The 1,153,433-nt window shown below is 41.7% G+C and overlaps 2 protein-coding genes and 1 long non-coding RNA gene across 6 annotated transcripts; 2 read left to right on the forward strand and 1 right to left on the reverse strand.

The window, feature by feature from the left end:
• Positions 1-46,018: 46,018 nt before the first annotated feature.
• Positions 46,019-614,400, forward strand: CSMD3 (CUB and Sushi multiple domains 3). 4 transcript variants are annotated; one of them, XM_083450329.1, is made up of 71 exons: positions 46,024-46,817; positions 151,211-151,433; positions 181,176-181,288; positions 214,088-214,282; positions 241,253-241,460; positions 277,788-277,900; positions 303,140-303,457; positions 318,657-318,734; positions 326,721-326,808; positions 331,506-331,630; positions 350,045-350,166; positions 374,599-374,702; positions 383,934-384,046; positions 403,801-403,983; positions 405,404-405,730; positions 409,988-410,182; positions 412,791-412,929; positions 422,545-422,732; positions 424,102-424,290; positions 430,276-430,392; positions 435,287-435,502; positions 436,168-436,356; positions 439,672-439,841; positions 442,928-443,084; positions 443,602-443,793; positions 446,238-446,364; positions 448,244-448,446; positions 458,006-458,197; positions 465,427-465,565; positions 467,820-468,007; positions 468,412-468,606; positions 477,203-477,319; positions 498,826-498,939; positions 499,493-499,588; positions 500,720-500,923; positions 505,042-505,166; positions 507,528-507,624; positions 510,411-510,515; positions 520,181-520,299; positions 520,657-520,726; positions 521,366-521,482; positions 523,322-523,531; positions 524,995-525,183; positions 525,433-525,610; positions 528,351-528,496; positions 529,706-529,786; positions 531,784-531,897; positions 536,512-536,700; positions 536,989-537,135; positions 539,394-539,582; positions 542,169-542,354; positions 543,399-543,593; positions 544,053-544,226; positions 550,791-550,964; positions 553,232-553,405; positions 556,035-556,220; positions 560,747-560,920; positions 563,453-563,635; positions 566,478-566,654; positions 570,705-570,884; positions 571,544-571,717; positions 578,611-578,784; positions 579,123-579,196; positions 586,928-587,039; positions 589,570-589,749; positions 593,370-593,435; positions 602,129-602,287; positions 604,913-605,025; positions 607,106-607,193; positions 610,366-610,501; positions 612,134-614,400. In XM_083450329.1, the coding sequence occupies exons 1-71, from the start codon at positions 46,619-46,621 to the stop codon at positions 612,291-612,293; spliced, it is 11,151 nt and encodes a 3,716-aa protein (XP_083306455.1). In that variant the 5' UTR covers positions 46,024-46,618; the 3' UTR covers positions 612,294-614,400. The 4 variants fall into 4 exon arrangements, 3 of the variants coding, with proteins under 3 accessions (XP_083306455.1, XP_083306456.1, XP_083306457.1); XM_083450330.1 differs by lacking the exon at positions 303,140-303,457 and having other exon boundaries at positions 46,025-46,817; XM_083450331.1 differs by lacking the exons at positions 303,140-303,457; positions 318,657-318,734 and having other exon boundaries at positions 46,025-46,817.
• A 314,070-nt stretch (positions 614,401-928,470) lies between these two features.
• LOC310681865 lies at positions 928,471-931,203 on the reverse strand. Its single transcript, XR_014513664.1, has 2 exons — positions 931,122-931,203; positions 928,471-929,230 (listed from the first exon to the last, which is right to left on the reverse strand). It is a non-coding gene; the product is annotated as an uncharacterized lncRNA (long non-coding RNA).
• Positions 931,204-963,260: 32,057 nt separating this feature from the next.
• Positions 963,261-965,775, forward strand: LOC310682041 (uncharacterized protein; the record flags this gene model as incomplete). Its single annotated transcript, XM_083450286.1, has 3 exons — positions 963,261-963,309; positions 964,030-965,335; positions 965,728-965,775. Exons 2-3 carry the CDS (start codon positions 964,076-964,078, stop codon positions 965,773-965,775), a joined length of 1,308 nt encoding a protein of 435 aa, XP_083306412.1. The 5' UTR covers positions 963,261-963,309; positions 964,030-964,075.
• Between the last annotated feature and the right edge of the window lie 187,658 nt (positions 965,776-1,153,433).

Consider the following 1,153,433-nt stretch of genomic DNA (forward strand, 5'->3'; position numbering starts at 1 on the left):
GCTTCTTCTGAAGCGTGTTGCGAATCTCCATGATGTCCAAAACTAGTTTTTGTTTAAAAAATACTTTAAAAACCTTCAGAATTTCCATTATCATTTTCCCCATTGGCAGGCCCAAATCAGATGTTTATGGCCTGCATGTACTTCCCTAAACTATTTTAAAAATTATTATTTCAGCTTGATCTACATGGCTTAATTTGAATTCAACCCCTAAACTTAATTCATTGATTTAAGCATACAGAGATGAATACAGATATATTCAATACACTCTTCAGTTCTATAATCTTTTGATTTTTCAATATTTGATAAGCTGCAGCCTCAAAGCAAAAAGAAAAAGGGGGTAAAAGAACCCTGCTTGTCTACTGAATGTGATACTATCGGATTTCTCGCACATCAGATGTTGGATGCTTCAAAATTGGCAATGTTACTTTAAAAATGTATGCCAGATCACTGAATGAGTGCCAAAGCATATCAGGAACAGCAAAGCCTCTGCTGTGCTGTATCATATCACTAAGCAGTTGTGCCATAATTTAAGAGGAATGTTACAACTCTTAGGGTCAAAAACTGGTGGCGATGCATCATCATGCTACCATTCTTCAGAGCAGAAGAGTAATATCGGAAGCACAAATAAATAAATAATCAGACTGATGAAATATAGGTTGGCTTGAATATTTTTGAATACTCAGGTCTGCCGCAATACAATGGTACCTCTGGTTAAATACTTAATTTGTTCCAGAGGTCCGTTCTTAACCTGAATCTGTTCTTAGCCTGAAGCATCACTTTAGCTAATGGGGCCTCCTGCTGCCGCTGTGCCGCCGCTGCATGATTTCTGTTCTCATCCTGAAGCAAAGTTCTTAACCTGAGGTAATATTTCTGAGTTAGCGGAGTCTGTAACCTGAAGCGTAGGTAACCTGAAGCATATGTAACCTGAGGTACCACTGTACTATTGACATCAATGATCCCCTGGGGCTTTCTTCTGCAGAGTGAAATAGGGAAGGGTCCTAGCTCAGTAGCAGAGCACCTGGTTTGCACACAGAATGCCCTAAATTCAATCCATGGCATCTAAAAGGTAGGATAATAATAATAATAATAATAATAATAATAATAATAATAATAATAATATTTTTTATTTATACCCCGCCCTCCCCAGCCAAGGCCGGGCTCAGAGCGGCTTACAAGCAATAATAAAAACAAATTGAATGATTACAACTTAAAAACAAAATTAAAATGCAACATTAAAATATGGAAACATTTAAATATTAAAATGTAGCCTCCTCGCAGGAGGAGAAGGAAAGGAAAAAAGAAAGAAAGGGAGGGAGGGAATCAAATTGGCTCCAAGCCAAAGGCCAGGTGGAACAACTCTGTCTTACAGGCCCTGCGGAAAGAAATCAGATCCTGCAGGGCCCTAGTCTCATGAGGCAGAGCGTTCCATCAGGCCGGAGCCAGAGTTGAAAAGGCCCTGGCTCTGGTTGAAGCCAATCTAACTTCCTTAAGAAGTTAAGATAAGAAGAACTATTGTCTGAAACCATTGAGAGCCACTACAAGTCAATACTGACCAATATTGACGAATGATCTAAATCAGTGCCAAAAAAAGAAAAAGCATGGTTATGCTCCACAGGTGTGCTCGCATTGAACTCTCAATCTCACTCACTTTGTGGTGTGTGTGTGTGTGTGTGTGTGTGTGTGTAAGGAGAAAGGGTTAAGACACATGGTCCAGGCACCCTCTAACATGGTTTATATGTGGGGTGTGTATGTGAAGACTCAAGTCATACTCCAAGCTGTAACAGAGTTCACATCAGAGAAATGGTTGACTATACTTCCATGATTCCCCCCTCCAAATTTACTTCCAAGAGTATTTATTTTATTTATTTCTGGCATTCATATCCTGCCCTTCATCGTGTTTGTTCCAGCACAAATTAAAACAATGGATTTTTTTAATTAAAAAAACAAACAAAAACAGCAAGATGCACAATAAATCAAAAGCATAGAACATATTTAACACCATTAAATGTAGTTATAGACAACAGAGCACAAACGGTGCCAACTTTCACCATGAACTCTCTTTCTGCTGTTGTGCAATAAATGATGATGATGATGATGATGATGATGTTGGCCTAGATGTGTTTCTGGCTTGATCCAGCAGGCTCTTCTTACGTTCTTCCATTCTTATGTTCTCTTGCATCAAATCTCTCCTGAATCAAAATCTCTCTCTTCCATGGAACCATTGGTCCTTTTCAGCCTATGAGTCACATTCCCTTAGGGACATTCTTCCAGGAGCCACCTATCAGTGGTGGCAGGACCAGAAGCAAAAGTTGGTGGACTAGCAGATGTGTCTCTTTAGCAGGTCTGGATTAAGATCTTCAGATGCCCTAAGCACTGAAAATATTATGGTGCCCTCATATGTAATTCAAAAGAAAAACAATTCTAAACCATAAATCAAAAAGTCAAAAGCAAAGAAACAAAGATTAATTGCAATACCCGACAGGGCCCGATTTCCTCATATTTCAGTCTACATTAGTAGGGTAGTTCAGGTGGGGATAAGTAATAAAATGAGAACTGAAAAAATGGGGGAAGAGTGTGCAGTGGAGTATAATGAAGTCTAACAAAATTATGATTGCCCCGTGATGCAATGCTTACAAAACAAATGTCAAATTCTTTTTAAAAAGCAAGAACACATCCCATCCCCCTCTCTGGTGTCCTTAGTCTGCTTTTGGGTAACCCAGCACTGTACTTTACCTTTGTATGGGAGCTTTCCAGCCAGGAAGAAATTGGAGGTTCCTTTTACACGCAGTCTTCCCATATAGGTGTCCACCCTCCATTCAGACAAGAAAATGGAACTGTCACAGTTCAAGGAAGAGAAGAGGAGGAGTTTGGATTTGATATCCCGCTTTATTACTACCTGAAGGAATCTCAAAGCGGCTAACATTCTCCTTTCCCTTCCTCCCCCACAACAAACACTCTGTGAGGTGAGTGGGGCTGAGAGACTTCAAAGAAGTGTGACTAGCCCAAGGTCACCCAGCAGCTGCATGTGGAGGAGCGGGGAAGCGAACCCGGTTCACCAGATTACGAGTCCACTGCTCTTAACCACTACACCACACTGGCTCTCAATCACTGGCTCTCAACTGGATACAATCAAGCCAGTCAAAAGCTCTCAAGGAGAGTGCAAAGCTAATGGCAGGTGTGGCCTGGACAGAGTCCCGAGGGACAGGTGTAGAGACCTCAGAGGTTGCATTTGCCTTCCCTTCATCACCCCAACTTGAGTCCTTGATTTCTCATCACTAACAGAAATGCAACCCATCTATATTGTACGTGCAACAAACTCTTCACACTTGTCACTTCTTCCCTTTGCTTCACTCTCATCCCACTTTGCTTTGATGTCTCTCAAACTTGAGACTATGCACTTTTTTCTTATTGTAAGGAGAAACCATCACTTTTAAATAAAAGATAAGATCTTTGATAGATAGGTAGTACAAAGAGATTGGAATTTTAGGGCACACATTCATTCTCTCCCCCCCCCCCCAAAAAAAGAAGAAGTCCCTTTGTACTTTGTTGAGACTCAATTTTGATGTGAAAGGGCAGGGGATCTTCTCCTTTCCATTTTCTGGTTCTGCAAGCACTGTAAGAATTTAAAGAGTCAATCATATGCGCAGATGCTTGAAACTATCAGCTCAGGTTAGTTTACCTTCACCACCTGTTTATTTTCTAAATAGTTGTTAGCTTTTCCTCTTGTTTCATAGAACTATTCTCCCTTCTTCCTCCCAGTTTTGGTTTATTTTCCAGTATATGATAAGTTAAATAAGGCTATAAAGGTCTGTATAGTTAAAGCTATGGTTTTCCCAGTAGTGATGTATGGAAGTGAGAGCTGGACCATAAAGAAGGCTGATCACCAAAGAATTAATGCTTTTGAATTATGGTGCTGGAGGAGACTCTTGAGAGTCCCATGGACTGCAAGAAGATCAAACCTATCCATTCTTAAGGAAATCAGCCCTGAGTGCTCACTGGAAGGACAGATCATGAAGCTGAGGCTCCAATACTTTGGCCACCTCAAAAGAAGAGAAGCCTCCCTGGAAAAGACCCTGATGTTGGGAAAGATGGAGGGCACAAGGAGAAGGGGATGGCAGAGGACAAGATGGCTGGACAGTGTTCTCGAAGCTACCAGCATGAGTTTCACCAAACTGCAGGAGGCAGTGGAAGACAGAAGTGCCTGGCGTGCTCTGGATCAGGGGGTCACGAAGAGTCGGACACAACTAAACGACTAAACAACAACAACACAACTAAACGACTAAACAACAACAATAGTCCTGCAGCAATTTACCAGGAAGTAACACACCTTGACTTCAATGAGACTTACATTTGAGTAGACATGTGTTGGACTGCACCGTAAGGCAGTTACTTCCAGGAGGTTGGTGAGAACAACATTCCCCTTCCTCTCCTTCCACTTCCAGCCCTGTATCACCTCCAATATTCCCCGTCCCACATTGTAGAATCATATGGTGTACCAGGTCATGATGATCTTTGATGATCTCAGTAGCCACAATCAGTGCCTCAGCATGGTGACTCTGGGTAAGCAGTAAATTTCATACAGTAGCTTTTTCTTTGTCTCAGTGAAACTTTTCATGTCTAGATAACTTGAGGTTATGGTTCTTCTTATCACATGTCGTACTCCTATAGAAGTTTTGGAAACAAGTCAGGATACGTTTAGCGGTGCTTACTAATCAGTAAATGCTACTATTCTTTTCTAATTACAAAAGATATTCTTGGATTCCAGCAGGGTTTTCTATTATAATAGGGTTGCCATCTTTTGAAAAGCAAAAAAGAGGATGCTGTGATGGCCATTCAAAACAAATAAATGCAATTTGTCTCAAATTTTACCCCTGAAAAAGAGGACGTGTTCTGGAAAAAGAAGACACATGGCAGCACTATGAGGAAGGATGAGGGCTCAGTTGTACAGCACATGCATTGCTTGAAAGATGTCCCAGATTCAAATTCTGATGTCTCCAGGTAGGACTGGAAAAGACTCCTGCTTGAAACCTATTAGGAGAAGCTTCCAGGTACAGTGGTACTTCGGTTTAAGAACAGTCCTGTTTACGAACGATTCGATTTACGAACTCCGCAAAACCAGAAGTAGTATCCCAGTTTGCGAACTTTACCTTGGACAAAGAACAGACTCCAAACAGTGGAAGGGCGCCGGTGGCGGGAGGCCTTATTAGGGAAAGCACACCTCAGTTTAAGAACAGTTTCAGTTTAAGAATGGATTTCTGGAACGGATTGAGTTTGTAAACTGAGGTACCACTGTAGTTTCTAAAATTCTAAATGGACCTTCTGGTCCTGAAGCAAAAATGATGCTTGCTTTAGTATCCTGCAAGGTACATACCTGATCCTTCAGCACAGAAAAAATACCGGACTTATACTTTCATCAGAAAAAAGTACTTGACCTATACTTCTGAGTTGTTTTTCTGTATTCCCCCTTTGTCTCCACTTGTGTTGGCACTCATCACACAAATTTACTGTTAGAAGGAGTGATATTTCAATTCTGATTTTCTGTGCTGTGTTGAACCTTTCACAAGACCGGTGGAAACATTCTGACAAGAATGTGTGCACAGTCATACCTCGGAAATTGAACGCATTGTGAGTGAAGGTTTTGGCTCCCAAATGCCACAAACCCAGAAGTGATTATACTGGTTTGCAAACATTCTTTGGAACCTGATGCAGGTTGTGCAGGTTCTGATTGGCTGCAGGAGCTTCCTGCAGCCAATCGGAAGGCGCTCCTTTGTTTCTGAACGTTTTGGAAGTTCAATGGACTTCCGGAATGGATTCCGTTCGACTTCTGAGGTATGACTGTACGGTGCTCTGCACCTTCAGGATCGGGGGGGTGGGGTGGGGTGGAATTGACTGTACATACATGCAGAGAAGTATTTCCATATATTTGGAAACCCTAGAAAAGCAGTCTTTCTGAAAGCACAGACAGATTCCACCTTGGATACAGCAGTGCATGCAACAGTGTCTTCACAATTTACAAAAATCATCTAGGTCATGAGACAGAACTTGCTGCTGTGTTGCCTTATCCTCCTGCCCACCTAAAGTACATTCATTGCCCATGTTATAACATAAAAATGGGGTTGTGCATATTATTGAAACACTTTTTTTTTTTTAATGTTAATGCAAATCTAGCCTCTGGTGACAGCATGTTTTATCTCTGTGATATGGAAATGCACTGCTATGCCCTGATCATATTGATGGAAAAGAATCACATACCTATTCAGACGGCTTCCCAAGTGTCTCCTAGCAACCAAGTCTCTGGTTTCTTCTTGTTGTAAATGTGCTTGGCCAGTACAGTCTTTTGCAGTACAACCCCAAACGTAGACACTGCAAGGAAGCAATCAAACAAAAGAGATGAACACTGGCTGAATCATGTGAGCATTGTGACATTAGACTAATTAAAATGGGAATTTGAAGTGCAAATGAATTTTTATGCAGAACTTTCAGTTTGCAGCTCCAATGCAAGACAGAAGGCTGGATGAAGCAGTAGGTCTCAGTTGCCATGGAGTCAATGGGACATTGCCAATGGGGCTGAATGAAATATACACACATTTGTTATCTGGAGATGTAGCAGATTAACTTCAGATTGGGGTTGCCAGTTTTTGAATGGGGATCCTTTGCAGCCATTTGACCTGCAGCAATTAGCAGGTGATAATGCGCCATGAGACAATTTGACTGCTGCATATCAAGCAGCTTTGAAAGGTGCAAGAGCAGAGCAGGCTAGGCCATTTTGGCAACCATACCTTCCATTTGCAGACAAAGGGCAGTTTTAGTGACAACCCTGCCAGCTTTGTTGCTTTCCCAGACAGTCCCAATGCCAGAACTTTCCCCTCAAAGGCACCAGAACTGACAAATATGGGCAAAAGTTTCGTGTTGCTTCTGCAGCTCAGAATTAAACACATAATGGGGATCAAAGCAATTCTAAGAGGGGTCAGACAGAAGCAAAATGGAAGATCTCCAGCCATATTGATGACCCCCTTGGTCCCGGTCAGCCACTACAGGATACTCTTTAATAGTTTGGATACCATTAAAAGCCACTGATTTGCCACCAAGTCAAACTCATTTCCTAATGGTCTTAAGTACTCTACCAATCTACAATTGAGTCTCTTCCAGTTATACTGTGCCTTCTATACTTCTATTATTTGTACTTCCCATACTACTATTATTTTTATTGTAACAATTTGCTTGATTTACACCTATAAGTCCAACTCATCAATAAGGCAGCAGAAGTTTGTTTGATTTATTAACCAAGCAAAGTGATCTGCTTTTAGCTGGAGCCTGTTCATAAGAAAACAAAGAATGGCTACGGAAAAGAACGGCTACGAAAAACTACTCAATATTGTTAAGTTATATTAATGGGAAGAGGTCAACAGTGTAAGATGTCAGACTAGCAAAGGACACCATAGGATACTTCATAAGGAAGGCACTTGGCATTTTCACTGAAAACAAGTTTTCATCAGCAATCATAAGGGGAATTTGAAGCAAGACACCCAAAATGGAAACAGTATATTCCTAATAAACATAAGAATTAGCTTCTTTCCCCAAGCTGAGCAGAGAAAATAACATGAGACCTGTTTTAAGGAGGGGAAATGCAGTGGCGTATGGAGAGAAAAACTAAAGGATTGGAAGGCCTGTAAAAGCAACATAAAGAATGAGAATAAAAATCCATGTTTGAAGGCCATCGCAACAAGTTGGCAATTGCTGATTCAGTGGAAGAGGCATTTAATGCAAAATCAAACCCTTGAACCTAGGCAGGGAAGCTTTTACAGTTCCATTGTATTACTTTATGTTATCATTTTATTATTAAAAAGATAAAACCATGCCACGTTGTGGAACAAAGACTTTTACTGTTTGATAATACAGAAAATGATGTGCGGTCATACTTCCTATTTCCCTGTACCAGTTTCCTGATTTCCTGCATGTCTGGTTATATTGAATGCTAACTAGAAAAGCTAAAGTAGGTAGGGTCTAGTCCAGGGGTCGGCAACCTATGGCCCATTGGCCACAAGCAGCCCATGGGGGGTCATTTAACAGGCCCATGGACCTCTGCCGGCCACTCAGGGACCCCCGCCACCCGCTCAGTTGGCTCCCATGTGCCGCACTAAACCGGCAAGGAGCAGAGTGGAGACCGCCTTCCGTGATGCTGGCCGGCTTTCCATTGGCTGCAGGAAGCTCCTGCAGCCAATGGGAAGCTGTGCACGCCTCCTCCACACAGAAGGAGCTCCGGAAATAGCATTTGCGCATGCATGTGCACACGCTTTGGCCCACCGCAGCGTCTGCGGGACCGTGAACTGGCCCAAGCCACAAAAACTTTGCTGACCCCTGGTCTAGTCAGAGAAATCAGTTGAGATCAAAGCTTAACCTGAGGCCTCTTTGCCCAAAGCGAAAGCATCTTTGCTATGCAGAAAATGTAGTGTGTACCTACCCCATCATCATATTGGTCCCAAGGATAGCCTTCATTTTTCAATTGGAAGCGCATAGTTGATGATGATGATGATGATGATGATCTATTAAATTTGTATACTGCTCTTCATCCAAAGATCACACCTGCCAAGACCCCAATTTAGCTCCAGCCCTGTCTGTTTCCCATATTCCTCCATTCCTCACCTCCATGTTGACCAGAGACAGAGAGAGAAAAGTCTTTGTTGCTTTAGCAATGCCTTTTAGCTCGTGTGAGAGCACAGGACCAAAAAACAGGACATTCTGGGATCAATCCAGAATGCTCCAGTCAAAACAAGATGGTTGCAGGCTGTGAGTATGACTTGAAGAAAGGGATTTTCTGTCTCTGCTGTGGACCAGTTATGTAAATAGAAATCTCCCATTTCAAGAAAGCAGCATAAAATCAGCCTATAGGGGGCCAATATTTTTAGGGAAACTGGTGGTGGAATGATTTTGGCCTAGCCTTAGTTTTGGCCACAAAGAGCAAGGAGGATGGAGAAACCAAGATGAGAGTTCCTCACAGATTGTACAAGTTGGACATTTCAGAACTAGAGGGATTTGGCAGGCAGGCTGAGAAATTCATTCTTGTGAAAAATTAAAGCGCAAAGTGTCTTCTTGGAACAAGTAAACTCAAATTACAAAACAGCACTGAGGGGAATGTGGATGAATCGAAAGGCATGCTGTAGGCTGGAGTTAAGTGAATTGAAGAGAAGGAAAGAGTTCTTAAATTACAGAGCAGCCATCCTCTCACCTATAAAACAAAAGAAGAATGCATCATCAACAACAAAAATATAGTATAGAGTGTCGATGATTTAAACATTCTGCACTTGGTGGAATTTGCCAACTCATCATGAAAATCAATATGAGATACGAACCAAGGATCACTCAGGTTCATTTACCACTGAAGGGCCATTGGAAAGAGGATGTGAAAGAACAGGCTGCAAAGTGAGACAGCTGCTAAATGGCATACAACTTGCCCAACCATTGTCTCGGGGAAACATAACAAGTTCAGCAGGCAAGAAGAAGGGAGGCATTAAAAAAAAAAGATAGCCATCAACTGTTTGTGGGTAAGAAAGTAAGGTTTGTGATTATAAACAGATTATGGGGCATTGTGGAAGTCAAGGAAGGCACAACCCAAGGCCTCATCTACATTATACAGTATCTTACTGTAGTAGATACTGAAGCAGTATCTTACCACTTTAAACAATTGTGGTTTCCCGCAAGAAATCCAGGGAACTGTAGTTTGTTCCATGTGCTCAGAGTTGTTAGGAGACCCCTGTTCCCCTTACTGAGCTACAGTTCACAGCGTGGTTTAACAGCAGCAGCAACAACAACAACAACAACAGCAGCAACAACGACTTATTATTATTATTATTCCACCCATCTTGCTGGGTTTCCCCAGCCACTCTGGGCAGCTTACAACAAAAGATTAAAAATACATTAATACACCAGTCATTAAAAACTTCCCTAAACAGGGCTGCCTTCAGATGTCTTCTAAACGTCAGATAGTTGTTTATTTCCTTGACATCTGATGGGAGGGCGTTCCACAGAGTGGTCAACACTACCGAGAAGGCCTTCTGCCTGGTTCCGTGTAACTTCGTTTCTCACAGTGAGGGAACCACCAGAAGGCCCCCGGTGCTGACCTCAGTGTCTGGGATGCACGATAGGGGTGGAGACATTCCTTCAGGTATCGTGGGCCGAGGCTGAAGCTCTGTGATGGAAATAGGGGTCTCTCAGCTCCCCAAAATTCTTGGGGGAATTCTTCTAAATTAGCACTTTAAACAATGCCTGTTTAAAGTAGTATGATACTGCTTTAAGTGTGCAGTACAGGTGGGGCTTCAGAAAGGACCTGAACATGAAGTGAAGTTGTAATCTGGAATTTGTTTACCCCAGAGGAGCTTTCCTGGTTTGCATGTGGCATATATGGGGAAAGGTCATAGCTCAGTGGTATGCAGTGGTATGCAGAGGGTCCAGTCCCTAGCACCTCTGAAGCCCTGGAGAGTGACTGCCAGTCCATATAGGCCAAGAGCACCCAATGTGGTGTCCTCCAGACATTAGACTACAACTCTCATCAGTTCAAGGCAGCAAGTAACATCTGGACCAGATTGGCTTCCCCTAGGGAAGACTATAGTGCTCTAGATGGACCAATGCCTGGCATAAACCTGCTGAGTCACACGGCAATGTCTATACATAGAAAACAACAACACAGAGACCTTAGTCAGCACAATGGGATTTGCAAAAAAAGAAGGAGCACTTGTATTCTTCTACACCATTTAGCCACAAAACTGCCAGTGGTTTAGTTCTCTTAGAATAGCACACTTCATTTTAAAAAAACCCATGCAGACACCTGCCTACGCTGGCATAGAAGCCAGTGTGTGACACATAGGGCAGAATCAAGAAAAGGAGTTAATTGAGATAATGTTCTTCTGTTTGCTTTGGATGCTCATTAAGCATAAATGGGTCACCCATTATTCTGTCCTAATCAAACCTGTGTACACCTTAACAGTAATTATGTGTAATTTCAAAGGCTACACTTAAGCCTCCACACTTACAATTTGTCTTCATTGAAGTACTGAAACATACAGTGTTTTCCCCCCTCAGAGTGAAATAACCCCCCCCTGACTAATTAGGGCTGCATATGGTGCTTCCTTTCCATGCACTTTGGTGTGTGGTGTCACCCCCCCCAACTTATAAATTAGCACTGTCATATGTACCAGCTTGTGCTTCAAGTTGCTCCAGAGAAGCCACATTTTATGGACATGTGAGCTGCACATATCCCGCCTGTTCCAAAAATTTCAGTGGGTCTACTCAGAGTAAGACTTCACTGAATGCAATACAGCATCTCTTTTGTGCAGCTTTTACAGGCTGCATTTCAACTGCAGCCAAGAATGTACATAGTAAAGTGTATAATAATCCCCACCGGTACCGGGATAAATTTTGCTAGTCAAAATAATTTTGGTTTCATTCATAATCTCTTAGTTGCTTCACTAGAGGAGGAATTTTCAAGTTTGCTCTACGTTTTTGCTGTAACTGAAATCTTGAGGCGACTCTGCATTAGAGGAAGTTTCTACATTTTCCTTTTTAGGAATCCTGTTTGTTTTCCTTTGCAAAAGTCTCTCTCTCTCTCTCTCTCTCTCTCTCACACACACACACACACACACACACACACAGAGAGAGAGAGAATGTTGGATTGTTCACTCCTGCTTCTTAGGAACTTAAGTATAGGCTTCATAAACACAATTAAGTTACACTAAAAAGACAATGCTGTCACACTGAACATTAAAAACACAATACATATAAAGCATGGGTCTGCAAACTAAGGTCCACAGGCCGGATCAGGCCCAATAGCCTTCTGGATCTGGCCTGCAGATGGTCCGGGAATTGCCACATTGATTGCCAGCATACACATTCTTTCCCTCTCCCTCCCTCTCCCTCCCTCTCCCTCACCTGGCATCAGCATCGGTGCCTCCTCCCTCCCTCCTCCTGGCTTCTCCCTGCCCTGTCTAGAGGAGGAAGGGGGTTGGGCTCTGTTGGTGCCAGCAGCAGCAGCGCTTGAGCAGCTGCCATTTTAAACAGTCCCTCTTCGGAGCGCTCATTGTCCCTCCGCCACTGCCACCGCCAGCCCCTTCCGCTCGCAAGACACAGGTAAGCAGCCACCGGCACCCTTCTACTGTAAAGCAGTGGTAGGTGGTACACTCTGGTCCAGAGGCATAGCATGGGGAGGTCTGGGGGTGCCATCACCCAGGTGCATTTTCTGGAGGGGGCATGACCAGGCACCCCCACAACAGCCTCCCATCGGAGCCTGGCTCCGGCATGCAAAGGAGCTGCAGAGGCAGCTTCCTCATGCCCAACCACAGCTCCGCTCCAGGGTCACGTCTGACCCAGGGGCGGAGTGAATCATAGAATCATAGAATCATAGAGTTGGAAGAGACCACAAGGGTCATCGAGTCCAACCCCCTGCCAAGCAGGAAACACCATCAGAGCACTCCTGACATATGGTTGTCAAGCCTCTGCTTAAAGACCTCCAAAGAAGGAGACTCCACCACACTCCTTGGCAGCAAATTCCACTGTCGAACAGCTCTTACTGTCAGGAAGTTCTTCCTAATGTTTAGGTGGAATCTTCTTTCTTGTAGTTTGTATCCATTGCTCCGTGTCCGCTTCTCTGGAGCAGCAGAAAACAACCTTTCTCCCTCCTCTATGTGACATCCTTTTATATATTTGAACATGGCTATCATATCACCCCTTAACCTCCTCTTCTCCAGGCTAAACATGCCCAGCTCCCTTAGCCGATCCTCATAAGGCATTGTTTCCAGGCCTTTGACCATTTTGGTTGCCCTCCTCTGTACACGTTCTAGTTTGTCAGTGTCCTTCTTGAACTGTGGTGCCCAGAACTGGACACAGTACTCCAGGTGAGGTCTGACCAGAGCAGAATACAGTGGCACTATAACTTCCCTTGATCTAGATGCTATACTCCTATTGATGCAGCCCAGAATTGCATTGGCTTTTTTAGCTGCCGCGTCACACTGTTGGCTCATGTTAAGTTTGTGGTCAACCAAGACTCCTAGATCCTTTTCACATGTACTGCTCTCAAGCCAGGTGTCACCCATCTTGTATTTGTGCCTCTCATTTTTTTTGCCCAAGTGCAATACTTTACATTTCTCCCTGTTAAAATTCATCTTGTTTGTTTTGGCCCAGTTCTCTAATCTGTCAAGGTCGTTTTGAAGTGTGATCCTGTCTTCTGGGGTGTTAGCCACCCCTCCCAGTTTGGTGTCATCTGCAAATTTGATCAGGATGCCCTTGAGTCCATCATCCAAGTCGTTGATAAAGATGTTGAATAAGACCGGGCCCAAGACAGAACCCTGTGGCACCCCACTAGTCACTCTTCTCCAGGATGAAGAGGAACCATTGATGAGCACCCTTTGGGTCCGGTCAGTCAGCCAGTTACAAATCCACTGAGTGGTAGCATAGTCAAGACCGCATTTTACCAGCTTCTTTACAAGAATATCATGGGGCACCTTGTCAAATGCCTTGCTGAAATCAAGGTAGACTACATCCACTGCGTTCCCTTCATCTACCAGGCTTGTAATTCTGTCAAAAAATGAGATCAGGTTAGTCTGACATGACTTATTTTTCAGAAATCCATGCTGACTATTGGTGATCACAGCATTCCTTTCTAGGTGCTCACAGATTGTTTGCTTAATGATCTGCTCCAGAATCTTCCCTGGTATTGATGTTAGACTGACTGGGCGGTAATTATTTGGGTCCTCTCTTTTCCCCTTTTTGAAAATAGGGACAACATTTGCCCTCCTCCAGTCTGCCGGGACTTCGCCTGTTCTCCAGGAATTCTCAAAGATGACTGCCAGTGGTTCTGAGATCACATCTGCCAGTTCTTTTAATACTCTTGGATGCAGTTCATCTGGCCCTGGAGACTTGAATACATCTAAACTAGCCAAGTATTCTTGTACTATCTCCTTAGTTATTCTGGGCTGTGTTTCCTCTGCTGAATCATTTCCTCCAAATTCTTCAGGTCGGGCATTGTTTTCTTTATCGGAGAAGACTGAGGCAAAGAAGGCATTGAGGAGTTCAGCCCTTTCTGTGTCCCCTGTTTGCATTTCACCATCTTCTCCTCTGAGTGACCCCACTGTTTCTTTGTTCTTCCTTTTGCTACGAACATACCCATAGAAGCCTTTTTTGTTGCTTTTAACCTCTCTAGCAAGCCTGAGTTCATTCTGTGCTTTAGCTTTTCTGACTTTGTGTCTACACGTGCTGGCTATTTGTTTGAATTCCTCTTTGGTGGTTTCGCCCCTTTTCCATTTTTTGTACACATCCTTTTTTAATCTTAACTCAGTTAAAAGTTCTTTAGATAGCCACCCTGGCTTCTTTAGGCACCTTCCATGTTTCCGTCTCATTGGTATTGCCTGAAGTTGTGCTTTTACTATCTCCCTCTTAACAAACTCCCAGCCATCATGAACTCCCTTTCCTTTTAGTATTACTGTCCATGGGATCTCACCCAGCACTTCCCTAAGTTTTATGAAGTCGGCTTTCTTAAAGTCAAGAAATTGAGTCCTAGTATGCTTGGCTGCTCCTTTCCGTTGTATAGTAAACTTCAGAAGAGCATGATCACTTGCGCCTAATGATCCTTCCACTTCTACCCCATTAACCAGGTCATCGACATTGGTTAGGACCAGATCTAAAATGGCTGTTCCTCTTGTTGGCGGCAGAGAGCTGCCACACCTCTTCTCGTCTGGGCTGCACTGCATGCAGCTCTGCCACAGCAGAGAGAGGCTCTTGGCCATGGTAGCTCCATCTCCGGGTCAACCCTGGCCCAGGGGGAACAGAGGCTATGGGTGCATAAGGTGCCTGGCTGCCTCACCTCCATCCTTGGGTCAAGCTGGGTCAACACTGCTGCCCACTCTCTTCGACTGTGGAACACAAGTGCGCCCTCTGTGCTGTTTTGCAAGGTGAGCCGCAGGGGGCTCTGTCCATGCCTCCCCCCCCCTTGGGGGCATGCACCATGCACTTGCCCTCACTAGCCGCTGCTCTGGTCTCTTTGCAATGGTGTCCTTGGAGGATGTCATTTCATGATGGTATATGTTTTGACTCCACAGAGTGGGAAGTGACGGAGACAGGATGTTTGTGTTACTGTGTTCCGTGAAGTGGGACTATTGTCCTTTGTTCTCTCTCTTTGCTGTCTGATGCTAGAGAGAGAGGGAGCCATGTTGCAGTGCTCCGTGTGTGTTTATATGTAAATAAAGTAGATTAGCCAAAATGCTTAGTTGCTGAGGTCTGTCACGCAAGGTGCGCAAACTCTGCAGATCTCTAAGTGTGCCAGTGTCAGATGGCATTGGTCGCTGTGATATTCGGGCTGAAGAAAGCTTATGAAGCTCCTGAACGATCGACTAGGAGGGAGGGAACATGCCAGTCGGGCATGTGTCTCTGCCAGGGTCTTACTCGAGTGTAGGACGGGCTCCTAACAATTTCTACATCTTTGGCCCACAGGTCATTTGGTGGGCACTCTTGCAGCTGACCCTGCATAGCATTCTATTTTTTATTCAGAATTCTCAACCTCATCCCCTGAAGAAAGAGAATCTGACTCTAGGGCCATGGCACAGTTGGACAAACAGGTCCAACTGGTCAAGACAGATTTATTTTAGGACACCTTTTCTTTTAGGCAGCTGGCTGATTTTTGCTAATTTCTTTGTCACCGCTCATCTCTCCTCTGCAAGTTCTTATAGTATTGTTGGTGAGCTGACTTGTTTCAATGTCATTAAAACTGCTTAATTTGTTTAGATTATGCCATAAAACAAAATTATTGTTTTTGTTTCAGACACAATTTATCCTGGTGTTTGGGAATGTCAATACTATGAAAACAAAAATGTAACGTTGCACCTTAAATACTAGCAAATTTATTGCGTCAAAAGCTTTTGTTGACTCAAGCCTATTTCTGCATTGTAAATCATTCCATCCATTAGTCTGGATTGCAAATATAAATTTGAATCTGTTGATGGGGGAAGGGTGACAATTGACAATTCAGACTAGTCTCTTGAATAATCTCGGAAATTCTGTGCATTTATTTTACCAAAAGAAGAAACTGGAGATTTGTCACAAGTTAATGGTAGGGTACAAAAATCAATGCTTTGGTGTGTTCATATTTCTCCCCTTTTATGAAATATAGGAGGATTCATCCCACTTCATCATACAAATTATAGGGATGGATACGGATCTACCATAGCTCACACCTACACAAGGAAGTGTGAGCTTCACCAGCCTTCTAAGATTACAACACATCATGAAAAAAGCACCAAAGAAATAAGCACCCTGAGAAGAGATCAGACGATATGTCTTCTCAGTGAACCTGACTCAGTCACAAGTCTTCATTATGGACTGATTCACAAATCTGCCGGGTGTGATGACGTTCTTCATTATTGCCCCTCCATGCTACACCCATAATACAATTTTCCCCCATTGCGAATTTGAGGACCAAAAGTGATCTCTTTTTAAAGAACATTTAAAGAACATCACCTAGCAATTGTATCCAATCTATGCAGTGATGCAGTTAGGTAAGTTTCGCCTTTGAACTTGCAGAGGGATCTCACAGGGGGCCCCTTTTTGAAGATGTTAATTAAATTCCTGCCTTTGTAGCACCGCAATGACTATATGAACAGAATGCTCCAGTCAGATGTCCATGTGTATAACGGCCTGATTGACATGGTCTTCAATACACATTCCATCATGTACATCAGGCATAGGCAAACTCGGACCTCCAGATGTTTTGGGACCACAGTTCCCATCATCCCTGACCACTGGTCCTGTTAGCTAGGGATGATGGGAGTTGTAGTCCCAAAATATCTGGAGGGCCGTATTTGCCCATGCCTGATGTACATGGAGAAAAGGGGCTCTGGCTATTGAATCATGGAAGAGATCATGCATGGAAACCTCTGTTTCCATAATCATCTGGTTTCAAGAGGAAGAGGGACTCTTCCAGGTCACAGGAGCCATTGCTTGCCTCCTGTCACTTCTTTCAATCATTCTAGCTAAAGGATCTCTGTACATTTCTCTCTGTGTTATGGTTTTTAAGCGCTGGAAGTCAGTGCTATTCCTTTGTGGGGTTTTGGATTCCCAAAGGACAATTCTTTCATGGTACTTTTCTTCTGATCTACTTGCCCCCAAGTAAAGTACCAACCTTGGTTGTTGTTGTTGTTGTTGTTGTTTATTACACATGGAGATAATGGAACTGTTTCATTTTGTAACTTAAGGAGACTTTCTATGAGCAACACTATATCCTGAAATGGAGAGAACATGTAAGCATGTAGAGTGTTTATTTTCTTAATTTTTTTATTGATTTTATAATAAAGCTTGGAAACACTCTGCTGCATCAAAACTAGGGTCTGCATGGAATTAGAAAAATTGAATATGATTGTATAGCAGCATGTGAAAATTAAATCCAAGGTAAACACATACCATTCAAGTATCCCAGTTTTCTTGGAATTACAGAAGTCATCCTAGCTTCTGATTTGATCCAGGAATGTCCCATTTCCCCTCACTTCAGTGAGTTCCAGATGAAAAGAAAGCCCTGCTAACATCCATAATTTGCAGTTCCCAGAGCAAAACATGAACCAAAATTGAGGCTTAAAGATGACAAGCTACCTCTAAACGCCAGAAATGTTCTGCTGCACTCAACGTCAAAATGTAGCCACTTTTGGACAACTCCATCAAAGGTAGAAAGATGTCCTCTGCTCAGATTGATGCCAACACTCTGGTGACATTCCTAAAATCATGACATAGGTGGCATCAGACCCCAATGCAACAACTGGCATGCTATCATCTATCATCTATCATCTATCATCTATCATCTATCATCTATCATCTATCATCTATCATCATCTATCTATCATCTCTCAAATCAGGGATGTAGAAGGGGCTTGAAGAAACTCTTACTTTTCCATTGTGCCCTATGGCAGTGCCTACACACAAACGTTCTGTACCTGCAGGACAGTACATTGTTTTCCCCCATGTAATGATGCTTTCCCAAACAATAAACAAACAAACAAAAAATCAATTACCGTATTTTTCGCCCTATAGGACGCACTTTTTCCCCTCCAAAAATGAAGGGGAAATCTGGGTGCGTCCTATGGGGCGAATGCAGGCTTCGCGGACCTCTCCGCAAACAGCAGGAGCGCTCCCGCTGCTGGCGGAGAGGTGCCTGCGTGCGGAAGCCTGCGCGCGCTGAGCTCAGCGCGCCCAGGCTTCGCGGACCTCTCCGCTAGCAGCGGGAGCGCTCCCGCTGCTGGCGGAGACGTGCCTGCATGCCGAAGCCTGCGCGCGCTGAGCTCAGCGCGCCCAGGCTTCGCGGACCTCTCCGCTAGCAGCGGGAGCGCTCCCGCTGCTGGCGGAGACGTGCCTGCATGCCGAAGCCTGCGCGCGCTGAGCTCAGCGCGCCCAGGCTTCGCGGACCTCTCCGCTAGCAGCGGGAGCGCTCCCGCTGCTGGCGGAGAGGTGCCTGCATGCCGAAGCCTGCGCGCGCTGAGCTCAGCGCGCCCAGGCTTCGCGGACCTCTCCGCTAGCAGCGGGAGCGCTCCCGCTGCTGGCGGAGAGGTGCCTGCATGCGGAACCCTGCGCGCGCTGAGCTCAGCGCGCCCAGGCTTCGCGGACCTCTCCGCTAGCAGCGGGAACGCTCCCGCTGCTGGCGGAGAGGTGCCTGCATGCGGAAGCCTGCGCGCGCTGAGCTCAGCGCGCCCAGGCTTCGCGGACCTCTCCGCTAGCAGCGGGAGCGCTCCCGCTGCTGGCGGAGAGGTGCCTGCATGCGGAAGCCTGCGCGCGCTGAGCTCAGCGCGCCCAGGCTTCGCGGACCTCTCCGCTAGCAGCGGGAGCGCTCCCGCTGCTGGCGGAGAGGTGCCTGCATGCCGAAGCCTGCGCGCGCTGAGCTCAGCGCGCCCAGGCTTCGCGGACCTCTCCGCTAGCAGCGGGAGCGCTCCCGCTGCTGGCGGAGAGGTGCCTGCATGCGGAACCCTGCGCGCGCTGAGCTCAGCGCGCCCAGGCTTCGCGGACCTCTCCGCTAGCAGCGGGAACGCTCCCGCTGCTGGCGGAGAGGTGCCTGCATGCGGAAGCCTGCGCGCGCTGAGCTCAGCGCGCCCAGGCTTCGCGGACCTCTCCGCTAGCAGCGGGAGCGCTCCCGCTGCTGGCGGAGAGGTGCCTGCATGCCGAAGCCTGCGCGCGCTGAGCTCAGCGCGCCCAGGCTTCGCGGACCTCTCCGCTAGCAGCGGGAGCCAGCACTGGGCTCCCACGGCTTGCAGAGAGCTGCCTGTTTGGGGGCTGGGGTCGGGGGAAGCTCGGGCTTCCCCAACCCCGCGCCTGGGGGGGAAATAATTTTTTTCCTTTATTTCCCCCCCCAAAAAACTAGGTGTGCCTTATGGGACGGTGCGTCCTATAGGGCGAAAAATACGGTACTTGTAAGGGTTTAATGGATCCCAATGGAGTCTTTCTTCCATGGTGCCCAAAGCTCTTATTACACCTGGGATGTCAGCAGATGCTGCAACTTCTCAGGTAGCAACCCCTTTCACACACGAGCTGAAGTAAATTACAGAATCTTCCATCTGTGTGGATCACTTACCCTGCTGAGTCAGCACCATGCTAATGAAATTCAAATTGATCGTTTTAATAACTGCCTTAAAGTATTCATGTTGTAGGAAGAAATACAAGAGAAGCCACCCTTTGACCAAATACACCCTTCCACCAAAGCACTTAATACAGCATACAAAAAATACAGTAAAATGCAAAATCAATTCAACAATAAAATCCGGAGATCACAGATGTGCCAGTGTTGCCAGTTGTAGAAGTCAAAATGGCACTAGCTGTAGAAGTCACAGTGGACAAAGACTGGCCAATCATCTTTTCGGTCTTCAAAGGCCAGCTAAAACAGATACGCCTTTACCTGATGTCAAAAAGATATCAGTGAGTGAAACAAATGTACGTTTGACATGGAAGATTCCATATAGCCTATCTGGCTAAATAGCCACTGGCAGCCCCATCTCCATCTAAGCGCTGCTATGGCCATCACCATGTTTTGGGGCACTGGGAGAGAAGAAATACTTCAAGGCACACGTCTTTGCCGGAGATCTACAAAGTTGTTGCCTGTAGTGTATAGAATCCTAATGAAGGAAATGGCATTTGAGGAACTGAATGAGTGGTGTTCAGTTCAGTAGATTTTTGAAACCTACAGGGTTAGACAGTTGTGCTGTAAATAATTTGAGCTGACTTTTTAAAATACTGTATCCTCATATTTCTGCTGGGTTTTATTTATTTATTTACGGCATGTTCCATCCAATTTCCATTCCATGCTGGTGAAACCTACCATTCCTTATACCAATATGGGCAACCAAGAAAAAAGGATGGTCCAGTAACTCTGCAGCAATCAGTAAGGCTACTGCCGAGGGTGAAGGCAGTTCAAGAGTTTCCTGTCAAGAGTATAGAGTGGTGCAGGCCTCAGTGGAGGCTGATGTTGATTATTCCCATCAATCGTGCAGCAGCATTTGTGACTGTTGTGCAACAGCAGCTGCACTCAGCTGGTTCTCAACCCCAAATATGATTGTGACACAGCAGACAAGAACTGTAGATGGGGACCTTGCTACACCTTTACTGGCTATAACTGGCTATCAATCAAAATGAGTGCAAATAAAAATATTGATGATTGATTGATGACTGATTATATTTCTATGCTGCTTTTCATTCAAATGAATCCCAAAATGGCTTACGAACAATAAATAATAGTAACATGGCAGAATGTCGTAGAAAATCACAAATACAGCATAAATCATATCGAATAATTAATAAATCATCAGTGAAACAATTACAGTCTATAAAGCACTGTTAAACAAAGCAACAACCCCCAAAGTGAGCTAAATATCACATATAATGCAAAAGTCATATTATATGACTAACAAATCAATACAGCATTTTAAATCTATGAAACAAAATAAACATTAACAAAACAGCAGCCCAAAAATAAACTAAGTACTGTTAAATTCATACACACATCAGTCTGGGGAACGGGGGTAGGATAGCACAGGTGAAACCTACCAAACTCTGATAGCTAACAGAATCTATCTCTGTTCATAGTTCTTTCTCTGGAAACAGCTCCCTTATGAAGGCTCCCAGGGCTACAGGGTGGGGCAAGACAGGTGGGAAAAGCCATTACCTGCAGGCTGACACAGTCGTCTCTTGGCCCTCTCCTCTCTTGTGATAATGAACATGCTTTATTCTAAATCTGCCTTGCATTTTTGGCACAGAATCTTCATGCAATAAGCCTGAATTGTAAGTGCCACTTTACAAACATCTATGAACATTTATATTTCACTCAACACTCGGTAATTTTGGACGAAGAATCAAGCCATAATTTAATTCCGGTGTAATTTCTAAATTACTACATGTTAACACTACTTATTGATATTAGAGCAAAGAGTCCTCAACAATCTTTTGTACTGATTCGTCAAAGCTCACCATGGGACGTTCCACTTAGACAATAAATGGATGTCTGCTATAATCTGCATGCTTTGCTTTTTATTAAAAACAACAACAACCCTGAACCCTTCATACATTGTTACCAAGCTGAAGGAAAACAATCCTTGATTTCTTAACAGTTCATTTCCTCTATTTGCATCCATAAATTTACTGTATGAGGCATCACAAATTGTTCTCGCAAGCCTTAGCCTTGAATTCATACTCAGTAAAACAAAGTATAAGTCCTTTTCTTTCTAAGCAGTAATAATGTTGTCAAAGGAGAGCTCTTCATACACCACTAAAATATTGTGCTTTTTTCCCCATCCTCAATTAAATTGTCAGCGGAAGATCCTTCACTCCAGCAGCTGCCTAACACTTGGGTTTAATGGATGGACAAGGAGACAAAAACAAATAAAACCCTCAAGGGCTTTTCCTCACATTATGTCTTCAGGAAACACCAAACATGGCATGGGGAATCCACAGCAGAATTTCCCAATTTCATTTATTTATTTACTTTGACAAAGATGCAGAGAACTCCAGATTGGATCAAAGGAGCAGTGCTGGTAGAGTGGTGCTTAATTCTTTCTCACACAAACTGCTTTCCTGATCAAGCCCTGCAGAGTATTTTTCCTCTGCAAGGAACAACAGCAGCCTCAATTTATAGGCAGAAAAAGGGGGCTGGCTTAAACATTTCCTCTCCAATCTGATTTGGCGCCCTCTGCGCCTGTTTGAGAGTTTTAAAAGGAGATCCGATCATACTCAATTCCCCCCCCCTAAAGTGTCAACATGTTAACCTAAAAATGTGAACATGATCCAGATATGGGGGTGGAGGGGAATCCATGGGGATGAGCATCTTATGATGTGGGGGACTTCTAGTTTTGCCAGTTGGATCCCTGTTCAGCTGTGTCAGATGGCAGGGGTGGTTGCTCGTGAGTGACCAGGCAGGACTCCGACCTGTCTTTTACAGGTTTTATTTGGTGCAAAAACTATTTACAATGCAGAATCCCAAAGTTCATGTCTGCCTCAATCTCTAGCAGAATCCGGGAGTGGCTTTTTACAGTTTTGTCCCCAACCTAAGAACTTCATCACCCCCAGCCTTTTTCTTCCTTCTTTGTGCTTTACTCCTCTGCACAAGGTGGGCAACGGAAGAGGCATGCTTCCCTCCTGGCCGGCTTGACCAGGAGCAGTGCTGGGGCTCACAGCAGCATCTCCTGACCCCATTCCCTCTTCCCCACTGGAGGTGTGGCTTTCCCCACCGCAGGAAGAGGAACTGCTTCGCAAGACTTTCGGAGGATGCCTGTATCCCAACGGCCCCTCTACCTCCCTTCCCTGTTCCGATGGCAGTTCCCTGGCAAGCTGATGTGAGCAGCCAAAGAAACCCCAACTTGCTCATCCCGAATGACCCAAAGCTGGCTGAGCTGAGGCCTTTGGGGGTAAGGTCAAGCTGTGGCTGTAAAGACTGATATGGGAGAGACATGTTATGTTGCAGCTGCAACACATGAAGGCATCCAGTTGTGCTGTAGAGCCAGTGGCGTAGCGTGGGTTGTCAGCACCCGGGGCAAGGCAAGTAATTTGTGCCCCATAACCCGTGGATTTTAGCAGGGGGCAGAGAGCTGCGAGTGCGAGCGTGGCCCCCCCAGATGTTGCGCCCGGTGCAGCCGGCACCCCCCACACTGCGCCACTGTGTAGAGCTTCAAATGGGGTATTCTAGGGGTGTGATAGGAGTGGGTTGATGAGTCTCAGAAGAAGCTCTACAGCACAACTGGATGCCTTCATGTGCCCCAGCTGCAACATAACATGTCTCTCCCGTATCAGTTTCTACAGCCACAGCTTGACCTTACCCCCAAAGCAGCATTCCTCCATTGTCTCCTGAGACAGGTGGATGCCAACCATGGTAGGGGTGAAACATGAGAGGGAGCCCTTAGAATGTGTTCTAAATCTTTTCAGCTCAGTTGTGCAACCTGGCAACCCAACATAGAACACTATTTTAAAGGATTGTTCTCCCCTCTGCCAAACTTCGGTACAACAGCAGTAGTATCTCCACTACCAAACGGAGTTTGGACCTGGTGTAACTTCGCCAATTTAATGTACACTGGCTTGCTTTACACCAGCTTCTTGTGCATAGGATTTCCATTTACTCTGGACCCAGTGCACTCCCATTGCTGATGCATGAAGCTGTGTATGTGTGATGTTCACCGCAATCCATATCTATCCTACAGTTTCTTGAGGATATACTGCTTGGTGCATTTCCCCTCTAACCAGCTTGCATCCACTTTGAAGATGGAAGCCATATTCACTCTGCAGTTAAGCTGAGGTATGTGCATTTCAGACAGCTACGGCGCATATGACCGCACATGAGCAGAATACGGTTTCATGAACAGAAAGCGTGGGGAAGCCAAACAGGCAGTGCACATCTCTGGTGTGTACAGCAATGTGCAAGTGCTTCTTGTAAAGCGGGGGTGGGGGTAGGGGGAAAATGACCTTGCTGTGTTTCAAGCCACTCATATGTGCATTCCCTAAATTAGCTGAATTTGATTCCAATGGAAATCAACAGGACTGTGGGTAAGTCGTAGCTAATCTGACTTCAGTGGTACCTAAATTCAATTAGTCTGGATGAATTCTTACTTTACAGATAAATCTGGCAGGTACCATCTGTTCTGTTTTGAGCAATAACCTCAGAATTGTGGTTTTGAGGCAAGGCCTCAAAGTAATCCGGACAAAGGACTCTGGCTGGAAACTCCATAAGAGCATTAGTATTTAGGCTAATATTCTTAGGCTCAGAACTGACCCCACCCCCTACCAGGCTGGCTATTGGGCCCTCCTAAACAGGAAGGCTATAAAAGGCTTCCTGTTTAGCCTGAGATTTTGCCTGGGCAATGGTGGTCTTTCTAGCTCTGGTGCAGAGAGAAGCCATTGCAGTTTTGTGGTGGATAAAAAGGAATCATTTAGTCTTCCCTAGTGTTTTGTGGGGAACTTGTCCGAAAATTGCAGACATGAGATGGTGGCGGGGATGTGATATAGAGGTCAAAGGAGGCTCCCTCCTTCTCATTCCATGAGGTGAAGAAGGTCTGAACAGGCCTATCTTTAGTTATCCATATAGACTGTTTCATAATTCATGCGGATGAAGAAAATGTTCTGTTGGTGGTTTTTTGTTTTTGTTTTGGTTAGTAGCACCTCATGCACAGATAATACTTTTATGAATTATTCATACATGAATTCATTATCCATATGGAACCTTTGGATGTTTCTGCAATGCAAAACTAAGGCATGGCTAATCTGCCTGCTGATTAAACTACTTCCTTGTGGATTTACCTGTTCTTCTGCTTCATGCCAGTTGGGCTTTCCCTGAGGGGTGATGATCAAACCATGTTGATATATTAATCTGATCCACTGATTTGTGATGCTTTTTTTGTACTTGTTTTATAATAAATTTATTGTCGACTTGATGCTTTTAATCGGCATAATATGTATCTATTTAAAAATGTTGGTGATATGCACATTTTTTTTGCAATAAATATATTTGTGAAGACTTCCGAACACCTCTCTTAATTTCTGGCATTTATATTATCCAACTGCAAAGTACGTATTTTTCTTCTGAATCAGCCTGGCCTAGAAGTCACTGGTGAGAGAGCCATCACCTAGAATCTCGGACAACATCAGTGATAGCCAACATGGTACCTCCCAGATGTGATTGGACTCAGTCTTTCATCAGCCTTTGCTGGTTGGGGCTGAAAGGAGTAGGAGTACAACAACATCTAACAGGTCCTTATCTGAGAGATGTTGTTTGCAGATGACTCTGCCTTGACAGCACTCTCCAAGGAAGTCCTACAGAGACTCATTAACCATTTTGCCCAAGCCTGCAGGGAGTTTGGCCTTACCATCAGCCTGATGAAGAACAACATCCTGGGTCAGGATGTCACCAGCACTCCATAATCAGCACCGGTGACCACATACTTGAAGTGGTAGATGATATTCTAGGCTTGCCATATGTCCTCTTTTTTCAGGACATGTCCTCTTTTTTCAAAATGAGAGTCACCATAGCAGTCCATAGTTAAAAATAGAAGTTGACAGGTGTGTCTTCTTTTTTGCTCTTCAAAATATGGCAGTCCTACTATTATCTATCTTCACCATAACCAGCAAGTTTTCTATCAGCATTTAACTGGACAAGTGTATTGACAAGGCAGCTATGGCAGTGGTTTTCTCCTCCAAAAGGGTATTGGAGAATGTGATGCCAATGACCAATACCAATGAAGGTCTACCAGACTTGCGTGTTGAGCATACTCCTTTAGCAAAATGAGTCAGGCAGCCACCAGGAGAAATGCTTCAATGTCTTCCACATGAGGATTTTGGGTATCCAATGGGACAGAGCTTCAAACAAATATGTGCTCTCCCAAGTCCACATTCCCAGCATGTTCCCACTCCTGTCTCAGTGAAGTCTTCACTGGCTTGGTCATATCCACAGAATGGAAGATGGCAGGATCCCCAAGGATGTATTTTATGGGGAGCTGGCTTCATCTACCAGGCCTATTGGCAAACCAAAGTTACAAAGATATCTGCAAATGTGACATGAAGGCTGGCAACATCAGCCAGGCCATATGGGAATCCTTTGCAGACAACCAAGCCTGGAAATAGACAGGTCTTGTATCCGCAGCAGTGACCAGAGGAGGAATGACCTCTGGGACAAGCACGGAGAGAAGAAATACCATGGAGCATCTGCAGTAGCACAACCAGCCGCCTCCATCTGCCCCAGCTGCAACAAAACATGTCTCTCCTGTCTTGGCATTTACAGTCACAGCAGGTGCTATAACTATTTAATGCTTTGGCTTCACTATCTCCTGGGACAGATGGATGGCAACAAGAGGCCACCAAGTTGGCAACTCCAAGTCTACGTAATATTCATCCTATTTATATGTTCCGTGGCCAAGAAGTGACCTGGTAAGAAGATGATCAAAGCCACAGAATGGCTGTTGCACATTTACTACAGTTTGTTAATTACCAAATAGCTGCCTCCATAGGCTGAAGGATCTGAAAGTGCACAGCCAAGAAGCAATGGGATGTATTCAACATGTTGTTGTTATTTAGTCATTTAGTCGTGTCTGACTCTTTGTGACCCCATGGACCAGAGCACACCAGGCACTCCTGTCTTCCACTGCCTCCCACAGTTTGGTCAAACTCATGTTTGTAGCTTTGAGAACACTGTCCAACCATCTCATCCTCTCTCGCCCCCTTCTCCTTATGCCCTCCATCTTTCCCAACATCAGGGTTTTTTCCAGGGCGTCTTCTCTTCTCATGAGGTGGGCAAAGTATTGGAGTCTCAGCTTCAACATAGCACTAATGATTTTTCTTTTCTATGCAATTTCCTCTCCCTCTCTTCCCCCTGAGCTCAATATATTCTGGGAGTTCCTCAACCCTTTGTAGTAGATTTGGGGATGGCGTGGGAGTATGCAGGGGATGAAAGGGGGGAAAGTCCCATTCCACCAATAGCAATCCTTGTACAACTATTTTGTTGAATACCACCCAATATATTTACTGTGTCTGATCAGTGTGTAGCCAGACCCTCAGAATTAGCAGTGCCTAGGGTCACACCCACGCCATAAATCTAAAACACATGGCTTCATCCAAAAACTTCAAAGAATTGCAGTCCCCCCCTCACAAAGATACAATTCCCAGCACCCTTAACAAATGACAGTTCCCAGGAAACCCATGAGCTTTAAATATATGGTGCGGATGTGACCTAGATGTGCAAACACATTCCAATGCTCATGTGAGCCCTACTGAACCTGGATGCAGCTTTTGATGCAAATGAGGATGTGAACTAGTGCAATAAGTTGTTAATATGTGACTTGCTGACCAAGCTGAAGCTTGTCATGGAACCATAGCTGCTGTGCCATTGGAGGGGGTGGAATCTATGATGGGAAAGTGAGCTTACAAGCAAGTTCCAAAGTTCAAACATATTGAGAAGCACAACTTTAGAGGCCTTTTTTAAACACCACATTTCGTTTTGAACGCTTCAGAATTTAGTGAGATGAAAGCAACCAACTTCCAAGGTTTATTTGTTATGCTTGATGGCAGAGCAGCTTGACAACACTTTGCAAACTCTTCTCTACAATGATATTTATGTTTATTTTTATAGAACTCTCCTGGCACTCCTTGCCAAGGTAGTTCTGAAAAATGCAAATGCTACTTTGCCTAGTAATTAACTTCATATAATACAGCACAGTCCATGAATCCATCGAGTGCCCAGAATAGAAGAGAGAAAATTATACATTATCAATTTGCAATAGAGCAACTATAGCAGCATAAAGAACACATATCGGTTTTAAAAACGGGGGGAAGCACATTTACAGCCAGTGTGTTAATTTGCTCCCTCTTTTTTATTATTATGAATCCGGTGCTTATTGCGTGAAATGGAAGGCAAGCCTTTATTGCATCAGTCTTATCTAAAATGCACTAAAAGTAGCCAATCCAAGTCCTCAGTTAATCCCAACCCACTAGAAATAAACAGTGTTTTGAAAAAGTAGCTGCCTCGATTCAGTTTCAACAGATATATCCTGCAGTTGTACTTGATTAGGGAGTGAAAGATGAGATTACTTCTATCAACACCTTTAAAAACCACTTCTTCATTCTTGACACAATTGGCATTATTACATATTGTATTGCTGCTACATTCCACAACTCTTCCAGCTGAGTTGTTAAAAAGTGCTACAACTTGCGCTGAGGGGTCTCTGCACATCACTGGGTGCTTCATGACTTTTGCCTCCTGGTGTCCTTTTCTCTGCCCCCAGCCCCCATATTCTTCTTTCAGCTTTTCTTCTGTCAACCTACTGTAATCTAGCCTAGACACTTTCTCCCTATTATCAATTCATCTACATTTTCTTCCCTTCTCTTTCTTGCTTCCTCATGGTAAAGAGGCCTAACATTTCCCTTCTTTCATTCTTTTCCAGGAAAGATTGTGGGAAATTACCAGAACCCCTCCACTACACAACCATTCCTTATCATAACCATGTTCATTTAGGAAACTAACACCTAAGAATGTCAATCTTTTCGGAATCCCGTATTTCTTCAGCGAGAGAGAATTATGTGATATACCACCTGTGATATGAATTTTATGCTTTATAAACCGTCTAGCGTCCTTAAAAGGGCAGTCTCGATTTCTATAGGGGGGTTTGTACTTACTATACTGCAAATAGACTGATCTGGAATCAAATAAAGTACACCTTTGCACATCCTTCATGGAGGATCCAAATCTTTTTGGACACAATCCACAGTGCTGGTCTCATAAGGCCTTAAGCAACTTGGGCTTCAATCTTGCACATAGTTAAGCTGTGTAAATACCACTGAAGTGCACTGGATTTAAGCAGCTTAACTGTGAACAGAGTTTTGGATCCTTATTTTAAAGAGCATTTGTTGTCCCGTTGCATTTCCTGAGAGCTCTTTTTTTGAGTTTACCACTCATGTATCAAATTGAGGTGTCATAGTCATGTAGAGAGGCAGCAATAATCACAATAACTTATCCAATGAGCTGCAACTTTTCCACAGCCCTAGCCTCAGTATGTTTGGGAAGTGAAGAGATAGATGAGGAATTAGGGAAAGCATTACAGCTTCCAATGTGAAATTCAACTGAGAGGAATCTCCAAATCATAGGTGGGGAAAATGTGGGCTTTCTTTTTAATCCAGTAGAACACAATCTAAGACATTTGAAAATATCAAAGATAGTGCTAGAGAGCGAGTCTTCGAGGGGAAGGTGCCAGAACTAAACAAAAAGTGACAGGACATTGTGCTTTACACTGTAAAGAATTACTTTTTTTCTGTTTTGAAAACATGATTTTGGGCATTGAAAGGAAGTTTTTGTTTGTTTTTACATAATCATTTGAGATTTGTTTGTTTTTCTCTCTCCTTTCTTGATTTAGAAATGTCAGATGCATTTGACATTCCTGTAATGACAGTCCTGGGAGCCAAGTCTCTGTGTATAAACAGAACTCTTACTGGACAGGCATCTGTTGTTTGTGATACACACAGCTTTGACATGGTGACTTGCAAATGTTAAACTGCCACCTAACTAGATCTTCCTGCAATTCTTTAACTCCACACCAACCATGCACAGGAGCTGCCTCACCTTTTATTTTCATTTATTCATTTTTATATATAAATTATGACGCTTTTAGGCTGCAGCCCACAGAATCATCAAATCAATAATGATCAGATGATCAAAATTAACAAAGACAGCAGCATTAACCATCTTCTTTTTGCTTAAAGTCAGAAAAAGACTGATTAAAAACAACTAAGTATGGCTGTATTTTTGTAATATAGCTCAGGAAGAAAAGAGAGACTTATAAAAATGGATTTTTAAGTCCCATTTAAAAATCCACCACACAGAAGCCATGCACACCACTGATCAGAGAGATTGGTGGCTAGGAGCCACCACAGAAAAGGCAATGTCTCTCCTGCCAGCCAAGAAGATTTTTTCCACAGGTGACTACACCAGCAGGGTCTCTGAAACAGATCTCAGTTCCCTGGTGAACTTAAAGGTACAGAGATAATCTTCACATTGCAACCTGGCAACCCTAGACCAAAATGGGGCTTACAATCCTATGTATGACTGTTCAATGATCTCTCATTGAGGTTTATTCCCAGGTGACTATTTACAGGATTTCAGCCACATCGCATGTTAATGCCTATGGCTGCAGTTCAGTAGCCAAGAATCTGCTTTGCATTGAAAAAGGTTTCAGATGCATTTTTCAACATCTCCAGGCAGGGCTTGGAATATCCCCTGCCTGAAACCCTAGATAACTTCTGCCTGCCAGCGTACAAAATACTGGGCTTGATGAGCAAAGGGCCTGACTCAGTATAAGGCAGCTGCCTGTTTATGAAACACACATACTAGTGCATAGGCCTAATTGAGCGCATAGAAAGGTAAAGGTAAAGGTAAAGGTACCCCTGACCATTAGGTCCAGTCGCAGACGACTCTGGGGTTGCGGTGCTCATCTCGCTCTATAGGCTGAGGGAGCCGGCGTTTGTCCGCAAACAGCTTCCGGGTCATGTGGCCAGCATGACTAAGCGGCTTCTGGAGAACCAGAGCAGCATGCCGTTTACCTTCCTGCTGGAGTGATACCTATTTATCTACTTGCACTTGATTTGCTTTCAAACTGCTAGGTAGGCAGGAGCTGGGACCAAACAATGGGCGCTCACCCCGTCGCAGGTATTCAAACCGCCAACCTTCTGATTGGCAAGCCCTAGGCTGAGTGGTTTAGACCACAGTGCCACCCACGCCCCAATTGAGAGCATACTAGAGAATCAATGTTTAATAATAAAAGTGCATACAGCTGTCCTGCTAGAGCATGAGCTGTCCCCGTGGATTGTGAAAACACAACTCACGTTGTGGGCTCAGTCTCAATCCTACCATCTGTGATATGGAGATAACCACACTGGCCTGCCTCACAGGGTTGTTGAGATCATTCGTACTCAAAAAGTGTTTGACCTAAACTAGGTCAAATGCTGAGCATTAATATTTGGACATCAGCAAGTCCTTTTTCCAAAGAGCTACCTATTAGAGGTTACCACCCACACCCTTCTGCTCAGCTTTCCTGCATGCGTGGTGGCACCTCAGTAAAACCTTGAGTTACTGTTTATAGCAGAGTTTTTCCCCGGAGGCAGAGGACAAGAACAGTAGTCATAGTCAAATTCCTCAGTCAAGTGCTTCTTTATTGCTTGACTGGTTGTACAGGCATTTCAGTTCCCAATATATACAAATGATTCACATTCTTTCTATATCTCTCCAGCATTGTATAAACTTTCTCTCTCTCTCTCTCTCTCTCTCTCTCTCCCTCTCTCTCTCTCTCTGTGTGTGTGTGTGTGTTTTCTTTGTGCGAAAATTTCAGCCTGCAACTTCCTCCCTTTATTTGCACCTCCAGCTGACACCAATCATGCCTAGAGTGCCACTCTTACACACTAAAGAAAATTCTGGAACCCTCTTTAAAGCTTCCAGGGACTTTTATCTGTTTCTTAAAAAATATTTTCCTAACACTACCGTTTATCCAAATTCCTAATAAATGGGAACCAGTTAGCTCATCTGAATCTGGTACATCAAATGACATCTACCTAATAAAACTTGCATTTATTTCCAATAATGAAATGTCTCAGCCTTTTTCTTTTCCTGCTGATTTGGATATTGTGTATATGATGGTGAATGATATGAAAAGGTGTGACTGTGTATGATGCTCCAGCATTAAGTTTAATCTTGGGAACTTGCCTTGGGAGTGGGGAACAGGTGGTCAACAGCATGCACACTGCGCAGTGAAGATTGTACCAATTTGTTTCCACTACTTCATGATGAAGTCAACCCATTTACAAGTATAAAGACATCGGGGGGAAATGAGAAACTAATAGACTTACCTTATGGATCTACTGCTACTGGAAGTTAAATATATCTCCCCATTCTAGGCCAAATTCTGTCTGCGTGCCAGTTTATTTTCAATTTCTCTTGAAAAGATGGGCTTTTGTTGGCTTACATGCAATTTATAAATACAATTCATATTCCTTTCTTTCAGCTACATGGCTGCATCTAGTTATTGGGACGGAGATTGCTGAAAGACAGAACGGAACACAATCAAAGAAGAGGAGAAGGAGAAACAATTGTATTAAAGTGGAAGACAATGATTTCAAAAGTGCATAGCCCACTTTTATTCAGTGTCTCCAGAGGGGTCACTATATCATCTATGGCTGAGCAAAAATGCCCTCCTCATGCTGTTTGTGGGCAGCATTTTTACATATATTCATTGGGAATTCTCCAGATTATTCTCCAGATTATTTTCTCAGGGAGTTTCTGAAAATTTGGCTCACCTGGTGTTGAATGGAACCTTGTTGATAGATCAGACTGGATGGGTGAAGGCAGCAGTGTACAAGGAGAAGAGGGCAATAAGAAATATGAGCAAAGCCAATTGATTCTTTTGACATTTTATTAAAATAATATTAAAACTGGATCCACAGTTGCACCCAAAATTCACAGATTGTGAAACTGGGGAGACCATTATCGCCAAATATTCTCCAGAGCAGGATGTGAAATTCTCCAGGAGAGCTTTGTCAATTTTTTAATTTTTGTTTTTTAAAAAATCCCTCTTCCCAGGGAAGTCTAAGAATTGCAGATCTTGGTGAGGATAGGAGTATCCTAACAATTCACAGCAGCCTTTACAAACTACAGTTCCCAGAATTCTCCCTGGGGAAGTCATGAGAGTTTAAAGCGGTTATCATAGTGCTTTAAATGTATGATGTGAATGTGACCAATAAGGCCATAGGGATGGGAGGGATTTTATTTCATTTGCATCTTTAATACAAGCCTACCTGATTTGAAAAAATACACGAAAAAAAGCTCTCCTTCCAAATTTGCATCTCTGCAAGTTTTGCGATGCAGTTCTTCCCCCTACCCACCCACAAAAGTGTATAAATTACAATACACTTACAATACACAATACAATTACAATACACAATAGGTATAAATTACAGGAAAGTGTGCATAAAACACATAAATAAATGAAAATAACAAAAAAAGCACTATAATTAGGGAGATTGCTTGCAAAAATGTGTGTATCAGGGGAAATGCATCCTAAAATGCTGGTGATTTTTGTGGAGTCTTCTTTTCCCCCCTTTTAAAGCAAATCAGAAACTGGTGAAGAAATGTGTAGAACTAAACTTAAGAGTGGGGAAACAAGAAATCGAGAGAAAATAACAACTGGCAGATTCATTAATCCCTCTGAGGCAGGAACAATGGTTAAATCCAAAAGACAAATTTTCCCTAGGGAGGTTAAGATTCCCCCCTTTGATTTTCACAAATTCCAGCTGAAGAAGGTAGAAAGAAGCATGGGTCAACGAAAGGACATAATTTGAGCACCGCAGCAATTTGAGCACTTGTTCTCAATTGGTATATTTATAAATGCAACAATTTGCAAAACAGCAGTAAGGTGTGAGAGCAGCCGAATTGGCGGCCCTGAGTGTTTAAGGTGTTCTGCCTAGTGTCAACCTACATATTTTGTAAATAGAAATATTGCAAAACACCAGCATATCTTCAGTAACCCTCTCTTGCATACCTGGAACTTCTTATCAATTGCAGTCAGCAGGAGGGTGGCGCTTACATGACCTCCCTTCAGTGGAGCTGTCCTCAGCACCACTTTGCCCTTCTCGCTCCTGGTGTCAGCATTGCCAAAGATTAGAGGTCAGATAAGCACTGCTGTCCTGCCCTATCAACCGTTGTTGCTCCTCGTCAGTTCAAGAAACCAGGCAAGCAAAACAATATTGTGTCTCTATCACATATACGAACAAATAGTCCCAGACAGACCTATTTAACATCCTCGTTGGAATACATGGAAGTCCTTGCAATAACTGTGTTAAAACACTTACACTCGTGTGATGACAGAGCCCTAGATGTTTAAACACTAGCTCCTCTATAAATTAGGTATTTTGTTCCCCCCCACCTCAATCCCATTGTAACCATACGATGACTTGTTTTTAAGTAGCTTTCATTTACCCATTTAAATTACAAAACAGCATCTGCTCTGGCTATGTGACTCAGATTTCATTCATCAAAATGCTCAGGGATCATTATATTTGACTGGCAGCCCACTCAATCTATCACTCTTATGTCAGATGGTGGCTAGCAACTTTATACACCCATACATGCAAGGCACCCTTGCCTTCAAATATAATAACATTCTCCTTTGGAAACGCCCTTGTATTAAATTCATGCCTTTCTCTATGTCATGGTGGAAGCTTGCTTTCATCCCATACAAAAACTTACTAAACTTTCCAGTTGCATACCTTAAAGACTGTCTCCTTCTCCATGTCCCATCATTACTATTGTAGGACACTGTAAATCAGTGTAACTGCAGTGGCGTATAGGCTAGCAACTTTCCTACACTGGAGATAATGTATAAAACCAGCTGAGAATTGAAGTGGATTGTCAGATGTATTTGATCTGGCACTCTGCCGTTCTGGGCTGCAAGCATCCTTGTAGCTGCTTTCGTTTCCCGTATTTTTGTGATTAATTCCATTTGAATATAAACTGATTCATCATTTAGGGGAGAAAATAAGTTTTCATGCCACTTTATTGTTTCTCTGACATCGTTTTTGCCAGAGGCCATTTGGATGTCACAACAGAGACTATTTTCTCTTGAGTGGGATCATCTTCTTTAAAAAGGCAGAGAAACGGAGATCTGGATACCTCACCATTCAACAATGGGACTCAAGATTGTAGCCTGTTTTCATTTCATTCTTATAATGGTTACAAAAATCTATAGTGACAGAAACCAGGCTCAAACCAGAAGTACATCTGACTGTTGTTAAAAAGAGGGCTTTTTACATTTTGTGCATGTGTGTGTGTGTGTGTATACATAGAGGGAAATGTGACAGAAGGAAAACATCCAGAAAAAAAGGAAAATATTGATAGAAAGAAGAGGGTCTTATTGAGCAAATATAGTATATACTGTATTACAGGGCAGTAGGGTATATACATAGATCTTCCTCAACTTGATTTATCTGTCACAACAGCTCTGCAAGGCTGGTTATGGTAAGTGATATATAGAAGTTTCCCCAAGGACATATGATGATTTGAACCCATCACCCTGGTTGTCATTTGGTATTCTAACTGGTTATCTGTGATGTTTGTGTAGCTTAAAGTTAGCCTCTACAAATCACTTTCTCTTTCTTCCTTGAAGTTGAGGTGGGGGTCTTTCAGTGCAGCCTTTGGGGCTGAGAGCATCCTCACTTTGTATGCAATTTCTCTAGGAGTTGGTGTTTCTCATGGAAGGCTTAGAGAACAAACCAGCTGGGAAGCTAGTTAAGAACTTTGCTTGTCTTTCAAAGGAAGAGAACAGCAACAGGAAACTCCTGTCTCCTTTTTTAACTGGCAACCATGCACAAAATGAAGTTGTTGAAAGAAGATGTGCCTTTAATAATAATAATAATAATAATAATAATAATACCTTTATTGTCATTGTACAACCTGTGTACAATGAAATTAAACGAGCGTCCCCCCCCCCCCAAACACTCAATCTCTTATCAAACAACACACCACCTCGCAAGTCAATTTTGCTATGTTATTTTTCGTTCAACAGCCTAACAGCCCACGGATAGAAGCTATTTTTTAGCCTGTTGGCACGGCTGATTATACTTCTATATCTCCTGCCTGAGGGTAGAAGATTAAAGAGGTTATGGCCAGGGTATGAGTCATCCCCGAGAATTTTTCTCGCTCTCCTAAGGCAATGATCCCTTGCGATGTCATCTAGCGGACTCAAGGGACAGCCCATGATATCATGTGCTGTATTCACCACCCACTATAGAGACTTTCTGTCCATGGCTGTCAGGCCAGCATACCACACTGTGGTACAATATGAAAGGACACTTTCTATTGTGGACCAGTAAAAGGAGTTCATCAGTTGTTGTTTAACATTATTCTTTCGCAAGACCCTGAGGGAACTGAGTCTCTCTTGGGCCTTTCTGACCACCTGAGTTATGTTGATTTTCCAAGTGAGGTCCTCACTAAGGTAAACTCCCAGGAATTTATAGGAGGAGACTCTCTCCACAAAGCACCCCCCGATATACAACAGGGCAGGTTCCCCTCTCTTCCTCCGGAAGTCCAACACCATCTCCTTTGTCTTACTAATATTTCGGTGCAAGTTATTCTCTAAGCACCATGTAGATACTTTTTGAACCTCCCCCCTGTACACTGTTTCATCTCTGCCTGCAATTAGGCCCATTTAGGCCCCAATCCCCCACATTTTACATGTTTATGCCCTACACATGGGTAACAGGTCAACAGGGCTCGAATCTCAAAGCACATAACTGATGGGAGTTCCATTCATTCCTTGGGTCTCCCATTTCTAAGCCAAATAAACATGAATATTTAAACAATTCAAGATGCTGTCTAAAAAAAACATTATATGTTTGTGGTAACTCAATTTCTACCACATCCTTTTGCAACCTTTGTTTTCTCAAATGCTTACATGATACGCGTGAAGCAAAATATATAAAAATTATAAAAACACGTACTTAGAAAATGATTCATTATGTCTCTAATTTGCCCATCATTCAAAGCACTCTCTGAGAAACAATGTACTGCTGAGTTCCAAGAAAAGAAAGCTATTAAGGCATACTGTTGGATAACAGCGAGAGTCCCTACGCCTCCTTCACCCTCCATTAATGAATTATGAAAGACCCAGGCCAAAATTGGGAGAAGCATTGAGGAGAATGAAAGCAGATGGCAACACCAGCTTGCTTCCATCTCTGACCCCAGCAATCTGCAAAAGGACTGGGTATCAGAGTATCTCAGACCTCAGGAGGCAATTGGCAAGCAGGAACTTCAGCTGATCAAAGAAGCATCTCATATGGCATGGGTTTTTTTTCTCTCCCTGTGCCACTCTATTAAAAGTGCATGTTAGCAAAGTTTGTTTATTCACATCATACAGAGGTACCTTGGCCCTGGAGGAGTGTGATGTGTGGTGGCTACCTTCTCTACCTGTTCTTTCAACATGTTGAGGGGATTGTGTGAACTCCCCTTGAGCTGGTGAATCTGTTTCATTCTGAGGCTACATTCCCTTCTGGACAACTTTCCAGGGGCCACATAGCATTGGAAAGCAGAGCCAAAGGCAGAAGTGGACAGACCAAGAAATGTGAATTTATATCTAGACTAGCTTCGACACCCACCCACCCACACTCCTCTCTGTCATATATCCAGACAAGCAAGAATCGTTACCAGAGTTCAAGGTCACATTCTAGTTGGGCAAAACTATCCAAGAAGGATGCAAGCAGGATGAAGAAGGGAGTATGTGCTTAAGACCCCTAAGCTCAAGATTTGCATCCCTTCCCTTGAAAGATTGCCAATCTGAATATATATTGCTAAGAGAACTTAAACAAAGGCAGTAGAAGGAAATGCACAATAGCTAGTCCTAGCCTGATGGGTTGGCTTCAAGGTTTCACAACAGACCTGTAATTTAACAGCTAAACTTCTACAACAGGTAAACTAGAACATGTACCTGCAAATAAAAAATGATTCTTTTTATTTTTAAAAGCCTATAAAAGCAGAGACATCACCTTGCCAACAAAGATCCGTATAGTTAAAGCTATGGTTTTCCCAGTAGTGATGTATGGAAGTGAGAGCTGGACCATAAAGAAAGCTGATCGCCGAAGAATTGATGCTTTTGAATTCTGGTGCTAGAGGAGACTCTTGAGAGTCCCACGGACTGCAAGAAGATCAAACCTATCCATTCTGAAGGAAATCAGCCCTGAGTGCTCACTGGAAGGACAGATTGTGAAGCTGAGGCTCCAATACTTTGGCCACCTCATGAGAAGAGAAGACTCCCTGGAAAAGACCCTGATGTTGGGAAAGATTGAGGGCACAAGGAGAAGGGGACGACAGAGGACAAGATGGTTGGATGGTGTTCTCGAGGCTACCAGCATGAGTCTGACCAAGCTGCGGGAGGTGGTGGAGGACAGGGGTGCCTGGCGTGCTTTGGTCCATGGGGTCATGAAAAGTCGGACACGACTAAACGAATAAACAACACACAACAAATTTTGGGATATCAATGCACAATGGGATTTTGAGACACTGACAAAAAGCCAATGTCCCTACCCTGCCTTTCTGGCCCTCTGAGAGAAGCTCCTAATGTCATTAACTGGAAACAGAAGTTGTTCATTGCCCAACATTTGCGTTTGTCAAGTGTGCATCGTTGACAGGTGTGCTTCCAGGGAACTGCTGTTTGCCATATCCACAGTTGACATTTGAGGTACACACCTTATCTGCTGAAAGTGTGTGAAAGGTCTTTACAAAGATACCAAATGACTTTTTTTTAAAAAAAGTTTGATTTCTCATGGGTATTTTGTACTCCTATAGAGCAATCAACTATTTATTTCCTTACTTCATTTTCTCAAGGCACAAGAGAAGTGCCTAAGACTGAGCAGATGAAAGAGCCCTTGGGTTGTTGAAATTTGCTGTTGTACTAGTGCAGCAAAACACCATTGGAATGCAGGTGCTCAGCACAGTGAAATAGCTGTGTACAAGGCCTGAAACAACCAAGCAACCAAACACACTCAAGGTTTCTTTTGTTCCCTTGCTTATGGCTGTTTAAAATGCTGCCTTTTCTAGCTCTTTGCTTTTCCCCAATACAAACACATGAAGCTGCTTACACTGTGTCAGGCCACTGACCTAAATTGCACATTGCTATTTGCTGCAGCTGGTGAGAGCTGAACATCTTCTGAGGCAGGGATGCCCATCCATTGAAGATCTGTTTAGCTGGTCATGCCAGGAGCCTGTTACAACCTTCAGCAGGAAAAGTCCTCCCAAACCCATCTGACTAAATTTTCCCAGCCACTCTGGTGGCTTCCAGCAGATGCAATATTGTGATGAAACATTAAACATTAAAAACTTCCCTATACAGGACGGCCTTCAGATGTCTTCTAAAGGTTGTATAGTTACTTATCTCCTTGACAACTGATGGGAAGTGTTCAATAGGGTGGGCGCCACTGTCAAAAAAGAGATTACAGTGGTACCTCAGGTGACATACACTTCAGGTTACAGACTCCGCCAACCCAGAAATAGTACTTCGGGTTAAGAACTTTGGTTCAGGATGAGAACAGAAATTATGCTCCGGTGGTGCGGCAGCAGCAGGAGGCCTCATTAGCTAAAGGGGTGCTTCAGATTAAGAACAGTTTCAGGTTAAGAACGGACCTCCGGAACGAATTAAGTACTTAACCCGAGGTACCACTGTACTGAAAAGGCCCTCTGCCTGGTTCTTGTAACTTCGCTTCTTGCAGTGAGGGAACTGTCAGAAAGCCCTCAGTGCTGGACCTCAGTGTCTAGGCTGAATGTTGGGGGTGAAGATGCTCCTTCAGGTATACAGGGCCAAGGCCATTTAGGGCTTTAAAGGTCAGTACCAACACTTTGAATTGTGCTCGGACATGTACTGGGTGCCAATGTAGGTCTTTCAGGACCGGTGTTAGTATATGGTCCCGGCGGCCGCTCCTAGTCACCCGCCTACCTGCCACATTCTAGAATACAACTCCCATCACGCCCAACTGGAACGGACAATAGTAAACAAAGTTTTATTGGAGGGCACCAGGTTGGGGAATACTGTTCTAAGCTCTGCCCTTCCTGGTAACCCCCGCATCAACTCCCAAATAAGTTTTATTTGCCCTTGCTCAGGTTTAACCCCTGCCGCTGTTTGTCACTAGGTTTCAGACGCTGAGAAAATGCATCTACTGTGATCTAAATCCAGGACAGACTATGAAACTCTATTTGGATAACCAAGCTTCAGAGTACCAAGTGCATCTTTAATAGTTTTTTGAATATCTGCAAGTAACTTTCCACAGATGGTGTGGCATAGCGTTCATCATAATATTCCAATAGGAAGGTGACAAAGACATGGGTAATTATGATAATGGAAAGTATTAATAGTGAATCAATCAGAAAGGTCAGGTGTTGGTTGCCAAGAATAAATGGATTCAGCAGTTCTCTGGTGGACAAGCAGAAGTAGATTGTGATCCAACAGTCAAACACACACACACACACACACACACACACACACTTCCAAACAACAAAATATTCTAACCAACCATCTTCCAATTTGCTAGCAAGCACCACAGAGCAAATTTACACCTCAGTCATAAACATATTTACTCAGAAGAGGCCACACTAATCACTTTATATGAAAGAACTTGCATGTAAGTAGGCTTATTTATTTTATTTAGTTACTGTACTTTTACTCCACTTGTCATACTATTGTCTCCCCAATGAAGTGCACACCTTCTGTTCCCATTAAGGTGTTTCTGTGTTAGTTCCATAGATGCTGACATGGAGTTTAGAAAACCATTAGACATTGGTGGATGCAGATCAAACCTGGCAAAACATTGTGAAAATCTCAGATTCAGATCAGATTTGGAAGTGTCCCTTTGGTTTTGTTCAAATATGTAAGTCAATGATAAGATAACTTTCTCTCTCCTAGGGAGAAATTGACCCCCACCCACCCACGATCCCTAGGGCAACAGTGTGTGTGTGTGTGTGTGTGTGTGTGAGAGAGAGAGAGAGAGAGAGAGAGAGAGAGAGAGAGAGAGATTTTCCCCACCCCAGTCTTTCCTGAATATCCATGCACTTTTTTCTACCACTCCTCCCCACATAGAAGAGTCTGCTGGACATTATTAACATTTCTTGGTGCAATTAGGCCTTTGACATGGCTTGATGCAATATTGAGGAATGTGTATGAATTTTCTTGCTGGAGGAGAAGGGACTTACAGGATCTTTGCTCTAAAGTTTTTATGATAGAAAGGCAAGCTTTCTTTTTTCACAAAACATTTTTATTTGATTTTACAAATATAAATTAATAAGCATACCAAATACACATCCATGTAGAGAGATTACTCTGAATCTTGGGACTTCCTCTCATCCCCTCCAGGGGTCCTGTTGTCAACATTTTAAACTATGTATTATTTTGTAATCTATATTTTGTGTCTATCCATATTGTCCATAGGATTTGTTACACTACAAGTGAGATTAAAATCCCTTAAATGTTTCCATTTGCTTACGGTGGTCTCCCAAATAAATTATAAATTTTCCTCATTCTTTCTTGAATTTCTTGTCTTCTTTGTCAAGAAGTTGGTCAAGAAGTTTTTTTCCAGTCAGTTTTGCCATTTCATAATAGTCTAACAGCTTAGTTTGCCATTCCTCTCTGATAGGGACTCTTTCTTCTTTCCATCTCTCAGCTAGTAGCATCTGTGCTGCTATTGTCCCATACATAAAGAGTCTTTTCTGTTCCTTTGGAGAAAGACAAGCTCTTTGACAACCGGAGTGACTTTCCAAGACAATCTGAGGACTAGCTAGAATGGGGGAGGTGGCAAACAAATGGCAAGGAAGCTGGAATAGGCACAGATAATAATAATAATAATTTATTATTTATACCCCACCCATCTGGCTGGGTTTCCCCAGCCACTCTGGGCGGCTTCCAAAAGGATATTAAAATACTGTGATACATCAAACCTTAAAAGCTTCCCTAAACAGGGCTGCCTTCAGATGTCTTCTAAAAGTCTGGTAGTTGTTGTTCTCTTTGACATCTGGTGGGAGGGCGTTCCACAGGGAGGGTGCCACTACCGAGAAGGCCCTCTGCCTGGTTCCCTGTAACTTGGCTTCTCGCAGTGAGGGAACCGCAAGAAGGCCCTCGGTGCTGGACCTCAGTGTCCGGGTAGAACGATGGGGGTGGAGACGCTCCTTCAGGTATACTGGACCGAGGCCGAGAACAACACCTAAGTTTTTGCGGACTAACACAATGCTATATCTCAAAATATTGTCTAGCATCTGAGGCCATTCTATCTTTGACTATAATGTTTAGGACCTGAGAACTTTTGTCACAAGAGCTTCTTAAATGTCATACAAATAAGACTTTGAAGAAAAGTCTTCTCAACATCTGGCTCCAGAATAGCTGCAGTATAATCCTAGCAGATAACACAGTATCTCCTGGGTTCAGCGGAGCTTGGTGAATCGAAATTGCATCATGTACACACTATGGCATATTCTGTACAATGAACGCACACATCTGGCCCTCAGTCAGAGCTTCCTGCTGGTTTTGAGAGATAGCACTATCACTTGCCTGTATTCTGACATCGAGCTTGGTTCCTGCACATAGATGCAGACGCTTAAATGATCAGAATCATAACTTATCATGTTGGACCTTTTTGCGTTGAAATACCATTTCCAGGCCTTCTTGACCTCTACCAGCAAAGAGATGAGTGCATTCCTCATGAGTCACCTCATGAGCAGATGTGCTGGCCCAACCCACTCCTGGCCTGATGGGGAGACTTGTGAAGTCTAAGGCTTGAAACAGCACAATCATCAAGAGAGCTCATTGTCACACCTCTTCATTTTCTATTGCTATCCTTAGTAATCAAGACCCTGACAAGTTGGGTTTTTAAGTAGCTGTCCATTTGCCATCTCAACCTTTATTTAAAACTCTGGAGAGTATTTAATCATGGTGATTGACTTAATGGCTCTTGCCAAGTCATTTGTATCCTTGACCTGTACCCAGGGGATCAATAGGCTTTTTGGTCATGCCAAAAGCAAAATGACAACAAATGCATCTGCCAAGTGTTGTAGAAAGATGCTTCGTGCCAGAATTTGCACCCAAAATCTCATAAGCAAAGATTGCTGGAGAAAAGCAAGAATATGAGAAATGTTCAAATGTCACGTAATGGATATACTCAAGGCTACACAGACAGTCAGATAGAATGGGGGGGGGATTAGTTTATTTTATTAATGCCTTGTGATCAGCAGACAAACTCTTGATAAATTTGTGTGCATCCTTCTTTCATAAGGCCACACAATTGTGTGACCTGTGTCGACAGCCCCAGCCCCCAGGGATCATAAGGAAAGAATAAAGACTCTGACAACGTTATATGGAATTAAAATTAGGCCACAACTTTATTAAACTTCTGAATGTAGGAAGACCTTGGCTTAGGCCTTGGGCGTGTATCCCTCCCAGCCCCGCAGCTGGGGGGGAACTGAGACTCATCAGGGTAAATGGGATATGGGGGTGCTCTGCAACATGTAAGTGTAACAGGCAGCCAAGCTCATATCCCCGCATGCAGTGTATGGCCTTTCAGTGTATGGCCAGTGACACCCATATATATAACCCCTTTAATATGGGGATCCTGGAATCGCTGCCGTAGGGGGGTGAATCACCACTTCATGTCCGCCCATATAGGGAGAAAAAGACTAAAGGATTCTACCCAAGACAAAACCTGCCAATGCAGGAAAATTTCTTCCTGGTCCTTCAACAGCAACCAAAGACCGTAGCAGCACCCACTAAACAAGAAGAAAAAATTTAACCTGCAAACAAGAAACATTAAACAAAGGGAGGGTAGGGAGGGTGAATCTCCAGGACTGCTTGGCTATTTTCGGCTCCACCCCCCTATTTATAAATGGGGCTGGCCAAATAAACTGCATAAATCAGTCAGCTCCAAGATGCTACTGCTACAACAGTTGTCCATGTATAATGTATATACTGTGTGTGGGGTGTGTGTTTGTGGGTGTGTATAAAATCTTCTATAAGCCCTGATAACATATAATAAAAGGCCAGAATCATCTCATCAACCCAGATGCAGAGGATGAATCAAGAGTTTAGAAGGACATGGACCAAACAAAAACGATGTTGTATAGTCCTGCACCCAGAGAAGGTCACTTTGGTGCTGCTAATGCAGTGGTTTGACTTCACCCCTGGAGGTGCACTCCATTGTTTCTCAAGCAGATTTTTGCCAACAGCAATGGCACTTCTATTCCACCTTTCATTCAAGGAGCTCTAGGTGGTGTACATGGTTCTCCCCCTCTTTATTTAAGCCCCACAACAACCATGTGAGGTAGGTGAGGCTGAGAGGCAGTGACTGGCCCCAGTGAGCTTCATGGCTGTATGGGGATTTGAACTCTAGTCTCCCAGGCCCTAACTAGTGCACCACACTGGTTCTCCCAATAGATGCTGTTAACTATTTGTAAAACTGCACACAGTACTGTTTCTTTGCAAGGGAGGAAGATGAGGATAAAACCAAAACTTGGCCAGGCCCCCATGACCTCCCTCTCTTGGGCTTGCTGATCAAAAGGTTGGTGGTTCGAATCCCCGTGACGGGGTGAGCTCATGTTGCTCTGTCCCAGCACCTGCCAAACTAGCAGTTTGAAAGTATGCAAGTGCAAGTAGATAAATAGGTACCACTGTGGCGGGAAGGTAAACAGCATGTCCATGCTCTCTGGTTTCTGTCACAGTGTTCCATTGCCACAGAAGTAATTTAGTCATGCTGCCCACATGACCCGGAAAGCTGTCTGTGAACAAACCCTGGTTCCCTCCTCCTGAAAGCAAGATGAGCACCGCAACTCTATAGTCACCTTTGATTGGACTTAACCGTCCAGGGGTCTTTTACCTTTACCTTACATTACCTTCAGCCTCTCCCATAGAAATATTCGAGGGGGCTAAGCCCCCCAAAGTTGATGGGCATTGCCATTCAAATGGTGTGTGTGCCGTGTTATGTGATTGATTATGTGGGCAGGGCTTCCCCGTTTTATTTAAGTTGGCACTCCAGATCTTCCAGTAGCCCCAACAGGTCCAGTGGGTACCAGCTGTCAGATTGTTACTGAACGTTTCCCTCTCACATACTATACAAAATCTCACGCACCAAGGTAGACCTACATTCTGTGCCTAAGCACAACAGTCAGCAAACCCTGAAGACAGCATTGTGCTCTCTTTCAGGTACACACAGTCTCCTTTTATCTTGTTCACGATCCATTTCATTGCTCGTCGCGCAAGTCAAGGAGGACGCATGAGCCATGAACGTGTGTTTTTATTTTTATTTTCCACCACGGACACATCGGCTTCCCGCAATCACTTTTCACACATTGTGCTCTCTGAGAGACAGCTTGCATGCAAAAGAGACCTTGATCATTGTTAAATAACCGCAGCAAAAAATAAACAATAAAATAAAATGTTGCTTTCTCTGTAGCGGGAACACACGTCCCCCCCCCCCCCCCGTCACCCGCACCCGCCCAGAGCGGCATCCCCGGCCATGCAAATACTAGAAAGAAGCCGGTGGTTCTTCGTCAGCCGGTAGATGGCAGAAGTGCTCTTTCTCTGCCTATCCTTAACCCTTGCGAGCCGAACTAGACTGATGCTTTGCATTTTGCGATTCCGTCCCCCCCCCCCAGCCGCCCGCCCCCCCGCCCCGCCATCCTTTCCACAATCTCTCTCTTCTCTCTCCTTTCCCTCTATTTACATATTTTGTTGGCCACTTGCAAAATTAAGACTACCGCTCCTCGGATCTTGGGACCTAGTTTTCTGGAAGGTGGAGAAAGGGGGCGTGGAAATAAAGGGGCAAATGCGGGTGTGTGGGGAGATAAGGGAGCCGAAAGCAAAAGCAGCCTTGTGGGGAAAGGGCAGCCAAGAGGCGCGAGGCTTTATTTGTGTGTTTGCGCGCTGCGTAATTCACGCTGAGCCGCTTCGTCCCGCGCGCCCGTTTGCGCGCCGCGAGGCTTCTTTGCGCTCAGTTTCTTAAAACCCCATGCCCGACGTCTCCCGGAGGAACCTGCAAACTCCAAAAGCAACCAACATATGGGCTTGTGAATGGGGGTGGGGCGAAAGAAAAGGTGTCTACAGGAGCTGGCTCTTCCGCTCGTGTGCACGTGTGCGCGCGCGTGTGAATGCGCGCGTGCCGTTCGCGCAGTTACGCGTCGTGCGCTTCCACCAGGCTCGAACGCTTTGCGAGGCTGGCACCCTTCTGCAAAGCCCCGGCGCCTGCTTGCTCTTCGCTGTCGAAAAAGAGAGAAAGAGAAAGAGAGATGGAGAAGCAGCTGAATTAAGCTCCTGCTTGTTTGTTTCCTCGGGACTATTGTGGTTTGGTTTGGTTTGGTTTATATATATATAGAAAAGCAACAACCAGATGATTCTTTCTGACGACCAGCTTTTTTCCCTAAGCCAAAACAACAAAAAACATCAACAAGCATTCTCCCTTTAAAAAAAAAATCATCTGAAAGAGCGGGGAGAGAGAGAGAGAGAGAGGAGGAGAGGAAAGACGAAACGGAGCCTCAATAGCCACCGAGCGGCTGTGGAGAGTTTGGAGGCTAAAGCCCGCGCGTCTGGTCAATTTCGAGGCGCGCCTGGTCGATTTCGAAGCGCGCCGCAGCTCCTGAGATTTTTATAATATATATTGCATTGCTATTTTATTTTTTATCAGCAGAACGGGGCGGCTAGCGTTGGCTAGGCGCTCCAGGCAGCCCCGGGCTGCCTAGTATAGCTGAGCTGGCGGCAGGCGAGGAGCGGAGGCCCCCTTCCCTCGAGCTCGCCTGCGCCGAGAGCCTCGCTGCCCCCGTCGGAGAGATGGTTGAGTCCTCCTCGTCAAGGTTGCTGTGGTATCCCAGAAACACTGTTCACTCGGAGCTGTGACCGCGCACCATCAACACACACACACTCACACAGCTCCGCGCAAACTCCGCCACTGCGCCTTGGACCGAGGCAGGGGAGGAGGAGGAGGAGGAGGAAGAAGAGGAGGAAGGAGAGAAGGAGGGAGGGGGGCGCGACGAAGGCGAGCGGGCAGGCAGCTCCGGATCCGGGGAGGAAGCTCGCTCCGCTCCTCGCCGAAGAAGAACATGCAAAGGGTCTGCTGCTGCTGCTGCAAAGGGGCCACCTGGCCGAGCCAAGCCGCCGCCGCCGCCGCAGATCTGGGGCGAAGGGGATGTAGGAGATGCAGCCGCCCGGACTTGTGCATCTGGGGCAAGATCATGGGGATTAAAAGTGGATTTACCTTGGGGAACCTCGTCTTTTTCTGGATGCTCTCCTGTGTGAAAGGTAAGGGGCGCGGGGCAAAAAAAGGGGGGGAAGGAGCCCTCTTTTTGCCAATCACCACCATCGATCGCCCAGTGAAGGGAAGAGAGGGGGTACAGAAATATATAAATAAGCGTCGGTGGGGGGTTTGAGGAGAGAGAACTGTGTTTTTGCCAAGAAGGAGGGGTGTGTGTGTGTGTTGTGTGTGTGTGTGGTTATAGCTTTGTCCTTTCTCAAGGTTTCCCCATGATTACACTGATGGTTAGTCTTATGAATGTGGCTTTCTTGCTGGGGGTTGATGTTGCTGCTTTGCAAAATAAATGATCTCTGGAGAAAGCGAGGTGAGGAAGGAGGGGAGGGAGGAGGGGGGTTGGGGTGTTTTTAATATATATATATATATATATACCAGGCTCCCTCATCTGCGATAGGAAATGCAATTTGCTTGCCAAGGCTGGCGTTCAATGCAGTGACTGAAACTGGTGCCCAATAAATATTCTTGCAGTATGCTCAATCAGAGACGTGAGTTGGGTCCTACAGCCTCTTAAACGAGTGGATATTCCGACAGAATTACCGCTGGAGGATTCCTCTCCCCCTCTTTTTTCCCCTTTGCCTTGAGACTATTTTTTAGGAAAAGGGGGGGGGGAGAGCGACAAATATACAGAGAGATTACTTGATGTTCTTGCTTTTTTCCCTTCTTCTTCTTTTTTAAAAATGTGGTTTCCTTCTAGACAAACAAACAGATTTTGTCTGAGAAGCACACAGACAAATGTGTACCCATTTGCCTTGAATGAGATTCTTTTCCTTAATGCCGATAAAGACCCATTTCATAAGGAAAGTTGAGAGAGAGATTGATAAGGAAGACAGAAGGACTTTAGCCAACCATGACTATAGCTTGGCGTTTTGAAGGACTCAGCTTTATTATTCATTATTTAAAAAACAAAACCATAAAGCATCTTTGTGGGCAAGATCTGTCATGGAGTGCAAAGATTTAGCCTTCCCCCCTCCTCATTTTGATTTAATGAATGGAGGTGGGGTGCAGAAGGTTCTTGGGGTAAGCTTTTGGGAGATGTAGCAGAAGGGCTAGGCGTGAGAAGGGAGAATGGCATCCCATAAATTAGACTAGGATGGATGAATCGGTACTTTGGAGAGAGGCATGCTTTCAAATTGGGGGATCCTGATACAACCATTGCATGGCTAGAGGCAGATAGTGTATCTCTTCTTTGGAAATCCTTCTTGCAAGGAATCCATGCATCTCCCCTACAGAGAGAGAGAGAGAGAGAGAGAGAGAGAGAGAGAGAGAGATGAGGCTCCTTGGGAGTTTGAGGAATCTTCAGTTTGGAGTCTTCCATTCCCACTGGACAGTTTGGCTTGTTCTTTTCGGTTGAAAAGGAGCTTGCTTTCCCCCCTCTTCTCCTCTCCTCTCCTCTCCCCACCCCCGAAATTGAGCTGGGTCTTTTTTATGAAACACTTGATTGTCTTGATTCGCAGCTGGTTCAGTCCCCATTTGCATGGAGGGAGGGGTGAAGGGGAGGAAGGACCAGGATCATTCAGGGTTGCCTAGGGCTGCTGATGCTGGGGGGTAAGGGATTTACCTCATCCCCCTCCCTCCCCGCTCCAGCCTAGGCTGGGGAGGGAACATGCCTGGAATTTTAATGCACCTTCTAATTACAGAAAGCTTGTCCGGGTTTGTGGCCGTTGACGCAATCTGCTCCTCCACCATCCTTTGCCCAATTTCTTCTTCTTCGGAGAAATGGTTCAGTAGGGAGATCGAAGGACCGTTTATTTAGAAGGGGTGGGTGGGTTGATGTGTGTATGTGTGAATGTAGGTGTGTTGGGATGATGGGGGGGGAACCCTAATTAATAAACATTCTCCTATCTCTTTTGCCCTCCCATTTCCCTGTGCGTGACTTGCTTGCTTGAATAATACACAACAGAGATACACAACCCGTGTGTGATCTCTGGGGGCTGGGAGGAAACGCACACACTTCAGAGGATGGATATTCTGCTTAAATGGATGACACAGAGGAAGACCTGCCTTGTAACTATGGGTCGCATGGAGGCAGCATCCTACAGAAATTAATAGCACAGGTGGTTTTTCTGGTCTGTACTGCTAAGATATATGTGCACACCAATGCCAGGGAGCGATGGTTGGTGAGCAATTTTCAGGCGCTTGTTGAACCAAAGTGACACCTTTGGGAGAAGGGGGGGGGGGGAATACCACTGGACGCTGCACCTGTTCAGTGGCAAACACAGGGCAGGTTTGCATATGCACAGTCATCACTTGATGACTGCCGCCTCAAGGGATGACTGGCAATGTGTGAATAAGACATCACAATTCCCGTACCACAGACAGTCAGGAACGAACACGTCACATGGTGTCAAACATCATGCTTTTCAATGGACTCATTTCACTTCCTACATGGGAAGTTCTCCATCACTGAGTAATGAGAAATCGTGTGAGGTGCATGAGTGCGTATTTATGAGTCCATGTGCAGCCTAGGTGGAGTCCTTTGTGGGATTACACCACCTCAAAGGAGATGGGGTGAGAAGGTTTTTGAAAATAGACTTGAAAACGAAGTACAGAACGAAAGTTTGAAGGAATTGCTACTTTTAATTGACAGGTGGTGATGGTGGGAATGTTTTGGTGTAATTAAGCAGAGGGCAAAGAAACAAGGGGAACAATTGGTTAGCACATCCAGTGAAAAGGACAAGCAGCAATAGGTTTAGGCTACAGGGAGGCACATATATCTGCTACTACTAACACTACTAGCAGTAGTAGCAGCAGCAGGAGCAGTGTGAACAGTGATGCAGCTCGGTGATTTTAGACAGGCAGCATGCTGGAGCGAGGCTTCAGATATCCTTGTGTATTACATCAGTTTGTGAAGCACACAAAATTTATTTTATTTTTCCACCCTACCATTGCATGCTTCCGTATACCTGAGCAACAAAGAAACTTGAAGCGGTTAGCCAAACCTGATATATATATATATATATATATATATATATATGCAGGTTTTGGTGTCCTCGGGTGTCTTCCCGTGTAAAAGTTGGGGTGTCTAGGCGACGTTTCGACGAGGTCTCACTCGTCATCTTCAGGCTGGTGCTTTCGGCTTCTTGTTACTGGAACAGAGCAGGATCTCAGTGTTTGAGTTCCTATAAATACTGTTGAGGAGGTGTGGTGTATAGCCTCCAATGTTCTGGGCAGAGAGGAGGTTCCCAGGCTAGTGTGCCTTTTCTTCTTTTGTTCCTTAATTACTTGAGGGATATCTTGAGTGATTTCTTGAGTGATTTCCTGAATCCCACTTAGGTGGGTCATTAGGTGTGGATTAGTTGCTAAAGCCTTCGTGTCTTGAACTCTTGAACTTTGTGAAGAGTTTTTCTGAGAAGATGGCTGTACTGCACTTGGTTGTGCTCTGGCTTGGCTTCGTGTATAGGGGCGAGCTGTGGTTTTGTGGCCTGTGCCAGCCAGATCTGTGTAGGGATTGCAGGGGGGTGCAGCATCCGGAGGTGCCACCCTGGTTTGGCTACTGGATGGTGTCTGCCATCACCAATCAACCACACCAGACCCAAACCCAGACCCTCTCCACAGATAAATTACAGACACCATCCAGTAGCCAAACCAGGGTGGCACCTCCGGATGCTGCACCCCCCTGCAATCCCTACACAGATCTGGCTGGCACAGGCCACAAAACCACAGCTCGCCCCTATACACGAAGCCAAGCCAGAGCACAACCAAGTGCAGTACAGCCATCTTCTCAGAAAAACTCTTCACAAAGTTCAAGAGTTCAAGACACGAAGGCTTTAGCAACTAATCCACACCTAATGACCCACCTAAGTGGGATTCAGGAAATCACTCAAGAAATCACTCAAGATATCCCTCAAGTAATTAAGGAACAAAAGAAGAAAAGGCACACTAGCCTGGGAACCTCCTCTCTGCCCAGAACATTGGAGGCTATACACCACACCTCCTCAACAGTATTTATAGGAACTCAAACACTGAGATCCTGCTCTGTTCCAGTAACAAGAAGCCGAAAGCACCAGCCTGAAGATGACGAGTGAGACCTCGTCGAAACGTCGCCTAGACACCCCAACTTTTACACGGGAAGACACCCGAGGACACCAAAACCTGCATTCCTGTACCCGTGAAAATCTACGAAAGCATATATATATATATATATATATATCTATCTATCTACAAGAATGAAATGTAGGTTGCTTCTGCTGCCCTGGATGCTAAACAGAAATGCATTAACCTTGTTATAAGCACATTTTTTTTGTGACAGAAAAGAATCAAGTATATTTTAAAGTCAGAATGATACAGTGAGTCTCTGTAGCCACATATGTGCACAGCCAGCCATCTCCTGACTTTAAAATGTTTTTTTGAAATAAGAAAGAAGGGATGTGGTGGCGACCAGAATGAGTCTCGTTGGGCCCTGGAATGTTCATGCCAGCCCAGGCACTGATGCTGGGCCTGTTTGCCTTTTCCCCCATCACCAACTGGGGGTGGTCAGTGTGGAGCTACCTCAGCTTTAGAGCTTTGGGCTTCAGCCCTGAGGTCCAGCTTTAGTTTCATTTCAGTGGGGTTGACTACCTAGTAAGGAAGCATAAGATTGCAGTATGATTTCAATTCATTATACCATTAATATTTGAAGCAGAGTTCAATTCTTCACAAAAGAATAACGGTCAAGAGGCAGTCAGATAATGGTGCCAAACCTTAATGAATGAAAGGTAGGGCAAAGCTGTGTGGCTGTATAAAGGCTTTGTTAAATTAAGTAAATGGGTCCAACTCTGGTGTAGCTATGACATGTGACTTTCTGATCCCATCCCACCATGTGCTTTCTGAGTCCCATCCAGACACTGGCTTAAAATTCACTGTGTATACTGTTGTTGGCTTCAGCAGGAAGCAGATGGGACCCTAAAGGGTGCCCCACAAGCACCTTATACTGTTTTGCTGGACCGTGCATGGATATGACTATTAAACATGGTTCTTTAGGCATGCCATCCCAACCCATTGCAGCTGTGATTGAGTTCTTTGTCTAGCCTTTGACGTACAGTCCCTGCAGTCAGAAAAAGATGACCTTTCATAAGTTTGATTTATGTACTTATTATGCAAAGAGGGTCTTCACCTACCTTTTGTGTTCCCTGATAATATAGGACATTGGAAAGGGAGACTGGACATTTAAAACTGAAGGAGGTGAAGCAAAGAGGACTCCAAAGGCCTGAGCTTCATCATGTGGTTTCCCCCTCATAACCTTCTGCTTCCCTTCTACCTTGTTGGTCATGTCTATGGTCCCAATGAGCCCTCAATGGTCCCATTGGAACCAAAGTTCCATTTTAGAACAAATGATTTCCATGCGGAAAAATCTAGTTCAATCTTTAGCATCTCCAGCTAATAAGATATCAGATACTAGGGGGAGGTCCACTTGAGAAGTTTGTGAGCTACTGGTCTCCAGAAAGTGCAGAGTTAGATGGACCAATATTCTGGCTGAGTATAGGGTTGCATCTTGGATTCAGTCTGCAAAAGTGATCTCATATTACAGATGGGAAACCTGCGGCCTTCCAAAAACTGTGAGACTTGTTTCCATCAGCCCTAGCTAGCATAACTTTAAAAGAGGGTTAGACAAATTCATAGAGGATAAGGCTATATTGCCTACCAGCCATAATGGCTATGCTCTGCCTCCATGGATGAAGGCAGTATCTTTCTGAATTCCAGTTGCTTAAAACTACAGGAGAGGGGAGTGCTCTTGTGCTTGGGTCCTACTAGTGGGATTCCTGCAGTCATCTGGTTGGCTACTGTGATAGCAGGAGGCTGGACTAGATGGACCATTGGCCTGATCTAGCAGGCTCATCTTATGTCCTTATGTTAGAATGGCCAATGGTCACATATGACAGACGTTCCAGTCGAGTAATGTTTGGGTGTCCACCACCTTGCCCATATGTATATTCGTCAAACTAGAAACATCTTCTTTCTGACTGAACTGAATGAAATGTCTTTTAACATGGTCACTGCATCCTACAAGCTGAGCTGAAGAAAGTGGCAGATCTCTGCACTGCAGGCTAAATCTGGTTTAATAGTTCTGTATCCTTTTTCAGGGACTCTTAGCAGCTGCAGTTCTGTGTGACCAAAGCTAAGGGTCTCTAAGCAGCTGAGATAGCAGTGGAGCATTCTGCTCTTAATCTCAGGGTCATGGATTTGGGCCTCATGTTGGGCAAAAGATTCCATCTTTGCAGGGGGTTGGACTAGATGACCCTCATGCCCCCTTCCATGCTCTACAATTCTATGATTCTAAAAGAAATTTCCAAGATTCCTTTGGAAATACCCTGACAGTTAAAGTGATGCAAAACCAATTCGCTTTGTAGTAAAGATCTGTCCCAGTTCAGTTTTGAGAATACTAGTGTGTGGGATTTGCTATTTATGAATCTTTATTTCAGCTGGACTCTCATGTCTCCACAATTATCATTCCAAGCCTTTAGTTTTCCCAATTGGTAATAATGGTGATGTTTGGCGGCTGAAGATCCCAAATCCTTGTTAATTGTATTTCCTTCAAAGGATGTGGCATTTGGGGGTGCCATCAAATCCATCAACTTCATGATAATGGCTTGGAGCGCCATTGAATGGTTTTTAGACCATGATTTTAACAAGTAGGAATCAATAACATTTAACAGTGGTGATGAAGTCTGTGTTTGCGGTTGGCCTTTATTGGTTGGCCTAAGCTCTAAAGCCTTAACACACTCCACAGGAGGACACTAGAAGAATTTTTCTGTGTGTCTATGGAAAGGCAGACATAACGACACAATGATATAGACAGTTCTGTATGCATATTTTATATCTCTCTTCGTTGCCTTCAAGACTGCATCGCTTCAGCCCTGCTTCAATGGCATGACAGTGAGAAGGGCTGTTACCCAAAAATGTCAATCAGTGTGGGTGCAAGAGGATTAAAAAGAATATTAAATATGTCAGAAATGGTAAGAAAAGGGGGGGGAGAGAACATTGCAAGTGAATCACAATATAGAGAAGGGACAAACAAGCTTGCAAAATAGATATTCTTGTCCTTCAACAAATAAAATAAAATCTTCCAGGAGAAGGCTTATACAGGCCTTGATTTAGCTAGGCAACCTTTCCTGTCTGTCTATACTCCAAGAGGGGCATGGATGCTCCCCAAATAATGTCTGGGAGCTCAGTATTACTGAATTCCTATTCATGATGTGGGAGACTCTGTCTTTGCTATCAGTGTATGGTTATTTTCACCTGCCTTACAGCACTGAGAGCCTTCATATGGGAACTGCTTCCAGGATTCTGTAAGAGGGATTCAGTTGCATAGTAGAACTTTTGGGTATTCACATTTAAAGTGGATTGAAGCCACTCTGTTACTGTACAGTGGTACCTCGGGTTACATACTCTTCAGGTTACCTACGCTTCAGGTTACAGACTCTGCTAACCCAGAAATATTACCTCAGGTTAAGAACTTTGCTTCAGGATGAGAACAGAAATCGTGCAGCAGCAGCAGGAGGCCCCATTAGCTAAAGTGGTGCTTCAGGTTAAGAACAGTTTTAGGTTAAGAACCGACCTCCAGAACGAATTAAGTTCTTAACCCGAAGTACCACTGTAGTGCAATAAATCTACTTTTTATTAAAAAGAAAGACAAGAAAAGAAAAGCATTCTTTGGAAAATGACAGGGAAATGCATTGTAAAGTGTGGAATGAATGAATGACTAATGGGAAAACCCCACAAGCAAATCAGGACAAACACTCATTGTCGTATAACTGCCCAATAAATAAATCAGAACGAATGCTCAATAAAGACTGGATATAATCCAATCTTCATGCAAGCTTTGTGCAAGCAACTCACTATGAAAGCTCAATAAATAGGTCATTGGCAGGGTCCTATGTATTTGCTATCAGAGGTTGGCTGTTTCTACCTGCCTTGCCTGACTCCACAACCCTGAGAGCTTCCATAAGGGAGCTTTGGTGGAGGGGATTGTCTGACATTTTGGTTTGTGGTATAAAATATAGGGGGGTTGCTAGGTCCTAATGATATCAGCTTTGGATATGAAGTAATTGGATATTGTTACTTGACCTTTATACTCATGAAATGTCACCGCATGTTACATTTGCTGTTGTTTATTTGTGCGTGTGTTTTGTTGCAATTATCCTATACTTTTTGCCATGCATAAGTATTTTCAATAAAAAAAATGTAAGCCACATTGCACACATACAGTAGATGCATTGACTATGACTATGTGCCTATGCACATGTTATGAAAAACCACTAGAGCATATGATTGGTTAGGAATAATTCCAACTGAACTATGAAGAAGTATCTTATAATTTAATCCTATTCAATATGCGAAAGAGAATGGATGAATCAGGACTGTGAGAGTTGGGCAGAGGATGACACTTCCCCCAGTTGCTTTTCAACCAGGGAGGAGATGTCGTCACGAGGTGTCATCACAATGTAGCATAATGCTAACAGGTCTGAATGAAATATTTCACATGGAATTGCCAATTATTACATTTATGGGTCATTGCTTGTGTGTAGGATAGAGGCAATTTTACTATATGGTCACTCTAACTCAGTTGGTGCTTAAAATCTCTTTTTTGGTTTTTTTGTGATTGTTGGGATATTTTTAATAAAATAAATAGATCAGAAGTCTTTTGAGCCCTATCCGTGTCCCTTTTAAAAGTTGTCCTCTTTTTAGAAACAATTGAGTTGTCAAATTATTTTAGTCCCTCAGGTTCCTTTTGATTGGAGCCACTGAGACTCCTTTAGAACCACGCGCTCTACTAGGAGTTTATTTTCAAAGTTACTATGCCAGGGACATTCAGTTTTTCTCCATTGAGAACAAGGAGCATCTAATAAAACTTCTAGTAATCAGATGAGACAAGACTGAACTTTCCTTGCCAAAAGAATCCCCATTGTACATTATTGCAGCATCATGTTCCTTGACCATTTTCTGATTCATCAGTTAATGGTATTTGTGCATTACATCTGGTGCTGATTTTAAACATTTCCCTTTAAATGGCACACAGAGAGATACACAGTAAAATAGTGATTTATTCGTTCACTTTCTGAATACATCCTATCCTTCAATGGCTAGTTGCTATTTTGAGAGAAGCTGGGAATGACTGCTTCAGTCTGTTGCCTAAAATGACTGATACTTCCATACTGTTTCCTAGCAAGGCTGGAGACTTGTTACAGTTGTAATGGAACTGAATTCAACCCATGGTGATGTGAACAGGGAAATAATATAGGAGGCCACACAACTCAGAAATCAAATTGCCACGTATGTGGTGAAGTTGTCACATTGGCAAGATATGGCATCAATACATATTTTTAAATAATTTATAGGGACCAAAATTACTTCTAACTGCTCAGTCCATGAAACAAAGACTTCAGATTAAATGAACACAGATATCACCACCCTATAGATCTTAATGAGCGAATTGTTTAAGCACCATGGACAGCAGATCTTTTGTTACTGCTTGAGCCTGGACATCAGGCAGTGTTTGCCTTGAAAAATTTATTTAGTCTTTTGAAATGAAAACCAACTCAAGTAATGCTTGATATCCATTTCACCAAAGTAGCCTTCCCTCAGAAAGTGTGCTAGGACTTCTGCATTGCTGAGTATAACATTTGTGATTCTGGTTTCAGGGAAGCACATAAGTTCACTAAGTAAGCACTGCTGCTCTGCAACCATCAGGCAATCCCAAGAGGCACATACAAGCCCCATTTAAAAAGGATGGAGGTAACAGAACAGCGGTAGGTACAGTCAAGAGCCATTAAACTTGAGTGGAGTTTTGCTGTTGACTTTGGTGATCTATGGAGTGTACATAGCTTGGTAAAGAAAGCATATAGCTGGCAATTAGAAACTATTATGCATTCCTATATCATGCACCTAAGCATGTGGAGAGAAGCTTATTAAATTTAATGCAATGGAAATAAAATAATGAAAACTTCATTTAATGTCTATAGGGCCACAGAGAGCCTACACTTCTTTAAAAATTCTTGGCAGGACATGAGCAGTATTACTGCCAGGTTTCCACCTGTTTTCTTTTTTTAAAAAAATGTTTTTGATTTTAAAAATGGTTCTGCAATAAAATGTCCTGTAGTAAGTAATGAAGCTGCTGTACTGTGAAGCTCCTTTAAGGCTTGTATTGTAACTGTTTCCAAGTTTAATTACATTAATGGAATTCATTTCTTTTTCATATGAGCTGAAAGAGCCTGGAAATCTTGTAACAATATCAAGGAAAAAACCTTAAAAAATGAATGGAGAGGAAAGGCAGAAGCCTGTTTGGGTCTGTTCTTCTCAAAGCCCAGGGTGAACAAAATATTCACATTGTGCAATACAACCACCCCATAATAGTCTTTGAGTCCATGTGAAGCATTTACCTCGGACAGGGAAAGTTTTAGATGCAAATCTCCATTCAGCCTTGAAAGTTAAAAATGTTCAAATGCTCAGTTTCAGTACTTGGGAACATCACTGGGCCTTGGGGGTCCCTTGACTCGTATGAGCTGAGTATGTGCCCTTCATAACCAACATTATTTCCCTGTGGTTAGAGAAATGGCAGGAGATCAGTAGGAGAAGGCAAGCTAGCAAGGAATCTTTCCCATTATTAATGATCTCCTAGAGCGAAGGTATCTGCCTTCTACATAGTCAATTCCTTAGTGCACCCCATTCAGTATTGTCTACAGAGTACTGGCAGTGGCTCTTTCAAGTTTCAGAAAGGAGACTTTCCCAGCCCTTACCTGGAGATGCCAGGGTTGAACCTGGAACTTTCTGGATGTATCTGCTCTGCCAATACAATCTCTGATGCTGCATCAACACACTGCAGGGGGCCAGAAGAGACTACTCCCAAATGCCACGAGGAACCGTATTTTTCCGTGTATAAGACGATTTTTTTATTATTAAAAAAATGTAAAAAAGGGGGGTCATCTTATACACAGATAGTGCATGGGGAGTGGGCAATTGGTGGCAGCTGTGAGCAGGAGATTGTCAGTGGCGATTGGGCGGGTGATTAGTGGCTGTGGCAAGGCCTGCTGGCAATTGGCGGTGGCTGGTGGCTGGCAGCGAGCGGGCAGATGATTGTTGGCTTCAGCAAGGCATGGGACTGGTGGTGGCCAGGCAGGTGAGCGATTGTCGACAACACCCCCCCCCAAAAAAGCTTAACAACTTTGGGCAACCTCCCCCCATTTCCTTAATTTAGGGTCCCCCCAAATAGGGGCCGTCTTATACACGGGGGGTGTTATATACAGAAAAATACAGTATATTGCATGGATTTTAATTTCCCCACATGTGCTCTGTTCACAGCTCCTATGTGTTATAGTGATGTTGTGGTTAGAATGTGGAGACCCATGGGAATCAAATACCCATGCTGCTTTAAAACCCACATGGAGGCTTTAAGCCAGTCTGTTCAACCCTACCTTACAGGGTTGTTGTGAGAATAAAATATTGCTGAAGAGAATCAGCATTATTGATCGCCTTAGAGAAAGTGGGGATGCTACTTTGAGGACAGGGTGTTGAATTAGATGGGCCTTTGTTCTGATCCATCAGACCAGTGAGCAAGATATTGGTTCACCTGCCCAATGCACCTGTTTCTTCTTTAGAGAGCACAGTGGAAAAGGAATGGCGACTGGTGTAAGTTGAACTTTTCCCATTGACTGTAGTGGAGCTGAGATCTCACACAGCCGTGTACATGACTTATTAACATGGTTGGCAACTAGACAACTTCGCCAGGGCAAAGGGTCTGGGTCTGCGTGACAGCAAAGATGAAACCTTTTCCTCTATGGCCTGCACAATGGACACTGATGTTTGTGTGTTTGTGTGTGTGTGTGTTGTAGCATTTATGTCTCCCTTTGACACCACAAGCTAAATCCAAAAGAAGTGCAGCCATTCATAATATAACAGGGGTCGTTGCCCTGTTTGTGAAATGACTTCTGCTTGTGCAATGGAACTCTCTTCCCACTGCAACATCATCTGTTCTGGGAGTATCCGCAACCCTCTGGAGAAACTTTGGGAAAGGGTGCAGAGCATACATGAGGAGAGGTAAGGAAGGGGAAGTTCCATTTTACAAGCAGAAGTTCCATTGGAACATGTTTTGCTATAGGGGCTTATTAGAAAGTGTTATGGACTTCCCATCACCTATATGTTGAAGATCCATTGCCATTCAGCTTTCATCTCCCAACACAACCCTTCAGTTAGGGCAGCAGGGTTATTTATGGTGCTCAGTCCTTGCCTGGTCTCAATATGAACATGGGAGTTGCATGGCAATGTCAGGTTCTTTTGCTCTACAATTGCTGAAAGGCATTCTGCAATGGTTAAGCCAACTCAGAGCTGGCCCTACCAGTAGACAGAGTGAGGAAGGCAGCAGATGTTTGTGGGTCGTAAGGAGCACTGAGCTCAATCTGCCACACATATTGCCCTGTGCTCCCAAAGCTAGTCTGCTGCTCTCAGGATGTTGTTGCATCACCAGTGTTGAAATAATTCCCTACTGTCATCTGTTCACCAATAGCCCTATTTCCACTATATGGTTCCAAGCATCATCATACCACTTTTAACAGTCACAACATCCCCCAAAGAATCATGGGAACTGTTGTTGATTAAGGTTGCTAAGAGTTGTTAGGAGGTGCCTATTCCCCTCACGGACCTACAGTTCCCAGAGTTCTCTGGAGAAAGGGATTGATTGTTCACCCACTTTGAGAATTGTAACTCTTTGAGTAGAACAGAGGTCTCCGAACAACTCTCAGCGCCCTTAACCAATTACAATTCCCAGGATTCTTTGGATTCTACAGTTCCCAGGATTCTACAATTCCCAGTGACTCTTTGAAGTGGTATGAAGATGCTTTAAATGTATAGTGCAGATGGGGCCAAAATGTCTTAGGCCATCCCTGCTATTCATAAATTCTTTTTCTCCCCATTTCAACAACAAAGTATGAGCTCTCTGTAATTGCTACACATTATTTTGTTAACACAAATTCAGACTAATTGCATCGTGATGCATTTATGACAGTAATGGTGGTGGGAGGAGGAATATAAAAAGGAATGAGATCAGTTTTTATTATTAAGCACTTACAGATAGTTGTACCTTGATGGAGAATTTGGCAGAATCCCATGGCAATGGCGGGGAGTGACAGTGGCGGGGGGAGGGGGAGATCCTAGAAGTTTAAGGTTTCTGGCTCATCTCTAAATCAGAAGCAGCTGAACAGATTTAAATATTTTGTGTAAACAAATTTGCATCCAGGCTGGTAATCTGTGTGCCAGCTTTCCGTCTGACATTTTCTGAAATGATGGAAATACTAAGCCCCCAATGCTAAATGGAATTCATAATAGAAATGCTGACAGACCGTAATTACCTGTATTGTGATTCTGCTGAATGATTCTCTGTCTATCTCATCTTTTATGTTGAAGTGCAACATATAAATCCTAAGAATGGGGAAAATTTATGGTGGGAACATTATATATCGATGTATCATAGCAGTGCAATGGTCTAAAGGTCTTGTTCAAAGTGGACAGTTAGCAACAATGAAATGCATAGTCCTGAAACATATCTGCATATTTCATAGTATTAGCTATGGGACAGCATGATTTTATGGGAACATCACCTATCCTGATGAAAGAAGATAACTAAGTTGTTTTCTTTCCAGTCGGTGGAATTTAATAGAGTGGAGTCAGTGGAATTGCTTGGAGAGTAGGATATTTTTAAAAAAGAGGGAAATCATTTTTACTTAGTAGTCACAATTCAAGCTATGTTGGTCTCCACTAGTACCAAACCTCTTTGGACGTGTCTTGAAATAGCCCTGTAATGATTCCCCTTGATTCTCTGTTACAAGTGTTTGGGGATTTTTTTCAGCTGGAACTTAGTTCTGGTACCTCTCAGGTGCCATTATAAGAGAACAAAGGAGGAGTTCATGGTGAGTTCCGGCACCTATTTTTCTATACTATCGTTGTATACTACTTCGACAGTTAAAGGCAGTATGGTTCTGTATACTAGTTGCTGGGAATCAAGAGTGGGAGATTACTATTATATTCATGGATAGTCTTTGTTATTTCTTTTGGTCAACATTATCACCTCACTTTAGTTTGATGAAAAGGGGAGAAATAAAGGTGGCTACCATCAGTTTAGTAATGGCACTTCACTCTGCTTCTCCAGATGACCTCACATTGTGTTTTCAAAAGAAGAAGTTAAGGACTGTATCCATTCCCAGGTCCTAGGTCATACCTGGATTTCAGAGCAATATAATAGCCCTTCATTTTGCTACACCATGGAAGTGTTTTCTGCTTTCAACCATATCCTGTACACAGATGTTGGGAAGATTTTTATTTTTTTTTGAAAGGTAGTATAGAAAATGATGGAATAAATAAAATGAACAGTTGCTGGGCAGCCTGATGCTACCGATGTTCATACAAGTTCCCAAGTAGGTGTGACAAATGGTTATCCCTTTTTTAAAAAGTAGATGGATGACCACAATACACACACCCACACACCCTTTATTTAGCAAACATTGTTTTCTGATTGTGAAATCATGAGTGGAGAAGTATCATTTCCTTTCAAAATTCAGCCATACAGCCAACCCATTTCCCCAGCCACAGAATACCTTGCCTCAAGCGGGGTATCTCACTGCTGCAGTTGTCAAGCTTCAGATGAGATGTAGCTGACCATGTCCGGATACAAGAGATTCACTGGCACTTCTCATATGGCTATTGTTATCTGGCTCATTCTCCTGGCTAAAGTCCAGCTTGGGAAATTGCATTTCTTCCTATCTAAATTCCATAAGCTGCATATGCTGGAGAACATTCATTACTTCCAGTAGTAATCTTCAGAGGGGTGTTGCTTGCCTTCTTAAGTAGCTTTTGTGCTGTTTTCAGGTTCTAGCAGATGACAGCATTTGAGTTGGGTTGGGAAAGATTCTTTTCATCCCCTGGTTGAGGTTATCTAGTAACTGGAAGAGATGAGAGAATGTGGCTTGATTCACTTGCTTGAATTAGGACGAGCTATTTGCCCTGCAATCAGGCGATAAATAATATAGGGCATTCTGCTATTGGGTTTTTCCCATATCACAACTCAGAACCTGCACTAAGAACCAGAGCTTAAAATGTTGAGTCTATCCAGTATATCCGAAGGAGCGTCTCCATCCCCATCGTTCTACCTGGGCACTGAGGTCCAGTGCTGAGGGCCTTCTGGCGGTTCCCTCACTGCAAGAAGCCAAGTTACAGGGAACCAGGCAGAGGGCCTTCTCGGTAGTGGCACCCTCCCTGTGGAATGCCCTCCCACCAGATGTCAAAGAGAACAACAACTACCAGACTTTTAGAAGACATCTGAAGGCAGCCCTGTTTAGGGAAGCTTTTAATGTTTGATGTATTATAGTATTTTAATATGTTTTTTTGAAGCCACCCAGAGTGGCTGGGGAAGCTCAGCCAGATGGGCGGGGTATAAATAATAAATTTTTTATTATTATTATTATTATTATTATTATTGAGTGCCAAGGCTGTGTAACTAGCATCTAGACCAGGAAAAAAGTAGAATAGAGATAAACAAGGCAAATTTAAACCTCTCATAGCAACTGCACTGGTTGCCAGTTCTGGGACCAATTCAGGGTGCTCATATTAGTATTTAAAGTTCCAAAGAATTAGGCCTCAAATATCTGAAAGACCACCTCCTCCTTACATACGTATATTCATGGTAGTTCCAATGCCCTCAGAAGTTCAGGGGGTGGTGGCCCAGGAGAGGACATTATCTCCCAAAGTTGTGGAATCCTTTCCCCATCTTCATTGTATAGAGTCTTTATTCTGTTTTTTGACACCTGAGATATATGCTTTTAGGGCTGATTCTATTCTTGGGTGCTATTTTTTCATTGTACATCACTTTCCTGGCCCTGCCAGGTGTGCCCACTTCCCACACAATAAAACGAGCCTCATAGCTGTGCTTATTTGGAAATGCTACCATCTTGACAGCTACAGAGAGCTGTTAGACTCTCAAAAAAGAGATGGCTGTCATGGAAAATGAAGGAGTGACATGGCTCTAATTTATTTTTTAAAAGTGCTCAACAGAAGGGACCCCTTGTTAGCAAAATCACTTAAGTAACACAGAGTCCAGAGGAAAAATGAACTCTGGCGACACTTTACTGAGGAAACGGAACAGGCCGTGTGCATTGAAGGAAGGTGTTGAACTAACCAGAGGTAAACTCTCTCAAAACTACACAGCCAATCATGACATGGGTTACCTCAGCAAAGTTCGTGCCATTCTGGTTGGTTGCTAAGCAATGCCTCCACCTTGGTGCCCTTGGTTCAAAAACTTACTGATAACAGAATTATCCTCAAGTTATAAGATGAAAGATTCCTGGTGTTGCACTTTCAACCGCCCCTCGCCCATCTTGAAAATGTAACTGAGGTAAGGAAAGCACCTACTCTTCAGGGGTATTTTGAAAGGGAAAAAACCCCATAATTCCTGAATTGCCACAAAGAGATAGACCAAACAGCCTTTTATTGCAGTCCAGCGCTTTAAAAACCACATCAAATATGGGTGGATGAAATGGAGTGTTTCTTTTGCCTGCATTTGCAGTTATACAAATCAAAAAGAGTGTATAATCATAATGTTCCCTCACATGGGCCTCACCTCTGTGAGGAGGCTTTCTAATTTATAGAAGGCAACTGGAAGCAAGGCCTCTGATGAATGCAGAACATGTTAGATCCACAGGGAATGTTTGCTGCAACAGTACAGAGTACAAAGCTTTCACGCAGAGTCAAAGACCCTCTGAACGAAAGCCTCTGCTCAGAAGCCTTCCTCCTTTCCTCCACCCCCCTGCCCAGAAATATGATAACGATCTTGCTGTAAGTCAAATGTTGAACCTCAAATGATAGAGCATCCCTTTTGCGAATGTTCAAGCATCTCCCTCTGTGTCTCCCTACGGTCACTGTCGCGTGGCCAATTAAAAGGACGCATTGCAAAATGCAGGGATATTAGCGACATCTCATTTGCTGGCACACCATTTACAGATTGTCATCGTTAGGCTTCATATATTTAGTGATCATGTTTATTGTGGCCTTATTAAAAGCTGAACATGTCGTCCCTATCCCCTTATCGCTGTTTTCTTATGTTACTCAGTAGAAATGTTTCATGTAACATGGCATTTCCCCTCTCTGCTATAGTCAAGTTTCTGTACTCTAGTTGGAGACTGATCCATGCACAGGAGCTATATGGCACCATTTTGCCCCATGTTCTGCCCCATATTGTACGATGCAGCTGCATGTGATGTGGGGTGGAGTTTTCCTTACTGTGTTACAGCTTTATACAAACTCCTCCCCGAAGCTTATTTATTTATCAATCACAATTGTTTAGATCCTGCCTTTCATGATACAAATCCTAACAAGGTGGAATATGCTAGTAACAATATTTTAAGCAGCAAGCCAATGTAATCAAAACCTTCCCCATAGGCAGCTGGTGGTAGAACAAGCTAACTGGATCAGCTTGATTCAACATTCAGAGCAGGAGCAGTCTGTGCTACCCAGTAAAAGCTGGTCTATGAGAGCAAATGGGGGCAGCACCTACCCGCTTGCTTTATCACCAACATCCAGTCTTCGGGGTGGCAGTGGCAGATTTAGGGCAGTGAGAGCAGTGTGGTTGTGCCAGGTGTGCAGTCAAGGAAGGTGCCTTCTCAAAGCCTGGCAAGTGCTTGCCCGACTTGGGGTAGAAGGTGTTAGAGTTCTGACAGGGTCTTTGAGACCTCCTGCCTCCTTCTCAAAGCTAGGCAAGGGTTTAACACGCTTTGGGAAGGTGGTAGGAGGGCTCTAGGACCCTGCCAAAGCCCCATGTGATGGCTGGGGGGGGGGGAGAGGGTATCAAATGACATATTGGCATATTGGCAAGGTCCTCTCTGGCACTGACTGTCAGATTCCGCCTTCTTTGTCTCAGTGTTGCCCTTGTACAGCTCCCTGCCTTGCGCCCTATCAATCTCAACAAGCACCAACCACCACACTGCCCTAAATCCAGCACTGCCAGGCAACCCCATAAAGTTGAGTAGGTAGATCTTACTGCATCACCACTCCTTGGGTCCTCATAGCTCCAGGCAGATGGAGTAGGTTTGCCACAAAGGTGGCTGCTGTCCCACCCCAGGGTCTCTTAGCCCAGAGACCAAGCATCATGCCATGAAGTAAAAAATCCCAAGAACTCCCTTCCTGATCTTGCATATCTCTGGTGCGTGCTGGGTGCCAATGACCTGCTTATGGTTTTTTTCTACTTCATCTCACCAAGGTCACAGAGTGACAGTGGCAGAACATCCATCTGAGCTCTGGCCATGGGCACCAAAGAGTGGAAATGTTCTATTTGGTTCCAGGATAGAGCATAAGTAAGGCTGTTGTCTGAACACCACTTCCCTGGTTATACATGCAAAGATGCATACACTCAGGGCCAGATTTAGGTTTGATGAGGCCCTAAGCTACTGAAGGTCCTTTATATGTCCAGCTGTCCTTTGTCAACAACAAGTTGTCACTGTTTATTGTGTTGAATATATGCTATATGGTAATCTGAAGCCATTTTGTTTTTTATCTTATATTTTGGAAATGTACTTCCAGTTTTTTTCCTTTAATTTTTTTGGGGCCCCCCAAGAGAGTGGGGCCCTAAACTATAGCTTGTTTAGCTTATATGTAAATCCAGCACTGCATACTATACGTATACATATCCATATAACCTGCAAAGAAGGCAAATGGATTCTCCTAGCCATGTGAATGTTCAGATTTTAATCCTTTGCAGGAATTACGTGCAGTGGATTTTATTCCAGCAAGATGATGATAGCCATGGCAAAAGTGGTCCATGAGAACATCTTAATGCCCCCCAGTACAGTCAGAATCAATCAAAAGCAATTTACACATGAACAGTTGGGTATATGACTCAACCTTTAGATTTGTTCAGAGGAGACTCCTTACACTGTAATTGCCGGTCACTAAGCAGTGAGTCCAGCCACTCTGAAGACCAGGAAGAAGATGCATAGAAGGAAGTAAGTCACTTCATTTCATCTTAGGTATTGTGTATGACATTTATGGGGCTCTTTGATGGAACTCCAATTTACTCAAGGAACCGGTGCAGCTCACTCAAGCATATTTAGGAGTTGTGTTTTGAAGACCTGTTTTGTGCTAGTTGGGTGTCAGAGTTGTAAGGAAATACTGTAGTATCTCTTACACAATTGTCTGCTGTGTTTTCAGACAATGGGGCCTTATTTCCTTTTTCTAAGCTGTGCAAAGTGCTGCTGTCTAGACCCAGATGACTTCTGTTTAACAGAGCACAAAAACCAAATCATGCATGTCTTAATGTTTATAAATCTGGGACTATATCCTGTTCTGATTGGTTTCAGTGCAAGCATTGACTCTTAATTCAAATGGGTGCAGGTACAGACTTCAAATATTACACTTGTACTCACCTGGCCAAGCCCATGATTTCTTAGTAGGTATCTCAAAGTGCACCTGATGCAGGAACAATCATGCAAGCTTAAAATTATGGTCCTCCTAATTCCTTATTTGGAAAACTATAAGTGCAACCCTTCAGCAAAATGTTGCAATGTGGTTTTCATTCATGACTCCAGCCAGCCATGCCTTTTCTGTGATATTTCATTCCATTCCTCCTCCCACAGTTTTCAATTACAACCCAACAACAAACTTTCCATGTTTATTGAACTGATTTGGGTTTTAACCCATTAGGAGTTGGGGGCTTTAAAAAGGGGGTGGGGTGGGGTGGAGAACCAGTTCTTCAAACCTTTGAGTTCCACCATTCCTGCCAATGCCCACTTCTTCTGCATGAATAATTAGCTATTTTGACTAAATGTGGATCCATACTCACCCCTGAACATCAGGAACAGAGGGGAAACTATACTATTCGCATCAGGTGGAATAAATAAAAACCCATACACTGAGTTTCAAAACCATAAAGGTGGCTTGTTCCTTCAATTATTGTCAGGAAATAATTTAAATCCAAGCTGTTAAGTGTCATGGCCAGGAGTCAGCTTTGCCTGCTGAAGGGGGAGAAGGCAAAGTGACTCCACCTGCACCTGATGAACCTTCAAGGTCACAGAGCAGAAGGCACTGATGAGAACCAGGTGGCACTGATGAGAACAGAGCTCTCAGCAGCAGTCAGATGCTGGAATCAACACCTGTGGTTCCTGGGCCTACTTTGCTGCTTCCTGATCTGCCTTTGGATTCCATGATTTCTGGACTAGACCCTTGGCTCTGTGATCAGCTGGATTCCCAGACCTCTGGACCGTCTGACTTTGTATGTAGATTCTGCTCTCAGGCAAGTGTTCCCCAAAGACTCCTAGTCTCTGCTTGCTCAGCAGGAGGACTTGGGCAGGGCTAATCCTTTCACTGTGGTGTTATTAAGAGGCTTGGTCCACCCATTATATTTTGTTGGATAAAGTCATCACAACATGATTTTTCCATGTGAATTCTGGATGATGGTTAGTTGTCCCACCAAAGCAAACCAAATATTAGTTGGTCTCAGAGCAGTGCCCCAGCAGTACTGGGGGAGAGGGTTAGTCTTGTATACTCCCATGCAGTGACCTCAGTGTAAATCCTTTTCCCTGCCGTATCTGCAAGGGCCAGCCCAATGTCTTACATTGTCTGAAGCAAAGAAAAAGGTGGAGATTCTCCCTCATTCTGTGTGTAGAAATTGCCTGGACTAGCAGTTGAATCTTATGCCGACACTGGCAATGGGAGCACCTCATTCAGTATACCTGAGGGCAGGTGTCTACTTTACTGGGTGTATAGCAGGCCTATAGCACATATACCTTTGATCTCCAGCAAAGAGAAATACTTCATCAGGGAGGCTTCAAGAGGAATAACTAGGGGGCTGCTGCTCCCCCAGCATTTGCTGATGGAGGTAATTTCCTCACTCTGCCCAATGGTAGGGGCAGCCCTGTTGTTTGTGTACAAAACCAAGTGAGTCAAAAATTATTTTGGTGTCTGCTATAACTGTGGGATTTAGTATGTGAAGGGATGATTTGGAAGACAACCACACAACTGCCTTTGAGTGGGCTCAGGATGCTAGCAGGTAGCAGTCAATCAGAAAAATGTATATGAAAATAAGTGACTGACAGAGGCTTAACGTTCTTTGGGGAGACATTTCAGCTTCTGCCTCTGTCAGTTGTGCTTCAGACCAGGCACTGTAAAGTGAGGTGACAGTTGTAAGAAAGATAGAAGGTAGCATGTGTTCTTTAAAGAATTTGAAGAAAGGTGTTCCAGGTGTGAGTCTCAATATCCAAGAGTTTTTTTGTTTATTCTAGTGCCCCAAGATTTGATTTTATTCCCCATCGGATGTACAGTACTAAATCGAATCATCTTGTCACAAACTGCTCAAATTATTTTTTGTGGTGATTTCTGAAACAAGTATGAAGGTCTGTTGTCCACTCATCATACTGTATACACTGCTGTATTAGAAGGTGATATTTTGTTTAATGTAATAGGTGCTGCCATTCATCTTTCCTTGAGAGTTGACTTGCTATCCAAGACAGAAAAAAAATCCAAATTCCTTTTTTTTTTTTTTTTTTGCATACAATTCCTCCTGAGACTCCAGTTAAGAAAGTTAACTGTGACCCATTGGGTAGCACATCTTATAATAAGAGCCACCCCTATCCAAAAAGGATTGGGATTAATATGTCCAATTTGGGGTAGCCATTTTGCATTTTCTCTTCAGCGTTTGAATTTGTTTTATTAGTGTGTTTTAGTACTTGCATGTAGAATTGTTAGAGAGCAGTCCTATCGTTCTAAGAATGGCATAGTGGGTCTTCTCCACAGGGAGAATTCTAGTGTGTTGCATTACCTGCAGTTTTATTTATTTTTTAATGCAATCTCCAGAAGGCGAAAGTGGGACACTGATTTATCATGGACAAGCTGAAGAAAAGAGGGACTGCACATAGTATGCAGGGACAGTCAGAGCATATACTTAGTTTCATTTTTTCAGGGAATGCTTCTTTTTCAGTATCCAAGTGTAGTCTTGCCATGACAAACATAAAACAGCATTGCCACTGCCCAGAGGGCCTTGCAATCTAGTTCAAACACAGGCAATCTAGTTAGGACACAATCAGTGCCATCGACAGAGCACTGCATTATTGATGAGAACAAAAGATGAAGAGAGAGAAAGAGAGAGGGAAGGAAGGGGGAAAGCACTGGCAGCCATTTCCACTTGCGGAAACTAATGTTCTGTGCTTTTCCTTCTCTATAGATAGGCATAGGTGGCTTAAGACTTATGCAAATATGGGGCTTTGGGGCTGGCAGGCTCCTGTGCTCCAGTGCCTTTCACAATCTGACTGTTCCGTTTGCTTCTGCATCTGTATTGCAATTATGTGTTTTTTAGATGGTTTTGTTGTTTTTATCGCATGATCTTTGCCAGCCTGGACTCCTTTTTAAGGTAGATCGCAATATAAATGTAGTAAATCAGTACATAAATGACAAATGCATGTCTGCCCCACAAATTCAGGTTTTGGGAGGGTGCGGACAGCATATAAGTGTGAGGCCAGATCCATAGGTTCAGGGACATTCTTTTGGATATATTCAAGTTGAGAGAGAGACCGAGAAAGAGAGGGAGAAAGGGGGAGAGAGAGAGAGAGACTCATAATAAAAATTATCCTAATAAGAAAAATTAGAGCTCCTACTAAGGTATAATAACAGAATGGATCTGAAACTCCAGGGGAAGACTGCTCTCCCTATTCCCCCTCCACCATGAACAGAAGCCTTGTCTGCTTAGCCTAAGTCTCCTATCTAGCAGTATTACATCAAACATACCCTCCAATGCAGGCGGAACATGAAATTTTGCAGGCAGGGTGAGAATGTGCAATCTTCTGCTCTGCAGGCTGGTGAGCAATCTTTGGCAGAAGCAGGAGGTTTTCCCACATAGTTGTGCTGCTGCCTTTGATATCAGGGAAAGACTGTAGCTCAATGGTGGAGAATCTGTGCCTTGCATGCAAAAGACCTCACATTCAATCCCTGGCATGTCTGGGAGTGCTGCATGGAGTGTCCAGAGTTTTATCCCAGTCTGTATCTATATCATATATCAGGTTTCCTCAACCTCGGCCCTCCAGATGTTTTGAGACTACAATTCCCATCATCCCTGACCCTGCTATCTAGGGATCGTGGGAGTTGTAGGCCAAAAACATCTGGAGGGCCAAGGTTGAGGAAGTCTGTCATATATCACATATATCATATCTATCACATCGTATATCTATCTATTAAGACAATTGTTTTTACTGCTGATGTTTTTAGTGTGAAATCACTTTGAGATACTTTATGGGAAGTGAATCATAAATGGAATCAAATGATTAACCTCTTAGTGAGGTTTTATGGCTTACTGAAAGTCTGAGGATCATCCCTTCCTTATTTGTATCTAATTGCTGCTGAAATATATATCATTTTCTGGAAAGGGAAGGGTGAAGAATAACTTCTTAGGGACGGGGCTTTCCTCTGCTTAAAGCTTGATAACCAAAAATGTTCCTCTGAATCCTCTAATTCTTAAAAAAGAAACAGAAAAACAAACAGTGGGCCCAATCCATTGAAGGGTGGTATCTTACTTTGCCATGGACAGTCATCTATTTGAAGGTATCCTCTTCATGTCTAGTTTAAGAAGGGAGAACAGGGGCCTTGAAGTGTCCCATCAACACTTAGCCCCTAGAGACCACATTGTAGAGACACACAGAGCATTGGGTTATAGTCTTCCCCACTACGGTGAATGTGTTACATTTCTTTTTAACTTATTTTAAATATTTATGGCAAACCTTAGAGGTTTTATTACAATCCAGCAGATGATACATTTTATAAAGAAAAAAATCTAAATGTGTATCAACATATAAATTAGCACATTCAAATTTCATGCAAACATGTATCCTCTTGTTGATTATATACTTTGAGTTTGAAATATAAATATTGCTACCGAATGGCAGTTACATAGAGGACTTTTGGGAAGTGGTTGCTAAAAGTTAATGTGACAAAGGCAGGACTAGTTCAGGCATACTGTCAGACTAGACAACTACCTGTGGCAGCTGTAACTTAAGGGTCACTTACGTTGAATGGAAAATTCATGCGTGAGAAGCTCACACATCTGGCTGGGGGAATTCACAGAAGACAAAAGAGGATTTATAGCAAGAGCATCTGGATCAGGTCAATCATCGGTGCTGCAACACCTCTGTACATCTGTTGCTTGCTCAGCAAGCCAGATGCAGACTAAGCAGGAACAGGTATAATGATGAAAACTGAATATTCTACCTGATTTTGGCTGCTCAGACCCACACACATCCCAGAGCCGTTTCTCAAACCCCCCCCCCATGCCTGTGTGGCAGCCAAATAAATAAACCTAGGGATAGATTGCAGAAGCTTCATCCTATATCGTATGAGACTGGAAGTGTTTTCAGAATGGAGTTGAATCTATTACAGTGAGTTCTGCACAAGTTTCTCAGTGCATCCCCTGTAGTACATGAGTCAAGGCATCAAGGATGGAGAGGAGGATGGTTGCTAGACTGGGGTCTAGTGCAGCCTGGTGACACCCTTGTGCCAAATGAGATGACTACTTTGCATGTCTGGAGGCTTCTGATATGTGTAATATCTGCTGCACCAATTGTGTAGTAGCTGTGTGCTTTGTGATGTAATTTGACCTTGGTGGGACCAAGCACACAAACTTACGAATGTTTGCTAAGTCATAAGAATGCCCCCCAGCTGAATTCATTGTGACTTACTATTAAGTGTGTGTGTGTGTGTGGTAGGATAGCCCATCATTGCTTACTGTTGGCCATGCTGGCTGCGGGTTGTAGCAACAGTGTCTGGAAATCACCACATTTGCCACTGTTACTTGCCTGAACTCACCATAAATGCCTCTCTTGTTATGGCAATGGCATCCACCTGAGAGCTGCAAGAACTGAGTTCCAGGTGAAAAAAAGGGCCTGATTATTTGAAGCACCCTTAGACAGACTGACCTTTTCCTGTTTTGTTTTCCTGTAAATAAAAGTTAGGAATTTTATTTTGATACTAAAACATGATCCTAGAAAAAGTTTCAGTGGGGTAGAAGGTCATTTCAGATGGAACTGAATTCTTCCGCTTCCCACTATGAAAAGTTCTGATTTTCTTTCCGTGTAGAATATTTTTGAACACAAGAAAATACTATCTATCTGCTTTAACATAAGGGTGTGTGGACAAGTTTTCATGATATAAAAGGGTAACATCCTGTTCTCAACAAGGCCAATCTGTTGTCTATGAGAAGCCCACAAGCAGGCCATGAATGTAACTGTGGAAGTAGTATATAACCATAATCACTAATGGCCATTGATAGATTCGTCCTCCATGAATTTGCCTTTTGAAGAGCTCCAAGCTGATGATCATTCGGCCAACATTTGATCACCCCCCTTATTCATATTAAGATTCTGTGCAAACATAAATAAATACAGTGGTACCTTGGTTTAAGAACAGCTTAGTTTATGAACAACTTGGAATAAGAATGCTGCAAAACCGGAAGTAGGTTTTTTGGTTTGTGAAGTTTGCCTTGGAATAAGAACATGTTCTGCTCCTTGTTGAGTGTGTTCCGTTTGTAAATTGAGTCCTCTGCTGCTAATCAGAGGCTTCCTGTTGAGTCTGTTGGCTGTTGAGTCCTGAGCGCCCACACAACACAGAGGCGATATTTGGAGCTTTTGTTTTTGCTTTTTTTGTGTTTTTGTTTGTGTGGCTTTTTTATTTTTTTGACTGTAACTTGTTCTTCGTTTTATGGGACTGACTTCTGACTGTGGCTTGTGACTTGCTTTTGTGACTGTGTGGAACCCAGTTCAGCTACTGGTTGATTGTGTGACTGCAGAAATGGATAAAAGCCCACCATCCAAACAATGACTATCATCAGTGCATGTAAGAAAATAATAATAATTTTAATTTTTATCATCTACAATACTGTCTTATTTATTTTATAGTACAGTACATTGATTATTGCCTTCATTTTATGGATCAATAGTCTCGTTAGATAGTAAAATTCATGTTAAATTGCTGTTTTAGGGGTGGTTTTTCATCGTCTTAAATGGATTAATCCATTTTCCCATTACAGTGGTACCTCAGGTTAAGTACTTAATTCGTTCCGGAGGTCCGTTCTTAACTTGAAACTGTTCTTAACCTGAAACACCACTTTAGCTAATGGGGCCTCCTGATGCTGCTGCGCCGCCGGAGCACGATTTCTGTTCTCATCCTGAAGCAAAGTTCTTAACCTGAAGCACTATTTCTGGGTTAGCGGAGTCTGTAACCTGAAGCGTATGTAACCTTTGGTACCACTGTACTTTCTATGTGAAAGCACACCTTGGTTTAAAAATGCTTTGGTTTAAGAATGGATTTCCGGAATGGATTAAGTTCATAAACCGAGGTAGTAGTGTATATGTTTGTGTATATATTTAAAGGTCTTGTGTGATGCTGTTTATTTTCCTTTTCTTTTTTTAAAGGAATCCTTAAAGCATTTATTTTTATTTTTGGCTACCAGGGGAAAAAATACTAATCATAGATTTTAATTCAAAGTTTCTCCTGTGGCTGACTAATGTTTACATAACATTGTAATGCTATCTATGGTTATTACTCAGCAAGCTGACTGTGGCGTGTTTTTGAACAAAACACCAAAGCAAGCTTTCTGGCAGGTCCTCTATTTTCTCCAGTTTGTAAAACCCTTCGTTTCATAAGTAATTCATTGGCTGCGCATGAAACCTCTATGTGTTTAGAAATAATAATAAAACCAGCAACTACTCTGTTTTCCCTAACTGTGTTCTTGCCAGTGAAAACCCTTTGTGTGATGAGGGATTAAGGGTTCTGTTTTGGGAAACGTTGTGTACAGAAAAACTTTGTGTTCCCACAGGAGCCTTCTTGATCATCCATACTAGTGCAAAGAAAACTTCTCTTATTGCATCGTGCTGCTGGAAATTAAAACAGCTGGAGTTGCATTTTCTCCAAAGAAGACATGTTTGCAACCTTTGCATCAAAATTGGCATGTTTTGTTTCCCAATGGCACCAACATGAATAAATTTTCTTACTGCTAATTCTTTTGAATATGGAAACATAGTAAAACTCAATAGATTAAAATGCACAGATCACTAATACTCAGCTTGCTGCATTGTTATCTTCCCCACATTTGTTTTTTCTACTTTAATCACTTCCCATGAAGCCCCTAAATGAATGAATGAACGAACGATCTATATGTGATTTTCTGAGGTGCAGCAAATAAGAAGGATGAACTTGAGGTTGTGCCTCAAACCGTACTTTCGTTATTCCCACAGTCATGCCATTGTGAACTTTGTGCCTTCCAGATCCTTCAAAGTACAATTCCCATCAGCTCCATCCAGTCCAAAACCTCTGGAGAGGACCCAACTGGGGAAAGTTGTATTAGAGGATATCATAGCTAGAAACATAATAAGAAAATTCATCTCCCATTGAGGTTTTTTCTGGGCACTTCAAGAACAATTGTGATTGCAAAGGAGCATAAGCAGGTTGGGTTGGATCCAGACAAAGTTAAATAGACACAGGTCCCACTGAAATCAACTGGACAAATTAGTCATAGATTCCCTTCTTATGTTCTTAACCATCTTGTTTGACACAAGCAAAAGCAACTTTGGTGTGCTATGTACTAGGGTTGTGCAACAGATTTGACCCAATTCTAAAATGAATTGCACCAATTTTGAGAGCAGGGAATTTGGGCTTCAGCTGAATTAGGTGGAGACAGCCCTGGATCACCTTGGGTCAGGCTAGGTTTCCTGGAGCTACTGGAGGCATGGTGTCTGGTCTGAAGGAGCTTTGGTTCTCTGCTTACCAGGGAACTCATAGTTGCACCTGGTGCTTGGAAGTGTGGTGGGAGGAAAAGATTATATCAGCCAGGGGCAGACAGCAGTCTGGCTTGGCCATTATCCAGTCATGCTGCAGGCTAGATCCAAACTCCAAGAGCCAATTGGCTGGGCCAGATTGCTTGGGGAGTCAGTGTTTTAGAGGGACTGGAGGGAGAACTACTCCCCTCTGGTCCATTCCTGGGCTATAAATTAGGGTCCTGGCCTGGGTCTCAGCATTATCATCACAAATTACCCTCCCACATTCCCTTATGTCATCAGTGTCCCTCTCAAGGCCCATAGCTCATTAGTAAACCCAATGGTGGACCTTGGTGCCTCAAATTTCAGTTGCACCTTGTGCAAAACCAAATTCCAATGCCCAACCCGCCTCTTGCTTTCCATTGGATTTAATAGCGGTGATGCCTGCTGCAGTCCCCCACAGGCTCCACACCTAGAGCCGGCTTTGGTAGACCATCTGCTTTGCATGCAGGATGTCTCATGTTCAATCCCTGGCATCTCCAGGTAGGGCTGATCCCTGACTGGGAATGGGCCCTTTCTGAAACATTGGAGACACCGTTTTAGTTCATGTAGCCAACACTGATTTTGATGGTTTAGTGGTCTGACTAATTATAAGTCAGATTTCCATTTTCCTATGACAGAACATAGCCATGGATTTGATGGGGCTGGGAAGGAATTGTACCCACATTTGACAATTGGGCTTCATCAATTTGTTTGTCGGGTGGGGGACGTCCCAGCCTTCCCCATAGCAACTTTTTGTGGTTTGTTTAATTAGGTCTTTCTGTCAGGCACTGGAGATATTGGGCAGGACTTATTCCTGGGGCTGAGCTGTTCATTTGGCAAGTGCCTATGTTTGAATAGCAGATATGTTGAATGGCCATCCTGCCTGAAATGTAACAGTGTTTCCATTGAGATGAAATTTCTCAAAAAGCAGGGGTGAGGAGGGAGAGAAAAACCAATGGACTACCTGTAATGATGCTTCAGTTACAACTGTCTTATGTTTTCATATAGTTCCATGCCTTACACTGATGCTTTGTCTTTAATTAGTCCTTTATCCACTCTAATAAAATTGCTAGTTATTCTAACAATTAAATGGATGCAGCGTGTGAAATTTGAATCCTTTCCACATCTTGCAGAAGTGAAATGTATCTTTTACAAAACACACACACACACACAACCCCAGCTCCTCAAATTAATTATCAGAATTTACTGAAATGCAAAGCATGGGGTTAAAAATGTGTTTATTAGCTATAATAAGGACACTGACACCAATTGTTTACTCTTTTTGCTTTTTTCCTTCTTATATATAAAGAAACAAATATGGTCATAAGCTTTGCCTATAAACTTCTGTGTTAGTACTGTCTGCTTTCTATTCCCCCCTCTCTCTCTCTCTCTCTCTCTCTCTCTCTCTCTCTCTCTCTGTGTGTGTGTGTGTGTGTGTGTGTTTGTTCATGATGCAACACAGGCAGAACTTAATCAGCCATACCTTTCTCAATATACAGAATTGCAGAAGAGGGGACTATACCATGTGGGCACATAAGCCTTCCACCAGGGGCATACGAAGTGGGGGCGGAAGGGGCGGTCTGCCCCAGGTGTCACTCTGGGGGGTGGCAAGATGGCCCCTGCCTCCCTCCAGCTGTACAGCGGCCGAGGATGTGCACAGTCAGTATGGGCGCCGCTCGCGTGGCGTCCGTATGGGCTGCTGCTCTCGCACACTGTCCATACGGGCTGCCTCTTGCAAGGCAACCGTATGGGCTGCTGTGCATGCACACTCTGTAAGGGATGCCGCACATGCGCAGTCCGTACAGGATACCACTTGCGTTGTCGTGCAAGCGGCAGCCCGTATGGATGCCGTGTGTGAGCGCACTCCATATGGGATGCTGCACATGTGCAGTCTGCACGGATGTCGCATGTGCGCCACTGGGCAGTTCGTCCCGCCCCGGGTGCTGGAGAGGGTTCCTCTGCCACTGCCCTCCACATGTTCTTTGAATATGTATGGATGTAATCCAAACCCCCTGTAATAAAGGAAACAACTAGACAGCTTGAAGGGGTAGTTCCGAAAAGGGTACAGGCAACTGTGCTAAATATTATGTGCTTTAAGGGATACATGTTTAAATTAACTAAGCCAGCTAGGAATTTGTGTGAAGTCGGTTCCAGCGAGGTGTTACCGTTGAGCACTGTGACTCAATATTTAGCATATGTTTAAAAACACTTTGCATCAATAAAAAGTGCTGCCCTGCGGAAAGTGTTTATTTGGGTGTTGCATAAAGTCTGACGTGTTTTTCCCTCACTTCCCCCTCAACATACCATGTGTAGTGTGGCTATACCCACCTCAATTAGTCTTATGTTGCTTTGCTTGCTTCTTTGTGTCTGTGCAATGTAATCTCGTTTGCACGTTCAAAATTACTGGGCCGTTTACTGGAGAGGCAAAATGCAGGTGAATCATTTTCTCCAAATGTAAAGAATGGCACAAGGGTTGTTGAAAGAATTATATTTGGAAGGACGGAGAAAGAGATAAGAGATTTCCTGATTTGCCACCTCCATGAATGCTTTTACAGAAATTATTCTGTTGCTTTCAGTGATCGTTTAGGCCTTTCCAAATCTTGTATTATCACATACCCTCCAAGTATCCCTATTTTCCAGGGACAGTCCGAGAATTACAAAAGCCACCCTGGCTTCTGATTTGATCCTGGAATGTCCCTATTTTTCCCTCCAGCCCTGCCACTGCAGAGTGGTGGCGGCTGCAAGAGAGAATCCTGCTGCCTCTTCAAGGCCTCTCCGGGAGGGGGGTGCCACTACTGAAGCCCACCCCTATGTGACACAACATTTCTGAGGTGCAGCCAGAAGGCTGGGCTGAGCAGGGTGTGTATTAAGTTGTGTACTAGACACTAATAATACCCTAGAATCCGCGACAACAGCTAATTAAGCCAGGCTAAGTTTGCTGTGTAAGGTGCTAGCCTGGTGGATGAGCCATTAAGGATCATCAATAAAGAATCAAGAGACAAACAGATGGACCTCTCTCTCCCTTAACAGATAAAGCCAGAGTTTCAAAATATTAGAGTTGTTGAGATGTGATCTACAAAGGAGTTATGTGACCAGGAGACAGCATGTTGTTTGATGTCTGTTTGGATCCTAGGCTGTGCCTATAGGAGAAGCAAAACCCTAATTCTGTGAAACCTCCTCCCACCCCATCGTAGGCTCAGGTTGTATATATGTGTAAATAAACCATATATCATAAAGACACCACAGTCTCTGCTGTGCCTCATTTTCCAAAAGGAAACACGAACCTTGGTTAAGTAAGCCTGGAACCCCCTGGAATCTTTCACTGCTTGGGAGATTGGGGTGGTGCACAACAACATGTGATTAATATGTATAGAGTATAGAGTGCACTCTGTTGTACCATTTACAAACAGGTTTACTATGTGGCCATCAGTTTGTGGAGCTATTAGGCCTCCTAGCTTGCAGGTAAGCATGCTTAGAACTTCAATGCCTATCTGTCTGTCTGTCTATCTATCTATCTAGCTATCATCTATCTATCTATATAATTATTCTATCCCTAGTGTTCACTTCTGTAGTTCATGTTCTTTTGCTAAGTGAGCTTTAAAGAGCAATTTTACACTCTGAGGAGGAAGACTAAATACACAATTTACATTTGCAAGCCTAATTTTCAATGAACGAAACTTGATTGCAAGGACAATTGAAGGCATGGCATTTTTGTTTTGGGAAAGTGAAGCTCCAGCAAAGTTAAAAACTGCAGAAATGAGCTCTCATCTCAAATGTCACCTTTGTACAATAGTTTTCTCCTCTTTAATATGATACTGAATATCCTTCCTCTAATGATTGTGTTTAATCATTTGTAGCTCTGCACAAATAACTCAGGATCTCTGGCAGTTATTTTCAGATTCTTTAATAAACCATTTAATTCCCAGAAAGAAACAGCGTCACTTTTCAAGGGGCTGACTTGTATTCCAGGGAGTGTTTTAATTATCATGGGCCATTCATCTGTATTCAGAACCGGCTTGTTCTGTAAAAGCCAGTGCTTCTTCAAGCACGATAGCTCTGGCTCTTTCATCCCTCTTGTGTCCCCTTCCTGTCTGAACGGCAATTTATTTATTAAAAGTGCCCTTGGCATCCATACCAATGGAATCTCAGCACCTCCCAGACTTTCCAATCAGACTGAGTAGATGTGAAAGCCACTCTGGGATGAGGAAGCAAAGGCACAGCAATCGTAAGTTGTTTATTGCTCTTGTGTAACAAAATGGACTGGCTTGGCGCACTATATCGTGGGTCTACAAGCACCCCAAACAAGGAACAAAACAACAGCAACAAGAAAACCCATCAGGTCACTGGGGTGAGCAAGTACCAGGCTGATACATTCCTCTAAAAGGCGGCAGGCTGTGCCTGTCTTGAAAAAACTGGAATGCTAAAAGCATCCTTCACCTGGGATATTTTGAGATGCTATTCTAAATGCCACTGCACCAAGGCAACAGTTTGTAAGTTGTAACAGTTCCCACGCAATGATTATTGCCTGGCAGCGTGGAAGTGTAGACGGATGCCCTGGTGACAGTAGTCCAGACTTGAAGGAACGCAGCCAGTCCTGGTGCTTTGCAGTAAGAGGTTGTACATGATTGGGCCTCTGGGATTGTCTGACTCCCACCAAGAGACCTGTCTGTAGGTCATAAATTTGGATCAGTGGCACCTGAAGCCAGGGATCACTTTGCTCTGGCTTCTAAGAAGAGCCTGGAGTTTTGCTCTGCATTGCATTTTGGAGCCCTGTGAGTGATATCAAGGAGTGCTTGCATTTAAAGCTCTGAATAACTCCAGGCTAGGTTACCTGAAAATACCATCTTCTTTCTCCTCCACTTCCCAGATCAAATATATGGAACCTGGTTGTGGTCTGATGATTAACAGCTTGTGTTAACAGAGTGACAGGCCTTTTCACTGTTAATACAAGTATTTGGGAATGCTAACATACAAGAGGTCCCACTGGCATTGGCATTCCACCAGCTCTTGAAGATGCACCTGTTTGGACAAGCATTCCCCTGACCCCTGGACCTGGACCTCTGATCTAATAATTTCAATTGCTGCCTTAGCTGCTGTTTTAATGCGTTTTTCCTTTATTCTGCATTTTAATTGTTGATGTTTATATATTTTGATGCAATTTTTGTTCTTTTTTTACTTTAGTTATGTGTGGCTATAATTGGTTTTACACTTGGAAAACTCTTAGAAGCCATTTTGACAAGTAATTTGCCCCCAAACTCTGGGGACAGTAGTCAAATGACCAGAGCTGAACACCAACCCTGCAAGGTAGCATGCTTCCACCAGGATGTGGAACACAAGTGGAAGTAGTGTGGGTTGCAATGCCCTTTTTTAGCTGATTGCACAAAATCATCATCACCATCACCACTATTACCATATTTTTTGCTCTATAAGACTCACTTTTCCCTCCTAAAATGTAAGGGGAAATGTGTGTGCGTCTTATGGAGCGAATGCAGGCTGTGCAGCTATCCCAGAAGCCAGAACAGCAAGAGGGACTGCTGCTTTCACTGCACAGAGATCCCTCTTGCTGTTCTGGCTTCTGAGATTCAGAATATTTTTTTTTCTTGTTTTCCTCCTCCAGAAACTAGGTGCGTCTTGTGGTCTGCTGCGTCTTATAGAGTGAAAAATACGGTACTTAGATTTATTAGTTACTTTGCTCACAAAAATGACTTAAAGTGACTTGAAAACACACCCTTAGAAAGAAAGAAGTTTGCTACACAAAGCAAAAAACTGAAAATAATGGGTTGCATTTAAAGTAGCACTAAGCAGGACCTTCTTTGAGCATAACATCTTCCACTTGCAGCATGGGACTCCCCTGCCCAACCCTCCAAAGTTTATTTGGTGACAATGCAGAGTTCTGGGATCAAGGGATGGATGACTATCTACCAGGGATTCTGTAGCTGTGATTCCTGCATTGGGTGTGGATGTGTGGATAGATGGCATTTTGGGTCCCTTTCAAGTCTACAGTTCTATGATTATAACACTGAAAAATAAAAGACATGGAAGCAGAGACTAAGGGCTTAACTACATGTGAACATATGCAGGGACATGGGTGGTGCTGTGGTCTAAACCACTAAATACTCTTGGGCTTGCTGATCAGAAGGTAGGCAGTTCAAATCTGTGTGATGGGCTGAGCTGCTGTTGCTCTGTCTCAGCTTCTGCCAACCTAGCAGTTCGAAAGTGCAAGGAGACAATAGGTACCACTGCGGCGGGAAGGTAAACAGCATTCCCATGTGCTCTGGCACGCATCACAGTCTTCCTTGCACCAGAAGTGGTTTAGTCATGCTGGCCACATGACCCAGAAAGCTGTCTTTGAACAAACACTGGCTACCTTGGGCTGAAGCAAGATGAGTGGCACACCCCATGTGTTGTTGTTTAGTTGTTTAGTCATGTCTGACTCTTTGTGACCCCATGGACCAGAGCACGCCAGGCACTCCTGTCTTCCACCGCCTCCCGCAGTTTGGTCAAACTCGTGTTGGTAGCTTCAAGAACACCGTCCAACCATCTCGTCCTCTGTCGTCCCCTTCTCCTTGTGTCCTCAAACTTTCCCAACATCAGGATCTTTTCCAGGGAGTCTCTCTTCTCATGAGGTGGCCAAAGCATTGGAGCCTCAGCTTCACAATCTGTCCTTCCAGTGAGCACTCAGGGCTGCTTTCCTTAAGAATAGATAGGTTTGATCTTCTTGCAGTCCGTGGGACTCTCAAGAGTCTCCTCCAGCACCAGAATTCAAAACCATCAATTCTTCAGCGATCAGCCTTCTTTATGGTCCAGCTCTCACTTCCACACCCCATACTCACTTTTAACTGGACTTAACTGTCTAGGAGTCATTTACCTTTACCTATTTCCCTTAATATTTATGCATCGCTGCCTGGCACTTCAGTTTCTTGCTTGTTCAGGTTTAAACCTGCTGCCCCCCTGCTCAACAACATGCCATAGGAAGGAAAGGTTTAGAAATTTAGAAATAATTACTATAATTTAAAAAGGAATACAATTGTGGGTAAGGCTGTGGCCATGTGTCCCGTGTGCCTGCTCAGTTTGCTGTCCGGCTGTTAATGATGATGGACAACTTCAAGGTCTGCTCTCCGTTCTTTTATCTTCAAACTGGCCATGGCCTGGCTAGCCTTTCATAGAGAGTACTGTATGCCTTCAAATAGAAGACTCTCCCCTGTGAAGTATGACATGTGGGCACCCTATGCAATTAGCAATAGTAAAAAAGCTCCCATTTTTCTATAGCTAATTGCAAGCCAGTGGGGGGCTATTCTTACAGAGATCACAGCTGGTGAGGGAAGGGCAAAACCTCTCCTCCCAATGTGATGTGGTCCTGACAAGAATCAAAGGAATGCTGACTACTAAATAAACACTGTATTTTAAAAAGCCACCCTGCGTTGGCACTGATGCCCTGAGCATCATGGGTACCAAGACCCCGAGCATATAATCAAAGCCAGCTGCTTTCTTCAGCTGATTTTTATGAACCACATAAAAACGGTTTGTGTTTGGAATAGGTAGGTAAAGTTGCAAGGCCTCCCCAGGTATTCATTGCTCACCTTTACTTCCTTGGTTTGCTTTATGTGATACTAGTTTAATATTTGTGAGGAGGAAATGTCATAGAACTGTAGAGTTGGAAGTCCAGAGGGAAAAGAAACCCTGTTAAGACTTTGATGAGGAAATGGAACAAAAATAGCATATAATTTGAGGAGGAAGGAACAGAGGTTTTGTCTTCCTTCTTTAGGCCCTGGCAGGGCTTTTTTCCTAGAAAATATAGGTGCCAGTATTCACCTTGAAGTTGCTCCTGTAAGTGCCACACTTTTTAACAACAAAAAAGGTATTCCCTAAAAATAAAAAAGCACTGTGTAGCAGGGAAATATTGAACCAAACAAGTACAGAGATAAAACTCCCTCAGAACTGCACAGCCAGTCAGAGCATATGTTATCTCACTAGAGATCATGCCACTCTGGCTAGTTGCTAAGCAATGCCTCCTCCTCCATCACCACACCTGGTTTCCTGACTTACTGTTGACAGAATTAACCCTTAAGTTACAAACTGAATGATCCCTGCTGTTGCACTTCCAGCATTGCTTTCCTGTGCTCGGCAGTCTGAGAAAATGGCTGCAACTGAAGGAGAACCAAAGACAATAGGGCAAGTCAAAAACTGTAAGTCCCATTCACTATGGTAGCAGAAGCAATGCCTTCTACAAAGTTCTGTCCTAGGTTGCCATTTAGGTTGGCTAAATTTTAAGGTGGGGAGCAGCCCTCCCATGAGATGGAAAAGATTGCACTATTATAGAACTTTGCTTCTGTGACTAATGATACAACATTAGACATTCATCTTGACATTTTGATTTTTCTTTGATCATTTTGTGATGAGCAGCTTTCTTGCTCTTCTGCTTTGCCTATCCCTCTCCTTTTTACTGCTTTATAATTTCAAATGAACCAGAATGTGCATTGGAACTGTTCCACCCCGACCATTTATTTGGGTCCTCTGCAAAACGGATTTACAGAATGCTTCTGATGAATTCAAAAGAATCATGTAATGTGGGATTGGCCTAAATGCAAGTGATTAAGGCATCCCTGCCAAAGTGAAAAGATGGTAGAGCAGCTTGAAATTCGCAAAAGCTAAAGAATAAATAAATTGAGTCTTGTATGGAAGGGGAAAAGGAGAAGTTTGACATAGTGCATTGTCTCTAGGGAGCAAAAAGAACTTCAATTTTGGCATCACCCAAAGCAGAGCTTTGAGCAATACTTCAGCTGACAAACCAGCACCTATAATTTAGTTCATTATGTTTTCCTGGGGTTATATGTTTTGCACTTGGAAGAAAGAGAAATAAGGTGTGAAATTGAATAGCATTTTATTTTTTTAAGGATAAGAAAGAGAGTAAAAAATGGAACTAACACTGCTAAATTTGAAATAACATTCAGGCGAATGAAACATCTGTTAGAACTTTGAGGGACCTATTTCAAAGAGAGATTCCATGAGAGGCTCTTGAGCGATGAAAAACTTGTGGTCTGTTAGATACTGTTGGGTTGCTACTCTGATCATTCCTGACAATTGCCATGCTGGCTGGAGCTGATGAGAATTGGAGTCCAAAAAAATAATAATTCTGCTATGGCAGATTCTGTGCTCCTGCCTTGGAAGAATATGGGGACTTTGAAGGCTGGTGGCATTAATGAGAGGGGAAAAAGCAAGGCCCTCTTATTGAAGTTATTAATATTGCACATATGGAAGCAATTGGATGAATGAAAACTTATCTCTTCTTTGAAATAAAAATCACCCAGTCCAAAAATATGATTCAAAAGCTTCACTTACAGAACCTGACCCTAAAACAACTTGAAATAAATAACGTTGCATTCAGTTAGATGCATACTTTCTTATACTGATTGCAGCATAGATGAAATATCTTAGATTACAACATATATTGCATCTTGAGCTAAAAATCAAAGCTCTTCTCCTTTCCAGCCTTCATTAGCCTGAGGTTGTTTCCAGGAGAAAAGAGATTAGCATGTCCATTCTCTTCAGTAGCTTGAGAACAAAGTCTTGCACGCCCAAGGTGGATGCCCACAGATTAGCATATGCATAGACTTGCAGTACAATCCTTTTCATGTGATTCTGAGCTGCTCACATTGTGAGTGAGCTACAAAGATACAGCCCCACTTAATGGAGACAATGGAAGAGTCTTCCTTGGCGGTGAAGGTGAAGCCAAAGTGTTGGAAGGTTGCAGCTCCTGCTGCGGCTGTAGAGACTGATACAGGAGATATTTGTTTTGATGCAGCTGGTTGTTCCTCCTCTGGTCACTGTTCAAAGTGTAGATGGAGACAGAGGCACAAATGCCAGCCCCAATCTCAGCATCCTTGTGTGAGTAATCCCTGCCAGGCTGGTCCCTAAATGCCTATGATGTGTGAAAGAGGGTTTATACGCAAACTTGAGTTGAAACCTTCGCACAGTTGAAGATTCTGATTAAAAGTATCTGCAGTAAGGCAGAGGATTGATTGATTGATTTGGATTCAAGGGGACACAAGTAGAAGCCTCATACAAGCCTTTGCCACAATTCAGTGAAGATTGGCAACTCAGGCCAGGGGGAGAGCAGGGTTTGGAGAATATTTGGTAGTCAGGGTGTGGTTTTACCCTTTTAGTTCATATTCTTTTTGTATAGTTAATATATTTCTGTTGTTCTGTCTTTGGCTTCTGTATTGTTTGATTGATTGTTTTTTAGTGTGTATTTTGTGTTTATATTTTTCGGAGTCTATGTTTCAATTGTATTTAATTCAACTACACACTGTCCACAGAACCCAGGTTATTGGGTGACAAGCAAACACTCTGCCAATAAAAGTTTGGTTCTGTATATATGTATTTAAAATATACAAATGAAACAACACATGGGCAAGAAATGCCTACAACATATATTGCAATATGGCACAGCTAAGCAGGCACCACTCATTAGCTCACTCTTATTACTCTGTGTTTTTCAAGTTGATTTATTGAATAATTCATCTTACTGGTAAGCACCTCATTATTATGTACTGTAAAATAATATATTTAGTATTTTACCCCACTGGTGACCCCCCTTTTTTTGTTAGTCTTGTCATGCTTTATGATTTATGTATGTACAGTTTTGTAACACACACACACACACACACACACACACACACATATATATATATAAAATCATAGAGTTGAAATGGATCATGAGGTTCCCTGCAATGCAAGAGTCTTTTTGACCAATGTGGGTTTGGAACCCACAACCCTGAAATTGAGTCTCATGCTCTACCAACTTAGCTGTCCAATGGTTGCCATACAGACACACACGTTTGATTCTTTAAATTGATAGTGCAATCAACCTGTGTCAGTCTTCAGCTCCTTCCTCATTCCCCCTGAATTTACCGTGTTCTTGAAATCTCCAGTCTATGGTTGTCGTCATAAACGGTCTTACTAGGGAGAAATATTGAGCACATGCCAATGTCAGGTAAAATCCCTTTGGATTGACTTTGCTATGTAAAGTCTATTTTGCTGTCATCCATCAGTTTTGACCTCTGCCTTTCTGTCTTCCCCCCTCCTGTTTGTTTGTTTTTTGCTCTACTGTCAGGATTTAGATTTCAGCCACTGGCTGAAAGGGAACCCTACCCCCTCTTTTTCTTCCTTATATTATTTGCCGAACACCATGAAGGTAGATTGCCCTGCAATGCTAAATCATGTTGTAAAAAACAAACCAAATGGGAGAATATCTATTTAGACATTATTACTATGATTTATAAGGTAAATAAATATAGACACCTAAACATCATGCATGCCCACTTTCTCACTTTGAATGGGCAGTTGTCATCCCTGGTGACAAACTCACCTCTCTTTCAAGGATCAAATTTGCACCCTACCCTGAAAGCACTCTTACACCACTTTCAACAGCCATGGCTTCACCCAAACAATAATGGGAGCTGTTTCTTAAGGGTTTCCTGGCACCTCTCAGCACCCTTAACAAGCCACAGTTCCCAGGATTCTTTGGGGGAAGTCATGAGTGCTTACAGTGGTATATGGGTGCTTTAAATGTAGAGGGTAAAGGTAAAGGTAAAGGGACCCCTGACCATTAGGTCCAGTCGTGACCGACTCTGGGGTTGCGGCGCTCATCTCGCTTTATTGGCCGAGGGAGACGCCGTACAGCTTCCGGGTCATGTGGCCAGCATGACTAAGCAGCTTCTGCTGAACCAGAGCAGCGCACAGAAATGCCATTTACCTTCCCGCTGGAGCGGTACCTATTTATCTACTTGTACTTTGTCGTGCTTTCGGACTGCTACATTGGCAGGAGAAAATGTAAAGGGTAGAAGTGACCAAAGTGAAATAAGATGACTTCAAACTCCTACCAGTAGCAGATCTCAGGGTTTCACACCCTGTGTGATGCCAGAATCTAGCACACCCTACCTCTCACCTTCCATTCAACATCATAGTTGTGGTGCCTCTGAGGCACCACACGCAGTGTGACCAATCTGGTCACTGATGTTCACAGCTGCCATGCCTACCACCACCACCGAAACATACAAATCAGCATTTGAAGAAGCTTTATGTAAATACTGCTGCACATATTGGGGTGAGCTATGGGGTGTAGCATTCCCCCCCCTTTTGTTAAAGTAGAGCAACATGGGGCTTTTAAAAAGCAGAAATGACCCTTTAATTTTTTTAAAAAAACAAACTTCCACTTTTACAAAATATCTAGAGGGCTGCCACATGGAAGACGGAGGAAGCTTGTTTCGTACTGTTTCAGAGAGCAGGACCCGGCCCAGTAGACTCAAATTACACAAAAGGAGATTCTGACTAAACATTAGGAAGAACTTAGTAAGAACTATTCATCAGTGGAATGGACTACCTTGGAAGATGCTGGACTCAGCTTCATTGGAGGTTTTTAAACAGGTGGGATGGCAATCTGTCAATGATTCTTGAGTTGTGATTTCTGCATTGCAGAGGAAGTTGAATTAGATTACCCTTAGAGTCCCTTCCAACTCTATGATTCTATGAAAAACAATAACAATAACATCCAGAATAAAATAAAAAAAATCCCTTCCAGTAGCACCTTAGAGACCAAGTAAGTTTGTTATTGGTATGAGCTTTCGTGTGCATGCACTCTTCTTCGGATACTTCTGGATAACTTCCAGAGATCTTCAGCAGTATTTTGGTCCGCTCCACTGCTTTTTGATTTTGATTAATAATAGACCTTAAGAAACCTAGAGTAAAATATAGAGCTGTTTGTGGCACAGAAAAGCACAGAGCAGCCCAAAAATTTGGTAGGTGGGGGTGGCATCTGACTCAGGGAGGTACTGACATTGCACTTTTACTTGGGAAGGTGGGGAGATCCCCAGATGACTCCAGTTCACCTCATTATTTTGCTCTCACACTAAGCCAATGCTCATAGCTAGTCTTTATAATCTCATTTTGCTGAATTATAGACTAGAGCTAAAAATAGAATCTTATTTAGTTTTTGAATCAGTCTGTAGACTATTGGTAAAGAATTGGCAAGGGAGCTGAGGGTGAGAAGGTCACACTATATGGGCAGTGGTATTTAACCCAGTAGTGATGTATGGAAGTGAGAGCTGGACCATAAAGAAGGCTGATCACCGAAGAATTGATGCTTTTGAATTATGGTGCTGGAGGAGACTCTTGAGAGTCCCATGGACTGCAAGAAGATCAAACCTATCCATTCTGAAGGAAATCAGGCCTGAGTGCTCACTGGAAGGACAGATCATGAAGCTGAGGCTCCAGTGCTTTGGCCACCTCATGAGAAGAGAAGACTCCTTGGAGAAGACCCTGATGTTGGGAAAGATGGAGGGCACAAGGAGAAGGGGACAACAGAGGACGAGATGGTTGGACAGTGTTCTCGAAGCTACCAGCATGAGTTTGACAAAACTGCGGGAGGCAGTGGAAGACAGGAGTGCCTGGCGTGCTCTGGTCCATGGCGTCATGAAGTCGGACACGACTAAACAATTAAACAACAACATTTAACTGAAATGGATGCACTAGATCAAGAGGCCAATAGCAGCAGGTGTGAATTGCTCCCTTTATCCTCTGTTCCACACATTAATGTTCACAGGATTCTGAAGGAATACTGATGGCTCAGTTCCCCTGTGAGCTGTCAAATACTAACCCCCCCTCCTCCAATTTGCCCCCCTTGCAATTGTCATTAAATGCTACTCCATGAAATAACAAAAGAGGATAATACTCAGTGACTATCTGGGTCATCACAATTAACTTGTCTGGAAATAGATAAAAGGAAACCTAAAAGTATTTTGCTGCTTTCCTCTTTAGAGATTTCTCCCTCCAGGGCTTCAGGAAGATGAGGATCTTTAATCTTTTAATACAGACCCAGAGCTGAAAGAGTGACCCTAACTTTTTTCTTAAAAAGGAGGAAAAACCCCCACCAAGTTTTAATTCCATAAATTTGCAATGTGGAGCATCAGGAAATTTGATATCCATGGCAACTGAGTCAAAGAAGACCTCTTTTTCCTTGGGTGCATAAACAATTCTCACTGGGAAATATTCAGTTATCATTTGCATAAGTTTTCTTTTGTGTCCTGTTGTGAAACCATGCCATAATTGCTAGTGAGAATTGCTAGTGAGAAAGTAGAAATACAAAAATGAACCCATTCCATCCCTCCAAGTACAGGCCTCTTCTCTCCCCCTTAGCTAGCGTAGCAAGTGAGGGAGAAACAGAGGACCTTCCTAAACATTGCCTCCTCCTGCAAACCGAAACACAACTAGCTCTTGAAATTTGTACTTCTCTGAATTTTGCAATGCAGTTCTCTAGCCAAGTAATATGCACGATAATGCATGCACTAGGTTAAAGTGTGCATGGGCTAAGGTGTCCCAACTGGCCATTGGCGCAGGGCATTCTTTATGGCACATGGAAACAGGGAGCAAGCTTCTGTAGCCTCTGCTTCTCTGAGCAATGGATGTGGCCATGATGTTTCTCTGGGGGGGCCGGGTGAGGCAGCCTCTCAGTAAGGGGTGAAGCTAGGCTTTATTTCACCCAGGTCAAAGACCCAGTTTGGCAACCCCCTTCCGACACATGCATTTGCGTACACACACACACACACACACACACAGTGTGGTGTAGTGGTTAAGAGCTGTAGACTCGTAATCTGGTGAACCGGGTTCGTGTCTCCGCTCCTCCACATGCAGCTGCTGGGTGACCTTGGGTTGGTCACACTTCTTTGAAGTCTCTCAGCCCCACTCACCCCACAGAGTATTTGTTGTGGGGGAGGAAGGGAAAGGAGAATGTTAGCCGCTTTGAGACTCCTTCGGGTACTGATAAAGCAGGATATCAAATCCAAACTCTTCTTCTTCTCTTCTTCACACACACACACACACACACACACACAAACACACACACACGCAGAGAGAGAGAGAGAGAGAGAGAGAGAGAAAGAGAGAGAGAGAGAGAGAGGCTGGGAGCCTCAGTTGCGTCCCTCTGGAGTCTTCACCTGTGGGGGAAAAACCCGGCTAGCCCCCTGTAGCTACTGCTCTGCTCTCAGTTGCCTTAAGTATTTGTTATAAGCTATATTTTGGAACTTTGAATAATAACTTTTTTCTTTTTTTAATGAAAAGTGGTGCCACTAGCTTTTCATTAAACCTTTCCTCCAATCCCTGCTGCCTCTTTTTTGTTGTCCTGGTGGTGACAGCAGTCATGTTCCTGGTTGCTAGTAAGCACGATCCTCCCAAGGGGTGATAGGATAGGAAACACAGTTATTTGACTGCCTGGCAATGCCACTCGGTATCACCATAGAGTAATCAGGGTGAAAGAGATGCTTCCTTTCCTCACTCTGGAGCTTTCAGGGTGGGGAAAAGGGTAGCTGCCAACAATGCTTCCTCAAAGTTTCCATAATACCCCCTTAAGACCGCATCCTATGAACAAGTTACTGAGATCAAGTAGGGGGCATTTTCACTTGGTCTCAGTCTATTTAGAGCAGGGGTCAACACTTTTTGGGGGGCCAGTGGGCTCACTTGGAATTTGTGAAAAATCCCCATGGACATCAGTCAAGAAATAGTTGCTATAGAGCAGGCATCCCCAAACGAGGCCCTCCAGATGTTTTGGGACTACAACTCCCATCATCCCTAGCTAACAGGACCAGTCGTCAGGGATGATGGGAACTGTAGTCCCAAAACATCTGGAGGGCCGAGTTTGGGGGTGCCTGCTATAGCAACATGGCACAACAGAATGGCCACAGTGGGGGCACAGCCTAACACAAAATGGCTGTTGCATATCAAAGAGCATACAAAGAGACAGGGCCACAAAATGGCGTGGGCATCCCTTCTCTTAATCAGCCACCTCACCATGGGGGGAAGACATCTGCATTAGCCACTGTTGCACTCACTCACAGTGAGAAGCTCCTTTATTCAGAACCGAAAGGAGCCATCTTTGTACTGCTGTCCAATCCTGGCATCTAGTGAAATGTAGGCCTCTTTAAGGAGGTATGTTCAGTGAAGGAGAGACTGAGCCACCACAAATGGGAAATGAGCTACAAGAGCAAATACTCCCTTATACATTATGTATGTGTGTGTGTGTGTGTGTGTGTGTGTGTTTGTGTGACACACACACTAGGATATATAATGAGTCCTTAGGGTACCTTAGGAAATACTGTGGACATCCTGATACCCCATGGGCCCCACGCTGGCAAATCCTGATTTGGAGGCTCAATCACTTCCCTGAGCTCCTTGGCAGAAGGTCTGGCTACTAATGCCACAAACAAACAAATGGAAAGACTGAACGTCATGCATTGTAGGTGCCAGTGATATCTAATACTGCCGTCAGTGCTTCCATTTATAGGGATAGTTTATTTAGCTCTGTATCGATGCACACCAAATTTAGCTGAAGTGAAATTTAACCTTGTGAACAAGATGCCAGATTGAGATCTCTTCATGCTTTCACTGATAAGGTAGAAAGCAGATGCTCCCAAACTGCCACATAAGGAGCTGGGAACGCAATACGTTGAAGGACAGCCTTTCCAAACTGCATTGCTTTCCAAATCCGCATGGGTCAAAAAACACAGTACAAAAGATTAGAACAAACGCATTAGTAATCTCATTAGAGATAATCCCATTTGTGGAGTCCTGCCAGCATTGTCCTTTCTGCCCATCCTGGAAGACTTAAAATGTGGAATGGAGAGGGATGGAAACTTATGATTTAGCTTTGTACTGGTAACTGATGCCTTTTCTTTTTACTGACGTATTCCCTCCACCCCACCCAAGACTCCTGTAACCTATTTTCTTTTCTCTTCCTTCTTCTTGCACGGTCCTGTAGATAGTACAAAATGGGACTGGCTCACAGATGCACCAAATAGTGAGGTTCTGTGGGTGGAATTCAACGTCACACTCGCTCTGCAGCATGCCTGGTTGAATGATCACCACTCTCCTCCCCCTGTGCCCTATTCAAGGGGTTCTCTGCCCCCTCCAAGCCAATTTGGGGAGCATGTGGGCATGCATGGGGAGGAGAGGGGATTTCTCAGTGGAAGTTCTTGCGTGGGTTTTCCCCCGGCAGGGCTGATTAGATGAATCCTGCCCTATATATTTCCCCCCCTCTTTGAATAACACCAGCCGTTGTTTAGCTTCAGCATGGATTCTGCTTAGGCACTCTTTAAACAAGTCAAGGAGCTATTTATGCTCCTAATTAGGAAAGGATGGTGAACCAGTGTATTTCAGCAATGCAAATTTGCAGCATTCATAGTGAGGTATAGGCAAATTGATCCAGAGATCTCATTATCAAACTCATCTCAGCAACCATTTGAGCTAGCAGCAAGATTTTATTAGAGTTTCCCTACTGTATGCAGATTTTTCCTTTTGCTAAGAAAGAAGGCAGTAATGTTTTTCATCAGCCAATTCACTTCTGTCCGCATGATGCATTTGTGCATATATGAACCCAAGCTTGTACATTTGCATGCAAAGAATGGGCAGTTTGCTGCCACATTTAGTTCCTCCACTTCATTCATTCCCTGCTCTCTAACACACATTCCTAATTTATGCTGCACACTTATTAGTTTATTCATCTTGATATAGTTTTGTGTATGATTGTCTCAAAATTCTTTTCTGTTTGGGGCTTTATAAACATGTAGAAACATCTGTAACACTCCAAAAAAAGAGAGCATCAAGATACAAAAATATGACGACATTAAGATGTGTTTGTTTTTGCAGTGTTTTATCTAGGTGCATTAACAATGTGTGTCTTTATGCATGCTTAGGTTAGAAATGGCAGCAATGTGTACATACAGATAGAGATGAGATTGGAGACCCTACCTTTTGTAGGGTTTCAAATCATGCACAGAGAGCATAGCTACATACAACAAAATGTGCAAATGCTCTATTCATCTTCTGATGAATGCACAAAGATAGGATTTTAACCACTATTTCCATTCTAAACCTAACTTCCCTTTATATTAATTTCTTTAAAAGTACAGTGCTTTATCCTTTCATGGGGCCAGAGAAGAAAAGCTCATCCCATAATATTCCCCCCTTCTCAGCCAGCTTCTCATTGAATGCACTTGAGAATACATCCTTTTGATTTAAAATGGAATTGTACTCTAGAGTAAATATGTTTAGAACTGCTCACTCTTTGGCCAAGGATCATTATTACTTGTATATTTATCTAGCATTGTCTGGGGCCTTTGAACATTACCATAATGCAAATGATGTTAATTCATCATTTGGCACGACCCAAATAACCTTCTCCAACTATTCTTGTAAGGCGTATTGATTTAGTATTTCATTACAGTAGTTGCAACAGCAGATACATTGGTTTGACCGTCTCCTGGAATGCAATCATTCTAGTCTCATCTTTGGAAAGACTGCAGAGATTGCAGCTATTAATTATTGCACTGAGTTTGCATTGGGAGTGGTTTAGGAATATATAATCTAATTGAAGGAAAAGTGAAAAAGTAAATCACACGCTTACCAATTAGCCATTCTAATTGGAAACCATAGCAGTCTGCCAAGAAGAAAATCAGGTGAGCAACATTCAATATTGCACTATTCATTATATATAATTAAGTGATGGAAAGTGATTCATGAGTTTCATGCTTCTATGGGTCTGGTAAGTTTTTATACTCGGAGAAGCACATTCCCCACCCATCTCCATTTTTCTTTTCAAAACCACCCAAGATTCATCATGTAATTTCCTTATGTATAAAGCATGTCTTCTATAGCTGAAAGTAATTTGTTCCCCAAACCCGCTTTCCTCTGCAAATGTGGATGCTGATTAGTCTCTTAACATTTTATATCTATATTGAACATCCAGTGCTATTTGAAAACTGACATGTAATTGTATTGAATATTTATTTATTAGCTATCTATAATACTTATTTATGGCCCCTCCCCTTTAAATAAACAAGTATTTCCAAATTGGCATTTAGAAGTTATTAAACAACAACAAAAATGTCAAAGTCTCAACACATTAAAACAGGGCCTTTGACAGTATTAGATGTTGCTGCGCAGTGGTATTTTGAATTGATAGTTAACAGTTTATGGGATTTCATATATGAACCCACTTATAATCAAAGCAATTAAAAAATGGCAACACTTTTTGGAGTGCCATCGTTTGTACAGAAATAGGTCTCAAAAGCTCTACCTTGGGCTTTGCCCTTGTGGATCCAGCTGCAAGAGATGGTTGCCCCACCTTGCCTTCTGAGTGGGCCACCCTGTCCTATTGGAATCAGTGGTAAGAATTTATAGAATCACAGCCATAGAATATCTAGATTAAAATGTCATGTTCAAAATGTGAGAGCCAGTGTGGTGTAGTGGTTAAGAGCGGTAGTCTAGTAATCTGGGGAACCGGGTTCGCGTCTCCGCTCCGCTGCTGGGTGACCTTGGGCCAGTCACACTTCTCTGAAGTCTCTCAGCCCCACTCACCTCACAGAGTGTTTGTTGTGGGGGAGGAAGGGAAAGGAGAATGTTAGCTGCTTTGAGACTCCTTAAAGGGAGTGAAAGCCGGGATATCAAATCCAAACTCCTCCTCCTCCTCTTCTTCTTCTTCTTCTTCTTCTTCTTCATGTACATACAATGGTACCTCGGGTTACAGGCGCTTCAGGTTACAGACACTTCAGGTTACAGACTCCGCTAACACAGAAATAGTACCTTGGGTTAAGAACTTTGCTTCAGGATGAGAACAGAAATGGCACAGCAGCGGTGTGGCGGCAGTGGGATGCCCCATTAGCTAAAGTGGTGCTTCAGGTTAAGAACAGTTTCAGGTTAAGAACGGACCTCCAGAACAAATTAAGTTCTTAACCCGAGGTACCACTGTATTGTGATTATTTTGGTTTATTACCTGCCCTTCACCCCAAGGCCCCAGAATAGGTCACAACAATTTAAAACACGTCATCAAAAGCGGCCCAAAACAAATTACAATCACTAGAACTTGTGATTCATTCATTTATTATTTTCAATTTAAAAGTCCACACACAATATCTGGATGGCATTTCTTTGTAAACTTTCATTTCTGTTCCAGTATGTTAAAAGAGGGTTGGTTATACAACTTTGCTCTTCTGCCACTCACCCTATCAACTGCATTGGGAAATAAGTATTTTTTTTTTCATGGTCCCCATTCCTGGAAGATGACAAGAAGTTCAGGGCTGCTTTTTTTGGAATGGACTGTATCACAGCAGAACAGCTCACAGCAATCTTTCAGGCAGATGCTATGGGACAGCAGCACAGAGATGGCATTGACAAGTTTCAGCAAAGCTCCATTTACAGTGCCCTCAGTGGGCCATTCTGTCAGATGCTACACATGACTGCGGTACCATACACAGGTGAATTGTAGGCAGACCAAGGCTATGGCAGGTCTAGGCAGAGGTCAGAGGTCAGTGCCAGAGCATATATTACACACACCAAAGGAATCCTGCTGGAAATGTCCTCCCTGTCAGGAGTGATCTTTAGACATAATTTATTGAATGACTTCCCATGTAGGTCCCAGCTGTTGTGTAGTGAGTTTATACCCATTCACTGAAAGATGTGAGGACCAAGAAGAACCCAAAGATTGCAACATTGGCTCTTTTTAGTTTTGAGAAAAGGTGGGGTAAGAGGTCACATGATAAAAATTATGCATGGCAAGGAGAAAGTAGATTAGAGAACAGCTTTGCGTTCTCTCTCATAACACTATAACTTGTGGTGATCCAGTTATGCTGAATGTTGGAAGATTCGGGACAGATAAATGAAAACAGATAAACAATGGAACTTTTTCCCATAGGGGGAAGTGATGGCCACCAAACCAGATGGCTTTAAAAGAGAAGTAGCCCTCTCCTCCATGGATTTGTCTCTTGATGACTACTAGCCACAGTAGCTAGGCTCTGCCTCCACAGTTGGGGAGATACTCATTGCTGACAACATTTGAGAAGTGTCTTTCAAGAGTAACACGCCATACCATCAAGGGGCCAGTAGTCCCTGTTGCTTGCATTGGATGAGCCCTTTTGTGAGTCGAGGACCCGCAACCAGCGTAGGGGGAAATAAGACACAAGGACACATGTATTTTAGGTTAATGGGCTAAAGAAGACCACAACTTTATTCATTATAGCATGTGAGTGGTACTGGCTTAGGTATTGAATCAAACAACCTATATAGGACCCCACCCCACGCAGCGGGGGGTCATTTGGAGGTTAACAACCAGTGGGAAGCTAGACCCCGCCCCGAAGCCAAGCCTATTGGCTGGCCTGATGGGCGCGGCATGGTAGCAGGGAAAATGATGCAGGGGCCGAATATGCCCCCCCCCACTGACACGGGAACGGCTCCGCTCACAACACCTCCCCTCTGGGAGGAGGAGAGGCTTTAGGGCATGCCTAGTTTTCTGTTACATGTCTATATGGACAGACACTTTTGTTTTCAGGTTAAGCTTTTGCCTTTGCTATTTCTGGCTTTCAGCAAGAGCACCCCACACTTGCTTGAAACTTCTCTTGACCTTAGGTGTGGAGAAGTATCAGCTATCCTAGCTCACTCACCTTGAAATGTACAAGGGACCTTACATCCCATTATGTATTTGACATATAAGCCTCATTAAGGGAATTATTACGGTAGTGAGTGAAAATATTTTATTTTTTTCAAGGAGTCACGTGATTCTGATTGGGCATACACCAAAAGATTGTCTCCACTGCATGATTGAAATTAGAATGTTTGCAGTACTGACATAATTGAAACTCTTCTCCCTTGATAGCAATACGAAGAGTTGACACAGCCAACAATCATTACTTCCAGGGCAAGTAATTACATTCAGTGCCACTTTCTGTTTAGAGTAAATGGTTCTTAATGTAGTGACAGGACTTTCCAGACACGAGCAGACTATTCCCAGGAGGAGCTCAAGCTCAACCCTACACACTCCCAGTTGTACACCCAAAGGACAATTAACAAAGCCATACTCACATTTGAATTGCTGCTATTAATATTTCTTATTAAATTTGTATACCGCCTTTCATCCATAGATCTCAGGATAAAAATCGCAAAATACATAATAAAAATAGGAACAAAAACAAACCAAGACTCCTCTCTCCCACAACACATTTAAAAGGGTATCAGATGTTAATCCGCCAAAGGCCTGGTTGAAGAGGAATATGGCAGAAGGAATCAATGTTGTACACAAAGCATATCAAAGAATACCTACAATTAACCTGAATGCTCTGGCCACTTGACCATGACTCACAGATGGAGATGGTGCTCTTGACTTGTATTAGAAATCAGTTTTATTTAAGCATTTGTTTAAGCGTAAGTGTTAAGAGGAAATGGGAACAAGCATATTTGCTCCACCCGCTTTGTCATGTTTCCAATTGTCCTCCGTGAGTTGGAGAGCAACCATCTGGAGCAGAGAACTTGTTATATTCATTTAGGTTTCCCGTGCATTTTAAACCATGCTTTTATCTCTATGCCTGTGTTCAGACATGAAGTTTATTGCATTAATTTTACTCATTCCAATGCTAGAGCTTCTGTACCAATTTCTTACTCGCCTTTTACACTGCAGTGCCTTGTTGTGTTATGAAACTGTGGTTTTTCGATCAGTATACTGCAATGTCACACTCAATTTTAAATGGTGGGAAAGACCCATATACTGATACCACTCCAAATTTCTCCAGTGCAAAACTCCAGTGCTTTTGCAATGGTTGCAAATGGATTTTTTTCCCTGGAAACAAATAGCACAGAAATGAGTGCTAAATTTCTGCTATATTTCTGAGCATATTTTAAAATGAATCTATTATTGCAACGTGGGTGGCGCTGTGGGTTAAACCACAGAGCCTAGGACTTACTGATCAGAAGGTCGGCGGTTCGAATCCCCGCGGCGGGGTGCGCTCCTGTTGCTCAGTCCCTGCTCCTGCCAACCTAGCAGTTCGAAAGCACGTCAAAGTGCAAGTAGATAAATAGGTATCGCTCCAGCGGGAAGGTAAACAGCGTTTCTGTGCGCTGCTCTGGTTCGCCAGAAGTGGCTTAGTCATGCTGGCCACGTGAGCCATGTTCTGACTAGCAGTACAGAAGGTAGACCAAACTCTATGGGGGGGGGGATTATCTGAATTAGGAGAATTGTTTGTGCACATAAGTTGACTATTAGATGGACAGAATGAAAAAAACATGGTCCTAAATTAAGATCTGATCTTCTATCGCCCCATGTCATCTCAACCCTTCCAAAGAGTTCTGCCAGCTTATAATGATCTATAGCAAGTGATGCAGCCTTTTAGAATTCTGTAATATAGTCCTGAGATGGCATCATTTAGTACAGTGGATTGTATTGCTGGTTCAGTGGCTGCAGCAATTGCATCTTGTTTTCATACATGGCACAACTTGACATATTTTAGACCAAAGGCCAGTGCCTATCCGTTGGAGATGGTGGTAAAGAATAATGTTGCTTGGAGGTTCCTGTATGAGCAGAAAAGAAAGTGACATTATTGAACTCAGGCACTCCTCTAGATTGGTTTCAATAGGCTTCACCGCCACAATCTGGTCCTTAAATTAAATGCAGTATGACATTCAGTTCTCTTGCTGAATTTACAAACGGTTGACTCCAGGGGCTGAGGAGGTCAGAAGACTACGAGCATAGAGAATCTACTAGGTAAAAAACGCATGGTGCAGACCATGATGAGATAAAGAGAGATTTTACTAGGCCAGCCCTACCATTAGACACAGTGAGTCAGCTCCTTCAGGCAACAGATACTGGGTGGCAGTCAGCTGCCAGTCTGGTTAGCATCTGTATGTGGATTGGAGGGGGCGCCATCTTGCCTTTCATTTCAGGCAACAAAATGTCTCAGGGCAGCCATGAGAGAAGCACAAATGTCTACATATGTTAAATGATAATGTATGATACAAGTTTTGATACGAGCCTTTTACAAGTTACACTATGAGTCAGTAACATGGAGATTTTTGAAAACATTCCCCACCATCACCTTTGGAGTATTATACAATAGTGACTTTGTCTAATGGTTTTCCAAATCTTGGGAAAGATAGTTGATTTGTCAAGCGCTTCTTCTGCTACAAGTTCTGGTCACTGGTGTCCAGGGATGTCATATAACCTCTCCTAGGGATATATAGCCGCACTGGCAGCATATCTCTTCTTTCTTGTTTCCAAAAATGCAAGAAAGGCTTTTACACTCGCCAAAAGCTCGGCTATGCCCTCACCAGTCCTCGAAGGATCCTTTAAAAAAGTCCCATGTGCTCAGAGACTTTGCACCTGTTCACTGGGGGAGATAGGAAGCCCAGAGCACTTGTTCTTTAGATGTCCCTTTTATGAAGAGGCACATAATGAGACCATTGATCCCCTGCTGGTGAGGCTCGCTGACCTCCTGGAAAAGCAAAAATTTGACTTTTTCCTGTTAGGCAAAGATCATAAGAGAACCCAGTTGGTCGCCAGATGCTGTGTACAGATCTGTAGGCGCAGACCATCCCCCGACCCAAACTAGTTCGTTAAGAAAATCCCTAAACTCAGTTCCATGAGTGACTCTGGGTCTGACTCTGCGGCAGTTCATCTTAAAGTTTTAAGTGTCTATATGCTTATCGCATTTATAAATTTTAAATTTATTGTTGCACGTAGTTTTAAATGTTTGTTTTCCTTCTGGGATTGTACCCCCAAGTGTGTTTCATAAGCTGGTCTCTGACCGTAATAGATTATCTATCTATCTAACCTCTCCTACAGTCTCACGGCTAAAGAAGGCCACATTTTTGAAGCAACATAGAAAAGTGATTTACATAAAAAATATGTGCAAAAGCCCATGGAAAAATATCAATAAGCTCATTGAAATTCTTGAACATTGTGTCTAAATTTCTTGACAATTTGCTGCATGATACTGTGGTAATCAATGGATGTTTTAGCTGAAGACTTCTGTGCATCTTATCAAAACTCTTTTATCATTGCATGAAATTCCTCAGAGGTTGGGTTATTTTCTTTTTTTTTTGAATGCAGCAGCTTCCAAATTTGCCCCCAATTTTGTTTTAGGCCAGTTTGTGTGGCAGTGTGAATAGAATCCTTTAGAATAGAAAGGTTTATGCCACTGAAAGTTGCCAAACACAGCAAAACTGAAACAGTGCTGTTTCTTACAGCTTGACAGATTTTGGACTCAGCTATACAGCTGCAAATAAAATGTATTGAGTGTGTTTTTAGTGCAATATACAATGTGACACTAGATGGCAATGGTGAGCCTTATGGAAAATTCAATGTATTTAAAAAAAAACACTTTTAAAAAAGGCATTTTCAGAACTTTTAAAATGTGTGTGTAGATTCCACCCTTGTTTATCCATCTGCTTTTGGTTGCAGAGCTCTTGGTACTGGTTAGAAAACATTAAGAGAAACAGATGTTCTGTTTGGTGGCCATTGAAAGGAAGGGTCTCGGTTGCTATAGTACTTTGCCATTTTCTTGAGTAGAATAAAATTGTAAACAGAACAGAATCAATACAGCTGGCTCCATCATGTAATCACAGTTTATGGCCCAAAACATCATGGCCAGCTAAGAAGACAAACCCCAGGTGATCACTCTTGCTGAAGAAAATGTACAGACAAAAACCCTACACCTGCCATTGTTTTCTTTTAGTGAAGAAATCACACAGCAACCTCAGGTACTTGAAGAATTAATCACGGAGAAACTCAAGTAAAGCTTTTGTTAATCTCAGAGAACGAGAAAGAGTCAGTATGGTGTGGTGGGTTTTGAGCTGGAAGAGTTTGTTTCAAAGCCACAGAGCTTCCTGGGTAGCCTTGGGCCAGCAGCTATCTCTCAGTGCAACCTATTGAGGTTATTAATATTGCACTTTTGGAAGCAATAGGATGAATAAAAACTGACTCCTATTGAAATAAAAATTGTCCACTCCAAAAAATAAGGTACTAAAGCTTTACTAACAGAACCTGCTTCTAAACAAATATAAAACAAATTAAGTTACATCCAGATAGTTGCATAATATCATGTGCTGGTGCCAGTAAAATATCTTAGAAATGTGAACTTCTTCTATCCAGGGCTAAAGACAAAGCTCTGCCTTTCCAAACACAGACACCATTAGCCTGAGGCTGTGTTCTCCTGGAGAGAGATCAAGCAGACGTCCCTTCTTCTCTGGTATTTCAGAAAACAAAGACTACTAACACACCCAAAATGAAGACCTGTGATGGAATAGGTCGTGAGATCTAAGTTAAAACACAGCCTACCTCACAGGATGGTTGTAAATGAAAGTGTATAGAACATCTAGCTCATCATCATAAGAGCTACCAGAGATGCTAATCAGCTAATCATTAAATTGCTAGGCTAAATAAAGCTCAGTGGAACTTTCCATATGATACTTTCAGAAGTATACATACAAACACATACAGAGTTATTTTCCATTTCAATGTACAATTAAACAATTATACTTAACACAACCTACCTCACAGGATGGTTGTAAATGAAAGTGTATAGAACAACCATGCTTTTCACTCTGGGTTCCACAGAAAATGGGCAGGATAAATCTGTTACACAACCTCCCCCCCCCCCCGACACATTCTTGCTTGTATTGTCAGACATTGTCCACTTCAATCTTCTCTTGATCTGTTCCACACAGTAGCTATGGTTTTCCCAGTAGTGATGTATGGAAGTGAGAGCTGGACCATAAAGAAGGCTGATCGCCGAAGAATTGATGCTTTTGAATTATGGTGCTGGAGGAGACTCTTGAGAGTCCCATACACTGCAAGAAGATCAAACCTATCCATTCTCAAGGAAATCAGCCCTGAGTGCTGAGTCCCTGAGTGCTCACTGGAAGGACAGATCGTGAAGCTGAGGCTCCAATACTTTCACCACCTCATGAGAAGAGAAGACTCCCTGGAAAAGACCCTGATGTTGGGAAAGATTGAGGGCACAAGGAGAAGGGGACGACAGAGGACGAGATGGTTGGACAGTGTTCTCGAAGCTACCAGCATGAGTTTGACCAAGCTGCGGGAGGCAGTAGAAGCCAGAAGTGCCTGGCATGCTCTGGTCCATGGGGTCACGAAGAGTTGGACACGACTAAACGACTAAACAACAAAAGCCCTCTTGAGGCATTCAAGACTTGCACAATAAACAAGAGAGCAGGGCTGAGAGATCGCAATGTCGGCCCTGTATACCTGAAGGGGCATCTCTACGCACATCATTCAGCCCAGACACCAAAGTCCAGCCTCCGAACACCTTCTGGCGGTTCCCTCACTGTGAGCTGTGAAAATACAGGGAACCAGGCAGAACGCCTTTTTGGTAGTTGCACCCACCCTGTGGAATGCCCTCCCAGCAGATGTCAAAGAGTTAAACAACTATATAATTTTTCGTAGACTTCTGAAGGCAGTCTTGTATCAGGAGCCTTTTACTGTTTAATGCTATATTTTTGTTGGAAGCCACCCAGAGTGGCTGAGGGAACCTGGTCAGATGGGGGGGGGGTATAATAAAATATTACTATTATTATTATCATTTTATAGGGAGTCTAGAAGAGTGCAGTAGGCTCCCCATTGCAGAAATTACCTTCCTAATACAGTGGTACCTCGGGTTACATATGCTTCAGATTACATACGCTTCAGGTTACAGACCTTGCTAACCCAGAAATAGTACCTCGGGTTAAGAACTTTGCTTCAGGATGAGAACAGAAATCGTGCTCCAGCGGAGCGGCGGCAGCAGGAGGCCCCATTAGCTAAAGTGGTGCTTCAGGTTAAGAACAGTTTCTGGTTAAGAACGGACCTCCAAAACGAATTAAGTACTTGACCCGAGGTACCACTGTACACAAAAAGCAACAAAATGGGCAATGGAGTGGTGGATTCATCAGAATTTTCACACTACCCCCACAATTGTGAGAGGAGCAATAACTGAAGAGGGCTAGTAATGATAAATTATTTGGTTTGGCTGAGATGCAACATTCCAACAAATCATTCCCAGCCCAACAAAAAGTGACAAGCTTAAATGCTTCTCATTCCTGTTCCCTTCTCTGTCGTATGCTGCGCTACAAAGGAAAATGGTTGGGAGTTCAACAAAGATATTTGAACCAGAAAACTGTGGTTTCACTGCAAGCTCACTCTAGAATCTTGACCTAAGTCTCAGAATGTACATGCACAGTTTTAAAATGGAGCTTTTTAGTTCTGTATTTAGTGTGCAAGCAGTGATCTTCAAATTTTGGTGATGAGGGTTGACAGAAAACTGGTTTCGGAAACCCTTATAATGTTTCTGCCTTATAAAACTATCACATAGGACTTCTAGATTGGCATAGCACTTATATATTTTTGAGACCTTTATTGTAGAAAGAAAGAATAGATGCTTCCTCTTTTTTCTTTTTTTCTTTTTAAATATATTTTCAGGAAGAATTCTCAGATTTTCTAGAATAGAAATTTCAGCTGTCGATATTTTCTGGATATTGACTTTCTGTAAAATTCCATTGTAGCTCTGTTAATCTTTTCTCTCTCTTTTTGATCTGAGGAGCCAGACGTTTCTTCCAGATTTGAGCACAAAAGGGAGTTAGTAGTGTGTGATGCCAATGATAAACATTCAGAGAGTAGCAACTGCCTACTCTCTCCCCCACCCCTCACTTTCTACAATACTATTAATGGGAACAGAAGCATTTGTCATAATTTTTTTCTCTGCCCCTTGGAATGTTCACAGGTGCTATTATCAGTTGTCAGCAAAATCAATTCAGAAAAAGCTTTTCTCGGAATGTTTTCAACATAGTCCAAACAGAGAATGTGTAAGTGGTTCTTGAAACAATTTGTACTGCCTTCCACAGAAGGAAAGACTGCCAGATGGATTCCAAGCCATGTGGGCGGCCACTAGAATTGCTTAAAAGTTACAAACTGGAAAGCAAAAATCAACCATTCCCCATCCATATCCTTCAAAGGCATGGATGAGAGGCTGTGTGTGTGTGTGTGTGTAGACATATAGATTGATAGATGTAGATATATGGATACATATATAATGTACATTTTGCTCTAGGAGGTTTAGTTTGGCCAGAGTAGACTGAGTTATTGCTTTGGTCAGTTTCTGAGTTATTGCTAAATACATTACCTCTGGCAAATGAGCCACCATAGCCACTAGGGGGCCGTGAAAATTCGTGTCCTGGACATTTTAGACTTGTCTAGCCATGTACTATCTGAAACCAAAGGGGTTCAGTGGTTGCCAGACATGATTCCCTCCCCCTCCCCAGCTCCCCTACCCACCACTATAGTGAGCACTTCTTCAATTTACTGCCCTACAGAGGTTTTCCTGACCAGAGCTGATGGGAGTTGCGGTCCAAAACATCTGGAGGATGCCAGATTTGGGAAGGTTTAAGGCAGGCTTCCTCAACCTCAGCCCCCCAGATGTTTTGAGACTACAATTCCCATCATCCCTGACCACTGGTCCTGCTAGATAGGGATCATGGGAGTTGTAGGCCAAAAACATCTGGAGGGCCGAGGTTGAGGAAGCCTGGTTTAAGGGCACAGCTGGTGGTCAGTCCTGATGACATCAGCAAACCTGCAGCCATACAAAGGCATCCATTCACTCACCAACAATGCACTTGGTCATTGCTGGCGGCAGAATCACTACAGCTTCCTTCTGGAGACAAAAATAGGGTTCCTCCCTTCACCCCTCTATCAACACATCATGACCACTCGTGTTTTTGCCTTGCCGACAACATCGTTGTCTTCTACTGTTTAACTTACTTTCCCAGTTTATTTTTACTTTCTTTCCTAGTCAAGACTCGGAAACTCCCAGTCAAGACCCCTGACCTGAATTAATCTTTTGCTCTTTTGACTTGGATCTTTGGACTGGATTTGTTCTCTGCATAATAATAACATTCCCAGCTCTTGAATTGCTGTGCTCTCAGTTTTTGTTATAAATTGTTCTCTCGTTTGCCTATATACTATTGCAGGGATGCCCAACCGAGTGATCAGGATCGACAGCTGTCCCTCACCCCTCCATGGGTAGATCATGGCCAGTATTTTTATACTGGGAGTAGAGTGCAGTCCCTTGGGAGTTGGATTTGCCTGTATTATTGCATGTATGCCATGAAAGTCTATCACTTATGGCACAATATATATTTGCTTCAACAGACAAAGATGGCTATCCTCTGTAATCTAAATTAAGCAAAGCTAATAATGTTCTCGAAGCTACAAACATGAATCTGACCAAACTGCGGGAGGCAGTGGAAGACAGAAGTGCCTGGCGTGCTCTGGTCCATGGGGTCACGAAGGGTCGGACACGACTAAACAACAACAATAATTTTATTATTATTATTAACTATTATTATAAAATTGCATAAATAACTATTTTTCTTTCTTTTTAAATAATCTTTATTAATTTAAATTACACACATATACAAGGAATTTAAAAAGAATTTACAATCTGATACTACAAAAAGAAAATTAAAGAAAAAACAATTAAGAAAAAAGAAAAGAAGAAATTACAGAAAAGAGAAAGAAGAAAAAGCAGATTTAAGTGCATAAAAAACTTAATCTTCCTAATTAATACTTAAATAAACACTTAAATAAAAACAATTTATTTTTCAAATGAACGAACATTCTACAATAAATTTGAAAGTCTCATTCCTTGAAGTGGCATAGCAGATCCACAGGAATATGTTGCTGGACAACATAGAACAAAGGCATTTATATCTTTTTAAAGGCATGTCTCATAAGAACATAAAAAGTGTCCTTCTAGAACACATCAAAGGCACATCTAGCTCATCATCATGTTCTCACGTTGACCAACCAGATATCTGTGCAGGACCAGAGTAGAACAGCACTTTCCTTACTTGTGATTCCCTGTGGGAAGCAACCCAGAACCTAGGATTTAAATATAAATGTGTTTTGAGCACCAATATGGAGTGGCTTTGGGTTGGCTTAAAATTGAAGAAAAATATGTCTGTCTATTTGTAAAATCAGTTCAAAACAACTCAGATGAAGCTGGAACAATGACAGCAGGAAAATAAATGAAGATGTTTTTGAACAAAGATGGAAGGCAAGAATCTCGGCGATATTTTTAAGCACCACACCTGCATATTTAACATAGAAAAATACCTAATTGCATGTCTGCCTTAACTTTGAGGTATTTGCATATATAAGTACAGTAATTATGCCTTATTTGAAAGTACCATTCTTTTAAGCTTTGGCTTACGGGCTCCTTGAGAAGAGCTTTATGAGAAGTAGCTGGAGCAGAAGGCTGTTTTCAACAGAGCTCCTGACTCAAGGCATCAATATCAGCCTGAGCCTATGCATGTTTACTTTGAAGTAAGTCCAGCTGGTGCTTTCGCCCATGTGTGCATACCCAGCTTTGCACTCCAGTGGAAATACTGTATAATAGAAACCATGCTCAGTTGGATATAAATCCCATGAGATTCATGGGATTTGCTCTCTACTCAATCCTTCTAGCAACAGAATGACAGCTCCCCACATTAAATGGGGGGCGCCCTTTACGTGGTCATGCGCAGCCCCCTGGACCCTATGCGGCACCATTAGCACAGGCTTGGCTTCGCCTTCCCCAGGTGGGATACCTGGAGGTCTCCACCTACCTCAGCCAGTTGCCCAATCCCGCTTGGGGAGGCGTTGCCAAGGTGATCAGGCCAGGTAGGGGGAGGGACCACCTGGCCCACACAATAGGGGGAGGGTCTTACCTGGGAATCGTCAGTTGGCTCCAGAGCTTCTCCCACCCTAGCCACCCTCAGTTAAGACTTCTTTTGCAGGTTATCCTTTTCTCCACAGGTACGCAGGCACTGCTACGTGAAGGTCACTGTTGAAGGGCCAGAAAGGAATTCTCCTGCATTGGCAGGTTTGACTTTCCTGTAGCAAAACATCACAACTTTGGCGGTATCAGGCCTTGGGCCGAATCCTTTAGTCTGTCTTCCCTAAATGGGGTGGGTGTGTAGCGGTTACCCACGTCCCCCTTCTCTTTGTGGCAGCGATACCAGGGTTCCCCGTTAAAGGGGATGTTTTGAGGGGAGGCTTTGGCCGTACGCCTAGGGGTTGTCCATTGCTCTCCCCTGCAATGGCGGCGTAACGGGGGTGGGCTCTCTCTGCTTGAACACATGTTCTCCAGAGCCAGCCCATTCACCCCACACATTCTGGATAACCCTGATGTTCCCCAGATCCCCGACAGGGGACTAGGAGGGATAAATGCCCAATGCCTGAGCCAAGGTCTACCCACATCTGAAACATAATAAAGTTGTGGCCAATTTTAATCCCATAGCACGTTGTCTTGAGTCGTTATTCCACACGGGGGCCGCCCAGGGTTTGGGGACTCCGCCTGTCCACATAAAAGAGAATTTTGGTAGCTGCAACATTCCTCACAGCTGCATAACAAGATGAACCTGCTGAAATTACCTCTTCTACCCAACTATTAAAAGAATTCAAGACCTCTCTCATTTCCTTCTGTCTAATCCTGTTAGACATTTCTCCCATTTGTTTATGTCTTGGAATAATAATAATAATAATAATATTTTTAAAAAATAATTTTATTATTTTTACTCCGCCCATCTGGCTGGGTAGACACAGCCACTCTGCATGGTTCCAACAAATACAAAAGCTTAATAAAACATAAAGTATCAAAAACTTCCAGATACAGGGCTGCCTTCAGGTGTCTTCTAAAAGTTGTATAGTTAGTTATGTCCTTGACATCTGATGGGAGGATGTTCCACAGGGTGGGTGTGACTACCGAGAAGGCCCCCTGCCTGGTCCCCTGTAACCGTAGTGAGGTAACTGCCAGAAGGCCCTTGGAGCTAGATTATGGAAACTGTAGTTCCATGAAAGGGTCTGGATGGAGACTATTCACAAGATTCTCTGAAGACAATAAAAATGGTTCATTTGTAGTGCAAGCAGGGTCTGAAACACAATTGTGTGAAATCATAGCCTCAAACTGGCCTCTGTTCTCAGAGACAATCCCTGTTTTCTGTTTCTGATAAATCACTGTCTTCGTGGGATGCCTTGGTTTAAATTTTGTTTTGCTAGTTGCCAGATTTGCTATTGTTTGGAGTTCATTCCTCTCCCCTAGGCCTGTACAAGCTAAATCCCTGAGTTGAGGCAGGGGGTTGATGGAAATGCATCTTGATTCTAATGGCCATACATGTAAATGTACATGAAAAGCAGAATACAGTGTTGTGCACAAGCTAGTAAGGCTTGGATTGTTGATAATGGGCTGTAGGGCAGTCTGTTTTCCTAGTGTAGTGGCTATTGAGCCAAAAAAGCAAACCATTTCATTGCTATTATGAACAGGCTATTGCAGTATGATGCAGAATGGATGCAACAATGTACGGTGGTACCTCGGGTTAAGAACTTAATTCATTCTGGAGGTCTGTTCTTAACCTGAAACTGTTCTTAACCGGAGGTACCACTTTAGTTAATGGGGCCTCCTGCTGCCACCGCCACCACGTGATTTCTGTTCTCATCCTGAAGCAAAGTTCTTAACCCAAGGTACTATTTCTGTGTTAGCAGAGTCTGTAACCTGAAGCGTCTGTAACCCGAGGTACCACTGTACAGGCTTGAGTGGAGCTTTCAGTAATGGGCAATGAGGAGTAAGGAGAGCCAGCATGATGTACTGGTTAAGAGCAGTGGACTTGTAATCTGGTGAACCTGGTTTGCTTCCCCGCTCCTCCACATGCAGCTGCTGGGTGACCTTGGGCTGAAGTCTCTCAGCCCCACTCACCTCACAGAGTGTTTGTTGTGGGGGAGGAAGGGAAAGGAGATTGTTAGCCACTTTGAGACTCCTTAAGGGGAGTGCAAGGTGGGATATCAAGTCTAAACTCCTCCTCCTCCTCCTCCTCTTCTTTTTCTTCTTCTTCCTCTTCCTTCTCCTCAGGGCACTCAATCAGTGTTCCTTGGCATGCATATATGGATATTATAAAATATCCTTATTTATAACTGTGAAATGCTGGAGGATCTGTAAATCAAGATGTTCAGAGCCATATTAATAGTTTCATATTAATCTGTCCAGCTAAACAATTTTAAGATGTAATCTTAAATACAAACCAGTTGGACATATTTCAACTTGGCTTAGATCAAGTTATTTCATGCAAAGTAAACCTTAAGTTTGTCAACATCTGTGGCAAAGGTTTTGATAAACCTTTATATATGTGATGAATTTAGAAACAGACAGGTCTTCTTCTGCTGCTGCTTCTTGCAATAGTGCTTGGGCCTGAACAAATGCTATTGGCACAGATTTTCTTTGTCAGTGGACCAATTTTCCATTGTTACAATGAGCTCTTAAAGTCCTTGTTTATGTACTGCAAATCATAGGGGGATAAGTGGTGATAGCAGGCATTGATGAGCACTTAATTGTGACAAGTTCTTTAAAAATCTGTGTTTTTTTGGTATGTGTTGTTGGACGCCTTGCTGAATGTTCAGCTAAGCATGGGGAAGGGAGCACAGACTTTTATTACAACTTCATTAAGCGCTTGGAAGATTGCACTTTGGAGAACGCTATCTATAAGCATGTGCAATTGCGCAAGTAATTGCATCTACACTCTTGGAATAAGCTGTCTAGAAAACTAGCTTCCTCAGAATACATGCATTGAAATCATCATCAAGGAACTGCTTGGTAGCAAAGGGCGATGTGCAGCTCTATATTTCGTGAGCATATAGATCTTAAATGGATCTGAGGTGATAACAGCTTAGTTTTTCATGAATATTTACAGCAGTGTCAAAAAAAAATCATGATTTTTTTGGGTAGCCCTGTTCACCTATTTCATGGCTCTTGCTTATTCTTACTTCCAATTTGCTTCACTTGTTCTCCATGGATAATCAGATAGCCAAATCTAATTGGTTAGGCCAAAGGTATCCAACATGGTGTCATCCAGATGTTATTGAACTCTAACTCCCATCAGTCAGTAGTCAGGAGTGATGGGAGTTGTTATTACCAATATCTGGAAGACACTACATCAGATAATTCATAATAGGATCCCTGATTGGCCAGGCCATCCATGTGACTAATTTCAGCATTGCTGTCAAAGTTAGCCAAAAATGCCTTCAGTGATGTCACAATCTAGCCAAGACATTTTGCTGCCTGAGAAGTTGGTGCCCCCTCCATTCCATGTACAAAGGCTGACTGGGCAGGCTGCTGAATCTTACTTCAGTACTGACAAAGGATAGCATCTTCCAGGCAACTGAGGGCTGCAGGCAAGTTTATGGGGAGCATGATATGGCTGGGGAATACATAGCTTTGATTTCCAGCAGTGGAGAATGACCAGGCTGCTCATGAGGGACAGCTAGGGGGCTGCCATTGCTACCATCTGTATCTGCCACCTGAGGTGATTGCTTCACTCTGTCTAATGGTAGGGCAGATATGTAGGGAATACTGGCTAGGTAGATGGACAAATGAACTTCCTATGTCGATTCCATTATTTTTCCAACATCACCAACTGGATAAATAGGTCTCAGCCATGAGTGTCTATTGTATATTTTTATTTATATTTTATTTTTTGTAACTGCTGCTTTGTTGTTGTTTTTTTAAAAAACTTTCAGTTGTTTTTAATTGTACATTGCCTTGAGACAATTGTGCAAGAGGTGATTCACAAATCCATTTAAACAAATCTCTCTCTTCAAGGTAAAAAACAACAACCCAGCCCTCCACTGTTGAAACTAAATTTTAAAAATTAATATCCGGCAGAACAGTTATTCAAATACTGTATCTTGCCACACAACCTAAATGGCTTTGGCAAGATATATGGGACAGAAGAGAATAAATTTAACCTGAATGTCAGGTTAATTTGCTAACCTATTATAAAATACATAGCAAAATGGGCACTCAGAGTGATGCAGTATCTGTAAAGCAGTCAGGAACTGTTTCTTTACTACTTATAAAACATTGTAAGGTGTTATACTTCATTTTGGAAGGAAGAGCGGGTTGCAGAAACAGTGTTATATATCCAGATTTGGTTTCTCAGTCTTCGTTCTTTTGAAAATGTCATTTAAATTAAATAAAGGAAAACATGGGAGTTCTGAGAGTTGAATAAACATGCTGTTCTTTCAAGCCTTCTGGGGACATAACCTCTTTTGTTTCGGGACATAACCTCTTTTGTTGACTCTGTAAAGACAGGAATATTGAGAATCTGGCAGAACAGTACTGAACAGATCTAATTGCAGAGGAGGCTCCTACTGTGAGTCTAGGTGCCCTGACACAATCTAGTACCTAGGCAGGAGTTAGCATATACACCCTAACGTCATATTTATGGCAGATCCATTCCGTGACCCATACCAGTATTTCTCAATTCTCTGGGCTAATCACAGACCAAATCCACCCTAGGACTTACATTTTAAACATCTGATTTCCATCCAAAACTTTTGCATCTTTACTAAGAAGTAATGAGTTCAGGTGAACTTTTCTGTGCATAAGATTAGAGCATGGGTAGGCAAATTAAGGCCCGGGCGCTGGATCCGGCCCAATCGCCTTCTGAATCCGGCCCGCAGATGGTCTGGGAATCAGCGTGTTTTTACATGAATAGAATGTGTGCTTTTATTTAAAATGCATCTCTGGGTTATTTGTGGGGCATAGGAATTCGTTCATTTTTATTTTTATTTTCCAAAATGTAGTCTGGCCCCCCACAAGGTGTGAGGGACAGTGGACTAGCCCCCTGCTGAAAAAGTTTGCTGACCCCTGAGATCCTTGCAGCTGCAGAAACAATCCTGTCAAACCCATTCAAAAGTCAGTGTAGAGATTAGTGTGTCAGGAGACCAGAGTCTTTTTTAAATAATAATAATAATAATAATAATATTTATTAGAGGTTTAATAGTTACAGAAAAAAGAAGAAAGAAACAATAAAAAGTTTAACAGAACAAAACAATACCTTACAATACATCAAAAATAAAAAGAAAAACAAAAAACAATACAGCAAAACAACAAGAGAAACAAAACATTTAAAAACACATCCAATATTTCCATATCTTTACCTTTCATTTACTTGTTTCATCGACCTGCTCACACCTCCCTTTTTTGTATTCTAGTTCAATTAGCTATTTCAGCAAATCCTTTCCATCTTTCTCAATTTTTTGTTCTATAATTTATCTTAACACAATCTAACCTTAAATTTTCCACTTTGGCCCATTAACAATCAGTTTTTGCTTAATTCTTTATAACATTTCTGCTAAAACCATATAACTTCATTCCAGCATTCTTCTAACATTCATTAATTTTGCAATATTTCTGTAAATATACTTTGAATTTTTTCCAATCTTCTTCCACCGAGGAGACCAGAGTCTTAAGGCATGAATTTACTATTCAGACATCATCCAGGTCAGTCTAACCTACCTCACAGGGTGAGGATCTTGCTGTTTTTACTGATGTTGATTTACTGATGTTGATTTCAGTGAAGAAGTTAGGCCTGAGTTCCAGTCCCAATGGAACGGAAAAGTGCTTGCTTTTAGCTGGATCATGTCCTGAATGTGCTTAGGCCTGAGTCTTTCATTACTTTGCCAATAAAACAGGAGGCCAGTTTCCTTTGCTGACACCTCCAAATCCTCCTGGGATAAAAGGGGGGAAATAACAATTCCACACTTGCAGCACAAGCTGCTTCAGGCATTTAAAACTTTCTTTCATTTGCCAAACTGATTTTTGAGCAGAATGGAAGAATCCTGCTGGGCCTTAAGGCTTCACTAAAGCTGGAACAGGTGAATGTGCATTTTTCCCCAATCAAAGAAACACTTAAAAATGCCTCTCTCCCTTGAGCACTAGAGGACATGACTTGTTTGAAGCTGAATTTTGTATCTTTGTGCCTTGTCTGGGCAATGAAGTCTCTCTCACTCATTATAAAAACTATAACTCACTACAGGTAAACCTAGCTCCATGTACCTGACATAAATACATATTCTTTATGTGTTGACATTTGCCTCAGTCTCCCCTCCTCCCAATTCTATGTTGTGACAGTCAAATTTAGGACTGTAAACCCCTTGGGGCACAGACCTGTCATGCACTTTTGATTTCTTCATTTCCTCCTCTAAATTTATTTTGAATTTGCAAAACAACATGTTGTTGTTGTTTAGTCATGTCTGACTCTTCATGACCCCATGGACCAGAGCATGCCAGGCACTCCTGTCTTCCACTGCCTCTCGCAGTTTGGTCAAACTCATGTTGGTGGCTTCAAGAACACTGTCTAACTATCTTGTCCTATGTTGTCCCCTTCTCCTTGTGCCCTCCATCTTTCCCAATATCAGGGTCTTTTCCAGGGAGTCTTCTCTTCTCATGAGGTGGCCAAAGTATTGGAGCCTCAGCTTCAGGATCTGTCCTTCCAGTGAGCACTCAGGGCTGATTTTCTTCAGAATGGAGAGGTTTGATCTTCTTGCAGTCCATGGGACTCTCATGATTCTCCTCCAGCACCGTAATTCAAAAGCATCAATTCTTCGGCGATGTGGAAAAGAGTTCCTTTGGAATTAAGTGTAGTGTAGTGGTTAGAGCACGGTGTAGTTATTAGGGTGAGGGCAGAACAGGTCAAACTCCATGGACAAAGACAACAGGCAGAACAACATATATATCAGTCAATAATGTATTCCAGTACACAGGGGAGGCTGATCTGTTAGGGAAAATAGGGCACTGCCCACCAACATCCATCTGTCCACCAACATTCCGCACCTGTTCTGCCCTCACCCTAATAACTACACCGTGCTCTAACCACTACACTACACTTAATTCCCAAGGAACAAAAATTCCCACAGGCAAAAAGTTCTTATGATTCAGGACGTTCTCCTAAGCCCAAACCTGCTTTCTTGCAGCTCATTAGTTCTAGTTCCATCTCAGTCGAAGCAGCACTTAAGGGACAGTGTATAAGTGTTTGGAGCCTCTTGGGCTTACCGATCAGAAGGCTGGTGGTTCAAATCCCCACAACAGAGTGAGCTCCCATTGCTCTGTCCCAGCTCTTGCCTACCTAGCAGTTTGAAAGCACACCAGTGCAAGTAGATAAGTAGGTACCGCTGTGGCAGGAAGGTAAACAGCGTTTCCATATGCTCTGGTTTCTGTCACGGTGTCCCGTTGCGCCAGAAGCGGTTTAGTCATGCTGGCCACATGACCCAGAAAGCTGCCTGTGGACAAATGCTGGCTCCTCAGCCTGAAAGCGAGATAAGCGCCATAGCCCTTTGACTGGACTTAATTGTCAAAGGGTCCTTTAGAGTTAGTAGATTGTAGGTTGAGTTCCCATGTCAAAAGCAGTATTTATCTGTACTGAATACAAACCATTGCTCATTTATTTCAAAAATTAAGAGGTAAATAATTGTCAGTACCTCTAAATGGTTTGCATACATCAAACACACATTAAAACTGTCAATAAATTCTCATAGTGCAAAGCAGAGTGGAAGAGTACTTTAATATTGTAAGTTCTCACGGAAGCCCTCAAGGTTTTGCAAGTATTCAAAGGCAACACTCACAAAACAGATCAATCATTTTGAGTCAAGCAGTGACATGTTTACCCATCCAGATTTGACCATCTATGAACTCGCTTTTTTATGCTAGCTGTTGTTATTATGGTGGTTGGGCTTCAAATATATTTTTGAAGCTTTCCAAACAATTGCAATATTAGATAAACATTTATGTTTATATCCTTGATTATGTTTTAACCTTATTGCATTTTTAATGGCTGCTAACTCTTGTCAGAAGCACCAACATCACCACACCCCAGAGTGCTATTAGAGATAGTTATAGCCGTGGAGGCATTTGCATGTATTTATTTATTTTTTTTAAAAAAACTAAACTCACAGCCTACTTTCTCATTGTAGCACTAAAGTATCTCAGCGCTGTATTATCTTCAGCACTTCCATTTGTACGGCTATGGCACATGGTTTAAACTACAGAATTTGCTCCCACAAGATGTAGTAATGGCTTTAAAATACAATTAGACAACTTCATCGCGGAGAAAGTCGTTAGTGGCTACAAATGATGTGGCTGCTAACCATGATGGCTTGTCTTCTACCTCTGTCATCACTGGAGGCAGTAGATGCTTTCTAGAAACTCCAGGACAGGCAGACTCGGCCCTCCAGATGTTTTGGGACTACAACTCCCACCATCCCTAGCTAACAGGACCAGTGCTCAGGGATGATGGGAGTTGTAGTCCCAAAACATCTGGAGGGCCGAGTTCACCTATGCCTACTCCAGGAGGAGAGAAAGCTGTTGCACTCTGATCCTGCTTGCAAACTTCCCATGGGCATCTGGTTGGCTGCTGTGAGAACAGGATGCTGGACAGAGAAGCATTGACCTAGTCTAGCATGCTCTTCTTATGTTCTTATGAGCTTTTGCTGCCTAAGGCAAAGGGCAAGTTGGTGTCTCCCTCCAATCCCATGCACAAAAATTGAGCAGGTTGGAAGTTAAAACTTACTCTGACACTGTCAAGGCCTTCGAGGGCAGGCCATGTGGTAGACACATCTCCTTCCACTCCCTGGCCCTCAGTATTTGCTGCCTGGGGCAGCTGTCTCACTCTACCTCATAGTAGGTCTGGCCCTGGTCCCTGCCGTAGGGAAATCATGAGGGAAGTGATTAAAGTTTCACCCCCCCCCAACATTTCTCCAGTGAAAATAGGGACATCCTAAGGCAGAGCTTTCCATGTTGGCGACATTTTAGACATGCATAATTTTGCGACATAGTAATTCAGTTTTACGGGAAACAGCTGATGCTGTGGGTTAAACCACAGAGCCTAGAACTTTCTGATCAGAAGGTCGGCGGTTCGAATCCCCGTGACGGCGTGAGCTCCCGTTGCTTGGCCCCTGATCCTGCCAACCTAGCAGTTTGAAAGCACGTCAAAGTGCAAGTAGAGAAATAGGTACCGCTCCGGTGGGAAGGTAAATGGCGTTTCCGTGCGTTGCTCTGGTTCGTCAGAAGTGGCTTAGTCATGCTGGCCACATGACCCGGAAGCTGTACGCCAGCTCCCTTGGCCAATAAAGCGAGATGAGCGACGCAACTCAGGATCCCTTTACCTTTAATTCAGTTTTACTAGCAAACTGGAAGTTAAACTAGCCCCTATCCAGCCCCTGGAGGAGTGCGGGGAGTATTTATGCAGCACGCCTACACACTGCAGCCAACACACCAACGTGTCGCAACACACAGTTTGGAAAGCTCTGTCCTAAGGCAAAGCGGGACACTTCAGGATCAAGTCAGAAACTGGGACACAGTGGAGAAAGGTGTGCAAATGCAGCCCGGGCTGGGCACACAAGGTGTGCCCCCAAGGGAGGTGGGGCACCGGGTGTGGAGGGAGCCCGCTGTGGCTCCCCTCACAAAGCACACCCAGGGCACACTCGGGAGCAGAACTGCGACCAGGTGCAAAGACGCTGCACCGCTTCCTTGTGTGCCACAGCACAGGAGAGTGGCCAGCAGCATTGCTGCCACAGCCAGGCACGAGGAAGCTGCTTGGCAGCTTGCTAGTGTGCTGCAGCCTCTCTCCATGCCCGGGTCAGGCTTGACCCGGGGGTGGAGCTGCCTTGGCCAGGCCAATGGAATAGAAAACAGTCACTGAATAATGACAGTTGCTTAAGGATTGTGTGTACACATTAGGTTACTTTTCTTTGCCAACCTGGTGCCCTCCGTGTGTGCTGGCTGGGGCTGATGGGAGTTGTAGTATTAGGTCTTCAAAACCACAGGTGCAAATGAGGCAGAGGGACCATGTGAGTAGACAGCAGCAGAAATAGTTCCAGACACTCAGAGTTGCCTTAAGGCAAAGAGTCTCCAAGGCACCCTTAAGGAAATGAAGAAAACCCCTTCTCTACATTCAGTGAGAGATGTAATCTTGGATGAAGACCCTCAGGTCAGGCCCTTACTCTGCCCCCAGATATCCCCAGGTAATGCTGTGAATTTAGAAAGCTGTTGACTACTTATTTGGGGGGGGGGGGGCTGAATATAATTGTGTGCATCCGTGTGATGTTTCCCCTCCTCTTCCCGGTGAAAATGTCTGTCAAGAAGGAAGAGGCCTACTGCAGGTGTAAATAGAAAATTTATGAAGTGGGCCCAATGCATGGTACTTAAGGGATGGATTTAGTATCATCTCAATTGTTGGAACACTGTTAAGTGCCTGTATCTATTTAGGACGAACAAAGGCAAGCGACAAAATTTGTTATGGCGCTCTGTTCCACAGCCTATTCTGGCCTGCAGAGGAGCAAATGGACAGCTGTCAGGAGTCTGCTGCAAATTGCTGAGGCTTGATTAAATGGCATCTTACCACCAGTCCTGTCTTGCTGTGCTGACTATTCAATCTCAATTCCTATTATCCTTTGCCACCTTGTTGTTTCATTGTTTTCTTTTCTCCTGCTTTCTTAAAAAATAAAATCTTATCTAGGCTGACAATTCCTCTGACTTTCCTTTTACCGGTCTCCATCAATTAATAAGAAAAGAAACGTCATTTGAAAATTATCAAGGGAGGGAGAGAAACCATGTTGCTTCTTATGTGTGGGGTGCAAGTAGGGATGTCAGAGAATTCTGACTAAATTGGAAATGAGAGCAAAAATCACTTATTCGGCCCTTATCCGAAACAGAAATCGATCCACTGAATAAGATTGTTGTTCCCTGCCGTTGCTGCTTTCAGTACGCAAATGATACATAATCGATTGCATCCCTCTTCTAGTCTGCATTGTATTTCTTTTCCATTGATAGGAATAGGGTGGAAGAATATAATAACAGTGTAATTTACATCGTTATGCATATTAATTAAGTTATGTGTTTTATCCACAGCCAGCAGTGGGATGTATAAGACAGTTTTGGGTGGGAGACAAACTGCAGTGGAACGGAAACAGTAATGAATACAAAGCAGAATACAAAACCATAGAACCATAGAACCAAAATGATGCCTTCTTATACCTCTAGGTGCAGGGCTGTTGTGGTAGTGGTTTTTGTTCTCTTCAGTCTGAAGTGGCTGAGGGGTGTATGTGATTGTCCTTCATATGCACCTTCTCAGGTACACATGAATCAACTAAATCTCAGGGGAGACATATTGAGGCAACTCCACCATAGAGCTTTTTCAGTTCCAGAAGTGTGGGCAGTCAAGGAGGCTCTGGAGTGCTGGAGAAATGTATACTGGGGTGGAAGGAGGAAAAAAAATGCCCCTTTCTCTTCCACCTTGCAATGATAAGGTGAGTTCTGAACCCCACATTCCCTAAAATACCTAACGAATTCTCAATTGCCCTGAGCACGAGGCAGAAAAATGGAGGCCTCTTTCACAAAGTAAGGAAAGCCCCCCCCCCCCGAAACACAGGGACAGTTTTTTGGCACAACACTGTTCTTCAAACTCCTCTTGTGCTATGACTACTTTCTCAAACACACTTAGCAGAGTCCAACTAATTGCCACATGACCTCCGCAGCACTTCAGATGCCAGGAATAATTATGCATGATTATTCTGTAATGATGGGATGATAATTACTGCAGACTAAATGCTGACCTTTCATCTGCCAAGGCTAGTGTGTACAACCAGATACGTACCAACAGATTATTTCCCCATATAAACAGCAGGCTTCTTGGGGCACGGAGGGTGCTGCCCTTTACCTCAAACACTTTAGAGTTGCAATTTTTACACAACAGCAACAACTGCATTTTTAAAAATGTAGCAGTAGAGAAACAACATTTGAAGGATGCAACAGTCTTGTACGAAGAAATGTGTCTCCTTCTCTATCCTTACTCTCTTATTTGAATGACCTCAAGTTGTAGTTTAATGGAAGAGGGAGAGCAAGCTTCTAATCTGAGGAGGTGCATAGTAAACAGAACTTTGCCCTTTCAACACCCCCTGCCATATTAGTAGTCTGGAATAACTCCCTCCCTCTGCTTCAGCCTACACTAAAAAAGGTAAAGGACCCTTGGACCGTTAAGTCCAGTCAAAGGCGACTATGGGGTTGTGGCACTCATCTTGCTTTCAGGCTGAGGGAGCCAGTGTTTGTCCACAGACAGCTTTCCAGGTCATGTGGCCAGCATGACTAAACCACTTCTGTTGCAACAGGACACCGGGACAGAAGCGAAGCCAGAGCGCACAGAAATGCTGTTTACCTTCCCACCACAGTGGTACCTATTTATCTACTTGTACTGGTGTGCTTTCAAACTGCTAGGTTGGCAGGAAATGGGAAAGAGCAACAGAAGTTCACTCTGTCATGGGGATTTAAACGGCCAACCTTCGAACTGGCAAGCCCAAGAGGCTCAGTGGTTTAGACCACAGCGCCACGCGTTTCTGTATTACACTATATGAACTTGGCCTGCTGATTTCTCACAGGCACCTAGTTAGCCACTGTGAGAACATGATGCTGAACTGGGCGTGCCTTTGTTCTGATCCAGCAGGCTCTTCTTGTTTACATTGAATTTCATTATTCAGCTTTTGATCCTTGCTGGCTTATAGTGAACTGGTGCAAGTTTATATTGATCCATATGAATTTACATAGTTGCTTTAGTAAGCAGAAATTATTAGAGACTTTAGCTGGAATCTCAAAACCACTCAGGAGACAATAAACACTGGTTTACAAAATGCATCAACAACAGACCTTCAGCAAAACAGAGATATACCTCTTATGTCTAATTAATGTGACCTTTCTTTCCTCTCATCTGACATTTAAGATTCTTTTCTTTAAGTAGGGTTAGGAAAGAAAATATTGTGATTTGGCTGAAGTTTCATTCAGAATAAATATACTGGGACTATAAGACGTGTCTCAAGGAGCTTGTGCTTTTAGCTAAATGATAGAAATCTAGGTCTCTCTTTTTGTATTTTTTTTTTAAAAATATGTATATTTATATATATATATATATTAAAAAATATGTATATTTATATATATACATGGCTAAACATATTTTATTTATTATTTTTATTCTCTAAGGCAGTGGAATTCAAGGGATTCCTTCATGGAGGATGGTTTGAAGAAGTGGTTGTGGTGGCTTCCGGGTTCCCCACAAAATCTCGCAAGATCCCCTCAAGATTACACAGAGGCATGCCTCATACAAACTTCTGAAGACCCCAATAAGTGAGACAAAGTGCTTCACTTACCAGGGGTGTCAGGAAAGCCACATGAGACCTCTGGAGACCTTGACACAATCTTGTGGGGCTCTTGCAAGATTTCGCTGGAACCCAGAAGCCTCAGCTGTGCCCCTCTGGTAAGCAAGGTTTCAGCAAGGGCAGAAAGTGGGGGCAGGTGAAAAGAGAAGACTGAGAGGAGGTATGATAGCCAATGTGGCAATCACACAGGGTCCCCAGATGTTTCACCGTCTATTGATGTGCCACCACTTTATTTCTTGCTGCCACCACCCAGGCCCTACCTGGTACAATAATGAGTCTAGTCAGCTTTAAATTGGAACATAAACTTCTGTTTATTTATTGCAGTTTAACAAGCGTGACGTTTCATAAACGGTATTGGTCAATTACAGTCATGGGGTGCCTATCCAGACCTATAACTTCCGCTACCTGCTCTCACTCACTAAACCACCTCTCAGATAGTTACTTGTCTTCCTAGCTCCTAACTGTTCCTGACAGCTTATTTCTCTACACTAACTCAACCTACCCACAGACTCTATCCCAATTCACTCCCACTCCACCCAACTCCCAACGAACTCCTCCGTTCGCCCCTCCCAGAGCTGGTTTTATAGTCCCTCTGACTCCAACCCCCTCAGTTCTGATTAGGTAACCTGTTTAACCATTTCACCTCCAGCACTCTCATATGTTAATGTCACAGCCATCTCCAAATATCTCAAGGGCTGTCACATGGAAGATGGAGCAAGCTTGTTTTCTCCTGCTCCGGAGGGTAGGGCTCCAACCAATGGGTCCAAGTTACAAGAAAGGAGACTCCGACTAAATATCAGGAAGAAGGCTTTTAAGCAGAGGTTGGATGATCATCTGCCATGGATGGTTCAGTTGAGATTCCTGCATTGCAGGGGGTTTGACTGCGTGACCTTTGGGATCCCTTCCACCTCTGCAATTCTATGATTCTAAGTGACTTTACCATAGCATTGTCCTAGATAGGAACCTGTACATCTATTTTTGTATTGTTTTTAAAGCTTGCAGAAATTGTTTTGATTGTTTTTTTTGAATTGATATTTTATTTTATTTTTACTGTGTACAGTGCTTTGATGACCTCAGGCCATGATACAATTTATAAATTTGTTTTATACAGATATTGGCCACTCTGGCCCATTGCCAGTATGCAGCAGCCAACCACTTTACCCCACGGAAAAGGCAACCACTACACAACTTTGGCTCAGATAGGGAGGACCCAGCGCTTCTGAGTTTGCACCATTTTATCATATTTCTAAAAGCAGCTACATTGCTCTTGATTTTCAGCTTGAAGGCAGGTCTAGGCAAGCAGTACTGGCATGGAAGCACTGCTTTTGAATTGCTGTACTGTACTGACCTTATGTGGTCTAGGATGAGTTTGTATACAGCAACAATAGCTTACTAAAGCCTTGCAACAATTCAGCACGTTGCTAAATATATTCAATTTGTTATGTCACCCATATTGTTGTGTGGGGTACTAAGGATAAAAGCTGACACTTTGTTGTGACTTCAGTTCAAGAAAAATAGCCCATTAAGTTTTTGTCTTTTAAAAAATCTACTGGCATTAGTCGTACAGTTGCATAATGAGTGGATTTTGAGGTTTGGCTGCTAGGGCAGATATTAAGCAAGAACTGTGCTTTTGCTGTGTACCTGAAATCCACCAGATGGAGCTTTCCAATTGCTAAGAGATAGTTATGCACACTGTCTGCTTCAAAATTTATGGGAGTATTCTACTTAATTGTGTAACATTTCACTGTGCAAGCAAATCTGTATAAAGAGTTCAGGACATGCTTTTGAGAAGTTTGGTAGTGATCACTGCGTATTTTGTTGCACAAAAGTCTGGCAAAAAAACCTGTGCATCATAAGTAATATGTGGCTAAACTTATTCCTGCAAATTCAGTTCATGCTAATCTTAACAGTGAACATAATGACATTATCGATTAGCATAATGAAATAATGCAGCTGTCACACATACTTTTTACTCGTGTATTAATAAAAATTAAAGTACCATATTTTATATTAATAAAAATAGTACTAGCATGCAGTATTTTATATTTATATTTCAACCACTTTTCATATAGTTGGACAGAATTACATTGTACTGATTCCAGAAGGATTACATTGGCTGCCTATTTACTTCCTAGCCCAAACTGAGGTGCTGGGTGGGAAAAGGCTGCAACACAGGGGCAGATATCTGCTCTGTGTGATGCAGAAGGCCGTAGGTTTGATCCCTGGCCTTCCAGGAAGGGCTGGGAGTAAAACCTCTGTGTCCTGATTCGCCATTGGGCTCAGCTTGGATTGGTAACTGATGGGGATGAAGAAGTTGAGGTGGCTGTGATGCTGAAGCTGAGGCTGGAGGAAGGAAGTTCTCATCCTTTCTCTAGATCCAGCATTTTTGGATGGAGAGGCAAGAATCCCATATCTCCCTTCCTCCCCTTAGGGAGAGCAGAGCCGTCTTTAGCATATGTGCCGCCGAGGTGCAAAGATCCGCCCAGCGCCTCCAAATTTAGTTTAGCCCCCAAATTAACTTTTATGATGCTTATGTCAGACACCACACTTTTTTAAACGATTTCTCTAAATGAATTTGAACTGTTAGCGATGAAATTAAAACACAATTTGCAATGTTTCACTCAGGGTCAGCGGCACCTTTGATACGACTGATCTCACGCAGCTTGCATGCAGCTGGCAGGCAGGCGGCGCAGGATCAGTCGTGTCAAAGGTGAGGCTCACCCCGCTGCCGCCTAGCAGCTCAGTACAATACAATACAATACAATACAATACAATACAATACATAATGTTTTGTAAGAGTTAATTTCGCTTGCACAGCGCTGTTGAGAATGACAAGCATCGTCATTGACCTGTCTGATAAGCACCACCATTGTGAATGAGAAGCGCTGCTGCTGGCGCTGTGCATCTTTGGTAAATGTGCACACAAAGTCGAAAGTCCTTTAGTGAAACAGTAGGTATACATTTCGGTAATACCTAGGTATATATGTATTTTGTTTTTCTAGCTTGATTAAAATTATTTATTATTTCATAGATGATAGATAGATAGATAGAAAGATTGTATATCATTCCCAACAATCATATAACATATTTTCTTATCTTATACAAAGTTTTGGACTTCCATCAACTGCATCTGAAGATTTTTCAATCTTTATCACTTAATATACATTTCTTAATTTCCCTGTTACTTTTAATTGTCCTTAACTAATAACTTTCTTCATAATCTTCTCTACAATATTTCACATAATCCTCCTTACAAAACTTATTGCAGTCCTACTAGCGTAACAAAATTATTTATTATTTCATAACAGGTAGATATTTGAGAGTTTAGGCTTCAGCGCCTAAACTTGCCCCCCCCCCTGAATTTGGCACCTGGTTGCCCCGTACCCTTTGCACCCTCGGGGGAAGACGGCCCTGGGGGAGAGGGTAGCTTCACTGGGAGCTGGGGGCATCAGCCAGCTGTTGGGGGGTAGATGAACGGGTGTCAGAAGGAAGTGCACAGCCTTGTTGCCTAGAACATAAAGGTATATAATGAAGGTGCCAAGCAAACCTCCCTTGGGAGAGCATTCCACAAATAGGGAACCACTGTAGAAAAGGCCCATTCTTGTGGTGCCACCCTCAGGACCTCTTGTGGAGAAAACCTCAGATTATAATTGCAGGGTCCAAGTCAATTCATATGGAGAGGCAGTCCCTGAGGTATTGCGGTCCTGACCCTTATCAAAAGTAGGCATAGGCACCAACACTGGCACTGTGATCTGTGTCAGGCATCTGTGACCTGTTCACTATTTTAGTTGCCTACAATGTCCTAGTATAGCGTTATTCTACGGTGTTGTGGGAAATTTAAAATGGTGCGTGACCCAGATACTGCTCCCAGATAAACAGATAGATCAGAGAGGCCAAGTGTCAGCAGTGTTTAACTCATCCACAGTTAGGAGAACATGGGCCAAACGTTAGCACTCATAGGCCCTGTTAAGACGTGGGCCAGAAAAATTGCCTTTGGTTGCTGGTGTTATGTATTCAACTGGGTGCTGATGCATTTCATTCTTGTATTTAAGTTTAACATTTTGTGTCTCCTCCTCCTCCTCCTCCTCCTCCTCCTCCTCCTCCTTCTTCTCCTCCTCCTCCTCCTCCTCCTCTGTCTCTTGTTTTTATGTCTGTAAGCACAGTTGGATGGGCATTGCCTGAAAAAGCAGCCTATTTCCCCCCTCCCAAGTAAATAAATGAGAGCCTATTTCCTCTCCTTATTGATTACATTACCATAGATACTGAAATGTATGCAAAATAATTGCAACACATGCTTTTAAAATGCATTTATTTTGCAACTTATTATTTAATGCATGCAAAAGCAAACATTTACATCTAGCTGAGAATCAGCCCACTGAAATACCTTTGCATCTTTCCTATGAAATCTGAAGGGTTGCCCCCGACTGAGTCTTGAATAAAATTATTCTGAAGATGCGAAGGTGGTGTGATACACAATTGCAATGCTACATGCAAAACATTTCATGCCAAAATCAATAGCAAACCAGCAGAGAGAGAAACAACACAGGGTTTGCTTGCAAAAAAGAAAGAAAGAAAAGAATTGCACGAATTTAAAAAGAGCAAGTGCTTTGTTCCAGCCTCATGTCGGAGAAGTTCTTCATATATCCAGATGCACAATGGGGTATGCTGTTCACAATTGTGTTACACTGTGCAGGATTGGCTCCACAGAGGAGCAGTAGGAGCTTGCAGAGGATTCTGTTTAGTGGCATAATTCTTTTAAGTACTCCCATGAGAATGTTGTGATGGAATCCAGCAGGTCTTCAGATTCCTAAGTGGATCCACATCTGATGAACACATTCGTCTGGGCAGAGTGGATAAAGTGAGACCAACTTTGGAAGCTCTGTTAATCAAATTCCTCTTCTATGCCTAATTGCCAAAGGAGACAAGGTGTATCCACTCACCCACTGCGTAAACAACAGCAGTCACAGCCTGAAAATTGGAAATATAGGGAATGGTACCAGATCTATTCTTCTCCCATCTTCTACTTTATAGGATAGGCATAGCAGGTGATGTCACTGTGTGTGTGTGTTTGGATGAACAAGCGTGCTTGCTTAGGGCTCAAACCTGAGCACTCTGAGTGTGCATGTAATAATACAAATGACCCTATTTCAAATAGAGGTGTCTTTAGAGACATGTGAACGTCTGGAAAAGGTTTGGAGGGGTTAGTGTGGAGAAAAAAGATAAGGAAAACCTAGCCCAGAGGCTGAATTCACCCTTGCTGAAAAGCATGTTGGAGCAGTGGTAAAAAATTGTTGAGGAAAGCAAAACATTTACCAGAATCAAGTGGAATAAATCATAAATTATATAATAAAGTGCACTTGAATACTTTCTTATTTGGTGTAAATGCCTGGAGGCAGTGCAGAAGGCAAGAGAGATACTCCAGTAGTGCTGATGAAAGCAGCTCCTTCCTCTGAACTGGAGGGGGAAAACTAGAGGCAAAAGAAGTTTTAGTAAGTTACTAACATGGAATATGTGCCTCATTCCCAAGCAAGTTGCAGTTCAGTTACATGCAGAGCATAAGAATTTTCTCATCAGATGTCCACCTCTCTGTGTTCAGAGTAGACTGACACTCTATTGGTCCCCTGTTGAAGTGGGATAATAGACCTCTCATCCAGTATGTTACCTGTTTGTTTTAACCTGGATAATAACACAATTGGAGAACCATGTGTGGTGTTTGGAACAGCTTTTGATTTGAACGCTTAAAATCTGGAAATCGCTGGAAATGGGAACAGATTGGTTACTTAGGCAAATGATTTATCCTTTCTAACAAGGCTTTCCCTGATGTCATTTGACAGATCTCCAGCTTATATTGCTCAGCTCTGTTCAGGAGCCTGGGGCAGCAATATGCCAGAGAGAGAGAGAGAGAGAGAGAGAGAGAGAGAGAGAGAGAGATAGACAGGAAACAAGGGAACACATTGGCTAGGGTATCATGATCCCTGTCTGCCTCCACCCATGAAGGTAGTTCACCAGGTCTCATGCTGCTTCATGTGGAAGCTCAAGAATGTGGTCATAGTCTGAAAGCAAACCAGGCCAGCATGAGACCTCGATGAGTCATGTGACAGCAGTGGAAGGCAGACGGATGGGAAACACTGGCAAAACTAATCTTATTTATTTAGCTGTTTATTCAAGGAATTTATAACCCACCCATCACCACATGGTCTCAGAGTGTGGGATGAGTTTTGGATATGCCAAGATATGTGACGGAAGCCCTGATATTTACATGGCTGTGTGCAGACCTACACACAGAGTTGGCAGATTTGTTTTTCTGGAGGGGGAAAACAAACTCCTTATTTGTGCTGGGGGAAGAGCAGCGAAAGCCCTGTGTGTTAAGGTCTAAAAATCGTGGCAGAGTTTGGATTGGTCTGGGTGGCAAATAGTAGGAGGGTACTTATGGATGACTACTGGAAAAGGCCTTCTGTATGTGATTTCCTCCATTTTCACTTTTTCGCATGATAACGTCAGCCCTCGTTTGATTGCTCTAAACGCATAAAGCTGTCCTCATGGGAACAGCTTATCACAGATCATTTGCTCATCTCTGCTGCTGTTAACCTTACAATGTTAGGTAAACCAGGAGGGGATTAGACACGTTTGCTATCACATAAACAGATTTTGTAAACTGGCTTGCTGATACATATTTGTACAGTGTTTGTACTGTTGCAAACCACCACTGGGAGATTACGGGCAACAGATCTAAAATACACTTTTGAAAGGCTAGCCGAACCATTCTCACCAAGGTCACAATCCCCTGGGAAATACTCTTGCTTAGTTCCCATTTAAATGACACACACAAAAACAACATGTATCTATTGAAAGTATTTCTCGACGCGGGTGGCGCTGTGGGTTAAAGCCTCAGCACCTAGGGCTTGCGGATCGAAAGGTCGGTGGTTCGAATCCCCGCGGCGGGGTGCGCTCCCGTCTTTCGGTCCCAGCTCCTGCCCACCTAGCAGTTCGAAAGCACCCCTAAGTGCAAGTAGATAAATAGGTACCGCTTACTAGCGGGAAGGTAAACAGCGTTTCCGTGTGCTGCACTGGTGCTGGCTCGCCAGAGTAGCTTCGTCATGCTGGCCACGTGACCCAGAAGTGTCTCCAGACAGCGCTGGCCCCCGGCCTCTTAAGTGAGATGGGCGCACAACCCTAGAGTCGGACACGACTGGCCCGTACAGGCAGGGGTACCTTTACCTTTACCTTTATTGAACATATCATTAGAGAATATTTAATGTAGTATAATCTTACAATTTGGCTGATTGAGCGGCAATTCAAATCAAAACCCGTTTGGCTTCTCTTGAAATTCCTCAGGTGTTTCAGCTGAGGAAAGTTTTCCCAATCCACACTGAGTTTACATGCTGCAATTACCTAAGGCTGAGCAGAATCCCCCATTAACTTGGTTACTACTTTTGTCAAACTAATACAGTGGTGCCTCGGGTTACAAACACCTCGGGTTACAAACACTTCAGGTTACAGACTCCGCTAACCTGGAAGTCGTACCTCGGGTTAAGAGCTTTACCTCAGGATGAGAACAGAAATCGTGCTGTGGCAGCGGGAGGCCCCATTAGCTAAAGTGGTACCTCAGGTTAAGAACGGTTTCAGGTTAAGTTCGTAACCAGAGGTACCACTGTATTGCTTCTAGGGAAGGGAAGACCTCTCAGGGTGAGATACTGGGGGCGGGGGTGGGGGCGGGGGAGGAAAGCTCCCAGGTGATTTCTGTGTCAGACAAGGTTAAGAGCTCCCTTTGAGAGAGGACTCTGCCTTTGCTTTTCTCTTTCTTTCTCTGTTTTTGTTTAGGTTAGCTTTCTTTAATTATTGAATTATGAAAAAGCTTTAATAAAGTCTCATTTTAAAAAGGACTGATATTGCTTCTCTAGAATTCCTCTAAAACCTTTCTGCAGAAGAAATGCAGACACCTTTTTATTCAGATGAACCTTTGGTGGCAACAATGCTTGTTGACTTGGAAATCTGTTCTGCTGAGTTTGGTGACATTTACTCTCATAGAAAGAGTGCGGTTTGCAGTCTAAATTGGATACCATCTCTTCTAACATATTCACTCATTAATTTCTATAACGTTAATTGCATGCATAAGTTAAGCACATATTTTCCCTGTTCTACACCCATATTCATATGAGGCAACCTTACTCTGCTAATCTATAGTATTTCAATTTAACTTTGGTTGTGCACCAAAATTGTTTTTAATCCAGTTCTATTGTATCTTTATTTCCCCCTGGCATTGATTAGCTATTAAAAACAAATAAATACATTCACTCATTTTCACAAACTAACCATGGCCAAGCAATACAACTGCTTCAAGAAGAGTAATTCCACTGCCATGTTTTAAATTAAACATTTAAATGAGGTTCAGTGTCACATTTAAAATTGTCTGAGAAGTCAATACTGAGTAATAATGTAGATGCGAGATGATCCTGGTGTTTTTAACAGCACTAGCTGCTCTTCCTAGGCTCAGAACTGGCTTTATACTGCCATCCAGTGGTGGATATATTCAGTATTCAAAGGAAGAAGCATTCCTGGTCAAGCCAAGTTTCAGAAGAAGCAGATAGAGGCACCTTGTTTCATTTGCTCACATCTGGACAGGGTGAGCTAAGAGATTTGCCACAGATGCAACATTTACTGGAAAAGTCATGAAAGGGCAACATTTTCTTTCATCTAATAGTTAAAGAAACACCATGATAAAACCTCAAGACGTGACATTAAGTTCATAGCAAAGGATGGCCCTGTAAAACAGGGCAAACAATACAGCAAAGGGAATAGAATGAGCCTTTGGGCTCTGGGAGTTATGTTTCCCCTTCACATACTTACATAATCTTTTTTTTTGGGGGGGGGGGGGAATCATTGTAGCAGCCAGGAACACGCGTACATTTATTACAGCCAGGAACATTTATGTATTTAAAAATAAATTAATAGTATTGATGCACTTTAATTAGTCCAAGGATTTCCAGAGCAGCTTACGGTGTAAACACAGAAATGTGTCTGCAGAATATAAGCTTCATTTATGAACATACATACTGTACATATATTCATCATAACCAATTAATGGCTGGTTTTTTTTGCTTGCATCAGATTCATTATTGCCATCTGGCTAGCTCCTATTTACTTTTAGACAGCGCTGGAAATTTACAGACACAATAAATCTCCTTGCATGCAGCTGGGCTTCTTCTCTATCATTACCTCTAACTCAGTATGTTATGCTATGCAAAGAGCAGAACCATAAGGGTGTGGGTTGGGGTTGAAATTAGTATAGCATCTTGGTGGCAAATAGAAAGGCTACCGATTCTCATGCCCATTTCTGATGACGTCAAGGTGATGTCTCCTTCTTTGGAGGACTTCAAGGTGGTGGAGTCTCCTTCTTTGGAGGTCTTTAAGCAGAGGATTGACAACCATATGTCAGGAGTGCTCTGATGGTGTTTCCTGCTTGGCAGGGGGTTGCACTCGATGGCCCTTGTAGTCTATTCCAACTCTATGATTCTATGTATTCTGTCATTTCGACACTTGGAACTGAACTTGTAAAGGTGACTGATGCCAAATGTGGATTAAGATTAGATTTCGGGTGAAATGTGTGGTTTTCCAATGCAACACTGAATGTCAGGTAGCCTTTATGCAATCTGTGTTGCCCCTCTTGGAACTTTGGGCAAACAGTTTCTGCATAAACAGCAGATTCATTTATTTCACAGGGCACCATGGACTTTGTAGTCTTATGCTGCAGGCAAAATCCTAGAAAGGCCATGGTGCTGAGTGAAGGGAGTGCAAATTATGCATGCAAAAACCTTCCAGAGACTGTTAATGAATTGCCAATATTCAAAATACAGGAAGAGTGTCCATGCAAATGTAACCAACCAGAATTCAGCTTATCTATCAGGCTTCAGGGTAGAATTCCTCCTGTGGTTTCACACATTCATTGAAAATTATTGGTGTCTGGATCAAACTTCAACAGTAACCTTCTCAAGACTTACTAAACCTTTATTTCCCTCTTATATTCAAAGCTTTCTGAACTAGTAGCTACAGTAAGTGTTGGAAACATCAGGCCCCAGGGACCAAATGCAGCCTTCGTTCTATCTGATTGTTAGGATTCTGTCTAGTCAAGGCCTCCTTCCAAAACTTCTGCCTAGGCCATGGCCCTCACCACCCCTGTTTTGCACACTCGTTAAGAACTTCTTGGGATGCGGGTGGTGCTGTGGGTTAAACCACAGAGCCTAGGACTTGCTGATCAGAAGGTCGGCTGTTCGAATCCCTGCAACGGGGTGAGCTCCCATTGCTCGGTCCCAGCTCCTGCCAACCTAGCAGTTCAAAAACATGTCAAAGTGCTAGTAGATAAATAGGAACCGCTCTGGCGGGAAGGTAAACAGTGTTTCCATGCGCTGCTCTGGTTCGCCAGAAGTGGCTTAGTCATGCTGGCCACATGACCCGGAAGCTGTATGCCAGCTCCCTCGGCCAATAAAGCGAGATGAGTGCTGCAACCCCAGAATCGGTCATGACTGGACATAATGGTCAGGGGTCCCTTTACCTTTACCTTAAGAACTTCTGGGTGGCTGGAATGTGTCATTGAACTGTGATAATGCCCCTTGCTTGTCTGGATGGAAGATAAATGTTTGTGGGGAGTTGGGCTGAAGCTTATTCTACAGATATGAATTAATATTTTGGCTATGACTGTTGGAAGTTGCAGCTTGAAACCTCTGCAGGACAGCAAGTTGGGAAAGGCTGCTGTACTGTCTTTCAGAATCTGAGGAGTTTCCCGTCACTTTGAAGAGAGAGGGTTACACTCTGCTCTTTTCCATTTCGATGCATTTCAGCATGTTTAAAGCAAGTAAATATTACGGGGAGGTTGCAGGAATTACATGACAGGCAGCTCATGTCTTCAGGATTGTTAGGCACCCAAGATTCATTCGGGGCCTGTCGGCAGATTTAGCTCCCAACTTCTAAAGGCAAACTGTCTCTAGCCACCCGACAAAATGCAATAACTCTCAGAAATGCAGTGCCTGGAGTATCTTTAGGCTACAATGAAATGGAAATGATTAAGAATAAATAAAAGGTCAGTGCAGAGCAATGCAATTCCTGTGTATAATTTTGTGACGAGTAGGCTGGGGCTAGTATTTTTTAAAAGGAAACCACTTCTGTAGTGTCCTCAGAGCTTTTTAAAGCCATGGCATAATGTCATATAAAAGCAGGGGTGCCAATGTGAATGAAATATTGGGGGGGGGGGCAGGTAAGCCCCACCCCTCAGAAATTGATGACAAGATGTGGTACACAACACACTATTTGAATGGCAGTGCCCATTAACTGGGAGAGGGGCAGGCCACCTCAAATATTTTATAGGGGGGAAGGGACCTTGGCCCTTAGAAGTTGTCTCCTGTGTGTGAATGGAATGTTAAGTTGGTTGGTAGCATGACTCAAGAAAAAGGAATGGCTAACTGATGTGTGTGTGTGAGTTTGTAGTATTTAAAACAAAATGCTGGCCACTATTCTCCAAGTTTTATATTGTGTTGCCAGCAACCCTTGTTTCCTTGTAGAGGGAGAATTCATCCACCCTCACTAGTCAGACTGAGGCAGCTACATTACAGAGCAGATTTGAATATCATGAAAGGACAGCAAATAGTTAGCTATTTCACCTCTTATTCTATTTTTGCAACTGGGTGGGGAGAGGTGATTGTGGGGGTTTTAGTCTCAGGTGCCAAATAACTTGACCTGCCTTAGGTACAACGCACCTGGGCTAGCGTGGGGCAAAATGTCCTGGGCTAGCAATATTTAGCAACATAATTCATTAGCCAAACTTCTTCACCTACATTGTAATGGCGCATTCCATCTATGTGCATTTGGTCTTTTAACCCCCTCTTCCCCCCCCTTTTTTGCATTTATCTGCCAAACTCCCATCTAAGAACAGTATGTCATTTTAAAAATTGGGAAATGTTTGCTTTTGATGAAGAAAAAAAAATAGGTGGTGAAGCAGAGTGACTATAGCTGTGAAGCTGAAAGCCCCCAATTTGAATCTTACGCTTTTCCATGAACTCATAAGATAACACTGATGGGAGAAACTGCCTCACCATCTCAGCTACCATAATAAATAGGATGATTGGGCCTAGGAACTGGGAGAACAGGGATCTCTGCTCAGTGATGAAATTCACTGACCTTGGACCAGTCATAGTCTCTCAGCCTTACCTACCTCACAAGCAGGACAAAATGGGAAGTACAGTGGTACCTCAGATTAAATTCATAACCTGAAACTGTTCTTAACCTGTAGCACCACTTTAGCTAATTGGGATCCTGCCGCACTGCCGGAGCACGTTTTCTGTTCTCATCCTGAAGCAAAGTTCTTAACCTGAAGCACTATTTCTGGGTTAGCGGAGTCTGTAACCTGAAGCGTATGTCACCCGAGGTACCACTGTACAGGCTTGAGTGGAGCTTTCAGTAATGGGCAATGAGGAGTAAGGAGAGCCAGCATGATGTACTGGTTAAGAGCAGTGGACTTGTAATCTGGTGAACCACTGTAATCTCTTTTTTGACAAATGATTCACTAGTACTGTCTATTTTAGGGTGAATCTTTGTCTGATGTATGAAGAATTAGTTATAACTGCTTTTCTGTTAGGTTAGGATTCTCAAAAAATGCTGTGTTACTATCCAGACTTGAGGGAGAGTGATGTAAATCAAAACAGCAATATAATGATGGCAGAACCTATAGCCTTCCAGATGTTGGGCTCCAGCTCCCATCAGCCCCAGCCAGCATGGTTAATAGTGAAGGATGATGGGATCTGTAGGCCAGCAACATCTGGGGAGCCAAAGGTTCTCCATCCCAGATATACTGCTTGTTCATAGGCAGAGCCGGATTTACCGGATTTTTCGCTCTATAGGACACACCCGACCATAAGACGCACCTAGTTTTAGAGGGGGAGAACAAAAAAAATATATTCTCTCCCTCTCTGTGCAGTGCCCCCTCAGCGAAGCGTCAGGAGAAACGGAGCCCCTTCCATTTCTCCTCCCCTCTTCGCTGAAGGGGCGCTGAACAGAGAGGGAAAGCTGCGAAGCACCTCTCCAGCGAAGTGAAGCCAGGAGAGCAAGAGGCATCGGTGCGCACCTATCCCTCTTGCTCTCCTGGCTTCGCGTTGCTTTCGCTGAAGCCATGGAGCCTGCATTTGCTCCATAAGATGCACACACATTTCCCCTTACTTTTTAGGAGGGGAAAAGTGTGTCTTATAGAGCAAAAAATACAGTAGCTTTGATGAGACCCTAAGCTACTGAAGATAATGGGGCCCTTTATATAGCAGGCAGGGCCCATTACTTACATCATAGGAGCCTACACAACCCAAAACACTGTTGCTGTACATAGGTTTTATTTTCTATTTTTTATCTTATATTTTGGAAATGTACATCCAGTGGGTTTTTTCCTTTAAATTTTTGTGGGGCCCCCAAGAGATTGGGGCCCTAAGCTATAGCTTGTTTAGTTTATACGTAAATCCGGCACTGTTCATAGGTTATTAGCAATGTACAGTTTAGCTTGACTTAACTTGCAGATGGTTAGATAAGAATATTTGCTCAAAATTTCCAATTTGACATGCTTTTTAGATTAGTTTGGATGCAATTTGCATTGGGTTCTTTGTGACCACTGATTCTGCAGATGTGTGAAGTAGAACTGGTGTTTGCTCTAGCTGTAGACAGCTGTAGCGTGGGTGGAGGAGAAATGCACACAGCTGGTGGTGTTTTGGAAGTTTTTTAACAGCAGCTGTTCACATGGCTGAACAAGCTAGTTGGTTTAAAACAGGAAAGTGGCGTTGCAGTTGCACAAGGTGATTTTCCTTGGTTGTAACTTCAAAAATACATCCGGATGCTTCATATTACTGTGATGACTGTCTAATATTGTATCAACAAGCTATGGAAATAGAAATCAGACTACAGTCATACTTCCTGTTACGTTTGCTTCACGTTACGTTCTTTCAGGTTATGTCCCGCGGCGACCTGGAAGTACCGGAAAGGGTTACTTCCGTGTTTTGCCACTTGCGCATGCGCAGATGCGCAAAATGACATAACACGCATGCACAGAAGACCAAATCACAACCTGCACGTGCGCAGACACACGCTGCGGGTTGCGCTCTTTTCATGTTGCGAATGGGCCTCCAGAACAGATCCCATTCGCAACCAGAGGTACCACTGTAATTTCAAACTCAGTGGGTTACTGTAGCAGGATTGTAGCCCAAACCAGACCTATGTGAAACAAAAGGGGGTTATTTAGCACACTTAAAGGAAACCCAAGGTTTGCAGAAGTACCCAAAATATGTTTTTCGGGGCGGGGAAAACAAAAAATTTCCATCTCTTCCCATCACGCAAAAATAGAAGTCCAATGAGGACTTAGCATGCTCAGTGAGCACAAGAAACAGAAAACTGGAAGATGAGAATGGAAGGTGCATCCTGAAAGATGGTATGACTATGATACTAAACGGGAACATCACACACTGCAACAGTTTGTTGCAGTCCAACTTGCCCTCCTCTATTTCCTTATTTGTCTTCCTGTGTTAACACAAGTTATCGGCAGACCTGTACCAATGTTCAGTGAACAAACAGAAGAGGAAGGAAATTGGGCCTACGCCATTGCTGATTGGATGCTCATTTCTGTTTCTCCATATGTCGTCCAAGGATTTGCTAATTTGTCATGTGTCAGAAACATTAATCTTGCTCGGTGATTCTTTAGTACGTTAACTGATGCTGCTTTCTATGCTAAGTTGCTCAGTGGTGCTTAAGATTCAGAGGGATAGGATCATATTTACCTGTAGTTTCACTTTAATTTTTCTGACATCCTGGGACTGGTAGGAATGCCAGTCATAGTTAAGTGTCCCCCTGTCTAGCAATCCTTAGGCATTTTTGCAGGTAGCCAGATGGAACATTCCAGAGTATTTCAGTGTCTCCCTCTTCATCAACTGTAGCAGTTACTGAAAATCTGAGAAGAGGTTGGTAACTTTAATAGACAGTAAATCAAGCAGTGACTGTAAATGACAGTCACCGTACAGGACAAACTATCAGCAGCCTACTACTGTGCTTGCTTTGACACAGGGGTGCTTCAGAAAATCAATCTTCGTGAACTGAATTCCGATGCAAACTGGGGCTGGATCGAGACACATCAAAGAAGCGATTCAGTTAAACATGTTGTAAACTTCATACAGGGAAATCCCATTGGTGAAAGACGAGACTCCACAGCGCCTTCTGTGTCACAGTGTTATAACGCATAGAAAGCGCTTTATCTTTACAAATGTAGCTGAGTCCTGACTGATCTTCACCTCCCATGTTAATGTGTGGATCCGCCAGCATTTACACATCCTGGATATTCCAGCATCGCTCTTGACACAATAAATGTATCAAAATGCACTTTAAATGTGTCTTTTGAGATATGTATATGTCAGGGAACTGCCATCAGAAGGACAGGAGGTGCAAAGGCTCACTGAGGTTGAGAGAGACGTAGCAGCTGAAGAGGGAACCAGTAGGGGGAGAGCAGGAACTTCAAAGGAAAGAGAGTCGGAGGGATGGCTCAGAGAAGCTTCCAGCGAAAACAGCGGGGAGGTCTCAGGACCTCCTATAGGGACACCCATTCCTCGCCGGAAACTGTCACGCCGAGAGTCCAGGAGACGTGTTTCCGTTAAGGAGCTTTTATGTTGGAAACGATTCCGAAAGCAACCACTTTCGGATTCTGCTAGCGATTGACGCAGCCATGCCGGAGGGGCTCCGTCACAGGGAGAGGTTTGAAAACCTGATTAAACTCTGAGGAACTGGCATTTTACGCACAAGCAGCTCATCATCCCATCACAGTATATTTTTAGGGTTTTTTTAAAAAAAATTAAATATGCACTTCATTGCAGATTGTCATGTAGAATTTTCAGAAAAAAAGATGTGGGAAGGGAAGTAACATCTCCTTTGTTGTCCTTTTAGCGGCAGGTGAAGACTTTCTTATTCCAACAGACTTTTGGAATTAGTGTATGGAGGTCTCAATATATAAAGTTCCCTTTGAGCCTTCCCATGGCTGAAATCAACACAGGTCTCTGGTTCCTTGTTTCCCCATCTTGCTGAACTCCCTGGTATATTCACTTTGGACTTTTTATTGACTTTGCTCATGTTTTGAACCTAGACTGACACTCTGTGCTTGACCTTGGCTTGTTGAGACCTTAGCCCCTGAGGGCACTCTGTGGAGCATGACAGATGGTTTGAAGGCAGGAGGGAGACCTAACAACCAAATTTGCTTTGTTTTTGTTTTTAAATTGTGAAAATCTCTGTGGTATGGTACAAATGATATTGACATATAAGGCGTTGCATAGCTTCAGAACTCAGTGACTTTAGTAGCTTTCGGAAGTGATCAACACCTGTGACCTTTTCTACTGGTACCTGCTGAGATTATATATGCACTCTAAAGAAAACAGTTGCAGTTTATAAGCTAATGTTTTTTCTTAAATATTTCAACAGTTCTGGCTCTGCTGCCACATATTCCACAGAGACTGGAGCTTTTATACTGAACCTTGTATTATGCTTAGTACCTTGATTTCTGTTTTCAGAAAATAATGTTTCTCATATGATAGAAAATTGGCATTAGACAGGATTTTTCACTTCCTGTGAGTGGCTTTTGTAATGAAGGTTTCTGACAATGAAATCTAAAAGTGAAAGCTCATACCAATAACAAACTTACTTGGTCTCTAAGGTGCTACTGGAAGGAATTTTTTTAAAATATTTTGTTTCAATAAAATTAATATACTGTACTAAAGGAGCTCTTTCCTTGTGATGCAATCCTCCACAGATAAAGAATGCACTGGAAGTACAAATATTGGGCCTGTCCGGGGTTTTTGTTTCTCTCATTGCAACTGTCTCAACTTTCTGGCAGATAATACTTTGGGATTGGCTCCCTAAACTAGGCAGAGAGGGTGGGTGAGAGCCCCCCCCTCCATTTACATAATCCAAAGAGTGAGGTACTCTGGTAAAGGGGTCCCGAAGGGGGGCTCTGTCCAAACATCCAGATGGGAATAGACAGGCCACAGACCCCCCGCCCTCCTAATGGTGTCCTAAACGGCCGCCCTGATTTGATGCACATCATAAGGCGGTCCATAATCTGAGATCGACCCTAATGTAGCAATCAACCAGCAGACCAGGTTGGTTGATTCAAGATACAAATCCAAGGCATAGAGCCAAGACCTCCTGATATCTGTAATCAATAAAGTTGTGGCTAATTTTAACCCAAGTATCTTGTCCTGTCATTACTATTTTGTGCATCATCAACCTCAGTGCCCATGGTCTCACTGCTCCTGGGTCCACAATGCACCCTTATGTGCCCTCATTGTTTGCATTTTGTGTTTGTATACTCTCTTAGTGCACTTATACTTGCTGTGGATGTCAAGAAATTAATGAGATATCAAATCTCATTAGATTGTAGTAGTCATGATAGAAAATGCTGGAAGAGGTAATGTGTGTCCGAAGAGCTTGTAATGAACCTTGCCTCTCCAAAGTTTAAAATAAGTCCTTTTATGATGCAAGGATCTGTCTAGATCAGTGGTAGTCAACATGTTTATACCTACTGCCCACTAATGCATCTTTCTTGATGATAAAATTTCTGCCCACCAGTGCTCGATGGAAGGAGGATTCAGCTTGTGCTGTAGAACCCCCTACCACCCACCTAGAATCCTGAAAGGGACCAGGTTGACAACCCATGGTCTAGATAAATAAAGCATAAGGATATGAAATGCTGCCTTGTCCTGAATCAGCCAAATGCATCCTCTGTTCTAGTGATGTCTCTCTGACTGGCAGAAATTCTCAAGGGTCTCAGGAAGAAGACTTTCACAGTTCTGTTCACTGAGATTATTGTAAGAAAACCTGTCAGAGAGGTGAATCCAAACATACAAAGTGCTGTTTCTTTGTGACCTTAGTTCCACCTTTCAAGAATCTCTTTACTTTTGGTCATAAAGGAACTGCAAGATATTACATATAAAGCACAGAAGATGTAAATTTGCAGGAATATACTGTTTTGCCCATTTACGGCCAAATCACCTAAACAGCAACCACAAAACTGAGATAAACCTAGAGTGAAGACTCTCATATGTTTGTGGCATTTGGCTGTGAGAACAGTGGTTTCAGTTGACTGAATTGAGGCATTCCTAGTAATTGGTTTAGTTACTGAGTTCTCATGGAATGTTTATGAACATTCTAACTTGAAAGTTTGGAACAGTGCACAAGGCCTAAGGACAGAGGGCATTGCAATTTGGGCAGTGTGGAATATTTCAGCAGGCACATGCAGCCTTATCAATATGTTGGTCAATGGTCTCTTGGTACATATATAGCGCCATGATAGTGCTCAAATTAAAAATTGAATTAAAAGATGCCTGTTTCTTGGGAGAAAAGCGATTACAAACCTAGACAGCATCTTAAAAAGCAGATACATCACCTTGCTGACAAAGGTCCGTATAGTTAAAGCTACGGTTTTCCCAGTAGTGATGTATGGAAGTGACAGCTGGACCATAAAAAAGGCTGATTGCTGAAGAATTGATGCTTTAGAATTACGGTGCTGGAGGAGACTCTTGAGAGTCCCATGGACTGCAAGAAGATCAAACCTATCCATTCTGAAGGAAATCAGCCCTGAGTGCTCACTGGAAGGACAGATCCTGAAACTGAGGCTCCAATACTTTGGCCACCTCATGAGAAGAGAAGACTCCCTGGAAAAGACCCTGATGTTGGGAAAGATTGAGGGCACAAGGAGAAGGGGACGACAGAGGACGAGATGGTTGGACAGTGTTCTTGACACTACCAACCTGAGTTTGACCAAAGTGTGGGAGGCAGTGGAAGACAGGAGTGCCTGGCGTGCTCTGGTCCATGGGGTCATGAAGAGTCAGACATGACTAAACGACTAAACAACAACAACAACAAAAGTGCTCAAAAGAATGTGAGTGTAAGGTGAATGTGCATGCCGATGGTGGCCCCACCCTAATGTCTTTTCAGAAGTAAGCCCAACTGAGTTTTATGGGGCTTGCTCCCACATAAGCGTGCAAAGAATTGCAGCCCAATTTAACGTCACCAGCTACTTATTAGCTGCTCCAGAAGCTATTCTAAGTCATTCATCCGTAATATTAATAAAGCCTCCCCTTTATTATACCACACTTCATATTATAGGACAAATTGCCTTTGCAATCTTAAGTAATGTGTTGTTTCTTTAACACCCAATTACAGCATCACACTTTTGTTTTAAAGCACGCAATGATGTTTTTCTTCTTCTTCCATAAATCATTCACACTTTACTGCAGTAATTCAACAAAGTCAACACATCCTAAACACCAGTGATGAAAGTGTTGTTTTCTTGAAACTTCTCGGGCTCACTGAGCACTGGCTTCAGTTTAGAACACTACATTAATAACTTAAGTCAGGTCCCTTAAATTACCACTAGGTAATTAAGTGAGAGACAGAATAGCATAATTAAATTTTTTTTTGTTTTCATTTGAATTTTCTATTATTTCCCTACAGGGTAATTTATTCATCCTTGGTGTGGATTTCATTTTCAGTTTACAGCACCAATAACAACACCATATATTCTTAATTATGCAGATAATAAATTTTGAAAAGGGAAATAGAGTCTCCTACTATTAGCAATCAAACAGCACAGTCCAAAATCCCCTTAAAAAGAAATGCTTATGTGTGAGTCTGTTTAGCACAAAGCTGTAGCCCACTTCAGAGGAGCAGTATCATGGATGGTCTGCTGTTATTTATGGTGCGGCCTCAAAAATATTTTAGAATGGGGCATTGTGCTCATTTCCCAGTGGAATTAGATATTACCCACTAGTCCTATGCATGACTAGTTCTTCATTTCCTCCATCATAACATAATAGTAATGAAACGCATGATGCTAAGTCATCATGCCAAGAATATACCAACCTTACACCTGATGAGCATGGGCTGTGAGCACAGGCTGTGAAATACAGAGAATTGTGGCATTAGATATGTTAGATATGTTTATTACTACACATTACGGGGAAGAAGAGGGTAATTGGAAGGGCCAGCATGGTGCCGTAGGTAAAATGCTGGACTAGAACTGAGAAGAGCTAGGTTCAAATCTCTACTCAGTTATAAAACTCACTGGGTAATCTTGGAATAATTTCTTACTCCAACCCATTTCATATACTTGTTGTGAAGATGAAAGAAGGAATCAGGAGTGCCATCCTGCGCCCCCTGGGAAGAATGGTGAGAGAAATAATTATGACTTTTCTACTTCGCTCTACCCAGTTGCAACTCAGCATCTGAAGAAGCAGCTTGTCACTGACAAAAGCTAGTGTCTTTTTGTAACAAAAAGCTCATTAAAAGTTAGTCTCAATGTGCCATCACACATATTCTTCTTTATCTAATAAGTAAAGTAGATATGGTTTGGCTGCCTCTAATGCAGCCCTGTTCATGTATTCATCTGTACAAAGGTGGAAGTGTGAACAGTCTTTATATATCTCATGACACGTGATTGTAGGCTGCCGTATCTGACAGATGAATGGGATGAGCATTGGAGAACAAACAAGAGTTTCTCTCTTGCTCTAGGCAAAGTGTGATGCTCTAGCACAGAACACGATGCCCAGTTTTACGCGCCACACTTCAAGAACATGGATGTTAAGTCACAGCAACACTGTTAACAAGGGGTATCTGAAATAACTTGCTTAAAAGGGGGGAGAAAAGCAATAATTGGCTTTAAATAACTGAAAGTGTTATATAAAAAGTAGGCAATAGGACTTATGTTGCAACAGCATATGTACTGTAAATGTTAAGGCACAAAATAGTTAAGAGTAGACAATGAAACAATTTTACTGGAAGCGTAGGAAAAGTCAATTGCAAATCTGCTGCTAATGAATCAAATGTAGGTGTCATAAGGGTACTACTGAGAGTGTATTTCAGGGAAACATGTCTCTTTGTTTGCACAAACAGGCACATTATATAACCCATGAGAGCAGCAAAATAAGCAGAATGTACAATGGTCATGAGACAAAATCAGGCCAAATCTTTACTGAAAGCAGCGGGCAGGGTAAGGGTTGGCATGACATTGGGTCCAGGATCAGTTCATCAGTCCACAGACCCCATGTTGATGGAATGGGTCCGCAGGGTTTGGAGCACCCCAAACCCATTCAGTGGGAGTCAGCCAGTGTTGAACTTTGCTGTGGTGCAAGCCAAGCAAGGAAGGACTCACTGGGTGACCAGAGTGCAGGCTCCCATCAGGAAGACACCCCAAGATGAGTTTGGGGGTGCTGTGGTCAATCTTCCCTTCAGGCCCTTTTTGGGAACCCCCCATACTATGTTTATCCTGCCCAATGCAGTTTCCACCCTCATGCAAACAACTTTCATTTGCCTAACAAAGGAAGACCATAATTTCACTGAGGGAAAGGCAGAAAACCCCCCAACCATATACCAATCTGTTGGGGTTTTTTTTGTTTTTTTTTTGAGGGGGGGGGGGACATTTCCCAGTCAGAGGTACCTAGATAGTTCTACTTACCAAGCCCAATTGTAATGCTAAAGAAGATCAGCTACCATTCCATATTCAGTGTCTGTGGTCTAGGGATGTGATAGTTTTAGTATATGCTGCCAGGGCTAAAAGAACCAATGTGCTCAATAAACTGCAAAGTCTTTGATCCCTTAAGGATCCCTTAAGGATCAAAGATATGTGGAACTCAGAAAGTGATTCAGTACAATGCGTCCTTGTCCTTTAACTCAACTCTAAAGGTGCTTACTGCCTTTGGGATACATAACTGAATGACAAGGTGCCATGGTATGAGCTGCCTTGTCAATCCTAGGAGTCTGACATTTTCAAAGATGTTAAATTAAGTGAAATTATTTTCTTGAGAGATGTTACAAGGGCTATATCTGCTTACTATTTCTTCCACGTTTAACTTGTTTGAAGTCTGATATATTTCACCAACTAGGTTGTACTCCTTTAATTCTGATATTTCTGGAATCGTGCTTCCATGTGGAACATTTAGCAAGGCCCATGGCAAGTAGCCATGCTTCGATGTATAAGGTCTCAAATTCCATTCTTAGCATCTCCAGTTGAAGAGCTCCAGTTATCATCAAGCTAGGAAATATTTCTGCTGATCAGAACATACAGTGATTAGTGGGCAAAATGGACCAAATGCCTGATTCAGTATAAAGCAACTTCTTACAGCTACTTGTGATGGTTATCTGTAATTATTGCATCATTTGTTGTATTCCCTATTGTCTTTTTTAAAAAAATCTATTTTCAATTGTGATGTTTCGGAAGATGAGTTTTGGGACACAGATTCTTAATGGTATGAGTTTCGTTGGAATGACCTGGGAAAGGGATAGTGTGTGGAATGTGGAGTTGTGAGTCAGGGCCCTGCCCCAAGATGAAATAAGACACGTGGACACCAGCAATTAATGGGCTAAAAATGGCCACAACTTTATTGGTTACAGAATGTGAGTGGTATTGGCTTAGGCACTGGATCTGAACTGAATATACTTGACTCCTGCCCGCCCTGCAGGGAGCCACCCAAGGGTTAACAACCTGTAGGGGGAGCTTGTTGATGCAAACCAACTGGAATTTTCCCCTAGAGTCACCAGAGGGTCATGCCATGGCCCTAGTCACCACCTGGGCATCGGACAGGAACCACGACCACCAGATTCCTTTATACCCTTCAAGGGAAAGGGTAGGTGATGGCCAAACCCTCCCTCCAACACACAACACATTTTCCAATTCCTAACCGCCAAACTTTACAAAGTTGTGACGATTTGCTACGAAGTAGGCGAAAAAAAACAAGTGGCTGGTGCATGACTCAGGACTGGGACCTCCTGTGACGCAGGGGGCATAACTGTGCCCCCTGCGAAGGGCGGGAAAGTCCATCCTGCTCACAACCCCTCCCATTAGGGTAGAGGAGAGGCTTTCCCAAAAACAGTTTTGAACTTGCAGGAAATGCCATTGTTGTCATATGTGACTTTTAATATAAGTAAGTGTTGCATGAATGGTGATGTCCATATTGACTTGGAAGTAAGGGCGGAAGAGATTTCTCTTCTGTTAGCACTTTTAAGTGAAATTACCTAATTTGTATCTCCTGGAATAATAACACACATTAGAGTGTAATCCACAACACCCACTTGAAGCCTTCTTCCAGTTTTTGTAAGGAACCATTGGACAATGACCACGAGTCATTGGTTGAGCAGCTGCTTTACAGGCAGAAGGTCCAAAATTCAATCCCTGGCATCTCTCGGTAGTTCTGGGAGAGAATGCTGTCTGAAACCCTGGAGAGCTGCTGCCAGTCAATTTTCACAATCCTGAGTTAGATGGACCAATGACCAACTCAGTGCAAGACAACTACCTATGGTTCTTAGGCATACTAGAGTATGGTTTTCCATGTAGCTGTGAATCTATGTGTACTCTAACCTGCTAGATGATTAATTGATCAAGAGATAACATCTGGCAAGCTAGATGCTCCCAATTAATCAGGCAGCACATTTTTAAAAACACTGTTATTAACAGAAGTACTTAAAAAATGTAGCCAGTGGGCGGCATATCAAAAGAGGCCTTCTTTCCCATCTCACATGTGGGATGGCATTTTCTAAGATTGCATGAATGGCATCATATATGAGGAACCTCTTCAAACAAAGAGTGGGTGGTTTTTTCTCCTTCTGAACAATTATTTTACCCATATGCAAGTTTAATCTATTTATGAATTGAGTAAAACTCATACAATTAATCAGCTAACAGCACAGTTTAATTTATTCATTTATTCAAAGTATTTCTATGTCCCCCTTCATTCTGTTTGGATTTCAAGGCAGTGTCCAGCAGAGTATATAATCTAATTTATAAACAACAACAACAATGTGTTGTGTAATCCTATAGAAGTCTATTCTGAAGAAAATCCTAGTGAGTTCAGTGGGACAGACTCCCAGTTAGTGTGCATCAGATTGCAGCATAATTAAAGTTGCCAGATGCAGAAGAGGACTGGGTTTCTGAATCTTTAATAGTTTTGTAGAAGAAGAAGATTGAGCAGGTGTGGTACCTGCTGAAATGCCCTCTTCTACAAAACTATTGTAGGTATGTACATGCTGTTATCTTCTGCATCTGGTGACCCTAAACCCAATAGGACTGGAGCCTGAAGTTGGATTTGTTTTTTTAGACTCATAACAGCCTTCATTGATTTGGACTGGTGCTTATTTCTCCTTCCTGCCCTTCCAGCCCCGGATATGAGATTGAGATGGCTGCTTTTCATTTTCAAGACTCTTTTTTTCTGACTCCTTGCTTATTTGTTTCAAGGATTTATATATTGCTTTTCACTCAGCGTGACAAAGTGATGAACAGTGTAATTTACCAATATCCTAAAGCTGCAGCAAAACAGACAAAATACAAAAGCACATAATAGAAATTATAGAAAATAAGTGACCCAGTGCAGAAATGCTTGAGCAAATGAGAATGCTTTTCATTTCTGGCAGAAACACATCACTGATGGCCCCCCGTTAGATCTCCGACCTGCTTAGACCTACAGGTAACTGTACTTCTTTTTAGGAGTGTTGATAGTTTGGTAACTGATTGCAATGAAAAGAACTGCAAGGTACAGAGGAGTTAATCATACTGAGATTCTACCTCTTCCTTTTTTACACAGTTATGATGAATGCTGCATGACATCTGAAGTGGTATCTTCACAGTGTTTCCCTGAACTGTTGAGTACCAAGATACTTAAGGTCTTTCTAATCTTGCTGAAACTTCCATGAAACCACCCACACTATTTGTTTGATCATAGCTAACTTATACTTTAGTACTGCGAGTTTTTTCGTCTTGCGAAGCACAGTTTCCCATAGGAAATGCATTGACGGTTTCCCATAGGAATGCATTGAAAAAGGCGCAAGACGTTTTCGTCTTGCAAAGCAAGCCCATAGGGAAATTTGTCTTGCGAAGCAACTCAAAAAACGAAAAACTCTTTCGTCTTGCGAGTTTTTCGTCTTGCGAGGCATTCATCTTGCGAGGTACCACTGTATTTACTGGAACTTATTTTTGCTTTTGCTCCTAGTTTAATCTCACTGCCTTTTTCAAAATCATGTAACTCCATGTCACTATGGAGGGGATTAAACACACACCCCTTTTTCTAAAGGACAACCTCTGTCTTTAAAAATACATCCATTTACTACCAAAATTTACCGCTCTACATAATCCTATCACCTAGCAGCTGAACATTGCTACTTTCGGATTCCGAAGAACCAGATTTGATGCATTTGGTGGTTGCTTTCGTAACTGAACTTCTTTGTAAATCTCATTAAAGATTTACATGCCAAAGTATTATGCAAAAGTTACATAATAACAAGTGAATGAATTGCCAAGATTGTCACTTATTTCTTTAAGGATAAAATGTATTGCACTTCCTTCTCAGGTCCTACATAACAACAGGTACATATGAAAGCGTTTATTAACAGTTACTGCTTACATTAACATATAAATTATATGCAAGTTGCTTAAGTTTCAGCTAAACTTTTTGTAGCATCTTCATAGCAAATCAAAATAATGCTTTATGGTGCTATTTCTTCAGAAAAAGAGGTGCCAGAACTCACCATGAAAGCCTTCCTTGTTCTCTTACAATGGCAATGGCACCCACCTGAGAGGTGCCAGAACTGAGTTCTGGTGAGTTCTGTCTGAAAAAGAGCTCTGATGCTTTATTTACGTATCTGTGGACATCTTCCCACCTTAACTTAGAATGTGTCATCACAAAACTCTGCAACTAGTCAGGGCTGAGTATGAATTTTTAGGTAGCCTCTGACTGAGTCCCCTTTTCACCTACTTCACACTGTGTAGGGCGTTGATTTTTGTCTGTTCAGAATTCTGTGTGGACAGGGAAGGGAAAACTTAATGTCACTGCCATCCTGAGTCATTATTGGGTATGGGGACGCTTTGAGCCTCACAGCCTGAAGCTTATAGGTACCTGGGGTTGCCCTTAGGGCCTGGAATGTGCACCTTGGTTCACATACGCAAGGCTCACTTAGCAAGGAGGGAGAATCATTTCCCAGTCCTTGGCTGTATAAAGCCAATAAGGCGGTGGCCACATTGATTATTTAATTTCTATACCACTTAATACAGTATGTATTGTGGTATATTGTGTTTTTATCATTCGGTTGGGAGCCGCCCAGAGTGGCTGGGGAAACCCAGCCAGATGGGAGGGGTATAAATGATAAATTATTATTATTATTATTCAGTAAAAACAAAATCTCTAAGCGGTGTATAAAAAACTGAAGCAACAACAGAGAAACTGAAACAAAATATTACACAAAATAAGAATAGTTCCCTCATGCACATGGATTTTCATCTCCCTGCCTGCACTTACTGATTTGGCTTATTTGCACATCCTCCACTCAGTTATATTTCCTCCACTATGGTCTGTTGAGTCTTCTTTCTGCTTAGTGCTGTGCGAAAATGTGTGCCAGCAGCAATGATGTAAAGGGACCAGTATAGCATATGATTTTTACATGCTACCTTATTCCAGGTTAGACTATTCATCCATATAGTCTAGGATTAGAAGCATCATCTGCTACCCAATCTTTTTAAATCGAAATTGCTAGGAATCAAAGCTGGAACTCTGCATGCTGTGTCTCTACCTCTCAACTTTTCCAGCCATGATTAACAAATTGCAGCCATGTAATCAGCTTCTCTATGATGTAGCTTTGTTTATTAGTGGGTTCATGGAATATCAATATTTGTGCTTAGCGGGGAAAATCCTCTTAACTGCTCAAGGGCAGAGTCATGTTTGCAGATCATTATAAGCAGCCAAAAGTGCAAATGCGAACTTAAAATGCTGATATCTTTAAGGAACGTATTCATACTTTATTTATGGCTTGATGTGCTTTGACAAAAACGTGTGCATGATTCTGTTTCCAAGCTTGCATAAGTTTACATAAACCCTTTCTGGATGAACAGTATATAGTGATGAAAGCCCCGTAATTCCATTCATTATCACAGAGCACATCCAAATGATACCTTCTTGTGTGTTGGGTTTTGAAGTTTTATTGAGGCTTCCAGGGAACAAAATATATTTCTACCAAGACTATGTGTCACAAGCAAAATTTTGGATAGGCGGAAGAGGTGGCAATGACCCTTATATTTCAGCCCACATATTTTTGGTATGTTTCAGGTTGCAATGAGATTTTTAAAATAGCAGCAAAAGAAGAAAGCACTGTTATTTCTGAAACTGGAAACATATTTAAGAACAAGCTTTTGATCCTTCCTGTAAATTCCCCTGTCCCACTAGTGAAATCACTATCTGGGTAGACGTTAGCCAAATTGCAGCTGATTTGGGGTGCTATGAAAAGGGCAGGAATAGTGTTGCTATTTTTTACTTTCTGGGGAGAGGTGCTTGTGGAATTTTCTGCTTCAGGTGGCAACCTAACTTTGCTGGTACTAAACTCCACACCTTGGAGGGGTGGGGTGCAATTTGCTACTCTATTCCAGGCAGTAAGATACATTGGCCCAGCCCTGTACTCTTCTCTCTGCCCCTCCCCAGCCACATACAAACTGCCACCGACAGAGACACTGAAACCTGAAATGGCACTCCCAGTATGTTTGCTCAGGATGATTTCTCTCTCATTGGCAATGCATAGGAATCTGAGACGTATAAAGCAAGGAAAGCCTAGAAATCAGTGCTAAAACACCCCGCATTATTTTAAAAATAGAAAACGCTAAATCTGCTTTTAGAATAGATTATGCAAATCAAATGCATTTGCATATCATTGTTCAGCTTGCTTGCTCTGTTCTGGTTGCTTCGGCAGTGTTTTTTGAAAATATATTTTTGTTCTACGTATTTTATTTTTATTTTTGCTTTCTCATGAACTGGATTAAAACCAAAAGTTGGAACTTCCTTCCCTTAGAAAAGAAAGAAGTGGTTTAGTCTAGAATTCTTCCCTAATGTGGTACGATCTCCCAATTGTTCAATAAACTAGTCGGTTTGGGGATCACCTCACCCCATATATGCCCACTTGACTAATTTTATCGATGGAATTGGCACTCTTAGAAGTGTCACATAATGTCCATTCTACTCTTACTAAGAACTCAGTCTTTTAGTGGTATCATTTATTCTCTGGAACTCTTCTTATTGATATTAGGTACTATTTTTGACAGCTATTGAAAGCAAGCCTATCCAGACATGTAATTTTATTGTGTTTATTTGTTTTTAAAGCTGTTGATTTTATCTATATTTTGACAATTTTAGGGTGTCTAGTTTCTGGAGTCTGTTTTTAGCCTATTTGAATGACTACTATGTATTATCGTGTAAAGCACATTCATATTTTTCTCTTAAGGGGTATATGAATTATACTAAATAAATAAATGAAACTTATTACATAAAATCAGAGTCAGACACAAAATTGCTGGGGGGAGGGGCAATTCTCTCTCCCTTACACATTTGCTGGACATTCTGTCTCTATTTTCTCAAGGGAAGACATTAATTTCTAACAAATTATTTGAGAATTTCTGCTTCAACCCTATGTTAACTATAAAGTGAAATGCCCCTCCACATTTCATTCATAAATAGGGTAGAAAATATCATACACTCCTTTGCATCCCAAGTTTATTATTGTTTAATATTACTTTAATATTGCTTAACGAAGCAATGGCCATGATAAATTTTCTTTTTCAGACTGTTGGAGAATTCTACTTCTGTTCTCCCTGAGAATATTCTGAACCCATGTCCCGCTTTTACCACGTTCAAATAAAGCGGAGAATTTGGGGAGGCCATTTTCTCTCAGCCCTACTTTGATCTGTCTCTAGTCCTGACAGGAACATGGATTTCCCTTGTAAGGCAAAGAGCAGTACAACATATAAAATGAACCTCCAGCTTTGCTGATAAAAAGACTATCATGTTTTCTTGATTTTGGTGCTCTATGTTCCAAGTATTTTCTGAGAATTCCCCCCCCCCCCCCCGAAGAAACAATACTGTATATTTGTCTTCAGGGTTCTTTGGCTGGTATGTGGGGGTTGTAAGATTTACCTGAGAACAGAGATATTTCTACAATTATTTGTCTTGTGTCCTCAATTTTGAAGACAGTAATGTTAAAAATGGGTAGTGTTGTTGGGGGGGGGGTGTTCAGAAGCTTTAACTAGCTTTAAACTGAGTGGTTTTGTAGACCCACGTCTTGTATTCCCCAGTGGAAAATATGAAACAAACACTTGTGAGAAAGGTCACTGAGAGTGGAGTCCTTCAGCTTCCTGACAAAAACATGGAGTCCACTTGTCTCTGAAAAACAGAGAATTCCATCCAAGATCCCGAGGCACAGCCCATGTAAATAATTCAACATAACTCTTCATAAGTAATTCAAGTTTCATTCTGAAGAAGTGATATCGGAACTAAATGTATCCCAAAGGCTTTTACAAAGTTAACTAATGCAGTCAGAGTTAAATAATAAATAACAACAGATAATTTTTCAGATGGGATTTAAAAATAGATCATGAGTTGCTGAAGGCACCAAAGAGGGGAAATAAGAAATATTTTGGGTATGGAATTTTGGTAATAGACCAAACTGAGAAGGTTATGGAATGGTTGTTCTGAACTAGTTTGCAGGAACCAAGCCTATTGGCCTTAGACCATTGGTACATTGTAGGAACGGGGAACCTGTTGCGCTTCAGAAGTTCATTGACTACATCTCCCATCATTTCCTTGATCAGTGGAACTGGCACTATTACAAGTGGCTCATAATATCCATTCTGCATTTGTAAGAACTTTGTCATTTAATAAGGCCTCACCTATACTGTACTTTGGAACTCGGTGCCTATTGATATCAAGCAGACGCCTTCTCTGAATTGTTTTCAGTGCCTGCTAAAAACATGGTTTCCCAAATGCTCCCCTACCCAAATGCTTAGAAAACTTCTTAGTATTTTAACCTCGTGTATGTTTTAATATATTTAAATTTCCCCCCAATTTTATTGTTTTATCTTTCTGAAAATCACTTTAAGAGTTGGTTGTTGTTGCTTTTTACAATCAAGCAGTGTATACATTTTATGTAATAAAATAAAATAAATAAACTCCTGTCCTTTGGTCATGCTGGCTGTGGCTGATGGGTGCTGCAATCCAACAAAACTGGGAAGTTAACAGCTTTGAGGGTTAAAATCAAATGAACAGTCAGACATAAACAGTGTACAAATTTTATGAAATAAACAAACAAATGAAATGAAACCTACAGCTGTGTTCCCAGCAGGTCTTGGGGTATAATTTTTATTAATTCGATCACGCAGCATTAACCATCAGGCTACAACAATTTAAATATTCAATATTTAAAACAATTAAAACAAATCATACCCTCAGGAATAGAGTGGATCCCAAAAACACATATTTCGGGTGTGAAGACCAAGATAAAGAGGTGCATTTTCAGCATACTGATGATTTGGATTTTTCAGCATCAAAGGTTCCCTCAGATTCATAGGTGGAATTATCTGTTAGTAAAATTTTCTATGATACATATTTTTGCGCTTTCTGTCTCACAGTTGAATGTGTGAACCGCTGTTGAAAATATTGTGCTCAAGAGAATGTGAGGTGATCTGTCTTAATCCACGCAATATGCTAACAAGTTTGCTATTCCACCATATTTTAATATTTTTAAGGGAGATGATGGATGTATCACAGAGAGAAGGCTCGTACATTCCACTGGCAGTGGGACAAGGAAGTAAGAACTAAGTTGTGAACTCTCCATGAAAAACAGTGCAATCGTTTCCTTGTGTTAAGGGCTAATGATTACTTATTTTGACTGCAGCACTGTGTAAGGAAAAGGGCAATCTCTTTGGCAATCAGGTCTCAAACTCTTGGGGTTTTATGGCTTAATAGAAGCATTTTGAGAAACCTATTAGCATCCAGTGTCACTAGCGTAATGCGTTCCACTTTCTAACTGGAAAACTCTACTTAGCAACTAGGTCACAGCATTCTGCCCTAACCTGTGTTTTTGGAATGGACTTAAGATATAATACCTCCAGCAGAGCTCCACATACAAATAAAGGTTAAAGGAAATAGTTTTCATGATGTTAGTAAAAGAAAGGGAGCAGCATATTCATCTTGCTAGATGTGAATGGAGAAGACCAAGGGATAGCTCATTTGATAAGAGCACGAGACTCTTAATTTCCAAGTCATGGGTTTGAGCACCACATTGGGCAAAATTAGGGTTTGGACTAGATGACTCTTGTTTGTCCCTTCCAAGTCTACAGTTCTATGACTTGGAATATGAATTTCACAAGCAAATGGCAAGCTAATAATATGACATCTTGATCCTAAATTCATCAACTTGGACATAATGTAAATTCCATAATTGAGGAGCTATCATAGAAAAGTTTGTTGATTTCAAGACCCATAGGGGACTGACATGTGTTTTACTATACATTGGTACCTCGGGTTAAGTACTTAATTCGTTCCGGAGATCTGTTCTTAACCTGAAACTGTTCTTTACCTGAAGCATCACTTTAGCTAATGGGGCCTCCTGCTGCCACCACGCCGCAGGAGCCCAATTTCTGTTCTTATCCTGAAGCAAAGTTCTTAACCTGAAGCAGTATTTCTGGGTTAGCGGAGTGTGTAAACTGAAGCGTATGTAAGCTGAAGCGTATGTAACCCGAGGTACCACTGTAGTTAGATAAATATCTGGCAGAGTTGGAGCAGAATATTTAACTTATCTATTAAGGTGAGGAAGAATTTGTTTCATTCAATAAGGTATGTGCGGTGATAATGAATTTACTCTTTTTTTCTTATTCATTTTTTTGCAGGATTTATTTATACATGTGGTGGAACATTAAAAGGACTTAATGGTACTATAGAAAGCCCCGGCTTCCCATATGGATATCCAAATGGCGCAAATTGTACGTGGGTAATAATTGCAGAAGAAAGAAACAGAATACAGATAGTATTTCAGTCTTTTGCTCTAGAAGAAGAATACGATTATTTATCATTATATGATGGGCATCCACATCCTACAAACTTCAGGACAAGGTAAATATTGTTGACATCCTATCAAAATATGGCTTGCTACAAATGAATACATTTTCTCGAAATGTCTTTCCTGGCACTATTGGAACTGAAGTTGTTACATTTTTTTCAGCTATCTTGCTCATCCTCTTTTCAATAGCAGATGCTAAAGTCAAATTACGGAAAGAGGTTCACCAAAAGAAAACATTGTCCATTTCTTTTCAGATGACAGTTGACAATTCCTTTGACACAAATGCATTAGCTTTTGTACAAACCATGAGTTTATGTAATGAGAAAGCTTGTAACTCATCGTATTGTGTTTTTCTGAAAGCAGTTGTTATTTGGGTTACATTGTAGATCTTGTTGAAGCACATGGTAACTCAGTGGCACATGAGCATAAGGTCTGCAGAAGGTTCCAGTATCAATTCGTGAGCACCACTAGTTTTCATTTTAATTATCTCATATAGAAAGGCTGGTAAACACTTCTGCCTGAAGCATTGACAGTATTCCCAATAGACAATATTGCATATGCACTAATTGTCCTTTCCCCCAGGGATATTCTTTAGTCTCCAATTGCCCATATCTTTACATTTGAGTGATGAATCTTAGATTGTGTACATATATGCAAAGAGTTTGAAGGTGTCTCAAAGCAATATATTCTGCCTGAGGCCAATGCAGAAAATTCACTGCATCCCTGATAGGTGGGGAATCCAGCCCCTCCTTAGAAGGTTTGTTCCTCTGCTGATCAGCTCATTCCATCAGAAAGCAAGAGATAACTAATCTTCAAGATTTTGTCTCTCTTTCACATGACCCTGCCATGTTCTTCTCTCTCTTGACCTGAAGATAGTTTGTTAGCCTATCATATAGTGACTGCCACATATAATCAGCCTAAATGTCTGACTGGCCAACAGAATCAGAACTGAAAACCATGTGGAGTGTATGTAGGCATGGGGGAGAAATCCATATAGTTTCATTTTAATGAAAACTTCTCAAATTTGCACTTCCCAAACAACTGAAACACAACTCTTCTTTGAAACTCACACTACTCTATACATTGAGACAAAGTTCCCCAACCAAAAAGTGCATACACAAAAAAAGTGCACATTAGTGAAAATACAAAATCCATGCTATTTGGGGGTGGGGGGAGATTCATTATACTAAATAAAGAAAATGTACACAAAGAAACATACATTGGGAGAAATTTGCATGTAAATGCACATTAATTTTACTGCAGACTTTTAAAATATTGCAAAGGGGTGAACTGAAGTTAAGGTTGTGAAATTGAGAAAGGGGGGGGGACTGAAATTGGCATATGCATCCATCACTGGGTGTATGGGAGGAAAAACTAGGGTGGCCATGCTACACCTGCCCACTGAAGCTTGGGACAAGTGACTAACATACCCTGTGTGTAGCTTGACACTTTTTAAAAAGAAAAATGAAGAGAGTCAGTGGTCTGGTGTATGGTTTTGGATTCATTTGTTGGCTACCTTATCAAGCTTAGCTGCACAAACTCCTACTTCCCAGCTCTGTGTTGGAGGAGATGTGGGGCATGTGGGGCACTGTTTCATTTATGATGTGAGGTCCCATCAGCCAAAGACTTTGGGGTCTGCAACTTTCTCTATACTTAGGTAACTTATTAGACAAATGATTATGCCTGATCCTACTCTTGCATTCCTTTCTGTTTTTTTTTGTTGGTAGACATCAGTACCTAACTGCCAAACTTTAGTGGCATGGTATTGGAGGGGAATGGACAATCTTCCTCTTAAAACTTGGTATGATAAGAGTCTGACAATTGGCGCTTGATTAGACTCTTACCCAAGAATTCAAGGAAGCCAGAAGAGTGGCTCTGACAGATAAATTTGTTCAAACTCAGTACCCATTAATTTATTATGCCACTATCTTTCTGGAGGGACACTTTCCTGCCAACTTGGTTGCCAAAGTAAAATCCACTGTCAAGTTGTATTGCAATAATGTATGACTATGGAGACGTTGTTTATCTTTTTATTGTTAATAGATTATTATTTTTTGCAATACCTTTAATAAAAAGCATTTTTATTTTTTTTTTATTAAAAAAATAATGTGCCACCTCCAGTGGCTGAAAGCTGAAGCATCTTGAATACCAGTACTTACAGAAATATCTCTTGGAAAGAATGCTTTGAAAAACAAGGGTCAGAGAAGTAGCTGTTGTCTCCCTATTCTTTGGAGGGCTTGTTGATCTTTGTGCTGTTTGCTTTATAAATACAGACCTCCTGTGTTTTTCAGGGTCCTTGGGGGCTCTGTCCAAAAACACGTATTCATTACTAGAGAGCCCAGGAAATTTGGCTTGCTCTGCACTGCTCCATCTCTGTCTCAGTTGACCAGCTGAGCAAAAGCAGTTCCGAAATGATTAGGCACAAATTAAGGGCTCAGCATTTTTGACGCAACTTTGAACTACAGAGCATAGGATCATTGATTTTCTTCAAACAACCTCATGCAGTGCTGCAGCTTTGGCCACCACTTAGATAGAAGCAGGAGGCATGGAAGAAAGATAAGATTTACTGTGGGGATTCAGAGTTAGCAAGGAGAAATACAAGAAATAATGAGACTCCAAATGTCACCCATAGTCTCTTTATACAGGTGCAATGTGGCAGGTGGCTCTCGAAGATCAGATAATGTCAGTTAAGTAGAATTATCAAAGTTAATTGACCAGCACTCTATATGCATGGCAGGAAGAAAACGGGAAAAGGCAAATGGGCAATGATGAGGATGGCTCAGCAATTTTAATCCTGCTGAGCAATTTAACCTGTTTTTATAATGTCAGATTTAGTTTATTGAATTGCACCTATATTTTTATTCCTTTATTCCTTTATCAAACCACCTTGAGAATATGATGGTAGGGTGATGTAAAAAACAACAAACCTTTAACTGATTAATTGCTCAGTTAAAGCCACAAGAGCTGAACCTCCCTAAATCCACACTCGGTTCCCATAATGAAGCTGAGACGAGTACAACGCTTGCATATGTTAAAAATGTGTTGAAACTTCCAGCAGCGTCACTCAAATATTTAATGTTTAATGTGTATTGTGTTTTTAATATTCAATTGGGAGCCGCCCAGAGTGGCTGGGGAAACCCAGCCAGATGGGTGGGGTATAATTATTATTATTATTATTATTATTATTATTATTATTAGAAGTTGGTTGTGTGTTATAGAGTCTTAAACAGCTTGGACTCTCCATACTTTATGACCCATTTACACAATTTTATTCGGAGGTAGAATACCTAAAAACACTTCAATCTACAGTCAAAAAATATTGATTTCTATTTAGCTTCTTTGGTGAGTTCATGAAGTGCTGGCTCCTGGGGATTTTTTTTTATTATTTTTTGTGGGGAGAGGAGAGGGGAGCTCAAGAAAACTTTTGACACTTCCTGCAAGCTCCACACTGATCTCTAGTAGCTCTATCACACTGAGTAAAACAATGTCCTGGAAATGTGTTCAGCACCTAAAAGTCAGGTATTGTGATTCAAATTAATCCTCTTTGTTCTGTATGCTTGATAATATTTATGTGAGCTGTACTGTTATTTTTCAGTCTGTAGGAAAACTACAGCTGTTAATTTAACAAATGTAATTAGATTGAGTTGAGTTTTATATAGCCAGGTCTCTTTTTCTGCTTGATGCTCCTCACCCCTGCAGGGTGGGGAGATTATTTTCAGCCAGTGGTCCACATTTTCTCATGGGAAAATGCTCAGGTCCTATATGCCACTGGTAACTGGGGTCAGATGCAAAAGTGGACAAAGCAATGGATGTGACTCTTCCAGCTATGCAAAAATCAGAGACGTTTCCAGAGACCCTCAAGCCATGAAAAGGTACTCAAGAAGGGCAGGTGGAGGGTATTGGGGGGGTCAAGTGGAGAAGCCTGGAGAGCTGTGTTTTGCCCCCTTTGTTTGACCCGAGGTCTCCCAGCCTTGGTACAGAACATCAAATATGAAGAGGAGAATGTCACAGCACGCTTCAGTGCAAAAAAACAAGCAACAAATGGTGTGTTGCTAAGCATAGACATTAGCAAACTGATGTTAATGCATGCCAAGCTTTGCCGTAATTAAAAGCTGGTAGTTATGTCTCTTGAACCTTGACTATTTTTTCCAGGCCCTCCCCCCACCCAACAGGTTTGGAAACTTATATGGTTCATTAGCAGGGTCTCCGCCGCCCCCTCCAGTCCAGGCAGAGTTCTTAATGCAGGCCTGCAGCACAGTTTGTTCCAGGTTTATAAGTGGGTTTTGAAGACCCATTTATTTTCGACTTGCTTTTTCATAAATTATGTAGTTGTTGCTGTGGAAATGGTGCTGGGATTTCTTTTAGCCTGTTTTTAATGGTGTGTTACTGGCTTGCTGCAGTTGATATTGCCGTGCTTAGCAATGCTATTGTTATTTAGTTTTATTCGATCAAATTGTCTGTGGATGGTGTTTTATTCGGAGGTGGGGGTGGGATGAGTGCTTTCTTAACGAGTAGGTTTATTGCATTTTTATGTTTTATGGAACACACTGTGCTTCAAAATAGTGGTGATAAACCTGTTGTTGTTTAGTCGTGTCCGACTCTTCGTGACCCTATGGACCAGAGCACGCCAGGCACTTCTGTCTTCCACTGCCTCCTGCAGTTTGGCCAAACTCATGCTGGTAGCTTCGAGAACATTATCCAACCATCTCGTCCTCTGTCCTCCCCTTTTCCTTGTGCCCTCCATCTTTCCCAACATCAGGGTCTTTTCCAGGGAGTTTTCTCTTCTCATGAGGTGGCCAAAGTATTGGAGCCTCAGCTTCACGATCTGTCCTTCCAGTGAGTACTCAGGGCTGATTTTCTTAAGAATGGAGAGGTTTGATCTTCTTGTAGTCCATGGGACTCTCAAGCGTCTCCTCCAGCACCATAATTCAAAAGCATCAATTCTTCGGCGATCAGCCTTCTTTATGTTCCAGCTTTCACTTCCATACATCACTACTGGGAAAACCATAGCTTTAACTATATGGGCCTTTGTTGGCAAGGTGATGTCTCTACTTTTTATGTGATAAACCTATGACCCTCCAAATTTTGTTGGACTTCCCATCAAGCTCAAGTAACATGACAGTGGTTAGGGATGATGGAAGTTATAGACCAACAGGATTTGGAAGGCCATAGCTTCCCCATCTTCACCTGAAAGGTGACAGACAAATACCTAAATGGTATATATATGAAAAGGATCTGATTCATGCTTTATTTATTGCCTTTTAGAAGGTGGGATCAGTTAGTTTTCACTGACCTGTAGAGCAAAATTCTAGATAGCAAAAACTTGGTTGTTTTGAAAATCAAGATATAGAGCAAAGTGCCAAATCATCAAGTCTACTTTGACATTGGACAGCATCTCCTGTCCTAAAGCTTTAATGCTTTATCAGATTGCGTGAGACAGATTTATGGCTTTAATAGTCTACAATTTCCTATTCATTATTTTTAGGTCAGGCAGGGAACTCAAATATTCATAAGGAGAGAAAATATGTTTTAAGGGGAAATTGTGTTTGTCCTCAAATGACAAAGAAACCACAATAGTTGGGAAAGTTAATTATCCACACATGTTAAATATTTCCTAAAGAAACAATGGTCCATTTTAAAACAAGTTCAGCTGACAGGGATAACTTTTATCAGCTGTCTTGTAAACATCATAAATTATGGCTCTTATTTCTATTAATGTTATGTGCATTTCCTTTTATCTTCTTTTGCATGGAAAGTTGCAATTTATTTCTTCTTTTTATCATTGCTCTACATTTTGTCTGTGCCTTGATTTCCACATCATTAATTTTCATAGTGATATCATTCTTGTTCTGAAGTTCTATTCTTCTCATTGTATCTGTATTACTTGCTTTCTGTCAAGGGCAATCTATATGTTAGGGATGTTACAAGCATTTGAGGGAAAGTGCTTGCATAGGTGAGTTCCCCTCCCAAACCTTACAATAATGAATAGAGTGAGCACAGCATGATCTGCAGCCTGCTGCAAGCTGGCCTTTACTTGTCATAAGAACAGGGCACTGTATTGAAGTCTTTTTCTTCAGCAAGCAACCAGAATTAATCACCCACCCACGTGGTTGTTCTCCTATCAAGCCAATTTTTAGTTGTTCCAAAGCAGTCTTCAGAGGTCTGTAATTTGGTTTTAAACTACTTTTGATATTGTATTTTTTAAATTACTGTGACTATCCCTGGTGAACAGCAGATAATAAATCAAATAAATAATAACAATTTAAGAAGAAATCTGTTGGATCAGGTCCAGGATCCTGTTCACAGTGACCAGCAAGATGCTTAAGAAAAGCCAGCGATTAGGACATGAGCCCATCAACATTTTCCACACATGTCCTCCCCAGTAGCTAGCATTCAGAGGTGTATCACATACAGTAGTAGAGGCAGTGCACAGCCATCATGACTAGTAGTCATTGGTACACTTTATGAAAGGGAAACTCCCCTCCGGAGTAGAAATCATATATTGAACAGATGGAAAGCTCTTTAATCTAAGCAGGCTGAAAGCAGAGAGTAAGATTACCGTAACTTCCGTCATGGGGCTTCAGTACACTGATGACAACGTAGTGTGTGCACACTCAGAGGATGACCTCCAAACCATTCTAAATATCTTCTCAGAAGCTTACGAAAAGCTTGGCCTATCACTCAACATCCCAAAAACCAAAGTGCTGCACCAACAAGCGCAAAGCAATGCATCAGCAGTGCAACAAATGTTGGTCACTTCAGCTACCTGGGCAGTTATCTTTCCTCAAGGGCAGACATTGATGCTGAAGTCAAGCATTGCCTGAGCTCTGCAAGTGCAGCTTTCTCCCGATTGAAGTGCAGAGTGTTTGAGGACCAGGACATTCGCAGGGAAACCAAAATGCTTGTTTACAAAGCTATTGTACTACCAACCATGCTGTACGCTTGTGAAACGTGGACCAAGTGTAAATGCCATCTCCAACTCCTCGAAAGTTTCTATCAACAGTGTCTCCGAAAATTTTTACACATCAGTTGGGAAGACAGGCAAACATAGCCAGTGTACTGGAAGAAGCAAAGATCACCAGTGTCAAAGCAATGATTCTTCAACATTTTATTGGTATAAATAAATTATTATTATTATTATTATTATTATTATTATTATTATTATTATTAAATATACATTAAAATTACCAATAAAATCACTTGCCATTTCTATGCAAGTACTGCTTGCTTGTCAAATGTGGGCTAGGAGGAAATCTCCTGTGAACTGACCCTTTGAATAATGAGGGGTGATGTATTTGCACAGCCTCACAGTGCAAATTGCGGACTGTACCTTTTGTGTCGTTATGAGTATTATTATCTTCCATAATGAAAATTAAATTCTCTTTCTCCTGATGTGTTCTTTCATTTGTGTCACTTCTGGAAAACCTTGCAGAAGGAACAGTCCTGAACTCACATTGCAAAATAGGGGGGGTTGAGCTAAACTTTGTGGTTAAGGTTAAATGTAAATATATTTTTCTCCCCCCACCCCCTAATTCAAGGTGACTTGTTATAGCTTTAAAGGCTATAATGTCCTCCCCTGGAAGTTTCTTACCTGTAAGTGTGCTGATTACATTCCAAACAGGCCATGTTATTAGCTGAAGCAAATTTATGTCTGTGCTAAAAGGGCAGCTTCTTGGAGCCTATAATCTAACAGACCTTTTCATGATGGATTTTTCCTTAGCCGTATTTAGCAAAAATGTCACATCATAAATATGAGACAATAATATATAATGAAAAGGCAGCTCATGGCACTCCAGCATTAGAAGCATGTACAATGTTATGAACTTAGGGCTGCAAATGGCTTGTAAGCGTGTAATCACAACAGCATTCTAATGCTTCATTAGTGTCTGATGGTTATTAGAGTTCCAAAAGCTGACTCTTTGTTCACTTTTACTTGTACAATCTATTACCTTTGTGTCTTCAATGCCATGTTAAAAACATAATGGTGGATGCATTTTGTGACATATATTAAAAGAGAAATGCACAACACATGTGTCATTCCAATCCTATGCATGCTTGCTCAGAAGCAAACTGCATTGAGTTTAAAGGACTTTACACCTTTAAATTCCATAAACTCCATATAAAGGGTAGTACCTCTGGTAAGGGACACATTGTGCTCCTTCTGGGGTAGTTTGTTCACGTTTGGTCCTCACCCTGCACTCAGCTCTTGCCTGTCACTCGTAGAGGCTGCCAGCATGCAACAGTGGCCACTCCCAGGGAAATGGCTTTGGCTGGCCAGCTAAACCAGGTGGGGGTAGCTGATGGGTCTCAATCCCTCAGTGAATTAGGGACTTCCTCTGCATGTGAAGACAGGCTCTGGCAGATTTAGTGGACGAGACCAATAGTGGGTCCAACAGTTGCTATTCTATTCCTGCAGTCATGATGGTCCTGTGTGAGTTTTTAAATTCAATTACAGGCAACTCCCCCATTTGTGCATGGGTTGCATTCCATGGTACCAAACATGTTGGTGGGGCATGTGTAAAAACTGCCCCCCACCTTCTGGGGCTGAAAATGGTGTGTGCATCAGCAGTCCTTCGGGCCTCGAATGCACACAAAATGGGAGTTGTCTATACAGTGGTACCTTGGGTAACATATGCTTCAGGTTACATACGCTTCAGGTTACAGACTCCGCTAACCCAGAAATAGTACCTCGGGTTAAGAAATTTGCTTCAGGATGAGAACAGAAATCATGTTCCGGCGGTGCAGCAGCAGCAGGAGGCCCCATTAGCTAAAGTGGTGCTTCAGGTTAAGAACAGTTTCAGGTTAAGAACAGACCTCCAGAACGAATTAAGTACTTAACCTGAGGTACCACTTTACTGCACATTTTCAGAGAGAGAAAAATTAAATCAGAGTCCACAAAGTTTTGTTTGTTAGTTGGCTTGATAGGTTTTTTCTCTCTCTAACACATAAGGAATGTAGGAGGAGTTTTGAAGCAAAGAGTTATGGTGGTAGATAGAAGAGAAGAGTTAATTTTGCGCTTCACAATACACATGGCTATCTAAAGGGGATAACAATTATGTAGCAGCACTACTCATTCAAAGTACTGATTCTTCCCTTTAAAGCTCTAAATTGCTTGGACCACATCACAGCAAACCCCACAGGAAACTATACACTCAACAATAGAACACGAGATTCTTAACCTCATGGTCATGGGTCCGAGCCCCACAATGGACAAAAGAGTCCTGAATTGCAGGTGATTGGACTAGATGGCCCTTGTAGTCCCTTTCCATCTCTACAATTCTATGATGCTATGAACATTGGAAACAAATTCATGTCACATGATTTCTGAAGATTCTCTTAAGAAGCCAGGTGTTTCCTATATGAGGGTCACTGTGGTCCAGCGAGGACATTCAATAAGGCTGTTTTAGTTTAAAAGACCCTGTCTCTTTTAGGCCCTTGAGAAAATTGAGAAGAAGAAGGATATTCATCAGACCACGTGCCACACATATTAAAATAGGCTGCACGGAGGTGTCTTGGTCCGGGGCCATTTAGAGCTTTAGAGGTATGGTTGTTGGTAATTCTTGATTTAAACTGACTCTCAGTTTGATTCTGTTTGATTTAAGGCTCGGCTTTAAAACGTCGCTGGATATTCTAGAGACAGGACATGAGTGGGGAGCATTTTGCTGTTCCAGGGTCACATTACCACCTATTCAAAACATCCGGGGGCGGGGGGGGAATGACAGTGGTGGGTGAGATCAAAGGCAAAAATTAGCAGAGCAACAAATGCAATTTTTACCTTTGTACATTAGTCTAGTTTCTACATACCCTCACACCCTTCATGCAGGTAAGCAAGAGGCATTATCAGTGTTCCGTGAGAAATTTTAGTGGAGAGCAGGGAAGCACATGGTTAGATGTGGGACAGGAAGGTGTGTGGTATTGGGAGAGGGGCATGGCCAGAGGAGAGTCTTTCCACCTTCCCCCCTGAGTATCCCACCCTTCTTCAAGCACCATTCATTATCTCCCAGAATACTCTGTCTCACATGGTTGCTGGTTTTGCTATTGCTGCTTAAAAATGGGATATCCCTGTGTCTGCCACCTTGAGCTCCTTGAAGGAAGAGTGGGATAGAAACGTAACAAACGAACAGAAGGAAATCTAATTGTAGAAGTTCTGCCTCAGCTGGAGAACTCATCAGCTGTTTTCAACATGAGAAAATAAAATGAGCGGAACACAGTCCATATATTTCTCAGCAGGGCCACTACTGCTCTATGCAATTGCAAGGCAGCGCTGCTCTCCTTTTAGAAGAGAGAAAATTCTTCACATGCTTCCTTCCAAATGTCACTAAACGCTGTAGGTTCTTTGAGTCTATTTTGTTTTTTTAACCCACCCTTTGTATCGGGGGGATATCTCCATTTGCCCAGTCCTATTGCACTCTTTCCCCCAATTTCTTTAGAGTTGGATCAGCAGGAATGATGCCATTGGCGGCTTGCCTCTGGATGCACTTCATAAATTCACAGAGTGCTTGGCAGAGATTCATATTGCTCTAATGGCCTCTGGCAATTACACATGATGGCAGCAAGATCGCACCACCTTTCCCTTCCATACGGTCCCTATAGGCACAGCGTTGACGTGGTTAGACTCACATTGTTCTGAATTACACTGCATGAAGGGCTTAATGATGAAAGAGTCTTGAAAGCAGGGTGCTGGTCCTGGTCCTTTTTCTATACATAATAATAATAATTTTATTATTTATACCCCAGCCACTCTGTGCGCCTCCCAACAGAATAGTAAAAACACGATAAAACATCAAAAACTCCCCTAAACAGGGCTGCCTTCTGATGTCTTCTAAAAGTCAGATAGTTGTTCATTTCCTTGACTTCTGAAGGAATACATACATAGGAACGTGGTAGAAAAGTGATTTTGTGGATATTGAATCATTAAACAATGGATCACGCTTACCAAGTGACAGTGTACAGGTGATAAGCACACCGAATCTCAAAGTACCAATCCCCTAAGAGAAAGAAGTATTTTTTTTCAGTGTTCCGAGTCATTCTGTGACCTGGCACATAGATGGCATATGCAACCAGATGTGAGAATGAGCTGAGAGCTTATGTGTTCTCTGCCATGCAGAGAACCTCTAGCATAGAAGTTAACAAAGGACAAATCCGCTGAGAACAAGAGAGTTATTTTCAGAGAAGAGAAAGCAGCATTCCAGTTCCTTTTGTGATCTGGCTTGCACAGAAGTTTCACATGCAGCAGGACGTAGGAGCAAGTCTGGGGCTCATGAGACTTCTCCCGCAGTGACCAGAACTGCTAGGATGGATTAGAAAATACCCAAATAAATGCTTGTGCAATTAGGCCCTACCATTATATAAAGGTAGTTGCAGATGACTCTGGGGTTGTGGCGATCAGCTTGCTTTACAGGCCAAGGGAACTGGTGTTTGTCCGCAGACAGTTTTTCCAGGTCATGTGACCAGCATGACTAAGCTGCTGCTGGTGCAACGGAACACCAAAACCAGAGCAGCGCACAGAAACGCCGTTTACCTTATCTACTTGCACTTTTGGTGTATTTTTGAACTTCCAGGTTGGCAGGAGCTGGGACAGAGCAACAGGAGCGGGGATTCGAACTGCCAACCTTCTGATCAGCAAGCCCAAGAGGCTCAGTGGTTTAGACCACAACACCAACCGCATCCCTATTATATACTATTATATAGGGATAGGCAAATCCTGGTCTGTGTCACTTTCATGTTTTTTATTTAGCTATAACTCTGTTCTGTTCCATTTCTGCATTGATAAGAGATTTTTCATCCTCTAAAATTTTTATTGAAATGCATGTTTTTCTCTCAAAATACACATTTAAATCTGTATTTAATTGAATGGGCATTTTCTCTCTCAAAAGGCAGCTGCCAGGAGATGTGGCCTCTCTCCATCCTCTACTCATTTGTGTATGCGTAGAGGGAACTTGTGCAATAAGGACTTCTAATTATGCAAACTGAGTTTAAATAGGGTTGCTGCAATAATGCAAATCATAATGGTCTTGCATGTATATACGCTACAAGCATAAGTGGCTTGCCCAGTGAGGCAGAGCTGCAATTCAAACCTCCTGGCAGTGGGGATGCTTTCTGAAAGAATATAAGAACAGCCTGCTGGATCAGGCCAGTGGCCCGTCTAGTCCTGCATCTGGTTCTCAGGCTTGCCAATCAGATACCTATGGGAGAGTGAAGTGGGGAGGGGAACATGATCTAGACACACTGGCAGAGGCAATCTGGTCCTCTCAGAACTAGACCTCCCTGACAGACAGCTGGCATCTTCCTGGCTGGTCGTGGCTCCAGTAGTTCATTTTGTACTATTTATAGGCACTCTTCTAGGTACTGCTCATCAATGGTTCCTCTTCATCCTGGAGAAGAGTGACTAGTGGGGTGCCACAGGGTTCTGTCTTGGGCCCGGTCTTATTCAACATCTTTATCAACGACTTGGATGATGGACTCAAGGGCATCCTGATCAAATTTGCAGATGACACCAAACTGGGAGGGGTGGCTAACACCCCAGAGGACAGGATCACACTTCAAAATGACCTTGACAGATTAGAGAACTGGGCCAAAACAAACAAGATGAATTTTAACAGGGAGAAATGTAAAGTATTGCACTTGGGCAAAAAAAATGAGAGGCACAAATACAAGATGGGTGACACCTGGCTTGAGAGCAGTACATGTGAAAAGGATCTAGGAGTCTTGGTTGACCACAAACTTGACATGAGCCAACAGTGTGACGCGGCAGCTAAAAAAGCCAATGCAATTCTGGGCTGCATCAATAGGAGTATAGCATCTAGATCAAGGGAAGTTATAGTGCCACTGTATTCTGCTCTGGTCAGACCTCACCTGGAGTACTGTGTCCAGTTCTGGGCACCACAGTTCAAGAAGGACACTGACAAACTGGAACGTGTCCAGAGGAGGGCAACCAAAATGGTCAAAGGCCTGGAAACGATGCCTTATGAGGAACAGCTAAGGGAGCTGGGCATGTTTAGCCTGGAGAAGAGGAGGTTAAGGGGTGATATGATAGCCATGTTCAAATATATAAAAGGATGTCACATAGAGGAGGGAGAAAGGTTGTTTTCTGCTGCTCCAGAGAAGCGGACACGGAGCAATGGATCCAAACTACAAGAAAGAAGATTCCACCTAAACATTAGGAAGAACTTCCTGACAGTAAGAGCTGTTCGACAGTGGAATTTGCTGCCAAGGAGTGTGGTGGAGTCTCCTTCTTTGGAGGTCTTTAAGCAGAGGCTTGACAACCATATGTCAGGAGTGCTCTGATGGTGTTTCCTGCTTGGCAGGGGGTTGGACTCGATGGCCCTTGTGGTCTCTTCCAACTCTATGATTCTATGATTCTATTCTATGATTCTAGGTATCACTGTTCCATTTTTATCTGGAAATGATTCCACTTATCTCTATCCAATTCAAACTGCAATTTGTAATTTATCCCTATCAATTCTTTTCAGCTTGTTTGATTTCACAATTTCTGCAAGGAAGATCCAGCATGAATAGTTGCCAAGCTATATCAAAGAGAAGTGTCCAACTGGATTTCTACATGAAATCTTTCTGGTGGTACAAGATTCTTCGGTAGTTAGTTACAGTGGTACCTCGGGTTACAGACACTTCAGGTTACAGACGCTTCAGGTTACAGACTCCGCTGACCAAGAAATAGTACCTCAGGTTAAGAACTTTGCTTCAGGATGAGAACAGAAATTGCATGGCGGCAGTGGGAGACCCCATTAGCTAAAGTGGTACCTCAGGTTAAGAACAATTTCAGGTTAAGAACGGACCTCCAGAACAAATTAAGTTCTTAGTTAGTTAGTTAGTTAGTTAGTATACCACCCTTCATCTACAGATCTTAGGGAGGTTCCCAACATACAAATACAATGTAAAAGCAGAAAATGCAAGATAAAAACAAGAACAAAAAACCCTCAATCAAACCAACCAAAACACCCTCCCTACAGCGCCTCCCACAAACACTTTTAAAAGTGGTATAAGATATTAATAAGCCAAAGGCCTGATTGAAGAGGAGCATTTTTGTCTGGCAAAAATGTTTGTGGACCTGTCTCAGCTCAGCCATTTTTGGCTCAGCTAAGATGAGCAAGTTACACTGGTGTATTTTCAGCTGAGCCAGAGCTGGAGACTTAATGCCAGCTGAGGTGGGAATCAGCCAATTGAGCCAGAGGTCCACTGCATCCTCAGCTGCTTATCCTGGTGGATCATGCCATGACGTTACCAGATAAGTTTATTACTTGATGTAATTAAATGACTTCACTTACTGATTCTTGACTTATTCCATTGTTACACTTGCGTTTGTTGTTTTCAGTTCATGTTAACTTTCATTCATTATACGCTGAGTTCCCTCTCACTCTCCTTAACATACAGTACAATTTGCCCCATGTTCTGGTATCATTCAGCTATAGATTTCCAACTGCCAGATGCAAATGGTGCCAAGTGGAAGTAAAGAAATGCATAGTGTAATGATGTCAGAATATGAGGCAAGTTGTGCCATAGTTCGGTGACACAACGCTTGCTTTCCACCAAGAAGAAGTTGTGTTACAGATGAGAGAGAGGAACTCGGTACTTAATGAGAATTAATGACCACTGCAATTTTAATGTAACTTCCACCTTATGTATTGATCGGGCACTGTACTAAATTCCCTCTCTATCCTATTTTTGTTGTGCATATTCCCCATGACTTTCTGTGAACATCCACCAGAATGTATGCACATTCCCCTTTCAACTTCTATTAACCCATATATAGCACACTTGCTTTTGCTAAAAGGAAGAAAAGGAGAAAATCAAAAGCACTGTAAATCAATTAAATTCATAGTTGACAGATGTAGCATTATATAATGAAAGTTTGAGTATCATAATGAGGCAGAGGCTGTTTTTTCTTAACCTATGTTTGATCAGGAATATAAATGATTGTACCAGGGGCTGACAAGTAATTACTTGTTTAGTTCAAAGCTACTACTCAATTATAGAATGCTCTGCTTTGACCTATGATCATTATTTTTAAATAATGCATTAATTGATTCAATGACTTCATATCTTGACAGGAGAAAGATGGTAATTTAACACACACAAAATACAAAAAACAAAACTGGTTCATAAATCATATCCTGATTGTTAATCCTAAAGAGCACACTCAGACAAAGAGAGAAAAACCTAAATCTCATTCAAATAAATGTAATTAAAATACACTTGTATGTCTTTTAAATGCAGTTTATTTCAATGGTATTGTATTAGTCTGCCACAGTTGGCTGAGTATCCATGCAGATCTGTTCCAGCAATGTTAAAATTACCTACATCTAAGATGACAGGAGCCAAAGGTAAATTCCAGGAAACAGGCTTCTATGATATTAGACGTGGGTTAGTTGAGATCCGTCTAAAATCCAAGACAGAGGATTCAGGAGAATTCCAATAGAAAACTTGTTCATGTAAAAAGAAGAAGAAAAGGAAAAGCAGGTGTGTGTTTAAAAATGAAATAGTGAAGTCCGAACTTCATTCAAGAATAATTAAAGAATAAAGAAGCAGAGAAGGAAAGTGACCTATTAAAAATCAAATCTATTAAAAGCTGTCCATAGGTCAAAGACAGAAAATGCTATCTCTGGTAAAAATCACAAGGAACCGCTCTGATGAGGGAGAAGTAAAATCCCCCCCAAGTTTAATTGGAGCTGTACAAAAAGTAAGTGAAAAGCTCATAATCCCCTGTAAAACTATTGCAAGCATAAATAATGAAATCTACAAGCAAGGTTTTTATGTGTGGGGGGGTTTGTCTTCTACTGAAGAGGTAAGTTATGGCAGCATGTATGTAGGCCGTATTTTCAGTAACACTTTCCCCCACCCAAAATAATAGCTATTATGACAAACAGCATATAAAAACCTCAAACAGAAGATTGTCTCCACTTTAATTAGTGAGATATTGGAAGGTACCAAGTAAGGATGAGGAGAAATTCACTTTTATTTTAATGAGAAACTACTTAATATGTACTTCAATGAAGAAGAAGAAGAAGAAGAAGAAGAATTTATAATAATAATTTTATCACTTATACCCTGCCCTCCTGGCTGGGTTTCCCAAGCCATAATCATTCCAAAATATAGATGCCCTTTGAAATTCACACTTACGTAGATTTTGTGATGCAGTTCTGGAGAACTAAACAATGTTTCTTACAAATGAATATATTAGGGGATAGTGTTGTGTTAGTGAAGATAACACAACATTGTATTAGGGAAAATGGTTTTTTGCAAACAAGCACATTAGTCAAAATTACATACAAAATGGGTTTATTGGGAGAAAGTCGCACTAAAATGCTGACAAAAATGTAATTGGACAACAACAATGGCTTGCAGAAATGTGGAGAACTGAATTTAAGGTGGGGAAAATGGGAACCTAAGAGAACTGAATTTCTCTGGCTGCAGCTGCAAAAAGAGGAAGAAGAGGAGGCAAAGCACCCAGCTGATTAATTCTCAGTTACCGAGACAAGTGACATTGACAGAACTGTCCATTTCTGGTATGGAGTTACTGGTGTTCCAGAGTGACAGGGTGGAAATGTTTGTTTTTCAGCAGATGAGCTGAAATGGAGGCATAAGCAAGAATGGACTGACTGAAAATAGAAGCTGGGCTTTTCACTGTCAATGAGCATGAACCTCACACAAATGTATAATTTTTCCTTGGCAGAGGATGTCAAGATACAGTCCTTGACCTTTTTAAAATGCTTACTTTATTAAGCAATCATATCTCCTGCCTGATACCTCAGTCATAAGAAAAAGCAAATGCCATTGTCTTGTATGTGCCAGGGATTGAAGCTATTGTGGAACAAAGATTTGACAGAGATCAGAAGGCCAAAATCAACTTAAATCTAGAATAGAATAGCAGGGAATATTAGCTAATAACAAGGGTTGCAGTGAACCCCAGCTGTTCCTGTCATAAAGAGAAGCAGTTCCCTCTGTGCTAAAGACATTTAAACTTTGGGAAATAGAAATTGTATTCAATAGAAAATGATTAAATAAAAGCTCTGGTTTAATCTAATCTGTATTTAAACTTCGGAAACCTATAACGTCACTGTACATTTGCAAAAAAAGTTATATCTGGTCTGCAATTCTATCCACACATTGGACTAAGAAAATAATCAGAGCCTGCTGGATTATGCCAACAGCATCCTTTTCTTACAGTGGCCAACCTATGGGAAGCCTTGAAGCAGGACCTGTGCTCAACAACACTCTCCCTACTTGTGATTCCCAACAACTAACATTCAGAGATATAGTGCCTCTCACAGTGGAGATAGAACATACACATTGGTAGTATTATTCTTCATGAAATTGTTTAAGTCCTCTTTTGAAGCCACCCAAGTTGAACATCACTACTTCTTGTGGCAGCAGATTCCATAGTTCAGCTATGCACGCTGTGAAGAAGTACCATATTTTTCAGCATATAAATTGACCCCATGTATAAGATGACCCCTAAATTTTGAGCCCAAAATTAAGAAAGAAATAATTGCAACATTGTGTGTGTAAGACGACCTCCAATTCTAAACTTGACAAATTTGGGAAAAAATATAGTCATATACACAGAAAAATACAGTATTTTCTTCCGTCTGTCCTGAATCTTCCAACATTCAGCTTCATTTGTTGACCACGAGTTCTAGTGTTATGACAGAGGTTGAAAGCTCTTCTTTACTTTCTCTAGGCTTTGCATAATTTTATATACTTTTATGATGTCTCCTGTTAACTCACATTTTATCTAAACTAAAAATCCCCAAATGTTTTAACCTTTCTTCTTAGTTAAGTTGCTCCATCCCATCAATAATTTTGGTTGACCTTTTCTGAACCTTTTCCAGCTCTACATCTAGACATGCGTTCATTTATTTAAAGCCTTTTAAACCTGATATTCAGCTGAAAACACTTAGTGTCCCTGCATTCAGGTTTATAATTTAAAGGACATGGTAGAAAAGGAAAGGGGGAGAGGGAGGGAGGGAGGAGAAGCTGGACAGGCAGAAGCAAACTCAGCCAGTTCTTACGAAGTTCTAATAATGACTAACTGATAGAGAATCAGTTCGCAAACCTGATGGAATGGCTACTGGTAAATAACAGATAAGGGAAATGAACTATAACTAATGTTTAAGCAGAACCAATGGACGAGCCCTGATTCCCTTTTCTCCCTCTGTTGCAGCTTGATGGATTGGCCATTGCTGTTTTCACAGTTAGGGCCGGAGTCAGCCCATCTAAGATTGCGCTATCAGGGACAAGTGATATACTGTCTGTACATGCTATCAAAAAGTTTGGCTACATCAGATTGGAGTGAGGCCTAACTTGAAATTGGATTCTACTACTATTACTACTGCTACAGAGCCCTTCTTGTCAGGGCTGCAGTTTTCAAACTACAAACTTCATGATTCCTGGCAAGAATATCCTCTTGGAAGTTCTCCTGCATGGGAGTAAGATAAGGCAGGGAAGAAAGACTATAAGCTTCACTCATTTGGGCTTTTCAAGTTCTACTTGAATGACTGAAAAATTATTTGAGAGTTGTGTCCCCCCCCCCCAAATTGTTTGGTTGGTAGCGGGGAGTGCTTATTGCAGAGAGCCAGTTTGGTGTAGTGGTTAAGAGCGGTGGACTCGTAATCTGGTGAACTGGGTTCGCTTCCCCGCTCCTCCACATGCAGCTGCTGGGTGACCTTGGGCCAGTCACACTTCTCTGAAGTCTCTCAGCCCCACTCACCTCACAGAGTGTTTGTTGTGGGGGAGGAAGGGAAAGGAGAATGTTAGCCGCTTTGAGACTCCTTAAAGGGAGTGAAAGGCGGGATATCAAATCCAAACTCTCTTCTAATATGGCACAGCTTGAAGCGACTAGATGCATAAAAACTAACTCCTCCCATTAGATATTATTCAAAACTTTACTTGTAGAACTTTATTTTAAGCAGAACAAAAAACATCAAAGATACATCCAAATAAGTTCATACATAAGTTCTTGTGCTGTCCAGCATTGGCTCAGCATCTTAGAAATAAAAGATAAGTCTAAGCAAAGGTCTCACTCCTTACATCTTCCATTTTGCCTGGAGTTGTTTTCCTGGAGAGCCATTTACACATCTATGCTTCCACAGAGCTTGAGAACATTTCAAAATGGAAATTTGCAACCAAATACCTTTGTCACCTGATCTAACACTCACATGTTAGCTAGCCGAAAACAACAATTGTTAATTATCAACCCATCAAGGAGTTCAGATACCACTTCGTATTCTATAGTGGAATTTCCCCATGTTAAAGCCTTCCGTAATACACCTTTAGGCATTCCCCATTTTAGTGTCAAATAAACAATTATACTTGACAGAGCTCATGCCTCACTGGTTACTCATTGTAAACAAAAACAACACGAAAAAAACTACCTTGAACACCAAAGTCCAGTTTTCTTAAGTGCTTGAAACTCAACAGTACTGCCACAGCTGAAAAACCTATGCAAAACTCTTTAATTGCAAACATTTTCTTTCCAAGTATTTCTCTGTTTTGCTTTCAGCAGTTCAGACTTAGCATATGTCTCTTTTAAGAACACCAGAGAAGCAAATTAAAGTTATTTGTGTGGTAGATGAAAGCTTGAAATACAGTAAGTTGAGAAATTGCCTGTGTTGTGACCACTCTTCTTATCTTGTTTCTATTAATAGAAGAACTTTTGTAAGTAGAGGAAAATGTTGTTTTCAATACGATCCCAAGACCATCCTGCCCACATAATAGCAACTATACACATATGGGGAAAATTTAAAGGCATGCTCAATATCACAATTAGGCTGGAAATTAGCACCAGAGACTGTCTCTCGAGCAACAGGCTGATGTCGCCTACTTCAGCCATGCACCTAGTTGAATATACTTCCACCAAATTTTACAGAAACCACTGAAAATAAACTCTATTCGCATTTGCAAAACACCACCCATTTCATCTGTGCAGTCTATTCCAGCTTCATTTTCTTGCTCACAGTCAAATGTGATGGTGCCTCAGTTACAGAAATCAAGATGCTGACCATATTGAATTCCTCATCCATAGACAAAGGCCATTGTGTACCCAAATGAAGATAATTTTGGTGGTCAGTCTAAACCCCAGTAGAGTCAATAACACATACGCTTTCCCCAGTTTGTGTCCTACTCTATTGTGTCCTTTCCTATATTGTGTCCCCCAAACAGTCTAAAGGCCAAACAATGCATGTCTCTTTATTTCATATATATATTCATTACAGGTGCATAGAGGCCTAATTGTTAGCATGATTGCAGTGCATGGGCAAGGGAGATTTATACATTATAAAATATGGCTCTTTTTGTGGGGTATTATTGAGTTATTGGGGTATTATTGAGATATTGCTTTTATTTTTATTTTGTATACTGTGATCTTTTTATGTGAACCACCCTGAGACCTCCGGGTATAGGGCGGTATATAAATTCAATTAATAATAATAATAATAATAATAATAATATCTTAATCTCTCACATATTTAAAAATGTGTTCATGGTGGAAGGTTTTGTTTTCTATAGAGCATCTAAGAGTTTACTGTGCATATGGTGTTATGTGAAATGCTAAGTTTGAAATACTAAGCATCTGTTGGTAGCTATCAGGTGTCAGTTACTTAGTTGCAAAAAACTGGATTCAGAAGCTGGGTTCCCTTTATACTGTGTTAAAGGATTGTAAAAATTTCACTTCTGATGGGCTAGCTGGGTAGAAATCTGCAAACTGCCCTGAGATCTTATGATGAACAGCATCATCACCATCAGTTCTTGATCACTCATTGCAAAAGAGAAGTGGTCTGATGAGGTGAGAGAATTATATGCCACAAATCTAATTGGTTGAAGGGTATTCTGGCTGGAACACAATACACCAGTTGAGCCACTGCTGTTAAGGGTCTGAGGATACTAACCTTTGAGAGAAGGTTGAAGCTGAGACAGGTGGTGGACTAGCAACAGGCTATTGGAGAGGCTAGCAGAAGCCTGGATGTATTGTCCGCCCATTCAGAAGAAAATTGATATTGAAACTAACAAAGGGTGCTAAGCAGCAAGGAAGAGTTCAGCAAAGTGCTTCTCTGGAGCTGCGCAGAAAGAACCTGCAAAAACAACAAGGAACCTTATAAAAACAACAACTTGTAGATGCATTTGCCGTCTATGGGCAGTCCGAGATCTGATTGTTCATACAGCTTGCACACAGCTTGTATACACTTGTCTTCTGTGCAGAAGGTTGGATCATTGCATGGGTGTTGAGAGTACGGGCAGTGGGTGTAATAATGCTTTCCCCTCCTCCACCTTCACACATTCAATATACCGTACCTGAATTTGAATGTCTAAGGAGGGCTATATTTTGTAATGCAAAACCCATCTCTACCCCACTGTGCTCAGTTTCAAAGGACCAAAATAATAAATTGTCATTTGACATTCAACATGTGATGCTTCACTAGTAGTGAAAGTTCCTTTTCTTACAGCAGATGAATAGTGTTATATGTTTAGCAAGCTGGTTTAAAATGATCTGGCTTCACCCTATGTAATCAAGCCTCTATTTTACAAATACAGTACTTTACTTCAGAGTCCACAATTACCAGCTGCATTAGGGGCTGTCAGCTTATGTACATCATTCCACTCTAATGTCAACAATTTCTCTGGGAGCACTTTTGCTGTGACAAATCAGGACTGTTTCCCGTCATTTTGGCTTAGGAGTTTTGAAGCTATTGCTCTAATTTGATCTTGCAATTGAAAGTGCATCTTTCCTTAAGGGCTAATGAGTTTAGAGTCCAGTTTGGAAGCAGAATGCTCATTTGACATGCAATTAAATGTTTATCCTCATAACTTCAGTGCAGCTTTGAAAATAAATATTGATGAAAATGTGAGGCCTACAGGCCAAGGTGACCTGCCAATTAAGCAGAAAGGGGGGGGGGGGAGAGATAAGGGAATGGAGGGAACATAGCATATTTTACATAAAATTATACCAGTCCAAGAAAAACAATCCCCTCCCCTCCCCACTAGTCCTAGCAACTTCTTTGGTCTGCTCTAATTTCGTTAAAGTGACCACATAATGTTGCATGCAATTGATTTTCAGTGAATCATCTCTTAGAGCTTAAAAATAATCTATACTGGAGGGGTCTATTGAACTCAAGGTGTCTCAGTGGATATTGACTTAAAGTTCCTATGTTATGGAAGGATGCATTTAGCACCTAAGTCTACTGACGTCGATACAGTTTCTATGGTTGAAAAGCATATTATAATCATAGCCTAAGGATGAAATTCTGCAACGTCTAAGTTTAATCACTTTGCTGAAATTTCTGGCAGTAAGGGGATGGAATATTGCAAGTAGAGTTGCCACAGAAATTAGGCTCTGTTGGTGACGTTCAAACTGACTTGGGGGATTTCTCGTCAGGTGATGCTTTTTGAGAGAAAGCCAGAAGTGTTTTGATGACACTAGCCAAATTTCTCAGAACCGCAGCATTTCCTAAAGTTTCACCAAATTCTGCTGTTTTTTTTTTGTAAAAACAAAAACAAGACCTTAAACATGCAATGCATAACAATCTCCCTTAGACGAAATGGGTCAGTGCTTTAGAATCATAGAATCATAGAGTTGGAAGAGACCACAAGGGCCATCGAATCCAACCCCCTGCCAAGCAGGAAACACCATCAGAGCACTCCTGACATATGGTTGTCAAGCCTCTGCTTAAAGACCTCCAAAGAAGGAGACCCCACCACACTCCTTGGCAGCAAATTCCACTGTCGAACAGCTCTTACTGTCAGGAAGTTCTTCCTAATGTTTAGGTGGAATCTTCTTTCTTGTAGTTTGGATCCATTGCTCCGTGTCCGCTTCTCTGGAGCAGCAGAAAACAACCTCTGGAGCTTTAATTAAGAGCTGAAAGTTCCTCATGATGAAAAATATGTTTTCTGGACAAAAGTTGATCACATAAATGTAGAAGAGCAATTTCAGCCAGCTCATTATTTGATTTCAATGATTGTGGATACATAAAAATACCTGACTCATGCCTAGTCATTTATAATTGGCTATGCCCAGAAAAACCAATTGCTGCTAAGGTTTTTCTGGAGATTGTGAAACAGTATTTTTAGAAGCGCTGCTTACTAAATGTTACTTTGTGAATGATGAGAACATTTGAAAGTGATTATAAACATATAGGAAGCATTCATTCATCAGTAAAGCCCAGCTGTACTCCAGGAGGAGCAAAACAAATGTGAGTCTGCAATCAAGGAATATTTGAGAGCCAGCAAGGTACCGTATTTTTTGCACCATAACACTCACTTTTTTCCTCCTAGAAAGTAAGGGGAAATGTCTGTGCGTGTTATGGAGCGAATGCCTGCGGGTGGCGGGGGGATCTGCTGCAGTCTTGAGCAGAGGATCCATGGTTCCCCTTCCTTCCCTCCTCCGTGGCTCGCTTTGAAACATCAAAGCGGGAGAAGAGCCGCTGAGTGTGGAGGAGAGAGGGACAGAGAGCCTGCTTCTTTAAAGGAGCAAAGCGGGAGAGGAGAGGAGCCGCTTACACAAGTGTAAGAGGCTCCTGTCCGGTTGGCTCCTTTAAAGCAAGCAGGCTCTCTGTCCTTCTCTCCTCCCCATTCAGCTCGCTACGTAGCAGCAAAGTTTTTCAGCTCGCTAAACCGGGGATGAGCGGGGATGAGGGAGAAAAGCAGAGCCTGCTTGCTTTAAAGGAGCAAAGTGGGAGAGGAGAGGAGCCTTCTCCCCTTATACCCCTCTTCTTCTTCATTATTAGAAGCATCCTTCTCCACCCACCCCACGCGTGCTCCTTCTCCCCTTAAACCCCTCTTCTGCATTATTAGCAGCATCCTTCTCCACACACCCCACACATGCTCCTTGTCCCTTGAGTGCTTTTCCTTCCTTCCCCACTTAAAACGTGGTTACAAAGCATGGATCCACATGGATCCTCAGGATTTTTGCACTGGGTCACCCCAAATTCACCATCAGATCACTTGTCTGTGGCCACAGCATGAACCACAAAAATCATACATCCACTGTTTCGTTTAGAATATTTTTTTCTTGTTTTCCTCCTCTAAAAACTACGTGTGTGTTATGGTCGGGTGCGTGTTATAGAGCGAAAAATACGGTATATTGGCTGGTGCCAGACTTTGACCAAGGATACTTAGCCTCAAATCTTTGCTCAGTTGCAAATCTTACTGCTTTGCCTAGGGGTGGGGAACAGCTGGCCTGCAGGCCATTTCCCCCAAACCACATCCACCCACTCATCAGCTGTTTTGTTATGCTTTTTTTGTTCTCATTCTGTATTTTTTATGTTGTGAACTGCCCTGTGATCTTCGGATGAAGCATGGTATACAAATTTGAAGAAGAAGACGACGAAGAAGAAGAAGTTGTTGTTGAAGTTTTTACTCTCCTGGCCAGAACAGCCTCTTAAACAAGGAGCAACCATTTTGCAGCCCCGAAACAAAACACAAATGATCTGGAATGATTTCATTCTGTGATTTTTTTAGAATCTCATGATGTGATAATATCCATTATTTTATTTTATTTTAAAAAAGAAGAGACAAATTTATGAAGGCTATGTTTATCATTGGCTGTTAGCCATGCTTTGTAAATGAAACGTCTGAGCATCAGATGGTGAAGAACAACAGTGGATGGCCTTCATGCCCTGTTTGTGATCTTGCAGCGGCATCTCAGTAGTCACTGTTGGGAGCATAAGGCTGGACTAGATGGAACTCTTGTGTGATCCAATGAGGCAAGCCCCTGAGTTCTTACGACCACATTATTGTTTACCATCTTTATGAAAGGGCAGAGGAACAGAAGAATCCAACTGCAAAGGAGGAAGGCTTATGGCAGGCTACCAAAGCATCTGCTAACCATTATGTAAGATAGTTCCCCCATGATATGCTGCATGTGTCACATGCTTCCTTTGTTGCCATGGCAATTACTTCTGGCATCTTTTGCTACCAGTGCCACCAGACTTTCACGAGTAGCTCTGTGCAAGTGAGACAGAAAGACTACGGTCACCCCGTCACACTGTTGTTTATTTAAAACGGAACAGAAATATATCATGAAAAAATAGGCCAACTTGTATATTTTTTGTTGTGGATGAGGATTTCTTTTCTCTCTCTCTCTTTAAAGCAGTTTGCAAGGGGCTTGCAATATGGTATCAGAGGACCATATAGAGTGCCAGTTATGTTATCTCTTGGTGCTTGGCTTTTTAAATCTCAACAGGTGCAAAACTGGAAGTCTTCCAGGACAGAGATGAGATTTTTGTCAAAGGAGAAATCATGGAATATGATGGAAGACACACACAATCACTGAAGGCTTATGCTTGCTGAAAGTTCTCTTTTTTCACCATGCCAATTCAGTTTTTCATGCTGACTCTTAGTGAATGTTCCAATTGCCCATCAGGTGGTGATAGACAGAGAGAATGTCTGTGGAGCTGTCAAAACGGCAGTGGGTAGAGACTCTGTGGGCACATATTTTCCTCTAAGTATGGCAGTTGACAACTCCCAGTATTATAGCCTTCAAATCTGAATGAAATTGAATTTCTTGGTTGATATTGGTTTTGCTCTTATGCAGAACAAGGTGGTAGATTGAGAATTCTAGACTGTACCACTTCAAACAAAAAGACAGGGAGGTCATGTTTCCAAATTCCCCCCCCCCCAGTGTAATATTTTCCTGCACAGAACAAACTAGCAAATCAAGGAGAGGGAAACAGTAAGTCCCTTTCTGTGCCTGTTTTTAACACACACGGATGTATTTGAAAACCCCCACTACACATATCTGTACCCTGAACGTACAATCCAGAATTGTGTCACTTGTCTCATTTACTTAATATGTAGATGAACCAATGATTATGAGACTTCATTCTTATGGAGAAAAGTCCATTTTAAACTATGCAGCAATAATGCGGGAGAATTTTCTCCACGCCAGTGTATTTTTAAAAAAATAAAAATGGAAATTTTAAAAGCATGGAGGAATCACTGAATATGTGCATCGATAATAACACTGATGTATTTGAGCCTCACTTTTCACTTAGCAACACCCCAAAGTGCTTATATGTTAATGATAAAGTATATTTTGGCAGGTTTCAACTCTCCCATGCTGATGCACAGCTGGAGGGCTCTCAATTGTGGATTCATTGGCTCCTACATATCTACCTGCCCCTATACTTGCCATTATATATGGTACAATGATCAGAGGTTCCCCATCCCTGGTCCAGTCTGCTGTGCTGTCCAGAAATCTGCCATGAGCCTTCCCCAATGTGGTGCCCTCCAGATGTTTTGGACTACATTTCAAATCAACACCAGCCATTGTCCGTGCTGCACAAGTATTAACATTGGAAAAGGACTAGCATCATGGTTGTTGTAAATTTGGCCAAAAAAAGCCAGAAAAAGAGCATTAGCATCTTGAGCTGCTTTTTCCCTTGCTACTTCTGCACTGTGTGGTATAGCACTTGCAAGAGTTATCTACTTGCCACATGCAGACAAGCATATCTTAGGAAACTATAGATAACTGAAGAGGTCTTAGTTTGTTTGACATCACCACAAATGGTTTGCATTGTTGTTGTTTAGTCGTTTAGTCGTGTCCGACTCTTCGTGACCCCATGGACCAGAGCACACCAGGCACTCCTGTCTTCCACTGCCTCCCACAGTTTGGTCAAACTCATGCTGGTAGCTTTGAGAACACTGTCCAACCATCTCGTCCTCTGTCGTCCCTTCTCCTTGTGCCCTCCATCTTTCCCAACATCAGGGTCTTTTCCAGGGAGTCTTCTCTTCTCATGAGGTGGCCAAAGTATTGGAGCCTCAGCTTCATGATCTGTCCTTCCAGTGAGCACTCCGGGCTGATTTTCTTAAGAATGGATAGGTTTGATCAGTCCATGGGACTCTCATAAGGCTCCCATAACACATTCCATAACATCCCATACATCCCATAACACCCCACATAAGGCTCATTCATAGTTTGATTTACTAAACCAAGAGATGATAATCCAGATTAGTCCACATGTGTGATTTGTGAACTATAGATTTTGGGAACTCACATCTCATTGTGGCTGTCTGAAGAGGTTGGTAATGAAGACAACCACAAATCATCCACAATCCCCACCATGCTTTTATATAATATATGAACTGTCTCCTAGACAAATTGTAGAATGGCTTTGAATAAAAAAAAAATCCAATGATATTCTGGGCCTGAAGGAGAAATGTTCAAGATAGGGTGTTGCTTTTTCACATTTCTAGCTTTAGGATACAATGAATCTTGTCATGTTAATGTTGTTTTGCTGCTTATTACAGGGACCTTTGTTTTTTCCTGGCATTACATTACATGCAGTATGCAACAGCAGCCAGAGAATAACCCTCTCTCCATACGAGCCACTTCTTCAGTCAAGGCTAAAATTAAAATAGCACAGGGGTATTGGTTAAAGCACGAAGCAGATGGAAATGCCTGACTTTTATTGTATTTAACTCGTTAAATAAATCATTTGGAACAATTTTATGGTACAAGTCACTTGCTCATATAACTGTGAGAGTGCAAAATAGCTTTCTTTGTGCTCTCTCTTCCCTTTCTTCCCCTTCAGATTTTATTAGGCAGGGCAGCAAGGTATTGGAGAGGGGTAGAGGATTATACATAAATCTTCTAGGTATATTCAAGATTCAGAGTATATATTCAAGTGCCAGAATTGTGTATTGTTGTAGTTGCTTTTTAATACTTCTGTGTAACTTCTGTGATGTTAACAATGAAAGTCAAAACAAATACATGTGTATGTGTATGTATATATATATATATATATATATACACACACACACACACACAAACATATATATAATATATATGGAAAGAATGGAATATTTCCAGCTTAGCACGCATAGCTTATATTTGGGGCAGTAATGGGGAAACTGTGGCAATGCAGATGTTGCTCCCAATATGTTGTTTAGAAAGGAGATTCCAACTAAACATCAGGAAAAACTTTCTGATAGTAAGAGGTGTTTGACAGTGCAACCATCAGCCTGGGGTGGCAGTGGGCTCTCCTTCCTTGGAGGTTTTTAAGCAGAGGTTGGATGTTCGTATGTCATGGATGCTTTAGCTGAGATTCCTGCATTGCAGAGGGTTGGACCAGATGGTCCTCAGCGTCCCCTCCAACTCTACAAGTCTATGATTCTATCAGCTCCTGCCATCACGGCCAGCGGTCAGGGGTGATGAGTATTGTAGCCCATCACTTCTGACATATGCTCATCTCCGTATTTAAATTACCGTATTTTTTGCTCAATAAGACACACCAGACCACAAGATGCACCTAGTTTTTGGAGGAGGAAAACAAGAAGAAAAAATATTCTGAATCTCAGAAGCCAGAACAGCAAGAGGGATCGCTGCACAGTGAAAGCAGCAATCCCTCTTGCTGTTCTGGCTTCTGGGATAGCTGCGCAGCCTGCATTTGCTCCATAAGACGCACACACGTTTCCCCTTACTTTTTAGGAGGGAAAAAGTGAGTCTTATAGAGCAAAAAATACGGTACGTCATTTGGGCATTATAGCACATGCCTCCTGGTGGGAGAGGTGGCAACGTGAAGGAGAGGCTTTACCCCTTTCATTGTTAATTCTGAAGTACCCCAGTCTGTCTCAACTAGGGCCAGGGCCTTTTCAGTACTGGCCCCGACTTGGTGGAACGCTCTGTCACAAAAGACTAGGGCCCTGACATCTTTGCGGGACTTGACATCTTTCCGCAGGGCCTGCAAGACACAGCTGTTCCACCTGGCCTTTGGTTTGGACTCAGTCTGACCCTTATGTTTCCCTCCCCTTATGGTTTTGAACTATGGGCTACTATTAAAATGAGGCTGCATTTTAAATTGTATTTTAACCCGTATTTTAAATTGTCCTCCCCCCCTATTATGTTTTTATTGTGATTTTACTGGTGTTAGCTGCCCTGAGCCGGGGAGGCCGGGGTATAAATAAAAATTATTATTATTATTATTATTATTATTATTATTATTATGTCCAACTGTATGAGCCTCTCTTTATTCAGGAACCCAGAAAAAGTAGGCTTGGTGATCCAGAGGCAGCTTAGCAGACAATTTATTTAGCCATGCATTCATTATTAAAATATTCATGCCCCATTGTTCTACATTTTAAACATCCAAGATAGCTAACAGGCTAAATGATAACAATCATTAAAACACAAATTGTCATCATCATTATCATCCAGAGAAAAACAAACACAGCAGAACAGACTCTTCAAGCCCAACAGAGATAACTGCAGAATCACCATTAAACATAACTGAGAAAAAGATGAACAGGTTAGAGTTTGAGAGCATTTATCTCTCTCCCCCACACACATACATCTATTCTCTCCTAGCTGCTTCTGTAGTTTGGGCTGGGAATGAGGCACCCTGACTGTTTCAAAACTCCCAGTGCTTTACAGACAGACATATGGTTGCTTCACATGGCTTTCAAACTTTTAAAATAAGAGAGTATTTTTCATATTTAGGTATCAACTAGGTACCACTTACCCTCCATGCATAAGCCATCCATGTGGACAGCTAACAAAGGAATAAGTATTTGTACGACCAGTATGAATTTCTAGGCTTTCCTTAAAACATTTACAAAGAACTACATTTTCTTCCTGCTTAATTGTATTTATCTTGGCTAGTAAGTCTCACCTGCCTTTCCCAAAGGAAACATTCATAGGTTTACATGGCTTCCCAACAGGACATCCTTCTTTAAAATCTAAGCTGTATAATGTAATATTTTATACACAACTCAAGATAAGAAAGTATGAAGTAATCTGATTTATTTATTTATTTGTGGCAAAATTAATAAATCTTTTTTCCCCCTAGGTTAACGGGATTTCACCTCCCTCCACCTATTACCAGTACAAAATCTGTATTTTCACTACGATTGACCAGTGACTTTGCAGTGAGTGCCCATGGATTTAAAGTATATTATGAAGGTAAGATAATGCAATCAATACACATGCTAGAACTGCGTCAGATACCCTCCAGTAAAAAAAAAAAAAGAAGTAATGTAGCAACTAGCAATTTCAGTGCAGTGCTGTGTCTCTCGGATTCAACAAAAGACAAGCAAGGGCAATTGTTTGGGGAAATGAGGGCAAATGACAGCAAGAGCAAATTTAAGACAATATTTTCTGTCTCAGTCATATGGATAACTGCACCCCATGCAGCTAACAAGCTCACAATCTGGGAAGAGAGTTTGAAAACCTACATGCACACTTTGATGAAACAGGGGATAGTATTTAAGTTATACTTAAGGACTCGGGTAGCGCTGTGGTCTAAACTACAGAGCCTAGGGCTTGCCAATCAGAAGGTCGGCAGTTCGAATCCCTGCAACGGGGTGAGCTCCCGTTGCTCGGTCCCTGCTCCTGCCAACCTAGCAGTTCGAAAGCACGTCAAAGTGCAAGTAGATAAATAGGTACCACTCCAGCGGGAAGATAAACAGCGTTTCCGTGCGCTGTTCTGGTTCGCCAGAAGCAGCTTAGTCATGCTGGCCACATGACCCGGAAGCTGTACGCCGGCTCCCTCGGCCAGTAAAGCAAGATGAGCACCGCAACCCCAGAGTCATCCGTGACTGGACCTAACGGTCAGGGGTCCATTTACCTTTGCCTTTAAGTTATACTCAGACCATTGACATTAATTGGCCTAATTTAGTTTGCTGAAGAACCATTGACTCTTGGGGTATATGCTCTTCCTGAAGCAAAGGTCAAGATCTGGCCATTGCTGGGGTGGGAAACTGTCCAACATGCTGCTTGAATTCCATCCTGGAAGAGAGTCAGGATAATATATGTAATAAACAAACAAACAAAAGGAGCTCTTTGGAAAGCCAAGTGCCTCTCAGGCTTAAATCATTTTATTCTTTTAAGCTAACAGGTGATTACTGCACATATCCATCTATGAGACATGGCAGCTTGTCCACCCTATCCCTAGAAAGAGAATTTAGTCAGACATAATCCACTGTTCTTTACAGGCCTCTTTCAAATTAGATTAGTTCTGGAATAGAGTGAAATTAATTTCACTTTGATCCATCTTTTCCACTTCCAGTAGTCTAGTGATATGGAATGCAGCTTAGTCAGCACATGTGTGTTCAAGAGAGATATTACTGCTCAGAAGGAGAGCAAAATAGCTGCTTATAACGCACAGCAGGAATCTCTGTGATTGCCATTCTGTTTGGATAGCATGATATTCCTTTGTTCTTAGCCAGTCTCTTTCATTGTAATTAAACAGGTAGCAACTACTGAATAGATTTCCATTTAACTTGTAAACAACTGTTCAACATTGTCAAGAAGCAGAGGAAATGAGTTAAAGAGCAGTCCTGCTGTAGGTTTTTGGGTCTTGTTCCTTCAAGCAAGAGATAAGGAATAAAGCACAGCTTTAATGTGACATTGTTTTCAGAAACCGCATTTACTTATATACCTCATCAAAGGACACTGTGGTATTCCAGTGACACCATCTGTTTGTTTGCTGTAATTGTTCTGCAGCAGGGATGTGAGAGACTCCCCCTTAGAATTTCGCCCATCGTTTAAAACTCCCTTGAAATCCCACCATCAATGTCACTTTGAATTCCTCTTCAGGTGAAATGTCATTGGCAGTTCTAATTAGGAGCAATTTGCAGGGGTAGTTCTAATTGAAGGGTCACTTCATCAACCTGATAGGGTTTAGTGCCACAGTGAAGGTTGCTAGCTTAGATGGCTTTAAGACTCCAGAGTTATGGAATATAGGTCTACCAATAGCTACATAGTAGGAAGGAACCTCTACATGCAAAGGCGAAATACCTCAGGACACTGGGGAGGAAACAACAGGGCAACAACTACATGTCCTCTTAGATGCATTTGGCTGGTCACCCTGAACAGAAGGTTGTGCTAAACCTCAGGGTGGGGAACTTCAGGCCCAGGAGGCAATTGTGTCTCTCCAAATATGACCTTCAGGGATTTCCATACATAACATGCCATTCCCAGCCACATACCCTCTTCCTACCCCCCTCACCACCACTGTGAGTTGTTTATCTTCCTGGCTGGAATATATCTTTCAATTCTGCCTTGCCTGGATGAAGCCGGGCGGGGGCGGGGGAGAGAGAAAGAGAGAAATTGCTGGCTCTACAAGGGGATAGATATAGATAGATACCTTTGGCCACTTTATTGCCTCTGGCCATGCTCACTGCTGGCGCATGGCCTCTGGAAGATCACCCAGAAGGCAATGTAGCCCTCAGGCTTTAAAGGAGCTCCTATGCCTGTACTAGATCGACCCTTGGTCTTATCTATGAAGCCAATTTTCATATAAAATGTGAATTCTCATATTCTCTATATCACTTTTTATAGATATAACACAAAATTGCCATAGAAGAAATAAAAAATGATGGGAAGACACCTCATTGATTTGTTATTTATAGTGCTTTTTAGATATAGTGGATATGTAGTAAATAGCTTTTTGTTATTTCATTGATCTTAGAAGGCCCTGAAATGGAGCCGGCAGGATTTGCGATGCTTTCTCAGCCTGTCAGAATTCTAGGTCATTGACGGAAGTTCATAGCTGCTTATGAGGCTGCAGAGAATGCAGTGATCATTTTGAATGTATCTGTATCAAACAGTGTGTGCACAAATGAATTGATGAGGTTCAACAAGACTAGCAAATTTTCTCAAGGGGGGGTGGTGTTTCACATATCCCATTCCTTGGGGTTTTAACCAGAGCTTCTTGTCATAATAGTGCTACAACAATTTGAAGTAAGAGGTGGTCAGAGTGGGGTAGAGAACAAGCTTTGCATGCAGATGTGGCCAGGTTCAGTTGTTGGTCATCTAGTGAGGAAGAACCAATCCTTTGCAAAGTAGACCAGTGGCTGTTCTTAAACTAATGTGGCATCATATATCCATATGCTTTTGGTGGGGAGAATGAAGGCAGAGGGTGTCTAAGATCTGTTGGAAATTTCTTAAGAAAATACCAGGAAACGTTTCACATAATGCCCTCCAAAATCTGCAAGGCCATTGATTCTGTAGTGTTATGAAGGATCTGAAACTGCTGTAATGAACTACTGAAGCATGTTGATCAAACATTACTCATATAATTAAAATGTACCAGGATACATTTCCCAGCTAGATTTTTGTAAGTTGGTACTAAATATCTGAACAAATAGAGTCACTGAACTATGTTTTGACTGCCTATTAAAGTTCAGAATTCTAACAAGAATAGAAAAGGCAAGTCTTAGAACAGTAGCCAGTTGTGCTTGACTATGTATGCATGAGCAATGTAGCAATGTGAATTAATTTTTTTGAGTAAAGTCCTTGTGGGACAAAATGAGCACTCATATATTGTGGTAACCTAATGCAGGTAGTTCCTAGTAAATGTTCAAGAACGAATCTGCTTCACAAATTACAATGGATATGTGTATAGATGAAAGAGTGGGATCATTTCCAATTCATGCCTGGATGAGAGAGTGGAATCACACCATACACATGTTCAGAATCTATTTATGAATATCATTTATAGTGTTTTAAGTCCACTCTTCAATGGCCAACTGGCATTCGCAGAGGGAGATATAAGAGAACATTAAAATGGCAATAAAGCAATAGTATAAGACAACTCTTCAATTAATAAGAGAATGGAACACGTAGCTTGTCCATGGTGGTTAGACACAATAATTTTACCATTTCTTTGCACCTGATGACGTTATGCACACGCAAAAATTAAAAAATAATAATAATTAAAGGGTTGCTCAATAATTAAAGGGTTGCTCAGATGGACCAACGGATTGAGACAGCTTCCTATATTCTTATGGCATTTTGTTTTCTGAATTAGAGGATGGAATGGAGGATAGGAAACAGTAATTTAGATCCTTTGTCTCCTCAGAAAAGGTGTGCTCCACTGTGGAGTAGTTTGTACTGATTGGCTTTGGGACTTTGCCATTTTTTATCATTCCTTTTGCAATCTGCATATTGTAAATGTATGCATGCATGTATCATCCATCCATCTATCTATCTATATCTATCTATCTATCCAGTGCCAGATTTGCGTATAAGCTAAACAAGCTATAGCTTGGGGCCCCACTCTGTTGGGGGCCCCACAAAAAATTAAAGGAAGAAAGAAACTGGATGTACATTTCCAAAATATAAGATAAAAAACAAATAAAATAAAACCTACAAAGAGCAACAGTGTTTTGTGTTTTGTAGGCTCCTATGATGTAAGTAATGGGCCCTGCCTGCTAGCCTGCTCCCTAAAATACCACTGGTTTGCTCATTTCTATATATAGGGTGTCTACATTCTGCATGTGCAAATGGCTTTAGATACCTATTAGGTCCATAAATTACTATATAGCATATATTCAACACAAAAAACAGAGACAATTTGTTGTTGACAAAGAACAGCTGGAAATATAAAGGGACCCATTACCTTCAGTAGCTTAGGGCCTCATCAAACCTAAATCCAACCCTGTACCTCTCTCTCTCTCTCTCTCTCTCTCCCCTACACACAAAGAGAGAGAGAAACTGAAAAACAAGTCCACCCTGTCACTCAAAAGAAACTAAATCTGCAATGCCAAAGCCAATTTTCTGCACCCAATGGGGAACTTTTTGTTGTTGCTGCTGTGCCTTAGAAAAATCAATACCAGGTTTGGTACCAGGTCTGTGCTTTAGCAGATTGCTAATAGACCAGTCATGTAATCAAAATAATTCCTCAGTGCTTCTTCAGGGAAATAATTCTTTCGCTTTGGCAACATAAGGAGAATGGGGACAGCAAATGAGATGAAACTAGATGAAAAAGGATCAACTTCAGAGGGCTAAGACTACTAATGGGGGCTGAAAGCATCAATGGTGCTGTTATGAAGCAGCTGTAGGCAAAGTTCCCATTCATGGTTCCCTACCTGATTGGCATGTCTTGAAGGAAACACCATTCATCTGTAATTTTGGCATCTGGCCACAAAAATCCCACATACCTCATATGACACACTGCAGCCAAAAAATTAATTCAGCTAAGCTGCTTATCTGAGATCCTCACTGCGCACGAAGCAGCTGAAGTTGTCCAACTATTATTGATCTTATTTCCCAATGTTTTCTCTCCCCTGCCCCCATTATGAAAGTAGCTTTACTTCTTAGAAATAAAACAGGGAAACAAAAATTCTCATTTAAAATAGTTCTCAAAGGGAGCAAACAGGGCAATGTATGGCCTTAATCTATCAGTTAAGGAATGCAATTTTCTTGGAAAACCTAGCATCTACATTTGTTCATGCTGCAATTTATTTGTGTCCTAGTTAACTTCCATTCTGCTACCTTGTCTTACTTTTATATTGCTAAACCTTGTTATGTAATGGTCTCATGACTAGAACCAAAGAAATTAGCCTGATCCGATCTGATTAGTTAAGGAATGGTGGATCAGAATATTTGAAAACTCACAGAGTAATAAAGATGGGGGAGATCTCCACAGCTTTCCTTGAACTAATCCAAAATTTTAGACTTGGGAGAATTTCCTGAGCTAATCCGAGAGCTTGGGGAAAAAGTTGCCTCTTCTTTCATTCTGTCTCCCAAGATCAGCTGAAAGAAATTTCAACTTCTGTTCCTGATTTAAGAAAAGGGGAAGTGAAGAAGAATTTCAAGGTTGGCCAAGCTCACATCCCATTTTAAGATAGGTGTTTCAAGATTGCAAAGCTCACATCTCATTCTAAGATAGGTGTTCTGGCATATCTGATGACTATATAATCCAGAGCAGCTTTGATTTTGTACTCTGTTATGGCCCAGATTTGCACATAACACTAAATCATGGCTTAGTGCTGAGTAATGTTTCAAAAGGATGTCCAGGAGCAAAGTTGCTGTGATTTTTACTGTCCCCACATTCTTGTGTGTTCATGCTTAGCTAAGGATTGGCTTAGCATTATGTGCAAATTGGGCCATGTTCTGGGACAAATGGAGACAGAGAACAAACGCTGTGGGCAAAATGCCCTATGTTTTGCTGTACATGTAAATTCTGTTTAGTTTTGGCGCTGAGTCAATCTTTGGTCTTTGGTGTATTTTCTTTTTCTCCCTGCAGTTGCTCAGTATAGAGTGTTCTTTTCCGATACTTCTCATGGTGTTGCCAATTTCATTAGTGCTTACTCAAGAGACCATGGTACGAATGTGCTGAACATTAAACATAATTGTTTAATGTTTTATACTCACTGTGCCTTTTGCATAATGTGTCTATGGCAAATCCAGACTGTGTTGCTATCCCACATGCAGCCATGACTAATATTGTAATGTCAAAAACATAAGACTTAGCAGCAGATGTTGCTTTTCAAGATTTCTAACATCACCATGCACAAGTCTTTAATTGTGATTTGTTCCCAATTGTGGGTATAAAGAGACAAGCCAGCATATTTCAATCTATAAGTGATCTATAACTGCATTAAGCAGAAATGAAGAACTTGTGGCCCTCCAGCATCTGGTTGGACTACAATTCCCATAATCCCTGACCATTATGATGGGTGTGGCTGATGGAAGTTGTAGTCCAGCAACATCTGAAGGACCACAGTTACCCCATCCTTGGGAAAAGGGAACTACAATTAACAGATGAACGCTTTCCCTTTCCCAGGTACATGGGCATCCACAAGGGGGAGAGACAAAGTATAATCTCCAGATTTCCTCACCCCTTGTTTTGTTTTAGAAACATTTCTAGCTTCCATAGAACCTGAGATACGAGGCAAAAAGTACAGAAACTATATTGTACCACACTTTGCCAGAGCTGCTGGTGGGTGAATAGAGGTTTACTATTAACTGGCAATTCAAATATGTGGTGGTAACAGCAGAGAAACAGGGTCATACAAATAAGTAATTGGTGCAAGTGTTAAACTCGAGTGGGATACTAGTAGTCAATTCTAGATAAGCTGGTGACAGCTAGATGGAATTGTAGCAGTAGTAGCTACCAGAATCCTGAATATTGGGGGAGCCATGTGGAATAATAGAGGTTCATTGATACTGCCTCACTGACAGCACCTACAATCCTGTTCCCCAGGCCTATTAAATTTGGGTATATAGTTGAGCTAGGCAGGTTCAAGAATAATTTATATCTCTGGTCCCACAATTAATCCCTGGGAATGCTCAACCTAACTCTCACTTTACCCATACAGTATCTGCTCAGTCTCTGACCTGTTTAACTAAGTATACTATACTACCCACTGCCTTTTGGGACATCTTTAGGAAGAGAAAAAGCTAAGGAGTAAACCCTACACAAATCTGGAGTCCCTAAGATGGTTGGATGGCACCTTGTGTGCCTCCATCCAGTAACTCATGCAGGCAAACTTATTTCTCTGCTTTCCTTCGGAGCACATCAGCAAGGCCAAGACGGAGGTCTTGGGCAGCCCAGGACCTCCACACACACTGCCCACATCAGCAAGGCCAAGAGGGAGGTCTTGGGCAGCCCAAGACCTCCACACACACTGCCCTGGCTTGGACCTTGGAGAGGTCACTTCAGTGCTTCAAAAAGAGTACAGTGGTACCTCTGGATGCGAATGGGATCTGTTCTGGAGCCCTGTTCACATTCTGAGCAGAACGCAACCCGCATCTGCGCGTACACGGGTCATGATTCGCCGCTTCTGCGCATGCATGTGACGTCATTTTGAGTGTCTGCGCATGCGTGAGCGGCGAAACCTGGAAGTAACCCGTTCTGTTACTTCCGGGTCACCACAAAATGCAACCTGAAAACGCTCAACCTGAAGCTACTTTAAAACGAAGTATGTCTGTTCAGCAAAAACAATGCAGGAGGCAGCAGTTATGAGTTACTGGTCTCTTCAGCCACAGCAGGCACCGAGATTTCCCCGCAGTTTGGCACACTTCCACAGAGGCTATTCAATCATGTTGTGAAATATTGGAGGCAATTTTCCCCTGGTGGCAGATGACAGAACCAAGAGACTGGTGTAAAATACTCAAACAAGCATTTTATTACGGCTATACAAACTACAAACACAAAGCATGTGGGTGTTTTCTTTCTGTAGGCAGTTGCAAACTGCAACTTCTTCTCTCTTTATACACATCACCAGCTGTGCCTAATTAGCCTGGAAAACCACACCCATAACTCTTAGAAAATGTCCTTAAAGTTATCTGCACCCTTTTCTTGTTTCTTGATGAATGATACCTAACATGAGAGCTTGAACTGGGAAAGGAAACTGAGACTTGCACAGAAGCCCTTGCATACTTATCCCTGTGCACTGGCTCCTGACTTTTGACCACTGAGGTGGAGTTCTAAGCATCGTTAGCTGAATTCGCACATAATTTTGAAATCAGCAAACTTAATAAGACACTTCCGATCAAGGGGTGGGGGGCTTCAAAGCATGTTCAGCAGAATGAGCTTAGGATGTTCTTTCATGCCTTTGTGCTCAATGGGACACTGGGGTGGATCTTAAGGGGGCTACTCTACGTCCAGACACCTACCTCTGACACTTCTGAGAAAAATTGCCTGTGGAAATTATTGGAGGCTATTTACCGTCTAAACATTGGGAACCTCAGAAAAAGACAAAATAAGTTATATTGCCTTCCAAATTAAATTGTGCTTTAGCTAGTTAGACAGACAAGTTTGGGTACCCATCCATAATCTTTAGTATCAGATATTACTTCTTTTACATGATTGATGGTGAATCTGTTAGCTATCTTCTCATTAGCCAGCGACACTAAGTTCAGAGTGCTATATCCTGCATTGCCAAAACCAAATGTGCAAATAACGCATGACCCTGAGAGGGCAAGGCCATTAGACAGAATTCTGAAGCAAATCAAAGAGTTTATTTCATGGCTTGAGGCATAATATTTTCCCAAGCCATTAGCTCATAAGTGACAACATGATAGATCTAGTCAGTTTGTAACATTACACAGGGAATCAGAGGTGAGGAAAATGGGGAAAATAAGTTTATATATCATGTCAGAGTTCTTTTCTCTCTTAAAGTTTTTATTTTCTGTTTTGGAACACTTGGCCTAATAGATATTATATCCTGCTGGTACTGGGAATGCAAACTACATGGTTAATTGATTCATTAAAGCAGCAACCCTACTGTGTGGTCATTTTTAACCATGCCAGACACACACAACCCTCTCCTTGGTTTTGAGGAGTTCCTTCTGGTGTAGATAAAATTGGATTGAGCCACATTAATGAAGTAGCAAAAGGATCACTGGCAAACAACCAATGCAGAATAAATTGAATATGACTGACAAAGTGAAGCAGGGGTAGTTAGTCTCTAGCCCTCCAATATGGCCAACATCCATGGGAGGTTGTAGACAAACAACATCTAAAATATCATCTGTGGCATGAATGATTCCAAAGAACAGTCATCAGTGTCATCTGCCCAAGATCACACGTCTCTTGTATCCTGCCTACAAACTGTTAGCACTCATCTTTCTTTGATTCCAACAGACCAGAATTCTCAGTAAGCTTTTGGATGGGTCTGAAGGAGGATTAGACAAATTCATGGAGGAAAAAAAACTACCAGTGGCAACTTGCTTTGTTGGCTCTGTTCAATCTCCACTAATGGAGGTAACATGCCTCTGTATCTCAGTTGCTGAGAGTCACTATCCTGGGGACACTGCTGTCACACTCTGGTCTTGCTTGTGAGCCTCCTATAGGCATCTGGTTTGCCACTGTAGGCACAGAATATTGCCCAAAAATAGGCCTTTGACCTTGTCCAGCAGGGCTCTTCTTACGTTCTTATCTTCCCAGCCAGACCAGTTTTCCTTTGTTCCTCTTTAGCACATGGTGAGTGAGAAAACCATATCTTAGACCATGGCAAATAGTGGGTGGCAGCCAGCATTGTTGTTCTGCTTGCACACTTGTACTTGCCCATCCTTTTCCCTCCCTAGCAGTGCCCTACCCACACACCCTCAAAATCTGCTCCAGAATGTTAGGGAACCTTTTGGAGCCAATTGAGGGCAGGAGGTAAAGAGGGGGAGGAGAAGAAGGAGGAGTCCCATTGTGAAAGCTGAATGTCATGCATACAGCCTTGGATAAAACTCTGGCCACTGTACACAAACAGTCTAAAATAAATGATCTTCTAAAAAGTTACTGTTCACACTATCACAAGAATATTTAAAGGTGCGAATGTATGGACTGGGGATTGTCAACTTTTGACTAGGCCCCTGTAGTTTGAGTAAAAGCCAAATTCCTACACTGTTCACATGAGAATTGCAGTGCTCTTTCTTTTCCTCGATTACCGTTGTCTAACATATCACTAGAGAGTGGTTCACACATTACACTGACCACAGGCAAAAACTCTTTACACATATGCAAGTGTTTGTGTGAAAATCTTCTTTCCTGTTTGCTTCCCCCACCCTGACTTTTTGCAAATCCCAGATTGTGATGAGGCAAAACAGATCCTCCAGTGGGGGCTGCACAATGACAGCCTTACGTTTTTATGTATATAGGAAGATAATATTTGTTGACAATATAATGAGATATAAGGACACAGGATATATTTTCCACCTTTTATAATTTAGCGAAAGTTATACTTAAGCAATTACAGTACGGATGCGACAGAAATAGATGTGTGAAAACAGCCCCACTTTTAAAGGAGAAAATATTCACTACATTTTTCTGGAAGCAGGAAAATACCTACAATGTTATAAAAAAATTCACATCTCTCTTTCAGGTAGATGCTTATAAAATCACTCAATGTATCTTTTTATGGTTGTTTACCCAAAAAGGACATTCTGTAGCCTTTTCATAGTCAAGGCTTTCTGATATTTTTCCTGTGTGTTGGAGGATGAATTCAGACTAGAACACTTGTAAAGACTTTGTCTTCCCTGGAACAAAAGCACACATTTCTGATGATGACTGCACTTTTCAGTTGTTTCTACTAATATGGCGATGTTCCTTCATGGGAATTATTTCATCCAAAGACAAAGTTTGCAAGGGAAATGGTAACAATGCAATCCTAAATCCACTCCCTGCCATATCAATGGCTGGATGATGTTACAATGGTGCACATATATCTGTTTGCTAGTCTCTGCCGATGGAGAGCAGCATTGCTGGTGGGGAAGGTCCCAAGCTATGCCCAGCTAGTGGGAAGCTGCCAACAGGTTTTCCTACCAACAACAGACTTTAAAATGAGGCATTTCATCAACTGGATTCTGAGAGGGACCTGATCCTTATGCCCCTCAGCTTATGCCAACCTGAAACTGCTTTGACAAAAACTAAAATCTGCATCCCCTTCTACTCTGGCTTGAATAAACTGACAGGGTTTAGAATGCAATGGGAGGCCATGGCTTTGCACCTCCCCAGTCTCAGGTTCGGATTAGGAGTGCTCTGAAAACCACTTCAACATGACTTCTCTGTTAAAGGCATGTACATGTTTGATGGAGCCAGTTGTACTATCCCTGAATGATGCATACCAGTGTAAACGTCTCTTCAAATATGCATTTGTCTCCATCACATGGTGATTTAGTGTATGTGCACCAAAAGACCTAGAGGTTAAACCAGGCAGACTAAAAAAATAATAATACCCCCAAATACAAGAATATGAAACTAGTCTTTCACAGCTGGATCCTACAGCCTATCCTAGTGATCTGGTACCGTGTGTGCTCAAGCTCAGAAACAGAAAGAAACTGGAATATATAATGCCAGATCCTGCAATTCACAGGCAATATAAAGTGTCTTTATTTGCCAGGCCTTGTGTGAATGGGAGGGTCCCAGTCCATTGCATGTTCTCTCATCACTCTTCCAGCAACAGACTTTGAAATAGGAAGGAGGAAATGCTTCAGATGGGAAGGTGTTAAATGTTGGCCTCATCTAGTCCTTCACCCAAAGAACTGAGTCTCCATCTCTTCAAACATGATGAGCTGAATTGGGAAGGGCATAATGAAGAGTGTAGTGGTCTGTCTTGGGGAGAGCTGTGGTTACTGAGATCCTTGAAGAACTACTGAAATGGGTATAGATGATGAGTATTGCAAGGAATAAATGCTAGGGATAAGACCTACTGGGGGCGTATGGTGACAGGGAGAAGATGCCACCCTGCAAGCTGCCCTACATATATTTAATAAATAATAATAATGAAATGAGCAAGACAGAATTTAAAAGAATATGAAGAGCAGACTGCTGTGTGGCTACTAACTATGTGAAAATTTGTCTATGTGCCTCGCAAGCAGCAGATGAAGTAAGTGGTAAACCTCTGTTTTGACTGTTCCATGGAAGCAGAGAAGCAAAAGGGGTCAAGTCAAGCAGAAGCCAAGTCTAGAATTCTCATCCCTAGCTTGTATTATTATTTTTCCTTCCCATGGACAAGCATTCCATTATATGAGCCTCACAGAAGAACTGGGATCAGTTTCGTTTGTGATAATTAGGCCTGTCTATTTGGCTCAGAGGTTGCACTTGTATTACATCCTAGATAAATACATGAGACAGTTGTTCAGCAGCTAATATATTAATCCTGAATCTGTGATACATGTATTAAGTAGCCAGAAATGTAGAGTACAAGGTCTTGCATCCTCCTCACACCACCCACCTCTATAAATCCACCATAGTTTATCTGGGGCATTTTTCTGCCTTACTTCTATGGGTGGAACCCCAGGTATGGGGGACCAAATACAGCCCCCTGTCCCACTTTGTCTGGCCTCTTGCTCTCCCCAGTTCATGACCTTCACTAAACCTCCTCAAACAGTTTTTTTCTTAGTTGAAATGTGTGAGATTGTCTCTTGCCTGCCGAGAGACAGAGAGAAGAAGAGTTTGGATTTGATATCCTGCTTTATCACTACCCTAAGGAGTCTCAAAGCGGCTAACATTCTCCTTTCCCTTCCTCCCCCACAACAAACACTCTGTGAGGTGAGTGAGGCTGAGAGACTTCAAAGAAGTGTGACTAGCCCAAGTTCACCCAGCAGCTGCATGTGGAGGAGCAGGGAAGCGAACCTGGTTCACCAGATTATGAGTCTATCGCTCTTAACCACTACACCACACTGGCTCTCAGAGAAACATACATAGCTGGAATACAGCCTATTATACCAAGATAAGAGTCCACATTTCTGCTCTGGTCCCACCCTCCTCTCTCATGTGCCCACCAGTAGGTTGCCCATGATGGAATATTGCCTTTGGACTGTCAAGAATTTCCCACAGAAATCATGCTTTGCATTTGTTTGGACACAAATTACAGTGAACGTAGGAGTCATCAACCCTAAACCACGGATTCTGTTGCTGTCCCCAGATATAATATAACATGCTTCATGCATAAGAAGCCATCTCATCATGTTCCCAAAATGATAACCAGTTGGTATTACAAACTCCCTTTTTTGTAATACATATCAGTAGTTTGGGTGTCATTCTAAAAATCCCAAATCAATCATAGCTGAGGCCATAGTCTCTGATTTCAAATGCAAATTTCCTATTTACATCAGTAGAAATATTTGTGATTTGAGGAGAGGGGTAAATATTGACCCTATCAGTCCAAACACATGCTCCTTATCTAATTTCTGCTAGAATTAAACTTAGGAGTAGGGTATTGAATTGAATATAGCTAGTAGTATTGCCTCAGTTTAGGAAAAGAGTGAAATTGCTCAGTAATACATTGCTTCACCTGGCAGGTAACTGAAATATTTTGGTAATGTTTAAATTGCTTCCTGAAACCAATATATCAATTTATGTAACATCAGGGATGACATAAATTACATTTTATACTAGGGTTTAAGATCTGTGCCACAACAAATACAGACATATATTGTTTTCCTTTATGATTCAGAGTGTCTCTTAAATGTTTTCTCTCAGGCATGCTTCCATTAAACACAATCCATACAAACAAACTAAACTGATATAATAATATGATCATCATCTGAGGCCTCATACTGTGAGAAACTAAAATGATGATGGCTTGTCACCACCAGTGAGAGAAATGCCAGCATAAATTCTAGGTAAACTCACTAAGGGAAGCAATGCACTAATGTAGGAAGAAATTACCGGAGCAATATGTTAAGGGCTCTTACAAAACTGGAGGCATCCCTGATCCTGGGTGGGAAATTTGGTTCTCCACCCACATTTTATTAATGTGTTAGTATTAGCCTTTCTCTGTTGTAGAGGTTTTCTCCCCCCCCCTTCTTTTTAGTACAATGTAAATGAGAGTTATACTTTCTATGAGTACAGTTTTCTGCAGGAAACTGTAACATGTAGGTTATCATTCTACTCAAGGATGTCATTTAAATGATGTTCAACAAAGAAGGCGGAGAATTATATCAAAATGATTGGAAATAATGAAATAAAAAGGAAAAAGTGGGTGGTACTGAGATTTGCTACCTCAGTGCATTTAAGAAAAATCACTGTGTTGGTAAAATTAAGTCCCACTATTGCAGCAGCATGAAAGCATATTGATATAAATCTCAGTGTCTGCCAATATGTTTGGAAAGATCTTCTGCCAGACATTGTTCTCTTCTTGTTAGGCTAGTCAAATGTTGAATTCACATTAATTGGTTTTAATGTGGTAAATGAAATGATCAGGTTCTAGCCCACATTCACGACAGGTGTTTAAACACATGCAAACAATATCTATCAACACAGAGATAGGTTTTCATTTCACCATGGTCACAAATGGATTGTCTCAATCCATTTAAAAAAAATAGTTTCTGAACAGGTTATTTGCCATGACTAGTCTTTACAATTTCTTAGCACTAATTCTGTGTCAATTCAGTTAAGTGTGCCCTGCATTTGTTAAACGCTAATGAGGACTGGATTTCATATCTTTAGGCTATGAAAACCCAGAATGCAAAGATTTTGTTGAGTCTGATGTTTGCATTCATTACAGGGATCTTTACTTAGAGCAAACAAATAGAATTTACAAAAACCAGTTCGTGTGTATATATATAAATGTGCTTGAAAATCCTCAAACGTTATATTCCAACTGTGAGATTTATTTATTTTTTGCACATTGAAGATATTTGCCGTTCAGTATTTGCATCCAAAGCAGTATAATAGATGACTATATCCAGTGAGAAACATTTCAGTAAACAATGGCATCTGTTAGCATCTAGGATCTGTTAGCATCTAGCACATAAAAGATTATTGGTTATAATCAGGATGATGGGAGAAGGCAGAGAAAACCCTGTTATGTATTTATGTCTTCTAAAAGTGCATTGGATAATTGGATGTGTGTTGGACGACTGGATAATTGGATTTGTGCTAGATATGTGTTTAGGGTCATTAAAGCTTTTGAGACTCACTCCCATGCTGACTCTGCCCCCAAGATGATGTTCAAGCACTCAGCCAAAACAAAAACCAGATGCCAGTTCAATGCATCACAGCAAATATGTCCACAGAATATTGTGGCGGTGCATTAGTTTAAGATCCTAAGAAAATTTAAGACAGGCTGAGAGCATCCAGAGAGTTGTGCACTGACAGGGGACAAACTGATAACATGCAAATAGGGAAATAATGTCTGCATGGGTACAGGAGACATCTATACTAGCTCCATGAATATTCCAGGATCGATTAGGAAAATTATAGCCCAATAGCCCCCCCCCATCTTTTTTTAAATGGCAAGTGCCAGGGTGAGTTAGTTGACACACTTTTTGGTTCAGTAAAGACACATACCGTATTTTTCGCTCTATAAGACGCACCAGACCACAAGACGCACCTAATTTTTGGAGGAGGAAAACAAGAAAAAAAATATTCTGAATCTCAGAAGCCAGAACAGCAAGAAGGATCGCTGCACAGCGAAAGCAGAAATCCCTCTTGCTGTTCTGGCTTCTGGGATAGCTGCGAGCCTGCATTCACTCCATAAGACGCACAAACATTTCCCTTAACTTTTTAGGAGGGAAAAAGTGAGTCTTATAGAGCAAAAAATACAGTACTTGAAGGGAAACAGCAAGATAGTCACATCTTTCCTGGCACCTGTAAGCTTCCTTAGAGATGGTCACCATTGATATAAGCATGAGCTGGATACCATGTTTGTATGTGATAATGGTAAAAGTCAGTTTGGTTTGGAAGTACTGGCATGTAATGAGTACATGCACATTCCACAGTAACTCAGCAGGCTAGGCTCCTGATTCAAATCCTGAAGACCATTTCCCAATTCAGTGTACTTCCTTGGAACTGTCTCATTCAGGAGTGGTGTGAGGGGTCTACACATACCAACAGGGGAACCCAATACTCTCCCCGGGATTCCCCTAGCCTTATAGCTATTCTTGCCAGCATGAAATGGCAAGAGTCTCCTCTTGTTTTGCCCTATATTTCTCTGAGTGATGGTAAGGACTGAGCTTGCAGGGATAGGTCACAAACATGAGTGGCAGTGGTGAGGATGAGCCCAGTCAGGGTGGTTGCTCAATACTGAAAGCATCTTGCTGTAGCTGGGATTGGACTTACTGAACCAGACTGAAAGCATATATAACCACAACAATCCTGCTCAGTCTGTTTAGATAAGACTAATAATTCAAATGATTTTGTCAAAATTTGATTCCTGCATCTAATGCAGCCCATTTTAAAGGCAATCTCAATATTCTTCCCATTGGATGCTGATTTGTTTTTTATCTTTTATTTATCTTTTGAAATGTTTCCATAGTTGCATTTTTCTCCTTTTGAGATTGAATAAATTTATCACTTGTTCAGTCAATTCAGTTCTTTGTATTTAATACTGCAGTTGAAGAATAGCTGGCCTTGAAAGGATTTATTACACTATCATCACTGTTCACATTTGTTATGTAGCTATAAACATGGTTATTGATATTTTAGAAGAATACTTTCTTCACTCTTTCCATTAACACTACAGAAGATTTCATTTCTTTGACATTTCTTTGCCATCTAATGTCATTATTCTAAAATGTCTCTAGTTCGTCTTCCTCGGAAGGAAATATTTGTTGGAAATTGAAAGCAAATGTTCGTACTCTGTTAGATCACTTCATAAATCAATGTTTTGACAAAGAACAAGAGAGATCCATAGTGACTACAATTACTAATATTTCCGCTCCCCCCTCTCTCTATACACACTCCTATACACACACACAAACACACTTATCCAGCCCAGTCCTATCTAAATTTATTCACAAGACCGATCATATTCTTTAGGGTTTGATGTAAAGTAAGCATGAATAGGACTGAGCCCTTGCTGTAATTCTCCTTATGTTGCGATTACAGAGAGCAATGAAAGTAGAAATCTAAACATGAGTTTGAAATTTGGCTATTCCCCAAGGTCTTAATTCAGCTCACAACATACAAGGGGAATTAAAACGGGGGGAGCAGCTAATTCTATATCATTTTGTTCTTGCTGGCATTAGATCATAGGTTCATTCCATTCTGCCATGTTGCAATTCTGCCCCGTTGTTTGAATTAGGTCTGCACTTCTTATGTAAAAGATACACTTCTCAATTATTTTCAATGCATTCTCCAGTAAAATATGCATTTTATAGGGATCTTTTATGTTAAATATGTATACTATTCCATAACTGGTAGCAGTACTAGTAGAATATATACAGTATATCTATTTCCTATGGACATGCAGAGATTGTGCTACACAGGAATTATGGGAGCAAACCTATGCTAGTGTAAAGCAACAGGATCTGAACCCCATTTGGCAGTGGAGCAGCTGTCTAAACTTGGCAGAGGGAAAACAAGGTTTTTAAATAGTGTTCTGCACAAGGTTGCCACTTCACATGACAGAGCTGAATGGGTTTAGGATCCAGCCTAAGTCCCTACTTCTCTGGAAATGTCCTGCCACACCCATGGAATGCCCCCATTTTGCATTTGGGCCAGCTTCAGGCAGCTGAACCTCAGATGAACTGAGATGAGAAAATTACACTGGCATTTCTTCAGTTGGGGGACGCGGGGGACGCTGTGGGTTAAACCACAGAGCCTAGGACTTGCCGATCAGAAGGTCGGCGGTTCGAATCTCCACGACGGGGTGAGCTCCCATTGCTTGGTCCCTGCTCCTGCCAACCTAGCAATTTGAAAGCACGCCAAAGTGCAAGTAGATAAATAAGTACCGCTCCGGTGGGAAGGTAAACGACATTTCCATGCGCTGCTCTGGTTCGCCAGAAGTGGCTTAGTCATGCTGGCCACATGACCCGGAAGCTGTACGCCGGCTCCCTTGGCCAATAAAGCGAGATGAGCGCCGCAACCCCAGAGTCGTATACGACTGGACCTAATGGTCAGGGGTCCCTTTACCTTTACCTTTATCTTCAGTCGAGCCAGCGTTGGGGACTGAACCCTGGCTGATCCCGGCTGAGCTGGAAATCCCCCAGCTGAGCTGGAGATCTATTGCATCATGAGTTGCTCATCCCAGATCTTGCCATGGGATTGCCCTCTATGTCACCTAAATGCGCTTGTGTATTTTATTTTTTAAAATGAGCTTTAAGGTTGTAACTGAATAGATAGACAATTATGCTTATTCTTTTAATACACTGGTACCTCGGGTTACATATGCTTCAGGTTACAAACTCTGCTAACCCAGAAATAGTGCTTCAGGTTAAGAACTTTGCTTCAGGATAAGAACAGAAATTGTGCTCCGGCAGCGCAGCGACAGCAGGAGGCCCCATTAGCTAAAGTGGTGCTTCAGGTTAAGAACAGTTTCAGGTTAAGAACGGACCTCCGGAACGAATAAAGTACTTAACCCGAGGTACCACTGTAATCAGTTATCACCTTTCAAGAGTAAATTTAATGTATAGATCCAGTGCAGAAAGCCCCTCTTTTTGCCCGCTGCAACAAATTAAATATCACAGGTAGGTAATCGCCTCCATAAATGTTTGCCTAGTCCCTTTCTGTCAATCTGCTTGCTTATTATCTATCTACATTCCTTGACTACCCTTGGCCTGTCTCAGCAGTTGATGTATGAGCAGTTGGCGTAGGGGGATAAGAGCAAATTACTTAAATTTCACCACACAGAAGAGAGATGTAGAGGGCTGTATTATTAAAACTGTAGAATTGTTAGTCATTAAAATCCACAGCAGACATAGTTTTAACAAGTAATATTAAATGACTACAATGGGTGAATATTTTTAACAGGAACATCCTATCATAATCCATTCTTGTATAGTTGTTCTTCACTTTTGGAATTCTATTAATTTCTGTCACTGAAAGCAGAGTCCATTTGCATTTTGTCTATTTGCATTTGTTTTGTTTTAATACTCACCGTCATTTTTGGGTGGTTCCTCCCATGCCTCCCCCTTTATGATTTCAGTAAACATTTTAAATCCTTCAAAAACAACTAAAGTCTTTGCATCCTTAAGTCATCCTTTCCATTTCATTTTGTTCCATTTTGTTTTGTTTTCAGAATTTATGCGACACTTGGAATATTTTCAACAGAAAAGCAATGCAAAATTTTATAAACAAATCCCAAATGTGGCACAGCCTCATTCACGAGGCAGACCTACCTCTGTAAAGATATAACATAGAAATCAGGCATTAAGCATTCCAGTTCTTTAGGAAGAGTCTGAACACTTGGCGTGGGTGAAGATTAGACTTATTTAATCCAAAACTGGCATCTCAGCACAGAGCATAAGGCATTATTTTAGTTCTATAAATAAAGATGCCACACATGTTGCAATCACAGAAGGAAAGTACAACAGTTATTTTTGTCTCCTTGCCTCCAAAATAAAGTGTCAGCGGTGAAATCCTGCTGGTGTATTTTGATGGGCTGAACCTACTTTAAAAGAATACTCCTTCCTCTCTGACACAAAAACACACAGAGACACAAATCCAATATCCCAGGGCACTCACCTCAGTTAATCAAACTGACAATTTCAAGGGAAGGGGATATATCCCTGTGTACCAGGCACTCTTCCCTATGGGGTGTGTGTTTGTGTGTGTGTGTGTGAATAGATCCATGGTAAAAGGAATGGGAAAATCTTTCAGTTTTTGTTTCTCTCATCTTCTCATTTTCTTCATCATAAATTAAGTTTGTCCCAGTGGAAAAAAAGAAGTCAGCATGAAAATTTGCACATATTTCTATCCACATTTCCTCTAACATCCACTTTTTTGTATGCCTGGGGGCAGGAAAACTGCACCACAAAATTCAGAGAAGTGCACATTTCTGAGGATACTTGTATTTTCTCCGGCCTGTTGTTTTCAGAAATGTGGATTAGGTAGCTTTTCATAAAAATGCGAAGGAGACTGAATTCTCCTACCTGTTCTTCTTTTATAATCACCATCCCCTGCTCCTTTGGGCCTTTAAACAAATGTACTTATAAATCTTTCTCAACTGCCTTTCATTGAAATGAATTTTAGGGCAGTATACAATGGGCACAATTAAAACTATTTGTACTGGACACAAATACCACAGAACAATAAAGCAACAGCATTTATAATAAGTTAGCAAACCAAGAGGTAGCACCATAATGGAGAGCAATCATAACCATTTACAATGCCTGGGCAATTTTTGCTTTTGCTTTTCATGTTTCAACATGGCATAGAAAAGATTCTAATGTCACCAATCAACCATGCCTTTTTGGGGGGAGCAGGATATTCCAGAATTAAGACACCATCCTAGATAAGCATGAGGACTGGGTCATTATGCACATGTCTCCATTTTCATCTGAGAAATTTTAAAACCACAAAAGAGGGAAAGCCTAGGATTCCTGGCAAAATATGAAATGTAGTTTCTTAACTGAACAGTAGAGAGCCCCCGTGAAGCAACTACGACCATTTAAATGCAGTAATGGTGCTGAATATAGAAGCAGTAATTAATGACAAGAGGGAGAAGGAACAAAACACTGTCTTGCACAGTTTTAGTAAGTGCTATAGATTTTCTCTCTGCTTCAGACCACTTTCTTCGCACTTTCACATTCCGAGGCCCATACCCAGAACACATTGTTTTCGTTTGTTATCGTAAGTTTTTATTGAAAGCTTTTGGACTGAAAGTGCTGTAGGAACTAAACATTACAGTTAAATTTCAGGAGAGATAGCAAAGCTGCCTTATTTCAAACTACAAGAAAGAAGATTCCACCTAAACATTAGGAAGAACTTCCTGACAGTAAGAGCTGTTCGACAGTGGAATTTGCTGCCAAGGAGTGTGGTGGAGTCTCCTTCTTTGGAGGTCTTTAAGCAGAGGCTTGACAACCATATGTCAGGAGTGCTCTGGTGGTGTTTCCTGCTTGGCAGGGGGTTGGACTCGATGGCCCTTGTGGTCTCTTCCAGCTCTATAATTCTATGATTCTATGAATCTATGATTCACACCTCACTCAATGGGTCTACCTCTCTCAATATTGTCTATACTGGCTGGCAGTGGCTCTGCATGGTTTCAAACAAAAGTCTCTCCTAGACCTGCATGGAGGTTTTGGAGATTGAACCTGGGTCCCTCAGATAATCATAAAGGTAAAGGTACCCCTGCCCGTACAGGCCAGTCTTGCCAGACTCTAGGGTTGTGCACTCATCTCACTTCATAGGCCGAGAGCCAGCGCTGTCCGCAGACACTTCCGGTCACGTGGCCAGCGTGACAAGCTGCATCTGGCGAGCCAGCGCAGCACACGGAACGTCATTTACCTTCCCACTGGTAAGCGGTCCCTATTTATCTACTTGCACCCGGGGGTGCTTTCGAACTGCTAGGTTAGCAGGCGCTGGGACCGAACGACGGGAGCGCACCCCGCCGCGGGGATTCGAACCGCCGACCATGCAATCGGCAAGTCCTAGGTGCTGAGGTTTTGCGTGCTGAGGTCCCCCAAAACACCCTAACCCAATAACTCACACTTCACACATCATTTTTGTTTAAGGTTTTTGGCATAATTTTGGCCACAACTTTATTATCATACAAATTGTGAGTGGTTGCTTAGGCATTGGTTATGACTAGCTGTCCCCCCCACCTTGGGGGACAGCACTGACTCCCGGACTCCGGCGGGAGCCAGTGTGGAGGAACAGGACCCAGGGATTACTGGAGCTGCGCCGCTCAGACCCTCAGTACCATCCCTGCCTGCTCCCAGGAGCTTACTCGGCCCGCACCCTGCACCAAGGGTTTGGACGAGGGGGATGGTAAGCCCCTGAATTCCTTTAACGGAATTCCCGTGCAGCAGCAGCATTGGAGGGGTAGGCACAGCCAATCCACACCCCTCCACCAACCAATTTTAACCAATGCCTAACCGCCAACCTTACAAGTTGTGACGATTTGCTACGCAGTAGGCAAAACCCAATTGGCACGCACTAATCAGCCAAAAGGTAAATTCCTACCAGGCCCCCGCACCAATGCAGGCGACCCCTAGACAGGCAATAGCAAGGTCAAAGTGCAAGCCCAATCAAGGGAGGGCGGGCGGGTGATCCGGTGCCCACAGCGAAAGAGAAAGGAAAATGCTGTGCACCTTGTTTAAATAAGCTCTGATCCCACCCCTAAATTGGCAACATCAAATTTACCCCAGTAACACCAACCACCAATCCAGTTCCATCCCTTTGAAACTAGCCTGCCTGTTAACCCTGGGGTGCTTTGTTTGGCCCCATCCGCAACACGTGCTCTCCTTTATTGAGAACACGCTTTACCCACAGCACCACCCGCGCCCCTCAGATAATAATATATAATAATAATAATAATAATTTATTATTTATACCCCGCCCATCTGGCTGAGTTTCCCCAGCCACTCTGGGCGGCTCCCAATCAAGTATTAAAAACAATACAGCGTTAAATATTAAAAACTTCCCTGAACAGGGCTGCCTTCAGATGTCTTTTAAAAATAGGATAGATACTTATTTCCTTCACATCTGAAGGGAGGGTGTTCCACAGGGTGGGCACCACTACCGAGAAGGCCCTCTGTCTGGTTCCCTGTAACCTTACTTCTCGCAATGAGGGAACCGCCAGAAGGCCCTCGGCACTGGATCTCAGTGTCCGGGCTGAACGATGGGGTGGAGATGCTCCTTCAGTTATGCTCTACCACTGAGCTATGGTCCTGTTCATCTTTCTCTCTCTCTCTCTCTCTCTCTCTCTCTCTGTGTGTGTGTGTGTGAGAGAGAGAGTCAGTCTAATAGAATTGTAGAGTTAGAAGAGACCCTAAGGACTCAAGTCCCAACCCTCTGCAATGCAGGGTAGATATCCCATATGGGGATTGACCCGTCACCCTTGGTCTTATCAGCCCCACACTGTAACCAGCTGAGCTATCCTTCAACATAAGTAGCAAACAATACCACTTAACAGACACAACTGAGATGCTAGATATTTTATAGTATGTCTTTTGTGGATGATTCAGAGATAAACATAAGAATTTAAGAATGACACTGCTAGATCAGACCAAAGGTTCATCTGTTTATTTTATTTATTTATTATTTTATTAGATTTATATACTGCCCTTCATCATAAGATCTCAGGGTGGTTCACAGAAAAATGAATGCAGCAGCCTTCCATGCCCACCGAGGCATCCCAGGAAGCCGCATTCAACCATCATGACCAGCAGTCATTGATAGTTCCCATTTCCCATGAATTAATCTAACCTGCTATCTGAACTAGTGGCGCATGCGATATCTTGTGACAGTAAAATCCATACCTTAATTAAACACTGTGAAGAAGTATGCCCATTTGGCTGCCCTTGATCACCTGCCAATCTCATTAGATCCATACTCTTCAACCTCATAGAATGAGAGAGTTGGAATGGACCCTGAAAATAATTAATCTAACCCCCTGTATTGCAGGAATATGCAGCTGTCCCATAGGAGTACCAAACCTGCAACCTTGGCATTACCAGCACCACACTCTAACCAACTGAGCTCACTGGCTAGCTGGGGTTGATGGGAGTTGTAGTCCAACAACATCTGGGGATGTAAGTTTGAAGACCACTACAGTAGATGACCAGGAGCTCTAGTATTATGAAAAGGGGAGGAATATCTCAACTATTAGTATATTTATAAACTTCCATAAATTTCCCACCCCACCCCACATAGATGCCTTTCCTCATAGGGGAAAATGCTTCATCACCCCTCTGAGCTTTCTTCTTGCCCTTTTCTGAAGCTTTTGGAGCTCTACAACTCTGCAAAAACTCAGAGTCTAATTAAGGAAACTTTAAAAGAGATGCGGCCTGATTTTCAATTCCACTTTACAAGCAAGAACAGACAGGATAAAATTAGAGCATCAACATCAATTCCTATAAAGGGACCAAAGTTCATTACCCACTGTGGAGTATGGTATCTACCGCCATCCTTCTTCAAGAAACGTATCTTATTGGTAAGAAGACAGGTCTGCCCCAAGATCCTAAAGTGTTGTTGCTATTGTTTAGTCATTTAGTCATGTCCGACTCTTCGTGACCCCATGGACCAGAGCACGCCAGGCACTCCTGTCTTCCACTGCCTCCCGCAGTTTGGTCAAACTCAAGCTGATAGCTTCAAAAACACTGTCCAACCATCTCGTCCTCTGTCGTCCCCTTCTCCTTGTGCCCTCCAACTTTCCCAACATCAGGGTCTTTTCCAGGGAGTCGAGTCTTCTCATGAGGTGGCCAAAGTATTGGAGCCTCAGCTTCAGGATCTGTCTTTCCAGTGAGCACTCAGGGCTGATTTCCTTAAGAATGGATAGGTCTACTGGGAAAACCATAGCTTTAACTATACGGAGCTTTGTTGTCAAGGTGATGCCTCTGCTTTTTAAGATCCTAAAGTAGCTCAATTTAAATTACATTTTTTTTAGCCATCCTAGAAGAGGAGGCACTATCCTAAACAACATCATCCAGAATGTCTTGCTTTGAGGAAGGATGTCACTCCTGACAGCAAGGCAGAATGGGAGTGAAGATGTGCCACTGCCACATTAGCAGTAGTAAAACATTTCAACGTTAAGGAAGGTGATTGCTGGCTGCGCCTCACCTCAAGTGGTACCATTTCCTGCACCAACTCTGGAATAGTTCCACACTGTTTTGCTCATGCTCAAGCAGTCCCATGACAAAAGGGATATCTGTTCATAATGAAAGCCAGAATTGTGAACCCCCAGCACCCAGTTAATTGGTATTCCTTGTATCATTGATTCTAGCCAGAGAAAATCTTTCCTCTGTTCATAGTTTCCATCTAAAAGTATAATTGTGAGAGGTAGTTAATTTGAATGGCTTTAATTAATATTTACAAATAGGGGAATTTTTGCTAATTAAATGTTCTAAGAACGTTTGCCCATCTCCGTTAAGGGGAACTCTCTGGAGCATATTTTTACACTAGATTTTAGCTCAAAACTCCCATTGACATTAACAAGAGTCTCCATGCAGAACGAGAACAGAATAAGAAATGCAGAAGCATGCCAGAAATTTTATATCAGCAATTTGCCCTCAGAGTTTTATTACTGAATGCTGGGAGATAGTGCAGCTTGTACATTCTTGACTTCCATATGAAATGTTTAGGGGAGATATTTTGTTTCAGCCCAAAATAAACAATGAATATGCTAATTCCCCCTGTCTATTCAGGTTGTATATATGACATGTGGAGATGGAGAATTTTAATACTACAATGGGGGAAATATTTTTGTTTTTGTTTTCACAAAGGGAAGGATAGCAACCTTTCCCCAATATGTTCACTTTCCCCATGCAGATTAGTCGAGCAGATGTGTGCCCATTTGATTGCTTTGATCCACAGAATTATCTTTTTTACAATTGCCACATAATGTTTGTTCTGCACCACCATTTTGGAGCATGACATTGGAAGCAGGAAGCTTGCTGTAGATGTGGAGGCTCCCCACACAATTAACTAACATGTTGAAGACCAGAGTTCAGTTCGCCACTCAACCACGAAACTCACTGGGTGCCCTTCAGTCACCATTTCCCAGCCTGACCCACCTCACAGGGTTGTTGTGAGGGCAAAATGGAAAGGAGAAAGAACCATGTCTGTCATCTTGAGCTCCTTGAAGGAAAGGTGGGGTATAAATGCATGCATAAATAAGAAATGAAGTTGCACAGAGAGGTATCATGCATAGAGCAGACTCCCGCTTCAGAAGCTGGTTTCTTTATTAGTTATTTAACAAAATTTATGTACTGTTTGATTAGGGGTGGGGTTGCTGGTTTGTTTGTTTTTCTTCTTTTTTATTATGCATTTTGTGTTTTAAAGCTGTGAACAGCCCTGAGCTCTATGGATGAAGGGTAAAATGCAAATTTAATGAAGAAGAAAACCTCTAGGCTGATTACAAAAAAATCACATTTCTAATATAATGATTATGATAATAATTATCATAATAAGTTATGCCCCAGTATAGTAACAACGGGGTCAGGAGGAGACCCATGACTTTGGAGGTAGAACTCAATGCCCAACCCCAGAGCCCCTTTCACCACAGTTTTCCATGTGCAGAGTTGGTCATTATGGTCCAAACTATAGGTTTCTCATGCCACATCATTAACCTCAAAAGATGGACATTGTTGGCTCTAATGAGACCACTCCAATACATTTGTTACATGTGCCTGGTGAGAAAGTACAGTATGTTTGATACATAAGTCAGTAAGTGCTCTGGTTTCAGGTTAAGTAATTTTGAATCTGTTGAGTTCATGTAGTTCTTTTTCCTGTAGTAGCTGCTAGGTTTAATTTGTTTCAGATAAGTTATGTACCAAATTATTTTATAAGCTGAAACATTTTAGAGAGCTTTTTTGGCAGATGCTAGAAGTATGGATTAATTAGTCAATGGTTCAAATTTTATCTAATGTACCAAGGGACTCTAGATTTTTATCAACTGTTTTGTTGCAAAAAAGAAGTTATAGAATGCATTTACTCATTAGACTTAGAATTTTTTCATTATAGCAAAACTATATTTCCATGTCCGTTGAAGGAAGGTTATTTATGGACCCACTAAGGAGTGGCATTGGGTTCACTTCATAAATTGCCTCTTAGGGAATGTTTTCATTTGACCAAAGGTTTTGTAAAATTACAGCTGTAAATCAGAGGCTCTTACTAAAGTTGAAAGGGAGAATCATGGGAGTTTTGTATTCAGTGGTCCGTGTTTTCCTGAGCTTGACTCTGGACTAAGGATTATGAGCCCCTGTATTCTGCTTCAATACATGATATCCAATCACAGAGCATTTCAGGATTTGGACCACTGCCATTGGCCCTTAAACTCTGAGTTATGATTCACAGCTTGGGAGTTTAGACAGCCAATCATGTTGAGAGTGGGAGTGGTCCATGCCTTCATAAATGTATATAAGCAGTCGCTTTGCCCTTGTTGTCCAGTTCTGTTAGTTGAATAAAGGTTCTTGCTGTTATCACTGCATCTTGTTTCATGGGAACCCACCTACACTTCAATGAGAATCTATGCTCTTCAAAACACTTGAGGCTCAACTGGACTCTGTAGGTTGCATCTATTTCTACCCTTCCATCCACAGAAGAGTATTTGATCAAATGAAGGCCTCTGCCAATAAAAGGAGTGGAAGGGACTTGCAGCATTTCCCCCTTCATACTGCAACTTCTTATGCCATATTTGATTTTGTTCTGGAGAGTCCTCCTACCCTTTAGAGCACTTTTATTTTGGGGGGGGGGGGATTTGGAGGACCACAATATGAAATTCACATGCCCTGGAGAAATATGTTGGCACATGTGTCTTGAACAGCAGCTTTCCTTTCTTGTCAGGGAAAATTACTTCTGAAGCATAAGAGAATGTCATAAGCAGAAAGTGTGCTAGTGAGTGGTGTGGGGATCAGCTGCTTATTTTATTTTATTTACTTTAAAAAGAACCTTCATCAACATAAGTGAAAGACTTTAAAGACATGTCCAAAATAGCTCTTTGGAATCCAACTCCAAATTGCATTTAATATATATAAAAAATGTTTTATCACTGCTCTGTCTGTTGTGCTGGGGACTTTCAGGAGGAAAGGCAGGATATAAATCAAATAAAAAAAGAGATAGAAATAAAACTCTTACAAGAAATACAGATAGGCAGCTGACTTTCCTAAACATTTCCTGGAATGTTCACTATCAACACTTATTAAAACTTAATTTATGGGCTGGAAGGGATAAAAATTATGCTTTCAGAACTAGTCATACTTTAACTGTGTATAGTGTCTAATGAAGTAAGGGGCTGGATTGATGAGGTTTGGGGAGATAAATTACTACATCTGCTAGATGCAATTAGAATTTACAGTACGTTCAAAGTCTCTGTACAAACACATTTAATTAATGGATTGAGTCTAATTATTTGTGCTTGGGGCTCAGTATTGTATCTCAGGTGAAAAGTAATTGGTGAAAAAAAGACTACAAGCTAGTCTCCTTTTCTCCTTTCTAATTAGTTGTGGGAATTAATATTTTTAAGAACAAATAGAGAGTTTCACAATTCAGAGAAAGCTTTTGTGTTTGTGGCACGTGATTTTGAGTATGTCTGCACTAAATAGTTGCCGCTGCTCATTGCACGTCATGGAATTAGGCTTGCCATGTCTATGTTGTGACTCCAGCAGTTCTTCAGTGGTGTGGTACCACCCACAATGACAAGATTTGGCATTATATTACTTTCGGCTTTTCAAGAGTTATGCAATATTATTGTTGTTGTTTAGTCATGTCCGACTCTTCATGGACCACTCCTGTCTTCCACTGCCTCCCGCAGCTTGGTCAAACTCATGCTGGTAGCTTCGAGAACACTGTCCAACCATCTCGTCCTCTGTCGTCCCCTTCTCCTTGTGCCCTCCATCTTTCCCAACATCAGGGTCTTTTCTAGGGAGTCTTCTCTTCTCATGAGGTGGCCAAAGTATTGGAGCCTCAGCTTCAGGATCTGTCCTTCCAGTGAGCACTCAGGGCTAATTTCCTTCAGAATGGATAGGTTTGATCTTCTTGCAGTCCATGGGACTCTCAAGAGTCTCCTCCAGCACCATAATTCAAAAGCATCAATTCTTCGGTGATCAGCCTTCTTTATGGTCCAGCTCTCACTTCCAAACATCACTACCGGGAAAACTATAGCTTTAACTATACGGACCTTGGTTGGCAAGGTGATGTCTCTGCTTTTTAAGATGCTGTCTAGATTTGTCATCGCTTTTCTTCCAAGAAGCAGGCGTCTTTTAATTTCATGACCGCTGTCACCATCTGCAGTGATCATGGAGCCCAAGAAAGTAAAATTTCTCACTGCCTCCATTTCTTCTCCTACTATTTGCCAGGAGGTGATGAGACCAATGGCAACTTCTCTTGCTTCTGCAGGTCCTGCTTGGACAGAAATCAAGCAAATCTGACCCTGTTCTTGGAATTCTTTTCCTTTGCTCTTCCAGAGTTGATTTACTTGGTACATTAATCAACTTAAACTTGGAGCCACTGCATTTGAGTATTACTATAATGGGGGAATGAAATTGAAGTTGCCCTGTCTTTCCAACAATTTTCTCGTTTTGATGTCTTGCTTTCCCATCTCCAGTGCATAATACGGCAATTAGCAGCACATTGCAGACTTTTGTGCTCCTCTCTTTCCCCCATTTGTGTTTTTCCTCTCTCCCCCCCACACCATTAGTGAAAAATAGTGATGAGTGAAAATTATTCCACATATACTCTAGGCAGGGTACTGCAGTAGGCCCACTTGCAGATATGTGTTTACCACCCCAGTCAGGAGTTAGGGTTGGCATTTTGCTGATTGCTCTGTTTAGCCAATGCTTTTGATACATTACCACAGTACACTTCCTGACATGCTGCGTATTGGGGATGAAATCCCTGTGGCTGCTGGGGCATGGTGCTCTCTCTGTCTCAGTTGCAATTCCAGCAGCCCTCAAAAGAACAGCCTTTGTGGTGTACCTCCTAATGTACTGCTTATCATGGGGAGAAGGAAGAATGTCTCCTTTTGAAGATCTCTGCACACCTGCACATCTGAACCTGCCACTGTCTGGCTTGGAAGGGAAGCAAAAGGATGCAGCTTATCTTAGGGTTTGGGGTAGCAGGGATGAGGACAGGTATTTTTCTAAGCTCCTAGTTCTCAGGAATGATCCAAGGTCTTCCAGGTTTAACAATGAAAATTGGTGTCAAAACAGGGAGAACTTGGGGGAAGTTACCAATCTCTCATTTTACTTTATTTGAATATGAGGCCAGTAAACCTCTGAAATGACAAAATAATGCCAAACCCATTGATTTTTCTTTAAGGAATCCACATAACATATTCCTGCAATTAAAACAATTTTCACATTCCATGCACTTGGAAGTCTGCATTGGTGAGCCTCACTAGCAAGCGAATATATAAAATATCTGCTACTTAAGGATAAAAGAATTTTTTTGAAAATCAGTGAATGACCCACTTTTAGCTGATATGCCAGCTAACGAAACATTGTATGCCCAATAGACCAGAAGAAGGAAATGGCTTCAACCATAGACGTTGTTTCCCCTTATTTATATATCTGTAGTACTTACAGGAAAGGAAGTTTTCCCTGCTTTTATAGGTTAAATAAAATTGTTACTGGCATTTCTTACCGAAAGGTGGAGTCCAGAGTATAAGGGGGGGGGGGATGAATACTGAGCTACCTACTAGTGGGAGTGAATGATTATGCAATCTGATATTCTCTGAATTAACGAGTAAATTCTTTTAAATATATTGGCAATTATGTTGACAGAGCCGTAATAAAACAGGGAGGAACCGGAGAATGAATGAAAATTAAATATTGTGAGCCAAGAATTCAGATAATGGAATCTAGTCTATTACATTGACTTCTGTGGAGCTAGGCCAAATGATTCCACCAACTTCATCACTTTTTTTCCATTAGAGCCAGCAATCCATTGGCAATAAGCAATCAGATGTGGCAGAACCTCTAACGTGCTCACATATTATTTGGGAGAGCACAGTCAGGAGAGAAAGAAAGGAGAATGCTGTCAGCTGATGGTGGCTAAGATCAATGCAGCTACTTTAGATGCGCTTTGAGGGTTTTCACTTGCCGTGAGTGATTTCCCTCTCTCTTTTCCTTTAAGCAGGAGAACTTTGCTCCATGGCCTGCTTGTGTTTTAGAAATGCACCTCCAAAGTCCCCTTCCAGCAGGCAGAACTAGTTATAAATGACAGGACTCACCTAATGAATAATGTCGGTGCAAGCCCTTGGGCAGTGGGGCTCCCCGCTCTCCTTCCTCTATGCCCCATGGTGCCCCCAAAAGATGACTTGGTAGGTGGGAGAACCCCAAGAGCAGTTGGGAGGAGCAGAGGGAAAATCATTCCATCCAGCAAGCTGCAGGAGCGTTCGTCATAGCACAACACTGAATTTCACCTTTATACTCCTAGTTAATATCATTACTATAGGGACGCGGGTGGCACTGTGGGTCAAACCACAGAGCCTAGGACTTGCTGATCAGAAGGTCAGCGGTTTGAATCCCCATGGTGGGGTGAGCTCCTGTTGCTCGGTCCCAGATCCTGCCAACCTAGCAGTTCAAAAGCATGTCAAAGTGCAAGTAGATAAATAGGTACCGCTCCGGCGGGAAGGTAAATGGCGTTTCCGTGTGCTGCTCTGGTTTGCCAGAAGCGGCTCAGTTATGCTGGCCACATGACCCGGAAGCTGTCTGCGGACAAACGCCGGCTCCCTCGGCCCATAGAGTGAGATGAGCGCCACAACCCTAGAGTCGGTCACGACTGGACCTAATGGTCAGGGGTACCTTTACCTTTTTACTAATATCATTACTAAACCGATTTAAATTCTCTCCATCCAAGATGTAATCCCCATTTAACCGGGGTGCATTCCCAGCCCAGTGGGTACAGGATTGCACCTTTACAGCACAATTCTATATGTGTCTATTCAGAATAAAGACCCATTGAACTCAGTAACACAGCAGGTGGGCAAAGGAGTGTGACCTTTGTTATTTACAATTGTGTTTTGAAAGTTACAAGGGTGGTTTTTTTTATACTGCACTTTATCATGATTGCTTCCAAGGTGGTTTTCAACAACAGAAGAATGAAAACAAAATTTTAAATACAATATACTAAAGCAGACCATAAATAAAAGCAGCAGGTGGAAAAATCAGGTGCATGGCTGAGTGAATAGCAAGGTCATAGCCTGGCATCTAAATGATAACAGCTTTGATTCCAGGCAGGCCTCCTTGGGGAGATAATTCCATAACTCTATCCGTTGGTGACATCAGCCTTGCTGAAGCATTTGGAGAGGGACATTTTCAGATGACCTTAGCCTTTGGGCAGGTTGATATGGAAGTAGGCTTTCCTTCAGTGCAATACATCAGATTATAATTTATACACTTCGTGAGTTCCCAGCCAAGTACAAAAAAACAAAAGGATTAAAAGGTGTTAAAATCTTGCTGTTTAAATGTATAGCCATCATTGGACAAAACGTAGTCACTGGTGTTATGTGGTTAATCGTTAAACTTATGTGGTTGCTTTTTCTTCTTGGTGTAATTGGCTTGATGGTCACTGCAGACTAAAAAACAAAGTGTTGGTGTCTCAGTTTTCATTACTTGCTAATTACTTGTATCTCTGACCCTTATTTTTCTGGCTGCAGAAAAAAAAAGGAAAATAGTTCAAAAGGTTAATTATTCTCAGTACACTTCTTTTATCTATCTTCAGTACTCAAGGTCCTGATTTATCTCCTGTGGGGCTTCTGTAGAGCTGCAATATTACTCCCTAAAATGCATCATAATTTCTTTAGCTAGTAGAAATTGACTCTACTTGATTGTTGCCCTGAACTCTTTTATGAAAGCTATAAAGGAATTGTTTAGATTACTTGTTTTGGTTTATTGAGTTGGCTTCACTCTTTTTTCTTCTTTCTTTTACCACTGTCTATACTGTGACATTATGCATCATATCAGAGACCTTTCCCCCTAAGAATGGATTGTCACGTAGTGCAGGCAGCGACCATTTTAGGCACGTCCAACATTTCTGCGACCACGCATACACACATTGCGCCGAACCTGGAAGTGACCCGAAAACATCACAAAAAGTGACAGAATGGGGCAGGGGCAAAACAGGGTGTTTGCAGGCTTTTTCAATGGTGTTTCAAATATATGCTATTTCACTTATGTTCTCTTGTGGTAATGGCGATTCTTCTTTTACAGAATTACAGAGCGGTTCTTGTGGAAATCCTGGAGTCCCACCTAAAGGTGTCTTGTATGGTACAAGGTTTGATGTTGGTGACAAAATCCGCTACAGCTGTGTGACAGGATACATCTTGGATGGACACCCCCAGCTCACCTGTATAGCTAACTCAGCCAACACAGCATCCTGGGATTTTCCAGTTCCTATCTGCAGAGGTAAGATTAAAGAGCAATTTCTGTTCAAAGGGAAGCATTTCAAAGTACCACTGACTTCAGTGGAAGGAGACATGATTAACTCCACTGAAACCACCGATAACAAGAAAGTGATTGACCTTGGTTGGATTGTATCCCTTATTTTTTTCATACAATGTACTTACTTTCGGTTACCATCTCACGAGCAGCTGCTTCTAGAACACAACTGGGGAAAATTCGCAGCGAATGAAAAATTGTGTTTGTTAGTATTTCTGATCGGATTCCAGTATTTTCGTACACTCCTCTGAACTATAATGCCAGCATTTATTTATTCTAACTAAAAAAAAAGTTAACATTCACTGCCATGTTTGATTTGACAAAATCAATCAATCATCATATTAAAATAGGTCCCTCACAGGCCAATGCATTTAAAGAATATTACTTAAGAGATGCATAAAACATAACAATGTGTCAGTTTTCGCCAACAGTTAGGCCAATAAAAATCATTTGTGGTGGTTAAAACCCATCAAAATAAATAGCTATTATAAAACAAAGCCGTAAAGTCTCTTACACTCTGAATAAAAACGCACATAAAAATATTTAAAAGCTTCATTTGCAACCAAGCTCACTTTCACTATCTGTTCCTGGGTTTTTACCAGCTATGTATGCAAAAGATAACAATAAAAAGTGACTGCTGAAGTGATTTGCATATGTGTTTCAATCGTATGACCCCCTACCTCTTTTAAGCTAATATATTTGAAAATAGGGCTGCACATCTGACTTCCAATAAGACTTAAATAAGCTCAAGCCCAGCCATGTGGGTTTTAGATCTGAATCCAATACTGATCAGATTCCAGCTTTTAATGACTGTTTAATGAGTGAAGTTCTATACTGATAGACCTAAGTTAGTAAGGGGGTTAACCATGTATGTGCTACAGCAGGGGTGGGTGATCTCTGTCCTGGGAGCTGATCCACCCCTACTCCCGAGTGTATATTATAAAAACTCTGCTCAGCTCAGCATCCTGATGGGGATGCAAATTCCCACTCACCAGTCCCCAGTCATTTGATTGATTGATCAAGGAGAAGAAGCAAGAATCCTCTTCCTCAGCTGATTTACACAGACTGGCATGCAGACACTGGAGGGCTTACCAAGGGTGAATGCAGCCTTCATACTGAAAAAGTTAGTGACTCCTGTGTTAGGAAGAATTGTGCTTCATTTGCTGGATGGGAACAAGAAATCCAGTTTCAGGATGCAAATAGCTGCAACACTGGGAGGTGGTATGGTAAAGATCTAGCAGAAACAGCGGAGAGATATTGATAAGTAAGAGCCTAGAAACAAAGCAAAACTGTGTGAAAGTCATTTGAGAAATACTCATTATTAGTACAAGGTATTTATGGATAAAAAGGTAAAGGACCCGTGACAGTTAAGTTACGTTGCGAATGACTCTGGGGTTGTGGTGCTCATCTCGCTTTACTGGCCGAGGGAGCTGACGTTTGTCCGCAGACAGTTTTTCCAGGTCATGTGGCCAGCATGACTAAGCCGCTGCTGGTGAAACCAGAGGAGAGCACGAAAACGCTGTTTACCTATTGATCTACTTGTACTTTGACGTGCTTTTTAACTGCTAGGTTGGCAGGAGCTAGGATTGAGCAACAGGAGCTCACTCCATCGTGGGATTTGAACCGCCGACCTTCCGATCGGGAAGCCCTAGGCTCAGTGGTTTAGACCACAGTGCCACCCACGTCCCACAATTCTCAAACCTGGGAGCCAGTGTAGATCCTTTAGGACTGGTGTTATATATAGTCCCGGTGACTGCTCCCAGTCACAAAATAGAACTAATACTATTTGTTCTAGACATACAGTGCTCTGACTAAAACTGTTTCTACTGGAGCAGCTGCAAAAGGCTCATCTGTGGCTGAGCTCGTTTATTTTACATACTTGTGAAAATGTGGTTGCCCTTGGAAATTTGAGAAAACTTACTCACAGAACCGGTTTATCCTTTTATGACACTTAACATCTATCTGGATATATACCCACCTATCAAAAATGAGATGCTCACATGACAGAAACATGGAACGCACCCTTGCAATAGGCTCACTAGGCAAGCTACATCTGCATATACCCTTAAACAGAATCAATTTTATCAGGCCTCTTGCCACTTAATAGCACACTGCTTTATTTATACAATGTGTGGCTTTGCTGGAGGTTATTGAGGGTGATTACTCTGTAATGAGCTCCTTATTACTTTCCTCCAGTTTCTGGTGAAGATCCTCCTTGATTAAATTATCATCCATAGGGAGTTTCATTTGTCAATGTCCTAAAACTCCCTATGAATGAACTTTTAATTAAGGAAGGAGCATCTTTGCTTTTTCATAATCTACGAACCTGTGTGTCTACTTGAGCCAAGTGTTGGTAGTTCTGAATTCAAGGAAAAGTTGATTAAATAATTGCAGGTGATTGGCAATCTCTCCTTCTGGTAAACAGTGCCCACCTCTTGCTTATGGTTTATGAAGGAGGATGAAGAAGATATCATTCTCAGCTCCACACATTACATAAATTTACTATTTTGTCGGAGTGAACTCAATGCTCCAACCACTTTGCATGACTTATTCTGTAAAATAAACTGTAACATAGTCCAGTAGCACTTTAGAGACCAACTACATTTGTTCTGTGCATAAGCACACTTCTTCAGATACACAGGAAAGCATATACACAGAACAAACAGTTGGTCTCCAAGATGCTACTGGACAATTTTTTTATTTACTGTACTTTGACCGCGTCAGACCAACACGGCTATCTACCTGAATGTAAGATATTATATTGTTGTATTAATATGTGAGCTGTTGTTAAATACATGTTTAGAGTGAGTAGGTGGGGGAACAGGTGAACTTCCAGAGGTTGTTGGCCACCAGCTCCCATCAGACCAAGCCAACATGGTCAATGATCAAGTATGATGAGAGTTGCACTTCAGCAACATCTAGCAGACCACATGTTCTCTACCCCTGATTAATAGGTTTAGAGATTACCTACTGAAAATGGTGTAAAGGTACCCCGACCATTAGTTCCAGTCGTAGCCGACTCTGGGGTTGCGGCGCTCATCTCGCTTTATTGGCTGAGGGAGCCAACGTACAGCTTCTGGGTCATGGGGCCAGCATGACTAAGCCGCTTCTGGCGAACCAGAGCAGCGCACGGAAACACCATTTACCTTCCTACTGGAGTGGTACCTATTTTTATCTACTTGCACTTTGATGTGCTTTCGAACTGCTAGGTTGGCAGGAGCAGGGACCGAGCAGTGGGAGCTCATCCCGTCATGGGGATCCGAACCGCCGACCTTCTGATCGGCAAGTCCTAGTCTCTGTGGTTTAACCCACAGCGCCACGTACTGCTTCTTTTTTAAAAAGTACTGGTCGGTATCCATATGATGGTTGGCTGTGAAATGCAACATGCTCATTATCCTTTGGCTTTGCCTTATTTATGAAGAACATTCATAGGCTGTCATTAAGGGTTGAAACCTTCCAATAAAATATATAAGGTAAGTTATAAAAGAAGTAGCATTCAACCAACAAAATATAACACTGAAATAACTTCAACAGAACCAGCCACAGTGCTAAAAGAATAGACTATCCCATCCTGTAAAATTCCTGACTCCAATACAGTGGTGCCCCGCAAGACGAATGCCTTGCAAGACGGAAAACCCGCTAGACGAAAGGGTTTTCCGTTTTGGAGGTGCTTCGCAGGACGAATTTGCTATGGGCTTGCTTCACAAGACGAAAATGTATGGCGATTCCTGGGGTTTTTTTTCGCTCCCCACCCCCTTTTTCTAAGGCACTAAGCTGCTAATAGGCTTTTAGCAGCTAATCCGCTAATCCCTTAAGCCTTTAATAGCCGCTAGTAGCCGCTAAACCACTAATAGCGCTAATCCGCCAATCCGCTAATGGGCTTGCTTCGCAAGACGAAAAAAACCGCTAGACGAAGAGACTCACGGAACGGATTCTTTTCGTCTTGCGAGGCACCACTGTAAATAACCACCGCTCACTCTCAGTAAGCAGCCATTGGGAAGCCGGGTGCACAGTGTAACCGGCAATGTTAGAATGGACTCTTGAGGCTCGATCTGCACAAGGGATCAAAATATCAGATTTCCACTCCCCATAGACCACTGCTGCTGATCAATGTATGTGGAGAGGGGGTGAAGGGATCTCCTGGGCTAAACCCACCCAGCACTATCACCACCCACTGCTGCCATCGGAGTGACTTTGGGGCAGTTGTGATCTATGAGCCTAACCTACTACACAGAGAGTTCTTGCAAGGTAAAATCGGGATAGCCTGATCCTGCCCTGAGATCCTGCCCTTGCAAAAGGGTGGGATACAAATGTGAATGATGAATAAGGAGTTGGGATTTATTCTGTCCTGTTGCTGCTTGCTTTCAGTTCAGTATCCAAACAACCAATAATAGCAAACAAATTCATTAACTCTCAATATTCTTGTCATGCAAGAATGGTAATAACTTTAAAAACTTCCACTTCTTAGCAGATCTACTAGAACTGCCAGTGTTCATTAAAATAATGTAATTTTATTGGGTTTATTAGAAATGCAAAAAAAGGAGAGAGGTTTAATTGAAGGTAGAACGATTTAGATTTATTGTGTTGTGAAGTGGTCAATTACATTGTGCATCGCCCATGACCAGTTTTTAAATACATTTTTCTCTCCTGACATATTAATTTTGATTGGGGCATTTTTAACAGTGAAACATGACAGCAGCTTCATCATATCACCTTTTACTTTTGAGATAGTGTAGAAATTTCAGGCTGCAACTTGCTGCAGAGTGGTGGAAATGATTCACGGAAGGCTAATAAATAAGGTCATAGTTATATATAATATTGTCACTCTGCAAAGGTTATATTAATTAGATGGTTTGATAATCAGGGATAATATTCTGACTTTTATTTTTTAAAAGGTTGCTCTATTTATAGACAAAAGCCGCAGCTAGCTCATCAAATAATATTATATTGCCTTCATTTTGAAGATGCATTTTAACTTTGATTCATTGTCAAAAAAAGCAGTTTGGCCCTGCTTCTTTCACTAAAAGACAGTGGGCATGATCCAGCTATTTGTCTCAATGTTTAGGTCTTTCACTGGGATTTTTAAGGCGCTTAGCTTCAACTAAATTGTGTTCATAAGACTGAAAGAAGAGCCCTGTTAGATCAGTCCAAAGGTCTATCAAGTATAGCTATCAACTTACAGATTTGAAAATAAGGGACCAGCAGCCTTGAAAATAAGGGATTTCCCAAGCACAGGTATGTTCAACTTCTGAGCCCCTCCAATCCAAAGGCAGAAAGCCCAGCCAGCAGCCAAACAAAGCCTCAGGTGATGGTTCACACAGCGCAGCAACCCGGCAAAGGGGATGCAGCAAGGAAAACCACCGTCACCTCTCCGCTGGGAAGCGCTGAGCAAAGGCAAGTCCCCAGGCAACGCGGCCGATTTGATTGGCACATGGCATTCAAGCTCCACCCCCCCCAGTCATTCTTAGACTCCTTATTGGGTGAGCAACACAGCCAAGCAACATAGTTGGAGTCTCTCTCCTACCTGGCTGGCAGGGAGGGAGGGAGAGGAGCTGCTTCCTTTGAAACCCGGGAAATTTAAGGGACATCATCAATAAGGGACAGCAGCGGGACACAGTGCTGGGATAAGGGACTTTCCCACCAAATAAGGGACGGTTGACAGCTATGCTATCAAGCCCAGTGTTACGTTCTTGCAGATGCCAACCAAATTCCTCAAATAAGCCCACACGTAGGACAGAAAGTCAGAATTACCCTTGCAGTCAACTGGTATTCAGAAGCATACTGTTTCTGATTCTGGACATAATACACAGCCATCATGACATTGATAGCCTTCTCCTCCATGAATTTGTTTGATCCTCTTCTGAAGCCAGATGGGTGGGGTATAAATAATAAATTATTATTATTATTAAAGCCATTACTGTATCTTGTGGTAGCAAATTCCATAGTTTAATTATGCACCATGTGAATAATAAAAAAGTCTGCCTTGGACCTTCCAAGGTTTGTTTTCATTGGACGGCCCCAGGTGCTAGTATTGCAAGAGTTGGGATAAAAATCTCTTTATAACATATAAAAAGGCATGCTGTTTAGGGGAAATTGCTTGCAAAAAAAAGTGAATAGCATGCAGTGTTGCATACAAATTGTTTATATTATGGAAAATGCAATTTTTTATTTTTTTTTTTAAAAGGAGTGGACTTTTTATTTTTAAAAATCATGAACTGGTGAATAAAGGTGGCAAACCTAAGGTTGGGAAAACTGGGAGGAATGGTTAAAACAATATTGAAACCTTTTAAAGACCCGAAACACTTTGGCAAGGACTTCTTGGGTGTTTCCCAAATGGTGCACATATAATCCATTGAACAGCTTGAGAATCTGTTGATATGCAAATAGTTTGAAGTCCTTCCCCTTATTGGTTGCTGATACTCTCGAAAAATGCTACCCACTTTGTTTCTCTGCTTCTATCAGTGCAAGGTGAGAAATGATTTCTATTTTATGACTTGCATTTCATAGCAGTATGTTATTTAGTATCTAGGGATTGCTTTATATTTTGTGGCACTACACACACTTTATTCGCTTTCTCTTTATGTGGCAGACATTTTATAGCTGTAATAAAATGAAATTTAAATTCGTTCTACAATGGTAGCATATTGACAAACAAAAAATGCACTCTCTTGTTCTTTTTCTTCTTCCAGAAACTTTTCAAATATGGGAAAAGCAGAGCAAAAACAAGCTTTAATGTCAAAATGTTGCCTGGTTTGGGCTAGCTAGTTTATCATAAAGAATGCAGAGAAATGCCACTTTGTATCCCAACACTGAGCTGTTAATTTGGAGCAATGTGACACTTCCCTTCCATTAACCAATTGTAACTGAAGTCAAGTTGGACCTTTAACTCATACTGTTCTAAAGATCTTATACTAGCTTTGGCCAAAACTCTCTTTCCATGAATGGGTCTCTGGATTCTGGAGTTCCAATCATCTGGAACTATGCTTGCAAAATGAGAGCAGAGCATTAGGAATTCTCTGTTGTTTACCACATCTTTGGGTTCCTACAGTTCTTTTATAGTCTGTTTATAGTCTTCTATAGTCCATTTCTCATGTATACTGGTACAGTACAGCACAAAAATGAATATTGATGCCATCATAAGTAAGGATGGACCAAATGGTCTCTCTCATGAAGAGACCAGGAGGGCTGCATTTGGCCCCTTGGTCTGAGATTGTCCACCTCTGGTTAATATCTACCAGTTCTTGTTTATTGTTTTAGTCTTTTGTAATCTTGTACACCTCCTTCTGGCAACTCCTGCAGCCAAGCTGGTGCCAAACATATTGTTCTGCTTTCCTTTGCACTACCAGTGAGGCGGAGAGAGGGGTCTTGTCATCTGGGCAGCCCAGGACCTCCATACACACTGCCCAGACTTGCACACCTTGGAAGGTCACTTAGGTGCTGCTAACGCATCAGTTTAACTTCACCCCCAGAGATGCACTCCATTGTCTCTCAAGACAGAATACTTCTGTAGTTAGAAATTGTAATTTTTATTATTAATAAAGAAAAGAATGGGTTCGACATGTACAAAACACCTCAGGAAAGTTTTGCTACTCTTAAATAAACTGTTTCTGTTTCTCATTAAATTCGTCATGTTTTACATGAGTGGAAACCTCTTTTTTAAAAAAATAATAATAATGATGTTTAGATTTGACTTCCTTGATAAGAAATATTTAAAATTGCACACCACATCAAAAGTCTTTGGACCGAAGAGCGACTTCATACCTTCCAACATGTCACCACAGAAAACCAGGATTTGCATTTTCTGGGATGTGCTCCCGTGTGAGTCACATGACCCATGCAAGATCATGGCCAAAAGGACACGTGTCTTTGGGGGCCATGGCACCCAAAATACATGTTTTGGGGTACTGTGCTCTTGAGAGCACAACCCCCAAAACGGGATGTCCCCATTTAATCAGGACAGTTAAGGAGCATGCAATTTATACATTTGTTCTGTTTGGGAATCAGTTTACTGTATGTAGAAGTGACTTCTGAATGTGCGATAATTGTCTGCAACTTGGAAAACTATATGTTGTTTTTAAAATGTTCCTTTCATACAGATGCTTCTAATTTTCTGACCTGATGTTACATTTTGTTCTTTGGCGAGGGAGTCAGTGAGCTTTACAGTTTCTTCTCTTCCTCCTCCCCCATTAGCGATAGAACCTTTCCCATTAATCCTATAAGCCCTGATAACCATGGGTGTTCCTTCCTCCATATCTTAATTTTGACTTTTTCTCAGCTGTTGTTTAAAGAATTCCAGTGGATTACAGGCTCCTTTAAGCTTAAGAAGGCCAAGGGGGCACAAATTATTTTGGCAAGGTTGAATTTTAGCATAGTTCCGTCATTTTAACTATTTATTGACTTTAAAGGCATTGGAATTTGCAGAAGCTGCTCAGTCAGGGTTTCTTATGTGTTTGCCTGTCGTATTTTGGAAGTAGCAATCTTCCCGACTAGTTATTTTCTTGTCTTTGCTGCAAAGAATAATCTACTTTAAAATACTTTTAGTTTATGATTAACTCTGCCCTAGTTGTCATTTTAACCCACTTTAGTATTTAATGCCCCAGAACTAAGCATATACTTTCTCGGCCATCTAGTTAGCTTATTTATTTGGAGTATGTAGCTTGTCAGTTAGAAAGGCTTGCAGGCCACTGTATTGTAAAGGCTTGAGATTGATAATGGCATTCTTGTTATGCTACCATATCAGCTTCAAATAAAGACCTCTCCCAATGGACCTGGACCCTCAAGGTGCCCACTCTATGGAGGGTGGCAAGCCTTTTCAGCTGTGACACTCCATATGTAGAATTCTTTCCCTAACAAGATCTGTTTGGTGCCCTCATGAACATATGATTGGCAGCAGGTTAAAATCTGTGTGGCAGGTTTGTGGGTACAGCAGGAATAACACACATTTAAACAATGGTCTTGGGTGAAAACACACCACAACTCTGATTACAGAGCAGGTAAGCAGGGTTGGCATGGCAGTAGGGCAAGGAAGAGATCATCATTCCACTCAGTGCTTGCTGTTGAAATGGAATTCTGCCTGATGGTTGGAAAGCACCCAAGGCGCTTGGGGAATTGATCTGTATCAGACCAATGCGTGGTGCAGATCAAACATCCACGATCCCCCTGTGCAACCATGAGAGGTGTTTAGGCAAGGCTAGGCCCCATCCGGCTAGGGATGTGCCTTGACCTTATCCTCCCTCAGATCCCTTAAGCCTCCCTGTTATGTACTGAGTTGAACAGGATCCAAAATGCAGCAGTCTGATTGGTCCTAGAACAATAGGATCCAAACTGCAGCAGTCTGATTGGTCCTAGAACAATGGGATTCAGAATGCAGCAGTATGATTGGTCCTAGAACAATGCAGCAGTATGATTGGTCCGCAGGAGCCACCCAATCCAGCTCCAGGTGGAAGTGAATCCACAACCTGATTGGCCTACAGGAGAATCCCGGAATTAGCCAATCACGCGCAGCCCATTGTGTAAATAATGTATATAAAGCAGATATTTGGGGGAACTTTCATTCCTCCTCACCACTATGAGCTGAATAAAGAGCATGAAATCCACTCTCGACTCCGAGTACTCCTACTGCTCAATGCCATTTCCACACAGTATTGTGACAAAATATTAAGCTCGCTTAACAGAGTGATACACTCGTTGAGGGAAAAGGGTGGGTGGGGAATCTCCCAACTTAGAGCCAATTGAGGTTGGGAGTTAAAATTATTTTCCAGCCTGGTTAACTGGTGGTCCCGCTAATAAACTGAATGCATCTTAACACTGCTTTAGAGGCACAGGTTTGGGCAGCTCTCTACGGAGAGTTTGAAATTTGCTTTTCCGTGCATCCTTGTAGTCCCAAGCTGGTTGGTTACTGGGCTTCAGAAACCTGATGAGAAATAGATCACAGGTAGAAGGACTATTGTGTCAAATTTCAATAGGAAAAGCCCTAATAGCAAAATGCCACCTGCTGAGAAGGAACAGGCACAGCGCTGCTTCTGTGCTTCCTAGAGGCATCTGGTTCACCAAAAAGGGACTGTGCATTCATCTGATCTTTTGGGGCTCTTCTTATATCCTTCTGGGTACTTCTGCACTTCAGTGTGATTGGAACTTGCCTTAAAAATCAGATATAGCTTGTCACACCCACACCATGCATTTAAAGCACTCTTACAGCAGTTCAACAATCAGAGAATTATGGGAACTGCAGCTTGTTAAGGGTGCTGTGAATTGTAACTCTATGGGTGGGTCTCCTATCAACCCTCAGCACCCCCAAAAGCCTACAGCCCCCAGGATTCTTTGTGGGATACCATGGTTGTGAAAGCAGCATATGTATGGTGCAGACACGACCATTTCCTTGTTTTTCCCTTCCCAAATGGTTAAACATACTGTTTCCCAGTAGCCCTTTCCCTTCCTCATCAGGTCACTGCTTCCTCATCAGGTCACTCTGTTCACAGCCAAAAGAGGTGAACAGAGACAAAAACCCAGTGGTGTTATGTGACAGTGAACTATCAGAGAGATTTCTTTCTCTAATTATGTCCATAGCAATAAAAAACAGTATTCTGTGATTTTGTTGGTTGGCTGTACATCAAGGGAGTGCCCTGGCCATTGAGACAATCCTGTTTTAACAAGCAAAGCATTTCCCTTAATTCGACAAAAGGAAGCCAACATGCAGGCTAGCTGCCATCTCCAATTTTGTCTCTAGAGAAAGAACTAATATTCCAGTTGGCCCACACTCTTCTGGAGCTGCTGAGCAAGATAAGCTGATCCTCAAGCAATGCTTGCCCTTTAGACTGGCATTTGTCAAGTTAGTGCCATTTCATTTTCCAGCTGTATCAACTCCCCATCTGCTCATACACCTCTTGTCCACAGAATAAACATCACTGTCAAGGTAAATACAACCTGCCAACCCTCCTCTTTGAAAGGTATCTGATCTATTCCTTTTCCATTCACTTTTGAGCCACATTGACCCCTGCGTGAGCTGGCTTTCCGTCTTGTACAGCTTCACCTCAAGCCAGACTGCCAATCCTAATCAATACCTGCATGTAGGTAGATAAATCTCACCTTCTAACAGCTAAGTACAGATTATTGAATTGTTTTGGTTGTAGCAGCTAAGGCCCACTCTCTACTCAGAGTAGACACACCCATAAATTAATTCCAGTGGGTCTGCTCTGAGCAAGAGTTATTCGGATGCAGCCCGTTATATATTTATACATAATGTTATAGAATTTTCAGACTGCTTACACTTACTGTTTATTATATTGTATTGTATGAATTATTCCATTTATACCCCACCATTCCTCCAAGGAGCTCAAGGTGGTGTGCATAGTATTTCCCTCCTCCATTTTATCATCAAAACAACCCTGTGAGGTAGGTTGGTCTGAGAGACTGTGGCTGGCCCAAGGTCATGCAGTGAATTTCATGACTGGGTGGAGTCTACAACCTTGGTCTCCCACGTTCAAGGCTGACACTCTCCAGCAGGCAAGAGTTCAAATCCAAAGTTAGCAGCTGCTAAGTCCAAAGTGCCAGAGGCAGAAGAAATATAGTTCTAATTTATTTATTGGGGGACAGGGGGGACTTAGAGACTATATCATAGCAGTGTACAACAACAAAAATACAATAAATAAAACTGATGAAAACAAAATTTCCAAAAGAAAAGTGATACTGCCTATAAGTTCACTCATCTTTCTCTGAAGATCGGTAGAAATAGGATAATTTTAGCACCTGACAAAACATGTACAATATCAATGCCTGTCTAGCTTCAATGGGCAGTGTGTTCCACAAGACAGGGTTTTAGATTAGGTAATCTAAAAACTAGGAGGCAAGGCAAAATGGTTCCAGAAGGTAGCAGTCCAGAAGCAAAATACCATACAGGATTCTCTAGAGTAGCTTTCCCCAGCCAGGTGCCCTGCCAGATGTTTTGGACTAAAATTCACATCAGCTCCAGCCAGCAACAGCTGGAGGGCACCAGGTTGCCAAAGGTTGCTCTAGAGGTTTAAGTCTGACATAGCAGTTATGTAAGTGTGCTATAATGGCTCTCCAGAGATTGTAGTCATCCCAGCTGTGCTAATAAGATACAGTACATTTCCCCAGGCAATTATCTGGGTACTGCTGCAGAACAACAGAGGTCAAGCTGGTATTTCCCTCTGCCTGACTGCTGCCCTGGCATAGCGCAGAATAAGGACCCTAGTGCCTGCTGCTTGATTCCTTGGGATGAGGCCCTTCCAACCTTACAGGAATTCTTCCTGAGCAATCCGAAGTGTTTTGAGGTACTGAGCCTGAAAATCAGTTGTAGATTGATAATTTATTTCAACAGATGTGATCAGAGGGAGGGAGAAAACACAGCTCCAGGTAGCAATCTGTATCAATTCACAGTGCCCCAGAATTGGATTGGCTTCTCCAAGTGTAATTTGTATCCACATCAAAGCGCTTGGACATTAAGTTACTTCTTGAGGTAGTGTACATTTTGTCCTTGTAATGTTCCTTCATGAGTTGAGCCAATTGACCATCTGCTGTAGAATTATTTCTTAAAATAAAGCCCCTTTATCCTCAGAAACAATGTAAAGCTCATGAAACACCTCCTTCTTGAATGTTTTTGTTTACATTTTCTTAATGAGGGGACGAGCCCAGAGCAGGGACTCATTCAGAGATGTGATGTGCAAGCTCTTCTAAATTCAGTTAACCGTTCAAAGCAGTAATTGATCGGAAGGAGACAAGCCCAACCATTAGGCAGAATGAGGCAGCTGCCTCAAGCAACAGTGACAGGGGTTACACAGCAGAGGCAAGGATGACAGGAGTTTGCCATACAGCCAACCCTGCACTTCCTCAGCTACCCTGCTGCCTTCAAGGTTGGTGGAGGATACCACACCTGGCACAAGTGTTAGCATACAATTCAACTGCAAGTCTCGTTAGCTGCTGAACATGGAAACATCAGCTGTGTTCTGAAGTGTTAAGCCCAGTGTGTGTAGTGGGAGCACCATTTGGTCTTAATTGCAGGCAACAAAGTCTTGGTCTGGTACAGAAAGAAGGCAAGGGAAGTAGCAGACAGTGCTAATATGGGTGTATCCCAGTTATTTAAAAATAAATTACAATGCTTGCTATAACTGTTCGGCAGAACATTGGCCTGACAATTACATCTTGCTTACGGTACCTTTATGACTATGGTATTTTTGTCCTAGGTGAAATCTCCTTACATGTATGAGTGGATAAAGAGGACAATTTTAGTACATGTAATACACACCTGCATGCGAGGAGTGGTAATATCCTGACTACACACCAGCAAAATGCAGATGACCAAGGGGTCCCTAAAACAGTTTGATTTTGTATCTTTTCATATTACAAATATTTTTGTTCCACACTCCAGTCATTTTTCTAGGCTGGTTACAACTACTAAGTGTTCCAAACAGGGTTATGAAATACCCAGAACATCCCAGCTATAAAGCACTATCAGTGACAATTTAAAGAATAATTTCATCCTGATAACACTGTGGATTTAATAACTTCTTTAGGCATTAGGTAAACGAAAGCCCAGAGAAAATGTAGGCTTACGTTGTATGGTCATTTTAAAAAAAACATACGAATTATCCATTCAGTTCCAATGGACCTGCAGTATGACAGTTCGTTTTATGATTGTATTTGCAATGGTGTTTGCATGCCTTCTGCAGTGAAGATGCCCTTTTAAAACATGGGGGAAAGGCACACCCATTCTTCTAAATGCATTGAAAATGTAAGTACTAGAGGAGAGATGAGACTAGATTATTGTATAAAGTTGATTTCTTGGAAAGAAAGAGATTCCCGTGGAGACATAAATATATGCTACACAACAACACATTGAATAATGGAATGCTGGTGATAAACTGCTTGTGTCCACATTAAAATAGTTGTCTCTGCTACCTACAAAGATTTTACATTGCAGAGTTAACATTTCAGCTCACAGAATGAAAAACTAACACAACAGATGAAGACAAATGAACTGATTAAAGTCACAGCTGCCTCCACTAGGTAAGAAAACAGGCAAATATTATCCTGCCGTTTCAAAGGATACTACTTCAGAGCTTCTCTGATTGTGACATTTATTTTAAAATCCCTTTTTAAAAGATACAAAATGAGCTATACTATGCACGTTGATTCAGTATTCCCAGTGCTTCAAATTGGTTACAATATCAAATTTCCAATTTTTGACATTTAAGCTAAGATTATAACAGGTACAGAAATTCCAGGTTTGGCACATTCAGCATTCCCACCCACCCCAGAAGATGTTTTAACCTTACTGACAAAATATTAACAAAAAACAGGATCATGCATGCAACCCACTGACATTAGGTAAAGGGGAAAAGGCTATGGAGGCAACACATACCAATTTAGGCTATTGAAATACCTATCCCATACCAATTTAGGCTATTGAAATACCTATCCCATTACTATCTGTTGTGACTTGCAGCAGCCAGCTATTTCATCACCTGATACCTGATCTCTTAGCCTAGGTGTGAAGAATCTGTAGACTAGGAATGGGGGAGAAATCCAATTCAGTTTCCATTTGAAAGCAAACTTAGTGAATTTGCACTTAGCAAAACAACACACAAACATCAATGTCACCACCCTTCAAAATTTGTACTTGTCTGACTCTTGTAAGAAATAATAATAATCTGAATTTTGCAATGCAATTCTCCAGCCAGGTACAAGAATGCATATACTTGGGCAACATGCAAATAGTAATCCACATATTAGAGAAAATAATCTACAAAAAATGCATTATATTAGTGGGTTATGCTTTGCAAAAATGTGTATATTAGGAAAAGATGCATACAAAAATGTGTGTACTAAGATACATTTGCACTAAAATGCTAATGAATTTCCAGGATGACTTTAAAAAAAAGAAAAGAAAACTGATGTGTACATGTGGAAAACCAGGTTTAAGATTTGGAAAAATTAGAAATTGAGAGAAACTGAAATTGACAGATTGACCCATCACTACTGTGGACCTCCAGGTATTCTTGGACTCCAGCTCAGATCAGCCAATTGGTCAGGGATAACTGAACTTGTAGTCCAGCAACATCAGGATGTCTGTAGGTTCTCCACTCTTGCCTTAACTGGAGATGCTATAAAGTGAACCTTGGAATTTTTGCATGCAAAGCTTTTTCTCTACCACTGAGTTTATGGTTCCCCACTGATGTTTTCAATGAAGCAATGCAGAAAATATACATGAATATCGTTTCTGAAGACAAAAAATGTATTTCTGGAGTTGCAGATAAGACTACAGAATATGACAGTGTCTTTCTCTGATTCATCTGTAAGAGGAGTTTGGTCCACAACTGGGTGGGGAACTTCAATGAGTTGCATTTATACAAGGTCTGGTTATTCCAAAGGATTTTCACTGCCCGCCAATTGCAGGATCTGTTTGAATTTCCCTCAGTGCTGAAAAGGGTTCTGAGCTCTGAGATTGTGCACAGTCCTCAGCAGATCACTAGGCTAAGTCCCAACCTCAATTGGGTAATGAGTTTTCTTATTGAAACCCTTAAGTCTCTAATGCAACAACTTCCTGTGAAGCCACTTGCCATTCCAGATGCAAGATGCTTAATTTGACTGTCAGTTAATCTTTCTAGCTTGCTAGCTCGTGAATTTCTTCATTCTTAATCGTTCTGTGTCATTACGCCAAGAACACTTCTCCACGCTCTATTCTTCTATGAGATTTAAAGACTCAGCATTATGTTCCTAAAGCTTTTATTCCCTAGTTGTGGTAACAATAGTCCAGGTGGCAGCCAGCCTTCTTGTTCTGTTTCTCCATTGTGCAATCAGTACTGCATCCCACAGAAATTGCCATTTCATGCAACGTGACCTCGGTTGACAACCAAAATAATATGATTTCTTTTGGATGTCTTTTTGCATGCCTTCTGCTTATTTTCACGTGCTGGAAATTTACAGAACCACAGATCACCCCTGTGCATATGATAAATGATTCTAGGTCAGTATTGATATTGCAAGTTCTCAGGCACTGAAACAACTCTTCTGCTGAAATTGTATAAATCTGTAACACTGAAAGCCAAAGTCTGATGTTGACTACAAAGTATGGATGATCTGATAACAAAAATTATAGCAAACTTCTTGAACTTGGGTTACTTATCCTAGACTGCATTCAGCTAAAGCTAGTAGCCATTGGTTACCATGTGCCTTTCCTATAAGGCAGTACTGCAGCCTGGCCAGCTATACTGCAGGCTAGGATACAAGCACTGCTACACTGCGAAATGTGTTGATAGGTTTTACTACAGCTAATCATTTTGCAGGGCGGTGGGGAAGCTTATTTCCCATTTAATACCATTACATATTTTCCATGTCATCATGGACCTGGAACAGATTCTTCAAGGGACCCTGATAGAATTCTATAGCTCCATTTTAGCCATGCTGCAAAAATGGCTTTATTGACCTGCAAATTGTTTTTAACTACAGTTTCTTTGGGGAAATGTTCTGCATCATTTCTCTATTGCTGCTGGTTGTATTCCTATATATTGGGATCCGGGTGGCACTGTGGGTTAAACCACAGAGCCTAGGGCTTGCTGATCAGAAGGTTGGCGGTTCGAATCCCCGCAACGGGGTGAGCTCTCGTTGCTCGGTCCCTGCTCCTGTCAACCTAGCAGATCGAAAGCACACAGTGCAAGTAGATAAATAGGTACTGCTCCAGAGGGAAGGTAAACGCCATTTCCATGTGCTGCTCTGGTTCGCCAGAAGCAGCTTAGTCATGCTGGCCACATGACCCAGAAGCTGTACACCGGCTCCCTCGGCCACCAAAGTGAGATGAGCACCGCAACCCCAGTCATTCGCGACTGGACCTAATGGTCAGGAATCCCTATATTCCTATATACCTTGAGAGGTATCATCTCATACATGTTTTCCCTCATTCTCTTAGCAAAGGTGGGGAATCTGCTGAGGGCCACATTCTGTCAGGCTTTATATATTATGGGCCGCATGCAGTGAGGCCGATGGTCAGGGGCACCCCCTTTCTCTTTGCCACCAACTTTTATTTCCTCTGCCCTGCTCTCTGCTATCCCTTCTCTCCCCCCTCTCTCTTTCACCCCCTTTCCACTTCAAATTACTTCAAGACTCTTCGTTGTTTGAGCTCCAACAAACTTAAAAGGGTATCCCTTTATAAGTCTTAGATCAATTCAAAGCGCCATGTGTTGAATTGTGCTAATGTGTTTTTAAATATTGTTCCAAGTTGCCTTGAGTACAGATTTCCAATTGAAAGGTAACTTTAAACAATAGCCAGTGAGTTGATAGTATATGGGTGCTGGACAACCCAGTGGGAAGGGAAAAGAACATTTATCAGTGAGAGCCAGATAACAGTGTCCAAGGCACTGAGTAACCAGGTCAGCAGCATATAGGTGAAGCCTAATTGGTTGGTCATACATTTTATATTTCTGGATTTATATATCCAAGTTATGCAATCAACCTTTGTTGCACAAAACAGTTACATAAATGCAATTCTTAGTGTACCTGAACATTTGCCCTTCTTCCTTCCTTCTCTCTTCATCACCTTCCCCTACTCCCATCCCACCATCTCTCTCACGGATGGCATAAGGCCCATATCTTAAAATGAGTTCAGGTATTACTTGCACTATTTAACAAAATGCATTTTTTTGAATTATTATTTTTTTTGTAAACAGATGATTACCCTGTTTGTGTGTGGCATTTTGAAAACGGAAAAGACGATCAATCATGATAGGTGTAATTAAAGCCTTTTCACAGCAACCAGAGGATCCATTTTTAATCCATTTTTTCAAGGTACTAAAATAGACATGTAAACCTGCTGCATTGCAGTTTCGAGGCTTTGCATTTATCAATATGAAATGACTTCACCTGGGGGGAGAAAAGGAACACAAGGAAACAAACTCCAAAAGCAAGACTGAAAATGCGGGCCTTTCTTCTGCAAGTGTAATGTTCACCTTTGTTTAGTCTGGGTTTGGATCTGTGGGTTTTGCCATAAAGAGATGTATGAAGAACTCAGGGTGCGTTCATTCAGGGGTGTTGGGAAGAGAAGGTCCACATAAGCAGCTGGCATGTTGTGAGAAATGGGATCGATAAAGCCTTTCTGTGAAGCTACCAGATTGATGAAATAGAGGATCTGGCTGAGAAATGCCAAACAGCTCCATTCAGGGCCCAGGGAACAGATTTCCTATTGCCTTCTTAACTACTGGACAAAGCAGGGAATGGCAACCTGGGAATCATCATAATCTAACCCCACCACGGCACTGTTGGCTATAAGGTTCCCAGATTGCTTCACTGCTGCAGTCACTGTCACTAAAGGAGACTACCAGGTTGTCATACTGCATGTGCTGACTGCTCAAGTCAACAGTTAAGTACCTGGCACTGGGAGAACACATTGGAGGATGGAAAGTAACTATCTGCTGGGGTCTGATGCTTGCCAAATAGTTGACAGGAAATGTAAACAAGGGTATTATTTGGAAGGTGGTCTTAGGTTGTTCACCTGATCACTGAAGAAAATATGATAGTCCTCTGTGTAATTTGCAGAGGACCACACTTTGCCTTGGTTAGCCTGAAGAACCACCACTTCCCACTTTGAGAGCCAGTGTGGTGTAGTGTTTAAGAGTGGTAGTCTCGTAATCTGGCTAGTCACATGTCTCTGAAGTCTCTCAGCCCCACTCACCTGTTGTTGTGGGGGAGGAAGGGAAAGGAGAATGTTAGCTGCTTTGAGACTCCTTCGGGTAGTGATAAAGCGGGATATCAAATCCAAACTCTTCTTCTTCTTCTCTTCTTTTTGCTTAGAATTGTTAATATGGATCAGTAACTTCTCACTTAGTCATATGCAGAAAGGGTGGGTAAATCCACATTCTTATCATTCATAAACAACCCTGATAGTAAGTACTAAATGGGTGCTGTTGTGCTGCTTATAGCAAATCTATGTTCACTGGGCTGTACACCACTGGGCTGTTAAGGTCAGCACAAAGGCAAAATGAAAACAAGATGTTTCTACCAGCAGTTTCTGGACATAGTATGAATATATTCCATTCCCTAGACTAGTTGGTGGGACACCCATTCCCCCATCCTTGTGTTTCTGATTAGTGTCCTAGCCATCCAATCTTCAGTTGCCCTCATTCTTTCATTCAGGTAATGGGGTCTCTTCCCATTCCAAAACCTGATGTATTGCACTCATTTCCATACTGTCAGTATGGTAAAGAATGCCACCATTTTGTATGCAGAGAGCTTTGTACAGAGTTATTGTTAGTAGCCGGCATGAAGGGAATGTGAAGGATAAGTTAACTCACAAAGTGTAGGAATTTGTGATTTTTTCGGGGGGGAGGGAACTATTTTCATTTTTGAGAAATGTTTTGCCCGACCCAAATTGCTTTATGTGCCCTTTACAACCAGTGCAATAAATTACAGTTTATCATTACTCACCAAATCCAATTTGTAGTGATAAATCATTACAACGGTTAAACAGAGGGCATACATGACTTAATCAATCTCTATTTTAAAGAAAGCAAATGTGATTTTTATATACAATAATTTAAAGGTGGTGCTCTTGTGTTCACCTTTTAAATTAACCAGGCCAAAGTTTAGTGTGCTGATTGCAAATTAGAAATCATAAATTAAACTGTTCACCATCAGACTAAAGTAAACTAAGGGGTAATTTGCACTCTTCTGTCTTAAAGAGGGAACACATATATTTACATTCTTCTGCCTGTTGGGAAACCTGAAGAAGTAACTAGACTTCCATCAATGGACAGGACAGGCAAGAGGGTAGAGGGGCTTGCAGGAGGGACTCAGTTACACAAATTGACAAGCTGGGATGTGTGCAGAGGAGAGCAACTATGACGATCAAGGGTCTGGAAACCAAGCCTTATGAGGAACAGTTGAGGGAGTTGAGTACAGAAAAGAGGAGACTGAGTGGATATATGATAGCCATCTTCAAATATCTAAAGGGCTGTCACATGGATGATGGAGCAAGCTTGTTTTCTTCTCCTCCACAGAGTAGGACCTGAACCAATTGTTTCTAGTTATAATAAAGGTGATTCTGACTAAACACCAGGAGATGGTAAGGTGGTAAGAGTTGTTCAACAGTGGAACAGACTCCCTCAGAAGGCAGTGAACCTTCATTGGAGGTTTTCAAGCAGAGGTTGGATGGCCATCTGTCTGTTGGCTTTTCGCAGTATAGTAGCGCAGAGAGCTTGCTGGGGAGAGCTTGCATTAAAAAGAAGGGACTCAAAAATAACAAACAAGGTTTTAATAAGAAAAACAAAAACTCCTTAAACACTAAATACAAACAAACAAACACGACCCAAACACCAACCCATCCCCAGGGTAAAATGGCAGAGCTAGGTGCTGCTCCTTATATACTGTGGCCAATTCCCAACACAGCTTAATCAAAGCAACTCAGCAGCACCTGATATGCCTCACAGCTGCAAGGCTGGATCTCATTAGTTTACTCTGGCCCTTGCTCTGGCCACTTAAAGGTATACACATTGGGTGAAACAATGATGAACCTTTAGATTTAAAGAAACAGTTCAACATTTCCCCTGCGGTTCATCATTGTGGAACAAAAACATAAAGCATTCTTTGTACATGTTTTTCATGTGTAACCTTTGGAAGTGCTTTAGTAAAAATGTCTGCAATTTGATTGTCACCTGGAACATATTTAAATACAATCATTTCGTCAGCAATTAGTTTCTTTACAAACTGCAAACGTAATCTTAAGACTCTAGTGCGCTGCATATTGGTTTCCGAACATAGGATAGCGAGTCCACTCTGGGAATCAATGTAAACTTTCACTGGTAGTGTTACTTGCATCTGTAGGTCAGCAAATACTTGCATATACCATTCTATATCACGAGTGGCCTGAACGCATCCACATAATTCACTCTCTGTTGTGGAGAGACAAATAATGGTTTGTGTCTGGGACTTCCATTCAAAAGGACAACCGTTATAACAAAACACCATACCAGACACACCCCTGCAATTATTTTAACACAAATCATAATCTTCACCTGGAATTTGTTGAAAACCTCTAGCGACTAATCTCGCCTTGTACCTTACAACTTCATTTTTGTCATTCATTTTAGCTCTATAAACCCATTTTGAATCTATAAGTCTCATATCTGGGGTTTGAGGTACAAGAGACCAAGTGTTATGCTCTTTTAAAGAAGCTATCTCAGAGTTCATAGCTTTATACCAATTTACAGCTTGGTGCTTAGGTAAATTCTGAACATCGTTGTAGCTTTTTGGCTCAAAAATCGCCTTATTGGCATACACAGTATTAAAATGTTCATCTGCAAATCGTTGTGGCTTCTGCCTCTTTCTATCTGAACGTCTCAGTCCGGAAGGAGAGTCAGACTCCTCAGACTTAACAGGACTAAGTGAACTACTAGTTTCAGGTTGTAAACCATCATTGTCAGACTGAAGAGATGCCTGTAGGCTAAGCTCACGGTCAGAAAACTCAAGAGAATCTAACCTCCCCTCGGGTGCCTGTAACTTTAAATCATCAAACAAATTATCAGATTCAACAGGCTTTTTGTCTTCTCTCATTAATTCTAAAGCACCATTTCCTGCTGCTGCTGCTCCTGCTTCCTCTTCTTCCTCTGTTTCATTTATACCATCAGTATCTTGGAAAACAGCAACTCCATTCCAATTTACAGTTTGTATCATGCTTCTGGTAATATGAAATTTGCCAGTTGCTGGTATGTAAATTCTGTACGCCCCCTGCTGGTAGCCCATTAATTTTCCTTGAACACTACGCTCACCCAATTTCTGCTTAGCGGGATAATGCATAATTACATCTGAACCCCAAATTCGTAGGTATTTCAGATTAGGGCGTTTTTTAAACAACTTCTCATAGGGGGTGACATCTAAACCAGAATGATAACTGCGATTTTTAACAAAGCAAAACGCATTGAGCGCTTCAGCCCAAAAATCTTTGGGCAGATTAGCATCGTGCAGATAAGTTTTAACCCCTGCCTGCAGGTCACGCTGCACAACTTCAACAAGCCCATTTTGCCAGGGACTTCGGGGGCAAGATAACTCATGAGTAGTCCCCTGCGCTTCCAGGAATTTCTCAAAATCCTCAGAAACAAATTCCCCGCCCCGGTCAGAAAACAGGTTCTTAATTGGTTTGTTAAAGTGCGTTTTTACCCAGTTGCAAAAAACTTTGTACTTCTCAAATGCTTGGGATTTCTCAGCTATTGCATAAGTCCAACAATATCTACTATACTGGTCTATCAGGGTAAGCCAGTACTTAGAACCTCCTAATGATGGTGGGAGTGGCCCAACTAGATCACAATGTACACGCTCAAATGGCTCAGTTACTTTCCTATCTGAGCACCTACCCTTGCGTGCAACCTTGATCTTATTTTTGCAACAGGACAGACATTGCATAAAGAATTTACATGGTTTTAAGTTGAGGCCAGTAACAATATTCTTTGTCTTAATTACATCAGCAAAATTCAGGTGTCCCAGAAGTCTGTGCACCTCGTGGACACACCCGGAATGTGGCCTTACATTCCTCAACCCCTGGCTTGACTGTGCTGCTCTGCAATTTATAGGCGATTGGGAGTAGGTGCGAAAATACAGCCTATATAAACCATCAGATTCCCGGGCATACAATAGACGTTTGTTCCCCTCAAAAAACTCACACATTGAATTTAAGAAACGCACAGTTATACCTTGACGAGCAAAACACCTTACTGATAATAAATTGTCTACTGATGGGCAGTAAATGCAGTTTGCTATCGTAATGTTTAAAGAGTCAAGTTTAACAGTACCTCTGCCAAGCGACTGCAAGACTTGTGAATTGGCTAAATGTACATTACCAATTTCCTCTTCGAAAGAAATAAACAAGCTTCGATCGTTGCAAACGTGCTGAGACGCACCTGAGTCCACAACAAAAGACTTCCACTTGGCACCTTTAAGTCTTTTACGACCTGTTGTCCAAGCATGAAAAGCTCGTGGCTCGTTTCTGTCTTTACGGTACGATGTCGGCTGCTGGGCTGACGACCGTGACTGACGAACAGAAACAGTCTTGGGAGTACTTTGCTTTCTTTTGGATCTGCAGTCCTTTGCAAAATGTCCTTGCTTATTGCAGAACCAACAACGCCTTGCAGCTTTAAATGCAGTCGTATCACCACAAGTTTGCATATGGCGTTCCTCATTACTTCTGGAAATAGGAGTGCTTATGGCACAAGCCTCCCTTCTGTCCAGCTCGCCCATTAATCTTGCCGTTACCCCTTCCACAGTTAATTGTGCTGGTGGAACAGCAGATATCTGGCTAGCTATACCATCAAAGTCCTCATTAAGGGAACAAAGGATGATAAAAACATACTGAATATCAGGTATCTCCATGTCCCTTCGAATTAATTCGCAGCGTATTGCCTCCAGACGTCTCAAGTGTGCTGCCAAATCACCACCAGGCTGCAACTTCGTCTGGTACAACTGCTTGAAATACGTCAATGCAGACGCTGACTCTTTTCTAATATGCACTGCTGCAAGACTGTCCCACATTTCTTTGGCAGTTTTCTTATTTCTTATATAAACTACTTGCTGGTCGCTGACTGCCAAATTAATTATCGCCCTGGCTTTCGCATCTCCTTTCGACCAAGCATCAGTTACAGGGTCAGGAGGGTCTTTAGTTACATAGGTCCATAAATCTCTAGAGGTCAAAAGCGCCTCCACCCGAAAAGACCATAAACTATAGTTCTCATCTGTTAGCTGTGGGAAGACCAGAGCCTTCTCCGCTTCAGGAACCCGGTCAACCATTCTGGAACTCTTCCAGACCCACAAAAAACTACGCTAACAGGAGAAGGAGTTTTCAAACCTTTCTCAGAGTCCAAAAATATGCAGTCATCCACTCAGCAGCTGGGCCCATAACCAAAGATGTTGGCTTTTCGCAGTATAGTAGCGCAGAGAGCTTGCTGGGGAGAGCTTGCATTAAAAAGAAGGGACTCAAAAATAACAAACAAGGTTTTAATAAGAAAAACAAAAACTCCTTAAACACTAAATACAAACAAACAAACACGACCCAAACACCAACCCATCCCCAGGGTAAAATGGCAGAGCTAGGTGCTGCTCCTTATATACTGTGGCCAATTCCCAACACAGCTTAATCAAAGCAACTCAGCAGCACCTGATATGCCTCACAGCTGCAAGGCTGGATCTCATTAGTTTACTCTGGCCCTTGCTCTGGCCACTTAAAGGTATACACATTGGGTGAAACAATGATGAACCTTTAGATTTAAAGAAACAGTTCAACACTGTCATGGGTGCTTTAGTTGAGATTCCTGCGTTGCCGGGGGATGGAGTAGATGTTCCTCAGGGTCTCTTCCAACTCTACAATTCTATGATTCTATAAAGTGGAACTTTGGCAGATACATTTTTGGCAGAAGAGGAAAAATAAAGAGCTGACCAAGCAATCACTGTAATTTGGCTGAAAGTCTATCCTGAATAGGTCAAGTCATATTTGGGAGAAAGCGATAATCGGAAATCACATTCTGGAAGGCGGAATTTTAAATTCTCTGACTAATTACGCTCACACAGAAGTGAAAGGAGACTGGGATCTTGAAAGTATTTTGTCATAAGAGACACTTTATCTTAAGATAAAAGCGAGGGCTTCTTTAACACTAATGCCTAACCATTATGGGATTAAGAAGACAAGCAGTGTGCTGCTGAAATTTTGCTGTCCTCTTTCTTTTTGCATTTGTGTCATGTGCAAAGTCTCTTATGAGATGAACTAATACAGCATGAACCACATCAAATACTAGATTTTACAATGTTCTTTGCTCACGTATTTTTTTTCCAATTTTAAAACTGGCATTAATAGTTTAGTTTACTGTGTTTGCTGTTCTTAGAGCCATTGTTTTGAACTAGATGAAGAGACCTGGATTTAAATTAGATTACCTTAGTGTAGTCATTATCTCTCAAGTTACTATTACAAAACCCCAAGCCAGGATTCCTGATATCTTGGTCCTAATAAATCGGGTATTAGACTATGTACTGCTGCTGCTATGTGAGGCTATGGATTCCCCTACCTGGCATGACTATGGGGGTATTATGATGATCTCTTGCACTTCAAAATTTACCACCGGCCTTTGGGAGTGGTGAGACTAGAAATGTAATGGATAAGTAAGAGTGCTCAGATATCATAACAACATGAGAATATCAGAAGAGCTTGCTGGATCAGGCCAATGGCTCATCTAGTCCACCATTTTTTCCTCGCAGTGGCCAGCCAGAAGTCTGTGGGAAACCAGCAAGCAGGAATTGAGCACAGGAACACTCTCCCGTCCGGTGGTTTCCAGCAACTGGTATTCAGAAGCATTACTGCCTCCAACTGTGGTGGCAGAGCATAGCCATCGTGGCTAGTAGGCATCGATAGCCTTTGCCTCCATGAATTTGTCTAAATCCCAGTGACGTAGCGTGGGTTGTCAGCACCCGGGGCAAGGCAAGTAATTTGCGCCCCCTAACCCGGGGCAAGGCAAGTAATTTGCTCCCCCCCCGCTGCACTGTCCCTCCCCCAGATAGTCCCTCGCTCTCTCTCCGCACCGCACCGCACGCCTGGCACCCTCCCCTCCACAGTGGGTGGCGACCCGGCGGCTCGGATCGGATTCGCACAGCCAGCACTGCAGTGAGAGAGAGTGAGTGAGCCAGGTAGGGGCAGAGAGCTGCGAGTGCGAGCGTGCCCCCCCCCAGATGTTGCGCCCGGTGCGGCCGGCCCCCCCTGCACCCCCCACGCTACGCCACTGCTAAATCCTCATTCAGAAATTTCCTTATGCAACTCCTCCTCTCCACATCAAGGCACACATGGCTTGGGATTTGGAGTTCCGATGTGCAGAAAACATGACATTTAGAGAGGCTTGTGCTCCCAGCATCTCACGCTGTGGATATAAATCACCGGGGCCCAACAACAGCAATGCAATTATTTTCATATTTTAAATCTTTTCCTAGATTTACTTTTCAGAACTGGGACCCCAAGGGTCATACAATAAAGAGCTGAGTGTAGTCTGGAGTCTCATCCTTGAATGCATTATAATGCAGAACATGTTTCTCAGAAAGAAGCACTTTATAGAGCCATCCTTTGAAATATGTGCCGTGTTGAAAAAAAGTCTCCTTTATTAAAATGGCTCCGTTGTAAAAAGCATGAGCACGGGAGTGCAAGGGACATGACATTCAAGATAATAACCGTAAACTATTCATCAGAACACTAGTAGATCAGAGTATAATATTACTCAGGTGAGGATGGGGCCGGCAAATGAAGGCTGACCTAATTTCTATTGTAATAAAAATTATAAGAGCAGGCCATTGCAACTTGGGTTCCCAATAAGCCAAATGCCTGACAAAAGCCAAACCACCCGACAGCATAAAGAGGTGAGGGAATGTTTTGTCAGTCTTAGGAATGGAGAAAATCAAGAGCTGATATTGATATCCTTGGTCGGTTGCTGAGTGGCTGTTTTCAGAATGAAATAGATGGCAATTTGGGTAGGTTGCAGCAAGTTACTGCCCCATTCACACAAAAATACCAACAAACTCTGATATCCTTTGTGCTGGCAAGCTGATACTCTGCCCCAACACTCCTATACAGTGGTACCTCGGGTTAAGTACTTAATTCGTTCCGGAGGTCTGGTCTTAACCTGAAACTGTTCTTAACCTGAAGCACCACTTTTAGCTAATGGGGCCTCCTGCTGCTGCCGCACCGCCGGAGCACGATTTCTCTTCTTATCCTGAAGCAAAGTTCTTAACCTGAAGCACTATTTCTGGGTTAGCAGAGTCTGTAACCTGAAGCATATGTAACCTGAGGTACCACTGTACTGCCAAATTCTGCAAAATGATTGATATCTATCTTACCCATGCATTTAGTTTAGCATGAAACACCTGCTATGAATTACTGTCTTCTAACTTGTGCCTCCATTTTATTCTTTTCAACAGCGGAGGATGCATGTGGAGGGACAATGAGAGGATCCAGTGGCATCGTTTCTAGCCCAAATTTCCCTAATGAATACCACAATAATGCAGAGTGCACGTGGACCATTGTGGCCGAGCCTGGGGACACCATTTCACTCATTTTTACAGATTTTCAGATGGAAGAGAAATACGATTACCTGGAAATAGAAGGTTCTGAGCCACCAACAATATGGTGAGTGATTCATTGTTGTATGTTAATTTCTGCAAAATTGCCTCTGAGAAAATGCTACAGATCTTATTGAAATGCCTCTAACTTCCCTTGAAACCCCTAATGTTGTTTCATTTGTGCAGAACTATTGCCTTGAATGCCGATTTGTTGTGTAAATTGGAACTGTGTGGTCAATGCCACTTGGAGAAATTTGGTGAAGCTTATTCAAATTAGCTAAATAATAATAATAATAATAATAATAATAATAATAATTTATTATTTATACCCCGCCCATCTGGCTGGGCTTCCCCAGCCACTCTGGGCGGCTTCCAACAAAATACTAAAATACAGTAACCCATCAAACATTAAAAACTTCCCTAAACAGGGCTGCCTTCAGATGTCTTCTAAAAGTCTGGTAGTTGTTGTTCTCTTTGACATCTGGTGGGTGCCACTACCAAGAAGGCCCTCTGCCTGGTTCTCTGTAACTTGGCTTCTCGCAGTGAGGGAACCGCCAGAAGGCCCTCAGTGCTGGACTTCAGTGTCTGGGTAGAATGATGGGGGTGGAGACGCTCCTTCAACATTGTGTTATGAGTTTGTGGGTGCCAGACTTCTATAATCTCTGGATCCAGCTATTGTTAAAAGCTAATCAAGCCAGGCTAGCTTCCTGAACTCCTGAGTCCAGGAGTTGCCTTGGAGATGTGCCATTAAGACAACTACAAGAAAGAAGATTCCACCTAAACATTAGGAAGAACTTCCTGACAGTAAGAGCTGTTCGACAGTGGAATTTGCTGCCAAGGAGTGTGGTGGAGTCTCCTTCTTTGGAGGTCTTTAAGCAGAGGCTTGCTCTGATGGTGGTTCCTGCTTGGCAGGGGGTTGGACTCGATGGCCCTTGTGGTCTCTTCCAACTCTATGATTCTATGATTCTATGATTCTATGATTCAACTGAGGATTAAGGGGGCTCTGTGCAAGACAGCAAATGGGTGGGTCTCAAGAAGGAGAAAAGCCAGTGTTTTAGAGTTGAATTTGGCTATGGTGTTATCTAGAAGTAAAGTATCAATCTGGAAAGTCAGAGAGGCAGAGCACAGTGTTTGATTTTCATGGCAGTTGCAGCTGGTGATGCATTCCTTGGCGATCATATTGGCTTGCCCTGTGCATTCTACTATTTGAGGTGGTAACATCATATTGCCTCATGGGTGGGCCGGCCCTGTCTAGGCTGGTATCCTTTTGTTTTCCTTCAGCAGCTTGTCCTATTTGTGTGCATATGGGGCATTTTGGTCAAATCACCCAAACAAAGTTAAAGCAGAGGGGCAAAATAATTAAGGGTGTGTGAAATTATTTGTTGCGGGGAAGATTATTACCTTGCCCCATTTCTTCTTCTTTCTTGCATTAACAAAGCAAAGAACAACAGCAACATTTGCTTTGGTGTTGCAGTTGCAACACAAGAACTCTGGCTGCCGTTATTCCTACTTGATAGGGACACTTTAGGATAGAGACATCCCATTTTTCACATTGCAACTTACCGTATTTTTCCGTCTATAAGACACCCCCATGTATAAGACGACCCCTATTTTTTGAGTCCAAAATTAAGAAATGAAATTTTAAACATTCTGTGTATAAGACGACCCCTAATTTTAGCCTTTAAAAAATTAGGGAAAAATATAGTCTTATACATGGGAAAATATGGTATTTTTAAAAGGTAAAGATACCCCTGCCCATACGGGCCAGTCGTGTCCGACTCTAGGTTTTTTTTAGTGATCTCAATATTGTATTTTTACATTGTTGCAACCTACTCTGGAACCTTATGGTGAAGGGTGAGTAAGAAATCACATAACAACAAATAAAGGTGCCAGCAGCCAACTCTGCTGCTGTTGTTTTACAGAAGTTGCCAGTAAAGGCACACACATACTGCAATTGTAAGCCCCTTCATTTCCCAAGTGGTTTTGTGGGTCAAATCGTGACTCCTGAAACAGATCTGAAACAGGTATCTGCCAAATTTCAGCCCACCTCTCATCATGCAGAACTGCAACATGGTCTTGATCCAAGCTAAAGTTTTCTGGGGTGCTTTTAACTAAAGAAAAATACTTATGTTGATTTGATCACGTACCTCCTCTATCACATCTTATTTGACCCTATAAATGGTCAGTTACTCAAATACAACTCAGTGCACATTTTCTGTACATGTGTGTTCAGCAATCCTGGGTTGTGGTGTTCGGGGTGAACTGTATTTATTACCATCAATCTAATGTATTACGGGATGCAAAACACCTCCATATGCTTGGCAAAATAACAAAACAAAAACAAAGCAACACCCCAGCAGATTTCTAAAACTTAATTATCAGACAACTGCTAATGAGATTGACTTTCTCAGTACTCTCTTATGCTGATCCAATGGAGCAAACAAGAATCACTTAAAATAAAAGATGCTAAGACTAGCTTTTTGGACACCAAAGGGCAGAATCTGGTATCTTACTCAACCACCCAAATAGCCAATCACATTTTAAAGAAGGGATGGGAAACCTCAGGCCTTCAGGCTAAAGGTGACCCCCCCCCCCCGGCCTATGTAGTTAGGGGAACCATGGTATTTTCCTCAGGATATGTGTCCCCAGCCCACACAAATCTTACTGCTCCACACTCTGTTTTTGCCTGGCTAGAATGTGTCACTGATTTATGATGGTGCCTCTTGTTAGCAAGGACAGAGGATGGTGGAGGTGTGTGCATATACTTTTTATGGCTAGAATGTAATTGCTGTAAAAAGAGTCACATCTGTTGCTTCTGGTCTTGCCCAGCAAAGCATGATGTAGCCCCCCAAAAGGATGTCCAGGAAGAAATGGGGCCCTTGACGTGAAAGAAGTTTTCACATCCTTGGTGTGCAGCTTACTTTGTGTGTTCATGGTCTGAGGGTTTCTCAGAATGAGAATTGTTTTGTAATTCCCAAAATCCATGTGAGCAGTTTCTTAAAATGCTGCTATCGGAGCCCTTACTGTTTGCATCAGAGGCACATTTTACAGACAGGAGATAAAATTAGACACCTACAAGTTCAGAAATATATTTGCCTATATTTAGAAACATGTATGTATTGCTGATCAGTTTAGATTACCGAAATGGTGTGCAAATGATAATACCGTACGATGAATAATAAAAACAGAAAGCAATACAATAAAATGCAGTCGTAGTGCACACTGTCTAATCTCCACAGTGAGAAAGCAAGTGCACTAAACAATGTCAGCAATCCGGGGAATGCTTGGGTGAACAGGAAAGTCTTTAGCATATGCCAAAAACACAAAGCAGAGGGCAATGTACCGTATTTCTAAAAGGAGGCCACTCAACATGGCAGATGCTTCTACACTGAAAATGTACAATTTGTACTCGGCTATTGTATAGTTCAAGGTTGGATTCTTTTTCTTTCCCTTGCAGTGCTAAGTACTTAGGGCAGATCTTAATTATGTCATTAACTCTAAAAGCACAATTAGATTGTCTCAGTTCTGTGTCGAACGTCTTCTCCAACTTGCTCCATGTGAGATGGTTGACAAAGGGCTATGCCAGTCTTCTGTGTTGTTTTTCTAAGGGATTTGTTTTTAAGATGAAATAATTCTATCTTGCACTCTGTGGCACATATATTACCCAGCTGTGGTAAACATTGGTTTCGCTTCTCAAACAGGGAATATCAATTATGATTGATTACTCACCTGTGCTGTGTTTCTCAATCTTGTGCTGGATTGCCTCCAGGAGTTGCAGAGGGGTTTCAATGTACCACTAGTTTTTCAGGGTGCTACATACAGAGTGGGATTTTAATAAATAATACATTTGAAAAATAATTCAGAGGAAAACATAGGTTGAGGAGTGAGTCCATTGTCTCAGTGGCTGAGTACATTTTTTAAAACATGTCGTAAGTAGCCAATCCAGTACATTTAGTTATTCCTAATGACAATAGCAATATAAAATAGTTCCTTATCTCTGCTACAAAAACCTCCAGGAATAATGAAAATTCATGTTAGTTTTAGTAGGAAAAAATGTCCTTGGCTACACTATGAGTTATGCTCACTAGTTAGAGTTGCTATTGTCATTCGTGCTAAGACAGTTACTTACAGCACAGCCACTTTAAAATATAACTTTTTCTGATTTTTTTCTTTTCTTTTCCCCATACATAAAAAGGCCACTTTGTAGAATTTTCTTCAAAAATGATCCAACATTCTTTTGTGGCAGTCATCCCCTGCCCAATGCCCTGAAATGACATTGGGGACTCAGCTAGATTGGTAAAGAAAAAGCATTTTATATGTGTTGTATATGCGATACAACACTGTGACACCAGATGGCGCTGTAGAGTCCCATCTTTCCCTACCGGATTTCCTTGTATGAGTTTACTATGCATTTAACTGAAACACTTCATTGGTGTGTCTAGATCAAGCCTGGGCATTATTCAACTATGTTAAGAGTAGACGTACAGAAAATAACGGACCTAACTTAGTTGTGTTCATTAATTTCAATGGGTCAGCTCTGAATAAAGCATGGTTGAATCCTTGCCATGATGGCTGCGTTCTATCTCCACTGAGAGAAGCTGTGAGCCTCTGAATAACTGTTGTTGGAAATCACAAGTGCAGAGAGTGATATTGCATTCATATCCTGCTTGCAGGCTTTTCACAGGTGTCAGGTTGGCGGCTGTGACTAGATGGGCCATTCGTCTGATCCAAGAGACTCTTCTTTTGTTCATATGCAGTGTGGGAGATGCAAAATGGTGGCACAGGGTTTCTGCTGTTAACTTCTAATAGCGGCAAAACATAATATGTTTGTTTGTGTGTGTGTAAGAAGTCTTGCTACAGCCTTTGCTAATATTTAGCCCCACTCCCAAGAAACTGTTGTAGGGGGGGGGGTTTGCCCTCAGGTGAAATTTGGTGCAATAGTCCCTCCTTCTCTTCCCAGAAACATGATGCAGAATGTTGAGAGGCCATCTGCACACAGCTCTGCATCAAAACACATTTCTTGAACTTTTCAAATTACAACACAAAATTTATGCCAGAAAGGGGCAGACCTGTAGTTCAGTGGTATAGCCCATACAATGTTAGAATTCCTGCATCATGATTGCAGTCATGGGATTTTTGTCTTCCACATGATGGTATGTGTTTTGACTCCACAGAGTGGGAAGTGACGGAGACAGGATGTTTGTGTTACTGTGTTCCGTGAAGTGGGACTATTGTCCTTTGTTCTTTTTTCTCTTTGCTGCCTGATGCTAGAGAGAGAGGGAGCCATGTTGCAGTGCTCCGTGTGTGTTTATATGTAAATAAAGTAGATTAGCCAAAATGCTGAGTTGCTGAGGTCTGTTACACAACTGCACAAACTCTGCGGATCCCTAAGTGTGCCGGTGTCGGTTGGCATCAGTCGCTGTGATGTTCGGGCTGAAGAAAGCTTTTGAAGCTCCCGGACGATCGACCAGGAGGGAGAGAACATGCCAGTCGGGCATGCGTCTCTGCCAGGGGCCTACTTGAGTGTAGGCTGAACTCGTGACATACATATGGTCCCAGGTTAAACCTATAGCATCTCTAGTTTCAAAAGAATCTGAACTAGAAAGGCTGTTGACTGAGTCCTTGGAGAGCCACTGTCAGTGAGTGGGCTGGGCCAGATAAACTAACAGTTCCACTTTTTTTGTTCTTACCTATCACACCTCTCAGTGACTTTTAGGTGAATTTTTCCTACTGGAAAGTATTATATTTTGAGGTGATATCAACACTCTATCTGCAGTGCTTGATCTATAACTGTGCCACTCATTGCAAGACATCACTTGAATTTTCAGTCATTTAGCAGTGAACCTCCCCTTGTGAATTGGCTTGACATTTTTTCTCTAATAAGTAACCTGAAGGGCCCACATTGTAAGAGCGAGTAAATTCACTGGAATCGTTCCAATGTAGATATAGATCATAGATGTTACAGCCATTGTACAGCTCAAGGTATTTTAAACTGTTTCAGTTTTAATGAGTGTGTACATCAATAATAATTTCTGCTACCACTTAAGTGAGTTAATTAGCAGCAATGAAAAGATTCAGATTTATCAGTGGATGTTCATGCTGCTAAATTGCTTAGACCTATCAGTAGTTTAATTCTTTTAATACTAGAATCCATTCCTGCCATTAATGGGATAACACAAATAACATAAAAACAATATTAATCAGTCAGATTACTAAATCTTCATTTGCCTTTCCTACAACAATTCTGTATAGTTAATCTGACACTTGAAAAAAAAGACCTAGTCTTGTTTTGCTCATTTCCCCACCCCCCTCAGATGGAAGAAGATTTATGTTTAAATAACTGAAGAGAATAAACATACAAAGATGGAAATGCTTCTATTACCAAAGTGCAAACTATAATATAAAAGTAAAGAATTAAAATGCTAATTTAATAATTGCTAATTTCAAAGAGCAGATTGAAGAAGCATTCTTCCCCAAGCTTGTCACTCATATTGTGGAATTAGACTGATGTGCTTGGTTATGCCAAAGCACCTCTCCATATGCCAGGGAAAAATAGATCGACAAAACTTAATTAGCAGAGATTTGTTAATTAGATTCACCATGTTAATACTTTTTATCCCTTTATAATAGTATGGAGGTTCATCTCCTAATAGCTATGGTGATTATATATGCACAGGATACTCTATATCAAAGGCTAAAGCCAAGATTCTCATATGTTATTTCACTTTAAGAGACTGGTCTAATTAAAAAACAAGTAATAAGGTTATAGAGTTTTGTCCAGACAATAATAGCTTTGAGCTTCTGTCTTAAACTTCATTTACATATTGCATATTCTGACTTAAAATAATGGTGTTAGTTAAATATATATATATATATATAGTCAACTAAGGAAGAAATTTCTTGAACAATAGAGATCAAAGACAATACTAAATCCAGCATAATGCCAGCCATGCGTAAATATTTGCACTTTGTTCATTGTCAGCGTTCGTGACTATTCTCCTGGCAAACCTTTTTCTTCTTTTTTTTTGGAAATACGTTCAGAATATTATCATGGGGAGCTGGTCACGTGAGGAGTTGTTGTAAATGAACAATATGATTTTTGCACAGTATAATTGAACCCACTTCATGGGTTTTGTGAAGTGTTTTCAACATCCTCATGAGAAACCACTCTTACAATTGCGTGCTGAGGTCCCCAAAACACCCTAACCCAATAACTCACACTTCACACATTATTTTTGTTTAAGGTTTTTGGCATAATTTTGGCCACAACTTTATTATCATACAAATTGTGAGTGGTTGCTTAGGCATTGGTTATGACTAGCTGTCCCCCCCGCCTTGGGGACAGCACTGACTCCCGGACTCCGGCGGGAGCCAGTGTGGAGGAACAGGACCCAGGGATTACTGGAGCTGCGCCACAGACCCTCAGTACCATCCCTGCCTGCTCCCAGGAGCTTACTCGGCCCGCACCCTGCACCAAGGGTTTGGACGAGGGGGATGGTAAGCCCCTGAATTCCTTTAACGGAATTCCCGTGCAGCAGCAGCATTGGAGGGGTAGGCACAGCCAATCCACACCCCTCCACCAACCAATTTGAACCAATGCCTAACCGCCAACCTTACAAGTTGTGACGATTTGCTACGCAGTAGGCAAAACCCTATTGGCACACACTAATCAGCCAAAAGGTAAATTCCTACCAGGCCCCTACACCAATGCAGGCGACCCCTAGACAGGCAGTAGCAAGGTCAAGGCGCAAGCCCAATCAAGGGAGGGCGGGCGGGTGATCCGGTGTCCACAGCGAAAGAGAAAGAGAAATGCAGTGGACCCTGCTTAAATAAGCACTGATCCCACCCCTAAATTTGCAACATCAAATTTACCCCAGTAACATCAACTGCCAATCAAGTTCCAACCCCTTTGAAACTAGCCTGCCTGATAACCCTGGGTGCTTTGTCTGGCCCCATCCGCAACACATGCTCTCCTTTATTGAGAACATGCTTTGTATCACCATGCTTGTCTTTTGAGCCAATATAAAATAAATACATGAGTTCACCACCATAACTAACTGCATGTGAAAATGCCTTAAAGTAGGATTAGCCCACCATTATTTTACTGAACTGACCAGCTGAAACATTTTTGTCAGTTAGCCGGCCTGAAAAGCCATTAAACTCAAGATTCTGCTAGGCCCTGCCTAGAACCCTTAAGCTCCTGTCTTGGTTCCTCACACACCCTTACGCAGCCCCCGTGCACAAGATTTCCCTTGAACAAGCTGATAATGTCACTTTGTTTTTTTCAGTGGCCCTGTTTTGTCTGCAATCCTGCTGGCACTCTCCAACTTGCGCTCACTATTAGAAAGTGTGGTCAATTAATAGAGCATGAAGATGCTATGCGGTTCTTATATGTCATTTGTGTTTGGCTTATAAGCTGGGGTAGATGGAAGGACCTTAGTTCATTGGTAGAGCTTCTGCTTTCCATGCACAACGCCCCAAGTTCAATTCCTTGTTTCTACAGATAGCAAACACAAAAGGGGGGGGGCTTTAACTTTTTACTCTTTGGCCTAAAAATTATAATAATAATAAAAGTTCTTCCTCTGAAATTGCTGTTAGCATTAGGAAGAAGTCTCCCATTGGCACCAGTGCCATATCTTGTAGAAATTTACTATAAATTTCAGTTTTCAGTTGAAACTAACTTAGCCTTTGGGGGCAGAAAAAGAGGAGTTTGGATTTGATATCTCGCTTTATCACTACCCGAAGGAGTCTCAAAGCAGCTAACAATCTCCTTTCCCTTCCTCCCCCACAACAAACACTCTGTGAGGTGAGTGGGGCTAAGAGACTTCAGAGAAGTGTGACTAGCCCAAGGTCACCCAGCAGCTGCATGTGGAGGAGCAAAGACGCGAACCCGGTTCACCAAATTATGAGTCCACCCCTCTTAACCACTACACTACACTGGCAGCAGTTGCAAGACCATGCCCACAGAGCCCTAGCCATTTGGGGATGAGGTGTGCAATGGAGAAATGATATCAAGACAAATGGCATGGGGATTGAATGATTGCAACTTTATTGATTACAATAATCAATATTTATCAACAATCTTACAATAATTAGCAATAGTAATAGTAATTAACATATTTATTAATGTTAATAATAGTCAACATGCAGCCAGTATATATGCCCCTATCGTGCCCCTTATTAGGTAGATTGAACTTGAATTTTGCAGGCTTTTCCCAATGTCCCACATCAGATGGAACAGCCTCTTCATTCGTCGGCCAGGTGACAGCATCCACCCCCTACCTTGCCCAGTGCCACACTGGGCCAAAACACCACCTCTCACTTGAAATCTGCATTTATTGGGCTATATGTGTGCCAGATTTCTACTGGAAGTGCACTTTGAAGGAATCACATAGCGTTTCTCTCTCTGCCTAAATGCAAATATTGGCTGGTCACAATTCCAGCTGGCATATATTTTGTGGTTTTTTGTGTTGTCCTTGGCATATTCCACTAAGTTCCAAAGTGTGGCTTAGGGCAGCTGCAGCTTTGATTGCTTACTTGCTGGTGCACCCAACAGTAGTTGATCCAATCCCATTATAAACATATGAAATTAAGATACTAGTAATGTTTAGCGTCTTGCAAAACTAGACAGACAGCTCCCGACCAATCTAACTTAATTACATTGTCTGGGGAGCCGTTCCCAGAATAGATGCAGCTGTTGCATTTTTTTTCCTACAGAGAGATAATTATAATTAAGGGCAACTTTCTTAATAAGATGATAGAATTATAGTTCTGATGCAGGCATGAGAATAAAAACAAACGTCAACCCCTACAGAAGCATGACAAGGAATGATCACAACAGCTACAGTACAAAGTTTAAATATAGTGGGTAGGGGGAAGGAATTCAGCTTTTCATATACAGATCCAAGGTCAGGAAGCTTAAAGGACTTAGGGCTCCTTCAGATGACCTGTTTATTGAGCATTTGTCCTGATTTACTTGCGTAAGGGTTATGCCATGGTTACATTATATATGGTCTTCATTCAGCACCAGGCTTTCTTACTTATTTTGCAGGGAGGTTATATGACAATAAGAATTCATTCAGATTTGTTTGGTGGGGTATTTATGCATCTTACTGTTAATAATTATTCATTCCACACTTTCCAATGCATTCCCAAGCCACTTTCCAAATTACACACACACACAAAAATATTCTTTGAAGGGAATTTGTTGTGCTGGGGTGACAGAGCACTTTAATTCACTCTAATTGCAAAAACCTAAATTTCCTGATATTCATGATTAGTAGGCAAAAGCATTATTATTTAAAATGGACTATCATTCAACAGAATCATTTCAAGCACAAAGAGTTCATAAATACTAAACAGAAACAAACACATATGGTCAGCAATCTGGTTACAGAGGTTTTTGTTTGTTATGAGGGAAAAGTTTCCTGTTTGTTTCTTTGAAACTTTGTCTAGAAATGTGGCAGCATAGATTAACAAGAGAGGCTGGTTATAGTCCTGCTTGCCTCCTTCCAATGATCCTATCCTAGGGATAACTGAATCGTTCAAGCACTTAGACTACAAACCTACAGCAGAATTATTCCAGCCTCAGCTGAGTCTGTTCTTTGCAAATTTGCTCTGGGCTTCTCTCATTCACATCAGGATGCATATTCAGACTAGTGCCATCATTCAGAAACATGGGGTGGACTGCTCTGAGGCAAGTATTTTTTACTCTCACGTGGTAAACCTTTTGGTGTGCAAGAGTGAAGCTTGTCACAGAAAACTTAATTTGGAATTTTAAAAATGCAGCTATTAGGAGAAGTTGGAGAAACAGTTTTTTGGAATCCGGACTTCAAATCAGTAATATTTCATTGTCTCAACACCACTGCCATTTCACAGATAAGGTATTTGGATTTTGAGTAAGTTGACTAGCCAGCTACATTTACTGGTCATATATCTGACCTGCCATCTCCTAAGTCCAGGTGGATACAACATATAGCACTATAATGGATGATACTAGCAATCACATTATTTATTTCTAATCACTGCTTGCTGTTGGAGCTATTTCAAATTTTGAATAGATAGATAGATAGATAATATGAGCTGCAGGTATTTTTCTGCCTAATTAATAATGTCTCAGGTGTGTGGTTTTTTAAGCATTTGGTTTAATTTTCAATAGCACATCTACTAACAAGGAGTAGGGATTTTATTTCCTTTTTTGGAGAGTTAAACTCTACATGATAGGCTTAGAGACACTCTGTTCCAATACACGGAGAGGTTAAAATCCAGCAACATGGATCACTAAATTGCAATCTGATTTATTGGCTAACCATCAACATCTCATGGTAATATCCCTGAACTGTTTCCTCATTTTCAAGGGCAGCCCTTTCATTTTCACAGGAAACCAAATTAATAAACTACAAAGAGATGCATGTCTAAGAATAAAATTTCCATTGGTAAAAAATAATGTTTGCACATGTCTAGTGTGTGCTGAACAGACTTAGAATAATATTTAATCATCTGATGTTAAAAACTATAGACAACAATCTTCAGAATGCAGGCCAGCTTGTGCTTTCTAGTTAGGTTGTTGCATTAGGGACAAGGACAATAATGTACTAGAATAGGGTGAGAGGATGAGGGTGACACCTGTCTAGGGATTTGGAACATTGCATTGGGGAATGTTGGGAGAAGAGACTCCTCTTTGCTCTGCTGCTCGCTCCCTTCCATCTTGCTGACATTGCTGTTACATAGGAAGCTGCTTAGTGTTGAGTCTGGTCATTGGTCTGTTTAGTTCAGTATTGTACGCTGTCCGACAGAAGTTCTCCAGGGCTTCAGGGTTCCAGTATTCCTCAGCCCTACTAGGATAGGTCAGGGATTGAGCTGAAACACTTCTTTGGCTTGGGTTAAATTTATCTAGTTGTTATGATGATGGTTACAGAGTATGTAAGATCTTTACATTGTCCTACGGCTACTTGAGGAATGTTTAATGGGCAATGTTTTGCCTGCATGCAAATGGGAAGCATTTTCTCCCTGTTTATCAAATGCTGCAACGTTTTATGCTGAGATTTTTTATTTGATTTCATTTCACTGCTATTTGTATTACGCCTGTAATATCTAATTAAATTCTTGTCTACATATTCTTTTGCCGTTAGCTTAGTCATTTCATTCTCTGCAGATACTTTGTGGGCAGAGATCCTACATTTCCTTTTCTGGATCCATGCCTAGGACAAATGCAACATCTGTCCCATAAAGGGAGCAGTTCCGAGGCCAACACAAAATGGATTCTCTAATGAAAAAAGCATATAAGAAATAAACCCACACATTTGCTAAATCTTTATTATGCAACTCCATAATTATTTGCACTGCAAAAAGGAATTCATGATGAATTGTAGGAATTGACATATACATTTTAGGTTATATTTCACACAAACATGGATGGAAGTACACAAGCACAAATTTTCATTCCCACATTGTTGTTGTTGTTGTTGTTGTTTAGTCATTTAGTCGTGTCCGACTCTTTGTGACCCCATGGACCAGAGCATGCCAGGCACTCCTATCTTCCACTGCCTCCCGCACTTTGGTCAAACTCATGCTGGTAGCTTCAAGAACACTGTCCAACCATCTCATTCTCTTTGTCCCCTTCTCCTTGTGCCCTCAATCTTTCCCAGCATCAGGGTCTTTTCTAGGGAGTCTTCTCTTCTCATGAGGTAACCAAAGTATTGGAGCCTCAGCTTCAGGATCTGTCCTTCCAGTGAGCACTCAGGGCTGATATCCTTCAGTATGGATAGGTTTGATCTTCTTGCAGTCCATGGGACTCTCAAGAGTCTCCTCCAGCACCATAATTCAAAAGCATCAATTCTTTGGTGATCAGCCTTCTTTATGGTCCAGTTCTCACTTCCATACGTCGCTACTGGGGAAACCATAGCTTTAACTATACAGACCTTTGTTGGTAAGGTGATGTCTCTGCTTTTTAAGATGCTGTCTAGGTTTGTCATTGCTTTTCTTCCAAGAAAAAGGCATCTTTTAATTTCGTGATGTGGGGAGCGATCAGTCTGTTTACTTGCATGGATACATGCATGTCCCTGAGATTTGGAACTTTGAATTCCTGGAAGACCTGCTCCATGCCTTGGAAGCCTTTTCTACCTGGCCTGGGAGGGCAGAGCCTTGGGTGGCTCCAGCTACAGAAGCTGAGGCGGCCAGAGATCACCCTCCTGCGAGACCTGGAGGTCTTCCCTCCCTCCCAGACACATCAACGTGGCCGAACAGATTCCTGGGGTGGGAGATTGCTTAAGAGTTTTTGTTGGGAGTTTCTGTTGCTGTTTTTATTGCCCTATTTAAAATGTTTTAAATTGTTTTTTACTGCTTTTGTGTGCTTTTAAATCTGTGGATTTCTTTGCTTATTAAATTAACGGATGTAGGGTGTGCCTGGGAAGAGGGGAGCTTGGGATGGACACAATTGGAGATGTTCAGGGTAGGAGGAGGTATAGTATGGGAAGCCTGGGTAGCAAGCTCATGACCTAGGCATTTAGTGACTGTGCTTTGTGCCAGTCCCACCATCCAACCTGGAGAATTGTGGTTATCCTATCAGCCAGCCCTTGTGTCTGCGAATGCTGTTGCTGAATGCCAAGTTGATTCTGAGTAAGACTTCCCTCATACACGATCTGATTATGGATGAGGAGGCCAATCTGGTATCATTGAGACCTGGGTGTGTGTGTGAGCAGGGTGGGGTTGATCTCCCCTAGCTGCAACCATCTGTGTACTTGGATGTGACAGAACAGACAATAGCTTGCTGTGACTTGTTTGCAAAGCATTTTGAGGATAAAATTGCTTTCATCCACCAGGAACTTGACTCTGCTGTTACAGCGGATGAATTTCAAAGGGTGTCCAGAGCACTGCCTAGCCTTGTTGTGTTGCATAGGTTTTAGTCAGTAAGGCTCGACGATGTGGGGAAGGTGGATCGGTCAGAGTGACCACTTGAGCTCTGGACCCTGCCTCTCTTGGCTAAGACAAAAACAACAATTAGCTGGAAGGGGATGACAGCCTGGGCCAGAGAGGTACCGTATTTTTTGCTCTATACGACTCACTTTTTCCCTCCTAAAAAGTAAGGGGAAATGTGTGTGCGTCTTATGGAGCAAATGCAGGCTGCGCAGCTATCCCACAAGCCAGAACAGCAAGGGGGTTTGCTGCTTTCACTGCGCAGTGATCCCTCTTGCTGTTCTGGCTTCTGAGATTCAGAATATTTTTTTTCTTGTTTTCCTTCTCCAAAAACTAGGTGCGTCTTGTGGTCTGGTGCGTCTTATAGAGCGAAAAATACGGTAATTAATGCTTCCCCGTGAGCAGAGGTGGTCCCTTCCTGCTTGAAGGAGGCAGTCGTAAAACCACTCCTCAAGAAACCCTACCTGAATTCGAAAATCTAAGCAACTACTGGCCAGTGTCCAATCTCCCCTTCTTGAGCAAGGTTGTATGGGTGGTTGCAGGCCGGATCCAGGCACTCTTAGAGGAAACTGATTTTCTAGATCCATTTCAATTGGGGTTTAGGCAGCATACAGATTAAATAAATAAAATTAAAATTAAAAAAGTTTTGACACAGGTAAAGGTAAAAAGGTAAAGGACCCCTGGATTGTTAAGTCCAGTCAAGGGTGACTATGGGGTTGCGGCACTCATCTCGCTTCAGGCTGAGAGAGCCAGTGTTTGTCTGCAGACAGCTTTCTGGGTCATGTGGCCAGCAGGACTAAACCGCTTCTGGCGCGATGGGACACTGTGACAAGTGCCAGAGCGCACAGAAACGCTGTTTACCTTCCTGCCACAGCAGTACCTATTTATATACTTGTGCTGGTATGCTTTTGAACTGCTGAGTTGGCAGAAGCTGGGACAGAGCAACAGGAGCTCCCCTCATTGCGTGGATTCGAACTGCTACCCTTCCAATTGGCAAACCCAAGTGGCTCAGTGATTTTGACACAGAATCTCTGGGCAAACAGGTGATGTCACCGTGGAGAGCTGGATGTTTTGACCCTTCAAGTCACAGGTATACCTTTTGGAGAATCCCCAGTGATATATAGTTTAATCTACTTAAGTATATAGAGCATTTGGGGTGAAACATCTACACTGTGTTGTTTCATTTTTGAAGGTGCACCATTTGCAAAGTACAGATTGTGGAGGCATCTTCTGGAGAGATGGAGAGTAGTTGTAACTTCTAAGTGCAGTATCTGGGAGTGTAGAAATTCCAGGTGCCTTTTAGAGCACACAGTTCTTACTACAGTGAATCACTGCTTCAGATTTTACATTGTATGGGATGTAGAAAAAAAAGTCCCTTAAGCTTCTGAAATCCCCGCTTTTTTTTTTAGAAAGTACAAACTGGAATGAGGCTGCTAGGTTAATTTCTACTACAAACAAGTTAGCAAGTACAAAGAAAAAAGGTGTAGCAATGAGTATGAATGGTGAATTCAACTTCCAAGCTAACAGCTCAGCAAATAAATAAATAATAAATAATAAATAAATAAAATAAAATAAAATAAAATAGCATCAACCAGTGGGTTTTAAAAAGGATCTCTTGCTTGAGTTATTTCTATAGCTCTGACTTCAATTTCTTCATAAACTGGGTCATAAAAAGCTGGAGGCAGCTTCCTCCTGACTGTCTGGTTGCTTATGCTCACCAAAATGTTAACTTTAGAAAACAGCAATGGTATCCTGGAAATGGTAGTGCTATTTTCTTTTTTCTATACCCTTCCTACCTAGAAAGAGCCATCCTTTGTTCCACATTTTAGATTAAGTTAATCATCAAATTATGAAGCTCACTAATAAGCCAAAATTGCAATTAGACACAATTTTTTACAGATGTTAGCTTATTCCTTCCCCAATTTAAATACTTTAGTAGAGCAAGCCTGTAAGACCTTTGATCCTGGAAGTCAATTGTAACTTGCCAGCTGTCAGGTGTTTAGCAGTTGCAGAAAGAGGAAGATAAGCAGACATCAATAGGATCCAACTAGTCAACCTTGTCCAGAGGACCTTTGCTTACAAAGGTCACTTCCAGAATGCCTGTGTGTATTGAGGATTTATCGTTGTTGTTTGCCGCCCATCTGACTGTGTTGCCCTTGCCACTCTGAGTGGCTTCTAATAAAGTATTAACACAAAAACCTCAACCTCCCTGTATAGGGCTGCCTTTAAATGCATTCTAAAAGTCAGATAGACGATGGGAGGGCGTTCCACAGGGTGGGTGTCACTATCAAGGAGGCCCTCTTTCTGGTTCCCTGTAACCTCACTTCTCTCAATGAGAGAACCACCAGAAGGCCCTGAGAGCCGGATCTCAATGTCCAGGCTGAATGACAAGGGTGAGGATGCTCCTTCTGGTATATTCCTCATGATTAGTTTGCACAAAGCTTGCAGGATGATTATATGGATTATGCTAAGTGTGTGAGGTCTGGATTATCTTAAATTGGCAGCGTCATCTTGCAAGGTATTGTATGTGGCCTTGACTTAATACACAATAGGCTGCCTAATAGCTTTGGCAACGTTGAAGGACTGGTCAACAAGTCAACAAGCACACAAACCAGAGCCCTGTTGTTGCCCTTGCTAAGTTCCAATCCTTCCATCATCTTATTTTGACAAAACCCTCACCAGGGAAAGGTTTTATTTGAGATACTTTCAATCCTGCTTTTCAGTCAAAAGGGCCCTTAAAGAAGCTAGCACCAAAATAATAAGAAAGATCCAGAGGCAGGGGCTCTGTTGGACTTCTCTGAGGGGCAGCCAGCCGCATGCCCCTCAACAGAGAAGTTTAAATGAGCCATCTGCCTGCGCAGGCAGCTGAGGAAGGAACAAGCCCTGGCCAATGTAGCTTGTTCCTCCCTCAGTTGTATCATAGAGCCTGGTGGCAGTTTCACCTGGCGGTATATTGTCACTTAAACTTCCACTGCTCCCGAGTCCCTCTGCCACCAGTGTCCGGCTGCAGTTTGTTTCTCCCTAAGTGGTTTCACTTGCGATATATCAACAGGTGAAGCCGCCATTGTGGTCTGGCCCTCATACCAGTCCTGGGCATTGTATCAATACATTGGCCTAGAGGTGATTGAGAGGTGGGGGAAAGCAAGCATTCTGAGCTCTCAATCAGTGGTTCTATCGCAGACAGAAAAGAGGTCTTCACCGCAAAGCCTATGCCATGAAGACATGGTTCTTCTGCATGCCCTCCTTGCCAGAAAAAGGTGTATTTATTCCCTCGGAGTCAGCCATTTGAAGTGAGACTTCTATGGTTACCTGTTACAGTTCATGAGTTAGCCGTGAGTTCTTCCACGAGTTGGTGCATATATAAACCTTCCCATGTTACAATATTTGTCCTGAGAATTAGGGACTATCCTCATAAGCACTTGAATACACAGCAGCTGTAGGAATAAGCCAATCTGTGTCAACTGCCAACAGCTGTTGTGTTACTGCCCGCAGCTTTTGGTACAGGCAGAGTGTCATGCGATGGCATGCTGATTTGGCATGCATTGGGAGAAGCTGGGATTAGTTGGCTCTTTCCTGCAGTGAACATATGCTGGTCGGGTTGTTGTTGATGTTGTTATACTTCTTCTCATTTATATGGTGCATTGAACATGTTCAAAGCACATCGTGTACATTATCTCAGAGGACAGGACCTGTGCATACCTGTGGCTGGCAAGCAACCTGTTTGTTTCTCCTTGTTATGTAAATTATTGAGCATAATGTGGGATTTGAATATAGAAAGGAAAATGGAAGCTGCTGGCAACAAAGGATGCGCTAAGCACAAAGCTTATTTTGCTCTGTTTTTTTTTCCTGCCCCCTCTCCCATCATTTGGATTTCTCCTGGAAATCTAATGCATCATAAATTTGGTTAATTGAAAGGAATGTGCTAGGTTTCAACTGAAAAACACACTCTTATTGTAGCATAACTTTAAACATGAAAGCCTAGTGCTTGTTCTGATTCATTTTACTGTCAATATGTCAAACGAATAACTGAAAAGGATGTAATTTGGTCAAGAAAAGCTAATGTTTTATGGATGGCTTTGGGGGCATGGAATGATTGACGGGGAATAAGCAGTGCACTTTCAGTTCTTTTGTTTCCATTGTCTGGATACACACATGAACATCTACTGCATGAATGTATGGGGAAAGATATTTAGATTTAAGCTCTATGCCCTCCATAAGATGGAGTCTGTTTAGAACCTACATAATTACAATATTGCATTAAAATTTGACAAACCTATATGTAACTGCCCACAGAAACTTCAGTAATTGAACTTGGAACCTTATGGACTAAGGCTCAGATTTAGCCTGTGCATTCCTTTCTAGAAAATATGAACTCACATCTCAGGGCCACCTTCGGGCACAGAAGGGGATAGGAGTGTGTAACATTGGCCTTTGCAATTATCTGGCAGTATAAATCTTATGAATTGGCTAGGCATGGCACCAATGAGAGTTTGCCTGCTCAGGCTAGTAGTAGTTTTGAGTGACTTGAGATTTTAATTACTACTGTAAGCGGTGGCCTGCCTATGAGGAGAGGCGAGGTGACCAAGTCAGGCTCCACCTGGGGCAACAGATCCAAATGTTGATCTTTCTTTCTCCCCATATCCCCACCTTGTTCCTGATGTATATCTACCCTGATCCCCTTCTTCCCTGGTGCAGAGAGAGGCCATTTTGAGGTCCACTTCAGGTGCTGAAATGTATTGGTCTGGCTCTGATTACTGTGGTGTTTCAAGTGGTGTTAATTATCATTAAGAATCAAGTAGGGGCAGTTGGACTAGATCCTCATGGTTCCTTCCAACTCTACAATTCTATGAAAACAACTAACTTGATTTAAACAAGCATTCTTTCAACTCCCTTCTGTGCTCTCTCTCTCTCTCTCTCTCTCTCTCTCTCTCCATTTTGTGTTGAGTCTCTTTCTGGGAGATGTTCCCTTAACCTGGCTTCCCTCTCTGTCACTTAAGTTTCTCTCCCTGACTGCTGTCCTAACCTTCATACCTGGTTTCACACATATTGATACATGTTGCAGGGTAGGAAAGGGCTAGCCCACATGTCACAGACCAGATCCTGATCTCTCCCTCTGAGGGATAGAGGGAAAATTTGGTTCAAAATGTACCTAATTCACAGTTCCCAGAACAATATGCAAACAAAAATGTAACTATGTATACATACTTTCTGTTCCCTGGAAATGGTTTGTTAGGCGAGCATACAAATAACAAGCTGGCAATTTCCATTGAGTCCCATAGGGAAATTTCAAATGCGTTCCACAGAATTTTGACCCACCCACCAAGCAAAAAGAAACCCCAGGGAAACCTTACTAAAGTACAGATCACTACAGTTCCTCAGCCAACCAGCAAAAGACAAACAAGGAAGTAAAATATGCTCTCTGTTTGGATAACTGAATCTGCGGTGTGTATAGTAACTTTTGGGTACTATGTGAATTTTCACATAGTGAGCGTTCAGAAAGCAAGACCTGTATGTATATAGTTCATAGGTCTAGAGGAAGAATCTGTTGAAGAAACTTCCTATAGATGTGAGTAGAACGAGGAAGTCATTGTCAACTTAAAGGCTTAGGAGTCAGCATGGCTTGCTTTGCTCTGCTGTTGCTGTTTAAGTTTATCTGAAGTGCCGGGAGTTTCTTTCTAAGAAAGGCAACCCTGCTGGGCAACAAGAAAACAACTATCCTTTGAAATTTGTATTTCTTCATATTTTGTGATGCAACAAAAAATGTATGGAAATATGTGCCATATCAAGGGTGAATATATTGGCGAATATAACACAAAAATCCATTAAGGACAGTTGCGTACCATATGCATATATACCGTATTTTTCGCCCTATAGGACGCACCGTCCCATAAGGCGCACCTAGTTTTTTGGGGGGGAAATAAAGGAAAAAAATTATTTCCCCCCCAGGCGCGGGGTTGGGGAAGCCCGAGCTTCCCCCGACCCCAGCCCCCAAACAGGCAGCTCTCTGCAAGCCGTGGGAGCCCAGTGCTGGCTCCCGCTGCTAGCGGAGAGGTCCGCGAAGCCTGGGCGCGCTGAGCTCAGCGCGCGCAGGCTTCGGCATGCAGGCACCTCTCCGCCAGCAGCGGGAGCGCTCCCGCTGCTAGCGGAGAGGTCCGCGAAGCCTGGGCGCGCTGAGCTCAGCGCGCGCAGGCTTCGGCATGCAGGCACCTCTCCGCCAGCAGCGGGAGCGTTCCCGCTGCTAGCGGAGAGGTCCGCGAAGCCTGGGCGCGCTGAGCTCAGCGCGCGCAGGCTTCGGCATGCAGGCACCTCTCCGCCAGCAGCGGGAGCGCTCCCGCTGCTAGCGGAGAGGTCCGCGAAGCCTGGGCGCGCTGAGCTCAGCGCGCGCAGGCTTCGGCATGCAGGCACCTCTCCGCCAGCGGCGGGAGCGCTCTCGCTGCTAGCGGAGAGGTCCGCGAAGCCTGGGCGCGCTGAGCTCAGCGCGCGCAGGCTTCGGCATGCAGGCACCTCTCCGCCAGCGGCGGGAGCGCTCCCGCTGCTAGCGGAGAGGTCCGCGAAGCCTGGGCGCGCTGAGCTCAGCGCGCGCAGGCTTCGGCATGCAGGCACCTCTCCGCCAGCGGCGGGAGCGCTCCCGCTGCTAGTGGAGAGGTCCGCGAAGCCTGGGCGCGCTGAGCTCAGCGCGCGCAGGCTTCCGCATGCAGGCACCTCTCCGCCAGCAGCGGGAGCGTTCCCGCTGCTAGCGGAGAGGTCCGCGAAGCCTGCATTCGCCCCATAGGACGCACCCAGATTTCCCCTTCATTTTTGGAGGGGAAAAAGTGCGTCCTATAGGGCGAAAAATACGGTAAATGAATATATTAGGAGAAATGTGCAGTAAAATGCTGACAAATTTTAATGAGGACTTTTTTTAAAAAAGGCAAAATGATGTGGAAATGTGCAGAAACTGAGGAGGGGATAACAGAGATACCCAAACCATTTTAGAATAAATAAATAAAAATATACGCAGAACTTTCATTGATGTGTTTAGCATCATATCTACTTTGGCCCCGAGAAGCCCTTTCTGTTTCTTAAAAAGAAAAAAATGTTAATGTAGATTTTCACAGGATTTACCATCTCCGAAACACACAGTTACACCAGTTGTACTTCTTGAAAGCTACAGTTTATTTCATTTGAAGCAAGGCATAAATAATTTCTGAATCCCATGGAAATGGGATGAGTTGCATCTTTACATGTGCAATCATATTTATTCAGAAAGGCATTGAATAGATGGTGATACATTATTTGATGACGAGCTATGTCCCTGTGCTCTAACAGTACATTGCCCTGCAGAAACTAAAAATCAAGAATACCTGTCCTTCTAATTCAACGCTTTTGCATATGATTTACCTGGAAAACCATCCTGCTGAGTCAACTAAAACAAAAACAAAATGTTTAATACATTATTTATTGGACTTACAATCTTTCAGTTGTTAAAGACTCTAGCTGCGTAACAACCTTTTATAAAACAAAAAATATAGATTACAGAACAATACAAGGCCAAAGCCAAAGATCTATTCATGCTCCAGGGTACTTGAATTTGTGTTTCTTAAACAGCTATACTGCAGAGGAAAGCAAACTTGCACACAATAGTAGTGATTTATCCCAGTTTTAATGCGACCTTCTTCAGTCCTTATCTTTTTCTGATGGTAATTTGGAAAGCATTCTTGTATCTGAATATTCAGATAGTCATTTGAAATAACAGTGTAGATTAAGCCCCAAACAAAATGAAGGGAGAACAAATGACATTTTCAGGCATAATAAAAATTCCCCATTTCCCCCTTTCTTTCTTTCTTTCTTTCTTTCTTTCTTTCTTTCTTTCTTTCTTCCTTCCTTCCTTCCTTCCTTCTTCTTCTTTGGAGGATGCTACTCTTTTGATTTGGTCTGCTGTATTTAAATAGGGATAGAGAGAATAGATTATATGCCATAGGAAATTCTGTATCCTTATAAGGATTTTTCTAATTAGACATAGGGGTGAATAATTTTGATGCGACATCAGTGGAACTGAAATTGTATATGTTCCAGGCCGTGCACTGCAATCGCCAGATATATTTCCTATCAAAATATGCTTTTCTATATAACATGAATATGAGAGTCATAAAATACAAATATACAAAGGCACATTTTACAGGGCAATCTAAATTCCCCTTATGCTGTGTTTGTGCTGAGCAGTGGTCTCTCCCTTCACTTAGCTCTGTCGGCAGAGTTGTTCTCCTGCTGTCTGCCATTGGTGAAGTGGAATTTCACTTTGTGGGCAAAAACATCCCACTTCAACCCTCTGAGTGTTTAACTGGGCAGGAACCACCTACTGCTGGTTTATTCACTGTATCCTGATCCGGTCCCACAGCTGCCATTCAATGGAATTAGGCCAAAACTTCCTCCCCCCCCCCCCCGCTGCAGCCATGAGTAGGTGTGGCAATGGGTATGATACTCCAGAGTCCCAGAGGTGGGGAATTTAGATTGCACTTACCATTGATCTCTAGTTTGTGTTCTTTGGTTCTGTTTCTGATACTTGCAGAAACCCTGATTAGCATGTGAAAATCCTGCTAGAGAAAGCTACAGTTTTCAGTTTAGTTTCCTTATCTTTCTCAGCAAACAAAACTATCACTATGGTCTGTATGAACATGTTCCCTCTTTTGCCCTTCCCCTGAAAATATATATATAAGAGGAAGTTCATTTTTGAGGGGTATGTTTGATGAAATGATGTGTGTGACTACTAGAGTCAGAGCTTTCTAGTGATGGAACTCTGCTTTGGAACAGCCTCCCTAGAAAAGTTCATCTGGTGCCTTCTTTTTGTTCTTTTTGTTGTTAGGTATTTTGGCATTTTGGTTTTAGGACTCTCTCTTCTGGGGATTTTTAATGCTCCAGTTGTGTTAATGATATGTTAAATATTGTATTCTATCATTTTATCTTTGGGAGTCACCCAGAAAACTGCTATAAATACAGTAAATATAATACAGCAGACTAGCAGGTTGCGTGCTTGTACAATCACAGCTCTACGCACTTGGCAACTGGCCAGTTTACATCACACAAATTAAACTCATGCAAGGTGGAGAGCTTAAAAGCTCCTTATGTGCCAGATTTTCCTGGCGTGGAGCTTTTAAGCTCTCTGCCTTCCTTACTGGACCCTGGGAAGGTCTCGCTTGGGCTCTAGAGGCCTTCACAAGGTCTTTGCAGGGCCATCCAACTTCTTGTGGGAGCCTCCCAGAACCCAGTAAGCTAGGCAGAGAGTTTAAAAGCTCTCTACCTTGTGGGAGAAGCAGCAAGGCCGGTTTGATGTGTGCAGGTGGTTCTGGGGTTGTCCTGTTTATTTGTGATTTGTGAGATATGCACAAACCCTCGGAATGTAACCGCCGTAGAAGCTGTGAGTCTACAGTAACCAACATGTAGAGTTGCATCCAATTAAATTATATTCAAGGTAGACCCAAATGAAATTAATGCCCCTGTGTTAAATAAATTGTGTCCTCATCACAGAGGGCACGTGTTGCGGTGAGATCTCACCCGTTTGTGTGGGTGGGAGCGTTTGGATAGCCACAACAACCTGATTGGGTCCTTCGGTTGCTGGGGCAATTCTGGCCAATGGGGTTGAGAGAATTTGCAGCCAGGGGACCTATTTATACCACTGCACATTGCGTCGAGCATCCTCTTAGCGCCTTGTGCACCGGATCACCCGCCCACCCTCCCTATATTTAGGGTCTTGCCATGACCTTGCCATGCTGTCGTGGGTCATCTGCTTTTGGGGCAGGGGCCCGGTAGGAAATTTCCCATTTGGATGATTGACTGGTGCCACTTGGGGTTTGCCTGCTGTGTAGCAAATCATCACAACTTTGTAAGGTTTGGTGGTTAGGGAATGGTTCAAGGTGTGGTGAGGGGAGGTTGCCACACCTGCCCCTCCAATGCATGAAAGAGTATTCAGTTAAAGGAATCCAGGTGCTCGCCATGCTTTTGTCCAATCCCCTTCCAGGGGTTAGGCCATGCCAGAGCACCTGGGAGCATTTTGGAGTAAGGTTGCGTCTATAGTAGGACCAATGCTCCCCCAGTATGTTTACCCTTATTGACTTCTGCCGGTTGTCAGTGCTGCTCTGCCGGAGGTGTAGGTGCAGCTAGTCGAACCAATGCCTAAGCAAACCACTCACATTCTGTAATCAATAAAGTTGTGACCAAAATTATGCCAATAACCTTAAACTAATATTGATGTCAATTGTGTCTTTCTTTGGGAGGTCTTGGGGGTCTTCACACGCAACAATCCTATATACAAGAAACTGCTGTAAACCAAGCTGGTGTAAATTTATACCAGATCCACTCCACATTCCACAGCAAGGCTACTTTTAGCTGAGCCACCCCCAACCTGTCAGAGGGAAAACAAGCCTTGAAAATAGAGGTTGACGTATGCTAAACTTTTCGCCAGGTCATGTGACTGAGCTGAACATAGTTAGGACCCAGCTTAAGTACTCCCTGCCCAGTCCCAGCCTCCTCACAGTGCCTTTGGGGGACCTTACACCGACCTCTGCTAAGCCCCTTTGGCTCAGCAAATTATGCCGGCATATCTTTGGCTAACTGAGCGCTGCTGAGCCATGAACCTCCCTGCTCAGCTTGAGATCCATCCTGAGTTCCTCACCCCAGCAGAACTTGACATAGGATTGGCCCCTTAGGCATGTGCATTCATTTCAATGAGTCTACTTTGAGTGTGACTAAATTTGGATGCAACTCATTGGAAGGGAGAGAGGTTGGTGCAATCGATGAACTGTAATGCAGATAGTTTGGTACTAAAACAGGCATAGGCAAACTCGGTCCTCCAGATATTTTGGGACTACAACTCCCATGATCCCTAGCCAACAAGACGAGTGGGCAGGGATGGTGGGAATTGTAGTCCCAAAACATCTGGAGGGCTGAGTTTGCCTATGCCTGTACTAAAATATCGAAACAGCAGAATAACTACAAGAACACATAGTGGCAGTGGAGGAGGCACACAAAGAATGGCCTCAGATGGTGATTGCAGGATCTGGGTCAGTTCTTATGGGGAGAGACGGTCCTTGGGGTATTGCAGTCCTAAACTATTTAAGGCATTTTAAAGGTCAAAGCCAGCACTCTGAATTTGGCCCAGAAACTAATTGGCAGCCAGTGCAGTTGTGCTAGGATTGGTGTAATATGCTCAAAGCATCCTGCTCCAGTGAGCAACGTGGGCTGGATCTAGACGCATCGAAGAAGCGCTTCAGAAAAAAATGCATTGTAACCTTTATAATGAGAAATCGTATTGGCAAAAATGGAACTCCACAGCACCATCTGGCGTCACAGTGTCATATCACTTATAAAATGCTTTTGCTTTACCAATCTAGCTGAGTCCCTGGTCACCAAATTCTGTACCAGTTGAAGTTTCTGAACTGTCTTCAGAGGCAGCCCTACCTATAACACATTGAACATATATATCTCATCTGTTTCTTCCAGACCTGTATAGAGAGGGGAGCAGTCCCAGACCTCAAAGAGCTTAGCCAGCCAGAAAGCCCCTCCAGGAACCAGCTGTTTTTTCAGGAAACAGTGTGTGGTCTTGAACCACACAATTCATATCCCACATATACTGTATTTTTCCGTGTATAAGACTAGGTTTTTTTTCCTTTAAAAGAATGTCAAAAATTAGGGGGCATCTTATACACGGATACAGCTCCCCCCATTTTCTTAAATCTGAGTCCTCCAAAATAGGAAGCATCTTATACATGGGGGCGTCTTATAGACAGAAAAATACGGTAGTTAATGGTTTGATCATGTGATGTATTAGATGATATGTTTATAGGCCTTATGCAAAGATAATGTGCACCCATGGGTTGCTAGTTTTCCTGGGTGTGTTATAGGCATGTTCATTGAGCAGGTAGATGCTGTTTTGCTACATTTACAGCTTAGCAAGATGATTCAAACTAGCTCAGAGTGAGTGCAGTCTACATGAATTAAATTTTGGCTCTGCCCTGACATATCTGACTCCAAGAGCATAAGCATAATGTACATGCAGTATTTATAAAATACGGAGAGATCCTCAATTACCTATCGATAAGTTTGCTTCTTATAATGGAAACTTTCCCTTTTTCTTTTACACCATGCTCATTGCTTGTGCAATCTTGATAGGAATGTGCTTTGTTTTGTTTTTTTAATGGCTCCTTTCTATTATTTTATATTGTTTCTCCTCCTTGTTAAAAGCACCCAAAACCACAAATCTTTGTCACACAGCACTGGAAAAGCTGCATTATTTATTTGTCTTTCCTTTTTTTATTCCAACCCTCCTACATATCTGGGACTCAGATTAGAGGGGAAAACTTTTTAATGACTACGAAGTTTTAAAATATGCATTTCTCTCTTATAATTCTAACCTAAGAGAACCACATCATGTTGTTAAAACAGAGAAACTTTGAAATCTTAATAAATACAAGAAGATGTTTGGGCTCTTCCTGTGGCAAACTTGCCAAGGAAGTGAGTTGATCCAAAACCTTCCACACAAAATTCTTTTCCATTTCAATATTAACATTACAGTAAGATAGACACTGAGGTCCAGCACCAAGGGCCTTCTGGCGGTTCCCTCACTGCGAGAAGTGAGGTTGCAGGGAACCAGGCAGAGGGCCTTCTCAGTAGTGGCATCCACCCTGTGGAACGCCCATCCACCAGATGTCAAGGAAATAAACAACTATCTGACTTGTAGAAGACACCTGAAGGCAGACCTGTTTAGGGAAGTTTTTAATGTTTGAATTTTTATTCTGTTTAATATTTTGTTGGGAGCCGCCCAGAGCGGTTGGGGAAACCCAGCCAGATGGGTGGGGTATAAGTAACAAATTATTATTACATTACATTACATTACATTACATTGTTGTTGTTTAGTCGTGTCTGACTCTTCGTGACCCCATGGACCAGAGCACGCCAGGCAATCCTGTCTTCCACTGCCTCCCGCAGTTTGGTCAAACTCATGCTGGTAGCTTCGAGAACACTGTCCAACCATCTTGTCCTCTGTTGTCCCCTTCTCCTTGTGCCCTCCATCTTTCCCAACATCAGGGTCTTTTCCAGGGAGTCTTCTCTTCTCATGAGGTGGCCAAAGTATTGGAGTCTCAGCTTCGGGATCTGTCCTTCCAGTGAGCACTCAGGGCTGATTTCCTTCAGAATGGATAGGTTTGATCTTCTTGCAGTCCATGGGACTCTCAAGAGTCTCCTCCAGCACCACAATTCAAAAGCATCAATTCTTCGGCGATCAGCCTTCTTTATGGTCCAGCTCTCACTTCCATACATCACTCACTTTATTACATTACATTACATTTAAGATAACAGCTTGTTCTAATACATTACTGTGCCCAAATATTTTGTGCTCTTCTCTCTTATTTGAAGGGTGTAGGTTTCAAATTGTGCTTTGTGGAATGTTAGGGTTCCTTGGAAGCTTGTCAACTGGCCCTCTGCATCATGAGAAGATTAAACAAGCTTGCCCACCACTATTGATCTTCCCTACAATGCACAGTTATGGGAGCCAGGTGCTCTCTGATCTCACAGAGAATCATGCTCAGCATGAATTGCACCTTTATGCCATGCCTCATAACCTTCTACAGCATATGGTTATTTAGTGGGGGAGCAACTCAATGTAGAGTTTCTTGAAAGTAGCACAAATGAAAACCAATGTTTTCATACAATCTATTTCAGGCCTTTAAAAAACAACAACCTGGTTTGCATGGTTATGGATGAGAGAGCTTGTCATGTACCTGTCACATAGGAAGAACAACATGTAGCCTGGGATAACATGTCTTGGATTATTAGGCTGAGAGATTCACCATCCTCGCACCATCCTTTCCATGCCACAATTCAATAAATCCTGGATTAAATCACAGTTCCTTCTCATGTCCATAGCAGTTATGAATTCTGTGACTTCAGATTCTGGTTCACTCAGAACTATGGGACCGGAATTTCCTGCTCCGGATGGAATGAGAAATTATGATAAATTCAGCCAGGAAGTCTACTGTTGCAATACTGGAGAAGGAAGGATGGAAAGGGCGGCATAGGGATGTGTGAGCACAATGCTTATTCCTATCTTGGCTTAATAAGCATTGATATGCTATGTCTGAACAGGGCCATTGTGAAGCATACTGAGATCTGGGTGCATTGTGACCTGACCTCGGTCATATGCCCAGGCATTAACCACAAAAACAAAGTGGTTTGGTCAAGGGAAGACCTATATGATTTGAAAGAGAACTCCAAAAATGGGCCCTGTGCCACAGCTGTGCTATTATTTCCACTGCAATTCTAGACTACAGATGTGCTAAAATATATTTTCTTTAGAATTAAGGCATATAAGGTCAGCAAATAACCTACTGGGAGAGAGACATATCATTTCTTCTCTCCTTCCGATGGCTGTATAATTGAATAAAAAGCTCTCTGAACTTCACCGCAACAAATGAAACTTTTGAGTGGATTGGATAATTTAGTTAACTAAAAGCAGATATATGTTCACTCCAAGATTACAGCAGAGACAGATACGAGCGAAACACAAACAAAGCACCCAGCCTATTTTTGATCCCCAGAGTGCATTTAAATAGATTAATTTGCAGATCAGATGTTTTGGATTTAATCTAAGCTATTCAATGCTGATTTAATTTAAATAAAACTTTCTCTAGAGAGATTAACTCATCCTAAGATTGATCTCTATTAGACACATGCTTATGACATGAAAGTGAAGCCTGAGCTCCAGCAAGTAGAGGAGAGAATGTGTTCGGAATAATAACTGAGCAGAGACGGCACGCAGGCCTTTTTTATATGTGTGCCCAAGACGGACTGACTCCAGCATTTGTGTGTGGTGTTCTGCAGTTATTAGAAGAGGAAGTTTATTCTTTAATGCTGTTTTCCTATTTAAAACAGTGGCAGTTCTTTTTGTTTCTGGTATATTGCTTCTGAACTACACTGGCAGGCTGATAAATCAGATCACCAACCATACATAATTTATTTCAGTAGGTAACTGGCTGCGCAGCACAGAATACAAATATGTTTTGAACGCTGTTCTGCACACTGCATACTTGACCAGGTTTTAAACTTACCCAGTGTCTGAAGCATTTTCTTCACTCTATATCTGTCTGTCCAGTCGGCTGTGCTGTAGGTTCCCGTAATAAAAATGTACAGACTGCACATGCAGGCATAGGCTATATGAAATGGCAGGGGCTGGAAGTTTGGCAGTAGAAGTGAATGCACTGCCTTGAAATGGTTGCTGGCAATAATGATGTTAGGGCTGTAATCATCAACACTTTTACTTGGGAGCATGCCCCACTGAACTCAATAGGACTGACTTCTGAGTAGACATGTCTAGGATTGCACTGCAATCTACTGGTGAATATTGACCATTGTATTGCTTGGGCTCCCTTGGAATGAGGATCGCTGGAGACTTGTGCCATTTTATGTGATAAAAGGCTATAAATGCAGGTGGATGAATGGGTTCATTGTGCTAAGACTCCAGCAGATTCTGCTCCTACCTTAAATTTCTTGCCATGGGGACAGATGTGGACTTTGGCAATATGGCAGCCTGAGCAAAGACAAAATTTGATGCTCCCCCCCCCCCAATATTGAGTAGGCATCAGTATAAATATAGACTGCATCACCACCAGCAGCATCAATTATTATTATTATTATTATAATTGTGTGCCCTGTCATCTTGGCAACCTGTGCAGGGGAACCACCTATGCCACCCTAAATCTGAGGGGTGATAGAGCCACAACCTGGGATTCTGCACTTAGAACAAGGCAAACTTCTCAGTCTCTTTTTCTGCTCCAGTTGTATGACTGTCCCCAAATTGCAGGCTAGTTTGACCCCTTATCCTGGCCAAGCAGAGGACAATAGAATGAATCATACCCTCACTTTCCTTGCCTTGTCATAAATGTAACAGTTGAGTTGATAACCAGCAATTAACACTGCTCTGAGAGAATATCTCTTTCCAGACCCTGCTAGCAATTTTTGACATCTTAAGCAGTTTTAAAAGGTAAAGGGACCCCTGACCATTAGGTCCAGTCACAGACAACTCTGGGGTTGCGGTGCTTATCTTGCTTTACTGGCTGAGGGAGCTGGTGTACAGCTTCCAGGTCATGTGGCCAGCATGACTAAGCCGCTTCTGGCGAACCAGAGCAATGCATGGAAATGCCATTTACCTTCTCGCCGGAGCAGTACCTATTATCTACTTGCACTGCGTGCTTTCGAACTGCTAGGTTGGCAGGAGCTGGGACCGAGCAACGGGACCTCACCCCATCTCAGGGACTCAGACCGCTGACCTTCTGATCAGCAAGCCCAAGGCTCAGTGGTTTAGACCACAGCACCACAAACAAACAAACATACATACCTCCTGGATATTTTACTATTAGTTACTCAACTAATTTAGTTTACTATTAGTTCTCAACTAATATTACTATTGTTTGACCAAAGTGCGGGAGGCAGTGGAAGACAGAAGTGCCTGGCATGCTCTGGTCCATGGGGTCACGAAGAGTCGGACACGACTAAACGACTAAACAAGAACAACAACAATATTACTATTAGTTGAGAAAATCCCCAAGGCTCACCACTCACAGCCCATAACAATATTGTAAACAAAATAGCTGTTTACAGTTGACAGTGTATGTTGGTGCTTTCACAACATTTGTCTGGGATTCTCAGTGTTTTTATGTACATGATAGGATTTGGGGTCTTTGCTATAACATACACAGGACTCCAAAAACTTCTTTTAAGAAATAAAGGCAGTTAACCATCAGATACAGAATTTAATGAATCTTTATTTGTGTCAGCCATTGGCCATAACAATAAAACAACAGTACGCTATACAAAGAATAGACATAAAGTCAATTATATAAAATACATTTTAGGGTTTTGATCAGATACAGAATGTTGTTGCTATTTTAAATAAAGAAATATTGGTAGGTAAGGTAGTCACAGAGGACTAAAAAATGTCCTTTTGAATGCATTTGTTTAATATCATGCAGACAATTCACATCTTGTCTTGCAGACCATAACGCTTGTATGAGAACTGGATTCTCTCCCTGACATTACATAAAATACATCCTTACTCTGCAATATGAATGACTTACATACTTACTTATTTAAGACATTTATAGACATCTTAATTATTCACATCTCTAAGCAGTATACATAAAAACGAGCCACAGCAAAAGAACAATAAAACAAACAAAGAAGATCGTAAAATGGAATTCAACCTTACAACGCCTGCTGGAAATAATTCACATGAAATATAGCTTGCAACTTTACTTACTTCTTGGCTGGGAAGCCACAAATGGTTTGGTCATTTACCAGCGGAGCACTGTAGGCAACATTATCATGTATCACCTCTCTGTAGTAGAGAGTCAGAGGTGTCCTCAGGCTTCAAGTAAGAACTGGCATTGCTACTTACTAATTGAACTTATCTGATTCTTTTAACACAAAACACAATGGAGGCCTAGAGCACGGTCTAACTACAGTTAGCCATATCATCAATAACATAAGCAACAAGGAATTCTTCTTCCTAGGCTGCTTCTGAAAGGCAGATTACCTCTCCCTTCAGTTATAAACTTTTCATTCTCCAATACTGTAATACTGTTGGATACATTTCAGTGGGTAAGAGCATGAGACTCAAAGTTGTGGGTTCGAGCCCACTGTAGGGCTAATTCCCAAGTATTTGAGCCTCCATTCTGCAGAACCGCAAATGACAACAATATTAAAGCCGTGCAGCATAGCATGTGTGCTGAAATCATAGAATCATAAAGTTGGAAGGGACCCTGAAGGTCAACTGCATTTATTTCTGAGCTACACTGATATAAAGCAATATGAAGGTTTTGTCTTTGGTGCTACATCAGCTGTTGATGCTACATCACAAACAGGGCCGGATTTAGGTTTGATGAGGCCCTAAAGCTACTGAAGGTAATGGGGCCCTTTATATGTCCAGCTGTCCTTTGTCAACAACAAATTGTTGCTGTTTTTTTGTGTTGAATATATGCTATATGGTAATATATGGGGAGCAGGCTAGCAGGTGGGGCCCATTACTTACATCAAAGGAGCCTATACAACACAAAACAGTGTTGCTGTATGTACCGGTAGGTTTTATTTTATGTTTTTTATCTTAGATTTTGGAAATGTACGTCCACTTTTTTCCCTTTAATTTTTTTGGGGCGCCCCAAGAGAGTGGGGCCCTAAGCTATAGCTTGTTTAGCTTACACATAAATCCGGCACTGGATAGATAGATGGATGGATGGATCACAGATAACCATCCCTCGATAATGCAATAACCTAGTGACAAATATGCAAATTGGAAGCTTACCAGAGAGACCAGCTGAATGAAATGCACTGTATGTGTTCTGCTTCCTGGATTTTGCAGATCGGTGCACTCATCTTCCTTAGATATGTCTCTCTCTGAATAGTTTACCAGTTTATCTAGTCAAACTGCACAGCTCACTCCCTCTGGGTTTTATACACCCACTGTGGGTGGCTGGCTGGCTCCTAGCCACTCCAAGCCAGAGTGGAAAGGCATGGTTTTTGTGTATCCCTGGGCCTGCATGCTTGGCAGCAGCCAACTTGGTAAATTCCTAAGTATGCCCCTGCAGTCACTCCCATCCATTGATTCTCCTCACCAAATCTCTTTACCCCAGCATTGGCATTGTAAGGCAAACATGTTCACTCATAAGGTGGAATCTGCCTTGGTGTTGTATATGATTTATAAATAACCTTTAGTATTATTTTATTTAAGAACCCACAATGTAAACCATTGCCATGCTTCAAAGAGCACTTGTCATGCAGCTAAGAACGGACTGCCTCTGCATTATGATAATAGCGAACAGCTTTATAATTTGTGTGGAAGAGAAATTGACATGGGAAGAAAGGGTAGCTATACGATTAGAATAAGCAAAGATTTCACACCAGTAGCCATTGCAAATCCTGTCAGTTTGCAGAACTACTTACAGTAAAATAATCCCACAGAAATCATAGTCAGATTTAAAACACACACACACACACACACAATGATTTTAATTAGAAAATTGCAGATATCAGCATGTGCTTAATTAGAACAATCTTCACCTTAGCCCAAAGCTGTCATGTCTAAAAAGTGATAATGAATAACTGCCTTGATTGGCAGACTTAACTAGATATTAGCAGTGTAAAAAAATGAAGCTGCTCCTTTTTCTCCATTTGTATTAGCAGGGAGCCATCATTTAAGTGCTAAAGATGTTTTCTGTAAAATGCATTTGTAATTTAATCTTTACACTGCATCTTTTGATGGAGAATAGGTACCTCGAGAGAATTTGTGGCTTAAATCTTTTCTGTATCTGTCCCTTTGAGCTGAAGACTGTCACTGAATTTCAAGCAAACCTCATCTGCTGGGAAGTAAGCCTCACTGAGTTCAATGTGATGTTGGATTTGGTGAGGCAACTTATTAAGGACTTGCATTTCCATGAATTGTTGGAAGAGATTGGTGTTCAAAGAACACCTGCCTTCTATTTGGATTTTAGGAGCTCCCTCTCACCATATATAACAAAAAGTGTTATATATAGAACAAATAGCTTTTCTTCTACAGTTAGGGTAGGATGGTTCAGAAAGATACTCTTGGAGGAGCACTGGTGTCTGTACTGACAGTCAGGTGGAGGAATACTGCTGCAGTGTAGCCTGTGCAGTTGCCCAAGACAGAAATTCTTAGCAACGTGGTTGCTGGGCAAAGGGGCTTGGGGCAGAGAAAACATACTGGTCTTTCTGTTGACAAACCAGATCCTTAGCTGCATTCCTAGCTGCAGTTCTGTCTAATAAAAAGGAGTGGGCTGAATACAATGCAGTTTACTGCCAGCACTCTTGAAAGTCAGGGGAAGGGGAGTCAGAGAACAGAGGGTCCCTAACTTTCAGTTACAGTATCGAGTAAGATAATAAATTATAGCATTTCACTTCTTTGGCAATGTGTTACTTGTTGTTAGTACCACAGCAATATGGGAGGTGAGATGTTCTGTTTTGTTTTGATCATGTTCTCTGTGTTTTGTTTTTGTACAAATGAAGGCCTTATGCTAAATAAACATTTGGTGCTATGGAGTTCAATGGGGCTTATTCCCCATTGAATGTATATAAAATTGTAGCCTAATAGATCTTTCTGGACATATAGGTCTTACGTTTCAATTAAGTATTTGTTTTCTTGGCCTTATGCATTTAATAATTGAATAGTGGAAAATGCTGTACAATTTTTATTTTATTCAAGAGTCTCTGTGCAGTATCATTACAACAGGAACATGAATAAACAATATTTAGCAATTAGGATGAGAGGTCATGTTCAAATCCATTACGTTTTGCTCTTCCGCCATGACTTTCTGCCTCTGACATAGGTTTAGATGATTCCCCATGTTCCATTCCCCTTAAAATAATATGTTTTCTTGTCTGCTTCTTGGAACTAATAAATTGACCACCAAGAGGTGCTGTTTCCACAACTAAAAGGCAGGATGGTAGATGCTTATGAGCCTTAACCTTGTTCTGGGTGTAGCTTCTCTTTAAAGGCAAAAGTTAGTCCTTCATAAATCAGAACCACCCACATATGTCAGGTTTCACAGCTGAATGAACAGAATTTAATGGCAACTGTTCCAGGCTACTGATGAAACAATACAATCACAATATTGGGACGTTGCTCTTTATTCATTTTAAGTAAGGTGACATCTACCACTTTGCAGCATCTCTGCTTTCTGCAGAACTGGAGCTAGAATCGTGGAAAAGAAAATGGATGAAATGAGGAATTTCTAAGTATCTAAGCTTAAAAAAATTAAATGCTATCCAAATTAATTTGACTCACAGGTAATTTAGGAAAAGTGAAAATTTACTTCAGAGATGTGTAATAATTTTTTTTCGCTTGGTATCCATAGACAACAGCAACTCCTTTGCTCCGTATGTTCTTCATGATCCTTGTCTATAGCATTTGCATAACAATATTTTGGATATGTTTTTAATATGCTATGCAAAGTTTGTCCTGATATGCTGTGCATTTTCATTATGGGCAATGTGACTGCCAATTGGGATCAAGCATTAGACAACCCCGAGTTTCAATTAGGCTGAAATTCAGCTTTATAACGATAGGTACCCCTGCCCGTACAGGGCAGTCTTGACAGACTCTAGGGTTGTGCGCCCATCTCACTCAAAGAGGCCAAGGGCCACCGCTGTCCGGAGACACTTCCGGGTCACGTGGCCAGCGTGACATCGCTGCTCTGGCGAGCCAGAGCCGCACACGGAAACGTCGTTTACCTTCCTGCTAGTAAGCGGTCCCTATTTATCTACTTGCACCCAGGGGTGCTTTCGAACTGCTAGGTTGGCAGGCGCTGGGACCGAACAGCGGGAGCGCACCCCGCCGCGGGGATTCGAACCGCCGACCTTTCGATCGGCAAGCCCTAGGCACTGAGGCTTTAACCCACAGCACCACCCGCGTCCCCTTTATAACAATAGAAAGGCCTTAACAGTTTGGGGCCAAGATCTCTGAGGGGACAGCTTTCCCCCTACCAATCTGCCGATGAGTAAGATCAGTGGGGAGGCCCCTTCTTGTGACTGCATTGCCAAAAGTGCATATTGTGGCACCTTGTCTCTTCAATGTCCTACACTCAGAGATGTGTGTAGCCCTGAACCTACTCAAATGCTGGCACCAATTAAAAGCACATAATTTTATCCCGACATTTGTAGGAGGTTAAGCTGCTGTTGTGTGTCTGTGTTATTATTCTTGCATATGCTTTATTCATTTATTTATTTGACTTAGTCACTCACTGTAAGAGTTTCTAAGCAGCAGTGCTATGAATTGTTTTAAATGGCTATTGAAGGTGGTGTTAAAATGTATATGTATTAGTTGTAGCTTTCCCTGTGATCTGCATTATGAAAAGTGGATTTATAAATAACACTAAATGATTTAGATGTCCCTTTTATGAAGAGGCACATAGTGAGACCATTGATCCTTTGCTGGTGAGGCTTGCTGACCTCCCAGAAAAGCAAAAATTTGACCTTTTCCTGTTAGGCAAAGATCATAAGACGACTCAGATGGTCGCCAGATTCTGTATACAGATCTGTAGGCGCAGACCATCCCCCGACCCAAACTAGTTCGTTTAGAAAATCCCCAAACTCGGTTCCATGGGTGACTCTGGGTAATCTTTCTGCGGCAGCTTATCTGAAAGTTTTAAGTGTCTATATGCTTTTCACATTTATAAATTTTAAATTTATTGTTGTACATTGTTTTACATGTTTGTTTTCCTTCTGGGATTGTACCCCCAAGTGTGTTTTATAAGGTGGTCTCCGATCGTAATAAATTATTTATTTATCTATCTAACACTAAATGAATGCCCTTAACAAATATGCATGTTTTAAATGTTCACAAGTAGGGAGTAGAAAACCTTTAGAAAGGTGTGATGGTCTTGGTGAATGACTGAGGTTTCTGACCCATCAAATGTTTTTGTCTTATTTTTATTTTCTCTCTCAGGTTATCTGGAATGAATATACCACCCCCAATTATCAGCAACAAAAACTGGCTAAGACTCCATTTTGTAACAGACAGCAACCACCGATATCGTGGATTTAGTGCTCCCTATCAAGGTATATTGAATGAAAATCATGTTTTTTTCTTTTCAGATTAAGAAAGCGGTATTACAGGTATAACTGTACTTATCACTAAAAAGAAATAAAAAGAGAGACTTCTTATCCACTACAGTTGGACAGTTCAAGCATGAATAAACTTCCATTCTCCTGCTACAAAAGCCAGAAAATAGTCAAATTGCAAAGTAGATTAAAACATATTCTTGTTACACAGATTTTGAACATTTATGAAGAATTTGGATTTTAAAAAGAGTAACTTGCTGAAGTGCTTCTGAAGTGCCTCACTGATTATCAGAAACTTGAGAGCAAGTGTATGTTTGCAAAAACAGCACATGATGGTGGCATTACTAAAGAGAATCTTTGTCAAGTAGGGTTCATTTCATTGCATGCAGTAATTTCTTCTTATGTTACTAGTTAGGCTTCTTATCTACTTTTGTAAATGAATAGACAGCTGTTGAGAGAGAAATAAAATAAAACCTGAGAATCTGAGGCATATTAATTTGAGGCTGCATTGCTAGAATAGGTTTGCTTAATAAATAAATAAAAAGCCAGGGAAAGTATTAATATCTACTCTAGCAATATGATGCTTTTTTCATAACCCCTCATTTTTGTAAATACATTTTTGTCTTTAATGGATAATATCCAGGGAACTGTAAGCGCTTCCTGACACAAAAGGAATTTTGTTTACCTTGCACACCATGGTCCCATAATATCTAGTTCAAGAGCTTTTTTTTTCCCCCTGAGGCATGTTATTATTCTCGGTAGTGGCGCCCACCCTGTGGAACGCCCTCCCATCAGATGTCAAAGCAATCAACAATTACCTGACATTCAGAAGACATCTTAAGGCAGCCCTGTTCAGGGAAGTTTTTAATGTGTGATTTTAGTGTATTTTTGGTTTCTGTGGAAGCCGCCCAGAGTGGCTGGGGAGGCCCAGCCAGATGGGCGGGGTACAAATAATAAATTATTATTATTGTTGTTGTTGTTGTTGTTATATCAGTAGGACTTGATGATAGAAACAGCACCTGCTCTTCATGGATATCACATATGTGAAAAACTGTGTTGCAGAATAATCATTAGCATGTTGCATACTAGACTGTCTACTCCTGCCCATTCTTCAAAAACAATTTAAAAAGGGGTCTATTCTGTTTGTATAAAATACAGTAAATACAGTAATTTCAGAATGATACAAATCCAGAGAAGTAATTATAAGCCTTTTTAGGCAAGCAAGTACGTCCCTTGACAGTATTTTCAAGTTGCGATGAAGACATGAATGAGTTTGTTTTTTTAGTTTACTATATTTATATAGTCGTGCACATTGATTTCCTCTAAGCTGCGGAATGAATTTGGGAATCAAGCCCACTGTAAATCATAGCACTTGACTGACTAGAAAGGGTCTCATATTCATTAGTGATGAATAAAGCTAAAATAGAGTGGAAAACATGTATCAATCAAAATATGTACGGTATAAGCTTCAGATTTTTACCGGGAGAACAAAGGAAGAGTCTTGTCACACTTCAAAGTTGAATAAATTTATTATAGCATAAACTTTCATGCCATGATAATCATATGCTTGAAGTGTTATGCAGGGATGTATTCCATCTTTCAATTTTCTGTTTTCTGAACCCCTCATATGGTGCATGATGTTATTAGATCCTGTAATAGTGTTGTCACCAGGTTGGCATTTGGGTCTTCCACAGGGTTCTTTGCCTTTGTCCATATATCTTGCCTTTTCTTCATTTACCATCATCCACCTACAGTGCCCTTTTGTATTCTGCACAGTACAAACAGGCTAATTTCTATGCAAAAAATTAACAGATATTTGACATCAGAAATGGCAGGATTGAAAAATGAGTGGGAGAATGTTGCAAATTCCCAGGACATTCTGTATCTGACTAAGATGGTCATACTGGAACAGAGAAACTTCAAAGGGAGAATGTAGTTTGAAACTACTGAATTACAATTCATTAAATGGTTCAATGCTATTACATATGTGTTGAATCAACAAGGTGGATTTTTATCCATTACATTAAATTGCATTAAATGCATTAATTCATTTACCAATGCCAGGATTTCTGTGTTACATACATAAACATTTTTTGTGAATGGCCACTATTTATTAATTTATAAGAATATTTATATCCTAGTATTCATAAAAAATATCATTAATAATGTTTGAAGTGTAATTATCACCACCTGTACTTTTCTGCATTTCCTTTCCCTTTGACCTCACTATTTAGCATTCCCCAATATGTAAATTAATATCCTCTTTATCTATGTCTGCAACTCAGGATAACAGTTCATTTATTTGATGAAGTGGATTGAAGCTATGCTATAATAAATTTGTTAGTCACAAGACTAAATCTGAAAGGTGCCACAAGACTCTCTATATTTGTTGCAAGAGAGTAGCATGGCTACTGCTTTGGAAAATGTTACCTGTGCAAACTCTATGCTTCTTTTGAATGTTTTCCTTAATTTGTCAACCCACATGTAGCAAATTTCACAAAATATTTACAAATTCAAGTTTATTTATGAGCATATATTAGACTGCTACAGATAAGTTCACGTATTATGGTGAAAAAAAGTTACTGATGCGTTTTCTGAAACCTGTTAGGTGATAAGAGTTTAGGGGGAGGAATGAGTGCTGTAGATGTTCCCTTTCCTTTTTCCAGAGCAGAGCTGTTCTTATGAAAGTATTTTATCTGTCCGAAATGTGGCTCCCATGATAGGCCTAATAAGAATCAGAGTGGACTACAGAATCAGACCGATAGCCCATTACATTATTTTACATGAACGCTATGGACAGTGTGAGCAATGGTGCCCATAAGGCTCATAATATATCAAACTACAAGACAATTGAGGGATTCTTTCAGTGATGAGTCTCTTGAGAAATTCAATTCTTCAACCTCAAAGGAAATACAGTACATTATGGACATAATCAGCTGCAGACTTATTTGAGTTTATGCCCACTGATTTCAATGAGCTTAAGTACTTTCAACTCTCACTGGACTGTAGCCTACAAATAGAGCTACAAGAAATAATTATTTCAATTGTTAGATTAATTGGTAGATTGACTTTACTTGATTGATTAGTAGGCTAATTTTTATCTTTAGGGTTTAAAGGTAAAATGTACTTGTTTATTTGATGTAGGGACTTCTTTCATTTTATCATTACAATGAACTAAAAGGGATCTGCCTATTCAATAACAGGAAGTAGTTTTGGTTCATAGTAAGCTGGGCTATTTCATAATTCACACAAGACCGCTAAAATGCATGTATTGGGGTTTTGGTAATATACAAATATATTTACAATTAATTGTTTTAAAAGGTAGGTTATTGATAAAATTAATTATTAGCAGCTGATTCACTCTCAGAACATTATATAAATAGGAATGGTAGGGATATGTCAGTCCAAGCCTTTGGCCATGCCTGTCATGACTCATTCTTATACCACAAACCTATGACCTCCCCTTTGGACTCCTCTCCAAGTCTGGAAAAGAGCGGGCTGAAGTTCTTCCTGAATTCTAGGGCATACATGCAGATTGCATTCACCTGCCATGCCATATCTTTCCCCCATCTGTGTCCTTGATCCTTTAGCCTCATTCACTTCCTTAAACCATCTCCCCCGGGGGACAAGGGTATGCTTCCAGAAAACAGGCATGCCAGCATTTGAAGTGTGTGATTGTCTTTGGCCAGTTTTGCTTTGCAGCATTTAGAGCTAATATTTCTGCATAGTATATACAGGCGCTTGTGAAATGCCACTTCTGTAAGGAAGATAACATCACCTTGCTTGTTGCAACTTTCTGGTAAAAGAGGATGCATGCAAACCATAGATTCAAAGCATACACACCCCTCCAAGAATCCTGGAAACTAATTTGTTAAGGGTACTGGGAATTGTAGCTCTTTGAAGGGTAAACTAAAGTTCCCAAGATTCTTGGAAGGGGGAGAGTGCCCTGAATGTATGGTGTGTATGCAACCAGAGTATTCTTTTCCAAGCAAAACATTCACACAATGCTGTTAGAAGCTATCAGAGGCAAAAAGTCTTCCTTTAGGAAATGGAAGTGTTGTCCAAATTAGAGCAAAAGGAACACATACTCTGGAAAATAAAAACAGATGCAAGCAGTCAACAAAGGATGATAAAAAAGAGCACGTTGCTAAATGCATAGTGACCAATAAATAAATAAAATAATAGCAGGAGACTGGCTAGGGAGGCAGATGAATCTTTGTATGATGGCAGATTAACATCTCTTCTGGGAAAACTGGTGGGAAGTGTTGTAAAATATAGAATTGCCAAGCAAATGGAAGAACAAGTCTTGCTGAAGCAAAAGCGGTATGACTTCCCTGTCTCACTGACCTGTTAAGAGTTCTTTGAGAGTGTCACCAAGCACATAGATAAAGGTGATCCAGCCAACATTGTGTACTTGGCTTTGAAAAAAACTTTTGACAAAGTACCTCACCAAAGACTCCTAAGTAAACATAGCAGTCATGGGAAAAGAGAAGCAGTACCCTTGTGCATGAGTAATTGTTCCTCAGAATGGAGGGATGTAGACAGTGGAGCCCCCAAGAATTAGCATTGGGACCTGTACTTTTTCACTTGTACATAAATTAACAAGGGGCAATGGGTGAGCAGTGTGGCAGCCAAGTTTGCTGATGATACCAAATTGTTTAGGGTGGTTAAAAAGGGGGACTGTGAAAAGCTCCAAAAGCATCTCTCCAAACTGAGTGAATGGGCAGTAAAATGGGAAATACAATTTGATGTAAACAAGTGTCAAGTAATGCACTGACCAGAAATGTAAACCTAGTGTGTGACAGCTGTTAAAAGGGATAATTCTGTGCTATGGATCACTAAGAAAAGAATTGAAAATAAAAGTGTCGATATAGTAATGCCATTATAGAAATCTATGGTGCAACCACCCTTGGAATGCTTTGTACAGTTATTGCTCAAAAAGGAAGCTGTAGATCTGGAAGACGTTATGAAAAAGGCAACCCAAATGATTTGGGGATGAAGGAACCGCCCCTATGAGGAAAAGTTACAACATCTGGGGCTTCTTAGTTTAGAGGAAAGGTAAATAAGAGTAGACATGAAAGAGGAGCATACAATTATGCATTGTTGTGGAGAAAGAAGAAGAGGAGGAGAAGGAGGAGTTTGGATTTGATATCCCACTTTAGCACTACCCTAAGGAGTCTTAAAGCAGCCTTCCTCCCCCACAACAAACACTCTGTGAGGTGAGTGAGGCTGAGAGACTAGCCCAAGGTCTGCGAAAAGTGTCACCCAAGTGACTAGCCCAAGGTCACCCAGCAGCTGCATGTGGAGGAGCGGGGAATCAAACCCGGTTCACCAGATTACGAGTCCACTGCTTTTAACCACTACACCACACTGGCTCTCAGAAAGTGGATAGTTTCTCCCATAACACCAGAACCCAGGAACTTCCAGTGAAGCTGGATCTCGAAAGATTCAGCACAGGTAAAACAATGGCCTAATGGCATAGTTAAGCTATGGAATTCTCTCTCACAAGATGTAGTGGTGGCCACCAATTTGGACAGTTTTAAAGGGGGATTAGACAAATTCTTGGAGGAGAAAGCGAGCAGAAGCTACTGCCCAAAACACCTTTGTTCTGCCTCTACTGTCAGAGACAACAAACCTCTGAATACTACTAGTTGCTGGGAATAAAAAAAATGGGAGAGTGCTGTGTTGCTTAAGTCCTTGTTGGCTTCCCATGGACACCTGATTGCCCATTGCAAGAACAGAATGCTGGACTAGAAGGGCCATTGGCTTAATCCAGCAGGCTCTTCTTATGTTCTTAACCTTTAGAATCTGAATACTTTGAAAAGAGAAATCATTCAAAAGGGTGGAAGGCTTACATCATAGGAATTAAAAAAAATGTTTTGAAATGTAATATCAGCAACATATCAACTTAATATCGACAGTACTAAATGCATACTGAAAGATTTTCTGAGGAGATGTATATAGGACTTCAAAAGCGTAACCCAGTTTAATAATGGGTTACTTCACTTTGTAAACCCTACTGGGAGGCATTATAAGATTGTAGTGCTTGTTCAGAAACTTCCACGAAACAGAGTGGAGTGGCTATTTGTCAGGTTGAAACTGGTAAATTAAGTGGGTTAATACAAACAGATTAAAAGTGAAAATAAAATATTTTGAGCTAACTGTGGAAAAGTTTGAATGGACAATCAAATTAATGACAAAACTACCAGGCAATGAGGGGACGCGGGTGGCGCTGTGGGTAAAACCTCAGTGCCTAGGACTTGCCGATCGTATAGTCAGCGGTTCGAATCCCAGCGGCGGGGTGAGCTCCCGTCTTTCGGTCCCAGCTCCTGCCCACCTAGCAGTTCGAAAGCACCCCTAAGTGCAAGTAGATAAATAGGTACCGCTTTATAGCGGGAAGGTAAACGGTGTTTCCGTGTGCTGTGCTGGTGCTGGCTCACCAGAGCAGCTTCGTCACGCTGGCCACGTGACCCGGAAGTGTCTCCGGACAGCGCTGGCCCCCGACCCTAGAGTCGGACAAGACTGGCCCGTACGGGCAGGGGTACCTTTACCTTTACCTTTTACCAGGCAATGATGACCGAAAGTTATTTTGAATAATACTGGATCAGTAATGTAATTTATCTTTTCAATGGGACATATTTAGCTACAGAAAACCCTTGTCTATATAAATGACAGCTTTCTATTTTCTGGAAGAAATCAGTACAAGATTGGAACACGCTCAACCCTACCAAACTGAAAATCTGCAGACTAGCTAATGTTAGTGTAATTAAGGTACAGCATTTGAAAGGGCATGACATTTCAAACAATTTTTGTTGTATGCAAACACATGCATCTCAAAACACACTCAAATAATACTTATGCATGATTAAGAACATAAGAACAGAGCTGCTGGAACAGAGCCTATCTGGCCTAGCTTCTGGATCACAGTGGTTAACCAAATGTCTATGGAACATAAGCAGAACAGGAACACATTAGCTCTCTAATGCTCATGAACCCCAGCAACTCGTTATTATAAGTATTTATGGAAAATAAAATGCATCAGTAGAAATGTTTGCCAACCGCTACTTATTAGTCGGCTTGATTAGTCGGGCTTGGGTGGGGTCAGGTGAGGGGCAGGTGCAAAGGCTTTAGAGTCTGAATGGGCTAGGTGGGAAAACAAGCACTCCGTTTGGCACTAACACAATAGGTTTTTTCCCCCCAATACAATGTTGTTGTATAGTCTGAACTCACTTGTTTCACTTCACCTTTTCTGTTGTGGTTTTCTTTATGCCCCCTTCCTCTTTTTTAAAGTGCACATTTACTACAGTGGTACCTCGGGTTACAAACACCTCAGGTTACAAACACTTTGGGTTACAGATTCTGCTAACCCAGAAGTAGTACCTCGGGTTAAGAACTTTACCTCAGGATGAGAACAGAAATTGTGCGGCAGCGGGAGGCCCCATTAGCTAAAGTGGTTCTTCAGGTTAAGAATGGTTCCAGGTTAAGAACGGACCTCCAGAATGAATTAAGTTTGTAACCAGAGGTACCACTGTAAATATATATACAGTGGTACCTCGGATTAAGAACTTAATTCATTCTGGAGGTCCATTCTTAACCTGCGTACCGCTTGGGAGAAGCTCCTCCCAAGGCATTCCTCATCTGGACACCCAGGAGATGTGCACATGGTTGGGAAGTCCGAGCCTGCGTCCAAATCCAGATTCCGCTGCCCTCCTGCTGGCCCAGTGGACAATGCTGTGCCTATCCAGATGTGCAGGGCAGGCAGACCTAGGAATGAACAAAACAACATTAATAACTTCATCTCAGCACCGCATCTGAACATAACCCCTGTGTGCATCAGATTTCAAGCAGCCCAGATCCTTAATCCTGTCAATGGACAGGCCCTAGTGCACAGTGGTAGTAGCTGCCCAATGCAGAAAGAATGAGGTGGAAACTCACTGGCCAGCAGGCCACACGCTGCAAGCACCTTACGCATTACTGCAGCAAATGATGCCTCTTTAGCAGGACCCATCTTCGTGAACCAGGAAGGGACCATCTCCAGGCAGGTGAAGTGACAAATATCTCTTGGCATCTTTCTCTGGACAAGGACCGGGCTTACCAGTGGCAGGCGGCTGCATCAAGGCGCCTCTGCCCAACTGGTCCATTATGGAATTTCAAATAGTGAGCCCCAGCTCAGCATCAGAAAGCTGAACATCCTGCAAATGCAAGCCCCTGGGAACCCTTCCCTGTGCTGGCTCCAGCACTGTTTCGCCCACACGCATTGCACCAAAAAATGCTATTGAAAAAGCTGTTGCAAAGTGCCTAACCTCATAAGTAGACCAGCAGACAAGTCTTAACTTGCTGCACACCGAGAATAAAAATGTCAAATGTGACTGGCCTCCTACCTAGCGACTTTGGTGGTTGCAACCTGGCCCAACCTACAAGAGTCTTGCGCACTACCAACTTTGCACAAGGAACTCTAGAATAAATGAAATGGCAGAAAATGAAATGGCAGAAGACTGAATTCTGATGGACTTCACAGCACGACACATATACCGCAGGTGAGCCAAATATTGCAACACCTGATTTGTGGGTGGCGACACTGTACTGTCGATTGTCCAATGCTGTGCTCTGAAAGCTAAAAAGTCCATCCATGCCTTCTTATAAGACCTCAATGTGGAAGGAGAAACAGAAGCTACTACTCCCTGAAGGACTAGCTGCTGCCAAGGTTCCAAAGCTGAACTGGGGAATATTCCCGAAGCTTCTGGGCATCCGGAGCCAGGGATCTGAAGCGCTCCATCTGAAAACGGGATGGGGCATCAGCAATATCATTATTAGCGCCGGCAATAAAATGGGCAGAAAACACAATATTAAACCTGAGGCACCGCAGCACAAACATGCGCAATAGGGCAGAGACTCTGCTGGAGCTTGATGACTGCCTTGCCAAAACGCTCACCACGGCCTGATTATTGGACAGACCCGCCAGTCCTTGAACTCCATGGTCCAGATGTGCACTGCTACAACAATGGGGAAAAACTCAATAAACGTTAAATCACGGGTAATGGCTGTACCCTGTCAGTGCTCAGGCCACCGCTGAGCGCACCAACGGCCACGGAAATAAAGCCCAAAACCCAAGGATCCAGCAGCTTCTGAATGGATCTGGAAATCAAATTGCAGATTCAAAGTATCCTGCCACAAGGACACACCATTGAACTCCCTCAGGAATTCAAGCCACATCTTGAGGTCTTCTCTGACCTTACTGGGTGCACACCCGATGATGGGGTGACCACAGGCCTGCAGAGAGTCTTGTTAAGGTGCGTAAAAAGGGTGACCAGGGGCAACCACACTGCATGCAAAATTGAAATGGCCCAACAGGGACTGAATCTGCCTCAAGGTAACCTTTTCCTTGGCAAAAATTCCATAATGATGTCACACAGGGCCACCAGTTTTCCTTCAGGCAGAGAGAAAGTTTGTGCCACAGTATCCAACTGGATTCTAAGATAAGACAACCTTCAGTTTTATCAGCCACCAAGGGAACATCCAACTCCCTAGTTAGGTCGTTAAATGCATGCAGTAATAGCAAGCATTTGTCAGAATTGGCTGCAGAACTTAGTAAAATGTCATCGAGGTAATGGGTCACGCCCCTTAAACCTGTCTTGGTACGCAAGGCCCTGTCCAAAAATGTACTGAAGGCTTCAAAAGCTGCACAAGATATAGAGCAGCCTATCAGCGTGGCTTTATTCACATAATAAGCTACATCCAACTGGAGGCCAAGCTACTTAATATCGTGGATGAACAGGAGGTAAGCGGAAAGCAGATTCCACATCACACTTTGCCAAAAGTGCACCCTTCCCAAAGCTCCTGATCAACTTGACCGCTTGGTCAAAGGTGGCTTCCTTGACAGAACACAACCCAGGAGGGATAGCATCATTTACTGATGAACTCTGTGGGTAAGATAAATTGTGAATTAAGCGAAATTCCCCAGGGGCCTTTTTAGGCACCACGCCCAAAGGGGAAAGGTGCAAATCCGGGTAAGGAAGACACTCAAATGGCCCAGCCATCCTTCCCAATGCTAATTCCTTCCTGATCCTTTTCCTGGCTGTATCAGGCATCTATCTCACTGATTCTTGATTTTCAACTTTTGTGGCCTTGGGCAGGAACACCACTGGAATACGAAAGCCCTCTGAAAATCCCAGCCACAAATATGAAGCAGCTACCAAATTGGAGTAGATGCGCAGCCATGCCCTCAAGGCAGGAAACTTAATGGGAGTGCGAGCTAGGATCAATAAGCCATCATGTAACATCCCAGGCTGCTTGAGGAGAGGCTCCTTTCTGCTCCTGCGTAAGCTGATGAACCACAGGAGGTGGCACAGAATGCAGTGACTGAGAGGGACCTCTAATGACCCTCTTAGAAGGGAAAGCAGGACTGGGGTTACTTTTAATAGGCATCAGGATCCTTTCTTCTTGCATAGGAGTACTAATTACAATCACACAAAAGGTCCCAGGCCTTGAAATGGCGCTCCCACCTCAACAAGATGGCGCTCCTGCCAAGGCAAAATGGTGCTCCCGCCAAAAACTAGTCAGGAACCTATCCCTGTGACCTAAAATGGCGGCCGGAATGAAACAGGGTTTTCCCCCCACCCTTAACAAATACCCGACAAAGCTAAAACAAAAGGGGCACAATCAAGGCAAGGAGAGGGAACTCTCACTGCAATGAAACCAATAAAGGACCTAACAAGCACTAATAGAGCGACAATTACAATTGCCCAAAGTCACGTATTAAGCACAAGGCTGCTTCTGAAGCCAGAACACCAGCCGCTGCAATGTGAGGGAGCAATAAACCGGCAGCGACAAGCTCCACAATGGGAGCGCCTGGGGGTTGGAGTCCCAGAGGGGCAAAGCCACACTAGAAGGAAGGGAAAGGGAAGGAGTAGAGGACAACTCAAAAAGGAACAATCAAAGGCAATGAAAAGGGGGAATAAAAAACGGAAAGAAATCGCCGAGATGATCCGTCGAAGGTAAGTCTCTCGGCTGAACAGAGGACACACTGTTAGCTTGTTCCGAATGCTCGAGCCAAAAGAGGAAGCTTTGAGTCACGTGCATGGGTATATATAGGTCACTCGATCCATTTAGACTGTGCCCCATTGGTCAGATTGAACCCAACAACGAGGGACCTACCAATCGGGTGTTGTGGCTATCCAATCTCACCCACCCACAACACAGGAGGTCAGTCTCCAGGTCTCACCTCAACACATGCCCTCTTTTAGGGAGGACACAATTTCTCTAAATACACAACACATATTCAATTGGTAAAGAAGGATTAATGGAAATTTGCTTTTTTCACTCTTTTTACTGCTTGACTTTTTAAATCAACTATTCAGTCACATTAATCTTTTCCTTATATCTGTTCTGTTTGATTTTTAATCAAAACAGAAGGAAAGGAAAACTGAACTAAGCTGTATTTCAATTCCAGGAAGTCAACTTGAAATAGTTGTGCAAATTTATCTCGTTGAACATTACTAAGAAATGGGACTTGCACATTAGATGTGGCACGAAATTGCTCTGCAGAATTATACCATAATCTATTTCTTTTACTGTGTTCACAATAACAGCCAGTATCTGAGAAATTGTTATGAAAATCAATCATATCCCCATACTACATTCTAATGTGTATAGCGATGTTCAAAGGGTGTATAGTTAAGTGCCAAACTGAATTTACAGTCAATTTCACTGTTATCCCCAAACATTAAAAGGAAAATGAAATGTAATGGAGGTTGTTAAAAATAATTGCCCTGGAAACTGCAGAGTAAAAACATTATTTTACTTTTTTCATGTTGTCAGATAGGAGTGCTTTGCTGTTATATCTTAATTTGAATATTTCTTAATTTGTTTTGTATTTTTTTATTTCCATCCTGATTTTCTTCCTAGGAGCTCAAACAACCACAAACACACACAATCTGTGCAATAAGAGACTGTGATATGACTAAACACAAGCCTGTTCAGGCATGTGTTTTAATCTGGTTTTTAGTTTATTATTTTATGTTTTAAAAAAGTTTTTTTTTTTACTGATAATAATATTCTATTACTCTTTTTGTAAATTGCTTTGAGGTTTTATTATAATCAAATGGTATATAAATTTTGTGAAATAAATAAATGCCCATGGTCACCACTGCATGCCCTTAGTGATGAGTGAATCACTTTCCAGGCTTCAGTTAACCAAAGTGTTTCTAATTTAGATTAGATGTCAGTTAATGTCAGATAATAGCTCAGTTATTTTCATTTCCAAATGAAGTTATTTTCAGTTATTTTCATTTCTCAGTTATTTTTCATTTCCGATCCCAATTCTATGCCCTTTCAAAGCCTGCTGCACTTTTAAGAAATTGCAGTTTTCATGAATCCCCGCCTCTAATTTGCTGTGAACCCCCATGTCTCCCCCAAAGTATCCATGAGCCCTCATCCCTTCTCCAGCTCCTCAATTATGCTTGCCTTGATAAATACCACTGGGATTTACTTTCAGGTATAGTGTCATTGAACACTATGATGCGCTCCTGAATAGACACATAAAGACCTGCATCTTTTCCCTATTGAAAAATTATTACAAACAGCTTGCTCCTAGCTGCTTTAAATGAAGGCCTTTTCCTTTTGCCTACTAACACCCCTTTTGCCCTTTTTCTACATTTTGGGTTTTGTTTGCTGATTAACTTCCAGTCTCATAACGGGTTCTGATGAACTTCAAAGGCTCGATGACCTCTTTGTGTCTTATAGTTTATCTTCCTTTTTCTTTTTTGAGTGTGTGTGATTTCTAACAGATCGATGCCTCTTCCGTCCTGAGACTTCTCTCTCAATCTGGATAGTATTCAACAAAACTCCACAAAGATCTTAAACATGTATTTTATTGAAGTTCACCAGGCACATGGACTCACATTCCAGTAGGCTGTCCTTTTGGCTCTGAAGAAATGTGGTTAGGAAGCTCTTTATAATAAAGTTCTCTATGGAGTCTTTGTAAGAACAAGCACGTTTGCCTCTCTTCCTGAGCTTGCAAACTGAACTAGGTTGCAAAGGAGAGAGGGAGGTTTCCCCCACTCTGGGCAGAGCCAATAGAAACTAAAATATTACTGTGCCTCCATTTCCCAGCCTGTCTTGAGATCTGGAAAGGGAAAAGGCGCTACCTTTTCTTAAAGGGGCAACATTAATATTCCTTCTACCTAATACTTATACACTGATTTTCTATCACTAATTAAATGAACCCTGTGAGGGCAGAACAATGTCTCTTCCTGCAGTTTTTTGGACTAGGAAATAACATATGTCAGCAATAAGCCACCAGGAGCAGGATATCTTAGCTATCAGCTCTCTGCTTCTTACTTTCTATAAACGATCCAGCTTCCAAAAGAAAAATAAACAAAAATAATTTATATCTGATAGGGAGTTCCAGCTGTTTCCTTATATTTCAACTATGGGCATGTTATTACTTGCTGCTGAACTTTCTGGGAAATGTTGTGTGTTTTAGTAAGCAAATGACTTGAGGTGGAGGGAGAAAGTTAGCTGAGAAGGCATGGAAAGAAACTACAGTAAAAGTTTAAAATTTATTCTTTGGAGATGCCGTTTTATGTTCTTAGAAGATTCTGGGTTTTCTACTTCAACTTCTTTGAGATACTGCAGTGTTCCAGTTTACAATGCCAGATTATTTACCATCCTCTTTAGAAACTGCTCAGTTTAGTTAAATCTTCTCATAATTTTACATACCTATGGAGTGCACTAATTTTGCATGCATGCATGTGCACAGCCACACATACACACTCCATCTACCAGTGGCACTCTAGGCATAAACATTCGCCTGTTATCCTTAAAAAGTTATGCATTTATCTTTCCACTTACTACAATCCTCTGAAGATAAATGTACACACAGTTGCCTCTGTTAAGAAAGGGATTGCTTGGATACGTTTAAAGAAGCAATCTCAATCAAAACTTCACTGTCTGAAGCGCATGCATAAAACTTCAGTGGTTCCCAAGTGCTATCTGTAAATATGGGCACTCCAATCTAATGGCAGGGTTATGTGTTTGAATACACATAATATTTGTTCTGCCCATACACATTTGTTAAGGATGCAAGTGTGCATGCATGGGCAAGAAGGGGAAGAAGTGCAGATCAGGGGGAAATCTTCATTGTTATTTTATTGACAACTTTATTGGTTTTTCACTTATATTTTGCAACCATCCTTTTTATACACACCAATATTCACAATAAACAATTTGACGCACTGAACATTCCAATGTTTAACATGTATGCATAAACTAAAGAGAAAATAAACTCCGCAGGAGAATCTCCAACAAATCAATAAATATTATTAAAAACAAGAATAAATAAAAAAGCAGCCAATAATGATAGCAGTATTATTTCCCCAATCCATAAAGTCATGTGTCTACAAGGACTTTCAGCATGTGTTTCTCAAACAGTAGTTCTCTATGAATTAAAGATGCATGGGGAAGTTTTATCATATTGCACAGGAAATGCTGCTGGAGAAAGGGGGCAGGGATGCTAGAATTTCGCTGGCATGCCAAGTCCTTCGGGACATCTGGATGTTGGCATCCATTTGTCCTAGAATCATAGAATCATAGAATCATAGAATCATAGAGTTGGAAGAGACCACAAGGGCCATCGAGTCCAACCCCCTGCCAAGCAGGAAACACCATCAGAGCACTCCTGACATATGGCTGTCAAGCCTCTGCTTAAAGACCTCCAAAGAAGGAGACTCCACCACACTCCTTGGCAGCAAATTCCACTGTCGAACAGCTCTTACTGTCAGGAAGTTCTTCCTAATGTTTAGGTGGAATCTTCTTTCCTGGGAGACAATGGAAGGGTATGCCTTCAGAGGTAAACTCAATCCGTTGGAGAGTTACTGTTCCTGCTGTGGCTGTAGAGACCATGGGAGATATGTATTGTTGCAACTGGGGCAGATTAAGATCTGCTGCAAATGCACCATGATGTTTCTTCTCTCTTCACTCTTCCCATCAGTCGTTCCTCTTCTGGTTCCTGCTCTGGATACGTGACCTGACTGTCTGTCTCCAGGCACTGTGATCATCTACAGGAATTCACATATGACTGGGTTAATGTAGCCCAGCCTTCATGTCATGTTTTCAGACATCTTTGTAACACAGATTTAGTCTGCCAACAGGCCTGGTGCCAGAAGCCAGGTCCTTGTAGAGCATGTCCTTAGATCATCATCATCATTTTTAATTTGTATACTACCTTTCTATCTTACTCAAGGCGGTTTACAAGCTGAAGAAACAAAAAATGTACATCTTATAACAACCTAATTCAAAAAAAATTGTGATAATAAAACATAACTTTAAAATAGGTAACCTCCATCAAAAAAGTAACATTCAACAATCATTAGAATAGTATAAACTAATAATATCAACATATAAAAGTTAAACAGAAATCCACTCAACAGTTACAATAATATCTAAACTATAATCAATAAAACAACGGCAAGCCACAGTACATAAAACAATACAATACACATTGAGAAGCAGAGGGTACAGCAAGGCAGGCGGAAAGAGGCCTTGCCTGATGGAGTCTCTCCCCTCACAGTTCTTCCTCCAGGAACAGCTTCCTTATGAGGAGATCCAGGGTCGGAGGCTGGGGCAAGGCAGGTGGAAAGAGGCCTTGGCTGATGGACTCTCTCCCCACAGTTCTTCCTCCAGGCACAGCTTCCTTCTAAGGAGCCCCGGGCGAGGGGGTGGGGCAAGGCAGGTGGAAGGAGGCCTTGCCTGATGGAGTCTCTCCCCTCACAGTTCTTCCTCCAGGAACAGCTCCCTTATGAGGACTCCTAGGGCCGGAGAGTGGGGCGAGGCATATCCTACCATCTTCCTTTCTGTGGATATGACCAAGCCTGCATAGATGTCACTGAGACAGGAGTGCAAACACACTGGGAATGTGGGCTTTGGGGAGTACATATTTGTTTGAGACCCTGTCCTGCTTGTCAGGAAGTCCTACACATAAGTAGGAGTCTGGCAGAGACACATGCCTGACTGGCATGTTCTCTCCCTCCTGGTCGTTCGGGAGATTCAAAATCTTTCTCCAGCCTGAACATCACAGCGACTGATACCTTAGAGGTATCAGCACACTTCAGGATCAGCAGAGTATAGGCAGTGAGTGTACAGACTCGGTAGCGCAGCATTTGGCTAAACTGCATTTATTTACATATACACACTCGGAGCATCATAACTCAGCTTCTTCCTCTTCAGCACCAGAAAGCAAAGACAAAGAACAAAGGACAAACTTCCTACATCACAGAAACACAGTAATACAAACATCCTGTCTCCATGACTTCCCACAATGTGGAATGAAAACATACACCGTCTTGTGATAAAAACAATCCAATGACTGCAACACAGGAAAAGAATCCTAACAGTGCTATGTGATGCCCAAAATATTCTTAACACAGTGCATATAGAAAGCATTGAGGCGTTGCTCCTAATGGGTATAAGTTGCCCATAACTCACTTCCATAAAACAGCATGCTCTATATACAAGCCTAGTAGACCATATTGGTGTCCGTCATTAGCATCAAATTCTCCCATAACCTTTTGGAGAGGCGAGCCATTGCTGTAGCTGCCTTGCCAATACGCTTGTCCAGCTCAGCATCAATGGGAAGGTTGCAGGATTAAAATATACCTCTTTTAATACAGGGTGATGATAGATAGCAAACACAACTAAAACTATACAATAGGCACTTGAGAATTTTATTGGACAGAGCTGAGGATTCCAAATGGTCAACATTTTTCACTGTCAAATTCCCCTTGTAGTAGGTTAGCCAAGTTAACTGAATCAGAGATGCCTCGGGGTGAGCAGGCAGCATGACAAGCATTAGTTATTGCTTTGGTAGTAAATGCAGAGCAGGGAGGACATGTTGCACAGGGACCAATGGATCATTTTGCAGTTGGCTGTGCACAAATACCAGGGACTCAGCTACACAGCTGCAAATAAAATGTTTTAAATGTATTGTAAAGTGAAATATACAACTGTGACACTGGATGGTGACAGTGGGCTATGCAAAATTCAATGCGTTTTTCAAAACGTTTTTTAAAAAAGCATTTTCACATTGTTTTTTATATGTGTGTTGATTCCACCCAGGAATTCTATTAAAAACAATTTTGTTATTTTGCCTTATGTAAGTGTGTTTAATATAATCAAGAATTTATAGGATATAGAAGCAAGAATGCTAAACGTGTGGGAGGACAGGGAGAGAGACATGAGAGATCAGTTGTTGAACAGGTGATAGTGGAAACTGCACTCATGAATGAGAGTACAAAGAGAGCAAGGAAAAGGAAATGAAGATGATTCCCCGCCCACCCCCATATAGCAAGAACCAAGAGAAGACTTAATTTTGTTCATGCAGTGAGAAGTAAGGTAGTTCTGAACCAAAATGAAGGTTAGAGTAGGGTTTTTTTTGTGTGTGGGAGGGTTAGGGTTTGCTGATAGGCAAACAACTGGCAGACTGGCAAGTGCAGTAGTCAGAGAGCACTGGCCTGGTTGTCTGAGCAATAGGAAGACACTTCCCTTCCAAACTTCTTTGAAGAAATAACACCTTAGAGGATCAATCAAGCAAAATGGAAAAAAGTGGGGGGGGGGGTTTAGAATTGTTCAGCGCATACTGTGGAACAACAGTTTTAGCAAAGGAATACATGAATTTCATGAAAACTTTCAACGCCACTAGAATGAAGAAGGAAGGAATAATCAGCAGTGGCACAAGGAGGAAGAAGATATCTCAAGAAGGAGAACAGACATTTTGACATGCCATTGGAAGTCTCAAAGTTAGTGGGGATGACAATTAACTAAAACATACCAGTTTCTAGGGTAGCAAGAAGGCATTGGATTCCATTTTGACCCATGTTGGTTGCATGCAGTGCTGTTTCTGTTCCATTGAACTCTGGCTTCTGACAACAATTATGTTTTTCATCTGGTTGTCTGCCGTGAGGGAATTTTTAATTAATTGTGCTATTAATTGGCATCATTATTATGTTATCCCACACCACTCATGTCAAAGCGAAGGCCATTCATTTCAATGCAAATGAAACACAATGAAATGGGGTGAAGAAAACACATCATCAGTTACATATCATGGACTGATTACATATTGTGGACTGATAGCAGCAGTAAATGCCAATCATATTTGCTGGTTTGATTTCCATTCTGGGCATTGGATGCATAAGCAAATGACAATTTCTGCTCCATTTTGTGTCTGAGTTATCTGATATCCCTACTGGTTTCTGCATTTTTCTAAATAACAATAATTGGATGCATCCAACTATAAAAATTCTTTGTAATTTAGGCTTGCTTAACTTCTATGCATAGCTTACATGAAATAAATTCCCTGTCCAACAAAATATAAATATGAAAGTAACTGGACAGAATTTTACAGAATTGAATGTCCAAAATTCGGTGCATAGTATTATGTATGCACAAATGTTGGTAACCCTGCTTCACATGATAAAGCTGATAATCAAAGACACTAGGGGAAAATATGATGTTTCAGGGACTTAGCAATCAATAGTTGATTTTCTATCAATTATTTAGGGAGCCATACTATCGGTTCAGAGGAAGGGGCAAGGTTTTGAAAATAGGATGGGCTTGGTATCTCAGCATTCCTAGGAGGCCTGTGGTACAAAGAGGAGAGTCTGTAATATAGAATACACTTGAAAATGGGAAGAAAACTGCTTTGTACTGTATGCCTTGATTCCTCTCATCTGCCCTAAACCATCAATACTTTTTTGTGTTGGAAGTTAGTTCTCAGTTCTGCATAACAATATTCAATATACCACGCTCTGCGTATTTGGGGATAGGATTTTGCAAATAAGGGCTTTCTCCCCCATGCTATGATAGCATTGATTGCACTTTAGCAATGTAAAAATGAATAGCAGGGTCATTTGCTATTCCAGCAAATGTTCCAGTGTTAGGTCCCCCCCCCCCCAGGAAATAATTCTTCTGGTCAATTTTTTGTTTTTTGTCTGTTGCCTTCCTGTTGATGGTACAAGAACATTCATTTCATTTCACATTTCATGCAAAATAGATCCTCAGCTGTGCATGTAAATGCACTATCGGCTTAGAATTTCACTTGAAGATTGTGATGTTTCTGAAGAGAAGAAACACAGGTTTGGCTTCTGTGGAAAAACAACTTTGCCTCCAGGCCTTCCTACTGCAATTTCAGTTTGCTTTACCTGTAAAAAAAAAACTGCCAACCCTAGTCAGGAAATTAGGGGTGGCACTGTGGGTAAAACCTCAGTGCCTAGGACTTGCCGATCATATGGTCGGCAGTTCGAATCCCCGCGGCGGGGTGAGCTCCCATCGTTCGGTCCCAGCTCCTGCCCACCTAGCAGTTCGAAAGCACTCTTAAGTGCAAGTAGATAAATAGGGACCGCTTTATAAGGTAAAGGTAAAGGTACCCCTGCCCGTACGGGCCAGTCTTGACAGACTCTAGGGTTGTGCGCCCATCTCACTCAAAGAGGCCAAGGGCCAGCGCTGTCCGAAGACACTTCCAGGTCACGTGGCCAGCGTGACATCGCTGCTCTGGCGAGCCAGAGCCGCACACGGAAACGCCGTTTACCTTCCCGCTAGTAAGCGGTCCCTATTTATCTACTTGCACCCGGGGGTGCTTTCGAACTGCTAGGTTGGCAGGCGCTGGGACCGAACAGCGGGAGCGCACCCCGCCGCGGGGATTCGAACCGCCGACCTTTCGATCGGCAAGCCCTAGGCGCTGAGGCTTTAGCCCACAGCGCCACCCACGTCCCTTGACCGCTTTATAGCAGGAAGGTAAACGGCATTTCCGTGTGCTGCGCTGGTGCTGGCTCGCCAGCTGCAGCTTCGTCACGCTGGCCACGGGACCCGGAAGTGTCTTCGGACAGCGCTGGCTCACGGCCTCTAGAGCGAGATGAGCACGCAACCCCAAAGTCGGACACGACTGGCCCGTACGGGCAGGGGTACCTTTACCTTTACCTTTACTTATAGCTCCATAGCAGAACAACAATTTTGCATGCAAACCTCAGCATCTCCAGGTTGGGTGTGGAAATAAATATTGGCGAACTACTGTCAGTCAGCTTAGAGAACATTGAGCTAAATCGACTAATTGCCTGGCTCAGAATAGTGTGCATATGTTCACATTTAATCTATGTTTATATTCAGTATCATGTGATATCTTGACTATAATTTGCATTTCACTTAGTAAATTTTGGGACAGCACTGTGTTTCCACAATTCCCATTATTTGCCACAGTTTTATAACAATGAAGTTTGATTCAGTAGTGCAACATGACTTTTCCTATAGGGGCTTATTGCTTGAAAACCATTTCATAGAAATAAGCATCCCTTTGGGAAAAATGCTGATCATACTATGAAAAGACCTATCACATTATGAAATACGTGTACTGCAATTCTTCTAAATCATACACATTCATAATTAATCTGTCCTGCTCTTTGGGGTAAAAGATTAGTAAGTTCTGTGTGCATTCCATGTATTTTTTTGCAAACACTGCCAATAGAATGGCTTAATTTATAATAAGCGGATTTGCCATAAAGGTGGTGCTGTTCGGCGCTTGTACTGGGTTCTGTTTGACAAGGTCAGGGCAAAATACTGTTGTGAAGTTTAAAAGTGCTGCAATTGGGAGCAGTTGTAAAGCCAAGGTCCCCACAGTTCACTATCAACATTCCAAGTATATCTATAGTGACCTTAGTCATTATCCATGTTGTGTAATTAATTATACTGCACTTTGACATTGTTCAGAACAAGACAGAAGAATATTCAGGCTTCTGGCCAATTGTTCCTTGGTGAATAAAACAGAGCCTTCTTGAGTTCCTTAACACACAGTGGATGCTCTATTATGGAGGGTTTCTACCCATTTTTGTAACCCAAAATTATCTTCTTTTTCAGTCACCCTGTGTTTCTTTTCTGTCCCACCATTTCAATCATATACAGTCATTAATTTATCATCAGTTTGCCATTAATTCAATCTAACATGCACCAGACTTCATGATTAGCTCTGACCTACACAAAATAAGATCAACCAAATTGAGTGCAGACCCTCAGCTATGAAGGGCACATGATTTACACCCAGAAGGTCCAATCCCCAGCATCTCCAGTTAAAAGAATCAGACATTGAATAATACAAATACTCTCTCTGTCAAGACTCTGGAAAACTGCAGCTAATACAGAGCTGGGGGGGGGGGGAATGCCTGACCTGGTAGAAAACAGCTTCTGATGTTCCTAATATGGGCTGCAAGGTGCTGTAAAAATCTGCCTGTTTTTGAAGTTCCCAGAAGACAGGATATGAAGGAAGATTATCCAGTCCATCTTTCCTTAACCTGGTACCCTTTAGATGTTTTGGACTACAACTGCCAAAGGTCTTCCTATTATCACCTGCCAAGTGCTAGAAAAGCTACTCATTTTTGCTGTTCCTGGCAAATTGTTTGTTTAATGCCCATCATTCACACTAAGGCCTCGGGGTGAGTTGCAGCATTAAACCACAGTACTAAAAAACAAGTTAATACAACTTGCACAAGAAGATAGTAGAAGTTTATCTAATCCAGCCTTCTCCAACCTGGTACCTTTCAACAAGCAATAATAAACATTAATCACACTTTGGATTAGCCTCAATGGCTATGATACCGCCACCTTTCAGCCTCAGTCAGTATGGTTGTGCTGGCTGAGGATTATGAAAATTGTACAGTAGTCCAAGAACCTTGGAGGATGCCAGGTTGTGGAATCCTCATCTAGTTACTGGTATGACACCATTCATGGTTGACGGACTATGCTCAGCTTTTTGTAGGTTAGAAGCTGAAGAGACTTACTTTTGTGTTTTGGCAAACATGTTAATAAGGATGGTTGTTGCAAAGTTGAGAATTTCAAATGGAAAGTTTTACATACCACTCACCAGTTTCACCTTTCACCAGCAGGTATTAGAACATTTCTTTGGTGGCACCAAAGCAGATACTTGAATCCAATATTTGCCTGTAAAGATAACATGACATTTCTGAAGTCCCCAAATAGTGCATTCTGCAGTTTCCCTTCTTTGTTTTCAAGTCCATAGAATATTATTTTAGTTTCACTTTTTGTAAAGCACTTTTTAAAATTCTATTTGCAGTGTTTTCTTAAACTTTAGGAGAAAGCTATACATTCAGCATATCAGGATAGCAGATTAGGACCAAGCATTGTAGAGAAGGGACAGACTTTGTCTGAGGCAGGAGCTCTAGTTAGCTGTGTGTAGGTGCTGACTTGTATTACAAACAAGCCTGTTGCCATTATGAGGAAAAGTTTAATTGTAGTACCTGCCTGAGAATATTTATAGAAATTTATTTCTATGTATCAATATGGATGACCAGATTTTCTGGAGCCAATTAGAAGAAATGCTAGACAACACTAGAGCAAACAACATTCATAAAACAGAAAGAGATTTAGCATTAAACTCTGAGACTTGCAGTTTGTTTGTTTTACTTATTTAACAGCGTATATATATATATATATATATATATATAGTTTAATCATCCATAACTTCTGAGTGGTTTACCCAAAATATGAAATGTTCCAATAAAAATATTGAGAACATTAAACATTAAAAGGAAGTTCACCTAAAACAAAGTATCAAAATATAAGTCAGTCCAGCATCTGTTAAAATCACACACACAGAGAGAGAAACAAATTAAATCGCACATTAAAATTGCATGTCTGGGAAGGCTTGCCTATTTTTTAAAAAGTATTTAGAAGCTGCCAAAAACAAAACAGGGAAGGTTCCAGTTTAATATCAATGAGTACGGAGTTCCAGAGAATCAGTGCTGCCACAAAGAATTGATTCCGTGCGCGTGTGGGGCAAACATTTTGTGGCATGTGTAAAACAGTCAAATCGGCATATGTGGGTTAAAGTGATTCTTTAAGTAGAATAGCCCCAAGCTATTAAGAGTTTTATATACCAATAGTAACACTTTGAATTTGACCTGGTACGAATCAGCAGCTAATGTAGATCTCTGAGCAGAGGATTAATATAATCTCCTGCACTGACTGCAGTTCCCTAACCACTAGCATAAGAAGTCCTGCATAGTTGGAGACGCAGGGAGAGATGACACATGACATGCTCACTGAATAAGTCTTAGAGTTACTGCTAGAATTCCCTGTGTAAAGACAAGATAAGTCAACAGCCATCTGATGGCTGCAGGAGGGATGGGTAATGAGCACAATGAAAAGGGGATGGTAAAAACTCTGGATGGATATGAGGCAGTACTTCAGATATGTTTTGGAATATGGGAGTAAATGAGCTGGACCTCTAATTTCCATACTGCCTAGATAGCCAACATGGCAACCCTTCAAATATTGTTGGACTACAACTCGCATCATCTCTGATCACTGGCCATGCAGGCTGAGGCTAATGGAGTTGGGAGTCCCAACAACATTTTGAGGACACCACATGGTCTACCTCTGCTATAGTTTCTGGACGGGAAAGAGTGTCCAAAAGACTTGTGCAAAATTGTGTATAAGTTGTGCAATTTATAAATACAAATCAGGTAGCTGGAAGCATAATAAACATAAAACAACAATTTAAATAAGTGGAAGGATATTAACCAAACCTCCAATTTTTCATTTTAGTGGGAGATGGGGAAATATCTGACATTATGAGTTGGCATCAAGTCCACAGAAATTATGCCTTCCTTGGCACTGGATTCACATCTGGGTATATAAAAAGTATGGGATAGACTCAAATGGGAGAACATAGATATGGAGAGGACTGTATTTCCACATCTCACATTTCTTCCCTATACTCTGCTCACTCAGCAATTTTTGGAACTCCTGTTTGTTGTGACTGGTGATGGCAATACAGCCAACAGAGGCAAAATGTGACAGACTGAAGTCTCTGCAGAACATCTGATTTTGTTTTAAACACATATAGAAAATCATGTTCTCCAAAAGGTTTCAAGAGCTAATTTTCTAAACATTGTTGAACCAAATGTTGCTTTCCATTCAAGCTTTTTGGTGGTTTTTTTTTTTACAAATGCATACAATGAATGACTCTTAAGAATCCAATTCAGTAAAATCAACACCTTGAACTGCAAAACTAGAATAGAGCACTGATGTGACAGATTCCTCCAAACTGACCCCAGTAAGGAGGAAAAACTCCAGCATGCTACACTAGCTCAATGCCTCCTCAAAAGTTTGCTTCCCCCCCAAAAAAAATATAAGTTATTATATGCTCTGAAAAATAATTTGAGGGTGAGGTGAAGATTATGTATCACATGCAGACTATACACTTTGTATACCAGATTACTTACATAAGAGGACTCTTTTGTATTTAGACTACAGCTCAGTCCTCATTTATATTTAGACTACAGCTCAGTCCTCATTTATATTTTCTGCTGAGCAGCTTAAAGAGTTTTGCCAGAAGATGGGGATGCATGGTGCATAATCCTCATGAAGTGACTCCTGTAGCATTTCCAGAGCTGTTTACCCTTCGGTCATAGCATGGCTGCAAGCTCTTGACATTGCCTGCTTGCTTTAGTCCAGCCCTCTCATTTGCCCCACTGCCCTTAGGCACTCCCTAGGCAAGCACCTTTTGTATATATGCTGAGAAGAGTGGAAGGAATTAACATGAGTCGGTTGAGCCCTGTGTGGATCCTTTCATGCCTTGGCTCACAGTGAAGGATTATACCTATAGTTTTATATACATCGTTTTAAGTACAAAAAAAGCTTCAGGTATGTAATTCTAAAAGGGGGACAGATAAGTCTGCATTCAGTTAATTATTTTTTAAGTAGCAAATACCAGTTCAGTTAAAATATGAATACTATTGTTCATTATTTTTAAGACCTCGCTGGCTTTTATGTGTTATGTTGGTTTATCCATGTGTACTTAAATATATATATAATACTGTTTTCAGATGAATTTGACAGTGAGTGATAAAAGGCCAACCTGTTGCCGACCTACTAGTACCACTAATAAATGCTGCATTGTGTTCTTTTCTGGTCACCTTTTCCATTAAACTGTGCTTTGTGAGTGCTGTGGTTGTAGGTACATTCTGCTTACCGATGTGCAAATATGTTCTCTTGAGTACAGCAGATTTTGTTTTAAATAAACAGCAATTGAGTTGCCTCTTGCCAGTGTCTTTAATGTGGCAAACAGGGGGACATTTTATCTGATTAAACTGAGCAAAAAAAAAAAAAAGAAAGAAAAGAATACACAATTCCAAAGAAAAAAGTTAGCATCCAGTGCTACTGTGTGTCCCACAGGTTCTGCTTCTTCCACTTTGACCCAAACTGCCTGCACTGGTGAGTTAGAGGAGGATATTGCGGCAACTGCTGGTGATATTACGGTTGCTAGCACATCTGATGATGTTACTGTATCCAGTGTTACTACTGTCACCAGCCCTAGAGTTTCCGAAGAGCAGCGAGTCCAAGCTGTGAATCTCAGAAAATCAGATCTGGAGCTCACCACTTCCAAGGAGTCGCTCTCCCTTCAACCAGCAATTACCCAAAGTACAAGAAGACGACCAAGAAATGCTGAGCAGATAGAAAGACCTAAAGAGCTTGCAGTTGTTACACATAGAGGTATTGGATGTTATTTTTCTTGTGCCCATTTAGTCTACAGCCATAGATGTGTTGCCTACACTAATTCTCCCCCACTCCTGTCCCCCGATTCCCTAAATGAAAGGGTAGGAAAGGGTAGGTTATGAAAGAAAAATTGGAAGTGATGAGATCAGCATTCGGGGTCTAGAAAGTGGAGTACTAAATGCTACTGGGACTCTGGGTATGTGTCTAGAAATCCAGGTGTCCTTCTAAAAAGTAGGAGAGATGCTCATATTGGAGGAAGACAGCTTCCACATCAAGGCCACAGAAAATTAGCTTATTGTACAGATAAGCCACTGCCATGAAGTGGATGCCATATGACCGCCATATTGGGGGAGCTGACTCTGTTCAAGCAAATAGGGTCGATTTCAAATTATATAATACTTTTGTAAATTTGGCAGAGTAAGAGAGATACTGAAATGTACATGGCAATAACATAGTGCTGTTCAGTTTGTCATATAAACTTACGGCAGTTTTAACTTGCCCTGTTATGCTCCTTAATGAAGGAAGCAAAGAACAGACCATTAATTAATACAGCCTCAGAACTGAACAGCTTCAGAAAATGCTTCTTTATTCTTAAGATTATTTCAAGAATCACAATATTTAAAATACTTTGGAAGTGCAGTGCCATTTAAGTTAAATATGCATTATTTAAAATGTAAAATATATAATTTTTAACTAAAGGAAATAGTACAGCCTGATCTAAAAATAGGTTTTATGGGAATGATCCCATAATTTGAAATATTTTGTACGCATTTTTACCTTGTTTTTCAAAATAAATTATTAGGACAGCCTATAAAAGAAAGTAAAAATGCAACAATTGAGGAACATCCTAAAAGAACAGTTTACAAGCAGCATAAAGTCATTAGCAGAGATATAAACAGGTCAAATTAAAAGTCCTGAGAAATTGAAAACAAAAAAAAACAAAAACTATTTGGTAGGCGCTGAAATTGAACCCAAATTTCCTGGGAAATGCATATCATAGTCATGGCACTACTACTGAGAAGTCCCTTTCCCCAGTAGAATAATCCATATCTGAATGGATTGGATCCAAAGTTAAACATGGGTAATGGAGCTGATGGAAGTTGACTTTGCCACTCTCTTTTCCCTACAACAGCCCCTCCTAGCCAACCAAAAATGTTCACTGGGTTCAGGGGACCCTGCTGGATGGGGTGGGCTGTGGACCAGAGGGCATATAGGGAAAGGGGATGGCCCCAAATCATGCAGAGGCACTTTCCACTAGTAGAATTCCAACTTGTAGAAGTTGCCTTTGCCTGATTCTTGGGGAACTCCATTCTTCCAGTTGCACAAACCACAAATGGTCCTCAGCCCTCTTGAAGAACAGTTTGGAGTCTGGAAGTCTGCCATGGGACTTAGTAGCGGGCAAATCAGCTTCCTTCAACCCCATTACTCATGCTTAACTCTGAATCCAACTCTATGAAAGTGGAATGTGTATGTATGTATATATATATAATAATGCCAATTATGGTAAATGGTGTACTATTTAAGGAGCAGATAGAGAACAATTCTAGAGGATAGAGTTCTTCAATAGCAAATCATACCAAGGAAAAATGCTTGTGCAATGTGCCTTTTTCTGACCATTAACTACTGCCATTTCTGTGCCTTTAATTTTAAGAAGTTTATGGCTTCCTGTCACCTCTGTCTAGACATTTGGCTTTGGTGATACCATATATTTGCAACTTTTCCTTTATCTTCTGTGGAATCTCTACATTCCTGCTCTCTTTTCTTTTCAAGATTCTTCTTTTAGCTGCTGCATCTTATGTGCTGATTTTACTGATTTAAAGTATTTAGCATTGTGTTGTTTTTTAAAAGAAAAGTGTGCAGATTTACAATCTGAAAATGTTAGCATACATGTATTTAGGGACCTGGCTGCTGGACTTTGGGAGACATTGATTGTGTCATGCCCACAACTCTGTGCTCGTTCTCTTATAGTACAATATGCAGAAACATCTTTGCGTCTGGGTTTTTTTTTTTTTGGCTGCTGAGTTAATAATTCTGTTACACTGGTTCTGCTAAATTCCACCTTTAATGTTCTGTTTTTCCTCCTCTCCCTTAACATCTCTGTTAGCTTAATTCCTTAACAGATTTTTGCCACAGGGGTTTCCATCCCAGTGGATGCATGTCAATGATAGCTGTAACATTCTCTCTGTGTAAGCATATGGTGGGTCCTGACTGTTGATCCCTGCACAGAGGACTTTCACAGTTGTCTTTCCTGGCAATGTAGGCACTTTCCAAACAATATCAAAGATTTTGTTTCATTATACCACATTCAAGTTTAAATGTAACATGCACACACATTTTCCAGTCCAATGTTGGATGCCATTAAAAAAATAATAATACATGTAACCGAAACAGAACAAAACACTCAATGAAAATTCACAAACTTCTGAAGGGCTATTATGTATCATTATTATTATTTATTCAATTTATACACTGCCCTTTACAATTCTATTTTTCTAGAAAAGGAGGTGCCGGAACTCACCATGAATGCCTCCCTTGTTCTCTTATAATGGATAACAGTGAGTTCTGGCTGGGGGGAAAAAGCCATGGCCCTTTATCAAATTATCCCAGGGCAGTGTACAACGTTAATATAGCTCTGCAGGATTATATTTCCCCCCTTCTCTTCAGTATTGGGAAGTATTTTTGAGGTGCCCTCCGAATGTTGTTGGACTCTGACTCTTATCAGCCTCAGCCAGCATTTTCAGTGGTCAGGAATGATGGGAGTTATAATCCAATGACATCCGAAGGACACCAAATTGGCTCTCCTTACTCTAGGCCATAGGGACGCGGGTGGCGCTGTGGGTAAAAGCCTCAGCGCCTAGGGCTTGCCGATCGAAAGGTCGGCGGTTCGAATCCCCGCAGCGGGGTGCGCTCCTGTTGCTCGGTCCCAGCATCTGCCAACCTAGCAGTTCGAAAGCACCCCCGGGGGCAAGTAGATAAATAGGGACCGCTGACGAGCGGGAAGGTAAAGGGCATTCTGTGTGCTGCGCTGGCTCGCCAGATGCAGCTTGTCATGCTGGCCACGTGACCCGGAAGTGTCTCCGGACAGTGCTGGCCCCCGGCCTCTTGAGTGAGATGGGCGCACAACCCTAGAGTCTGTCAAGACTGGCCCATACGGGCAGGGGTACCTTTACCTTTTACTCTAGGCCGTAATCTGTGGACTTACAAATGCAGCATAGTTGGACCCTGAAGAAAGTAGGGAAAATATTTATATGATTATTAAGATGCTAAAGATGGGGAGGAGATGAAGGATGAGTCCTGCTGTGCAAGAAGTCCATTCTGCTTACGCATGGACACCCCTAGATACAACCCACATTATTTATTTAATGGTTTTATTATATAAAATTATATAATTATATAGCCTCAGAACACATTTGTGTTGTACGTTGGTTGTGTTGATACAGGCTGTGAGGCAAACTCATATATAAATACTGTGTGCATTTAGATTAGATTGTTTCATTTGCATCCTTTCCATTCTGAAAGATGGTGTAGATTGAAATTATTCCATTTTTAGCCTCACACCAGGTTAGCTCGAGGGAGAGTGATGGACAAAACAGGGATTCAAGCTTGAGTTTCCTTAGTCCAAGTCCGTCACTTTATCATATTGGGTCCTGGTGCATAAACAAGCGATCAGAAACTGTTGGTTAGAACTACGTAGAGCATCGCCACAGCATTTTACACATGTATCATTAAGAAGTAAAGGAATTTCTAGGGATAACATGCATGTGTTAAACAGTGATGGAGCGTTCCCTGCTAGTGATTGGGTGGGTGGATGCGGTGCACTGCTGGAATGACCCCCAGCCACTGGAGCAAAGTAGGGTCACACTCCACCAACTGGCCAACCGTGCAGTGGGAACCACAGTCAGCTGACTGCTTTGAGGGGCACACTATTGAAGTTTCGCAACTATAACCTGTTGCAGGATCTTAGCCAAACCCAGCTGAATATAGCAGAGCATACGCAGACTTCCAGAAGCAATCAGTTGCAGGCAGGAAGGATGAAGCAGGAACAAGACGCTGGTTACTTATAGGTGTTTATTATTTACAGCAGACTCTACAAGTTACTGGGACGCGGGTGGCGCTGTGGGTAAAACCTCAGCGCCTAGGACTTGCCGATCGCATGGTCGGCGGTTCGAATCCCCGCGGCGGGGTGAGCTCCCGTCATTCGGTCCCAGCTCCTGCCCACCTAGCAGTTCGAAAGCACCCTTAAGTGCAAGTAGATAAATAGGTACCGCTTTCTAGCGGGAAGGTAAACGGCGTTCCGTGTGCTGCTCTGGTGCCGGCTCACCAGAGCAGCTTCGTCACGCTGGCCACGTGACCCGGAAGTGTCTGCGGACAGCGCTGGCTCCTGGCCTCTAGAGTGAGATGAGCGCACAACCCTAGAGTCTGTCAAGACTGGCCCGTACGGGCAGGGGTACCTTTACCTTTACCTTACTACAAGTTACTATATACAGAATACAGACACGGATCTTAACTCTCTCACTGGACAAACGCCAAACGACTCTCAGAACATCACACTGACGAACCAATTATCCAGCAAGAAAGGTCATGAGTCATCATGCCTAAGGGAGGACCTCAACCAATAGCAGAGTTGTATCCAAGGCTCCATATCTCTAGGCAGAATAACTCCCTCTGCTCAGTCTTCTTGGCCTTTGGCCAACTTCTTAATTGCTTTGTGGGAAGCTGCATCAAATAGCACATAGTCAGAAATCCCAGCACTCACTCACAGCGCCCTGTGAGCCAAGCATCACTTTGTGAGACTTGCAAAAATGGTGCTGGGCTCACAGGTCACCGCGAGTTGTTGCATCCGTTTTACGGTGCCTTCCAGCTGGAGGGTGGTGTGAGAAGGACACAACAGGACAGGGCTCAAAGCAGTGCTGGGCTTGCTGGGCGCTGAGAGCTGGTGTGTCCCCCAGCTACAGAGCACCATGAGAAGGATGCAACAGCTCACAGGGCAGGGTGTTGTGAGGGATGTGTACCCTCCCCCCCAAAAAAAACCTGTGCCCAGGGCGACGGCCTCCCTACTCTGGTATGCCCCATGGAGGACCTTAAGGTCCACAAATGACAACATTTTGGAGGTCCCAAGTCACAAAGTGGTTAGATTGGTCTCCACTAGGGCCAGGGCCTTTTCAGTACTGGCCCCGACTTGGTGGAACGCTCTGTCACAAGAGACTAGGGCCCTGCTGGATTTGACATCTTTCCGCAGGGCCTGCAAGACGGAGCTGTTCTGCCTGGCCTTTGGTTTGGACTCAGTCTGACCCTTATGTTTCCCTCCGCTTATGGTTTTGATCTATGGGATACTTTTAAAATGAGGCTGCATTTTAAATTTTAAATTGCATTTTAACCTGTATTTTTTTATGTTTTTACTGTAATTTTAATGCTGTTAGCAGCCCTGAGTCCGGCTCTGGCCAGAGAGGGTGGGGTATAAATTATTATTATTATTATTATTATTATTATTATTATTATTACCCCCACACCCACCCACTATGCCTCTGGTGTTTTGTAAGTCTTAAATATGAAAATGCAGCTGTATTCAACTTTAGTTATTTTTCTCTCCCTCTAGAAATAGATAACATTATAGAAACAAACACAGAGAAAACATTCATGCTCTGAGCAAGAAATCAACCACACGCTGATAGGATTAGGAAGAGAATTCTTGTGTGCAGAATTCTTGATAATTACATGTGTATAACCTTGCGTGGAGACAGAATAGGATTAAATGGACTGCTGAACTGGTACGGCGTGACAAATGTGATGCCCTTCCATTTCTTAAAGAAAGATGACAAGCAAAGCAAGAATTCTCTTTCTTCCCTCTTTTTGGTCTGTTTTATTGCTAGTCATTGATCAGTTTCTTTCTGTACGAAATCAAGAAAGGAATGAGTACTACTTACTGTACAAGGCAGAGAATGAAATGCTCCTTAAATGCTCCTTGCCCTAGCCAGCAGAGAAAGAAGCATCGGCTACTTTGTTTTTTTAAAGGGTTTGATGCTGTACCAGGATTTATAGGTGGGCATTATAAAGTTTTCCCCAATATATCACTAAAAATAATAATAATGATACAGGAGATCTACTTGCTGAAATATGTAACTGGTTGTTCATTTTTGGTGACTTTTGTTTTCTTGGCTGCTACTGTTCTTGAACCATTTTGCTTCTTCTCAGTCCTAACTTTCCTTAGCCTCATTTGCCCACACAACTATTTCGACATTCAGATTTCTACAAAAGTAATTACGTGGGGGTGGGGGACATGGGGACCATCATGTTTTCTCCATCTGTTTACTGTGTGTGGTTTTTTTGTTGTTGTTTTACTTATAGACTGCCCTTCACCACTTGGTCCTGGTGGAGGGAAGGTCTACAATCCAAAAAGACCTCAAAAATAGCAATCTTAATTTGAATTTAAAACAAATATCCTGAGTAAAGAGGTGCATTTTTAATAACCAGTTTTTATCAAACATTTTCTGCATAAGATTCAATAAAAATTACACTAATCTAAAAGATAATAAGGAAATATAAGGAAAGGAAGGGAATAAAGAAAAAAAGGAAGAGGAAACGTATATTACAAAGTTCTATATCAAATTTAAATATGCTTGATTCATAAGAGGAGCTGAGTATTAGCCAAATCAGTATAGGGAGAAAAATAATAAATTTGTAACATGATTCTAGCTGTATTAAACAGATTTGGATTAGTTTTCACCTCAGCCATGTTACTGAATATTTTGTGCATTATATGTAGAATGTTTATTTATTTATTTATTTGCTTTTTTTTTAAAAAAAAAGTAATGGTAGAGATATAATTGGATCAATACATGGTCAAGCATTGTAATAGACTGCCCCGCGAAAATAAATTACGGATTGTAACAGCATGATAATTTCAGGGATGTTATCATGTGGGGTACATGGCTTGATATTTTGTGTTACTTACTTACTTACACACACACACACACACAGCGCGGGGGTGAGATCTATTTTAATAAGTTTTGCATATGGATTTTTGTGGCTCTGACCTAATCCAGCTTTGCCTGTCTCAAAATGCCTCTTGCATCAAGTGGCCACTTACATTCAAGCCATTGTCGGGGTGTTTTCGTTTTGTTTTTTGGGGGGAAAAGTCTAACTGTATGCAAAATTAAACACTAAAATACATATATTATACGTATAACACACATTAGAGTCAAGCCTCAGCAGGTGCTATATATCTGCAGTATTAACAGATAACTATTTTTAAACAGTTGTTCTATGTATATCATTATGTGCTAGTTACTTTACATATCCTGTATATTTGCATAATATTATGCATATAGTAATGTGTATAATAATGGATAAAATATGTGAGAATTGTCCATCATTTTAGTGGAACTGGTATAAATCCTAGTTTTCTTGTCTATATAACAATTTATAACCATTTTTATACATCTTAAGTGCAAATAAAATCTCTATGAAATCTAAAAAATAAAGAAGTTAAATTAACCAAAATTAAAATAAGTCAAATGCAAGTATTGTTGATACCAAGGAGAGAGATGGGAATTAGGAAAAAAAAAAATCTGTTCAGGTAAACTTGACATAGAGATTTCAGAAAATCCATTCTCTCATTATCTGCCTTGGATTTTTTTTAAAAATCAGCACAAAATCCTGCATTTAGAAATCTATTTAAATGAATATTTTAAACATTTCCCCCCTCAAAACGTAAAGTATAAATATTTTAAAACAAAATAAATGAATAACCCAGTATGAAGCTTATTGTAATATTTACAGATGGAACTGGCAACAGAGGTTCAATGGGCTATTTGCATATGAGAAAGGGGTTGCTTCAAGGTAGACAGTTGATACAAAGGCATTTGCTCATTTCTTTGATGTGCATCTCTGCTTTGACTGGCCAAACTATTTATTTGCCAAACGAGAGCAATCAGTTATTGGAGTGTTGCTTCCAAAGTGATATTCAAGGATACCTTGTTGTTGTTAATGAAAATGTTATAATCATTTTCCAAGCATGTTATAATCATCTTTTTTACAAGCATCAGAGATAAGATCCAGTAATTCCCCACACAATGATGGCAGTTCAGGACCTTAATACAATAGAGGAAGAAAACTTGATAGCCATGATAGCCATGTTCAAATATATAAAAGGATGTCACATAGAGGAGGGAGGAAGCTTGTTTTCTGCTGCTCCAGAGAAGCGGACACGGAGCAATGGATCCAAACTACAAGAAAGAAGATTCTACCTAAACATTAGGAATAACTTCCTGACCGTAAGAGCTGTTCGACAGTGGAATTTGCTGCCAAGGAGTGTGGTGGAGTCTCCTTCTTTGGAGGTCTTTAAGCAGAGGCTTGACAACCATATGTCAGGAGTGCTCTGATGGTGTTTCCTGCTTGGCAGGGGGTTGGACTCAATGGCCCTTGTGGTCTCTTCCAACTCTATGATTCTATGAAAACAATCTAATATCCAAGGAATAAGATGCTTCCTAGGAATTCCATCCCTCCAAAGAAGATTTTGGTACAATATGGGGAGCTGGTGGGGGGGGAGAGAAGGTGGAATTCCATTGCACAAGAACAAGTCTGCTTGTGCAACATTGGATATGATCCTTGATATTAGAATTGTAGAATCACATTTTGGAAGGGACCCAACGGTTATCTAGTCCAACCCCTGCAATGCAGGAGTCTCAGCTAAAGCATCCATGACAGATGGCCACCCAACCTCTACTTAAAAACCTCCAATGAAGGAGAGTCCACAACCTTGTTAAACTTTTGGTATAACAGACCATGCACAGAGGGGAAATAGTATTGTCTTAAAGATCTAACTTTGTATTGTCTAAGTAAGCATAGCTCTACTTAAATTATCCGTTCCTATAGTCGGACATACTTTCAGTTTCCTTTGTTGTTGTTTTAAAAATCCATTTCAGTTTTTGTTTCTTTGAGTATGGGGGTTACATTTGGTGGGGTGGAAAGGAATCAGGTTAGTAATGATATACAGTGATACTTCGGGTTACATACACTTCAGGTTACATACGCTTCAGGTTACAGACTCCGCTAACCCAGAAATATTACCTCGGGTTAAGAACTTTGCTTCAGGATGAGAACAGAAATCGTGCTCCGGCGGCGCGGCAGCAGCAGGAGGCCCTGTTAGCTAAAGTGGCGCTTCAGGTTAAGAACAGTTTCATGTTAAGAATGGACCACCAGAACAAATTAAGTACTTAACCCAAGGTAGCACTGCAATATTGTTAGATTTCTTGTTTGTTATTTAAAAAAAGTTTAATAAACTATTAATGAACATGAGCAAATATTTTTTTCATAGTGCAGCAGAACATGATCAGGGCAAAAATAAGCTTGCAGCCAAATTCTGTAGTTTTCATTTCCATCCCTCTGTACCTCTTGCACTATATTTTCTGAAGTAGCTTTATGTGTTTCTGTTTGTGTTATATATGCTTTCATAGAATCATAGACTCATAGAACTGTAGAGTTAGAAGGGAACCTACCACATAAGGAATCTTGTCCACAGCCATCTCTGCGTGGACAACCTTCTGGTTAACAGCCAGACACACTGACCCATTGTGTCACAGTGCATGCTTGGCCACAAATAGCATCCCATTGATTTCAGTGGCGGAGTTAAAACCTGCCTAAATCAACAAGTTCTTTATTGCAGTCCAAAGACTCGCAAGACAAAATTCAGTGCATGTGACATATCATAAGACTATGTTTGTTTCTGACTTGTGTCTAATACAGATTTATCTCTTATCCTGACCACCTCAGACAAACTTGGCAACTCGCAGTCACACAGGGAATCTTATCGTCTAGTAGGAGCTTGGCATAGAATTGGGCAGATTTACCTGGAAGATTTGTCAATAGTGAATTATTCAAATGTTGTCGGCCCTGCTTATATAGTCTACAGGACAGGAGAATGTGCTTTGTGCATTATACTTCCTGGTTAGTACAAGGACATAATTTGTGAAATAAAGGACCCCAGCAAATCTACCTTGGAGCATTTCAGAGGGAAACACATTATGTCTAGCCTTAGTAAAAAGTCTACAATAATTGGCAACTGCCAAATTGCTTAAATATTCAGCTGTGTAAAATAACCTCACATACTCTATACTCATGGCACTTGATGAACAGGTATAAGCAGGCCTGCAGATCGCAGAAGGCAATATCCCACAGTCTTTGTTTTACTGATTTAAGAGTAGTGTCATAACCCATATGTGGGAGAAGGGCTCAGGAAAAACCAATTGAAGCAGCTTTTGGGGCATTAAGCTTGGACAGCAGCTGAAGTACTCATCCTGAGATGAGTGTAGGCGTAATCCTGTGCTCAGTTTAAAAAACACTGACCTTAAGTCCTTGTCAGTAGAGGGCATTTCCCAGTTTCTAACAGTATGACTGAATGTGGAACATCTGGGGATTTGGAGAAAGGCCCTGAAAAATTTAGCCCAGCTCAGATGTTAGTCCTCCACTCCAGATAGCGGAGGCATACAGGAATTGGGCAACTGTCTTGGCATTAAATACTTTAATGGCAAGTGGAACGCACTGCCCCCCTTTGGTGAAGATGTAACACAGAATGGCAGACAGACTGACTTGTGCTAACTGAAAGGCAGCAGATCTATGAGTGGTCCATGACATTGTACGATAGAATGTCAGCCCTAGGTGTTTTGAAAAATACTAATCTGTTCTAGAACATGACCATCTAGTGTCCATTTACATTGGGAGATAGATCATATCGTGTGCACATTGTAAGCCAGACCGAAAATATATTTATTCAAGCAGCCAATAGAGCTCAAGCAAAAAGTTATGTTAAACATATTGCCATGTAATGAAGCAATTTTGGTTGGAAAAAGTGCAGAACATATACTGTATGATGCACAGCAAATCATATCTTCTTTTCCCTCTTATATTGCACACACATACAGTGGTACCTTGGTTCTCAAATGCCTTGGCACTCAAACAACTTGGAACCCAAACACTGCAAACCCAAACACTGCAAAGGTGGAGACTCATAAGTGTTCCAGTTTGCAAAAAAAAAAAAAAAAAAAAGGAAGCTGAATGTGCTCCATTTTGAGTGTTTCGCTTCCGATTTGAGTGCCACACTTCCATTTTGAGTGTCACACTGAGGTCTGTCTGTTTTTGCTATTTATCTTGCGTTTTTGCGGCTCTTTATTTGTGACTGTGTGGAACCCAGTTCAGCTACTGATTGACTGATTGTGTGACTGCAATACATTCTTTGTTGCTTTCATTTTATGGATCAATGGTCTCATTAGATAGTAAAATTCATGTTAAATTGCTGCTTTAGGGGTTGTTTTTAAAAGTCTGGAATGGATTAATCCATTTTGCGTGACTTTCTATGGGCAAGAGCATCTTGGTTTTGGAATGCTTTGGTTTTGGAACGGACTTCTGGAATGGATTAAGTTTGAGAACCAAGGTTCCACAGTACTAGTGGGAAAGATTCCAGTACTGTCTGTGGTAGAGCACATGCTTAGCATACCAATGTCCCCAGTTTCAATCCCAGGCATCTCCAGTTAGGCCTGGAAATGAGCTACTGTCTGAAACCCTGAAGAGCAGCTGCCAGTCATTGTGGATTCTATGAGGTTAGATAAGCTAATGGTTTGAGACAGTGTAGCACAGCTTCCTTTGTAATTTAGTCTACATAAAATGTGTGTGTGTGTGTGTGTGGTGGATTGGCTGGACACAGAGGAATGGTGGAAGGAACAAGCTGGGGAACTCAGAGCCTGGGGATTGGTGGTGGAATGACAATCAGAGGCAGAAGAGGCAGAAGCCTGGGAGGAGGCGTCAGAAGCTGAAGAAGTAACAGGGCCTAGTGAGCAGGGAGAGTCTGTGGCAGAGCAGAATCCAAAATCAGCAGCAGCAGTGGAAGCAGGAGATGAGGGAGTCCAAGAAGCAGAAAGGAGTAAGGCTGGTGAAGAAGGCAGGGAGTCTCCCACTCCTGCCGTGACAAGTTCCCCAGAACCAGAAGAGGTATGAAGAGAGAGCAGCAAAGACAGGCAAATTAGATTGCTTAGGAAAGACCTGGGGGGAGGTGGAGACTTAGGCAGCTGTGGGAAGGCAGACCTTCAGACTCCACAACTTCCTCACAGGGGCAAGATCTCCTGGGTAAAGTTGCTGTGCTCATTAGAACTGGAACTTCTGAGTGGACTTTGTTTCATCTAATAAAGAGTTAACATCACTTACTCTGTGTGATTTATTGCTGACCCGCTCCAAACACCTGCTCCTGTCAGTGTGTGTGTGTGCGCGCGCGCGCACGTGTTAAATCCAGCAAACCCCAAGCCTTTTTTTTTTTTTATGGACTACTATACAAAACCATTAATGTCACTTAATATTTTCAATCAAAGCCTTCATCCACTTCCATACTTCATTATTCTGCCCATGCTATCTCTACATAAAGCCACATAATTATCATCATTATACTCTGGAATTGCAGGGTGGGGAGTGAAATTTTATTATTTGGCTTTCTTTTATAACAGTTAAGAACTGTCCATTTTCATAGGGCAGGGAGCTTTTGAAGTGTTTTGCCTTTGAAAACTAATTAACATGATCACCTTAAACTGTGAAATTACTCAAATGGTTCTGTTTCTTAAAATGTGAGGTCTTTCTTCAATTGGTTATTATTATATATTAAACACAACTGAAACATAGAAAAAGCTCCCCCCCCCCTTCTACCTCAAGAGACTTGAAAAATAATACTCATTGAACTATGCTTGGGGTTTTACGGATTCACTGGGCTTCCTGCCACAATCTATTCTTTTTCTTTCTCCCATTTACTTCAAAACCAAACCTTAGTAGAGTAATCCTTAGCAGAGTAATTTTAATCATACAGTGGTTTCATACAGCTATGTTCAATATGTAATTCTCTCTTTGTTTGCATTGTTGAATTCCTAATATTTACATATTATTGAAAGCAAATATGTGTAATCTAAACTTGGGGCATGATCCAACCAATGTCAAGCATTATTGAACCACATTGATTTCAAGCGTGCAGCGGAATCCTACATATCTAATTGGTTGGAAGTAAATTTCCCTGTGCTCATTGGGATTTGCTCCAAAGTAAATGTACACAGAATTTCATTTTGGGCACATACTTAACTCGCCAATCGAAATCAACTTGGAGGGTTCATGTCCATTTATATTAATAAGCAATCATCTCTACTATTTTGCTTCTGTCATTTTTATCTCCCCCCCCCTTCCTGTGATCGTTTCATCTCTTTCTTTCATATTCTTTACATCACTGCTATTTCATAGGAGCTGCACAATGATATACTTTTAAAAAAGAAAGAAAGAAAAATGGATAAAATAAATATATTATATGAAAAAAAAAAGAAAAACCAGGAATGTTTTGAGGAGAGTTTAAAAACTAAAACTAGCTATATTTCTAAACAGGTAAATAAAACGCAATTAGAAGCAATGGAGAGTCACATTTTTTATGCTATTAGTTCCTGATGTCATAACGATGCTTATCAGATGACATATGGCACTGGGAAGTCTGTTCTAATGAATGATATAACAGACTGTGAGTTAGCATTAAACATAGGCTGCCTTTATGACAGCGCCATGGTTATTTCTGTTGTGGTTTTGGGAATCCTGTGTATTCGTATGTGGAAGCATGCCCCATTAAACTCAGTAGGATTGGGCTGTTTGAAAAATAATTTGAAGTGCACTGTAGTTTCTCTCTCTCTCTCTCTCTTCCAGCATTTACAAAATAGTAAATGTCCTATACTTAGAGAAAACTCTTCTAGACATGTCCTATACTTAGAGAAAACTCTTCTAGAAAGATAACCATAGGGTGATTTTATGCCAATATTTCCACACAGTGACCTAAAACTCAAGATCCCCACATGTACGCAAGACTATCTGTGTGCTGCTATGTTGTGTCATCACTAAATGTCATGCCTGTTTGAAGCTTTCCTCACAAGATAGCAGCCAGTGGTTTCTTAGGCAGAGTAACTAGAGCTAGTATAGTATAGTAGTCCTGCAATTTTAATAGAAAAGAGGGTTACACCTAGTTAATATGCAGTGCAAGCATATTAAGGAAGGAAGTGCAGTTAGGATTGCAGTCTTACACGCCAATAGGTGAACAGAAAGACCATCCCATCTGAGCTGATATCAGCTGACTTCACCACCTAATGAAACATCACTTGTTCTGACATATCTTAGACCGCAGCTTACTGTATCCTCACTCATCCTTCCTGGGGGCAAATTTGCAAGGATGTGCTAATCTGAAATCTGGTAACATACAGGAACAATTCAGATAGTTCATTCTGTTACAAGTCATAATGTAAAAAAATCAGATACAGTCTCCTTGGTTTTTTGGTCTACTGTGATAGGCTTTTCAGAGTTTAATATACTGAAACTGATTGCCATACAGATAGGTTGGAAATAGGTTATCTTTCCATCCTTACATGATCTAACTTTGTGACCATATTGCTGATGATACAGTTTTCTTTTTCTGGCCACAAAGTTACTTTAAAGATCTTAAACTTAAATGTGCAGAGATAGATAGATTGATGGAGGAGGGGCGAGGAGAGAGAGAGAGGTAGATTAACTAACCTCATATTGATTCATTCAATATTGTCATTGCTTTACTCACACCACTGTCAGAAAATATTTTGGAGAATGATCATGGATTTCATATATGTCCTCCTGAATGTATTTTGAGCCCATACAAAACTGCTCCAGGATGGGAGGTGTTCCAATTTTGCATTTTAAAAGCATAGAAAATATCACTGCAGATACTTAATAAGGGAAATAAATACCCATTAAATGAGACAGGGATTTGGAAACACTATTGTGAACCTCTATTAAATTCTTGGCTTTCCAGGTTCCATAATGGTATAATAAAGTTACACAAAATCAGTTGTGGAACATGGAAACTGGAATATTTAAACTTGTTTCAGAATTTTGCATAAGAGGCATCATACACTCACTACAGGAAAAAAATAATAATGTTATGCCTATTTGTTTGTTCCTGTACACTTTTATATAATATTAATACTGCCTTTTGTGTAAAAACAAAAAAAAATGGACTCTGTTCTTTTTCTCTCTCTATGGGTACACAATATTGTTGAAGGCAATTATGCTTAATTTGCACCTCCATGATAAAAAGAACTGTCAATTGAAATGAACTCTTGTTAGACTGTATTATCTGATATGTGTTTTTGTTTGTTTTCTTAACTAGTGAAAAAGGCCATAGATTTTAAATCTAGAGGATTTAAATTGTTTCCAGGGAAAGACAACAGCAACAAGTTTTCTATCTGTGAGTGTACTCCTTTTTGTTACTTTTTCTAGTGCAAGAGTGAAGTTTGTGCTGTCTGTGTTGTTTGTGTGTGTGTTTTCAATATTGTTCACATATATCTTAAGCACTTAACTGTATTGAATATGTATTCTATAGTCTGCATGGTGAACGTAAAAGTGTAATTGTACTCTGAAGTGACTTTATGCAAATATGGCATCACTGCAGTGATTTTTCTTTGTGAATATTCCAAATTTAAATTTCGAAGTTCTACAAATGCCCCCCCTCTTTTTCTAGCAGTAGGCTTTTACTTGAAGTTAAATTAATATGTGCACTCATCCATGCAATCCCTAAACATGTCTTCTCAGATAAACATGTATTATCAGTAGTAACCTCAACTAAATTTGTAGCGACTGATTCCCTAATGAGTGCTTAGGACAATGGCCTTTAGAGTTGATTAAAAAGGGATAATGAAATTTTTTACTAATATAATATTAATGCAGATTAATGCACGAAAGCTATAATAAACTAGATATAATAACCATTTATGTTCCATGGGGGGGGGAGGATTGTGGGGGTTCTGGATAAGAGAATGAACAGGGTATGACAACTAGTCAGAAACAGATGCTTATTTTCTAGCCTGAAGAAGAAAATGGTAAAATATTATAAAATAAACTTTATACCTTCCTAAACTGATTTCCCCCCTACTCATAGTGCCAGAGTCCTTTATACTTTCAACAAAACACGATGAACTACACATTAAAAAGTTGACCCAAATTGTGACCCCCCACCTCAACTTCATCATTCTATCTGTAGGCTGCAGAGTTGGAAGAAATTTCAGCAATGGGGATGGGCTGCAAACAGGGAAGTATTTCTTTCCCACTAGCCGTCCTCACTCTGATTTGCCTTTGAGTTGATGCCATATAGCAAGAGATTAGACTAAGTGATGGTCACTGGAGGCAAATCAAAATGGTTGCAAGATGCCCTAAGTCCAGCATCTTGTGTGCCTGAAGAAGAAACAACAACAACAACTGGTATTCAGTAACCAGCATTGAGCTAGCAAAGGAGGCCTCTTGAACCCCCATTTCAAGCTGAACTATTTTTTCTTGGATTTTTAAAAAATGATTTCTACCAATGTACCAAAATGTAGTGCAGGAATTTATTGCAGTGTTTCACCAGGCCCACAGACAATCTGTCTTCAGGTTGCTTCCAGGTCTTTCCTAATCCGCACCAATCACCAGTGATGATAGTAGAGGATCCACAAGCAACCTGGTGAATATGATTCATTGCTGGTGGCAAATGGTGTGATCACAATCTGCCATTTTTAGTCACTGCGTGTTTTACAGGGCTAGATCTGTTTAGCTTCAGTGACAGAATTGCATCCAAATACTTTCAGACCATTCTCTGAGCCACATGACTGATCAGTCCCTATTAAGGAAGTACCATGTGAAGATTCAGGTTTGATTATGATGAAGTAACTTAGCCAGTCTGCTGGCCTTAAACAATGAGTTTCTGTAAGCACAGATACCTGCACATTAGGGATAAACCATGGCTCTACTTCTACCCTTACCAAGAGTAAAAGTAGACATAACATTAGCAGGTAAACATTCTGTGTCAAATGTGCTCAAAATTCTGAAGATGAAAGGAAATGTTTATCAATTTAATTTTAGCACCTGAAGCCAGCAGAGATTCCTTGGAAAAAGCAGAATATCAACTGTATGCCATTTTAAGTCACTTTTCAGAGTAGAACCACTTTTGAAACATTTCAATATGATCTATATGCATAAAATGTGTACACTGAGTTTCTTCTTCACTTCTCAGGCTTTTGACTAAGGTCAAGTGTTCTTCATCGATAAATTGGCGTATGTTGAATTTTGTGTGCGCCTCGGGCAGATTTTGTTTGTGTTGGTCATATGCAAAAACTATATTGGAATCGGTTTCACGTACTTAGTATGGGGAGAACATTCAGGGGAATTTCTGCATCAGGTATTCTACATAGCCAAGCCCATTCAACTTTTTGTTATAAAGGAAAAATAAAGTAGGCCTATTTTACACTATGAACACCTGGAATTATTTTGAACAAATCAGATCAATGGTCCACATACTTCATTATTTTCTGCCCTGACTGGTTGAAACTTTTTGTAATGTAGCCTTTCCCAACTTTCCCAATATTAATTTCAGACCTCGCACTCCAGTGAAGCCATGGGTTCTTTTCAAATTGATTTGTAGTACTGGTTATTTAATCTATAAAATACAGTTGTCTAAACGACCATTGGGCAGACTGGTTCTCTATTTGGGGGAACACAATAAACTGGGGGAAGAAAAGAAGAAAGATGTAAAAATTGCAGAATGTTAGTGAGGAAAGAGAAAAAGTTTCACTCTTTGCTACTGTTTCCTTCCTTTTGGTACATGGATGCAGGAGGGTACAAATAGATACTGACTTTCAAGGTTCTGCATAACCAAAAGAGTTGGCTGAAACAATTTTGAAACATGAAATAGGATAATATAAACAAATCATTTCTTTTTCACGGGGAAACAGCAAATGAACCGAGAATGGGCTTGATCAACTTGCGTAACGTTTATTTTGCTACTAAAACTAAAGTCATGTTAATGCAACATTTAACACTTTCACCTGATGCCATTGCTACTAACATCCATCCTTGATGTGCTTAACTGGATTAGGTCATTCAAAACTACTGTTACTACTACTGTGATTAGGTACCTCCTTCTGCCTTTAATGCTAAGCATTTACTTGGTGCCAATAGATTGCTAGGTACTGGTTAGAATGTAACAGTGAGATGGCCCATTCTGCTTGCATTTTAAGCCAGAAATAAATACAGGCAGGCACTTCTAATTTTGCCAGCAAATTAGCAACATATATAAACTTTCATGCAGAAAATTTATTTTAGTAAAATGCTGTACCATTTAATACTTTGTAAACAGTGATTAGTTAGCTATTCAGTGCCACATATGATAAATGGGCATTAACCATGCTTTTTTTTTAAAAAAAAAGGGGGGGGGGATTAGTTTGAATCGTCTATGTACTTACAATTGCAAAGACCAAGGAAAAGTTAATTTTAGCTCTAATTCAACATTTTGTTCAGTCAGCCATTCCATTTTGTAAGGGTCATTCAGAATACTTGGATTCCAAACGGTTGTAATTATTGTTGTCTGCAAACCTATGGGCAGCCCATTATTCAGAAGTTGTGCTATACTGGTTGTAATAAACACTTGTGCAATATATGTTTGTTAATTTGTAGAGCACCCTTATGTGGCAACAATATAAGCAAATAATATGGATGTTGGGCTGGTCAGAAGGAGAGAGATCCATGAGGAAAAGGGCATAGCATAGCGACATCCACATATAGGTGCTACTGAAAGCCTTGGAATTTGACGAGGTCATCAAGAATCTGTATTTCAAGGACTGTGTATCCTATCCACACTGAAGCATAATCCAGAATAGCTAGCCAAGAAGTGAAAAGAAAGAAAAATACAGCCCAGAGATATTATCTTTACTATATCTGCATGCTGTTGCTGTTTCTTTAACTAAGGGCTCCCCCTATCTCCTGTCCTTAGCACTAAGCTAAAGCACAGAAAGAAGTTGGAATCTCTACCCCAATTATCCAGGCTGGGCTTGCCTTGACATGTTCTTTACTAGCACACACTAGTGCTGTGCCAAATCTTGGCCTCACATTTGTAGGCAGTCTTTCAACCCATGGGAAAGAAGAGCTGTTTTCCTGCCTGTCTCAGGATCATATTTTTACATTGTCATTTTGTTTTTACTTTCTGTCCAAGAAGAACAGAGCAGCAATGGGACAGCAACTTCTTAACCCATCCAGATACCTTCAAGCCCTGTGCCACTTAGTGATTTTATTTATTTACCATGAATTGTAGGTAACCAGATCATACACAGCATAGGCCCACTGAAATCAATTGGCATGACTAATTCGTGAGTATGACTCAGTTCAATATCACTTTATATTTCTATGGATGAACATGTGACCAAAAGTATATGTTCTCTGGCCACATCACAAAAAAAAGAATAAAATGTAAAAAATCAATTTCAAAATAAATAAAAACAGCATAAAAATATCTCTGACAGAAAACATGGGAGTCATACACTTGAGAAGCTCAACTAACTAAACACTAGTTCTTTTTCAAAGGTCTGGGTGATTGGCTATTTTACCTTCTCAATAATTCTTCTTGAAGTTTAATACTGTTGCAAGGCCAGAGCCCTCAGGAATTGGAATACTGGTGAAAGCAGTTAGGTTGGTGAGTACCAGGGACAGAGACTTCTGGGTGGTGGCCTCATATCTGGGATGACTTGTTCAAGAAGTTCATATGGTCCCCTCTCTGCTTTCTTGTAGAAAATCCCTAAATACGTTTTTCCTGTCTGCATTTGAGTGGTTTTATGGTTTGCTTGTTTTAAAGAATTATTTCACCTGTTACTTCTTTAATGTTAGTTGTTTTGACTATTATTTTTAATATTCAAATTGGATACAATAATCTTAATTGTAGAGTTCTGCTGCTTGTGGAAAAGATGGGGCAGCTACTTATATCCAAATTTTAGGTGGACCATATAATCCTAGAATGGTAGAGCTGGAAGGAATCCTGAGGTTGATCTAGTCTAACCCCCTGCAATGCAGGACTCTCAGCTAAAGCATCCATGGCATATGGCCAGCCAATCTCTGCTTAAAAACCTTCAGGGAAGGAAAATCCACCACCTTCTGAGGGAATCCATTCCACTGTCTTAGAGCTCTTGCTATAAGAAAGTTCTTCCTGATGTTTAGTCAGAATCTCCTTTCTTGTAACTTGAAATCATTGGTTTGGGTCCTAGCCTCTGGAGCAAGAGAAAACAAGTTTGCTCCATCTTCCATGGACAGCCCTTGAGATATATGAAGATGACTACCATATCTCAGTCTCCTCTTTTCTGGGCTAAACCTGGAACTCAACTCCCTCAGCTGTTGGCTCATACGGCTTGGTTTCCAGACCCCTGATCATCTCCTTAAATTGTGGTGGCCAGAACTGGACACATTAGGCTAGCAAACCTTAAGATTTGCCCACTTTCCAGGAACTGGACTATCTCAGAATCCAGAGGATCTTGAACACCCCACTTCCACCCCTGTCTCATTTTAGGGCCTTCCATCAGCAGTAGAATGACCAAGCTGCACTTTCTGTGGCCAAGGCAGTGGAAGCTGTTCACTGGTGGTTGACAGCAGATAGGGATATCTGCTGGATCCTAACCACCTCCAACAGTATGGATTCTGAGTTAGGATTGTAGCCTTAATATAAGTTATAGAATTGCTGTAACCTGCCTTTGGAGAGTATGTACTCCAAGAGGCAGCACAACATCCAGCAGCAACAACATTTTCCATGCCATTCAACTTTGGAACAGATGTTTGGAATGAGTGGTAGAGCATATGGCTTGAATGAAAAAGGTCCCTTTACTGGAAGGGTGGAGGCGCTGGCAGTTAGTGTAGTCAATACTGAGCTGGTTGAGCCAATGGTTTGACTCAGTATAGGTCAGCTTCCTGTGTTTCTGTCTTCCCATTAGCAAATCTTCTGCAATATATCCATTAGCTCTTAGTGGTGTTAACATGCAGCATATATGAGTCAGTCAAGATTCTCCTTGAACTCTGAAGTTTGTAGAAGTACGACAAATCTTTAAGCGAGGGAAGACTAAGAGAATGAACATCCAATCTGTTCATTTATGTCACATTGATTTCAGTAAGAAATTAAACATGTGCTAAATTCACTCCAATTGAAATTAGTGTGATTTAAATGTGCTAGTTCATACCATGGTTATATAATAAATATATTATATAATTCTTATGCTAGTATAAATAGCAACATAAAATATTTATTATTGTTTTCTATCCTCGTCATGTATTTCATCCTACTTTTGATTTGGATATATCACCAATATACGAATGGACAAGTTAAGAATGTTTCACACATACTCTTCCATCTCGAGATACATAGGAGTACTGAATATTTATCAACTACATTTGCCTCAACTTTTTTTTTAAAAAAAGAAATCAAATGTTGAGATACAGTAATTCAGTTTTTGTCACTTGAAAATAACCTCTATTACTGATGTAATCTGAAGGAATCTAACTTTAATTTCACCTCCACTTCAACCACAGATAGATGTCAAACATGGAGACATAAAAACTTAATGTGAGTCGTGCCCAGCCAGATTAGAGGATGGAAACGTCAAAAGTAAAAAAACAAAATAAGTGGCTGAGAAAACAAGAACGACCACATTACACACTCTGTGAAGGATCAGTTACTGACAGAAAGTGTTTATTAATTTGTAAACCTGCAATGCTATGGACGTTTAGCTGGGAGTAAGTTCCATAGGACATTCTAGTGCTTACTTCTGAATAAATGTGTTCAGTGCACTGTAAATGACAACTAAACAAACACCCCCCTCAGCACATATATCATAGCCTTGGAATGGCCCATGCCTCCTAAGGAAGAATGAAGTCAAGGCAAGGAAACATGTACATAAGGGCTGAATGTATAGGGCTTCTGTAATATGTCTCTTCAAACTGATGGTGGGAGATCAGTTGTATAAATGTTTATTAGGAAACCTCCCTGCAGATCCAAAACCTAACTCAACCATCTCCTTCACTGTTCACATTTGAGTTTTGCATGTTCAGGAAGGAGAAATATTTTGCACGATGGAGCTTTTGAACAGTGTGGATAAGTACTGCAGTTCAAAGTGGTATTATCCCATACAGTAACATCCAAACTACATGAGGCTGATGAAAGTGTGCTTTTATTGAAAGGTGAGGTAGGATGAGAAGCAACCTCCTTCTCATCCAAGTTCCCACATTCCTCAGGTGACAAAGGCATTAGGGCTCAGGAGACAAACCCTGCTTGCTCCTTGTGCAATGGAGAGACTTATTTTATCTTAGGCATGCAAGATAGGCTGTATACTTCAGTTTAGAGGATGAAGGGGAAATGAACCAAAGGAATTGCTGCATGGGATTGTAATTATCACAATGGCTAGTTAAGTTCACAATAAAACATGTTTTATACTGGAAAGAGAACAAGGGTTCCCCATCCCTTCTCCCATAGTTTCCCACAATGTATAATCTGTACATGCCTACTCAGAAGTAGATTCACTGAATTCAATGGAATTTGCTTCTATGTAAGTCGGTACACCAAATACTTGCATGCATTTCTTCTAGAAAACATTGGCTAGCAATGTTGAGTGCTTAACTTGTCGTAATCAAATAAATGGGTTGTGCATTTTTACAATTCACTGAGCCTGTTCCCTGCTGAAGCGTCCTTCCTGCCACGTGGCACTAGCAGCAGGTAAGCTGCATGCCCAGAGCTGAAGAGCTGGGGAGGTTACAGGACTGCATTGCTACACCACCACTGTGAGCAACGCAACTGCACAAATGAAGCTGTTGTGCACTGCAACTGATGAACATAAAACAGAATGCATCACTTTCTAATGTGTTATTAACAGTAAACAAATCTATGAGTAAGAAGTTGATTATCAGGCTTATTATTTTTTTCATCTGGTCTGTTTGTGATCCTTAAACATCATTATCCTTGATGGGCATGGTATATCATAATGATTTAGGAGTACTTTAAATCAGTTTTCTCACTGAGTCTTAAGTTCTGGAAACAGTTACTTTCCAGACCACAGAGGGAAATTATATTTGTGATTCAGTTTGGTATTTCAAAGGTCACATGGCAAACTTTCAATATATAATTACCTATAGTTTGCTTACAATGGGGTTGTGCTTACATTTGTTTGGTACTGTTTATAATGATGGCCTGTAACTTTATATATATATCTCCCAATCCTACCCATGTCTATTCACATGTAAGCACCAGAGAGTTCAATGGGGCTTAAAGGTAAGTGGTATAGGAATGCGTCCTTATTCATGTTCCACGGAACAGTCTATTATCTGTTTTATATTTTATGGTATTTTCTAGATGTTGAAAATATATATCTCCAGCTCACATTGTTTTGTTTTTCTTCTGCAGTAAATGAAGGTGGTATTAAACAGGCATCCAATTTGTGTCCAGATCCTGGAGAACCTGAGAACGGAAAACGGATAGGCTCAGATTTTAGGTAACATTTGCAGTTCAGGGGGTGGGGGAAGACAACTACCTCTGTGTGGCCTAAATTAATGTTATATAGACACACAACTATAAATCTATGTATCTGTCTATCACTGATACCCAACATGCATAGCCACAGACTCTTACAGAATTAATTAAACAGTTCTAATCTATATACGTTTTATTGGTATTGAATTTCATTTAGATGTTTAAGTAGATGGGAACATACTTTAATACCTTTCCTATTTTACATGTCATCCATCATTAAAAGATGGACTCCAGTATTAAAAGGTGGACGTTCCAGTATTCAAGGCTAGACAATTTAAATCTCCCATTAGAGCACAATTATTAGCTTGATCAAATGGCAGGTACAGTTGTAAATTGCTTTAGGGTGCCTCATGGGAAGCAATTCAGTAATGAAATAATTCTAATACTACTAATACTAGTACTAATAATAGAAAGAATTGTTGGGGAGGGACTTCAAGGGACACTATAAATTACTGGGGGGGTGCAGCCTTTGGAACATGAATTTACCACCCATGCTTTAAGTCACTGGCAAGGGAAACCAAAATGAGGGTGTGTGATTTCCTATTTCATCTCAGTATTTACAGTAACCATTCATCATATGTAATGTTTTGGTGTCCCCTAGTCCTATCTAAGACTTTAGGGGGTAGTTGCTGAAATCTAAGCCATGTTGGAGCTCTCAATTAGATTGGTCATATCAATTAAAGATTTTTTTGAAGCCATAGTTAAATGATATGCCAAGATACCATTATAATATTGGACACAGATACAAGGTATGCTGGATATAGGCTTTCCTAAGTGCGTTTTTGTGTGTCTGTGGACAATCCAGCCTGGCAGATGACAACCTAATACAAAGCAATTCACATGGAAGCCATATGAATGTAGCATCTGCTCTAGCTTTTGGCACCAAGCAGTTTGATGACCCAGACTAAATTGCCTTTGTTCTGTTTAGCACAGTTTGGAAGTCTGAAGAGATAGGAGTAGATGGTGCACAGTTGCCCGAGCACCAGCTTCTGCTCTTGAAAAACAGCAACGTAACCTTTGTGTGACCCCATTAGAATAGCTCTGTTACCAAGGTCCAAAGTTAAATGGCCCAATTTCTGACCCATGATCAGGTTTAATACAGTTTTGTGTACTTGGGAGTCTTCTTCTTCTTCTTTGGCGATCACTCGCAGCCAAGTAAGATTGTCTTCCATAAACACGGTTTTAACAATGAGTCTGTAAGTGACTGTGGAGGCCAATTCTGGATCTACACGTCCTTCCACAGTGGGGACATTGATTTCCGGGCGGGAGTTGTTCATGGTGTGGATTTGCCAAGCGTGCCTTCCTCTTAGCACATTTCTCCCTTGTGTCCTGAGTTTGAGTGTCTTCAAAGCCCATGACACCTTTGGTAAAGGCTGTTCTCCAACTGGAGCGCTCGCAGGCCAGTGTTTCCCAGTTGTCAGTGTTTATTCTACATTTTTAAAAGATTTGCCTTGAGACAGCCTTTAAACCCTTTTTGTTGACCACCAGCGTTATGCTTTCCATTTTTAAGTTCGGAATAGAGTGGTTGCTTTGGAAGACACTGTATGACTTACATCTGGCTCAACATGCATGATTGCACTGCAAGGCTGCAAGCATGCAGTTAACTTGGAAGTGAGCACCTTTAACCTCACTGGAGCTGGTTTCTTAATAGACATGCATAGGATTGCACTGTGAAATTTGTTTTATTTTTTAATAGCAATAATTTGATTACTGGTCAACCAGTATTAGGAAATAAGATCATCACCTAGCACAAAGAATTAAATTGCTTTATAAAACAAGATTCTAAATGTCAGGTTCCCATAGCTGGGGAAAACAGCTTTATTATGGACTGTCATCATTTGTAGAGGTGACCCTAGCAAAGTGACCTGCAACTTTTGAGAAGAGTGGGTGCAGGAAGTAGGGAAATACGATTAATAATAAGAAAATAAAATAATTTCAAACTGTTTCAGTCTTATATTCTGACCAATTGACGCTAAAAGTTATAGAAACTATGTGCAAAGCTGATTTCTACAGGTGTGCATGTGTGGGTATGTGGCACAGAGGCAGAAAGGCCTGAATGTTCATCATTTTCCAAGCAACCATCACTAGCCAAACTAGCAAAGAATGCACAACAAACAGTAACAAGGTGTTGCATTACTTCAACATGCCTTCTCCAAGGACAAACTTTTCCTCTGATATGAAGCTAGGCCTGTCAGTCACAAAATAACTCTTCTTCTCACTTCTCCTTATTTTGACATTTTCCTTACATGACAAACTTTGGAAGAAACATTTCAATTTTTGCAGACACACTAGGTGAAGTGTTTCATTTTTTTTTAATGTGCACACCTGCGAAACAGCAAGTGACCAACTTGGCTTAGAATTCGAGAATTATCTGAACCCACAGCACACCCTTCTCTGCAACAGTTTAGCAGCCGAATGGCAGTTCTCTGATTAATGTATTTTATTTCTTTCCTGAAATTTATGTAAAAAAAACCCAACCTCATAGCAGTTTACAAAAAGTTAAAATGAAGAAAAAAATTACAGCCATACTTTAAAACATGTAAAAGTTAAAATACTAAAACAGATTAACCTTACTTCATCTTTCATGTTTCTAGCAACTTTTTGACCCTTTTAACTGAAAGCCAAATTCACTTTTATGACGCTCACTTCCAAATTTGTACTACTGTATTATTTCGAAGTTTAAGCTACAATTTTAAGGTCCTCAAAATGAAGTGTGCATAAACACCGAGTTCTTGAAAATCTGGAAATCACCCAGAGGAAACATACTAATAAATAAATAAATCTGTGAATATAGTAAACATAAGAAGATGTTTCTGAAGGACTTTTAAATAATTGAAAAATACAAACACATATATTGGTAACATAAACATAATAATTTATTTATAGGTTAAAACTACCCTACAGTGCTTTAGATTTGGAATATATACATATGTGTATGCTATTTCATATATATAGGAAGTTTCTGCAGAAACATAAGGATTTCATTACTCACTGGAGCTTCTTTCATTTTATTTGCATTTCTATTCCACAGTTAGTTGCCCCAAGTCTCTGCAGCTAGTTATCATATACATTTAAATATTATACATACATACTGGAGTGGAAAGGCTTCATGTGTTTAACTGCATTTCCATAATGATTTTAGACTTGCCTGTGAAACAGTAAGGCAAGCAGGTATATTTCAGTAGGTGTACTGCTGACCTTGAGTATCACTTCAAATCTCAGTGCAACCAGTCTTATGCATAGCTGCTGGGTAGATCAGTGATTTAAACAGAGTTTGGCTAAGACAGCATTTGAAGTGATACCTAAAGCCTGCGCTTCATCTACTGAAATCAAGGTGACTGTCATGATTTAAGCACCCAGAAAAAGGGAGGGGGAAATTTAATTGATATCCCTATCTCCCACACCTTCAACTTGAAGTGCAAAAAAGGTCACGTTCATTTCCATGGGACTTCCTTTTGCATTGGAAATTGCAGGCACTAGGACCCTGATATGGATCGGAATCCAAGCAGTGAGATATTGCAGGCATGGCCAAACTTGGCCCTCCAGCTGTTTTTGGGACTACAACTCCCATCATCCCTAGCTAACAGGACCAGTGCTCAGGGATGATGGGAACTGTAGTCCCAAAACAGCTGGAGGGCCAAGTTTGGCCATAACTGGTTAAGCATCTCCTGGACCCCACCTGAGGGTAGAACTGTGCAAGGGATGTGGGTGGCGCTGTGGTCTAATCCACTGAGCCTCTTGGGGTTGCTGATCGGAAGGTTGGAGGTTCGAATCCGCAGATGGGGTGAGCTTCCGTTGCTCTGTCCCAGCTCCTGCCAATCTAGCAGTTTGAAAGCACGCCAGTGCAAGTAGATAAATAGGCACTGCTGTGGCGGGAAGGTAAACGGCGTTTCCGTGCACTCTGGTTTCCGTCACGGTGTCCCGTTGCACCAGAAGCAGTTTAGTCATACAGGCCAAATGACCTGGAAAGCTGTCTGTGGACAAACACTGGCTCCCTCGGCCTGAAAGATGAGCGCCACAACCCCATTATTGCCTTTGACTGGACTTAACCGTCCAGGGGTCCTTTACCTTTTAGAACTGTGCAGTAAAAATCAAGTGCAGTTGACCCTTGCATGAAACCAAATACTTCATCCCAAGTACCCTTAATTGGAAATAATACCGACAGAATAAATTAGAATTTACTTGTGAGTAGCCATGCATGATATAGGACTGTAAGATGTGCCCAGATATTCATGAGATTCATAAAAAATTATAGATGCTTCCTTAAAATAAAAAAAAGCAAACTTGAAAGCTGTAGAGCCCTATGGGTGGGTGATTCTTATGCCCAATAAATTAGTCAATTTTCTGCTCTGGATAGGGTTGCACTTACTCTGAAGGAGCAGGTACACAGCTTTGGAGTGCAGCTGCAGGAAAGTCCGGGAGGCCTGCTGCTGGCTAATTAGGGATTTAAGAATGGGGATGTACATCCAAATGCAAATCCAATTTAGGCTTGCAGTTCCTAAAGCAAGAATATTTGGCAAACACTGTGGGATTTTGAAAGTATCTGAGAAAATGGAATAGAAAATCAATGGAAATAAGGCAGAATTATGTGTATAACTTAGAAAACTATGGTGAATATTAATTGTGTGTCCCCCTTTTTATTGACATGCTCAATTTTAGCCTGGATGCGACAGTGCAGTTTTCTTGCGATGAAGATTATGTACTACAAGGGGCAAAAAGCATCACTTGTCAAAGAATAGCAGAGGTTTTTGCTGCATGGAGTGATCACAGACCAGTATGCAAAGGTAAAAAATATGATTAATTTGTACTACTAGCCAGTTTCCTTTAAAAAAAAGAAAAAAAGAACTTCTAATAACAATCACCTGAAAATATTGTAGAAATGCAAACTAGTGATTTCTGTTGTTTCCTTCTCATTGCTTTATGTTTACTTGTTAACACATTTGGTTCACTGCACTTCCTTCTATCTGTCACGCCACAATGTGATAACAGGTTTACTTTACAAGAAACATTACTTTAAAAGAATGTAAGGCCTTTATATGCTTCTTTAGGTCATCCCTTTTGCTGCTTCCCCTCTAGATTAAAGAAAGAGAGAAAGCACTGTCCCCAAATCCTAACATGCCAAAGGCAAGCCTTGAACTACTTTCCCTTTATAGCTAGAGCCATGCCACACATTATTATTACTGAGGCTCTGAGGCTCTGTAGATCAGGACAGTAAAATGATGAGTGCTGTGAAGCTCCAGCAGTATTTGGCTTATATGTTCAGTTTGGTTTACTAAGTCTCAAGTTGTGGAAGTGCTGATTGAAAGCATTTTGTAGACCCGGGAACTCATTTGGAATCGCTGATTGGTTTAGTGCCACAAAGAATGAAACTAATTGCCTTACCGGGAGCCAGTGTTTCTCCCTTGCTTCTTCCCAGTTCCCCTGAACTGAGGAGCTTCATTTGTCCACTGATCATTCATCGCTAAGGACATGTCACCATTGAAAGAGGTTGGACTAGACACTATTCTTTGTCACTTTCGTTGTATATCCTTCACTTTTTGCATTAAACTTTCTTACAATTGACGAGGATAATAAATTCTTTGGTAACATGGATTTTTGTTGTTTAATGTTTCTATTTATTTCTAATAATGTGAACCTTTCTTCCCACACCACTCTCAGAGCCAGTTTTCAGCATGCTTTCCTAGCTTCATCCCCACTACAGTGGTACCTCGGGTTACAAACACTTCAGGTTACAGACTCCGCTAACCCGGAACAAGTACTTTGGGTTAAGAACTTTACCTCAGGATGAGAACAGAAATTGCATGCCAGTGACGCGGTGGCAGTGGGAGGCCCCATTAGCTAAAGTGGTACCTCAGGTTAAGAATGATTTCAGGTTAAGAACGGACCTCCTGAACGAATTAAGTTCGTAACCAGAGGTACCACTGTACTTTAGCCAAGCGTTGGCAGTTCTTTGAAAGCCATAACCATTTCAATACGCTTTAAGGGTGGATCTACACGCATGGTTTATAACGTTAAGAATGTGTTGTTAAAATGTGACACCAGAGGGCGTCACCCACAATAGGGAAACTGCATGTTAAATGTGATAGAGCGATAGATAGATAGATAATTCTAATAACGTTTAAAAGATCAGTGTAGATCCAGCCTAACTGTCTTGTTCATTATTATTCTAAGCAATGTTGGCAAGAGGTGTGTTTTTTTAATTAAAGATGATAAAAGGTCTGGAAACCTAGCCTTATTAGGAAAGGTTGAGAGAACTGGGTCTGTTTAGCCTGGAAAAGAGGAGACTGGGAGAGGATATGATAGCTATCTTCAGATATCTAAAGGCCTGTCACATGGAGGATGGAGCGATCTTGTTTTCTCCTGCTTCAGAGGTTAGGAACCAAACCAGTGGCTTCAAAGCAGATTCCCACTAAACATCAGGAAGAACTTTTATGACCGTAAGAGCTGTTCTATAGTGGAGCAGACTTTCACGAGAGGTGGTAAACCCTCCTCCACTGTAAGTTTTAAAGCAGAGGTTGAATGTCCATCTCTCATGCATGATCTAGTTGAGATTCCTGCATTTCAAGGGGTTGGACTGGATGACCTTTGGGGTCGCGTCTAACTCTACAATTCTCTGATTCTAAGATTCTCTTTCTCCATTTTAACTGCTGTCCTGTTAATGAGTCTTTTTACAAAATCGGATCTCCTCAAACACATAGTTGAGCTGCAGTTTTAGTGAACTCAATTGTGCACAGCAGTTGCTCACCGATAAGTGTTTCCAAGCAGTGGATATACTGTCTGAAGAATAGCACAGATGTTAAAGGGAAAAGCAGAGGCACTACTTTAGGACTCCTACATGCCAGCTATTAAATCAGTTGCCTGCTATGCAGTAGCATCCAGTGTGGGTGGGGGGCACAGCTGTGGTGCCGTCCTCCTGACTCCAGCATCACTATAGCTTACCTGGACAGAACTATGACAGGGCAGGGCAGGGGCAAGTTGGTTATCTGTTCACTCTTTGCATATCCCTATGGAGATCAAACAGACAGAAAAAAGGATTTGGGGGGTGCAGTTTATTATTTCAGTTCCTATGCATGTTTATTTTGAAGCAGGTTGTTCAGGTAAAGGAGAGCAAGCCTAGCCAAACACTGTTGGGGCCGCTTGAGAATTGACACTCATAGGGTTGAGCTGCGTGTGGCACACATATAAAATTTTGTATGTGAAAACTCCTACATGCATAGGCCAGAATCTCATGGTTAGTCATATGGGCTGCAGATTTATGAGGCAGATTTGGGGGCTTCCTGTGGGACACTGGCAGCCTGCCTCAGAGCTGAGTTGGGCCTCCCGTTGCTAGCAACCAGAATTGATCGAGTCTATCTGAGATACTGACACAGGCTAAATGCCTTTGAGGATCTTACTAAGCTCTGTTAGTTATAGCAACCAAGGACAAGGGGGCTGGGCACAAAAGTGCCAAGATAAGCTTAGGGCTTATAATCTTCAAACGGAGAACTACTTAGCTCTTAGCCCACGTGACCTTAGAAATTGGATTTCTGATTAGAATGCCAACCAAGACAGAGCATCCATCATTGTCGCCCATTACTCTATTTGGCACCCCCTTCCCAAATTAAGACCAATCACTCAAGGTCCCATTACCTTGAGACCTCCCCACAAACACGCAGGGCCTTTGTAGAACAAAGATTCCAAGGTTAATGTTGTAAATTTCTTTTTATGTTGTAAACTGCTACAGGTTACATTGTATGATTTTATAAGAAAGTTTCCTTGTATTCTCTGTCATCCATTATAACGGCCTTTGGCTATGTACAATAAAATTGACTCTCTCCCCCTATCTCTGCAGCCCATGTTTGGGTGGGTAGGTTGGGGGGAGAGACCTTTGCAGCAGCATCTGAATTAGACTTTTGTCTTATTGGAGAAACGCTTCTTTGAAGTCAGTTCAGGGAAATGTTAAATATGGTTTTCTCCAGCTTGGATTTTTCCTTCTTTCTTAATCCTCTAAGCGCCAAGCAGCTGTATTAATACTGTTACTTTCAGGAGTGTGAGATTAAAGGATTTGTTAAGGGGTATGTGTATGTGTGTGTTTTGGTTCACACTGCTGTGTGAGCAGCAGGCAAGCCAACTGATTATTTGTGGCCTGGTAGTTTTTGGAGTTATTTTCAGTACTGAATCATTTGTTCAAAGATACAGTCTGAACATGAGGAAACATTAATATATGGTAAATGTTTTATACCAGCTATCAACCCCCCCAAAATCTCTTCTTGTATTGAATTCAACCTTCTAACATCTTTTATTTAATCTTTTCTTTCTTTAGTTTCTTCTTCCTCTAATCTCTATGTTCCTTCTCATCAGAATACTTTGGCCCCAGTTTTATATTTTATCATATTACAGTTTATTTTACTAATCCTTTCCCAATTTTATCTGACTTGCCCTTTTGAACAGAACCCTATTCCTATTGAACTGTGTCCTTCCTTTCTCTCTCAATTACAACATTCATTTGTCTTTTCTCTTGTATTCTTTTCTTGATTGTTGCTACTTTCTGAACATAGTGCAGAAGGGTGGTCACTCAGAAGTAATCCTCATTGTGTTCACAGACCCTCCAAGTGTCCCTGTTTTCCAGGGACATCCCTGATTTAAAGAAGGCATGCCGGGTTCTGATTTGATCCTGGAATGTCCCACTTTTCCTTAAGATGTCCCTATTTTCTTTGGAGAAATGTTGGAGGGTATGGAGATACACTGGTGGAGGAATGGGAGTGCAGAGGGAGCAGACCGCCCCTGGCACCACTATTCCGGTAGGGTGCCATCGTGGTGGGCCCCCCGGACATGCGCCACCCCCCATGCGCTGGGTGCCATGCCCCCACGGGCGGCGCGCCATGCCCCAAGAATGTGCACCATGCTCCTGTGGGCGGCACGCCACACCCTCGCTGGTGTCATACCATGCCCCCAGGATGTGCTCAACGCCCCCAGGATGCATGACAAGCTCACACGGGCTGTATGCCATGCCCCCAGGGGGCACTGTGAAAATATCTGGCCCCTGAGCTGTCTGAAGGCAATTCTGTATAGGGAAGTTTGTTGTTGTTGTTGTTTACCACCCTATACCCGGGGGTCTCAGGGAGGTTCACAAAATAAAATCAGGATATAAAATGTTTTTCTGTATGTTGGAAGCAGGGCTGGATTTAGGTTTGATGAGGCCCTAAGCCACTGAAGGTAAGGAGGCCCTTTATATGTCCAGCTGTCCTTTGTCAACAACAAATTGTCACTTTTTTTTGTGTTGAATATATGCTATATGGTAATTTACGGACCTAATAGGTATCTAAGGCCATTTGGACATAACAAATAGGAGCCTACACAACACAAAACACTGTTGCATATGTAGATTTTATTTTATTCATTTTTTATCTTATATTTTGGAAATGTACAACCAGGTTTTTTCCCTTTAATTTTTTGGGGGGCCGCAAGAGAGTGGGGCCCTAAGCCAAAGCTAGTTTAGCTTATATGTAAATCTGGCATTGGTTGGAAGCTTCCCAAAATGTCTGGGGCAACCCAATAAGATGTGTGGTATATAAATAGTAAAATGATCATTATGGAATGGGATGCCCCTATTTTCATCAGAGAAATGTTGGAAGGTATGTGTTCAATGAGACTCATAGGAAAGGAGAAGCCGGTCTACTTCAAGTGGCTTACTCAAAATACTATCTAGATACAGCATCCCCAACCACATTGTCTTGGCCCTTAATGCAGAAGTCATTGTCTTGTAGGGCCAAGAACCTCTTTCTGATGGGTGCTGCTAGCATGTTGCACCCAACATAGGGGGAAGTGGTCAGTCTGAAGGAAAGCTTCTTCCCCCTAGGTATGACCAGAGCTGCTGTTGTTTTTCCCGGGCCCAACTTATCTGGGTATGTGTGTGGAAATTGCCACACCCTGGACTGGCTCCAAGGCTCTCATTTGAAAACAGTTCCCTTCTCTTGATACAGGACACATCTCACTCACCATTCCAGAGAGCTGTGGAATGCCTTGTCTCTGGAAGTCAGCTTGGCTGTTTAAACTGAGTGGGATCTTGGTGAAGAAAGCAAGTGCTTTCTCCCGGGGGTGCTGTCTTGCAGTCCCTGAGTAAACACTTAGTTTTCTTGAGAACCTCAGAACCCCGACCCCAATCTGGGGGCTGTAGGTTTTTTAAGAGAGGGAGAGCAGTTACCAGATAGTTGGCGATATGACTAGCAGTTGTGCAAGGAAGGGCATGAGCAGGCTTCCCATTGCAGGGCTTCTTCCTAGGCAAGCGTATAGAAAGTGATTGCAACTTTTATCAGTTTAAGTGTGTGCAGGACTGTACTCGTTTTTGGGGAAAAAAAGAACTTGAAAGAAACATACATCTGGGGAAGTTACATCTTCAAGACAGTGTGACTACCATTTTTATAAGAATTGGGCTTTCTAACTTGTATTTCTTTTTCGTCTCTTTTCTGTATCTTGTCTTTTTTATTATAGCATCCATACATTGCTTTATTCATGCAGCTAGATCAGGCATGTCCAACTGGTTGATCGTGATCTACTGGTCAATTGCGGGCTGTCCCTGGTTGATCCTGGTTGATCGCGTGATCCTGATTGATAGCCCCCACCCAAAACAGCTCAACAACCCCAAAACAAGTTCAACAACTTTTGCTCCCTCCAAAAAGCTGAACAACCATGTTGTTGTTTAGTCGTGTCCAACTCTTCGTGACCCCATGGACCAGAGCATGCCAGGCACTCCTGTCTTCCACCGCCTCCCGCAGTTTAGTCAAACTCATACTAGCTTCAAGAACACTGTCCAACCATCTCATCCTCTATCGTCCTCTTCTCCTTGTGCCCTCCATCTTTCCCAGCATCAGGGTCTTTTCCAGGGAATCATCTCTTCTCATGAGGTGGCCAAAGTATTGGAGTCTCATCTTCAGGATCTGTCCTTCCAGTGAGCACTCAGGGCTGATTTCCTTAAGAATGGATAGGTTTGATCTTCTTGCAGTCCATGGGACTCTCCAGAGTCTCCTCCAGCACCATAATTCAAAAGCATCAAGGTGATCAGCCTTCTTGATGGTCCAGCTCTCACTTCCATACATCACTACTGAGAAAACCATAGCTTTAACTATACGGATGTTTGTTGGCAAGGTGATGTCTCTGAACAACCATAGCTCCCCCCAAAAAGCTCAACAACTTTGGTCAATCCAATGGGTAGATCACTGCCAGTTTTTGTTTTTTTTGTTTTATAGTGGGAGTAGATCGCAGTCTCTTGGGAGTTGAACATGACTGAGCTAGATCTATCTATCTATTTTTTTTCTATCTTCCATATATACATAAATTATAACAAAGAAACAAGGGACATTATATTTTAATTTGTTTTTTTTGGTTGGAAGTACATATGAAATAACTATTAGATATTTTTTTTTTAAATGAAGACCAACCAATCACCTAAGAAATTCCAATCTGTTTATGTACATGTTATTCACTGAAGTACACACTCCAGTTTTTCTATTAAAATATTGCATTTTATATCAGGATTCATCTTGCTTAAAAATAATTTACTTTGTTAACAGCATGCAGGTTTATTACAAACATGCTGTGTTCCTGACATGATCAAATTCATTTAAAGCTGACTTTATTGTTCAGTAAAAATAGTTCTAATAAAATCTGATTGCTATATAATGCATTGCTCATAAATTACTTTTAAATGATATTAAAGCATTCTTTGAGCAATGACAGCAGATAATATTCTAAAGAAGATTTTCATTAAAAATAGAGAGGATTCCATTTAAGTGTTTGCTTTCAATTTAGCAAAGAAAGCTGTAGGAAGTCCTGATTTACTACTGCTTGCTATGTGCTGCTGGAGGGTTGTAGTTTGTGATCTATAAGATAAGCCTCAGATTTTCTGTTACTGCCACATAGCTTGAGAAACTCCCCAGCATAAACCACTTTTTTTTTATGATACTCACTTTTTCTTCTGTGCCCCTGCAAGAAACAACATTCTGTGGAGGTAGTGAGTTACTGTTTGCAGTTCTGTTAAATATTTGCCCCAGACCTTCCAAGTGTCCCTATTTTCCAGGGACATCTCTGATTTAGAGAAACTGTGCCAGTTTCTGATTTGATCTTGGAGTGTCCCATTTTTACTTAGGACGTCCCTATTTTCATTGGAGAAATGTGGGAGGGTATGGAGTTATCCAACCCCCAAGCTATCTGAAGGCAATTCTGTGTAGGGAAGGTTTTTTTAAAAAAATGTTTAATGTTTAATTATTATTTTTTATGTTGGAAGCTGCCCAGATTGACTGGGGCAACTCGGTAAGATGTGTGGGGTATACATAGTAAAAATATCATTATGGAATGGGATGTCCCTATTTTCATTGGAGAAATGTTACCCTCCTGGATTCATATGTAATGGCATGAGAGCATTCATCATAAACAGCTAGAAAATGTGTATGTAGAATAAGAGCAGATAATAATACAATGGTGAGGTTGCATATCTGTAATGCATTTATTTTGATGAAATACTTAAGTACTCAAAAAGGGATCAAAGGAATGCATGTGGGCGTAAAATGAAGAGCAGACTCCCCCATGCCTGCTTGATCCACTTCTGACTTTCACATATTTAATTTTAAGGTGTGAAGGCCATGTTCAGTCAAATGCAGTTAAAACTCCCCTAGTGATCCAGTATCCTGCATAATCAGGGTTCCTGGTCAAAGGAAGGATTCTTACCACATGCAACTTAACCAGGGATGGGAGAGAAATATGGCAGAAGTGAATTCCGATGCTGAGACATCCATTTGCACTGTGCAGATTGGATTATGTGTCTGCTTGAGAATCTGCGCCTTGCCTGATCTCCTAATTACCTTGCCGATCTTATACAATATGGTCTGTGGGCTGCCCCTCTGGCTTTTCTTGCTTGTTTCTTTAAAACAACAACAACAGTGTACTGCTGCCTGCAAATAGCTAGCTAGCACACAGGAATCGTGGGTGCAGAGATGCTTCTTCCAGTACAATTCCCCCTGAGAGTGATGGCACTCCATCAAACGGTGTTGCTCCCAGGGGTGTTTGCTTCTCTGTTTTCCATAGGGAGAAACCCTATGGGCTAGCTAACAACTTGTGAACAGCTGCACTTACATTTATAAAACAAGCAAGAGAAGACAGAAAGGCAGCCATCAAGATCAGCTTGTTGTTCTTTTCAGCCAAGGAATTATATGCAGGTGTTGTTGTTGGGGTTGGTTGGTTTGTTTTTGAATATGCATGAATTCATTCTAAAATATCTACACAGAACTGGGACAGGGCAGACAGTACTCCAGTACCATGGGACCAGTTGAAATGGGTTCTTCAGCCTATCTCTAGAAATCCACACCCATAATAAAACACCATTCTGGAGAGGGCCCTCTAGAGAGGGTGGTGCTGTGGGTTAAACCACAGAGCCGGGGACTTGCTGATCAGCAGGTCGGCGGTTCGAATCCCCGCGACGGGGTGAGCTCCCGTTGCTTGGTCCCTGCTCCTGCCAACCTAGCAGTTCGAAAGCACATCAAAGTGCAAGTAGATAAACAGGTACCGCTACAGCGGGAAGGTAAACGGTGTTTCTGTGCGCTGCTCTGGTTCGCCAGAAGTGGCTTAGTCATTCTGGCCACATGACCCGGAAGCTGTACACCAGCTCCCTCAGCCAATAAAGCGAGATGAGTGCTCAATCCCAGAGTCGGTCACAACTGGACTTAATGGTCAGGGGTCCCTTTACCTTTACTGGAGAGGGCCCTAGTTATATTTGAAGCAGTTATGTGATGCAGCATGACAGCTGTAAGTTCAGGATCTAGAAGGCAATGAATTTGCCCGTACAACACAGTAATGCAGCACCCTGTGTCATGAAATAAGTTCTTATTTCCTTTCCCAAGGAGCAGGAGAGAAGAGAACAAAGACTGTGAGCACAGGGACAGCAATGTGCGAAAAGGTAGATGGTACAGGTTTCTTATGAAAGTCTTACAGGTCTGAAATAGCAAGCAAGCACTAATTTAAAACATACTGGAACAAAAAGGTGTGGGGTGCCATTCCTCTGGGACATGGAGGCTGCTGGTAGCAGGAGCAGGAAAGGAACTGAACTCTGATTTTGGGTCTGGATACAGTCTGAGCCATTATAACCAATGTCTGCTTTTCCATTGACTGATATAGGTTGTGGGTTAGAGCTTGCACTCTCTTCAATATAGTAATTCTCATTAGCACTTCAGATAATCAAAGGGCTAATAAACAAAGTTGTTTAATAACTCATTCGATATTGCTGGCTGGATTTTGAAAAGAGACTACACCGAAGGGCATTCAGAGGGTCAAAGAGAACTAGGTCATTTGTGCAGTTTTCTTTATCAGTTCAAAAATATTGATTCTTCAGAGAACTGCACTGAGCATAAAGGACACATTTAAGGTCTTCTTGGCTTCTGTTCCTTCCAGTTCTTCAGTAATTTCATACAGTGCAGTAAAACAGTTCGATCTCTGATTTTTTTAAAAAAATGAAATTTAACTTAACACTGCTTTTCAGATATACAAACTACTTGCACAGTCCTATGGATGTCTGCTCAGAAATAATCCCCAGCAGCTAATCAGTAGCCACAATTTGATTTTCGAACATTTTGGAAGTCGAATGGACTTCCAGAATGGATTCCGTTCAACTTCCAAGGTACAACTGTATAAGCAAAACTTTCACCTATAATAGTTATGTCTAGGCTGAATTTCTATGTAAACTTCCTCAAGAACACATCCTCTTTAAAGAAACATACTTACAAGTAAACATGCATGAGAACAGACTGTTAGCATAGCAAAGTATTATGTATGAGCACTTTAAACTGATGTTTTTAGTGGTGTACAGTAACATCAAGACTTAAATAATAAAACACAAAGTAGATTTAATCATAAATCATGAATTCCAGTTATAGCAACGTATATGGCTCTGTAACGTCAGACAGACAGGGGAATGTTTCGGGAGAAACTCAGCCAACCCCCAAGGATGAGACTCCCTTTGAACCCGAATTGGAATACAGAACTAGATATTAAAATTGCAAGGGCACAGAGTAGCATTTCAAAGAGGCCAAAGCATTATAGGGTAAAACACACGTTTGAAAGTCATTTACAAACAGACACCATGTACAGGTGTTTTTGTACAAATGGCAGAAGTATCTGAGCCAGGATTAGTTGAAAGATTCAGTAGAAGTAAAAGTAAGTACAGACGACTCTCAACTTACTGCATTTTGGGGATAGCACCTAAAGCCCAAAATGTGGATAATCAAAACACATTGTGCTCAATGGTGAGTTGGATTGCCCAAGTCTTTTTTACCTGGACACCTGCCCCCTTTCTGTGCCCTTTTTAAGTTTTAAAAATTCTTTTGCCAAGCGCATGAAGCTGAATGTGTACAAGTTAAATGTGCACAAATTGTGAGTTACCTTTACACAGGGCATAGTAAATCAATGGCCCTCGACTTGGATAGGTTTAAAAGGGCATTGGATGAATTCAAGGTGGGTAAGGCTATTCATTGTTAGTAGCCACAATTGCTATGTTTTCCCTACACTGTCGGAGGCAGCATGCCTTTAAATAACAGGTGCGGGAAATCGCAAGTGGCGAGATTAGTGCTGAGTTCGTGCCCTACTTGTGGGTTTGCCTTGAGCACGTGGTTGGCAGTTGAGAGAACAGGATACTGGATGCAGAGCTCCTCTTAGTTCTTATGGTTAATTACTTACTGGTAGATGCAAAAATTATATCCTTTCTAAGATCTCTAGAAAGATCCTAAGGTGCCAGATGTCTAAAACTGGCTGTTAAAATTTGAGATAATTCGGTTATGGGGAAGAGAGTTAGATTAAACATAGATTCTAAAATGCACAGAATTATCTTTCTGAAAGAACTTTATTTTGCTTCTGGGAGCACATAAAAAACCCCCATAGTTTTCAGAATTACGTTACAGATGTTGAGAAATATTATTGTAACAAACCTTTGATTTTAAAATAGCTGTATTCTGTTGAATCTAATGAATGAGAAAATATTATGAGAGTAGGTGGTATAATCAATTGTAATCAACCATGGAAACAAAACAGTGAATAAGGCTTTGGTATGCAGGCTTAGAAATGCAAAAGAACATTTGCCCCAACACTTTTGGAGGAAAGGAGTTCTATGTAAAATGCATCTTAAAATAAATAATATAGGGTAAAGTAGTGTTAATGTTTCCCAAGCATAAAGCAGAAGGATAGAATGCTCAAAGTTTTTGCAACAAAGAGCCAGAGTTTGCCCATTATTTATCATTAGAGTTCATTTCAGTCCAGAGCAATGATGAAAAAAGAATATTGAAAGCACAGAGCCTGTGATGTACTTGAAAAAAAAATATTAATGCAAAACCAACAAAACTGCAGTGCCATTAGCAAGCTAAACATAATGATGCTACTGGCAGTGAAATTGAACTCTTCAAGCATAGGAAGAGAATTTTATTTAAACTCATCCAACAAAAATGACTGTCCTCAAGAATTAAAACATGGATGAGGCTGGTGCCCTTGAAGCTTTCCAATTGTTACACTCTGAAAGTTCTAAGTCAGGGAGCCACGTTAGACTGCAGTCAAAAGAACTTTGGAAAGTGGTCGACATTGTAATAGTTTAAATAACATGCAATGTTGCAGGCTAATGGGGTAAAACCTGAGAAAACGTATTCCTCTTTGTAATGATACTGCTAAATGGATAATTGATGAAACTGCAGAGAGCTGGGAGGACAATGGGATATTGCTTTTTCACACCTCAAATCCTCCATGCTTTACATTTGCTGTGAAGCAACTGTTGCTAAAGAATGGTTACTGCTGATACGCATTTGATTGAGATTAGCACAGAAAAACAAAAAACAGTTGTGAGGTGTCTGCGTACATTGATTTGGTAATGATTCCAGATTTGTTCCTTATCATTGACCTCCACAGAGTTTCATCTATATAGTCCTGAATGGATCAGGAACAAATCCATACGTCCCATCACGTTCTCCAGTGGCCCCTTCTCTTGTTACTGTTGTGAAAAAGGAGCCATTTTAGGTAGCTCTTTAGCAACAGGAGGGACGCGGGTGGCGCTGTGGGTTAAAGCCTCAGTGCCTAGGGCTTGCCGATCGAAAGGTTGGTGGCTCGAATCCCCGCGGCGGGGTGCGCTCCCGCTGTTCGGTCCCAGCGCCTGCCAACCTAGCAGTTCGAAAGCACCCCTGGGTGCAAGTAGATAAATAGGGACCGCTTACTAGCGGGAAGGTAAACGGCGTTCCATGTGCGGCTCTGGCTCGCCAGAGCAGCGATGTCACGCTGGCCACGTGACCCGGAAGTGTCTTTGGACAGCGCTGGCCCCCGGCCTCTTGAGTGAGATGGGCGCACAACCCTAGAGTCTGTCAAGACTGGCCCGTACGGGCAGGGGTACCTTTACCTTTAGCAACAGGCCATGCAGGGGAAGAACCCAAACTGCAGTCCCTCTCCACCCCTATGTCTTCCTTAGTTCCCTGGGTCAAAGCTGGTTTGGGAAGAAGCTGCAACATGACCTTGTCCTATATGGCTTGGGGTTTTTTTGTAATCCCATTACAACTTATGTCATTCTGTGTCCAATTACTTTGGTGTAAATCCCATCGAATTCAGTGGGACTTGTTTATTTATTTTTTCCAGACACTTCTATATGGTCACATGCAATATATTAAAACAAACCGATACATGTTTCTAAAACCAATAAAAAATAACACAAAATAAACTCACCATAATTTAAAAGAACAAAGAACCACAAAAGATAACAGGAACCATACACTTAATAGACTTAATGGTCTTTACTTCATAATCAACAAATTATACGTCTTCACTTCCCAAAGTCTTGTGGAAGCGGTACATCTTTTTCTGCCTCCTAAAACAGTACAATGCTAAGGGGAGCAATGCCTCAGTGAGAAGTCTTGGTGCTGCCTCTGAAAAGGCCTGCTTCTGAGAATAGGATCACAACTTACACAGATTTTACTTACATAATTATAGTTTTATGTGCTTGTCCAAAAAAAAAAAATTGTGAAAAGCGGGCAGAGTGTGGGGAAAACTGTTGGGATACTGCCAGGGAGACAAAGTCCATCTCAACTCCACGTCGTCTCCGGACGTCCATCGATCTCCCGCAGACACGCAGTATCAGCAATTAGCGACACGAGCTCCAGAAATAGCTTGCCACATTCCAGAGCCGATGCACGCTCTATCAGCAGATAATGCACAGCGAAAGATGCACTCAGGAGAGCATTATTTACAAGTTTATTTCTGCGTTGATCAGAACAAAGAAAAACATGACTGCCTGCTTCAGTGTTCCGGCACAGAGAGAGACGAAAGCAAAGACACAACAGAAACATCCTGTGAAACAGTGAAACAGGAAATACGCAGGCTGTGTCACAAACATCCTGCTCCCTTTTAAGGTGGAACGGAAATTTCCTGTCCAGGGGCAGGAAAGCGGGAAAAGTCAATAATCACATGCACCATTTCCTTCACCTTACAAAAGTGATCAGAGGCACCAGCATAGTTTGCAGGTGCCCTCACAAGAGCAAATGAAGGAGCACAGATTGTGTGAGTGGCCTAAAAAAGTTATCAAAGGAGCAGCCTAGAAGTATACATGGAGATTGCAAAGCATGGCCCTAAAATGCAAGGCCGCTTGTTCAACTGGTGGACAACCTAAGAAGCAAAGATGGGTTCCAACACTGGAAGAAAAAGTGGCTGTGCTGGACTGCTTGAGGGGTGGCAAGTCTTTTCTGCAGTGTGACACACAAAGATGGCCACAAGAAGGGCAGCAGTTGTCATGAAGATTCAAGAGAAAGAAATCTATGTGGCCGAGACAGCAAGTGCTCCAGAAACTGTGAATGTGATGAACCAGGTGTGTAGCCAGGCTTTGGTCAAGACTGAGAAGGCATTAAACTTATGGCTGGAAGATGTGAACTGCAAACATGTATCTATTGAGGGTGTCACGTTGTGACAAAAGGCTCTCACACTCTATGCACAATCTAAACCTTCCATCGAGGGTAGGCAGTCTGTGAAGCAATTCAAAGCCAGTCCTGGTTGGTTTAACAATTCTAGGAATTGCTTCAGCCTCAGAAATGTGCACATACTGTAGCTGGGCAATCTACAGCTGCAGACTAAGAGGCGTCAAAAGCCTATGTGGAGCAGTTAAAGAAGTTGTTAGATGACAAGGGATATCTTCCACAGCAAGTTTTTAATGCTGACAATATGGGGCTCTTCTGGAAGAAAATGCCTGACCTTATTTACAGCTCCAAAACTGAAAAACAAGCCTCTGGCTTCAGAGCAGCTAAACACCATGTGACTATGTTGTTCTGTGGCCAGGCTTGCTGTATACGTTTGAAAACGCCCACACCTTAAAAGGCAAGAACAAGAATCTCATTCCTGTTTTCTGGCAGTCCAATGAAAAGGCTTGGGTGACTACAGCAACATTTCTGGATTAGTTCCACAAGTGCTTCGTTCCAGAGGTGAAGTGCTGCATTTTGGAGAAACATGAAGACTTCAACATCAGGACTGTCAGGCTTTGGGGAAGTGAATTCCTTCCCTTTGGCCGTGGATAAAGGGAGGGAGCAAAAATAGTCTGTTATCATTTAAAGAGATTTTAATGATCACAGTGAAAGAACAAAGAGTCCATTCTCAGAGTAAAAGTCTCCCAATTAAGGTTCACACCCACTCCCCCCCAAGTCACCTGAGTCACTTCCTCATCTTGCAACCTGATCTCGCAACCACTGTGCTTTTTCTTCTTCTCCTATCTGTTCACCACCCAGTTCTTCCCAACTTTTGTCATCTAAACTATGTCCCTCCGCAAACCACTGCTCCAAATCTATACTGTCCCACTGCTTCTGGAAAGATTAAGGATCCTGATCAGGAGCGGGGGCGGGGGGGAGGCTCCCACCATTCCTCATCTGTGCAGCCCTCCTCAGCACGGTCCCTGACAAGGACTGCTTCTCATTGTGGACAATGCTCCTAGCCACCTTGAGGCTCTCCTCTTTGCACATAACAATGTTGAAGTTGAAGTCTTCTCCCCACCATATGACCTCATCCAACCTCTGGACCATGGTGTGATTCACTGCTGCAAGGTGATTTACAGGAAGCTCACTTTCTCATGGATACTGAATGTTATGGATGCTGATTCCAATCTTAATCTCATGGAATGCTGGAAGTCCTTCAACATTGCCAGTTGCATCACTTACCTCAAGCAGGCAATGGAGGTAATTGAGCCTGAAACAGTGATGCATGCTGACAAAACTTTTGGAAGGAATGCGTGAGAGATTTTAAGGGTTTCCAAGCACTGAAAACAAAGTGAACAATATAGACCAAAGCTGGAAGAACTGGCATGATTTTGTACAAAAGCAGAGGTGGATTTAGGGGGTGTTTCTGCACTGGGCTCTGAGCCAAGAGGGTGATACAGGGAGTGCTGGAACAGTGACAAACAACAGAAAGTGAGAGGTGGGGGACACCAAATTTAGGCATCGTACAGGGTGCCGCTGAAATATTAAAGCCCAAAGTCTACCACTGGCAGAGATAAAACTGACAAAGAGGTGATGGCGACAGCAAGTTGGAACCTGCATAAATTTGCTCAACTCTTCCAAGCGATAAAGCATATCGGTGATTTGATTGCTGAGTTTGATCCCTTCATGGAATGAAGCCTCAAAATCGCACGAAGGATTACAGAAACTGTGAGACTGTACCAAGAAATGTTTGATTAGCCCAAGAGACAACAGCAGCAGTTACCGTGCTTCTCACAAAAAAAATATCACCAGCCAACACAATCAACCTCTGAAGCTGAACCACAGCCAAGCACTTCATTTGAAGCAGGCTGTCAGTCACCCATACTTGTCCTTCTGGAACAACATCCATCTCAGAAGAGGAAGACTAAGCAACACAGTTGCCATTCACTGGTAAGTGTTGTGCTAAGGTTTTTATGGTTTTTAAAGGGTTGTTCTGACTATACACGATTTTGCCTTCATGTGCTATTACCCCGGGATGTAACCTCCATGTAAGATGTGATCCTACTGTAGACATGGTATTATTGGGCAGCAAGACACAATGAGTACTTCTTAAATGTTACTTTCCAGCCCAAAGTGCTGGCAACATTGTTTTTCCTTTCACTTTCTCCATCCTCCTACTAACCTCCAATCAACTGAGCTTCCCTGCTTTGAGTAGCATTATTGTATTATGTCCATTGATGTTGAGCTTTTTAACCGTTAGCTTGATCTCCAGCTCAGCTTGTTTGACTATCTGCTTAAAGTCTTGATTCAGCTATCCTGATCAGCTTACCCAAAAGCCTTTTGCCTGAGTTCTCAAAGGCCCTTTTTATATTGACAAATAATTTTTGTGCAGCAGAAAAGGGGCCATACATTGATTATACATTATTATATAACCTGTTAAGTTTAAAGCTCACCAAAGACCTGGATCTAAATATGAGAAGTGTGTTTCCTCACTGAGATAATACTATTCATTTTTTTAAGTGGGGGGGGGGGAGTGTAAGATAAAAGGACATATTGCGTGCATCACAATAAATTATTGACCCTGCAGAAAGGAGATTGTTAAAAAGAAGGTAATCCTATGGTGCAAAATAGATCAGAAGGACTTCAAAAGTTAGCTAGAAATTTATGCATATATTGCTGACTGTAGCTTGTGGTTAGTGAGAAGAGAGCTTAACTAAGAGTCTGGAGTTGGATGTTATGCTGCCAGAGCCAGAGCCTGGCTTAGCTCAGCATGGTGCAGGATCAAAAAGGTCTGGGGAGTAGCAAAGCGACTGCAAGCTCCACTCTGGAAGTTGCACATTTGTGTGGTCCTGATAAGCTGTAGTTGACTTACTGTGCTGTGCAAAGCAGGCGAATGAGTCTTTGACAACAATTCCACTCTTTTCTGTTTGTTTCTTGAATTAATGCAATAAAAACAGTGGACTTCTTTCATGAAATTACAGAGTTTGGTTATGCAGTCACTGATGTTCATTGCACAGGATAAGCTTATTGTAGAACGGTTCTTTGCTTCCCTAAAAGCAATCACTGTTAATCAGTCATTATTCTCATGTTTGCCTGAATCTCATTTCACCTCAATAGCTAAGCAGAAAAGCAAGGGTAGGGACTTGCTACACACTTTGCTATCTTGAGTTCCCTGTTCTCACCTCACATTTTTTAAATAGAACCACACATTTACTTTACATTTAATAATGCAGCAGCATTAGAATAATTTATGCAAAGGCTTATACGTAAATCTTGAGCTGTTTACCCTAACACAAATTTCATTATTATATTTTTGGAATCTAATCTCCGGATTTATAAGATGTATTTTTTTCTTTATTGGAAAACTGCAGTTTTTACATAGTTTAACAGATGGCAGTGGCAAAAGTGACTGTGGGACATGCCTTCTGAATATATTAGTTTAAGTCATATAATATCTTAAAATCCTTTATAAATAGCAGCAGCTGTCAGACATAAATATGGGGGAAAGGCAGATCTTTAAAAAGAAACATTTGCTCTTTCATTTGTATATGAAGAAATGGAAATGTGGTTCAGAATCTGTTCAGAAGTACTTTTTTATCTAAATCACAACAATATTACTGTTCAAACAAACTGATTAGGCCAAAGGTGTTTATTGCATGCATCATTAAAGCAGAGAAGTAAAGAACATGCAAGATCTATTGTTCCCAGTAGACTTCCTTCTCCTCTGGTAGATGACTTTCTACTTTTTAATAGCCAGAAGAAAGGGGGCGGGGAGCAGGAAAAGGCTGCACAGCTGTTAGTTTGTGAAGTATTCATTCTTTCCTTCATTTTCCATTCCATTAGTCCAGAGCAGAGGTTGGCAACATGGTGCCCTTCAGATGTTAGACTCCAGTTCCCATCGGAACCAACCAATGATAGGGATAATGGGATTTGTAGTTCAGCAACATCTGAGAGGGCAGCATGCTGGCTAACCTGGTCTAGCAGCAACTTTAAAAATATAAAGAGTTCCAGCCTTGGCATGAGTTGGGACTTGGGGACTTCTAAAGGGGTACCTGGGGTCAGTCGATCACCTAAATGAAGCCAAGGGATGCATTTTCAAATCTGGTATCTGAATCTCTTCTTCCTTCATTTTGGAATTCACCAGACCACTCTAAAGCATATGGAGGACTTCCTTGGAGACACTGGGAGTGACTATTAGCTGCAATTAGAACATAATGTGATGTTATTTGGGAACTGTAATGTTCATTTCTTCTTTTCCAGTCAAGACTTGTGGATCTAATCTTCAGGGTCCTGGTGGCACCTTCACGTCCCCCAACTTTCCATTTCAGTATGACAGTAACGCTCAGTGTGTTTGGGTTATCACAGCAATCAATCCAAATAAGGTAAGTTCAAATTTGATAATAATGTAAAGACCTAAAAGTTGTGATCAGAAGGATTAGCCAACTTTTTATTATTTATATATTACGTACATGCATAGTATACACGTGTATGTTAAACAAATCTCTGCGGAGTTACAGAGTTATTGTGATGGGTGAAAGGATGGAGTTTGTTGCTGTTGGAGATGGGGAATGGAGCAAGAAATCATGTCTCTTTGCACTCCTCATGGTCTCAAAGTAGCAAACAATGTTGTTGATCACTAGGATATTAGAAGCTGGTGGGGGCGAGACACCTTAAATTCCTGGGTCCAATAAAGGTTAGACTTCATCAAGGTTTGGGGAGTTAACTGGTGCAAAACACTGAACACCTGGGTTAAGCTTATGCTAACAAGCCAACCCTGGTGATAACTAGTCTGAGTATTTTTGTTGTTGTTGTTTAGTCATTTACTCATGTCTGACTCTTCGTGACCCCATGGACCAGAGCATGCCAGGCCCCCCTGTCTTCCACTGCCTCCCGCAGTTTGGTCAAAAGTCTGAGTATTAGGGGACAAAAATGAGTGATAACCTAACAAATGAGGAGCCATCAGGACATTCAGTGCCAGACAGCAAGTGGAGGGGAGGGCCCCCCTCCAGCTGTGTTTCCCCTCCAGCTGTGTGTAAGCGGGCAGAGACAAAAGCTTGTTGGATTTCCGTTTCGGATGATGTAAGCCCAGGAAAACATTTGCGTCAGCAGCGACAAGTGAGCAGGGGCAGAGGAGAATGCAGTTGGTTGGTTTTATGCAACAGAGAGGATTGGGCACAATCGGTCTCTTTGAATCTGATACTGTAGCAATGGAAGGAGCAGGGGCCCCTTAGGATGTGAAGGCTCTGAACTCCCGCCATCTAGGCTCAGGTTGTATATATGTGTAAATAAACCATATATCATAAAGTCACCACAATCTCCACTGTGCCTCATTGTTCAAAGGGAAACACAGACCTTGGGTAAAGTGCGCCTGCACTCCGGGAATCTTGCACTGCTCATAGAGATCAGGGTGACGTATAATGATATTTAAATTAAGGTCAGTCTTAAATATGTGCCTCTGTTCCATCCATAGATCACCATGGTAGCAAATCTCCAAGGACAAAGGGAGATATCATGGATTTTGCTTCAGGGATAGTCTTCCATCACTCACTAACTAGTTCTGCTTGGTATGTTCCAGAGGTGACATATTTGGCCTTGGGGATAGAAATAGATTTGAATGTACAAATAAGGTTGATACAAAGGCATTTTTAAATTCAACGTCATTCATCCTTCCTCTTTCCAAATAGTCTGCCTTTCATGTTTAAATAATAGTTTATTTATGGCATGAGTGGATCATAAGAGGCTACCCTGGTTTGGCTGTCTGAAATTATTATTATTTTAATTGTGTTGTAATTTTATGGAAGCACAATTTCACTTTTCTCCCTTTTGCATAGAATATGCCAAAAAAGGTAAAGGTACCCCTGACCATTAGGTCCATTCGCCGATGACTCTGGGGTTGCGTGCTCATCTCGCTCTATAGGCCGAGGGAGCCGGCGATTGTCCACAGACAGCTTCCAGGTCATGTGGCCAGCATGACTGAGCTGCTTCTGGTGAACCAGAGCAGCGCACAGAAACACCGTTTACCTTCCCACCGGAGCTGTACCTATTGATCTACTTGCACTTTGACGTGCTTTTGAACTGCTAGGTGGGAAGGAGCAGGGACCGAACAATGGGACCTCACCCCGTCATGGGGATTTGAACCACCGAAAAGAGCATTTACAATACAGGGGAGGTGGGGAGGAGATACTGTACAACACAGAAGAGAGAGAGAGAGAGAGAGAGAGAGAGAGAGAGAGATCGTATTGAAACATGCTACTGCGAAAAATCACAAGCAAAATACATTTACAGCGGAAACATGAATCTGTTTGCTTCTGTGTGTGGTTCTTACATAATAAGTTACTTTTACCATTTTAGTGACAGTCTCAGATCCTATTGAACAATTCTGCAATCAAACATACATCTGTGGGTTTTTCACCATTTGCTCAATATATGGTAGTCAATAAACATTGTTCATTCTAAGTCTGTTTTCATAAATGATATTTTAAACATGATTATATAACAGCTTCTGGTATTTCATCATGCTGAGCTTTAGGCATATCAAGTAACGGTGGGGCCAGTTTTCTACCTGAAAACACTTGCGTTCCTACACCCCGCTACATCTGGCTTGGGATTCCAGTTCACCCCAATCCTTTCTTACCTTGCATGAACTCAGTGGTCTGTGCCCCATTGACCTGCTACTACTTATGTATTGCCAATAGGTTTATTTGATTGGTCACCTGATTTTTTTTCCATGGCTGTAGAGATGCCGAGCTCCCCTACTTACTGGTGGGCAAATCAATTTATCAGCACCTATTAGGTGCTGGCTTCCTATTCTAAGTGGGAAAAGTGTATTCAACCAATCCAGGCCTCCAATATTGCGTTAAAGATACAATAAAGTTATCAGAAGCATTGGCTTGATTTTCCTCGAGGTGAAGTATTTTACTGTGCCCAGTTCCATGCTTGTTTTTTTCCTTCGTAAGTGTGTATAGGATTTCTGCCTTGAGCAGGTTAATTCTTCCATCATGGGATGAAGAGAATTCAATATCCGGCCAACCAACCCACACCTTACTGTTCATTAAAATATATTATAGGATTTTCATGAGTGACCAAATAAAATGGGGACAGGTAGTAATACGCCAAATAAATAAATCTATAAGCTAAATATGCCTAATTCTGAAGAAAGTTACAGTGCCATTCTGTAATGTCTACTCAGAAGTAGGCTCCTTTGTATAGGATAGCAACCCAAAATGATCAGTATTGTGTTGTTCAGTTTTCTGTATTCTGTATCTCCTGTTTCTCTGAAGTTAATAAAAAGTTAATATTTTGCCTCTCTGGTTTCAAAAGAAAGAAGGGAGAACTCTGCTTCTGGATTAGAGCCTGTGGCTCCAAACTAAGGATGCATTTAACAAAACCAGAATCTGGAATCAATTTTAATAATAATAACAATAACAACAGTAACAACAACAACAACAACAACAAGAATAATAGTGTTTAGATCAATTTGTAAAATAATACTGTTTGCTAATATCCTTAAAAATTGAACACAGCTGTGTTTCAATTAATTTTGTTGTTTACATGGGTGATGATCTCCAATATATCCTGGCATTGGAATCCTTTTTAGGACACTCAGTTATTTGGCATAATTGCCAATCTGTATGGACTTTTATTTTAATGTATTTATGATAGCCTTTGGCTATAGAGTAGTGCTTCAATCATTCAGCTATGGCAAGCATTGCTTACAGCAATAGTCAGCTTGCCTGAAGAGCTTTGATTATTATTTTTCAAATAAAATAAATCTGTGTATTGGGATTATTTACAGGAGTGAGATGGACTAGTTTTTAAAGAAACTACTAGGAAAACAAACACAGCTGATTATTTTAGTTTCTGCTGTATAACTAACTATTCTATTGACTATAGTGTTCTTTCCATAAATACTGTTGGAATTGCTTCTGCAGACATCCGTATCATTGATTGTTCTGGTAACTGTGTGCTATGACCCCCAGAGCACAGTTGTATTGAATAAAAAAAATAGTTCACCCATTTCCTTTTCAGCCTCTTCACACTTAAGGTTAAATAAAGTTTGACATATCTTCTTACTGTCTTCATATTTTGAAACAACTCATCCAAAATGATCCTAAGAACACAACAACTTTTACTTTCGTCAGTATTGTGTCACAAAAGTACTTCTGGCTAAATTTGGGGTCTGTTGTAGTCTCAGGGATCTTAGAAGGTGAGAGTCAAGGAAGACACTGATCATTTCAGGTAGGAAAACTGTTTTTGTTCCCATAATAGCAGTCTATGGTAAAACATCCTAATGAAAACACATGCTTACACGTACACACGATCCAGTTAGCCAGACTAGACATGGCGAGGGTAGAAGCCAGAGGTCTAGTGGAAGAACTTCGCTGCTTCAGTGGGGTCTTTTGTATTCTCCAACTCTCAAGTTTCTTCCGGGTTGGTTTTATAGGTTATTGTGAATCTGAAAACATATGGAAAATGTGTCTGGCAGTATATCACCAGAGACTGTGAACATGACTGACAGTGCGTCAGCAGATTTTGGGCTAACCAGTTGCCCTTATCTCAGTCCATTTTCCTGGCTTGCTTTGGTGGCCTTGGGCCACATCCTGATAAGTGTGGTTCATACTGCCTTCCTCTCGTGATGGCTTCTGGTATTTTTCCACTCTGCTAAAGACTTCAAGCACTCAGCCATCTTTTTTCCCCCATGGCTTCAGGCCTAATAACTAACATGGAAGCCACTCATGCAAAAATCCACACACTTATCCCTCTATGTCTATCAAGTGTCGGACTAGGCCTAGGAAGACTCAGGTTCAAAATCCTACACACCCACCAAGCTTACTTGGTGCCTTTGGACCAATCACCAACTCTCATCCAGTTGTGAGGATAAAATGAGGCAGTGGGGATGTGCTGGGCCTGGTGGTAACCCCAGAAACACGGTCCAGGACCGGTCCAGAATCTGAAGGTTTTGCTAGGAGTCAGTCCAACAGGGCCAAGACAGGACACGAGGCAGGAAACCAGACAAGGGCAGGTACAGGACCTCGGGCAGGATCTGGCATACAGCAATGTTGCTCCCACAACCTGGGACGGGGTCTGACAGTCTTTTATCTTTGTTGGGGTAATGGACGGGTCTGATCCCCCGGCGACTCACCTCCCTGTTTTGCCCGAAGGTGAGCACTACTCCTGCGAGTACTCAGGTCTCTCCTCCTCTCAGATCTTAGTCTCTGCAGCTCGGGAGACGTCGGTGGGTTACTAGACCCAGGGGCTGCCTCAGCCTCCTCTGACCCAACTAGTAGTGCAACAGCTGTAAGTGATGGCCCAGCTGAAGGCAACAAGGTACTCCCCACATTTGGCGCCAGGGCAGCATCAGGCCCATGACTCGGCCCAGCTGGTGCTTGTTGCAGGGGAACCTGTGCAAACTGGAACTCTTCAGGACCAGGCCCCAGACTTGGTTCAGGTGCAGACTGAGACTCCTCTGGTTCCGAGTCCGAGCCCGAGTCCCAGGCCATCACAGGGGAGAACCTTCAGCTTCTTGGAGGAAAGATGTATTATGAATATAATTAAAATAACAAATAAGTTAGTACTACAAACTATAAGAAAACCACTTTATTGGAACCCAGTGAAATGTCATTAAGGAGAAAATACATTTGAAAAATACCGTATTACTCGCTCTATAAGACACACCAGACCATAAGACCCACCTAGTTTTTGGAGAAGGAAAACAAGAAAAAAAAAATATTCTGAATCTCAGAAGCCAGAACAACAAGAGGGATTGCTGTGCAGCGAAATCAGCGATCCCTCTTGCTGTTCTGGCTTCTGGGTTAGCTGCGCAGCCTGCATTCACTCCATAAGACGCACACACATTTCCCCTTACTTTTTAGGAGGGAAAAAGTGAGTCTTATAGAGCAAAAAATACGGTACATTTGGAGGCAGGTGAGAATATTTCACTCTTTGCAGCGTGTTTCCCTTGCCCTCCCCCAAAAAACCTCTCCCACTTACACACATGCCATGTAAAGTTCTGCAAATTAGATTGGGGGCTTTAAGCTGGCTAGTTCCTCATATACTGAAAACAAGGAGCTGGAAAATGAAACAGTGGCACCAGCCATATTAATCTGTGATTTATTGCCGATAGGACAGAACTGCCCAGTTGTGCTACTACTTTTTATGAGTTCTCGTTTAAAGGCAGGCCATAAAATGGATACTAACACACACCCTCAGAACTTTTTATATTAATTTTGGTACAGAATTCTACAGAGGCAGCAGGTTTTGGGGTTTTTTTTGTAAGTCTCAAAAACTAGTTTAGATGTTTTATTTATCTGGGGCTTCTCAGAGCATCTCAGTTGGTGTATCAGGATGGCACAACATTTCTGATGACTTCAGCAATGCTACAATGGAACTCATCTTGGATTTCGACAAGTGTAATAAACATTTCAGATTGCAAAATGTTGATATACCTTTGCCTTTCATTCGTGTGAGGCCTGTAGTTACCTTCAAAGGGACCTTATGTTCTAATAAACATTTATCAATTCAGCGACACATATAATGCACAATCTTTTGAAAAGCTACATATTACCCAGGAGGCTGCTTGAGATGTTCTAACAAAGCAGCACGAGTGAAAGTCCCCCCCCCCCATTATACTTCTGCCTCTGTTACTGTTTCAGGCACTGGAAGGAGATGTGCTATCCCTTGTGGGGAAATGCATGTTCTGCCAAGGTACTGGGAGAAAAGATATTGTTACTCACAATCCATTCTTCAAGTAGAGGGAGTTCTCAGGGGTTTCCTAGGAATGAAGGTCACTGGAGACCTATGGTGTCTTTGTGATATATGGTTTTATTTACGCATATGTACAGACTGAGCATAAGATGGAAAGCACATAGCAATAACTCTTCAACAGATAATGATCTAGGTTTCTAGGACCTCCCTAATGTCAAATACACAGGATTCAGCACAGTGTGAGGCAGGCCTCTCTGTCCCTTCTTAGCCCAGTTTTTAGATGTCATTTATCCTCCTTCATACACATCCACACCTTGCTAACACCAGCTCTAGTTAAAGGAGAAGGAAGGCCTGCTCCCATCTGCTCAAATTTCAGAATCTTCAACTAGTGGTTTCCGTGGCACACTTTTGCCTGACCTTAACATAATGAAGTTGATACTTAATAGACTTGGGCAGAGCACACACACACACACACAAATGCAAAATGAACCACTCATCATAGAAACCAGTGGTAGAATGTGGGTGCCCTTCAGTGTTTTGAATTGTTATTTTAATCAGTGATAAAGTATAGATTTCTTTTCATGGTCCTTTTCATTTTCTGCAAAGACTGTAAACGAAATATATAAGGAATTACGGCCATTACACAGAAAGCCTGTTCATGAAATATCAATGTTCTAGACAAGTTACTATTACTGATAAAATTGCTTTTTTTAAAAAAAAACCAATATTCTCTTTTCCAGATTGGTACAACTTGAATTACTGATTTCTAAGCTGTATTTTTTTAAATTCTCAAAACAAGAAGGCTGAAATAGTCATGATTGCATATGCAATAGAAGAAACTGTGAAATAGGTACCCATAATGTTGCAGCATGTCCCTTTCCTGTTTGAGCTTTCGAAAGCCTGTGTAGAACAGGGATTAGTATATTAGATGTGGTTGCTGTTTAAGAAGATGCGGAGGCAGACTCTCTGTTCAGGCAGACTCCCTGTTGCCCTGCCCCAATCTCTCTTGGCAACAGTGTGTGGCATTGGGATGCCAGGTCAGCATCAACAGCACTGCCAGTGGTGCCCTGACAGTCACTACTGCTCTGTGGTGTTGGAGAAACTGCAGTGTGCTCTTTCTGCCTCTCTGTTTTGTTAGCATCTCAGCAGACATGCACAACCCCCTTCACATCTTATGCCTCTTCCATGATGAACAGGAACATGTGCAGGCATATGCTAGCATTGCTGTTTCTGTTGCATCCCTGTTGCCTGCCCCATAGCCCTCCACACATTGGAAGGTAAAAGTCAGTAGTGTGTTCATGTAGTCTCCCCGCCCTGATCTGCAAGGGTTTTAAATTGTGCGGCCAGCTTACAGGAGCAGAGAATTTACCCTTCCAGTGGGTGGATGTCAGGCTTTGGGGAAACAGATCCCTCCCCTGGTGGCAGTAAATAAGCAGATCAAATGAAAGGAACGTTCTTACCAGATAAGTTCTTTAATAATCACAGTGAGAGAGGAATGCATCTCTCTCTAAAAAACGGTGTTGCTCCCAGTAAAGGTTCACCCCCTCCATCCCCATTAATCTACATCACTCCTATTTCAGGTAATCTGAGCTTGTTGCTGTTGTGCTTTCTGTTTTATCACTCTCAAAGCCCGTCTAGTCCTAGGCGAAGGAGGAGTCTGGAATGCTGTCTCTCTCCTGGTGTTCCCTCTTCTAGCTGTTCCTCACTCAGTATTTCCCAGCTTTTCCCCTCTGGACTATGTCCCTCTGCAAACCACCATTATAAATCAATACTGTCCTCCTGCCCTTGGAAAGGTTCAGGAGAAGGGGGCAGCAGCTCCCACCATTTCTCCGCAGTCCAGTCCCTGACAGTGGAGGGCTGTGGGACTGCGGTGGGAACATGGCAAAGGGGGTGGGGCCATGGTCATTCCTTTCAGATGAGAAGAGAACACATGAAAAGGCCTTCTGTGTCAGGCAAAAGGCATGAAGGCAATGTTTCAAGCCTCCTGCTTTTACTGGTCACATTTTGATTTATCAGTCTTGCTCATCTTCTTCCAGCTGCATTTTTAAAAAATTGTCCTTTGTCTAAAAAGCTGTTCATCTTCCAGAAAGTATGGGTTTGGGACACAGGCATTTACACATGTTTTCTGCTTCCTCACAAATACTATCACATCCCTACCTTGAATAGCCACTTACCCATATAAGGAGACTCCATTTTTAATCTGTTCTGTGTTGAATTGAATAGGATACCTCAAACCTTACATAAAATATAGTAGGCTGAGGTGAGGAAATCAATGCATAAGCATGTCACATGTCTGGCCCTAAGGTTAAAATTCTCTTTCCTTGATACATGGCTTCAGTGAACATTTTTTGCCTTTTAAAAGTAACAATAGGATGTCGTTGCTTACTTTTGAGGTGGCTGAAGGGTGTTTGAAAATGCCCTTTTTATTATACAAATAATCTCCCAAGTGGTCTGCACTCCGCAACACTCTCAAATTCTCAGTTAAAACTCAGGGAAATACATTGTAAAGTGATTCCTGCCATGGGGCTTTTTCACTCAGGAAATGCAAGCAGCCAAGGAGGTTGCAGATTGCTGGAAAAATTGTTCACAGGAAAGAGAAAAATGCACAAACCACCCTCAGCGACCTCACAGTGATGAAGTAAGGTCAAATCCCTGCACCCACCAGAATTCTAAAGTGCCCCAAGAATGGGGAATATTTCTTTCTATCATAGGGAAAGAAAGCTCCAGATGAATAGGGTAGATTTCAGTGCAACACTAGTAATTATTTAAGGCAAGAAATAAGGCAAAAACAAGATATGTATCTGCATACTGCAAACATCTAGTTTGGAACTAAGAGAAATGCAAATCTACTTATGCAGAAAGGAAATGAAAGGCTATGAGAGCTGCTTCCAATTTTCTTATGAGCCATGTTTTTATGTTCCATTTTCCCCTGTTTGCAGAGTGTTTCAAATGCCTGCTTCTAAGGCAATTTCTCAAGAAATATTCTGAGGTAGTAACAGCGTAAGGCATTATCGATCCCTTGGCAAATGCTTAAAGAATGGTTGGAGCGACTGTAGTGACTTTCATATCAGTTTCCTGTGTTGGGAAGCAAAGAAGTTAAATAAAAGCTAATTGTGGGGGAAGAATCATGTGGGTGGAAGTCAAATACTAACTCTTATTGATTACAAAGCAGAAAGGCACCAGATAACAATGAGAGCAGCATCTTTTCACTGTTGCTTTGCAGAACCTTTGCATTAGCCCACTTGTTTGGGAAGTGGAAAATTTATCTTTGGTTAGGAAGAATAATGACTCTTGCACCAGTTCTGCAGGTGTTTATGGCCGTCTATATCTGCAAGATGCTTCAGCACACTTTTTGTCCCCAGACTAGTATACCGTATTTTATGCTATTGATTTGAAGAAAGCATTTGGGGTCACTTCAGATGCCCATTTTATTGAACGTTTTTCCTGATTTTTTTTTTTTTTGATTTTTTTTTTTTGCAGAAAGTTTGTGAGGAGTTTAGATGATGTCAGCTATTTACAGAGCACTCAGCCTGATTTGTTTGCAGGGAGGTTTGTAATGTCAAATAAACCAAGTACTATCCCACAGTTTCCAATGCATTTCCCTGTTAGTTTTGCCTTATCACAGAACGTTTGTGGGCTTTTTTGGGGGGGGTGGGGAGCTCCAAATCAACTTTAATTTGGCAGTCTATGGTAACAGTGCAGAGGTCCCTTGGAATTTCTTCCTTACAGTCTACATTGCTATCCTTTCAGTACTTTTTTTTCTCCCTCTCCATTTAGATCTGCTAACTTTTTTAAACAGACTTTGAATGATTCCTAACATATGAATAAAAATAAATCATTCAGATGCATATGCAGATTAGGAACTGCTGACATAACACAAGGCATCCAGAGTCCTCAGCCACAGAAGGAAAGAGTGCAATTTGAAGTGTGTGAGCATTGGTTTCTCTGCTTGGAATATATCTGGAAGGGGTGGTGGGTGGTTGCTTTTGGCTGTGTGCACAGACATGCCTCCACATTAAGTTTCTGAGATTCCAGTTCATATATCACAGTTGCTTTCCATAGTCTTCCTTGAACAACATATGTCTGCAATGCAATCAGAACTTTGGAAGAGATTTATGTTCTGAACAGATTCACCTTTGCAGGTTTGCAGAAGTCTAGCAAAAAAAGGAAGCAGTGCAGAACATTCCAGCTGATACTCTAGTGGTATCCTGGTTGATGTTAACCATGGTTTCCACAGTTACATAGATCTGTAACAAGAAGTCGTGATTAGTGCTAAGAAGATAAGCAGAAGGGACATGCTGGTAAGATAAATGGAAGAAGTGGAAGGAGAATGAAAGTGCAATCATTTCCCACCATGTTTTATAATGAGCCAGTGTTTGCAGTGGCTCAAAGAGAGACAAGCAAGAGAGAGAGAATTCACCATTTTTTTTTATTATTTTAAAATGGGGAAACAACCCTATACACACTTTATTCCTCAAATCCACAGTAATATTTCTAGCAGAAGCTGTGTTATTTTGTGAGTGCAGAAGAGATCTTCAGTGACTTTTTCAGTATGCATAATTTAGACTGTTGATAATATTTTATACCAAATTGAGAATACACCAAAGGAATTATTTATTCAGGGGAAAATATCCTGCTGTGTAAAGATAAATATTTTCTATAATTTATTAATAATTCCTATCATGACAAAAAAAGAGAGACAAGCCTCATGTATTAACACAAAGGCAATAAATCACTGTTAAGAAGCACAAAGTGGCCAAACTACTTGTTAAGCTCTTAGTGCTGAAAATATTTGCGGTGACACCCTGTAATTTCTAAGTCTTCTGCACATTAATTTTCTTCTTAACATTTTTGCTTGTATTTAAGCTCTGGCTCTCCGTTATGCTTTACTTCTCATCCCTGCATTTCTTCAAGTGTTAAAGCAACACATCAACTCTGACTATGTGAAGTGCATAAGTCTCGCAGTCCTACAATGGCAGGATTCAATGCAAGTCAAACATGGCACTGAAAACTGTGATCTGGAGTACCCAACTTCAGTGAACTGCCAGAGACTGTCCTCATATGCTGTCTAGCTGTCTGTGACATATAGTTAAATAGCTGTTACCATTCTGTTCATAACAGCAGAGTGCCTGTTTTTGATATGAGACTCAGGAAGGTGGTCAAAGATGTCATAAGTAAGAGTTTCAAAAGACAGCATAAAGTGTCATTTCGGGGGTGGGGGGGGGGGCGGAAACCAATCCCTTGCAGTGCCAAATATTTCATAGTACAGTTGTAGTGCCATGACAGGACATTTTCTGGAATTGTCATTGGAAAGAACCCACATTGCTTTGCAGTAACAAAAATAGTCATTTTCACAGCAGTGGGGCTGAAATCTCAGCTCTGTTGGAGGAGTAGTGTTTCAGCATCTGGCCTTGGGCAAATCCTCCTGCTCTTTAATTTAGATAAATTATTTAGGAATCAATTAGATAGTAAATATTTCTAGAAAACAAGCTTCTCAGTTCCTTTCTTTATTTCAAAACAGTGGTTGCAGAGAACATCCAAGAAATATTACAATCTCTTTAATATTTTACAAACGTCATTTCTGTAAAGGCATTACTCACAAAAAGTTGTTGCGTCAGTAAGTTGGATCCAGAGAAATGCTGAGGATGGGGTATGGGTGGTGAAAGTTGCTTTTTCTGCCTGTTCCTCCCAAGGCAGTTCTCTGAGCTGTCTGAAAAGACTTTTCCAAGTGGGATAGTCTGTGGCACAGGCGGAAGGACTGATCTCTGAGAAATGGGGGAAGGAGTTTATAGGAGGCTCAGGGGACTGGATTTTTTCTTGGGGGTGGGGGTGGGAAGCATTGGCTTCTGCCCACTCCTTTCCTCATGCATTTCTCCAAACCAATGTGACTAGTCAGGCTAGTAGATTATGGCTATAAACATCTAAACACGGTTTACTTGTTAAATGTGTGTTTTAAACATGACAAACCTAGGCAGCATCTTAAAAAGCAGAGACATCACCTTGCCAACAAAGGTCCGTATAGTAAAAGCTATGGTTTTCCCAGTAGTGATGTATGGAAATGAGAGCTGGATCATAAAGAAGGCTGATCGCCGAAGAATTGATGCTTTTGAATTGTGCTGTTGGAGGAGACTCTTGAGAGTCCCATGGACTGCAAGAAGATCAAACCTATCCATTCTGAAGGAAATCAGCCCTGAGTGCTCACTGGAAGGACAGATCCTGAAGCTGAGGCTCCAATACTTTGGCCACCTCGTGAGAAGAGAAGACTCCCTGGAAAAGTCCCTGATGTTGGGAAAGATGGAGGGCACAAGGAGAAGGGGACGACAGAGGACGAGATGGTTGGATAGTATTCTCGAAGCTACCAGCATGAGTTTGACCAAACCGCTGCAGGCAATGGAAGACAGGAGTGCCTGGCGTGCTCTGGTCCATGGGGTCACGAAGAGTCGGACATGACTAAATGACTAAACAACAACAAAGTAACATGCATCTCATCTCTGCTGCAGTATGATATTCTGTTACAAAAGTGCTGGACCAGAGTGCTGCTGGATTGTTGTTTTATAATTCTTTATAAGTTTTGGTGCTTTGAAAATGGGTTCATACAGTAAGGTTTGATGGTTTGTTTCTTTGTCTTGCCTTGGGTGATACATTGCATCAGTACAAACTCAGCTCTGATATTCTTTCTGATGGGTGGGAAATCAGACTATTTAAAAAGAAAACATGGTCACTGTGAATAAATGCACAGTTGCTAGAATTAATCTGGGCTCAAAGGAAGCCCCTTCATTGTGAAGGTATCTGCCAAGAGATTTGAATGTGTTTCTGTCAAGTCAAGCTTCTCAATCTCAACCTTTTCAGTTGGATTAGATAAAAAATATCATTGTGTTTAAACGGGTATAATTCTGTACAGTAACTGAAGAGAGCAGAAATGATACTGACACCATAACTTGTGGTAAGTCTGGGGAAGCTCCATTGCTGGGCGGAGATACTGACCCCTTGTTAACTAGAAGTAACATATCCATTGCTAATGTACAAATCTGCAAGATGGTTAATAATAATAGAGGGTAGGACTCATTCCAGCAAATAGTCTGCAGCAATTGTTAACATGCCAGCCAATTTTGTATTTATTGTAAACACTGAATAAATGCAGCTCAATCACACTAAAGTAATTTTTACTGAAGCTGATTACATCTGCAGCAGCACATCCAAAGAAACACACACAAAAAAGTAATTTTTACTGAAGCTGATTACATCTGCAGCAGCACATTCATAGGAATTAAATTATCACCACTTCCGTTTATGGAATTATCATCATGAAAGTGTTTCACTCTCTTATAAATCTGATAAGGTTGCTTTCTGATGACATAGGCCCACTCTGCTGATTGCTTCCATAAATGCCTACTGCTGCTTGGTGTAGCTGAAATTACAAATATTAGAACATGGGTTGCTTCTACACAAACCTGTTTTCTCTGGGAATCACACTATTTTGTTGTTGCTGTGAAGTATTGTGAGGAATCTAGGCAGTGTCCCTCCAATGCCTTAAGGTCCATTGTTTCCCCTCGTACCCCCTAGTTTTGGAGGTGATATTTTGGCCGTGCACAGAAATGCTGCACCAATCACGAGTGGACTAGCAAAGTACAATTTGCTTAACTTACCATTATATGTCACTTTCACCATTACACTTACAGCTCACTTCTATTTGCAGCTCTTCAGAGAAAAGTCCCACTGCTGCCATGATTCAGAGCTCTAGCAGAACACAGCACTGACATATAAAATATGTGTTTTTTTTTAATATTACTGCACTTGTGCTGCATTGTGACAGGGAAAAAGTAGTGGGGATGCTGATGTGAGTTATAAGTGTAATGGGAGCAGAGTGGTAAATCTTTGCCTAAAAAGACAGTGTATCAAAATATCTTGCAACTATATTGTTAGTCGTTCCATGCTGCCCTACCTTACTGTTGTTGTTGTTGTTGTTGTTGTTGTTGTTGTTGTTGTTGAAACAGATTCTTCTTCTGAATGGTAATACAGTATAACCATTAAACTCCTCAGGAATATTGGTAGCATGTTTGGTAAATAGCATATATATATATATATATATATATATGCTTTCGTAGATTTTCACGGGTACAGGAATGCAGGTTTTGGTGTCCTCGGGTGTCTTCCCGTGTAAAAGTTGGGGTGTCTAGGCGACGTTTCGACGAGGTCTCACTCGTCATCTTCAGGCTGGTGCTTTCGGCTTCTTGTTACTGGAACAGAGCAGGATCTCAGTGTTTGAGTTCCTATAAATACTGTTGAGGAGGTGTGGTGTATAGCCTCCAAAGTTCTGGGCAGAGAGGAGGTTCCCAGGCTAGTGTGCCTTTTCTTCTTTTGTTCCTTAATTACTTGAGGGATATCTTGAGTGATTTCTTGAGTGATTTCCTGAATCCCACTTAGGTGGGTCATTAGGTGTGGATTAGTTGCTAAAGCCTTCGTGTCTTGAACTCTTGAACTTTGTGAAGAGTTTTTCTGAGAAGATGGCTGTACTGCACTTGGTTGTGCTCTGGCTTGGCTTCGTGTATAGGGGCGAGCTGTGGTTTTGTGGCCTGTGCCAGCCAGATCTGTGTAGGGATTGCAGGGGGGTGCAGCATCCGGAGGTGCCACCCTGGTTTGGCTACTGGATGGTGTCTGTAATTTATCTGTGGAGAGGGTCTGGGTTTGGGTCTGGTGTGGTTGATTGGTGATGGCGTTCTGTGTGCCTCTGGATCTGGTGTCGGATTTTGTGGGGAGGGCTAATTTCCAGATGTCTGGCAAGCGGGATGTGTCGTCACGCTTGTTCATGTTGTGAGGGTGTTTCTCTATCTCGATGGCTTCCATGATTATTCTCTTGTGGTGATGTTCCATGTTAAAGAGCAATTTGGAATCTGCAAAATTAATTTCGTGTCCTGTTTCTTTCATGTGTTGGAAAAGAGAGGAAGTTTTTTCTTCTTTTTTGACGGCATTCTTGTGTTCTGCGATCCGTGCATTTATTCGTCTGTTTGTTTGTCCAATGTACGTGGCTGGGCAGACTTTGCAGGGTATTTCATAGACCCCTTGGTTTTCCAACTGAATTTTATCCTTGGGGTTTCTGAGGATATTGGCTATTTTTTGGTTGGTGCAAAAGGCTGAAAAAACCACCAAATCCAAAATAAAAGCCTCTCCTATCAGTGAAGAAATCCAGCTAAGAATCATCCCCAGAGAAAAATCATCCAGATGCCCCAAACTCTACGGCCTCCCCAAGATACACAAAGAAGGAACACCACTCAGACCAATAGTCAGCTCCATAGGCTCACCTCTACAAAATCTCGCTAAATTTCTCGCCAAGCAACTTCAGCCCTATGCAGAATCCATCTCTTCACACGTTCCAAACTCCTTCCAGTTCATAGAAACAATAAAGAAGCAAAACCTACAACCCAATGACCTACTTGTGAGCTTCGATGTTGTATCTCTCTTCACACAAGTGCCCATTAATGAAGCCTTGACAGCCATTCAAAACAAATACAATCCCCCCGAATACATCTTGGACCTGACCAACCACTGCCTAACCAACACGTACTTCATCCACAATGGACAAAGATACAAACAGATAGAAGGAGCACCTATGGGATCACCCCTCTCACCGGTCATCGCTAACCTGTACATGGAACACTTTGAAACCAATGCTTTAGACAAGTCAGAACACAAACCCAAACTTTGGCTCAGATATGTTGACGACACCTTTGTAATTTGGCCACACGGGAAGGAAAAACTGGATAGCTTCCTCACACATCTCAACAGCCTACACCCCAAAATACAATTCACTATGGAAATAGAAGCCAACAACCAACTTCCCTTCCTTGACGTCCTAATCTACAAAAAACCTGATGGCTCCCTAGGACACACTATCTACCGGAAAAAAACACACACCAACCGCTACTTACATGCACAATCACACCACCACCCTGCACAAATAAACTCCGTAGCCAAGACTCTCATCTCCAGAACCAAACGCCTGGCTGACGAAGACCACTTGACAACTGAGTTACAGAATCTCTCAAATGTGTTAATTGCCAATGGATACCAGCAAAACAGGGTTACGAAGCTAATCCAAAAAGAAACACCCCCCAAAAACCAAGACACAGAAGAAAACAATGGCATAGCCCTCCTTCCTTATATCAAGGGCACTACAGATAAAATTAGCAAAATCCTCCATAAACACAATATCAAAACAGCCTTTTGCACCAACCAAAAAATAGCCAATATCCTCAGAAACCCCAAGGATAAAATTCAGTTGGAAAACCAAGGGGTCTATGAAATACCCTGCAAAGTCTGCCCAGCCACGTACATTGGACAAACAAACAGACGAATAAATGCACGGATCGCAGAACACAAGAATGCCGTCAAAAAAGAAGAAAAAACTTCCTCTCTTTTCCAACACATGAAAGAAACAGGACACGAAATTAATTTTGCAGATTCCAAATTGCTCTTTAACATGGAACATCACCACAAGAGAATAATCATGGAAGCCATCGAGATAGAGAAACACCCTCACAACATGAACAAGCGTGACGACACATCCCGCTTGCCAGACATCTGGAAATTAGCCCTCCCCACAAAATCCGACACCAGATCCAGAGGCACACAGAACGCCATCACCAATCAACCACACCAGACCCAAACCCAGACCCTCTCCACAGATAAATTACAGACACCATCCAGTAGCCAAACCAGGGTGGCACCTCCGGATGCTGCACCCCCCTGCAATCCCTACACAGATCTGGCTGGCACAGGCCACAAAACCACAGCTCGCCCCTATACACGAAGCCAAGCCAGAGCACAACCAAGTGCAGTACAGCCATCTTCTCAGAAAAACTCTTCACAAAGTTCAAGAGTTCAAGACACGAAGGCTTTAGCAACTAATCCACACCTAATGACCCACCTAAGTGGGATTCAGGAAATCACTCAAGAAATCACTCAAGATATCCCTCAAGTAATTAAGGAACAAAAGAAGAAAAGGCACACTAGCCTGGGAACCTCCTCTCTGCCCAGAACTTTGGAGGCTATACACCACACCTCCTCAACAGTATTTATAGGAACTCAAACACTGAGATCCTGCTCTGTTCCAGTAACAAGAAGCCGAAAGCACCAGCCTGAAGATGACGAGTGAGACCTCGTCGAAACGTCGCCTAGACACCCCAACTTTTACACGGGAAGACACCCGAGGACACCAAAACCTGCATATATATATATATATATATATATATATTACAACTGCTTGGAGGAAATCCGCCTTAGATAATACTCAGTTGTTAGTTTTTCTTTAAGATTTTGTGCTCTCGTTTTGTATTTTTATGTTGTAAACCTCCCTGTGATATTTGGATGAAGGGTAGCATACAAATTTTAATAATAATAATAATAATAATAATAATAATAATAATAATAATAATAATTGCCTATAATTTTTTCCCAAAGCAGCAACACAGTCCCCAGAAACCTAGTATCTTGGTTTTCTATGTGTAGTGATATCAGTTTCTGTTAGGAATTCATGTTTCACGTTCTGGCCATTAATTACAAAAAAAAATGCCTGTTTTCAAACATAATTTAGCAATCAGCATGTACTGGTAGTCATTAGGATGTATTGGATTGAGTGTGTACCAGATTTTAGTTTTGGTAGTGGCTTAGTTACAACCGTGCATAAATTGCACATGCTCTATTTTGAAGGAAAGATAAATGCACAAATGCCATGTTTTATTTCTTTTCCCAAATATTGGGGAAACTCCATGACCCCAGTGAGTGAAGGTCAAAGGGTTGTGAGAAGGGATAATTAATTTGTAATTTCACCAGAGTTACATTAAAACTATGTACACATCATTACAACATTATAAATTGCAAAGCTTTCTTCAAAAAGATCATTTTTTTTGTTATGAATAAATTTAGCCACAATCAGAAATGGTACTGTTGAGTATTAGGAAGTGCCTAATCTTCACAGTTTGAAATACTTGTAGTTATGATTGTATTTTAGATTCATAAAAGCCTAATAAAGCTTTACGGTCTGATGGCTCAGCTGTCTTGCAGTGGGAGGGAAACTTCAGACATAGATGTTCATCATTTCATGATTGCGACATAATGTTATGACTTGCAGGTGTGAAAGAGCCATTACAGATATATCATGTCAGGCATAATGATTTTCTTTTTACATATATGCTATCAGCTGATGTACATACATGAATGTATAAAGTAACCCTGAGCCATACCTCTCTGATCAGAGCTGGATGCACATTTGACGGGGTCTCCAGCAAAGTGCCATCTCATTCAACATCAATGATGCCTTCATCATGTTTGCTCATGATAGACAGCAGTATTGTAATTTGCAGTGAGGTAGCTGTGATGTTCCTGCCACTTTAAATTTGCCACCGTACTCCAAATGAAACATCACATAAGGTCTTTGGGGGGTGGGGCGGGAATCAGTAGCTGGTACCTTTGATACACCTGCAACACAAGGTAGAATCTGAGTTGACCGTGCATAGCCCATTGAGTACGATTTAGGTTAGATGTAAGCACCCATGAATCCTCAATTGCTATCAGAATATGTCTGGATACATCAGGTCCTGATGCTGGTTCTTGCTTTGATAGTTACCGTATTTTTCGCCCTATAGGACGCACTTTTCCCCCTCCAAAAATGAAGGGGAAATGTGTGTGCGTCCTATGGGGCGAATGCAGGCTTTCGCTGAAGCCTGGAGAGCGAGAGGGGTTAGTGTGCACTGACCCCTCTCGCTCTCCAGGCTTCAGGAAGCTCTGCAGAACCCTTCGCGCTGGTCTCCCGATGGTTGCGCAGAGCTGCCTGCATTCCCGGGCTTTGCGCAGCTCTGCGCAACCCTAGGGAGCCCGGCGCGACTTCCCGCCGGGCTCCCTAGGCTTGCGGATAGCAGGCTGTTCTGGGGGCTGGGGTCGGGCGAAGCTCGGGCTTTCCCCTCACCAAGCCCGTGCCTGGGGGGGAAATAAACATTTTTTTCTTTATTCCCCCCCCTAAAAAAAAACCTAGGTGCGTCCTATGGGGTGGTGCGCCCTATGGGTGAAAAATACAGTAATTTTAGCTGCTCAGAAGCTGTTACCCATTTTACAATTTGATTTAAAAATTTTTTGTGGTAACCATAAGTAAGGACCCCTGGACTGTTAAGTCCAGTCGAAGGCGACTATGGGGTTGAAGTGCTCATCTCGCTTTCAGAGTAAGGGAGCTGGCATTTGTCCACAGACAGCTTTCTGGGTCATGTGGCCAGCATGACTAAACTGCTTCTGGTGCAATGGAACACCATGACAAAATCTAGACCCCATGGAAATGCTGTTTACCTTCCTGCCACAGCGGTACCCATTTATCTACTTGCACTGGAATGCTTTCAAACTGCTAGGTTGGCAGGAGCTGGGACAGAGCAACGGGAGCTCACCCAGTTGCGGGGATTCAAACCACTGACCTGTTCGGCAAGCCCAAGAGGCTCAGTGGTTTAGACCACAATGCTACCCGCTTACCATAAGTAACTCTGTGAAGCTACAAACCTAAACTCACATGCCTAGAAGTGAATACCACAGAAAAACGCATAACATGGATACTGATACCTCAAGGCAAGCAGATAAATTGGTGCTGGTGTTTAACGAGCTAGCATGCTGCGGTGACTAGAATGGTGAGAAATATGTGCATGTTTAAAATGGGATTTTTGTGTATTACCTCTCAATCAACTATACTTACACAAGCTGAATTTTCCAGTATTTGACAGAATCCCACATGGAAGTGCCCTGAGATGATAAGAAAACAAGTTAAGTTGCTTTCTGGTTATCTCCGTTTGTATATATATGTCCTTTTTTCCAATCAATTTCAACATAGGTTGGAAAAAAGTAATATGGGAAGTAAGCCCAAACTGGAAGTTATGTGAAAGTAAACTTGGGCAAGGAAAGAGAAGTGAGATAGATCTTGTTATGCAGGAAATAAAGGGCAGGAGATTGAAATGGTAGGTTACAGGTGGGGAAATAAGAGCAAATTTCAGGGCAGAATCAAGTCATACATGGAAGGCAAATTTCAGGGCAGAAAAAAAATTATTTATAATTCCATATAGAGAGGGGAGGCACTTTTCTTGTTTTATTTCAGAGTATACATGCATAGGATTGCACTACAATTTATCTTGATGTCCTTTCCACCATGTTGTGTCTGTACAGCATTAATGAAATAACTAATGCATGTTTTGCAAATCCTTGGTGTCACGGCTGTATTTCTTGACTTCAGGTAAGCTATTTAAAGAAGGCTCTTGACTACATAAAACATTTTAGTTTTAAGGAAATCACTCATTCCAATCACAAATTCTAAATTGCCATCTAATCCTCTAATAAATAGATTCAGTATACCACCAGCTTAGAACATTTTTTTAAAATAATACTTGTGGTGAGTAATTGGCTATAATAAAGCACAACCATTTTCATTGTGGGATTTGCTTTCTAATAAATTGTAATGGGTGGGACGCGGGTGGCGCTGTGGGTAAAACGTCAGCACCTAGAACTTGCTGATCGCATGGTTGGCGGTTCGAATCCCTGCGGCGGGGTGCGCTCACGTCGTTCGGCCCCAGCGCCTGCCAACCTAGTAGTTCGAAAGCACCCTTAAGTGCAAGTAGATAAATAGGGACCGCTTACCAGTGGGAAGGTAAACGGCGTTCCGTGTGCTGCGCTGGCTCGCCAGATGCAGCTTGTCATGCTGGCCACGTGACCCGGAAGTGTCTGCGGACAGCGCTGGCTCCCGGCCTATAGAGTGAGATGAATGCACAACCCTAGAGTCTGGCAAGACTGGCCCGTATGGGCAGGGGTACCTTTACCTTAAATTGTAATGGAAGTGTAACCTGTCAATCTAACGACAGGATTTCATTAAAATGTATTATGTCATAAATATATTCTGTGTCTCCTTACCTGGGAATAATCAGTCATTCTGATCCCAAATCAGTTGAAGTATATTAATATCAGCAACCTAAGCAGGGCACATTTTCCTTCTTTGCGTTCTCGAATCCCTCTTCTCTCTCAAACTAGATGCATACCCAAGGACTATACAAAAAGTGAATGACAATTGATCCTAAGGCTCAACTCTCCATTGGAAGCTCATCTAATGGCTGCACATTAAATAATAAGGGCTTCTAAATAGTGTCACATCACATTCAACACACTGCTTTCCAATGGAGACTATTCACATGCCCCATTGTAAGTCACTGGAAATAATGAGGGGTGTTGAGGTATATGTGCAGCTACCATAAATGAACTTTAAATGTGAAATTTCAGATGAGTTAAAAGCTTTGTGCTGTATTCTGCATAGATAGAAATAGCCTTAAAATGTTTAACAACTATGTTCTAATTTGATGGCTCGGGCTTATAGAAGACACATTAAAAATGTTAATATATGCAAAGTTTTTTACAGAGTCTCAAACCACCATATTCCATGAAAGCCTGAATAATAAAAGGAATACATCCAACTATAATTTCAGCTTTCATAAAACAAAAAGTAATTGATTCCTTTGGTTTTATAGAAATTATATATGCAAATTTGTTTATTTAACTAAAGGGGAGCACATTTTCTGTTTGTTGGATGATATATTTGCTTTTTGTTTTTGTTGATTTCCCAATATGGATTCTATCTTGGTTTTCATTTAATCTCAGTAATTAATTAATTTTTGTTTGTTTAAAGTGATGCTTATTTACATAAGTTCTATTGTTTAGAGAGTACATAAACGGCTACTGAGACTGATTTAATATCTCAACCTCACTTTTGTGAAAATATGTATAGAGTAGGAAGTAACTGGGATTGTGTATGATATACAATAAACCTTAATATGAAAAAGTACTGGTTTTCTGAATACTGATTTAAAATTATTTATTTGGGTTCACTTGCAAAGCCCTGTGATGATTTAAAACTCTAGTTTTGTATGTTGCAACCCATGGCACTGGTTGCCTTATAGCTTTCAGTTATTTCAGACATCGCATTTCAGCGTACAATTTGCATCAATGTTCTGTAGGGAGTGAAACAATGACCTTTCTGCCCTTAATGTCAGTTTGGGGCTTTGTCCAAGCTCAGATCTAATGTAGGTGCTTTCTATGCCCCTACATTACCAGACCAGATAATGAGGAAAAGATTTAGTGGTAGTAATATGTATCTCAGGAAACTGTGACATTCCAGATTTTAGTGGACTCCCATCAGCTCCAGCCATCATGGCCAGTGGGTCAGGTATGGTGTGATCTGTACAAATAAAGATCCACAGACTCCCATCCCTGCTGTAGATTTTTATTATTATTATTCTCTAGGATTTCCATTAATGTGCAATGTGGAAAGCCTTACAGCAATGATCTGTGGGTTCCTTCCCCCCAATATAGGTAACATAACTTGACAAGGACAAAAGCCCTAGTCCATAAATATGAATACATACATACATACATACATACATACATACTGTACATACATACATACATACAGAGATAGATTGTGTGCAATATCTCAAAATTGTTACAGGAATTATCAGGTTACAGTCAGTTGTCTCTGTTTAGGGAAGCTTTTAATGTTTTTAATGTTTGATGTATCACAGTATTTTAATATTCTTTTGGAAGCCGCCCAGAGTGGCTGGGGAAACCCAGCCAGATGGGGCGGGGTATAAATAATAAATTATTGTTATTATTATTATTATTATTATTATTATTATTATTATTATTATTATCATTATTATCATTATTATCATTATTATCATTATCTCTAAGTTAAGATTGATACCCTCCAACAGATTGAACAGTTGGCAAACCATTTCATTTTCAGTCTAACAATTGGCTACTTTTAGATTTTCAGGCAAGGAGGTAATTAAAAATTATATTTTGTAACTTCAAAAATCATTTTAGGAATGCTGCCAGAGTTCCTTGTGACACAATTTAGTGTTGTCAATTATTTGGCCCAGGTAATGGAGCAGCATGATATTATACCAATCTTATGGTCCTGAGGACTCTGCCCTTGGAGAGTGCTCTGATTGTGGTACCGGATGAGTTTCATGGGTGGATGGAGGAGCCTTTGAATCCACTGGAATCAAATTCTTCATATTCCCTCAGCATGCCCTTAGAAAAGAGATCTCGAGTATGGCAATCCCTTTAGGACAAATGGGAGGGGAAATCTGGAAAAGAGAACTAGAAGTGTGTTAATTAAAACACACACACACCTGCACAAAAAAATTAAAATATTTATATACCACTTTTCTGGACAACCCCCCCCCAAAAAAACTGTTTGCAACAATAAAAAACAAGTGTTAAAAATTGATTATTACTAAAGCAGAGAATAAAATGGACTTAAAACTACACATTAATTAGGAGTCCTTTGAGACTGACAAGCTTTTGGATTTCGTTCCTCTTCCTCATGGAATTCTCACTCACCTGCCCACTTTGTGTTTGTCTCTCAGCTTGCTTTCTAATTTAGAATTGTGTTCCAGGTTCTCTCGTAGGAATACTGGTCTCTGAACAAAACCAGAAAACTATCCTAGTGTTTCTAAGTTGGCATCCTCATGCCTTTGAGGCTTCCTCATGCTATCCCTCTAGCATATGCAACTTAGAAGTGAAGCTCAGGCTCTTGTCATAGAAGTAAACCCTATTGAATTCAGTACTGTCAATTGTTTGACTTACTGTGAATAATGACAGGTTATAATTGCAGCTGTTATATCTGCATTTCATTTTTTTTAAGTGAGAATAAACATCCCCCCTTTGCATCTATCTGTATGAATTCTCGATATGTTTGTACGTGCATGAGCTTCTGCAAAGTATGCTTAAAAACAAAAATGTTATAGTTTCCACTACTGATGCATAATAAAATTCTTGACTCTGACACTTTCGTTTAACTTCAGGTTATTAAAAAGGTAAAACTTCTGCATTTAAATTGGAAAACTGGCCTTAGGGGTTCTATTGTATTGCAAGAAAGGGGTAAATTATTGCCCCATATATTTCCATTATTTTTTTTCTTGGACAAATGACTTGTTTATATAAATAAAATACGAGAGTCTGACAAACATGTGGATTCCATGCTGATAAAGTAATATAAATGTAGATGCTTTAAGTACATGTTTTATTTTTCCCTCTAGGTTATCCAGATTAATTTTGAAGAATTTGATCTGGAAATTGGCTACGACACGCTAACAATTGGTGATGGAGGAGAAGTGGGTGATCCCAGAACTGTCCTTCAAGTGTAAGTCACCTTAATTTACAACCCAATGGTTCAATATTTTCTTCTCTATACATCAATATTCATCTTCTCTATACAAGGGAGTCACTTGTTGCAATATATCAAATTAATTTCTGTAAAGCCGGTGTTAGCTACTCGGTCCAGTATACCTGAAGGAGCGTCTCCACCCCCATCGTTCTACCCGGACATTGAGGTCCAGCACCGAGGGCCTTCTGGCGGTTCCCTCATTATGAGAAGCCAAGTTACAGGGAACCAGGCAGAGGGCCTTCTCGGTAGTGGTGCCCTCCCTGTGGAATGCTCTCCCACCAGATGTCAAAGAGAACAACAAGTACCAGACTTTTAGAAGACATCTGAAGGCAGCCCTGTTTAGGGAAGCTTTTAATGTTTGATGTATCAAAGAGTATTTTAATATTCTTTTGGCAGCCGCCCAGAGTGGCTGGGGAAACCCAGCCAGGTGGGCAGGGTATAAATAATAAATTATTATTATTATTATTATTATTATTATTATTATTATTATTATTATTATTACTTGCCTTCCTGCCATTTCAAATGAATTTTAAGATTACGTCGTTTGTAGTACGTAGCAAGAAAAAAAGCAGCAAAGATGGCACAGACCGGGGGCGTTACTCCAGTGATGGATTTTGTGTTGAGTAAAGTCTGGACAACATATTAGGTTTTTCTGCAGCTCCTGTGCCAGATCACGTTTTGTTGAAAAAGAGAAAATTCCAAAATACTAGTTGCTTTGTTTTGCTTTCTTTAAATAAATAAAATCAGGTGTCCCCCCCCCCCCCGTGGGATTGTGATATGGTACAATTGGAGACAATACTTTAAAAAATAATATGACTTAAAGAAAAATGCATACTTTATCTCCATTCTTTGCTGATTCTGCCCCACCCACCGGTCTCTGGCATGAAAGAGAATATTCAGGAGATCCAGGAAATGCAAAATGAAGTACCGTACTTTTCCATTTATAAGACTAGAGTTTTTTCTTTAAAAATTATGCTAAAAAGTGGGGGTTGTCTTATACATGGATAGTGCATAGGGTGGACGTTTGATTGGTTGCTGCCGTGGCTGTTAGCGGCTATTGGGCATGTTATTGGTTGCTGTGTCAATGGTTGGTGTTGATTATTGGCTGACGCTGAGGCAATTTGGTGGGCAATTGGCAGCTTCTGCTGGCGAGGGGACACACAAGAAGTGGATTTTGCAATGCAATTCCCCTTTAAAAAGCTCCAGAACCCTGGGCAATCCTCCACAAAAAGCTCATCAACTCTCTGCCATCTCCCCCCATTTTCTTAAATTTGAGTCCCCAAAAATAGGAGGCATCTTATACATGGGGACATCTTATACATGGGAAAATACGGTACTTACTCACATAGCATAATCTTAAACAATGGCATTTGATATCACAGGTTGTAGTGATGGCCACTGAGTTATACTGATGATGACCAACTTGGGTGGCTTTAAAAGTGAACTAAGCAAGTTCATGGAAGATAAGGCTATCCATGACTGTTGTTCATAATGGTCATTTACTACATCTATACAGTAGGCAATATGCCTTTTTTTGCTACCAGTTGCTGGAGAGCATGGTTGAGGAGACTGCTGTTCTGCTCATGTGCTGCTTGTGGGTTTCCATCAGATACCTGGTTGGTAACTGTGGGAACAGGATGCTGGACCAAATGCACATTTGGTCTGATCTAACAGGGCACTTTTTATGTTCTCATGAATTTCATTTAGCTGATCTGTGACATCAGACATCTGTGACATCTTGGGCTTTAGGCAAAAAAGATTTCAGGATAAAGTTGTTAATGAATCACAGGTGGTATTGAAACATATCATTCACTTGACAATGGAATTTCAGTTTCGAACCACAATCCTAAATTCCACCAACTCCAATAGAATTTTCTCTTCTGCTTAAGCATTTGGGGTTTGATACTGTTTATGAAGTGGGATATAGGAAGATAAGCTACGATGCAGAACATTTTTTTCTTCTTTAAGGATTCTGATTTGCTAAAAACGAGCTATTGATCACAGCATGCCAAGGGTTTGCTATGTTTAGTTCCTAGGGCTGGATTGAGGAGTTGTTAGAAATAAATGGGTGTTATTTACGCCATGGCTTTTTGAAGAGATCTTACGAGCTTGGTAATGTGCATGGCTTGTTTTTGACTGTTGTAGTTGAGTGTAGGTTATATTAAAACTTTCAAATAAAGAAATTCCCTAAACTATATTATCTTTAAAGTGGGGGTGTGGTACACAAAAATTATCTACAAAGGCTGCTTCCTATAGTCATGCCTTGAAATTTGGAGAATTCTGTCTGTCTGTTTATTTATTTCTGGAATTCTTTCTGAAACTCATATTTATTCTGTCCTTCTCCGTTCTAAATGCAAATTTGTCTGTGTGTGCCTCCTTAACCTTTCCACATACACCCATTGTATGCCAACTGGAAATTGTACTAATGCTTATGAACCAGATATTGTTGAAATCTTTTACAATTTCATAAGGGATAAAATGCATGTAGGGAACTTATTAGCTAATATTCTGTAAAAAGTCTAGATCAGGGTTAGAATATGGCCCTCCAGACCTCTGTATGTATCCCTTAGGACTTTCCCTAGAGGACTTTCCTTTCTCTTCTCAAGCCACAATCCTCACTGATACTGCTTTCGCCTGGCTGAAATGTGTTATTGAACTATGATGACATCTCTTGCTTGCCTGAATAGAGAGTGGAGAGGGCTTTGTGTGTGTGCATGTCTGAAATGTAGCTTACTGTACTGTCAGGGAACTGCCATTGGAGCTGGAGGCGGAGAGGGTCCCAGTAGGGAGAGAGGTAGCCCATCCGCTGGGGAAGGAAATCAGTGTAACACCAGTGGAGAAGAGGGGCAGATGGGGGAATCGGAGAGGTGGCTCCAGGACTCTTCGCCGGAGACCAGCGGAGAGGGCACGAGTACTCCGCTGCCCACACCCACTTTGCGCAGAAGACTTCCGCGCAGGCAAAGTAGGAGGAGACTGGGCGTCGAACAGCTTCTATGCTGGAAGAGGTTTAAGAAACGCCCACTGACGGATTCTGCCAGCGACTGAGGCAGCCACGGAACTTGAGGCTGTTCAGACAGAAAGGGTTCAACCAGGCAACCTAGCCAGGAATAATGGCAACTTACGCACGAGCAACCCCTAGAACCATTACATGTACAAATGTGAGAGTCACAACGGTTGCTCCATGTAGTTTAGTCTCTGGCCTTCCCACTTTCTGTCTCTGGCCTCGCCCATCACTGGCACGCAGCTCCTGGAAGGATGCTCAAGAAGGAATGCCGTCCTTGAACTGGGAGCTTCCCCAGCCCCTATCTAGATCAATAAAATCAATACAGCAAAGGTTTCCATATTTGTATGACCTCTTCTTGAAGTAGTTGTGAGAGTTGGTCAGTCTTCTATTGCTCAGGCTTAGTCTGTCTGTTCTGTCTATTGTGCATTTATCCTCTTTTACAATAAGGCTTAAAAGGGGAAACCATGACTATGCATAATTGGCTAAAGCTGTTCCTCTTCCTTTCTTTATTACTTATCAAACTTTATTTCAGCCAAAGACAAGCATAACTTTATTACATAAGAGTTCCTCTAATTTTCTATCAAAATTCTTAAAAGAAGACAATGGAAGTAAAATATTATGCTGCTGGTATTTTTATTACAACTATAGCAATATGTATATGTAATTCTAGCATTATGCTTGTAGCAATGACTCTGTTTCCACGCTGTATATGTATAAGGTTTCCCTTTTTCTTCTTCAGTTCTCTATATAAACACTGCAAGGGTTCAGATTCTGAATGGGGAAAGGAATTGCCTTATTAATTATACTGTCCATCACCCCACCTTTTTCCCAGACTGGGGTGGAATCTAGAGAATCTGAGAAAATGCTTTTTTAAAATACGTTTGGAAAATATATTGAATTGACCATAAGCTCACCATTGCCATCTGGTGTTGCATTTGTATAGTGCACTTAAAATGATCTTAAAACGTTATATTTGCAGCTGTATAGCTGAGTCCTGGGTCTAAAGGCACATAAAAAATACTAAACATCGATAAAATACAAAAAGCTAAAAACACATAAAGAAAAGAATTTAAAAGCAATTTAAATGTAATACAACTAAAACATTATACAAACAATTTATTAAAATACAGATAATAAAACCAAATGGAACTGCTTTTATGATTTCATATCCAAAAATGCATGAAGTTAAGCATATATATATAATCATAGTGTAAACTTGATCATTTCAGAATCAGTTTTGTCCTATTTACTGATTTCCCCTCCAGCCCTCACCCCCCCCCCCCCCGAATATGAATCATTCCTCACATGTTTGGTCTACTTTAAGATTCTAATGTTTTGTAGCGACCCATCCGAAGCAAGACAAACATTAAATAAGACTGATGAAATTACAGTGTTTTGTTACAAATGCAAATGAACACTCCATTATTTTCTCTTATCATCACATTACTTCAAGTTGTCAGGAGCTTCAGAGTAAAGTTACTACTACATTATAATAAAGACGATGTAGTGGGCGAAGATGTGCTAATAATTTGCTGAAAATCTTTTCCAATTTACACAGCTGTCAGCCTGAGCGTGATTGTCTGAAGAGTTATTTCTTGTTCAAATTGGCATCTTCAATCTGCTTTGCAATATTTATTCATTTATATATATATCTGTCTAATATGTGTTTGGATTCAGGCAAGTGGCATTGACTAGACCAGTGGTTCTTTAAAAAATACAATTTAATACACCAGCTATCTGCCAAACGGCAATGAAAGCAAGCTAATATGTCACCATCCAGAAAACAGCCATGACCCCCCTCCTCCAGGGAGATTTTCACACTTGATGTCTCTTCAGACAGACAAGACACTTCCTACCAGAGTGATAAGCAACCAGCTAAGTGATGATAATTTAAGAAAACCTCTGTCTCCGTTGATTGTTACTGCTTTCGTGACCCATTTGCCTTTCGTAATTAACGAAACACATGGAACAACCAGCTTTAAAGAAAGAACAACTTTCTTATTGAAGGCTTCCAAAGTTGCCTCGCTGCCAGGAATCATACAGCAAATTTTATGCCTCCCAAAGTGTCCTTTTCATAAATGTTTCCTATGATAGGGAAGTCAGAAAAGCACTCACCCAGGGGGATTACTGCCTGTCATGAGGCATCTTAAGCTGTTTTCAGTCTGGGAAACAGACTGTGCTATAGCACCAAGCTTAAGGACCCTTCCTGTGCCAAGAAAGATTGTCTATAATAATTATGTATAATTGGTTATTGCAATTAGGTGCTATCAGCATGGTAATCTTGGTCATGCGGATGTGTGCTAATAAGTATAGCTCAGTGGTGGAACATCTGCTTTGCATGAAGAACATCCCACCCTAGTTCAGTCCTTGTGCTTCAAGGACCATAGGTAACCCCCCAGAAATAAATTCATACAGACTCAAATTTTAGTTTAAAATTAATGGGCAAAATTTAGGCCACAACTTTATTGATTACACAATGTGAGCAGTATTGGCTTAGGCATTGACAAACTAAAACTGACCACTGCCCGCCCTGCAGGAGGTCTGGAAGGGTAAACCAAACGAGGGAGCTACATTGATGCAAATTGGTTGTAGTTCACCCTGGGGATCCTGGGGATCTGGCATGGCCCTAGACCCTCAAGCGGACTTTGGACGAGATCCAGAACCCCCATATTCCTTTAACGGAATACCCTTTTTTAAGGAGGGGCAGGTGATGGCCGCACCTCCCCTCCCCCAACCAAAACTAAGTCAATGCCTAACCGCCAAACCTTACAAAGTTGTGACGATTGCTGGGAGGTAGGCGAAAACCAAATGGCCAGTGCCAATCTGCCAAGTGGACAAAATTCCTACCAGGCCCCTGCCACAAAGCAGGCGACCGACCGAAGTCCCAAGCAAGGCCAAAGCACAGAAACCAAAGAGGGTGGGTGTTCGGCAGCACAAAGCGAGTGGCTCTGACGCGTCGTGCTGCCATTTATAAACCCTCACCCTCTCCCAGCTTGCGAAACAACCTGATTGGGTGCTGGGACTTGGGTGATCGAGAGACCGCCCCAGCAATGCCGGGCTAATGCCATGGGGGTCCCAAGGTCCCGAGCACAAACAGGACCCTCCTTGAAGAGGATCCTATTCGGAAGCAGGGCTGGCTCACCCATGAGGCAATCAGTGTGACAGGATCCACAGGGGCAGAAGATCCAGCCCCAACAAATACACTGATGGAATCTACACAGATATTAAAAACACTGTGATAATGCTTTTTTTTTTTTTAAAAAAAAAAAAAACATTTTGAAAAATACATTGAATTTTGCATAGCTCACTGTCGCCATCTAGTGTCACAGTTGTATATTGCACTTTGCAACACATTTAAAGGGTTTTATTTGCAGTTGTGTAGCTGTGTCCACTGTCCGCTGCAACAGCTGTGGCACACTCCTTAGAAGCCGGATCAGATGCCTCCTCAGCAGCATCCCCCCCCCCCATGCTGCCTCTACAGTGCCCACTGGCAAACAGAAGGCACGGCTGGTCTCCTCAAAGCCTTTTTCCTGATGTCCATCTTCACTCACTCCTTCCCTGGTACGGGAGGCACCATTTTGTGGTTTGCCTCACGTGCCAAAATGTCTTGGGACAGTCCTGCCTGGAAGCTGTACCAAGAGAGACCACTGGAAAGCCTATGTCAATACTGAACTAGATGGATCAATATTCTGACTCCCTATGAAGCAGCTTCTCATGTTCCAAACGTGTGCTCTGGTGCTGGAAGCACTTCATTAATCTCTCTGCAACATGCTGCACCTGTGAAATGTTTCCTGCACTGTCAGAATAGCGAATTCACAATAGATGCTCTAATTAAACGAAAAATCACTGATCTACTATGAATATATAAGAGCAGGAAGCTTTTACTGTTTCCGCCTGGGAATATGTATCAAGATTTTGAAAACAGAATATGTGAAATATATGAAAGAGAATCTAAGATGATCAGGGAAGTGTGTCGAGACAAATAATTATCTGCAGCTCTGGAAGTCTTCAGCTGTGTTAATTCTGTTGTGCTCATGGTACTGAGAGCATAGATGAAGTCCACAGTACAGTCACAAAGCCCCCTCTCTTCCATAGATTGGGGCACTACCTTATTTTGTATTCCATTACTATTGTTGTAAGTCACCTTCTGTGCTTTGAAGAAAGGTGGGGTATAATTCATTATGAAAACTACAACAACAACGATGATGATGATAATGATAGGAAGAAAGCCATAGGCACATCAGAACTTTTGCTTCTTATATTGTACAAAAGATTTCTGAATTAAGATATTAACTACACTAGGAATGCATTGCCTTTCATTACAGTTCAGTGGTTGGCCTGGCCCTCTGGTAGTAGTGCAGAACAAGCATTTGGCTTGTGAGGATGTTTTAAGCAGCCACAGCCTCCTAATGTCACAGGAGCGGGCAAGGCATAGTCACAGCTACAAAGGAACAATGTGGAGCCTTCACATAGCAGCTTATTCTATTCCCCAGCTTTCCTAACTGCTGTTTTCATGGAGTAATTGTGGGAGGGACAGAAGTATGCATGTGTGGTAAGCGTGCGGCAGCAGCGATGTTGTCCAAATGATGTTAATTGTTGTGTCACATCACACCCACTGGTATGAATGAAATTTAGCCCGACATGAGGGTATATTGCTCAAAAAGCCACATTTCCATAACAAAGCAGGTACTGCTGTGATTCCTCATCCCTGCCCTGTGGAATGCATTTAGAAATCTTCCATCTGCTTTTGCTGGAAGTTTGAATCACAGAGCCATTTCAGATCATAGATAAAATTTGCCGTTCAATAAACATTCCTCTATTAGGAATTCTGTTCCTGTGTGAGTCAGATGATTCAGTGACTTCATGTTTGCTGCTATGTGTTCATTATCTTGACAGAACAACCCTTTAACTATAGGACTTTTTAAAAAACAAAATCGTGGATTCATTCTGAGGTTTAAGCAAAACAACAAATTGCATATCATTTGTCTCCTGCTGTTCAGCTAGACTACCCTCTTTCCATCTCTTTTGGTTGGAACAGCATCCTAGAAATCTTTTATTTTTTTCATATAATTTATACACAGCTTGATTGTAAAAAAAACAAAACAAAAAACCCTCAAGGGGTTTACAAAATCATTTCCTTCACATATCTCTGCAAACCTTGCCCTTTTGATGAAACCTTTGGTGCAATCCTGTTTGGCTATTGTAAGATCCTGATGCCTGATTATATGAATTTCCCTCCTCCAATCTCTGCCTGATAACATAGCCCCCATTGTCCAGGAGTTCAGTGGAGTGTTTTCATGAATAGTGAGGGCTGCAGAGAGAAGGGAAAGAGAGTTTGGCTTGGTGAGCTGCCTTCAGAAGTGGAGTTGAATCAAAGGGCTTTGTGAGAACAAGCAAAGATGGTTAGTAGGAATGGGCAGGGACAGAGCCCAGAGGAGCACACTTGGCATAATGGTGGCAGTTCCACATTCTGGGGCAGTTCCACCTTCTACTCTTGAGAATGTTGACCACCTTCAGGATGATAGCCCTCATAAGATTGTCACCATCCTTCAGTGTTCCGTCTCATAAGAACATAAGAACCTGCTGGAACAGGCCAATGCCTCATCTAATCCAACCAGACGTCTGTGGAAGCCTGTAAGCAGGACACGAGTGCAGTTTCCAGTAACTTGTTTGAGAACCCTCTGATTGTGGGGCTAGAACATAGCCATTATGGCTAGCAGCATCAATAGCCTTGTCCTCCATGAATTTATCCAATCCTTTTTAAAGCCATCCAAGATGGTGGCCATCACTGCTGCCTTGGGAAATGTACTTTCTTTTATCTGTGCTGAATCTTGCCACATTCAGCTTCATTGGATGCCCACAAATTCTAGCATTATGAGAATCTCTTGGGTAATATTATAACAATGTGAGAAAAATCCAGACGTTACAATTTTATCATTAAAACTAGCTTTTACCTTTCAAACAGAACAGCTTTCTTTTTAACCCTAAGTGTCAATTGCAAGAAATAGATAAAAATTATTATCATGCTGTTACTTAGCTGTAAGATTTTCAATTGGTAGCATCTCTCCTGATGACTTTTTGAAATGCTGTGATGTTCTAGTCCCTTAGCGTGCTGTAATCAAGATCTCTTTCTTGCCTTTTTAATATCTCTTTATTTGAAGACAATTTCCAGCTAATGGGATTTTTATTTTGTTTATGATTAGGTTAACGGGAAGCTTCGTACCAGATTTAATTGTCAGCATGAACAATCAGATGTGGCTTCATCTTCAAACTGATGAAAGTGTGGGCTCAATTGGCTTCAAAGTTAACTACAAAGGTAACTATAAGCTATCAAAGATGTTCCTAAAAGGACCCGAGTGTAATCCTTGGCTTTCAGTCTACAAAAGGAAAACTAAAGAAAAGATTTCTACAGTCTGAGGTGAAACCAGAGTATACTAAAGAAATAAAATTCAGGAAGGCCCATTTTGCTTTATTTTTTTGTGTGGAATTGTACTTTATTATGTGTACATAATTTTCAAGGGCATCTTATTAAAAGTTGCTGGGAGTGGCTTTCTCTAATTTGACTATTCTGTCGGAAAGGCGCAGAAATGGGTCAGAATCTGAAAACTGTTGTCTGAAAAGGTTTTACTCTGGTGATCTCAAATGGCTGAAGTAATAATAATAATGCTGCTGCTCCCTAATGTATAGTCATACTCTCCTTGGTTAGGGTTCCAACATCTGGATCAGGAGAAAACATTATTGCTACATATTCAGTGTGACAGCCCTTTTGATATTTGAAGATGGCTATCATATCTCTTTTCAGTTTCCTCCTTTCCAGACCAAACATATCAACCCCCTCAACTGTTCCACAGAAGACTTGGTTTCCAGCCCCTTGATCCTATTGGTCACCCTCCTCTGCACACATTATAGTTTACCAATATCCCTCTCAAATTGTGGTGCCCAGACCTGACCACAGTGTGGTCTGACCAAGGCAGAATAGAGTGGGACTATTACTTCTGTTGATGTAGCCTAGAATAGCATTAACTCTCTCTTGTTTTGCTGCTGAATCACACTGTTGACTTTTGTTAAGTTTGTGTTCTACTAATGCTTTCCACTTGTACTACTTGTAAAACCAGGCATCTCTCATCTTATATTTATGTTGCTGGTTATTCCCATTTAAATTCATTTGGTTAGTTTTGGCCCAGTTCTCCAATCTGTTCAGAGTTCATATTGTTTTCTTGCCTGTAGTTGTTCAACCCTTTGACCTTCTTTCTCTGTCCCCCCTGCCCAAAATTAAACAAAAGGCAAGTTGACATCATAATTACAAGGATCTCCAGCTTTATCAATATGCTATTTATTACCTTTTCTAGAAGACCCTGCCCTAACTATGCCAATTAATGTATTTTTGATCTGAAACTTCCAAGAAAGGAAGTTTCCTTCCTTCTGAAACCACTTGAATTCTCAAAGGCAAAGATTGTTTGCAATAGCTGTCAATAGCTTTCAGCAGTTTAAGCAGAGCTAGCATTGATCCAGTCACTCAGTCATTCAGCTTACAATTGATTGTGTTAAAAATATAATATAAAGCTAACCAGTGCTTTTTTCTGGCGGGACGCAGGGGGACACAGGGGGACACATACCCCTAAACATTTTGTGAATCTAAGTTTGGCCTCATTGAGGAGCTGTATTTCAAAATGAGTAGGAAAATGAGAGTACCCCTAAACATTATTTTTTACCAAAAAAAGCACTGAAGCTAACAAAAGCATAAATATAGAGAACTTAAGGTAAGTTGATGAATACACAAGCATTTTCACAACAACATCAGGTTCATTTTGCCAAATAATATCTGACCTACTATGGTGTGACAGCATCGTAAACCTTTTAGACCTATCCACTTATTTTTGTGTAACAATAGGAGATCATCTATTTTACAACTGTGGGCATGATTAGGATATTTTTGAATGGTCTCTGATGTTTCAGAAATGTTCGGCAACCACTCTGTACTGTTTCATACTTGGGCTAATTGGATATTTTATTTTATTTTTATCAAGACTGAGCAGGTAATGTGATAGCTCAGCAAGCTACCAGGTGTCTGAGGCACCTGAAGGCTGATGACCACTAACCCAACCTGGCCACCTTGAAGGGGATGTTACCCTATTCAGTAATGGCCCACTGGCTAAGGAATGGAGCTGTCATGTTACGACTGGGAAGGTGATGAAAGGTGCAGATCAGCATGTTGCAGATCCAGTGTTGAGGACTGGGAGGTTCTTCCCAATAGTTTCCACAAGTCAGAAGTTGTCCACATTTGGCCTTTGTATATTAGGTTATGCTTGTGGAAGTTACCAGTGCCTAGCTAATAAAACTGCATTTTCAAGGTTGTAGCCAGCTAATTTCCACTTGTTGTAGACCCACAGAAATTAATTGACCCATGTTTGTTAGGTCTACCGATTCCAGTGGGCTTGCTCATTGAATGAATAACATGGGATACAATCCTCATTCTTTTTCTTTCTTTTTTGTTGTGGGGTTAAAAATGGAGTGAAAAGGAATGGTGTGTAAAGGACACGTGCAGAAATCCAGAGAGCATTTCTTTTGTGCTGTGAGATAAGTAAGTTCCATACCAGGCCATGACATATACTGTTTCCTCCTAAAGAATGATCCATGAGCAGTAAACATTATTTGAAATAAGACTATTGCTGCTCCATGGCATTTCTGTGAAGGCACTGAGAGAACAGTGGAAAGGGACTTCAGGGATTTCCTTGTAAACGGCTATGTGAATTATTGATCCTGTGCAGTCTACCTGGTTATATTTCTCTCTCAGTTGCTAGAAGGTTATGGGTATAGAAATTTATCCTTTCTCAAAGTGTAAAAGCCATATGGATGACCGGTGACAAAATTTAAGTCAGGAACACAACTCTCAGAGCAGCCAGTCTCGAAAACAAGTTGGTGAATCAGGGGGACAATATTAAATACACTCCACTCCATCATTCCTTAAGAGGAGAAAGCTCTTTGTAGTTGTAAAGAAGGGATTGCTAGAGATGGGCTTGAATGCTCCTTCACTCCCACTGCTCTACTAAGACTAGAATTTGGCAGGCCCTGATTCTCAGCTCCTACTTTCTCTCTGCAAAGACATAGATACAATTCATGATCCAGAAACTCTTCATGATAAATTAATTGAATTTTATTTAGTCTATACAGTGTTTTGTTACACCTCTTTCAGGATTTAAAATCATTTGTATGTGCTATTTTACCCCTATGCATGGGACTGGTGTTAAATATATCAAACTGCTAGGAGTAAACAACAACAACAATGCAGAGCACTGGACCAAAACCTATTTAAAGAATTTCAAGGGGAAAAGAGACTTGTTGGTGCTGCAAGAGCATTAGCTGCATTGATACACTGCAATTGATGTGATGAAAATAGACTGAACCTGGTTAAATTTCAACTTTGTTAATTTTTCCTAGTTAACTTCTGGGTAGATTTTTTTTGTCAACAATCCTGTCCCTGGGTGGGACAGAGCTGCTATGCTAGGTTCCGAGCAAATGGGTTAGTGTTGCTTAATGGGAGGGGGAGGAGTTATGCTTCAGGGACTTGGGCGCAGTGCATATACACCAGAGGAACAAATCCAACATTCCTGCCAATGGGTAATTCGGTCCTTCTGTAATTGAAGAGTATAGCAGTACTATTTATTTTCATTGAACATTCAAATCTAATACAGTGGTGCCCCGCAAGACGAATGCCTCGCAAGACGGAAAACCCACTAGACGAAAGGGTTTTCCATTTTGGAGGTGCTTCGCAGGACAAATTTCTCTATGGGCTTGCTTCGCAAGACGAAAATGTCTTGCGATTCCTGGGGGGGGGGTTCGCTCCCCACCCCCTTTTTCTAAGGCACTAAGATGCTAATAGCCTTTTAGCAGCTAATCCGCTAATCCCTTAAGCCTTTAATAGCCGCTAATAGCCGCTAAACCGCTAATAGCGCTAATCCGCTAAGCTGCTAATAGGGTTGCTTCGCAAGACGAAAAAACCGCTAGACGAAGAGACTCACGGAACGGATTCTTTTCATCTTGCGAGGCACCACTGTACAACATAAATAAACCAGGTGGTAAGATCAGTGTTTCCCTCTGCACTAGCTTCACATACATCTCACAAACATTTTTCATTCCCAGTTTTGGTTTCAGATGTTGGAATAATCTGGATTCTAATGCTGTTCATTTCACAGCACAGAGGTAAAACAGAAACCCAGTGGTGGAAAATGTTTCGGAATTGCTGATTAACAGATGCTGCAGATATTGAAAATATCCAATTGCCTGACGGTGCAATCAAGTTTAATCTGGGGATATCTTCCTAGTAGGGATGAGAGACTCAGTTCAGCAGCAGTTGCAAAGAATGCCTTGTGATGTTTAACGATTCACAAATTTTATTATTTAATTAATGTTCTAGAAAGTTGAATTGGAATAACTTGTTCCTTTATTCATCCTACAGCTATTTAATGCAGTTAGAAAGCAATGTAGCAGGTACAATATTTTCAGTTTGAAAATAAATAACTTGCCATAAAACAAAGTGTGACATGCTCTGGGTCTTCTCACTGAACAGTTCTGAATCTTAAATATAGCATCGTAAGAAACATGAATAAGCAAGTTAGCACCTGCAAACTATTTAACATTACTTAATTGCTAATCTTAGTCATTGCAGAATTCTCACTTATTTTTTGATAGCCAGAAGATTTAATGGGTACTCATGGAGGTATGACAGCTTTCTTACATATCAAGGGAAAGAAGAAATAAACATGATGAAATGATATTACATGGTAATGAAAATGATATTAAGGAGCTGAACTTAAATACAAGTAGGCTTAACAGGCTATTAAAACATCACAGAAACCTGCAAAATATGTGATTTCTGAAGCCACTTTATTTGAGGTACTTCAAAATGAATTTCGTTATTTCTTATAGAATTCAGGCTTGAATATGGCAAGGGGTATAAAATTCAGAGTGTGTCGTTAGTATCGATAATTGGTCCAATGATCCGTAATAGCTCTGTTGCAAAATGATATGTCAAGTTCCTTACAACAAACAACAGCAATTATAGTGTTGAAATCATTTAAGAAATATTATGCTAAAACATTTGCACTGACCATGTTCAGCTGAATTTGGAGAAGCATGGCCAACTATCTATCCTCTTGATCCTTGCCCATCTTGGCTTCTTAGAGCTAAGCCAAGAGGACTGTCTCAGGGGGTCGGGGGGTGATGAATGCATCATTAGAAGACAGGGTACTATCTTCCTTGAAGGAAGCCATGAAGCCATGGCGCATCCTCTCTTCCTCTCCATGAACCCAGAAGTGTTAAGCAACTATCCCTTTGTGTCAAATATCCTTTATTTGGCCAGGGTGCTTGAGACGGTGATAGCCCAGCTTCAGTTATATTTGGAGGAAACTAATAATCTGGATCCATTTCAGTCCAGCTTCAGGCCAGGTCACCTTGATCACCCTGGAATATGTCAGAAGAATGATGGGAGTGTGGCGCTGCTATTGCTTCTTGACCTCTTCAGTACCATTTATCATGATATCCTCATGGAGCACCTAAGGATTGGAGTCACTGTACTTCTACTCCTACATCCAGAGTTGTTCCAGAAAATAGAAGACACATTGTTTGGTGCTGGGTTCCATCTTGTCCCCCATGCTGTTTTAACACTGCACTACTTGGTTATATTACGGAATCAATATACTGCCATGTCACACTAAATTTTAAACGATGTGAAAGAAATGTCTGCTGGTATACCATCACAAATTTCATCCACACCAGGCTCCTGTGATTTTCTATGTTAATGGTGTTGCAATTTGATTTTTTCCCCCCTTCTTGAAGTGATTAACATGGAAATGAGCAAACTAATATTTCTAGAAATCTATTTTACATTGTGTGAAAGATCACGTGATTTATTTTTTAAAAAATGAGCAGGTAAAGCAATGTTTTGAAGAAGGAATAAAATGCTGTCTGAATTCAGCCTCAAAGTAGACTTGCTGAAATAGATAGACTTAAGTCAACTGATTTCATTGTGTCTGCTCTGAGTATTACTAATGTTGGGTATCACCCATTGGTATTTTAATTATCACATTAATGATGAAAAAACAGTGTTGAAATGTTAGTGCTTTTTCCTCCCCCCCCCCATGCTGTCTCCATTTTGAAATACAGTCAACCCTATAGCATTCCGGGTCATTGCACATGGTGGTACCACACGTATAAGCTCCCTCCCTCCATCCCATTCCTATTATTATTGTTATTGTTATTATCCCATTCCACCCTGTTCTGCCCCCTGTTAGAATTCCTGCTCCATGATTGCAGTCATGGGATTTTTGTCTATCACATGACAGTGTATGTTTTGACTCCACAGAGTGGTAAGTGACGGAGACAGGATGTTTGTGTTACTGTGTTCCATGAAGTGAGACTATTGTCCTTTGTTCTTTCTTTGCTGTCTGATGCTAGCAAGAGAGGGAGCCATGTTGCAGTGCTCCATTTGTGTTTATATGTAAATAAAGCAGATTAACCAAAATGCTGAGTTGCTGAGGTCTGTTACGCAAGTTGCAAAGATCCCCAAGTGTGCCGGGGTCTGTTGGCATCGGTGGCTGTGATGTTTGGGCAGAAGAAAGCTTTAGAAGCTCCTGAACGATCGACTAGGTGGGAGAGAACATGCCAGTCGGGCATGTATCTCTGCCAGGGTCCTACTCGAGAGTTGGATGAGCTCCTGACACCCCCACCCTGCCCCCATTTCACCACCACCATTATGTCCCCTTTTCTAGCTACTTCTGGGCCACCGCAATGCATGCATGTGTGGTCACTCAACAAGTGGACATACATAAATCAGTTGTGACCTGTAATGAATTGTTTATTCTAAAAATGCCAAGCACATTTTTTACTTTTCAGATTAGATTATCGGTTGCCATCTGCTGAAGGCAGATAGTGTCATTGAGAATTCGTTGTAGCTGTGCTTATGAGACAGTGCTTTCTGAACAACTATAAGAGCTTAGTTCCATTTCAGGAAATACAAAGCGGTTTCATGAACGCAATAGTTTGACAAAGGACATCACAACAGTAGTACTGGAGTCATTAACCTGATTATAAAATAATTTAGATGGCAAATACATTCTGAAAGCTGTCAATTAAATGTAGAACCCTGATGTATGAATATATATTTTTCCTTAGCTGGGAACAATGAGGGGTTATTTCGTTGTAGAAAAGTACTCTGCATATATTTGATGGATTTGCAATGCTTTATTATAGATTACACACATTCAATGTTACTTTCTAAATATAAGGAATCTCAAACAGATAAATCATTTCATAATAGAGAATATTTCTCTAGCAGTGGGTTTCAAGGTTTTTTTTGTAGTTAGTCTATTATTTTTTTATCATCATTATCATAATTGCAAATGATGCTTTACAGAGTTTGAAAGGCAGTTGTAAAGAGTTTTGCATACAAATAACTACATTTAACTACAAATAGCTACTTATAAAACCCACATTTTCATGAGGAAGAAAACAGTGTCAAGAGAGTATGAGAAATATTGCTTCAGATCCCTCAAAATATTTTAAAAGGCACCCCCTCCTTTACAGCTGATCTGTTGCATATTCAGAGGAATCCCAAGTCTCTGTTCTTTTAAATAAGCAGGGAAATGCTTTGTAGATATGGAGAACTATTAAATGTTGACTTTGTAGAAAAAATAGGAAGCCCTTGCACATGGGCAGATTGTTTTTTAATGCTGTAGTTTTTATTCAGTGTATCCTTGAGAGCCTTGGCTCGGCAAGAATGTGTTGTTGAAATCTGATCATGCTTCCTGGTAACCTGGGTTAAAGGCAGAAAGGCATGTGTGAGCATATCTAGAAAGTAGCCTACAGTAGAAAGGCAAAAGTTCTATTTATTATTCCATCAATTTGTATGCATGCCTCTTTCTCAGTAGTATATGGCCTTTGTAAGTTTGCACAGAAGAGAATGTGACCCTCATTCTGAAAATAATCCCTGTTCATGCTGGGAAACATTTTAAGTGGTGCTGTTCATGTGAAGGGGTTGGATTGGGTCAACTTGAATGTGCCTGGTATTTGCACCCTTGTTCTAGGACCAGTTGTCAGGGACTGTACTGAGGAGGGCTGCACTGAGGAAGAATGGTGGGAGCCACCCCCTCCCCCTGATCCTGAATCTTCCCAGGAGCAGGAGGACAGTATAGATTTGGAATAGTAGTTTGCATAGTTCAGAAGGCAGAAGTTGGGAAATACTGGGTGGCGAACAGCTAGGAGAAGAAACACCCGGAGAGAGGGGGTTAACAGATTCACAGTCATTGGACAACATTCCTCCATCGCCCTCCAAGGTCGAGAAGAGCTCAGAAAGTCTCAGAACAGAAAGCGCAGAGGGTACAAATTCAGATTACAAGACGTAGGAGTGACGTAGATTAATAGGGATGGAGGGGGTGTGAGCCTTAATTGGGAGCACCGCCATTCTAGATAGACACTTTCTTTTGTCCCTCACCTTGTTTATTAAAGAAACTAACTGGTAAGCATTTCCTTTCATTGCATCTGCTTATTTACGGCCACAGGGGAGGAAGTCAATTCCCCAAAGCCTGACACCAAGAAAAGTGAAACGAGTGAAATATGGAAAATTAGTCAAGGCTTAAGTATGAGCTACAACATATATTACATTTCAATGGATAAACCTACATATTTAAAGCCAACTGGAGTGGCTGGGAAAACCCGGCCAAATGGGTGGGGTAGAAATAATAAATCTATTATTATTATTATTATTATTATTATTATTATTATTATTATTACACAACCATATCAATTGTGTCTGGCCTGGTGACAAATGCATTGGTGTACTCTGGAGGAGTTTCACTCAATTTTAAAAAATGGAACTGGTATATTACAACTGAAATCCTATTGATATAAATGAAACGTAAGTGTAACTCAAGCCTCCAGGTTGGGGCCATGTAAGATTTGTTTTTGAATAAGAGCAACCTTGTGAATATAAAAGGAGAGAGTAAAGAAAAGTTTTAAAGTGAACAAGAAGACAAATTGGGGTGGCAGATTATGTTTCTTTCACATCACAAGTAACTTTCTCACATTCCCCTTAAAGGCAACCTGATGTCTTTGCAGTCCTCCCCCAGGCTTTCAAAACAAAGCCACAATAAGGAGAGCAATAAGTAATAAATAACATTTGGTATGCCAGTATGGTGCATTGTTGCCTACCGAAGTAATGTGTTCATAATCCAGCACAGAGAAGACTTTAACCCTTGGGCATCATTTCTTTTCTCAAACTGCAACATGTTTGTAAAATGGAATAGTCACAAAGCTGTGAGCCAGCTTTTGTATAACTTAGTGCAAAGCGAATCGCTTGATAAGGCATAGCATATGTGTACTACACTGTACAAGGTGCCAAGTCAATTAAGTCACTAATTGACTGTTTTCAAAAGAGGCAGATGGTGGAGGAAATCTTATTCATCTGGAACTTTCTTAGGAATCACACCTATAGGGCGTTATATCCACTCAAGAATTTAGGATATGTTTTAAGTGTCCTTTTCACTTTTGAGTCCATTTTTCTTCACTTCTGGTTCCTACGAACTGATGTGAGGTGAAATTTAAAGTTAATATTTTCCCCTGAATCCATGGTTTCTACTACATTAAACTCATGAAGTGATGTGCAGAAACTCTGATCTTAAATCTTAAAATGTTCTTTTCAGCAGCAGAAATACTGTATACATACTGTTATGGAATACCTGAAGGAATGTAGGTTCATATGAACAGTTGCTTTATCACTGGAATTTCTGAATATATGGATGCTCACTACAGACTATCAAACCAAAATCATCAGCATTATTAATTTTATCTGAGTTCTCTAGATTTTACAGAGCATAAAAATGAATACAGCTAAATTGAGAAGTATTAATTTTACACAAAGGTGGGAGGACTTAAAAGAAGGGCCTCCTCAGAAGAACTGAGAGCTCAGGCAGGTTCCTATGTGAGAATGTGGTCCTTCAGATAGCCTAAGCCATATAGGGTTTATAAGTCATAATCATAGCAAAAGTCTGCACCAGTATTTATACATATTTTTGTGTTCATTTATCTTAAGACACATTCATAAACACATTTTTGGAAGTGTATTCTATGTTATTTTTACTGCTATGTCTACTTACGTTTCTCTAATATGTGTATTTTGGGGGGTTCACATTTTTTATTGGATGACACTGTCACAAAATTCAGAGAAGTGCACATTGTGAAGATTATCTGTGCTTCACATATCTGTTCAGGAAGTGCAAACTATGTTGATTCACATGCAAAGTAAACAGATTTCTTCCCTATTTCTAGCAGTAGTTGAGAAAACTGTGAACTAGCTCCCAGCTTTGAAATCAGCAATGCTGGAATTTATTCATTTACCTTTTGGTATAACTTCCGCTCACTGTATGCGATCTATAAATTCAACATGCCAGTGTGGTATGAATTGCAGCATAAACCTATGTATTTTTACTGATTCCAGCGAGACTTTCTGCCTAGTCAGAGTCCTTAGAATCTTTACTGCAGGCATGAAGTGCATAACAAATAAATTCCAATAAGTGTCTTTGATTCCTTTATGTAGATTAAAACTCAGAGTAGGTGGTTTCCTTGACATTGTGATTACAGTTATTGTTGGGTGTCAACAATAAGATGGCGGCGCGCATAGACGCTGCGGCTTAGTGCTCTCCCTTAGCGTTTTGTTTTGTTTTTATTATTTTTACTTGGTCTGAGTATGTCTGGCCGGGCAAGAAAGATTTACAGCAGGCAGGAACTTCTGAAGGTCGGGTTACAGTGTGAACAAGCTGTAAGAGCTGATTATTTTCGCCCAGATAACGTTCCTGTGGGAGTAGCCAGGCCACCGGGCTCTCCATGGATTACTATGCCTCCAGGGAGGAGGCGAAGGCGGCGTAGAGACAGGAGGCAAAGGCGGGGTTGTCGGGCTGGCGTCCTGGTAAGATTGCAGAGGAGTCCATCTAAACCACCGCTCCCTAGCATATTTCTTGCTAATGTGAGATCTCTTGCCAACAAGATGGATGAATTGAGGCTGCAGGCAGCAAAGAACAGCCTTGTAAAAGATTGCTGCGTTTTATTTGTCATTGAGACATGGCTTCAACCGTCCATACCAGACACAGCTATTCAGTTGGAAGGCTGTGCGGTACATCGTCATGACCGAGGCATGGACTTCGGAAAAACCAAAGGAGGGGGGCTGTGTGTATATGTGAACAAATGCTGGTCCAATAATTCGAAGACTGTGGGCAGTCACTGTTCACCGGATTTGGAATATGTGGCTGTTAAATGTAGACCAGCCTATCTCCCTAGGGAGTTCACAGCTGTTATGTTAACTGGTGTGTACGTGCCACCAGATGCCAATGCCAACCTGGCTTCGGGATGCCTGCAGAGCCTTATCAGCAGCCAGCAAGACAAGTATCCTGAAGCTGTGCACATCATTGCGGGAGACTTCAACCATGTTGAACTTAAAACAGTGCTCCCAACGCTCTATCAGCATGTGAAATGTCCCACAAGAGGGGACAAGACACTGGATAAAGTTTATTCGAATGTAAATCACGGCTATAGGGCTTTACAGCTGCCACACTTGGGCCAGTCCGACCATATGTCTCTGTTCCTGGTACCAGCATATATCCCACTTAGGAAACGGGCTCCCACAATATTAAAATCTGTTAAAATCTGGCCTGAAGGTGCTATTCACCAGCTGCAGGACTGTTTTGAGAGAACCAATTGGGATATTTTCGATCATACAGACCTGGAGGAACACACGGCGGCAGTTCTGTGCTATATCAATCACTGCACAGACACTGTCACAGTAAATAAATCCATCCGGTTTTACCCCAATCAGAAACCCTGGATGAATAGAGAGGTCCAGTGCCTGTTGCGGGAAAGGAACAGGGCTTTTAGGTCAGGCGAGGTGCAGCTTTACAGTGTGGCAAGAGCAAACTTGAAGAGGGGTATTCGACGGGCAAAATTGGATTATAGGCTGAGGATTGAGGATAATTTAAGGAGCAACAACACAAGACAGATGTGGCAGGGGATTCAGCATATTACCAACTACAAACCTAACCTTGGTGCTGTCGACGGTGACCCTTTGCTGGCGGAGGAGCTTAACCTCTTCTTTGCTCGCTTCGAGAGGAAGCCACCTGAGACGCCGGTATTACAGCCACCAGCCCATGGGGGCCCCTCATTCACGGTAGAGGAGCATGAGGTGAGACAGGTATTGAGGATGGCGAATCCGAGGAAGGCGGCTGGACCTGATGGCATCACTGGAAAGGTGTTGAAGGGCTGTGCGGATCAGCTGGCGAGGGTCTTTACTAAGATCTTCAATAAGTCCTTACACCAGTCTATTGTCCCACCCTGCCTGAAGTCGTCAACTATTGTCCCTCTGCCTAAAAAATCCACAATCAGTAGTTTGAATGACTACAGACCAGTTGCACTGACTCCAATCATCATGAAGTGTTTTGAGAAACTGGTGCGCCGTCACATTATTTCCTGTCTTCCATCAACTTTTGACAACCACCAGTTTGCATACAAGGCAAATAGATCCACAGAAGACGCTATCACCATCACTCTCCATGCTGCTCTGTCCCATCTGGAGCAGCCGGGGAGTTATGTGAGGCTGCTGTTTGTGGATTTTAGCTCTGCTTTTAACACTATCCTCCCCCATAGACTGGTGTCCAAGCTAGAGGCGATTGGACTCTCCAACTCCACCTGTCTCTGGGTTTTGGATTTTTTGTCAGAACGTTCTCAGAGGGTTAGAGTAGGGTCACATATGTCCACAGCCCTTAGCCTTAACACCGGCTCACCACAGGGTTGTGTGTTGAGTCCCCTGCTCTATGCTCTCTATACGTATGACTGTACAGCCATCTATTCCAGCAACAAAATCATCAAGTTTGCTGATGACACTACGGTGGTAGGGCTCATTTCAGGAGGGGATGAGTCCGCCTATCGGGACGAGGTGGAGCGGCTCTGTGTTTGGTGTGGAGAGAACAATCTGGCTCTTAATACGGCTAAGACCAAGGAATTGGTGGTGGATTACAGAAAAAAAAAGGCGGACATTCAGCCCTTGTATATCAACGGGGAACGGGTGGAGAGGGTGGCGGAATTCAGGTTTTTGGGAGTAATTATCGATCAGGGCATGACTTGGAGCGCAAATACCACTGCTCTGGTGAAGAAGGCCCAGCAGAGAATTTATTTCCTCAGACTTTTGAAGAAGAACAATCTGAGTGAGAGACTGCTGGTGTCCTTCTACCGAGGCTCCATAGAGAGCATTCCTACATACTGTATTTGTGCTTGGTTCTCCAGTTGTACAGCTAGGGAGAGGAAGGTGCTCCAGAAGGTCATAACCACAGCCCAAAGGATTATTGGTCATCCTCTCCCATCTTTGGAAGAACTGTACGGTTCCCGTTGTCTTAGGAAAGCAAACAACATCCTGCAGGATTCATCTCACCCGGGACACAGTCTGTTTGCACTACTGCCTTCTGGCAGGAGATATAGAAACATCAAGTCAAGGACAAATAGACTGAAAAACAGTTTCTATCCAAGAGCTGTGGCCTTTTTGAATGCTGTAACTCGATAGTGTGACCTGGGAGTTTGATGGGTGTTGGTGTGGGTGTGGCTGGAATGTGGTTTGTTTGGTTGTTGTTGTTGTTTTGCTTTTGTTGTTTTTAAGGGATGGCATCCAATTTCGTTGCACTTGTGCAATGTTGCACTTGTGTAATGACAATAAAGAATCTATTCTATTCTATTCTATTCAAACTGTAATTGCCATTCAAAAGAGGCTGGTGGATAGAAATGTTGTTGGACATGGATTTGTTGAATGGCAGGGGAAAACCAATGACTACCCCATCCTACGCTTGTTCCTATGTTGTACACATGGACCTTCCCTTGCTCTGGTGTCTGGAATACAGGCCAACCATGTTTGTTCATGTCAGCATGTCCATCAAGTGTCCAATTTGCAGCATTGGTAGGTAGAGTAGTGACAGTCAAGCTGTCACTTGAAGCAGTGGCAAGGCTTTCAATCAAGCAAATAAACCTTGGCTACTTCGTATATGAAGGGGATGCGGGTGGCGCTGTGGGTTAAACCACAGAGCCTAGGACTTGCCGATCAAAAGGTTGGCGGTTCGAATCCCCGCAACAGGGTGAGCTCCCATTGTTTGGTCCCAGCTCCTGCCAACCTAGCAGTTCGAAAGCACGTCAAAGTGCAAGTAGATAAATAGGTACCGCTCCAGCGGGAAGGTAAACGGCGTTTCCGTTTGCTGTTCTGGTTCGCTAGAAGCGGCTTTGTCATGCTGGCCACATGACCTGGAAGCTGTCTGCGGACAAACGCTGGCTCCCTTGGCCAATAAAGCGAGATGAGCACAGCAACCCCAGAGTCGGTCACGACTGGACCTAATGGTCAGGGGTCCCTTTACCCTTTACCTTTATTTACTTTGTATATGAAGGTACGCCGCCACACAAAAATATTAGAATTTGTTCACCTGCCTGAAATTCACCACCCACTGCCCCTGCTTCATCTAAGGATGAACAGTCTTGCAAAAATGGAGACCATGGTCAGCCCAACTTTGATATCGTAATTTGGTTTATGTTTGTATTAGAACATAAATAAATAAAAAACTAGATTCTTGGGCCTTGGTTAAATGACTCCTGATAAACAGCCTGACTTTTCCCCCTTGTCTGTGTTAAATACTTTTTCCCTCGCCACTGAAAGACAGTAAACATTTCTTGTAACAAAAGCTGCCCCCTTTGCAAGATGTGTCTGGTAGCTGTCTAAATAACTCTCAAGTTTTTCCCCTTCAAGGGCTATTTTGTTTACTTTCTTGTTTGCTCTGCCAGCTAAGGTCCTTTTATTTTATTCCTTTTCTTCCATATGTTCCTCTGGGTTTCTGTAAAGCCAGTTTGTCTTGAGTCTTTTTAGAAACAGTCCTTTCTCTTTGTAAACTAAATAGGGTTGATGCTCAGGTGCCCTTAGCCATAGCGAGATCAAGCGGCTGTCTCCATGTTAGGGTTGTAAACAGTCTTCCTTAGCTGTGGAATCTCTTGAGGATGTTCCATCAAAATGATACAGTCACAAGTGGATTTCATTCCTTTTCTTGTGGAGAAATGGCTAGGTGATGATGCTATCTTTCACAGAAATAGACTCAATTGAGAATGATGAGGAAATATCTATCAAATAGTTACACCGGAACAGAAAACAGAAGGCAGCACACTGGTACAGCTTCATAGCTAGAAGCATCATATAGACCTCCTGCCTCACACTTTAATATGGTAAGGTAGAAAACTAGGATAAATTACTATACATAAGTATATAAGATCAGTTTCGTTGGCCTGTTTTAATGCTTTACAGTAACTGTTGTTAAGGGAACTTTGGCAAAACTGCCATATAGGTTGTTAGAGAAAGTGAGCCAACAAAATTGTGAAGTCAAGTTCATGCTATATATGGTTCGTTAGCTGATCCATATAACTCCTGGAATCCATATCTTTCCTTCTCTGCTTAATTACAAATTTGGTTTCCAGTGTGTCCAATGACAGCACATAAGAAGACAGATGATAAGTGGGTTACAGAAGGCCATGTGTTAGTTTGGTGGATTGTAGGCATTGTTTCTTAGTTTGGGCATATGGGGCTGCACCCACTCCCCAAAGAAAGTCTGGAACCAAAAAACCCTTCTCTCAATCTCTCTGCCCCCACCTTCCCAATCAGTCGTGACAAACAGATTGCCCAGTTCTCTGGAGTCCATCTTCACCCTCTGCTGGCAAACGAGCTGCAAACTTGCACATGCATACAGTCAATCAATCAATCAGCAATCACTTCATGATGTGTGTTGCCAGGTCCTACCCAGTCTTGTGGGGTGGGGATTCCTTTCTTCATAGAGAGAGGCTTTAGCAATTCACATTGAAAACAGCCTGTTAGGCCTGCCAAAACCAACAAGCATTTATTCGTACAACTTTCCTTGCGATTAGCAACAACTGACCAATCAATAGTCCATAGGCCGCAGATTAGGACCAATAGTTACGTAATTTTTATTGTGTAGACTGATTGCCTATAACTAATAATAAGTAACCCACTGGGCTGCAAACACAGATGAATCTACAATTCATATCTTTATTTCAGTTATTGTACATGCTCCTTTATGTAAATCTCTCTCTCTTCATCCTGTGGAACACATGGAAATATAGGATTTTGAAAACCGCATTTTATTATTGGTCTATCAAGAAATATTTACCCATGTAAGCAATCTTCCATACCCATGGATATACATCATCCAACCTATGTCATGATGCTCAACCAACTCCATAAAGTGTCTGGATGTGTCGTCTTATGCAAATGATGGTGCATGTTTTGGCTACTAATTGATACAGGTGGCTGGTTGTCTTTAACAGCTGTTGAAACACATACAGAGGTTTCTTTTAAAAGATCATTTTATAATAACTGTAATTTACAGGTATTTATTTATAATTCTGGTGATGGGAAATATGCAGAAGTTCCCCATATTCTCCACACCCCTTTGATTTGCAGCAAGCTTTTTATTGCTGTTGTAACCAGTGCCAAATGATGTTCACAGTCTGACCTGTTTTCTTTAGACAGAAGGAACTAGATGGACAAGTTGCTTCTTGAGGGATTGAATCTAGTGATATTATGTCAAAATGCATTTGTATAGCAAATGACCATCCTGTTTCCCTGAAGCTTAAGTGTGTCACCTACACACTATTCATGACCTCTGAGATTAATACAAGTAGTTGAAGGGCAAAAAAAATAAAAATCCAATTTCCCCATGCCACTTAATTTTGAAATATTTTGATATAACTTGCCCTGTTATTTGCCTTTTACAGAGTTCTGTTTTTACTGAGAACATTTATTAGTGTCACTGTATCCGTCATTCCCAGTATTGTCTATTTCGGTATGGATCAGAACCAAGGATAAGCTATCTCTACCATACAACTAATTTTTGTCTCATGTTATTCCAGTTATGCAAATACTTCTTACCAATGTAGGAGAAAGTTGCCTCCAAGACAAACAACAGGTTTAGTAGAATGAATCATTACAGTACTATTTATTGTGCTTTATAACCGACACAAGAATACTAGTAATACCAATCTATTTGATGGTTTTAAAAATATTTTTGTTAAGGACTTAAGTAGGACATATCTGAGTAGACATGGTTAGGATTGTACTGTTACTCATCTGCATAACAGATTATAGATCAGTATCTGCATTTTTCAGATGAAGCCAAATGTCATAGCTCTCTAATATACAGTGGTACCTTGGGTTACATATGCTTCAGGTTACAGACTCTGCTAACCCAGAAATAGTGCTTCAGGTTAAGAACTTTGCTTCAGGATGAGAACAGAAATTGTGCTCTGGTGGCGCGGCAGCAGCAGGAGGCCCCATTAGCTAAAGTGGTGCTTCAGGTTAAGAACAGTTTCAGGTTAAGTACGGACCTCTGGAACGAATTAAGTACTTAACCCGAGTACTCTGGTTACGAACTTAATTCATTCCAGAGGTCCGTTCTTAAACTGAAAACAATCTTATCCTAAGGTGGGCTTTCGCTAATGGGGCCTCCCACTACACACACACCTCCGGCACGCAATTTACGTTTCATCCTGGGGCAAAGTTTGCAACCAGGAGCAGCTACTTCCGGGATAGCAGAGTTGATAACCTGAAGCATTCGTAACCAGAGGTACCACTGTATTAAAGATATACGTGTTCAGCAACTTCAGAGAAATATTTAAGTGTAGTTCTTACTCCTGCTTTTATATAGTGCCGTGGAATAATAATAATAATAAATCTTTTCTATTGATCTCTTTTCATAAAAGTGTGTTTTTCAAATTACTTTAGCCATAAAATAAAGTTGTGGTCCTTCACTGCTACTTAAACCCAGGAGGAGCCTTGACTCAGTGGTAGGGCATCAGCTCTGCAGGTTGAAGGTCCCAGGTTCATTCCTCAGCATCTTCAGGTAGGGTTCAGAGAGCCTCCTGCCTGAAATACCTGGATACTTGCTGTCAGTCAGTGTAGACAGTACTGAACTAGATGGGCCAATCAGTGGTGGGGCATATGCCCCTGCTGCCAAGGACAGGCGTGCTCCTGAAGGGAGTGGGGCAAACTCCCGAGGGTGCAGGGCATAGAGTGTGCCCTCCCAGGTGCAGGGTAGTTGCTCGGGTGCATGGAGTGGCGCATGCACCCTTCAGCTGGAGGCAGAGCGAGCCGCCCATGGGGACGGAGCGAGCCACTGATAGCAGACATTCAGCGTGCCACCCTCCCGTGATTTCAAGCCTCCCCAGCTGTCAAAACAAAGGGGAAGGGGGAAATGCCACCGGCAAAGCGACGCAGCTCCCCCCCTTCCCCTGACGGCTCGGGGTAGGCTTGGGGGTTGCGGGCAGGCGGCGGGCCAAATGTCACCTCCCTCAGTGACGACACCTAGGGCCGTCTGCCCCCACCGCACCCTCCTTCGTCTGGCCCTGGGGCCAGTGGTCCACCTCAGTATAAGGCAGCTTTCCATGTTCCTATCTTCCAAAGATAAATAATTTGGAAGAGAGTTACATTAGACATCAGTCATTCTCTGACCTACTGCGGGGCAATTTCCCAACGTTTCAAAGAGAGCTGGTTCTATCGGAGGAAAAAAAGAAAAGTTGACAACTTTTTTTCTTTATGGCGTAATGTGAAGAGATTTCCTAATACTTAATGTTCTTTGATTTAAGAAGATCACGAGGAGTGAAAGAGAAAAATGTGAGATCTCAAACTGTTTTGATTCAAAGGTTTCTGCTTCAAACGATTATTGAAGTTTAGACGCTTAGGGGGCTCACAAACTACAAGTTTAAAATGCAAATGCATGCAAAAGGCTCCTGATGCTGTTTGGTTTATTTATTTATTAATTTATTTAAAGATAAAACAGCTTTGGGAGGAGAATATTAGGAGTAGAGAATTGCCAGGAGATTTCGCAGGGCAGATAAGGTGCTTAACCCATTGTCTGCTTGAAATGTGACTATTTGAAATCTCCCTGGTCCCCGAATATATTTAGTTTTTGTTGTTCTAAACATAAATTGGATCACAACTGTTTGGGTTATTATCAGGCCATATTAATGCATACTTAAAGACAGAACTTTATTCTGAAGCAATACCTGGTAACCATTTTTTCATCTGATAAACTTTACATGATCATGTGGACTTGGTTTTAGTGTTTCAGTGACCTTTTTTTGGGTGGAGGGGATTAAATTCTTTGTTCAGACATGAAGCTGACTAAATATCCTTCAACAAGTCTCACTCAAACAAAAGTCATTGGTTTGTTGCAAGGAAGTAAACATTGGGGTGTCATGCATTGGACATATATTCTATGCCAACCTTTGACAACACTGTGCTCCCCAAATATTTTGGAGTATAATTCCCATCTGGGTTGATGGAAGTTGCAATCCAAAAACAAAGGCTGTTGTATAGCAATGGTGCATAATAGTAACTGGGTAATAAATAAGTCACAGTGCAATATATTTTAAACAATATTTAGGCCAAGGGTAATTTATATTTTCTTAGATCACTATTAATAGCCTAGTCGTACTCACTCATCGAATGTGCTTGGGGGAAAAGACAGCCCATGACAGATACAGTCTATAGTGATGTGGCTTGTCTTGAGAAACCTGACACCGTATTTTGAAGTCAATGCTAGCACTTCGTTTGAACCGAAAATCTGAGATTTTTCAAATTGACCCTGTCCAAATCAAACCGATATCTATCTATATATTTAATATGCTTCACTTAATGTAACAGAAATCAACAGTACTTTCCATATGAACAATTGTTTGAAAAATGTGTATATAAAAATACGCTGGGAATTGGGAGTGCCTAAATCTTACTTTTTGTATAAAAGACTGAAACTTATTTCTCCCATATTTGATTGTGTACCATTTGGAAATGACAGAGATTTCATTAGCAATTCTTAGTTTATATATCAGTTTTCACTTTATATCCTCACAGTCTTTCCACCACCCTTTTAGTTTTGGAGGAATGACTATTGACTATTTAATTTGCTTCTTGGGCAGTAAATTGTTTATCTGCTATTTCCACAGAGATTGAAAAAGAAAGCTGTGGGGATCCTGGAACTCCATTATATGGCATTAGAGAAGGGGATGGATTTTCCAATCGTGATGTGTTAAGGTTTGAGTGCCAGTTTGGATTTGAACTTATTGGAGAAAAATCTATTGTTTGTCAAGAAAATAACCAGTGGTCAGCAAACATACCCATCTGCATTTGTGAGTATAAACATATTTATTCCAAATATTTTAGGACAGCACATATTATTTTTTTGAAAAACCCTGTTTTAATTATGATATACACTTTTCCAGTGCTATTACCATTTATATTCTAAGTGCAAAGTTTTGTTCCAATAAAAGTAAATGTTCATCCAGAATGGGTGCTTTCATGGTGCCATCTTGTAATTTCACACAAAAGAAGCATACTTTATATTTGCATTTTATCTTTCTTACGTTCTATTTTATAGGAATTTTTAGAAGCCCGTTGCATTTCACGGAGATAGTAGTGGCTGAATTGCAATCAAGGGCATTTAAATTATTTACAGATCCTTCCCCCACACCATGAATTATACATGAATATCTTTTAATACATACATAATCATAGAGAGAGATATTTTGGCTGTCAAGTATTAATATTATGCAGAGCTAAATTCACCATTTATGTAATACATTGTATAGTGTATAGTTTGTGTGTGTGTGTGTGTGTGTAAGAAAATACACATAAACACAAGATTATCACTCAACTTACATTATTACAACTTACAACCCAAATTACATTAGGGTTAGTAAAATAGCAGTATTAGGTATGAAATATTGTCTGAGCCAATAAGGAAAGCTGAAAACTTTTTTGGTCCTACTTCATTTCTTATACTTATTTGTAAGCTACAAATTATCATGGCAACATTGAGCTTTTGACTGTTAATGTGCTCATTGTGGAATTGTTCATTTGAACAGTTCCCTAAAAGGGAAAATAAATAGTACCAAATGATTAAGGACTGCTGGACATGGATAACTCATGAGACCTACTGTGATTTCAATATAATATAACTGCTCCATTTCTCTCTTGGGTCTGCTGTTAGCAGATATCCCCACAAATTGAAAAAATAGTAGAAAATAAAACAATCAATTTGCAGCTATAGTTGTCCTTCTGTGGAAAGAGGTTTGTGCCTGAAAATCTATTCCAATGGGGGGAAAATAGTGTGGCGTGTCTACCAGGGTGGGTTGGGAGAACAGCCATCCAAATGTGCATCCATCAGAATTATCAAAAGGAAAAATTGCCTTGTTGCGTCTCTTCCCAAGTAAAGTTTATCTCAGCATTTTAAAGAATTAATTGCTAAGCGAGACATGAGCAGCAGCAGTGAATGGGTCACATTCATTGCAAAGGCTTCTGTAGCATCAATCCACTATGGGAAAACTCTCCTTTATAGCTTCAATCGCTTTGGAATAACCGTGTGGCTCAGTGAGCGCATAACCTTCTGGACTTTTTGTTGTTTTCATGATGAAGGTCATTTCTTCTTCCAGTGAGAAAACGAGCAGATAACAGAAATTTAAGGATGAGATTGGGATGTAGATTTGGAACTGCCTGTTTAAACTAGCTTCTGATATATCTTTTTCTAATTTCTTCCCTGGCTTTTGACAGTTCCTTGCCTTTCTAATTTCACGGCGCCAATGGGAACGGTTCTTTCTCCTGACTACCCAGAGGGATATGGAAATAATTTGAACTGCATATGGACAATCATCTCAGACCCGGGGAGCCGAATTCATCTGTCCTTTAATGACTTTGACTTGGAATCTCAGTTTGATTTCCTTGCAATTAAAGATGGCGACTCTCCTGATTCTCCAATACTGGGCACATTTACTGGGGCTGAAGTGCCATCCCATCTCACTAGTAATAGTCATATTTTGCGCCTGGAATTTCAAGCTGACCACTCCATGTCAGGTCGAGGATTCAACATCACATATAACAGTGAGTAGCATTTTAATTCACAATAAAAATTTGGGTGCAAACCGTTTCTATGGTACATGGTTTCTTAAAAAAAAGAATTTAGATGCTTTTCCCCCACAAATGTTACTAGTCATATGCAGAAAACAGTTCCATAAGTATGGGAAAAGAAATACTTGGACCAATATTTTTTAACCTGTTCTTCTACTCTGTCAGTGTTCTGACCCAGTAACTGATTGCACATTTTGCTTTTTGTGCTTTGAAAGGAGAAGTTTGCTCAAGAATCTTGCCTCACTTCACTCTTCAACCAGATCTTTCTGTAGAGAAATAAGTTGATGAAGTTTATGGGTGAAGCATATAATGAATATTTCCTGATTATTTTAATTTGCTCTCCTGCTCTGTTTCTTTGTAATGTGATTATTGTACGAAACAGAGTTGCTGCAAGATTATTAAGTGCTTAGTGTTTGGGGTGTTATTTCCCCTCCAGGGTTATGATATTTCATCTGTCCCTGATGAAGCTGGTATTTTGAGGTTTCAGTGCCTTGTAAATATGGCAAACAGGGTAGTTGTCTGCTTATATTGGCCTTTCTGAAAGAATATGACTGTTGAGCTGTGGGGTGTTTTTTTTTAACTTGAGTTTAAGCAATTAATTATAATATAGGTTTACTCCTTTGCAGAAGTGACACTAGTGGCAAGTACTGTCACTAATAAGTTGTCAAAGTGTAATTGAAGAGCATTAAAGTTAAATTAGCTGTGACGTATGTCATAGCAGCTTGTAATTTAAAACTGCTTGTTTGCCGCTAGTAATTCTCCTCCTTTTTGCTTCCCACGTTTTGCCAGGTTTATCTGATTCTAAATTAAGACACAGTTCTTCTCTTCCCAGGGCACTTTATAAATTAATTTTCAGTAGGCCATCTTTGTTCTCAAGTTTCATTGAAGTTTCCATCTATACATGTTTTGAATCTGTTTTCTTTTGAAAAATACAGCAAAATCTTCTGGAATTTGATTTTTTTTTTTTTAGAAGATTAACAGACTGGTCCTTTGCAGTTTTGTCTAGTTGTGAGTCCTCTTTTGTACAAGTAAGCATTATGCAGGATTGCAGACTGTTGTATTTATATTCACAGCTTTCGTGAAAGGGACAGAAAGTACAGAATACAAGGTGTATCAGTCTATATGTTTGTTAATGGAGTATATATGTACCAATGGTACTGTGACTGGATCACGATGAGGAACTTGGTTTATCCTAAGCAACAGTGCTCCTGGTTGAAGACACACAATATGATTATATAATGACCTTTATTTCTGTGCTGAATTTGCAGGGAGCCAACAGTGCACACATACACTGACCCAGAATAATTTATATTTCTTTAAATACACTGGCTTGATTTCAGCAGTGTCCTCCTGTTCACAGAAGAGCTTGAATCCAATGGAGCCTACACAAATGGAGTTGGGCAAGGCAACTTTTTTTTTTTTGCCCATTAGACCTTTCTCATCAGCTGTTTACACTACTTCTCAGAGCAGATCTGTGTGTGTATATGCAGGGAGCTGTAGGATGATGTGAGACCAGAGAACTCACTTTGTCAAATGTGGTGTAGCAAGTGGCTGCTACGGAGGGGACCTTTTCAGTGGTGGCATCCTTCTCAGTGCAATCCCCACACCCCACCCCAGATAGGCTTGTCTGTGTCACGGAAGTCTACTCCAGGGGTCAGCAACCTTTTTCAGCCGTGAGCCGGTCCACCGTCACTCAGAGCACTCAGGACTATATTTTGAAAAAATATATGAACAAATTCCTATGTCCCACAAATAACCCAGAGATGCATTTTAAATAAAAGCACACATTCTACTTATGTAAAAAAAACGCTGATTCCCGGACCAACTGCGGGCCGGACTGAGAAGGCAATTGGGCCTCATCTGGCCCACGGGCCTTAGGTTGCCTACCCCTGGTCTATTCAATATTGATCCAGAATAGATTCCAATGCATAGTTAGCAGAGTAACAACTTTCAGGATCCCCCCAAAATAGACCAGAGGCAATTGTATTTTCATCCAGCAGAGCTTTACTGCTACTGAAGGCAAATGAGCATAATGGTCACAAATCCAATACATTCAGGATTGACACTGTTCATAAGAAATCCAGTTGCAGCAGACGTAACTTAAACTTGCAATAATTTATAATAAGTCTAAACCATAGCACTAAGCATACTATGTACAGAAAACCACACCAGTCAGAAAAGAGATAGAAAGAGAAAGTGTGAAGGCCAGGCTCCTTCTGGTCCTACTATTTTAGTCAGCATGACCTTGACTGAAAGAGATAACAGAACCAGTTTAAACCAGCTATGCTCGACTTCTCTGAAGGAATAACCCAAATATCATGAACCTTCTGCTTGTTTTTTTTCACACAGAGAAGCTTCCAGAACCCACTTGAATTAAGTAGAATAGAAAAGATCTCTACACATCAGATAAATACATTCTGTACTAAGAAATGCAAACTGACAGTCTGACATTCTGGGTATTTTGGTACCAGGTCAAGACTTTTTTATTTTTAATAATTTTCTAGGCTTTTCCATTTTAAAATACTTTACTGCTTTTTAAAAAGCCTATCCATTAATGATGTCTCCTGTAATTATTTTTATTTCGGTTTTCAGTGATTGCTAGGTTTATTCTGTTTTAGACTTCATGTTTGTATTTTTCTTCTTTTGTATTTTTTTAAAAACTGTAAACAGCCCAGAGAGTCTTGGTTATTAGGTGGTATATAACTCTTATAAATAAATATTAAATATTCCATTCAGTAAACAAAACTCAGCTCATGGACCTTTGTTTTCTGAATTCTTTGTTTCCCAAATGTAGTCGCCTATGCATCCACATAAAAAAAACAAATCTAACCATACTTTTTACTCAGTAGTCAGTTGATACATTAATATGTATTTATTTGTACATTTTGCATAGTCTACATTGTGGCCATTTTTGTGTGGTGATGGTTACTTTTCTCACATTGTTTCTCCTTGGACTAGACTCCAATGCAACAATAACTTTATATTACTTTAGCTTAATTTCTTTGCCTTGGCGCCAGAAGAATCAGAGTATGTGGACGATGGCATACAATGTAGTCCCTCCCGCGTGCCTCTTCTGTCTACGGAAAATTTCCTATTAAAATCCTTATCTTGCTAGTGGTCTGACTTTTCTAAGAGACACTTTGAATTGTCAAAGGCTGAAGACAATTGCAAAAGCTTTCTTAAGCTGCCCACCATTGTTTTCTTTCTTTCCTTCTCAAGAGAGGTGAAGATGGTGCATTTTTTTGGGAGACAGGAATAGTCACTAGTTTAAAAAAGGATGAACTCTAGCAAAGACAGATTTTTTCAACAGCTTGTTACTGCCTGCAAGCCTCTTGACTTTATCAGCGAGTGACTTTCTCTATTATGTGCTCCATCATATGAATCTGAGCACAGAGGAGCAGGAAAAAAAATGTCAATGGAGGACATTTACTGAACTCTCTTTCAATAATCAAAAGGATGTGTTTCGAACCACAATGTACTGTCACAAAATGCTAACCTACTTGTAAACAATTATAGGAATAATGAGTCATACTAAGTTAATGATATATATACACTGCATATATGTTTCTATCTGAACTGCCTTCAGTTTTACTGTTACCAAAGACTAACAGGGCAGAAGTTAAGGTGGCAACACAATTTTTGTGTTCCATTTCTTTTTTAAAAAATTGTATTTTCCCTCTCACTGGAAAGAACGAGGAGGGAGACTTAGATATGCACAGGATCATTCTAAATTTATTCTATATCAATTTTTTTATGATATAGAAATGCAAAATACTTCCTTTCTATAGTTGCCATGCTTAGGGTTTGTCTAAACTTGGTATGTATTCCATATGTTCCCGTTACTCCATACTTTTGATATGACAGGTGCCCACTATTGGTAGTTTCCAGAAGCAATTGGAAACATTTTTGTTAAGACAATTTACATCTGGATGAAAAGGTTATAATTTTGAATTGTTTTTAAACTGATCTTTAGTTGTTATTTTGTACTGTTTTGAAAACCATTTTGGGCTGTCCTTACCTTGTATTTGTAAATTCCTTTGAAACACCTATAAAAGGCATATATAATTATCATTCCAAAGAGATACTGACAAGGACTTTCCTTAATCTGGGAACTGGAGAAAAAAAAGTTCAGTGGAACATGTAAAGTCTGAGCTGAATAGGGCTTCCTAATGTATCTGGAAATCTGAAAGGCTTATATGTTACCCCTTTCCTCTTTGTTTCTATTCAAAGCCTTTGGACACAATGAGTGTCCGGATCCTGGTATACCAATCAATGCACGGCGCTTTGGTGACAACTTTCAATTGGGAAGTTCAATTTCTGTCATTTGTGAAGAAGGCTTTATTAAAACTCAAGGAACTGAAACAATCACTTGTGTATTGCTGGACGGGAAAGTTATGTGGAGTGGACCTATCCCTAAGTGCGGAGGTAGGATGGATATCTTGATTAAGTCAGTTTAGTTTTATCATATATTTATAATTAATTATGTATATGTTGAGTTGATGGTCTATATCAGGCATCCCCAGACTCGGCCCTCCAGATGTTTTGGGACTACAACTCCCATCATCCCTAGCTAACAGGACCAGTGGTGAGGGATGATGGGAATTGTAGTCCCAAAACATCTGGAGGGCCGAGTTTGGGGATGCCTGGTCTATATGTTATGTGTGTTTGTCTCAGTTATGTCTACCGTACTTGATTCTCCCTTGCTCCTATTTATTTAAAATACAATTTACATCATTAGATGGCATCCTTCAGGTATATAGATATTTAATGTTTATGCTAAGAGTTTTTTGCCTTGTAATACTTTGTTGTCAATTGTAGCAACATTTTTCAAGTCCACTCAGTGCTACTATCATAGTATGTGTGGCTTACAGGCATTCATTGTGCAAGAAGCTTAATGCATGATGGACATTTTCATATGATAGCATTCCTTGTGGGTTAGAAATTTTTCCGAGTGAATTGACTTTCAGTTGTCTATCATAACAGGTAAATGTTATTATAGGGTTTTTAAAGAAATGTGTGGAAAAACATTACATTTGCTTTGTCAGAAAAAAATCTAAAATATTGGTGATATCATATTGATATTTCAACATCTATGTCATCTTGATATTTTACCACCTTGATACTTTACTTTTTAGGGTGGTGGTGCTAGTTAAACAAACATCAAAAATATTGATTCCAATAGTTGGATCATGCCAATAATTGTACCCCTTATTTTATTTTATATAGTTTTGAAGGCAAGTATTATCAATAACTAATCATGCTTAGCCCCCTTCTCAATATGCTCTTTTGAGGCATCATTTGGATTAAGGACACATGTCATTAATCAGACTGTGTTCTTAGTAGTAGCTTTTATCCCTTCTCTCTTTAGGGTAATGCATTATTCTCTTTTGGTGTCGCACAAGTGTCCATCCTACATAGAGCTATTTCCAATTATTTTATGACATTTCTGGACATTACAGTCCTTGAGAATATTGAGAAATTCTGATGCAGTCAGCGGAAATAATCCATTTAACTTCAGCTCTGTGTTACAGAGTTCTTTCTACAAGGACACATATTTACCTGTACTTGTTCATAAATGGACCAAATTTACCATGTATGTGGCACAAATTTCACCTATGCTTTAACTGCTACGTCTCTGATGGCACTTCAGGGGCATTAACACAAGCTAGGGCCATGAAACACATTTCATAGATAGTTTAGATACATTATCTCAGCAGTCTTTATAATGACCTGTCAAAGCAGATCATTATCACAATCTCTATATTGAAGAAAGGCATTGAGGCTGGAAGATAATGGTTTATCTGAGGGCCAAACTGCACGCTACTCATGTATAATGATAGCTCATTGCTCCTTTTGGAATATGAAAGCCACTTCAGGAGGGAGAGACTGAAAACATGGATGGAGTAAGTAGGAGAAAGAATTAACCTTCCCATGAACTAATTCTTGCCTTTTCAAAACCACTACTTACAAATGGCCTCCTATCTCTGCAACATTTAAAATGTGTTTGCTTTCACAAACATGCAGTTTGAATCCCATAATGGAAAAGTTACGACGGAGGGCTATTTCGGAGCAGATAAATGGGATGCAAACAAGAAAAGGCTGCTGGATCAAGCTCCATGACCCCTCTCATCCAGCATCCTGTTTTCACAGTAGCCAATGATGATGATGACCAATTAAATGCATATCCAAAGATCACAGGGCAATTCACAACACAAAACTACAAAATGCCAACACAAAATACATAATAAAACAAAAACATATGCCTGTGGGAAACCAGAAAGCAAGATTTGAGTTCAAAAATATTCTCCCTTCCCGTGGCTTTCAGCCACTGACATTCAGGAGCATTGGTGCTTCTGACCACAATAGCAGAGCATATCCATCATGAATAGTAACCATTGAAAACCTTGTTCTCTATGAATTTGTCTAATCCTATTTTAAAGCCATCCAGGTTGGTGTCCATCACTGTGGAAGTCAGTTTCATAGCTTAACTATGCACTGGGTGAAGCAGGTTAGGAAAAGGTTAAGTCTCTCTCTCTCCCTCCCTCCCCCCCATTCCATTTCTCTCATTTCCCTCCTCCCGAAGTCGCTTTTAATCACCGTTATACATTATCTATTTGACCAAACTGCGGGAGGCAGTGGAAGACAGGAGTGCCTGGCGCGCTCTGGTCCATGGGGTCACGAAGAGTCGGACACGCCTAACAACAACAACAACAACACATTATCTAAGACATAGTGTGGTCCTCAGTCTATCTAGTGGGTTAACAGAAGAGGTGAAATTTGAATAGAGGACTTATTGGTCCGCAGGTCAGTCTCTAAGTCTGTAGGCTGCACAAATATATCTGTTATTTCAGTATTTTAGCCTGTGTCTTGTGAAAGCTCCATATATGGACCACTAATATTCCTACAGCCACAGAGCTATTTTATACACTGACGTGCAAACACATTTGTTGTATCCTTTATTTCTGAATACTGTATAAAACTGCAGCAATTTCAGCCTGACAGCAAATACAAGTCTTTGTTTTCTTCTTTTCAGCTCCCTGTGGTGGGCATTTTTCTTCTCCCAGTGGAGTTATCCTTTCTCCAGGCTGGCCTGGGTACTATAAAGACTCCTTGAATTGTGAGTGGGTGATTGAAGCTGAACCAGGACACTCTATCAAAATTACATTTGAAAGGTCTTGACAAAAGCTTTTTCTCCTTATATTTCCACTTTTTACTGATAAACTGGAGATATTTGTTTCCACTGTCATATAGATAGAAAACTATTCTTCATTTGGCACGCACTATTTTCCCCTTGCTTTTGTTTAATTGAGAGTCTCTTGGATCTTTGAGGGGTATTGGAATGTAAACCTGTTTCATGCCGTTGCTTCAGTTGGTTGTAGAGTATTACTGGTGTTATCAGCAGGCTTTACCAGCTTTCGGTTTCAGTTTTCCCACCACTACCACATGTCCCAGAACCATAGTGGTAGAGCAGCCTTCCCCAGCACAGATATTTCAGGTTACAACTCCCATAGCCACTGACCAATGGTCATGCTTACTGAGGCATCAGTTGCAGCTGTGTTGTCATTCTAGCCACCTTTTGCATCCTCAGCAATGTTCTGGACCCAGCATAGTAAGTTACAGGGCATTGTGTGTTCATGTGGGGGGTGGAAGGGACATTGGGAGGGAGGGTAGTGAGATGGTGGCTGCCACATACAAAAATTGCCAGGGAATATTTGGGGACCATTCTGTGTAGTAGCCTGTTCCATTGAGCGTCCGTTAAGGCTGCGACCAGCGGGACTGTTGTGGCGTCCAGCCCGTTTCCCTGCGTCAACCTGCTTCTCCCGGCTACAGCAGAGTAACCTGCTCAGCGTGTCCCTGTGTGGAAGAATCTCAGCCATGCAGTAAAACACACGTACAGCAGCTTCTCTATTCTAAGAAGCATTTCTTGTACAGCAGCAAAACAAATCAGCCAGGAGAGAGCGACTGCATGATGCTTCTCCTGTCACAGCAAAACAGAAAGTAAACATTCACTTAACAAAGACCTGAACACACCCCCAGTGACAGGACGTAACTTCCTGAGCTGTTAACCCTGTAAGCTCTGGGTATCATCACATAGCCTTATTGGGGGGGGGGGGGGATAAAACAATCAGAATTTTTCCTTTGAGAAACTTTTAGCTGAGCACTGTTATGAATGGATTGTGTCTGATGACCACCAATAGGGCCTCTACTGTGCCCGCTGAAGATACGGGCAGTCATGATGCTGATGGTATTTCTTAGCAGCCAATGTAAACTCAGTAGCCAATGTAAACTCTCCCAAATGGGGTATTGAGGTGGTGGAGCAGTGGTGGCAATGGATCTGCTGGATTCAAAGTTAGCCCGGTGCCACGTGTGGAGCCTCATCCATGCCCCTCTGCTCCCAGAAATGCACCAGCCCAAACTCACTCCACCTCTTCTGAGCTGACCAGAAGAAAGTCAACAGGACTTCGGATGAATCTGTGGCCTTTCTGCTCTGATTGTTCCCTGAGCAGGGTTCCTTGAGCATTTTAAAATGTGTTGGTTTTAATTATGTTAATTCTAAAATGCTGGTAATCTATGGGCCCCTTCGGCAAGAGGCATTCATTTTTGAGAATGAGATCACAGCTGTGAGGAAGCAGGGCAATGAAATGAATAAATAAATAGAGCTGCATTAAGGAATCAAGATTGTGAAACTTGTAAATTATTGATCTGCCTAACTTTTAAGACATGTTTGCATAATTACTTCATAAGAAGAAAACAATGGTTTTTAAAAATAATATACCGGTATTTCAAGCTGGAAGAGGAACAATATGTCTCTGAATAATACACCAGCTTGTGGAGTTCTTCTTCTTTTTTATTAATTCTTTAGTAATGTACCTCATTGAAACTCCCCCCCCCCCCGACAAAACAGCAGGGTTGCACATTCCTGTGGACATCAAAGCACAGAAGGGGCCCAAGGATGTGCTTCCAAGTGAAGATGGTCCCATTTGCTAGTCTGGATTTCCACAGATCTGATTTAGAGCATGCAATGTAAAGTTAAAAGCCAAGCACGGAATGTGACAGCAAATGTGGGGTGGAAGCAACTTCAAAAAAGAAAACTACCGTGAAATTAAAGAGCAGGCATGTGTAGGAAGTGTGGCAGCCAGGTGTAGTTGCCCTGGATCTCAGAAGGCAAAGCTGGCCAGAGGTCCCTGCTAGGGACCGGCTGCTTTTTTAATTTTTCTTTATAACTTTATTCTAACAAGACTCCCAAGTCAGGCCTCAGACGAGCTTCGCACGGGTCTGCTAAAGAGCATTTAATAGATGTCTGAAAAGCTAAAAATAGAAAGAACCCACAAGGCCTCCAAGAGGAAGGGATGTCATAATCTCAGTGTCATCAAGGAATCTTAGTGCCACAGTTAAGGGCAGGACCACAATCAGAGCCTTAGTTGCTGATTTTCCTTAACTGGCAGGCAGGCTGGTATGTGAGCAGCTGGTTCATGAGATAACCAAGCCCCAAGCCGTTTTAGGCGTTAGACGCTTAAACCAACACTTTAAATTGAGCCTGGAACCAATTTGGCAGCAACATCCCAAGAATCATTTTAGTGTAATTGAAAGACTGCTTGGTTGCGATGTCTAGCTGGCAGCTGTCATCAGCTAGCTCCTAAATCCACCTGCAGCTACACTGGTCACCTTCAAGTAAAAGGAGGAATCTGTAACTAGGCCTATATCCGTTGCCAGTGCAATACAGTATGTTGCAAAGCGGTGTCAAAGGGGCCCCCATTTTGTTGTTGTTCTCTTCTTCAGAACTCTACTTAATGGAAGCTGAGGCTGATTATATGGATGACTTGTCTTTAGATTGGGGTATCTGTATCTGTTCTTAGGAACAAAGGAAGCAGCCTTATACCAAGTCATCTGATTCCGTACTGTCTATTGACTGACTGTGACTCTTCAGCCATAACTGGAGATTCCAAAGCTTGAATGTTCTGCATGCAAAGCAGGACTTTTTCCACTATGCTATGGTTCTCTTTCTTTTTATCATCTTAATATTTCTCATCTGTGTTCTTTTTCAGTTCTCAGAATTCTCTTTCTCATCCTGTCTGCCATACTTTCTCCTCCTTAAAAAAAAAAAAAGTATATTTCCTCCCATTAGATTTCATCCCTCAACTCCTCCAAAAGGGAAGAGTGACAGAAATAAGATAAATTTCTAAAAAAGAAACAATGGCCAACTTTTATGAAGGAACCTTGACATTGGGATTGAGACTAAGTTAACAGACTTTTATCAGCGAGGCTTGCCATTTCTCAGTTCTTTCAATGGAAACAAAGTTCAACGAAGTCTTGATCCAATCCATGCTTTATAAAATATGCACCAACTTTTTATATTCTGTCCTTAGTACCCATTTTTCTCGTGCATAGTACCTGTACTTTGTGAACCTCCATGAATTAACTGAGGAAACTTCTATATTTATTTACTTAATTTTCTTTAAATGCTGTAAATAATAATAATATGTAAGCACAAAGTTCTAGCCCCTAACTTTGAGGAAATCACAATATGTCCAACAGGAAACTCTCAGAATAAATAAATGCACACAAATTGTGGTTTGTCAGTATTGTATGTGAAGAGACCCTTACTGAATCAGTGTTCGGACCTCCCAATGTAATACGACCTATACATCTGAACAACATTATTTCTGTACTACCTATAAATGGTCCCACCATCTAAAGTTGTATGATTTGAATAGAGTCCCATAATGTGTCTAACAGGTAGGGTTTTAAATGGTAGTTTATTGGTTCCTGGTAGCTCTTAACTCATCAGTTTGTTTTGCCTTCTACAAGAAAGAGGCAGAGCTGACAGTACAGGTTAGCTACTCAGGCACAGGTCCTTCTTGATCAGCCTTCCTTAACCTAGTTCTCTCTAGATGTTTCAAAATACAACTCCATTAGCCCCAGCCAGCATTGTCAGTGCCCAGGGATGATAGGAGTCGTAGCCCAAGACATCTGGAGGGTGCTAGGTTGGGGAAACTTGTTCTCCATGATCTTCCACACCAATCATTTCCTTTAAAGACTCCAGTTCTCAAACACTGCCACTCCTGCCAGAGACTCAGTTAAGGCAGCTGTTTTGTTAATCTGTTTAGTATTAAGTGGCTCTAAACTATTGTAGGCCTATCACTGTCTCTGATGTTAAGTAATTGGCTGAATTATCCAGATTAGCTGAGCTCTGAAAGCTTGCTAAGTAAGGGCTGATTTGCATTTTCATTAGTTTTCAGAACCCCCTTTCGGGTGGCATGAATCACACTTCTGATTCTCTTTCAGATCTATCATTCAAAATGAGGGCTCATGGAGCAAAACCTCAATGAGATTTGTAAACTCTACAGGTCCAGGTCATGCTTATTCCCTCTGGTATGCCAGCAATAGCAACGACTAGATCTGTTGAATGTTGCAAACCCTCTTAGAGTCTGATCGGAAACAATTGCAGTGAGGAAAAAAAGAATTAGCACTTTTTATCTTAATGTGATGTTGAAGACTAATTGTTACAGCATAAATGCAAGCAGTTAATCATCTCGTTGCTAAGTACTGCACCACACTAATGAGCTTAGACCTTGCACATCATATCGTTAATTTAAGTTATTTCCCAGAAATAACACTTTATATTTCAAATATGCATATAGCTTGACTTCCTTCAGATATTTCCCTTTTGCTTGGATAATGAATATTGCCTACTCATGAGAAAAAATATAAAATGGGCCTTATATTTCTCTATAATTAGTGAATAGTTAGCTCCCACACAAATTTCACAAATTGCACTCAATTACCAGGTGTTAACGATTTCGTTGTAACCAATTTGTGAATGGGTTATTTATGTAGTCCTGCCAAGTAGTAAGCATAATCTTACCAGACGGACATGTGTGGTAATGTCTGTAGTAAACTTCTTGTCTCTACCCATCCCTTGATTGATTATTCTGGGAGGAATTAAGTGTAGTGCTGGGCCAATCATTCCATCAACTCAAGCATTACAGCTTGCCAGATGGACTGACCCTCCCTATCCTTTTGTTGTTCTGGGGCTTCTCCTGACTGCACCAGAGCCAATTTGGGTTTCTGTCAGCAGCACTATGGGAGAGAAGAGTGCAGAAAGCCCAACCATATTAGTGGAAGCCCTTGTGCAGGTATTAGTGGTAGTCCCTGTGGAGACTTCCATTAGTGAGACTCATTAGTTGAATCTGATCCTATCTTTTTAGCTATGTTGTTGATTGATTTGTTTGTTTCCGGGAAAGGGTTCACTCTTTAATCCTGAACCATTTAGTAATTTACCACAGTTAGATTAGCAAAAACAAGTCATTCTCTCTCAGCGGTCTGTAAACTAGGTACAGATTTCAATCCTCTACACACACTTAGCAGGGACCGCTACAGTGATGCAACCATACTTGCTTTCATTCGTTTTTTTTGTTGCTGTGCTTCAAAGGTGTTTAGGGTGGAAACAGTAAATAAGACATAGTATTATGCATGATGTGGTGAAAGTGGATAGAATTAAGCTTTTCTCTCTCATAATACTAGAGCATGAGCCATCTGGTGAACCTAATTGTAGGAGATTCAGGACAGAGAAAGGGAAGGTCTTCTTTGGAGGGCACTTAGTTTAACTGTGAGTTTCGCTTGCAGAAGAAGTTGTGATGATCGCCAGCTTAAATAGCTCTGAAAATCTATTGTGCAAAGCCATGACCCTATGATGTCTTCAAGATAGGAGGCAACATGACTCTAAATGCCAGTTGATGGGGAAACAACAGAGGGAAGAAGGTTATTGCCCTTATGCAGGCTGAACTAGATCAGCCTTTGGTCTCACCTAGCCAAGCTTTTATTGTGTTCTTTGCTTGTTTGTTATGACACACTGGCATTTACTTAGCATAATGTCCTAAAGATAATAAGAATAAGAATAAGAATAAGAATAAGAATAAGAATAAGAATATTTATACCCCACTCATCTGGCTGGGTTTCCCCAGCCACACTGGGTGGTTTCCAACAAAATATTAAAATACAATAGTCTATTAAACATTAAAAGCTTCCCTAAATAGGGCTGCCTACAGATGTCTTCTAAAAGTCTGGTAGTTGTTGTTCTCTTTGACATCTGGTGGGAGGGCATTCCACAGGGCAGGTGCCACTACCGAGAAGGCCCTGTGCCTGGTTCCCTGTAACTTGGCTTCTCACAGTGAGGGAACCACCAGAAGGCCCTTGGCGCTGGACCTCAGTGTCCAGGCAGAACGATGGGGGTGGAGACGCTCCTTCAGGTATACTGGACCAAGGCTGTTTAGGGTTTTAAAGGGCAGCACCAACACTTTGAATTGTGCCTGGAAACATACAGGGAGCCAATGTAGATGATAAAGATTGCTCAAAGATGATAAAAGATTGCTCAAACTTAAGAATGGTATACCATAATCAAAATATAATCATTCATTGGAAGACTATGGAACAAATTGTCAGTCCAGCTAGGACTTATGAGAGAGTATATATGCTTGGGAAGCACCCATTGTTCATATAGTTATTTCCTTTGATAAATGGTTTCTGCTTAAGAAGTTCAGAACAGCATGACACTCTGTGTTATACAGTAGAATTGAATCTGCATCGGATGTGAACTATTCCTCAAAGTACAGAACAAGAAACTTGTGCAAACCCTTTATCTCAGGATCACTTCTTATATTGCATTTTTGTGCAACCAGATTGGTTTTTCTGCATCAATATGTGCTTATTTTGTATAACAGAAGTGCATTCTGTTTTTGTTAAAAAAAAAATCTGACATATGTTAAGGAGGCTTCCCCCATCTAAAGCAACTTCATTGACTAGACCACTAATTTAATGTGAATGACATATATTTTTATATGCGGAGTTGTAATGCAGAGTGGTAATATGAGTGAAACATGAAAAGTATGTTATTCTTCTGTAGTAGCGTTGTATTCCTTCCAGAAAGAAGAAATATACAATGGTATGCCTTTTACTAAAGAAACACAAGTATTCCTATGTATTTCCCACACTGGGGGGCTGGGCAGGGAAGACTCCTGAGCTTGCTTTCAGATAGATAAAACCTTGCTGATTTGATGGCAGTGATAGTGGCCTTTGGTGGAAAATAATAATTAAAATGTTGACTTGTTTGGGGAGAAGATGGGAAATGGATGGAATCAGGTGATTTCTAAAGATGTAGCATCATCTTAAAATATTGCCACACAATTTTTAATAACATGCATATATGGTTGACACTATGGCTGTGTTGTAAACCACTAAAAGCTGTGGCTGGTTTCAAATGGAAATGGATGTTTTTTATCCCCTCTGGTCACACAAGAGGACCAAGAGGAGAGCGAAGCTTGGGGAGGAAGACCATGCACTATGGTTTAGTGTTATTTCAAAACAATGTCTAGGTGGGTCCAATGAAGATGTATAGTTTCACCATGTGTCCAGTTATACAGTGAAACCAGTGGAGCTCTGCACCAGTGGAGCTCTATATGTGGTGACACTAAGAGAAACCTGCCTTCCACCTGGAAATCGAAAGTTTGGATGATGTTGTTGATGATGATTTTATATATTATTGATTTTGTACCCTCAGAAACTACATTTTCCTAATGCAGATAATAGTGTAATTATAATAAATTCAAACCATGCTTTGCAAATCTATTTTAAAGAATGGTTTCACATAATAACTTGTAGCCACTTCTTAATCATTAGAAGTAATGCTTAATCATGTTTAAGAAAAACAAGCTATTTTAACTACTGCCTGGTTAGTGTTCCTTACATGTCTTTTTAAAAAAGAAAGATGAGCGAGTTGGACTCAAGGGATTCAAGATGGTGCATTTTTTTTTCATACTCCACACCCTGTAGAGTTACAAAATAAGCCACCATTTTGAATTTTGAGATATTACAGAAGCCTCCCATTGTTAACTTGGGCATCACTGGGGAAACCAGTGATGGCTGGGGGAACCCAGACTGGGGAAACCAGAGTGGCTGGGGAAACCCAGCCAGATGGGTGGGGTATAAATAATAAATTATTATTATTATTATTATTATCACTTGGTGAATAACAAGTTTGCACTTTTATCACAAAGTGCATTTTTCTTTTTGTTAGCCTATTGTGTTCCAAGTTTTGTTTCTAAACTGGAAAAAGCATTTTCCATTCTGAAAATAAAGCCATTAATAGCCCGCCATTCTGTTGTTCAAGACACAATTGCATTAGGACTTGCAAGCTGCTCTAGTTTCCTGTAAATTTATGATCAATAAATTTATGTTCAATCTTTTGCTTTTGAAACCAAGTAAAACTCAATCTTGCTTTTGAACATAATAAATGAGTGGTCAGAAGGGATTGTTTTATCAAGACTTTATAGTGTTAATTAATACATAATCTTTAGAATTGTGAGCTTTGGGCTACATTATTATGATCAGTGGTTTTGCTAATGAATCAGATGTTTTCCAATTATCTAAAACATAGGAAAATAAGAGGGACTTCCATGAATAGAATGCCTTTTTGAAAAATAAAGGCATCTTTGAATATATGCCTTGCCGCTTTCCCCCTTCCTTCAGGAACTTGAATTAATATTTCTTTCAGGTTTATTTTGTAAATGGTCTAATACAAAAGTCATAAGGTTGTATATTGTGCTTTGACTGAAACAATGACTGTTCAAACATGAGTATTTACCAAGATGCTTCTCTATATCTTCATAACAAAAATAAATAAATCATTTTATGCCAATTCTGGTGGTATTAATGGAAGTAGAAGTGAGCAAATAGTGCAAGGATTGCAGCATTAAAGATGTGCTAAGTTTCTATTGTCACTTAAATGAGGATGGATTGAAAAATGCAAGTATTTGGTGCACATTTTAAAAAATTAGGGCTAACTTTTGTATGCTGCTTGCTTCTGCTTTGGCAACTGTACAAGAAAAGCTCTTCAGGGGACCAGGCTTAGCAGAGGAACCACAGGTTGCAAAACCTTATATGAGCTATGGGAGATCAGTGTAATAAATTATGATTTTGCATAGTTGATGTCCTTGCAATATCATGGGTAGAGACAACGATACAAATATTGAGGACACAGCTGTAAGAAATAGCAAATTAGCAATCTGTATATTCAGATACAATTTAAAGAGGGGCCATTTGCTCTACCACTGAGCATATGATATATCTGTTTTATCTGTAAATAAATAACTAATCATAAATAAACCTTTTCCCGGTTTAATGTCTTGGACAACAATGTCTTGAAAGCCCTTTGCTCAGAGAGCAGTGGTAGAACCGACATGTTCCTTTCCTACAGACATCCCTCTAAAAAAAAGTTCAGAAAAGCCCATTCACAGTAGAAGTGAAAGGGACAAGGAGCTGAACCAAAGCATCTGATGAGGTGTTTCATAAATTGGGGAGGAATATTGTTAGTTCCCCTCTCCCCAAGGCTTTGTGCATTATTCATTCTCTGCTGTGATAGTTGTAAAGAGCAGCAGTAAAACTGACAACTGAGCCCTGTCAGTATAGAAGTTAAACTGAGAAGTCCCTTTGTCGGGGCATTTAGAGATGCATATGTGCAAAAAGGTTGGTGTCTTTGATATCTGAGTCACCTCCAGAGTTACTGTGGATAACTGACACAGTGTGATGGAACATCATAAAACTCAATGGAAATAAAAGGACAAGGTTCACACATTCTTTGCACTTAGGGAGTTTAATTTGAATAAGGATTTGATTACAAAATGCATGCTTCATCTAAATAGTATATGTAGCATATCAATTTTAACAGTGTTTCTTTTGTATGATCTTTGGGTATATTTTACGTCTATCTTATGTGTGTTTCTCCAACATAGATTCCAGACAGAACTCAATTACGATGTTCTGGAAGTGCACGATGGACCAAATCTTCTCTCACCACTTCTAGGATCTTACAATGGTACACAAGTCCCCCAATTTCTGTTCAGTAGTACCAATTTCATTTACCTTCTGTTTACAACAGACAACAGTCGTTCTAACAATGGATTCAAAATCCACTATGAAAGTAAGTAGCTTTTGCTTTCCTTAGTACTTAAGGTTATTTTGTAGCATCATACTTGTTTATTTTGTGTATGTGCATGCTTGCACGAACACACATTTCATACATTTTTCTTCTCTATGTGTATATCTGTTGTGTGTCAACAGCTGTATGGATTAACATGGCACCCATACATAGGGTGCTAATGAAAAAGAACACAACAATCAGTTTGGGTTTCTCTTAGTTTCTCATTTTTCCCCAGTCTTAAATTCATTTCTGCATCAGTTTGAATTTCTAAAAAAAAAAACTATTGATGAAAATTCACCAGCATTTTATTGCAAATTAATTATTCTGGAATAGCTTTTGTAACACCTGCAAATGGCCCAAATTTGCTAAGACTTTTAAATGAATAGTGCTGTAAGGGAAAGTTAACATGGGTTGGTCAGAACTTGAGAAACCAGTGTGACATTGGATTTGGTTCACTGATGTCATATTCTAGTTAAGTTATTGAGCAGCCCTACATAATTAGAAGTTTGGGCAATTCTTTAGGTAGGTGATGGGCTTCCCATCAAAACAGAGTGCCCAGGTTTTATGGAAAACAGTTGTCGATTTAATTTGGATTTATTCTCAACAGGTGTGAGATTAATTGAAAACATTTATAGGAAGCAGTTCCCAGAACTGAATTACTTCACTTGTGCAGTCTGTGGGTTTTGTGTGCTTCCATGAGTTGGTTTTTTATGTCAGCACAGTGCTTCTTTCTTTCTTTCTTTCTTTCTTTCTTTCTTTCTTTCTTTCTTTCTTCCTCCTTCCTTCCTTCCTTCCCTCCCCCCCTCTCTCTCTCCCCCTCCCCCTCCTAGCCATCCCTTCATATCCAGATTTATGCTCTCACTCACACTGTTCACAACACACACACATTTCGCATAGCCTCATTTACATAGTACTGTAGTTTTTGCTCTATAAGACTCACTTTTTCCCTCCTAAAAAGTAAGGGGAAATGTGTGTGCGTCTTATGGAGTGAATGCAGGCTGCGCAGCTATCCCAGAAGCCAGAACAGCAAGAGGGATCACTACTTTTGCTGTGCAGCGATCCCTTTTGCTGTTCTGGCTTTTGAGATTCAGAATATTTTTTTTCTTGTTTCCCTCCTCCAAAAACTAGGTGCGTCTTATGGTCTGGTGCGTCTTATAGAGCAAAAAATACGGGTATTTCCACAAACACCATTCACACTTGAGACAATTGACCAGTGTTGGAGATCTTTCCCTTTTTTCTTCACTGCTTCCCACTACCAATATCCTCCCAGTTTCATTATGCATGGATATATTAATCAACCGTGTTAGACTATATTTCTCAGTCCTTTTTTTCATTTAATATTTGGAACATTTGTTCCCTTCCACTCCAGGTGTAACTGTAAACACCTATTCTTGCTTGGATCCTGGCATACCTGTTCATGGTCGTCGTTATGGGCATGACTTTTCTATTGGCTCAACGGTATCATTTGGGTGTGACCCAGGATATAGGCTCAGCCATGAAGAACCTTTGCTGTGTGAAAAAAACCACTGGTGGAGCCATCCACTCCCTACCTGTGATGGTAAGAATCAGCTCAAATTAGCCAAAATATCATCTATGGCGTGTCCATCACACTGGCTTTCAGATTTATCAGTGCTAGCTTTGTGTTAAGGAAGGAGAGAGGCTGGTCCTACTTTTGCAAACCTGATTCTTCTGCTTGTTTATGAACTAAAGAGTCCAGGTCTACTTGTTAAAAAACTAAAGGATGATGAATATTGTAGGCCAACAACATCTGGAGGAAAATATGTTATCTTGCTCAATAATTTTGCTGAAAGGGTGTAGAATATTAATCAGCCCAAGATCTCTTTAAAGTGGAACATTTTCTCCTGGTGCCTAAAAGTGTATAAGGAAGGCACCAGCCAAACTGCCCTGGAGAAAACATTCCACAAACAGGGGGCCACTGCATAAAAGGCCCATTCTTGGGGTACCAAACCTGTCATGGAAAAGAAGGGCCTCAGGTGATAAATGCAGAGTCCGGGTCGGTTTATATGGGGAGAGGTAGATAGCCAGCGGGACGCGGGTGGCGCTGTGGATAAAAGCCTCAGCGCCTAGGGCTTGCCGATCGAAAGGTCGGCGGTTTGAATCCCTGCGGTGGGGTGCACTCCCGTTGCTCGGTCCCAGCGCCTGCCAACCTAGCAGTTCGAAAGCACTCCCGGGTGCAAGTAGATAAATAGGGACCGCTTACTAGCGGGAAGGTAAACGGCGTTTCCGTGTGCGGCTCTGGCTCGCCAGAGCAGCGATGTCACGCTGGCCACGTGGCCCGGAAGTGTCTCCGGACAGCGCTGGCCCCCGGCCTCTTGAGTGAGATGGGGGCACAACCCTAGAGTCTGTCAAGACTGGCCCGTACGGCAGGGGTACCTTTACCTTTACCTTTAGATAGCCAGCATGGTGCAGTGGTTAGAGTGTCAGACTAGGACCTGGGAGGTTTATGGGGGAGAGAGGTATTTTTGTTTTGTTTTGAGTTACTGCATTCCTGAGCCGTTTAAGGCTTTATAGGTCAAAACCAACACTTTGAATTGGGCCCAGAAGCTACTTGGCAGCCAGTGCAGTTGGGTCAGTATTGGTTTAATATTCTCAAACATCTTGCCCTAGTGAGCAACCTGGCCACCGAATTCTGCACCAGCTGAAGTTTCTGAACTGTCTTCAGAGGCAGCCCTACGTACAATGTGTTGCAGTAATCTAATCTAGATGTTGAGTCCCTATCTACTCTAGTAAGGTACAGTTACAGAATCCTGATCCCCATGCTCTAAGACAGGCATAGGCAAACTCGGCCCTCCAGATGTTTTGGGACTACAACTCCCATCATCCCTAGCTAACAGGACCAGTGGTAAGGGATGATGGGAGTTGTAGTCCCAAAACACCTGGAGGGTCGAGTTTGCCTATGCCTGTAAAAGTATGAAATGTTCCACTTTTTCTTTTGCTGAAATGCTTGGCAAAGGAAAACATAGCTCTTCTTGAAGAAGCCAATATCAGGACACCTTCTCTGTCCAGATAACAGCTCTCTTGTAATAATAAAATTAATGATCTTCATAGGCTAGCAGGTAGTAAAATCCACTCCAACACTCCTGCAAGGCTAATTAGTCTGCCCATAAAAAAACTGGACCTGAACCCTGAGGTATCAGGTCTTCAATATTTGTTTCTTAATGATTCATATCTCATATGATACTCAGACTTTAGCACAGCTGTGCTGTGGCCATAATTTATTAGATTGCAGCAATGATCTAAAATCTGGTCTGCAAGCAGAAAGTGACTTTAACAATGTGAATGTTCCTGGCCTCACTGCAAAATCCTCTGCTTCAGTTGCTTCTTCCTTTTCCAGTTCCAGTCTTCTCATTTTTCCAATCTTGTTTCCACTTCATTCTTGTATTCCTCCCCTCCCCCCATTTCTATTTCAATGTTACAAACTTTGTAACATTAAAAAAAAAGCTGAGTTCACTTTAAAATGGGTCCCCCATGTTTCAGCCTACTTAGACTGCATGGCTCTACCCCTGACATGACTCTTTTTGCTTTTCAAAGGTCCTGTTTCTCATTCTGTGCTGTTTCAGTTTTATCCTAACATGGAAACCAGATTTGGAAATTCCTTACACGACACTGAAACATTTGTTTCCCCTGTTACATGTAATCCCATAGAAGTAACATGTAGCTTCCCTGACACTCTTCTGTAAGTTAGAAGGCTGCCTTGGAGAGATCGCCATTGTGGGAGGGTTGAACTCAGTGACATAGTGTCAAGCCAGCTGTTCAAAGCTTTGCTACTCTAGCTGCAGAAAACCATTCTCCATACCTCACTTGCAATCGTCCATGGCAATGCTACTGTAGTTCGGATATGTATCAGGATCTCTTTACTGAATAGAATACTCTACCGATGAGTAGAAGCAATGTTTTCTTATGCACCACATGCTTATAGTCTAAAAATAAACACTATTAAGGAGCGCTCTGTGAACAGTTTTCTCTGCTGTGCAATAACATTACATATTGTGACAAATTTCTTCCTTGAGATGCTGAACTAGTGTGCAATTCATTAAGTAAATGAGATTATTTTCCCCCTTCTAAATGGCAATTGTCCACTGAATAAATATCCTCTAAAGGCAAGATTGGGTATATTTATTCTAGCCCATTTATGGATTCATGGCTGAATTCATTTTAATTCCCTTATCCTATTGGTTCTTCCAGAGTAATGTTTTGGGGCTAGTTTGGAATTGACCACTGGAGAGAGGTCTGTCCCTTGTATGAACTCAAAGTTGGATCCATTCCACTCAATTGTTTCCTTTAGTTAGACACTAGTTTTCATAAAGTGAGAATGTTTCTCGGCCTTTTGGCTAAGAACAAGTATAGTTTTTCCTATAAGGCATGGAGGATTGCCAAGTCAAGGACAGTCTTGGAAGGAAATGTCTGGGTTTTGTAAACTCAGTGACTTTTAGAAAATAATTTCTCCCAAGTGGTGGTAGGAGAGGTGGTAGAAAGTGGGCAGGGGTCCAGGGATTTGGTTTTCACTCAACTTGAAGCAGCAATAACAAGTTGCCTACCCCCATTTTGACAGCACTGGACTACCTGATAACTGGATGAGGTTGAATTCATGTTCCAAACTGACTAATAAGCTTTTTTTTTGCCTACTCCATACTACTGTGATGCCTTTGGATTTGGTTCAATTCACCAAGGTCTCTACCAGCTAAATAGGTCACAATGGGAGGGTATAGTGTAGATTTGAATGGGTGAGAGTAATGTTGATACACTGATGAGCATCACATGGCATCAAGTTACTCAATGAAAGTTTACTACAACCAACTTCTCATGGATTGCCGGCTTAAGAGCATTTGACCCAAGGAATGCTTGTGATAAGCAAGAACACATTGTGTTGCTGATCATTCAGAATTTGATAATTTAACAAGATGGGGAGCAGAACAATGATATCGGCCAGCTCTCATCAGAGGAGTAAGGCTTTGGGCTAGTGAAGGTTGCAGTTAAATGGTTAATGATTATGCCATTCATGAATATAAGTCAGTAAAGTTCTTATAGCCATTTGCAAGTTGTATAGTTGTGCAATGGCACATGGTTCAGTGGATAGTAGCCGACAATTGTTTGTGTCCTGCTTCTGTTCATTTGTATCCTTTTATTGCTGCATTTCCAAGACACATTTCACTTACCATCCTAAGATGGATTTTATATTTGGAATCAGTTAGAATGTATTTTTTAGATATTGAGTTTTTGGAACAGGAGTTGTTGCAATCTGATCCTTAGATTTGCTGCACAAGCACTAATTATTTGGCTTGGATGGGGAGGGGGACACCATTTACAAATGGCCCCACTGGTATTTTGCAACATATTTTGCTGCAGCAATGTAGCACTAGTAGGAAAATACACATGATCTGAGTTATAAGTGCTCTGAGCATCCAGATGGTATTCTGGTAATATGCTTGAAAAATGGGTATGGCATTTTGCATAACTTAGCAAGTTTATATATATATAAATCACTGTAAAACAAGGTGAAAATCTCAGTCTTTATATAAAAGTTCATAGTCATTAGATTATGACCATATGCTATTAGTGTTGCTAGTCTAAAACAAGATGCAGTAATGCCTCTAAAGTTCAAGCAGTCTAAACAGTATTGCAAAAGCCTTTGCGCTATGGAATACTGGTTGGTCCGAGCATATGGAATTATTTTAATGTCTCTGCTATTTAGGTATAATAGACCAATACAGCTACTGTGCTTTATTTGAAAATAATAAATGGAGCTAGGATTTAGGAGCCAGCTAGGGATCTATATCAAAAATTGGACAAGAGAAGCAAATTCCAATTAAGGCAAAAGGGAATTATATTTTCAGTAAATGCTGTCATGGAAGATATTCTTTCAAAAAGTCCATTCTCTAAGGCAGGAGCGTGGGCATTTGCATAGGCTTTGTGTTAGAAGTGATGTATTAGAAATTCTTTAATCTATGAGAATGGTATGAGAGATGTGATGTGAGATGAGGGATGTAGATGAGCGGGGGAAAGTTGACATTGAAAGAATAAGAGAGTTTAGGAAATGAGTTACATAAAACTTACGCTTGTGTGGGGATGACTATTTATTTGTTTTTGGTTTTTTAAATACTTATCAGCTGCCTTTAAGGGTAAAACCCTCTCAAATAGTCTTACGGAATAAAATAAAAATCCTATGCAGATCCAACCTCTGTTCCTAGCCAGTGTTCATAATCCAGTCCACAAATATTAAAATCTGATACAAACTGCAGCTAAAAGGTGTACCAGAGGAAAGCAACTAAGATGATCAAGGACCTTAAGCAGAACGGCTGAGGGAGTTGGGTATGTTTTTCCTGGAGAAGAGGAGACTGAGGGGAGATATGGTAGCCGTCTTCAAATATCTCAAGGGCTGTCACATGGAGGATGGAGCAAACTTGTTTCCTCCTGCTCCAAAGGGTAATACTCAAACCAATGGCTTCAAGCTACAAGAAAGAGATTCCAACTTTCTAATGGAAGACCTTTCTAATGGTAAGAGTTGTTCGACAGTAGAATGGACTGCCTCAGAGGGTGGTAGGCTCTCCTTCCTTTGAGGTCTTTGGACTAGGGTACTTTCCAGTTCTACAGTTCTCTGATTCCCTAGCTAATGTACCTTGGGATCTTGACTTCATGGCTTTGTGCTTGCTGCAGAAGCCTGCACTGCTATTAGACTGAATAAAGATACAGTGGTACCTCAGGTTACATACGTTTCAGGTTACATACGCTTCAGGTTAAAGACTCCGCTAACCCAGAAATAGTGCTTCAGGTTAAGAACTTTGCTTCAGGATGAGAACAGAAGTTGGGCTCCGGCAGCGCAGCAGCAGCAGCAGGAGGCCCCATTAGCTAAAGTGGTGCTTCAAGTTAAGAACAGTTTCAGGTTAAGTACGGACCTCCGGAACGAATTAAGTACTTAACCCGAGGTACCACTGTATATTGTTTACCTCCAAGTAAGTAAGTCATTGTCTGTGTGTTTCGATACACACCTATACTTTTTACTTTGCTTCAGAGAGTTTAAAAACTGATTAGTGATATGGGACAAAAGAACCACATGTGCACAGCATGCAGACGTGCTCCCTCTCTCAAGCTATTTCCAGCTCTCTTTAATTTATCTTCCTCAATTGCATACCCCTTTCCTAGATAGACTTATATTGGTGTTTAGTATTCAGTGTGATTCTGAAATATAAATAATTTCCATTCTTATTATGGAAACATCCCCCCCCCCGCCCCAACTAGGAATTTTCTCAAATCAACCAGTATAATTAGCAATTCATTTTCTTAATACTTATTACCAAAGCTTCTCAACAATTAATTAATCATGTTTCCTTTCAGAGCACTTTGTGTAAATATTGGCTACAATTAGAGATTTGTCACCCAAGGGAACTGTTGGCACTCCCACATATAGGCTATTGTTTAAACAGAGATAATAGAATTTCAACTTGCTATTTCACATGCTTCGTTTTAATATGACTGCCTGTGTTTATGTGCCTACTACATTTCTCCCCACCTGCTCCCTTTTCAGCTTTGTGCGGCGGAGATGTTAGAGGACCAAGTGGGACTATTTTATCCCCAGGCTATCCTGAATTGTATCCCAATTCACTGAATTGCACATGGACTGTGGATGTTACTCATGGAAAAGGTATAGAATTACGTTTTTCATAACCACAACACATTTTTCATAATTTTTGTTCTAGTTTAGAGTTTCTCTTTTCTCATAAAGTTCTTCAGCAGGGTGATGGCCACACACGACATCAAGTGCAAAAGTTGATTTAAAACGGGGCTGGTAACCACTTTCAATCTGAGCACCTCATAGCGGGTAGATCCAGAGCCAAAATGAAGAGGAGCAATAGATGCAACTTGTACTTTTGCACCATAGGCTAAATGAAAGCTGCATAAAAGCCAAAGTGTTCCTACACACCTTCTACGGGGTGAGTCCTTTAAAAGAGGCCCTGTGGATACAGAGTACACATATTCCATGGGGCCTCTTTTGAAAGACCCACCCTGTATATCCACCATCAAGGAAAACAACAAGTTGAGAATACATTCCAGCTACTCAAAAGCACACTGGGCAAAGAGCAGGACAGGTGAGGGGCTTGACCTATAGAAAGTCCCATGGGCTGGATAAAGAGACCTTATAAATTAACTCAGCCTCCTTAGATTCTATAGCTTTGTGTAATAATTTTATGTATCTGTAATTCCCAGTTTACCCTCAACATACTGTATTGCTGAGCCAAAAAAGCCTCCTTCCTTTTGCTGCCCCATTTTCACACTATGAATGTGGGGAGGCTATTTTTGAAGTTTTTGATGATGGGCTGGCAAATAACTAGCATGCAGGTGGACTGCCACTTCAACCTTTATCCTGGAATTGCTCTGACACAAAAAGGACATTTGAGATCAAGGATTCGGGGTTGTTAACTAGAATCACTTTTTGTTTATATACATGGGGAATCCAATCAGAGGTTACCAAAATGCACTGTTCATACTTGCCTTGTGGTCTTGTAGTGAGCTTCATCCATCACTGCATTCCTGAGATAAATAACACTGTGACTGATAATGTAGGGACCTTACACACTTTTCCGAACAGCTGGAAGTTGAAGATCACTTTCTGCATGGCAGCTGACAGCATGATTTAAAAAGTCCTTCCCCACAGAGATAAGCCATTCATTTCAGTGTCTCTGACCACTGCAGATCTATTCCAGTCAATGTAGTGATATACTAGTGGAGGTAAATCACGATAAATGTAAATCGCTAAGCATAGCAACCTGATATAATTTGCTGCCAGAGTGAAGAAAATACTTAGGTATGAAAAGGATAGAACCCAGAAGGCCCTAATGACAGAGGGGCACTTTTTAATATTATCTCACTGAATAGGCAAAGTAGAAATGTAATAGTCTACCTTTAGTTTAGTTTTTAGTTACATGTCCTTTCCCTTTGGTGCACCATGTCCACGGCAGCATTAAATAAATATCACAGTATTTTGGAGACAATTACAAGATATGCCAACAAATTCAAACAAAACCAGCAGTAAACCTATTAATAATAACACAATGTCATCAAACATAAATCATCACCATCATCAGTGCTTTTTTCTATTAAAAAAATGTTTAGGGGTACTCTCATTTTCCTACTCATATTGAAATACTGCCCCTCAATGAGGCCAAACTTAGATTCACAAAATGTTTAGGGGTATGCGTACCCCTGCACCCCCCCAAAAAGCACTGATAATTATTATTATTTCTTAAATTTCTATAACGCCCTTCATCCAAGAATCACAGGGCAGTTTACAATATAAAAACATAAAGATACAGAACATAGTAACAAACAAAAACAATATCCCCCACAGTATAATGGTGATGGTGATAAATACATTATAAAGAGATAAAACTCGGTAACTACATAATTCACACTTGAAATACATAATACAGTCAGAAGAATTCGGTCAGAATTGACAGAAGAGATGTGAGATGTGGAAAAGCTAGATGTTGGAAGATTATTGAGTAAAGGAAGTACTTTTTTCAGATGGTGCAAAACTAAATTGTGGAATTTTTTTAGCCACAGTGTGCAGTTGCTTTAATTGACTGGCTACCCCACTAGCACAGGCTCCTAGTGTTGGACTTGCTGCATTCAGAATGCCATATGTGGTTAAGACCCAGTGTGGTGTAGTGGTTAAGAGCGGTGGACTCATAATCTGGTGAACCGGGTTCGCATCCCCACTCTTCCACATGTACCTTGGACTAGTCACACTTCTTTGAAGTCTCTCAGAGTGTTTGTTGTGGGGGAGGAAGGGAAAAGGAGATTGTTAGCCACTTTGAGACTCCTTAGGGTAGTGATAAAGTGGGATATCAAATCCAAATTCTTCTTCTTCTTCTTCTTCTTCTTCTTCTTCTTCTTCTTCTTCTTCTTCTTCCTCCTCCTCCTCCTCCTCCTCCTCCTCCTCCTCCTCCTCCACTGTATCCTCAAAATAGCCTCAGCGTAGGATAAGACTGAGAAACACAGATTGGGCTAAACTAAGATCTGTGTGATGATTTGAATATGGATCACTCTAGTTTTCATCCAAATGGTATATCCAACAGTGTCTCTTCTATTGTTCAATTCAGTGGAGGACTCCCATGGATGGAAGAAGTAAATTAGTGTTTTACTGATTTCTCCTTTACTTTTCAGCCCATCCCACCCAAAAAAAAGGGGGGGACTGCCCCAGAGAACCTGGAGAGCCTTTGGAATAGCAAAGGAGGCAACCCCAACACTTTATCCATTGCAGTAGATTTCAATTGTGAACACAGTCCATCCACACACTGCTGAAATATGAACCTAAGCAACAGGACAAAATTAGATACAATCTTGACGCTTTCTCCATTACACTACATTACAATTGTGAGCACATTTAATCAAGACTCTCTAGAACAATTTTCTTGATTAAAAAATTCCCAAGTATTTCAATAGCGTCTTGATGGAATGCGCTCACAATTGTAATGTGGTGTGAAGGATAAAGCATTGAGGTTGTATCTAGTTTTGTCCCTTTGCTTAGGTTCATATTTCAATATCATTCCTGACAATATTGTTTTTCTTTCTTTGCTTATTACAAATGATTACTGCACTGCAGTTTAATAATAAAACCTTTACAGGCATAGGCAAACTCATCCCTCCAGATGTTTTGGGACTACAACTCCCATCATCCCTGACCACTGGTCCTGTTAGCTAGGGATGATGGGAGTTGTAGTTCCAAAACATCTGGAGGCCCGAGTTTGCCTATGCCTGCTTTAGTACATCTCAGAACAAACTTGTCCTCAACTTGCATGTTTCACCAAATTCAAATGACACTGTTGCAAAAAGCAATTTTAGTTTGGGAAGTTACATTTGATTGCCTTAAAAAGGCAAAAAAAACCCTCATTCACCTGCTTCTGTAAATGATGAGCAATGGCTTCACTGTAAGCAATCTTCATGCTCCTACCCAATCACAAAATATAGATTAACACATAGAAATTTTTATATATATATATATATATATATGCAGGTTTTGGTGTCCTCGGGTGTCTTCCCGTGTAAAAGTTGGGGTGTCTAGGCGACGTTTCGACGAGGTCTCACTCGTCATCTTCAGGCTGGTGCTTTCGGCTTCTTGTTACTGGAACAGAGCAGGATCTCAGTGTTTGAGTTCCTATAAATACTGTTGAGGAGGTGTGGTGTATAGCCTCCAATGTTCTGGGCAGAGAGGAGGTTCCCAGGCTAGTGTGCCTTTTCTTCTTTTGTTCCTTAATTACTTGAGGGATATCTTGAGTGATTTCTTGAGTGATTTCCTGAATCCCACTAGGTGGGTCATTAGGTGTGGATTAGTTGCTAAAGCCTTCGTGTCTTGAACTCTTGAACTTTGTGAAGAGTTTTTCTGAGAAGATGGCTGTACTGCACTTGGTTGTGCTCTGGCTTGGCTTCGTGTATAGGGGCGAGCTGTGGTTTTGTGGCCTGTGCCAGCAAAATTAACACGAAATTAACACGTGCCTGTGACACGAAATTAATTTTGCAGATTCCAAATTGCTCTTTAACATGGAACATCACCACAAGAGAATAATCATGGAAGCCATCGAGATAGAGAAACACCCTCACAACATGAACAAGCGTGACGACACATCCCGCTTGCCAGACATCTGGAAATTAGCCCTCCCCACAAAATCTGACACCAGATCCAGAGGCACACAGAACGCCATCACCAATCAACCACACCAGACCCAAACCCAGACCCTCTCCACAGATAAATTACAGACACCATCCAGTAGCCAAACCAGGGTGGCACCTCCGGATGCTGCACCCCCCTGCAATCCCTACACAGATCTGGCTGGCACAGGCCACAAAACCACAGCTCGCCCCTATACACGAAGCCAAGCCAGAGCACAACCAAGTGCAGTACAGCCATCTTCTCAGAAAAACTCTTCACAAAGTTCAAGAGTTCAAGACACGAAGGCTTTAGCAACTAATCCACACCTAATGACCCACCTAGTGGGATTCAGGAAATCACTCAAGAAATCACTCAAGATATCCCTCAAGTAATTAAGGAACAAAAGAAGAAAAGGCACACTAGCCTGGGAACCTCCTCTCTGCCCAGAACATTGGAGGCTATACACCACACCTCCTCAACAGTATTTATAGGAACTCAAACACTGAGATCCTGCTCTGTTCCAGTAACAAGAAGCCGAAAGCACCAGCCTGAAGATGACGAGTGAGACCTCGTCGAAACGTCGCCTAGACACCCCAACTTTTACACGGGAAGACACCCGAGGACACCAAAACCTGCATTCCTGTACCCGTGAAAATCTACGAAAGCATATATATATATATATATATATATATATATATATTAAAATAAAATAAATCTTCCTTTTCCCCTACCTCACACAAAAAAAGCTGGGGGAATGTGAACAAGGGTAATGTAAGTTGTGTTTAATTTTCTGAGTCTGTTTGTAATGAAATGTGTGAGTTTAATCAGTGATATAATTGCTTTCATGTTAACTATGTGATATGTGAGTCTAATTTTATTTTTCTAATAGGAGTGCAGTTCACCTTTCACACCTTTCATTTGGAAGATCATCACGACTACTTACTAATCACGGAGAATCGCAGCTTCACTCAGCCTCTGGCACGCCTGACTGGCTCAGAACTTCCGTCAGCAATCAACGCTGGTCTCTATGGAAATTTCAGGGCTCAGTTGCGCTTTATTTCTGACTTTTCAATATCATATGAAGGATTTAATATTACTTTCTCTGGTAAGGCAGCAAAATGAGCTATTTGTATAAAGTGGAGGAACATTTGCTATTTTACTGGGCTTGATCTCAAAGAGGCAGAGGTGGTGGTGTTGGGAGAATGCAACAGTCCAAATATATTTGTTATGACGAGTAACTTTTCTTAACACTTCTTAAAAATAGACCTTACAATTGTTTTCGTTGTCGCTTCTGTAATAACAATCTCAGTTCATCTGCTGTGGCATTTTCAGTAGTGGACGCTGAAGAAAATGATAATAAACTGTAAAGCACATTATTCATTGGGAAAATCACACTGTATCAGAGTGCTTTGAAGTCTAATTTCAAGAAGTGGGATTCCAAATGAGCCCATGAGGAAATTGGCCGTGCTTTTATGCTGCACAGTTATTTTGGTTCATTTTATGTGTCAGACTCAGAGACATTTATAGCTCTTATAGGAATGGTAAGCACGCATCTCTCAGACGCTATGAGTGTTTATGGGCATGGTTTTTTAAATTGTAGCTGAATTGCCTGTTTACTTATATGATCATTTATTCTGAAAATGTATCTGAAGGCTAAATTGTACCTGAGGCTCAGGTACAAATGTGTGCTTGTTATAATGCACAGGGTGGGTGATGAAGAAGCCTTTAATTCTTTTTGAAGCAATAATTTGATTTTTTTTGCCTCTGTAGAATATAATCTTGAACCTTGTGAGGATCCTGGGACTCCTCAGTTTGGAAGCAGAATAGGATTTAACTTTGGAGTTGGAGACACTCTAACATTCTCCTGTTCTTCTGGATACCGCTTGGAAGGGGCTTCAGAGATTATCTGCCTCGGTGGTGGCCGAAGAGTGTGGAGTGCACCTCTGCCCAGGTGTGTGGGTACGTGGTCAGCTGCTTTCATTTGCTTGTATGTGTAGTCATTGTCCATGGAGTTGCAACTATACCGCATGGATAAGCATGATACCACTCCAATTAGTTCTGAAACAATATAGCCTTTGCATCTCCCATGTCTTTTCACCTTAATTTGTCAGGTTTCCTGGTTCTATTCACAGGGGAATGTTGAACCTGCAGTCAGTGTTCAGAGTAGGGAGATAGATGCTTTTGATCATTTTCCCACATTACAAATAATGCTTTTTGGGAGAGCTCCATCACAAAGACCTTTCACAACCCTTGAGATTTGCCTGGGGTAGAAGCTCCACAACAGCGTGTGGGGATTATTTCATCTGGTAAAGTTTAATACTTCAGCAGATGCAACATTTGCCAATGTGCAATACTGAATCCTACCCTTCGTTTTTAAATTTTAGCAAACATGAATCCCAAATCTAAGTTATCCACATTTTTTCTCATTTGTTCTGGCACTGAAAGTATGACATACCTATTCTTTCTTTATTGGGATTATACCAATAAGAAGAGGTGGAATTGTCTTAATCTCTCAAAATAGCATCCCTTTGTTTGGAATAATGAATGAGGTTCTTAGGAAATGGATTGTTGTGTTGTATAAAGATTTTTTCTTTGAGTGGTTTAGAATTTAGAAGCAAATTAAAACATTATACATTGTAAAATCTTAATTTTGCCACACAGTTTCCTAATTAAACCCCACAGATACATTTTATCCTTCCTTAATTTAAAATGTATTTAAAGCTCCTGAATAGAGAATTGCACTTGATAAAAGAGATTGTGCTCTACTAACAAATTTCCTAGGCGTGAGAAATGTCACCCTTGTACTGCAGTTTTATCTAGTATTAAGATGCCCATATGTTCCTACAGCCTTCCTGCATCACTTAGCTTCTTCTATGTGTGATATGGAACAGGGCCAGGATTCTCAATAGTTTTTTTGAAATTTCAAGTTGATCTGTCAACCAAATAACATGTTCATTTGAGTTTTTCCCCATGAGAAAGTAGTGCATGTTCAAAATACTGCCATCTCTCCTTGCACTGCTGAATCTCTCTTACAGTAGAAATGTTTGGGGGTTTTGAACAACAATTTATTATGCAGAAATTGCAAAAGAAAGAGATACTTTTGCAGACATACCCTGTCACTTCACCTACCCAACTTTCCGCCACTGTGGTTGGTGGACAAGTGTTCCTCTTCCTTTCCTTCTTACCTAATAACACCCATCACCCATTATCTTGCTCACTAAGTCTTTTTGAAAAGAGTGGAAGGGCAGTTCTTCTGCAGTCAATAAACCCAAGGGCTAGGCCAACTGAGAAACCCAGGCAGATGTCAAGTATTCCTCAAACAGCTTCTGATATTTTGGAGCCATTGACTTTCAAGCTATGAGTGTCCGGCACTTTAAGGACTGCAGGATATGTAAGTGGAGAGGGTGCTTTGGATTTTCACGCTTCTTCCATTATGAGAACTAATCAAAGATATTTGAAATGTACGGCTCAGTTTCAGTACTGGAACCTTTGTTTCAAGGAATCTATTGCGAGTTTTACACTCACATACAAGCACATTGAGTCTTGAGATAATGTGGAAGCTACCACAGAAACCAGGCATGGCACAAATGGAAATGCAGTTCACCATTGCAGTTGTTATTTCAATTTAGATATCATGGGATTATTCAAATAAAATAAAATATAGACCACTCTGCAATATTGCAGCCGTATACGAAGGTGTTGCAAATGGTGTTTCTTTGTAGCTCTTACCAAATACGAAGATCTGGGATAGCGCTGTCAGTAGAGCATGAAACTTGATCTCGGGGTCATGGTTTGAGCCCCACATTGGGCAAAAAGATTCCAGCATTGCAGGAGGTTGGACTAGATGACCCTCATGCCACCTTCCAACTCTACAGTTCTGGCTAGTTCCTTTTGTACACCAGCCCACAGAGTGTAAGGAAGAAGGGGTACAATGTTTCACACTCCAGTTAGTCAGAGATTGTGCTGATTTATGACCTAGCTCTACTGTCTGCATATATGTACATGATGAAAAAATGAGAGGGGGAACCAGGTTTAAATATTGGTGATATGATTTCATGTGCAAGGGGCAGTTGCTTGTTCCAGGATCGTCAAAACATTATTTAATCAAAGTGACTTCCATGTAAATATGATTAGGATAGAGTTCCGTGATTGGAGTAGATTAGGTGTTTTTGCCAGAACATAATGTACTATTGTCACCCTGGGCTTAGTGATGAATGTAGATGAAATGACTTTTTTCATTCCAACTTTTTATTGCCTCTCATCATAATAAGATTATTAAAGGTGATAAAACCTGCCATTTTCCTTCCTTCCTTCCTTCCTTCCTTCCTTCCTTCCTTCCTTCCTCCCTCTATCTTTCTCTTTCTCTTTTTCTCTTTTCTCTAATTGTGGGTTAGACCATGCATATCACTTACCGTATTTTTTGCTCTATAAGACTCACTTTTTCCCTCCTAAAAAGTAAGGGGAAATGTGTGTGCGTCTTATGGAGTGAATGCAGGCTGCGCAGCTATCCCAGAAGCCAGAACAGCAAGAGGGATCGTTGCTTTCACTGCGCAGAGATCCCTCTTGTTGTTCTGGCTTCTGAGATTCAAATTTTTTTTTTTTCTTGTTCCAAAAACTAGGTGCGTCTTATGGTCTGGTGTGTCTTATAGAGCGAAAAATACGGTAGTTACACTACACTTGCAATGTGATTTCTTTGTTTTTAATAAAGTATTCACAACTTTCATTCAATCTTAATGCAGTTTCTGTATGGAACTTGTTTCCCTCTGTTATTTTATTCGGTAGACTTCTTTTTGCTCCCTTTGATTACATTGATCACTTTTGAATAACTCTTGGTTTTCCGTCGTTATTTATTCCACCCACTACTGTGCTTCATTTTATTGTATCAACACTGGAGAGGATTTATTCTTCCAAAGATTGTATAAGTATTTCCCAAGGCATTGTTTCAGGGTTATTGCCCTGTTTCAGAAATGTCTGGGGAAAATGAATAGAGGTGATACAAGTGGAGCAACAAAATCAGAGATAAAGATTTCAGAACAGAAAGTTTAAATAATTAGTGTGACTAATAATGTACAAATATGACAATTAGTACATAAACATATAGAGACAGGGAAAATGTGTCTCGTAGATCAGAATCAAACATTTATTTTTGTCACAGAACTTTAGATAGCGGCAAATGTATATGATATGCTATTTGATAGTATTTACACTTCCCACATAAGTGAAACGTTTGATGTTCTCTGTTGAGCTATACCTCGAATTCTGTTTTACTTACAGCTGAATGTGGAGCCTCTGCCACAAATAATGAAGGAATTTTGCTGTCCCCCAATTACCCACTCAACTATGAAAACAACCACGAATGTATTTACAGCATTCAAGTGCAAGCAGGAAAAGGAATCAACATATCTGCCAGAACATTCCATTTAGCACAAGCAGATGTTCTTAAGGTACGTTGTGATTTGGGCTGATGTATTTGTTATCTCAAAACATATATAATTCATCTGTTTATCCCACTGTATTAAAGGCAACCAAATATTTAACTAGAGTGGATACCTAACTTTACATCACCACCATTATCATTATATGGACCATTACATACTTTTCTATAACCTTATGTTTACAGGAATTAGTTTATTGGTTTATTGATTTATTAAATCACCAGTATGGATCTTGAAAACAATTTTATATTTGTAGGCAAGTAATAGTAATCCGTATTTGTATTTTTTCATGTTTATTTGCAAATAAATTTATTTGCAATTTGATGAATGTCAATTTAAAATAAATAATTGTAGTAGTAAATAATAATAATTAAATAATAAATAATAATAGTAGTAGTAATACATTCTAGTGGGATTATAGTCAACTGATGTGTTAAATTAATACCTATGTAACATCTACATGTTTCATTACATCCATTGTAACAATATTTCAGAAACAATTTATCTTCTTCTTCCATTTAACAGATAGCCTTTATCAGCTGATAAATTCATAAATTAAGTCCATAAGCCAATTTAGTTTTTGTTGTTCGTTTGTTGTTAACTTTTAGTTATTTTCTTCTTCTCATTGGTAAGCTATAATGCTATTAGGCCACATCATTTTCATGTGTCTTAGCACAGTGTCACATATGTGTTTCACTCAAGAATGTCTCCTTCCATATCCTACTGAAACTCATAATGCAGTCTCAATTGCACACAGTGAAAGGCTTTGCGGTGGGGCTCATTGCCCTTCCATTTTTATCGGAGTACAACTCTCTGCATTACTGAACAGAGGCTGGCTGGGGCTGACAGGAGTCAGAGTTCCATAACATTAGGAGGGTCACAGGTTCACTGTTATTTAAGTAATTACTGTAAGAGCCCTGTTGGGTCAGGCTGAAAGACTATCTGGTCCATCATTCTGGTCCAAATATGGCCAAATAGATACTTACAGAAAACCCATGAGCAGGGAACAAGAGCAACAGCTCCAGGGTTTTCCACCTGCTGAAAGGAAACCAGTCTTCTTAGTGAACAAGGTGATTTTCATAGGTAACCTGGGGAAATGACTCCACAGGCACCATTAGATAAGGGAGTGGGAAGGAAATGGGATTGATGGAGGGTGATTGCAGCTGAGATGCATGCCAAGAATGAGAAGGGGGGCAGTTGCACTTATTTTGTAATTCAGCTGAGGACATAACGGCAAATTAGTTTCTGTTACATGCTAGGTAGCCGTTGCAAGTTTGGTGGCATTATTTGTTTCAGCCAATTGATATTGTATGGTTTAGATCTCCACCTTGTGCATCACTTACTAACACTGAATCTCATTTTCCATTGTATTGCCCATTCAGCCAGTATGGAGAAATTCTTTTGAATCTCTTCATGGTCTAGTTGGTTTTTCACCAACCTGAATAATTTGGTGTCATCTGCAGGCTAGAAGACTAATGGTCTCATTTGGTGTTAGGCAGCTTCATGTGCTCATATGTTCAATGGAAAGGTGAAAACAAGGCTAATAATTCAGTCCTATGCATATCTGCTCAGACGTAATTCCCATTGAGTTCAGTGGGTCTTACTTCCAGGTAAATGAATATAGGAGTGCAGCCTAAGATGTGTGGGGTTTTCTTTTCTTTTCTTATTCCAATATTTAAGAAATCATTTGATATAAAATAACATAAATACGAAGCATACCATATTAATTTTTAATGTTTTCAGTTCACACCATAAGGAGAAAAATACTTTTATGTTCATATAAGCTGATACCAAATATTTGTTTTGTATTTTTTTAAGTACAAGATAAACTTTTAATCCTTTGTCTTTTACTTTGTGTCAGAAATGAAATGTAAATAATAATAATAATAATAATAATAATAATAATAATAATTTAGTATTTGTACCCCGCCCATCTGGCTGGGTTTCCCCAGCCACTCTGGGAGGCTTCCAACAAAGATGAAAAATACACTAAAATGTCACATATTAAAAACTTCCCTGAACAGGGCTGCCTTCAGATGTCTTCTAAATGTCAGGTAGTTGTTTATCGCTTTGACATCTGATGGGAGGGTGTTCCACAGGGCGGGCGCCACTGCCGAGAAGGCCCTCTGCCTGGTTCCCTGTAACTTGGCCTCTTGCAGTGAGGGAACCGCCAGAAGGCCCTCGGAGCTGGACCTCAGTGTCCGGGCAGAACGATGGAGGTGGAGACGCTCCTTCAGATTTTAGTCAAGTGCAAATATAAGTATTCCTTAAATATTCTAAGCATTAAATATAGCATCTATAGATAATCCAGCTGAAGTTTTAATTCTCCATAAACTAAAAATGGAAGATGTCAACTTCTGTTATGAAACCTGCATTTGAAACTGGCTGAATGCTATTAAATACAGACTGTGTCTTGAAATGTTTTTGTCATCAAAGTGCCGTTTCAAGAGTATCTGCAGGTGGAGAAAACCTGCTCAGGATAGGAAGTTAAATGAATGAATGAATGTTTTTGGCTTCCAATTTATATATAGATTATGTACGTTGCCCTTCCACCTTTCAGCCACACTTAGTCTGTTTGTTCCATTGTGATCTTTTTTGTTTGCTTTCAATATCAATCTGTAAAACTCCTTATTTAGTCAAATTCTTCAGTGGCTGCTTTCATATCACAACTGGAAAGAGATTGTTTGTTTGTTTGTTTGCTTGTTTGTATATTTATTTATTTATTTATTTATTTATTTATTTATTTATTTTGCATGATGTGGAAATGAGTATACCAAATTATCACTTACTGTGTATGGATGCTAACATTAAAATATTGGCAGTGGCAAAGCAAGTGCAGGAATTAAACAAACAAGCAAACTCTGTGCTGAAATGGAAACCCTGTTCCTGGCTACTCCTGTGCAGGTTTTGGGTTTTTCTTTTTCTTTGAATTGACTTAGCTTAAAAAGAAGACAGTGTTTAAAAAATATCTTGTGCCCAACATGTAATAAGGAGATGCAACAGCCTCGATCTGTTTCCTCATTGAAATATGGGACTTACTTTGCTGTTTCTCCGTTATGCCTATTTAAATTATGCAAGGCCAATTTGTTTTACAGATATATGATGGGAGGGATAATACAGCACACTTGCTAGGTGCATTCACTGGTGCTTCCCTGCGAGGACTGACACTGAGCAGTACTTCAAATCACCTTTGGCTTGAGTTTAATTCAGATTCTGAGGGAACAGATGAAGGTTTTCAGCTTGTTTATACCAGTAAGTATTTCAGAAAGTAGAACAAGGGATAGGGTATGGAAAAGCCATGACTACTCTGTTCCTCATCCTGAGAATGGGGCATGCAAGCTCATTTTGAATGGATAACAGACACTTCTACATTGTTGTTTTGGGGCAGGATTCAGTCACATACTGTCAAATACAAATTGCACAATGATGGTTGATTTGGAGCGCATGTGCAGCAAACCCACTTTATCTGTAACACAGGTTTTTTTGGGGGGGTAGGGGGACAATAAGGAAAGTGATGGGAAGATGCACGGGAAGTGTGAGACATTTTCAGGAGACAACATTGCCTAATGCCCCCACAAACAGATCAGACTGAATGCAGAACAATTTGTACTTCAGTTTTGAATGTTCTTTTTGTTGGCATGTTCATGGCACAGAAATTAAATAATTTAGGTTTAAATACACACCCACCCACGCCTCTAAAATGAATGATGAATCATGTTCCAGCAAACTTCCTAGTTTGGTGACACTACCATTTTCTCCTCTTTCACAGGTTTTGAACTTTCTCATTGTGAGGATCCAGGTGTGCCACAATTTGGGTACAAGATAAGTGATCAAGGCCACTTTGCTGGCAGCACCATCATTTATGGATGCAATCCTGGCTACACACTTCATGGAAGCAGCCTTCTTAAGTGCATGACTGGAGAAAGAAGGGCATGGGACTATCCTCTGCCATCTTGTATCGGTAGTAGATTTTTCTTTAGCTTTAACATTTGCCTTTATCCCGGTCCAGTGTCACCAAGCAAGCTTTGTGGCTGAGCAGAGATTTGATCCTGGATTACACAGCCTCAGTCTAACTACTCTGTTACTATACCTGTGCAGCAGAAACAGAATACAGGTACTGAGCACAGGTCTTCCTGGATGTGCTGATTTAGCATCAGCTTTGACCTCTTGCTTTAGCACGGAGAGGTTTGTCAAGTCACCTTTTTCAATTGGTGATTCCCGTACTTAGGAAAAGAGTTGGCACAATACGAATGTGTTTGTGTACGTCGGTGCACACTAGGGCATTGATACCCTTTCGATTATAAAATCAGATGTCCTGCAGCTTACAAATTATAACTATCATGATGGCGTATAGGGCCAGCTTCTTAATCTGCTCTTAATGCACACACACATACATGCAACCTGTAAAAAAGATGGATACTGGGGTTTCATGAGGCAGGGATGGCCCACTCCTTTGCTGTGCCCAGGCCACTGTGGGATCACCTCCATCACCATCCTCTCCCTGCCCTCATGGGTTGCTCTCATGGCTCTGGCCCTGCCATGCCTGTGGGATGCAGCAGTGTGAGTGTGGGCACAGTGGCAGCAGAAGGGGCTTGGGGGTAAGAGGCCCAGATCTGTAGAGGAGTGGCAGGGGGGGGGAGAGTTGCCTCAAGTGCCAGAACATGCTGGCTCAGCACTGCTCTAAGGTGCCTGAGTCAGAGAAAAAACACCTCTCTGCACCACTTCCTTTGCTGTATAGGTTGCTGACATAGCTGTTGTTTTAGTTTCATTTTTTATTTAAAATATTTTTATATCTCCTCTTCTTAAAATAACTCCAAGGTGATGTACAATAAAAATTTTCAGTACAAAACAGCAACTCAAAAATAGTTCAAAAAATACCCCAACAACAGCAGCAGCATCTCACAATTACCATAGTAGAAATCATTCTACTGGTATCAGAGGCCAGGACACACTTGGGTAAATATTGGCTGGAAGCTCACCACAGTAGGTGACTCTGTGCCTTACAGAGAGGCCAGATACTGTTGTGGAGAAGGTCTTGTCGTGAGCTGATCTCTGCAGACCACAACATAACTTATAGTGTATCCTCTAAAAATCATAGTGGGCAGGCAGGTCTGTACGAGAAAAGGTGTTATTTCATGTGACCTGTTCCTAAATTGTTCAGGGCTTTATAAGTTAGTAACCAAATCACTGGATTACATATCTGGAGAGGACTGTCCTTCAGGGACAACTGCGGACATGAAACCAAGCCTTACAAGGAAGTGCTCTGACCACAACAAAGGAGTTATGTCAACTTCTCCCTATTTCCAAATTATCCTTCCTAAGCCCTGGGGCAAAGACCAAATTGAGGAATACTTTGCTCTGTCAATAATAAATAAAGAGAGCCCCATAACTGTCATGGAAGCCATGAAGTCCCAAGGTAGACCACCATGATGTAGATGCTAAATTCTCCAGAATGGTTGTCCTGGGGTTCTCCAACACCATACTCAGCCAGTTTGGTTGGTGTAGCTTCTGAGCAGTAGCTATTTTTATTACCGTCATGAAGAGGGAGGTTTGTTTCTAGAAATGCATCCTGTGAGAGGGAAAGTTTACCTATTACCTCCTCACCACCGAACGGAATGGAAATTGCGCCTGTCGCTAAGATCCTTCATCTCTTTGGTGACAGTTTCATTCCCAGTAGCAGTTTCCGCCTCCCTAAATTGTGCCACAGATTAAAGTTGCAAACTAAAAGATAGAATTCCTACTCTGTTTTTACTCTTCCTCAGGCAGGGGATCTAAGATAAACAGATGACACAATTAGCATGATTTACCTGGTGATCTGGGCGAAAGGAAGACAGGTCACAGTTTATGATAAGGATAATGCAAAATGGACAGAAATGACAAACTTTTTAAAGGTTTAGAAATGAGGGTGAGTGGAGATGCCCCTCTACCAACTTGTTCATGAGTATGGCAAACCAACCCTTAAACCTCAAGAAATTTGACTGAAATTTTGTATCCCCTCAAAGAAAACAGCAGAAATCCCTTCTCCGTTTTCACACAGTGGAAATGTTTTCACACTAATGGGAATGAATGTTTGGCTCATCACTTATACAGACATTTTGGCTGATAGACAACCATTCTCTTCCTTCTAATGCCAAAGAGAAAGTATCTGATTCTATGCAGATAATGGTTGAATTATAATAATCATTTTTTAAAATAATAAAAATCATACTATTAGGAATTCGACCTCACATTTGATCTCATAACATTAGGACAAGAGTATTTTTGACTAGTATCCAGCTCTCTAACATAAAATAATTGGTCATGAACTGTGAAATAAATGAACGTGAGATAAGAAATAATTTGTCATAAACAAAAGGTATTAGTAGAAACTTTATCAGAAATAATTTTCTAATTTGTTTTTACTAGCTGAGTGTGGAGGTCGTTTTAAAGGAGAATCCTCAGGAAGAATCTTATCTCCAGGCTATCCTTTTCCTTATGACAATAATCTGCGGTGTATGTGGATGATTGAAGTTGATCCAGGAAACATTGTCAGGTACTTCAATGTGATCTTATTTTGTGGAGAACCAAAGTTTGAAAATAAGAAACATGGCCTGTAAAAGTTTCATTGGCATTCCAAGGGCTTTTTTCTTTTCTTTTCTTTTTTAACTTTCAGTTTTGCTCAGTATTTAAGTAACAGCCTGAGTTCTGCGAGCAGCTATATGCACTTACAGAAGCAAACATATAAAGATGACCTAGATGTACATTGGACAAGTGGGCCTTTGTCCTGGGCAAAGAGAATTCAGTAGTATTCATTAATCAGTTTAACTTAGATTCCACACTAACCCATGTAAACAGAGCAGCCTGCATCGATTTTTCTATGTGTTAATAATTCTGTCTCCAAGGCACTTCCAAGCTAAAGCAGTTGAATGGTTTGGAAGCTAAAAGAGAACATTTTTTTAAAATACAACAACAACACACCTTTGTAATTGTAGATCTATTTTTAAACAAAGCAGAACAAAACACACTTCACATTATAATTAACGAGTCCAAAGAGCTATTCCAAAAAGAAAAAAATTGTTTGCAGGCAGTCACCTTCTAATAACCTGATGTTAAAGAGGTACAGAAGAGTTAACTGGGATGTCTTAGAGGTTTTATTGAGCTCTGTCCAGGTGGGAAGTAGATCTTCACACCCTGAAAGTAGAATGTCTCTCTGCTCCAGCAACAGTGTCAACTGTCCTTGGGAATTGTGGGAAAAGGTGCTGCTGTGGGATATTGCTGGGAGGGGATCAGATCTCACTTTCATTTGACATGTGATGTGACGGTGTGTCTGGACCACTGTCCTTCCATTGCGTAGTAATGTCTCATGCAGATCCCAACAATTTATCACATTGTCCAAGAATAACTGCCATGATAAAAATGAAGAACTGAAGTCAAGGTCTAAATGCGCTTAATATATTTATTTAATGCATGTACGCAATAATATGAAACTATAAAAGGTAAAGGGACCCCTGACAATTAAGTCCAGTTGCGAACGACTCTGGGGTTGTGGCGCTCATCTCGCTTTACAGGTCGAGTGAGCCAGCGTTTGTCCGCTTCTGCAGACAGTTTTTCCGGGTCATGTGGCCAGCATGACTAAGCCGCTTCTGGTGAAACCAGAGCAGCGCACGGAAACACCATTTACCTTCCCGCCAGGGCAGTACCTATTTATCTACTTGCACTGCGTGCTTTCGAACTGCTAGGTTGTCAGAAGCTGGGACTGAACAACGGGAGCTCACCCCGTTGCGGGGATTCGAACTGCCAACCGTTCAATCGGCAAGCCCAAGCGACACAGTGGTTTAACCCACAGTGCCACCCGCATCCCATATATGAAACTATATCCAAATTTGGATATATGAAACTATATTCAAATACAATATCCAGCCGGTAGTCAATGGAATATGCAGTAATAGCTGAATAACCTTGTATGGTTTTACAACATGTTATCGTCTGTATGGTTTTACATAGATAGTGTATTATCTTGCATGCTCTCAAAATAGATGGCACCGAGAAAGACTCTTCAGAGTCAAAACACATTTGGCAAGGCATTACAAATGCAGCCTCTGTAATCATTGTGTTGCAAGGCTTTGGACAGTTAACATCTTTGTTCATTAATTTGTTTTGAATTCTTGCATATATGTGTTAAAAAATAAATTAAGTGCAATTAGACCTTGACATCAATGGTTTATTTGCAGTCAAAGGTTACACTGCCTAAGCTTTAACTTTTGGGAACATAAATTTTGGCTGCAGTCCTATAGCTGCTCACCTGGGAGCGAGCCCTATTCAGCTCATTGGGAAATTTTAAGCAGGCATGTAGAGAAGTGCACCATTTGTTGCAAATATTTTCTTGCAATTATAAGTTCTGCGGATTGTTAAACCACTGATGTTGTTAACAGCCTCCAGTTTCTAGCATTTGATACTGAAGCATCACATGATATTCTACGTGTCTGGGATGGTCCACCTGAAAACGATATGCTGTTAAAAGAAATTAGTGGCTCTCTGATTCCAGAAGGCATCCACAGCACTCTCAACATAGTTACAATCCAGTTTGACACAGACTTCTATATCAGCAAATCTGGATTTGCCATTCAGTTTTCAAGTAAGTTCATATACGCATATTACTGTAGAGTGGTTCTCATTTGACTAGATTTTGTTTCTTCCCATTCTGAAGTCGATGGTAGAAGCTGATATAGAATAATCCACAGGTTAGTAGATGTTGTCTTTCATTTTTTTGGAATGTGACAGATATGAACAAATGAATAATCATTTATATTTTTTTGAAAATAGAAGATGAGATGGACAGCTAAAGAACAATGCTCTCCCATGTCAATGTTTGTTCTCTCTTTTTATTTATATCTCTATATATTTCTAGATTTTTGATTATTAACACTGTTAAGTGATACCTGGACATGTCTCAATTCTATAAGGCCTTGAGTTCAATGCCTGTACAAATTTTTATTTTGTCCTACATAAGCCTTTGTGATTAGATTGAAAAGTTCTGCTGCGTAGTCTCTTGGACATTAATATGTATTTAAATATTATTCTTATACAATATGTATTTAAATAAGTGACTGAAGCTTTATCTGGGATTTAAGGTTATTTCATAGCAACATTACCATATATTGAAGGCTGTCTTGCAGGTACACCTACTACCTAAGGCAGTTTTTCCTCAAACTTGGGTACCCAGCTGCTGTTAGACTACAACTCACATCATCCCTAGCTAGCAGGTCTAGTAGTAAGGGATGATGGGAGCTGTAGTCCAACAACAGCTCGGGACCCAAGTTTGAGAAACACAGACCAAAGGTGAGGCAGGTAACTTCTTGAGAGAGGACTTTTTCAGTTGTGCTACCTGCTTGAGGAATTTGCTCTTCAGGAAAGTTTACTTGGTGTTCTTTCTGTTGTCTTTTAAGTACTAGTTGACAAATTTATTATTTCTCCATGCGTTTTAATAGTGCTTTTAAAATCTTTGCTGATTTTTCCCCCAAGGGAAAGGATTGCTCTGAAAATCCTTTGTGCGCACACAGAATGTCACAGGGAGTACACTGCTTCCTGAAATATAATATGTCATAGAATCCGATTTGTGATTTTAAATAAATTAGAGATCTCGACTGCTACAACAGTAAAAGCTCAACATAATTTTATAGTGGGTTTTCTTGGCTGCTTTAGCTGCCACAGATCTTGAGTACTGTTATCTTTAATCTGTGACTGGTAGCTGAGTAGATTCCTAATAGTTTTTACTGATGTGGAGATATCTGTATTTTTGCAACGCTCTTGCTATGAATGTCAATTTTTAAATTGCAAGCTGCCTTCTCTCTTAAATATGAAATGCAGTCATTTATTTTCAAATGTCTGCTTCACATGAAGAAAAGGGCTACTGAGAGCCCAAGAAGATCTTGATGTCTCTAGGGGGGTGGGTGGGGGGTGGGGGACAACACCCAATAGGTTTGGGTTCCTCTAGGGCAAGGACACACAACAATTGTGAGCACTCTCTGTTCACTGTTTTAATTCTAAATGAGGAGAGGGAAAGAACATGCCCTTTAAAAAAAGTCATATCCATGTTCTCAGATGCAAAACAAATGACCTTTTGCCAGACAGACAATATTGTATTGTTCCTTCCCCACACAATTTCCCTCATAAATGTATATGGCAGGAGTGAGACTAATGTAGACTGTTGTTCTCAAACTAGAATTTTGCCTTCTTTCTTCTTCTTTTTTTTTAAATGAACAATTGTTCCTCAGCGTAGTTGGTTGACTTGCTGCTCTGATTACTGCATAAAATGCAGTGCCCTGGTTGTAATACCCTTGTCACTCCTAGTGACCAGTTCCTTTCTCCAAAATGTTTGTTGTTTGTGAAATGTTTTTGGTTTTTGTTTATATATGTTGCTATAAAACAGAGGAAGGCAGTTACAGGATCATACAATTGTAGCGTTGGAAAGGACCCTGAAGACCATCTAGTCCAACCCCTTGCAATTCAGGCATATCAACTAAAACATCCATGACAGGTGGCCATCCTACTTCTGCTTAAAACATCCAATGAAGGAGAGTCCACCACCTTCTAAGAGAGTCCATTCCACTTTCTAACAGCTCTTACCATCAGAAAGTCCACCCTGGTGTTTATTTGAATTGTCCTTTCTTGTAACCATAAAGAAGGCTAATCGCCGAAGAATTGATGCTTTTGAATTATGGTGCTGGAGGAGACTCTTGAGAATCCCATGGACTGCAAGAAGATCAAACCTATCCATTCTGAAGGAAATCAGCCCTGAGTGCTCACTGGAAGGACAGATCGTGAAGCTGAGGCTCCAATACTTTGGCCACCTCATGAGAAGAGAAGACTCCCTGGAAAAGACCCTGATGCTGGGAAAGATGGAGGGCACAAGGAGAAGGGGATTAGACAGGATGAGATGGTTGGACAGTGTTCTCGAAGCCACCATGAGTCTAACCAAACTGTGCGAGGCAGTGAAGGACAGGAGTGCCTGGCGTGCTCTGGTCCATGTGGTCACGAAGAGTTGGACACGACTAAACGACTAAACAACAACAACTTCTTGTACCTTGAAGCCATTATTCAAGCCTTACCCTCTGAGCAGGAGAAACCAAGCTTGCTCCATCTTCCATGTGACAATTCTTTAGATATTTGAAGAGGGTTATTATATCTCCTCTTATTCAGGCTAAACAAACTCCCTCAGCCATTCCTCAGAAGGCTCGCCCATTTTAATTGCCCTCTGCACATGTTCTAGTTTGCCAATATCCTTTTTAAATTGTGGCACCTGGAACTGGACAGACTACTCCATATTGATGGCCCCAAAATCACATGTGCATCCCATGTCCTAATTTTATGCCAAATTTGTCTTAATTTCAGGTGGGTGGCAAGGTGGGTAAAATGAGAGACAAGGGGGTGGCAGAAATATCAAAAGGGAGAAGGGTAATGCAGAGATATATAAAGAAAGGATATGAAAAGAGAATAAGGGGATGCCCTATCCACCTTTGACATCAGCCCCATTCACTGCTGGAATGTGGACCTCGACAGACTACTTTGAAGGAGAAGTGGCCATTGATTAAAAAGAAGGTTCCCCATGCCTACTATAAAAAGTTCCATTTGTGCTACTACAGTACCAGAGCATTCAGGCAGTGCCAGTTTTTCAGACGAAACCAAGCAATGTCCTTTTGCTTTATAGTGAGTGTTTCACATCAAAATGAATGTAACAATTGGTCTATATAAGGTCAGCGCTGACAATGTCTTTGTTCCCGTGACAATTTTCTGAGTGTTGGCTTTAAAAGCCAAATCCTAATGCTGAGTGTATGAACTAGCTGTTCTCGGAGTCAGATAAATTTGCTAGTGGTCTTATTAAAGAAATATAAAAATATATACCACATCTCTGAGATTATTATTTTTTCCACTTTCAAGATAAAATTAGTCAGTCTGATATATTAGTTGGCCTTTTCATACCATCAAATTGAAATCATTCTAGATCCTCACACTTCTTTTTGATGACGCGAAACTATATTTTATTAAACCACAAAAAAATGCTTTTTATCTGACCCAAATGCAGAATCACAATATCAAAGGGTGGAAATACTCGTACACTCAATTTCCGAGAGATTCTCTTTATCTTTCTCATTAATCCTTTCTCTTTCGTTAATCTTCTCTCTTTCATTAAATTCTTTTAAAGTTGACATCTGATCTAAATGGCATGCAAGATAGTCAGAATGTCACCGTAGTAATCATTGGTAAGATTCAATGGCTTTGAATTGTTGACAGTCAAAATTCTTTGAAGATTTGGATTATTGCATGTATCCTAGTTTCCCTTTGCTGGTATATATATCTACACATGTGATCCTAGCTGTACAGCAGTTTTTCACCAGGATTCGTGGTACCAATTGTTGAGTGGTTTCAGGCTTTCTAGGTAAACAAAGGGTCCCTTTCCCTGATAGGTTAGCCGAAACCCCAGGTCAAATTGGACAATTAAAGACACCTTATGCAAATGTGTCAATACTTGAACTTCATTTAGCAAGTCAAGAGTCTCCATGGTCTTTATATTCCTTACAACTTTTCTGATTGAGCCTTTAACTTAAGAAAAACCCCAGGTAATCAGAGAGAATGTTCTTCTAGTCAGTTTTGCAGAATGGCCAAGCAAATCCCTCCAGAAAACCCATGAGCAGGGCAGTACCCAAGTTACTTTTGAAGCAGCTTGAGTTCAGGGACATGTTGCTTCTGAAGACTGAGGTTCTGCTCACTTGGCTTTATTAGATTCATTACTTTGGCTTTTAACAGATGCTTGCATACAGATTCCCCCCTCCCCCGTTTGACTTGTGCTGCTCCTTGCAGGTCTTGCTTGACCTCTGACAAGCCCCAGATCCCTCTGAGGCACTCCCATTTTGGCTAAGGATTTATCCAGATCTGATGTACATCATTAGCTAATAGTGCAAAGTGAACTAGGGAGATGGATAGATATACCGTATTTTTTGCTCTATGAGACTCACTTTTTCCCTCCTAAAAAGTAAGGGGAAATGTGTGTGCGTCTTATGGAGTGAATGCAGGCTGCGCAGCTATCCAAGAAGCCAGAACAGCAAGAGGGATCCCTCTTGCTGTTCTGGCTTCTGAGATTCAGAATATTTTTTTTCTTGTTTCCCTCCTCCAAAAACTAGGTGCGTCTTGTGGTCTGGTGCGTCTTATAGAACGAAAAATATGGTATACTGAACTGGGTTTCTATCATCGTACTTAATTGGAAAGCAAGTGGCTTTACATGAACTAGAGAGGCAGATGTGTGCATCTGTGTTTGTGAGTATGAGTGTGAGAAAGGGGAGAGTGACGGATAAATATTATGGCCTACCTATCCAAAATGAAGTTTCCTTGAGGATTAAAGGAGATTTGAGATAGTATGGCCCAATCTGGGCTATTCAGAATATAAGGGAAGGGAGAGTTAAATTGCAGTCTGGGTGGATATAAGAGAGAAGCTTACTTTCCCCTCCCTTTTGCCCCTGAAATCACTTTTAAAAAGTATTTCCCACCCAATTGAAGCTGCTTCTTTTCAGAGCCCAGGAAGAAGTTAAACTAGTAAGAAGAAATGGAGGGCTGATTTAGATTCCTTCTCAACCATTCTAACTGCATGGGTGCTTAATAGAGATTCAGTGTTGACCCAGTCAGGTCTCCCATATTCCTGCCGCTGTTCCATCCAGATTGGTACTGGGACCAATACAAGTATAAGCTCTCAAGCATGCTGAGGATTTTAACTGCAGTAGCTAGAAAATATTAAAATGGGTGGGGAGGGGGATAATAAAATGAAAAATTCACTGAGAGGAAGAAATGGTGCTGAAGCAAACTGCAGAACATTTACAAGTGGAATGATTGTAAATTAGTCTTGGGAAACATTTAATTTAATATTTCCATTTAATGACCTTGGCAATGGATAAAGGAATGAATTCATGAAAATTGCTAATGGTACAAAGTTGGGAGGCATTGGTGAAACAGAGAGGATAGAAAGATTCAGCCGTACTATATAACTTCACGGAATGCAGTAATTGAAAAGGAATGAAACTAGATAGTATAAAGTATAGGAAAAAATGCATTTGGAGACTAATATGAAGCTAACACCGCCAGTCTGCTTGAAACAGACATTTTGAAGATGGTAGAAGAGAGGGACCTGGGGATTTATTCATCACAGAATGATGATGAATCATGAATGTGAAATAGCTACAAGGAAAGCAAATGTGCTTCTAAGATGTATTAGGTGAGGCAACCCCAGAAAATGCAGGGAATTATTAATTCCACTGTGGAAAAGCATTTTGAATACCTTTTGCAGTTATTCTGACTGCAAGTAAACAAATCAAAACTAGAAGTACAAACTAGATACAGACTAGGAAAGGAAAAGGACAAGTTTGCTTAGCTTTTAAATTTAAAGGAATTGTGTATTTTTAAACTTGCTGCAATACTTTACTTTATTCTGCTGGATGTGCACCATTTTAATCTTGATCTTTTGATTCTTAGTCTTGTTAGCACTTATGGGTATTCAAATAAGAAGGCAGGAATAGTGGTTTTACCCGAGGTGAAACCAGATGATTCTGTAGGGACCAAGTTTCCCTTGAAAGCTTATTTCTCCAGTAAGTACCTAAATGGGACGCGGGTGGCGCTGTGGGTAAAAGCCTCAGCGCCTAGGGCTTGCCGATCGAAAGGTCGGCAGTTCGAATCCTCGCGGCGGGGTGTGCTCCCGCTGTTCAGTCCCAGCGCCTGCCAACCTAGCAGTTCGAAAGCACCTCCGGGTGCAAGTAGATAAATAGGGACAGCTTACTAGCGGGAAGGTAAACGGCGTTTCCGTGTGCGGCTCTGGCTCGCCAGATGCAGCTTGTCACGCTGGCCACGTGACCCGGAAGTGTCTTCGGACAGCGCTGGCCCTTGGCCTCTTTGAGTGAGATGGGCGCACAACCCTAGAGTCTGTCAAGACTGGCCCGTACGGGCAGGGGTACCTTTACCTTTACCTTTAAGTACCTAAATGGAATCATGATGGATCAGGCCTTAAGGCCAGCTAGTCCAGCATCCTCTGACCCACACATTAATCCAAGAGATATGGTCCATTTATAGGGTTGCTATATTTCAAGAGGTAAAAATCCGGGCACAAAAAGTTGTTGAACCTGATATCCAGAAAAGTCTGGTTACATTCCAAAATTTACAAGTGGCTCTTTACTATTTGCATTTGTCTTAATTTTGGTAACTTCTTTGAGTGGGAAGTGTTTCCATTGTGACTATAATCTGTGCAATACAACCAGAGAACTAGGATTCCGGGGCTGGCCTCTTGAAGAGAAATCACACATATACTGTACTTTGAACTTTAGCCACTTCATCTCGACATGAGACACAATAGGACTCCCATCTTCTAATCTTGTAGAAGAGCACAAAGCAGAAGACAGCGAGGACAGCTTCCATTGAGCAAGTTGCTCTGAGAAGCAACACAATTAACAGGAAACTAAAATATTATCTTAAAGATTTCAAAATAGAGCATGTTTGTTCATGGAAATCATTCCATAATTCAGAGAGCAGAGATCTTCAGTGCCAGGGAGCAGGAAATATAATCTTTGAGATAACCATGCTTGATAACAAGCTCTGTGTCAATTTATAGGCACCCTAGTATACATCAAAAAAGTTAGCTGAATGATAGGTTAAGTATTTCAATAACAAGTTAAAATGCAATACAATATCAGGCACACATATGCACATTTATAAAGGGTTGCGTTTTCTGCGCTTTGCAGCTTTCTTTCAAGACTGCATTGCAGGTCTCATTGCAAGGTTATAAGAGACTTTATCTTTGTTGAAATTTGTGCATACTCTACCAATTTTCACGGAAAGCAATGAAAGAGGTGTTTTAGATAACTAATAGAAACTAATAGAAACAATGGGATGCAACCTACATTCCAGTATGAATTTAGGGTAGTGAACACAAAATAGGAACTCATGAAGGCTAGATATGAGAGAATGAGAACAATACAATGCACAAACTATGAAACATGAGGAAAAGGGAAGATTAAAGCAAGATCTAATATTTTGTTGGAGAACAGTAATTTTGAAAGAAGGGGAAATGTAATTAAATATAGTAGAAAACCAGCTTTGAGCAACTGAACAAGGAAGACAATTGTTCTAAGTCTTGTGTACAGTAGTGTCAATAATCTATTAGTTTTTAACATTAGTCTCATGTCCTCCTGGAAACACCATGTGGTCAGTTAGCACCAGTATGATCTCTATAATATTTGGCTAGTCCACAAAGAAGGCTGCTTTTGTCTTGGTAAAAGAATTTTTGGTAAAAGTGTTTATGGAAAGTGTTCGTGATTATAGGCCATTTTGCTCTTGTCTCATTTGTTCAATGACACAGAAGAAACCAAACTTATGTTACCTTTTCTTATTTAAAATAATGTAGATGCCACCTTTATTTTGCAAAGAAATAGCAAAATAGTTTATAAACAAATAAAACCAGAATGTCACAATAAAATCAGTTCAATAAAATAAATATACCAATCATATTAATCAGGAACTCTGGGAATTAATGCCCAGGAAAACAAGTACAGTGGTACCTCTAGATATGAACGGGATCCGTTCCGGAGCCCCGTTAGCATTTAGAAGGAAACGTAACTAGCAATGGCACGTCTGCACATGCGCGCGTAACTTTTCGCCGCTTCTGCGCATGCACGTGACGTCATTTTGAACATCTGCACATGCACAAGTGGCGAAACCTGGAAGTAACACGCTCCAGTACTTCCTGGTTGCCGCAGAGCGCAACTCGAACGTGCTCAACCCGAAGCGCATTCAACCCGAGGTATGACTGTACATTTTCAGCTATCAACTGAAAAATCCCAAATTTAGAGTCTGCCTGATCTCCATAGGAGATATTTTCACAAGGTAGGCACATTTTGCAGAGGGTAGGTTCAGACTATGGAATGTTTCCACAGACAACTGCAAATGTACCAAATACTGGTATTCAACACCCAAGCATTTGCCTGATGCTAGTCTCCTGAATACAATGAAAAGAATATTTTCCAAACTGCCTGTCAAGTGATCTTGCCCAAAGTCTAATTTAGTTAATTCTTTGTTTGAGTTCTTTTTTTGTGATCTCATATTCAGTTTGAGTTACTGTTTTGCCTTTTCTTTTGCCAGCTCTGGCTTTTTCCTGGGAAACAAACAAGTAAACAAGTGGCTGATGGCTAAATCCTTTTTTTGGTCAGTATTGACAGGTCCTAAGTGAAAAGTGCAAGCATGCTGATTCAATGAAAAGAAAATGTATAATGCAATTTAATCTGTCAAGTTTTTTTTCCAAGGGAAGCAGAAATCTTTGTATTTGAATGCTTACAGAATATTTTAATCATAAGCTTTGGCTCAGAGTAAAATGTCAAAGTTACTGCTGAATGCTACTAAGTCTCTTTTGCTGCTGGGATGCATGGCTCTTAATCCCATTGGGTTATTTCCAACAAACTCATCCCACTAGCACAAAAACTTTCACATTGGTAATGGAACTTCCTCTGCTGTCTTGTCCCTGCACACACTCTATGCCCTCCCTAAATGTGCTCTAGAAGGTTTGGGAAACCCTCAGAAAATATTAGCAGAGTGGGAAAGGCATGGGGAGAGGAGAAAAAAGTTATTTTGCACAAGCAGAAGTCATTGCACTGACAACTTGTTGGATAAAACACATTAATTCCAAATAGGCATTGTTAAAATGATGAATTATCTATGAGTTTGTTGCAAGCTATATGAAAGGGGGGGAGGTAAACCACTTCACCCATCGTGTGGCAATTTTTGGTACACCTGGTTAAGTAAAATGTCATCAATTTAACTGGCATTATTTGAGTTCCTTCTTTGATTTTTATCTTTTTAAAAACAAATAAAAACACACACGTTAGTGTAACTAGTTCAGCAGATCTCTTTTACTGGCATATTTCATTCTATGCATTGAAATGCTACATTAAGTCTGATGAAACGTGATTACAGTCAGTAATCAAAACAGATGGCAAATAAAAGAAATAATTGCATATAATAATCATTTTAGTGGACAATATATTTCCCCAAAGAAAAGAGGCCTAAACATCTCATTGGCTTGCATGAGCCATTAAATAGTCTTTTCTTAAAACATCTGTACAGTGCAACTTGTTATGAATCAAAAAGTGATATTTTTGCCTTCCTCCTAGGTTCTGTAGCCACAGCATGCCGTGATCCTGGAGTCCCCATGAACGGAACCCGAAATGGGGATGGGAGAGAACCTGGAGACACCGTCATTTTTCAGTGTGACCCTGGCTATGAGTTGCAAGGAGATGAAAGAATAACCTGCATTCAGGTAGAAAATCGGTACTTCTGGCAGCCCAACCCACCAGTCTGTATAGGTATGCAGAAACCAAGGGAAGACGCAACTGCTTTTCTGACTTTGGAAACATGTTATAGTTACACAGCCACAAAGCCAAAAGTCAATAGCTTATTGTTAACGTTGAATTAAGCACAGATACCAGGGCAGCTCAGTAGTCCTCAATAGGATGGTGTTTTACCTTTTGAAGAGAGTAGATTTCTTGCAGGAGGAAAGGAAAGAGGACAGCACCACAAAGAGACCAAAGATGAGAAGCTCAATAGGTGCTGAAGAAAATTGTAGGTTTGTCATAAAAGCACTCCCAATTATAGTCATTACACCTAATGTGTTTTCAGTGTAGCTAGTCTTGATCAGAAGCAGAATTTCTTCTTTGTCTCCTGAGTTAAGGAGTCTCTTTGTCTTTTGGGAGACACAGAATAAGCTATTGATTCCAATGAAGAGTGGCTACACTGGAAGTGTGTTAGGAGCAATTACTCCAGTTGGAATAATCTGCAATGTTTCTGCAATGGAAGGATGTTGTATAATTTTTCATGAAAGAATAAAAATCTAATTTTTTTCACCTTTTGACACTTTTTTTGAGGGGAAGAGGAGAGGAAGAGAGACTATCCCCATTTTTGTGACAGAATGGCAGAATGTTTTCACAGCCAGATCCCACAGATAAGGCAGGTCAGGAGTTTCAGGCCCAATATAGTTTCAAGCAGGCAACTTACTCCATGAAGGTTGAGAGCAAACTAAACCTTTTTCAACTTCTGCCCCTAGTCTACCTCTCCCAGGCTCCTCTAGAGACCCTGCCTGGCATATTTCCTGTGTTGTTAGGCTTGCAACAGCCTGAAGGTGGCATATGGTTCCTCAATCTCAACAGAAGGTTCCTGTGAGGATCTAGGTCAGGGATAGGCAACTTAAGGCCCGGGGGCCAGATCCAGCCCAATCGACTTCTCAATCTGGCCCGTGGACTGTCCGGGAATCAGTGTGTTTTTCATGAGTAGAATATGTCCTTTTATTTAATATGCATCTCTGGGTTATTTGTGGGGCCTGCCTGGTGTTTTTACAAGAGTAGAATGTGTGTTTTTATTTAAAATGCATCTCTGGGTTATTTGTGGGGCATAGGAATTCACTCATATATATTTTTCAAAATATAGTCCAGCCCACCACACGGTCTGAGGGACAGTGGACCGGCCCACGGCTGAAAAAGGTTGCTGACCCCTGATCTAGGTTCTCACCAGCTCATGTTCATCAACTTTAGTTTCCTAACCTCCAGCAGCAGACTTAGAGGCCTGGAAATGGACTGACTCCTTAGCTAGAGACTCTGCAGCTTCAAATCTTGGTTGCTGCTGCACTCTGGGGTCATGACAAAAACAGCTTTAGGAACGCCATGAAGTCTTCTAGTTGGGAAGGGACATCCTGAGAGCTCTGGTGCATGGGCTTTCATGCCCATGTCTCTTTGGATCTTAAAAACAATGGAAGCTTGCAGGTTTTTTTTTAACAGAGAAAAATGTATTTTAAAGATGTTCATTCTTAGTACCAGTTTTTTTCACCCACTAAAATATTTCTGCAAAGTCTCTTTCTTGTAGAGCTTTGTTGTTGTTGTTGTTGTTGTTGTTGTTGTTGTTGTTGTTTTCATACTGATGGAATTATACAATCATTTGCAAAAGGAGCTGGTTTGTTAGTTGCTGAAACACAGATCTTTATAAAAAATGTTTTTTAGTGAAAATTGATCATTTTGCCTTATTAGAATTTCTGTGAGAGAAATTCGTTGTGACATTTTTGTAAATATTTAATATGGGAGATCAGATTGTTCTGGGATGGGCAAACATCTAACAGCTTTGTTTTCTGTGAAGATCTGGAAAATATGATTACCCCCAGATGTGTTTAAAAACAACACCAACACACAACAAAGACGTTAATGGAACTCTGCTTTTTTTCCCTTTGGGTTTTATTACGTAAAAAAAGACATTAAACAAAAATAATTAAATCAAAGACACCCAGAAATTCACATCATGTTCTGCCAGTTAAAATTAAAATGCATGAGTGCTTTACTCCATTCTATGTATTTCCACCAGGCTATCTCATTTTAATCCGTTTGAACAATGGATTTGCAGCATCTGTTTAGATACATGTTTTTATGAAAGAGTGTGTTGGCGCAGTATTTTAGCCACTTCATCCCAAACATTTATTTGGTAATATTGAAGCTTTAGGATTGGTCAAATCCTTAAAAAAAAAGCAAACAGCCTTTGAATATATAAAAGTATTTTTTGAATTTTGTGGGTGGTAATTATTCAGCACATGTTCAACCTACAATAGTACAACTTAAAATATGCACCTGTGAAAATCAAAGGCTGCTGAAGCATAGGCATGCCACTTTATTATATTATACTTTCAAATTGATCAGCGCAATGTAGGTACAAATAGGCTTTCCATATTCCTCAAAAAGTTGTTGAGCTTTCTTTGGGGGGGGGGGTCCACCACCACCGATCGCACTGATTCCACTCACACACAGGTACAAGATTCTTCATTCCCAGTTATACAAACAAGACACCACACACACATGGTCACCCAGACTGGAGGTTGGGGGGCAATTGCCTCTGGTGGCAGCAATTTGTATAATTTAGCTATGTGCTGTGTGAAGAAGTACTTCCTGATTCTCCCAACATTCAGTTTCCTTGGATGGCAACGAGTTCTATGGGAGATGGAGTAAAAGAAATTCTCTATCCACGTTCTCTATACCATGAGTCATTTTATACACTTCGCTTGTGTCTCCTCTTAATCCCATCTTCTGTAAACTTAAAAGCCCCAGATACTGTAAACTTGCTTCTTAGGGGAGCAATTTGGTTGCCCTTTTCTGGAACGTTTCCCAACAATATCCGTTTTCAGGTGACGTGATCAGAACTGTATACAATGTTCCAAATATAGTTGCACCATCTATTTGTATACTGGAACTATGGTATCATTAGTTTTGCTTTTGAATTCATTTCATAATGATCCCTAGCATAGAATTTGCCTTCTCCAAGGTTGCCACACACTAGGTCCACATCTTTATTAAGCTCTCTACTATGACCCCGATGTCTCATTCCTGGTTAGTCACCTTGAGTTCAGATCCCATGATTTTATATGTGAAATTAGGATTATTATTACTGTTTTGTTTCTGTATGTATCAGTTCACACTTGTTTCCATTGAATTGCATTTGCTATTTTGCTGCCCGTTAACTCAGCCTGCACAGGTCTTTTGGAGCTCTTCACAATCCCTTTTTGTTCTGATGACCCTGGACAATTTAGTATTGTCAGCAAACTTGGCCACCTCATTGCTCACCCCTAACTCTTGATTGTTGATGAACAGCTTTAAAAGCACAGTTCCCAATATTGATACTCTTTCTACATCCCTCCATTGGGAGAACTATTCATTTATTCCTACTTCCTGCTGCTGAACCAATTACTGATCCACAGTATAACATCTCTTTGTGTTCTATGACTGCTAAACTTACTTAAGAGTCTTTGGAGAGGCATGTGACATTAATTGTGTTAACTGGTGCCCATTGAGATATAAACAGCAGCTTCAGCACTTATTCTTGGAACCATGTTAGGGACAGAAAGAGTTAAACTTACTTTGTGGAACTGTTAATAATTATTATTATTATTATTATTATTATTATTATTATTATTATTATTTATTATTATTATTTATACCTCACCCATCTGGCTGGATTTCCCCAGCCACTCTGGGCAGCTTCCAACAAAACACTAAAATACAATAACCTATTAAACATTAAAAGCTTCCCTAAACAGGGCTGCCTTTAGAAGTCTTCTAAACGTTTGGTAGTTATTTTTCTCTTTGACATCTGGTAGGAGGTGTTCCACAGGGTGGGCGCCACTACCGAGAAGGCCCTCTGCCTGGTTCCCTGTAACCTGGCTTCTCGCAGTGAGGGAACCGCCAGAAGGCCCTCGGCGCTAGACCTCAGCGTCCGGGCTGAATGATGGAGGTGGAGATGCTCCTACAGGTATACTGGACCGAGGCCGTTTAGGGCTTAAAGGTCAGCACCAACACTTGTGCTCGGAATCGTACTGGGAGCCAGTGTAGGTCTTTCAAGACTGGTGTTATATGGTCTCGGTGGTCGCTCCCAGTCACCAGTCTAGCTGCCGCATTCTGGATTAATTGTAGTTTCCGGGTCACCTTCAAAGGTAGCCCCACATGGAGCGCATTGCAGTAGTCCAAGTGAGAGATAATCAGAGCATGCACCACTCTGGCGAGACAGTCTGCAGGCAGGTAGGGTCCAAGCCTGCGTACCAGATGGAGCTGATAAACAGCTGCCCTGGACACAGAATTGATCTGTGCCTCCATGGACAGCTGTGAGTCCAGAATGACTCCCAGTCTGCGCACCTGGTCCTTCAGGGGCACAGTTACCCCATACAGGACCAGGGAGTCCCCCACACCCACCCGCCTCCTGTCCCCCAAAAACAGTACTTCTGTCTTGTCAGGATTCAACCTCGATCTGTTAGCCATCATCCATCCTCCAACTGCCTCCAGACACTCACACAGGACCTTCACCGCCTTCACTGGTTCCAATTTGAAAGAGAGGTAGAGCTGGCTATAATCCACATACTGATGAACACCCAGCCCAAACCCCCTGGTGATCTCTCCCAGTGGCTGCATGTAGACCTGTTCAGGTTTACCTGAATTAGCAGTAAGCATTAGGACCATCAATGAGCAGGGATAGTTAACACCTACAGGGGAACTCACAAATCTTCCCTGCTACTGTCTGGCATCCTGGCATATAAAGGCTAGTGATGAAACCTAAACCAGTAGCTTTTATACAGGTCACCAAATATTAGCTGACCTTACCCCTTTATTGTAATTCACCAATTGGTCCATATATTTATTATCTCTCATATATATACATATATATATATATATATATATATATATATATATATATGAATGACATACTTTTTGCTATTAGATTTTGCTTGTTTGTTTTCATTTCTTGTTTGTCTTTTGGTTACCCCCTTTTCACTTTAAATGATTATTACAGTGGTACCTCGGGTTAAGTACTTAATTCGTTCCAGAGGTCCGTTCTTAAGCTGAAACTGTTCTTAACCTGAAGCACCACTTTAGCCAATGGGGCCTCCCGCTGCAGCCGCGCCGCTGGAGCACAATTTCTGTTCTTATCCTGAAGCAAAGTTCCTAACCTGAGGTACTATTTCTGGGTTAGCAGAGTCTGTAACCTGAAGCATCTGTAACCTGAAGCGTATGTAACCCGAGGTACCACTGTATAACAAATATATAACCCTTAACATTTTGAAATATGTATTGGTTTCAATGTTTCAATGTGTAGCTAATAACATGTTTTATTAGTAACTGATTATTTTATAATATACTTCATTTTTTTTTTTAAAAAAAAGAGAAAGATGTACCTGTAAAAGAAGAAGCATATTTGACTGGCATTCTTGGGCTGGTACTAGTCTCACTGTAGTCCCCTCCCCCCTTTACCCAGAGTTTGACGGTGGCACACTGCCTAAATCCTGGCTGATAAGCTTCAGGTTACTTGTTCAAGATCTGATATAGCCTTGAGTTCTGACATTGTGTAGGGGAGATGCTGTTTAGTAAAAGAAACTGGGTGTTCAAAACCTGTCTGCACACACACACACACACACACACACACACACAGGTCACTAGATTAGGACTTTTTGTTCTTAGTTAAATATCCATACTTCACGTTCTATACAAAGTGTCTATAAAAATGAACAACTACTATGCTAATTCCAATATAACATATTTGTTTCTGATGAGTTTGCATCAATCATAAAATTGTCTTATACACAGCTATAATTATATTGATTTACTTGCAGCTTGCTTGTCATGCATATGCCATTTCTTGTGTGAAAGATTTGTTGTGTTTGTTATATACAATAATACTGTGATCACAAATCACCAGTAATAGATCTTCCGTGTGCCTACACATATAAATACCCCGTTCTGTTCATTTTGGTTGAGTGGGCTTCCAAGGAACACTGTGGGATAGGGTTTACCTCTTCTTTTGACATTTGTTTTTGCATAAACTGGCACATAACTTTGAAGGAAATTGTTAGGCTTTTTTCTGCTTTTCACCATTGGTGCAACAGTCATTTCAAGTTGCATACTCTTCATATCTAGTACTAGTACTTAACACTCACAACCTGCTTCCCAGAGATACCTTTGAGAAAAACTATAAATAAAATCTACGGTCATTGATATAATATTAGATTCAACTTGTTCCAGAAGAAGTAACTGGGACAAAACCTGCTACCCTATCCATGTCTGTGGGTCCATTGTCTCCCCATGAAAAGGAAATCATGTAAACATGGGAAGTAATGCAAACATAGACCCCTTGGTGACAGTAACATTCAGTTAAGAAGTTGGCTCATTATGGGCTTTCCAGTGGTGACCCTGAGGCTCTGGAATTCCTGCCCATGGAAGTAGATTCTTCTGTAAGGTTGCATGCATGTCTTCAAGCACTGATTACACTGTAAGAAATAGTTCTTAGTTATGAATAGGATTTCATGATATCTCTGTGTGCATTTTAACTTCGATTTTTTAAAGGTATTATTCTTATTAGGTGACATGAGAAAAAGCAATGATAAAAATAAATATTTCCACAAATAAAATTATATCTGATAGGATCCTCTTCAGTAGAGTCACAGTTTCAGAACCTTTATCATTATTATAAAACTGTAACTCATTCTTGCTGAGTCAAAAAAATAATAATACTTGGCTTGACATGAGTTGTGGCAGAATTTGTATAAAATAGGACAGGACACCCTAGCTGTGCTCACCGATGTTCTGCTTTGTTGTTTGGTTTTATTTTTAAGATAATGGCATGCACATTTTCTATTAGATGCTCTCATGTCAGCTTGTTCTGATAACAGCCATCATTAAAATCCTTTTTAAGGAGATACCACGTGTCTTATGCATAGTCATACTTCCAACAAAGAAAAGTTCAACCAAGATTAACATAGCTCAGATGTGTGCATGTGTTTTTAACAGCCTTTCCCAGCCATTTCTGTGACCAGAATACTTTCTTGTCCAGACCTACCTGAAAATCACATTAAATAAAATCTGTACCTGGAGGATATATTAGTATAATGATGGGTTCACTGGTGCAACTTGGAGGTAATATTCCACCCACAATTTGATTATTGCCTGTGGTTCATACTCGGTTGAAATGTGATGGAATCGTGTTGGGATTCACTTGATATCATTTTTCTTTGATTCATTCGCAGCACCTTGTGGAGGCAACCTGACAGGCTCATCGGGTTTTATTCTTTCACCAAATTTCCCTCATCCTTATCCTCATAGCAGAGACTGTGACTGGACTATCACTGTTAATAATGACTATGTCATATCCTTAGCATTTATCAGGTAAGTGATTGGTTGACTCAAACCTGAAACAATGAACACATCCCTGGTCCCTGGGAATATTAACTGCTAAACGTACTCAATTGCATTCAGAGTTGCTCGTGATTTTAAAACATCTGGGCAATTTAAAAAGTCTTTATCTGGGCAACTATTCACTTACTAGCCACCAAAGGCTTGGGCTAATGCGATTGAATTTGCCAGGTGCCTAAAAGATAATAAGCTAACTCCAAGCAATTATCTCTAGAGAAGCAATCCATATCTAGCAAAAAAGGCCCTCCCACATGTACCCACTGGCCCAATATCTGAAGATGGGACACTGAGAGAAGAGCATCTAAGGAAGCTTTCAGTTGATTGACAGGCTCATATGGTAGAAAGAGATCTTTAAGATATGAGGCTATATTGCCAAGATGTACAATGCAGGTTATATTGTCAAGATGAAAAGGAGCTACTTGGTCATTTCTGGGTAGAATCTGTGTTGTCTCCAATTCTAAGAAATTAGAAAGACTTCACTGCGATAATCAACTCCAAACTATTGTACATAGCTGTTTCATGTTTGACTGTATCGTTTACATGGTATATGCATGGAATGTTTCTTGGAATGGGGATACATTGAGATATATTGATATTGTTTGTTATAAGTGTTTTCAGAAACTGAAATAGAAAGTTATAGAAAAAAAGATAAGAAGAAATGAGTACTTGCATGCTAGCTGGCAAATATCGTAGAACAACATGAAGCAGCCGCAATCCTCTCCTTTGACTGGACACTAACAATATAAGCGATAGTTTGTGAAAACGAATCCAATTATAAATCAATACTAAACACTTCTGTGATATTATGTTTTTCAAGATTTCTTTTAAGTAATTTAATGGATAGTACTGAAAATCTCTTATGTCTGATAGTACTTAGTATTGTGCTTGTTTTAAAATTCATTGGTGTTTGTGAGGCTTGTGTTATAAATTTATGTTGGCCCATGACCCAAGAAATATGCACCAAATGTAGTAACGAGAATAATTCGTTGAAGCACTTTTATCACTGAAAATGCTAATGTGGAAACGGGGGATAAGCAGGTGACACAATCAAGCTCATCTCAGAGTGTTATTGTGTTAGTGTTCTGCTTTTCATAGACATTTTGATAGCCGCTGGAAACACAATACTGGACTAAATGGGCCTTTGTTCTGATTCAGTAGGCCTCTTCTTCTGCTCTTATGTCAATTAAAGTTTTTTAATGGATAACATTGTCAATATGTAGACACAAAACTAAAACACTCGTGATCCAAGCTAATAGTTTTCCAGCTTTAATAGGCGATGTATGCATTACAGCTTTTATAGGAGATTAAAGGAAAATGTCATACCCATATTAACAACCCATTTTATAAGCCATATATTTACATAATAATAAGGCTCAGGTGAGAGATGCTCTCCTGGTTATTAAATAATGTTTGTTCAAATTCTCTACCACAATTCAGTACCTAAAATGATGTCACAGATTAAACAAATCAAATCTATTGTCAGTGCCGCATTTCTGACCTATAAAGGATAATAACATGGACAAGAGTATTTGTGAAAGTAAATGCAAACAAAAAGTTCAGAGCGAATCAGATATCGGGGGATAGGCAAACACAATGTTCAAAAGATGCACGGAATTATAGTAATCCGTAAGAAAATGTTTTACATGTGTATGTACTACCTATAATATTAGGCATTCTATCATACAAGAGAGGGATGCGGGTGGCGCTGTGGGTTAAAACACAGAGCCTAGGACTTGCCGATCAGAAGGTCGGTGGTTCGAATCCCCACGACGGGGTGAGCTCCCGTTGCTCGGTCCCTGTTCCTGCCAACCTAGCAGTTCGAAAACATGTCAAAGTGCAAGTAGATAAATAGGTACCGCTCCTGCGGGAAGGTAAACGGTGTTTCCGTGTGCTGCTCTGGTTCGCCAGAAGCGGCTTAGTGATGCTGGCCACATGACCCGGAAGCTGTACGCCGGCTCCCTCGGCCAGTAAAGCAAGATGAGTGCCACAACCCCAGAGTCGGTCACGACTGGACCTAATGGTCAGAGGTCCCTTTACCTTTTTATCATACAAGAAGGTACGATTCAACTTGGAAGAGCGCATCCACCAAAAGAAGTAAATTTGACCCCGAAAGTATTGCAACACTTCCTTATATGCGGTGGTTTTACCAGTTAGCAGGACATATTAGGATAATATTACTGGAAAAGGCATGTTCCATCTATCATATTTCTCTATCTGTCTTTTTCAGCTTCAGTATAGAACCAAACTATGACTTTCTTTATATCTATGATGGGCCAGACAGCAATAGTCCACTAATTGGAAGTTTTCAAGATAGCAAATTACCTGAGAGGATAGAAAGTAGTTCCAACTCCATGCACTTGGCTTTTCGGAGTGATGGATCAGTTAGTTTTACAGGTTTCCACTTGGAGTATAAAGGTAAGTGAATGTAACTGTATTGCAAATTTTGGACACTCTACTACTCAAGATTGTGCTGCTTTTTATATTCCTACACACACACACACAAAAGATTTGTATCAATTTGTTCATTTAGTCATTGGCATATCCTATTGATGTCATAATTTGTACTTTAGCAAAAAAGATTACATCTAGTTCTGTTTCACTGGACTACTGATATAGTCAGACAATATCATCAATGCACTGTTTTATGAAGTGTGTGAAACTATCAAAGATCATCAAGCAAAATCACAATCTAAGCGTTATATAGTTTAGAGAAACTCACATGGGTGCATTTGTATGGGGAAAAGACACATGAAGACAGATTTGTATTTGTAGGTAGAGAAATTCTTGTAACTAAAACTGCCTACTTCATCTTACTACAGCCAAACTGCGTGAGTCCTGCTTCGATCCTGGGAATATAATGAATGGCACAAGGCTTGGAATGGATTATAAACTGGGGTCAACAGTGACATATTATTGTGATGCTGGTTATGTTCTTCAAGGATACTCTACACTCACTTGTATTATGGGAGATGATGGGAGACCTGGATGGAACAGAGCCTTACCAAGCTGCCATGGTGAGTTTGGGGGCATGGAGTTAGGGGGATCAATCTAATTCCTGATTTGGAGGAAGAAGTATTTAATGTTTATATTTATTTTCATAACTTATGGTTCCCCCGACTTACTGGTGAATCTCAATCTGTGGGGCTGCATAAGACTGGGGAGCAACAGTGGGTGTCACCCCTGTGGCAGTGGGTATTTGGTACGCATCGCACAGCTGCAGGGGTAGGGTGGGTGTTCTCTCTACCCTGTGATCCAATTGGGGTTGGCGCTTCAGAATACTTCACTTTTGGGGTCTGATCCCAAGATTTAAAAGGAGGCCTCTGCCTGCTCTCACCTTTCATTGTCAATGCTTACCCACCCACCCAACCAACCACTCCTGTACTTTGTGTTGGTCGAAGTGGATTTCCTTGCTTGCAGAAATTCCACTAGCAGCTTTGCTATGGACAGTTGTATGTTGCTGTTTTCAGGCCGAGAATTTTATTTATTTATTTTACATACTCATGTTGGACTGGCTATTGTTTATTTTATTTTTAAAATTTGTATACTATCCTTTATTCGCTGGGTGGTTCACAAGATAAGAACACAAAAGGCATAATAAAAACAAGAACAAGAACAAAACAATAACCCTCACTCTCCCCCAAAAACACATTTAAAAGGGTATAGGGTATTAATCAGCCAAAGGCCTGGTTGAAGAGGAACATTTTTGTCTGGTGCCTCAAGGTGCCAGCTGAACCTCCATGGGAAAACATTCCAGAAATGGGAAGCCTCTGCTGAAAAGGCCTGTTCTCGTATTGCCATCCTCCAGACCTCTTGTGGAGGAGGCACACAGTGATTGCATATGACTATATATTTCCTACAATCACGTTTGAGCCATCTCCCAGTTTGTTTTCTCGCCCTAAATTCTGGGTTTATGAGGGCACAGAGCAGGCTCCATGATGTGGGAGAAAGCACTCAAGGGCGATGGTGTCAACAGCTTGAGCCGTTCAGATGTTCAACAGGAGTTCCAGTCATAATAGCCAGAAAATCCCCCAGAGACGTCTGGAAGCTTCATAGGTCATCCCACCACTGCAGAGGAGAAAAGATGCTGAAAGCCTAAATCTCAACAGAAAATGACCTGGCCATAAGGGACCAATGTCAATACCCCCCACATTCAGCTCGCCCTTTTCCTGCATAGTTGAGAAAACAAGGTCCAGAGTGTGGCCTGCCACATTTATTGGGCCAGTGACTTCTTGGGACATCCCCATGGTCAACATTGGCAGCCATGAAGTCCTGAGCCGCCCCAGAAACATTCGCCTCAGCATGGATGTTGAAGTACCCCAGAACCAAGAGTTTGGGAGTCCTTAACACGGCCTCCAAGACCAGCTCTGTCTCTGTCTTCTCGGTCAGAGAGACTGCTGGGCAGCGAGATGGGCAGTAAACAGAATCCCTAATCTGTCCTGATTGCACAATGTCAGGAAACACAGACTCTAGACTCCTCCCCCCAAAACATAATCTGGAGAGAAAGCCTGGAAAGGGAGAGGGAAAGAATACCTTTATGGTCTACATTGGTTTGACTGCTACACTCTGGAACAGTGGAAAACAAGTCTGCTCCATTTCGCATGAGACAGCTGTTCAGTTATTTGAAGATGGTTATCGTATCACCTCTCAGTCTTCTTTTCTCCAAGCTAAACATTCTCACTCCTTGAACCATTCCTTATAAGTCATGGTTTCCAGAACCTTTATCATCTTGATCAACCTCCTCTACATACGTTCTAGCTTGTCAATAGCCTTCTTAAACTGTTGTGCCCAGAACTGGACATAGTCTTTCTTTCTTTTCTTTGGCCATTGCTGTTCCAAGGGCAATCTGATGAAGGCAGAATAGATGTCAGGTAATGGGCAGGAGGCTTTGGCCTGGAGGAAAGGTGTATTATGGGCCAGATTAGCAACAACCACAGTTGTTGTTCAGCAGTATCTGGAGAACAGGTTTCCCATCCCTATACATTGTAACTTTGTGTGATTTGATGTCTATACAATAACCCCAAAGAGTCTTTACTTCATTTTCATATCCTAACATAAGTTTTTAACAAGATTCAATAAAATTTTACTTTCTTCTTTTTTAATTAAGCTAATGGAAGAGGGGGAAAAGCTATATACATTTCTCCAATGCCTCTCTGTATTAAGTGTGACTTGCCTTTGGCTAATATCCTTATTTCAAATGTCCTTGAAGCCTCTCTAATAATTGCAGGATGTGAACCAAGTCCACAATCTCACTCTCATATGAATGAATGCAAAGATTAACCAGGATAATAACTAAGCCATTTGGCATTTGATGATAGCTGTTAAAAGCAGAATATAATTAAGGTGTGCAGATTAAACTTTTCATATGACAATGGATAATAAGTAATGATTTTTGTCAACTTCAACAAGTGCATTTCCTTCTAACAATACTACCTAAGATTTACCTTTCATGTAACAAATATCTGTTGTTTACAAGATAGCACTTTATTGCTCAGTATTGTGGAAAACCCCATTTCATGCTGAGAAGGATCCAAATCATAATTACCATCCTATCTGAGACCAAGAGCAAAAGCTTTTTACATTTCCTCCTTAAAAACAAAACAGGAAACTACTATGTGTTACTTGCATGGGGGGGATCACCCATGTTAGACTAATGCTCACAGAAGGGTAATTCGTAATTCATTATACTTACAAATGCATACAGCACACGAGCACAATATATTCCACGATAAATTCATAAAGAGTATATCTTTTCAGTTTGCTTCCCAGAGCCTAAAGTGTCAATGTTGGGGCAAGGAATACCCTCAGGCTAAGCACTCGCTCCTTCAAGGAAAAAACAATGCCCGCTAGTGGAACGGGCTGTCCACTCATTGCCAGAACATGTGAACCATCTATGAACACTGCCTTTGTCTTTTCAGGATTCAGTCTCAGATTGTTGACTCTCATCCAATGCATTACTGACTCCTATACATCCATACCCGATTCAGATGGAATGGAAAGATAGAGTTGGGTGTCTTCCCCATATTGGTGACACCTAATAATAATAATAATAATAATAATTTATTATTTATTATTTATACCCAGCCCATCTGGCTGGGCTTCCCCAGCCACTCTGGGCGGCTTCCAAAAGAATATTAAAATACTGTGATACATCAAACATTAGAAGCTTCCCTAAACAGGGCTGCCTTCAGATGTCTTCTAAAAGTCTGGTAGTTGTTGTTCTCTTTGACATCTGGTGGGAGGGCGTTCCACAGGGCGGGCGCCACTACCAAGAAGGCCCTCTGCCTGGTTCCCTGTAACCTGGCTTCTCGCAGTGAGGGAACCGCCAGAAGGCCCTCGGTGCTGGACCTCAGTGTCCGGGTAGAACGATGGGGGTGGAGACGCTCCTTCAGGTATACTGGACCGAGGCCGTTTAGGGCTTTAAAGGTCAGCACCAACACTTTGAATTGTGCTCGGAAACGTACTGGGAGCCAATGTAGGTCTTTCAAGACTGGTGTTATATGGTCTCGGCGGCCGCTCCCAGTCACCAGTCTGGCTGCTGTGTTCTGGATTAGTTGTAGTTTCCGGGTCACCTTCAAAGGTAGCCCCACGTAGAGCGCATTGCAGTAGTCCAAGCGGGAGATAACCAGAGCGTGCACCACTCTGGCGAGGCAGTCTGCAGGCAGATAGGGTCTCAGCCTGCGTACCAGATGGAGCTGGTACACAGCTGCCCTGGACACGGATTTAACCTGTGCCTCCATGGACAGCTGTGAGTCCAGAATGACTCCCAGTCTGCGCACCTGGTCCTTCAGGGGCACAGTTACCTCATTCAGGACCAGGGAATCCTCCACACCTGCCCGCCTCCTGTCCCCCAGAAACAGTATGTCTGTCTTGTCAGGATTCAATCTCAATCTGTTAGCTGCCATCCATCCTCCAACCACCATAGAAGGGGGGGCATTTTCTTCTTTTTAAAAACCCATCTCTATAGGTTTGTTGGTTGTGAAATAATGGAATACCACACACAGAGTAGTGCACAGTAGGGGGTGTAAAGGTAAAGGACCCCTGGACACTTAAGTCTAGTCAAAGGCGGCTATGGGGTGTAGCACTTATCTCACTTTTCAAGCTGAAGGAGCCAGCATTTGTCCACAGACAGCTTTCTGAGTCATGTGGCCAACATGACTTCATGCTAAACTGTTTCTGGTGCAATGGGACACTGTGACAAGTGCCAGAGCGCACGGAAACACTGTTTACCTTCCCTCCACAGCAGTACCTGTTTATCTACTTGCACTAGTGTGCTTTTGAACTGCTAGGTTGGCAGGAGCTGGGACAGAGCAATGGGAGCTCACTAACGTCATGTGGATTAGAACCGCCGACCTTCTGATCAAGCAAACCCAAGAGGCTTAGTGGTTTAGACCACAGCACCACCTGTGTCCCAATACAGTAGGGGTGTAGAACGAGCCAGTGAGTCAAGCAACTATTTCCACACTTTCATAGTCTTGTGTAAAATGTAAATCTTACCTCTTCCCTTAGATATGTGACAGGTTGAATTGACAAGTGTGCCCATACTAAATCATTAGTAGGCTTTTCAGCCCAATCTACATTGGCCATTTTGGGTTTGAAGTCAGCTTGTTTTGAAAGTATCCCTAGTTAGTGTTAAATCACAATTCCTGGTTTGGTTGAAATGACAAGCATCAACTAAAAGTGGAAATTGGAGAAGGCTAGGCTTATTCATGTAGTACAAAACCACATTTTAGCGGTATGCCTAGGTGTGTCTGGTTCTCAACCCCTTCTCATCTCTTGAAGTGTGCCTTTAATCTTTGCTTCTTTAACAGAAATGACCGTATATATTGCATTTTGAGACTGACTGAATAGTGCTATTAGGTGACCAGTGAAGTTATTCTGCTGCAATTATTTGATTTGCATCTTTAGATCATAACAGAATGTAATATTATACATGTTGTGACTCATTAACATTGGCAGAACTTTCCTGTGGTACTTAGATATAGCATAAGCTTGTGTGAAATAAGCATTATGCTAAAATACCTCTGAGCTCAATTTTACTTGAAATGGATACTTACAGATGAGATTGAGTCTCCAGATAATGTAATTAAATCTTTAATAATGCTCAACATTATTGCAAATTCCATATGTAATTTGACACTTAGTTTCACTGCTGATAGGTTTTGCTGAAGAAATAGAACAGAATTTGCATATAAGATTTACCTCATTTGAGAATTAATGCTTTTGTGAAAAGATATTTCTTTCCACACTTTCTTCCTCATTTTACATGCCAAAGAAAAGCGCTTTGAATGTACTAAATGCTAAACCAGAACTTTTCATTCAATGTTTGTTTAGTTTTAAGGGGGAGGGGTACACAAGAGCTTAGGGCTGTATCTAAGATTAGTCATACTCAGAGGAGAACCATTGAAATGAATGGACCTTAATTATTTCCTCTAATTTTAATTGTCTGCTGCTCTGAGTATGACTAGCATTAGATACAATATTTAGTCTTGTACACACCAGAATTTGAACTGTGAATCCATTGACTTCTGTTGTGATTTTTAAGCGACCATACATTGCACTGGTACATGTATAATATGCTTGAGTGTTCCAATGTTGTATAGCAATAAAATATCCAAAAATGGTTCTACTAAATCATCAGATTTGGAAATGGTAGCACAGGCCACCCATACGAACACAAAAAGAGCCTGGTATATCAGCCCCAAGGCCTAACTCATCTAGTATTCAGTTCTCAGGGATCAATCAGATATTAGAAATTTCAGCTCCCGTCGTCCGAGCTGATATGGCTCATTTTCCTTTGAGCCCAGCAGAGCATTAAACAACAAAGTCCACAACGGAAGGATGAGGCAGGTATGGTGCTACATTGCTATGCTTTATTACTAAGCTATGTGGAGAGCAAAGAAATATACATGTTCTCTCTATGAGAAGCAGAGAGCAACTGAACAAAGAAATGAAAGAACAAAGGAAACAGGAAACCAGTAAACGTCACATCCCGTCTCCCTTTCCCGTGAGAATCCAACAGTTACCATGATTTCAGCTGCCACTTATGCTGAAAGAGGATAGGACTATACCAGCATGGATCATGTGGGCAACTGATATAATGCCCTGCTTTTTGAGTTTCCTGTAGGTATCTGATGTTAGTTTCTGTTTCCTCACTGAGCAGCTGCTTGCATTCCGCAGTCCAGATATTCTGCCCACACCCCTGTTGGCTGGGCGTTTTATTTTAATTTGTGGTTTTTGTTTTAGTGCATGACTCGCAAGCATTAGGGATTATTTCAACCAGATATGCTAATTGTTGTATAGATTAGTTTCTCAGAACTGCTAGTCTTTGTCAAATTTTCGTGCTCTGGCAAAAACATAATTATTATCACAGTTTTGAATGGATTTTGCATTACAGATAGTGGAATAAAATTTAATACACATAAATTCGCTGGCATCTTGTACAATTAATTAGAGGGCATTTGATAAGCTAAGCCCCGCAACTGTCTTGTGTAGAGCCAGCTGCACTTCTGAAAGTGTCTTGGGGGACACAGAAGGCAATTAAGAATACATCTTTCCATAATAGCTAGTTAATGGTTTCTGATTTTATAGCAGTATATAAATATTTATATATACAGAGAGAGAGAGAGCACAGTATCGGTATTTTTTGATATGCTTAAGTTTGCACAGTAAAAAGATTGGCCCAAAAGGCCAGTCACTTTTTTCCTATTAAAGAGGAGGGGGAAATCCAAGTGGTTGACATAAGATTCATAATAGAAGGACATAAAGATTCTTCTTCCTCTCTCAAAGCACTAGAACTCGTGGAAGATTCAGGACAGATAAAATAAATACTTCTTTAGTGCTTACTTAAACTATGGCTATGATGGCCACAAACTTTGGATGACTTTAAACAAGGATTAAGCAAATTCATGGTGGGTGACTCCAGCGGTGGAGCAAACTGATCAGGCGCCTGGGGTGGCGCAGGATGCTCCTTGGGGCCTCCGAGGTGTCTGTCTGCTTCCTCCTACTCAGCCACCCTACAGACGAGGGGCGGAGGCAGTGGGAGGACTGTTTGGGGCAGCACGGAGGCTGTGCGCGCCCTAGCCACTGCGTCACTCCCAGGAGAGACGGGTGGTTTGGGTGGCATTTTGTCACTCCCCTCAGTGGTGACACCTGGGGTGGCTCGCACCCACCGCACCCCCCTTCTTCAGCCCCGGGTAACTCTACCTGTCAGGGGACTGCCATCGGAAAAGGGGAGGGAGGGAGGGGGATACAGAGAGAGTCCAACGCTTCTGAGGAGCAGCTCCTCATCCAGCGGTGGGGAAAGCCATGCCTCCAGTGGAGAAGAAAGGGAAGGGGGCAGCCAAGCAAAGGGAGGGCTCAAAGATGCTGTTGAGAGCCCAAGCGCCTCATCTAGTCCAGCTGGCCAGGAGGCACACCTGCCGTTTCCGTCGCCCAGCTTGCACAGAGGGGTGAAACGTAAGGAGGGCAGGCAGAGATTTGGGGTGTCTAAGTTCTTATGTTGGGGGAGAAACTGGAAGGGGCCACTCCTGGAATCGGCAAGTGACTAAGATGGACATGAACTTTGTGGCTATGCGCTGTAAATAGTTTGCACCAATAAAACCTGTAAAAGACAGGTCGGAGTCCTGCCTGGTTACTCACGAGCAACCACCACCAGCACCTGACACTACCCATAGCTGAAAGCAGTATACTCCTGAGTGCAAGTTGGTGGAAACCACGGGAGGAGGGAATGGTCTTGTACTCATGCCCTGCTTGTACATTTCCCATGGGCAGTTGGTTGGTCTCTATGAGAACAAGATGCTGGACCAGATCTTTTTCTTCTAGGGAACAAATTATCCCACTGGGACATGTTTTACCACCAATTCTCACTGATTTTTATGGGACATTATAGCCACTAGGAGAATTAATTAGTGAAAATTGCTGCTAAAGCATGCCCCTTGGGAGGATTTATTTTGTCAGGTCTGGGAAAAATATTAGGCCAAGCATCTGGAGTCATCCCTTCCCCCCATTTTTCTTTCCCATTAACACGTTTTAGCCACAAAGCAGCACCAGTGGAATTGCAACAATTATAAAGTTTTATTCATTTGGAAAGCAAGTGAGGGGGGGGGGAGTGCAATAAAATTGTGCTAAGCATTTGTATTTGTATTTAATAAATTTATATCCTGCTTTTCCTCCCAAAGGAGTCCAGGGTGACAAACGTACAAAATATAAAACAACATTTTAAAACAATCTCAATGCATATGCAGACTAAAGTACATTTACATTGCCAGACCCTCCAAGTGTCCCTATTTTCCATGAACTGATTTAGAGAAGCTGCCCAGGTTTCTGATTTGATCCCAGAATGTCCCACTTGTCCTTAGGATGTCCTTATTTTCACTGGAGAAATGTTGTAGCGTATGGAGGTATTTAATTGTGTCTCTGTGTGTGTGAGTGCTAGAAGTTGCCCAGAGTGGCTAGGGCAACTCAGTAAGATATGTGGGGTATAAATAGTAAAATTATCATTATGGAATGGGACATCCCTATTTCCATCAGAGAAATGTTGTGGGGTATGCATTGCCTATTTTATTTTTTCAGTACCATATTGTTAAAATACATTGCATCGTTACTTCCTAGCACCTTGTGGAAGTCGTTCTACAGGCTCCGAAGGCACAGTTTTATCCCCAAACTACCCTAAAAACTACAGCATAGGACATAACTGCATTTACTCCATTGCTGTCCCAAAGGAATTTGGTGAGTAATATGTCTTTAATTTGTGTTTTACTTGTTAGTTTTACAATTATTGCTCTCCTAGCTTTACACGGACATTGTAATTATTATATCTGGCAATCTCAGTTTAGCATCAATAACTGCATATTGGAAAAAATATGGGGATGCTTTCATAAAAGATGCTATGATCTGTTTATCCAATTATTTTAATTACAAATGTTTTGATGGATGTGTGTCTCACTCAGAAATGTTACATTGGTTGCTTAAACTTTATTATTGCAAGCAGGTGGCACAACTTTAGGCGCGTCCATATGACATGTGATCGCTGGTGTGCAGGGCCTTTTGGACCCAGAAGAGGGAATAATGGGGCCGTAACAGGGACATAAGGGGACATAAAGAGGGGCGCCAGTTGGGAACCGCTGATAAAATCTTGAATATCATCATATATTTCCTAATAGTGAAGAAGTGTAGCAGTGCTTGATTGTCATGCACATTGGAATGTATGGAAGACATCAGCTAGGTGAACAGTTCATTGAGTGTGTGAAATACATTTTCCATATATTGAGGGAAATCATCTGCTGAGGAACAGGAAGATCCATCTAATTTTATGATAAGGATGTTTATGGCTTACAGCCAGGCATGCAGTAGGTTTGTAAATAGGTTGAAATGGCTGTGTTTTAGACTGCTGTCTGCTTCATTGGCCACAGAATTGATGTAAAATGTATGGCTGTGTTTTGCCACGGACTGAGCGATCATTTATATTTCTTGCAATAATTTATATTTCTCGATATTGCTAACGTACCAAAGACCACTTTTGGAATTGATGATTTCCTCCACAGATGTTTACATTTATTTCAATAATTTATAACTCCCCACCATGCTAATGTATTAAAGGCCAGGAATTAATGCTTTCTTGAACAGATGTTTTTAGCCTATTTATCATGGGTGGCACATAATAGTTTTCCTGGCATTTTTTTTGTTCTGTTTCATAGACTACCAAGATTACCCACATGTATATAACAAATAACAACTGCGATGCTGTACAGAAATGTCATGAAGTGATCCCCACTGAACATAGTGGCTTGTATCTAAGCAGATGTGCAAATGAGTATACTGTATGATATTTAATCTACAATCCTATAGCCACTTTCCTGGGAGTAAGGTTCATTCGAATCAACGTAATTTGATTACTCAGAAGTCACATTATTAACCTTTGCAAAACTAAGTTTAAGATTACAGGCCATTCTTGTGAAATCAGGACCACTAGGCAAATTCAGCATTAGGATTTGACACAATATTCAGAAGATAGCAACTGAAAGGTGTTAAGACTGTATGAGATGGGAGGGCGGGGAGATGTTTTAATATCAAAACCAGTGTTGACACTATGGTTAGGCAGCCTTACAAGGTTTGACTAAAACAATTTGCTGGGTGTTATCTGGAAAGTGCAACAAGATCCAAGTTAGTTAAAGACGGTCTTAAATTGTTCAAGGTTTCTGATCCACTTCACTTATTGCTGAGTTGCTATGAATTGGACTCTTGCTGCCGCTAGCCAGTAGAAAATATTCCCATTTATATATTATTGTTTGGCCTGAAGCTATTAGATTATCTATGCACATTTGAAGAGGTAAGCAAAAATATGATCCAATTTATTTATTTGAAGCGTTTTGCCCCACTCTCCCAGGCTCACATGAGATTAATATAAATGGAGAAGCCCACCTACTAGTCAACAATCTAAAAGATACAACAAAATGGGGAAATGGGTGAAGAGGGAAGAAGAAAATTAGCCTGTGTTATATACAGAACAATCAATTAAAAACTTTGGGTGTTTTGTTTTTTTTAATGGAGCAACTGAATATGATCACAGGCCCATAACATGGATCTGATTTGGAATGACTTTAACAAAGTGTCTCTGTGTGTTCTTTTTCTACCTGTTATATGTATCTGGCATTATAAAATTTTGTTCCAATCAAAACTGACTTACTGCAGAGTGTTGGAGGAAGTGATCCTTGAAATCTCTTCCAACTCCATAATTCTGTAAAATTTTGAAATGGTACAGCTCTTTTCACTTTCGTGGTTGTGGCTTATTTCACAATCTTAAGTTAGCTTCTACCTAGAAGGACTCAAATGTGACTCCGCCATGCAGTAAATTAGTATTATATTTCTATTTTCCAAGCCAGTGTGGCCTTTACTGTAAGTGTTTATTTCTAAAGCTGTGTGGGGTCACAAGCTATTTAACATGGCCTCCAAAAATGAAAAGTCAGCACTTCAAAGTTGTGCTTGTTGTTGAAAAACAAACAAATTTGGGTATCTCAAAGACACAACCCTAATCAATAGCAACTTGTGTGTTTATTAAAGCATTTATATACAAAGTGCCACTCAGGGTGGCTAACATCATTTATAAATTACAGTTTTGTAAAAGCACAACTCAAAAACCGGCAACAATGATATACAAATCAAATGCAAAACAAAACATAAACAGATAATAATAATAATTTAATTATTAGGCTAATGAACATTTCATGGAGTAGGAATAAAAGCAATTTTACATTCAGGTATTCAACTTTTCATGGCTGACTCTGTGAAAAAAATCACAGCAGTGTAGCCCTTTTTCAATGTTTCATTATTCTGTCATGCAGAATCACAGCTTCAATATTTCATGCTATGACGGGTTTAAGCTAGAAGATAAATGATTCACAAAAGCACACAGCATGCTATAGGCAGAATCTTCTGTAAACATGGAAGACTCATCATCTTTGACACTTTCCCACTGATACTGCAGAAGGGCACAATGATCACTAATTGTTTAACACTGTGGTCCTCCACTGATTAAAATTACTATGCTGTTGCTTAATTTTAATCTCTCTCTCTCTCTCTCTCTCTTTTGCTGAGTCACTAGTTGTAATTGATGTTTAGCAATGCAACATGCAAGGGGAAGCCCATGGAAATTAGCAGAAGATTTGATGGCTCTGTATTCAGCTCACTCCTTTGTAGCTTAATAATGATCCTGTGTCTTCTGCTTACCAGCTGATTTTGGCCTCAATCCTATCTACTTGCACACTCACTCCTGAACTGACAGAGATGGGCACCTGGCATTATTTAGAATTTTGTTTCTGACAGGTGTTTGGGTTTACCCTCTTAACACACCGATTACTTATATCTTTTATGCCACTGGAGCATGGCTGGGAGCCAATGTGACAGGTTTAGCTTTCCCCCCTATCTATCTGCCCTACTCACCTTGGAATTCTGAAATGCTGCTTTAAGTATGAATCCCCAGAGCAATAAAGTGAGGTCAGAGCTGTGCCTTCTAGCTGCCCTTGTGGGATATTTAATATTTTGTGAACCCATGCAGTAGGTGGGTAGGATTTGGGGAATTAGATGTGTGTGCTGTGATACAACTGTACGTTCTGCAATTTCATTTAAGCCATGAAACTTTTTCTATATTACACACACACACACACACACACACACACACACACCAAAACAACAACATGGCAATTTATTGTTTAGTATATATCAGGAAGTACGCGGATGGCGCTGTGGGTTAAACCTCAGAGCCTAGGGCTTGCCGATCAAAAGGTTGGTGGTTCGAATCCCTGCGATGGGGTGAGCTCCCGTTGCTTGGTCCCTGCTCCTGCCAACCTAGCAGTTCGAAAGCACATCAAAGTGCAAGTAGGTAAATAGGTACCACTCCGGCGGGAAAGTAAACGGCGTTTCCGTGTGCTGCTCTGGTTTGCCGGAAGCGGCTTAGTCATGCTGGCCACATGAAGGAAAGCTGTTTGCGGACAAACGCTGGCTCCCTCGGCTTATAGGGAGTCGGTCACGACTGGACCTAATGGTCAGGGGTCCCTTTACCCTTTACCTTTATATATCAGAAAAAAACCCTTGACAATCCATGTGTTCTCTTTCCCTTCGATACCATGTCTGCGCCCATTTCCCATCCCTACTCCATTCTGTTATTGGCATCATTCACGCTTAAAGTCTGCTCATAGATGCTCACATATAGACACCTTCAAGCACAATTTATACCTCCTGTCCATCCACACATAATGCTTATTCATTCACAGAACACATGACCCATTCACACATACACACACTCAAGACTCAATAGTCATCATTATTGTGGTTACCCTCCCAACTATCAAAATGTTACCACTGCAGAACTTTCACAACGTTTAGATTACAATACTAACCAACAAAGCCAGATTGACAAGCTGCTATGGAAGATGACTAACCTTGGTTGAGCATTTGGAGGATTCTTGATCTCCGGTATCCCCGTTCTACTTTGTTACATGGACAGCATGCTTAAACGGGTGCTATTGGTTGAATGTGATATCATATGCGGTGTTTTAGATAGATATAGTGATTTGTTTTAGGACGCTGAGTTGCATTGTTCAGTGGGAAGGTGAGCATGGACGATTAAAAGTCTTAAGTTTCTGTCTCCATGCCATTTTGATATTCTTTTTTTAAAAAAATCATTTTGGTATTCTTGCATGATTTTTAGACATTAAACCATTTGGTTTTGTTGACAATGTTCACTCCTGATTGATTCCAACATGACAATCTCTTACCTACATGTGTCATATTGTCTTAAGTACCTATTCCTAGAGCCACACATATTGTGATCATGACATATTTGAGATTTCCCATAGGAATCACTGTTTTAATAATAATAATAATAATAATAATAATAATAATAATAATAATAAATCTGCAGCCACTCTCATTTTTTCACATTTGAACTATTTCATCATGCATTTTTAAGCAATTTTGAAAGTAACATAAAAAAGAATTGTATAGGAGTAACACTGACAGGCCACTAACAATTTGTTGGTGAATGGTCCATAAAAGATTGACTATTGCAAAGTCCCCCCCCCCCCAAAAAAAGCAAGCACAAAATCTGTTCTGCCAGCTGAGCAAAAGCAACCAAACAATGTTGTCAACACACATTATCTCTTTTAGAGTGTTCACTGAGTGTGGAATCTACAGACAGTTTAAAAGCCATGTCATTCCACAGTTACTTCGGCAATGTCACTTTTGCTTTAAAATGCATTTTGCATTTCAAAAATTATGAAGATTTATCTTGTAGTGGCAGAAAAGTGTTATCTCAGAGGCTTAAATTATGAGAGACAAGTTCTCTCAACTGAACTGGATGCTAACAGAATGATATTGGAGGTCGGGGGGAAGGTGAACTTTACCAGTAGGCCAAGCTAAGGTTGCATTACATATTGGAGAAGTGTGGGGTTGTGTATCCAGGTGCGTCTTCAGTTCAGCAAGATCACAGGGGAAAGGAGGATGTGCTAAAATAAAGCAGCATCAGGGATGTGAGGAGCATCATGGGGACATTTGAGACCTGGACAGCCAGCAGCCTATTGCATCTCAGGTAGCCAAGTCTCAAGTATGAGGACAGGAACTTATTTTAAAAGTGGTAAAAATGGAATGGAATGGAGATCATGCCTGATGTTTGAAGCTGTGAAGTTGGAAGATCTGATACTTGGGATGTAGAAGAAAGAAATGTTTTGTTTTGTTTTGTTTTTCACATGAGCCTGCCTATTCATTGAAGTGATTTGGGCAAAGCATTCTCTGCATAGCCACACTTTCTGAGGTGTCTTGCCTTTGAAATATTCTCCCCCAGGGAGACTTACCTGGAAACGACTTTACTGCCTTTCTGCACCTATCTATTTCCTTAGCTCTTTTAATTTTTTTTAAAAAAAACTATTCTCTTGTTATGTGCTTGGACCTTTTGCTACTTTAGGGCATGATTCTACAGTCCCATTGAGTTTACTGGGGCCATAGCTGTCAACCGTCCCTTATTTGACAGGAAAGTCCCTTATCCCAGCGCCGTGTCCCGTTGCTGTCCCTTATTGATGATGCCCCTTAAATTTCCCGGGTTTCAAAGGAAGCAGCTCCTCTCCCTCCCTCCCTGCCGGCCAGGGAGGAGAGAGGCTCCAACTGTGTTGCTTGGTTGCGTTGCTCACCCAATAAGGAGTCTAAGAACGACTGGGGGGTGGAGCTTGCATGCCTTGTGCCGATCAAATCGGCCACGTTGCCTGGGGACTGGCCTTTGCTCAGTGCTTCCCAGCGGAGAGGTGATGGTGGTTTTCCTTGCTGCATCCCCTTTGCCAGGTTGCTGCACTGTGGGAACCACCGCCTGAGGCTTCGTTTGGCTACTGGCTGGGCTTTCTGCCTTTGGCTTGGAGGGGCTTAGAAGTCGAACATACCTGTGCTCTGAAAATCCCTTATTTTGGCTGCTGATCCCTTATTTCCGAGGCTGCTGGTCCCTTATTTTCAAATCTGTAAGTTGGCAGCTATGACTGGGGCTAACCTTGAGGTCTAAGTGTGTATAAAGGATTGCAGCCTTACAAAGCAAGCCTATTGTTGGGCCAGGGTTCTGAAGCTGTGAACCTTCCAAAGCTCATTGAATATAGGCGGCAGCCATTTTAGGCTTGTCCAATTGACACATGACTGTTGATTCACGGGGAATTTGGGACGTGGAAGACAGCAGAACAGGGGTGGAACTGGGCAGACCGGGGACAGGGGGGCACTTATACGCACTCTGCTGACACATGTAGGGGCTGCCTGTATCTAGGAGAGCCTACCCTATCTACTTAAAAAAACCCAAAACCAAAAAACCCACACAGTTTTCTCCCATTGTTTTCAGTGGGATGTCATGCTGAAATATATCTGCACCATGATGTAAGTTCCAGTCCTTATTTATGGGGCCTTGGTATGTCACTGGTCACTGCAGTTCTGCTGCAGCTTTAAGTGGTAGAAAAACTTTTGTGTATTTTAAGTAAAGAAAACCTTATGCTGCTTTGGTGTCCTGAAGATAATTTCATGATCCCTGAAAATAGACAATGTGCCTTTTTTCTGAAATGATTACCAATATTCACTCACACTCTTTCACACACAAATGCTGAAATAGGCTGGGTCATATAACCTGGCCCCGCAGCACTAATATTTTCCCCCTAGCTCCTGCAAGGTTTTGTGCATCTGGTCATCAGTAGTAATTCTGAGACAAAAAGCAACATCAGGATAATTGCTGAGTCTAAGAGAAATACTGTCATTGCTGAGACTAAGAAAGCAACAGTACCTAGATCCCTAGCCAGCAAGTATCTGACAGATCACAAAACAAATTGGTGTTTTTTCCACCCACATATTCAGTTAGATTCTTCAAACTCCACGGAGGCTCCTTCTCAGCATATCAGTTAGTGAAGATGCATAGCAGAATTAATTGCAAACAATTGAATGAATATCTCATGATCAGAGAAGGGAATGAGAACTTTGTATTTGTGTTTCCCTCCCAGCTTTCTGAGTTGCACTTCCATCAAGGGCTGTGTCTATTTCGGAAGCATCCAGGTGATTAAAAACCCCATGCACCATTTAAAGGAATATTTTAGTCAGGGTTGTTCATTTGTTTTTGTTTGGCACCTTCTAAACAATGTTTATTTATTACAAAATTCATATCAACAGTTTAAGGCTGCAACCTTAGAGTTCTGAGAGGAGTCATGGGATTGTGTGGATCTAGTAAAGGTAAAGGGACCCCTGACCATTAGGTCCAGTAGTGATCGACTCTGGGGTTGCAGCGCTCATCTCGCTTTATTGGCCGAGGGAGCCAGCGTACAGCTTCCGGGTCATGTGGCCAGCGTGACTAAGCCACTTCTGGCAAACCAGAGCAGCGCACCGAAACACCTTTTACCTTCTCGCCAGAGTGGTACCTATTTATCTACTTGTACTTTGACGTGCTTTTGAACTGCTAGATTGGCAGGAGCAGGGACCGAGTAATGGGAGCTCACCCCGTTGCGGGGATTCGAACCGCTGACATTCTGATTAGCAAGTCCTAGGCTCTGTGGTTTAACCCACAGCACCACCCACGTCCCTTTGTGTGGATCTACTTCTCCATAAATCAAGAGGGAGGTCCACCCTTGGAGAAAGAGGCCCAATCACGAGGTCCAATCCACCTGAGATGGAGAGGGTGCCCTGAGATGGAGAGGGTAAAAAGGAGGTGTGTTGGGGAGTGGATCCAGGCTTTGGTTCATATGGGTTGGCTACCACCATTCCTTCCTTTCTCTGTAGAAAAGACTCTGTTCTGCACAACATATTATAGTAGATTTATTTATGTTCTGAACATCAGAAGCAAGTTGCCTTACATATATCAGTTTACATACCTAGGGAAACAATGTGATAGCTGTTCCCCATTTTTTTAAACACAAAAATCAGTAACCTTTGCTTTTTAATAAGCAAATGTACCTGTTCTCCATGGACTGCAGATTTGCTGGACTTGTGGGCCATGTAAAGCGAAGCAATCCACAGGAGGGAATAAGTTATGTTGATAAACAACAATTCTTTGCCACATTATACTTTTATCCAGGAGCCTATCTGAGAAAACCAAGGACATTTTTGCTATAAAGTGTGTTGACTGGCGCATTGGAAACTCCTATATATGAATACCCTTAGAGTTTTTTAGAATTCAGTTTTGCTTCATTCTCTTATTGCTATTCTACAAAACCCAACATAAATCCAGTTGGAGACTGTTGTAAGCAAAGGATGAAACAAACTTTCACAAGAAAAAAAAAGTATATTGCAACTCACCTGGGACTGTACCACTTTAAAATTCAGGTGGTAGAATCTACAACACTAAATGTTTCCCCAAGATGCTTCATATTACTCCCCCCCCCCCCCTTAAGCCTTTAACACTTTCATTCTTCCCACTCTCAAGTGAGAGCACTATACACATTGTTAATTTCAGCCCTACCTTGAAGACAAGATTTGGGTTGCCTTTTAAAGTAGCTATTTCAAATTCTTTGCTGATCACTGACATCCATAGTTGTCCTTTTTTTTAAATGTCGTTTTACCTTACATTCCTTTTCTTACGCTTTCCCCACTCTCTCCTCACTGTTCAGATATATTTATTTGAGTTCTACTAAAGTGTTTAATGTTAATAGGAAATAAATAAAAACTCAGTAAGAAAGGGTGCTGGGAGTACAGTTCTTATACTTTACCTAAGACCTCACCATCTAATTAAAATAAGATATAGTCTGCCACAGCATAGCGGAATACATACAACTCATTTGTAGGTCTTAAAAGTAGCAGCAGAAGTTACTAGTTTGAACAATAAAGAAGTGCTATCTCTTTTTTATTATCTTATGAAGCTCATTAACTGCAGAATGCTTTGTTTCTGGCAGTGTGCCTGAAAATCTTTCCAGAATGGTGGTCCATGGCTGTTTACATTTCTATTTGTTTCACTGAATTCTATCAAGCTGCTGTTGAGAACTAGAATAAAAATGCTGTGTTATACGAGAGGTAAGAATGTGCAGATAATGAAACAGGAGGCAGTATAGGGCTAGCTCACACAAATATGTTAAATCCAAGAGAGAGGCTTACTACATCAGGCTGCAGGTGGGGGACTTGTGTGATTGAATACAACTCCATACATAAAGATTTTCTCTACATAGAAGGCTGGTTAGGTTGCAACTCTTCCTTTTGAAATCTTTTCCCCCCCTGTGAGAACCTTCTACTGCCATCCAACATCTTTTCGCAGGGCCTGCAAGATAGAGCTGTTCTGCCTGGCCTTTGGTTTGGACTCAGTCTGACCCTTATGTTTCCCTCCCCTTATGGTTTTGATCTATGGGCTATTATTAAAAATGAGGCTGCTTTTTAAATTGTATTTTAGCCTGTATTTTAAATTGTCCATCCCCCCCATTATGTTTTATTGTAATTTTACTGGCGTTAGCCGCCCTGAGCCCGGCTCTGGCCGGGGAGGGCGGGGTATAAATAAAAAAAATGTTATTATTATTGATAGATTCAGATTCACTAGTTCACTGAGAATTAGGCCACAGAAGTCCAAAAGGGGTGATAACTATGGCTTGTTGGCCAATTGCAAACTAATGTGACAAACCAAATATGACAGATGTTTATGGATTGGAACAATGGGGTTGTGTGTGTGTGTGTGTGTGTGTTGCAGGGTGCCAGATCATCAAGTTGACTTCCAGCAGTTTGCCTGTTAACTGGAGTAATTTGAAGAATGGAATGCTGTGATTTGCTATCAACTTTGTAGCCAGAGTCAGAGGGTTGAATCCATCTGTCACTGTGAGTTTAATGACTTTTAATCATGAGACAGAACTTCCTCTCCCTGTTCATCCCAAGCACATCCCCACACTCTTCCCAAATCTGCTCCAGAGGGAGGCGGGGAGTTCTGTCATGTGAGCATAAGTTATTCTCCTCACACAATTACTTTGTTGGATTTGGATACAACTCAGAGGCTACAATGTTCCATACCTAGGTTTTAATAGGGGTTGTCTTTGCCCTAGACAATATTGTTTATAATCTAAACAGATTCGTTACACCTAAAGCAGCACCTTTTGCCCTGGCTGCAAGAAAGATAAGAGATAGACAATATCACAACAAGTTAAGCTTGGTTTGAATTGATAGATGACACTTATGAACTCCAACGCCCTTTCTTTAAACCCATAATGCCTTGTGTTATGTAGTTGTTTTGTATGCTGAATGTTATGGTTTGTAGTTTGGCAAATTCTAATGAAATTACTGTGTCTGTCCCAGCAATAAAACAAAAGAAACCTTTGAATACCATTTTCCCCTAGATATTATTTATTAGTTGATTGTGTTATATGTTTCTGTTAGATCTGTATTAGACACTTCAGTGATATATTCTCTGCTGCCCCCACTTTAAGTTCAATGTCAATATTACATCTTTTCGATACTGAGTGCTTAATACAAAGTCCTTTTTGCATCACCTTCAAATCTCAGGTTTATAGGAGAAAGAGTTGGCAATTGTTATGCCAGCAGATCATAGATCACAGCTGGGAGGTAGTTCATTCACCAGTTCAGTGCTTTGCACGCTTGCCAAGTGAGCAGATGCTTAGGAAGAAGTTAGCATGAGGTGACTTTTGGAAGAGATTATTCCGTTTTTATAAATAAAATTTAGAGTAAAAGCTTGGAATATAGATCCAAATCTATCAAAAGTGTGTGTGTGTGTGTGTGTGTGTGTCTTTGTGTGTGTGTGTGTGTGTGTATTTTGCCTTGTTAATAGTCCACAATTTTTACTTTGAAATCCATTCCTTTATTGTAACCTACTCTGTTTGCAATAATGAAAGATTTTCATCAAGGGTCAACACCTAATGAATGCAGAAATCTATGACCCATAGAGATGTACATACAAGTAATTTGTGATTCAGCCTTGTTTATTGTTGTTGTTGTTTAGTCATTTAGTCATGTCCGAATCTTCGTGACCCCATGGACCAGAGCACGCCAGGCACTCCTGTCTTCCACTGCCTCCTGCAGTTTGGTCAAACTCATGCTGGTATCTTCAAGAACACCTTCCAACCATCTTGTCCTCTGTTGTCCGCTTCTCCTTGTGCCCTCAGTCTTTCCCAACATCAGGGTCTTTTCCAGGGAGTCTCCTCTTCTCATGAGGTGGCCAAAGTATTGGAGCCTCAGCTTCAGGATCTGTCCTTCCAGTCAGCACTCAGGGCTAATTTCCTTAAGAATGAAGAGGTTTGATCTTCTTGCAGTGGGACTCTCAAGAGTCTTCTCCAACACCATAATTCAAAAGCATCAATTCTTCGGCGATCAGCCATCTTTATGGTCCAGCTCTCACTTCCATACATCACTACTGGGTGATATATAAACATTACTTGTTTATTACAGGTGCACCCCATTGTGCTGATGTATTCTTTGTTAAATTTGTATTCCATCTTTTCACCCAGTATAAATTTCTGAGACTGCTTCCAGAAATGAAGTGGAGAGAATATAACTCCATGCAGGGCAGGTAGCTGACTTTCCCAAAATGGGAGCCAACCACCGTTTAGGATGATTTGTATCAGTGGCCCCCTACATCTCATCATTCCACAGCAAGATGAGGGCCTTAGAAGGATCACCAGGTCTATCCACTGGAAAATCTCTCAGGGTATTCAGGAATCCATTAGTATCTTGGGGTGGAGCATCCTAACTGGTCCCCCATCCTTGTTGGTACAACAACTGAACAATAAAAGTTCAGCCCAAGCTACACCAGGAAGTTTTCTTACTATGATAATGATCAAAGAAATCATGGCAACAAAGTCAAAGAAACTCTTGTTTGCTTGCCAGCCTCACTCGCAAGGGAAAATCCCCACATATAACCCTAAAAAGTTTATTCCCAACCCACCAAAATATTATACAGCAAATAAAACAATATCATTTTGGGGGCCTCTAATATACAATGGTGGGACGCGGGTGGCGCTGTGGGTTAAAGCCTCAGCGCCTAGGACTTGCCGATCGAAATGTCAGCGGTTCGAATCCCCGTGGCGGGGTGCGCTCCCGTTGCTTGGTCCCAGCGCCTGCCAACCTAGCAGTTCGAAAGCACCCTCGGGTTCAAGTAGATAAATAGGGACTGTTTACTAGCGTGAAGGTAAATGGCGTTCTGTGTGTTGTTCTGGCTCGCCAGATGCAGCTTGTCACACTGGCCACGTGACCCAGAAGTGTCTGCAGGCAGCGCTGGCTCCCAGCCTCTAGAGTGGGATGAGTGCACAGCCCTAGAGTCTGTCAAGACTGGCCCGTATGGGCAGGGGTACCTTTACCTTAATATACAATGGTATGTTTAACACCACTTTAAGATGTTTCTGGTTTTCTCCATAGTTTTAAAATAACAAAACTTGTCAGAGCTGAACTACAGAGGAAATCCTGTCACAGATTTGTTTGTCCTCCCCTAGTTTTGAAAACCTGGTAACAGCAAAATCAAAGCTTGTAGAACATGTCAGTGGCAGTCTAGTATTTTGAACGCATCTTTGCAGCCCAAATTAACCTGCCAGGAAGGGTTTGTTAATCTGCTGTCTGTGTATGTGCATGAAATGGCACAGAAAAGCTCCCTGATGTTGGACCAGATGTTCTCTCATTAGAACAAAATAATGACCATATGTTTCTATTATTACAATGGTCAGAGCGCATGTGGACAGACTTGGCTTCTTCTACTCCTGGTGATTAGACATTTTGGCCCTCTGGGGTGGAAAAAAAAAGAGAGCATGGGGTTTCTTCTGGTAATGCATTCCTATTTCATAGAGGCACAGAAGCAATTTAGGTTGCCTACAAAGATTCTTGCACCTTGCTTGTACGTGAGCCTTTCAGGTTTATCCTTTTCTCTTCTTTTTTAAACTCTAAAACATGTCTAGCTCTTTTATATAGCTGATGATTAGATGGCAGGTTCTTCAAGGACCTGTGGAATTCTTTGTATAATCACCCTTGCCCCCTTGGAACAGAAATATAAAATAAATGGTGGGCTTATGAGTATATATCTTTTTAATATGATAATATCACCATCTGTTACCATGCTGTTAGTGTGGCTATGATGTTTCCTTTATTGATAGACGGTTTGGTAGTTATTTCAGGATTTATAAAGGTTATATGAGATATGATTCTCCCTTTCTAAAGATACCATGAACACCACAACCCTCTATAGCAGAAGAGGGACGGCAATGGAGATTTCTATGGCTGTAATAAAGGCCCCATGTATGTATGGAACTAATTTTTCAACTGCAAAGAGGGAGTTCTTCAAAATACTATAGCCCCTGGGACATCTTTCTGAGACTACAGGATTGTGCTCCAAATTTTGAATACACACACACACCACGTTTCAAGGAACAAAGGTTGCATATTTACACTGTAGCTGTCTGCATTTGATTCTGATATAAACTCTGAGAAGTGAATTAAACTTGAAAGATAACAATCCAAAGTTACCTAGTGGTTTTCATGCCTGAAGGGAATTTCAACCTATGACTCCTGGTGTCAAATTCAAAATGTTCTTCACTGAAATACCCTGCTTTTCAAGCTCTTTTATTTTAGTACAGGGGTCAGCAACCTTTTTCAGCTGTGGGCCGGTCCACCGTACCTCAGACCATGTGGGGGGCCGGACTATATTTTGAAAAAATTAATGAACAAATTCCTATGCCCCACAAATAACTCAGAGATGCATTTTAAATAACAACACACATTCTACTCATGTAAAAGCACCAGGCAGGCCCCACAAATAACCCAGAGATGCATTTTAAATAAAAGGACACATTGTATTCATGTAAAAACAGGCTGATTCCCGGACTATCTGCGGGCCAGATTGAGAAGGCGATTGGGCCGCATCTGGCCCACAGGCCTTAGGTTGCCTACCCCTGTTTTAGTATATTTTAGATACCCTCTAGCAGTCTGGTCTTGTAACATTTACCTATTTTAACTGCTGTATCACAATCAACCAAGAAATTTTGACAATAGAAGTTACAAACAAACATTACTCTTCTCTTAGGCTCAGTTATATTATTATAAGTTCCTTATTTCCAAAAATAGTGAGTAATTCCAGGTTTCCTTTGGAATGAAGTTCCTTTGGAAAGAGAGATTTCTGTGGTTTTATGGCATTTTGTGATATTGGGTTTATTTACAAACATACAAAGGTGGTAGCAGAAAATATAGCACTCCTAAAACAGCAGATTAACAGCACAGCATGAGATCAACAGAGCATAGCAGAGCTGAGCTGAAATTTCTCAGAATGCATTTTTCTCTGAGAAATGTTACATCCCCCCCCCCCACTGCCATGGAAATACACCACTTTTATGTTACCTGCCATTTTGTTGGGTTAATGGTGGCCACCATTGCCAGTGAAAGATACAAAATGGTGGGCAGGTTGCCAATACAGTTGCTACTTGCAGCACCAGCAAAAATAACCGCTGCCACCTTAGGGAAAAATAGAAAAGGTGTTAATGCTAATTGTGAACCCTACATCCGATGAACAGATGGGAAAATTCTGCTCCTCTACATGGATAAATTTGATTAAATAGTCCTCCCTACTTCACTGTTCTCCAATATATTAGAGATAAGGCCCATTATATTCTATCTGTCTGGCAGCGGCTCTCAAAAATGGGAACTCTGTTCCAGCCCTGAAAAATCCTTTGCCTGAGGATCTGAGACTGCATCAAATCACACACTCCACCACTGAGCTTGACTCCATCCACTGTAATACAAAATACCCTCTTTCCATTAATGCTTGTTCTGCTTCTTGCAGGAAAAAAATAAAGAACTTTTTGATCACAGAGCAGGCTCATTTTGCCTTGAGCATTAGTGGAGAAGTTTGCATTTACAAATCCCTGGCTGATATTTTCAGACATGAGCAGCTAGTTTGCATTATAATATTTTTTAAAAAGAAAGAAAGAAATGATATAAAGAAATGTATTGTGTACATACTGCTATATACTGCAAGACTAAGCATATTTATGTAGAGTAAGCCCCACTACACTCAATGGGATGTACTGCCATGTAAGTTCACCTTGTTTTGTTTTGGAGGCCCAGATTTAAATTCAACAGAAAAAGTGCATACAGGGCTTTGGAAAAGCTCACGCTTATGAAATGAAGTTCATGAGGCTTTATCTGCAGAGACTTGTTTGTGGATTAGAGTATGCCTTCGGAAGATTAATCTCTGATAGAAAGGTGGGCTGCAGAACCACTCAGCTCTATCCAGAATGGAATGCAAATATTTAGTCACTGATTATCTGGTCCTTTTTTGTAAATAGCTGCAAGTTCCTTAATAGGGCAGCCAGTAGCAGTCCTTTGCCCAGTCCCCTCAACTAAAGATACTGTAATCTAAGTATGAAAAGAACAATATAGTGGTTAGGGATACAGAAGGCTTCCAGATGATCTGTTTATTGAACATTTATCCTGTTTTGTTTGCAAGGAGATTAGACTGCAAATACAGTGGTACCTCAGGTTACATACGCTTCAGGTTACATACGCTTCAGGTTACAGACTCAGCTAATCCAGAAATAGTACCTCGGGTTAGGATAACTTTTATATTTTTATTGATTTATGAATATCAAAACAGCAACTCAACACATCAGCTAGGACTTGCTACTCAGACAAGACTAAGACTCCAACTAGTTCCCAACTCAACTATGAGGGGAGCAACACAGTGACTGGGGGAGAGGATTGTTCTGTTATAGACCAGACAAGTCTCATAAAGAGATAGGGTACAGATATGCTTTCCCTATTGCAAAATATTCCAGCTTTAAAGGAAGTGGGTTTCTAGTGCAAGAACTCCAAATCAGCTTTAACTGTGAATTTGCTGAATTTGAATCCCACCAGAAAATTTATCAGTCTGGAATTCCCAGAAACATAAACTGAGTTTGGGATCTGTTAGACATTATTTTTTGTGTGCTGGCTGTTCCTCTCTCATATCAGATATGGAAGCAGTAGACGTTGGCTTTGCATGTTTAGGCTATGTTTCCTTCTGGACTCAACTGTATTTTTGTAATTAAAGTGGAATATTTTAAAGCACGAAAATCCTCCTGTGACATCCTTCCTAAGGAAACTAAGTTCAGGCAAGCACTGCATGCCTGAAGCTTCTTACCTATTAGAGAAGCCAAAGGAGCATTTCCAAATGCTGAATGGCAGCCACACTGACTAAAATCCACTTTTCCCCCTTGCCCATTGAGGACTTGATGGGGAACAATCAATAAATATTTACTTGAGTGGAATTCATAGGCTGAGAAGAGGTTTTTGGGATTCCAGCCAAGAGGGAAGAAAAATATATTTCAGAAAATATTTACCTCCCCATCTATGTTGTTTTCAGACAGGTATGCAATGATGACAGCTTAAGAGCTTTGCATTATCTTGTGTTTTTCCAAGGTAAAGGGTGTGTATGAGAGCCTTAAATTGCTTCTAAATCACCAATTGTTGAAGACATCAAAGTCCACTCAGCCAAGTCGATTTCTGTCATACTGAGCATGCAGATGCCAGCACGCCGCAAAAGGCAAATATAGTATAGTTAGATGCTTGTCTCTAAATAGTGTTCTTGAGTTTTTTCAACCTGCTAGGGAAAGAAGGATGCCCAGTGAATAACCTGAGCTCATTTCAATGTGTGTTTTAGCTTTGGAGAATAATATCATGGCAGTCATATTTTCCCTGACTCTCTTGTTGTTGTTGTTGTTGTTGTTCTCAGTGAAGATATGAATAGACATTAAACGTCTTTGGGGTGATCTCGGATAAGTCCCCCTCCACACACACACATTCTATGGTTTCCACAGTTTCCTGCAAATACATAATACTGTATGTGCCTAAAAGAGTAATGCGCTTTTTTTAAAAAAAAAGACTGTGAGGGGAAAGTGGGAATAAACTAAAGTGGAATATAATTATCTATATACTCCTAATGCTTCTTTCTAGATAACATCTGCACTAGCATCAGTCTGAGTGGCATCTGTTGACTTCATATAGAGTTCTTTAAGCCTTGTAAAAAGATCTTTAGATATTGTGTGCCAGTTTTAACATATGCTATTACAAAAGTTGTTTTCATTGCAGCACAGTAAATGACAACGGAGATCTTCTGGTGGATGACTTTTTGTGGTCCACTGTGTCCCTATACCAGAAACTGCGCATTTAGTGGGGAAAGCCGTGCCCTGTGGAACTCCTTGCCAATAGAAGTCCTGTGGGAGTCTTCCCTGCTTTCTTTTATATGCCTTTTAAAAACTGGGCTGTTCAGATAGGCCTTTGGAATTCATCCTTTTTATATTTATTTTTTAAAAAACACCAACACTTTTGAATGACATTTCATTGTTTTTACTGACATTATTATTATTGTATTATGTATTTATGTGGTACAACACTTTGCTATATTTCCTACAGAAGTGTGGGTTTATAAATATTTAAATAACGGAATAAATAAGCTCTGAGATAAATTCCACACACACTGGCATTTATGAATTTGAATTGTTCATGGGCATTTTAAATATTTGATTTGTGCTGGTTGTAGGCTGAGCTAAAGATTGAATTCTAAGTTGTTTGCTTTAGCTTATAAGGCTCGCCTTAGGGGGGAAAACAACAGATCTCTCCTAGAGTAATGGTGTTTCTGTGGGTGTTCATGAACAAACATATCCATCAGGTCAATTCAATATAAGCCTGTGAAGATTGAGGCCTTGAAGTGAATTTGGTATGCAAAGTGTAACCAATCAACAGGCTATGCAGTGACGTGATATATTCCTCAGGGCTTCATATATATCGGGAAGGATTAACCTGAGCAACCGAGGGTAATACTAAAGTGTGGAGATAGAAGTCCTTATTTGTGGTGGAGACAAATAATTGATGCTGCAATTATATAAGATCCAACTTAGTCCTTTCTGATAATTAAAAATCATCTTAAGTTACTTCGTTAAGAAGTCATAACAAGTATTTTTCACTGTCTTTCCTAAAATGAATAAAACTGGGGAGGCAGGAGGAGCTATAGTGCGGAGATGGTTTTATATATGGTGTCGTCCCCGTTCCCCCCAATTATTTCATGTGTTGGTGTTTGATAGGTTAGAATATGTGATACAGTAATTGCCTCCATACTTAGGAGAGGGCAAGGCAGTGGTCAAAGTAAGGAGCAGGACTCGTTTGAGTATACATGAGAACAGGCAGACATTGTTATTGTTATTGTATTTTAATATTTTGCTGGGGAAACCCAGCCAGATGGGCGGAGTATAAATTATTATTATTATTATTATCATCATCGTCATTGTCGTCTACCTTTCACAAGAAAAAAGGAGGGGGAGGATTTCTCCTTCCCATGAGGCTGGACTAGGGATTATCTGGGGTACCCAAGGGCTCTTAAATGTATATTGTGGATGTGATTATATTATCCAGTGGCGTGTGGTCAGTGGACTAGGTTAGTCCCCTAAATGTTCACAGTGAATTATGGTACTAAGTCTGGTTCCTCCTTCCCAAAGCCCGGGAAGCTTCCGTCTGACTTAGGGAGGGAGGCGCGATGCTCACATGTGTGATTTCAGGGCATCACAATGTTCCTTGCACAATGTCACACACGCCCCATCACCCTTGCAGGCTGGTGCCTCTGGCCCTAACTGTTCCCCTGCAAAAAAATTCACTGTGCACCATTGATATTATCACATCATCCTATTCTCTATCAGAATCCTCCTTGTTTCCTAGAAAACATTGTCTCCACAACCGAAGGCATCATCAGGTGATATGCTTCTTCTGATTTCTTCATTTGCATTCTACTGTGGACCGGGAAGATTTTCACCATTCATTTCTTCTTTATATCTGATGTATTTTGAAATCTAGAGCAGCCGAACCACATTCTCATGATGCCAGTGAGACCATTTGTGAGAGCCTTATGACAGCTCGAAAAGGTTATCAAATTATAAGGGTAACTCTCTTTAGAAACTGAAGGGAGATTCTCATCAATTTGATTTCCCCCCACATTCAGCTTTGTAACAGCAACTGATGAAAATATCTGCTGAGTGGCTGAGAGCAATCAAGCAAAATAGAATATTTATAAGAATGAAATAGAGAAATAATGGAAAGGAAATTGTCTTGGAAACCACGACAATTCCAACAGAGAATCAAACAATGCAATGTAAATATAATGCCGCTCTCGTTATTCAAGATATTGTTGAAGGGGAAGGAGAAAAAAGGAGAAGCATGTGTATGACTACAATTATGTTGGTTCATAGGAGAGCAATGAAGAAGAGCCTTTGTAGTAAAAAAAAAAGAACAACTAGAGACCTACCAAAGCTATCATTCACTATAATTAATCTTACAAGCTTTAAGATACCCTTTAAGAACAAAGGGAATATGTTTTGCTCTAAAGATTCTCGTCTTCACTCTAGACAAAAAAATGTTGTCTTCAATACAGTCCAGTATATAGAGCTGTAGAACCTACATGGAAATTAATATGCTACACTTGAATATTAATATTAACATGTGGGATAGACTTTGCATGGATAATACAAGAGAATTCTCTTCTTATATGTAGCGTTTAATTAAGGGTTCAGGAATGAAATGGCGTGCTATGACAAAGCTATATAATCATCCTCAGGCTGTTCTCTCTGTGTGTGTGTGTGTTTCTTTGACAAGCTCCTGACATGTCTCCAGAGTACAGAAAAGAATCCTGAGACCAATAACATCATTGCTATTACTCTTTCTGTAACTATTTCCCCACCACCACACACACTTCATTTGTAAAATCTGAACTTTTGACTTTTTTAATTAAATCAGCGTCCCTGAATTTCTGGTGTCTACTAGATTTTCCAGTCCTGGGAGATGGCTTTCCTGCTCAGTGTAGGAACATTCCCAAGAAGTCTATCCAAATGGTGAACTGCTCACACCAGCTTCCAGTTTAGAACTATGTTTTCAGAGTCCTAAGATCATGAACTGACACTTCTCTCCCACCTCCAAAAGCTCCATGAAGTTCAAAAGACTTTTGAAATTCAGGCTGTTTGTTGTAGCTTGGAAGCATTAACACTTGTTGCAGAATAGGAGCTAACTTCAGTGACCGTTTATCAAAGTTTCACTATAACAGGTGTAGAAAAATCATAGCAACCATTTATTTCCTTTCTGAGTAAAGCTGGTCTTTGATGCTTGTTTCCCCTGAGGCAATGATATTCTGGGCATGTAAATAACTAATAACAGATGTTCAGGGTGGGAAGATGTACAGAATGGAGAGAAAAAGAAACCCATTATCAATAGTCCTTTTCAGCTTTCATATTGGGGCTTCAATGGACATGTGAGAATTGAAGATTATGCACAAGCATTCTATCTAGGTTTTTGCTGCTCTGTACAGAGTCCAGAGCGGCCTCTTAAATGAGATGGGCGCACAACCCTAGAGTCCGACATGACTGACCCGTACGGGAAGGGGTACATTTACCTTACAGAGTCCAAGGGTGACTGTCACTAGCTGGGAAGCTTCAGTTTTGTCCTTGAACTCGCAAGTTCAAGTGCAATGGAGCAAGAAGTTTCCTTTTGCTGATGGAAATTTTGGCGTCCCTGCATTTTCCCTAAATCTGATCTGGGGTTTCTCCCAACCAGTCAGAGCTAGCAGAGCTAGCAAAGTGGTTCACATAATTTTTCTTTTCTTCTCCTGCCGCCTCCTGTTTGACCCCTTGCATTCTCATCATGAGACTCTAAGATAAAGGAGGGCTTGGAAATTGATTCAGGGTCCAAATGCACAGTCTTGATGAAAACATTAATCATGCTGAAGTTAATTAAACTTCCAATAGACTAATCAACTATAAATTAATGCTTTTGTATCCAACTTGCTAAGGGCATGAGGTGGTAGATGTTTCTACGAAAGACTTCTTCTTCTTCTTTACTTTTTTGTATTTCTTGTTTACATTTGGCTCTCGTTGGGCAGAACAGCAAAGGTCAGGCCCTCCAAATGAATCTTTGTCTCCAAAGGAATCTGGTGGTCATGGTTAGAGTTGTGGTTGTAGTGGTACTTTGATGACATCCTCCTTCTCTCTGCATGCACTTCTGTGGTCTTTTCCGATAGACTCATTCCCCACAGATTGGCTGGCCTGCTCCCATAGGATCTGCAGACTTCTATCAATATAAGAAGCTGCCCAACAGAACCAACATGACAGCTGGATCAGAAGAAACAATGGTTCATTACACTTAGGATATTGTATGAAAATGGTTACTGCTATCAGAGTATCACTTAGCTGTATGCATGGTATTAAAAATGAACAATAACTTTCTTTCAATTTAACTTCCTATTTTTCTTTTTATCTTTCCTTTAGTGGTTTTTGGCCAGTTTGTATTTTTTCAGACATCACTCCATGACGTGGTTGAGGTATATGATGGCCCAACTCAACAGTCGTCTTTATTATCTTCTCTTTCAGGATCTCATTCAGGTATATCATCATAGAACAACCATGCATTCCTTGTTTCTTGAGTAAAGATTTGTGCCAGATATTCTGGTGGATAGATGGTTGATACTGATTTTTTTTTCTTCTTGATGTGGGTGGGTTAAAATTCCAAAATATTTTCTTATACAAATAAATTACAATGAGATCAGTTGAAAGGAGGTGTGTCTGTATGATTCAAGCCACATGTAATCATTCCTCAGAAGTGAGAAAAATCTTGGATATACATGCCACTGATATCTTTGCTAAAAAGATGAATAGAGGAATAGCCTGTGTTAGCAAAATATCCCCTTTCCGAAACACCACTTGTAAAAGGTAATAACTTACTAAATGTAACTAATCAACTGTGATACTTTATGTCTAGGTCAATCAATATGAACCTGACAGAATATCAAGTTAGACCCAAAAGGACCCTAACACTGAGATTAGGATTTAAAATAACATGTTTGCCAGATGTAATGCAACAGTATTTTAGGATTATTGGCAAAAAACAACAACCACCAAACTGTTTCTGAGATACAATGCATTTTGTCTTGAATAGGAGAATCCCTTCCCTTGAGCTCAGGGAACCAGATTACCATCCGGTTTACTTCAGTTGGACCCATAACAGCTAAAGGATTTCACTTTGTTTATCAAGGTATGAAACATGAGTGCTTCAAATGTGCTTCACTTAAACCTTTGTGCTAATCTTTCACATTTCATTTCATTTCTAAGACCTTTCTTTAAAACACACACACATTTTAAAACCCCCAACTCCAGTCAGTTTGAAACTGTATCCAACACAACAGAGATTAAGAAGTATAAAATATTGATAGGGAAAATACTATCTGGTTGATATATCCAGTGCAGTGGTACGCATACACCTAAACATTTTGTGAATCTTTGCACTTTTGTCCATTCACTGTATTTATTTTTCCCAATTTGAGCTATAAAATGGTGGTTTTCTTGAGTCAAAATGAGAGTACCCATAAAAAAAAATTTAAGGAAAAAAGCACTGGATATATCATATTTCCTTATGTATTTTGAATCCCTGTGGTTATTATTAGCATGTTTAAGAAGACATAACCATTTATGAAACTTAAATCTGTAGAAGAGCTATGAAGGGTTTGCAAACTTGAAGTGAGACAGGGAGACTTCCCTTTTCCATTTTGCTTATAATCTGATCTATTTATATTCAACCTTGCCTGCCACTCAAATACATATTTAAGTATCATTGTGGATTTAGACAGTGTATTACCCTGAGCTAAATCAATAATTTTGCTATTAATTATTAAGTCATTTCACTTCATTTACTTTATTTACCATGTTATGGTTCAGGCACTTAAAATGACTGCACGTCAACATTTGCTACTGTAATTCAGTCTTTTATAAAATTTGAATACTGATCTGACAAACAGATCATATATTCATAAAACCATAGCCAATACATTTAAATATCTATCCATCACAACAATATGAACTTCATATATTAGTTCAATAATGCATCACAGTTTGTTTGTTTTTTAATGTACAGTACAACCCAAGCATGATTTTTCAAAGGGCTCGTAGGGACAGCTCTTTTATCTAATCAGAACTGTTGTTTTACTTAACATTTATAAGTATAGGCCTTGTTATATAAGATAAAATAGATATATACACTCAATCAGGAACTGCATCAAAGTGATTTTTTAAAAAACCCTAATTTTAAATGTATTTTAAATGTTTGCGCAGGCTAAAAAAATATGTTTGCATTATGAATCAGTACATGCCATTTCTTGTGGGTTTCTAGCGGTTCCAAGAACAAGTGCAACCCAGTGCAGTTCGGTGCCGGAGCCACGATTTGGGAAAAGAATTGGAAATGAATTCGCAGTTGGTTCATTGGTTCTTTTTGAGTGTAATCCAGGTTACATACTCTATGGATCAATAGCAATTAGATGTGACACAGTGCCCAATGCATTGGCACAGTGGAATGATTCCCTTCCTACATGTGTTGGTGAGTAGTTAAAAGTTGTATTTTTGTAAAGGTCTAGTTACTGTCTAATGAAGTATTGTATTAAGTACTGACACATTTGTTCCTGTACTGTTGCCAGCACCCATGCCTTACTGGCCTTCTGTTATATGCAGAATTATACAAAGTTATCACTAAAGAGAACCAGGAATCCCACCCTTTCTTTTCTGTAGCTGTTAATATTTTTCTCCCTTACGTTAGAAAATACCGTTTACACAGAATCACTAAACTCACAGGATTCTGAAAATGTCACCTCATTTTTACACATTTCCAGGGAAACGTTGCAATTCCTCTAAACAGTGCGTTCAACCCACACACTTGTTTACCCTTTTGCTCTATTATTCCTGTCTATGGCACTTACATTTTCCAAGATTTTGCTGGGTTACACCTAATGGTGTCAATGCACAAGGGAAGTGGGCTTCTCTGCACACAGCAGGACTTCCATTTGGTCCTGCAGCTCCCAGTGTACTCAGAACTCTGCTTCAGAGACTCCATACCTAAGATATTGACTGCCGAACCCTGCTACTGTGTTCATTCCATCATCACTTCTAAGACTAGGAGACCAAATTCGTTCTACATTCCTGTACCATTGCTCATAGTTTCTCGGTATCTTGTATTCTGTCTTAAGCTGCTTTGACCTGTTTACACTCTTCTTTTTTTATGAGTATGCAACATTTGAAAGTTTGCTTTGTTTCTTCATGATGGCAATTCTTCTTAGCTGATTTTTTTATTTTTTTTAAAAAATAACAACCAGATAATCAATAGGGAGGAGGGAGGGTCTTTATATAAGGGTTTTTATGATATCAAAGGCTGGTTTTAGTATTTTAAAAATTTAAACCCATCCTATAAGACCTTGGTATCCGTACCTACTCATGTGTTGATATTATTGGCTGAGGTACTCTTCAGGTGCCTTAATCAAATTAAACACAATGGCTGGCTACAAAAGAAAGAGACTTTCCAGCAGTAGCATCTCTGTTGTGGAAAACCATGCCCAAGGAGGGCCACCAGGTCATTTAAATACTTACATGTCTTTTCAGCATCAAACACCATTTCATTTTTCCAGATGTTCTAGGCTACTCTTTACCAACTTGGTCACTCCAAATGACCACAACTCCCATCAGCCTCAGCCAACTTGCTTGATGGGTCTGATGGGAGTTGTAGTCCAAAACATCTGCATCAGCTTTATTATGCAGTGCCCTGATATTATTTTTAGCCCTATGGTGTTTGTTTTGTTTTGTTTTTGCATTTCTTTCCCTTCCTTTAATTCTTTAGGGCTGTGCTGTTTAATATCTTGGTCTCTATTTTAAAAACGTTTGTCTTGTTTGTGTTTTTGCAGAATTTTTAAAAATGACAGTGTGATTTTCATCTTGGAGCCCATTTTACTTGCATGCTGCCCACAGAACGATTGTTATAGGATGGCTTATAAATTGAATAAATAAAATAAATTACAAAAGTTAATTTGACCCAAGGAAGGTAGTTGCTCTTCATTAGTGCACATCACTCTTCTAATCTAGGTCATAAATATGCATGAGCTTAAAACTGCTCTGAAGAAAATCAGGTTAATAATTGAAATGCTAGCCATGACCATTTTAAATTGCCGTAGCTCTGTAGCAACTGCCTCAATGTTTCCTTACAGATATCAGCTATCAGTCATTCTGTCTGCTCCTGCTTTTACCAGTAATTATTTAAACTGTTTAAGTGACACTGACCTTTAGTTTATTCATGTAGTCCCTGACAGATTCTATCAGTTATATGCACTACAAAATGTAGCTCCTACATTCATTACTCAGATAAGTTTCCTTCTTCTACATATTCTTCAAGTCCTCATTTTTGTATCTAATGAAATGAGCTCAAGGACTTGATAATGTTGTTCCACCGGAGTGATGCATGGGCTGCTAATGGTACTGATAAAACTTCTCATCAATCATTTCTCCAAGCCATTATAATACCAGCAGAATATCTGTATTTAGATGACAGTCTAATGTGGTTATATTAGAATGTCTAGTTTCTTGACCGCAAGTATCATTCATGTTTAGCATCAAATATCAGTGTGGTGCCCTTATGAGTTCTTTCTGTTTATGTCTGTTATTACTGTCATTATTTATTTTGTGTGTTGCACAAATGTGGGCTTTACTGTTTTGACAAAAGTACATTGGACTCCAGCAAAGTCGGCTTTTTTAAAAAATGGAGCTGCTTTGCGACAGAAAAAAATAGGCTATATTTTATTTAAGCCCTGAGGGCTCATTACATCTCTAAGAAGCCCCTTTTGACCTAGATCCAGGCCCCACTGCCTTTTAATCTCAGACTGAATTCTCAGACTGAAACCTGCATCATAAATGGGTTCAAAGCTGAACAAGAAAGGCCAAAATTTCCCAGGCCTAATCTGTTAAAATAAAATGCCCTAGCTAATCAGAGTGCTATTCTGTATTCCATGCTGTAGATCATATTAAGGCTGTGAACCTATACAGTGGTACCTCGGGTTACATACGCTTCAGGTTACAGACTCCGCTAACCCAGAAGTAGTGCTTCAGGTTAAGAACTTTGCTTCAGGATGAGAACAGAAATCGTGCTCCAGCGGCGCGGTGGCAGTGGGAGGCCCCATTAGCTAAAGTGGTGCTTCAGGTTAAGAACAGTTTCATGTTAAGTACGGACCTCCAGAACGAATTAAGTACTTAACCCGAGGTACCACTGTACAAGCAAAACTGGGTCTAAGTCACATTGAACTCAGCACGCCTGAGTAGACATGCTTAGGGCTGTGCTGTAAGTCTGTATATTAAACTATATTAAGTGAGGGCAGATCCACACTGTGCTTTTAAAGCATATCTAATGAGCTTCACTCCCCAAATAATCCTGCGAAAAGCAGCTTATTAAAGGATGCTAGGACTTGGAGCTCTCAGATGGGGAAACAATGGTTCCAGGTTTTGTAAGGGAAATCAATATGCTTTCATAGAATTCTAAGGATCATCTAGTCCAACCTCCCCCCCCCCCAAACACAGGAATTACAGCTAAAGAATCCCTGAAAAATGGCCATACATCATCATCATCATCATCATTATTATTATTATTATTGACTTGGAGGAGTACACTAATGATTCACTAGGATTTCTGGGTCATGGGTTTTATTTACAAAGAAAATAATATCAGCAACAACATTATTTGTTCATCCGTTCTTATTTCTCACAATTACCAGCTTTTTAGTGGATCAATAAAAGTTGTACTTCTTTTTTCCTTACGGGTCTGCTTAGACAACCTGAGAACATAAATTTATAATGACAATGTGGCATATAGATTATGTAAATAAATAAAATATGGACTGATTGATTCATTTCTTCTCAGATAATGAGTAGCTTCTCTCAGCTAGGTGTTGCAAATGGCGAGGCAGCTTGGGGAAGAGACAAGCCCTTCTTCAAGTCTGCTCCCCTTGGTGTTTCTGCTCCTTCATCCTTTAGACTGAACTTTTATAGGGCTGTAGACTACACTCTCCCAAGGCAGAGAGTTGTCTCAAGGATTCATTACACCTTCTAAGTAGCAGGGTGACTGTAACGAACAGCTGATCTTTCAAACATACTTACCTCTCCTTAGCAAGCAGTATCAGATCCTTGGGGATGTCCCCTATTCCAAGAGTGTCCACTGCAACCGTAACCCTATGAGTAAGCCCTGTTGCATTGAGTCAGACTAATTTCTGAGTAGATGTGGTTAAGGTTGCATTGTTAACTCTGGGGAGAGCAATAGACAGTACATTTTACCATTCCTTAATCCTATTCTCATTGAGCCCACATATAGAACCTGAATGAATACAGAATGTATTATTTAGCAGAAGTGGATGATACCTGTTGAGTGTAAATGTCAGATTCAGCCATTGTGTGTATATATCAGATGTGTTAGAACAGTTTAAGAGTCTTGCAATATCATCCAAGCCAGGACGGGTGGGTGTAATGCTGTGTTTTCTTTTCCTGAGGCCATCTTGAACTATAGGATCATACTGTAAAACTGTTCAGATCAATCAAGTTTGTGATTCTGTAAGGTTTTGTTACAACCTATCCCTGCTGTGATGAATGAAATACAGGGGAACCTCTTCCCACATGTTATGCCTTTGTTTCCAGTGCCCTGTGGAGGAATTTTAACTAAGCGCAAAGGGACCATTTTGTCCCCTGGCTATCCTGAGCCTTATGACAACAATCTGAATTGTATTTGGAAGATCACAGTGCCTGAAGGAGCTGGAATTCAAGTAAGAACACATAGAATTTTCTTCTGATATCAGTATAGGCTCTCATCTCTGGAAGAACTGAGGGCATGAAGAGTTCAAACCAAACCAGGCAATTAACAACTGTCACAATAGATATAAACCTTTTTCCTGGAGCAATTTACTGTGAGAGACATTCCTGTTGAGAAATATTACTTTTAGTATATCAAGATTAAAATTTTAACAATTTTAACAGTTTTTATAACTATAATATATGAAAGGTAATTTAAGGTGCTGGAACTAATGACATTTTAGCTGCACGATCCAAAACCCTGCCAGGCTCCAACTGGCAGCATGAAGGTGAGGTCAGAGGAGCACTCTTGAACTCTTCCATTAGTTTACTAGCTACAAGTGGTAAAATTACGTCTTCTGCAAATACTGTCAAGGCTGCAGGAGTTCTGACCTCTTTTTCACCGTGTGACCCTACACCCTTGTGCAAATTAATTGAAACAAAGCATGTTTTCTAACCTACTCATAATCCTGTACTCAAAACAAACATGAAAAGTCAGTTGATCATTACGTTGTCAGAAGCCTGCAGCCAATAGAAGGAATGATGCACTCGCCACAATATATTGAGGTTCTACGAAAGATAGTTATTCCAGAGCTGGGAAAGACAGTACTGGGATATTACAGCAGGACCTAGCCACCTGACACACATTGAAAGTGGTGAAGAAATGACAGAGTAGCAAATACAGGTACTTGATTGGCCAGGGAATTCCCTGGACACAAATCCCATTGAGAATTTGTGGGCTACGTGCAAAAGTTGCCTCCGTGCTGTAGAAGCTCATTCAGGCACTGATTCAAGTGTAGTACAGGGATCCAAAAATCAACAGTGACTATTTGAAACTAGTAGACTCCATGCCAAACCGTGTTCACATTCTGCTTAAAAATAGTGGAGGTCGTATCTGTTACTAATGTGAGTTTTGTACAATAAACTACATTGTTCGTTTCAATTAATTTGCACAGGAGTGTAAGAAGTTCCCAGTTTTGATCTCTTCTATCTCTGAAAAGAAAGAAAAAAGTGTTAGGTACCAGGACTGTGAAGTACCCTGGCCAGAGAGCTGTTGCAATTATAGTACCAGATCAGATGAGCCAATAGCATGATTCATTATAAGGCAGTTTCATATTTAGAACTGGGGGTGACCATCCTCAGCTCCTTTATGCAGTATATTTCACACAGCAGAATCTCTATGTAATTAAGTTATATGAAGACCTGACAAACCCTCCCACCCACTCTATTTTCAGAAAGCTAACATTTTTTTCCAGTTCGTTAACAGTGAGAAATACCCAATTAACTGGAAACACTATTTCTCCCCCTTATTCCAGAACTCAGGATATAGAAATAAGCATAGTTTAGAGAACTTCGTTGGCCTTTATGGTGTCTGTTAGTTGTAAGAATGGAGGAGAATTCTTTTCAAAATGGATTTTTACACATAATTTGGTAGTGTAGGCCCACTTGAGGTTTGCCCATGTTGAACCACCTCAAGCGTTGAATGACCACATATGTCCTGGTTGCTTGTACATTGTTTTGTTTCGTTTTTAAAAGCCCGGCTAATTGTACGCAAAAACTATACAGAAAAAGCATATAGAGTCCAGGGGTGTGTGTAACCATTATTTGAAGTTGTTTCTATTATTTTATGTTTATTACCTACTGAGACTTGGCCCAATTTCATCACTCCGGGTAGAAGCAGACATTCAGCAAGGAAGAGAAGATTCCAAATCATGTTTGCCATTGATGTGCAAATTGGTAATAGCAAAGCATTTGGAGAGCAAAGGAGGATGGTTTAACCTTCCTCACTGCCTTTTTTTCCACTCTTCTTTTCCTGGTGGTTCCAGACATGTCATCTAGTCTAGTGGTGAAAGTGTCCATGGACAGTGGTTGATATGGCAAAATATCTGAACAAGGGATGACTGAAGCACCCCTTCTTCCCACTACTTCACCCATACATGTGTCCCAACTTTATTTATTGGCAGTGAACATGTGGTTGGAAATCTCATTGTTACCATACATCTAGCTCTCCTTTCACGCAGGGCAAAACTTTTTGGGTGTCCACCATTATTAGGTAAGCATTGCTAACTTCTGTCAGCAAGCACAAATACCAGTACTTTGTAGAACAGGTGGATGTTACAATGTCAGAAGAAATGGAGATAACAGGACAGTATTAGATGTTATACGAGGTACTCTCCTTGCATGCCTAGTTGAACCCAGTTTTCATTGCAAGCCTTCACAACTTGCAAAAAGTATAGCTGCTCAAAATATACTTTTTATGATAGTTGTGAATCTGCGGAAATTGTAGAATTTGGAATTCTCTCATAATTTTGCCATTAACTTTTTCTTCTTCATAGGTACAGGTTATAAGTTTTGCAACTGAGCATAACTGGGACTCTTTGGATTTTTATGATGGTGCTGATAATAATGCTCCGAGGCTTGGAAGCTATTCAGGTGAATAGAAAGAATGACTACATTTCTGGTACTCCCTTTTATGATAAACAATCAACCTGTGCCACTTCTGAAGATGCCAGCTATAAAGATATGGAATTGGGTTCATGTAATACATAATACATCTTTTGGAACGAGTTAGAGATTCAAAGCTGCATGCCAGATTTCTGGGGTTTCATTACCCGGTGCTACCATATATTGATGTCTGCATTAAAACGTATTGTATTGCCATTTGCTGCTACACATCACATATATTGTGAGTGCAGGGTGGTGTGAATTATATTTCCAATATTTGTCGTCTAGAGCAGATCCTGTTTACCAATACTAGACTTCAAAAAACAATTGGCTCTTAATGGATTTTGTACTACGCAACCTGGATGGAAGTTGAATACAAATAACACAATATCCAGGATCCACTGAAGTGTCTAAATCTAAGATTTTTCTGCATACAAAACCATAGTCACCAATGCATCCTCTTCTTCCTTGCCCCATTACTAGCTATATCATTATTCTCATTCCTTTCCTCTTCCAAACTAGCCCCGGAACCCTAGGAACCTTGTTCAGTTGATTGAGCTGCTGTTTCATCATCTATTTTCCCTTCAGGGTTTCCTTAGTCCTCTTGTGTAGATGGAAGGCATAAGGTCATATCTCTTGCTTGATCTGAATTGCCGCCTCTTTGAATGTGATGCCTGGTTGAACAGCTTGGATTACTGAAGTGTTCCAGTCATGGTTCGGCCACTCCTTTGATATACTATAAGTAATAAATAGCATACTGTCCAAAATCTCAACAGTATTTAATGTCCTCTGGAACATGTAGCCTTTCTGAATTTTCCATACTCTAGCCTTTTTCTGCTTTACTAATACCCGGTCTTATTTGTTTTTCTCCCGCTAACTCAGGCCCATCATCAGTGGTCAGCTAGTGTGGGCACTGGTGGAGAGTCCCAGGAGCTAAAAAGGCCCCTCTAAGAATTTAATTTTAGGAATTTTTAAATTTGGTACCAGACTTTTAGCCTAGAGGGTCCTACATAACTTCCCTGTCGCTTTTTACCTGGTCTGTGCAGCTTTTGGTCAGCTGCTAGGCTTATGATGCGAACAGAACAAATGAGGTTATTATCCATCACCAAGAGTTTTATTTGAAGATACATGCACAAAATTTCACACAAGCATATAAAGAAGAGAAAACACTTCTTACATTCTCAGGGTAGTAGTGATTAAAGGTGGCAATGATGATCAGTCGGCCCAGGATCCCATACTCTCCAGCTCATAACTCAGAGGCAGGGGAACAGTCAAAGAGAGTTCACAGCTGTGTCCTGACATGTCTCTATTCCATCTTATACAGGTTGTTTGTCTCTTCACTCCTTTCTCTTTCTTTCATGATGGCCTCTGGCCATGTGTACACCCAAATGTCCTCCACATGTGCTGTCTGTGACTCATGTCCCTAGATGTTAACTTCCCATTTTTCATATATGTGTGTTTCCCTAGAATGTGGGCATGTGCAGAGTACCTCTGACCTTTGTTCTGCTTGTTCCCTTTTGTCCATTCTTGCTCAAGCCTAACCACAACCTATATTTCCTGCTCTAGTACAGGCAGATATTAAAGTGAGTGTGAAGTAGAAACAGGACTTGAAGCTGAGTTCCAGTGCCACGCAAGAGAAATAATTTATGGCTCTAAATTTCTCCTTCCCCCGCTCACTTTCTTACCTGACTGTGCCAACACTCATGACGCTCTGTGCTTGGGATCTCATACGGCCATTTTAGCTATGGTGGGCAACAATGCCACTTTTGAATGGGAGCCAAGTTCAGCTTCAAACAGTAGTGATTATCCAGTATTTTGTTGCTGTTTAGTCATTTAGTTGTGTCCGACTCTTCGTGACCCCATGGACCAGAGCATGCCAGGCACTCCTGTCTTCCGCTGCCTCCTGCAGTTTGGCCAAACTCATGCTGGTAGCTTCAAGAAGACTGTCCAACCATCTTGTCCTCTGTCATCCCCTTCTCCTTGTGCCCTCCATCTTTCCCAACATCAGGGTCTTTTCCAGGGAGTCTTCTCTTCTCATGAGGTGGCCAAAGTATTGGAGCCTCAGCTTCAGGATCTGTCCTTCCAGTGAGCACTCAGGGCTGATTTCCTTAAGAATGGATAGGTTTGATCTTATTGCAGTCCATGGGACTCTCAAGAGTCTCCTCCAGCACCAGTATCTTAATGTACCTAAATATGTACCAGTATCTTAATGTACCTAAAATGCAAAGCCCTGGCCTGTAGGGCTATAGATTTGATAGGGTCTGGTAGAGAGGGTGGTGAGTGGTGCTGTTGCTGTTGCTGCTGCTGTAGCAGGAGTAGTGGAAGACAAAGAAAAACTGCTGGGCAGCTGCATTGTTGAACATGGCAGATGTACCAGTGGTCCACTAGCAGCCTTTTGCAAAGGAGCTGCTGAAATCTGATGCTTGCCCTGAACCATTGCCAAATGCACTTGCCGCTATATTTTTTGTGATTATAGCCAAAATTTCAGAAGATACAATAGAGTAAAATCAACTGAGATAGCTCAGTTGGCAGAACGTGAGACTCTTAATATCAAGGTTGTAGGTTGAAGCTGCACATTGGGCAAAAGATTCCACAATTCTATCATTCTGTCATTTTACAGTTACTTTGTAGTGGTAAGATGGAGTCATTCTACAAACCGGAGAATGTTTGGATTTTGTGCGTGCATGCAAGATTTCAAGACAAAATCCAAGGAGCGTAAAAGCTGTATTACTCACAGTACTAACATGATATTCTTCTATTTTCATTTCCCCCAGGAACTACAATACCTCCACTTCTCAACAGTACATCCAACAACTTGTACCTAAACTTTCAATCAGATATTAGTGTGTCGGCTGCTGGATTCCATTTGGAGTATACAGGTAATGTACATATGATATATGTTACGCTTGTGTAAGCCAGGATAGTTTTGGAGACACAAAGGATTGCCTTCAAACCATTCAGGTCTTGATCTAGTTGACAGAGCTAGCGTAACCGGATTGGGTGTCAATTTGTCTTTTAAAAATTATTATTGTCGTTATTTCTGGCTTACCCAGTGCTTCTCTTGCTGCCACAAATAATGTTATTCAGCCTTTAAGGTGGAATGACCTCTTGCAAATAGAATTCTGTCAACAATTTAAAGATTATTTCCCTATAAAATATTGTAGATCTGTGGTTACTTTGGAATTGTCCTGTAACAGATGGCAACTACGGAACTGGATTAGTGATCAAAATGGGAGAACCAAAAGGGCATCCCCTCGCCCACCACGGTTTCCATTTCTTTCTTTTCCAAATGTCAGTCTTCATTTTGTCTCTACTGAACATGCTGAACAGAGGTGGCTCTAGAGGGTGCACCTGGTGTAGCTTCTGGGCCATCAGAGCAGTTCCACCACCAATGGAAGACAAGAGGCGGGGGGCGCTAGATTTTGGCATCTCCCAGGACGACACTGACATTTGAACACCAAGGTTCACCGCTGTGCTGGAACGTCATTGGGATGTTTTTTGTCGGATTGCTGTTTTAGGTTTTAACAGAATATTTCTACTACTGTAGAAACCTCGGAGTTGCCTCAAGCATCCTGACACTTCCCTATTGTTTCTCAGAAGTACCATTTTGACCTCAGTCCTGTTAGGACTTACCACCTTTGTCAGCTTTTAGAAGGATGGTTGTGGGGAAATATAGATGGAAGAAAGTGTTAGATGACATCTTTCAGGTTCTTTGGACGTCAATGTAAAGGTTTTTGTATCTTTTAAAAAATAAGTAAATAAATTCAGGAAGACCAGAGCCACAAACTGAAGTGTTGTTATCAGTATATCTGACTGGCTTTTGTTTACTGCCTGTTCAGTCCTCAACCATTTTGCAATGTGACCAGAAAGTGTTGAATTTCGGATGTTCGATAGCAGTAGTTATGATAGAGATGTGTATTTGTATTTGTTTCATCTGCTGTCATGTAATCCTCTTCTTCCACCTTGCATTTTACTGCCTTGCTGTCGTGTTTCCAAAGATATCGGAGTAATTGGTTGTTTTAAAGCTAGGAGGAGAGGAAAAGAGTGTTGAGATTTCAGGGAGTTGTCACCATTATGTATTGATCTCAGTAACTGTTCCAGTCATTGCACCTGGAATATATCTTGTAGGTGCCTAGAGTACTTATTTGCATACCTGTGATTGACAGCTGAACAATTGATAGTAAATAGAATGGAAACAATTTCACTCCTCTGCACATTTCACAGACTGATTCCATCTTTGTCACAACTGTGGACAATGCCAAAACTGTTGCTTTAGAACACAATATGGTGGAAGACCACAGCTCAGCGCTAGAGCAGTTGCGTTGCATATTCAATCCATAGCATCTCCAGTTAAACAAAGATCAGATGACAGGTGATGTGAAGGATCTCTGCCTAACACCTTGATCAGTGTAGAGCTAGATAGATCTGTATAAGGCTACCTCCTTAGGAAAGACACGGACAGTCAGCTGATACATGAGATCTGATCAGGAAGTAAAGGAGTAGAACTGAGATGGGAAACCTTCCCTTCAAGTTGCTCTTGGAGTCCAGACTCCCATCAGCCCTAGCCAGCATAGTAAATGCTAAAGACTGAAAGGAGTTTCAGGCTCTCAACATTCCAAGGGCCATATATTATCCTTTCCAGGGAATGGGGATGGAGAATATCGAGAGACATTTAGCTAGTGATCCTGTGAGTATGTGTCAGGTGATTTCAGAGATAATCCAAGGAAGAAGCCTCAAGCTCCATCTTTATGGGAACCTCCAGTACTTAAACCAAAATACCAGAAGCTGAACTGCAGATACATGCTCAAATTAAAGACGATAGAGCCTGGCCAAGACAATTTATAGAGTGAATATCTATAAAACCCGGTCTTCCATGGCAAGGTGATTATTGTCATGGTAAATGACAATAAAAGGGACGTGGGTGGCGCTGTGGGTTAAACCACAGAGCCTAAGGCTTGCCGATCAGAAGGTCGGCGGTTTGAATCCCTGCGACGGGGTGAGCTCCCGTTGCTCGGTCCCTGCTCCTGCCAACCTAGCAGTTCGAAAGCACATCATAGTGGCGGAAAAGTAAACAGCATTTCTGTACGCTGCTCTGGTTTTGCCAGAAGCGGCATCGTCATGCTGGCCACATGACCCAGAAGCAGTACGCTGGTTCCCTTGGCCAGTAAAGCGAGATGAGCACCGCAACCCCAGAGTCATCCGCGACAGGACCTAATGTTCAGGGGTCCCTTTACCTTTACCTTTAAATGACAATAAAAAGCCTTTAGACAATGAAGAATGATAAACCACTTGGGGGTTTTTTGGGAAGCATGTAAACATATATACATATATGTAATCATGCACTAAGCCTGATCATGACAACCACAATCTCCCACGTTATGGTATTGCAAGAGTCAATTTTATGCAATCAAATTCAAGAAAGATTTTAAGGAACTCTCGAACATTATGGTATGTCATAAATGTTGCTGTCCAAGATGACCTGATCTGTAGATTTTTCTCTGAAACATGTGGGGTGGGGGTGGGTTGACACATTCATTTCTTCGTCAGCTTCCCGTAGCTTTTTGTCTTTTTAATTAATTGGTTACAGGTGGAGAATTGGAATAGCAGGATAGTATCCTGAGATTTATTGGGTGCTCAATTATATTAATATCCCTGTATCTACTATGTGCTCTTCTGATTATCTATTCAGACAAAAATGTATATGAATTCTGTGTGTGCGCTACAAACTAGGTAATATCTGTCACTTTAACAATCAGTAACTGACAAAAAAAATCCATATAAATAGAGATAATGACTCAAAAAATGGAAGAGTAAGCAATTGCTTAAAGAAATATGTAGCCTAACTATGCTTTCCTCCAGTTTCATTTGGGATTACTCATTTTAAAAGGCTGTATTAATAATTAAAAGGGTATTTGTGAACAATTAACTTCAGAAAAGGAGAGCAGGTGAAAAAAGCAACCATAACTCAGCACTATGTAATCTTTGTCTATAGACTTTGAGAATTCTTTGAAAAATAGTGAGGTTCCTGCAGACTGGAGATGGGAAAATGTTTCCCCATCTTCAGAAAAGGGGGAGGGGGAGAGACCCCCAGGCAATTACAGACTGGTGAGCTTGATTTTGATACCAGGAAAAGTCTAAGAATTGAAAATTAAACAGTCAGTCTATGAGCACTTAGAAAATGTTGCTGTGGAAAATAAGACCCCAGTATGGGTTTGTCAAAAACAACTCATGCCAGATGAATCTAATATATATATATATATATATATACACACACACACACACACACACACACACACACACATAGATAGATAGTTACATGCTCAGTGAATCAGGGGAATGCTGTGGACATAGTGTATCTTGATTTCAGTAAGGCTTTTGACAAAGTCCCCCAAGATATTCTTGTGGAGAAGCTGGTAAAATGCACATATACTTTGGTATATGTGGCATGGAACATGTTGCTTGAGTACACAGATTTTATTTTTATTTTTCAGAAATAGCAGCTGAGGGGCCCAATCAAGATCAGTACCCTAGTATGGAGCAACAGAAGTTTGAGGGCCTTTAGACTTCACACACATGGCCTGCAAGTTCACTTCCAATCCACACCTGCAATTTGGTTGCAATTTTAGCTCCCATTGAAGCAAATTGGAGTGCTGGTGTTTACCCTTAAACCAGGGAGAAGAAGCTTCTTGTTCTCTCTCTCGCTCTCTCTCTTGGGCCTCATATTCCCAGACCTAATCTATGGGGTACATATGAGGTAGCCAGAGCCAGAGGCAAAGTGTTCTATGTAAACTAACCATGAATACCCTGGACCACAGCTTGCCCACCTGGGTTTTAAAACCTTCATGACCTGGGAGCAATGTACCTTAGAGACTGTATGAATCCTTGCCACACTTGTAGTTGATCAGGCCCTGCTTTGCACTGGAAAGAGCAAAGCTTTTACGTAATTCCTCCAAGGCTTTGGAATCAGCCCCTTAATAACAGTTAAAGACTGTTTATCCTCTTGTGATCTTCTAGGGATGTTGTGAGATCTGTGTATTTTTGAAGGCTTTCAACTGTTGAAGCAATTTGTAGGCTGCTCAGACTTTCTTCAGTGGCTGCCTTAGGATTTTTTGTTTGTATTCCATGTTTAATTATTGATTTTAAAAGGTGGAATTGTGTTTAATTACATTTGGATGCAGACTGCATTGAGTATGGGAAAACTGATATGTAGATCTTTAAATTGATATATAGATTATTATTATTTTTGAAATGCATTAAAATATTGCCGTGTAATATTTGGAGGCCGAAGTTATTTGAAAGGGAAGCAGAGAATAACTGCTAAAATCTGAGGCATAGCTGTCAACATTTCCCTTTTTTAATGGGAAATTCCCTTATTCCGAATAGGATTCCTCGCAAGAAAAGGGAAAAGTTGACAGCTATGATCTGAAGTGCTTGAGTTTTTCCTTTATCCTGGATGCAGAGTCATACCCATCCTTCCTCCTCAGTTGAGACAGTCACTTTTCAAAGTTGGGCTTCAAAGGAATGGCCCAAGAAGTGTATCCATAACCAATAAAAACAGGTTTGTATAACCCTGTTTCTGAGCCGTGGTGGGAAATCATTTTTTAAATGGAAGCTGACATGTCACAGTTTTGTAAATGCTGGATTTCGTAGTATTGTTAGGTGGGGTAGTGTACACACTGAACATCACCATGACCCTAGCTAGAATAAGAGACTTTTGTTCAATATTCAGAGATGAGTAGAGTTACAGGATGTCCTTATCAGAGGTGGCTTTAGGGTAGCATGACCAGCTTGGGGTGGCACACCAATGCTGTAGAATGGAGCTAGAGAGATTGGGGGGCACCAGATTTTAGTGCTGCACAAGTTGCCACTGAAATTTGAGAGCCCAAACTTTGCCACTCACTTTATGAGAGATCCATACTTCACCAGAGGAGGATGAGGGGGGGTGAGTGTCACGAATTCTTTGCGGCGCTTTAGCAGAAATGCTCAGAGTTCCAGGTTCTTCAGTGCAGTAATATTTATTGTGAGCTATACAGTGGTACCTTGGGTTAAGTGCTTAATTCGTTCCGGAGGTCCGTACTTAACCTGAAACTGTTCTTAACCTGAAGCACCACGTTAGCTAATGGGGCCTCCCGCTGCCGCTGCGCCGCTGGAGCATGATTTCTGTTCTCATCCTGAAGCAAAGTTCTTAACCTGAAGCACTATTTCTGGGTTAGCAGAGTCTGTAACCTGAAGCATATGTAACCTGAAGCGTATTTAACCTGAAGTACACTGTATATATACAAATATCTACAGAAGCAGTTCATACAGTCAGACAGAGTACCTGGCTGCACCTTAAGGCAAATAGGAAGAGCCTTTCTCTCTGACTGCACTCCTCTACACCACCACCTTACTGCTGGGCAGGTTTTCCTTTTAAACCGATGGCAGCCAATCAACTGTCAGCACATTACAGCTGAGTCATTCTGACCCAGCACCTCCATAGAAAGTGAAATATACTCAGGGTCGCAAAGTGATTTCATGCTCTTTATTCAGCTCATAGTGGTGAGGAGGAATGAATGAAAGTCCCCTCAAAGTATCTGCCTTATATACATTATTTACACAATGGGCTGCACATGATTGGCTAATTCCGGAATTCTACTGTAAGCCAATCAGGTTGTGGATTCACTTCTATCTGGAGCATGATTGGGTGGTTCCTGCCAACCAATCATACTGCTGCATTGTTCCAGGACCAATCAGACTGCTGCATTCTGAATCCTATTGTTCTAGGACCAATCAGACTGCTGCAGTTTGGATCCTATTCAACTCAGTACATAACAGAAAGTATTGCATCAGCCTGTTGCATCAACTAGCAAACTCAAGCCTGCAGACTTATTATCTTACATAGCATTCTGTGAATCCCAACAGTGAGATGGTGGTGCTAAGGATAATAGTTTTGGAAAGAGAGGATTCAAAATTGCCATGTAGAGCCAAGCCCTTGTAGGTCTCCCTTGTAACTGCATTCAGGGGTGGGCATGCATGTTACATTTCTTTTCTGCCTACTCCTGTGCTGGTCCCGGGGGGTTACCGTGTGGCATGGTCCAGTCCGAGGTCGAGGGTGTGGTATGGAGGCTGTCCGTCAAGGCTGAAGTGGGTTCCAAGGCAAGGAGTCAGGTGAGGTCAGGAACTCTGGCAGAAGAGCAGGGCAGGGTGCAGGTAGGAACAAGTTACCAACAATGTTGCTCCCGCAACCTGGGACTGGGCTGGCTGGCTTTTATCTGCCCCGAGGCATAGGGCGGCCCCAGTCCACAGGTGACTCGCCTCTCCTGGCCTGGAGGCGAGCACTCCTTCTTCAAGAACTTAGTTCCATCCGCCTCTCTGCCCTGAGCCTCTGTAGCTCAGGAGAGGCTGGAGGGTTACCGGACCCAGAGGCAACCTCCTCTTCCCCTGACGGGGCTGAGAGTGGAGCACCTGCAGGCAATGGGTCCTCGATCACCTCCGGAGTCAGAGCAGACTCAGCTGGTGTCTGCTCCTGAGGATCTGGCACAGGTGAGGACCCTTCAGGTACAAGCCCCAGCCCCGGCTCAGCTGGTCCTGGAGGCAGGGACTCCTGTGCAGGTTGAGATTCCTCAGGTTCAGCCTCTGAATCTGATTCCCAGGCCATCACACTCCAAGGATTTGCAGTTATACATTTATTTAATTATATCTTCATACTTGTGCTGCGAGATCGGTTCGGCTAAGATTTAGTGAAATGTGCTAGGCCATTTGCCAAATAATGATTTAAATGTGCACATCCCATGTGCCTGCGCATAGTGATTAACCTTATAGAGGCTGCAGATGGGTTATGGATTGTAACTTTGTTGAACCATGGAATAAATTCCTATGTGTTTTCAGTAAGCAGCAAGTTTAAATGGTTAAGTAATTAGTCCTGCACAATAAATAGCATGGTTTCATCAGAATTTATCATACTGTTATTCCGCGCAAGGCCACAAATGGTCCTCTGATTAAGCTGAATATACATCTAAACAAGGTTTTTATTAAGTGAACACAGTAGATTGTTACTTTCAGTTGTTTAGGTTCCATTAACAGCTGTGCTAAGTCTCTAAAACAGCATTAAGATAAATAGTTTCCAAGCAATTTCCCTAGTCCAGAGCCGCAGAAGTTCAAATAGTTACAAGTAATTTTCACTATGTGAGCTGTAATTTGAAAAAGGCTTTTTATTTTATTTTTAATTGGCATATTTGACTTGGCTGAATGTTACTTTACAAGCAAGCTTTTCAGACATGGGCGACATGGGAACCCTTTTGTAAGTGATGCCTATTCAGTTTTAAGCCAATTTTAATGCTAGCCTAACAACCAGAAGCAACTCCTTCACGTTGAATATTTAAACATCATGCTTAATTTTTAAACACTTGAGATCTTTATGATTATTAAACTTGTGGCTGAAGCACTTTTGGAATCTTGTCTCCTGAAAGGGACTCATACTCTTCTTTCTGCTCACAGGGATTTCTGTGGATATGCTGCAGAATACCGTTTCACTTCTTTCAAATCACCCTCCTCAAATCGGTTTGCTTGCCATTGATAACTAGACAATTATTAGAAATCCTAAATGAGAAGATGAATAATGGTGGATATGCTTTCCTAAAAGACACACATACCGCACACCATCAGTGCCCTGCAATTTGTAACTGTAAAGAAGTATTTAATCTTCTGGACCATGTTCTCATTTCATCTGGCTTTGTTGCCTAATAATAATAATAATAATAACAACAACAATAATAATATTTTTTTAAAAAAATATTATTATTTACCCTGTCCATCTGGCTGGGTTTCCCCAGCCACTCTGGACGGCTTCCAGCAAAAGATTAAAAGTACATTAAAATATCAATCATTAAAAACTACACTAAACAGGGCTGCCTCCTGGTAGTTGTTTATTTCTTTGACATATGATGGGAGGGCGTTCCACAGGTTGGGCGCCACTACTGAGAAGGCCCTCTGCCTGAGTTAGAGGAGTATTGTTATTGTTATTGTTATTGTTAATTTACTTTCTATACCACCCTATATCTGAATCCAAGCCCCCAACAGTCTATACTCCTTTTTTGTTTATTATGTTTGCTCCACTATGCTTTGTCCCCTTGCTTGCCACTAAACCTTCCCATAACTCCTGTTTCTCTCTTCTTCCTGGTCTCCTTTCCTTTACCAGTTGCTGGAAACACAAATGGGGAAAGTGCTTTTACACTTCTCTCATGTTTGCAGGGTTCCCATAGGCGTCTGGTGAGAACAAGACACTGGACTAGATGGGCCTTTGGACTGATCCAACCAGTATCTTCTTATGTCCTTGGTCTATACAGTGGTGCCCCGCAAGACGAATGCCTCGCAAGACGGAAAACCCGCTAGACGAAAGGGTATTCCGTTTTAGAGGTGTTTCGCAGGATGAATTTGCTATGGGCTTGCTTCGCAAGACGAAAATGTCTTGCGATTCCTGGGGTTTTTTTCCGCTCCCCACCCCCTTTTTCTAAGGCACTAAGATGCTAATAGCCTTTTAGCAGCTAATCCGCTAATCCCTTAAGCCTTTAATAGCCGCTAATAGCCGCTAAACCGCTAATAGCGCTAATCCTCTAATCTGCTAATGGGCTTGCTTCGCAAGACGAAAAAACCGCTAGACGAAGAGACTCACGGAACGGATTCTTTTCGTCTTGCGAGGCACCACTGTATTTGCATCTGGCCAGCACTTTCTTGATCTCCTGCCCACAGGCAGAAGATATAAAAGCATGATTAGTTGCACCAACAGGGCAAAGAACAGCTTCTATCCGTGGGCTGTTAGGCTGCTGAACGAAAAGATAATAATAGGGCAACTGACTTTCGGGTTTGGTGGGTGTGCATCAGTAAACGAGGGGAATTAAGACTAAGAGAGCTGAGTGGGGGATGCTCGTGTAATCTCACTGTATACAAGTTGTACAAGTGACAATAAAGTATTTCAATTTCAATTTATTTCACTCTGACTCTTTCCTGTTGCTGCGAGGCTACGCTGTTTAGCTTCCCAGGAGATGAGCTGCTCCACTCCCACTCCTCCCAGTAACAACTGTGAATCGCTCTGAGGCTCTAGCTGAGTAGCTCCAAGAACTGGTCACATAATCCTCCTATAGCTTCTCGTGTCTGTGTTTGAGATGCTGTTCACTTGGATGCAGAAGGAGAAGATGGAAGCACTGTACCAGACCATGAATGCTGGAGACTTACATTCATATACAGTCTGGTTCGTGAAGTATAGTTGGCAATTGGCTCCTTTACCGTCCTTTTGTACCTGGTGCTATTTTGATCCGGCAAGGCTATCCTAAAACACTTCCCAGAACCCTCTGAAATATTCAGGAGCCCCCTGCCATGCAGGATGATGCGGAAAGCATTCTTTGAGGTTCTGAAAAGCACCAGTTAATAGCTGCAATTCTTCTGTCATAAATCTCAGTGTGTACTTGCTTGACAAATTGAGCAACTGTGTGCTGTATATGTCTGGGGATCAGTTTCTATAATGGAGGAAATTTATTTTGTCATTGTTAAGTTTTTTAACTTTTCACAGCTATAGGTTTGGACTCTTGCCCTGAACCTCAGACCCCCAACAGTGGAATTAAAGTTGGAGACAGATACATGGTTGGCGATGTGGTTTCTTTCCAGTGTGATCAAGGATATTCTCTCCAGGTAGATTTTATTTAGCGTGCATATGTATAATTTGATTTGTTTGTAAGTAAGCATTCACATAATGCGTCTGCAATATAAAATGTATAGTAATGAGCTTCAGCTTTGTGATTTGAACCATATAATTGCCATTTCCAGTGGAGCTTGATAAAGATGAGGTAGTTGTGGTTTATTATTCAGATGTCCAAGCCCATGAACCTGATTAGTCAGTTCCAATGTCCAGGATCTGGCATGCTTTTCCCCTAATACTTCCTTTTGTAGGAAGTGAGCTGGGAAACATCATTCTAATGATCAGTCATGGCAGTACAGAACTGCATTGGTAGACTGCTAAATTTGAAAACGTTTATCTTGTCATTACAGGGGCATTCACATATAACCTGCATGCCTGGACCAGTAAGAAGATGGAATTATCCCATTCCAATTTGCTTAGGTATGTCTTTTGTGTAACACTTTAATTCCAAAGGGGAAAGAACAGCAGACAATGAAACATTTTAGATAAAGCACAAGAGGAACCTGCAACAATATTTTAATTGTATCATTTTTATTACATTGTTTTTAGACACCCAGGGCTCCTTTGGAAGAGAGGAAGGGATAGAAATGAAATCAATCAAGCAATCCCACCTCCCCTCATTTTTCATTTCTCTCCTCTCCCAACAGATGCCTACCATTCTATGGCCACTGAACATCCTCTATTCTCCCACTGGATTTTGTTTTTATTTGCTGGGGGTGGGGATGGGTTTCACCTCTTTAGATTTCTCTCTCTCTCTCTCTTTCTCTAACTCTCTCTCTCTCTCTCTCACACACACACACACCAACACCTGTTAATCTTGGGGTACCTGGCAGCATGCCAATACCTCAGTGCTTGTCGTTAGGCTCGGGGTGCCCCTTTGGCAACCCCCTGAGTTCTGTTAGAGGCCATGTTCATTGTCACATAAAATAATGTTCAGATTTTGATGTTTTTTTAAAAAAAACTTGCGTATTTAGCAAACCGAGAAGGCAAGCTTAACTTTTCAATGTTATTTTAATCTTGTTTTGCATTATGTCTTTATATTTCTCTCTCCTTTTGTAGCACAGTGTGGTGGTTCTATGTCAGACTTCAGCGGAGTCATCCTTAGCCCGGGATTTCCTGGGAACTATCCTAGCAGTCTGGACTGTACATGGACTATAAAACTTCCCATTGGTTTTGGTATGTATTAATCCAGTGTGACTTTTTGTTATTATTGCTGTACACTTGTTCTTGTAAGTGCTTTTTAAAAATAAATATATACCTTACTTTTGGATGGTATCTCTCCTTTATTAACATATAAGCTTTTGGGGTTTGTTAATTTAAGAACAGAGGAAGCTGTGTTTATATTGACTCAGGTCACAAGTCCAACTTGCTCACTGGGTGGTAGTCACCTAAGTTTTACTTAGAGTAGACCCATTGAAATCAATGGTCCTAACTGAGGGGCAATCCTATGCAAGATCAGCCAGGATGAGTAGGTTAAAGGTAAAGGTAAAGGTACCCCTGCCCGTACGGGCCAGTCTTGACAGACTCTAGGGTTGTGCGCCCATCTCACTCAAAGAGGCCAAGGGCCAGCGCTGTCCGAAGACACTTCCGGGTCACGTGGCCAGCATGACATTGCTGCTCTGGCGAGCCAGAGCCGCACACGGAAACACCGTTTACCTTCCCGCTAGTAAGCGGTCCCTATTTATCTACTTGCACCCGAGAGTGCTTTCGAACTGCTAGGTTGGCAGGCGCTGGGACCGAACAGCGGGAGCGCACCCCGCCACGGGGATTCGAACCGCCGACCTTACGATCGGCAAGCCCTAGGCACTGAGGCTTTAACCCACAGCGCCACCCACGTCCCAATATGAGTAGGTTAGGATGCAGTTAATCTCCACTTCAGCTGAAGATACATAATGTACTTTTAATGCTATTGGAATGCATTCATTTAATCATTTTCAATGAGATATAAATTCACAGCTTTCTGAGGTCTGTATCCAGTGAATGGAAGCTGTTTGGTTCTTACTGTAATTTGCAGTAAATTTGTCTTATGAGGTATCAAAATTATTAACTGATGTAAAAATAAGCATTATTTTGTAAATTTATTTTCTTGCCACATGGAATAGTCCCTCAAAAGGTCCCAAAATAATTATCTTTATTTCATATATTCGTTCAACTGATTCTACCCCAGAGACTCAGAGCAAATGGGATGAATTATATACACGTTTATAGCTAAACTAAAACCTTTCCTTGGAAATTGGAAAGTATTGTATGGAGGCAAAATTGCACAGCAAGAAGCAAAGGGGATGTCACTTTCCAATTTAACTGAAATCTGCATATCAATTTTAAAAAGAAAGGGGGAAAGGGTAATGATAAAACTTGATCTAGAAGTTGTTTTCAGTATCCGGATGAGTCAGAATGAATGTTTTAAATTCTGTTTATATAACTTATGTGATGATTAATGTGTTTAGAGATTGAGGGAGCAATGCTATACAAAAGAAGCTGGCATAAAGTTAAGCTGTTAAAATAGTTTTTGAGTTACAGCACCCTTTTTGCTATCTGAACTTTTGCTGGGTTGCCAGGTACTGAGACAGGATCCAACCTAAGTCGCTCAACTGCCACACCCTCAGAATTCCCATTTTTTTCTGGGCTTACACCAGCTTAAGATCCATCAGGTTCAGCCCAGCCGACTGGGTCCCTGGGATGAGGGAAGGTATGCTATAGGATTGCTCCCTGGGTGACTTAAGTAAAATGTGGTCACCTAATTAAAACATCAGAATCAGATTGCATGTCATTCCAGTAATATGACATCCTCATGATTGCTGCTTTGTTTTCTTACAGAATTGATAAGTGATAGCTAAGTCATTCCCAGAGAAAGCCCATTCAAATCAATGGACTTTCATTTAAATACATTTATTTCAGTAGGTCTACTCTGTGCATGACTATTGTTGGATATCACCACATATATTTCTATGCATTATTACTACCCCAAATGTTTATATATTTCATCATACTTGTTTATCAAAAATTGCTTTTCAGGTGTTCATCTGCAATTCGCCAATTTTTCAACGGAGACGATCCATGATTATTTGGAAGTAAGAAGTGGATCAACAGATATTAGTACTGTCATTGGGAGACTCAGTGGCCCTCAGATACCAGCTTCTCTCTTCAGTACAACCCATGAAACTAGCTTATATTTTCACAGTGACTATTCTCAGAACAAACAAGGGTTTCATATTGTATATCAAGGTGAGTGATTTCAAATGCCTATTTTAGAAACTTGTAAAATATGTGTTTTTATCCAGAGGATGAGAAAAAGCTAAACAGAAGGCAAAGGGGTCAGTGTGAAGGGCACAAGGCAATGACCAAAGTTTGTGGGAAGAAGGAGAGACCAGTGAAGAAAACCAAACTCCACCTGTAGGTTATTGCTTTAGCATGACCAGAAGTATTTGTAACGTCCAACAGCTTCCTAAGGAAATAGGAGCAACATGAGCCTTTGTGGATTGATAAGAGACACATCCTGGGTGCAAGGGCAGTTGGTGAAAATATGCCATACACTCAGGATAGTGGAGCCAAGCCTGTGGAACTGAGAGTAGACAGGCATCTCGATGTACTTCAGGTGTATGACTAAGGGTTCGTCCACAAGTCTGCTTGTCCTGCCACTTTCCCCTGGGAAAACCCGCTCTTTACCTCTGAATCAGAACAAACGTCAATCAGGTTTTCCAGGGATTGATGTTTGTTCCGATTCAGCGGTAAAGAGCATATTTTCCTAGGAAAGGTGGCCACAGGGCAAATGGAAAACCGCAGGACAAGCATAGTGTGGACAAGATAGTAAGACATTACATTTCCAGCAGGCATTGTATGGCAATGCTTGGTTTTAGGACAATTTTATTGTATTGTTTCATTTTCTCTGGTTTGTTTTTATGTAGACCACATATAGGGTTGCCACATGTCCTCTTTTTCCAGGACACATCCTCTTTTTCATGATGAGAATCTCCATAGGTAAAAGCTGAAGTCGGCAAATGTGTCCTCGTTTTTGCTCTTCAAAATATGGCAACCCTAAAAATGTGAATGGATAAGCTTTATATAAATAATAAATTAAATAAATCTGAAAGCATAATACTGTGTATTCAAGCCTGCCATCTGTACTCTTTAGACATGTTTGCACACGGTGGCAGATTAGACATATTGGGTTGTGTCCAGTGATGCGAAAGCAGAGATCTACTCATAGAATGACAACTCCATTTCCTCTCGAATCCTCTTCTGCCCATCTGCTCCAGAGAACCTCCCAACCTTCTGGAGCTGATTTTGAGGACTGGAGGAACAGGAGAGAAAGGGAAAGTTCAATTGTACACAAAGGCAACTGTTGTGCTGGCAGAACCACAGCATTGCTTTTAGTTCCCTTTGAGCAGAACAGGGTCTTCCAACACTTTCCTGGGAAGTGGGGTATATAATCCTTTCATTTTTGTGGCTTTTTATTTTAGTAAATAAAACAACAAGAACCAGTGTTAGTATGCATATTTCAAGTGTGTGTGCAAAAATGTTAGGGGAACTGGGTTCATTGTTGTGACTCATCAGAGTATACCCAGCATCATAGCATACTGGAAGATTTTATAAGGTCTTTTATTTTAAACATTTTTTAAAAAGAAAAATATCTGTACAAAGACCTTCTGTTCTGGTGCATAGAAAATATCCTTACTATTTCATTTCAGCATATCAGTTGCAAAGCTGTCCTGACCCACGACCCTTTCGCAATGGTTTTGTCATCGGAACTGACTTCACTGTTGGGCAGACTGTTTCATTTGAGTGTTTTCCTGGGTACACTCTAATTGGCAATTCAGCACTTACATGCCTTCATGGAATAAGTCGTAATTGGAACCATCCTCTGCCAAGGTGTGAAGGTATGTTTTCAGTAGAAAAGTACTAGTTCATGCAAACTTTCTCTTTATTAACTGTATTCCAATTAAGTCTGTCACAGAATTTGAGCTGAATCAGAAATGGTCTTCTTGAGAGAGTGGGATGGTTAAGAGATTGGTAGTTGGCTGCAATATCACATGGTAGTTAAGGCTGCTGGAGAATAGAGAAACTATGGAATTTGTGCACATAATCACTTTTATTGGTGATCTGTTTTGTTTTGTTTGTTTTCACAGCTCTTTGTGGAGGAAATATTACATCAATGAATGGCACAATATACTCTCCCAGCTATCCTGATGAATACCCAAACTTCCAAGACTGTTTTTGGCTTGTAAGAGTACCACCAGGGAATGGAATTTATATAAATTTTACAGTCCTTCAAACTGAGCCAATATATGATTTCATAACTGTCTGGTAAGCAGAAGTTAACTTAATTCATTAATTTTATAATCTGGCATGCTTAGGAACACAAATGTTTAAAAGATTCATCTCCTTGATTTGCCTTGCTTTGGTGAGACAAGGTTGTGGTGCAAAATAAAAGAAATGTTTCATTTTGTTCAGCAAGGTAGCTGTACTTTAAGATGTACTTAAATATGCTCCACAGAATTACATTTTGGGGATGACATGTTTGCTTTGCATTATATGGCAAATTACTCTGTGATTAAGTCTAAAATGCTATAAACACTTACATGGGAGTAAACGCTATTGAGCACAATTACACTTCCCTTTCCATACATATACATAAGATGGTGATGTATATGTAATACTGTATAACCTGGAGAAACGGAAACTTACCAATAACTGTCATGGCATTCAACATAGAGAACTATCACTAGTAAATAGCTCCTGGTTCATACAGTTATGTTCCTTACTACAATATCAAAGGATCGCTTCATGAGCTACCACATATTTAAATTGTTTAATAGAGCTGTTTCATACAGCCAGCAGCTAGTAAACTGGACTGAAATAGTCAAGTGTATATGTGAATCAGGCCTCTCTACTTCAAAAGTTAAATATATGAATCCTGCTCCGGAGGAAACTGGCCACAAGTTTCATTGAAATTAATGAGTTTTGCTATTGTGACTAACTTCTCCCATTGGTTTCAATGAGCTTTGAGTGTAATAAACTTCTTTCTGGATCAAGACTATTACCGGTATGTGCAATAAAACTGCAAGCAGATCTGTTATGGAGCCGACATACATTTTTAGCCAAATTATGTTTATGGGTTCAGAAAGTGAAAGAGCAAAGAGTAGTAAGTGTATGAAATCATATTTCATAAGTCCTGATCAGTTCTTCCACTGACTTTTTCCTCAGAAGGACACAATTTAGTTTTTGAGAATTAAATGATTGGCTATCTTGTTGTTGTTTTTAAACTAATGAATATCTGTCTTTAATGTGCTGACCTTTGTTGTGCATTGTTCTGAGTTCAGTTTTGAGGAAAGGCAAAATAAATTTAAATTACAGTTAAATAAATATATACATCAAGGAGGGTAACTGGGAAAGAGGAGAGAAGTAAAGGAATCCAGCATACGAAAATTGTATGTCAAAGGTTGTTCAGTAACTAGAAAAAGACTGTACGACAACAAAGGGGAGAAATAGAGAAAATTCATTTGTATGTGTCTGTTTTAACTGCTTCATCCACCTCAGGCTCCATTTATCCTTATTTAACCTTGCCATAGATATGGCACTGCCTGCCTAATAGTTATGGCCATGAGCTTGTTCCTGGTAGTACCAAGTTAAGCTGAAAAGCCATGAAGGCCAAACGAAAACATCTCCTTAATCTTGGCTGCAGTTCCTGAAGCCAGATCAGTCTGTATAAACTGGTCACCTTTCTCTTTCTACTGCAACCTGATCATCCCCATTTGCTGTTTATCTACATTTAGTAAATCTAAGACAAACAGCATCGTCTAATAAACACCATAATTAGGGATGCTTGCAGATTCATTTTTTGGTGGATTCTTATATGAGCTGACCTGATCCTTTGACCTCCTGGACTGATGTGTGGATTGGAATGGAAATGTTTGGATTTCACACTGCTATCAATTTGGCAATACCATTCATACCAAAGTGCATTTTCTGTTAGCTATATTATAAATGAAATCCATTCAGAAGTGTGGGTTTTCAGATATATTAACAATGGCTCGGTGTCAGAAGGTGGAAAGTGATGCACATTGAGGCAAAAATTTAAAAAATAAAATCCAACATTCACTATACATTAGCGTGTTTTACATTTATGCTATTTATCCTAATAAAATTTCAAGCAGTGTTGATAGCATCCTGTGAAATAACTAGCCACTTGGTGCAAATCAAGAAATAGGTTGAAAAACAACCAACAGTTGAGGAGCACCTTTATAAGTCTGATTTTAAAACAAAAATTCAGAATAAAGAAAAAGAGCAGGATGAGATGCAGACATTTTGCCATGTGTTGCGTTGGTTAAAAATCTGCAAGAATGTTAAGGGCCACATAATTTTAAATGGCCTGTTATTTTTACGTTCTTTCAAATGTCAGTGTTTCATTGCCTGAATATGACCACATATCACATGAATGTGACCAAATGCTAACAGCTGCAGCCACTATGAATTTCACCTGCACATTAGGGGAAGATATAGATTGCTCCATAAACATTGTTTTCAGAACATTAAATACCTGTAAAATACACTTGACAGAAATCTTATGGACACTAAAAGTGTGGTGTGCACATATTCCATGGTTGTTTCACACCATAGTAAAGGATGGGAACAGTCCAAAATACTATAAGCACCACTCTTGGAACAGAAGGGTCTCCTTCCTATCTTCAAGTTTAGAGACTTGAAGGTGAGGATGACACAGACTGATATTATCCCAATTCCTCCAAGTGTGTCAAGGTTCATAAAACAAAATAGGGATGGTGGAATTGGGGGCTTGAAAGGGTGTGAATGTATGTGCATTTCTGTTCATTTTTCAGAATGCACACAAACATATTCAGCAGAAGTTCCACTGAAATTGGGACCAGGTGTACTCTGAACTTTGCTCATTATAGCTTACATAATTGCCTATTTTCCCACCCTTCCTCATTTTCACTTCTTTTTGGCACGTTTTGAATTCTTTACTAGAGCATGTGGCAAAGGCATAAATTTAATTTATAGTGTTGTTTTTTGTCGATGTTTCTTTTAGGGATGGCCCTGACCAAAGTTCTCCTCAGATTGGACAGTTTAGTGGCAACACTGCATTGGAATCAGTCTATAGCACTTCGAATCAGATACTGATAAAGTTCCACAGTGACTTCACAACGAGTGGCTTCTTTGTGCTTAGCTACCACGGTTGGTGTTGCATATCTTTATACTGATTGTCTACCAATTGGTGTTTTGTTCAGTTGTGCACTTTCGGATTAACTGCACATTGTAGAGCAGTAATATTGCTGGTTGTAGGGAAATTGAAATACTGGTAACCTGCATTGCATAGGAATATGGATGGCCATAGGATTTGTAAAGAGAAGAGCAAGGCATGGGTAATGGGATTACATCGGTGCTGAAACTACTCCAACATATTATCTGTGAACTACTGACCATCCTAGACAGTGATGTTTTCGTTTCACTGACTCACAGTCCTTCATTGGAAGGCCTGTCTTGGCATACTGAAAGCCCATTCATCCTCTTAAACTAAAAAAGCAACAACAGATCACATAACAGTGGCACAAACACAGGGACCAAGCCTCAATGAATTACTCAAGAGAAAGGGGCAAGAAATTCCCCTAGTCCTCATTTGTTGGATTATTATTATTATATCTCACTTTACAGATGACTCTGGGCAATTTACAAACATACAATAAAAACAGCTTAAAATGGCTTTAAAAAACCATTTTAAAAACAAAAACTAATTAGAGATCCACAGTACAAAATGAACACCTAAGGAAGAGACCTTTTCATCAAGTCTTCAATTTTTTGAGACAGTGCAGATAGGGGGTGCCTTATCGCAACAGGGATGCTGCTGGAAAAACAAGACACTCTCTCAGATTTGGTGGGATGAAAGAAATGTCCGAAGGGCAGAACAGAAGCAAGTCCACCATAAGGTTTCTTGAATATCCTCAAAGAGTGCTTGAGTACATGCCAAAAGTAATGCTACCACAAGTTAGGAGCTGTTTCTAGGGGCTGATGTTTGTACTGAGTGTTACAACAAGGGGTAGTGCTATATCAAATTTTCTTCTGATCAGTTGGACATTAGAGGAAGCTGTATGGTTATGCCATAGTCATTTATAAGATTGTTATTCAAAGTGAGCAAAGGAGTTGGTACAGTATTCTTCTTTTTTGCCCACAAACTTGTAGTAATGCCTTCACCAGGTTCCCCAACATATGTGATAATTGAACAATCCCCCTTGGGAATGAATGTGAGGTGTTTTCTTAACATTCCAAGTCCTGTTGAATCAGGGTAGTTTGCTTTTAGATGTTGATACTTTCAAGAGAAGGCTATAAAAGTTGCTATCCTATGAAACAGAGCAACAAATTAATCATTGTGTCTTATGCATTTCATAGCATATCAGCTTCGAGTGTGCCAGCCTCCACCTGCTATACCGAATGCTGAAATTCTGACTGAGGATGATGAATTTGAAATAGGTAAAGTCAATCTAAGCATAAATAACATATATTTCCTCCCATAAAGAAAACTGCTGAATGTGCACAGACAAGCACTATGGTGTTTAAGCTCCATATCGGTATGGGCAAACGTAAAAATTTCATCTGGCTTTGCATGGTAGAACAGCCTACAGTTTAACTGAACTAAAGACCCTTGAGAATTTGTAAAATATCTAGATAATCAGAGGTTCAGACAACTGGAAGGTGCAACTACATAGGCTTATGATTTCTAGCAGCAGTTTGGTGGAAGGTGACGATTAAAATATAAGGAGATCATGATCAGTGAAAGGGCTTTCTACTGTCATTAACAAAGCCCATTTTCTGGATTCTGTTGCCGTTGTATTATCTAAATATGAAAATAAGAATTATATCCATGGCATTGGATCTAGCTGTTCCCATAGGTAGGTACAGAAATAGTTAACTCTTGCTTCCCCTCTGCTAGCAGCCTTCTGTGTCTTCACAGAACTGCCCAAGATGGCTGGGTGCCCTTCAGAACAGTGGAAGGTAGCCCCAGGTACTACAGAGAGGAAATAACAGAAATCCCACTTACATCTGTGGAGAACCCAGGTGACAGAGGGACACTCACTCCCACAAGTGGCAGAAGCAATTCTTGTTTGCCAGGGTTGCCATATTTCATAGGAGAGTTGTTGAATTATTTATTTATTTATTTATTTATTTATTTATTTATTTTGCAAAATTTAAAGAAGTGTGAAGTTTTTGGCCAAAGTTGTTGGAAATCTCAAAAAAAGAGAAGGAAGTTGTGAGCTATTTTTAAGGAAATTTACAAACATCTACATTTCTGACACAGGTTGCCATAAGTCCAGATTTTCCCGGACTTTTAGCAATTCTCCAACAGCCGAATCCCAGTGGTTTTGTGGCCAATCCACATGTATGCAAGATGTATCCCTATTTCCAAGATAGTGATCTGGGAAATGGTACAGTCCCACTGAGACTTTTCAGTTGACTATGGTGTAAAGCCTTCTTTACTCTGTGGCACTAATCATCTGGCCAGCAGGGTTTGGCTTCAATCCTAGACAGCAAGATGTGCAGATCTGGGAGAAAGGCGCATGCAGCCAGATGCAATTGGAGAGGCTTTACTGCAGCCAATTACCTGGCTGAATGGACAAGACCCTTTTATCTTTAAGACCTGTTTGCTTGTTCAGCTGGATGATCACCTGCTGTAAAAAACATTTTTTTTAAAAAAAAAAATCCCATCCAACTGCAAGTGCTGAGCCTACATATATGACTGTTCAGAACTGTGTCTTTTCTGGGGATGGTGAAGGTAAATTAAAGTGTCACACGGAGATATTGACTGTTCATTTTAAAATTGATTGGCACTTGTCACTGAAATCTGTTCTATTTATTGGCTTGTACTTATGATGTCTCATGCTTTGAACCTTTTTAGTTTTGTTTTGTAAACCACCTTGTGAAGTCAATGTCAGGTTAGAAATCTGTTTAATAAATAAACAAGTATGAATAATACAATGTTATGAAACCCATTGGGTGCTGACTCTAGAGTGTTAAAAATAATAGTTAAGTTTTTTTCAAAAGTTGTTTTTGAATCTTTGCCTTTGCAGTTTTAATTTCAAAAAGCCATGTACTAACCACAATGTATATTATGTCTGAGGAGGGACAGCGGGAATAAGGGTACTTGATGACTTCCTCTTAATTACTGTCATGACTACTAAAAAAAATTGCAAAGCTTTTAAAACTCCACCATTCTGCTGCATTGCTTCACAGAGTAACAAGCATCCAAATGTGTGAGTCATACTAATAGTAGAGCTGGCAAGAAATGATAAATGTGTCTGCTCATTTGCCACAACATTTCCTGTGTTTAATCAAAGCTATTTGCGCCAGTGGTCATTTGCAAACTATATATGTTGGGAAAGGTACTTCATTACTCAGTGTGACTATCAGTGCCAAAAGTCCCCATTAACTGTTGTTTAACCACAGCTTTCTCCTTTTTTTTTATCAAATAGGGGACATAATAAGGTACCAGTGTCTACCAGGCTTTACATTAGTTGGTAATGAGATTCTGACATGTAGACTGGGAGAGAGGCTACAGATGGATGGAGCACCACCTACTTGCCAAGGTTTTCTGCTTCGATATCTTTTGTTTAGATGCATTTGCATATTGTGATATGTTTTCAGAGGTTTCAGAGATTTCCTTCTAACAGACACATTGAACTTTAGAGTGCTCAAAGAGCACTGGTTGCAACTCTTTCGGCAATCCTGTATTTCTGTTGCCATGTTGCAAATGAGTGAAGGGGGAGCTGAGACTGAGAGGAAGTTGGTTTGCCAAAGACAAAGCAACTTCATGGCAGAGGTGAAACTCAAATCAGGAATTTTCTGATTTCTACTTCAGCTTCTTAGCTATGTCAATTCTCATTTATCTGGGTTCTCTGCCACTCACCTACCCCGATCCTCTGTGCATTCATCATCATCGTCATCATAGACTTTTATTGCACTAGCCATAGGCCATGGCACCATTCAGAAAAATAACAAAAGGAAAAACAGCAATAACCACAAAAATCAGGCACCACACATACAGTATAAACCACAGATCGTTTGTTGCATAAAATAGAATAACAGAGGATTCTCTAGTAAAATGTGCCAATTTAAATATCTGAATCCCCTTTGCAGTTGACCACTATTTTGTCTAGTTCTTTCCTCCTGATCTTCTTAGCTGCCAATGCATAGAGTGCTACTTTATAAGTTACAAAGTCATCAGCATCGCTCAGCAGCCATTTCACCCTTTCCACCCTATTCAAGTGAGTTCCATTTGGAAACGGGTTTTATGAATTGGTCTCTTGGGTCTATATGTAACGGGCACTGCAATAAATAGTGGCACAGGTCCTCTGCACAGGGCTGCCCACACAGACAAAGTCTCTTTTCATAATGTACTTTGCCATAGCGTCCATCCGGCACCACCAAGGGCATCGATTGGAATCGTAATTCTGTGAAAGCGATTCTAAGCATGGCAAGTGGGAGCTTTGACAGGTAACTGGCCCGGTTATGCTCCTTTTTAATAAGTGGGGACAATGACAAACTCTTGGTAGAAGCCATCATGGTGAGATCTCTTTCTGCATCAGACCTAAAGAGACAATCTCTTAAGTGTCTCTTGTCCATCTTCATAGTCACCTGAAAATATTGTAATTGGTATTGGAACAAGAGGCGTTGGATACCATCCTTCCAATATTTGGTCTGTTTCTGTTCTGTGTGCGACATAGTGGAGAATCTCTCCTCTGAAAGAAATTGAAGTCTTTTCACATAATTTAAGCACAGGTAATCAATTCTACCACGCAGAGAAGAGCAGCTGGAGTCCCATTGGGGAGCAAGAGCAATTTCCTGAGGAATTTGTTCTGCACTATTTCTAAGGCTTTGTTGGCATTTGGGTCCTTGCCCCATATCGCTACTCCATGAAGTATTTGGGAGACCACTTTACTGGCAAAGATTTTCAATGCAGGTTCCAATAGCTGACCACCCGCTATAAAATAGAATTTCATTAATGCCCTACAAGCTTTCTGCGCTTCAAGTTTCATAGCCTCAATGTGCCCCTTCCATGATAGTATCTCAGTGAAAAGAATTCCCAGATATCTGAAGGAGTGTATTTGCTCCTTTTGAATCTGGGACTACGCTTCCCAAAGACCATAATTTTGGTCTTGTAATTAAACGACGAGCTCTTCCCGCTTGCAATACGAGCTGAAAGCTGTGAGCAGATTGTTAAGGCCTAATCAGGAGAGTGGTAGGAGCACCACACCATTGGCGTACAGCAGGCAAGATATCTTCCTATTACTAATTCATGGGGCGGGGGATTGCACCCATGCTAGCTGTGGCACCGTATCATTTATATAAAAGTTAAAAAGTGTGGGAGCCAATATGCAGCCTTGTTTCACGCCTCTTGATGTCTTGAATGCTTCCGAGAGACCTCCCTTTAAGCCCACTCTGACTCGTGTTTCGGTACCACTATACAGTTCATGAATTAATAATAATAGTCATGGGTCTATATTAGCATTTGAAAATTTCTCCCACAGATTGATTGAGTGGAAAGCAGCAGATAGGTCAATGAAGGCAGTGAACAGGTTACATTTGCTTTGACTGATATATTTGTTAATAATATGAGATAGTTAGTGTAAAGCGCTGGTCAGTCGTACTATATCCAGCTCTGAACCCTGCTTGTTCCTCATGTAAGATGTTATTTTCACTTAGCCAGTCTGTTAATTTGGTGAGCAGATGACGAGCATAGAGTTTAGAGGGGATGTCCAGCAAACTAATGGGGTGGTAATTTGGGGGGAGGGTTTTATCCCCTTTTTTGTAAATTGGCATGACGGTATTCAATTTCTAGCCGGCTGGTATTTGAGCTGTATTATTTATGTGGGTGTAGAGCTTTGCCAGGATGGGTTGCCACCAGTCCATATGAGTCTTAAATAGTTTTGGCGGCATCATATCTTCACCTGCTGCTTTATTTAGTTTTAGACTCTCTATCAGAGATTTTATCTCTACAGGGGTCACCGCTTGCCACTCAGGAAAGCCCGACTGGTCAATGGTCACCTCAGCATTGAGTAAATGCCCTGTCTGTTCTCCAGAAGGTTCCGCGTAGTAATCCACCCAACGTTGTGCCGATATAGTGGCGTCTAGTGTTGATCTTGATTAATTCATGCCCTGAGACACCAGAAGCCAAAACTCTCTTCGCTCAGCCACTGCCATCCCTAGTTCTTGCCACTGGCTTTTCACAAAGCTTGATTTTTTTTATCTTTATAATTTTCTTATATGCTGCTCTTCTCCTTCCCATATTTTCCTTGTTAATTTCAGAGGGTTTCTAATAGCATTTAGCAGGTCTTTCTTTGCTTCCTTGCATTGTCCATCAAACCAACCTCAATGATTTCCCTGTGTACAGTTTGTGACATTGGGCTTCGCCAAATAGGCTCTGAAGAGTGTACTGATTTGTAGGAAGTCCGTAACTGGATTTGTTGAGGTGTTTATGAGGTGATGTCGTAGGCTCTTCGTTAAATCACTTGCCAGGATCCTGTGTATCTCATCATTCACCTTCAAATACCATTTCGCTCTTGAAGTGCCCAAGGATTCGCCAACTGTACACATTGTCTCTGCAGGGAGCTGACACTCCACGAAAGGAGCTAAAGTAACTGAGAGTGGGAAATGGTCACTTTCAGTTCTTACCAACACATCTATTGTTTTCACCAAGCTGAAGAGTGGAGATGAAACTATAAAATAGTTTATGACACTTTCTCCTTTCCTATGTAAATAAGTAAGTTGGCCCTTAGAGGCGTCGGCTGGACATCCATTTAATATTAATAAACCGTGCAGAAAGACCTATTCTAGAAGTTTCAGTCCTTGAGGGTTAACTTTCTTGTCCATGGAAGTGCAAGTAAAGGGGGAAATGTCATCCAGATCTATCCCTCGTGGCGTTAGTCTTCTTTCTGAGCCATCCCCAATGCAGGATTAAAGTCCCTGCATAATAGGATTTGAGCAGCTGGGCTTTTCACATTTCATAGAATCATAGAATCATAGAGTTGGAAGAGACCACAAGGGCCATCGAGTCCAACCCCCTGCCAAGCAGGAAACACCATCAGAGCACTCCTGACATATGGTTGTCAAGCCTCTGCTTAAAGACCTCCAAAGAAGGAGACTCCACCACACTCCTTGGCAGCAAATTCCACTGTCGAACAGCTCTTACTGTCAGGAAGTTCTTCCTAATGTTTAGGTGGAATCTTCTTTCTTGTAGTTTGGATCCATTGCTCCGTGTCCGCTTCTCTGGAGCAGCAGAAAACAACCTTTCTCCCTCCTCTATGTGACATCCTTTTATATATTTGAACATGGCTATCATATCACCCCTTAACCTCCTCTTCTCCAGGCTAAACATGCCCAGCTCCCTTAGCCGTTCCTCATAAGGCATCATTTCCAGGCCTTTGACCATTTTGGTTGCCCTCCTTTGGACACGTTCCAGTTTGTCAGTGTCCTTCTTGAACTGTGGTGCCCAGAACTGGACACAGTACTCCAGGTGAGGTCTGACCAGAGCAGAATCCAGTGGCACTATAACTTCCCTTGATCTAGATGCTATACTCCTATTGATGCAGCCCAGAATTGCATTGGCTTTTTTAGCTGCTGCGTCACACTGTTGGCTCATGTCAAGTTTGTGGTCAACCAAGACTCCTAGATCCTTTTCACATGTACTGCTCTCAAGCCAGGTGTCACCCATCTTGTATTTGTGCCTCTCATTTTTTTTGCCCATTTATCTGCTCTATAAGACCTGTTAGGTCGGTCCAAATCTTAACCGCCATGTCTAGGGTGCGTGCTGGTGGGAGGTAAGTGTTAATACAGAAAAATGGGCCGCCTGCCACTGCACTAAACTGTAGTGGCAAGAAAGATTCTTAACCTCTGTGGATTCAGAACCGAATAAACTGGCAACATATGTTGTTCCAGTCATATTATGCATGTGTACAATTGGTAACATGCACCGTTTAGAGATTCTTCTGATTCAGAAGCCTATAAATGTTTTGAAATAAATAAAAATATAGAAAATCAGATAAGGGACATAAATTGATTACCTACTGCCGCAGGACCCATGATTTTTACCTGTTCTATGTTAATAAAAATGAAATTATTGATGCACACGTAGAAAAAATAAGATTTCTCTCATGCAGTTTTCCAGCTATCCAAACATTTATAGCAATTCCTCTCTTTTGCAGTTCTTTGTCCTGCAAATGAATTGCGTCTGGATTCAACCGGAGTGATTCTGAGCCCTGGCTACCCAGATAGCTATCCAAACCTCCAGATGTGTGCATGGACCATTTCAGTGGAAAAGGGATATAATATCAGCCTTTACTTTGAATTCTTCCAGACAGAAAAGGAATTTGATATACTTGAGGTGTTTGATGGTAACTATAGGACATACAACCTCGGATGATTTAGTATACATTGTTTTTAGCCAGTAACTTTTATATTGTGCATTTTATCATGCATGCGGTTTCAGTGTCATTGTTGCTTTTCATTTTAGATTGCACCCTGTTATTAAAAATTCACTATATATGCCATTAATGATATGGCTACAATGTATTGCATGAATTTACGTACTACTTGTTTAGGAATCTCTTTTAGTATATCTCTAATTTTAGTTTTCTTTCTTTTCTTCTCTCTGCCTTGCTACCTCTTCCAACATCATCAAGGATCAAATAGTCACAGTCCGTTACTAATCTCCCTAAGTGGAGATTATTCCTCATCTCTAAACATAACTAGCAGTGGCCATGAAGTGTTTCTCCGATGGTCTGCAGACCATGGCACAAACAAAAAAGGTTTCAGGATACGATACATAGGTAAGTCAATCAAATCTTTCTCTTTTCTACCTTTCAAATACATCAGCAAGCTCAACTTTCAGCTGTCATAGTCAGCGTTGGAAAGATCCAGCCAGCATTATGCTATAATGGAATTTTCCCTTCCTTCTGTCCCATAGCATATTCCCCCCAATCTGCTCCACAGGGTTTCCCAACCCCCTGGAGCACATTGTGCTGGCACATGTATAGAAGAGGAAGGAGAAATCCCATTTGCATGTGCAAAAGTATTTTGCTCAAAAAGGACATCCCAGTTGGACATTGATCTGTGTGTACAAATGGGGCAAATGGACCTTGGAGGATATTCTAGATATTCTGGACCATCTGCAAGAAGGTACACATGTACCTGTTCTGTTGGTAGCAAGTCTAATCAACATGGACATTCTATAACTCTAGGCTTAGCTGATGAGAAACCCACAAATTTGCTTTCGGTTTCACTTTAGAAAAGGTTTAGGTGGCATCTTCATGACTGAACTAGAGCAATTGTTTCAGGTATGTGTAGTGGGAACAATTTTTTAGAAGAGATGCAAGAGGCATGTTCTGTGCTTCTGTACACATCTGGTGAAGTTGTGACTGAGCCAAAAAAAAAAGAAAAAGAAAAAAAGAATGACAATTTACTGTCACATTATCCAAATGTTTGTGTCATCTTTTCTTTTGTTTTCTTTTTTGTGGGGCAGTATGTATGCAGACCAAACAAGCACAGCGTCTTAATTTGATTATTGGGTTGAGGCTTTTGACACTACTGCCCCAATGTATTTTTTAAAAATCCTAGTATTCTGCATATATAATTGTAGGAGGGTTTACCTAATGCAGGCTTCCTCAACCTCGGCCCTCCAGATGTTTTTGGCCTACAACTCCCATGATCCCTAGCTAGCAGGACCAGTGGTCAGGGATGATGGGACTTGTAGTCTCAAAATATCTGGGGGGCCGAGGTTGAGGAAGCCTGACCTAATCCTATGGTCAAATCAGCTCCTCTCCAGCTTCTTTAGTGCCCTTTAGCCAATTAACCGCCTTTTGATAATTAACCATGTGAGCTGGACATTCGTGAAACCCCCTGGACAGGACAACTTATGGAACCCAAGACAAAACAATAATAAAAGTGTGTGTGTGTATCTCACCTAAGTCATGCTAGAGAAAAGAAAGACAGCACAAAATACTGATATTCATTGCTAGAGAGCTAATCTTAGAGGTGTTCAATGAATTAATTTGCAGACAAGCGTTACAGACTGGACAATCCTCAATGATCTTTTTAAAGAATACAAACCCAATTTGCTTCTGAAAAAAGATATCAAAGAAGCAGACAACAGTATTTCAAACAGAAGTGTGGGAAGGGTGCATGGGGGTGGGAGGGGGTGTACACTATGCAAGACCCATCTTGAACCAGAAGTTCTCTTGAACAGAAAAAAATAAAGTAATAGTCATTTCCATCTGTTCATTGTGTCAAAGTTCTCCCTGTCCTCTACCTCATGCCTGGTGTATCCATATTCTTTTCATGCTGCAGATGCCATCTTTCATGATCTTCCTACCCATATTAATTACCCTAGATACATGTTAAAACAAGTATCAATTACATTATGCAGAAACTTCAGATAAAAATTTGAACTTGGATGTTGACACAATCTAAGTAGATTACATTTGTAATTAACACATGCAAATGTGATCAGATGGGAAGAAATAAGATTAATAAACAAGGTTTGTACATAGGAAAAAGAATCGTAATGTATGTCCTAACGGGTGAAGTCGTCTATACCCTATTTAAAAAAGGCAATACAGATATTTTGCAAGAGATTGTGAGTTTGAATATGTTGATTGTGAATTCTGCTTATCTATGCAACCCAGAGATCCATCTTCCTAACCTAGATGTTTGTTTAGTTTTTTTCTCAAGCCTAAAGCCAAGCGTAAACAGGTGAAACAACCACAGTTATCATTGGCCTAAGGCCAGACCTTCACTACTTTCCCCCCTGGGGCATATAGGTGACAAGCAGGCTGCCCCATTTTCAAAGTACTATGAAGCCCTTTTTGTCCCTGCTTGCTATTGCCCCCTCCCCAAAGTGTGCTGAGACATGGTCAATATAAGAATACAGCCTTAACATCCCCCCTTTCCTTGGGGTCTTCACCACTGCTGTTAAAGGGGTCAAGGCTACAAAGTTTGCAATCCCCACAGGAAAATGCCTACGGTTAAATAAGATGATGTGTGGGGGAGAAATCCATGCACTGATTACTTCTTTCTTTTGTTTTCAAAGCCCTTTACTGCAGCACCCCAGAGTCACCTCCTCATGGGTTCATTGTTAGTCAGACAGGTGGGCAGCTCAACAGTGTGGTTCGCTGGGCTTGCGACCGAGGATTCCGCCTCGTTGGAAAAAGCAACGCTTTGTGCAGGAAATCTCCCAACGGATATCATGCATGGGATGCACCTGTCCCGGCATGTCAAGGTAATCAGCTTTTCCTTACAGAATTAGATTCACACACTTTGATTCCATTCCAAATATGCACCAGTAGCGCTGCTAACTCCAGTTAATGCAAAAAAGAGAGAAAAACTCCATTTTTATTTGACTTATTTAAGCTAGGGAATCTTTGAGCCATTATTCACGACAAGCTCCAGGGCATCATGCAATTAACCAAGTGGCATGAAGCAAAACATTCGACAGTAAAGCAATATAATATGCATAGCCGGCAGTCTGCATTGAATTGCACACGTTAGAGTAAAGTGTGCACGTTTTCAGCACCAAGGGTGCCAATTTAGTTGCCAGGACACTTAAATGATATGTATGGAATAGCCCCCACATAAGTGCCCTTAAATTCAGGGAATCAAGAGCTAGAAAGTGGAGTTGAATATCTGTGAAGTTTCCCAAGTAGGATTCCCCCAGGTTTGTGGTTTCTCAGGCAGGAAGTAGCACTTGTAATGGTGCCAAAATGTATAGAACCGACACCATGCTTAAGCTGTAATATATATACTCAATTTAGCCCAAAAAATATTTCACTGTGGTTTGCCTTTTTTATTAATGGCTTTTTTCCTCCTAGGCAAATCCGGTGTCACAATAGCCTCTACAAGTGAGAATTTCCTTCATTGCGTTATCTTTATCCAAACCAGAACAATCCCTTTCTTTTCCTTTCAGCGTTATCAAATCATTTTTATCTGGTCTACATTCAATTGATGGGCCTGTGAAAAATTTAGAACCGTAAAATAGAGGCAGAAGAATGTCCCAAACGCACCGACCTCAGCCTTCAGTTTGCACTGTTCCATGCAGTTTACTGCATCAGTTCATATTTATGGAAAAAATATCTAGAGGGAAACAATATCTGGCAAATATTAGTTTGCTAGGATAGCCAGGGAAGGAAATAGGAGGTGATGTGGTTATTGGAGGAAAGAAAAGGTACAGTGGCTTTATTAGACCAAGCAAAAGTAAACCTTGTGCAAAAGGTCGAAGCACAGAAGAGCCTTTGATATACTGTATCTGCCTCCATTAGAGCCACTGCTGCTACTCTGATTTACTTGTTGTTTCTGCTGCTGCTGTTACATTTGCATCCCATATTTCCCCCAAAAACCTGATGGTTCTTCCCCTTCCCATTTTATCCTCACAAGATCCCTGTGAGGTAGGTTAGGCTGAAATACAGTGTTTGACAGGTTTTAGTCTAACCTAGGGGTGTCCAAAACTTTTTCAAAGAAGGCCAGATTTTATGAAGTGAACATGCAGCATGCGGGCCGACCAAAGTTGTTGACCTTTTTTTAGAACAATGGGGACCATGCCTGGTCTAACCAGTTCACCACACTGTATCTCAATAATGGTGAGGAGAATAGTGAAGGTAATGACTATCACTATGATCTGGGCTGCTCCTACTGTTTTTCAGTGTGAGACGGCTGCTTTAGGTAGCAGATCCTCAGGGACGGGGACAGCAGTGGCAGCTGTTTAGACTGTTCCTTGGGAGGTGTCCTAGCCAGTCATCTATTTTGGATGATAGAGATGTGTGTCATGTGCCCTGCCCTCTATCCCCGTAACGTCACCTGCTGCTTTCAGGTGCACAAGAAGCCTCTGCCCCATCACCAGTGTTCAGTTAAGATAGACCTGTTAGTCTGGAATGGCAGTTCAGGGCCATTGCAGCAACAGTCAAGATATGTGCATGAGTTAATTTGGTTTGATCCCATTTACTTTGAAGTAAGTCTACTGTTGGGATGCGGGTGGCGCTGTGGGTTAAAGCCTCAGCGCCTAGGGCTTGCCGATCGCAAGGTCGGCGGTTCGAATCCCCGTGGTGGGGTGCGCTCCCGCTGTTCGGTCCCAGCGCCTGCCAACCTAGCAGTTCGAAAGCACTCTTGGGTGCAAGTAGATAAATAGGGACTGCTTACTAGCGGGAAAGTAAACGGTGTTTCCGTGTGCAGCTCTGGCTCGCCAGAGCAGCGATGTCACGCTGGCCACGTGACCCGGAAGTGTCTTCGGACAGCGCTGGCCCCCGGCCTCTTGAGTGAGATGGGCGCACAACCCTAGAGTCTGTCAAGACTGGCCCGTATGGGCAGGGGTACCTTTACCTTTACCCTTAAGTCTACTGTATTCATTGGGACTTATTCTTGATGTGTAACCTGTGAAAGGTTAACGAGTAAGAACATAAAAATAGTAGAAAAGCCTTTTGGGTCAGGTCAAAGGCTCATCTAGTCCAGCATCCTGTTCTCAGAGTGGCCAACCAGTTGCCAATAGGAAGCCAGCAAACAAGACCTGAATACATCAGTTCTATACGTTGTACAGTTGAATACAAAAACAGTGGAGACCATTTGGAATGAATGAGTGATTGCAAAGAGCAAGTGAGAGTGCTGTTGCTTGCTGTTTTCCAGCCTAAGAAGGGATTTAAACTAAATATCCCTTGATAATATTTTATATGTTTTCCTAATCCATCCTTCCTTCCTTCCTTTCTCTCTCTCTCTATATATAGATACATAACTTCTGAACTTCAAAAATATGATAAACAGATTAAGACAAGGCCAGTATGATGATATTGTGTCTAACTGTGTGTTTGTTTCAAACCTGCAGCTATCTCTTGTGGCATTCCCAAAGCCCCAGTGAATGGTGGGATATTAACTACAGATTATTTGGTAGGCACACGGGTTACTTATTTTTGCAATGATGGGTACAGGCTGTCATCCAAGGAACTTACTACAGCAGCATGTCAGCCAGATGGCACGTGGAGCAACCATAATAAAACACCTCGTTGCGTAGGTAAGGGCAATCTAGATGTACTTTTCCAGCTGAATTTCTTTTGGTATTTTTGTTGTCATCAGCTTTCATTTTCAAGTGAACAGTTACTAGCCCAAAGCTGCCCAATAATTCTACAACCAGTGTATCTGCCATTGGGATTAGAATGCAAACTAGAATAAGCAAAGAAACTACTTGGTTAATGAAAATAGCAGAGCAACAGAAATGTTTGGTAAACATTATGGGGTTATTTAGATCATAGTTGCAGGCGTAGGTTAATGAAAGAGCATCAAAAGCTGTGAAATTCTCCAAGTGTTGGACATCTCCCTAAAGGCATTCATGGAGTAACACAAGGGAGGAAGGATATGTTGTGTTAAGTTAAAAGAATTGACTCACGGACCTCAATTTTTAAAATAGCTGTAAGTGAATCACTGGTTATTTGCAAATATATCTTGATCTGCAGAGCTTTGTTGTTATTTTAAATCTGGCATAGCACGTACTCAGGATAAACGCACTATAAAAGTAAGATAGTATTGTGATTGTAAAGTTTTGTTACTAAGCTGAGAGTCTGAATTTCCCCTCTCCCCCATACAACCAAATGATAATATCAAGGGAAATGACTTGTAAACCATAACATGATCCATTTCTGGAGGAGGGGTAGCTTTGCTAGAGGGGGAATGAAAGCAGGAATTCTCATTGTGTCAGCGAAAGTTGAAGATGACTGAGGGGGTTGGGGGAGAATGCCCGTAATCTAGAAGTGCTTTAAAACTGTAATACACAATCCGTTAAATAATTTGTTTGAGCAGTAAAATAATACTCACCCTCCAGATCTAAGGAGAAAAAACATGAAATACAGGGTATTCATATTCATAAAATGAATATAGATTGACTCCCCAAATTAAATATATCCTGTAGATTATTGTGCAGCTGTTTAAATTGGCTGGGGCAACCTGACCAGATGGATGGGGCATAATGATGATGATGATGATGTTGTAAATGTATATAACTTCATATTCACAAATTTACTCATTGGACTTCAAGACAAATTTTCCGCCCTCCTCTCTCTAGTTGTTACATGCCCAAGCATCAATTCTTTCACCTTGGAACATGGAAGGTGGCGTATAGTGAATGGTTCTCACTATGAGTACAAAACAAAAGTTGTTTTCAGCTGTGATCCAGGATATCATGGATTGGGACCAGAATCCATTGAATGTCTTCCCAATGGAACCTGGAGTTGGAGGAATGAGAGACCGTACTGCCAAAGTGAGTACCGGCCAAAACTGTCCGGCCCAAACCTATTAAATTCTCAATATTTCTGTAGACAAGTCCATCATCATGGCTTACTCAGAAGATAGGTCTGCATCTGAAACAACTCATATTGATGCTGACTTATACTAATCACATTCAGGGGCAGCTTCATACATTTCAGAAAGCAAGGAGTGAGATTAAAGTGAGGGGGTTTTTTGGGGGTAACTATTTATAAAACAGCTATAAAAGTCATTGATTTATTCTATGACATTAGTATTATTTAAGATTTTTTTTTGACAGTATGAACATTTTTTGTAATATAATGTTTTGGGTTTGTTATTTTGCAGTCATCTATCACTCTACATTCACCCTAAGATATAGCATTTTAATCACCTTCACTGAAAAACGAGCACTGAATGTTTACATGTGCATTTTGTGTGTGCAACATATTTCTCCTTCTTTTAACTTTTGAAGTTATTTCCTGTGGCGAGCTTCCTATACCTCCAAATGGGAATAAGATTGGAACTCAGATCACCTATGGCTCAACAGCTATCTTCACTTGTGACTTAGGATTCATGTTGGTGGGCTCAGCTGTAAGGGAATGTCTCTCTTCTGGACTATGGAGTGGAACTGAAACAAGATGCTTAGGTAAGGAATTGGTTTCCCTTTGTGCCAATTGTAAATTTACAGCCCTACTGTGTGGTCATGTGACAATATGTGCTAACTTGAGCATCCATTTCCTGTCAACAAATTTATTTCTGTTGCATTCAAGAGAAACTTTCCTTACTGAAATATCCTTTCCAATTGAGTTTAAGGCAGTGATAGCATTCTGAAGTTGCCATTATAGTTCCATTATCATTTATCATCACAATGGCAGAGTGCAAGGCAATGCAATGAAATGGCACATGGTAATATAACTTTACTTTTAGGATTTCAACCTGCAGGGGTAATGTTCATTCTTCCTTTGCTCAGCCTTCCGCCCCAACCTGTATGTTTTCATTTTTATTTATACTAGTAATTTAGTAATGGTTCTGTGGTTCCACTTTTCTTCCATGGTTAGCCTTCCATAAACAAAATGGCAGAGCCACTTGAGCTAAAAGTATTTGGCAGAGATTAGCTTTCTACATGTGTGTAGATCTGAAGTGTTGACACAGGAACACTGCTACATCTCCATCCATATCACTTTTGCATGTGTTTGTTGATAAATATGTTTCATCCCATTACAACAGTAACCTGAAATGTTTAAAGTGGGAACCTCCATCAAAATGTGTATTTAAATATGTTATGTATTGAGTTGAATAGGATCCAAAATGCAGCAGTCTGATTGGTCCTAGAACAATAGGATCCAAAATGCAGCAGTCTGATTGGTCCTAGAACAATGCAGCAGTATGATTGGTCTGCAGGAGCCACCCAATCCGGCTCCAGATGGAAGTGAATCCACAGCTTGATTGGTCTACAGTAGATTTCCGGAATTAGCCAATCACGTGCAGCCCGTTGTGTAAATAATGTATACAAAGCAGATACTTTGAGGGGACTTTCATTCCTCCTCACCACTATGAGCTGAATAAAGAGCATGAAATCCACTCTCAAGTATATTTCAAAATACATACACACACACACACACACACAATAATAATAATATGTATTTTGAATGTATTTTATCATAAAATACAACCCCCCCCCCAAAAAAAAACAACAACACATACATCTCTAAACATATTTTGTCTCGAAATATATGTTTTAAAAACCAATCTGGCAGTTCCTAACTCCCAAAAATCTAACACAAAATTCAGAGCAGTGCAAAAGCTGAAAGTTAACTGCCGTCTGCTTTGCACATTAACCCAGGAAGAATCAGGTCAGCTCATACTGGAACTGGGGAGGGGCATGAGTTTTTTCAAGCATCCCTACTGCCAGTCTCCAGGTGTTAACAAGTACCTGGAGTCTACGCAAGTACAAACAGTATATGGGGCCTGTGTACACAGAAAAAAACAACTTGTGAAAAATAGCAGGAGTGGGTCAGTAGAGAATGGAGATTGTGTCCAGTCCACCCACATTCTGAACATTGTTAAAGGGCTATTGTTTTAACAGATGTTCCATGGAGGACAGCTTAACTACTCCTCTTTGTCTTGCCAAGGGAATTCTTTGTCATAGGGAAATAAGCGAGGCTCTGACTGCTTGACAACTAGTTATATTTATTTCCCCTTAGACCTTAAAAGAAATGGTAAAGGAAACCAATTAGAAACTAAGAACTGCAAGAAACCACTACATGAGCAGAATCCAATTCTCCTGAACTTTTACCATAAACAATTACCGGCTTGCTCACTATAAGGTCACAGTTGTTTGATGCCTGTGCAGAACTGAATGTTTCCGCTTCCTGGGGAATCATTAGTCTGAAAGGATAAAAATAAAGGAATACAAACTTGTAAAAAAGCTTGGATTGTTGCTTTCTCATAGTTCTCAAATCAAATTATTTGACATTTAAAAGATACAGAAGCTTGCCAAGGGAGGTGGCATTTCCAATTTATCGTTTAATGTACCATTTTTGTACTTTCCCCCATGGAAAACCTAGAGATTAGAAATAAAACATGGAAATATTAACAGTTACTAGGCGTTAAGTAAATTAAAGAAATTGTGGCTAATATGCAGCCCTCCTGGCTTATAAAATCTAGCAGAGGGGAGTTGATTGGTTGGGTCCAGAGTGTGGTTAACACTTCATTGCATAAAGAAGTGGTCCCTGCTGCTTGAAAGAGTGATAGAGTGATGACTCCTAAAGAACCATCCATGGACCCTTTGGACTGGAATCAATTGGGGAAGATGGTGGAGAGAGTTGAGGTGGGGCAACTGCAAACATTATTGAATGACATGGATTATTTAGACGCATTCCAATCTGAATCCAGGCCTGGCCATAGGACTGAGTCAGCTTGAGTCACCCTGGTGAATGACCTTTACAGATAGTGAGACAAGGGGAGTATGACCTTTCCACTCCTTCTCAGTCTCTCTGCAGCTTTCAATACCATTGGCCATAGCATTTTCCTGGACCGGCTTTGTGCAGTGGGAATTGGGGGGCACTGTGCTACAATAGTCCTTGTCCTACCTACAGGACCGAGCACATCAAGTAGCATTGAGAGAGTGCTTCTCAAGCCATGGTTGTGCAGTAGGGTGCCACAGGGCACTATTTTGTTTCCAGTGCTATTTAATATCTACGCAAAGTCATTGGGAGCAAGGTACCTTCAGTATGATGATGATGCTTAGCTCTGTTTCTCCATAACATATCCGTCAGGAGAATTGTTTATTGCAGATCCATTTCAGCATGGACCCATGACAATAGATTGAAGACATGTTTGTATAACAATAAAATTATGCAAAACAGCATATAGTCATTTACCTTAAATGATAACATATTTAGTGTAGCATAGTGAGCGTCTCCATCCCCATCATTCTGCCCGGACACTGAGGTCCAGTGCCAAGGGCCTTCTGGTGATTCCCTCCCTGCAAGAAGCCAAGTTACAGGGAACCAGGCAGAGGGCCTTCTCGGTAGTGGCACCCGCCCTGTGGAATGCCCTCCCACCAGATGTCAAAGAGAAAAACAACCACCAGATTATTAGAAGACATCTGAAGGCAGCCTTGTTTAGGGAAGCTTTTAATGTTTAATAGATTCTTGTATTTTAATATTCTGTTGGAAGCCACCCAGAGTGCCTGGGGAAACCCAGCCAGATGGGCAGGGTATAAATAATACGTTGTTGTTGTTGTTGTTGTTGTTGTTGTTGTTGTTGTTATTGGCTTTGGTGGCCCAGAGCATGTCCTCTGATTTGGGTTGCTGCAACAGACTAGCCTAGGTGGTTCTCATGAATTTATTTATTGAGATAGAAAATTTACCATGCAGCACATTCTACAGCCAAAGATGAAAGCTTTCACCAACACAGTTAGCATCCAACCCCCATGTCAGTTATTCCCCTTTTGGGGGAATTATGCTGCCCTTGGCTCATCCAGCTGAGCCTGGAATGAGCAAGTTAGACTGACATCTTTGGGAGAACTTGATTGGGGACTTGAGCTGGGATCCAGCAAGCTGTGCTGGATTTCCATGATATCCTAACTCACTCATCTTGAGGGATCTTTGTTTAGGACTGTCCCTTGAGTGCTGTTAAGCAACCTGACATGTTTATTACCCCCAAAATCAGTTAATATAAAGGAATCTTAATCATGGATTAAAAAGAAGGAATATAGTGGCATATTGGTCCTATTCCAGAATGTTGTGTGTTATCAGAAGTGGCATGTTTGTAACAAAACAGCCAAAAGATAAAGAAAAAGTTAATTCATATGTTTGGTTTTGATACTGAATGAAGCAATTTGTTCTTTTCTCTGGAATATTGGGAAGGGGGACTTAGTGAGAAACATAATTTAAGAGCTGGGGGGGGGGGTCATTGTAAAGTAAAGGAGCATGGAAAAAGTTACTGTCCTACAAAGAAATGATCGAGAGTGATTATATTTTAAATTGAACCGTAGTTGAATAACTTTTCTTCTTCTTCCGAAATGGCCAGATAGATTGGTTTCGAACTTTGGAAAAGAGAATGCTTTTGCTCCCTCTCCTTCATCTGGCCCAGAGCACTGAAATGGTTTAAAATGGAAGCACCATAAGACCATTAACAACAAAAGGAGCCGTAAAATGTATAGTGTGCAGCAAGGTTTTTACAGTGGCAGGTGTTCTCGCATTCTTGACAGTGTCAAATAGGTACTCTTGAAATTCTTTTCATCACAGACATTTTAAAAGCAAAAAAAGGGAAAGGGAGGGGGGAATCTACTCCAACTCATTGAAACTGAAGGGGAATTAAACAAGCCATGCTGGAATGGCCATGCAGTAAACAGCCACCAATTATTTGTAATAATAGCACTATTGCCATTGTTTGAAGCCCTTGTGCACCTCCTTTTTCATGGCATAACGAGACAGCTATTCTCCAAGATGTGCAGACGAAAAAAGAGTGGTTTCCTTGGTGATGGAAATGACTATAAATGAGAGCTCTCACAATATCCCTTCCCTTTCAGCAATGCATCCCTTCACACTTCCACAGTTCATATATTCATATATTATTGTCTTCATATTTAGCTCCATCACCATTCATTTTTATGTGTGATATGCAACTAAGTTTTATTCAGTGGGCCTATTGAAATGAATGGACCTAACTTAATCATACTCATTAATTTAAGTGGGTCTACTCTGGATAAAATTTAGTTGGCTACCACTGCACATCTGTTTAATTATGAGGAGAATGACATTTTTCAAATATATACAGTCTATAAGTGTGTGTGTCTGTGTGTGTGTTGATGTTTCAGGGCGGATTGAGTCTGTATAATTGGGAACTCTCTGAAATAGCATTAACGAGCTTTGGTTTTGTACAGCAGGTAACACATAAGTAGATATGTTCCCAAATTTGCACAGAAATAAATTTCTATGGAACCCACTTTTTTCATATAAGAATGTACAGAATGTATTCGCTTCACAAAATGACAGGTGATTATTATACAAGGTATGCATTTAAATAAAACCAGCCATGATTTCGCATTGTGTGGTTGATTTATCAATTAACATCTGCACTGTGCTCTGAGGGGGCGGAGTGGGAATTTAATCCTCCCCCAGGTGGTCTTGAACTTCTATTCAGAACTTTGTAAACAAAATAATAATATCCATTATATTTGGACAAATAAGATGGTATCCAACTAAACAGACCTGCTATCAGGATTTCCTCCTCCATCTTCTCTACCCATGCCCTCTTAAATCTGTTCTGGCTTTCCCAACCCTTTGGAACAGATTTGGGGAGGGTACACTGGGAGAGGAGAGGAAGGGGACGTTCCATTGGACAAGTGGAAATCCTTGCACTACTAGACCTATTTAGTTGGATAACATTTACAATTTAGTTATTATTAATTTAATGTATTTACAGCCCACCTTTCTCTCAAATTGGGATTTAAGGTGGCTTACAACATTTAAAATCATCATTATGAAATGCAGAGCAATAAAACTGACTAATTGAAAACAATAGTTAAAATACACACTTAAAACCAGAACGAAAATACAGTTCACTTTGACAGCAGTGCCCTGGTCAGTTTTATCTGCATCTTAGTTTTCAAATGCCCATCCAAATAAGAAGTTCTTAGCCTGCCAGCAGAAGGATATGGGAGGGGATTCCCCAATTATTTTACAGTTTTATGTACACTGCTTAGATATATTTGTTTTGATTAAGCAGTTTTATATTCCATGATTCCCTGGTGTCTTATTGGGCAACATGCATGGGAATTACACCATTTAGCCCTAACAATGACATTATGAAGCATTTCAGACTGAGACACAGCGACTGGCCTAAGGTGGTTGTTGTTGTTTAGTCGTTCAGTCGTGTCCGACTCTTCGTGACCCCATGGACCAGAGCACGCCAGGCACTCCTGTCTTCCACTGCCACCCGCAGTTTGGTCAGATTCATGTTTGTAGCTTCGAGAGCACTGTCTAACCATCTTGTCCTCTGTCGTCCCCTTCTCCTTGTGCCCTCCATCTTTCCCAACATCAGGGTCTTTTCCAGTGAGTCTTCTCTTCTCATGAGGTGGCCAAAGTATTGGAGCCTCAGCTTCACGATCTGTCCTTCCAGTGAGCACTCAGGGCTGATTTCCTTAAGAATGGATGCATTTGATCTTCTTGCAGTCCATGGGACTCTCAAGAGTTTCCTCCAGCACCATAATTCAAAAGCGTCAATTCTTCGGCGATCAGCCTTCTTTATGGTCCAGCTCTCACTTCCATACATCACTACTGGGAAAACCATAGCTTTTACTATACGGACTTTTGTTGGCAAGGTGATGTGTCTACTTTTTATAAGCCTAAGGTTACCCAGGCTTATTCGTGGCTGAGCAGGGATTCGAAGCTATTTATTTAAATCAAGCACTCTAGCCACTGCACTATGTTGGCTGTGGCTATTTTTATTCAAGACCATGCTTCAAATCTCCCTTCAGTCGTTAAAGACGCTGGGCCATTCACTACTTCTTGGGCTAACCTACCAACAGGGTTGTGGTAAGTTTTATGTGCAAAAGTGTTATATGTTGTATCCGGTATTGCATGAAGGAAATTCAATGGTGAGATATAAATATTAGAACTAAAATACAAACAGTAACGGCGGACGAGAAATAAAAGCGTTGTTCCTGTTTGTAAACCACCATAATTGTATCTTTTTGTAGCTGGACACTGTGGTATTCCAGACCTTATAGTCAATGGTCAAGTAATTGGAGAGAATTATGGCTACAGAGACACTGTCGTATATCAGTGCAGTCCTGGCTTTCGACTCATCGGCTCTTCTGTGCGAATATGCCAGCAGGATCACAACTGGTCTGGTCAGCTTCCATCCTGTGTGCGTAAGTAAGCATGGCAGAGGTTATAGTGTACTTGCATAATTAACATCCCTCCCCCCAATCTGATGGGGGCTAAAATGAGCAGCTTTCATACTGCCTGCGAGGCTATTGAAACACGAAGTTGTTTCTAATAAAGAATAAATGATTTATATCATTGGAAGGGAAGTGGCACATAGCATCTGGTCCAGAGATATCTCATCATTTTGGGGCTAAGGTCTATCATTGCTCTTGGTCAACCCTCCAGAGATCTCACACCAGTAGTGGCTATGGCTAAAAGTAGGTGAGGCCATCCCACAATCTTGCAGGCCACACACCCTCCCAGGATACACACTTTCTAACACACACACATACAAAGGGACATTCACACACATCCAGCTGATCCATGCAGATGATCTGAGGATCACAACAATTGTCCAGTTTTCAGTCTGATAATCAGGGAACTAGCAGTTTGCATCCCTATCAAACTTCTCCATCTACTCCAGTGATGTATTTCTCTTTTTTCTTTTTTGCTGCTGCTGCCAAAATAGACAATCTTGTGCAGTTTGTGTGTGTGAGAGAGGGGGGGGGGGGAGAAAGAGAGAATTTTTGTTGGGGTGCTGATCAGGCCCTGGCATGGCAGTTAGCCATCCCTGGTCTAGCCCAACCCTGTGCTCAATGCAGGATGCAAGTACATAATCTTTGGAAAATGGTTGACCAGTTTAAACAGGCAAAGGAAAGCCCACCACCTCCAGAGGCAGTCTGTTCCACAGCTCTTAACAATGAAAATGTTCCTCCTGATTTTTATCTGAAATATATTCCCTGCAATTTCCATCCACGGCTGAACTCGTTCATCTGTAGACTAAATTGTAGGGGGTTGAAAACAGCCATTTCCCCATCTCCGTTATTTTAGAAAACTGCATTCTTTTGAAAACATTTCCTTCAATAAATAACTAATCCTGTTATCCCCCCCCCCCCGAGACTTAGAATAGGCTGAACTATTTATTTTATATTGGTCAAAAGTTAAGGAACATAATCTACACTTCTGCAGGTGGTGATGGTTATAGTTATTATTACAGTGCCATCAATGTACATGGTGATTTACAGGGTTTCATAAGCAAAAGCAGAGAGGATTCTGGCCCAAAACAGCTTGCAATCTATAGCTGGCAATGGGAAGACAGCAGAAGATGTGGAGGGAGAATAACTGAAGGAAAGAGTGAATGGGAACAAATTCTGTGGAACATTTTTATTCTTATTTTCCAAATCCTCAGCATGGAATGATACTGAAGTGTGTGAAAAACAGTAAATGCCATGTTCTGTCCAGGTTAGGATGTCAAGCCTTCACCGTCAGGCAGAAATTATTTCATCGATATTCTAGAATGAGACACAAATATATTGCTGTGTTTACATCCAGGACAGAACTCACAATAAATAGCCCTAGGTCATATGCAGCAGCACCAGAGATGGCTTCCTTCAACAACTGAAGGACTGCTTGACTGAACAAAGTAGAGTTTTCTGCCATGCAGGTTTTTCAAGAAAGGGTTGGAATAAAGGTTAAAATAATGGGGTATATCACAGGAGAGATAGTAACCACCACTCATTGCCTTATAATAAATATCTGGAAGCTCTGCAGTATATCGCAGTATGTCAATGAAAACAGAAATAAAAATTCTGATCCCTGTAGCAGTTTCTGATTATTATTTTTAACTATATTTAAGTACCAGGTGCAATTTCATTATAGTTTTTCTTTTCTTTTCATAATAACATTGTGTTCAGATGTATAGCCAGATCCATTAAGCACTACATTGTGAACTGATAACAGATACTTAAGGTACAGTCCTATACCTTCTTTCCTGGGGTAAAAATCCCATGGATATCAACAATGCTGAGTGAGTAGGCACTTACACGATTGCACTGAAAGCCAGCAAAAGCTTTTTGTAGACCAGAACACTTTGGAACCTCCTGCCTCAACTGGTATGTGATTGGTTTCTTTTGGTATACCTTCTCTTACAGAAGGTGGTCATTTGCACTTTCCCAAAGATTTCAAAAGTAAGGAGGCAAGAAAAATATTCAAAATAATTGTATCTGCTTGGTGATGCAGCAGTAAAACTGCTAGCACATTTGCAAAGCTAAGCAGGGTCCAGTAAGGTTTCAAATTGGATGGGGTTTGGACTAGACGCCCATTGAGGTTCTGTCCAACTCTACTATTCTGTAATTGTTTTAAAGTCTTCATTATATGTTACAGTGAAAAGTGATAACAATATGCTTTCTCTTTCACTCGCTTCTGATGTTAGCTGTTAGCTGTGGTCATCCTGGTAGTCCAATTTATGGAAGAACGAGTGGGAACGGTTTCAACTTTAATGATGTTGTGACATTCTCCTGTAACACTGGTTATGTTATGCAAGGACCAACAAAAGCCCAATGTCAGGCAAACAGACAATGGAGTCATCCACCACCCATATGCAAAGGTAAGACTGAAAAAAATGTAAAAATGAGAAGGGATCTTTGCTTGTTTTGAACACAAGGATAATGTCCAAGACTGTATCTGTATTATGCACCATTGGGGGGGGGGGCTGTGATTTGAGATGGACAGAAAGCCTTTTAGGGTTTAAAATACTTTTCTCAGCTTCAAATATAACATAATTCCCCAAAGATCCCATTTTTGTCCATCAGACAGGCCCTGTAGCTGAGTTTTAAGGCGGCACAGAATGTAAAGCCATTTAAATGGTATTTTCATTCATTTTACTTTATCTCAAAAAGAAGGGTGATTTTGTTTCACCTTTTCTGCTGGGAGCTATAGCTGAAATGCCAAGCCCTTCAGAAAGTTTATCTTACAGATGCTTTATTTGTTTGACCTCATCTAACTCATAGGGTTTTGGTTTACCTAGCAATGATTACTTATTTTGGTGCAGTGGACAATAGCATATAATATTATAAACATTTTTGCCCTAAGTGGTCAGAGGCACAAGGTGTGTGCTGATTTGACTGCACATGCTTTTGGAATGCTTAGATAGACTTGAAATTTTATGTCATATTTTTAAAGTAGGTTTGGACAACCTAGTTGATAATGAGCATCAAATCCATATCCTTTTGAGTTGTTTTTCCCCCAAGGGAAAAAACAAAAGCCGTGTTCTCACTTTGAAGACTATGACATTTGCATCGATTAATGTTAAAATTAATCAAGACTTGCTGTTGCCTGGTAGAAACTAGTAAACTTTTCAACTAACTGCAAGCTTGCAAGTTGTTTCATATCAAGTTAAACTAATGTATCCCCTCTAGTAAGTTCCTGTCAGAGGGACAGGAAAAAACATAGCAGCATTCATAATGAGAAAAATTACTCATAGAACTACCCCCCCCAAAGAAAATCATGCTCAAGGCTGTGGTGTAACCCACCATTTTGCTCCATTTCTCCATTATAGCATTCTAGTTGTTTCCGACACACATAGTTATTTTCCTTGATTTTCATTTCCTCATTTCTCCCCCTTTTCAGTTTATAAATAATATCATATTCCCACCCCACAAGCGGAAGAACTGATAGATAGTTCGCTGGAAGTAGCTCACTGATTAAGTGCTGTGTTTTAGAGCCAAACAACATCCCACAAAACGTACACATTTTAACATAATTTCCTGAGGTGGAGAAGAAAATCCTGCCACAACTTGAGTTTGTGATGATCTTCAGGACCACCTTGGATATGAGGTGGATATTTGGGTCTGTGCTGATTGGTTATTTATTAGGAGTTGAGGTTGTGCGGCAACATGAATGTTACAATTATGTTGTTGGGAGTGTGTGGATGGAAGCATACCTTCTAGAGCAGTGGTTTTCAACCAGTGTGTCATGGCACCCAGGGGTGCCTTGAATGACGGTCAGGGGTGCCATGGGCAACACTGGCCTATGTCCCTCCTTCCTCCCCTCTCTCCTCTGATGCCCTCTTGCGTCTCTGCCTCCCAAGAAGCTCCGCAGGCAAATGGTGCCTCTGGAGGTGGTCAGGGGGGGCTGGTTGACAGGAGCTGAGGCAGAAATGGAGTAAGCAAGCAAGCGGGTGAGGGACCCCAGCCAGCCCATCTGCCAGCCCTTGCTGTTGGGAATGTACAGACAAGTCCCAGGCCTCTGTGGGGCAGTGTGAGGAGGCACCTCTCTTTGGGGTGGGGGGGGTGGCAGCTCAGAGACTAGGGGTGGCAGCAGTGGCTGCCCAGAGGACTCCCAAGGAGAGGGGAGAGGAGAGGATGCTGAGGGCACACTCCACAAAGGAGGGTGTTCGAAAAAGGGTGAGAGGCTGCTAGCTCTACAGGCAAGGGGTGACATAACTGGGTGCCGCAGAAAGCATGTAGTTCGTCAAGGGAGCCATGGACTCAAAAAAGTTGAAAACCTCTGTCCTAGAAGTGAGAATGGGTTCTGATATAGAACCAGGCTCCCAAGTAGCTGTGGGACATGAACCTTCTAGTGATCTAGAAATGAAGAGAGTATCTTTCATGTTAATAATAATAATAATAATAATAATAATAATAATAATAATAATAATATATTTATTATTTATACCCCACCCATCTGGCTGAGTTTCCCCAGCCACTCTCGGTGGCTCCCAATCGAGTGCTAAAAACAATACAGTGTTAAATATTAAAAACTTCCCTTCAGATTTCTTTTAAAGATAAGATAGCTGCTTATTTTCTTGACATCTGATGGGAGGGCATTCCACAGGGCGGGCGCCACTACTGAGAAGGCCCTCTGTCTGGTTTATGCTTGGCAGCGATTCTTTGTATGTGGTTATTATTTTTTTAACCATGGATTGAGAGTTGGCAAACTATACCAAAAATAGCTACTATAAAGTGAGGGCAGCATTCTGCCTATGCCTATGCCTATTTTTTAACTGATTTAAAGAATAGCTTTGTGCAAATTGCTGCTTACACTGTTATTCATTTTATTCTCTGCATAGTATTTTTCACCTGAAGACCTGTGGGAAACTTGCACATTTTAAAAATGTAAAATTCACACATAATAAGGTGTTTTTTTGGGGGGGGATCTTGTTTGTTTGTTTATAATCAAGCAGTATATCCATTTTATGAAGTAAATAAATGAAATGTTTACCGTTTTCTGTTTAGTGGTCAACTGTTCTGATCCAGGAATCCCTGCAAATTCCATACGAGAAAGTAAAATTGAACATGGGAATTTCACCTATGGCACAGTTGTCTTTTATGATTGTAACCCTGGATATTTTTTATTTGGATCTTCAGTTTTAGTCTGCCAGCCAAATGGTCACTGGGATAAACCTTTGCCAGAATGCATTAGTAAGTATCTTAGAATAAATATCATTATTCATAGTAGATTATTATTAGTAGACTGCAGCCTTAGTTACCTTTCTGAAGTTTGTTTGCTTATTATTGTTTTCTTTGCAAATTCATTGTATATACACATTATTTCTGAGCATATCCACAGCCAATTTCCTTTTACAGTGAACATGAAAGGTCATCGGTTTTGAATAAAAGGTGTCTAATTATTGTCTGTGTTCTTGAAATTTGTTGCTTGTTTATTTCACATTACTGCATAGTTTTCTTATCCATTCCTTAAATGATTATATTTTCCATTCTCTGTTTACACAGTCCAATACAATATTTGCTGCTCAAATCTATTTTATTTACTCTATTTTATTTGACAAGATTTACCACTTAGTCTACAGAAACTTCCAAGTGGTTTATATAAAACAATATAAAAATAGTCATTAAAATATGAATAGAATTAAGCATTAAAACATATTGACATAAAATTTATCAATATAAAAATAGAAATGAGTTTTAAAACAATTATACATACATAATTGCATTATTGGGTGGGCTTTACTGGAGGGAGGAGAAGAGTTTTTAGCCAAAAATAACACAGTGAAGGACCCTACATAATGATGGGTAGGATCAATTCCTTGCAAAAGCAAAATGAATATTATGTGGCACTTGTAAAAGGATTTCCTACTAGCAATTATGATGCAACATTCCACAGTAATTGCAGCATCTTTAAAAGCAGAGACATCACCTTGCCAACAAAGGTCCGTATAGTTAAAGCTATGGTTTTCCCAGAAGTGATGTATGGAAGTGAGAGCTGGACCATAAAGAAGGCTGATCGCCGAAGAATTGATGCTTTTGAATTATTGAGAGTCCCATGGACTCTTGAGAGTCCTATGGACTGCAAGAAGATCAAACCTCTCCATTCTGAAGGAAATCAGCCCTGAGTCCTCACTGGAAGGACAGATCGTGAAGCTGAGGCTCCGATACTTTAGCCACCTCATGAGAAGAGAAGACTCCCTGGGAAAGACTCTGATGTTGGGAAAGAATGAGGGCACAAGGAGAAGGGGACGACAGAGGACCAGATGGTTGTACAGTGTTCTTGAAGCTACCAGCATGAGTTTGACCAAACTGCGGGAGGCAGTGGTAGACAGGAATGCCTGGCGTGCTCTGGTCCATGGGGTCGCGAAGAATCGGACACGACTAAACGACTAAACAACAACAACATCAAGTACAAGCCCCATATAGGCTGTATTGTGGTAATCTAAGCTTGAAGTTACCATTGTCTGAACCACTGTGGTCAAACCATCCCTCCCCTCAAGGAACTAATAACATGATTATACATTATTATTCTCAGTGGCTTTTGATGTCATTGGTCATGGTATTCTCCTGATCCAGCTCTGTGAGATGAGTATTGGTCCCACTCCTACTTACAGAGTCATATGCAGAGAGGAGCACTGGGGAACTGTTTTGACTTCATAGCCATTATACTGTGCTGTACCACAGGGTATAGTATTGTCTCCAATGCTGTTTACCGTCTAAATTTAGCCATTTAAATTCAGAGCAGTTGTTCAGAACTTTGGGGTGAAGTCAGGCCCGTCTTAAGCATATCCGGTGCCATTTGATCATGAATGTAATGAAGCAGTCTATGATATATCAAGCCGGAATGAGATGTGAAAGCCCTCTTTTGTTAATAGGTTTTTTTGTAACTCAAAAATTTTTATATTAAAAGCCATTTTAATTTTGGGGGATATCTCATTGTTTGGGACGAATAGCCCAATGATTCCTGCTGCTTTTATAACTGCTATCTATTGAGTCCTCCTCAAGTAATTAGCAAAAACAAACAAACAAACACAAACCACATGGAAATAAAAGGGTATCGTCATCATCAATTTATTTCAAATATTATAATTTTAATTTATTAGTCACTAGACCTTCTTTCACTTTTTTCTTTAAATGCTATAAATGCTAGGGAGCCCCTGAACATTTTTTTTCAGATTTAGTGAGAACAGAGATCTAGAAGTTAGTGGGGACATTAAAACAGCTCAGTGACTTTTGCTTTTACTATATACTTAATTACAATCTGTAGCATTCAAATTCTTATAATATAACATATTCATATATAATGTATTCAGAAGAATGTATTTGCCCCAGGGCAAAGTTTAACATTTTCCTTAAGTGTGTTAGTGGTCTAAGTATAATGACCCCTCTCTTTCAGTAGTCCCCCCCCCCCTTTTTTTTTCTTTCTGGCAGCAAAATTTCTCTTGTATATTACTGATAATCTGTGAAAAGCTTGTAGCCTGACACACAAAGCCAAATTCAATTAAATATTGCTTTAAAATTGTGTCTCCTAGCTTATCTTGACAACCTTTTTTTGCTCCTTTTCAGTACTATGGGTGGGTGGGCGGATGGAGGAAGCAATTTCTTTTCCAAGGCATCCATTATCAGTGTGGATAATGTTCTACACAATGGAGTAAGGGATCTGTACTCTTATTTCTTTTGTTCTCGTTGAATAGGTGCCTGTTGGCCTAAACAGTTAAGCATTGTCATTAGTTTTGTAGGGCTCACTCATTACTTACAATATGTATATATAAGCACTTTGCCAAAGGCCCTCGAATGCTAAAGAAAAAGCAGCGCTGCCCAGTTTTACAATGTATTTCTTCCACGCACAGCTAGGTTACTTCCATTCCTGCTCACTTTTGCAAAATATATAATATTCCGTCTCCAGCAGAATTGGATTCAGGTGCATTTAAGAGCCAAGAAAAGGAATAATCAATCAGCATGACATGCAGGAAACTGCTTTCTTACCTTTATATTATGTTCCTTTAAATCTGTTTTAAATTTTCTGCATGGTTGCATCCAGAGGTTGATAGCAGATTGCATGTGAAATTGCAAACAAAGCCACACATTGGTGGAATCTAGGATGGAAAATTCTGATTTCCTTTGGGTTTCCTTTTCTAAATTAGAAAAGTGAACTTTGTTTTGAAGGAAACATGTTGAAAAATCCTAGAGCCAATTCTGACCTTATTGACCATTTTTGTTTTATTCAAATGTACAACTAAAAATGTAATATGCAAATGACACCAGCAAGGATGATTCAAATATTATCCAGGACTGGATGTGTCTCCCTGTTGAATCTATACTTGCTGGCAAACCCAAGTTTTCTAGAATAACCCCACTGAAGTGACTTTGGTACATTTCTGAAAAGATAGTTGCTGAACAGAGGCCCTTTTTTGGTGGCTGATCATAATTATTCCATTGTTTGTTGTTGTTTAGTCGTTTAGTCATGTCCAACTCTTCGTGACCCCATGGACCAGAGCATGCCAGGTACTCCTGTCTTCCACTGCCTCCCACAGTTTGGTCAAACTCATGTTGGTAGCTTCAGGAACACTGTCCAACCATCTCGTCCTCTGTCGTCCCCTTCTCCTAGTGCCCTCAATCTTCCCCAACATCGGGGGCTTTTCCAGGGAGTCTTCTCTTCTCATGAGGTGGCCAAAGTATTGGAGCCTCAGCTTCAGGATCTGCCCTTCCAGTGAGCAATCAGGGCTGATTTCCTTCAGAATGGAGAGGTTTGATCTTCTTGCAGTCCATGGGACTCTCAAGAGTCTCCTTCAGCACCATAATTCAAAAGCATCAATTCTTCGGCGATCAGCCTTCTTTATGGTCCAGCTCTCACTTCCATACATCACTACTGGGAAAACCATAGCTTTAACTATACAGACCTTTGTTGGCAAGGTGATGTCTCTGCTTTTTAAGACGCTGTCTAGGTTTCTCATTGCTTTTCTCCCAAGAAATGCGTCTTTTAATTTCGTGACTGTTGTCACCATTTGCTGTGATCATGGAACCCAAGAAAGTAACATCTCTCCCTGCCTCCATTTCTTCCCCTTCTATTTGCCAGGAGGTGATGGGACCAGTGGCCATGATCTTAGTTTTTCTTTGATGTTGAGCTTCAGACCATATTTTGCGCTGTCCTCATTGACCCTCATTAAAAGGTTCTTTAATTCCTCCTCACTTTCTGCCATCAAGGTTGTGTCATCTGCATATCTGAATCTGTTGATATTTCTTCCGGCAATCTTAATTCCATCTTGGGATTCATGCAGTCCAGCCTTTTGCATGATGAAGTCTGCATATAAGTTCCATAGTGACTGACAAATGTTCTGCAAACTTTCTTCTCTTTTTTCAAGGAGAAGTATTTCTGAGTACTCCTCTCTGGTCCTGCCACTGCCATACCTCCATAACGCCCATTTTGGGGGACTAACGGCAGGTTTGGCAAAGCTGACTGAGCCTGGCTGAACTGGGATGTGCAAATTATTACATTGTTGTATCCTCAGATGAACACATTAGGGACTTGATGCCTGCTGAGCCTGGGTAGGCCAGGAATCAGGTAGCTGAGCCAGAGATCCTGAGCTGCTCATCCACGTGGATCTTGCTGTATGATGGCCCCAAACTTGCAAGACATAGTAATGGTGGTGAAGGCAAATTGAACTGCATAGGTTGGTGATTATAACGTAATTTTTATCTCCAATATTTATGCATCATAGTGATTGACTGTGGGCATCCTGGTATTCCTCCAAATGCGATCCTATCTGGAGAGAAATACACATTTGGATCTACTGTTCGGTACTCTTGTACAGGAAGACGGTCACTAATAGGCCAGTCATCTCGGACATGTCAATTGAATGGACATTGGAGTGGATCTATGCCTCATTGCTCAGGTACCACTTTTGAAGTATGTGAATGTGCTTTTGCAACCAATTCTATGCTTGTATTAGTTTTGGCTGGAACTTGTTTGCCTTTCAGGAAATTGAAAATCAAAGCCAAATGTCAGTCACAAGATATAGCTGCAGCCAAAGCTAAGTTCCACCATATGAGTATAATGAGTACTGAGAGGTGAAATGGAAAGTTTCTAATTATCTTTAACATGAAGAATAAATGGTCAGTGAAATAAGGCAGTTGACCAGTTGGTGATGAATAATTATATTCTATTACTGAGAAGGTTGTTGAATTCCATATCAAGTGTTTTTGCATCAATGTCTTCATTTGCTTTTGACTAATATGGTGACAAGTTTAAACCACTTACATAAGGGGATGGTTGCCACTAATACTTAATAGAGCAATGTCGACAATGACATTGGCCATGCTGGCTGAAATGGCTGGGAGTGATAGTCTAAATTATCTGGGGGGCACTGGGTTGGCAAAGACTGCTGTAGAGAACGGTGATGGTCTGCAGAGGGGGGCAGTGTGTCTCAATGTGTGGAGCATGGCACATATGTAGTGTAGTCAGGAGGGCCCCTGCAATGGCAAAGAACCCAGCCCCCCCCCCCCACTGTCAGGAGGAGGAATCTGATCCAGGAAAGGAAAGACTTGGTGCAGAAAACATCAAAGGCACTCAAGCAACCATCCCACCAGAGACTGAAATGGAAAGGAAGCTCTAAAGGCAGTAATGCTTTCATCCTGTCTTCCTGAGAATCTAACCTTGTAAAGTAGCCTCTAGAACTGAGCATATTTTCACAGACTTATATGTGCTCATTTGGACATGCCATTTCACTACTAATCACATCACAAAAGCAAGATACAGTAATTTCTGTTAACATATTTTTTTTTTATTTTTTAAAAAAATACTTCCAAAATGCTGCCTTGATCCTCTAATTTTGATCCACTAATTTTCCAAAATAAAGGAATATTAAATTTAATTGATGTTCTGCATGATCAAAATTTCTGAATTTAAAACTCATGATTAAATTTTGATGGGAGTGTTTCACACATTAAATTCAAGTTTCTGTTTTATGAACAAAATAATAGGATATGTATCCCTGAAAAGCAAGAGTCCTATGTTGTCCTTTCAAAATATTCCCTTTATGCGCTTTGATCTACAGCATAGCTGTAAAAAGACATAGATCTGTTCATTAAAAATTACTAGCAGGAAGACGTTTTGCAATGTAAAATGATTGATTATCACTTCAGAGATTCTACGGCCGGCAATAACCCTTCTGACCACTATGCGGAGGCTTCCTTTGGGTCTGTAACTGAGCCAGTTTTCCTGCTGCCATAGCTTCAGTGTGGACAGCATTATCATATAGGTAGAAAATCCCACCTTCTCCTATTCACAGTCTGAGCAGTTGCTCAGTTGTTTGGGAAGATCAATAATAGTAGTAGTTGTAAAGAGGTGGTATACAATGTAGAGCTCACCCTGACCTAGTGCAGACATGAGACTGTTGATCCCTTTGACATGGTGAAAAGATCAGCAATGAACCATTTGTTCCTTTGATGACCAGCAACCTGCCTCTCTTGATGGTCATTTGGGGATTACCTTGGCTGTGGAGCCTGGACTTCAGCTCTGAAGTGCACCCTTTGCTGCACCATTGGAAATGTTGGCAAATGTGTGACTATTTGCTGACAATTTCTTCTTCTTCTTGGTTTGTATGAGTGTTTGCAATATCTTCATGCTCAGAATCTCACTGGAGCTTAGAAAGCCATTTCTCCACTTTTCTGTATTATATTTTTAGTGGATCACCTGACTGAAGCATCTCGATAACTTTCACTTTACTCTTTCTTTTAAGACTATTGCATAGCATACTTTACTTGAGTGATGCATGTTAATGTATTACAAATTGATGAACAGTGACTGTCCTGTAAATTATTGGCCATGAATCACTTGAAATTTCTATCAAACTCAATTATGTGCTGTCAAGAATCCCTGAATAAAATCACAACACATTAAATGGGTACGGGTTCTGCATACTGTTTCAGTATAGAGATGACTCTCAACCGATGTACATTTAATGTGCATGATTTCAACTTTACGCACTAGGCAGCCCCCCATTGAAATAGCACAAATTAAATGCACAGAAAGCGGAGAGCTTAAAAGCTCTTTCCCGGTGCAAAAAAGAGAAAGCTTTTAAGTTGTCTGCCTTGCTTAGGGTTGGGGTAAGCCCATTCAGCACACTGGCTTTGGAAGGTAATATTGCTCATGTGGGGACAGTTCTGGTAATAGTTTTGACTCTACATGATTATGGATTTACACACCATTCCTGAAACGTAGTTCCCATGTAAGATGTAAGTGAACTGTATTTTGATATTTGCATTGATTATAAATTGCCTTCTATTGTTATGCCACTTGGATACTTATGTACTGTTCCCCATCCGTTTCAGTTACTATATCAGCTCTGAAAACAGCAGCAGCAGTGTAATACATCAATTTTTTGTGTGTATTCCCTCTGAAATAATCTTTGTACCGCAAATTCTAGGTGACAATGCGGGGTCTTGTGGGGACCCTGGAATCCCAGGTCACGGTTCTAGAGAACAAAGCAACTTTAGAATTAAAAGTGTTGTGCAATTCTCTTGTGAGCTCGGATACACCCTTCATGGATCGGTGGAAAGAACGTGTATGGCAAATGGAAGTTGGACAGGAAAGCAGCCGGAATGTAAAGGTAAATCTAATTGATGATTGTAATATAATACAACCCAATATTAGTAAAAAGAAGTGCTCAGCACAACAGTGCTTGAAAGTCAAAGAGCTTAAGTGATCATTTTGTTTTAAATAAGCCCAGATACTTTGAATTAATTTGTGGAATGCTGTCCCCAAAGAGGCCTTCATTACATAACTTTAGGTGCCAGATGAAAAACATTCCACTTCTTCCAAGCCTTTCATTAATTAAATAACTCATGACCTTATAAACCATTGAGGGAGGGTAGTAATGATTTTTGTAACTATGTTATGTATTTTTTTTTAATGTTTTTCTATTGTAAACCTCCCTGTGGTCCTTGAATGAAGGGTGGTATAGAAATTTGTAATAACAATGGTCACTCATTATCACTCAGGGTATTATCCCTGCCTCACTGTACCCGTGCCCTATTTGGGCCATCTTAAGCACTTTTACCCTGATCCCTTTGGGCTGATATATCTTGAGCCAGATTCGCGTGAGCTGCTGCCAGCTTTCCCCTTGTAATCAGTTTGGTTCAGGGTGCTTTGGGAAGATTATGTTTTAGCTGACAAGCTCGGAGTTTGTCTGAAGTAACCCACTTCAATGCAAGAAGGATCAGAATCTGATGTATATACTCCTACCAAGTGCTGAAGGACAGGACTTGCACATCTGAGCAGCATCATATGAACATTCCACCGCATGAACATAACAAGAACCTGCTAGGTCAGGCCAATGCCTCATGCAGTCCCAGCATCTCATTATCACAGTGGTCAGCCAGATGCTTATGGGAGGCCTGTAAGCTTGACCTGAGTGCAGCAGCACTTTATCCACTTTTGATTCCCAACTGGTGTACAAAAGCACACTGCCTCTGGCAGAGGCGGTAGAACAAAGCTGTGGTTTCTAGTGGTCCTTGATAGCCTTATTCTCCATGAATTTGTCTAGACCTCTTTTAAAGCCACCCAAATTGATAGCCATCATTACATCTTGAGGGAACAAATTCCATAGTTTAGTTTCATTTGCCTTCCAACATTTTGCTCATTGGATATATCCCTGAGTTCTAATGTTATGTAGGGTTGCCGTATTTCAAAAAGTGAAAATTCCAGCTACAAAAATCTTCAAAAAATGAGTTTTTCAGCTATTTTACATGAAATTTGCCAAAATCTACACTACCGACATGAGCTGCCACAATCTGGATTTTCCCGGACATTTCAGCGAATTTCGCTCAGACGCTGTTTACAAGGGCTGAATACCCGCTGTGTCTGGGAAATTCTGGGTCTATGACAACCCTAATAATATGAGAAAGGGAAGGGAGGAAAAACTTTATTCATACCATGCATTTTTTGATGCCATCTGAAATAATAACACAAGAAGATAGTACTGTTCTGTCATTCTAGGTTGCTGCATAGGCACATAAAGCAATGGAAATCTTAAGGACAAGAGTAATAAAGGGTTGTCTATACATGAGTGTGATTGCAAAATTGAGTTGAAAAACAGAGTCAGTGTTAACGGTTTTAGTTTGCAACAGTAACATCATTGCATCAATGATCTGTCTATACAATATTGATTTACATCTGGGCTGTAGGTTAACATTAGCAGAAACAAAAGACAATAACCTTAGATCACTTCAAATAATTTGAAAATGCTGAAATGCCATGAAGAAAACAAATTAGAAGAGACCTGCTTTTTCATGGCATAAATTTTATGTTGTGCATTGAACTTTCAAGACGGCCGTGATGTCATAAAATATAATAATTCTATCAACAAAAGCAAAGAGGAAAGAAAGAGATCTTCCTTTTCCCAATAATATTGATCAAAACTGAATAATGTGAGTGGGTTAATTACATTTAAATAGAATTATTTGCAGGAGAGGAGCACTGGAAAGTAGGTATCTTTTAGTATAATGCATCCTAATCTTTCATAGCCTTTTGTTGTGCCCAGAGGCTACAGTGTTGAGTAATTACCGTTGAGAGCAGTATTTGCTCAGGAGCTGCAAAATATCAGAGAACACATTCTATGGCAAAATTGGATACAATGATAAAACTAATAAAAATTCAAATATTTGGTTTATTCAACATGCTACACAAATATATAATTATAGCATGGTTCCCTTAGAAATGCAAGAATCTGCCTTATACCATGTCATATCACTGGCCCCTATAGCTCAGTGTTGTCTACATTTATTAGCAGAAGCTCTCTGGGGCATCAGGAATTAAGTTTCCTACTTGACAACGTTAGCCGGAGGGCGAACATGAGACCTTTGGCCTGCAAAGCAGGTGCTCCAACACTCACTTCTCACCAACATTTCATCTGAAGCTTAAGTGTCAGCATTTTGTGAAGGGGTAGCTCTTCCTCAGGTGAAACACTTGTGGAATTGCTAAGGAGGTCGGAGAGTCCTGGTTGGATGCGTGAAATCTCACAGCAGAAGAGATTTTGGGATGTTGCCAGCAGGTTCCAAATAAAACTAATATCAATGCATATGTAGCAGTTTCTCCTCAAGTGAAACCTACAAACGTTTGAGAGTGCAACAAAGGATATCTAGGCAAAGGATATCTAATTGCCAGGGGATGTACACTAAATTATGTTCAGTTTATTCTAATTGCTCATTGATTGATTTGATTATTTGGAACAATGTGTAGATCAGGCATCCCCAAACTCGGCCCTCCAGCTGTTTGGGGACTACAGTTCCCATCATCATTGACCACTGGTCCTGTTAGCTAGGAATGATGGGAGTTGTAGTCCCAAAACAGCTGGAGGGCCAAGTTTGGGGATGCCTGGTGTAGATCTTCAGTGTTTGTTGTTGCTGCCATCTTGCACCTTATTCCTGCATTTCCCACAATTGAATTTCCAGCTGTCCAATGTGGTAATCCTGGGACAACAGCTAATGGGAAGGTGTTTCGAATCGATGGCACAACATTCTCTAGTTCTGTAATTTATTCCTGCATGGAAGGCTATATATTGTCTGGACCTTCCGTAAGACAGTGCACTGCGAATGGAACGTGGTCTGGCTCCTTGCCAAATTGCACAAGTAAGTACCCTTTTATTATTTAAGATGTTGCAAGTTTATAATGAACTAAGTTACAACAGGGTGGTGGTAGATTGGGCAAGAGGGTTCTCTGCAAAAGATGGGCTTTTCAAATTGTGCTGTTTCCTCTGCTGCCGCTGGTTCCATCCATGCTGCTCTCCACTTCTGGGTCCTACTCCAGCTGGGTTCTACTAGTCTTGCACGGTTCTCTGCTTCTGGCTCCTATTCGCCGCTCCTCTCTGTCCAATATTCAGCTACCTGACTGTGCTACTGGCAGCCTGCTGCAGCCAGCTTAAATACCCCATGGTGGACCAGAGTGAAGCCTTGGTTCCTCAGGTCTGCCACAGAAGCACCGCCCCACACCCTGTCCACCACAGGCCAGTTTGAATTTAAAATTTGGGGGTATCCTGTTGCCCCCAGTGGCAGGCCGAGGCTGAAGCAAATGGCCAACTGCAAGGGACAAAACTCTCCCCCCCCCCCCGCATCTCTCAAGGGGCTCTCCTGGACCATAACTGCTGCATCCCTGGAAGGTAAAGTGTTCCTTCTCTACAAGGGTTGGGTTTTTCAAGAGTGCAGACCTTTGAAGCAGCCCCCATGCAAAACTGTGTTGCCATAGGTAGGGATAGGGGGCAGTTTGATTCAGGGTGCATTTAAAGGCCCACTTTCTCAAAGAACACAAGAGCCAAACAAAGGCACCCTTCAAAATTCACACTTCTCTGAACTTTGCAATGCAGCTCTCCAGCCAAGTGCCATGTACAAAAATGTATATAGTAAAGTATGTATATGAATACATAAATTGGAGAAAATAACTTTCTGTGCCAAAAAGTATGTATGTATGCAAAATCACATGCAAATATGTGTGTACTAGGAAAAATATGCAAAAGCATGCTGACAAATTTTAGTTGCCACCTTATTCAATTTGCCTGGTAAGTGTTGTAAAGGGCTGCCTTCAAGATTTATTTTAACAATTAATGTAACCCAGTATTTCTCCCCGTATGTCATTTGTTTTCCTTATGTAAATTTTGCAACTTTAATGAAAATCACAGAACACCTCTTGGCAAAATCATATTCTTTAATATATTTAGTTCATTGTTGCTGTTTTGACCATCATGGTCATATCAACCACAGAAAAACAGTATTAATAATATATAAATTAATAAAATATTGAAGAACAACATCAACCAAAATATGTCTTAACATTGAAATATACCAAAATACTAGTACTAATAGTAATAATATGCATTATACATGTTATTTAATAAGAAATCTGGAAATTTGATATTTGGAAGACTATTTGCTTTTTCTGCATTTTTGACATATTGTTCTCAAGCTCTAGGTGCAATGAAAATATTTGAAATCTATTCTCAGATATCTCTAGCAGAATCCTGAAGTTGAACTTCAGCCAATAGAAGCCTCTAGGGACAACACTGCAAAGAAAACTATATGCAGCAAGAGTTGGAAAATGAAGTGAGCTAGAAATAGGATATGCCCCTGACTAGTCCTTTACTGCAGCTAGAAAAAAATAATTAACAGTTACTAGTCACTCTCCAGCCACCAAATTCATGCCTTAAAATTTAACTGATTATAATTCTTATTTATTGTAGTTTTTTGAAGGGCAAGCAAAAACCTAGCTTGGATTTGAAACATTGAACACTGAATTACAAGGTGTGTTTTTACCAGGGGTATAGGAAGGAGGGCAGTGGGGGCCGTTCACCCCAGGTGTCATCCCAGAGGGGGGTGACAAAATCCCTCCTGGGCGGATCATCGCTGCGTGGATCACCCCTTGCGTGGATCGCCATGGCGCCCCGCCCCTCCATGTCCCAGAGCAGCTAGCTATGCCCCTGGTTATTATGTGTCCTGCGCAAGAGAGCTTCTATAGTGTTGTATGCTCCCCGCTTCTGAGCCGTAATAATTTTCAGGAGTAGTGCTCACAGGGTTTTCTTCCATTTACATATGATAACACTGAAGATGGTGGGTAGTATCCAACCAATACATTTCAGTGCAAGACTTTACAATTGAACAAGAGACCCCCTCCTGCATTGCTCTCCCCAGATCTGTTCTGGAGGGTTGGTGGAACTCCTCAGACAGATTTACAGACCTGCCAATTGCTTACTGAATACTTTTATTATTATTATTCCAGCAGCATTTCAATTGAATCTCATTTTATAAGTTTTAACTTTCTTTTTTAATCTCTCTCTTTTGGTATAGTATTTCTTGTGAGCCACACAGAGATGATTGCAGTTGAGTGGTATTTAAATTGTTGAAATAAATAAATAAATGGGGGGAGGGGACACACAAGCAGGAAGGATAGAGTTCTGTTGCAAAGCAGAGATCCTTGCATTGATGGGATCCATTATTTGGATACCACCTGGTATCTTTATAATATTTCTTTCATAGTGAGGGTGGACAGCTGACTGAACCTGTCCTAAAGATATTTGATAGTAAATTGCTTACTCAAATACTCTATGGCGTTGAAATCTGGAGTTCTGATTTGAACTCCATTAAAATTTTGGAAACTCTGCAAAAATTTTCAGAAGCTGTACTCTCTACCATCAGCAGCTCTTCTTTGTACAGAATCCAGGTGGCCAACAATTAAGGCAAGCACAGACTGTGCTCAGTTAAAGTATATTTTTTAAATTGCTACTATTCCTATTGAGCGTTTTCTTGCTCTGTGGTCTATGGAATTGGGTGATAAACAACTCTGGAAAGCAGCTTGTCAATATGTTTTAGACTATTACTATTTTCCAGAACTGAGCTCTGCTTTGACCTTGAATAAGGGATTAGCTCTTCTGGATAGAATCCAAAAGGGACCTGCAACTAATTAGAAACACCCAGTTTCCCCTTTGGTATCCACCCTTGAGAACAGAGCATTTTAGAGCTAGTTTTCTGACCAAACTCTCACCAGCTTCCTTAAGAATTGCTTTCATTGAGCTGCTTTTGCAAGTGATGCCCACTGCAGTCTTGGATGGCTGATACAACAAGGTCATGTACGCAGGCAGACTTTGCATTTGTGGTCAGTCTCAGGTGGAAGACATCACTCATTATCTGTTAGCCTGTCCCTTATAATAGAGTCCCAAGAGATTGCTTTCTGAAACCTTTCCTCACACAAGCAAGCAGGTACTCCTCTACAGAAATGGTCTGGTTTCTTTTCAGGGGCAATAATAACTTCATAACACATAGAGTGGCTCTTCATATACTGGCTGGAGGTGGGGGGGAATCAGGAATCAGGAGTTAGATAAAATCACTATAAATTGTTTTGGTTATTGAGAGGCTCAACTAAGCTAGATTTGAGTTTGTTGATGTCTCTAGCAACCTCATAGGTGTTTGCTCATATTATGGATGTATGATCTGTATTGTTTTATTGGTACTGTTGCTGTAGGTTTGTCATGGCCTTTGGCTAGAACAATAAATTCATACTGAATTGTTGTTGAATATTTACTTCCTACTCCCAAGTAAATGAGACCTACAACAAAATATTGCAGTGTTGCGTGCTATATGGTGGTCCCTACTGCACATTCAGTTCAGCGGCACAGCTCTTGCTAGCTGAGGCAGCCTAAGCCTAGCAGAGGGAGAATAAGCCTTTAATATAGAGCTTATTTGCACTATTCTGTTTGCCAACATAAATTCCACCAGGTTGCCAGGTTGTGTGAGTGAGTGGAAGGGGGTTAGAATCTGGCACAAGTCTCCCTGCCCAGTCCCTCCACCATGCTCCCCTAGAATGCGGATTTTTGGGGAATACTTACATCACCGTAAGCTCCAACACTCTTTGCTCAACTGGCTGTGTCCTATCTCTGGCAGGATGATGAGGTTTTACTGGCATATTGCCATCTGAGCTGGAATGTGGGTCTTGTGTCAGTATAGCCCAGATGCATCAGGAATCAGCCAGCTGAACCAAGGATCCATCAGAGCCTAACTCCCAGCAGATTTTGGGTTTGGATTGTTCCCTTAATAAATGATTGACTGATTTACCATTCCACTGCCCTCCAAAAAGAAATATTTCCATCTGCATTCCTTGCCCCTATATTATCTGTTCTTTAACTCGTTTTCTCACAGTAATCAGTTGTGGGGATCCAGGTATACCAGCCAATGGACTGAGATACGGCGATGATAACGTTGTTGGACAAAACGTTACCTATATGTGCCAGCCTGGGTACACCATGGAATCCAACAGTTCCCAGATTCGTACTTGCACCACTAATGGCACATGGAGTGGAATGCTCCCAGCATGTAAAGGTATCATTTTTTATTTGCAGAATGTTTCTTGTGCAATTCTCTCTAATGATTCGTTTGGGTACAGCATACTTGTTCAGTAAACTGGCTGTGTACTGTGATCTGCACAATCTCCTCCTTTCTGCGGTCCCAGGCATCAACCAAAAGTACAAAACAAAATATCCATTGCTGGTGGATAGGGCATGGAACACTTTCCTTCTGTGAACTCCCTTAAGTTAACTTACCTTAGGATCTAAGCTTCTACTGACATGGTAGCTAAAAACAATTAATAATATTGAAAGGTCATTTCCTTTTAAAGAAAGAAAGCAAAGAAAAGATTTATGAAATGCAGCACTGAGTTATGAAGTGAATTCAAATGTGTGGAGTTTTGTATGTGTGTGTGACAGATCCTTAATTTCGTTTCTTTAACACCTTTCCAAATTACCTTTTGTTGTCAAGATTCATCACTCAGCATCACATATATTAAGCTATGAGAAGGAGTAAGCAAGGTGTTTCATGAAATAACTCGCAAGGAAATGTGGTTATTCCAGTAGTGATACTACCCAAAAAAAATTATACTATGCTCCAAAAATGTTAAATTGGCACATATGGTTCTCCTACTAACTAAAGACACTGGGGACATTTGCAGGTGCTGTTCCTAATGACTCTAAATGTTTTTACAGCTGTTACCTGTCCAACTCCACCCCAGATTTCTAATGGAAGGCAAGAAGGGACAAATTTTGACTGGGGATTTAGTATTAGCTATGTCTGCTCTCCTGGCTATGAACTGTCTTTTCCGGCTGTTTTGACCTGTGTTGGGAATGGAACATGGAGTGGAGAAGTACCTCAGTGTTTACGTAAGTAGCTCTTTACTTATTACATTTTATTCTGAGAGTTATGCTAATTAAAAAAATCTCTCTCTCTCTCTTTTAACCAACACATTTTGATAATGTGCCAGAAGGTAGATGCATAGATAAGGGATGGGGACCTTCCGGCCCTCCATATGTTGAACTGCAACCTCCTTGACCTCTGACCTTTGACTGTGCTGACTGAAATTGATAGGAAATGGAGTTCAGCAACATCTGGAGGAACAGAGGTTCCTCATCCCAGATCCACAATGTGTTCTTCCGCCATATGAATCTGTCCTTCTCCTGAACCCAGCAGGTATAGCTCTGTTGGGTTGAAATAAGCGACAGACGAGTAGATGGTGTCATGTGGGAGGCATCTCCCAGACCAAGTCTCGGAGAGTCCCTTTTATTGTATATTACACCAATTGCCTCATATGTGCTGGGTGCTGATTGGTTACACGTGGTGTGCGTACAAGCGTTACAAGTGTTGCATATACATACGAGGGGTTGCGTGAAGACATTACGCATCATTAGATAGAGGGAACACAGGAACACAGTAATCTGTGATTGATAGGGTGGTACTCAGAGATTATACAGAGTGCACTTAACATTCTTTCAGTCTGCGGTAATAAGGAGAGGATGTATATAGTTAGATAGGAAGGTCATGACATCACTTAGACATTCCGAGCTAGCCGTGCCAGGGTAGCTTGGAAGGGAATGTACAGAAATACAACCTACGCAGGATCTCTAGGAAAGCAATACTCCACATAGCTCTTTTGTTCATGCCCTTGCCTTCTGAGAAATGGTTGATACTAAAGGTTGCTACAGCCCCCATCCCTCGTGGAAGCATTACATATATGGACTTCACTGCCCTGAGAGCTTAAATAAACTCCTTTCTCATTCATGTTTCACTGGTGGCTTAAAGCTTACCTCTTCCAGCAAACTGTCCCTACCCACTGACGGAGGAAGAGGAGTGCGGGGGGAGCGCACCACCCCTGGCAGCGACACCCCTTGGGACACGCACCAGCCCTACCCCGCCTGTTCTCTGCCCCTCGTTGCCAGAGCATGAAGCTCCGCCATTGTCCCCACCCCTCTACCCCTCATTTCTGTTTCTGAGCTCATTCAAAGCCCAGTATCCTCCAAGATGAGTGAATTTGAATAGATGACTCATCTGCTGAGCTGGAGCTATGCTGACTCAACCACTGGAATGTGAACCAACAGAATTTACAGTGGCATAAATTCCAGAAGGGGTGTTTGGGGGACAGAGCAGGACAAAGTCCACCTAAACGTCCACCTATTTCAACCCTCTTTCAGCTGAGTCATGTGATCTGGCAACACAGTGGGACTTGTACTAGCCCAAAGTGTGGGTATGTTAGATAAAGGTAAAAGGTAAAGGACCTTTGGACGGTTAAGTCCAGTTGAATTTGACTATGGGGTGCAGCACTCATCTCTGCTTTCAGGCCGAGGGAGCTGGCATTTGTGCATGGACAACTTTCCAGGTCATTTGGCCAGCATGACTAAACTGCTCTGGTGCACAGAACCCCGAGACGAGTGCATGGAAATGCGATTTACCTTCCCGCTGGGGCGGTACCTATTTATCTACTCGCACTGGTATGCTTTCAAACTGCTAGGTTGACAGGAGCTGGGACAGAGCAATGGGAGCTCACCCTGTCACGTGGATTTGAACCCTCGACCTTATGATCTGCAAGCTCAAGAGGCTTGGTGGTTTGGAACACAGCACCACCTGTGTCCCAATCAATGTCAAACTCCATTTTAAATACTTGTTTTCCCTCTACCAGACTCAGGCCAGCTCAGAGTTTGAGATGGGGCAACTCTGCTGGCTTGCTAAACTTAGGACTGCTTTTTAAGTTGTTTGTTTGGGATCTCTGGTTTCCTTTCTTTTTACTTTTTTTCATTTTACTGCTTTTTACCTCGATCATGTCTTTATTTATACAGTGGTACCTTGGGTTACAGACGCTTCAGGTTACAGACGCTTCAGGTTACAGACTCTGCTAACCCAGAAATAGTACCTCAGGTTAAGAAATTTGCTTCAGGATGAGAACAGAAACCACATGGCAGCGGCACGGTGGCAGCACGAGGCCTCATTAGCTAAAGTGGTACCTCAGGTTAAGAACAGTTTCAGGTTAAGAACAGACCTCCAGACCGAATTAAGTTCTTAACCCAAGTGGTACCGTTTATGTTGTATCATTTCTGGGACAATGCTCTATGTTGGCTAATTGAATAAAGTCTAAGTGGTATCTCCATCTGTGACTGTAAGCTTGCCGAAGTGACCTATGGAATCATACGTGGTCCACCACTGGGACCTTTGCCAAGGGCTATAACCTGAAGCTGGCCCTGGCTGACTCAGAATGCTGTTTTTTCTTCGTTAGCTTGAGACAAAAACATCTTTACCTCTTAGGGTCCTTGTTTCTGTAAACCGTGAGTATTCCAGTTTCCAAGGAGAACATAGACACAGAAGAGGAATCAATGGCAGTGTTTTGTCTCATATTTTGCACTGGTAAAGCAATCTTGTCAAATATGACAAAAGTGCCACCAGAAGCAAGTTTGAACCAGCATTCTACTCAAGCAACACTCTGGCTGACATCAATAAGGACTGGGCCTGCCAGGAGTACAGATGAGACTTCAGGCTTTGTCTCTGACAATTGGACTTTTTGTTCCAATATTATATTAAATTACCTGTTTTATACAGAAATTTTTATTATCATAAAATTGCTGACATTGATGGATTTTGCACTGCTGCAGATTTCATTACAATAACAAATGTATGCTGGCTCTTTACACTGTGCTTCATGCATAGATTTTTCTTCTATTTTAAAAAAAACAACAACACACCACTAACCTTTTTTTAAAAAACAACAACAAAATAACTGCAGTGGATTTGATTACCTGAGAAATGTAGCTCTCTATGTATTGTGCCAGCGAAAGAACATTGCAAATGCTCTCTATGTATTGTGCCAGGGAAAGTACTAATAGGACCATATGGGCAACCTGATGTGATTCAGCCAAGACTTTGAGGCTATTTGGTACATATTTGGAGTGCTGCACTGACGGATCCTATGCATCTTCCCTGAAAAGCGGAGTCCCACTGAATTCATTACACCTAATGACTCATGCAAGTTAAGTTGGAATCCTAAGCTATTTAACCCAGAAGTAGTCTCCTGGCAACATTGAGATCATGAACCCCACAGTGCTGTCAAGACAGAGTTTGTGTTGGCAGGCCTTGATGCAGGAGGAGGAAGATATGGAGGGGAGGCTGATTGGTGGGAACCAGAGCTGCAGAAATCAGAGTGGGGACTCTTCCTGCCTCAACTTCAGCCAGTTCAGAAGGTGGAGGAGAGAAGCTGGCTTCAAACCCCATCCGCACAACCTCCTAATGGAGCAGAGAGTCTCAGTAGAGCCTGGGGTGGGCTAGGGGTAGCCAGGGTGGGGAAAGGAAACTCTAGAGGCAGCAGCAAGTGATCAGGAACAAGGGGGTGCAGTATTATCACCTAGAACCAGGTGCTGCCTCCACAGACTCAAACACCTCAGAGGTGTTACAACCCCAACATTCTTCCAAAGCAAGCAAGTAAGGGTGTCATGCCTCATCTTTCAAAGTTTGGCAGGCAGAGCATAAAAACTATTGAGCAGTGGCAGATCTTGGGGTCTTGAGCAGTGCCCTGTGTGATGTCAAGATTCAGCAACAGACACCCACACCCCGCATCTCTCTCTCAATTATAAATAATAGTTGGGGCACCTCCGAGGCCCCGTGCCTAGTGTGACCAAACCGGCCATGTTCCACTAAATCTGCCTTTGTGTTGAGACATCTTTATTGCTTCTGTCCAATTCTGAATGTCTTGCCTGAATACTTATCTCCTGAATTATGATTCCCAAACTCTGTGTCTGCTGCCAAGACAATGCAGGCAGTGACCATTTTGTTTGTGTCCAATTGATGTGCAACCACCAACCTGTGGGACCTTTGGGACCTGGAGGAGAAGAGAACAGGGGTGGAACGGGGCAGGCTTATGCCAGGGATGGAACCCCCACACAAAATGGTCACCCCTGTAGTGTTACTAGCTTGAATAAATATCTGTTTCTTACTTACACATAAGAGCCTCTGTCTCTGTGTGTTGGGCAGGAAGAGGGGCAAATGGGACTGCTCTGCTTCTTAGATTGCAATCTTAGGCTAGAATCCCTAATCAATTTTTGCGCATATTCTCACAATATGCACTATTGCCTTCTTAGCAGATTCAGGGGAAACCTGTATGTGAGGCCAATGCATGTATGTGAAGGTGGTCCTAATATTGCATGGAAGCCTTCTTATAGGAGCCCTGTGAATTTACTCCTAATCTCTGCTTTCACTAGTTACTGATTCACAAGGGGACTGGTCCTCTTATCACATTACTCTTAAGCTTACTTAGGAATCTTTGGGGAGGGATATATTGCGTTACACGAAGTCTCTAAGGATGCACTTCATTATATTGTTGTATCCAGGGGTTAGCTTGTAACTTTATTCTTCAATAAAGATTTTGCAGGCATCTATTCAGAACTTACTTCTATATGCAGTGCTTTTTTTCTGGGGGTACGCATACCCCTAAACATTTTATGAATCTAAGTTTGGCCTCATTGAGGGACAGTGTTTCAATATGAGTAGGAAAATGAGAGTAGCCCTAAACATTCTTTTTTTAGAAAAAAAAATCACTGGCTATATGTCTTGCTTTTTATTTGCCTAATTATATAGCAATATCAGAGATGCTTGCTTTGAGCAGGCACAAGTGCTCAAGAATCAATCAAAGTGGGAAACAGTAGCTTGTCTAACTTGTGACTACTTGTCACACAATTCAGCACTTCCTAATTACCCAGCTCACTGTCTTATTATAGGATTAAAGGATTATGTTCTGTATTGAGTCAGACCATTGGTCTGTCTAGTTCAGAACTGAACTACCCTGACGGGTAGCAAGGCTTCAGAGTTTCAGATGGATGACTTCTCTGTCCTACCTCAAGATGGGGGGGGGGGGGGTTGAACTTGGAAGCTTTTGCATGTAAAGCATGTGGTCTACCAAGCAGCTATAATTATTGTTCTAGTTCCCAGTTTTATTCCAATGGAACAATTTATATTTATCTATAAATCTACTGTTACATATCCTCAGCCTTTCAGCTATGGTAAAGCTGTACATTCAAGCACACAAATAAGTCCTCAACTTTTCTTCCAAGTCTGTCTGCATGGTATTATGGGTGAGAAGTCAAAAGTGAAGGTGCATTTGTCAGTTGTTCTCAATAGCCAAGCTGGGTGTCCAGCATTATGAAGAGAGGTGATGTCTTAACCTTTCAAATCCACAGATACTAGCGGTATCCTATGGTGATTCATGTGAATGTGGTGATATATTTTTCAGCCCTCCCCATCATGCAGATTGCTGCTGTGACTTAATGGCTGCATCCATGGGCATGCCATGTTAGACATTATGTCATTCATGTGGCTGCATCCCTGGGGCTACTCTGCATGGAATAATCTGAAACAAACCAGTGTATTTTCAGCAGTCTCCTATTTTCGCATCCTTGGCTTCCTTTGAGTTGAAGAATTATTTCCTGTCGCTCAACTATATCCTTGCATCAGAGCGGATATCTGCCATGGTTTGGTTGCATTTTGTACTGCCTCCCCAGTTAATTGCGGCATAAGATAGAAGCGTTATTAATTATCACTTTCACACATGGTCAGGTTGCTTTGGTAATTAGTGAAGTGCAAACTTCTGTTGGGGAGAAGAGAAAAAAACCCCAGAACTTGGTCTGCTACAAATGGTAATGTTTCTTTTGCATACCTCTGTATTCTAGGGAAAAATAAGAGTGATGTGAATTGCTATGGTGTCTAGTTTCCATGGTTACCTATTCAGACAGGGAGTTACTAAGCATCCAACAATAGCATATAGCTGGGGAAAGGCTGAAGAAGGAGAGAGAGGAAAGATGAATGATGTTCCTCCACAAATTTTTCCTGCAAAAAATAACCCAACTCCCAGAATGCTATGAATTAGATTATTTATTTGTGTGAGGAATGTTTCAAAATTTGTTTTTGAAGGTTTGGGTTCTTATTAATACAAAGGAGCAGTAATAAATAAGAACACAACAACTTTGAACCCTCTGCATAATAACTGCACATACTTAGTAGCTCTCCGCATCCAGATATGAAGTGCACATGAGTCTAATTCTTTGCTATGTGTGTGTGTACATGCACATGAATAGTGGACTAAAATATGTGATTGCTAGGTGGATTTGCTGTTTTTTCTAGAAAAAGAGATGCAGGAACTCACCATGAACGCCTCCCTTGTTCTTTTATAAGCGCAATGGTGCGCAACTGAGAGGTGCCAGAACTGAGATCCAGTGAGTTGTAGCTGAAAAAAACACCTGAATTTGTAGATGGTTAACTGTGCTAACCAATGGTCCCTCATTAGCCTGAGGAAACAGTAACAAGCGGAATGCTGCAAAGTTATGACCTGGGTTCAACATTTATGTTGATAAAGGCATTTAGGGGATGTTCATTAAGTATGCATATGACAGGAAGCTGGAATGGGTAGCTAATACTTCAGAAATTAGAATGAGGATTGAAGATGACCTTAACATTTTGCAGAACTGGGTCTTAACAGATGTTGGGGATTCTATAGCTGTCAGGGATTCTATAGCTGTCATTCCTTCATTACAGGAGATTGGGTTCAGTGACCCTTAGGGTCATTTTCAACTCTACAGTTCTATGATTCTGCTCTCTAAAATTCCACGTCACATAATGGAGCAGTGAAGGAGACAGAGTAGGAAACCTTGTGTTGCCATTCTACATCTCCAAACAAATTAATCCAATGGGTTTGGAAGCAGTAACTATCAACATATTTTCCATGTATTTCTCTTTTTTTCCTCCACAGCAAAGTTTTGTGGTGACCCGGGAGTACCTGGTCAAGGCAAACGGGAAGGCAAGAGTTTCATTTATCAGTCAGAAGTCTCTTTCAGCTGTAATCTTCCATTTGTGCTGGTTGGTTCTAGTACTCGGATATGTCAAGCAGATGGTACATGGAGTGGATCCTCTCCTCGTTGCATAGGTACAGTGGGATCTGCCCAAATTTATTGCATGTTCTTCTCCTTTCTTTGCACTTTTAACCCATGGGCCCATTTTCACCGGGCGCAATCCACAACATCTACTTGTGTAGCAAAGGGTGTTGATTCCTGCAGACTGGCTACTCTAAGGGTAGAGTATCGAATATTTGCTTGAATATGCCTCTGTATACTACCATTTCAGTTGCATTAATCAGTTTTGAGACTAGTATTTGAGCACCTCAGTTTAAATGCGGACAGTTTTGAAAATGAATGCATGAATTTGGTTGCAAACCATTATGAATTTAACAAGTCCTTTACTTTTACAATTTTCTCCTTGACTTAGAACCCACCCGTACAGCCTGTGATAACCCTGGAGTACCCCGTCATGGGTCACAAAACAATACATTTGGCTATCAGGTAGGAGTGACAGTTGAATTTACATTTCACTCAACAACTGTGGTCTGTTGAGAACCACTCAAACATTTACCAAATGTTTTTCAGCAATGTCTGAAAAGTTGTTAGTTGTGCCTTGCTGATTCTCGTCCCTTGTTTCACATTTCTTACATTGCTACAATATTTTCTTTATTTTTGTTTTGTCGCCACATAAGCATAATGAGTCTGGGAAAATGAGCAAGGATGGCTCTACTGTGGTCTGAAACTGATCAGTTATGTGAAAGACTGGAAATCTTTGAGCCCAGAGCTTTATCATTTTAGTGAGTTTTATATATCATTCAATTTTTATTTTATTTTCTCTCTAAATTTTATTGACATTATTAACAAGCCAAAAGTGCAATAGTGCGATTATGGATCCTCCAATCCTGTGGAAACTCACAATTTATATGAGGTTCTCCCCCCCCCCTTGATTTATTATGTTGGTATGTTATTACTTCTGATGATCTATGGGTTTCAATATATCATGCTCAAATCTATGTGACTGAATGGCAATTTTAGTTTATAGGATCTTTTACTGTCACCCATACTTTTTCAAATTTTAAGTTTCAACAAATATTTTCATAACACGTTTGTGACCCATTTTTAGAGTAGAATACTTTGCCCCCGTTTAATAGAAATATAACGGTAGCCAATCTCATGCTGTTTAGAAACATACTGTGGAAGTTTTCTTTTTAGACGGGTAATTGAAAAAAAAACCATTAAACATGAAAGACCTCCATATTTGTTCACAGAAATAAAATCTCATAAAGAGAGATTCTAATTGCTCTGGAGCTAAACTGATATAATGCAAACGTGTCACCATGTTATCAGTAAGTATAGAAAAAACCAAGGCCATGGTTCTGGCAGAATTTGCATTGATTTGTACTATATTGTAATGCATAAAATTCTGCATTAGAAAGTGCTCATAAAGGCTTGGCTGCAATGGCAGTAATGCCTTGGGAGCTTCCAAAGCACAGCGAGCATCTGTGTTTGCAAATATTCGGCACAAATTTTAAAGATAGTTCAGTTTTTAAGGCTGTAATCCCAAGCTCAGTTACTAGGGACTATGCCCCACTGAACACACTCATGACTTACTTTCCAAATAAACATGCATGAAATTGTACTGTAAGCGCATCTGCCACTTAAAAAAAGCCTTCTGGCAGAATTTGTAGGAAGCAACTTGAAAGAGTGAAGAAGACAGTTGTGCTGAGCCTGGAGGAAATGAAAGGGATGAATAGTAGGGATAGATATTCAGTAAATACAGTAGGAAAGATATAGTAGTCAAGGGAGAAGAGAAAGAAGCTTTGCAAGGCAGTAAAGGAGATTCAGAGCTTTGGGAATTGAGCAAGGAATGACCCATATATTTTCAAGCTTTTCTCCACAGCCACAAAGGATCAGGAGCTTCTATTTTTAATGAAGCAGGCGTGGGTGAGATACTATGTTCTGCCTCCATGGTCAAAGGCACACTGCTTCTGAATACCAGTTGCTAGAGACCACAAAAGGGGAGAGTGCTCTTCTGCTCAGGTCTTACTCATGGACTTCCCATAGGCATCTGGTTTGCCACTGTGCGAACATACTGTTACAAAAGTTGGGTGCTCTCTATCCCAAGCAATAGCAAGAGTCCATGGGTTTGCAAGCACTCCCCCAGGATCAGTGTTCCTTTGGAGAATCGAGAGACGGCAGAAAATGTTGTAGCTTTAAGAAATATGGTTTATTCAACTATTTACACCTACAGCCTGCATGGAGAGAATCCAGTTCTTACGGCATGGTCATTTCAAGATGAGCTTGTCCCCCACAGCAGTGCTGCCAGCCTTCAGCCATCCTGCCCAAGATGGATCCCAGTCTGTCCTTCCCCTTCTTCTTCCCAACAACCCTTGCTCAAGATTCACTTTGCCTGTCACCTCACACCCTTCCAACCTTGGCAACCTTCCAACCCCCCAGTCTCTGTTCACACCTCAGGGCAAGGGGGGAGCAGTTCTCGTGCATTGCCGATAGCTCTCAATGGCCCTGTATGGGTTCCTAATGGCCCTAGCTTGGCCAGGTCATTTTGCAAAGGTTATCCCATGAATAATTCTGCAGCTGATATTCCTCACTTCACATCCCAAATAATCAAAATACTACATTTTATTAATTTCTAGGGTTTAGGGGTCGTCCCCCCCTACAAATCTACAACGATAGAACAAATCTATAACAATTGCCCAGACCCATTAGGGCTCTTATTATGTTTTTATCCCTGCTCAGTTGCAATGAATAGCACCGGAAACCATTGACCCTTATGTTTTCGTTTAACTCTATTCCCCCCATCCATCCTCATACACAAGTTTAACTGCTCCAAAGCCTTCCAGACTTCTGCAAAAGAAATGACACTGACCTCATATCTGAAATAAACAAGCATCTCCCTGCTTTCAAAGATTAATATTAGAAGATTTCCAAAATAAAGTCCCTAGGGTGAAACTCATCAAAACTTCCAATCATATGCTGTATATATATGTATTTCATTTCTCATACTCTATGGTTCTGATTTCTCCACGATTTCTTTTTTTTTATAAATATTTTTATTAAGTTTAACATAAGAAAAAATAAAAAGGCGTACAATAAACAACAAACAAAACAGAAGAAAATACACAATTGCAAAAGGAAAAAAAGAAAAAAGAAAAGGAATAAAAACGACAAGAATAAAAACAGTTTTATCTTCATACTATTCCTTACATTAACTTGTTTCTCCGACTTCCCCAAGCCTCCCTTCCCTGTATTCCAGGTCATACCATCAAACAGCAAATCCCTTCCCTCTGTCTGAAATAAATTCTTATCTTAATTTAAATATCCTAATTTAGCTTGTTCAATTCTTATATCTTAAAATGTTGGGTCTCTTAGTTTTTAAAATTTTTAACTAATAACCTTATAACATTCAATCTAATGTCCTCTAACATTCATTAGTCTTATAATATTTCTGTAAATAGTCTTTGAACTTCTTCCAATCTTCTTTCACCGTCTCTTCTCCCTGGTCTCTGATTCTGCCTGATTTCTCCACGATTTCACAGCCACACTTGCTGGGCTTGGCTTCATTTTGGAGAAGAGCTCACTGCAGGCATGGTATTTTTTGTAATATTTGGTTTAACTTGCAAATATATAAACAGACGTAGTTTTCACCAATCTGGAACCCTTCAGATGTTGCTAGAGCTGGCTGTTGGCCATGATGCTTGGGACTGATGGGAGTTTAAGGCCAACAACATCTAGAGCAGCGGTTCTCAACCTGTGGGTCCCCAGATGTTGTTGGACTACAACTCCCATCATCCCTGAGCTCTGGCCTTGCTAGCTAGGGATGATGGGAGTTGTAGTCCAACAACACCTGGGGACCCACAGGTTTAGAACTGCTGATCTAGAAGATACCAGTTTTTGGAAGGTTGAAGCAGAGCATAAGTAGAGGAAGCAGTGATACACACTGTCCCTGATGCTTTCAGAGCTCACAACTGCCTCTTTTCTCTCTCTCTCTGTCTCCCCACACTGCACTCCTCCCCAGACTGTTGTTTTCCCCATACAGGCATTTAGTTTAAATCCTCCTCCTCTCCTTAGCTAAGAGAGAGGGAGCATCACCTTGCAGATTTCAGTGGTCTCTTCCATTGAAAACCCTCAAGAAACCTTTCCATCTGTTTCTCTACCATTAGCTCATGGAAGAAATCTACCAGCCATTTTATGGCATTAGCAAACAACTTGGCTGACATAGGTATGGCAGCGATATCTGGCCAGCATTCGTAACAAGACCTAGTTTCTTTCCTTGCTCCTTTTTTCTTTTCTTTTTTAAACACAGCCACAGAATCATAACCATGTAAAGGCACCACTAGACGACACTTTTCCCCAAGCAATTTTTCACCCAAATGGGAAAAGATATGTGTGTGTGTTTGTATGTACTTTCCCACTGCAAAGGGATTTTATACAGAACAAAATCCAGTGCAAAGGGTGTACAAACCCCAAGATGTCCCACACCAGCCTTCAGCTAGAAATTGCAGCCTACATATTTTTAAAAGGAAAACAAAACTCTGGGATGAGGGGGTGAGGATGACTCCACATGTCTGAACAGTTTTTGCATCTGATATTTGTTTCTGTAACTGTCCATTATCACCAATGTGGATACTAATAAAATTGCTGATATGCATGCAGATGTATGCCCCTTTAGCCCTACTTTGAATCTCATCTGAGGCATGTAAATGAACCTGTAACATAACATGAACAATAATTCTGTGCATTTAGTGTCTGTGCCAACCTGCCCAACACTTCGTTGTACTGTTGATATTTTCTGAACAGCTGAACAGATTGTACAAATGTAAAATATATTTTGGGTGTCAGATTGTACCAACTTCATCTGCAAGCTTCCAAAACAAATTGCTTCCATGAAATGAACTGTGGGCTTGAAATATTTGTGTAGAGGTACTGCTGGTAACATAGGAAATTGTTTATAGCGCTCTGACGATAAGCCATTACAGGACAACACAGCACTGAGCTGAAATAACTTGGATTTATTTGGATAAATCTGTCACGTATGCAATACTTTTAAGCTCAATTCTTCCCCCCCCCCCCCAATTTATTTTGTGTACGTGTCTGTACGTGTGTGTAAATTCAGCAACTTCCTTTTTATTAAACCTGAAAGGATTCAAGGCACAATCTGAATTTTGTAAGAAAAATAGATCCATTACGCTAGTGGTAGCCTTCTATTAGCTTTTGGGTTAGTTTTATGAATATCAGTATGAAACTCAGCATGGAGATAAGGAGCAACTTAGAAAGTCATTCTTTCCTGTGAATTTAATGCTTATGAAATGTAGGAAAGTGATAGCACAGGAAGATGAGTTTGTTTAGCAACAGAAAAGTGCAGTGTTAGATACAAAAACAGAAATGAAAGGGTTTCCCCATTTCTTTTACTTGTTTTGTTTTGTTCTGTGGCTTCTACTTTTCCTGTATTCTTCTCCTTCCTATTTCCTGTCTGACAATAGCCCTCTTCAGTTCAGACATTCAGTCTGAACTCACAAAGGGCGATCAGGGAAGCACCAGGCATCCTTTGTGGGGTAGAATAACAAAATGACAATTTAATTTACTTAATATATGTAATAAATATTGTAACTTATGTAAAGTTATGCTATTTTGCCACAGCCAATGAAATGAAAACCACAGCTTTTAGTGGAAGGTGAACTGCAGCAGACTGTAAACAGTGCTGCAAAGCCTTCTTATGTATATAAAAGGTAAAGGTACCCCTGCCCGTACGGCCAGTCTTGACAGACTCTAGGGTTGTGTGCCCATCTCACTCAAAGAGGCCGGGGGCCAGCGCTGTCCGAAGACACTTCCGGGTCACATGGCCAGCGTGACATCGCTGCTCTGGCGAGCCAGAGCCGCACACGGAAAAGCCGTTTACCTTCCCGCTAGTAAGCGGTCCCTATTTATCTACTTGCACCCGAGAGTGCTTTCGAACTGCTAGGTTGGCAGTTCCCAGTCCTAATTGAAGACACAATGATTGGAACCTGAAACCTTTTGCATACAAAGCATTTGTTTCACCATTGAGAAAAAACCCCAAAACAAATTCTGATGTCTTGCTTTAATAAAACAGAAACTTGCCTCAGATTTAGCCAAGGGTGAACTGTGTTAGAACAATTTTGTGCAAGACATATTGATTAAATGTGAGAAAATCAGATCAGGAAACTGACATTGAGAATACCAAAATGAACTTCACTGCCTGTGATTGCCATCCTTCTAAAGGTAAATGCAACCTCTGTGAATATTTTAAATGGCAGTTACTTGTACATAGGTTTGCTTTAGGGTAAGTTTTAGGGCAAAACTAGATGTGATGCTTAACTTGCCTTTAGCAATCAGATTTCATAGGTTTTTAAAAACATAAAACTAAAATATTAAGAGCAAGCAAGGGATGAAATTTTAATCTACCCCTCACCTGCCTCAGTCCTAATGAAAATCCTTCACTCTGTAGCTGCTCATAGCCCCAGAAGGAAAACACCCATTGTCACCAAGGCAAATGTTCCACCTGGAGCTATTGGAAGCTGTGAGTGGGTGGGCGCCATTTTTTTTCAGGCCCATGAGGAGCAAAGAAAATATTCAATTCCCTTTTATTAACCCCCCCCCTCGAAAAAAACCATTGCATGATTGTAAAGACAATTAGCACCCCATCAGGTATAGTCTTATTGGGTGAGTCTTATTGGGTGACTGGGTGGCATGCAATTGGGCAATTAACTTCTGCTGGACGACTCTCTGGCAGAATGGGGGCGTGTGGGGTCTTCGGGAATGAAGAATTTTGATGCCATGACAGTGGGTTTTGCTCAGTGTTGTAGGAGTCCTGTCACAAGGGCTCACTAGCTTCCTCTCTTTCAAGGTAGAACATGCCGATAGGCATTTGTTTACCTCTTTAATAGTCAACAATAGTCACCACATTAATTATTTTTAAAATCTGGAAATGTGGAGTCCAGATCTTGGAGCAGTGGGTAACAGACCTTCCAGCATCCTCTAAGTGAGCAGGCGCTAGGGATGCGGGTGGCACTGTGGGTTAAACCACAGAGCCTCTTGGGCTTGCCAATCAGAAGGTTGGCGGTTCGAAACTCCGCGACGGGGCAAGCTCCTGTTGCTCGGTCCCTGCTCCTGCCAACCTAGCAGTTCAAAAGCACCTCAAAGTGCAAGTAGATAAATAGGTACTGCTCCGGCGGGAAGGTAAACGGCATTTCCGTGCGCTGCTGTGGTTCGCCATAAGTGGCTTAGTCATGCTGGCCACATGTCCCGGAAGCTGTACACTGGCTCCCTCGGCCAATAAAGTGAGATGAGCGCCGCAACCCCAGAGTCGGCCACGACTGGACCTAATGGGCAGGAGTCCCTTTAAGTGAGCAGGCAGCTTGACCGTAAACTTATTTGCAATTAGCTGAGCAAATTGAAGTCTGATTGGCTACGTGGCGTGTTTATTCTGAAAAGAAACAATGCCATGTGAATATTGCAATATGAATTAACAACAACAAATTAACAACAGCTTCGCATTCATTGTGGTGCCCTTTTGTGTGCTTATGAGCTCCTGTGCCCCAAACATACCCTTACTCCTTTTTCTGCATTATGCCTAGCCACTCGTGTGTGGTTATTCTAGAACCAGCTTAGCGAAAAGGTATAATCTGAGACATTTCAGAAGACTGTTAATTCATGCTGTCACTGAAACACTCACATTGCAGCCTGATTGTCTGAAGCTTTCATAACGGTTATTCATCGCTTTTAATTTTCTAGTATCTGTTGCGTTCAAGGGCAATAATGCTTCCATATGATAAACGTATCCCCAGTTGAATGAGTTTTAATTAGCAGGTCATTCGAAGCCACTGTTGTCCCTGGCAGCAGAAGGAACTAAGAATTGTTTGTTGGGTGCCGCCAGGAAATAAAATGTTTTTCGTAGTGCTGCTTAAGTGCTTGCAACAAATAGCAATAATGGTTCCAATAATTATTGAATGAACTTGGCTTTTCAGACGCTAGTAGCCAAGAATTGTTGACTGTATAGACTTTGTCTGTCATCTTATTGCAATATCCCCATTGTTCATAGACCCCCTTCGTGCAGCAGGTAACAAAAAAACCCACAGTTACATCTGAAAAGAAATGGGTATTATTAAAATCAGAGCTGGGGATGGCGTAGAGATATTTTGTGTCATATTCACCATTTAATTTAGTCTTGACCAAATCAATATAATGTTTTCATAGGTGGGGAATGTCGTACAGTTTCACTGCAGAAAAGGCTACCTTATTCAAGGCTCTACAACACGCACCTGTCTTCCTGATCTTACCTGGAGTGGTATTCAGCCAGAATGCATACGTAAGTCCATAAGACATATCTTCATGTGGCATTCAGTGTGTTTTAGTGGATTGTTTAAAGTTGTTATGTTGGATGCCATCTGGTAATTTCTAGTTTAAATGTGGTACATGGAATAAATGGATTGATTGATTTTATATATTGCCCTGCCTCCAAAAGAAGCCCGAGGTGGCAAAAAACAAACAAACAAACCCCCAAGTAATAAACATAATTAAAAAGAATACAAGGGCAGACTTCTGGTCCTTGATCTCAGTGGGTGGTTTGCTAGTGACTTTTGCTGGCTCTTTATCTGCATCAAGGTTTGTTTTCCACAATCCTAATGATATAGCACTGATGTAAACAATTTAAATATCATGAATCAGGCTATTTCAAAATAAGGTGAAGCACTTCCTTTTTTTTTATAATAATTTTTATTAATTTACAACAAAACAAAACAAAATATACAATATTTTCACATTCCAATATTCAAAGTCTTTCTTTTTTGGACTTCCTTCAACTTTTCCATAAATCTTTCGTAGTCTTTATTAGTTTACGCATTTCTTGTCCTTTATATTGTCATTGTTTGAATCTTTTCCCTTCGTTTCCTTTAGACAATATCTCTCATATTTTCACAGTGCTCTTTTAAAACCTTCTAGCGTTATTTCGCTTTCACTTATATTTTCCAGATAATCAACAAATTTTCCCCAGTTTTCTGTAAACTTTTGGTCTCTTAGGTATCTAATCTTTCCTGTCATCTTGTCCAATTCAGCGTAGTCTAACAACTTTGATCTCCAATCTTCCACTGTCGGTATTTCTTGTTGTTTCCATTTCTGTGCCAGTAATACCCTTGCCGCCGTCACTGCATACTGGAAAAACTTACTGTCCTTTCTTTTAACTTCTTTTCCTATGATACCTAGCAGAAAGGCTTCTGGTTTCTTTGTAAAAGTATATTTTAAAATCTTTTTCAACTCATTATATATCATTTCCCAGAAGCCTTTCACTCTTTTGCATTCCCACCACATATGATAGAATGAACCATCTTTTTCTTTACATTTCCAACACTTATTGCAAGTCTTATACATTTTTGCTAATTTTACTGGTGTAATATACCACCTATAAAACATTTTCATGACATTCTCTTTCAGTGCCGTACATGCGGTGAATTTTAAGTTCTCCTTCCAAAGTTTTTCCCAATCTTCAAACTGAATATTATAACCTATGTCTCTGGCCCAGTGTATCATAACCGATTTTACTTCCTCATCTTTCAAATTCCACTCTAATAACAAATTGTACATTTTCGACAAGTTTTTACCTTCCTTATTTACTATCTCAGACTGGAATACTGAATCTTTGTCTGCATAACCACATTCTTTAACATCCTTCCTAAACATTTCATTTATTTGGTAATAATGCAACCAATCATATACATATTTTTTAACTTGTTCATATGGTTTCACTTTCCACTTTCCACCCTCTTTGAATAAGAGTTGGCCATATGTTACCCATTCACTTCTCATATTGATTCTCTTTACACTCATAACTTCTAGTGGTGATAACCAGTGTGGTATTTTAGGTTCTAATAGGTTTTTATACCTATCCCAAACTTCAATTAGTGGACCTCGGAAAATGTGGTCTCCAAAACCTTTGTGTACCTTCTTTTTGTCCTTCCACAAATACGCATGCCATCCAAATCTATTATCATATCCTTCTAAATCCAGCAGTTCCTTATTGTCTAGTTTTATCCATTCTTTCAACCAGCAAAGACATGATGCCTCATAATATAATTTCAGATCTGGCAGGGCAAAGCCTCCTCTTTCTCTTACATCTGTTAGTAATTTAAATTGAATTCTCGGCTTTTTGCCCTGCCATATATATCTTGAAATCACTCTTTGCCACTCTTTAAAATGTCTAATCCCCTTAATTATAGGGATAGTTTGGAACAGAAACAGCACTTCCAGACCTGTGTGCCTTTGCTCATTATATGGGGGCACGAGGCAGGAAGGTTCAAGCCCCCTTTCCCCCCTTTTCCTTTTGTGTCAACCACCTTCGCTTCTGTTTTTAGAACAGGAGTGGGCACGATTTGGTTAGAGGGTCTTAGAAGATAGAGTCTGTGGCTTTTGTTAAGGGTCCTCTTGCCTCTTCATGTATAATTCAAGCACTGATCATATCTGCCTTTCAATGCCATGGTTTATTTCTGTTAGTTTATATTATCATATTTATTCTTTTACCTTCCCAAAAGGAGCCCGGGGCAGCTTAAAACATTAAAAAACCCCTGCAGAAAATATATATCTTAATACTTAGAAAATCCATAGTCTTTATTATTACTTTTTTAAGCATCAGTTAATATCCACAGTGTAAACAGCTTAGCATAGTTCTTACCCCGCCCCCCAAAGCCTTGAGGAATGAGTGTGTTTTGACATTTTGTCGAAAAATAGCCAGTGTGGGGGGACATCTAATTTTGTCTGGGAGGGAGATCCATACATGGGGAACTATGATTTATATTTTGTCTTGTTTTTTTTGTCACATATGTGATGAGTTATGACTTCCTTTTTAGCTCACAACTGCAAACAGCCAGAATCGCCAGCTCACACGAATGTTGCAGGCATGGATCTTCCCTCACTTGGTTATACCCTGATATACAACTGCCAACCAGGGTTCTTTCTCGCTGGAGGTTCGGAACACAGAGTCTGCAGATCTGATGGCACTTGGACAGGGAAAGTGCCTGTATGCGAAGGTAATTTCTTGCATCTCCTGTTTAGTTATTCAGGGCAGAACTCGATAGGATGGGAGACAGAAGACTGCCCTCACTCTCTGTCTCTCTTTATAGTCCTTGTAATTTGATATTCCATGCCACGTATCTTCTCATCCCAGCCAACCTGTGGTGTGAGAAAGGGGTCAGAGGATGCACACAGTGATTATGTCACATTACACATGGAACCAGTTTAGATAATCATTTTAACTGGGGTAGCCAGTTTAATGGCCTCCAGTGTTATTTGACTACAGCTCTCATCAGCCAGCTATCTTAGTTCAGCAACGTCTAGAAGATACCACACTGGCTACCCCTGGTCAGTGGCGGCAGGGCAGGGCGAGGGCGGGGCGCACTGCGGGGCCCCCAAAGTCTGCCTGTTTCTTCCCACTCAGCCATCCTACAGCTGCGGGGGAGGCAGCGGGTGGACCATTTGGGCAGCGTGGAACCTGTGTGCGCCCAAGTCACTGTATCTCTGCCAGGAGAGATGTGTGGCTTGGGCCCACTGCATGCCCCCCGGTGAGTATTGCCCAGCATTTTGTCACCCCCCTCAGCGGTGACACCCGGGGCAACCCGCACCCACCACACACCCCTTCCTCCTTCCCTGGTTACCTGGCCACCATGGTTTAGGCATGTGTCTATGTGATTACATTTGCCTGTTAAGAGTTTATGATTGTATGGTGCAGTGTGTAATGTTAGGTTCAGAAAAAGCAATTGACCCTAGTGATAATTGTGGATGAAATGAAGTTTAAACCTTTGGTTCCAGGTTTAGCATTCTATACAAAACACTGGCTTATTGTAAATTCTCTCCCAAACCACCACCACCTCCCACACACAGAGGGTTCAAGATTTTGTCCAGCATTATTTTCTAGGTGTACAAAAGTTCATCTAAAAGTGTGGTATCCTTTAAGAACAGAGAGATGAAGAGTAGGTAGATAAGATGTTAGCATCTTTATTTAAATACTCTTTTCCCTTTACATCTCTGCTGCTTCTCCACCCAGTTTCATTATTTTCTTGGCGGGGGGGGGGGGAGGATAAAGTTTCATGTTTGTAAAATAAGTTAACTAGAGTGCAAATAGTATGAAAAGACCAGCCTGGTATCATTTCGTTCAGTAGCACAAGTCATTCCACAGGATAGCCTGCTGCAAAAAGCGTGTTCTGACACAAACTTGTGGAGCTTTTTTGATCTTATTGATACATGCAGAAAACCTGAAGGAGCCTGTTTCAAATGGGAAGGTCATTAGGAGAAAAAGCAGGATGTTCCCTTGTCCTCTGTTGTTGCTGATGAAAATAGTCTTCACAAAAATGACTGCACTGGTGACTTTAAAGGATTGTGTGGCTTTCATCTGTCTCGTAGCGATTCAAGTTACATAAGACATCACAGTAATAAGGACACATGTGGCAGCTGCAAAGTTGGTCTGCCTTTATCACCCAAACTTCGCTTTCCTTTCATAGATCCTTTGTAATTTTTGTGCAACCCTGACCTATAAGGAATGCGTGACTTTGGCTTGAGAAGATAAAACTGGTGTCATTTTCCAAACCCTTAAAAGAATATAGATTAGTGCTTAGGACCTTTTAAAATGCTTGGCAGCCCCACAAGATTTCCTGCAAGGTGCATGGGGATGACAATGGGTTTGTGCAAGGTTCCATTGACTTAGGCAACTCCCCCCTCCACCCAGACAGACAGAATATACTTTGATTTTCATTTGTTGGCTTATCTGATTCTTATTTAGGTAAGTAGCTGTGTTGGTCTGACGCAGTCGAAATATATAAAAAAATAAAAACATTGTCCGGCAGCACCATAGAGACCAACTAAGTTTGTTCTTGGTATAAACTTTCGTGTGCAGGTACCTGAATTGTGCATGCACACAATAGTTTATACCAAGAACAAACTTAGTTGGTCTCTAAGGTGCTACTGGACAATTTTTTTATTTTTTATATATGTATAGACTGATTCTTATTTGTTGGCTCTCTGATTCTTGAAATTCTTGCTTATACCAAGAACAAACTTAGTTGGTCTCTAAGGTGCTACTGGACATTTTTATTATTTTTTATATATGTATAGACTGATTCTTATTTGTTGGCTCTCTGATTCTTGAAATTCTTGCTTATACCAAGAACAAACTTAGTTGGTCTCTAAGGTGCTACTGGACATTTTTTTTATTTTTTATATATGTATAGACTGATTCTTATTTGTTGGCTCTCTGATTCTTGAAATTTTACTTAATTTTGATCTGTTCACTGAACTCATCTCAGAATGCATGAGGTGGTTATCAGTTATGTACATGGAGGCCCTACACACTGGCCCAACAAGTGGTGTCCAGAGTAGCCCTCCATATTCTTTCAACACACACACACACACACACAGAGAGAGAGAGAGAGAGAGGGAGAGAACTTTCAAATAAATTAGTGTTGAAAGTATTTCCTTTAAAAAACAACAACAATATCCACAATTCCACCAATCTCAAATGCCTGGTAGCTAGACTTTACAGCTTCTTACACATCAATTAAGGTTCAGAGGAGGAAAATTTCCCCCTGTTGGGTTCTTCATATCAGGAAGCGTGAAGAGCTAGGAGGCTGCAGGGAGCTGGAGAAATGATTAATGGAAAAGAAAGCACACTCACTGCCCATAACCAACACACTATGATAAGGTCAGCTGAACTCCACACCATCCCAAATCTTGAAGTAATGCTAAAGTAATTTGCAAATGAAGCAGAAGAGCAAATGCCTCTTCCATGGGGGGGGGGGATCTTTGAGAAATCTGGGGCATTGGCTTCAGCAGATCACTAACTAAAATAGGGGTTCTTTTGTGGGGGGACTATATATATGGATGCATTGTAGGAATTGGCGCCTCTGAGTACATACATGCAGCTGCTGCAATTTAAGTAAGTGCATCTACCCTTATTTTAAAGTCATGTGAATCACAGAAACGCCCCCCCCCCATTTCATCATGCAATTGATTCTTCTACAAATCCCCAATGGCAGCCCCATGAATTTCTGCAGGTGAATGTGTAGGTACTGCCAGACAATATTCATCAAGCTGTAACATCCAGTAACTTACTGATATTTGATCCCACACAAGGCCAGAGCTGCAGCCAAAGCTTCAACCAGCTGTAAACCACTATCAGTGCACGGCACTCCTGCAAAAGGAGCTGTGTAAAATGCAATGCTGAGACAAGGTAGGAGGCCTCCAAAAGAGTTTTCAGCAACTTCATAACAATGCAATTCATATTTAGGGAAAGACATGATGATCAGTTAAAATAATGTGTTGCTTTTGTAACGCACATACAGCCTACGCTATATTTGGACTGAAATCTATGGAAGTAATCTTGATTCATAGAACCCCTGGGAATTGTGATAGAACTATTGAGTGTAAGACAGTCTGCATCTGTGTTGCAAGATGATGTCAGTTGAACTGAGCTCCCACCAGATTTGTCTTTCGGATTTATGTTGGTTTCCAGTATAGATACGTGAGAAATGTCTCGCCTCTTTGCTTATTTGCAATTTAATGACATTGGTATTTCATCTTTGATATATTTGTGTCTATTTCTACATTTAATGTATCACAACCAGCATAGATGTAATAATAACTTATTCTTTATCAACAGCTGGTTCAAAAATATTGGTGAAAGACCCTAGGCCAGCTTTGGGGACACCAAGTCCTAAATTAAATGGTGAGTAACTTACTTACTTACTTACTTACTTACTTTATTTATTTATTTATTTATTAATAAATAAAAATCCTTACTGACTAGGCAGTTCAGAAACAGAACAGAAAAGATTTGCACAACATATTAGCATTGCAGCTTATGAGGACGTTAGCTTGCTGTTGATATTTCATTGCTGAATAAGCACGAGACAAAAACATGAGATATTTTGTCAAAAAGGAATGATGCAGTGTCGGAATAATTCTGTTTTTGCTCTTCACATAAATGGCAGCCTCCCAGTTTAATAGGATGTGTTCAGCTACCATTCATCTATCTTTTCCATGATGTGGTGCTGCATGGGTTGCAAAGTCATTTCTCAGCTGCCTCAAAACAACAGTGCTCTTCAGAACTGATATACATAAGATCTGTTGATAGCAGAACTCGTACTACTTTCAAACTATTCCATTGATAAATCAGCAGCTGAATTTGTCCATAGTATGTATCAATATCGTACTGCCACAGTGTGAACATTAAGGAGAGGGAAGATAGTATTTTGGAAGAATCAGGCTTAGGGTCTCCTTCCACCTCCCCCACCCCCGCTTCAATCCATTCAAATGTTACTGCATTAAACCTAAATTCAGATAAAAAGTCTCCTTGTTTCTTCCTTTTGGGAAAACAGTCTCATTATCCACTGTTGTCAAATGTGATCCTGCAATACATGTTTGCAAACTTTAGTAGTGTTGAAGGCAATTAAGTTAAGGAATAAAATCCACTCCTCTATTCCAGGGTTTTTCCATATGTGCATTTTTGCAAATTTCTAGGACATGATGTATGCTTTCTCGATATAGTAAAAAAAAAAAAAAGGAAAATGTATATAGCATATGGATTATAAAGACAATTTTTGAAGCTTTATTGAACTACTGCTACAAAGCTTTCAGTAAAAGGGAAAATTCAGTAAAAGAAGAAATCAGTGGATGGCAGTTCCTGCAACTCCCTTTCAAGCCCAGCTGTGTCCTTACCTGCCCAAAACCTGATGTCATGTATGATGCCAGATGAAGAGCAGGTCGCCATGGGTTTGGCCAAATGGTATTGCAGGCCAAATGTGAAGATGCAACAGGCCTAATTAAGCCCATGTGCCAGAAGGGCCCAGGAGCCATGGGCCCAGGAGCAGTGAGTCCACCGGTGGCAGGGGCCTAGATATGAGAGAGGCAGTAAAACACAGGACAAACATACTGACTTTTGATTAGAGGCCTCTGAGAACTGGGTTTACTTGAAATGAGAATCCTGAATCCAACGGCAAAACCTACCCAGAGGTAAAGGGGTAAAGGGACCCCTGACCATTAGGTCCAGTTGTGACTGACTCTGGAGTTGCAGCACTCATATCGCTTTATTGGCCAAGGGAGCCAGCGTACAGCTTCCGGGTCATGTGGCCAGCATGACTAAGCCACTTCTGGTGAACCAGAGCAGCGCACGGAAACGCTGTTTACCTTCCCGCCAGAGCGGTACCTATTGATCTACTTGCACTTTGACGTGCTTTCGAACTGCTCGGTTGGCAGGAGCAGGGACCGACAACGGGAGCTCACCCTGTCGTGGGGAATCGAACCACTGACCTTCTGATCGGCAAGTCCTAGGCTCTGTGGTTTAACCCACAGCGCCACCTGCGTCCCACCCAGAGGTAGTGGGAGACTAATTGGCTTGGGTATAATTGGTGGAGACCTTATAGGGCCCCTAACCTATAGGGGTTGAGGAACACAATGAGTTATTTGTAAGGATGGAGGTATTGGCATCCTTACATGGGGAGCTCTGGGAGCCTTGAATGTCTTGTTGCATGAGGTGTGAGGATGAGGCCCGAGGCAGTTCTTGCATTCATGTGTGACTCTGCAGTGTCCTCTGGCATGATCCCTGGTTGCATTCCCAGCATACCCTATGATTGCATTTGGGTGTCAGCTTAGCCAATTTAGTTGGTTTGGCCTTTTTCTCAATGTTTGGGCCAACTAGCTCCAACCCCATGTCTGTGTTTTTCAAGTCCCACCTAGACCAAGAGGTGGTAGAAGCACTCTTTGGAACCTATCATATTCCATGTTAGGCATGTTACCTGTCATGGCCTGCATTTCCAGAATGACATGGAGTTAATTAAAAAGGTGCTAGTCCCTCTGCTAGTCCCTCTCTGGGGTAAGCCACACGGCTGACTGAGCATTTAGGAGTGGTATATTACAGGGCTATAAGTAGCCTAGCAGTGGGCTGAGCCAAGCTGCAAGGGAAAGTTGAGCTGTCTTTCCTCACTTCTGTTATAGAGATCAGAGTCTGAGGGTTGCTTCTCACATTGCCTGATCCAGAAAGGTGAATCCATGTAATAAATGCCTTTCATGCAGATCACATAATGAAGGACAAATAAGCCTTAACAAGGGGAAATTGGTGCCCAAAGAGCAGCAGATCAGAGCAGGGGACAGTGCCTGCAACACGCCCCCAGGTACTATCAGAGGTAGTGAGGTTGGAGCATCAATTTTACATCAAAATATGTAACCATTCATTGTTACCCTAGACTCAATTACATTATAAGATGTCTCTACACAATGAATAGTGCATCTGTATCTCATTCTGTCTCTCTCTCACACATGCATGCACACAAAATCTTCATTTGTGTATATGACCTAGCCAACAGCAAGCATCTTTAAATACCATGTAAGCATGAACTCAAGTCACCTACGGAAATCAGAGGAAACTAAAAGTAGTTAACATTGTCTTTACAAAATTGAGAAGGGTTAATTATACATTTTGATTGCCCAGTTGGCAGGGTCACTACTGCTCAGCTTGATGAATTATGTACATATAACATATAATGCAATAACCTGTCATTTAGCTAGCGTTTTTGGTCCAAGTATTGACAACCGGAAGCATTAGATAGCAATTGAAGAAATCAAGGAAGACAGAAGCTCAAAACAATGATGGGACATGTGGGAGCTAGACATTGCTAACAGCTGTATGGCTTCACACACAAACCTGTGCATTTATTTATCTTGTCTGTGTATATGGAGTGCAATGCTTATTGCCACCAGTTGTGATACAGTGTTCTTTCATCAGTGTTGCTACCATAAATTAATCATAAGTGTGAGGATGGCAAATAGAGCAAATGGGATGGGATGGTGTAGGGAGGACAAAATGTGCTGTTGACCTGTAACACCTCCTGGATATATCTTAGAAAGACGAATCGCTGAGAATGATCATCTGCTGAAAAACTGAAGGATAGGAAATTGATTCACAGAATAATAGGATTGTAGTGTTGGAAGGGACCCTCAAGGGTTATCTAGTCTGCGATGGCTCCTCCCCCTTTGTGGAATGCTCTCCCCAGAGAATCTTGCCTGGTGCTTTCATTATGTGTCTTTAGGCACCAGGTGAAAATACAGTCGTACCTTTGTTTTCAAACAGCTTAGTTCTCAAACGTTTTGGCTCCTGAATGCCGCAAACCCGGAAGTGAGTGTTCTGGTTTGCGAACTATTTTTGGAAGCCGAACGTCTGGCGGAGTTTCCTGCAGCCAATCAGAAGCTGCACTTTAGTTTCCGAACGTTTTGGAAGTTGAACGGACTTCCGGAACGGATTCCGTTCGACTTCCGAGGTACAACTGTACTCCTCTTTTGGGACTATCCCCCCCCCATGATAGTTTTATTATTATTATTATTATTATTATTATTATTATTATTATTATTATGCTTTGTAAATTATGTTTCTAATGTTGTACACTGCCCTGAGATCTTTGGATAAAGGGTGGTATGTAAACTGAAATCATCGTCATTACCATCATCATCATCATCCAACCTGCTGCAATGCAGGAATTCAGGATTCCTGATAGCTTTTAAGAGCCACCAGATGTTGAAGAAAGTGACCATTCGTGTATGTATGTGTATGTGCTTGTGAAAATGACTGTACTTGAGTGAGCTGGAGGGAAAGCTCAGAGTTTGCTGAAGAGGAGGCAGCTAAATTTGCAGGGCCGTTTTCTGGCAACATCTGGTGTACTATGGTGGTTTGGTTGTGTTGTACAAATGCCTCTTTATTTCCACTTATAATTTACTTAGGCACATATATTTTTAATCTACCTTACATTTCTGCCATTCCAAAGAGCCCTGGTTCCTTCCCACAGAATGCTTTTTCCTCAGAGGGAGCATTCTGGATTTAATTACAGATTTTTAAAGCCCAAATCAACTAAATTTGGACATACATACTTAAAAATGAAGTGAAGTACCCTCATTGAAGTCAAACATAAAATATGTAACATTGTTTTACTGGATCTCTTTAGATTTTTATTTTTCTTATTCTGCATAGTTATTGGTGTGACCCCAATGATTTTTTAATGCTTCACAGTCCTGAGATTCTTCATCTTCAAATCCAAGTGTGAGATTATATTCTCCTGTTGAAATTTAAAATCCTACCTTAGTGAAATGAGTGAATCCATTGATTCTGCTTTGCATTAGAGCTTAGCTCAACATTCTGCACCTCCATCTATAATAATCAACATTCATTTATTCCAAAAGGATTCCTTGGTAAGCTTTAAGAAATGACTAGAATGCACTTTAAAAAGCCTTACTTAAGGAACATTTGTGTGTGGTATACCCCAAAGAGTAAGTTAAAAACCATTATGAAGTTTTAACTCTGTTCTAAGTGGTCCTAAATAATTCACATACTTTAAATACAGCAAAGTTGAAAACCTATGGACACCTAGAATCCTTGGAATAAGTTGCATTGAAGGGAGCCTTGGCCAGAAAGTATATATATTGTTATGAGATGGGGTGGTGGTGGTGGTGCTAGGCTGTATGCGTGCTTGAGCCCCTTCTAATTCCTGGATGCAGCACAGATTCAATTCCTGGAATGGCCAGGCTAGCTTCCTGGTGAGATAATGGTCCTCTAAGTATGGGCCATTAAAGTAACAAAGGAAGTGGCTCTGTGCCAGACAGAAAATGGATAGATGGATGCTGCTGCCCCCCTCCTTGAACTCGCTGGTAGTTAGAAAGACAAAGGCAGAGTTAGGAGCTCAGTGATGTGAAGCTGGCAGGCTGAAGGCTAGGGAGCTGGGAGACAGAGCTATGCCTGATTTCTATTCAAGCAGCCTTGGGGGCTGCTGAAAACCTGTATGTCCTGAGCTCATGCCAGGTAGCACATATATCATCATCTCCCAGTTGGCATGAGAAGACTCTGTCTGTTTTTGTTTTGTATAATGTATTTGTCGTAGTGTTTAAAATGTAAACCACATTGTATGCCTTGGCAGGAAGGTGAAGTATAAATCCCATGAATAAGTGAGTAAGTATAGGATCGCAACATAACTTGTGTAAAAGCTGAATTCAGAAAGACTTGCTTCAAGGAAAGCAGGAACAGGTTGGGATGCACCTGATTTTAAAAAAACTAGCTTTTAAGTTTTAAAATACAGGATCATAAGCTCAGTTGGTTAGAGCACGTTGCTGTTAAGACAAAGGTTGCAGGTTCGATCTCCGTATGGGACACCTGCATATTTCTGCATTGTAGGGAGTTGGACTACATCATGGGTAGGCAAACTAAGGCCCGGGGGCTGGATCTGGCCCAATCACCTTCTAAATCTGGCCCACGGATGGTCCGGGAATTAGCATGTTTTTACATGAGTAGAATGTGTCCTTTTATTTAAAATGCATCCCTGGGTTATTTGTGGGGCATAGGAATTTGTTCATTTCCCCCCCTTCAAAATATAGTCCAGCCCCCCACAAGGTCTGAAGGACAGTGGACCAGCCTCCCGCTGAAAAAGTTTGCTGACCCCTGGACTACATGATCCTCAGTGTCCCTTCCAACTCTATGATTCTAAGTAGTGAGCTAGCACTGAGATCAGGATGCTATATGAGATTATGAAATAAGCTCCATGAGCTAGGGATTGCTTCAGTCAACATTTTAATGCAGACCTACCTTATTCAGACTTCCTAAGCTATGCATGAACTGAAACACAGCTAACCCTTCAAAACTGGCCCTTCTCCAAATTTTGCAGTGCTGTTCTCCAACCCACAAAAGGGTGCACAAAAATGTGTACATTGCAGGAACATATGTGTAACAATGCATATAATAGTGAAAATAACATCGTATATGGGGAAATTGCTTGTAAAACCTAGGAGAAATTTGTGGAGCAAACTGGACATGGAGGAAGGGGTCGGTTTTCTTCATTTGCACAAATAACCCCATGGTCTTGGGATAAGCCAACAAGTGCAAAGTCAGCCGGGACCGTTGCTATGGCAACATCCCAGTGCCATTTATATAAGTGATTAAGGCATGTCAGCTCATTAGAGTCTTGAGAAGTGAGCCGGAGTCTGTGTTACATCTTCAGTTGCTGGGGCAACAGAAATTTGTGATTCGAGGACCCACCACCCGCTTGAGGATAAGAAAGACACATGGACACGGTATATTATGTTAATGGGCTAAAAAAGGCCACAACTTTATTGATTACAGCATGTGGGAGGTATTGGCTTAGGCATTGGATAAAACAACAGAGCGTGACTCCACCCCCTCAGGGAGGGGTGAGTCTATCAAGGGTTAACCACCAGTGGGAGGAGCCTGTTGATGCAAATACAACTAAAAGCTCCCCCTGATGTCACCGGGGGTCATGCCATGGCCCTAGCCCCCAGCAAGGGCATCGGACAGGATTCCTTTACCGGAACACCTATAAAATGGAGGGGTAGGCAATGGCCACACCCTGCCCTCCAACACACAACCATATTCCAATGCCTAACTGCCAATACCCAAAAGTTGTGACGATTTGCTACAAGGTAGGCGAAAAACCAAGTGGCCAGTGTCAATTTGCCAGTTGGATAAAAATTCCTACCAGGCCCCTTGGCCAACCAAGGTGACCAACCACAGGTCCATAGCAATGTCAAGAACCAAGCAATGAACTAAGGGAGGGTGGGTGGGTGATCTGACCAGAAGCATGTCAGCTCATTAGAGTCTTGAGAAGTGAGTCGGAGTCTGTGTTACATCTTCAATTGCTGGGGCAACAGAAATACTTCGTACTTCGTATATCTGTATGTGCATAGCTTACAGCTGTGAGTATATATCAACATACAAAACTGTATTACTGAAGCCTTTATCTTCTGCAACAGTAAACTATTTGGACCTTAAGCTGCCTCTGTGTGGTGACTGGAACTGGGGGCAACTTCCCCTGCATGGGTTTCTTACCACAGATTCCTAACAAAATCTGCACTGAAATCATGACAAGTTTTAAGGAAGTGAAAGTGGTAGTATAATTAGAAGAACAATTCGCCAGCTGGTGTCAGGAACGTGCCCCCCCCCCCCCCGAGTGCAGCAGAAGAGTCAGCCTCAGAAACTGAGCTAAGCGAGCAAGGGGCCGACTCTGCAAATGAGAGCTGTCTGTCAGGGTTTAGAGAGGACAGCCCGGCCCCCCTCCTTCCCAAGGAAGACATGGTTAACTACCAAGGAGAGGAAGAGTTGGAAGTTGGCCAAAGCCTTGCCAGGCAACCAGCAGAGTCTGAGGCTGTGTCTTCTGGAGAAGAGACAGGCCAGCCAATCAGTCCCAGAACGAGGAGACTGGAGAAGCTGAGAGAACAACAGAAAGGAAGGAGAAGAAAGTGGAATTTTGGCAGCCTTCCTGTTGGGGGAGGGACGATGCGTCAGACTGAGCAACTACTGTTAATGAGAGCATGCGGAATGCCATGCTCTGGATGTGTTTTTCTTGTGTGTGTGTCTGGATGTGTTTTTCTTGTAAATAAACTTACATAAAACTGGGGGGTGGGGGGAATGAATCACTGGTTAGACTGGAAAAAAATGAGAAACTGAAATTGACATGTTTAGCAACCCTACCACGAGTTTAATACTCACTCAATCTTCCAAAAACATATATGTTATTTAAAGGTATAGCATCAAAAGTATACTCATTCGTGTTCCTTTTGTAATACATGCAAAGGAAAATCAGTTAAGCAGTCAATGTGGCTACTGATCAGTGATCTATGTGGTATTTAGTATGTCCTTTCAGGTGAGACATAAATGCTCAGAATAGCTCTCTGTGGATGTTGGACATATGGAATCCCGTGGAATCGTATTTTGGCTTCTAAAAGTTCTCCTTTAATTTCTTCCCACATGTTAATAATTCTTTGATTTGTGAATAATTAATTGAGAAGCAATGCTCTCTTCTCGTCTTTATGGTTTCTGTGAAGCCCCATATATGACCTGAGCACGCACATGTCACAACTCTTGCACCCTACTAGGACAGGGGTGTCTCTGCAGCTACATTTGGTAATGGGATTTCACACTGTTAAAGAAATGGAATATGTCTGGGAACTACCTAGAGCAAATTTTGGGTGGGGGCCCTGCTGGGGAGAGGAATGATTTCTGATGAATAGATTCTGTTAGTAGAATGGCACCAGCTGGATTTCATCCTCTCTATATGATTTGTCTACATGCAGGCATAAAAAGTTGGTTAAAATCTTGTCTTTTGACTGCATCATTTCAATATGCACGTAATGTTATTATTTTTCCATTAGGACAGGTGCAGTTAAGGCTAGCTCACAGATGCTTTCTCAAGCACCATTGCTGTGCATTATGTATATATGGGCTAGGTTCCGTGACGATCATAAATATAATTTCCAATAACAAAAAAATAATTGAAGAGGAGAGAATGAGCATCTATTCTCATTTTAACCTGAGCTATTGCAATCCAAATATGGCTATGTTCATTAACATTTTGGATGTTTTCCCCGCTACAGTTCCTGATGATGTGTTTGCCCAGAATTATATATGGAAAGGCTCCTACAATTACAAAGGCAAAAAGCAACCCATGACCTTGACAGTTACAAATTTCAATGCAACGTCAGGAAGAGTGAATGCAACACTCACCAACACCAACATGGAGCTGCTACTTTCAGGTAAGGCCATGGAAATAAGCAATGGCCTCATATTTCTCAATCCAGACCCCGCTTGCGAATTTAGTGAAGCTTACTTTTGAGTAGGCGCATACAGGAGTGTGCTATCGAGTATGGCTGAACCGTACCCAATGTTTTTCAAAACAAAATAACAATAAATAAATAAAATGTCCTTTATGGAGTGATATAGAGGAAGAGAGACAATTATATTAGTCAATGAGTTGCTTCAGATTATATTTTGTGTTTTTGAAACGATAATAGAACACACAGCGGTTCCAGTCACGTGGAAGTTAGGATGGCCTGATTTGGCTCTACCTTGATAACAGAGATCCTCTTGTGGTCACATCCCTGTCTGTTGGATGTTAGTAGGGACTGAGCCATTATTGGGGCAATCTCTGCCCTGTGGAACTCCATGCTAGTAGCATTTTGGCAGGAACTGCCCGGCGTTCATTCAGATGTATTCTGAAAACTGCATTGTTTGCTTTTTAAAAAAAAACTAGCTAGTATTGACATTAATTATTTAAAGTATATTTTTATTGATGCTTTCTTAATTTTATTATGATTTTTGTATGTTGTATACACCACCTAGATATACTTTTATGAAGCACAGTCTATAAACATTTCAGTCAATCAATAAATATATGTGGGTAGCTGCTCACATATAGGTTTTTTACTACGCAGACATCTCTGCCAATCCAGTGCTATGCAGAATGCAAGGTTTGTGCTAGAGGTGCTGTCCTCCTCCCCTGCTCTTATATGTGGAGAATGACAGAATAGGGCTGATATTAATGTAAATTTGCAGGGAGCAACTGTGGCTGGCTCCTTATAAGAGTCCATTTACTCCTAGCCATCCTTGCTAGAGTCTGCAGTAGCGCTCCATCATAATTTGCCAGGCAAAGTAATCCAAGGAATTTATCAGAGAAGATAATTCATTCATCATGCTAAAACCTGTCAGTTTAACTTCAGCTTTTAATATTTTCCTGAGCCCAGTAATTCTTTGGCAGCGAAAGGAGACATCTGGCAATAGCTGGGTGTGTGCTGCCTCTTGGCTGATCAGGCTTAGACACGGATAATAATTTAAACCATCGGAACACAATGTAGACTTAAGGCCTGACTAACTTTTCACATTGATTTCAGTGGGACATAAAATGTACCTTAACTTAATCTGGATTCTGCCCAGAGTGTATTCTCTGTCACTCATTGCCCAAACTTCTGCTAGCCTTTGGATAATAGAGCAGAGGGAAAGAGCAACAAGGAGAGGGAGAATCAGGGCAGGTTTGTCCTGGTTTCTGCCCAGACCACAATGATAGATGTTCTTTCTTGAGATCTTTACTGAGGCAGAGAACAGATGGTGAGTGTACAAATGGTCATAGCATTGGGGAGAAGCTGTCTGCTCCCAGAGATGGGAGTGCTGCTGGTGAACAGGCTGTGCACGTCCCCCAGTACCAGCAATGAGCTAGTTCCCTCTCCAAATTCCATTGTTGTGTTGCATGCCTTGGCACCCGAGCCACAAAGTTCCCAGGAGAACAATAAATCACACTGATTTATTTTGGTTTATAGGTTCAAATAGGCCACAGCTTTATTGGTTACAGATGGGAGTGGTTTGGCTGAGGCATTGGGGTGAAGCCAGTCTTGACCCTTGCCTGCCTGCAGCGAGTCCATGGAAGGGTAAACTACAGATAGGGGGTACCCTATAACTTACATCAGATAGTGGCATCACCCCAAGGGTCTGTGTCATGGCCCTAGCCCATGCCCAGGCTTCAGACAGTATTCACACCCCGGATCCCTTTAACAGGATACCCTTATTGAGGAGGGGCAGGTGAAGACAACAACCTCCCCTCCAACCAAACGAAGGCTTACCCAATGCCTAATCTCACAAACGTTGTGATGATTGCTACTAGGTAGGCAAAAACCAAATGGCCGGTGCCAATTTGCCAAGGGGGAAAAAATTCCTACCTGGCCCCAACAACATGGCGACCAACAACTGCCATAGCAAGGTCGTATCAGAACAAAGCATGAGAAAAGGGTGGGTGGGTAGGGGTATCCGACAAAGAGGCAAGGAAGAGGGAGCTGGCCGGCTACACTGAGATTAAATGGCCCGTAGCCACAACCCACCCTGGCAGCAGATTGCCTGGGGCTGCCCCCAGCACAGATGACGCTGCTAGCCATGATGCCGGAAAACTGAGGTTTGGTTGACTGGTGAAGAGACTTCCTTTCCCTAGCAAGAAAAAGGGGAGCCCTCTAATGAGTGGGGGAAGTGAACACCTACAGCCTCAGTTTCCTAATATCAGTCCCCTCCCCATCATCATCCTTGTTCCTTGCTGTCATCTTCCTCCTTTGTCTGCATTTCGGTCTGCTGGTCCTCTGCTGAGCCCAGCAATCCCTCAGGACTCTTGACAGGGATGAATAGATAGATAGCCAACATTCCACACTGCTAATCTGAATGTGTAATTACTCTAACAGATATTTTTTCTAGTCCATTGTTAACTATCTGAGCAAAATGTAAATCGTTGACCTTCACACCTTGCCTGTGTGATTGTAAGGACTTTCTGTGGGAAACTTAAAGGTATTTTTCTTAGCTCAAATTACTTACAAGTGGCACAGATCAACTACTTTTATATTTTACAGGGGTGTATAAAAGCCAAGAAGCCCGTTTAATGCTCCATATCTATCTCATTAAAGCACCATCCCATACTTCTGTGAACAAACTGAAGGAGGAAAAATGGGCTATGGATGGCTTTGTGAGTATAGTTCCAGCAAAATCCAATACTTTCTTAATAGGAAATGATGGCTTGTGCATGAGACCAGAAAAAAGACATTTTAGAAATGAAAGTTTAATTAGCAATGCTGAAAAATGGGATCATACAGACGGATGCTGACAGGGCAAGAACAAACGTTGGTGCTAGAATGTAGTGGCATTCTGAAAGGTCTGGGGAAATGCCACTGACTGGTTTCAAAGGTAGAATCATTCTTAAATAGTACTTACAGTTTGAGCAGGCACTTGTTCGTTTCTTTGAAAAACACGTCTGCATCAACACTTTATTGTAAGATCATGAGATGCTTTCCTATTCATTTGCTTTGCATTTTTACACTGAAAGTAAGCTGCTTGATCCATAGCAGCCCGATGGACTAAGTGGTTTGTAGGAATACAGACCGATCCTGTTGCCTGGAACTTAACTTCGGGAAGGGCATAAGGCACAACGAAAATTAGGCATTGTGTTGCATGAGAGTCATGGGCCAGAATCAGCAATAGCATCACAGTCTGTGGTGGCAGAAGATGTCAGAAGTGTTGTATGGAGTGCAGTGATGCTTCATGGGACCCTTGAGGAAGCCACCTTATATCAAGTCGGATAATTGGTCCATTTACTTCAGTATTGGCATCACTAACTGGCAGTGACTTTCCAGCTGTCGGGAGCACAAATTGTTCCTTCTACAATGGGTGAAATATATTCTATCTATTAGGACAAAACCTAGATTTGTTACAATGGCAACACTCTGGTTCAGTATGGACAGCAAGCAAAAACCTGCATCTTCTAGTTTTTTCAATCTGAAATCAACATGGCCGCATTTCTAGGTATACATTAGCACAGGAAAATTCATAGGTTTTTTTTTTTTTAGCAGCAGTGTAGCTAAGCTAAGCAAAGGTGTAATACCATGGTTTTCCTGCCCCTATTCTAGTAGGGCTGAGGACCCAAAACAATGGATTCATGTTACACAAAAAAGGGAGATTCCGACTAAATGTTGGGAAGAACTTTCTGACTATAAAAGCTGTTACAACAGTGGAACAGACTCCCTCAGACTGGAACTTCTGGCATCTTTTTATATTACAAAGGGTAGGGGGGCAATTTGGCACTGGGACAGAGAGGCTCTATACATTTGCACCTGCACTGATTCCCGAACTTTAATCTTTGGTAAATGGAACCAGTTCTTCCCTATCAATTATGGGGAACATGTGGCCCTCCAGATGTTGTTGGACTCCATCAGACCCAGCCAGTATGGCCAATGGCCAAGGCTTAGGAGAGTTTAGCTATATCTGGTGGGCCACACATTCTCCATCCCTTTAAGGAATGGCCTGGGTGGGTGAGACTAAAAACCAGATCACATGAAGACATCAGCGAGCAGCTGTCACTGAAAAGCAGGCAGTTACAATGCTAGCAGTGTACAATGAAAGCGATTGTATAGCTGCTGTTGTGCACTACTCTGTGCACAGTGGATTGCAATGGATGTTACTGGATTGCAATGGATGTAAAAGCCAATGATGGCTTACAAATGTGGCATGCTGAAGTCTAACCTATGTCTGCTGCTGTAACTGGTGCAAAAGTCATTGCCCATGGCAGTTATGCACCACCAGGTCCTTTTCCATCATCGAGCACCTGTTGACACCTACTTAAATCCCTTTTAGTAATAACTGTGCACTAGGTGCTTTGAAAGATAACCATGTGTGTGTACTAAAATCAATTTTAGATAACACATTGACTAGTTTTTTGTGGGGGCTTTAGATAATTTATTTATAACTTGTTGGTGGCAGTTCTTTGTGACAAATGTACATAGCAACCACACACTGAAATAAATATTTTTTCCCTAGTCTCTTTTACTGATAGTAATCTCAGATTTTAATAAAATAACAACACATTTTAAGGCAATTCAGACACAAAGATTTATAACGGCCCACATATTCTCTTAGCTCAACTACCTCCTGCTTGGAAAATCTATTTCCAAGGAGCTGAATGGTTTAAGTGCCCAAACCTAATCTCCTTCTTAATGTTTAACCAATGTATGTATATCCACTTTACTTCTCTTCTTTTTAAAAAATCCCTTTAGGTTTCCGCCGAGCCTGATGGTGCTACCTATGTTTTTCAAGGATTTATCCAGGGTAAAGATTATGGGCAATTTGGACTTCAAAGGCTAGGTAACTAGTATGCATTAATATTGCGATTCTTTAAAACCTGGGCAATCATTTGTAATTCTTGTGTGAAGGGAGGAGCGGGACCCCAGGTTTCATGGATCAATTGGCTCTGTGTGCATAAGGCTGCATGATCGAGAACCCCGTAAAAATCCATGTTCCCTGATTTCAGGGTGAGAATGTGCATGTCGGCATTTACATGTTTGTAGATTCTATGCACGGGACGCGGGTGGCGTTGTGGGTTAAAGCCTCAGCGCCTAGGGCTTGCCGATCGAAAGGTTGGCAGTTCGAATCCCCGCGGCGGGGTGCGCTCCCAGCGCCTGCCAACCTAGCAGTTCGAAAGCACTCTCGGGTGCAAGTAGATAAATAGGGACCGCTTACTAGCGGGAAGGTAAACAGCGTTTCCGTGTGCGGCTCTGGCTCGCCAGAGCAGCGATGTCACGCTGGCCACGTGACCCGGAAGTGTCTCCGGACAGCGCCGGCCCCCGGCCTCTTGAGTGAGATGGGCGCACAACCCTAGAGTCTGTCAAGACTGGCCCGTATGGGCAGGGGTACCTTTACCTTTACCTTTAGATTCTATGCACACATAGCCTATCGACATGTGGAGTCTGGTGGTGGGGAATGGTGGCAAGGTCCTGGTCTCCCCTTTGCGCATTGACTACACAGGGATTCCGAATGACTTTATATGGCTCTAGTTCCGTTGTTTCTCGATAAAAAATGATTGCATCTGCTGGAGTGCTGAAATATGACTTTAAATTATGCGAATGAAGCATTCTAAATATAGCTAATACTGGGTATGTCTACAGTCACCTTAGTACATGGCCACAGGAAGCTTGGACTATGCTGATTTTAACTGCTGCCAGCCTCTGGTGTGTACATGTGCAGATTTTAGTCCTGGGCGCATCATCTTTACAAATCATTCTAATTTTGGTTAGAGATAGCATGCCAACAAAGGCCTAGATAAGTGGTTCACCATAGGATATGGACAGCTAAAGTAAAGAAACTGTTCCCCACCCTTCATCCCACATTGTCTCCATGCACTAAGTTGGTTGGGAGAGGGGGCCCTGAACAACTTAGGACCAGGATATCTAAGGGACTTCCCTACCTGACAACTGCTCTCCTCAGATAGGGCACTTCTGACAATAGCATATGCCCCAGAGGTATGCCTAGCTTATACAATAAACTAGACCTTTAGTGTTGCACCTCCAGCTCTCTGGAATCAATTTCCAGCCAAAATCGGACAGACACCTTGGGTGATGATCTTCATGCACCCACTGAAGACATTTTGTTTAGGAAGGCTTTCCTTAAGGCCATGGTGGCCATACTTGGCCCTCCAGATGTTTTGAGACTACAACTCCCATCATCCCTAGCTAGCAGAACCAGTGGTCAGGAATGGTGGGAACTGGAGTCCCAAAACATCTGGAGGGCCGAGTTTGGCCACCACTGCCTTAAGGTGTAACCCAGTCATTTACGGAAGAGCATCATTGTATTTGTTGAAATTGTTGTCGTTTTTAGAGTTTGCATTGATGGTTTTATTGCTTTAGTTTGTTGAGCTGATTTCATTATCTTTAGGGGGTTGCGTTTCTGTGGTTTGTTCTGTTTTAACCATGTGTACATCAATGGCTTCTTGCTGCAACAGAGTGTATAACTTTGCAGAGTAAATAAGTAAATTTCTCATATTTAAAAATGATATTCTCATCAAAGGGTACCACAGCATCTAAATCACATCTAGCTGTGTTGGATCAGCATCCAGTTTCTAAAAGTTGCTTAACCGAACATTTTTACCTGAAATCCAAGTTTGCATTTGAAACCTGGCATTGATTGATGGCCCTTTTTAAATTTTTGAGGTGCAAAGGGGAAGGTAATATTGCAACTAGCCAATATCCTACAAACAGCCTCTGAATTAGTGTATTTTAAAGTATTGTGGCTTAACATGCAGATATCCTGATTTCTTGGTATCACTTTTGAGGAGGACTGGAGAAGTGGGGAGTTTGAAATTCATACATGTTGCTTTTTGCTCTACGCCTGTTGCTTTGTTTGCCTATCTTTTCTTCCAAATTTTGTGCCCCTAACAAAATATTACTACATGAATCCATGATCATATAAAAAAGACAAAAATGTTAGGTAACTAAGAGAAAATATTAAGCTGTTAATTATTGCAGCCCATCTTTAGAGTACTGCAATGTTTCTTCCTTTAGACAGAAGCTGGCATATCATTAAATGTAGAATTCCGTTTAGACCAACCTGTGCAGTTTTACAAGAGGAATTAGTTGCTGTAATCCCTTTTAAGTAGCTTGGTCACTTTCTACTATGATAGTTTTATCTGGAGGCGAAAATATGTTCTTATAGTTCCTAGGGACAATCAATTTCTCATTTTTATTGTCAATATAAAGGGGATGAATAACTTCTCAAATATAAGCTGAGGCAATTTATTTAGTCTTGTAAATATTAAAGAAATGGGTTGGACAGCTCTCTATCCTAAAGATATTTCTACACCAGCTTGTTTGTATCTGATCCAACCTTAAAAAGGAAGGAGGAAAAACAGTGAGACATTCCTTACCCACTTCCGTTTTATTTGTATCCTGCCCTCCACTGTCAGAGCTGGGCTCAGAGCGGCTAACATTATATTGATAACACAATATACATAAAAACAAGCAAGCAATCGATTAAAATGCACGCCCAAAATTAATTTGATTAACTTATAATTAAAAATAAACAAAACAAATGGCAGTCCTCAGGTTAAATTGAAAGCGGTTGATTCTCACCAGGACCAGCTGTTTCCATTGATATTATAAGGACTTGTGAATGGGCTGGGAAACCTTCATGCTTGTTCTTATACAAAGAGAAAATGAGTTGGACTAAACCCTGGCCAAATTCCTAGAGGAACAGCTCCATCTGGCAGGCCCTGCAAAAAGATGTCAAATCTGGTCTCTTGTGAGAGTGTGTTCCACTAGGCCAGGGCCACAACCGAAAAGGCCATGGCTCTGGTCGAGGCCAGTCTGACCTCCCTGGGGCCCAGGATCTTCAGGGTGTTGTTATTAGCAGACCGTAGCTGTAGAACTCACAACCATCAACTTCTCTAGTTTTTACTGTTTTACTCCATGGTAGAGTGAATTTTTGGAATGAGAAGGATGACAGTGGGTAACAGAAATAATTGTGCCTCTGTTTTTCCTTCCAGGACTCAACATGACTGAAGGTTCAAATTCGTCAAATCAACCACATGGTACAAACAGCAGTTCAGTGGCTATTGCTATTCTTGTGCCTTTCTTTGCCCTTATATTAGCAGGATTTGGGTTTTACCTTTATAAACAAAGGTGAGTATGAATGTAAACTCTCTCTTTGTGTGTGTGTTTGCTGTATGAAGTTTAGAGCTGGATGTTTAAGGCAGATTCCACTATGTAGGTCTCAGTGCTTACCTGGAAGAAGGGAAGGTGAGCAAGAGATGTGTTAATAGGGCAATTCCACTCTACATGCTTTTAGTTTAATGGTCCTAAGCTGGGCGTTCATTATTTCTTCTTCCCATTTCAAGACATGCCCCCAGTCTACTGTTCTCTAACACATAACAATGGGGAGAGGAAAATGCTGCCCCCTTTAGCTGTTTAACAGCTCTTATCATCAGTAAATGCTTCCTGATGTTTAGTCAGACTCTCCTTTCTTGTAACTTGAAGCCATTGGTCCAAATCCTACCTTCCGGAGCAGGAGAAAACAAGCTTGCTCCATCTTCCATGTGACAGCCCTTTAGATATTTGAAGACGACTCTCGTATCTCCTCTCAGTTTCCTCTTATTCAGGCTAAACATACCCAATTCCCTCAACTGTTCCTCATACATTTCTTGTTGTCAATGTCATTAAACTGTGGTGCCTGAAATTGGACACAGTACTGGCCTGACCAAGGTGGAATAGAGTGGTTCTATTGTGTTCCTTGATTGTGACACAATACTTCTGTTGATGCAGCCTAGAATAGCTTTAGATTTTTTTTGCTGATGTATCACTGTTGACTCATTTTAAGCTTGTGGTCTACTAAGATCCACTACATCCACAGCATTCCCCACCAAGCTTGTAACACTGTTAAAAAAAGAAATGAGATTCATCTGGCATGCCTTGTTCTTGAGAAACCCATGCTGGGTCTTAGTAATCAAAGCATCCTTTTCTAAATGCTTAAAGACCAGCTGTTCAGTTATCTGTTCTAGGGCCTTTAATGGTATTGACAACACAAATCTTTGTGATGAGACCCAGTTTCAAAACCTTAGTATTCCTACCCAACCAGAAAAAGAGGCCTTGAGGAAATCAAAGGCAATAGCAATATTTGCCCTGGATGGCTTTGGCCCATCTTCACTATTATCATTAAATTGAATTATTTAGTGCCTGTAGGCCCCATTATTCTATTCAAGATAAATTAAGAGCTCTCTTGAAAAACATTCAGTCTAGTGCATGCATATACTAACCTCATTTAAGAACTGTCAGGGATGCTTGATAGGCAAGGTTATTGTCTTACATTATACCTTTACTTGCTCTGCTTAAATTGTTGTTGTAAATTATTCTCTCGAAGAGAGGAACAAGGTTATTCAAATTTCTCGGCAACTCAGGACAGAGCAATAAAATGGGGATGTTGTGTACTTCACATATTGCCTATATTTTGCTTTTGACATTTACAGTATTGTGACTCATATTTCTTGTATAATTTATCTTACATCCCACATAGTTTACCAGCTTGTAAGTGCTTAGAAAAGTCCTATGCCCGTTATATTTTATTATGGAGAGTTGCTCCACAGTTGTCATTGACAATTTACTCATTATCAAGTTATGCTGACAATTGTACACTTCTTTCAGACACCCAGTCTGTTGCCCTCTGTTGAATTTACACCTTGCCTCGAAAAAAAAGCAAGTTATAAATTCTTTCATTACACAAATAATTTTGTTTTCTTTATTGTCTGCCTTCCTCAACAGAACTGCACCTAAAACACAGTATACAGGATGCTCTGTACATGAAAATAACAATGGGCAAGCTGCTTTTGAAAACCCCATGTATGACACGAATGCAAAATCCGTCGAGGGGAAGGCTGTACGATTCGATCCCAACTTGAACACAGTCTGCACAATGGTATAACATTGCGACGGCTTGACTTCAGAGATGTGAAAATTGAAACACAACACCACAGTGCACACATCGTTCACTGGTGTAAAACAAAAACAAAAATGAAATTAAAGCACACTTTTCAGGATTTCCGGGGTCACCTTCTCCTGAGGACGAGACAGAGAGACAAGAGAGGATTTCTTTTTTTCCTTTTCTTTTTTCTTTCATAAACTGAAAAAAAAAAACTATATTGACTTCATGGTTACCGTGGAGTGTTTTACAGAAAATGTGCTGCACTCTAGGAGTGCTTACTCACAGTTTATTTGCTTTTTTTAAAAAAGGAGATTATTCTAAAAAAAATAAAATTAAAAAATAAATAAAACATATTTGCATATATTGGAGGAGCATCCACTATCAGTACTTCTGTGCTTTATAAACTATGCTAGAGGGAACTGGGTTTAAAAGAACAAAACAAATGATATATGGTAGAAATTAAGAGTTATATTTACAGGAAGGAGCAAGAGTCATGAGCTACATCATTCCCTCAACAGTTAGAATTGGGTCCCATTCTCTCAATTGTACTTCCCTTTAAAGAACATCACACGGCTCACACCCTGTACCTTTGAATTTCTAAGATTATGTCACGGCCATTAATCGGCTTGAGCTTGCTAGTGCAACCTATTATTTCTGTGCCACGGTGGGATAATTAAGTGTCACGTTCTCAGGTTCTTTTGTTTCATGAATTTAAATTCCTTGCTCCATTTCTGCCTTCATTGTTCTTCATGCTAACATCTCCTGCTACAGCGGGCTACAAGGAGCTGCTGCATTTTTCTTCCTCTTCACAGGTTGACATTTCCTTTCCCAGCAGCCACCAATCCGACAGCAGTATAAAAAGAGTTGGGACACACTGTACTACTTAACAATCTAGGATCCGTAATGCTGCAGTACTCTTCGTTTCAGAGGACAATTTGTGAAAATATCCAATTAACACGCCTTTTGCCCTAGCAATCCCAGTTTCTCTTTTTTTGAAATTTTCACACAAGACGAACAACAGATTACAACACTGCACACCTAAATGATAAAGGATATTAAGCATTAAAATTCAGATCCTTTGAAATTGTGAGTTTCAGCAGTGTTACAGGTCCTGCTTCCACTCTGTGTTAAATGCTAAACACAGGCCAGTAAATCTGCAGTGACTACAAGATGCACTTTGATCCATTAATGTCTTTATCGCTTTGATGCACCAAAGGAGCAATCTTGTTCTCTGGGTCTTCCCAATATAGGAGGGCACAATGATGTGCATGGATCTGTCCTCTCATTGAAAATAAAGGGAAATCCTACAAGAGCAGAACCCACATGTCTGCAATGGGACCTTCATATGGAATAGTTCCATTCTGTTGATTGGGATTATTTTGCGGTACATTATTTTTTTCATTGTAGTATGCTGTGCCAATAAATAATGTATTTGGGCGGGTGTATACTAAAAGCGTTGCCAAAGCCGTGCCAGGCATTTCTATGTCTTCAAATGGTTATGCCAGCACAAATGTTTTAAATACAGATAATGTAAAACAATTCACATAGCAAAAATACTGGGATTGAAATTGGCTCTGTAGATTTCCGTTTGTGTGATTCCAATTTCCTTGTGACCATTAATTTGCAGCACACAGGTAGAAGTTTCCTACTGAATTCAACAGGTTTTGGTTTTAAGTCCCAATGAATCCTGCCTCGTTCTAATTTGGGAAGTTTGTGTTTGTTTTGGAATATAAATCAGTATTCATGTTTGCGAGACAAATCCTATTCAGTTACGATTTGTTTTGTTGCAACAGTGCAATGTAAATAAGGGTACAGGAAGCAAAATAATCAGTTCCTTCAAATCCTACTTTCTTCTAAGTTGGGTTCAAGTCATCACAGGCCTATTTCACTCTCATAGAAGGAATGCAATTTTTGTTTTGATTATAGTTTTGTAACTGAATTATGAAATGACAGTCTGAGTAATTCCCATGTCATAGTTCATTGTCTTCCTTTTATAGCATGAAACCATTTGGGAGTCATCAATGCTGTACATTAGCTGGTGTTAATTATTTGGTACTATTGTCTCTTCCCAGACATGAATAACTCTGTGAAAAATCAAAGTTTTTTTTTTTAAAAAAATCAACATTATAGAGAGTGCCTACCAAAAACAAACAAACCATTTCCCCTCCCCTCCTGCCCCAAATCCATCATTGTACCCCGGATTGCTGCTTGAATTTCTATGGTGTTTGATGAATTTCTTATAAACCATTTTACAGCCTTTTTGTTTTCAGAATTCATACAGTTTTGTCCAGAAACTGTCTTCTACTAAAAGAATGCCATTTTTATATTTTATACCATCACTTTGTTATTTATTCTTGTTTATTCAAATGATTGCAATAATGATGATTCACTCATTAATGTTAAGGTTAATACATTTGAGATCTTGTTTAAAATCTTGTTTCTTCTGCAACTGGCTACTCCTCTTATATTAATGCATACACTTTTGTAAAGAAGTCTATTTTTATGAAAAAAAGGGGATTTGTAAAAGTATGATGTAAATTTTCAGTGCAATGTAAACAAAATAAAAATGGATAATTGCTTTTGTAACACTGAGTATCCTTTACAATAGAAGATTTGGAATCATTCCAGGCTTGGAGAATAATGGAATTCCACATGCAAATTTGACAGCTTTGCATTCCCCTCCCCAAAGGCTCAAGTTGTGCAGTTCATAAGCATGGAAGGAAAGCAAAGATAACAGACGTAAGTTCAAAATAGTTAGAATGACGCAGTTATCCACCTTTGATTTAAACTAACCACTTTGTCCTAGTTAGGAGGGCACAGCAAACCACTATTGGTTGAAAGTGGAAGCTCGTGCATACAATTTTGCAGCTTTGCAGGAGTAACAGAGGCAGGGGGGAACTAACATTCAGCTAGCACTATGCCTAATTCAAGAAAGTGAATAGGTTATTTTCAAAGCAGAAAAGCAGAACCAAACTGAAAGCCTTACTCACAAAACCTCATGGTCAATCTTGCCTCTGGCTAATCCAACATGCCCATCCTGCTTTGTATTGTTGACAACCCTCCAGTGTTCAGTCAGAGTCTCTCAACCTTACCTGGAAGCACCAGGAATTAAAGCAGTGTTTCCCCACTGTGCTATGGCCCTGCCTTGCCAAGGGGTTCTTTTTTCATTCAGCTTGGCAATAAAAAAAAGTCAAACATGCACCTTAACAGGCTTCATCTGCTTAAATGAGAATACACAGCTCACATCATAGAGAATTAGAAATCTTGTGGCCCATTTTTTTGAGTTGCTGGGAAATCCACTCCTGGGCAATGCAGACACTCCTTACAGTGACTTAAGATGATGTCACCAAACTTTCCCTCTTTGTGACTGATGATTAGAAAGCCAGCACATGACTTCAAAGGATTGGCTAAGAGCCAAGGGAGATAGCTCCCATTCTAACCTCATGGACCTAAGTTGCATGGCAGCTGTCCAGTGTCATAACTTTCTGGCATAGACATTGTCTCCTAGACGCTGAGGCAGTTTTGGCTTCCTAAATGTATTTTTTAATGGCCCGGGGCAGCTCAGTTTTAAGAGCATGTTCTGCTCCGCCCCTAACTAATACATTTCTATGCACAGTTAGCAAAAGGATTCTAATGTTAGCTATTAAGCTATTCTGGGCCCCTATACAGGCCCTACATAAGAGATAACCTGCTGAATGCCATCTGTCACCTCATGAAACAAAATCTTTCAGTGTGTTTCAGATACAGACCCATCCCCCACTGTGTTGCAGTGGTATAATGTATTTATCTATATTTTTTCAGTGTAAGTTGCTTGGAGACTCTTTGGGTGACAAGCATCTAATAAGTTTAATAAACAACTATGCAGCTTGGCTCAACTGTAGCAGGGTAAGAGAGAGGGATTCTACTAAGTTTTACTCAAAGTAAACACACTGAAATCAATGGACTTAACTCAGCCATGCTTAGTTGGATACTGCCCCTTGTGTTTTAATTGGACGCCCAAAAACTACTTGTTTTGAATAGTTGTGATGCTTTAAAACAGGCAGCGATTGCGAAGATTATGATGCAAGTAATAATATTTTAGCCAGTAAGTACTCAACACAGATTGAAGGGGGAGGGGTGTTGCTTTGCTTTTAACTATCAAAAAGAATAATTGTAGAAGTAGTTGATATCATTTCATCAAAAAATGGGTCCTAGAACTATACGTTTCATTGTTTTAGACTGCACCACCGTTAGCGTGTATCGATCCATAATTGAGGCAATACCTTTTGCAGAGAACTGCAACCCACAAATGTTTCTAGCAATGAACATATCTGTGGGAGTCAGAACACCCGGTGTTCAGCGCTAAAAGATTATGGAGCTGAAGGATGAATTTTAAGTACTATTAAGTTCATTGTGGATGAGCTATAGTTGTCCATAAAAAGAATGTATTTTTTTATTGCACAGCCAAGAAGAAATCAGGCCTAGAAAATGCAGACATTGTAAAGGTCACCCAAGGGGAGGAGGGGAGAAAGAAGCCATCAAAACTGCTAAGCAGTATTTCTTTAAAATGGCAATTTTTCTCTCTCCTAGAATATTTGCGCGAGACAGCCCAATAAATTGCTATGAACATTCTAACCTTTTTTTTTGCTGCCGAGATTGATTATTGACAATTGTTATACTGCTTTCCCAGGCTGCAGTCCAAAAAACTAAATGTGGGTTTGTTAATGAAATGGACAGAACACCATTCTGTGGCTGACACGTCCAAGCATGTGTGTGTGTGTGTGTGTGTGTGTGTGTGTGGATATGGTTGGCACAGGGGGGGATGTTACCCGACTAGTGTGGATTGCATTGTAGGTAAGAAATAACCACACCAGATTTACATAAACTACATTTTAGGGACCCAGGTTTTGCTGAATTCGTTTTTAGTAATGATATAGACTTGATATAGCATAGGGCCTCTCAGTCTTGAGCCTCAGAATGTGAGAAGGTGCAGGAAAAAACAGTTCTACAAGTCATTCTCCTCCCCTCCCCTATGCCACACAGTTGTCTCATGAAAAAGGTTTGGAAGTGGGTGGCAGGGAGCACAGCAAAATTGTAAGAAATGAAAGGAATTTGGAGAAAATAAGCAACGCAAACCCCATGGGGTCCTGCTCCTCTGTCTACGTTTGCTTCTTTCTTCCCAGCTCAAAAGAACATCTACTCTCCTTTTGCAGATTTCATAAGAATCAACATCCTGCACCTCCAGTAAATGCTGTACCAGTTGAATCAATTGCTTGTGGAGAAAGTTGTGCTGTAATGTGTTACTTGCTTGAAAGGCCTTTTACTATAATCATTGATCTCCCCCCCCCAAAAAAAAATCCTTTGTGCACACTTTGGTGTTGGTGTGTGTGTGTGTGTGTGTTTAAAAGCTGGGCTGAAATTCCCTAGAAAAACCATTTGCTGGTCAACATTCTTCAAACTGACTTTTTGAGGCTCTCCTTGAATTTCCTCCCTAGAATAATATTTGGTGAATTGGCCCTGCCCTAGCTCAACACACATGGGGAATGTTGAGTGTGGCTGTGGGCCCGGTTTTTCTGGTAAATAGTATGTTAAAACCACTGAGGGAAGCAATAGATGTTGCTCCTAACCCATTCAATCCTCTTTTTAGGCCGCCGCTTCCTTTATTCACTGGTAAATACCAAGAATCTTAATAGTTTCATACAGTAATAACTGGGCTGAAACTTCATTTGAGAAATGATCTGAGGATTGCAACCACACATCCCAATTATTAGAACATTCCAGCTCTGCAACTGAAAATATTTTAAAGGCCACTTAGTGCCATTTTCTTAACTTTCTTCAGTCTTTAATGGTTTAATTCATCACAGACCTGTTGTCCTCACATCCTGAGGACTAAGACTGTGAGAGTAGTGTGATTATTTGTGAGCCTTGATTTACAGCCTGGAGGATGATAATGACAGGAACTCAAATTACTGTTTGACATTGCTCGTTTTAAACAACAACAACAGGCTTGTATTTTCTTGTGCATTTTTATCTGGAGGCCACTTCAGTCATCCATCTGGCTCTGAAAAGCAGACTATAAATGTGCTCGCCAAAAAAAATAATGCTAAAAGTTTTGGCCCAGGTTTGCAACTTAGGTGGCTCTGTAGTGACCCTTGCAACCAGAGCTTGCATCAAAGAATGGCAGGGTTGGGGGTATTTGTCAAGAGAAGTTCACTGTTAACCCCTGAAGCCCTTAGCTATACTACTTTCCTTCCAAGTCGTTGCTCCTCTTTTAAAAACTCTCTCTCTGACCAAGGAGAAGTAGAAACCTTATCCTCTCCCTCTGAACCATGGTTCTTTCCTCTCCATTTTGTCCTTACAACAACCCTGTGAGGTAGCTTAGACTGAGAAAAGGTGACTTAAGCAAGGTCACTCAGTGAGCTTCATAAATAACTGGGGGATTGAACCCAGGTCTTCCAAGCTTGTCTACGTTTAACCACTACACTGTCCCCTACTAGATTTCCTATTTATTGTACATCGCCATGAGGAACTTTAGGTTATTCAACATAAATGTACATGCTGTCAGCAGGGCTGTCTCAAGCATATGCGGTGCTGGGGTTAAAAGATCCACCCTGTGCCCCCCCCCCCCAGGTTGCCCAGTCCCAGGCATGCAGGAGGGCAGAGCTGGCCGGTCACCTCAGAGCCTCGCTGGCTCGGTTGCCCCCGAACTCACGGCGAAGAGCCGTCTGCAGCAGAAGAGCCCACCGTGGCACTCCAACCAACAGGCGGGCTCTTCCCCGGACTCAACTCTCAGGCCCCGGACTCTCAGCCTGGCGCCCCTGAGAGCCTGGTGCCCGGGTGCCCCGCACCCCTAGCACCTATGGGTAAGATGGCCCTGTCTGTCAGTAACTAAACAGACAGACAAACATTCCTTGTACAATAATGCTGCTGAGCACACGTACTGTATTTTATAGTAAACCCTTCTGATAATATGATTGGCAGGTGAACTATACATTTCCATAGTGAATGATGAATACCTGTCCTACCGCCACCCTAAGTAATGCAAGGTCAAAACTAAAAGCTAAGCAGCAACAAAATAGGAAAGAGACACTATCATGCAACAAACTTTGATAATGCTGGTGAAATCTTTGCATAGTTGGGGTTATATCTCTCTGCTGGAAACTGATATTATAAGCCTCCATTTTATACTTCCATTAGGTCTTGAAAAAGGAGTCTGTGTTCTCTCATTTGTTTGCATTGATTTGCCTGGTCCTGGTTACACATTTTAAAGGGTGTTTCAAATAGCTCAGGAATGAACACTGGAATAATTTCTAGGGTCATTTGGAGGTTGCCCATTAACAGGGCAGTTTCTGGGCAGAACATATTTCCCAAAAGCCTCTATAAACTGGGAAGTGATTCATGCCATTAACCAGCTGTTTTCAACCACAGGAGACACCTCAGTATCTTATAAGCAGATAGACTGGTGGGTTTGCAGCGGCCTGGGCTGTATGTAGCTGAATGCACAGAGAGCAAATCTGGGACAGGAGGTGGAAGGAGAACTGGGACAGTTCCACAGAAGCATTGATTCCCAGCCAGAATCAACTGCAGGCCAGGAAAGTAAGAAGCTAAAGGGCAAGCAAGTAAACACCAAAGGCAGTAGATCTGGAAGAACCATCAGACCAACAGATATCAGAGCAAAACTAGGGATCATTGTGAGTAAGACCAGAGCCAGACTCTTGCCCAGATAAAATTCCAGGCCTGACCAAGGAGCATTTGTAACCACAGGTCAGGTAAAGAAGCGTCTGCCTGGTGGATGTGGGTGCATGCATGCATTCTGCATGGTTTGCATGTGCCCATTGTGTATGTGACCAGTCTGAAGATGTGCATCAATGTACGGCCAAAGAAGTTCCTGGTTAAGTGGTCAAGATACAGTACAGCTAAATGAAAACACCAGAATGAGAAGCATCACAAAGCAGAAACCATCAGAAATCCAACAAATGCAGGATACAAATGGATTGGCCATATTTATTGCTAAATGACCACTTGGTTCTAATTCTTTCATAAGCCACTTTGGGTTTAAAATCTGACAAAGGGAAAGAAAGATATAATTTTACTAAATAAATAAATAAGACGTCAATGTGTTTCAGGTGTTTTAGCTCCTCATCAGCTGATGGTTGGACGATGGAATGGCTCACAACAGTTGCATCTTCTTATATGGTTCTCTCCAAAAGCAGCCCCTAACCTACAGACTCTTCAGTTAGCTGCTACTATTGAAGTTAGCAGGATGGTGCTTCTGGGCCTAGTTAGCACCAGCAAGTAGCATCCCTGGGCAGCTGTCAGGGCCCCAGCATCCCAGTAGCAGCCATTGTTGTGCAGATAACTCTCTGGATCTCTCCCACTAGGTGGCTAGGTCTGTGTGCTCCTATTTTAATTTTCAACAATGATTGGAGTACATAGGTGACATTGTAGGAAATTAAAGCAGCTCCAATCACAGCACTGCTCAATCCAGATAAGCCCACTGAGGTTTACCAGTAGGTAAGAACAGGGGTCCCACCAGGGTTGGCTCAAGACATTTGGTACCCGAGGCGAACCACAAAATAGTGCCTCACCAGGAAGGAAGGGGTGAGTGAAGATCTATTTTAGTAAAAAGGGATGAATGAAATCAACTTGACCCAATGGTTGAAGTGGGAATCAGAGGCCACTGCAGTGGTGAAAGGGCATACTCTGAATCACATCGGGTGGGAACAGAGCCCAGGACACCTCAGAAAGCAGCCCCTGCCATTTCCTCCCTGGGGTGGGAGGAAAGCATTTGTCCTAGCATGTGTGCTTTCAGACGAAAGTTTGCCTAGCGTTAACAGTTTGCAATGTATTTTCAGCAATGTACACATACTTGTGCACTTTTTCTCCTAGTTTATCAACACATTTCTATGCATACCTTTTTGTGTTGGAAAACAACATTGCAAAAGTTGGACCATGACTAATTCTGAAAGATAGCTATGTGTTTTGGGTTTGTGAATTGTTTTTAGAACTGCAAATTGGGCAGGTCTGTTTCTGAATGTGACCTGAACCATAATTCTCCCCTCTCCTTAGCACCTACTGGATTTCATCTGCCAAAACTATGCCAAACTAGATGCTCACATCATTACAAGATAAATAGAATAACTGGAATCCGCTGCAGAGAATAAGGAAGAGCTTACTGTTAACACTTGCAAAATCTTAAAGCAAGAGATTTCGTTGCCTTGCAAAGATTGACACAGAGATCTCAGTAGGACTGGATCAGTGTGATGTGACATAATTAACTTTCATATATGTATGATGTAAAACACAATAAAATCTCAGCTTTCTCCAGGGAACCACTTTCCAGTGGCAGCAAGTAGTCTTTTATTATACAGGAGAAAATGCTTAGAAATGTGGTACTCTTTGATTTACATAATTGATACAACACTAGGGGAGAAATATTATATACTTCTTCCAATGTGAGCCTTAAATGCCTTATTTTATGAGCCCCTGCTGAATATTTTTACTTGTTCCACAAATGTTCAAAAGCCTTTGCAATAAAAGACTTTAATTATCTCATCCCTTGTAAACCTTCCTGGAGAAGAACATGCAGTTAAGTTTCAGTAATAAGTTTCTTTATAGCATTTTCAGAGCAAGCAAAGATTCCCTTGATGGTGCCTTTACATTCCGAAATTGTTTAGCTCTGACTCTGCATGTGGGTCAAATCATTTGACCAGCCAGGCTACCAACAGCTTGCGAGGCATTTATTCACCCCCTCACCCCAATAAATTACCAGAAATATGCTGAACTGTCTACTTCAAATGCATATGTTTCCAGAAATGAAAGCTGTTCTTCAGCGTGGTAGTGGTTGAAGAGCATCTCTCAAAGGCATCTACCTTCCCCTAGGTTGCAGTTTCATAATGCAACTGTTTTGGCAACTGCCTAAATGAGTTTACACAGGATTCTAAATAGCTGAAGGTCCAATCTGACTCTCCTATTCAAGTATCATTAAAATAAAATGTAGTTGTGTGTGATCAGTGCTAACAAAACCCCAATGTGGCACCCATCTGAGCACAGTGGTGCTCCCCTTAAACACACTTCCAAGTACCTCCCATTGGAACCACCAAAGGTTATCTGGCCCATGGCATGACAGACTAATGTATTACCATAGGTACTCAGGGCATACATATCTAAACATGCCTATTCACTGCACCCCTAGCAGAACATGAACAATAGCAGGAATTTAGCTTGAATTTAGTGCTGGGGTACCGCTTGCCACTGCAATGTTGACTGTACTGAAAAACAGACTGCTGTTGGTCAGGTAGAGCTGGCCCAAAACCCGTACCCCATCCACAAATATTTAGGGGGGAGGGAAACAAAGACCACTTAATCAGAGAAATCTCTAAGCAACGTACGCAATAAATAAAATAGTCATCAATAAGATACAGACAAAAGCAGCAAAGCTTTTGAAAACAAACACACACAACTAAATTATATGTCTGGGTAAGCTTGATGAAAGAAAAAGGGGTTTCAGCAGGCATCTAAAACAATATAGCAAGGGCGCTTGGTTTAGATCACTAGTGAAAGAACCAGGTGTGGATAATGTTTATATTGCTTCAAGTATGTAAGAGACCTCATGTGGTAGGTGCTCAATGGAACAACAGAGTTCAGGTATTTGTTGGGGAAATACAAACATTTAACCACTAAAGGTAGCAATTAAACATTTAACCACCAAAGACTTCCTGGGAACTCACAGTTTTGGAGGGGGAAGGCTTAGAAAGGGTGAAAACAATACTCCAAGGCTTGTGGTGGGAGGGAGGGAACCCAAAGGAGGAAAATAAATTTCTTTCTCTCTCTCTCTCTCTCTCTCTCTCTCTCTCTCAGTGCAGGATTTGCCAGATGAGTGATTGTGTGTGTGTGCATGTGTACCCCTTAATCCCTCTTAAAAGAATAAAGACACAAGTGGGTTGTTCTAGAAGGGCAAGCTCCAAGTGTGTCCCACAAAGAAGCTACCTATGTGACTGCCTCTCCTGGTATGCCCTGCGGAGGTCCTTAAGGTCCACAAATGATAACATTTTGGAGGTCCCAGGTCACAAGGTGGTTAGACTGGTGTTCAGTACTGGCCCCGACTTGGTGGAACGCTCTGTCACAAAAAACTAGGGCCCTGCGGGACTTGACATCTTTCAACAGGGCCTGCAAGACAGAGCTGTTCCACCTGGCCTTTGGTCTGGACTCAGTCTGACCATTATGTCCCCCCCCCCCCTTATGGTTTTGATGAGGCTGCATTTTAAATAGCATTTTACCCTGTATTTTAAATTGCCCCCCCCTTATGTTTTTACTGTAATTTTACTGTTGTTAGCCGCCCTGAGCCCAGCTCTGGCCAGGGAGGGTGGGGTATAAATAAAATTTATTACTACTACTACTACTACTACTACAAAAAGCTGTTTATGTTGCACTGGGATTTATAGCATGCCTGGAGGAGGGTTGGACTAGATGACTCTCAGGGTCCCTTCCAACTCTACAATTCTATGATTCTATTTTTATTAAATACCACGTTTCACACACCCAATGAATATGGGTGCAATGAGACTAACTGCCAGCCTGTTCAGCGCAAAAAGGCTTCCACAGCTGCTTGCACAGATAAAGACCAGCCACCATATACATGTATATGTGTGTGTTACATTTACATTCCACCTTTTCTTCCAAGAAGCTCAAGGTGCTGTCCATGGTGCTGCTCCTCTCCATTTCATCACAACAAAAAACTCTGTAAGGTAGGTTAGGCTGAGAGATGGTGAGTGGCTCAAGGCCACCTGGTGAGCTTCATGGCTGAGTAGGGATTCAATCCCTGGTCTCTAAGGTCCAAAGGTTTTGCCTGGTGCATAAAAGTTAATGCAGTAGACTCCTTGGAGTAAAATATTAATGCCCAGGCAGGCTGACACTAGAAAAGGTGGAAGAGGACCACCATTGGCTTTGCTGATAAGCCAGCCCTATAATGCTTCTCAATCTACTAATTGTCACCTGGCAGCCTCCGTTACACCAACCTTTAGCTGAGGACCCATCCATCGGCTTAACTGAGAGATCAGCAACTGTACATCCACCCGCCTTGTAGAATGCCCTCCCACCAGATGTCAAAGGGAACAACAACTACCAGACTTTTAGAAGACATCTGAAGGCAGCCCTGTTTAGGGAAGCTTTTAATGTTTGATGGACTACTATATTTTAATATTTTGTTGGAAGCCGCCCAGAGTGGCTGGGGAAACACAGCCAGATGGGCAGGGGTATAAATAATAACTTATTATTAATTATTATTATTATTATTATTATTATTATTATTATTGCTCCTCAATGCAATGCATATAACCCAAGATAAAACCACTGCTCTCTATGTTACAAGCAATTTGATGTCAGTGCAAGAGCCATCTGCCACAGCTTGGAGGCAAATGCACTTATACCTAGGACATGCACTAGCCAGTTTCAGGGGTTTAAAAGGGGATTTTTCCCTAGTCCAGCCAAAATCAAACGGCACTCCAAAAGACAACCGAGTTAGCTCTGCCTTGAAGCACATCTCCTTCCAAAGCAAATGCCATCCTTCTGAAGCAATTCATTTAGCGCCAATTAAAGTCCTTCCTAACATCCCTAAGACAGAAACTACAATTTAAAAACTAAACAAGTTAAAAGGCTAAAATAACGAGAGTTAAGTAAGTAATTAATTAATTAAAGTCTATCATATGGGCATTATTTGCTTATTAAACTTAACACACCAAATAACTAGTCTGTTGTGGGGAATGTGAGAATAAAGTGTCTGCGATGAAGGCAGCCTTTATGTAGTTGGCGCCCTGATGATGGTGGCGATAAAGCTATTATTAGCATCAGCTCGGCTTCTTTTGCTATCTTTATCTATTTAATCCCAAAGTGTTATTGAACAGCAGTGGTCCGTGCAGCAGAGCTAACTGTCTGTTTGACGGTGTGCAGAGGTGCCACAATCCAGCGAGCAGAAATGAGTGCAGATGGAGTGCCGTGCCAAACCATCGTCATCGTTACCCACCCTTTGCCAGCAGGTTGCAACGATTTAAAATTCAGAATTAAAAATAGGGACAAGGTCTCACAAGAATAGGGTAGGTGTAGAAAGTGTCAAAGGCCTTAGGTGTCAAAGGTCGGAGGAAAAGTCTTCAGCATTTACCAAAAACTGTATTTATTTTGTGGGGTGGGAATTCCACAACTTAGGGACTGCCACAGAATGCCTTCTTCTGAGCCACCATCTTCGGAGGTTCAGATCGTGGCAGAACTGTCAAAAGGGACCCCTACTACTAATCTCAACACCCAAGAGTATCTGTAGGTAAGGAGGAAGTATCTCAGATGTGTTTTTCTAGACCAGGGGTGGTTAGCCCAGAGTCCATTTTGCCAGAACTCTTGTTGCAAAAAATGCAATAATAAAGGATATGGGTGCTTTCTGATAGCCATCCATTATGAAAGCTACCTTCTAAACAACTGACTTGAGGAGATTTGCACACAAGCCTATATAGACATTTAGATGAGCCCACCCACATGTTTAGAAAGTTGATGAGAACCTTAGTTTGTGTTTAGTCCATTGTTAACTTTTAAAATTAATTGCTGTTAATTTTTCTTAGTGATAATTTGATTGCTTTTTTTGAAAACCACCTTGAGGTGTTTTGCTTTTGCTTTGTTTTTTGTTGTTGCTTTTAAAATAAAACGGTTAGCTCTGGGTCTAAAATAAAACTCCCAGGTCTGCTGCAGCTTGTTACTAAGGTATGCCATTAAGTTCTCTTTTTGAACCAACAGACTAATAGCCTTCAGTCTGCTATTTGCTTGTTTCAATTCAGCTGCCTGGTTTTTGCCTAGCTGCCTGAATGGGGCAAGGTCATCTAACAAGGACAGAAGTTTGGCACATTCCGCGTTGTATCCAACTAAGCCCATATTCAGAATAGACCAATTTGGCTTAATGTAAATGGCTTAACTTTGTCATGTCCTTTGATTTCAATGGGTCGACTCTGAGTAAGTTGGCTGCCTGTTTAGAGCTGCAATTAGATGTTGCAGCATGAGCATCACGTTGCTAAAACAGGTTGGAGGGAGCGTGGAGGAGAATGTAGACCTATGCATCCTTCAAAATGATGGGCTGTTATGAAAAATTAAGCATTCCATATGTAATGCATCTTCTTCCTTGAGGTATTCCCAATCACTGAAGCTATATATTGGCTTATTTCAGTAGTTAAAATCCCTGAAGTTGGAGAGACAGATGGCTAACTGGTGGGCAGATGGGTAAAAATGATGAATAGCTATAGACAGGGTTACTAATAGTACATTTGTCCACTGTATTGGTGCAATCTGCTTCTGCCTGGAATACACCCGGAACTGTTGAGCAAGCTAACAACGAAGAGCATATTTTTTTAATCACTCATATTTTATCTAAAAGAACACTTGTCAACATCACTCACTTTGGCTCATGCCATGAGCCACTTTTTACATTGATAAAGTGTGGTGGATGATTTGGCATGCATTAACTATATGGCTTGTGCAACATCTGTTATTTAACACTGCAGCTTGCTTTATGACTTTCTGGATTTTTGCTTGGTTTTTGTCACTAATGTCTCCAGTCACCTCAACACCCTTCAATGTCTCCTATAAGGCTGGAACATTCATATGTTCTTATAGTAAGACCCTTATGTCTTATACTTCAGCTATTCAAAATGCCCATACCTTTGACTTTGCTTCTTGACGGAACCAGAGATGGTGGCCTGAGACTGTGAGGCCTTTATTAGATCATTTCCTGTTGAGCACAAGACTTAACAGTGGCCATTTCCCTCTACACAAAATAGCCACCTATCAGAAGATTATGGAATCTGTTGCATTCCAGGTCCCTTGGGAAGTATTTGGTTGGAGGGCTGGAGCAGAATACAGAGATGACTCAGGTCAGTGATGGAATGGCTCCCAAGCGTTCCTCCACTAAGCAGAGCCCATTCAAAGCAGAGATCTTTGGGTTCATGAGGGGCTGCAAAGGAGTGGTGGGTTCAGATGCCCCGATTCTATCCACTACCTACCACTTAAATACAACAGACTTGTAAAAGCGGTTCACAAGGCTACAACACAAAAAAGTAAGTAAAGATTGTTAAAACTATAATCATTATCTGCTTACTAGGACGGATCCACATCTGAATGGCAGAACCCATGTTCTCCATGCAGAAGCTACCAAATTATAGATCTGGTTCCTCCAGTTAAAAATATGAGGAAGCAGGACTCGGAACAATCTCTGCACAAGTGCTGAACTGCTGCCTGCTAGTCAGAATATCATACCTTTCAACGTGATCAGTCCCCAAACCAGGACATGTGTGCTTCCTGCTCATGCTCATGTGTGAATCACATGACCCACATGAGATCACTGAGCCCAAAAGATGCTCTCTTTCAAGGCTATGCTCTCACAGCACCCAAAAATACATGTTTTGGGGTGCTGCACAAAACTGTAGCCCCCCCAAAGTGCTTTTTAAAAGCGAGATCTTGGTGCAAAATCGCACAAGATCACAGTTCCCCAAGCGGCCACTGTGCTCTCATGGGGGGAAATAATATGTCCTGTTTTTTTCCAGGACACTTGCAAGTTATGGAATATGCAGCACCTGGCTAAAAGGGTTAATAGTTAATCTTTGATGGATTAAGCTTCTTATAAGGCAGATTCCTATGAGGCAGTCTCATATGTTCAGACATTTATGATGGATTCTGTCTGAGCCTGACTTTTGGGTCACTGGAAAAAACACAAAAAACATGCATGTATGATGACTATAACTCCCATGGGATGTTCTTCTTATTATGTTAGAGAATGGGGAGGGACTTTAGGCCTGAGTGCTAAATGCACTCTCTAGCCAGCCCTTGGGATTCTACTGAGGCCATGCCCCCTCCCCAAGCCACATTACTCAATAGCTCTGATCTCTGCCCTCCTGGTGTATGGCTCCCTGGAACATTGGCCACAAGAAAATATGTCCCCTGAGCTGAAAAAGGTCCACCAACCCTGCAAAAGAGGAAACAGCTTTTCTTTTGATGAATACAGATGCAGTTTCATTGTTGAAATCTAATAGAATGTCCAGCAGTAAAAATGCTGTTTGGAGAAATGTCATGATTCTACTCCTGTTCATCAGTCTTCGCAAAACCTACTGAAACCAATGTATACTAAGTTGTACATGACCTAAATTTAGCTGGGATAGGGCCCTAAAGTGAATTGAAATCCAACTAAAATACTTTGGGACGGCAGCCAAAATGGAGAGTAGAAAAGGGAAGCAAGCAACTGCTTGGTGATTTACCAATTTTGCAGAAATCAATATTATTAAGTTGATATTTAGGGATATTTACACTCCACTAAATTTAAAAGTATCTAATTCACTTTAAAAGGTCCACCATCTTATGATTATTTATAGACCCAGGGTTTGTTAACAATTCATGCCTAAGCAGTAAACGAATTCATCATGAAAATAAGGCTTTATTATTGCTCTATGAATATGCATGGAATTAATCCTCATCATTCACAAATTCTGAATAAAAGATGGAGACAAATAAAGTGTGTGGGAAGTGTTCTTTTCATAAAGGGTCCATCAATAGCTCAGTGCCTACACACTAATTCTAGAATGATAATAGAAAGCCCCTGCCTTGTTAATATTGGCATTGTCTCCTTACCCACCATTTCCCTGCTCTAAAACACTCCCCTGGTAGTCTTACTACAACATTTGTCCTCTCAAGCATGCAGTTGAAACTAGAGCTGCACTGAAAATTTCCCCTGACCAACTTTAATGAGAAAAGAAAAAAGAAATTGGAAAACTCTCAAAGGGGAAGAACATTTTGGTAAAATTCTCAGATGTGGGGATGCAACAATTTTGTTGTGCTTACCAGAATTGGCTTGCCATTTTCAACTTTTGGCTGAATTTAACCTTCTATCCAACTGGCTTTAAAAAAATGCTTAGCTGTTCATGGACACCTATGCTAATTTCCTGATCGATCAATCAATCACATGATAAATAGCTATATCTGTGGTCCTTTTGAAGGTAGTAACTGCATCGCCACCATCTTGCAATCAGGTGTTACACGGTTCTTTAAAATATCTGTCAGCATTAATTGGGTCCACTTTCCCATAGCAATCTCCAGATGTCATAACTTGGTTAAAAGCTAATCTGTCAGGGTAAGCTTCCAATGTACTGGAAACAATTCTAAAATAAAAGTTCTTATTAAAAGGGTTATCTGAAAGAACAAGGACATCGGTTTTTACATTGGGAGAAGCTTCTGTCATTGTGGAAGACTTCTGTTGAAATGCACTGGGAATTTGATAGCCCTTATTTTTCAGGAGTATCCTAGTGTTCCATCTTCCAGTGTTCCCCACAACTAGTATTCGGCTTCTTAGCAGGTTGCTTTGATGCCCCCCATCACAAATATGTACCTTGGCCTTGGTGAGTGGCCATTCAAATCTGATCCATACAAGCAAAACAAGACAGAGCCCCACATACTCGAGCCAGTGCTGTAATAAAAGTGTTGGTTAAACTGAATGTGAATGATTTGGACAGCAAACTAGGTAGCAAATTTGTCACAGTGGACAGAACATGAATCAGCCTCCAGGTACCTGGAGATAGATCTGATTTACTACATTGTTCACAACCCAGAATAATTCTGCTGGATGCAACATTTTGCAGACAGTATGGTGAGCAAAAAGAAAGATTTGCCCACTTGCTGTGACTACTATGGCATTTTCTCTCTCTTAAGTCATACATAAAAATTGATCAACTTCTCAAAAAGAGCATTTGAATTACAGCTACCACCCCCCCCCTTTCAGCAGTGACAGATTCCTAGGAAACTCGATATTTGAGGTGATGTAGGGGAGAAGTTCAGTTTGCTTCAAACTTTAATGGGAACCTAACTGATTTGCATTTCCCAAATCAGTTAGCAAACAAAAATGCATCTATCCTTTGAAATTCACACTCCTGTTGTCATGTAGTTCTCCAGACAAAACGCAAATACAAAAAAGTGTGTATTAGGAGAGAAAGTCCACATATAAATGCATGTTGTTGTTTAGTCGTTCAGTCGTGTCCGACTCTTCGTGACCCCATGGACCAGAGCACGCCAGGCACTCCTGTCTTCCACCTAATGGTCAGGGGTCCTTTTACCTTTAATCACAGGTAATGGGAGTGCCCTTGGGGAAAGCAAGGGAAGAGAAAGGAGAAGGTCGTGGCTACAGATAGAGGATGCTCAAGCACCTGTGAATGTTTGGTATGTGTTTGCTTGGATTGCTCAGGAAGATATCCTTTGCACACAGTCACTTGGATAATCCTTTACAGGGTGAACACAGGGCACCACTAACAGCAATTTGACCTATGCTATAAAACTGATAAGGGAGGATGCCTGGACTCAGCAATATTGCTGACACAGGCGGCAGACAAAGCAGTACTCGTGCCAAGATAGAGAAGCCAGCCAGGGGCCAACAAGACTGTGGGCAGCAAGCTCAAAAGAGTGGCTTACTGGGCAGGGGCGAGTCTTGTACAACCCAGACTGAATATGTCACATGTGTGAAAGGGAACTAAAAGTGGATGCATACAGATGGTCCCAGATGTCAAAAGCAACAGAGTAAGGTATATGGCTTTTTCTGCAGGAGAGGAGCTGTAGATCAGTGGGAGAACAGCCGTTTGCATACAGTTAGGGCTGTCTGAAACTCTGACAATCCACTGCCAGCCAGTGTAGACAATAATGAACTAGATAGACCAATGCTCTGGTTCCATATAAGGCTGCTCCCTATGTTCCTAAATATACATATATATATGTAATACATGTAAGCATTATTGAATACATATTATTAGCTCCATTTTACAGCCAAGGAATACTGAAACACAGCAATCAGTGAATTGCCTAAAACCAGCCAGGAAATTCAAAGCCCAAATTCTTAAGTAGAAATAATGGTTAAGCTATTCAAAATGCATTCCTTTCACCAGTGAGAAATTGCAGCCTTGATACTGTGGAATGTAATCCATTGGTACAGTCAAATGTAATATTCCTTATTTCTCTAGAATGGGCACAGGCAAAGGGAATCCAGTCCTTCCTGTAGCCATTTTGTTCGTTTAATATAATGTTGCTGTCTGCTGGCTCTCATCCAGCAGCACATGAGTTCAGTCTCCCTATGAGATAAACTCACAGTTTATTATGTAACTACCAAGTAAAGCCTGCCTTTCAAGGATCATATTGTGAACTGAAATGTGAGTAAGCCTTTTGTTACTTTGCTCAGAAAGACACTTGTGTCTTTATTCTTTTAAGAGCGATTAAGGGGGACACCAGGAAATAAACTTAACTAAGAGATTCAAATGAATCTGCAAACTAGCTTCCAGCTATATTGAGGGAAATCTGCTCTGTTACATCACTTACCAGCGTGAGTGAAGGAAAGATAATACTTATTCAATATATCCTTTCCTACTATCCTTAGCAAACCTCTCACAGATACTTCTCACCCACTAAAAATTAGGAAATGGGATACACAGATTGATCTTTCAATAAGCTGAAACCTTTTCTAGTTGTTAAACACCAATTCCACCTCTATTGCCCCTAAATTCTATGAAGAATATATAATTCCACTTCCTCCCATACACACCTTCTTTTCTTCATCCATCCAACAACTATTCACACATCCCACAATGTCCTTTTTCTCCCACAATGTCCCTCCCCAGTCTCTCTTTCTACAGGAATATCTCCGGGACAATCCCCTCCCCTGATGTAGCTTAAAAGTAAGGTAAACCTAGCATGCTACCCATAGACGTTTCATGGAAGATTTCTCTCCCCTTTGATAATTTTGAATTTCTTTTCACATTAATGGATGGAGAATGTTCAGGGGGTGAAATACAGGAGAAATTTTCTGCACAGCATTAGTTCTGGATACACTGTTCTGTTGGATACTACTGAGAAAGGTTTGGAAAGTAGCATGGATTGAAAGCTCAAAAATGGGCTGTGCAGTCTGCAGTGGCTTCTACAAACCTCTCCAGGGGTGTAGGAGGAGACTGGCGCAAGTAGAAGTTGGTGACAAGAGAGAGAGAGAGAGAGAGAGAGAGAGAGACGCTCTCTCTTGTGTTCCATGAGCCTTCATGATAGTCAGGTCCATGAATAAACAGCTCATTTGAGCAGGAGAATGACATTTCTTTTCCACCAGTTTTGCTAATCCTGTATGAAATTTGGCAATCATTCAAAGCTCCTCATAGGAAGGTTTCCTCCTTCCCCCTCACCAAACCTTGTACACTTTTAAATAAACATGAGAGGAAGATAAAGCAATCAGTGGCCAATCTACCCGCAACTTCTGAAGTGAGTAAGTATGTCATACAAATCGAGATGCAGTAGGAAGTGCTAACAGGTTGCCTAGCTTCCAGTCTGAGATCTGCAAAGGACTGGATTATAAACTAGCAGCCACGTTAAATGCACATCTTGGGCATATGCCATATTAAAATCTATAATGGATTTAGCCTCACCCCCCCCACACACACACACTGCACTACTTTGAAAATTGGTCTCTTTCTTATTATTTTTATTTTTTTGTATTAACAAAGCAATAATAATAAATAAAATAAAAATAAAAATGTGCACCCCACCCCAGAGACCATTCCGTTGTAACTACCCAACCTCCCAAAATTTCAACACCTCTTGCATTGGTTTGACCCCTTTCTGTTTTAACAGTACAACTTCTACAAATACCTTCCGTATCTCTTCAAAATCATTTATCCTGCATATTTCCTGTCTAACCTTAATAGCACATGTTAATTTATCATTAATAGCTATATCCTATTTCTTGTTGTGGTTTTACTGGGGGAAGCAATATTTCACTGTGTGTCAAAACACAGGGTAATGACATTATTCAGTAAAACGAACTGCTAGTTTGCCACAGAACCATTTCAAAGATGCACATCTGTTCTCAGCTGGAAGGAGCAAGCCCTATAGGCTATTACTCCACTAAGTGCCTTTCCAAGCAGCCAACACGACCTAAACGTTAGAGCCTGCCCTTCATGTTTCCAAATATAAAAATAATAAGACTGTCCTTCCTTAGAAATGATGGCAAGTCTCCTTGGGCAGCCCAAATTCCACCTTTCAATAATATCATGGAACTTCGCAGGCAATTTGTCCCTGTATTTTAGTACCCATCTCAGCAGCCCACTGGCAAGATTGCTTATTTGTACATATGCACCATCAGAATAAATAAACCAGCTTACTGGATAAATATCATGGCAAGGAAACAGATGTATCTTTGGCAATTGGGATATCAAGTCTAGCCAGAAGAGTATCTAATACATGTGCTGTTATTAGCAATGGCCGATTTCAGCCACCCTCCCACCCACAGAGCAAGCCAAAAGAGGCCCTGTCGAAATGATTAAAGTAAAATAAAGAAACATCTCAACTTATTTTGAAATAATTAGCTTTACATTTGGGGAAAGCCTAAAAAGCCTAAGAGTTAAATGCAAATTAGTTGTTTTACTAGGATCTATGCTTCTCCCAGGTCCATCGCCATGAATGTTTGAAAACCGGAAGTAAGGTTTCCCCTCCCCTTTCTTCTTCTTCTAAGGGAAGGTTTCCTTTCATCCTCAACACACATGCTAATACCCAAATGTACTGATAAACTTCAAGAGGCAGATTTTGCAAAACGAATAAAAAAAGACCTTCAGCTGGCCTATTAAAAGGCATAATTTTGTCTGTTGGAATAAGTTAAGGGAAATGCGGTAGAGAGGAAAGAAAGAGTGGGGTTTTGTGCGGCGTTAAAGAATTGTGGGTGTTAAGTTGTGGGTGAACATATCAGACGACACAGCGATTCTTCAAACAGCTCTTGTTTATTCACAGGCCAGAACAGAACTGAACTGAAGGGTTCAGCCAGCCTGCTTATATAGAGCTCCACGACAACGCAACAGTAACAACTTTCTGTAACTATCCAATCACTGAACGTCACTTTCAATTCCTTGTTTGCATATGTGGACCTGAGTGAAAACTATCTACAGTATCCCCCTGCTGGCCAAGGGTGAGAACTTCAGTACATAACAGTAGGGTTATCCCCTAATAACAGGAATGTGAAACCTGTGACCCTCCAGATATTGTTGAACTCCAACTCCCACGCCAAAATGATCCCAGAAATGGTAGGAGTTTTAGTCTAACAATGAGGTCCAAAGGTTCCACATTCCTGCACAGTGAAAAATCCCCTCAGCTCATGTGCTCAGAGGCAGTCTGCTCCTGAATTTTAAGTGTGTGGAAAGCCTGTAGGTTGCAATTACACAGTGGTGAGGAAAAGCTACTGTGAATATCCTCAAGCAAGTTCTGTGAAATAATTGTTTTAGTGTACTGTAAGGAAGAAGTGAGGAACCTGTATATGCAGCCTTCAGACTAATTTCATGTAAGTGGTATGAACAGGAGGCAAAACAATACCAGAGTGGTTTAACAATTAATTCCCAGGGAATTCTGGAAATTGTGGCTGTGTGAAGGGGTCTCCTAACCACTAACTCCCAGGCACACTTAACAAACAGTTCCCAGAACAGCCATCACTGTTAACGTGGTATAATACTGCTTTAAATTAATTGTTTGAATGTGGCCTCAGTTTCTCATTCCCCCTCCCCCAATCTTAAGTTCAGTTCTTCAGTTCTCCACATTTACACATCAGGTATTTTTAACGTACTCATGATAGTTCATCATCACCTTAGTGCAACTTTATCATAACAAACACATATTTTGTTTGCAATTCCTCCTTATATAATGCAATTTGCACATTAGTTTCACAAATATATGCATTTTATATGCACATTTTACCCTGGCCTATGCATACTTGTACACATTACTTGGCTGGAGAGCTGCACTGCAAGATTTGGAGGAGTATATGAATTTCTAAAGATGGCCATCTTTCGGTCCATGTAGTGTCTTGAAAAGTGCAAATTATAGGTAGGTTCGTCTTTAAATGTGAACTGGATCAAATTTCTTCCCCATCCCTACCCTTGGCTGATATGGTGCCTGACAGGTTACTCCTAAGAGAATGTGGTCCAGAAGAAAATAATTTTGCCTGCCACTGTTGTAAGGTATGTTTTAAAACTCTTAATTTGTAGGGTTTGGCTCTGTAGTTTGCTGCCCTTTTGAGCTCTTCAGTGAGAAGGTGGGATACACTCTCTCACAAACAAATTCATTTCATCCAGATTTTGGAGCAGGCTGGTGATATTCTTTACGAAGGCTCAAATTCAGTTTTGGAATATCCAGTGATAGAAAATGTTCATAGCCGTTAGCAGTTTGGAATAAGAAGCACTTTCCTCTCCAAATCTACTGCAGGGGGAATCCTTAAAAATTTCCCAGAAGGCAGGAAAGTTGAGGGGCTATAATAATGAAAATGTAAGAATAATATGTGAGCGCGGATAGAGGGCTTCATCTATACACTAGAAATGCAATAATGTTTTTAATTTGTGCTGTTAGTTAACAGCTCTAATTTGCAGGGTGATTAACTCCTGGGACTGGGAAGTCATTGAGCAGAAGCACATCAATTATGTGGAATCCAACATGAGCCAACCTAATGTAATTGAACTAAAAGCCTCCAAACGGGATGAATTGGCCAAGCTTATTGCAATATACTTCTTGTATGGTCTTGTTCCTCTCCGACTTCTGGAAACAAAGGGCATGCTTATTATTGGAAGTCCCCAGTTGTCTCTGCATAAGTGCAAGCTTAAGTAGGCTTGTAACAATATTTTGACCAAGGAAGAATTAGACTGCAGTACTTATGTTCACTTTTTCGGGGGTGGGGGTGGTTAATTCAATGGAACTTACTTCTGAGCAAGCATGCACAGAACCGCCCTGTTAACTGTCCTTTGAAAGCACCAAGAAGGAGAAGAAGAAGAGTTTGGATTTGATATCCTGCTTTATCACTACTCGAAGGAGTCTCAAAGCGGCTAACATTCTCCTTTCCCTTCTTCCCCCACAGCAAACACTCTGTGAGGTGAGTGGGGCTGAGAGACTTCAAAGAAGTGTGAGTGAACCAAGGTCACCCAGCAGCTGCATTTGGAGGAGCGGAGACACGAACCCGGTTCCCCAGATTACGAGTCTACTGCTCTTAACCACTACACCACACTGGCTCTCAAGACCTTGTTCAACGTTCCTGGAACACGTCACCTATGGTGGGCAAGCTTCCAAACGCTCTCCTCAAATTAATTTGGAATTTACCAAAGCTCCTGGGGCAAAGGGAGAATCACTCAAGTCATTGTTCTGAGGTCTCATGTCAGGTACCTGCTCCACACTCCCAGTGGAACTAATGGAAATCAGGAGGAAAACATTTCAGGGTGAAACTGGGACTGGAGCAGAAATCCTTCATTCCTGATTTCATTTTACATGTTCCTGCCTCATGCCCCTATATGGATTATTGGATCCGTGGGGTGGAGGAAATGCTGCAAAGATAAATAGAGGGCTAAAAGATCCAAAGATGGATTCCTCTCCCCCATAAACATCTGTGAACTTCTATATACCAGTTGCTGAAAACTGCAGGAAGGGAGAGTGCTCTTGTGCTTGGGTCCTTCTTGTGGATTTCCAACAGGAATCTGGTTCACCCCTATGAGAACAGGATGTTGGACTGGATAGACCATTGGGCTAACCCTGCAGGCTCTGCTTATGGTCTCATAGTTGTGAAACAATAGGGTAAAATGGCCTGGGAGGGCAGGTATGGAGAGTGCCTGACGTCCATTAAGGTCTATCATCCATCTCTCTTATGCTCATCTTGCCCACCTAAGTGCAAAGTAATGGCACTCCTTTGCTCCATCAGCTTGTATGGGAAGTAGGCAAAAACCCATAGGAGAAATGGTGTGGCGTGGTGATGATCTTAAGAGAAAAGGAGGGTTGGGAATGAGAGAGATTATATTTACTTTTCAGCATTAAACATCTGCATTAAATTAGGCTGAAAGGTATATGTGGCTATGCACTCTTAGCTGGGGGAAGCCCCACTGAACACAATGCATCTTGGGTAAGAGTACATGCACCGCGAGGAACAACAAAGATACATGAACATGTACATCTTAAAAATGTTTTGGGAAATTTAATAGCCTACTAGATCAAGGGAAGTAATAGTGCCACTGTATTCTGCTCTGGTCAGACCTCACCTGGAGTACTGTGTCCAGTTCTGGGCCCCACAGTTCAAGAAGGACACTGACAAACTGGAACGTGTCCAGAGGAGGGCAACCAAAATGGTCAAAGGCCTGGAAACGATGCCTTATGAGGAACGGCTAAGGGAGCTGGGCATGTTTAGCCTGGAGAAGAGGAGGTTAAGGGGTGATATGATAGCCATGTTCAAATATATAAAAGGATGTCACATAGAGGAGGGAGAAAGGTTGTTTTCTGCTGCTCCAGAGAAGCGGACACGGAGCAATGGATCCAAACTACAAGAAAGAAGATTCCACCTAAACATTAGGAAGAACTTCCTGACAGGAAGAGCTGTTCGACAGTTGAATTTGCTGCCAAGGAGTGTGGTGGAGTCTCCTTCTTTGGAGGTCTTTAAGCAGAGGCTTGACAACCATATGTCAGGAGTGCTCTGATGGTGTTTCCTGCTTGACAGGGGGTTGGACTCGATGGTCCTTGTGGTCTCTTCCAACTCTATGATTCTATGATTCTATTCTATGATTCTACTTTATATATTACTCTAAAAGACGGGGTACAGAAATATATGCAACTGCTGCCTTTTATTTCTTTGCCATTTATAAATATGCATTGCACTTAAGTAATTTGATTTTATTTCAAAGTAGAAAGACAGAGAAAAGAAGTTCCTAACCAGAGCATGTCACTTACAGGAATTCAGTTCTTGATTTAAAGACTCAAAGCGGTGGGTACTTTACTTCATCTCTTGTGAATCAGTGTCTGTGGTTAATTAGCATGTCCATTAAAACATGAACCCTGTTTGAACTTTGCTGGCTTCGATTTCAAACCTATGTGATACATTATGTCTCTCCCCCCGCCTGGCACACATTTGAGAACTCTCTTATAGTAAATACTTTACTAATTGTTGGACATGTTGAATGGTATATATAATATGTTCTGGCCAAACAGGAAGCAACTAATAGGCTGTTCTACGCATGACAGTGTTTAGCATTCAATACTAGGAATCCATGAAACTGCTTCCAGCAATATAGTCAATACAGATAATACCTTCTCATAAATAATAATAATTATTATTTATACCCCGCCCATCTGGCTGGGTTTCCCCAGGCACTCTGAGTGGCTTCCAACAAAATAGTAAAATACAATAGCCTGTCAAACATTAAAAGCTTCCCTAAACAGGGCTGCCTTCAGATGTCTTCTAGACATCTCCTGTCTAGATGGTCCTCAGGGTTCTCCCTTGGTCACATCCGTCCTTGGATAGAGGATAGAGTGGGGTGTGTATAAACCAGCCAACTGTGCAAAGGTAACATTTGCATTCATTGCTTCACCTACTTTTGCCTCTGTCCATGCCCACTTATGAGCATGGGACCCTAGAAAGGTTGCCCCATAGGGGATGTGGGCTTTGGGTGGAACATCCCCCACTGCTGGTGTAGGGAGTGGAATAGGGAACGCCAAAAGCACCTGCATGAAGAAGGTGATTCCTGAAGGGTGGAGCTAAACGTGCTCTTCAGTGAACACATGACATTGCCCTAAATGGTACTACACAAATACAATTCAGGTCAACTGATTAGGCATTTCTGTACAGGTCTCTCTCATCTCCACACCTTCTTTCTTTTTCCCCTCCTTTTTTTTTTTTTTTTGCCCATGAGCTGTACATATATAACACAAAGCAATGAAACAAAGCACCTTCTTCCTGAAGTTCCATACCCTCCAAAATTTATCTGATGAAAATAGGGACTTCCTATTCCATCATAATAATATTTTTATTATTTATACCCCACCCATCTGACTGGGTTTTCACACCTACTCTGGGTGGCTTCCAACATATATAAAAATAGAATAAAACATTTTTTTAAAAAAAATCCTATACAGGGCTGCCTTCAGATGTCTTCTGAAGGTTGCACAGTTACTTATCTCCTTTGACTCGGGGGGCACATAACTCCATACCCTCCAACGTATCTCCAGTGAAAATAGGGACATCCTAAGGAAAAAAGGGACATTCCAGGATCAAATCAGAAATGGACGGGATGGTTTCTGTAAACCCAGGACAGTCCCAGGAAAGTAGGGACACTTGGAGGGTCTGAAGTTCTGCCTCTTTAGTTGTCACCACAGAAACTCTCTATCGGATCACTATCAACACAAGTTGCTCTTCCTGAAGCCAAGGGGTGGGCATAAATGTATTTGTTCATTTGCTTCAGCTCCACAGCAGCCTTTTCAAAATGGTAGCCCATACCCATAACTCAGGAAAATGAAATTTGCAGGCCCTTTATAACATAGAACAACATATACAGGCACAGAACTTAACAGATTTGGTGGAAGTTTGTAACACATTTTAAGTTTTTAGGGGGAAGCTCACTGCTAACCGTTTCTTGAGTGTTTGGGGCCTTATAGAGAAGAGATAGCCAGGCATAATCCAAATTGAACTGAGGTAATGCAGGTTAACAGCCCGTAATGGTGGCTGCTCCCTGCTTCAACTCTGAGCATGTGCAGAATTATCCAAAGTAATGCACACCAATGGGTTACACTCTATTAAAACCAATCTCATTAACTTCAATAGGAGCAGAAATTCACCCACTGACATTATTAATCTCTGTTTGGCTTAATATGTGAAGCTGTACCATATGCTGAACAAAGTAGATATATTACTGGTATGACTTTCCTAGCGCAGTCTAGGATCTTTGTACTGCTAATACTCATCCACTTTGCTGTTTTCTCTTTCCCTCCCCACCCCACCTTTTCATTTACTTTGTAGGTTTCCATGGAAATTCTTTTAAAGTGTTCTTTCTTTAATACTGGATATTGTCCAGCAATTTAATTTGAAAGCATATCAGCATTATTCCAGTTGATTAAAATTAACATAAATTCATAGTTTTATATGAAAAGGTATTCATAATCTCATTTGTGGTAATAGTGCGTTGCCTCTACTGTACACAAAAAAGGTGGCAAATCTCTTACGCCTGTTATCGATATAAAGAGTGTAGAACTCAAGAAAGGTTTCAAAAAGACATTACAGCTCATAAATTACACTTGAAGTAATATGGCATTGTGTATCTAGAAGCTCTCTTCTTAATAAATCACTGAATACCAGCACTGAAATTCTTATGGAGAAGGCCAGAATTATTATTTTTTGCAGGGGGGAATTGAGGAATAACTCACATTCATATGACCTAATTTCATTTAATTTACTAGGAGGAGTTATTTCGTTGCGGGATATAATCTAAAGTATCCTATAAAGAATGCCTAAAGTAATGGAGGGAAATTATATCATGTTATTCTTAATGTAATTTCAAATAGAACTTCTCATTTTCTTATTGCTTAAAGAATATCTCAAAGTGACCTTCATTCCTTCGTGGGCCCAGTCTCACAAGACCTAATGTTCCTGTTAAACTTCTGCTAAAGTAAGAAATGAGGAACCAGGTCTTCAATGAATTATCTTAAAAAAAAAGAAAACAAGTAAGAAGCAGAATGTTCTGTCCTGGCTGTGTATGTGGGCTATGAATGTGAAATAATGATGGGTGAACAAGAAGCCTTACCTATAACTTGAACATGATTTAAATTGAAATGACTTCAGGAGCTGGTCTCGCTCAGTAAAGACAGGGTGTGGGGTGAAGGGGCAGATTTGTTGCTTTCATTACAACGGGGTTCCAAACCAAAGAACGTTATTTATCCATAGAACAATGAATTACAGCCATTTAAGTAAGAGGTAACTACGAACAATTATTATCCTACATGTGAGGATATACATCACAGTTACACTGGGCAGCCGTTTTTCCATCTACAGGGTAGCTTGTGTGTGAAGGGGTGCTTTTAATTGGGAAGACAGTATGGTAGAAAGGGTTAAATCATAATCATCTGGGGTTCCAAAAATAAAAATAAAAATGGAATATTCTCAGAGTGCAGTCCTATGTGCATTTAACCAGATAGTAAGACCCACTGAACTTAATGGGACTTGTTTCTGAGCAGATTCATATAGGATTACACTGGGCGTCTGTTATTTGCAAGATAGCTAGCCTAGCAATGCCAATCTTTGGCACAGATTTGTTTTCTGCCTTCTTTGTAATATAAACAAATTAGTCATGATGGAAACAAGGTGTGTGGGTTTTTTTTAAAAAAGTGGTGCAACTAAGAGTCATTTATTTGTTTATAAAAGTATTTTATAAACAAATAAATAACCCATAGCCATAAAATATCAAGTTAAAACATAAACCACCACTTTTACACAAACAAAAAATAATTGTTAAGGTGACTGAGTCAAAGAAAAAGATAGCTGCAAAGGCCTGTCAGTATATTTATTTTAAAAAAAGTCTTCCAAAGATGCCTCAAAGTCAAAAGCAAGGACTCTGACCAAATCTCTGCTGGAAGAGTGTTCCACAGCGTGGGATGAACAACACTAAATACCTGAGTTTAATTGAGGCCTGCTGGGCCTCTGAAACATGGGGAAGACCTAACAGTGCTCCCCTGGATGATCTCAATACTTATAGAAACATATTAAAGAGGCTTAAACTGGAACCTGCCTTTCAACTCTAACTTTGGGGAACCTGTTAAGACTACCATAATACTAAAGGCCAATCTATACTTTATCTTTAAATGCATGTTTTTAATATAACATGCAGGGCTGCTGCTGCAGTTGTTTTTTTAAAAAGCAAATAACACCAGGTGTAGAAGATTGCAGCAGTCATAAGGAGGACATTTGGATCCTTACCTTCTTTGTTGCAGTCTTGGGAAAATCCACTTTTCTGAAGGGCAGGTTTACAATGGCATGAAAGCTCTCATTGGTACCTTTGCTGCTCTCTGCTCCTCTCAGGGAAATACCAGCTTCAGTAAAAGGATTTCAGTTGACTGCAGCAGGAGAGAACAGGGCTAATTTTGCTCTCCACACCTGCTCTGATCCCAGTAATTGTCAACTCCTCTCCAGCTGATTCATTTTGCATTTAGATAAACCTACACATTAGATGCAAAGACACATTGAATGTGATTTCTGATTTGGTCTCAACTTTTTCCAACAAACAACCATCCTTCTGTGTAGATGGATGGGCACCAGTTTTCAAAGAACAGAAGTTGCTTGAAAAGAACAGCTAAAGTTTTGTTTTGAGTGCAGTCTACCTTCTTGACATGGTATATTCCACTTCAGTTATAGCCCTGATATCTAAGGAATGACCACATATGCCCTCTTAGAAATAAAATGAGACCTTCCACAAACCCTGATGCCAAATCTGTTCCCAAACCTATTTGAGCATTATTAGAAAAGGGAATCGTAATAGGGTTGTGTCAGCAGTGTCGTTTTTGCTGATTTCCCTTAGAAATAGCTCAAAAACATCCCCAAAAACCCCACTTTTCTTTCTAGATTTTTACTTTTTGAAATATTGCAACCCTAGTATACTATCAATCAAGGCTTCATTCACCGGCACACATGTGTGATTTCATCGCTTGACAATGGTGACCTTCTATTGTGTTTACAGGACAAACAGGATGCTTGGTCAATAACTTGGAATGAGAGTAAACAGAGGAAAAAAAGACAGACATACCAACAAGGGGGTGGCGGCGGGTGAATGCTGCTATTTGAAGTTATGAATGAGTTTGGAATTCCTTAAAATAAAAAATAAAAACAGAAACAGAGGTGCTGACAAGTAATCACACAAATCTAAGATGTACACAAAAATATAATTGAAAGTACTCTTCCTTTGTTATTGGTTCATCTGAGGGAAAAGACGTGAGCTAGACGTGATTAAATTGAGTGTGCAAAATTCTGTAAATGGTGCTCAATTAGTCAGAAAATTGTCCCATTTTTCCATTGTTCTTATACAGGATGATAACTTAGACTGCAATTCTAACCCTACTTAGCTGGTAATAAGCCCCACTGAACTCAGTAGGACGTACTTCTGAGTAAACATGGTGAGGAATGTGCTATTAGCCACTGATGTACATATATTCCCACTCTTTACTCTGCACCCCTTTGTGTTACATAGTTTAGGTAGCTTAGCCCATAGTAGCAGCTACGATTTATATGACTAACACCTATTCTTTATGTATAAGGTCTTTTGTAAATGATAATGAGAAAAGTAATGTATTGAGTCTCACAATTCAACCTTGTCTATTTACAATTGGGGTTATTTTGGTCTTTTCCCAGTATTTCTTTGTATACATTTAGAACATTTTAGCTAATTAGGAGCTGACCAAAAACATTTCTCACATTCAGACAGGACTTTTAATTAGTCTGGCCCCAGTACCCCCACCCCAAACACGGCTACCTATTTCCCTTTCCCATTGAAGTCTACCTCGTGGTAGTTATGGCCATGGGGGAACTGGGACCTAGATACTACACCAGTATTGAGAATCCCAGTGAATGTATTTTCCCAGGGCTTCTGGATCGTGCTAGAATCTTACTGAGGACCTAAAAGACCTGGGAACTACACATCTAAGAGAGCCAGTGTGGTGTAGTGGTTAAGAGCGGTAGTCTCGTAATCTGGGGAACCGGGTTTGCGTCTCCGCTCCTCCACATGCAGCTGCTGGGTGACCTTGGGCCAGTCACACTTCTTTGAAGTCTCTCAGCCCCACTCACCTCACAGAGTGTTTGTTGTGGGGGAGGAAGGGAAAGGAGAATGTTGGCCGCTTTGAGACTCCTTAAAGGGAGTGAAAGGCGGGATATCAAATCCAAACTCTTCTTCTTCTAAGAATTTTTTGGTTTTTTAAAAAAGAGTCCAATCAAGACTGTAGCTGCAAGCCTTCTTGTTGATACTCCTAGGTGCACGTTCAGCAACAAAATTAGGGTGACTGCATGGGAAGCTCATGAAAGGAGTGGGGAGGGCTGTAACAGTGTCATCATCCAAGGAGCATGATAACTTCTGGAGCTCAGAATGGGCTTGAATGTAAAACTCTAGAGTAGGGTTTCCCAAATTTGGGTCTTCAGCTATTTTTGAACTACAATTCCCATCATCCCTGACCACTGGTGCTGCTAACTAGGTATGATGGGAGTTGTAGTACAAAAGCATCTGGAGACCCAAGATGGGAAACCCTGCTCTAGAGCAAGGGTTGGGAAACTGTGGCCCTCCAGATGTTGTTCTCCTACAACTCCCATCATCCCTCACCATTGGCATGCTAACTGGGCTTGATGGGAGTGTTAAGATTCCTGCTCCACGATTGCAGTCATGGGATTGTTGTCTATCACATGACAGTGTATGTTTTCATTCCACAGAGTGGGAAGTGACGGAGGCAGGATGTTTGTATTGCTGTGTTCCGTGAAGTGGGACTGTTGCCCTTTGTTCTTTCTCTCTTTGATGCCTGATGAGAAAGAGGAAGGAGCTAAGTCAGAGTGTTCAGAGTGTTTTATATGTAAATAAATGTAGATTAGCCAAATGCTGAGCTACTGAGTTCTGTTACGTGGGTTGCGCGGACTCTGCAGATTCCTAAGTGTGCTGATGCTTCTTGGTATCAATCGCTGTGATGTTCGGGCAGAAGAAAGCTTTTGAAGCTCCCGAACTATCAACCAGGAGGGAGAGAACATGCCAGTTGGGCATGTGTCTCTACCATGGTCCTACTCGTGTGTAGGACGATCCTGACAGGGAGCTGGAGTCTAACAGCACCTGGAGGGCTGCAAGTTCTTTATTCCTGATCTGGAGGATTTCACTAATATCCCCCTTTTGACAAGAGGGTTCTCACTGTCTTAAAATAACATTCCTGATGATTTGAAAAGAAGAAGATACATTTAAATTAATGTCAACACTGCTTGTGTCACCTTTTGGTAAACTGGAGAGACTACAATGCAAATGTGCAAATTGCTTCCAATTAATCTTTTTTTAAAAAAATCTAAACATTATTTTCCTTATCTGAACATTAATACATGCTGAAAGGAGATGATAGGGAGGCAAAGCTAATAATAAACTGCTGTTTATTTAAAACATTTCAAGTTGGCACAGTTTAAAATAAGCTATTTGATATTATACTTTGCATTTTGCGAAAAAGACTTAACATTCAAATTAGCCACAGCAACATGGAAAGGCAGGGTGGGAAAAAGAGAGACGTACTTGCAAGTACAAGGAATTCATTCCACTAAGCTACATTATAATGTAATGAGTCATGTTGGCTTTATAGTTAAAATGATTTCCCCCCCTTTTTTCTTTTTTTTGCATTTCTAATGCAGGATGGATTAATACTAGTGGTAGTCAGAAAGCTTTTCCAGATGCATGAGTTATACGGCAGATGTCTGGTGTCTTGTAGATTTACATACCATAGAGTGGATTGTTCCAGTTCTGTCTCAGTTTGCTTTTAATAAAAGGGAGGGGGGATTTAAGACGAGAGGGAGAGAGAAAGCCATGCCTGCGCTTCCTTCTTGGAAAGATTTACAAGGCCTGTTCAGTTGTTTGGGGACTTATTCAGTATTTATGATAATCTTTGTGGTCTTGGTTTTGCAGTGAAATATGCTTGCTTTTTAATCCTTTTCTCTCTCAGGAAGTAATTTCACTCAATATCACACATATTCCCTCTTTCCTGTTTTGTCTCATCACACTCTGGTCTCCTCAATTACCTAGATATTGATAGTGCAGCCACTTACAGAGAAGCACTCATGCTCGTAATCTTAAGTGCATATGGATGTCAATGCAGGATTAGCATCATAATCAGTATCTTCTATCCGTTTGAATGTTGCATTCATTCCTTTGGGGGAAAGCCAATGAATGTGAGGACATTTCCATTGCCTTTTTTTTTTTTTAAATTAGAAGATAAATTAATAGGAACAAATACAAAGCCAGAACATTGGTCTATCTAGATCAGTATTGGTCTTTGCTTGCTGGAATGATGTACTTAGGGACGGGTGAATCCCCCAATTTCACTTTTTCTTAGTTTCTCTTTTTTTCAATTTTAAGTTCAGCTCTCCACATCAGTTTGTAATTAAAAAAGAAGTCCTCATGAAAATTCAGTAGCATTTTCAGTGCAAATTTATCATAATATATCTATGTTTGTATGCAATTTTGATTGATATGCAGTGGAACCTTGGTTCTTGAACTTAACCCATTCCGTAAGTCATTTGAAAACCAAAGTGCGGCTTCTGATTGGCTACAGGAGCTTCCTGCACTCAAGCAGAAGCCATGTCGGACGTTTGGCTTCCAAAAAATGTTTGAAAACCAGAATACTTACTTCCGGGTTTTCGGCATTCAGGAACTGATTTGTTCATCAACTAAGCCATTCAGGAACCAAGGTTTGACTGTAAATGTTTTTTTTCCACATAATGCATTTTGTAGGCTATTTTCACTAACATACACAGTTTGCCCTAGTATATGTCTTTTGTACACGTTGCTTGTCTGAATAATTGTATCACAAAATTCAGAGAAGTGCACATTTCCAAAGGATGGCTGTTCACATATTGTTTCAGAAGGTGCAAATAAGGTAGGTTGGCCTATAAATGTGAAACTGAATCAAATACCCTCTACATTTCTGGATGGATATTATCCAATCCCATCACACATAGCGCAATGTGCAGCCTTGCTCTCTTCCTCTCTTCCTTTTAGTGTTATTTATGGATTTTTGGATGTAAGTCACTTTGGGTTGTCTTGAGCAAGATAAAGCAACTAACTAACTAACTAACTAACTAACTAACTAACTAACAACATGTCAGGAGGAACAACAAGAACGAAAAGGGCCCCTAATAGGCATCAACAACCCCCCTTGCCCCACCCACCTCCCCATGACCACTTGGTGTACGCAGTTTCAGAAAACGAAACAAGTCTGCTATGTTTAGGATTACAGAGACGGAAGAGGGGAATTATTGTCTTTTTCAGTTTGAATCCCCATCTGCAACAACCATTCAATGAGTTCTTACAGGTTTTAGAATGTATTAATGAATAGAGACATAAAAATTGGGAATTTGCTTTAATGTCTGTTGGAACTTTTTTATGTCAAAAGAACCAGGACAAAGTGAAAATGCTTGTCCAGCAAACTGAATCCTGTTCCTGGAGTATTTCCAAAAACGTTCTCCCAAATATATAGTATGGCTTGAAAACAGTCTGAATTTCAAGGAATTGAATTTGTTTTGGACTCTCAGTTTTATAATGTCTAGTGAACTCTTTTAAAAAGTGAGCTTTTAAAGTTATTTTGTGGGTTTGTTGTGGATTTAATAATCGCAATCTTAAAGCTAAAGAAAAATAAAGAAAAATGTAAGAAGAGAAGAAGAAGAAGAGTTTGGATTTGATATCCCGCCTTTCACTCCCTTTAAGGAGTCTCAAAGCAGCTAACATTCTCCTTTCCCTTCCTCCCCCACAACAAACACTCTGTGAGGTGAGCGGGGCTGAGAGACTTCAGAGAAGTGTGACTGGCCCAAGGTCACCCAGAGCTGCATGTGGAGTAGCGGAGACACGAACCCAGTTCCCCAGATTACGTGACTACCGCTCTTAACCACTACACCATACTGGCTCTCGCAGCCCGCTCAGATTCTTATAGAACTTCATCCGGGGGTGAGAATTCTGGGGAGGAATTCACCTGCATGTTAACCTGCAAGGTGCAGATCAGATGCTGGAAACCACAGGAAGGGAGAGTGCTATTGTGCTCAAAAGCTGCTTGCAGGTCCCCCCAAGCATCACTTCATGAGTTGTTCTGTGCACAAATTATAGTCCTGGCTTTTCATTGATTAAAGCCCTTGCCTTTCTGCAACATCATGCACATCGCAACGTAACAGACTAAACAGATATTTTGCCTGATTGGAAACCAAGATGGACCTTTTCGATTGCCCCCTGAATAAATTAACTAGGATGTTTTCGGTGGGTAAAGTTTGGTGCACGTAACTAAGCAATCCAATAAATTTGGGTCCACTTTCTGGATTTGTTAGGGTTAATTGGTGCCAGGCATCTCTGACTAATGAGACCAGATCAGCTGCATTTGCTTTCAGTGACAAAGCCCAGAGAGTTACAGATGGTGTTGCAAAACAGAAGTCTGCCCCAGATTTGTGGCTGTCGGTTGGTGCCAATTAGAACACACAGCAAGGGAGTATGTTGCGTCTTCTTCCTCCTCCTGTGCCTGGGGCAACAAGTGGTGCTTCCAGAGGTTTAAAAGGACAGAGCAATCCCTGCCAATAGTTATGTTCTGTTGGGTATTGTAACAGCAAAAGTCACTGTATCACAATACATAATAGGAGCTGCAAAGGTTACATTAGCAATAAGTTAGATGATGCAAATTTCTATGCCCATGGGCACATTTGCAAACTAAAGAAACTTATCATGGGCACCACTCTATTGGCTATTGTTTGTTAAATTTATTGGTCTCTTTTTTTTGCCATGGCAACTAAAAGTGACTTACAATATTTTAAGCAAACGAACACATGCGTACAAGAAAACCAGCACTAAAAAGAATTCTATAAACATTTATATTTTAAAAAAAGCTAAATTAAAACATCCCATCCCCATGAAAAGGCTATAGATAATTAAGAGCTGAAGGCCTAATGGAAAGGGAATTAGCTGAAGGCCTAATGGAAAGGCCAGCCAGAGCATTCTGTAAATGGGGAGCCACCACAGAAAAGGCCCGTTCTTATGTTGCCACCCTTCAGATCTTCTGTGGAGAGGGCACATGAAGAATGGTTTCAGATGGTGATTGGAGGGTCTGGGTTGGTTCATATGGGGAGAGGCAGCCCCTGAGGTCTTGGAGTCCTAAGCAGCATAAGGCTTTATAGGTTAAAACCAGCATTTTGAATTGGGCCCAGAAACTAATTAGTAGCCATTGCAGCTGGGCCAAGATTGGTGTGGTGGACTCATACTGTCTTGTGCAACCTGGCTGCTGAATTCTGCACCAGCTGGAGTTTCTGAACTGTATTCAACGACTGTTGCACATATAATACATTGCAGTAATCTCACCTATAGGTTTCCAGAGCATAGACAATAGAAGTTAGGCTATTGCTGTCCAGATAGGGGCCTAGCTGGACCACCAGCCAAAGCTGATGCAATGCACTCCGCACCACTGAGGCCTCTTGAGCCTCAAGAGACAGCAATGGAATCATAGAATCATAGAATCATAGAGTTGGAAGAGACCACAAGGGTCATCGAGTCCAACCCCCTGCCAAGCAGGAAACACCATCAGAGCACTCCTGACATATGGTTGTCAAGCCTCTGCTTAAAGACCTCCAAAGAAGGAGACTCCACCACACTCCTTGGCAGCAAATTCCACTGTCAATGGATCCAGAAGTAATAGACTGCTTCATTCTAGTCTGATTTCAGTCAGAGGAGAGAGAACCTTATGGTCAGAAGGAAGTGCACTTTTGAGCACCTCTGGGCATATGTGTCCTTGTGGGCACCATGTTGGCAAGCTCTGGGTGAAAACTACAATTATGGCTACAGTCACCACCACCACAATTTAGATCCAAGTCATATTTTTCATATTTTTCATTCATATTCCTGGTGGAATATTTTTTTTCATATTTTTCATTTTTTTTTTCATATTTTTCATATTTTTCATTCATGTTCATATTCCTGGTGGAACAGAGTTGTTCCACCAGGCCTTTGGTCAGGGCCCAGCCTGACTCCCTCCTCTGGCAACTTGCACAGAATTTTGCTTAACGGTTGCCATTAATTTGACTTTAATTAATTTTTATAATGGAATGTTTTTAGAATGTTTGATTATTTGATTGTTTGATTATTTAATTGTTGTTAGCCGCCCTGAGCCCGGCTTCGGCTGGGGAGGGCGGGATATAAATAAAATTTATTATTATTATTATTATTATTATTATTATTATTATTATTATTATTATATTTGGATTTTTTGTTTGCTTATTTAGTTTTGGCATGTCATTCTCTAAGAAAATACTGTTATTAGTTTGGGGGTGCTAGGCCTCTCTAAATTCCTGGATCCAGTAAGTCTTGGAATTTAATCAAGGAAACATGAACCCTGCGTAAGCATCTGGAACTCTTGGAATCAAAGTTTGTTGCGGGGTGTGTGTGTGCAACAATACATATAAGTGGAAACCTGTCAATGTCTACTTACAAATAAATGTTCTATGGTACTTCTACTATGTAAGTGTACATAGAGTTGGAGCTATAAAAATAAAGAGTGTGAAGTCAAATAAAATTGCAGTAATTAGGAATGAACATCTCTACTTATCTAGCTATCTAAAATTTCTAAACCACCCTTCATCAAGGAGATCCCAGGGCAGTTTGCATATTTGGCAATCTACTTATTTGCTTCATCTGCTCTTTTAGAAACAAATGTCAAAAGTGTTGTCTAAGCCACACTTGGATCGATATCTGCAAATCTCTGCATTAAATGAAAATTTAATTATCAGATGTACATGCATTAGTGAAGCATTTACAAGAAATTGAAAAGCAAGTATCTTGACTATAATTGTATGCAAACATAATGTCCGTGCTCCATGTGTACCCAGAAATAAATAAAATGTATTGAAGAGAAACAGGGGCAGGAGGAAAATAAATTAGCATTACTCTACAATAATGGCTCTCATATCGATTCACATTTTGTTTGCCCAGTGCAATTGACAATCTCAGTGATGTCTATTATGGTAAGGAAAGTGTCTTAAGATAATTGTAAGGACTCGGATGATGGTAAAATACTGCTAGACACTTGTCATCTATCGAAATACCCACCCTGTGTAGGAGGACTTCTGAGTTTTAAAGTATGCACAAGTTATTTTGCCTTTTGAAAGCCCTTGAGTGTAAGCGATTTCATTGCCTTCATGTGATGGGGTGCAATCCAGATTGACACCCTGTTGTGGAGTTTGGGAAATAAATTAGAATCAGTTCACATTAAAGGCAAAGCTACATAGACCACACTTTCTGGGGAAGACTGAGAGAAGAGAAAACTGAGATATGATAGCCATCTTCAAACATGGAAAATGGAGCAAGGTTGTTTTCTGCTGTTCCCGACTGTAGGACTTGAACCAATGGATTCAAATTACAAGGAAATAGATTCTGACTAAACATTAGGAAGAACTTTCTGATGGTAGGAACTGCTTGACAGTGGAACAGACCTGCCTTGGAATGTGGTGGACGCTCCTTCATGGGAAGTTTTTAAGCAGGGATTCTTGCATTGCAGAGGGTTGGACTAGATTACTCTTGTGGTCCCTTCCAGCACTACAATTCTGTGATTCTATGGGTATCACCCGGTCCCCTGCCCTTAGTGGCAAGTCTCAGCATTACCCCATCACTGGCTTAGAAGGTGCTGAAGGGATTCACCTAGCCAGGGGCAGAACTACCTGCCCTGGCACCTGGAGCGGTGTAGGGGCGGGGCTAGCTGGCCAACAGGGCGGGGCTAGCCGCCTGCAGTCTGTGCAGTGAGCATGGGGGGGGGCACTGCTAGCCACCCGTGTGGGGAACGTCCCTAGCTGTCTGCTGCCTGCGTGACAAGTGTCGGGGGGGCATCGCTAGCCGCCTGCGGCAACATCGTCCCTAGTGGCCCACTGTCCATGCAGCAAGCGTCCGGGGGCGCCACCCATGCAGCTAGCAGGGGTGGGTGGCACAGGGATGTCACCTGCCCTCACGGCTGGCACCCGGTGCTCATTGCACCCCCCGCACCCACCTTCCTTCGCCAGTGCACCTAGCTAAACTTCATTGTTCCTGTTCTTGCACATTACCACCAAAGTTACTGAATACACCTGTTTAAGCGCAGTGGGCCAACTAGCTGCATAATGCACCTGCTACACAGTGTGGAGTAGTCAAAAAACCCTATCCACAAGTGGCATGTGACAATAAGTGGGTAGGCAAAAAATTCCTACTAGGTCCTGCGTGACCAAACTGTTCACATTATAAGCCATGTTGTTTTTTTTTAATAGTTTCAGCTTTTAATAGCTAGGTATGTTTTGGAGGAAGAAGCTAAAAAGCTGAGATATCAGCTTGATCAGACTGAACTCACCGCTGTGGCTTCTCTTTAGTTCAGTGCCTCCAGCAAAGCAACAACCATCTATTGACTTGGAGGGATGAGGAGTCAGAATTTGATTCAGGGGAGGTCATCCTGATTGAACGCCAGCAGCCAAGAGGCTTTTGCACAACAGCTCTGGAGAACGCTATTATACCCTGGGAAATCTGGGCAGCGACCACTTGACATTTCAGCAGCTTTCCCCTGAAAAGGCCACAAACATTAGCGACATGAGAGCACAAGAAGTTGCCTTCTCCAAATCAGGCCATTGGTCCATCTAGCTCAATATTGTCTACATTGACTGGCAGAACTTCCCCAGGGTTTCAGACAGAAGACATTCCCAGGCCTGTATGGTCTGATAATGCTAAGGCTGCAGGTTCAACCCTCGCATGGGATCCACCAGGGCAGTAAAGATGTCAATTCCCCCCCCCCCCGCTTGTCCCTGATGTATCTCTTCTCTCACCTCTTCTTTGCTGATGGGGAAGGGGTACTGTTTTTGGGTCTGCTTCAGGTGCCAAAAAGTCTTGGGCCAGCCCTGGGCTGCAGCATAAGAACATAACATATGAAGAGTCTATCTAGCCCAGCCTGCTGTTCTCACAGTGGCCAACCAGATGGCTTGCCTGTAGGAAACCCACAAGCAAGACCTGAGCACAAGAGCACGCTCCCGTCCTGCAGTTTCCAGCAACTGGTATTCAGAGGCATTACAGTGGTGCCTCGCAAGACGAAAAGAATCCATTCCGCGAGCCTCTTCGTCTTGCGGTTTTTTTCGTCTTGCGAAGCAAGCCCATTAGTGGCTTAGCGGATTAGCGCTATTAGCGGTTTAGCGGCTATTAGCGGCTATTAAAGGCTTAAGGGATTAGCGGATTAGCTGCTAAAAGGCTATTAGCGGTTTAGCGGGCTTAGCGATCAGCTGTTAAGCGGCTTAGGGGCTTGGGAAAGGGGGGGGAGGGAAAAAAACCCCGCAGGAACTTGCAAGGCATTTTTGTCTTGCGAAGCAAGCCCATAGCAAATTCATTTTGCGAAGCACCTCCAAAATGGAAAACCCTTTCGTCTAGCGGGTTTTCCGTCTTGCGAGGCATTCGTCTTGCGGGGCACCACTGTATTGCTATTGTGCCAAAAGAATAACCCCACTGCTTCTTTATGCACTCTCACCCTATGCAAATAATGCAAGAAGGGGCTTCCATTATGGGTTTCTGCTAGCTTCATGACTGTGCTTCCTGTTAAAAGTAATGTTTGATGCACCGTCCGGCAGCAATAGCGGAGTGTGGACTGTGTCCAGTGGAGTTGCTCTCCTTGACTTTTGGCCATGGCCCCGATTTATAATTTACTAGCTTTATGCCTGATTTTTTTAAAAGAAAGAAAGAAAATGTGGGGGAAGCTCGACCAGCTGGAGTCTATGCTGTCATCCAAATCCTGAATTGTAGGGGGTTGGGCTAGATGACCCTTGGATCCCTTCCACCGGTAAGGTTCTATGATTCTATGACTAATTCCTACAATGAATGGTTCTTTAGGCTTTTAAAGTGAAACAACAGTTGTTTGATTAGGACATTGATTGCCACAAATCAAACTCTTTGGAACAAAGCGCTCAAAAACGGTTTAAGCAGGGGCATCAGATAAGCCACCAGTATAATGGTGTGTGTGTGTGTGTGTGTGTGTGTGTGTGTGAAGGCGAGCCAGGGGCACTTTGGGAAAAGCCAAATGAGCTGCCCAAGCCACTTGCCAAGCCACCAGATGCTGCTGGAGGGGGAAAATCTCCTTCCCAGATTGGCATCTGGGTTAGCATTAGTTGACTGACAAGCAGAATGTCTGGCACCTCCATCTCAAAACTGTTTGCACAGGAGCAAGTCCAAGTGAATGGCATGTGGCTTCCTCCCAAGCCAGTGCAATCAGAGCTGTGAAATGAGGATGCTTCTGTGGTGGGGTAAGAAAGTGGAGCATTTCCATCGAGTCGCAATTGCCCCTATTAAAGGCCTTCTTGAAAAAATCTGTTTTTGAGTGCCTATAACAAATGCACATTTGAGTAAATGCTTCTAATGCCACGAGTATTCATTATCCTTGAGATGAATGGCAGTTAGGGATGAAATCATACCCTATTTTATCCCTTAAAAGGAACAGCAGGTTTCTCCCTTTTATTGCTGGGAGTAACCTTCTATATATTTCTGAGGATAGATGAGGATATTAGTAACTTTCCTCCAACAGAGCCCAGATAGAGTTCTGCATGGGGGCGTGGAAAACACACATTTATTTGGTTTGCAGCTCTCCATTTTGTGCTCCTTAGCCTACAAATTTTCACAGTATTTATCCCAGTTTAGTAGCACAGCCTTCGGTAACTTCCGGAATGGATTAGTGCAATGTACTTTGCGTAGGGTAACACTTAAGGCTTGTCCAAAGATGGTGTTGAATGCTGTAGAGAGGTTGTTGAAGGGGGTGTCATTTCAACAACATGCAACACCACAGCTGAGACAACTGTACTGGCTGCCAACATACAAAGCTAAGTGTAAGGTCCTGATAATAACATATTTATCTGATTCAAGATTATCTTTGTGACCACCCTACCTCCCTTGTCCAGTCATCTTGGGAGAAACGCTGGATTCAGACATGCCGTTTACTGTGTTAGTTTTAGTGGTTAGAATGACAGCACTTCTGTCCTGATTTATAGCATTCCTTTTGCATTATGGAACAGAGGCTTTTTGATCGATACACTACCACGATGTGCTAAATTTTGCATGGTGGTAAAGAACGGCATGTCAGGGTAGCATTGCATTCCCCCCCCCACCCCGTGAAATAAAAACTCCCAAAAAATTTTTTGGAGTGGTTGCAAATGGATTTATTCAGCAGTTGAAATGGCCACTAATCTTCCATTTGATTTCCAGCAGTGGCTTTGATGCTGTGTGAAAGATCACATAAAAGATGGAGGTGATCAGGTAAGGAAGCATCAGGAAAATGAAATGAAGAGCTGTCTGAATGAAGGCTTAGAGGTGCTACGTGTGTCCAAGGCTTGCCTAGCACCCACAAAGAACAGGGCTTTCAGTGTGGTGGCACCTGCCCCTTGGAATGCACTTCAGTGCCGTCCTCCAGTGTTGGCAGTTATGCACCTGCTTAAAACACATTTGCTTACCTATCATTTCCTGAGTGGTGATCCAGTCAAGTAGGAGCTGTTTGACAGTGAAATAGACTACCTTGGAAGGTGTTGGACTCTCCATCACTGGAGGTTTTTAAATGGAGACTGGATGGCCATCTGTCAGATATTCTTGACCTGTGATTCACCCTCAGGGTCACTTCCAAGTCTAAAATTCTATTATTCTAAGTTGAGTATTTATCTGTTTTATTGATGTGATTTACTTTTCAGTGATGTATTTTTAATATATTCTTCAGCACCTTGCTACTGTACATACATGTTAGAAATAATGTTTGGAAGTATAGAAATATTTTTTTTATTTAAAAAATCCAAGCAATGCTCACAACCACTAGGGGTAAAAATAAGAATTAAATAAAATGATGTGTCTTTTGGGGGGAGCTGTGGAGGGCATTCTGTTTGGTTTCATATCTCCCAGAAATGAATCCCTGGATCTTATTTTTCAGATATTGCCTGAAGGAAATGTTTGGAACAAAATCTGTTGCTTGCTCTCTAACCAAGATAGATTTCTTACATACAAAAGTTTTGTTGCCTGAAGTGGCTGCCCAGAGATGTTAAGGTACATTTACCTTAAGGACGTAGTGAACAAATGTGATGTGGACTCTCAGCTATGAATAGTAGGTGTGAGGGATTTTGATTTCTCCAGTGACTTTATTGACCAATATGGAAGAGGAAGAGTGATGGGATTGCAAGGCTGTTCCATCTACTCTGCTGAAAGATAAGGTCCATTAGGCTCCTCCCTCAACTATCAGCAGCTGTTCTATCAGGCTGTGGGGGAGGGAGAAAGCAGGGCCTCTAAGTTCTTTGTGGGGAGGAGACATTGTACAACCAATAGGTCCACAGTGAGCTTCAGTAGAAAATGAATTTGGAATGGTACTTTATCTTGCACACTACAACTAAAAATATTTTAAAATGTCTGGTGCATGCACAGTTAGTCTTCTTCTTTGGCGATCACTCATACCCGAGTAAGATTGTCTTCCATGAACATGGTTTTACAGGGAGTCTGTAAGTGACTGTGGGCACTAATTTTGGATCCACATGTCCTTCCACATCGGGGACATTAGGTTTCCAGGTGGAAGCAGATCATGGTGAGGATTTGCCAAACGTGCCTTCCTCTTTTCTCCCTTTCATCCTGAGTTTGAGGGTCTTCAAAGCCCATGACAACTTTGGAAGGCTGTTCTCCAATAGGAGCACTCGCAGGCCAGTGTTTCACAGTTCTCGGTGTTGATACTACATTTTAAAAGATTTCCCTTGTACTACATTTTTTAAAAAAGATTTGCCTTGTACTAGCATACCCACACAGTTCTGCAACAAAATGTGTCAAATCTTCATTTGTGCATGAAACACATATCTTTCTTTCCAGCTTTTTGGAGTTCTGGATTTCTAGAACAGCTCCAAATGTGTTAGCAATTTGTTAGCTTCCCATTTCTGAACTTTGTAGAGACCACCACACATGTATAGTTTACCACAGCTCCAAGTTCCTGCAATTCATTTTCATCACCCCCTTCAAACCATGCTGTTGATGGACAATGAAGCACACACACAGAGAGAAAATAAATCTCAGTGGGGCCACCAATATTCTTTTTGTGGTATGCTTCATCAATGGTCACAGGCACTTGTGCACATCAGAAACCTAGACTAAAGGAAGAGATTGTGGAATGAACAGAACTAAGTGAAATCAGCAGCAAATGTTCCCTGTACTGCTTTTAGAATTAACTGTAGAAATTCTGTTTTAAAGTGTAAATAGTGGTACCTCAAGTTACAGACGCTTCAGGTTACAGATGCTTCATGTTACAGACTCCGCTAACCCAGAAAAAGTATTTCGGGTTAAGAAGTTTGCTTCAGGATGAGAACAGAAATCATGCTCCGGCGGCGCGGCAGCAGCGGGAGGCCCCATTAGCTAAAGTGGTGCTTCAGGTTAAGAACAGTTCCAGGTTAAGTACGGACCCCCAGAACGAATTAAGTACTTAACCCGAGGTACCACTGTAAGTCATAGTGGAACATGGGGAAGAGTAGAACCTATGGCGCAAAAAGGAACAAAATTGAGGGAATCCCACCATTCCTTCTTTTCATTGCTGCAGAAACAGCAACACAACACAACACATACGAGAAATTGCTTATAGACTACGAGAAAGACTATGCTGCAGAGTTACAAGATTTTCAGCTATCTTAGATGTTTACAAGGCGTGCTTTCTTTTGCAGGGACCAAGGGATTTCAAGGATAAGCCAGCTCAATCTTAGCGTCTCTATCCTTCATGGTTTAATAAACTTAAGGTTATTTCATCCAACCCACTTTTTGCCTGTGTGATGACAGCAGCGCGGCACTTAGAGATTTGGCAATTGCACGTAAAGACTTGGAAGGGAATCCATCAACTTACAACACTGAACATCTAATAACGTCTTGGGGCCTAGGAAATTTCCCAAATGACAACGTTTCTATGAAGAAAAATATCACTTGCTAGTAGGATCTGTCTCCTTAGAACACAATGCTGCTCTGTTTCATTACAAACTGTAAAGCACCAATCGGATACCTCAAAAACACTGTAATTGATTCTGGAATAATTGGCGCAAAGAATTCAAGGGCAATATATCAAGTGAATACTGGTAACAACCAAAACCAATTTTGGAGCCAATATGTTGAAAATTATGACTGGGTTTCTGCACTAGTGAGATTGCGGAAGGGAATAGGGTACTTGTTTAAAAATTGACACTCTTCCCCCCCCCCCCACAAAAATAGTATCAAAGGGTTTTGGGGGGAAGCATAATGAGTGTTTACATTGCAATCAAAAGACATATAAATGACATTCATTAAAATTAATAATGATAAATGTCTCTCTTTGCATGAAACGGAAATGTGTAATTGGAGAGAATTAAAGCACTCTGAATTAATTAGTTCACCAGACTAGGAGATGGTGGGGATGCCAAACAGATGCAAGTAAACAAATGGTTGAATGAATAGTACACTATCAATTTGTATGGAGCTTGTTCTGCAATAGACACAAGAGTCTCTTTCAGCTCCGCAGGGGAATAATTTAAAAAGTTAAGCTGACAAATTATTTTCCTTCTGTTTCTAGAAGACTGTCATTGCAAAGGCACCCCACCAGCCCTTTGTGTGAGTGGGTTGGCCAGAAGTTTCTGGATGACAGAGAAGGAAATCAGAAGCAGGACAGGGGAGATTGTAGCTCTTGGCTACATGTCCTTTTTAGGTCCAGTGAAGTTAAATTTAGAATAATTTGAATCCTGGGGGTGACCTTCTGTTCTTCTCACTTCCTTTTCCTTCTCTGTTAACAGTTATATTTACTATAGAGTTTCAATTGCAAGATTCAGAGTGGATGGACGAGGAGCGTAGCAACCTAGTGACCCACCAAGCTTAGCATGGACTCTTCAGCCACACACTGTGGATTGTCAGGTGTTTTGCAGTCCTAATGGCAAAGAAAAGCTAGTTCCTTTCTCCATACATCCTCCATGAAAGCCATGCTCCCATTCCACAGTCAGAGGCAGTATGCCTCTGGATACCAGTTGCCAAGAATCACAAGTGGAGAGTGTGAGGTTGCACTCAGATCCTCCTTGTGAGTTTCCCATAGGCAAACATCTGATCACTGTGAGAAGTGGATGATGAAGTAGATGGTCTATTGGGCTGATCCAGCAGGGCTCTTCCCACTTGCAACACAGGCAGGCACATGTCAAATTATGAGACTACATGGGAAGAGAGGGGAAGAGCATAGAAGCAATTTCCCAGCCCGGCCGAGGACCAGAAAGAGGTCCATCACTTACATAAGCTCCCAGTCTGAGCTGCTTCATTGCTGATGCAGTAGCTATGCTCCAGCCTTCATGAGTGGGTAAGCAATTAGAAAATATCACATAGATTTACAGCTGGCTTCTACAAGCCATAATTTTATTTATTTATTTCACTGAAGAGGAAAATATCAATGTAGGCCCTACAATTCATTTTGAAAATTGGCAAGGATTTGTGGCATTTGTCCTGTGAAGATATCTTTCGTCATTCATGCTCAATGCCATTTTTCTCTAAAAGCAGACGTGCTGTTTTCACAATGCAGATCTGCATAATTGTGTGTCATTCACGGGACTGCACTTCTGCTGGCTTCGCATTACAGCCATGTAGTGCGGTGCCATACACATTGCTTCATGCATGTAGGCCAATGTCATGCGGGTGGGAATGTTGATTGGCCCAACAGCCTCCTCACATGGGGGAATTCTATGTTGCATATCATAGTCCCTTTTTAAAAGCACAGACGTGTCTATATGGCTGTGTACACACCATGCATCTAAAGCACAACCCCTCCAAAGAATTCAGAGACCTGTAGTTTACCCTAGGATTACAATTCCTAGCACCCATTGCAATCTACAGTTCCGGGGATTCTTTGAAGGGTTCTGTGTGTATAGTGTGTACCTAGTCTAAGCAGTATAATGCAGGTCTAAATGTCATGTGCCATTTGACTTAATTGTGTAACAGTTTGCAAGACTCCCCCACTCCTTGTGGACCATAGAACAATTTTCTCAGACTTGCTGCCTGTTCAGAACAGTTATCCATAACACCACAGAAGTGGCTTTGGTACTGAATATTGGAAAATCAGCAATATTTGTGGCAACCCCAAAAACCACACCCATTACAGAAATTGAGGTAGTCCTCAATGCAGTGTTCTCTACAGTGGATTGCAGTACTGCGAGCGAGTTGCACATCAGACACATCAGAGTGACAATTTATTTGGTCATTAACATAGGCATGGCTATTCTACCCATATAAAATATGAGTTTATGTCACACTTTTACCAGATGCAAGAAGATTAGATGACTAATAAAATGCAGTCAGAGGAATTAAAACCCTCCACAACATTGTCACATAGATTTACAGCTGGCTTCTACAAGCCATAATTTTATTTATTTATTTCACTGAAGAGGACAAATGATACAGGACAAAAATATTATTTACAAGGGAGACATTTTGAAAGAAAGGTCTGAAGGAAAACGTGCTTGCCTTCTCAGAGAGCTTGTGTGTGCTTCTATGTACATACAGTGGGGGAAGCCAAGGCAAATTTTATATTCCTGAATAATTTGATTTATTTTTAAATAAATTGATACATAAGCCTTCTTTATCTCCAGAACCTGAGGGGACAAAACACCATTTATAGCTCTATCCCAACAGCTATTCCTGCTGCTGTTATTCCCCTTGCTGGGATGGAGGTCACGACAGTGGAACCTTGGTTCTCGAACACCTTGGTACATGAACATTCTGCTCCCGAATGCCGAAAACCCAGAAGTAAGTGTCCTGGTTTTCAAATGTTTTTTGGAAGCTGAATGTCCTATGCGGCTGTCGGCTGTTGTTTCTGGTGCGCCTGCGCCAATCGGAAGCTGCACCTTGGTTTCCAAACGTTTCGGAAGTCTAACGGACTTCTAGAACGGATTACAGTCAAGAACCAAGGTACCACTGTGCTTCCATAGCTTGGGTTGTTCTAGCAGCTGTGGGACTTGTGACTGGTAAGTGCAGACCCACCTTGGTAGCCCAGTCGCCTCCCTTTTATACTCCATCTATAGCTCTCAGCCTTTTTCTAAGGACAGGACAGGTGGAGGTAGCAAAGAGTAGAAATGAGGGGCAATGGAGATTCTGTTAATTTTGCATTTAAAGGTGAGTTGACCTCATTTGCAGTCCTTAAAACATTACATGAATGAAAATGCTGCCACCTTTCAAAATTCACATTTCTTTGAATTTTGCAATGCAGTTTTCTGGTCAAGTAATGTATACCAACAACAACGACAAATGCAAGAGTTCATCAAATTGCATACATTAATGAATGCAACATACCAAAATGCATTATATTGGGGGAAATTGCTCAAGAAATGTGTTTGTTAGGTAAGATGCCATTTAATTGGTTGGAGAAATTCACATTAAAATGCTGGTGAATTTTCATGAAAACTTATTTCCCCTCCTAAATAAATAAATACAAACTGATACGGAAATGTGAAGAACTGAGCTTGAGATCAGAAAAATGAGAAACAGAGAGATACTGAAACAATTCATCATCCCCAATCCAGCACTGATTGAGGCAGAAACCACCACTCACTCCTACTGCTGCTGGATGGACCATGGTAGATCCAAGTCAGGTCTGATGGAGAAGGCCCTGCATGGCCCTTTCATTTGTGGTCATCTGCAGTAGATAATAATAAAAACATTGTAGTCACCAATCTGGCCAATGCTATTTTTCCCCTTCCAATTTGTTGCAGAACCAAGTTTTCACACTTTTCTCTACCTCTTATGCTATCTATGTCTTGCCTTTCCTGCTTTTGCTTAGCACCTTTCCAAGCCTTTTTCAAGGTGCCTTGACTTATTGGCAAAGTACCAATTTATCAAACTCTATATGACAGTCCTCTAATCCTCTATTTCACAGAGATATTCTTTAAAGCACCTGGTGCCTCTTGACAATAGCTTCCAGCTGATATACAGCCCTGAAAAGTGAATTGGCCCTGGAGATGTGGAGTGGAAAGTTTGTTTTGAGAGACCAGAGGGGTGCCTTCACTATACAGCTATCAACATCACCCCCTGATCTTTTCCCCTGTGCAAGAAGGTTTAGGATGAAGCCAGCACACCTACTTGCAATTTTCAGAGTTTCAGTATGGTTTTCTTCTAACAAAACATTGAAAATGTGTGTTATATAATGTCCTGTTGGAGCTTTGATTATCTCAGCGCTGTATGTTGGCAGGCAGCTGTGGTAGTCTCCTCTGTAAGGAACTTGCTCTTCCTATTTTAAGTTTCCTGTTTTCTTTCCATTTGAAGGTTCCTGAGCACGTGTATTTTGGCCACACAGGTTGGACGATATTGCAACTCAGAGATGAATCACACCAACTGTGATGTCGCATTACGGTGAGGTGCTGGTATAAGCCATTGGTTTCTGTTCATTTTCCCATATATATATATATATAGAGAGAGAGAGAGAGAGAGAGAATAAAAACTAATATAGAACCTGTGTCAGTGCATGCATTCCTAAAAGAATAGTGAAGACCCAGCAGTAGCAGTCTGGGATAGAGTTGTCTGAATTCCACATATTTATAGGTTCTCCTGAGTAGGGAAATTTCAGGTTAAAATGTTGCCTTGGGGACCACACATGGAGTTAGGATTCCACTTGCTTTAAGCTGGGTTATTCTTCTGTAGAATATCTTTGGAATGAGTTGCAATGTCAGATAACATTCCTTGGTGAGAGGAAAAAGTCCAACAGCATCTGGAGGCTATCACTTTTGTTACTCCTGGTGTAAGCAAGCGTCTTTTCTTCTTAAATGCAAGACTGGGTCTACCATTTTCCTCCCAATGTTACAGGAGTGCAACTCTGGTCATTCCTGACTATTGGCTGTGCTGGCTGGGACTGATGGGGCAAGACACAAGAAACATTTGCAGAATTTACCATAATTATTATAAGTCCATAGTCTTATGAGGCTTTATTATTATTATTCTGAAAGGGGTGGAATAATTTCTAGCTATCTTAGAAGAACTATAGTTGTAGTTACCATAAAGGAAAATTGCATAGCACCAGCAAAATGAATTTCACAAAGGTTTTGTACAACGGGAGAATATTAAAACTGCACCCAGGAAACTGCACTTTGGACTTGGATGTTCAGTGCTTAAAATACAATAAAATATGAAGCATGAAAAATGTAACAGTAAGCTTTGTGGCAACCCGAATGTAACCCATCTGGTTAGAGGAAACAATTTCAAAACATAGCAAATGGCGTAGTGGTTCAGAGACACTTACCTGACCTCCAGGCAGGTGAATTGCTGCTGTGTACCCGGATGAGGGGGACGCGGGTGGCGCTGTCAGTTAAACCACAGAGCCTAGGACTTGCTGATCAGAAGGTCACGGTTCAAATCCCCACAACGGGGTGAGCTCCTGTTGCTCGGTCCCTGCTCCTGCCAACCTAGCAGTTCGAAAGCACCTCAAAGTGCAAGTAGATAAATATATACCGCTCCGGTAAGGTAAGGTAAGGTAAGGTAAGGTAAGGTAAGGTAAGGTAAACGGCATTTCCGTATGCTGCTCTGGTTCGCCAGAAGCGGCTTAGTCATGCTGGCCACATGACCCGGAAGCTGTACGCCGGCTCCCTCGGCCAATAAAGTGAGATGAGTGCCGCAACCCCAGAGTCAGTCACGACTGGACCTAATGGTCAGGGGTCCCTTTACCTTTACCTTTTACCAGGATGAGGAGGGGGGGCTCTTGTCAGGAATGATGGGAGCTGTAGTCCAGCAACATCTGCAGTGCTACAGGTTCCCCATCCATAGCCTAGGACTTGGGCAAAAAAATATAAAGGGAAGAAATTGCAAGTGGATACAAAACAAAAAGTAACATTTCTTTGAGCTCAGAACGGAATGCGCACTCATTTCTCACATATTGTGGGTGACAAAATTCCAAATTTAAAGCAGGTCTTCCGAGGCATATATTTTTCAGCAAGCAACTTAAACATAAGAGGAAACCTGAACTATCATTAATCCATGGCAAACATTTCTCTTAGGTGTGAGCATCAATCCTGCACTTCAAGTCCTGTTCCTACAATAAATGCAGATTGTCCCATTTGTCAGTCGTCCTACTGCTTAAAATTTTGTGGTCTGACGGAAATAGATTTACGGTTCCTGTCTTGCTTTTTCCTAGTAAAGAATTGCATTTTGTCATAACTTTTTCCTTTTTTTTTTTAAGTGCTTGCTAGAGAGATAAAATATTGTCTTGCTAGCAGGCTTGCAGGCTTTTGCAAGAAACTAGTTTCCAGGAATGAAATCCATAACCAATAAATGTTATGAAGGGATGATGAATTTAATTCATCAGAAATAATAGGGATATTGAGTGGGTTAAAAAAAAGCACGCTGCTAGTTTTAAGATCAGAGATAAGACTATTTCATATTTGCTCAAGCTCCAGAAAGTCAGGAAACTAGAACCTAAGGCTCATCCCTTAACAGACATGCTCCATGAGAAGCAATAATGTGCAATGTCACAAATTGTGCTTACTCACAACTTATTCTCTAGGCACCTGCACCATTCCTTGCCCTTTCAAGACCACATCCAGATGGGAAGGATGGAGACAGTAGAAACGGCCCACTTTCTCATTTGGGGTTGGACTAGATGTCCCTCTGGATCCCCTCCAACTCTACAATTCTGTGATTCTCCTGTGTTTTGTTTGGATTTTTTTACTGCTTTATGGAACAATAAAAATGCAGCAATGCCTTATGCAGCAATAAGAACACAAATCCTTACTGTATTGCAAGAGGAACCTGTGAGTTGCCCCACACCTGATTTTTGCTTACAACAGTGGCTTGCTTGCTTAGTACTGATACTGTAAGCATGCAGTACTTCCAGATTGTGGAATTATTCTGAAAAAAAGCAGAATATGAGCAAGTAGTCAGGAGTGACTGACATGGTGGAAGAAGTACTGCAAAGCCAAACTCCTCACAAGGGCACTTACCTGGAAGGTGTAGGGACAAGGAAGTGTGGCAGCAGGGTCAGGGATTGGCCAGAGCACAGGTGCACTGGTGGGAGGTCTGGATTGGGTTGGTCAGCATGCTGGCCCAGCTCAGCCCTTGGTGCTTCGGCCTAGTATAACTGAAGGAGCATCTCCACCCCCAGTGTTCAGCCCACACAGAGGTCCAGCACTGAGGGCCTTCTGGCGGTTCCCTCCCTGTGAGAAGTGACGTTATAGGGAACCTGGCAGAGGGCTTTTTCATTAGTGGCGCCCTCCCATCAGATGTCAAGGAAATAAACAACTATCTGACTTTTAGAAGACATCTGAAGGCAGCCCTATTTAGGGAAGTTTTTAATGTTTGAAGTTTTGTTCTGTTTTTAGTGTTCTGTTGGGAGCCGCCTAGAGTGGCTGGGGAAATCCAGCCAGATGGGCGGGATATAAATAAAACAACAACAACAACAACAACATTATCCAGCAGGAATGCTGGCGTCCCAAAGGTAGAACCACCCCACTGTGTTGACTGTTCCTGCAAATCTTTAGATGCATAAATACAGTATGTACAAGTGAATAGACATAGTCCACTGTGTTTAGAAAGGTTTACTTCTGAGGAAGCCTGCACAAAATTGGAGTATACCTTCCACTCCATTAATGATCTCTGTCAGACAGGCAGCCCTCAAAATCACCCAGCTCTTGCCTTAGTTGACTATTTCCTTCTGTCCATTCTCTGATAAAATCATTACGTTATGTATGAAAACTAAGTTTCTTTCAGTTTGGTGAGGAAATGCATGCAGAAAACGACAAACAAAAACAGCATTTAGTCAAATGCTAACGTGTTAGTTACAGAATCCTATTATTAAAGTCTGATTAAATCCTTTTGTCTTGTTCTTATTTTACTCTCTCTCTCTTCAAAATTAAAACTGGATAGATTAGATACCAAAGATGATTCATGTCTACGGCTCAGTGAGAAATATTGCTTGTCTCAAAATCTAGCACTGTCAACTGGCAATAGTCACCTCCAGAAGTTCCTCATGCTGGCATGGTCCAAATTGGATGCTGAAGTGTCCTTGTGCTTCTGGGAAGACATAAAGACTTGAATATTACTGTTGGCTTTTGCCTGCTCGTATAAACTTGAGCATTGCTTATTTGATAATACAGTGCAATGGCACAAGCGAGCTAGTGAGCCTTGGAGCTACTCCATTAATCAGTTTAATGATGGGGCTGGTTGACGTCTGAGCCACATGGTCAGCTATTTTGGATGAATAGTAAACAGATAATTATCAAGGGCTGGCTTTTGGGGACAATGCAACAACTGCAACAACAACAAACAAAAACAAAAACTCACCTATTTGCAGCAGCTAGACTGGTGACTGGGAGCGGCCGCCAAGACCATATAACATCGGTCTTGAAAGACCTACACTGGCTCTCAGTACATTTCCGAGCACAATTCAAAGTGTTGGTGCTGACCTTTAAAGCCCTAATCGGCCTCGGTCCAGTATACCTGAAGGAGCGTCTCCACCTCTATCATTCCGCCCAGACACTGAGGTCCAGCGCCGAGGGCCTTCTAGCGGTTCCCTCGCTGCGAGAAGCCAAGTTACAGGGAACCAGGCAGAGGGCCTTCTCGGTAGTGGCACCCGCCCTGTGGAGCACCCTCCCATCAGATGTCAAAGAGAAAAATAACTACCAAACTTTTAGAAGACATCTGAAGGCAGCCCTGTTTAGGGAAGCTTTTAATGTTTAATAGGTTATTACATTTTAGTGTTTTGTTGGAAGCTGCCCAGAGTGGCTGGAGAAACTCAGCCAGATAGGTGGGGTATAAATAATAAATTATTATTATTGTTATTGTTAAATCCCTCCCGACTGAAATTTCGTCAAGTACAGAGTGGTGGCACTACTGCTTCCTCACAGGGCAATGGGAGTTGTCATCTAGGAGGCACCCGATTAGCAAAGCCTGGGATAAGGCACAGAGAACCTGTATGGATGTCACAATCTAGGTATCATAACCATAGTTACAAGATTTCAGGAGGACTATAGGGTCCTGCACTCCACCTCACTGGAGCTTCCCCACTTACTGTGCCCTGTTATGCATTGCATCAACATTAACTGTAAGCCATCAGGTTCCCTCTTATGGTAGCAGCCTCAGATCCTGGTTTAAAATCATGGTTGAGAGAAAATCTGAGTATTACTTATGTCCTTTTGGGAGTTATTTTTCTACAGGGCTGATCAGAAAGAGCAGATCCCATTTTTGCCTGAACCAAAGGTTGGCTTCAGGAAGCCCCAATGACCTTTATGGCTTGGCCAAAGTCTGGAGGAGCGGAAAAGATAATGGCCAAACATCCCTGAATACAGAGAGCATTCTTCCTACCATAAAATGTATTTGAGATTAACACAGTGATGGGTCTCATATCTTCCTTTAAAGATGGGTGTCTTGCTGGTTGACAGCTCTTTGATAGTAGCACCAGAAGGACCTCTAGATGAGAGAATCATGGCCACTCTCTGTTCTAATTAAAACATGAAAAAGGGGAGAATTTATGTCTGTGACTGATTCATGCTTGTGCTGAAACAACACAGACTTTTTATTTAATTGGAAATGAAATGTCCTATTGCTTTGATTCATTGATATATTTGGGAACCTTTTGATTCTACACATTTCCTGTTGAGAGTTCAGAGTTTACCGATGTTTCTGTTTGATTAAACTGGGAACTAGCTGTTCATAGAAAAGCACCCCAATTATAAACTACAAAAGATGGGTGAATGGGAGGTCTTAAATTTGACCTGGGACCTTTAAGGCTGAGGTGAGTGATGTCTTCTTCTGCTAGTTGATTATCCTAGTGTGTTCCTTTCTGTTAAACTCAGTGATACAGATCCATCTCTTAGAATGCCCATAGTTGGTTGTGAAAAAAGCAGATCACCTTTAATTAATATACAGCTACTAAGCTAGTACTGGTCCAGGTGAAACGTTTTGGGTGTTTTATAAAGCAGATATTCCTGTTGGATGGTTTTATTGTTGTGAGCTTGACACCTGTATGTTTATTATATTATAGCAGGGTGGGGGTTCCTTTTCAGCCTAAGGGCCACATTCTCTTCTGTTCAGTCTTCTGGGGGCCACATGGCAGTAGTGGGCAGGACCAGAAGCAACAGTGGGTGGAGCAATGAATCCAAATGTTATATTTGTATAGCAGGCTAGTTTGACTGTACATTCACACACCTCTTTCTTACTTCCCACCAGTCAATGAAGGGTGACTTCATTGAGTTCAAGGATGCATTTTCACCAGGGAAAAAACACAAAAGAAGGTTATGAATTGGGACTGGTGATAGATAGATATCCTTCCCTCTCTCAACAGTCCCAGACCAGTACAGTGGTACCTCTGGATGCAAGCGGGATCCGTTCCGGAGCCCTGTTCACATCCTGAAGCGAACGTAAGACACGACTGCGCATGTGTGGGTCTCGTTTCACCGCTTCCGCGCATGCGCGTGACGTCATTTTGAGCGTCTGCGCATGCTTGAGCGATGAAACCCGGAAGTAACACACTCTGTTACTTCCGGGTCGCCACGGAGCACAACCCGAAAATATTTAAGCTGAAGGGTATTCATCCCGAGGGATGACTGTATGAAGGTATGCTGGTCTGGGGGCTTTGAGAGATGGAGAGTTGGTCTGCTCTGTTATTTACTCATTATCCCCCAAAGTCATTAAGTTATTCTCAATATTAGGAATATAAATATATATCCTGCACCTCATCTACTCTCTCAAACATAAGTAATTCCCTCCCCCTATTTTTTTAGTATATGGCATTTATGGCTCTATAATTTGGTGAATCAGTCTTACTGCTTTTACTGTGAAGTTTGTTGGACTGGAGAGAGTGTGTGTGTTAGAAATACTGCTTTCTTAAATTTCACTTCTCAGCCAATGCAAACAGATTTTTATTTCTCACTTTTAGTGCTTGTAATAGTCCCGTCGTAATGTTTCACTTACTGAAATAATTTCTATGCAATTTATTTTGTATCAGGTTCCCACTTTTCAAAATGGATGTTTCCATTTGTTTCACCATTGTTGAGGTTTTCTATGACTTACTTTTTGGTGTGGTTCTGGCTGTTTGATCACTATCGATGTGCCCACTGAAGCAAATCAATATTAACAGTGGATAACCTGTTTTTCACCTGGCAGGACAAATTGAAGCTAGCGGTGGGGTGGAGAGTCCAGTCCCACAGCTCCCATTCTTCTGTTATGTGATCTGCTTTTAAAACTACTGTTTCTTTGTTCTAAGCTGTTGCTGGTCAAATCGTTGATCTGCATCATATATGCATTTTCCCAAATGCAAGGGCACTTTAGTAAGTGCAAGTAGAGGTAATCATTAATTTGTATAAGCAGTTCCCTAAACTGGTTTGCAGCAAATTCAAGATTTCGCCAAATGGTCAAAACTGAACTGTAACTAAAACCTTAAGTTTCTTAAGTTAGGGTATTGAAGTATAGTTAGGACTAACTGCCCAAGGAGACCATGAAATCTCCTTCACGGTAAACATGAAGGTTAACACCCAATATGCACATTTATGAATTATCCCATTTTAGGAAATTTGCCTGGTCTAGATTATCTTTTATTTCTCCCTATCATGATTGATGTACCGGTATATGAGAAAACTCCTACATGGTTGGGCATTTTATGTAACCTCAGTCTGAAACTATTGACTTGGGGGGGGGGGGGCAGATGCCTAAAATCCATTCCCTAAACCCTTAAAATCTATTTCCTAAACTAGGAATTTCTTGCAGCTTCCGCACGAACGGGGAACTGTAAACCTATCCATGTGAGAACCTGCATATAGGAATGGGGTGAAGGATTCCATGAGTTCTCAGCATGCAGGAAGGAGAAGATTAAAGTAAAGGTAAAGGTAAAGGGACCCCTGACAGTTAAGTCCAGTCGCGAATGACTCTGGGGTTGTGGTGCTCCACAGTAAGAAGACGACACTTGAATGGTGCTTAAGACTTATCCCAGTCCATGAATCTGTCAGAGAGTTTGTCAGTCTGTTCCATTTCCCAAGGCATCCACCACATTGGTAGATAAGTGCTTTGGGTTACTTTTCTGCCTGCTTTAGGAATCCTTTGACGTTGATATCTTATAGCTTCCCTCTTTCTCTATTTTTGTCTTTCAGGTTCATCAGGGACAACATTGTTTGAATGGCTTCGGCAGCTATCTTAGCCAGCAATTCAGAGAGGTTTATTCTTGGTGTCAATGTTCTGAGTCAGTTGAATGATTGACTTTTATACCTGAAAGGCATTTACGTTTAATTTCCTCAAGGCCAGTCATTTATCCTGCCAAGATTTTCTATCACCAACGCCAGATAAATCACTGAACAGCTTTTAGAATGTCTCGTTCCTTAACACACTGTTATTTGAAGCATTAAAAGGACACAAGTTGGCAGCTTCCAAGAAATTCCCCGTGATTTACTTACAGAATCCAAGTATGGGCTCTGTGTTAAGGTCAGAAAATGAAATGCTTGAAATGAAAGCAACACAGAGTGTCTCAAACATAACCCACCCTGTCACAGATCTCATCTACCCCATACATCTAAATTACATGGCTTCTCCCAGAGAGAGAGAGAGAGAATCCTGGGAACTGTAATCTGTTAAGGGTACTGGGAATTGTGGTTCGAGGACCCGACCCCCGCGCGGTGGAAATGAACACACAGGGACACATGATTATGGTTTATGGGCATGGAAAAGGCCACAACTTTATTGGTTACAGCAGTGAAAAGGTATTGGCTTAGGCATTGGATGATCCGCGGCGAGACGAGGAGGCAGGACGAAGCAGGAAAGAGGCCGGGGAGGGGGCTGGCGCCTGAATTTAAAGTCCGCTGGTTACGCCCCCCAGCGGCACCTGATTGGGTGCCGGCTGGTGGGCGGGCGCCAGCCAGGTGAGCCAGGTGAGCAGGGGGCGGAGGCCCCCTGCCAGGGGCGGAGCTCGGGCTCCCGCCCACAACCACTCCCCTCTCTTTCAGGAGGAGAGTCTTTGTAGAACTGTGATGGGCAAGCTGCAGCTCCCAGTATTCTTTGGGGTATGTTAATATACTTTAAATGTATGATGTGGATCTGACCAATCTCTTGTTAGGACATGTTGGGAGAAAATACACTTGGGTTAGTGGTTTCAGAGGGAGAGGCCACTTAAGGAAAGGATTATAGAGGGCCCAGGGAAAACAAGAGAAAAAATTGAAAAAGACAAAGTAAAAAATATCTTAAAATTCTCATGTGAAAAAAGTTGTCAGACACAAAGACATTATGGAATTTTTAAAAAATAAGCAAAAATTTTGAGGTGGACTCAGGGTTGTCTGCAGCTCCCAGACAGATTTTATCTTATTTATTTTTATTTAAGAAATGTATACTCCATTTTTCACTATGTGGTCACATCCATCCCATACATTTAAAGCACATCACCTTTTCATAACTGGAGGTTCCAGGGATTTAACCTACAACTTCCTGTATGTAAAGTATATGTGCTACCACTGAGCAATGAATCCTCCCCATCATATCATGCCACGGTTTCAGTAACTCTGTAAAATCTGTTACAAAGTAAAGTCAATTTTATCCATCATTGTTCTACCTGGAAGACAGCTAGCACTGAATTTTCTACAACATAATGATTCCATAGAACCATTAGCAATTTATTCATCCATTCAGTAGGTAACCCATGCCAAATGCTATTGGCAGGGGTAGCAAACATGGTGTCCTTCATAAGTTCTTAGACCTCCAACTCCTATCAACACCAGTCAGCATGGCCAGTGGTCAAGGAGGATGAGGAGAGTTGTAATCCAGCAACATCTGGATGGCACCAAATTGGCTACCAAGTAGGCTATGCCTGACAGGCAAGCAGGTGTAGTGGTTCCTTCATCCTGCCAATCCATGCTTTCTTCTTCCCAACTATGCCTTCTGGAGCTAAAAGCATTATGATGAGTCAATCTCTTACTACTTCCTTTTATTTTGCAGTGACCTCATGTTATCCTACAGACTGTTTTAGCCTCATTGAATAGCTTACCCAGATTGCTCCGCCATTTCTTCTTCTGGGTCACCTTGCAAAGATTTGACTTAAGCTTACTTTCTCTGGAGGGATTTGCACAAGCAAGCTGTGAAGCTACATTCTCAGGAGGCAAACCCCCAGCCATAGAGATTTGTCACTCAACGATATATGCTCAACAGGCACAAGTCATAATAATTGTCCAGATTTTGTCAGAGCATGTGTAATAAGAATGAACAGAAATAGAGACATCTTAAGGGATAATAGATTCCTCCCCTCTTCCCTCCAGACAGCAAAGCCTATGACACAGAGCTCCTATAAAGAATATGAATTAAACCCAAACAAACAGATCGAGTTCCCAAAGCATTTTCTTTTTCAGACCTTTGACCAAATAATTGACCTTGTTCACACATTCGTATGTTTGATTTGGATCTCACACACAATTATTGCACACTTGATAGCTGACAGCTGTCTGAGTAAACAGATTCTGTTGAAAAGCTGTGCATCTGAGGTGGTGTGAGAACAAAGCACGGCAGTTTCTATCTCTGATGTTATGCCTGTATCCAGGGATGACTTGTATATGAATAATCTTATTCTGTTGGTGTTCAGTTTCTCCGAGATCCCCTGTGATTTATTGCCTTTATGGCTTGTCCTCTGATTCATTCCGTGGGGGGAAAAAATGATGGTGTGAGATCAATATGATTCATCCATTATTTTTATGTAGGCGTCTCATCCAGTTGCTTTGTTTTATTTGCATGGAACTTCTCATCAGTAAATGCCTCTTGGAAAAACTGGCAAAGTCCAAAAGCAGGGTGCGGGTAGCGCGAAAACTGGATCCCAGCCAAGTATCCTAAGTTTGAAATTTTCTGATAATTATGTCTTTTATGTGAAAAAAAATGCCTGATTCATTCTTGGCTCTCTATACTATCTGTCCTTCCAGTTCTCCTTCCTTGTCATTTTTTATGCTTTTATGTGTGTGTGTGTTATTTTAAAAAAATATGAATAAACATAACTTTCATTCTACTCCCCCAAAATATTAAATTATTAAAATATATGGAGTCATTTGAGATAACTTCTAGATATGCCAGTGCCAACAATCTAAGGTAAGACCTGAGCTCCTTACTTCATTCAGTGCCTTGGAGTCAAGGGGAGAAAATGCATTACTGAAATGTATTAATATGCCAGTGCTCACTTCTTCTGAAGATTCTAGGCTGTATCCAGCTAAGTTGTACTTCAAGCAGGCCTGTTGAAACGAGCACACCTAAGTTATCCTGTCCATAAATTTCAATGGATCTGCTGTGAGTTGGACTAACATTTGGATCCCTTCCAGTCGGGATTCAGGCCTCATCATGGGACTGAAACTGCCTTGGTCGCACTGGTTGATGATCTCCGGCGGGCTAGGGACAAAGGTGAGAGCTGTTTCCTAGTTCTGCTGGATCTCTCAGCGGCGTTTGATACCATCAACCATAACATCCTTCTGGACCGTCTTGAGGGGCTGGGAGCTGGGGCCACTGTCATACAGTGGTTCCGCTCCTTCCTCCTGGGCCGTGTTCAGAAAGTGGTGGTGGGGGATGAGTGTTCAGACCCCTGGGCTCTCACTTGTGGGGTGCCTCAGGGTTCTGTCCTCTCCCCCATGCTTTTCAACATTTACATGCAGCCACTGGGAGAGATCATCAGGAGGTTTGGGCTGGGTGTTCATCAGTATGCAGATGATACCCAGCTCTACCTCTCTTTTAAATCAGAACCAGTGAAGGCGGTGAAGGTCCTGTGTGAGTGTCTGGAGGCGGTTGGAGGATGGATGGCGGCTAACAGATTGAGGTTGAATCTTGACGAGACAGAAGTACTGTTTTTGGGGGACAGGAGGCAGGCAGGTGTGGAGGATTCCCTGGTCCTGAATGGGGTAACTGTGCCCCTGAAGGACCAGGTGCACAGCCTGGGAGTCATTTTGGACTCACAGCTGTCCATGGAGGCACAGGTCAAATCTGTATCCAGGGCAGCTGTTTACCAGCTCCATCTGGTACATAGGCTGAGACCCTATCTGCCTGCAGACTGTCTCGCCAGAGTGGTGCATGCTCTGGTTATCTCCCGCTTGGACTACTGCAATGCGCTCTATGTGGGGCTACCTTTGAAGGTGACCCGGAAACTACAACTAATCCAGAATGCGCCAGCTAGACTGGTGGCTGGGAGCGGCCGCCGAGACCATATAACACCAGTCTTGAAAGACCTACATTGGCTCCCAGTACGTTCCCGAGCACAATTCAAAGTGTTGGTGCTCACCTTTAAAGCCCTAAACGGCCTCGGTCCAGTATATCTGAAGGAGCGTCTCCTCCCCCATCATTTTGCCCAGACACTGAGGTCCCGCTCCGAGGGCCTTCTGGCGGTTCCTGTGAGAGGCCAAGTTACAGGGAACCAGGCAGAGGGCCTTCTCGGTAGTGGCGCCCGCCCTGTGGAATGCCCTCCCATCAGATGTCAAAGAGATAAACAACTACCTGACATTCAGAAGACATCTGAAGGCAGCCCTGTTCAGGGAAGTTTTTAATGTGACATTTTAGTGTATTTTTCATCTTTGTTGGAAGCCGCCCAGAGTGGCTGGGGAAACCCAGCCAGATGGGTGGGGTACAAATAATAAATTATTATTATTATTATTATTATTATTATTAGATACAATCCTAATGGCTGGATCCAACTTACCCACTCCAGTAATGGACAAGAGTACAAGGACTCCTGGTAGTGCAAGGGGGCTCTCCTCACCCCCATGGCTCCTATGACTTCCTCAAAACTATTCTGGAGAGTCAGGTACACCCCCAGAACAGTGCATGGGGTGGGGGGAATGAGAGGGAAGGGGAAATGCGGTCTCCTTAGCACTATGATGAAGTCTGCTCTAAGTGGACACAATATTTCCTTCTCTCCAGGGTTGCAGTCAATGCACCAAACATTGTTTGGGGCTAGTGATGTCCTTATTGATTCCTAGTAAGACTTTCTTCATAAACACTAGAGTCCTAAATTTGGAGAGCACCTCAAACCCCGCCCCCGCCAAGGCTGACTATTTTGCCCTAAAGCTGGAGTAGGGGACCTTAGGACTTTGAGCCAAATGTAGACCTCAAAACCTCTTTATGTGGCCACCTGTACTTTCCCCAAGCACCTCCTCTTTCCCCTGACCACATCCCCCTTTGAGTGTTTTTGCCTGCCTGGAATATGTCCTTGAACTCTGATTAACACTTGCTTGCTGTGATGGGCGAGGGATAGGGATGTCTGTAAAAACTAGCCTACATAAAAGGCAAAAGTTATATTAAATACTCTGTCTACTTGCCTATGGACCTGCCTACAATGGGAAGACTGCCCAGTTTCCAGAGCAGCGTATCTCAACACCGGGTTCCCAGATGAGTTTGAATTACAACTCCCATCATCCCTGACTACTGGCCATGCTGACTAGGAATGATGGGAGCTGTAGCCCAACAACATCTAGGGACCCAAGGTTGAGAAAGGCTGCTCCAAAAGCTTGCCTAGAAGGGAATATGGCCTCTTGGGTTGAAAAGGTTTGAGATCCTCTGAATGAATACCTGAAACCAGTCAACTGCTCTACAACCCTTTGCAAAATATACAATTTATTCAGCAAGAAGGACAACCTCCCCCCGTACCTTTTAGAATTAATATATATTAATCTGATACTACGAGGTTATCCTCTCCTGCCAGGGAAATATGACAGGAACAAATGTTTCAACCATTGTGTCTTCAGGTGCATGAATTTGTCTCCCATTGGCCTCATAAAAATATGTCTCTTGTGCATGAATCTAAAAAAGCTTTAGTGCCAAATAGTTAGGCCTCTCTGTGTGTGGAAAGTTTATTTTTCTTCCATTCTCAAAGGGTAGGTCACTCACTCTGATTAATTCAGTAGCTGTGTTCTCACTGTATCTTTTTCACAACATGGCTCCCACAGGAAAGATATACAGGGCAGTCACCTGAAAAGCATGGAAAATAAATTCAATGTGCAGGGATGTGTATCTAGGAGTCTGCGAAAGGCTTGGGAAATCATTGATGCAGAGGTTGATATTAGAAATCCTCTCATTCTGTAAGCCACCTGGTGAAATTTTCCGACTTCTACCTAACAATGCTGAAAAGGGCGAAAGCATATTATTCATCTCCTAAAATTTAACCTGCTGAAGGAGAGAACAAAGTCATTTTTCAAGCATGATGTTGAAAGGAAGTGGTGTCATGCACAACTGTTGTTTTCAACAAGATTTTGATGTGTGCATGTGGACAGAGGGTTAGCCTAGTTTCTCAGGTTGAGGGAGAGTCATGGGTCTGGGAACTATACAGGGAGAGGTGGTGTGGTATTGACCATTTGAGGTCGCCTGATGTTCCTGGAGCAGGGTGATTCTAGACAACGGTTATCATTATCTCTCAAACTATCTGCAGTTCCCTTCTCTGACCAACAACTCCAGTAGTTCAGGAAGCAGGCAACTAGTGCCTGATCTTGGGACCTTGTCCAGCCATGTATAACTGTCATTTTGTGTGCTAGATGGGAATGATCCAAAATAAGTGAAGGGTGCTTTGCTCCCGTTTCCGAAATGTAAGGTACTCTTTTGTGAGAAGATAATTGTTGAGGTGGATGAAGGGATTACCTAAAAGCACTGGCTGGCGGTGGCTAGAGCTGCCATTTTCTCTTCCCCCAATGCATCATGTTTGGATGGGCATCCATGATACCGCCAAATATTCTTAGGTTCTTCAGGGTTTAGGAACCACACAGAAGGTATGGGGGACTCTAGAACCTTTCCGTACAATACGGGCAGACAAGACAATCATACTGAAAGGGCAGAACCCACCCCCCTAAAATAGTGTTTAGGGTCTCTGGGTCCCAAAATTAAATGGGGTTTAGCAGCCATACAGAAGGTCAGAGGGACTCAAACCCCTTCCAAAAAGTTAGGGTCTGTATCCAGGACTTGGCCTGATCCAGCAGGCTGTTTTTATGTTCTGTATTGAACATTTGGGTGTAAATTCTCAACTCCCACCCTGAGAGGAATTGGTGCCATGTGCATTCCTAACCCCGATTGCTAGTGATTCAGTATTCATTGTTAGGGACCAGGCCATGAAACAGTATAGCAATATGGCTCATGCTAATATATTATTTATCCTAGTGTTTCTCTGACTTACTAGCTCTAAAACTGAAGCTTTATTTTATATTGAAAAGCAGGTTACTTCTTTGGGGCCTGTGCTCACCTTCACTTTCAGATGGAGAAAAATGTGTTCACTGATCATACTGTAAGAACTGAACAAATTCAACCTTTTTCCATGAAGATCTCATTTCCCTATCACTTTGTTTTGTCACATCCCCATTTGAACCAAATCAGTTAGCTCCTGGCTGGAACCTTCTGTTGTTTCTGCTTGATTACGTAGTATCTCTCTTGCTTTATGGGAAAATCCTTGCAAATGGATAAGGTAATTATGTGAACCTTTGAACCACTGTTTAAATATTTTGACAATTTCACTGTATGCATTCCGATCCCCAAATGTTCCATTAAACACCAGTTAATATAATTACACACATTTCTCTCCTGTTTCTCGGCAGCGAAACAATAGAAAATTACTGCTCAGAGACATGGAGGAAGAGTAAAATCAATCCAGTATAGTCTGACAATAAAATGAGATCTTACTGTTTGTGTTGAAATATTGAATGGTATCTTATGTCCTGAAGAGCGAGTGAGGGAACATTTTGAACCCTATGAGCGACAACAAGCAATTCATTTGCAACACTCTTTTTAAAAAATACCCTGTAGGATTTGATGAACCCAAGAACACTGTCCATTTTTGTTGTTGTTGGGAAACTGCAGGAGCAGCTAAAATAGATATTGATGTCTAAATCTAAAGTCCAAGTCATGCTATAAAACAAATATAAATAAACATAAAATGGTTATTGTGCTAGTTCTCACAAATAACAGCAATTTAGGCTTTGGCAAATGGTTGATTTTCATTATGAAACAACAGCTGATCAAGGAATGGGATGGGGATAGAAAGGGCAATGCAGTTGGTCCCCTTTAGCACAGCAGTGAGCCTGGATAGCTGAGTTGGTTGGTTAGATGCACTCAAAACATTTGTTTTTTGAATGTGAGTGTTTCTCTAAGCAATTAATGGACGTAGCACAAATTAGGTGCTGCTGACGGAAGTATTGATGAGAGGATTTAGTAAGTTTGTGCTACCTTGCATTCCACTCCTCATGAATTCTTGTTTAACTAGAAAAATGTCTGGCCATTTTACTCACCTCAAAACTGGAAGCTTGCCTCCAATATTTTTTGAGGTCAAGGTTAAATTCTTTCATGGGGAAATGAATCAAATCAGCTGCCATTTTGTTTTACGGAGGAAGATGGATTTTTGCATAAAAATAAAAAGATAATTCTGAATACCTTCTTCATTTTTAGCGATGCATCGCCAAGTTATAGCTGACATCATCCTGGGTAAGAGAAGATAATGTCAGAAGAATGGAGTAGATTTAGTTGATCGTTGCTGTCAGAGCTGGCTCCGGGTCCCAGCTCACCAAGGACCAACGCTAGCCGATAGTATATTATCAAAGTCTTTATTGAAGAATAGTTTCCATTTCAAAGCCTCAGCGTCCCAGCTCTACGTCTGAACTTTAGACCGGCGAAGCTCCATCTGAGTCTTCCCCCCCTGCGCACCAGTTTAAGACTCTAATCTTACTCCACCTCTTCCTTCTCTCTCTCTTCCTCTGGGTCCTACTACCCCCCGGGGTCTCCTCCCTCCTGGACTCTTCTGAGGCAGACGTTGACCCCTCTGACTCCTCCCCCTCTCTTCGGCGGGCTTTAGGACCTGGCTCCCTACCCGGGCTGCCCACCTTGCCGCCTTCCTGTACATTTGAACTTGGCGCGCGCGCGCGTTTAACTTTCCTGATGACAGTTTCCTCGCTCCCTGCCGAGGGTGTGGTCGCTCCTGCCTCACGTTCTCCCGCTGCCCGCGCGCCACCTGATCCCGATGCTTGGGACTCCTCCCCCCTACTGCCCTCTGGGGGGGACGCTGGTCCGGATTTCCAGCTGCTACTCTCTGAGTCCCCTCTGGCCCCTTCTTCCTGAGGTGCCCCCCTGGGCACTCCCCTTGCCCTGACCATGGGGGCCCCTTTCTGTGAATCTTCCGAGTCACTGGAGAGACTCAGAGACCTTGGACTGCTGTCTTCGCTGACATTTCCTTCAGACTCCTCCCCCTCGCTCTCCATTTCCTCCCTCTCCTGTGACTCTGCTCCTGAACCCCTGACAGTTGCATTAAAAATCTTTTCTTTAATCAATCTGCTGCTTCATTAATTGGGACCACATATTGAATGCATACAAAGCTAGCTGACAAATTAACTAACAGATTAATTTATCTGATTAACTGATTCAATGCGGAAGATCTATTAATGGGTAGAAACATAAGAACACAAGAAAAAGGCTTCTACATCAGATCAAATGCTTATTAAGTTCAAGGTCCTGTTTCCCACAGTGGCCAATCCGGTGCTTATAAGAAGCCCACAAGTACTCCCCAATGTGTTTTCCAGCAACTGGTGTTATGCCACTCATAGCCTTGTTGTTGTTTAGTCATTTAGTCGTGTCCGACTCTTCGGGACCCCATGGACCAGAGCACACCAGGCACTCCTGTCTTCCACTGCCTCCCGCAGTTTGGTCAAACTCATGCTGGTAGCTTCGAGAACACTGTCCAACCATCTCACCCTCTGTCATTCCCTTTTCCTTGTGCCCTCCATCTTTCCCAACATCAGGGTCTTTTCCAGGGAATCTTCTCTTCCCATGAGGTGGCCAAAGTATTGGAGCCTCAGCTTGAGGATCTGTCCTTCCAGTGAGCACTCAGGGCTGATTTCCTTAAGAATGGAGAGGTTTGATTTTCTTGCAGTGCATGGGACTCTCAAGAGTCTCCTCTAGAACTGTAATTCAAAAGCATCAATTCTTCAGCGATCAGCCTTCTTTATGGTCCATTTCTCATTTCCATACATCACTACTAGGAAAACCATAGCTTTAACTATACGGACCTCTGTCGGCAAGGTGATGTCTCTGCTTTTTAAGATGCTGTCATTGCTTTTCTCCCAAAAAGCAGGCGCCTTTTAATTTCATGACTGCTGTCACCATCTGCAGTGATCATGGAACCCAAGAAAGTAAAATCTCTCATTGCCTCCATTTCTTCCCCTTCTATTTGCCAGGAGGTGATGGGACCAGTGGCCATGATCTTCGTTTTTTTGATGTTGAGCTTCAGACCATATTTTGCGCTCTCCTTTTTCACCCTCATTAAAGGGTTCTTTAATTCCTCCTCACTTTCTGCCATCAAGGCTGTGTCATCTGCATATCTGAGGTTGTTGATATTTCTTCCAGCAATCTTAATTCTGGCTAGGGATTCATCCAGCCCAGCCTTTCGCATGATGAATTCTGCATTTAAGTTAAATAAGCAGGGAGGCAATATACAGCCTTGCCGTACTCCTTTCCCAATTTTTAACCAGTTAGTTGTTCCATATCCAGTTCTAACTGTCCCACATAGAGATTTCTCAGGAGACAGATGAGGTGATCAGGCACTCCCATTTCTTTAAGAACTTGCCATAGTTTGCTGTGGTCAACACAGTCAAAGGCTTTTGCATAGTCAATGAAGCAGAAGTAGATGTCTTTCTGGAACTCTCTAGCTTTCTCCATAATCCAGCGCATTTTTGCAACTTGGTCTCTGGTTCCTCTGCCTCTTCTAAATCCAGCTTGCACTTCTGGGAGTTCTCGGTCCATATATTTCTTGAGCCTTCCTTGTAGAATTTTAAGCATAACCTTGCTAGCTTGTGAAATGAGTGCAATTGTGTGGTAGTTGGAGCATTCTTTGGTGCTTCCCTTCTTTGGAATTGGGATGTAGACTGATCTTCTCCAATCCTCTCATAGCCTTAAGCTCCATCACTTTGTCCAATCCCCATTTAAAGCATCACTACATATTGTGGTAGTGAATTGTGGTAGAATCATGTCCCAACTGCCCTGGTGAATATATTGCATCAAATCTTTGCAATATTGGATCTTTGCAGTATTGGATTCTTGCAATTTTCTTGGCAAAATGACCCCTGCAGCAGCAGCAGCGAGGGGGAGTCGTACAGGAAAGATGGGCAGAATCGAATTACTTTTGTGATTCAGTTTCTTGAATGGCACCCACTGACAGATGGGCAACGGGATGCTGGTGGAACTCAGTATTTATTGACTAGTAAATCTGCCACAGCTTGGAACTTTGTTCTCAAGACATCTGTGCTGATGGAAACCTCATTGATTTTAAACAGCCACTTGTACCTGTAATGTTTAGGGCAGGAAAAGCAAAACAAAACTGTAGTGAGGTAGGACTTTGATTCTACTTTGCATTTTCTGAATTTAGCTTTATTCAGTGCTTCTCCCCACTGGCTGACTTTGGTGCTGTGCTCTCTCTCTCTGTGTGTGTGTAGGAGACTTAAACTATGCCTGTTGGCCTTTTGTTTCTTTCTGTTACTTCATTCACCTGATGGAATGACCCTTCCAAGACCTAAGAAGATTTCATTATATCTTTCTTTTTTACACTTCTTTTTTTGGAACATCATTTTTTTTTAAGGCTCTTCATTCCATGGTACCACCTGCTAATCTCTTCCCTCCCTTCATATTGAGAGCAAAGAGTTGACTTGTCTCCCATCCTTATCAAATTGCTGCTTTGTTCTATTCCCGTATCTCCAGGTTATTACATTTTATTCGCATAGTCTGCCTTTCTGCTCTGATTTTCATCTCATTTCATCTTAAAGCAGCCCTGTAGTCATGTCAGGCCTCTCGTGTTCACAGTACATCTTTTATCTCACAGGCATAAGAGTCCTATTTGCGTTGCAGTCCTGTACATCACCTGCTCAGCTACTAAGCCCTATTGATTTCAATGTGGCTTACAACTCAGGAAAGTGCTAGAGCATTGTAGCAAATGATAGCCTCCTCATCTACCACACATACCACAGTGTCAAAAGAAGAAGAAAATATCTACAGTTGTAATCTTGTAGACCTGGGAGTAAACCTCATTGATCATAGTAAGACTTACTTCTGAGTAAATGCACAAAGAATTGGGCTTTAAACCTTTGATGATTTGCTATCCAGGTAAGTTCATCTTAAATGACCTTGACTTCAATGTGATATTTCGTCATGAAGCTATAAAAATTGGATTGGATCCAGACTTAGTTGTGCCTAGGAATCTGGTTGCCAATTAGTTTCTGAGCCTAATTCAAAGTGCTGGTTGTTACCTCATGACCAGATTTTATTGGTCCACTAAATACAGGTTATCGCCAAAAGCAATACCTCAGGACCACAATACCTCAAGGACTGTCTCTCTCCATATGAACCAACTCAGACCCTGAGGTCATCATCTGAGGCCTTTTCTTTGTGTGCCTTCTCTGCAAGAGGCTTGTCTGGTGCCTTCGTTACATATCTTTAGATGCCTAGCAAAAACACTCCTCTTCTCCTAGGACTTTGGTTAATTATGGCGTATTAAACTGTATGTTGGGGGTGGTTATTATCTTTGTTTGTTATTATAGTACAGTGGTACCTCGGGTTACAAACGCTTCAGATTATAAACTCCGCTAACCCAGAAGTAGTACCTCAGGTTTACCTCAGGATGAGAACAGAAATCATGTGGCAGCAGCGGCGGGAAGCCTCATTAGCTAAAGTGGTACCTCAGGTTAAGAACAGTTTCAGGTTAAGAATGGACCTCCGGAACAAATGAAGTTCTTAACCAGAGGTACCACTGTATGTATTTTTGTGTTTTTATATTGTAAACTATCCAGAGAGCTGCGAACTTTGATGGTTAGCCGTGTTTCCGACTGCATATTCAAAAGGGGGGGGGGGAGAGATTTTTTTCCTCATCAAAAACTGAATTGAACCAAATCTACCCCCTATTCCTAATCATGCTTAGAGTAGACCTATTGAAATCAGTTGAGCTTAAGTGGTCCTTAGATATTGGGACTCTAGCTTCCATCAGTCCTGACTATTGACTATTCTGACTGGGATTGATGCAAGCTGGAGTCAGAGAACAGCTGGGGGGGGCACATCTTTCCCACCCCTGTGTTGGATGGTTAGACTAGGGAGTCCTACGTTAAACTGCCCTTTCAGACACAGAGGATATTGGGTAACCTTGGGTAGTCACCATTTCACAGCATAACTTATCCTATCATACGGAGTTTGTGGAAGGAGGAAAAGAAGAGAAATATGGTGAGGGTAGGAGCTATTGTTCAGTCGCTTATACCTTGGATGCAGAAGGTCCCTGTGGTAATTATTATCTCCAGTTAAAAGTATTCCAGGTAGCAAAAATGAGAATGACCTCTGCCTGAAGCAGAGAGCAGTGGCTAGGTGAAGTAAACCACACCAGCAAAATGGCCCAACAGTGTAATGAAGGATAACCATATGCTATCATCGCAAAGCCTTTCTGCCAAACTTCCTTAGTGCCTTAGCCCCTTCCTAACTGCCTTAGTTTTCTCCATATTATGTTCATCAGATGGGAAAAGGCCTCAGATTAATGATGTTCAGAAGATGTTCCTGAACTAAAGGGTGAAACAGGGTGATTTGGCTGAGAATGTCTTTTTAAAATTAAGTACGCTTGGTCTTTCCATCAGCCATTTTAAATTATTTGGGAAACATTGACTGGAGTCCAACATTTCATGCTGAATCACCAGTCCTTTCATTGATGGTTGGGAGCTATGCCATGTAATTCTTATTAAATATTTGATCTTTAGCCCACTCATATTAAATAGGGGGAAATGATTCCAGTTGTAGGTCATCATTTGTCCAATGTGCTTGAAGGAGTGGTTGGGTAAGCAGTTGCTGAGCTGCACACTAATGCAGTTTGCAATTGTGTGCAAGGACATAAGAACGCAAAAAAGATCCCTGCTGGATCAGGCCAATGGTCCATCTAGTTCAGTATCCTGTTATCACAGTGGTCAACCAGATGCCTATGGGAATCCCTCAGTGCAACATCACTCTCCCCTCCTGTGGTTTCTAGCAGCTGGTATTCGGAAGCATTCTGCATCTGACCATAAAGGAAGAGCATTGCCATCATGGCTGGTAGCCATGGAAAGCCTTCTCCTCCATGAATTTATCTAATTCTCCTTTAAAGCCTACTGCATCAAGCCCCACCTCCCACCAGCAAAAATACCTCTCAGAATTTGATACTGATCTTGCTGCTAGGCAAAGACCATAGGGACTAGAATGGCTTTTCGGTTTTGCGCTTTTGTGGAAAGAGTGGCCATTTGTAACATTGCTGTAGTTCTGGCCCATAGATAGAGCAGGTTCAATCCCTGGCATCTCCAGGTCGGACTGGGAAACAACCAGGTCTGAAATCTTGGTGTACCGCCGCTCATCAGTGTGGGCAATCCTGAGCGAGATGAAGCAACTGCCTGACCCCACTACAAGTTGGAGTTTTTGTTATTAAATATACCATGTATTCACCTTCATCAGCTAATTTTTAAAGGGTTGTGTAAGTTCGAAAACTTTCAGATAAATATATCCTGTTATTTTCTACGTTTCTCAAGGATAACAACTACGTGTGGGTAGATCAACGTGTATCTTGAGCTTTGGAAAACGCACAGAAAAGCTCAAGATATATGTTGATCTACCCACATGTGAATACATCGAAACAGGGACCTGTCCTGGTTTCTAATCCATAATTGTCTTCTGACTTCTGCTCAGTGATTGAAACTAAGACCTCCACGACGAATCTGGACTAACATGAACTTATCTCTACTCATAAACTCCTATCTCTAATTCTGTAATGAATTATTGTGTTATACATATTTTTATGAGTTTGAGTTTGTAATCTCTGTTAGAGTTTGTAATCCTTGTCAGAATGCATACTTTTGAATGAATTAGTTTTTGTTACTATTGACTATTGATTTCCTAGTAGGGACCACTCCCAGTATTGAAACTTACATTGGCCTGAGTTTTTGGTGTGCTTTTTTCTTGACTCCACTATAAGGCAGCTATCTATGGACCTCCCCATGGGCGGGAGGTGGTGGCAAATACACATGATGTCACATGACAGGAAGAGGCCCGACGGGCCTAGTCTCTGCTATGGGAGGGCCCAATTGGACCCACCTGGCTGTGGAATATTGAGGAGGCTTGGCCCCCATGGCTCCGCATAAATAATGTGCCTGCTACCTCCTAAGTTCTCTTTCCTGGGACTTTTCATTCATCCCATCTTCTTTATTACAATTGATCCGGGATGGAGGAGTGTCTGCTTTTAACATGGAAATGTCAAGAAGACTATGTGGCTGGTTTAGCACAGACCAGTATAAATACGGAGCAAATATGACCACAACATGACCAGCACCATTTGTAGTGAGTGCATTGCTTGGAATGAGGGAGAGCAGCTGCCAACAGTATCTCTTTATTTATATGAACTCTCCAAATTAGTTTCAATAGCCTTGTTTGTGAACAAGTGGGTATATTATGAATGGCTGTCATCATGCAGAGATTCAAAGTGGCTGGAGGACTCTGAGCAAAGGATAATTATATACAGCAATGTTTCCATTCAGGAAGAGAAAGCAAGTGTCAGGCAAAAGTATTACAGGGGTCAGTGGTAGGTGCCAACTTCCATAATAGCTTAATTTACGATATAGAAGAAGAGGGCAAAAAGTGTATTACAATTTTCAAACTTTGCCAGTGGAGAGATTGTATTATTATTATTAAAGGCAGCAGTGAGGGTACAAACCAGAATGAAAATTAACAAGTCAAGATGAAGGAATTAAAGCTGGAACATCTGATCAAAGGGACGCTATGGGAAATTCAGAAACTTGTAGAGATGGTTGACGCTTTGGTAAGATTGTGGTTCTCATGTACTTTCTCCCAACCTTTCAAAGCCCATCAAACATTATATGCCAGTCCTCCGAAACTTCAGTTTGGATTGTGTCATTGTGTGTTATAATTTTAGACATAATTCATATAATTTAAGATATTCAGTGCTTTCAAGTAAGCTGCAGTTCCCATTATGTGAAATGAATTTGATTGCCCTGTAAAACCATGGACTAAGTAATTATGTGTGGTGCAAGCTCACTCCATTCATAGCTACAATATCTGAGAACTTTTTCTATTGCTATCTGTTGTTGCCACTGTTGCTGATTTGCAGGTTGTTGAGTTTCATGCCCTATTACTTCCTGCCAAAATCGCCTCAGGTGTGCCCAGTGTTGTCTGGTGTCCATGAAAGCACCCAGGGTTGTGGATACCTAATGGATAGGGGTTTATTCATTCATTCAATTGCTTGTTTATATTCATGTCAAAATGTTCTTTTCAACCAACATATATGATGAACAGTTGTCCTGCTGGTGACATTCTCTCTCAAAAGTTGGAGGGAAAGGGGGATAGGTTATTCTTGACCTGATCTTAATGAATGGGAAAGAGTTGCTCAATGAGATGAAAATTCATTGATATTTGGTGGAAAGTGACTGTGTGAAGCTGAAATGAATGATCTTTTAAAAATAAAGATTTATTTATTTATTTTATTTATTTCATAAAATTTATACATTGCTTGTTTGTGTAATGGTCTCAGGCAGGCAAGCAAGCCCAAATAAGAATTATTGAGCCCCTGGCAGTTTTATGGTACACTTATTTCAATTAACGTCCAGAGCCTGCCGCTCTTAGCTACAAGTTGGTCACTTTGAGTCTCTGTCCCTTTCGCAGAAAGAAGGGCACCAAAGTCCAGTCCTTCCTCTCTTGGATTTCCATTGCATTTTAAACTTTTCAGCTCTTCTGGTTTGGGGAGAAGGTGGGTGAACCCCCTGCTAGCAAACAAAGATCCCTCCCAGTTGCATAGCAACCCCCTCAATGTCATCCATCTCCTCCCCTCCCTCTGCCTGCAAGCTTTCCGAGTCTGCTGCTCTATCTGAGTCTGGAAACTCTTGATGAAGGGGGGCTGAAGTAACCCACTCCTGCTCTGTCTGTGGCTTCAATCCCTCATCTCCAGAGTCAGACTCTGGCTCCCTCTGTACTGGAATTCCTTCATCTCCAGAGTCAGATTCTTCTCAGGCGTTCAATTCAACCACGTCCCTGACAGATTGTAGAAAAGAAAAGGTGCTGACACACTAAACGATCAAGTTATTACAAATGCTGAACCTATACTGACGCAAGTGATAGGGACCTTTGGTCCTGCTAGGCCTACCTATTTTAGCTGCCCTAAAAAAGTCCTTTCCCCAGATGTCAATGGGCAAGTATCATTTTTGAATGTGTGTGTTTGATGTTTTATCGTGTTTTTACTATTCTGCTGGGAGCCGCCCAGCAAAATAATGTTTTAATTTTGTTTACTGTAGTATATTTTACTATTTAAATATACTGTAGTATATTTTACTCATTTTAAAACCACCCTAGCTCTTTTTTCCACGTAGGGATTCCAGTGAATCAGTTCTACTAATATCTCCAGCATCCCCATAAAATTAATTCACAAAATTAATTCAGAAGTCCTGTGCTCTGGAGCTATTTTACATCCTTGTCATCAAACAGAGTATAAATGCTCACCCAAGGTAGCGACATGTGATGTCTGGCCCATGTAAAGGTAGGCTGATGTCATTGCTGAGGTCACTGTGGAGTACATGTCCAATTATTAGATGTGGAAAGAGGAAGCAATGGGGTAGATCAAAGGGTAACAGAGTGCCATCTGAAGTGGGTGCAGAATTCCGTAAACACTTATTAAAATGTATTGCCTGAGTGGGCAAATGTGATTTATTAATGCAATGAAATAACATCATAGAATTATTTAAGCCAACCTGATTATGCAGAAGGTGAATGTGAAAATCAAAGCAATGTGGCACCTATTACACTGTTGCCCAGGAGCATTCAGCTGCGTATTTGGGGGGTATTGCTAGAAATTGCTCAAACTGGAAAGAGGCTCCAGTACATTTTCTTCAAGGCCATATGACATCATTGGCCCAAGTACTGAGAAATAACACATGGGACCTATTGAGAATATAATAGCATGAGAAGAGGATCAGGCCAAAGGTCTACCCAGGCCAGCACCCTATTCTCAGAGTGGTCAATCAGATGCCTATGGGAAGCAGAATCGGACTTCTACACTGCTTTCCCTGTCTGTGATTTCCAGCAACTGGTATGCAGAGGCAGAACATCGCTATGATGGCTAGAATCCATTGCTAACCTTTGGAGCTCTCAAGGCTAACAAGACTTTATAATTCTTTATAGTAGGGATGGGGAAACTGTGACTCCTCTAGATATTGTTGGATTCCAGTTCTTATCAGCCCCAGCCAGTACGGCCAATGGTCAGAGATGATGTGAGATAGGTTCCCCATGACCACCACCTCCTCCCCCTCCTTTTCCTCCCTCTCCTTCTCTTTCTCCTTCTCTTCCTCCTCCTCTTCCTCCAACAGCATTAGTCTGAGGAAAGCACATAGAGCTGAAAGAGGAAATGGGAAAGAGTCACTTCCTGTTTAGCTCTTTGTATTTTTAAAGAGAGAAACAGCTAAGCACCCCTACGAGCTCATAACCAAGGGGGAAGTGGGTGGGTGGGGGCTTGTGGGCACCAAAGGACCTCAAGGACGCAATTGTGCCCACAGGGCCCAGAATGGAAAACATGTTCGAGTCAGATTCTTAGTTTCTTGCTATACTTTCTACTACAGCAATTATTCCTCTATTTTTCAGTGTACCAAATGCTTGCTTCTTCTTTTTTTGGCTTGATGAAATGACTAACCTTCCCTGAAAGCATCAGGCAGGACGGTCAGCCTTTATTCTTTTCTCGCTGTAAATAATTTTCATACTAGCTTGCTTGATTTCCCCCCTTTTTCATTTTATGCATATCCTGTGTGTGAGTGTGTACCCTATATTAGAAAATTATCACCTGAATAACAGCTGTTCACTTCATCTGTAATAAAAGGTTAGTAGCTAAAAATAACCTCCGAGCACTCAGCTCACCTCAGCACAGAAATGAAGCAATGGAGGTAATTTTGTTTTTCGCTTCCTTTCCAAATAATTGAAATCTAAGGACAAACTGTTCTGATGGAGCTGCCACCTTCTTTCTTGTTTTCCTGGTGTGACCAACTCTCTTAGTATGCCTCTAAGAGCCAGGCACAGCTGGGGACAACATCACGCTTGCACATCTATAACTCTTATCATCACGGGGACACACCCTGCCGAATTATTCTCACCATGTCCTCCCCCCAGCCCAACACTGAGCGAAGATCATGGAGCCCAAGAAAGTAAAATCTCCCACTGCCTCCATTTCTTCCCCTTCTATTTGCCAGGAGGTGATGGGACCAGTGGCCATGATCTTCGTTTTTTTGATGTTGAGCTTCAAACCATATTTTGCGCTCTCCTCTTTCACCCTCATTAAAAGGTTCTTTGATTCCTCCTCACTTTCTGCCATCAATGTTGTATCATCTGCATATGTGAGGTTGTTGATATTTCTTCTGGCAACCTGTTAACCCTTAGCTGGGCTAAATTCTCTTCATCTCTCCTGATCACCCTAAATAAATAAATGGCCTAAATAAATACAATAAAAGGGGGGGGGGGTGAGTGCAGAAACTGTCTTACCATAGCAAAGTTCAAATATACATTAATTGCTTGGCCTGCTTTTGCCTTTGGTCCTGCCTGCTACCATGTGGCCTTCAGAAGGTCATCCAGCAGGGAATCTGGACCTCAGACTGAGAAATGTTCCCAGCCCCTGATGCATATGAACATTAAGGCCCTTGTCCTGTTTCCTCCTAGTTTGGGGGAGATTCTAGTGAAGGCATTCAAAAATGCTTCTTACTGTACACAGTGTGTGTACTAGCTTCATTTCCATCTCATCATGCTCAGTGATCACCTCTATCCAAATAACAAACATTGCTGAGCATGCTTGTGTTCCAACTATTCTATAACAGCATCATTAAACATGGATACTTGGTCGGTTCACTAGGAACTCAGCTAAAGGTAAAGGTAAAGGGACCCCTGACCATTAGGTCCAGTCATGACCAACTCTGGGGTTGCTGCACTCATCTCACTTTATTGGCTGAGGGAGCCGGCATACAGCTTCTGGGTCATGTGGCCAGCATAACTAAGCCACTTCTGGCAAACCAGAGCAGCGCATGAAAACACCATTTACCTTCCCGCTGAAGCGGTACCTGTTTATCTACTTGCACTTTGGCGTGCTTTCGAACTACTAGGTTGGCAGGAGCAGGGACTGAGCAATGGGAGCTCACCCCGTCGGGGGGATTCTAACCACCGACCTTCTGATCGGCAAGTCCTAGGCTCTGTGGTTTAAACCAAAGCGCCACCCGTGTCCCAAGGACTCAGCTACACAGCTGCAAATAAAAGGTTTTAAATGTGTTGTAAAGTGCAATATGCAAATGTGAGACTAGATGGCGACAGTGAGCTCTGCAAAATCCAATGTATTTTCAAAACTTTTTTTTTTTAAAAAAAAAAAAAGCATTTTCACAGTGTTTTTTATTTGTGTGTAGCTTCCACCTATGTTTTGGAAGTCCAGTATAGGGCTGGCTACTTCAGAGTATATGAGTACATCATATAGCAGGCACAGAAAAAGCCTTTGAGGGGAATGTACAACAGACTGCCTGCTCAGACAGCAATGCTTGTTGGGTAAATACAAAATAGGGACATTGCAAGCATATACATGACTGCTCTGATTTCCATCTCTGAAACATTGGAGGGTATGATAAGTTCAGGCTGTAAATCTTCTTAAATCAAGTTAATTAGCCATAACTGGCTGTAGTTTGTGTTTCCTTACCTTCCAATCTGATTTATTGGACTTATTTGTTTTGATACCATCCCGCTCTGCCTGGTCTTTAATTCTCTTCTGCTCAGTTTATGATGGGTTATTTCCGAGATTTCTTATTTGACTTTCCTATGATCATCTTGTAGTTGTTCATTTCCAGGGTATAATTCTATACAGGCAGCTATATTTTACAGTTTAGTACCGCTAGGTAGTTAAGGTGGGATATTTATGATGATATTGATTTCTTGTGAGTGTTCTTGTTATGAATATGATGCATCAGGACATTTTGGAAATCTTTCCAGAATCTTCAGAGATAGTTTATCTCTCTGTTTACTGAGACTTCAGCACCATCCTAACCAGTGGGGTGTTGTTTCGGTTTTCTTTTGAGCACCTAATAACAACATTTTCTGCAAGTAAATCAGCATGAAGGGAATTACTGCTGCCGTCCATGTTTTGACAAATACATTTCTCACTTTCACCATGATATGCACACATAAACTGACACATTGTTCCATTAAGGTGTTCTGGGGAAATATATCAAAGGGCGGGGGAGGATGTGGAAGGGTAATAATATTTAAAAAGTGACATAGTGGATCAGCCTGGTGGTCTATAAATTCCTTTAATGGCTCAGTGTCCCTTCAGAACCAGGGAGGTTGATTTTCAGATCTCTCACATGAAAGGAGAAAACATTTAATGTAAAATTTACAGAGGATTATCTGCCCATGATGTTAAATATGTGCACTTAAGCATTATACTCATGGCTAGGAAATATGTCTGAAGCTTTAAGAAAATGCCCACAGTTTGGAATGTGCAACTCATTTACCTTGCATGGATGGGGATTGCATTAGTCCTATCAGTCTCAACAGGCCTACTTTGGAGTGACTTGTGGATTGAAGCCACAGTTCATAAATACAGGACAAAGTAATGTCTACAGCATTTTTCAGCAGCCATGGAGAGAAGGAAATATCAAGAGCATACAGGCTATTCATTGTACATAAGGTTCTAATCTGTCTTTCCCAGGGGTACTTAGAAACTGAGCATGCAACCTCTAAGCTCTTATCCTGTCGGTTTCAGTGCAATTGCTCTTTCCCACCCTCTATTTGAATTATGGTGCTGGAGGAGACTCTGGAGAGTCCCATGGACTGCAAGAAGATCAAACCTATCCATTCTGAAGGAAATCAGCCCTGAGTGCTCACTGGAAGGACAGATCCTGAAGCTGAGGCTCCAATACTTTGGCCACCTCATGAGAAGAGAAGACTCCCTGGAAAAGACCCTGATGTTGGGAAAGATGGAGGGCACAAAGAGAAGGGGGTGACAGAGGATGAGATGGTTGGACAGTGTTCTCGAAGCTACCAGCATGAGTTTGACCAAACTGTGGGAGGCAGTGGAAGACAGGAGTGCCTGGCGTGCTCTGGTCCATGGGGTCACGAAGAGTCGGACACGACTAAATGACTAAACAACAACAACCCCCCTATTCTCCAGCCATTGATTTCTGTTTGTGTCTGTTTATGGTGTGGAGGCCCCATAGCAGAGAACACGTTTTGCTTCCAGAAGGTCGCATACTCAACCCCTTGGATGTTCACTTAAAAGGATTAGCTAGCCGGTTATGGAAAAGGCCTCTACCAAAGATTAGTGATGGATGCACCAGTGCATTTCCGCCCTGTGCCATTTTCATTCATTTACAAACACTCTAGAGTCCCTCCCTTAGGAACAGTGGTGCTGTTTGTTAAAGATGGAAGGATCTGCCAGTTTTGAGTCTCCCAATTCCTTATTTTTCCAATCTTAAATTTAGCTCTACAAATATATGCAGCAACTTGCATGAAAAAAAATGCTTATGGACAATGCTAAAGAGGTGCCAGAATGCACCATAGAGGTACCGGAACTCAGTTCTGGTGAGTTCCAACTGAAAAAATGCCCTGCTTATGAAATTCTTCAGCATTTTTGTGTGAATGTTTCCTAATAAACACAGTTTTCTTGTATGCAGTTTTGACTAGAGTACACATTTTTGAATGCAATTTCTGCTAACACGATCCTTTTTTGAATGTTGGCTACACTCTTTGATTGATTGCTAGGCACATTCCTCTTTGAGATATGTAGTTTTGTAAGTGCTGCTTAGTTGGAAAACTGCATCGCAAAATTTGGGTTATGTGCAAATTCTGAAGAATGGCTATGTTTAAGTTCTCACATTGATTTTGAAAGTGTGAATTTTACAAATTCAGCTTTAAATGATAACTGAATTGAAGTTCTCCTTCCACCCTAGTTGTTGGGATGGAGAGTTAGGGGAAAACTAAAAATCAATAAATCTACCTAGCCTTTTTTTTTTTTTTTTTTTTTAAGTACTTACAAGGTGGTCTGAGGGTTCCTTTTAACATTTCATACCTGCTTAGAGCAACTCTGTGGCCACATGGTAATATATATATATATTTAAACTCTGCCTTACCTACTGGTAGAATACATAACTCTGCCTCTGCAATCCTGGAAAATCTGTACACCACCACCCCTTTAAAGGGAACACAGAAAAAGGAAACCAGAATCAGTCAATAATACTTTCTTGAGGATTAACCTAAATGTCTCAAAATAGTGAACTAGTGATTCATTAGGCAATCTCATTATAGCATTTTATTGCACTTGGGCAGAAACTTTTTTTAAAAAGAAAACAAACCCGCATTTCACCACTTCTAGTCAGCAAACAGAAATCTCCTCTCCTCTCTAGTGCTCTCAGCAGGTTACCATTGGGAGAATCAGAGAAGGACTTGTGTTTTTATTTGTTTATTTTTTAAAAAAAATATGGGGTTGTTTTGGGCATGAAATGGGAAGGAGAGAGAGCCACACATGTCACCTTGTGCTCCTTGAAGGAAAAGTGTGATAGACATGCAGTAAATAAATAAAAAGGCATGATTAGCTTTTTTTTAAGACAAGGGGGGGAAAGGCAATGGAAAAATAAACAGAGAAGCTACGTTATGTTGCATCTCAGTCATCAAATGGAATGGCACATGGTTTGATTTGGTAGGTGGCAAACTAGCTAAAATAATAACGGCTATTATTTATGCTTTATGAGCATACAGTGGTACCTTGGGTTAAGAACCTAATTCGTTCTGGAGGTCCGTTCTTAACTTGAAACTGTTCTTAACCTGAGGTACCACTTTAGCTAATGGGGCCTCCCGCTGCCGCCGCACGATTTCTGTTCTCATCCTGAGGTAAAGTTCTTAACCCAAGGTACTATTTCTGGGTTAGTTGAGTCTGTAACCTGAAGCGTCTGTAACCTGAAGCGTCTGTAACCTGAAGCGTCTGTAACCCGAGGTACCACTGTATATTAAAGCCACTGTGGGATATCTCTTACTATTGATAATGCAGAGAGAGGAGGAAGAAAAGAAAAGAAAAGAAAAGAGCAGGGCCAGCTTGACTTTAAAATCTTGAGCTAAGTCTGAAGATCAGCAGTTGGGAGGAAAGAAAGGGCACCTGTGCATACTTGAGCTGAATGCAGCTTTGTTTTGCAGAAACTAACAAGCTGTGCTCTACTCTTGTCCAGAATACAATATGTTTAAAATTGGGGCTGGGAGAATCATTTAGCTGGCTTGAACTCAACTTGACCGCAGGCAAATGGGGACCCTGAAGCTGCCTGGAGATGGTTGTTGTTGTTGTTTAAAATAATGCTTATTGGGTTTTCCAGAATAAGTAAATACATAAGCAGAAGAAGTCATCTGTGCAACAAAGTACGTTGATACAAGTGTGGGTGGCCATCTATCACTGTTATGATTTAACCAAGAATGTCCCTGGTGACTAATGATGCTCAACACATAGCATTGCTCTCACTGGGCCTCTCTTAATGTGGACTGTTGCCATGCTGCTACTGCCGCTCATTACAGCTCTGCCACTCCTTTGAAGTGGCTGCTATTCTTTTCGAATTCTTTTAAGAAAGTCCAATTCCACCATCTGCTATCTCGTATCAATCTCTTATGGAAAGCCCCCCTGCTGATATTTTTTAAGAGAGAATTTTCTCCCACTCCCTGAAGATTTTTTTAAAAGGGGGTTGCCATATACAACAAACCCAGGGACTAACAACCCTTTCTAAAAGTACTTTCCAGGTGGATTTGGGCTTAGCTAATCAGGAGGGTAATTCTGAAATTCATCAGCATCACTAATTGTAACACTTGCATGTATATTTTCATTAAAACCCCTGTGATCTTGGAACTAGAGGGAACCATATTCTGTCTATAGATATGTTTAGGCAAGGAAGTTTCACTTGTGATCTCTTGCCCTTATTTCCATATTTTCAGCACAAATCTCTCTGTTGTTGTTTTTTTTTTTTTAATCTGAAGTTTGCCAAAGACAGAGTGTCTGGTGAGTGCTCCTTTTGATCTACATGCGTTTTGACACCCACAACTGTTCGTAATGGGTTTCCTATGCACTCACTGGTAAACCTTCTGCCTTATTGGCAGATCACACCTACTATGTAAAATAAGCCTCTCTCGCCTCCTCTAGTCCACATAATTCAACAAACAAAAAATTACCCAGCCAAAAGACAGAATAAGAACAGGCAGCATCCTATCAAACTGAGATTCTTGTTAGATATTTGAGATAGGCTGTGGACTATTATGCAAGCAGGCCTTCAGAAATCACAGACTCTGGCAAATATTCCCTGAGCTGAATGGAAATCACGTCTTGTGGGCAGGCGTAATGCCACTCAAAAAGATGGACACAGATTTCAACAGCCAAGGGACCAGCCACAACTGTGGCATAGATTTGCTGATGGCAGGAAGCTATGCCAATAATATCCAACTGGCTAACCATCCCGAGTCTGCTAAAGACAATATGCTGTTACTAATGAAGCTCTTCTACATTTCCCATGGCTAAGTGTCTGATGTAAGGCGAGCTTAGCCCTGCTTATACAGCCACCGTATGCGTAGTTAACTGGAAGTAAGTCCCTTTGAGGTCAGTGAACCTGCTAAATGCTGCGTTAAGCTGTTGGCCCATCTAGACCAAATAGTCTATGCTGCGAGTAACAGAAGTCTGTTCCTGGCTTTACTCACCATTGCCATGTGGCCCCTGGAAGGTGGCACATGTAGCCCTTGGGCTGAGAAAGGCTCCCTATGCCTGCACTATTGGCACATGGCTGCTAACACATTACTTCTGAGGAAATTTAGCTCTTGGGTAGGTGGAAGGTCCACCACCCCTGACCTTTGGGAATCAACACTGGTAGGAACGTTCAGTGCAATCTATGGTATGACCAACCCGGTCCAAGTTATTGGCATAGCACCAGTTCACACATTGTTTGTTCATGATGTAAATATTGCTTTTACCTCCACCCACTTCACAACTCGGCCACCGTCAACTGTGGCTTGGGAAGTTTTAATGGTATCATGATCAATGCCAATCGAATTCTGAGTGGAATACATGTTGCAGCAAGTACATGATCACTGTGGCAACTACTGAGGTGTTACCATGGATTCCTGCTTGATTCTCCCCAGCCAGAGCCCAGTATCTTGCCAGCCCAGTCATGACTGGTAGTAGTAGGCCCGGACTGTTTCCTTGGGAAGAGGTTGTGACAGGACCTGGCAGGGAAAGAGTTAGAATTCTGCCGGGCACATTTTTGCCAGCTCATTTTGGGAAGGGGCACTTGCACTCCACAGTATCAAATCCTTTGCTTGCCAGCTTTGTTCTTCTGGTGTGCGGATTTGCAAGCTGCTTGCCTGAGGGGAAGGGGCTTCTGAAAGCACACCCAAAGGAGCACATTCTGCAGGGGTTTGCAGTCTTCCTGATAGATACCCCACCCATAAACAACCCAGATAACTGAGGTGGCCCAAACTAACTCAGGAAGATCCAAGACTGTCCTCACCTGACTTGTCCAAATCCTGGATTCCCTAAATTGGCCCAACTCAGTTTGGGACTTGGCCGAACCTGGTGCACAACCCTAGTGCTTAATACAACTGGGCTACTTGATACTTTCTCACTGGAACTGGGGCTCTCTCGGGCTTTTTAGACCTGGATCTCGAAAAAGTAGTTTCCCTTAAATGCAGACAAAATATTTCATCATAAGATCCCTGGTTTCGAAGAGTCAACATATTTTGCACTCAAGTAGCAAACGCCTCCCAAGCAATTTTTTTTATGTAAATGGGATGTTATGGAAGAAGCATCTCCAGCACTTGACAAAGCATAAGCAAGTAGTTAATGACAAAGCTCTCATACTTTGAAAGACAGTACAAAAGAATATGGCAGTGGGTGACAGGAGTAACAAAATATTTGAACACAGAGCAGTAGTGTGAAACTTTAGCCCATTAGCTACAGCAATCATAAATCACCACCTGCCTGGCTTTGACTGGATGCAGAGTTTGGGAATGCAAAAAGGAGACGTGACTTTTAAAAGAGGTATGTCAGGGAACAAAAGAGGTGGCTTGAAAGATTATAATGGATGATCTTGTCAGGCTTGCAGAGCAGCAATGGGGGGGGGAGCACAAAAGCATTTGTGCAAGTCTTGGGTGACAAGGAAGGGATGTCATTAGAACTGTGGTGGGTGTTGACTTGCAATAAGATAATGGGATGGTGGAAAGTGGAAGGATTAGATAATTAAGATGCTGGCAGCATCTGTGTCTGGGAGATTATTTTAGGAACAGCATTTATGAATAAAGTCAAGAAGGCTTTCAAATAGAACAGATGATAATGAAGGCTGGATAGTTTGCATGGGAAATTTCAAAATTTTGTGAAGACATCTGTGCACTCTCTGGAGCAAGGTATTCGAAGCTTGATCAATGCCTGATCATAAACACATTTGGTCTATGCACACTTACTATGACACAAGCCCCATTTACTGAACTTCTCAGTACTGTATGTGCATAGGATTGTGGTGCTGGAAAATAGGATGAAGTCATATAATGCAGCCCTACTGCTGAAGCAAGGTAGATTTGTCCCTGTAATGTTCATCCCATTCGGTGAATGGAAGGGCTCCTTCCATCTTTGAAAGGAGCTGAGGTCCAAGGGATTTTTTTCCCCAGAGCAGGGGTGGCCAACACAATAGCCTCCACATGTTTTGGACTACAACTCCTATAAGTCCTGACCAGACATTCAAGCAGGATGCATGTATGAAAAGTTGGGACAAGATTGTGCCTCCCAGACCTTCTCCTGGTATCCATAAGGCAGGAAGTGTAAATATGTACATCCAATATAGAATCTGAGAGGGGATGGTCAGCTCTGACAAGAAAAGAAACTGAAGCAATTGGTGCAAACTGCATTTGGCCTTGAGTGGAAACAGATTAAAGATACTAAATAACTGCCAGTGGTAAGACATAATATATAAATACTTGTTTTGAAGAAAATTATATATCTAAATTCTGGAACCGCCCTTCAGTCTCAAACATGGACCCTATATTTTTTTAATACCTAGCGGTACCAAACTTTATATATTGTTTTTCAACTGCTTACCACCTTGGTTTAAATCAAAAACTTTACAGTGCCAAGATAACTTGGGGAAAAAAACATTTTCTCCAAGATAGCAGGATTAAGTTCCTCGAGGAAATTAGTGTTTTTAATGGATTTTAAGCAGAATTCGCTGCTCCCTTAAACTGGGAGATAATATTTAAAATATTGATTTCAGTTGTTATACATTGGGACTAGATAGTACAGATTTATAGACCCCTGCTAGTTGTAGCCCAAAGGAAATAATGTATATATTATCGGGAGTGGGGAGTGGAGGCCATAGGAGTGGTCTAATTACAATTAGATGTAAGGAAGACAAAAAGAAACTGAGCTGAATGGGTTGACTGTATCCTAGAATGGTGTGCAGGTTTCTTGAGCTTGTCTTTGAGAAATGCTCAACACTTCCAGTCTCTTAAACATGGCCAGGTGTTCTGAACATCCAGGAGAGGCTTGTAAGCATCTATAGAAGACATGCCTTCCATCATGTCCCGCCAAGTAAAGCATCCTTCTGGTGGATCTCCCTAGAGATGCAGCTCCAAACAGCTGGATAGGCATGTACCTGTCATGACTGCAGTGCAATGTATACACCTGCACATTAATACATAAACATAGTTTTCAGGGGCAACATATTCAAAATTCCCTTGATATATATTTACATGTATGGAGGACTCTCCAATCTGTTTTTCACACATCTAGGTCAGGGGTATCCAATATAGTGCTCTTCGAATGCTGTTGGACTCATCTAGTCAGGACACGTCCACCACTGCAAATTGTTGTGGAAGATGGTAATTGTAGTCCCACAACATCTAGGAGGTCACCACATTAGGAACTGTGGTCTAGATTGATTATAGGTGCTTTTTCATGAGTTTTCACTGTAATAAACATTTCTGCAGGAGAGAAATACAATTCTTTTTCTACCTGTTATTTGTAATCATGCAAATTGCAACCTTTCAACTGTTGTCTAGAGTGTGACAGTACTCCCAAGATGCCTTTATAAGATATACCAAACTTAATAAAGGGGAAGAAAAGTGGGGGTGAAGCAGAGCTTGTTTTTCTGCTTGTGACCTTCACCAACTTATGATTGTCTAATTCTAGAGTACTTGAAAGCATTTCATTCCTAAGCAGGTTTCACTGCCATAGTAATAAATAAATGCTGGGATCTTATTTCAAAAGTCTATAGTTTGGCAGGTAAAGAACAGCTGCTTCTAGCATTTAAATCTTCAGCTGAAAACATAAATCTGAATTTCCTGGACTGTATGACACCAGATAAATCAGCCAGCAAAACTCTTTTTTCTCTGTATCACACACAGATCTGCTTCCTTCACTTTTAACTAGAGCTGATATTCTATAGTGATCTAAAGTGTGTCTAGATTGCAACTGATTTTGTCTATTAGTAGTTCTGGAGACTAACAACTGGACTTCTTCACTTTTATTGCCCCCCTCAAGTTCCACTGATAAGCCCAATAAAAATGATTTATTGAGAATCCTTTCTTTTCTCCTACATGGCTAAATTTACTTCCTGAAAATACACTGGGTTACTGAAAGATAGTGGAACGGCAAGAAATTCCATAATGTAAGTAAAGGGAACATTCTGCCCTTTTAAGGGCAAATCAAGAGCTTTTTAATTCCTCTTAATTTTGGGGCCTTATTCTGACTGTCAAAAATAATCCCTAGAACCAAATATTTGTCTTGGCAGCATCCAGGACTTATCTTTTACTCCAGGTGCCAACTAGCAAGATACCTAAGAGTGCAGAAGATATGATGCAGTTTATGTGTTGTGTACATAGTCTGCTTAATTGTTGGAAGTACAACAGGAGAGATCATTCCATGTGCAACCTAAGGGTTAATCCTATTAGTGTTAAAGTCAACTAGCTGAAGTTGTGGTGCTGGAGGTGTTGCCTAGCAATCATACAGAGTGGTGTGATCTTTGCTGAGGTACTATGTGCCTTGATTGGCTGTGTAGTTCTGAGGGAAGTTTTCACCTGTATGCTTGGTTGTATGTCTCCCTACTATATACAAGGCCTGAAGTAAGAAAGACAAAACCTCTCCGTTCATTTCCCTTCAAATTACACTTTTTTTCAGTTTCCTCAGTAAAGTAAATTGTTACTAGTTTCCCTCTGGACTATTTAAATGATTTTGTTAACAAGTATATTGTTTAACTTTGCATTGTAATAAAAGCAAATTCATACAAATACTCAGGAAGTTGTGTTCTATGATTTACAAAAAATAGTTCCAATCCTTCTCTCTCTCTCTCTCTCTCTCTCTCTCTCTCTCTCTCTCTCTCACACACACACACACACATACACACACACACAGAGAGAGAGAGAGAGAGAGAGAGAGAGAGAGGGGGGGGGGTTAAAGATTCTTCTGATACACGCTGCTGTTGTTTTTGAGTGCAAATACAGTTCTCAATATCCTGACCGACCATGATTCCCATCCCATTGCTGGAAATCCTATATATGAAGAAGGAAGCCCTCTTCAAGGTGAAACTGATCATTCATCAGCTGGGGAGTTGCCCAGTGCACACAGCATCACCATAGGAGAAGAAGTCTTGTCCTACATGTTCCTGCTTTTGGTGACAGGAATTCAACTTGAATGCCTAAAGAAGGCTTCTGTTCTTCTACACAGTTGTAACATAAGAAACATCTGTGCTGGGTCAAGCCAACAAGCTATGTCATCTAGCCCACTGTCTCCAGTGGTCACATGCTGAGGGAAATTGGAGGAAACTATTTCCTTTTGCCTGCTCCCAGCATCTCATACTCAGTAGTCTATGAGCTCAAAATGGTTGCATTTGACTGTCATGGCTGATAATCACCATCTTTATTCTTCACAATTTGCTCCCCATTCTGGTGTCCTGCAGATGTTGTTGGACTCCAACTTCCATCAGCCCCAGGGAGCCTGGCAAATAGTCAGCATTGATGAGAGTTGTCCAAAATGTCTGAAAGGTACCAGGTTGGGGAAGATTGCATCATTATTATGGCTATTTCCTGAAAGCTTGTGGCATCACATCACATATTGTCATAATGAATTTATCATTTATCAATGCTGTATGTGAAGTGGTGCTTTTCTTGTCTCAGCCCTGAATCTACTGTCAATTTCATTGCCTGACTTGGTTACTTTTATGAGAAAAAACTGGCCTCTCTGTTCACTCGATCCACAACCATTTCAGAAGCCTCTGTCACGTTCCCACTTAGCTGACTTTCCCCCTGAACTATAAAGCTCCAACCTTCTTAACCTCTCCACTTATGGAAGGTGCTCCAAACCCTTCACCATTTCAGCTGGACTTCTCTTGTCATTCATTCTGGTATCCTTTTTGACACAGCGCAACTAAACCACAGGCAGTTCTAAATATGGCCACTCCAAATACTTATACAGTGGTATCTCGGGTTAAGTACTTAATTCATTCTGGAGGTCTGTTCTTTACCTGAAACTGTTCTTAACCTGAAGCACCACTTTAGCTAATAGGGCCTCCTGCTGCCGCTGCACCGCCGCTGCACGATTTCTGTTCTCATCCTGAAGCAAAGTTCTTAACCCGAGGTAATATTTCTGGGTTAGTGGAGTCTGTAACCTGAAGTGTATGTAACCTGAAGCGTATGTAACCTGAGGTACCACTGTACAGTGGTACCTTGGGTTAAGTACTTAATTCATTCCGGAGGTCTGTACTTAACCTGAAACTGTTGTTAACCTGAAGCACCACTTTAGCTCATGGGGCCTCGTGCTGCCGCCGCGCTGCCAGAGCACAATTTCTGTTCTCATCCTGAAGCAAAGTTCTTAACCCGAGGTACTATTTCTGGGTTAGCGGAGTCTGTAACCTGAAGCGTATGTAACCCAAGGTACCACTGTATATAGGAGAGATTGCCACCAAATCTCACTTAGCATAAAACTTTCCCTCATAAAATAAAGCTGTTCTAGGTTAAAGGTACAGGAATAGTCTGGAAAAGTGGATGTCCCCCACTCTATCTGTCTTAACCCCATGCAAACCCCTCTTTTGCAAGCTTGAGTGGTCCCCAAACTTCCAACCATGTCTGTGTGATGTACTAATAAAATTATGTTGCAGAACTATAGTAGAACATAGGACTTGACACTTTTATACATATATTTATTTTTACATCTATAATTTGTACATAACTTTTCATATATTTAGTCAGGCTTCTTGTTAACCTACAATGTACAAGTGGTTTTGACATAAGCTGGTGGTTGACACAAGAGGGGTTCAAATGAGATCAAAGCTTACTCTCATCAGAACCATCTAATTCTGTATTTAAATCTATTGAAAATGGATTTCTCCGCCATTACTAATGGATGTGAGGTGGGCAGGGGAGAAACCCATGCCATTAGGATACCGTAAAACAATAAGGTTAGCTGAACCCTGCACCCACCAAAATTAAAAGGAAACTCTAAAGTGACCTGCAAATAAGGTTGAAAAAATATTTTGTGGTAGAAGAAAACTTCTGAGAAATTGGAGGGAACATTTTGGCACAGTACCTAATTTTCATACATAGGGAAGTGTTGGTTTTGTAGCTTCAGACCTTCTTTGATATGTAATTCAACAATCTACCTTCACCCTGCAATATGTCAGAACTGTCGAAAGTAACATAATTATTTTCCTGAATAAATGCAAGGCTTTAACTAATCAAAAATGACATGCATATGCTACAGTACAGGATGAGGGAAGACAGCAGAGTGTAATAAAATAGCGAGATAAAAGTCATTAAAAGAAAAAAGAAGTCCATGTAAAGTTTAAGCTATCCTGGCTATTGCATTCAAAAGCATAACCCATATTGTGAAAAATGCAAAGTGTCTCACATAAATAATAATCAGAAAAGCAAAACAAAAACAAAAAACCTGCCCCCAAAAGAACCAAATTCTTTTTGGAAAGCAAACAAGTACATAAAATGCATTGCTTTAAAAATAAATTTCATTTGTGTCTTATGGATACCAATACTACATTATTAAACTTATACACTGCCAAGACGACAAAGTTGTTTGTTCTGCTGTTCATTTTCATATTTCATTTTAAGGGTCATTCAGCCCTGAGAATCTGATGAGGCTGAGTGGGATATTGTCTTCATTTCTAATTTATGGCTCAATATAAATATAGCACTGTCATGATTCCTGTCAGCTGAGAAGACGTAAGAAAAGCTGAGCATCTTCCTAGCATTATCTTCAATGGCATCTCCTCCCTCCCATTTGCAAGCAATACAGCAGAAATACATTTAATTCAGTAGGATTTAATGCTGGGTAAACATGCTTGGCTTGCAGTCTGCTTCTCACCCCTACCCCAAGTGACGCTAAAGACCCCTTGAGGGGCACAGACTGTCTCTGCATAGATATACATTGGAGCCCCGCAATGCTTAACAGACATTCACTTCTGTCAACAGCAAGGGCTGTGGCTCAGTGGTAGAGCACCTTTGTATCTCTAGAGAGGACTGGGTGTTGCCTCTGTCTGATACCTTGGAAAGCTGCTGTCAATCAATGTTGATAGACAATACTGTAATGAACTAGCTGGACCAACATTCTGACGTGCTATGAGGCTCTTTCTCTGCTCCAATCTCTCCCCCCACCCATTCCCCCCAGCATTTGCATAAACAGTGCAATAGGATATATTAATTAGGATATATCAATTGGAATATATCTACTCACCTCCCATACCCAAGCCTCCTCTGCACTCTTTCATGTCCTGTCATTTATTTAGTCTGCAAGACCTTTCTCATCTCTCTCCAAAATGACATGCAGAAACCAGTCAAACCCATGTGCCCAATGGGGATGCAAATGACATGGAGTGGCAGGAACATTTGATCAAGTTTTCGCCTTTTGTTGATGTTGTTCTCTGAGCAACATAGTTTGGCCTACAACAGTGTGCATCATAATCTCTTGTCTATCATGCCACAAGTGATGTCTCAAGGAGCCCTGGATGTTCCCTCGGATGTTTCTGAGTGGTACTTCAATGAGAGCAGCAGTAGTGTTAGGCAAACTTTAAAAATTATTATTATTATTATTATTATTATTATTATTAATAATAATAATAATAATTTTTTATTTATACCCCACCCATCTGACTCTGGGCAACTTCCAACAAAATATTAAAATACAACAGTCTGTCAAACATTAAAAGCTTCCCTAAACAGGGTTGCCTCCCGATGTCTTCTAAAAGTCTGGTACCGTATTTTTCGGCCCATAGGACGCACCGCCCCATAGGACGCACCTAGTTTTTTTTTTGGGGGGGGAATAAAGGGGAAAAAAGTATTTCCCCCCCAGGCGCGGGGGCTGGTGCGGGGGAAGCCTGAGCTTCCCCCAACCCCAGCCCCCAAAACAGGCTGCCGCCCCAAGCCTTGCGCGCCCGGTGGGACCTCCCGCCGGCCGCGCAAGGGTTGCGGATATCTGCCCGAAGCAGGGGGCGGGCTCCGCAGCTGGCCCCCTGCTTCGGGCTGCAGGCTGCCACCCCAAGCCTTGCGCGCACGGCGGGACCTTCCGCCAGGCACGCGAGGCTTGCGGATAGCTTCCTGAAGCCTGGAGAGTGAGAGGGGTCGGTGCGCACCGATGCCTCTCGCTCTCCAGGCTTCAGCGAAAGCCTGCATTCGCCCCATAGGACACACACACATTTCCCCTTCATTTTTGGAGGGGAAAAAGTGTGTCCTATAGGGCGAAAAATAAGGTAGTTGTTTTTCTCTTTCACATCTGGTGGGAGGGCATTCCATACGGCGGGTGCCACTACCGGGAAGGCCCTCTGCTTGGTTCCCTATAACTTTGCTTCTTGCAGCAAGGAAACTGCCAGCGAGGGAACTAATGCACCAGTTGCCATCAATATTTTCTGGAGGCGAATATAGAGCATGTACACATGAGGCAGAGGAGCAGTTCAACAGGTATGCCCAGTGACCCATAGAACTTGAAAGTGACCGAGAACTGCTCTGTGGGAAATAACATGTTTCCTGGAAGTGAAAAGGTTGGAAACTGAAGTGTAGGTGTGTTCCCACAAGGCAAGACACAGTGGTAACAGCAAGAATCTTTATTGAACTAACAGAACTAGACAACAGGGGCATAGCAACTGCTTATACACATTTATGAAGGCCTAGGCCACACCCACTCCCAACGTGATTGGCTATCTAAACTTCCAAGCTGCGAATCATAACTCATAGTTTAAAGGCCAATGGCAGAGACCCAAATCCTGAATTGTTCTGTGATTGGATATCATGTATCGAATCAGAATCCAGACTCAAGCTCAAGCAAACACAGAGCACTGAATACATAACAGAAGCCACTGTCTCAATTACTGCAATGAAGCGTCAGACTCCCTCCTCCTCCTCTCTCTGTGTGTCATTCCAGAGACTAGTAAATTTCATCATTTAGAAAAAAACCACAAGACCTCTCCCTGGAATCTTCAATAAAATATTGGGGAAACAGGAGAGCTGATCAGGCAAGAAAACTGAGGCCTAATGATCTTAAGTAAGAAGGAAGCCAAGAGTCAATGTCACAGATGGACAGTGGCAGTGGGCAGCGAGTGGAAAAGCATGAACAAGACAAAAATAGGAGGTCCAATCCTTAGTTTGAAGACAATACTATGGGGAATTGTTGCCCTCCAGATGTTGTTAGATTCAAATTCATATCATCCCTGGCTATTGGTTTTGCTAGCTAAGGCTGAGGAAAGTTGGAATCAACAACTATTAGAGGTCCACAGTTTCTCCAGCCCTGAAATATCATATATAAAAAAATGAGTGGAGATATTTTACATAAATAAGGGACAAGAAAGGCTGCTAGCAGGAAGAGTGTGGGCAGTCAAGGAAACTTTGGTGGCTGTGAGCCAGGCCACAAAGAGACTAGCAAGGACAAAAAGGCAGTGAATGGGATTGGGATGGAACATCATATTCCACATGCTGTTTTGAAATTACTTCCATGTCATTGACTGCAGGTCTCTGTTGTTAGTCAGATGTATCCTTTGTTTAAAAGAGCAGCGTAATTTACACTTTGAATGGAGACAGTTCAACCACCATGAGTTAGCTGGAACAAGAGATTTAAATCATTATATGCATACTTAAGCATAAGAGACTAGAGAGGGGTTTTCCCCCCTTTATTTATATAGCTGTGTTTATATAGAGATGGAATCATGTTAGCTCTATCTAGTGGATGTTTGCAAAACTGCACACTGGCCTCAAGCTATTTTCTTCCTTTTATCCAGAAGTATCTGGAAGTGTGATCAATGCACTCATAATGTTAGTCAGTAATAAGCTTGGAGAACAAGAAAGAGAATTTTTGCTCATGAGGGCAGGAGTGATTGAGAATGACAATATCTTGATTTCTTATCCACTGATAGTGTTCAATCTGTATAGGGCTGCAAGGTGGTCAATGGGAGCCCCTTTCAAAAAGAAAGAAGGAAGGAAGGAGTATGCAATTGCAGAATTGGCTGCTATCCACTAAATTTCATGAGAATCTGAGTAACTGGATCTTTGCTCATATTCAGTCCTTTAGTCAGTTCCAATATGCTCTGTTCAAGGCAAGGGTGATGCCTGCTGAGCTATCAGGTAAATATTATTGGTGTATTGGTGGGATGGTGGCTGTCAAAGGTAAGCGCTGCATTGCATCTTGACCACATGGGGAGATGGACTTACTGCTAGGGGTGTTCTGAGTGTGCTGGTGGTGGATGGTTCCTTTTCCACATGGACTCCTGTTCATGAACTCCAAGTTGAGACCCACGATAGATCACCTTCCCCAACCCGATGTTTCGGACTACAGTGTCCATAATAATAATAATTTATTTATACTCCCATCTAACTGAGTTGCCCCAGCCACTCTGGGATGTTTCCAACACACACAATAATAATAATAAAACATCAAACATTAATAGTAACAATGAGGTCTTATATAAAAAGTCAAAATAACTTTTAAATAAACAACTTATATCAAATAAGGCAATATTCAATAATCCATTAGAATCCAGTAGTAAACATCAGCATATAATAATTAAACAGTTTACACTTATCAGTTATAATAAAGAATTACAGTACTAATCTATAATCATTAAAATAACAAATCACAATGCATAAAATACCACAAAGCATGCAAAACCATGTAAAATGATCAAATTGAGAAACAAAGACATACAACTTATAAAATTGTTTGTTTGATGGTTTGTTTTTAAAAAAATATCCCTGAACTCCTCTGTTTCCATCTGCTTCTGCTGTTCTCAAAGTTATGGTCTGGGAAAGGCTCCTGGGGCTGAAGGGCAAGGCAAGGCAGGTGGAAAGGCCTGATGACCAGCAGAAGGTCTCTCTCCCCTCAGTTCTCTCTCCCCTTATGGGACTTTCCCATAAACAAGTATGCCCATGGAATTTTCCTCTGACATGGTTGTTTAAAATCCATGATACTTTCACTGTTATGGAAAAATGGACCAATTCAAAATGGAGCTACACAAATCTATGAGGCAATTCGCACTGCAAAATTACGTCTTATTTCCTCCTGTGGTTTGTTTGGCATTATGTGTTCCTGGACTGCTTGCTTGAATTGCCTACAATATTTCTATTATCCTTCATCAGATCCTTGTTTTCAGGGCGAATGCTAACATGCTTTGTTTTCCAAGGACAAAAGACATTTCTCTCATTCCCCCCCCCCCCCGTCAAGTTTCTCAATTCCTTTTTCCAGTCAAAACAAAATATAATCTTGTCAATGTTCTGATTTCTTCTTCCCACCCCAAGTTATTTGTAGAGTTATGCATTTCTATTTTCTTATTTGCAACATCAAACTATTGTAGGAATAAAGGCTCACATGGGATCTTTCTTCTTTTAGGACATTGGTTTCCAAACTTCCCCCTCCACAAACCACTTGAAAAATGCTTGGGGTCTTTGCAAACCACTTAATGTTTTTTTGCCTGCCAGAACAATTATAAAGGCATATTTACACTATACATAGGGCATGCACTCTTTACAAGGTACCCCAGAAATAATAGACACTGTGCCAACTCCAGGGGGGCCTGGGGGCCTGGACAACCACAAAATGTTTGCAGTGAGTTTCTGGCCTCCACTTGGAGAATTCCAAGCCAAACCATGGTTCCTGCTGCTCATTCAAGGAAAATTCATGGTTTGTTTTTAAGCTTTGAGTGACTGCTGTTGGAAACATGATGATTGACCAGATGGGCCCTTGCTCTGATCCAGAAAAGTATTTCTTAAGCTGCTATATATTGTTATGTGTTAGCTTGAATATTTTGTCACTGGTTAACAGCATAACAATATAATCTAACCATGTTTTGTGATTGGCGGGATGGTAAAGGTTATGCAACATAGGTTCCAACTTTTTAAAGTTCAGCATCCAGATGAATGGTGACAACACAATAATGATGCACAAATTCAAGTTTCTATACTGCAAAGAAAACAGCAAAAATGTTTGAAAAGAGGGGAAAAAATGAGTCGGGCATAAATTTCATCATGTGAGTAGACTGCCTATGATCACACTCTAGAGCCTCATATCTAGATACACAGCACACTGTAAAGGGCAAAAAGGCATATATATTTGTCAAGGAGTTAATTTTGCCTCCAGCAATAAATATGTGCAAAGAGAATTGTTTGGGGACTCAGTTGCAAAACACCTAAGAACAATTCCTCTCCTAACTTTATGATACAAAGCAGAATCAATGGGATGTCAGCAGGCATAAAATGGCAAATAATTGTGTGGATGAAATATAGGAAGTGTTTGCTACATTATGAGTTGGGGCAATTTGTGAAGGTAGCAGACAGCAAAACTGGGTGGTTTATGTAAGTCGCACTGGCTCTGCTGATTGCATTTATTACTTAATGGTTGCTATACAGAATGGAAACCCCCTAGGCAGTTATTCTATCTTGTTTAAGTAGAAAGCAAGAGTTCTTGATACACTTCAGGAAGCACCCCTTCAAACTCAGAAGTTTAGGGAGCTTAAGAATCTAAGATCTGCACAGGTTTGTGATATTCAATGGTAATACTTAAAAAAAAGAAAGAAAGCATTTGCATACCACCAGCCCAAATGTGTGGGGGGGGGAGCATGTAGGGCACATAGATACATGACAGCTGATACGAACACATGAAGTTCCTTTCTATGGAATCAGACCCAAGGTGAGGTACTTGTGACCCTCCAAATGCTTCTGGACTGTAACTGTCATCATCCCTGACTATCAGCCATGGTGCTGGGGCTGATAGGATTTGGAGTTCAAGCTCATCTGGAGGGCCACAGGTTCCCCATCGCCTGACCTGCCCACATTGTGTCTATTCTGATTGGCAACAGATCTTCCAGGTCTTCAGGGACACTTTTCTCAAATCTGCCATGTGAGATCCTTTAAACTGGAAATGTCAGCCAATCATTAGTAAGGTATGGGGTCACAAATGGATATGAGGAAGCTCCAGATGTGAATTATCTCACCTTATTACAAATTGGGACCCCCAGGCCCTTCCAAATTCATGACTAGTTTATTTTGTTGTTGTTGTTTGGACGTTTAGTCGTGTCCGACTCTTCATGACCCCATGGACCAGAGCACGCCAGGCACTCCTGTCTTCCACTGCCTCCCACACTTTGGTCAAACTCATGCTGGTAGCTTCGAGAACACTGTCCAATCATCTCATCCTCTGCTGTCCCCTTCTCCTTGTGCCCTCCATCTTTCCCAACATCAGGGTCTTTTCCAGGGAGTCTTCCCTTCTCATGAGGTGGCCAAAGTATTGGAGTCTCAGCTTCAGGATCTGTCCTTCCAGTGAGCACTCAGGGCTGATTTCCTTCAGAATGGATAGGTTTGATCTTCTTGCAATCCATGGGACTCTCCAGAGTCTCCTCCAGCACCATAATTTAAAAGCATCAATTCTTCGGCGATCAGCCTTCTTTATGGTCCAGCTCTCACTTCCATACATCACTACTGGGAAAACCATAGCTTTAACTATACAGGCCTTTGTTGGCAAGGTGACGTCTCTGCTTTCTAAGATGCTGTGTAGGTTATCATCGCTTTTCTCCCAAGAAGCAGGCTCTTTTAGATCGCCAAATAATCCAGTCCAGTAGCCTTCTAGCTGTAACCAAGCATGCATCGACCATCTGGCATTATTTTTCTAGCTATGGTGCTAGCTATTAGTGTTTTCAATTTACCAACTTTGTGGGATTCAGTATATACACATATATTAGCAATAGGCTCATGTAGGCATAGGAAAACATATATAATGGGCATGGAGACTTCACTAGGGTTGTCTTAAGTATCAAATCTCTGCTTTAAACAGAATTCTTTTCCAAGTGCAAAGCAATGGAGTGTCATTGCTGCCAACAATGACTTTCAGGTGCAAGTCATTCCCGCAGCTCTTTAGATGAGTCTTAAGATCTGTAAGCTAGTCACTGTACAAGGCAGAAAGATAATTCATGTATCCACTGCTGATGCCATCATATAGATGTGCCAGTTGGGAAAGGAAGGGCATTTTCGTGGACTATAAAATTGCTTCCCCCTTGCCTAGCTGCCTGCTGGGTATCTTTATGGGAAAAGAAACACACTAACTTAAAAAGAAAACTGCAACATTGCTACCATAAACAATGGGGTCAGCTACTCCCCTCCTCACCGCAACAAAAGATACATTTCTGAAACAGAGCCTGAAAGAAGTGTTCATGGTCAAATAAGCATGTTTTTCTATCAAGGCTGAGTTCAAGTATACTCAGAGTAAGCACAAAAACGATGTAAATTTGTAACCATTACAGGAAATGCCCGTGTTGATCTGGGCATTTATCTAGCTGTCTGATAATAGTCTTGCCTCTTGAGAGAGACATCAGCGACAGGTTGACAGACCTCATCCAGGTTGATACAGTAGCTGGTTCGTATCAGAATCTTTCAGATGACATGAAAGAGCTCAGAAACTGTTGTGTTTAAGACTCAGGCAGTTGCTATACCCTTCTGTGCTCGAGAAGATGCGCCAGTCATTCATTTTTAAGGACAGGAAGCACTAAGCAGGCAATAGAAAAGAAAGATCAGGGTCTTACGTTGTTTGAATACGGCTGAATGAAGTGCCTCAAATAACACTGTGATAGTGCTTGCGGAAGCTGATGCTGTCTAAACACACTCAGACTGAGTACCCAAGGCATTTATATAAGCTCACATGCTCATGCAGAGTTCAAAAGTTCTCCAGATTCCTCGGCTATAATAGCCCTTTGCAGGCAAAACCCACAGTATGATGTCTGCTAAACCCTCAAGTTTACCACAACTTTGGCTGGCAGATACCACTCCAGAAGATTCATTGCTTTTGCTATGAAAAGGTACCCTCCTGCATTCTTGGCTCCACTATACCAGTCGTGACAATGGCAGATGTGGATGTTTCCGCCAGATATCCTTTCTGCCAGAGAGCCAGTGTGGTGTAGTGGTTAAGAGCGATAGACTCGTAATCGGCTGGGTGAGGACTGCAGGGCCTGCTCCCTTCCAGGGCCTTTTCCAACTGGCCCAGGGGGCGTGGCCCAGGCCCTCTCTCCCGGCTATAAAGGGACTCCTGCTGCAGGAAAGCCTCGGACCATCGGCTGGGTGAGGACTGCAGGGCCTGCTCCCTTCCAGGGCCTTTTCCAACTGGCCCAGGGGGCGTGGCCCAGGCCCCCTCTCCCGGCTATAAAGGGACTCCTGCTGCAGGAAAGCCTCGGACCATCGGCTGGGTGAGGACTGCAGGGCCTGCTCCCTTCCAGGGCCTTTTCCAACTGGCCCAGGGGGCGTGGCCCAGGCCCTCTCTCCCAGCTATAAAGGGACTCCTGCTGCAGGAAAGCCTCGGACCATCGGCTGGGTGAGGACTGCAGGGCCTGCTCCCTTCCAGGGCCTTTTCCAACTGGCCCAGGGGGCGTGGCCCAGGCCCTCTCTCCCGGCTATAAAGGGACTCCTGCTGCAGGAAAGCCTCGGACCATCGGCTGGGTGAGGACTGCAGGGCCTGCTCCCTTCCAGGGCCTTTTCCAACTGGCCCAGGGGGCGTGGCCCAGGCCCTCTCTCCCAGCTATAAAGGGACTCCTGCTGCAGGAAAGCCTCGGACCATCGGCTGGGTGAGGACTGCAGGGCCTGCTCCCTTCCAGGGCCTTTTCCAACTGGCCCAGGGGGCGTGGCCCAGGCCCTCTCTCCCGGCTATAAAGGGACTCCTGCTGCAGGAAAGCCTCGGACCATCGGCTGGGTGAGGACTGCAGGGCCTGCTCCCTTCCAGGGCCTTTTCCAACTGGCCCAGGGGGCGTGGCCCAGGCCCTCTCTCCCGGCTATAAAGGGACTCCTGCTGCAGGAAAGCCTCGGACCATCGGCTGGGTGAGGACTGCAGGGCCTGCTCCCCTCCTCATGTCCTCAAGCAGTCGGTGGCAATTTAAATTTCTATTCCTTTTTTTCTTTTTTCCTTTGCTGGGGGTGGGTGGGTGGGATGGATAGTTGGTTGGGGATTAATTTTAGTACAATTGTTCTGTTCCTTTTTGTTGTTGTTTTATTGGTTCTGTATAGTTTGTGTTTTGTTTTTAAGGGGTGGGATCAGGGCTGCCTGGGAGTGGCTCCCCAGCCAACACAATGGCTGGGACAAGTTTCACAGGGGGGAAAGCACTGGGACATCCGATCTCGGTGATCATGGGCAGGAGGCGGAGTTACGCTAAGACCAGACCATGTCATTACCGAGGAGGCAGGTTTAGTCGTTGTTTGAAGACTATCCCTGCCTCCGGGTCTGGCCTTAACCGGATGGATGCTGGAATCAACAGGGGAAACCCACATGACCTGAAAGTGTTGCTGTGCAATGCCAGGTCAATGATGAATAAAACTACTGCCATCCACGACTTGATTGTGGATGGAGGATTTGACCTGGCATGTGTGACAGAGACCTGGTTGGAGGAAGCAGATGGGCCTGTCCTTGCCGCTGCTTGCCCACCAGGTTTCTCTTACGCACAGCAACCCAGGTCATGTGGGCGGGGAGGGGGGGTTGCAGTGATTTTTAGGAAGTCACTAGCTTGCACCAGGCGTCCTACTGGGAAGATCCAGCTCTCTGAGTGCATGTTCTGGAAGTTGGGCAATAGGGGCAGTACAGGATTCCTTTTGGTGTACCGACCTCCCCGCTGCACCAAGGATTCCCTGTCCGAGCTGCTTCAGGTCGTGGCGGATTTTCTCCTGGAGACACCTAGTTTGGTTGTCCTAGGGGATTTTAACATCCATGCCGACACGACCTTACAAGGGGCTGCTCGGGACTTCGTGGAAAGCATGGCCTCCATGGGGCTGTCCCTGAATAAGTTTGGCCCAACTCATAGTCATGGACATGCCTTAGACCTGGTGTTCACCTCTAGTGACGTGGGTGATCTGACACTAAGTAAAAGTGAAACAAAAGAAGTGCCATGGTCAGATCACTTCCTGGTGCAACTGGACTTCTCTGCGACCCTTCCCCTCTGCAGGGAGGTGGGACCAATTCGGATGGTCCGCCCCCGCCACTTAATGGATCCAAATGGTTTCCAGAGAGTGGTAGGGGATGCTTTATCCCATGTTGATGGCCTTTCAGCTGATTCCCTGGTGGCCCGCTGGAATGCGGAGTTAACCAGGGCTATCGACTGTCTGGCTCCGAAGCGCCCTCTCCGATTGCATGGAGCCCGAACAGCCCCGTGGTTTTCTTCGGAACTGAGGGCGATGAAACAATCGTTGAGACGGTTAGAGCGTCGGTGGCAGAAAACTCACTCCGAATCTGACCGGACACAGGTTAGAGCTCAACGTCGAGCCTACCAAGTGGCGATAGCGACGGCGAAGAAGACTTTCTTCACCGCCTCTATTGCATCTGCAGAAAATAGTAGCAGGAGACTCTTTCAGGTGGTTCGCAATTTAACGGAACCACCTTTACCACCGGGGCCTTGTAAAGACCCCAAGATCTCCTGCAACGATTTTGCAAAGTTTTTTGCAGATAAAATCACTCATATTCGGAAGGAGCTAGACACCACCGTGGGAGCAGGGCCGGGGCGGGAGAGTGCTAGAGCTCTGTCTGGTCAAGTTGCATGGAATCAATTTCAATCCGTTACCCCCGAGGATGTGGACAGGCTGCTTGGACGCGTGAAACCAACCACCTGTCTCCTTGATCCTTGCCCATCCTGGCTAATAAAAGCAAGCCGGGAAGGGCTGGGCGATGGGCTCTGCGGGGTGGTGAATGCTTCCCTCTATGAGGGAACATTCCCAGATCCGCTGAAAGAGGCGGTCATTAAACCGCTTCTTAAAAAACCATCTTTAGACCCGGCCAGTATGGCCAACTATCGCCCAGTCTCAAATCTTCCATTCTTGGGCAAGGTGATTGAGCGCGTGGTTGCTGAACAACTCCAGGCACGCCTGGAGGATGCGGACCATTTGGATCCCTTCCAATCGGGATTCAGGCCTCACCATGGGACTGAAACTGCCTTGGTCGCGCTGGTTGATGATCTCCGGCGAGCTAGGGACAAAGGTGAGAGTTGTTTCCTGGTTCTGCTGGATCTCTCAGCGGCCTTTGATACAATCGACCATAACATCCTTCTGGACCGTCTAGAGGGGCTGGGAGCTGGGGGCACTGTTATACAGTGGTTTCGCTCCTTCCTCCTGGGCCGTGTTCAGAAAGTGGTGGTGGGGGATGAGTGTTCAGACCCCTGGGCCCTCACTTGTGGGGTGCCTCAGGGTTCCGTCCTCTCCCCCATGCTTTTTAACATCTATATGAAGCCGCTGGGAGAGATCATCAGGGGGTTTGGACTGGGTGTCCATCAATATGCAGATGATACCCAGCTCTACCTCTCTTTCAAATCAGAACCAGTGAAGGCGGTGAAGGTCCTGTGTGAGTGCCTGGAGGCGGTTGGAGGATGGATGGCGGCTAATGGATTGAAGTTGAATCCTGACAAGACAGAAGTACTGTTTTTGGGGGACAGGAGGCGGGCTGGTGTGGAGGACTCCCTGGTCCTGAATAGGGTAACTGTGCCCCTGAAGGACCAGGTGCGCAGCCTGGGAGTCATTTTGGACTCACAGCTGTCCATGGAGGCACAGGTCAATTCTGTATCCAGGGCAGCTGTCTACCAACTCCACCTGGTACGCAGGCTGAGACCCTACCTGCCCGCGGACTGTCTCGCCAGAGTGGTGCATGCTCTGGTTATCTCCCGCTTGGACTACTGCAATGCGCTCTACGTGGGGCTACCTTTGAAGGTGACTCGGAAACTACAACTAATCCAGAATGCGGCAGCTAGACTGGTGACTGGGGGCGGCCGCCGAGACCACATAACACCGGTCTTGAAAGACCTACATTGGCTCCCAGTACGTTTCCGAGCACAATTCAAAGTGTTGGTGCTGACCTTTAAAGCCCTAAACGGCCTCGGCCCAGTATACCTGAAGGAGCGTCTCCACCCCCATCGTTCTGCCCGGACACTGAGGTCCAGCTCCGAGGGCCTCCTGGCGGTTCCCTCATTGCGAGAAGCAAAGCTACAGGGAACCAGGCAGAGGGCCTTCTCGGTAGTGGCGCCCGCCCTGTGGAACGCCCTCCCAGCAGATGTCAAAGCGATAAATAACTACCTGACATTTAGAAAACATCTTAAGGCAGCCCTGTTCAGGGAAGTTTTTAATCTGTGATATTTTACTGTATTTTTTGTTTCTATGGAAGCCGCCCAGAGTGGCTGGGGAAACCCAGCCAGATGGGCGGGGTACAAATAATAAATTATTATTATTATTATTATAATCTGGGGAACCGGGTTCGCGTCTCCGCTCCTCTACATGCAGCTGCTGGGTGACTTTGGGCCAGTCATGCTTCTCTGAAGTCTCTCAGCCTCACTCACCTCACAGAGTGTTTGTTGTGGGGGAGGAAGGGAAAGGAGAATGTTAGCCGCTTTGAGACTCCTTGGGGTAGTGATAAAACGGGATATCAAATCCAAACTACTATTCTTCTTCTTCTTCTTCTTCTTCTTCTTCTTCTTCTTCTTCTTCTTCTTCTTCTTCTGCCACACATCTTCAGCCTGCACTTGAGCCCAGCTTCAGGCTCTGAACATTGAAGCAAACAGGAAACCTTTCCTATTAACTCTGTCCACAAACCCGTCAGAGTACGCTGCACTAGTAATTAACAACGTCCCTCAAACACACAAATGAAGATTTGATATATCTCCCCAGATCTTCCAATATGCTTCAGAGGAGCTGCCGCACCATGCTTTAATTATTAGTTTAAAAAAAGGACTTGATTCTATAAGTCAGCTGACAAAATTGGAAGCAATATTGCCCTCCATCAGGGTGATAATTACCTTGGAATAAGAAGTTTCCAAGTCATTGCCTTTATGATTTAGTCCTTGAAATTCTGAATTGCTTGTTTCATCATTTTCGATTTTTTTAAAGGAAAAGAAACCCATCACCCCCACAGTTCCCATCCCTTGCTCAGTACTCCTTGGAACATATCGTAATTCATCAAACCCTTGGTGTAATGATTCAGTGCTAAATTGAATTACTTCTCGAAGGTGCTGAAGGCCAAGAATGAAATGAAATCCCAGGGCAATGGCTGCAGAAGAGGTGGAATAGGGGCCAGCTTGTACTTTTAAACTCTCATCCAATATGTTGAGGTAAAAAAACTTCCATTGATTTTATTGGGACTTGGATGGGTTCCCTAGGCTACTATTTATGGGCACAATCTAGCCAACGTCAAGCCTTCTGGAAATTATCTCTCAATGCGAGAGTGAAATGAGACTTCTTATATATGCTGTTTGCACTTTGGCCCATCTAGGCCTACATGGCCAAAGAGGAAGCATTGACATTTACACCTCATTTATTTATTTTTTAAATAAAGTATATTGATATCTTACATTTCCCCCACAAAACCCAATGTCAGAGGTAGGAAACCTCAGGCCAAGGGGCCAAATGTGATCCCCTGGGCCTCTCTATCTGGCCCTTGGGATTTTCCCTTCCTCAGTAACACCCCAACTAGTTCTTGTTCACAGTCTCCTTCAGCTGGAACCTGCCCCTATTAGCTTCCTGTACAAACGTAAAATTTGCAGCCATTTCTCTACTGCTGATATGTGGCACCTGAGACGTTCCCTAGAAGGGAAATTGGCCCTTGGTTGGAAAAAGGTTCCTCACCCCTGCTCAAGAGTTCCAAGGCAGTTTGCCATCCAGGCACTGGCCAAACCCAGATCTGCCGAATCCAAGTCAAGCTGCTTCATTATGTGCCTTCAGATCACAGACTCCTTTTCACCTGCTTCTACAGAACATAAGAAGAGTGTGCTGCAGCAGACCAGTGGACCATCTAGTCCAATGTTCTGTTCTCACAGTGACCTACGGGAAGCCCGAAAGCAGTGGAACATCCGTCTCTCCACTTCCGATTCCCAGCAATAGGCATTCAGAGGTATATTGCATCCAACCAGACCTGGGAAGTGGAACTAAGTGGCCTCTTCTCAGCTTCAACCCAAAATGTCTCTCAGAAAAATAACGTCAAATGTGCCTCATACAAAATGGAATATATTGGCAGGAATAAATGTGAATTCTACACTGTTTGTGCTCTGCAGGGTAGAGAAGGATCAAGGAATTGTGTTTTGGGATATAAAAGACAAAAGTTGTATGAATAAATATAGACAAATCCTGACATCTTTCCGCAGGGCCTGCAAGACGGAGCTGTTTTGCCAGGCCTTTGGCCAGGGGGCAGTCTGACCTATTTTCCTTTGTATAAGAACAAGCATGAAGGAGGCCTCCCAGCCTGTTCAGTGAAAACAGTTGGTCCTGGCAAGTATTAACCACTCTCAGTCTTAAACTGATAACTGCCATTTGTCCAGATTTTAATTTGTCTGAATTAATTTTAAGATGTATTTTAATTAATTGATGCCTGTTTTTATGTCCACTGTGTTATTTTATGATATTAGCCTCTCTGAGCCTGGCTTCAGCTGGGGAGGGTGGGGTACAAATAAAATGGATGATGATGATGTATTTATTCCTGTGTATGTTTCTGATTGCTGTATTTTAAATGTGTGTTCTTTGTTACTTCATGGTTTTTGCATTTTTATTCCCACCCCTCGACAGTGTTTTTGACCAAATTAAAAATGCAATTCATCATAATTTTAAAGCATCTCAAACTGTGGATGTGAAAGAAATGTCCCTTCGTCTCCTTATTGTTTCCCTTTTTTTATTTCCCCAATTTATTTTCCTATTTCCCAAATGGATGGAGTTTAATTAGATCAATGTTTGCTCTCTCCATATCAGAAAAACCTTCAATTTCCTTTCTACTTCCAAGCCACAGTGATCAATTTCTTTTCTTAATATTATTGCCTGGTATTTGGTATGTAGTCCTTTAAAAATTCCCAGCCTACTCCTTTGGTTTAATTTTATATTTTGTAGACCCAATAAAGAAAACCTTAATGTTGCAATTAAATAGGTGCCAGGTTGATTCACAAACAAACTACTTTTTCCCATCGTATTCTAACACTTAAGTGGTTAGCCCGACACATTCTCTTGAAATTAAACTATTAATTTCCTTTTATTGTGCAAAGACTTTCACAACATTTTCATCATAATTTCTACTGGGAAGCTTAAAAGTCCAGTCCCAAAAGTATTTGCTTTGCATCGTTCATTTTCCCCCCAAATGGAAATTTCTCCATATGAGATGAATTATAGACCTTAGCCTTCATGACCATTTATCACACAACCCTTGGAACACTGCAGCCAAATCAGCAAGGCTCTTTCTTATGCCATTCAGATAATGTTAGGTACATGGTCCGGGAGGGTGTGGCTTGAGAAGAGTGCTCTGAGCTAGATAGAGACGACTGGAGGGCCACAATTGGCTCCCAGGCTAGATATTCCCCATCTGTCAGGGAACTGCCATCAGTTCAGAGGCAAGAAATAGAAGGGCAGTTGTGTTATAGAGAGCCTCTGAAAATCTTGCGAAGCAGTTCCTCTTCCGGGAAGGAGGAAAGTCCCACCTCCAGTGGGGAAGAGGTGTAAGGACCAGAGGATGCTAGTGGAAGCCTTAACACTGTTCCTGAGCAAGCCGGAGAGGAGGGAAATACACCCTTGCCATTGCCCATCCTGTGCAGTAGTCTGAGGCACAGAGAGGGGCGGAGATAAACGAAACTTTTATGTTGGGAGAGGTACAAAAAAAGACCACTCCCGGCTTCTGCCAGCGATTGAGCAAGGCAGTGGACGCTCTTCACTGTAAATAGTTTGCACCAAAATAAAGCCTATAAAAGACAGGTTGGAGTCCTGCCTGGTTACTCTTGAGCAACCGCAACAGCCATCTGACACCATCCATGCCAGCATTACACCAGTATACTATTGTGGGGAGGAGATACGTCAGGGTTAATATCAGAGGATGGTATCATTGAACAGTTGCCCCAACTGCTGGCTTCAGACCCTCACAATTCTCCTTCACCTACAGACTAGCCCCAGAGTGGTGTGAGGAAAGCAAATGGGCAGTAGTGACGGCTCACTCAGGGAAGAGGCCTCCGTGAGAGCACCCAATATCTGCAACACATGCTACAGGCACCTGGAGGCTTCTCACATTGCTCAAACAAGTGAAAGAAGTTGCTACTTTGCAATGGTTTCCATGCTGCAAGGATAAACTGGGATGGAGTCCTTAGTGAACACATATATTACTGCTCCTCCAAAACCTACCCTCTAATTTCTCAGAAGGGCCCCCTGCCTTTCAAAACAGGTTCCTCACACATTATCCATGTATAGGGATGAACTGTAACGCAGCATTGATTTATATTGTGACCTGACATGCAGCACTATTTCCATTCTGCTGTGGTTTGGCTTTCAGCAAAAACTACATTATTCAACTCCGGGTTTGTTGCGACAGAATTTTACATTTATTATTATGTTATTCCACACCATTCATTTCAATGCAAAGGAAACAGAATGCAAATCTGGAGGGGGAGGGGAATGCCATCAATTAAGTTTACCAACAGTAAATACTAAGCATATTTGCTGGATTGATTTAGGTCATGGACATGGTATGAACATTGACAATTTCTGCTCCCATTTCGGTTGGAATTCTCTGACATCCTTAGCCATGGAAGGGGATGCATGTGATTAATGGCTAGTAGGAACGCTCTGCTGTTTTGCTCCTCATGTTGCAGCCACTCAATCAGCTCCACCTCCAACCTCTGTGCATTCAGTAAAGGTCTGAAAGGAGACCTCTGCACTACGCTCCCTGTTAAGGATTCCTCCATGAGTATAGCTGGCTTCCCCTTCAAACCTTTACTCAGTCTGTGGAATTGGGGTAGACAGAAACGAGCAAACAGGTGCAATATCAGGGGTGGAGCCAATGGTACACCCTCTCTACCCTTTAGTAGCAATCTTTATCAGTATTGGACCTGAACTTGCTTTTACATATGAAATATGAAGTTTTGGTAACTGATTTCATTGTTGCTGATTTCATTGTTAAATCTCTTTTGAGGATTATTTTAGGAAGTGATTCACAAATGGAAGAAGATAATAAATAAATGTACAACTTCATCACACGGCTAATTCACGAAAGTGGGGTGATGATAATCCCCAAGAGAGGCCATGCTTTATAATCTGCTATGATGCTGTTGCTAGGCAAATTAATCACTTCCACAGCAAACTCCAGTCCAATCTTGATCCATGGCATAATGCTCTTCTAAACTTTAGCAAAGTAATTGACTATGTGTTTGATAAAGTTGGTTAGGCTAGCCATACATTTCCACAACATTGCCATCTGGAGATAAACAAGAGGTGCAAAATACTAGGAGAGGGCATTGTTTACTGCTCTGTGCAACACTAATGAGGAATCATTAAAAACTTTACCAACTTGGACAAGGCGCACACATTATATATCAGTTTTGGGGAGGTTTACCTTATGAACTTCCCAGTTGCTGCACTCAGCAGTATGTCTGCAGCTTTCTTTTAAAGTAATACATGTGCCAAGCATAAAGAGAAGAATTTGTTCTCTGTGAGTATCTATATAAAGAGATTAATCTCTCCTCTTTGATTTTTAGATAAAATTGTAGAAGGCTGCATTTGTTTTGGCACCAGTCTCTTCCTCCTCCCACACTTCACTGTGTGTGTGTGTGTGTGTGTGTGTGTGTGTGTGTGTTTATTTGCTTGGCACAAATCTCATGGAGTTAATCATTTGGATACAGCATAGCAAGAAAGGGAGAAGTAATGAATAAGAAAAATGCAGACTCAAGAAATTCAAGTTTTGTTTGAATATAAAAGCATGAATTCCATGAAATGCATTCTTCCCCCTCCTTTTTTTGTCAGAAAACTGCAAAGCACAATACTTCACTGTCTCTCCTGGCAAAAAAGAGAGAAAGATCCTGAGTCAACAGATGGATGCTCACAAGGATTCCCAACTCATCAAGCATGCCTCTCAAATGATAAAGATTTCATTAATCTTTCATTTCACAGTGCCAGGACAATAATAATTGGATTACATGGTTTCTATTCAGAGAAAAATGCTACGTTATTACACTTTTTGTAGTTTCTCCCACACCAGGGGTAGCCTGCACCATGCTCTCCAGATGTTGGTGGACTCCAACTCCTATCAGCCCAAGCCAGCATGCCAGTAATTAGGGATATTGGGAGTTTTAGATCAACAATATCTGAAAGGCACCATGTTGGCTATCCTTGCACTATGATTCAGAATATACTTTAAACCTCTTTTTGCCAGTAATATAAGCCTGCATATGATCATGAACTTACTAGTGATGGGTGAATTTGCTTTGCTCAATCCAAAATTGGGTTCAACCTGTTGTTGTTTTTTTTATAAAAAAAACAGGAAATAGCTAGGTTCCTTCCCACCCCAATATCTTTCCACAATTTGGACCCCATTTCATTGCCAGTGACAACATAAACAGCACAACAGGATCCAAATACCTCTCCCACCACAAAGCTGATAAGATGTGTCAGTGGCCACGAGCCCTCAGATGTCATCAAGCAATCATCTCTGGCCAGCAAGCTATGCAAAAGTCTAGAGAGAAGATCATTTTGTGCGTCCGAAAACCATGCTTGCAACAGTACCACTAAGATCCTGAAAGTTGTAGGTCTAAGACCTACCTAGTCACCTAACATTGCTCGAGCACATATTGATTGATAACCAGTGTAAGATTCAGGACAGACGAAAGAAAGTACTTGTTCATGCAGCCCATAGTTAAACTATGGCACTTTTTCTCACAGGTGCCACTGAGAACCAACAATTTGGATGGCTTTTAAGGGGGATTAGAAAAGTTGATGGAGGAGAAAGCGATCTCTAGCTACTAGCTACTATGGTCAAAGATACCATGCTTCTGAATGCCAGTTGCTGGAAACCACAGAAGTTTAGAGTGCTCTTGTGCTTAGGTTCTTCTTGTGGGTTTCCCACAAGTGGCTGGTTGGCCAATGTGAGAACAGGATGCTAGCTAAATGGGTCATTGGCCTGATCAGCAGAAGAGCATCAACCACCCATCAAGTCATAACTAATTATGTTTCTTGGCTTAGAGACTCCTCAGCTGATTCTAAACTTGGGCATCAATTCTTGAGGCATACTAATTCTGTTTTGTTTTCCCCCCAAAAAGGGGAGGAGTAGAATTTTATAATGTCCTATTTTGATTTGTCCTCTTGTTTCCTCCCAACATGTCTTATTTTGCTTTTAAGGGAATTCAAGGCTACATTCTCAATTATACTCATGTCTTTGTTGAGCTCGATTTGTGAGCTGCACAGGAAGCTGGAGTGTAGTCAAGCTGAACGGATGAGACAATATTGACAGCATATTTCAAATAATCCTAGAAAAGCAGGAGACATGATATCAGCATAGCTGGCTTGTCAGCAGGTGACCAAGGAACAGAAGGAAGAGTCAAATATTTTTAGTACTGTCAGAGGAAGCCAAAGACAGGGCTTAGGTTAAATAAAAAGATCCCTCAAGGCACTAAATGTAAATCTTGGGCTACAACAAGGCTTCAGAAGGAAGGGGACATCTGATCGATGAAGATTGGTCAGCAGTACGGACAGAGTAAGATACACAGAGAGAGATGTCATAAATCTTAAATGATTAGTTGACAGTAGGGAAGGGAGAGAGATTTGATCCAGTTTGCACTTGAAGGCCAACCTACCTAATTTGCACTTTATGGAACAGTAGCTAGGGGTGAAAACAGCCCATGTTTATCCCAGCACAGGCCTCAGTTTGGTCCACAAGGCTAATTTCCCCAACCTACATACACCAGCCATATGTGATGTCAAGTGTCAGGTGGTTAGAAACATGACTGGATTGGTTCCATGATCCTAATCCCCCTGGGGAACTCAACGGTGCGGCCTGTCACTGAAGAAAGACTTTACAAATCTGTTTTTTTTTTTTGTTTATCTCAGTTTCTCATATTTTCCATTACTTAAGAACAGTTTGCAAAATTTCAAAATCAGTTTGTGATTTCTTAAAGTTCTGACAAAAATGAATTGGCATTCATCTGCACATTTTCCCTTATGTACACATTTTTCTATGTCATTTGTCTAATATCCACATTTTGTATGCTATTTTCATTTATAGACATTTTTATGCATGCATTTTCCTAATATACACATTTTTGTACACATTACTTAGTTGGGGAACTGCAACATTTTTTTTAGAGAGAAGTGCTCATCCTGAAGCACTGATGTGTTACAGTTCACAAATTGTTTTGAAACATGAGTATTAGGTGGGTTTGCATTAAAATTTAATCTGAACTGAACTTTTTCTCTCCCCTCATCCCTACAGGAGACAAGTACTGACTGCAAGAGGCTAGCAAGAGCTTCCAATAAAACTGTTCCAAGAATATAATTTAAATCGTCAAACAGATCTGACAAAATGACATGTTAACATTTCCTGAGAAACTTGTACTCTGCGTTTCTCCTTCCCAGAAGCAGATTTGCCTTCTGGAAAGAAGCAAGGGGTAGGGGCACAGAGGAGTGTGTGTGTAGAGATCATCGTAGAAGTCAAAAATAGTCAGAAGCTAAAACAGGCAAAGGCTGAAATCTTTGAATGCCTCTGTGCTGGACTGATGTCAAAATAGATTGTCAGATGCAGCTCAAGGGAAGCTCAGAGGGAAAATGTGATATTGCCATTGCTGCTACAGATGAACATCAGAGAAGGTAAGTCAGAAACTCAGCTCCAGTGAAACAAAAGGGAATGTTTTTGGCAAGCAAAGAAATGATAGTGAAAGGAAGCTTATGGAATTCTTCCAGAAATCATGTTACACAAGGACTGCACACCTTGTAACTTACCAGGCTGAACCTAGCTCACTTAACATGTGTTGTGGCAGGCCAGCTGTTTGATGAATCCCCTTCATTTTGCAATCGGAGGCATGTGAAAAGTCTCCCCCTACAAGTTTATGAAGTCCCTGGTGGGCTCCCATACATAACAAGCAGGTTTCAACTGACTTTAAAAGTTGGGCAGTTCTACTTGGTGGGCAGATCTACATGTTCAAGAACAGCAAAGCACTGTCTAGCCTGGGAGTTTATTTTGTGATACCTCTTGGATGTGCTGTAGATGAGGACCCCAAAGTGGTTTCCCATTAAAGATCTTCTCCCCCAGGATTCATACCAAGATGTGTCATTTGCCCCTTAGATTCAGAATGCCTAGGGTGTAGGCCTCCCATACAGGCCTGTAATATTCTGAGCTTGTGGGCATATAAAGATTCAAACTGTTTTAACCTTTATTCTCTTTTTCCAGGAAATTCTGAAAGTAGTAGTGCTATGAATAAAAAATAGGGACCACTCTGAGATAATGCAAAGCAGCTAATCAAACCCTGATTCCCTGGATTCTTGGGTAGAAAACAATTCAAAGTGATATAAAACCAAATAAGGGTTTGTAGTATCAATACAAACTACATTTGCCAAAACTCTATTTTGTCCTGATTCTCCTGGTAAACAGCTGGCGATTATAGGGTGTGGTTCAGAAAGATTATTTTTATTACAATTTTTACTCTATCTGCAGACAGCTATGATTAAGCTCTATACAAATTGTTGAAATAAATGAAATTAAATAATAATAATTAATTGCATTTCTGTCAGTGGTGGCTGGTGTCCATTGGGGCTGGCATGGTGGAGAGTATGCCAATAATAGGTGGAGTCAGAACCAATGACAGGTGAAGCCAACTAATTCTTCTTTCTGCCAACTTCTTCCTCTGTAAACTTCTACAAAGGCAATACTGGGACTGAGAAGGAAAGCTGACAACCAGTTCTTTCTCCCTGCCCCCCAGCTAAATGTACTGTAAGTAAGAAAGAAAGCAGATGGGAGCTAGCTGATGGCAGACTGAAGTTGATGGGGCAGTGCCCCATTTGTCCTAATGGACCAGCTTCCGCTGATTTCTTTCCCACCCTTCCCTGCAAAACAGCCCAAAACAATGCACTTAAAAATGAGATAAAAACATGCTCAAAAGCTTTAAGAGCATCTAAAAGCATACTAATTTTGCAAGCATCTCCACCGAAGGAAAGATCAAGAATATTTCACACAACGTTGGAAGTGCTTTCGAGAACTAAAAACAAAATGAATCAGCACAGCACACATGTACGCCGTTTTGTGAAAATGAGCAATCAAATGTCAGCCAGTTGGAATTTAATGAGACGAATTTCTGCCCACAAAGATGCAGCCATCTGATTAGCCTGCAGCAGCTGATGACCAACAGCCCGAACAAATTGTTAACAGGTTATCTGTTCTTTTTTTCACCCTTCTAATCATCAACTGATGCATGCATGCTTTTTTTTTTACTTCTGTTTGGTGAATGTACCCCTCAGAGGATCAACAGCTTGAATGTTATGATATCCAGGTGTCTGCTCATCTTTTCCCCTTCTTGCTCATCAAATCTAGACATGTTTGGGATAGAATTTGATATTGTGTGCTTCAAGCACCATCACCTACAGCAGACTGAAAGAGAGCCCATGGCCAACCGGCATGCATGGTTAATTGAACTGTAATGCATTCAATAAAATGCATTACATGCTTGATGCTCTCTGCTACTTATGGCAAATATCACAATGTATAAGTCAAAAATTCCGATACATACCAAAGTGGAGGAAGAGGAGAATAAAGGAAACATAGCTCAGTGTCAAACAGGTTATGAAGCAGATAACTGAGATAAATAATGATGCCACATAAGATTATCCATTGTGTACGTCCCACGTTTGACATCCACCCTTTCTTTACACCCTCTGCATGGTTTCTTTTTGCTAGGACATCCCAGGCCCTCCTTGGCTACAACTTTCCTTTTTTTTTTACTTTCCTATAGTGTGTAGATGATGTCACACCACCATTGCCACCATCTCCTTGGCCACTCTGCTCCCTGGCACACTCACTGCTCCTGTTCTCTACATTCCTTCTTTTTCACCACCTCCTTTCCTTATAGGAAAGAGCCACTTTGGGGAAATTGAGTTGGTGGGTGGGTGGAACTTCTATTACCAACCCCATGGGCAGTGCACCATGGTTTCCCTGTAAATCTGTTTTTTTAAAAAAAATATTGGAAGGAACAGGATGTTGGAGGTAGAGAGGGCAGAGAGCCTCTTGGACAGGCATAGGCAAACTCGACCCTCCAGATGATTTGAGACTATAATTCCCATCATCCCTGACCACTGGTCCTGTACCTAGGGATGATGGGAGTTGTAGCTCCTAAACATATGGAGGGCCGAGTTTGCCTATGCCTGCTCTTGGATATAACAGAAGGTCACCATGGATGATGCAGCACTGCAGTGGAAGACACTGGTCAATATTATAAAATTGCTTAATAATGATGTCAGAGGGAAGCCACGTCGAGTGGCAGATAAGGGATTGGGTGGAATCCTAGTCCATTGAAGGGTTTGAGATGAAATGGTGTATCACCCCAACCTATAGGAGGTACAATCACAGTGTACCCTGTTAGAGGGGTCTAAGTGGGAGCCTCTGTTCAGAAGCCAAGTGTGGGGCAGACAAGCCATTGGGCTTCCAGTGGCAGCCAGGCAGTGGCGGAGCTTCATGTTCCGGCACCGGGGAGCGAAGAGCAGGTGGGGGCGGGGCTGGCACGCGTCCTGGGGGCATGACGCACCACCCGCAGGAGTGTGATGCATGTCCTGGGGGGGGGGTGTCGCCTGCAGGGGTGTGGCACCCAGTGCAGGCAGGGGGGCAGCTACAATAGCATCCCACTGGGATCACACTGCCGGGGGCGGTGTGCTCCCCCCGCATAGTGCAGCCAGCATTGTGCCATGTCAGTTGACCTGTACCTTGAAGTGGTCCACACCCCAGGCCCAATCCTGCTTAAGCTTCACCCTCCAGCAGGAGGCTGAAATAGATATACACTCAATTCCTGAGCCAAAGCCTACGTACATCTGTAGTCAATCAAGTTGTGGCCAATTTTTAATCTCAGATCATTGTTTCTCGAGTTTGTTCCATCACACTATTCCTATTGACTTTGCCCGCTGGGATGGAGGGGGCACTGTGATTGGGTCCACAATACAAAATTGCTTAATAATATTGCATCAACAAAGATTGTCAACTTATAATTTTGTTTTCTATGCTTGACTTTCTATAGCACATTACTGTTTTCTGCTTTGTTTTGTATTATTTTCTTTATTTTATATATTGGAACAAAGTTTATTTCTGAATATTGGTCACTGACTGTAACAAAGAGATTGATAATAAAGAAGGTCTCTGTGATTTTTAAAAGGTACGCTTCTGGGACAATAGCCAAACTTATGCAAAATTTCCTGTACTTTGTTTCTCTCAAGCTTAAGTTGAGTCTTTACTTTGATGTATTTATGTCCAAATGATATGTACTGAACTAAACAAAACAAAACACATAACTTCAACATCTGACGTTCTAATTTGGAATCAAAACAGATGTGACACTTTTTCTTTTCAGTCAATGCATGAATGAAGTCAATATAAAATGTAGTATATCACTTTGCACATCGTTTATCAGATGTTGTCCAATAACAGTTGCTACATGATACTGCCAAAATATTGACTGCTGCTGCACACAATACTGGATTTTCCAGAGAAGCAAACAAATCAATAAACCATTAATTGCTCTGCATCGACTGTTAAAAATCAGTGATTAATCCCCTTTATCTACTGTCTTTGGCACCAGCTCTAATTAATATTAGCTGCAAGGAAAATGTGTGAGAGAACAGTTTTGATTTTGAGTTTTTAAACAGCTGAAACAATATAAATTTAATGAGGTGACCTGTGGTTTTCAACCATCTGTTAATTTTGCTAACATGCATTTATTCTGGAACTCCAGATTGCTAGGATCAACTTCTGTTCTGATTTATACTCCATGCAAATGTCAAATAACGGTGTAAAAGGCCCTGAATCAAGAAACCTCCCAGTTTCTTGCTCCATTCTTTTCCATAAAAGGATCTTTATATTGTTTCCCAACATCACATCTATACAATTATGGACAACTTCTCGATCTTATCCATTTCTTTTGTAAACTTTATTAATAGGTCAAATGCAAATTATGGCCCTCCAGCAACTCACAGCTCCCAATGTACAGGCAGTTTTATTTTCCCCTGAAATAAGCTGAGATTTTTCTCTATTATGGCTGGTGATGTTTTCCTTCAATTTCAACGCTCTATTCTTGGTCACTGCTCCTGTGTTATCTCTTAACTGTTGCAATATATATATATATATATATATATATATATATATATATATGCACACACACACACAGAGAATTAATGATGTATACAGGATACAACTCAACACCAAATTAATTGTGAAGACAGTCTGTAGGTCAATAGTAGAGCACATGCTTTGGATACAGAATAACTCAGGTTAAAACCCTTTAGCAACTTGTTCCTGGAGCTAATAATATGTAATTATGTAATATGCCTAACTAGAGTTGCATCCAGTATTGTAGAATATTTGCAGCTTGGTGAAAGGAGACAATATATCTCAGTCAAGTCCAGCTTATCCATGAGGCAAGGTGAGGTGATGACTTCAGGCGGCAGCGTCCACCAGGCAGATCCCAGTGTCAGTCTTTCTTCCTCCACTTGCTTCTGATATAGATCTTCCCTCCTCCTTTCTTCTCTGGCAGGGAGATGGACCATTTTGGGGTTTACCTCAGGTGTCTTTTTTGGGGGGGCAGCCTGGAAAACCCAAGTCAACATAGGTTGCATTGTTAATAGCAGCTAAGCAGGCAGGTCTCAACCTAGTCATTTAGTCGTGTCCGACTCTTCGTGACCCCATGGACCAGAGCATGCCAGGCACCCTAACACCAGCCAATTCCAATCACCTCTGATCCTAAAATAGCTGCAATAAAACAAGTGGAACATGGGTGGGCTGCGTTGTTGTTGTTGCTTAGTCGTTTAGTCGTGTCCGACTCTTCATGACCCCATGGACCAGAGCACGCCAGGCACTCCCATCTTCCACTGCCGCCCACAGTTTGGTCAAACTCATGCTGGTAGCTTCGAGAACACTGTCCAACCATCTCATCCTCTGTCATCCCCTTCTCCTTGTGCCCTCCATCTTTCCCAACATCAGGGTCTTTTCCAGGGAGTCTTCTCTTCTCATGAGGTGGCCAAAGTATTGGAGCCTCAGCTTCAGGATCTGTCCTTCCAGTGAGCACTCAGGTTTGATCTTCTTGCAGTCCATGGGACTCTCAAGAGTCTCCTCCAGCACCATAATTCAAAAGCATCAATTCTTCGGCGATCAGCCTTCTTTATGGTCCAGCTCTCACTTCCATACATCACTACTGGGAAAACCATAGCTTTTACTATATGGACCTTTGTTGGCAAGGTGATGTCTCTACTTTTTAAGATGCTGTCTAGGTCTCAACCTAGTCAGTGGGAAAGGGCCATGACTCAGTGGCAGAACACCTTCTTTGCATATAGATAGTTGCAGGTTCAATCCCAGCTTCTGCAGGTAGGGCTGAAAAAGGACATTCTGATACTGTAGAGAACTGTTGTCAGTCAGTGTAGACAATACTGAACTTGATGAACCAATGGTTTGATCTGATATAAATCAGGGATGGGGAATGTCTAGCAAATATAGGCCAATCAAGGCCTGCCAAAAAAGTTTAATTTTGCCCACCGAGCCCTTTTCTCCAAACTACCTCCACCTGCCCATCAGCTCACATCACTAATAATTACACTTTTTTGCCCAATATGCACATTTATGTAAAACAATTCAATACAATTATGGTGCATTATTTTCACTAATATAGGCATTTGCTGTGCATTATTTTTACTAATATATACATTTTTATGTGCACTTTACCCTAGTACATGCATTTGGTAAATATTATGTGGCTGGAAACTGCATTGCAAAATTGGAAGAAGTGCAAATTTCAAACGATGGCTGTTTTTCAGTTCATATCTTGTTTCAGAAAGTGCAAATTTTCTGCCTTTAAATGTGAATTGCCTTTCAATGTGAATTGAATTGAATTGAATTTCTCCCTGATCCTGAGTTACATATCTCTTCTACATCATGTGCAAGAGGCTGGTGACATCCCTGGGTTGGATCTAACGGTAGACATCCTCAGAGCAGACCCAATGAAATTAGGGGACATGATACGGAGAGAAATTCTAAGCAAGCCTGTGTAAATTAAACCAGTGTAAAGTTATACCTAATCCCAATACTGTTCAGCAGTGGAGGAAGTATTCAAAATCATGTGAGTGAGCTGAACAGGTTTAGGATCCAGCCTAAGTCCCCCCCCAGAACACCCCTTTTGGGGGACTCACGCCTTTCTCAGCTCTGCCAGCTTTCACTCAGCTGACTGAGTTCCAGCTGAACCAGGAAGTGTAAGTTACACCAAGGTATCCTTTAGGTAAAATTTAGTTGGAGACAATCTCTTGTATGCCACACTCACTGTACCTGCAGAGTACTGTAGAGATCATGATTTGCTTAATTCTGTTTAATGTAGGCATCTTTCTTTCCTCTTCAATAGCAGTGCATATTTTTTCCCCTCCATATAAAAATTAATTTACGGAGTTTACTTACATTTGCAATTTATTATAATTAGCAGAACGTTATTTTCTTCTCTCCCTAATTTTGCCAGCCTCCCTGATTTTCATGAAATCACACAGACTCATTAATCATAAAGTAATTCACCCTTCAGTAACATACTTTCCTTTTGTGCAAATCACCCCTCACTCCTTCTCAGACAGATTAGCTAAAATGTTGGACATACATGAAACAAGTAGTTTCTTCCTTAAACTTTAGTTGGAAATTAGGAGCATCCTTGGCTCTATCCATCATGTTAATAGTTTTTGTCATAAAATGATGAAGTGAATTTGTGCCCCCATGAAAATGGCTCTGGTTACGTAGAATTCCTCCATCTGGCCCATTCAATCTCCGTTCACAGCTGGAGTTTCTTGTTATGCCAATAGACTTCAGGGATCCAGTTTTTCACTTGATACTGTTATCAACACTTCCTGCCCTTCTGGTTAGGAGCATTTCTGCAAGAGAACAGTGAAATAGAACCTAGCAAAGAAAGGATTCAAATGCTATTGTTTCAAATTAACCAAGACACAGTATTTTGGCAAGGGAGGAGGATGAGGAGAATGCTAGACCTCCATGATTCTACCCATGTGATTGGGATACAGTGGTACCTCGGGTTACATACGCTTCAGATTACCTACGCTTCAGGTTACAGACTCTGCTAACCCAGAAATATTACCTCGGGTTAAGAACTTTGCTTCAGGATGAGAACAGAAATGGTGCTCCGGCGGCGCGGCAGCAGTGGGAGGCCCCATTAGCTAAAGTGGTGCTTCAGGTTAAGAACGGACCTCTTGAACGAATTAAGTACTTAACCCAAGGTACCACTGTACTATACTTCTGTTGATGCAACCTAGAAGAGCGTTGACTTTTTTCCTGCTGCATCACACTTTTGAATTGTGGGAGCAGGTGGCAGTGTGGTCTAAACCACTGAGCCTCTTGGGCTTGCCGATCAGAAGATTGGTGGTTCGAATCCGTGTGACGGGTTGAGCTGCTCTGTCTCAGCTCCTGCCAACCTAGCAGTTTGAAGGGACGCCAGTGCAAGTAGATAGATAGATACTGCTATTGTGGGAAGGTAAACAGTGTTTCTGTGTGATATGGCACTCGTCACAGTGTCCCACTGCACCTGAAGCAGCTTAGTCATGCTGGCCACATGACCCAGAAATCTGTCGGCGAACAAACGCCAGTTCCCTTGGCCTGAAGCGAGATGAGCGCCACAACCCATAGTCATGTTTGACTGGACTTAACCATCCAGAGGTACACTTTTTTACTTTTACAATTTACTCATGTTAAGCTTGTGGTCTACTATGTCCCTAGATCCTTTTTACATGTACTACTGGCAAGCCAGGTGTCCCCCATAATCATCATCATTTATTATTCATAAATAATAAATACTCTGGGTGGCTTCCAACAAAATATTAAAAACACAATAGAACAGTAAAAACTTCTCTAAACAGGGCTGCCTTCAGATGTCTTGTAAAAGTCAGATAGTTGTTCATTTCCTTGACATCTGGTGGGAGAGTGTTCCACAGGGTAGGGGCCACAACCGAGAAGGTCCTCTACCTGGTTGCCTGTAACCTCACGCCTCACAGTGAGGGAACTGCCAGAAGGCCCCCGGCACTGGACCTCAGGGCTGAACGATGGCTGAACGATGGGTGTGGAGACGCTCCTTCAGGTATACTGGGCTGAGGCCGTTTAGGGCTTTAAAGGTCAGCACCAACAGTTTGAATTGTGTTTGGAAACATACTGGTTGTTCCTACCTAAGTGCAGAAACTTGCATATGTCCCTATAGAAATTCATTTTGTTAGTTTGGACCTGGTTCGCTAGTCTGTTAAGGTCATGTTGCAAACTCATTCTGTTTCTGTGGCATTATTATGTGATAGAAGTCACATTATTATCCAGCTGCTCCATTCAGCATCCTGGCAACCAACTTCCCTGCCCTGTTCTCTTAGGCCTGTCACATGCATCAGTATGACAAAAGGCAGAACTAATTAAAATAATTAAAATAGCTTGGGTGAGAGTTCTGCATTCAACATTAGAGAACACCACTATTTTCAGGAGCAAGTTGCTGTGTTAGGATAATTAGCTGGTACTTTCCTCTTTAGTGTGTAAAATAAGATCTCTCCCAGGCAGAAGATAGAGCTCCAAACAGTGAACAATTTGAGGTATGCTTTGCTTTGCTTTTTTACTTTATGGGCTTCCTCTGTATAATTTCAAAGAAATGAAAGCTTATTTTCTCAATGGAATGTATTTGTATTAATAAATTTGTATACTGCTTTGCAAAAAATAAAATGATCTCCCAGACAATATATATACAACTACAAACGCAGTTGTCCCTGCATTGGTAACCTCATGGTTGGATAACTGCAGTGTCCTCTTGAGGTTGGTCCTGAGGCTGCAGCTGATGAATGCAGCAGCTAGGTTGTTTGTGGGGTTGTAGCACCAGCATATAACACCCTGTTTGCAAGATTAGAATTGGCTGTCCATATGCTACCATAAAGAAGGCTGATGGCCGAAGAATTGATGCTTTTGAATTATGGTGCTGGAGGAGACTCTTGAGAGTCCCACGGACTGCAAGAAGATCAAACCTATCCATTCTTAAGGGAATCAGCCCTGAGTGCTCACTGGAAGGACAGATCCTGAAGCTGAGGCTCCAGTACTTTGACCACCTCATGAGAAGAGAAGACTCCCTGGAAAAGATCCTGATGTTGGGAAAGATGGAGGGCACAAGGAGAAGGGGACGACAGAGGACAATATGGTTGGATAGTGTTCTCAAAGCTACCAGCATGAGTTTGCAGGAGGCAGTGGAAGACAGAGCCTGGCGTGCTCTGGTCCATGGGGTCATGAAGAGTTGGACACGACTAAACGACTAAACAACAACAACAATATGCTACTGGTACTGACATATAAGGCCCTATACAGCTCAGGACCAGATTACATGAGAGACCAGGGTCAGAGACCAGAGGACAAGATTACCTTAGGCACCCAGTAGATCACTGCTGTCTATGGGAGACTCTCTCCTGCAAGTTGCAAAGATCTCGGAAACCCACTCCTCAGTAACTCACAGCAAGGCTTTTTAGTGTAGCTGCCCGTGTTCTGTGGAATAACAATTCTGTTGAGATACAATAGGCACTTTCCCCGGCACTTTCTTGAAACAATTGGAGGCATTTTTATCCCAACAGGCTTTCACAGCTGGAAAAAATGGTTCTTTACCATGAGCATCTACTTTTTATCGTTTTAGTCGAGTTCCACATCTATGTGTTGTTTCTGTATTATTAATTATCTTTGTTTAGATGGTGATAAATAAATGAATGTAGGGGCTTTAACCACATATATGTTGTGCCTGAGTAGTAGACGTGATATTTGTGTTCAGCAAGGTTTGGATTCAGCTCCGATCTGGATTTCCTTTGTGTGTTTTTCCTATCCTTATCTAATTCTCTGTTTAATGCAAGTGGTATTGGTTTTGGAATGGGTGGGGTGGCATATATTGTATATATACATGGCATGATGGAGTCTCAAACAGAGATGTGCTCTCCAAAGCCCACATTCCCAGCATGTTTGCACTCCTGTCTCTGTGACATCTACACTGGTTCGATCACTGGATCCCCAGGGACATGCTCTTCAGGAGCTGGTTTCAGACACTAATCCCACTGGCAGACCAACTCTGCATTAAAAAGATGTCTGCAAATGAAGGCTAGCAACATTAACTCTGCTGTGTGGGAATGCCTTGCAGACAACCACAGTGCCTGGAGACAGTCAGGTCATATATCCACATAGGAGGAATGACCACTAGGAGGATCACAGAGAAAAGAAGCACCATGGTGCATCTATAGCAGCATAACTGGGCACCATCATCTGCCCCAGCTGCAACAAAACATGTTCTTCTACAGTCAAAGCAGGTGCTATAAGTCTCCAGTGGTTTGACTTCATAGCAGTGATTTTAGGACCACATATCGTCTATAAGAATAGGATGCTGGTGGCAAAAACAAGGAATGCATATATTTCAGGAGTGGGATTTTGCAATGAATATTGACTTTGAAATATCCATCCTTTGAATCCATTATCGACTTGAAGTGCTTTCCAGTTCATTTTGCTACTCCTTATATTTTTTACGACAGTGATGAGGACAGAGCGAAACATTTTCCATCATGCAGTACAAGAAGGTGTCAACAGCATCCTCTTGAAATGTTGGTGCCTTAATGATTTTGCAATAGCCTTGTATATCTGAAGATAAATAGGATAGAAGAGAAAACTCAGGGCAATTCCACAGTTTTAAAGAAAATCATATTGCAAGCTACAATCGTTTTTGTTTTGTTTCCCCCCCTTTGCCCTTTTCTGGAAATAGACATGCCATATTTGTTCTCAAAGCTCCTTTGGGTTCCTTAGCATGAGTTGAAATGAGTTTCTACTCCTTTTTTTTTGGTGAGGGGAATGGATGCAAGAAATGAAACCCTCTTTCATAGAGCACCACACTTCTAATTATACCAGTGTTGAGACTTTCTTGCATAGCCACTAATTAAAAATATCCTGTGCCAACTATTCTTGGCACACCTCAAGTTGACAGGCATATATTTCTCTCCATTTATGCTGTCATGGACTTAGAAGCTTGATGAGGCAGGCTATCATACAACTAAGCTTCATGCAGGCTGGTGCTAAAATTGTAACCTTTAACTACTAAAATACTGGTTGTGTTTTCTTTCATCTGCCAGGTCTGGGCAGCATCATCGCAAACACTTATGAAGCTTACAAATGGTGATAGATATAAACCAGGGTGGGGTACCATTTATTTTCCCAGATCTTCAAACCTTGAAATATGAGCCTTTGTTGTGCTATTATGGAATGTCTTATACAGTGGTACCTCAGGTTAAGTACTTAATTCATTCTGGAGATCCGTACTTAACCTGAAACTGTTCTTAACCTGAAGCACCACTTTAGCTAATGGGGCCTCCTGTTGCCGCCATGCCGCCGGAGCCCGATTTCTGTTCTCATCCTGAAGCAAAGTTCTTAACCTGAAGCAGTAGTTCTGGGTTAGCGGAGTCTGTAACCTGAAGCGTATGTAACCTGAAGCGTATGTAACCTGAGGTACCACTGTACTGACAACTGGGTCTTGTTGCCTTTGATATTTTGTTTGTTTCAAAACATGGAGGTATGATGTACTTTTTTGATGAATGAATGCAAATAGCAACATCATGTTATGACTCCATTTGGACTAAAGCTGAACTCAGCAAGGGAAAATCCTACACTGGATTCCTTATGCCCAACTTGTTTCCCATCCCCTATAATTATAATCTTTGGGTTGATTTTATTCTGCTCCAAATTTGATTTTAAGATGTATTTTAATCAATGCTTTGATTTATGTTTTTAATGTAACATACTTTGATGTTAGCCACCCTAAGCCCGGTCCTGGTTGGGGAGGGCGGGGTATAAATGAATTTTTATTTTATTTTATTTTATTTTATTTTATTTTATTTTATTTTATTATTTTATTTTATTTTATTTTATTTTATTTTATTTTATTTTATTATTACTTCAAACAAACTTGACTGTGGCAGGAGGTCAGATAAATCATTGGAAAACCTTGTGTATCGTGCTATGACTGGATTTAATAGAGACATTTCCCTTGGCGTTTCCAACCTCAATTTTACTTACAGAACCCTAATTAGAGGTATGTAATTGAAAACTGAAAATAGAGAGCGAAAAATAAAATATGCATCAGAAACTGGAAAGATTCTTCTGTTGACAAAGCCTGCGAAATAACAGGCATGTCAAAGGGTGAAAAAAGGTAATTTATCTCAGTTGCTTCAAATTATTGTTTATTATCCAAGCTATATTTGTCATGTTAACAGAGACAATAAAGCCAATGAAGGAGCCTGTTACGTTTCCCGCCTTCCCTGTGGAATGCTGTATCTAATTTCTGAATTTTATTCGATAATATAATGAAAACTAGGTGCTGGGACTTCAACCTCAGCTCATAATTAGTAATATTAATATATTAAAATGTCAGTTAAAACAACAGCAGCAGCCAGACATTATGTGTTATAGAAAGGGATACAGACATCATTAGTTTATAAGAAGGCATGAATATGCCATGTGCATATTTAAACAGCAGAAATGCAAAATTCTTTGAGATCATGATTACTTTGTTTTGTATTGTATGAGGCCATTTCCCTTGATTTTTAATAGGACTTTTCTGTTAAAAGATCAGAATCCATTGTCAACACACAGCACAAACAGCTACTTCCTTTAAAAGGACTTTTCTGTTAAAAGATCAGAATCCATTGTCAACACACAGCACAAACAACTACTTCCTTTAAGCACCCTCATGTTATTTTATCCATGTTTTATGAATCTCACAAACAACTCCCATGCTAGATACTGAAGAAACAATAAAAGGTAGACTTTAACATGTAAATAATTGGCAATATCTAACTACTGTAGGTTAGGCTACATCTAATAATAATAATAATAATAATAATAATAATAATAATAATAATAATAATAATTTATTATTTGTACCCCGCCCATCTGGCTGGGTTTCCCCAGCCACTCTGGGCGGCTTCCAACAAAGATGAAAAAGACACTAAAATGTCACATATTAAAAACTTCCCTGAACAGGGCTGTTGTTTTGATCTTTTACATGGTTTTGTGTGTATTTTATGCATTGTGACTTGCTGTTATTTTTATTGATGATAGTTTAGTAATTATCTATTACAACTGATAAGAGTGAATTTCTGTTTAGTTCTTATTTGCTGATAGATAATTTTATTGTGTACTATTATATTTGAATTGATTATTGAATAATATGGGTGATTTTAAAGTTATGTTTTTTTATTTTGACTTTTCTGTATAGGATCAGATTGTTATAAGGTGTGTGAGATCTTTGTTGTATATTTGGTTTTTTTCTTCAGCTTGTAAACTGCCTTATGTATAGTAAAATCTGGAGATGTTGGACCACAATGCCTATCCTCCCTAACAATTTGCCATGCTGGCTGGGACTGATGAGGATTGGAGACCAACAATATCTGCAGGGCACCACATTGGCTACTCATAATAAGTTACCCCTGAAATCTGACAGAATATTAGAAGTGCTTTCTGATATGACACAAGTACAGTGGTACCTTGAGTTAAGAACTTAATTCATTCTGGAGGTCCATTCTTAACCTGAAACTGTTCTTAACCTGAGGTACCACTTTAGCTAATGGGGCCTCCCGCTGCCACCGCACTGCTGCCACGCAATCTCTGTTCTCATCCTGAAGCAAAGTTCTTAACCCGAGGTACTATTTCTGGGTTAGCGGAGTCTGTAACCTGAAGTGTCGGTAATATAGCTGTCAACTTTCAGATTTGAAAATAAGGGATCAGCAGCCTCACCTGTCCTGGGGACAGTCTATAGGATATCTCACAATCTGGGATAGCAGCGGGAAGCAGCAGGAAATGGCGCTGGAATAAGGGAATCGCATGCAAAAAAAGGGAAAGTTGACAGCTATGGTCTGTAACCTGAAGTGTCTGTAACCCAAGGTACCACTGTAATTGCTAAACTAGGGGACCTACATGGTCTTAAGGGCATCTTTGGACCATGTCCAAAGCTCTTTAGAGGCTGTCGAAAGCTCATTAAAATGATACAGTGGTGCCTCGCAAGACGAAATTAATTCGTTCCGCGAGTTCTTTTGTTGAGCGAGTTTTTTTGTCTTGCGAAGCACCACTGCAGTTAAACACTAACAACGGCGGGGAGGGGCGGGGAGAAGCAGGGCAGCTCCCGCAGCCGGTAGCTCGGACTCACCCGCGGCTTGTGGCCACCGCGTGACGCAGCTGCTGGAGGGCGGCGGGGCTCAGGAGCGCGACTCCGGCTGCAACGCTGGCTGCTGGCGGCAGCGGCTCTCTGAGAGGAGCGCGCGAGGGCGGTGTGCAGCAGCGCGAGGCAGCCGGAAGGTCGGCCGTCAGCCGGAAGGTTGGAGGGAGCTGGAGGAGTCGTCAGCCGGAAGGTGGGAGGGAGCCGGAGGAGCGGGGAAGCGAGCGTGCGTGCGTGCAGTGACCGTCGCCATGACAGGAGAGGCAGGTCTGTTTCGTCTAGCGAAGCAAGCCCTTAGGAAAATCCGTCTTGCAAATCACCTCAGAAAACGAAAAACCCTTTCGTCTAGTGAGTTTTTCATCTTCCGAGGCATTCGTCTTGCGGGGTACCACTGTACTGCAAACAACTTTTTTATGGGGAAGTGGTTCCTTCGTGGAACCAGAATGAAAAAACAGAGACATGGAGTTGATAATGCTCGGGGAAATTGATGGATTTCCCTCACCCTACCTTACTATTGAAAGAGAAAGCAGCGGATGGTAACTTCTCAGAGACTATGTTCATTCCTTCAGGGGGGAATGAAATGTTGCAACATTTTAACCGTTGCACTGGAGCAGATAATTAGGCAATCAGAATTATTAGAAGCTGACAAAAGGACAAGAATTCAATGAACTTTCTCCTTTTGCTTTGTTATGATGGCAGCTGTGATGATTCTAAGTAGTGAACATCATGCCCAATCAGTCCAGTAGCCTTAATGAGTTTGGAAATTTCTGTTTAAAATGTCTTTCAATGAGTGCAATGTCCACTTTATGATCTGAATGAAGGCTCAGGGTTGCATTCAAAAAACTGTTACTTAGACCCATTGAAATCAATGGAACTTAGTTAACAATAGCCTTTAATTACCCAGAGTAACAGTTAGTTGACTTCAACCCTAACACACACACGCACACACATTAACATGAGAACTCAGTTGAAATATGTGGTTCAGAAAGCTGGGCTGAAGAACAAAGAAAAATTGAGGCCAATACGCTCAAGAACACTGATCAAGAAATTGGTTATTAGATTTCCCATCACATTTCAAACATCTGTGTTCTTCCTGGGGAGAAATTGTTCAACAGTGAAGCAGTCATAAAGTAACTGCTCTCTTCAGAATACTCAATGCAACAATTCCCTCCAGGGAAGGAGAAAATAGATTTCAGAAACATCTCAAGAGATCTGAGAGCCATTTGGTTAATGCATCTTATTGCACCTATTGGCTTTGTTCTTCTGCTGTGTGATCAGGGTGGCCATAGGTTCTACTTCACTGAGGATAATCCATTATTATTATTATTAATTTATTAATCACCTTCTGCACAATCATATCAAGGTGATATACAAAAAAGCAACTAATACATTTAAAATTAAAATAGAACAATACAAAATAGGCACTTTGGGCCAATTTATTCAGGTGGGGAAACCTGCCAGAACAAAAATGTATTAGGTTGTTTCCAGAAAGTGCAGACACTGTGTTGCTTGCCTGTTGTATCTCAGCAGGAATGCTACCCCACAGAGAAGGGCAGCCACACTAAAAGTCCTCCTGTGAGTTATTGCAAAGCAGGCTTCTGATTTTTGGAACTTGCAAGATAAACTCTTCTGCAGACTGGAGTGATCTACTGGGTGTGTATTAGGGGTAAGGCTGTCTCTCATGTAACCTGGTCCTGGGCTGCACGTGGCCTTAAATGTTAGTACCACCACCTTTAACTTGGCTAAGTAGCAAATTAAGAGCCAGTGCAAATTTCTGGCCCATACGAAAGGCCAGAGCCAACCACCCATAAGGCAAGGTGAGGAAACCACCTCAGGCGGCAGGAACCACGGGGCAGCAGATCTTCCTTTTCCCACTTTTTCTTCACCCCTTCTTCCCTGGCAGGGAGCGGGGATGCCATTTGGAGTCCACCTCAGGTGCCAAAATGTACTGGGCTGGCCCTGCATGAGGCCAAATCTTTCTTGTGGCAGGCCCCAACCTGTGGAACTCCTTGGGAGTAAGTGTTTAAAAGGATTCATCCCTGCTTGCTTTTAGATGTCTTCTAAAAGCTGTATCATTCCGGCAGGCCTTTCAAACCTGACAAGCTTTTCTAATCAGCTTTTACTGCTGTGTTTGACATTCTGAAATTGTTTCACTGCTGTGCTTTTTAGGTCATATACTGCCTTGTGATATAGTTTGATGAAAGGGAAATATATATCTATAAGCAAACGCATGTTACAGTGCTCACACAGTAGGTGGTTTATCTGCTGGGGATATCGAATATCCCTTTGGCAAACCGTTTCACTCTTCTTTCACAGGAAGTGGACTGTGAGCTTACCATATCATTCAAATATGTCGCTGTCTGCATGTTTGATAGTTGGTGTTTTCATTCACACACATATATATATATATATATATATATATATATATATATATATATCTTCTGTTTTACAATTTAAAGTACTCATTTTTACATCCTTGAGCTATCAATGACTTCCATTCTTCTCTTTCCATGGTTCGTTTTACATATCATAAATCCCTGCATATTTTACAATATTTTACAGAAACTATACCATTCAGCATTCCATTATTGCATCCATCATAACTTATTTACACTGTGGAATTTATCTTAATGCTGCCAGCGTTTTCAGCTGTACACAGTTACTTCCCATATATTCAATAAACCTTTTCCAATCTTCTCTAAATGTATGTTCTTCTTGTTCTCTTTCTTATTCTATATGTAAAGTCTGCAAGCTGCACATATTCTGTCGACTTAAGTTGCCACGCTTTAGTTGGGTCCTTGCTCCCTTTCCACTTTTGGGCTAACAAAACATGGGCTGCAGTAGTGGCATACAAAAATAACTTTTTTTTTTTTTTACACCTCGGAATTTCAGTCTGAATTATTCCCAACAGAAAGGACTCTGGGTTTTTTTGGGGGGGAAGTACTTTTAAACATTGTTTTCAATTCATTATGGATGATAATTGGTGTTTTTTTAGTTCCTGCATTTGTTTGTTCAGGCAATCCATTTTTAGAAGTGTGTTTCTTGCAAGATCAGGACAGTCATAAGGATGTTCATATTATTTAATCATCAGGATTAGTAGATCTTCTAGTGATTTCAAAGTGCTCCCATGTAGATGCAGCAACAACCCTCCCTTCCCTGAGTAACACCAGCCAATTTCAGTCACCTCTGATCCTAAAATAGCTGTAATAAAACAAGTGGAACATGGGTGGGCTGCGTTGTTGTTGTTGCTTAGTCGTTTACTCGTGTCCGACTCTTCGTGACCCCATGGACCAGAGCACGCCAGGCACTCCCGTCTTCCACTGCCTCCCACAGTTTGGTCAAACTCATGCTGGTAGCTTCGAGAACACTGTCCAACCATCTCGTCCTCTGTCGTCCCCTTCTCCTTGTGCCCTCCATCTTTCTCAACATCAGGGTCTTTTCCAGGGAGTCTTCTCTTCTCATGAGGTGGCCAAAGTATTGGAGCCTCAGCTTCAGGATCTGTCTTTCCAGTGAGCACTCAGGGCTGATTTCCTTCAGAATGGAGAGGTTTGATCTTCTTGCAGTCCATGTGACTCTCAAGAGTCTCCTCCAGCACCATAATTCAAAAGCATCAATTCTTTGGCGATCATTCTTTGGTCCAGCTCTCACTTCCATACAAATGAGGCAAGTTTCAGATGTACAAATCTAGTGAGAAGTCAGCCCTTGGCAACTCAGAAAAAAATAGTTACAGAAATTGAGAGCACAAAATGTTTGGATTTGAGGAGGGAAATGATTATAATCTGGTTCAGAATGTTACTTTTATACTGCATTGGAGATTAGAAAGGCACGTGTAATGTTAAAAAGTTGTTAAAAGCAAACAGAACCATCAAACTTTGTTCTAACTTATTCAATGTCAATTGACTTTCTTATTTTTCTTTTTTAAAAAAAGATTGCCAATGAAATAAAAAGCTGCTGGCCTATTATACTATGAGTGGCATGCAAAATCTGTGACACAATACAATAGGAGTAAAATTATTTCTACCCACATGTAGGAGACATAATGGATGTGGAAGCAGTGCAATCACGGCAAGGAAAATCTCGAGCTGATTGAAACTAAGTAAGTAATTTTAAAGATAGCAAACTGAGTGGTAGAATTGTACATTTTATCATGAGCCGGACAGCTTTATGCTTCATAGAATTTAAGATATATTTAACATGTCTTGAAAAATTGTCTGTTCACTGAGCACATGCGTAAAAATAAAGATATGTAAAACTGCTCCTCATCATTTTTGATGATGTACTACAACAGCTGATATTGTCATGTATCAGCAGAGGGGAAGGCAAGCATAACATTAAAGAAACCATGAAACACGAAAACCAATACACAATATGGTATAATATCAATGTTCTTCATTTGCTATTCAATATATACACTCTACAATTATACAGCTGTAGCGTTAGAAAGTACCTCAAAGGTCATCTAGTCCACGGAATCACAGCTAAAGAATCATTAACAGATGGCCATCCAACTTCTCTTTAAAAATCTTCAATGAAGGAGAGCACCACCACCTCTTGCATTCAGGTTTTTCAAGGTGAGCCAGTGAGCAAAGCAAAAACAAGGGCTTTTTCCAGCCAGAATTTGCCTGAGCTCAGCTCTGGTACCTCTCAGGTGGGCACCATTGCCATTCTAAGAGAATGAGGGAGGTGTTCATGGTGAGTTCTGGCACCTCTTTTTCTAGAAAAACGGCACTGGTAATAACCAACAATCATAAGAACTAGAGTTATTGCGTGGCAACGCCCCCAAACCTCGTTAGAATAAAATTCACACTGACACAGAATTTTGGTTTAAAGTTATTGGGCAAATTTTAGGCCACAACTTTATTGATTACAGAAATGTGAGTGGTATTGCTTAGGCATTGGCAAAGGATTATATCAGATTTCTGCCCCCTATGCAGGAAGTCAGTAAGGGTAAACCACCCAAATGGGAAGCCACATCGGGGGAACCCACCTGTAGCTCTCCTCAGTGTCCCCAGAGACCTGGCATGGCCCTAGCCCCTCAAGTGGACTTCAGACAGGATCCAGGCCCTGGATTCCTTTAACGAAATACCCTTGGTCAATGGAGGGGCAGGCGATGGCTGACCGCCCCTCCTCCACAAATCTATGAGCCAGTGCCTAAATGCTAAACCTTATAAAGTTGGGATGATTGCTAAGAGGTAGGCGAAAACCAAGTGGCCAGTGCCAATCTGTCAAATGGAAAAATTCCTACCTGGCCCCTGACCCAAGACAGGTGACCAACCAACGTCCAAAGCAAGGCGAGAGGACATCTAAAATAAAGGGTGGGCGGGTAGGTGTTCGGCAGCGTGAAGCGGGTGCCTGACATGTGTCACATTGCCACTTTTATATCACCCCACACAAAAGTGATTGGCCAAGAAGCTGGCGTGATCATGGTGCCACCCTGGCATGATGGTATTACTCTGCCCACGCGAAGGGGGGGGAGGAACCGGCTTGGGGGCCTGCCCGCAACCAGGACCATCCTTAAAGATGATCCCACTTCTCATTTGTTTTTGTCATCTCAATATAATACTCAAAAGCCTCTTTGGAAGTTTATGGTGGAGATATTTGTTATTTAGGGAATTATAATAATAGTAATCCCCACCCCCACAGTTTGGCTTAACCTTTCTAGAAGCTTAATAGAGTCTCCTATTGTGACTCCAACAATCCCCACAAGAGATTTTGACATGAGGCTAGCAGATAATACTACAGTGCCTGTTCCAGCCATGCATCGCAGGATTGCTCTTTCACGCATTATTTCAAACCAGTAATCAAAACCACAATATGCTGCCATTGAAGCTGATTGATTTACATTTTATCCAAGGCAACATCATTTTCTTATTAGTGCCATTAAAGAAATGGCATTTTAATTACTAGGTGCCAAAGCAATTTTAAAACATTTCTAAATACAATACTGTATTTAAAAAATATATTGTATAAAAGTGGGGGAAAACACAAAAACGCTAGTGCCTCCACTCATTCGGTGTCTGTTATTCAGAATACTTTTGGAGCTGTGGCAGAACTCGACATTGGCCCCTTTTGCAAAATGGGTGCTTTGCACAGAGCTTGTTTTGTTTCCACAAGTGGGATCATTTTTAGAATGGTCCTGGTTGTGGGCAGGCCCCCAGCCCGGTTCCTTCCCCCACCCTGGCATGGGCGGAGTAGTGCCTTCATGCCAGGGTGGCATCACGATCACTCCAGGCCTATTGGCCAATTATTTTGAGCAGGGGGATTGGGGGGGGGGTTTAAAAGCGGCAGCACGATGTGGGCCGTGCACTTGCTTTGCGCTGCCGAAAACCTGCCCACCCACCCTGTAATGTTATGTGTTCTCTGGTCTTGCTTTGGACGTTGGTTGGTCACCTGTCTTGGGTCAGGGGCCAGGTAGGAATTTTTCCATCTGGCAAATTGGCACAGGCCACTTGGTTTTCGCCTACCTCTTAGCAATCGTCACAACTTTGTAAGGTTTGGCGGTTACGCATTGGCTCATTGATTTGTGGGGGAGGGGAGGTCAGCCATCGCCTGCCCCTCCATTGACCAAGGGTATTCCGTTAAAGGAAGCCAGGGCCTGGTTCCTGTCTGAAGTCTGCTTGAGGGGCTAGGGCCATGCCAGGCCTCTGGGAACACCGAGGAAAGCTACAGGTGGGTTCCCGTGATGTGGCTTCCTATTGGGGTGGTTTACCCTTATTGACTACCTGCAAAGTGGACAGGAGTCCGATATAGTCTATTCCAATGCCTAAGCCAATACCGCTCACATTTCTGTAATCAATAAAGTTGTGGCCTAAAATTCACCAATAACCTTAAACTAAATATTCTGTGTCTGTGTGAATTTATTTTAGCAAGGGGCTGGTCTGGGGGCCTTGCCATGCAAATGGTATCTGTTTATGCAGCATACTTGTTCATACCATGTGAAACATGTTGGTTGCCAGTTGGTTTCTTGTAGCGTTACAAAAACTCTATGTTTACTACTGTGAACAGAGAAATCTGGGGCTTAGGTCCACCACTCTGCTAGTGACAACCATCCAGCTCTAAGGTAGTAGTGATGCTTGAATTAATCATAGCCTAAGATATCATACTGTATCTCTATCATCTAAATAAAAAGTGTCCCTTACCAGCTAAACTTCCCTGGCAGTTTGGAGCTTGAGTGGGCGTGGAAAGCCCTTAACACAATGTGTGACTTACTTCTGAGTAGGCATTGTTGGGATTGTGCATTGTTGGGATTGTCCCTTCTCCCTGTTAAAAGTCAGAACAGAGGTAGATGGGCATGGTACAAATGATGAGGATAACGACGATGGTTATTATGACCAAAAGGGTTAGTTGAGTTAATTTATATGCTGCCTTTCTAAAGTACATTCAAGGCAGTTTACAAGAAGGAAAATAAGACAAATGGTAAATAGTAAAAACAACAACATAAAAACAAGGATGCAGGATAGAAACTAACACTTCACAGAACCAATAATTTTAAGAAAAGTATAAACACTTGCAGAAATAAGGATTCTGGAAGGATTCCGCTGGCGCCTGTTGAATGAAGGAGTTCTAAAAGTAGATTGCCCTCTGGGATCAGACCAATTTCCATCAGTTCCAAGACCTCTGATGGCAAGATGGCCTTTCAAGGCGAAATAAAAAATATCAACAAACGTGATATAAAAGTGGGTGCTATATAAGCCTCCCCCACCCTGGCTAAATTCTCCAAGATAAAATGCATTCTTTTAAATGTAATTGCTGGCTTTCTTTGATCTGAATTTTTCTCCCAGCAGCCTCAGGGTGAAATGTAAATTGCGTTGAACACACAGCATGCTGTAAGTAATGCAGCTGACACAGGCACTTCTCTGGTCTGTGGCTTGTGGGAAGGGTGAGTTTGCAGCCTCCTAGTAAGGAATGGACCACTTCAGAGCTTGGCCAGGGCAGGGCACCAAGATGAAAAGAGACAGCAGATGTAATATTCAGATGTAATAGTCATCTGGAAAGTCCACGTGTGAGGGGAAACCAAAGAGATGAGCAGGGAGCTTTTCCAAGTTTCCCCATACGTACAACTTCTTAAGTTGGTTTTCTGCTCTAATAAGTCATGCCAGGTGAAATCGAGGTATTTCCCCTCCTTCCAAGTGGTAATCTTATGTTGAAAGTTGTGTTTTAATCAACAGCTTGCCTTCCCTACTTTTTCTTTAAGGTTTTTGGACCTTATGTTCAAATTTCTATTCTAAGTATCACTTGTGTGTTTTGAAAGATGTAAATATTTGCAAGTGTTTTGATGTGTTTTTAAAAGCTTCACTAAATATTTTGCTTTTTAAACTAACAATATCTCTGAACTGCATGTGAAGGGACTGCGTGGGATATACTTATTTATGATGGAACTTGATCTCAGTATGTGCATGAGGACATGTGTATTCCACACACAAAATAAGAAATAAAATTCAGTTGTAGGGGAGGCTATGTAGCAAAACATCACTGTGCATATCAATGGGAGCAAAATTTCAGGACTTAACAGACTAGAGTGTCAAATCTACCACTGGATCTGCATCCTTGCCAGTCATTCTTGTCATGGGTTGGTGGAGGTATTGGGCCCTCATTCAGCCTGGAAGTGAGACTAAATTGGGATTTAGTAAAGGGGCATCATTCCATGGATGGAGGGGCAGCTCCACCCAACCCACCAGTTGAAAAGGGGATTTGCAGTGCTTTTTTTCTAAAAAAATGTTTAGGGGTACAGTGGTACCTCAGGTTACATACGCTTCATGTTACATACGCTTCAGATTACAGACTCCACTAACCCAGAAATAGTGCTTCAGGTTAAGAACTTTACTTCAGGATGAGAACAGAAATTGTGCTCTGGCGGTGTGGTGGCAGCAGGAGGCCCCGTTAGCTAAAGTGGTGCTTCAGGTTAAGAACAGTTTCAGGTTAAGAACGGACCTCTGGAACGAATTAAGTACTTAACCCGAGGTACCACTGTACTCTCATTTTGATTCAAGAAATTCAATACAGGGAAAAATAAATACAGTAAATGGACAAAAGTACAAAGATTCGCAAAATGTTTAGGGGTATGCATACCCATGCTTCCCCCCAGAAAAAAGCACTGGGGAATTTGGATAGCGGTATTAGTCTTGCTCATGATTCTGCCCTGTTTCAGTTTTTCCATCAGCGCATCTTCACTGGTGGAGCAGCTCTGCTGAAGAAGTGTTCCACTTAGGGATGTATGAGAACCTTTATTTTGGTCTGCCTTCCAATGGATCGATCCAATCCAATACTCCTTCAATGGTCCCAGTGAGATTACACAGTTACAGTGGTACCGCAGGTTAAGTACTTAATTCGTTCCGGAAGTCTGTTCGTAACCTGAAACTGTTCTTAACCTGAAGTACAACTTTAGCTAATGGGGCCTCCTGCTGTTGCTGCGCTGCCGGAGCACGATTTCTGTTCTGATCCTGAAGCAAAGTTTTTAACCCGAGGTACTATTTCTGGGTTAGCGGAGTCTGTAACCTGAAGCGTATGTAGCCTGAAACGTATGTACCTGTATTTTGCAATGGAGTTTCAGTGTGCAAAAAGTAAACACACAAATATAAACATCAAAAGATGGGTACTAAATGATAGTAGGCTATTTGGTTAATGCATGGTTAACCAGTATATTTGTCTTAGTGGTGGCATATCCTGTATTCTGCCAGTCCTATAGTTCCTCAGTCAGGTGACTTTCAGTATAAGATTGCATCTTTTACTTAAGTGCCATATTATTTTTTTGCAGTGTCGAACTGCTTCATTTTGATTCAGTTTCATATTGGCCTATGAAATAGGTGCGATCAATTCCATAACTTTATTACCAGTTGGAATTGCATACCAGCAATTGTATGCACAGTCTCGTTCAATTTGTTCTTTGAACCCTGGTTGTCTTTAACAGAACCCCCTATTTAAAAAAAATAAATGATTTCCTTTATTATCTAATTATATTTAATTACTCTTGCTGAGTCTATTGTTGTCTCAAATATCTGTTCAAAAACCTCTCTCATTTTTTAAGCACTTCTTATAATTTTTCATGATAGTGTCATGTATTTGCATGCCTACAATAAACTATTCTGGATACAATATTTTAGTAGCCTTTTCTATGAACATTAATGGAATCATTAGAAACTGTAATAGAAAGAACAATGTTTGCTAAATTCTATATTGATAACTAGCTGCAATCTTTTCATATACGTAGGTCAACTCCATGCCCCAGTTAATGCTTTCACAATCCGATGGAATCCATTGGGATGAGCCGCTTAGGATACAGTAGATCTCTGGCTCAGCCAGCATTAAAGGCCTTTCTTGTCTGCATTTCCTGCATTTGCCTTTTAGGAAACCCATAAGATATACTACTACTACTACTACTACTACTACAAGTAGTAGTAATAGTAGTAGTAATTTATACATTTATACCCTGCTTATCTGGCTGGGTTTCCCCAGCCACTCTGGGCAGCTCCCAACAGAATATTATTAATAATAATAATTAATAAATGATAAAATATCAAACATTAAAAACAGGGTTGCCTTCAGATGTCTTCTAAAAGTCAGATAATTGTTTATTTCCTTGACATTTGATGGGAGGGCATTCCACAGGGTGGGCGCCACTACCGAGAAGGCCCTCTGCCTGTAGAACAGATATGTTGGTAGTTATGCTTTGCACTTTCTTCTTTCATATTTTTCTTAAGGTAATAACCTGACTCTGCATCTGTCAATGTTCTGTGGCCATAGCACCTTCATGTGCATTTAATACTAACTTGTTTACTCTGATCTTTCCAGCCTCTCCCCCTTCTGATATATTTTGTTAATTATTTGATCTAACTTTGCTTTGTGGCACCTCTGTACTCTGAAACATGGTCTCTTCTCTGAATATTGGATGGTGTTGGTGGCAAGCCAGAGGTTTTTGATTGAAAACTGAACTGCGAGGTCAATCTGTTGTCATTGCAAATGAAACAACCAGAAAGGTGTTGCATAATAAATGAAAAAAAATATGTTATTTGTGGCTTTGGTAAGCCCTACATGTTAAAACATTATTTCCCCCCCAAAGAAGTGACACATAATTTTGAATTAAATGGGATTGTGTCATCTAACTTGCTAATGCATTTTTGAAAACAAAGATCTATCCAAATCATCAATAAAAAGTCCTATGTCTTCAAAAATACCATCTGTTACGAACAGCCTGCAGAAGATAAAAGACCATATCAGACATTCTACTTACGTGTTAAGTCACCATACAAGGGTAAAACACGTCTGCACTAAATAACTTTATTCTCATATTAGACATGCAATGTAGCCTACCCAGTGGTGACATATCCCATTTGTACAGCAGAAATAGATGCAGGAAGGGAGGGGCAAAGTCTCCCTTGCAAGCTGAAACCCTGCATGATTGGGATTCCATGTTTCATGCTTTGGGCACATCTGAAGGCCTCAACCCTGCAGACATTTTTGCACTGTGCGCATGGATGCCAGGAGAAGTGACTACTACATGCCACTACATGTGGAACACAGGGGTACTCAGCACAGCCCCTCTCCCTCTCATATGTTGATTTCACATGTAGGTAAGAAAAGTAAAAGGTAAAGGACCCCTGGATGGTTAAGTCCAGTCAAAGGCGACCATGGGGTTGCGGTTCTCATCTCACGTTCAGGCCAAGGGAGCCAGTATTTGTCCACAGACAGTTTTCTGGGTCATGTGGCCAGCATGACTAAACCCCTAGTGGCACATGGAGGACCGTGACGAGTGCCAGAGCGCACGGAAATGCCATTTACCTTTCCGCCGCAGTGTTACTTATTTATCTGCTTGCACTGGCATGCTTTCGAACTGCTAGGTTGGCAGGAGCTGGGTGGCGCTGTGGTCTAAAACACTGAGCCTCTTGGGCTTGCTGATTGGAAGGGCGGCGGTTTGAATACCCATGATGGAGTGAGCTCCCGTTGCATTTCACATGTAAGCTGAACAGCTGAATAGGGACAACATGCACCCAGGTTGTAATATATGTGTGCACCATGTGAGACACTTAGTGCCTGCCTGTTCAACTTATGATCCCTCAAACTGTACACAGACCACTAACTCATACCCTCCGATCAAAATCAAGATGCTCATTTTTTGGCCCTGAACTCTCGCTGGAGCCAAGTGACTCACACAAGAACCAGAGACCAAAACAACAACAACCCCAAATGTCTTTCAGCCCAGGCTGATTCGTGCCAGAATGCCAACCCAAAGAAATAGAACATTCCATGCAATAATAATAATAATAATAATTTATACCCCGACCATCTGGCTGGGTTTCCCCAGACACTCTGGGTGGCCTCCAACAGAATATTAAAATACAATAATCTATTAAAAATTAAAAGCTTCCCTAAACAGGGCTGCCTTCAGATGTCTTCTAAAAGTCTGGTAGTTGGCTTTCTCTTTGACATCTGGTGGGAGGGTGTTTAGGGTGTTCCACAGGGCGGGCACCACTACTGAGAAGGCCCTCTGCCTGGTTCCCTGTAACCTCACTTCTCTCAGTGAGGGAACCACCAGAAGGCCCTCAGCACTGGACCTCAGTGGCCGGGCAGAACGATGGGAGTAGAGATGCTCCTTCAGATATACTGGACCAAGGCCATTTAGGGCTTTAAAGGTCAGCACCAGGATGGTTTCTGTAATTCCCAGACATCCCACTTAAATCAGGACGGTTGAGTGGTATGATAATACCATAAGGTTGTTAGTGGGTTCAAGGAAGTATGAAACCTTCCTGGGACTGCAGACAAAGGGCAATTGCTAAATTCCTGGAAGGTCAAAAGGGAGGGGCAGGGAATCTCTGCCCTAGGGGTCCAAAGGTCAGCCTCCAGCCCTCATCTCCAGACTTCAGGACTGATCTCCAGGCCACTACACTCCTCACTGGCCCTGGTGATATCAATCACATCAAGACATTCAGAAGATCTGGGACAAATAAAATGAAGTACTGCAGCAAATAGTTAAACTATGGCACTTATTCCCACAGATGGCAGTGGTGGCAACCAACTTGGATTAAAAGTGGATTAGACAAATTCATGGAGGAGAAGGCTATCGATAGGGACTCCTGTTGGAGCCAGTAGTGTTTCTGAAAACCAGCTGCTGGAAACCATGGGAGGGGAGAATGTTCATGTGCTTGAATCCTGCTTACAGTTTTCCCACAGGTAAACTGGTTGACTACTTTGAGAATAGGATGCTGGAGTAGATGAGCCTTTGGCCTGATCCAGCCAGCTCTTCTTATGTTCTTAAGGGTCGGATGAAAGGGACAACTGCAAACGGTAGTCAAAATCAGGATGCATTGTCCAAATTACAAACTATTAGGAATAACTTCCTGACAGTAAGAGCTGTTCGACAGTGGAATTTGCTGCCAAGGAGTGTGGTGGAGTCTCCTTCTTTGGAGGTCTTTAAGCAGAGGCTTGACAACCATATGTCAGGAGTGCTCTGATGGTGTTTCCTGCTTGGCAGGGGTTGGACTCGATGGCCCTTGTGGTCTCTTCCAACTCTATGATTCTATGATTCTAAATATTTCTGTTTTATTGCTTTATCTTTTTGTAAACCTCCTTGAGGTTTTTAACCTTTTTTTAACCATCAAGCGGGGTATACATTTTCATATCAAGCAATCATTTCACAGATGATAGCCATCTAGTATGTAAGTTGGGGAGGGACCTCAGGTTCTGGGGCCGAAATATGACCTTCTAGGCATCTCCATCTAGGCTTTTGGATTCTGCCCAGGTTACAAACCCTCACTAGCTCTGACCACATCAACTGGTTTTGCAGGGATGAGATGTTCTCCTGCATTGACAGAATTACAAGCCTGGTAGATGAAGGGAACGCAGTGGATGTAGCCTACCTTGATTTCAGCAAGGCATTTGACAAGGTGCCCCATGATATTCTTGTAAAGAAGCTGGTAAAATGCAGTCTTGACTATGCTACCACTCAGTGGATTTGTAACTGGCTGACTGACCGGACCCAAAGGGTGCTCATCAATGGTTCCTCTTCATCCTGGAGAAGAGTGACTAGTGGGGTGCCACAGGGTTCTGTCTTGGGCCCGGTCTTATTCAACATCTTTATCAATGACTTGGATGATGGACTCAAGGGCATCCTGATCAAATTTGCAGATGACACCAAACTGGGAGGGGTGGCTAACACCCCAGAGGACAGGATCACACTTCAAAACGACCTTGACAGATTAGAGAACTGGGCCAAAACAAACAAGATGAATTTTAACAGGGAGAAATGTAAAGTATTGCACTTGGGCAAAAAAAAATGAGAGGCACAAATACAAGATGACACCTCCTTTAGTATTTGACATCAATTGATATAACAGGATTCTCTTTTGGGCCCCAAACCACGGTTTAAATAACAGAGAGACCCATGGAATCACAAGCATTGGCCAGCCATAGTTATGTAGCCCAGTTCTGCAGACTGAAGCTGAAATGGCACGGAAAGTATATAACAAATAGCAAAGTAAGGCTGTAGAAGCTTAATGGATATCTGCATGGTTCTAAGCAGTGCTGGTTGGGAGATGTCGGCAAATGTGCCCAAGACATTTTCTTGGACTGGAGGCTGGTCCATTAGGTTGACTTGAGCACTGCCTCACCAACCTCTGTCTGCCCTCAGCCAGCCCCCACCTGCCTACCTGCCTACTTACAACCATTCTAGGGAATTGCACTATCCGTTTCTTCCTTCTCCTTAGTCTCAGTCTTTCCCTTTGTAAAACTCAGCAGGGAGAAGGGTGGGGACAAAGCTTGAATTAGTTGGTTCAGTCTAACATTGGCTCTGGCTTCAGCTACTCTTGGGCTTGCTGATTGGAAGGGCGGCGGTTTGAATACCCATGATGGAGTGAGCTCCCGTTGCATTTCACATGTAAGCTGAACAGCTGAATAGGGACAACATGCACCCAGGTTGTAATATATGTGTGCACCATGTGAGACACTTAGTGCCTGCCTGTTCAACTTATGATCCCTCAAACTGTACACAGACCACTAACTCATACCCTCCGATCAAAATCAAGATGCTCATTTTTTGGCCCTGAACTCTCGCTGGAGCCAAGTGACTCACACAAGAACCAGAGACCAAAACAACAACAACCCCAAATGTCTTTCAGCCCAGGCTGATTCGTGCCAGAATGCCAACCCAAAGAAATAGAACATTCCATGCAATAATAATAATAATAATAATTTATACCCCGACCATCTGGCTGGGTTTCCCCAGACACTCTGGGTGGCCTCCAACAGAATATTAAAATACAATAATCTATTAAAAATTAAAAGCTTCCCTAAACAGGGCTGCCTTCAGATGTCTTCTAAAAGTCTGGTAGTTGGCTTTCTCTTTGACATCTGGTGGGAGGGTGTTTAGGGTGTTCCACAGGGCGGGCACCACTACTGAGAAGGCCCTCTGCCTGGTTCCCTGTAACCTCACTTCTCTCAGTGAGGGAACCACCAGAAGGCCCTCAGCACTGGACCTCAGTGGCCGGGCAGAACGATGGGAGTAGAGATGCTCCTTCAGATATACTGGACCAAGGCCATTTAGGGCTTTAAAGGTCAGCACCAGGATGGTTTCTGTAATTCCCAGACATCCCACTTAAATCAGGACGGTTGAGTGGTATGATAATACCATAAGGTTGTTAGTGGGTTCAAGGAAGTATGAAACCTTCCTGGGACTGCAGACAAAGGGCAATTGCTAAATTCCTGGAAGGTCAAAAGGGAGGGGCAGGGAATCTCTGCCCTAGGGGTCCAAAGGTCAGCCTCCAGCCCTCATCTCCAGACTTCAGGACTGATCTCCAGGCCACTACACTCCTCACTGGCCCTGGTGATATCAATCACATCAAGACATTCAGAAGATCTGGGACAAATAAAATGAAGTACTGCAGCAAATAGTTAAACTATGGCACTTATTCCCACAGATGGCAGTGGTGGCAACCAACTTGGATTAAAAGTGGATTAGACAAATTCATGGAGGAGAAGGCTATCGATAGGGACTCCTGTTGGAGCCAGTAGTGTTTCTGAAAACCAGCTGCTGGAAACCATGGGAGGGGAGAATGTTCATGTGCTTGAATCCTGCTTACAGTTTTCCCACAGGTAAACTGGTTGACTACTTTGAGAATAGGATGCTGGAGTAGATGAGCCTTTGGCCTGATCCAGCCAGCTCTTCTTATGTTCTTAAGGGTCGGATGAAAGGGACAACTGCAAACGGTAGTCAAAATCAGGATGCATTGTCCAAATTACAAACTATTAGGAATAACTTCCTGACAGTAAGAGCTGTTCGACAGTGGAATTTGCTGCCAAGGAGTGTGGTGGAGTCTCCTTCTTTGGAGGTCTTTAAGCAGAGGCTTGACAACCATATGTCAGGAGTGCTCTGATGGTGTTTCCTGCTTGGCAGGGGTTGGACTCGATGGCCCTTGTGGTCTCTTCCAACTCTATGATTCTATGATTCTAAATATTTCTGTTTTATTGCTTTATCTTTTTGTAAACCTCCTTGAGGTTTTTAACCTTTTTTTAACCATCAAGCGGGGTATACATTTTCATATCAAGCAATCATTTCACAGATGATAGCCATCTAGTATGTAAGTTGGGGAGGGACCTCAGGTTCTGGGGCCGAAATATGACCTTCTAGGCATCTCCATCTAGGCTTTTGGATTCTGCCCAGGTTACAAACCCTCACTAGCTCTGACCACATCAACTGGTTTTGCAGGGATGAGATGTTCTCCTGCATTGACAGAATTACAAGCCTGGTAGATGAAGGGAACGCAGTGGATGTAGCCTACCTTGATTTCAGCAAGGCATTTGACAAGGTGCCCCATGATATTCTTGTAAAGAAGCTGGTAAAATGCGGTCTTGACTATGCTACCACTCAGTGGATTTGTAACTGGCTGACTGACCGGACCCAAAGGGTGCTCATCAATGGTTCCTCTTCATCCTGGAGAAGAGTGACTAGTGGGGTGCCACAGGGTTCTGTCTTGGGCCCGGTCTTATTCAACATCTTTATCAATGACTTGGATGATGGACTCAAGGGCATCCTGATCAAATTTGCAGATGACACCAAACTGGGAGGGGTGGCTAACACCCCAGAGGACAGGATCACACTTCAAAACGACCTTGACAGATTAGAGAACTGGGCCAAAACAAACAAGATGAATTTTAACAGGGAGAAATGTAAAGTATTGCACTTGGGCAAAAAAAAATGAGAGGCACAAATACAAGATGGGTGACACCTGGCTTGAGAGCAGTACATGTGAAAAGGATCTAGGAGTCTTGGTTGACCACAAACTTGACATGAGCCAACAGTGTGACGCGGCAGCTAAAAAAGCCAATGCAATTCTGGGCTGCATCAATAGGAGTATAGCATCTAGATCAAGGGAAGTAATAGTGCCACTGTATTCTGCTCTGGTCAGACCTCACCTGGAGTACTGTGTCCAGTTCTGGGCACCACAGTTCAAGAAGGACACTGACAAACTGGAATGTGTCCAGAGGAGGGCAACCCAAATGGTCAAAGGCCTGGAAACGATGCCTTATGAGGAACGGCTAAGGGAGCTGGGCATGTTTAGCCTGGAGAAGAGGAGGTTAAGGGGTGATATGATAGCCATGTTCAAATATATAAAAGGATGTCACATAGAGGAGGAGAAAGGTTGTTTTCTGCTGCTCCAGAGAAGCGGACACGGAGCAATGGATCCAAACTACAAGAAAGAAGATTCCACCTACACATTAGGAAGAACTTCCTGACAGTAAGAGCTGTTCGACAGTGGAATTTGCTGCCAAGGAGTGTGGTGGAGTCTCCTTCTTTGGAGGTCTTTAAACAGAGGCTTGACAACCATATGTCAGGAGTGCTCTGATGGTGTTTCCTGCTTGGCAGGGGATTGGACTCGATGGCCCTTGTGGTCTCTTCCAACTCTATGATTCTATGATTCTATGATTCTTTATCTGCTTTAGAAAAAAATGACTGTGCACCCATCGAGTAGCTCCCTCAGGGCATGCCTGTCTGGCTTGGTCCTAATCACAGCTCACCTGCATCCTTGATAATGGAAATGATACATTTGCCTTATTGTGTTATTTTCTTTTTAGTGGAGGCTATTAAGACTTATTGCTGCCTAGTTTGATTCTTGCACAGCATTATCCAAGGAAACCAAGTGCTTTCTTTTTACCATAATGTGTTAATTATTTTGAGAAATCCAGCTTGCCAGCAAGCCATCACATTTTACGATGTGTTTTATTGGAAACAATATTCAGTTAATTTTATTCTAGGCAGAAATGAAAGTGGACACAAATCAATATAAATCCAGCTGTTTGGCAAACATTTTATTTTAACTGTGAATGTTCACGATGTGATAAAAGTGTTCTAATAAATTATGAAACTAACAGGCTGCGTTAAGGGGAGGCAACATAAAGCTTAGCCACACATGCTTTTTGCACATTCTTCACTTTCTCCTTCATAATAATGACCACATTAATTGATTCCTTGAAACAATATCCCAACGGCTTTGTTTTGGACAGTGGCAGATCACACCAGTCAGGAAACGAGACAAAAACTTTATTACCTCTCTCCAACAAGAACAGAATAGCAACAGGAAATTCTCTACTCTGCCTAGATACAATTAAGACTAGTGCCACCTAGTGACTCAACTGTATAATGGCACTTTAAGTTAAACAAATACATCTGTTGAAACATTACTGTCGAAACATTAGATAACTCAGATATTCCATATCTAAATCTCAAAGGCTTCTGATCAACTCAACTTCACATGTGACAATGAGATGACTTATGAGACGGCCACTGCAGAATCTCAGTAGATAAATTTGGGTTGCTAGCAACCCAGCCAGATGGATGAGGTATAAATAATCAAATTGTTGTTGTGGTTGTTAGTTGAGCATTTGGTGATGTGATGGATTGGCTCCTGACAGGTGATTGCATCTCTTCAGGAATATGAAGATGTTGCCAATTTCTGCTTAATATTACACATGAAGTCTCAACAGAATATGACTGGGGTGGTTCATTCCCCCACCCACCCCGTTCAGTACCTAGAAATCTGTTGTCTGTTTCCCGCATCAAGTCTGATATAAATCTCTCTACCTCTCTCTATTCTAAGCATGGTAGTCCTTACTGGTTACTGAAAACATCACAATTTCTTGCAGTACAATAATCTGACAAGGCAACATTTCCCAGTTGAGGTCACATTGGAACGAGACTGAAGTCCGAATGGGTGCTCTGATTTGTCTTCCCATTAGTGATTCTCCTGGCTTATTTCCCCATAGCATAGCATAGCTAAAAGGAGTGGACTTCTGCTATTCCTTCCTTTTTGTAGCAAGACAAAAAGCCAGGAAATCTTTGTTTGCATTCAGGAAACATGTTTTACATTGATTTTAATATTGTGTTTATCGCTATAAACACGTAGTAGGCTGCCTTTTTAGTGGGACGCGGGTAAAACCTCAGCGCCTAGGACTTGCCGATCACATGGTCGGTGGTTCGAATCCCCGCGGCGGGGTGCGCTCCTGTCGTTCGGTCCCAGCGGCTGCCAACCTAGCAGTTCGAAAGCACCCCTGGGTGCAAGTAGATAAATAGGGACCGCTTACTAGAGGGAAGGTAAATGGCATTCCGTGTGCTGCGCTGGCTCTCCAGATGCAGCTTGTCACGCTGGCCACGTGACCCGGAAGTGTCTGCGGGCAGCGCTGGCTCCTGGCCTATAGAGTGAGATGAGCGCACAACCCTAGAGTCTGGCAAGACTGGCCCGTACGGGCAGGGGTACCTTTACCTTTACCTTTTTAGGCTGCCTTTTATAATTAAAGGGCAGGAAATACTACTACTACTACTACTACTACTACTAATAATAATAATAATAGAAGCTGAAGGTTTCAGGTACTGGAATCTGTTCCATTTTCTATCTTTAGTCAGAAACCTGTGGCTTCTAACACTATCCCACTACTGAAAATCTGGGGTTCTTCTATGGAGAACCTCTATGGCTTCATTAGTGAGTAAATAAAATGACACAAGGGCCTCCAAAATGTACTTTGTTCCTCCTAGTTTACTATTGTGTGTTTGTGAGGTACGCTTGAAGTAGTGAGGACAAAACCTTGATTTTTGGAACACCAGCTTTTTATCTTTACAATTCCTGAATGATAAATTTCCTCAAGAAAGCATTTCTCATTACCTGTTTGAAGTATGTTTCCTGCTTGCAGGAAGCGACAACCAGGTCTTCCTGACAGACACAATTGTTGTTGGGTGTTGGGTATTTTTGGAAATATTTTTTATTTGATTTTGTAAGTGATATTATTTGATTCTACAATTGTGACAGACACAATTATAATGGGGTCAGGTTCTTAGCTATTCTTTCCAGGTCACATATGAGATTGGAACTTGTACCAGGGTCACATATCGGAGTATATTTTATACAAAATGTATGCCAGCTCTACAAATGCCCTAATCTTAGTGTAATAATTTTATTGCATCACTTGCCTGAGTTCTTCTGGTCCTCTGTCTCCTTTAGCCTCACATCTTCACCAGATGGAATAAAATGAACACATTTGCTTTACAGCTAACAACTAATGTAGAGCATTTGTCTCTCTTAAATTATACAAACCAGGTGCTGTGCATGCAATCAGATTAGGACTTCCAGAATAACACCCTCCTTAGAAACTCTCAGCAAGCAAAATTGTTACCTTATCAGCTTCCTATTAACACTGACAGAGGCAGGTCACCTCAGAGTTATCTTCACTTTGCTTCCACTTTTTTTGACATGGTGGTTTAAACTCCTCACTTCTGGCTTTTGACAGTTGCACTGATTAATTGCTACACTCTAATTAAACATGATTTGTTTGAGTGTTGTGTTTGAACCAGTATAAAACATTGTGAATGCATTCATTACTGTACAACTCCAGTGTATTAGACTTTAGCTCAATTAGACTCATTCCTGAACAACTGCAATGCATTAGACTTTAGTTCCCTCACATCTCCCAGCAAATAAAGGGATGGATCAAGTAGGAATGGATGAATCTGTCAATTTCAGTTTCTCTGTTTTTCATTTTTCTCATCTTAAATTCAGTTCTTCACATTTCTACAGCATTTTGCAAGGTGGTTTTTTTTTTGTAATATTCTCATGAAAATTAATGACCATTTCAGTGCAAAATTATCCTTATAAACACACTTTTGCATTCAGTTTTGATGAATACTTGTATTTTTGTGAGCAATTTTACATAATATAATCCATTTTTGTATGTTGTATTCACTAACATGAGAAGCACATTGCTAAGATCTTTAAGACCAACAACAAAAGCATTAGTATCATGATTCCTTACTCTATGCACTTTTATACACATGACATGGCTAGAGATAAGCATTTCAAAATTTGGAGAAGTGTGAATTTCAAGGGATAGCTTCTATATGCTAGGTTATTTCATCCTTAACAATACTTTCCACTAGTTTTCCTGGGACACACATTAAACTAACTGGTCTTTAATTTCCACCTTTGATCCCTTTTAAAAATGGGTTTAACACTGTCTACTTTCTAGTCCTCAGGCATGGAAGAACTTCCTGACAGTAAGAGCTGTTCGACAGTGGAATTTGCTGCCAAGGAGTGTGGTGGAGTCTCCTTCTTTGGAGGTCTTTAAGCAGAGGCTTGACAACCATATGTCAGGAGTGCTCTGATGGTGTTTCCTGCTTGGCAGGGGGTTGGACTCGATGGCCCTTGTGGTCTCTTCCAACTTTATGATTCTATGATTCTATGGCGGCTAATCTGAAGGGGCAAGTTACACCAGTGGCGTAGCATGGGGGGTGCAGGGGGGGGGCGGCCGCACCGGGCGCAACATCTGGGGGTTAGGGTTAGGGGCGCAAATCCACAGGTTAGGGGGCGCAAATCCATGGGTTAGGGAGCGCAAATTACTTGCCTTGCCCTGGGTGCTGACAACCCACGCTTTGCCACCGAGTTACAATTTCACGTCTCAGTTCTTTGACATCTCTCAGGTGGATGCCATCCAGACCTGGTGAATTTCCAGTTTTTAATTTTGTTGCGATACAAAGAATCACACATGCAAACAATTCATTATCCTCCTTTAGCACACTTTTGACTCTCTTGTCACCCATGGGTCCAACTGCCTCCCTAGATGGTCTCCTGCTACTGATGGTCTTCTTGTTGGTCTTAATGTTCTTAGCAATGTGCTTCTCAAATTCTTTTTAGCAGCCCTTACTGCAGGCATAGGCAAACTCGGCCCACAGATGTTTTGAGACTACAATTCCCATCATCCCTGACCACTGGTCCTGTTAGGTAGGGATGATGGAAGTTGTAGTCCCAAAACATCAGGAGGGCCATTTGCCTATGGCTGCCTTGCTGTCTGGTCACACTTTTGTTTTGTTTTATATTTTTGCCAAAGTTTGTGCTCCTTTTTGTTCTCTTAATTTGGACAAGACTTCCATTTTTTGAAGACTTGCATTTATCAGCTTCTTTGACTTCTTTGTTAATCACTTTGGCATTCTTTTGGCCCTCATTGTGTTTTTTATTGATTTTTGATATCCAAACAGTTGAGTTTCTCATAATGTGTTTTTAAACAACTCCCAATAATTTTGAAGTGATCTGACTCTCTTGGCTTTGCCTTTCATCTTCATTTAAACACACACACACACACACCAGTCTCCTCATTTTGGAGAAGTTTTCTCTTTTTGAATCAAATGTGACTGCGTTGGATTTTCTTGGCAAATGGGTATTTACATGTATATTTAATTTAATAGCACTATGGCCACAGATCCCAATTGGCTTGACAATAGATGGGCTCATTCTACTAATAATTCCCACTCTGGTCCACAATTAAGGTTCAAAGCTCATTTCAGGGGTTTCAGACATCGGAATACTGTGGATCTATTGTCCTTATTCCATTAACGTGTTACTTAATTAGACGTTTTTGTACCTGGCGTTCACTGTGCTCCTGCCAGGAGATGGAACTTTCTCCACTTGTTGCTATTATAGCTTAAGAGCTATAAAAACATTATACCATAAAGACAACAATAGACTGTGACAATTACCTACACAGAAACTGCTTTTATTTCAAAGCAGTTCATGCAGATATGCATGTGCTTCGATGTCATTGAAGAGAAAGATTTCAAACACACACTTATTCCTGTAAATTGATTCCTAGGGCACAACTAAATGAGCGTGCAGTTAGCCAGTTATTTTTCTGACCACTCAAATTTCATTTTGGAAGGCTTGTATTGCTTTTATGTAACTTCATGGAAAAACGCTCTCCACCCAAGCTTGGTAATTAGGTTTAGAAAAAACAAGCAAACTACATTGGCACCCATGCCAAGTTTCACACTTGGAGAGGGTTGATTTTAAACGATGATCCTGGGAAAAGAGAATCTTTGTGGCCATCTTCAGGTGTTCAGCCCAAAGACACCAGAGCAAAAAGTGTGCTTCCCATGTTCTCATGCATTCCAGGTGTGCCAATTCCAACTCTAAGCTTCCAACGTTGAAGAGGAAGGTGGCTTCTGAGTGAGTCTAGCTGTGTGTTCAGACCCACTTTAGACTCCCATGTGAAACATGCAAAGTTGCGAGTGCAGTAGGAAGGACTGGAATTCGCAAAGTGACTACTGAGGATGCAACTGCCCATGACAAGAACCTGGTGTGGAGACTGGAGATAAAGCCAGAATCAGAGCTGTAGTAAGAGCTGAACTAGAGAGATATTGAGCAAAGGAACTGCAAATTAATATGCTCAAAAGAGAGCTGTTAATCTAGCAAAGGCCTGCAGGAAACTGTGAAACTTATATAGTCACTGACCATTGCCTGCAGCTGGCTTTGTCTTTCTCCTGAGTAGAACCATGGCAAGAGACAGTGGCATAGCATGGGGGGTGCAGGGGGGGCCGGCCACACCGGGCGCAACATCTGGGGGGGGGCGCTCGCAGCTCTCTGCCCCTACCTGGCTCACTCACTCTCTCTCACTACAGTGCTGGCTGTGCAAATCCGATCTGAGCCGCCGGGTCGCCGCCCACTGTGGAGGGGAGGGTGCCAGGCGTGTGGTGCAGTGCGGAGAGAGAGCGAGGGACTATCTGGAGGAGGGACAGTACAGGGGGGGGGGCGCAAATTACTTGCCTTGCCCCGGGTTAGGGGGCACAAATTACTTGCCTTGCCCCGGGTGCTGACAACCCACGCTACGCCAGTGGCAAGAGATCCACCTGAGAGCCAAAGGGTACTTTTCTGGTAACTAGGATTCCCACTGGGCCTGCTGCTGTTTTCATTCCTGAGGCCTAGGAGGTGATGGTGAGAGTCAAGGGGGTGTGGGACGGAGTCAAATTAGTTTTTTGGAGGGGACCAAGCATCAGAGGGGCACAGAGCATCACAGAGATGGGCCTCTTTGAGCCATCTTTGGAATTTTGCAGGTTCCTCTGGATTTTTAGATGAGTTAGGGCCCTCTGTGGAGCCACAAACCTCTCCAGGGTATGAACTGGATGAGATTCCCCACTTACAATTGCAGAAACACAATGCGCATTAATCATTGGAAGCAAACAGCCCAAGAAAACAAAAGAGGTAGAAGGCAGCAGATGGAAATCCCTGTGTCAGGCTTTCTGTTTTTCCTATGTGGGAACATCCTTCTCTTTCTTGTTAGCTTCTCAAAAAAGGACATCTGTCCCATCAGCAATGGAGCCAAAATCAAATGAGCAGTTGATAGACACAACAGTGGGGAACTTGTGGCTCTTCAAACATCACTGGACCATAGCTCCCAGCACCTCTGGCCATTGGCCATGTTGACAGTGATTGACTTAAGTCACAGCCCATCAAAATCCAAAGGTGTGCAGATTGCTATAGAGGGCCACAGACTGCCTGTGCAACTCAAATGTCCTTATTTTCCTTCCTTCTAAACTTAAAGGGCCATATACTAGGTTCATAAAAGCTGAATTTCTGCAAACACCTGCATGTTGAGAACATGAAAGTTAATTCAGCTCTCCTGCCCCCATCCCAGTCAGTGAGGTTCCGCCTTGTTTTTCTTTTTCTAAAACGACTATCTCTATTTCTGTCTATCGCTATCGTCTCTATATCCCCAGATGAAGTATTAAACTATAGAATAACACAGAGAGAACACCCATCATTTCTTTATTTATATTTAGATTATATGCTGCTTTTTTGCCATCAAGGACATTCAAACTTGCTCTCAATCAATGATTTAAAACATAATAACAGCTTCAGAAGATATAATAAAACATATTTAAAACCCATTAGATTCAAGATCATAAAAACCTAAAATAGCAGCTAATACAATTACATCAATCAATAAGCTTCGCATTCCCAGGGGGGGAGGTTTGACTCTCTGATTTTACTCCACAGGGAGTTGTATAAGTAAATGGAGCTCCCAAAGCTAACCTAAACCTAAATATTTCAGAGGTTTATTTATTTAGATATTTTAGTGCCTCTTTTCGGGATCAAGTGCCTTTCCAAAGCATCTCACAATAAGGGACTTATAGGCAAAAACACTCCAACACCACAAATATATTCCACACATAAATCCAGAATGCATATTAAACTTGGAATAAGCCCCATTGAGCTCAATGGAACACAACTGAGAGTAGCTATGTTTAGGGTTACACTGTCACCCTGGGCTCCTTTGGGTGGAAGTGTGGAAAATAAATTTAATTTAATAGTGGCAATGATGATGATTAAAATATAAATAAATGTCAGAAAACCCAAGAAAGTAAAAACATACCTCTTCAAATGAAAGAGGCATACCTTAACCAAAATTATACTGAGAAAAAATAAGGTCTGCCTAAAATATACCAATGAGTGGGGTGATTGTGACACATAACTTTTGGGGAAGGGAGTTCCAGAGGCAAGGTGCTACCAGTAGCTTGTTCCCAAACCATTAAGGTCACAAGGAGCGCTTTGAATTTGGTTTGGAAGCAAACAGGCAGCCAGTGCAACTGATACAATGTTGGAATAATATGTTCCAAGTACAGTAGCTGAAGCTTCCAAAATGTCTTCTAAGGCAGCCCCACATAAAGCACAGTAGACTCATCCAGATGTAAGCAGGGTATGAAGAATGGAGGCAAGGTCTCACATTCCTAGTTAGGGCTGCAGCTGTCACATAAGCCTGGACTGAGGAAAGGCACTCCTTGTCACCACTGCCCCCTGTGTTTATATAGATCAGGGGTTGGCAACCTAAGGCCCTTGGGCCACAAGCGGCCCACAGGGGCCGTTTAACTGGCCCACAAGCCACCCCCCAACCGAGCTGCCATGGAAGCGAGTCTCTGCGCCAAGCTTGTGGGCCAGTTACATTGAAAATTGCGTCTGCGCAGATGCAGACGCCAGAAATTGCAGGGGCACGCACAATCCAACCCACGGAGGGATCTCCGCTGGAGTGAACTGGCCCAGGCAAGGTAAACCTTGCTGACCCCTGATATAGATGGTCTGAAGCACAAGAGGAGGCCCAAGCAAGCAACTTCTCTGGAGTGGCCCTAGAAGCCAATCCTTAGCAGCTGACTCACCTTCTTTCACTCTGATTGACTCCAGTCTGAAAACAGTGAGAAGACTTCTTTGGGGCTAAAGAGCTCCCTGTTCATGCTGATTGGCTGGCTCTAGCACACCAGAGACAGAGACCCTGCTACAGAAATAGTAATAGATCTATGGTCCTAGATTACTACACCTCTGCATACAACCCATAAAGATGTTCCTCTCTGGTCATCAAGCCGCTCCCCCCCCCCTACTCTCCCCTCTCCCAGCACAAAAGCTACTAGTTCAGTTGAGCTTTGCTCATACCACAATATTGGAATCACTTGGTTTGCTGGACCAAAGGTATTTGACCTACTTTGATCTCCCCTAGTCTCATAATTCCTTTGCCAAAGGTCACCCCTTCACATTGACTGTAAACCTTTGAAGCAATATTTGTGCCTGTCTTCTTTAGAGTACAGTGGTACCTCTGGATGCGAACGAGATCCATTCCAGAGACCCGATCGCATCCTGAAGTGAACGCAACCCACGTCTGTGCATACGCGGGTCGTGATGCACCGCTTCTGTGCATGCATGTGATGTCATTTTGAGCATCTGCGCATGCGCGAGCGGTGAAACCCGGAAGTAACGTGTTCCATTACTTCTGGGTCACTGCGGAGTGCAACCCAAAAATGCTCAACCCAAAGCTACTTCGACCTGAGATGTGACTGTACTGCATCACACTACTGTCACTAAATAAATGTTAAGTGATACCAGTACGCCCTCAGGCCGTACAAGTTTTCTTGAATTTGTCTTGTGAATACGTATCCCCATGCCCATTTGAATCCATCTACTTGTTAAAATTCAGCCGGAAAAGGCTACTAACATGGTTTATGGGTCAAACTGCATTGACAAGCTGGTGGTGTGTGATCTGTGCAGCATTCATTAATTACTTCCACCTTTCATGTTTTATGATGAGCAGTGCCACCAGAAGTCATTATCTTCCTAGAAATATTAGCTTGCAGATGTACTTGGCTTATGTTATCACTTCACCTTATGGCAAGACAGCACAATAGTTAACTTGTTCTTGTTTGATAGCTCATGTGCTTTGTCAAGAATATAAAATTACCTGACACGTGCATAGAAAACAAGCAGCCCCCCCCCCCCATCAATAAGGACAGCAACTAAGATGTTTATAAAATTAACGATATGCTGTCTTTTTGGACATAGCCTACACAAGGCAGCTCACAGTGCCATAAAAATAAATACAATGATCTAAAATAATCAAAATTAATGAAGACAGCAGCATTAATGATTATTAAGAGAGTTGGTAAAAAGGTTACTATTAATATGTGGCATATATGGCTGATTGGCAGTCCATGTGACCAATATGGAGCAATTTGATGCTTGGTAGGCTTAGGAAATTGTAATTAAGTAAACAGATCATCCATACTTTTGTTTGGAAATAAATATTTGCCCAAATGATAAAAAGTCACATTATTTCGCTATTTTTACACCTCTCTTTGGGTTTTTGCACATTACATGGATGTAATGGTGTAATGCTGGATGACACCTCCTTTAGTATTTGGCATCAATTGATATAACAGGATTCTCTTTTGGGCCCCAAACCACGGTTTAAATAACAGAGAGACCCATGGAATCACAAGCATTGGCCAGCCATAGTTATGTAGCCCAGTTCTGCAGACTGAAGCTGAAATGGCACGGAAAGTATATAACAAATAGCAAAGTAAGGCTGTAGAAGCTTAATGGATATCTGCATGGTTCTAAGCAGTGCTGGGTGGGAGATGTCGGCTAATGTGCCCAAGACATTTTCTTGGACTGGAGGCTGGTCCATTAGGTTGACTTGAGCACTGCCTCACCAACCTCTGTCTGCCCTCAGCCAGCCCCCACCTGCCTACCTGCCTACTTACAACCATTCTAGGGAATTGCACTATCCACTTCTTCCTTCTCCTTAGTCTCAGTCTTTCCCTTTGTAAAACTCAGCAGGGAGAAGGATGGGGACAAAGCTTGAATTAGTTGGCTCAGTCTAACATTGGCTCTGGCTTCAGCTACTCTTGGACATCTTGTTTTCTGCCCCCACCAGTCCCAATGGGTGCTAGACACCACTGTTTTCTAGGGTGTGTTTATAAGGTACACATCTTTTCACAATGAATTTTAGGCAATGCTACAAATGCATACTATTTTAGTCACGATTCACAGTTTGGACGGTACCAGTAGGACCACCCCGCTTAAAGAGCAGGCCTCTGTGACATATAACAATCTGTTTTTGAAATTCTTCTCGGTTTTAAATTGGTTATCCGCATGGCATGGGACAATTTTCTGGAAGCAGGATATCCAACCATGCTCCCTGGTTATCTAGAACTAGACAAGCAGTTATTTCACTCCTGCCAATAGTATTTTATTGGAGCTAAAGGCTGTCAGTGTTGTTGCCAATGTTGTAAACTGTATTCTACATTTGGGTCAATCCAAGCATTTTAAATTATTCTACCTAATAAAAGTTTTGCCTGCTATATTTAGCCAGGAGAAGTATTTTTTTTTATTAAATATCACTCGTATAGCAACACTGCAAATGTTAATCAATAAGATAATTGTTTTAAAAGCATAGCACTCCAGAGAGTAAAAAAAAACTTTTGAATTTAGTCAACAACCCTAGAAGGCACCAGTCTAATCCATGTACAGGAAATGATCCATTTGGCACTCTTTTTCAAAGGTGCTCACCATGCTTCCACATTTATGCTATTTTATGTTAGGATTTGTTTGTTTGGGGGAAATGACAAGTGGAATTTTTGGAAATTATTTACAAATGTGTGTGTGTGTGTCTATCTATCTCCCATCTGGCTTACTAGTACTTATGGGTAATCTGTCTTTGGTTCAGATTTGAAAGTGGTTCATAAACATTCACAGGCAATATGCAAAGAAACTTTCCCCAAAGATCTCTCCCAGCTCATCATTTAGGTGCAGCATTTTCAGATTGTTTTCACATTGTCCAAAAGCAGCTCCATATTCTGCAAGTCTTCAAACATTCCATCTATTATTTGGTCCAAGACTTGGAAGCTAAGCACTACTGAGTGCAGGGCTGACCCCAACATTAGACAGAGGAGGGTCACCTTAAGTGGCAAATGATGGAGGCAGGGTTATGGTGGTGGTTCCTGAATTCCTCTTCCTTACTTCTCCTCCTTCTAAGACAGTGCTCTGGAAGAAGTGATTGTTTGCTTGTTGCTAACCTGGCCTGCCTGTCTTGTAGGCTTACCTTCTTCCAACATGTCACAGACAACATAGAGGCTCCTGAGAGCAAGTAATCCTAAGCATCACACATGCATTATTTTATTTGCATGGCACATGATGCCAATGCTGCAATGTAACATTTAGTTGACCAGGCAACAAGCAGGTACTAGGCTGAGAGGTGAGTGAGAGGCAGTGAAGATTTATAGAACAGAGCTGTGTGTGTCTCATGACTTTCCCCTGTGCTATTCTAAGGTAGCCTGCTGCTACCTTAGATGGAGGGAACTGTCCTTTCACTAGTCCTGAAGATTCAACTGCCTGGGTCCTTAATCACAAGATGATCTTGATTGAGTAGAAAATGCTCTCTGCTGCAGTTTACACTAGATCATGGGGAAGGAAGATAGAGCTGCATGGTGACAAGGGCAAGGTGAAATGTGAAACCTGACAACCCTTTTTTCTATTTCTGATGTCCTTTTAGGGCTGTAATGCTTGAAGTGGGCTTTTGTTAGAGAGAGATATTATCAGCACCTGTGGTAGAGTGTGAATAACTATAAGAGAGTAGAGGGAGGGAGGTGATGAACACAAAAAGATGATATTACACCAATATAAAATAATTATGTGAATGTATATATTATTATTATTATTATTATTATTATTATTATTATTATTATTATTATTTATATACCGCCCTATACCTGGAGGTCTCAGGGCGGTTCACAGAAAATCAGGGCGGTTCACAGAAAAGTATACAGGTATACAGTGGTACCTCGTTTGTCGAACGTAATCCGTTCTGGAAAACTGTCCAACTTCTGAAACGTTTAACAACCAAGGCACAATGGGTGGTCAGCAAATTCCATTGAGAAAATGGATAAATGCCCCTCAGAAGCTGTTCAACTTCTGAGGTGTGTTTGAAAATGGAAGCATTCGCTTCTTGGTTTTCGGCCTTCGAAAACCAAAACATTCAGCTTCCAAAGCATTTGACAACCGAGGTTCAAGGGTATACTATTCTCCATTGGTCTAACACAAAAGTCCAAATACTCTGGTTCAGCTGGCTTGTGAATAAAGCTTCCTCTTTTCTGTCTATAACTGAGTTCTGCTTCCTTTTGTCAAGAGCTGAGTAACCCTTCCAGAAAGTTGCATCACCCTTTGGAATGCATCAGTAAAACTATATGTGCCGATCCGACGTCAATTTCCACTTGATGTAAAGTTTTCAATTATTTAATTTGGAAACCTGTAAGCTGTTCCCCTCTAAAGCTGAATATAGTTTATTCCCTAACAGGAGCAAGATTTTAGTGTTTATAGTCTTTGGTAAGCCAAGAACTTCAGACTCTGAAAATTCTGGATAGCCTGGAGCTGTTATCTCAGCAAGACAAGTAATTATTTCCTTAGCTCCAGTATACTGAGCATGATAGCATCCATTTACAATGGCTCATTGTCTTTAATTTTGTTTTTGCAATTCAGTAAAGTTGAATTGTCTTGCTGGATAGGACTAAAGGAATACAATGCTATATTATATGATACTTGCATAATGCAAATATGAGGGAGCTTGCGTTTGCTTCACTTGACTGTTCACAGATCTTATAAGCATTCACAAATATTTATATTCAGGCATGCACAACTTGAGACACACTGATTCAAATGCAACCTACCAGCCATGTATAGTACAGTCATACCTCGGATTATAGATGCTTCAGGTTGCACGTTTTTGGGTTACGGACGAGCCGAAACCCGGAAGTACCGGAATGGGTTACTTCCGGGTTTTGGCGCTTGTGCATGCGCAGAAGTGCCAAATTGCAACCCGCGTATGCACAGACACGGCCGCACAGATCACGTTCACAACCTGAGCGTCCACTGTATACCAGTGTGCAGTATAGTGGTATATTGGTTACAGTGGGAATGGACAATCTGTGTCCCTAGAATGGAATGCTGCCCGTTGCTTAATCTCATGCAGCTCTCTAATCCGAATTTCAAAAGCCTATTGGGTGATCAGTTCTGTACTGCAACAAAAACAATCTGTCCCTCCCTGGAAGCCCACTGTGTTGGGGAGGCAGAAAGAGCGCAGAGAGATAGATAATAGATGGATGGATGGATGGATGGATGGATGGATGGATGGATATGAGGTGGACCCACCCCCTTCTGGCTTCAGCCCCACACACCACCACCATGTGGCCTTCAATCAGTTACCCCAAGCAAATGTAGTTGTTGTTTTATTTAAGATATCTATATTCCACCTAATCTTTAACATCTCTAAGTTATGTACACAAAAGCAAAGCATAAAGAAAACAAAACAACAAAATATTATCAGAAAACACTACCTTAAATATCACTGCTGGAATAGGGCCCACCGCAATGAATGCATGGCTTCGAATCCACAAGCTATGCACAGTGGTGGGAAACCAGCCAGAGATATACAATTATTCCTGCTGCTTACTACAAAATTTGTGGTATATTAAACATTAATTGAACACGTATTCCCTAAAATGTGTTCTGCTGGTCAGCTCCTTTCATCTCTCCATTATTATTAATTCATTATCTGATTTGCTTTCTTGCTTCACCTTGCTCTAAACGTATTTTAGAAAATTTAGCATTTATGCTGTAATTTCATCTAACGAACTGCATGGCGTTCAGGAGTGAAAAGCATAGCCTTGTTTAGGATTTCCATTTATTAACTCTATACTTGAGTAAACGAAATCTACTTAATTTATTCTAATTGCCTGCTTTGATTAAGGGACCTATACCTTTCTTGCAAACTCCCCAGTGACATCTTGTGTTCAGTTTAAGATACTTATCTACTGGATTTTTCCTCCCCCAGTCTGCAAGGAATATGAAGGAATGCCTCAAAATAAAGCACAGTCTGGACAATATGTAAAACATGCATGACAGAGATGAAGAAAAGTGAAAATGTTTCATTTATTTCCAAAATTTAAGAAATTCCTCCAACTTTAACCAGATATTTGGCTGGTTGACATCCAATGCCCTTATAAAATGTGTTGGGGGGTTATTGGGTCATTTTGGTTTTTATTTTGATCATGTATTTTGTGTTTTTATATTGTGATTTTATCTTGTGAGCCACCCTGAGACCTGTGGGTATAGGGTGGTATACAAATTTAATATACTACTACTACTACTACTACTAAAAATAAATATTTTCAGAAAGCCTGTGCTTGCTAATTCATATGTCTAGATGCACATTTCGAAATAATTTATGCCATTCAGGTATATAAAAGAATATTCCATGGTGGGGAAGAGTGTGACCAGCATAATCTACTCCGCACTTGCAAATTTAATTTGCTTCTGCCAAAAGAGGAACAAAGCTTTAGCCATCTAAAGATGCCCCACCAAAGTGAACGCGGAATGCAGAGTTTCATTTCCTATAGAACAGCTTGGAACCTACATTACATTTCAAAATGCTCAGAGCATTTTGTGGACCAGGAACAGATAGGATTTTTTTTTTAAGCACAGGTACTCACCTGTGGCACCGTATATCTGCTTCGAACAGAACACATCTAGTAAAGCATCTTAAGTGAGTGGGAAGGAGAAATGGAAGAGGAGGATCGAAAGCTCTGCAGGTCTCCACTGCAAGACAGACCTTTGCATGAGCAGGGCATAAGAACAATGCTTTTATTCTTCACCTCTCTTACATGAATTCTATTTTCAGGAGGAATGAATAGGCAGGATTAAAGCCGTGCCATTTTCAAGTTAACCAAAGGAAAGTTTATTCACTTAACGCATAATAGGTTATATCAAATTTCACATTATTTCACACCCACTTTTTCTTTCAGAAATTTCTTTATATATATATATTGGACTGCTTTTAAGGGTTGGAGAACTGAGTAGGTTATGGAAGAATTAGAGACCGGGGAGGGTTGTGTTGCTTTGGGATATATGTTAATTATTTAAGTATTGTTTCTGGACCACCTAATAACTAGGAAGTCCCAGTCGTCCAATAAGAACACATGAAAATAAGGAAGCGGGGAGTGATTATGGAATATACAGAATTCACTTGTTGAAATGTCAAGGGATGAAAAGAATAGACAAGACATAGTTTGTCAAGTGCTAATTTCTTATTTGTGTAGCTTTGCAATTCACCCCCCCCCCCAAGTTTTCATTTTCAGGGTCTTGTTTGATAAAGGGACCAGGAGTTGTGAGGAGATCCCTATTTCCCTCACAGAGCTACAATGTCCATAGCTCCATGGGAAGAGGGATTGACTGTGAATGGTAGTACTCTGATAGTGGTCTCCTCACAGCTCTGAGCACCCTTAGTTACCAGGTGTAATGCTGCTTTAAATATATAGTGTGGATGAGTGTGGATGAGGCCCCAGAAGTATCTGGTTAGGGAGTTAATCTATAATGAACTTAAAAAGATATTTAAGTATACTTTTCCTAAAAGACCAGAGGCATTTTTGCTAGGTCTGGAGGGAAAAGAAATTAAAATAAAAGATCAGAACTTGTTCATGTATGCCACAGCCACCGCAAGAACTTTACTGGCCCAAAGATGGAAAACACAAGATTTACCAACCATCCAGGAGTGGCAGGTGAAGATGATACATTTTGCGGAACTTGCCAAATTGACAGGAAGGATCCGGAACCAAGAGGACCAGAGATACAATAACAATTGGAATAAATTTATGGAATTAAGGATTGTTGGAAAAAGAATTACATGTTGAAAACAATAAAAAATTATTTGGAAAACAGAAGTATCTGGTTGGCCACTGTTTGGTCTGATGCCTCTGGACTCTTCCTCTGTACTTATTGCCCTACTAAATCTGCTCCCTTTCCAAACCATTAGCAGATGCTGAGTGTCCAGATCAAAGCTGCTAAGCAGTTCTTCAGGTCTAATTCTCTGAAGCTGAAAACTCTTAAGCAGCATAGGTGTTTTATGAAAACATCTGAGCCCCAATTTGGCCTACAGACCAACTGGACCAGAGTGATGGTATGGAAGCCAGATAATTTGCCTCAATCATTCGCATCTGTGGATCATTTTCTAAAACCTTCTGGTTTCACAGCTCTGAGACATAAGCCCCAAACCAAAAAAGGCTGTCTTAATCTTTCTTCTCCTCACCACCATTGTTATTCTTAAGTCAATTAGAGTGCGTCTAGCTTTTAGACATTCCAATAATACACAATTAACATTATTACAAAGTAATCGTAATTTGAGGCTTTCCTGACTCAGTAATAATTATATATTCTTCTAATATACACTTTTGGCCTTGGAGATTATTAGCTTTGAATATGGTTATTACCTCGTAAACAAGAAGCACCATCAAATTATCATAATAAACTCTGTCACTTTGTCAAGTCAAATGTTAAAGGCACTCACTTTACTGCCTAAATTGTGTTTTGCTTTCCATTTTGTGGCCTGCCCCGTGGTTCTATTCTTCCCTCCCTGTGACAAACACAAATCTGTGCGCCAACAACCAATTTGTTGGAGCATTGCTAATTTACATATCTCATTTTTAAGCTGTGCTAATTATCATTGAAAATGTCCAGCTTGTTTATTGCTTAGTTTTCTTATTTTCCTGAAGGAAGAACATACCAAATTGGCATTCAATATGCATTTTCCACCACTGGAGAAATATCACTATGTGTGATTTCAGGAAGGCTGAAATTTCCAAAATATTCTGTAATGAAATTATATACTTAAGCAAACGTACACCTTCTCACTGCTTTTCCTGTTAGGGGAAAAAAAAGCAACACCTTTAGTCACCTTATAAGCCAACTGCCATTCGTTATCAGCTGGGTCCTGGGCTGTCTGTCATGGCTGTCACTGAGAATGTGGCTGGTTCCTAGACTGTGGGGTCACAGGAATAGTGCAACACAGGAAAATAAAGCTTACACAGGGCATTCACATCACTGTTCACAGTTCACAGAAACAAGTATGTGTTCCACACTTAAGGAGGGTGCAAAGCAGGAATGGTGAGGGTTGTGATGTGGCTAGGAAGGCTAAGGCTGGACACATTAAAGAAATGATTCAGTTAAATGTGTTGTAAACTTCATACAGTGAAGTTCCGTTGGCAAAAAAAACGAGACTCTACAGCTCCATCTGGTGTTATAGTGTTATAATGCATATCAAGTGCTTTATCTTTGCAAATGTAGCTGAGTCCTAAATCTATTATCACCCCAAAATTACAGGTTGATGCTAGAGTCCTTAATACATCAACGTAAACATCCAGAGTTTCATCAGCACTTTGCTTGGGTATACGGTATTCCCCCAGTACCTTGAATAACTCCTTCAGAGTACTGCCAGTGCATAGGCCAAGAGACTTGCATACTTCAATATGGTAATATAGCAACTTTATGCTATGCTTGTCCTCCTCTCCCTTCAAAGCAAAACCCAGGTAGAGTTCAAACTTTCTCAGGATTCACGAAAAGCTTAACCACATGAAATATGAAGCGCTAATGCCAACAGTTCCATTGTTATTCAATGAGCATGAAATTTAACACACACAAAAAACTTGCTTTGAAAAGGTTATTTTATATTTCTAATGCATTTTTTTCATTTTTCATTTTTTTAAAGGAAAGGTTGCGGAATATGGATTTTTCCTTTGCATATCATTTGATTTCAGTGGCGGGAGTTGACTTTTTCTTCAGCTTTTTTTTCCTTTTTCTTTTTTTTTACTATAAAGCATATATAGATGCACAACCACACACATCACACCAAACAAATTCTATGCTAACTGATAGCAGAGCTAGCCTTCAGACTTAAATAAAAGTAGATGGTCTAAGATTTGCTCCCTCCAGAGGAACTGCTGTACAGTGGTACCTCGGGTTAAGTACTTAATTTGTTCCGGAGGTGCTTTCTTAACCTGAAACTGTTCTTAACCTGAAGCACCACTTTAGCTAATGGGGCCTCCTGCTGCCACCGCATCGCCACAGCACCACGATTTCTGTTCTCATCCTGAAGCAAAGTTCTTAACCCAAGGTACTATTTCTGGGTTAGCAGAGTCTGTAACCTGAAGCGTATGTAACCTGAAGCATATGTAACCTGAGGTACCACTGTACTTTGAAAGGTCATTTACTAATTTACTAAGGCTACAATCCTATGTCCACTTACATGGGAGTAAACCCTAATGAACTTAGTGTGACTTACTTCTTAGCAGGCGTGTATAGGACTGTGCTGTAAATAGACTTTCTATTCTTCAGCAGCGGCAAAGTGGGGGGGGGCCCTTTTTGGGGAGGGAGTCCATATCTTTGCTCTCATGTGCTGCCATTGTTTGTAATGGAGAAACAATTGATGCAGAGTTTCTGTAAACAAGGTATTTCAGCTTCTACTTGAAAAGCATAAATCAAAATAAGCACAAAGTGAAATGAAATGGGTGAATTATAACTAAATGCTTCCTCCAAGCAGTACCTCTTCTCTTTTGTATGCTTAACATATGAGAGATGATTCCTTTTCCCTACTTGCCTGCATATAATGGTGGCATGGATGTTAGTAATTATGGAAGTGGTCTCTTAGATTTTACATATTTCACACAGTACAGTATACAGAATTCTGAATAAGGGAAGGGTCATGACAAGGAAAGTGCAGTAGCTGAGTGGCAGAGTGTATGCTTAGCATGAAAACCAATGCAGTATTTTGATTCAACTGTTGGACTATGACCCGGAAGAGAAGGGTTCGAATTCCCCACTCAGCCACAAAGCTCACTGCGTGACCTTAGGCCAGTTGCCACCTCTCAGCCTAACCTACCTGCCAGAGTTGTTGTGAGGTTAAAATGGAGGGTGAAGAACCATGCATGCCACTTACTTAGGCTTTTACAGCCAGCACCTTGAATTGCTCCTGGAAGCGCATCATTATAATCAAGTCACTATTAGTATAATATTCTTTCTTTCCTCATCAGGCTGCATAATTCTTTTTAAGCACAAGTCCCAAGAGGACAAACGAGTGATGAAAGTGGAAGAAAGGTTTAAAGAATTAAGGGGAACTGTGTCAATTCTAAAAGTGCTTACTGGCATGGTTAGCCACATTCCTGCAAACTGGCATGCATGTGATTTTTAAGAAAAGTTGCTGACACATCATGTTCTTGTTTATATGGCTTTGAGGCTGAGGTACATTGATATCTCCAAGGCTGCTTCCTGTATCTGTGATGGCCAATGGCATATATCTCTTGCAGTTTTGAATCACGTTCCCACCAGTTTTTGTCTTCTTCTTTTTTGCTATAATTTGTCTCCTAGAATCTCTGAAGAACCAACATAAAGGTGAGGGAGCCTTTTTATTCTAGGTGGTTATTGAATAGATTAAAGTGTCTCTCGAATGATAAAAATTAAAGCTTGAAACTGACAACCTGAACAATGCATTATGGATTAAGTATCTGTAACAACAAGGCTTATACATACAGCACAGTCTTTGTCAGCTGTAATAATGGTAAGGTATTAGTGGATCTTTTACTTGAAAATTACATTTTTTTCCCCTGTTGAAATAAAAACGTCTTCTTTTTTCGGATTGCACAGCACTTTTCCTCAGGGGTCAGCTTTGCCACCGACCTTTCTGGCTCCATTCCAACTACAAACAATATCCTATCCCGCTCTAAGCCTGCCAAAGTACCCCTTAGAAAACACATCACTTCTTTATTTGGCTTCTGATAACAGACATTATTCACCTAATACATTTAACGATTTGACAGGTTGCCTCTATTCCTGCTAAGAAAAACTATTTTCTTAACCTGAGGGGGTGGGGACGTACATATTTCCTCAGCCTTCCAATTCTACAAAGTAGTTTGAAGCTTCGCAGCCTGAGTGGGATTCCAGAAGAATTTGCCACCCATGTCGCAGAGTGTTTTAATTGCTTTGTATTGACGGAGGCCCTTACTTGTAAGTAAGCAAGAGATCTTTATAACGGTACAGTGGTACCTCGGGTTACATACGCTTCAGGTTACATATGCTTCAGGTTACAGACTCCGCTAACCCAGAAATAGTACCTTGGGTTAATAACTTTGCTTCAGGATGAGAACAGAAATCGTGGTGCTGTGGCGATGCGGTGGAAGCAGGAGGCCCCATTAGCTAAAGTGGTGCTTCAGGTTAAGAACAGTTTCAGGTTAAGAACAGACCTCCAGAACGAATTAAGTACTTAACCTGGCTAAGCAACAGATGCAGGGCTCAAAAGTCATGATTCAGGAGTACATGAGCAGAGCAAGGAGGTCGGAACTGGATGGAAAGGATGACGGTGTCCCTGGCTAAATCAGAGATCTGCTGCATCCCAGACTACTTATACCTGATGATGTTGCCATAGGATTGCCACCTATATGAGGGAAAAAATATGGGCTGATGTGCTAAACTTGCTGTGAGGATGGTGCACTAAAGGTTCCTGCATGCAGAACACCCACCCCACAATAAAGACCTCAAGTCTATTTCACTCTGCCTGCCTGCTTTTTTGGCCATACTGAAGTGTCTTCATGAAAGATGCTGTTCTGCCACCGTTTCTTCTTATCAGTGTTAGCTCAAAGACCTGAACTCATTGTTCTGCTCAAAAAAATGTGTTGACTCTCAGCTCTTGTTGAATGCTCATGCCTCTTCCTGCCCACATTTTGTTATAAAAACCCAAACTTCTCATCTCTTCAATAACAGCCTTCTGGTTAATTTCTTCCTTTGCAACATGGAAGCAGTTCATTCTGCAAAGGTCTTTCTTTGGACCAAATCCAACCCACCCTGCTCAGACCTTGGATATTGCAAGACCATCCAAATCTCTCTATAAATGCATGCTTTCTGTTTCTGAACAATGCAGATCCCTGAACCCCTGTTAACTGGTGTGCCGAGATATGTTCCAAACAATACTTAACTTGGATAGCACCCTATGACTTGTCTTCATTCCAACAACTAATGCAAAGCTCCCCAATCACAGATATACTTTAATTCTTACTCTGTGAAATAAGCCACTAAGCGAACACTTGGCAAAGCACCCCATTCTCGCTTAAATATATATATTTTAAATCACAGTAGTGTCTGTGTAGCTCAAAAAAATATAAGGAGGATTAAAATACTTCATGGCTAGGATCCAACGAACTGTGAAACTACTTCCAAGAGCCAAAGAGGGGCTTTTGATTTACTCAAAGAGCACCCTCCTTTGCTGCACTGCAAATAGTTCAAGGTAAACTAAGGAGAATTTCAAAAGCAGGTATATATATTGAGGCTGGTTTGCTCAAGAAAAGACATTAACCATCTCATTAGATTGGTGTGTGAGCCTTTAGTAGCTCCTTGGATCCTGGCCAGTATTTCAAAAACACACAAGCAATCTTAATAACATTTTTTGGAATGGATGGGCAGAGTTCCTTGGATTTTTCAATTTTCTAAACAGTCTTAGTTTACTACCAAAGCCACCATCCCCTTGCAAAGTATCCTCCAACTTTTTCTTTTAATAAAAAAAAGAATAGGCTCAAAAACTGCAGAGGGGATATGCCTGGCCTATTGCTGGCATAAACAGCAATTTCTATAGAATACAAGTTAGGGGTGTGTGTGTGTCTGATAGAACTGGTGTCACTATGTCTTCTAATGCCATTGTACAATGGATAGTTTTACCTGGAAAATGTCATATATTTAAAGGAGGATTTGTTCTTCATGTCAAAAATAATGGATTATATCCCATTGCATAGTAAAGCTGGGAATATTAGATTAGCAAAATTCAAAGGGTAACTTGACAAATTGAGGGATCAAAATGCAAAGGAACACCAAGAAGACCCTCTTTTATGTCCTCACCAAACACACATATGAGAGAAAGGCCTTTCTTGCAGATGTCAAACCCTAGGCAGGCAAGGTTACAGACTCATATAGGGAGAGATGGTGAGCTTCCATTACTCTGTCCCAGCTCCTGCCAACCTAGCAGTTCGAAAGCATGCCAGTGCTAGTAGATAAATAGGTACCGCTGCGGCGGGAAGGTAAATGGCATTTCTGTGCACTTTGGTTTTCATCACAGTGTCCCTTTGCACCAGAAGCGGTTTAGTCAAAGCTGCCTGTGGACAAATGCCAGCTCCCTTGGCCTGAAAGTGAGATGAGCACCACAACCCAATAGTCGCTTTTGACTGGACTTAACCATCCAAGGGTCCTTTACCTTTCTTTCTTTCTTTCTTTCTTTCTTTCTTTCTTTCTTTCTTTCTTTCTTTTAACCTTACGGTCCTTCAGATAACCTAGAAGACCCAAGCTATTTTGGGCTTTATGGATCATAACCAGCACTTTGTGCCCACAGTTGTAACAAGTACCACCCCTCACTTGCCCCAGCTGGAGAAGCTCACCTGGGATTGTATCCAACAGAGTTGTCTCGTAAGTGCAAGGACATCCTCTCCCTCCCTGTCTTCTCCTCTTCCTGCCTGTACCCTGAAACCCCAGTCTGCTCCAGAGAATGGGAGGCCTTATTGTACAAGTGGAAGTCCTTGTGCTCATGGGACAACATTGTTAGATAAAACCCCCGGGGCCCACACTGATATCTTTCAGGCACCAGGCAGAAAACTTTTCATATAATGTAGGCTATGATCCTACACACCAGGGGTGGGGAATAGTAGGCCTAAGGACCAAATGTTGCCCTTCAGAACTCTGTACCTAGTTCTGATGACTCCCCAGGCCATACACCCTCTCTCATTGGTTCTGCTCCTAACATATTTTTTTGCCTGGCTGAATTGTGTCCATGAACTGTAACCATGATTTCCTAGATGGAGAAATTGTATTATAGAAACATCTGCCTTTTGTGTGGCTGGACTGTACCCTACTTTACAAAGATACGGGTCACATCTGTTTCCTCCACCAACCACTGGCATGTGACCATTGGGTTGAAAAAGGTCCCCACTTGCCCAGGTCCAAGTCCCATGGAACTAAATGGGACTGTCCTCTGAATAGATGTGCATAGGGTTGTATTGTTAATGTCATTGAAGTTATTAATATCAACCATATTTATTAACTGGTTATTAGTTTCTGCTGTTAGATTGGATGGGTGGTGTGTATAAGCCCTTTAAGATTGCTCTCGCTATGGTCTGATGGCATGCTTATAGTTGGATTTCGCTGGGAATTTGCTGGGTTTTCGTGCTGACATGATTGTATTTTACAATTGTGTTTTAAATTATATTGTCCAGAGAACATACAATATGGAGCAACTTGCATATAGAACAAAGAAAGAGGCAAACAAACTTTCAATGTTACTGCTGCCATGTGGGAGCCCATGGAAATTGCTTCAACTCGTGATCCGTTGGCCAGGAGGACATAATCCCATAGAATTGCACAGATTTCCACTCATGCAGTGCAACATGCCTTCTTCTCCCTTGGAGACTATCCTGCGTTCACTCTCAATAGCTCCCTGCTCAGCGCAGATGGATTGAAATTCTGCCGGTGAGAGCCTGGCCAGTGGGATCCCTGCCAGTAGCAGCCTTCAGAAAGCCAAGTAATGGGTGTTCTGGGGCTCATCCACCAGATCCTGATTAGGCCTGATCACTTTGCCAGCACCAAGGGAAAGGGACATGTTGTAACTGAGGGTCTCTTTACATAACCTCTGGGTGTGTGGTAGCCACTGGAGAGTTTTGCACTTGGTGGTTCCCTGCATACAATAGCCAGTTTTATTTATTCATATAAGTTAAGGGAAGAGTAAATTGAAAGGTTAATAAGCATAACAAATGACCACTGTGCACATCGACTAGCCTCATGGATAATAATAATAATAATAATAATAATAATAATAATAATAATAATTTATTATTTGTACCCCGCCCATCTGGCTGGGTTTCCCCAGCCACTCTGGGCGGCTTCCATAGAAACAAAAAATACAGTAAAATATCACAGATTAAAAACTTCCCTGAACAGGGCTGCCTTAAGATGTCTTCTAAATGTCAGGTGGTTATTTATCGCTTTGACATCTGATGGGAGGGCATTCCACAGGGCGGGCGCCACTACCGAGAAGGCCCTCTGCCTGGTTCCCTGTAGCTTTGCTTCTCGCAATGAGGGAACCGCAAGAAGGCCCTCGGCGCTGGACCTCAGCGTCCGGGCAGAACGATGGGGGTGGAGACGCTCCTTCAGGTATACTGGGCCGAGGCCGTTTAGGGCTTTAAATGTCAACACCAGCACTTTGAATTGTGCTCGGAAACATACTGGGAGCCAATGTAGGTCTTTCAAGACCGGTGTTATGTGGTCTCGGCGGCCGCCCCCAGTCACCAGTCTAGCTGCCACATTCTGGATTAGTTGTAGTTTCCGAGTCACCTTCAAAGGTAGCCCCACATAGAGCGCATTGCAGTAGTCCAAGCGGGAGATAACTAGAGCATGCACCACTCTGGCGAGACAGTCCGTGGGCAGGTAGGGTCTCAGCCTGCGTCCCAGGTGGAGTTGGTAGACAGCTGCCCTGGATACAGAATTGACCTGCGCCTCCATGGACAGCTGTGAGTCCAAAATGACTCCCAGGCTGCGCACCTGGTCCTTAAGGGGCACAGTTACCCTATTCAGGACCAGGGAGTCCTCCACACCAGCCCGCCCCCTGTCCCCCAAAAACAGTACTTCTGTCTTGTCAGGATTCAACTTCAATCCATTAGCCGCCATCCATCCCCCAACCGCCTCCAGGCACTCACACAGGACCTTCACCGCCTTCACTGGTTCTGATTTGAAAGAGAGGTAGAGCTGGGTATCATCTGCATATTGATGGACACCCAGTCCAAACCCCCTGATGATCTCTCCCAGCGGCTTCATATAGATGTTAAAAAGCATGGGGGAGAGGACGTTACCCTGAGGCACCCCACAAGTGAGGGCCCAGGGGTCTGAACACTCATCCCCCACCACCACTTTCTGAACACGGCTCAGGAGGAAGGAACGAAACCACTGTATAACAGTGCCCCCAGCTCCCAGCCCCTCTAGACGGTCCAGAAGGATGTTATGGTCGATTGTATCAAAGGCCGCTGAGAGATCCAGCAGAACCAGGAAACAACTCTCACCTTTGTCCCTAGCTCGCCGGAGATCATCAACCAGCACAACCAAGGCAGTATAATATAATGCAGCCATGAAGAGAGCACTTTAACCAGCAAGGCCTCCAATCGAGAATGATGGGAACTGCAAACCACTAGATCTGGAGGACATTCCCTTGGCTGCCTCTGGTATAGTGCAGCAGCTGGTCTAGCAAAGTTATTTAGTAAACAGATTCCTTGTAACTTAACAAAACACCTGAAGAAGCATGGAGAATGGCCTTAACTTTATTTGAATGAGTGGTGCTACTGCAACAGCAATTACTTCTCTTTCCCAATTAGGCAAATTAATTAACAATGCTAAAGCAATGATTCCATAATGAAGCTAATTAACACAATGCCTTGTGTTCCCTTCTCGAACAGAAATTCATCTCCAGGTACTCTTATTAAGGCAACACAGGCTGGGTTTCCATTCCAAATGTTAACCATTTGGATGAGATGAACGCTTCTCAAAACATGTGTACCAGGCAATTAATTGTCAACATAAGGGCTCTTTCCTGCCACAGACCATACCTTCTGCAGAAGAAAACTACTTCAGATGGCCAGGCCTTCATGCCTTTGAACCACATTGTCCTTGTTGAGCCAACTTCAGTGAACCAAAGCGAAATGAAGTACCGGGATATTGGCTCAAGAGGCTTATAGCTGGCAGTCATTGTGTGTCATCCTCTTTGGGAAGTTTGGGTTCGGTCAGAGTGATTGTATTAATACTGCTAAGCCATCAGTCACAGTCAGTTCCAACTCAAACATCTTGAAAAGAGACATGATACAAAACATAAAATACTGCCTGCACCTTCATTAGCCACTGGTAGCCACCGGTATAGTTTTCCTCTGAAGTGCAAACTTTCTTCAGATCATCTCCATGTTATACACTAAACATGTGAACAGCAGACCCTCCAAGTCTCCCTATTTTCCAGAGACAGTCCTGGATTTACAGAAGCCGTCCCAGTTTCTGACTTGATCCTGGAATGACCTGCTTAGGATGTCCCTATTTTCATCAGAGAACTGCTGGAAGGTATGGAGTTATGTGAGCCCCCCCCCCCCAAGCCAAGGAGATAAGCAACCTTTAGTAGACATCTGAAGGCAGCCCTGTATAGGTAAATTTTCTTAATGTTTAATGTTTTATTATGCTTTTATATAATAAGGAAGCCAGAGTGGCTGGGGCAACCCAGTCTGATGGGTGGGGTAATAATAATAATAATAATGATGATGATGATGATGATGATGCTGATGTTGGAAGACATGGAAGACTGTGTCCCTGGCAGCACATGTACTGCTGGCCCTGCCACATTGATACATACATGTTCAGGGTGTACATGCATATAGATCAGGCCATTTGGATCCCTGTGTGATTGGGAGACGTTATTGTATGACATGCATCAGCCTCCCTTTACAGATGTTGTGCTAAATCAGCCTGTAGCCAATGTGGTGCTCTCCTGTTCTTTTGGATTACCATTCCCACCATCCCTGAGCATGATATCTGTAGCAGACGGGAGTGACCTTGAATCAGTCGCTGCCTCTTGGCCTAATCTACTTCATAGGGTTGTTGTGGGATTAAATGAGAAGAAGAACCACATATGCTATCTTGAGCTCCTTGGAGACAAAGGCAGGACACAAATGCAATAAATAAAATAATTAAAGCCAGCTCCCCACCCATGGAGAATTTCCCCATTTACCCATCTTTTAATAAATTTCAAATACATTCCGCTCCTCATTTATTGATGGGGAATGTTTGAAAAGATGTGGAGGCAATTTTTCACATAGTCCTTGTTGATGGGCCTCATTCAAGTAGGATTGGGAAGGCCTTCAAATCAACAGATAAACAAGGTTGGCAAGATAGACTAATGATCTAATTCAGCATTTTAGCTCTTGTTGTAAGCTGCCTTGAACATTTAAATGGAAAGACAGGGCACAAACACTTTCTAACGTATAAATAAATCAGGCAGTTATATGTTCACGCAGGTTTTGAAATGTAGGCTGGGATTGTTATATAATTGCATTTTTTTAAGGGATCAACCTTCACAACTCATGCCCATTATCATAATGCTTAACGATAGCTTTACAAGTACTTATAATGTTGCCATCAGCAATGAGTGAGCTCCCTTAGGCTCACCTCATAATTAATTCAGGCTTTTTTCCTGAGTTTACTTAGGTAATTCTTGGAGAATTCCACAATATCTTAGGGGGAAGACAAAACCCAAACATTGGGGAAATTGTCCCCTAGTCATTCTTCTGAAGCAAACATGCCCCTATCAAGGTGGTGGAACAGATGAAGGGGAGAGGATCACTGTAGACACCCTGAAGACATTAGCCTAAAACAGTGGTGGCTCATGAGGTGAGAGTAAGCACAGTGATGTCCTCCCAGGGGAAGCTGCAGACCTAGAGCATCCATCCCATTGCTGCTCCCCACCCCTTTCCCAGATAGGTACCTCTCCGCTGGAAGGATGTCACCTGAGCTAGTCCCATCAGTCTTAAAATATAAGCTGTAGATTGATTATACAGATTCATCCTAATGCATCACCAAGCATAAGCATGCTACCATGCATCAATAATATAGGTGGAAGACTTCAACTTCCTACAATTGCTTCAGGAGCAATCTTCAAATAGCGCCAATATAAATTATGAATCCTGCAATTATTCAACGCTGTAAGAAAAGGTGCCCTGTTTAAAAAAATCTCACAGGGTCTGTGTTCGTTATGATTAACTAGAAATGCCACGAACATTAATTTATTATTTAATGGGCCATATTTAAACTGCCAGCAGAAGATCTGAGTTAAACACCTTATCAATCTGTCACTTCCCTTAACCCTCAAACTTCAGCACAGTGCTGAAAAAGCATGCACATCGAGACTACATTATCCAGGCATAATGTGGGATGTGTTAGTGCTTCTGCATTTCCCCCCCATAGGCTTGCATCGGGGTGGGGAAGCTTTTTCAGCTGAAGGGGTGAATTACCTTGGGAGAAACTTTCCAGAGATCTTATACCAGTGGTGAGAGGGGCAAGATGCAAAGTGTGAGGAACAACCAACGTGACCTTTACACAGTAGGCTGCATTCCAACATGCAAAAGTTAGGTGTTCCTACACACATACGCTCACACACGTCTTCAGCAAGGTAAGTGAGAAGCATCATCACTGTTCAAGGACACATTACATCTAGGTGAAGGCACCCAAGGAGGGCATTGCCTGGGGAGAGTCTCAAGGACTGGATAGAAAACTTGCATACCCTCCAACATTTCTCTGATGAAAATAGGGACGTCCTAAGGAAACGCAGGGCATCCAGAATCAAATCAGAAACCAGGATGGCTTCTGTAAAATGGGACTGTCCCTGGAAAATAGGGGCACTTGGAGGGTCTGAACTTGGCCCATGCACCACAGGCTCCCCCTCCTCGTTTACACATATGGTGATGTGTAGTTGTACTGTAGCCTTATTAGACTTTACCAATTGGTGGGCTCTGCATTGCTCCCGGACAGGAGGAAGGAAGTCAGATGACACCGAGGGTTGGTTCAGAGAAAGAGTTCTTTATTTCTGCTCTCCGGAACAGCAGAAAGGCACCTGCGTGGTGTGTCCACAGCAAGTCCAAAGAAATGACAAATTTTATGCAGTATATATATCCTCCAGGCACCCTCTCCCCCCTTCCCCAGGAATCCAACCACGTCAGCCTATACACGCAGGTTGACATCACATATGTTCCTGCTCTGGTATTCTTAACCATAAAAGGGTATTCCTTCCTGTACTTCTGGCCATAAAAGGCTAATCCTGTTCCTACTCTTATCTTGAAGCAAGAGGTCACCAACTCCAAGAACACACGTTGGCGCTGTTCCCAGACTAGGTCTGTGTGTCAGAGTGTGTCCAGGACTTAAGATAAGACCTAGACATGTCATGCCTGTTCTACTGGAACAGTCAAGGCCATCCTTGCCGTCATGAACTGATAAAGGAGAGGGCTCTGAGCACTTGTTTATTCAGTCTGGTTTTTGTTTATACATTGACTCAGAGCTCAGGTTAATGGATTTTAGCTAAGGAAAAATAGGGATTTTGGTGCCTGTTTCAAACTGCCTGCACAGTCAGTTTGGGGTTTGGGAAACCCATTCCTTCAGTACATGTGATTGTGTAAAGTGATTTCTGCAACGTCTTTGTGGAATTGTGGGTTTGTGTTTGTGTGAAACAACAGTGCACTGTTTATGGGTTGTGTGAAGGGCTTGTTGAGTTGTGCGTGTGAGCAGGTTTGTGAGAAGTTCCCATTAGAGGGCAGAGCTGGTTATGGCCAGATATGTATAGATGTGACTATACTGCACACATTCATGCAAGAGTTTGCACATTGGGGCTTATTGTCACACAATTGCTGGCAGTGCATGGTTGATTGAGGGAGGAGATGCAACATTTCAAGTAAACACGAGTGAAAGGATCAAGGATAGTAGTTTGGCAATAATTCATTTAAGCTACTAGTACCCACCCCTCTCAAACTGCAGCAGTTGCTTAGCTCTCATCTTATCTTGCATAGCTCTCATGGGTGTGGCAGGGTAGAAGCCCCCGTTTCTCCCTTTGTCAACAATGAAACCATGGTTATCACTCATTCATGATTCTGCATTGCCCAAATAACAACTTCACATTGCAAGGAGAAAGTTCTATTCTATTCAGATGTCTAACTGCAAGAAGAGCAATGTTATAAGTGAATGATTGTGAATTCTCCCAACAAGCCATAAAACAGTTTTGGCAAAGGTACGTCATAGCCAAGGGCAACCTGAGCGACTTTTACAGAATCACCGGAGGCCATTTGTCTGCTGCAAAGTATGCCACCTTAGCAGAAACAAATATCATTCTCATTGTAATCAGAACTCTTACTAATTGCATTTCATGCTAGATTGCTTGGAAATACAGATTTTGTCACCCTTGAGCTAGGGGCAAGGAGGTCTACAATCACTGGTCGTTTGCATCCCGTCACTTCTGAGAATGCAATTTCTCTCCTGATCAAATTATATAGTTCGGCAAAATTTGAACATCCATAATCTCCATGCTGCAGACAGATATTTACCAGAAGCTCTGTCAAACATTGCCTGGCAAAGTTTTACACCAAGAGCAGGAAAGCCCACATCTATACTCCTTTGTGGCTTGTTAAAGCTACTATTTTCCTTGCTCATCATTCTACACTGCCTGTGTTTTTAAATTCCCATTATAACATCATTTAATGCACCCATTGAGAAGTAGACTGGACATTTACTGTTAATTGTTCCTTGTCTCACTAATGGCTGGATGCTATAGTCCTCTTCAGGGGTTCACATTTAGGGTGAGCTAACCATCATAACCCGTTGCTCGTTCCCTGCTCCTGCCAACCTAGCAGTTCAAAAGCATGTCAAAGTGCAAGTAGATAAATAGGTACTGCTCCAATGGGAAGGTAAATGGTGTTTCCGTGCGCTGCTCTGGTTCACCAGAAGCAGCTTAGTCATGCTGGCCACATGACCCGGAAGCTGTACACCGGCTCCCTCGGCCAATAAAGCGAGATGAGCGCCGCAACCCCAGAGTCGTCCGTGACTGGACCTAACAGTCAGGGGTCCCTTTACCTAACCATCATAACCATTTCAACAGAACAAACTTTGACATATTATATGTGCTGCACTGTGGGACTAAGAGCTCATTTCTGTTCCTAGGATGGGATTTAGGATCCTGACAGTGGGCATGAAGAACTAGTGACTCAAACTGGATCCCCATAATAGGTTCTCTTTATCATTCTAACAAAGTCAGATGCAAAGCAAAAATGGGAAAGAGGAATGCAAATCCTTTCAGCTCCTGTGTCCCTCTGACACATTCTAGTGCATTTGCTGAGCATTTGGTTTTTAATCGGCTTCGCGTGATATGTTAGTACCCTGGCCTGTTGTTGTGTTCTTCTTTTAGTAGAGTGGGGTAGGATTCATCCTTTTGGGGATGAACACTTTCAGTAAATAGTGTGTTGTGCTGTTCATCTTTTTGTGGACTGGGCTATAATTTGTCCTTTTAAAATAATATCACACGATGTGCATTGTTAGGGAATAATGTTGTTTTATTATTTTGATGTTTTTTCAAATGTTTGTATTTGATTTGGTAGGTTGTCTGCTAATACCACAGATGACCCCCTACTTAACATTTCATAGCACAATGGTTTATCATTACTCAGAGCCTGCTTGAATCACCCCAACTTTGGAGTCTTCTTCTTCTTCTTCTTCTTCTTCTTCTTCTTCTTCTTCTTCTCTGTGAATTGTTTTATTAGATAGTTTATGTAAGCAAGAAAGTCTGACCATAGCACCATGTTGAGTCCATGCTTTGTTTTAGGTTTTCACATCTGCCACGATCTGGTCTAAACAAAGCTAACAGTACAGTGAAGACTAAATGCAATTTAGTCAAACTGCAAAAACAACTTAAACTCTTGCTCCTATACTGAAGCCTTCTCTCTAATAAAGAGTTCAAGAAACCCACGTCTACAAGCCTCTCTCAGATTCTCCCTCAAAGATTCATATTTATTTCATGCATAGGCCATAATGTCTTACATTGCTAACTCATTTGAGAAATTTTATTTTTAGAGACAAGTATGACAATCTTTTGCAAGTTTAGCTTAAAATAATTGACCTTAAAGAAAGCAAGAATCAAAATAAAGAATGAAGGTAAAAAAAACAACCCCTTAGATTCGTTGAACATGCCTCCCCTGGCAACCATGAGGAAAGAAAAACATTTTAAAGGAAAAAGAAAGAAAGGCTCTCAGCTGTACTTAGATGGTTGTTCAGTAACCAAGTTGTTACTGAAGTAAGTACAGGTACCTCGGGTTACATACGCTTCAGGTTGCATACACTTCAGGTTACAGACTCTGCTAATCCAGAAAAAGTGCTTCAGGTTAAGGACTTAGCTTCAGGATGAGAACAGAAATCATGCTCCGGCGGCCTGGTGGCAGCAGGAGGCTCCATTAGTTAAAGTGGTGCTTCAGGTTAAGAACAGTTTCAGGTTAAGTACAGACCTCCAGAATGAATTAAGTACTTGACCCGAGGTACCACTGTACATAGAAAGGTAGGCCCAGATTATGTGACCTTTAGAGGGCTAAAGAGTACAAGTTCTCTGTGTCACATATTTTCCTGCCTCAAAGAAATAATGTGTTTACTACGACCAATAAGTGTTTGCAAAGCAGCTTGCTATCTTTTAGGTAGCACCAAATTCTTCCTCAGGATAGATTTTAAAATAGCAAACAGTTGGTGAAATTTCTGAGACTATAAAAAGAGTCCTGCTGGACAATAGGGTAGTCAAGGCCTTCCTGCAATGTATTCACAGGAAAGGGGCATAGCTCAGCAGTATCTGCCCTGAATGCTGAGGTTCCCAAGTTCAATCTTTGACATGGCCAGGTAGGGCTGGAAAAGACCTCTGGAAAGCTGCTACCATTAATCGTAGTCAACACTGAGCTAGCTGGTCTGAATTTTGGACAACCAAGGGGCTAAACTGTGCTCTTCCTTGGGGGAAAGAGGAGATCAGAACCAAGATAGCTCTAAGAAATATATCCCTTGTGAATGACTGGAAGTTGCTCAGAAGCCCATAAGTGGCAGTAGGATATTTTTTGTGTGACCTAGGCATTTCCTCTTTTATTGGTATTCACAGAATTAGGGAATTTGATCGGATCACTTTAAGCAGACCGTGATCTAAAGAAACCAAAGGATTTTATTCCAACATCCAAACTTAGGCTGACAGCGAGTCTGTTTTTTTCTGTGGTTATAAAGCTCGAGACACCACAGTCCCTTAATTTTTCCTTCTCTACCTAGCCTATAATTTCACACATGAACACGGCACTTCTATTTGGATGTAAGAGTGAAAAGTGATTTTCTCTGCAATCATCACAGAGAGAAACAGGGCTCCCCAGTGGTTTCCATTTGAGCATAAGTGATGAACAATTTTGAAATAACAGTACATAGAAGACAAGTCCTGTTAGAAATGTGTTTCATAGACTTCTCTATAAACTCTTTTATAGTGTGTGGAGGGGACGACGACACATGGTTGTCAATAAAACAAGACGAAGTCCGTCAAAATAAGCTGTAAGATGCTTGGAGGATTGTGAAGCACCTTTTAAAAAATCTTGTTCTGTGTTTTATGTACACATTCTGCCTTTAAGCCTTTTTTTTTTGCTATTGGTTACCTGTGTTTTAAAAAATCTGGAGAAAAACAACCAGTGTTTGAGAAGGAAGATCAAAAGAGAGAAATGTCTTATTACCAGGGATGTCAGAGAATTCAACAGCCTAGCTGATTTCATCTGGAAGAGAGAGAGTTCCACAGACACCGAGGCTCACAGATTATCCATCCATCCCTGTTCGAAACCCATGGCCAGATGTTCTACCAAAAAAGGCACATGTCTGCTGTCCAACTTCTCTTTAGGAAAATTACAAATGAGCTCTCTCTTTCTTTGGAGTATGCGAAAAGCAAAGCAAATAACAGAAAATGTCTTGAAAGATACATTTATCTTTGTGGTATAATTCAACATTTCTTTATTTTCCTTTGGAAAGGATTCTCTCTTGATTCCACTCTATAGCACTTGTTCTTCCATCACTGTCAGCTTGCCATGGAAATACATCAGCTCAGAACAGTGACTGGGAGATTAATTTATAAACACAAGGCTGGATTTTTCTTGTACCAATCAATTTTTATTTTTCCTTTAGGGGTCTCCTGAGAAATTACAGTAAAATTTAAAGCTTAATGAAGTCAATGGAAGAGATTCTGTTGATCACATTCTTATTTTTCCTGTCTTAAATTCAGTTTGGGATCTTTTGAGAAAGGGCAGTATATGAATTGAATTGAATAAATAAATTGAATAAATAAATTGAGTTTTCCACATTGTTTTGCCATTTATTTTTTTTAAATCCCCATGAAAATTTGCCAGCCTTTTTCTATGCACATTTTGGGGCAGAATTTTCCACAAAACTTGGAAATGTGCCCATTTTGAACGATGGCAACATCTTGCTCCACACATTACTTCAGGCACTGTGAATTAGATAGCTTCACATTAAAATGTGACCTGAAGCAAATTTATCCACCACTCCAATTTAGCCCCTTAAACTCAATGTGGCTTTCTTCTGAGTAGGCATGCAGGAAACTCTCCTGCAAGTACAGTTGCAATTTTAACTTTCTCGGAATATTGACTGGTGCTTTACCATGTCAGAGTATTAAACTGGGTAGCAGCAGTGTAATAAACATGGCTGCATATGGGGCCAGATGCTCAGATTGCCCTACATTATCCAGTTCTGTTTATTCTGCTGCAGAATGCATTGATGTGCTGGAAGTGATGCTTTCGCACACTGAGTGCTGCTGTGTTGTGTAAAACCTGGTAATAAAATTGTTGTCTTAAAAAAAAAAGCATACAGTGGTTTGTTCTTCCTTCCAGCTGCTGTGGCTATACTCATATATTGTTATCTCAGTTTTATTTCCACTATGTTCCCAAAATATCCCCAAACTCAGAGCTAATCTTTTAAAAAAATGAGACACAAGGGCAGCTAGGAGAAGCTGAAGTGTCCTTTTTATTAATCTAGAGCATTTCATGTTTCCATAAATAACAGCGACTTCGGATTTCTCCGGCATGTGATTCCGGGAATCTCCCTGCCAAATGAAATGAATAAAGTGGCCACACTGTGTGTGCGCTGAGATACATATGCAGATATAAAAGGAATACTGAAACATGAAATGGAGAGAGAAAAATCACCTCTCAGACAAGCATCATGGTTCCCACATTTTTGCCCATGTGAAACTAATAGATGAGCTACAGATAAATATCATGCTTAAGAGAAAAAAGCAACCCATTTTTTTTAAAAAAAATGTACATTATGGGAGGAATCCTATGCAAAAGGAGCTGGAGCAAAGCAAGCTGGTGTAGATTCAGCTGGCATACATTTACAGCAGATACAAATTCTTACCAGCAGTGGGGCTGCTACTGCTGCTGCGCCTAAGTCAGGCAGAGGGAAACAAGCCTTTAAAATGGGGCTCTGTTCCAGGTTGCTAGTCATGTAAGTGAGCTGAATTGGCTTAGGAACCAGCCTAGGTCCCCACTCTCGGGCCCCACCCAGACCACACACACTCCAAACACTGTTTTTGGGGATTTACATCAGCCTTGGCTCAGCCAGCGAAACAGTGGCTGAGCTGGGATAAGCAAGTTATGCTGGCGTAACTGAACCAGAGTGGGCAATTTAGCACTAACTGATCCCAGCTCAGGCAGGGAGCACCTGGCTGAGCCAGATATTCACTGCATCCCAAGATGCTCATCCCAGCAGATCTTCTCGTAGGATCACCCCCTTTCAATACTCAGTCTCTCTATTCTCAATCTCACTTTTCTCAATGCAGTAATGGTGCAAGGATGAAGCTGCTTTCTCTAGCCCCAATAACTGATTTGATATGTGGCTAACTTGTAGCAGCTGGGATTGAACTGCATTAGGAGAGGGCAGAGACTGCTGGGAGACAGAAGATCGATCTCCACTTCCGTCTTCCGTTCTTGTGCGTTTGGGTGTTGCAGTATCCAACACACTAGCCTAAGGGTAGAAATAACCTTATTCAGCCTAAGGGATGCATTCGGTTCTGGAGAAAGAGGATATAGCCTGGGGAGTTCTCTAAGGGACAGATAGCCAGGAGGGTCCTTTCAGAATAGGATCATAAATCATCTCTCTGTATTACGAAGAGGAGAAGAGACAAAGTTTATTTTGCAAATGTTTACATTTGGAATTGGATTTCATCATTAACAATGTGTGCCAAGGCAGAGTAGGGCCCCACTCAACTTCCAAGTTGCTCTGTAGCCTCAGCCCCCCCCCCCCCCCGTGGACATTTGGACATTAAACACATGAGCTTTAACAGAACAGATTTGGGCATTAATATTACATCAAATCAGAGCCACACAGAGTGGATCTAAAGCAGATTAAGTTCCAAACTCTACAGACGTTAGGTGAATCTTTTGATCACTGCACACCCATATATATATATATATATATATGCAGGTTTTGGTGTCCTCGGGTGTCTTCCCGTGTAAAAGTTGGGGTGTCTAGGCGACGTTTCGACGAGGTCTCACTCGTCATCTTCAGGCTGGTGCTTTCGGCTTCTTGTTACTGGAACAGAGCAGGATCTTAGTGTTTGAGTTCCTATAAATACTGTTGAGGAGGTGTGGTGTATAGCCTCCAATGTTCTGGGCAGAGAGGAGGTTCCCAGGCTAGTGTGCCTTTTCTTCTTTTGTTCCTTAATTACTTGAGGGATATCTTGAGTGATTTCTTGAGTGATTTCCTGAATCCCACTTAGGTGGGTCATTAGGTGTGGATTAGTTGCTAAAGCCTTCGTGTCTTGAACTCTTGAACTACACTATACACGAAGCCAAGCCAGAGCACAACCAAGTGCAGTACAGCCATCTTCTCAGAAAAACTCTTCACAAAGTTCAAGAGTTCAAGACACGAAGGCTTTAGCAACTAATCCACACCTAATGACCCACCTAAGTGGGATTCAGGAAATCACTCAAGAAATCACTCAAGATATCCCTCAAGTAATTAAGGAACAAAAGAAGAAAAGGCACACTAGCCTGGGAACCTCCTCTCTGCCCAGAACATTGGAGGCTATACACCACACCTCCTCAACAGTATTTATAGGAACTCAAACACTAAGATCCTGCTCTGTTCCAGTAACAAGAAGCCGAAAGCACCAGCCTGAAGATGACGAGTGAGACCTCGTCGAAACGTCGCCTAGACACCCCAACTTTTACACGGGAAGACACCCGAGGACACCAAAACCTGCATTCCTGTACCCGTGAAAATCTACGAAAGCAAATATATATATATATATATATATATATATATATATTGGTACGATACTCCTGGGGGAAAAAATCTTTAGTGGTGAAGGGTCATTGATGAGAAGGTTTTAGGAACTGAGGGAGGTAGTCAAGAACATTTCTCCCTCTGAAAAGTATCAATGAACAGAAGGACAAAGGAATAGAAAATATCTAGTGCTTTCCTTCCTCCTCTGTTCATCCCGCCCACATACTGAATATTGCATTGCCTATAAACAATAAAATTCATTTAGGGTAAACTGAATTATAAAAAAGTAGAGAGAGTTGAGGAATATGAGATATGGATCCTTTAAAAGAGGTAAAGGTTATCAATGACTACAAGAGATAATGGCCATGCTTCTTTTACATTCAGAGGCAGTATGTTTCCCAGTGCAAATTGCTTGAAACTACAGAAGGGGAAAGTGCTCTTGAACTTGGGCCCTGCTTGCTGGACTACATGGGCCATTGGCCTGATCCATCAGACTCATCTTCTGTTCATCTTCTCATTCTTATTCTAATAATATAGAATACAAAGAAATGATGTGGATCATTTCAGCCAGCATCTTGGGAGCACTTGTTTCCATCCTTGTGGCTAGATACCTGGGCAGGGTATAAATAGCAAATAGGCATTTTATATTTTATCTCATATCAGAAAACAAAGAATCTCTGACAGGCGAGCAAGGGAAGAGATAGATATGTTGGTCACTTATTACTGCCTCTTGGCAACATATATTAGAGCAGCAGGACCACTTAAGTTATTTAAACCTATGTGACACGAGTGTACATTCCCTAGGCAGTCTGCTTGCAAGCAATCTATGACAGACAATAGCACTATGAGATAAAGCGGAGATGACAGAATCCATAAAACAAACAGTGCAATTGCCGGAAGACTTGGACAGTCAGACAAAAGGCTGTAATAGAGAACAGTTAAATGTAAAGGATTTCACCTTACATGTTTTTCAAATGGGTCAGACACTTCTAGAAAGTGTTCGGGGGTGTTGTCTTTTGGCACATAGTTCTAGAGAAGAGGGTGTCCTCTTTTTTGTACAAAAGGAGGGAGAAATGGATCTCTTTCTCTTCACTGGGCAAACGGGATGTTTCTGTACCAGTACAAAAGAGCAAGAACTACTGGCCTTTCGGGTTCTGAGGACTCACTGGGATATATATATATATATTTACCATGTATTTATTATTTCATATTTATAACCACCGAAATGGAGCCCAAATACAAGAATAAAAGTACACGACAATCATTTAAAATGACTTTGTAACATAACAACAACAACAGCAATAATAATAATAACAATATATTTATACCCCACCCATCTGACTGGACTTCCCCAGCCACTCTGGGCGGCTTCCAACAAAATATTAAAATACAGTAATGCATCAAACATTAAAAGCTTCCCTAAAGAGGGCTGCCTTCAGATGTCTTCTAAAAGTCTAGTAGTTGTTGTTCTCTTTGACATCTGGTGGGAGGGTGTTCCACAGGATAGGTGCCACTACTGAGAAGGCCCTCTGCCTGGTTCCCTGTAACTTGGCTTCTCGCAGTGAGGGAACCGCAAGAAGGCCCTCAGTGCTGGACCTCAGTGTCCGGGTAAAACGATGGGGGTGGAGATGCTCCTTCAGATATACTGGACCGAGGCCATTTAGGGCTTTAAAGGTCAGCACCAACACTTTGAATTGTGCAGATCACACTATAGTAGAGGCTGCTGGAAGTGATAGCAGTGCTAGACCAGTGCTTGGAACTGGAGATGAGCTGGAGATGGGCCAATAAATTAAAGCTGAATCCTTAAAAGACAGATTATGTGTTCCAAGCTCTTGAGTCTAGGAGGTGGGAAGATGGCCTTTCCTGGACAGCTTTGCACATTTGTAGAAGGAAGGGGGGTGCTCTGTAGCTTGGGGATGCTCCTGGATCTAAAGCTGAGTAGCTCAGGTGGCTACAGTGGTCTCTTCTTCTGCAGCTATTTTATCAACTATGGTTCTTGGCCACTGTATTCCACTCACTGGTACCTTCCAGATTAGGCTATTCCAGTGCACTCTACATGGAATTTGGGAACTGGTTTAGAAATGTAACAGCCAGATTATTAGCCAGGATTCCATTGGAGTTCATTTAACCCTTACTTTAAAACAACAGCACTGATTTCCATGATTTTGTGGGGGATGATTTCTGTGAGAATTTGCATATCAAGATCCAACCCCATGTGATTGCTCTTTGTAGTAAAATTAAGTCGCTAGTGGGTTGTTGTTGTTTAAGTGTGTTTAACGTAAAATTGCTTCCTCAGCACAGCTGTATCCATGGAGTTCTTCATGTGGAGAGTTTTAAAGCCTTTGAGCAAGACTTGTGAGATGAAAAGAAGTGGTTGCTGCGGCTCAGAACCCCTGCCCATGGCACTGACAAAGGAAAACTTTTTCATGGCTCATATATCTGAACCAAATATGATGACAAAAGACACAATGGGACAGTGCCAGTGAACATCTAGGAGGCATGCCTTAGTATTCTATGGCAGATTATGTGTTGCATGCTTAGTGAAGCTCCAGGAAATTTTTCTGCCAAACACAGAATATATAGCACGTGGAAATCACTACACTTAAGGAAATTGTGTACCAAAGCATTTACCCAAACTAAGAAATGCACATGCCTATTTATTGGAAAGAGATGCCCATACATAGAAAAATAGAATTACAGTGGTACCTTGATTTAAGAACAGCTTAGTTTATGAACAACTTGGATTAAGAACGCTGCAAACCCGGAAGTAGGTGTTTTGATTTGTGAACTTTGCCTTGGAAAGAGAACATGTTCTGCTTCCTGTTGAGTGTGTTCCATTTGTAAATGGAGTCCCCCGCTGCTATGGGAAAGCACGCCTTGGTTTAAGAATGTTTTGGTTTAAGAACGGACTTCTGGAACGGATTAAGTTCGTAAACCAAGGTACCACTGTATAGAATTGTAGAGTTGCAAAAGACCCCAAGAGTCATCTAGTCCAACCCCTTTCAGTGCAGGAATCCTGTCCATAGCCATGCCTGGATGGGCTCAAACCAGCAACCTTCTGGTTAATAGCTTAGATGCAATGATCCATTGTTGACAATACTGACCCCCTTGAGCAAGTGCTCTAACTTTGTATAAGGCAGCTTCTTATGTTCCTCCCATTTCCTTTGTGTGTGAGAGAAAATCAGCATATGTGATCATAATATACAAATATATTATAATATACAAAAATGGTTTTAAAATCCAAAAGGAATGCTAGTGACAAATTCGAAGATAGTAGTCACTACCATCATCATCCTGTGGAGCCTTAAAGACTGGAACAGACCAGAGCCAACATCTTAATATACTATGGATGCTGAAGGATTAGGTGAGTTAGAATTCTGAAGTAGGGATGTTTGTGTGCAAGTGGGATTTGATTCATTTACATGTGCATTTGCCTAATTCACAACCCAAACATGTCTGTTGTTTGAAAATCGCCCGTCTTTTTCTTTGAATTTTGTAATGCAGTTCTGCAGCAAATAAGGTGTTGCAAATGCATACATGAGAGTGAAGTGTGCATAAGAATGCATATATTAGTTACAATTACATGCAAAAATGCATTATATTAGGGAACACTGCTTTGGAAAAATGTGAATATTAGGCAAATGGATGGCATACAAAAATATGTATATTGGGAGAAATTCGCAATAAATGCCAACAATTTTTTAGGAGGATATTTTTTAAAAAAGCAAACAACTATGGAAATGTGGGTAACTAAACTTAAGTTTGGAAAAATGAGAAAATGATAGCAACCAAAACTGATGGAATCACCTATCCCTATTCCAGACTGGATTAATCTAATCTGTAACTGATAGATTAGTGTGTAGCTCAGACCTGAATCTTCAGTGGAATCCATACCCCTATTAGTTTCTATGATGAAGTGGAAGTTTATTATTTTTTTAGAAAGATAGTAGCTACCTGGAGTTGCTAAAAGGTGTGGGGAAATCTTTGCTTTTTTTCCTGTGGATGCTTAATTTCCTCTTCCTACACTCCCAATGCCTTCTTCACTTGTCACTTTTCTTGTTAAATTTAGATTTCAGGCTAAGACTTCTTTATTATTTGCTTGAATTTTACTGAGCAGTAATTTTTATTTCATTTGCTAAGCACTATTTTTTGCTGGATGCCTATTCGGTGTTATATTTGACACTTGATGTTACTATTTTTTATGGCATGAATCTGCTTCTATTTTTCCACTACTGAAATTTTATTTGACTTTATTACTTGTTTGTCTTTTAAATGTGTTCTTGGTTGTTGTTTTTAAATTTAATAGTCAGTTATTGTACGCGAGCCTCTTCAGATTTTATCTATAAAATGATTCTGTCCAATAAGTGAAAATAAATAAATGCAGTATTTGCAACTATCAAAGCTCCACTGCCGAAGGAGTTTCATTGTTGTTGTTGTTTTGTAATATATTTTTTTATGATGGTGTTTCATTGTTGACTTCATTGGGAAAACTCCAGAATCAGAAGGGGAGAGGTTCAATCCACATAACAGCTGTTGCCCTTATTATTATTTTTCAAGGTACATGTTGGTTAAGCATAACAACTGCCACCTGGAGTAGAATTGGATCACTTTGCTTATACCAGCTAGTTTCTGAGAACTGTTTCATGATTGCCAATGACAAAAATATATGCAGACACTTCCTCAATATGCACATTGGCAGAGTGTGTTTCTGACAAGATGGTGCCTGGACATCTACAGCACCCTAATCTATCAGTAGGAGATGAAAAACAAGTAGGATAAGACCCCAAAGTATGCCCATTAGTGATGTGGATGTTAGGATATTTCCGTTCCACCTTAAAAGGGAGCAAGCTTTGTGAGCCACAGAGTCTGCGTATTTCCTGTTCACAGGAAGTTTATGTTGTGTCTTTGCTTTCGTTTCTCTCTCTGTGCCTGAACACTGAAGCAGGCAGTCATGTTTTTCTTTGTTCTGACCAACGCTGAATAAACTTGTAAATAATGCTCTCCTGACTGCATCTTTCGCTGTGCATTATCTGCTGATAGAGCGTGCACGGCTCTGGAATGTGGCAAGCTATTTCTGGAGCTCGTGTCGCTAATTGCTGATACTGCGTGTCTACGGGAGATCGATGGATGTCCGGAGACGATGTGGAGTCATGATGGACTTTGTCTCCCTGGCAGTATCCCAACAGTGCCAACATTTCTCCCACTTTTAAAAGTGTTCTCTGTTAATTAAAAATAATGAATGAATTGCATTCTAAAGTGATCAAAGCAGAGAGAAAACTCTAGTGAAATTCTTATGCACTGAGTGTAGATTTTCTGTTGATCTCAGCTTATTTTTGAGGTGGCTGATGAAGAAGAAGAAGAAGAAGAAGAAGAAGAAGAAGAAGAAGAGTTTGGATTTGATATCCGGCCTTTCACTCCCCTTCAGGAGTCTCAAAGCGGCTAACATTCTCCTTTCCCTTCCTCCCCCACAACAAACACTCTGTGGGGTGAGTGGGGCTGAGAGACTTCAAAGAAGTGTGACTGGCCCAAGGTCACCCAGCAGCTGCATGTGGAGGAGCGGAGACGCGAACCCGGTTCCCCAGATTAGGAGTCTACCGCTCTTAACCACTACACCACACTGACACTGGCTGATAAGTTTCACGGGTGCATTTTCATTCTGAGGTGGTCTCTTTTGAAGATATTAATATTGCATGGCTTGAAGCAGTAGGATGCCTAAAAACTGACTAGTCTGGGAATGAAAATTGTCCAGACCCATAAATAGGATTCAAAAGCAGGATCTTCCTCAAAACATAACATAAGACAATCAAGGATACATCCAAATAATTCCATAAGCCATATGCTTGTCAAAGCATAGTTCATCTTCTTAGTAATATTAGATTACTCCAAACAGACCTAAAATCTAAGCTCTCTCTCCATTAGCCTGGAACTGTTTTCCCTCCTGGAGAGACTCAGTTGCACATCTTTCTTCCACCATTGCTGCAAACAAAAGACCAACAAAAGGCAACTCCATTCAAAATGGCAATTTGCAGCTAAATACCTTACACACATGACCTAAGCTTAAACACCACGTGAAAGAGCAGAGAATATACAGTTAACTACAGCCCATTTAGAAGCTTAGAGAGCAATTCCTAGCTTTAGAATATACCCCCAGTGGAATTTTCCAATGTTAAACCCTTAAACACATACAGGAATTTTCAATTACAGTCTGAATTAAACAATTATGCTTAGCAGTCTCTGCCACATTCTTGGGTGCCCATCCATCCTGGGGGGAAAACCACATGACATCCTCTACTGGTTTTTCCTGTAAATGTGGGAAGCAAGAAAGTCTGCCCATCATGCACATTCTGTTTGTTGTTATTTGTTTAAGTTTGGTTTTTCTTTTAAATAAATCTGTGCTCAAAGGTTCTTTTTTTTTTGCAGAATTTGTTTGTTTTGTAAAAACAAAAACCTGGAAGTGTTCCATTCTCAGAGGCCTCTTTGACCAACTTATTTCTTCAATTAATGCCCAAGGGAAGACTTACGAACAAATTCCTTCTGTGGGACTTTATTCAGATCAGGAAGCATGGGCAGCTGAGGAGCCTGTAGAATGCAGGCGATAAGTTAAATGGAACGGAGAAGCATTCACCACCCTGACTCACTTCACAACAATAATTTCATCCCTGCAAGCCCTGAAGTTACAAAGAAATAACAAATAAATTCCAAAGCACCATAGGAATGAGGCAGAAGAGGAGAAGCCTTTTTAAATGGGGGAATATTATTATTTTTTTGAGAAATTGGAAGGCAAGTTTCAGCACATATGCAGCACTGTTTCCAAAGTTATTTGATACTCCTAGGATTTAATTCCTTTTCAAGATGTCTCATTTCACTCACTTGACACATTCAGCACAGTCTCAGAGCTCCAAACTATTTCCCCCCCACTTGCTTTTGCATTACTATTGTGAATAATTTCTATAGCATATCTTCGAATCCACCAAAAGTACCTAAGAGTACTTGACTAGAAGCATGTAGCTCTTACAACAGTGATTCAATGGCGGTGAATTTCCCCTTTTCTTCCTGAGGGGTTGCCATATTTCTTTAGGAAAAAAGATTAATGCCTTTAACTTTAGGTATTGATTCCAAAGGCAGGTTCCCCTTCATTAGATAGCAGGGATGGGGAAGAAACTCGGTTCACTTCACATTTAAAAGGCAAACCTACCTAACCCACACCTTCCGAAATAATACAAAAACAGCCTTCTTTCAAGATTCACACTTGTTCAACTTTTGCAATGCAGTTTCCTAGCCAAGTGGTGTGTACAAAAACGTGTATACTGGAATAAAATGTGCCTAGGAATGTATATATTGATGAAAATAACGTGAAATACACTAGGGGAAATGGTTCTGCAGAAATGTCTGTGAGCCAAAATTATATATAAGCCTGAGCAAATTAGGAGAAATGGGCATCTAAATACCAATGCATGTCTTTGGGGAGTTAGAAAAAAATCTGCAAACTGATTTGAGAATGTAGAGAACTGAACTTAAAATTGAAAAAAGAAAGAAAGAAAGACAGACAGAGAGAAACTGAAATGGACAAATTCACCTATCCCAAATAGAGAATGCCATCTAAAGATGGCATTGTTACAATTATATTATGGAGGTTACATGACAAATTGCAACCTGTGTGTAATGCTGTGACGGGAATTTTTTATTTAAAAAGTGAGCTGATTAATTAATCATATACTGACATCATCTAAGGTCATGCAATAGATCACATCTAACCCTCTGATGTGGGAGACAGAGTACCAGCTGATGCTGGAGTCTTCCTATCTGATGGCAGTGTTTCCTCTCTACTGCCCTGGCTCAAGTGACTTTGGAGCTATGATACTGTATCAGTAGCATCCAAAAGGCGGGAATCTGGGGTCATTACAGGATGCCCTCTTCTGACATGTCCTCAACTGGGAAGGGAAATGTAGATACCCCTCTCACAGGAAAGGGAAATTAAAAGTTATTTTATCCCTGGATAAGATGAAGATGCACAATTAGAATTTTGAAATTGGAACCAACAAGCAAGAAAGCAGAACATGGGGAGTCCCTGGAAATTAATTTAATTTAAGTTAATTAAATATAATTAACATATAATTGGCAATAATGTATATGATTTGATATGATTTGATTTGTTAATAATTGCAGGATTTTTATTGGAAAATGAATAAAAAATATTTACAAAAAATAAATAAAAGTTATTTTATCCCTAACGTTGCTTGATTTCTCCTAGCTTTTTATGAACATATAAAATCTGTTCCTTATTTGTTCTGTAGCCCCCCCCCCCCAATTGGGGGGGGGGAAATATGCTACCCAGTTCTGACAACCTTTGTGTATTAGAAACCTCTGAAATAGGCCTCTACAGAGGGGCTGAAATAAACAGAGGAACTGTTGGGTGTGTTTTGTGATGTGTGACAATGGTTGGATTGAGAAACACACACTCTCCCTCTCTCTCTCTTACCTTGGAACACTCAATTGTTGGACAGATGTTTCTCAGAGGTAATGTTATGGAGTTCAGAAAAAAAAATTGAACATTGGGCTGGATACTGTGCTTGTTTTATGAAGTAATAAAGGGGTAATTATATCTCTTTTTTGGCTCAGAGTTGATAATGAAATTGATGGATTTGTTTCAGCCTTCCACAGTTAATTAATCCTGGTGCTTTCAATATTACAATATTGACACCAAAGGAAAGCAAAGCAAATAAAAGAGAATAAATCATCAGATCAATTTAGTGATTCAGACCATTCAGATTGAATTAGGTACAGAATGATGATTCTAATAATTAGATTTTTAAAAAATTATTTGTAAAAAGAAAAGAACTTTCCCAGGTCCCTCTCCTTCTAGGCTGGCTTGCCATGATTTTCTTTGTGCAAAGATGAAGTTTTGTGATAGAAATCAGCCACACACACCACAGCAGTTTCTCCTCAGCATTCTGCATCATGAAATTGAGGTGTTTCCCTCCCTTCTCAGCAGAGTCATCAAGCATTTTCCTCACTTCATTACCCACCAAATAGTTTGTTAACGGTCACTAAACTTTCTTCTCCTGTCATGCAGTGGGCGGTCATTATGCCATTACCAGCATGAGGTAGATTCATGGTTATACAGATTCTTACGCTTTTGAACTGTTTTAGTATTTGTACAACTGAACATTCAGCCTGGCAACCATTTTGTCAATGTCAACTCCCATGGTTCTCTCAGTGCGGACTGGAGTCAAAGGGCACTTTCCAGACTGTTGCTATCTTTGAGAGGGATCCAGTCACATACCAGTGAACAATCATCTAAAGTTGATTTGGTCCTTTTCTGCAACTAATCTGATGGTGTTTCCTGCTTGGCAGGGGGTTGGACTCAATGGCCCTTGTGGTCTCTTCCAACTCTATGATTCTATGATTCTATGATTCTAATCCACTTCCCTTCCAAGAGCCAAACTTTTTGCTACAAGGAAAGTGATGGGGAGATGCACTGGAAAGTGTGAGATAACAGTTGTGTGAAGCTGCCCTGGGTTCCTTTGGGAGGGAGGGAGGGTGGAACATAAAAAAAATATTTAATTGATACATAACAATACAGTGGTACCTCGGGTTACAGATGCTTCAGGTTACAGATGCTTCAGGTTACAGACTCTGCTAACCTAGAAATAGTACCTCGGGTTAAGAACTCTGCCTCAGGATGAGAAAAGAAATTGGTGGCAGCAAGAGGCCCCTTTAGCTAAAGTGGTACCTCAGGTTAAGAACAGTTTCAGGTTAAGAACGGACCTCCGGAACGAATTAAGTTATTAACCCGAGGTACTACTGTACATTTAATAAATAAATATAACCTCCCTGCAAACAGATAACAATAAATGCTGAATAAAATAGCCAATGTCATTCCAACCTTCTCACAAACAAATCAAGACAAATGCTTGATACATAGGTTACATGGAAGTGATCAAAGTCAAGAGTACCCTCATTGTAACAGAAGAGAAAATGGAGGGGAGGGCGGCCTTCCATGCAGTATTATGCTGACACAAGAACCTCAAATCAACAAGTTGCTGGACCAGAAGCAGCATCTGTTGACGTCTAGAGTTTAAGATTTTTAAAACTTTTTATTTAAAAAAATAAAGCACCAGCAGTAAAAGCAAATCAAATAGATTTTTAAGATTTCTTTCTCACACTACTACAATGGCCTCCTGTGTACCCTGTATCCAGTTGTGTTGTTTTTAAAATAAATAAATAAAAATAAGAAAAAAAACTTGCTGGTACTCACCATGAAGTTGTTAAAGTGTCACACATTTTGGCTTGGGGGAAGTGCCAGTACTGCATACTGTTGAGTACCCCCAGAAAAAAAAAAACGCTGACTGTATCCAATGGGGGCTCTGAGCAGTAGAAAGGGCTCCCTCACACCCAGTGGGCACCCATTTTTTGCATGCTTTGGACTGAATTCCACAAAGGCTGCTCCTTAGAGGTGGGAGATCTTCCAAAGCAGTGTGAAATAAGGTCAGGCAGGGGCTGCAGCAGGCAGGAGAGAGGATTGCTGAAATCTGAAATATCGGGAGAAATTCACACTAAAATGCTTATACTCTTGAGGGCTTGAAAGATAGTGGTGCCCGTGCTATGTACCGGCCCTCCCATCAGATGTCAATGAGATAAACAGCTATATGACATTCAGAAGACTTCCTAAGGCAGCCCTGTATAGGGAAGCTTTTAATGTTCGATGTTTTACTGTGTTCTTATATTTTATTGGAAGCTACCCACAGTGGCTGGAGAAACCCACTCAGAGGTGGTGGTGGTGTTGTTATTCTGTTGTGGGAATGTGACAAACTGAAGATGAGATTTGAAAAAAACAAGAAGCAGAGAGACACTGCAATTGACAAATTTGCCCATCCTGCTACATGACGCATCCTCAAGGAATCCACAATAGTGGAAAGCCCCAATTGCCTGTTGTTGGGAACTCTGCTGTAGCTTAGGAACTTCCCTCATCACCCCAGGAACTAAAACAGCAGGGGCAATGATGGACCAGACCAGGCTGAAGCCCAGGTCTGGCAATACAGGGCTCATGATAGGTAAGTTTGTTTAAATAAGCTCTCTGTTTCCTAATATTTTTGTTCTGAATGAATGAATGGGCTTTCCATTCCTGGGCAATGATAGACGTGCCATTTTCCAGTGACTGGTTTTAAGCCTTTGACTTAAGCACTGAATGGCATCAATAACATCAGATTTAGGTGCCTGTCAGAAACTGCACCATATAAGACAAGGGCTGCAGACAGGAAAGGATGACCAAGGAGGAGGATTGTGTTGACTTGAGCCCTCAAGATGGAAAGCTTATTCAAAAGCAATTCCAAAGCATAGCTCAGGCATCTAATAAGAAAGCAGAGAAATTGTGCTAACTGGTCATTTGAGGTTTAGGTGCCTGTCTGGGAAATAAGAGAGAGAGAATTTAACAGATGGCGCCATCTGTTAAAAAGTAAAATACCATTGGTTAGATATGGAGTTTGAAATCAAGATGCCCTTTCATAGTTCATTGGGCCTCCTCTGAAAAAGCTGATTTGTATCTTTTAATTTGGAAAATACTGGCACTCAAAATAATGGGGCAGAGGGTTCTTAATAATTGTCTTAAAATTGTCAGTCTGATCATTAGGAAGAAAACAATTAGGATTGAGTGGAGCTGGGTAAAGGATGTGGTGGAGGGGGGAATCTACAGGAAGAGCATATGAGGACCTCATTAACCAAGAGCTCAAAGTATTTTGTCACCCTGAGCAAGGAAAATATCCCGCCTTCCCATGCTGCTGGCAGCATAACATTGAATCATGAAATTTATCAAGAATAATGAGGATTTTTTTTTGTCCTTGGGAAGCAACAATATAACTAAATGAAAATGAAAATAACAAACTGCATAGAAACTAGAGGCTCAGCAATGCGCAATGGGCTTGGCCTCAGCAATGAACTTTGAGAGTTCATCACAGAAGTGTGTGGGGTAGGACTGCACTGGGTCGCGGTACCATAATGGTCTTCATTGGCACCACTGGGTAGAGACCTCAGCTTCCTTCCTTCCTTCCTTTTGTAAGTCTATAGCCCTCCTAGAAAGGAAGTCAGGAAGCAAAATGTGCAGCTACGTCACTGTGGAATGAGCCAAACTGGCTGCTCCTGTCTGTGAGTATTTTTTAGCCAGTGAGTGAAGTCAGAGCTGTGATTCATCAATGAGTTGTTTGGACTCCTGGCAGCAGGAATCTCTGGGGTCCCTGAGCAGGATTTAGTCTTTACTCTTCAGCTGACAAACCTGCATTGGCTGCGAGCGCCTGCTTGTGCAGCCAAGGCAATTCTGGACCCTGCCCTCCTGTCCATCAGCTGACACTGAGAGTGGTGTCAGCTGAATAATAGGCAGTTGTGGTTTGTGGGAAATGTCCTCACCGACCAATTCGGATCCCCTGGTGAACCAAGATTGGCCTATGGCCCAGAGGTTCCTCACCCCTATGCTATGGTGTGTCTCAGGGCACTATTCTATCACAAATGCTATTTAGTATCTACATGAAGCTACTGCTTCAAGGTGCCTTCTGTATGTTGATAACACTCAACATTATTTCTCTATAACATCTGAATCAGGAGAGGCTGTTTGGAACTGGTGCCTGGATGCAAGAGTGAGATGGATGAGGTAAATTATGATCTTGAATCCTAGCATGGTGGATGAGTGGAAATTGGTCACCTGCCTGTTCTGGACAGAACTGCACTTCCCCTGAAGGAGCAGGTATGCAGTTTAGGGGATCCAAACTGAGATCCAGCTATGTCACCTGAGGCCCAGATAACTTCAGTGGCTAGAATTGTAGTAAGAAATATATTGATATAAAATTGGGGGGGAAATGAGGATAGGGAAATGAACAGAATATGTAGTAGAAAAGAGTTAATAAAATGAACCATGGATTGGTGGGGGGGAGGGAAGTCAACGATAAAGGTATGTTTTGTATTTGGTCTTAAAGTTATTTGTTTAGATATGTAGAAATAAATAAACTGAAAATGATTTATTTATTTTTAAAAATAGAATTGCCTTCTACCAGCTGTGACTGGTGCAACTGATCTCCTCCCCCTCACATGATGACAATCACATGTGTGACAGGATCCCATTTAATTAGTGGGGCATTGCTCCACCAGCCTCAATCTGCCATCAGCCAGGCTTCATCTATCTGTCTTCTTATTTACTAACAGTCAAAGAGCTGCCAGCCAGCTTCCTTTTCCTCCATATCAGTGTTGCCCTTGTAGGACTTAGCAGGGAAGACAGTGGTGACGAAACGAGAATGAGTTGGTTCTACTTGTCACTTGCTGTGGCTCCACTTACTTTTGTCCTTCCACCCTAGTAGCCCCAATAGGCATCAGCCAATGCTGCTTTGAATGTGCAGCTTTGTTACTCAGATCACAAAGAACACCAAGATCATGGCACCTAAATATAGCGAGCTGATAATAATTTTTTTTATTATCGACTGTATAAGATCACAGACAGCATGAGACAATAAATTCCCTGAGGAGTCTTTGTGCTCAACCATCTGTATTCCAAAGAACATCTTTTCCCCAAGAGCACATCCTAATTAGTAACCACGGAAGAAAACAGACACTTAAAATGTTCTTTACTCCAACCACTTGAGACTATCCTCTTCACATCCGAAGAAACCATATTTAACGCCATGTACCACATAGCTACCTTGTGACACCTACTGGGAGAAAGAAGAGCATCATATTCCAAAGTAAATAGCTCTATAATCCTTATAAAACTCTGGCTAAGGTAGGCTAGAATAACTATCCCTTGATTAAGAGATAGGAATGAGAAATCAGAGACTGAGAAACAGTGGCTTGTCTCAGGACACCTAAAGAGGTTATGGCTAGGGTTTTTAGCCAAAACTGGGCTGGCTCCAGATTTGGAGAAGGTTCAGCATGCAAATCTCAGCTGCTCTCTCTCCTGCTATCATGGGAGGACTTTATTAATCCTTCCTCTCCACAGAAGCATGGGAAGCTGAGTCAGACCACTGGTCCATCTATCTCCATGTTAGATGACCCTAACTGGAGATGCTGTGGGTTGACCTGGGATCTTTTGCATGCAAAACTGAGCTCTACCACTCAAATTCAACCCTTCAAACACATACCCTATATTTCTGTTGAGCATTGAGGTAGGAGAGCAGACTACTGGTGAAAGGTGTCAATTATACTGGTGGAGGGCAGTGACACTTGATTTATGGGCACCAGGTGAGTACTCTCGTAATAATCTACAATGTCCTGGAGCAACACGGTGGTGCATAGAGACATTGTGGATAATTACAGTAGCGGTTATCTAGCATGCACTGAAGCACTGTTAGAGGAGTCCAGCATAGCAGGGTTAGCAGTGGTGGGCCCTTGGAAACAGTACAAAAATGCTACTTAATTATGCTGGGCCTGAACTCACCTCCATAGTCGCTTATTCTCTGTCTTGGAAAAGAGTGTCAAATTGGCAAACTAACATATAAACCAGCTTTCTTTCTTGAGCTGTTTGCAACTGTTTGCTCTTTTGGCCCACTCTTGGGATGCAGTGTGGCTGCGTTACACTGGGAGGATGGTAGCCGTATCCTGTTTTCCTTTGTGAATGTGCTTATACTATATGTCTTTCAGAACCTTCTCATAAATGAATGGCTCACACTGCTAAACTCCTCTACTCAATGATGTACACCTATGAATCTGATCTGCATCTTTGCAATTGCAAATCTTAGCCATGTCAGCATTTTTTTTATCCTTGCCTGTGATAGTCATCATCATCTCTTGCATAGTTCTGCTACTGTTAAAGGCATTTTGGGGCAAATGGGGAGTTAAATGCAAGTCTTCATGGGAATGGCCCATGACTGTGGACCTCTAGGGTTTATTATGACTCTGTTTCCCCACAATAACTCCTAGAGAAGAATGGCAGAACTCTAAGAAAACTCAAAGAGAAATAACAAGCTATATCAAATCAGTTGGATTTATTGTCAAGATAAGTTTATGGGGTTAAATAGAAGAGTGGGAAAGAACTTGATCTGATCACCCTTCCTTTCCTGTAAATCATGTGGAAATGCATCATACTAAATTTGTCATGGACATATAATTTTTTTCCAGAAGTTTGCCAAATCTCTTAATGTATTTTGGCACTATTGCTCTAGAAAACTGACCTGTAGCAAATTTGCCAATTTGAGAATTCAGGATTTATGAGCCTGGAGATGATATCTGACCTGTGATAAAATCTGGGTACCATGGTATGAATTCTTTGTTTAATAGTACTCCAAGGAGTAGTGAATATAGAATTATTGTTTTATTGCCCTGCGTGTTGCTTCTGTGACTGCTGATGTTTGTGATGCAGAACTGTTGAGCTTTTTGAAGAGTAGGGATTTGCTTTGAAAATATTTAACAATAAACTACATTTTTGAGCTTACACCAAGGCAAAAATGTAAAAGGGACATGATTGACAGCTTGTAAAGGAATCATTGAAATTCCTAGACTTTTCATGCTGCAGCAGATGCCACTGCTTACTAAAACACAAATGTTCAGGTTTTTCTTTTTCATAAGCATAGTATGTGGGGTTATCAATACTTTGCTTCTGACCCACTCTTTCCAGGCACAGGAACACATGTCCTTTTTTTCCTACCCTGGAGCTTTATCCACAAAAACCCTCTCTTTAAAGCTGATGAGCAACAATTGGCAATTTGGGTTTTCCGCAGCTTGCCATTTGTTCTGATTCAGCTTTAAAGAATGATTTTTCATTCTTAAAAAAAAAGGGAGGTCACATGGATGTGGAACTTTGAAGCATGGACCATGCCTGGAAAGCATGAAGGAAAAGTATGTATAAGCCCCTATGCCTATAAAACTCCTGAATATATGGTAGATCCGATGCATATTTCATTCAGTCAGACTCATAAGTCAACTTCTTCATCAACTGAGGGTCATGATGAGATGACTTGATAAAGAGGAGGGGAAGGACTTTGGCGTTTTCTGGAAGGACTTTGGCGTTCATCTGATTGAAGCCCCTGCTGCAGTTTTACCATCCCAGGCTAATGGTTGTCCAGTCTGTGGTTTAAAAATATCCAGTGAATGTTAACCCATCACCTCCTAAGGCAGTCTGTCCCACAGGGAAGGGTCTATGGTAGAGCACATGCTTTGCATACAATCTTCTCTTGACCAGGCTAAACATACCCAGCTCTTTCAACAATTCTTCAGACAAATGACAATGTACATTTGAAGGCTCTGGGTCAGTTGTAATAGTCCAGGCCAGGAAACAACAGGAGAAGATAGGATACTTATTATTCATATGTGAAGGGCAACTGACCAAAGGAACACTCTTAAAATTGTTCAGTGCACAGTGTGACTTTCAACAACCTTTTGAAAGAGCTTGGTCATGTAAAACAACCTGGGTGGATGTGACCTGAATGAGAAATCCAGGTAATTGATCACTTAAATGCCAAGGAACCGCATCTACTGGAATGTGGTTTTCCACTCACTAGGGAAACAATTGCCAGGAATCCTGCACAACGTTAATGAGAAAGTCCACCAAGCAAACATTGGCACTCATGCTGTGTTCTCTCCGGAGGATAACATCGTTGAACACTCAACACATCTGACAACCTGTGACAGGTACAGATCAGCTTCCATATGGCTCAAGCAAAAAACCATAAGGAAAAATGTCTCTGTTCTTCACATCATCCCGCCAAGGCAAATGTCAAAGAAAATCCTCTTCTCAGCAGGAAGATAACGGATGACCTTGTTGGAAATAGTGCATTGTCACAGTTTATTTATTCCTTGCCAAACAGGAATATTGGCAGACAGATATGGTAGGCATCAACATGAGCAAGACAAACCAGAATCCACACATGTCACACTAATATTTTTCTTCCACCATTGTTCCATCAGTAGCTCAGTGGTACAGCATATGCTTTGCATGTCAAAGGTCCCAGGTTCAATGGCTGGCTTCTCCAGGTAGAGCTGGGAGACTTTCCTGCATGAAATCCTGCCGGTTAATGTTAGACTGTACTGACCTAGATGGACCAACAATCATGACTATAAGGTAACCTCCTGTGTTTATTCATCCCTAAGAACAGTGGCATAAATCCCATAAGCAAACTCTTTTTGATGTTCTGTTATGTGCTTCTTTGGAGCTTTGCTTCTCATTGAAGTGGATTATACAAACTGAGACTCTAGCAGTGTTCAGCTGTGAAGGGTCCTGCTTCAGAGCAGGAGGCAATTGCAAACGGCTTTGTAATTCTCGTTCCATTTTGCCATTTTATTTTCAAAGAGGGGTACTGATTGTCTTTGCCATTCTGATCAATGGCAAGAACATTGAAGTTAAAAGAGGCTGTTAAAAGAAAGCGGGCTTTTAAGAGACTCCTTTGCTCAAGCGTTTTCCCCCTTCCAGTGTGTTATGTTTCTTCTGTGAAGTATACACTTCTATGCATACGTAGTACTTGAAATAAGCCTCACTGTGTTGAAGGGGACCTGCTGCCAAGAAAGTGTGCATGCTCTTGCTGCCTTTGTTATTTATCTTGGGTGGAAGCTGATTGGTGCCCTTGGATTCATGGAAGGCCTTTAGATCCAGCAGATGCCTCCTCTAATAGCAGAGATGAAGATTCTTCTCCTCCTCCTCCCTTTGCAGACCCTGATGGCACCTTCCAGCCAATTGGGATGGGTCCCTGAAAATTTGGGCTGATTTTTGAGGAGCACTGGAGGCTTCGAGGTGATGGGAAATTGACACACACAAAAATGTCCCTGCTTCTTTCCTCTTAGTGGAGTCATCTCTCAGATCCAAAGCCATCTCTCAGATCCAAATACATCAATTGGAGTTCTATTTACAGTTGTCTCTATGAGTAGCTATTTATCAATAAGAGCATCTGCCTTGCATTGCAGAAGGTCGTGGCATCTCCAGGTAGGGCTAAAAAATATTTCTGCCTGAAACCCTGGAATGCTGCTACCAGTCAGTGTAGACAATACTGTGCTAGATGGACCAATGGTATGACTTTGTATAAGGCAGCTTTCTCTGATCCTATTTTAGCTTGGGGCTCATCTATGCTTCCTTTTGTATCATGCTTTCCAGACACAGGTCTGGGATTTCTAGGTCCATGTCTGAGTGTTTTGTTTCTTTTGTTCCACTGCTTTCCCCAGAAAAACCCACAATCAGGTTAACAATCAGCAATCAGGTTAATTTATATCCTGCTTCATATTATTTCAACATAAATCTCTAATTGGTTGACAAAACCTAACAAAAGGAAAGCAAAATGAGAATTTTAACACATCCATACAATGTGAATTACACTTTCAAAACCAAAGAATACTTCTACCACCAATAATCAATTCTACATTTTAAATAATGTAATTAAATAAGCAATATACATGTACAGGTAGAGCAACAAAAACAAATCACATAGAAAACATCAGCATATATTAAAATCCACCTCTGTTTCTTGTGCAAAGCAAAGCTTCCTCTACCCACAATTTGCCTCATCTGTGCAAATCTCATCTCATCTCAGTATATATCACTTCTAGCGCATCACTTATGCCCAAATAGAGCGCCACTGGTTAGTGGCTGATTTAATATCTGTTACTGGTAACAGGAGAGCAAACTCCTGGGAAGAATGACTGGCTTTCCTAATTACCCTCAGCAATACCACCCAATAGTCCTAATTAACAATCACTCCACGAAGCAATTTAATTGTGCAACAAAATCTGTGACATCTTAAATTTAGGAGCATTGTAGCAACTTAACTATCCTTGTTCTCTTGTCTATTTCCTACTATTGTTCTATTATTATCTATTTAAAAACCCTGCAACATTTGCAAAATCCGAAGCAGAACCTCTGCTACCAATTAACCCCGCAATTCACTGCCCCCTGCACACACAATTTTAACTTACTTTCGAACTGCACTTTTGATTGCTGCAAAGGGAGTAGTGGGGAAGTTTTTTATTATTATTAAAAATTATCATTTGTAAATACTGTCTATTAGATGACTGGTAAAGGGTTTGATATAGAGAAGGGGGTGAGGTTGATTTGAGATATAGGCATACCCGTACCATATATTTAAACCACTGTTATATCACTTTAACAGTCATGGCTTCTCCCAAAGAATCCTTGGAACTGTAATCAAGGATGCTAAGAGAAGTTAGGAGGCCCCTATCCCCAGAGTGCTTAACAATCAATCCCTCTTCCCAGGGAATTCTGGAAATTATAGCTCTGTGGGGGGAATAGGAGTCTTCTAACAAACTAAAAATCCCATGATCCCAAATTATTTGAGGGAAGCCATGATTCCTGCTGATACATGAACACAAACAGTATAAGAGGATCCAGCAAGCCTGGGCCACTGACCAATCTAGTCCAACATTCTTCAGGAAACAGTCAGGCAGGACCTGAGGACAACAGTCTCACCTCCTGTATCCCCCCCCCTTCTCTCTCTGTAATTTTTCTGTTTTACAATTTAAAATACTCATTTTACATCCTTGAGCTATCAATGACTTCCCTTCTTCTCTTTCCATGGTTCATTTTACATATGACAAATCCCTGTGAATTTTGCAAAAACTATACCGTTCATTATTCCATTATTGCACCCATCAAAACTTGTTTACACTTTTGAATTTATCTTAATGCTGCCAGCGTTTTCAGCTGTACACAGTTATTTCCCATATATTCAATAAACGTTTTCCAATCTTCCTTAAACATATGTTTTCTTCTTGTTCTCTTATTCTATACGTTAACTCTGCAAGCTGTGCATATTCCATCAGCTTAAGTGGCCATTCTTCTTTAGTTGGGACCTCGCTCGTTTTCCATTTGGGGGCTAACGAAACAAGGGCCGCAGTAGTAGCGAACATAAATAGCATTTTTTGACACCTGGGAATCCACTCTCTGCATTTCCCAGCAAAATTCAGAAGCATATTGTGTACAATAGCGGAGGGCAAACAAATCTATTAAGGTTAGTAGCTATTGACAGCCTTATCACCCAGGATGAGTTTGAAGCAAAGCACCTTCTATGTTATAGGTGGGGAATCTCATACCGCCCCACCTTTTCAGATCAAAACCTGGGACGTGCGTCTTCCAGGATGCTCTCACAGGCAAGTCACTTGACCCGTGCCGCAATCTCACTCTGAAAAAGTGTTGGGGGTGGGTGAGATTGCAGCGTGAGAGCATGTGAGATTGTAGCACCTAAAATGGTCACTGTGATCACACACCAAAAAATGAGATGAACTTCACCATAGGTCCCAGCACACGATTGGAACCAAATAGCAGAAAAGCACTAATGTATATCAAGTACTTCAAACACTTAAAATTTTGTATCAAAAAATAAATGATAATGCTAAAGACGTAGCAGAAATTCTGATTAGAAATTAAATTAGATCCAGGCTGGTGTCCAATATGGAGACAGACATGTTTAAGTCTATTGATTTCATTGCAGCTAAGCATGCGTGCTTCTGCATTGGATTTTGGCCATAGACTCAGGTCCCATCATCATTTCCCTATAAATATTGATTCCCTAGAAAACTTGGAAAGCTGCTGGGAAACGACAACAAAGTTTTAGCTGCTATGAATTGCTCATTGCTTAGTTTGTCCCTATGTTCAGGACAATGCAAACAGATGCTCAGGACAGCAGTTTTTCATTTCTTCCTTATTCAACAATAGCCCAACACTGGGTCTTCCAATTAAAATGGTTTCATACCTATCACAAGAGGATACCTCACTTGTGCTTACTGCTGCCTTGGCACTTTTTGAATCATAATAATGTGGCGTATATTACAATGACACATTCTCTCTTCTAGAAAGATGACATGGGAAGACTTAGAAAAAGTGACCCAACACTTTTTTTAAAATGATGAGTTATATAAAAAATTTTGGGGAAAGGAAACATTTCCGACTTACAGTCTTATCATATAATATTGCTCACTTAGATGTGACTCTTATAGATTTCAGTAGGATTTCTCACCAGGTAGGTAGTCAAATAGCAGTGTGGGTAAGACATGAGCTTCTATACTGTCATGACTAAGGAATATCCAAGGAATTCCAATGGATGGAAGATGTTTAGATATGTCCGCCTAGTGATGCGGGATGAATTCAGTTCAGTTCACATTTGAAAGTGGTCCTCTCTAATCAGCACAAACTGAAACCAAACATCCTTCAAAATCTGCACCTTTTCAAATTTTGCAGTGCAAGTAATGCGTACAAGCAATGTGTATAAAAATTCACATACTAATGTGTGCCTATTATGCATATATTAGCAAAAATAACACCCAAGAATGCATTGTGTTAAGGAAGATTGCTTTGCGTAAGTGCAGGCAAAATTGCATGCAAAATGTGTACACAGTTATACTTCATGTTACATTTGCTTCATGTTACATTTTTTCAGGTTGCATTCCGCGGCGATCCAGAAGTACTGGAAAGGGTTACTTCTGGGTTTCGCCACTCGCACATGCACAATAGTGCTAAATCATGCTTCGCTCATGCACACAAGCGCCAAATCGTGCTGCACACCTGCGCAGATATGGCACTTCAGGTTGTGGGCTTTTCACATTGCAAACAGGCCTCTGGAATGGATCCCGTTCACAACCAGAGGTACCACTGTATTAGGAGAAATTTGCACAAAAATGCTCATGAATTTTCATAAGGACTTTTCGTCTTTTAACTGCAAACTGTTTGGAAATGTGGGGGAGTGAATTGAAGAAGAAGAAGAAGAAGAAGAAGAAGAAGAATAAGAAGAAGAAGAAGAGTGCCCTGCCCATCTGATTGTGTAGCTTCTAACATAATATAAGAAAACATAATGAGAAATCAAACATTAAAAGCTTCCTGACATAGGGCTGCCTTCAGATGTCAACAGAAGGTCGTATAATTTATCTCTTCGACATCTACTGGGAGGACATTCCATAGGGTGGGTGCAACTACCAAGAAGGCCCTCTGCCTGGTTCCCTGTAGCCTCACTTTTCACAATGAGGGAGCTGCTAGAAGGCCCTTGGAACTGGATCTCTGTGTCCAGGCTGAACGATGAGGGTGGAGATGCTCCTTCAGGTCATAATTTTGGGGAAATGACAAACTGAGAGAAAGCAAAATGGACAGAGTGGTCCATCCTTTGCGCCACTTAAACTGTTACACTAGGCACCCCACCCTTGAAGAACTTAAGATCATAAGAATAGCCTTGCTGCATCTATATCACTCAAACAGCAGCATTCTAGCTTATTTTATCAGCTGACCCATCCACAGTCCACTAGCTTGGGCCAATGAATCTCATATGTAGCACCAGTATTATAGGATATCTGCAAGGAAGCTGGCTGTTATGCTCACACAGATGCCTAGCTGAATGGAGAGCATTTGAGTACACTTGCCATTGAAGAAGTTTTTCAGTGGTTGAAGGGGGTGGGGTGTACATATTCCAGAGTGGCCACTGAGTTTCATCTAGGGATGTGCAAAAACATTCTGAAACTATTTTTGGCTTCGATCCACAGTCATTGTTACGGCAGCCATTCCAAATCAATTTCAATGTTAAATCTGTCATGAAGGAAAATGGTGGTAATTCTTTTCTTGCTGATTGCTAGTCCTTACACAGTTTAATAAGGCACTCTTGATCCTTTTATTGCTCTGTTGGAATGGTAAGGCAGGTAACAGCAGAGAACATGAAAAGATGCGAAGAAGCTGAGAAGTCTGACAATGCACGACTCTGAGTGCCACAGCTCAATCTTGCTTCTCCTTAGATCTTTTCATTGTGCTTCACTTCCCTGGCAAATGTATTGCTTTTCTTCAAGCTTAAAGCAATCTCTGCAGCTACGCGGCTGCTCCAGGTTCTCTTTTCATGCTCTTTAGTGATTTTCGGACTCCACAACTCTCGTTACTAATAAAGACCACAAGGTTTTACGGAGCCATCTGCAAAACTATTTTAAAATCCACTTCCAGCCAGAATCTGCGTGAGCAGATGTGCTTTAAATTGTTCAGTAATAATGTTGGCATTTGCCTGCAAAATGTAGTGGTGACTACTGACCTCAAATTAGCAAACACTAAACCAAAACTGAAAATAAGAAAGGAGGAAAGGGAAGAGAAACGCTGCAACTCTGTTTTTGAATTTTGCATGACAAACAGCTGCTAGAGTAAAATCAAGAGCCATATTCCGACAAACAGTTAAGTAAAGGATGCATATTGTGCGGTGCCTTCTATTTAATATGGGTGTGTACTTACTATGGGTGTGCATCACATCTGGGAGGGGGCTAAATAATGAGACAAATTGGGATGCTTCCCTGGGTCAAAGCATGATGGTCAGTAACCCCTGAGTTGCATCAGGGCCCCAGAAAGCCTAGGTACACTCTGCACTTGTATATGTTGGTGGCATCACAGGAAAAATCTTCTGCTTAGACCCTCATCCTGGATAAACAACCAGCTGGAGCTTGCAGCAAACACCAATTTTCTTCAGCATTGTACTATATGACTTTTTTCAAGTGTCCTTTGTTTTATGTTCCTGGGCAGATTAGATTTATCATAATTGGTTTTAAGATCTTCATAACTTTAGTGATCTGCAGTTCAAGGAGGCCAGATTCCAGGGGACACACACACACATCTCTTCAAAACTTTGTCAGATATATATATTTTTTTAAAAAAACCTTTCTCACTAAAAGCTAAATAAAAAACTAAGAAAGTATTGTGTCTCGGAAGGAGCTAAGGAAGGGGTAGGTGGTTTGGAACTATGCAATCAGCTCCTGCACTTCAGGCATTTCCTATCTTACATTGCTTTTTCATTCACTCAGAAAAATAATAGTCACTAGAAATTCTATGGAAATGTGTAATATCAGATGCAGAGAAGATTTCCATGTCATCCATTGTACTAATGGATAGTTTAAACATGTATATGAATCACCTTACTTCCATAGACAACTGGAGCTCATTTCCTACAGTATCTGCATGGCTATGTGTGCAAAAGCATTGTTTGGGGAAGGGCTAAAGCTCAGTGGTAGAACATGTGTCTTGCATGCAGAAGGTCCCAAATTCAATCCACAGCATCTCCATGTAGGGCTGGGAGAGACTTCTGCCTGATACGTCGGAGAGCCAGTCAATGTAGAAAATACTGAGCTAGATGAACCAATGGACAGACTCAATATAAGGCCGCTTCCTATAGTATGTACTTGAGCATTGGGATTGTGTGAGTTGCCTTCACCCATTCTACGGCACAGCATGTGTGTTAGCCAGATACATTCCAGCTGAGCAATGAGGAGGAAGGATTAGGGTGCATATCAGATTCCGATAAATTGATCAAGCTATACCTGCAAAGGAAAAAATATTCCTTTGGGCCAACTGATAGCTTTGGGACATCAGGTGATTGACAGGTGGGCAGCCATGATACCTAAATGGCCCGTGGAAGGTTGGGGAGCTCAGGATCAGGCCTGCCAACTGGATCTGCTCCCCACCCCTGTCCTAGCAGGAATCATAAGATCATTCACCTGAATTAGAAACGTTCCATTAGAAAGGCTTCATAGTGAAACTTGAATGAGTTTTCTATATGTATTATTTGTCCAACATCATGGGAGGGCTGTTTCTAGACCAAGACAAAACTGCCAAGTTCCCTAGTTACTTATGCTATTGTCAGGAGCTGCATTGTAATATTTATAGTACTGAAATGTTATATTTGCTATCATGTTGCTTTACCATATCCTTGTGAAGTTGTTTTTAGCAATGATTGGTTTCAAGATGTATTCCTCTTTGCTGAAAGCCACTTTGAGAATGATTCTTTTTGTGGAAAAACAGCATAGAATAAAATTATGAATGAAAGAATTGAAGAATCTTCATTTGCAATGCTGTGCTCTGTCTTCCATTTGTGCTTTGCTGAATTTTCACAAGATGGAGGAAACGTCATAGATTTGTTAAGCCCTTCTTCAGATTGCTTGTACCTCGAAGATCAAAATGCTTAAAGCACTGAGGATGTCACCTTTATTATGCCACCTCCATTACTTCATATTCATTTATTCTTCTGCGGGGATTCCTCCTTAATAAGCAGAGGATTACAAGAATGTAATCTGTGATCATATTAATTTGATTATGCCACTTAGAATCCCAGCAGATTCACCAAAAAATAATATTGGGAATGCTGCTATAAAAATGGTGTGTATTAGAAAGTTCTAAATGGAGCCATTGTTCATTAGTTATGGCCTTATTTCTACTGGCTCTAAAAATGGATAGAAAATGAATTCAGCCAAATTAACTAACGGTGATGCTATTAAGAGAAACAATAGGGAATGCAAAATTATTCGCTTAAATGTGTTCATCTATATCCACTCAGTGTTGGTGAGTGAAACCTAAGTAAGAATACAGAATAGTCATACTTTGACTAGCACTAATAGTAGTCATATTTTGTCTAGGAAGCATGCCATATAAATCCCTAAAGATATTGTCTTGAAATATAATTGAGACCCTGTCTGCCTGCCCACTGTCTTTCCTAAGTGGCACATGCTCTGGTTATCTTCGGCTTAGTCTACAGCAATGTGCTCTCTGTGGGGTTACCTTTAAGGGTGACTTGGAAACTACAATTAATCCTGAATGTGGCTGCTGGATTGGTGATTGGGAGCACCTGCTGGGCCATATAACACCAGTCCTAAGAGATCTATATCAGCCCCCAGTACATTTAAGAACACAATTCAAAGTGTTGCTGTTGACCGTTATTTTTATTTTATTTTTTAGTGTCAGTTTCATTCTCTATCCCCCCAATTTATTTATACTTTTCAAGTTTATACATTTCAATAGTTTTATACATTTCACTAATTTTCCAATCATTTTAACATTTCAAAACTTGACTTTCTTCCCCCTCTTTCTACGGTTCCTTAATTTATTTTTTAAAGCCTCTACATATCCAAATTAACTTAATTTCCTCATTTATTCATCTACTTTAAATATACACTCTTATAAAACTGCAGGTTATTACAATAATCCTGTCAATGATCTTATCTGTTTACAATTTATCTGTAAATATTCAAAAAAACCCACATTTCTATTCTTTTATAAAAAGTTTGTTATCTTGATTTCTTATTCTTCTGGTAAGTTTTGCCATTTCTGCATATTCCATAAGTTTTTGTATCCATTATTCCTTTGCTGGGACTTCTGCTTCTTTCCATTTTTGAGTGAGTAACATTCTTGTCGATATAGTAGCGTACATGAATAAGTTTCTATATATTTTAGGTAGTTTTGTCCCTATAATTTCCAAAAGAAAAGCTTCTGGTTTTTTATTATTAGTAGTAGTAGTATACAAAAGTTATTTTAAACATCCTTTTCATTTCATTATATATCATTTCCCAATTGACCTTTAAAGTCCTAAATGGCTTCAGCCTTGTAAACCTGAAGGAACATCTCCACCCCTATCGTTCAGCTACTCTCCTTCACTGAGGGAGAGAGGGCTGTGTATGCCATCATGAACTACTAGAGGAAAAGTGGGATGTAGATGTAATAGAGTGGTACCTTGTTTCTCAAACTTAATCCGGTCCGGAAGTCCTTGCCAAAACCAAAGCATTCTAAAACCAAGGCGCACTTTCCCATAGAAAGTAATGCAAAATGGATTAATCCGTTCCAGACTTTTAAAAACAACCCCTTAAACATCAGTTTAACATGAATTTTACTATCTAACAAGACCATTGATCCATAAAATGAAAGCAATAAACAGTGTAAATCCATCAAATGAAAGCAATAAACAATGTCACACAATCAATCAATCAGTAGCTGAACTGGATTCCACACAGTCACAAAAACAAAACAAAAAACAAAACAAAAAACACAAAAACAAAACAGAAAACTGGGGAAAATTTGTTGATTATCTGGAAAATATAAGTGAAGGCAAAATAACGCTAGAAGGTTTTAAAAGAGCACTGTGAAAATATGAGAGATATTGTCTAAAGGAAACGAAGGGAAAAGATTCAAACAATGACAATATAAAGGACAAGAAATGCATAAACTAATAAAGACTACAAAAGATTTATGGAAAAGTTGAAGGAAGTCCAAAAAAGAAAGACTTTGAATATTTGAATGTGAAAATATTGTATATTTTGTTTTGTTTTGTTGTAAATTAATAAAAATTATTATTAAAAAAAAAAAAGCCGCAAAAACAAAAACGCAAAATAAATAGCAAAAACAGACAGACCTCAGTGTAACACTCAAAGTGGAAGTGTGGCACTCAAAACGGGAGTGTGGCACTCAAAACGGAAGCGCAACACTCAAAACGGAGCATGTTTGGCTGCCAAAAAAGTTCACAAACCAGAACACTTACTTGCAGGTTTGCAGTGCTTGGGTTCCAAGTTGTTTGAGTACCAAAGAGTTTGAGAACCAAGGTACCACTGTAAATAAAAACAGGGGGTTGGATTCACTCAAGGAGCCCCATCGGTGAAAGCCTTGTGCAAAGACTTCTACTTGCACAATGGGGCTTTCCTCCATCTTCTCTCCCCCCTCCCATGCACCATGGCCTAAAAGTTTCTTATGTTCTTATAGAACCCAGAGGGATGGTGGAGCCCAAGGGGTCCTTATAGGCAGTGTTCCTTCAGTTAAATAAGCAGAATTGCTGCCGTGGAAGGATCACCGGCATTCCCTCTTGTTCGCTCAGTTTCCCACCACAATGTCTTAATAGAAAACAATCATCCGAGGGTGTTTTGCCCCCCTTCCCCTAGTACAGGCTATAAATATTTTATTTTGTCTGCTGCATTACAGCCTCTTTATGTTTTGTAAGCATGATAGATGTCATGTATAGTAAATTTGTTCAGGACATCATCAAAGTAAAAGAAAAGTCAATTACAAGCAATGTGCTGTTCAGCTAATGAAAACTTATCTCTCTTGATTCCCACAAGATGGCTGGAATGCAAGCAATTAATTCAGAAAGAGAATTAAATTTGGGGGGGCGAGAATGCAATAGGCAAGACATTCACGTACACATATATGTCTAAATGCTAATGAAAATGTGTACTTCTCTTTTGTATACTGTGAACTCAATTAATTTATTGAATCTAAATGTAATCGAAGTCTCAAAGCAGTATTATTTCAGTTGCTCATGAAATATGCAATCTTGTAAGGAGCAGACGTACTCCCCACCGCCCCCCCTTTGTTGGCTTGCCTCAAAAGAGGAGAGCGGAATAGAAATTGTAAGAGATTTTTAGCCATCAAGCTTGAATTAAAGGATTTATAGGAATGACAGATTTTCCCATTTACAGCTGACATCACTCATTGTTTCTTGGTCACTATGAAATGTGACAGCAGCAGATTTGAAACAGAAATTTACAGCCCCCAATGCACTTTTTTTTTTTTTTTTAGAAAAAAATTGATTCAAATTGTTTCCAATTTTACATGCAAAACCACCACTGACTTTAATTCAAGCTTCCAGTACTAGAACAAATGCTGGACATTTGTTAGCCTTGTTAATTTAGGTGAGGAAAGAATGACACCATTACAGAATGTAACTTGTTGGATTAGAACACAGTCCATCTACGCCAGCATTCTGCTCCCAGTATTGACTTTCCAGATGCGTCTGGGCACTCACTAGCAGGACATGAAAGCTATGGCCTGTCCCTTTTGCTTTCCCCCACCATCTGGTATTATATTGCCTCTATATATGGAGCTTCCATTTAGTTAGCATGGCTAACGGCTGTTGCATCATGGCTAATCTACACTCCACAAATTTGTCCTTTCCTTCTTTTAAAAGCATCAGGTAAGTGCTTATCACTACATCCTCTGGCCCTGAATTCCTTAGGCTAGTGACATGTAGATTCATTTTTTTTTTTAAATATAATTTTTATTCAGTTTACAAGAAAGACAAATTAATACAATTCAAACAATTTATAAAACCATTCTCTCATTTTTTGACTTCCCTCAACTTGACTGATACTCCTTCCCTTCTCAATTTTCCACACATTTCTTAGTTCTTATCTACTTCTTAAATTAAATCTGCTTTCAATCCATAATTTTAACTTTCTTTTTTACAAAGCTTCGCTAAACGTTACAAGCGTTATTTGTTTTTCACCTAAATTATGCATATATTCTGAAAATTTTTCCCATTCTTCAATAAATCTCTGATCTCGTCGATTCCTAATTCTTCCTGTCATTCTATCCAGTTCTGCAAAGTCCATCATTTTCATTCTCCATTCTTCCAGTGTTGGTAGTTCTTCTTGTTTCCATTTCTGGGCTAACAATATTCTCGCTGCTGTTACTGCGTACAGAAATAATTTCCTGTCTTTCTTGTTTATCTCATTTCTCACAATACCTAGCAGGAATGCTTCTGGCTTCTTAACAAATGTATACTTAAACATTTTCTTCAGTTCATTATATATCATTTCCCAATAATTTTTAATTTTCTTACATTCCCACCACATATGATAAAATGTACCTTCTTTATCTTTACATTTCCAACATTTGTTACATCCCTTGTACATCTTAGCTAGTTTCACTGGTGTTAAGTACCACCGATACATCATTTTCATCACATTTTCTTTTATAGTTGTACAAGCAGTAAATCTTAATCCTTCTCTCCACAATTTCTCCCAATCCTCCATATATATGTTATATCCAAAGTCTTTCGCCCAGTCAATCATAACTGATTTTATCTCTTCATCTTTTGTGTGCCATTCTAACAATATGTTGTACATTTTAGCCAGAATTTTATAGTCACTGTTTATTATTTCTTTCTGGAATTTCGACTCTTTCTCCGCAAAACCATTTAACTTAAGCTCTTTTCTAAACATTTCATTAATTTGGTAATAGTGCAGCCAGTCATTCACATATCTTTTCACTTCTTCATATGGCTTCAACGTCCATTTACCGTCTATTTTCCTTATTAGTTCTCGATATGTTACCCATTCCCCACTCATATTCGTCTTTTTCACACATAATACCTCCAATGGTGACAACCACCATGGTGTTTTTGTCTCCAACAGATTTTTATATCTTTCCCAGACTTCTATCAATGAGCCTCTTATGGTGTGGTTTCCAAACCCTCTATGTACTCGCTTTTTATCATACCATAGATACGCATGCCACCCAAATCTATTGTCAAATCCTTCCAAATCCAACAAATCAGTATTTTCCAATTTTATCCATTCCTTTAACCAGCAGAGGCAGGATGCTTCATAGTATAATTTCAGGTCCGGCAGGGCGAAGCCTCCTCTTTCCTTCGCATCAGTCAATATCTTAAACTTTATTCTCGGCTTCTTACCCTGCCATATGAACCTTGAAATTTCTCTTTGCCAATTTTTAAAAATCGCTGCCCCCCTGATTACTGGGATGGTTTGAAACAGAAATAACATCTTTGGTAGCACATTCATTTTAATTATTGCGATTCTACCCCAAAATGAAAATTTCATTCTTCCCCACACCTCTAAGTCTTTTTTAATCTTACTCCATGTTGGAATATAGTTATTTTGGTATAAATCTATACCTCTTGGGGTTAACCAAACTCCCAGGTATTTAACTTTCTTAACCACTTCTATTTCTAACTGTTGCTGCACTTCCTCAATGACTTTTAAGTCCATGTTTCTGCACATCATTTTTGTCTTTTTTTTGTTTAGGCGGAAACCCGCCAATTGTCCAAATTGCTCTATTTCCTTCCAAACTTCCCTTGTAGTGTCCGTCGAATTTTCCAGAGTTAAAACCAGGTCATCGGCAAATGCTTTAGTCTTATACTGCTTGCTTCCTAACGTTATCCCTTTTATCTGTTGGTTATTTCTTATCGCTCTTAACAAAACTTCCAGGACCGTGATGAATAACAGTGGTGAAAGCGGACATCCTTGTCTTGTACCCTTCGTTATGTAGACATGTAGATTCAGGGGATTTCAGCAGTGCCAAATTAAACCCTGTGGAGGCCTCTAGGCAGTCGATTATCTTGGGGCCCCGCTCACAAATTGCTTGGAGTTGGCAGGAATAATAATAATAATAATAATAATAATAATAATAATTTATTATTTGTACCCTGCCCATCTGGCTGGGTTTCCCCAGCCACTGTGGGCGGCTTCCACAGAGACCAAAAATACACTAAAATGTCACACATTAAAAACTTCCCTGAACAGGGCTGCCTTAAGATGTCTTCTGAATGTCACGTAGTTGTTTATCGCTTTGACATCTGATGGGAGGGCATTCCACAGGGCGGGTGCCACTACCGAGAAGGCACTCTTCCTGGTTCCCTGTAACTTGGCCTCTCGCAGTGAGGGAACCACCAGAAGGCCCTCGGCGCTGGACCTCAGCGTCCAGGCAGAACGATGGGGGTGGAGACGCTCCTTCAGGTATACGACAAGCTTCATGAAGTCTCTTGTGTGCATAACATCGAACTAACAAAGCTTGATTGCAATTTTCTTTCAAGATCAAATCAATATTATTCTTTCCATTTTATAATCTGGCACTGGATCTCAGTGGTATGTGAGCAGAGGCCTGAGTTCCAGGAGTTTGCAGCACCTTATTTTATATATATTTATATATGTTTCAAGCAAAGCAGGGATACTCAAAAGCATGGCTTGAAATTTCATCCTCTAAGACTTACGGTGATGACGATAATTATGATCACAATAATTATACAGGTAGGAGTCTGCTGTGATCTGATGACATTAGCGTTGCATGAAAGCATGCTCAGCATGCAGATTATTTACCTGCAGTTACTGTGCTGTAATTTTCATGAAAGAAAGGGAGAGAAGAAAACAAAACCTAAACCCTCCCATCTCAAAAGTTCTCGCTTCATGTGTGATTAGTAATATTCACATGATTTTCTTAGACACTGATTAGGAGTTTGTCAGCCAATCCGACAGCCATTTATCTTGTGCAGTATTGGTTTATTTGATCAAGGTTGCAAAATTAGGGGAAATTCCTATGGCAAGATCCACTGAGATGAGCAGTTTATGATTCTTCTAATCTCCGGCACCAAAAGTGGCTCGGCCAAAGATATGCTTGTGAAATTTGCTCATCCTGGCTCAGCCATCTGAGCCAAAGTTGGCTGAATTGATGGTATTCTGGGGGTGTGGGCAGACACCAGACCAGTGTGTGAATATTTTGGCTGGATCCTAAGCCTATTCAGCCTAGTCACATGAACTGGCAATTGGGCATAAAACACTATTTGGTTCTAATGGGTTTCTGGGTGACTCTGGGGGATTTTCCAGCTGATATGACTACCACTCCGGTCAAAGCCCTGGCTGACCTCTGGAACATACAAATGGCTTGGACCATTGATTCTCCCACTTTGTGGAGCCTGTTTGGCTCTCTTGCATACTCCAGAGCTTAGAGCAAGAGAACAAGCTGAGATGGTTGAAACGTGAGTGGAAGAAAACTCCAGTAGAATTCAATAAAACACTGGTGAGGGCTCCTCATCAAGTCTACCTAGTGGCCACAAAGGCCTCTATTGCATCTGCATTGTGCCGTTTGAAAGAACCTTTGCATGTTCAGACCCAGAAACCTCCCCCCTAAATAAATTCACTCTTGACTCAAATTTTGGTTTTGGTTTTTGGCAGAATTTAGGCCACAACTTTATTGATTACAGAAAGTGAATGGTTGCATAGGCTCTGGTTCGATTACCTCCCTACCATGCAGGTAGTGCTGACCCAGGTCAGCCACGGGTGAACACCTGGATAAGTGGAAAGCCTCCACCACCCAAATATCCCCCTGAACTCAGGCACGGGCACAACCCCCTCATAGCGGTTGACCAAACCATCAAGTCCTTGGATTCCTTTAATGGAATACCCTTCATATAGGGATGGCGAGAGCATTCTCCCATCCCTATCACCTGAACCAGAACCTGTCCGCAACCTTAGAAGTTGTGACGTTTTGCTATGTGGCAGGTGAAACCCAAATGGCAACAGCCAATCAGCCAAGTGAGGGAAATTCCTGCCGTGCCCCTGTCCCAACAACAGATGACATGACAGCATAGCAAGGTCAAACACAGAGCCCTAAAAGTAGAGAGAGGTGGGCAGGTGTTCCGAATGCACAAGCTGAAAAAGGAAGCTCTGGGGCACATGCATGGGTATAAATAGGTCCTTCAAACCGTTTGGACTGCATTTCATTGGCCAGATTGCACCCAGCTATGAGGGACCCACCAATTGGGTGTTGTGGCTGACCAATCGTACCCACCCACAACACAGGATGTCAGTTTCCAGGTCTCACCACAATACGTGCCCTCTTTAAGGGAGGACCTGTTTTCCAGGTAGTAAGGAACGTTTTACAGTCTGGCCTAAAGGAAGTGGCAGAATTGATGGCAGCTTTCTGTGACTCATTTGCAAATCATTTTGAGGATTAAATTGCTTCTTGTGCATAGGATTTCTCCTTTACTTGGGAGACACTCCTATTTCACTAACCGAGGCTTACTTCTGAGAAAACATATGTAGAGCTGTACTGACAGATACTTTGGAGTGGAGATCAAATTCTATGAAATGTGAAGGGCTTTTTCCCCTGCCCACATCCTTTGCAGCCTTCTGCTTCAACTACAATCTCAATTTTTTAAAAAAATGCTTTAGAGAGGGAAAATCCCTTTCTTTCCATTTTCTTTAATTAAAGCCAATCAATTGCATGTGAATCAAAATTACCAGCTCACAGAAACAGTAAAACTTTGCAGCTGGGAGATAATTTCTGCTAGCAGCAGGCAAAAAGGAAAAGGCGGGAGCATAGGTTTTGCTTTCAGATATTTTTGCAATGTGCTTTCTTTTACAGGTATTCCTCTGCAGGAAGAAAAGGAGGTGGGGGAGAACACTGGAATCAGCCTTATGGCTGTGTCTGCACCCTCCATTAGCACCACTGCAGTCTAGCAGAAAATGGAAGAAAAAGACCCGAAGGCACCTTGAACTTCTCAAGTCAATGATATTATGGCTCAGGAACCAGCAGCACAGGCATTGCTTCTGCTCCTGTACCGACTGTGGCACAATAATCAGGTAAGTCTCTGTTGTGCCTCCTGCAGCTTGCTTGCTCATAAATGTATTGGCCATGATGCACACACCTTGATTTTTGCATAGGCCACCAGGTTTAAAGTAACATGAGGATTTGCAATGACGCACCTGTTTCATAGAATTGCAGGGTTTAGGGGAGCGTGACTGGTTTGGTTGCACTAGGCACGGAGCCTTGGGGACGCTGCCAGGGACACCACAAATTCAGCTAAAGGGGGCTGAATTTTGGTACTGCACAGGGTTCTACTGAAGCTTACGACCCCAATATCCACCACTGTTGGAAAGGATCGTGAGTGTCATCTATTCCAACCCAAGTTTCTCATTTTAACGGCTGCATTCTTTTAAACAGGATTATTTTATCCCGTGTTTGAATTATGCAAGCTCCTCTTTTAGTGTTTGCACAAGTGGTATTTTACACTTTGTAAATTTCTGATTTACACTTTGTAAATTTCTGAAGTCTGTTTTTTGCATTGAGCGCTAAATAAAACATAAGAGCATAGGAAGAGCTTGCTGGATGAGGCCAATGGCCCATGTGGTCTAGCATCCTGTTGTCACAGTGGCCAACCAGATTTCTGTGGAAAGCCTGCAAGCTGGACATGAGCGCAAGAACACTCTTCCTTCCTTAACATCCCATGGCACCCTGCCTGATGTGCTCCCTGCATCCGGTTCCTCAGACTTAGGAAAAGGCACTTGTGGGGATCTTAGCTTTGGGTCTATAGGACCTGGTGCTATGGGTGGATGTTCTATGGGCTCCTGTCTCATACCCTCCAAGGTCCTGATTTTGCAGGGACAGTCCCGGGATTACAAAAGCTACCCCAGTGTCTAATTTGATCCCAGAATGTCCCTATTTCCTCCGGCGGTGTTGCCGCCAAGTTCAGGGAGGGGGAGGAGCTGGCACTTGTCCCGAGTGGCAGCTGCAGTTTCAAGGGAGAATCCTGTTGCCTCTCCATGGCTGCTACTGTTAGAATTCCTGCTCCAGGATTGCAGTCATGGGATTGTTGCCTTTCACATGATGGTATATGTTTTGACTCCACAAAGTGGGAAGGGATAGAGACAGGATGTTTGTGTTACTGTGTTCCGTGAAGTGGGACTATTGTCCTTTGTTCTTTCCTTTTGCTGTCTGATGCTAAAGAGAGGGTGAGCCATGTTGCAGTGCTCCGTGTGTGTTTCTATGTAAATAAAGTAGATTAGCCAAAATGCTGAGTTGCTGAAGTCTGTTACGCGAATGGCGCAGACTCTGTGGATCCCTAAGTGTGCCGGTGTCTGTTGGCATCGGTCACTGTGATGTTCAGGCTGAAGAAAGCTTTTGAAGCTCCCGATCGACCAGGAGGGAGAGAACATGCCAGTTGGGCACGTGTCTCTGCCAGGGGCCTACTCAATTGTAGGCTGAGCTCCTGACAGCTGCTGTCAGCCTCTTCCTTTGCACAGCTTATAGCAGCTGCTGGAGAGCAGGTGAGGCAGAGGAGAGACTGCACAATGAGTCTTTATTTTATTTTATTTTTAAATGCATTGTGTTGGTATATGTTTTTCTGTTTGTTTCTCTATCAAAGAATAAATTAAACTAAACAAGGATTAAAGGGTTTTCTCAGGACAGTAGAGGACATGTGTCCTGTGTCCTGTCCCATTGGTGTCATGGTGGTGGCACTTATTCTGATAGGAAATGCTCTGCGGGCGGGTGGGCGACGGGTACAAAAGTGGAGAGTCAAGGAGGGTCAGTTAGAGGGAGTGAGAAATGTCCCGATTTTCATCTGAGGAATGTTGGAGGGTATGCTAGCCCCAGACTCGGTGGTCTCTCAGTATCCAGCAGCAAGCTCAAGGCCTGTGCTTGATGTGGCTCCTTAGCCAGAAGCTCTGCACTCTTTGACTCTGTATCATGATCACTGCTGGGGTTGTGACATTGTATTAGTTCTTTGATGACTCGATGGTATTATTTTGAAATTGTATGTGTGTGTTGTAGACTGCTTTGAACCATGGGGGAAAAAACAGTATAGAAATAATTTAATAACACACAAATATTCAAAGGAATTAAATTGTTGGTTTTGGATGTGTTCTAAATGCCTTTGCCAGAATTTTCTTATCTCTAAAACAAGATTGAATAACTATCATGGGCAAATGGGATATATGTAAACTTAATTAACCAGAAAATGCTTAATGGAAAGTAGTCCAAGCCCAGCTAATTCTACACACTCTCACACATATATGCATATACAGTACGTACATTTGGGTAAGAGGCAAACATTTGATTAAATACTTTTCACATAAAATGGATGCAATTGCCTTGTCGTACAAAGCTTTCTAGTACCTAGGATTCCTGTCAGATGGAGACAGCAAACCATTAAATACTAATTTGTTTATAAAAGTAGAAATTGCTTTCCTGAATCTGATTTAACGAGAGTTTCTGAATTTCATCAAATTATACCTTTTCAAGAACAATGCTGCTACGCAATAATAAACTAATTGTTGCAGACAGAAAGGGAACCACAGGAGTAAAGCTTGTAGCTTGTCGAAGGTATAGTTAGGCTTTTGATTTCAGACATTCATTTGGTCAAATACATTTGAAATGTCTTGATCTGGTCAATTGTGTTTTTATGTCCAATATATACAGAGAACTGCAGCATTATTTGTCAGTTATCCTTTTTTTCATAGCATAAAAATAACTTCTCACAACATTGACGTTAACCAATGGGTACATTTGGAATTTTGGGTGACAATCACAAAATGGTTCCCAAGGATCTGTGGCGTAACACAAAATGGCTGCCACATCTAACAGAACAGAAAGGAGACAGGTCCTCCCTATGGACTTCCCATGGGTCAGGTTATTGTTTGTGTTTACATGGATCTTTGTGGATGTAATCCCCTTTTTGGCCATGCTGTGTCTTGACCAGCATGATCTCACATATGACACCATCCTGGCGCCTGCCTAGTCTGCTCTCCTAGCCAGCCAGAGTGTGTCTATTTTCCCTGCATCATTCTGAGAGTTTCTTTTTCTTAGGCTGCATTCACATAGCAGTTTATTACATTTCCTCAGTGTTTCCCTAACTGTTAATTTCCACATTTTATATCTGAGCTTTCAGCAAGTTCCAGAGAACTAATGGAATACATCACATGTCTCATTTCCATAGATAATTAGCATTTCCATTTTACAGATGGGAAACTGAGGTTGAAAGCGAATGACTTGTTCAAGGACGTCAAGTGAGCCATCCATTTTTCATGACTACACATTGTTCACTCTTTGGACAGAAGATTATGTTCCTGTACTTCAATATTTTAACATGTCATCAGCTTCATCTTAATACTTTTGAATTTCCCTAAAGGTCTGTCAAGATGCATTCATCTTGCATGGAGACATCCTTCAGATATGCCTCAAGTTCAAAAGCCAAATTGTCATAAAATAAAGCATTGTCCAAACTTGGATAAGCATGCATGGATGGCTTGTTTGGCCAAAGATAGTTTCGGAATTTCTTACTTGAAAACAAATGCAAAGTAAAAGACTACAGAAGGACACTTGTGGCTAGGAATGACTAGAGGAAAGAAGTTTATTCATACAAATGTTTGTTACTTCCATAGGAAGATGCTAGACAGAACCATGCTTTTGGCCTGTTGTGAAGACTCTGCCATTACCATCCCATTGTAGGGCAAGTGGCCAAATCTCAGAGAAAGCCCCAAAATAGATTACACCAAGCTGCTTCTGAAGGACAACTGCCCCATGGTTCTACTTACAGGTAGGTAGCCGTGTTGGTCTGCCGTAGTCGAAACAAAATAAAAAAAATCCTTCCAGTAGCACCTTAGAGACCAACTAAGTTAGTTATTGGTATAACTTTCGTGTGCATGCACACTTCTTCAGATGCCCCATGGTTGTCCTGGCAAGAGAGATAGCATTTTGGCTAGAAATGGTTGATCTGGACACAAGGTGATAAGAAATTGCCCTGTTGCTGGGGTGGCTGTCTTGCCAAATTCAGGAGATTGATTGGGATCCTTGCCGGACAGGTGGAAATATTAAGTAAAGGAGCTTTCTGCCATCCAGAAGGATTAAAAACAAGAGGGCTGCAGGCAAAGAACGCCCCTTTCCTCTCTGTATGAGGCTTCAGGAGGTGGGGTAGGTGACAATCAGAGGGAGAGAGAAGCCTGAGCCACCTATTCTCATGGACTTTTGGATGGTGCCAATAGTTTGATTCTTCAACTGTTTAAGCCTAGCCAGACATGTAAAGGTGATGTGCATTTTAATAAATATTCTTAGTGTAAAATGTATACATTTAGTTGTTGGTTTTATTCAATTTGCTTTTTTAGTGACAATTATAATTTTTAATATTTTTTCAAACCACATAAAGGTTTTTAATTAATTAACTGGTATTTGTCAAATACAATGAAATAAAATGTTGTAGGTGACAATTTAATCACTGTTTGCTTGTTCTTAAAAGAAACTCCCATAGGTTTGAAACTCCATGTTAAAGAAACTCAGGCTTACAGAAAACGATGACATGGAGGATTATTATTTTTTTATGGTACATGTGACTAGGGAAAGGTGGGAGAGACACCATCCCTCTGTATAAACACAGACACACACGCAATTAGGACATAAATCAAAGTGTCTTGCCAAGAAGAAGCTAGAAATCATGCATCATAATGACGTCCGCTTCTTTCACGTTCCTCTTTTAGAACGTGCAAAGGGGGGGGGGGAGAGAGACATACATGCAAATAATATTTGTACTCATTTGCGGGAAAATTCTGTTTTGTCTGCTAATTAAATTCTGCCACTGAACCAGATATGATTGATTGTTACTTACATCTGTTTCTGGCAAATCCGTCTTCAAATAGCTGCTCCAGTGTGGTAAGCATCCTGACACTTTTTAAGTCACTGTCGACAACAGAAACAGACAACCGCTGAAAATTTAATCTTAACAAGACTTCCAGTGAACTCATGGGGATACTAGTTTTAATTAGAAAGAGAACGCCAGGCTTAGAGAAGATTGTTTAGCAAAGTTCACCAAGTTACATCTGATTAAAAGACATAAGGTGGACAGCTTTATTTTCCCTCTAGGAAACTCTTAAGTTTTGGAGTCACTGAATCCCTTCGTAATATACATTCCTTTATCAAAGCAGCAGGCATGTCACATCTTGTAGTGAAGCTTGTGGTTTTCTCCTCATCGCTTACACTATTTGGAATGAGGAAATGCACTTTTCTAATAATGGTTGTAGTCAGATTGCACAGAGCAGCTAAAGTCCAAGTAGCAAGGTGGAGAAGCTACTAGGAGAATTCTATTCTCAATCTTCTGTTCCCAGAAAGTCCATAGAAAATCCCACGCAGCTCTTGAAATTCCCCAGGATTTAATTAATGTACTCCATCTCATTAAAAGCCCCAAATGTTACCGAGTTTGCAATATTTGCTCCAAGAGGCACAGAAAATTAGCTCTCCACCCCATCCCCAGATTTGCCACTGCTACAGTACCTGCAACCATTTTTCACTAAAGCCCATGCTCAGATATTCTAGAGGACTAACACTTCACTCTCCAACCATTCCCCTTAAGTTTGCTGGATCAGGGGTATCCCAGATCCTGAGATTTCAGTACCCAAACTTGAGACCTAGGGATAGCGCATGGTGATGTCACAGAGCAAGCACTGGAGATTGTGATTAATTGGGAGAGGGGAGCAGAGAATAGCAGATGCCCCAGACTGTCTATACTATAATTTGCAGCAAGCTCTTGATGTTCTGAAGCTTGGAAGCTGCATGCACAGTCGTCTTATATTTTTACCATTATTATTAAAGGCACTCTCATCCACCTGGAGCGGCCAGCCAAACATGGAGACTTCAGCTCAGACCTGGAGGTCTGGCAACCCTAATTTCCCTGGTTGGCATGCATCTGTCTCAGGAGACAATGGAGTGTCCCTCTAGGAATGAAACCAAACCACTAGAGAATCACAACACCTGATTTTATTTAATTTTTGCATTTTTTTTTGGTCTGGAATCCCAAAAGCACATCATCTTAGGGTAAAACTACATATTACATAATTTACACCAGGGGTATTGACCTATGATCAACCTCTGAGAGGACAAAGTGTGTGTGACCCATTTTTTATTTCCTTTTTTAAAAGAATAAATTTTGAGGGTTTTTTAGGGAGTCACAAACATTTTAGCATCAAAAAATCACAGTGGTGCAGAAGTAGGTGTGTGTGTGTGTGTGTGTGTATCTGTGTGTGCAATGATTAAAAATGGGTAAAAAATAGAGAGCTAAGTGATCACGAAAAACTTTTGAGTGTAATAGCATCACAGTGGGAGAGCAGCACCTTTTTTTTTTTTTAATTGGCTGGCAGTGGCTGCAGTATTAATATTCTAAGCAGTGCCAGGAAGGAAAGTTAAGCTGCCATTTTAATTCCCCACCATGGCCCGGAACAATGGGTAGCATTGTGAGAAATTAAACTGTTGGCTGGACTTGGGCCATCCAACACTGCTTAGGCCACCAAACTGGAACTTTGGTTTTAAAAGAAAGGTGTGGGGCAGACATCAGGATTGGGCCCTGCTTGGGAACCATAGGAGTTGCACAGGCTGCTGAGTGCTGATGCAGACCCTCCATATCATCTTTGTTCATTTAGGTTATCCATTTTATATTGTTTGCGTTTTTCTGAAAAACTGGTGATCTACATAGACCTTACGGGTTAAGGCCTCCTGTTTCATTTCCTCTCAATAACTCAAGGGCATTTAATTTTGAAGAATGTGATGTCCCCTTTTTATATGGCTTTATAACTTTTGGCTACATATTGACATTTTTAAATGACTTTTAAAAATAATAATAATTGTGGATTCAAATTAGCCCTCTGCATCATTATAACAGAACAGCCTCCTAAAGTTTTTAACTTTCCTCCCAGGTTTTAAATTTTATTCTAAAGGGTACAGTCACTCAATAAAGTCTCTTTCTTCTCTCTTCCATCTGAACAAATTCCCCACAGATATAAAGGTAGCAAGTGTGTCCTTGAAGACTGTCCTCTGGTGTTTGGGGATATTCTCCCCTACTTTTTCCCATAAGGGAAAGGATACTGAAGAAAAGGAAAGGTCAGAACTGATGTCCTAAAAATACAACATGGTTGAACCACACAAGAACCTTTCATGTATTTTACATGAGAGCCCAATTTCATCCAAGGTAATATTAGAAGAATATGAAGTACTCACTGAAAAATTGAACACACTCAACATGGGTTGGCTTCAAAATACAATGTTACCTCTGAAGTATTTTTGGTCTGTGGGAATTTCAAAGCTCAATATGAATTGATTTTCCTTTTCAGATGCGAGCTTGTCTAGCTCCCCATACAAGGCCGGAGAGTCCTACATTACTTGGTTCCCTAGGCAACAAGTGTCATTCTCAGTCTTGGGACTGTTATCTGCTATTTTCACCAGGCCAAAGTTAGTGAACTAAACCAGTCACCTATTTCTGCCATTCCTTCCTTAGAAAGGATGTCTTTCTTTAGTTCAGTGATGTGCATGAATGGAAGAAGCAGGAGAAGCCAAGTGTGTCTGCAAACAAGCAGAGAAAATGGCGTGTATTTTAAGGTGTGGTAGTGCAGCAATACCTAATGCATTCTTATGGAACCCTTGTCTTTAGCCACCAAGCTCCAGTTAACATTTTTCAATGCTAGGAAGATCTTTTCATGCTGTTCAGTAAGGTTCCAAGTCCTTTGCACCATCTGGGTTTTCTCCATGAACAACACAACAAACAGCAATGAGGGAAATATTAAATGTTCTTCTCTGAGAAACTGACAATCCCTGGACAGCTACTCTTCTTGGTTTTACTTCCCTTTAAGATTTAATAGCTACACACTTATCATATTGCACACAAAAGTTCCAGGATCAGTCCCTGGGATCTCCCAGGTAGGGCTAGGAAATGATTGTCTGAAATTATGGACAGCTGCTTCCAATCAGTGAAGACTAGCCAGATGGACCATAGGGTCATTGATATCCATTGGCCAGTAATCTACATGTTGGATGACTGCAATGTTCTCTATGTGGGACTGCCCTTGAGGTTGGCCCAGAAGCTAGGGCATCTCAGGAGGTGTCCAGAGCGCTGCTTAATCCTGTTTCGTTGGATGATTTTCAGTTATGCAGCTTGAGAATGTGGACAAAGTGCCTGGATCAATTTGGGCAGTTACCTGAGCTCTGGACCCTTGCCCCTCTTGGCTGATAAAATACAAAACAGCTATCTGGGTCTGGGAGGTGGTCAATTCCTCTTTATGAGAGGGGTGGTTCCTGCCTGTTTGAAGGAGACAGTGATAAGGCTGCTTCTTAAGAAACCATCCCTAGAATTTGAGAACCTAAGTGATTACCAGCCAGTTGCCAACCTCCCTTTTGGGGGCAAGGTTCTTGAGCAGGTGGTGACTGACCAGATTCAGGCACTCTTGGAGGAGACTGGTTTTGTAGATCCATTTCAATTAGAGTCGGCCTGGCTTTGACACAGAAACTGCCCTGGTCACCTTATATGACGATCTCTGTCAGGAGAGAGGTTCTCTCATAAGAACGGCTAAGGGAGCTGGGCATGTTTAGCCTGGAGAAGAGGAGGTTAAGGGGTGATATGATAGCCATGTTCAAATATATAAAAGGATGTCACATAGAGGAGGGAGAAAGGTTGTTTTCTGCTGCTCCAGAGAAGCGGACACGGAGTAATGGATCCAAACTACAAGAAAGAAGATTCCACCTAAACATTAGGAAGAACTTCCTGACAGTAAGAGCTGTTCGACAGTGGAATTTGCTGCCAAGGAGTGTGGTGGAGTCTCCTTCTTTGGAGGTCTTTAAGCAGAGGCTTGACAACCATATGTCAGGAGTGCTCTGATGGTGTTTCCTGCTTGGCAGGGGGTTGGACTCGATGGCCCTTGTGGTCTCTTCCAACTCTATGTTTCTATGATTCTCTAGCCGCAAGAGAAGCATTTTGTATACCACCTAAAACCTCCTCGAGATAACAATGGTCTTCCATTATATTCCACCAAGAGCTGACTGCTTACCAAAGCAGTACCTAAAAGTATGAGCTGCAAAGACCAACAACCTGACTCTGTATAAGGCAGGTTCCTATGAAATATAATACTATTCGGCTGAGAAGTGCAATGGGGTCTCTCGTCACCTCTCTGCATATTTGAAACAAACACTGTTGCATGAAAACTCCCTTCTCTTCGTAAGAGGCTTCTTAGTTGCCTGGCACATCTTTGTCCTCCAGAGAAATCATTTTGTATTGCATGGTGATAACAAGAAGACAGGAGTTGAAAGTCAAGGGACAACATTTTTCTGCTGAAGCCCTAGGAACCTATCATTGAAAAGCTGATAACGAGATGGAACAGAAAAGTGTACAAAGATAATACCAAAGACACATTCATTTAAAAGACTGCTCCACAGATGGCCCACTTGCCTGTGGGACACATAAGAACACTTTAGACTTGGACATTGTAGCATTACCTCTGACTCAAAGTCCTTTTACATCACAAGTGTTTCAGAATGCACATTTTACTGAAGGTCAAACTAAGTTAGAATACTCACTAATGGCATTTTCAGAGCTGACATGGGTGCTCTGGGAAATACAGGAAATGCATTCCTCATTTTGGGGAACTAATTTAATTTCCAGTGATATTTTAATGGGTGGATCAGGTATTAACCCTCTGCATCTGAGGTAAGACAAAGGTTTTGGTTCTAGGCTATTGGGCTGGATTTGCTGCTGGGTTTTCTCATGCTGACTTGGGAATTTCTTAGTGCAACTGAGAAACCCCCACAACCATTTAAATTAAGCTACGGGGTGATTATGGGCTTCCCACTGGTGGCACCAGAGTTGTGGAATGCTCTCCTAGCTGAAATATGGCAGGCCCCATCAATATAGCCATTCTGCTAGCTCAGAGATACACCTGTTTAGATGAGGATTCTCTTGGTCTCCTGACTTAAACCTCCTGTTTTCATTGTTCTTTTAATGGCCTGGTCTGAATGCACATTTTAGTATATATTTTAATATTTAGTATATATTTTAATATTTAATTTTTTGACATTGGGTTTTCTGAGTATTTTAAATATGTGTGCGACAAAACACGTCTCTCCCATATTAGTCTCTAGAGCCTTAGCAGGCTCTATAGCTCTCAAAAGGTTTGACTTCACCCCTGAAGTCTTCTATTGTCTCCCGAGACAGAGAGATGCCAGCCAAATTTATACGTTTGCAATTGGTTTTATACTCGTAAGTCGCTTTGAAGCCACTTGCCAATTCTGGATTATATATAAATTAAACTATTATCAGTGGTTTATCCTTCATAATAATAATGCATTGTCCCATTTCATTTGCTTCACCTCAGCACAAGGGGACTATAAGTTCCAGCAAAAATTATGGTGGCTTCTCAACTTCAACTTCAGATAACATTGCTGCCATAAAGGACATGTTGGTGCTGCTGTTTAGTGATGCTGGAAAACATTCCACCTGTACGGTGTTTCTGCCAGGTACTATCGTTTGGCCTTTGGATCCTCGAAGCAGCTCACAAAAATAATGTAAGAGAATACAAAGCGATGGTACAGATAATAAAAATATATTAAAAGTGAAACGTATTCCAAACCTTCAGTCGGAATAATACCATTACAATGAAAGGCATCAACGGCATGCTGAAACAACTATTTCCTCAGCCACAAAAGGCTTGGTGGACAGGAATAACTTCCAACAGGCTCTTGGAAACAGGAAAGGAGTGAGCATGCCTGACTACACTGAGGAGATGCATTCCAAAGAATGGGGGCCACCAATGAAAGACTGATAATCTGCTCACTGATAGCAGTGGCACTTAAATAATTAGCTCCCTTGAGCTACATCGTTTTTTGCAACACCAGTACTGAAAAACATTCCAAATTCTGATGGTTTCCATAGTTTTCTCACTGTAAAAGCTGTGGACAGAAGGGCAGTCATAATTATGTTATTCTCCCTTGGGTTTTCTATGGGGGAAAAGGCCTCATTATGATGGGCATACTTATCCATCATATCACATCTAAGAATCTGAAGGCTCCTTTTAAATAAATAAATAAACAAACAAACACCAGCTAATTAAATCTGATGATGAGTTTCTCTGAAGAAAACACACACACACACACACACACACACACACACACACACACACAGATATCCCTCATCAAAATGCTACCTTGTGCTGGAGTGTTGAGTGGGAAGTGGAAATTTCCCCTAATTAATCTTATTTCAGGAGACTCATTTTCCACCACCTTTTTTTTTATTTTAAAAAATAATCTGTTCAAAGCACTACGAGACTCTCCTTGTAACATTAGTCGCTCATCGCATACCAAAAAGGATTTTTGGAGTATCTCTTCAGTACTTCCAGGGATAATTCCTCAGAGGAATATGTGCTCATTTTCTTTCTTGAATATATTTGCAAAAACTTCTTTAAAACCCTCTGCACTGATTTATTTGAATCTCTAGCCCACCGCATTGCAAGAGCTCACTATACAGACATGCAGACAGACATACTTTAAAAAGGCTATCTTATAAACAATTAGAGATATGTGCCATTTCTTGACTAAAGGTTTGGCAACTGCATCACCATTACCATCATTTGATTAGTTACCGTATCTTTCGCTCTATAAGACGCACCTAGTTTTTGGAGGAGGAAAACAAGAAGAAAAATATTCTGAATCCCAGAAGCCAGAACAGCAAGAGGGATATAGCTGCGCAGCGATCCCTCTCGCTGTTCTGGCTTCTGGGATAGCCACCCAGCCTCTTCAGGGCAGTGGGATGAGGGCCCCCCCTGTCTAGAAGAGGCTGCATGCGGCTAGGCCAGAAGCTAGAACAGCAAAAGGGAGTGCTGCACAGCGATCCCTCTTGCTTTTCTGGCTTCTAGAATAGCTGCGCAGCCTGCATTCGCTCCATAAGACGCACACACATTTCCCCTTACTTTTTAGGAGGGAAAAGTGTGTCTTATACAGCGAAAAATATGGTATATGCCACCCATCTCACTAGGTTGCCCCAGCCACTCTGGGTGGCTACCAACAAGGTATTAAAACAAAAACAAAAATCTCAAACATTAAAAACTTTTCCGAACAAGGCTGCCTTCAGGTGTCTTCTAAATGTCAGATAGATGTCTATTTCCTTGGCATGTGATGGGAAAGTGTTCCACAGGGTTGGCACCACTACTGAAAGGCCCGCTTCCTGTAATCTCACTTCTCGCAATGAAGGAACCACCAGAAAGCCCTTGGAGCCGGACCTCAGTGTCCAGTGCATGGCTCATCTGTACCTGCAAGTTGTTATTCACAAGTTCTTGTCTTAAACGCATAGCATTTGCTGCATAATTTGGTCCATACATACTGGATCAGGCCAGTGACCGATTTAGTCCAGCATCCTGTTCTCACAGTGACCAACTTGATTATTATTATTTATTGAATTCATATACCGCCTTATACCCGGGGGTCTCAGGGCGGCTCACAGAATAAAAGCAAGATATAAAACCACAAAATACGTAATAAATATAAAAACAAACAACCCAATAGCCCCGCCCCCAAAAAAACACATTTTAAAAGGGCATAGGATATAAATCAGATCAACCAAAGGCTGATGTTTTTGTTTTTGCCTGGTGCCTAAAGGTGTATGATAGAGGCTCCAGGCAAACTTCCCTGGGGAGACCATTCCACAGACGGGGAGCCACTGCAGAGAAGGCCCGTTTTTGTGTTGCCACCCTCCGGACCTCTTGAGGAAGGGGCGCACAAAGGAGGGCCTCAGAAGATGATTTTAGGGTCTGGGTAGTAGCGCTGTGGGTTAAACCACAGAGCCTAGGACTTGCTGATCAGAAGATCGGCGGTTCGAATCCCCACAATGGGGTGAGCTCCCGTTGCTCGGTCTCTGCTCCTGCCGACCTAGCAGTTCAAAAGCACGTCAAAGGGCAAGTAGATAAATAGGTACAGCTCCAGCGGGAAGGTAAATGGCGTTTCCGTGCGCTGCTCTGGTTTGCCAGAAGTGGCTTAGTCATGCTGGTCACATGACCCGGAAGCTGTACCCTGACTCCCTCGGCCAATAAAGCGAGATGAGCGCCACAACCCGAGTCGGCCATGACTGGACCTAATGCTCAGGGGTCCCTTTACCTAGGTTCATATGGAGGTTCATAAGTAGGACCTCCCTTCCTCTGGTTTCCTTCCTCTGGTTTCCAGCAACTGGTATTTAGAAGCATGCGGTCTCTGACCGTGGAGATAGAACTGAACCATCAGGATCAGGAGCCACTGATGGCCATTATGTCCAGGAATCTGCCTAAACCTCTTTTGAGGCCATCATTCATGGAGGGAATTCCATAGTTCAAATATGTGCAGCATGAAGAAATACTTAGCTTACAACATTCAGTTTCATTGGCTGTCTCAGATCTGCAGTGTTATAAGTAGGGGATAATATATATATATTTCTGGCCACTTTCTCCATACAATACATAATTTTATTCAAATGTCACCTGTTGCTCGCTGTTAAACCCAAATGCTGTAACCCTGAGTGCCAGGGCCAGCCCAGCCATTAGGAGGTCATTGCCTCAGGTGGCAGAAGACCTTGAGGCATCTCCCCTGTGGGTGCCTTGCGTGCCCCTCTGCCTCCTCTGATTTTGGACAAGAGCACTTCCAGTTGGGGAGAGATCTTACCCCAAGTCAAGATCTTCCATATGGCAAAATCTCATCCAAAACTGAGGGAGAGGCAGAGGGAGGCAGCAGAGTGGGCAGTCCTACAAAAGTCCTACAAATTTTACCCCAACTAACTGGTGAAGAGTCATAGCTTGGTGTAGGAGTAAAACAAATAATTTCGCAGGACTTTATTTAGAGGTGTTTCAGAGAAATTAATTGGCTGACTTACTGTGAAAGGGGTGTTTAGTTTGCAACATAAATAATGGGATAAAAGCAATAGATTTGATTTTGGGGGATTTGACTCTCTCATCTGTCTTATACACAGTGTTTTGGGCAACTTTTGTCTCCTTTGCAATTCTCTCTTTCTCTCTCAGATACACACCCCAAGGGTGCTGACCCCCCCCCCCACATTGCGTGGGTGCATCACATGACACGTTATGTGATGCACCCCCACACCCCCACACACACCTAGCACATGTGTGCTCTCGCGCCGGGCCAGGATGCACGGTTGTCCCGCTGCCTCAATGGTGGTGCTCGCATGCCAGGTGGGGAATGGGGAACATGGAGCTGGGTTCCCTGTTTGGCCCCCTCCTCCCTGTGCAACATTGGCAGGGAGGAGGAGGCAGAGTGGGGCCACATGATATTGGGGCGCCCAGCCCCTTCTTTGAAATATTGGGAAGATGAAGATCCCTCAGCCCCACCACCTCACACACACACACACAATGGAATTGAGGGGAGGGCCTGAGGAGGACCCTGAAAATCCCATTGACAACCTGAGTAAAATCACAGTAGTTACTATTAAATCTAAGTGGACGAGCAGTTTGGAAGTAGAATACTGAATGAACTTTTTTGCAGTATGATGACAAAACGTACCTGGGTGGAGACTTTTAATATTTCCTTTTATCCAAATTGCTAAATCAAAATGACTGGATTCTTGCTGGGCATGTTTCCCTTGTGACATCAATCTATACAATGCAGAGTTGCTTGAACTGAATTATAAATGATTTTAATTTAAATTGTGATAATCCACTGCAAAGTGATTTATTGTCGTTAGTGGCATACATTCTTCTGTGAGGTACAACAATTTTCCAGTTCATTGCCGCCATTTGGAAGGGACATAAAACCTGGGCTCGCTTATAAAAACCTTCCTATTAATGATTTATTGTCGTACTTGCTCTGACTGGACAGCCTTGCCTATGAATTTGGGAAAACAATTTAACCCAAGCACATAGGAACATAAGGTGAACCCTGCAGTATCAGCCCAAAGGCTGATCTAGTCCAGCATCCTGTTCTTATAGTGGCTGACTAATTGCCTCTTGCAATTGCAAGTAGAACTTGAGGGCCATGCAAATATTGCTGTGCCTGGCACAGAGTGGCTGGGAAACCCAGCCAGATGGGTGGGGTATAAATAAATAAATAAATAAATTATTATTATTATTATTATTATTATTATTATTATTATTATTATTATTATGATGTTTGGTTCTGTGGTTTCCATAACTCCTAAACTAATTTCTCACTGTGACCTTCTTGGTTAGTCTGGGGCTCCTGTAAGTACTCTGCAGGTAATGCTATCCGGTACTAAGCAGGAACACCATCCTAGGGGCCGAGCACTTTTTGGGCCCCAAATATTTTGGGAGGAGGGGACTGCGGCCTCCCAAAGTTACAAAGCGAGTGGAGGAGACCAAGCATGGAGCATGGAGGGGAAGGAGTGGTGAAGCAGCCCCCGGCCAGTGGCAGTGGTGGCAGGAGGAGGAGCCGCTGGCCATTGAAGTCATACTGTTGCCGTGTCTGGCTTCTGTTGGGAATCTGAATACGTGCAGCTACTCACACAGAGTCAATTAAGGTTTGGCAGACAGCCAAAAGGTCATGTGAAGGAGTAAGTCTGCCTGGTGATACAGAAGGCATGGAGACAGCTCCTTGATTGGTCAAGCTCTCTCGATGGAGTGATAATTAATGGCCTACTAACTGTTGGTTCAGTGTGTCAGTGTGGGAGTTAGAGGTTGAGAGTCGTGTATGATAGAGCTAGCTAAAGATCCGTGTACTGTTCTGTTCCTGTAAATAGTCCACTGTATGTAATAAACACCTATAACTACAAGTTACTGGTTCCTGCTTGGTCTATCGTGTCTGCAGCCAAGTTGTCAATTGCTTCCGTGAATTCTATGTTTACTCTGCTAGGAGAGCCAGTGTGGTGTAGTGGTTAAGAGCGATAGTCTGTATTCTGGGAAACCGGGTTCGTGTCTCTGCTCCTCTACATGCAGCTGCTGGGTGACCTTGGGCCAGTCACACTTCTCTGAAGTCTCTCAGCCCCACTCACCTCACAGAGTGTTTGTTGTGGGGGAGGAAGGGAAAGGAGAATGTTAGCCACTTTGAGAATCCTTAAAGTTAGTGAAAGGCGGGATATCAAATCCAAACTCTTCTTCTTCTTCTTCTAGGTCTGGCTAAGGTCCTGCAACAAGTTGGAAAGTGGCGAAACACCAAATAGTTTTGCCAATAGCTTCACCCTCTGGTTCCTCTGACATCCTGACATCACACATGAGACTTCATGCTGAAAGACTTGCCAACTTATCTGCCACATCATCCGTCTTCACACCTGGAAACATCCTGTTGCATCCATATACTGCTGCCTCTGTCTCCATCCGTAGGGCGTCACCTACCACTACAACACATATCTTCCTCCTTTGGGGAGTTGCAGGAACCATTCTGTACACTGTACTTTCCTTGGTGTGTTCTGTGGTCTGCAACTGCAGAATTGGTAGCCAGAGGAAGGGCATGCAATCAATTTTGCATCTCCAGTGACACAGTATGACAGTTCTGGTTCTGTGTTTCATAAGTTTGTCTCCTGCAATGGGTGAACTTCTTCCTTCCCAAGGGACACCCCACCTGTGTCACTGTTCCAGGACATTCCAGTCTGCTCTATTGAGAAATTCCTCATCTTGCCCAGTAACTCCGAGTGTTGATAGGTGGGTCTCAAGTTCCCCTACCTTCTCATCCAGCAAGGAAACCAGCTTCCCTTTGCTGCATGCTTCATATTCTCAAGCAGGAAGGTAAACATGGCACAGGTGTTTTAGGTAACTGCCACAGCATCATCATCCCCCATGTCTCTTGGTCCTACATACACTGTGAGACAGCACTCCAGTTTGCAAAATGCCCTTGCAAACACCCCCTTTTACAAGTCCTGGTCACAAGCTCCCTGAGGATGCAATCAGGTAAACAGAACGTCAGTATCAGTCTACAATTTCCATCGTCCCCAGGCAGAATTATGCTAAATTATCAACCTTTACGTAAGCCCTCTGCTGTGAGTTCCAGATGCTGTTGGCAGGGGGAATTTCTAATTCTATCCAGAAGAGTATGGCAAAAGAATCCTCTTGTGCAATGAAATAATTCTAATAATTCACATTTGCAAGTATTGCTGCCTATGGAATTTAGACAGGTTATAAGTTGGGACATGCAAACCCTAAGGAAACTCATTAATAAATTAAAAAAAGCAGCCCTGATTTGAGCATTCATTCCAATAAGTGATGCATTTTATGCTAATGAATATTGCATTAAAACAAAGAGTAAAATATATATTAAATGTGAAGCTTGTGTCACATAAGATCACATGCCTCTTTTATTCACAGCAGTGTGACAAGAGGTAGCCGAGTATCTCATAGCCTAGAGAAATCGCAAGATAGGCCTCCTTCATTATACATTTTCTCACTGGAGAAAAGCCTACAAAATGTACTTTTTAGAAATAAAAAATAAAGAGTGGAAGAAGCGATAGCATTTTGGGCCATGGAAACCTAATAATGAGAAGGACCATTTCACTCATGACACTGCCTTCTGCGCTGGATCCTTCATCATTATACACTTTCTCACAATAGTAAATATACATAGGCATACCATCCTGGGAATATGGCCTGCTGAACACAGCAAAGCTGTAAACATGCATACAAAACTATCTTGCATGCTAAAGGTCCCAGGTTCTGTCCCAATTAGGGCTGGTAAGGTCCTCTGTCTGAAAGCCTAGTGAGCCTCGGCCAGTCAGTGTGGATCATTATGAGCTAAGCAGACCATCCATCTGACTTTCCAGAGGATTGGCTTTATTTTTGTTTTGTTTTTTCCTAAATCATTTTTTACTCAAATTTTCAACATGAATTACAATAAAAACCGCACAATTCTAGAAGAGAAAAATAGAAAAAAGCAAGAATAAAGAAAGGAATAAAATAAAGAAGAGAAAAAGAAGAGATTGCAAAGACCTGTATCAGAATTAATTCTTAAGTCCTTATTCCACAGACAGAGTGAACCCTCCCAGCTCCCAGCTCCCCCTCCTGGGAGCTTTCCTGGCCTCCCAACTTGGGAGAGCCTCTCTATCATGTCCCTCACCCAGGGCCTTTCATCTTCAATCCAAAACATAGGTGAGACATTGCCTTCTCATTATCAGGCCATGAGGTGAATTTTGGTGGCAGTAATGGCAGCATAATTAGATTTGTTAAGGAAATCAGCCCTGAGTGCTAACTAGAAGGACAGATCCTGAAGCTGAGGCTCCAATTCTTTGGCCACCTCATGAGAAGAGAAGACTCCCTGGAAAAGACCCTGATGTTGGGAAAGATGGAGGGCACAAGGAGAAGGGGACGACAGAGGAAGAGATAGTTGGACAGTGTTCTCGAAGCTACCAGCATGAGTTTGACCAAACTGTGGGAGGCGGTGGAAGACAGGAGTGCCTGGCGTGCTCTGGTCCATGAGGTCACAAAGAGTCAGACATGACTAAACGACTAAACAACAACAATTAGATTTGTTGGCGCAGCAGTGTGCAGGGGCTGCATGTTCATAGGTTGCATGGCCATATCACATGTGCACTTACCACACATGCAGAGTAGCTGAGGAAGGGATTATCAACCCTGCCTGCTCATTAAATGATTGATCTGATGGCGAAGTTGCATATACATTAGGGTGCTGATGTTTAAATCTTTCTGCTCATCACAATGTTGTGTCTCTGCCGTTAAAAAAACCCAAATCCTTTTGAGCTCTTAGGAGGCTGTGATGGATGACCCTGCTTCGAAAAGCGTAGCCAAGACTGGAAGGTTCAGAAACTCAAGCAAGACCAGTTTCCATAAAACCATGCACAAACTTTATTAAAACAAGACTCTACTAGAGAGAGAAACTTAAAATAATTACAAAGTTTAAAACTGCTCAGAGGCTAAAAATAACAAAAACTGCCTTATCTAGCTAGTTAACATAAATCTTAGCAGGCTGAGCAAGGAAGCAAGATATCTTCAAAGGTCCGAGTAGGCGATGGCATGACTTCCAAGAGTCCCCTCCAATCCAGATTTTAAGGGAACGCTGACCATGGACGTTGACCCCTTCCACCCAGTAAAATCTAATGACCTTTTGACATTGGCCTTGAAGCATTAACGGGAGACAGCCGTGCATAAGCTCATTATTTTAGGAATTCTAGCAATTTCCCTCACAGCCGCAAACCAATCTTAAAGGGACGTTATCACCACAGAGAACAGGATTCTTGTTAAGAATATAAAAAGAGTCTTCTGGTTCAGGCCTATGGCCCATCTAGTCCGGCATCCTGTTCTCACAGTGGCAGACCGGATACCTGTGGAGAAACACTCAAATAGGACTGGAAAACAAGAGCACTCTCCCCTCCTATGGTTTCCAGTAACTGATATTCATCAGCATTACAGTAGTACCTCAGGTTACAGATGCTTCGGTTACAGACGCTTCAGGTTACAGACTCCGCTAACCCAGAAATAGTACCTCGGGTTAAGAACTTTGCTTCAGGATGAGAACAGAAATCGTGCGGCGGCAACGAGAGGCCCCATTAGCTCAAGTGGTACCTCAGGTTAAGAACAGTTTCAGGTTAAGAACGAATCTCCAGAATGAATTAAGTTCTTAACCCGAGGTACCACTGTATTGCCTCCTTTGTTGGGGGTGGAAGGACAGCAGCAGGCCTCCAAATAGGGGGTTAGCCATCCCTAATGTATTAATTGCCTTAAATTTGTATCTCACCTTTCTCCTCTCTTGGAACTAAAAGTAGAATCTAGCAATTGTGGATACTTGCATATCTAAGAATGGGCATGCCTGATGGAGGTGATATCTCGTGAAAAAATAATAACTTCTATTTAATTTGTTGGGCCTGTTTGCTTATTGATTAATTGAATTTACTGAATTTCTATCAATCAATAGATTGATCCTTCCAAAGGACAGAGATTGTCCCCTCTGTGATCAACTAGATAGTGGCTGCTCACCACTGATTATCATGTAGTCTAAGATTACCCAAAAGCAAACACCAGATAAAGTGACCTGAAATGCCATCGGGTACTTATACACATATGATACAAGACACTTCATTATAAGAGGTCTAAGTCCTTAGAATTTTGTACACAGCAAAGCTGCCTGCCGATTATCTGAGAAACTTGGAGCTGATTAAATTAATCTAAAAAGCTTTTTATGCTATAAATCAAATAGGCTTCACGGTGTTATGAGCGAATTAACCTTATTTAAGAAGTTGGATATGATCTCATAGAAAAAGCTACCTAGAGGGCTATGGCGCTCCTGTCTCCTTCAGATACAGTTTGTGATTAATGAATATGCAAAAAGAAAGAAAATTAGGGGCTTTATGCTTTCTAATGTGTAAGCCATGAGACAAGGTAGCAAAATTGCTGCTGGTTACTCCAAATTCAATCAGGCACTCATTCATGTTTTAGCTACCCAAATGCCCATCTTTTTCCAGGTTAAAGCTGCAATGCCAAAGTTGCTCTTAGTTTTATTGAGATTGATTATACCAGAGGGGAGACAATATTGTACCATATTGTATGGCTTCTAGCGAGTGCTGAAGACATACCTCTTTACCCAGGGTTTTGGTACTTGAGGTGTATATTTTGGGGGACTCACATTCTTTTTCTGTTTGTAAGTTGTTTTAAACTGTTTTTAATACAGTGTTTTAATGTTTCAACCCACCCTGGGACCTTAGTGTGAAGGGTGGGTAGTTAATAATAATGATAAAAATGAAGGAGCCACCTGAGCCTAATATGTGTGTCACGAACATGGAAAATGGGTGTGGATCAGGGGATGGTAGGGCTCCTTCCATTTTGACACCAGCCTCATCCACCACTGGCATGTGATTCGCAACAGAATAATCCTTGAGGGAATGAGGCACAGAATATAAAAAAAGGTTGGATATCCCTAATGGCCAGGACTAGAGTTGGTCAACCTTTCCTTTAGATTGACTGAAAGTCTTTTAGCTTTCCTACAAAACCACGTGTATGTGTGTGTTGTTTTGTTTTCTGAAAGGTTCTTCTAACCATTAAAATAAAAGGGGGTCATTTTTAATAAGGGCATATTCCAGTTATCTCAAATTGCAAATGGCACATGAATTGCCATGAATTTGATTAGGAGTTCGAAATTGGCTCACTTTTGTTGTTGTTGTTGCTCATAATCATAATTGATTAATTTGCTCCATGTGCATAGGTGCTCCTTATGATCAGGGCTCAATATTGTGTAGAGCTGAGATTGCAATGTATGCCCTTTTTTTCTTTCTTAATTTTTGGGAAGTAGCACTGTGGGCACTGGAGTAGGTCCATTGGAACATGCTGTATTTAGAATAGAATAGAATAGAAATTTATTGTCATTGTCCGTATATACACAGTATACACAACAACGAAAATCAAACACCCACCCAAAGACCGGCTTCACATACATATTGGGATAGGGCCAGCAAATGCAGTCCCCTCCATATGTTTAGTCAGTGCATGGCATGAAAAAATCTGTAAAAGACCATCAATTCTATAAGCTGCATCAGCAACTGAGAATCTGTCACCCAACTTCCATCATCCTTAGCCACTACCCATGTAGGCTGTGACCAATGTGAGTTGAATCCAACATTTGGAGGTCAACTGGTTCCCCATTTCTGTTCTACACATTTGACTGCTAACAGCATTTTCTGGGTCTGGTAACCTCATTAGTATTCACCCTCTCCCCATTTGTTGTATGCAGGTTATATCTAGTAACTACCCTTCAAGAATCATAGCTCCTTATTCCACAGTTTGCCATGATATTGTTATGGATGATCACAACATTTTTCATCAGGCTGTCCCCTCCCATAATGTGCAACACAAGAAGAAATAAATATTAAGTAAGATTTCTCTTCTGGCATGCGATTGAGAGAATAAAAATATATCCCTTGTGGTTCCTGGCCACTCGCTTTGGGGCAGGGATCATTAGCCTTCCTTGGTCCAGTGGGCACATTGAGACTACAGAAGGAACTGTGGGAAAGGGCTACTATGGCATGTTTGGCATACCACAAAATGATGCTGTTGGCATGGCATGTCAAAAATCACTGTCACATGTACAATAGCACTAAAAGAGATAGGACCGTGTTTCCCCATCAATTGCGTGGCACGACCCTCAAGCCAACCCCCCATTAGCATAAAGCAATTCACACAGACCCAGAATTTTTGTTTAAGGTTATTAGGCATATTTTTTGGCCACAACTTAATTGATTACAGGAAATGAGAGCGGTATTGGCTTAAGCATTGGCAAAAGACTATATCTGACTCTTGTCCCCTTTGCAGGAAGTCTGTAAGGGTAAACCACCCAAAGGGAAACTGCTTCGGGGGAACCTGCCTGCATCTCCCCTGGTGTTCCCAGAGGCCTGGCATGGCCCCATCCCCTCAAACAGACTTCGGACAAGATCCAGGCCCTGGATTCCTTTAACGGAATACCCTTAAACAATGGAGGTTCAGGTGATGGCTGACCTCCCCTCCCCCACTCAACAATAAGCCAATGCCTAACCGCCAAACCTTACAAAGTTGTGACGATTGCTAAGAGGTAGGCAAAACCCAAGTGGCCAGTGCCAATTTGCCAGATGGAAAAAATTCCTACCCGGTCCCCGACCCAAGACTGAAGTCCAAAGCAAGGCCAAAGGACACTTAAAGGGAGGGTGGGTGGGGGGTGTTCAGCAGCGCAAAGCAGGTGCTTGGCACACGTCATGCTGCCACTTTTATACATTCCCCAACAATCACCCATTCAAATTGATTGGGCAATAGCCCTGAGTGATAATGGTGCCACCCTGGCATGATGGTGATGGCTCCACCCACGCCAGGGTGGGGAGAACTGGGTTGAGGGCCTGCCTGCAACCAGGACCATCTATTAAGATGTTCCCACTTGTCAGCAAGGCACCTACACCAGCCGCAACCACAGTCACCCACAAAGGCTCATTGTGCCTCTGCTCTGTTCAGATCAAAAAGGAGTAAGAGTTAGTGTCTAATCCTGGCACACCATAAAGAGGGGAGGGTGTTCCATGTAGCAGAGGTTGAGCCAGTGTGGACAGGAACTGAGAAGGAAGAGCAAGAAGTCTTTCATGCATTGTGGATTTCTAAGGCGATTTATATTGAGTCTTTTCATGGGTATTGTAATAGATATTGGTAGACTAACTGGTGTCTCTGGGCACCACAGGGTGGCTCTTGTTTGTGGGGTCTCACAATAGATTCACATAGACACATGCCTGTTTGTGAGCTTGCCTACATTCAAAATGATTCTAGTTAGATTCTAGGGAGTAAAGACCTAATATATGGTACTGATGCCATTCAGCATCTGCACCCATTTTTATTTTTTTAATGTTAAAGGTAAGCTAGTGCTCCTTGCCCTGTCATTTACACCAAAGGCTCCCCCCATTTAATATTCATCATGTAAATTGTGTGACTTGAATCTTATTAATATATTATGCTATTAATGGCCTTTATAGACATGTTGGTGTCAGCAGCAATCATGGGTGAATCAAGTTAAATTGCATCTACATAAAGTAAATGTGGGGAGATGCTGCAGTTTAAATCAACTCAAAGTCAACACATTGTGGAGGCTGGGTGCAGCGCAAGACAGTTTGTGGTTGCCACCATGGCTGTTGTCAAAGGATCATAGAATCATAGAGTTGGAAGAGACCACAAGGGCCATCGAGTCCAACCCCCTGCCAAGCAGGAAACACCATCAGAGCACTCCTGACATATGGTTGTCAAGCCTCTGCTTAAAGACCTCCAAAGAAGGAGACTCCACCACACTCCTTGGCAGCAAGTTCCACTGTCAAACAGCTCTTACTGTCAGGAAGTTCTTCCTAATGTTTAGGTGGAATCTTCTTTCTTGTAGTTTGGATCCATTGCTCCGTGTCCGCTTCTCTGGAGCAGCAGAAAACAACCTTTCTCCCTCCTCTATGTGACATCCTTTTATATATTTGAACATGGCTATCATATCACCCCTTAACCTCCTCTTCTCCAGGCTAAACATGCCCAGCTCCCTTAGCCGTTCCTCATAAGGCATCGTTTCCAGGCCTTTGACCATTTTGGTTGCCCTCCTCTGGACACGTTCCAGTTTATCAGTGTCCTTCTTGAACTGTGGTGCCCAGAACTGGGCACAGTACTCCAGGTGAGGTCTGACCAGAGCAGAATACAGTGGCACTATTACTTCCCTTGATCTAGATGCTATACTCCTATTGATGCAGCCCAGCATTGCATCGGCTTTTTTAGCTGCCCCGTCACACTGTTGGCTCATGTCAAGTTTGTGGTCAACCAAGACTCCTAGATCCTTTTCACATGTACTGCTCTCAAGCCAGGTGTCACCCATCTTGAATTTGTGCCTCTCATTTTTATTTTTTTTTTGCCCAAGTGCAATACTTTACATTTCTCCCTGTTAAAATTCATCTTGTTTGTTTTGGCCCAGTTCTCTAATCTGTCAAGGTCGTTTTGAAGTGTGATCCTGTCCTCTGGGGTGTTAGCCACCCCTCCCAGTTTGGTGTCATCTGCAAATTTGATCAGGATGGAAGCCTACACACACACACACACATGAGAGAGAGAGAGAGAGAGAGAGAGAGAGAGAGAGAGAGAGAGAGAGAGAAACAGATGCACAAGTAATCAGGTATGTCACTTTATTGATGCATTCTTGATGATCCCTTAATGATGCTAAATCATTAAGGAGAAGTATTTCTCCCTAATGAATGTTTCTTCAGGTGCCAGGTTTGTTTGGCTTAGACACCTGCCTCCTTTCCTTGGTTTAATAGAGTTAATAGTTACATACCAGAACCATTGGAAAGAGCATAATTTCTCTTAGAAAAGTGCAGCAGCACCAAAAACATAATTCATAATCCCTACTAGAGATGTTGGGAGAGTTCTCAGTTAAGGACTTCAATTTAAGAGGGAGAGTAAGGGTGGAGGAATTGCATTGTTGTTAATTCCCAAGAGTAGAGATAGGACTTTACTGCATTTAGTTAAGAGAACTACCCATGATGGTGATAATAGGTACATCAAAAGCTTAGCTACAGTTTCACTTCTATAAAGTTGATACTAATAGTACATTAGGAATGTATAACAACTGGATATTTCATATAAGTGTGTAACAATATAAGAAAAAAATCAAAAGGAAACTCCACAGCTCGGCTTGGTTTGAGATGGCATCTGATCTTGTTGCTAAAGCAACACTAATGCAGTTGTTGTTGTTTGTTGTTGTTGTTGTTGTTGTTGTTGTTGTTGTCATTTATATCCCACCTTTCCCCCAGACTGGAAGTCAAGGCAGTTTATAGATAGAAATACAAAAACACAGATAAAATACAAAAAGCTAAAAGCATGGGAAAGAAAAGCATTAGAAAGTAATTAAGCACAAATAGAATTAAAACAATACAAGAACACCTTGCTTGGGTTCTTCTGGGCCCCACCTTCTCATCACTGATCCAATCCCATAGTTCTAGTATAAGAGAATTCCAGACTACGCACAGAATCTACAATATTTTGCAGGGTTTAAAGTGTTGACAAAATTGTCTCTGCAAGACAGCCATTCACCTTAAGGGTCCAAGAGCAGTCCAGCCACAGGTGATTGGGCCATGACATGGCGAAGTTTCAATAAACACAGGACAACCACTTGGGATTTAAACAGGTCACAACTTTATTGATTACAGATCTCAGCAGGTTTTGGCACAGGCATTGGGTGTCGCTGGTTTTTATAGCCATGGAGTTTTTGTGGGAATGTTCAGGGAGACAGGAGAGGATATATTGTTTAATAATATCCTTCCCAACTTGCATTGGCAAGCCCCTTTACTTAGCAGAATGTATTCCCCTTTTTAATTCACAGCGGTTTGTTTGTTGCAAGCTCGTTTGAGCTTCTAAATATAGGATTCCTGGTAAGATCCCTTCTTGTCCCTCTTAAAAAGAAGAAAATGACAATCTTATTAAAGTCAATATAAAAGTAGTTTACTCACAATCATTCAGTTCACAGTTAGATCCATGAAGGCAGACTTAGGTTACAAAAGTATGGATACATGTGGATCTATCCCATAAGGGATATTAGTCCCATTAGTCCCAAGTGACTGTGACTGAGCAGTCACTTCTGCTCACACATGGAGAAAAAACAAAATGGAGAAGAGAGGAGCAAAAGAAGAACGTGTGCTCCCCTACCCAGATCAGGCCATGCCTACACCTAGTCACACGCAGAGAGGAAGTCTGTCCCAGCTCAGGAGGAAACAGGACGTTTTCTCCTGGCTGGTACAAAGCATCCCCTAGCATGTCCATTCTAGGAATGTTGTACTTGATTGCTATGTGTTTCACATCCCACAGTTTTTCCTCTGGTCTGCTCACTAAACCACCCCCTACAATTGGCCCATGAGATTACAACTGCAGGAGAGCCCCAGTACAGCCAGCAGAGGCGGAAAGGTGGGTGGGACTCATATGCAAAGTCCGGAACATCCTACACACTTAGAACTTGGCAACACTTGCAGAGGGCTCATAACTTTATCAAAAATATGGAAATGCCGGATGAAGTTATTAGGGAATCCAGGCAGGGGTATCAACAGTATGCTGATGACTTCAACTTTTCTTCTTCTTCTTCTTCTTCTTCTTCTTCTTCTTCTTCTTCTTCTTCTTCTTCTTCTTCTTTTCACTTTGAGATTTCACACCTCCACCGTTCCACAGCCACTTTGGAGAGTTTGTCATTAAACGAACCGAAGTGATTAGTGGCTAATGGACACAGCAGATGGCTTTACAATTAAGCTCTTGACGTTTTAAGTAAATACAATTTTAAGTACAGAGGTACCACATTTGCCAAACAAATTTAGCTTGAGTAAATCATTGGTTGGCTAGTACTCTGATTAATTTTCAATGGCAAGAAAATGTGTTATTCCTGCACTAAACATAAGGTCTCTCTGATTTTGCTTTTTCAAAGTGGGTCAACTCAAACAAGTTGGAAAATTATTGCACATTTTTTTCTGGAGCAACGATGAATACTGATCAAACAGTTGCTGCATCTTTTTGGTAGGGCTGATCTGCTGCTGTTATTGAAATAAAAGAAAGAGGGTATTTACTTGGGACCCAAATTCACCTGACTCATAGAAAGGTCCAATCTGCGCTATATATTTAAAGTGGTATCATACCATTTTAAACAGTAATGTCTTTCCCCACAGAATCCTTGCAACTGTAGTTTGTGTGCTGAGAGTGGGTGCTGAGAGTTTTTCCCTTCACAGAGCTACGCTTTTCCATAGCAGTTTGACAACCAATATCTTTCCCCAGGAAACTTTGGAAACTGTAGTTCTGAGCGTGAAATGAGAGTCTCCTAACAACTCTCAGCATGGCTTCTTTGTGGGAAGCCATTACGGTTTAAAGTGGGTTGATACTGTGTTAAATGTATAGTGCAGATGGAAACATAGTCACAAAGAGTGAGAGAATAGACCAAAATACAACCCCTTCCTTCGAGGCATCTACATTGTTTGAAGAGAAGCCTTGCACAATTTAAGTTTTCCCCACAATAGAGTCTGTTGATCCTGGAACAATTTATCCTGGTCTGATTTTATGCAGTTTCAAAATCGGCAGCATCCGTGAATAACTTGTAAACAACATCCCTAAAATTATAACGACGTGGTGTTATTGCTCTGCTTTGAAGCAGGCAGGGGGGGAAAAATTGAAGAGCAAGCCTTTGGCAAATACAGAGCTAGGATGATTGATGAAAATACATATACCATGGTAGAAAAATTGTACATGCTCCTCTCCACCAGATCCTCCATGCAAAATTATTATCTGAATCTCTTTTTCTAGTTACATGCAAAAAAGAAAGAAAGGATATGCTCATATGGTTTTTATGCAACTCCTTATAATGTACCTACTTTATCTTGTGATCGCATTCCTGTGGTGAAGTTACCTGAGGTGAAACATCTTTTTTTAAGATCATAAGAGGAGGCCTGCTGGATTAGGACATTGGACTATCTAGTCTAGAATCCTGCTCTTGCAGTGGCCAACCAGATGCCTATAGGAAACTTGAAAGCAGAACCTGAGTACAGCAGCACTCTTATGTTTCCTAGCAGCTGGCAGCCATGCTACCTTTCACACTGTGATGGCATTGCTCAGTGCTTTACTACTACTACTACTACTACTACTACTACTATGATCAGGGGAGAAAACATTATTACCACTAATAAAAGAAATCCAGACCAGCCAACTTTCCAATTCATTTATTTGTGAGTCCTAAGACAGCAAGGGCATCTGTATGTATGCTAGACACTGAGAGGACAAAGTCACAGTTTGATAGGAAAATGTCTCACACCAGATGAGGTTATTTGTACATCTAACCCAGAATACTTCCTTCTGATTGGCAGCGGCTTTCCAGGGTGTCAGACAGAAGTCTCTTACTCAGGGGGCAGCAAACCTTTTCAGCAGGGGGCTGGTCCACTGTCCCTCAGACCTTGTTGGGGGCCAGACTATATTTTGAAAAAAATAAATAAAAATTCCTATGCCCCACAAATAACCCAGAGATGCATTTTGAATAAACGGACTCATTTTACTCATGTAAAAACACACTCATTCCCGGATCAGGCCCCCGGGCCTTAGTTTGCCTACCCATGTCTTACATCATCTGCTATCCACCTTTTTTGAAAGTGGAAATGATGTTGGTTGAACCCAGAAACATTCGGCTGCACAGCATGTACTTGGTTTCTAAGCTATGAACACTTCCCTATGATGAAAACTCTGGATGTGGTGTCAATGGTAGTTTGTTACCTTTTATTATTCTGCATGTGGGAGTGTCTTTCTGTGCCCATCTCCTCAGCATGGAGTTTTTATAGGTACAAAATGGGAAGATAGGAAGTGGCTTCATTCCAAACAACGCTGCTAGAACATCTAGCTCAATATTTTCCCACACTGACCAGCAGTGGTTCTCTGGGGTTTCAGACAGCCCAACTGGGAGATGTGGGGGACTAAACACTGCACCTTATGCATCTAACGCATGGGTACGCAAACTAAGGCCCGGGGGCTGAATCTGGCCCAATCGCCTTCTAAATCCGGCCCACGGAAGGTCCAGGAATCAGTGTGCTTTTTCATGAGTAGAATGTGTCCTTTTATTTAAAATGCATCTCTGGGTTATTTGTGGGCATAGGAATTCATTCTTTTTTCTTTCTTTCTTCAAAATATAGTCTGGCCCCCCACAAGGTCTGAGGGACACTGGACGAGCCCCCTGCTGAAAAAGTTTGCTGACCCCTTATCTAACACATTACCGTACTTTTCCGTCTATAAGACGCCCCCATGTATTAGACGCCCCTATTTGGGGGGGGGGGCTCAAATTTTAGAAAATGAGCAATTGGGGGGATGACAAACCAAATATCACTCACCCAACTGGAGCACACTAACAATCATAAGCAACAGCAAGCCAAATTGCCAAAGCAGCAGCCAATCCAAAGCAGCCCTTGACGCAGACACCATTCACCCACTCAGTCACTAGATTCTGCTCACAGAGGCAGCCAATTGCCTGCCCCCCCCCTGCACTACCCATGTATAAGACCCCCCCCCCATTTTTTACTCTTTTTTGGAGTAAAAAACCCTCATCTAAAACACGGAAAAGTACGGTACTCTACTACTGAGCTATGGCCTTTCTTGCAGGAGTGCATAAGCATACAGAGAATTATATGTGTGGAGCTGCTCCTAAATGAATGGATATACTGGCTAGCTGGCTGAGGAGATGCAGGTGCAAATTTTAAATGCTTTATTGATTCCAAATGCTGCATGAAACCACACTTTTACTGTTGTCCATGGATAGGGAATTAAACCCCCCCCCCCACTTACAATTGTGTGATAATTAGAAGGTGTTCAGTATGCATGGATTGGTTTCATGGAGAGCTGGGTTCAGTGGACAGTTTTTCTTCATTAGCAATGCTAAACAGTATAGAAACAAACTGACTGATAGGTCAGATTACCTTTTTTTAAAAAAAGGTGGAGGTGACAGCAATTGAATCCAGACCTTCTGTCTTGCCTCTCTAAGCTATTATCACTCCCTTGAGGTAATGGCTATGTCCAAAATGGTGGCCTATATATAAACAAATCCAGGGCCAACAGTCATTTAAAAGAGCTGTGTCACATTGTGATACAGAAACTCATGTACATTGAATTTTAACGTAGGCCCACACCTACCGTAAGGTGCGAGGCAGCCATATTTTATGAGAGACATTTCACTGAGCAATATTATCTCTCTCTTGTGGAGTAAGGAAGCTCTAAAAATGTTCTCCCACCTCTGGCAATGATAGTTATTGCATTTCTTGTTCTGAAATTCAAAATACCCTATTCTTTTCATTAAAAAATATGCTTATACTATCTGCCAGTCATTCATGTCTACCTTGCCTGCATCGCTGTTATGATTCATTGAAGCACTAGAATCCAAAGAACGATGATCTTGAGATGAAACATTGCACTAATACATTACGAGCCCAACAATAAGTTGATGATGTATTGCTGTAATACATCTGAATGATGCCAGCTGCAGAATCTAGTAGACTGATAAGCAAAGATAACTTTATAATGAAGAGAGGAAATGCAGGCAAAGCGAGAGAGAGAAAGGCACACACAGAGAGATAGAGGTCATTCCAAATTCCTTAAATAGCAAATCTATCTACAACATCACCCAAGGGGGGGGGGGGAAGTAACTTACTAGATAAAAAACAGCATTTCCTTGTATCAACTGTTAGGAATGGGGCTGTAAAGGGTGGTAGAGTATGACTGATGAATGCAGAACTTCCCAAATATCTCTAGTTAGAGGAACTATAGGTAGCAGCAGGTCTGAGAAAGACCTCAACTGGATGGGTAATTGATCCTAAAAAAAAAAAATATTGTGAACAAAACTTTTCAAAACATTGTGAATGAATGCAAAACTGGATAAAACCCATTAAAGGTGAAGTGATTTGCCTCCTCAATTTGGAGTGACTCAAGGAGGAATGACCCCTGGGAGGAGCACAGAGAGAAGAAATGGTACATGTGCAGCAGCACAACTGGGCAGCTTCATCTGCCCCAGCTGCAACCAAACATGTCTCTCCTGTATCGGTTTCTGCAGCCACAGCAAGTGCTGTAATTTTCCAACAGTTTGACTTCACCCCCAAAGCTGTACTCCTCCATTGTCTCTCAGACAGATGGCAACCATACAGAGAGAGACCGAAGAACAGAGCATAACATGGCACAATACTAATTTATTAGGATCAGCTAACAATAAAAGAATATGTTTTGTTCTCTCTCTCTATATATATATAACATCACCTTTTTATTATCATCTGTGAGCTATAAGTTCTTGTATTTTTTACTGTCCTTGGGATGTGGCTACAGACTCTCCTAGCAGGTGTGGCTTTGGATACTGTCTTGATGAGCTCCTGAACTTCGAAATTTGCTACTACACTACTGGTCAAGATTATCATTTATATGGCCTCTTCTACAATCACCAGAAATCTGACCTTAGTATGCTAACACTGCAAGATGGCTTGTTTCTCTTGAAAAATATCCAACCATCTATAGGTAGTTGTAGAAGAATTAGGCTGTCATCATTCTGAGAAAACACCTTAGAATAATGCCATTGAATAGATTAATTTGGGAGTCCCATTGGTGGAGCCAAAGCCTGGTTACAGAAAGTCAATATGTTTTTGTGTGTGTGTGAAATCTAGCTGAAATTCTTTAGGAAAGGATGCAGGTTATTGAAACACTATTTAAGCCATTTCTGTTTCCTTGAGAGCAAATTAATTGAAACCAGAACTAAAATTAACCTAGAGTGGCATATTGCACTACTGCAACTTCCAAAACAAAACGAACAGTTTTATAAACACCCCAGGCCGAATGTGCCAATATTAAGAAGTATTTATGCTGAAACCAGAAGGTGCTAGCTAATGCCTTGGCAGAAATCCATAGGACTGATTAAAGAGACTGCTGAGTATCTAACGTTTTCTATAGTTTCAGTTGAATAAGATATTCATGACTGGATGTACTGTTCTGCTTCTTCATTGTTCAATAACTAAATAGTACCTATCAGGTGATAGGCACTCAGATTGTCTAAGTTATCACTTCATTATAGTTAAGATTTCATAATTGTTGTGTTTTCTTTTTATTTATTTTTTCTTTCTTTTTGTCCCTTTTCTTTTTTTATGGACATTTTTTCTTTTCTTTTTGTATTGGTTAATGTATGTACAGTGGTACCTCGGGTTACATACACTTCAGGTTACATACGCTTCAGGTTACACACTCCGCTAACCCAGAAATAGTGCTTCGGGTTAAGAACTTTGCTTCAGGATAAGAACAGAAATCGGCCTCCAGCGGCGCGGCAGCAGCAGGAGGCCCCATTAGCTAAAGTGTTACGATATGGATGCAATGCAGCTGCAAATTGCTAACTTGAAAACATCACATGATGGAATGTTGGGACTGTTCCGTGGGAAACAGAGGGACAGTCAATTCACAGTGTGAAGCACCGGAATTAGCTCAGAGTGTAATATGAGCTCTTCCTCTTGTTCCTGTACAGGAAGTACAGGATGTGTTTGTCACTCGACTGCTGGAGCTTGAAGAGAGCAGTCATGTTTTTGTAACGCTGCAACGACAGAAATGAAGGCATGTAAATACGTTTCTGTCTATCTGTTTCCCCTGCTGGGGAGGCAGGAAAGAGGGGTGTGTGTTCTTCTCACGCTGAGAAGAATCGCCTATCGTGACCTAGCCTGGATCTTGCTGGGGAATGCAGACAGGGAGGTCAACAGGAGATCAAGCCGGGTGCCTGGAGAGTTGTCAGTTACTACTGATATAGGCTTGAATTCCGACATAAAGTGGTGCTTCAGGTTCAGAACAGTTTCAGGTTAAGTACGGACCTCTGGAACGAATTAAGTACTTAACCTGAGGTACCACTGTATTTGCTAACTATGTATTTAAATATGTTTTTGCTAATAATAATAAAAAACTTTCTTGATCTGCTTTCTCCACCCCTTGCCTAATTTTATACACCCCTATCGTGCCATCGCTTTTTCCTAAATAATAAAATCCCAGGACAATATTTTCACTGGCTTGGATTATAAATATCAGCTGGAAAAGAACTATCAGCACTGTGGGGGAGAATGGCCTTGTTTAGAATAAACTCACAAAATAATCAAATTATGGACCAAGTAATTCTGAGGTTTAGTGACAACTCTGTTGTGGAGAGGACAATCCATGCAGAATCCATACAGATGCTTCAGAATCCCAAATGAAGCATGATCCTGATTATGTGATCAGGAGTGTCCTTGGAGATTGGATTTCTTGGGGCGTGCTGGGTTATTTTCAGCATTGATCAGGATAACATCCTCCAGAGTTTAGGGGATTTGCAGAATATTCAGATTCAATTGAGGCATCTGGCAGCATCCACTACTAAATCAATCACTTTTTATAGCTCTTTCTGGAACCAAGTGTTGGGCAGGGTCCACCCATTACCAATTCTTACAATTTATTATCATTATTTACTATTTATTATCATTAGCTGTTATAAACTCAGCTGCAAGAATGATTACCAGTATCATTTTTATATATTTATATATATTTAAACCCGGGACGCGCGTGGTGCTGTGGGCAAAACCTCAGCACCTAGAACTTGCTGATCGCATGGTCGGCGGTTTGAATCCCCGTGGCGGGGTGAGCTCCCATCGTTCGGTCCCAGCTCCTGCCCACCTAGCAGTTCGAAAGCACCCTTAAGTGCAAGTAGATAAATAGGTACCGCTTTATAGCGGGAAGGTAAACGGCGTTTCCGTGTGCTGCACTGGTGCTGGCTCACCAGAGCAGCTTGTCATGCTGGCCACGTGACCTGGAAGTGTCTGCGGACAGCGCTGGCTCCCGGCCTCTAGAGTGAGATGAGCGCACAACCCTAGAGTCTGTCAAGACTGGCCCGTACGGGCAGGGGTACCTTTACCTTTACCTAAACTCGTGTTATTGTAATATTGTGCCTCATACCAGTAGGATTCCTAATTGTTTCCTGTGCAGTACATTCTATTTTTAATTCTGCCACCATCACAGTTTAGCCTGCAGCTCTCAGAGCTTTCTCTTTTATATTCATCACATGCCGTCTCAAAGTTGACAGACTTACAGTATGCCAGTACTTCATCATCTCTCTCTTCCCAGAAATGAGATTATTACCACATTACTATCAGTGCAGCATGTATGTGCAATCACTATGACTTAGTCAGCGTGTCCTGAAGATCACATACTCTCCTAGAAATACGGCCAGAGAATAATGCCTGTTCCTGATCAGAGAGTATTAGTACCCCCGCTACTGTATGAATAGAAATAAGTAAAAAATAATAATAATCATTTGGTCCACCCCCTCCCAAATTAAGAATAAACTCACATTTGGCAAATCTTTTGTCATTTTCTGAAAGCCTGGAAAACTCCTACTAAGTAACATATGTCGCAGTAACACAATCTGGCCGCAGTTATCTGTAATCTGCTAAACTCCTGATTGGACTTCTGCAATGAGGTATATATGGAGCTGCCTTTGAAGGTGGCTCAGAAGCTACAGTTACAGCTTAAAATAACTGATCGGATTCTAACTGGGACAGGTCACTCAGATAATATCTATTGAATATTAAAAGAGCATCAATGGTTTTCTGTCCACTTGTGAACTCTGTCCAAAGTGCTGGTCCAGGAAACTGAGCCTCAAAGCTAATAGGTAGCCAATGCAAATAATATTGGACCTGAAATGATGCACTCTTATCTCTGAGCTCCGAACGGCAATCTTGCCGCTACATTCTGAACCAAATGATGTTTCTGAATTGTCTTTAAAAGCAGCTCCACTTAGAAAGCACTGCAGCAATCCAGCCTGGAAGTTGCTGGTGGAACGATAGCCAAGGCCATGTCTGTTTTTCTTCATATAATGCTGCAGCTGTTTTATCAGCCATTGCTGTGGAAGGATTGAGGTTATGTTCCTGAAGTTACATTTCCAGGCTACTTTCTCAAGAACTACTCTGAAGCCCTAATAGAAAAGAATGAGATTGCTTTCATAAGTCATCTCCGTGTTAGAAGTCATCAATAAACACAGGCAAGCTAGTGCAGAACAGCCTCTGTTTACTCAACAAGGGAAGAGACAGAAAACAACAACCCTGACATATCTCTGTCTCCCGTAAGAAGCCAAGTTACATTATTGTCCAAATTCTCTGGCGGTCTTGTTCAAGTCCGTTTCATCTGGACTTCCTTTTTGAGGTTTGTTTTGGCAGAAATAGATGCTGATCTTGGATGCCACTAAGAAATCCCGACTCTCTATAGAATACTATGGCCCAGTATGGTTTGAAAGGTTGCACTGCTCAGTGGCAGGGAACATCCTTTGCACATAAATGACCTCACATTCAGTCTCCAGTTAAATGGTAGCAGGACGTGCTTAAGGCTGCATTCACATGGCAGTTAATTCCAATTCTCTGATGTTTCACAAACTGTTGTTATATCTGAGCTTTCAGTAATGTAAATGCAACTTCTGGAAAACTAATGGGCTATAGCACATGTTTGGTGTTCATTTCTACATTAATTGATTTTGTTATTTATTGATTTAGTTTTAGAAAAATCTCCTTGCAGCTCCCTTAACCTGAAAAATCATGGGGGTAAAGTGCTGAAATTTGGGGTGGTATTCAGGCATATAGCTCTTTCTTGCTGTTTTCATGGTATAATCGCAGGGGAATAGAACCATGCATGTGCAGAATGGGTGGGGAAACAGTGATGTTGTCCAATTATTGTTGCATTACACCATGTCCACTGGAATGAATAAAATTTAGCATGATATGCTTGTATATTGGTCCAAAAGCCACAATTCCATAACACAACAGGTACTACAGTATGAAAGGAACACTAGAAAACAGGACAGAATCACTAGTATTGTACGCAGGAAAACGAATGCAATGTTCCCCACATCTGAATAAGTCTCCAGAAAAAGTGCTATTGCTAGCTGGTTTGGATTGTTGTTGAGCCAGGATCTCCTCTTTTCTTTCTCCATGTTTGCCACAATGAACGATATCACCAGCTAGCACTCTTCAGTTCTCCCTGAGGATCCTGTTCTTTCCAGTTCCACTGGTGAGACCCGACAGCAAAATATTGGCTTAAAACAGCACAGACTTCTTGTTTTGCACATCACAAAGCTCTGGGAAAGAGAATTGAGAGAATATGTTTTCCTTGTTTCCTTTCCTTTCCTTTCTTTCTTGCTCCCCCCTCCTCTGCTTTGTCTGTAATGTTTTTCAGGCTCCATAGCCAGTGCCAGCTCTAATCTAATCAGCAAAAAGAAAGATGTGAAATTCTATTCAGCCATTTTAAAGAATAAGATTTTCCTTTTACTAGAGGGAACAGAAGGAGAAAAGATCAATGTTGTTCTTCTTAGATTTTAGAACAAATGTCTACATTGTTGTCCAATTTTCATTTCCAAGGCTGCAATCTAACACAGTTAAGTTCACATAAGTGCACTGAGTTCAATAAACATACCATTTTTATTTTTATTTTATTTTTTTGCTGGATTGCAGCCAATACATTCTTTTTGTCTGGAGCTAAACCCCAATTCAATTAAAAACAGTACCACTTGCCAGAACAGTTATTCACCAAGTTATGTTTACATACTAATTAAAAAATAGTGTGTTTTTTATTAGTTCCATTCCATTTCATTCTTCAGACAAACATTAATTGCAGCATCTCAGATTGGTAATGTGATAATCAGAAGGACGGCTGAGATTGTCTTATGCACTCCTGTGGTCCCTTGCCAAAATCAAGAAGTTGTTTGTTAAATATTGTAAATACATCTTTTGCTAGACAGTATCAGGGCACAGCCTAAGGCATCAAAATGTTGAGTGACTCATTTTTCTATTCATACATACTTAGGATGAGAGGGGTGGACAGTTCCCAGTTGCCTGGATAAATATTTACCATCATGTGATGCACGTTGTTTATGTATTTGCTTATGTAACCAGTGTAAAAAGTAGGCTGGGTGTTACCTAAAAGGACACTTAAAACTAAGTTTGAAATTTTGAGGGTGGGAGAACCTCACTACTTTGGTTCAAAAAATGTGACTTACTCCATGGCTGCAGGTAACATCAAGTGATGATTTGAATATATCTGCCATTACATATATTAAGCACCATGGACAGAACCTTTATATCCTCTGCAGATAGTTCATATTTATTGTGAAGAGCTGGTTCAAATATTGCTAGATCTGGCTGTTAAGCACAGCAGTTCACATGAGGCTGAACAAATGAACCAGGGCAAAGTACTGAAAAGGAGCTTCTGTGTATGAAGGAAACAGAAACTTTCTACTGAAGAAGCTGCTTTGATACTCCATAAGACCCCCACATTATTATTTATGCTTAATAATCAAATTCTTAAAAAATCTGAGCTGGCAATTATCAAGCAATAATCACCAAAGACTAAATCCGTCATGTGATTTAGCACAAAAGATAGGGCCTTAAACACCAAGAGTCTATCAAAGCACAGGCTCTTGTAAACTGGAGATTACTGCCACAGATAAAGCAAATCATTGTAAAGGTGTTGGCCGTATCTCTACCTATACTTACACACAGTTCCTGGCTATAAATCAATCTTTAAGGCGCCAAAAAACTCTCTCTTCTTTTTGGCAACGGAGTAAAGCAACTACTGTTCTGGTTACCTAGCAATTCCAAGGGATATGGATATTGTATTTCTCCAGCCAAAATACTGCAAGGTGCACATGGTGGCTTCCCCAAAACTGTCCATTTCTGAAAATAAGGTAGGACTGTTGCTCAGTGATAGAATATTACTTTGTATGAAGTGGTATAAATCAGCTTTCTATGTTCAAGGTTCAAACTTCCATGAAGCTGCCTCAGTCAAGCCATTGGTCCAGCTTATTCTGTATCACCTAAGCTGATTGACAGGGGCTCTCCAGAGTTTTAGGAAACAACGTTTACCAATAGTACTTGGAGATTCTAACAACTGAACTTGTGACTTGCTGCATGCAATGCATATGAGCTACAGTATTTCCTCTTGAGCTCTGTGTATGGCTGTTAAATTATTTGAAGAAGAAAATATTGAGCTAGTTTGAATGTGTTGATCTTGGCTGCTAAGCTGCAGCCCAGGGGCACACCTGCCAGGCTGTCACCTTGTTGATGATCTTTCTGGCATCCCATGAAGACCTTTTACTTCACTGGGACATTTAAAATAACTACAGTATCTGGCCTGTTGCTTTTATCTTTGGGAGAGTGTGGTGAGTTTAAGTTTATTGCATTTATATATTCTCCCTTTTTAATTACTATTATCATTATTATATATTTATCCATACCCTGCTTTTCCCCTTATGGGACTCAAGGCAGCTTACAGATAAAAACAAGAATCAATAGAAACACAATAATTAAAAACAATTAAACATGGATATAATTAATACTATACACATATACAAAATCTGTTTAAAACACACAAATAATTATAATAAAATAGTATGGAACCAGTCCTTTTATAAAAAGCAGTGAATTCCCAAAAGTATGATGGAACGAGAAGGACTTCACCTGTCAACAGAAGGACATAAAGAAGTCTACCTACTCCAGAGAGTGAATTCCAGAGTCTGGGAGCAGCCACCAAGAAGGGTCTTCCCCATGTCTCCACCGAGTATGCCTGTGAGGTTGGTGAGGACTGAGAAAAAGGGCCTTCCCATAAGATCTCAAAACCCAGGCAGATTCATATGAGGAAACACAGTTTTTTAGATAGCTTGTACTTCAGCTATTCAGCTACTTCAGCTATTGTACATTCAACTGCCTAACAGCATCCATGTCACCCAGGAGACCGCAACTGCAGAAATAAGAAAAGAAGTGTTGCTCCATTGTCTGGAGAGGTCGCTTCCAGGTTCCGATGGAGAAGCTATTTTCAAAGGAGCCCAGAGACAGAAGAGTACAGCTATACTGAGGCAGCTCCAGGTACTGAAAGTTTATGTCCTTAATAGTTTTGTGCTCAGGGCAACTACCTCTGTGCCCCCCGCCCTCCACTGCTCTTCACACCAGTCTGCCTCTTTTCCATTACTATTAGCAGTGGTTCCTGTGGCTACTGCTTGGTGTAGAAAATGCAGTGACAAAATAGAAAGGGAGAAATACCCAGAGGTCACTTGGGAGAGGCATCGTGAAGCGAAATGCAGATAGGCTGCTATGTCCCATGGATCACGGTTCCTTTCATGAAGGCAGGAAGGAGAGTTGGGTTTAGGTCATGTCCCAGAGTGGAGTTCCAGCGTGGAACATGTCATTTCTAATGGAATTTGTTCTGAACAGTGCCCATCACACAAATCACCAAACAAGACACATTGCATCAAGTTTTATTAAGATCAGCCTGTCATTTGGACTTGCACATGATGACAAGTTACTTAGGAAAGTTATTAAAGAGGAAAAGAGCTGGGAAATGACTTGATTTCTTTTTGCCCTATATTAGAAAGATGTGAGGAAAAAATAGGTAAGATAAGCTTCCACTTTTTTTATTGATTGGCAACAGATATCCAAGGGAATAAATATTATAACATCTCCAATAAAATAAGCAAACAATGGTTATTTCCAAGGGATGCCAAACTGCACAGCAGCAACATGAGCATCCACAGTAAAAGTGGCAGAAGAGGTTTTAAGATAAAAATTATTTTCCCAGTGGCTTCTAATTGTCTCTCCATGTAGGGAGATGTAAATTGGCTTAGAAAGCTAATGGTGGTAGAGAAGTGGGGAAAGAGGATGGGAAAAAGTCCCTTCATAATATATTAGTAAGCTTTCGTTGTAATGGGAAATTCTCTTAATGATATTAGCTCCAAATCACAGGATAGAATATTAGCATTTTCCCCCTACCTAATATAATAGACCACTGTAATTGTGTTAGTGCCTTTCACATCATATTAAGGGAGGGAAATACTAACACAGTGTGAAAGAAAATAGAAAGTTTGTAGGAGGATGTGTTACAGAAGTTTTACTTGGAAGGTTTCATTTTTGCCTTTTTGGTTTGCTCTCTCTATGGAGTCTGCAAGGGGTCTCAAGTATATATTCAGAACAACTGTGCAATGCTAAACCAAAATATAAACAGGGATTTGAGAAGCCACCTGAGATGTCTAGATACTGGAGAAAGGTTTGTCTGAACTAGTGGTGGGCCAAAAAGACCTCTTTTTTTGTAAAGACATTTATCTTCCCTGCCCCATAAAAATGGAGGGGGGAATTGCTAGCTTTTGCATGGGAGGTGGGATAATGAGTAAGAAATTTTCAGGGAGAAAGTTTGAACTTATTTATTTGTTTATATTACAAAATTTTTAAACTATTACTATAATATATAACTGTTAGCATCCCTTCCAAGATGCAGCTGTCAGGATGCTGTCAGTGGCTCCTGGCTGGTTGCCCAGGAAAGCATAAAGACAAGGAGACGTTTCTTACAGTCCTTTTTTATTTCAAACTTTACAGAGGCTATAGAACCCAGCCTCTGGGATAATGGTGTTGTCGTGAGTGAATCTTCACCTCCCCCATCTCTCCCACTTCCTCATTCATCATCATAATCACCTCCTGTCTTCAAACCCTTTGCTCTCCTACTTTTAAGGTTCGCCAGGTTCTGGGAGATGGTGGGTCTGGAATGCTTTCTAATGACAGCGTGTCAGCCGTGTGTTGTTCCGGCTCTCCCATTATTTCCCAACTCCATATCCGCCTCTGAGCTGTGACCTCCTGCAACCCCCTGTTGTATATCTATACTGTCTTCCTCCTCCTCCCTGGAAGGGTCATGATGGGGGAGGCAGTCTCCACCATTCCTCCTCTGCCCAGTCCCTGACATCAGCCCAAGCTATAGAAATTGAAAGCTTTTGATCTTACCACCACATCCACATGCAGGCTCTTGTGAGGTGTACAACAACACAACGTCAGCTGCAACATCATTGGTTTAGTTTCGGTTGATGCAACCTGATGACATGGGTCAGGTTACTGCAATGATGTGGCCAGCAACATGTTCCCTCGACTTATTAAAGCTTGCTGAGGGGATATGACTTGGTGGATCCATGGTGTGGCCAATGCCTTCCTGTAGGGATGGAGGAGTCCTGGCCATTTTGAGAGGCAGTGATCCAAGACAAGCCTGAAACTTTTTGTTTGTGACATTCTGTTGGAGGAAACTGATTGAGATGGTTATGGTGTGACAGCTGCAAGTACTCTTGGATGAAAATAGCTGTTTTAATTTGGGTTTAGGCCTGGTTATGGGACTGGCTCAGCCAGGGTCAGCCTGATGGATGACCTTTATGGAGAACGATTGGATTGAGTGCAACCTGTTATTCTTTCTTGATCTATTTGGAGTTTTTGATACCAGTGATCACACTATGTTCCTGAGTTGGGCATAGGGGCCTTGTTTTACAATGCTTTTGGTCCTGTCTCTGATCACATAGAACAACATTGGGTGGCTGTCTCTTGGCCCTCTGGTAGCTGTGTTGTGGGGTGCTACAGGGTATCAACCTGTCCTATCTGGTCCTGCCACACACACAACTTCTCCAATAGATCCTTACCATATGTTTCGTTGACTAGTTTTAGATGGCAGGCCTGCTTCCGCAATCCCTCTTTGATGTGTTTGTAAAATAAGCCAGTAATTACCTCCCCCCCTCCCACGTGAACTTTCAACAGAAATAATGTTTCATCTAAATTTGTGGGACTTCATATCTATCACATCAGAGACCATGATAGATTTCAGTAGGTTTGTCTTATACAGAAAGCACCAGTTCCACCACATGAGACAGGCTGAATTCAGAAGGATCTTCTTTCCTGGTTTTATTCCTTTTTTTCTGCCTGCCCTTAAACTTGGAATGACAATGAATACATTGCTGCCCATCTTTGCTTTGCTTTAATTAATCTTGGGCAGGCTGAAACACACACACAAAGTCTGAGATCCCCTTTGATTAAATTAGTGTTGACATTTCCTACATTTTTTTGCCAGCTTCTCTTAATCATGTGCATTTATAATGACTCTACACTTGGTCCTTTCGGATGATCTAACAATGAAAACTAAACTTACATTAATTTGAGGTGGTTGCCTACTAAATGTGAGCTCTGGGGTTTCATGAAAATGAGCTTTTGGCTGTTCACATACCAAAAAAGGATAACTTGATTTGAGCTTGCGGGAAGGGGTCAGTTGCTCAGTGGGAAGGGGTCAGTGTGCTGGAGCACACAACTTTCCATCAGGGGTCGTAAACCTTTATGGGCCAGGGCGCATAGCTGAATTTTTTGAGAACATGCTATGGGTGCCAGTCACAAAATGGCTGCTCTGAGAGTGTGGCATAATACAAAATGGCTCCTTTGTGGAAAGGCTGTGCCAGTGCAAACAGGAGCTGAGCAGGAAGGACAAACAGCCTCTCATGCACTGTGGATTTTTGAGGGGATATTTACTATGACCTCTTACAGGTCCCATAAAAGGTGCCGACAGGCACATTGGTTCCTGTGCACTTCACACTGGTGACTACTACTTTACATGTATATGCTCCCAGGTTTCGTCCTTGGCATTTCCAGTTAGAATGGTAAGAAACGTTTCTCTGCCTATGATTTTGGAGTGATGCTGCCTGCCAGAGCAGACAGTAAAAAGCTGAGTGGACCAATGATCTGACTCAAAATGGAACAAGTGCCTATGCCCTACTATAGAACAAGACAATTTTAAAGACATGATAGATGATAGATAGATAGATAGATGATAGATAGATGATATAGATAGATAGATGATAGATAGATGAGATAGATAGATAGATAGATGATAGATAGATAGATAGATAGATGATAGATGATTGATAGATGATAGATGATAGATGATAGATGATAGATGATAGATGATAGATGATAGATGATAGATAGATATAGATAGATGATAGTGTGTCCAAAGTATAACATACCACATTACCTTTCCATGAAATGTGACTCTCCAGTGATTGTCTCAGCCAGGCTCAGCCAGCATCAAGTCCTCAACCATCAAGCTGAAGCTGCCTGAGCCAAGGCTGGTGCAAGCCCCCCCCCCCCAGTTTTTCTAGGGGTGTTTTGGGTGTCGGACGTAGGTTTGACCTGTACCCTGGCCTTTGAAACCTGGGAAGTGTGTTTTCAGGGCCCATCCTATTCCTGTTATTGTAATTTGTTTCTAACTGTTTTTAACAGCGTTGTCACCCACGCTGGGAATTGCTGGAGAATGATTACCAATAAATTTATCATCAACAATAACAACATGCAGAACAGTATGAATAGTAGTAGTAATACCAAACCCATTCAGTTCAATCACATGACCTGGCAAGCCAGCATAGCTCACTAGTTTAAAGGCTTAGGCAGAGCTGCAGAAGCAGCCCAGCTGCTGATTGGGGTTTGGATCTGATGTAACTTTAATTCACACCATCTTGCTTTACGCCAGCTTCTTCTGCATAGGATTGCTCCCGAAATATCAGGTGACAAAGGCCGGTGAATAGAGGTGTGTGTACAGCATATGTTGATGGCGGCAGACACACCTCTCTGCAGATGCAATTCCACAGTTTAGGGAACTTTTTCCAAGCCACCACCACCACAAACCTCCAACAATGAAGGAACTACCAAGAAGATCCCCCTCTGCCAATCTTAACACCCATGCAGCTTTAGAACAATAATCTCATACACAACTGTCAATAAAGATTATCCATGCAACTTCCCCCAGAGACCATCCTATGAACAGGTTCCTGTCCTGCAAGTGAGAACAATGTTCTCCAGGCTGGCTGGACATGTTAGCTTGTTTGGCTGAACAGGGTTTTCAAGTACTCTGAAAGATGGGTTTTAAGAATTAAATTAAAACCTTCTCATCCTGTGGCACAAATCTCTGAAATGTGTGACAAGTGGCCAAATGTAAAGGCTCCAGAGTTTTTTGTGTCATGCTCCATGAAACATCTCATGGTTGCTTTTGAGCATCCAGATTGTTTTGAAAACTCTCTAGAATTTATGGTGGAAACCCAGGACTGGAGGTGATCATCCTGACACTCAGAATAATATAACATAGATAGTGTTTTAAAATGTTTGAAGTGCTTTGCATTCCTTCTTCCAGAAATCCTCGTAACACTCCTGTGCAGTAGACTAGTGTTATTATGCCCATCTTGCAGAAGGAGGATCGAGAGATAACGGCGTGCCTCGGGCCACTTACTAAATCAATAGATGAGTTTAAATTATTCCACCTAACAGTGAAGTTGGGTGATCAAATGCCTATCAGCTCAAAAATGAAGTAGAAAATGAAATGGAGCTACCCCAAAACAAGGGCGTGACTTCTAGATACTTGGGAACTTTCTAGGAGTGCATAAATAAATTTGTGTGTGTGTGATGTTTTGTGAGTTTGCAGAATGGTGATAGCAATTAAGAGCTCTTTCAAAAGATAGCACTTTATTCCATTTCTACGATATGATAATCATATTGGGGAAATGGAATAAAGGGATGTTTTATTCCATGAATTTTTGTGCTTCATGGCTACAATACCCAGAACTTTCAAAGCTGTAGCTCTGTGGGGGGGGGGGTACGTAAAACTAACACAATAAACCGCACATCTGAATGCAACCCTAATCAAACAGAAATGCATTATTCTTTCATAGATTAAGGGGGAAACTCCACTATCCAATGATTATTCCCTCCCCTTTTTTCTTTTCTGAATCTCGTTCATTTGAACCCAGCTGCAATGCCATCTTGGCAGTGATAGCTTGGCTTCACTTGTCTGTGCTCCAGATTAGACTACTTCAGTGGAATGTACCATTAGCCACTAGTCATGGAGGCAGGAATGCTTCTAAATACGAGTTGCTGGAGGACATAGGAGCACAGAGGGCTATTGGCTCAGATTCTGTATGAGAGCTTCCCGCAGGTTGGCCAGTGTGAGAAAATGTTGGTAGACTAGGTGGCCATTGGCCTGATTGAGCAGACTCTTATTATGCTCTTATGCTCTTATGTACTTGGGACTGCCACTGTTTTCATTCTGATTGTGTTTCTAATATGCTTATAGCTTTTTATTACTATATTACTGTATTTTATTTTCCTTTGGGGGCATTTTGTCGTATCAAGCAATTCATAAATTCAATAAAGTAACTAGCCGACTAACTAAATTTTATTCTTTTATCATTTCTTCTGTACGTTTCATCTATTACAGAGGAAGATTTCTGGGGGTGGTAGGTAATATTCTGTGGTATTGGACATGCTCAGTTTATATATTTAAATTTTGGGTGAAGCAGGTGGGCTGCAGTGTTACTGCTCAGTGAATCATCTCCTTTTGCAATAACCGAGGTGCATGGATAATTTTTCAGGAAGATAAATAAGGCATAATATCTCAGCAGAACACATTCCACTGAACCAACAGTTCTGTAGCGAAGTGTGGGAGCTGCAGCGAAAAAATATTGTGTTGAAAAAGGAGGGGGGTGGAATTGAAAGAGCCAAACAGCAAGTTCTTTGTTTTTCAATCTAAGTTGTAAATGGTGGCAACAGTGAATGGAAGAACATTTCAGCATACTTTACATTTAAAAGAATGAGTGCAATATTGTCTGCCTGGGTATTTAATGAGTCAGTAAAACTGAGTTCTCCTTCCAAGTCTTAAAAATGCATACAATGTTCATTGCCTCTCAGAAGGATAAACACAGAAGGGGGGTGCCTCGATTTTTGTTCCAAGCCTCTTCCTCAAAATCTGAATCATACTTTTTTTTTCTTCTGTTGGCTTTGGCTACAGATTACTCAAATTTTATAGATTGAACAAGTAAAAGGCTAAATGAATAAAACTGTAGCTCTGGGGAGAAGTTTCCAGAGATCCTTGCAGTGGAAAATTGCTGCTGGCATAGGAGCCAATTCCCAGGGGCCAAGGTACCTTCAGCCCCCTCCCCTAAAATATTTGTGGGGACTGTCCCCCACCCAAGTTGATGGGCATTGTCATTGTGTGTGTGCTGCGTCTTGTGATCCATTATGTGGGTGGGGCTTACCTGCCCCCCCAATATTCTATTCAAGATGGCACCGCTGGCTTCTGATAAGTATTTAAAGCAGGGAATCAGAACCTCCCCCCATATCTCAAGAGTGATGTTCCCTTAGAAGTAACCTGATAGGGGCTGAACCCAGCAGTGGGTGAAACCAGTGCCAAAAATGGGTGGATCTGACTTTCCTATCTCTATGGCACATCCCGAACCTCCGTCTTCCTCCCCACTGCTTTGAGGAGGCAGGGTGAAAAGACGATTTGTTCACACCAGAGTCTGAACAGAGAGAGCTTTTTCCTCTCATTCTTCCATCCCTCCATCTGTTTCAGCTTCCCCCTCCCCACTCTCTGGGGTCTATCTTTGTGCTAGGGAAGTGGAAATAACTATGGAAGGAGACATCTTGGAATTCACTGGGAAGGGTATATTTTAAAGTTTTCACAGTCTGTATTTACATGCCCTTCTTTGCTGCTGTTTGGCCATGTTGAATCTCTACTGGGGCTCACTCACCAAAGCGTACTTGTCCCCAAATTTGGGTCTTAGCTTCCAGGATTCCAACAGATGGAACCTCTGGTGGTACACAAGTTGTGTGGAGCACCTCTTAAAATTACACAACACCAATTCTGTACTCAGCTCTCTTTCATTTCAAGTATGTCTGTGGGTGTGTGCATTGTTTCAGTTTGGAAATGCAAATTACAGCCAGAAAGTCAATTATTAATTTATGGTAGAAAAGAGTGCTATATATTTCAAAGAAAATATCCATTGTAGGGGTGGAGATGAGGTTTCTCATCCTGGAAAGAATAAAGAGGTATATCTGAAAACACAGATGTCACAGACATTAATCTTTTCATTAACTCACTTAGCATGTATTTATAATCTATCTGACATTTTAAGTAAGGCTTGCAGTGCATCTGAAATAAATTTGTTCTGGTGGCAAAATTATTTACTCTTGTTATGTTCTAATGAATCATATTAGCTTGATATGACTTGAGTTGGTAGTTAATTGAGATCAGGGATTCATCTCTAGTAATGCTTTTACAAATGAGCTCTCTGTTTGTATTCAGGACTGATTCACAGCTCCTAGCAACATCAGGTCTTTGCTAATAGATCCTTATCAACAGAAGTCACTAGACTATATCACTGGATGTGATTTTTCTTTTTCTTTTTTAAAAGAAACATCTTTTTAACTATGATAATTAACAAGTAGAAACACAATTCCTCTTTTCTCGGTCACCAGGCACACATTATATATTCACCTTAGCTAATATATTGCTTTTAAAAATAATGATGATAATGACGATGTCTTTTGATTTCTGTTTCTTCCTGGCACAGCTTACCAGTCACTGTATGCTTAATTCATGACAGAGTCACTTGCTTTGGAACTGATTGAAGATATTGTGCATGAATCAATAATTCCAGCTGGCAGTTTGCATGAACATGCTCAATGTAGTTACCTGCTGAGGAACAATTTTATTATTATTTGTTGTTGTTGCATTTATATCTCACCTTTCATCCAAGGAGATCAGGGTGGCATACAAGGTTTTCCCCTCTGCATTTTATCATCACAGTCTTGTAAGGAAGGTTTGTCTGAGAAGCAGTGACTATTGCCTGAAACATTTGGAGTGTAATGTCTTACTCATCTGTATGCTGTGTGTAGATGTACAGTAATTTTCTGATGTTTATATCTTGCCTTTCTTCTGCCACTGAACACAAAGCAGCATATATGTGGTTCTCAGGCTGTCTCTCATCAAGAGCTGCTTCGCTTCAGCAAAGCAGCGGCCTCATGGATCTTCAGACCACATGCATATGGATATTGGGTTGCATCCAAGTAAGTTTTACTCAGAGAAGACCCACTGAAATACATGGCTCTTAAGGACACTCAACTGGGAATATGTACAGGCAGAACAACTGAAGATTCTTACAGTCTTGAAGGGAACTCTGTACAGAGTGGTAGCAAATATTAACCTGTTCCGTAAAAACCTGGGGATTCACCCCAGAACGAAAGTGTGAGTGGTTGATGGCAGACATTATAAGTATAGGGAGAGCAGCACTCCACAAAACAGCTCTTTCTGATAGGAGAACTACAGGACTGGACACCCTTATGCATGGGAACTCTTTTGTTGCTGTCTGTTACACCAAGCACTGAAAGGAACTCATTTTTTGCTAACATTTTCATTGGCATTTTAAGCCTCAGCTTCCTTCCAGCAATCATGGAGGAACTGATATAAAGGGAGATTGAAGCGTTTTTCTTCTCAGGAGTATTTCTCTTACTCTGAATAAGCTTTGTTTGCCCTCACTGACATCAGTGCATAGCCAACTCCGATTGCTTACCTCATTTTATGATGTCATCATCTTCACTATGTCATCTGTGATGGTGTTATACATGATTGCATGGGATCACCCAGTAGTCCAGGGAGATTTCCCTCACTCTAAAGCCCTTCGCATATGTTCAAGGTGAGAACAATGCATGTGCATAGAATGTGCAAGTGGCAGGCTCTGCGCCAAACATAGTCACCTGTACCTAAAGCTGTGCATGCAGGAACTTTCTACACATGGTTATGATAATTGTATCCATCTGAAGGCCTGAACAGGGTTGCATGGGAGACATCAGCATATAGCCAAACTGTGGTGCCATCAAATTCAGTACATCAGATTTTGCAAACCTGGTCTCCGTCAGTCCCAGGATAGCCATAGTCCAAACTATCCAGAGCCATGCATTATATGATCCCTAATAGGTTGTTTGATGTATGGAAGTGAGAGCTGGACCATAAAGAAGGCTGATCGCCAAAGAATTGATGCTTTTGAATTATGGTGCTGGAGGAGACTCTTGAGAGTTCCATGGACTGCAAGAAGATAAAACCTAGCCATTCTTAAGGAAGTCAGGCCTGAGTGCTCACTGGAAGGACAGATCCCGAAGCTGAGGCTCCAATACTTTGGCCACCTCATGAGAAGAGAAGACTCCCTGATGTTGGGAAAGATGGAGGGCACAAGGAGAAGCGGACGACAGAGGACAAGATGGTTGGATAGTGTTCTCAAAGCTACCAGCATGAGTTTGACTAAACTGCGGGAGGCAGTGGAAGACAGAAGTGCCTGGTGTGCTCTGGTCCATGGGGTCACAAAGAGTCGGACACAACTAAACGACTAAACAACAACACAATAGGTTGTGATCACTCTGGGAGATGCAAGAAACCAAAGTGGGTGGGGAAGGCACCAAAGCAGAAACAAGATCACCAAACAGTTTTTAAAAATGTGAACATTTGCACATTTAAGTTCAACTGCCTCCCCTGGCCCCAGGAAAGAACTGGAACAGATGAATGTTTCAGTAGCCCTCTTTGGCCCTTGGTAAACAGCTGAAGTAGCTGGCGAGACAGGAATGCCTAAGGCAGGAGCGACAAGGCAAGTTGGAAGCTCTCTTCCGGTTCTTTATTGTTATAAGCTGGTGCCTTGAATCGTAGCAGCTGAACACTCCACTTGAGCATGCAAAATTACAAATGTTATCATTGATCATTTCAAAATTATCCAGCTGCTATTTTAATCCAGCCACTTCTGATGAAATGAATTTCACAGTTCAATTACATTCTGTACAAACCTATCAGCCATTAGCTGTGGTCGACACACCGCTGAATTGCTCTGCTAGCTTGCTTGATTATAAGCCATGAATGATGCTAAGGTGAGACATGTTTATAGAGCATTGTGGTGAAGGGTGATTTTTTAATTATTTTTTAGTGGTGGATGTTTTATAGCACAAAATCAGTTCCATCCTATACTCAACACCTTTTGAAATAAAATCAGAAATGCCTGCAGATCCTGGGTTAAAGCTTGGATCTAGTTGATGACCTTTTTATTTCCAAGTTGGTGCTCACTGTATATTAACCTTTGGAAAAATAATTTAAGGTGGGTTTTAAAGGCTGTTCTAGAAGGATTTTGATGTTGATTGTGTTGATTTTCTTGTTCAAACTTTTGATAATTGTACAGACACACACACACACACACAGAATTATTTTTGTATATGTGTTAAACTGCTCAGAGGACCTGGTTGATAAATGTCCAACCAAAACAAAATAAATACAGATACAATATGATTCTGCCTGTGAGTTAGCATGAGTTAGCATGCCTCCCCTTTTCACTATATTCTTCCAGCCCAGAATCTGAAAATGGAGTCCTCTTTCACAAATGTAAATAAATAGTATATTTCTCTTAAATCACTAATATTCTGCCTTGGATTTCCAGTGCTGCACTGTAGCTCCCATGATACTTGAGCATTCAGCTCCTCTGAGATCCTTGAGTTGGATGAAGATATGGCAGATTTAGCTCAACAACATCTGAAGACCAAAGCTTAAGAACTCTGACCTAAATACTGCTTGCAACCTACATTGTTTTAAAGAATAAAGGGTATTTTCACTTAAGAATAAAGTAGGCTTGGGCAACTCATAACAGCAACCCTAAACAACTAGAGAAATAACTTGTTGGCATTTATTTAGATCAACTTTTTTGATGCCCATCTACATCATACAGTAAGTCAAGTCTACTGTTGTAAACCTTCAGAGCTACTTTGACTCTTTGACAGGAGATTTGTCACCACCAAATCATTTTTATGTCTGAAAATAAAGCTTTTACTGCAGACTCTTAAAGAAAGGAAACTGGTAGTTTGCTCCATCTGCTATTTATTTGCTACAAGAATTAGGTTTGTTTCCCATTCTTCATCATGACACGCGGAATAAGGCCCTCCTGAAAATGAAACTCTTTGCTCTTCTCACTAAATAGCATCACGTAGCGCCATGTTCTGTCACATCAGCTTAGGCTGTGTCCCCTCATTTTCCAGTAGGACCCTGGAGGCTATTACTCTATAATGTACCAAGTCCACTAGCACTTTGCCATAAAGAAAAAAAAAAAGGAAACCCCTAAAACCCACTTAGGTTTGGCTGGGGATCTATCATCATTTCAGTCTGTAAAGTACCTCATCAGAATTTACTGCAGGAGGTAAAAGCTGAAGTAAAGTTAAAATGTTCCTGTTTGTGGAGCAGCAAGTAGCTTGATGTAATGCACAAAAGACACTTAAGGCCATTTTTGTCATCGTTATGACTATAGAACATCCTTCAAATGATTAAATCAGCCTTTTGCCCTTCTCTTTTCTTATTTTTGGTCTTTTGAAGTTTTGGCTTGGTGCTGTGCAAAAAAGCACACATATACTCTAGAACAGTGGTTCTCAACCTGTGGGTCCCCAGATGTTGTTGGACTACAACTCCCATCATCCCTGAGCTCTGGCCTTGCAAGCTAGGGGTGATGGGAGTTGTAGTTCAACAACATCTGGGGAACCACAGGTTGAGAAAGGCTGCTCTAGAACAACAGTAGGGAACCTGCAGTGGCCCCTGGCATAATTTCATGAGGCCCTCTGTAGGTTGCAGGCCAACTCTTGGTCTCCAGATCAGCCCTCTGGGAATTGCTTCCTCTTCTATGTTGCGTGTGTGTGTGTGTGTGTGTGTGAGAGAGAGAGAGAGAGAGAGAGGACAGCCCCATTGAGAGCAAGTCTCAATTAGCTTTAAAATAAAGAGGTGTGCATACAAAACCCAACTTCCATTCCCACTTGGTTTTAAGATTGTTACTCGTTGATTATTAGTGTGGCTGCTCCCGTTCAGTGGAGTAGCATTCCTACTGAGACATAACAAGCTACCACTATCTGCACTTTCCAGAAACAGTTGAAGATGTTTATATTCTGACAGGCATTTTAATGGGTCTTTATGACACGTCTTGTTTTAAATGCATTTGCTGTTTTTGTGTTTTTAACAGCTTTTAACTATCTTACGTGTAAATCAGCTTGAGATGGTGGTTTAGAAGGTGAGCCATGAATTAATTGTTATAATACTGTCCATAGTTCAGAAGTTCTGGTCATATGCATGGAGTGAATTTTGTTTTGTTCAGCGAATTATGTGTATTTTCTGTGAATAACCATGGGTCTGGGCAAACTTCAATCCCTGATGCCTCCAGTTTAAAAAATGTGTTTCTGTGTTTGTGGGGGAGAAAGGGCTTTGTTGTATTACTGAGTTTCTTGCTGTGAAGGGTCTAGAGTTGAGGTCCCTTTCAACTCTACAATTCTATAATTCTATGAGATAAAGCAAGTTTCCAGTCCTTACAGCTGGAGCTGTAAGTGTTAAAAGCTGAGGGCCAAACAGGTTGAACTGACTCATGCTAACCATTCCATTAAATGGTTAGATCATAAGGGCAACTGGAAGGATGTTTAGTACATTCTGATGGCTGAGGCATTGCAGATGATTGGACTAGATGGAAGCTTTCCAACTCTCACCATCTGATTTATGTAGGCTACCAAGATATAATGGGCACAACTTCCCTGTTTTACAACTCTGTTTTTCATTTATTTTTAAACTGCTGCATAATACTCACGATTATACTTTGTTTCAAGAAGCTTCTTCTGCTTCTGCTTCTTTTGAGGCCTTACTAGAATGATGAATGGCTTGCCTGCCCATAATTTAGTGAAAACTTGTAACCTTAGCTCCATTTTGCTTCACCTTCTTTCCCTTGGGTCCTGCTTTCTCCCTCTTGTTGTCTCTCATAAACAGAAAAGGGCAAAAGTGCTACAGTGCCTTATAATTCAGGCATTTCTATCTCAGAAGGGAAAATGTTCATAACAAACTTGTGGTCTTGTGATGAACTCGTATATTAATTCACAGGATGTTCCCAACTGAATGAGGAAAGGGTATGCTTGCTTCTCTAGGACTGGGCAGACAGGCAGTATATAGTGATGAAACCAATGTTTTAATTTTGGCAGTGAAGACTGGCACATTAGAGTGAATGGGGCACTGCCTGACCAACCTGAGACTGCCCTCAGCTGGCCCCTTCCTGCTTGCCATCTTCCTTAAATTGAGAACCAGTTGAGGGTGTGGTACTGGCCATCAGATTCCTCCCTCTGTGTCTCAGCGATGCCCTACAGGGAAAAGGATGGGGACAAAAGTCAATGGTTCTGGGTTCTCTTTGTCTGCCTTCTGCCCTACCAATCCAAATAGATGCAAGCCTTCACTGGATTTTGGGAGTTCAGAGTATGAACTTCCCTAGTTTAGGCATTCCGTACAATTTGAAACTGAGTTTGACACTTTCCAAACTATATGCTTATTTCATAATTAGTTTCACCCTGACCACCATTGCAGTAATGGAAAAGGAAGGCAAGAAGAGTGGACTATTCAGGAGACTGGGATCACAGAGGCCTACAAGACGCTTCAGGTTTCCAAGTGAAAAGGGTTTCCTGAGGAAGTTGGTGTGGAGGAAGGCATCAAGAACTCATGGTATCCCCAGGTCACATAATTGGGTGTGTAATGAGAACTATTGTTGTTGTTGTTGTTGTTTAGTCGTTCAGTCGTGTCCGACTCTTCGTGACCCCATGGACCAGAGCATGCCAGGCACTCCTGTCTTCCACTGCCACCCGCAGTTTGGTCAGATTCATGTTTGTAGCTTCGAGAACACTGTCTAACCGTCTCGTCCTCTGTCGTCCCCTTCTCCTTGTGCCCTCCATCTTTCCCAACATCAGGGTCTTTTCCAGTGAGTCTTCTCTTCTCATGAGGTGGCCAAAGTATTGGAGCCTCAGCTTCACGATCTGTCCTTCCAGTGAGCACTCAGAGCTGATTTCCTTAAGAATGGATGCATTTGATCTTCTTGCAGTCCATGGGACTCTCAAGAGTTTCCTCCAGCACCATAATTCAAAAGCGTCAATTCTTCGGCGATCAGCCTTCTTTATGGTCCAGCTCTCACTTCCATACATCACTACTGGGAAAACCATAGCTTTTACTATACGGACCTTTGTTGGCAAGGTGATGTCTCTACTTTTCAAAATGCTGTCTAGGTTTGTCATTGCTTTCCTCCCAAGAAGCAGGTGTCTCTTAATTTCGTGGCTGCTGTCACCATCTGCAGTGATCATGGAGCCCAAGAAAGTAAAATCTCTCACTGCCTCCATTTCCTCCCCTTCTGATCACTGCCTTGCCGTGGCGAAGGGGTTTGAAGAACTCAGAGAAGCTATGAACTATGCCGAGCAGGGCACACAAGATGAACAGGTCATAGTGGAGAGTTTTGACCAAACGTGATCCACCTGGAGCAGGAATCGGCAAGCCACTCCAGTATCCCTGCCAAGAAAACTCCATGGACAAAGACAACAGGCATATAAAAGTTATGACGCTGGAAGATGAGCACCTCAGGTCGGAAGGCGTCCAACATGCTACTGGGGAAGAGCGGAGGACAAGTACAAGTAGATCCAGAGCTGATGAAGCGGCTGGGCCAAAGCCGAAAGGACGCTCAGTTGCGGATATGCATGGAAGCGAAAGGAAAGTCCAATGCTGTAAAGAAAAATATTGCATAGGAACCTGGAATGTAAGAACCATGAACCTGGGTAAATGAGAACTATAGCTTGAGTTTTAAACCAGCTAGTAAGCCTAGTAGCTTAAGGGACGTGGGTGGTGCTGTGGTCTAAACCACAGAGCCTAGGGCTTGCTGATCAGAAGGGCGGCGGTTCAAATCCCTGCGACGGGGTGAGCTCCCGTTGCTCAGTCCCAGCTCCTGCCAACCTAGCAGTTCGAAAGCACGTCAAAGTGCAAGTAGATAAATAGGTACTGCTCTGGCGGGAAGGTAAACGGCGTTTCTGTGTGTAGCTCTGGTTCGCCAGAAGTGGCTTAGTCATGCTGGCCACATGACCCGGAAGCTGTACGCCGGCTCCCTCGGCCAGTAGAGCGAGATGAGCGCCGCAACCCCAGAGTCATTCGTGACTGGACCTAATGGTCAGGGGTCCCTTTACCTTTAACCCTTAGCTTGAGGTTTAAACCAGGTAGCTCAGACTTGGGCAAGACTGAGCTCAATTTAGCTAATTTTAGACAAGCCAATTCCAAACAGAGCCTGGGAAATCTTGACCAAATATGAAGTCTTATGCTAACCAAAACCAACAATTTCATTATACAGTGTCAATTCCTTCTCACCCTCCCCATTTATATGACTTTCTTTATAAAGAAAATATGTGTGTTTGCTTTAGCTTTGTAGCATATAGCATAGCACGCGTGATTATAGCTAAAGTCCAATTCAGTGCCCAACAAGCTTAGTCAGTCACACACCTGCCTTCCATCTTATTGCACTGAATTGCCATTGCAGATTTGCAGCAGGAGCAGATGCAATATGAGGCAGCCAGAGTGGACCCACTGGGATATATAATCTCTAATTCCTCAATTTATTGAATGAACTGATACATCACTGCGAAAAAAAGCTTAAGAGATTTGGCCACAGTGGCGCTGTGGGTTAAAGCCTCAGCGCCTAGGGCTTGCTGATCGAAAGGTCGGCGGTTCGAATCCCCGCGGCGGGGTGCGCTCCCGTTGTTTGGTCCCAGCGCCTGCCAACCTAGCAGTTCGAAAGCACCCCCAGGTGCAAGTAGATAAATAGGGACCGCTTACTGGCGGGAAGGTAAACAGTGTTTCCGTGTGCGGCTCTGGCTTGCCAGAGCAGCGATGTCACGCTGGCCACGTGACCCGGAAGTGTCTTCGGACAGCGCTGGCCCCGGCCTCTTTGAGTGAGATGGGCGCACAACCCTAGAGTCTGTCAAGACTGGCCCGTACAGGCAGGGGTACCTTTACCTTTACCTTTTACTACCACAGCCATTACTTGGTGCTGGTGAATGAACTGGATGCTTTGTATACCCTCCTTCCCTTCTCTGGACTTATGGATGTGGTGTAGTTCATTCTCAAGAGCAGTTTCTGCGGTGCCTCATTTTTCCAAAGGACACTCTAAATGTGTTTAGTTGCCAAGACGCCTGGAATCTCGCATCACTTGGCAAAGATTGGGGTAACGTGAAATAACACTGAGCTGGATGCACCACTGTTCTGACTCTTTGCAAAGCAGCTTCCAATGTCTCAGGGCTTTGAGATCTGACTGCCACCGTCATGCCTGGGCGTCCTTTGAAGCTGCCTGCTTTCCATTCTGGCTGCTTCTGTCACGGCTGTATATTCAAAATGGGCACTGAAGTGGAAATGGAGAGGGCAGGACACATCTGGTTAATAAGAAACCCACTGATGTCACAGACCTTATCAATGCTCGAGGCAAGGAAATACTAGCGCAATCCCTCGTTTGCACACTAACGCATTCACAGCGACGTCTAATTTTGGAACACAGCTGAATCTGACCTGACTTTAAATAACCCCCAAGTTACAGCTCCTGAAATTATTGGTATACTATCGAATACAACATCGGGGCAGAGATTCTTAAGCACCCCTAAGTCAGGATATTCACAAGCTAAAAAACACACACCAAAACCCCGCTGTCAACAGTATTAACAACATGACCCCAAACTATTGATGTACTCGCATGGATGCTTCTCTCCCTCCGTGAAATGATTTTTAAGCTGGGTTCTCTTTGCAAGTGTACCATTCACTGACTTTTAAAATATATAAAGCTGTCAAACTACAAAACAATGCCAGTCATTTTAACCAAGTCTCTGGAAAACTAACAGCACAGCCATGGCAACACAGCCAAAGTCAGTGTAGTAAGTGAGCTAGTTGCTACTTTCCACTGAAGCAGGTCCCATCTTTGTACTGAAGGCTTCAGTTCCTGCTTCCTGGCTTCCCAGAAGCATCTGGTTGGCCAGTGTGATGGATCTGATGGGCTTATGTTCTTATATATAAAACCATTTTCCTCAACTGCCTGACACTGGCCATTGCTTACTTAGGCAATTGTCTCTCTCCACCCACTTCAGAGCATATAAATAACCTAGGATTTGTCTGGTTTTTCTTTATTATGCTTATAATTTTCTGCATATCCAAGTATGGGGACCATGGTTTCAGAATGCTGGGCTTTGCTTTTATTTTTCCTGGCTGTAAAACATATTTTTTTAAATCTATCTCATTCCAAGAGCAGACTTCCGCCTCTCCAAAAACAATACATTCTTAGCAGAATCCATAGATGCTGTTCACTGAGATTAACTAGGCATGCTAATCCTGTTTGACTTCTAGACAAATCCCACAGCAGGTCGTGAGGATCATCTATGGAACCATATCTGAGACAATTAACAGATTATGAAACATGATATGGTTTGAGGATAACAAGCAGCATACAAACAAAAAACTTCAGTTCATTTGTTCAAGAAGGGGGAAAAAAGATTCCTGGCATTATTTCCCAGGGAAAAATATACCAATGGCAGCCAGATTTCATTAATTTGTATTATTTGAATTTCAAAGGGAGTGGGGATTAAAAATAAATTGGACTGAACTAACATAGCACTTTAAATTCAAATACCAAGAGTTCACCCCAGGGGCCCAGTGATCTACCTAATACTTAATTACACTAGATATGAAACTGACAGAGGCTTCCAAGGTGATAAAGACCATCCATTATGATTTATATTATTTATGCTGCAGTAGCATGTACAGTTCCCAGTTTTAGATCAGGCCCCCACTGCGCTGAGCAATCTACAAATGACTGCAGCAGTGGTTGTCAAACTTTGTACTCCGTTGTTACTTAATACTAACTGATTGGACATGCTTAGTTGTAACTTTGTTGAGCAAACTGTGCAAACTCTTCCACCCTAGATTCTGGGTTTCCTTGCTTTTCGTTGTAGTTCTCACTTCTTTCTCCCAAAGTGACTGGTCACTATCCGCAGCATATCTCTCTATAGCACACAGTTACCCAGGTCATATGTCATGATCTCAGTCCAATAATTCATGGTTTGTCAGACTGGGAATAAGCTTGCTATCTGTATGATCACTCCAGTATGAGGAGCTGCAAGATGGAGAGGCTGCAAGATGGAGAGGTTGAAGGAGTTCAAACAAAGACAGAAAAGATATGATGGCCATCTTCAAATTTATAAAGGGCTGTCGCATGGAGAATGGAGCAAGCTTGTTTTCTCCTGCTCTGAACCAATGGCTTCAAGCTACAAGAAAGGAGATTCTGGCTAAACATCAGAAAGAATTTTCTGACAGATCGTATCCTCCCTAAAAGAGGGCACATGTTGAGGTGAGACCTGGAGACTGACCTCCTGGTTGTTGGAAAAACGCCCCCGGGAAGGGTGCCAATTTCCCAAGACACCGAGGCTTCTCTCTGGTGGTCACTCTCTGACTGGAATCTGCCCTCAGTCCAGAGAGACCGGTAATAAGCGGCCCCTCCATCCTGAGAGGAGCACACTCATCTTCTGGTATCCCATCACAGAAGAAAGAGACAGTCAGTAGTCTACTCACTACTTTATTCAGACTGTACACACAGCTCTTACAAGCATGTCTGCTCTCTTGAGCAGCAAACACAGAAGTCTACGACTCGACTCACACTTCAACTCAGAAGTGAAAGTAACTCTCTCGTTACATGAGAACTAGCAGAGACTTCCTGTCTCACGCTCAGAGACATCACATGATGTCAACAATGTAGCTGCTCTTCGCAGCTGATGAGATATAAAAATCCCAACACTGGTTGTGGGTGGGTCTATTGGATAGCCACAACACCCAATTGGTAGGTCCCTCGTTGCTGGGCCAATGGGGTGCAATCTAAACAGATCAAGGGACCTATATATGCTTACGCACGTGTCCCAGAGCTTCCTCTTTCGGCTCATGCATCGGAACACCCGCCCACCTCTCCCTAATTTTAGGGCATTTTGCGATTGACCCTGCTATGCCATTGTGTGTCTTCTGTTGTTGGGACAGAGGCATGGCAGGAATTTTCCCCACTTGGCTGGTTAGCTGTAGCCATTTGGATTTTGCCCGCCATGTAGCAATTCGTCACAACTTGTAAGGTTGCGGATAGGCACTGGTTCATGTGATAGGGATGGGAGAATGGTCTTGCCATCCCTTTGTGAAGGGTATTCCATTAAAGGAATCCAGGGACTCAACTTGGTTTGGTCAACCCCCATGCCTGAGTCCAGGGGAGCATCTGGGGAGTGAACAGAGTCTGTTCTCAGGCTTTTCACCTGCCTCAGGTGTTCACTCTTGGCTGACCTATGATAGAGCTCTGGGTCAGCGCTACCTGCAAGGGTGTAGGGAGCTTGTCGAACCAGAGCCTATGCAAACACTCACTTTTCTGTAATCAATAAAGTTGTGGCCTAAATTCTGCCAAAAACCAAAACTAAAATTTGAGTCAATTGTGTCTTTATTTAGGGGAAGGTCTCTGGGTCTGAACACACAATAAGAGCTGTTCAACAGTGGAAAGGACGGTGAACTTACCTTCCTTGGAGGTCTTTAAGCATCTGTCTTGCGTGATTTAGTTGAGATTCCTGCATTGTGCAGGGTTGGAGTAGATGACCCTTGCGATCCCCCCCAACCAACTCTGCATTTTACTCAATTACATCATTTAACTCAATTGCATTGAGACACACATGCAAAAGGCAATTCATAAGCAAATAATATACTGCCCAGAATCAAAAGTTCTCTAGACAAATTATAAGTAAAATATCAATGGAAAGAATTGTATTCCATGTTATGTTCAGAGCTCTCTCACTGAAGTTAATGGACATGATCAACTTGGGACCATTGGGCATTATTCAGTGAAACTGTTGTATGTCTGCAAGGATTAACACTAGCATATAAGACTTTCTCAATTTCCTCTCCCATATGTCCCCTATCCCCAAATTTCCTTGTTAGGCTGGGGAAAAACCCAGAACAGATATGTGGGATGCATGGGAGGAAAAGAGGGAGAGGACATTATTTAGCACAAGGAAAAATCTTTGCACTGATGGAACCTTGGCCTAATACGAATAACATATAAGAATAACATATGTTATATAACATATAACATTCCAATGGGTCTGAGTAGAACTTAGTTGAATGCATCTCAAAATCCTGAAATAAAAAATACCAGGGCAAAATCAAATCAAATATAAAATAAAACAGGCAACAGAATAAAAGCACCAGTGTAAAAGAACATCAGTACAGCAGTTCTAAATAGTACTAAAAGTATTTAAGATAGAAAAGCCTGAGGAAAAAACGAAACAAGCCGTCACCAGGCACTGAAAGAATTATAATGTAAGTGCCAAGTGAGTTTGTCTGGGGAGGACATTCTGCAACTGAGCTGCAAATACTAAAAAGGGCTTCTATCGGTAACAACCTGCTAGACCTCATTTAGCAGGACTACCTGGGAAATGGCCTTGGAAGGTGATCTTAGAGTCCAAGTAGGTGTGGGAGTGGGGAGGACGTGGGTGTCAGGAGTGTGTGCGGGAGGCAGACCCTGTGACCAGTAGAGCTTTGCAGGCCTGGAGCCTTCTTAAGTTTGTTCTGGAGAGGCAAGGCATGGCCGTACAGGTGAGGCCGCTTGGCGACTCACTGCACCTGGTGGCAAGAGCCGGGAAGGGATATAAGGTCAGCATTTCCCTTTGGCTCTTCATCACAGCAACACATTTCCTGCCTTGCTGCGTTTGGCTTCTTGCTTCCTGATCCTCGGACCTCGGTTTCTTGACTCCTTGCTTCTTGACCCTCGGATCCTTGACTTCGTGACTCCTTGCTTCTTGACCCTTGGACCCTTGACTCCGTGACTCCCTGTTTCCTGACCCTCAGACCCCTGGCTTCTGGACTCTCATTCCTGCTCCCACCCCGCCATCTTGCCCCCAGTCCCAACGTCCTTAGCCGGGACTTCGATCGCCCATAGACTAGACCATGACAGTGGGATGCTACCAGACTGAAGGGTTATTAGCGCTGCCTGGTCATTGTTCTCCCACTGTAAGCTACATAACTTTCCATGCTTCAGCAGGTACATCCCCTCTATCTACAGAACAGAGAGTGGGAAATCCACGTTAAAACACCAGTTGTGGAAGATCCTGAGATCTTACAGGTAACCTGGTCCTGAGCCATTTCAAGCTTTAAAGGTTAACACCAGCACTTGGGTCTGGAAATTTCCAGGCAGCTAGAGAAGACGGTAAAATATAATACAGAATCATAGAGTTGGAAGCCACCTCCAAGGGTCATCTAGTCGAACCTCCTGCAATGCAGGAATCTCAACTAAATCATCCATGGCAGAAAGCCATATATACTCCGTTGGAAACAGTTTAAGTATTATTATTTTATTTTTAAAAAGTATCATCGTTGGTATAAAACAGAATTAGCTCACCACACAGGTAGTTTTATCAGCTTCTTTGGGCTTCTCCACACCTCCATTTGCCTCACCAATTTCTCCTGGGGAAACCTGATCTTTAGCGTGGTATCGGAGCAAATGGCAATTTGGTTTTCCCTAGTTTGCTGTATGTTCCAAACCTGCAAAAGAGCAGGTTTTCCAGGGGGAAAGCAGCAGGACAAAGGCAAAACCTCTCAGACTCATGTCTAGAAAGAACACATTTTGGTTGACTTGCTTAATATCCAGAACAAAGCGCCTGGATGTCAATTCCGCCTTTGAAATTCTGGTAATGTCCGAGGAAATCTGGACACATGGCTGTGCTACCCTATGTTTTCTAGGCACAGGATAAGTGGAAGTGTGGACAAGCCCTTAATTATCACTAAATTATTATAATTTACTATACAAGAACATTTGCCACAGCTTTTCATGAAAACTGAACACCAGTATCCTCAGCAAATCTCCTTAGTGTTTGAATTGCTAAATCATCTAATATATGTGATATTTTTAGCTTCACTGTTTCTTAACTGGCATTTTGAGCACTTAGTGTGAATGCATAGGAGAGCAATGGTACAGATATTATTGAGAGTCCACTTTCAGGCTATCCCTCATCTGAGACAGCAAAGTCATTGAAAAAGAAAAATACTGGACCGGATTAGCAATGAGGGAGACATATACATAATAAACCCTTTAATGGCTGTGGGATTCCTTTGCACATTTTGCTCTATTTTCAGTCACTATAAAATGCTGCCACCTAATGGACACTGAATCAACCCTTCTTTGAAGATCTGCCCAAATAGAAGATCAATTACTCTTCAAACGGGTTGGAGAAGTGAGGTGATATTGCTAGGATTTGATGGTAATTTAGAGGACCACTCTTATGCCCAGCCAATCTGCATTGAATGCTTACAGATCTGCAATTATGGCATATGCACACACACACAAGGGAGAGAGAGAGAGAGAGAGAGAGAGAGAGAGAGAGAGAGAGAACACTGAAGATGGGGGGGGGGATCCCAACCCTTTCACTCTTAATTTTTCATTCTTTTCAACAGAAAAATAAGTTTAAACAACACTTCTGTCATCTTTATTAGGACATTATTTCAGGCAGGTTAAAATTCAGTTTCTTTGGGATTGAAACACGTAGGACTGTATTGGATCGAAGTGTGGTAAGCCTGCAATCTAGGTAAAGGTAAAGGGACCCCTGACCATTAGGTCCAGTCGTGGCCGACTCTGGGGTTGCGGCGCTCATCTCGCTTTATTGGCCGAGGGAGCCGGCGTACAGCTTCCGGGTCATGTGGCCAGCATGACTAAGCCGCTTCTGGCGAACCAGAGCAGCACACAGAAACACCGCTTACCTTCCCCCCGGAGCGGTACCTATTTATCTACTTGCACTTTGACGTGCTTTCAAACTGCTAGGTTGGCAGGAGCTGGGACCGAGCAATGGGAGCTCACCCCGTCGCAGGGATCAGCAAGCCCTAGGCTCTGAGGTTTAACCCACAGCGCCACCCGCGTCCCTAGCCTGCAATCTACATGGGCGCTATTGTTCGAGGGACAAGAATGTCGGCATGCAGAGGGCTGGGAGGCCAGCTGGTTAGCCCCGGCTGGGCCGTCTCCTTCCGGCGGCCCAGTGCAAAAACCATCACCTCTGCTCCAACGTAAATCAGTGACCCAGGCTTACTCAGCCAGGGCACACTATCAGCAGATCGAACTGCGCACATGGAATAGGTTTGAGGCTTGTGAAAGCATACTACAACTACAGATGCCCTTAAGGTGGAATAGAAATGTCAACAAAGAAATGGGGTCAATGGCGGGAATGATTGCCAAAGTCCTTTTTACCTGGGTATCCTCCTCCTTTACGACCCCTGCATCATCTTCATGATGATGATGATGATGATGCCAAATACATAAACCCACATGCAGACAAGTTAAATGTGCATAAGTTGTGGGCTTACCGTAGTTCAACCTGAGGAAACACCAACAGAGTTTTTAAGTTTTGTAAAACACAATAAAACAGCAGCCAATCTACATCATCATCAAATGATGATGGGACATTATTTGGGGCATCAGTGGCAGAAGTACAGGCATCAGTGGGCACAACTCATCCCAATCCACACACACACAAGACAAAGGCTCTCTTTGTCCCAGCTGCCAGCCTATAAACTTCTGTGATGTCACAGCAGGCCAGTGTTAGTCTGAGGGTGTGTACCGCTTCCTGCTCCCCAAACTACCTTGTAGCATCACAGCAGATCTGTTAATTATGATTATCATTCATTCCATTTCTATACCACTTTCCAAAAAAAGGGGGGGGACCACATCATTAAAGGAAGTCAAATATAAAAGACACATTTAAAACAGAATAATTAACAAGAGACTAAAATAGAATATATTTGTTGCTGTTGCTGCCAATTCTGCCAATAGTGGTTCATAGTGGGTGGCGACTGTGGAAGCTCAGGCTGAGTGACCTGGGTCTGCACTAAGAAGCAGACAAGATGGTCTCTGGCTTTTCCAGTAGCCTCAGCTTCTGTAGCTGAAGTCATTCAAGGCCCTGTCATCCCAAGCCAGGTGGAAAAATGCCTTCGAGACAAGGAGAAGGTCTTCCAGGACTCACAGCCAAGCTGGTCCTGCCAATGGCATCAAAGCATGATGGTGGAAGCAGAGAAATCAGAGGCTGAGAAGATTAAAGTTCAGAGGATGAACAGGGAGGTAAAGGATCCTTGTGGAGTCTACTTGCTAAGACGCTCTAATGTGTTTCAGCTATTTGTACTTGTGAGCAGTATGGAGTCATCAGTAATTGGTTCACAGGAAATGGATCTCAGTGACCATCAGTGGACTACAAACCCACTAGAAGATGTTATCTATGGAGTCCAAGCTTTTCTCCTTCCTTACTAATACCTTATGTTAAAATATGGCTATCATTTTCTATAAATAATTACCAACTAAGTAGTGAAAAGGTCAATGAAGCAAGGGGTTATTATTAAGATCTACAGTCTAAAATTAATATTATACAGTAAATGGAAGACTTATTGACTTCACTAGCATTTGGATTAGGGCCAAGATCCTTCTTCAACCTCTTAGACAGTACTAGCAGATTTAAGTTAGGATGAGTCAGTAATTACTCTTCTTCCATCCCAAGGGGCGCTGATTTTATTGTCTCCTTTAATGTAAACCAACTTTATATTACAGGTATTCTGCAAGTATTATTAGCAGCAGCCTGAACAAAGTGCCAGAACAAAACAAGGGAATAAATAGAATGAATATTAGTCCAGTATTAACCCATATCCATTTACTTTAGCAAATTACTCAAACATTCCACTCTTTTATTTATTTAATGCCATTTGTAGCCTGCTTTTCCACTAATAAAATAAAGTAATAAAAATAATATTTACGGTGCAATCCTATGTCCATTTATGTTGAAGTAAATGTAACTGGAACTCAATGAGAATTACTTCAGAACATAGGACTGAGACTGTCAGAGTCCTGGTCCATCTAGCTCAAGATAGTTTACTCTGGCTGGCAGGAATTCTCCGGGGTTTCCAGCAGGGGTCTGTCCCAGGCCTACCTGGAGATGCCAGGAATTGGACTTGGGACCCTCTAAATGCAACGCAGGGGCTTCATCATTGAGCTACAGCCCTTTCCCAACCTATGGGCTCCATGCATTGTTAAGCTCTAATCCCATGATGGTTTATGTATTGGGATAGAATGTTTGTCAGTTTAATTTCTCTCATTTTTCTGTTTCTCAATCTGTAGCAATGTGTTTGTGTCTCTCTGTGTGTGTTTTAAAAAACCTATTGAAAATCCATTAGCACCTTTCCCAGTACGTTTCTGAACACAATTCAAAGTGTTGGTACTGACCTTTAAAGCCATAATCGGCCTTGGTCCAGTATACCTGAAGGAGCATCTCCACTCCCATCGTTCAACCCAGACACTGAGGTCCAGCACCGAGGGCCTTCTGGTGATTTCCTCCCTGAGAGAAGTGAGGTTACAGGGAACCAGTCAGAGGGCCTTCTCAGCAGTGGCACCCACCCTGTGGAACGACCTCCCACCAGATGTCAAGGAAATCTGACTTTTAGAAGACATCTGAAGGCAGCCCTGTTTAGGGAAGTTTTTAATGTTTGAAGTTTTATTGTGCTTTTAATATTCTGTTGGAAGCTTCCCGGCCAGATGGGTGGGATATAAGTAATAAGTTTTGTTGGTGTTGTTGTTAACTATTACCGTATTTAGTGTGAATTTCTTCTTCATTTTGCAGTTTTGCCTAACATACACATTCCTGCAAGCATCCCCCCTCCCAGTTTAACACATTTTGCATGCTATTTTCACTTATTTATTGTTATTTTGCGCACACTTTCCCCAAATACATTCATTTTTGTGAACATTGTTTGGTAGAGCAACTAAAAATTCAGGTAAGTACAAATTTCAAAGGATATCACTCAAAATACAACTTCTCCCACTGTGGTGCAGTTCTTCCACACACAAAATTTGTTTTTATAAAAATGAGGATGTACATAGGCTACTCTGATTAAATTGGCTGGACAGAAAGAGGTGTCATTATCAGTGGGTTCTGGTGTCTATTGGGAGTGATGGGTTGGGAGATAGAGAGACTAATGCCACAGCCAATGACAGAGAGAGCCATCCCCGAATTGACTGTAATAAAGATGGCAGGCAGATGAGAGCTAGTCAAGGACAGATCAAGGTTAATGGGTCTTTGCTTTGTTTGCCCAAATATGCCAGCCTCACAGTGGCTATTATATCACTGATATAATGTGACTGTTTCTGAACCTGGGTTCTCAAATCTGTTACAGATGGAGCTTGGCTCAGTGTACGAGGGCTTCAGCAGATGGAAATACAGCTTTAAATGTATTATTTATTGCCCAACCAAGGGAAGAATAAATTAAACATAACAGGTCAGTGCTTTCTCATAGCATTCCTGAATTTTTGGTTCTTATTAAACAGCTAATCCTTTTTTAAAAGCTTATATAAAAGACTTTTAAAATTCCTAACCAGCTATATGCAAGCTTGTATAAAAGACCTTAAAATTTCTTAACTGGCTACATTTTGAATTTGATTGAAATAGCTGGCACTCCATTCACCTAATGCACCATTTAACTTCTATTACAAAGTGGATTTCAGGAAGCATTCAAAAGTTGTCCAGTTAGCGGGGGGTGCGGGGGAGCTGCAAACATTTTAATTTGCAAGCTTGTAGATAAGTTGTTATTCCATGGAACATGCAATAAAATCCCATAGATGCTTACTGAGAATGGCAGCCTTAGTGAGTTCAATCAGATTTACACCCAGGTACGTCCAGAATCCTTGCAGATGTAGGTTACCTGGTCCTCAAAATTTCAGCAGCCCCTGTCAGCATAATCACTGGTCAAGCCTGATAGGTCCAACAACAGATTCCCACCGCTGGAAGAATTGTTGCCCAAACAAAGCTAGGGACACATTTATCAGCAATGTCTCATATCTCTTTTCTGACATCTGATCTATTCATTGGAGAACATTGCCAAGGATCTCAAAAACGTCCACGGTCACAATGAACAATTGATATATTTGCATTTGAAGTGAAAACGAAGACCCATTAGCTTGCTATTTCTTAAAGTACCGTAAATATAAATTGGTCTGTGTAGCTTTGTCATTTTCTTTTGCAATCCCGTACATTTGACAGTAGGGTTCTCATTTGAAACAAGCTGTGGCTGCTCCTTTCCAAAAGCCATACCTGGAAAATTAGGATTGTCCTCAGTGTTAGTTACACTCAGAGTAGACTCACTGAAATGAATGGATATAACTAAGCTGGGTTTATTAATTTCAATAGTTGTACTTTGAGTAAAATGTAATTGGTTGAAACCCATAGTTATCGAGAAAATTACCAGTGAGTCTCTCTCTCTCTCTCCCTCCACCTTCTCTCTCTCTCTCTCTCTCTCTCTCTCTCTCTCACACACACACACACACACAAGAATGAACAAGTTTGTCATCTCCTCTAGCACTCAAAATGATTTATTGGCATGGGGAGTAGTAGGACTATCAAAAATAACTGGAAGGAAGCAAAAGAAGCAGAATATTTGGTTAACTGGTGGATTTTAATTTGGAAAGGAACATAAATACACCTTTTCTGTATGTAAAAACAAAACAAGAGTGTCCTTCTGCACTCTCTGTACTATTGCTGAACCTTCTGATAGATGAAAGAGGTCAAACGATGGCACCTCATTTGAGAACTTTTGTCTCTATCCTACGCAAAAAGTGACAAACTGCCAAGTAGGCAAACCAGCAGCTCAAAGGAACAGGAAACCCCTGCTGGGTCTGAGTTCCAGCCAGCCAGCCAGCTGTAGCTCAAACTGGCAGTCATATTTCCATATACACTTCCATCATTTGGTGAGCCATGAGCTAGATTTATGCCATGCCATCGTAATTTAGACTGCAAGCTTCAAATCCCCAAACCACCATTGGTGTTAAGGGTTTCAGTGGGAAAACTGGATAAATAACTGGAGAAGAATTGATTGAGAGGCATGTGGTTTCGGAATTTCCATGCTAATAAATTAATGAACTTTATGGGTGAATGGACTTCAGTGAGGCTCCCTCTACTCTCACTAATCTCCCATTTAAGATGCATATAAATCTGCTGAAGGGACATACAGTTCTCCTAGTGATAAATGGGAATGTCTGGAGTGAGAGCCGTGTCCTTGGGGGTATAATAAGGACAGGTGTTAGCTTTAGTCTTATTTAATATCTTCATTAATGATCTAGGGGAAAGAGGTAAACAGAACATTAATTAATTTAATTAACAGATTATGCTAAATCAGAAGGTGCTACAAGCACTAGCATGGATGGAGAGAACTGAGAAATACCACTAGGAATTAACTAATTGAGAAATAATTCATGCTTGGGATGGAGGGAGTTATAGAGATATCAAATATATATGTGTGTGTATGGATTAAGAATAGTATTTCATATACCATTTCCACCATTCCATTCATTGATACGATGGGAGATTTTTATTGCATTGTCTGAGGTGATGTTTAACCTACAAACACGATTAGATGTGAGCTGTAGTGATGAATTGGGAAATAAAAGTAAGTGAGCTAGTAACAGCCACCTAGAGTGTTGGGGCAACCCAGTCAGATGGGCAGCAATGATAATAATAATAATAATAATAATAATAATAATAATAATAATAATTTCTATTGTCCCACCCCATTGGCTCTTCCTGGCAGGTAGAAGGTCCTCAATCCAAATAAAGCTGGGATCAATGAATTGCATTTAGTAGAGCCATTCTGTTTGTGGAAACAGTCCTTTCAATCACAGGAAGGATGCTTTGTTTTGTCGAAAGCGTGTGAATGCAGCGGAAAGTCCATGGCACCAGAGTTGTGAGTGTGTTTGTGGTTATTTTCACAGATGCCCCCTTCCACCTGCATTAGTGTAGTTCAGTAATTTTATACCCCACACTTAATGCTCTTATCTCCTCTCCTTTTTATAGAGAGTAACATGTTTGCTTTCTTGGAAATCAAGCTGTACTATATTTGAGGATCTTCCTGCTCATACTGCTGAGAGGGAAGTACAGTGGTACCTTGGGTTAAGAACTTAATTCATTCTGGAGGTCTGTTCTTAACCTGAAACTGTTCTTAACCTGAAGCACCACTTTAGCTAATGGGGCCTCCCGCTGCCGCTGCGCTGCTGCTGCACAATTTCTGTTCTCATCCTGAAACAAAGTTCTTAACCTGAGGTACTATTTCTGGGTTAGCGGAGCCTGTGACCTGAAGTGTCTGTAACCTGAAGCATCTGTAACCCGAGGTACCACTGTATACTTCTGCCCCGAATATTTGTATACTACCTTCAAGGAAGTTGCAAGGAAGCTGTAAAGGCAAGGATGCTTCCTTCTGCAATGAAGATATACAAATTTAGGAAGTCTTAGATCATGGAATCAATCAATCCATCTCCTTTATTTGCATAGAAAAGGTGTATTGTACACATGGATCAGAACACAACAATTAATGAAACGCAGTAGGAGATACTTTAAGATAAAACTGTCCGGACATCGTGAGGTAAGAAAATGGCTCTTCGGGCCTATGGTGATGCAATTTCATGGCTATACTAAATCCTGCCACATTCTCCACAACAATTATTCAGCAGATAAGACTCAGTACGATAAATCCCCTCCTTCAATAAGGGGGCCAAATTTTTGCCTAAAATCATAGAATTATAGAATAATCAAATCATAGCATTGTAGATTAGCAAGCGACCAGAAGAGTCAACTAGGGTGGTCATAATTCTGGACGCCAGGGAAATTGTTCCATTTTTATACCTGAAAACCTGACATGTGGCAGGAAACTTTTACCTGACATGGGGCTTGAATGTATGACCCTGAGATTAAGAGTTTCATGCTCTACTAACTAAGCCATCTCAAAATAAAATAAAGCATGGGGTTAGAAGTCAGTGATTAAGAACCTGGATGGACCAAATTCTCAAAGCTAATGAAGGGTATGGCCTGAGACCCTCTTCAGACATGCCAATGTTTGGTCCATAGGTGGCGATTCCAGGGGTCCTCCCTCAACATACCTGTGGATATATGACAGTGAAGAGGCAGGAACAATTATAGGAACTGCCCCCAGGCTCAGAGCCAGGAAAAGGTTCACAATTCAGAGGCGACCCTAGTGAAGGATTGGAGTCATGTGCCCACATTAACGGTTGGAGTCTAGCCCATTGCAGATGCTTTGTAAATAGTTAATAATATTGTGGCCCTTGTTCAGGTTCTGTCTCTTGTCTCATTCTTAGTCAAAGCACATTGAATAGATTTGAATGCCAATTTATGATACAGCGGTACCTCAGGTTAAGAACTTAATTCGTTCCAGAGGTCCGTTCTTAACCTGAAACTGTTCTTAACCTGAGGTACCACTTTAGTTAATGGGGTGTCCCACTGCCGCTGCGCCGCTGCTGCACAATTTCTGTTCTCATCCTGAAACAAAGTTCTTAACCTGAGGTACTATTTCTGGGTTAGCGGAGCCTGTGACCTGAAGTGTCTGTAACCTGAGGTACCACTGTAGTTCAGTTAAAGAAGATATAAAGATTTTCATGATTGCTAATTTTCATTGGATTTTCAGGCCACAGGTTTCTCTTCCACATCCACTCCAAACACTGATGATTGCCAAATTTGGGCAAGCTTTAAAATCCTTTGGGCAGATGTTCTTAGAGATCCAAAACGTGAGAGTGAAAAGAAGCCTCATTTGTCTTTGTACATTCTCATTTCCTTGACTTATCTTCTGCTCATTTATATTAATGAATTAATCCTGCCTTTTAGGCTTGTGTCATCATCATCATCACCCCCAGTTTTACAGAGCAATTAAGGAGCTTTCCAGAGGATGGAAATCAACAGAATTGGTTTGCAGCTAAGCCAGGAACAGAACTCAAAACTCCACTAAATCTTTAGACTACAAACTTTCCCCCCTTCTGTCACAATCTTCAATACTTCCATTAATGCATCACTCATCCATGGGGCATAATCTAGTTTGTTTGTTTTTTAAAAAGTGCCCACTTGGCTACATCCTCATTCTATAGCACAAACATTTGGGGCCTGGAGACACATTTGAAAGTCTAAGGAACTGTTGTGGCTACCACAACTACCCATTTCTCAGAAGAAAAAACTGGTGATGCTCAAGATGCAGTCACCCCCTCAAACAGCAGGCAAAATACTATTGCTTTCCCCAGAACCCCACAGATTAAAAAAAGACAACAACCTACACATCTTCCCCAAACATGCAAAACTTTCTCCCTTCAGTGGCTATTTTCTACATCCAGTGTCAGAGGTATGCTTCTGAATACCACTGGGCAGAACTTGTGGCATTTATGTTCAGATTGCAGGCTTCCCTCAGGAATCTGGTTGGCCACTGTGAGAACAAGATTCTGGGCTCAATGGGTCATTGGCCTGGTGTCCTTCTGTTCTTAACACCTCCAAACAGCTCTTTAAAATAAATGGGAGAGGTAGAGGATTTTAGCAGGTATCAGAGGAGAGTATCTGATGGTGCTGTGACACTCCTGGGTACCATTTGGGGAACCCCAGCTGGAACATATGGTATCCTAACAGCAAATTCAGACCTACTAAAATACATGCATTTTGCACAATACGATGAGAAAAAGAGAGAGCGAAAACGAGCAATTATTAGCTACTGTTTAAAAAGCCGGTTTCCCTTAGTGTGCTTGACTTTGTAGAGACAAATGAATCAGCAAAGGGAGGGAAGGATTAATGATGCTGTTGACGATTATATGGTAATTTATGTCCAATTGTGGCAGGCAGGCATCACCTTTCCACTGGTAAATGTACAAAAACAAATGATTATTTTGTCTTAACACACAATGGAAATCAATTGCTCCACATTAAAGGAAGGCAGTGCCAGAGAGGAACAAGAGGAACAGGGCTTGACTCATCCATCAATAATGCACTAAAACAGCTGCGATAATCAAAGGGACACTGATACTCCACCGCTGTTCCCCTTTGATTGCTCCCGAGTCCTCTAAGCCTTCTAAGGCATGTTGAGGTGTATCTCACCTGCTGAGCTGCTGGACTTTCTGAGTACTTTTCACTATCCCATTTACTCCAGGGGAGAATAAATGAAAGAAAAGGAGCGCAGCAGGAATGGGGGAGAGGAGGGCCACCAGCAAAAGGATTCCAGCCATGGAAATTACATTCAACCGACTCCTGCGGAGGGTTCAGGGATGTATCAGTTCCAGCAGACTGACTAACCTGTCAGAAATAATAAACTGCCCACAAAAGTAACTGGTGCACAGAGATGATATTTCCCCCCGACAGACGGCACTTATTAAAGCAAGAACCAATCTGATATTGAATGAAGAAAAGAAAGGCCATTCTAAACTCATACGCCTGTATGTTTAACTATTGGTAAAGGGCATGCTGAATCAATTTCAGATTTCTTTAATTAAAAAAAAAATGCTGTCACAATCTCTTTCTCTCTCTTCTTGAATTTACTCTGAAATTTACCACCATCAAAGAAGTTTGTTCTATGATGGTGGTAAATTTCAGAGTAAGGTTCCTTTTGGGTGAGAGAATGAGTGCAGTCAAATTACCCTCCAGGCTTCATGTCTTATCCAAACCTTTTGTGCTGTATATTTTATTCATGTCCAAACATTTTCTCCTTTTTACCACTCTCTCCCTCTCTCTTATTATTTTGAAAGCTTTGTTGACTTTCTTCATTATTTTTAAACCTTTATTTAACTTTATGATATAAGCCTCGTTCTGTGCCCAGTAAGCATGGGACGCCTTTGCCCTGTGGCGCTATGGCCCATAGATTGCAGCAAAATACTGGGGGACTGCCTCTCCTGGTATGTCCCACAGAGGACCTTACGGTCTTCAAACAAAAACATATTGGAGGTCCCAGGCCACAGAGAGGTTAGGCTGGCCTCAACCAGAGCCAGGGCTTTTTCAGCTGTGGCTCCAATCTGGTGGAACGCTCTGTCACAAGAGACTAGGGCCCTGCGGGACTTGACATCTTTCCGCAGGGCCTGCAAGACAGAGCTGTTCCACCAGGCCTTTGGCAGGGCACAGCCTGACCCCCTCCTTTGGCAATCCTCACAGAACTCTAGCCCAATGGTTGCCATTAATCTGATTTGAACTGATTTTATAATGAAATGATTTTAGTGTGTTGTATCATTTTACTGTTGTTAGCCGCTCTGAGCCCGGCTTCAGCTGGGGAGGGTGGGATATAAATAAATTATTATTATTATTATTATTATTATTATTATTATTATTATTATCTTCTCTGTGTAATGGGAAAAAGCTGTCCCAAGAGCCCATGCTTCCGAAAGGAAGGGGGAGCCTATATAAAGCTGCTTTCCCTGGATCTCACAACCACCCTTCACTGAGCAATTTTGGGTCGTTGGTTGACAGGGTTAGAAATAATTTTTTTCCTCTCAACCTGATTGGCACTTGGTTGGGTTTCCCCCGCTGCCTTTCCCTCAGTGAAATTATGGTTTTCCTTTATTAAGCAGAAGAACACTATTTGTATGAGGGTAGAAACAGCATTGGGAAGGATTGACATAGTTTAGGGGGCCTCCATAAGGGACCTGAAAGGAGGATTGACCATGGCAAACACAAGCCTGGTCCTCCAGTGAAACCTCGCTTGCTTGGCTTGCACCACGACAAGGTTCAACACTGGCCGACTATCTATAAATATGTATTTATAAAGGCACATTCTTTACATTTTGTTTTTCACTACATTTCCATCAAATCTTTCATCTTGCCAATTCTCCTTCCGTATTTCTTGCTGAGCATTCTGATATATTGAGAGGGAATGGATCTGTCGTGTATTAATGACTTCATCTTCTGAGTAAACCATTTATGAATTACATCGCTCCAGAGAACCCACATGCTCTAGAGTAGCCTTCACTAACCTCTTGCCATCCAGATGTTTTAGACCACAAAACCCATCAGGCCCAGTCAGCATGGTAAATCTCAGAAATGGTGTGTGGCATAAAACAGAAAAGCTGACAATAACAATTACCAAAGGTGACAGAAAACATCGGCTATAGCATCCAGTATTAAGAGGCAGTTGTCAAATACCTCAGAAACCAAGGAGGACTTTTTCAGGAGTGAATGCAAACACTGTTCCATCATACAAAGATGCATTAGCTGATTCCTAGACCCACCTAGTTAATCTTTCCATGGCTAGTTTGAATAAGCCATGAGGGGCAAGGATTAAGCTATTATTTCAGGCCAAACAGGGGCAAACATCTTGTTCACATCCACAGACCTCGATAACTGGAAACAAACTCACAAAACTGGATAATGATAGGACCTCTTGACTGAACTTCTGCCCTTAAGTTTTTCAGTCACTATATATAAAAAAAGAAGCGTTATTATGTTGAAACCATATCTACCACACTGTAAAATGACTTTCTTCTATTTTCATCCTTACCCTAAGTAAGATATTCTGAAGTGCGGTAGAAGTGATTACAGCAGATGTTCACTTCATTCCAAGGCATTTGTGTTCAGGGCAGCAAATGAATGTGTGTTCAAACAACCACACTAGAATGTAAGCCTGTCTGCCATACTTAGAAGGCTACATTTTGCTAAACATTCTAATTTATAAGGAGACACAGAGAGTATGCCTCACATACAGATATGCATTTACTTAAAAGCAAAGGCAGATGCCAGTTGTTCCCTTCAGGTATTAAACATCTGTGGAAAAGAATCTGGAATGAAAGGGAAGAATACATATGATCTGATAATGAGCAGCTAGGAGAGAAGCATTTCAAACAGGGAGAGGAAATAACGAGAAATCTAGCAGCCTAGTTCTTGAAACAAACAGCACAGAACACCAAGATCTGCTACCAGAATTCAATTAACAGGCAAAGAATGGATGTTAGCATTAACCTTTTTTTGCCCCCTCTCATTGACTTTATTGAGGGGATGACTGAAGTCTGCTTATTTAAGAACACAAGAAAATTCTTGCTGGATCAGGCCAAAGGCCCTTCTAATCCAACATCCTAGTCTCACAGTGGCCCAAACTGATGCCTATAGGAAGCCTGAAAACATTTAAGAAATTGCTGGGCTGTTTCCTCAATTATTATTCATATGGGTATATTTTCTATCACCAGTGTTTTATGCTGAAGACTTTGACGGATGGAAAAGAGGATTGTGGATTACATTTTATGTATATTATTATTATTATTATTATTATTATTATTATTATTATTATTACTATTACTATTTTATTTATACCCATTCGCTCTGGGCGGCTTCCAACAGAGGACTAAAAACAGAATAAAACTTCAAACATTAAAAGCTTCCCTAAACAGGACTGCCTTCAGATGTCTCCCAAAAGTCAGATAGCTGTTTATTTCCTTGACATCTGGTGGGAGGGTATTCCACAGGGCAGGGGCCACTACTGAGAAGGCCCTCTGCCTGGTTCCCTGTAACCTCACTTTTCTCAGGGAGGGAACCGCCAGAAGGCCCTCAGCGCTGGACCTCAATGGTTGGAGATCATGTGCTTATTTTAGGCGGGAAATTGTAAAGGCTCAGAAATGCAACCAGTTAGTAGCCTCATTGTCGATGTTCCTAGGGATTCGGTACTAGCACATCTGCATATTGAGGGTTGCTAGCTACGATGGTTACTAGACAGATTTGCCTGTCTTTTAAGAGAAAGTATGGTGACTGCCTCAAGTTCTAGCTGTTGCTCTCTGTTGTGACATGGCATGTCCTTGGCCTCCTAAACTGGCCAGCTACCACAGATATGGTGGAGGATGATACCCCATTAGATTCAGCTGCTAATCCACTTAGCTTCCATATATAGGATGGATGTGGTAGGAACAGGATTAACCATTTTGTCCTTTGTCTCAGGAAATAAATTGTTTTGGGCCTGCACTGCCAACAACATCTGAAGGGATCCCTCTCCTAATGAATCTAGTTACCTAGATAGGTAGTGGACTCTCCCTTGCTGGAGGTCTTCAAAACAGAGGCTGACAACTCCTGGGGCTGCTCAACCTTTGGATTTCAAGCACTGAGTAGGGTGTGAAGACTAGATGGTGACCAGCTGTGTGATACTATACATTTTTCTACGGGCAAGGTAGGGATTGCTTTTTGATTAGGATTTAGCCTATAATTCCACCGATGCACAATTATCAACTCACAGCTTATCTCCCAGTGAAAGGGAGTGATCTGTGTCGGTTTATCTACTGCAAAATCAGGTTGCAGCTGACATTATCCAGTTGCAAGCATAGGCTCATTCTTAGCACTGAGGGATACACCGTAATTGGCAGGCTGAGATAACCAGGTGCTAAGCTGCATGTGTTGACAGGAAGGTGTCATCTGTGATAATGGGCTGAGATGAAGTGGTACCTTGAGAGACACGTCTGTTTTAAAATTTATTATAAGCTTTTTTCATACTGTCCTTCAATTATATGCCCGGGATGGTTTCCAAAAGGAAGGAAACAATTAAAACAACAAAAATCAATCAATAATCTAAAAGTCACAGAATTATAAAGCAGCCTTTAAACAGGATTAAAGTTGGGCAAGCAGAAGTAAACAAGGAATAATAACATGGTTGTTTCAGTTGCATGGGCTTCCACTTAGTTATAGAATGAGTTTAAGGGTGGGGTGGGGGAATCCACTTGAGAATTGCATTATGTTCTGGGGAATACCTTCCAAGGATGATGTATCAGCAAAAGTGAGCAGGGCAATAAATGCAAATTTTGTTTTTGTATAGTAGTCTGGTTTCTACACACACCCCTATCTTCCATCGAGGTCTATGTTTCTTTGGAAAATTGAGGCATGGCAGAAACTGCCGTAGCTTTTAGAAATATGCTTTATTCATCTATTTACATCTTCAGTCTGCATGGAGGGAGTCCAGATCTTGCAGCATGGTTATTTCAAGAGGGGTTTGTTCCCCCCATAGCTGTGCAACCAGATGCATAGATGATACCTATGAAAATCTAGCCAAAGCATCAGACTCAGAATGGACATGTTTTTTGTTGCTTAATTGTTTAACACTTCACTAACCTCTCACAAATTAAAATTAAATCTAGAGGAAATGTCCCTAATCATTTTCTTTCAATGAACACTGACACCATTCTTTTATGCAGTAGTACAATTGCGGGGGGGGGGGGTATTTTATGTCTAACCATTTTTTCAAGCTTAACAAGATTTAACTAATAGCCCTTTCATGCAAAAATTACTTCACTCAGGATATAACCTTTGATTGTAGATGTAAAACAATTGATTCCTAGGTATCGTATTTCATGTTGAAAGAGAAAATGACTTTCATCAGTCTAAATGCACCCCTCTACAACTCCCCATAGTGGTGAACTAATAATTGTGATTGTATTTTATGTTTTCATGCTTGGGTTGTTTTATTCCGGCATCCCTCAAAGAAGTGGGTTCCTTATTTGCAGGGCGTCTAATTTTTATCAATCCAAGAAAGGCTTTTGCTGCCACTGATTAACTCTGTGCCAAGTTCTGACAGAGTATATGATCCTTGTAGTAAGGGAACGTATCTTGATTTTGAAAGGATCCATTTGACTGCTAAATTAATCCATCTTTTTTAATACGACAAAGGTCATTTCTTTCTACATAAATCACTCTGAAAGCACACGATCAGATGTGTGGCAGTTGGTATTGTGCCTCTCCATGCCTTTAATGAGCAAATTAATTCCCCTCTCTCTTTATGAGCAAACCCCCCCATACTTGAAAGAGAACGCTTTCCAGGGTGGCTTTTCTAAATGTTGTACTAATTGCCCCCTGCAACCCTTTGATGCTTAAAATACACACACCTTAAAGCTAGCCACAAATGAACAAGGAGGATCCCATGCTACAATTCCCTGAATAAACTGCAATTTAGAATTTCAACATAGGGAAACTGGAATTTGCCAATACTGAGTCAGGCTACTGACCAGTCTAACTTAGTGTTGCCTGCACCAGTGGTCCCCAAACTCTATCCCCACACTGGCCACTTTGGATATGCCAGGTGAACTTCTCCCAAGGATTTTATATAGGTCTGCACTGATGGTCCTTGCTTCTTAATAACCTCTGCTGGTTGTTGGGTAATCAAAGAGACAGAAATTTATGGCACACTTTACTTGCCAGTGTCAAACCAGGCAAATATGGTCTGTATCAGCCATGGAAGGGTGATGGTGTTTCTTTGCAGATGACTGATAAATGTTATTTATCATTTGTTTGTTTGTTTGTGTATTGCATTTGAATTCTATCTTTCCTGTAAGCAGCTCAAGGTAGCATACATATTTCTCTTTCCCCTCCAGGAATACAGAGCAGGTAATTAGTAGGTAGGCTAAAAGGGTTAGGAGAAGTAGTTTTTGGGATAGAGAAGCAATAATAATTGTTCATCCAAGGTGGGCGATGGATGAAAATGCTATGATTTTCCATAGTTGGGTTTGGTTTAAGCCAGATCAACCTCCAGCTTACTAGTGATGGCTAGTAAGAATAGAATTGTTGTTGGAAGTTGGAAGTTAGTTGGCGGTTAGGTAGAATAAAGATATTGGTGATGATTTTGGTGAAATTGTAATGATTAAGGCTGTTGTTATGGTGGTCCCTTGTATAACTTCTGGAAGTCAGAAGTGTATTGGGGCTAGTCCCAGTTTTATAGCTAGGGTGATTCTTAGCGTAATAGGAGTTGGGTGTGTGGTAAGCTGAGTAATGCCTCAGATTCCTGTGTGTCAGGCATTAAGGGTAGCTGAGAATTGGATAATGGTAGAGGCTGTTGCTTGAATAATCAAGTATTTAGTCATGACTTCAGTAGCTCGTGGGTGATGTTGTTTGGCTAAAATTGGGGTGATGGCAAGGTGTTTAGTTCCAGTCCAATTCAGGCTAGAAGCTAGTGGTAGCTGGCGGTGGTAATGATTGCTCCAAGGCCAAGGCTGGAGATTATAACAGATATAATTAGAGGGTTCATTAGTAAAGGAGGGGTTCAGCCAACATTTTTTGGGTATGGGCCCAAGAGCCCATTAGCTGACTTTACTAGTAGATAGCATAGTGGGAGTAGAGAGGATTTTGAAGTCTCAGGTGTGGGTTTGAACCCTGTTTTTCTAGAGGAGGTGAGGGTTTAATAAGCCCCTGTTGTTTATCAAAGTAACCCCTAGTCACTTGGGCACACATCCTAGGGTTGTACTAGTTTAGTGGTGGAAGACCAGATAGTACGCCAGATAAAGCATATTTTGAATTTGATGCTCAGCCAGACCATAAAATTGTATAAACTCTTATACTTGAGAGGGCTCCTATTCCTACAGCCCCATGATGTACCTTTGGCTATGATTCTCCCAAGATAACCCAGCGAGTTTCATGGTCAAGTAGGGACTAGAACCTGGTCTCCCAGATCCTAGGGAGACATTTTAACCACTACAGCCACATTGGTTCTCTTTTGGAGCTACAATACCATACTTTTGCTTTGCTTGGACACTTGCTTATTTTCTTGCCCACTCAATGTGTGTCACTGTTGATAAACATAGGATTGAATCCAGTTCCATTCATGGGACACCCCTGTTGATGAATGTGGAAGGAGGCAAATTCTGAAGGTTCCTCCTACCTATGCTACCCTGTTATATCCCATAAATGTTTTCTGGAGGGTTGTGGTGGCATGAGGAGGTGGTGGGGTGGCACAGGAGGCAGGGCGACTCAGCAAAAGCCACCTCCCTCTCTTTCCTCCAGCAGCAGCCTTCACTAGATTGCAGGTCTATCCATGAATTAAAAGAAAAGGAGTAAGCCTAGATACAGCCCTTAGTGCAAAACAGCATAAGCACTCTCTCTTCATACATTAACCAAACCTCCTAGCAGTCCATGGAGTGTTTGCCATTCAGAAAAGTGGGGAATGCAAAGCAGCATGCTAAACTACACCCACCCAAGACATTAGAATAAGCCAAATAAAATAGAAATGTGGGGGGAGGGGGGCAACCCAACCATTTTGGAAAGAAATCTGAACTTACTGTTAAATTCACTTGTTCTTGTTTTTATCAGGTAGTTTGTGTTTTTATCTTTTATATTTTAATGTTGTGAACTGCCCTGAGATCTATGGATGAAGGGAGATATACAAATTTAATAAACATAAATAAATAAAATATATTTCCGTGATTTTTCTCTGAGAAAAGCAATGAAGTAACTGTAATATTCAAAACCGCCAGCAGTAGGAATTCTTTCTTTTCTACTGAAAAAGCATTGCACTGATTAATGCCATTAGCATGCATTACTTAGCATCTGAGCATTCTTATTCTTATTATTAACCTTATGGCTGGCAATGCTGAAATTGCACCATTACTGTCAAAGTCAAAAGGGACAAAAATCAATAAAATATTGCTTAAATTGCAGCGCCTCATAAAAATAATCTTTTAGCATACTTCTTGGAACGTCTTCTCGTAAAGGTTGTTTTCAATCCTAATAGACTATAGCAACAAATGAACGCTGTTATCAATACAGTCAGTGTGGTGCTTCTTCCTACAAAATAAACATTTACTTAACTTACTTTTGTTGTCATTAAAACGATTGGACTGCGGTTTTTCAAATGTATGCCAGAAGACTGGAAGCCTCCCAGATATAGAACTATTTGATGCTCTGATTTTAAAAACACCAAACATTATTACCACTGGGATGCCAGTGGACTATATAGTTCAAACCCTCCAAGTGTCTCTATTTTCTAGGGACTTCCCTGATTTAGAGAAGCCATCCCAGTTTCTGATTTGATCCCGGAATGTCCTAATTTTCCTTTTGTTGTTGTTGTTGTTTAGTCGTTTAGTCGTGTCCGACTCTTTGTGACCCCATGGACCAGAGCACGCCAGGCACTTCTGTCTTCCACTGCCTCCTGCAGTTTGGTCAAACTCATGCTGGTAGCTTCGAGAACACTGTCCAACCATCTCGTCCTCTGTCGTCCCCTTCTCCTTGTGCCCTCCATCTTTCCCAACATCAGAGTCTTTTCCAGGGAGTCTTCTCTTCTCATGAGGTGGCCGAAGTTTTGGAGCCTCAGCTTCAGGATCTGTCCTTCCAGTGAGCACTCAGGGCTGATTTCCTTAAGAATGGATAGGTCTGATCTTCTTGTAGTCCATGGGACTCTCAAGAGTCTCCTCCAGCACCATAATTCAAAAGCATCAATTCTTTGGCGATCAGCCTTCTTTATGGTCCAGCTTTCACTTCCATACATCACTACTGGGTGTCCCTATTTTCATTGGAGAAATGTTGGAGGGATAGAGTTATCCAACCTCTGAGCCATTTGAAGGAAATTCTGTACAGGGGAAGTTTTTTAAAAAAAATATTAATGTTTAATTATGTTTTTATATATGTTGGAAGCTGTCCAGGGTGCTTAGGCAACTCAATAAGACATGTGGGGTATAAATAGTAAAATTATCATTATGGAATGAAACGTCTCTATTTTCATCAGGTTGAAGGGTATGATATTTTGAACTTTGGCTCCTAAAGCAGCCTTGTCAACCTGGTACCCAAAGTTATTTTGACTCATATTTGTCGTGTTGGCTGGAGCTGAGGGGAATTGGAGTCCAAAATGTCTGGAGGGCACCTGATTGGCCAGGCTATCTTAAAGAATAAAACCACACAAGCCACATTAAAATGCATGTGGTGCTTGACTGATGGTTCCCTCAGTCTGCCAAGCAATCAAAGGCCACAACTCTGATTTAAAGGCAGAAGGTCACTGTTGCATTGTTACTGGGAGGGAGGGCTGAGGAAGTAACCGCAGTACAATCACACTGGCCGAGCCAATGCAGGCTCCTCTCAGTGTGTTCACATTGTACCTATCAGCTCATGGCCACTGCCCCTCCAATAAGCAATATCATTATTTATTATTATCATTGATTTATTAATTGCTTTCAACACTGTTATGTACTGAGCTTGGGTCCTAGAACAATAGGCAAGTAGGATTCTAGAAGGCAGCAACCTGATTGGCCTGCAGGAGCCGCCCAATCAGGCCACAATAGGAAGTGAATCAGCCTATCACTAGAACAACAGGCAGGTAGGATACTTGAATGCTGCATCCAACTGGCCTGCAGGAGCAGCCCAATCAGGCTCCAGGAGGGCAGCAGAATCAACCAATCACATGGGACTCATTGTGTAACTATAAGGCCAGAGGGTTTTTTTTTTTTGGGGGGGGGGATTCAATCACTGTTCCTATGAGCTGAAATAAAGAGCATGAAATCACTACTCGACTCTGAGTATATTTCAGACACAATCCTTTCAAGGCAATAAAAACAGTGAAAAGGGTTAAAGAACACAAAGGAACAGCAGACATATTTAAAACAATTGGCACTGATCATGCAAGGTTGCAGGTTCAGTTCCTGTAATGCATATTCCTGCATTGCAGGGGGCTGGTTTATATGATCCTTAAGGTCCCTTCCAACTATACAATTCCATGATTCTGAAACAATACAGAAAAGACACTTGTGACAAAGACCTATTCACCCAGCAGGGAATGTCTGTTGTAAGAAAACTGTCTTCAGTTGTTTCCAGAAAGTGGGCACCTATCATATCAACAACCCACAGACAGGAAGTTAACATAATGGCTCTGCCACACCCAGGGAGCAACTTCTGAGTAAAAATGATGGGACTCTGAGAATTCAGGATTCACTGGTGAATGGATGGATAACCTTCCCATTGTGTCTGTTGTTGAGAAGACCATTTTTTTACCTCCCATTTGAACTCCATCAAATATTAACTTTATGTAACATTGCTGTGTTCTGAAAGGCTAACAGAAGGCAAGGCAAAACATTCCAGCGCAGGCCTGCCCATGACAGTTTAGCTAACAGAATAAACAGCAAAAAAATAAAATCCAGAAGCTCCCCCACACCCCTGCTGATCTAAAATAAAAGTTAGTTTCTAGAAAATCAATAAAGATCACTGATCTTAAGTGAGGGCTCTTTCCATGCCACATTTCACCTGTCAACAACTAGCAATTTTAGCTGCAGGTTTTGTTGTTGTTTGGTAAACTGCAAAGCTTTAATAATGAGTCAGTTCACTCCCCCCTCCCATTTCTTAAGCACTCAAATAATTTTGGTGGTGCATTGTTCCAAGCAGTGACAAGAAGAAACCAGATGTATGGTTCAAGTATTATATCGAACGCAAGTCACAGCAGCACACAATGGTCCAGTTTGAATATAGTGATAAACCATAGTTCAGTATACCATGGATGAGCCTCAGGAGGAGATTGGGGGCAACTACTTCCTGGTTTAAACTTAACACAGATATAATCAGTACTTTTATGGGAAACAGCCCTACTAGAAAAATTAACTAATAAACTGAAACTGACACGGGGACAAACAGAAGAAGACGCCTTCACCCTGGTATGGCTCCCCTTTATCACATACACAGCCCAACAAGACAATGACAATAATCCACCAACAGCATACAAATCAATATGGCTAACCTGATCCAAAACACCCACCTACCTCACTCACACACGAAAACAAAGATCACCACAGCCAATCACAAGCAAACAATCACACCCTAGGCCAACCCCAACCTCTCTCACCACCAAAGGAACACAAGTGAGAGAAGAGGAGGTTAAGGGGTGATATGATAGCCATGTTCAAATATATGAAGGGATGTCACATGGAGGAGGGAGAAAGGTTGTTTTCTGCTGCTCCAGAGAAGCGGACACGGAGCAATGGATCCAAACTACAAGAAAGAAGATTCCACCTAAACATTAGGAAGAACTTCCTGACAGTAAGAGCTGTTCGACAGTGGAATTTGCTACCAAGGAGTGTGGTGGAGTCTCCTTCTTTGGAGGTCTTTAAGCAGAGGCTTGACAACCATATGTTGGGAGTGCTCTGATGGTGTTTCCTGCTTGGCAGGGGGTTGGACTCGATGGCCCTTGTGGTCTCTTCCAACTCTATGATTCTATGATTCTAAGTGAACAACACAAACAACGCTGACCCCAAACTCTACATACATTAAACATAATAGAAACACTGCCACCCGACCCGACCCCCCATCCATCTTCCCTCTCTCCACCCCCCCTTCTTTTTTCTTTTTTCTATTTTTCTTTTCTTCTCCCCCTAATGCCTCAACAAATGAAATGGACTTGTAAAAATGTTACATGGAAAAAACAACAACGAGGCATTACACTTACTTCTGTAAAACAAGAAAATCCTTAATAAAATATCAAGATAAAAAATATGCTTAGGGGTACTCTCATTTTGACTCAAGAAAATCACAATTTTATAGTTCAAATCAGGAAAAATAAATACAGTAAATGGACAAAAGTACAAAGATTCACAAAATGTTTAGGGGTATGTGTACCCCCAGAAAAAAGCACTGAATATAATGTGTCATTATATCTGAACCAGAAAATAACCAAATCAAAATAGGGGTCATTGGAACAAACCAAATTCAGAAATGATTGTTTCGCTTGGCTTGCTTTGTGGTCAAAACATAGTTTTTACGACAACCTTTCTGAACCTTGGTGTTGACAGGAGCTACAGCTTTTATGTTTTTTAGTGGTTTCAAATAGATTATAACTTTTTTAGCTGCTTTTGTATTCACCTGGCTCCTGCTTCATTCAGTTCATCTCTCTGGATCTCTTTTATGAAAGAAAAGAAGACTATAATACTTCCAAGAAATAAGTGACTCTGTGATCATATGCAAGTCTACTCAGAAGTAAATCCAAATGAGTTATCTGGGGACTATTCCCCTGGAGGAATACAGGGCTGCAGCCTCAAGATTTTGCGGCAGATGTAAGGCTTGGCACCCTAGCCACTTTCAATTTATTTTTATTTTCTTAAGTAAGCACTGTTGTTTCTCCCTGATCAACAAAGTTATCGCTAGTCATGTGACACTACACTTCTGGATGCAGCAAGATGTCCAGGGTCAGTTCAATGCCTTAAAAAGCCTCTTAAAGTGGCAATGTATGAGACTCCTGAGAAATCCACATAAATTGCACATAAAATCGTGAGAAGCTTTGATTGGGAAATTAAGTCATGAGATGTGAGTTTGCACTGGGCATGCGGCCAGCCCTACCCAAAAGCCAGTACTGCAGCTCCCTGTCATTTTCATATTTAACAATAACAGGCTTTTTACGCTGACAGGTTTGAACCTTCTCATTTAAGCTTCAATCTCTGGTGGCATTTGACCATTCAGCTACCTTTTAAAACCAGCTATAAAGCCATAATCACACATCATGGGACTCTTCAATATACGCAGGTAGCAGTTGTGGAGGATGGGGAGAAGCAAAGACCTGGCACTTACCAGCTTAGTTCTTGCTTTCTTTAGTTGTTCTTTTTCTGCTTTTATAAAATATTTGGCTTCATATATATGGTAGAGAGGAAAAGATTCCCCCAACTCCCCAACTCATTTACTGACCACCCCCCTTTTTGTAGGGATGTGTATAGATGCTAGAAGAGGATGTATTAAAACATTTTAAGAGTAGGGGAATTGGAACAGGGTGGGCATATTCTTAGGAAACCACCCACAGTGGTTCTATTTGATGTGAAAATGAATGCAAAGGTGCTTTCTTATATATAAAGAGAGAGACTCAAGATTAATACATGGGTGTGGGAAATTCCATACGGATCCGGATTGCTGCTGCAAAAAAGAGCAGCTGTTTGTTGAATTACGATACAATGTTAGGCTCTGCAACCAGCAGAAAATAACCAATGAAAGGTTCCATGTTTCAAACACACAAAGTCTGTGCTTTGAATCCTATCTCATTCTCAATGACATGATCAGGGATGTGTCCAAGCTTTGCCTGAGCTTTTAAATCGGGTTTGGGATCATTCTGATGTACAGTGGTACCTCAGGTTAAGTCCTTAATTCATTCCGGAGGTCCATTCTTAACCCGAAAGTGTTCTTAACCTGAAGCACCCCTTTAGCTAATGGGGCCTCCTGCTGCCACCATGCCACCGGAGTACGATTTCTGTTCTCATCCTGAAGATAAGTTCTTAATCCAAGGTACTATTTCTGAGTTAGCGGAGTCTGCAACCTGAAGCGTATGTGACCTGAAGCGTATGTAACCCGAGGTACCACTGTAGTTCAGTTTTCAAAGCCCCTTCTGAGACTGACTAGAAACATTTACTGACCTCCAATATCAACCTGCTTAGCTCTTTCAAAACTGAGAATGGAACTGCATGTGGTGTGTTTCATTTCTGGTCCTTCCTCATTTGCTGTTAGTCATCTTTCTGAACTTGAATGGTTTTCTGTGTTTGTTTTTAGACTCATCAGTAATTACCAATAATCAGTTTAAACAATTAAAACACCTGTTGCTGGCTCTTATAAGAGAGAAAGAGCCATAGTATTAAATTTATTAAGAAACTCAACTTGTACCCTGCAGTCCAGACATTACCATGGAGTGTATTGCTTATATATATATAAACTATTTTTTTCCTCATTTACAAAAAATAAATACATTTGCTTTAACCATGAATTTGCTACTGCAAAATGAATATCGTTGGAGGAAAATACTCTATTGAAACATTTGTCAGCAGCAGCTGAAGACTTTGTTGCAGCAATTAGCCAAGAGGAAGGATTGCAGCAGCACTTTCCTTTAAGAGCTCACTAAAGGAGTTGATAAAAGGATTTGATACCTGTATTTCAAAGATATAGTTACAGGTATATATACATACATACATATATATATATATATATATATATATATGCAGGTTTTGGTGTCCTCGGGTGTCTTCCCGTGTAAAAGTTGGGGTGTCTAGGCGACGTTTCGACGAGGTCTCACTCGTCATCTTCAGGCTGGTGCTTTCGGCTTCTTGTTACTGGAACAGAGCAGGATCTTAGTGTTTGAGTTCCTATAAATACTGTTGAGGAGGTGTGGTGTATAGCCTCCAATGTTCTGGGCAGAGAGGAGGTTCCCAGGCTAGTGTGCCTTTTCTTCTTTTGTTCCTTAATTACTTGAGGGATATCTTGAGTGATTTCTTGAGTGATTTCCTGAATCCCACTTAGGTGGGTCATTAGGTGTGGATTAGTTGCTAAAGCCTTCGTGTCTTGAACTCTTGAACTTTGTGAAGAGTTTTTCTGAGAAGATGGCTGTACTGCACTTGGTTGTGCTCTGGCTTGGCTTCGTGTATAGGGGCGAGCTGTGGTTTTGTGGCCTGTGCCAGCCAGATCTGTGTAGGGATTGCAGGGGGGTGCAGCATCCGGAGGTGCCACCCTGGTTTGGCTACTGGATGGTGTCTGTAATTTATCTGTGGAGAGGGTCTGGGTTTGGGTCTGGTGTGGTTGATTGGTGATGGCGTTCTGTGTGCCTCTGGATCTGGTGTCAGATTTTGTGGGGAGGGCTAATTTCCAGATGTCTGGCAAGCGGGATGTGTCGTCACGCTTGTTCATGTTGTGAGGGTGTTTCTCTATCTCGATGGCTTCCATGATTATTCTCTTGTGGTGATGTTCCATGTTAAAGAGCAATTTGGAATCTGCAAAATTAATTTCGTGTCCTGTTTCTTTCATGTGTTGGAAAAGAGAGGAAGTTTTTTCTTCTTTTTTGACGGCATTCTTGTGTTCTGCGATACGTGCATTTATTCGTCTGTTTGTTTGTCCAATGTACGTGGCTGGGCAGACTTTGCAGGGTATTTCATAGACCCCTTGGTTTTCCAACTGAATTTTATCCTTGGGGTTTCTGAGGATATTGGCTATTTTTTGGTTGGTGCAAAAGGCTGTTTTGATATTGTGTTTATGGAGGATTTTGCTAATTTTATCTGTAGTGCCCTTGATATAAGGAAGGAGGGCTATGCCATTGTTTTCTTCTGTGTCTTGGTTTTTGGGGGGTGTTTCTTTTTGGATTAGCTTCGTAACCCTGTTTTGCTGGTATCCATTGGCAATTAACACATTTGAGAGATTCTGTAACTCAGTTGTCAAGTGGTCTTCGTCAGCCAGGAGTTTGGTTCTGGAGATGAGAGTCTTGGCTACGGAGTTTATTTGTGCAGGGTGGTGGTGTGATTGTGCATGTAAGTAGCGGTTGGTGTGTGTTTTTTTCCGGTAGATAGTGTGTCCTAGGGAGCCATCAGGTTTTTTGTAGATTAGGACGTCAAGGAAGGGAAGTTGGTTGTTGGCTTCTATTTCCATAGTGAATTGTATTTTGGGGTGTAGGCTGTTGAGATGTGTGAGGAAGCTATCCAGTTTTTCCTTCCCGTGTGGCCAAATTACAAAGGTATCGTCAACATATCTGAGCCAAAGTTTGGGTTTGTGTTCTGACTTGTCTAAAGCATTGGTTTCAAAGTGTTCCATGTACAGGTTAGCGATGACCGGTGAGAGGGGTGATCCCATAGGTGCTCCTTCTATCTGTTTGTATCTTTGTCCATTGTGGATGAAGTACGTGTTGGTTAGGCAGTGGTTGGTCAGGTCCAAGATGTATTCGGGGGGATTGTATTTGTTTTGAATGGCTGTCAAGGCTTCATTAATGGGCACTTGTGTGAAGAGAGATACAACATCGAAGCTCACAAGTAGGTCATTGGGTTGTAGGTTTTGCTTCTTTATTGTTTCTATGAACTGGAAGGAGTTTGGAACGTGTGAAGAGATGGATTCTGCATAGGGCTGAAGTTGCTTGGCGAGAAATTTAGCGAGATTTTGTAGAGGTGAGCCTATGGAGCTGACTATTGGTCTGAGTGGTGTTCCTTCTTTGTGTATCTTGGGGAGGCCGTAGAGTTTGGGGCATCTGGATGATTTTTCTCTGGGGATGATTCTTAGCTGGATTTCTTCACTGATAGGAGAGGCTTTTATTTTGGATTTGGTGGTTTTTTCCAGATAGGTGGTGGGATCTGTTTTTATAGGTTGGTAGGTAGGGTCTTGGAGTAGATTTGATAGTTTTGCTTGGTAGTCCGATGTGTTCATCACAACAGTGGCATTACCTTTGTCTGCTGGGAGAATGATTATGTTGTTGTCTTTCCTCAGGTTGGTGAGTGCTTTCTGTTCTTCTTTGTGTAAATTGCTTCTGGGTGGTTTGCTGGAGCAGAGGATGTTGGTGACTTCAAGTCTGATTTTATTGGCTTCATCTGGATTGATTCTGGTTAGGCTAGCTTCGACTCCGCATATGATGTTTTCCGTGGGGATGCGTCTCGGGGCGCATCTCGAACCTGATGGCTCCCTAGGACACACTATCTACCGGAAAAAAACACACACCAACCGCTACTTACATGCACAATCACACCACCACCCTGCACAAATAAACTCCGTAGCCAAGACTCTCATCTCCAGAACCAAACGCCTGGCTGACGAAGACCACTTGACAACTGAGTTACAGAATCTCTCAAATGTGTTAATTGCCAATGGATACCAGCAAAACAGGGTTACGAAGCTAATCCAAAAAGAAACACCCCCCAAAAACCAAGACACAGAAGAAAACAATGGCATAGCCCTCCTTCCTTATATCAAGGGCACTACAGATAAAATTAGCAAAATCCTCCATAAACACAATATCAAAACAGCCTTTTGCACCAACCAAAAAATAGCCAATATCCTCAGAAACCCCAAGGATAAAATTCAGTTGGAAAACCAAGGGGTCTATGAAATACCCTGCAAAGTCTGCCCAGCCACGTACATTGGACAAACAAACAGACGAATAAATGCACGTATCGCAGAACACAAGAATGCCGTCAAAAAAGAAGAAAAAACTTCCTCTCTTTTCCAACACATGAAAGAAACAGGACACGAAATTAATTTTGCAGATTCCAAATTGCTCTTTAACATGGAACATCACCACAAGAGAATAATCATGGAAGCCATCGAGATAGAGAAACACCCTCACAACATGAACAAGCGTGACGACACATCCCGCTTGCCAGACATCTGGAAATTAGCCCTCCCCACAAAATCTGACACCAGATCCAGAGGCACACAGAACGCCATCACCAATCAACCACACCAGACCCAAACCCAGACCCTCTCCACAGATAAATTACAGACACCATCCAGTAGCCAAACCAGGGTGGCACCTCCGGATGCTGCACCCCCCTGCAATCCCTACACAGATCTGGCTGGCACAGGCCACAAAACCACAGCTCGCCCCTATACACGAAGCCAAGCCAGAGCACAACCAAGTGCAGTACAGCCATCTTCTCAGAAAAACTCTTCACAAAGTTCAAGAGTTCAAGACACGAAGGCTTTAGCAACTAATCCACACCTAATGACCCACCTAAGTGGGATTCAGGAAATCACTCAAGAAATCACTCAAGATATCCCTCAAGTAATTAAGGAACAAAAGAAGAAAAGGCACACTAGCCTGGGAACCTCCTCTCTGCCCAGAACATTGGAGGCTATACACCACACCTCCTCAACAGTATTTATAGGAACTCAAACACTAAGATCCTGCTCTGTTCCAGTAACAAGAAGCCGAAAGCACCAGCCTGAAGATGACGAGTGAGACCTCGTCGAAACGTCGCCTAGACACCCCAACTTTTACACGGGAAGACACCCGAGGACACCAAAACCTGCATTCCTGTACCCGTGAAAATCTACGAAAGCATATATATATATATATATATATTGCAGCTTATGCAGAATTCTTCCCTCAAAATTCTTCAGCATTTGCATTTTTAAAATAAAATTCCAAATATATGTTTAATGAATATGTGCAATTGAATGGAAATGTGCAACTGAATGTATGAAAAAGGCCCATAAAGCAGCCACAGATACAAATAAGAATTATTAAAGCTCATTATCTGAAGCTGTATATGCACAATAGGTGCTGCAAAGCCTTTCCTCCTCCCAGGAGGGGAGGGGTTGTGATCGGGAGATGATTCCCATGTCATGCAGGGGGCGCTCCGCCCCCTGCTTCAACTCCAGGGCTGGCTCCATGCCCCTCCCCAGTTGGGCACCCAATAGGGAGGCTCGACGGAGGTGTGGCTTGCTGCTCAAACACAGCCGCGCCAGCGATCCCCACCATTGCACACACATTTTCTTCGAGTCACCCACCCTCCACTCCCTTTAGATTACCTGTTCCTGAGACTTTGCTATGGACCTCTGGTTGGTCGCCCTGTTTAACCAGGGGGCCTGGTAGGAGTTTTTTCCAATTGGCTAAATTGGCCTGGCCTCTTGGTTTTTTTCGCCTACCTTGTAGCAACCGTCACAACTTTCGTGGTATTTGGCGGTTAGGCATTGGAATGTGTTGTTGGTGTTTTGGGTGGCAAGGTGTGGCCATCGCCTTCCCCAATAATTTTGGATATTCCACTAAAGGAATCCAGCGGTCGTGGATCCTGTCCGATGCCCGTGTGGCGGTGGGCCATGGCACGACCCTCGGTGACATCAGGAAGAGAGCCTATAGTTGGATTAGCATCAACAGGCTTCCCCTACTGGTGGTTAACCCCTCCTCAGACTCACCCCTCTACGAGTGGGTGGAGTCTAACGATCCGTGGTCCAATGCCTAAGCCAATACCTTCTCACATGCTGTAATCAATAAAGTTGTGGCCTTTACCTTACCCATTAACCTTACATTCTGTGTCCACGTGTCTTTATTCCCCAAGCAGGGATCGGGTCCTCGAATCACAACATGGACCCTTTAAGATGCCAAAGGCCAAGGGAGATTATTGTTATTGTTATTGTTTTATTATGTATTAGGTACTTTGTGTTCTTATTTTGTATTTTTATGTTGCTAACTGCCCTGTGATCTTTGGGTGAAGGGCAGTATACAATTTTAATAATTAAATAAATAGATCTGTGGCCATCAGGGTCGGGTGAATCTATCAGTTTCTGTTTCTTTCCATGTCTCCTATTTCTAGTCTTAAATTCAGTTCTCCACATTTCCACATGTGTGGAATTTTTTGTTTTTAACTCCTCGTGAAATTTTCAATCAATGTTTTCATGCAAATTTCTAATGACGTGCACACCTTTGCATGCTGTTTTGGCTACTATACACAACTGTGCAAAGCAATTTGCAGTCATATAAAGCATTATTGTAGGTGATAGTGCTATTGCAAGGGAAAGACAGGGGATGGTGGCAGCAGCAGGCCCCACCAACCACTGAGCTGCACTGCGCCCAGCTCTGCATTCGCTCTCTTAAAAACAGGGGGGGGGGGGGCTGCTCCCTTTTTTAAAAAAAGCATTCAATGGCCCAAAGGGCCTCAGCCCCTGGGATTTTTCGACTATGGTTTCCCCATTTCCTGAGTCACAAGCCCTCTTCAAAATTCCACACACATGTGATTACGTCCCACGTACCCATGGGACCGCCTCTCCTGGTATGCCCCGCGGAGAACCTTAAGGTTCACAAATGACAACATTTTGGAGGTCCCAGGTCGCAAGGTTGTTAGATTGGTCTCAACTAGAGCCAGGGCCTTTTCAGTACTGGCTCCAACTTGGTGGAATGCTCTGTCACAAGAGACTAGGGCCCTGAGGGACTTGACATCTTTCTGCAGGGCCTGCAAGACAGAGCTGTTCCACCTGGCCTTTGGTTTGGACTCAGTCTGACCCTTATGTTTCCCTCCCCTTGTGGTCTTGATTTATCGGCTACTTTAAAATGAGGCTGTATTTTAACCTGTATTTTAAATTGGGTTTTTTCCCTCTCTCTCTTTCCCCCCTATTATGTTTCTACTGTGATTTTATTGGTGTTAGCCGCCCTGAGCCTGGCTCTGGCCGGTGAGGGTGGGGTATTAGTATTAGTATTGGTATTGGTATTAGTATTAGTATTAGATAAGAGGGACAAGCCCCTCAACCCTGTCCCCTCTATTGCTTTCTTGTCAATCAGCTCTGGAACCTCCCATGTGTGGGACAGGGTGGGACAGGGAGGTCTGCTCTCTCCAGCTTCCCTTCATATTTTGGACCCTGCAGCCCACCATCTGCAAGAGTTATCTGTCCAATCTGGTGTTAGGCTAAAGGCCTTGTCTCAACTTTTTCCCAGTTGTGCAGTTCTAGTTCTACATGGGTGTGAGGGACATAGTCTTGTGCTATATTGCAGCACTGAAAAACCACCTTTGCATTAACAGGAGTTTCTCAGCAGCATAAAGGGGGTTTGTTCCTTGCTGGCTTTGCCCCCCAGCTTCCATGCGTTGATTTGAACTTGTGCATAGCGGACGACACTCTCTGCATGCGCTGCACGTTCAGAGCCTCTGCATAGCGGAGTGTACATGATCAAGCCGCTTTGATGAACACATGAAGGTCAGGGCTGAGGCCAGCAGTTGTGATTCTGATTCCCCTTCCAAGTATTCATTTCTGTACCATATGACTGTCTGCTTAGGTCTGGAGCCACAAGCTGGATTAAAGGTTTGTCCACAGTGAGTGATGATAACAGCATTATGCTAGTCACACTGTTTTCATTGGAGCTGTCATTACATCAGCCCAGAGCATTAATGCAGCTTAGCTGTATCCTGCTTAGGAAACAGCGAAAACATTCTCCTTCCATAAGAATAAGGAGGAGATGATGATGGGGAGGTGGGTGTTCACTATACTTTTAGAGATCATTTTGGGGTCATCTCTTAACCTGAGATTTTATCTCCTAATCAAGCATCTATTTTGTACTTTAATTAAATCATTTCTTTCTTTCTCTCTTTCTCTCTCTCTCTCTGGTATCATGGTATCTTTGAACTACTTTCTAAATTCATAAAGACGCCAGCTTTTCCATTCATCTAGTCTATTTGGAAGAAGTCAATTTTAATTTGCAGAGAACAGATCTCTGATAATGAGATTCTCCTCTACATGTCTTCTGCTTTCCCTATAGTACTGTAGAGCCTGACAAGGATATTTTTTGTAATTATGATTTAATTAAGCATGCCCAGAAGAACTGGTGTATATAGAGCTGCCACTGTAGCAATTGTCTTTCCTTAAAAAGGCGGGGAGGGGAGCTTACAGTTTTAGGGTGACATTATATAGACCTGCTCTTACTCAACCCACCGAAAGAATAAAAAAATGCAACCCACATGTTCTGCCAAGATGGAAGCAAGGTTCCTTTAACACTCAAATCAGTCTGTTGTGCTCAGAGGCTGATCTGCCATAGACATAGAATCAAAGAGCTGGAATCATCTAAGTCCAACCCGTGAAGTGCAGGAATTTCAACAAGTTGTCCCCCATCCAATGTGAAGCAATGCCTGACCCTGCTTAGCTTAACAAATGTGCTAACAGTTTCATTGCTTCACCAACCTTCCACAGACTTTACCGAAACCCACTATTATTATTTGAATAAGCAAGCATCGTCAGCACAAAGCATAGCACTATGTCAGTGTTCACCCCTCACACAATCACAGTTAAATGAAAATCCACTGCCACTACCATCAGGCCTTATTTATTCAAATTAATAAGCCTAGTATGGGTTATGATATAACACCCAGCAACAGTAAAAAAAACATGCAATGCATCATATTAAAAAATAAAAATAAAAACCATAATTAAAACTACACAATCCTGGTAACAGTGCAGAGAGACAGTGAATTATTTCCACTGGTGACTAGTCTCTGTTATATCCATCCAGTAAAAAGTCCCAAGCAGAGAGGTGTGTCCTCAGCTGCTAACAGCACTGGCATGAGTCATGCCTCAGAGGGGGGTGCATTCCATAGTTGGGGTGCCACCACAGAAAAGACCCCACCCCACATTCCTGCAAAGTGTACTTCACCCAATGGTAGGTCAGTGAGAAGGCCAGACTCTTCTGCAGATCTTGATGCTGGAATGGAAGTTCTGAAGAAGGAGGCCCTCTCAATGCATGTTGGCTCCCCTTTGCAGCCAACCATCTAAAGCTATAAAGACACGGAGGCAGAAATACCTCAGTAGGGAGGTGTTACATGTGAGAGGAGCTTTCACTGAAAAGTCCCTTCCCCAAGCAGCCCTCTGGAGTCTGCTGGGCTCTTCACCCACCTGGCATGATTCAGGGTGGCCCTCTTCCCCTTCCCCACCCCCTCGATAACCTGTGATTCCCATTCAACCATTGGGTAAGATTTATTTGATTCATCCCATTGTTCCCAGTGTAGATCTTTATTCTCCCTTTGTTCCTGATGTAGATTCTTCACTCACACCTTTTCCCTGGTGCAGGAGGGGCACCATTTTGTTGTTTGCCTCAGATGCCAAAAAGTATTGGGCTGGCCCTGGTACCTAGCAACTGCTTAACAGGAGCAGTAGCTTCTTTCAGTCAGCTCTGACCCTCTGTAGTAGTTTATGATTCCATTTTTAAAGATTTAAGGTCAGAGCTGATGCTCCGCTATAATTGACACCCCACATAAAAGATGAAAGCCAGCCCAGTAAAGTGTTGTTATGCGGTATGAGTTGTTCATGGGAAGATGTGTTCAATCTGGCAGGTGCCTTGTATCTGTCATTTGGGATTACCATCATAATAAATACATTCTTTCTGAGGGAAGTACTATATGGCACTACTTAGAGATAAAGCTTCAGCCATCTGAGATGCAGAAAGTGATATATGTCTCTGGCACTTTACCCAAGACTTTTACTTTGTTTTCCCCTCCTCACTGGGGAGTGTTTTTAATCTGATGTACATAGGAAGCTGCCATTTACTGAGCCAGGCCTTTAGTCCATCTTGCTTAAAGGTAAAGGTAAAGGGACCCCTGAACATTAGGTCCAGTTGTGGCCGACTCTGGGATTGCGGCGCTTATCTCGCTTTATTGGCCGAGGGAGCGGGCATACAGCTTCCGGGTCTTGTGGCCAGCATGACTAAGCCGCTTCTGGCGAACCAGAGCAGCACACGGAAACACCGTTTACCTTCCCTACCTATTTATCTACTTGTACTTTGATGTGCTTTCGAACCGCTAGGTTGGCAGGAGCAGGGACCGAGCAACGGGAGCTCACCCCGTCGCGGGGATTCGAACAGCTGACCTTCTGATTAGCAAGTCCTAGGATCTGTGATTTAACCCACAGCGCCACCCGCGTCCCAGTCCATCTTGCTTAGGATTGTCTAAGCCAGGGTGTGGAAGACCTGGGGCCAAATGCATCCTTCTTTGTATGACCCTTTCCCCGGGTCATGTAGTTGCATCCTCTACTAGTGTTGCTTCACACCCTTTGGTTACAAGCAGCTCTCTGAGGTTTGATATATGGGGTCTTCTCTCAGAACGAACCTGAAACCTTTTGTATGCAAAACATATGTTGTACACAGGGCCTTGCCAACCATGATGTGGAGTGAAGCAGCAGCCTCAGGTGGCAGAATCCTGCAGGGCGGTGCCCTCACAGGCAATCCATCCACCCCAGTTGCCACCGAAGTGAGGAGATTTGACTTCCAGAAAGATCTCGCGAGATCTCACTGGAAGCTGTCACTGCCACATAACTATGGTAAGCCAGGCCTTGGTGGTGCGGTGCGGGGGCTCGACAGCTTCCTGTTTTGCCTCAGGCAGCGAAACAGGATGGGATGCTTCTGGTTCTACCACTGGCCTATGCCCCCCCCAACCAACCACATGGTATCTGATTGTGAAAAGGCAAGTAAAGTTAATGTGGATCAGAACCTGCTTGCTTGCTCATGTCAGCCAAGATGATGAGAGAATATGAAAGTATATTTCAAGAATGGGGAACATGTTGTTCTCCAAAAGCACTTGGACTACAGCTTCCACCATTGGCCCTGCTAGATGATGGAAGTCCAGTGAGAGTCCAATGAAAGAGAGGTAAAAAAAGCTTGAATTACTTACATGAATTGAGCTTTTACCAATTCTATGAATTAAATATTATAGCATATATGAATAATGACATATGACCATGGGTTCCTATGCTCAACAATTTCCTGACTACAATAAGTAGAATAAGCAGGCATTAAATTATTTATTTATTCATTATTATTATTTTAAATCAGGCATAGGCAAACTCAGCCCTCCAGATGTTTTTGGGACTACAACTCCCATCATCCCTGACCACAGGTCCTGTTAGCTAGGGATGAGATGATGGAAGTTGTAGTCCCAAAAACAGCTGGGGGGCCGAGTCTGCCTATGCCTGTTTTAAATGAAAACAAACCTCAGATTACAAAATGTGGCATTAAGGGCTGGAGTTTCTCCTACGGCACAGAGCAAGGCTGACACCCTAACAATGTGGGATGAGAGCTTCAGTTCCAGTGCAGTCGTGAATAATGCCTGCTGTAGGTCAGCACATGTTGTGATCCGCCGAGCTGAGCAAAAGAGCTGAAGAAGCCCTATTTTTTAATAATGACTTGGGAAGGTAAAGAAAAACTGCAATACTTGGCAGGTCACAATACATGGTTGGTGGGTGGCATTCACTTGGGTGAGTCACAGCTTGTTCAAGCCCAATCTGCAGGACATGGTGCCCATATCTCATTGATCTCCCAAAAGCACTCACAAATCACTGCATGTTGGCAAAAGTCTCAATGAGATTTGGATAAGCGCCTTCTAACTGAGCAAGAACAAAAGCTAGCAAAAAAAGACCAATTTCAGTATCACTAATGTGTCTCCAATGTGTCACGCCGTGAGGCTAGAGAATCCCCACTATACCCCCAACATGTTAAATTAACCCCGATCAAAACATGGCATTTAAATCTCTTGGAAGTTGTGTAGATAGTGTGAATCAAATACAAATGGAAAAAAAGGAGAATGAAAATGATAAAACTGTAAAATTGGCTGCTGTATCACATACCTTCCCCCATCATAATCTCTTTTTCAGAAATGCTATTACTTTTATGCATGATACGAGGATTTAATGGGGACACACTGGAGATGTTTGGCCTGAAGCATTTAATTTGTAGGAATGCTTAGGTGCATCCGTATAAAACTCTGCGCCAGATCTTCCCCAGCTGGTAGAAAATAAGACATATTTACATTCCCTTCAATGGAACCATGATTTAATCCAGTTAGATGTGGCTCTCTTGTTTTACTTTGCTTCTGAATCAGTGGGCATGGTCATCGTCTATGTTGTTATCTGAGGTAATGAGTTGGTACCAAATTGCTGTATGGAACTGCAAATGCCAACTGCATAAAAGGGCACTTTTATTTTTACTGGCCAATCACAAAGCAGAAGAAAATGCTCAGATAGGACAAGTCTTTAATAACAGGGCCATTGTGTCTGTTCATTCATTCATTCAAACCAAAATGTCTTACACACAGAGTCACACACCGAGGCAGAAGTGGGAAAAGCAAATGCAGTCTACAAATAAATGTAATACAGGTAACAAAACATCAGGGATGCAAGGATATTTTTTAACAGTTCTATTTTTGACCCATAAATTTATTTACTGTAATTGGCCAGATTGTTCAGAAGCTCAAATTTGCAGAAAGTTTTTTTTGCTTTGCTTTGCTTGTAAATGCTTGTTTGAATAACTACATATCCCATGATATTTGTGTAGGGCATTAAAGGCATAGAACTAGGGAGTTTTGCTGTCTAGAGCAGAACAGTAGTGCCCTCCAAATGGCTGGGGCTGATGGGAGTTGTAGTCCAGAAAATCCGGAGGCCACTAGGTTGGTGAAGCCTGCTTCATTGGAGCTGCTACATGGCAGCTTGTCAAAACATGGAACTGTTGGTCTGCTGTCTGCTATAAATGCACTTCAAGACCCAATATAACCATCCTAGAAAGAGGGTATTGTGGTTTATGAACTCATCAGATGTCCGGTGACAGAGGGCAATATAGTTGGTGGACTACAGCTCCAATCATCTCTGATCATTGGCCATGCTGGCTGGGGCTGATGGGATTTGAAGTCCAACAACATATGGAGGGCCACAGGTTTCCCATACCTGATATAACTACTTTGGTAGGTCATTGTATACTATAGGATGATACAATAGAGTATTATTGTAAATAAACAGGGCTTAAATTTAGATTATATTCTGTAGATGTGTAATAACTCAAACCAAGCTGAATTATTCAAACTTGACTCTTCTTTTGGTTCAGCCATTATATATTCTCTCACCTGTTAGCAAAGACTCATTGAAAGCATAAAGTCTGTCTCCTTACACTAGTTTTGCAAAAGTGAAGACAGAACTCTGTTAATTTCCCTTGTTTTGCAAGTGGAGAAAGTGATTTACTCTGAATCTGTTTTGAAATTATTTTGCAACATAGGAGGACTTACTCAACATGCAGCATAGTACTTTAACATTAGTTCATCTCTCTCTGTTTTACAATTGTTTTACGCACGACCCATTCCTGTTTCATTGCCAATTGTATTTTTACTGATGCCTCCAGTTTATGATTTTTATTATTGTTACGGTGCAGAAGATGCTGCTAATAAATTTCTTGCCTAAGTCCTTTCCTATTACTCTGTACATCACTTGTGATGTACAGTTCTGCAAAGTTATAACACAATCTTTGAAAACCAATATACAGAAGGCTGGAGCTTTGATTATAAGTGGCTGATATGGTTGCTTCCCCATCGCAAGTGCTCTTACATAGGAGTGGAAATGGAAATACTCTCAGAGTAACTTTGCACATTATTTACCTGAATGAGTCAGTGTAGGAGAAAATTGTGCTTTTTATAGTGCTAAGTGATCTCTGCTCTTCTTATTTCAGCTTTGCAGAACAGCTACCCGCATCCAAATCACACAAGTGGCAAAGAAGGTTACCTTCAGGTAATATTCACTAGTAGATCTACTCAGACTCACTGAAATCAATAGACACGTAATTCAAGCCCATTAATTTCAATGAGTCCACCTTAAGTAGCGCTTGGTTGGTGACCACCTGTGTTGTGTGTATACTTTCCTGCTTCCCAGTGGATAGCAGCTGCTGGCATCTCCCCACAGAGAGGATCAGGGCCATTCTGTATGGAGAGGGGTTAACCCTTTCCAACCAATTAAACTGCACAAAACAAGATGATATTTGACACATGAAGGAAGGAGATATTGCATGGCAGAGAATAAAAGCTTCCTTCCTTCAGCAGAGATGGAGAGCAGCAGAAGCAGAAAAAGGAAGTGGTTGGGTGGGAGGGCAACTAGATGGACACCCCTGCTTTGACCATGGCAGCAGTAGTAACTTCTGCTGAGGGAAAATCAGTCATTTTGCTCCTCACTTTCCCCCTCACTAAAATCGTAGTCTGACTGTGCAGAAAGTAGGAACGCTGCAGCGTTGGGGGATCTTACAACCAGCTGAATCTCTCAATCCTGCCAACAACATTCTTAAATCTGAACCTATCATGTTGTTGTTGTTTAGTCGTTTAGTCGTCTCCGACTCTTCGTAAATCCATGGACCAGAGCACGCCAGGCACTCCTGTCTTCCACTGCCTCCTGCAGTTTGGTCAAACTCATGTTCGTAGCTTCAAGAACACTATCCAACCATCTCGTCCTCTGTCATCCCCTTCTCCTTGTGCCCTCCATCTTTCCCAACATCAGGGTCTTTTCCAGGGAGTCTTCTCTTCTCGTGAGGTGGCCAAAGTATTGGAGCCTCAGCTTCACAATCAGTCCTTCCAGTGAGCACTCAGGGCTGATTTCCTTAAGAATGGATAGGTTTGATCTTCTTGCAGTCCATGGGACTCTCAAGAGTCTCCTCCAGCACCATAATTCAAAAGCATCAATTCTTCGACGATCAGCCTTCTTTATCGTCCAGCTCTCACTTCCATACATCACTACTGGGAAAACCATAGCTTTAACTATACGGACTTTTGTTGGCAAGGTGATGTCTCTGCTTTTTAAGATGCTGTCTAGGTTTGTCATTGCTTTTCTCCCAAGAAGCAGGCATCTTTTAATTTCATGACTGCTGTCACCATTTGCAGTGATCATGGAGCCCAGGCAGGTAAAATCTGTCACCGCCTCCATTTCTTCCCCTTTCATTTGCCAGGAGGTGATGGGACCAGTGGCCATGATCTTCATTTTTTTTGATGTTGAGCTTCAGAACATATTTTGTGCTCTCCCCTTTCACCCTCATTAAAGGGTTCTTTAATTCCTCCTCACTTTCTGCCACCACGGTTGTGTCATCTGCATATCTGAGGTTGTTGATATTTCTTCTGGCAATCTTAATTCCAGTTTGGGATTCATCCAGCCCAGCCTTTCGCATGTTGAATTCTGCATATAGGTTAAATAAGCAGGGAGACAATATACAGCCTTGTTGTACTCCTTTCCCAATTTTGAACCAATCAGTTGTTGCATATCCAGTTCTAAACTGTAGCTTCTTGTCCCACATCGAGATTTCTCAGGAGACAGAACCTACCCTAGAATTGGACAAATCTTTCCATTTTGTTATCTTTCCATTTATCATTTCCCCCAATATTAAGATTAGTTCTGTACATTTCCACGTCAGTTTACTTTTTTAAAAAGAGTAATCATAAGAATTAAGAGAATTTCTCCTAATATACATGTTTGTATGATTTATGCCTAATATATACTCTTTTGTAAAGTATTTCCCACAATATCATTTTTATAAAAGTATTATTTTCCCCTCATATATGCATTTCTATGCATAGTTTAGCACATTACATGCATGGTTGTACACATTACTTTGCTGGAGAACTGCATTGCAAAATTCTGAGATGTGCGAATTTTGAAAAATGCCTCTGTTTCAGTTCACATATTTTTTTTGGAAAGGGCAAACGAGATAAGTTTATTTCTAAGTGGACTAAAAGGCATTTCTTCCTCATGCGTAATCAGGATAGAATTAACTGGATGTCAGAGTCCAGAACAATCCCAGAATAGAATTGTACTATTTGGTTATCCCTGAAAATGATCACAATAATATCAAGAGAACTATTTGGAGGTGTTTTATCAACTTTCATTTCAGCACCATAAGAGGCGAGGGGGAAAAACAGTGAAAATGAACTAAAGGTTCCACAAGCTGCAGCAAATGGCACATCTTTTAATTTTAGAAATAATATTGGATATTTGCATGGTTAATTGGAATACATAAGAGGGGGAACACGGTGCAGGTGAAACAAAAGGAACAATAGAGGAGTGGAATAGGGCAGTCCACTCATCCATAAGTACAGTAACTACAACAAATTCATAAACACAAGTTTGTCATAATACAGCACAGGTAGATCCTACTCCCACTTCTTCACAGAGAGCGAGCAATATCGACAAGTAATCCAATTACAATGGGAGCTAATTTCTCTTTCTTCTCCTAGCAATCACACAGCTTTACCTACTGTGACAGTAAGTGCTTTTGTTGTTACAGTCCTTTTGAGAGGCCTGCCTTCATTGTGAACCAATGTATCAGAATTCTGGGATGATGAAAAGTTCCATTTAAGTAATTTACACCAAAGCGTGCGGGGTTTTTTGTCCTCATTGCAACCCGATACGTTTTGTAAATGTTTGAAAGGCCTTCCTCAGCTCACATTACTTGCCACACAAAGCTGTTTTAACTTGATATATTGGAAAACTTATGAGTGGGAGAGGGGCTGCGGCTTGTGATAGGGTCTCATAAAATGGCTTCATTTGGTCTTGAGGCCGCAATCCAGAAAAAGATGAAGTTGAGGGTTTCTATGCAGCTGCAAAGCATGTTGACATTCCTTTTGAGGACACTTCTATTCCACTGAGTTCCCACTTACTCTCAGCTAGCAAGGAAAGTAGGAGGGTGAATTTTATTTCAATGCTATCCTGTCAGCCAGAACAAAGGAGAAAAGAGAGGGGAATAAGAATATGGAATTGAGGGGGAGTAAGTACACAAATATGGACAGCAACTGGTCAGTTTGACTAGGTAGCTTGACTTAGTTATGCAGTCAAGAACACTTCACAAAAGGGATAACATTCTTCAAGTTCCTAGACAGAGGCTTCACAGGATTTGTGACCCCTGCCCACTGTACAACTAGGACAGGGGTCGGCAAACTTTTTTCAGCAGGGGGCCAGTCCACTGTCCCTCAGACCTTGTGGGGGGCCGGACTATATTTTTGGGGGGGGAATGAACCAATTCCTATGTCCCACAAATAACCCAGAGATGCATTTTAAATAAAAGGACATATTCTACTCATGTAAAAACATGCTGATTCCCGGGTTGTCCACGGGCCATATTTAGAAGGCGATTGGGCTGGATCCAGGCCCCAGGCCTTAGTTTGCCTACCCATGAACTAGGCCTTTAGCTCAAGGTTAACCACCAAGAGTAGCATGTGCCAGTGGACCATTTGGTGGTGCTCAGTGTGCACACTGAAAGGTCGACTGGGTGGGTTAGCATTTTGGGTGAAAGCCTAGGATGTTCAGGTCAACAGCAAGGATTTCACAATCAAAATGCTGTTAGAGGAATGGACCATGGGGCAGCTTCCCCTTGCTTGATTTACATCCGCCAGTTTCCCCAGGGATTCTGGTTGGTCTGAATGGGGCAGTGAAGAAAGTTTGCACTCAGTGCATCTTGAAGCACTGCTATATCATGCTACAGCCTTCTCTGGAACATTTAAAAGAAGGAAGAGCTGAGTGTGGTGTCACCCATAAGGCACAAGAGCTATATGTCATCAGCTTTGTGAGGGGTCATATCCAGTTTCAATGGTCCATTGCAGGCCAGCAGCACAGAGATGCAACAGTCATGCTCATAGCCTAATTAGCTGAGGAGCTCTGCCACTGAGGGCATTGAACCCCCCCCCCCAGATATACGTAGCCAGAAAAGAGATTTACTTTGTCATCAGCCTGGGCTTCCTCTAACCAGGCTTAGGCCAGTTAAGAGCATAATGTTACTGGGGCTGAGGATGCAGTTTCCTCAGTCCATTTCCCAAGGCAGAATAACATCTGGGCAATCCAGCAGGTTGAAATTATTTTCTCTCTTTTTAAAAACCTATTGACAAACTTCCCCTAGATCTCATTAAATACACAGACAGTTCTCTTTTCTAGTCGCCAACTGAATGTTTGCCTATCAACAGAGAAAACGACATTTTCTATTCTCCCTCCCTTCTTGTGTGCTGGTAGGTTGAATCTCTTTTATTCAGCACTCTGTGTGGTGTGCAGGTGGTGTGTGTGTGTGTTCATGCCAGGAAGCTTAATGTTTGATACAGGAAATCTATCAACTGACCAAAGAAAAGACTGAACTTGTGGGTAGATCTAGCCAGGATAACACCCCCTCGCCCCCATATATGTAGTTCACAGCAGCACATATGCTCGGCACCAATCCTGGGTGCATCCATCTGTCAAGGTGGAGCTCAGCCACTTCATGGCAACCAGTAGGATCTTTGGCTGTGATGTTGTTTCTGTGTGCCGAATTCCTTGGCTTGTGAAAAGCGCAGGCTAGAATTGCAGGTCCTCCAGGAGACATGCAGTGGCAAAGACTGAATTTATGATTATTATTTTTAAAGGAACAATTGAAATATTACATTTCAACTTCATATTATATAAGGCATGAAGAGGAAAAGGAAAGTACATACACGTATATGCTACTTTACAACTGTGCTATCGTATCCAATATTAAAGCCTTCTCTGATCCTAACATAGTAGATATCTACCAAACTATCTATTCAAAGTTATCCATATCCCACGTTTCCTCCTTAAAAAAGATTAAAGTAATTCATACTAAAAATAGTGGACTCTGATGCCTGGACTGTTAGCTGTTGTTGTTTAATGTAGCTGATGATGATGTTCCTGCTGTGTTGTTGACTTGCTCCTGATTCCCTCCTGCTGTTTTTTAGTTGTATGTAGGCACTGTTGTAAAAGTATTTTGAAAACAGATAAATAAAACAATATAAACAGGGTATCGTAAAATGACAAAACTTATGCAAGCTAAAGTATATAGGAGGGCTCAAAAGCCTGATTAAAAAGTTTTAACTCCCTCTAAATATGAGCATGCTGGAGGAGACTCTTGAGAGTCCCATGGACTGCAAGATGATCAAACCTATCCAATCTGAAGGAAATCAGCCCTGAGTGCTCACTGGAAGGACAGATCCTGAAGCTGAGGCTCCAATACTTTGGCCACCTCATGAGAAGAGAAGATTCCCTGGAAAAGACCCTGATGTTGGGAAAGATTGAGGGCACAAGGAGAAGGGGACGACAGAGGACGAGATGGTTGGGTAGTGTTCTCGAAGCTACCAGCATGAGTTTGACCAAACTGTGGGAGGCAGTGGAAGACAGGAGTGCCTGGTGTGCTCTGGTCCATGGGGTCACAAAGAGTCGGACATGACTAAACAACTAAACAACAACAACAAATATGAGCAGTTGTTCTCAGGTCCTGTTTGTGGGATTCTCATATAGGCTGGCTACTGTGAAGACAATACAGTGTTCTAGATGGGCCACTGGCCTGAACCAGCAGGGCTCTTCCCATATATATATATATATATATATATATATATATATATATATAATTTTCAATTATATACATTTCAATAGTTTTACAATCAATCTAACATTTCAAAACTTGACTTCCTTCCTCCACTTTCTGCGGTTCCTTAAATTAATTATTTTACATTTCCTGCATATTCTTAATTAACTTACTCATTTATTCATCTACTTTAAACATATACTCTTATAAAACTGCAGGTTATTACAATAATCCTGCCAATGTTCTTATCTGTTTACAGTTTGTTTGCAGATATTCAATAAACCATTTCCATTCTTTTATAAAAAGTTTGTTATCTTGAGTTCTCATTTTTTCAATAAGTTTTGCCATTTCTTCATATTCCATAAGTAGGGCTCTTCATTTATTCTTAAGGAGTCATAAAGACATCAAATAATTAGCTTTAACCACCTGACAAATCAGCCTCCTGTTCCAATAATCAATACCATGCAAACTGATTAAACTTCTGCCTTTCATCTTCCACTTTTATATAACAGGTAAGCTTAGCTATTAGTGCATATTCACATATTTTTGCCTTCCATTATGCTATGAATGGGAATTGAATATATTTTCAGAAGACTGTATGGCATTCTCAATGGCAGACAGAAGGTGACTTTGGTTGTTTTCTGGGTGGCTTTTACACATGCACACCTTCTAATTCCAGGCTTCTGCTACGCTGCGTATAATATATATAAGGAAACGTGCCAGAACTCATATTTCCATGATTTCCCACCATCTGCTTGCAAATAATCCTTCCATCTTGCCTAATGTGATATGTGAGAAATCAAGGCATTCTGCATATATTCTTGAGATTCCTTCACCCTTTTCTACTTTGACATCCTCCTAGTTGCCTTAGGATTATTCTTTTGAGGGGGTGGGGTGGGTGTCCTCCACAAATTTTCTAATATATTTTACTATGAAAGTCTATATTTAATTCCTGTTTTGTCTTTGGTTTAAGCTAGATGTCATTAAATGCACTCTGCCCAGGTTCAAAGATACAGTGGTACCTCGGGTTACATACACTTCAGGTTACATACACTTCAGTTTACAGACTCCACTAACCTAGAAATAATACCTCGGGTTAAGAACTTTGCTTCAGGATGAGAACAGAAATTGTGCTCCGGCAGCACAGCAGCAGCAGGAGGAGGAGGAGGAGGCCCCATTAGCTAAAGTGGTCTTCAGGTTAAGAACAGTTTCAGGTTAAGAACGGATCTCCGGAACGAATTAAGTACTTAACCCGAGGTACCACTGTACTTTATTTTAAAGAATATTTGTTCCTGGGATGTCTAAAAACTTTTAATTTCTGAAACCAAAGTCGCTAAGGCTCAAGTTTCCCAACATGCCACAAGAACTGTAGATTGTTAAGGATGCTGAGAGTTTCTGGGAGACAGAGCTGCAATTCTTACCACACTGGGACTGTTGATCTGTGAGGAGAATATGGGTCTCCTAACAAGTCTCAGCACCTTTAACAAACTACAGTTTCTATGCTTTTGGGAGTGTCTTAAGTGCTATAGGTAAAGGTACCCCTGCCCGTACGGGCCAGTCTTGACAGACTCTAGGGTTGTGCGCCCATCTCACTCAAAGAGGCCGGGGGCCAGCGCTGTCCGAAGACACTTCCGGGTCACGTGGCCAGCGTGACATCGCTGCTCTGGCGAGCCAAAGCCGCACACGGAAACGCTGTTTACCTTCCCGCTAGTAAGCGGTCCCTATTTATCTACTTGCACCCGGGGGTGCTTTCGAACTGCTAGGTTGGCAGGCGCTGGGACAGAACAACGGGAGCGCACCCCGCTGCGGGGATTCGAACCGCCGACCTTTCGATCGGCAAGCCCTAGGCGCTGAGGCTTTAACCCACAGCGCCACCCACGTCCCTCTTAAGTGCTATGATTGCACTTTAACTGAATGGTGTGGATGAAGCCCAAATGTCTTTTGGATATTCACTGATAAAAAAGAGACGTTTTATTGCACTAGAGCCTCTGCAGCAGTAGGAATTTATCCAACATATTTGGGAGACAGACACACCTCTGCCATGAACTTACAGCTTCTGTGGTAGAGGTGCAGATGGTGTTTACACATTGAAAATGAATTTCCTTATGCAATGTGAAGGCACCATAATTTCTTGGGAATATTCCCCAGCTGCAAAATATGACAAGGATTCCAGATCCAGCAACCAAAGTGTTAATTTTACAATTTGCCCCCAAAGTTGTAATTCTGCCTATTGAGTAGTTCAGATTCCTGGCTTTTGCTTCTATTGTGTGACCAGGCAGCGACAGCCTCAGCCCCCAGGAATCATAAGGAGGGAATAAAGACTCTGACAACGTTATATGGAATTAAAATTAGGCCACAAGTTTATTAAACTTCCAAAAGTAGGAAGACCTTGGCTTAGGCCTTGGGAGTGTATCCCTCCCAACCCCCCAGCTGCGGGGAACTGGGGCTCATCAGGGTGAATGGGACATGGGGGTGCTCTGCAAGATGTAAATATAGCAGGCAGCCAAGCCCATATCCCCGCACCCAGGGTAGTTCACTAGCGACCTTTTGGTGTATGGCCAGTGACACCCATACATATAACCCCTTGAAGAGGGGGACTCTGGAATAGCTGCTGCAGGGGGGTGAGTCACCACACCCATCCACTCCATATAGGGAAGAAAAGAGCCAGTGTGATGTAGTGGTTGAGAGCGGTAGTCTTGTAATCTGGGGAACCAGGTTCGCATCTCCGCTCCTCCACATGCAGCTGCTGGGTGACGTTGGGCCAGTCACACTTCCTTGAAGTCTCTCAGCCCCACTCACCTCACAGAGTGTTTGTTGTGGGGGAGGAAGGGAAAGGAGAATGTTAGCCGCTTTGAGACTCCTTAAAGGGAGTGAAAGGTGGGATATCAAATCCAAACTCTTCTTCTCTTCTCCTTCTAAAGGATTCCACCCAAGGCCATAACTGCCAAAGTTGTGACATATTGCTACAGGGAAGACAAAACCTGCCAATGCAGGAAAATTTCTTCCCGGTCCCAACCAGTCAAAGACCGTAGCAGCTCCCGCTAAACAGGAAGAGGAAAGTTAACCTGCAAACAAGAAACATTAAACAAAGGGAAGGTGAATCTCCAGAGCCGACTACCTGGCTATTATAGGCTCCACCCCCTACTTATAAATGGGGCTGGCCCTACCTCCCAGCAATAAACTTGGTTACTGAGGCTGGGCGTGAACCTCCAAAAATTAACACTGAGAGGCAACCAGTCCGTTTGCCAGTAAGCTCCCTGGGAACTGAAGCACCACGCCTGATCCCGCAAAGGACACCCACAATGTAAAGTGTGAGTGCTCATTGTCATTTAATCTTTACCTGATGGCATTTCTCAAAAGAAGCCACTTTTAATATCCCCTTTATCCCATTACCCTGTTTATTGGAAGAAAAAAATGGTTGGGGCTGGAACTGTGGGCCATAAAACTTACATATATATGTCCTTATTTTCAACTGTATATATATATATATAAAAGTTAGGTCTAGTATGGCTTGCTTAAAGTTCTACATCCATAGAACTTTGCTTTGCAATCATCTCTCTCTGTTTTTCCTCAGAAAAGAGGTACTATGGATTAGCTGAAAAGCTTTGTGGTTACTATGACTGAGCAAGGTAGCGGACCATTTCAGCACAGAAAGCAGCTCAGAGCAGCTTAGAAATAGAGAGATAACACTTTATTTTCATTAGCCAATGGCCATAGCAACAGTAAACCATTATACGCAGAAAAGGAAATTTGATATAAAAGCAGAATTTAAAGTCCTGAATCAGCAGTCAGTTAGTGGCCCTTATTCCGATTGCCCCTGCTATGGACCTAGCAACCTTTGCTGTTATCTGCTTATTTTGATCTGATAGAAGAAAGGACATTGTGGCAGTGGTTGAGCACACTGGGATGGTTAGTATGAGTGGGATGATGATCTCGTTCCTCAGGTCTTTGTAGAGAGAAAACAGGAGGACAGAGCAGCTTTTTTCTTTTTGTTTTAATTCACAATTTTGCTCAGTCATCTAAGGTCTAGAGCAGGGGTCAGCAAACTTTTTCTGCAGGGGGCCGGTCCACTACCCCTCAGACCTTGTGGGGGGCTGGAATATATTCTGAAGGGGGGAAAATGAATGAATTCCTATGCCCAACAAATAACCCAGAGATACACTTTAAATAAAAGCACCCATTGTACTCACGTAAAAACACCAGGCAGGCCCCACAAATAACCCAGAAATGCATTTTAAATAAAAGGACACATTCTACTCATGTAAAAACATGCTGATTCCCGGACCGTCCGCAGGCTGGATTGAGAAGGTGATTGGGCTGGATCCAGTTTGCCTACCCATGGTCTAGACTCTAGGTGGACATGTTGTGCCACTTTAAGCATGCAAATATTGAGGCAATATTATATAGCTCCAAGTTCAATCCCTGCCCCTCCCCTGCCCAAATTTCAAGTCCTTTCAGCCATGATAACACAAGCTGAAACAGGAAGCCTATCTCCCATTCTCCTGCACCTTCTCTATGGTTTGATAAGGAGATTTGACTCTGACACTAGATTCAAGGGGCTGATCCTGCTCACCTATAAAGCACTAAATAGCTTGAGGCCCAAATACCTGAAGGCAGAAGCTGACAGCACAGTGAAGTACCTACCAACTGCTGTTGCAGGTCTTATTGCACTCATTAGGTGTCTGACTGCTGTCTATTCTTGCTTATAACCAATTTTTATAATAGCTTCAAGCCTACTTAGAGAAAGCCACAGCAAGTCAATCTTCAGGGAGCTTTCCAAAAAGCGTGGCTGACCAAGAAGCAGCCTGCAGAGTACTGAAGAGCTCTGGATAATTTTTTAAAAATGTATTTAAAGAGAACAACAGAATTCCCCAGTGCACTTCAGAACTCTGCAGGCCACACGTCTCAGAAAGCTCCCTGGAGAATGTCTGGCTGCAGCTTCCTCTAAGCTGGTTTCTAGGAAGCCTGGAGGCAGAAAAGCCATTCCCAATCAATGGATAAATAAATAAATTAATGGCTAAAAGCAAGTGTAGACGATACTCAATATCATGAGCCACCTCATAACGATTTTAAGGAAGGCAAAACCATGTGCGTGCACGCACACCGAAAAATCATTCCTTTCATGCCCTCCTCAGAAAATAGAGAGGGAATGAGTTTGCCTTCAGCACAGAAGTAGTTTCTTTGGTTTTAGTTGCTTCCACTGTCTTGCTGATGTGTTTTATTGTTGTGGGTTATAATATTTTATTTATTTATTGTGTTATTATGCCTCCCTGGTATTTGTGCAGATGAAGGGCAGGTCATACATTTTTTAAAAATAAAACAAAATAACTATCTCTTGCCTGTGAATGAACACAGGGTTAACTCTGGAGCTGATACATGTGTCATCTTTAAGATAAGTAATTGCTAACAGTATTCCATTCTGTTAGGTTTTCTGAAGTTATGTTCATCTTCAGTGAGTCGTCCCCCCCCCCCATTTGGGTTCTTGATGGAGTAGTCATTGAAAAAAACATATAAACATATAAATCTATATACCCCTTCACTTTGTTTTTGCTGAGGGTTGAACTCCAGCACGTTCAGCTGAAATCCAATTATTTTAAAGTGGGAACCAGCAATCAGAAACACCTGGCTGAAGAACCCTTTTCTATTTCTTCAGATATTTATGTTTTCTTTCTTTCATGCATGACAATATCTGAGAGTATTAAGAGGTGGAGACACCCCCTCGATGAACTCATCTGTGTAAACAACAGCGTCTGCTCCACGGAGAAAAGGCTCTGTCTCATCTTCTTCAGGGCACAGAGATTCATATGCTTATTTCAGAATGCTGATGAGCTTCCATTTGAATTTAGTGGCCGTGGTGGGATGGCAACAAGGTTTTCTGTTGTGTATAGATTGTTTAAGAAACAACCCTTCCCTACGAAACCTTCCAGAGGAAATGTATTAACTTATCAGAGTTAGGGGTATCTTGGATAGAATGCCAATGGTGATTATCAATGAGGTGGTGGCAATATGCTTAACCCTCATTTCGCTATTCATCACTGGCCTGATCCAGATCAGGAGCCCCTGTAGCTATAAGAGACCCTGCAATCTGGTCTATTGGGGTGACTGGGGCACTGCCCTACCTACCCCAGTCTTCCTGCTTACTTGGAAGCAGACCAGGCGGGAGCACTGGCTATCAGTTTTCTCCTCCTTGCTCCTTATATAACTCAGCAGGGAGCAAGGGTTTATGGGGCCAAGGTGTTGGAAGGGGGCTGGGTCCCCTCAATGTTGAGGGGGCGGAGGAGACCAAGCGTGGACCACAGTGAGGCATGGCTTCAGCGACTAGCTCTTCCTGAGAAGAGGAGCTAGCAACCATTGAAGCAGTGCCATGTTGGGCTCCACACTCATCTTCGTCCTGACGATGTGACTCATGCATGTGACGTGCACATAACGTCACATGTGTACAACGTGCCCCAGGTGCATGATGTCACACACACACAAACACACACACGACATGTGCCAAGCCCCTTCAATCTTGGGATCAAATCGGCACCTCTGGCAAGGGAGCAGGATGAGGGACAAAACTAAACTAGTTGGCTCCAGCTGTCATTGTCTCTGGCTCCACCTGCTGTTAGTCTCCTGGTTTTCTACCTTGTTAGTCCCAGTAGACACCAGCCACAAGTGAAAAGGAGCTTAGCTCTCAGTAGCTGGCTGTAGGCAGCTATTTATTAGCCTCAACTTCTCCATCTTCAGTACCTGGATAGTTATCCTGTTGGGATTAAGGAACCAGATCCCAGGTGTAGAAGAGATTTCTCAACGTTAAGGAAAAGTTCGGAAGCACCCCAGGGGCTGAAAACTAGAAAATCATCGTTTTAAGTCTTTTTATCACTCACAGTAGATCACTGGTATCTTCCCTTCCTTTCCCGTCTTGTCCATCTCATGTTTACTGTACTTTTACTGGGCCACGTCTATTTTGCCCAAGGACTCTGTCATTTTTTTAGCTCTGTAAAGACCTACCACACTGTCAGCACTATATAATGTTAAAAATAGTGATAAAAGGAGCAATAGTAATTGAATTTGCTTGGAAACATAACACTTTAACAGATGCTTGCAGGACTTCTTGGACCCTTGGAAATTATGGTACTGTGTTTATATACCGTAAAGTTATAGGCATACCATCCAACAAGTGCAATCATGTTATGATGTTATATATCTGCCTGCAGCTCTGATTAGTGTCCCTACAGAGCTCATATAACATCATGGCTGGTGATTTTGTAGTGGTGCAACAACTGATATATGCCCATCCTAACTGGGGGTTTTTGCAGGTGAATCACGGAGTAGCTCTATACTGACATACGATATATGCCAAAAATACACACATTTGGGATGGGGAGGACTCACCTGGCAGAAAGTTAAAATTATTTCTGTTTGTGATGCAAGCATTACCTCCCTTTCTCATTTATGATCACTAGTCAATCTTTCAAAATATCAGATGGTTGGCATCCTAAGTGCTCTGAATGAGGCATAATCACATGAGGCATGGTTGCAGGTGGATTGTTTATGACTTCCGGAAGTCCCATGCTACCTGAACAAATGGTGAGTCCACTCCCTTGTCCACTTTGATTGTTTATGTACCTTTGCCCAATATGTCCATTTTCATGCAAAATGGAGGCTTTTTGAATCAGTTTGAAAACACTCAAAATGGCAGGGGAATCTTCCCTTTGGGCAACTGGGCATTGGTGCCAGTGGAAAGGAACCCACTCAGGAATTGGGACTGAGTGAGAATCTTTTACCCAAATCTGAAGCCAATACCTTTGTCACCAAATTTAACTGAGAGCCACCACTGCCCCCAGCTCTCACTATCAGTTTTCTAGCATACTTAATGAGGCGATAATAATAATGATCCAGCTTATAGGTATATCGGCTGTAAAAATGCTGAGACAGCATATACCCTGGGCACTTAACAAAACACATTCAAATGGTGATTGTAACGAAACAGTCAGTTTGCAAGGAAACTGTCACACACACAGGTGCTGACTCCTAGAGGGTGAGGCAGTTTCAACCCTCTGAATATATATTTTTGAAAGGGCCAGGACCCCTCTATTTTCAGAGAGCATTTGGCTCCTCGAGACGTTGTGCACACAATGTCAGGATGCCGCACGGCATTGATTAATCCCCCCGATTCCTGACACATCTGCATACACATGTATATTTGTGTGCCTGAGAGCCAGTGTGGTGTAGTGGTTAAGAGCGGTAGACTTGTAATCTGGTGAACTGGGTTCACGTCTCCGCTCCTCCACATGCAGCTGCTGGGTGACCTTGGGCCAGTCTCACTTCTCTGAAGTCTCTCAGCCCCACTCACCTCACAGAGTGTTTGTTGTGGGGGAGGATGGGAAAGGAGATTGTGAGCCGCTTTGAGACTCCTTCGGGTAGTGATAAAGTGGGATATCAAATCCAAACTCCTCCTCCTCTTCTTCTTCTTCTTCTTCTTCTTCTTCTTCTTCTTCTTCTTCTTCTTCTAACCTCTGCAAGCCCCATCTGCTTTCCAAAGCCCTCCTCTTTCCTATATCTTTCTTCCACCTCCCACTTCCCGTATATCTTGCCAAATTTTCAACCCTGACCTTTACAGATCACCCAACCCCCGCCGCCTACTTTCTTTACAGCTTGCACAAACCCTGAACCTCCACTTCTCTCCTCATGCAGTCCTCCCTTCCTCCTGCTCATACTGCACAACTCACACCAACACCACTGCTTGGGCCTCAGCTGCTCTGAGGGTGAGGAGGAAGAAACTGGCAAGCAGCAATGGCAGAGCAGGTCATGTATAGGGAGGTGCCCAACCTGTCCTTACTGTTCCTCAGAATCTCATCCAGGGTGCCTACCTGGCTCCACTTCCCTCCTCCTCGTCCCCAATGCCACTGAGTTTGAAAACAGCATCAACAATGTGAGGTGACTAGTGGCTTCAGAGCAAGTCAGTCACTGGGGAGCTGTCCCGGCCTGTCTTGGCTGTTCCTCTGCAGTTCACCTGGGCCAGTCACCTGCTTGCTCACCTGCCTGCTTGAGCCACCCATCTGCTTCCTTATCTGGGCTGCTCAGTCACTTGCCTGCTCACCTGGGCTGCCTGCCTTCCTGCCTTCCCTGAACAAGGCCACATGGAGTCCAGAAACAGGAAGGCATTCTTGTGTATATGCCCTCCAGATTAACAGAAGGCAAGTTTGTTTTCAGTGTCTACAGTGCTAGAATAAGAAGAGTGTTCCCAAAGCAACTGTCAGAAAGGCAAAGCCATCTAGAATATTCTACAAAGCAATTCATCATGCATCTCTTTGCTTTGGATGTTCATCTCATAGGGTCTTTGGGACTTTCCTCATCCCCACATCTCCATCTCCATTAAAACTACATTTGAGAAGTTTCTAAGAGTGAAATATTTAATTTAATAAAGCACCATCTCTGAGGAAAAGATGAAGTGAAGAGGAGATCACTAACAAGCTGTACAAAATATAAAACACCCCAACGAGTCATTAAGATATCATTTGAAATTGAAACTTGATTCCTGCAGACCAGAAATATAGAACTTCAGAGCTACAGAGTCCCATATTCTATTTAGGCTGTTTCCTGTATATTTTATTTTATTTGCACACTGGAGTATGTGGTACAGTTGTGAGTGTATGTTTGTGAGGAAACTAATCAACTCTGATTTGAAGAAAAAATGGCATTTGAAGATGCTTCATAAACTCCTTTTTTTCTCGCATCTTTGACATTGCCTTTATGTTTCTCAAAGCACCAATTTTAATCAGAATTTTGATCAAGGGTTTTATTGTTTGCGATCATGCTCATTTGTCTCTTCCTGTCATAAATCAATCTGCAACAATGTGCCTAAGATGCAATATTTAAAAAAAAGAAAAGCTGCAAATAATTAAGAGTGGATGTGTAGTAAAGCTGTCCACCAATGCTAACAGCATAAAGGTTGGTTTCCCCCAATAATTAATACATTTAGATTTTATAAAGTTCGAAGCAGTCTTGCAAACCACATTCAATATACCCAGGAAACACATTACAAGGAAGACACAGTCAACTCTAGTCAGCAATTATCTAGATAATTATACTTCATCAAGGAGTGAAAGAAGCTATTTCCCAAGGATATTGAAGCCACCTCCCACTACTGTTAATATAGGCATAGGCTGTTCAAAGTCACAGTTTATCTCAACTTGTGACTAGTACGCCCAGATAGTAGTCAGTTAAAACCAGTGCTTCAAATGAACTAGTTTGATCTAGCAAAGTTCACCAAATTATTTAAAAATCTCAGCTACACTCCAAAGTAGTTCCCATACTTGACAAATGAACAGAACATAAATTAAATTCATTTAGTGGCAGAACTTTGAGTGATTTCTAGGTCATCTTCATTTTCTTAAATTTGTTTTTCCTCTTTAGGCTCTTTGGGCCTTAACATGTCACTGTGTGTGTTTGTTGTTGCTTAGTTGTCTAAGGTATATTTTATACTTCAGCACAATAACTTACAACATTCTGAATACTGAAAAAGTAATTCCAAGGATCATTTGAGTGAAGTTGAACTGCGAACTTAGCATGAACTGGTTTGTTTGCAAAAGGATGGATGTGAGTTGGAATTAGTTTCTTTGCGGACATAAAATCATAGAATCATAGAGCTGTAGAGTTAGAAGGGACTTCAACTGTCATTTAGTCCAACCCCCTGCAATGCAGGAATCTCAACTAAAACATCCATGTCAGATGCCCATCAAACCTCTGTTGAGGAACCTCCATTAAAGCAGAGTCTACAACCTCCCAAGGGAGTCTATTCCACTGCCAAACTTACATGTCAAACTAGAACTAGTCGCTTTTTAAAAATGAACTTTCCAAGCTCTGTTTAAGAAACACACAATTTTTGTGGCTGACCGTACTCCAACATTGCTTGGCGGCCATCACTTCTGCTTCCAGCTAGGGACATACCTTGTAATTTGTTTTCTTTAATGTCCTTGACTTTTCTTGTAATTCCTCAGATGTTTCCTCTGAGAAGGCAATTCTGTGTGTATTTCATATTTTGCTTCGGCAAACCTTTGGAGACTGAACCGCTGAAAAGTTCCTTATGCAAACTCAGGGATCACAGCCTGAACTGGAGGCAACTATCTTGTATTATAGCAAATGTTGCTTCTCTGAATAGAGTAAAGGTATTTTAACACTACCTCTTTGACTTATTCAGGGGCTATTTATTCAGAAGGAAAAAATATCATTTGAAGATACAGCCTCAGTGGCAGAACTTCACATGACAAAATCTTGTGGTATAATCCCCTACATCTTCAGGTAAGGCTAGGAGAGAGTCCTGCTTGATACCTGAGAACCACTCCCAGTCAATGTTAACAGTACTGTGTTAGATGGACCAGTGGTCTCGCTTTGTTTCAAACAGCTTCCTTTGTCCCAGTGACATAATACAATGAGTTTCCCATTACTACCTGCTCATTGAAAAATGAGAATCACCACTTATCCAAAATCAATACATTCAGGTAACACACCCAGAGCACATTCCTAGTAAACGTGGGCATGTCAAAACCCTTCAGGCTTTTCTGTGTAAGATCCCCATCTCTCCTGGTTTTGACAGGTATTCATACATTTCTTCTACTCCTCCTGCCACACAACTCACATTTTTGTATGTGTGTGTCAATCATCCTTTCATTCAGCTTAACCACACTTGCAACTCTGACACAGCCTGTACTTACACAGACCAAGGCTAACAAGTGAATCTTATCAAACCCTGTCCTTTCTCGGTGCCTTATAGAAAAGTTGAACTCTGGCCCTTTTATCAAAGCAAACTTTTCAAGTGCTTTGAAGTTCAGCATCCTCAGGGGCTCCAGTATCAGATCTGACAGGGCGCCAAACAGACATTATCGCTAGGCCTTCTTTCTGCCTGAGTGCGGTGGAGGGGGAGGGGAGAAATGCTTGCATGAGACAAATCGGACAATATTCCAAGACATTATTATTCTGTTTCTTAGATGTGCAGTGAAAAAGGTCTACAGAGACTAGAAAACTCACACTGCTCCTAAGGATGCCCTTGAATGATTTTCCATGAACAATGAAATAGATACGGTGGCATTTTAATGAATTAAAGTAAGAGAATTGTTTTAAACTTTACTGGGGCTGTGATAAGGCTGTATCTCAGGTTCCAAAGTATTACCACCATCTAAAATGAATTGTGGTAAGATGATTGTTTTAAAACCATACTGCAGAGTTGATTTATTATTATTATTATTATTATTATTATTATTTGAATTTATATACCGCCCTATACCCGGAGGTCTTAGGGTGGTTCGCAGAACAAAATCAAAATATAAAACCACAAAAATATATAATCAAAATAAAAACAACAACCCAAAGGCACACACACACAAATGTGACCTTCCCTTACAATGCCCACCTCCCCATTCCTGCTCTGTGTCCTCTTTGAATGATTTTGGTTAGTTGGAAGTGTCCTTGAACTGCGTGTGTTGCTAAGGAGAAAGGTGTTCTTTTTGAGGTAGTCAATCAAATAAATATCAATTTGCACTTCAACAAGAAGCTGTCTTCAGCAAGACAATACTAGAAAGGAAAGTATAAGGAAACAAAGCTCTTGCTGGGAAAACTCCTCCAGAAGTGCAGCATATCCTGCCTCTCGTTCAGTCTAACACACTGGGATCTCTCCAAGCACTGCTGGAACTTATATACTATATCCCTCTGGTCAGCCAAGGGCATCGTCTCAGGTACATCAAAGGGTTGACATGCTGTCTTCTATTATTAGTGCAAGAAACACCAATCCAAGTCATTCTCATGGAATTGATTCTACGAACCAATGATCACCTATCATTCTAGGCAATCAGTCCAGATTGACCCATGTCTTGATAAGGTAAGGTTATTTCACTGCCTTATCTCTATAGTCTAAAAATAAGCTCACATTCCATTAATCCAGCCTCACATCTGTATATCAAATTAACTCCTCAAAAGGATGATTAATATTAACTCAGCAGATTCAGGCTTCTACACAGGAGAGATGGAGTTCAAAATCTAAGCAGCTGACCCAAGTGAACCAGGGGATTTTAGAGGTAAAGGTGGATCCTGGGTTAATTTAGAAACCAGAACAACATCAAGTGAATGCTCTCATTTTTTTAAATATAGACATTTTTATTTTTTATTTTTTTGCAATAGAAAACTCTACAGATGATATTTTATGTGTGGTCTGCTCCTCACAGCAGAAGACCAGAAAACTTATGAGAAAGTCAGAGAAGCTTTTGATAACAATTTTATAGGAAAAGAAAATGCTATAGATGAAAGAGCAATATTTAACAGAAGGTCCCAGGAGTAGCGGGAAACAGTGGGAACTTTTATCATCGCTGTATACACCCTGACCAAACATAAATCATGAAACTATCAAAGAGACAGGATCGTTGTGATCATAATAGAGGCAAAATTGTCAGCTCAAGTTCAGTTGGATCCTGATCTCATATTGTTGCTGTTGTTTAGTTGTGTCCGACCCTTCGTGACCCCATGGACCAGAGCATGCCAGGCACTTCTGTCTTCCACTGCCTCCCGCAGTGGTCAAACTTTGGTCAAACTCATGCTGGTAGCTTTGAGAACACTGTCCAACCATCTCGTCCTCTGTCGTCTCCTTCTCCTTGTGCCCTCCATCTTTCCCAACATCAGGGTCTTTTCCAGGGAGTCTTCTCTTCTCATGAGGTGGCCAAAGTATTGGAGCCTCAGCTTCAGGATCTGTCCTTCCAGTGAGCACTCAGGGCTGATTTCCTTCAGAATGGAGAGGTTTGATCTTCTTGCAGTCAGTCCATGGGACTCTCAAGAGTCTCCTCTAGCACCATAATTCAAAAGCATCAATTCTTTGGCGATCAGCCTCCTTCTCATATTAGCCACCCCAATAGCAAAAGTGGGACTGCATGAAGCCATAATGAAACAACATCACAGAAAACAAGCTCAGAGTTCCCGAAATAGAATCCAGAGCGTTTACAAGTTCGAGCAAAATATCAGGATAGTATGAGATAAAGTTGATGCCATCAGCCACACCATTTGCCTTGACAGAACCACACTAAGGCCCAGTCCCTTTCTTTGTAAGACAAAGTGGAAGAGGAATTAGCCAGGATGGAAATTATGGGAGTCATCTATCCAGTGCATGAACCTATTGGATGTTGTGCATGAATGTCTGTTGATACATTCTGATATAGATCCCGGGAGGGTAAGATTTAAAGTTAAGAAAGAGAGGTGTGATGTGATACACTGTTGGTTCTTTATGTATTAAAGTGTGATTAGGAAGGAGAGGTGGAGTTCAATAAAAGAGGGGCACCCCAGTTTCTACCTCAATATGGCTTCTGACTGTTTTGTTCTGTTTTTTCTTACAAACAATTTGCAGGTAAAAAGTATTGGCTCTACATAAAGTGCAAAGTTATTTATTCCATGTAAAAAAAAATGTGACAAAAGTGTCCCAGCATAGAGGTGGGTGGGTGTGTAGAATATTTGGTGTGTTCCTCAGTAGACTGCAGTTTGAAGTACTTGCTGACAGTTCAAATACATAACAAAGTAGTCCTTGAAGTGCCAGGGACTGTTTTGCCCTGTATCCTACTAGTGAGTAGGGCTGGGGAGCAAAAAATTCAATTCAATTTACCTGTTCGTACTTTGCAAAACATTACGCCATCCAAAACATAGGGATCTGCCGGCATTTGCATTTTTCCAAATTTTGCAATGCCATTCTCCAGTAATGTGTACATAATTGCACATACTAGGGTAAAGTGTGTATTCAAATGCATATATTGGTGAACATAATCTGCAAAAAATGCCTCATAATAGGAAAATAGCTTTGCATATTAGGGAAAACTGCCAACAAACTTGTACGTTTGAATCAATTTGACTAAAATGCTGGTGCAGCTTCCTGAGAACTCTCAGGCTTATGTTGTAGCCATATACAGTACTTGTATATAAGAATCAGACTCCTGGGATTGTACAGGCTGCTGTTACTACCAATAGGTGTACCTTCAGGGGTGAAGTTAAACTGCTAGACAGTAATAGTTTTATTATCACCTACTAGTAAGTATTCTTAGTAGCCATGTATTTGCATATAATGTCAATCATGTATTAGGTACTGTACAAAACAGAGGAATAGTTTGAAGGACTTACAGATGCTAGAGGAAGTTAAGTACATACATCGACGCCATTGGAATAAAATGGGAATGGAGCAGAAAATAAAAGTGAATTATTGATTAATTGAGCCACAACAACTGGTGGCACTGCATTCCTAACATCTTTATTTATAGGAATGTTGTTTGGTTTTAACAAGTTGCTTTGCGTTTCCTTGCAAACATTCAGGGAATAATTAACATTAATTAGGCAGATGGCTGATAAGTTATTGGACAGGTTTTGCTTTTCAATGCAACCAGACAGCCTAGGTTGAACTAAATAGGAATTCTGGGCAGGTTTATGCCATTACGCCAACTAAAATAAATGAGGCAGTCTATTTTGCTAAGGAAATGCAATGAAAATAGTCACTAACAATTACAAATGAGTATATATTTTTTTAAAGAAAAGTTTTCCTGTCCTGAAAAAGAAACACATAAAGATTTCATTCCACAGAAGTATACTAGAGACAGAGACATTTTGTGGCCTGAAGCCCAGTAAGAGATGGTGCAACCTCATCACCCCAACACTAAGGTAAATGTTTCAGGTATAGAAAAATCTGTTGATCTGTTGATTTTGTTTCTCCCCATTTCTCATATTTCCAATCTTAAATTCAGATTTCCACATTTTTGCAGCAATTTGTGGATTTTGTTCTAATCCAGCTAATGCTCTTTTAAGGACTAGACATGATGGCCATATTTTGTAGAAAGTGTATATTTATTACAATTTCTTAAGCATGCTCATCTTCCAAAATAGACAGATGCCACCAACTACAGTGACCTTTAATGTGAGCCTTTACCATTCTTCACAGTACAGTGGCAGAAGCTATATAGGGTTGCATAAAAGGAGGTTTTCCTCAGAGTAGACCTTATGAAATTAATGGGTGTAAATAAGCCATGTTCATTTATTTCAGTATGGGCCTATTTTGAGCAGAAGTAACATTAGATACAGCCTACAGTATCTATACTGGAAAGTCTATTTCTTGTATAAGTAAAGGAGTGAATAGTGGAGAAGAAAGAAAGAAAGAAAGAAAGAAAGAAAGAAAGAAAGGAAGGAAGGAAGGAAGGAAGGTAATTACAAATTGATTAACACTGTATTAATAGCTTGAATGAGCTCGCCTTTGTTTGGACAACTGTGAGTAAATATTTGCCCTAGCACACAAACTTTAGTAGCTACAGAAGGTGAAAAACTTATGATGGAATTAGACATTCAAAGCAGAGCTGGAGACATTACGTCAAAGTAATGCAAAGTAAATCTACGGGGATGCTTTGTGGTATCAGTCCACTGACATAGACACACTGTTGCTAGGCACTTTGATATCAGCCAGAGTAATGCTGAGAAAATTAATTAGAGAAAATCATTACAGAAGACATAATGTCACTGATCTTCATTACCCATCATCCAAAAAAAGGGACACACTTAATTTGACAAATTTTACCATTAATATGGAAACATAGGTGTATATTTGCATTATAAAGATGAATTCCAGCAGAAACTGTCAGCTTCCTGAAGAATAGTCATTACATACTGGAAGTCCAGGGCATTAGGGTGATTGCAATTACCTAAATTAAGTTGATTTGCAATGAAAAGACAACATGCTAGTTTCCCACCTTTGGCTCTATTCGCCCAGTTTTATTCACATACTAATATCTGATCAAAATGTTTTCTGTATACATATTTATTTGTATTTGATTTGTTTGCTTCTTTCTTTTCTTAGATTCCTCCACCCACCCTTCATTGCAAGTTCTAACGAGAAAATATACAACAATTAATCAGTTACAACCACAAAACAAGTGTAAATTGAAAACAGTTCCATATATGAAACAAAAATTAGTCCTGGGGATGCCAGGGATACAGCCAGGGACTTTCTGCATGCAAAGCAAATCTTTTGCCACTGAGCTATGACCCTTCCCCATGTCTGTCATTTTTCTGAAGAACTGGTTGAGGTTAATAACCCATCATCCAGCCTCTTTGTTGTTTAGTTGTTTAGTCATGTCCGACTCTTCGTGACCCCATGGACCAGAGCACGCCAGACACTCCTGTCTTCCACTGCCTCCTGCATTTTGGTCAAACTCATGCTGGTAGCTTCGAGAACACTATCCAACCATCTCGTCCTCTGTCCTCCCCTTCTCCTTGTGCCCTCCATCTTTCCCAACATCAGAGTCTTTTCCAGGGAGACTTCTCTTCTCATGAGGTGGCCAAAGTATTGGAGCCTCAGCTTCAGGATCTGTCCTTCCAGTGAGCACTCAGGTCTGATTTCCTTAAGAATGGATAGGTTTGATCTTCTTGCAGTCCATGGGACTCTCAAGAGTCTCCTCAAGCACCATAATTCAAGCCATGAAGCACCCTCCATGGATCACTGCCTTGCCGGGGCGAAGGGGTTTGAATAACTCAGAGAAGCTATGAGCTATGCCGTGCAGGGCCACCCAAGATGAGCAGGTCATAGTGGAAAGTTTTGACCAAATGTGATCCACCTGGAGGAGGAACCGGCAAGCCACTTCAGTATCTCTGCCAAGAAAACTTTATGGACAAAGACAACAGGCCAGCCTCTTGCGCGTGTAGGTCCCCAGGCCACCCCTCAAATAACTTCACACATAACACGTAATTTAGTTTTGGTTTTTGGGCACTATTTTGGCCACAACTTTATTAAAATACAAAATCAGTGAGTGGTTGTTTAGACATTGGTTATGACTATCTGTCCCCCCGCCTGGGACAGAACTGGCATCCCGAGGTCCGATCGGTAGCCAGTAGAAGAGAAAGTCAAACTGGGGGGTCACCTGAGCTAAGCGTCGGACCCACGCCGCTCTCCCCAGCAGCTCCCCGAAAGCTTGCCATAATCCTATGACAAGGATTGCCCGGTCCTATGACAAGGATTCCCATGACAGGGATTGGGCGGCCCTGGTCCCATGACAGGGATTGGACGAAAACATGGCAAGCCCCAGGATTCCTTTAACAGAATTCCCTTCAGCGCAGTAGGAGGGGCAGGCACCGCCTGTTCAGACCCCTCCACCACCAGCATATTATAACCAATGCCTAACCGCAACCTTACAAGTTGTGACGAATTGCAGAGTAGTAGGCAAAAACCAAATGGCACAGCCAATCACCAAATGGCAAAATTCCTACTAGGCCCCTGCGCCAAGGCAGACGACCCCCATGACAGGCAAAGCAAGGTCAACCGGAAAAGAGGGCGGGTGGGCGGGTGATCCGATGCACTCTGCAAAGAGAAAGAGAAACCAGAGTGCACCAATATTTAAAGACTATGGTCCCACCCACCCAATTTGCAACATATAATTTGCCCCAGCAACCCGGGTTTCCAATCACAAATGCCAGGCAATAACTATTAACCAGCCTGGCAACAAGAGGCCTGGCCTGGTGGCCCACACCGCAACACGTGCTCTCATTTATTGGAGAACACGCTTTGCGCGTGTAGGTCCCCAGGCCACCCCTCAAATAACTTCACACATAACACGTAATTTAGTTTTGGTTTTTGGGCACTATTTTGGCCACAACTTTATTAAAATACAAAATCAGTGAGTGGTTGTTTAGACATTGGTTATGACTATCTGTCCCCCCGCCTGGGACATAACTGGCATCCCGAGGTCCGATCGGTAGCCAGTAGAAGAGAAAGTCAAACTGGGGGGTCACCTGAGCTAAGCGTCGGACCCACGCCGCTCTCCCCAGCAGCTCCCCGAAAGCTTGCCATAATCCTATGACAAGGATTGCCCGGTCCTATGACAAGGATTCCCATGACAGGGATTGGGCGGCCCTGGTCCCATGACAGGGATTGGACGAAAACATGGCAAGCCCCAGGATTCCATTAACAGAATTCCCTTCAGCGCAGTAGGAGGGGCAGGCACCGCCTGTTCAGACCCCTCCACCACCAGCATATTATAACCAATGCCTAACCGCCACACGAGCTCTAACGCTCGCCGCCAACCACTCACAAACCCAACCATGAACCCAATTTACTAGCCACCACATCCAGCCAAACATCATTCCCCAAACTGGAGAGGTGCACTCCATCTGCCCGGTAAAGGGCCTCAGCCTTAAAATTAATGTCTGGGTGCGAAATCACCAAACCACCCAGCTCCAATACCTTCACTCAAACAGCAGAGTTAATGCGCTTCCTGGCCCTTACAGCGGCCTCCGGGCGGGAACACCGCGCCAGGTTTGCCTCTGCAACCGGTGAGACCAAATTATTCTCACTGAAGGTAATAAGGCTGCCAATGCCTCCAAATCCCTTGGATTGAGGTGCGCAAAGCAAGGCAATCAATAGTTGCCACATCATTTTTTCCCAGCTGCACCACTATGGCCTTCCTATGACAAGGATTGCCCGGTCCTATGACAAGGATTCCCATGACAGGGATTGGGCGGCCCTGGTCCCATGACAGGGATTGGACGAAAGCAGCCGGTGACCAATCAGCGGCATAAACTCTCCCCATGACATTCCGCGTCTGGAAAACCATGACACTTGCACGTGCTGTGGGAGGCTGAGACACGCTCCCCTTGCAGACTGCCTCGCTCTGCTGCCAGCCCAATGAACGATGCTGTGTCCCACTATCCAGACGCGGACCAGCGTGGGATCTACAAGGGTTGAAACAACAAGCATTAGTACCAAACTCAGCATTTTGTTTCGCACATAACCCTTGAAAGCATACGATTTCCATCTCCCCAAATCCTTGATCCTGGCGGCTGAGAAGCCCCAATGGGCTGCCATAGTCGCTGCACCTATGCGAAAGGAATGAGGAGCGAAACCAGAGGCCGAGATCCCCAAGCAGAGATGGCCTTACGTATGACTTATGTGAACTGGTGTCGTGCCAAAGGGTGACCATTTTATTGCATGAGTAGGGGGCTGTCCCCAGGAGGTCTCAAGGCCAAGTACTTCCTTACATCCTTGACCGGGAACGGGCCCACCTCCCCAGTCACTGGGAGGCGGACAACCTCCCCCCGACCCAGCTGGTCAGTTTTTGGAGTTGTGCACTACAAGTCTCAACTCCAAAAGGGAAACACATATATCCCGAAGCAGCAACTCACGAGAACCAGCAACTTCTAGAATCGGGCCAGCCCCCAGGGGAACGAAAAGCCAAATATTTCTAGAATACAATAACAGGGCAAGGGCCCACCTTACCTGTGACTGGAAGCCCGATGATGGCAACCCTGCCCACTAGGTCTGACTTAGAGCTCCAGACACTTATGACAAGCTCCAAAGCAGATAAGGAAACATCCAGAGGCAATAAGCCTCCAAACTCTCAGCCCCGTGCTGGCTCCAACACAATTTCCCCAACCCTCAGTACACCAAAATTACAATGGAATACTGAAAGAAGTCTCGTCTAGAACTAGAACTAGGAGACAAGTATTAACTTGTTGCGGATACTGCATAGGTCAAGATTGACCGGCTTCCTGCCTGCAGTCCTGAGAAGGCTGGAGCCTTTACCAACTTTCCGAGACCCTGCGCACGACACACTTTTAGAAGGGTCTCTGAAAAATTAAAGCTTTACTCCAGCAGACATTGCAGCGGACTGAATTCTGATAGTTTTAACAGTGCATCCGATCTGCAGCAGGTGGGCGAATTACTGCAGGTCCTGCTCAGAGAATGGAGGCAAGTTCCTCTGAATGGCCGAGGACTGCCAGCTAAACGCTAAGAAATCAGTCCAGGCCTTCTCATAAGACCTGAAAGCAGAAGGGGAAATGTAAGCTACTCCTCCTCTTAATTATCAATTGTTGCCAAAGCGCCACAGGAGCTCCAGAAAATCCGGCTATAGCTGGGCGTCCAGAGCCCAGGATCTGAAGCTCTCCAACTGAAAACGGGATATAGTGACAGCGAAAACAATAGATGATCCCGTAATAAAGCGAGCAGAAACGCAATATTAAACCTTAAGCAGTGCAGCTGGAAAGCACATATAAGGGGGGCGGAGACTGCCGAAGCATGAGGACCATTTTGCCAGGACCCTCACACTGACTGGTTATCAGACCAAGACAGACCCGACGGTCCCTGCACTCCTCAGTCCAGATGTGCGCTGACACTACAATGGGGAAAACTCAAGAAAAGTTAGGTCACATGTGATTGCCTTGCCCTGCCAGGCTCAAGGCCACTGTACAGGATGATGAAGGGACCCAGGGCCATGAGACCACCTGGCCAAGCAGGAATGGAAGGGGCAGCCTGGAACAACCACCCTGCATGCCATTTTTATTTTATTTTATTTTTTAAAACTGACCTAGCAATGATAGAATCTGACAAAGCAACATTTGCTATCAGAGGAAGTATTACAAGAATAACGTACTTCACGGCAAACAGTTTTTCCACAGGCAAGCAGAGGTATGAGCAACGGTATCCAGCTAGCCCCCAAATACATTAAAGGGGCAGTGGAGCCACTGTCCTAACCACTGGGAACACCCAGCTCCTCAGGGAATAAAAGGGGCGTACAGTAAGCCTTAGCAGAGGCTGATGTCACATGAACCAGCCAGTAAGATAATCCAAATAATGGTACCCCCAGTTAAACGAGTCTTGACTCGCAATGTTCAATCCAGAAAGATGCTAAAGAACTCGAGTGCTGAACAGCCTATAGTGCAACCCATTGGCATCGCCTTATAAATGCAAGGACCATCCAATTAAAGCCCAACTGCATATAATCTAGAGGGTGAACCGGCAGCAGCCTAACAGCCAATTCAATATCGCATAATGCCAACCAGGCCCTCATCCAATTTGTTGGTAAGCTCAACTGCCTGATCCAAAGATGCATATTTCACGGAACAATTCCAGAGAGTCATTCACTGAGGTGCCTATGGGATGCGATAAATTATAAGGGGGATTATATGGGGCTTTCTTAGGGACGATCCCCAAAGGGGATAAATGAAAATAGGAATAGCAGGAGAATCAAGGGGATACCTCCATACGTCCCAATGAAAGCTGCTTCCTAACCTTCTTACTTGCTACCACAGGTAGCTCTCTGACTGGCTTTGAGTTGCTGTGTTCTGAGCCACTGGCTGAAAAGCCAGAGGAATCCCAAACCTTGGGAAAAACCCTTCTCACAAGCACAAAACCACTGACCCATCTAGATAACCTTTTAGCCAGGCTTTCAAGGAAGATATTTTTATGGAAATATGGGTGAGAGGTATCGAGTTATTGCTTGCTAGTCCCCAGCCCCCACTTGGGCAGAATGCCCTGCCTTGAGTTGCCACCATGATGTGTAAATTTACAGGGCCTACGCCGGCCAGAAACCCTAAAAAGTCCCAACAAAGCTGCTGCCGGGCCAGCTTCCTGCATACAGCTTAAGGTTCTATTGCTCAGGGAATTTCCATTTGAAATGTGGAGCTGCGCAAGTGGTCCACATGTCCCCGTCCCTGTGATCCTAGCAAGCTGAGGAGATAATGGCAGCCCTGCATCTAACGTTCCCATAGTGAACTGCAACTTAAAGAATAGTGGGGTGGAAGGGACCCTGAGGATGATCTAGTCCACTCTCCCACAATATAATAATAAATAATAATAATAATAATAATAATGATGATGATGATTAATAATAATGATGATGATGATGTATTTGTACCCCGCCCATCTGGCTGGGCTTGCTCAGCCACTCTGGGCAGCTTCCAACAACAGATTAAAATACAGTAATGCAGCAAACATTAAAGGCTTCCCTAAACAGGGCTGCCTAGATGTCTTCTAAAAGTCTGGTAGTAGACATCTGATGTTGACGTACCTGCAAGGAGGTGTAAGCATCATCCCTGCTCCCCTTTTCCCTGCTCCTGGATCGCCGTCTCTGAAGATGCTTCCTTCTGGAATAAGGCACCTAGGCCATCAGCAAGTCAACCTCTGCAGGAGAAGCAATCTCTGGAGGCATCTGCAAAGGCTCTGTCATAGTCTGCAAAAAACTAAATGAGAGGAACTGGTGAAACCAATGCTTTGTGCACCACATGGGGAAGCTATTCAGGCCGGAAACGCTGCCAGAGGCCATCAAATTCTAGGGCCAAGCGGGCCAAGCCTTAAGATCACCTGCTAGGCCAGACATAAATGTTTCCAATGACTTAACAAACTCGAGGCAGCCCACCACCTGTCCAGGTACACCTGTTTGCCCTTTAGAGGGAAGCACGCCCTCAAGAAACCCAAAGTTCTTTTTAGGAGCAATATCACAAGTGGGCCGAACTACCAAGCAACAGAATAGTCCAAAAGGAGCAGCTTGTTTTGTTATGTGATAACAATGGCTAAGTGGGGGATATGAACCCTGTCTCCCAGGTCCTAGTCCTGCACTCTAGCCACTAAGCCACAATGGCTCGTCTCTAAAATGGCAGTTGCCACTATCAGGGCAAACAAACTTGAAGAAAATAAACTTGTTCAGAAACAGCATAGTTAAAGAGCATACACAGAGTGCTCACTGGAGGCACAGAGAGCCTCTGGTTCCACTCTGTCTGCCTAAGATATACATTAGCAAAAAGTGAGCCTGCAAACAGATAAATTCTTATAGAGAAAGTGAGTCACATGCCACAGAGACTTAACAATTGCTGTACTGCTAACTGTAGCAGGCTTAGGCTTAAATGATATGTGCAGGCCGAGAAGGCCGTGAAGGCCTCCCAGCTTCTGCTCTCTGCCTTTTTTGTCTCATTGCAATATTAAAGGAACTCAATATAGTGCTCCTGCCCAAGGCTAAATTAAAACTTGGCCAACAGCACTGCATGCAACCAAAATAAAGCCAACCTCTGGGGATACTATAGACGAAGTGATTCTAGCTAGGCTGGGAACAGCCCTGACTAGCCCCACAATTAAACAGGCAAAAATGGGGGAAACCTCTTTGCAAAAGAAAGCCCCTAATGGGGGCTCTCTCCCTATTGGGAAAGGCAAGCCCAGGAGGATTATGCACAGGCAGCGCTCACAGGTACAGGGAGAATCTTCCCAAAGGGCAGGGAAAGGGGTGGGGTGAGAAATCAAACAGGAAAAAAGGAGAATTAAATTAATTAAGGGACTAGAGAGGGGAATTAAATTAATTAAGGGACTAGAGAGGATTAAAAAGAAAGGGGAGAATAAAGAAATGTAACCAGACAATGAGAAGATTGCTCCTGATCCGATGCACTCTGCAAAGAGAAAGAGAAACCAGAGTGCACCAATATTTAAAGACTATGGTCCCACCCACCCAATTTGCAACATATAATTTGCCCCAGCAACCCGGGTTTCCAATCACAAATGCCAGGCAATAACTATTAACCAGCCTGGCAACAAGAGGCCTGGCCTGGTGGCCCACACCGCAACACGTGCTCTCATTTATTGGAGAACACGCTTTTACTTAAGCTCAATCTAACCCACCCATCAATTCAACTTCACCCATCCAAGTGGGTTGGAATTGATTTGATTTGAAGGATGAGGATGATGATTTTTCATGCTCTTTCTATACATAGCTCAGTTGGTTAGAACATAGTGCTGAGTAATGCCAAGGTTGCAGGTTTGATCCCCATATAGGGCAGCTGCTTATTCCTGCATTGCAGGGGGTTGGACGAGATGGTCCTTAGGGTCCCTTCCAACTCTACAATTCTGCAACTCTATGATAAATATACTTGAGAGCAGAGTCATTATCCCACCTTTAACGAAGCAAATCCTTCAAAAGTGGCTTAGAAGTTTAAAGCACAAGAATCAAATCACAATCTGGCTATAATGGCACATAACCCCACCAGGATCAGAATTAGGGCCATGACTTCTTGTGAAAGGTAGATCTTGACATTATTGAGAAAAAACTGATGCTGATTTCCTGACTGTTAATTATTAGTTTCCATATTTTATCCTTCTCCATACGGCTGGGGGTTTGAGTGTTACGCCTCGCCATCTGCTAAGTCACATGGGCTCATTTTCCTAAGTAAGACATTAAGCTTTAGTGTCAATAAGTTAAGTGGCATAAAGCAAAAACATTCCTCTAAGTAGCCAGAGGCCATATGTTTCCAGAGATCTGTAAGGCTGAAAAGATTCATAGCCTGGCTGATCCATAGGTTCATAAAGAAGCACAGGAATGTTTGCATACTTCCCTGCTTTCCCCACGCTGAACATGGACAACATTTGCAACATACATTTAAAGCACTCTTATAACACTGTAACAGTCATGTCTTCCCCCGAAGAATGCTGGGAACTGTAGTTTGTTAAGGGTGCTGAGTGTTGCTAGGAGACCTTTATTCAGGCATAGGCAACCTCGGCCCTCCAGATGTTTGGGGACTACAACTCCCATCATCCCTAGCCAACAGGACCAGTGGTCAGGGATGATGGGAGTTGTAGTCCCCAAACATCTGGAGGACCGAGGTTGCCTATGTGATGGGAAGTTTTGCTTCTGCACATGAGTTTGACAAACTGTTCTGAGCTGAAGCATTCCGTGCTCACCCACCCTGGAATGTTCAGTTCATATTAAGTTCATGAAACATCGTACTGTGACCTGTTCTTAATGTGTGGTTGACCACATCTATGAATACAATAGTTATGCCCTTTTAAGGTTTGCTATATCAATCACTAGTTCATACCTGTCCAACTCTGTGTTCCTTTCCCAACCTTTAATCTATTGATGATTAATGCCTATATGCAGCCTATATGCAACCCTTGCTTTGTCTTTGTGTTAACCAATCAGCAACAAGCACATACGTGGCAATGCTATAATATTCAATAAAAGGGACTCTCTGAGACATGCTCGAGAGATGCCTCCCGTATGACACTTGTCACTCGTCTGTCGTTTATTTCAACCCAACACCTATGCCTGCCTTTATTCCTTGAGAGAGTGGTTTAACAACCAATCTTTCTTCCAAGGAAACTCTGGGAACTCTGGGAACTGTAATTCTGTGAAGGGAGTAGGGGTCTCCTATCAAACCTCAGAATCCTTCAAAACGACAGTTCCCAAGATTCTTTGGAAAGGGCATGATGATTAAAGTGATATAGTAGTGCTTTAAATGTATGGTGTGGATGTAGCCATGGCTGCAGAGACAAAGGATGAAGGTTTGGATTGTGGCTTATTTTATTGGCAGTAGCATGGGCTCCATCAGTGCACAACCTCATTTGGCATGTCCATCACCCATTAGAGAATGTGGAGCCTTTTGCTGCAACATTTAACAGGAGTGGTCCTAAATGCAAAGAAAAGAAAAGAAAAGAAAAGGACTTGTGGACTTGGATTTTCTGTAGTCAGACTCAGGGTGAGACAATGCAGTGTTCCTGTGTTCCTGTACAGTGTTCCTGTAATTTTAAGGGTAAATAAAAAGAAAGTATTTTGGCAGACACCTGTTGATCAGAAACAAAGGAAAAATGAAATGTAAAGGAGCCCCAGATCTCCTTTGAAAGTGACCAACATAGCTTGGATTGAATGAATTTGACACTTACTGATTTTGGAGTGTTATTTATTGATATCGTTATTTTACAAGCAATCTAATGTGTTCTGCGGTGTGTACATGTTTTCCTTAAAGCTGCCAGGTTGATTCAGGGGTACATATTTTCTGCAGCAGATTATGAGGCTGAAGTGTATGCATAAGCGCATAATAATGGTAATACTATTCATATTTATATTTTTAACATCCTTCCTCGGAGAGACTCAGGGAGACTTAACACATTTTGCCATCACAAACAGCCCTGCAACAGAGGTTGCACTGGAAGTGCATGGGGATTGGACACATGACTCTCCAGTCGTAGTCTGACACTCTTAAGGCAGGGGTTGCGAAGATGATGCCCATTCGTGCTACAACACAATCGAAATCTTCCCCTGACACCTACGAAGCCTCTAAACCAGACTTCCTCAACCTTGGCCCTCCAGATGTTTTTGGCCTACAGCTCCCATGATCCCTAGCTAGCAGGACCAGTGGTCAGGGATGATGGGAATTGTAGTCTCAAAGCATCTGGAGGGCCAAAGTTGAGGAAGCCTGCTCTAAACCTCACCCTACTCACTGCCCTTGTGGTCAGAAGGAGGTTACATTTTTTTCTCCCCTGAAAAGTACATAAAACTGAAAGAGGAAGTTGGAAGACTAATACTCTCCCCACTTCCTGTTTCAGCTATGTGTGTTTTCAAGGCTCCGCTAGGTTCTACTGGATTTGACTTTCACCAGATCCCTTGAAAGTGTGCACAATTTTTCTCTTTCTTTCCTTTCAGTGGAATGGGTGGCTGATCTGGGGGAGGTGAGAAAGAAATTATTAGAAGGTGGGGTGTCCAGAACATTCACTAAAAACCCCAAATTTGGTGATGGGCCTAAAATGTTTGGTAACCCTTCTTCTATGCACTACACCATTCTGATCCTCAAACATTTTTTCTTTAAGTTGAAATATTAATGAATAATGTTTGTTTTGTTTACTTGGCACCTTTGTCAACAGAAATGATGAAATATTGGCAGTTGCAATGTAGTCTGATGGATTGGTCAGGATGGAAGCTGACAGATGCAAAGGGTAGAAAACATCAGGTACATGAAGTATTTTATTGCCAAGCTGATTCCTCATGCATTTGGAATGTGAGATTTCTTTTCTCTGGGTGGGGAGGGGATATAAACTGTGAAAGCAACATTTTACTATGATTTAGTCTCTTCTGCAGAACTGGATAGATTTGTTTCATAGCTGCAAGTGTAAGAAAGAATAACAATCTGCTATTCACAATAAGGCATTTCAAACTTTTTTACATATTCAACTTCCCACAGTGTGAGAATCCTTCGGAGGAGAAGAGCTTTTTCTCTGTATGTAAGAAATGGGAGCATGGGGTCTGTACTGCTCAAGGTATAAATGAAGGGAAAATATGGTTGGTTTGTTTGTTTTCTGGCTTTCCACCTGCTGTTGGATGTGTACATGGGTATTGTTGACATGCTGAATGCCTGTGCTGGAGTGCCTTATTGAACTGGGTGCATGCACTAGGGTTGCCATATTTCAATCAGTTGTTGAGCTTTTTTTAGGCAAAAGGTACCCCTGCCCATATGGGCCAGTCTTGACAGACTCTAGGGTTGTGCGCCCATCTCACTCAAGAGGCCGGGGGCCAGCGCTGTCCAGAGACACTTCCGGGTCACGTGGCCAGTGTGACATCGCTGCTCTGGCGAGCCAGAGCCACATCCGGAAACACCGTTATCTTCCCGCTAGTAAGCGGTCCCTATTTATCTACTTGCACCTGGGAGTGCTTTCGAACTGCTAGGTTGGCAGGCGCTGGGACCGAACGACGGGAGCGCACCCCGCCGCGGGGATTCGAACCGCCAACCTTTCAATCGGCAAGCCCTAGGCACTGAGGCTTTTACCCACAGCGCCACCCGCGTCCCTGAGCTTTTTTTAGGAAGACCCAAAAGCTTTTTGGGGGAAACTTAACCCAAAAAAATGTGGTTTAAAGCTTTTTGAGCTGTTTCTGCTGCTTTTCCCATTGTTTTGCCATACACCTGGGTTTCCCCCGATACCTTGCCAATTCAATACCTAAAAACCAGGACATGTCAGGAATTCTCCTGATGTATGGCAAGCCTAGCGTGAGCTGATATGGTAGATGCATGGAGTGTGTGATTGTTGAGCAGTGGGCTCTAACAGTGTGGTTTCTGGATTCTTTATTTGTATTATTACACATCCAGATGCATTTTTGTTTGTAATATTTATGAGAGAGATATTGAAACTATGCTGTACTCTGATGCTGTATTTCAATATATTTGCTGTTTTTATATTATCCACTTTTGTTTGTTTTTTGGTGTAGATAGATTGATTTATGTTATTTATAATGTGGAATATTATTTGTAGCAGTGGGAGTTGTATACAATGTGGAATTTGCATACTTATGTAATATGCATTGATTATATTGTTGAGATGTAAACTGCACAGAGATTCGTTGGAATGTACAGTGGTACACAAGATGATGATGATGATGATGATGATGATAATGTGTTGTGAGGAGTAGGATTGCAGACAGCCATCACCCCCACCAACATGTGTTTGAAAGTCCAGAGACAGTATAGTGTATCTCTACCTAAGTTTTGCTAAGAGTGGATGCACTGAGATTAACAGAAATAAGTTAGTTGGGTCAATTAATTCTTAGCTTGGCTGAGAAAGCAACATCATCTTTCCAGTTGAGCCCTCTCCATATTGGTTCGTCTCTTTGTCATCTTCACACTATATTATGGATGTAATGAGTGAGTTTGCAATGTGGCAAAGAGTTAATTTAACATCATTACTTTCAGCAAGCCTGACACAACTGTGCTTATAAAACTGCAGTACCTTCCACCTGTTTTTGAATTAAGTTCAAGGCTTTGATTGAATCAACTCTTTTCCACTGAGGTAATGCAGCAGTGATGAGTAAAGGGGGAATTAAAGCTAAAGAACAGAAAAGCTCGTACCTGATATGACTACTTTAATGCTTTTGGATTGACAAACTCAGGTCCAGAACCCTATGGCCTCACCTTATGACATTTTCTGAGTCTTGTGCTCCTCTCTGCCTTTGTTTCTTTCTTTAAAACCATATCATTGAGCATTACACCCACAATCTGATGTCTTGCAGGTGGTTTGATCTATAACTTCCATCAATCCCAACAAACATAATCAATAGCCAGTATCATTGCAGTCTAACAGCACCAGGTCACAGAAGTTTGCTTGGGATTGGAGTTGTTCAGAACATAACAAGAGCCTACTGGATCCGGCCAATGATCAAGTAGCTCAGCATCATGTTCTCATATTGTTGTGTGTGTGTGTGTGTGTGTGTGTGTGTATAAAGGGACCCTGACCATTAGGTCCAGTCGTGACCGACTCTGGGGTTGCGGCGTTCATCTCGCTTTATTGGCCAAGGGAGCCAGCGTACAGCTTCTGGGTCATGTGGCCAGTATGACTAAACCACTTCTGGCGAACCAGAGCAGTGCACAGAAACACTGTTTACCTTCCCGCCGGAGCGGTACCTATTTATCAACTTGCACTTTGACATGCTTTCAAACTGCTAGGTTGGCAGGAGCTGGGACTGAGAATCAGGAGCTCACCCTGTCACAGGGATTCAAACCGCCTACCTTCTGATTGGCAAGTCCTAGGCTCTGTGGTTTAACCCACAGCGCCACCCGCGTCATATATATATATATATATATATGCAGGTTTTGGTGTCCTCGGGTGTCTTCCCGTGTAAAAGTTGGGGTGTCTAGGCGACGTTTCGACGAGGTCTCACTCGTCATCTTCAGGCTGGTGCTTTCGGCTTCTTGTTACTGGAACAGAGCAGGATCTTAGTGTTTGAGTTCCTATAAATACTGTTGAGGAGGTGTGGTGTATAGTCTCCAATGTTCTGGGCAGAGAGGAGGTTCCCAGGCTAGTGTGCCTTTTCTTCTTTTGTTCCTTAATTACTTGAGGGATATCTTGAGTGATTTCTTGAGTGATTTCCTGAATCCCACTTAGGTGGGTCATTAGGTGTGGATTAGTTGCTAAAGCCTTCGTGTCTTGAACTCTTGAACTTTGTGAAGAGTTTTTCTGAGAAGATGGCTGTACTGCACTTGGTTGTGCTCTGGCTTGGCTTCGTGTATAGGGGCGAGCTGTGGTTTTGTGGCCTGTGCCAGCCAGATCTGTGTAGGGATTGCAGGGGGGTGCAGCATCCGGAGGTGCCACCCTGGTTTGGCTACTGGATGGTGTCTGTAATTTATCTGTGGAGAGGGTCTGGGTTTGGGTCTGGTGTGGTTGATTGGTGATGGCGTTCTGTGTGCCTCTGGATCTGGTGTCAGATTTTGTGGGGAGGGCTAATTTCCAGATGTCTGGCAAGCGGGATGTGTCGTCACGCTTGTTCATGTTGTGAGGGTGTTTCTCTATCTCGATGGCTTCCATGATTATTCTCTTGTGGTGATGTTCCATGTTAAAGAGCAATTTGGAATCTGCAAAATTAATTTCGTGTCCTGTTTCTTTCATGTGTTGGAAAAGAGAGGAAGTTTTTTCTTCTTTTTTGACGGCATTCTTGTGTTCTGCGATACGTGCATTTATTCGTCTGTTTGTTTGTCCAATGTACGTGGCTGGGCAGACTTTGCAGGGTATTTCATAGACCCCTTGGTTTTCCAACTGAATTTTATCCTTGGGGTTTCTGAGGATATTGGCTATTTTTTGGTTGGTGCAAAAGGCTGTTTTGATATTGTGTTTATGGAGGATTTTGCTAATTTTATCTGTAGTGCCCTTGATATAAGGAAGGAGGGCTATGCCATTGTTTTCTTCTGTGTCTTGGTTTTTGGGGGGTGTTTCTTTTTGGATTAGCTTCGTAACCCTGTTTTGCTGGTATCCATTGGCAATTAACACATTTGAGAGATTTTGTAACTCAGTTGTCAAGTGGTCTTCGTCAGCCAGGCGTTTGGTTCTGGAGATGAGAGTCTTGGCTACGGAGTTTATTTGTGCAGGGTGGTGGTGTGATTGTGCATGTAAGTAGCGGTTGGTGTGTGTTTTTTTCCGGTAGATAGTGTGTCCTAGGGAGCCATCAGGTTTTTTGTAGATTAGGACGTCAAGGAAGGGAAGTTGGTTGTTGGCTTCTATTTCCATAGTGAATTGTATTTTGGGGTGTAGGCTGTTGAGATGTGTGAGGAAGCTATCCAGTTTTTCCTTCCCGTGTGGCCAAATTACAAAGGTATCGTCAACATATCTGAGCCAAAGTTTGGGTTTGTGTTCTGACTTGTCTAAAGCATTGGTTTCAAAGTGTTCCATGTACAGGTTAGCGATGACCGGTGAGAGGGGTGATCCCATAGGTGCTCCTTCTATCTGTTTGTATCTTTGTATCTTCATAGAAACAATAAAGAAGCAAAACCTACAACCCAATGACCTACTTGTGAGCTTCGATGTTGTATCTCTCTTCACACAAGTGCCCATTAATGAAGCCTTGACAGCCATTCAAAACAAATACAATCCCCCCGAATACATCTTGGACCTGACCAACCACTGCCTAACCAACACGTACTTCATCCACAATGGACAAAGATACAAACAGATAGAAGGAGCACCTATGGGATCACCCCTCTCACCGGTCATCGCTAACCTGTACATGGAACACTTTGAAACCAATGCTTTAGACAAGTCAGAACACAAACCCAAACTTTGGCTCAGATATGTTGACGATACCTTTGTAATTTGGCCACACGGGAAGGAAAAACTGGATAGCTTCCTCACACATCTCAACAGCCTACACCCCAAAATACAATTCACTATGGAAATAGAAGCCAACAACCAACTTCCCTTCCTTGACGTCCTAATCTACAAAAAACCTGATGGCTCCCTAGGACACACTATCTACCGGAAAAAAACACACACCAACCGCTACTTACATGCACAATCACACCACCACCCTGCACAAATAAACTCCGTAGCCAAGACTCTCATCTCCAGAACCAAACGCCTGGCTGACGAAGACCACTTGACAACTGAGTTACAAAATCTCTCAAATGTGTTAATTGCCAATGGATACCAGCAAAACAGGGTTACGAAGCTAATCCAAAAAGAAACACCCCCCAAAAACCAAGACACAGAAGAAAACAATGGCATAGCCCTCCTTCCTTATATCAAGGGCACTACAGATAAAATTAGCAAAATCCTCCATAAACACAATATCAAAACAGCCTTTTGCACCAACCAAAAAATAGCCAATATCCTCAGAAACCCCAAGGATAAAATTCAGTTGGAAAACCAAGGGGTCTATGAAATACCCTGCAAAGTCTGCCCAGCCACGTACATTGGACAAACAAACAGACGAATAAATGCACGTATCGCAGAACACAAGAATGCCGTCAAAAAAGAAGAAAAAACTTCCTCTCTTTTCCAACACATGAAAGAAACAGGACACGAAATTAATTTTGCAGATTCCAAATTGCTCTTTAACATGGAACATCACCACAAGAGAATAATCATGGAAGCCATCGAGATAGAGAAACACCCTCACAACATGAACAAGCGTGACGACACATCCCGCTTGCCAGACATCTGGAAATTAGCCCTCCCCACAAAATCTGACACCAGATCCAGAGGCACACAGAACGCCATCACCAATCAACCACACCAGACCCAAACCCAGACCCTCTCCACAGATAAATTACAGACACCATCCAGTAGCCAAACCAGGGTGGCACCTCCGGATGCTGCACCCCCCTGCAATCCCTACACAGATCTGGCTGGCACAGGCCACAAAACCACAGCTCGCCCCTATACACGAAGCCAAGCCAGAGCACAACCAAGTGCAGTACAGCCATCTTCTCAGAAAAACTCTTCACAAAGTTCAAGAGTTCAAGACACGAAGGCTTTAGCAACTAATCCACACCTAATGACCCACCTAAGTGGGATTCAGGAAATCACTCAAGAAATCACTCAAGATATCCCTCAAGTAATTAAGGAACAAAAGAAGAAAAGGCACACTAGCCTGGGAACCTCCTCTCTGCCCAGAACATTGGAGACTATACACCACACCTCCTCAACAGTATTTATAGGAACTCAAACACTAAGATCCTGCTCTGTTCCAGTAACAAGAAGCCGAAAGCACCAGCCTGAAGATGACGAGTGAGACCTCGTCGAAACGTCGCCTAGACACCCCAACTTTTACACGGGAAGACACCCGAGGACACCAAAACCTGCATTCCTGTACCCGTGAAAATCTACGAAAGCATATATATATATATATATATATATATATATATATATATGTGTGTGTGTGTGTGTGTGTGTGTGTGTGAATGATTTTCCCAACTGGTTAAAATCCTGTATTAAAATGAAATGTTTGCTAACATCAGTCTTTTGTTTCCACATTCTGTGAAACAAGCTCAAACTTTTGGAAAGAATCAATGCTTAAAAGCAATTCTAAACTCTCAACAGATGAATACAACAGCTAGCAATGCCCGACAGCAGACCCAGTGCGAATGAAAATGTGCTGTAGCAACATATTCAGCTCTCTGATGCTTTTGTTTTGATCTATTGGGGGGGGGGGAGCATAAAGATGAACTTTCCCCCTATGTCTACACTTTCTTTATCACTGCCTTCAGCGGTATCATTTTGTAGCTCCTCTCACTACCTTAAGGGTCTTAGATTATCCATCAGTTGGTGATCTGTTCTGAAGGGCTATGAAAGCATGATGAAATGATGCATGCCATCTTTCTAACACACCTCAGGAAAATATTCACGGGGAGATATATCAAAGTGGAACATGCTACTTAGAAATAATGAGATACATATCTGTAAGAGTTTAGAAGGGGGAAATCCATCTAAAATATGCTGCCCTTGATATTCCATCAGTTGTGATTTCAGGGCAGCCTTTGAAGGTCCTTCATTCTTTACTACTCATTACTGGGATCACTGTCTTATCACTGCTTGTGGCTATTCCCACCTCTAGAGACAACAGCTCAGAAATTTCTAATGAAGTGATTTGGTCTGAGAAGAACTACTACTTCATACAGTTGGGAGGTGCCTTCATTGCATCTGCAAAACCTCAGCATTCAGAGAAATCAATGACCACACACACACACACACACACACACACACAAAAGAGTGTGTGTGATTCTATTATCCTTTCACTCCTTTCGCATGATTGTCAATATACCCCAAGTAAAGCTTGCTTAGCAAATGAGAAGCCATTAATTCAAACAAGTATTCACCATTTACTCAATGTTAGACATTTGGGAAAAGATTCTTCTTATTTGATAGGTAATTTCAGTTCTTTTTAGTTCCTATCCTAGGGTAATTCGGTTCATTAATTTCAATAGATCTACTTTGAGTAAAACTACCTCCTATTTTTTGTTACCAAATGTCAGCACATTAAAGTTCAAGCATGTCCTTTGCTGTTCTTGATTTTACATTGAGTTATTTGGCTGGAATATATAAACTTTTAGCCAACATAGTTGATGAGAATTTAATGCCACTTGCCCACGTTCCCATCATTAGATGAGAAGAGAATTTTTATAGTCTCTTCCATTTCAGAAATCTCCCCAAGCCATCAATTAGATATTGAAACTGAAGCTACTGTATTACAATAGGCAGCAACTGTTGGATCAGTCACACTTATGCTTCAGTTTCATAAATATCTGAAAAACATGCCTCCTTCCCTAAAGATCCACTTAGGTATTAAGATTCATAGAGTGGGCTCTCTTGTTAGTTTTACTATTTACAAAAGTTCAGGGGGCAATAGCTCAGGAGAGGTCATTTTCCGTGACAGCTCCTAAGCTATGGAATCCCCTTCCCCCATAGAAGTCTAGAATCTTCATTGTATGGCTTTTGTCATATGCCAACGCTCTTCTTTTGATTGCAATTTCAACCTTGTATTTTTATATTGTTGCAACCCACCCTGAGACCTTATTGCAAAGGGTGGATAAGAAATCCAATAAATCATATATATTTTTAGAAAGCTTAGGCTTAAAAGTCTGGAGGTTTTGTGTGATTTCTTCAGTCTATTCAGCTTTGTTCAAAATATAAAACCTCACATTGTCTGAAAAAGATGGACAGGCCACACACCACCTGATAATTTCTCCAAATGGTTTTATAATCTTTTTTTGAAAAAAGGTTCATGCACACAATTGGAATTTCTCCCCACTGCCCACAGGTGAGACAGAAAGGGAGAAACCATACACAACATTTCACTTTTATGGAGAATCTGATTAAAAGTTGGAATGAATCTGAACCTTGAAAAACACATAGAACTGAAAGAGGAAGTGGGAAAGAGCTCCACCCCTCCAACTTCCTCTTTGAGTGCTGTGTGTAGTTTGCACAGGAGAAGAAGGTAACCATTCTCACCACCTCATGACCAAGGCGAGAGAACCAGGGGCAAACCAGCTGCCTCAACCAAGGCCCTGGCAGTGTGGAATTGAGAGTGAAGTAGTGCCTCTCGATCTCAGGGTCTTTTCAGTAACCAATTTCTCTCCTATGTGCAACAATGGACGACAATCCATTTCCCCAGCTCCAGGACTGACCTAGATTCCTCCCATCTGTGCTGAGTGAATGGGATCATTCAGATCTATGGCTTACCCCAAATCCCCCTCCAGTATAGGGATTGTTGAATCTGTTGATTTATGTTTTTCTCTGTTTCACATTTCTCCAATCTTAAATTCAATTCTCTACATTTCCACATCTGTTTGTGAACACACACACACACATGCACGTACATTCCTCATGAAATGTTTTCAGGAAATTTATCCTAAAATACAGTTTTGCATGCAATTATGTGTAATACAAACGTTTTCATTAATATATGCATTTTTATGTACTTATAACATTGAAATTCTACCTTTTCTCCAAAGAGCTCAAGTTGTTTCCCCCTTCCATTTCCATCCTAACAAAATAATAATAATAATAATAATAATAATAATAATAATAATAATAATAATTTATTATTTATACCCTGCCCATCTGGCTGGGTTTCCCCAGCCACTCTGGGTGGCTTCCAAAAGAATATTAAAATACTGATACATCAAACATTAAAAGCTCACAAAAACCCTGTGAGGTGAATCCTGGGAATCCTTTGCTACAAAACATTTCAGGGATTTTGAAGGAAGACTCAACTGTTTTGATAAAGTTACTTTCTTTTGAAATCATTTCAAACATTTTTTTAAAAGTTCTTAAAATGAAAAAAGCAATTAAAAGCATAGAGAAATGTTAACAAATATATAACCTACAATAAACACATCAAAAAAGAGAATATTTAAATGGAGTACTAATTAATTATATGGATCATTGATTTTAATCATTCACGGAGATTAACATAAATGCAATTCAATCCAACCCATGTTTGGGGGTTTTAAATTACAAAACCCATAGGCCAAACCCCATAAGAGAAAGTAAAAATGAATACCAGCCCATGGAGTAAAAAGGTTGGGGGGCAGGGAGAGAAAAAGTTAAGACTGGAAAAAAAATGTTTATTTTAAAATCCAATACAAGGGCACTATCATTCTTACAAGATAACCATATTAGCTATCTTCTCCCTCAGAACAATCATTTCAGCTGTTCATTTTTCCTACATTAAATTGTTTCTAACCCAAGTCACGTTGGGTCAGATTGTGAGAAAAGTATCTCACAACAGTAATATAGTTGCTGCGCCCCTCAACCATCCCTTGATAGCTGGAATTGGAAGGATGTGATCTGTACATCTTTAGTGTGAATGACTTTCAGGAGGGATGAACAGTCTGTTGCACAAAGGATGCATGGCTCTTGGCCTCTATGTGGGTGAAGGAATCCCTGGGGGAGAAAGTAAGAGAAGAGAGAAATAGGAAGAAGGTTGAAGTGTATAGAGTGATGGAAGGAAGTGAGTGAGCCCTCTGTAAGTTATCAGTCCAAACCTCTGGCAAGAGCAATCTACCCAACTCACAAGAACCCACTGGGTGGGGAAGGGGAGAAAAAGAGAAGCAGGTACCAGAAAACTAAGAAAATGGGTGTCAGAAAGACTGTGAGAGAATGAGAAAGCCCTAATAGTGGTTTGGAATCTGGTTCTATCCACCACTGTCTTTGGCCTTGGTCTGCCACCAGCATGTGACCCTGAAAATATTATCCCAACAACAACAACAAGTGTTTCCCATCCCTGTATTTACACTACATTTATTTTACTTATATAGGTATTAACAGTGGATTATGAGGCAGTTTGCTGCAGTCTTGGAGTCAATACAGATGATGGGTTCTCAGCTGTTTTCATGCCTGCCCTGAGCGCTCTGGGTCCTGTGGAGCTGCTGTTCTAATTCCCTACAATGATGTGGTTTCCACCCAGGTTTGCAGGCAGGAATCACCCCAGGATATTGGGGGAGATTAAAAGGGTGGGTTCAAGCTGCTTTGAGCTGATCAAAGTGCTTCTGCTGCCTTCTCCTGCCACTGCCCAGTAAGCCTACCATTGTAGAATGTAGCATAGTGGAATGCCCTCAAATGAAGTCTTGATTTGGATCCACATTACCAAGGCTAATCCATGGCTAGCAGTGCCCAAGTGTGGGCCATGAAGCCAGAGACTTCTGTTGGGTGGTCATCTGCTCAGCATCCATAGTTCTGAGACAGTAGCTACACATCTACTTGGTGATTTCCCATCACTTTCTAGTCCAGCCTTTCTCAACCTGTGGGTCCCCAGATGTTGCTGAAGTACAACTCCCATCACCCCTAGCTAGCAAGGCCAGAACTCGGGGATAATGGTAGTTGTAGTCCAACAACATCTGGGGATCCACAGGTTGAGAACCACTGTTCTAGTGAATGTAATGTGTTTCTCCACTGTCCACCACAACATGCAATGGCACTCTGTAGCAGATGTTGATAGGCTTTCAGTGAGCCAACTCACAAGTAGGGATTTGACTCATTTTGCACTTAAAGGCACAGTTTCGAAAAGAAGACACAAACTGAAGCAGAGCCATGCTTCAAATTTCATACTTCTCTGAATTTTGCAATGCAGTTTGCTAGCTAAGTAATGTGTTCACAAATGCATATACATGTAAAGCTGGCAACATCTGTACACATGTAAAGTGTGCATATAAATGCATATTTTAGTAGGGGAAATAACTTTGCAAAAATGTGTATATTGAGCAAAACTGCATACAAAAAATATATTAAAAAGACTGGGCAAAAATTGAGAAAACCCCAAATTGGTATATTCATTAATCCCTACTCACAAGTCACTGCTTAACAATAATCTGCCTGTACCAAAAAGTTAAACTGAGAAGCTTGTAATGATGAAGAGAGGAGCATGACACCACCAAACTGCAGAACAGCCTCAGACTGGACTGCCAATATTAACGAGATACATGTTTCAATTAACCTTCCCTACTCTTGAATGTGATATTTGGCCCCATACAACTGGCGGCATTCTTGGATTTTCTGTAATATTTATGTTGCAATGTGGAATAGCTTCAGGACTAATGTTTAAGCCTAGATTTCTTAGCAAGAGCCCAATCAATTATTTAAACGTAATAACACAGTCAGAATTCATTAGAGTATTGTGCAATCATTTGCATTGTCATACACACTTCCTGACTGGTCAATTCCACCGAGCTGGTGAACTGATGATGAGGTTAATGAAGTTATCACACTATAATCAAAAACTTTTAAAAATGCTAATAAAGAAATTCCACTAGGAAATTATTCTGAGGGTTAAATAACCGGATCTAGAATGAGAGCTGGTTAAGCTCTTTGCCTGTGGGAGGTGAAAATGTTCAATGTTTTATAAGGCTTAGGTTCAAAGGAAAGCAGAAGGCAAGCAAAGTCGCCTAAATTTTCAGCTCTTCCCCATCTTCCCCACTGACTGCACAGAATGCTGAAGATGCAAAATATGAATTTGCTCCAAAGGTATTATGAGATGCATTTAGCATGCCATACTTTGTATGGAACCCCCCTCCAGTTAGCAGAAAATCCACATGTTCTCCATCACATCCCTTTGTGATGTCAAGACAGCTACTACAGTTTAATAAAGCCTTAATGTTTTTAATACCTTCATAAGGTTTAATTAATGCTTGAGCTGCACATTAAACTCAACATATGGGCATCTTCATTTATAAGTGATAGTTACATTGAGAGTTCCTCTGCCCTCCCCCAAATCAGTGTTGTAATGGTTAACTCCAATATTAGAGACAACATGTCTCTGGAGACTAGACACTCAGGAACCAAAGTGTGAGCGTGCTTTGTGCTTATGTCCTGTTGGTGGTTTTTCCACAGGCATCTGGTTGGTCACTGTTTTTGTTGTTTAGTTGCTGTGTGTTCTAAAGGATGGTGCTGTTTTAGGATTTATTTATTTATTTGATTTTGTTGTAACCTTCCCTGTGGCTTATGCAAAGGGTGATAGTATATAAATTATCTAAAATGAATAAATATATAAATTCTTTTAAAATAATAATAATAATTTGTTATCAGGTGGAATTTAATGTTTCATGGACTTCAGCACTTCAAATAGGATTCTACGTTATTTTCTTCCCTCTGCAACCTCTTGTACACAACCAAAATCTGCTTGGGGACAGACAGACAGATTTTCCCAACTCTGTTTGGTATCATTTTTTTACTTCATTGCTTCCTTTTTGTTCTTTCACCTGCTTAGTGCTTCCAGTCTTGAGTGGCTTAGTCTCATGGATGACCCCAGCGAAGCACTGATCGCACCGTGAATGTAAGCTGAGCCCATTGAGCAGAATCAAATACCCTTGTTCTGTTAGCACTATTACATTTGTGCAATAGAACTCCCCCTGTCTCCTCACCACACATGTCCCCCATGCTCTCCTGAAATCTGCTCTCAAGGGGGGGGGGGGCAGCTCAAATTTAGGAGGCACATTGGGGAGTAGTGGATGGGAAGTTCTGTTGCACAAGAACAAATCCAATGGAATGAATGGCTTAGCACTACTTTGGATACAATACACAGTTTCCTACTGGTAAGACTTTCCTGCTGTTCTAATACCCAAAATTTAGGTCTGTATTATAATCAGATTCATCCAGTGCCTGCCACGAGCCATCGCTCCCTGCCAGTACACATCCTTCCAAAGCTAAAACATTCCAATAAAATAAAAACCTCTTCTTACCTTTGAGAAGGAGAGCAAGTAACCAGTGGCTGGGAAGGGTCCCTAGAAATAGGATTGCACTTGCTATCTTTAATTGGAAACAGTGTTGCTGGGCATGACTAGGACTACTATTTTCTGTCCAGCAAGCATAGGAATATACTTTCCTCTTCCTAACTATTCAGTTTGGGAGCCATTGTTGTTTTTGTTGTTTAGTCGTTCAGTCATGTCCGACTCTTCGTGACCCCATGGACCAGAGCACGCCAGGCACTCCTGTCTTCCACTGCCACCCGCAGTTTGGTCAGATTCATGTTTGTAGCTTCAAGAACACTGTCTAACCATCTCGTCCTCTGTCATCCCCTTCTCCTTGTGCCCTCCATCTTTCCCAACATCAGGGTCTTTTCCAGGGAGTCTTCTCTTCTCATGAGGTGGCCAGAGTATTGGAGCCTCAGCTTCACGATCTGTCCTTCCAGTGAGCACTCAGGGCTGATTTCCTTAAGAATGGATACATTTGATCTTCTTGCAGTCCATGGGAGTCTCAAGAGTCTCCTCCAGCACCATAATTCAAAAGCATCAATTCTTCGGCGATCAGCCTTCTTTATGGTCCAGCTCTCACTTCCATACATCACTACTGGGAAAACCATGGCCTTAACTATACTGGCCTTTGTTAGCAAGGTGATGTCTCTGCTTTTTAAGATGCTGTCTAGGTTTGTCATTGCTTTTCTCCCAAGAAGCAGGCATCTTTTAATTTCATGACCGCTGTCACCATCTGCAGTGATCATGGAGCCCAAGAAAGTAAAATCTCTCACTGCCTCCATTTCTTCCCCTTCTCTTTGCCAGGAGGTGATGGGCCCAGTGGCCATGATCTTAGTTTTTTTGATGCTGAGCTTCAGACTATATTTTGTACTCACTGTAGGAAACAGGAAACAGGACTATCTGATCCTTCCAGCAGGATTCTTCTTATAGTTTGACTTTTCACGAGACTTATAGGGGATTGGAGGGAGGCAGGAATATAGTTTAGTTTTTAATTGTTCAATCTGTACATTAGAGGAAATAAAAAAATTCAGAAGGAGATATTCCTGAATAACCCATACATTGTTGGTGATAGAAAAGTACTAAATGATAAGTTTATTCAGAATGGAAATCTATATTTTTAAAGAAAAGTTCAGTGGTGACAACTCAGATACAGAAAGACAAAAAACCCAGTGGCTAAGCCACAGTAGCACAGTAAGTGGATCTGCTATTGAGACTGTTCCAGAGGCTGTAAATAGGATACATGGAGTAAACTACTCCCAACATTCTGGCAGGATCTGCACTAGCTGTCAATCTGCTGCAATGCAAAGCTCAATTTTTGGTACGAACTTATAAAACCCTATACAGCCCAGGACCCGGTTACGTAAGAGATAACTTTATTCCTTATATATTAAGTAGGTTACTACGTTCTTCAGAAGAGTTTCTCTTTTAAGTCCTTAAAACACTGGAAACATCTCTTCGAAGTCCCTAAAATATCACAGTAATTTGGAGCAGGGTTTTCAGTGTCACTGCCCTTGTTTTGTGGAATAGCATCCCTGTTGGGATACAACAGGCACTCACATCAGTACTTTCCAGGAACAACTGAAAACATTTTCATTTCAACAAGCTTTCCCAACTGGGTGAAAAGGTCTTTGCCTTAGCTGTTCATCTTGCCTTGCTTTTAAACCTATATTTAGCTGTCTTTTTCGACTGTTGTAAAAACTATGTGTAGGTGTTTTTAATGGTGTGTTGGGAAAATCACTTTGAGATGCATCTGAACGGTGATTCATTAACGGAATACGACTGGTAATGAGAATGATAGCAAATGAAGTGGTAAAATGAACTGTGCCACTTCAGACTGCAGGTGGGTATAACTTTTTTAGTGCTCCGTTATGTGAGGTGGGGGATCCTTTCAGGTTCAACCACAGAGCCTCTTGGGCTTGCTAATCAGAAGGTCGGTGGTTTGAATCCCCGTGACAGGGTGAGCTCCCGTTGCTCGGTCCCAACTCCTGCCAACCTAGCAGTTCGAAAGCATGACAGTGCAAGTGGATAAATAGGTACCACTGCGGCGAGAAGGTAAACGACATTTCCATGTGCTCTGGTTTCCGTCATGGTGTCCCCTTGTGCCAGAAGCGGTTTAGTCATGCTGGCCACATGACCCGGAAAACTGTCTGTGGACAAACGCCGGCTCCCTTGGCCTGAAAGCGAGATGAGCGTCGCAACCCCATTGTCACCTTTGACTGGACTTAACTGACCAGGGGTCCTTTACCTTTTTTACCTTTTTAATGATATTTGTTAATACTTGGAACTTATGAACATCTCCCCTGCCTTCCGTCATCAATTAGGAAGGGGGAAAAGCAATGTACGAAGTTGCAATATATATAGCTTGCCTTTTTTGTTCTTGTTTCCAGAATGGAAACAACTCCTTATTCATGACAATTGTGAAGGGCAGTACAAAGGTTATATAAATCTCACAATGCATGGACCACTTGACACAACTGAATACACTGAACTGAATTCGACTAAACAATTGTAAGAACTGACCTTGTCTGTTTATGTTTTATGGGAGCTGCTATAATTATTCCTGAAAAATCCAGGCATCTGGAAATCGCTGCTTCATATTGCGTACTGGGAGAAGGCTTCTTATTTTTATTTTCTGTATTGTGATGCTTGCCTTGGCATAATAAGTGTTCCTGCTGAGTTTTACTCCCACCTTCCAACCTGAATCTATATTTGGTTTCAAGTAGGGTTAAGAATATCCATTAGCAGTGTCCTCATAAATCATTCCCAGTTAATATTGCAAGAATATCTCAGGACGGCATGGTTCTTTTAAAGGTACTAAAGAAGATCAAAGCAAGACAGATGCATATACAGTGGTACCTCAGGTTACGTATGCTTCAGGTTACATACGCTTCAGGTTACAGACTCCACTAACCCAGAAATAGTGCTTCAGGTTAAGAACTTTGCTTCAGGATGAGAACAGAAATTGTGCTCCAGCGGCGTGGCAGCAGCAGGAGGCCCCATTAGCTAAAGTGGTGCTTCAGGTTAAGAACAGTTTCAGGTTAAGTACGGACCTCTGGAACAAATTAAGTACTTAACCTGAGGTACCACTGTACAGGAAACAACTACAATCAAAATAGCTTAAACAACCACCACCAGATGAAAGATGCACACTCAGGAAGAAAACAATAGGAAAAGAGCCTCATCCTTACCTGGCATTTGAGCTGTTATGCATGCTTCTTTGTATCAATTCCTGCTGTGGAGCATGGGATTTGAAATTTCCTATGGCTCCCAATATGCCTGTTGTCTTTGTCCATGGCGTTTTCTTGGCAGGGATACTGGAGTGGCTTGCCGGTTCCTGCTCCAGGTGGATCACGTTTGGTCAAAACTCTCCACTATGACCTGTTCATCTTGGGTGCCCTGCTCGGCATAGTTCATAGCTTCTCTGAGTTCTTCAAGCCCCTTCGCCACGGCAAGGCAGTGATCCATGAAGGGGCAGTGAAGAAGATCAAACGCATCCATTCTTAAGGAAATCAGTCCTGAGTGCTCACTGGAAGGACAGATCCTGAAGCTGAGGCTCCAATACTTTGGCCACCTCATGAGAAGAGAAGACTCACTGGAAAAGACCCTGATGTTGGGAAAGATGGAGGGCACAAGGAGAAGGGGACGACAGAGGACGAGATGGTTAGACAGTGTTCTCGAAGCTACAAACATGAATCTGACCAAACTGCGGGTGGCAGTGGAAGACAGAAGTGCCTGGCGTGCTCTGGTCCATGGGGTCACGACGAGTCGGACACGACTGAACGACTAAACAACAAAAACAACAATGGCTCCCAAACTGAATAGTTAGGAAGAGGAAAGTATATTCCTATGCTTGCTGGACAGAAAATATTAGTCCTAGTCATGCCCAGCAACACTGTTTCCAATTAAAGATGGCAAGTGCAATCCTATTTCTAGGGACCCTTCCCAGCCACTGGTTACTTGCTCTCCTCAAAGGTAAGAAGAGGTTTTTATTTTATTGGATTGTTTTAGCTTTGGAAGGATGTGTACTGGCAGGGAGCGATGGCTCGTGGCAGGCACTGGATGAATCTGATTATGATACAGACCTAAATTTTGGGTATTAGAACAGCAGGAAAGTCTTACCAGTAGGAAACTGTGTATTGTATCCAAAGTAGTGCTAAGCCATTCATTCCATTGGATTTGTTCTTGTGCAACAGAACTTTCCATCCACTACTCCCCAATGTGCCTCCTAAATTTGAGCTGGTGCCCCCCCCCCTTGAGAGCAGATTTCAGGAGAGCATGGGGCACATATGTGGTGAGGAGATAGGGGAAGTTCTATTGCACAAATGTAATAGAGCTAACAGAACAAGGGTATTCGATTCTGCTCAGTAGGCTCAGCTTACATTCATGGTGCGATTGGTGCTTCGCTGGGATCACCCATGAGACTAAGCCACTCAAGACTGGAAGCACTAAGCAGGTGAAAGAACAAAAAGGAAGCAATGAAGTAAAAAAATGATACCAAACAGAGTTGGAAAAATCTGTCTGTCTGTCCCCGAGCAGATTTTGGTTGTGTACAAGAGGTTGCAGAGGGAAGAAAATAAGGTAGAATCCTATTTGAAGTGCTGAAGTCCATGAAACATTAAATTCCACCTGATAACAAATTATTATTATTATTTTCAAATAATTTATATATTTATTCATTTTATATAATTTATATACTATCACCCTTTGCATAAGCCACAGGGAAGGTTACAACAAAATCAAATAAATAAATAAATCCTAAAACAGCACCATCCTTTAGAACATACAGCAACAAACCCTTAAATGCAAATCAATAATGGCAGCAGCAATCATGTCACTTTGCCAAGCTGCCATTGAAAAGATGCCTCCTAAAACTATAGAGTTGGGGCCAGATGGACCTCAGTATGGAAGGGGTTCTACAGTAAGAAGGGAGCCACTACTGAAAAGGCCCTTCAGCATACTTCATCCTGCGTGAAGGTCACCAGGATGGCTTTATTGGCTGATTTTGGCTCCGGATTGCAGGTATTCCCAATATTACGGGTTTAAATGTCAAAGCACCTTTAAAACATTTGATGGAACTTACACAGTAAGTTGATGTCAGGTTCTTGATGTCAGGTCTGAAACCTCTGAGAACAAGCAATGTTTGATGGGGAAATGGTGTAATCTACCTTTCCAAAATAAGGTTCTATGGTAGTCCCACCATTTTTTCTTGGATTTCATTGAATTCTTCTCGGATCAGGAATATAGTATTCTAATTCACTTTCAGCTTATGTATAACTTTGGTTAAATGTGAATCTACATGCTATTGTATGATTTGGATTTCAGACCAAAATGGTGGCCCATATCCGATCACAGATCTAGTCTATCCTTTTAACCTTGTCTCATAAAATGGGAAACTTTCACAAAGGGAGTCAGATTTCCCAAAAAAAATTAGATGGATGCATCTACAGTGCATTCAACTTTGGAAATATGCCTGAGACTAATTTCCGCGGAAGCAAACCTGTCCATTGCTTTTCAGTCAAACTGGGCTATAATTCCAGACAAATGTTATGCTGCCTTTGTTGTACTGTGCAGCAGATGGATGAGGCTGTATGGAGTCTTGTCTTCTGTCCAAAACATGAGGGTTTCCTTTCTTTCATCTCATTCAGCCCTGAGATTTTCTCATTCCTTTAAAAATAAGCCATTTCGACTTCATTTTTATGGGTGCAATCCTCTGCTGTGGACATTTGCATGTGTGTGTGCATAGCTTGTACATCAGAGGAGAAGCGTACATTCCCATTTATTTATTTATGAATTTAAATATTTATAGACAAACTTTTCATAAAAATACACCAAAGGCGTATAAAACATATCAAATTACAATAAGATGAATGAAAACATTAATAAAAGGTGCTTGGGAAAAATAAGAGAACAGCTTGGGTGCTGATAATTGTGCTAATGTTTTTTGTTATTGTAGTAGTAGTAGTAGTAGTAATAATAATAATAATAATAATAATTTACTATTTATGCCCCACCCTTCTGCTGGGTTTCCCCAGCCACTCTGGGCGGCTTCCAACAAAACACTAAAATACAATAACCTATTAAACATTAAAAGCTTCCCTAAACAGGGCTGCCTTCAGTCTTCTAAAAGTTTGAATCATAGAATCATAGAATCATAGAGTTGGAAGAGACCACAAGGGCCATCGAGTCCAACCCCCTGCCAAGCAGGAAACACCATCAGAGCACTCCTGACATATGGCTGTCAAGCCTCTGCTTAAAGACCTCCAAAGAAGGAGACTCCACCACACTCCTTGGCAGCAAATTCCACTGTCGAACAGCTCTTACTGTCAGGAAGTTCTTCCTAATGTTTAGGTGGAATCTTCTTTCTTGTAGTTTGGATCCATTGCTCCGTGTCCGCTTCTCTGGAGCAGCAGAAAACAACCTTTCTCCCTCCTCTATGTGACATCCTTTTATATATTTGAACATGGCTATCATATCCCCCCTTAACCTCCTCTTCTCCAGGCTAAACATGCCCAGTTCCCTTAGCCGTTCCTCATAAGGCATCGTTTCCAGGCCTTTGACCATTTTGGTTGCCCTCCTCTGGACACGTTCCAGTTTGTCAGTGTCCTTCTTGAACTGTGGTGCCCAGAACTGGACACAGTACTCCAGGTGAGGTCTGACCAGAGCAGAATATAGTGGCACTATAACTTCCCTTGATCTAGATGCTATACTCCTATTGATGCAGCCCAGAATTGCATTGGCTTTTTTAGCTGCCGCGTCACACTGTTGGCTCATGTCAAGTTTGTGGTCAACCAAGACTCCTAGATCCTTTTCACATGTACTGCTCTCAAGCCAGGTGTCACCCATCTTGTATTTGTGCCTCTCATTTTTTTTGCCCAAGTGCAATACTTTACATTTCTCCCTGTTAAAATTCATCTTGTTTGTTTTGGCCCAGTTCTCTAATCTGTCAAGGTCGTTTTGAAGTGTGATCCTGTCCTCTGGGGTGTTAGCCACCCCTCCCAGTTTGGTGTCATCTGCAAATTTGATCAGGATGCCCTTGAGTCCATCATCCAAGTCGTTGATAAAGATGTTGAATAAGACCGGGCCCAAGACAGAACCCTGTGGCACCCCACTAGTCACTCTTCTCCAGGATGAAGAGGAACCATTGATGAGCACCCTTTGGGTCCGGTCAGTCAGCCAGTTACAAATCCACTGAGTGGTAGCATAGTCAAGACCGCATTTTACCAGCTTCTTTACAAGAATATCATGGGGCACCTTGTCAAATGCCTTGCTGAAATCAAGGTAGACTACATCCACTGTGTTCCCTTCATCTACCAGGCTTGTAATTCTGTCAAAAAATGAGATCAGGTTCGTCTGACATGACTTATTTTTCAGAAATCCATGCTGACTATTGGTGATCACAGCATTCCTTTCTAGGTGCTCACAGACTGTTCGCTTAATGATCTGCTCCAGAATCTTCCCTGGTATTGATGTCAGACTGACTGGGCGGTAATTATTTGGGTCCTCTCTTTTCCCCTTTTTGAAAATAGGGACAACATTTGCCCTTCTCCAGTCTGCTGGGACTTCGCCTGTTCTCCAGGAATTCTCAAAAATGATTGCCAGTGGTTCTGAGATCACATCTGCCAGTTCTTTTAATACTCTTGGATGCAGTTCATCTGGCCCTGGAGACTTGAATACATCTAAACTAGCCAAGTATTCTTGTACTATCTCCTTAGTTATTCTGGGCTGTGTTTTCTCTACTGAATCATTTGCTCCAAATTCTTCAGGTCGGGCATTGTTTTCTTTATCGGAGAAGACTGAGGCAAAGAAGGCATTGAGGAGTTCAGCCCATTTCTGTGTCCCCTGTTTGCATTTCACCATCTTCTCCTCTGAGTGACCCCACTATTTCTTTGTTCTTCCTTTTGCTACGAACATACCCATAAAATCCTTTTTTGTTGCTTTTAACCTCTCTAGCAAGCCTGAGTTCATTCTGTGCTTTAGCTTTTCTGACTTTGTGTCTACACGTGCTGGCTATTTGTTTGAATTCCTCTTTGGTGGTTTCCCCCCTTTTCCATTTTTTGTACACATCCTTTTTTAATCTTAACTCAGTTAAAAGTTCTTTAGATAGCCACCCTGGCTTCTTTAGGCACCTTCCATGTTTCCGTCTCATTGGTATTGCCTGAAGTTGTGCTTTTACTATCTCCCTCTTAACAAACTCCCAGCCATCATGAACTCCCTTTCCTTTTAGTATTACTGTCCATGGGATCTCAACCAGCACTTCCCTAAGTTTTATGAAGTCGGCTTTCTTAAAGTCAAGAAATTGAGTCCTAGTATGCTTGGCTGCTCCTTTCCATTGTATAGTAAACTTCAGAAGAGCATGATCACTTGCGCCTAATGATCCTTCCACTTCTACCCCATTAACCAGGTCATCGACATTGGTTAGGACCAGATCTAAAATGGCTGTTCCTCTTGTTGCTTCTCCCACTTTCTGGACAATGAAGTTGTCTGCAAGGCCAGTGAGGAATCTGTTTGACCTTATGCTCTTGGCTGAGTTTGACATCCAACAAATATCCAGGTAATTGAAGTCCCCCATTACTACTATCTCCCTTCCTTTTGCATGTTTGGCCATCTGTTCCAGGAAGGCATCATCTATGTCCTCCGTTTGGCTTGGGGATCTATAGTAAACTCCCACAATGAGGTCACTGTTATTCTTCTCTCCCTTAATTTTGACCCAAATGCTCTCACTTTGGCTTTGAGGTTCTAAATCTTGGATCTCTTCACAGGTATACACATCCCTGACATATAACGCCCCTCCTCCTCCTTTCTTGTCTGGTCTGTTTCTCTGAAATAGATTGTATCCCTCCATTTTTACATTCCAATCGTGGGACTTATCCCACCAGGTTTCAGTGATGCCTATTATGTCATATTTAGTTTGCTGTACCAAGAGCTCAAGCTCATCTTGTTTATTTCCCATGCTTTGTGCATTAGTGTACAGACATTGAAGTCCATTAGTCATTCCCCCGTGTCTCTTATTTAAGGATTTTTTCCTCCCACCACTAGGTCTGCTTGCTGTTTGCTCCATTTGGTCTATGACATTTGGATAATCATCTTCATCAATTGATAGACTCCTACCTTCAGGAGCACTGTCTCCCTCCCCCACATTAGTCAGTTTAAAGCCCTCCTGATGAGGTTTCTGAGTTTTTTGGCAAAAACATTCCTCCCAACCGTTGTGAGGTGCAGCCCATCGCTTGCCAGAAGTCCATCTTCAAGAAACTGCAGTCCGTGATCTAAGAATCCAAACCGTTCCTGTTTACACCATTTGCGAAGCCAGCTGTTTACTTCCACTATTTTCCCCTCTCTCCCTGGGCCACGTCGTTCAACTGGGAGGACAGATGAGATGACGATTTGTGCATTTAATTGCTTCAATTTCCTGCCCAGAGCCTCGTAGTCTCTTTTGATCTTCTGGAGGCTATTGCTTGCAGTGTCATTGGTTCCCACATGAACCAAGAGGAAGGGGTATTTGTCAGTGGGTTTTATGATTCCTGGCAGTCGTTCAGTTACATCTTGGATCTTAGCCCCGGGGAGACAGCACACTTCCCGAGACATCTTGTCAGGCCCACAGATCACTGCTTCTGTTTGGAAGTTGTTGTTCTCTTTGACATCTGTTGGGAGGGCATTCCACAGGGCGGGTGCCACTATCGAGAAGGCCCTCTGCCTGGTTCCCTGTAGGTTGGCTTCTTGCAGTGAGGGAACCACCAGAAGGCCCTCAGCGCTGAACCTCAGTGTCCGGGCAGAACGATGGAGGTGGAGACGCTCCTTCAGGTATACAGGACCGAGGCCGTTTAGGGCTTTAAAGGTCTGGACCAACACTTTGAATTGTGCTTGGAAACGTACTGGGAGCCAGTGTAGGTCTTTCAAGAGTGGTGTTGTATGGTCTCGGCGGCCGCTCCCAGTCATCATGCTAGCTGCAGCATTTTGGATTAGTTGTAGTTTCTGGGTCACCTTCAAAGGTAGCCCCACATAGAGTGCATTGCAGTAGTCCGAGCGAAAGATAACCAGAGCATGCACCACTCTGGCGAGACAGTCCGCGGGCAGGTAGGGTCTCAGCCTGCGTACTATATGGAGCTGATAAACAGCTGCCCTGGACACAGAATTGACCTGTGCCTCCATGGACAGCTGTGAGTCCAGAATGACTCCCAGGCTGTGCACCTGGTCCTTTGGGGGCACAGTTACCCTATTCAGGACCAGAGAGTCCTCCACACCCACCTGTCTCCTGTCCCCCCAAAACAGTACTTCTGTCTTATCAGCATTCAACCTCAAACTGTTAGCCGCCATCCATTCTCCAACCGCCTCCAGACACTCACACAGGACCTTCACTGCCTTCACTGGTTCCGATTTGAAAGAGAGGCAGAGCTGGGTAGTTGTGGTTGCCGTTGTAGCTATTGTTGTTGTTATTAAATAATAATAATAAAAACCCCATTATACATATGGCTGTGAGGCTGAGGGGGAAAGGAGACAATTCTTCAGGATAGGTAAGAGGAGGTGGCACAGAATTGGAGTGTGCAAGATGGAGATAAGAACAGGAGGCAGGAATGGGGGTGAAGTTAAAGGTGAAACCAGAGGTGCAGAATAGAAGGGAGAAACTAGGATGATTTCTTGATTGGGCAGACAATTCAGCAAACCAATTGTCTTGTGGAGGGATCAATGGGGGGGTTGGTGAGCAGAGCAACAATATATATTCAGAAATATTCAATATACATATATTGAAGCAAGCATCATTGATCTAAGGAACAAAGCTGCTGGCTGCAAGCTTACAGACTTGGAAACTTCCCATTGAATATGAACCTGTGCTTAAACAATACTCTGAAAACATAGTTTTGAATGTGAAACCGGGAGGAGAAACATCCCACAAGTGGTAAAAAAAATACAAAAAATGCAGCATATTGCCCTCTGATTTTATGCTAAACAGATTCTTGGTTTTCATTTGAAATGCAGTGGGAACATCTGACCTTGTAATCCCTATCCATTAATTACAAAAGCTTTTATATTTTGCCAACTGAAAGCCATTATTTCTCTCTGATTAATATTTTCAGTCATGAGCACAGATGATGATATAGCTTTCTCCCCGCAAACTGAACAAGTACTCTGGGGAGCTCTTTATGTCCAAAGTAAGCAACATGAATGTGTAATATGGGACACAGACAAAGTGAATGCCTGAAGGGACAGCTTTGCCATTTGAGATGAGACAGAAAGATAATACCTAGAAATCTTGGTGTATTCCCTCCCCTGCACATACACCCCTTGAAAATAAAACTATTTTGAAATGCATGAATAATCCACAATGCTATAGATCAATGCCTACATCTGTTTTCTATAAGCATATGGCAGGGCAGTGGGAAATAAAATTTCATCAGTATCTGAAAATGGCAGCTGATGCAGCAATGCGGTCCAGAACCCATGTAAAGAAATGAGTCATTATCAGAGTCCATGCCATCCGATTTCTACATCAATTTGCTTTTTCAATAAAAGAAGAAGTAAAACCTAGACATTCTCAAACTCACATCTAAACATGCATTCAAATATTTGTTGTCTATTCTATCATAAAAACACACACTTCTAAATGCACTTTTTCTCATAAGACACATTTCTAAACCTGAATTATCTTAACACACGCATTTCAAAGCACATTTTTGACTCACTCTTTGAGCTGAGAACTACACTGCAAAATCCAGAGGGGGGTGAAATCTGAAAGATAACCATTTTCCAATCTACATATTAGTCTGGGAGTTGTGATCAGGTCAGGCCAGGAGCACGGAATGGCCCAACGTTGATGGGGTGCCTCTTACAGATTAAAACGTATCTCTTCTCCCAGGCATTTCTTAACTGAAATTTAGTCTCTTCAGGCTCCTAGCATCTGCCCAGTTGCTGACATCTGTGATGGTTTTAATTGACTGATAATTTTAGTTGTTTTCCAGTTGGTTTGGATACGTTGCATTATAGTGTTTTGGGGAATTATTCTGTGGGTTGCATCCATTTCTTCCATTTACAAGGATTTTTGCCATGGAACTTCCTTTCCCTCTTCATTCCATGTGTATCCCCACAAAAGTATACTGTGGAGGTGGGGAGGGCAGAACAGATATGAAGGGTCCCTGGGTGGGACTTCTATTGCCTGAGTGGAAGGCTGAGCGCAAATTAAATGACTTCAGTGGCTACAACCCTGAAATTCTTTTGCAACAAAGAGCAGCTTAAAAGTTTAAAAGAAGAAATAAACTAAATACGAGAATTCACAAAGAAGAAACTCTTCATGCAACCGTTGCCACAAAAAGCAATTTATCATATGGCACTAGAATATGTTGGTAAAAACAAAGCCCCGTTGGCCATGTATAAAATAGTTCAATGTAGCCGATCAAGTTTACAAAAATGACTTGAGGCACAATTCAGTCAAAGTTAAGCCCCCTCTGAAGAAAGTCTCATTTAATAAGACGGTCATTATTCATACGCTTAAATATTTCAACAAGCCTTTTTAGGTAGAGCTCTTTTGCAGTCTGCATCTGTGCTGGAATTGTTTGTGCTTTAATTCCTTTATCACTTGTGTTTACACTGCCTCAAGGTACTTTGGAAGAAAGGGTTCAATAAGCATAATCATAATAATAGGTAGTATTCAACTAAATTCTAATCAGAGTAGAACCACTAGAATTAATTACGGCAACATGACTAGGTTATGCCCATTGACTGCAATGGGTTTACTCTGAGTAAAATACCACCCACTGAATACCACCCATTAGCTCTTCCATTCTGTATTCAGATGCAGGGAATTTAATGTACACACCATCTCCTTTTGCACAACCTAGTCTCCAGATTCTCCATCCCATCCTTCCCTCAGCTAAGAGGAAATCTGCCACAGGCCTATGTTCAAGAGCCATGACAGGGTGATGCATAGATAGGACCCCACTGATAAAGCAGCTAAGTATTCAACAGTAGTATGGAGCCTGGATTCCATAGTCCAGATTCAATAGGCAATATCCCTCCCATTCACTTTAGAATTTAAAAGCACCGTGGCTGTCTAGTTTATGTGTCTCATGTGCTGAAGGAACCTGGTGCACCTTGATTTCACCTGCTTTTTGCTTGTAGCATGTTATAACTGATAGAACTGATTGCGGTTCTATATATTTCTGTAATGGCTGTGTGTAATTGCATCTGCTTGTTTTCATTGCTCATTTGGAAGTGGTTTTTTGTTTTGTTTTTTAACTGTGATTTTCCTGCTCCCCTTTCTCTCTCTCCATCCCCCCGCTCCCATTTTTTTAAAAAAAATGCCTAGTACAAGTTCAGCACCTATCTGTAATATTTATCTTTGTAAGCCACCAAATACATTAATATCTACATGTACGCAGTAACATGGATTAATTAAGGTGCATTAATGCAATAAGATAAGATATCCCTTTTGCATTTTTTTTAAAAGGAAATGGGGATTAAGCACTGTGGCAGATGTAAGCCTAGATAGGTGGAAGGAAAGACTGAAAGGCAGTGCAGAAAGTTACCTTGGGAGCTGGGCAGATGCAGGAATTTCCATGGCTGGATCTTTTGCAAATATTGTGTTATCAACATTTGATAATTCTGGATTCTAGAAAACATTGTTAGAGAGGAGTGAGCCTCCTCTCTAGTAAAACTAGGTTTTAAAATAGATCTTGACTTTCACAACCCTTTTGCTGGTGTAACTTCTACTGGTTGCCAAGTCACATAGCCAAGCAGAACAGATTTACAATTCAGTGTATGTTTAAGTCTGGCATAAATTCCACTGGGGTGGGATCTTATGCTGGTGTATCTCCAACTGAGCTGGAGATCCACCAAATACAAATGCATATCAGCATACAGTTGTTCATGCTCCAAAGTAAGAGGGAAAAAACCTATGAACAAACATGCATATTTCACCATGATGTGCTGGAAATCATATTTTTCCATGCCTGTCTCTATGGTCAGTTAAATTGGCCAGGATTAGGGAAATGGATTTTCCCCCTAGTGGCCACCCCACAACATTGAAATTATTTGTCAGATAACCTCCATAAAGCTAGTACACTTCAGGCCTTATGAATAGGCCACCACTGATCAAACAGCTGAGCTGTGCACTAGAGAAAACCCAAGCCCACATTCCTTACCAGTTCTAGCTAGTGAGTGGACGGTCCTGCAGTTGGGTTCTTCTTCTCCTACTGCCCACCTAACTGTATTTTAATTAGGTTTAAAAACCATTAGGGGTCATCGCAAATTGATATGGAGTCTATATCCAGGTTGGGTTGGCCCAGGATTAGCCCAGATTGGCTATATCTGGGTTTAGCCAAAATGATGGATCAGGCCCCAGATTGGATTGGGTGTGCAGAGCACTGACAAATGGAGCTTTTATAGTGCATCAGGGAATATATTTTCCCCAAAGCCTGAATGCATTCAGTGGACAAGGTGCATTGAGCTGCCCGTCATCTGGTGTTAAATTATCAAGTGATGCACATGCATGTGTGAATTCACTCCAAAATGACTTAAGACTAGCCTGGCTACATTTCTAACCAGCAATATAATCATGCTAATGTCTTCCATAATGCATATTTGCATATGTCTGTGTTTGAGAGCCATTGCAATCCAACTGGAAATAATAATAAAAAATTGTAAAAATAACCCCTTTAGCTAAACTACTTATTTCGTATCCATTCTCGTGGCTTAATGCTATAATTGATTCCTATCAGCCTGGCAGACTTGTGTATGGTATAATTTTTCACCCCCACCTCACTATGGAAAGCAGAAATTTCTAACTGAACGATGCCCTTTCATTTTGTTTACTTGAGAACCTGGCATGGTGTTTAAGCTTGGGAACTTTGCATATTCATGAGTCACTAAATACCCTCAAAAAGACAGCAAAATCAATGTCATTTTGGAGTTTGGTGTGCTTGAGCATGCTTTCTAAATTCATTATTTCCGTTTCAAATATTGCAGCCTGCTTTATTTTAATTGCTGAGTACTCTGACCCAAATCCGGTGGGGCAGTTCTCTGAATGTAATAGATGTCTCATTAAGAACTGTGCTTTACAATTAAGCATATGCTTTGAGGGCTATTATTTGCTTCGCAGTGACTTGCTTTGTTCTTTCCAGAACACTGAAATTCTCATTTCTGTATTCAAAGATTTATAATGCCATGGATCAGACATCTGGCCACCTTTCCACAACAGAGCTCAGCTTCCTGCGGTTGAGTCCTTGACTCCTTCAGTGCCAGAACTTGCTAACTTGAGCACCACTGAACATGTGAAGAGGGCCTTTCCCATTGCTAAGTACCCACAATACCAAATCTGAAATCAGGGATAAGGATTTCCACAAAAAGGGATGCTGGATCCCTGTGATGCTTTTCCATGAGGATAGGAACACTGAGGGAACACAATGAGCCATACTGAAGGTACAGGAAAAAACCCCACTATAAATAAGTCAAAAATCAAATTGTTATGACAAGAGAAAGAAAACGCTATGGAAATTTGCTTAGAATTTTTGTTCTTGTTGTTTTTGTTCTCCAGAGCCATGTGGTGCTGCATGTTTATAGTATAATATAATATTAATATAAAACGTTTCTTGACTGATGTAGCAGAGTCCTGAGTCAGACTGAGTCTAATTCACTATTACAGATGGCGACCATTTTGTGCTGGGGTTCCTTTCTTGCCCCTCCCCCCCACAATAATAATAATGATAATAATTTATTATTTATACCCCACCCATCTGGCTGGGTTTCCCCAGCCATTCTGGGCAGCTCCCAACAGAATATTAAAAACACAATAAAACATCAAACATTAAAAACTTCCCTAAACAAGGCTGCCTTCAGATGTCTTCTAAAAGCCAGATAGTTGTTTATTTCCTTGGCATCAGATGGGAAGGCGTTCCACAGGGCGGGTGCCTCTACCAAGAAGGCCCTCTGCCTGGTTCACTGTAACCTCACTTCTCTCAGTGAGGGAACTTCCAGGAACTGCCCTCGGCGCTAGACCTCAGTGTCCGGGCAGAATGATGGGGGTGGAGACACTCCTTCAGGTATACTGTGCTGAGGCCGTATAGGGCTTTAAAGGTCAGCACGAACTCTTTGAATTGTGCTCAGAGATGTACCAGGAACCAATATATGTGTGCCCTGCCCCTTTGTGCCCTATTCCACCCCTGTTAAGCTCCCTACACTCCATTCCCACCCCCATTCTGCCTACTTCTTGGTCCCCAAGGACCAGGGTGTCAGTGATTGGGCATCAATTGGATACAGCTAAAATGGTTGTTGCCTTTATCTACCTTGACTTCCCAGCCCTACCTGGAGAAACCAGAGATTGAACCAGGGACCTTCTGTATGGAAATTTCAAAAGCTGGCTGTGTTTTAGTCCTTGTATTGCTTAGGAAAGTGCTGATTTTATAGATTCCACTTTATATGCAGACTGAAATGACAGGAGGGGCAAAGTAACAAACGGTGTGTGTGTCCTATTCTCAAGTAATATATGAAAATGAGTAATATTAAAACTGTGAATCTTTGTCATATGACATCAAATAGCCCACAGGATTGTTGTCATAGTTGTGGTAGCAGGAGGACAATTTTTCCTCTTTTGGTGGGAATGCCTTTTGGCATCAAAATTTTGGATTGATGTTTTTTTCGAAGAAATATCAAATGAAATTAAGCTTCCTCAAAACTTGCCATTCTGAATTTGTGGGATGATCCAACAGCCATTTTCCAATCTAAGTAACTTCTTGAATGAATGCTGGCTGCAGCAGAAAGTTATCTGGCCCAGAAACAGAAGACAGTACAAAATTATGTGGACTATGATTATTGCAGAGAAAAAAGTAACAAACTTTGAGTTTCTAAGGTTAAGGAAGACCCAGAACATTTCAGCACCATTTGGTGGGATTTTTTTCTTCTTTTGTGTCAAATTCAGATATACAAACAAAATCTCTTTCCTCACCAAATTGCGAAAATTGGCTTTCATGATGTGTTTTGCTGCATTTCTTTTTCTACATTATTTGCTTTCTATTTTTTCACATTATTTGCAACATTGATTTTTTAAAGCTTTTATTGAAATAAATCAAGCAATTTGATACAATAAAAACAATAGACGTAAAACAAAAGCAAAACATTATATCTGGAAGAGATTTAATGTTAGATTGGTAAAGTACTAAAGACAATCAGGAAAGCATGATTAGGGCAACTGAGGTTCTAGTTTTGCAGATTATTTTTGTTTGTTTGTTTGCATTTTTGATTTTACATTGAAAAAAATATTTTTATTTTTATTTTATAAAAATATATAAAATATTATAAATATTATAAAAAAGCTGGATCCATAGGTACACCTAAAATTCAGGGCAGGTGATATTTGGAGTGCAATTTTGCTAAATATTATTTAGGAGACGGCAGTTCAGGAGTGCTTGAAAAAGAACATTTTCATAAATTGGCAGGGAAGTATTTCCTAAGAAATATCAGATTACACCTAGAATTTTGACTCTTATTTGTAGAAGAATATAATATTCTTCTTTGGCGATCACTCGTAGCCGAGTAAGATTGTCTTCCATAAACACGGTTTTAACAATGAGTCTGTAAGTGACTGTGGAGGCCAATTCTGGAGCCACACGTCCTTCCACAGTGGGGACATAGGTTTATGGATGGGAGTTGATCACAGCGAGGTTTTCCAAGCGTGCCTATATATATATATATATATATATATATATATATATACATGCACATGTGTATGAAGCTAAGCCAAGTTATTCACAGATTTCTGAAAGAGCTACTTCAACAGTATAAGTGTATTCATTATTGAAAATTATATATTTACATATAAATAGAAAAAGAGAATTAGCTTCCTTTTTCCAAATACGTTTATCCACCCCAAGATACACAAAAGTCCATCTAGATCCAATGCAAGTTAAACAGAAAATAGCACTAATACATGATTTTGGGACATATCCACTTATTCATGAGTTAATAGCTATGATTTCTAAAAGACCCTGATTTTGTTCATTTTTTTGTTTTTTTCAAAAAGCAAATAAAAATTAAGTCTTATTTATATGGAAGGAGATGCATCCAAGTATTACACTGACCTCAATTTTGTGAGGATTAACCTTTCTAGTGCTAGCTAACTAGTTATTGACTTATATTAGTAGCAAACATTAGCAGTTAAGCTTGTGGAAAATTACTGATACTATTTATTACATGAGAAAAATCTTTCTGTAATATCCTTTAGCTGGTCCCCTTTTAAATGGAATACATTGTGACATAAATATCCTGTTCTTATAACATTGAGACTAGTGGAAAATGGAGCATTAATCAGTTTCCAGCAATAGATGTGCAATACACAGATAGCCTTCATGCTTCGTGCTTACCCAGGTTATACACAGATTTCTTGAAGACCTCAGAAGGGCTGTAGACAGCCACCCAACGTGATTTTGTGGGGCCCAATCAGCCCGAGACAACCCACAGGACACCAGGCTTGGGATGGAGCCAGCCAGCCCTGAATCAATTTGAGGACAGGGTTCATGTCAGAACATAAAGATGCAGAGCACCCCATACATATATAGTCATACCTCGGGTTGAAGTAGCTTTTGGGTTGTGCACTGTGGCGACCCGGAAGTAACGGAGTGTGTTACTTCCAGGTTTCACCACTCGCGCATGCACAGATGGTCAAAATGATGTCACGCTCATGCACAGAAGCTGGAATTGTGGCACGCACGGACGTGGGTTGCGTTCGCTTCTGGATGTGAACGGGGCTCCGGAACGAATCCCGTTCGCATCCAGAGGTACCAATGTATATTTTTATTGCCCTTCTGCTGACCTCCAAAAGGGACTTCTGTAGGCACAAGAAGCCACTCTCTCTCCCCCCCCCCCAATTCCCCAGGAAGGCACAGCACATCGTGGTGAAGGGCCAGCACTAAGAATAACCAGCACAGTGTCCTCCAGATGTTGTTAGACTCCGAATCCCAGCAGCCCCAAGTAGTATACCCAGTGCTCAGGGATAATGGGAGTTGTAGTCAAACAACCACTGAAGGGCATCCCATTGGCTACACCTACATAAAGGTAAAGGGTAAAGGACCCCTGACCATTAGGTCAAATACATACAAGTTCTCCATGTAGGCAAGCAAGATGAATCTGGACCCTGGGCCAGAGGTTCTCCATCCCTGTTCTAAGAATACTTAGGGGTCTGAAAGTCACCAACTTAACTAATTCATTGATAATTTGATGAATATTTATGGGTCAGGCTTTTAAAAACCTGCTTTGATTTCTTACAGAAGGATTTACATGTTCACTGACTTTGGGTTCTTCTTTATACAAAGTCAAAGCACTGGGGCATCTAGCTCAGTGCTGTCTAGACTAACCAGCAGTAACTTTCCAGGGTTTGGAGTAGGGGTCTTTGCTAGCCCTAACTAGATATGCTGAGTACTGAGTGAAGTCCCTTGACATCTACTGACCTAGTGTTGTATCTTTGGACAGCAGAGTCCAATGATTCAAGAGTGGCTGTTTTTGAGACCTTCTGTTGTCTGACAATAGCATATATGATATCCACATTCTCCAAACAAGGAACATTCAAAGCAGATGGTGACTCCACACCGAACTAAAAGTCACCACATTGTCATCACCAAACATGGTACGGAGGAAACCTAAATACATGACTGTGATGTCTGCAAAAAGTATTGTTCTGTGGGACAAAATGGCTGTGTAAATGGGTCATATTGGTGTGTGGATAAAGCACCTCAAAATAATAATAATCAGAAAACAATATCACTTTTCACAGCAATTTAATGATGAAGGACATTGTGCTGCCCATGAAACCATTTGTCCATCAAGTTCTTGTGTTTATTCTAAGAATATGTTTGCAAAGCTAAACATGCTAATCCCTTTGTCCTAGATAAATTACCCAGCAAGATAATTATATCATGAGAGTGATTGTTTTAATGTCCTCTTCTCTCCACCCACTTTTCCAGTCAAATTAATAAGGTTATGAATAGGACAAGAGTATAAACTTACTGCTACTCCTTGAACAATGTAAACCTTCCTGTGAGAAAATTCATTTAGTGGCTGGCAAAGAAATCTGAAGCCTCCAGGCTAAATTCTTCATTATTGTTTCCACCAGTGGCTACACCTTGTTTGGAGTGGACCAAATTATACTGCAAGCGTAGTCAACATGGTGCTCAAGAGATGTCACTGGACTCTCCAACTCCCAACAGCCTAAGCCAGCATAGCTAATGGTCAGGGATGATGGAAGCTGTAGTCCACAACTGGGCATAGGGGTGGCACATGTACTGAATGGGACGATTCATCAGGGCAGTAGTTTCCATAGTAATTACATGAACAACGTTTATGTATGTATTCACCCACCAAAAGAAAATCTAGTTGACTGCCTGTAATGCTGTTATGTTCATGCATGAACTCACCTGTTTGACCTTCTAGTGGATGTAAAATAATCCCTAGGTGTCATTTTAATATACTTTGCCAATAAACAACACCCAAACTCCATTCATTCCCTTATTGTCTTGTTTTTCTTTCTAAGTTATTTGTTTCGCTATTTGCTTAGTACAGTGGGGTTTGCAAATAAAAAGCAAAAATCTATTAATAAAGAAGTATATTAATTCAGAGGGATGCAGGTGGCCCTGTGGGTTAAACCCAGAGCCTAGGACTTGCTGATCAGAAGGTCAGCGGTTCGAATCCCCGTGATGGGGTGAGCTCCCGTTGCTCGGTCCCTGCTCTTGCCAACCTAGCAGTTCGAAAGCACATCAAAGTGCAAGTAGATAAATAGGTACCGCTCTGGCGGGAAGGTAAACGGCATTTCCGTGTGCTGCTCTGGTTCGCCAGAAGCGGCTTAGTCATGCTGGCCACATGACCTGGAAGCCGTACGTCGGCTCCCTCGGCCAATAAAGCGAGATGAGCACCGCAACCCCAGGGTCAGTCATGACTGGACCTAATGGTCAGGGGTCCCTTTACCTTTATATTAATTCAGGATTTCATGTACACCATTCTCTGTTGCTTTCAGTTCTCCCCATCCAACCATACAGCATGAGGCTGGGCAGGAACAATGATGTGATCATATGTATAATTACATTCAGATCCATTTTTGTTCTGTGTTTTTCTGAGATGCACATGCAGGTCAAATGTTATACAGAAATAATCCTGATTCAACCATATTGATAATTTCAATGTTTTTACTGCAAGAAAGGCAGGGAGATTTTTTTGTTGGAGGGTGGGTTAATGTGTATGGGTCTGTGTATGGGAGAGGAAAATCAGACATGACTGAACTGAAGAAAATGAAAGCTGCCATGAAAAGGAAATATTCAGCATTCTGGGGAAAAACCAGACATAAAAAGTTTTGGGTATGGAATGTGTATATCTTGGTATCAAAAAAAGCAGAACGATTCCTCAGGCTGCCTGTTATCCATGCCTAACATGTGTTAACTGCAAACACAAAGTAGAAACCAAGATTTCTCCAGTAAAGTCATACCTCGGGTTAAGAACTTAATTCGTTCTGGAGGTCCGTTCTTAACCTGAAGCACCACTTTAGCTAATGGGGCATCCCGCTGTCGCTGCACGATTTCTGTTCTCATCCTGAAGCAAAGTTCTTAACCTGAGGTACTATTTCTGGGTTAGTGGAGTTTGTAACCTGAAGCATCTGTAACCTGCAGCGTCTGTAACCCGAGGTACCACTGTGTAGAGCTTTGTCCAAAGAATTCAGATCCCATCAGCAATATGCATTTAAAGCAGTATCATACCACTTTAACAGTTATGGCTTCCCACAAAGAATTCTGAGATCAATTGTTAAGCCACTCTGGAAGTTGTAGCTCTGTGAGGGGTGTAGGGGGTCTCTGAACAACTCCCAGCACCATTTACAAAATACAGTTCCCAGGATACTTTGTGAGAGTAAAAGAATCCCTTTCCAGACCAGAGGAGAGCCCAGCTATTTTTCTCATTTTTTTTCTTTTTTACATACAAAAACAAACAAACCCCAAGATAGTTCTATATTTTCGGTATCAACTTTGTTTTATATTTCATGGTAAAATATTTTCTGTGCAATCCCAGGTGCTCATGAAAAAAAAAAGAGAAACTCTGAGTGTTTCAACTGCCCATAACTTCAATAAAGCAGAATAACAAGTGTGAGAGGTTTCTAAAAGTCCTCAAGATTTCACAGTCTAACAAAGAGCTAGATAATTTACAATGGGGAAAAATAATCTGTGCAAGAGAAGCACATTCTCTTGCAAATGTTTAGTCTATAGCACTTTATTTGCATTGAACATGTTCTTGCCATAAAGCTCAGCATTATAGATTTTTATGGCCATTTCTCCCTCTTTATTGTTGCTTTCTTCCATTTCCAGTTCTCCAGGTTCAGTGGCTAACTGCACAAAAATGTATACTCAAACAAATGGATTGTGCATATACTACAAATGCTTATCTAATATGCTCGGTTTATCTTATGTGGTCTTGAATGGCTAGAGTAAGATAGGATTGAATATAAATTATATACATAAATTCCAGACCATTATGCATGGTTGTTTATGGTGGTAGGGTTTTTGTTGTTGTTTTTTTAACACAGTAAAGGTGAGTTGAAGTTCATTTATAATAGTGATCCATTCTCCACAGTAACTGTTGCAGGGATGGCTGTAGGGCTGTATTGTAAACTCTGGAGAAGTGTGGATTTCGAAGGATAGCTGTGTTTCGGTATGTTCATTTTTTCAGAAAATGTGAATTAGTCACTTTTGCCTTTAAATGCAAACTCAGTCTAACTGCTCCTCTCTCCCTTGTTCCAGGCCTATCAAATCTCCCTTCAGCTTCTTGACACCTTCAGGTGCTAACCACATATTCTTTCTCTCTGCCATTCGTCTGCCAATTTTAGCCAAGTAAACCTATCTCATCAGCATCATGTTATGACTCACAACTTAGAAACCTTGCAGTGTACAACACACTGAGGAAAGTCCACTGCAGTACTGCTATCTCCCCAGCCACATGGAAGCCAAATATTTCAAAATAAGGTGATAGTGAAACATACAAGACTCCAGTGTAGAAAAATAGACTGTAGCCCATTGCAAGTCTTAATGTTGTCCCAACATTCACAACAGTCCTCAGGTGCTCATCATCACTTTGCTTGAACCTGGATAGATAGATGGTAATTAGATAGATAGTTGCCACAAGTGATTTAGATATTTGAATGTTCTTGTCATCAATACATTGCAAAACCTCTGGGTGTATATGTATGGCTTTATTGCTTGAGTTTGTTGAATTGAATGCATTTTAGAGCTTGTGTTTTATTCGGTATTTAAATAATGGCTTTATGCCATGAAGCAGCCTATAAATTAGGTTGTTATTGATAATGATATTATTGTTGTTTTTGTTGCTGCTGCTGCTGTTATTAGAAATGAGTGGGGAAATCCTACTTGCTTACTTGTCCCTTTGTGTAAAGTTGTTTGTGCAAAGTTCTAAGCAATTGCTGTGCCTTGATATTCCCCCCCTCTTCTGCACGATGTGAATTTTGCAGGTAACATTTACCCTCTTGACTCTTCTTTCGTGCTATTATTGCTGTGTCAGTGGAGATCTGTGTTTAAGGTTGATACGGCTTTTCTACAATCAACCCCAATTAGAAGACTTCAGAGATCGCAGCCATTTCAAGTTCCATAAGGTTGAAACTGGATAAATGAGCTGCCTGCTTACATGCACTTGGCTAGCAAAAACAGGTCTAAAAATCAATAGGGCATTTTGGCTTTTTCCTGAGATAAAAGAAGAATTCACAAACTGAAACCGGAAACCGGTAATTGGAGGTGTTATTTTTTGTTCCCCTTTTCTTTCTTTCTTTTTTAAAAAACCATCCTGTTTGTTTAGAAATGTCATACAAAGTTTAAAGGCAATACTTTATCGCCACGTCCTAGTAATTTGAGCAGAAAAGATGTTTGGGGAATATAGATGATTCCAACACTGACCATTTCGGAATGGCTTCAGTAGAAAGGAGGTGTCTCTTAAAATAAGAGAGGCCATTTCGAGCAGTACTCCTTTTCTGCTGCAGCCCCGTGCCCACGCACTCCCAGTGCCATCTTCTGTGCTGTTCTCAAGGGTTATCCAGTGGTCTAGAAACCTGGTCTTCAAGCGTTAGGTCAGGACCACCCAAGGATGGTTGCACCAGGAGCACTACTGCCATGCAAATAGATGGGGAAATGTTGTTGTTGTTTTAACAACAACAACAATCTTTATTACAGTCCAGAGACCCAACGAATCGTTACAAAGCAGTACACAACAAAGCAGTACACAATTCATACAGCCTACCTCCAGGTTAAACAAGCATTTTGTTCAGAATATAGGGATCATTGGCTCTTGCAACCACCAATAAAAACTTTGCCACTGCTAATAAATAAATAAATAAAAATGGTCCCCTAATGCATGTCTGTGTTAAAAGTGGGTCATGGGTCTGAAGAGGTTGAAGGTACCATAATAAGTGTTGGGTGCTTTTTAAGTCTGAGATCGACATTCCCTTCAGGGGGAAGGGGATGTGTCAGGTGGGAAAATAGGTGGAGCATTATCAGAATTCCAGGGCACATTTCAGACTTACAGAAATATTCAAGGAGGATGCAAAGCAAGGCCAGTGAGAAGGGTGAACTGGGAAGAAGGTTTAGTGCAGGAATAGTACTGAGAGTTGGATAGAAAAATTTGGAGGGCCATGTTTGAGCCTAAGGTTCCCCACCTTTGTTCTGAAACAGATTTTCAGGGGTGCACATTTTGAAACTGTCTCAGGGGACCACAGCAACACTGCCTCATCGAAACCCAATATGCACTCTTCCTCTACTATGAATGACCACCTGCACAGATGGCTTTGAAAATGGAGTTACAGGTAGGTAGTGGTGTTGGTCTGCCATAGTCGAAACAAAATTTAAAAAATCCTTCCAGTAGCACCTTAGAGACCAACTAAGTTTGTTATTGGCATGAGCTTTCGTGTGCATGCACACTTCTTCAGATTCTTTTTTATTATGAAAAGGGATTTAGATAAATTCATAAGGATGAGGCTATCAATGGTTTTAAGTCATGATAGATGTATATGGCATCCAGGATCAAAGGTACCATGTAGCTGAATACCAACTGCTAGGGAACAACAGCAGGAGAAGCCCATTGACCCCTTTGAGAAGCAGGATGCTAAACTACACGTGATCCATCTACTTCAACAGGACCCTTCCTATGTTATAGTCCTAAATTCAGGAAATACATATGGTTGGGGATTGACTGTTGTTTATGTGCTTGTGTAAGAGAGGGGAATTTTAGTTTTCCAGCTTCTTTACACCCTGATGATCTAAGGTCAGCAAGGCCATAGGGTGAAGGCCTAGCTTTGTGGACATCTAGAGGGTTCACATGACCTTTTCCATGCACTGATTGAACATGTGGGGATGGGCATGAGTGCATATAGGGTAACCCACTACCACTATTACTGCACACTGCTGCCACACTCCCCTGATGCACATCCATTTGACATGCGTCAGAAAGAGCTACCCAGCCATCAAATGGATGTTTGTCAGGAGACATGTATGGCAGTGACAGTGCATAGAGCCAGCCTGCATGGTCCCTGCCATGCATTCATTCACTGCATGGAAGGGGTTGAGCATATGAATCTGTGTGAGAGACGGGGGGGGGGGGGAGAGAATGATGGAATTGTTTTAGATGTACCATCCTTACTGAGTTTTTAAAAATATGTTTAGAACTAAGGTGAAGAAAGAAACAAATAGAAAGTGTGGGTCGTAGCCAAAGTCAAAAGTCTAGGACCATTCATCACTTTCACATTGCCGTAATGGAAGAAAACTCAATCTGCTTCCCTTGCTCCAGCTTGTAAATGAATATTTCATGAGAACTTCTCAGGCTGCATGCAGCCTTTGTGGGCTCCATTGACAGATACATTGTTTTGAAAATGGTCCTTATGGTTTAATCCTGTTGATCATTCTTAGCTTCATAAAAAGATTTTTTTCCCCTCTCTCCATCCCTTCCCCTCTTTTTTACAGCAAGAAAGATTGAGAATTTAATAAAGCTTTTGAGATCAGTTCAGTGTGGCATGCTGTAAGAGAATATTTGTCTATTTTTCAAAATGGATAGTGAGAAAAGAAGAATAAAAAGGTAAAATATGGACACAGGAATGTTATGAATGTCCATAAACCATTCCGAGACACCATTAAATCCCAAGCAGACTGCTAAAAGGAATAAGCCTTGGAAGAAAATTAAACCGGGGGCAATAGTATTTGAAACTTGATAGTACCAGTATAAACTTTCTTCCCAGTACTCCAGTACTCCTGCCTGATTAACAGTGCTCTGTTACAGATTTGAGGGTGCCCCCAAAGCTGCTCCAGAATATTGAAGGAAGCCCTAGAACAGATTTAAGGGGCACATGGGGGGCAGAGGGGGGACTCCCATTGCACATGCAGAAGTCATTCAACTTGGGAAAGGAGCTATTTAGCAGTATTTTGAATACAACTCATAGTGAACAATCACGAGTATCTAAACTAGAAAAACTGTGCTTTAGAATGGGGGACTATAAAAACTGAAACCCAAATTGCATTGTGCAAACAGCTCTGAAACTGCCAACAATTTCATACCAGTTTTGGGGCAAAAGTTTGCAAATATGCAGTCTCAATGCTTGTGAATTCTGAACTATCAAGTGAAATTAATTAAAAGTGTTTGCACAACTTTTTGCCACCTGCAGTTGTACTATGGTTTGATTTTAGCCTATAGGCCATGCTTTAGAGAATCACTTGCGCATTGAGGTTCCCAAGCCACCCCAATAACTCACACCACACACATCAATTTTTGTTTAAGGGTTTTGGCATGAATTTGGCCACAACTTTATTTAAATACACGTGAGTGGTTGCTTAGGCATTGGTTACGACTATCTGTCCTTGCCCCAGGGACAGAACTGACTTCCAGATTCCAGCGGAAGCCAGTCAGGGAAAAAAATATTGGGGAGTAAAGAAGCTGGGCATCAGTCCCTCGTTTCTCACCCTCATGCCCCTGGGGACTTGCACGGCCCAAGTCCGATGCCAGGGACTAGGACGAAAGGTTGGCATGCCCCTGGATTCCTTTAACAGAATTCCCTATGCAGCACCACCATTGGTGGAGTAGGCACTTACCCCTCCACCAACCAATTTTAACCATGCCTAACCGCCAACCTTACAAGTTGTGACGATTTGCTATGCAGTAGGCAAGAAACCAAATGGCAACAGCCAATCAGCCGAATGACAAAATTCCTACCAGGCCCCTGCCTCAAAAGCAGACGACCCCATGACAGGCACAGCAAGGTCAGAGAGCAATGAACCCCCCCCCCCTTTTCAGGGAGAGTGGGCGAGTGATCCAGTGCACGCAGCCCAAGAGAAAGCCCCAAGCTGTGTGCCCTGTATTTAAGCCCTCTGACCCCTCCCACCAATTTGCAACATAACAAACTCCCCAGCAACACACTTTTGCCCAGTCACAGCTTGTGGCCTTTAACCAAACAACAGTGGGGTGGCTTCAGGCCCCCACTGCTACACATGCTCTCTGTTATGGAGAACATGCTTTGTTTAACAGCATACCTTCCAACTTTTTTTCTGATGCAAAATTGGGATACATGACTTCCGGGACACACTTCTGGGTGAGTCATGTAACCCACACCTTGTTCTGGCCGTGGAAAAGCGCTTTTGGCAAATGGTCACCGAGATCTTGCATGAAAAAATGCAATGTCCCCTTTTGGGGGGGGGGGGCATTTGGAAGGTATGTAACACACATGTCAACTCAGAAGAAACTTCCAGTGAAGTCAATTGGACCTACTCTCAACTAAGTGACATAGAGGATTTCAGCCTAAATTAATAAGTAATAATAAAAATAAAAGATGTGGTGGAACTCCAGTTTAAATTGGTGTTTTAAAAAAGTCATGTCCATTCTGATGACATGTTTAGAGTAAAACCAGGGTCAGAAAGTTGATGGCAAACTCCTATATAATGTTACTGAAGTTGGAAATGAAATCTGCAGACTGTTGTCCTGCCAAGGGAAATTTTGGAAACCTCTTAACTTTCTACGCTCTGGCAATTGGGGAGGGGGGAATCACTGATGTGCTGTCGATACTCCACAAGGGAGGACAAAGTTGTTGAAAACTTTAGTCTTCAGTGCAGCAGAAAGAACGCCTACAGAGAAATCTCAAAGTATTGCCCCAAGTCTGCTAAGTGGCATAAGCCTACACTTTCTCTTGAACATTTCTCTTAATCTAATCATATTTATAAGAAACAGGCTGTGTGGACTGCAGCTGTGAACGTTTACAGACATGACCCTACATACATTTAAGTGCCAAGTTCCACAGACCAAGAATTGTATTTCTTTACATTTCCCACATTGAAAAACAAAGTGTTGAGCTTCAGCTAGGGTCTTCAGGTAGGGCTGGTGGGGAGATGTCTCCCAGATAATGATGGCCACTGAAATATCATGGGAACAAAAAATAATAAGTTTATAGAATAGGGAGGCCTGGTTCTTTTGAATGTAAATTGTTTTAACTGATTTTAGTATTGCATTTTTACCTCCTTAAACAATCAAAGCTTCCCGCAAATAATGCTGGGTCCTATAGTTTAAGTTGCTGAGGGTTGTTAGCTAAAATCCCCAGAGTAGTTTAATGATCAATCCCTCTTTCACAGGGACTTCTGAGAATTGTAGCTCTGTGAGGGGCATAGGGGCCTCTCAACAATTCTCAGGACTTTTAATGAACTGCAGCTACCAGAATTCTTTGGGGAAACCATGACAGTTTCAAGTGGTATCACAGTGCTTTAAAGGTATGTCTTTAATGTGGCCTACTTCATATTCAGAATAGACCCTCAAATCTATGAACTTTCATTTATCATGCTCATTGATTTCAGTGGGTCTACTCTGTGTATCTTCCTTGGACAGAACCCAATGCAATTATGTTTCAAACTAAAACATTTATTCAAATTGTGTATAAAAAAACAATGCTTGTCTCTCTGTCTCAGGAAATGGAAATGGAAACCATTACCAAGTGTAACTTTTCTATACAGAGTGTCATTTCCTACCCCTTCATTTGTAAGTCTGATTGTGGACGAGGGCTGAGGGCCACTTTCATTTCTTTCAATCATTTTTTTCCTATGCATTTCAGTGAGCTATGGCAACTGAACATAAAAAAACCCAAGAATATATCTTTTTTTAAAAAATACTCAAAGGTCTGCTTGTCAGATGTGTTTCCTTGACATCTCTGTTCAATTGTTTATAATAATCTCTTTTCAGTGATCATGGGCTGCTCCTGAGGGAAATATGACTTGATTGTTTTGTTTTAAAATGTGGCTCAAGTTGCCTTGCCAAGACTCGTCTTTTCCCTAGCACTTTAATTATTCATTTGTCTGTGGAAAGTCTGAGAGCTTTTGTCTGCCGGCAAATAAAACGCAAATGTGTCTCTTTCATTTTTCTAATTAGGTTCTATATTGGTTTTCATGGGACACGCAGATGCGGTACCTGATATCTGGCAGCACCCTGATTAAGCATGGTTCAGCAAGAATGTCTTTCCAAATAATTGTCTCACTGGCTTTACAGCCCGATCCTATGCATGTTTACTTGCAACCCAACCACACGGAGTCAATTGGAGCTTATTCCAAACGCCACATAAGTGCATCTGCAGGCTGGAGCCTGTGCTTGTTGACTCAGAAGTCATCACCACTATATTTAGAGTGATTTGCTCTCAGGTAGGAATTAACATAGGGAACTGCCCGATGTAGAGTCAGACCATTAGTACCTCTAGCTCTGTACTGTCTGCACCAGGGTTTCCCGATCTTGGGTTTTCAGCTGTTTTGGGACTACAGTTCCCATCATCCCTGACCACTGGTTCTGCTAGCTAGTGATGATAGGAGTTGTCCAACAACAGCTGAAGAGCCAAGATTGAAAGGTCTTGAAAGACCTACATTGGCTCCCAGTACGTTTCCGAGCACAATTCAAAGTGTTGGTGCTGACCTTTCAAACCCTAAACGGCCTTGGTCCAGTATACCTGAAGGAGCGTCTCCACCCCGATCGTTCTGCCTGGGCACTGAGGTCCAGTGCCGAGGGCCTTCTGGGGGTTCCCTCACTGCGAGAAGCCAAGTTACAGGGAACCAGGCAGAGGGCCTTCTTGGTAGTGGCACCCTCCCTGTGGAACGCCATCCCATCAGATGTCAAAGAGAACAACAACTACCAGACTTTTAGAAGACAGAAGACATCTGAAGGCAGCCCTATTTAGGGAAGCTTTTGATGTTTGATGTATTACAGTATTTTAATATTTTTTTTGGAAGCCGCCCAGAGTGGCTGGGGAAGCCCAGTATAAATAATAAATTATTATTATTATTATTATTATTATTATTATTAAGATTGGGAAACCCTGGTATACACTGATGGGTAGTGGATCTTGAGGGGTTTCAGGCAGGAGTCTCTCCCAGCCCTGGAGATGCTGGGGATTCACACATTCCTAGCAGGGAGGGAGGTCCACCCTGGATTGGGATGGGAAGTTGTTGGAACTGCAGGAACCTCTTTAGCCTTCTTTGCCATCCAGCCAACTCTGTCCCCACATACAGACACCAAAAAGTAGTTGGTGGTTCTTCCGTCATACATTTTCTCCCACCGTCCACCACCTTCCCACAATTGGATTGCTCTGTTAGCTTGTCAGATATGCTTCCTTAAGTGCAGGGTACTTGGGAGGCTTAGAAAGCTTTTGCCTTAGGCTGATAGTTTATACATTACTTTCATCATGCTTTGTGTGATGGCTTTCCCTGCCATGCCCATAATGTGCATCATTTTTCTATGCTTTCTCATTCCTCAATGCCAGCACAAGCATGGCGGTAATAGTAAGGAATGCTGTTTATTCATTGAATTCACCTATTTATCTGCCATCCAAAACACAGGCTTCACACTATATAGCTGTGAGGATATTTGCTTCCCCATGGCTCCAGCAATCCTCATATCCCATCCACCATTGCCATTTCTTCTTTAAACAAATGTTATCTCTTTCAATAGAAAAATCACAGGATCCGCAATGCCTACTGTAATCTCATTTTTTTTTAATTCACATAGGGCTCTTTAATTTGGCCCAGGCTTGTGGTTAAACCTGTGGTTCAGTCAGCAGCATATGCATATAGCTTTGAAACTTTTGGAGAACGGTCCTCTGTTCAATTGCGTTGTCGTGTTAGATCACGTCGTTTCTTTGGGGTTTTGTTGTTGTTGAGCGCCATCGGATAAGAAACAATGGAAATGTGCATTTTCCCGTGTGAGCACATATTATTTCCAGGGTGGCTGAAGCAGGTTGTAGTTGACACCTGTTGTCACTGGACCATAACTAGAAAACACTACTATCATTACAAGCTTCTCTGGGGACAGGGCAACTGCTTTTGCGGCTGCTGGTGTGACATTGTGCCCACAATTGTATTTCAAATACAGCTTTGCCGATGTCATTCAGAATTAGGCTGTGCCAGAGGAATGAAGCCTCTCTTTTTTTCACCACAGTGCATTGCTTATTCCGCTTGTATTCTGTAACAAAACATGTGTCACACGGAGTTGGGAGCTGTCATTCACAGGATGCTGTTTTATGCTTTGTTGTGTTATTTTTAAAGACAGCCATGCAGGCGTTAGTGCTACACAGAATGAAGGCAGAGCTAAAGAATTTCACCCATGTGCAAACACATGTGCATTGTTTGAATACAATACATGTTTGATGTTAAGCTCTATATTGTCTACCGGAGCATCCACAGTACTGCACAGACATGTTTCAGCATCCTTATGGCACGCACAGAAAATTGGCTAGGTCAGGCTTAGGAACAGATATAATGCCATGCACCTAGGATAACCAACATGCACTGGGAAAACATACTGCTGTCAGCAGTGTGCTGATGACACACAGCTCTACTTCGCCTTTACATCTGCAGGTGGGGCAGTGGATATGCTGGACCAGTGTCTGGCCTCAGTAATGGATTGGGAGAGAGCCAGTAAACTGAAACACAATCCAGGTAAGACAGAGGCACCATTAGTGGGTAGTTCCCTAGATCAGATGGGTGGGAGAATTCCTCCTCTTGAGGGGGCTACACACCCTCTTGAGGAGCAGGTCCATAGCTTGGGAGTGTTCCTGGATCCTTTGCTGTTGCTTGAGGCCCAGGTGGCCATAGTGGCATGGAGTCCCTTCTGACATCTTTGTAATATGTGAGCAAGCCTACTGAAATTGCCTGTGCTTCTAGAAATTTGCATTTGTTTGGGGAACACATAAGGTAAGGTTGGCTAAATTTGGATGTTCATCGTAATGTACCACAGGTGGTTGTGTTGCGTACAATCTGGAGCAATTTGTGCCAGAAGAAGAGATGTAATGAGATCAAAGTGTTTCACATCAAGGTGGCTGTAGAACACTATTTAGAATAAACACACACAGAGAGCATCACATTACAATGGGCATGGAGAAAGGTGCACATTGTTGGGCTAGCTGTGGATACAAAAAGTAGCCACTGGAAGAGCCCGATAGTTGACCAGATTAGGAACTCACATCTGACCGGTACCTGACCATCATTAGCAGGAGGAACACAGGTGAAAGCTGTCTTCTAAAGGTCAAATGTACATTAAACAGTTTGGAGATATATGTGTGGTGCATGTATACAAATTATTGGGAAGTCAAAATGCAAGATTTCCCCAAAGACCTAGGAGCCTTTGACAAAAAAGAGAGAGAAAAGAAGGTTCTCATTGGCCCATCTTTGTTCTGTTCATGTTGGGGAAGTAAAAATTGGGCTCTGGTAAGGTTGCTCAGACATGAATGTAGCCTTTTGAGATGCAAAAACCCTATATGGTGAGAGACAATTCATGTGTGAATATTTTATTATTCATTTGTGGTCAACAAATACCAAAGTCATCCCCCTACCAATAGCATTCCCTCCAAAATTTAAGTGACCTGATGAATTTTAAAAGCAAAAACAAAAGAAGAAGAAAATAATTACATATTTTTTACTCTGATGAATGATCACCTTCATTATAGTTCCTTTGTAGTGATCCACTTTGGGCATATTTATGAGGGAAAGCAGAATGATAATAATCATATCTGCAAAATGAGGATCTATGCAGCGGTACTATTACTTGCCATTAGCCTACTTTAAAAGTAATGTAGGCTGAGTCCCACCAGGTAAGAATACCTACAATTCTGTTGAGCATTCAAGGAAGAACATAATAGGGCAATCCAGAGGCAGATAAGCACACTTCATCTTTCACTCTTCTCCAAATGTCTGAATCAATCCCATCAAAAAGTCCTGCCTGTGACGGGTGCTAGCCTACCCACTTTCTACGAGGAAGGGAAAAGACAGCCAGACTTTTAAGGAGAGGAAATTATTATTCCTTAAAATAGAAAATTCTACATAGTAGAATTCTTTATGACAGCTGATTGTCAAATTATAGTGAGGGACAAAAGAGGGAGGAAGAGGGAGGTTCATGGGGAGATTCATAATGAGGCAAGCCTTTGTTTCAACTTTTTGAATAAACCACCAATGTTTGCGGCACATTTTTGTGTGTAGCCTTGAAAATGTCTTCCCATCTCTTTAAGAGCCATGACCAACATTGGGTTGCTGAATTGCAAATAAGATTTTAGCTTCTTTAAAATGGCACGCACACACACCGAACAACCTAATGATGAATGTGGCGGCTGGAATTAGGTCAGGACATTGGTAGCACCTGGGATGGTGTGCTGGTTGGGGCTGATGTCCACTGGATCTGTTGTGAGGTGTGTGGCAAACTTTGCTTGCTTGCTTGCTTGTTTGTTTCATAGCATGTATACACCACTTACAGTGGTACCTCGGGTTACATATGCTTCAGGTTACATACGCTTCAGGTTACACACTCCACTAACTAGAAATAGTGCTTCAGGTTAAGAACTTTGCTTCAGGATAAGAACAGAAATCGGGCTCCGGCGGCGCAGCAGCAGCAGGAGGCCCCATTAGCTAAAGTGGTGCTTCAGGTTAAGAACAGTTTCAGGTTAAGAACAGACCTCTGGAACGAATTAAGTCCTTAACCTGAGGTACCACTGTAATTGTAAAAATCATCCAAGCAGTGTGTGTGTGTGTGTGTGTGTGTGTGTGTGTGTGTATATATATATATATGAGAGAAACATTCACAACCATGCACAAGAGATTAAAATGACCTCAAATGAGAGGTCACAGGGCATGGCCAAGTTGTTCTTGTTTTCTCAGTGGTCTGTGATAAGCAAGTTGTTGTAAATTAAGCTGGCATAAACTTGCACCAAATCCATTCAGCAGTGGCGCTACTTCTGGCTGAGCTGGCCTAAGCCTGGCAAACCTTCTAAGACAGTGTTTGAGTTACATCACCCTTTTCTGCCAGCTTAACTTATGCCTGCTTGCCAGGTCACATGTCTGAACTGAACAGGCTTAGGATCCAGCCTAAGTCCTTCCTCTTTGTTCCTGACCCTTTTCCATCAGCATTTTAAAACCATAGAATTGTAGAGTTGGAAGAGACCCTGAGGGTTATCTGGACCAAACCTCATTGAATTCAATAGGACTTAATCTTGAGTAAAGATAGTTAAGATTGTACATTCATTTATTAAAGGTTCCTGTGACCTCAGAGTAATGTTGGGCAAGTTCTGCCAGCTTGCTTTGGAAAGCGTTCAGGTTTTGTTTTGCTGGGGATTTTTTAAGGTGACTTTCACTTATTCCTCTCCCCCTGCAGCCTCCTTGCCATCTAAGATCATCTTCTGCTACTTTTCTCCAGTGGATTTTAGTCCTTTCAGCAATTGTAAGGAGTCCTTCTATTAATGGAAGGCCAAGTTTGGTTCCAACCCTGGATCATCATCATCTTCCTGAGTAGCACTACATTCCTGGCACCATTATTTTAGCATCCTGCCATTTATGCAGAGGATTCTGGCAACAAAGTGTAATTAACTTGAAAATGTGAAGACAATTGATTTAATGCTGCAGTACTATAATAGTGTCCTACTATTTACAGTTCATTATGGAATAAGCCTTCTGGGGATGTTCTCTTATGTATGAATCCTGTGGTTTCTTCTTATCAAGAAAAACATAAACAAAACAAAACAAAAAAAAGGCCCTTTCAGCTTTCATAAAACCGGAAGATGACTTGAAATGCATAGTAGAGGACAAGGAAATTCAGTTCATGCAGATAACATCCAATGGAAAGGGTAATGTAGGAAGGAAATACAAATGTTGTTGAAAATAAAATAAAATGGTGGCGGATCTGCTAGAATGATCCACCTTAAGTGAGGTTTAACTCAAGTTTGAGCCATTAATAGGGATGGTCAAATCTGTAAATTTAGGGTTGTCTTTCTTTCTCATTTTTACAATATTAATTTTAATTTGTCACATTTACATATCAGTTTGCAATTTTATTTTCTATTTGGGGAAAAAATTCAATCTGAAAATTCACCAGCATTTTAGTGTGAAGTTCTCCTAATTTACACATTTTGGCATGCAATCTTGCTTGACACATACATTTTTGCAAATCAGTTTTCCCCAGTATAATGTATTGTGCATGTTGTTTTCTGTCATATATGCATTTTTATGCACATCTTACCTGCATAGATGCATTTTTCTGTATACCTAGCTAGACAACCGTATTGCAAAATTCAGAGATGCAAGAATATTGGAGGAGGGCTTTGTTTCGGTTTGCACATTGCTTTGGAAAGCATGATTTAGGTAGCTCTACCTTTGAATGCAAACAGAATCAAATTTCTCCCCTACCTTTCCCCTGTTTTATTTTCCTTTACATTGTATACATTCATTTAGTTATTTTAAAGTTTTTAAAAAGTCTGTGGGCAAGTTCTGGCTACAACTACCACTATTTTGCTTTATGGCTACTTTTGCACTCATTCTGTAGAAGCCACGAAAGCATGAATTAGTTTCACTTCCTCTCCTCAGATTTCTGGTTCCAACAGAAGAAACAGCAAAGTGCATATTTTGTTTTTCTCTCTCTCCTCCATTCATTTGCCCCTTTTGCATGATATTCAGATACGTGGGAAGTGAAAGCTACACTTTCACAGTTTCTATGGAGCCAACTGGCTATGCTATAGCAGAAAAAAATATTTAAAAGCTTCCCCATATTTATGTTCTGACACCTTTTGTTTCTGAGGTTGTCTCCGAAGTCTAAACTACTATAGTGTATTTTATATGGAGCAATCCTTGGAGGCTTCAGTGTGCAGAGCACAAGGTTGTTGTTTTTAGATGAATCAAAGCGGTGTTGAACATCCGATACCTTTCATGGGAACTGACTGTGTTCTTCTGTGTGTATATGATGGGGGGCAGAAGTCACCTTCAGACACAGAGAAAACCACAGCTGGAGACATGGTAGTTGCACATCTGACTGCTTGTTCTTCTACAATTATATGAAAAAGCTGCTTCCATTATTTTGCTGGCAATTGTGAAATGACTGCCTTTGCTGCATACCAAATAACGGCTCTTTGTTGTGTTGATCAAAAGCTTAAAAGAAAAAGCAATTACAACTCTGAGAGATTACAATTAAAAGTCATTAAGGATGGTTTCTTACTGAAATGAGTGACATAATCGTGACTCATTACTTAATGATGCAATGACAGTTTTGTTCAGATGATGGAGGTGGGGGGACTTCACTCTCCCTCTTAATCAATAGAATTTTCTTGTGTCTCTCAATTTTAGCAGAACGGTCTGAACTTGGAGTTGTTGGGGAGATAAAAGATGATGGTTCCCTTCTAGTCAGGCACAGCACTTCAACGAGTCTTTAGAACTCCATGCTGGTTTTCTCTCTCAAACAGCCTGTTTTTAGGTGTTCTGAGATGAGTACATGCATCTCAGCACAGGCATTTTTCTGAAATAACTCCTACACAAGGGAAGCTGATTTGGGGCAGGTGGTAGAGAGCTAGAAAGCTCTGTAGTAAAACTAAAAACTTTCCAGAAAAGGGAATTGTAGAAGTAATAAGGGATATAAATATTTGTAAGGTTTATGTGTGTAAGACACAGTAGAAGTGGACACAGCACTGGCTTTAAATCCTTATAGCTCACTCATGTCTCTCAGAGAACTGACATGAAGATATATTGAGATAAACCATCAATGTTAGCACTAGCATGGAGTGCTGTGCCAAAATCTGCCCTCCCATTTTCTCAAAGGGTTTCTCCCTCTGGGAAGTAGCATCTATTTTTCAGCCTCATTCCGAGGGCACTTTAGAATTTATTTAGAATTTTGATGGGTCTGTGTGAGGTTTATCCTATGGTTGTGTGGTGGCTAAGGTTGGCTGGTGTATGTTTTCTTTCCATTAAACATTTATGTAATGCTTTGCAGCCTCCCTGGCTGCCAGCACTTCCTTGTTAGAGAAAGTCCAATGGGAGGAATTGTCTCATTATATGTTCCTCCTGGCTCTCCCCTGATGGGCACCCAGGAAGGCTGCAGAGTGAACACCACTGGCGAGATTAGAACAATGTAGAACAATGAAAGGACACTCACCTCAGTCACCTGAAAAGTAAGCACCCTTGTACCTCACTCATGAAGATTTCACTGAAATTCTCTCTTCCCTTTGATAATTTCGAATGTGATTTTTTGGCCTCATTAATTGACAGCAAATGATGGGTGGGTGGGGGAGGAGATGCAGGAGAGATTTTTAACACAACACCAGAGAGGATAGGTTGGAAATACAATGGTGCTGATTTGAGGATTTTCTAAGAAGTTTTTATTTTCTGTGAAATTATGATGGATGGGATGGGGGAAGGATGAAATTATGGTTAATGGATTCTTTCTGATTTTTGCAGTTTCATTGCTTTCATATAAAGCAGCAATGATGTTCCAATGTCCCTTTACCCTGGAACAAGCAGTCTTGGAGGAGGTACCCAATTTTGATTAACTACAATACTATGGAAGAGGTGCTGTTTTCCTGATCTAAACTTCTCCCCAAAGCAGAGAAGCATGATACAGATGGCTATATATATTTTCTCCTGTAGGGCTAATATCAGCTTGAGGTGTGTCTGTGATTGAGATCTGGAAGATGGCTTCAATTAAAAAAGGCGAGAATAATGCACATACTATATATTTTTCTGATCAGTTTTTTAGAGGGGTGATTGGAGTCTGGAATCTGGTGTTGATCAAAATAACAGTTCCCCTCCTCAGTGGTTGCTCTACTGAAAAAGAAAATGGACAGGTGTCAGATTTGATAACAGATCTCCTGTATTAAGTTTGATTTCGCCCAAATACTGTAAAATGCCCCACAAAACCACAGGGGCACATCCACTGTAGCCAGAATGACAACACATAAATGCACTTTTAGATCTGCTTTCTTTTCTCCATTTTTCTAATGCAATTGAAATGTAACTTGTCACCATCAAAAGCCAGGAATTCAATTTGTCTCTTTGATTTGGCTCAAGATACTGAAGATCAAATCTATATGCATTTATGTCATTGGAAAGAGTTACACTGACTTTGGGAGATTTTGAGTCAGACTCTTCAGGGTAAAGCAAAAGGCATGATCTCCTAAGCCTATTTGTTTGTTTGTTTGTTTAAATAACCACAGACTGACTACTTTGCCCTGAAGCAATACCTGAAACCATGGACAGGTCAGAAATACTAAGCATCCAAAAGAATAAAAATGCCTAAACAATCTGTATGTTACAAACTAAGAAATGAAATACAACTACTTAAAATTAAAGGCTAGCAATAAAAATTGTCATTATCATATTACTTAAGTCAGTCATATTAACATTCTGTAATGAGTCAATCATATTAAGCAAATTAAGTCAGCTAACAGAAAAAGCTTCCTAAAATGAAATGGTGATTTTACTTGGCAACCAAATGCTATTAACAAAGGGCCATATATTTTTCTAGGAAAAGAATATAGATGTTTAAGTACTGCCTGACTGCCACATGTAAGAGCTTTCCCAGAAGCAGTGGGGTTGGGTTGTAAACACCTAAGAAGAAGAAGAAGAAGAAGAAGAAGAAGAAGAAGAAGAAGAAGAAGAGTTTAGATTTGATACCCCACATTTCACTCCCTTTAAGGAGTCTCAAAGCGGCTAACATTCTCCTTTCCATTCCTCCCCCACAACAAACACTCTGTGAGGTGAGTGGGGCTGAGAGACTTCAAAGAAATGTAACTGGCCCAAGGTCACCCAGCAGCTGCGTGTGGAGGAGCAGAGACACGAACCCGGTTCCCCAGATTACGAGACTACCGCTCTTAACCACTACACCACACTGGCTCTAAACCACCTTAAGCCAAAGAGGGTGGATGTCAAAGAAGAACCATCTCTTTTTCCCCTTCCAGAAAGAGTCCTATATCCACGACAATCAAAATATCACAATAATATTTAAAATAAATCCAAAATCAGTGCAGAGGGACAAAGCAGTCTTAACATTCTGAAGTTAGGACTCCATTTTCTCTGTGGAGGCCCCTGCTACACCTATGAAAGGCTTAGCTCCACCACCAACACTAGTCTTACCAGTGGTAGCTGTTGTTAAGCGCCCAAACCAGGTGTTCTGGGAGCAAAACCAGAGATGGGACAGAGCAGATATTGGATCTGCTGGATCAAAGACACCTTCATTCTCCAATGTTTCCTTATTGAAAGCAGGGGGTGGATTTTTAGGGTGGTTGTATGGTGGGTAAACACTGGCTAAGCTTCCCCCTCAATACCTCCTGCATCATCATCATCATCATCATCATAACAACAACAATACTAATAATAATTGTTTAGTGCAAATCAGCAGGACTTTGTAAGTGGCAGGAGATCCACCACTGATGATCTTTTGGAGCTAGATAAAAGTCTGCTTTAAAAGTTACCATTCCAGGATAACATGACTAAAGATGTGTTGCTGCATAACATCTTTATAGTTTTCCTTCTTCTGGGGCTTTTGTGATTCCGTGCAACGCTAAAATGATTTCTTTATTTCTGCCTCTGTTTTCATTTGCATTCTACCCTAAGCATTGTGTCACATTGATTGACTGATTAATTAATTAATTAATTAATTAAGTGACAGCACAGAACATGAGACTCCTTTTGAAGAAGGAAGGAGATGTGGATGATGCTTCTGCACATAAAGAGCACATTTGTGTGTGTGTGTGTGTGTGTGTGTGTGTGTGTGTTGCCTCCTGAATAATGTCTGCAAGAATATAAAACCGTTTGTTCCTTTGTTCTTAAGAACATAGCCACAAATGTTGTGTTATATAACAGAAGCCATTTTGCACCCTGGACTCTCAACAAGGTGGGAGCGGCAGAAATGCACACAGAAGCATTGTTGCTACTCCTGAAGGCTTTTTGAATGGCGGAGAGCAGGGAACATTAAATGACCTGACCTGCATTACAACCACCACAGGATATAGCACATCCATCGCAGCCCATCTTTTCAGCTACATAACAGTCTTTAAAGCCTCCTACCTCTAGCTTTCAATCTCTATTGTGGCACGATTTTGGCAGGCATCCTTCTTTCACTTCCAAACCTGAGCATAGCTGGAGGCTCAGAGTGTATTTCCATTGCCAAGTTGTAGGATCAAAAGCAGCTTCGTTTCCGGCACCGCAATGCTACATGCAATTAGTCTTTGAAAGAGACTAATCCTCCTTTGGTAGTTTTCAAAAGGAAGCATTTATGGCTGTTTGATATGAGCGACTTGCTAATCGTTTCAGTTTGGAAGTCAAAGAGAAATGAGCTAGCAAGCTTGGACCATTTTTATTTTTTTTACTTTGAGGACTGAGAAGGGTGCTACCATTTTGTATTAAAAGCACTTCCTTTCAATGGCCTAGAAAAGGCAGTACCTCAGGTTAAGTACTTAATTCATTGTGGAGGTCCGTACTTAACTTGAAACGGTTCTTAACCTGAAGCACCACTTTAGCTAATGGGGCCTCCCACTGGAGCACAATTTCTGTTCTCATCCTGAAGCAAAGTTCTGAACCTGAAGCACTATTTCTGGGTTAGCGGAGTCTGTAACCTGAAGCGTATGTAACCTGAAGTGTATGTAACCCGAGGTACCACTGTAATGCAAACTGTGCTCAAAGAGCTATGCTCAAAGTTTCTCTTGAAATTATCCACCCTATTTATGGGCAGAGAAACTGGGAAGACTAACAAGACCTGGAGGGTTCAGACCTGGAGACCTGAACCAGTTGAAGTTTCCAAATAATCTTCAAAGGTAGCTCCATGTAGAGCAAATTGCAGTAGTCCAACATACCAGAGCAGGGAGCATAGTGGCCAAGGAATCTCTCTCCCAGAGAGCTAGCTGTGGGTTAACCAGAAAGGGGTTAGTGAAATACAGTGGTGCTTATCAGCTGATCTAAGCCGCTAATAGCCTTTTAGCAGCTAATCCGCTAATCCCTTAAGCCTTTAATAGCCGCTAATAGCCTTTAGGCAGCTAATCCGCTAATCCCTTAAGCCTTTAATAGCTGCTAATAGCCGCTAAACCGCTAATAGCGCTAATAGCGCTAATCCGCTAATGGGCTTGCTTCGCAAGACGAAAAAAACCGCAAGAAGAAGAGACTCGCGGAACGGATTCTTTTCGTCTTGCGAGGCACCACTGTACTTTGTTTGGCATGCTGTAATAGCCATTTAAAAGTTGTTTAGCTGGAATGGCGTTAGAGCAGGGATAGTCAATGTGGTGCTCTCCAGACATGTGTGCCAGCTCCTAAAGGCTGAGGCACTTTAAGCACCTTAAGCCCCGCCCCCAATGTTTTTTTGAGGGGACGGGCCCCCTCACTGCTCCACCCCCTGACTGCTTATGACATTGAATGTGTGAAGTCAGGATGTTGTATTGGGGCCCCTTCAATCATCTTGAGAAGCTGGTGCCTCTGTCTCCAGATCATCTTTGTGGGCCATTGGCCATACCGAATGGGACTGATTGAAGTAGAAGTCTATCAACTGGAGGGCACCAGTTAGGTTAGGAGGGTTCAGTTTCTTTAATCTGGTTTTTCCCATGCTCCGTTCCAGCTCCCAAGAAACTGACAGGACTTTCTGTTAGATTTATTTCTTCTTTCAATGGGTTGTTCCCCCTCTCTTTTCTTTTTCTTTTAAAAATAATCTTCAGTATGTATCATCCAATGAAGAAGTAATTCTCAAGGATGTCCTCGTTTTATTACCAAGAAGCTAAACTACCTCTTTTCCGTTTTAATCCTCTATAATACACTTCATTGCTGGCTGTTTGAGAAGGATAATAAGCACCTTAAAGGGAGATTTATGCATCTGTTGTGTGTCCCCTCCCCCTTCTCTTTTCAGGATAACAATTCACCAAGCTATGAGAAATAACAGGCAGTCACACAAGACATCAAAAGGAGCCCACATTTCAGAAGACTGATGACCAATCACTTGGTTGTCAAAGCTGTGTTTAAAATGAAGCCTAATTGAAGGTATTCAGTAATGGTGTAGCAATCGCAGACAATGCTATAACTCTTAGGTACAATTATTTGATTCTGTTATTGAAAGTACTGTACTATGAAACAATTATGTTATTTAAATTGTGCCTCTTTTCAGAGCAATCCAATGCATATCCACCCAAAATAGGTCCTTTTGAGTGGGATAAGTGTGCTTAGGTTTGATGCTTTTAGTCTCTTAAGACCTTAAAGCATGGAATCTATGAACCCCCAAATGCTGGATTACCAATTTGCATCCTTAACCATTAGCCATGTTGGTCAAGCTGATGAGAAATGAAGTTCAACAACTTCTGGAGGGCTGCAGGGTTCACATCCCTGCCTTATAGGTGGTTGCTTGGGGAAGGTGAGTAAACTTTTCCACATCTGGTTGAATGTTGATGGTTGTCTTGATTGCAACAAGTGTTGCTATGTTGAGATAAGGGAGTTCTGGAGAACCATCTTATTTTGCCACTGCATAATGCAAAGGCAGTGAAAATGTTCCACGCATGTTTACTCAGAGCTATGTTTTTATAAGAGTTCGGCAAGAAATTTCCAAATGAATGTGAATGGGACTGAAGTCTCTCATTTCTAGGAAATCGGGTTATTTGGAAGACTTTGGATGTCTATAGAAGACCACACCAAGTATGGATTGTGAGTTCTGCAAAACTGCACTAAAACTGTGTCCTTCACAACCTGAAACCCCATGAAATTATGGATCAGCGTAGGCTCTGAAGCAAATAAATTATTATTATTAATAATAATAATATTAAAGGTATCAGCAGCACATTCTGGATACATGCAAAGACAGCTTCATCCTGAATGGCAGAGTGAGATCTATTGGTTCACATGTTTTCACACACACTTTTAAATACTTGCTCATGTGGAGAGTCAACAGGAGTTGAAGGGCATTTGGTTGGAAGTGTGCCATTCCTAGGGCATGAGAATGAAAATGTGTGATCTGGTTCAGTATAAGGCAGCTTCCAATTTTCCTTTGACTTGGTGGGTCACAAGGCTTAGGCAATGAAGTAGCTTCTTATTTTTCAAATTGTTGTGCCCCTCATTGACTTGCCTACGCTGGAGCTTACTTTGAAGGAAGTGCATTTGGAATATTGATTTAAAGATTTGTTAGCACAAATGTGTCCCATGCGATTTTATCTCACTATTGAAACTATAGATTTATCTCAAAGGCCTGAATGGTGGGAGGACATTATCTGAAACAATTATGTAGGTGCAAAATGATCCAACTAAGATAAGCAAGCTTGCTAGTATGAAATAATTTCTTTTAGCATTCTTTGGGGTTTTCTTTAGGCTGAAGAGTCCCAGTTTGGGGGAAATGGAAACTTGGCACTTTATAAGGTAAAGGTAAAGGTACCCCTGCCCGTTCGGGCCAGTCTTGCCAGACTCTAGGGTTGTGCGTTCATCTCACTCTATAGGCTGGGAGCCAGCGCTGTCCGCAGACACTTCCGGGTCACGTGGCCAGCGTGACAAGCTGCATCTGGCGAGCCAGTGCAGCACACGGAAAGCTGTTTACCTTCCCGCTGGTAAGCGGTCCCTATTTATCTACTTGCACCTGGAGGTGCTTTCGAACTGCTAGGTTGGCAGGCGCTGGGACCGAATGACGGAAGCGCACCCCGCGGCGGGGATTCGATCGGCAAGTCCTAGGCGCTGAGGTTTTACCCACAGCGCTGAGGTTTTACCCACAGCACTTTATATTTGGTGCAAATTGAATGTTGCTCTGAAACACAGCATGCATTTCTGTGGGACAGTATTGTTAGTGTCTGTGAATAGAGGCCAGAAGGTGACCACTATTTTAATGTAAGTTCACTCAAAAGGTGTGATCATGAGTTTGTAACACAAAATAAGAGGTAGGCTTACTCTGAGCACCTTCTCTTGGTCCCACCAACAACAGAGGCACTGTTGATGGTTGCATAAGAAAGAACCTTCTCAGTGACTGCTCCTGTATTGTGGAATTCCCTTCCAACAAAGATTAGGTTGGCTCCCTCTTTGTTAACTTTCTGCCAGCAGGTCAAGACCTTCCTAATCAGATTTGATAAAGTGCTAGTCACAAGATGGCTCCTGTGTGTGTGTGTGCATTAACAAAAAAATGGCTGCCACAGGGACATGGCATCTAGTGGAATCCAGTGAAATTTATCTTAAGGATGTGTGCCCATGAGTTTGAGTGAGTGCAAGCAGAAAATGAGGAGGAAGAGCAAACCGTTTATCATGCATTATGTGTATGTGGAGAGAGAGAGATTATGAGGTCTTTTATGAGTGCCATAGGAGCTAATGATGGATACAATGTTGGCAACTCCTGTATACAGAAACTGACTGGAGAAAGAGTATTGAAATTGTTTGCGGCTGCTACACTGTTTATTACACCCTTGGAAAAAAATACAAAGCTCTTGCAATTGTCTCAAATTTCAACCAGATTGGTTATGCGATTGAAAACCAGCTCAGGGAAACAGCTCTTTGCATGCCACATTCATGCCCAGCACACAGTTCAACATCCTGTCTTAAAAAGCACCTCTTCATTTGAGATATTTCTTTCCCTTGACTACCCATATGCTCCTCACTCATTAAAAACATTAATTGCTCCTGATCCGTGCTTACCTATCAAAAGATGACCGGTCATCGGTGTCACACTGGGCATTTTCTATTTATATGCAAAGTAAGAAGTGTATATGCTCCTTTAAAAGTATGGGAGTTCATAAAGAATTCCTTTCACTCTCTGATGCACAGTATGCTAATAGAAAGAGAAGTCACCGGTTCTGCACACGAGGGGGGGGGGGAATCCAATCATTTAAGGAGCAACTTATTGTTGCACATTCCGCAGACCTGGTGCCTATCCATCTGAAAAGGCCCCTCTGTCTATTACAATGCAGTGATTATAAGCTGCAAAACATTGTGCTTAAATTCATAACTTTTTCATTAACTGAATGGTTAGGTCTTTAAACTTACATTATAAGAGAACTTTTGCATTTGTATGCTGAGCAGAGGAAAATAGATCCAAAAATGTGCCTGCAAATAATCTTGTTTGTACAGGCTCATTGTTTACTGTCACTCCTTCCATTATTAAGGGAAAAAAAGACCCATGGCTTTTTGTTGCTTAGAGGAAGCACTAAGAGAGAAGAAATTAAATACTAGTTTGTGTCTTGCATAAGCTCTGGTGGATGGATGCTGTCTTCACATTCCATGGACGCTGCAGACAAATGGCTTTATCGTTATTGGATGCTTTTGTAAATCCTTTACTTTTTTGTTTAGTCGTTTAGTCGTGTCTGACTCTTCGTGACCCCTTGGACCAGAGCACGCCAGACACTCCTGTCTTCCACTGCCTCCCGCAGTTTGGTCAAACTCATGCTGGTAGCTTCGAGAACACTGTCCAACCATCTCGTCCTCCGCCATCCCCTTCTCCTTGTGCCCTCCATCTTTCCCAACACCAGGGTCTTTTCCAGGGAGTCTTCTCTTCTCATGAGGTGGCAAAAGTATTGGAGCCTCAGCTTCAGGATCTGTCCTTCCAGTGAGCACTCAGGGCTGATTTCCTTCAGAATGGATAGGTTTGATCTTCTTGCAGTCCATGGGACTCTCAAGAGTCACCTCCAGCACCATAATTGAAAAGCATCAATTCTTCAGCGATCAGCCTTCTTTATGGTCCAGCTCTCACTTCCATACATCACTACTGGGAAAACCATGGCTTTAACTATATGGACCTTTGTTGGCAATCCTTTACTTAGATTTTAACTAATGATTTTCATGGCAGCCTATAACTCTGTGCTCAACCACACTGCCACCACCAAAATGTACAATTAAGAAAAATACAAAATAAGAGGAAATATTTCATAGCAAAGGGCCATTAGTCCAGCATCCTTACAGTGGCCAACTGGATACCTCCAAGAAGCTCAAATGCTGGGCATGGAGGCCAATGCATGTTCCCATTTGCTTCTCTCTAGCAACTGGCATTCTGTTTTTCAACCTTGAAGCTCTATATGGACCACAAAACTAACAAGGTGCCAACAATAGTTGTATTCACAATGAATTTGACAAATCCCCTTTTTAAAGCTACCACAGGGAGTTGCAGGGCAGTTCCACACCAACTATTTGAAACACAGTCAGCACACATTTAAAGCACATGACTTATCAGAGAGAATCCTGCCAACTATAGTTTGTTAATGGTGCTGGGCAGGGCCGGATTTAGGTTTGATGAGGTCCTAAGCTACTGAAGGTAATGGGTCCCTTTATATGTCCAGCTGTCTTTTGTCAACAACAAATTGCCACTGCCTTTTGTGTTGAATATATGCTATATGGTATTTTATGGACCTAATAGGTATCTAAAGCCATCTGCACATGCAGAATGTAGGCACCCTATATATAGAAATTAGCAAGCCAGTGATATTTTAGGGAGCAGACTAGCAGGTGGGGCCCATTATTTACATCATAGGAGCCTACACAACACAAAACAGTGTTGCTGTATGTAGGTTTTATTTTATTTGTTTATTATTTTATATTTTGGAAATGTACATCCAGTTGTTGTTTTTCCTTTGGGGGGGGGGGGCAAGAGAGTGGGTCCCTAAGCTATAGCCTGTTTAGCTTATACATAAATCCAGCACTGGTGCTGGGAACTATAGTTCTGTAATGAGGAAACTGCAGATACCAGGATTCTTTGGGGGAAGCCATGTGTTTTTAATGTGCACAGGCTGTGCTGTGCTGGAACATTCTGGTGCCTTTAAAACTGTACTTCACCAGTGGATCTTTTCTGCACAGGAGTTCATCTCAGCATGTCAGTCAACTACTTGAAGCCCTTATTTTAAATTATGATCTCACCTCTCGGATATGATTCAACATGAAACACAAACTCCTTCCACTGTTTAGCTACATAATTTCACCAGAGAACGTTATTCATTCCAAAGCTGTCAAATTAAGAAACATATTAGCCTGTCGATTTTCAAAGCAATTGCACACAGTCATCACATTTCTAAGCCCCTCACTGATTTTCTTAATGAGTTCAAAGTTCATTAGTGTTTCAGCTTCATTTTCCTTGTAATTAATTCCCAGACTTACTTGTTTCTGTGCTGTATAAATATGATAGAAGCAGAAGGTTATTTAGGAAAGGAAAGGAAAAAGGAAATACACATCTTCTTCTGCCTGGTATTCCTAAAAAAACAAAAAACCCACCCAAAACTCGATGCTCTTTATTTAAGAAATTTAAATACCACCTTCCATAAAATGGTCACAGATCTCCTTGCAACATAGTAACGTAATAAGCAGCATAATGTACATGCATAACAAAACAACCATAAAAAACAAAAAAGTTGTATTGATACAACTCATAATAATAGTTAATTCAAAGTGCATATTAATCATAAAATCATGGAATTGTAGAGTTGGGATGGACCTTAAGAGTCATCTAGACCAACCCTCTGCACTTCAGGAGTCTCCACTAATGCATCCATGACAGATGGCCATCAAATGCTGCTTAAAAACCTCCAAGGAAGGAGAGTCCATGATCTCCTGAGGGAGACCGCTCTACTGTTGAACAGCTCTTACGGTAAGAAAGTTCCTTCTGAAGTTTCGTGAAAATCTTCTTTCTTGGAACTTGAATTCATTGGTTTGAGTCCTCTGAATCCAAAGCTTCTTGCTGGATAATTATTTATAAAATAGGCTAAACATTTAAATTTGTTTACATGTAAACACAGCTTCCAGTTGCCATGGCAAAGCAGCGGTCATAAATGTCTTATCCCAGACACCATATTCAGAATATGGCCCTGAGAAAAGGCCACCTTGGTCTTTTCTTCCACCATGACATTGTGGATGAGAGGGGACTATCTCTGAAGGGCAGCAGCAGCAATAAGGAGTGGAGCCACTGGGGAGGGATTTGCCAGCCCTATGATCCCACTGAAACAATTGTGCGGGTCATGTGTGGGCAAGCCCTGAGGTCACCTGGTTGTGGAAGGCTGATTTATAGCATCCTGGAAAAAGGGCCTTGTAAAAACACAAGGTGCATAAAGGACCTGCCTGTTTGCTGCTCTCTTAGATATGAATCTAGTATTTAGATTTAGCCGTTGGAGAGAAACCCCCTTTAAAATATGTTTTCTGTGTATCAGTGCTATCCTCTTCTCTTTATTGTGAAGAGGGAGCTGCTTGTGAGATCCCCCCCCCCCAGAAACATATATCTAAAAATACAGGTATAAACGATGCAGTTTCCATAGCAACAAAGCCCCTAGGTGCTCCTTCAAAGCAGCTGTACCTGTTGTGACTAGAAAGGGAAAGGACAAAACTACTGTTGCACTATAGCCAGGTGTGTGTTTTAAAATCAAAGTTGTATTTAATACACAGTTTAAAAGAAATAAGCCTATCTCCTACTATATCTGAGTGGATTGAGAAAATTGGGTCCATAGTAAATAAAATTAGGCTATCCTATTACAAAACAATACATATAAACCAACCTAACAGGTTTATGGAACAATAGGTATTTTTTGGTAATGTTTCAGAACAGCAAGTCCAATGATAATGTCCAATCTCATGTTGCTTTCAACCTGTTGTAGCAAAATTCCTTTAAGTTCATTACATTTTATTTATTTTGTTTAATAATGAAATAGAATTTATTTAAAAACACACATATACTTACTTAAAGATCTGTTCTCAGTTTAGGATGCACCAACTCTTCAGAGCTTTGACCTCCAGCAAAAGGCTCCAGGATGTACTCACAACTTAGGTATTCAGCTTTAGTTTATATCAAAATTTGAAAACTGCCTTGGAGTATTATGAGAAAGTGTTGAAGGAAGCACAGGCCATGCATTTTCCTTTCTTTTTGTGTTTCCGTGATAGCACTGGAAGAGAAAATGGGAGGTCACACTGAATTTTCAATACCAAAGCTAGTCATTTGAATATTAGGAAGCTGCTTTAGCATGGCAGCAGCATTCTAAGCAGATTTAACTGATATTCAACCTATCATGGACATTTGGTAACCACCAAGTACATATTTATAGGCTGCACTGTATATAAATGTACCTTATTTTCAAAACTATGAAGTTTGCTCAGTCCTTCTCCCTTCCTAAGCATCAGATGAAGCCCCCAACCCCAAGTCAACTGTGTCTGGGAGACCTTTAGTCCTCTGAGGGGGATGAGGCATGTTTGCCTTTATAGCCAATACCTGCTTGGCTTGTGTGCATAGGATTGAGGCTGAAATGCTGACCCTTTTTCTGGAAGTAATCCCATTGAATTCCATGGAACATGCTGACAGTGTGGGATTGTAGCATTCAATATCTAACAGTTTGATAAATCACATTTATTATAATAAATTCATAACATCATCATCATCATCATCATCATCATCATCATCATCATCATCATCATTATACTGTCATAGCCAGTACAGTGGTACCTCGCAAGACGAATGCCTCGGAAGACGAAAAACTCGCAAGACGAAAGAGTTTTTTTGTTTTCTTAGTTGCTCGCAAGACGAAAGAGTTTTTTGTTTTCTTAGTTGCTTCGCAAGACGGATTTCCCTATGGGCTTGCTTCGCAAGACGAAACGTCTTGCGCCTTTTTTTAAAAAACCGCCAATGCATTCCTACAGGAAAACGTCAATACACAGTGGTGCTTCGCAAGACGAAAAAACTCGTAGAACGAATAAACTCGCGAAATGAATTAATTTTGTCTTGCGAGGCACCACTGTAATTCAAAACAACAGGGGCATTGCAGTGGGTCTCAGTAGGATAGGCTGCAGTCCTAAACATACTTATTCAGTGGTGCTTACTTCAAGGAAAGGGGTTAGGATTGCAGCATCAATCCTTTACGCATTTGTTCAGAGGTAAGTCCTGTTGTGCTCAATGTGGCTTACTCCACATTCATGAAGCCTACCCAGATGCTTAGAAAGTTGAGTTAATTTTAACCTGTTTTAGTACTTTAACTTTTCTATGTTGCATTTCCCCCCTTGTTTCATCTTTTTGTAAACCACTTTGAGGTGCCCCCCCCCAAGTAACTGTGTGAACAGCAGGAATCTCCATGCTCATTTCCATCCCTATCTGAATCCTCTGACATCCTTGACAGGGCAGGAGCCTGTCTCAACCGAAAGGGAGTCCCCCCCCCCCCCCAAAGTGGCTCACAATTCTGAATGCATAGCTCCTGCTGGATATGAGTTGTGCATTTGAGCCACGGGGGACCACTAACAATGACTCCCCAAAGACCTCAACGATCACATTGTGCATGGTAAAGATGCTATCAGTGGATACACCATGCTATCAGGGAGAGGAAAGTTTGAAAGAAAAGATGAGTTCAGTGTTGGTCACATTGAGTTTATTATTGTTCTTGCCCTTTAATTTGCAGGATTTTTTTGTGTTTATTATATAAGGCAGCAGTGTGATTTCTTTCTTCGTGGCCTTTCACCCAGGCTGCCAATTATTTGCCTGAGCTGAGGGGAGAGGTAGGACGACAATTATCTGGACAAAAGCTGGCAGCTGTGATGAGCCTGGCTCAGTGCTCCATTTGGTTTCATTTCATACGGAGAGAGCACACAGCAGGACAGAAAGAGACTGGAAGGAGGCAGGTGCCTGCTGCAGCTATGAGGCACGACTTTGGAGTGATCCACCGTTTCTCTTAGCTGAATCTCCCCTTTTGACAATCCTGGAAAAAACTCAGTAGGCATCCTATGGCACATCTGTTCCATGCTAAATATGTAGTGGTTGAGTTTTCACACCACCCCCTCTATTAGACTGTGAATAATAAATTCTATTTGAACTTTTAAAAACATTTTAAAAACCAGTGTGGTGGTGTGGTTAAGAGTGGTGGACTAATAATCTGGTGAACTGGGTTCGATTCCCCGCTCCTCCACATGCAGTTGCTGGGTGACCTTGGGCTAGTCACACTTCTCTGAAGTCTCTCAGCCCCACTCACCTCACACAGTGTTTGTTGTGGGGGAGGAAGGGAAAGGAGAATGTCCTTCGAGTAGTGATAAAGCAGGATATCAAATCAAAACTCTTCTTTTTATTTATCCAAGTCTTACTTGGAGTAGACCCATCAAAATGAATGAGCATGACTAAATAAGGTCCATTAAGTTCTTTTTTTAAAATCATCTTTATTGAATTGAAATACAAATATATATATACATACATAAAGATAAAAAAAGAAAAGATTAAGACAAGAAAAGAAAGAGGAAAACAAAACATACAAAACAATAATTTGCATTATTATGCAATCGTTCATTGAATTTCTAAATAAAAGGTCCATTAAGTTCAACAGGTCTCTTAGTGTCATGAAATGGCAGGACAATGGAGAGGAAGATGAGGATCCCGGTGAAGGGTGTAGCAAGAGCAGAGAAAACAAGGTAGAGTCCTTTTCAATGAATTTATTCAATTATAAGAGACGCGGGTGGCGCTGTGGGTAAAACCTCAGCGCCTAGGACTTGCCGATCGCATGGTTGGCGGTTCGAATCCCCGCGGCGGGGTGCGTTCCCGTTGTTCGGTCCCAGCGCCTGCCAACCTAACAGTTCAAAAGCACCCCTGGGTGCAAGTAGATAAATAGGGACCGCTTACCAGCGGGAAGGTAAACGGCGTTTCGTGTGCTGTGCTGGCTCTCCAGATGCAGCTTGTCACGCTGGCCACGTGACCGGGAGTGTCTGCGGACAGCGCTGGCTCCCGGCCTATAGAGTGAGATGAGCGCACAACCCTAGAGTCTGGCAAGACTGGCCCGTACGGGCAGGGGTACCTTTACCTTTACCTTAAGAGAGAGAGAGAGAGAGAAGAACGCAGCCAGCCTTAGCAATGGTGTTGCTCCAAACTGGGCTCCTTCTCCCCTCCTTCCTAGCAACAGCACCTCCCCTTACGGTAGCCACTTGTGGTCAAATGTTGCTGATTCCTTTGTTCCTGCATTCTTAATGAACACCACATTCTGGAAGGGGGATCAGAAATGCTCTCCAGTGAGAGTGTGTCATCTGGCTGCCCTGCCGCAGTTCCCCTCCTTATTCTAACACCACCCAACTCTTCTGTTTATCTATCTCTGAACTGTGACTTCCCTCAAAGCCCTGCTGTAGTTCAAGAATGTATCCCTCTTCTCCTGCAGCATCAGGAGAAGGGTGTGTGTGTGTGATCTCCACCATTCCTCCTCCTCCATCTTGCCCTCTTGAATCCAATCCCTGACACCGGGACTAGGACACCCTGGGGAAGAAGTCAGTGGCCAGAGCAGCAGGAGCCCTCACCAGAGCCAGCCCCCGTCCCGTCCCATCTCCACAAACTTGGCAGGCTCTGAGATGTAGGGAGCAGCAGGCAGGGCCCTCCAGGAGGCTTAGGCAGGCAAGGGCCCACAGCCCAGCTCCCTAGTAGGCCAGGTGGGGCTCAATAGCTCTAGGAGGAAGTGGAGTAGGCTTAGAACAGGTGAGTGTCACAAGCCTTGTCCAGCCCAGATGCTGCAATCAGCATGCAAAGTATAAAAAGGCAGCAGAGCTGAGGTGCTGTCTTTGCCCATGTTGAAGGGGTGCTCCATGATCTCTGTGGAACACGTGGATTGACCCCAGACTGGGGACTTGACATAATGACTTGGTGCCGGGGGTTCAGGACACTTAGCTGAACACCACCCAAAATATTATGGTATACTTTTCTCCTCTGTTTGAACCTTCAGATATTCACAGACCAACATATACAAAGCCAAGACAGTCTCCACCACTATTTCACTCGAGCAGGGGTTGCCAAGATGGCTCTTTCCAGGCATTGTTGAACTATAATTCCCATCATCCTTAACAACTGGCACCACTGGCTGGGACTGATGGAAGGTGTAGGATAGCAACATCTGGAAGGAACCACATTGGCCACCCCTGCAAGAGAAAGTGCTTCCTGTCTCCATTGTTAGGCTTCTCCAGCAAATATTTCCAGAGAAAATGGAAAGATTTGAGCCAAGGTGACAGCATGGGCACTCAAAATGGAAGTGAGCCAATGCTCTCTGGCAACAATATGCTCAAAGATTTATTGGGGGTTTGGAAACATTTTAGGACTTAGCAGTGCTATGATCTTTGCTCCTCTCTGATTTAATTGGGTTACTTTGTTATGCTTCTCAGGTGTTCAGCTGGATTGCAGCTAATTTTCGGAATTGTTCCCTGACATATAATTAGCATTTATCAAAATCTTTAATTGTAAAGTGATTTGAATCTCCATATGGAGATGTATCTTCTCAACAATTATTAGAGATGTTAAGTAGTTAGGATGAGTTCCAAACATGTACACTGTACAGACATTTCATGGGGGAAATCACAATAGAGTGGATGTTTTACCCACCTGATTACATGTAGCTGTGCTATGTTGCAGAGCTGCAGCCTTCAGCCATTGAATGCTTGGATTGGCCTTAACTGCTTCATGGCCTCTATTTCAATACACATATCAGACCATCTTTAAACTAAAAATGAGCCTCCCACATAAAGAATGCACTTTGCATTTCTGGATTTTTGCACCAGTTTCCAGAATGGATCAGTTTGAATCAAGGAATGGGGAACGTTCAGTAATCCAGATGTTGAACTTCAGTTTCCATCCATGGTGGCCAATGATCAGGGTGATGGGAAGAATCATTCAACAACAGCAACAGTTTCTCCATCTGTGCTTTAAAGTGGGATACATTCCGGAATGTATCTAAGAAGGAAGCGCTTTTGATTTTGAGCCAAAGGCACCTTCTACAGGCTTGGATATCCTTTCTAAGTGCCCTTGCTAAATGCTTTTCCTTCTCTTCACCACCACAGTTGACTATGGGTAAGTGCAAACGGTGTTGCTGCTGCTGCTTTTCTTTCTACTGCAATTTTTAAGCTTTCCCCATCTTGGTCCAAGGAAATGTGCAGGTGAGTGAGTGTGAAATAGTTCCAGGAGTAAAAGCTGCAAACAGGAATTGGGTAGTCTTGGCTGAAGCAACAGCCAGCATAGTGTTGATCATGCCTTGACCTATCTAGTTCCTTTATCACAAAGTATTTAATGGTGGCGATGATTTAATTTATATACCACTAAATGCTTCCGAGTGGTTTGCAAGTATAAAAGCCAATGACAAAAACATTAATGTATACAATAAAACAATCCCATTAAAACAGCACAGAAATTACAGCAGGAGACTCTGGTCAAGAGAGCAAGGGCATGCCTTTAGAAACAAGTAATTGGACTTGCACATGGCTGCCACATGAGAGAATGGTGCTCTACCCAATGTAGTAGCAGGCTCTGTAGGTGTGCTTCCTCTATTGCTGCCGTACCTCCTTCCCCAACTTTCTCCAGGGAGAGTTTCGTTTTAGTGTAACAACTCTTTGGTTTGTCATGTTGCCAGTTAAGGAATCTGCCTCGGGAGACAGTTGGCTTTCTGTAAGATTCCCTTTCCCAACTATGACATCTCTCTACAGACGTGCAGTTTTGTTTTGTTTTGTTTTTTTGCCTAGAGAGGGAAGGATGGAGGGAAGAGATGTAACTGTCAATTCTTTCTTGAAAGCAGATCCAATGGGAGGAGTGTCCTGCCTTCAGCTGTTTAGCTCTAAGATACAATAACATTTGAGATGCTAATTGGCAAATGCATAGGTTGACGCCATGGGTCCTCTGTTGTAAATGTGCATTAGGGGACCCAAGCTCAAATTCTCATTGAGCCCTTGTCTTCTATGTGACCTACCTACAGTAAGATGAGATGTTTTTATAACATAAAATAATCTAAAATAATGAGATGGGATGCAATAAGGCAGTTATTCCTATCCTGCCCTTTATTTTTGCACGCAGCACTGTTTCCTTCCCACTGCATTTCACCTTTTGCCAAAAGCTACGTTATTCATCTTGCTGTTGACTGTGATGAAATTATGTAACATACGTCATTTACATAAGTTTCGCATGTTATGTTATTGCAGTCCTTTCTTTTCAACGCAAAGGAAACACAAAACAATTGTGGGGAGGGAGCATAATTAGTTATGTATTGTTTGTAGGATGAAAGTAAAAGCAGAAAACACCAATCACATTTACTAGATTTATTTCCATTCTGCACATGCAGCAAATAAATGAACATCAGCAATTTTTGTTCTTGTTTTGTCAGAATTCTGACATTCCTACTGCTGGTATTAAAAAAAAAAAACCACCCCTCTTTAATAAAACATTTATTGAAATTAGAACTAGGACATTTTTGTGGTTTCTATTTTTATGGTTCAGATTTGCATTTTTGATAGGACAGGAATTATTCATTGGCTCAGTCATCCAATAACACCCCCCCCCAAAAAAATCTATCACACACCCCTAATGCTTTCCTCTAGCAATGGTTTTCAGAAATAAGATCACACAGGTCTACACACTCTAATAGAGAACCACCTGGCAAATGTGATACATTAAGGGATGTAATTGCGAAAGTTTAGTAGATGAAATCATGTGGGTCAACAGTCAATCACCATCACATATGACACATAACAGCTTTGTTTTTCTTTAACTTTATTCTATCTCATTAGGAACCTGTGTGTTTTGCTTAAAACTAGTGACTGATCTGGGTAATTACTAGATTTTATATTTTTAAAATATGAAGCATTGGCCATTTATCCCTTTCCCCAAACTGGATTAATGATGCAATAGGTAAAGGTAAATGGTAAAGGACCCCTGGATGGTTAAGTCCAGTCAAAGGCAACTATGAGGTGTGGCGCTCATATCACTTCAGGTTGAGGGAGCCGGTGTTTGTCCACAGATAGCTTTCCGGGTCATGTGGCCAGCATGACTACACCACTCCTGGTGCACAGAGGATCATGACAGAAACCAGAGTCCACGGAAATGTTGTTTACCTTCCCACCACAGCAGTACCTATTTATCTATTTGCACTGGTGTGCTTATGAACTGCTAGGTTGGCAGTACTTAAGGCTGAAATGCATAAACTTGGCCGAAAGAAAGAAAGAAGACCTCACTTTACTAATTTTAAACAAGAACCTTTAGATAGGCTATAACAAACAAGCATAGGTCCAATAAGCTTCAGACTTGCTTGATTAGATAACCAAAACATTGCAAAATAGTGAGCAAATTTTTTAAGTCTCCAGAACCTTTTAAGAGGCTGGATGTTCATTTAAATAACTGCAAACCATTTGATATATTAATTGGGTTCTGCTTCCCCAGTGGGGAACAAGTTTGGATTCCTGCCTCTTTGTCTTCAAAAATTTAGACATTTTGTCCCAAAATGTTCTGTAATAGTGAAAAGGCAAATTCAGTGTTAGGAATTATTACGAATAAAATAAACCTCCAAGTATCATAAAGATAGTGTATAAATCTATGCTATGCTCGCCATCCTTGTACTAACACGAGTTTCATCTGATCTAGTGAGGCAATTCTTACAATCTTATGAAGCTACATGATGAGAAGTGGAGATCTGAAATTGCAAACTCAGAGCCCTAAATTAGAGGTCTCTGGACATTTCCAAAGATGCTACCTATAACCTCTACCTTTTATTGTACGCTTTGTCAGTTGAAAACTGCCTCTTGCCATATGTTTGCAATCTGATACAATACAGTTCCAAACTTGCTTTTATAAGACCTCTCGTTTCCACAGTACTAGAAATAACCTATCAGTTATTACAGCCCTTGGCATACTGCAGCCTATAGCATATTTATGTGATGAGATGTTGAGATGAAATGGCACTTGATGAGAACAGACCATTTCTACAAGACAAGGACTCCTTGTGCTAAGCTGCCATGATGCTTTTGCAAAATGATTTTTTTTTATGTTGTCATTGCCAACCGCAAAACCTGTCCTGCTGCTTTTTTACAAATACAAGTAAAACCTTAACATTTCTGTTTTATTTAAAAGATTATAGCAAATGAAATGGGGGGGGGAGTGCTTGAATTAAAGCACTGGAGGAGGAACGGGAGTGCGGAGGGAGTGGACCGCCCCCCACACCACTATTACAGTAGGGTGCCATCGCGGCAGCCCCCCAGACACGCGCTGTGTTTCCCCACAGGCAGCGTGTCATGCCCCCAGAATGTGTGCCGCGCCCTCACGGGCAGTGTACCACGGCCCCAGGATGTGCATCATGCCCCCCCGGGGGTGCCAGCCACGCCTCCGCCTGCTCTCCGTCCCCGGTAGTGGAGCATGCAGCTTCGCCACTGAATTAAAGTACAGCTTTGTGCTAAGGCTGTAGGGACTTGGGAGATGGATCTTCTCACTGGTGGACCTCCATTAATCAATGGAGTTTTTTTTTTTTTTTAATGAGAAATTTTCTGTGCAGCACTAGTCAGAACTGATAACTGCTACAATCACCAGAGACTTATAATCATGTGGCTTCTCAATTTTTAGACTCCTGTGTGAACCAACTACTTTATTGATTTGCTGACAAAAAAGAACTTGGTCAGTGGAATCAAACCATCTTGCTCCATTTACTATTAAAGCAAATGTTGGAATAATTTTCACAAATGCAACTCCACCCATTTCCATCCTCCCGTGGTGAGATACACACACACACACACACACACACACACACACACACACACACCGTTAGGTCCAGTCACGGACAACTCTGAGGTTGCGTGCTCATCTCACTCTATAGGCCAAGGGAGCCAGCATTTGTCTGCAGACAGCTTCTGGGTCATGTGGCTAAGCTGCTTTTGATTAAGCCGCTTCTGGCGAACCAGAGCAGCGCATGGAAACGCCGTTTACCTTCCTGCTGGAGCAGGAACTGCTAGGTGGGCAGGAGCTGGGACCGAACAACGGGAGCTCACCCCATCGCAGGGATTCGAACTGCCGACCTTCCGATCAGCAAGCCCTAGGCTCAGTGACTTTGACCACAGCATCACCTGCATCCACACACACAAACAGATTTCATTCATGTTTATCCAGAAGTCCTACTGCATTCAGTGTGACTTACTCCTAAATAAATGCTCATAATTTTGCAGTCTGAATTACTCATCATATTATAACAAGTTGAGACACCATGAATCAAACTGAAATTTTAATTTAGTTATTTTGTGCTAATGCATATTTATGTAAATTGATACTGATTAATTATGTTTCTAAAATTGCAGAGCTCATTACTTGGTTGAAGGAATGTTGTGGTTTTGCTGAGCTGGTTCACGTAATTGGAGGTCTTTATTACTGGTTCCATTTACAATAAATGTACCCATTAACTGTGTGAGATACATATTAAGCAAGTTATTAACGGCTCACACACAATGCATTGTTGATCATGCCCATCTATATAAACATCTCAGAACTGATCTATCAGCATAATATAAAGATGGAGAATAACCAGGATACCTTTCATACTGTAAGAACATAGGAAGAGCTTGCTGGATCAAACCAGCATCATACTCCCACAATGACCAACCTGATGGCTATGGGAAGCTTGAAAGCAGGACCTGAGTGCAACAGCACTCTTCCCATTCCCATAATCTCTGACCATTGGTCATTCTGACTGGCAGTAATGACAGCTCAACAACTTCCAAAGGGCCACAGGTTCCCCGGTCGTGCGCTAACTTAACCCACGACTAGGTCTAACCAGGCACAACTGAAATAACTTCATTTCCCCTCTCTGTCAACTCCTGCTTCTTCTCTAACCTTCCTCTCTTGTTTTCTATGTGTTCAGTTTGAGACTACGAACTCATTGGGGCAGGGGCCTGTTCTCTTGTCCTTTTCCAAGTGCTATGCACTCTGATGGCACTGTGAAAATAAAAGAGTAACTGGAAACAATCCACAATGAAGCTATCTTTTGCCCACAGATTTCTCTTGTTGAGAAATCTGAAACAACCGGGTTCTTCTCTATTGGCTCATCTTCAAAGTACATCTTCTCCCACCTGAACAAATAATAAAGCTACAAACCAAGAGAGAGAGAAAACCCCTCAATGGTACTTACCTCTGAGTTGGCAAGTACAGGAATGTACTGTTAGCAGCCATATAGAATGTTATACAGTTAATCTGTATTTTCTTTGGGAAAGTATGCATATTTTGGGAAGGGGCTACAGAAGGAGGGAGAGAGAGAGAAGTTTATGTAGCACAGTCATTTCAGCAAAATCTCCACATACTCTGTAATGCCTTGTTCCAAACATAGTGATCCACCAAACACTGAGTTCACTGCTGCCACAATATCTAGGAGGCAATTTTATGGTAAGAAGAAGAAGAAGAAGAAGAAGAAGAAGAAGAAGAAGACAAAGAAGAGGAGGAGTTTGGATTTGATATCGCACCTTTCACTCCCTTTAAGGAGTCTCAAGGCGGCTAACATTCTCCTTTCCCTTCCTCCCCCACAACAAACACTCTGTGAGGTGAGTGGGGCTGAGAGACTTCAAGGAAGTGTGACTGGCCCAAGGTCACCCAGCAGCTGCATGTGGAGGAGCGGAGACACGAACCCGGTTCCCCAGATTACAAGACTACCGCTCTCAACCACTACACCACATCCATTAGGATGAACAGCTTAGGATGCAGCAGATCTCCAGCTCAGACAGCTAGTACCTGGCTCATGTGGGCTCATCTGGTGCTAAGTCCCCAACCCCAGCTCAGCCCAAAGTATGCCAGCATAATTTAATCAGCTCAGCTCAGTCATGGCTGAACCAAAGTTGGCTGAGCAGAAGCCATTGCAAGTCCCCCAAAAGGGGAATTCTGGCTGTGGGACCAGAGAAGGGGCAATTAGGCTGGATCCTAAATTAATTCAAGTCAGTCATGTGATCTGGCAACCTGACATAGAATAATGTTTTCAAAGCTCATTTCCCCTCTGCCAGGCTTAGGTAGAGCAGCAGCAGCCGCCTCTCTGCTGAATGGTGTTTGGATCTCGTTTAACTTTATACCAATTTAATTTACGTTGGGTTGCTCTGTGCCAGCTTCTTGTGTTTAAGATCACACTCTTAGACTGGGATTTCCCAGTCTTATATTTAGCCCTTGAATTATAGGTTTTTTCCCCTTATAGCAGCAGTGTTCTAAAATAAGGTGGGAGGTATTTTCTCCACAGTATTCCATCTTGTTACTTCCACCACCTTAATGCTGAAATCCTTTTCAAGCAATCACACTACCATGCAGAACGTAAGCTGCTTCTAATACTGCAAATGAGTTTCAGTGAAGTTCAGTTTATTCCTTCTTTATCATGCCCTTGCTCTGGAGTTAGGAATTTTTGAATTGGGGTCAGATGTCACTACTTGAAAAGCATCGTTGCTGTCAATAGATAAACATAAAAAGAACAAAAGCACAGAAAGGGGAGGGAATCTAATATCTGTTCTCAGTGAATACTGTCAGCTGCAAGGAATTGTTGTATTGCTGATTACTTGATAATAAATGAGCTGCAAGAGAATATTGGAGTCTAGATTGCAACATCCAGGAGCTTCCAATTGGCATCACAAGGAGTTTGCTTACTGGCAGAATGATATGTATGCAGAATTCAGATCCTTTCTTATTAGTTGAGGCACAAACATTTGGCTCCTCATCAGCTCCCAGGATGAACATTTGCTTTAAGAGCTGTGGAGTATAAGCAGGTGAATTTACTCACACACACACGCGCACACACACACACACACACACACACACGACACGGCTCTTTAAGTCAGGCAGACACTTGCAATTATGTTCTTTCATTGCCTTGTGAAAAGGTTGCCATTTTGCAAAGGGTTTTAGTGTAGGGCATTTTAAGGCACTTTATGATTTCAATATGATTTAATGGTTTTATTTAAAAAATAAACTCGTTTTTAAAATGAGGTGGCATTTTATAAATATTCTTATAAACCTAAATAATACATAAAGCATTTGCCCCCCCAAAAGTGAACCTGAATGGAGTTTAAAGGGCTCCACTGAATGAATCATTCAGCTCTGCATGGATGAACACTAGCAACAGCCTAACCCCATGCTGCAAATTCCCATTGAGGTTTGGGACAGGAGGCGAAATACCATTTGGAGAAATGCTCTGAGGAGTCAGAGATGGGCCTCCCTCAAAAGTCCACCCACTGCTCTGCTCTTTTTAGCTGGCATGACCTGTGAAAATGGCCACGTTGGTCCTTCATCCTCAAAGAGGGAGGTTGGGGCAAACTTGCCCCCTGCCCTAAGCTACTGGTTGGGGATGCCTCAGAGGAAGGAATTTGTACATGAAATATTATTTGGAGATGTGCAGTGGAATTATAAAATGTCCAGAGTACACCTTGTCCAGAGTGCTAATTCTGAACTTTTCTAGACTTGCACAGAAAAGTGGAATAATGACTGGGAGATGATTTATATGTTTCCTCATGGAAGCTGCACTCTTGTGGCTGTCTCTCATTGTTGTTATTTAGTCTTTTATTCATGTCCGACTCTTTGTGACCCCATGGACCAGAGCACGCCAGGCACTCCTTTCTTCCACTGCCTCCTGGAGTTTGGTCCAACTCATGTTGGTAGCTTTGAGAATACTGTCCAACCATCTCGTCCTCTGTCATCCCCTTCTGCTAGTGCTCTCAATCTTTCCCATTGTCAGGTCCTTTTCCAGGGAGTCTTCTCTTCTCATGAGGTGGCCAAAGTATTGGAGCCTCAGCTTCACGACCTGTCCTTCCAGTGAGCACTCAGGGCTGATTTCCTTCAGAATGAGTGTCTCTCATTACACTCTGATAAAAGCATGGAGTCAGTAACTGTGTAGGTAGGGAGTATTATGTGCCCTTTCCCCCATATAAATGTGGTTATCCTATGGATTGGGAGGAGAAACCAAATATAAAGATTGAAAAGCACCCTTGAAAGTTCTATTAAAACCACTGATTATGTGTGACTAATAAGATTGAGATATAAACCAGATTCTTGGGTATAGGATTGCTCCCATAGGGATTCAAATTATTTCCTCCCCACCATGCCCCCTGCCTTGAGTATTGTATATCAATGTAAAAGAGTGAATATGACCTTCATAATTATTAAATAAATATTCATCTGTTAAATAAAAGTCAATATTATACAAAATTCAGATATAACAAAAGAGCCTGATTTTAAAGCTTTTAATGACAACGTTCACATCTATTATCTCCCTCTTTCCTTTCATTCTTATTTTAAGTTGCTTTCTTTTTTCTCAAATTGCCTACTTTTAACAACTTTGAAATTTGAAAATCGTTGCGCGCCATCAAAGCACAATGAATGCATTTTCCAGGTCTTTGGATCCATGACATGCATAAAAGATAAAAGCATTTCACACAGCAAGAGACTTCCTTTCAGCATCTGCTCTTTACTTTGCCATGGAACATATTGTTGCACATCACCTCAGTCTCTGAGCAGTGAGAGATTCCAGGGGTTTCAGGTTTTGTGTTTCCTTTTGGAATGAGGCACAGCAGAGACTTTGGTGTCTTTATGATATATGGTTTATTTACACATATATACAACCTGACCCCACAGCATTGACACCCAAGGAGGATCTTGCTTCTTCCACAGCCGCAGGCTCACAACCTTGGATTTCCATTGAAGTCAGGCATGGCTCTGTGTTTCTGGCTTCCCAGCTTGCTTCCAGCTTCTAGCTTATACACCCACAACTAAGTTCTGGCCTATGACTCTTCTAACTAACTACAAGCAACTAGCACTCCGGCCACAGCTTACCTAAACCTGCTCCAAACACTTCTATGCTTCATTTACAAAAATTCCCAGGATGGCAGAAACCATAAGAATCACAAAATAATCAGGATAATCCATAACATTAAACTCATAATGTTGTAATAAATACAAACCACAGCAAATAAGAAGCAAACTATTGGTTCAAATGCAGATCATATGACATGCTGGAAGGCCTTGGGCTTGATGGCTCTTTGGCTGTTGCCAAATTGACATCAACTCTGGTGTCAGGATGACACCAAGGAAGACATTACACATACAGATGAAAACTTACAAGTTGCCTAACTTCAGAAGGCAGAGGACCCAGAGGAGGACTTTTGATGCTGTTCATAGGTAGGTCCTTATAGAGATCCAGGGCCTAATCCATAATTCACAAACCATTTTTTTCACCAAGAAATGAGGTCTGACAATCATCATATGATGGATGCCTGTTATGATTTGGTCATAACAGGTCATACAGTTTCTATTAATCTTTTATAAAGGAAATTTTGAAAATTTCAAAAGCCACATATGTGGCGCTGCATAGACAATTGAAAATGGATGCACATGGGTGGTTATTCATGTATTTTGACTCTTGTGTGCAGAGACTCATGTTTCATTAGACAACAGCCCATGAAGTCTCCATACACTGTGAATAGGAATATTAGGTGAAACTTTGGAGACAACCATGTGGTGGCTAATGGATTATGGCAGATTAGTCCACCATGTGCAGAAACCACAACACAGATTTGGTTTCAAGTAGTCTCTGCAGGATTTGGGATTAGTGCGTAGTAGGCATCAGAGTAGTATTTTCATCATCCAGTTGTTCACTATGTGGGATAGGTTGTATGCCACTAAGACCATGCTCAACAAACTCTCTCTGTGTATGTGGTGAATCATCTTACTTCCATTTACTTTTAAGATCCCCACCCCAATTAACACCATTCTTCACTTCTGTTGCATGTGCACACACAGATCATACATTCAGGTGCAAATTTTGAGGAAGTACAAAGGTATGTAGAAGTCAGGTGGGGTAGGAAACCAAAGCCATATATATGAATTCAAACCATTGTTGTTAAAACATGTTGGTTGTATTCTTTCTACCTCCACTGTCAGGCGAATCATGTCTCTGGATACCAGTGAATTGCGGTTGGAGTGTTTCTGCACTCATGTTCAACTTTCAGGCTTTCCACAGGCATCTGGTCAACCACTGTGAGAACAGGATGCTGACTAGATGGGCCATTGGCCTGATTTAGCAGGTCATCTTATGTTCTTTTGTTCTTCATGCAGCTGTTGGGTGACCTTGGGCTAGTCACACTTCTCTGAAGTCTCTCAGCCCCACTCACCTCACAGAGTGTTTGTTGTGGGGGAGGAAGGGAAAGGAGATTGTTAGCCGCTTTGAGACTGCTTAGCGTAGTGATAAAGCAGGATATCAAATCCAAACTCTTCTTCTTCTACACCTGACACTGCATGTTGACTCTCCTTCCTTCTACCATTCTCCGCCAAGGGCACAAACAACTGCTCAAGCCAAGTATGTGACTATATTATCACTTTTGAAGGGAAAATAGTATAAAGTTCTCTCTGTGTTTTTTCCTTTAGATTAAAAAACAACAACACAGAAACAAAACACAAGTCTTGCACATACTCAGCGTCAACAGTTTACACTTCATGACGATGACAGCTCCACTGCTATTCCTATTCAGGTGATTAATAGAACAGCAGGCTGTTAAATGATATAAATGAACCGAGATGAAGTGTTTCTAAGATGCAGAACATCGGTAACATACATAAAATACGTTACCAATAATAGAATCCAATTAATTATCATGACAGAAAACTATGCAATTGCACCTCAGTTTATCTAAGCTCAGCTTGTTTTGCATTTGTTTGTTGGGATTGATTTCGTGCAGATTTTGGGTTTTAAAAGCTTTGGTAGATATACTTAAACAACCCATTCAAGGAAGGGGGGGGGGAATCAACTTCTTTGAAAACACCCTTTGTGAAAATGAGTTTAAATGATTTAATTAAAAGTTACCAGCACTTGTATGCATGAAACTACCTGGTAGAATTTAATTTAGAATATTTTTTCTCTGCTTTTCCATTCAGTAGTGCAGCTTTGGGGAACGTGTGGTCCTCCCTGATCCATAGCCATGTTTTAGTTTTAGTTTTATTTTATTGCTGCATTTATAGCCCACCTTTTCACCAAGGAGCTCAAGATCGTGTACATAGTTTTCCTGCTCTCCATTTTGATCAACACAATAACCCTGTGAGGTAGGCAAGACTAAGAGACTGTGAGTGACCCAAAGTTGCCCAGCGAGTTTCATGACTGAGCAGGGATTTGAACCCTAGTCTCTGAGGGTCGGGCACTCTAATCACTATGCCATGTTGGCTAGAGTTGATGGGAGTCCTACAAGGCCACAGGTAGGAATGGGGGAGAAATTCGATTCAGTTTGCATTCAAAGGTAAACTTGTGGAATTTGAAATGAACAGATTGGTCTGACTTGATGTAAGGCAGTTTCCCATGTTCCTTAAAATATAGAGGTGGAATATGAGGATGGATGGAGCCAGTGAAGAGTTTCTGAAGGTACAAGGTATCCATGCTGGATATTTGTATGATTTTCTTCCTGCACCCAGCTGCTAGGGAGTGTATTTAATCAGCTTTTCATTTCAGTCATTCTTCTCAACAGAGTTTTAATTTGTAGGTAGGTAGATAGGTATAAAGCTAAATGATCTAGCTGCATTTTTGGAGCATTCCAGTGCAACCTGAGAAGCATTTTATTTTAATCTGATACTCTCATAAGAATTCTTCCACCAAGATTATGTCATAAATATGCACAGTGTGACAGATGCCCGAGCTCTTGAATTCATATAAATATTCATCAACTTATGGAATCCTCAACTACCCACAGAGAACGTTTACATTTGAACAGAAAAATCAAAACAGTATGACTACATGCTTAAAAACATAATTCACATTTTGAAAAGTCATTTGCACATGAGAGAATGCTTTATGGTCATTTAAATATTAATCCTTTTGGAATTTCTAATTAAACAAGCAGAAGCTTCTGGAAACAAATGTAGAAATTTCTTTGTTCTAAATCTAGCCTCCTTACCTTCAATTGTCATCATACATAAGGGAGAAATGTCCCCGTGATTGTCTCTGAAGCCTGCCTTATATCTCACTCTGTGTTGGTGAGGTAGGTCAAGAAAAGGCACATGATACCAGGTGTGGTGGAAGTGCCCAATTTTGGTAACATTTTTGGAAAAGATATTGGGTGAGTGCAGTCAGATCACTGCGTATGATGTTTTGCCAACACTGACATTGACATTCTGAAATGTTTGGGATGGTCCAAACATAGAGGCTAAGGATAAAAACTTCCTTGTTTACAGCAGCAAGAATGGTTGTGACTTGCTTTTGGGAGCATTTTTAGGGAGCCTATAGTGAAACCTGGTACAGTATGGTTTGGTTCCTAGTTATGTCCCCATCTGCACATTTAAAGCAGTATTATGCCAGTTTAAGTAATCATGGCTTCCCCAAAAGAACTGTAGTGTGTAAAGGTACTGAGAGTTGTTAGAAGCCCCCATTTCCGTTCACAGAACTACATTTCCAACTCTGGGAAATAGGGGTCTCCTAATCTCTCTCATCACTCTTAACAAACTACCGTCTCCAGAATCCTTTGCAGGAAGCCATGACTATTCACAGTGGCATGATGCTGCTTTAAACATATAGCGTAGATGGGGCCTGAGGTAGTTGAATTGAGGTCCCATTGAAATCAATATGGCAAATTAGCTGCAAGCTGACATAAGTTCCATTGATTTCATGTTCAGCTTGAGGGTTCCTTACAATGCTAGGAGACCCCTATTCCCCTCCTCAACAGAGTTACAATTCCCAGACCTCCCTGGGAAGAGGCAATGGTTGATAAACCAGAGAAGCTGACACAAAAGGTTTGCTTGCTTAAGGCTCAAATAAAACAAGACACATTCTACACAGTAAAGTTTAATTTTATTCAGTTAACATCGGGACAGGAGCAGTGTCACATGCTCATTTGCAGAATAGATAGCACAACCAGTTCCTTATTATGTAGGAAGCATAAATGTCATATCTGGTAAATATGACCCCATGGACATACCAGATGAATAATAATTGGGTTGGGGTTTTTTGCTTTGTGTATTAACCTTTTGCTATTTTTTTTTTTAAAAAATATTTCTTCTATTTCTTCATTTTTTACTTTTTAAAAATAAAAAGATGTCTTCTTACACAATTAAGAATATAGGGTTTTCAATAATGTGGAGAGCCCATCTGAGTAGACCAGGCTCCCTGCTGCAGGCATTCAGCCCCAAGCAGGTTCCAACATCCACGTGCAACAGGAAGCAACCAGTGGGTTGAGTTCTACTCACCTTGCATATGAGGAGGTAGGAAAATGAGTGGCTTCCTCCACAGACCTCTGGGAGCTGTAGCTTGCTATTTATTATTATTGAAAGGGGCCCTGTGAGTCATCCAATCCTCTGCAGTGCAGGAATCTCAGATAAAATACATGGGAACAGGAGCAGGTTTGGCCTCTTCAGGAATTCCATGGCAATCAAGAAAATGAATCTTGTACAACTGTGTAGTAAATGAATCTATCCAGATCAACCCTAAGGAACGCAGAATCATAGAACTGGGTCATCTAGTCCAACCCCTTGCAATGCAGGAATCTCCACTAAAACATCCATGACAGATGGGCATCCAACATCTGCTTTAAAACCTGCAAGGAAAGAGAGTCCACCACTTTCCGAGGGAGCCTATTCCACTGTCAAACAGCTTTTACCACCAGAAAGTTCATCCTGAAGTTTAGTCAGAATCTCCTTTCTTGTAACTTGAAGCTGTTGGTCTGAGTCCTACCTTCCAGAGCAGGAGAAACATAGCCTGCTCCACCTTCCATGTGACAGCACTTCAGATACTTGAAGGTGGCTATCATATCTCCTCTCAGTATTTGGAACCCATGTTATTTAGGGATTTAAATCCTAGGGTGAGCAACTTGAATTACCCAGGAACAAAGCGGTGACAGGAAGAACTTCCTGACAGTAATAGCTGTTCGACAGTGGAATTTGCTGCCAAGGAGTGTGCTGGAGTCTCCTTCTTTGGAGGTCTTTAAGCAGAGGCTTGACAACCATATGTCAGGAGTGCTCTGATGGTGTTTCCTGCTTGGCAGGGGGTTGGACTCGATGGCCCTTGTGGTCTCTTCCAACTCTATGATTCTATGACTAATGCCGCTATTCTAAGATAGTGGTTACGTGGATTCAAAATTGAAGCCCAGCCACTAATGTGGATACTACGTTTTAGACCAGCTGAAATTTCTGAATCGCCTTCAAGGGCAGTCCTAACTAGCTGCCATTTTTTTCTACAAGATTTGCTAAAGTTTATTCCACAACTTGTTGGAATTTTCGAGCTGAATCTCATTTGGTAATGTACCACTTCTCTTCCTAATCCTACTCAATTCTGTCATGCTTGGTCTCTGTCCTGCTGGTGCCTGCCTCATCTCCCAATTCACCATCCTCTGTGGATTTTGCGAAGTGCTATTAAAACAATTTTACAGATGATTAAAGAGGTTATGAAATAAAATAAAATAAATAAATAGAAAAGTGTCACCTATACAATCCTTACCAAACGACAGCAGAATAGTAATCTGATTATTTTTTTAACTGAAATATCCTCTGCTTGCATTAATCTACAGTACTTGAAGTACCATTGAAGTGTTTTCCTGTCAGGATAAATTGTGGAATGCAGACTTGGGGAAACAATGGATGTTTCCATTTAAACATTGTGGAACCGTACATGCTCTGATTTCTGGAATTAATTTTGGACACTTTCCTAGTTAAAAGTGGCATTCAGGACAAGTGGAAAATCAGGGCAGGGTGAACCAGAGGGGAAATAAAGAAATGAAAGTGGATATTTTCATTCCTACTTGCAAATACACACTTAATTGGGCGCCTGTAGCAAATATAAATTGGCAAGAGGCAAATAGGTACATTACTGTTTGTTAATAAGAATATAACTGAAGGGTTTGGCCACTGAGGTGGCAAAGCAGATGAATATAGTTTTGCATCGGTTAGTCTAAACCATATTTTTCTGTTCTTTTTTGTAAGCCAATATAATTTTGCACTTGCTTGCAGGCTAACATTAGAATACAGAAAAAGTTCTGGTGGATCAGGCCCATGGCATAGCTATCCAGCTCCATATCCTCCCCACAATGTCCAACAAGATGGTTTCTCCTGGGAAGGGGAAGAACATTGTTTTTGTTTGCATTTTAATGAGACTCCACCCAATTCACACTTCTCAGTCCAATACTCAAACCAAAACACAGCTATCCTTCAAAATCCACACATCTCTTATTTTTGCAATACAGTTCTCCAACCAGCCAATGTGTACCAAAATGCATTTATTGGAGGAAGCACCCATAAAAATGCATATATTGGTGAAAACAAAAAGTATATATAGAAACATATGTATAATAGTGAAATGAACATGCAAAGATGGATTGTATTAAAGTGCTTGCAAAAATCAGTCAAAGCTGCAGACAAAAATGTGTTTGTCAGGAGAAATTCACACTAAAACACTGACATCTTTTCATGAGGATTTTTTTTTTAATGTAAAAAAAATATCACAAATTGCTGTGAAAGAAAAATAGAAAATTGAATTCAAGGTTGGAAAAATGAGAAAGCGAAACTGTCAGATTTGCCTGTGCCTATCCACTCCCGTGGGTGATCGTCAATTGCTGGCCTTCAAAACAAACTGATAATTTAAAGTCATTTATTTGTTAGCACATGATTCCCCTTAAAACTTACTATAGTTTTTTTTCTTGCCTCATATGGCAATCTCTCTCCACATATTTAGATGACATTGCTTGTTCTTTATCCATTTCAATATATTAGTCCCATATGCAATTTGCACAGCTGCCTTAAATACTATTATTTAAGTCCTCAGATAAATCTTACTAATGGAGAAGTCTCAAAATGATATCAGAGTTCCAGAGCTGCTGATTTGCCTCCAAGCTCTTGTTTATCTATAGCACAGCAGTAGATGAATAGGCAGTCAGGACTTAATTCTATGTCCCAGTACTCTATATTTTCATCTTGGTTCCTCTCTTGGTCTTGGGCCATCCAGCACTCACTCTCCCAAGCAGTGAGAAGTTCCTGGAGCAATGGCATAGAGTTTAATTTCCTTTGGATGGAAAAGAGACTTACGCCTATATTTGCAATGTTTTATTTAGAAATATACTTGCTCAAAATAAGACCTATTTGTAGCTTGCCCTAAAGAGGAAGCTTTTTCCCCTCCAGGAATTGCCAGTTCAAATGAACCAATCAGGGTAGGTACTTTAATATTGGATACAGAGGATTTTATTCCATTGTCCTCGCTATAGTCCTATCATCCTGATACAGACCTACTATTTGCGAATGGGAAAAAAAGCCCTATTTGTGTCAATAGGGGCACTTGAAGGGTCTGTCCATGTCCATGGAGTATAGGACTAAATACATGGAATACAGGACATCATCATCAACATCATCATCATCATCATCATCTATTTATACCCCTCTCATCTGGCTGGGTTTCCCCAACCAATCTGGGCGGTTACCAACAGAATGTTAAAAATATGATAAAAAATCAAACATTAAAAACTTCCCTAAACAAGGTTGCGTTCAGATGTCTTCTAAAAGTCAGTTGTTTATTTCCTTCACTTCTGATGGGACGGTATTCCACAGGGCAGGGGCCACTACCGAGAAGGCCCTCTGCCTGTTTCCTTGTAACTATGCTTCTTGCAGTGAGGGAACTGCCAGAAGGCCCTTGGCGCTGGACCTCAATGCCTGGGCTGAATGATGGGGGTGGAGACGCTCCTTCAGGTATACTGGGCCCAGGCCATTTGTGGCTTTAAAGGTCAGTATCAACACTTTGAATTGTGCTCGGAAACATACTGGGAGCCAATCTAGGTCTTTCAGGACCGGTGTTATCTGGTCTCGGCGGCCACTCCCAGTCACCAGTCTAGCTACTGCATTCTGGATTAATTGCTGTTTCCGGGTCACCTTCAAAGGTAGCTTCACACAGAGCACATTGCAGTAGTCCAAGCAGGAGATAACCAGAGCATGCACCACTCTGACGAGACAGTCCATAGGCAGGTAGGGTTTCAGCCTGCGTACCAGATGGAACTGGTAGACAGCCGCCCTGGACACAGAATTGACCTGCGCCTCCATGGATAGCTGTGAGTCCAAAGTGACTCCCAGGCTGAGCACCTGGTCCTTCAGAGGCACAGTTACCCCATTCAGAACCAGGGAGTCCTCCACACCTGCCTGCCCCCTGTCTCCCAGAAACAGTACTTCTGTCTTGTCAGAATTCAACCTTAATCTGTTAGCCGCCATCCATCCTCCAACCACCTCCAGACACTCACACAGGGCCTTCACTGCCTTCACTGGTTCGATTTAAAAGAGAGGTAGAGCTGGGTATCATCTGCATACTGATGAACACTCAGCCCAAACCCCCTGATGATCTCTCCCAGCGGCTTCATGTAGATGTTAACAAGCATAGGGGAGAGGGTGGAACCCTGAGGCACCCCACAAGTGAGAGCCCAGGGGTCTGAACACACATCCCCCAACACCACTTTCTGGACACGGCCCAGGAGGAAGGAGCGGAACCACTGTATGACAGTGCCCCCTTTCAAGTCTACAATTGTATGATTCTAAGAGAAGGAGGTGCAATATACCTTTAAAGGTAAAGGTAAATGACTCCTGGACTGTTAAGTTCAGTCAACGGCGACTATGGGGTTGTGGAGCTCATCTCACTATCAGGCCCAGGGAGCCAGCATTTGTCCACAGAGAGCTTTCCGGGTCATGTGGCCAGCAGGATTAAATCACTTCTGGTGCAATGGAACACCATGATGGAAACCAGAACACACGGAAATGCCGTTTACCTTTCCGCTGCAGCGGTACCTATTTATCTACTTGCACTTGCATGCTTTCGAACTGCTAGATTGGCAGGAGCTGGGACAGTGCAATGGGAGCTCACTCCTTCATGGGGATTCGAACCACCAACCTTCTGATCGGCAAGCCCAAGAGGCTCAGTGGTTTAGACCACAGTGCCACCCGCGTCCCTTTACCTCCCTGCAAGAGTTTAGCTGAAAAGAGGCAGACATGAGCACACTATATCTATTTCATTTCTGTATATCATACTTTTCAGAATACAAATCATTCCAAGCTGACTTGTAAGTAACACTGAAATACATTGCATATAAACATAAAAGGCAAAACCAACATCTTTCCCACATGGCAGTTGGTGACAGATAGGAGTGGGAAGTCCATCTGGGACAGGAGGTCTCAGGACCTCTTGGGATCTTCTATGCCTGCCTCCCTTGCTCTCCTTTGGTCTTTCTAGCAGGGTTCAGGTGGCAAGTCTATTGTCCAGCTGGAGCAGTCTCTGATATCTGCTTCATCTGCTTCCCTCTCTCTCTCCCATGAAATTCATCTATCCCCCTTTCAGAAAATGGTTCATGTGGACAGGTATAGGGGTACAAATGAATAGACTAAGGCCAAGGTTCATAGAAAATATTCTGTGCTTTAGGGCAAGTGGATATGAGTGCCAAGCTAGTTCCTGTATCCAAAACTCCATCATCTGTACCTGAGATAGATGTCAGGCACTGATACATAGAGAGCAGGAATGTATGTGAAGCAGACATAAAGAGGCATGTAAAAATGAGGTGCCTATAGGGGTTTTGATAGATGGTTTTACATTCAACAATTGTGTTTGGCAATTTTTGCCCACATGCCCATGCACTTATCACAAAGCCCTATATTTTTGTCCTGGTAACCCCCTATTGCAATCAATAGTTCATCAAAAGTCTAGTTACTTTTTTTCTGCCAGCCAAGTACATGATAGTTAATCATTTTAAGCAGCTCGAACCACAATGCACTCAAACTTTTCTAGCTGTCAGATTGTTCTACAGACATACAAAAATGTCAATACCTCAAGATCTTGTTATTTGAATAGAAATATATGTGAATGGGGGGGGGGGAACAGTGGTGTGTAACAGCTTGAAAGCTCAAGGCTTTGTTAAATAGATAAAATCACAACCTGTCAGAATCATCCAACATCGACTGGGATTGTGGAAGAAAAATGTCAAAGATGCATGTTTTGCTTCCATGTTGCACTGCTTATTTTGTGTTTAAAGCAATGAGGTTTTTTAAAAAGAAAAGAAACGAAAAGCCTGCAACCATAATTTCTAATTCCAAAGCTGTTCCTGCAAGTGGATGGTTTGTCTTCCCACCTTAAAGGGTTTTTTAGCTTTTACTCAATCCTTAGAGTATAGCTTCTCCAATAAGGGTTTGCTCAATTTACACTGGGGGTGGGTAACAAAAATATGACAGCCAGGCCATATTCACTGGTCTTCTGGGGTTCCTGTTGGAATTTTCCATTCCACCTTTAGTTGCAGACATGGGATTGTTATGTGTCACATGTCTGTTTACATTCCAGCACAGTTTGCTGGCGAAGCAGAACTTCCACTGTATTGCTTTTGTTTTTACTCTCTCTCTGAGGAGACGGCAAGGAGAGACGACTTGTTTCTTTGTCTTGATTTATGTTTAATAAATCTGTATTTCATAGTATGTATTCATAAGCCTCAGCCTCTTCTGCTGTGCAGGTTACACTGCTAAGTATAGTGTGCCTCAGTCTGGGAGGCTTGGGTCACTGATTTATGTTGAAGCCAGAGGTCAATGAATCTTTGCAGCGGCATGGCTGGAAGGAGACGATCCAGATGGGGGCTGGCCAGCTGGCCTTTCGACCCCAGGATGCCGACAGTTACAGCTTCCAGAAGATGACAAGGAAAACAACGCACCAAGGAAGCCCCTGCACCTGTTGGATGCCTGCCTTGACAGAACATTGCCCCACACTGGCATTCCTCATGACTGGATTATTGCAATGTACTTCCCGTGGAGCTGCCTTTCAGCCAGGTCTGGAAGCTGCAGCTAGAGCGGAATGCAGCGGATAGACTGCTCATGGGGACAGACACCTCTGCTAAAACATCTGCACTGGTTGGCCATATGCTACTAGACTAGATTCAAGGTTCAGCTTGGGTTCAGGATACCTAAGGAACTGCCTGAGCCCTAACCCATCTTGGTCACTGAGATAACCTGGCACCTATTGTTGTCCCTCATGCTCCAGAGGCCTGACTGGCGTGCACCACAAGTTGAGTATTTGGTGCTGATGGTTCCACGCTGTGGAATACTGTTCCAGAAGAGATTCAGCCCACATTCTTGCTTTTGACTTCCAGGCATCACTTGAAGATTAAAAAAAAAAAAAAAAAAAAAAAAACAAGGAGGAGAATGCAACAGCTGTAGGGGAGGGGAAGAGGGGAGAGGTAAGCTGAGAGAACCCCAAATTTACAGATTTGTTCATCACTAGAAGTAAGTCCCATTATGTTCAATGGAAATTGTGTTCAGGACGACCTCCTGACTTGCCGCTTGGGCCTTGAGAAATGGCAGTATCTCAGCCTTCACCTTTTTCTCCCCACTCATGCAGAACAAGGTTCCCCTTACCTATCTCAGCTCAGTGATTACATCACTGTTAATCACCCAATATTTGCAGTGCTTTAATACCCCTCTTTCTGGCCAAAGCTATTGCTATGCTTATAAAAATGTTAAAACATTCCACAGTATTTCTCACAGTGGCACAGCTTAAAATAGATGTGCCACAGTGCTCTCATCCAAAAATAAAATGGAGTAGTAGGCCTTTTGATAACACCACTAAAATGCACTCATTTAGCATGCAACACAATGTCTTGCTCACTCCTAAATTTTACATTAATCTCATTTGAGTCCCCGTGTTTTCCTCCCAGATTTTGATTTGCGAAGTTTCAATTTGACCTCCTGCATGAAACTGACTGCCAAATTCATACATTCAGTGCAACAATTTGCTTCTGTCTCCTGCGTGGCTATTTTTAAGCATGTGTTTTTTTGTCGAATCCTCATTTCTGTATGCTGCTGTTGTCTGCTCCATGATTTATAACAAACATTAATAACAGCAAGCTGAAAATAAATTTATTTGGTCTCGTAGCCTTTATTTAAGAAAATGACATTTCTGTTATTTTGTTACTTTTTTATTTTATTTTAAATGAGAAGTAAAATTGTGGGAAATTATGAGTAATTCCAATAAGTCCAGGAAATGCATTTTCTCACCCAAGGTTCAGATAACCCCCCATACTTTTATTTTTTTATTTTTTACTCTCCCCCCCATACTTTTATAAAATCCAACAGAGTTCATTCTTTACCCTGTAGGGATATAGAGGAGCCCTTCCTTTCCTTTCTGTGAAATACTGATGATATTATCAAATGTGTATTAAGTCTTCCTTGAAATTCCATAGGAACCTTTGCTGGAACAGGAAGCAGAACCCTCAAAGTTCAGTTCAGGTGTCATTTTAGATGAAATTCCAGGCCCAGGTGGGTTGGAGGATGTGTCACAAACCTCTTAGATTTCAAGACTTACAGGACTTTCTAGATAGAGCATTGCAGAAGGAGTGGCATCATATGGTATCAGATGGGGACATGGCTTGAGGAGCTCTTTCCAAATGGGGAGGATTAAATTTGACCCAGAGGTTACTCATCCCTGCTATATATACTTACCTAGATGTAACTCATATTGAATTCAGTCAGAGATTATTAGGGTTGCTCTGTGAATTGCTTGGTCCAGCTAGCCTTTGGCACACCTTTAATCAGAGTTGGATGTTAGGCACAAATTGCATATCAATACACAGTAACACGAACAAGCTGTTAGATATCTAGATGCTGATTCTGTTGCCTGCAGAATGAAAGAGCAGAAGGTTGGACTGGAGAGTATATTACTCCTAATTATGAACAGAGTAATTAACTTCTGCTGGTTCCCAAGAGATAAAATAGCAAAAGAGAAATATGCAGCAAACGTAAGGCGTTTTCTATCTTCAGTACCATTTCAATTAAATCTTCTTAATTGGGATAACAAATTGGAATCTTTCTCAAAGTGGGTGCTTTGATTTAGTTATGATTTGTCCTTTTTTATTTCAATCACTCGGTGGGTAGGAGTTGCTTCTCCTACTTGCTTCTGTTACCAAGGGGTCAGTGGATCAAAAATTTCATATATATATATTCATATATATGTAGGGATAGCGTTTGAAAAGAGCCCAATCTGTATCTGACTGGCTCGATGTCCTTCTGATTGTTATTAGGCTCTGAAACTGATCTATTAAATTCAAAGCTCTGCTTCACACCCGCTGACTATAATGGGGTATCTAAAAATGGCTGCAACTGTCTTTCCATTTCACATAAGTGGATGAAAGGAACCCCTCCAAAATGGATTAAGCCTGACAAATTTCAGGAAGATCCATCCGGGTGGGGGTTTTGCAGGGGACCCTTTGATTAAAAAACAAAATGGGGGGGAAATCTACCATTTTAATGTTTGTCAGAATTGGATGAAAATTTCAGACATGGTCTCCCCTTCTGAGCAGATGACACCTTTCAGATTTCAGAAAGATAGCTGCTGTGATTCTATCACAAAGGCAGACTTTACTGTCTGGAAATAGGAAAATAGAAATCCCATTCCTTTTTTTTGGGGGGGGGGAGCAATCAATCTGAAAAGTGAGGCATGGGGTGGGGGCCCTTGGGTAAGAAATCTGCTGAAGTTCAGAGAAATAGGTTCAGGGGCTATTGTTCCAAGCCTGTTTTTTCTTGCCACTTCCTCCGTATTCCTGGAAATTACCTCCATGAAGAAACAAGAGAGAGAGGAGAACAGTGACCCATGTGAATAACTATTCTGCTTATTTACTTCAGCATCCTTTCCTACAATGACTGCCTTCTTTCTTTCTTTCTTTCTTTCTTTCTTTCTTTCTTTCTTTCTTTCTTTCTTTCTTATGAGTTGCATCTTCAAAAAAAAAACCAAAAAAACAACAAAAAAACAACAACACACACAATTCACTGTGATTAAAAACTAGACCTGTCCATAAAAATGAAAAATCCCCTTGTATTTGTCTTTGGAAGCTACCATATTTTTCCGTGTATAAGACGCCCCCATGTATAAGATGCCCCCTATTTTGGGGGACTCCAAATTAAGAAAACACCCCTCAGCACTACCTGTGTATAAGACAAGCCCCAATTTTAAACCTTTATTTTGTTTTAAAAAAAACAAAAACCTAGTCTTATACATGGAAAAATATGGTAGGTCACAACTCCCATAATCTCTGATCATTGGTTGCTGGGGCTGATAAGGGTTGTAGTCCACAACATTTGGAGGCGTGCCATGTTAGATACCTCGGATGTATGGCAACCCATGTCGGCGGTCCCCCCCCCCCATAAGGATAGCTCAAAACCATCATTACATATACACACCCTAAAAAGCTCAACAACTTTGCCCTAAAAAGCTCAATGGACAGGAATCAGATTTTGCACCCACTGCATAATAAATATAGCCACAGCCACATATAACCAAATCAACCCTTCATCATCTTGGTCATTCTAGAATGTGACAAAAAGATGGAATCCAGGAATGGACATTGGTTTCTGTGATGTAATTAGAATGTTTGATACATACACACATATATACACACATATGATAAAATTCTTCAAATTCTGTTCTGTTTTCTTTCCAGGTGTCCATTTAGGTGGCACCCACCATCTGGTGATGAAATACACAATGGCAATCAGCAAATGACCACCCTCAAAGATGAACACAGCATTCCACTGCTGCACTTTTGTTCTATTTATCTAGCCTCACCTTTGAGAGGAAACAAGGCTTCGCTGACCTCTGTACTGTCTAAACAGACATTAATGAATTGAGTGTTTTAATGCTGAACATATAATTTATCACGTTAATAAGAAAGCTTAGTGGGGCTTGAAATTGGCAACTGCAAAGTTGCAAATTGTATCCAACTTGCAAAGAGGACCTGGTCTAATGACAATGCAGATCAGAGCTGTATGTTTCCCATCAGAAAACTATCTGCTAGGCAGAAACTATATATTTTGCCATTTTGTTCATGCTCTGGCAACCAACATGAAGGGCATTTGCAGAATCGTCATCCTCTTGCTGATTGGAACACACACAGATAATGTGTTTTGTTTGTCGCTGGTAGATGCCATCCAGTCGCGGTGCCAGCTACCACAGGACTCTTCCTTGATTGCTCAGATTGTAATCAAACTCTTCATCAGCACCTGACTGCAGCATCAAAACATAGCCCACATACACTGCTTCCCCCTTGCTAAACTGCAGATAGCAGGATTGCCTCCTTGCAATGAAGACAGATGCAGAGAAAGTGTGCTTGCATGTTTACTTCTTGCAGAAGTCTCACTCCAATTGAGTTGCACCCCAAGGCAGTAAGAAGAGCTGGCAGTTGTAGAATTTTATTTTATTACGGGTGGGATTCGAGTAAAAAATTGTGCTGGTGCAAGGATGAGTGCTGGCATAATCAGATTGCCTGCTCTCCTATTCTCATGCATGCCCTGGGTCATCCTGGAGGGTAAGGGGTGGGGAGTGGAAGATTGTTCTGTTGCACAAAGAGAAGTCCTTGTGTTGACAGAATGATCTGCTGAAAGCTATCTTGACTACAATCCATTGTGTTCAGTTTATTAGTCACCCTCCATTGGTACATCTGCCAGTTAAAACAATGTTTCCAATGCATTCAAAATAGGGGTCCTCATCAGATGGATAAAGTCTATGTGCATTAAAAAAAAACTGTGTACATATTATATGCATACTCTGGACATGAGTCCAGGCAGACTTGGGAGATGTAGAAAACTGCACCAGCAGGCAGAATCCTGCTCTGCCCCTATAAACACTAATTTTTACACAAATGAGAGCATGAACACAGTGCCCTTTACTGCTTCTGTTTGCTCCTTAGAGGTGGGGAATAATTGTCTAAGAGTTCTTCAAGTTTTAGATGACCATCATGGTACTTCCTTGTGGCTTCATATAACATGCTTTGGGATGTAGGGATGGGAGAGAGACCCAGTTCTCTTCACATTTTAATGTGAAGCTACCTAATTCTCTCTTCCTAAACAATATGTGAACAGTAATGCAGTTGTTTTTGGAAAATCACCTGAACTATTATTTATTATTATTGATTAAATTTGTATACCACCCGTCACCTGAAGATCTCAGAGTGGTTCACGACGTAAAATGCAAGATAAAAAACATAATGCACATAATAAAAACAAGAACAAAAAACTTCACAAACCAATAAACCCCTCTCCAATCAAATGAATGTGTACAAAAATACATATACGGGGGAAAGAAAAATCTGCCCACAAAAATGCATAAGGTTAGGAGAAATTGCTTTGCAAAAATGTGTATACCAGGAGAACTGCACTCTAAAATGGTGATGGGTGTTCATGAGGACTGTTCAATATGATTTGGAAACTGATGTGGAAATGTGGCAACCTGAATTTAAGATGGGGTGGGGGTGAGGTTTGTTTATTCCTATTTGAAATGCTTGTGACAATAGGAAGAGAAGAGATTGAAAAATCTGATGACCAGCTTGTCCAATCACATGGAAATATTGACCCTTCCGAAAGCTGTTCTAAATTGACCTTTCCAGTTCCCACTGGAAGAGTTACATTGAATTTCTTTCAGTACATATTCCTGTTTTGAACACCCTAAATATAATAGTCTTGCTTGCATTAATTCCTGGGTTTGTGTTTAATAAGGATTTAGTGGAAGGTAGAAATGAATTCTCCATGTGAGGAACAATATAATGGGGTGATAGTTCCTCTTTAATTTAAATAAAGCTGGAAGTTTAATCCATTGTAAAAACCCACTCAGTTTCTCCGATAATCTTCTCATCCACCCTTACTAATTCATCACCTCAATATTATATCTTATTGCTATTTATAAGAGTTTCCCTATTCTACAGATGAGTCAAAGTAATCTAGAAATTACAGGGCAAGCAATAGGTAATGTATGCAAATCAGGTAATTGTATGTACATTTTTAGCATTGCCTGTAGCCACTGTTGTTCAGCTTTCCAGACACACTATTGATTCCACCTGAATCTCTGCTTAGCGATTTATCAGCACTAAATTATTCTAAACACCTACATCATTTTTTACAATGGTAGATTTGAAAACCCTGATTCCAATTCCTGCAAGAATCTTAAACCTGAGCACCATTATCAACCTCATTTAAAATGCTTATATAGTATTTGGAGGATAGGACCCAGCAAAATGATAAACCCTAATTTAAATGAATGAGTAGAACATGAGTAAATTAATATGGAAATGTTTACACAGACTTTAGCCACATTACGATTCACAGCCAGAATAAAGGCATTACCTGAATATAACTTTAAGATTCAGAACACATTAAATCACTGCATCTAATCTAAGAAAATATTTGACAGCTACTTAAGGTGTGTGTGTGAATAGAGGGAAAATACAAAAAGGAGAACTGAGGCTAAACAATTTCAGCAATAGTTAAAAATAAAGAAATAGAAGTATCCTTTAAAAAGCTAATATTTTCATTTAGCCAGACTTGTTCTCACTTTCTGTCATCTAGTCCTGCCATCTCACTATCAAATCTGAATGGCCATGAAGCTAGCATCATTGTGACATTTTCCCATTCAATGATCCCTCATTGGTTGGAATAACCCATGTGACTAATCTAGGCAGGAGCAGCAACAACAGCTGGGGGGCGGGGGAATGGTATGGTGAACCAACATCACTGAAACAATATGAAAAAAAAATCACATTTGCACATATTTTACAGCAATATTTCTATGCTGCCTCAATAGCAATTTTTCAACCAGAAGATGAAAAGTAAAGAGTGTTCAGCACAGCTTTACAAGTAATCAATAACCCTGTTTGGGCCCATCCCTCATTCATCTATCACAGCCGGAGGAGTGTGTTACTACTGGTGCTAGGTGGCCCTGCCACTATTGTCACAGTGCCTCCCACTGCTACCCATTGTAATGGGGTCATATTATTATTGTTATTATGTATTGAATTTATATACCACCCTATACCCAGAAGTTTCAGGGCGCTTCACAGAATAAAATCAAAATATAAAACCACAAAATATAGAGTGTGGCATGCTTTGTGCCTGTTGTCTTTGTCCATGGAGTTTTCTTGGCAGGGATACTGGAGTGGCTTGCCGATTCCTGCTCCAGGTGGATCACGTTTGGTCAAAACTCTCCACTATGACCTGTCCATCTTGGGTGGCCCTGCACGGCATAGCTCATAGCTTCTCTGAGTTATTCAAACCCCTTCGCCACAGCAAGGTAGTGATGCCCTGAGTGCTCACTGGAAGGACAGATTGTGAAGCTGAGGCTCCAATACTTTGGCCACCTCATGAGAAGACTCCCTGGAAAATACCCTGATGTTGGGAAGGATGGAGGGCACAAGGAGAAGGGGACGTCAGAGGATGAGATGGTTGGACAGTGTTCTCGAAGCTACCAGCATGAGTTTGACCAAACTGCGGGAGGCAGTGGAAGACAGGAGTGCCTGGCGTGCTCTGGACCATGGGGTCACGAAGAGTCGGACACGACTAAACAACAACAACATGCTTTGTGCATATTGTTCACTAGGGAATCCTGTGTGATGACGGTTTTTGTTCCAGGGTTGTCATGCATCTGGATTTGCTCAGACAAATCCGACATACTGCAGCCAGCCGCAGTGTCTGGGAATACCCAGACGTATGGCAGCCCGTGTCGGCAGTGAAAATTGCACAAGCACAAAAATATAATTGAATATTGCCCATCACCCCAATGCCTGAGCAGTGGGGCTGGGGTTGAGGGGGCCATGACAACGTGGGTGAGACCAGGGGTGTAGCACAGCTGTACCTCACTCCATTGTCAATAAGGCTAACGTTTAAGGAGGAGGAAAACTGGCAAAAGGACTCCGGACATGTTTCTCTTTATAGCCCTGTCTACTCCATTTGATTGATAATCCAGTTTCAGAGAATTTGAGTCACTTTGGTCCTTACCAAACATAAACTATGAAGCAAGGGGGACTGGGGGAAAAGAAACTGAGGCTCCTGCCTTACACAACAAATAATTCTGGAATAAACCCAATCGTCTCTAAGGCACCATAGCATTTTTGTGATCCTATATTTCTACACACCAAACAAGTCTACTAATCGGCTTGTGTTGGTTGAGTAGCTGTTGGCTGATACCACTTTCACGCACCTTTCCCCTGCATTCCCTTCAGGATTGCCAAGGGGTGTCCTGCTGCTTTCTTAAATGAAATATATCACGTACTGCTCTTCTTAACACTTGTTCTCCTTTGTTGGAAAGCTAACTAGTCTCTTAGTCAAAAAGTTCAGACTCCTCCATTTTTTAAACTCTTGCATCCACCTCAAGTTCTTGCAAGTCACATGCTCGGATCCCCTTTATGAAAATAATTTTAACACACCTGATACAGTTAAAACAAATACTGAATTGTTGAATTGACTTGGATGGGGTTTCTTTGAGCTGAATTGCATTTCACATCTGTTATGCTTGCCATGGTTGTAATTGTAATGCTTATGGTTGACTGCCTGTGGAAAGACAAATCAATCAATGAGAGTGGATAACTCTTTGTAATACTGAAATGTTGTAAAATGATATATAGTCACACCTCGGGTTGAAGTAGCTTCAGGTTAAACATTTTTGGGTTGCGCTCTGCGGCGACCCAGAAGTAACGGAGCAAGTTACTTCTGGGTTTCACCGCTCGCGCATGCGCAGACGCTCAAAATGATGTCACGCGCATGCGCGGAAGTGGCAAATCGTGACCCGTGCACACACAGATGCACGGACGTGGGTTGCATTCGCTTCAGGATGCAAATGGGGCTCTGGAACGGATCCCGTTCTCATCCAGAGGTACCACTGTATTGAATAGTACTATTTTATTATTATTTATGTTAATTATGAATCACTTTCCATGAGGCATCTCAAGTTACAATATAAAAACAGTAACATATGTAAAAACAATTAAAAGCAATTGGATATAAAAACTTAAAACAAACAAACCTATAATTATAAAACCAGTTTAAAAGAACAATATGTACATAAAACCAATTCAGAACCAGGACAGATACCATCTGGGATAAAGATTTTAGAAGGCTTGTTGCATGAGAAATGCATTCGCCCGGGCAGGTGTATTATGTGACCCATAAGAGCAGTAGGCAGGGCAAGGGTTGGCATGGCATTGGGTCCCATGATCAGTTCATCATTCCACAAGCCCCATGTTGATGGAATGTATCCACTGGGTTTGGATCACTCCAAACCTGTACAATGGGAGTGGGTCAGTGCTGAACCGTGCCATGGTGCAAGCCAAGGAAGCAAGGTCTCACTGGGCCAACCAGGCAGATACCGAACCCACGCTTGGGTTTGCCGTGGTCAATCCTCCCCTCTAGCACCCCTATACAATGTTGATCCTGGGCCCCCATATACAATGTTGATCCTGACCAATGCCATTTCCGCCCTCATACAAACAACGTTTTCCCATCTAACAAAGGAAAGCCATAATTTCACTGAGGTCAAGGCAAAAAACCCACCACAACTCCAAGCAAGTGCCAATCAGGTTGAGAGAGAAAAAATCATTTCCAGTCTTGTCAGCTAGTGACCCAAAATTGCTCAGTGAAAGCTTTAACCAAAGGTTGGGTGGGTGGGAAGCTCTCAAAGCAAAATGGCTGTGAGCTCCAGGGAAGCGGCCTTATATAGGCTTTCCCCTCTCCTCTACAGCAAGGGCTCATGGGACAGCTTTTCCCCATGAGCCCATCACACAGAGAAGATACTGGGCCAAACCTTGCCCAGTATTTTGCTGCAAACTATGGGCCATAATGCCTCCGGGTAAGGGCGTCCTGTGCTTATTGGGCACAGAACGGGTCTTTGTGAGTGCTGAAAAGGCCCTAGAGAAGGTGCTTGTCTGATGTGCAATGGGAAGGAGTTGCAAAATGTAGGTGCCTTCACACTAAAGGCCTGATTCTGATATCACACACAAAAGGCCCCCTGATGTCCTCTCCTACAGAATGCAGTGATTGGTTGGGTAGGTAAAGACTGAAGTGGTATTTTAGGTTTCCCGGCCCCAAGCTGCATAGGGCTTTGTACACCAATACAAGCACCTTGAACCTAGCTCAATAGCTAAATGGCAGCCAGTGAAATTCCATTAGCAGTGGCATAATATTATGGAGAGATCCCAGTGAGCAGTCAAGTCACCACAATTTGCACTCCCTGCACTAAAGGGCAGCCCCACATAGAGTGCTTTGCGGTAATCCAATCTAGAGATTACCATGGACAACAGTGGTCAGCCTACCCTGACCCAGAAATGGCTACTGCTGTCTTACCAAGCACTGCTGGTAAAAGATACTCCCAGCTGCTGAGTTCATTGAGGCCACTGGTGATGGTCCAACAGCATCCTCAGACCACAAACCTGCTCCTTCATGGAGACTATGACCTCATTCAAAGCAGTCAATTGACCAACTATCTAGACTCAGGAACTTACCACCTAGAGTGCATCCATATTGCTAGGATTCAGAGTAGTCTTTGGCATCTACTGTTGTTTACACAGTATCCTCTCTAAATGTGAACTGGCCAATAGGAGAAGGTGATTCTCAGGATCATGATGTTGACAGAGTAAAAAGAATGTGTGGTATGAAAGGATGGTTTTGAGGTCTGCAAGGACTGAGATAACATTTATACCCAAGAAAGCTCTTGGTGGTGTTCAGAACTAGAGGGAAAGCATTCATAGTTGTAAATACCTTTAAATTATAGATAATGAGTAGGTAATATGAAACTGAAGAGTGAGGCTTTCAGCCGGCAATATATTTATTGATTTCAGTTCAGTGGCATGGATCTCTGAAGAGAATGTGCTTTTCTGAATAGCTATTTAGTAATGCTCAATCTCAGTATGCAACTATCAAATTTATGGGACACTTTTTGGATTTAGGGAGGAAAGCATAAGGTAATTACTGTTGTGTTAAATGTGGATTTCTACACACTAGGTATAGTTATTTGCTGAACAGATGGCTCAGCATCAGTGAGCTAGCAAGGAGGGGCTGACTCTCATGATGGATAAGGCATTGGGCTGGATCCTTAATCTAAATAGACAAAGGGTTGTTGCCCCCACCTCCGGTATCCTGTTAAATGGATTCAGGGGGAGGTGCTTCTGTCCAGACACTCAGATGGGGGGCTAATAGGCCATAGCACCCTAAAAATGTAGACTTTGTAGGGGTCATCCCAATTTGGTGTACATCATAGGGTGATCCTTAACCTTGCCAAAATATTCAACCAGCGGACAGGCTGATTGATTTAGGATACACCCCCCAAAGCTGTAATCAATAAAGTTGTGGCCTGTTCATTTCCCAATTGGTTGTTCTGTGTTCATCACAATTGTCTTGGCTGCACTGCACCTGAGCCTGCAATTGCATGCATCACATTCCCGTGTGTAAGAATATGTGATACTGACATGTTTAATTCAGGAAATTTATCTGAAACATTTCTATCCTGCTGTTAAAGATCCATTTTCAATGTGGCTACTATCCTTTGATCCCCCTTTAGATCCACATTCCAGGGCTGAATGCAACACCTATATGTTTATTAGATTTCTAGAGAAAAGTATCTCTAAAACAAAGGAGGAGCCACCCCAAACCTCTTTGCATGTGCCATTTTGTCTAACATGAAACAACAAGTATGTCTAGTGGAATCTTATGTTTACAGAGGAACAGGTTTGTTTTGCTTGTCCCCCATCATGTATAAATCTGATTAGAGTTCTACATATGGAATGCTTCATATTTATTTTCTTTCCTTAAACATTTCTCACTGTAAGATTCACTTCTGGCAATAACTTCTCAAATTCTCCTCCATTACCCTGCCTACTGTTCCTGTCACTCACTGTGAAAGAGTGTCAAAGACTTCAATGAATCTATTCTTGAGTAAGTCATCAGAAGGCTAGAGCAACTCTCAACAACTCTCCTCCTGGCTTGCCATGAGAATATCAGTGCAGATTTGGTGTCTCGGTAGATTCTATAGGTCAAAGTTATTAAGCAAGCTCTTTCACTACTTTACCTGTCTAAACTGTCATAAATTTTAACTGTGCTCTCGCTGCTTTGGGACCACAATCATTAATACCTGGTGAAAGAAAAGTGAGTTTGAACATATTGCTACCTGTCATTATCAATGTCACTCAAGTATGCAAATTGTTCCTTGAGTCAAATTTGGCAGCTAAGGAAAGAAAATCAGCAAAAGGCTTCATCATATCATTCAACTTACCTTTTTTCTTTTGTTGTAGAGGTAAAAATGTAATGCTGGATTCCCAGAAACTATGGTTTGCAATCAAGGAGCAAGCTTCAGAAATGCACATTTGTCTCTTCTATCTCAGGATATATATATATATATATATATATATATATATATATATATATATATATCTCTTGCGCATCCCTGGGATTACAATGGTTTTGCATTATGCACTGACATTCAGGATAGGAGGGTTGACTCAATTCACATTTTAATACATACCCTACCCAATCTGCTCTTCCTGAACCAATCAGTGAACTGAAGCACAGCTATCCTTCAAAAATTGCACTTCTTCTCATTTTGTGATACTGTATACATGTAGCTGTATAACATAATGTGCAAAACTGACTTATATTAGGGAAAATTGCTTGCAAAATGCATATATTCATTTAATGGAAAAAACCAAAACTGTCTTATAATGCATTGATTAGGCAACACTGATACAAAAAAACATAGATTTGGAGGAATGAGAATGGAAATGCACACACAATTTCATGAGGTCTTTTAAAAGCAGGGAAATGAAAGTTGATGTGTAAATGGGATGAGATAAGCTTAAAGTTAGAAATACGAGAATCTGACAGAAACCAAAATAGAAAAGTTTATCCATCCCTAGCTGACACAAACCATGGTTAAGGTACATCAGGTTCCCTTGTAACCATGTTTTTCATATACAGCTCAGTAATTTCCCTTTATGGTTTCCATTAAGCACACCAGTACACGCATAACACAAATCCGGGACTGTCTCTGGAAAATAGGGACACTTGGAGGGTCTACAGTAGAATAGGATATGGATGTCTTCCAATCAAAGCTTAGGAATGGAACACAAAACAGGCCACTGTGGTACATAAATTGTAGCAGCCATATATCAAAATTTCATACAGAGGGAAAAATGTTTACGCTGGTGCTGAACCTTCATCCACACACACACTGCCATTTCACCAAACTATTCACTCCTTGTGAAAGCAGGGTGGATTTTCCCCCTGCCACTTTTTAAAAAGGTTAAATCCTCAGCTGCTCTCCTCAGCAGGCTATTATTAGTAATAAAATCCTCCACAGCTCTTCAGTGCTCTGCAGGCAGCTTCTTGGCCAGCCGCGCTTCTCAGAAAGCCCCCTGGAGATCGACCTGTTGTAGCTTTCTCTAAGTAGGCATTTGAGTAAGCCAGGAGACGAAGAAGCTGGCACGAAGCTCCTGTAAAAAAAATGGATAAAAGCAAAGATAGACGCTGTTCCTCCACCTCATACTGATCTTAAGATAGGAGCAGCAGCCAACTCCCTGTGCCTGCTCCATGCAAACATTTCTTCAAAGTTATCATGCCGGTCTCTGTTTTTCACAGGCAATTTTCTTTTCACAACAGCATTAACTATGACTGCTTGAACCCTCGTATCCCAACTTGATCAACTGGGGTCAACTGGAGGACTGCTGTTAGTTGTCAGCCAGGCTCCTCAGGCTTGACTGCCCTCAACCAGAAGTTGGGTATTTTTTTAGTGCTGCTGGTCCCATGCTGTGGAACACTCTTCCAGCAGAGATCTGGACGGAGTCCTTGCTTTTGGCTTTTAAGTCTGCCTTGTAGACCTTTTGATGCTGACAGGGCTTTGCAGTTGTTTAATATTTCCTTGAGCAGCCAGTTATTTTAAGGTTCTGTGTTGCTTTTTAATAGGTTTTATATTTTGTGTGGGACCCGGGTGGCGCTGTGGGTAAAAGCCTCAGTGCCTAGGGCTTGCTGATTGAAAGGTCGGCGGTTCAAATCCCCGCGGCGGGGTGCGCTCCCGTCATTCGGTCCCAGCGCCTGCCAACCTAGCAGTTTGAAAGCACCCTTGGGTGCAAGTAGATAAATAGGGACCGCTTACTGGCGGGAAGGTAAACGGCGTTTCCGTGTGCTGCGCTGGCTCGCCAGATGCAGCTTTGTCACGCTGGCCACGTGACCCGGAAGTGTCTCTGGACAGCGCTGGCCCTCGGCCTCTTAAGTGAGATGGGCGCACAACCCTAGAGTCTGGCAAGACTGGCCTGTACGGGCAGGGGTACCTTTACTTTTTATATTTTGTGTATTGCTGTGCCCTGCCCTGATGTTTTATGAGAGGGTGGTAAGCTGTGATACATAAATGAACAAAACATAACATCCAGGTGAAAACATAGCCATGGCACCAGTTTACAAAGCCAACGACACTACTGGTTCTGTGCCAGGCTTTGTTCTTCAGCCTGCCAGCAGCTTCCCACACTCTGCCAGGTGATCACAGCTTAGCCAGGCATTTGCTCAACATGTGGGTGGGGGAGAGCAAAGGTGAACACATTAGCTCTGCCATGGCCGCTGTCCCAGTCACTCTCCGGAATGGCTTCTGCAGAAGGGAACGTTTTCTCACAGATGTCATCTTCCCATAAGACATAGATTCTAAATTTCACAGGGAAGCAAATCACAGGGGAAGCCTGCTGCATCAAAAGTGATCCCCACATTATAAAAATGCCAGTGGGGATTGTGACGGAGGCAGAGCTAGGTTGCTCACCCTTGTTTTCCCCCCATCCTGCCGCATGTTGACATTTTATTTATCCATTAAATAGAATATGTATATTGCTTCATTGTGTGTGTACATACACTAAGTGGTTTATATAAAATATGCATTAAAATGATCAGTAGAAAGTCAGATGTTAAAGACAAGTGGACCTAAAACATTTCAAAATATAAATGTAAAACATTAATAAAGGGAAGAATTCAATATCATTCTCTGCCAAGCAATCAATCAGTGCAAGCATTTTAGCTTGACCTCTCTGCATGCTCTTCTTGGGCACCTCCAGAACCCCCTCTCCAGGCCAATAAAGGGGAGGTGTGAGGATGCATGGGAGATGGGCGAAATCCCCGTTGCCCTAGCAGGACTCATTGTGTTGAGTCCTTCTAGTGCACCTCTGTAGCTGAAGCAGCAGCTCAAAGCAGCAGTTAAAATTAGAGAGGTTGATGATAATAATGACTGATGAAGAAAGGTGGGTTAGAACAACAACAATACAAATAATAGACTAGACTAAAAAGCTTTTAGCAGGCACCAAATGCAGGAGAGCTGGAAACAGTATAGTATTGATTAAATATCAGTTAAACACAGACATAGAATGCCTGAATAGGGTTAATGTGTGTGTGTGTGTGAGAGAGAGAGAGAGAGAGAGAGAGAGAGAGAGAGGGAGAGAGAGCGAGCTCTGGTTGGCCACATTAAGTAGGTTTTACTTTTTATTCTCACAATAGCTCTGTGAGGTAGGTTAGGATGAGACTGTGTGACTGGTCCAAAGTCACAATGAGAAACAGGGTTATGAACCCAAGCCCCATACTCTCATCACCTTGCTTTCAGAATTATGATTTCCTCCCATGGTGTTAAACATCACCAAGTTTTTCCATGCTACAACCAGGACTTTTGGGGAGGGGAGACGGGAAGAAGGGAAAGGACTTTTGAAATATTTGATGAAACACTACTGAATCCACTGCAACACAATTTATCAATATGCTTCTGGGTCGCACACATGTGCAGCTACTGATTTTTAAAGGGGGTGTACAATTTCAGGCGCAGGATGAATCAGAGCTTGCGTTATGATCTGTCTGTGCTGACAAATGGAAGCAGCATCAGTGAAGCCGTTGCTGTGGCTTCATTAAAATGGAAACCCGTTGGACAAAAAAACACCCACACATAAAACCGGATGGAATCAGCCAAAGCTAGGACTATATATATATACGGCCATAAACGGAACCCAAGTGGTGAGGCTGTAAAACTGTCTCTCTCTCTCTACGCTGCAATTAAACAGCAGCGACAGAAAACCCAGCCGTGCCATGCAGACAGGAGTCACCGTCATAAAGAGATGGACTGAGGATTCAGAGGGCAAGGAACCTGCTTAAGAGAAGAAGGCAGATGCGTCAGGAGTCTGGCAATGCTGAGTCTGCGGGAAACGCTGGAAGTCTGGGCAGGGTGAGGCAAATGGCAAGAAAGTAACATATGGTCTCATAAATGCCTGCCTGGTGATTCAGGACTTCTCCCATAAGGGGAGCAGAAAAAACATGTTGTCTCCCACCAAAGAAAGGGGGAATGTAATAAGTGTGTATAAATAAGGGATCCAGCGAGGAAGGGATGTGTGCAGACAAAGCTTTTGCAGATGGGCTTCTTTGCATATCAGGACTGAGGCATGCCGGATGTATGAATATGCCCTTTCAAGTACACCTCTGCATGTAGATGTGAGGTAGCCACAACATCCTCTGTTTGCACTATGCTGTGTGATTGTGTAATAGGGTACACTCCATGGTTTGTTGGAGCACGAATGAGATGTGAGATCCAGAAGTCTGACCTTCCCTTCTTTCCTAAGGCTGGCTAGTGAGGAGACTTCCTAGTTTCTTAAACCGTAGTTTGCTGCGACATCCAAATGGAGAAAATCCAATTGAAGCACTGCCTACAAGGTACAAAACAAGATTGCAAACAAAGAACTTAAGCCTGTAAACATCAGGTACAATACAGATCCAATTCTCAGTTGGTGTGTTGCTTGCCCTGTCTGGCGTATGATCCAAGACTAAAAGCCTATCGCTAGAATCCTTTCTCCCAATTCAGAATTCGTCATAGCTCCGCTGAATGGATTTGTTAAACCAAAACACATTTTTTTCCTCCTGCACACACAGCATCAAATAAATATGGCAGTGTACTTTGTGAGCTATCCTGCTCCCTGATTCTTCCAGTCTATCTCATAGTCACCAAACTCAGGCAGCAGAGACAGCACAGCAGTGCTAAAAATAGCTGTGTGTGTGTGTGTGTCACTTCTTGACAGGGCATCCAAAATGAAGTCCTAGAGCTTAATTCTCACTGCCTGACAGCCTGTGCAGTCATTTACACCTGTGCAAAGTGGGTGCAAAGTGGGTGTCAGATGTTGCCCTGTCTAATTTGCTTCCCATGACCTTCCATTTTCCTCCGCCTATTCATCCTCAAGCTGCTGCAGGATAAGATAGTTGCAAAGGATACTTGTGTTTCTCTGGGAGTGACTGTATATATCTATCACAGGTTGGTTGCTGCTGCAATCAATCCAGCTTCCCATTCCTGTGGCTTTGTGTTTAATAATCTCTCCCTCACAAAGTGTGCTCCCTGGTTACTGATAATATAAGGCAATTTGTCAGCACAACTGGCGATGGACAACCTGGATCCTTACCCTGGATTAAACCACGAAGAGGTCACAGGCAAGAGAGGAAGCTTTAAAATATATTACGAACCCAAATGCACCTGTGCTTCTTTCTCCTCCTATTTTTAAATTTTAAAAAACCCTGACCTTGTTCCTGCATGTAGGACAATCAGCCTCTCCAAAGTTAATAGCCTACATTGATAAATTCAACGCATCTCAGAATAGCCACCTGCCAGGTACCACCTGAATTTTATTGAAGCAGATACAACATGGGCATTTCAATAGCTTCATATGAGACAGCAGATCTATTGGCCACAGTGATTAGCATCCCACCTGATGAATTTCCTACCCCTACAGCAGATTGTATGTAACAATTTCCCACATAAGTTGAGGGACCATGATGTAATGAGCTTCCCTGACCCCAGCTGTGAACTCTGCTGTCATGGTCTTCATAGCACATTTAGCAAGTATCGTATTGGCCTGAATATGAGCCTCGCTTTCCCCCCAAATTCCGACCATGAAAAGTTAAAGTGTGGCTTATATTTGCAAGCTTACCGTATACAGGCAGGAGTGCAAGGCAAACAGTGCCAGGAGCATGGTGAAGCAGCGCCCGCCCCATGCATAGTCCCCCGTCCTCTTCCCCAAGGCCAGGAAGGGAGAGAGCAAGGAAGGGGAAAGGCCGCCAGCAATGCAGCACGCCCCCCCCCCCCCCAGTATGCAGCCAGGAGAAGCGAGGAAGGGAGTGGCTTATATTCGGGTATTTTTTCTCTCCCCCCTCCAATTTTAAAAGTGTGGTTTATATTCAGGTGTGGCTTAAATTTGGGGCAATACGGTATACAAACTCTTAGATAACATGAATATTGCCGCCATCACCATCACTGAAAGGTCTCCTGCTCCCTGAAAAGATTCTGCCAATTTCCTTTTTCTGCCGTTTATGGCTGGAACTGCCTCCCTGTAACCACTCCCCCTATTTCCCTTCAGTCCCTCCTCAAAACTCACCATTTCCAGGAAGTTTTTGGATCACCTCACTAGCTCTTACTTTAAACCAAAGTATGTACTATTGAAGTGATCAGATAGGGTTGTATCCATTTTTTGCCATAGGCTCCATCTACATTTGGGATGCGGGTAGCGCTGTGGTCTAAACCACGGAGCCTAGGGCTTGCCAATCAGAAGGTCAGCGGTTCGAACCCCCATGACGGAGTGAGCTCTTCTTGCTCAGTCCCTGCTCCTGCCAACCTAGCAGTTCAAAAGCACATCAAAGTGCAAGTAGATAAATAGGTACCGCTCTGGCGGGAAGGTAAACAGCGTTTCCGTGCACTGCTCTGGTTCACCAGAAATAGCTTAGTCATGCTGGCCACATAACCCGGAAGCTGTCTGTGGACAAACACAGGCTCCCTCGGCCTATAGAGCGAGATGAATGCACAACTCCAGAGTCGTCTGCAATGGGACCTAACAGTCAGTGGTCCCTGTACCTTTACCTTTACCTTTACCATCTACATTATACATTTGAAGCAGTAGCAGACCACTTTAAACAGATATGGCTTCCCCACAAACATCCTGGGGACTGCAGTTAAGGGCCCTGAGAGTATAGAATCATAGAACTGTAGAGTTGGGCACCATCTAGTCCAACCCCCTGCAATGCCCGGCTTCCTTCACAGAGTTGTCATTCTCAGAGTGGTTTAAGAGTCAATCCATTAAATGTGAAGCTGTCTTATACTTGAGCCAGACCATTGGTCCATCTAGTTCAGTAGGTCTATACTGACTTGGCAGCAGCTGTCCAAGGTTTCAGACGGTTCTTCCTCAGCCCTTCCTGGGGATTGAACTTAGGACCTTCAACATGGAAAACAGATGGTCTGCCACTGAACTCAGGCCATTCACCTTGAACCCTGGAGTGCCCCACGCTCTCTATGGCACACAACCTGTGCCATAGCCTGGTAAGAGTTCCACAGGCTCATTCCATACCCAGAGAGCAGGACCCCATCTTTGCTGACATCCCTGCTGATCCTATGTGTTATAGACAGTGGCGTAGCGTGGGTTGTCAGCACCTGGGGCAAGGCAAGTAATTTGCATCCCCTAACCCGTGGATTTGCACCCCCTAACCCTAACCCCCAGGTGTTGCGCCCGGTGCGGCCGGCCCCCCCCCCCGCACCCCCACGCTACGCCACTGGTTATAGAGCTAGTGTAAAAATGTTCCAGGTGTTGAACAACATATAGAAACAATGAAACTTTTATCATCTGGATAAGGCCATACCATAGATACTACATTGGTGGGAAGTGGACTAAGAATGGGTTTGCTTGATAGGCAATCAAGTTACTTATTTTGGAGATTCTGTAAACCTCATCAATATGGGTATGCAGAGTAACTAACTGCTTATGCAATCCTAGCCTCATCTTATCTGTGCTAATAGTGCTATCAAAACTGGTTTAAAATAGAAAAGAGGCATGAAATGCAATTTTACACCCTATCTGTGCTGTGAAGAGTATTTGACAAATCTATCTGTTTGACCAAAGGGAAGTTAAATATGCATTTGGCAGCGCCTCCTATAAGCCGATAATCAACATTTGGAATGGATTTGGGTGACGCTGTCACACAGCAAGACCCCAGCCTTGTGTTTTCATGCATTTAGGGTAATCGCTGAATCATGAAATGCCATTTATTTTCAGTCTCATCAAAACAAAATGAGTAACAGTGGAATTAGAACTATTGACAAATTATTTTTAACACCCATTCTCTCTCTCTCTCTCTCTCTCTCTCTCCACATTCTCCGTGTCTGCTGAAGCCATCCGAAAGCTGCTTTGTAGCAGCTCACACCAGTACTTTTAAAGTATGGGAAAAGCTGTAGAATACAGTATAACAGTCTGATGTGAGGTGTGTTTGTAAATGCATCCGTGGAGATTACTCCGTAGCAGCAAAAGGCCTGCCTTATCCTATGTGTGCTTACATGGAAAAAGTCCTACTGAGTTCAATGTGGATTCCAGTGCAAACATCTATAGGTTTATTGGCAATGATTAGCCCCACTAAGTCCAAGGAGACCTTCTTCCACCTAAGTGTGCATCGCATTTCAGCCTTTCACAGTGGGAGCTGGTGCCCATTGGGACAAGCAGCACAGAGGACAGGGAGACTAAGTGGAGCCACAGCAAATGACAGGCAGAGCCATCTAATTCTAATTTTGTCCTTCTCCTCCCTGCTTATTTCTGTAAGGACAACACCAGGATCAAGGAGGCAAAACTTGACAGGCAGTGCTACTCCCTAGACTGGTTATATGTTGGAAAGCAGGCAGGTAGGAGCTGACTGCGGGCAGACAGATTGGTGGGGCAGTGCCTCATTTGCCCTAAAAGGTGGTTTAACATTCAATTGATGGTTATGCCTGTGGGAAACCAGCAAGCAGGAACCGAGCACTAATAATAATAATAAATTTTATTTATACCCTGCCTTCCCCAGCCAGAGCTGGGCTCAGGGCAGCTAACACCAGTAAGATTACAATAAAAACATAATAGGGGAAAAAAAACAATTTAAAATACAGGTTAAAATGCAATTTAAAATGCAGCCTCATTTTAAAAGTAGCCCATGGATCAAAACCGTAAGGGGAGGGAAAATATAAGGGTCAGACTGAGTTCAAACCAAAGGCCAGCTCTGTCTTGCAGGCCCTGCAGAAAGATGTCAAGTCCCACAGGGCCCTAGTCTCTTCTGACAGAGCATTCCACCAAGTCGGGGCCAGTACTGAAAAGGCCCTGGCCTTAGTTGAGACTAATCTAACCACATTGCGACTTGGGACCTCCAAAGTGTTGTCATTTGTGGACCTTAAGGTCCTCCGCAGGGCATACCAGGAGAGGCGGACCCGTAGGTATGTGGGTCCTAGGCCGTGTAGGGCTTTAAAGGTCAAAACCAGCACCTTAAACCTGACCCTGTACTCCACCGGGAGCCAGTGCAGTTGGTAAAGCACTGGATGAATGTGATCCTCCGGCGAGGACCCCGTAAGGAGCCTTGCCATGGCATTCTGCACCCACTAGAGCACTCTACCCTCCTGAGGCTTCCAGCAGCTGGTATTCAGAAGCATTGTTGCCTCTGACCATAGAGGTAGAGTGCAGACATCATGGTTAGTAGCCCTTGATAGTCCTCTCCTCCATGAATTTGTCTCATCCTCTTCTAAAGCCATCAAAATTAGTGGCAATTGCTGCATCTTGTGGGATTGAGTTCAATAATAATAATAATAATAATAATAATAATAATGATGATGTTGTTGTTTAGTCATTTGGTCGTGTCTGACTCTTCGTGACTCCATGGACCAGAGCATGCCAGGCACTCCTGTCTTCCATGCCTCCCGCAGTTTGGTCAAACTCATGCTGGTAGCTTCAAGAACACTGTCCAACCCTCTCGCCCTCTGTCGTCCCCTTCTCCTTGTGCCCTCCATCTTCCCCAGCATCAGGGTCTTTTCCAGGGAGTCTTCTCTTCTCATGAAGTGGCCAAAGTATTGGAGCCTCAGCTTCAGGATCTGTCCTTCCAGTGAGCACTCAGGGCTGATTTCCTTCAGAATAGATAGGTTTGATCTTCTTGCAGTCCACGGGACTCTCAAGAGCACCATGGGCCTCCAGCACCATAATTCAAAAGCATCAATAATAATAATTTATTTATATCCCACCCGTCTGACTGGGTTTCCCCAGCCACTCTGGGCAGCTCCCAACAGAATATTAAGATACAATAATCTATTAAACATTAAAAGCTTCCCTAAACAGGCCTGCCTTCAGATGTCTTCTAAAAGTCTGGTAGTTGTTTTTCTCTTTGACATCTGATAGGAGGGCGTTCCACAGGGCTGGTGCCACCACCGAGAAGGCCCTCTGCCTGGTTCCCTGTAACTTGGCTTCTCGCAGCGAGCGAACTGCCAGAAGGCCCTCGGCACTGGACCTCAGTGTCCAAGCAGAACGATGGGGGTGGAGGCGCTCCATAGTTTAACTATGTGTGAAAAATTGCTTCTTCCAGCATTCAACTTCACTCAATGGATTCTAGTGTTATGAGAGAGGGAGAAAAAAAATGTTTCTTCAATTTTCTCAATGCCATGCATAATTCGGTAAACTTCTTTGGTTTGCATTGCCTTGGGGTTAAATCAGTAAAAGCAAAGAAACATTTAAGAAACTAAAAGTAAACTTACCCTCATTCAAAGTGTGAGACTGAATTCACCTTCCCCGCTTCATTAAAATTGAGGCATGTGGAATAAGACCCAGTGGTGGGTAGAGCATTGAAGCTGGATTGAGAAATCAATGGGAAGCCCATTTCCATAATCATAATTTGCATAGTATATAACTCAGATGTCCTCATTATGCACCACCTATTATCATCACATCTAATGCCACACAGAGACATTAAAGAAAGGACGGTGAGCACTTCTGACCTGATCATTACAAGTGACAGGGAAGAGGGACTTCTCACACTAAGTGTCCCTTTCTTCTTCAAGGACAGACTTATGCTCCCTGGCAATTAAACAGGCTGACCTTCCCTATTTCTCCACCCTAGTGACAACACAACTCCCAGAAGAAGAAAAAGACTGATTACCCATTCATTCTTACTGTTCCAGTTTACCATAGACAGAGCTGCCTCTCACACACTTTGCACTTGTCTTTTGTATCTAGAGATGTGCCCTAGACTGTTCTCACGTCTTCCTATCTATCCCCACTGTGCATGTGTTGTAGGTTGTATCCAACCAAGTTCTGCTTGGGGTAGACCCACTGAAAAGAATGAACCCATGTTAGTGATCCCCATTAACACCAAGGGGTCTACTCTAAGCAGGTCTAAAGGTAAAGTGACTCCTGACCGCTAGGGCCCAGTCGCGGACGACTCTGGGGTTGTGGCGCTCATCTCACTTTACTGGCCGAGGGAGCCGCGTACAGCTTCCAGGTCATGTGGCCAGCATGACTAAGCTGCTTCTGGCGAACCAGAGCAGCGCATGGAAACACTGTTTACCTTCCTGCCAGAGCAGTACCTGTTTATCTACTTTCACTTTGACGTGCTTTTGAACTGCTAGGTTGGCAGGAGCAAGGACTGGACAACAGGAGCTCAACCCATTGTGGGGATTCAAACCGCCGACCTTCTTATCAGCAAGCCCTAGGCTCTGTGGTTTAACTCACAGCGCCACCCGCATCCCTCTAAGCAGGTCTAGCATTGGATAAAGCCCATAGAAATGCAACTATTAGGCGATGAAACGTTCTTTAAAACTTTACATTAATCTCCTTTAAAATGTAATAATTACGGTGTTGTGATGAAGTCAGTGAGTGCAGCATACACCATTGCCTACATCAAGAACATAAGAAAGGTCTTGCTGGATCACACCAGAAACATATTCAGACCATCAGTCTGTTTTCTTCAGTGGTCAGTTAGATGCCTACATGAAGCCAGCCAGCAGGATATGAGGACAATAACATTCTCCTGCTTTCATTTCTCAGATCCTACAGATATATATCCACCATGCCTAGTGGCTATTGATAGCATTATTCTCCAGGAATTTGTATAATTCCCTTTTAGAGCCATCTAAACTTATTATCATCATCATATTTATGGTCGCAAATCCTATAATTTGACAACACTATTTATTGGGCCTGCTTACCAAGTTCTATCTGCCAGCATTCATCCTGGAGAAAGTGGAGCAATTCAATCCAGTTCACATTTAAAGCTGGACCTGCTTAACTATTTTTGCACTTTCTATGATGATATGTAAACCGAAACACAACCATCCTTTGAGATTCATACTTCTCCAAATTTTGACATGCAGGTTTCCAACCAAGTAGTGTGAGCAAAAAGGTATATTAGTGAATATATGCTTCGCAAAAAGAAGAAGTGTAAAGTGGAAAACTTACATACAGTAATGTGTATACTGGGAGAAATTCACACTCAAATAAAGAACTTTCATGAGGGCTTTATTTTGGCAAAATTGTAAAATGATGTGGAAATGTGCAGAACTGAATTTAACATTGGAAAAAATGAGAAACTGAAGATGACAGTTGCCCGTTCCTAATTCAGGAAGCAGTTTACTGCCTACCAATCAGGCAGGGGACATGTGCCTATTGAAGGGCGAGTCATTTTTATACAGCATACATCATGGGCAGGGGTATACACCTGCTTGCTACAAGTGTGTGATGCCAGAATGAAGTATTTTATTGATATCCACATGCAATATAGACTTAATGAAAAAGGGACAAAGAGCACCCTCAAAGTCACACAGACTGACTTTCTGAGTATCAGCCAATTTTCTTTTAAACTACTGCTAATAGTATCGCTGATTACAATGCATTCTTCATCAGCCTTGGGCTGTATTGCTTCTGTATATGTTTAGACTGCATTACATGCATCTCAGCTACAGCCTAGACTGTGACTATAAAGAAGATATCAAAGGAAAACTTCACAGACCTTAATATCTGAAGCAGAGCCAAGGAAAGATAATTCATATTATTCATGAACTCCCAGAGCAGGTTTGGGGGGAAAAGATTGGGGTGTACATCAGATGTAAAGTGCCTTCTGTCACTTGCCGAATAACTCTAAGGGGACGATGGAGAGCGTGCCAATTTCACCTGAATAGCTTGTACACCCGAGAAAATTAATTTAAGTCAACTGATGACCCTGCAGATTCTGATCAGGCTTGCTGTTTGCTAAATATCCAGGTGCTATTACAAAGTATGATGAGAAAGGGATATTATTAAAATAGGTTCAGCAGGGTTATAAATTGTATCACTTTAAAGAGCACGGTAGAGGAAAAGAAATATACAAGGCTGGTGGTAATAGCTTATACGGGACTAAGCATGGACACAATAGACATCAGGATGCTTTAAGGAGAGACCTTTATTACTTACTAATCCAAACACAGTCATCTATCCACACATGGTGACCTGCCTCCTGTTTTTGCTGCATATGTGGGAATGAAAAGAAAGGAAGTGTCAGGCAACACATAGCTTGTCTGAAGGCACATGGTCTGAAGGCACATGAGACCCTCAGCTTCCTGAAGGTAAGCAGGTCAGGATCTGGTCAGTACCTGGATGGATCAACACCTGTGACTCACACGCACATCACCTTGGGGGCACCACATGCACCATGATGGAAGAAATGCGGGGTATCAATGTAAGAAAGTAGATAGAAGCCTTTGGACATGCCTAGTCATCCTTAGCTATTCTGCACTTAAACTGAGTAGAATGTGTAATCTGGTTTCTGCCGGAACTGGATAGAGAAAAATCAAGATGTTGCACCTACCTGTGTGTTAGGAAGCAAAAGACACTCCAATTTTCTAGGTTTGGTGATGGGCACACCAAGTGAACTAGGCCCACCCCCCTTTACTCACTGGGTAGGAAAGATGACTGGAAATTCATAATGCAAACATAAGAACACTGCTGGATCACACTAAATGCTAGTCCACATTAGTTCAGCATCCCTCTCGTGGAGCATGCCCCAACACCTGTGCTATTTACAGTGCCCCTATATTCCTGTTGATTCGTTCTTGATCTGTAAGAGAATGAAGGAAGCCAACATCCTGCTCAGTTAAATGAGTTCCCTCATGCATATTTCACTGCATTGCTCCACAGCTTGACGTGTTGGAAGCCTTCAGAAAATAACATTCCAATTTGTGATTTTGTGCACTGACACATATTAGTGACAAAAAGAAACCCAAAGCTATATATCCCTTTACAGCAATTAAAAAGAGGCCAGGCTTTTTCCTGTGATACCTCTTTGATCAGTATGTCATCAAATTACTAACACTTTTAGAACTGCTGTGCCAATACTTTTGCAGGACCATATATTTGGAGGGACTGCAAATACCTTCAGAGAAAGAACAGGGTAAAATTTCCAATTGCCTCCTTTTTGGGGGGCAGGGAGAAGTTCTGGACATATGTAAGTTAATTCGTTGTGCCCTTTTAAAAGTCCCCTTTTAAACTGTTGTTGGCCTCTGTCCATCTCAAGAGACAATGGAGTAGACCTCCAGGGGTGAAGTCAAACCCCTGAGAATCACAGCTCCTGCTGTGGTTGCAGAGACTGATAACTTGTAACTACTGCCTTCTGCAATGTTTTTGCTATGTTAGCAGCACTCAAGTGACCTCTCTGGGGCACAAGCCTGGGCAGTGTGTATGGAAGTCCTGGCCTGCCCAGATGAAAAGGCCCACCTCTTCACCTCACTGATGTGATTCAAAGAAAAGCAGAGCAATACATTTGGCTGGAAAGAGGTGTACAATACATAGAGTCAAAGAATCTTAGAGTTGCAAGGGACCAAAGGGTCATCTAGTTCAATTCCCTGCAATACAGGAATCTCAGCTAAAGCATCCATGACAGATGGCCCTCCAACCTTTGTTTAAAAACCTCCAAGGAAAGAGTTCACCACTTCTTGTGGGAGTCTCTTCCATTGCTGAACAGCTCTTACTGTCAGAATTTCCCCCCAAATGTTTAGTCGGAATCTCCTTTCTTGCAACTTGAAGCCATTGGTTCGAGTCCTACCCACCAGAGCAGGAGAAAACAAGCATGCTCCTTCCTTCATGTGACAGCCCTTAAGATATTTGAAGATGGCTATCATGTCTCCTCTCAGTCTCCTCTTTTCCAGGCTAAGCATACCCAGCTCCTTCAAACACTCCTCATAAGGCTTAGTTTCCAGACCTTTAATCATCTTGGTTGCTCTTCTCTGCACACATTCCAGCTTTTCAACATCCTTCTTAAATTGTGGTGCCCAGAACTGAACACAGTATTCCAAGTGTGGTCTAAGGTGGAATAGAGTGGCACTATTCCTTCCCTTGATCTGGACACTATAATTCTGTGATGCAGCCTAGATTAGCATTAGCTTTTCTTTTGCTGCTACATCACTCTGTTGACTCATGTTCACCAAGATCCCTAGATCCTTTTCACATGTATTGCTAATAAGCCAGGCATCACCCTGGTTCTTCCTGCCTAAGTGCAGAACCTTACATTTGTCCCTATTGAAGTTCTCCTCTCATCCCTCTACAGCACATGCAGTAACAGCCTTCTTGACCGTTAGACCTACTATTGGTCTTGTCTGCTCAATCCGCTGGAGCCTGACTTTTCATGCTCTAACTCACCGAGGGATAGAGTCTCTAACTCAGGGTTCTTATTATCCACAGTATGGATGAGCCCTCTGAAATAGGATCACTAGTTAAATGACTATTTAGGAGGAGCAGAACAAAGCAAACTCTTGGAACAAGTATGGAACTCAACAAGGAGAGCCTGCCCAGCTCTAGTTGAGAGTACTTCTCCAAGACACAATGTTCCTTTAAGAGATTACACCATTTCAGAAGAACCGAATTCCCACTTAAAGACAATGTTGAAGCATGCATTCAAGGTGACTTCAGAAAGTACAGTACAGAGCTCAAGAGTGTCCAAGAACAATAGTAACTCCTTCTGCAATGTAAAAAAAAGGGGGGAGGGAAGAATTTCAGAGTACCATGAAAAGAAGAAAACCTATTTTGAGAAGCACTGGTTTATAAGTACTCTGTGGGAAGTTGAAGGAGATAATGCAGCTATTGTGAAACGAGTCTGAATAGTGATTAATGAAGGATACCCATGAGGGTATTTCACTCCCTGCCACATTTCTTGTTCCATTTTCTGAAGGCAATAAAAGCATGCCAAGTTACATCAGGCCATGTACTGTTAAACAGAAAGCAGTATGAATCAAAAGTAAATGGGATTTGTTTAATAATAAAAAAAAAGGTTTAGAAGTTTTGGGAAGCTTGTAACCTTAGTAGGTGCATGTGCTGCTTTAATCAAGAGGTTCTTTCACAGTTGCAAATATTGCAGGAAACCATGTTTTCTTCTTCTTCTCCAGTCTGCTTAGGGTTGCTCACATGATCCATTGTAGTATGAGGTCCAAACTTGGAACGTAAAAGAAGCCTTGCTAGATTTGGCCAAAAGCCACCTACTCCAGAATCCTGTTTTCACACCAGCCAGCCAGTAGAAAGCATTATAAAAATGTGGGCGGTGACACATAGCAGCCTTTCCTGAGGGAGTAATAGGCAGGTGGAGAGCGTGCCAGCTTGGACACCACTGCTTGAATGTATTGGAAATGTATTCAGGCAGTGGCACCTACATGACTACACTTGTATCTCCTCTTCTAAACAGGAAAGGCCAGAAAGTAGGTCCACTTCAGCCTAGTCACCAAGCTTTCTTCCTAATTTTGGAGTCTAGGAGGGCAACTGCCATGCTACTACCAGAATGATGCTCAACCATCTCTGCAATTACTATGAAGCTCACTAGGTAAACTTTGGGCCTGTCCCCATCTCTCAGCCTAACCTACTGCACAGGATTGTTGTAAGGATAAAATGGGAGAATTGTGGATTCCACCTTGAGTTCCTTGGAGGAACTGTGGGATTTATATGTAATGATAAATGAAATAAATTGGAAGCAATACTGGTCATTCATCGTGCCACTAGCCATAACAGGGGTGGCAAGTGGAATTGTTGAAGCCTGATGTATCCCTTGATCTTCATATGAAATGAGCCACAATGTCTATGTTCCAGCTCCACTGTTGAAGGCAATAGGACTCTGAATGCCAGTTGTTGGGAATAGCAAGAGCAGAGAGGGTTCTCCCTTCAGACTTCCCATAGGTTACCGGGAGAACAGGATGTTGGACTAGATGGGTTAATTGGCCTAATCTAGCAGGGCTCATGTTTTTATATGATGGAAAGTCAGCCTATAAATCTCTTAATAAATAAAATAAGCAAAGCATTCATCCTGCTGATAAAACAACTATAATATCCTGGTGTCTCCCAAGAAAGCAGTAACAAGAAGACAGATGCAAGAGGGAAAACTACAATAAGGGACACAGCCCCTGAACTGACTACGAAAATTCGGTGCATTAAAATGCAGCCAAGTATTTCTAAACACAGGCATACCTCTGACCTAATGATCTCAGGCATTGCTAATGTGAAATCAATTATAATTAATAGAGAATTAACCTCACTTCCATCCTAGTAAAAGAGCCAGTTCATACTGTTATTGCCCTAAAGGTGTGATTAGGAGCAAGTTTTATATGAGGCTGATTTTGATTAAACTGTCATCCTTAATGCATAGACTTCAACATAATCTGCCCTAAGAGAAGAGGAATTTGTGCCGCACTGCATTTAATTGGTGCCTTCCCTGTTAAGCAGATTTAACATCACTTGGTCACAGTTCTACCAGCTGGCTCCATGCTTTATTTCAGCTTTGCTTCCTTTTCTCCTGTAGACCTTTGGTTTTCTAAACCAACAAAACAAAACAAAGCTTTTAGAGAGATACTAAATGCTACTTCACCTGGTACGCTAGTGATATATTGCAAAATAAAAACCACACCTAACTGCAGAGAAAGCTAGGGGAATGAAAGGTAGCATCCCAGAGACCTTGAGTATCACAGGTTTTGGTTTTGATTTTATCATGCTAAGGTTAGACATCTATCACTGGCAGTGATTGCTCAAGTCAGAACTGTACAGAGCTCTAGATAACGAGATGCTTCAAGCTTTTTTATTCTCTCCCTGCCAAAAAGACATTGGTCCACAAAGTCTTCCTATCCCCATTGTGCTTCCTTCTCTGTTGTAGGGATTGGGCCTTCCCAGAACCCTCCTGTCACTCCATTAGTGCCCCTCTCCTTTCCTGTTGAGCTACTCAAAAGGGATTTATCTACTCTACTTTTCTTTTACCTACAGACTCCGTGTTATATGCTAATCCAGCCAGCCTCTCCTTTCCGAACAGATTTTCTCCACATTTTTCTCGTTACCTTCCCATCGGGTTTCCAGCTCAACAGCTACCAGGTTCCACTTGATGTATTCTGATTGAACCGGCAGGCCTTTGCAGAATTTTGATAATGTAGTGCACATCTCTCCCATGATGGTGCTCTGAGATGTAAGTGCAAGGCTGGACTCCTCTGACTGAATTCCTGTTTGCTCATCGTGGCAATTTTGTCACCAAAGGGCACTGCTTCAGATAGATTCTAAAGGCAGGTGCAGTCTTGGGGTGAGAAGTTGCTGTTATTTAAGTGAGCCTGAAATCTGATATTCTTGAGCAATATAGACTTTAATTTAACCATAGACACTAGGAATGACTATCTATGGGTACATTGTACCTATATTAGGTGCAGCATTTCGTGAAATGTATTTTAGCTAGATAATACATATGCACAAACCTCTCTACCCACCATCTTTCATAAATAAATCCCATTGAATTAGTTGAATAATATTACACCAAGACACCCTAAGAAATCTTTTTTAGATAACACTGGTTCCGAGTTGGATCTCTTGCCTAAAGAAACCATCCAGGCACAAACAAGCATCCCTCATTAATATCACCTAGGTTATTTAGAAAGAAATCCAAATGACTCAGAATTGCAATGGATACTATTCTTCAAATGCACCCAAGTGGAAAAAATCCTAATATTCATGCTAATAGAATTCTGTTATTCAATTCCGTTTTCAAGACACTCTGTGGCTGAAGGGGAAAAATATATATAACACTTACAATTCACGTTGATAATGAAGGGAGAACAAATGTGGAATAGGCAACATCCAAAATTGAAATTAATCTTATCTTTGTTGCATTATTCTTTGCAATAAGTCAAATTAGCGCATTATGTTAGTAATCACTGTTTGTTTTCTGCTCAACATACGACTTCCCCTGCTATGACTAACCTTCTCCTTTACAAATGGTGCATAATGGAGCAGTCGCAATATTTGCCTTCCCTCCCCCTTTCAAAAATGGTTCTTTGAGGCAAAAATGTGATCAAAAATTCCATTTTGCACAGAAAGCTGGAGCTTTACTCATAATTACTGAGGGAGCTGACAATGTGTGGCTTTGACAGAATGTACGCCAAAGTGCATTCCAGTCAAGTGTGTTCGAGTCGAGAACCAAGTTGGAGCATTTAAAAAGCTTGCATACATCACAAGTGAAGGCAAGTATTCAAATAAAAAGAGCCATTCTTTGGGTAGACAGAAAGTCTTCTGGCCTAGTGCTCTATAGGCTTACTTATATATATATATATAAAACCAAATAAACAATGACTCGGTTCCAAATATGAGTTACTTTAAGGAAGTTCACGGATGAAAAAGGCTACCCACCCCCTCCTCCAGTCTCCAACCATTTAGACTCCCAGAAAGGACTGGGGCCATTGCCTCAATGGTAAAGCTTCGCATACAGGAAAATCCCAGGTTCAACCCCAGTGTCTCCAGGTGGGAAACATACCTGGCCTGAAACCCCAGAGAGCTTCTGCCAGCAAATGTGGAAAATAGTGAGCTAGGTGGACCAGTACAAGGCAGCTTCCTCTGTTCCTATGACTTTCTAGATGAAGGTGGTCTCCTATATAATATCTGAGAAGGTACCAAAAACTTCTGGGATAAGGGGAAATCATCCAAAATGGTGGACACAGTTTTGGGATTGCTGTTTCCTCTCTCAGCAAACGAGGTTTTCTAGGTGGGGTGGAGTCTATACAATCACTTCCTAGCAGAGCAGGGGAGAGGCAGTGAAGAGGTCAGTGCAGTGCAAACAAACTGGAGAAGCCCATACGGCATTTCTGCCATAGCATTTGTACCCCACCAGCCTCCAGACTGCCTCAGTCCTCTCCTTTCCAGATTTTTTTTTTTTTTAAGCAACGCATCTGTTGGGAAGCCAGCATAGTGGTTCTGCTCCACCCAAAGAGCTGCCTCTGTCTCCCAGCATCCCCCATGCACCATCCTATACAATTTAGAAGCCACACAGAGGGCTTGTGGGGTGACGGTGTACAGGTGATTGTTGGGAGGAGAAAGGAATGGGGAATTTTCATTCCATGACCTTCCTCAAGTTAACTTTTCTTAAGCTCAAAACAGCTATGTGGGGGCAGCTCTACTGTTTCAGACCAAAACAGAGGATCACATATTGAAATCTTCCCTATGTGAAAATATTCCTCTGGGCATAGTGCATCAGATAAAATGTGTTCTAGCCCAGCGTCTCCCCAGGATGCCATTACTTTCTGTGCTGGGAATTCACCATTCAGATATTCACTCTGCCACTTGGGCAATGAAATGGAACAGTAAGAATGCCATTTTGTTCACCATTTGTCATTTCTGGATGCTGGGAGTGCCTGTGCTGATATTTTCAGTTCCTCCCCCCGACACACACACACATCCATTCATGTAGGGGAGCCCAAGTGAATGTACATGAATTTCCATGAGAAGAAGAGCTGGGGGTGGTGGCAACTAGAGATAACTTTAGTGGGAGGGTGTAACGTTAGGAACACCTACCTCACCATTCCCAAATAATCTGAGACTCTCCTATAAAATTAAATCCTCAGTGCAGGCAGACTTTCATCCAGTTACACTTTCTGAGTTAATGACTGCAGACACAGTTTGATAAATCTGTCGATCTCAGTTACTAATTTTCCCCAATATAGAACCTGTGTAGTTAAGGGGTTAGAGTGTTGGACCAGAACCTGGGAGATATCAAACTAGTCATTGTTTCTCAGTCTAACATAGCTCACAGGTTTGAACTCCTTGGAGAAAATATAAATGCATCAAATAAATGAATATCAAGCCCAGTTCATCACATTTCCACATCAGTTTGTGATTTACTTGTTTGTTTTTTAAGATCTCTCAAAGTGCATTTCTTTTCATGGTCACATTGTTGTATGCAGATTTGTCTGATATACACATTTTTGCACGCAACTTTCCCTAACAGAATGCATTTCTGCATTTATTTTCATTACTGTAAGTTTTCATCCCTTCCTGTGTACATTTTAGGAGGTGCTGGAGAATGGCATCCCAAAATTTGGAGAGGTACAAATTTTGAACAACGACTGTGTTCAACAATATGCTTTGCATATTGTTCTAGGAAGTGCAAATTAAATCTGAGCTGAATACAATTTCTCTCCCATCCTTATCTAGAAGTCCTTTTTAAGGTTATGTCTGTAGCAAAGAAAGAAAAGAAAGCCACTACTAGGATCAAATGGGGTGGTGGTGACACCTTTTCAGAAAACATAATCTCTGGGCACATAATTCTAGCAAACAGGGAATGTGTAGTTTCTTGCATACTCAAGATGCCAGGGATGTGTGCACTTGAAGCCATGCTAGAGAAACAATCATACTGTGGCTCAGCTGTTCAGGATTCAATTACCCACGTTTTCTACCCAGCAGCTAATCGACATTATTGCTCCCTTTTCTAACAGAGTTGTGTGCTCGCATCCCAGCTGCCGCTCAAGTGCACAGTTTGATTATAAGTACCCATACATACAATCTAGCCAATGGAGGATTTCATTCAACTCACAGGTACATCATAAACTGATTAAGGCTGCAGTCCCTAAGTCTCCTTACCGGAGAGAGTGTCTCATTGAACTAGGCGACTTTGAAGCAAATTTGCTTTGTTAAGCATGCCTCATGCAAACTGCCACCTTATATTCATCCTGCCCACTGATTTGTCTGTTGCACCTGGAACAGTCCAGAAAATAAAAGTCACATTCATACCATGCTTTTGGCATTTGAGCACTTGAGTGAATGCACTGATTAATGTTGCTGTTTAAGCAAAGGTTAATTCATCGTGATAAAGACTAATTGGACTCTCCCTTTCCAAATATTTTTTGTGTGATGGGATCATGACACCTATTAATCCAAATCAAAGTTTTATAAATAGAGAAATAGTAGGAAGGCAACTGAGGATTACCATGCTCTGTTCCTGAGACAAGAGGGGGTAGAGCTACAAGGTGCAAATTGTGTTTGTTTGCTTAAATATTTATAGACCCCACTTTACATGGAAAATGCAGCAACAGAAGTGGAGTTTTGCATTGAAAAGGCCCCCAAATTCAATCCCTGGCATACTGAGATACGACTGTGAGGCACCCCAGTTTCAAATCCTGGAGAGTATCTAGAGATGGACTAATGGTCTGGCTCAGTATAAGGCAGCTTCATACATTCCTTTTTTATTATCCTGTTTCACTCTCCTGGATTATTTTATATAGAGAAATGTATGACATTATCATTGACACTCAAGTCAAGATCCAGACATGAAGCTTTGTGACCTCCAACTCTGCTCCCTAACATGCATAGCTGTAAGAATCTAGATGAGTTTCACTATATGACCACATACTGCAATGTACAGTGGTGCCTCGCAAGATGAAAAGAATCCGTTCCGTGAGTCTCTTCGTCTAGCGGTTTTTTCGTCTTGCGAAGCAAGCCCATTAGCGGATTAGCGCTATTAGCGGTTTAGCGGCTATTAGCGGCTATTAAAGGCTTAAGGGATTAGCGGATTAGCTGCTAAAAGGCTATTAGCAGCTTAGTGCCTTAGAAAAAGGGGATGGGGAGTGGAAAAAAACCCCCAGGAATCGCAAGACATTTTCGTCTTGCGAAGCAAGCCCATAGGGAAATTCGTCCTGTGAAGCACCTCCAAAACGGAAAACCCTTTCGTCTAGCGGGTTTTCCGTCTTGCGAGGCATTCGTCTTGCGGGGCACCACTGTAGTTCCAATTCAAACATCCTGCTTGTGTGTAAAAGAAATACATGAGCAGGAAGAGCCAGGACAAGCACATTAAGCTCTGTACTCTATCACCTTCATCTTCGCATTCCAACTTCTGGAGGGTCTCACATAAGCTTGAAGGTTCCCTACACAATCATGAAGGGTTCTAAAACACACAGTGAGTCTTTCCTAACTAGGGAAGCTCCCCTCTTCAAACCTTCTAGGTTGTATTCCAATATCAGTCCTACTCAGAGTAGACCCATTGAGATTAATGACCTTAGGTCTTTTTATTTCAATGGGCCTGCTCCAAGTTAAATTTAGGTGGCTGCAACCTATTCTGTTGGATAGCAACTGGGATAGAGATGGGAACGAGTTTAGCACTCCAAAGGCGGTTGCAAATGACAGATACTGAAACAAGAGAATGTAGGAGCAAGTCAGCTATACACAAGTTCTGTGATTGGATCTTTGCTGTGAGTTCTGCAAGACCAGCTCTCTTGTTGGGCTATTTCCACCAGGCCTGGGAGGGTGGAGGCCTGACTTCCTTCTGTTTCAAATGCTGCTGCAGCTACTGCTGAAGGAACTGAGGACCATCTTAACTGTGAGCCCTGCCATTTGGGATGCCTAGAGACTACTGAGGTGGGGTACTGTTCTGGAGTTTTTGTTGGGGTCAAGATTAATTTTGGGAGGTGCTTAGTTTTTGACAGTAATCAGCATTACCTTTTTGTATCTTTATTTTTGGATCCTGTTCTGAATTATGCAAGGATTTTTTTTTTTTTTTTTACTGTATTGTATGCTTAATGAGATGTTTCCGTGTATGGTTTATGACTGCTTAGATTCTGTTACATTTTTGTAATTATGTAAATTGGTTAATGTTGCAAGCCCCCTTGAGCATGGTTTAACTGTGGAAAGGTGGCATACAAATAAATGATGGTGATGATTATGAACTCCTGATTATCTTTCTTTTTTTCATTAAGTAACCATGGGTGGCTCAGATTTTGATCAGAAGTGTAGAACTAACCACACCACTTTTCTTTTCTAAATCCCCAGTCAAGCTGCTGGGCATACCCTCTAACATTTCTCCAATAGAAATAGAGACATCCTATTCCATAATAGTAATAATGTTTTTATTATTATTTATACCCGCCCATCTGATTGGGTTGCCCCAAACTATACAGGGCTACCTTCAGATGCCTTCTAAAGGTTGTATAGTTACTTGTCTGCTTGGCCTGGGGTATGATTACTCCATACCATCCAGCATGTCTCCAATGAAAATAGGGGCATCCTAAGGAAAAGGATCTTAAAGGAAGATCCTAAGGAAAAGGATCTAGACAGCATCTTAAAAAGTAGAGACACCACCTTGCCAACAAAGGTCCGTATAGTTAAAGCTATGGTTTTCCCAGTAGTGATGTATGGAAGTGAGAGCTGGACCATAAAGAAGGCTGATCACCAAAGAATTGATGCTTTAGAATTATGGTGCTGGAGGAGACTCTTGAGAGTCCCATGGACTGCAAGAAGAACAAACCTATCCATTCTGAAGGAAATCAGCCCTGAGTGCTCACTAGAAGGGCAGATCCTAAAGCTAAGGCTCCAGTACTTTGGCCACCTCATGAGTAGAGAAGACTTCCTGGAAAAGACCCTGATGTTGGGAAAGATGGAGGGCACAAGGAGAAGGGGACGACAGAGGACGAGATGGTTGGACAGTGTTCTCGAAGCTACCAGCATGAGTTTGACCAAACTGCGAGAGGCAGTGGAAGACAGAAGTGCCTGGCATGCACTGGTCCTTGGGGTCACGGAGAGTCGGACACGACTAAACAACAACAACAAGGAAAAGCGGGACATTATGTGGTTAAATCAGAAATTCGGGTGGCTTCTATAAATCTGGAACTATCCCTAGAAAATAGGGACACTTGGAGGATCTGCTGGGAGGAAAAACAGGCCCAATGGTACCTGTTTCTCCCCCATCCCCGAACTGGATCTACTAACACCTTTAGAGGGTTATTTTGATTAGAGACATATGTCCTTCCCCAGCTTCACTGCTGTGATCAAAATTGGAGGATCCCATGGCTGCTTCCAGCCCCTTTTAGTTTTAAAATTCAAGAGGTCTGCTCATGGATCTCCCATCTCACCAACATGCCTGTACTGGCTCTTTGATTGTAGCTGATTCAGTTCTCTTGGCTTCACTTCAGGCTAACGCAGCTTGAACTCAAAAAGTCTGGACTCAATGGGTTTGTGAGTCAGGCTTTCTGCCTGCCAGAGTACAATGAGATAGCTAGAGGATCAATCATCTTGATATTTTCAAAAGAGCTTGTGGGGAAATTAACTGTGAAAAGCAAGCCATCTTCAGTATGAGAGATGTGACTAAACACCTGTGTGTTGCTTGCAGAACAGAGTGATTCCCAGCAACAACATCAACAACAAAGCAACTGGGTGGCTGATCTATTTAGAATCCTGCTTTTATTTATTTAGTTGAAAATGGGCCTGCAGAAGAAATGCAGTTTTTTATTAACTCTGTCAAATGTGCAGATTCCAAACAGACTTGAACATCTACAGAGGATGGTTGCAACTAAATCAATAAACCGGCACTTACTTTCAAAAATAAAATAAAAATGTTGGCTGGTAAGAGTCATCCTTAAGAACTTTTCAATGGACATTTGTTTCAGATACCTGTTGAGTTCCATCTCATTCAAACCTACAGGACTGGGGAGGGAACAGGGCACAGGCTTATCCAGCTGTGGGGCAATAGAGTTGTGGGTGGAAGCACTGCTGTGCCAGTGAAGTTTGTGATAAACTGCCACCCTTAACAAGTGCACTGGCAGATATACCAGCCGAGCCGTTGCACTAATACTGATTGGATTTAGTATTTGTATGCCACGTTTCCAACAGCAAAGTTGAGTTTAAAGTGGCTTACTACAATAACAAAGCATTATTATTATTGTTATTATTATTAATCAATATGCCCCCCCATAGCATATCAGTAAGCAGAACCATCTTCCATTAGGGACGTGGGTGGCGCTGTGGGTTAAACCACAGAGCCTAGGACTTCCCAATCAGAAGGTCGGCGGTTTGAATCCCCGCGATGGGATGAGCTCCCGTTGCTCGGTCCCTGCTCCTGCCAACCTAGCAGTTCGAAAGCAGGTCAAAGTGCAAGTAAATAAATAGGTACTGCTCTGGCAGGAAGGTAAATGTTTGCTGATTGTAATCTAGATGCTTTCCTCACATTTCACGAGATTTTGACCAGCTTTTCCAAACCTTGTGCCTCTCTCACATCACTGTGATGCATGTGACCAGCCCATTGTCCTATATCAATCAGTGAAGGTCTTAAGCAGCTGTCCCAAGCCTGGTGCCCTCCAGATGTGGTGAGTTAAACTCCCATCAGGTCCAGCCAGCATGGCCAAAGGTAACTGCTTATGGGAATTGTAATTCAAAGAACCTGGAAGGCACCAGGTTGGAGAAGACTGGTATAAACATAAGGATGGGAAAACCTGTGGTCCTTCAGATATATATATATATTTTACAGCAGCTCAGCTACAGCCAGCATGGCAAGTGGTCTGGTGCAGTGGAAGCTGTAGCCAACAACATCTGGAAGTGCACAGGTTCTCCACTTCTGGTCTAAAGATTCCTGTTTAAATCAGTTGCTTCCAATTAGCAGCTACACAGAAAATGCACATCTCAAAAGAGGTAGGTACTGTACTGTAGGATGGTTGCTAACTGTAGGATGGCCACTGTAGGATGTCCACCCAAGACTACTTGGGCTACTGGAGCAAGCATTGGGACTGTTGCAAATGTGCCAGTTAGAGAATGTATAATGGAAGTCCATGGGGTCACGAAGAGTCGGACACGACTAAATGACTAAACAACAACAATGAATGCAAGGGCCATGGAAGCAGGGCCAAACTTGTATTTTTTAGCCTGATCTACAGCAAAGTAGAAGGGAAAGTTCCCACCACCAGGTTGGAGAGGTTCACATAATCAACCTTGCCCATGTTAACATAGATGCGCTGTTGGGCCATTGAGTATGTGATGAAGACCTGTGTCATGTGATGAAGACCTGTGTCCTGTGATGAAGACCTGTGTCATGATTTATTTTTGCTATATAATGCTCTTCTTATTCCTTACCAATAAGAATTAGACAATATAACCACAGGCACAACCATTGTTCTTCTATACTTGATTTGACCAATGTCACTTTAAAGTCCATGATTGACGCTGGATAGGTCTGAATGCTAATGAACAATGTAGGTTACATATCATGTCTGCTGACAAAAAGTTTTAAGTATTTTCTCTTTGGTGGGACGTTACAGATGGAAAGGCTTAATGCAATCAAAACGAACAAGCAGATTCTTAATGGCTTGTAAGATATTCAGCGCTTTCCCCGAGATAATCCCATCATTATCACTGTCAGCTTATTAGCCTAGGCAGTATGCTAACTGGCTTCTTCATGGTCATTGATGACAAATATAAGATGTGATGCCCTAGGATGAACTTTTGTGTCCTGAGGCTGGTGTTCTCATCCCTCACATAAATCAAGGAGAAGAAACAGTGTACTGGTCGATAAGGAAATGCAATTGAGAGATCATAACAAGTTTTGATCAAAGAGGTTTGATGGAAAGAACTATTTTTCTCCCAGTGACCTTTTATTTTATTTTTTTCATCCTAAAACACATGAACAGATTCATCTACCGCAGCACAAGGGAATCAGCTACACTCCCTTGCTAATGTCTGTGCAACAGTCAGTAGCTCTTCCCATTAGATATGGCGATTACACAGGAACAAGAGGGATGAGATGAACATGATAGTTCAGACTGAGAAATCTGACACTGTCTGATCACTTTAATGGGTTAGTGGGATGGGAGCAGCAGGGAATTGTAAGATAGGACTGTTTTAATTTTTTAGATGGTGGTAGGAGTTTCGGCTATCTCTATCAGGCAGGATGAAAAAAAAATGTAATATTCATCCCTGAGTAGCCCATAAGGATCAGAGATCTTATCACAAGGTTGTTATCTCAGTTGTGACCTTTCCCCCTTCCAACAACAGAAGGACCTTAGTCTTTGAAACGTTACAAGAAGTAATTTCTGAACCCATGTCCCCTAGGTATCCCTGATACCAGAAAGCCACTCAGTGTCAAGGTGAGGGACAAATTGATTCAGTGCAGGCTTTTTAGCTGTACTGGGAGTTCTGAAAGAAGAGTTGTAAATGTTTAAAAATTATTATTTCATTGGCTATGTTTGATGCTTGCGCTCTGTAATCCACTTCATGAAGAATTGTTTTCTTGAAAAGTGGTGTTAAAATTAAAACTACTAAATAAAACAAGGGGCTTATAGGATGAACTGGATCTACCACTCTAGTGTCAGATAGGAAGTTCTGGAGATGCAAATCTCTACCCCACCCCAGGCTCTTCCAATGATCTGGCCCACTTGACTCGAGAGTTCTGATGCCAGTGAAGCTGAAAATGAAAGGGGGCATTTGGGGAAGTGGCTTGGAGCTAAGGGATCTAAAGCCACCCTGGAAATCTAAAACACCCCAAACTGGAGACACTCTTCTCAGCATGTCTAAATCTCTCCCTCCTTTTTCACTGCAGCTGTTTCCAATGGAAAGAGTGTAAGAGAAAACATGTATAAACAGCTGCCCAGCTCAAACAAGCCTTGCTATGAATGAAGTGTCATCTGAACCTGAACCACATTTAGTTTCTTTTAAAGAAATTGCAAGTGGTAGGCCGGAAATAAACCAAGAACAAACTCAGATAATATTTTCAGGCTCACTGTTTCTGGCTTGCTTGAAACTGACATACAGCAGTCCAGGATCAGGCAACATGGACCTCCTGGTACACCCCACACTCTCCCCGAATCTGCTTCAGAGAGCTGAGGGAACCCCTAGAACATTTAAGGGCCATATAGGGAAGGAGAGGAGGTGAATGTTCTGTTCTGCTGCACAGGGAGAAATCCTTGCACTGATGCAACCTTTTCTTAGCACTGTGTTGGATTCTGCTCATAGGGTAGCCTTTTTGAGCCATGCTGGTGGCATGTGGGAGAGAGATGCATGCTCATGATTCAGTCATGATTTAAAACAGACTGTAGCTTATTGCCACATGAGAACCAGGCCATGGAGTCCATGGAGTTGATTATAACTCTAAGTTATCATAGGACATCCCAGGCTTATTTGCTTGGAATGAAGACTCTTGTAAGTGTGCCCAAGGTAACAGTATTAGCTTGTATGGTTCCATACTCATGCTTCAACCCCAGACCCTTATTTCTCTTTAGCAGTTTAATGCTTGCCTTTAAACCATTCTAACTCTCCTTCCTTATGCAGTCATTGTGCACTCAAATTAAAGTCACATACTAGTGATAAGTAACCCCTCTAGATTACAGTGTTTTAGCAGTTTGTTGCAAGTACCTTCTGATCCCTTTGGGATGAAGTCTGCTAAATCAGCAGACGGTATTGTTAACATATCTTGGCATCTTCTCCCCTTTAGATTTACAGCTATTTGAGAAGAGTCAAATGTTTCCAAGGATGTTCAAAATAAAATATAAATGGTAAGTAACGAGACAGTACGAAGACAGTAGCAGGGTGCTTATCCTTTATGTTTTCCTTGATTAACTGTTGGTACCCATTTCTGTGGCTGTTACAGAGAATAGAGGTTGGCTATGGTGACACTCAAGAGAGAACTCTACCAATGAAAGGATGTTCATTGTTGACTTGGTGGGGTTTCCAAATCTTCCTAAGCTGTTTGAAGGCTCTCTGATATCATAACACGTTTAGTCAAAACTCTCCACTATGACCTATCCATCTTGGGTGGCCCTGCACGACATAGCTCATAGTTTCTCTGAGTTATTCAAGCCCCTTTGCAATGACAAGGCAATGATCCATGGAGGAGGAGAGTGCAAAATATGGTCTGAAGCTCAAAAGAAGATCATGGCCACTGGTCCCATCACCTCCTGGCAAATAGAAGAGGAGGAAATGGAGGCAGTGAGAGATTTTACTTTCTTGGGTTCCATGATCACTGCAGATGGTGACAACAGTCACGAAATTAAAAGATGCCTGCTTCTTGGGAGAAAAGCAATGACAAACCTAGACAGCATCTTAAAAAGCAGAGACATCACCTTGCCGACAAAGGTCTGTATAGTTAAAGCTACGGTTTTCCCACTAGTGATGTATGGAAGTGAGAGCTGGACCATAAAGAAGGCTGATCGCCGAAGAATTGATGCTTTTGAATTATGGTGCTGGAGGAGACTCTTGAGAGTCCCATGGACTGCAAGAAGATCAAACCTCTCCATTCTTAAGGAAATCAGCCCTGAGTGCTCACTGGAAGGACAGTTCCTGAAGCTGAGGCTCCAATACTTTGGCCACCTCATGAGAAGAGAAGACTCCCTGGAAAAGACCCTGGTGTTGGGAAAGATTGAGGGCACAAAGAGAAGGGGATGACAGAGGACAAGATGGTTGGACAGTGTTCTCGAAGCTATCAACATGAGTTTGACCAAATTGCAGGAGGCAGTGGAAGACAGGAGTGCCTGGCGTGCTCTGGTCCATGGGGTCATGAAGAGTCAGATACGACTAAACAACAACAACAACAAGGCAATGATTGCCACGGGTCCAATGATATTTTTGCCAAGACTCATCTCTGTGACATCAAAACCTATCTGCATGAGTCAGTAGCAGAAAATACAGGAGTCACGTACTGAGGAGAAGGATGGATGAATATCTCTAAAGCAGACAAGCTAGGTGTTTCAAAGACCCTCCCTCGTACAGGAGAAGAAGCCCTCCGTTTGACCCTTAATGCTTTGGGTGAATACCAGGAGGTCGCCTTCTTTTATACTTATTACATTCAGAAGACATCTGAGGCCACAAAATTACCTGCACAAGAATCTGATCCATATTTTTCATGGGAAGTCTAGGAATAGGTTCATGTTATGCCTTCACCTGTCTGCTAAGCCATCTCACAGAAGAAGATGCTAAACTAAAGAAGATGCTGCCATAGCCAGGGGTGAGAATCGACTGAGAGCTTAAGAAGGCTGGCAAACCTCCTCTTTCAGTAGTTCTGTCCCTTGGGGGAGTTGTAAACAATCTTCAGAGGACCTTGGCCTATACTGCAGGCATACGCTCCTGTATGGATGTGTTGAGGGAGCAGCTGCAGAAGAGTGATTATGGGAGACCTATGTGCTCTGGCCAGGGAATTGTAGAAGGTGATGTTGAAGGCTCCTTCTCAAGTGGAATGACTGATACACCATCCAACTCTGAGTCCTCTTCAAGCCAACACTAAGTGGCAGGGGGCCAGGGCCTGCCCACTTAGGAGGCAAAGTGAGTGAACTGCCTCAGGCGGCAGGATCCACTTGGGCAGCATACTCCAATGCTAATCTTTCTTTCCCTGTTTGCTCCTTGCCCATTCTTTGCTGTCAGGGAGGGGGATGTCATTTTGGGGTCCGCCTCAGATGCCAAAATGTCGTGGGCCAGCCCTGCAAGGGGCATGGCATAACCCATTTCTGAAATGACATTTGAATTTACAATATAGAATCACTGGTGGTTTGTGATTCAAATCTAGCTTTTAAAATAGTTATCTTTAAAGACACATTTGGTAAGGGATTGCCCACTAGCTTTGGAAGAAAGGCTACATGAAGACTCAAACTCATTGCGCAATTGCCTGGGAGGAAAGCATCATGGAAATTGTTGCCCTCATTTCTGAGTACATAGGCAGGCCCCACCAAACTACCCTCATGATATTTTCAATAAAAGGATTTCGCAAAACACAGATGAGTGATGCTTGTGCTGAGTGATCTCTAGCAGGCAGGAAGAAAAAAAGCATTGTAATAATCCTGTCAATTTGAGGTCTTGAAATTGCCTTAATGATATTTTATAGATGCCTTTATAGTAATTGTGGTTCACAGAAAGAAGGGGGAAATCTGGGAATGAGCTTTATGCTAAGATAAGCAGTATTCAGCGACTAGAATTACCACATTCATGTACAATGCTAGAAGTACTAGTGTAAAGTGATCATAAAACTTAGTGGGCTTCATATTTACAGCCAGACAATACCAGGAGATATGGGGATGAAAGCCAAGTAATGACTGAAAAGGAAGTGGGCCAAGTTACTGAAAGACAAAGGTGGAAAATATGGATTTCATATAGCTGAATTGCACCAGCTGATTAAGAACCGTATCTCATGAATTAGATTTAGCAGCAGTCTTCCACCACTGCAGCAGAAGACAATGAACAATACTGCTCCCTAGTCTGACTGCAGAAGAGAACCCCATATAGGTAGGGAAACTCATATAAACTTTTTTTTCTGTCAATGATATCTATGTGGAAAACTAGCCTATGACACAGATTAGTTCTAAGGCTGCTTTCTTCCAGGCACACTAAGGATAGCCAAACAGAGGGGCTTCTTGACCTGGGAAAGCATGCAAAAATTCAGCCCCTCCCCCTATTTGGAAGTGGTACAGAGCAAGTTGGATGGCTGTAATCCATACTTCTCCATATATATTCATCTCCATAAACACCCTTGTGGGTGCATGAAATTTTATTTTTTCAACTCAGTGTTGTGATTTGTACAATGAAAGTAATGAAGATCTTCGTGCAGAGTGTTTCAGGAAGCTCTGAACATTGGAAGCACCTGATGGAAAGATGCCTACTGGAAATAGTGAGCAGGACTTGAATACAACAGCACTCCCTTCTCAGGTGGTTTCCGGCAACAGGTGTTCAGAAGCATATGACTTGTCTTTCCTGCCCGGACTGAAAGCCAATTAAACCAATCAAAAATGTCATTCCAAGCAGTACAGAGTAGGCAAAAATGATGAGTCCTTAGGCCAGTCAGGAGCTCCCCACAAAATTCCTACTCAAGCAATTAGCAAAGACAATATTGCCCTGGAAAGGCAAGAGATGCAAAGAATTGAGTGTTTGAGGTAGAGTTAGCTAATAAAACTGGTCTTCCTTTCCCTCCTGATTGGCCAAATGGCCCATTTGACCCTTCCTGAACTCCACCCCAGGCCAAAAGCATTTTAACTCTTCTTCCCAAGGGAGCTGCCGTATGTCAACATCACCCCCACTCAGTGGTGGGAACAGCATTCTCTACTCCTCTTTTAAAGCCATTCAAGTTGATCACCATCACTGTCTCTTGTGGGAATGAATCTATGCCTTGTGAAATGTGCAACACTGAAAATTTGCAAATGTATATGCTGCACTAATTTTGAACAACAACAGTAACAAACTATATCCAACAGAATGTCACAACATTTACATGTTTTCAAACGAAAAATCTTTCTAAAAGTTATAAATCACATAAATCAGTCAAATTAAATTATAGGCAAGTTATAGCAGTTGGACACCTTAGTTTTGAGTTGTTCGTTTTTGTTTCACTGCAGAACATCATTTGCCTCAATTTTCTTCCCAACCATCCTGTGGTAAATTCCCCCCTAATTATCATTAATGCTTTCATTTTTGGTGACATTGCAATGGGGAAGAAAACATAGGAGCATTAAGAAAAAAATGTTTAAAAATAAAACTGCAATGGATTAAGTAGGCAATTAGTTTCTTTATTACCATTGCACGCCAATTCAGAAGTCAGATTTACACATTAAGGGTAGCAGGGTGACTATTTTAATGCATCCTTTTAAAACAAAATGTGCATTGTAAGAAACCGTGAATGTGAAATTCAATTACGGGCAGAACCAAATTTTGACAATCTACTTTAAGTGATTACTGACTCTTTGGGAGGGTTATACTGTATATAACCACAAAAAACGATCCTATGACCTTAGGATGTCAGAGCCAACATCATTAAATTGGAATGGTGAAAGCATTTATAGGAAATGTGGGCACATTATACTAATGCAGAAGGCCACAGAGATGGCATTTGATGGATGCTAGACAAGCACAGTTTAGAGCTATTTGATACACATTCAACATTCAGGAATTTTAGATGCCTCAGATTTCGCTTTAGTTAAAGTTATGGTGTTTCCATTTAACTGTTTTATCAGTATAAGAACATATTTTTATTACACGTTCAATCAGTGAACCTAAAACACATGAAGTATTCATCGAATGATGTTGCACTGCACAAAGAACTGTCACCAGTGCTGCACTTGCTGGGGGCTAAATGTAATCTGTATTGTACATCTATACTTACATACAAAGGTTAAAGTGACTTATGATTAGCCTTTCCTCCATTCTTGAACTGGTGTTTGTTCTGATATGCTCTGCTGGATGAAAATCAGCTTACATACCGAAGTAGGAGTGCCTCTCATTCTCCCGATTTTCATTATGGCCAATGTTCTGTATGTTGACCCCTTTCTCTCCCTCCCTTCTTTTGAGGTTTAGCTATCTCATAGCTTTTGTTATATCTTTCTCCAGTTCTAGATAGGGATCAGAAATTCATTTTATCTTATTGTGCCTACAAATTTTGGAGTTCTGAATTTTCTGGTGTTGTTTCACACACCAGAAGTGAACTATTTGGACTCCACCTTTGTTTAGAAAGTGAGAAGCTGCATATCCTGATATCTCTTTGCTCCACATGATCATCACAGAGTTTGCTCAACATGACCATTCAAGAGTTTTCACTTAAAGACAGTCCTTGATAAACGGTTGTCTTTAAGAAGTCCATAAGCAGCTTACAAAACCCTTTCTTGGTCAGGGTGAAGGGACATGAATTTGTGTCCTTCTCCAACAATATCCAACAATGCTTATGCAAAACCACCATGAACAATATCCAGCAATATCCCTGAAAAAGCCAGGCAGATTGAAAAGTATTCAGGAGTCATTGAAAAGAGCAAGCTTCAGTTTACTTTCCAGAAGAGCTTGAGTACTCCTTAACTGAACTCCCAGGGTGTGTGGTACCCACAATAAGGCTCCATTTGATGACCTAAAGAAAGAGCCACTTGTGATGTCTAGCAACTAATTTTCAGAGGCTTATTGTCTCCAACAGTGGAGAAAGAACATCACCGTCATGGCTAGAAGCCAATGATAGTAGGGGTGTGTGGCAGCAGGGATGTGCAATTAACAAGTTTGTGAGGTGCATTGACCAATCAGCTGGAGAGAGAGAAACTCTCAGAGTACCTCTGGCTGAACACACAACTTTCATATCCAGGGCAGTCTAAGATTGTGGTTGAAAAGTGCAGAGTCTTAGCATGGGTTTATTAATAGAATTCTGAATCTGTTGGTTACAACCAACAAGCAGTTTCACATCAGAGTGGACAAACATGCTGGGCTGGCATCTGCCAGAGGCTGAATCTGTTCTCAAGTGGGAAAACATGCCTTAGCTGCAAAGCATAAAGGAAACACAGATGCTTAAACTCTGTTGATCAGAAGCAACTGGGCAAGGAAGAACAAAGGGAAAAGGGAGGTATTATAGCTTGGACAATGAATCAGTTTAAAGAAATTACCCAATGTTGTAGAAAAAAACAAGATGAAGATGAAGATGACATCTGGAGAGATTCTTATGTTGAAACAGGCATGATTTCATATTATTTACAACTTCACAGAATTATCCACATGGATCAGACATCATCCCAGTCTCAGTTATGGACCAGTTAAAGCCAGCAATGGCTGGTGCACATTTGGAGTGATAGGGTGTAACGCAGATGGGCCAACAATAGAGGTAGCAAAAGCTAATGGCAGGCAGAAGCAACAGATGTAACTTTTGTCTCAATCCTCCTCCTGCTGAGATTAAATAACACTGAGACTAAAGGGGAGAAAACAGGCAGGGCCACCCTCTGGACCAGCAGGCAGGCAGAGGTTGGTGGGACAGTGCCCCATGCACTATACTTGGTTAGCCACCATTAGTTAAAGCACAGGAGAAGAGATAATCTCTCCCCACTGCCTGGAACAGGTAGAGGTACTACAACCATCCATTTCCCTTGATAGCCACTCCTCCAATGGGGGGAAGCCTTTTTCAGGCTAAGGGCTACATTCATTTGTCATAGCCCTGTGCTACCTGCCACGGCGGAGTTCAATGAAAGGAGAAGCCAGCCAGCCAGCCAAGTCTCAGGGGATTATTTGCCTGGAGGCAGAGTCTATCTACAAGGTTCAGTCCAGTCCTAAGGTCAGGAATATCGCAGTTCATGTAGTCAGATGATCTGGGGGTCAAGAAAGCCAAGGGTCCAAGGTCACAAGAAGCAAGAAGCTGCAAGGTCTGGCCAGGAACAACAAATGTTGTTTCCAGCAACTGACTGAGGCTGCAAACCCTGCTTAAGAAAGCTGGAGCCAGCCGGTTCTCATCAGGAGCAAGAAGGCTGATCAGCTGCAGTCACTTAGCCTTCTGATCTTTCAGGCTGCTGCTCCAACACTTTGAAGCCAAAATCTGGGATGCCATCTCCATCTCGCAAGAGCGTGGTGACCATTTTGGTTGCTGTGATCTCATGTGATTTTGCACCACAGTCCCCTCCCCGGCCAAAAAAAGAGCCTTTTCAGACAGAGCACCTCAAAACATGCATTTTGGGGCACCAAGTGAGATCACAGCCCTGAAAAAGCACTTTTTAGGGGGGAAATTATGCTGTGGAATCATGCATGATCATGACAACTCATGTTTTAGCACTAGCTAGAAGGTAGATAGTATGCCATGCATAGCATGATGAATTTATGCCATGTCACCTCTTACTCTCCTTTCCTCTAAACTAAAAAACCCAAACCCTGTAACTTTGTCCACTAGGAGAGCCGCTTCATCCCTTTGATCCTTCTGGTTGCCCTTTCTGAACTCTTTCCAACTCCAACTCCTTCTTCAGGTGAAGCTGCCAGAACTGTACACAGCATTCCAAACTCTGTCACAACATAGATTTGTAGATATTGATTATGATATCGGCAGTGCGGGAAAGAACAGCTCTCCAAAGTATATCTGCTACAAGTGGCTCTTACAGCCACGGCTGTTAAAGAACTGCTCCAGACCAACAGTGTATGAAAGCTATAGCCTTATGATGTATTTGGGAACTTAGCAGGCAATTAAATTTGGACTCTGTATACTTTGCCTGGCTGGTTGCCACTTAGACCATGCAGACTGAAGGATGAAATTAAAGGGGCAGGGCCTAGGGCCTAGTCACAGGCCACTAAAATATAGTCCTGCAACTTCAGTATCCATGTTCTAGGATTTAAGCCGTTATTTTAAAAAGTGTCTGTCCAAAAGCAGACATTCTGTGGCCAGGTTCAAAGCTGGGGTACATGCTGATATATACCCAAGTGAAACAAAAACAAAATAAGAATCCAAGGCCATGTCCCCTGATATTGTCAGTCCCTGTTCCTGCAGTATTCATACTTGATCCTGTCCTACCTATCTGTTGCCTCATGCTAAAATGAGAGTTGCCCAGTACTGACCTAGTCCGAGGCCAATTTCAGACAAATGAAATTGACTTGACAGCCTGATTCTCATCTGATTTTCTGAGGTAAATAATCTCTCTTCCATATCATCTTCATTTTCAGATTATTTCCTTCTTCCAGCATCACTTCAGCTTGGTGAGAACTCATATTTTATATATCCCATGCCAACGCAAGCAATTGGGAACAAAAAAAAACAAAAAAAACACCATTCCGCCATGGTAAATAAATACCATCTGTCAACATGTGAAAGAGCATACAAATGAAATATACACTACACATTGGATTAGCGATGTGTGAATTCCCTTCGTCTTGAATTGTAAGTCAACTTCAAATTGTGTGTATCATCACTAAAAAGTCTGAATAAAGTAAATATCTAGCCTTGCGACCAGAAAAGGTCCCCTACCACGCCCCAAGTGACTTCATGGCAGAAAAGAGATTTGAACCAGGATTTTCCTGATATTCATCCTTGAGGTGCTAACTTCAGCACTATATGCTTGTGTGTATGAATGTACGGTAATTTGGTGCTGTGCACCACTAGAGTTGAGACATCTCCTTAGGATAACTCCATGATTTTGCAGGTGAATGTATGTATACAGGATCATGTTAGGAACTCTGTGTAACAGCCACGTTTGTTGACAACCTGGAAAAATGCATACTTCATCTGTAACAACCACCTGGTGTTTGCTGGCAAATCGTTATTTTAACATGTGAAGGAAATAGTTCATTAGAGACTTCTTATCACCAACCTATATTGCAAGTTATTTGTACGCACAGCCTCATTTCCGGATGCTGCACTTGGAGGGATAATAAAAGCAGTAGTTAACAGCTTTGTTTTATTTATTTTTTTAAATGTGATATGATATGAGATTATATTATATTATACACAAGTGAATTTCCATAAATCCACTTGGATGAATTTTCTTTACAAACACGGGCCTGCTTTCTCTCGTCACATCAGAAAACAGGCTAATAAAGAAGGAATTGCCAGCCTTTGTGTTCATCAAGCGATTTGCATTATGTCAATGTCTGGTTACACTGAAGAAGCTGCCTTATGTTGAGTCAGAACATTGGTCCAGCTAGCTCAGTACCAGAGATGGAGAATCTGTCGCCATCCAGATATTGTTGGACTCAGTCAACAGCTGATTATCCGGTCAGCACACATTGCTGGCTGGCTGTGACACCCCTTGCATCCACCTCTTCCTCCTGGCTGATGAATACAGATATTTATTCCCCTCCGAAAGCGATAGAGAGGGAAAAGATAAACAAAGAAACTGAAATGGAATTGAAGCTGGGGAACAAGAGTCCCATAACAACTCCAGTGCCCTTAATAAACTACAGGATTCTCTGGGGGAGTCTGTGGCTGTTTAAAGTACAGTGATACCTCGGGTTAGGGACTCGGGTGGCGCTGTGGGTTAAACCACAGAGTCCAGGACCTGCCAAACAAAAGGTTGGTGGTTCGAATCCCCATGACGGGGTGAGCTCCTGTTGCTCAGTCCCTGCTCCTGCCAACCTAGCAGTTCGAAAGCACATCAAAGTGCAAGTAGATAAATAGGTACTGCTCTGGAGGGAAGGTAAACAGTGTTTCTGTGCGCTGCTCTGGTTCACCAGAAGTGGCTTAGTCATGCTGGCCACATGACCTGTATGCTGGCTCCCTCGGCCAATAAAGTGAGATGAGCACCGCAACCCCAGAGTCGGCCACGACTGGACCTAATGGTCATGGGTCCCTTTATCTTTACCTTTACCTTGGGTTAAGTACTTAATTCGTTCCGGAGGTCCGTTTTTAACCTGAAACTGTTCTTAACCTGAAGCACCACTTTAGCTAATGGGGCCTCCCGCTGCCACCGTGCCGCCAGAGCACGATTTCTGTTCTCATCCTGAAGCAAAGTTCTTAACCCAAGGTACTATTTCTGGGTTAGCGGAGTCTGTAACCTGAAGCGTATGTAACCTGAAGCATATGTAACCCGAGGTACCACTGTAGTATAATACTGCTTTAAATTTGTGATGCAGAGAGGGTCTCAGTCACTCACTCATTCAGCCATCTAGTCACTCAGCCAGCCTCTTTTCTCCAGCGCTACTTAACGTATGAAGTCTTTGGGAGCAGCCTTCAGGAGTTTTGGAGAGAGGTGTCGAGAGTATGATGGTGATACCCAACCCTATTTTTCTGTAACATCTTAATCAGGAATTGTTGTGCAGGCCCTGGACCAGTGTCTGGAAGCAGTGGTGGGATGGATGAGGGCAAATAAAGTGAATCATGGCAAGACAGAGGTCCTGTGGGTCAGTGATTCCCAGGCCCAGGAAGTTGGTAAATTGCTTTCCCTGGATGGGAAGGAGTAGGTGCATAGTCTGAAGAAGTAGGTGCATAGTCTGGTTCTACCTCCATTTTTGGAGGCACAATTGTTCTTGGTGGTTGGGACTACCTTTTAGCAGCTTTAATTATGGCCGCTCCTGGACTGGGACAGCTTAACCACACTTGTCCATGTATTGCTAACCTTGATTTTACCTCCACCATAGGTGGAGCTGCTGTTGAGGTGTGTCTGGCAGCTGCAACAGGTTCAGAACATGGTGTCTAGCTTGCTGGTGGAATTTGTTTGCAGGAATTGCACTGGATGACATCAGCTACGGAGCCTACTTCAAAGTTCTGGTACTAATGTATAAGGTCCTATACAGCTCAGGACAAGGTTACTTGAGAGAACACTGTATCCTAGAAGGTTGCTGTGTTCTGCAGGAGACTTTATCCTTAAAGTCCCACAAAACATGCTTCACAGTATTTCAAAGCAGGGCTTTCAGGCTGATTGCCCCTGTTCTGTGGAACAGTATTTATGTTGAGATATAACAGACACTTACTATCAGTACTTCTCAAAAACAACTGAAGACCTTTTTGTTTTGACAAACTCTTTCATCTAGATAAAATGATCTCTGCCTTATATGTTATATTTGTGTAGTTTTTAAACCTAATTTTTTTGTACTATTTTTAAATGCCATTTGTTATTTTTAAGGATGTGTGCAGATTGCATTAGAACATATGTGTGAAAATCTACTTATTAAAAGCAATTATTATTACTATAACTATTACTCCCTGGTGTGATCTTTGCAGGTAAAGATAAAAGAAGGGAGCTAATGCATTAGGATAAGAGGCTAGCAGATTTCTTAAAATGAGCTTTGCTCTCCAAGCAGCCAAAAGTATAGCAGTGTAAGAGAAAGATTATTCTCATTAGCAGAACTTAGTTGTAAGTGAATTTGGCTGGGGGGAATTTGGCCTGAGGTAAAAGACTCTTAGAAGTTGGTGTCAGCAGCAGTGTCTCTTAAGTCCTTAGAAACTGCCATCAAACACCCAAAGCAAATATCAGTATTCCCTTAATGCACAAAATGTTCATTTAATAAACAATCTTAATTAATGGATCATCTTGTCTCACTGCTGGAGTTTATCTCACACCTAGGCCCATCATATAAAGTTACTAGGAGGCTTCAAAAGCACTCTAAAGGAATAGGGTAACGGCAGGGAAAGGTTCACATTAAGGGATTCCATGCACCATGATAAATAGATAGATGATAGATGATAGATAGATAGATAGATAGATAGATGATAGATAGATAGATAGATAGATAGATAGATAGATAGATAGATAGATGATAGATGATAGATAGATGATAGATAGATAGTACAAATACCTAAATTAGTGTTTATAAAAAGTGGAATTGAGATAGTATCTCCCTATGTTGTCTTAGCTTATGATTAGAGTTTCTCAATTTTCAAAACAAAATAAAAATCCCAAACCCAGTAGTAATCTCACCATTCTGAGCTTCATTTTAGAACTTACTATGATTTGGAGCAAATGCCACCTTCATATATTTTTCCTGGTCTTGGAAAAACATATAAGCAATTACTTTCCAAGATTTGGCCCCTCTTGAAATTGGTCCAGTTGGCAATTCGAGATGGTTAACAACAGCAAACAGGCTTTGTCGAATATGGGTTTCAAAACATGACCTTAAAGGCAAAACCCTCAACAGCTTAAGTCTGAAAGTGGAATACATTGTTTGTGTGCACTAGCCCTGCTGGTTCAACATCAAAGTAAAACATTTTGGATGGAAAGCCCACATCTTGCTTCAGCGGCGGCGAGTTAGGCTGCAAAAGGAGGCTGCAGTGGATGCTGTTTTGCCAATTATTGAGCGCTCGGCATGGTATGCATTGAGCAAAATGATAATCTATACACTCTTGTGCTCAGATGACAGTGAGAGGAGGAGTGCTGGTGTCTAAAAGATTGTTGACTTGCGGAGCAGAGATGATGACACACTGGGGAGATCTTCCCGTTCGTCAGAGGAGACACCTTCCATCAACTTCAGTGCTTTGCCCCTGTTGGAACTAATAAACTGGTTTGGCAGGGTATAGGAACCTCCTTTGACTCAAAAATGTATCCCTGAAGAAGTTTGCTAAAATTATGTTTCACCCCCTAAAATGGCATACCCTAGTAATTTAGGTATAGTGCGGAAAGGTTTTACCATTTGGTAAGTTTTCCAACCATGATCATATACTTAAATGAATGGCAGGAAGAAAACACTATATTCTTTCATTAATATAAACAAACAAATAAATCCATGATAGAAAGACTTAATACTTGGTAAATAGGGGATCTGTTTTGGGCTGGAGCTACTGTCAGTTTTGCGCTTTTATGACTAGCCTCTTTTATAAAGAAATTGTGTATTATGAGTATATTCAGGCAGAGGCAGTATAGCCAGGGGGAACATGCATACCATACCTTTAAAGCAGACACAACCCCTCAAGGAATCCTGAGGAGTGTAGTTAATTCTTAAAGAGCTACAACCCCTAAAACCCTGAGGGGGTGTGTGCTTTAAATATGCTCAAAATGTATTGCATATATGTAACCAAGGTTGATGGCAGAACCTGCATCCTCTGGTTGGTTGTTTTTTTCTGTTTTAAAGAAAAGTGAGTAAACAGAAGTTCAACAGCCATCAGTCAGGGATTCTTTAGTTGTGATTGCTGCCAAGGCCCCGTGCCTGAAGTTTCCCATTGATTAATAAACACACCAACATTAGTGTTTTGGATTATGAGTTAAAACAGGCCACAACTTTACTGGTTACAGATGTGAGTGGTTTGGCTTACGTCAGTCATGGCCAAACCTGGCCCTCCAGTTGTTTTGAAACTACAAATCCCAGCATCCCTAGCTAACAGGACCAGTGGTCAGGGATGATGGGAACTGTAGTCCCAAAACATCTGGAGGTCCAAATTTGGCCATGCCTGGCTTAGGCATTGGGTGAAATCAGGCTATATCTTGACTCCTGTCCATCTGCAGGGAGTTGAACTAAGTTTAAAGTACCAGAAGGGGGAGCACTATGACTTGCATCAAATAGGGGCACCCTGAGGGGTTCCCGTTGGGGTAGTGGCATGGCTTTGGCCCACATCTGGGCTTCGGACAGAATCCAGACCTCTGGATGCCTTTAATGACCTCTCAATCCCTTATCGAGGAGGGGCAGGTGGAGGCTACAACCTCCCCTCCATTAAACAAAGGCTTACCCAATGCCTAACCTTACAAAGTTGTGACGATTGCTACAAGATAGGCAAAAACAAAATGGCAGGTGCCAATTCTCCAAGTGGAAAAATTTCTAACCCAACCCCAACAAGGCTTCCGGCATTTGTCCATAGCAAGGTCATATCAAACCAAAGCTTGAAAAAAAGGGGGGGTGATTAGGGAGATCTGGCATGGAGGTGAGAGAGGGAAGCCCCTGGCCAAGACATGGTTTAAATTATCTGCAGCAATACCCCCTGTCAGCATAGATTGGCCAGGCGGGGTGATTTGGCCAGGGCTGGCATGGAGGGGGTGACAATCTCCTGCCCCCTGACTGGGTCACTACAAGGGCCTGGATGCCTGGCCACAATGATGCCAACCCAGGAAAGTGAGCAGACTTCCTGCATTGCAGGGGCTTAGACTAGATAACACTTGGGGTACCTTTCAACTCTACAGTTGTAGGATTCTAAGGCATCTGCCTTATCTTCTACTTTCCCCACTTTGCAGCACTTGAATCAACATGGATGCCTTAACTCTGATCTTAAAACTGCTGTTTTGTTTTTGTTTGTTTTTTAAAAAACACCATTGAATATTTACAGTGGTAGGAATATAAGGCTTACATTGTTGGGTTGCAGTAAAGTCATCCATATCCAGCATTTTCTGGGCAGCCATAATCCATTAGTGGTGCATCAACCACATTCATGTCAGCTGAATGTGTGGCATCTGCAGTCAATTCCCAGCTTTGCAGAGCATGAACCAATACAAGACACCCTTTATTCTGATCTTAAAGCTCATTTTAAAAAAATATCAAAAATCAAAAAAATCCATTAAATATTTACAGTGCCTGGGTGTGGATAGTGTTGGCTGCAGCGTGTAGGTGTGTCATGTGAACGCTCCCCACATTCCTCCTGGGGCTGGTAAGGGGTTAGTTTAACCTCCGCCTTGCTAGTAAAACTGAATTACTGTGTTGCAAAATGATGCATGTCTAAAAAGTGTGTCACCAACATGAAAAGTTTGGAAAGCTCTGGTCTAGGCTGTAATCAGAGAGAATAATTTTCTGCAATCTCAGTACTTTAGGGAGGGAGCAGTTTTCAAGATTGAAACTTGTGTCTTTAAACTTAATGAAGATGCCTGGAGGAGCATGTGAGAGGGAGCAGGGGGGAAATCTGTTGATTCTGAAATGGCAAGGTGGTAATCAGAGGAAATTATTTTGCCTGGAAAGCTAATTTGCTAGTTCTTCCTACCTCAAAATCAACCTTAGAGATACCTAATAAAGAAGCTCCTGGACCTTTTTGTTTTAAAATTTGGAACCTTTCTTACCTTGTGGGACTTCTTTTGTATTCACAGTCTTCAGGCCAATTGCCCACAAAACATAAGGGGTTAAAGTGATTCCTACCCCAAAACTGAAATGACTACTCTTCTTGGAAAAACCCTTTGGCTATCCTTCTGAAACTTGGCAAGATTTATGCATTCTCAATCAGGTACCTTGCCTGCAAATTTCACCCACTTTTACTAAAAAGAAAGAAAGTTACACATGTGTTATGTACTGAGTTGAATAGGATCCAAACTGCAGCAGTCTGATTGGTCCTAGAACAATAGGATCCAAATCGCAGCAGTCTGATTGGTCCTAGAACAATAGGATCCAAATCGCAGCAGTCTGATTGGTCCTAGAACAATAGGATTCAGAATGCATCAGTCTGATTGGTCCTAGAACAATGCAGCAGTCTGATTGGTTGGCAGGAACCACCCAATCATGCTCCAGATATAAGTGAATCCACAACCTGATTGGCTTACAGTAGAATTCCAGAATTAGCCAATCATGTGCAGCCCATTGTGTAAATAATGTATATAAAGCAGATACTTTGAGGGGACTTTCATTCATTCCTCCTCACCACTATGAGCTGAATAAAGAGCATGAAATCACTTTGCGACTCTGAGTATATTTCAACATGATTCACTTTTTGAGGAGGAAACCCCTACATTTGGTGGTATTTAGAACAAAAGCCTCTGGACCCAAGTAGAGGGAACAAAGTAGACTCTGAACACCCAAAACAAATTGGGCAGCCTTCATACTGGCCTGAGCCAAATGCAGCTCTATTACAAAGTGCCAAATTAGGGTCTTAACCAAATCTGGCGCCCAGTACACACCCTTATTATTTCTTAATATAATTTCAGTTTATGAAACCATATTTGAAATATTTGAGAAGAATGTATTTTTCATGTGATATAGCTCAGTAATCATTTCTCTCAAGACCCAAACTGTTGCTCTGTTGTTAGACTGCTATGCAGTCATTTATTGGGTGGGCTCCAGTTTCAATAGAATAGAAATAGAGATTTACTAACGTTGACCGGCTGCCAGAATTTCAAATTTTATGCTATACCAGTAGAAAATTATGCACCATTTCTGCCAAGTGCAGAAAAGCAGAACGCTGTCAAAGTCTTCAAAACCTAAACCGACTTAGAATAGAAATCCTGATTTTCTCCCATAATTTATTGTGCTTCGGGGGGACCGTCACAAATTGATTACCTATCTCAATTACATTGGTATATCACATCTGCCTCCATTCTCCAAACCTGAATGTTTCAATTTGGATTTGACAGGAGTTTAAATGTTTAAATGTCAAAAGACGGAAGAGTTGAAAATTCTAAAGCACAACAAAAGGAATTCCTAATTAAGAGATTTTCAGGGGCTCTTACTTTATATAAAAGATGGTCAAAATTTGGAAGTATATAATAATATGCAACTGTTCTCATTGCTCATATTAAGAAATTATCAAAGTTCACTATTGAAGTTTCTCCAGTTTCATGGGGCTAGTTCCCAGATTAGGACCTGTGAGACCAGAGTTCAAATCCCCACTCACCCATGAAGCTCATGCGCTGACCTTGGGCCAGTTGTAGTCTCTCAGCCTAACCTACCTCACATGCAGTGCTTTTTATGCAGTACTGGCACCTTTTTTTCTAGAAGAAAAGCACTGCCCATAGGGTTGTTGTCAGGATAGAATGGAGAGGAGTAGAACTGTGATTTCCTTACAATACAAATATTTCTATGTAGAAAAAGCATAGGGGCTTTCTGTTAGCCAGAAATAAAGATGCAAGACTAAAGTATGGGATTTAACTTGAGCCACTTTATTAACTACCATGTAAAAACTGAGGAACTTATGAACTGCAAAGGGGATATGAGACCACATGCAAGAAATATACCATTTGTCTCTCATGCTCCTCAGCATGGCTCCCCAGAGGGGAGTGAAGATGGTCTTCATTCCAGCTGTTTTGCCCTTCCACATCCCTTCAGGTGCAGAGGGAGACCTTACTGATCTACAGCCCCCTCAGAGCCCCACAACTCTAAACAAGTGACCTCGAAAGTGGCCCATACTCTGCCCCACAGGTCACACAAGGCTGTGTGCAAATCTCTGGAATCACCATTCGCCTGAAAAGTGTACTGAGCATTGATGTCCACCTCTTCCCTTTCCCTCACAGACCTGCCATGTGGCCAGAACCACTCAAATCAATTTACCTAATTATTCAGCTCCCCCTACTAACTGCACCTACCCAGCACTACAATATGGAGTAGGCCAACCTGCCCCCTCCCCCTTCTGGCCAATCACACGAAAGGACAAAAAAACCATACTTGGCCTCAACTATGGTGACCAGCTACACCAGACCTTCCAAGTGTCCCTATTTTCCAGGGACATCCCTGATTTAGAGAAGCTGTTCCAATTTCTGATTTGATCCTGGAATGTTTCGCTTTTCCTTTGTTGTTGTTTAGTCATTTAGTTGTGTCCGACTCTTCGTGACCCCATGGACCAGAGCATGCCAGGCACTCCTGTCTTCCACTGCCTCCCACAGTTTGGTCAAACTCATGTTTGTAGCTTTGAGAACACCATTCAACCATCTCGTCCTCTGTCGTCCCCTTCTCCTTGTGCCCTCAATTTTTCCCAACATCAGGGTCTTTTCCAGGGAGTCTTCTCTTCACATGAGGTGGCCAAAGTACTGGAGCCTCAGCTTCACGATCTGTCCTTCCAGTGAGCACTCAGAGCTGATTTCCTTAAGAATGGATAGGTTTGATCTTCCTGCAGTCCATGGGACTCTCAAGAGGCTCCTCCAGCACTATAATTCAAAAACATCAACTCTTCGGCGATCAGCCTTCTTTGTGGTCTCACTCTCCCTTCCATACATCATTACTGGGAAAACCATGGCTTTAACTATACGGACCTTTGTTGTTCCTTAGGATATCCCCATTTTCATTTGAGAAATGTTGGAGGCCATTATACTCTCACACTGCATACAAAAGGGTAGTCAGATGAGAGGGAAGAGGGAACCTTCCCATCCTGCCACAAATGTTCTCTCACCCAAATGCCTTTTGGAGCCAGACTGAGGGCAATGTTGAGTACAATCACATTGCTAGTAATGTCACTGAAGCTATAGAATCAGGATGTGATTTTTTGTATCTCTTAAAGTTCAGCTGCATTGCAAATTGGATGTCATTTCCCTGAGAAGAGCTTCTCCAGGCTGGGATGTAAAACAAGAGCTGAAATGTCTGCAATCAGTGCTTAGGTTAACTAGGCTGCTTTTTAAGGCAAATGCGCAAATGTTATTTGATGTTAATCCTTTGCTTTTGACAAAGCTGTCATTGACTGCTATGTAGACCAGGCCACTGAGCCAAGCAGCTTTTTCTTTTTAATCTGTTTTGTTTTGTCCAAGTCTTGGACACCAATCACAGCTCAGTGTGATAAAATAGCTCCCAAACTGTGTAGGCCCTGAATTAACCCAAAGAGCAGAGTCCAAGAATTTCAGGCAAGTTGGCCCATTGCTTGTTTTCATTGCATTTATGGATGCTTACCCATCTGTTAAGAGCCCTAAAGATCAATTGTGCTTGGAAACTAACTGGTAGATAGTGCAACTCTTTCAGTGAAGGTTTGAGAAGGTCTCTGTGTCTAGTCCCACTCAAATTCAGGGGCAATGTATTCTGACCAGTTCAGATACAATGCTAAACTATTGTTTACTGTTAAGCAAACAAGCCTCAGGCTCAAACACACTCCCTCCATGCTGGCATGGCAAGAAGGGGATCAGAAGGATCTGCTTCTGCTTTTAAACTATGCAGATTCTTTTCATATGTCAAACTTGGGAAATTCTGTTTAATGGGAAGAATCTGGATAGTTTAAAAGAAGAAGCAGATACTTATGATCTCCTTCTTGCCATGCCAGCATGGAGGGAGTGTGTTTAAGCCTGAGGCTTGTTTGCATAACAGTAAACAATAGTTTTTTCCCCCAGTAGTGATGTATGGAAGTGAGAGCTGGACCATAAAGAAGGCTGATCACCGAAGAATTGATGCTTTTGAATTATGGTGCTGGAGGAGACTCTTGAGAGTCCCATGGACTTCAAGAAGATCAAACCTACCCATTCTGAAGGAAATCAACCCTGAGTGCTCACTGGAAGGACAGATCCTGAAGCTGAGGCTCCAATACTTTGGCCACTTCATGAGAAGAGAAGACTCCCTGGAAAAGACCCTGATGTTGGGAAAGATGGAGGGCACAAGGAGAAGGGGATGACAGAGGACAAAATGGTTGGACAGTGTTCTCGAAGCTACCAGCATGAATTTGACCAAACTGTGGGAGGCAGTGGAAGACAGGAGTGCCTGGCGTGCTCTGGTCCATGGGGTCACGAAGAGTCGGACACGACTAAACGACTAAACAACAACAACAACAAACAATAGTTTAGCATTTTATCTGAACTGTTTCAGAATACTAACCAGAATTTATAGTATAGCAAGCCTGGATCACAAACCATAGTTTGACCCTGCTTTGTTTGAATTGAACATAGGTTCATGTAAGCACCAGGCACATCTCCGAATACACTTTGTTGGTTCATTCCCCAACATAAGTTCTACATAGGTTCTCATTCTTGGCTGCCTTCAAATCACCACCACCCTTTAATTTGATGGTAGTTTGGGAGGATGCTTTGTAAAAAATTGTGAAAATATGCACCTTGGACCCATCTTTGTGTGGCACGGTGGTGCTGGCAAATGCTTAGCCATGAAGCTCACTGGGTGACCTTGGGCCAGTCACCATCTCTTAGCCCAGTGTTTCTCAAACTGTGGGTCCCCAGATGTTGTTGGACTACAACTCCCATCATTCCTAGCCAGCATGACCAGACGTCAGGGATGATGGGAATTGTGGTCCAACAACATCTGGGGACCCACAGGTTTAGAACCGCTGTCTTAGAATACCTCACAGAATAGTTGTCAGGATGGAATGGGGAGGAGGAGAACCATGTACATCACCTTGATATTCTTAGAAGATAAAGGTGGTATATGAACATAATAAATAAATCCTGAGGCTGCCCAAGTACCGAGGTGTACATTATAGCAGCTAGGTGCTTATTACCTTAGGGTGGGTCCTCAATCATGTTTTCCCTTTCACAGCATCGTTCTGTGCATGTCTGTGAGAGCCAGACAAGACATATTTCTTCCAACAGGTTGCCCTTTCTGGATCAGAGCTGAAGAGCTAAATTTTGTATTTATGGTACTACCATCGTTATATGCAACACAGAAGATAAGCATTGCTGATGAAGGCAGTCTCTTTGCAATCTGATAATTGTCAATTCATGAGACATATGCCTGGCATTCTATCATGAGCTGTTTGCATTTCCAAGGGTTTTTAATGAGCATTTATTACCAAAGAAAAAGAATCTGACTTTGGGAAAAAAATATTGTAGGGAATAGATGCAGCAACAAAAAACAAACAGCCGTGACATCCCTTCTATTTTCCTTTATTTATAAGCAGCAGCAACAACAAAAATCTATTTTCCTTTCTAGCTTCTCAGATGAAAAATAGTTGAAATTATAGCTGACAAAATTGCACAAAGAGTGTTGATTTAGTCATTATTTAATTACTGTGTTGCCAAATTGGGATGTAATATTACACCCCCAAATCCTATTTGGCTTAGTATTGAGTTAATAGTGTAAGGGAACCTAGTTATTCCCCTACAATAGTACAGTGGTACCTCGGTTTACAAACTGTTCTGGAAGTCTGTTCTTAAACCAAAACCGTTTTTAAACCGAGGTGCGCTTTCCCTAATGAGGCCTCCCGCCGCCGGTGCCCTTCCACCATTCAGATTCCGTTCTTAAACTGAGGTAAAGTTCTAAAACCAGGCATCTGATCTGGTGTAACATTGTTTGTTGTTGTTGTTGTTTAGTCGTTTAGTCGTGTCCGACTCTTCGTGACCCCATGGACCAGAGCACGCCAGGCACTCCTGTCTTCGGTGTAACTTTATGCCAGCTTAATTTACACTAGCTTCTTGTGCATAGTATAGCTCCCCACGGCAAGTAGATAAACAGGATGTGTGAAGACCCATTAAGATGTCAAAAATCCTGCCAAATTATGTAGCCAGCCAACAAAGGCAAATCTGTAAAAATTTGCACCTGTCAAAATAGTAATTATGTGTTTTTTTTAATATCATAAAATTTATTCATTGATGGATTGCATTCATCTGATGTCAGAACAATTTATTCCACCATTGAATACTCTCACATTTCACAATGAACGCAACTGATGAGGAATACACACACTGGAATGCATAGCATAAAAGAGGCAATTTTAGTGGGGAGCATTCTGGGAGCAAGCCCTCCCCTCAAGATCTTTGGGGGGAGGCCTTGAAAGCTTCCACAAAAGCAGGGGTGAGGAGTTTCTGAAGGTGACCCTCACAGCCTCTCCCCAGCACATACCTTTTCCTACAACCAAAGCCGTAGCTAGGTGATCTTGCACCTCTGGCAAAAATTGTGTCCTCCAAATCATGGAGAACCATGTGTTGCAGTGAGATCACCAAATTGCCTTCTTGTTGCTGGGATAGGCCCATTTGGATGACCTCCGCATCTCATTGGTTGCCCCTTTGTTGCTGGGGAAAATTTTCTGTCGGTTGAAGTTTGATTGGCAACTCAGGGGCTATTTAAGGGGCTGCACGGGACAAAGTACTTTCTCTTTCACATTGTCCAGTGGATATCCCTCCCTATAATTTAAGGTTGTGTTTTTGACCTTGCTATGCCTGTCTAGGGGTCATCTGTTTTTGGAGCAGGGGCCCGGTAGGAATTTTGCCACTTGGCTGATTGGGTGGTGCCATTTGGTTTTTGCCTACCATGTAGCAAATCGTCACAACTTTGTAAATTTGGCAGTTAGGCATTGGTTCATTCTTTGGTGGAGGGGATTATGGATTGGCTGTGCCTGCCCCTCATTTTTGTTGCTGCTGCTAGGGAACTCCGTTAAAGGAGTCCAGGGGCTCGATTTGCTCTGTCCGATCCCCTCTCAGGGGTAGGGCCATGCCAGAATTCCTGGAAGCATCTGGGGGTAAACTAAGAGGCAGAAATCTGCCTCTGTGCTCCCCCAGTATGTTTTCCCTTGCTGACCTCTGGAGGTTCCAGCTGTCAGTCCTGTTCCTGCCATGCAGGTTCAGGTAGTCCGAACCAATGCCTAAGCAACCACTCACATGCTGTAATCAATAAAGCTGTGCCAAAAATTAATGCCAAAGATCTTAGGGGATCTTCACACGCAACTGTCCAGATTGCGCCCCCTATCCACTGACAAATTAGCTCTTCTTTCCACCTCTCCTCTACCCCCCCCCCATTCAATTCACCCTCTATTTAAAACCTTTTCTTATGAGGCAATAATCAATATTATTATTTATAGACATATTTATGGACATAATTTAAAGCTGATTTTGCGCCGCCTCCTCTCCTGCAACCCTGGTGGGGGACCTCATCACCACCCCCTAGCTATGGCCCTGCCTACCACACCATTTTGTCCTCTGTGTCATCCTTGGGTGACTTTGCCTGCCTGTAATGTGCCCTTGGACTGTGATAATCCTTTTCATTCGCCTGGATGGAGAATAGTGTGTGCAGAAATAACCCGTATTTACAGGGCCGGAATGCAGCCTACTGTACAAAGGTATGAGCCACACCTGTTGTTCTACCCACTTTTGTCTGTGGTCCTGTGGTCAACTATCTAGCATCTTACTTACAAACAGGTTCAGAAGGTGGTACTGCTCATCATCTTTCACCTCCCTAGTCTCAGTGTTGTGCTTGTAAAAGTCAGCAGGGCGGAAGCTGAGAACAAAACAGGAAATAGCTCTCCCTGTCATTGGCTCAGGCTCTGCCCACTGTTGGCGTCCCTGACATGCGCCCTACCAGACCAAATGGACATCAACCACCACTGCTCAACACTAGCAGAGGATATTAAGGTTTCCAAGGCCAGTACATTGTACCCTTTGGATATGAATTAAATTTGTTCCAGGGGTCTGTCTGCAACCTGAAAAGTCCGTAGGCAGAGGTGCCACTTCTGTGCATGCATAAGGCACAATTGAGCGCTTCTGTGCACATGCACAGCACACATAGTATACACTTCCGGGTTGGCCGCGTTCATAACCCAAAAGTTATGTATCCAGAGTGGTACATAACTAGAATGTTCACTGTATTCAAAACTGATAACCTGTGAGGCTCCTAGTTTAAGTCCTGATTGATCTTGACAGGAACTTAATTGATTTTAGAAACAGTCATGGCCATTTTGACAAATATAAGATGGGGCTCTGTAAGCCACACAAGCCTTAGATATTTTTGAAACTAAAGCAGAAGCCATCCATTCCAGAGGCAGAAAGATGTACAGATCCTCCGCTAAAAATAACTTGTGGGCCCAGGGTAACGTGGTACCCTCCATACATTTCAATGACAATTCCCATCAGCCCCAAAGAGTAGGGCACCACGTTGAGAAAGGCTGCCTTGACGACCCAGTTCTGTCTATAAGTTTCTGTGTGTTTTTGCATTTACCTCTTATTGAATGCCATTGTTCACCTATGTCTTGTCTTTTTCAAGTCCCTGGAAAGTCAGCATAGCATGCAAAAATAGAGCAACATTAGTTCATTGCTCACAATTGCTTCTTTGGAGATGTGTTAGAGCAAAACGGATATTTTCAATCTCATTTGTAATCTCATTTGAGTTCACAAACGAGGAAGTCATATATTTGTTTCAGTGCCCTGTATTGTAAGACACTCCTTGACTTTGTTAAATTAGAACAGCAGCATAACCTCCAACATTTATCCAGTGAAAATAGGTACATCCCATTCCATAATGATAATTTTACTATTTATACCCCACACATCTTACTGTGTTGCCCCAGCCACTCTGGAAGCTTCCAACATATAGAAAAACATTCTAAAACATTAAACATTAAAAGGCTTCCCTATACAGGATTGCTGTCAGACGGCTCAGGGGCCAGATAATTCCATACATAAGGAAAAGAAGTTTGCCCTGGATGTCATCCCATAAGGGGGGGGGGAGTGACAAATGCCGACTCCCTACGGGAGGCGCGCCATGCCCCCTGGGACGAGCGCTGCTCCAGGTACCGGAGCAGCTTGCTTTGCCTCTTGGTCCACTGGAAAATACAACCCACCTGCCACATTCAGTCTGTACCCTGGGAACTTGCTGGCTCACACTTCAACCTCATTCTGCACAACTGGCAACATACCATAGTTCCTCTTTTCCAGCTGAGACATTACAGAATATGACTGCAATCCAAATACATTGTTTATGGTGGAATAAGGACAACACCTACTCAATGTTTTTCATGCCTGTTGCTATATTCTGCTTTTTTGCATTTTGTGTGTTTGTGCGGTTTTAATTTGTTTAGATGTCGATTTTAACACTAATTGCTTTTACTATTTGTTCTGTAAACTGCCCTGGGATCCAGTGGGTGTAGGGTAGTGTAGAAACCTAATAAATGAATAAATACACAGACAGTGGTTTTTTTAAAGATATCTTAAAAAAAAAAAGGAAAGGGGAGAAATGCTCCAATTTTAAAAGATGCAAACTGCTGTACATTTTTTAAAAAGTAGATGTAAAGCCAGAGGCCAATAAAGCTCATTTTCCTACTTATTTGCTTTCTTTAATACTTCCAATATGATTTGTTAGACTTAGTTTATGGCATATGTTATACCAAACCAAATAGCTCAGTTTTGCCTTTTAATTCCCTGGCTCGGCAGATACAAACTGTAGGGTCTTAAGTTTTGCTTTGTGGTTTTCCTTGTTGTGTGATTCTGCTGTTCAGGGTGTCATCAGTGGTCCAATCATCCTTTCCAGGTACTCTTTTCATCCTTCCTGTTGTATGGTGTCACGGACAACTGCCATGCATACATGCCTAACCCTTGCCAAATAATTTCGACTGTTTCTGAAAACTGTAGATCTTCAGTCCTAAAATACAGGGATGTGGAACTTTTCTTAGCATGTGTCTGTCAGGAGTTCAGCCTACACTCGAGTAGCACCCTGATAGAGACACATGCCCAACTGGCATGTTCTCTCCCTCCTGGTCTTTCATTCGGGAGCTTCATAAGCTGTCTTCAGCCCGAACATCACAGCAACAGATGCCAACCAACACTGGCACACTTAGGAATCCGCAGTGTTTGTGCACCTTGCGTGACAGGCCTCAGCAACTAAGCATTTTGGCTAATCTATTTTATTTACATATAAACACACACAGAGCACTGCAACATGGCTCCCTTTTTCTCAACATCAGACAGCAAAGAGAAAAAGAACAAAGGACAATAGTTCCACTTCACAGAACACAGTAACACAAACATCCTGTCTCTGTCATTTCCCATTCTGGGAAACATATACCATCATGTGACAGACAAAAATCCCATGACTGCAACCATGGAGCAGGAATTCTAACAGTGTCCTCTGTTGAGTCTGAAAGGGCTACAAGTGAAGAAAGCCAATTCCCCTTGCAGGGAGTCAATGTTGCGGACAGATCACGAGCCCGACCCAGGCACACAGGGCTTAGGTAGCTCCATGTCACAGGGAGTTCCTGGCCGTGTCATTTCATATCAGCCAGCCCAATCGGCTGAGGGGGGCGTGGCTTAGCCAATTTAAACAAGCCACGGCCAGGCTCTCACTTTCTTTTACTTCGCTCCAGCTTGTGCAGTTCTCCCCCCCCACCCCTAAGGTTAGGTCCTTATCCTTTGACCTTGTATGGACTTTTGTTGGTCACCTGTTGAAGGGGCCTGGTAGGAATTTTTTCCACTTGGCAAATTGGTACCAGGCACTTGTTTTTTTCTCCTACCTCGTAGCAAATCTCACAACTTTGTAAGGTTTGGTGGTTAGGTATTGGAGTATTTGGTTGGTGGTGAGGGGAGGTGGTGGCCATCACCTACCCCTCCTTTTTCAAGGGTATTCAATTAAAGAAATCCAGGGGTGTGTCCTCTGTCCGAAGCCCAGGCGGGGGCCAGGGCCATAGCACGACCCCTATCAGTGACCCTGGGGGAATTCCTAGTTGATGTGCATCAACAAGGCTCTGCCTATCAGTGGTTAACCCTTCTTAGACTCCCTACAGGCGGGCAGGAGTCAGATATAGTCTGGTTCCAATGCCTAAGCCAATACCATTCACATTCTGTAACCAATAAAGTTGTGGCCTTTTTTCAGCCCATTAACCTAAATTCTCATGTCAAGTGTCTTTATTCTACAATGGAGGAAAGGGTTCAGGACCTTGCCACACAAAGATTTCCTTTTCAAATTAGTTCAGTCATACAGTGGTACCTTTGGATGCGAACGGGATCCTTTCTGGAGCCCCATTCGCATCCAGAAGCGAACACAAACCTCGTCTGCACGTCTGTGCGTGCGCGGGTCGTGATTCGCCACTTCTGTTCATGTGCGTAATGTCATTTTGACCTTCTGCGCATGCACAAGCGGCGAAACCTGGAAGTAATGCGCTCCGTTACTTCCGGGTTGCCGCAGCGTGCAACCTGAAAATACTTATCCTGAAACTACTATAACCCAAGGTATTTGAGCCTACTCATCCAGAGTGGCACTGTTTGCTGTTGCAGTGACAGGTAACTTTCTGTATTTTACTTTCTTGGGGTATTTTTAGCCTCTTATTGGGCATAGCCTTCACAAGGTCAGCAGCACAGCTGAAGCAGGATATATTATAATACATTAATCAGCAAATCACAATGCAAAAATTGTAAGACGGCAGGTTAGAAATGTAGGCTTCACCCATACCATCAACATCCCCATAAAACAGATTAAGATATCTTAGAATCTCAAAGAACCAGCAGCATGACTATTAATAATTTCATTTATTACCTGCCCTTCACCCAAAGGTCCCTGGCCAGGTTACAGCAATTTAAAATGCAACATTGAAAACAGTTTAAAATGAATTACAATGACAAAAATATGCATCTCAGGTGTCGAAGGTAAAGTGGCACATTTTCGGCATTTGCCAAAAATTGTATTGTGAAGGTGCCGTATATACCTCTGCAGGGGGTAGAGATGGAATGATTTGTCATTTTTGGTTTTCTCCATTTCTCATTTTTCTAATCTTAAATTTAGTTCTCCACGTTTTGCTCTCCATAGGTAAAGTGAGAATTGGGTCTTGCTGTCATTGATTGAAACTGCACTTCATTCTATGTACAAGCTACCTCCCCCCCCCTCACACATACAAAAATAAACAAGCAAGTAGTTGGAACAACATCCTCTGCTCATGTCACCCATACTGACTTGGTGGATAAAGAATCAGATGCTGAGGAATAGAGCAAGTAAAGGGACTGAAGTGACAATTTGCTCAGGGTGGGGTATGCACATATTTCACAAGTGTTTTTAAAACTTGGGGCTGTTCCTGAGATTTCTTCACTGTTGCTCAGAATTCCTGGTTCCAATCCAAAATAAGCCTCTGGGAGTTTGCTCCTGCCTAGATATAATTAGTTTTATTTATGCATTTTCCCTTGTTTACTTGGAAATGTGATCAAAATGCACATCTAATAAAGCAACCTTCCAATATATTGGATGGTCTCTTTTTAAGTCATGCAGTGATCACACCTACTGCACTGAGGTTAAATAACAAAAGCAGCAAGCCCAGTTGTGTCAATGCCTGCTACACACACACACACACACACACACACACACACACACGACTATGCATCTGCATTTGAATGACATACTAATTCAATTTCGAAAGGAACAATTGCTGTGGTTTGAAATATGTGTGCCTGCATATCCAGGGGGAATCTTCCTAAGCTGGAATTTACAGCATTTCTCTCTCTCTCCAGAAATGTCCTTTGTTGTAGATATTACATCTAAGAATATCACTTTACCTGTCAACAGTATGAAATATACTCTATTCTTGTCCTATGCAGTAGGTCAAAATCAAATCCCAGCTCTGCCAGCTGCAGCTAAAGAACAGAACTGGGCAACTGAAGGATAAGTTGATACCTCGACACCAGGGGACCTCTCTTTCTGGCAGTGAACTCAGAACACTTGACACTTCAGAAGAAAATATCACTAAATGATTCCCTCCCCCCTTTTGATAATTGTCATCTGGATCAAAGCCAAGAGAGTCACATTTAATGTGTGAGATTCTTTGCTCCTTAAACCCTGTACAAATTGTGTCAATCTTTGATTTCACTTTTTAAAAAGGCACACATACGCTTCCCACCCCCATTAAGGATTTATTTTTCTTTGCAGCTGCAGCTACAAAACAGAAATAAGATCAGCAAAAATCAGCATGCATGAGTGTTATGTAACAACAGAGTGCTTTGTGTCTGGGATACACTTGGATTGAAACTGAGTTTTTAGTAGGGATGATTGAGGAACTTAATCGTTGCAAATTCCACTATAAAATGCGCTGATCTGCACATCTCAGGGTAATGTGATGGTTCTATCTTAGTTATCCATAGACTTTCACACTTTCTCAATGTTTTGATGTACTTTTGGGGCTTTAAAAAGCATAACACGTATTTTTAAATGGGTATTTCTTTTTGAAGAGAGAAAAATGCATTTCGAGAAAGATCCTACTGGGTCAAGGGAGGGGGCTTCATTATGGGCTGTATCCCCCCTCCCCTTATTTCAGCAACACACACACACGATCATTGGTCCGAATGTGAAGAAAAAACAGTATATCAACTACAGCACTGGTGTCCTTTTCCACATGTGCAGGGAGAACAGGAGATTCCTGATGCCAGCAGATTCATCTCTCCAATTCCTGACACCCTACCCCCTAAGAACACCTCTTCCCCTCTTTCCACTATTGGAATATGATAGCAGAAAGAGGACAGCCACCAGGATTTCCATGGCTGCAAGAAGGAGGCCTCCATGGTTGAGGCTTCCACTGCACCTGTGGAGAAGGATATCTGCAAAATCTGATGCTCTCCCAGAAACTGCAGGATTGCACCCCTAAAAATATGTATTTCAATATGCATTTTTGTGCAGATTTTTTATTATCACCATTTCAGATTGATGCAGACCTGGGATTGGAAGGACTGATGGGTGGTAATCTGGCATGTTCTAATGCACCAACAGAGCTCTTGAGGGAAGGATAGGCTGCCTAGTTACTGCTGTCACTGTCAGAAGCATCTATTGCAGCCCCTTAACTTTTAGGAAAATAGGTGTTGCTACTGAGGGTAAGGCAGCTTCCCGTGTTCCTACCAAACTTTCTTTGAGTTTATTAAGCAGCTTGGACATAGGCCCCAGAGAACTGTTGCCATAAGGCCTTGCACAACACATCCGCTTCCTCTTGACTCCTCTGTGCTCAAAAGGCAAAACAAACAATGATCAGTAGCTGGAGAAAGAATATAGTAACGCAAACCACAAGCAGCTGATCTTTTACAAATTGAATCTCTACAGAGAACCTGACTCCTTAATTAGTACGCCAGGAGCGATAGAGCCAATAGTGAGCTTGATACTCCTGTTGAATGAGGTGGATATCAATGAAGTCTCTCTTCAGTGACATTTTCCTAGTTTTGACACTTAGATATTACAGATGTGTGTGTGTGTGTTTAAATATATATATATATATATAAAATCACTACACAAACAATAGAGCAACAGAGACACCTACAGGAGCTTCCATAATATTTGGGGAAAATCTGTTGATCAAAGTAAGAGCTTAGATGTGCTGAGCTTCCTTGTGATATATTCTTCTGAATTATCATCAGCTGTCACAACTGCCTGGAAAATAATAATTGGACAGTCAATGGATCTCACATGTGATACGTGGCACACTGCAGAATGCTGTCAGTAGTTAGTTCCCATAATAAGTTAGGATTCAAAACACATATTAGGCATGCATACATTAGCCAAATAGTGTCCTTTAGGTCTGATGGTTTTCCTACTGCTAATACCAGGCATAGGCAAACTCGGCCCTCCAGATGCTTTGGGACTACAACTCCCATCATCCCTGACCACTGGTCCTGTTAGCAAGGGATGATGGGAGTTGTAGTCTCAAAACATCTGGAGGGCCGAGTTTGCCTTTGCCTAGCTAACACATTTCAATTATATTCATGTGTGAATGTTATGTATGGTCATTTCTCTTATGTGGAAAAATGCATGTTAAGAGAAGGGGTGTGGCTCAAGTCCCAGGTTCAATCCCTAGCAGTAGCCCATCAGTGTAGGCCAGGCATAGGCAAACTCGGCCCTCCAGATGCTTTGGGACTACAACTCCCATCATCCCTGACCACTGGTCCTGTTAGCTAGGGATGATGGGAGTTGTAGTCCCAAAACATCTGGAGGGCCAAGTTTGCCTATGCCTGGCGTAGGCACTTGTGAATTGGATAAACCAATGGTCTGATTTGATGTAAGGCATAACCCCATGTTCAGTTTATACACAGTGTTTTCTGGATGGACACACAGGAAGTGCCATTGCAGTGGGGCTAGACCATTATTCCATCTAGCCCAATGGTGGACCTTCTTCCTACAGGCAGAAGTCTCCTAGTCTTGCTACCTGAAATTCTCAAATTGTAGAGGATGTACAAGAGTTTCAACTACTTGCTTTTTTGACTACTGTCTTCTAACTGCTATTTTTAAACATGTGCAAGAAGCCATGGTTTGGCTTCAATAGGGAAGTAGGGGTAGGGATAGATGAATCAATCATTTTCAGCTTCTCTCAGTTTCTCTTTTCCCAGAATAGATTTCAGTTTGCCACATTTCCACATCGGCTTGCTTTTTTATTTTTTAAAAAAGAAAAAAATCCTTAAGGAAATTCAACAGTATTTTACTGCATTATTTGTCTTCATCTTTGCATGCAATGTTAGCCAATATATACTTTTCATAATAATTTTTGTATGTTATTATTATTATTTACAAATATGGCATTTCCATGCACACTTTCCCCAGTTGTGGTATAGTTGCTGAACTACTAATTGGGAAACCAGAATTCAAATCCCTATTAGCCATGAAGCTCACTGGGTGACCTTGGTTTATTCACTGTCTCTTAGCCTAACACATACCACAAAGAAGTCTGGCAAGTGGCACAGAGGAAATAGCTCAGATTATTTCCAATCTATTTTTCTAACTCATTCTTACCTTGTAGATCAAGCATTGTTAGCCCCCGAGACTTGAATTTTCAAGCCCAGAAATACTAATACTAGTGTGGTATAGTGGTTAGGGCTGGGACCTGGGATACTAGGGTTCATATCCTCACTCACTGAGTGACTTAGGGCCCAATCACTCACTCTCAGCCTCATCTGCCTTACAGGATGGTTGTGATGATAAAATTGGCAGAGATAATAGGTAAACCACTTTGAACACTTAAGAGGAATACAGTCGTACCTTGGAAGACAAACAGCTTAGTTCCCAAATGTTTTGCCTCCTGAATGTCGCAAACCTGGAAGTGACTGTTCTAGTTTGCGAACTAGTTTTGGAAGCCAAACGTCCGAAGGGGCTTCTGCTGTTTCCGATTGGCTGCAAGAGCTTCATGCAGCTAACCAGAAGCCGCACTTTGGTTTTCAAACGTTTTAGAAGTCGAATGGACTTCCAGAATGGATTCCATTTGACTTCCAAGGTACGACTGTAGTGAGATATAAATAAAGTAAAAATAATAATTAAAAATACATTTTCTGTACACTTTTTTGAGGTGGTGAAACACTTTTTGCAAAATTTGGGCACATGTGTTTGTGTGTTGGGGGGTGTTCTATTGTGCAAGTGGAATAGAACAAGTTACTCCAGTGATTTTTCCCCCTTCAATTGCTTTCCCTATAGGCTTATGCTGAAGTAGTCCCAATCATGTCACAGAGTTCGTGCCTGGATAAAAGGATTTCTATGAGTCCCTTCATAAATCTGATCTTGGATGACAAGTTTTGGTTCTGTATCCATTGTAAGTGCAGTTCCCCTGAATATTTCAAGATGAAACAATATTGTCTCCGTTTTCAAATGCATATTGTTACTCATTTCTTAATTTAGATTTATTGTTATTTTTTTACTCTGCTCTTGTACCGAAAATCTCAGGGTGCCTCAATTTTTTAAAGGAAAGAAAAACAACAGAGTGCAGCTATTTACTGAAAATGTTAAGATCTGACTGCATCTGAAAGAAATTAGTAGCTTGAAAGAGGTGTTCCATGGAGGGCTTTCTTGCCACTCTGTGGCACCATTAGACTGGAAGTAAAGATTTTCCCTGCTGAAAAATGATGTAACAATGTGTCCTGATGCAACAATGTCCTGGACAAGGGATGAGTGAAAGTTACCTCTCAAAATGCTATGTTCATGCTGTTTGCAGGTGGAAAAGTGGGGAGGGGGAGACATATTTTACTAAATATTCAGGATGGGGGGGGGGAATCCAACATAAGAGAGGAAGCTCAAAACAGAAAATCTCTTTAGATAATGCTGAATGACAGCACCTTTTTAGTTCATTCTGGTTGATAAAGGAAAGCGTGGGCTGAAAGAGAAGGTCTGGTAGGAGTATGGCAAGCGGACAATATTCTCTACCAACAATTTTCAAACGTATTGGGTTTGATCCATTGTTAGACTTGAAATTCTCTGCTCTGTTCATGCATGGGTAAGTTCAGGGTTTCTGCATTAAAACACACTGTTATGAACAGTTTAAAACAATTTACAATTATAGAAACACGCCTTTATATATATTTGAAGCGTCATAAGTGAGGGTAAAATATGTGTCTTCAGCATTCACTGGAATTCATATAATGAAGGTGCCAGATATAACTCTGTGAGGGGGGAGTGCTACAATTTAGGGGCTGCTACACAGAGAATGCTATCTGCTGAACTATCACCACTATGGGGGTCACCTCTGGTGGTCTGTAGAGAAGGAGATGGTCCTTTAGATATTTAGGGCTTAAGCCTGTGATTACCTTAAATTGTGATTACCTTAAATTGGGTCTATAAAGCAAACTGGCAACTAATGCAGCTGTTTTAAAACCAGGGCTACATGAGATTCAAATAGAACCCCAGCCAGAAATCTGGCTGCTGCATTTTGGACCAATTGAAGTTTGTGGGTCAATATTAAGAGCAGCCCTATGCAAAGCAAATTGGAGTAATACATTATGGAAGTTACCCAGAACATGGTGTAACAAGGTCAAGTCATCTCTGCCCAAAAGGGACCATAGCTGGTACACCAACTGGAGCAACTTGGAGTAATACATTATGGAAGTTACCCAGAACATGGTGTAACAAAGTCAAGTCATCTCTGCCCAAAAGGGACCGTAGCTGGTACACCAACTGGAGCAACTTGGATTAATACATTATGGAAGTTACCCAGAACATGGTGTACCATGGTCAAGTCATCACTGCCCAAAAGGGACCGTAGCTAGTACACCAACTGGAGCTGGGGAAAAATGCACTTATACCCACCAAGGCCACTTGAGACATGAGTGACAGTGTTGAATCCTGGAACATCCTGAACTGTGGATTTGTTCCTTCCAGAGGAGTGCAACCCTAACCAGTACAACTCCCATCAACCCTATATAGCATGGCTAATGGTAGGGCCAATTGTCAACCATCCAACATCTGGATAGCACCACTTCGGCAAATGTATTAGGCAAATGTAAATTCCCCATCTTAAAATTTCTCAAGAGCAAGGTCAAAGCCAGTCAAACTACTCAATATGGAAACTTATTTTTATATATTAACTAAATCTTCATGGTACTTTTAGGATGAACTTAAGGGGAGGAGCTGGCATGACACTATGTGACAGTGGTTTCAAAGTTTCTTCTATTTGCTTGCGGCCATCACCAAGGAGATCAAGTCAATGTGATGTTTCATGTAAAGGTAGCACATCTGTAATTCCAATTTTATCTTGTATATACACAATAGGATAAAAAAAAACCTGGCTGGCTGTCATCTATTTAACTGCTTGCCTGCCCTCCAGAAATACTCTGTCAGCTCAGGGGAAAGGGTCAGTTGTGGAGTATTGACAATCAGCACAGCTTCATGTGGGAAGTGGAAAGTTCCTTTTCCTGGGGAGATGTTGTGTATTCTTGATGAGATGGGACACTGATGAGCAAGGGTCTAAAACTTCAGGAGCCAAGCAGGCTGAACTGCATTGATTAGCGGGGGGAAATCAGCCAGACATCTAACTTCAAGGTTCTAACTCAGTTTGTTACAATTATTGTAGCCTCAGTTAAATCTAACTTAGACACCTTTTCCACCATAGTTATAGGATGTTATAGTTATGGGATAAGTGTAAGGTCTGATCGTAAACTTGCCTGGGGATCAGAAAGCAGCTCCTGTTTGGATTATACACTTCATCAGATTTTGTGGTGCAGCTTCAGTATGCAAAAGGTGTGCACAGAAATGCCATATGCCGAAGATGTGTCCAAGATGCTTATTTAACAGGTGAATGCATCAAAAGGCATTGGAAAGTGTGTATTTTCTACAAATGGTACATACAAAATGTGTACAATTTAAATGCAGGCTTTCCATGCGACCTTTTAGAAAATTCACACATGATAGGATGGGAAGGATCTATGGTTGAAATGGGCCGGATTTAGGCTTCTCAGTCCATCTCTAGATATTGCTTCAACTTGAAACTGATTTTCTTGAAATTAAAGCCCTATTCAGTCATAGGAACAAGACACTTCCTACCATTCTACACTGCACTAAAATGTAGCATTTGAATAAGTGGCATTCGTTAATTAATTTGTACATGCTGGCCAGTAATCCCACAGCAATTGCTAGTGTCCAAAGGAAGAAAACCTTTTCCCTCCACAGCCCCAGCACTCACAGCCCTGCTATTCCTTAACAAGCACTTTCGATAACAGAAACAAACATTCCAAGAACAAAAATAATAATAGCACTCAGCATGACATCTTGATAAAGACATATATTGCTGTCCTGTCCTGGATCTTGTGAAGATATCACAAACTGAGGAAAACTCTATGCTCAAAATTACACAATAGCTACAAATCCAATTCGAGTCTCCAAATGGATCAACTTGTAATTCTCTGAAATCCCGAGGTCAAGACTTGACACCTCTATTGCCATCTCAGCTATTACATTCTAAAAGGCTCTCTCAGCTCTCTGTCAAGTCTGAAGGCTGAATATTCAGGTACCAGAAGCAGCAGCATCTCTTCATGAAAGTGAATGAGGTTTTCTGAACCTCCCATTATTTTACCACCAGTAGTTTACCCAATCTCACAGAATCATAGAGTTGGAAGGGACCCCAAGGGTCATGTAGTCCAACCACCTGCAATACAGCTCCTGGCCTTGCCAGTGGTTGAGGAGACTTTTGATTGTTAATCCTTGTTTTGCCACTGATGACACAGAGAAGTTAAGAATGGGGCAGTTCTCATCCCCCAAAATATGGAAAGAATGAAAACTTGGTGGCAGAAGAATTGGTGAGGAACATTCAGAATGGACATAATCTCTTCTTTCCAACTTTTTTTTTAAGAGAACTGAGCTTTTTTGTATTTCTTGACATTTCTCTGCAAATGCAAAGCCCATTCTGAATCAAGACGGGAAGAGTTTTCTGATCTTGAAGTAAGAGCAAAAAGTGGTCTGATTAAGAGGCAGATTGGAGAATTCAATTCCTTCCCTTCTCAATGTGCTGACCCTACCTGGCAACAGTACCAGCCCTACAATCGGGGGGAAATGCTTTAGCATAGAGAGCAACAGTTAAATGTTGGAGGAGAGAGCATTGTGCCCTAAGTTAGGCTGCTGCCGTCATGTGCAGTGGAGGTTGCTATCCAATTGTCAATGTTGTAGGAAACGTCAGCTGCCAGTCTGGTTGTTTTTTTGTACATGGAATGGGAATGAGTGGGCCATCTCATCCCTTGCCTGCAGTAGCAAAATGCCTCAGGTTTTCTGTCTGATAAAGCAGAAGTTCCTTCCTGAAATACATGACTAATCTCCTCTGGACTGTTCCAGGAGCCTGCAGCCCAAGGCTTTCGAACATCAGCTAAGAATAGTTTTTACTGCTTTTGCTTTGTGTTGAGAAGGGGCCAGAGTTCAATTTTCCAGAATACATCTCGCATGCAGAATATTTTAATGCCTGAAACCTTACAGTTACAAAAACTGTCAAGTAGCAGAATTAGGAAATACCTGTTGAACACTGAAAGGAAGTATCCCAAAGGTGCTTGGAAATATCATGAATATAAATTGTCTTTATTAAATGACCAATGATCTTTCAGTTTCCACGTACACTTTCTTAGGCAGGTTTCAAACCTCTATAGGTTTCCTTTCTCCCAACCTCCAAGTTGCAAACTCTTATAGAAGTTTTAGCATTTTGCAAAAACAGGTCTGTAGGAGCATTTAGGGTTGAAATCCTATATTCATTTACTTTGGAGTAAGTCCTATAAACTCAGCTACATGCACATAGCATTGCACTGCACAATAGATAATTAATATTTACAAGCACAAGTTGCAATGTATATTGCAGGATAACTTAAGAAACAGAAGAGACTGCACTGGCTACCAATTAGTTCCCAGACCAAATGCTGAGCACTGGACTGCTATCAAAGCAAACAGCATTTTACTTGTTGGTTCTAATGCTTCTTAATTACAGTATTGTTTTAAATTAGTTAATTAATTGGTATTTTATAACGTTGTCTTTAAATGTTGTAAGCTGCCTTGAATCCTATCTTGGGAGAAAGGCAGGATAACTCAGACTGAAATTCCCAGGTGTCAAAAAAGGTTATTTATGTATGCTATTACAGCAGCCTGTGTTTTGTTAGCCCCAAAATGGAAAATGAGTGAGGTTCCAACTAAAGAAGAATGGCAGAATATACACTACTCACAGACTTAATGTACAGAATAAGAGAACAAGAAGAGCATAAGTTTAAACAAGATTGGAAAATGTTTATTGAATATATGGGAAATAATTGTTTACAGCTGAAAACGCTGGCAGCATAAAGATAAATTCAACAGTGTAAATAAGTTTTGATGGATGCAATAATCAAATACTGAATGGTATAGTTTTTGTAAAACATGCAGGATTTATGATACGTAAAAACGAACCATGGAAAGTGAAGAAGGGAAGTCATTGATATCTTAAGGGTGTAAAATAAATATCTTAAACTGTAAAACAGAAAACTTAATAAAAATTATATAAATATAAAAAGAGAAAGGTAGGATAATAATAACAACAATAATATATAATCAGGTTTAAATGGTCTGGTATAATCTGGTATAAGGCATCGTATTATTTTCCTAATATCCCCCATTACGGAAAGGACTGAAGTTTGGAGGTAGAGCATATGCTTTGCATACGGAAAGACCCAAGTTCAGCATTTCCAGATATGGTTGGGAAGCACTTGTATCTGATACCCATGCCAGCCACTACCAGTCCATGTAGATAATACTGAGCTAGAAGAATCAAGGGTCTGACTCAGTTGAATGTAGTTTCCTGTGTTTCTGAGCCAGGGGGAAGGTGGGTAGAAGGGGTGGGGAATATAGGTGGAGAAAAGAAGATCATGATAAAAGAAGAGGAAATGGAGAAAGCAGTGGCCAAGTAAAATAACTGTGGGACAAAGATGGCTCATATCTTGTTCACCCACATAGCCGCAAACCATCTCCATCACATTGTTGCCACTGCTTTAATGAAGGTGATGGGAGGGGGAAACACCCCACACATTGACACGTACACAGGCAGAGATGTTTAAACAAACTGACAAGGCAGGTAGGTAAATGAAAATGTTAATGAATTTGCCTGGTTTCACCACTTTGGCATCAAGAGGAAATGGTTCATCCTGGTGCCAGGATGCTTCACCTAGGCAGAGGCCTACTGTGATCACTATTTATGTCCTGTTGCAACTGCTAGACCTCCACAACTAATAGGAACCTCTTTTCTCATGTCTTATGCCACAAAATCATCGTAACTTGTCACCAAAGTGCAGTGCTCTAGTGACAAATGCATAGCTCTTGGCCCTGGTTCTGTGCATCCAGCAATTGAAAAAAATGATAAATGCTGTCGCCTTTGGCAGTGCTGATCACCTGTTTGAGGGAGGCCTGAACCTGTGTCCACTTTCTCTCTTCCTCCCAGCCATGGGAGGGAGGAAAAGGGAGAGATTGGATTTGTATTCCTCCTGCTTCCAAAGAGGTGATTAGCATTGTAAGAGCCTACCATGTAGGGATGGGATAAGCAGCTAATTAAATCCTCTTTTGGTCTTGCTGGGACTCATCGTTTTCCATTCCATCATCTTCCATCCCATTTCATCCCACCAAATACATTCTTTACTTGTTTTGTTTGTTCTCTCTCTCTCTCTCTCTCTCTCTCTCTCTCTCTCTCTCCACACACACACCTTTTCAATACTTCTTTTGGGTGCACTTTCAAGTGCAATACAAATTTTATATGTATCTTTTATCGAAAATGGCTACACACCCTCTCCGGCGGTGGGCGACGTTTGCGGCCCAGTGTCTTCACTGTCCTCCCGAAGCCACACTGCCTTACTGACGAATGCTCTGCTCCCCAGGCCATTGTGGAGCCTGCTGGGATCTTGCCTAACCCAGATTCAATTTTCAGCCTATCTGTGGCAGCCTGGGGGGGGGGGCAGGGCAACTGGAGTGGACCGACTTGGGGCAGGCTTCACTCTGGTCCACTCCTGGGATGTAAAAGGGGGCCAGAGCTGCCACCGGCAGCGCAGTCAGCACCAGTGTGTCCAAGAACAGTGTTGAGGGAAAGCATCGGAATAGAGGGAAAGGATCATCATTGGATCATCGGTTTCTTGAGCAGGGTGGTGACAAGGCATGGCTTCCTTGAGCCAGTTGAGCCCTACAAAGAGCTAAAGGCGTTGGATCGGATTAGCCCCCCAGGTGCTGTGGAGCATTGGAGGCAATTTTTGCTGTTTTTGCTGACTGAAGAGCACCCAGGTGGTTGTTCATGGCTGCCGGCATACCCTGTCTGCTCAATGGCACTTTACGCACATGGCCAGTGCCATTTTGTGCGCACACAGCCACATTGAGCGCCTCAGTGGATCTCGGGGTGTGTGTGTGTTCTTAATCAGATCTTCTATGCATTGCTTGGATGTGCCTTCTGCTAGCTTGTAAACAACTTTCCTCCAAACATTGCACAACAAACACAACATTGATGAGAATAAAAAGAAATGGAAACAATAGAGTAAGTGCAGGTGTAATTAGTATTATATCAGGATATTGATATTATGCCCTTTATTTTTGCGCTGATCACCTTGCCTAAAACTCTTTCTCGATCGATTTCTGTAATCTCTTGGCCACACAAAAGTGTGAACATTCATCAGACACACTATGCTGAGGTTCTATTCTGTCAGTGACAAGCTCAGACAAGTTGTTTTTTCACCTTCTTTTCACAGTGGGCGCTAAAGCCTCTCTCAGCTCTACAAGCCATGATAACCAGTCACACCTATTTCTGTGGCTTACTTGGTTGCATGACTAGAAGAGTGTAACAGGCTTAAGCACATTACAGAGGCTTCAGAAAGCCTTTCCTTCAGCTTCTAAGGCTCCTAACACTCATGATTCCACACTCCCTCAAAGGAACTGATGATCTCAAATAGCACCAGTAGTTCTAGAATAATGGATACCAAGTCTTGCTTCCACTTTCAGATGCTGAGTTACAAAATAACTTGCCATTGTCTAGAATAATGGGATCATCCGTTCATGTCCTTATTTTACTTTCTAGCTTTTCCACATTGCGTTTGGCACACACAAAATGCATTTTTTGAGAGTCCATTTAGTTTTAACTTTGAAAAGTTGCTTCTATGCCCCCCATTTTGCATTCTTGAATTAAAGCGTCACTGAAGACCACTGCTGTGCCAAAACCTGTCCTTCAGTTTCAGAACATTTTCTTCCTCTGAGAAAGAGGCTTCCATTTTTTCTACATCATTCTCAAAGTACTTTTAAATTTCAATCAGTGCAGACTATTGAGCTTACTTTATCATTTGGAGATGGCGAAAAGCAGTCCATGTGTCTTTCTCTCCAATGCTTTGAAACATAGGCACCTTGAAAGACTGTATAGTTCAGACCACTTGTGAGATGGTTTGTAGAATGAAGGAAAGGACCCTCACAGACAATTCTCAGCTACCCAAAAAGGAAAGTGAGCACATCAAAAACTCTGCACCCCAGGGGAGGCCCATGCATGAGGCAAGGTGAAGCCATTTGCCTCAGGAAATGGACCCAACTTCCCTGCCCTGCCCCCACCATTGCACCACTGCAAACCCTGTCAGGGCTCCCCCTCTGCCACCAACCCAACTCTATTGCCTGCTGCTCCCATGCTGCTGCCACTGCAGGTTGTAGTGATAGGACTGGCAGCAGTGGGGGTGCAACAGTAGGGGCAGGGAAAATTTCAATTCCATTCACATTTGAAGAGAAACTTACCGAATTCACACTTTTCAAATCAACAGGCAAACCGAATGTCACCATCCTTTGAAATTTGCACTTCCCTGAATTTTCAGTGTCATTCTCCAGCAGAGTAATATGTTCTGAAATGCATATACTAGGGTCAGATGTGTGTATAAATGCATATTTTAGTGGAAAGAACATAGAGAAATGCATTATATTGGGAAAATTTGATTTGCAGAATTGCATATTGGGGGGGGGATGCCTAGAATTCTCCCACCCACCCACCCCCAAAATCATGAAGTGTTGTAGAAGATTGGGAAAATCGGAAACTGAGGAAAACTAAAATTGACCTATTCACCCAGCCCTACTCCTGATACCCCTAACATGCCTCGCCCACAATTATGGTGCTAGTTAAGGTCTCCAGGGTAGGAAAACGATGCTGGAAATACCCCTTACTCAGCATCCAGGGAATATTTATTAGCCTAAGAGCCCAGAATGGAAAGGTGATGGGCTTGGCATCCACCCAGATCTGCTTTATATTTAATCTGGCCCTGTTTGTATACACACTGAGCACCTGCAGGTTCTACTGACCTTGTGAAATTGGGATCATTAATTCTGATTCCTGGCATCTCCATAAATCTTTCTATTTTGGGAGACACACACGCAAATTCATCTTACACACATTTTCTGTGTTATTCTGAAGGGTGTACATAAGGTTCCATCAAGAGAAGAAATATTTTTAGGCTTCTGATTTATTGGGAGGCATTACTGCTGTGGCATACAGGAAATCTGGAGCACGTCTTTCCAGGGAGTGAGACACTCCACTGAATTTCAGATGAAGAAAGTTCGTTCAAAGTTTGAGTTATTGCCATCCATTGAAGTTGCAGAATTTTTGATCCCCAAAATATCAGATGGGGTTAGTGACATAAACATCACGAGGCATTATGTTGCCTCTCGGTCAACGTGATTGTAAAAGTGCGCAGAAAGCCGCCACCTTTTTAATATATTTGTTTTTATTTTACAGAATCGTTCTAAAGGTATCTGGACCCACTTCACTGCTTTTGTGACTGAATATGCTTCTATTGATTCTGTCAGAAATTCAGCTATTTACAACTAGCACAGAATGTGATGTGCTGTCCCCGACAAACATACCCGAATTGCTGTTTTTGCCACCTCTCTAGGCACCTTGTTTCCCAAATGTACTTTGTAGCCCCGGGTGTAATGAAAAGCCAAGTCTATAATTTGATTTGTAAACAGTGTGTGCACGAGCAAAGTTTTGCAATGAGTGATTAAAGTCTGAACATTTCCCTCCACTGGAAGTATGATGCATGATTGCTTTACCAAGCCCAGTTAGCACCAATCACCTAGACCCTAAAGCACATACTGAGGAATTCAACAGCAAAACATATTGAGACATCCCTGCATCCAAAGCTTTCTGCAATGAGCCTGTCAGTGTCTCTAGGGCAGGGCAGACATATAGTTCCCTAAACACTAACTGTGTGTTAGTAATTGGGAGCTTTTTAAGGCGGTCTCCAAGCCAGGATATAGGAGCAACATGAACTGTGACTCGCAATTGTTAGATGCAACATGAAACATGGTTGTGGAAAGTAGAGGGAATTTGAAAGGAAGCGATTTAGGGAACAGTTTTATAGCAAAATCCACCAGGATGAGCAGGTTAGGATCCAGTGGATCTCTGGCTGAGCATACCCCACATCCTCAGCTATGCTGGAGATATGATGGCATATCATTCCCCAAAAGTCAGCCAGCTAAACTGAGACAAGTGAATCTTAAAATAGCATAAGCTCTGAAAGAAAGGAGGTGGGGGGGGAGAATTAGGCTGAATCCTAAACCTGTTTGGTTGGTCACATGACTAGGTAATCTGGAATAAGTTAACAAAAAGAGTGGTATGACTCAAACACTGTTTGAGAGCCTTGTTTTCCCTCTGCATGGCTTAGGCTCTGCTACTGAACTGAGTTTGGATCTGGTGTAACTTTACACCAGATCTGGGCTGGATCTAGACACATCAAAGAAGTGGTTCAGTTAAACGCGTTGCAAACTCATACAGGGAAATCCAATACCGAAAGTCGGGACTCCATAGCATCATCTGGTGCCACAGTGTTATATCACATATACAACATATATAAAACATTTTTTCTTTACCAATCTAGCTGAGGCCCTAGTGTAACTTAACTTATGCCAGCTGGCTTTATGCCAGCTTCTTAGAATTGTTCCCTGATTCATTTTGTGTAGATACATAGGCTGAAAGAATGAGTTTCCTAAGCAGTAAACATTGTACCAATTCAAGCTCAATAGTCTAATCACAATAGTTTCTCCCTGACTTCTCCAAAGTAACTTGTTTGGAGAATGGCATACCTGCTACTCAAGTCACAGTATGCTACTCTATTAATATTATTTTCTTTTGATACTTTCTTTTATTTTGATATAATATTATGGGTGACTCAAAAGATTATGGAAGGTCAGAAGGACAGAAGGATGATAGCAAAATAAATTTGAACGTATAGGCACTTCTTTTAGGAATTCTCTAAAAGCTATGCATGTATTAACAAACTATATTTTCAAACATGCACCAACCATGGTAACTGTTCAGTTCATTTCTATTGCAGGCAGTTTCCTTAACAGACGCAGTTATTAAGGTGCAAATTTATGAAGATGACATTTATTTCATTGCATTTCATTTAAGTCATTTTAATCCTTCCTTTCCTATCAGTAAGACCTCTTGGGCGACTAATGGTAATTATGTAAACTGTGTAAAATACAGCACCCCATAAAAAAAGAACCTAATAAGACCACAAAATGATAAAATAGCAAAACAGCCCAATAACAAAACAATGGTAAAATCTTACTTGCATTTACTTTTTATGTGCCTGGTAGTATATTGTAGAACAGAAGTTCACCCTGCATATTGCCTATGTAATCCTTGTTATGAGATTTTATTTTCTCATGAATTTGGGATACTATAATTATGCCGTTCTCTGCCAAAAGCTACAAATCATATGTTAAGTATATATCAATGCTCTTAACATCTCTTTAAGGTGACATGTGAAGTTTAGTATGCTGCAATCACTGGGTAACACACAACTCTATCCATAACAAATGACTTAATGTAAGCATAACATCATAGACAAAGACCCTCAAGTACATCAGGGCAGACACTGGAAGACATATGAAGGTTTATGGATGAAATGATTATGGAGGATGGTAAGTGGGAAAAGATTTGACATGGAAGGCAGAGAAATGGGTGGGAAATCTATCAGGACCTGACCGAACTCAGACACAGGTCACTGCTAGTAATCTATTTCTGACATTGGAAGAAATCCAAGGTTCAAAGGTCATGTGGCAAAAGGCATGGCCAAAGGGCAGCTGGGTGGGTAAGCTAGTCCTGGTCGGAGGCTGGTGGCAGGGTTGAAGGAGCATTGGTGGACAGATTCTACATCAAACAGATCAGCAGTGTAATAAGCATCTAGCTAAGAGGTGGGGACTATTTTCGATTCAGGCTGGCAACAGAAGAAACACTAAGTGTGCACATTAACAGGTTTTGTTTGTTAGATGAGAATAGAAAGCACAATGCATAAAAAGCAGGTATCTTACAGACCAGGCCAGGAGGCCACTTTTTGTGTTTAACCTGGATGTCTAATGCAATGCTGCTTTATTTGTTTGTTTTATGTACAACAAAAGGTCAAATGCCTGCAAATTATTGGTAGCGTACATTTCAGAAGGAATAAACTGCTGGCAGAATTGTTGTGGAACCAATGAGAGATGACCTCATATATTTGGGAGGCTGTGTTTTAATTGCAAAACTGAAATGACCCCACCCCCACCCCAGATCTTATTTTACAATGTTATGGTGGTGAGAGACAAAGCATGAAGCATTGTGGAGTAAAGCATGAAAGTTGACAGAATATCTAGGATCATCAAGTTTGCAAATTCAAGGTACTTAGTTGGGATTCCAGCCCATTATATGCACTCTTTATTCAGTTGTACACATGTGGGGTACACTTGGGATGCGGGTGGCACTGTGGGTTAAACCACAGAGCCTAGGACTTGCCAATCAGAAGGTCGGCGGTTTGAATCCCCGTTACGGGGTGAGCTCCCACTGCTCGGTCCCTGCTCCTGCCAACCTAGCAGTTCGAAAGCACGTCAAAGTGCAAGTAGATAAATAGGTACCGCTCCGGAAGGAAGGTAAACAGCGTTTCCGTGCACTGCTCTGGTTTGCCAGAAGCAACTTAGTAATGCTAGCCACATGACCCGGAAGCTGTACGCCGACTCCCTTGGCCAATAAAGCGAGATGAGCGCTGCAACCCCAGAGTTGGCCACGACTGGACCTAATGGTCAGGGGCCCCTTTACCTTTACCTAGGGTACACTTGCTGATTTGTACATCTCAGCTGCTATGTACACAGGTACACAGGATATATACTTGTTGAACATTACATGTGAATTACTGTAGAAGTGTACAGCTCAACTCTTTGTGCACACACTGCTGCACAGAACGTACACTTATTAAACACAATATGTTAACAACTCCCATGTTACATTCAATGGATGTACAATCTGTATACATAAATAGCTGAGATGTATACTGGTACAGTTATCAATATTTAATATTCAGGAAGTGTACACAACCATACACATGAGCACAAATGAGCTGCCCAGCTTAAAAATAGTATACCTATACCTTTCATGCAAAGACTTGCACACGTGCAGAGACAGCTTGTACCTCTGTTCAATATGAGATGTGTGAAGAGATCTTGACCAAAATAAAAAAGGATGCCTAATGAAGACAAAGGGGAGTGTACTTCATATTTCAAATACAGTGGTACCTCTGGTTACATATGCTTCAGGTTACATACGCTTCAGGTTACAGACTCTGCTAACCCAGAAATAGTGCTTCAGGTTAAGAACTTTGCTTCAGGTTGAGAACAGAAATCGTGCTCCGGCGGCACGGCAGCAGCGGGAGGCCCCATTAGCTAAAGTGGAGATTCAGGTTAAGAACAGTTTCAGGTTAAGTACAGACCTCCGGAACGAATTAAGTGCTTAACCCGAGGTACCACTGTACTTGTGTGATGCCTACTAACATCCAGCTGTTATAGCTCAGTCAGTAGAGCATGAGGCTCTTAATCTAAGGGTTGTGGGTTTGAGCCCCACATTGGGCAAAGTATTCCTGTATTGCAAGGATTTGGACTAGATGACCCGAGTGGTCCCTTCCAACTATACAGTTCTATGCTTCAATGATGCAGAAATGGCTTTCTGAGTTGGGAAGAACTGCTATGCTAGTTACTCAGCAGGTGGACCTCTTTTGTTTACTGGAAGGGGATGTTGGTGCAGTGCAAACACACTCACGGGAGCATTAGATTGGTTCTGCCAGTGTGTTAGTACCACACTGACCTCCCGGCTGCCTCTCCTCTCCCCCTCTCCTTCGCCGCCTCCTGATAAGCGACAAAGACTCACTTGTTGGAAAGTAGTTGTTGCTGCTGTTTGTTTATTTATACTCCACTTTTTCCTCTGCCACCCAATTATGTTCACAGATGTACAGATATAACTCATTGAATGCTAGATCAAGTGGTGAGCTCTGCGTATGACACAGATATACGTACATAAGCCTACCCAACTAAAGTTGTGTTGCCTTTGTTGCTTTCTAAATTGACATTTACACATGAGTAGAAAAACATTCCAGCCATAGCACCTGAGCTGATTAAATTTGTATTTTAGAAGACAATGTATCTAATTCCGATTCACTAGTTTCAAGGCTTTGGGCCAGCTGTATGAAATATAGCTGTTTGGTGCTTCTCCATCTGTAAAAACAAGACTAATAATGGTTCACGTGCCCCACAGGGATATTGTGATGAACAAGCATATTTTAGAATGTGCTTGTGTTTATGCAGTTATGTTAGTGGCAAATAATCGAAGGAATCTATGACAAAGTTTTGAAGAGCCTTAATTTTGGAAATAACTTAGCCTTTTAAGTAGAATGGTGATGGCATAATGAATTGAATTTGTTGTTGCTGTTGTTGTTTAGAACCCATGCACAAAAAACCCAAACTTCATACATCAGATTTATTAGACTGTCACACCAATTTTAGGTTGAAATATCCAATTATGATGCATTTTGAAAATCAGTTGTTTTCAATCCACTGACACTTGTTAAAAGTTTGAGCCAAAACAGACATGAATTACCAGTAGCCACCAAATATATGACAGGATTTAAGGGTGTCATCACTAGGGAGGGCAGTAATTTCCATTCTGGCCAGTATTCCTCACAGTTAGTGTTGTTTCTACTGAAGTTCAGCTTACACCAAATTCTATGGGTGTATTACATGTTAGGAAAAAGAATGATGGGGAAAGCAGCATCTCACCCTAATGTTCTGATAGCCATGTTCAAATATATAATAGGATGTCACATAGAGGAGGGAGAAAGGTTGTTTTCTGCTGCTCCAGAGAAGCGGACACGGAGCAATGGATACAAACTACAAGAAAGAAGATTCCACTTAAACATTAGGAAGAACTTCCTGACAGTAAGAGCTGTTCGACAGTGGAATTTGCTGCCAAGGAGTGTGGTGGAGTCTCCTTCTTTGGAGGTCTTTAAGCAGAGGCTTGACAAGCATATGTCAGGAGTGCTCTGATGGTGTTTCCTGCTTGGCAGGGGGTTGGACTTGATGGCCCTTGTGGTCTCTTCCAATTCTATGATTCTATGATTCTAACTCTGCCACTTAACACCCTGCTCTCATATCCAAAACTCAGAACAGAATGATAACCCAAATGAAGAAAAACTTCAACAACCATCAACATACTGTGGCTAATGTACAATTTTAACTCACTATGGTTTTGTTTATTCATCTAATTTATATCCCGGGGTGAAGGAATTGGATTTAGTTGTCCTGGACTATTTGTATGGGTTGAAGTCATGTGCTTCAAATATACAAATATACATAGGATGTGATAAAATTGTATGGTGTGGATCTGCCCTAAGCTGCAATATACGCAGCTCCCAGTCCTCATTTCTCAGTTCACAGAGCCAAAATCCTTGCCGATATCTCCTGTCTCATAGCAACTTCAGTTTAGAACCTCCTTCATGCCCCCTCCCCTGTTTTATGTTCCATTTAACATCACTGGCTCATACTGCTTATGCAAAATGAAGCCAGATGTGGCTCTGTTTCTGTGAAGTTTATCAAGATCAGCTTAGGGCAGTTAAACAAAGACGTTCTCCATGAGTGAACACTGTGCAGGCAACTGGAGCTAATATACAGCTGTGGGAAAGGGAATTGGGCGAGCTGGCCCCACACACTTATCTCAAAACATTGATCAGCGTTTATTAGGTACAGAAACCACAAGTGCACAACCTTGCATCCTGTAACCTTGCATCCTATAAACTGGAAAAATGTATGCATAGGTTCCCTTCACAAGATGCAATGATTGAGACATCCTTAAGTATACAAAACTGTATGTGTGCACACTCTGTTCTGTTTTCAAAGAAATGTTGTGCAGTATTAGCTGTGTAGTTTTAAGGCCCATGTGGCACTTGGCAAGGAGGCTGGTTGATGGATGGAGATACTTTCCAAAGCTCTGCTCTACTTGGTACCAGAGTGGAGACTGGCACCTCTAGAGTAGAGGTGAAGACCCTCCTTATGTTGTGGGATTTCAAGGGTGGTGTTCAACTAACTTTTCCTCACAGCAGACTTATTGAAATTAATAGCCGTAACAGCTAATAATTAACCAGATTTCATGAGTGGGGTGTAGGGTTTTTGAGGTGGCTGAGGGGTAATGTGAGTGCTTTTTCTTTCATTTTACAAATCCTCCCACCCTAGTCCACATGTTGTAGAAGAAGAAGAAAAGTTTGGATTGATATCCCACTTTATCACTACCTGAAGGAGTCTCAAAGCAGCTGACATTCTCCTTTCCCTTCCTCCCCCACAACAAACACCCTGTGAGGTGAGTGAGGCTGAGAGACTTCAGAGAAGTGTGACTAGCCCAAGGTCACCCAGCAGCTGCATGTGGAGGAGCAGAGACGTGAACCCGGTTCACCAGATTATGAGTCCACCGCTCTTAACCACTACACCACACTGGCTCTTCTATTAAAGCTCAGGGCAAGGCACAATGAGGTAACCCCTTCCCCTTTTTCAGACCAGGAAGTGTGGACTGCCAGGGAGGCTGCAGAACCCTGAAACAATGTTTACTGGAAAGAAAAACACAGAGCCACCCATTAAACCTATTATTATTATTATTATTAATATACCGCCCTGTCCCCGGAGGTCTCAGGGCAGTTCAGACAATAACAATAAGCCAACCTCACACCTACCAATAGTCTAAGGGCATTCTTCAGTGTATTGAGAATGAGGAAGGAAAATGGAAACATGTCTTGTAGAAGAGGGAAAGTTCTGAGAATTTGGAAGACAGGTTTCAGCACAGCACTGACTGAGGATGACATCTGAAGCTTTGGAAAACCCAAGCAAAACTCTGCCTTGGTTTTGATGCAATGGATTTTCTGGACTGCATCTCCTGATATGAACCCTAGATCCTCTTCTAAGACCCTTCTACACAACAAGGCTGAGATGGTGGTGTCAAATTCCCTTCCAGCCTCCCCATTTTTGGAATGCTTTCCTCAAATAGGTCTACCTTGCACCTTCATTGACACCTTACCAGTGTCAGGTAAAGGGTTATCTTTTTCCTCTAAGCTTTTGATCACTGAGATGCACTTGTTTGATAACAACAACAACAACAACAACAACAATTTTTATTTATACCCCGCCCTCCCCAGCCAAGGCTGGGCTCAGAGCAGCTTACAAGCAATAATAAAAACAAGTTGAATGATTACAACTTAAAAACAAAATTAAAATACAACATTAAAATATTGAAACATTAAAATATTAAAATGTAGCCTCATCGCAGGAGGAGAAGGAAAAGAAAAAAGAAAGAGAGGGAGGGAATCAAATTGGCTCCAAGCCAAAGGCCAGGCAGAACAACTCTGTCTTACAGGCCCTGTGGAAAGAAATCAGATCCTGCAGGGCCCTGGTCTCATGAGGCAGAGCGTTGCACCAGGTCAGAGCCAGAGTTGAAAAGGCCCTGGCTCTGGTTGAAGCCAATCTAACTTCCTTAGGGACCGGGACCACTAGGGTGTTGCTATTTATGGACCTTGAGGCAATCCATGGGGCATACCGGGAGAAGCGGTCCCGTAGGTATGAGGGTCCTAGGCCGTGAAGGGCTTTAAAGGTCAAAAGCAGCACCTTAAATCTGACCCTGTACTCTACCGGGAGCCAGTGCAGTTTGAAAAGCACTGGGTGAATATGCTCCCATGGCAGAGACCCCGTGAGGAGCCTCGCTGCAGCATTCTGCACCCTCTGGAGTTTCTGGGTCATCTTCAAGGGCAGCCCCACATAGAGCGAATTGCAGTAGTCAAGCGTGGAGATGACCATCGCATGGATCACTGTGGCCAGGTTGGGGCGGGAAAGGTAAGGGACCAACTGCTTGATGCGGTGAAGGTCGAAAAATGTTGCCTTGGCTGTTGCTGTAACTTGCGCCTCCATGGAAAGGGAGGCATCAAGGATTACACCCAAATTCTTAATGGAAGGCAATGGCACTAATTGGGTTCCCGCAAGAGAAGGGAGTTGGTCCCTTATCCCCATGCCATCCCGACCCAGCCATAGGACCTCTGTCTTCGAAGGATTCAGTTTCAATCGGCTCCCACGAAACCATCCAGCCACAGCTTCCAAGCATCTGGTCAGTGTGATTACTAGTGTGCTGCCAAAGCTTCCTGTTATGGGGGTTGCTTTATTTTGTTTTGATGGAACAATGTGTTTATATTGATGTTTTAAATGTGTAGGTAAAAGCAACTAACAATGGTGTTTCCTGCTTGGCAGGGGGTTGGACTCGATGGCCCTTGTGGTCTCTTCCAACTCTATGATTCTATGATCACTATTATCATAATCGTCATGAAAACCTTTTAGGGTATCCACTTCTAGAATTCAACCCTATTTGCAAATTTAATATATGCAACCTCCCTTTTAATTAAGCATTTCAATATCCTAAGTTTGATAGATTGGTTTGAAGGAACAAAAATATTTGGCTAGCCTCATGCCTATTTTTTTTACTGTTATTATTATTTGCAGATAATGCAGAATTAAATGAAGCAAGAACTAGATAAATAGAAAACGTCAATGACTGAAAATTATGGTTTTCTGAGCGATTGCATGCTATAAGAAGAGAGCTCTGTACCAAAGTGATTTACTATATACTCCAGTCCAGTGACCATTTATTTAACATGTGGAATTTCCGCAACCTCTAAATCACTTACAGTATATATGGCATTGTAGAAGTGCTTGAGAACTTTCACATTTCTACTTTGGCGCAACTGACCCTCTGAGCATTACATTATTTACGGCACATTTATATCCTGCTGAACAAGAACATTACTTACGTTAGAAATTTGTTACAGCATTTGAGCTAAATTGAATGCATAACATGAATTTCAAGCCGCAGATGTAAATGGGGTATCTGGAAATGTCTGGGGCAGAAGAAGGGAAAAGCGAAGCCTGATTCCTGAGTGTGTGATTTATCAAGAAATGCAAGTGCTTGTGACAGCTGGACTTTGGGGTTTTTGTAAGGATATATTCAAGGTTCAAAATCTACATGATGCAATCTGAGGAAGCTTTTTGCGAAAGAGCTTTTAACTATACCTGGGGGTAGAATCTTCTGAATATCTCTATCCATCTGCATTCATTTTTTTTAATTCCTGTCTTGCTACTTAACAGAAAGTGGTTTTTTTCTCCCAAATTTCTGCTACAAAGTACAATCTCTGGCATTATTCTACACAATATTATACATAAAGGATTGCATCCAGTGCTGCCATTGTACTTATACAGTAGACTTCTGCTTGGCAACTTCCCCTTCTTCTCAAATCCCCTCCAGATCCCTCTCCAAATTTGCTCCATTGGGTTGGGGAACCCTCCTCAGGTCAGATTCTTGGGATGCTTGTGGATAGGAGGGGGATAACCCATTGTGGAAGTGGAACTCTGCTTGAGCAGTGTTGGATATAACTCATAATATTATATGCATATATACTCCAAGTTTCCTAAAGGAAGCAGTACATAGATACATACAGAAACACATATAGACTCTCTCTCTCTCTCTCTCTCTCTCTCTCTCTCTCTCTCTCTTTCTCTCTCTCTCTCTCTCTTAATATCCCTACAAAATAATATAATGCAAAAATATAGTACAGTTCAGACCTTGGCTCTCTTATTAAGATTATGCATATATTGTATGCAAAAATGTATTTAATTTTACAGATTATTAGTTGTTTTATTGAAAAAAGAAGTAGGCAACCAAAATAATCAAGGGGGTGGAGCAACTGCAAAGAAAAGTAAAGAAAAGTTGTAAAGAAAAGAAAAGAAAAGTTGTAAAGAAAAGTTGTGTAAAGAAAAGTTGTGTAAAGAAAAGTTGTGATATTAGGGACTTTTTAGAGAAAAGGCAAGAAAGAGGTAACACCTGAAATTTATAAAATTAAGAATGGCATGGAGAAAGCAGACAGAAAAAAGTTTATTTCTCTCTCTCTCTCTCTTATAACACTGGACCTCACGGATATCCAATGAAGCTGAGTGCTGGAAGATTCAGGATTCAGGAGATTCAGAAGTATGTCCTTCTTCCTGCAGAGTATAGTTAACCTCAGTCCTGTGCAAGGCAGTTATGGCCACCAAACTAGATGGCTTTAAAAGAGGATTGGACAAGTTCATGGAGGAGAATGGCTAGTAGCCATGATGGCTATGCTCTGCCCCCACAGCTGGAGGCAATAATGCTTCTGGATGCTCATTGTTGGAAACTGTAGCAGTGTTCTTGACGGTTTTCCACAGGCTGCTGGTTGACCACTGTGAAAACAGGATAGTGAACTAGATGGGCCACTGGCTTGATTCAGTTGGTTCTTATTATGTTCTTGTTTATGTTTTTTTTTTTTAAAAAAACTGACTGCTGAAACATAAGCAGGCACTTGATCCAAGATACAACCTTTGATCAGGTCAGAACCGCCACCCAGTTTCATATAGAAATCTGTTTGAAGTCGATTCTTCCTTTATCCCCACTCAAATTCTGTGTGACATTCTGTTATGACTTTGGGGGCAATAATAAACTTTGATGGTTCACCTCCCCCAAATCAGGACCAGTTCTATAGAGAGAAACCACGCAGACAGATAGAAGGACAAATTTGCTAATCTATATTTCGCTTTTATACACAACATATTTTATTTATATTTTTTTTCAAGAAAGGAAATGATACATGTATTTTTTTCCCCTCAATTACCGGTAATTTGCAGTGTCAGTACAGCCATAGATCATTTTCTAATTTTCTTTTGTGCAACTTCTCATTTTCTTAATCGAAATTCCAGGTAACCTCCTTCTATCTCAACGGCAGAGGGATTTTTAAAAATGCAATTCATAAGAGTCTACTTTAAAGGTTGAATGTCACTGCTCACTGAGTTGTAGGCAGGTGTTAGAAAGCTGCATGAAATCCCACAGAAGGAATAGGGAGAGAGGTGAACTTTTCCTTCCTTCCTCTATTTTTCAGCTGAATGAACTGAATTTGAGAGGCAGTAATACCCCCCTTCCAAACTCACTCACTCTCTCTCTCCCCGTGTGTGTGTGTGTATCTGATGCAGAAATGGGGTGGGCTGCATTAGATTAGGGAGGAAAGTGAAATAAAGAGAAACTAAAAAATGACAGGGGGACGCGGGTAGCGCTGTGGGTAAAAGCCTCAGCACCTAGGGCTTGCCGATCGAAAGGTTGCCGGTTCGAATCCCCGCGGCGGGGTGCGCTCCCGTTGTTCGGTCCCAGCGCCTGCCAACCTAGCGGTTCGAAAGCACTCCTGGGTGCAAGTAGATAAATAGGGACCGCTTACTAGCAGGAAGGTAAACGGTGTTTCCGGGTGCGGCTCTGGCTTGCCAGAGCAGCGATGTCACGCTGGCCATGTGACCAGGAAGTGTCTCCAGACAGCGCTGGCCCCTGGCCTCTTGAGTGGGCTGCATGAGATGGGCGCACAACCCTAGAGTCTGTCAAGACTGGCCCGTACAGGCAGGGGTACCTTTACCTAACAAATGACAGATTCATCCATTCCTGCGTGCAACCAATTGCTTTGGAGCTTGGACTCAGCTCCACATCCTGTTCTGCCACAGAGCAGCAATAGTCAGCCATAGAACTGTACAAAATCCCCCCCCCTTTCTCTCCCCAACCCCCATTGTAAAAACCACATGGAAGGAAACAGTGTCCATTGCTCTGTATCCTTCATTAAGCCTAGGTTTTGAGCTTTCCAGGGCAGGTTGCTCATGTGTAGAAATTCCCTAGGTTAAGTATGAAGGGAAACAATGCAACAATATGAAAATGTTTGTGCTGTTAGTCCTTCCCAGACACCTGTAGAATCCATTATCGTTCCTCAGTCCTAAAATAAATTAGTCAACAAAGTGTTTGACTCTACAGTTCACATTCTTTTTTATTTACCTCCTTGGATTCCATTTATTGCTTGGTGTCACCTAAATAAACAGACTTTCATTACCATTCAGTAGTTATGGCTCACAGTCTGAAAATGAGCGCACAATGAGAAGAAAGATTGGGAATTCATTCCTAATTGACACAATGCTTAACAAGTCTCACTTAAAGTGAGGGCTGCTTTCTCACAGTGAATATTTTATTCTTTCAAGGGTCTGGCAAATAGATGTTAAGTAGATCTAAACAAACACTCAGGCAGGCAGACAATGGCAATAACAACGGAGGTCTTATTGTGAGTGGATATGCACACATGTGCTTTGAATTAAATGGATTTATTGCAATGTGAGAACATGTTTAATTACTTCAACAGATCAGAAATCGTCAACTTCTGTTCTGAGGATGTCATGTAGCATGTGCTCAGGAAAAAGAGAGCAGTGTTTCAACTGGAGACCGTTAGGGATGATTTCCATTACTACGATAAAAAATTAATACTCTCGCACTGGAATTATCCTTCCCACCCCTCCCAATGAAACCATTTCCATCCCATGTGAGAAGAAAATCTTAATTTGAATCGTGGAGCAATGCAATTATGGGATGGAGTAGGGAGGCTGCTTTTTCAAGAGCATATCTAGCTCTATCCTGTCCTCAAGCTATGGGGGAAAAAATCCACAGGATAATATCTGTTGTGTTGCAAACCTCTCAGAATTTGCATCATCTCCATAACCATTTCACCACTTGGACTCAGCTGCCTCAGAAAATAAAGCATTAGTATAATGCACGTATCAGTGCTCAGAATAATATTTTCAGGACTCATTCTCTGGCTCTGCTTTATTGATCCTGAGGCAAAGTAGTCGGCATCTCTTTTTTGAAGTGGTGCATATATTTAATGATGCAGATCGTTCCTCCTGAATAATGCTCTTGTCTTTGCTACCCAGTATAACCACCTCCCACCCCCATAATCTCATGAAAGTGTTTTTCATATTTGTTCGCTTCTGCATTCTCAGGCCATTTTCAGGTTCCCCCAAACCTACAGATACTTCTCTCTTATGAATGGTTGATGCTGTTTTGGCTCTGCAAGCAATGGTACTCACAGCTGAGCATCAAAAATAGAGGGAATGAATTGATAAACTCCCCTATCGCCATCTTAGGTCAATGCATAAAACTCTATCATAAAACATTATTTGGGTGGTGGGGAGAGTCAGATTACAAAGCTGAACAGAGGCCTTTACCTCTTCATTTCTGTGGATGGGATAGGATCTCAAAGATCAGCCTTTGCCAACCAGCTGTGCTGGCTGAGTCTGATGTGAGTTGTTGTCCAAAACAGCTGGAGGGCATCAGATTCTTACATCAATCAATCAAATTAAGTTCATTGTTCTAGCCAAAGGCCTTGATAAACCAGCAACAGTAGTACCAATAAGACAATACAGATCATTCCTGCTGTGCCATCTTCTGTGTAGGGCTCAGCTGAAACAACATTTTTGTTTGGTTTTTCATCTTCTTTGTTGTTGGAACATCTTCATTTTTATGTGTGTGCTTGAATACTATCATCACTGTCATCACTTCAATTCTGGATATGAATGTATTTAAAAAGCAGGCTTTTAAAGATCCCAGGAAAGTAGTGGCACATTAATTGCTCCCTTTGCCATATAAAACCAAGCTATTCCCCTAAAATGCAGGTGGGCAGCATGAGGATTGGGGGCTGCACATAGCCCTTGTTGGGCCATTTTCATGTATTTCATGTATTACCTGGGGTTTTAATCAGATACAGCTAGAACCAAGTCACCTTAGGCTTTTGAAAGAAATCAGCTGCGTTTTCCCTCAGGCAATTTCTCACCAATACTAAACAGGGTATGTATTTTTAAAAAACCATGTTCTTCCTAAATACACTCTGTTCAATCATTTACACGACATGAAACTCACAGTGCCAAATAATTTGTTCTGCCTGACAAGAGATCAAACATATTAAGATGTCCCTGTGGATTTCTTAAAAAGTTCCAGTGTGAAGCTCCAATTCTGAGTAGTGCAAATATTTCCTGAGAAAATCAAACATTTTGCAAGAGAACCCTGTTCCCCATGCTTTTCTGTACCAGTGGACACTTTGGGGTATGTTGGTGGTTCACACCTGAGGTAGGGGGTTTCCAACATGGCACCCGCCAGATGTTGTTAGGTTCCAACTACCTTCAGCACCATCTAGGATGGTCAAAGATGATGGGAGTTGTAGTCCAGCAACATCTGTAAGACACCTCTTTGGCTATTGTTGCACTGAGGCCTGCATTGCCACAAGACTTTTCTGCCACGGCGCTCCCTTTTTGAGGCAAAAGTTTGGGAAAGAGTGAGGTGGTAGCAGAGACCATGGGAACATAGGGAACTGCCTCATACTGACACAGACCATTGGTCCACCTAGCTCAGTTTCATCTACAGTGGATAGCAGTCACTCCCTGGGTTTCAGATAAGAACATTCCCTCACCTACAGTACCTGAAGGTGCCAGGGATTGAACCTGGGACCACCTGTATTCAAACCAGATGGTCTAACACTGATCTACAGACCTCAGCATGTGGCATAGCCAATGGTGTAGCTTTTTCTTTGGCAATCACCTTTAGCTGAGTAAGATTGTCTTCCATAAACACGGTTTTAACCATGAGTCCATAAGTGACTGTGGAGGCCAGTTCTGGATCCACACGTCCTTCCACTGTGGGGACATAGGTTTCTGGGTGGGAGTTGATCACGGTGAGGGATTGCTAAGCATTCCTTCCTCTTTAACACGTTTCTCCCTTTCGTCCTGAGTTTGAGTGTCTTCAAAGCCCGTGAAACCTTTGGTAAAGGCTGTTCTCCAATTGGAGCGCTCGCAAGCGTTTCCCAATTGTTGGTGTTTATACTACATTTTTTAAAAAAATGCCTTGAGACAGTCTTTGAACCTCTTTTGTTGACCACCAGCATTACGTTTTCCATTTTAAAGTTCAGAATAGAATAGTTGTTTGGAAGACAATAATCAGGCGGATGTTGCACAACATGACCAGTCCAACGAAGTTGACATTGAAGAATCATTGCAATGGTGTAACATGGGGGGGGGGGGGCAGGGCAGTTTGCAAAATTGTTAGGGGCACAAAATTTCAACACCTGGTGCTGCATCAATAGAGTTGCATGCTTCTGTCACTGGGCTCTGTCCATGCAAACCAAGGAAGTGAACTCTCCAGACGATGGAATGAGTCTTCTTATCTCTGCAGCTGTGATCTGCTGGGTGACGCAGATGCTGTTATGCAGTTTAATGCATTTGTGTACTCTTTCCATTCCCTCCCTCCCAACCACCTGCCTCCGCATGGCCCCAGGCACTGGCAACCCATGCTACACCACTGGGCATAGCACAGGATATTTCCCAACCAAATTTCAGAGAAGTCTGGGTGTCATTCAGAAGACACTTGGGAGGATCAAACTGTCCAGTCCAAATTCAATTTAGAAACATAAGAAAGGAGAGCAGGGACTCTGGTTGTTTCATTTCTCTGTCCTCACAGCAGAACAGAACGCTATAACAAGAAGTGATCTATAAACGGTTAAAAAAATACTGTTTTTAAATAATTTTCACATAACAAAGGAAAGGAAAGAGTGGTAGCCTTTAAGATCACAATGATATCTGCAAGACATTAGCAAAAGTTCATCTGGCAAAGAAGCAGGAGAAGAAAAGGAGCTTTAGCCACAGGTCATGTAAGGCAATGCTGCTCATCAAATTGCCTAAAATAAACCCAGAATGTGGTGGTGAGGGGAGTTAGTAGGGGAAATAGTTTTCTCATATGCACAACAATGAGAAATGCATTAGGCAAAATAAATGACTCAGAGCTTCATGCCCTGGAAGTAATGAAACAATTGACAGTAAAGGGAGAAAATCTCCCATGAAAGAATATTGTTTTGAAGCGCATGCGTATATTATGATAACTAACTTAAAAAAATAAATCAGTGGAACTCATCCTTATCCCAGTCGTTTATTGGTAAAAGACAATACTGATCATAGCAAGATTCATCCACAAGCTCATTCCATTCTGTTTCTGTATGATTTTTTAAAAAACCTCAGTGAAAATTCATATTTAAATTTTTACCACAAACTATTTATTTAAATGTACAAGTTATCTTAATGCACTCATCCATCAATTTATCCAGAAACACACATTTTTTATTTTTTTTGCATTTTTGTACATTTTTTAGTTGAGAAATGCCCTGCAAAATTCAGAGAAGTGTGCAATCACACATCATTCTAGGAGGGGCAAATTAGGTCAGTTCCCACTGGTATTCACAGAAGCCAAATTCCTGCCACTTTTCTTCCATGCAGTTCAAAGCCAAATGCATGGGCTTCTTAGATCATCTCCCTTTCAGACACTTGTTTGCTTAGGTTCCATAAGACAGCTCTTTCAGGTTCCTTCAGAACAGGGGCAGCTAACAGTTTTTTTTGGCCTGGGCACCACATGCTCACAATCATGCTGTACTACTCATACAGCCCAGTTAGTCAGATCTCTCTCACACACACTCACCACACATTTCTTTTGAAGATTTATATATTGCTTTTTTTCTGGAAAGATCACAAAGAGGTTTACAAAGGAATAGCGAAAAAGAAAAAGAAAAAAATGCATAGGACGAACAATAAAAATTACACTCCTGAAAGCATCAAAGCCGGAAAGAATACAATAAATAGAACATCAAGTTCTGTAACATCAAATCCCATTCATTCCATTTACTGACACACTCTCATTATTCACATCTACTAGTGCATCTCCATCAACCTGCAGCTACACACCCACACTCACACACTCTCAACAATGACAGATCCCAAGAATCCACCGGATACACACACAGCTTGCAGGCTGCATTGCAAATTTGCATGCTGGTGTCTCATTCATTATCAGAATTACAGACAGGCAGATTCATCATGCATACATTGTGTGTGCACACGGGCACACACACAAAGAAAATAAATGGAGTTACATGCTGATACCTACTTTCTATACCATCCTCTCCATTCTCTCTCTCTCTCTCTCTCTCTCTCTCTCTCTCTCTCTCTCACACACACACACACACACACTTTCCATCTGTGGTGTGAATAATACAGCAAAAGTGAGGCCAACCAGCAGTTTGCAGCTTGTGGGGGTTATATGTATGATTAACCATGCACGCTCTTTAAACAAATTGACTTCCATGCCAGCTATATCTTTTTGCAGAAGTTTGATTGCTAGATCCATTCACTTAGCCGTTAAAATGGGATCTCCTTTTGATGTTTAACTCCATCACTTTAAGCAACTTCATTCAGGATTTTTCATACATCAGGATTCTGGAGAGACGAATCAGGTTTCCCTGTGTGTTGTTTCTTGCCATTGCTTCTGAAGCATATCAATGAAGAAAGAGTATTAAGCCAAGTAACAGCAGGCTAATGTGCATTTCAGGATTGTTTAGAGGCTTGTGCAGAACTGAACATAATTCCTTGCTGGTTTGAACTCCCTAGGATGCTTCAAACATGCTTCGAACGAGCTTTGCATCTCGAGGTGAAGCCATAATAAAGGGCAGCTGAAGTGTACTGTGCATTGCCTCTGCCCCCCCCCCCCTTATTTCTGACTGCTCCAAATTCCTGAGCCTTCCATGGAATATTATGTGAAAGGAGAAGACATTCTGGGAATCCCTGATTTAAACAGTTTTACTTACAGAAATCCTGAAGTTTCACAATGAATATAATATAAATGTGGGTGGGTGTGCATCCAAAATGCAGGGCTCGAGTTTTCAGCTATACCCACCAGCCATGAGAACATAAAAAGAACTTGCTAGAACAAAGGTCCATGTAGTCCAGCATTCTGCTCTTACCAGTGGCATTGCATCCTTTGTTGGTGCCCGGGGCACACATGCACCAGGCGGGACCAGGGGCTGGGTGCAGTGGGTTAACAAAACCCACCATGCCAGCCCAACCCTTGCCAGCAAGTACATATAAAGCAAACAAATCTATCACAGACAAAAAAGCAAGCCCATAACAACACTATAGATCAAGGTCAAGGTAAAGGGCCCCTAGTGGGTTAAGTCCAGTCAAATGAGACTATGGGGTTGCGGCGCTCATCTCACTTTCAGGCCAAGGGAGCCAGCGTTTGTCCACAGACAGCTTTCCGGGTCATGTGACCAGCATGACTAAACCGCTTCTGTTGCAACAGAACACCGTGATGGAAACCAGAGCGCACAGACATGCCATTGACCTACCTGCCACAGCGGTACCTATTTATCCACTTGCACTGGTGGGCTTTCAAATTGCTCGGTAGGCAGGAGCTGGGACAGAGCAACAGGAGCTCACCCCGTTGTGAGCTCAGTGGTTTAGTCCACAGTGCCACATGCATAACAACACTATATTGATGTCACAAAGGAACTGGTGCAACCTGTCAACTCATTGTTAAAGATTTTTGAAGAAAAGCACTGTAAAGAAGCCTAACAATCACCTGCTCTTGAATCTGTACGTATGAGCTTTGCAGGCAAAATTACCATCTCCGCCAGGTCAAAAATTCCTCTCTCAAAGGATTGATGAAAGGAGCAGCAAGTGCAGAATTGAGGGTTTCTTCCACTTCTCCAAAGCCAAGCAGCAGGAACAAGGGCACAGTCATTCCATATAGAGAAAGTCACCATAGCACCCAGGCAATGGAAGATTTTCCAGAGAGGAGCTTCTCTTCTTCCCCTTAACATTCTTTCTCCAATTCCAAAAGGAGTTGGTGGTGTTGAGGCCAAGAGTTATTGTGGCATTTCCACATCTAACTGTCTTGCATATCATGGATGCCAATAGTCTTCTTTGCCTTGTATCCTGTGGCCTCTGTCTTTTTCATAATAGCTACCAATATCCACTCTCCTTACGGATTGCTATGACCAAGGGAGATACCCAATAGCTAAGCTGTCAATTGGTGGAGGCGGGGAAAAAAGACATTTATTTATAAGCTTTTCTTACATTGCCAACATTGGGGGGGGGGGGGGATTGTGGCAGTGAATGGCATAAAATCAACAATGAAACTACATTCACAAAGTACCAAATATATAACCAATCCATAGACATAAGAGAAACCTCAGGTGCATATGGTATTATTAAGAAAGTCTCGCTACATCTAGAGGACCGAATAATTGGCTGCAGAAGAGGACTGTAAAAAAAAAATGTATTGGGAAAAAGAAGCTGAAAGTCCAACTCAATGATGGACCTGTTAGATCAGCTTGGTAAGATCAATACCTTTTTCTGCTTCCAGTTTCTAATTAGACTGTTGAAGAGCAGGAGGAAAATGGAAGAATTTGCAGGAAGTGCAGCCAGTGTTTTCCTTTAGAAACAGATGGGGTTACAGTTGCCATCATCCTTGTCTATTGGCCATGTTTGCAAGGGGCTGGTGAGAGATGGAGTTCAAAACATGTGTGGGGCACTACTTTGGCTGCTCCAGCTTTTGAGTGACATAGAATGAGTTCGGGAGCAAGTAGTGCTCTGTTGCACGGTAAAAATATGTCCCCGTAAAAGTGTTGGGTGGAATACAATATATTGAGCTAATACATAATTCAGTCAGCGCATGTTTTTCTGCTTGCTGGACAAAACAATCTCCCATCTTCTCCCGGCTTCCCCATGCTCTGTTACGAGGGTTCTCCCGGTGGGTGTGGGAGCGACACACAAGGGGGAAGAGAGAGGGAATGGCCTGTTGAAGCCACCACTTTGTCTGTCATGAATGATTAAGAATTAAGATCGGTAAAACCATCTAGAGCTTTGAAGCTGGTTTTTGCAGTGTCCCTTTCCTATCCCAGCCACAGAAATAAAGGAACATGAGCATTTTCTTTCTCTCTTAAGAATGGTCTCAAAATGTCTAGGAGAGAGTTTTAATGGTTATCAAGTGCCTGTGCCTCTTTTTATTGACAAGCCATGCTGAGAGACAGACTTGAAGAGCTAGACTCAGAGGAGAAAGAAAAGACGAGACAGACAGGAAGAAAAGGTTAGCAGTAATAGCAGTTCAAACATCTGAAATGCTACACTATATAATAAGAGATCCTGACAACCTCAGAAGCATATGATTAGCTAAAGGAAAAGATTCATGCAGTGCCAGACTGTGGCCAGTGCTACATGCAGCCTTTGTGAAGTACATGAAAATGAGCATTTATTCAGGGTTTTCCACTTGTTTACAAAGCAGTCCAGCATTGTCAACTGCTGTAAAATACATTTTAATCTTTCAAAAGGCCAGTTTCTTTGTTTCTTCAGCATGCCAGATTTTCCAGACCATCAAAGAAGGCAGGCAGGCAGGCAGGCAGGCAGGCAGTGGTCACAAAGTCTATTGAAATATGACATTTTCCCCCCCTCTCCTATGTGACCATAAAAGGCTACTTCTTGTGTCTAAATTGTTGAGTTCAGATGCATCTGGACCAAGAGCCGGATGAGGTGCAAGGAGGCAGTATGCAAAACTGGTAACACAGGCTGGAGTGTAGGCTATAGAAGGAAAGGAATGACACAGCTGTGTTATCAGTTTATCTCGGCATTTACTGCATGCATGACATTTCCTAATCTACAGAAAATTTAAGAATCTGAAAACTGGATTCAGTCTAGTGGTCTGTTTAAATACCAGACTGCACCTGCTGGCGACTATACCATTAACATTGCCATTAAAATGGGAATTTTATAGGTTAAGGAAAGGCAGCTGTAAGAGTATCATTTAAGGGCTAATGCAAATAAACTATTTGCTGTTTCAAGTGGTCACTTCTAAGTAGAGCTGGGCTGCATTCACCATGCAGATTTTTTTGTGGGCAGATTCCAGAATTAGGAGTACAATTCTGGGGTGGAAGTGTTTGTTTCTTTGTCAAGGGGGGGGGGATAGATTACAATGTGTGTGTGTGTGTGTGTGTGTGTGTGCCTTCTAGCTGTGACAGATAAGGCATTAATCTGAAGGCTCAGCCCTCCAAAGCACCATGCAGGTGGCAGATTTGGAATATACCTACCTGCACCTACCTCTCAAAGTGATCACTTGCTTAAGAATAACTGAATGGTAATGAATAAATGAATGGTAATTTGCTTTCTTAACCCCCCAGGTAAAGGTAAGACTTGAATTTTTTTGAAATGCTCCTTTAAATCCTATCTCAATCTTTCTTTTGTCCTGAATTTCCTTGCCAGCAACAGAGAGCCTCAGGTTTCCTAAGTTTCCCTACTTGCAAGCAATTACAGAACATAGACAAATTAAAACATAACACTCCCACTTTCACTTCACTTTGTTAGGGCTCCTGAGCAATTTCCCATGATGCTCTCATGTGCATCTGTGGTCCATTTGTGTATGTGCCATAATGATATGTGTATGTGTTGTGGGGGCAGTTGCATTGAACTTCCATTCCTGATTTTTATTATTAAGGGCAGAAAAGACTCATGCAATCTGGGTCATCATCAGTGTAGTTGCATACAAAATGCAGCCACATGGATAGTAAATTGAGAGAGCAACTCCCATGCTGCTGCTGCTGCTGCATGTGTGTGTGCGCGCGCAAGCGCAATGTGGGGAACCTTTAGCCTGTGAGTTCCAGTTAGATCTTCCAGGCCTCCTATTTGGCCACCAGAGTTTGCCCACACACTTTGATTTATTTATTTTTTTAAAAAAATACGTTTGTATTTATCTTCAGCAACTTGTCCTGACAAAATTCCAGACTTTTATCATGCCATGTGTTAAAGTTTCATTTGATTACTCTAAGAGATCATGCCACACTTTCCCATGAGTGCTGGGTGGATTCCTGCCACAGTCTGAACAATTTATGTATTCAATAGACATTTCCCATATGTTATAAAAGGAATATGGATTGTTTTTTGCCCTTTGCCGCTCTCACCTGGCAGGTTAGTTTCTCAGCCAATGCTATTGACCATACTCTGTTATACCAAGAATCAATGTTCAGTGCATCACCATCCAACATCTGGCTATCTCCATACGACCAGCAGTCAATAAAAAGGCTAAGAGGTCATCTTTAGGATAATCATGAGCAGAAGGGATACTTAGCCCAAGTAGTGCTTGTGCAAGGGACATTTCAATTGTTTTGTTGTATATCCAGCTTATTTCTTTGAAGGGTTTGATGATGTCACAACACCACCACATATGGAAATATGTACCTTTGACTGTGCTGCCTCTCCATCAATAGGGAATGACTTCCTTACATATGTGGGATAGACTCACATGTGTATAATGCCACCTATGTAGAGGTTTTAAAGAGGTGTCCCTTATTTTTGCAGAAACTGATTTCAACTGTCTCCCAGACCACAAAGCCACCCATTTTTCATTTGGTATTTACATACCTAGGTCCATTTCCCATGGTATTTTTTTGTACAATAGATTGCCATATTCTAATTTTAGTGGAACTTTATAAATTGCCCTTAGAGAGTGGAGAGAAGTTAACAAAGATGTGCTCTATTGCTGTTAGTTTTCTTAAGCTGGTTGAAGCGGTACCATGACCATTTAAGGTTTGGTATGGCCACAATGAATTGTTCTTTTTGTAGTGGGATACTGTTTGCATAAAATCTTTTGATTTTATAAAGGCCCACCTGTTCCCAACCGTTCCAATCCAAGCATTGCCCTGCTTCTTTAAAAGATGGATGAAAGCAAAGAGGGATAAGATATTGGGGGAGCCAGTTTTTTAAACTTTGCTTTCCACACATTTAGAGTGGTGTGGAGGAAAAGCTTCGCAATAGTATGGGTTTTAGTGAGTGGGGAAGGGAGAAAGGGATAGGTTCTTTATACAGGATCTGAAATTTCTGTATCTACCCATGGTTTACCTTTTTGCCAGTGAATCAGTGACATCGAATGCTTTAGTTAGAAGGTGTTGTAATAAGTTTGGAGATGTGGGATTCCAATTTCAAGATGTGCAGGGCAAAAATGGTACATCAGGTGAGTGACAGGTTAGTGACCCCACCCACCTCTCAAACTTGGCTCATGGGCAGGGGAATAAAGCTCTGAACCGCTAGTCAGATCAAGCTCTATACTGCCACTCCAGGAACAATGTCTTCCAGCATAGGCAAATGTTCTAAAAGTTTAGTTTTAGAGGAAGTATGGGAGGGAAGGGTATGATAAAAGTGGAATAATTATTTCTCCGCAATGACAACAAGTAGTCACTGGAAGTCATATCCAAATAAATACGCCATGACAGATTGTTTGGGTTTAGGATTTGAAGTCCTTATGGCCACCTGCAGAGAAATGTAGCAAAAGCGAGGGGTGTATGAAAGCGATTACTGGGAAATGTGTTGGAAAAACATGTGTCAGTTTTCATTAGACAAGGAGTCACATTTTGAAAACTACCCAGTGGCAATTTAAGGAAGTGAATGACTCTCTGCATTGGCAGGGCATGTTGTCCATCAATTTCATCTTCTAGACCTTTCAGAATAATACACAAACTCTTAGAACAAACATGAGAAAGTTATCAATCCGAACCTTCTAGAATAGGGGTGGGTAACTCCTATTTTGGGGGGTTGGGTTTTCCTTTCTATCTCCACCCTCAGTACTCTATTGGCTTTGGCAGCAGTAACAAAAAATAAAGCACTCAGGGTGCTGGAGCAGATGGAGCCTGGCACCCGAATGGGGGTGCAATTTGTTGTCTTGCTGATTCTCTGATTGATCATTTGATGTGTAGGAAAGCTGCACTGATCACCTGACGAACAAGGATATGTGTTTGTGTATGTGTACTCTGCATATCAGAATCAGCCCTGAGTGCTCACTAGAAGGACAGATCCTGAAGCTGAGGCTCCAATACTTTGGCCACCTCATGAGAAGAGAAGACTCCCTGGAAAAGACCCTGATGTTGGGAAAGATGGAGGGCACAAGGAGAAGGGGACGGCAGAGGACAAGATGGTTGGACAGTGTTCTCGAAGCTACCAGCATGAATTTGACCAAACTGTGAGAGGCAGTAGAAGACAGGAGTGCCTGGCGTGCTCTGATCCATGGGGTCACAAAGAGTCGGACACGACTAAACAACAACAACAATTCTTCATATGTGCATGTGGGGTTGTGAGGTGTGGCCACACACACTTCTGGTCACTTCCACTTCTGACAAGCTCCTGAATGGGAAGAAAACTACAATTCCCAGGATCCTTCAAGGGAGCCATAGGCTTTAAGTGTGCTTTAAAGGTGTGTTGTGTAAACAGCTGAAGCAGAGCTCCATTCCTTCTGCTGCTGCCTGGCATTTATTCCACCGAGAAATGGGAAATCAGCCTAGTATCTTGGGTCAGCAGCAGTGAAGACTCTGCTTGTCTATGAGACTCAGCAGACACCAATTAAATGAACACTTAGGGTTGCCGTATTTCAAAAAGTAAAAACCAGGACACCCCAAAGTTGTTGAGCTTTTTAAAATAAGAGCTACAAAAGAAAAAAAAAGAGTTTTGGAGCTTTTTAAAGGCATTTTCAGCACAATTTATCCCCTGTTGCCAGTTTTCCAGGACATTTGCCCAATTTCTGAAAAATAATCCAGGATGCCATTTTCGGAGCAATTTCCAGGACATGTCCTGGAAACTCAGGATGCATGGCAGCCCTATGAATACTTGATCAGTAGAAGAGCACATTCTTGCATGCAGAGGTTCCCAGATTCAGTCCCTGGCATCTCTAGGTAGGGCTGGGAAAAAGCCCCTCTGGAGAGACTCTGACAGTTAGTGTAGAGACAGCACTGAGCTAGATAAGTCCATGGCCTGATTTGAAACAAGGCCACTTCCTACCCTTACACCACATCACGTAATGGTGTCTGTTGCCAGTGGAGTATTGACGACATGGGCTATTATGTCTGTGCAG

The sequence above is a fragment of the Podarcis tiliguerta genome, assembly GCF_965153285.1.
Source record: "Podarcis tiliguerta genome assembly, chromosome: 7".
In the NCBI taxonomy this organism is placed as follows: Eukaryota; Metazoa; Chordata; class Lepidosauria; order Squamata; family Lacertidae; genus Podarcis; species Podarcis tiliguerta.

What these genes read in the sequence shown, in the direction of transcription:
- CSMD3 (XM_083450329.1), top strand. Translation starts at nt 46,619, where the DNA reads ATGCAAAGGGTCTGCTGCTGCTGCTGCAAAGGGGCCACCTGGCCGAGC. An exon ending in ATTCAAAATCCACTATGAAA is followed by an intron (nt 422,733 to 424,101) that starts GTAAGTAGCTTT and finishes CTTCCACTCCAG; the next exon opens with GTGTAACTGTAAACACCTAT. An exon ending in TAAAACACCTCGTTGCGTAG is followed by an intron (nt 542,355 to 543,398) that starts GTAAGGGCAATC and finishes TCCTCTCTCTAG; the next exon opens with TTGTTACATGCCCAAGCATC.